General features: G+C 35.8%; 1 protein-coding gene and 1 pseudogene across 2 annotated transcripts; one reads left to right on the top strand and one right to left on the bottom strand.

The window, feature by feature from the left end:
* The first annotated feature begins 300,158 nt into the window (after nt 1-300,158).
* On the top strand, nt 300,159-1,069,724 carry LRRTM4 (leucine rich repeat transmembrane neuronal 4). 2 transcript variants are annotated; one of them, XM_023591375.2, is made up of 3 exons: nt 300,159-300,928; nt 302,806-304,352; nt 1,068,479-1,069,724. In XM_023591375.2, the coding sequence occupies exons 1-3, from the start codon at nt 300,925-300,927 to the stop codon at nt 1,068,698-1,068,700; spliced, it is 1,773 nt and encodes a 590-aa protein (XP_023447143.1). In that variant the 5' UTR covers nt 300,159-300,924; the 3' UTR covers nt 1,068,701-1,069,724. The 2 variants fall into 2 exon arrangements, with proteins under 2 accessions (XP_023447143.1, XP_058134968.1); XM_058278985.2 differs by lacking the exon at nt 1,068,479-1,069,724 and adding an exon at nt 371,395-374,798 and having other exon boundaries at nt 300,280-300,928.
* Nucleotides 448,631-449,317, bottom strand: LOC101415757 (ferritin heavy chain pseudogene; annotated as a pseudogene).
* Nucleotides 1,069,725-1,153,433: the final 83,709 nt, after the last annotated feature.

Below are 1,153,433 nucleotides of genomic sequence, written 5' to 3'. Positions count from 1 at the left end.
TAAGTACATTTACTTATATAAGATAAATATAAGTATATAAATGTAAGTATATCCAATGCAATATACTTATAAGTATATTTATATAAATAATTTGTATATTGCATTGGATAAACCATATATGTTACTAGGTTTTCTAAATAAATCAAGAGTGTTTTCATAGTGCATTGAAAAAAAAAGGGGGAAAAGAAAAAAAATTAATTTGTAACTGTCATGTTTATGTTATATTTCTTCAAGATAATGCATTTGTTTCTCATTACATCTCCTGCAGTTGTGTTTTATAATTGATACACATCATGATTCATTACATTTATGTTTTTATAAATATTTAAATATTTTATTATATTCCTCTTAGAAATAAAACTTGAACATTTTTTGGAAAAATTTAAATATATTTTATAAAATTTTACCCTCATACATTTTTATAACGTGTGATTTCACATTAATTTAGCTCATAATTAACATCTGCCTTTGTTTATAATAATAGTACTTCATTGTGTTTTAAAAAAAAGATACTTAGCAACTACAGATGCAGGAAAAGAAGGTGCTCACGCTTCCTATCTGGTTGTGGCAGGCAAGATTCAATGGGGAAATACAAGAAATTCTAAAAATATGGGGAATTCAGAAATAAACTTGTAAACAGCAGATAGCCTTAAAGAATAGTAAAAATAACTTATTGCCAAAAATTCAGCAGCATAGATGGGAGGGTCACAATTTGCAAAACGAAACAAAACAAATCAAAACAGAACAACTTAAAAAACTGATTTCATTAAAGTGCAGTAGAAAAGGACTCTATTAAAGAAAATGAATTAGTAAACAAAACAAAACAAAGCAAAAAGCACAAAAACATTCAGACCTAAAAGCTTCAGTGGTAAATATTATTAGACATTTCAGAAAAGAAATTAAAGTGATTGTGAAAAATTCTTTCAGAAACAATGGCAGAGGGGAAAACATCCCACTTGTTTCCTCACCAGCGCTAACCCTACTATCATTTACTGTTACAGACATTGCAAAAATGAAATTTAACAGCTGTTATCAGACATAGATGTCAAGATCCTTAGAGAAACATTATCAAGTTTTTCCTGCAATATTTAATAAAAGGAAAATATATTATGACCAAGAGAGGTTTATCCAGAAATACAAGGTGATACAGTTCAAAATAGAATCCTGTATTGATTCAGATTAACAAAACGTATTTTTGAAAAACAATATGATCTCAATAGAGGCAAAAAAAAAAATCATTTTGCAAAGTCATTAACTCTCCAAGATAAAAATTCTCAGGAAAGTAAGAACAAAAGGAAACTTCCACAACATGAGAAAAGGGTATCTGCTGAATCATTCAGTTAGCACCATACATAAGAGATATTATTGATTGATTTCATCAAAAGGGTAGTAAAAAGTCAAGGATATTTTTTCTCACAATTTCTATCTGTCATTGTACTTGTTGTCCTACACAATGCAATAGACAATAAAAAGGAAAGAAAATTATAATAATAACAAGAAAAGAAAGGGTAAAATTATCTTTATTCATGTATAAAATAATTGTATGAAAGTACAAAGGAACTGTTTCAAAAACTACTAAAGCTGACAGATTAGCAAGATCATGGTAAAAACATCAATTTACAAAAATTAATTACATTTCTATATACTAAAAATGAGAAAAAATGGAAATGGAAAAAAATCCAGTTAGAATAGCAGTAAATTACATAAATAATGAGAAATATATTTTGAGATGTGCAAAATCTGCTTCTGAAGCTGAAAAATATTAGATATAAAAAATCAAAGACCTCAATAAATAAATATGCAATGCTCATGAAATGTTAGATTTGATATTGTAAAAACGTTGACAGTGTAGAAATGTGGATATTTTCCCAGCTGATCTATAGGTTCAATGCAATTCCAATTGAATTGCCAGCTGGCTGACTATAGAAATTAATAAGTTAATAATAACATTTAAATGGTGATCCAAAATCCAAGGATTTTTCAAAATAACCTGGATATAGAAGAATAAATTGGGGGGATTCAATTCACTAGATTTAAGGCTTATTATACAGTTATATTAATTAAAATGGTATATTGTTTGTGAAAAGCTAGACACATTCTATGGCATACAATAGAGAAGACAGAATTATATATAAATATAAATAATAAAATCACCCAATAATAATAAGAATATACTTTCTTTCAACATGCACATAGATGTGCTCCCGGATAGACCATATGTTAAGGCACAAATGAAGTCACAATATATTTAAAAATATTAAAATCATATATAGTCACTTCTCCAACTGCAATGGATTGAAAATGCAAATCAATAACAAAGGAAAACTGAACAATTTACATGTAAGTAAAAATTAAAAAGCACACTCTTAAACAGTGGATGGGTTAAAGAAGAAGGTACAAGAAGAATTAGAATATGCTTAGGGAAAATGGAAAGGATGGATTTACTTACCCAAACTTATGGGTTGCAACAAAGGTAGAGCTCAGAGGGAAATTTATAGCTATGGACATCTCAAATTAATAACATAACTTCATATTTTAAGGAATTAGATAGTGAAGATCAAAATAAACTCAAGGTTAATACAAGAAAAGAATAAGATTGGAGCAGAGATAAATGAGAGACTAGAAAAACAATTGAGAGAAACCAAAAAATTGGTTCTTTGAAAAAATCAATAAAACTGACAAGTCTCTTAACTAGACTGATTAAGAGAAAAAGAGAAAAGATGCAAATAAATAAAATCAAAATTCAAAATGGTGATATTACCACTGAACTTAGAGAACTAAACAGGGATATAAGAGAATTCTACAAAGACTTGTACAGCAAAAGAAAAATGCAGATAATATGGAAAAAACTGAAAAATTCCTGTAAATACAAAAATTGCTTAAATTGATTCAAGAAGACACTTTAAAAAAAATCCTTGTCTTAGTTTGCTAGGCTGCTGTGACAAATACCTCACAATCGGCTGGCTTAAACAGTAGAATTTATTGGCTAATGGTTTTGAGAGTAAAGTGGTCAGAAATCTAGATATGATCAAAGCTTGCTTTCTCTCCAAAGGCAGTACCATCCTGGGGCTGGCCTCTGGCTACCGTGGAGTCTTTGGTTTGTATCCTTGCCTCACATCACATGGCCATGTCCTCTTATCTTCCAGGTTCTGTTGACCTCCATCTTCCTTCTCTTCCCAATGGATTTCTCTATGACTGAATTCCTTCTGCTTACAAAGACTCCAATAACCTGGATTAAGGTCCAGCCTTATTTAGTTAGGCAACATCCTAATTAATATACTGCATTCAAGATATTCTATTTGTAATGGGTTCACACACACAGGAATGTGGATTAAGATTAAGCACATGTCTAAATTTGGGAATTTTCCCCAAACTTCAACAAACTTCTAAGTACAGAGATTGAATCAATAAACAAAACCTTGCACCAAAGAAAAATTCAGGAATAGGTGGTTTCATTGGTGAATTCTAACAAACATTTAGAGAAGAATCAACACTAACCCTTCTTAAAATCTTCCAAAGAATTCTAGAGGAGGGAACACTTTCAGATTTATTCTACCAGGGCAGGTTTACTTTAACAGTTAAAGACATCACACCCCAAAAAAAGAAATTTACATACCAATTTCCCTTATGAATATAGATGTAAAAATTCTTTAAAAATTGCTAGCAAAACTAATCCACTAACATATTAAATTATTATACACCATGACAAAGTGAGATTAATTCCAGTAATGTAAGAGCAGTTCAACATAAGAAAATCCATCAATGTAATGCACTACTTAAATACAATAAAGGGAAAAGACATGTAATTATCTCAATAGATGCAGAAAAGGCAGCCAATGCGGGCAGCGGCGGGCCTCCGGGAGGGTCGGCGCGGATGGCCGGGCGGGCTCTCTGGACGGGGGCTGCCTCGCGGTTGAAGGAGAGGAGGGGGTTCGGCACGAAGCCGTTGGGCCCTCGCTCTCTCCGCTCAGGCACGGGGGATGCGTGGTGCAAGCAAGAACACCACGGAGACAAGGTCTAGGCACAAGTCTACTTTATTGTTGAAGGGGACATGGTTTTATAGGGTCTAGGGATACGTAAAGGGACTTGATTGGTGCCGGCGGGTGCTGTTGCTTGCGTAGGCGGTTACTGGACAGTAGGCGGTTACTGGACAGTAGGCGGTTACTGGGCAGTAAGCTCGCTAAGAGGTTAGGAGCAAGGGAGGGGAAGGGGAAAGTGTGGGCTGTCTAGATAACGGCTGGTGAAAGACGGAGAAGGGGAGAAGGAGGGGCAGCGCCGGCTGCCAATACTGGGCGGGAAGGAGACGGGGACAATTGCTCCCTTTTGTTTAAAAGTATGTGCTTCGGGGGAGGTGAACTGGTGGCAGCAGGGGCAGTATGGGACGGGGTACTGGGGTAAGACGAGGGGAGGAGGGAGACCACGAGGACTGGCTGGCAGCGAGAAGCAGAGGGCCCTCCCAGCTGCTCTCAGCTACAGAGGACACAGCATCTGGCCAGGACGCATGTGCCTGCTGCTAGGGTCGGCGCACGCCGGCACCTGGCGCGCGCCGAGCTCTGCCAGCAAAACGGGGTCATGATGTTCCTGAACCCCTCGCCCGATTGGGGGAGAAGGAGGGAGATGAGTGAGGAAAGGGAGACAGGAGGTTACAGGCGTGCAGTTCGGTGTTTGCGGCAGGGCGGGAGGAGCGCGGCGGATGGCTTGGTGGTGGCTCTTTAGTGGCGAGGCGTTGATAATGAACCTGCACAAAGGAGCTGAATACCGCGTTGGCTTGGTCTTTGGCGAGGCGGACTATTTTTTTGACGGCCCAGGGTCCTACAGTGAGGGCTAAGATGATGATGATGAGTGGGCCTAAAAATGGAAGGAGGTATGGGAGGAGGGTATGGAGAACACTGGAAAAATAGTTCGCATTTTTTCGCTCTTTGCGGTGCTTATCCAATCCCTCCTGGACCTTTCTCAGGTTGTCCTCGACTAAGCCGGTGGAGTTGGCGTATACGCAGCACTCCTCTCCAAGGGCGGCACAGAGACCCCCTTCCTTAAGGAGGAGGAGGTCGAGGCCATGGCGGTTCTGGAGGACTACCTCAGAGAGAGAATTGAGAGAATTTTTTAGATGTTTTACAGCATTTTGGAGGTAGGTGATATCTTCGTCGACGGCCTGTCTGAGAGAGGAGAGGGCAGAGGACTGTGTGGCGAGGGTGGCGATCCCTGTGCCTGCCCCTGCAAGACCTAGAAGGGTAGCGAATGTTAGGACTGCGGTTACAGGCTCTCTCCTTTGTTAGTGGAGGGAGGTTTGTCTGCTCAGCACGCGGTGGAAAAATTCGTGGTCAGAATGGTAAATGACTCGAGGAGCGAGAAGGATGAGCAGGCAAGTCTCATGGGTAGCGTTGAGGGTGGCAACATTGAGGCAGGGGGTTAGCCCGGTGGAGGTGCAAAGCCATTGGGAGGTGTTAAGGGGGATTAAGAACTTGGCGGAAGCGCTGGGAGAGGAGTAGTTAGAGCAAGCACTAAGGGAGGGGTGGGAACCTTGATGAGAATGAACACAGCATCCTGTGGAGGAAACAGATTGAAAGGTTAGGGGGACGGAGGAAGTGTTCCAGTTGCACTCGGCTGGGTATACTGAAGTGGATTCGTTGAACATGAAGTTAACGGCGACAGGCCCATAGATAGGAAGGGAGGGGGAGAGGCAGAGCCAACAGTTCTTGGTGAGGTTGGGGTGAGAAGTATTTAGAGATAAGTAGGATGCATAGATTAACGTGAGAAGGGGACTGGAATACTTGGTAGGGGGGGCCATGGCTGGGGAGCGATGGACGAGGGGGGGTTGCCGCTGGAGGGGGGGGAGGCGGGGGGATTGAGGACTTTATTGGGGCCAATGGCGAGGGGTGGGGATTCAGGCATGGGCAGTAGTTTTCTGATGATGAGGAAGGCTTCCTCTTGCCAGCGCTGGAGGGTCCAATTGGAGCGTCGATGGGCTGAGTTGACAACGGCCGGGGAGATGAAGGGAAGCATGACAATGAGAGCAATGGGAAGAACGGAACTACCCGCGTGGCGGCGAATCATCTGTGGAGACAAAAGAGAGAGAGAAAACTACAAAGGAAACAGCGATGGGAAGGAGGCAAGTTAGGTAGGCAACTCGTTAAGAGGATCATTGGTGTCAGTGTTAGCGGAAGCCTCGGCGGTGTGGGGCTTGATGAGACGTCCTGGGACCCAGATGGGCTGCGGCTCTGATTCAGGGAAAACGCAGGCGAATCCCCGTCCTTGGGCTAAGAGAGGGGCAGGTCCATGCCATTGGGTGGTTTGCGGGTCACGCCAGAGGACAAGTGGTGCAGAGGTGGGCTGGAAGGTAGGACCCCAGTGCATGTGGACTGGTGAAAAGCCTTGGGCATTGAAGGTCATCAGGTTGTGTCGGATCAGGGCCTCTGTGACGACATCGCGAGGGGTGCGACGCGGCTGGTCGGCAGATGTCTTGAGAATGAGGGTTTTGAGAGAATGGTGAGCATGCTCTACTAGGCCTTGTCCCTGCGGATTGTAGGGAATGCCAAAGTGATAGGTGATGTCGTAGAGCTTGAGGAATTCGGCAAAGGAGGCGCTCCAGTAGGCAGGTCCATTGTCTGTCTTGATGTCCCATGGAACGCCCATGAAAAGAATAGATTCTCTGAGCGCTTGGATGGCGTGCTTGGCCGTTTCTCCGGTGAGCGTGGTTGCGTAGCAGAGATGAGAGAAGGTGTCGATGGCTACATGGAGGTATTTTCATCGGCCAAACTGGGGGACGTGAGTGACGTCCAGTTGCCATCTGGAATTGGGGCGGAGCCCACGAGGGTTAACTCCCTGCGGTTGGAGCGGCCCCAAGGGCAGCAATGGAGCGCACGTTCGGCATGACCGCACAAGGTGTTTGCAGGTATGGATTGGGAGGTCTGGAAAGAGTTTGTGGAGGCCAGCTGCTGAGAAGTGAAATCTGGCGTGCAGCAGCTTGGCCTGATTGATGAGGTCTCCGACTGCGACGGTGGTCTCGGCTAGAAGCAGGTTAACGGCCTGATCAGCAAGGTGGTTGCCGTGGGCCAGGGGCCCGGGAAGGCCGGAATGGCTGCGGATGTGAGCGATGAACCAAGGCTGTCGGCGGTTCTCTATGAGCTCTTGAAGGTCCAGGAGAGCGACGTTGATGTTTTCACTCGCTGAGTTGTCGGGCGGAAAAAACGCAGAAAAGGCGATGACTTGGCAGACTTGTAGGCAGTAGAGGCTGTCTGTAAAGATGTTCAGTGGACAGTGGGGATGGGTTTGGAGTGCTAAGATGACAGCACGCAGTTCGGCCACTTGCACAGAGGATTGATGGGGGCACACATGTGAACGTGGCTGGTGCTCGCCGGGTGCAAAGACAACGGCGGCAAACTTAGTCTTGGAGGCGTCTGTGAAGATGATGGTGGTGTCTGGAAGAGGCTTGCTGGACGGAAAAGGGAAATGTCCGGGGGCAGCGATTTCTAGCAGGGGAAGGCCCTGCAGTAACCGATGCTGTGGAAAGTGGTTATCAAAGTTGCCATGATAAAGCTCCATAAGAGTCTGCATATCAACGGAGCTGCGTAGCAGGGTGGTGACTTGCCCGGCGGTGAAGGGCCACACAATGGTGTCAGGTGGGCACCCATAATGATGGGTGGCTTGTGTGACTAGGGCGGTGGTGAGCTGAACGAGTAGGGTGGTTTGAGGTCCAATCTTTCAGAGCTTGCTCTTTGCCATATAGACCCAGAGGAGCGGTCCGTCTTGCCAAAGAAGGCCAGTAGGTGTTCCCCGAGTGGGTAAGACTAGGCCTAACAATGGTTTCCCAGGCTCATGTCGCTGGAGTTGGCACTGTTCGATGGCTCTATTTACCCGGGCCAGGGCATTTTTGGCCTCGTCGGTGAGGCGAATCCTCTTTCCGGGTGCGGATGATGGCGGAGCGTTGGAGCAGAGTAGCCGGTACAGGGGCTGGAGTTGCTCTGTGGTAAGCGGCAGCGCTGGGCGCAACCAATTGATCTGTCCGCAGAGTTGTTGCAATTCGAGGAGCATAAGCAGGTCAGGAATTCTGATGTGTGGCGTTTGGGGCGCAACGGTGGAAGTGATGGAGAACCCTAGGAACTGGTAGGGTGGATGAACCGTTAGCTTCTGTGTATTGACTTTGAGATCTAGGTCTCGAAGGTGGCGCAGCAGTTGCTCCAGGACTGCGTGCAGGCCTGACTCTGAGGGATGGGCCACGAGCAAGTCGTCCATATAGTGGATGATGTTAGCGTACTTCACGAGTGGCTGGATGGCTTCGCGTACATACATCTGGCAAATGGCAGGGCTGTTTCACATGCCCTGAGGCAGAACGCGCCAGTGGTATCGCAGTGCCGGTTCCCGATGGTTGGTCTGAGGAACCGTGAAGGCGAATTTCGGTCGGTCGTCTGGGTGCAACGGGATGGAGAAAAAGCAGTCTTTAATATCTGTCACTGCAACAAACCAATGCCGGGGCACCACGGTAGGGTGGGGGAGGCCGGGCTGCGGCGATCCCATAGGCTTGATGTGTTTGTTGATTTCTCTTAAGTCTTGAAGTAGACGGGACTTCCCGTTCTTCTTTTGAATGAAGAAAATTGGCGAGTTGTATGGGCTGGTGGAGGGCTCGATGTGGCCCGCGTGAAGCTGCTCATCAACAAGCCCCTTAAGAATGTCCAGTTTAGGGATTGGGAAAGGCCATTGCTCCACCCAAATGGGCTCCTCTGTATCCCATTGCAGAGGAACGGGTGCTGGAGGTCGAACGCGAGCAATGGCCGAAATTATTGGGGGGGCAGCTGCAGTGGCGTGGCAGTGAGAACGGCTCCCGACTGATGCAGGATATCACGGCCCCAAAGAACTTGCAAGATTTCCTTCAGAACGAGGGGGCGGAAGGTTCCCTGTCGACCTTCTGCGTCTCTCCAGACAACGTCCTGGGCAACTTACTGGGAGGGCGCTTGGCCGGTGGCTCCCACCACTAGGGGGCCATCGGTCAGAGGGAGGTGCCCGGTCTGGTCGAGTGGGATGCAGGAAATTTCTACTCCTGTGTTGAGTAGCCCTGTGAGCCAGCGGCCGGAGACTTGGATAGAGAGAAGAGGCCTGGTGGAGGGTGCGATGGGAACAGACCAGAGTACTTTCATGGGCGGGGGCGCTGAGTCGTTGCGGCCTCTTTGTTGCGGGGCTGAGGCCTGCCCCCATGGCCGTTTAAAGGCTTGCGGCCGGTGTTACGGACGCGGCAGTCGCGGGCCCAGTGGTATCCTTTTCCACACCGCGGGCACGGAGTGGAAAGAGGCCGTGGTGGATGACCTATGTTGGGCACGTCCGGTGGCGGCCGTGGCTTGTTGGGGCAGTCTCGAGCGAAGTGGCCAAGTTTGCCACAGCGGAAGCATTCGTTGGAGGCCGAGATGGCAGCGAGGACAGCCTGGGCCACAGCGGAGGCCTGGGCGTTGACTCCGGAGCAGGCGAGGGCCCAGTTGTGGAGGGGCTTGTCTCTCAGCGGCCTGATGATCGCCTTGCAAGTTGGGTTTGCACCCTCCTGAACAATGTCCTTGATGAAGGAGGTCTGGGCCTGCGTGCCAACGACCTTGCGCTCGGCCGTGGCCTGGACACGCGCCATGAAGTCGGAGAATGGTTCCTCTGGTTTCTGGAAAAGTCTGGTGAGTGGCTCGGGCACGGAGGCGGCGCAGTTGCGGAAGGCACAGAGGGCACACTGCTTTAGCTGGAGGAAGAAGCCTTGAGGGAGGGCGACGTAGCTCTGTGGCATGGTGTAGCGCCCCAGTCCGAGGAACGTGTTGGCAGGATATCGGGTGCCGTCCCGGGCATTCTCGGCGATTTGTTTTTCGTTCTCGGCAGCGAAATGTGCGCGCCAGTCAATAAAATGCCCCGAGGGAAGTATGCCTCTCGCGAGGGATATCCAGTCGTAGGGGAGACAGCAGGCAAAGGTCATACGTTCAAGGAGGTCTTGAGCATGGGGACTGGCGAGACCATCCTCTCGGATAGCGCTGCGGAGGGTTTGCGCGTCTTTCGGGGAGAAGGGAACCCATATTTGGGGGTTCGCTCGAGAACGATTGGGATTTAGAGGATACATATCAGCGATTGGAGCAGTGGGGGGCTCAAAGAGAAGATTATTAGAGCGCGGGAGGGGGTGTCTATTCAGCAGCACATAAGATGGCGGGCGCTCGTACGCATCATCTAGGTCGTCATCAGAAGATGGCGGATGAAGCGCTTCCGGTTCCGGGTAAGGGCAAGATGACGCCGGTTCCGGGTAGGGGCAAGATGGCGCCGAGGCAGGAAGAGGAGGGTACAACGGCGGATAGTCCTTCCGTGAAGAAGCAGGAAGGGGCGGGGAGTGCGGCTTCTTCCTCTTTTGGGAGGAAGAAGGAGGGAGCACGCCCTCTTGGGTGGGCTTTCCTTTGTTTCGTGAGGAAGAAGGCGGAAGTGCGCCATCTTGGTTGGAGTCAGAATCAGCAGCGCAAGGGGGGTCAAGCTCAAGCGCGGCCTCCAACTGAGCCGAGAGCGATTCGGCATAGGAGTTGTTACCGGGAGCGCCGTCTTGGCGGCCGCACCCTTCCCCTGACTCATCCACTGTATCGCATGGGAAGGCTTTGGCCTCGGGAGCAGGCACGCCTTGCAAACAAGCGCGAATGGCCACAAGAGCGGGGAGGAGGCCGGGGGGAAAGACCCGGCCCTCATGTTCCATGGCTGAGGCTACTCGTTCGATCAGCCGGACATAAGTCTGAGGACTCCAGAGCGGGCAGGTGATGAGCCAGGGATTGAATGGGAAAAGTAAGTCCCAGTAACGCTGAAGCTGGCGGACGGAAACTCTAACCTGGTTAGTTTCCAGGAGAGCAGCCAGGGCCCGAACCTGCGGGACCTGACGGGAGGAGAGCGAAGCACCCATTCTGGTTTGAATGGAAGACGCCGAAGAGTCCCTACCTTAAGCGAAGCGTGGGGGGTAGGCATCAGAGTGGGCCCCACCCACGTTGGGCGCCAAATGCGGGCAGCGGCGGGCCTCCGGGAGGGTCGGCGGTTGGCCGGGCGGGCTCTCCGGACGGGGGCTGCCTCGTGGTCAAAGGAGAGGAGGGGGTTCGGCACGAAGCCGTTGGGCCCTCGCTCTCTCCGCTCAGGCACGGGGGACGCGCGGTGCAAGCAAGAACACCACGGAGACAAGGTCTAGGCACAAGTCTACTTTATTGTTGAAGGGGACATGGTTTTATAGGGTCTAGGGATACGTAAAGGGACTTGATTGGTGCCGGCGGGTGCTGTTGCTTGCGTAGGCGGTTACTGGACAGTAGGCAGTTACTGGACAGTAGGCGGTTACTGGGCAGTAAGCTGGCTAAGAGGTTAGGAGCAAGGGAGGGTAAGGGGAAAGTGTGGGCTGTCTAGATAACGGCTAGGCTAGGCGGAAGACGGAGAAGGGGAGAAGGAGGGGCAGCGCCGGCTGCCAATACTGGGCGGGAAGGAGACGGGGACAAGCCAACAAAATCCACAGGTTTTCTTGATGAAAGCACTCAGAAAAGTAAGACTAGAAGGGAACTCTCTCTTTACGAAAAAGGCCATTTTTGAAATATCCAGAGCTAACATCATATTCAAAGGTGAAAGACTTAAAGCTTTCCACCTAAGATCAGGAACAAGATAAGAAAGTTCACTTTCACCACTGCAATTAAGTACTGTATTAGAAATTCTAGCCAGAGCAGCAATTAGGCAGGTGTGGGAACCTGGGCTCCCCCTCCTTAAAGGAAACAAAGTCCACAGCACATAGCTGCCTGAGTACCTGGACAGAAGTTAAAAAGTAACAAGGTATCATAGACTGTAATGTTCTCCAGGCTGTATGCTTCTTTCTGCAATAACATCACTAGATCCCATTTATGTGCTTCATGTAACTCTAGCACAAACTCTGTTATGATCCCAGCTTCACATCAAATGCAAAAACTAACTGAAAATGTATCAAGAACCTAAAAAAAAAAAGAGCTTATACCATAAATGTCATAGAAGACAACATAGGAGCAAATCTGCATGACCTAGGATTCAGGAATTGATTCTTCGACATGACAACAAACGCATAAACAACAAAAGAAAGATTGGTAAATTTGACATTATCAAAGATAAAAACTGAGCACCAAGGCCATTTTCAAGAAAAGCAAAACTATGGAATGGGAGAATATAATTGCAAACCATACCACTGCTGAAGACTTGGCATCCAAAATATAAAGAACTATTATAATGCACAACAAAAATAAAACAACCCAATCAAATAATGAACAAAGGACTTGTACAGACATTTTTCCTAAGATGACACACAAAGGAACAATAGGCAGATGAAAAGATGCTCATTAGGAAAATACAAATTCAAACCACAATGAGATGGTACTTCATACTCACAAGAATGACTATTGTTTCATGAAAAGGAAAATAGGAAGTGTCGAAGAGGGTGCTGAGAAGTTTGAACTGTAGTTCATTACTGGGGGGAATGCAAAATGGTGCAGCTACTGTGGAAAGCACTATGGTTGTTCATCAAGAAGTTTAATGTTGAAATATTACCATATGACCCATTAACTGAATTCCTAGCTATATACCCAAAGTGAAAACAAGATCTCAAAGAGAATGTATACAAATATTCAAAGCAACATTATTCACTAAACCAAAAACTGAAACAACCCAATCGTTCATCAGCAAATGAGTGAATTCACAATATGTGGTACATAGACTGGAAAATTATTTGGCTATAAGAATTGAATTTTAAAATAGGCTGCAACATGGGCGATCCTTGTCAACATTAAGTGAGGCAGATAAGGACAAATGTTTTACGATATCTCTTACACGGACTATCTAGAAATAGCAAATTTGTAGACTCAGAAATTAGATTAGTGGTTACTAGTAGATAGAACACAGAGAAGATGGAAGATTTTACCTGGTGGGTTTATAGTGCTAGTAAATAAAAAACAATAAAAAAAAGGAACTCTGAGAAACTCATTGATGGAAAAATATGGTGAACATCCTTTAGATACAGTTTCATATTTCCCCACATTATTTTCCTTAAGATCAATTTATAAAGAAAATTTGTCGACAAAAGATACACTGATAGAAAACATACTTTGTGCTGTCTAAAAATTTACTCTCTTGCTTCAATATTTTAAAAATGCGTTAAATATTATTTTATAGCAGAAAGGATGTCAGTTTTATTAATTATAATTTGCAAGTTGAAGGAAATTCCTCTACTAATTTACTTCCTCGCATCAAGTTTCTAGAAAAAGAAAATCCACAAAACATTTTCCATAAATACATCCCCTAATTCAGTTTTCTTGACAATTTTCAAATCAGAAATTTCTCAGGTGATGTTAGTACTTCATGACTGACTTTGTTATAGATTTTGTTCTGCCTGAGATGATAGTTTCTGCTACTTTATGATTTTATGTGCATATTATCATATATTAAAGGGAATTATGGATCTATAAGTGGAAATAAGTTTTGTTTGTTAATTTTGTTTTTGATTTATTATTTCGTTGTTTTTTTCGTTTGCATGTGTTTAACATTAGATGGCGCTTTCTAAGTGAAAGCAGGAAAAATTCATGTTTCCATATTTGCTCCATTTTATTAATACTATGGTTTTACATCTATTGTATCTAAAAGATATATGAAAAATATATCTTTCATATTTGAATTTGATCTCAGATTTTATATGCTTGCTATCTTAAGTTTTACTATTCTCCTCAATACTTAGATAATTTACTAATTTTTCAATGTCTTTGAAACTCTAGTTTTCTTTATATGTTTATAAATATATCAATGGATGCTTGGAAGGTTAATGTTTGTTACAACCCAACTCCTGAAGGGCATGAGACGGTGAGGCTGTGAGACCAAAGAACATACCTGGCATTTAGTCAGGCATAAGCTTTATTGGGACTCACAGACAGGAGAGAATCTCTGATGGTGGCATGTCAAAGGAGAAATGGAGATAGCGTTCCACAAAGAGATGAGAAAATGAGGGTGATATGTAAGGGGTCTCAGAGCAAGGACATTCCACAGGGGATGAGAACAGAGTTCCTGCTAGGGTCACATGAAGCCTACACATGGTGACGTTTTCACTATGCTCACAGGAAGGACATGTACCAAGGATGTTTACTGCTTTGGGAAGTTTGTGGTTTATGATACTATCTCTGCACTCTTTCCTCTCCGCGGAGGGTTGTTAACCTTTTACTTAAGCCCAGGTCACGCAGGCGGCTGTGTGCCTAGGGCTTGGGGAGGGAGCCTGGGTCTCCATAATGTTATTGCTGTTTTATATTAGATGTCAAATATTTATCATGGTATCAGTTTATCAGTAGTAGTTAATGCATTTGTCTGAGTCCCATGTCATATCTGTTGCACATGATGTCATATTTGTATTCACATGTTCCTCTTCACTTCATTCGAAATCCAATTCGACTGATATTACACAGTATCATTGAGTTTCAAAAACTGTTTTTCTGCTCCTGTCCATTTTGGGTAGAATAGATTCATTGCAGCTTACTTAGACTTCACCCATCTATTCTAAAATATACACTTGCTTGGTGGTACTACACTGACATATCTCTGTAACAAATTAAGAAATTAATATTTGTAAGCAAGATGCATACTTCAGCAGTTTCCTGGATTTCATGAAAGAATGCTTTACACACAAACACATTAACATGTTTTGTTTTGCTTTTAAAATCAAACTGTTACTGTCAATTTTCGCATCAGCTGTTGAGTGAAAAATACCTTTCAATGTGATGAAGTTGCTCTTCTGTCTGATTCTGGAGATTACGTAGATCATTGCTGTAGATCAAGAGTTAGCTGACTTTTTCTGTTTAGCAAATATTTTATACTTTACAAGCTAGATAGTTTTGATTGAACTTATCTCTCCTGTTAGAGATAAAAGCAGCTATAGAAAATATTTAAGTCAATAAGTGTTATTGTGTTCCAGAAAAACTTTATTTATGCCCAAAGGCTGTTGTTTACTGACCCCTGCTCTAGTTCAAGGAATGGGAAAAAACAAATACACAATCCTTTGTCCCCCTCTAAACTGCGGAGAACATTTATTAAGTTCTCCACGTAGCAGGCAATCTCTTTACAGACATCTTCTTTACTTTGAGTGAAGGGAAAACAAGGCAAAACAACTCTGGAAATTTTTCCTTTATTCTCCAACAACTTCCAACCCATTTATAGCCCGGGTGTTTGTGAAGATTTAAGTGATATATCTTAAATAGCTGCATCTTTTGTAACTCCTCCATCATACTTTTCTTCTAACTTGAAAATGTGGCCTCTGTTGCCTTAGTGACAGAGCCTCTGAAAGACGTGTAGTTTCTGAACAGCAGAATGTGAGTCTGCAGGAATGGAACTTCCTGGGGCAGCTGCATATGGCAGCACTCAGCTACCAAAACTGAGACTGAAAGAGTCATGCTTTACTATCGAGTTGCATAAATAACATTTAATATAATTAGTAGTTTGATGAATGAATGCCAGTGTTTTATGTCTATGGCTGGTTGTGCTGAAATATAGCATGTTTTCATATGCATTATTTGATAAGGCATTCCATACCATTAACTATTCCCTTCTTTGTGACAAACTGTGTTTCTTTGACATTATATCAGTTTGCTCTTCTGATATCCTGTCTTTTTGGTTTATTCTCAAGCTTTTTGGCCAGTTTCTCCTCCCTTCATCTAGCCTTAAGTGTTGGAGTTCATCAAAACTCACTCCTGGAAACTCTTCTTTCCTTACATTATGCATTTTCTCACCTTATCCAATTGTTTTTCAATTGCCATTTACATACAAGTGTGTTCATGATTTCTAATTTTAGGCCAGACCTTTACTAGATCTTACTGTCCACCAAATGTGTCTTCCTCGAATGTTTATAAGGCACCTCAAATTCAGTATGTCAATAACTGAAGTCATACTGGATGCAGCCCAGCCCAGTCTCCTTGTGTAGGTGTGCAAAGGCATTCACTGTATTGCATTAAGATAACGTTGATGTAAAAGTACAAATATAATCATGTGAATGTCCATCTTAAAACTCCTTAAGAGTTTCCCATTGCTCTTTAAAACTTTATTCCTTGAGATTCCCATCCTTGCTCTGTGTATTCCTCCTAAACTTGCATTCATTTGTTTTTTTATGGTTTGTTTTGCTTTTGACTGTACCATGACATTTCTATTTTAGGGAACTCCCACGTGATTTTACCGCTCTCTAGGAATTTATATCCACCATTCTCACTCTCCCTCTATGTAGTTTCTTATTAAGTCCCTGGACCTCAGCTTAAAGAGCTCCTTTGGAAAGCATATCTTGGGCTCCTAAACATGATGATGTCTCATTTTATATATTCTTCATCTGGCTTCTGATTAAGTTTTCATGGATCCTATCAAAATGCATTCGAGTGATTTTTATGATAATGCTTGCTAGCCCTGCAGGTCTGTAAGATCTATTATAGCACGAATACCTATCTCATTGCATAGCACATAATAGTAGACTTATTTTAAATGAATCAGCATATGTTCCTACAGTTTGTAGTGAAATTTATGAAAAATGAATTCACTGAATATTTTATATTTTTATTCTCAGGTAAATTATGAAAAAATAGTAAAGCATGATGAAATAAAACCAGAGGACACTAATCTTTTCTAGCAAAATGTAAAAGAAATCAAGTATATTTAAGCTACAAATGAATGAACAAAAGAGGAAAATAAAACATGGGTTCCTAAATAGTGAATAATTGCATATATATTAAAATGTTTTTTAAAAGGTGAAAAAATTATAAAACTATTTCTATAAACTTAAAGATTTGTTGATTAAACATATTCAAACCAGAAAGGGAATTTTTAAATTAACTATTTCTGGTTTATGCATATATATATTTTTCTGTGTTTCTAAAAACCATAATATATCAAAAAAGTATGCAAAAGATGCAAATAATAATAAAGCAAATAATTTTTAGACTAAGCAGATGCTAATGACTCTTCCAATCAATATTTCTTCTTCTATTCCAGTATTCATACGCTTATTTCCTTTAATTGTTTGCCCACTCTATAAAGATTTCCTTTGCAATATTGAATTTGTGTTGAAATAATTCATCCATTTTTATTACAAAGGCATTATTTCTAATATTTCTCTATTAAGCCTGATGTTTCATGTATTTTAATTAATAAACTATAGTTTAGAAGACTTTTAAGGTTACAGAAAAAAATAAGCAGATAGTAAGGGGGTTCTCATATATCTTCTCTTTCCCCTGTGCAGGATGTGATTCTTCATATTATAAATTCTTTCATTCGTGTGGTACTTTTGTTATAGTTCATGAACTAACAGTGCTATAAGATTATTAACTAAAGCCCACAGTTTATATGCAGGTTCACTCTTGTGCAGTTCTTCGGGTTTCACAAATGTATGTCATGTATCCACCATTACAATATCATATAGAATAATTTCACTGCTCTAAAAACTGCTGTGCTCATCTATTCATCCTTCTATACTTCCCTGCAAGCCCATGACAACCCTTAATTTTTTTTTTTTTTACTGTCTCTATAGTTTTGCTTTTTTCAGAATGTCATAGAGTGGAATCATATAGTACGTAACCTTTTCAGACTGTCTTTTTTTCCCACTTAGCAATAGAAATTTCTCCATATCTTCTCATGTCTTTTTTTGCGGCTAATTAATACTCTGTTGTATGTGTATACCAGAGCTCGTTTATCCATTCACCATTGAGGGACATTTTGGTTGCTTCCAGTTTTTGGCAATTATGAATAAAGCTGTTATAAACATTCATATTCAGGATTTTGTGTGTTTTAGTTTGCCAAAGGGTTGCCGATGCAAAGTACCAGAAATGTGTTGGCTTTTATAAAGGGACATTATTTGTTGGAAACTGAGGCACAGTGGCCTCACAAGGAGAGACGTGCTGTCTCCATGCTAGTGCTGTCTCCATGGCTATGCTTGCACCCTAAGGAATGTGGTAATTAAGAGTTCCCGCCAAGTGGGATGTTAAAGGCTGAAAAAAAAAGATGAGCACATACCTTTGTAGTGAACAGAACACTTAGACTTTGTACCTTAAGATAAGATTTTTTAAAATACCTTAGACTATGGGTAATGCTGATAGTTAACTGCATGTTGCTGCTTGTTGTCACATAGGTTATGTGTTCCTGCTTGTTGTCACGTAGACTGGGGTATATAGAGAGCCCCTTGTAAACAATAAAGTTGTCTGAGGAGTTATTACTCACAGACCCCCTGATCCCAGCTCTCTCGCTCATTCTTGCTCTTTGTTTCCTTTCCACTTTTCTCTTTCTTTCATTCCCGATACCCTTCTGGTTCAAATTTCCAACATCTGGCACCCAACATGGGGCCCGAAGAAGTTAGTGAGTCTTTCAAATCAGTATCAGGAACCATAGAAAAGACCTCTTCAAGGGTTGTGTGACGTACAAAGCAGTGTGACTCAAGTCTTCTTTTAGGTAAGTGACAATTTCTGCGAAATCATCAGGGTAATGGGTAATCAAACGGGATGTGTGGAAGCATATTTGCAAGTGTTACAAATTTTACTGAAAGTTAATGGGGTGCCTGTAAAAAGTTATGAATTACTAAAATTGTTTTCTTTAATACAAAAACATTGTTGATAAGTCAATTGTAAACTGTATGTTTGTATTGGTGTGTTTTTATTGTTTTGTGTTTGTCTGTTTATTCAATGTCAGTGTATATTTTGATAACTCTGGATGGTGATATAAATTAATAAATAAAAATTTTTAAAAGAGCTCTATTCAAATGGCCAAAAATTAAATAAATGCTTATATTAATACATAAGTTTAAATGTTAATAAGATTTCTACAATGATAAAAATTGTAAGTCTTGATTAACAAAATTACTATAAGTCTTTTTAAAAAAAAGTAGTTTTTGCTTAGATTGAAATGAACAGTTTATTTTTCTTCACAGGATAAAATGAAGGATGTAAAACCTAAGTGAATATTAAAAAAGGTTAAAAATTTGTTGGAATGCTGACTGAAATTTAATAAGTTTTTTCTAAAAAGTATGTTTTGTCCTAAATTAAGATGGCTGATTTTCATAAACTCTTGGGACTTAAATGCATGTTGCAAGTTGTAGAAGGTATTGTGGTAACTTTAAGTAAGGGAATGTGTTCTGTGAAGGTAAAATTTGTCTTAAAATAATGTAATTATATAGTCTATATGGTTATAAATAATTATAAGAAGTTTAATGAAGCATTGTTTAAATTAAGGTTTTTAAATGGCTAATTCCAAAAAGTCATTATTAAACAAAACCTGAATTGATAATACTAATAATAAAAGGTAATTTTATAACAGGAAAACTTGTTGGCAGCCAGCCTCCCCTACCAACTTGCTTCTAGGGAACTGTTTCTGGTATTGCATGTTAATAAGTATTTAAAGTGAAGAAAAATTCATTATTAAGCTTGTTTAGTGTTTAGTGTTGTTTAGCAATTATATGTTGTAAGAAGTTTGCCTGGTAACTTAGTATGTGGGATATATGGAATGTGTTTTTATTGTTAAGGAAACAGGAGATGATTTTGTCCTAAGATAAAATAATTGATTATTGGGAAATAGTAGAGTGTGGGACAAAACCTGAATGAATACTGAAAGTGTAGAACGTTCATGGAAAAGAAATTTTTATGATTAAAGTGGAGTAAGATTTGATGGGTCTGTCTATAAAGTTTTAAAAGGTTTAGTATCAAGTAGTACACTAATGCAAAGTTAAAAATTTTGTCCTTTTTCAAAGTCTCTCAAGTCATTAGTCTGTTTTAATAAAAGTTTCCTGAATAATCAATATACAAAGAAAGTCTGTTTTATCAAAATAGTTTCTTGTGCTTTAACCTCATCATTTCCTCAGTATTTGAAGAAGAAAGGGTCTTATCTCTTTTGAAGGAACATAATGTTCAAACCTGCTTTCTCAAAATCAAATCCTAAAAAGCAGCTTTCTATTTCAAACTAGTTACAAAAATTTTGTTCTTTTACCTTGAAAGAAAAATTAAGGTAATAAAATAGTTAATTTAATATGTTGTAAGTTAAGTAGAGAGTGTTTAAAAGTGTTATAAAATTAACAAGGTTTTTTAACCCCATTAATTAAAGTTGTACGAGTAAAAGTTTCAGATGAGAATTTAAGAGTGTATAGATTTACCAATATTTCAGCATAATATTAAACAAAATACAATGTGGTTAATTATGGTTTTAATTATTATGAAAAGTTATGTGTCACAGAAACATCCTCTTATCATAAATTAAAATAATAACACTGTAATATGCAGCAGTCCCAAATATTGCTAATTTGTTGCAAGAAATTAATATCCAACTATGTCACTATCACTATGTTTTAAAATGTGCTAAAACTTTCTTTAATGTCTTCTTAAGACAGGTCAAGCCAGCCTGTATTTGCCTACCTGTAGAAAAACCCAACAATGGACTTTTGCAGTGCTTTCCCAAGGCTATGTGTATAGCCCAACCATCCGTCTTGGCATGGTGATAATAATCTAGCTGCATAGAAAAATCAGTGACTGAAACCCTACTAATGACATTATGTTAACCAGTAATCCTTTTTTTCAGAATGAAAAGAAACAGCAGAGACAATAGTATGTTATCTTAAGAGCCTGAACTAAGCAAACAATTGGGACAGGCTGCAAAGTCCCTGCTGCTCTATCAAATTTCTAAATGTGGTTTGGTTGGGTGGGATAAAACTATGCTCTCTGTTGTAACTGAGGGAATGCAATGTTTTCTCATGTTAATAGAGTTTGTAATATTGTTGAAGTGCTGAAAATCTTTTAGCCCTCATTTAGCTCATATATTAAAACCACCGTATGTATTAATTGGGACAGGTCCTTCATGGAAGTAGGAAAACCTCCAGCAAGCTGTTTTAAATAATAATAAAAGGAAAGTAAATTGTGGACATTAACTTAGCCTATGAATTGGATATAGCAAGCACCAATATTGACTTTGGGTGGAGTTTGTGGCAAAAGCAAAATTCTAAACAGTAATCGTTAGGTTTTAATCACAATTCTAAAAAGAGGCCAAAAGCAAAATATAAAAAAGCAATTGTGTGCAGCATGGGAGGCCCTGCTAAAAGTGAAAGACTTAACCCAATAGTGTCTGGTCACTCTAAAGACTGCCATCACTATCCAGGGGTGGACTGAAAATACTAAAAGCAAGACAGAAATGATGGCATTATAGTACCAAAAGACCAATCGACAAAAGCTTTATTCACTTTAAATTTCCTTAATGTATATAATTCAATAACACCTGCTGAATGGCATTATGCATTGAGTAAGAATAAAAAAAAAGGTATTGTGTAACTCAGCTGAATATCAGTCAATATATTGGAAGGATGTACTAACTAACACTTGGTAAAAGGAAAAAGTTAAAGTATGGGAGAGAGGATATGCTCTTGTCATTACAGAAGACAAGGAACAAATTTGGCTGCCAGCTCGACAGATTAAACTTCAGATAGAGGAGAAGAAAGAGAATGTTAACAATGATTTCTCCTCTCCTGATTGTATTAATGGTAACTCTGGTTCATGCAGGTGAAAATCATACTTATTGGGCATATATTCCTAACCCACCTCTAGTACGTGCTCTAACATGGGGAGACACATCATTTCCTATATTTTTGAATAAAACACATATGTTTCCTGGGCCTATAGATGACAAACTACCCTTAAAACCTGATAAAGAAGGGAAATCAATACATAATCTTACCCTTCCTTTTGATCACAGAGTTTTGGAAAAAGTCCCCCTTGCATGCAAACAAAAAATCCAACTGCGGTTATCATGAAAAGTAACGGTATCAAATTATTAATAACTTTATTTCCCTTATATGATTCTTTCATAACTAAAAAACAAAATTATAATTGTCCATCCTGGGAACCTGAAAAGAAAGAGGGATGGCAGGAATGCCATCTAGGAAGAGGATCTGTCGTTTTTTAATGATTCCTATGGAATAGTGTGGGAAAGTGCCCCTATGGAGACCCCCAAAGAATATAACAGCAGATTTATACAGTATAGACTTAACAACGAGGGTCAATGAGTTAATAATATGCAATATCCTTTTTCAGAATCTCTATTCTTGGGTGAACAAGTGGTACATACTAACAGTTTTACTATTTAGAAATGTAAAGGAAAATGGTTACCAACTCCTTGGATTAATGACATCTATAGTCTTAATATACATAAAAAAATGGTGCTTTGTATACATGTCTGTCAGAAAATGTGTAGCAGGATGGAGACACTGTCACAATAGTCAGAAGACGAGATATATGGATTCCCATGCAAATGAACTGAATATGGCAGTCATCACCTGAAAGTCAGCTATTGCTTCACATGGCACAAGAAATCATGAAATGGACAAAAAGATTTATTGGACTCCTAATAATTACTATAATGGGACTAATTGGAATCATCACAGCTGCTGCAACCGTTGCTGTCGCTTTGCATGAGACTGTTCAGACTCAACAATATGTGCATGATTGGCATAAAAATGCTAGTGATTTGTGGCATAGCCAAGAGCACATTGATCAACAGTTAAATAATTGGGTTAATGATTTAGAATTGGCTGTTTTGCGTATTGGAAATCAATTGTATAATTTAAAATTGTTAAGAGGATTGAAATGTGATTGGAATGAAAGCGACTTTTATATTACTCCTCTTGCCTATAATTCATCTGATATAGAATGAAAAAAAATTGAGAATCATTTGCTAGGCCATAAAAGTAATATCTCTCTGGAAATAATTGAATTGCAAAGAAAAATATTAGAAATGTCTCAAAATCAAATTCATGTAGCCAATAATAAAGATATTTTCTCAGATATGATTTCACATATTACAAAATTTAACCCAGTCAATTGGTGGAAATCACAGCATTTCCTGTCAGCTTTAGGAACAGGACTAATCATATTTGTTCTGTTGCTCATGATTCTTCTCTGTGCCGGACAGTGCTTTTGAAGAAAATTGCAAAGAGTAACAGCCGTGGGACATGTGAATAATCTGGTGCTAGTAAAAGCACTTCAATAACTTCCCCTAGTCGAAGAGCTTGGCTGATAGTCAATGATGGCTAAGACTCTCAGAGGAGGGCACCCTAAGGCAGGCATGGTCACCTCAACTAAAACAAAAAGGGGGAGATGTTAGAAACGGAGGCACAGTGGCCTCACAAGGAGAGATGTGCTGTCTCCATGCTAGTGCTGTCTCCATGGCTATGCTTGCACCCTAAGGAATGCAGTAATTAAGAGTTCCCAGCAAATGGGATGAAGCTGTTAAAGGCTGAAAGAAAAGATGAACACATACCTTTGTAGTAAATAGAACACTTACACTTTGTACCTTGAGATAAGATTTTTTTAAATTCTTTAGACTATGGGTAATGCTGATAGTTAACTGCATGTTGTCACATAGGCTATATGTTGCTGCTTGTTGTCACATAGACTATGTTTTGCTGCTTGTTGTCATGTAGGCTATGTGTTCCTGCTTGTTGTCACACAGACTGGGTTATATATAGAGCCCCTTGTAAACAATAAATTTGTCTGAAGAGTTATTACTCGCAGACCCCCTGATCCCAGCTCTCTCGCTCATTCTTGCTCTTTGTTTCCTTTCCCCTTTTCTCTTTCTTTCATTACCAATACCCTTTGGGTCCAAATTTCCAACAATTATTTGGTGTAAAAGCTTACAGTTCCAAGGCTATGAAAAGTCCAACTCAAGGCACAATAAAAGTTTGATGACTTTTTCACCTCAGTCAGCTGCCACATGTTGAAGCAAGATGGTGGAGTATCACTGCCTGGTCTTTCCTTCCCCTCCAAGCTTCCTCTCAGACTCATCTGCTCTGCTTGCTGCCAGATTTCAGCTGCAAACTGGCATAGAACTTGTCTCTTAGGGCTTCCTGTGTCAGTCTCAGCTGTTCCTCTTTCTTCCCAAGTTCAGCTGTAAGCTGTGATGCATATAGCAGTGCTGGGCTTTTCTTGAGCTGCTCCAAGGGCCTAGCTTCTTAGGGCTTCATGCTTAAGTGATGTTCCCTATTACATGGCAGGATGAACCATATGCTGACTCCCTTTTTTTCTCTGTTTGTCTATGTGAGTTCATTTATATCAGAGCCAGCAAGGGAGCAGGGACTCAATCTGAGTCACGCCTTACTGACCTAGTACAATAAAAACTTCTAAAGCAATTTTATCAAAAAAATCTAATCAAAGGCTGAATTTAATGCAATCAAAAGGTGTCATATCCAAAGGAATAGATTAGTTTAAAAATATCATCTCTCTCTTTTTGTGATTCATAAAATAATCTCAAACTGCCACATGTGGGCATAAGTGTTGAACTCATTTGAGTGAATACCTAAGAAAACTACTCTTGGACCATAGTTTAGATTATGTTTAGCATCTAAGAGACTACCAAACTGTCTTCTAAAGGGGCTGTATAATTTTTAATTCCAAACTTCAATGAATGTTTTTTCTTGTTGCTCAACGTCCTTGTCAACATTTGGTATTGTCAGATTTTTTCTTTCCTTTCATTTTCCTTTCCTTTCTTTTCTTTTCTTTAAACTTTAGCCATTTTAATGTTTGTAGTGCTTTCACATTGTTTAATTTGAATTTTTCAAATGCCATCTGATGTTATTCTTTCTATATGATTATTTGCCATCTGTATACATTCTTTCTTAAGATGTTTCAAATCTTTTGCACACTTTTTAAATTGGGCTGTCTTTTCTTATTTTTGAGTTTTAAGTATTATTTTTATATTTTTCATACAGGCTGTTGATAAAATATGTGTTTTCAGAACTCTTTTGACCTTGTTGAGTCTATTGTCTTTTCATACAAACTTGAGAATCAGTTTTTCCATAATTGCAAATTAACTTGCTGGTATATTGATTGGGATTGAAGTGAATCTATAGATGAATTTAGGAATAACTGACATCTTAACAATATTAATTCTTCCTATCCTTGGATATGGACTATCCATTATTTAGATAATCTTTCTTTCATTCTCTTAAAAGTATTTATTATTTCTTTCATTAGAGTTTTATACTTTTCCTCATAAAGACCCTGTACATATTTTGTCAGATATATACCTAAATATATCATTTTCAGTGCTTATATAAATGGTGTTGCATTTCTAACTTCTGTTCTAATTGTTCCATTCTGATATATAGGGAAATAGTTGACTTTTGTTTATCAATCTGATGTAATGTAAACTTGCTATACTGGCTTATTAGTTCTAGAAGAATTTTTGTTTATTCTTCGGTATTTTTAACATAAACAATCATGTCATTTTTGAACAAAGACAGTTTTATTTCTTCCTTGAACATTTGTGCACCTTTTATTTTATTTTCTTGTCTTATTGCATTATCTACACTTCCAAACATGTTGAATAAGAGTAGTGGGAGTTCCCTATCTTAAGTGGGAAGCATATAGGTTCTAACTATTAAGTGTTGTAGATTTTCTTCATCAAGTGGAAAATTTCCCCTTATTTCTTAATTTGCTTAGTTTTTATCATGAATGGATGTTGGATTTTATCTAATGTTTTTCTTTGTCTATTGATATGATCACAGAGTTTTTCTATTGATATGATGATTTACATTAATTGATATTGAAATGTCAAACCAGATTTTCATATGTAAAACATATTCTATGATATCTGGTGTATAATTTTTTCTATATGTAATTGGACAAAAATGGCTAATATATTTTCAGGATTTTTGCATTTATTTTCATGAAAGCTATTTGTCTGAATATTTTCTCTCTTGCAATGTCTTTATTTGATTTTGGTATTAGGGCAATTCTGACCTCAAAGAAGGAGTTAAGAGCTGTCCCTTTTGTTTTGATATTTAGGAAGAAACTGTAGAGAAGTGGCTTCATTTCTTTAAATATGTTGTAGAATTCAACAGTAAAACCATTTGGCCTGTTCCTGTTTTTTTTCTTATTGATTCAATTGGAAGGTTATTTATTATTGATTCAATTTCTTTAGTAGATATAGGGCTACTCAAATTATGTATTTTTCTCTTTGTGAGTTTTTAATAATTGTTCCTTTCAAGGAATTTTCTCCATTTCATCAAAGTTATCAAAATTGTGGGCATAGAATTGTTCATAATAATCCTTTATTATCATTTTGATGTCTGTGAAATCAGTAGTGAAGGTACTCTTTCATGTCTGGTATTAACAATATTTATCTTTCTTTTTGTCCCATTTAGGTTGACTAAAAATGTACACATCTTATTGATTTTACAAAACACAAAACAAAACAAAAACCACAAAACAAAACAAAAAAACCTGCCTTTCTTTCATTGATTATTTTCAACTGATTTCCTATTTTCAATTTCTTGACTTATGCTCTAATATTTAATATTTATTTCCTTATGTTTGATTTTGGCCTATATTTCTCTTCTTTTAGGTTTTCCTAAGGTGGAAGCTTAGGTGGTGGATCTTTCTTCTTTTTTAGTACTGCATTCAATAATATAAATTTTCCTGTAATTCTGCTTTTAATGCATGCCATGACTTTTAAAAAGTGTACCTTCATTTTTATTTAGTTAAAATATTTAAAATTTTCTCTCATATCTCTAGCCAATATGTTATTTAGAAGTATGTTTTTGATTCTCCAAATATTTTGAGATTTTCTGGTTATCTTTTTGCTATTGGTTTCTAGTTTCATTTCACTATGGTCTGACAGCATTCATTGTATGATTTATGTTCTTTCAAATTTGTTATGGTGTATTTTATGACACAGGATGTGATTTATCTTGGTGAATCCTCTATGTGTGCTTGAAATGAATGCATACTTTGCTGTTGAGTTAAATATTCTATAAATTTCAATTAAATCCAGTTGAGTGATGGTGCAGTTCAGTTCAAATATGTTTTTACTGATTTTGTGCCTGCTGGACATTTGAATTAATGATTAAAGTGTTTTGAAGTCACCAACTATAAAGATAGATTTGTCTATTTCTCTTTGAACTTCATAAATTTTTCCTTCACACGTTTTGATTCTCTGCCATTAGGCAATGCTATCAAAAATTCTTGGAGAATTGACACTTTATTTGCATGTAATACACCTCTTTTTTCCTGAAAATTTCCTTTGTCTAAAGTCTGCTTTGTCTGAAATTAATGTGGCTATTCCAGCTTTCTTTTTCTTTTTACTTTTTTTAAAAGATTTATTTATTTATTTATTTCTCTCCTCTCCGCCCCCCCCCCCAGTTGTCTGTTCTCTGTGTCTATTTGCTGCATCTTCTTTGTCTGCTTCTGTTGTTGTCAGCGGCACGGGAATCTGTGTTTCTTTTTGCTGCGTCATCTTGTGTCATTTCTCCGTGTGGGCGGCGCCATTCTTAGTCAGGCTGCACTTACTTTTGCACTGGATAGGGATCCCCTACACATGGGACACCCCTGTGTGGCAGGCAGTCCTTGTACGCATCAGCACTGCGTATGGGCCAGCTCCATAGGGGTCAAGAAGGCCCTGGGTTTGAACTGCAGATATCCCATGTGGTAGACAGATGCCCTAACCACTGGGTCAAGTAGGCTGCCCCAGCTTTCTTTTGATTAATGTTATTATGGTATCTTTTTTTCACCACTTTACTTTTAATGTATCCCTATCTTTATATTTATAATAAAATGTGTTTTATGTAGATTACATATAGTTACATTTTGTTTTCCCTAGTGCACCCTGTCAGTATCTTTTAATAGACCATTTACATTTAAGTGATTTGATAGTAAAAGCAAGAGCTACTGTATTTGTAACTGTATTCTATTTGTTGTCCTTTTATTTGTTTCATTTTTTTATCTTCCTTTATTTTCCCTTTTCTGATTCTAATTGAGCCTTTTATATGATTATATTTTCTCTCTTCCCTTTCCATATCAATTATATTTCTTTTTAAATTTTTTGTGTGGTTGCTCTTAAGTGTGCAATATATGTTGACAACTGTGATGATTAAGTTCAACAATGAGAGAAGTCTCATCCAGTCATTTGAAAGCTTTGAAAAGAAGTGATGATTGTAGCAGTCAGAAGTGAGAATTTCCATCTCTACTACAGCCAGCTAGCTTTGCCTGGGAGAATTCATCAAAGGCCTTTATCAGAATTCCCAGCTTGCAGCCTGTCCTATGAAAATTGGACTCTTCACAGTCCTTTATGTGTGTATGTATGTGTATGTGTGTATATATATTTATACACAGTCATATATGTTTATTTGTGTATGTATGTTTGTGTGTATGTCCTGTCAGTTCTGTTTCCCTGGAGAATTCTGACTGAAAAAAAAATTAATCTAAGTCCACTTAAATAAGTCTACTGCAAATGCTGGCAAGTGCACATAACTTACAACACAGTATTCTCTCAACTCTTCTCTCCCATAAATTACATTGCTCTAATTTTTCTTTTTAGGTACCAGAGCTGGGGATTGAACCCAGGATCTCATAGGTGGGAATCCAGCTCTCAACTACAGAGCTACATCTGCTCCCCTATCCATAAGCTTTTATATACAATATGTCATTGTTATTACTATTTTGAGCAAATATCTATCTATTGGGTCAATTATGAATAAGAAATGAAATATTTTATTCCCTTTCTAATGTAAATCCAAGTTTCTGTCCAATTCTATCATTTTCTCTCTGAAGAATATCTTTTAATATTTCTTGCAAGTCAGGCATTTTGAAGACAAATTCCCTCAGTTTTGTTTTGTTTGACTCTTTCTTATTTCCCTGACCAGGGTTTCTGTACCTCCCAAATAACTGACTGAACTTGATCCTCATCACAGGGTTTGCTTTCATGGGGGCACCCAACTAAAAGTGTGGTCTAATGACTTCCTGCAAGACTGGAACCTGTGAGTCTTTCTCCTGAGCCTAATCTCAAAAGTCCTCAGATGTATTGCTTCCCCAACTTAGAGGCTATGGTGGGGATCCTGAACTTTGGTCTGGCAGGGATTCTAAGAGCTGAGGGTTGGCTCTCAATTTTTGTTTTATTTGAAGTTTTTATTTCTCCTTCACTTTTTTTTTCCAGGTACTGGAACTGTTGTAGAATTTGAGAGAGGTTCAATTATTTGCGTATAGAGAGGCCAGGACTCAGGAATGATTTTGAGAAGGAAAAATGGTTTATTGACTGCCGGCTGGACTCGGGAACTTTCTGTTTCAATCCCGAGCCCCAAACAAGATTTTTAAGTCCTTTTTTACAGAGAGGAAAGGCCAAATGGTCCTTTTTTTTCAGTTCTCAATAGGCTTGAATTAGCATATATGTCCACATCTTAGGTAAGCTTTTAGCATGGACCTCAGGCATTCGATAAACTTTTAGCATATTTGGTTTGCATTTCCCCTGAATACTTAAAGTTTGTAGACCTTGCATTGTTAAACTGTTTCCTGCTCACCAAGGGCAGGACTGCAGCCTTTTATCATCCCACACCCACAAGTCACAGATAGTTTAGGTTATCTCTGAAGAGACAAAGAGCCTCCCACCCATAGCCCACATCACTATGTCAGGTAAGGGTGTGCTAATTTAGTTTCCCTTAAAGGAGACCTTTGTTATAGACAATATAACTCTGGGCATGTTCAGAATGTTTACTTTTCCCCTCCCCCTGCTTTAAGCACAAAAAGATTGTTACCTGATCATTGCTGTGAGAATCAAGTTGGCTTCTTAAAGCTGAAACTCACAGAAGTATAGAGACCAACCACCCTTGTCACGGGGCCTCAGGCATTTTAAACTCTCAGCTGATCCACACTGAACTTTCAGCAATTTGTCAAGTGCTATTCAATCTTTCTATCATTTACTGACTCCAGTGGCTTCTGCTTCCAGGAAGCTGAGAGTTTCTGTATTTGCCTCTGTCTCCAGGCAGAGGTTTGTCCTGTTCCTTCAATGTTCTAATGGATTTAAGAATAGTTGTTGTTTTTCTTTTTTTTTTTTTTCCAGCTTTATTTCTTAATCCAAGCATGAGATTAATGACTTCCAAGCTCTTTACATGTTGGAGGAGAAACCGGAGGTCAGCCTCTGGTTTTTTAATTGATATAGTTTACTAGGATAAGAAAAAACATCTTTATGTTTTTATTATGATGATGATGATAATACTAATATTAGTAAATGGATATTGAATTTTATCTGATATTTTTCTGCATTGGCTTATATTATCATATGTTACTTTTTCTCCTAAATATCCTTATTTTTTATAGCAATTTTCTATTGATAAACCTTCCTTGCATTCCTAGAATATACTTAACTTGGACATATAATGTGCATATATGTATACATGTATGTACAAAACATGTGTTTATTATATATATAGATTCAATATAAATATACACACATATTTGTGCATGTATATTAAAGTACCTAATATGTAGTCATACAGTTTATAGTTTGTTTTTATAATTTTTTAATAAATACACATTTACACATATAGAGAGATTCTAAGTAAATATACTAATTCCAAGTAGAACGTATTGTTGTATATGGTTTCATAATAATGTATATTGCTTAAGTGTTATTGATCTGTGCATAACAAACTGACTTGTGATTTTCTTTCTTGTGCTCTCTGTTCAGTTATTATATGTAAGTTATACTAGACACAAAGGGAAACAGGTATTATATTCCTAATATCAGGTAAAATTTGTGAGATTGGAACGATCATTTCCTGGAATGTGCCATAGTATTTCACTGTATAGACCAGGTAGAAAGGTGTTTTCTATTTGGGGATTTTAAAACAGTAATTCAATTCCCTTCTTATTATAGGACTATTAAGAATTTTTAAGTTCTTACAAATTGAATGTTTAAAGGTATAGTAAAACACCATTACACTTGAAATCATATGGGAAAATTGATTGCATTTCTCTTAAATAGAGTGTAGTATCCAGTAGAATAAACAAATAAGCATCTGTATTTCCCAATATATGTTTATCTCTATAGACTTTTTTATATTGTGTGTATGAACTGAAAATTCACTGACAGTTAGTGGCTCAAGTAGAAGGAAAGCAAAACAAAATAAAACTAAAACATACTGGCATAAGATTTACCAGAAATTTGTATTTATTAATTATACAGTACCTGAATTCCAACTGGTAATATTTAAATATGTTGAAATTTATTTTGCAGTGTCAGGTGCAAACTGGGTTTTAAGAGATAAAATTGGCTTAGAGAAATGATTTTTGGACTAATTCACTTCCACTGACTAAAGCCAAATTCAGAGTCTTTAATAAATTACCAAAATATTTCTTGTGTAACTTTGGTCTTTTTCTGTATTCATTTTTCCTTTGAAATTTTCAAAGCTGAACATTTGCAGAAGAATATTACGTGGTTTAATATGGTTATTGATTCACTAACTTCTTCCTTATCTCCAACAGTTCTGGGATAAAAAATAGTTTAAAATGATCACTCATTCTCTTATCTTACATCACCAATCAAAATATTTTCATTCTAGTTTACTTTTATCTCTCAAACAATCTAAATACCAGTATGATTGTCTTATAAAATCAACACTTATGGAGATTTACCGCCATATTTGTCGACTTCTTTATCCACTATTCTTTTCTGTATGTTAGGGATTTCTTCTGAGATAATTTTCTTCTTTCCAGAGCCTTTAGAAATTGCTTTAATGGGACGTCAATGATGGTCAGTTCTTGGGTTCTATATCTAAAATATTGTTTTCCTCACTTGATTCTTCAATTTTGCAAGGGTTGGTTTTTAGATCCAATGTCATTTATTTTCACCATCCTGAAAATATTCTTTTGTGTAATGTTTTTGATTTATTTACTGCCTTTGAAAAGTTCTCTCCATTTAACTTTTCAAAGTTATCTCAGTTTTCTTTCTATTCCGGTACCTTTTTTATCTCCCTATCTGTCTTTAAGTTTTCTTGGCTATTTATGTGTGTGCGTGTGTGTGTGTGTGCATGAGCATGTTCTATATTCCATTACAGGTGTAATTCTAACACTATTGAGTTTCATAAACTCATCTTTCAGTAATCACTGAGAACTTTCAGGAATTATCACTTTGAATATTGCCTTTTGCCCATTAATCTTTGTTTTCTTATTATGAAAATACCATTGGCAAATGATAAGTTTCTTATTTTTGCTAGATAATGCTGACCACTTAGAAAATAAAAATTTACCCAGGAAATTAAAATTTACCCAGGAAAATAAAAATTTATCCTGAAAGAATAATGCCATCCAGAATAAGCAAAATATATACACCAAAGCAAAACAAGAAATGACTTGAATTTAAAAATATATGTAGTACTATTGGACATTCACATGGGCACAGCAAATGTTTTATGGAACTTAACAAATGGGATTTACAAACTGTTAAGGATAAGCAACTGTTGGGACTACCTGAAATGGCTTGAAAGCTTGAGTACCAGAAATGCCAAAAAAATTATGGAACAAAAATAAGGGAAAGTGTGAGAAATGATAAATGACTTGAAGAAAATATCCAGTGACCTAACTTTGTATTAATGATAATTATGGAAGAAGGAAATGAAATAGATGAAATTATACAAAATGCAAAGAAATGTTCACTGATCTATTGAAAAACTTGAACCTGCAGCCTCACCTGCTCACCAAGCCCCAGGAAGGAATTATAAGAGAATCCTGCATCTTGGGATAGTCTGTAAAATACCTTAATTCTTGTGACTACCAGAAAGTGTACAGGTCTCTTGATAGAAGGATTCATGATCTTCATATTCAGAGAGTATATTAGACTGCTTTGGGTTTCTCACCTGAAAACCACATGATGGAAAAGTAAGGAATAGATACAAAGACATCAGAGGTAGAAGAATAGTAATTGTGGACCCAATGTAAGGTAGAAATAAAGATATTTGAGGCTATGCAAACATTCAGAAAATATATAATCTTCAAAACAAAATTAAAAACATACTGAAAACATGAAAGATTTTGTTTAACAAAAGAATATGACACTGCTTTGGGAAAAATTGAAGAGGAAATACTGGAATCATGTACCTAACAAAGGACTCATGAAAAAGCAAAGATAACTTAGAAATAATCTATTAAACTCCATGGGGGGGAGGATGCAACAAATTCTCTAGTAACAGTGGAAGTGAAAATTAACATAATGATGAGATAGCCCTTTACTAACACCAATCTTGCAGAAATTAACAAGATACCAAGGAATCTGAATAGAGAGGGAGCCAAGGGAGGTAGAGAAAGAAAAAGAAAAGGGAAATGCCTATACACACTCAAACTCTATATATGAAATAATCATACGCTCATATTTAAAAATTTTGTCTGTGACATTTCATATATTCATATTATAACATGCAGAAATTTCATTTTAAAAATCATATTATCAGAAATTGCTTGAACAGAAATAATCACACAAAAAATTATGTATGGGTGTATGGGTAACAATCTAAACATGGTTTGTGGTAGAAATACATAGTTTGTTTTTCAGAGAGCCAGGTGGAGTTAAGGTCCCTCACATCTGAAAACCTGAGCCTGGTTGATCAGGATTGCTGGCTCTCTGTAAGATCCTAACAGCTGGCCCTCCTAGCTCTGTGTGTCTTGGCCAAGGGGAAAACAGGAATCTTGTCCATCCACTCATCATTCGAACACTTAAAAAATTTTGAGTCTTACACCTAATGCTAAAATGCTTTCTAAAGTGATAAAAGATTCTATTTAAAATGATAAAGCCCAATCATATAATACTAGGTCAATTTTAAATCATTATAACTCGGCTCAAGCACACATTTATTAATCAAAATAGGAGCCATTACAGCCAACACATTTTTGCCAATAAGAAATGTTTGTTTATTCCTATAGCATAAAAATCTGTGCTTTAGAATTCAACAAACTCTTCGAAAGCATTTTCTTCATTCTGCTGGTTGTGAAAGTGTTTTTCCTCCAAAAAGTTGTCAAGATGCTTGAAGAAGTGGTAGTTGATTGGTGAGAGGTCAGGTGAGTATGACAGATGAGGCAAAACTTCGTAGTCCAATTCATTCAACTTTTGAAGCGTTGGTTGTGCAACAGGCGGTCAGGCATTGTTGTGGAGAAGAATTTGGCCTTTCTTGTGACCAATGCGGGCTGCAGGCACTGCAGTTTTGGGTGCATCTCATTGATTTGCTGAGCATACTTCTCGGCTGTAATGGATTCTCTGGTAATCAGAACGCTGTTTGGAACAGACTAGCAGCAGACCACCAAACAGTGACTATGACCAATTTTTTGGTGCAATTTCGACTTTGAGAAGTGCTTTGGAGCTTCTACTCTGTCCAACCACTGAGCTGATCCTCACCAGTTGTCATATAAAATCCACTTTTCATTGCACATCACAATCTGATTGAGAAATGGTTCATTGTTTTGCGTAGAATAAAAGATGACACCAAAACAACAACTTTTTTAAATTTTCAGTCAGTCATGAGGCACCCACTTATCGAGCTTTTTCACTTTTCCAATTTGCTTCAAATGCCAAACGACCGTAGAACGGTCAAGATTGAGTTATTCACAACTTTCATGTAGTTGTAAGAGGATCCGCTTCAATGATTGCTCTCAATTGGTGGTTGTCAGCTTCCAACGGCTGGCCACTACGCTCCTCATCTTCAAGGCTCTTGTCTCCTTTGCAAAACTTCTTGAATCACCACTGTTCTGTATGTTCATTAGCAGTTCCTGGCCAAGTGCGTTGTTGATGTTGCCAGTTGTCTCCACTGCTTTATGACCCATTTTGAACTCCCAATAAGAAAATTGCTCAAATTTGCTTGTCTAACATCATTTCCAGAGTCTGAAATAAATATAAAATATACAGCAAGTAATGTCATTAGCAAAAAAACATAAAGTGAGAAATGCACATTAAAATGATGTATAACATAATCACATTTATTTAAGAATGTATGCCAATATCAAATGGCAAATTTCAACAATGCAAAATCGCAATTAGGTTTGCACCAACGTAATATTATAATCTCAGGTAAGAATATCAGTTACATTTCTTTGAGAACCATTTGAAATTGTCCATTAAAAAACGGTATCCTGCTAAACTCAGAAATCACCCATTAGTTATTGTTTCCTTATATCTTTGGATTCTTTTTGCCATGTTGAGAACACTGTTTGCTTTGTCCTATGTTGTTCCATGATTTTCCAATGGGGATCTCAGTTGTGGAGAATTACTTGCCTATTTTGAAATCACTGTCTTACCCCATGACAATGCATTAGTTAAGATATATTTGTTGTTGTAACACACACTGAAAACTGTATAATAGCTCAAATGTGATGGAAATTTAGTTTTCAATCATCTAGAATACAGATGAATATTTCTGACTGATGTTTCTCAAAACAGCAGGTGAACCCAGGTCTCCTTCATTTGGAGTTCTGCCATCTTCAAAATGAAATGGGAAAGGATTTGGAAGGAAATATATGGAAGATGTTTAAGTGCAGTCTTGAATGTGAAACACATCACTTCTGCTTAAATTTTGTGCCCTAAGTCCGATGAGGCTGGTAAATGTAATTTAGTTCCCTAGAAAGAGGAAACAGACTTGATGAGTATCTTGGCCATTTCTGCATAGGTGACAATTTGCGGTCCCAGGGAAATGTTTTCAACAACAAATATTAGTGTTTTCTTTTGATTGTTGTGAATTTTAATGTGTGCTATATAGCAAGCAGCACATATTATAATTCATTTGAAAACCTCAAAACTCAAATTATTTATGCTTGATTTAAAGTTTTCATTTCTTTAATGTGTTTTATTCTGCTTCTGCTCTGTAACAGAGATTCCCTTGCTTTTAAGAAAGCAATCTATTTTACCTATTCCCTCTTAACTTCCTTCACTTCCACCGAAATTATTTTACCTCATTACTGCTTTAAATTTTGACTTTTTTCTGTCATTCAAAAGTTCTGTTATGTGGCCTATAAAATAGTTTAATACTTAAGAGATTAGTATATAAAAATAGTGTATGTCTTATCCACATAATTAACTGACCCAGATAGGCATATGATTTCTAGGAGGATATGCAAGAGTTTGTGGATAATCATTGAAAACTAGTAATAAATGAAGGGAGCAAGTGGGAAATTACCTAATTTTGGTCTTTTTACCCCAAAGTATTTTCTGGACTTCTAAATGTTACTTATTTACAAATACTTATAATGTTTATCAAGGCAGTATAGTCTGTGTTTTTGAAAAATGAAAGAAAGTCTAAAGGACACTTAAAATGAGAAACACATCACTATGATCTTATTTCTACCCCAACTCCCAATTTTTAGATGTCAGTGCATTTTTTCCCAATACGATCCTAATTTTTATATAAAATGAATATATTGAATACTCTTTTGTACGCAAAAATGTAAATTTCACTTAAGCCTTATAGTACAAAGACATTTCTATTTAAATCAGAAGAATCAGTGAAATTCTTTTAGCTGCTATATAAATGAGTAAGAAAAATGCATGTTAATATAAAACTATGACTAAGATTATTTCCTAAAGTTAAACAGAAACTTGCTGAAGAATATTTGCAGAATGACCTTATTTCAAAAATATTAAGTGATAAATTTAATAGATGATAGCATACAGACAGAAAATTGTCTGAAAAGAAATATACTGAACTGTTCATAGATAATTTCTTTGAAGAATGGGGATATAGAAGGCTTCTAAGTTCTGCATTTCTACAGGAACAGTGGCATGAACCAAAAATAGATGATATAATAAAATGTACAAATATATATTGATCTCCTTACATATCTCAGTTTTTAAAAAGACATAAAATCATATAAGGTAATAGTTATAGCAAAATATTGTTGTGTTTGCAACACATATATATCTAACAAATAATAATAATAGTAACACAAAAAAGCGAAGTGGGATTAGAGTTTTATAGCAACCACATTTCTATATCTCCATTAAACTTAGTTTGTATAAATCCAGAGTAGATCCTGTCAAGTTAAGACCTATATGGTAGCCTAAGAACAACCAAAAAGATGGTTTTTAACAAAAATATAGTTAAACATCATTAAAATAATAAAAAATGTTATTCTAGAAAATATTTACTTGAAAAAAGATAATAAAAGACAGAGGATCAAGAAAGATGTGTGATACTTAGAAAACAAAAAAACTAGCATGGCAGATATAAATCCAAATGTAGCAATAATAAAAAGTGAAAACAAATATGTAAATACAAATATTTTGCAGATAACAATGAGAAATCCAAAGTATCAATACCAGTATCAGAAAAAAAATAGATTATAAAACAAAATACATTGCTGAAGATACAGAGGGATATTTTGTAATTATAAAAAGATCTATCAACCAGAAGGAATAAAAATTAATGAATAGTTATGCATGTGGTTGGAGTTCCAAAACACAAGAAGTTAAAAATGAAAGAACTGAAGGAAGGAAAAGAAAATTAACAAGTTGGGTACAGACTGCAATAGCCCACTTTCAAGAATGTTAAAAAAAACTAAGCACAAAATCAATGAGAAAATAGATGACTTGAACAACACTATAAAACTAAAACACTAAATTTAGACTTCTTTCAATGGAACACTCCAGCACCAAACAACTGAATACATACTTTTATGAAGTATATCTGGGACATTCTCCAGGATAAATAGATGATAGGACAAAAACCAAGCACAATATTTGTAAAAGGAGTTTGATCATTCAGAGTACATTCTCTGACCACAATGGAATTAAATTGGAAGTCACTAAAAAATTGTATCTGGAAACTCATAAAAATGAGGATATCTTTAAAAATCACCCCTAAAATCTAATGGGTCAAAGAAGAATTCACAAAAAAATTATAAACTACTAAGATGAATTAAAAGGAAGGCACAATTATGAAAATTTATGGGATGCAGTTAAAGTAGTGTTTAGAGTGAAATTTAAAACTTTAAACACCAATTTGGAAAAGAAGACAGATATCATACGAATGACTAAATCTTCAGTTTTAAGACAATGGAAAGTTCTGCACACTAAAACTAAAGCAAGAAGAAGGAAGAAAATAAAGACAATTTGAATGAAAATTATTGAAAGGGGAAATTTTTAAAAAATGAATCAAGTAAATTGGAAACAAAAAGTTGATTCTTTGAAAAGATCAACAAAATTGGCAAATCTTTAACAAGACTAAGACAAAAAGAGAGAAGTCTCAAATTACTAAAATCAAAAATTAAACAGAGATTGTTACTACTGATATATGAAAAAATAAAAGGAACTTGAGACCAAATACCAGAAAATAGGGCAATATAGATAACTGATTCCTAAGATAGACACTGGAGTTTTCCCCAAGTCTATCTTTAATCTCAGAGCCAGAGGCTAAGACGCTAAATAGAAAATAGTAGAAAATCAGGAGTGAATTTATGGAGCCATTGCATTGTGGTATGGAGACAAATATTAGAAATAAGAACCCAACAATTATAAGGGTCCTGAAAAATTACTCTAGGCTCTAGTTGGGATGAATAAAGGATTGAGGCCTATAAGGAGATATGCAAATGACACAATAAAACTTTCTCAGGTAAACCAAGTAGCAGAGCCAATAGAAAACATAGATAACAGAAGCAGACCTACAGGAAATAGTGTTTGGGAGAATTTCAGAGGCAAAGCACCTAACACCTGTACAGTCAAGAAATACAGTCAAGAAATAAGAATGAAATTAAATGATTTCACCAAAGATTAGTCTACAATAGAATCAAATGAAAATTCTAGTATTGAAAGTACAATAACTGAAAAGAAGAGCTCTGTAGATGGATTTTTAAAATGTGTTCAACAAAGATGATACAAGGATTAATGACTAGGAAATATATCAGAAAAGCCCTACTAAATCATAGAGGGTGGAACAGATGAAAATTAAAGAATGAAGAAAACATAAAAGATATGGTAAATGTCTGATATACATGTAATTTTAAGTGGAAAAAAAGAAACAATGGGCAGGAGTGATATTTGAAGAGATGACTAAGAATTTTTTTTAAGGAGTAAGAAAGAGAAAGCAAATAGTGAGATAGTAAGTATAAATACATATATGTTAGAAATTACATAAATGGAATTATATTAGATACAAAAATTAAAATTCAATGTTACTATTCTAGGTTAAAAAGAAAAAGGGAATAACTATATGTTGCTTTTAAAAGGCCCAACCTAAACATAAGAGTATACAGGGGTTGAAAATAAAGGAGTGGACAATGATTGGGGGAAAAAAAATGTACCATGTGAATACCAGCACAAAGAAAGTTGATATGCTGTATTATTTCAGTAAAGGAGATCTGAATACTTACCAGAATAAAGACAGATATTCCATAGTAATTAATGGTACAAACATATTAAGTACATCATGATATCTGACTCTCAAGGGACTCATCTTACAGAACTTACAACAGAAGCAGGAAGGTCCAACCAAACAATCTGTAAGATGTTGTTCTGGTTAGCAGGTAAGTCATGGGCACTATTTAGCATAAGGTGGAGCATTATCTCTGGATAGTTCAATGATAATAACTTAAGAAAATATCTTGGAGAAGGGGAATTCTGTAGTAGGTACAATGACATAGATATTTGAAGATTATGAGGTCATCAGTGCCTGCCATGATTGATTGGTTACTGTTAACTTGTGTTGATATAGCAGATATCACAACAAGATAGTGAAAGACTAATGGAGGCTGTTAACAGGTAGTAGTTAATTATTTAATGTGAGACCACAGCAAGCCTCTGTGGATTTGGAGTACTTTCTCAAGAATTTTGCACATTTGCAAGGAATCTATCTAAGCAAATGTGCTGTGGGTGACTGTGAACTGCCTCTTGGGGTCACATTACATGGAACTTCACGCAGCCTCTAGGAGATGAGAGTTGGTCTCTTGCCTTGTTAGAAGGCAAACAGTGATCCCAACCCTGCAACTGTAAGGGAATGGATTCTGCCAACAACCATTGAGCTTGGAAGAAACTATGAGCCGCAGATGAGAACTAAAGCCTCAGCCAACAGCTTGCTATCAGTCTGCTGAGACGCTGAACAGAGAATACAGGTCCATGGTGTGTGGATATTTCACCTAACAGAAACTGCAAAATAAAAAATTTGTGTTGTTTAAGCCACTGTGTTTGTGGTCATTTGTCATGCAACAACTGAAATATAATGCAGAAACCATGCTCTATTATGCACAACTTCTTGTAGTCAAAGTACTCTTGGTTGATCTCTAACAAATGTGACCTCGTGGCAAAAAAATAAGAAATATTTTCCCAAATGTTTTGGCATAAATTAAAAATGTTGATGGTATAACAAATTTTCAAGCACTTATGGAATGGAGCACTTTTATACATCATTAAAATAAACTTGGCGTGCTTGTGGGCAACATCTAATACAATTAAAATAGCTTACCTACCCAAGAACCCAACAAATCTACTTTTAATCTGTCCTAGCAAAACACTTGCCAACTTTTACAGGGCAGCATGTAATTTGGAGCTTTTTTTTTTCTTGGTCATTGTCCCAAATTGGAGAATTCTGAAATGCCTTGAATTGTATAATGGTTTAATATCTTCTGGTATATGTAATAACAAAATACTATGCAAGTGTTAATAATTTAACTATCTGTTGAAATTTCCATGTACCTCACCCCTCCTAATCTTTTTAATATAGTGAAGTAATAATGATTTGTCAAATCACTAATAAATAATATTATCATGTGACTAAATGTATAAGTTAGAAAAGAATCAATGAGTATGCTATTATTACCTTTTTTTTGTTTGCAATAACTCAGAGAAAACTGCAACAACTTAATGTTTGTTTAATTTCTAAGAACCTACCATTAATTGTATCTACCAGTCTAATTCACTGAGCTTCAAATCATTTTGCAGCATATGACTAAAACCATCAGTTGGCAAGCATTCCATCTTTTCCAATAAATATTCCTCAGAGTAGCCATTCTCCACATTAATATTGACTTGTTGGTAAGACCTGCTGTGGTAACTTCCCTCACCTTCATTTGGAGAATTTTCTTAACCCCTGTCCTATTTTCAATCTTTTATATCATATCCGTCTTCTTTCAGTCTTCCACCCATGTTATGGTGGAATATATCTTCCAACAATTTTCTGAGAACTAGAGTTGTAATAACCCTCATGCCTGAAGATTTCTGTATTTTACCTTTACATTTGATTGGGAGAATCCCAGGTTGAAAATAATTTTTCCCTCAGACTTTTGAAGGTATATCATTATTGTCTTTTAAGAGTTTTGCATTGTTGCTGAGACATTGAGTCAAGCTGTTTTCTATTTCCAATCACCTCATTCTTTCAGCTTCTATCTTTTCCTAGGATTCTAAAATTTCAGTGTTGTGCCTATGTATGGAGTTCTTTTACTTATTCTTTTCTCAAATCAATCTAACTCCTATCTTTTGATTCTGCAAAATGGTTTCCTAAAGCTCTTTCATCTTTCTGCATCATTTCCTCAATATTTCCTCAATATTCTCTTTGTAGAAATATTCTAAGTCAGATATTAAATTTCTTCAATTAGCAGTCCAAATATTACTTTTTGATCTCTATTTTTTTATTTGACTTTTGACCTATTTTTGGCAGGGCTTTCCAAATTTATTTGAGAAAATGTCAATTGATTTAACAAAATTATATGCTACATATGATGTATATATTATATACTACAGTACAGGTCTTTATTGTTCTCCCAGTATTCTTCATGTGTATGTTTCTGTACATCTTTAATGGACGCTACCTTTTCTTATGAAACTGCAGATACTACAATTTGTGGCCCTTCTCTGCTCTGCATTTTCTCCATTTATTTAAAATTTCTTCCTTAGTATGTATAGTAGTTTATAGTTAGAGGCAGTCCTGAAACATCTAATGACCCTTGACTATCTGTTCATAAGTTAGATGAGGCAATAAAAACCTGATGAGAGTCTGTATGTATGAATGCTACTTTATTATCACAAATGCCTCAGTTATCAAAAGAAGTGTGGGTGGGTTAATCCTCACTTTGTAACTCTTATAAGTTCCAGAATTAAGTATACCTGTATGCATAAGTACCACATTTAATACAAAATGGTGTAAAGGGATAAGAACAGGATGAAGATTAAGGTACCGGGATATGCTTAAAATGGAACAAAGACAATGGTTTTATAATAAAAAATACACAATTCAAAATGAAAAGACAAAAGCCTTGAAATTCTAAATGTCTAAATGCTGGGCTGGCATAACTTCAAAATAAATAATTTATTCTTCAAAATTCAAGAAAAATTAATAAAAACATAACCAAAAGCTTTGAAATTATATATATATATGTAGCAACCTAAGAAAAATTATTAAAATTGGGAAGGAAGGTTGAATGAACAATGAACAGGGATATTTATAATGGCAAAAACTTCTAGCATCCTAAAAATGGCAGAATAAAATAAATTGTTTTAATCTTCAGGTTATGGGATTATATAAAGTAATTTAAAATCTTGCATGCAAAATAATATGCCTAATTTGAAATATTTATAGCATTATAAATTTAATAAAGTATGCTACAAAATCTATTTAGAGATTATATCATTTTTGTAAAATGTATGAGAGATAGAGAGGATAAAACACACAGTGATGGAGAACTAAAATATTTTAAACTAGTAAATATATATACCAAGTTGTTAATCAAAGTTATGATAAAGGATTGGGATTATGGGTGGTTTTACTTTCTCTTTTGAGGTCTTCCACAATATTCTTATATTCTATAAAATAGATACATTAATTTATTATCAAAAATTCCTCAGTAAATGGCATGTAAATATTTGTATATGCCTACAAAATTGTATTTCAATTTTATGTTGTCGAAAGTGTTCTGTTGTTCAGTACTTCTAATGTCTTCTTGGTGTATAGAAATGTAATTTAGGACAGCACAAATATACTTAATTATATCTTTATTAGCATCAGCCATTACAAAATTTCTTCTTTACCATCAACCCTTTGATTCCTAGTGACTTAACTGATAATTATGTGGTCAAAAATAGTGTGTTTAAAATTTTTACTCCACATTCCAAAAATGTAAACCATTGTTTATATTCAGGGAACTTCTGATGTACCAAGGGCATTTTAGTGTAAGCATTATTTCTCATCTCCCTATGTAAAGGTTTGAATTAAAAATCGAACAAACATATATTTTCTGATGCTTGATTTAGGGACTTTCAAATTAGTACAATTTCAGTCAGCTATCCTTGTTGAGGAAGATGATTAATGCTATTTTGTGTTCCACACATTATCACTTTTGCAAAGCCAATTGTCTTCTCAACTTTTAATCATGAAGTCATATAGATAAAGTCATTCCATGCTTAGAAGATATGAAACACTCATCAGCTTTCTGTTTAAACAGTCTCTGGAATGAATTTTTCCTTCTAAGTTCGTGTAACTCATTGAAAATATAGTTACAGTATGAATATAAAATGCAGTAATGATTGTGGAAAAATGAATAAGACTACAAAGAAATTATAATCATATTTAAAGTGGATGGAAAAATAACTGTAACTTCCACAAAGAAATTCAATCAAAGTTCTAAAAGTCAAAGTTTCCACATAAGAGAAGGTGCAAATGAGAAACATTAAATAAATTAACCAATGTTTGCAACTCCTTTTTAAATGCATTGCTAGATGTTAGTGCGACACAAATTGCATCTCTGTATTTGACAGGTTTGCTAAATTAGCAGTTAGGAAAAAAAGTTAGTCGAATAAGTGAAATTAAATTGTAAATTAATAATCTCTCACCAATGTCTCACCTAATATTATAATAATGAATGCTAAAAGAAGAGATAAAATCAATATAAAATGTTAAAATGTGGATTAGATCAGTACATTCACACTTTAACCTTCAAAAACAAATTAGAACATGTGTATTTGCATTTCTAACAAACCCCTTGGTGTTGCTGTTAACTGTTGATCATCATTTTGGTTAATTAGGATCTAGATTGGAAAATTGTGCAATTAGCATGCCTACAGAGCTTCTGCTCTGGACTCTGAGGAAATGGTAGCAAACAAGGGAGGGTCTTTATTCTTAGAAGCCTTACTTAATAAATTTGAGAAACATATAAACCAATATATAACCCCACATTGTGATAAGAACTGTAAGAAAATGAATTATATAATGTGATGGAAAGTGAATGGAGTGGGATTAGGGGAGGTAATTCCGGTAAAGTAGTCAAGGAAGACCTGCAAGAATATGCTATTTCAATTGAAAAAAAAGAAAGTCATGTCAAATATTACCAAATGTGTGTATGTGAAGGGGAGATCTAAGCATAGGAATAGAAAGCTACAAAAACCGAAGCAGAAGTCCAGCAAGAGATTGAATATAGGCCTATGTGGTTAAAAGGAATGAATGAATTGAAGAGCATGATACATGAGGTAGGAAAATGAGCCAAAGACCATATCATGCAAGCAAATTATGGACACTTGTAAGGAGTTTGGAACATATGTATTTACAAAATGAAGTTATTAGAGGTTCTTAGGGATTTATATGATCTGACTTGTTTGAAAGATCCCTGGAACCTGTAAATGGGACCTCAGTTGGAAGTAGGGTCATTGCAAATGGAATTAGGTAAGTAACAATGAGGTCATTCCAGCGTAGGGCAGGCTCTTACTCCAGTATGAGTAATGTCCTTATAAGAAGAGGAAATTTGGACACAAATGCAGAGATGTAAGGGGAGAACTCATATAAAGATGAGTAAAGATTGGAGTGATGCATCCTCAAGCCGAGGGATGCCAAGGATTGCTGCAAACACCAGAAGCTAGAACAGACAGGACTCTTCCCTACAGCTTTCAGAAGGAGCATGTCCTTGTCAACACCTTAATTTTTAGTCTTCTAGCCTTCTGAACTATAAGAAAATACATTTCTGTTGTTTTAAGCCACCCAGTTTGTGGTACATTGTTATGGAAGCCCTAGGAAACTATTTCACAATTACAAAATAAACTTCATCTCCACTGAAATTCCTTGCTTTGAAATCTACTTTGACACTAATATAGTCAGTCTAGCTTTCTTGTAATTAATGTAAGCATGCTGTCTTCTTACTTATAGTGTGTTGTTTCTTTTAGGGCAGCATATGGTTGGATTTTGCTTTTTTATCCAATTTCAAAATCCCTGCTTTTACTTGGGATATTAAGACCATTTACACTTAATATAATTGTTGAGATTGATTTAAATCAATCATTGCCCTATTTGTTTTGTGTTTTTCCCATGTGTGCTTTGTTTTCCTTTTCCTCTTTTACTGTCTTCCTTTGGATTAATTATTTCTTAGGATTCTAATTATTTCATTTCCCTTCTTGCTTATATCTCTTTTGTTGTTTTAGTACACATTTTTCAGTTTACAGTGTACATCTGTAGCTTTTTGGATTCTATCTTCAAGTGATATACCAAGTCAAATACAGTATAAAAACCTTACTGTAATGTACTTCTATGTCTATTCTCCTGTCCTTTGCACTATTGTTATTCATTTTATTTTACAAATTTATAAACTCCATCTTACATTATTTGTTTACATCAATTATCTTTAAAGAGATTTAAATAAGAAAAAAATCTTACATGTTTGCCTATGTAATTACCAGTTCCAGTGTTTTTCATTCCTTTGTGTAGATCCATATTGTTATCCCTCCTTTAACCTTTCTTGTAGCGCAGTTCTGATGGTGATACATAGTGGTATTCCACGTGATGGCTTCATACCTATATATATTCTTTTTTAAAAAAATGTCTATTTGTAAAATCTTTTTAAAAATTTTTAAATAAGCTTTAGATTACATAAATGTTACATCAAAAATATAGGGGATTCCCATATACCTGACCTCCTCCCTTCCCACACTTTCCCCCATTTGTTACAATTGCTGAGCACATATTGAAGCATTGCTACTAACCATGATCCATAGTTTACATTATAGTTTACATTTTGCACTACACAATTTTATAGGTTTTGACAAAATGTGTAATGGCCTGTATCAGTCATGGCAATGTCATGCAAGATACTTCTAATATCCCAAAAATGCCTCATGTTACACTTATAGTTCCCTTTCCCTCCCCTCAGAACCTCTGGTGGCCACTGCCTTTATATCAATGGTACAAGTTCTTCCATTGCTAGAATAATAAGTCTACTTTAGTCCATAGTTGTATTCCCCCCTTATATTTGTTCAATCCTCAAACTTGAGGATTTGGGGATGGTGATGCCTACTCTGTTTCATGCTTAGATCCCATGGAACAGATGGCTGGACCTGTCTTGCTTACAGTTGTAGATATATTTTGAATTTTTGGATGGACATTGTCCATCTTCACCCTATTTTGAGTTGTTGTGGGTGAGTCCAATGAACTGGAGAGTAGGTGTTGCAACTCTGCTGAGATTCAGGGTTCAACTGGCATATGAACAGACCAAAGATTTAAGGAGTATAATGCTAATTATAGGGTCAAATAGAAGAGGCAGAAGAGCCATGTGTAGGGAAATTATAAATGAGTCAAATTATGTTATATTGTCCCCAGTATATGATATATATGTCCCCACATATTCCATAGTAAGACCTAGTGACAGGATGCCAAATTCCTGAGATTATCTACCCTGTCTATAGTGTCTGGATATCTCTAGATGCCCCAGGAGCCCTGCTGTTTGAGGCACTGTTTACTCTGATAGTCAATGAGATCCTGCTGAGTGGGCTTTGTTTTGATGCACAGTTCTTTGGAAAGACATTGATCTTTTTGGGTCTTGCTTTTAAGTTTTATCACAACCACAGCAGTGATTACTCTACTGAGGCACGACCTGTCTTTGCACTTTACCCAGTATTCTGTGAATCATAAAGTTTTACAGATACTAAGAAGAACCTTTATTCCTGGTCCTGCATGAGTACCAGGCACCGCTACCTCTGATCCATCCTTGGGTTATTTTCTCACATATACTGCACTCATCAGGAGGCAGGTAAATACTCAAAGGGGACCCTTTGCTGATCTCTGGAGTTCTCTCTCTGTGCAGTTTCCTTCTATCCAGCATTCTGTCCTGTGAATTCCAGACACCTTGTTCTCAAGGTGGTTAAGCTCATGTTTTTGTTTTACTTCTCTCAGGAAGTAATTCCCTTCGTTGCCTGATGCCCAGTATCTCCAGAGCCATAGTTTCAGATATTTCTTCCGTTTTGGGTTATATCAGGGAATGGGGTAAATCCTGTTACTCCATTTGGCAGGAAGTAGAATTCCTGAAGCACGTAATTGCTCTCCCATCATGTTGAATAGAGATTTTTTTTTTTGAAGAAAGTAGTTGAAATGGCAAATAAATGGTTTGAAAGAGAAAGCCACACAGTTAAAACTGATTTTTCCTTAAAATTTAAGATACCATTTAGAAGTAAATATATTCTGTTTACATATTATATATGTTCAAATCATCCGTGCATGATTTGCAGGCTTGGGGAATTATAGAACATGGTATTGTAGCTTCAAGTAAAAAGAGGAAAGTTTACATTCACATACACAGCCATTTCATGCACTGGTGGGAGCCAGATTCTCTCCCTGAATGTGTCTTTCCATTGCTTAATATTTGATCATTTCTTATATTTTATAAGGTGTTTACAATATAAATAAGCTTTTGGAATGAAAATTTAAAGTCCACATGAAATAAAAATGAATCTTCTCTCGAAATATTCTGATGATAGCTTATTGCATTGAACCTGAAATACTGTATAAAAATTAGTGAGATTGAGAGAAAAGAAAATTCTTTCAATCCCTTCCATGATTGCTAAATACATGGAATTATGATTTAAGTGATCATATATCATTAACAAGCATTTTAATAAGAAGCTTTGTCATAAAAGTCAAAATCATTAACCCATAAAGACAACTTTTAAATTTTAAAGAAATCAGCCCCAAATTTACCAAAGTACTTACTTCGACAATATGAATAGCAAAAGCACATAATCAAAATTAAAACATGGTTGCTATTTATCCTAAGCTTCATATTTCCATACTTGTGATGTGTTTGAACGTGATAGAGTGAATAAGTAAAATGGAAAGTTTTTCATCATATTTGAGATTTTAGGCTTAGAAATTCTCAGAAAGGATTACTTTCATATGAAATGTAGGTTAAAGGAGAAGTCTGTTATTCCTCTAATACCTTTTTTTTACCTCTTTGGAATTGGAGTGCCCTATTATTTTTTAGTATAACATTGTTAGTAAATATTAAAACATTTTTGTGTACTTAAAGCATTTTTGTTGATGTCATTTAATGCAAAAAGTTTACAGGATAAGAAAAATAATTTCTCAATTTGAAATATGAGAGGAAATATTCAGTATACAAATGTGGTTAAATAATCTTGAATTATACTCAAGTCAGGGATGTTAATTATTCATTACTATATCCTTCATCATTTATATAGGAGTGACACACAATAAGTTCTCAATAAAAATTAGTCTGATTAATTGGAACCAACTGAAAAAGCATAACTATCTGAACAAAATAAAAAGAAAGAACTAAGCAAAAAAAAAGTTCTTCCAAAATTGTTTTTGTTTTTTTTTCACAAAAAAAACACATTTATTGACTGTTCTAAAAATCTAGTTTCTCTCTAATATTCAGCACTTGAGAAACCATCTCCAAGGTGTCATAATATTCTCCCATGATCCTGAATTTCTTTTACTATAGAAGAAACTTTCCCAATAGCAGATCTCTGCGCATGATCATTTACACTGACTTGCAGCATGTGATGGCATTGTTGTGACTTCTATATATGCAAACATCAGAAATAAAACAATTCCAGAGCCATGAAGATATCACATTTTTATAAACCCTCTATCTAATAACCTTGAAGTGAACTCATTATAGAGAAGTAAAATTTTGTAGTTTTGACTTCTTAATAAGCTTGAAATTAAAAATAAATATCAGTAACTGACTGAGTACCTTTCACACCTTTTCATTTTGAAATTGGGTATGAAGACTATTAGAAAAATGGTTTAAATAAAATTTCATCCAATTTAATTGACAGCAAACACTGATTTGAGCCTCATGGAATATTATTTTGTTTACTCTAATGGTTACTCTACTTTTGTAACTTTTTAAATTTTCTAAGTGTTTCTGTAATTATGATTCAATTTGATCCTTACAGAAGGCCTGAGAAAAGATATTATGGGTCTTAATTTATAGATTAGATTAATAAAAGGGAGTTGACTTTCCTAAATAAATAAAAGTAACCTTTGAATCAAACCAATGTCTCTTTTTTCTTCCTGTTCATAGATATTCTTATTTCAACAGGGTTTCTTGAATAAGAATTATATCTTTTAGAATATTATTTCCATAAGGCCATCTGTGATAGAATCCTATGTTAAATTAATTAGAGAAAATCTGCCTTCTATACCTAAATTTAATATATTAAAATGTTAAGATGAGAAATAATACCATAAGTTTAAAAGTAGAAATCACGTTAATTTCTTTAAAAACAGAATTATCTAAAATGATTTTGCCACTGAAATTATTTTTCATGTAACACCATTTTATAACTTAATAATAGATCTTAAAACAAAATTTTACAGAATTCTGAATTCTTTTCCTATTTGAAGATTTTAAAAAGTGTTGCAGGTCATTTCTGAATATCAGTACAACAAAATCTACATATATGTGTACTCTTAAAATGTAGTATACACTCTCTCATAATTATCTACTTCAGATAGTTCTAACACAAACCTGTTTTTAAATACAATTTGACTCGAAAATCAACTGCAGACTTCATAGTGATTTGACAAATACTCACATTTTCCATTTATTGTTCATTATGTGCCATGTTCTTTGGAAGGCACTTGGTGTTGAATGGTGAAGAAAAGGAGGGTGTTACATTATTTACTTTTTACAAACTGATTTAGTATATTCTGCTTTTGCTCTCCCTATACGAAAGGATCATAAAAATTAAAAAAGGTAATAGCAGAACCAAGACTGGAGGCCAAAATCTTCCTTGGATGTTAAAGAAAGATGTTGCAAATAAATAGGTGAACAACATTTTAGAATTTTAAGAACCAAATAAACTAGTAAAAATACAATTAAATGATTTACATTTGATAGCTTTTTGCCATGACATAGCAACAGGAAACTCTGCAGAAAAAAAAATCGTGGTAATTCTCTGTCTATAAATTCTGCTTATGGTCCTGTTTTCACATCATTGATGACACGGGTGTCATCCTGTGGCACTAAAACAGTAATAAGTGTAGTAATTCCCTGACAATAAAAGAGGGTTGTAAACAGTTGTGTTAGAAAGAACAGGGTGCTCTGTGGGAATATAATAGGAGTCAGTTAACCCTTTTATGAAAAGTATCACTAGAGTTGCTATCTATGTGTAAAACCTCTGTGTAGAATTCCATTGAGTTCAGGGATGGAAGCAAGCCTTCCAGGATGAAAAGAGCTGTGCCAGAGTGAAACCTAATGTATTCAAGAAGATTGGAGTGATGGAAACATATTGATGGAAAGGGAAAGAATCTGAAATGACCATTGAATATAAGGCAAGGACCTCCTTCAGTCCCTCCGTCAGCCATGAATTTAGTTCTTACCCAAAATGCAGTGGGATACTATTGCAGGGTTTGAAACTGCATGACATGCTCAGCTACAGTTCATAAAAGGAACTGTAGAGACTGAACTGAAGAAGGCCCAAGGTAGGGAGCATGCGGCCAGTTGCTGAACTGCTGCAGAAACATTTAAATGAGACACCACGCCAGCTTGTTCAGGGATTTTGATAAAGAGAGAGGTGACAGGAGGTGGGGTATATGTTGTACGTGGATTTGATGTTTGATGAAGGGGGATGAAGGAAAAATATGTGTGAAGGTTTCCAGCACCATTACTAGGTGGAGTTACATTCACTGAGTGAGGGTATGCAGATGGAATGAAATTTCAGTGATGAGAGATTTAAAAAAATTATTGTCAATATTTATGAAGAGAAGAAGGTGAAATGCACTTGGGGAGATGTTTAAAAGGCAGTTGACTATATGCAATTTAGAAGAGAGGGCTGGGCTTGCCCTGAAAATTTGAGAAATGTCTGCATTTTGTTTATTTGTACAGGTCTTGGAATGGATGAGATTGTATACAGAAATGCCTTGCAGAATATCAAGGCACAAGGAATGCTCTCTGGCTCATTAATTTAGAAGTCAAGTACAGTTTGACTAGATATGAACAAAACTGTAAAAGGAAAGTCAGGAAAGCGTTCACTAGGGTTAAATGTACCGCTAAGAACTCATTGGTATCAGAGTTCACAGCACGTGATTCACTAGTGACATAGTGTGAAGACCTTTCTTGTCCTGTTGGAATAAAGTCTAAGAGCAAATTCATTGGTAGAGAAAGACCGAATGAAAGAAATTATATAATTCTCAAATTTGCTTGTCCCTTGAGAAGTGGTACGAAATAAGGAAGCATCTGGGGTTGCTTGTAAGGTGAAGGAAGGACATGGTTTATTTGGGTTTTGTGATTTATTTTTAAATGTTTAATTGTTATTTTGAACGTACAGAAGAGAACAGACAAATATAGCCGTTATCTAATTACGCACCACTGAAATGAAACAAATGTTAAGATTTGCTTCAGATCACTTTTCTGTTTAGGAAAAAAAAATTACTTTGTTGAGTTTCAACTCTACCCCATATTTTCCCCACCTTCTGTCCAAAGAGGTAGCATTTATCACAAAATAGGAGTAAATCATTTCAGTGCAAATATTACATTTTTATCTCACATAAATTTGTAAATAAATAAATTTAGAATTGTGTCATGTCCTATACTGCTCAAACTTTGGCAACTAACTTTTAAAATTGGAGTTTAAGTGTGACATTTATCTAGGGGTACATGTAAAAGGAGTTCATTTTAATTTCTATATGCTAGTCCTAACTTAGAATAAACTAAAATAAAATTGTTTAATTTCTTCGAAGGAATATTTAAGGTTTCCACATGTTTTGGGGCCTAAAAATGGAGATATAATAATCTTCCTTACATGTCACCTTTTGAAAATAAAGGACATTTCTTGGAAAAAAACAAAGTAAATTGATGGATTATAGGTTATGTGCCAATTTTACTATTACAGGGATAGTAATAGTATTTCCCTCCATGTCCATCAAGCTTTGGTGTTACTAGGTGTTATTAGACATTGCTCGCCAAGTGGTTCAGCAGGAAATGCTAACTTGGTGTATTACACTTATTAAGGATTATTAGTAAGCTTGAGCATTTACTTATTTGATTATTGATCACATAGTTCTCCCTCTCTGAATTGCATGTCCTTACCTTTTACCCATTTGTGAGATTTCTTTTTGAGCTGTATTTGTTCCAGGACCTGAACAGTAGGGGTTTCAGGTGTGGGGTGTATGTAAAGGAAACCTCTGTGAGTCTTTTGAATCTAATATCAATCTAAAAGTCTTCAAGAATAGAGAATGTTTATTAAATGTTAAAACAACAACAAGAGGAATAATGCTAATGAACAACCTATTGAGAAAAGAGAATAGAATAAGAACTTGAGTGAATGACCACACAACGATATTTGTCTCCTGAGTTTGGAATAAAAAAATCAAAGGTTTGGATTGTTAAATGGCTTAGTAGGAGGGGAAGAACGAGGAAGAGGGGAGCAGAAGGGGAGGGTAGAAATGAAAAAGTTTAAATATTTATATAAGTGTGTGTGTGTTAATACTTTCCTGGAACTTTTTCAAGACTTGATTTTTAATTGGGTTTAAAATACTAGTGATGATGATAATGTTAAATCATCACCATCATCATCTTCACAAGCAATACTTACACATCACTTACCATATAGTGACAAGCTCTGTTCCAATTACTGTGCTTATATTAGCACATTTATTCTTAACAGCCCTAAGAGATTTGTGCTATCATTAACTCCATTTTACAGACAAGAAAACAGAGGCACTAAACTTTAAATCTTACCTTTGGTCATTCAGATAGTAGGTGGTGCACCCTGGATTTGAACCAGATATTCTAGCCCAGCATTGGTGCTCTTCACCACTAGAGAGCTTCATTGTATTTGTTTTCCCCATTCTTGGCAATGGAGATACACCAAACAAGTAAACTGCAAGAGGTGAACCAGTGTCATAATGAGGAAATAGATGAGCTACACTTTGAAAAATACAGCTGAGGAAATTAGCATCGGTTGTTGATTGGATGTTGATGCCTCTTCAGAATGAAGGCAGGCTTTTTGGTGAGGTTGAGGTTGATCTGAAAACTAGAAAAGGTCTGCTAGATCTTCACGTTTTGTTTAATGAAAGAAAGAATTAGTGGATTTTTAAAAGCTTTTCCTGAATAATAAATCAAAATCCCATGATGAGAAGGGCCATATTGAAGCATGAGAATAAGCGTCTTGGATTGGACCAAAGTATATCTCCTCAGTGTCACCCTAGACTCTTTTGGGTTCTAAGGAATCTGTGATGAGACAAGTCACATTTTCTATTTCTCCATCTTGCCAAAGAACTCTAGTTAAGTTTCTATATCCTTTGCTGTGTAAATTAAGAACTTAAATTAGTCTTGCCAAGTGTATTTGTGGGCTCTTTCTACCAATCTGAAGCTCTGCTGTGACATTCCAAAACTCTTGAAAAAGATGAGAGTAGAACATAAGAATGTTGCTGTTTATTTAAAGAAAATGATTACCATTTTACTTTATTAACTTTCCTTAAACTTTTTAAATCATTATTCCAATTAAGGAAATTTATGCTTCAGAGGCAAACTTGCCTCATGTGGGTGTAAAGAGAAGCAAAACTGTCAAAAAAAGGTAAGCACTTTAATTATAATATCTATGTATTTGCCCTTAACTGAAGCTTATTGGGGAGTCTAACACTGGCAGCTCTTCTCTGTGAATGTTGTCACTGTTTTGGTTGTTTAAGAACTACAATGTCAAGAATGTTTATCAGCCTGGGGGTCTCTTTAAACAAAATAAAATTAATAACAATAAAAATGGTAATTATATTAAAAACAAAGTTTGCATTCCAATGAGTTGTTTTTGCATATTCTCCTTCTCTACTAGAAAAATCATGAAGTGGGAATACACATTTCCGTTGATAAAATCTGTAAAATCTCAATCTGTGAAGTATTCAGTTCAATCAGTGGAGCATACACCTCCATGAAGTACAGTGAATGGGGGAAAACACATAATTAAATTGCATCAATAAAGTTTGTGTCTTGAGTTGCAGAGCAGTCTAAAATTAGGAGCAAACCAGGATCTATGAAATTATGAAACATTTTAATGAATTAGGTCCTGAATTTGCCTTGCAAGAAAAGAGTCAAATCAGTAAAATCGGCAACTCTATCATAGAATAATGCATGTTTATCATTGCAATGTGGTACTTGAGCACCAACTGGTAACTGCACATTGAAATTGTGTCAGATTTATGTCCAAATTTGTGTCTACCTAAAATTCTAATCTGTGGACCAGGCTGATGAATTATATTTATATATATCTATTTTTTCCCCACAAACCTTAAAAATCCCTATTTTATCATAACTACCCCGACTGGGAGCTGGGAGGGGTGGGGTAAAGGGAGTGGGGGGTATATGGGGACCTCTCATATTTTTTTAATGTAACATTTAAAAAAAAGAGAGAGAGAGAGAAAGAAAAAAGATGGAAAGAAAAAAAAACCCCAAACCAACAGATATTCAAGTAAATAGTGAATTTGAAAGTCTTGAATTCTGAAAACACCATATAAATCAGAATAAAAATAAACTCATTCTCCACTTTGTTGCTTTGTAAACCAAACACAATTTCCAAATTCTAATCTTTAGCTAGTTGATGTCTCATGGTCCCACCAACTTGCAAAGATATTGGGAAAGAACAGGTGTCTTTAATTTTTTTAGTTTAACTACTTAAGGGCAATGCTTCCCTTTGTGATGTAAAGGAAATCATTATATCTAATTCAGAGGTTCTTAACCTTTTTTGTTCCATGGACCCTTTTCCCAGTCAGGTGAAATGAAAACAACTCTAATTTGTTTATTGTATACATTCATAAGTGAAGGAAATGCTAGATTTCAGTTAGAGGTCAGAGAAAATAAAGATAATAAGTTGATTTTGTTCAATTCAAGCTCACATACCCCTGGTTAAGAACCCTGATCTAATTAGATTCTCTGTAGTAGAAGAATTACCCATATGAGGGAAAAAGTACTTCTGCTCTTCTTTCACAGTTCCTTGGCATTTACTGTCCCCTACTTTTAAAATCACTGTTCTTTTATTCCCATTTCTCCATATTTCTAATTTAGATAATAATTATAGAGCACCTTCCTATATTTATGATTCATCACACAAATACATAATTCAAAAATACAGGGAACAGTTGTAGCTCAGTTGGTTGAGCGCCTGCTTACCATGTGTGAGGTTCTGGGTTGTTCAATCCCCTGGTGTCTCCTTAAAAAGAAAAAGAAAAAACAACAACAAATACATACATACATACATATATATACACACACACACACATTCATACATGTATACATGCAACCTCGTGTGTGAAAACACACTTTTATTGGTGGAACAATTTCCAAAAATATCAACCATCTACTGGAGCTAGAAATTGCAAAGTATAACATGTAATGGGGTCTTTTATTTTAATAAAACAAATCTCATATATTTTAGGTTGTTGTTAGATGCCAAGTCACCCACTGGCCTGCATTCAAAAACTGTAAGAACAAGGTAGATGTATAAAAGAAGTAATTAAACAATGAGGTGATAAAAACAAAGTGTGTATGCAGAGGTAAGGAGTAGAAAACAAAAATGTGTATGTAAAATACAAAGTACCTTACACAACACGTGGACCAAAACCATCTTAGGTCTTTGAATACACCCATGCTAAATGTTATAGTAATGAACTTTTTCAGGAATAAACTGCCAACTTAATTTGAGTTTCATAGGATAACATCATGTCCACAGCATGCTATAGTTCTGGAAATACAACAAAGTGAAGCATAACATACTTCTGTATACCGAAGGAAGGATGGAATGCTATGTAGACAGTAAAAAGGCAATGCAATGACCTTGGCTTTCCTGGACATGAATAACAATTCTCTCTAATCTTGAGTTAACAGGAATTTTAGAGATCTTAAAACAGGGATACTTCTGGTTATATGAAACAGAAGGGGTCATTTATACTGTGTGTCAAGTCCTTTGGATTTAAGATGGGTGGCCCACCTCAGCATAGTCTATCAGAGAACTATATCTACAAAAAATGACACAGATGGTTCAAATTGTTATTAACTACTTCAAAGCAAATTAACTTGAGCTGAAGCATTTGAAAGAAATTTACTTTGAAACATGAAATAAAATTTTACCAGATGAATGAAGGATCTGATTTAGTTCGACCAAAGTGAATAACATTTGCAAGCAAGTAAATTATGAAGGTGTTCATTTGTTGAAAGAATGGAGATTTGATTAGTGCAGCTGGACATCAGTTATGATAAGAAATGTTGTGTGAAAGGCAATTATGAAAAATTCTGTATGTCACATTCAAAGGCCCTAATATTAGGAGGAAAACCATGCACTCAAAATTCTGGAAAAATGCAGGCCATGTCCTTCATTGGAAGATGCTCACTCTCCATGGTTTTATTCCCAAGTCTCCCAACTAGGGATTTGGATATTTTGGTAGTGGTGACTCAATATTCAATATAGATGCAAAGAAACTTAGAGGACGGTAGAGTTAAGAATAAAGAATCCTGAGTCCCTGGATGACCTAAAGAAACAGAATTGTCCTTTTCCCTTTCACAGCTGGAACTTTCCTATGAGTTGGGAGGAAAATTTTAAAAAGGTCTGTAGGACTTTATGAACCACATAAATTTTGTACACCAAATTTGATAAAACAGCTATAAAATTATCTAAAGCTAATTACCTCTTAGGGAAAGATATTTGTTCATTTAAAAAATATAACTATTACAAATCAAATCTCTATAAAAATATTTATAACAAATATGAATTTCATCATAAAGAGTAATAACTACAAACCTAAAACTTTACAATTAGTATATTAAGGGCCCTCCATGCATGTCTTTCCAATTTCCATCTCTACTCATTCTCATTCCATACTCATGCAACAATACTCTTATCTGAAATTGTTTATCATTTTCCTCTATTCCCTTTAAAGGTCAACTAAAGATATATAGTTTCTAAACTATCAATTATTTATTTTTGTAAGATTTGAAGATTTATACACAATTAAATCATGCTGCTTGTGTTCAGCAACTTGGTAATTTTTCAGCACTGTATTAACAATGTTGTTCATACATGATTATTAGTTCATTCATATTCAGGGATGTATTATATGAAATTTCTATGATTTGGATCTTTTTTTGCTCATTTGTTCTATTAAGAAAACCATATATGTCTCCTTAGAATATATGGACAAATTTTCTAAAAGGTATATTAGTAAGAGTAGCATTCCTGAGTCATAGAGCGTGCACATACTTGATTTTACTAAATAATGCCAAATTATTGTCCAAAATGTAGTGGTACAATTTACAATCCCAACAGCCATAATGTAGACATAAGCACCCATGCTTGACAGTGTTGTGATTTTCAATAGTTGTCTATCTGATGAGTGCAAATAGTATCCCATTTATTTATTTTTATATATTTCTCTGAATGCTAATGAAGGTGAATTTCCTTTAAAGCATTTACTATCACTTTGTATATTTTTCTTTATAGCACTTATTCAAGTCTTTTAAAGACTTCCTGGCCAAAGAGTAGTCATGTTGGATTCACTGGGTGAACAGACCCAATATTGATCATTTCCCCAATCCTGAATTGTTTACCTGGAATACACATACATGGTTATTGACACAATAACTATATCAGTTTCTTGGCCTATAAAAGCTGTTGTAGTAAGTGATGCCAAATAGAATCCTCTCACACAACCCCATAACCCAGGGACCAAGATAGGAATTCAAATTCAGTTTTACATCTGAAGGGTGGTGGGGCATGGCATAGGATACTGGCATCCTTAAAGATCCAAATTATATAGAAGTGATAGTCCCATAGTACCTCTGTTTAATTTACTGTTATGGTTTCTGGGGGCAAGAACAGGTAGATTGTGGCAGAGTACTGCAAACTCAAGTAAGAAGTAGCCCCAGTTATACCCATTGGCATTATACATTTACTAGATCATAAAAATGCTGAGGTTTGAACAGTGGAATTGGCAATTCAACCAAGATCCTACTGACACCAAAATTTATGTTCTTAATAATTAGTTTGAGCTATAGCCCATATACCATGAATTACTTTTCTCATTGCCCCCTCAATTTAGCCACGTTATTAGAGCAAATTTTAATGATATTTGCAAAAAGAGACAGTCTAATTACTGAATATAATATCTCAGAAAGGATCTTAAGTCTCAAAGTAGACATTTGTCATTATTGGTTTGCCAAACTCTTTCTATTTGGGAGAAAATTACTAAAAAAGAAAAAATAAAACCACACAAAAATGGGGGAAGTTTGGAGCCTGACCTTATAACATTTCCTCACTCCCCTGAGAGCTCTGGTCAAAGATCATTTGCTGCATCAGTGACAGAGAGGAGGGTCCAGGGCCATGGTCATAAATGAATGGGGGCAACTTCAAGCTGTAGACAGAATCTAAGCAACTCTTCCTTTGTGGGATTTTGGCTTTGTTCTGCTTCCCTTGGTGTCATATTCACCAGTTTTTCCAATGTTTTGTTTGAACTAGTTATTAAAATTCTAAACTTTTTTTTTTTGCCCAATTTAACCTACATTTTATTTCAGCAAAAGAAATGTGTGGAATATATAATATCATTATGTGGAACAAAGTTGCATTGGAGGCAAATCTTCTGGAGGTACTAGCGACTGTTGCAATCAAACCAAAGGACATAAAATATCAATGACCCTACACTGAACTGGAATGATTTTGTTAACACTGCCACAAATATCAGTGTCTAATCTAATATACTTGATAGGCTCTTTTTAGTGATTGGTCTCAGCAAATAAAATTAAAATTACAGTAATTCTACTGTAATTTAAGAGGAGAACAGGTCACAAATTTGGGAAACAAGATGCTATAAATAATTTATTATTCTGCAACTATCCAGCAGTGTTACACAAAAGGATACAGAGGATGCTACCTTTAGCAAGTCCCTGAGGAACACATTTTGGGGTGATATCCAGAACCTTGTAACAGCAATTCAATCACTACTCTCTACAGATGGCAATCAAAATAGTCTCCTTGATTTCAAGTAGGATGAGAGGATCCGAGGAAGACAGAGACCAATGAGTGACACTTAAATGATAGGCAAAAAGCTAGGCTCCCATGTTCAGTGGAATAATTTGACATATGGAGATGGCTGTGAAAGACTAATAAAAAGTACATATGAAAGGGTGGTCTATGAAGATAATTTTTATAAAATAAATAAAAATATGACATCAGTTGAACAGATGCTTGTTTTGAGCCCCACCAGTAGATGTTGATATTAGGATGCAGGTAGTGTAAAGGATGTGAGCAAAAGATGCAGTCTCAGCTTTGACCTCTTTGAGAACCATCTAAAGGATCTATCTCTTTCTTTTTCTGATCCTACCAGGCCCTTACAGGGACTGGTCTTTTGGTCCACCAGGACAGGTGCTCATTCCAAATTCAGGAATTGGTCAATGGTTGACTTTAATAATCCTTCTGGGTTATACTGGAAGATAGTAAGGATGTACTCTATTATTAACTGTATAGTTGATTTCTACCACTGTCATTCTGCCAAATTGCTTTGCCCATGTTGTATGTTTTGGATGATCTCACATCGCAAATAACTTACTTGCTACACAAGGGAGGTTAAGAGGATGATCAGAGCGTGCTTTTCCTTCATTATAAATGCTTGCACTAATTTGATCTTTACTGGTTTCTATTTTCTGTTTCTGTTCTAAATAAGCTTTACATCAAACCTATTGCTTAACCCTATCTGATATCTCACAGCTGAACTACTTTTCCTTAGTCAAAGCTGAAATAGAATTCTACTTCTTTGTAAGAAATGCTTCTGTTCTTGATTCTCTGTAAGATTCAGTAGAATTTCTCTTAGTCATACCAATCCAGAACAATCACAGCCCATTTTAGTACCAAGAAATCTTGCTTTTTCAAATCCTCCCACTTTAGACAAGTTTGACCTCTTAGAAAGTTCTGTCCCTACATTGTTTCCCTCATAACTTAATGCTCAAATTCCTCATCTATAAAATAATTATGTGTCCTCTTCATACCTAAGAGTATAGTTGGAATTTGCACATGAAACTGTCAGTGAAAACACTGTTATCTTAATATTCACCAAATATGATCCCAATTTTTACGGTAATCTTGAATTTCAAGAAATTCAAGGTATTTCTTGAATTTAACCTTGCATTCTTATTCCTGGTATTTCTTGAATTTAGCCTTCCATTCTTATTCCTGGCTCCTGTTCACTGTCATCGTAGATTTTCAATATCTCTGTTTCTCAAGTGAACAAAGGGAAAATTTTGTCATGGTTTGAAAGTGGTGACGAAATTAAAATGAAAAGTTCTTCAGTTTGTAAATACTTTAATCAGACTGCCTTCCCACATTTATTCCATACTATTCTCCAACATATATCCTAGGATTGAATAAGTTATAGTAAAACTGGCTTGTTCATATGCTACAAAATATAGCCTAAGTTTCCCTGGTTCAGCAAATATTTTTATCATAGCTTTCATCATGTTAAATATCTTATTCTTTTTTTTTTTTGCTTTCATTTTTTTTAATTGACTTTGTAATAATATTACATTAAAAATATATATGTGAGGTCCCATTCAACCCCACCCCCCCACCCCCCTCTCCCCCCCCCAACAACACTCGTTCCCATCATCATGACACATCCATTGGATTTGGTAAGTACATCTTTGGGCACCTCTGCACCTCATAGACAATGGTTCACATCATGGCCCATACTCTCCTCCATTCCATCCAGTGGGCCCTGTGAGGATTTACAATATCCGGTGATTACCTCTGAAGCACCATCCAGGGCAGCTCCATGTCCCAAAGACGCCTCCACCTCTCATCTCTTCCTGCCTTTCCCCATACCCATCGTCCACCATGTCCACTTTTCCCAATCCAATGCCACCTCTTCTATGTGGACATTGGATTGGTTGTGTCCATTGCACCTCTATGTCAAGAGGAGGCTCAGATTCCACATGGATGCTGGATGCAATCCTCCCATTTTCAGTTGTAATCACTCTAGGCTCCATGGTGTGGTGGTTGTCCTTCTTCAACTCCATCTTAGCTGAGTGTGGTAAGTCCAATAGATCAGATTGTAGGTGCTGGAGTCTGTTGAGGCTCAGGACCTGGCTATCACATTGTGAGTTTGGCTCATCTTCTCTATCATGTCCTTTCCTGATCTGCTTTGCCAAACATAATCTCCTTCCCAAACCTCTATATATTTGCGTTTTTCTTAAGGTCCTGCTGATATTCTTTCTTATAGGACTGTCATTGTACCTGCCTCTTCTCCACATATTTTGATAAGTTCTGAGGGAATTTCTCAACATCTTCTACAATATTGCTCTGTCTTCAGCAGTAACAACAGACTTTGAAATAAAGAAAACCAAGAAATGATTTAGGGTAATATACTGTAATACATCTTTCAGAAAACGCTATTAAAACTCCAAGTTTAAATTATCACTGTGAGATTGAGTGCATGAGACCTAGAACAAAATTTCTGAATAAGCGTGGAAAGATAATAAATAGCCTGCACATGCCACCCAAAGTGGGAGACTTTGCCACTAAACAATGGCTATTCTGGAATTTGGGTGTAAGTTATTTAGCCCTGGAGTCATTTCCCTTCTCTCAACATTAGCTTACAGGGATTTCCTCCTTCCAGATAACCAGGATGTAACTAGCTATAAACCTATAGTCTATACGTTTTTGCTTTTCTCGAGTATTTCTACTTTATTTCTAGGGAGAAAAATAGAGGTAAGGGCTATAATATTCCTTAGGTGGGCATTCTATAAGACATTTCCTATATATTAAGGAAATAATAAAATACTATCCTTCTAATGTAAAGTACACTGGAAATTTCCAGAACCTCCTCAAACTTTTCTATTTCAGGTACCTGAAACATTCCTTCTGATTTAAGCCCATCTTTGTATCTGTTTCTATTTTGTCATTGTTAACCAGAACCAGCTTAGTTTATGGATCTTAAAAAATGATTACATCATTAATATCACTTCCATGGGAATTCATGCAAATAGAACCTGCATTGGAATTTCAGGTTGTTTCCATTATCAAGACCCAATAATTAACAGCTCTCCAGGCCTCTTGCAAAGAGGGGACATCACTGTATTTATCCAGGTGAAGAGCACAATGCCTGCTCAACCCACCCACATTCTACTATCCAGAAAGAGGGACAGGTGAGAATTAAAGCTTTAAACTCCTCACAGTTAAAATACAGAAAATTAAGATCTTCTGTGGAGAGTGATTTGTTAAAGGTATATTATTTACATTTAAAACATTCCTGGTAACTGTATAAGTCCCTGAGAACACTGTATTTTCTTTTTTAAGAATTTTATGCCCTATAACCTCTGAAAATCCAGAATTGCAGAGTTAGGTTATTTGCTAGCTGTGTTTATGATGTCCCCATAACATCTTTAGCAATGCAGATTGCCCATTACCTTATTAAAAATCCATACCCTTAATCTGCTATGTGAAATGCATACTAGCATAAACTTATTTGCTGGGCAGTTTGGTCATGGTTATTAGGATGGTTAGTAAATGAAATAGGAGTGCAGGATCTGATAAGAGCTTATCATGAGACTTGGAGAAAAAGGGATGATTTTACTATAGTGTGGGCATTTTGAAACCACCTATCTGATTCTGTCTTTCTTTTTTTTTTTTAGATTTATTTATTTATTTCTCTGCCCTCCTTCCACCAACTCCCCCCGCCCCACCCCGGTTGTCTGTCTCTGTGTCTATTTTGCTGCGTCTTCTTTGTCCGCTTCTGTTGTTGTCAGCGGCACGGGAATCTGTGTTTCTTTTTGTTGCATCATCTTTTTGTGTCAGCTCTCCGTGTGTGCGGTGCCATTCCTGGGCAGGCTGCAATTTCTTTCGTGCTGGGCAGCTCTCCTTACGGGGCGCACTCATTGCACGTGGGATTCCCCTACCCGGGGGGACACCCCTGTGTGGCAGGGCACTCCTTGTGCCCATCAGCACTGCGCATGGGCCAGCTCCGCAAGGGTCAAGGAGGCCCGGGGTTTGAACCATGGACCTCCCGTGTGGTAGACGGACGCCCTAACCACTGGGCCAAGTCCACCGCCTGATTCTGTCTTTCTTGACAGACATAAGGAAAAAAGTGGGAAAAAAGGCCTAACAGACTGTATATTATTTTTATCAACAAATATATAGTCATTACATAATTGTATTTATGCATATTAGAAAAACTAAAGTATACACTCCAAGATATTAACATCAATTATTTATTAGCAACTGGAGCTCCATTTTGTTTTCTATTTTTTTTCCATTCTGTATTTCACAAATATCCTCCAGTAAAGAAATCAAAGGAACGATTAATAGAAATCACTAAAGACTTTTTATTTCACATGTTAGAAAACTGGTGGCCCAGTCTGAAGTGCTGCCTTGTGGTGGGTGAACTGTTTACCCAGTTTGTACATGTTCTTTGTCTTGGACCATATTTTGGAGGGTATGGCCCATGTAAACAAGATCTCTTCTATATGTTACATCAGTGAAGGTTGGACTTTAATTTGGATTACAGGAGTGTTTTACAGACAGAGTGAAAGTCAAACAGCGGGAGAATCCAAGAGCAGCCATTATGTTCACTGCCATATGACAGAAAAGCCAAGGGCCAAGGCGTGCTGGCAGCCGGCCCCAGAGCACCACAGTCTTCCGGAAGAAAGCATCGCCTTGCTGAGACCTCGATTTTGTACTTAGCCTCTAAACCATGAGACAATAAATTCCCAATGTTTAATTCAGCCCTTTGTATGGTGCTTATTTTAACAGCAAGAAAATGAAAACACACTTCTTTTATTCAATAAAGTTTTATTAGAAACCAGCAACGTCCATTTGTTTGGTTAGCGTCCATGATTACTTTCATACTACAGTAGCAAAGTTGAGTAGTTGTTATAGAGATTATTTGGCCAGCAGATGCTAAAATATTCATCACCTGTCACTCATTGGTCAAGTTTACGTCTCTTACTTTATAAAATTAATTTCTTTTTCAACTTAATCTTGTGTAGGATAGTCCAGTGTACAGTTTATAGGCCAACTCTTTTTAAAAAATGTAATGTTACTCTCAGAAACAAAATATTTCCTAGGATTAAATTGTTACATAGCCAGTTTAAATTCACAGGTGGAAGAATATGTCAACAGATGCACAATTTTGACTCCCGCTGTATTTTAGTAAGCTATTTCAACAGCAATTTTCATTTAGTTAAAAATATTTTTATTACAATTCAAGCTTAAATAAGCTCTGTGTCTGTCTGTTATGATACTTTCATTTGCTGGTCTTTCTTCTGAAGTCTTTTCTGAATAAAAAACAGATGGAATTCCAGAACTAGAAAATCTGTAAGAATATTTAAGTTACTTCTTTATAAAAGAGAGAGAGAGAAAAGAGAAATATCTAGAGAAACTTAAAATTAAATCCATTTCTTTTATGACAGTTTTTGAGCCTTTGTTGAGTTTTTATATAATTTAATTGTAAAGTTTCAGTATACGAGATTAAGGAACATAAACACATCCTCTTTCAACAAGTGGATTATAGAGATACATAATACACAGTAATACACCAGAGAGAGGACAAGGGTGGAGAGATGAAATAGAACCAGGAAAAATGTTCAACAATATATTCATTGCCTACAAAATTCTTATAGATGGGCCACAAAATTGATAAAGAGTTCTCATAGACAACATTGAAAGAGGAGCTTGCTCGGCAGCAGAGCTCATTGTTCACAAGTTGAAAACAGATCCATTGCCCAGAAGAAGCACAAATATTCTTACTCAGTACAAATCTAGGCAGGAATTTCCTCTGTAAGCCTCATAAAGACGACACTGTCAGCTATTGAGATCCTCCTCTACCCTGTAAATACAAATAGCTGGGAAAAGTAACTTTATAGCATCTCGTTAAAAACTAATGATATCACACAACAAAGGATAATATCTTTATTTATCTTTTTAAATAAAATAATATTCTGTTTGGAAGCTCAGCTCTGCTGCTCAGAGATGAGATAAGGTAAGTGTTAAAATAGGTAAAAATTTTTAAAGTTAAAAACTTTTTTTTAAAACTTAATGAATTTTATTTATCTTTCTGGTCAAAGAACTCTCCATATATAACATTTTTTATATATTGCATATATATCATATATGAGTGTTTGTATGTACATACATTTAAATACTTATATATAACATTTTATAGAACATGTAATACGTATTGTATATTGTGTGTATATATGAATATCTAATTTTCTCAATTCTTTATATTATTGGTGGAAATGACTTCACAAAGCTGGAGTTACATATACAAAATATTAGTGATGGGATTCTCCTGTTTAAAAAAGAACTGCTACTGATTTGTTTTATGTCTCTGTATTGCTAAAGAGTCTGCAAAAGTCAAGTCTTTTGTGATAAGAAATGAAATTTAAAACTACCATGTACCTTAATTTGCCCATTACAGTTCTATATCAGGAAATTGCTTTCATTCCCTTTATTAAATGTATTATATTTTATGAGGTTTTGTTTTGCAGACATTTATTTATCATTTCAAAAAAGGGAGTTGAGGACATTTGAAGCAACCTTGCCACTACTAACCTGAAGTATAGTGAAACCACATGCGCAGGCTTAGGAGCTATAACTAACCTCCAATATGAGAGAGGGCATTTGTTTTATAATAATGATACATGTTGCCACTTTTAAAGTGAGGTGAATATATTTGGTAGGATATAGTTACAACCCTAAATTATCTAATAAACACAGATCGTATATTTTTTGGAAACTTCATAGTAATCAAGGAAATACAAATTAAGAAAACCATAAAATAATGTCAGGGCTATTAATTAACAGTGCTATATTACTTTTTAAATGCTAATTTTAGCATTGTTGAAAGTGTGTAGAGATTCTTAAAGCATGCTGTTTAAACTCCTACTCATGCAAAACTTCTGAATAAGAGTTTGGCAATATATATCAAAAGCACACCCTTTGATCAAGCAATTAACTTGTAGGGATTTATAAACATGATTTATCTATGAGGATGTTGTTAATTATCCCTCAGTTCCAACAAGCACAGTGGAGGGAATTTAATATAGAGAATTAACTACACAGGTGATGGAAGTGCTGAGAAGTCAGTGAGGGAATTGTAAGGTTGACATGATCAGGGAGTCTCTATCTGATGGGACAAAGGTAGGAGGTTACCAGAACTCAGCTGCCAGGATCACCTGGTAGGAGCTGGAAACATGGTTTGCCTTCCTAGTGGGAGCTTGACCCCAAAGAGGAGAAAAAAGGGAAGAAACACTTTCTCTACTCCTCTTGCCTTCTAAAGTCCTGTTGATCAAGCCTGACAGAGGACAGGAGACTTCAGTCCCAGGACTCTGCGGGAGCCAGTCTGCTGGAATAGAGAGCAGGACAAGGTGGGGACGACTCTAAAAGAAAACAGCTTGAGAACCAGCAAATTAGCAAAACCTGCTAATAATCTTCAGGTCATCAATTGTTGTACAGCCTTAGGATGGAACAAATAATATATAGTCATGGAATATTATGCATAATAATAACAAATATTCAAAATAAATTGAAAACCCAATGTAGAAAATATTTTATAAAATACTGTATTTTTAATGTTCCTTTTTAAGAGCATACCACATACCTACATATATTCTCTCTTGATCTCTTAAAAAACAGGAAATAAAAGGTTGGACACATTTTAACAATTAGAGCATTTCTGGTTTGTTTCAAGCTGATGAGTATGGGAAGGTATTGCTTGAATAGGGTTAGATAATGCAATGATGGGTACAAGCCATTATACATTTTGTCAAAACCTGTAAAATTTTACAGTGCAAATTGTAAACCATAATGTAAACCATAGGCAATGGTTTGTAGCAATGCTTCAGTATGTAGTCATCAATTGTAACAAATGTACCATACTAATAAAAGATGTTTGGGGAAAATGTGGGAGGGGGAGGGATTGGGGTATATGGGAATCCCCTATATTTTCAAGGTACCATGTGTGTAATCTGAAGCTCCTTTAAAAATAAAGAAAACATAGCTTTTTGAAGTTGCTTAACTGTTCATCAAATTTATCTTTCCTACAGAGTATCAGAAAGGCACAATTTCCTTGGCCTGGGTGCCCAGAGATTTCCCGTCACTTGCTGCATGTCACCAGACTCCAATCAACCTGATATCATGAAATTCTGGATATCATGAAGCCCTTTCCCCTGATGTTAAGACAGCATCTCTTAGAAGGTGTCTTTGAATGTGTTCTGGGTACAAACAGTCTGAGGTTTTAATGTGTTTAGAGATGTGGTGACCCATCCCTTAACTGGTGAGTCCTTTTTTCTTTCCTCCTTGTATGACTAACTTTAAGATATTTAAATGATGGTTAATTTTTTTTTTTTTGAATTCTGAGTCTGTGGTTATTGTTTTCCACAATTAGTAAGAAAAGAATAGGCTGGAGAAGAGGGAATAAGAGAGTGTATTCAGGTTTTTACATGTCAAGCTTTATTATTTTAACAGGATATCCAAGTGTAGATGTCTTACTGGATATAAAGTTATAAAACTGGATCCAGTTTTAAACCTGTGACAGTAAAGGTTGATTTAAAAATGTCATACTGACTTTGAAATAATTCAATTTCTGGTTTCTTTGAAAAATAAAGTAGATTTCCATTTGCTTAAGGACCTTTAAATGTTCATATAGATTTTTTAAGTCAATGAAATGTGTTTGCATTGTCACTATCTTTGCTGAATAGAAAGTTTGAAAGAACAGTATATATGCATTTGAACTTTGTTACTTCTTATATACTTTAAGATATTGCCAATTTTGGCTGATGGATACAATTCTCCTGCTTGCAGTTGCAGGCACTCTCAGTTCCATGGTGTGGTGGTTGACCATCTTCACCACCCTGTTAGCTGAACTGGGTAAGTCCAATGAACCGGAGCATAGGAGTTGCAACTCTGCTGAGGATCAGGGCCCAGCCCAGTCCAGAGATTTAATTCTCTTGAGTATACACCAACCCCAGTGCCATCCACAGGTTCAGGAAAAGTGACAGAAGAGGCATGTGTTGAAAGGTCATATCTGAGTCCAACTCTATCACACTCAGGAGCACAAATTCCAAAGTAGGGCCTACTGACAAGGCACTGAACTCCAAAGCCATCTGCCATGACTGTAGAACCTGTGTGTCTCCGTAACCCTCAGGAGCACCACTACCTGGGATTGTATCTACTTGGGCTGCCTCTGGGATCCTGCTGAGATGTGCATAAGCATGACACCTCTGATGACCTCCCAATACATTTTGAAGTCTCTTAGCCATATAAACTCATTTGTCTTTACCATTTCTCCCTTTTATTCAAGGTCTTGCTATAGTTGCATCACCAGGTGGTGATTGGTAATAATCCCTTGGCACCAGGGAGGCTCATCCCCAGGAGTCCAGATGTCATGCTGGGGGGAAGGTAATGCATTTACATGCTGAGTTTGGCTTAGAGAGTGGCCACATTTGTGTAACATGGAGGCTGTCAGGAGGTAACTCTTAGGCATCCTGCGTCTCTAGGCCTAGCTGAAGTTTTAACACACGGGTTTATAAGCATAGTCATCAGTATCAAGGGCTCATCATTGGACCACCTTCTCCACTGGTCTTTGCCCTTGCACTTGGGGGTTTTTGCTGTTCCATTGGAGAATGTGACAGAGCCCCCCTGGCTAGGAACTCAGCATTCCCTCAGTTGTTACTTATAACTCTAACTACTATGAAAATGCCCAACGAAATATTTGAACATTTTTATATACCTTATATACATGCCTTGGAGAACTCCCTCCCAACCATGTGTCTCTCATCAATAACAACACCAGTGTTCCTCCCCTGCCATTGTTGAACCCCTCTGTGGGTTCAACCTCTTCAAAATGAAGTTTTTTGGAAACTTCTTAAAAAATGAAGCCTTATATATTGCCAAGTTCAATTAACAGGAAAATGAAATAGTAATGATAGGTTTAAAGATTAGAAATAGAATACCTACTAATTTAGAAAAACTAAAAGTGAAAAATAAATTGCGGTATTAAAGAATGAAAAATATAAAACTTTGTTTTTGATGTTTTGCCTTTCATCACTGTAATAGGTGTTGCCCTGTATGTACAGTGGCAAGGCAATTTCTTTCACATCTTCCTCAATGTCTACATCCTTTTCTTTTTAATTTTTAATTTTGTCTTTGCGACGGCTTGCTCAGTCGGTAGAGGTGGGGTCTGGCTGCGGACGAGGGGTCGGTCCAGCTTTGGACGAGGGGTTGGTCCCGCTTGGGACGAGGGGTCGGTCCGGCAGCAGACGAGGGGTCGGTCTCACAGGGGTTGCGCGGTTCGGCTGACGGGGTCGCCCGGCAAAGCCGGCGACGAAGGGGTCGCCTGGAGAAGCAGGCGACGAACTGGGGACAAGGGAGGCCAAGCCCTTGTCGGGGGCTCTCAGGACTGGAGGGCGCACGGCAGAAGAACTACCGCGGAGACAAGGTAAACACGCAAGTCCACTTTATTGAAGGAGAGGCAACAGTTTTATAGGGGCTGGGGAAGGCTGATTGGTCGAAGCCATGCCCTGTTCTGATTGGTTGCCGGAGAAAGGTCAGTGGGCGGTACTGGACGGGGGAGGGGTGGTGGTTAGGGATTGGCTGTCGCTATTGCTGGGGGAAGGGGCAGGGTTTAGGGATTGGTGGCTGCTGTTGCTGGGGTGGAGGGCAGACTTGAGTTTCCCGCCCACGCCTGGCTGTTGCTGCTGTCGGGGGGAGGGAAAAGGGCAGACTGGATTTTTCCGCCCACGCCTGGCTGTTGCTGCTGTCGGGGGAGGGGAAAAGGGCAGACTGGAATTTCCCGCCCACGCCTGGCTGTTGCTGCTGTCGGGGGAGGGGAAAAGGGCAGACTGGAATTTTCCGCCCTGCGCCTGCGCAGGGAGAAGGAAGAAGAAGGGTGCTGCCCCACAGGCATCGTGTGGCGCCATCCGGGAGGAGGGGCGGCCGCGGAAGCATGGCTGCCGAGAAGGGGAGACCCGAGGGCACTCTGCGCCCATGCCGAGCTCCCTTCAGGGGTGGCGGTGAGTCCGACCAGCCACCCTATTATGGGGGCAGCAGCTTGGCCTGCCGCGGCTGCTCTCCCGCCAGGCCAGCAAACCACACTTCAGCCCGAGGGGTGACCGCAGTCTTCAAAAAAGATTTAGATCACATTAAAGTTACATATACAATATAGGGGACTCCCATATATCCAACATCAAACCCTTTTCCCCCTTCCACAGCAATGATCTTTTTTTTTTTTTAATACATTTTTTAAAAAATACTACATTCAAAAAATATGAAGTCCCATTCAACCCCACCGCCCCCACCCCCCACTTCCCCCACAGCAACAGCAATGATCTTTTTACATGTTCATGTTATATTTGCTGTAGCTGATGTATAGATTTTGAAACATAGCTATCAAACATGGTTTTATTTTGGTTTACATTATGATTTAGAGGTGGAGTGGACATCACCATTCCAGGGTCGATAGGATGGAGGAATAAAATATGGATTAGAGTGAACTTACTGGTGTTCTATTATAGAACTATTGTGACTCTAGCTGTAGAAGAAATTATATTATTGATGTAGAGACAGTGGTCATGGTAGCTGCCAAGAGCAGGGAGAGGGAAGAAATGATGTGATGTGGCGGCCCTTTGGGACTTGGAGTTGTCCAAAATGATAATGCAGGGACAGATGCTGGACATTATATATCCTGCCATAACCCACTGGATGGACTGAGAGAGAGTGTAAACTACAATGTAAACTATAATCCATGTGGTTCAGCAGTGCTCCAAAATGTGTGCACCAAATGCAATGAATGTGCCACAATGATGAAAGAGGTCATTGATGTCAGAGGAGTGGGGAGTGGTATATGGGAACCTCTTATATTTTTTAATGTAACATTTTTTGTGATTTATGTATCTTTAAAAAAAGGACAATTAAATAATTTTTAAAATAAAAAAAAAAAATCAATGCTGGCTAAGGGTGCAAATATAATGAACAAAAAACTACCAGAAGTTTAAATTTCTGTGCTGATTATGTTGCTTGACTTGCACACAAATATGGGCATAATTAAAATGGGTATAGCTGGAACCAAAAATAAAAATAAAAAGAATAAAGAAATAATGGACAGAGGGGAAAAAAAAAGATATTGCCAATTTTATCCAATGTACTTTCTAATGGAAACAAAAATTTGGTTTCTGGTTTTTGTTTTTTTTCTCTAGCTAAATACAGGAGCAGTGTTTTTATTTGAAGTTCTGAAATAAAATGAAATGGAATAAATATCAGTTGTTCGCAGTAGAACCTTTTTTTGGCATAATGTTGAAAGATTTTAATTGAGAGTGAAAGGAATATTTTAAAAAGCAAAGAACAGTCTGGATAAACAGATGGTTCACTTGTAAAGCATTAAAATTATCAGTATTTTAATTTTTTAGAGAATATAGCATTGTGAGTATATTCAATTTTGAAATATCTTATTAATTTGCATACTATATTTATAATTATCTATATTGTTTTTGTTCCTTGTTAGTCCAAAGATACTTTTGAAGAAGGGACTTAGTCAGGCCTCACCTTCCTGACATTGCATGAATTTCTGTCCTTAGAATGCCAGAAGTGAGATGTAAGAAGTGAGATGTAAATTTATTTTTCTACATACTTTAAAAATATTTAGAAGTCAAAATGTTTTATTTTTCATTTTGCATCCTCACTCATGGCAAATATATGTTTAGTATTGTATCTTCTAATTATATTTCCTTTAATAAAGTAAATTCTCTGGAGCAAAAAATTATTTTACACATGCCTATAATGTGCATTTTACTATCGAGATTTAATAGTTCTTTCTGGATTAACGGTCTCAAGGTCTCTACATTTCCTTTTAATTTATTTTCCCCATTCTTCCTAAGCTTTTATTCCTTAACAGTGGAAATTTTGAAAGGGAATGAGCAATACAAAATATGTAACCTCATAAAATTTAACTTTCAGATCTCAGTAGTTTACTGCAAGCAAAATTGAGGCAGGGTATATGTATAATTCCTAAACTGCCTTGTATTTCAGGACTGAAAACGTCTATGAAATGTGCAGTGTATAACAGTTTTGGAATGGAAACAAATTGACTTTGAGTCATTTTTCAGTAAAGACAATACCTTTTCTTGATATAATTGCCTATTTTGATATGGGCCAAATAAGCCTGGTAATTGACTAAAACTAACAGGTAAAAAATTATTCAAGTTTGCATTCATTCATGTAAGAGAGATTTTATAATTGAATATATTATAAAAGTAAAGACGCATGTACACTGACCTAAGAAATTTTAAAATAAATTAAAAAGTATATACATTTTAAATAATTGGCATTGTTGTATATTTCTTTTTGTGTATTAACTATATGAAACATGGTTTTAAACTGAAATAATAAATGACATTTAGAGAAACATCAAAATGCTTTCCCATGGTCTTTAAGGCCTTAGTGATCTGACCCCAACAGACAGCTAAAGTCTTATTTCACACCATTTTATCATTAACTCACTCTGCCCAAATTCACTGGCTGTGACATGTTCTTACAATATGCCCGATTTATTCCCATCACCAAGCCCTTGCACACAATCACTACCTGAAGTGTGCTTCTCACAGCTCTTACACACCTGGCTTCTCTTCTAGCTTCAAATTTGGACTCAGATGTCATCCTAAGACAAATCTTCTTTGACCATCTTCTCAAAAGTCACCCTCTCTGTTCCTGCACTACCCTACCATCCTATTAATTTCCTTCACAGTCTTTACCACTCTTTGAAATTGTCTTCTGGCTTTAGTGCTTGATGCCTTGCTTGTTTTTAATCCCTCTATGCTCTATTAATATGTAAATCTTTGATTTGTTTATGCTGATTCCTTGGTCTAGAATTTTGTTGGGCATAAAGTGGCTACTCAATGATGTTTGCTAAGTAAATGGAAATGGCAAACTAATGTTTTTTACCCTCACAGGTTTAGCCTATTAACAAGAAGACCATGATGTTTCATCTAGAATTTAATCATGGTTAAGACTATGTTAACATATTTTTGCATTATTTCATGATATGTTTGTCTCTCTATCCTCCAAACTTGGCGCTCCTCTCCACTTGGTCATATCCCACAACAAAAACATTAATAACATTTATAACTATACTTTTTGGATACCAACAGTAATCAAGAAACATTACATAGTTCCAAGATAATAGCTTTTTTGTTGTGCTTTCAAACTCATGTTTCTGTGTTCATAATTCATAAATTTGAAATACACCTTTATTAGCAAATTGTCATTATATTTCTGATCATTTCCTTGCCTCCTTAATAAGTTTGTAAGGAATCAAGATCAGAAGCCAAAATTTATTCTTCCTTCTTTTCACCCAGAGTACTTTGCTCAGTGGTAGATGCTTAATATGTTCTAAATAAAGGCATTTAATCTATAAATTTTTTTGTTTCCTACATTTTCTTTCTTGCAGAACAGGCAGGGAATGCTTCCAAGGAAACTATTTATAATGATATGTCTGGATTGAATATATCACAGGTTATTATTAATTAAAATGCATTGACACAAAATGAAATACTTAGATTGTCATCATTTAAGGCTTGATGTAAAAATATATCATTTGAATATATACTGTGGTTTTCTTCTTTTTAAAATATATTTTTATTAGAGAAGTTGTGAGATTACAAAACAATAATGCACATGTGTGGAACTCCCATAAAACACCCCTCCGCCAACACCTACATTGTTGTGGAACATTTGTTTACAAATTATGAGATAATATAATCAGACTATCACCACTAACTAGGGTCAAAAGCATACATTTGGTATATATATATTTTTCCATAGTCCCTGTTATTAACACAGTACATCTTTGGAATTGAAGCTGTTAACTATAGTCCAAAGGTTTCATTAATTGTCTTTTTCCCATGCTTCTCCATATTTTTACCATCTTGCAATAGTTTCTGTGTTAGAATAAAATAAACTATAAAGATTTCCTTATAGTCCTCAAATATAGCTATAAGTACACACATTTCATGCACACACTTTAGATTTAATAACTCCTCAGTATTCTTCATTCAACTACTTATAATAAAACAAAAACTAAATAATCTGCCTAGTTTCTTCTTCACCAAAAATGTTCTTAAACCTCACAGTTCATAAGTTGAGATCTTATATCTGTGAATATAAACTTTTCTACATTTCATGTTAGAAGCATACAATTTATTTTAGTACTAGGATGTTAATGATGATAAGTCAGTTATTAAACCAATAAAGGTTTCATTAATAGAAACAAGTTCGTAGGCTTGAAAAAGTGTAGCATGGAAAAAAGTTCTAAAATCATTTTATAAAGGTAACAGTTATAATACAAAGTTGTGATTATGCCAGTAATTTGAAGAAAGCTATAGACCCATCATTCTTAAGAATATATTATAAAATATAAATATACTTGAGTACATTGAGCAATGTATTAACAGAATAGAATAATGTGTTCAAGAATGAAATATTCTAGGAATTTAATGTTGGTTCAATAATAGAAATATATTAGTTCATTTTTTAATCATGTTTTATTGAACACCTACTATGCACCAAGCACAATTATAAATCATCATGGGATGTATTAATACAAAATTGCCTGCCCTCGTGGGACTTGAATTTTAGATAAGGGAAAAACAAAATGATATTATGAATAATAAGTAAAATACCATAGCTTAGAAGGTGATATATGCTTTCATAAAATAGAGGAAAATATGATTAGAATTATTCACAGTATTAAATTAGATGGGAATAAAATATATGGAATAAAATGATACTTTTCCATGATGAAAATATCTGTACCTCAGATTAATAGACAATCGAATGATGTTCTTCATCCTTTGTGATAATGTCAATATCTTAATTTGAACTCCAGCTCTGTCTTTTGGTTTAAGTTTGGTATAACTTTTTCCATCTTTTCATGGCAAATCTTATGCGCTTTCTTTCAATCAATATGTTTGGATTGCTCACCAAATGCCAGGCACAATTAAATTGTTTAGAAAATATCAGTGAATGAAACAGACACAAAAAATAATCTTCACTAGTAATCGAATTATATACAATTTTAGGAAGTAAGAATTTTGGCAAAAATAGATAATAGAGTTCATGAATTGCCATTTTAAATAGATTGGTCAGGGTAAGTCTTGCAGAGAAAGTGAGACTTTATCAAAGGTTTAATGAAGATGAGCGGCTTATACATGAAGATATCTGAAAGAAATACCTACTACTAGAGTCCAAAAGCAAGACGGTGCCTAGCCTACAAGAGGGAAACAAATAGGTCAGTGTGGTGTTGGTACAGTGGGCGAGGGGGAGAGTGGTAGAACATGAGCTCAAACAGATCATGGGGAGGCTAGTTGTGGAGTCCTTGTGTGTTATTGTATGGATTTTTACTTTACTCTGAGTGAGATGCAGAACCATTGGAGGATTTCAAAGGAAAGAGAAAACACAACTAGACTTATGTGTTAAAAGGATTACTATGTCTGTTCCGTTAAGTACACAGAGTAATGGGACAATATTGGAAGCAGAGAAACAGGAATTTATTGCAATAAACTCACTGAGAGATGGTGATGAGTGGAAATCACCAAGATAATTATTGTGAGCTCATAAGAAGTAATATGATTGTGAAGGCAGACCAAGCAGAATTTCCTGGAAGACTGGATTTAAGATGTGAAGAAAAGTGATCATCTATTAAACTTGAACAATTAGGAAATGAGTTGCCATCATTTAAGAGGGGTAGCTTATTTATGGTATGTATTTGGGAGGTAAAAGCAATAATTCAGCTTGGATATGAAACATCGATGTTTATTAGACTTCCAGGTGGTGATGTTGAGGAGTGAGATGGATAGTCTAGTCTGAGCTAGAAATGCAAATCTGGAAGTCGCAGACATTTGGGCAGTTTTTCTAAGATATCACAAAAGGAGTTTTGTATTATGGCAGAGAGGAGAGTAAAGGACTGAATCCTGGGACCCTTCGCTATTAAGGGTTTGGGGAGAAAATGAAAAGAAAATGTAACTGAGAAGGAGTGATCAGTGAGGAAGGAACAAAACATTGTGAATATGGTATATTGGAAATCAAGGGAAGGAAGAAAGAGGTTGTTCAATAACATGATAAAGTGTGTCCAAGATTTCAAGTAAGATGAGTATAAAATTAAATATTAGATGTAACAATGATGAAGAGTGGAATGGAGGGGACAAATGCTTGATTGGAGGGGGTTTATGAGAGTTAGAAGAGAGAAATTGGAGACAAATGGATGAAGGTAGTCTTTTCAAGGAATTTTCCTGCAGAAAGGAATAGAGGAGTGAGAAATGACATGTAGAAAAGTAGGAAATAACAGCTTATTAATCTTTATAGATTGGAGAAATAGCAGTATATTTCTTTTTTGAAGGTAATGCCAGAATATAGAGGTGGAAATTAGCAAAGCAGGAGAGATGGAAGAATCCTTGGAGCCACTTCTTTAAGTAACTGAGAGGGGAAAAAATTCTAGCCCGTAAGTGGGTATGTTGGCTCCATAGAGAGCACAGATGGTTCACTATAGTAACAGGGAAAAGGTAGGTAATATGGGTGCAGATGGTAGAGGGCTGGTAAATGTACTTGTGGGAGTTTGTGGAGGTTTTGCTTCTGATTGCTTCATTTTTCTCTGTGAAGTAGGGAAAGTTCATAAGCAGAGAGGGAACATGTGGGAAGTTTTGTTAAAGGTTTTAGGGCAGAGAAGAAGAGGTAAAATAGTTATCTAGAGGACTGGTAGAATAAATCATTAGAGAAAGGTTGCTGTAATTATTGCGTTCAGCATTGAGAGACCATTTCATGATCCTGGTAATGAGTTAAAGTGGGACTGGTGAACATGATTAATTTTTTTGTTTTACAGCCACATTCAGTTGCATGTGTGTGGGTTTGGAGTGGGTTGAATTATATTTAATCAATGTTGCGAATTTAGCAACTGCACACAATGAAGCAAGAGTCTATTTGAGGGTGTAGAGACTGAGGGCAATTGCAAAGAAGTGATTGCAATGATTGACATGAAATTTAAGCTGGGTAAGGAGAGCTGTCAAGATAGTAAAAAAGGTAGTGAGGTTCATGAATTAAATATTCTGCTGGGCAGGGGTTATGGAATTAAGGTGTTAGAGGAAGGCAGCAGGAAATACATGGATTTGTTGTCATGAGTAAGGTGTACCACATTAAATTATCTATGGATGAATTCCCATTATTGACATAGAAAAATTATAGGCCATGATCATGGGAATGTGTGCTTGAAACTGAGTGATGGGCAAAATCATTGAAGGAGAGTTCACGGAACGGAGAGGCCAGAGTTGATCCTCTGCGCATTCTTCAGAGGCACCGCTATTTAAGATAGGGCTCATATTAGAAAAGGGTCAACAACGCAAAAACTGAACTCATTGTGAAATTAGAATGAATTTTTCAGTCTACCAATAGACTAGCAGGTGATACAGTCTTAATATTTCATACAATTTTAGTTTTAGGATGTTGCAAATATTCTTTCTCTTTTAAAATTAAGCTTTTCTTTCTTCTATTTTTCGCTTTTACTTGCCTTTTAAACTTTTGACAGAATAAATAACTTACCAAGTTAATTGTTTCGCTTTACTCCACATATATTTTAGCAATAATGGATTTTTTTTTTCTTTTGATGTCTGAGTACATTCTCCAAGATTATGTGGCTCTTTGGGTGACAAAGATTCTGAGGACTGAATGCTTGTGGATATTTCCGCTGTGTACTCAGAGTTGAATGGTGATTTGAAATGCAGAACTTCAGAATTAATTCGTTTATTTCTTGAATCCTTTAAAATGTCCAATTTATTATCTTCCTACATCTAACATGGTGTTTAAAATTCCAGTGTAAGTCTAGATTTTGTTCTTCTGTAGTTGATGCGTGTTTTCTCTTTAAACTTCTCTTTATACTTGTCTGTCATATTCTCTAAGTGTTTTATAATGTGTCTAGTTAGGGTTTTAACTTCTCTTTCCTGTTTGGCTCAGTCTACTCTCATGTCACAGTACCTCTTCATTTATTTTATATTTATATATTTTTAACTAATTTTCTCTCTGTGTTGTTTGCTTGGTAATTTCTCCAGTTCTATTTTCTAAGTTACTAATTCTGTATTCAGTTATGTATTTCTTTTCTGCCCTTTAATTAACCTATTCATTTTCCATTTCAAAATAATATTAGTAATTCTACATCTTGTATTTCAAATCTACCTTGCTATTTTCTAGTTCTGAATTACCTGTTCATATTTTAATTCCCCCTTTTCATTTCACTCAATTATATCTATATAAATGTATTTATTTCATATGCCTTCTGATACTATCAATATCTGAAATACTCATGGATTTAATTCAGTCATTTATTCTGAGTTTTGATTATTCTTTTATTTTTCTAGGCACATTTATTTTTTTCAGGGATCTGTCCTCAATTTTGAGTGACCTGATGAAGCTGAGTCCGAGTTGTGTTCCTCCAGAGATATTGTGTGGTTGCTTCTGCAAAGTGGTTTGGGGGCTGCTAACTTGGGGCCATTTTTAAATGACTTCTGAATTTGTGGTTTGGTGAGCACAGAGCTAATGCACATTCAAACCCTAAATGTGTAGAGGACACGGCTGTGGTTACAAATTCCCACAGGTGTCTACCTTTATATTCCATCCAGATGCTTAAGCAAGAAAGCAAGATTTTGCAGGAGAAAAGATACTTTTTGACCTTTTTCATTGTGTGTTGAAAGCATTGGAATGGGTGGTGATGCCTATTCCAACTACCCTGCTAGTACAGGCCCATAGCGTTTCCTCAGCAAACATCTTCTGGGAAGCTGGACCTCATGTGGAGGTTGTACTCACTAGTTTTTCCTTTCTTTCTCCTCTGTGTTTGTATTTGGGTAGAGAAAGAGAGAGACTGCAGTATTTATCCAGCATTTTCAGGTGTCCTATAGCTGGAGAACTTTGCAGAATATATAGGTTGCACTTTCTCTGAGGTCTGTAAATTCATACCGACAGACAGCTCTTAGTTTTGGGGATGAGAAGTTGATATCTATGCTGATTTTTCCCTTTTATACATACACATTTCTCTCTGTGTAGTTATATTTTTTCTCTCTTTATCATTTGAGTTCATAAATACCAGCAAAGATCCAAATGGATTTTTTTGGGGGGGAATTAATATATCTGACACTCAAACTTTTTAATCTGAAAAACTATCTTTGTCACACTGGGGCCTTTATTATTTTATTATTTCTTCTTTCATTTGTTATTCCTTCTCTACCTGGTAAAGGATGCCCTTCAAGAACTGCTCATTTTTGAGGTAGTTTCTTAATTTTTATTCAATAAGTTTTCTTCATCAGGAACTGTTCATTTATGGTTTTTATATCTTCTGGATTAATCCTTTTAAAAAATCTTTTTCTTTTGCCTTAAGAACTACTCTTCAGTTAACCATTATTTTGAATTTTAGTTGTGTCCATTTTATTTTCCCATTGCCTCTGCTTGTGAAATTTTCACAACATCTTTTAGAAGATAATTTTGTGTGATATATTCTTCTGAATCTTCCAAAAGGTATTCCCCTCCTGGATCCTGCATTGTTTACCCCCAGGTCCCTGGGTTCTAATTTGCTATGGCTGTTATTTTAATTATTAAACCTAATCTCCCTTTGTTTATCTTGGTGTCCAATTTGGTCCCTTTGAAGAGGACAGCAGGACCTTTTAATGAAAAAGACCATTTAGTAGGAGAAGTGATGGGAATTAGGTATGGAAGAGTCAGAATTAAACTGAATTCTGTCCCCTTCTGCAAGATGCACGACAGCTCTGTTTTCTTGGTAGAGCTGTACCTGGGTCCCTGGATGCCTGGATCCTTCAAACATGCTTGCAGGGAGCACAGAGAGAGAAGTACCCTTCTCACTTTTCAATTAGCTGCTTTCTGAGATGATAATTGAATACATTTTTCTTAAGTGGTATGATATGGATATGATATTTCTGCAAGGTTTGGCAATTTATATGTCTGGCTATAGAGTGACAAGTTGTAGAAATGGTTATTTTTTTAACAAATCAATTTTATTGATACATATTAATAAAACATAAACCCATCCAAAGTTGTAGTAGTTTGGCATTATGAATTTCAAAATTGGTAATTGGATTATGTTTGTAAACTGGTCTGTCAGAGGTATCACTTTTTTTTTTAAAGTGTCTCTGAGTATTTTTTTAATGATTTATTTATTTATTTATTTCTCTCCCCTCCCCGCCCCCCGTTGTCTGTTCTCTGTGTCTATTTTCTGCGTCTTCTTCTTTGTCCGCTTCTGTTATTGTCAGCAGCATGGGAATCTGTGTCTCTTTTTGTTGCGTTATCTTGTTGTGTCAGTTCTCTGTGTGTGTGGCGCCATTTCTGAGCAGGTTGCACTTTCTTTCGCGCTGGGTGGCTCTCCTTATGGGGCGCACTCCTTGCCCGTGGGGCTCCCCCACGTGGGGGACACCCCTGCGTGGCACGGCACTCCTTGCGTGCATCAGCACTGCGCATGGGCCAGCTCACACGGGTCAAAGAGGCCTGGGGTTTGAACCACAGACTTCCCATGTAATAGACAGATGCCCTAACTACTGGGCCAAATCTGCTTCCCAGAGGTATCACTTTTAACTGATTAAGTTATGATTAGGACTTTGATTGGGCCATATTAGTAGGACATTGAGTCCCCATGGGGACTCACAGAGAAAAAACATGGCAAAGGATGGAGCTGGGAGTTTTGAGCTGTAGCCTGGGAAGTGAACACACAGGAGAAGAACACAGAGAAATAGAGATGGCTGCTGAGACATCCCTGGGGAGAGAAGCCCTGGGGAGAGACAGAACTGTTCTCCTGAGAGTTTACAGCTGGCCTTGTGGAGAAAACAGAGGCACTGAGTCTGGAAAGAAATGAACCTGGGGAAAAGTGGAACCCAGAAAGCCTGAACCCTGGCAGATGTTGGCAGCCATCTTGCTTCAACACGTGGCAAAAGACTTGGTGAGGAAAGTCACTTATGCTTTATGCCCTGGTAACTGTAAGCTCCTGCCCCAAATATATACCCTTTATAAAAGCCAACAGATTTCTGATATTTTGCATTAGCACCCCTTTGACTGACTAATACAAAAGTGGACAATCAATGGTATTCAGTATGATCATATAGTTGTTCATCCATCAATCATTTTTAGAGCATTTCCATTTTCCAGTAATAATAAAAATAAAAAACAAAAATGAAACAAGCAAACAAATAAAACTCATCACCTCTCACTCTGCTTCCCCTTACTGTACATTGCTGCTATTCTGTTTCCTTCTCTCTAGTTTATTTGTATTTATATTTTGTAAAAACAGTCATATATGCAATATCTCCCATATTTATATTTTACATGAGGTTTTACTATGCTATACAGTCCCTTGTTACATGTTTTAGCTTCCTTCTATTAACATACATGTCCTTAGGCTTTCCTTTTTATCTGCTTTCACACCATATAATAGCTCTGCTAGTCACAAACACCATAATGTGTACTCACCATTCTCATTCATTTCCAAAGATTTTCAACTGCTTGTGTTTTTAAAGCTCATAAGTTTCTTTTATTCAGGAACCAAACAGATTCTCTTCAAAAAAAGCTATTTTGTATTATGTATAAGGCCAAGGTAAATTCTAGTAGGACACACAATGCCAGAGATGTTTGTTAATTTCACAGAGATGATAGTGAGAAATTCTTAAAGTCTGAAGGTCAACCAATACAATGTTTCATGTTTTATTTTTTTAGAATTTTTATTATATAGAGTAAAGGTAAAATAGCCAAACTTATTACCAAACTAATTGCTTACTTGCAAAATAAGTTTTGTTTATCTGATTTGTTATTTTTAAGTGCACAGGTGGTAAAAATCATGGGAAAGGGAAGGTAAGCATATAGATGGTGGAATGAAAAAAAGCAATATGCTGCTTTGCTAGGACGCTGTCAGCCACATTTACAATCCAATTTTTCCTCTATTAAACACATTTAGCATAAATAATCTTCTGCATTCTCTTTTGCTGGCCCACATGAAAGTTCTGACTGTTGGTTTGTGCCTTTCTTAATGGTAGACAACAATGACAACCCTATGTTTCTGTAGGTGTATGTGTATACAAAACAAAACAAAAACAAGAAGAAACATCAGTTTTGTCCTCAGGATGTGAGAGGGTTGTAGGCACTGACTGCTGTTCTGTCACCATCATTTCCATTCCTTAACAGTTGGAGAATCAGAGTTTATACCAACAAATTCTGTTTAACTGGCACATGCAATCTTAAAAATTAAAATGGAAAGAATGTGAAGAAGTTATTTACAACTCCAGAGAACCTAAAACTTAGTAAGACCTAGATTGTGTTTTGGGCTTAAATTAAATCAATACATAAATACATATAAACACACATAATACAGGCATATACATATACTGTCAATGAAAAACCTGCACCAGACAATGTGAGTTCATTGAGAGGTTGCTACAGCAGGGCAAAGAGCATAGAACTAAACTCTGTGAAAACAAAAGACAGCCTGCTTTTTAAGACCTGGGAGTGGGTTAGAGGAAAAGGCCCGCAGGATGCTATGGCGGGTAGATTACTGGGATGGATGAGGGAAATACTGAGGTTGCAATTAGAACCACCTGGTTCAGAAGGTTTTCCTTTGCAGCAATGAGGCTACCTGAAGTCTGTAAGGTCTGGGAGAGAAGAGGGACGGGAATAAGGCACTCCCACTTAGGTGCTTGCAGGTGCCTGGAGAGCTGCAGTGAGGGCAGGAAAGGAAACATAGGTTGGAGGTGAGTTTGTTATTGAATAGTTAGGGTCTTTAATTGCTTATTTCCCTTGTTTCCCTGCAGTCCAAGTTCTTTTTCTCTACAGTCCCACAAATGCAAGACTGGTTTCAAGATAGTCCGGTTGGGGGAGTGTGTGGTAGGAGCAAGCAAGGAGTAAAGCTTGGTCAAGAGAAGGAAATAAGGAACACAGTCTTTTTTAATACACATATATTCATACAGACTATCTATCCCACCTTTGTTCCTTAAGGAGGTGCTGGTTGGAAGATGGCATTTCTTAATAGCTTTACTTTCATTGTAAACATAGTTATTCCCTCATTCCTCCTCATATACTACACATTGATTTGAAAACAGGTTCTTAAATTCACAATGATTATAAAATAGGATAAAATGAATATTATTGCTTATAATTTAAAACTTTAGTAACTTGGGTGCATGAAGATAATTTGTTCCACAATATTTGGAATCATTAAATACAAAATACAACACTTATCATGTTCATAGCTAATAAATGCCCATCTGACCAATGGGCTCATCAAGCTTGCTTGATGTAGAATTGTTTTCCAGTTTTCTTGGCTTCGTAACAAACTACATACAAAATTTAGTGGCCTAAAATAACAATCCTATTATTAAATGTCATTATTTTGGGGCTCAAAAAATAGGGCAATTTTTTGATCCAGCATATCATTGACTGGGGTCAGTATTATTTAGCTTCTGGTCTGGAATATTCAAGGTTTCACTCATATGTCTGCAACCTCAGTAGGGATGACTGGAAAGTTGGGCTCAGTTGCCGCACCCCTTTATTTTTGTCCCACGTATTTTCAGAGTCTTTCATGTGGTCTCTCTATCACGGAACTTGGATTACTTCCATGACCAGAATATACCAAGAAGGCCTTGTTTCATTTTCACCATTCTACAAATTGCCATAACTGAAGGCATACAAGGGTTTGGATTATTTAACATTTGTACCCACTCAACTGATAAAAGAATTATGAGAATTAGAACACTGCACCAGAGGTTTACATATAAATCTTCCAAATAATTAATGTGCCTGAAACGTTTCTGTATAAAAACCCAATAGCTCGTATTGATTGCTATATCTATAGTGTGTCCATTACAATACCAGGTATGAGACACTGGATTCACTTCACAACTAATTTCTAGTGGAAACTTTTTGTGCCCTGTTCAATCAAATTGTCCTCAGAAAAGAAGTGACTTCCTCTCATTGAGTCTATGGACTTTGGTCTAAGAGACAGAGCTGTGAGTGTACAATTAAATGCATTCCTTAAAATAGTTATTGAATGATTCTCTTGAGTTTTGATGGAGCTGGGAATGTAATGATTACAAAAGAAGGTGAAGAATCATCATACAGGCAAAACTGATCACTAACTTAGAGATTAGTCCAAGATAGCTTATATAATAATAATACTTGAACATTTTCTTTTTGTGCTGCGTAATTGCTTATTTTTCTTGTCTTAGAAAGATTTAGCAGCATAAGGATAGGTGTTCAGGTCAAGAACTGATTTTTCTTATGGACATATAATTATATCACTTTCTTAAGTTGCTTTAACAGTGGATTCTTTTCCAAGTGCCCATATACCTCATAATAAACTTATTAAAAAAAAAAAAAAACACCCTTTTTTTTGAGGTACCAAGGATTAAGTCCAGGACCTAGGAAGCAGTTGATCAAATGACTGAGCTATACCTGCTCCCCTCAAAAGAAACTTTTGATAGATATATTCTATTTCTGATTCATAGACAAGAAAGGCACAAAGAGGGCAAGCTCCCTGCTTAATTTCACAAAAGTAGGCTACAAATATATCGAGAATAAAATCACAAGAGATAGGAATTTATGAACTCATCCTTTTGAGTCTGCATTTTGCTGTTCACATAATAGATTCTGGTATAACTTTTGACACATATTTAGATAAATGGAAATTCATGTAGATCTGGTTAGGAAAGCATCTTTCCTCCTTACGTTCCAGAGTAAATCATTCAAATTGTTGACCAAGGAACCCAATCAGAGTTGAAACCCTGTAGCCCACACAGATACATTCAAAATGTCTCAGTTTGGATCAGGTCAGGAAACTCAAGTCCACTTCAATTAGTTCAATAGACGGAATAAACAAAACTAGAAACTAAGGTGGGTCCATATCTTAAGAGTCACTGCATTTTCAGAGTTCAATATATAGATAAAGACTTGATCTAGTAGCTATAACTTAGAACCTTATCCAACAGTTTACCTTTGTTGATTGGTACTTCCAGATGAAGAGAGCAAGAAGTTTTAGCCTGTAAGCCATCTTCCACCATCTTCCAAATGATTATTAAACTGGCATACATGACTCTGGAGACCAGAATTATGAGGTGAAGAATAACAACCAAAGCTCCAAATCTGGAATTACAATGCCCGAACAGGACCATGACATAAGAGTGTGGTTGGTTTGAGAAAGGAAGAGGCTGACTGGAAACAATGAAAAGAATTTAAATTGAAAGGTCATAGCTGAAATTGTATTAAATGCCTTGATTAAAGAAGGAGTAGCTCTGGCCTCATGTCAAGGAATGCATGGAACAAGGTAACAACGTTGTTGAATGCTTGCTTTCTCTGTATAGTTAGGAACTTCCTTCTTCACCCTGCTTAGACAGGTATTCCCTATGGGAAATACATTGTGCTGTATTAACGTTTTTCTATGTATTTTGTGCTAAAGAATTTGTCCTTCTTAAAAGGACATAGAATCCAGCACATTTTCTCTCTGTGTATAAACCTCAAAATTTTCCCAACAACCTGTAATGTAGACAAGGCATCTTCATCATACCAGGGAAGCTATTTCTCTGAGTTGTTTTCTGGAAGATCTATGACAGTACCACAGTCCAGTTCCTCCTCTAATATTTCTTTAGTTGTTCTACTTGCATCCAATGACTACTAGCATTTAAATCATGGCATTTGAAGTTGATAGCTGGAAGAAAGGGAGTTTAGAAGAGGCACTTAAATGGTGCAGTCTTGTAGTTAATTTGAACTAAGATAACAAAGAAATGATGTTTTAACCTATCAAGGAAAAAATTTACTTCCTATTAAAAGAACAACAGAATGACAAAGTCAGACCAGCATGGATTCATAAAATACAGGCTTCAAAATAGCAAAAGTCTGCCTGAAAATGGTGCTAACATCAGTTTTCCGGGAGTAGGAAAATTCTAAAAGAATCAGTTGCTGGACTGAGATGAGAACCAACAAGAAGCCACACGATCAGCCTCTCAATACATAGGTGTTAAATGAACGAAAAACGTGATACAAATCATGTCTACTTGCCAAACTCTCACTTTAAAGTTTTATTAGAGTTTCCCAGATAATATCATTCTTTAAGTTCTCATAATTATATATCAGTTAAATTCATTATGCAGCACAATACCACCCAACCCCAATAACCCACTTTGTTCAAATTCTTTTACATCTAAAACTTGGGTCACTGATTAGACAAGAGGCTTTGCTTTTTTTTTTTTTAAAGGGAGAAGGGAAAATTGGAGAGGATTATTCTATTGTTTTTCTAAAGTGAAAAGATCAATTGGCTGTAAGTACTTTTGCCTTATATTACTAGTTTTAGTTTTTAACCTGAAAACATATCAAAAGACATTTGGAGAAGACCTATACTAGATTCTATTGAGTCATATGTTTTGGAGAAAGTTTGGATGTTGGCTGACATATCAATCAACTTTGAGTAGCAGGGGATTAATTTTGCATGTGGTATTTGAAAATAACCCCAAAGACCAATTCTAAATTCATACCTGAAGCCTGCATTTTATGTCCTATAATAAACATTTGACAAGTAAAAGAAGAGGTTAGAGAAAGAGTATCTGTAAGGAAACTTGTGATTAAATGTTTTGGCTCTTAGGAGAGTTAGAGATTGATAGAGTGAGTGAGAGGCCATCTTTAGGAATTGTGTTCAGCTCTATGCAAAATGCATTGATTAGGACATTGATGAGTTAGAATTCCAGGAAGAGTGACCCAGAGTTAGTGTGAAGGTACATACGACAGTGTCATTTAGAGTATTTAAGTAAGTGGGATGTTTATATTCTGGAAGAGATAAATAAGATGGCACATGAGAGAGTACTTGAGTTTGATCTTCCTGCCATATTGATCTTCTAATCTAATAGATGGCATTGAAGTCACAGTAAACACTGGAGTTGTTGCACTTTACGGTGGTGTCCTTAGTAGAAAAAGCAATGGAGTCAAAGATCTCTACCTTCTGCTTATTATCTACATGTGTTATTTAATCTCTTGTGGAGGACTGTGTGTCATATACTTATGAAACTCTCTCCTTTACATGGGCATTTGAAGCTAGAAGAAGACTGTTCACAAAGGGAACAAACCAGGAAAAACTTGTTTCAGAGACATGATATTGATGAGGGTTAACAGGGTATTTTCCTAGAGTTTTTATGACAGCACACCAAGACAGGATCCAGCCAGAAATTTGTGACTAATGTGCTATGTAAAATTTGAATATAATTTTGGCCAATGACAGTTGTGTGATTTGTGCTCTGGTGCCTTAAATTGTTACGAGTGGCAACAGCCAGCCATGATTTGGGCATTCAGTATTCTATGTAACTAGTCCTTAAGGACAAGGCTTCCAAAACAAATTCCACTTTGTAATGACCTTTTTTTACCTTGGTCAGCTGATTATTCCTAAAGTAGTAGGTGTTAATAGTGCCAGGCTAGTTTAACACACAAGAACCAGTTTTTAAATTTTCACAAATTTTTCAAACCAGTTTAAATGTACGGCCAGCATTAAAAATTAAATTGCATAAGTTTACATTTAATAAATTATTTTTAAAGAGATAAATACATGAACTCATCACATCCTAATTATTCTACCATATTTTAACTTTATTCTCCTGAGGTTAATCTATTGTATCTGTTTGGTATAAATATAATATAATGGTATACTACTGTACACTTTTTCCCACATTTCAGCGACATCATGCTGGTTACATAAAATTGTCCATGTTGGGAATACTTATGCCACAGAAATTGGTAAATGCTACAAAATGGTGTCTTTATTCTTTCTTCCTCCTTCCTTTCTCTTTTCTTCTCTCTTTATTTCTCTCTCTTCCTCCCTCTCTCTTTATTGAAGAGGAGATTGTTAAATAATTACCATCATACCACATGATCTGAGAAATTGTGGTGCTTTTAATAGTACACGAGGCCCCAGATCATGAATTCCAGGCAAGTTTATTTTCAGGAGTAAGCAACTCAGCCCAGTCCATTCTCAAGTAGATCAGGGGATATCAGCAATTTAGTGGAAAGGTCTGAAGATCAATTTTCTAGGAAACCTGAAGGCCACAATATATGTATTTGGTCCATACCAGGGCTGAGAACCACGGAAGGAAATGTTGCATTTCTTTTTGACAAGTCAAGAAATAACCTTTAATTATAAAATATTTTTTCTACATAGAGCAATCCACAAACTTTGTCCCTTTTCCCTTTCAATGTTTTTATTTTCCTCCATCAAAATGACCTTGTTTTCCTTGAGTGAAATCATTTTCTCTAAGATTCAGATGGAACACAAATCGGCTTGTGGGGGGAAGATTTCCATACAATTACCACTGGTTCAATGTCGATCTATGAAAGCGCCTTTTCTTTTACTCCTCCGCTCTTCCCTGCAAACTTTCACTGCAGACAATAACTCCGTCCTAATGGAGAAATTAATGAAAGCACCAATGTATAAAGAAGTAACACAACTACGGTTCAACAACAGGGGTCTTTATTGACAGCTTCATAATCAAGTACAGGACACATTGTTCTTTATCCCTAGTTTGAACTCTACTGATGCATCAAAAGGGAGTTCAATTAAGAGGGTTTTCTGTTTACTGAGAAAAAAAATGTGCATTACTGAGATACAGTAAAAGATTGTTTGTTTTTGTTTTTTCAAACTGCAGAATGAAAGAAAGTGAGTCACTGTTATAGCTGTTGAAGTCAAAGCCAATGATAAACTGCCTTCAGCGTCCTCCGCAGACACAGTTCCTAATGTAGTATATTCTGGCTTTATTTTCTGTGAAAAAGAAATGTATATAAAGTATTGAGATAAAAGATTTTTGTTGATCCATCTTGTTCAACTGCTGCATTCCTGTAGATGGACATATTCTCTATTATATCCCATAGCCTCTTCTATTCCGAGCATGCTTCCATGATCTTCCTGCTGAAAAGGCAAGCAGTTAACTTCATAAATATACCTGATGTAAGCTCCTGCAATAATTTAAAACTTTTCCATGGAAAATGAGAACAAGTGATAATCATTGCCTAATAAATCCTCTACTTATGGAAGAAACTAATTTTATCAAATTTTTCCAAATACCCACTGTTTTTTTTTTTAAGATTAGGATGTTAATTTATAATTTTCCTTATTTAGCTTATTACTGTGTCCTTCATTTTAACAGGAAAAGAGGGCTATCTAGATATTTTTTATTTGAGTTAATTATTTGGTTTTAAATTCTTTGAGTATCTGACTCTATTCTTTGATAAAAGCAAAGAATAGGCCAAAATAATATAAAATTAACCTGAAAAAAGACCTTGATTTGGAGAGAGATACTTCCCCACTGATTAACGTCTGGTCTTTATATTGTATGTTACTGAATGTTTGAGAACATCATTAGACTTTTATTTTTAATCTACAGCTTCAGTGCATAAGCAAACTTTTTTCCTATAAATAGCATTTTACTTGTTGGCATGGTAAGTTTATATAGCTCATGTCTGTCAACTCCAAAGCATGATCAAGTGTTGAAAAGTTGCAAGCATTAGTGGTTTTTTAGGAAAGTTGTGCACAAAGCTATCCTATTACAGATAAATAACAAAATAGAGATTACTTCTAAAGACAATATATAATCACATGCTTTATAAACTCTGTCTCTACCAAAGCCAAATCATTTGGGGCACTCTCTACTGTGGGATATATCACTATGGGCAAACTTAAAATTTCAAAACTTAAATGCACCAAGAAATTGGTTTTAGGTCTAATGTTTCTTCTGAATGTTGCAGTAATAAAACATTATTCAAAATGCGACAAGGAGTCTGACACTTGAATCAGTAGAGGGAGCTGTCAATAAAATAGATATTTATGTTTATTAGGAATTAATGTAGTATGACATAGTCTGAGGGAAATTACAGGTTGAAAAGAATCTTTGCTTATCTATTAAGATATTTAAAATCTTCTTGAGGATATTGTTTTCCAGATTTTTAAAATTTTATTTTCAGAGAACCTTTAGATTACATAAATGTTACTTTGAAAATATGTATGTATTTATATACATACATATGCACCATCCCCTCCCCCTCCCACAATTACCCTCATTAACAACATCTTTCATTAGTGTGGTACATTTGTTAAAATTGATGAATACATTTTAAAGCATTGCTACTATGGTCTATAGTTTGCATTATAATTTACAGTTTGCACTGCATAATTTTATAGGCTTGGACAAAATGTACAATGGCCTGTTTTGTCATTGCAGTGTCATGCAGAATAATTCCAATGTTCCCAAAATACCCCATGTTACACCTATTCTTCCATCTCTGTCCCCTCAGAATCTCTGGTGGCCACTGCCTTTGTATCAATGATACAATTTCTTCTGTTGGTAGAATAAGAAGTCTACTTTTCTTTTGTCCATAGTTGCATTCCCCCCGTTATGTTTGTTCATTCCTCGATCTTGAGGATTTGGGGATGGTGATGCCCACTCTTTCTGATTGAGAGAGGCTTAGATTCCATGGGAGAGAAGGATGGAATTGTCTTGCTTGCAGTTGTAGATACTCTGGTTATTGGGATTGGCAATGTCCATCATCATCATTTTATTAGTTGTCCTGGGTGAATCTAATGAACTGGAGAGTAGGTATTGGCTGCAATTCTGATGAGATTCAGGGCTCAGCTGGTATATGAACAGACTGAAGATTTAAGTCTCTGCGACATATATTCAACACTTATAGTGCTAATTATATGGTCAAATAAAAGGTGCAGAAGAACCATTTATAGGGAGATTTTAAATGAGTGTAACTATGTTACATTGGGGAGCATATATTCCAAGGCAAAACCCATTGATAGGGTGCCAAATTCCTAAGGTTGTCTGTCCTGCTTACAGTGTCTAGATGTCTCAACATCACTAGCTATTAGGGAAATGTTAATCAAAACTACAATGAGATATCATTTTACACCTATTAGACTGGCAGCTATTAAAAATAAAAAGCAGGACTACAAGTGTTGAAGAGAATGTGGAGGAGAAGGAGCACTCATCCACTGCTGATGGGAATGTCAAATGGTGCAGCCATTGTATAAGACAGTTTGACATTTCCTAAGGGACCTAGCTATAGAACTGCCATATGATCCAGCAATCCCACTTCTGGATATACACCCAGAAGAACTGAAAGCAGGGACACAAACAGATATATGCACACCAATGTTCATAGCAGCATTATTCACTATTGCCAAATGTTGGAAGCAACCCAAGTATCCATCAACTGATGAATGGATAAACAAATTATGGTATATATTACAATGGACTATTACTCAGCTGTAAGAAGGAATGCAGTATTAACACACAACATAATGAATCTTGAAGACCTTATGTTGGGTCAAGTAAGCCAGTCACTGAAGGACAAATATTACATGGCCCCTCTGAAATGACACAAGCAAATGTAGCAGACCATAGAGCTAGTCTGGAAGACAGGTTATCAGGAGACAGTAAGGGAGTAGAGTGTGGTGAGCTGATGCTCAATATGGGCAAAACCTATGATCGTGTGGAAGGGGGTGGTTGGGCAGTAGATGGGGGTGATAGCGATACAGCGATGTGATTGGGTTCGATGGTGCTGGAATGTGAGGAGGAGTAGGATGGGGGAGTTGGTTTGGACTATCCAAGGAACTGAGTGGAGGGCTGGAGGAAGAAACAGGTGAACTCTGGGAATTTGTAGGTCTATGGTTAAAATTACAATGGTGGGAATGGTAAATATGGCAGGGAAGGGTTACTGGTGCAGGGCACTGTGGGTGGGGTGTATTCAGGATAGGGCACACTTGGGGCATGCTTTTATATAATATGAAAAGATTCATCTTGTTATATTGTGTTATCACAGTGGGTGGAGTCCATACAATAAACAAGAAAATATTGAACTCCCATCCTGGAAAGTCCTGTTATGTTCTTAGACAGTGCCTAAAAAAAGAAAACAGACCAATATGTCAGTACTGCAATATTATTCTATGTAATATGAACCTTATTCTTCAAAAATTGAAACTTAGTGGTTGCCAAGGGGGTTGGGGAGGGAAGAATAGAACAGATGGAATATAGGGCATTTTTAGGGCATAGGAATTGTTCTGCATCATCTTGCAATGAAGGCTTCAGGCCATTTTACATTTTGTCAAAACCTATAAAAAGTGGAAGTGCAAAATGTAAACCATAATGTTAACTATTGACCATGATTAGTAGCAATGCTTCAATATTTGTTCATCAATTTTAATAAATGTACGATACCTATGTAAGATGTTATCAGTCGAGGAGAAGGAGAAGGATTTGGAATATGGGAATCCCCTATATTTTCTATGTGACTTTTCTGTAACCTAAAGCTTCTCTGACAATAAAGTAAAAAAAAAAAAAAAAAGACACTAGGGAAATATATGAGAGAAAATGTCACTACACATAAAGGATAACATTTTATGGTGATGAAAGACAATGAAAAAATTAATTACATTTTTGTTATTTTATTTTACCTTCCAATCATTCCTATATATATATATATGTATGTATATGTATGTATATATATATGTGCATATATATATTTTTTACTTTGTTTTGGGGAGGTTTTATATCACAAAAGGGTCACAACTGTGGAAGTGGAGGAATACTGGTGTGTAGTGTGGGTGATGGGGGGGATATATGAGCTGGGGTGCTCTGGGGCATGCCTCTATGGCATACGAATATGTTCCAGTGGTCATGGGGCATTGTTTCAGTGGGTGGAGATCCACACAATAACTGAAAGAACATTGAATTCCCATCCTGTAAAGTCCTGCTACATTCTCTAATTGAGTGGCAAGAATCCTGTGAGTACAAGGGCAGTTTCTAACAAAAGAGGACAGACCATAATGCCAGGCCCTTAAAATTGATGGTTGTACTTTTAAACCTTGTTCTGGTGAAGTTGAAAGTTAACCTAGTATTATATATTGCCTAAGAGTTACCTTCTGCAATCCTCTTTGTTGCTCAGATATGGCCTCTCTCTAAGCAAAACTCAGCATATAAACTCACTACCTTTTTGCCAGCATGGGGCATGGCTCCCGGAGGTGAGCCTCCTTGGCACTGGGAGATTATTACCAAGCGCCAAGTAGCGATGTATTTGGAAAAAGATCTTGACCCAAATGGGGAAATATTAAATACAAATGAGTTTTTATGCTAAGAGATTTCAAAGTGAATTGGGAAGTCATTCCAGAGGTTACGTTTATGAACATTATCAGGAGGATCTCACTGAGTGACACAGTAAACAATGCCTCAAGGAGGGGCCTCATGAGGACTCTGTTCCTCTGATTTTTAAATTCTTTGCTTCAACTTCACATTTGCATGCATTTCAGTTCCTCCATACTGTCTCTTATGATTCTTGATGTGTTGTATGGATTATTCCATAATTTAGAAGGATTAATTGAACACTAAATTTTGGTAAGAATGTCAAGATGAAGTTCAGTCCAAGATAAAATTCCATAATCCCATAACATTTGAGGTTTCTTGTTAAAGTAGGCAGGAAACATGAGCTTATTGCTCCAATGTTAGCATAACCTGTTATGACAAAGGAACTGTTTATTCCCTCTAAATTCGTAGTTTAGTAAGTTAGTATTCAGGTCCTTTGTTTTTGATTTATTTGTTTTAATTTCACATGTATTTCATTTCCTGTCCTTCATCCCCATAGTAGAAAGATAAGGTATGTTAAGTGAAGGAAAATATAAGGTTGTCTTAAGTTGGAAAACCTAACAGCACAGCCTGTGATGTGGATTCTGCTCAGGTGATTTGTTGAAGGAGTGCTTCCAAGAGATGGAGAAAGTTGTGACTAACATAGGGCAAGGGCATACAGCTAGGGAGGATCTAGTCTCAACTGGAGACTTACCTCTTCTTGATCATCTGGGGAAGCTCTGGAATGTTGCTTAAGCCACAGAGTTAGTCCTCTCCTTGAGCCAAAAAAGGGCCAACCTTCTGTTCTCCCAAGCCAGTGAGACTGTCCTTCGCTGTATGCTTTAGCTCTTGTTTACCTGAAGGTAATTCTCTGGAGAAAGGGGCTGCTCTGAGCTATTCATAGCCAATACCCTCAAAGTCTTCTCAGGGATACACCATAGCATAAAGGGAATCTGGATGGGGCACCAAGAGCATCCATTACAGGGGTTTACAGGGAAATTAATAGAATATTATATACATAGCAAATAATAATTTGATGCCCATTGTTCAGTTTCAGTAAGCAAATATTTTTTTGCCCCGAAAGCATATTGAATCAGAACACTTGTAGATTATGCATGACCAGTCACTCATTTCTAAGTACCTATACTCATATACTCTTTCATTCCATAAAGTTTTGTTACTATATCTTTGGTTCCTGAAGAGATTTGAATCTGGAACCTATTATCAAATATGATATCTCTAAGTAGGGGCTTAATTTTGACAGTCTAATAAGGTTTGGGATAAGGGGCTTGTCATGAAATTGCTAAATCAACAAAGCCACCCCTCGATACTACCACTTGTAGAATCTCCCTTTCTACCTTATAAAATAAGAATTAAAGACCTGTAAGGACTTTAAAACCATTTAATTATATTAATAATATAAAATATCAGTAAATTTAAACACAGGGTGAACAGATAAATATTGAGCTTTTATTATTATGGCAGTTTTGCTAATCCTGTTATTGTTATCCAGTCAACTTAAGAGGAAACTAAAGCACAGAAAGAAGTGATCTGCCCAAAACTGTTCAGCTGGTGAAAATAGTCAGGACTTGATCAATGAGTTTTGGGTGGAGACAATATATTTCGATATTGCAAGTTCTACTCAGTCTTTACCATCAACTCATTTCTTGTTTTACATTCACTAGTTTCTGAAGATCAGACCTGAAAGCAATATATCCTTTCCTTACTGTCTTCTTCTATTGGGCCTTATTCATTCCCTGAGGTTCTTACTGCCTGTAAGAACCTCCAAGAACTGGGTTCTGCTTGTTGGTCTACTGTTAGATATCTCTTCTCTCCTTCACATTTCTATTAATAAATGCTTCTTAGTCATAACTGTATATGACTCTTGTGCTTTGATGATTTCTTCTAATGGAATGAGAAGCCACTTGTGGGTGGACGTGGGCAGTTTTATTTTTTTCTTTTCAATGCTAAAAGCTCAGTTTTCTAACCTGTTGATGGAGAAAGTTTCAAGAAATGTTAAGAGTAAAGACCTGATAGGTCTAAGCCCAGAGAAAAAAAGCATCAATTTGGCAACCCTGCCTTTCCAAAAATCTGGTTATTTCTTTGAATTACAGCAATTGCCCTCCCTCATGCCAAGCTTAGATTTGAACTAAAGCAACATTATCATGTGCTATCTTCCAATTCCCTGAGCTTTTGTTACCTTTATTTCTTAATTTTCTCAATATCTTCTCATTTGATATATCTGTAATCCTTTGCCAAATTACTTTTTCTTATTACTAATATTTAATGCCTTCATTGGAGATAATAATACATGCACAATAGATTGTAATGAAAACCAGAAATTTAAGATTCAAACTCTGCTATGTCAGTCCTCCTAAAGAGAGTCAAAGACTGACTAATTTCTAATTTTATCACTACTGATGATTAAATCTATATCTCTAAATAATGTTTCATGATGATATTTTTTTCAGAGTAAACTTAACTTCAATGTCAAAAAATATAACAGACCAAATGCAGCTCAACAAATTCTGGAAGCATTACCTTAAAAAATTCCATCACACACATTTCTCATTTAATCCTAAAAACAAATTCAACTGTTTCTCCAGTGTTCAGAAAGATACATAAATGAGGAAAAATTGATTAAATGAATAACTATGAAAAAATGCTTAACCATATTCATACATCATAAAACTAAACCCCATATTCTTTTTCTTACCTTTAGCATTGCTATAGTACCGTCTTTGCCTTTCCTACAAAAATATTGCAGTATTACAGTTAACTATAGTTTATAAGTAATGTTAGTTATATTTCTCCCATGTATCACCATATTCTTAACACCTTGTAAATAGGTGAATATTCTTATCTTTATATTATTAACCACAGTCTTTTTCTACCACCAAAATCATTTGTATAGTCCCTAGATTATCCTCTAGCTGTTAATAATGATATTTGTTAATGTGTCACTTTGAGTCATTATCTATTTTCTATTTACTGTTTAGGATTTGTATAATTTATTCTACCAAATGCCCTCTTTTATGCTGTAGAGACTCTTGTGGTGATCCCTGCTCCTGATATGATCTAGATTCTTCTGTATGCCTATAGCCCATCAGTGGCCGTAGGATTTGTCTCTGGTGTTAGATCCACTCTTTATTGATATCCATTATTTTCCCTTTATTTTCTCATTGTTTTACCTAACCATACCCTTATGAAATTTCCCAATAAAAATGCATGAGAGATCATCTTTCTGAGCCTTTGACTCTTTGAAAATGTCTTTTATCAGTCCTCAGATTAATGGTTTAACTGAATATACAATTCTAGTTTAAAAATGATCTCCCAGCCCACCTCATGCCTTATAGGGACTGCTCCATTGTCTTCTGACAGCCAGTGTTGTTTAAAGAAATATGATGTCAGTCTGACTTTGTTGCTATTTGAGTAGACCTGTTAACTTTAATGATTTTATTTTTATTTCAAGAGGCTTTTAAGATACTTTCTTTATTTTGGCAATTCAACATTTCAAGGATGTACTAGGTGTATGTCTTTTTTTTTTTTCATTTAGCTTCTCCTGATCTAAATATAGATTTTGATTCACTTTGTCTGTTTCAAATTGCTTAAGCTACAATTACATTTCCAAGAATCCATTTCCTGTATGGTTCTGAATTAAATAGTGGCCAAATGAAGGACTTGCTGGAAATTTTGGAGGAGTACAACAGCCATAACTCTTTGAAGTGTATTGTAATCAGTGGCAGTCACAGACAGATACAGATGTGCACAAAAGATCCCAGTTTTTCCTTGCTCTTTTCTCCTCCTTTTCCAAGTTTCAGCTGTATATGCCTAGAGGTGGTAACTACACAGAATTTTCCCCTCTTTTTATCCTGCAGTTGGTGGGATTGTCCTCTAAGATTAACGAGCTGACGGTTTCCCCTCCAGAATTTACTTCCTTATCTTCATCTCAACTCTGTAGAGTTGAATTCCTATAAAAAATTCTTAATTTAATTTACTTATAATGATACTTCCCTTGACTGACTCACTGATATACTTTTCTAATTTGGGCAACTGTCTTATCACTTGATATTTTTATTTTACCTTCATGATCAAATCATCTTATTGTTTTCTGTAAGATAAGTATAAATTTTAATTTATTTATGTTTCCATTTAAAAACACTATATTGGGTGCACATTTTTTCTAATTTAATAGGGTTATTTTGAACCCATAATATAGACAATATTCTGGTAAAGTGTTCATATCATAAGGAAATATTTGGGAAAATTAGTGTGAACACCCCTTCAGGCCTTACTCCCAGACTTCCAAACATCACATCCAACAGCCTTCATTCTAATCCACACATCCAAGAAACCACTATTAAGTGTTGTGGAATATACTCAGGCTTCTAGTATACATTTGTTTGTATATTTAAGCATATTTTTAAAATATCATTTTCTTTTGGAATAATTTTATAATATACACATATAATTTATATATATATATATGATTTATATAGATAGGAGATTACACATGCATATATATTATATATACAGATACATATAGATGTTTCTATCTGTAGATAGATGGATAGGTAGATACACAGAGAAAGAAAAGAGAGAGAGAGAGACATAGTAAGCACAAACAAATAAAACTTCCTTTTCTCACTTTAGAGAGTGTGGCAAAGAGGCATTGATTTTTCTGTCAGTCCAAATAAATCCATATGATATTTTAAATATTAGTGCTTTCTGAGCAAACATTAAAATGCTATTAAGAGGTCTTGTGAACAACATTATGGCAAAAAAAAATTGATAACTTAGACTGGTTTCTTGAAAAGATATACTCTAACAAAATTCACCTAAGAGGAAAGACATTACTCAAATAACCTATATCTATTAAAGATATTTAATGTAAGGACAAAAAAAAAAATCCACAGAGAAAACTCTAGGACCAAGAAACTTCATAGTGAATTCTACCACATTTTTAAGGAAGTAATAACACTGATTCCATAAAAACTACCTTCCAGAAAATATTATAAATTCTCAGCTCATTTCACAAGACCAGCCTTACTCGTTGACCAAACCCATAATAAAGTAAAAGATAAAAGAAAAACAAAGTGATGCACACTATGAACATAGAAAAAAAATCCTTAAATAAATTTTGTGAATCAATAGTAACAATTTATGGAAAATATACATTTTAACCAAAGGAAGTCAACACCCGGAAACTAACATGGTTCATCTATTGAAAAATCTATTAATTTAATTCATTGTGTCACTAGAATGAAAAAAAAATTATCTCAATGTACATAGGAAAACCACTTGACAGCATTAAAAATTCATTCATAATAAAAACTCTCAGTAAATTAAGAATAAAAGGGAACTTCCTCAATCTGAAAATCGACACTTATGAAAACCTATAATAAAAATCACACTGAATGCTCTTTCCCATACATTCAGGAACAAGTTAAGAAGCTATTCTATTCAATATTTTACCAGAAATCCACGACCAGTACAAAGAGGGAAGGAAAAGAAAGAACAAAGTGGATATGTCTTTATTTGCAGATCGTATGATCTTCTATGTAGAAAATCCTAAAAAATCCACAAAACACAAAAATAAAAAAAAACTTATGAGACTAATAAGTGAATTTAGTCAGTTTATAAGCTACGTGGTCAATATACAATATTTTACATACAAACAATGAATATATGAAAAATGAAATAAAAATACCATGTACAAATGCAAAAATATGGAATGTTAGCTAAAATTTAATAAAATAAGTACAAGCTAAGACTTGTTCACTGAAGTCTACAAGACATTTCTAAGCAAATAAAAATACAAAAAGAAAAAAACCGTAAAAATACTGTGTTTATGGAAAAAATCTCAATATTTTGGGAAAAAATAGAAAAACAAGATTCCAAAGTTAATATGAAAGTTCAAGGAAACTAGAATAACTAAAATATTTTTTAAAAAGAAGGGAAATGTTGAAGTCATACTACTTGATTGCAGGTCCTAGTGTAATACCACAGAAGGGAAGGCAATATGATGTTGGCATCAGAGCAGACATAATAGATAAATGAATTAGAATAGGGACCCCACATGGATAGGTCAACGGAAGCAAACGAGAATCTACATATATATGATCAATTGCTACTTGACAAGATACCGTGGTAATTCAATAAGGAAAGGATAGCGATTTTTTTAAAATGGTGCTGGAACAATTGTAATTGCATGTGCAAAATAAAATTTTTAAAAAAGAAACTCAAGCCTTACCTCAAGACAAAAATTAACATGAAATGAATCAAAGACATAACTTAAATAGTCTAAACTATATAACTTCTAGAAGATCAACATTGCATGGCAACTTTGTAATTTGATGTTAAACAACCATTTCTCAGATTTGAAGTAAAAAAAAAGCATAAAAGAAAAAAGTTTAAAAATTGGGCTTGGTCAATTTATTTTAAATTCCTGATTTTCAGAAGATGCCATGAAGGAAACAAAAGGCAAGACACAGACCAGAGATTAAGTTTTTAAAACACATATCTGATTTTAAAAGAATTATATCCATAGTCTGTCAAGAATAATTAAAACTCATAATAAAAAGAGGTAAATAAGTGGTTGATTAAATTGTGTACCCCAATTTCGACATGTTTTTTTATTTTCGTCTGCATTCTGGTGAGTGTGGACTCATTGCAAATAAAATCTCTTCAAGATGTTTCCTTCAGTTAAGGTGTCGCCCAACTGGAGATATTTACTTATATATGGGGCGATAATCGGACAGAAAGATAAGGCTCCAGAAACAGCCAGAAGCTGGAAGTCAATGGAAACTGGAAGAGAAAAAGGACATTATTGTTGTAGGAGTCAGTGTCTAGGTTCTTGGCTTCATCACAACAAAGAATTCAAGGATGAGCCACAAATCAATCAAATAAGCAGAGAATTTATTGGGCTCTAAAGCAAGAGAATGAACCCTCAGAGTTGTGGGTAGATATTCTCAAGGGAGAGAAATGCAAGTACTGCTCCTGGGTCCCTTCTTTTTATGGGGGTACAGGACTCCAAGGTCTGCCCCTTACGGGTATTTAGGGGTTTAGGAGTTGCTGTCTATGACCTTTGCAGGGCATGTTGAACAGGCAGTAATTAGCCTCTGGTCACTTCTAAGTGGCACGAGGTAACCTGAAAGCTAGATGGGTGGGTGGTGATGGAACCCCTCTTGCCCCTTTCTTCTTTCCTGGCTGCCTTCTGATCATATAGCCTTTGGGTGTGTACTATGATTTGCCAGGTATTTACCGTAAATTTTAAGATGTGTGCTGTGCTAGTCAACAAGCCACTTCTGTTGCTCTTACCAGGTGGTGTTTGCATGGCTTATTAGGTTTTCTGCCCCTTCCTCCATAGGTCCCTAATCTATCTTGCTTCATTGTTAAATGCATTGCCATGTGATGGAGGACTTAAGGAACCCCAAAGACTGCCAGCCAACTAAAGCCACCGACCCTAAGAGGAAGCCAGCTTTCTAGCCTCTGAAACCATGAGTCAATAAATTCTTTTTGTTTTAAGGCAACCCATTGCATGGTATTTGTTTTAGTAGTTGGAAAACTAAAACAACAACGAAAGTCAAAATGGGAAATCATTTGAACAGACACTTCACTAATGAAGATAAATGAATTGCCAATAAGCACATAAAAAATACCGTCATTAGTCATCAGGGAACAGCAAATTATAACCATAATGAGATACCTCTACACAACCCGCATGAATTGCTAAAGTTAAAAATACTGTTAAAAAGGATATGGAATAACTGAAACATTTATATATTGCTGGTAGGACATCAAAAAGGATACAGCCACTTTGGAAAACATTTTGGCAGTTTCTTTTGGAGTTAAACTTCCCTTACCAATTGACCCAGCAATTCTTCTCCGATGTATTTAACAAAAATGGACATATCTGTTCAATGACTTGTATGCAAATGTTCATTACAGCTTTATTCATAATAGCCCCAACTGGAAACACCCAAATATCCATGGGTGCTTGCCAGTGGTTAGTAGTGAGGCAGACAACATCAAAAAGACCTGGGGAAAATATTTGGAGTGATGAGTATGTTCTATGTCTTGATTATACACTTGTCAAAATTCATTAAATGATACCCTTAAAATGATTCATTTTATTCTATGTTAATTATACCTCAATTTTAAAGTGCTGTAGTGTCTTTGTTTCACAGTCACCAAAGGCATCCCCCTTTGCCGCCCTCAACATCTTAAGGTTGAACATGGCAGCTCAAGCTCCTGTAATCATGCCATATCATGCCTTGCTCCAGCCAGTAGCAAAGAGGAAAGAACATGAGGAGGAAAATAAACAAAACACTTATCTGAGGGCATGAATGAGAATTGCACTAAACATTTCTGCTCATAGCCTACTGGTAAGAATGTGGAAATACAATAAGATAGTATCAATGAGAACATACCATTCAGCTTTGTTCTCATAATCTACTCAGCTGACAAAGGAGTCAGCTACCAACACTTATATTTGGTGTAGAATCAAATGCAGGTAAGGAATGGGAAAGCTTATATTGAAGAAAAGAGAAGTCTTTAGCTATGTTCTGATCGGAGGTATTTGCCATGGAAAATCTAAAGGTGGCTAACCAGAAATGGGGGCATCTTGCATGATTGGCTTAGGCAGCATATCTAAATTTCTCAGGTGGGTCCTGAGTTGGAAGTGTGGGTGAGGCATTCCTACACCAAGTCCTGACCCCATTCTGGGCCAATTGCTGCAAAGGTTATGGCTTGACTTTTCAGGGTGGTAACAAAAGTTGTGATTCAGAGTTTTATTGTCATGTATAGTTTGGCCATAATTTCATTTTATATTAAGTTTTTCAAGATATTGGTCACATGGCAACCCCAACACCTTGCTAAAAAAGAGGCTGGGCAATGTAGTTTGTTTTTCTGGGTGTCTTTAGTCAGCTAAATTTTAATTCTATAAAAACTGGGAGAACTTCCCCAGTCAACGCTGCTGGATAGCAATTTGTGCACTTATTATCTTCCATGCATAGAATACTCTCAGTCCTACTATAATGGACATAATCCCAAAGTTCCATCCAATTTGGATTGCTTTCAATCCCAAGTTTTGGATATTTTCGTTATATTCTGTTATCTCACAAGTCCATACGTGATTCCCTCTTGGTCTGGGAGCCAAAAAATTAAAACATATAGAATACACAATGATATGTAGAAACAGGGCAATTGTAATTCAAACTCCCATTAAGAAAATAAGCAGGCAATTGTCAATTTTGAATGAAATGCCGAAATCTTATGATAGATAAATGGCTAAGAACCCCTAGTCCAGATTAGAATAAGTTCCTGGGTTGGTTTATCTGGCTATGACAAAATCTTATCTCTGGGAAATTGGTCTTCAATCATTTTCTTCTGTGGTTCCTGATTTAACCTGTGAGGTTTTTCCTTGTCCGTTATTTTCTCCAGCCACATCTTAAGTGGGCAATGGAGAACATGACTTACTGGAGATCTAAGGTTTTCTCAACTTACTTCCTAAAAGTCAGGTTTGAATGTCCTGTTGAATTAGTTGCCTTTGGGATCCAAGAATCACAGACATTCTCAAGCAAGACTGGTTCTATTTTTGGCAAAAAGATTTGATCAAAATTTTCATAGGTCCTGTCTTTTGGCATGTGGACAATTCTGGGGCAATAATACAAATGATATTTAGAAATAGTCCTTAAACCTAAAATCTCTTGTCTTTTATTTACCAGGCTTGTGTTCTGCCCATCATTGTCTCTCTTTGACTTAATCACACATGACTTGGGGCCATCCGAAAGAATAAGTTTGAGGGGAGAGGAAAATACCTTAATTTCATCTATGCTGCATGGCTAGTTCCCATTATTTGGCAGAAAAGAATTACTAGGAGATGTTTCAGAAAGGCTTAAGGGCACAATATTACTTCTTGAGTGCCACCTTTTATATCAGCTTCTGTTTGGGTTTGGGCTTTTTTCCCATCTTTATAGACCTCCATCATCTAGGAGTTCAAACCACAGGCAAAGAGAGAATCCTTAACGGAGTTGTTTGCATGATGACTAGATATATATCTAATTCATCTCCATTTCATAAGACTTTTCTAAAAGCAAAAAGAAGCAGTCACATTTGCCAATGTTCTGAGATTTTCCAGTTATTTCCCTTAGAATTATAGGCTCCATTTGTACATAGCTTGCCTTATATCACAGGCTCCAGGAATCACCACCTCTTTAGACTGTGTTCTTGTGTCCTTGACACCCTCTATTCCACTGCTAAGCCACATGATATCCATTTCTATAAAACTGTATAAATAGAAATTCTATATTAGGATGGCATTTCAGTTGGTGTAACTCAGACTCAAAATTAATTACGTAAATAAGGTAGATTTAGGTTCCCTCTAGCTTGCTGCTTTACTATAATGTACGTGATGACTGTTCTGGTCTCTGATACCATTTCAACCAGTTCGAATGGGAAAATTAAAAGAGCTGGGCATGACCCATCAATTTAAGGGGACATAACCAGAAATTGCAAATCTTGCTTCTGTTCACATTCTACTAGCTAGACTTTCCTTCTATGCCCACACTTGAAAGCAAGGGAATCTAGGAAATATAACCTTATAACTATAGCTATCAAACATTTTTATTTGTAAGTGTTGCCTCGGCATCCATCTTACTCTGGCTAAGTCATTTGCCTCAACATTGAACTCTGGTGTAGTTAATATGTGGCTTCCCAGCCTTGAGGCACAAACACCCTGGAGCCCAAAGCCACATCTGCTGCCACCAGCCACACCACCCATATACCTCAACCAGAGCCCACAGCTGGACCTAGATGATAATCTCCCCATACCCATCAGCTTCAGACCCCCTGTCTATTGCTCTTTTCCTAACTTTGTTTTAGACTAACCAATCCTTGACTCACACAGGAAATCTACTAACCTCTACCGTAGAAACACAGTAAAGGTACAAATCCTTGGGTCCCTCTGCTCGTGTGCTCCCACCTGCTGGTGCAGCCACCTGAATAAACTGTGCTTCTGTTTTACCCCATCTGACCCTCAACTCTCCCTGGGACCTGTGAGTAACAAAGATCTCATGGATTTTGGCCTTGGTTTCCCATTGTGTCGCACCTGCCCTCCACCCTGACCCACATTTAAAATCCAGTTTCACTAATTTGAAACAACCTTGGTTCTGGGTTCCTGGATTAACAGAAAATATGGAAGATTTGACTGTCTCTGACTCAATATAATGGTGTGAATGTACTACGTTTTATTTAATTTTCTGTTGTTTACAAACTTTAAAATTGTCTTGTTGCTTTTTTTTGTTTTGCTGCTGCCACATTGCTACTAAGAATTTCCTTGAATATAAATACTTTCTTCCCTAATAAGCCTTTCAATAAGATGGGTTTTTCTAATGGTGAAATTGTGTGATCAAGAAATAATGCATTTTTAGAAATTCCCCTCTCAAGAAACCAAATAAATGTCTGCATCCACTACATATAAGAATAACTTTTTACACTCACTTTTGAATTAATATAGATGTAATTTCTATAATTTTAACATTATATTATGTGATATTTTTCACCATATAAACAGGAAAGAATATCTCTTGGTTTATCATTTGTATTTTCCTATTCACAGAGGTGTGAAATTTTATTTGTATAGATTGGCCATTTGTATTATTTCTGTGAATTTCTTGTCCATATTCATTGCTCATTTTCCATTTATCTGGTTATATTTTTTCTTCATATTTTCTTTATGTATTATGAATAAAATTTTGGTGTTATGTATGTTAGAAATATTGGCTCCAAGCCAATGTTTGCTTTTTTATTTGGTTATGTATTTTTAAAATACTTTAATTTTTGTGTAATCCACTCTCTATTTTTTTAAATGTTGCTTAATTTTGTGGTTATATTCTAATTTCTTATAACCAATAATTCATATCATTACTTTCACACTTTTTCTGTTGTATTAAGATATTTAGGCCTATCACATTTTTCATGATTACAGATTAGTCACGGCCCATAATTTTTGGTATGCAGTGTTTTCCTTTCTGTTGCTTTCTGATTGCCTCTAATTTCCTCCTTGAGCCACAGAGTGTTCTGGCCATTTAGTTACAGAGTTGTCTGGTTATCTTGTCAGTTATTTTCTGTAGTGTTACTACTTTTTTCAGTACTTTGTTAAATTTTCCTAATTGAATAGGTGTTTATGGGCTGCGTCCATACACATGACATATGTGCTGCAGGTTAGGTTCTCTCGTACAAGTAGATGCTGAAAGAAGTTCAGAGTTCAAGAGGTGTTTGGGGGAGTAACGCTACGGAAAAAAAAGGGAGGAAACAGAATCGAGCAGAGAGGAAAGTGTACAACATGCCAGCAAAGACGGAGGACTGGGGAAGAATTGTTACCTTTCTATAAAGTCTTGGTCAGTCTTTGAGTAGGGGGCCACCCCAAGAAGACTGAGACCTCGTGCTCCAACCTGAAGCAGACATTGAAGGACATCTGTATTAAACTGAAGGCTCTCAGGTAAAGAAGACTTCTTGTAGCGGGGCAGCTCATACTTTCTTAAAGGGAATTCTGAGCTGTGCACCTGTTGCTTCTTTGTTGTGTAAGTACTCTTTTGGCTTTGTCTAGCAGGTTTTCTTTTCTTTTAAATTTTTGGATTTTTTTTTTGTATTTGTGTGACTTTACATGGAGGTTTCATTGTTACTCAGTTTCCATTTCCTTATCTTCCAGTGAATTTATAAATCTTATCACTTGTATATCCACAATGACAGATTTTCCCTTTTATAAACTGCCTGTTTTAATTCTTCAGCAATTAATTTATTGTTTTCATTTTTTACTTCTCTTGTCAATTTGTCATTGTTTACACATAATAGGCATTAACCTTATTTTTTGCCCTCTGTGGTGAAAACATTTGTCCCAATCTTTCCTGGCATTGTTTTGAATAAAATGTCCTACAGGAAAAAAAAAAAGCTTTCATTTTAGTCAACTATGTTTATCTTTGCTTTGATAATTTCTGAGTTTTCTATCATTGTTTAGAAACTCTTCTGAGCATTTAAATGACAAAAGTAGTCTCATACTATTTTTTAGCAAATATTTTTTGTTTACATTTAAGTCTCAATCTAGTGGAAGTAATTTTATGTATTGTATGAAATAAAGGCATAGTTTTAGTTGTTGACGGGCAGCTGGATGGGATATTAACATTTTAGTTAAAATATTGTTCTGTCAATGATATAAAAAATTCTTTTCATAATAATTCTCACATTATTTCTAAGACCCTGGATTCTGGTGTGAATTATTACATTTTATGTCTTAAAGAAAGTGTTTAACCACTTCGTATCTCATATCTTCATCTGTAAAACAAATAAAATATATCTTCTAGGGTTGTGTGACATATAATAATTACATTCATTTGCAGGTATGTTATAGGAATGAAAATATAAAGATATAACCAGAGACTTTACAAGAAAAATATAAGTAGATGATAAACTAGCAAACGACAACTTGTCATCATTTATCCCATAAGAACTAAAACAAACAAACAAACCATGAGCATAGCAATTCACATAAAAGGCTTTATGAAACAACTAAAGATCTATGAGGGGAAAATCACTAAGTTCAATTTTTTTCCCACTACATGGCTCTATTAGACTTTCAAGTACAAATTACACTGATATGATTTGATTCACTTCAGTCTATGGGAAATAATGGCGAGTTTCAAATTAGATTTATGAAGTCAACATAGTGTTAATAGCAAAACATGATAAAGATAGAACTTAAAATAATGCTATATAAGCTTAGAGTTGGCAAACTATCACTTGCTTGCAAGTGTTTACATGCGTAAATAGAGGTTTACTGGAATGAAAAGGCACCCATTTGTTTATTGTGTATGGCTGCTTTTGTACTACAATAGCAGTTTTGAGGGAAATAGATGTGGCTTGAGCAGTTGGGCTCCCATCTACCATACAGGAGGTCCAGGGTTCGATGCCCAGGGCCTCTTGGTGAAGGCAAGCTGGCCTGTGCAGAGAGCTGGCCCACGTGGAGTGCTGCCCTGCACAGGAGTGCCGGTGCAGCAAGATGATGTAAAAAAAGAGACGCAGAGGAGAGACAATAAGAGACATAGCAGAACAGGGAGCTGAGGGGGCGAAAGAGAATGATTGACTCTCTTCCACTCCGGAAGGTCCCAGGATTGGTTCCTGGTGCCACCTAATGAGAATACAAGCAGACACAGAAGAACACACAGCAAATGGAAACAGAGCAGACAATGGTGAGGGAGAGGGAGAAATAAATAAATAAATCTTTAAAAAAAAACAACACCACCAAAAAAAATAGCAGTCTTGAATAACTGAAACAGAGAGAGTACAGCCCATAAAACAAATTATTTTCTATCTGGCCCTTTAAAATGTGTTTGCCAACCCCTGTTATAAGCCAATATGATTTAGTAGATAATATGCAAATATAGTAAATAAAGTCTAGTAAATAAAAGTTAGCAATGTATCAAAACCGTAATAATCTAGGACCATGTGAAGTTTATTGCAGTTTTTAAAATGGTTCAATATTAACAACTTAGAAGAAAGCCCAAAATATGTCAACAATAGATAATTAAATGGCATACAGTGCAACTTAGCAACAATTCTGTGTAATAACTCCAAGTAAAATAGAAATATGATAAAGACTATCAAAAACTCTACCTAAAATCTTGGTCTGCAGGTGAAAGTAGAGCTCTTTCTATTTAAAAAAAAAAATCAGGAGGGCACACATACCTTTGACTCATTCATTTCACTTCTGGTATATACCCTTGAGAAACTGTTACTTCTGGGTCCTAAGACTGCTCAGAGTTTCTGTGTACTAGTTTTGAAGTAGAAACAAACTAAATGTGCACTGACATTTAAATGAATGAATAAGTTTTGGTATAACCAGAAAAGGAAGTGATAATTGCTAAAAAGAGTCAATAAATAGAGTTATAAAGGACAAATATGAAGAAACAAAAGGTTGATCATAAAAAGTAAATCACAAAATTACACATATAATATTTGTCCACACATAAAACATTTCAAAACATGGAAAAAGTCATATTCTGTTTACAGATATGCATCTATATGGCAAAATTCTAAAGAAAGTAATCAAATAATAAAAATAAAATCAAGGTAGCTGTTATATCTGAAGAAATAGGGAAGAAAATAAGGTAAAAGATGGGAATGCAAGAAATATTAAACTGAGTTTGGGTACCTGGATTTCTATTGTAGGATTAGATTTTATACTTAAATGTATCTGATAAATATTATTGTATATTTACTGAATTTATAATTAAATTATATAAACCAAAAGAGATTTTAAAGGGAAAAGTGAAATATACACCAAAGGCAATATTAGATGTATTTGAATTATGTGTTATTAATTTATTTTTACTATTGTGTTTGTGATCAAAAGATTTTAACTATGAGTATATTGTCTGAAGGTTAAATAGATAATAATTTCAAATAATACTTATGCTACTTTTCCATTTCTTAGTATTCAAAATTCTTTTTAATGCACTTATTAAATGAAATGAAATAATTTGTAATAAACTAGTAGATTCATTGAATTGGAATTTTAGCCATATCCAGTTCTGGCCAAGGCCAAGTAACAAGTATCAGATAAACCATCTTCCTTAAACAATCCAAGACTTAAATTGTATGTATAGATATACATATATATATATATATATATATATATATATACAAGACATTGGTTAATAGAAGTTTAGAACTATTACCTCTAAGTAAAGGAAAAGACATGAATTTTGCTCTATAAAGCACAGAGACATGAAGTCCAAACTAAGCAAGATAGTCCAATGGAGTCAAGAGGGAACGTTTAGAGTTCAAGGCTGCTGAGACCTTAAATGGCAGATCAAGTTATTGGATAAGGAGTTGCTAAATATAGAAAGTTCAGAAATGTGTGTTAAACCTGTCCAATAATGATCTTGCAGTGTTCAGTGTGGAACTCCATGAAGCCTAACAGAGAGCAGCTGTAAGGAAGCTGTGTGAAGAAGATTGGAGATTCTGGAGGTTGTAGAATGCAGGGAAAATTTCTCATAAGAGAGTTTGGAGGGTTGTCTGGATATGGTCAGTATCCTGAAAAGACCATGCATTCGTAGTATGCTTGATCTAGTTTCAGAGTAAATTCTTCTCTAGGCCCATCCTAACAAACTTTTTCTTTTTGAGGTACCAGGGGCTAGAGATTAAACCCAGGACCTCTTATGTAGGAAGCTGGTGCTCAACCACCGAGCCACCTTGGCTTCCCCGAATTGTTTATCTCATGTGTTCCGCTTGTTGTTTGCTTTTTTTGTTTTTACAGGAGATACCAGGATCCAAACCCGGGACCTCTCACATGGGAGGTGGACGCTCAACTGCTTGAGCCACATCCATTCCCTCTAACAAACTTAACCAAAACTTAAAAGGAATGAGCTTGTATACCCAGAAGTTAACTGCCTCTCAGGAAAAGAAAAAAAAAACTGCTTATAGTAAATCAACAAATATAAGTCCCAACAACAAAAAAATCATAATGCCTAGCATTTAAAACAAACCACTACATATGCTCATAAGCAGTAAAATGTAACCCATAATAGGAAAATAAGAGAGACATGCAAGCAAATCCCAAGGTAACAAAGACATTGGATTAGCACACACACATTTAAGTGGCTAATGAAAATATTTTAAGTATATAAAGTAAAAGATAAAAATATGAGTAAACCACATAGAAAGAAACCACAATAGACATTGCAGAAATGACAGATAAGAGGATTAAATTTTTAAAAACTTCAATGGATAGTTCTGATAACAGATTGGACACTGCATGAGAAAGAGGGAAGGATTATAACAACTTCTCAGACTGAAGAATGGAAAGACAAAAAGGGTGAAAAAATGAACAAAGCATCATTCAACTGTGGGACAAAATCAAGCAATCTAATTTTTATATAGTAGGAGTACTAGAAGGAATAAAAATTGGGCAGAAAAATATTTGAAAAAGGAATTTTCCCAAATTTGATAAAAAATGAAACAAAACAAAACACCCCCATAAACTTACATATTTCAACAAACCCCATGCAGAATAAAGTATGGGACAAGATACATAGGCGATTTTAGTTAAATTGATGAAACTTTTAAGAAAATACCTTAAGAGTAGCAAATGCCCCTGCTCCCCTCTGCCAAATTACACGCAGATTAGCAATAATAATGATGGTTGACTTCTGAACAATATTGGAATATTGAAGACAATGGAAAATATCTTTGAAGTGATGAAAGGTGACAGATGACAACCTAGAATTATGTATCCAGTAAAAATAACCATGAAATATAGAGAAAATTCATGACATTTTCAACTACAACTGAGATAATGTATATCAGAAAACCAGCACTATAAAAAATTTTAAACAAAATTTATCAGGAAGAAGAAAAATGGTAATAGATGGATATAAAGATGTACATAAATTATAAACATTGGAAATGTTAACTATCTGGCAAATATTTAAAAATTCATTTCTAATTTTTTAAATATAAATGAATGCTGAAATGAAAAAAAATTAGAGGTTTAAAAAGCATTTCGGAAGAAAATATTTTACAATAATATCCAAGTATAGGAGAAGGAGCTAAAAGACATATATTTTTGTAAGGCCCTTGCATGAAGCATGAAGTGATATGGATTTTCTTTTCATTTTAGGCAGTAATAAGTTAAAAATGCATGTAAAATTCCTAGAGAAACCACAATAAAGAGGAGTATGTAAAAATCAATAAATGAGATAAATGGTTAAAATAATTATCTGATGCAGAAATAATAAACTAATGCAAAATGTAAATTTAAAAAAAAGGAAGACAAAAGGAAACTACACAAAGATAAGACAGATAACTACAAATGCTGGGAAAATATTTTAAAATGGAAAAAAATACAAAGTCTGAGACTTGTGGAATAATATCAGAATGTTTACCATATATGTAATTAAAGTCCTAGGAAAGGAGGAGAAAGAGATCAGAGAAGAAAATGTATTTGCAGAATTAATATGCAAAGAATCTATTTGAAGAATTAACATCCCAAATACATTGAAAGACAAAAATTTACAACTTAATAAGCTCAGAAAATACCAAACAATTATAGTCAAAATGCTGAAAATTTAAGGTAAAGAAAAAATCTTGAAAGAAAAAAAAGGAAAAATAGTCCATTAATTAAAAAGAAACACATGACTTACTACTATTTTTCTATTTTAGTTTTCTTGATTGCTCAAACAAATACAATGCAATGGGTTGACTTAAACAATTAGAATTTATTAGCTCATGGTTTTGAGACTAGGATAAAGTCTAAATCAAATCCAAGTCAAGGAGATGCTTTCTTCCCAAAGACTGTGTTGTTTCTGTGGTTGTCTGCCTTGGTCCTGGGTTCCTCTATCTCATGGAGTGAAGTTTTGATGCATGATGGACAAGAGAAAATCATGTCCTTATTGTTTATCCATTCCTGTGTGAATCTTTTGTACAAGGAATCATTTGACTAGATCATTTTAGGTAAGGGCCTTTTCTTTAGATTACTTCAGTGAGACATGACCCAGGATGGGTCTTCATCCTTTTACTGGGGTCCTTTATAATTGGGATGAATAGAAGAAACACACGGGAGCTCAGAGAGGAACCCACTGAAGCCAAAAGAGAAAGCCACAGATAGCTCTGCTAGAAACTGATAGCAACAGAGCCCAGAGGAGAAAGCAGGGACCAGAGTTACCACGTGTTGCTCCACAGGAAAAAGGAGTCCAGGATCACCCATAGTTGGTTTTCAGGAAGAGAGCATCACCTAATGATGCTTTGATTTGGACACTTTCCTCAGCCTTGGAATTGTAAGTTTGCAAACGAATAACCTCCCATTGTAAAACCCAAGCCGTTTCTGGTATATTGTTTCCCACAGCTTTTAGCAAATTAAAATACATGGCAATGCACATGGCGACCTCTTCCTGCCTCTCCCTTCTCTTCCGGGTTCTGTTGACCTTCAGTTTCTTGCTTCCTGTGGCTTCCTCTCTCTTTCTGTCTGAATTTCATTCCACTTACAAGGGCCTCAGTAATGTGATTAAGACCCATCCTGACTGAGTTGGGCAGCACCTTAACTTCACCAAATTGCCCTACTTATTATGACTTCATACCCACAGGAATGAATTACGACTAAGAACGTGTTTTTCTGGGGTACATATGGCTCCAAACCACTATACTTCTCATCAAAAACAATATAGACCAAAAGCCAGTGGAAAACAAATAGTAAGCTGGTAGGCATAGACCCAAACCTATCAAAAATTATAGAAAATATAAATGGAGACAACACTCCAATTAAAAGTAAAATGATTATCAGACTGTATAAAAGAAAAAGACTCAATTATATGTTCTTCACAAGAGATGAACTATAAAATGGATAAAAGTAAAATGATAGGAGTCATGATATAAATATCACATATAGAAAGCTAATGTGACTACATTAATATGGGACAAAGTAGATCTCAAGACAAGGAGTCTTAATAACTATTAACAAAGATAAGGAGAAATATTCCATAACAATAAAATAAATTTATTTTAAAAGCATAACAAAGTCAATTGTCCATGCATTTAATTATGATATTCAAAATAGGTAGTACAAAAACTGACAGTTTCACAAACATATTTAGAGGTATTAACATATGTTTCTCAGTAATTGACAGATGAATTGACCAAAAATCAGTAAATAGATAACAGACTTAAATGACATTATGAATCAAATTAACCTAATAGGCATTTATAGACTTCTAGGAAAGGATAAGATAAACATTATTTCAAACATTTCATAGATTGTTCAATGAGAAAGACCATCTGTTGAACCATAAAGTAGTCCCAATGTATTACAAGTATTTGCAATTTTGGAGAGTTTTTTCTCTGATCACACAGAATTTATATAAGAGATCAATATCACAAGCATACCTGGAAAATTCCCAACAGTTTTAAAATGAATCAACACAATTTTTAACCAAGTATCTGTCAAAGAGAAAAATCACAAGGCTACTTAGAAAATATTTCAAAGTGAATGAATTTTTTAAAATAACCTTTTAAAATATAGTTTCAGATACTTACATTAAAAAAGTAGAAAGTTTTAAAATCATTAACTGTCCACCCGAAATCTAGAAAAGAAAACAGAAAATAATGAAGAGCAGAAATCAATTAAATAAAATAATAAAATATTTCAAACTAAAAGTTAGATTTTTTACAAAGACAAATAAAAAGGAGAAACCATTAGATAGCCTGATGGAGAAAAATAAAGAAAACACAAATTGACAATATCTGTAACAAAAGAGGATACAACACTGTAGATGCTATTTATAGATCTGTAGATCAAATATTGACAAATTAGAGCCTGGGGACCAAATCCTACTTGTATCCTGATTTTGTAATTATTATTTATTGGACTAGAGCCACACCCATTTGCTTATGGATTGTCTGTGGCTTCTTTCACATATCAACATAGAGTTGCGCTGTTGTATCAGAGATTATAAAGCCTATAAAGCCTAAAATATTTATCACCTGGCCTTTTACAGAAAAGATTTAGTAAACCTGGGTACAGATATTAAAAGGATAATAAGGGTATGTTATTAACACACTTATTGTTATTAAATTTAGCAACCTAGATGAAACATGAAAAATGTTTGGACAAATAACAAAAGTAATATAAAATCAGAATAGTCCTATATCTGTTAAAGAATTTGAACTCACAATTAAAAATCTTCTCCAAAAGAAACCTCCAGGCTCAGTTATCTTCCCAGGTGAATTCTGTACAATCTTCCAAGGAGAAATAACAATTGAATACATTTTGAAAATAGGGGAAGAAGAAACACTTATCAATTTATTTTATCTGTTCAGCATATTTCTATTATCAAATCCAGAAAAAGATTTTAAAAATATACAAATATCCCTCTTGAAGGTAGATACAATATTCATTACAGAATATCAACTAATCAAATCCAGCAACATATAAAAAGATAGACATTATAATCAATAAGTTTATCACAGCAATGCAATGTTGGTTTAATATTTAAAAATCAATCAATGTATTTCTCAACATTGATATAATAAAGAAAAGAACATATAATCATCTCAACCAATGCAGAAAAGCTTTAGACAAAATTAAACATCTATTCATGATATCAATAGAGTAGATATAACTGGAAATGCCCCCAATGTGATTGTGTCTATTTAAACTCTATGCTAACTTCATATTTCAAGTTGAAAAAATGATTATTTCTCCATAATTTTGAGCACAAGTAAGTATATCTGCTCTCAAGACATTGACTCAACAGTGAACCAGACTTCCTAACTAGAACAACTAGACTTAAAAAAAATAGTAATGAAAAGAATATCAATTGGAAAGATGTGTAATGCATTTGTTTTCAGATTAGTATTGTATATGTAGAAAATCCTAAGAAATATGCCAAAATAATTAGAAAAAAGTCTAAATACACAAGGTCACTATATAAAAATGTTATTTCTATGTAGTGAAAAAAATAATTAGAAAATGAAATTTAAAAAATTCTATTAAAAACATGAAAAACATAAAATATTTAGGGATAAATTCTATACTATTATGAGTAGTATAATATAGAATACCCCTTGAAACACATGATTATAGCTGACTCTATGTGTTTTGGGGTTGTCAGTGTTGCTGGAATTTCTCCAAATTAATTTCCCTTTAGACCATAATGTTTATTAAATGTATATTAGAAAAATATGATCATTAGAAGATAACCTATTAATTACTAAAATTATACAGTACCTATAGATATTATTTTAAAAATGCATTGAAAAAAATTATAAGGGGCAGAATATTTTTTCCCTGATGAAATTAACTGATAATAAAAATCAAACTGACTCTTTTATTATCATTTAAAAATAGTCTCCAAACAGGGATTCTCTAAGTTTGATCCACAGAGTTGGAGCAGCAGCACTCTCTGAGAGTTTGTTAGAGATACCGATTCCAAGGCTTTACTTCAAATCTTCTTATACTTGTGTGTTTGAGACGTTCTGCGCTCAAGCAATGCACCCCTGTTGCCTGCCTCAGGGTGGACCACAAGCTTAGCAATTAACTGCTCAAATGGCTTCTCCTGCAGCCTTCCCCTTTTCACTAAGTGACAGCACCACGCTTCCTGCTGCTCAGAAATTCAGATCTATCTGTACACACACACACATAATATCTATGTATACTCTTGACGTCATACTTGCCTCATCTCTTTCTTTCCCAGCCCATGCCTTCTTAACAAATTTTGTTGATTCTCATTTCTCAATATGTCCAGAATTTGATAAATTCTCACCAATCCTGCTGTCCCCCTACTGTTCTAGGTACCATCGCCTTTACATTTATTAGCTTTCCAACTGGTCTCCCTGCCTCTCTCTTGACTCCCTCCAGATAATTCTGAATTTTGCAACTTCAGTAAAAATTGTTAAATTGGAAATCTGCCCTAGGAAGTGTCTGCTCTAAAGTCCCCAGGGGCTCACCCTGTCACTTAGGGTAAGGCACCATCTTAATAAAGACCTACACAGTCCTACATATAAGATCTGGGTCCCTGTTACAAGCCCAACCTCATCTCCTCCTATTCGCCCCCCTTTTATTTATTCCATCCACAGTAGCAAATTACTCTTAGAACCTCCAGCTTTTCACTTGGCAGAACACAGCGAGAAGGGCAGTCCCTGAGGTGGACAATTGCAGGTTATTTCAACATTTTGGACATCGTTCCTGCTGCTTGCCTAGCTCTCTTACTCCCATCGGGTTTTTATTCAGAAGTCACCTTTTCTAAACAGGCTTTCCCAATCAGTCATATCTAAAATGTCAAACCCTTTCACACAGTATTTTAAACCTCTTCCCCTGTTTGACTTCCTCTTCTTAGGTTTTTCTGAAGCACTTACAGCCTAATGTACAGTGTAGTTTTTTATTGTATTTATTTTTGTGTCTGTCTCCTTCCCTTGAAACTAAAGTTCCTGAAGGTAGGTTATCTTATTTTTCTGTTTGGTTCATTGCAGAGCCAAGGACTTTGGCTGATGCAAAATTGCTGCTTAATAAATACTTACTGAATGAATGAAAGAATCCTGAGGCCCCAAGTGAGTATGTCACCTGCTCAGTTTTACAAAGTTATTAAGTAAATTATTATGTTATTAATATTATTGCTTAAATGAATTCAATATTTATCATTTAATAAATGCCTACAGTAGCTCAGGCACTATGGTAGGCTCTATGTATGTATATGCTAGGTAGTTACCAAAGGAAGTTTATGTGAAAGGTATCTTTATTATTATTGCTATTTTAAAAAACAAGGGTCCTGGGAAGCAGATATGGCTCAAGTGATTGGGCCTCCATCTACCATGTGGGAGGACCCGAGTTCGATCCCTGGGGCCTTCTGGTAAAGGCGGCATGCACGCGTAGTGAGCCAGTGCCTGTGTGGCAAGCCAGGCCCTTGTAGTGAGCCACGCAGCAAGATGATAACATAACAAAAGAGAGACGAAAGGAAGAGTCAAGGCAAGATGCAACAGAAATCAGGAATCGAGGTGGCAGAAGTGACAGGAAACCTCTCTCCACATCACAGGTCCTCAGGATCGAATCCCAGAGGAGAAAATGAAAAGAGAAGACAAAAAGAAAATTGGCACAGAAGATCACACAGTGAATGGGTGCAGACAGCAGAAACAGCAGGGGGAGGGAGAGAAACCAAAAGGAAACAAGGATACTGATACATCCTGAATTTACAAATTGCTCAGAGAAAAAAGTCAAGGATTATGGAGACCGGAATCCAGCACAACTAGTTTGACGTCAGAGTCCATGTACTTAACTGAGTTAATTATCTGCTGCTACAAAAGAAATTATCCAAAACTTAGCAACTGAAATCTGTAAACTTGTAATTTTTCATAAGTCTTCTGAGCCACACATCTAGGCACAGCTTAGCTCAGTGTTTGTGACTCAGGCTTTCTCAAGAGGCTACAATCAAGGTACTGGCCAGAATTTTCATTATCTTAAGACTCAAGGCAGGAAGATTCTCTTCCAGGCTCACTAACTGGCCTTTGGCTGGAGACATCAGCTCCTTGGCACAAGAGCTTCTCCATAGGGCTGCTCACAATAACAGCATCATGCTCCCCTCAGAACAAGGCCTCCAAGAAAGAGAGAGAGAGAGAGAGAACAGAAGCCAGAGTCTTCTGATAAAGTGATCAATTGTAAGATAGGTCATCCCATCGCTTCTGCCATTTTCTGTTCATTAGAAGAGTGACCCTAGTACAAGCCACACACAGAGAGTGTGAATGCCAAAATGTGGGGATCATTTGGGGGCCTCCCTAGTGGCTTTCTACCATAATACCTATTCCAGATGAATAGATGAATTTCAAATGAATAAATGAAGAATGGCAGAACAAAGGAATAAATGCAGCAAGAGCAGTCACCATATACCTGGAGTATGCATTTTTAGTATCATGGGCTTAAATTTAGTCTATATACATACATATATATGTAAATATATATATATATATATATATATATATATATATATATGTATATATGACTCTTCAGTCTTGAATTCCTTACAAGAATTTCAGAATAGGTTTTCTATTGCCTTGTAGCAAAAAAATAAAACTCATTACATTGTTAATCATTTAACTCTTAAGGCCTTGTGGAAACCCAAGCATAGTCTTGTGAATACATTTTAGGTGTCAATACTCATAATTTATTATTGGTTGAAAGACAGCTCAATATAAAAAGAATTCATTTATGGGACACTCATGGCAAAAGTTAGAATAACCTTTATCCAAATTGTTTTCTTTTATTGGTCCTAAATTTACCTGTCATTAATCTGATCAAATGACATCTTCTTTTGAAATAATGAGGCAATAGCTTTTATTAGAAAGATTGTATATGTGTATTTTTTTAAATTAGAAAAGATGTGGGTTCTCTAACCAATCATACATAAACAAAGGATAAAGGATTCTCATATACCACCAAACCACCAACACCTTGCATTGGTGTGAAACATTTGTCACAATTGATGATAACACTTTTTTATAATTGTTCTATTTTTAACAGTAGTTACTTTTGATATAATTGATAAGAGATTACTAAAACAGTACTATTAACTATTATCCATAATTTACATTAGGTGTGTTTTCCCATATACCACTCTATTATTACCACTTATTAGTGTTATACATCTCTTATAATCAATGAAAGAACATTTTATACTTGCCCTATTAACTATAGTCTTTCATTTACAATAAGGGTCATTGTGTTATACAATTCCATGATTTTATCTTTTAATTTTTACTCAATCAACATATATGACCTGAAGTTTCTTCTTTTAACCATAGGCACCTATATAATTCGGTGCCAATTACACTCACAGTATTGTGCTACCATCACCATCATTCATTTCCAAACCTTTAAAATCAAACTAAAGAGAAATTCTGTAGAAATTAAGCATCAACTCCACATTCTCTAAACCCTGTCTTTCCTCTAGTAAACTATAATGTAGATTCTAACTCCATGAATTCGCTTATTATAATAAGTTTCTATCAGTGAGATAATACAATTTTTGTCCATTTGTGTCTGGCTTATTTCATTCAATGTAATGTCCTCAAGGTTCAACCATGTTGTTGCACACATTCCTTTTAATGGCTGAATAATATTCCATTTTTTATATATACCACATTTTGTTTATTCATTTATTGACTGATGAATACCAGGGTTGCTTCCATCTTTTGGAAACTGTGAATAATGCTGCTGTGAACATCAGTCTGCAAATATTGGTTTGAGCCCCTCCTTTCAATTCTGCTGGGTATATATATATACCTTAGAGCAGGATTGCTGGGTATTATGGTAATTCTATACTTAGCTTTCCAAGGAACTAACAAAATGTCTTCCACAGTGGTTGCACAATTTTACATTCCCACCAGCTGTGAATAAGTGTTCCTATTTCTCCACATATTCTGCAAAACTTCTAGGTTTCTGTTTTTTTAATAGTGGCCATTCCAGAGGGTATGAAATGATATCTTGTGGTTTCGATTTGTACTTCCCTAGTAACCAGTGATACTTAGAAACATTTCATATGCATTTTGACCATTGGTATATCCTCTTTGGAGAAATGTCTCTTTGAGTCTTTCAGTTTTTAATTAGGTTGTCTTTTTATTATTAAGTTGTAGGATTTCTTTATATATTCTAGATATTTAACCCTTATAAAATATGTGGTTTTCAAATATTTTCTCCCATTTTATAGGTTGTCTTTCACTTTTTTTGGCAAATTCCTCTTAGGCACAAATGTGTTTAATTTTGAAGAGGTCCAATTTATACATGTTTTTTGTTGCTTGTGCTTTGAATGTAAAGTCTAAGAATCTTTTGCCTAACACAAGATCCTTCTATACATTTTCTTTGAGGAGTTTTAGAGTCCAGATTCTTATATTTAGATTTTTGATTCATTTTGAGTTAATTTTTGTTTATGGTGCGAATCAGGGTTCTCTTTCACTCATTGGCATATGGGTATCTAATTTTCTCAGTACCATTTGTTAAAGAGACTATTCTTTCCTGATTCACTGGACTTTAAAGCCTTGTCAAAAATCCACTGGCCATAAATATGAGGGTCTAGTTCAGAACTTTCAATTAGATTCCTTTGATTAGTATATCTATCCTAATGCCACTACCATGCTGTTTTGGACCATGGTAGCTTTGTAATGTTTTATAGTCAGGAATTGTGAGTCCTCTGAATTCATTGTTTTTCAAGATGTTTTTGGCTATTTGGGGCCTCTTACCCTTTGAAAAAATTCTAAAATTGTTTTTTCCATTTCTGCAAAGAAGGCTATTGGAATTTTTATTGACATCGTATTTAATCTGTAAATCATTTTGAGTAGAATTGACATCTTAATGATATTTCATCTTCCAAACCATGAACATAGAACACACTTCCATCTATTTTAGTCTTCCTGGATTTCTTTTATCAATATTTTCTAGTTTTCTGTCCTTTACATCCTTCCCTAAATTTATTACTATCTACTTTAATTCATTTTGTTGCTACTATAAATTGATTTTTTCCCCATGATTTCCTCCTCAGTTTGGTCACTACTGGTGGATAGAAACACTACTGATTTTTGCGTGTCGATCTTGTACCCCACCACTTTGCTGAATTAATTTGTTAGCATAGTAGTTTTGTTGTAGACTTTGCACTGCTTTCTTTATATAGGAACATGTCATCTGAAAATAGTGAATGTTTTACTTCTTCCTTTCCAACTCATATGCATTTCTTTTTCTTGCCAAACTACTCTGGCTATAACTTCCAGTACAATGGTGTATGACAATGGTTATAGTCGGCATCCTTGTCTTGTTTTGATTTCAGAGGAGAAGATTTCAGTCTTTCATTTTTGACTGCGATGTTAGCTGTGGGTTGTTCACACATGTTCATTATCATGTTGAGGAAGATTACTTCCATTCCTGTTTTTCTAATTGTTTTTATAAAGGAAGAATTCAAGATTTTGTAAAATGCTGGTTATGCATCAATGGAAATAATAATGTTTTTTTTCCTCCTTTTATTTGGTTAGTATGTTGTATTACATTAATTGATTGTCTTATGTTGAACCATCCTTGCATATCTTGGATAAACTCCACTTGATCATGTGTGGGAGTGTGAACCAACGTTACTAAGCCGACCCGGCAACAGGCGTGTGCACAGCCTGAAGCCGCAGTTCAGGGTGCTGGAACGGGCGATCACGCCCTCAGCCTGGTACGGGCGAAGCGCCCTCAGCCTACCCGGGCAAGATACATCAATAACGGTCGCCTCCCACTATCTCCCGCCTAGCCTAACATCTGGTCGGCTCTCACTTCCCCTTTCCCTCCCCCATTCCAAACCTCTCCACCTGCCCTCTGCCTAGCAACTGCTTACAACCACCTATCAGAAAGCAGTACCCGCCTGCACCTATCAAATCTCTCCATGCAGTCCCCAACCAATCCCCGTCCCTATATATAGCAGAGCTAACCTGATATCTGCCCCCATCCCTAGTAACTGCTTACGGCAACCAACCACAAGTCGCCTTTAGCTTAAGCCAATCAGAACCCTACACGCCACCCTAAGCCCTATAAAAGTGTGTACCCTTCCGGAATAAACCAGACTTGTGCCACCAGCCTGTCTCCGTGAGTTTCTTCCCGGAATCTCGTGCGCCCTCCACACCTCGGAGCCACCGAGAGAAGTCGCAGAGGCCTCCAGCGGCTCCTCTCCCCCCGCCGGCAATCATGGTGTGTAATTCTTTTAATATGCTAATGCATTCTATTTGCACACATTTTTGAGGATTATTTGCATTTATATTAATAGAGAAATTGGTCTATAATTTTATTTTATTTTCTTATACTCTCTCTATCTGGACTTTAGATTAGGGTGATGTTGGCCACACAGAATGAATGAGTTAGGTAGTATTCTCTCCTGTTCAATTTTTGTAAGAGTTTGAGCAGGATTACTTTTAATTTTTCTTAAATGATTGGTGAATTCACCTATGATGCTGACTTTTCCTTGTTGAGATGTTTTTGATGACTGTTTCCATCTCTTTACTTGTGGTTGGTCTATTTAGGTCTTCTATATCTTTTAGAGGCAATGTAGGGTGTTCATATGTTTCTAGGAATTTGTCCATTTCATCCAGGTTCTCCATTTTTTTAAAAAAATAGTAGTTCATGCTATCCTTTTATGATCCTTTTCATTTATGTGGGACCAGAAGTAATGTATCTCCTCTCATTTCTGATTTTGTTTCTTCTCTTTCTCTCTCTTTTTTTTTTCAGCCTAGCTAAAAGGTCATCAATTTTATTGATCTTTTCAAAGATCTAACTTTTGGTTTTGTTAATTCTCTCTATTGTGTTTTTTTTTTTAAATTCCTAAGTTCATTTATTTCTGATCTAAGCTTTATTTCTTTCTCCTGTGTTAGGAATAGTTTGCTGATTTTTGTTTGTTTGTTTGTTTTCAATTTCCTACAGGTGTGCAGTTAGATTTAGCTCTTTTTATATTTTTTATTGTGAGTGTTTATGGCAATAAACTTTCTCCAGAGTACTGCCTTCATTACATTCCATAAGTTTGATAAGTCGTGTTCTCATTTTTGTTCATGTCAAGAACAATTTCTTCTTTGACCCACTGAATGTTTAAGAGTGTAATATTTAACTTTCATATATTTGTGGATTTCCAGTTCTCCACCTGTTATTGCTTTCCAGCTTCGGTCCATTATGGTCAGAGAAGATGTTTTGTATATCTTCAATATTTTGAAATTTATTGAGACTTGTTTTGAGGCACATGTGGTCTCTCCTAGAGAATGATCTATGTGCACTTTAGAAAAACATATATCCTGGTGTTTTGGGGTTAACTGTCATACACACACACACACACACATACACACTCATATGGTCTAGTTAATTTATCAAATATTTCAAAGTTTTCTGTTTCCTTTTAGGTCTTCTGTCTAGACTGATCAGAGTGGGGGTATTGACATTTCTGACTATTGTAAAAGTGTCCATTTCTCAGTTCAGTTTTGCCAGTGTTTGCCTCTTGTATTTTGGGGCACTGTAGTTAGGTGCATAAAGAATTATGACTGCTGTTTCTTCTTGGTGAATTAGCCCTTTTATTAATATATATCATCATACTTTGTCTCTTCAACAGCTTGTGACAGTTTCAACATTGTCAAATATTAGTATAGCTACCCAGTATTTTTTTGGTTCCTATTTGCACGGAATATCTTTTCCATCCTTTTACTTTCAACCAATTTGTGAATTTGGGTCTAAGATGACTCTCTTGTAAACAATAAATAATTGGATCATGCTTTCTTATCCATTCTGCCAATCTCTGTCTTTTGATTAGGGAGTTTCATCCATTAACATTCAGTGTTATTAGTGTAAGTACTTTCTTCAGTCACGTCGTTCACTGGATTTTATATGCCATATCATTTTCAGTCCCTCTTCTCCTGTATTGCAGCTTTCTTTTCTGTATAATTAATCTTTTGTGATGTATCTGACTAATTCCTTTCTTATTTCTGTTTCTGAGTATATACATATATTTTATTAATTATTTTTAAAGAAGCTTTAGATTATATAAATGTTACATAAAAAATATAGGGGATTCTCATATGCCTCATCTCCTCTGTTTTCCACACTTTCCCACATTAATGACATCTTTCATTAGTGTAATACATTTGTTACAATTGATGAAAACATTGTGAAGCATTGCTACTAACCATGGGCTATAGTTTACATTGTAGTTTACAGTCTGCCCCACACAATTTAATAAGTTTTGACAAAAAGTATAATGGTCTGTATCCATCATTGCAGCGTCATGCAGGACAATTCCAATGCCCCAAAAATGTGCCCATGTTACACCTATTCTTCCTTCTTCCTCCCCTTAGAACCTCTCTCTGGTGGTCACTGCCTGGTAAAAGTTCTTCCATTGCTAGAATAATAATAAGTCTATAATAAAATAATAATAAGTCTACTTTAGTCCATTGTTCATTCCCCAATCTTGAGGATTTGGGGATAGTGGTGCCTGCTCTGTTTCTAATTGAGAGGGGATTCACTCCCGTGCGGACGATGGATGGAACTATCTTGCTTACAGTTGCAGACATGCTCTGTTCCTTGGGCATTGTCATTCATCATCTCCTTGTCAGTTGTCCTGTGTGAGTCTAATGAACTGAAGAGTAGGTGATGCAACTCTATTGAGATTTCAAGGCTCAGCTGACACATGGATGGACCAAAGATTTAAGTCTCTGGAACATATATTTAACAAGTATAGTGCTAATTATAGGTCTAAATAAAAGGGGCAGTAGAGTCATGTGTAGGGAAACTATGAGTCTAACTGTTTCACTGGGGAACATAAATTCCAAAATAAGGCCTACTAACAGGGTGCCAAATTCCTGAGCTTGTCTACCCTGCTTATAGTGTCTGGATGTCTCTAGAGCCCTCAGGAGACCCACTGTTTGAGGCACTGTTTTCTGTGGCAGTGAATGAGGTCTTGCTGATAAGTGCATAAGTGTAACCTCTGGAATGACCTCCTGACTCACGTTAAAATCTCTTAGCCTTAAAAAATGCATCTGCATTTATCATTTCCCCTTTTTGGTCAAGGTCTTTTTCTAGATACATTGCTAGTTGGTACGTGGTAATAATGCCTTGGTGCCAGGTAGGCTCATCCTGGGAGTCATGTCCTACACTGGGAGGAAGGTAGTGTGTTTATACACTGAGTTTGCCTCAGACAGAGGCCACATTTGCACAACAAGGAGGCTTTTAGGAAGTAACTCTTAGGCAATATATAATACTAAGCTAAGTTTTAATTTCACAAGAAAAGGTTCATAAGTAATAACGTTTAACAAGTGGATGGTACATATGCTACAATTGGTATACAAATATTGAAGCATTGCTGCTAACCATGGTCAAGGTTTATATTACAATTTTCATATTGGATTGTGCACTTTTATAGGTTTTGATAAAATTTCAAGTGGCCTGTATGTTAGTGCAAGATCATGCAGGACAATTCTAATGGCCTAAAAATGCTCTATGATCCCTCTATTCTATTCTTCCCTCCCTCTTCCCTTACAACCTATTGTAACCACTAAGTTTAAAAAAATTTTTTAAACTGTTTCTTTTTTTTCCCTTTTTATGACTTTTTTCTCACCATGAGTTGTCTCCTTCATCTGTTTTAATTATTTTTGCTTGTTGTCTTCTCATTGTCTGCTTGGGCTTTTGTTATTGTTGTTCATTTGCTCACTGTCTGTTTGTTTGTTTATTTTCTTTAGTAGGAACCAGGAACCAAACCCAGGACCTCCCATGTGGGAGGTGGGTGCTCAACTGCTTGAGCCACCTCTATTCCCTGCTTGTTCATTATTGCTCATTTTCTCCTCTTTGTTTGCTCATTGTTTTTGTTCAATGTCTGCTCATTGTCACTTGTTGTTTGTTTGTGTTCTTTGAGATACCAGTAACTGAACCTGGGACCTCCCATGTGGGAGGCAAGAGCTCAACTGCTTGAGCCACATACATTCCTGAGTTTCAATTTTTGAAGAATAAAATTCATATTTACTTCCACCACATCCTCTCCAACACTTGTAGTCCTGTTTTTTTAATAGCCATCAGTCTAATGGGTGTAAGATAATATCTCATTGTGGTTTTGATTTCCATTTCCTTAAAAGCTAGTGATGTTGAGCATATTTTCACGTGCTTTTTAGCCATTTGTATTTCTTCTTTGGAGAAGTATCTATTCAAATCTCTTGCCCATTTTTAAAACAGTTGTTTGTCTTTTTATTTTTGAGATGTAGGATTTCTTTATATCTGCTGGATTTAAGTTCCCTATCAGATAGATGGTTACCAAATATTTTCTCCTATTCAATAGGCTGCATTTTCACTTTCTTGACAAACTCCTTTGAAGCACAAAAGTTTTAATTTGGAGAAGGGCCCATTTATCTATTTATTTTATTGCTCATGCTTTGGGTGTTACTTTTATGAAACCATTTACTACTACAAGATCTGATAGATGCTTCCCTATGTAATCTTCTAGGAACTTTATGGTCTTGGCTCTTATATTTAGCTCTTTGATCCATCTTGAGTTAATTTTTGTATAGAGCATGAGATGGTGATCCTTTGTCACTCTTTTGGATATGGATATCCAGTTCTCCAAGCACCATTTGTTGAAGAAGCTATTCTTTCCCAATTGAGTGAGTTTGGTGGCCTTGTCAAATATCAGTTGACTAGATATGTGGAGATCTGTATCAGAAATCTTAATTCAGTTCCATCAGTCGGTATGTCTATCCTTGTGCCAATACTGTGCAGTTTTGACCACTATATCTTTGTAGTATGTTTTAAAGTCAGGTAGTAGTGTGATTCCTCCAATTTTGTTTTTCTTTTTCAATATGTCTTTTTGGCCCCTTGCCCTTTCAAATTAATTTCATAGTTGGCTTTTCCAATTCAGTAAAAAAAAATGCTGTGGTAGGTTTTATTACAGTTGCATTAAATCTGTAAATCAATTTGGGTAGGAAAGACATCTTAATGATGTTTAGTCTTCCTTTGCATGAACAGGGAATATTCTTCCATTTATTTATAACTTCTCTGATTTCCTTTAACAATATTGTGTAGTTTTTGCATACAAATTCTTTACATCTTTAGTTAAGCTTATTCCTAGGTATTTGAATCTTTTAGTTACTATTGCAAATGGAATTTTTTTCTTGAATTCCTCCTCAGATTGTTCATTTATTGGTGTACAGAAATGCTACTGATTTTTGCATGTTGATCCTATACCTTGACACTTTATTGAACTCATTTATCTGCTCTAGAAGCATTTTTGTAGATTTTTCAGGGCTTTCTATGAGTAGGATCATGTCATCTGCAAATAATGAAATTTTTCCTTTTTTTCCATTTTGGATGCCTTTTATATCTTTTTCTTGCCTAAGTGCTTGAGCAAGTACTTCCAACACAATGTTACATAAGGGTAGTGATAGTGGGCATCTTTGTCTTGTTCTAGATCTTAGAACATTTTTAGTATTTCATCATTTAATATGGTGCTGCCTGTGGCTTTATCATGTTGAGGAAGCTTTCTTCCATTCCTGTCTTTTGAAGTGCTTTTATCAGGAAATTATGCTGTATTTTGTCAAATGCTTTTTCTGCATCAACAGAGATGATCATGTGATTTTTTTCTTTCGATCTGTTAATGTGGTGCATTACATTGATTGATTTTCTTTGTTGAACCATCCTTGCATACCAGGGATGAAACCCACTTGGTCATGGTATATAATTTGTTTGATGTGTTGTTGAATACAATTAGCATGTATTTTGTTGAGGATTTTAGCACCCAGGTTCATTAGAGAGATTGGTCTGTAATTTTCCTTTCTTGTGGCATCTTTACATGACTTTGGTATTAGAGTGATGTTGGCATTATAGAATGAGTTAGGCAATGTTCTCTTCACTTCTATTTTTTGGAGAAGTTTAAGGACGATTGGTATTAGTTCTTTCCAGAATCATTGATAGAATTCACCTGTGAGGCCATTTGCTACTTTTTTTTTTTTTAAGTTGGGAGGTTTTTGATGACTAATTTAATCTTATTACTGTGATTGGTCTGGTGAGTTCATAAATTTATTCTTTTGTCAATGTAGGCTGCTTGTGTGTTTCTGGGAATTTTTTCATTGTCTAAGTTATCCTTCTTTATGGCATACAATTTTTCAAACCACTTTTGATACCCTTGTAACTAAAAAGATAAAAGAAGAAATAAAAACAACATATGACATATATAAACCTAAAGAAAATATGGCTATTTAAGTAACACCTTGATAGTAATAACATTGAGTGTTAATAGATTAAACTCTCCAAACAAGAGACACAGATTGGAAGAATAGATAAGGAAATATGACCCATCTATATGCTGTCTACAAGAAACTCACCTTAGACCCAGAGATGCAAGGAGTTTGAATATGAATGATTGGAAAATAATTTTCCATGCAAACAATAATGAAAAAAGAGCTGGAGTAGTTATACTATTATCAGACAAAATAGACTTTCAATGTAAAATTTTTTTAAGAGAAAAAGAATACTAAATATTAATAATAAGGGTAATCTTTAAAGAAAAAAGATCATAAACATTTATGTACCTAATCAGGGCACCTTAAAATACACGAAGCAAACATTGGAAAAACTAAATGGAGAAATAGATGTCTTTAAAATTATAGTGGGGGACTTTAATGCACCGTTATCACCAGTAGACAGAATATCTCGACAGAGGATCAATAAAGAAACAGAGTCCTATACCTAATAGTCATATACAGAACATTACACCCAAATACAGCAAGATATACATTTTTCTCAAGTACAATGGATCATCCTTCAAGATCAACCATGTGCTAGGCCACAGAACAACTCTCAGTGAATTCAGAAAGATTGAAGTTATACAAAATAATTTCTCTGACCACAATGGAATGAAGCTAGAAATCAATAAATGGCAGAAGCAGATTAGGCACAAAGTTAGGGAAGTCAAACAAAATACACTTAGACAATCAGTGGGTCAAGGAAGAAATTGCAAAAGATATCAGTAACAACCTTAAAATGAATGAAAATGACAATACAACATATCAAAACCTATGGGATGTGGCAAAAGCATGGTTAAGAGGGAGGGAAATTTACAGCCATAAATGCCTATATTTAATAAGAAGAAAGAGTTAAAATCAAAGCCCTAACTGTACACCTGGATCAATTAGTAAAAGAACAACAAACAAATCCCAAAGCAAGTAGAAAGAAGGTAATAAAGATTAGGGCAGAACTAAATGAAATTGAAAATAAGAAAGCGCTAGAAAAAATTAACACAACCAAAAGCTGGTTCTTTGAGAATATTAATAAAATTGACAAACCATTAGCTAGACTAACAAAGAAAAAAGAGAAGATGCAAACACATAAAATAAGAAACAAGGAAGGGGATATTACTTCCATATCTTTTTAAAATACTTGCTTTATAGTCAAGGGCTGTACCACTTGCAATTATAACTTACTAATTTGAAAAGATAACAACTTTGCTTCAATAGTATACATATTCTCTGACTTGATTTCTTCACACTACTCCAATTCATTTTCTCCTGTCCTTTCAACCTGCTGAAATTCCTTTGAAATTCTTTTTTGTTGTCAGACTCTCTCAGTTTCTGTTTATCTCTGAATATTTTCAATATTTCCTAATTTTTGAAGGGCAGTTTTGTTAAATGAAGAAGTTTTGTTTTTTTTTTTTAAGTACCTTAAATATATCAAACTACTGCCTTCTTGCCTCCAGGTTTCTGATGAGAAATCAGCACTTAGTCTATTAAGAATCCCTTCTATGTGATGGATCACTTTTCCACTGCTGCTTTCAGAATTCTCTATCTTTGACATTGACATTCTAATTAGTATATGTCTCAGAGTATGTGTATTAGGATTATTATGTTAGAGCACTTTGAGCCCCTTGGGCATGTATATTTTTGTCTTCCAAAAGACTTGGAAAATTTTTGGCCATTATTTCCTCAAACATTCTTTCTACCCCTTTTCATTTTTCTTCTTCTGGGACACCCATGATCCATATATTTATGTGCACCATGCTGTCACTAAAATCCCTGAGACACTGCCAAATTTCTCCTATTTTTTTCTCTGTCTGTTCTTCTGACTGTATGATTTTGATTGCCCTGTTTTTTACTTTGATGATTCTTTCTTCTGCTTGCTCAAAATCTCTAGTGTATTTTTAATCTCTACTATTGTGTTTTGTTCCCCATAATTTCTGTAACTTTATCCTTTCAAATTCTTTTTATTGTCTTTTTTTTTTTTTTTTTGGTGCTGAAACCCAGGAACAAATTTATTGTCTTATTAACATCCTCTACCTCTTTTTGCATATTTCTCTTCATCTCCTTGAACTGATTCAGGGATTTGTTTGAACTTCTTTGATTAGTTCATCCAAATTCTGTGTCTCCTCTGAATTTTTTCATTTTTTCATTCGTTCCCTTGACTGAGCCATATCTTCCTATTTCTTTGTGTGGCTTTTAATTGTTTGATAATGTCTAAGCATCTGATTATCATGATGAGTTAACTCTGATGGTAAGTTTCTTCCTCTTCTCTAGGTTTTTGTTTTTGTTGACTTTTTATTAAGGCTCTACTGTGATGCTTTTCCCAACCTATTCTTGACCTTTAAAACTCCAAAGTTTAACTGGTCTGATTTGCTCAGTTCTTCATCTAATTCATTTAGCTCTTCTTCATCTGATTCTTGTCCTGCATATGGAGTAAAATTTTTTAAGATTGTACTTTTTGTGGAATTGTTTAATCTCCAGGAGAAAGTTTGCCTTCCTCTCTTCTCCTATAGGAATTTTAATTTAGTTTTGCTTGTTTTGTGCTGAATTTTCTCCTCAGCTCTTAAGATTAAAAAAAAAAAAATTCTCTCCATCACTCATTGTCCCACATTGCTTATACTTTTCAGACATTCCTTATACTTTTCAGTTTTAGCAATTAAGTTTAAAACCTTTTTTTATTTTTTTTTCTCTGAGACTTTTCTGCCTCTCGTTTCCTCCTCATTAGTGTATCTCACTAAGGATCTATATGGGGTCAATCTAGAGAGTTGTGCCAAACGGAATAGTCCATTGTTAGTTTAGTGAGTCCAGCCAACAGTAACTAGCTTGAATGAGGGTAACATTTGGCTGTTTTTCTGCCATTCCCCTTCCCTTGGGCGTCCTTTTGTAAGCAGTTCTGCTCAGCAACTAAGGTTCCACCCAGGATCTCTGTAACCCTAGGTCTCTGTACCTGGATAAGTGTGGGATTCTAACTCAATGCTGTGAATTTCTATATATTCTGTGTCCCTGGTGGACAAGACCTGAGCCGCCTCTGCAGAACTCTAAGCTTGTGTAGGATCCAGTGACAGGGGAGGTAGAGGACTGTCAGTCCTAGACAGAAGTTTCCTCTATCAATCTCTTTGATACCATGTTTGTGGAGTCTTCTCCAGTCTCTACCATCCTACAGAGTTCTGAGCAAGTGAAATTTGCCCTTATAGTCACTGAATCTCTGGAGAGATTTTTCCAGGGGATTTCTTATGTTGCCATATTGATGATAACTGAGACAATAACTTTTTAAATAATTTTTATGATAGTTGTTAGATAGTTGCAACAATGAAACCTTTGTATACAGTTATTTAACCTTAGTGAGAGGAATATTTTCACTGCTACTCTGAGTCAATAATCTCCACCCTCACTCTCAAACCCAAGATGCAAGGAGCTCTTTAGCCATCTAGAGATTAGGTGCATTTTGAACAATTATTTCTTTCAAATTTCTGCTCTAAGGTACGTGAAGGGCTCAAATCCAATTATGATTCTTCAAACAGCTTAAAATTCTCAATTTTTCTCTTAATGAAGATTGCTTCTAATTTTTAACTATAATGCTAATATGAAGGATGCAAGAATTAAAGTAGCCTACAGTGTATATATCATGAAATAAAAATGATTATATTTATTAATATATTAATTGACATTCTACCTTCCCAAGAACAACTGCTACAATTTAAGGCATGAGAGACAAAAATAAAAGGGGGCACCAAAACTTACTTGTAATTTAATTTCTGAAAACCACAGTATAAATTAATTAGAAATATGTAGAAAATATTTTTCTCTACCTCCACCCCTCTCTCTTTCTCTTTTGGCCATAGAATGTATGTTTTCCAGGGACTATATAATGTGTGATATCAAAATGTATTGAAAATTCAAGTAAATATGCGATTTCAATTGTCTTACATTAAGCCAGGCTGAAAAGAAATTGAAAAATGTAAAAAACAAACAAGCCACTTTTTCTACATTTCAGGGATATTGCCAGTGAGTACAGTGGAGACTAGTTTATAGGCTTCAAATTATTTCTATGAAAGATATTTTAAATATGATATAAAGCATAAAATCAATGATAATCAAGTAGAGATAGAGCTAAACCACTTGGATGAAATTGAGTTCAAGCAACTAATAAGATAATAGATCTAAAGTTTCACTAGTTAAAATTATTCCAGGTAGTAAAATTATTCTGGTGATAAAAACAAAGTAGAAACATTTCATGAAATAATTAGAAAGGTTAAATTTGACATTTTATATTTGGAAAAGAATTAGACATAATAAAAAGAAAACACAATTAGAGAAAATAAAATTTCAATGGATAGGATTGAGAATACACTTTGCTAAAGAGAGAATTAATGAACAAGCAGATAGGTCAGAATAAAATATGCAGAATCAAGCATGGAGACAAAAACTAACAAAAACATTGTAAGGAAAAACGCAGATACAATGAAATATCTCAAATATACAGTCAGAGTTTCAAAGAAGAAAAGCAAGAATAGGGATAAGATGTTTTCAGAATGAACTAAAACTATCAATTGAAAGACAAAAATGAACCTAGGACAGAAAAATACAGAAGATAATTTACAACCCACCAGAGAAGAAGTGAAGAAACCCAGAAAAAAGAAAAATCTCAACAGCAATCCTCCAAAGCAATATATATTACATTTCAAAGAACAATCTTCAAACTGGTTGTTAACCCTTGGCCCATTGAAGCTGACTGAGAGGGGAACAGACATCTCTCTCTCTCTGTCAGCTGTTTCAAGGGAAAAGGGAGGGCGAACTGGGGTCCTTCTCTTCAGTGAATTCGGCCAGCAGAGCCTACTTTAAATCTCTACTCTGGATATTTAACACAGGAACACAGGAAAGCCCAGACTAAAATCCTCCATGGAATGGTGTGCTGGTGTGCACCTTCTGCTGGCCTGTCTGGAAATTGCATGGACAAAAACTGCTCTTGGTTCAATCTGCATCTTTAACTTTGGGAGAAAATCTGCACTCCACTAGTGAGTCCCTGACCCGATTTTGATAACTTAACCCAGGCAATTTTAAAGACTAAAAAACAGGTTGAACCACATATTAAAGAAGAGCTGTGAAAAAAACAAAAGGCTAGAGAGAGAAATTGTCCATCAGAGTAAATTTACTAATTCAGGTGCCAGATGCCTTGATGTCAGCAAAAAATTGCAAGCTATACTAGGAAAAAGAAGAGATGACCCAGCAAAAGGAACTAACCAATATCCTGAAGAGATACAGATTTTAAAGCAATTAATCAGTGATAATCACACAACTCTCCTAAATCACTTCAAAGAATTTAAAGAAAATATGACTAAAAAGATGAATGATATTAAAAAGACACTAGGTGAGCATAAAGAATAATTTGAAAGCCTGCAAAGAAAAGTAACAGACCTTATGGGAATGAAAGACATGATGGCTGAGATTAATAAGACATTAGAGATACATAAGAGCAGATTTGAATTACTTGAAGACAGAATTAGTGATTTTGAAGACAAAACACCTGAACTGGAAATGACAGGAGAAAGGAAAGAGAAGAGAATGGAAAAAATGGAATATGGTCTCAGGGAACTGAATGACAAAGTGAAATCCACAAACATACACATTATCATTGTCCCAGAGGAAATAGTGAACAAAAATTTCCCAACTATTATTAAAGACATAAATATCTAATATCCAAGAAAGACAATGCACCACAAACAAAATAATTCCAAACATACCTACCCCTAGTCACCTACTATTCAGAATAACAAATATGAGAGGTAAAGAGAGGATTCTGAAAGCAACAAGAGAAAAACAAAGCATCATATATAAGGTAAACTTGTTAAGATTAAATTCAGCCCTCTCATCTGAAACCATGGAGGTGATAAGAAAGAGGTATTATGTATTTAAGGTACTGAAAGAGAAAAACTGCCAGCTAATTATTCTGTGTCTAGCAAAATTGTCCTTCAAAAATGAGGGTGAGTTCAAAGTCTTCACAGACAAACAAAAACTGGTAGAATATGCTACTAAAAGACCAGGATTACATGAAAAGCTAAAGGGAGTGCTACACCCTGAAAGGAAAAACAAAAAACAAAAAAACAACAGAGGCAAAAGATTTTGAGAAGAGTTTAGAAATGAAGATTACTAAGAAGGGTACATTAAAGGCAAAGAAGACAGATGGTAGAAAAATATAACAGAGAGCTGAAGGACAAAATGGATGAAGTAAGTAATGGCTTCACAGTAATAACATTGAATGTTAATGGCTTAAAATCCTTAATCAAAGGACATAGACTGGGGAGTAGATGTAGTTCAGGAAGTTGGGCTCCTGCCTCTCACATGGGAGGTCCCAGGTCTGGTTTTTGGTGCTTCTTAAAGAAGACAGGCAGACAACAAGAAGACAATGAGCAAGACAACAAGCAAACAATGAGCAGACATCCAGCAAAAACAGCAACAACAATAACAAAAGTGGAATGATGCAGACAATGCTCAAGCAATTGGACATCACCTCCCACAATGGAGGTCCCTGGTTTGGTTCCCAGTGCTTCCTATAGAATAAACAAACAGATAACAAGAAGACAATGAGCAGACAGCAAGCAGACAGTGAGCAAGGACAATGAGCAGACAGCAAGCAAAAACAATGAGCAAAGAGATGAGGGAGCCATCTTAGGGGTGGAATAAATAAATATGTATATTTTTAAAAGACTTAGACTGATAGAAAGGATTTTTAAAAAATGAGCCATCTACCTGTTGTCTACAAATGACCCACCTGAGACCTAAGGACACAACCTGGTTAAAAGTGAAAGGTTGGAAAAAGTTATTCCATGCAATAGTAACCAAAAAAGGGCTGACATAGCAATATCAATATCAGACAAAATAAATTTCAAATGCAAAACTGTTATAAGGGATGAAGAAGTTCATTATATAAATAAAAAAGGTAATTCCCCAAGAAGAAATAAGTATACTAAATATTTATGGACATAACCTGAGTGCCCCAAGATACATAAGGCTCATGTTGGCAAAACTGAAAGGAGAAATAGATATCTCTACAATAATAGTTGGAAACTTCAATAGACCACTCTTAGTATTAGATAGAACATCTGGACAGAGGATAAAGAAAGAAACAGAAAACTGGAATAATAGGATAAATGAAAGAGACCTATCAGACATCTATAAAGCATTGCAACCCAAAAGAGCAGGATATATTTTCTTTTCGAGTGCCCATGGGTCATTCTCCAAGAATCCACATATTGGGTCACAAGACAAGTCTTAATAAATTTTAAATGATTGAAATTATACAAAACACTTTCTCTGATCATAATAGAATGAAGTTGGAAATAAACAATGGACAGAAAAATGAAAAATTCATAAATATATAGAGATAAACACTCAAACAATCACTGGGTCAATGAAAAAATTGCAAAACAATTCAGCAAACATATTGAGACTAATGAAAATGAGAACACGACATATCAATATCTATGGGACACTGCAAAAGCAGTGCTGAGAGGGAAATTTATAGTCCTCAACATTATATTAAAAAAGAAGAAAGAGCTAAAATTGAAGACCTAACCATGTACCTGGAAGAACTAGAAAAAGACCAGCAAACTAATCCCAAACCAAGCTGAAGGAAAGAAATAGTAAAGATCAGAGAAAAATAAATGAAATCAACAACAACAACAACAACAAAAAGAGAGAACTAACAAAACCAAAATTTAATTTTTTGAGTTGAGCAAAAAAATCATCAAATCTTTAGCAAGACTGACAAAGAAAAAAAGAGAGAAGACACACATAAATAAAATCAGAGATGAGTGGATAGACATTACCTCTAACACTGCAGAAATAAATTCATAAAAGGATACTATGAACACTGTATGCCAAAAACTAGATGATGTAAAGAAGATGGACAAATTCCTAGAAACACACAAACAACTGACACTGACCCTAGAAGAATTAGAAGACCTAAACAAACTTATCACAAATGAAGAGATTGAAACTGTCATAAAAATCCTCTCAAAGATGAAAAGCCTAGGACCAGATGGCTTCACAGAATTTTACCAATAATTCAAAGTCTATGTAATACCAATCTTGTTCAAAATCTTCCAAAAAATTGAACACAAAAAAATGCTACCAAACTCATTCAGTGAAGTCAATATCACTAATACCAAATCCAGATAAAGATAATATGAAGAAAATTACAGATCAATATCTCTAATGAATATAGACACAAAAATCCTCAACAAATACTTGCAAACAGAATCCAGAAGCACATTAAAAGAATTATACACCACAATCAAGTGGGTTTTATCCCAGGTATGCAGGGGTGGTTCAACACAAGAAAATCAATTAATGTAGTAAAAACATTAATAAATTGAAGAAAAGAAATCAAATGATCTTCTGTACTGATGAGAAAATGCATTTGACAAAATACAGCACCCTTTCTTGATAAAAACTCTCCAAAAGATAGGAATAGAAGGAAGTTTTCTCAATATGGTAGAGTACATACATGAAAAACCTACAGCTGGCATTGTACTAAATGGTGAAAGCCTGATATCTTTTCAACTGAGAGCAGGAGCAAGACAAGGATGTATATTGTCACCATTGTTATTCAATATTAAGTTAGAGTTTCCAGCTAGAGCACTTAGCCTAGAAAAAGAAATAAAAGGCACCCAAGTAGGATGGGAAGAAGTAAACTTTTCACTATTTGCTGCTGACATGATCCTTTATCTAGAATTTCCTGAAAAATACAAAATAAATCAACTAGAACTAAGAGATGAGTTCAGCAAAATGGTGGGATACAAGATTAATACACAAAGATCAATAACCTTATATACAATATGTGCAATCTGAGGAGGAATTCAGATAAAAAATTCCATTTATAATAGCAACTAAAACAATTAAATATTTAGCAATAAACTTAGCCAAGCACATAAAGGACCTATGTTCAGAATACTACAAAACATTGATAAAAGAAACCAAAGAACACTTAAATAAATGTAAGGACATTCCTTGTTCATGGACTGGAAGACTAAATATCATTAAGATGTCAATTCTACTTAAACTGATTTACAGATTCAATGCAATCCCAATAAAAATCTCAACACCCTTGAAACAGCATGATACTGGCATAAAGACAGACAGATTGACCATGGAACTGAATTGGGAACTCAGAAATAGACCCTCACATCTACTGTCAAGTGATTTTTGACAAGGCAGTCAAGTTTTCCCAACTGGCCAGAACAGTCTATTCAACAAATGGTGCTGGAAGAACTGGATAACCATATCCAAAAGAAAGAAAGAAGATCGCTATCTCACACCATGTACAAAACTTAACTCAAAATGGATCAAGGACCTAAATATAAAAGCGACAACAATAAAGCTCCCAGAAGAAAATGTAGAAAAACATCTTCAAGATCTTGTGGTGGTAGTAGTTTCTTAACTTATACCCAAAGCATGAAAAACAAAAGGAAAAAAAGATAAATGGGATTTCCTCAAAATTTAACACTTCTACACCTCAAAGGACTTTGTCAAAAGAGTGAAAAGGCAGCCAATTTAATGGGAGAAAATATTTGGCAATCACATATCCAGTAAGGGTTTAATATCCATGATATATAAAAAGATACTAAAACTCAACAATAAAAAGAGATGCTATCCCATTAAAAAATGGGCAAAAGCCTTGCAAAAACAATTGTTCAAAGAAGAAATACAAATGATAAAAAAGCACAAGAAAAAATGTTCATCACTAGCAATTAGGGAAATGCAAATGAAAACTACAATGAGATATCATTTCACACTTATTAGGTGGCTGCTAATAAAAAGTCAGAAAACTGTAAATGTTGGAGAGTATGTGGAGAGATAAGAAATGCTTATTCATTGTTGGTAGGAATGTGGAATGGTACAGCTACTGTGGAGGACTGTTTGGCAGTTGCTAAGGAAATTGAACATAGACTTGCCATGTGACCTGGCAGTATCATTACTAGGTATATATCCAGAAGAACTGAGAGCAGAGACACGAACAGACATCTGTATTCTGATGCTCACAGCAGCACTATTCACAATTGCTGAAAGTTGGAAACAACCCAGGTGTCCATCAACTAATGAATGGTTAAACAAATGGTGGTGTATGCCATGATAGAATATTATTTAGTTTTAAGAAGAAATGAAGTCGTAAAGCATGTGACAACAAGGATGAATCTGGAGGGCATTATGTCAAGTGAAGCAAAGAAGACACAAAAGGACATATACTGTATGATTGCGCTATTATGACTAAATATATTGTGTAAACTCATAAGTTAATAATTAGAATATAGGTCACCAGAAAATAGAAGGATGGTTGAGAATGGACAGCTGAGGTTTCATCTGTGCAGAATTGGTATAATGTTTGCTTTTACAAGATGTTTATCTTTGGAAATAAATTAAAATGGTTAAAGTATATCATGTTGTTTGTAACTAGCAGTGCTATTATATGAATATGACAGTGGTTGAAAGGGAAAGTCATGTATATTACTTGACAGAAAGCTAAAAACTGTAATGTGGGACTGTATAAGATAGTAAAACCTCATGTAAAACATGAATATGGGTGCCATAGCATATTTAAGACTGTTTTTACAAAATATTTACACAAATATACTAGAAATAAGGAAACAGAATTGGAGCTATGAACAGCAAGGGAAGCATAGAGTATTTGTGAGATGATGAGCTTGTTTTTTGTTTATTAGTGTTATTATTGGAATAATGAAAGTGCTCTAAGAATGATTGAAGTCATGAATGCACAAATATGTGATTACCCCTAATACCATTGATTGCACACTTTGAACAGATTTATATTTTATTAATATGTATCAGTAAAATAGATTTTTATAAAAAGTAATTGCACCTTTTGATTTAGTAGTTTCCTTTCAGGAACTAAAGAAGTAGAATTAGATGGCCTCAAGGATTTATGTGTAGGAATATTCCTTGACTATAATTTTGTAAACAGTCTAAGTAGTCAATGATGGAGAATGTAATCAATTTATTTTACTGTATTCATCCAATAGATTTTCATTCAGTCCTTGAGTAACATAAAAGAATAAATAACAATTGTAGAAAAATTCTAATATGTTATTAATTAAATGAGTCAGACACAAAGGTGAAAGAAAACATGTTTCCATATCTGTAACACAATATAAATACTTTAATAAATATTCTGGAAAGATGTTGTTTTAGTTTCCTAGGCTGCTTAAAACAATATACCAAAAATTGGTTTGCTTTGCAATGGGAATTTATTAGCTTACAGTTTTGAGGTCGAGAAAAATGTTCACATCAAGATATCATCAAGGTGATGCTTTCTTTCCCCAAACTAGCTGCCAGCGATCCTTGACTACCATGTCACATGGCAAGGCACATGGTATTGCTTGCTGGCCCCTCCCTTCTCTCCTGGGTTTTGTTGCTTTTATCTTTTGCTTCTGTGGCTTTCTCTCTCTCTCTCTCTCTCTGTATTCATTCCATTTATAAAGGACTCTGTAGAATTAAGACCCATCCTGAATGAGAGAGGTCAGACCTTAACTGAAGTAGCTTTCTCAAAAGGTCCTACTTGAAGTAGCCTTCTCAAAAAGTCTGCACCCACAGAAATGGATTAAATTTGAGAATATGCCTTTTTGGGCTACATACACCCTCAGACCACCACAGATAAACACAAAGATATGATGATCATTCTTTGGTTGTTGGTAGTATTGATAATTTTGTATTATTTTGCTTGCATTTTAGAATTCAAGTAGAATATTCATTTACTTAAAGAATGTTCATTTACAATTATTGTGACACACCCTCCTTACAGCAAATGGTTCTGTCTTGCTAAGTCAGTGGTGTGCACTGCTCAGAAAAAACATATTTCAGAGAATATATTTAGTAAGCAACTCACAGTTCTCCTGAAAGAGATAGTTAGATGTCTACACATTTATTTCTTCAAAAATAATAACATTCATATTTAATAAGAGCTAGCACACACATTCTTTCTTTGCCTCTTATTTTTATATTACTTATGTCATCTTAGTTGTCATTTAAACCAAGTTATTATTTTCATTTATTCTTAAGTCATTTTTGCTTAATGTTTACTCTCATATAATTATGCAGACCTCCTAGTAAGATTCATACATTTAGCAGCTGATATTTATGAAGTAAACAGGTCCTAGCGCAATAGCTATACGTTTGGTTCCACATAATAACATCGTAAAATGAAAGAGATATGAATATAACACACACTAATAAAACCACATCTTGCTGGGAGAAACTCAGGCTTTTTAAATCACAGGTGCTAATGAGACCCTACCTGCTGAGAGTGAAAGAAGCTGAACATTTTATGTAGATATATGGAAAAAACAGACACTGTGGACTTTGTACCATTTTAGCCAGTCCTATCCATGAATTTTCAAAATCATTTGGAAAAAGTGTATATGATTTCTTGTTTTTAAGATGGGTTTAAGAATATTTCTATAGTTTATGATGTCTGCATTTGATAGCTTTACCTAAAAGGAAGGTTTAGTTTTTTGAATGGTACACAATTAATTCTATAATTCATCGCTACTCAAAATGCGGTCTGTGGATGCATATCCATTGGCATCACCTAAGAGCTTATTAGAAATTAATATCCTCAGGCCATCTTCTAGATCTACTAAAAAAGAGTGAATTTTCATAAGATGCCCAGGTAAAAGATATGGACCTTAAAGTTTGAGAAGTACGGTTTTAATCCATTCTAGCTGCCATCTTAGTTGATAATTTCTTTGTCCTTGTTTTAGCATCAAGTTTAAACAAGTTAGTTTAAAAATCAACTATTTTAAATGAAGTTAATTTATATTATGTTTTCAGGGCTTTATTATATCATTATAAATTTATAAGAGTGTATACTGCATATGCTGTATTTAATTTTATACTTTTAAATACCATTAAACAGAACCATGTTTAGATAAATCCTTATTAGGAGATATTTGGGTTAGTAGGAAGTCCATATTTTTGAGGGTCAAATTTTATTGGTATTACAACGCAAATGCTAACTAGGAACCTTTCTGTTCCTCACTTCCCTGAATTATAAATTATAGTAACTACCTCATCTATCTTTAGAAAAATAAAATGAGTTTATAGATAAAAGCAGCTGGCATATATTAGTCAATAGAAATGTGTTCATTAAATGCAATTGGTATAGGAATTTATGACATGTCTGAAGCATTCATCCTTCTTAATTGCCCAAGCTGATAATTTAGAGCACAGAAATTGGTTTTTTATATTCATGAATCTGAGCTACTATAATAAACTGTTATAGATATCACAAGTTCTTTAAACCATACTACAAAAGAAATAAAAACAAAACAAAACAAAACAAAAAAAACCTTGTTATACTGGTGTTTGGTACTAAGAATACTTCATCTGATCAGCCTGCAAGGGAAGCTTAAGATTCCAGAAGGAATCTCAGCACCTCTTGAGTAACTTTGGAGAGTGTCTTAGAAGGGGAATGCCATAGTTGTCTTGAGTCCAATTTCAACTAAATGTGTATAATATAATCCAATAGCTTTAATGGCTTTTAAAATGCAAGGAAAAGCAGCAGTTACAGGAGCTGGTGTTAACTAACTTTGCATGCAGGAAGATTTCCTGAATCCCTTGAAGGTGCCCAGAAGACTTGCCAGTGCTTTTGAGATCCTGGGTCCTGACTCAATCTCATGCACTCCAAACCTGAGAAAATTTCCTTTCTTTGCTAACATAAAGCCATTTGTAATAATGTTTATCACAGTGTTGTTTACAATAGGAAAATTCTAAGCAGCACAAACCTCCGAGTATCAACCTTGGAGTATCAGAGATAGGTAAATCAATATGGCACATTCATACAAAGAGATAATTGACCATGAATGTAGATGAATATTTGTTGGCACAATAATCTGTTTATGATCTTTCAACATGTTCTTCTACTTGAAAGAATATAAATGAAACTTATAAAATTTGGCAATCTCTGGTGAAAATGATTATGTTTTAATTTTAAATTATCTTTACTTTTCAATGTATAATAAAAAACAAATATCTCATCAATTACAGATATTATAAAATTTTATTTTTAAAATAAATCCCCACTTCTTTTATGCAAGATATCCCAAAAATTTAATGTATTTATATATTTGGTGTTGCTGAATATAGGAATGTTATTTGTTTCCAGTTTAAAAGGTTATATGATTACTTCAAAGATTAAAAATTGATGCAGCCTTCCACTTTTCCCTGGGTTATAATAGGAATCAAAAACTACCAATCAAAATTTCTTATTGAAGAAATGGCAAGTAAATTCTAAGAATAAAAAATAACTGTACACTCTTTCTTTGCTAGAGTTTTTATCTCTTTTAAGGTCAATAATTCAAATATGTTAGAAAATAGAACAGTAATGAACCAGTAAATCTATATAAATTTAATATGCTACAGAAAAATTAATCCCTTTTCATAAGAGTATTTTAGTTAACAAAATATAAAATTATATATAGATAATAAAAACTACAATTTTACTTGTGAATATTAAAATTTAATTATTAGATATATGCAATATTTCCTATACATATCATGTCTAAGTATATTCACCCTATGAAATTAATATTACTTCTGTGATTTGAAGAGAATGGGCAAGTGTAATTATGAGTTTCACACCTGCCAGAGAAATAATTGATTGGAATTCTTGAATAGGGTTTTATCATTTTAAAATAGTCTCTACAGAGCAAACCACATTACTTGAATAGAAGTATGTGATACCTAGAACTACATTTGAATAGTCATCCATTCTCACAAGTGCATGTAAGTTAAACAAAATGATGAGTGGTTCAAAATTTATTCTCACTTTGTAAATGTGTAATTTTCCAGTTTCTACAAGGTCATACATTCATTTAGTATCTTTGTAACATATCAAACAGACCTATTTCATGTATAGTGTGCTCTATGCATCATAATTTTTCTTTTATCATTTCTATTTTTCTTCCATGATCCATCAGATTATTGCAGTTTAATATACCATTTATTGCATAATTAGACATTCTAATTAATTGACTGCATGTGTGATTCCCACTGGACATATAGTGGCAAAAACCCAATTGTCATAAATATGATTCTCTGTATGAGAGGAAGAAAAATAGTAATCAAACATAGATACTACTGATCATTATGAGACTGCAAAAGAAGTATAATATTAGAGTCCTAACTTTAGAAATAATTTAGATTTAGGTTAAATACTTATGAACATTTTATTAACAGTAGAAAAGGGTAAATGCTATAGTAAAGGTAGTGTAAGATAGCTCAGTCATGAACTTTTACATTATTTCTTTAACCATGAGGATTGAGTACAATCCATCTGCAAAACTGTGATTCCCGATGTATGAACTATCAAGAGTAAAACCGGAATATCTCACAGAATATTCACAAGAATAAATATGATAATGACCAAGATTAATAATAGTAGGTACAATAAGAAAGATATAAAATACACACACTAACATTTGGAAAAAATAGAATTTGTTTTTTTTCTTTGTGGGAAGGAAAAAAAATTGCAATAGCATAACACCTCTTTTATCTCCAGGAATGCTTTTGAGAGGATAAAGACTTGAAATTTGGCTTTGAAGAAGGGATAAGATCCAAGAAATCCCATGATTACAAAAGGGAATCCACGACTACTTCTTGGGAAGATGACAGAGTAGTAATTTCCAGGATACAATACTTCCAGTGAAATAACTATTAAATACAGAAAAACTTTCTGAAATAACATTTTGAAACTCTGGAGGCCAAAAGAACACTGTACTGCATCCCGGGAAGAGTGGGAAAGAGAGGGTAATAAATTACAGTAAAGAACAGTAACTTTCTCTCTGCATGGTACCTACCAGTGCCCATCCTACTCTTATGGCAGGTCACTGTGAAGTTCAGACTGTGCTTAGCTCACTGGTGACACAAAGGGATGTAAAAACTGTCTTCCCCAAGAACAGGAGTGGGCAAGTGATCATGACTTTTCTGACCAGTGATCATGACTTTTCATTAGCAAACTTGGATCACTGGAAGCCCAGCTGTGATGAGCACCTATTGCTTCAACCAGTCCCAGACAAAGGTATCAGTAGGCAATGTTTCAACCCTCCCCAGACAGAAGCAGAAGTAGTGGAGATTTAAAGATGCAGTGGTTCCTTAGGGCAGTGGGGGACAGTTAGCTGAATGGGTGCATTGATAAGCAGGCCAGGAAGCTCAGCTTTGGGGAGCCATGGAAAAAGTTCTTAGTGCACTTTCTGATTCCCTCTACAGGGCAATTTGGATACCACAAAAATATAAAACACAGATTAATATCTTTTGTGAATATAGATGCAAAAATTTCCAAAAAAATACTAGCAAATCAAATCCAACAGTGTATTAAAATAATTATGCACCATGATCAAGTAGGATTTATCCCCAGTATGCAAAGTTGTTTCAGCATAAGAAAATCAATTAATAAATAATTTTAACAGAATTAAGGAAAAAATAATAATTATCTCATTAGAGGTAGAAAAGGCATTTGACAAAACACAGCCTCTTGTTTTTATCAAAACACTTGGAACATAATTTAGAACACTATACCTCAACATGATAAAGGGCATATATGAAAAGCCCACCGTTAACATCCTACTTCATGTTGAAAGACTGGATGCTCTCCTTTATGATCAGGAACAAGACAAGGATGCCCACAGTCACTACTGTTATTCAACATTGTACTGCAGGTTCTTGCTAGAGCAATTCAGCAAGAAAAAGAAATAAAAGGCATCCAAATTGGAAATATAGAAATAAACTTTCTCTGTTGGCAGATGATATGATCCTATATACAGAAAATCTTGAACAACCACAATACAGTTCCTAGAACTAATAAACAAGTTCAGCAAAGTGGAAGGGTAAAAAATCAACACCCCAAAATCAGTAGTGTTTTTATATACGAACACTAAACAATCAGCAAAAGAAATCAAGAAAAAAATTCCATTCATAAGAGCAACAAAAAGAATAAAATATCTAGGAACAATGTTAACCAAAGATATAAATGACTTATACACAGAAAACTACAAAATATTGCTAAAAAATTTTAAGAAGACCTAAATAAATGTTAGGACATTCCATGTTCATGGATTTTAAGAGTAAGTACCATTAAGATGTCAATACTAACCAAAGTAATTTATAGTTTCATTGCATTTCCAATCAAAATTCCAGCAACCATCTTTGCAGAAATGGAAAAGCCAGTCATCAAGTATATATAGAAAGGTAAGTAGCCCCAAATAGCTAAAATCATCTTGAAGACTGAAAATAAAGGACTCACACTTCCCCATCTTAAAACTTATAGCAAAGGCACAGTAATCAATGAAGCATGGTACTGGTACAAGGGCTAACATTTAGGACAACAGAATGGATTGAGAGCTCACAAATTAATCATCAGATTTAGCCAACTGATTTTTGAGAAGATGGCAAAGACTACTCAATTGGAAAAGAAGTCTTTTCAAAAAATGGTGCTGGGAAAACTCGGTGTCCATTTGCAAAAGGAGAAGGAAGCTCCCTCCCTCACACCATATACAAAAGTCAACTCAAAATGGACCAAAGATCTTAGTAAAGAGCTAGAACAATCATACACACAAAAAAATGTGGGTAATCATTTTCAGGATCTTGTAGTAGGCTAAAGCACAAGCAGCAAAAGAAAAAAATAGATAAATGGGAGTTGGTGGTCATCCAGAGCTACCTAAAGCATGTTTTGTAAGACCCAGGAGACCAGACAAGTATCCTGCAATATCCTTGACAGTGTGGAAGGAGACTACCCATCTGCACAGAGGAATAATGAGTAGAGCCCTTCACACCATGGAGGTTGGTGCCCGTGGCATACAAGGTGCCTCAGGAGCTATTTTGTGGTTGGAGTTGGAAGTTCCATTTCTCCCAATAAAAACGGGAGTAAAATACAGTGTGGCACTGACTTCAGCTACTGATTAGTGGATTTGGTGGGCTGAAGTAGAATCCTAAGAACAAGTAAACTTTGAGCCTGTCCAGGTAAGAGGGGAGCTGATGGCCACCATTCTGACTCTACCCTGGGCATGAGGGTAAGCGGCGCTGACTGAAAATCAGTACTTATAAGGACCAGCTTCTTTCCAGGTCTAGCCTAAACCCCAGTCCCACCTCTGGCAGGGAGGAAGCTGAGGAGACCTGCACCACCTCTCTGGGAAGCTGCAAGTCACAACACAGAGGTAGGTGCCCATCCTACTCTAGGGATGCAAGCCACTGCAGGAGCTATCCCGTGGCTGGAGTTAAATGCGCCATTTCCCATAAATGGTGGAGGAAAAGACAGATGTCCACTGATCTCAGCTACTGAACTCAGTTGGCCTAAATATAATCCTAGAGCCAGCAAGGGTCTGAGCCTGTCCAAGTGGAAGAGTCCAGTAGCTGCCATCTTGACTCTGCTCCTGGCATGAGGGGGAGCCTGGCTGACTGAAATCCAGTGAAGTTAGGCAGGGGCTTCTTTCCACCAAGATCAGCCTGCAGCCCTAGCCTAGGCTCCAGCACCACCTCCAGCAAAAAGGTAGCTTGTGGGACCTACACCAGACTCTCCAGGCAACTGCAAGTGCTCTCTGCTGGCAGAGTCTGAATAGTTAGACATCTGGGTTTGCATCCCTGCATCCAAAGAAAATAGAAGAGAAGCTGGATATCCTTGGCCTCTCTGGGCAATGGCAGGAGTTTTAAGACCACACAGCTTTGTTGAGTACCTTTGAACCCATCTCCACCTCTGTCCCCTCACAGGATAAGAGAGGGCTAGTGTTGCCTCAACCTCTCAGGGCAACAGTTTTGGGCTGCACAAGTCTGGCAGTTGAGCACCTGTGGTTCCACCTCCATCCCCAATAGGACAAGAGACAAACTGTGTTTGCCCAGCCTCTTTGGGTAACTGTAGGTGCTTTTGGTCCACACAGCCTGGTCCAGTGGTACTTGTGGATGCACCCTCAACCCCAAATAGGAAAGAAGGGGGCAGGTTTTTCCACAGCCTTTTTGGGCAACAGCAGACCTTTAGCCTGCATGGACTGGACTATTGGATGCCTACGAATTCACCCCACCCCCAATAGGATAGGAGGGGTTTCGTGTCTCCAGAGCCTCTCTGGACAATGGTGGGTACTTTCAGCCTACAGGAACTGTTGATGCCTGTGAATCTAACCCCATGCCTTAAGAGGATAAAAGGGGGCTGGTGTTTCCTCAACCTCTCCAGGCAATGGAAAGTATTCTCGGCCTAAAGGGACTGAACTGTTGAGCACCTATAGAACCACCCTTACCACCCAATGAGATAGGAGGGAGCTGGTGCTTCCTCAGCCTCTCTGGGCAACAGTGGGTACTTTCAGCCTACAGGACTGAACTGTTGAGCATTTGTAGTTCTGTTCCCACCCCCTAAAGGGTAGAAGGGACAGTACTCCCTAAGCCTCTCAGGGCAACTGCAGGCATATTTGGCCCACAGAGATTAGATTGTTGTGCACTCCAGAGGGTCATTTTGGACTTTGGTCATTTTGGACCTACACAGCATAGATTGCTGACCAAGACTATAGCTCTATCCCCGCCTAAGGTAGGGGAGGAAGGGGTGTGATGCTTCATCAGTGTGTCTCTGGGTGACTACAGACAATCTTTTGCCCAACTGGGATTATTATACATGGCTACAGCTCTGTCTCTATCCCTAACAGAGGAGAAAGGTGGGAGAAACTTCATCACTTCCCGGGGCAACGTGAGCAGCTTCATCCTCCATAACTTACAGCACCAACTACATCCTTGGCTCCTACTACACAACCAGCAAGGAAGAAAAGATAAGAAATCCCTAAACTAAAGGGAGAAACTGCACCCAGAGTAAATACATCTAGCAAGTCAGATGTGGAAACACCAACAAAAAATTACAATCCATATCAAGAAACAGGAAGAGACGGCCCAATTAAAGAAACAAGATAAGCCTCCAGATGACATAAAGGAGTTGAGACAACTAATCTTAGATGTTCAAACAAATCTTAATAAATTCAATGAAATGGCTAAAGAGATTAAGAAGACATTGGATGAGCACAAAGAAGAATTTGAAAGCATATGCTGAAAAAAAAAGCAGGCCTTATGGGAATGAAAGGTTCAATAAATGAAATAAAAAAAAATACACTGGAGGCATTTAACAGCAGATTTGTGGAAGCAGAAGAAAGGATCAATTAGCTTGAAGACATTGCCTCCTAAAGTGAACAAACAAAAGAACAGATGAAGAAAAGAATGGGAAAAAAACAGGGAACAAAATGACAGCGAGACATGCAAACATACATGTCATGGGTGTCCCTGAAGGAGAAAAGAAGGGAAAGGTACAGAAAGAATATTTGAAGAAATAATGGTGGAAAATTTCCCAATCTACTTAAGAATATAGATATCCATGTCCAAGAAGCACAACATACACCCATCTGAATAAATCCAAAGACCAACCAAAAGACACATACTAATCAGAATGTCAAGTGTCAGAGACAAAGAGAGAATTCTAAGAGCAGCAAGAGAAAAGCAATGCATAACATATAAGGGATACCCAATAGGATAAAGGCTGATTTCTCATCAGAAACCATGGGGCAAGAAGGTAGTGGTATGATATATTTTAGATACTGCAGGGGAAGAACTGCCAGCCAAGGATTTTATACCTACCAAGATTATCTTTTAAAAATTAGGGTGAGATTAGAATATTTACAGATAAACAGAAACTGAGAGAGTTTATAACAAAAAGACCAGCTTTGCAAGAAATACTAAAGGGAGCATTATAGCCTGAAAAGAAAAGACAAGAGAGAGAGGCCTGGAAGAGAGTCTAGAAGTGACAACTGTATCAGTAACAGTAACTGAAAAATCAAATATAAACTGACAGACAAAATGCAAAGATCAAAATGGATGAAATAAGAATTGCCTTTACAGTAATAACATTTAATGTTAATGGATCAAACTCCCCAATCAAAAGACACAGACTGGCAGAATGGATAAGAAAATATAAGCCATCTATACATTGTCTGCAAGAGACTCACCTTAGACCCAAGGATAACAATAAATTGAAAGTGAAAGGTTGGAAAATGATATTCCATACGTGCAGTAACCAAAAAAAAGTTGGGGTAACTATACTTATATCAGATAATACAGACTTTAAAAGCAAAACTATTATTAGAGATAAGGAAGGACATTATATATTAATAAAAGGGAAGATTCACCAGGAAGAAATAACAATGACAAATACATATGCACCTAACCAGGATGTCCCAAGATACATGAGGCAAACACTGGAAAAACTGAAGGGAGAAATAGACTTCTCTACAATAATAGTTGGAGACTTCAATACACTGCTCTCAGAATTGGAGAGACCATCTGGGCAGAAGATCAATAAAGAAACAGAGAGCTTGAATAATATGATAAATGGACTAAACCTAATAGACATATACAGAACACTGCACCCCAAAACAGCAGGATATACATTCTTTTCAAGTGCTCATGGATCTTTCTCCAGGATAGACCATATGTTGGGACACAAAGCAGATCTCAATAAATTCAACAAAATTGAAGTTATGCAATGCACTTTCTCTGATCATAATGGAGTAAAGCTGGAAATTAACAAGTGGCAAATAAAGGGAAAATTCACATATTTATGGAGATTAAAACAACACACTCTTAAATAATCAGTGGGTCAAAGAAGAAATTTCAAGAGAAATCAATAAATATCTCAAGATGATTGACAATGAAAATACAACATATCAGAACCTATGAGATGCTGCAGAGGCAGTGTTGAGAGGAAAATTTATAGTCCTCAATGCTTATATTAAAAAAGAAGAAAGAACTAACTACACAGCTGGAGGAACTAGAAAAAGAACAGCAAGCTAATCCTAAAGCAAGTACAAGGAATGAAATAACAAAGATCAGAGCAGAAATAAATGAAATTGAGAACAAAAAAAAACAATAGAGAAAATTAACAAAACCAAAAGTTGGTTCTTTGAGATGATTAACAAAATTGACAAATGCTTAACTAGATTGATTAAGAAAAAAAGAAAGAAGATGCAAATAAATGAAATAAAAAATGAAAAGGGGAACCTTACTCCTGACCCCACAGAAATAAGGGAGATCATAAGAGGATACTATGAACAACTTTATGCTAAAAAACTAGACAATGTAGATGAAATGGAAAAACTCCTAGGAATGTACAAACAACCTATGCTGACACTAGAAGAAATAGAAGACCTCAACAAATCATTCACAAGTAGAGAAATTGAAAAGGTCATCAAACAGCTCCCCAAAATAAAAAGCCCAGGACCAGATGGTTTCACAGGTGAGTTCTACCAAGCATTCAAAGAAGTTTTTTTAAAGATTTATTTTTTATTTATTTCTTTCCTCTTCCTTGCCCCTCCCACCAGTTGTCTGCTCTCTGTGTCCATTTGCAGTGTATTCTTCTGTGTCTGCTTGCATTCTAGTCAGTGGCATCTGGAATCTGTGCCTCTTTTTGTTGTGTCATCTTGCTGCATTAGCTCTCCATGTGTGTGGTGCCATTCCTGGGCAGGCTGCACTTTTTTTTTTTTGCGCTGGGCAGTTCTCCTTACATGGTGCACTCTTTGCACATGGGACTCCTCTATGTGGGGAACACCCCTGCATGGCATGGTGCTCCTTGAGCGCATCAGCACTGCATGTGGGCCAGCTCATTACATGGGTCAGGAGGTCCTGGGTTTGAACCTTGGACCTCCTATGTGGTAGGTGGATGCCCTATCTGTTGAGCCAAATCCACTTCCCCAAAGAAGATTTAATACCAATCTTACTCAAGCTTTTTGAAAAAAATTCAACAAAAAGGAATGCTACCAAACACATTCTATGAAACCACTATCACCCTAATACCAAAGCCAGATAAAGATATTACAAAAATAGAAAATTGCAGACCCATTTCCCTAATGAATACAGATGCAAAAGTCCTTGATAAAATACTTGCTAATCGAATCCAACAACACTTTAAAAAATTATCCATCATGATCAAGTGGGTTTTATACCAGGCATGCAAAGCTGGTTCAACACATGATAATCAATCAGCATAATATATCACATTAATAAATCAAAGAAGAAAAATCACATGATCTTATCAATTGATGTAGAAAAGGCATTTGACAAAATACAGCATTCTTTCTTGATAAAAATACCACAAAAAATAGGAACTGAAGGAAATTTTCTTAATAGGCCATATATGAAAAATCCACAACTAACATTGTATTCAATGGTGAAAAACTAAAAGCTTTCTCATTGAGATCAGGGACAGGACAAGGATACCCACTATCACTACTCTTGTTCAATATATGCTAGAAGTTCTAGCTAGAGCAACCAGGCAATAAATGGGAAAGGAAGAATTAAAACTTTCATTATTCACAGATGATATGATTGCATATCTAGAAAATCCTGAAAAATCTACAACAGAGCTGTTAGAGCTAATAAGTGATTTCAGTAGTGTCAGGATACAAGATCAACATGCAAAAACCAGTGGTGTTTCTATACACTAATAATGCACAGTCTGAGGAGGAAGTCAGGAAAAAAATTCCATTAACAATAGCAACTAAAAGAATCAAATGTTTAGGAATAAACTTAACCAAGGATGCAAAGCACTGGTATTCAGAAAACTACAATGCATTGCTAAAAGAAATTTTAAAAGACCTAAATAATTGGAAGAACATTCCATGCTCATGGATTGGGAGACTAAATATCATTAAGATGTCAATTCTACCCAAACTGATATACAGATTCAATGCAATCCCAATAAAAATTCCACCAGAATTTTTTCCGCAAATGGAAAACACAATTATCAAATTTATCTGGAAGGGTAAGAGGCCACGGATAGCCAGAAACATCTTAAAAAGGAAAAGTGAAGTTGGAGGACTCTGACTTCCAGACTTTAAATCATATTACCTAGCTACAGTGGTAAAAACAGCATGGTATTGGCATAAAGATAGACACACAGACCAATGGAAACGAATTGATGGTTCAAAAACAGACAATCACATCTACAGCCTAGTGATTTTTGACAAGCCTGTCAAGCCCTCCCTATTGGGGCAGAACAGTTTGTTCAACAAATGGTGTTGGGAGAACTGGATATCTATAGCCAAAAGAAAGAAAGAAAACCCCTACCTCACACCTTATACAAAAACTAACTCAAAATGGATCAAAGACCTAAATATAAAAGGAAGTCCAATTAAGCTCATAGAAGAAAATGTAGGGAAACATCTTCAAGACCTGGTGGTAGGTGGTGGATTCTTAACCTTACACCAAAAGTTATTTTGTTACAGATATTGTGAACTTGCAAAACAATCATACAGATGTGTAGATTTCCGATACAACTCCACCCTGGTCGAACATTTGTTACAGATTATAAGATTATATCATCAGATTATTACCAGCAATCATGGTCCATAGCATAATTTGGCACACTTTTTCCATACATCTCCATTATCAACACAGTACAGTTCAGCATTGATGCAAGAATATTATGGAACTGCTGTTAACCACAGTCTATAGGTCACACCAATTGTAGTTTTCCCATGTTTCTCCATATTCCCATCACCCTGCAATAGTGATGTACATCTGCTCTAGCTAACAGAACTATCTTGCACTTGTTCCCTTAACCACAATTCTCAATGGCCTCTGGGTTCACTGCATTATTCAGTCCCTGGATTATTCTTTAGCTTTCTTTCTATTGACATTTACTTCCCCAGACTACCTTTTTCAGTCACAATCCCATTTATAAATCAGTTGTTACTCACTATAGTGTGTTACTATCAACTCTATCCATCTCCACACATTTACAGTCAAGTTAATTAAAATTTCTATGTACATTAAGCATCTGAAGTTTTTCTCAACCCTCCTCTTATCTCTTCAACAAAAGAAAACATGGATAAATGGGACCTCCTCAAACTTAAACATTTCCATGATTCAAAGGACTTCATCAAGATGAAAAGGCAGTCCCGTCGATGGGAGAAAATATTTGGAAACCACTTATCCGATAAGGATTTGATTTCCATTCTACATAAAGAGATCATACACCTCAACAATAAAAGAGCAAGCAATCTAATTTAAAAATAGGCAAAAGATTTAAATAGACATTTCTCCAAACAGGAAATACAAATGGTCAAAAAGCGCATACTCTAGATTTCAATTCCATGTGTTTATTATTTGTATTTAGTTCATATTAATGATATTATGGCAATATTTGTCCTTTTGTGTCTGGCTTACTTCGCTTAGTATAATGTCTTCAAGATTCATCCATGTTATCATGTACGTCCCAATTTCATTTCTTCTTATTGCAGCATAGTATTCCATCATATATATATATACCACATTTTGTTTATCCATTCATTGGTGGATGGACACTTGGGCTGTTTTCATCTTTTGGCAATTGTGAACAATGCCCCTATGAACATTGGTGTGCAGATGTCTGTTTGTGTCATAGTTTTTAGTTCTTCTGGATATATTTCTAGTAGAGGAACTGCTGGATCATATGGCAGTTCTATATTTCACTTCCTGAGGAACTGCCAAACTGTCTTCCACAGAGGCTGCACCATTTACACTCCCACTAACAGTGAAGGAGTTTTCCTATTACTCCACATCCTTTCCAGCACTTACTGTTATCTGTTTTTTAAATAATGGCCGTTCTATGTGGTGTTATCTCATTTTTGTTTTAATTTGCATTTCCCTAATAGCTGAACTTGATAGTGCTCCAGGATTGGGGAGATGGGGGGTCTACCCATGGTGGGGAGCCGGGAGTCCCGTGGGGGGCTGGGCTCCTGTGAGGGGCTGGGGTGCCGTGGGGGGCTTGGGGGGGCTGGCATCCCGTGGAGGGGGAGCATGTGTCCGTGGGAGAAGGGCATGCGGAGTCGCGGCCTCCCTCACAAGCCCCGGGCAGGGACGGCACAGCTGGCTGGGTCGGGGCTGCGCGGCGGCAGTGACCTGGGACCCCGACACAGCTGCCATGTGATGGCCGGTGACCCAGGCCGCGGTGGGCGGAGGGGGTGTGTGAAGGACGGAACCTTCTGGGGCCCAGGGCCACGGCCGCTGTGTGGGTCCCCCCGGCCCAGCACGCCTTTCAGTGGTCGGAGTCCCCAAGCCCAATGACCACAGGCACGGCCCAGCCCCGGAGGGCGGTCACCGCGCTCAGTGGGCCTGGTCACCGCGCTCAGTGGGCGGCCCTCGGGGCCTTGCTCTGCAGGACACAGCCCTCCGGCTCTCGCATTCCGCCAGCTGCTGCTCCCCCAGGCCGGCGCCAGCCGCATCCAGGGCTCCCTGGGCAGCCGGGAGGGGCCTGTGCCCCAAAGCTGCTGCCTGATAAGGACGCGGTTTAGAACGGACATCTCCCTCCTTATCAGAAGAGCTGAGAAACGCAGGGCAGGGCCACTGGCCACAGTCACCTGCACTGTCAAGGATGGGCCCTCACAGCCAACGGCTAGGCCGACGGCTACACAGACGGCGATTTTGAGAACGAACAGAGTAAAAAGTCAGATGAGACTGGCCTTCTTTGGTCTTTGTTTTTGGGCAACAGAACTGAACACAAGAGGTGTACCACCGGAGAAAAGAAAGGAACTGAAAACATCACACGACGACAGACGCTGATTTACATGCTTCCTTTGTCACAGGTGTTCTAGACATTCCTTACAGACGTCCTTGGAAATAAGGCGGCGTTTGTGTTTGCCAATGAAGTCAGTTAATTTGTCGTGGGAGGTTATCTTGCTTGTCTAAGAGGCCTTGTTAGAACCACGCAGCGCCTCCGACTGCGGAGCGCACAGGCGCTCGGGGAGCAGCGGCGGAAACGCACGCCCGCGTGCCCCGCAAGGTGGCGCGAGTGCGCGCCCGGCCTAGAGCGGCTAATGGGGAAGCTCGACCTGTGCGCGTCCACCTTGAACCCCGCTAGAGACCCCCGACGCGCGCGGCAGCGCCCCGGCCACCTCCCAGCGCTCTGGCTCTGAGAGCAGGCGCCACGACCCGCTCCCTGGCGCTGCCACAACGGGACGGCGGGAGACCAAGCAGCCGGCAGGCCTGGAGCCCGGATTCCAGAGACCCCAGGCACCCACCCAGAAGCTCCCGGGACCTAGACCCAGGGGACACGGGCTACCCAGGTTTGCAAACGGAAGTCAGAACCAGGGGTGGAGAAGTAGACTTGGGTGACGGAGCCATCAAGCACCTCGGAAACTTGTACAAACACAAAGAAGCTTTGGGAATTCTCCTTGGCTTTCCTGCAATTTACTAAGTAAAGGTCTGGACTAAAAATTTAAAAAAAATAGACTTTTACAGCTCCCTCAAAAAAAAAAAAAAAAACACACCTGGAAATAACCCCATGCCCATCAATGATAGAATGGATAAAAACATTGTGGTATATTAAGAAAATATGGTTATTGCATGTCTATACAGCAATGAAAATGAACTAAATGTAATGACAGGGGTGATTTTCAAAACATAATATTGATCTAGAGAGAGTAGATACTCAATAATCCATACTGCATGATTCCATATATGTTAAGTTAAAAGAACAAACCTAAATGATGGTGGTTGGGTATTTAAAGATGCACAATTACATGGTACATCTATATCTTTATCTCTCTCTCTCTCTCTTTCTCTCTCTGAATGGAATGAGTTTTAGAGAGGTACATGAGGGGAACTTTTGGGATACTGGCAATATTCTAATTCTTGACCTGCATAGTAGACACATTGATGTTTATGTTGTGATAGCCCATTAAACTGTACAAGTGCACTTTTTGTATAGGTGTCTTAGCTCATAATAAAAACAGTATTTTAATAAATTGACATGACGCCTCTGAAAAAAAGAAGGTGGGTTTTCCCCTCTTCGTAGACTTAACATTGACTGTGCATCTTTACTCACTACCATAGTCTGGCCAACCGTAATTAGCATCTGCATTCAGTGACTTTCATTTTGATAGTGAAAACTCTTAACCAGTTACATGTCTTAATCAGTTTCATATATGTGTGTCTGAAGAAGAAGAGAATGAGTATTCAATAAAAAAGAGTTAGAAAACTTTCAATGTCACCAACAGTTTTAGAGATGGCAAATTGAAGAACTTATTATCATCAAAAACCCAAAAGCAACACATGATTTTTTAAAGAATTAAACAGCTTTAAATTACTAGTCTTAGAGAATCCAAAGGATTCTCTATATTTGAAATGAAAACAGCATACGACTGTAGATAGAGATAGAGAGAAAGAGAGAGAAAAAATATCCAAGACTTCTTTGCTCTTTGAAAATATACAGATGGCTACTCAAATAAGCTCAATTAGGTGATGTTAATTATATTTAAGATAGGGATTAATAAGTATGAGAGTAAACATTTTGCCACATTAATCATGTGAAAGAATGGAACAAGTTCCCATAAAATAGTCCTACACAACGAAGAGCTAAAATTTTTGATAGAAAATTTGAGAGGTCAACTGTTATTTCAATGTTTCCAGCATCCATTTATTAATTTATTAAGAAATCCAGAGGAAGAGATGAGGCAACGCACATGCACATATAGAAATGAATAATAGAAGAAAATATTTCAAAAGTTATCAAAAATCATGGAGAATGATAAACGAATGTTTTTCAAATATTTTAACATTATTGTGTGGTGAAAACACTAACATGTAGAAAAGAAATATCGAATTTCCAAGATAAATATGGAATAGTTATATCTAACAATTTTGGGGGAAGGGGAAATATATTTACAAAGGAATAATGTTATAGCTGTTTTTAGACTATGTACCTGAAATATTTAGTACTAAAATTCAGTGGGTAACAAATATTAATATCTAAGAGTAAGTATTTTTAACATAGCATCTCTTATGTGGTGAAACACTCAGTCAAGCATTAGGTAAAGTAAATATATTTTTGAAAAGGATCCCGTATATCCTTTGTGAAAAAAAAAAAACATTGCTTAAATGAATCCAAAGAAAAAGAAGACATGGATGTAAGAAACGTGAGGAGCCAAGAATGTACTAAAACATATAATTAGGTCTAAATAATTACGATGACTCAGTTGGGAAATTTAAAGCAACCATTAAGCAGGAATTCCAAAAATAGAAAATCTTAATGTAGAGGGAATGAACTTTCTCTTTTTTGTTTTCTAAAATCAACAAACAGAAGAAAGAAAAGCAGCCAAGGTAATTTTAATAAAAGCAGTGAAAAAGGATATTTATACACATTTAACGTCAACAAAATTGGGCTCTTTAATACCAAAATAAAATAAAACAAAATTGCACATAATAGTATTAAACTAAAATGACAATTGTATTTTAACAAGGTTGAAGATCCAATCTAACAAGATTTTAAAACAAAACCTCTACACATCCTAAATAATAGCATTAAAACTATTTATTATAAAAAGTCATATTGTAATAGAGTAATGCTTCCATAATTGTTAAGCTGCTGTTGTCTACTTTATTTTTTGAAGTTGGAATATAGTTTACCTAAAAATAAAATAAAGTAAAATAAAATAAAATAAGAGGACATATTTAATCTTAGAGTGGATATATTCAAAATATATTTCAGTGGACATATTTAACAAAACTTCTTTCAGAAGCAGACAAATCAATTCAACAAAATGAAGTCAGAACGCCAGCAGAAATTAAGAAATTTCAAGGCATATATAAACATATTTAGATGTATTAGAATGTTGTAATTAAATCTTCCATTGAAAAATAAAATCATATCTTTAGTACATGCTTTTAATAGATAAGATTGCTTCTTTACATTCTTTTCCCATGATTGATCTGGCCATTTCTGATAAAATATCAAACTGATTTAATTACAGTAGTTTAATACTGACCAATGCATATTTCACCATTTTTATTCTTCCCAATTAAAATTTTCATGGTTAGCCTAGCATCTTTCTCATAATGTCAAGTTCCAAATGTTTTCAAATTTGGAATGATGAAGGGAATTCTATTAGCTTTATGAATTAAAGATGAGGGAATATTTATGATGATACTACTGAGTTGACTCATCCATGTATTTAACTTGGTTTCTCACTGTACTTCATAATTTTTATTTTTTCTTGGTCTCCATCTAGATTATGGAAGGTTTCCACCTCACCTGCAGCCTCTAATAAATTCTGGCCTGGAGCTTCTTCCATGCTGTGCCATTTGTTAACATGCTTTCAAATGCCTTTTCTTTTCCAGAAATGTGCTGAAAACTCTCATCCTTTCTTGTTCACCTCCACTGCTTTTTGCTCATAGGAGTTACATCTCTTTGTATTCCATTACAGGAAATTAAAAGTACTCATAGAAGGAGTTGAGTATTAGAGCTCCCTCTTGAATTAAAAGCCACTAAGTGTGTTTAAATATCCTTAGTGTGTATTCTGCACTAGGAATCCAACTGTGGGAGCCCTTGTGGTAGGGAAGCAAGGACATCAGACTTCATTTATTTTTGTTTGGGGATATGAATATGTGTTCAGAGCAGCAAGTATGATCATAATTAATTGCCATATTAATAAAATAAACTGGTTTGCATTTTATTTCCTCCACTGGTTTTAATTCTAACTTAAAGGATTTTTTTAAAACACATACAAAAACTGACAAAGAATCTTATTTGTTTCTAGCAAATATTGTCAAGAATATTTTGATGTAATATAAAACTATTTTTCCAAGAAAGGGAATTTTTTTCTTGGAAAAACTCATAGTAATTGACCAGATAATCAACAATATCTTCACTTTTAATTCGATAATTGTAGATAAAGTTTAATTTTCCTTGAAAGAGTTCTTCAAAACTTTTATTATTCAATAAAAGGAAAAAGATATATCTTCACTTAAGCAGATATCTCAAATTTCTCCACTTTTATCAGTTAATTTATAACATCTTATGAAAAGGAGAGAGTTTAAAAGAAATTAGCTGGTCAGTGTTTGGAAAGGATGTAAGAACGGATCACACACACTAAAGCCTCCAGATAATTCATCATTATTTTACAAGCTCCTGAGGAAAAAGACAGAAGACAGTGTTTACCAGAATACAGATAATACAGCTGCTTAAAGTTGGGATTCTAGCCCAGAGCTGTTCTGAATCTTTCAAAGCTAAAAAATGAGAAATGACTTGAGCAATTTATTCTCTTCTCATGCACATGAGAATTGACCTAGGTTCAACATTGTCTTGTCAAGGTTATTTATTTTTGAACATAATACCAGTTATTCTTCTTAATGCAAAGACATCATGAAGATTTGGAAGAATTGTCTCAACATACCCTCAGGTGCTTTATCTGTGATAGAAAGGTCAAAGCAACCACAATCTATTAGTATTAATAAATGAAAGAACGTTCTTTGTGTCCCCTCTTTCGATTGGCTTTGTGGCTGCCTTTCGACCGTGAGGATATTTGCTGCTAGCAATGACATTTATGACATGAGGTTTAAAAATTTGATCCAACTTATTGGATGAAGCCCTACTGCTCTCTTTATGATGGGAAAACCAGGGGCCTTTGTGTGGCTGCTGCATGATCCCATCACCACCCAAGACACACGTTCTTTCCATCCAGGCTCTTGCATTTGTACCCGTGTGTGTTGCTGGTTTAGAAATTCCCATTTTTCTGCAGACTGTTTAGAAGACTTGATAGACTCCACAGTTAGTCCATCTTACTGTTATTAGTTCCACCTAAATTCATCTCTCTGTGAAGGCTTTCCTGTTACTGCTGATCTTTCTTCTTTCAGTTCTCAGAAGCCTATCCACATTTGCTTCTCTAACCTGTAATTGACACAGGTCAGAGCCACTATGTATTTCATATTTTCATGTACATCATGGCTTCCAAGGACAATGCTACAAAAAAATTGAGAGACTATTATTTATTCTTTCTATCCATCATGATACCTATCACAATTCTATACATAGAAGGCTCCTAAAACAAAGTATTAAGATGTAAATTAGTAGCAAACAAAGCTCCCCTGATTTGGGTTTACTTTATAACATAATATATATTTACAACTGTAAAAAAATAAGTCACACTTATAAATGTCACCACTATATAGCTCTGGAATAACATAAGAGAAAGTCTGTGCTTTCTTCTTCCTGGAATATTTTTAATCATTAACTAAATAAGGTCTTATAAATTGCATCTTTGCTTTTTGAAAGTCAGCATATCTTTACAAAACTAAGAAAACTATGATAAATATTTGGGATGTTAATTTTATTTTATAATTCTAAATTCACTATTTTTATTTCATTTTCTCCAACTTCTCTGTTATGAATTTGATACTAAAGGAATTTGATAAATTCTTCCGATGACGTCATGTAAGATTTAGCCTGTACTATCCAATGTATGTGTCCGATTATCCATTAATTCATATATTCATTGGCCTAGTCAATCATATCTACTGATTATATGCTGAGTACCAAGTCCTCTTCTTAGGTGTGGGGATAAAACATGGTGTATATTGCACCCACACACGCAAAACCTGCAGTCTTGTAGAGAAAGACATATACAATTATAGTAGAGTTTGTGATGGCTACAATAGGAAATGCATCCGATGCTTATTAACAAATAGTTTATGTATTTCTGAGTTGATTACCTCTTAAAGTAAGCCATTTAACCTAAGATTAAAGGAATTAACCATAGGAAGAGAGAGAAACAGCTGTGTAAAGACTCTTGGAACCTACTTGAAAATAAAAATAATTCAGTATATTTGTACTGCAGAATGTAGAGGATATCATGGCATATACCTGGAGAAGCCTTTTTGTAAGTTATACTGAAGTTTTTGCATACAATACAGAAGGAAATAGGAGGGCATCGTTGAACTGTATGAATCAGATGAGACTATGACACAATTCCAAACCTGGCATTATGACCTTGTCCTTGGAATCAGCTCTGCAACTGGGAGTTATTGTTTTGGAAGCAGGTAGCATAACCTGTGTGAAGGTTAAAATGATTTAATGTTTGTTCAATATGTAGGAAAGTGCCTATTATTTTTATTATTATTTTTGGAATCTTTCTTTTACTGAGGAATGGGGAATAGATTGAACCTAAGAAAACTAGGATCAATAAAACATTGTTAACATAAATGAAGCAAAAATTAATTGTGAACTCTGATTCCACTAAATGGGGAGCCAAGTCTGTCCCTGGTCATTTTGGACTCCTCATGCCATGGACAGAGCAGATAACAAAGGAGTTTACTGTCTTGCCTGGGCTATTTGATGGTCACAATCAACTGGAAAGAGAGGACTATTGATGAGACCCCATGATTCTTGGGGTACCTACCAGTATTCCTACTCTAGTGGGGAAGTGATCCATTGTCTACAGCATTACCAGGGATTCAGATCCCTCAAGAATGAAGGTTTGAGTCTCCTCACTAGGTAAATAATTTCAATGAAAGATTCCCCTGAATGAGAAGAGAATATAAAATGAGAATAGAGAGAAGGGGTCTTAAAGCACAATAATGGCCTTTATGAAACAAGAACTGAGACATTTACCTTTATATCTGTCCATTCTCTATCATATGTAATTGCAAAGGAACATATATATACATATATTTGCACACACATTGATTCATATACATATACATATGAAGGAAAGTATCTGATATATGGTTCTATAGTTATATTAGAAATACCCATTATTTTTTTTCCTCTCTTATCTTTCCATGCTTTTATAAAACTTGTAGGACATAATTAACTTTACAATTCACTGTATACAAAATAATCATGTAGTATTGTGAAGTATCTAAAGGGGGAGTGAACAACACCCAATGGTTCTGGATTTGGTAGTGGATGAAGTAACTGATGAGAACTTGGTTTGCTCTGTTTTGCAAATGCCCCAAGATAATTATTCAAATGAGGGATAATGGCCTTAAGTCAGAAGGGGCAATGCTGATATTGGCGGAAGTCCTGGAAATTGAAGTTTTCTTTAGATAAAATGGTGCTTTCTGTGGGGTGCAGACACACAGTGAAGGCTGGGTTATTCTTGAATAATCACTTTCTAACTTTTTCCATCGTTTTGAGTCCTTCTTACCCAGGTAGAGGCCATTAAATGTTCGTCACAAGATTGACTTGCCACGCTGGTGCATTTCTGTTCATTAGGTTCCAACAATGTGGTGTACATTTCCAAGCCTTGGGTTAAGAGCAACGTTGGATGGATGGATGGACTTGGCTCTTTTGGCAAGTGCAGTTGCTGTGGTAGTCAGGTCTATAAAGGGAGCTGCCAGAGGAGAGGGGAGCGACATCATCAGATTTGTACTTTGAAAGGACAGCTTCAGATAAAATGTGAGAGGAAGATTGGAGGAGGGGTGGAAGGAAGTAAATGGAGTTGGACCAGTTAAGAGACCATTGCAGTAATCAAGGCAAGCAGTGGCTGGATAGTTGTGATTTGATTAGGATTGGAATGGTGATGTGGGAGAGGGAAGTCTGCGGGTTGGAAGAGTACTTCCTCATAAAGACGGCAGAGGTTCTTTATGAACTGCTAGAAATGATGTAGGGGGGACGTGATAAGGCCAAATCCGGAAGCACAGTGAGGGGCCTGACACATGGAGTAGCGCCTCATTGTCAGCACATTTTATTGTATATTTTTAAAAGTAAAATGCTGCTATGATTGTTGCTGGCTTTAAGAAAATCACTTCTACCCCTCAAAGCAATGGCACAGTCCTTGTCCAAACCCTCTCTCCATGATTCTATTGGGCCAAATTTCCCTTAACACTCACTTTTAAAAATGGAGATAAGGGCAAATAGAAGCACAATATCATCTATCAATTGTTCCTTTGAGCTTTTCCATGGGTAATTTTTTATCCCTAAATGATTACTTTGCAGTGAAATGAGTTATTTTTGTCAAGTAAGATGTTAATTTTGCAATTAAGAAATTAGTTAATTAACCATATTTTTCAAAGTCACAAAGAATGCAGGTTCCTCTTCTCAACCTGATAGACATAAACTAATTATAAAGAGAGATTATTAGAGCAGTAACTGGCCCAGAGAAATTCAAATCATCCACTCTTGCACGAATTTCACAAATTAGTTATATTTAGTCCTCCCCTCCTTGACATTTATTTCTTGAATCAGTGTATGGGAAAATTATTTCTGTTTGCAGAGAAGATGAATTGTGGCTTTAACAAAACAACTTCATTTGCATATCACCTTGCTTAACAGGATTTCAGCTCCCAGTAAAGAGATTTTTATTGTGTGCCAAAGAAATCTAAATCTACAAGAAAATTTTAAGGTGTAAAATAGAGATTTCTCTATTTCACAAAAGAGCATTGACATTCTCATAAAATATGTGCAGCCATGTTTAAATGCAGGCGACTGGATTTGGTGATAAAATCCAAATTATTATTATCATTACAAAGAAATCCCAGTGAGAAGACTATATATATTAAATAGTACATTTATGTGTTCTTCACATACATCTACTTAAATGTTAGATTTGAACTTTAACATATTTAAATTAGTCAAAAGTATGTATTATGAATCCATTGAAATTTTGGTTTGTAATTAACATTCTTATAATAGAGTTTTATTTTATTTTTGTTTTTGAAATGAAAAAAATTTTTTCCACCTTGGTAATTGTTTATGTCTTGGCTTACAGCATCCTTGCCCTGTATTATGAAAGTTCATTTCTGGGAAATGGTTGTGGCTCAAGCAATTGGGCTCCGGTCTACCATATAGGAGGTCCAGGTTTTAATATCCAGGGCCTCCTTGTGAAGGCAAGGTGGCCCGTATGTACGCTGGTCCACGTGGAGTGCTGCCTCATGCAGGAATGCTGCCCCACACAGGAGTCCTGGCCCACCCAGAGAGCTGATGCAGCCAGATGACACCACAAAGAGACACAGAGGGGAGACAATAAAAGATGCAGCAGACCAGGAAGCTGAGGTGGCACAAGAGAATGATCACCTCTTTCAAACTCCAGAAGGTCCCAGGATATGTTTCTGGAGCCATCTAATGACTGTACAAGCAGACACAGAAGAATACACAGTGAATGGACACAGAGAGCAGTCAAAGGAGCAAGGGGGAGAAATAAATAACTCTTTAAAAAAAAAAAGTTCATTTCTGTACTTTGCCGAATAGAGAAAATTTGCATGATTTCTGCAAATGGCTTATAAGAAAATTCATAATATGGTTGTTTTTAATAATTATTATAAGGATATTTATCTTAATATATTATTAACTTTAAATTTTATTTAAAAGATACAAAACTAAAATTTTGTGAATAGGGACTGCAAGAGCAAGTATAAAACATTAAGGACATAGGTGCTTAAAATTTTGGGCATGGTGTTATTTGTTGTACCAAAATATTACACACCTCAACTTACTGATTTTCCTTCCACTTTTCATGTTTTTTCCTACTTGCTTGCCAATCCATCTCAAATTGAGTACTGTTAGCATTGAAATAGATCGATTAGGCTAAAAATGCCTTATACAATAAATTTCTATTCTATCTATTGATATATTTTGAAAAATTATTATCATTGCATCCTGACACAAGCATCTTTCCATTTGCCCACATATCTAGTGGGTGAGTAGATATCACATGTGCAAAGTTTTGAGCCAATAGGTTCAATAGCTTTCACTCTAAGACATGCAGTTTAATGGAGAAATGAGATGATAATGTTTATAAAACCAGATATTTGCCTGGGCTGAAGTGGCCATTACATGCCTCACTGTAGATTTTGTCATAAGACATTTCTGTAGTTAATTTTGTGTAACGACAAACCTGATTCAGCTAATCTTGACTGTGTTGTTTCAAGGATATTCCAGTGGTGTTTTCCCCTCTTCAGCTCACTGAATAATGCAGATCTTCAAGAAACATTTCAAATATCAGTATTCAAAATTCAGGGACACACAATGCAAGGTCAGATTTGGGAGAGGTGTAGTGGAGGGAAGACAAGGAGCAGGGAAATCATCAAACCTAGGTAAAACTGAGTTTGAAGGGGCAGCTTGGGTTAGATCCAGTCAGTTTGGAATCTGTCAGAAAAGTTTTTCCTATTACAGCAAGGGTGTTGCTTTCCTAGGACAACTAGCCCAGTTGTAAGGAAATAACCTTTCTGGCCTGGTCACATAATTGCTATGTAATCTTGAGTAATTTACTTTAACTCCAATGTGACTTCTTTCCATTATCTACAGAGTAGGAAAGATATAGTAAAAAGTTGTTTCAAGGAAGAAATGAGTTAGAACCCATCAGAGCTCATAAATGCTTAGAACTCTGCCTAACACTTGATTATGATGATGAAGATGACGAAGAGGATGATGATACCTGTGAGTCTGGATTAACAGCAAGAACTCAAGGTCTGTCAAACAATTAAATTGTTCCCACCTAGGTTCTATGACCATCTTCGTATAATCCCGGCATATCAGACTTTGGTACCATTGGAAGTAAGGAAGTGTGGGGGTATGGAGTGTGTGGGAAGGCAAAGTAGTGATAGGAAAACAGTACTGAATAGATCACCTGAGGTCAGTTCTGATGACTTTTATCCATCAGGCCCAAATATAATAAACAAATCTCTCTGACATGTCACATTGCCACTGAAACCACCCTATCTCATTCTTTATACCTACCTGTACTGTTTTTGTTTCATTTTGTTTTTTTCAAGAGATTTTTTTTCAGAATAAATCAAATCTTATATAAACATCCATACATTTGACAGCCACTTAAAAATATGACATAGAAATATAAACAGGGAATTATGTTCAACAATATTGTTATTAAAACAATTAAATTATAATGTATACTAAAATTCAATTTTATAAATCTGCATATGTATAAATATGCATAGAAAAAATCTGAACTATGGTAAAATATTGTTTTTTTTCCCCATTCCAATCTGTATTTTATTTCTCCATTCTGTGGGCCCTGGGATAGTGATGTCCACCCACCTCTATAACCCTCTGAACTGAACTAGTTGCTTCGATTCCTTTTTTTTCCTTTTTTTGTCTTTATTTATTTTTTAATGTTACATTAAAAAATATGAGGTCCCCATATACCCCCTCACCCCCCTCACCCCACTCCTCCCACAACAACAACAACCTCCTCCAACATCGTAGGACACTCACTGCACGTGGTGAACACATCTCTGAGCACTGCTGCACCACATGGTCAGGGGTCCACATTTAAGTTTACACTCTCCCCCAGTCCACCCAGTAGGCCATGGGAGGACACACAATATCCAGTAACTGTCCCCGCAGTACCACCCAGGACAACTCCAAGTTCTGAAAATGCCCCCACATCACATTTCTTCTTCCCACTCCCCACCCCCAGCAGACATCATGACCACTTTCTCCACCTCAGTGCCACATTTACTTCCATCACTAATCACAACAATTCCAGAATGGAGCATCAGCAAGTCCACTCCAATCCATACTCCACTCCTCCATTCTGTAGACCCTGGGATGGCTATGTCCACTCCACCTCTGTATCAATAGGGTGCTTAGATTCCACTTGGATGATGGATGCAGGTCTCCTGTTTGCAGTTGTAGGCACTCTTGTCTCCCTGGTGTGGTGGTTGACCAGCTTCATCTCCCTGTTAACTGGCTGCGGTAGTCCAATAAACCAGAGGATAGGAGTTACAAGTCTGTTGAGGCTCAGGGCCTGGCTATCACAGGGACAGTCCAGAGATTCAGGTCCCCTGATTATACACTAAATCCCGGCACCAGTCACAGGTCTGGTAAAAGTGACAGGAGAGGCTTGTGAACAAAGATCACATCTGAGTCCAACTCCATCACACTCAGGAACACAAACTCCAAAGTAGGGCTAACTGACATGGCACTGAACTCCATCTGCCATGACCATAGAACCTGTGCGTCTCTGTAGCCCTCACAAGAACCAATACCTGGGGCTGTATCTACTTTACCTGTCTCTGGGACTCTGTTGAGGTGTGCATAAGGGCGACCCCTCTGATGACCCTCCAGCTCTTTTTTTTGGAGACTCATAGCCATATAAACTCATTTGTCCTTTCAATTCCCCCTTTTTATTCAAGGTCAAAAAGCATTTTTAGCTCCTGATATTACATGTAGGCTGAGATATTCTGCTGGTCTGAGTTGACCATTTTATTCAAGGTCATTCTCCAGCCACATCATCAGCTGGTACTTGGTAGTAATCCCTAGGTGCTGGGGAGGCTCATCCCTGGGAGTCATGTCCCATGCTGGGGGAAAGGCAATGCATTTACATGCTGAGTTTGGCTTTGAGACTGGCCACATGTGAGCAACATGGAGGCCCCAGGAGGTAACTCTTAGGCACCCTGCAGCTCTAGTCCTATTTCTTATTTCAGGCACACAGGCTCACAAGCATAGTCATTAGCATCAAGGGCTCATTGTTGGACCATCCTTCCTTATTGGTCTTAGCCATTGCACTCGGGAGATTTTTGCTGTCCCATTAGAGAATGCAACAGAGCTCCTCTGGCCAGGAACTCAGCACTCCCCCAGCCATCATTCCCAACTGTAACCACTCCCCACGGCTTCTGTGTTCAGTGTTAGAAACCCGCAGTTCTACTTTGAGCAAACACCAATTCTGCTGCAGTCTCACCAGATCAAGGTTCAGACACGTCCTGCCCTGTAGGTTCTCAAAACAGCCTGCTGCAGTAGGACTCCATCACCACACAGCCAGTCTTTTGTAAGAGAGATGATGACGGTGTACTTACTCAGACGCCATCTTGCCCCGCCTCCTCTTGCTTCAATTCTTGTTCTACCTAACCATTAACATGCTAGTGCAACTAATAACCTAAATTTATGAAGGGCTTTATAGATATTAAAATATTTCCATATTAATCTACACCAGATTTAATTAATCTTCAACAGTGCAGGCAGCTTGATCATTCCAAAGTACAGTTCCAGTAGAATCATTATCTAGCTTATCTGTTATTCTTATGTTATAGTCATTAAGATTATTATTGTTACTGTTTATTTTTTTAGAAAGCATTTTGATATTGTTTGTGTCTCACAAATGTCATACACCAAGAACTTTTACAATCCATATTGAAATTCATGCCCATTTAATAACTGATATTTACCCTTCAAAATCCTTATAAATATTATTAATTTTGTTTTTTTCCTGCCTTCCTCCTTTATGCTTTGTTTAAGTTTTACCAGAGTAAGGAGGTGTAGTCTGAGTAAAATAAGAAAAAAAAAATGACTGAGGAGACGAGATAAAAATATGAACAATGTTCCCTAATATCAGAAAAGTTTATTCTTATAAAAATGTTGAATTTTTAAAATAAAGAATCAACTGTGAAAGCATTCAGGAAGAAATATAAGCTTTTCAAAGAAGAAAGGGAGAAAATATATTTACATAAAAAGATAAATATTATATATATAACAATTGATCAATTGATAGATTCATAGATGCATAGATATATAGATACAGAAACAGAAGCAAATTTAATTTAGATTTATAAATTTAGACTTAGATTAGACTTAAATTTAGATTTAGTTTTAGATTTAGAAAAGGCAGCCAAAAACTGAAGGAGAGAAAAATATTCCCATCAATTAACTTTCTTAATTAGTTGGCTTTAATATTTAAATATGCAAATTAATTAACTGTACCACTTAGTTGTAAATCTACAGAATCAATATAATCTTTAGTAAATAGGAGAAAAATAACATTGAAAAAGGAATAGATATTTAAAATGCAAAAATAGACTACAATTTATTTTAATAAACACTTAACATAGATAACTAAGAAGACCAAGAAAACATACAAATCTCTGTTAAATTTAATCAAGACAGAATAGTTGAATAAATTTTAAAACAGGAATCAGAAATATAGCAATCCCAGAAAATGAAAAATATAAGACTAAAATTTTTCAAAACAAATATAAATAGAAATGTAAATATCTTAAGTTAGATTCTAGTTCTTTGAATCCAGATCAAAACCAAAAGACCTTAGATTAATAAATATAAAATTCTTCCTGTCACAAATAAACTTAGATATGTACTTAAATAATTTACCTAACAATAGATCATAAGGAAATCAATTATCATTGTTTTCATAAACTAAAATCATAACAAAATGATCTTCTTAAGAGATACTTAAAATGCGTTTTTCATAATATAGCATTCAACTCTCATAAATATCAATTATATTTAAAGACACTGTCTCAAAAATCAGGCAAAAGCTAACACTGCTTACTATTTCCACTATTATTTAGCACTTCATTTGAAAAAATCAACCAGTACTTCACATTACAGTAGAAACATTTAGCAGCATGAGAATTGAAAAGAGGCAAAACTAGTTCAATTTTCAATGAACATAATTAAAAATATACAAACAACCAAGGACAAAATTAAGGCAAACAATAAAATAATTTAATAAGTAACAATCTAAAATTATCCATTTGAACCAATAGTGTTCTTATATGTAAAATAATATTGAGATGCTATAAGGACCCCATTTATAAGAGTTAAAAACAAAATATAATGCAAAAACCTAACAAGGCAAGTGCAAAATATATGATAACTATGTTAAATTTCAGAAAGCACACAAACAGATTGAACAAATTGAAGGGCATACCATGTTTTTGCCTTTTAAATTTCTGGGATTTGTTTTAAAATTTGTTTAATCAATTAAACAAATGAACAATTTATTTATAATTATTGATGCTGAGTAATGAGCACCAGTTCTTTTATTTTTGTATGTGTTAGAAATTTTCCAGTTTGAAATAGCTAAAAAATTCACAAATAATAAAACAGTATTTTTTGAATAGTAAAATATATTTATTCCAAATAAACCAACTCACACCATGCTTATTTCTTTAAGATAGGGAATATCTCAATTAAAATAATAGACTGAAAGGAGACAAGATATTCTATTGAATATATTTCCTTAAAATTCAAGGTAAAAAACTAAAATTAAAGAAAAGTGTGTTACTGAAAATAAAGTGAAATAATAGCACTAGGTACAATGGTGTGATTTTTCTTTTTTTAGATACCTAAGTACATATTCCCTGTATGTATTCTCCCAGATGCCACAAGAGTTGCTGCTCATAGCTGCATCTTTCTCCCAATAATTATTTGTTCACAGGATCACCCTCACCCAGAGTTGCCTGGGACAAAATGCCTATATTGTGGGGTGACCTGTAGTCAGTGACTCAGTGCTACAGGGATGGATATGCAGTTCGAGAACTTCAAATGAGATTCGTCTGGGGCTGGATTCTGCCCAGGCTATTTTCCTCACCCCCTTACAAGTTTTAATGAACAGCCTTCCCACCAACAACTGATATGATTAGTCTTTTAAAGTTCTATAAGTCAGGTAAAGTGGTATTTCACTGCATGTTGTATTACTTTTCATTTCCTTGGTTGTTAATGGTGTGGACGCTCTTATTTGTTCACCGGCTACTAGTTTTTCATCTTTTGTCAGTTGTTTGTTTTATCATTTGTCTTTATTCAATTAAATACAGTCTAACAAATACTTATGCAATATTTTGGAAATGTGTCTCTCCTTTCTTATTCGATATAATTAAAAATTAAATATCAAAAGTTATTTTAGCAATTAATTGGAAAATATTGAAAATATTGTATTCAAATCAGTACCAAGAATGCTACACATGGCACTGCACATATTTTCTTTGAGGTTCGTTTGGTTCAGAATGTATCCGTTTAGTGAATCATAGCCAATGTACTGGTTTAAAGTCATTGAAGTAATATCTTCTCTATGTAGTAAACTTGATGTAGATTTAAGAGATACAGCTAAGTCCATATGTTTTAGTTTGTACCTTTTAAGGAATGCATTCCTTTCTTTCTGATTAATTTTAGTTTTCACTTATGTAACTATTTCTCTCTTTCCAAGTCACAATTATATAACAAGGTTGCATTCATTTCTAGAATCTGCCTATAATTTACATCTTTATGAGCAGCTTTACAATTCCTTGAAACTGTTAATTGTGGAACTATTTGTTAAAGACTAGAAACAATCCAAATATCCATTACTTATAGGCTGGTGACAATAAACCAAGACATTTACAGAAAAGAAAGAACTAGGTAATTATAAGTTAAAATGAAGATCTCTGTATATTGATATGGAGTGGTCCCCAAGATAAACTGTAAAAAAAAAACTTGCAGTCCCTCCACACCTGGGGTCAACCCAGCCAGATGCTGGTAAGGGTTCAGCTAGAAGAGGCTACAGATTAGCGAAGAGCAAGTGTGGGTTGGCACAACAGTGTGAAACTTCAGGGTGCAGAAATGGAGGAATCCAATGTCTGCATGCTCTCACAGACTCTTTTTCTATAAAACCCAATATGCACTCATAAAAACACAGGAAAGCATTCTAAGAAATATCTATTATGGAGCACACCGCGGAGTGGAGAACAGCAGCTCTGCAGGAGGGGCACAAGTCTGCCTCGATCCTTCTCTCCTATATCACCCATGAAATAAAAGGTTTAATCTGTAGTGAAGAAGGAAATAAGTGCTCTCAGTGCCACTGGGAGACATGAATGGGGAAGGCAAAACAGGGGCAAGAGTAAGTGCTGACATGGGGGTAAGGCAGGAGAATCTAAGAATCTATACCCTTGAAGCCCAAGGACAAAGCACCTGCCTAAGGCTGGTCTTTAATCTGAATAGCAAAGACACCCCTTCCCCATCACCAAGGGAAGAAGCCACAAATAAGTAAAAGCAGAATACTACTGGGAGAGGAACAGGAGAACAACTGAGCAATCCTGTGGCTGGTTTTTGCTCTGTTTGCCCTCCGACTTGCTCAGACGTCAAATTCCTGTAGAGATGCCTTATGACCAAGGTAGAGATGGTTCACCACTGCGATCCCATTTCTATTTGGGGCTTTAGGCATTTGTGCCAAGCCTTAGAGAGGCTCCCTCTGCATAAGCATGGGGCACTTTTCCACATATATTTATGTAAGTACTTTGACATAGAGAAAATTCTGAATTTTTGTAAATTTTGTTAACAATTTTGTCACTACCTCTTGATATTCTAATTTATAATTCCATTTCCACTATTTTCTTCAGTTTATCATCAGCATTTCTATTTCTACTCTGAAATGGCAATTGCATAAAAAATTTTACTGGTTCAAGGAAACTCATGTTGTAATAAAACTAAAACTTAGAAATAGACTTTAATTTGGAATTATCAGACAGATGGCATATACTTATTTTTCTAGTTCTGTTTCTAAAATGGGCCCAAAGCACAGGGACTTTTGACTTCCTAACCACTGCTGACACGAGAATCTCTATTTTACTCCTCCTTCTTCGAGGACAACCAATTCTTTTCTTAGATAACTGGTTCTGTATTTTCAGAATGCACACGGAATATCTTGCTATTTACATAAATCTAGAAAATTTGACCAAAGCCAATGTTTAATGAGCAAAGGAGCCCACCTGAAGGGGCTTTGACTGACTACTTTGTAACAATTTGAGGATATATATATATATATATATATATATACACACACACACACACACACACACACACACACACACACACATATCATATGTGAATCATATATAAATGTGTTGTGGTGGTTTGAAGCTATATGTATTCCAGAAAACATTTTCTTGAATCTAATCTATTCCAGTGATGTAAACCCATTGTAAGTAGGTTTTTTTGATGATAATGCTTCAGTTAAGGTGTGACATACCACAGTCAGAATGGAACATAATCCTATTACTGGGGTCCTCAATAAATAGAATGAATACAGGAGAGAAAGGCGGGGAGGCGGGGAGAGGGGGAGAGAGGGAGAGGGGGAGAGGGGTAGAGCTATTGTGTTGGTTTGAGTCTTTTGTGAACCCCAGAAAATTATACTCTTGAATTAAACCTATTGTGACCCTTTGATCAAATTTGATCCATTAAGGGCCATTTGATTAGATGGCTCCAATAGGACATAACTTAGGATGGGTCTAATGTCTTACTGGAATCCTTTAAAAACAGGAATAAAAAGCCACAGAGACAGAAATAAAGCTGCAGTGACAGAGAGAAGCTTCCAGATGTTTAAGTTAACAAACCCAGAAGAGAGAAAAGTCACAGACAGAGCAATCTGAAGCAGAACTAGCAATGAGGCCAGAAGAGAGGGGAGAGATGAGTGGACACCAACAGTACCTAATCAATCAAAGCTGAACCTGGGTAAAGTGAGTCTGAAGCAGAAGGCAGAGACCAGCAGGGCCGCCATTGTGCCTTACCACCTGGCAAGAGTCCAGGGCTACCACAGTTGACCTTCAGTGAGACAGTATCTCTGATGGTGCCTTGATTTGGACAGCTTCACATCCTTAGAACTGTAAGCTTTTAGCCTAGTAAATTCCCATTGTAAAATCCAACACATTTCTGCTATATTGCTTTCAGCAGCATTTAGCAAACTCAAATAGCCATGGAAGCAAGAAGCTGAAAACAACGAAAACTGGGTGAGAAGGGAGAGATCAGTAGACTCCGCCATGTGCCTTGCTGTGTGGCAGGGGAGCCAAGGATCACTGGCAGCCGGGCTTTAGAAAGAAAGCATCAACTCGACAATGCCTTGGTTTGGACATTTTTACAGATTCAAAACTGTCAGCATGTAAGCTAATAAATTTCCCTTATTTAAGTCCAACCCATATCATGGCATTTGATTTCAGCAGCCTATGAAACTAAAACATTTATAAATTATAAAAGTATTGTATGTAAGTAAATATGTATATAAAAACATTTATATATTTATCTCTACATAATACGTATTTCAAGTAAGATGAATTTTCAGAATGTTGTGGGTTCAATTAAATAGTCACATAAATACTAAAAATAATGTAATAGAATATATAATACAAAAATATTATACAAAAGGACTGATATAAAAGGATATGTTTAATTTCTATTTTTTATAGATGTAGGAGAAATTAATATAGATATATGTTTTTCTATTACATTCGTATGTGGTTGATACTAAAGTGCAATATGTACTTGATTTCACTGTGTAAGCTGAGATAGTAGAACTCAAGTAATTATAAATAAGCCATATAATCCTGAAAATATTAGACCATAAACAAAATGACTGCTCAGTACCTGTGGCCACCCATGGAGAAAAGGTAGAAAAGAGTCTAACCTTTCACTGCCATAGGTATATCCACTTAAGAAGTTGTGATTACTAAATTAATTATTTAAATTATTTAAATTATTAATTTAAAACTAAGTTAAAAATTAGACCATGAGTCACAGTTTGGTAAGGAGTCTTGCTCACCAGCTAATATTCATGCTTTTCTCAATTCTCTGTGCACCATAAAGAACATTATAAATAGCAGAGGACTTACCTCTTCCTTATAGAGTCAATGAACTTCTTCATTTAATAATTTGGTGCAGAGCCATTTCATTTATAGTTGTTTTTCTTCTTTGGTCAAGTTTTCATTTCATCCATATCCCTTATAACAGATTGCATATTGGCTAGTTTTTTAAATAGTTAATTTATTAATGTTGCTATGTAATCATAATTCCCATGACAATTTCTTAGTTTGAAAGTATAGGTTTACATAGGATACTTCAACAAGTTTTTGAATATTGAAACAATTGTTCCCTGAATCTCTATTATCTTGTGTGATTGGTCATATTTCCTTCTTTTCCCTTTATTTTGCATATTTATTGTTTCCCATTTCCTAATTATTTAGATTCCATGTTTATATTACTTAATGTTTTCCTTCTGCGCTTTTTAGGTTTTGTGTGTTTGCATGTTATGTCTTGGATTAAATGCTTAGATCACCTATTTATGGCATTTCCTGCTAGCTGTCTTTGCAATCATGAAACACACATTATTATATCACACACGAATAGATATAGTTGCTTTTTTTATATGAAATTTCATTTCAGTTTGTTTTAGCCAAAGAATGTTAATCTATATAAATTCTTCTTTTTTTTGTAATGTATTGCTGTTTTATCTTCACCTAAGAAATTGTGTATTTAAATATATATATATCTAAAAATATATAAATGGAAAATATAATTTCCAATGCCCATATTACCTTATTTGCTTTTTCTCTGAGGTTGTGCTGAAAACAGAAATGTCATACAATACAATTCTAATTTACTCAGTTTTCCTTATATTCCTAAAATGATTATTTTTATCTTTTGATATGTTTATCACAGCATTTGGCATTTACTAATTTTGCAGTAAATAATCCTTGAAAAATGAATTATATCAAGGGCCAACCCTCATGCCTTCTTATGTATATACTGAAATATATAGTACTTATGTCTAAAACATATATAAAACAAAATTTTGTGTTTTTTTCACCATGATCACCAACCACAATATAATTAAATTAGATATTTTTTAAAATTGTCACACAAAATATATGTATAGTAAAACCCCTGCAGAGCCCTAGGTACACATGTCACATATTTCATTTAAAAAATATATGGTGCATTGGTTTAGAAATGTGAAATAATGACCTCTGAAAATGTATCCTTACATAAAAGCAAAGAGAACACTGGGAAAATTTGTCAAAATCAACTTTTTGAGAACTCTGGAAATTAACCAAACTCTTGAAAAATCTGAGGAACATTTATTCCAGAAAATTGACTGTCAGTAAGAACAAAAAGATTTGTTTCAATATTTCTTGCCTTATTACCACCCCTCTCTTCAGCTTTATGATATTCTTAAACATCAACAGCCTTACAGTTACAACAGCCATGAAAATCAGCAGCCAAATAGTCCCTGAAAATGTGAGAATAGATTTTGGGCTTTCCTAAAGCCTTGTATACTGAAGGATTGCATTATTTGTCCTGTTTGGCAGTTCTCTGGAAACGCTTACCAGCAAGGCTTGTCTTTATTTGACCAGACTCAGAAATTCTTGGGAAACATTTTCCCCTACAACATTTGTTGAAAATGATCAACAGCAATTATATAATGTTGCAGCTGCCTCTGCCAACTCTGCAGTTGGATCAAACATGAAGTTCACATACACACATACACACACAAACTTTAAATCTGAGAATGTGACATCCATACAAAGCTTTAAACAGTTTGGAAATTTAGAAGGCTATGGGCACATACGTAGGACTGTGTACCTGCTCAGGGAAGACCAGAGAATCTCTCTCCTCTGGCTGACCCTGACCAACCAAAAAGTGGAGTCTAAGGCAGAGTTGTAAACTCCCTACTAGAGTGCTGAAGGTCCACCTGAATACATACATAGAGTTTTCTTAACAAGAGTTGAGAGACTTATTGGTTCACATTTAAGAAAATCTCTGTCCTATTATGAGCTGACAACTGAACAAACAAGTAGAGAAATCAGTGGCCATACATGACAAAGAATGCAAATTTTACATTAATTCAGAAAAGTCAATAAAAAAACAAATAGTAGTAAAAACAACAAATGACAATGGGAGAGGGAAGGATTTGATTTCCATAGTTTCCACATTATATCATTTAAAATGTTCATTTCTCAACAATGACAAAAAATAAAGGATGTTCAAAGGTACAGAAAAGTATGACCCCCACATAGGAAAATAAGTAATCAATTGAAGCTATCCCTGAGAACACCAAGATATTGGAATTGCTAGACAAAGAAAGTAAATCACTATGTACATGTAACTAAAGGAAACCATCTTCAAAGAACCGAAGGAAAGTGTGTGAATGATGTTTTGTCAAATACAGAATACTTAAAAGGAAATAGTATATGTCCATAAAGAACTGAGAAGACTTTCTGAAGTTGAAAATTTCAGTAGGTCAATGGGAAAAATCACTAAGTGGATCAACACCTGATTTGATCTGGCAGAAGAAAGAATCACCAAATTTGAAGAATGCTTCTTTAAGTTTAACCTTTCTTAGGAACATAGAAAAAAAAAAGTATGAAGAAAACTGCACAAAATCTCAAATATCTGTGAAACACCGTCAAGCATAACAATTTACATATGATGTGATTCCAGGAAAGAAGAGTGAAATAGGGGCAGAAAGATATTTAAGGAAATAATGGCCAAAAAATTCCCCAATTTAATGAAAAACATTAATCTATGCATTCAAGAGCTGAAAGAACTATAAATATGATAAACTCAAAGAGATCTACATAAAGACACATCGTAAACAATCTGTTGATAACACAGGAAAAAAATCTTGAAAGTCCTAAGAGAAAAGTCAGTGATCACATGAAAGGGAACTTCATTAAAATTAACAACTTATTTCTCATCAGACACCATGAACTCAGAAACCACTGGCCTAACATATTCAGAATGCTGACAGAAAGAGACTGTCAACCAAGAATTCTATAACTAGCAAAACTCTTCTTCAAAAAAGAATAAAAAAATAAAAAATAAAAAACTAAGGATAAAGTAAGATATTACCATATGAATGTAAACTGAGAAACTTCTTCATTAACATATTATACTATAGGAAATTTCAAAGGGAAACCTTCAGGCTGAAATGAAAACACCTTGAATGGTAACACAAATGTACATGAAGGAAAAAGAGCACTAGTTAACTGTATAGGAAAAATAAAAGAAAGCATAGATATATGATTATTGTACTTTTTCCCTCCTATTTGATTTTAAAACATTTTCCTTAAGTAGTAAATTTTTTTAAAAATATTGGTAGTCTTTCATCACTGTAAGATTTGTTGCATGTACAGTGATATTTTCTTCCACTTATTCCACAGTGTCTTATTTCTTTTCATTTTTTCTTCAAAGAAACTTTAGGATATATAAAAGTCATGTCCAGAATATAGGGAATTCCTATATACCAAACATCTTCCTCCTTTTCCCCATTGCTATTTTTATAACTTTCATTAGTATTTCATTTTCTTATTAATTGTATTTAGTTATTTTGTTGGCTTTATTTTTGAAGAAGTTGGATCACTGAAGGGTATAACCATGGCAGGGGAGGACCATTGGTGCAGGGTGTCAAGTAATGGGGGTGCATGAAAGATGTTCATCTGGGACATACCTATAGAACATATGATTGTGTTCAAATGTTCATGGAGCACTGTCATGGTGAGTGGATATTTACATAATAACTGAAAGAATATCAAATTCCCATCCTGGAGAGCTCTGTCATTTCTCTAATGGGACCAAGAATCCCATGAGTACAGGGAGAGTGACTAGAGAAGGAGAATGGACCCTTGATATGATGACTGTACTTATGAACCATTACTTTTGAAATTGAAACTTAGTCTAGTATTATACGGTGCTGAAGAGTTACCTCCTGAAAGCTTCCTTGTTGCTCAAATGTGGCCTTTTTTTAAGCCAAACACAGCATATAAATGCATTACCTTCCCCCCCAGCATGGGCCATGGCTCCCAGAGATGAGCCTCCCTAGCACCAAGGGATTACTACCAAGTAATCCAGCTAGCAATTGCCAGCTAGCAATGCACCTGGAAAAAGACCTTGACAAAAAGGAGGAAAAGGTAAAGACAAATGAGTTTATATGGCTAAGAGGCTTCAAAGTGAATTGGGAGTTCATTCCAGATTCTGCACATCTCAACAGAATCTCATTGATTGCCAAAGTAAATATTGCCTCAAATAGTGGGGTTCCTGAGGGCTCTGGAGACATCCAGACACGATAGGTGAACAGAGACCTCAGGAGTTTGGAACCTTGTCATTGGGCCATACTTTGGAATTTATGCTCCCCGTGTGACTGAGTTGGACTCAACTGTGATTTCCCTACATATATCACTACTGTCCCCTTTATTTGAACCTATAATTTTTACTAGAGTTGGTAAATGTATATCTAAGAGACTTACATCTTTGGGCAGTCCATGTGCCAACTATACCCTGAATCTCACTGAATTGCAAAATTTACTCTCCAGTTCATTGGACTCACCCAGGACAACTAACAAGAAGGAGATGATGGACAAACACCATCCCAATGAACTAAGAGAGTCTATAACTTCAAGCAAGAGAGACCCATTCATCAGCCATATGAGATCAAAAGCCCCTCTCAGTTAGAGGGGGAGTGGCCATCACCATCCTCAGGACTGGGGAATGATCTGTAGACTACAGTAGACTTACTAGTATTTTACTATAAACTTATCATGATTCTACCAATGGAAGAAATTATATCATTGATGTGGAGGTTGTGGCCCCTGGAAGTTCTGAGGGCCAGGAGAGGGAAAAAAACAGGCATTACTTGGGACTAGTCCTGAACAACATTGCAATGACAAATACAGGCCATTATACATCTTGCCATAACCTACAGAATTGTGTGGGAGAGTGTAAAATCATTGTAAACTATAATCCATGCTTAGTGGCAATGCTCCAAAATGTGTTCATGAATTGCAATGAGTGTACCACACTAATGAGGAATATTGTTAATGTTGGAAAATGTGGGAGGTGTGGGTATTGAGGCATATGGGAATCCCCTTATGTTTTTTATGTAACATTTATGTAATCTAAGTATCTTTTAAAAATAAAATAAATTTTAAAAATTAAAAAATATTGGTATATTTAAAAAAAGAAATGGCAATTAGAAAAACAATAAAGTCCACAAAAATAAAATATTGATTTTAAAAAAGTAACAAAATGGACAAACTTTAAGCTGATTGAGGTAAGAAGATAGAATACTCAATTAATTAAAATCAGGAGTGAAAAAGAGGACATTACTATTAATTGTACAGTAATAAGAAGAATTATAAGGGAATACTATGAAAAATTTTATGTCAACAAATGTGATAAACTAGATAAAATGGATAAATTGTAGAAATATACAAACTATTCAATCTAATTCAAGAAGAAATGGAAAATCTGAATAGACTATAACAAAAGGTTGAATTCATACTCAAGATGTTTCACACAAAGAAAACCCAGACCCAGATGGCTTCATTTGTAAATTTACCAACCATTTATGTGGGAATTAACAAAACATTTTCACAAATTCTTTCAAAACTGAAAGAGGAGAGAACAGATTCCTTCTCATTTTGTGAAATCAGTATTATGCTGATACCAAGTTGAAAAATATGTTGGAAAACAAAAGAACAAACTAGTATTCCTTGTGAATATATGCATGCAACTGCAAAAAAACAAAAACAAAAACAAAAACAAAACAATGCCAGACTGAAACCAGCAACACAAAAATTGTATACACCACTACAGCCAAGGGAGTTTCATCACAGGAATACAAGGTTGGTTTAATGTATGAAAATCAATTTGCGTATACACCATGTAAATAAAATATTTGACATAAATTGCATGGTCATCTCAATATATGCAGAGAATACGTTTGGCCAAAACTAAAACCTTTTTATGATGGAAACACTCATAAAACTAATAATAGAGGGGAATGTCAATCTGATTAAAAAAAAAACAAAAACCTCAGTTGTCATTCCTCTCGATGAAATACTAAAAGCATTCCCTCCAATACTCCAATATGAAGAACTAGACTAGGATGTCTGTTATCCATACATCTATTCCAACATTTTTTCTGAAAGTTGTCTTTTTTCTATCTTCTAGACAGAGCAGTTAAACAATAAAAAGAAAGAAAAGGCATCTAGTTCAAATGGAAGAAGTAAAACGGCCTATTCATAAATGACATGATCTTGTACATAGAAAATCCTAAGAAACTAAAGAAAAACTATTAGAAATAATATGAGTTCAACAGCATTGCAGGATACAAGCTCATCATAAAAATCAACTGTATTTCAATACACAAGCAATTAACATTGAAAATGAAATTAAGAGAACAATTTTATTTACAATAGCATCAAAAAATTAAATAGGGGGGAATGGGTGTAGCTCAGTGGTTGAGAACCTGCTTCATACATAAGAGGTCCAGGGTTTAATCCTTAGTACCTTCTAATTTAAAAAAAGGAATAAATTTAACAAAAGAAGTATGGATCAGATGACTTAATGTTGCTTTTCCAGAAGCTGACAAACTGATCCTAAAATACATATGGAAATGCTAGAGATGCATGTTCTTGAAAAGAAGACCAAGTTGGAGGAACCACACTTGCCAATTTCAAAATGGACTTCAAAGCAACAGTAAACAAGGCAGTGCTGTACTGGCATAATGATAGATATATAGATTATTGAAATAGGACTGACAGTTTGAAATAGACTTGCAAATCCATGGTCAATTGATTTTCAACAATGGTGCAAGATAATTCAAAGAAGCGTCTTCTAAAAAAATGGTCCTGGACGTGACACCAAAAGCATGAGCATTAGAGAACCGTAAGAGAAAAGTAGATGAATTGAAGTTCAACAAGTTAAAAACTTTATGCTTCATAAAACACAATAAAGAAAGTATCAAGACAACCCAGAGAATGAGAGAAAATATTTGCAAATCATATATCTAATAAGGGACTTGAGTCCAGAATAGTTAAAGAATTCTTGCAATTCAAAAATAAAAAGACAAATAACAAATTTAAAAAATAGACAAAGGACTTAAACAGACATTTAGCTAAAAAAAGATGTACCAACAGACAACAATCAAATGAAAATATGCTCAACTCATTTAGTCATCAGGGAAATGCAAATTAGAAAGGTGATTAATTACTACTTCAAAGTCACTAGGAGAGCTATAAAAATAATTTATATACCAACAAAGAAAGTGTTGGGTAAGATGTGGGGATATTGGAACTCTCATTTATTGCTCAGGGGAATGTAAAGTAGTGCATCCACTTTGGAAAACTGTTTGACAATACAATGTTACCATATGACCAACCTTTCTGTTCAAAGGTAAACCTAAGAGAAATGAAAATATATGTCTACACAAAAATTTGCACATGGATGTTCATAGCAACATCATTCATAGTAGCCAAAAACTGAAAGCAACTCAATTGTCTATCACATGATGAATTGCATATATTGGTATTATTTAGTTATAAAAATAAAACAAGTACTGATTCATGCTACAACATGGAAGGACCTTGGAAATATTAAGCTAATGGGAAGACTCCAGAAACCAAAGGTTACATAATACATGATTTCATTTTACAGAATAGACAAAGGAAGAAGGACAGAAGGTAAAGTGGTAGCTGCCAGGGCTATGGGCAGGAGAAAATGAGGAGGGACTGCAAAAGGAAATAGGGTTTTTTTTTTGTAATGATGAAAATGTTCTGGAATTAAACAGAAGTGATGATTGCACAACTTTGTATACTGATTGCACTTTTTAAAAATTACAAATATACTTTAATCAGTAATTACACCTTATTTTTCATAGGAAAGTGATGTCTGGCTCTGTCAACATAAAACATGGTAATTTCCCACACTGCTTTATCGGTTCCTGATATATGACAACTATCTTCTTTGAAATATTGATCCAAACCTTATATTCCTGTGATTCTGTAAAGATTGAAAAAATGAATTTTATTCATTTCTGAAACATTAAGTAGGCAACATAGGTTTGGCAGGTTAATTAAATAAATACATACGCTATCTATATTAGGTACATTACATTATATAAATAAATTAAAAATAAGGAAAAATATTGTGGTGCCAAAGAGCAGATTGCAAGTTGGCAACTTTTGCAAGGCGGTCTTAGGAGACGAGGAGGTAGAAGCCATGTGTGTCATGAGGAAATTCTGGAGACTTCTTTTAAATGAATCACATCCACTAATTCACATTGCCAGATGTATCATCACAGTGGTCGGCCCATTATTGGCATATCTAACTTTTGCCTGCCTTGCTCCTTAACTTCTCTTACCCTTAAAAAGTATGTGCACTCAGTCATATGACTACATACTGTTAAAGCTGAGATCCATTACCCTCTGTGTTACTAAGAGAATCAGTTCACTCTGTTAAATGGTGCCAGAAGAATGGCCATTTAGTTCCTGATCTGAGGATCCTTAACTGATATCAAACTCAAATATTATAATCTCCTAAGGAAAATCACAGCTATAGTTAGTAGTTATATTTTGATGATGCTCTTTCATAGTTTGTAACAACTGTTTCACAACAATGCAAGGTGTTGGTAGTGAGGTAATGTATGGGGACCCTGTATGATGATATACATGCTTGTTTCGTAAGTTTACAACTTTTAATATACACTTACTGTTTATGAATATTCATGTATGAATGATAGACTTCAATTTTTTAAAAGTTTAAAAAATCTCTATTGCAGAATCTCTCCCAAAATTTGTAGTTACTAGCATAAAAATAAATAAAAACAAGTCTGGTAGCGCAAAATATTCCACAGAGCTACTGCTGTCTATCACCCAATCCATTTGGTGATACATACTGGCTATAATAAATTGCATCATTGTGGCTTTAGATTCTGAGTTTATCATAAGTATCAGTTGCAGCAGAGGGATTTATTCAATTTTTCACACTACTTGAACAAGTTTTGAATATTAAAGAACAGACACAAAGAAGGAGCACACTACCGGAACTGCTGACAGGGCTTTGGGTCCAGTTAATTGCTGTAAACAGAACGGTTCCTAATGCTCTTTTTAGTTATGTGTTTGCTGCTGCCAGCAGCACTCAATGGGTCCTTTATAAATTCCCTCTTTATCTCCAACTCCAGTTGATTGACATGTGAACCATGAGCTGGTGGTATTTGAAGAAACTGGATTTCTGCACAGCTATGAATATTTCCTTAACTTTACACATCCCGATCTAAAGGCTACAATTTCATCTATAATTCCTTAATGCTTGAAATCACTGGGCTGAAAAACCAGTCAAATATTTTAGTTTGGGGTTCATTCCTTCATATATTTAAGATGCATTGAGTGAGTACGATTTCTTGGTAGGCAGATGTTTATTGTTACATTTACTAACAAATTTCTTAACTATTTACCTGTTTACATTTTTGGTCAAAATATGGAATGATGTTTCTATTTTGATTTGTGTTCTAATTTTTTAATTACTGATAATGGGAAAAATCCATATGTTATTTATTGAATGTAAGTCTTAAAATTATAAGTAAAACAGTCACTACTAATTTGGGGAAGATTCTGTAATTGTGATTTTTCCTTAGAAAGGAGGTTAAAACATTTGAGTCTGGTATTAACTAAAGATCACAGATGAGAATGTAATTGTTCTATCCCTCTTTTTGGTTGTATTATCTCTGTGGAAGCTCACTCCTCTTTCAAAAGGAAGAAAATTTACCCATGGATAATTCTATAAAATATTGGAGTAATACTATTTATAGAAATGGAATTAAAACAAGACTATGTTATGTATTTTGACCCAGAATTATCTGTTTTAACAGGGTAGAAATTTCTTATCTGAGAGATAATAATTAAAACCTTCATTTCCTGTTATACAAATCCCTTTAAAATTTTTCAAAAGAATACTGTGACAGGGTATAATCCAAGTGGATTACAAAGAAAAAAAATAAATTAGATGTGTGATACCAAAGACTTTCTTTTATGTTGTAGATTGCAACATCCTGTGGCTAATTTCTTTGAAAAGCAACTTCAAAATATACTGCTCAGCTGCAACTGTTCCTTTATTATTTTTTCCTTCCCTTTGAAGAGGTGTAATTTTAATTTTATTTTCTTGTGTTATTTAATCTTTTCCTTAAACTTATTAAACAGGAAGTAGCTCTTAGGTATTGGCAGTAAACATGGACAACAAACTTGAGTTGCTCTATCTAACTGAGGAGCAGTGTGTCCTATCCCGAAGAGAACAGAACTTCCTCAAAGACCTTCTTGATATGTGATTGTTTCACTATAAATAGCATTGCGATTTCTACACATATTATTTAGCAAGCTAGAGTTCATGTTGGGCGTTTGACTTCTGTCACTGGGCTTAGCAAAATATATTTTTTATCATATTTCAACTTACCCATAGATATGGAATGCATTTAAAATTCTTTAAAAGGCAGCAAGCAATGTAGATTACAAATTTGCTTAACAATAGAAATCTGATATTTAGGCCATGACTAGGGTTTTGTTGGTTTTTTAGATGCAATAGATTTGCATCTAAAATGGAGGGTTTCGAAGAAACGGTCTCAAAGGGACTTGCAAATGGCTGCAATTCTAAATAGTTAAAATACCTCACCTGTATTTCAAATACTAGTCACCACCCAGCCATCATCATGAAACACACATCCAAGCACACACCTTGAACATGTGGTGGCAAGTACTTCCTGTTCTTGGCTCTGACTCACTGTTAGTAAATCAGAAAATTAACACATTCTGACTAAAGAGATAATGAGGAACTATCCCAGCAAAAGTTAAACAATAGGTAGTAAATTGCTAACTTAGACTTCTTTTCCATATACAATATATGAAACTTGAATTTCCTAATATCTTTCTAGTTACCATTAAAAGGAATTAATTCATTTTTAATGTAAATTTCAAACTTTCCCGCTTTCTAATTCAGCTAAATTATGCCCATAGCCCCTTTCTTCTCTGCAAGCAATTGAGGAAACATTTGTATCATATATTCAAATTGACTGTCGAAAATTTCAGAAGGTGCTCTTTTGAGTGGTCTAATAACATCTTTAGTTCCAAAGCTACTATAAAATAGAGTCATGGTGATATTGTTTGTCTTGCCAGGATCATAACCTGCAGCACACAATTTGTCATTGAGAACCAAACTCTGATAGTCATTCATTGGCTATTGTCAGTAGCTTGACCCACATGGACTATTAAGTAATACAAAAGGGAATGGCTTGCCTTCATAGTCTGTGGAGCCAGCGCATTCTATTACTATTATTATTTACTGAGAGATATTATTTATTATTGAGAAACCAGAAAAATTTTTTGCTAACTTTTAGATATTCTAGGGAACATCACTGTTCGTGTGTGCATGTGTGTTTCTTTTTTACATTTTTACAATAAAAATGTATAACTTTTGATATACAATTATAATGGAAAGGATGCTACATGTTGTCAGGTGTTGGAGGAAATGGTGTGAAAACTAATCTAGATAGTAGATTGACAGGAGAAAACACAGCTTCCTTGTAAATCTTTTATTCAGAAGCTACTTATACCAATCTTACGGTATGACTTCTCCTTATCCTTATTTTCATAAAAGAACCACCATTATAGACCATGTTCCTCAGCCTCCCTTACAAACTGGGATAGCTCTGAAAGTAAGTTATACCAATAGAATACGAGTAGAAGTGTTGAATATAACTTCTTGATCCCTCTCACAGAACAACTGTGTATGCATTTTCCTCAACCTTCCTTCTGGCTAGTCAGGGGCCAAGTGGGTGGCAAGTCAACTTCAAATGAATGAAAAGAAGAGTGAAATCAAGGTCTCTGAATGACTCAATGGAGGCAAACTACTTCTCTACCATGAGGCTCCTGCCTATCTCTGTATTGTGAGAGAAAAATCAATTTATATTTTGGTTGAAGTACTGTGTTTTGTGTCTCATTGTTACATTAGCTTTACTTGTATTACTGCAGAAAATTGGTACAGGATATGGTATACTGGGACCAAAACACAAAACATTTAGCACTGGCTTCATAATCCCGTCCCTGACTCTGAAAGAGAAGACAGTGCATGCAGAAAAGCAAGGCTTTGGTCATATATTGACAAAACATGCACTACAACTTTTTCCTGTATGATTTAGACATTCAACTTAAATGCCCCTTGAGCTTGTAGATCTTGATGAAATTTTCTAACTGAGTAGAATATTGTGATGTGGTGACTACATCCTGCTGCTTTTAGTTAAACAGAGAAAACTTCAGAGAAGAATTAGGCAATTTACAGAAAAATGTAAAGGAACAAAGCTCTGCAAGGGGTAGCTTCCTTTCATAAGGGATGCGATCTAAATTGGCTGATAGTACTCTAATTTGTTGCTTCCCAGATTTGGAAAAGACAATTAGTGAAAAAAAAAAAGGAAAAAAAAAGACTAAACAGGAAGAGGTAGTATTTTCTCTTATAGCCTTCTGTGTGAATATTCAGGTCAATATTCTTGGCTCTATACTAGCTACAAACACAAAGGCAAAGATCAAATTATGATATGGCTTGTTTTATGGCTTTGCCCTCCCATGCAAGGCTAAAATATCAGATAGGCTCAACTGGGTACAGGGAAAAAGGCCAGCACAGGTCTTTAATAAACAAGAGACTTAAGGTTTAAAAATTATTATGAGATAACGTTTTTGACTGGGTTTAGTTTCCACTGCAACTAAATGAAAGCAAATTAACCAGATACCTTCTAAGTTTTAGCAGAGAATTTACTGCCAGTGAATCTATAATCCAGGTCTAAGAATACTGGTGATAATTTAACCTATACATTGAACTTCCCCAAACTGAAACCGACAGGAAGCACACTGCAAAAGCTGTGTAGGCTTTTGTAAGTGGAGCTTTAATTTGCAGTGTCCTGCTTCTGATTCAAATCATAAAATAAGCCAAGAAACAAACCAAGTAGAAATTCCATATGAAGTGTATTGAATTATATATTCCAGTTTAGACAAGCTCTTTCTCTTAATTTGTATTCTTTTGGGTGTGAACAAACTATAAATAGGACTCCTGGGAAATGTCAAGTTTCAGTGTTAATTTTAATTAAGATTTGGCCCAAGAGGAAATGGGTGGATCTTAATGGATATTAATTTGAATTATTGGAGGCCTTATAAAGAGAACCAGGGAGTCCCAGAAATGAAGAAAGGGGAGGACATCACCATGTGAAGGAGTCAGAAACACAACTCAAGGAACCTCTAGGATTGCTGGCAGCTGTCACCAGAAGGCTACAGATTTGGGGAGAAAATAAGCCTTGCCAATATCTTGATTTTCAACTTCTAACTTCAAAACCGTGATTCAGTATGGTCCCATTGTGTGGTAGGAAAACCAGCATCAGGTATATATATGGGGATTTATGTATATTGCAGGTGAATACTGAACAATAAAGTACATGTTATTAAAACCATAGCTATCAATTTGAGAAAAATAATTTTTATCTAAATTGTACCATATCCAAAATTATTTCAGATGAATGAAAGAGCTTACCAGAAGTGTGTGCATGTACATATACACTATATGTTATAGATCTATCTATATATGCATTGATAATATTTTTAGCCTTAATAAGCAGGAAGACAAACCATCAACATGTCTCAAAGGAATAGATTGATGATTTGACTAAATGAAAATGAAATCAATTATTATGTGGCAAAGGACAAGAAAGATTCTGAAAATAAGTAAAAAAAAAAAGCTGGAAGGAGCTAGTTCGACAATATATCACAAATAATATGCTAATATATAATTATATATATATAGTTCTTTAGAAGCAGTAAGAAAATAGTCACACAGGAAAGGGGGAGCAAATGTTATGAACTGTCATTAAATAAGTATATGAATCAGTTTAACAAAGGAAGTAACAAAAAAACCATGAACTGAATAAACACATTTAAAGATGCTCATCATCTGAAATCATCTCTAAAATGCAAATTAAAGCACTCATGATCTTTAGCCATTAAGGAAATACAAATAAAAGTGATATTCAGATACAACTTCATACCCACAAGAATGACTACTATGAAAATAGTGAAAAAAGCAAGTGTTGGAAAGGATGTAGAGAAATTGGACCTCGAGTGCATTGTTGATGGACATGTAAAATGATGCAGCCACTGTAGAAAGCAGTATGGCAGTTCCTCAAAAAGTTAGATATAGGATTACCATATGATCCATCAGTTCCACTTCCATAAAGTGAAAACAGGATCTCATGTGGGTCCTTGTACAACAGTGCTTATAGCAGTGTCATTCACAATAGCCAAAAGGTGAAAACAACCCAAGTGCTCATCAACAAACGAATGGATAAACAAAATATGGTACATAAATACAGTGGAATATTATTCTGCCATAGGAAAGAATGAAAGTTCTAAGATATGTTGCAAAATGGAAGAATCTTGAAATCATTATACTGAGTGAAATAAGAAAGATACATAAAGGAAAAATAATGCATGCAGTCACTTATAAGATGGCTAGAAATAGCAAATTCACGGAGACAGCAAGTAGATTAGCAGTGACCAGTGGATAGGGGAGGAAAAAATGGGGGAGGGATTATTTAGAAACATAAAAATAAATTTAAAATCTTAAAAAATAATAATAATTCCATTTGAACTCTAGCATTACCTTCTTTTCAGCCTTACAAAATTATTGGACATTCCCAGACTTCTATGTGCCCATCTCTAAAGTGAATGAGAAGCATACATCTTGTTCACCTCACCTCCTGGAGAGTGTGTGAAGATCTTTCTACTTTGCAAGAGAAATATACATAAAGATATAATTACCTAGTTTGTTTTAACTGTTTGGATTTAAAAAAAGATTCTTGGGGCGGCGGACTTGGCCCAGTGGTTAGGGCGTTCGTCTACCACATAGGAGGTCTGCGGTTCAAACCCCGGGCCTCCTCGACCCGTGTGGAGCTGGCCCATGCGCAGTGCTGATGTGCGCAAGGAGTGTCCTGCCACGCAGGGGTGTCCCCCACGTAGGGGAGCCCCACATGCAAGGAGTGTGCCCCGTGAGGAGAGCCGCCCAGCGTGAAAGAAAGTGCAGCCTGCCCAAGAATGGGGCTGCACACACGGAGAGCTGCCACAACAAGATGATGCAACAAAATGAAACACAGATTCCCATACCGCTGACAACAGAAGTGGACAAAGAAGGCGCAGCAAAATAGACACAGAGAACAGACAACCAGGGTGGGGGGGGAGAGGGGAGGGGAGGGGGAGGAGAGGGGAGGGGGGATGGGGAGGGGGGAGGGGGGATGGGGAGGGGGGATGGGGAAGGGGGAGGGGGGAGGGGAGGGGAGATAAATAAATAAATAAATCTTTAAAAAAAAGATTCTTGATAGACTCATAAAAACTGTTACTTTAGAGATACATTAAATGCAAAACACCTTGACAATAAAATACATATTACTCTCCGAAACAATCCAAAATATTCCAATATAATTTTGATTAAACCTTTCTTAATAAGTATGTCCATAAGATTAAAAACACCCATGAAATTCCGTTATGGTAAGCCAAATTTTAAAATATAATTGATAATCATGGATACACTTATTGCATACATAAATGTTAGAAGTTCAAACTGGACCAGCTCTTTTGGGTGATTTGATGACCAAATATGAAATGCCTATCATTTGACTCAGCAATTTCTTTTCTTTTATTTATCAAGATACTGGCACCAAAATGCAAAGAGATTTATTCAAAGCCATCCATTGCAACCTTTTCTATAACAGAGAAAATTTGCAACAGAATAGGGGAATTTTAGAGCACATTCTACTGTACTTAAAAGAAAAAAATGATGTCTATTTTTCATTTGGGGAACGTTTTCCAAAACATAATTTTATTAATGTAAAATCAAAACCCAGAAAAATATAGATGTATGGTATATAGGGAAATGTCTAGGAGGATACCCTGTAATAGTGGGCTTTGAAGTATGGCATGGCACAGTTGGGGAAATTGTAGGGTTACTTTAAATTTGGAATCCATAAACTTTGGTATCATTTCTACATTTTAATAATATTTCTGATAATGAATACTTTAAAAACCTATTTTCTTTTTGTGGATTTTGCTATTGTTATGACATAATTTACTTTGAAATTTAATATCTACTTGCAGAACTCTGAAGGGTATTCATTTAATATATTTCCTACAAATAAATCTAAGACAAAAAGTTCAAATATGATGTTTAGTTGCCTGAAGCAAAGTTTTTATCCCTTCATGTTCATTACAATAAGAAAATTTAGCACTTATCTATTTTGAGGAGCTAGAATTTTAAAAGAACCAAAAATTTCTTAAATTGTGGTGGAGTTGTTTGATCATTTTCTACTAATAACAAAGTGTCTGCTGAATAACAGGAATAATAAAACATATATCGGATAGAAAGTTCCATTACTGGAATAGGGACAGAATATTATATGCTACTCCTATCTCAACTAATTATCTGTATGATTAGATGTAAATGTTTAACCTCTGTATATCTCAATTTTATCAACTATCAAATTAAAAAGTAGAGTAGGCAATTTCTACATTCTCTTTCAGCTTTTGTTTCATATTTGTTAAATGCTGTTTTCCAACAGCCAGGTTTTAAAACCTAATAGCCCACTGTAGCAGTTTGATATTGTTTATGAATTCCAAAATTAGATATTGGATTATGTTTGTAAACTGGTCTGTTCCTCTGCTCTGGACATATTAGATTATATTGGATTTAGAGGTTTCACTTTTGCTTGATTGAATAATGATTAAGGTTTTGATGGGCCACGTAAGTAGGGCATTGAGTCCCTGCCCCTTTGGTCGTGGACTCACAGAGAAACCACACTACAGAGAAGGGAAGTTGGAGTTTTTATGTAGAGCCTGGGAAAGTAAAGACAGGTAGAAGGAAGGTAAAGTGGAGTTTTGATATTGGAGCCTCAGTAAATAAACATACAGATAAGCGGATACATTAGACACAGCAGAGACCCTGGGAAGAGAGACAAACCATTGGCCTGATAGTCTACAGCTGACCCTGTGCAGAGATCAGAGCACTTTATCCAGGAGAGGAATGAGCCCTGGCAGAGGGATGAGACTTATTCCAGTCTACAGGTGACATTGGAAGACTCTGGGACCAAGGAGTCAAGAGAGGAAGAAGAAACCTTAACCCTTGCAGACATTGGCAGCCATCTTGTTCCCACACATGGCAACAGAATTTGGTGAGGGAAGTAATTTCACCTTATGACCAGGCAAGCTTCTACCCCAAATGAATAACCTTTATAAAAGCTAACAGATTTCTGGTCCTTTGAATCATCACCCCTTTAGTTGACTAATACATCCACAAAAATACCATAGTAACTTTTCTTTCATATGTCGTGAAAAAATAAAAAAAAACTTGAATGAATAAATAAAATAGAAATACCTGAAAGTGTAAAGACTGAGCCAAAGGCATATTTTCAACTTCAATTTTAGTGCTATAATTATAGTAGCCACAGCAATGTAAAAAAATCACCTCATCCCCCTATCCATGACATCACCGTACAAGATAGGATTGTTTTCTTAATTTATGTCAATCAGAAAGTGGTATGTGATTTTTTTTTCTGAAGCCAAGCTATATCAGTTTTAATCCTCACTCTGTTACTTACTAGCTGTGATGAATTGGGCAAAAACCTCTTTGAGCCCCATTAATTAGTTAATAAGTAAAAGGGGAGAACAAAAGTAACTGCTTTTAGGGTGACTGTGAGAGTTTAGGAGTAATTCGTGTGAAGAACCTAGATAAGGTTTGGAGAGAGTAACTGCTCAGTGCTTGTGGTATTTATTATTGTTATTATTATTAATATCACTTCCGGCTTCTGGTTTTCTGCTTTACTTAAAAAGGCCTTTCATGTATGTGAGACTGTAACTATACTTGCCCTGAAAAATGTTTTCTTTTGTATTATAAAATGTCTCCTAAATATATTTAGAATGTATGCTTTAATATGGTATAAGGCAATCATTTTTCCTCCCAAATCAATGATTTATAATGCATGCGATTTGATACTCCATCTTTTCCTTGTTTATGTCACATATCACTTTTAATATTCCCAAATAAAAGCTAAATGGATCTGTTTGTAATCCTACAAATGCATACATACAATATACATACAATAAAAACAATAACAACAAATTATAATCAGAGAGTTATTTTTATGCTTTTAATCTCAGGTGCTGATGGGTGATGCCATTTAACTTCATATGGGGTGGTTTATATTATTCCATTTAACAGCATTGAAATATTAACTGTTAACTTTATTTCACTGAAAATTTTACTAACATGCTTTTTCATTGGATTGACGTTATGAGTGTTGCTATCACAATTATCTCAAAAGGGTTCTCCAGGGCAGTGAACTTTTAAACAGAGATTCCAAAAACTATGCCAAGAGATGTGACTAGGTATTAAGTTGGTAACTATGGCATACTTTGTTCCCCCTTATCACTTGGGAAAATATTTTTTAAGAAAAGGTATTACTAATTTTACTTTGCTTAACTTAAAAGAAGTTTGTCCAGGTATCTCTTCCCCATTGTCTTAGATTCCACCTATGTAAAACTGAAAGTTAATGTCAGTCAATCCGAACATTTCCTCACTTCCTTCTGACATTTGGCCCATATAAATTTCCCTTTCTGACCCCCACAATGGAGCTCCTTTCCATGTGCAGTCTGGATGCTGCCCCATTCATGAACTGTACACTGCTCAAACTCCCACAAATGATTTTAAAAAAGAGTTTGTTCCAATATATGTAACCAGATATATTTTTAAATAACCTTTAATCTCTAGGATACCAGATTCTATGTAGTGTAGCTTAGAAATAGAAATAGATGAGACCTGCATTATCTTGTTTTAAAAATGTTCCAACTTAAGCAGCCTATCTGGAAATCATAAAGAACAGGAAGTCTCCTGATAAAATATCTGTAGACTTCTTCCCCTTGGAAACAAACCACAAAAACCTCATTTAAATTCATCATAATATGCGGTTTATAATCTAATGGGGATTACAGGGTGTTCACTCTTACATGCAAGGATGAAAGAAATAAATCTTCCTGAGTGGCTTCCAACAATAATTCAGTTAAAGAAAGAAACAAGTTTTGATACTTGGTTTTCACACTGTTCTATTTATTCAGATACAGATACATAACTCTCATCAGAAAGACTGAAGTGATAACTACATGAATGGAAGTACATACAAAGTATTAAGAATTCAAGAGCTATTGAGCATGATTTCGAATCCTGGATCTTCCAAATATGTACTGAGTGACATTATGAAAATAACTTAAACTCTATGAGCTTCAATTATTTGATCTGAAGCATCAGGAAATAAATGTAACCTAATTTATAATTTTTTGTGTGTGAAAAAAAAGTAGTCAATATATGTAAAGATATTTTCAGAATTTTTGGCACATAAACATTCAACAAAAATTGGCTCCTTATTTATTCTGTAATAGAGGATTTTTTTTCTTTCCCAAGAGATATATTTGTATTTAAATATTTATTGATGTATTGCACACATTTCAATAAATTTGGAAATAGTAGAATTAATGGAATTGTTCCTTTCATCTCATTGCTCTTGCATCCTTTACACCTTGAGACGAAAATGGATTTTGCTTGCTTATTTCAAACTAATACCCCAACTCCTCCTGAAAAAAAATATAAATACATATATATATATATTCCTTCAACTTCACTTTATCTTTGACACTTATAAGTCTATATTGTACAAAATTTTACTTAAATTCAATAACCAGCTTATGAATTTATTATGAGTTTATATGAAATTCTAAATTGGTCTGATGAAGTTATACCCCAATCAGCAGTGAATGAAAGTTCAATTGGTCATTAACCTTGCCAACACTTGGGGTCTCCCTGCTTCTTTTTATTTATTTATTTAATTGTCTTTTTTTTTTAAAGATACATAGATCACAAAAAATGTTAAATTAAAAAATATAAGAGGTTCCCATATATGCCACACCCCACAGCCCCCCCCCCCCCCACATCAACAACCTCTTTCATCCTTGTGGAAAATTCATTGCATTTGGTGAACACATTTTGGAGTACTGCTGCACAGTATGGATTATAGTTTACATTGTATGTTACACTCCCCACCCCCACCCCCAGTCCATTCAGTAGGATATGGCACAATATATAATGTCCAGCATCTGTCCCTGCACTATCATTTAGGACAAGTCCAAGTCCTGAATATGCCCCCACATCACATCTCTTTTTCCCTCTATCTGCCCTCAGCAACTACTGTGGTTACTGTCTCCACATCAATGATACAATTTCTTCAATTGCTAGAGTCACAATAATTCTGTAGTGGAACACCAGTAAGTCCACTCTAATCCATATTGTATTCCTCCATCCCATGGACCCTGGGATGGTGATGTCCACTCCACCTCTAAATCAAGATGGGGCTTAGATCCCACATGGCTGATGGATGCAATTCTCCTGATTCTCCTGCTTGCAGTTGTAGGTACTCTCAATTCCCTGGTGTAGTTGACCATCTTCAACTCCCTGTTAGCTGACCTGGGTAAGTCCAACAAATTGGGGAGTAGGAGTTGCAACTCTGCTAAGGCTCAGGGCCCAGTTGGCACATGGTCAGTCCAGAGATTCAAGTCTCCTGAGTAACACCAACCCCAATGCCAAGCACATGTTCAGTAAAAGGGACAGAAGAGGTCTGTGTAGAAAGGTCACATCTGTATCCAACAACATCACACTCAGGAACACAAATTCCAAAGTAGGGCCTACAGACAAGTCACTGAACTCCAGAGCCTCTGCCATGACCATAGAACCTATATGTTTCCATAGCCTCAGGAGCACCAGTACCTGGGGTTTTATCTACTTGGGTTGTCTATGGGAGCCTGCTGAGACATGCATAAGTGTGACCCCTCTGATGATCTCCCAACTCATTCTGAAGTGTCTTAGCCATAAAACGAATTTGTCTTTACCATTTCCCCCTTTTATTCAAGATCATTTTATAGTCACATCACTACCTGGTGAGTGGTAGTAATCCCTCAGCACCGGGGAAGCTCATCCGTGGGAGTCATGTCCCACACTGGGGGGAAGGTTACACATTTACATGCTGAGTTTGGCTTAGAGAGTGGCCACATTTGAGCAACATGGAGGCTCTCAGGAGGTAACTCTTATGCACCCTGAAGCTCAAGACCCAGTTGAAATTTCAGGCAATCATGCTCATAAGCATAGTCATCAGTATCAAGGGCTCATCATTGGGTCATCGTTCTTCAGTGGTCTTTGCCCTTATACTTGGAGAATTGTTGCTGTTCCATTGGGGAAATGGGACAGAGCTCCCCTGGCTAGAAACACAGTACTCCCTCAGTTGTCATTTGTAACTCTAACTACTATGAAAATACCCAACGAATATATGAACATTTTTATATAACCTTATATACATGCCCTGGAGAACTCCGTCCCAACCATGAGTCCCCCATCAATAACACCCCACACCAGTGTTCCTCCCCTGCCATAGTTGTACCTCTCTGTGATCCAAAACTTCTTCAAAAATGAAGCCTAATATATTGACAAATTCAATTAATAGGAAAATTAATAGTAATGATAGGTTTAAAGATTAGAAATAGAATACATGCTAATTTTGAAAACTAAAATAAAGTAAAAATAAATTGGAGTACTAAAAAAATGAAAAATATCATAAAACTTTGTTTTTGATGTTTTACCTTTCATCACCTTTCATAGGTGTTGCCTTGTATGTACAGTGGCAAGATAATCTTATTTCTTCCTCAGTGTCTACATCCTTTTATTTTTTAATTTTTAATTTTGTTTTCACAAAAGTTTTAGATCACAGTAAAGTCATACAATATAGGGGACTCCCATATATCCAATATCAAACCTTTTTCTCCCTTCCCCAGCAGTGATCTTTTTACGTGTTCATGTTAGATTGTTACTGCTGATGTACAGATATTGAAACATAGTTACCAACCATGGTTCCATTTTGGTTTACATTATGTTTTATATTTTAGACTGTACACTTTTCTAAATTTTTGGTGATATTTAACATGTCCTATATCCATCATTGCCCCTTCTTGTGGAACACTTCCATTGCCCCCCAGTTACCCCTGCTTCCACCTATTCTATTCCTCTCTCTCCCCCTCCCCTCAGGACCCATTGTTAATTCTTTTATATCCTGATGTTGAAATTCTGTTTTCTTAGGTTTTGCATGGCATGTACTTAATGAATGATGAACATCTTTGCAAAGTTTTATGAGTCATGTCTGCCTATTCTGTGAAATGAAACTTCAGGTTTTTGGCCATGTTCCTAATGGGGTTTCTTTTGGTATTGTTCTTTAGGTTTTCTTTCTACCATTGAATTTAAATTTGCTGATTAATGCTTAAAATATTTTTTCTTTCATTTAATGGTTTGTCTTTTCAATCACTATAAACTATTTTGGTTTTGGTTGATTGGTTTGTTTGATAAAGATTAGATTTTAATTTGTTTGATAAATAAACATTAAATTTATCGATCTTTTGGGGTTTTTTGTTTGTTTGTTTGTTTGATTTGGGGAAATTCTCCCCTAATCCAAATTCTGGTTGGCAGCAAGCAGTAGGAATTCAATTTCATATTTTCTTATTCAATTCATATTCATATTAAATTTCATATCCATATTGAACTTGAATTCATATTGGATTCCACATTCTCATGCCCATATTGACAACCTGTTGTTGCAGCACTGTTTATTAAGTGGTCTATCTGTTTTTTCTTGCTCTCTCATAATACATGATATTTTATGTGCATGTATTTATCTGTAGCTGGAATTCATACACGTTCCATTTGTTGGTCACAGTAGGTCTTTATATTTGAAAGATGACTCCCTTCTAAAAGTCTTCTAATGCTTTAGGTTTGTCTTGGATAATCTTTGTTCTTTTTCCTTGCAGAAATGTGAGAATTGGCTTATATGCTCTGAGTTTTTAATGATTATCTGTGGCTTCTATGTGATATAAAATTTTTAAAAAATTTTTGGAAAGTTTGCTAGGAGCCAAGAACTCTTCTAAAAGCTCTGTATGTACTATGTATGTATTAATTTTTTCTTCTTTATTTTCTTTAAAATGTTACATTCAAAAGTTATGAAGTCCCCATATACCCACACATCCCACCTACCCCACACTTCCCACATCAACAACCTCTTCCATCATGGCAGCACAAGCACTGCACCTGGTTAATACATGCTGGATCACCGCTGCACCACATGGATAATGGTCCGCATTGTAGTCCATACTCTCCCCCAGTCCACCCAGTGGGCCACATCAGGACAACATCCAGCATCCATCCCTGCAGCACCACTCAGGACAACTTCAAATCCTGAAAATGCTCCCACACCTTAACTCTTCTTCTGTCTCCTTACCATCAGCAGCTACCATGGCCACCCTCATCACATCACTATTAGAATGTCTTCCCTTACTAATCACAATAGTTCCCCAGCAGAACATCAGTAAGTCCACTCTAATCCATACTCTATTCCTCCATCTTGTGGACCCTGGGACAGTTATGTCCAGTCCCCCTCTACATCAAGAGGGGCCTTAGATTCCGCATGGATGATGGATGCAATTCTCCTGCTTGCAGCTGTAGGCTCTCTTGGCTCTCTGGTGTGATGGTTGACCCTCTTCGCCTCCCTGTCAGCTGGCCAGGGTAAGTCCAACAAACTAGAGGGTAGGAGCCACAAGTCTGCTGAGGCCCAGGGCCTAGCCCTCATATGGACAGTCCAGAGATTCAGGTCTCCTGAGTGTACACCAACCCAAACACCAACCACAGATCTGGTAAAAGTAACAGAAGAGGCATGTGGTAGAAAGGTCATATCTGAGTCCAACTCCATCACACTCAGGAACACGAATTCCAAAGTAGGGCCCACTGACATAGCCCTGAACTCCAGAGCCATCTGCTATGACCATAGAACCTGTAGGTCACTGCAGCCCTCAGGAGAACTAGCACCTGGGTTTCTATCTACCTTGGCTGTCTCTAGTACCCTGCTGAGGCATGCATAAGCACCACCCCTCTGATGACCTCCCAACTCTTTTTTGGAGACTCATAGCCATATAAACTCCTTTCCATTTCTCCCTTTTTTCCAAAGTTAAAAAGAAGGTTTTAACACCTGATATTACATGTAGGCTGAGATATTCTGAAGTTGAGTTGAGCCATTTATTCAAGGTCTTTTTCTAGTTATATCATCAGCTGGTGCTTGGTAGTAATCCCTTGGTGCCAGGGAGGCTCATCCCTGGAGTCATGTCCCATGCTGGGGGGAAGGCAATGCATCTACATGCTGAGATTGGCTTAGAGAGTGTCCACATTTGATCAACATGGAGGCTCTCAGGAAGTATTTTTTAGGCACCCCCCAGCTCTAGGCCTAGTTCATATTTCAGGCACACAGGCTCATAATTGGAGCCATCAGTATCAAGGGCTCATCATTGGACCATCCATCTTTGTTGGTCCTTGCCATTGCACTTGGGAGATTGTTGCTCTTCCTTTGGGGAATGTGATAGAGCCTCCCCTGGCCAGGAATTCAGCACTGTCTCAGCTGTCATTTCCAACTGAAACCACTATGAAAATATCCAAAACTTTCTATGTTCCTTGTATACATGCCCTGGAGAACTCCCTCCCAACTATGTGCCCCCCCACCAATAACACCCCATACGAGTGCTCCTCCCCTACCATAGTTGAACCTCTCTGTGGTCCAAAACTTCTTCAAAAAGGAAATCCAATATATTGTCAGGTTCCATTAAGAGTAAAATGGAATATAGTGATGGGTTTAAAGGTTAGATATAGAATACATAGTAATTTAGAAAAATTAAATAAAGGAAAAATAAATTGCAGAACCAAAAAATGAAGAAATGGAGAAGCTTTGTTTTTGACATTTTGCCTTTCATCACTGCTATAGGTTTTGTTGCCCTGTATCTACAGTGGTAAGGCAATTTCTTCCATTTCTTCCTCAGTGTCTACATCCATTCTTTTTTTTTCTAATTATTAAGTTTGTCTTCACATAAGTTTTAGATCACAGTAATTCACATACACCATATATGGTACTCCCACATATCCAACATCAAACCTTTTGTCCCTTCTCCAGCAACGATCTTTTTGCATGTTCATATTATATTTGCTGCAGCTAATGTACAGATATTAAAACAATAGCTTTCAAATATGGTTCCATTTGGGTTTGCATTATGGTGTATATTTAAGACTACACAATTTTCTAAAATTTTAGTTGTCTTATGTTTTACATTATGGTTTACAATTTTGCCAATAGAATTTTACATATTTTTGGTGTAATTTAACATGTCCTATATCCATCATTGCATGGTCTTGTGGAACACTTCCATGGCCCCACATTTACACTGATTTCATGTATTCAACCCCTCTTTCCCCCTCCCCTCAGGGCCCACCATGACAATCAATCTTCATTACTTGAAGGACCATATTCAGCAATACTTGCAACAATGTTGAGGGCTTGACATACTTGAATGCCCTGACCCATTGGGAGCCACCAATTCTCTAAAGAGATACAATTCCTTCTGTTTGAAAACATTAGTCCTTCCCAGGATGTGGGTATACCTTCACTCTAATTGTATGGGTCTCCACCCAATGATATAGCCCATGACAAAATGAGGACTCACACATTCCCTAGAAGCAGTAGAACTGAAAACGAGGACACAAACTGATATATGCACACCAATGTTCACAGCAGCACTATTCACTATTGCCAAAAGTTGAAATCAACCCAAATGCTCATCAACAGATGAATGAGTAAATAAAATGTGGTATATGCATACAATGGAATACTACTCAACTATAAGAACAAATACAGTACAAATACATGCGATAACATGGATGAATCTTGAGAAACTTATGTTGAGGGAAGCAACCCAAGCATTGAAGGACAAATACTACATGACCTCTTTGGATATGCTGTGTTATCATTTTCATTAGTTTTGAGATAGTTATTAATTTCTTTTGAGATTTCCTCCTTGACTCACTGTTTTTCTAAGATTGTGTTGTTTACCTTCCAAATCCTGGTGCCAAATCTATGTCTCTGGCCCTTGCATATTTCCAGCTTCATTCCACTGTGATCAGAGAAATTATTTTATATGATTTATTATTTAATTTTTACAACCAAAAAATGAAAGTTAGATTATATTTTTGGTCTCATTTTACAAAACAGGAAATTGAGGGTAAGTAATTTGCCCAAGGATATGGATAATAGGAGTAGTGAGTGAATATTAGAAAACAAGAAGGAAAAATATATCAGGGAGGAGGCAATTGTGATCTTCCAAGCAAGAGATGATGGTGGCTGGGACGGGAGTAGTCAAAGTCAAAGTTGTGTGTGATCACATGCTGAATAAATTTTGAAGAACCAGGCAATTGATGAAAGATTGAATTTGGTCTATAAGGGAAGAATAGAAATTAAGGATGAAAACTGCATTCTGTGCCTTTACAATGTAAAGAATGTTGGTATCCATTACAGAAATGGGGGTGCCTGGGAAAGGAATGGTTTGTGGTCAAAAGGAGAGGGTATTAAAATCAAGAATTCTGTTTTGAACCTCTTGAGATCGCAAAGCCTGTTATACATCCAATTTAGTGCAATTTGGTAGGCAACTTGATTTACAAGGTAGCTTGAACACAAAAGCAAGTCCTTCACATCACTGAACATGTAAAAAACTCAGTGTCAGTGGCCTTCTTTTGCTCTGTTTACATTGAGGAATTTTTTGTCCATTTTATGATATTCAATAGAGGTTAACACACCAGGGAAAATCAAAGCCAGGTATGTTATGTTGAACACATTTTCTCTGATGTTCAGACGAATCTCAGTAAGTTGAGTTGCATGCAAAACTTTTAATTTCTCACTTTTCATGTCTATTCTGCTTCAGTTCCCATAAAAACTTCTTAGAATTTTTACCATATAATAATTTGTTAATGCATTAGAATTCCTGTGGTGTTATAATATGTCCCTTGGTTACTGTGATGGCTAGGCTATTATGTCAACCCAGCCAGGTAATTGTGCCCAGTTGTTTGGTGAAGCAAGCACGGGGCTAACTGTAATGCAAGAGCATTTATGGACTTTAGTCACCATTGACTTCACTGCAGTGGTAAATCATAGATAGCTGGTTATAATTACATCAATCAGGGAGATTACCATTAGCAGTGACGGGTAACCCAATCAGTTGAATCCCTTAAAAGGGGAAGTGATTTCTAATGTTAAATTTTAATGCTGAAGACCAGGGAAGTAAGCTCACAGAGGAAAGAGAAAAAAGCCCCAGGAAGGAAGGAACCTTGAACCCAGAGAAAAAGAGGCCCCAGGAATGTAGGAACCCAGGAAACCTGAACCCTCACAGACATCGGCAAACATCTTGCTCCAAATAGACTTTGCTGAGGGAAGTAACTTATGCCTTATGGCTTGATATCTGTAAGCTCCTACCTCAAATAAATATCCTTTATAAAAACCAACCAATTTCTGGTATTTTGCATTAGCACCCCTTTGACTGACGAATACAGTTACTCTCTACATTTTACCATTGGAACATATTGAATTCAAATCACTTTTGATTAAGAAAAAAAATAATGGGTGGATGTGTAAGAAAGTATTATCTTTCTAATGTTAAGAAAAAGTAAATTTTAGTCAAGCAAATGAGGTTCAATGGAAAGCTTTATCATAAATTTGTGGGGTTTAAGGTAATCTGGCTTCTTTGAATCCGCAGACATTTCACTGTATCTATTGGTAAGGTCTTGATTGTTCTCATTAATATTCAAGGTTTCACAAAAGACACTTTGCAAGATTGTGTATTCAGCTGTTGCTGTACAGCCCCAGTTCTGTGAAATCAGTTGCTGAGGTTAATATTATTTAAGTCCTCTATACAGGTGTAAGCACGAGATTGTTCTTTCTGCTTAAAGTCCTTGCATTTTATTCTATGCCTTGAGGCAAGAATTTCAAGTTTGTGCTTGTCACTCTCTCACTTTTAATGTTCCTATGAGGAGCCTCCATTTGTTAATAGGAAGGATAATGGTCAAGTTTCCTAACAAATTCCAAAATAGCAGTGGCTGAACAAGTTAGAATTTTAATGTTCTATCACAATATAGTCCAACTATGCAAAGCCCAGGGCTCTAAATATTTCCCAGTGTGGTTCTGACATCCAAAATTCATGGAGTCCACATGGTAGCCTAAATCTGCTGCTTTGGTTCCCTTCACCAAGTCTATTTATTATGTAGTGGTAAAGGAAGAAATAGAAATGGAGAGCATGCCCCTTAACGACATGTCCCAGGAATTTCATATATTACTTTGCTCACAGCCCCATTGACTGGAACTCAGGCGTGTGGCCATCCATACCTGGCTGCAGTCAAGCAGACATATGTAGTCTTTAGCAGGTAGTCATGTATCCAGCAAAATCTTTGGATTCTCTTTCTAAAGGAATAAGGACAAAATGTATAACAAAGAAGTTTGTATCACAATTGGCATTAATCATATTCTTTAGATAGGCCTATTGCCTTATCAACTCATTACCCCAGAGCTTTATTCTAGAAGGGCATACGGGTGATTACTTGAATAGATGGTTCCGCAGTATATCCTGTATACGACCCAGAATGCATACACAAATATAGCAGATTTCAATTCATTTCTTCCTAACAATTAACTATGAATATTCCCACATTTCACCTGGCGTCTTTTTTTTTCCATCCCTCTTCATCAATTTCTTTACAAAATAGATTCCTTTGATTGTGATCAATAATAACTAAATCTAGTTAATTGATGAAGAGAAACAAAGGACATTAATTAGAAGTGTAATGATGGGGAATGAAAGTAGCTCAAGTGATTAAGTGCCTGCTTTCCACATGTGAGGTCTTGGGTTTGATCCCTGGTACCTCCTAAAAACAAACAAAAAAAACCATGGGGAGTGGATGTAGCTCAGTGTTTGAGCACCTGCTTCCCATATACAAGGTCCTGGGTTTAATCCTGGTACCTTCTAGGGAAAATAAAAAGTGTATTGAGTGGCTTATAGTATCAAAGGACAAGCTAAAATGGGCTATGACAGGACCAATCTGGGCATTTCAGAAGAATGAACTCACGGAACTTACCCATCAGTGTCTACCAGCAAATGTCTCCACTCCAGCATCTTTTCATCCCTGAGACTTGCCTCAAGAGTCGAATGTGCAGGTGAGAGAATCTCACTGGCCTAACTTTGGCCACAGGTTCATCTCTCTTTTGCTGGGAAAGAAGGCAGAAGAGAACAGGAAGGGCAATTGGAATGGAATACAGGGACTTCCCTGAAGGATGAGGATGATAAGAAGCAAACACAAGAGGTGTCTTCTCTCTTCTTTGGGTAATGCCAGTCATTCTTACTTTTCTATTTATTTGAATACGTTTATTGACTTCTATGTAGAAGTAATTAATAAATTGTTCAAATCATCATTTTTACCCCCTTGTCTCTTGGTTAAGCATTTTATTCTCTTGAAGCGTCAAATTTATTTTCTATGAAATTAGAATGTTATTTTCTTGTAAGCTCTTTTGTGAATTTATATTAGACAATTCTTATGACATCAAGTATAATTTGACATAGAAATATAAGTCCCCATACCTTTTCAATTAATCAGCAGTAGAGAATTACTTACATTTTTTTCTAATTCTTGCATTTTTGTTTCATTTTTTAAATTGTTGGCCTGTGTACAAAATTGTAAACTCATTAAGACCTTATTTATTAAGCTAAGTTTTTATCTTCTAAAAAGGCTCATTCAGGGATAATTGTTTAGCATTCCATAAGTGTTCCTTCATTAATTGATACTGCATCTAATTTTTTCAACTGGCACAGTTTTACTAATTCCTCAGATTAAAGGATAAGAAAGAAGTTAACTTCATTAAATAAATATCCACAAAAGTACAGCCTTCATGTACTGTAGAATGAGGGTTTTTGTTTATATCAGCTTCAGTTGATCATTGATTCAAAGCTATGTTGAGTTGGACAGCGAAAAGAATTTTGGATCTTTATTGAGTGAGATACAGTGGGAAGGTCACCTTCACTAATTAATGAGTCCTGCCATAGGGACAAGTGATGGTATGTCAGCCTGTATGATTACTTAATCAAAGGCTGGTTGCCTCGAATGTTAGCATGCAATTTGAACACCTGGGGAACAGAGTGAAATGCAGCCTCTCATTCAGAAGTTCTGGGATGGGACCCAAGTTTATGCATTTTATTTTATCTTGAGAATACTTTCTTTACATATATATTCATATTTTGAGAAGAATTTTGTTTGCCTTCTCCAGGTTATTTTGGAGGAATTGCTGAATTTGAGCATTGAGTACAGTTTTTTTTTGATCCTGAAGGGGCAAAGAATGGACATGGTGATTCAAAAACAGAAATTCTGGTCCAAGTGAATATATGGGATTCATCACTCACATTGTAAAAGGAAATGTTTCTCATGTCCATATCCAGGAAAATCCCCACTCAGGGACATTTGGGTTTATCCAAGAGGGCAGTCTCAGGAATAGTGCTGGCAGAGAATCAGCTTTCATTTCTTAAACTCACAGTCCAGAATCCAAATTCTGAAGAGAGTTGGAAACTCCCTTTTTGATCAACAGATTCTTTGCAAGCTCCCAGAGCCCATTCTTTGCTTGCTCCCATATCCACCTCCCAGTAATGGTGGCCAGAGGTCAAATGAGAAGAGCACAGGACATACAAGGCATGGTTGAATCTCTCAGCACGTTTTTCTCAGTTCTGTTTGATGACTTTTCATGTCATAAGAAATGATGAGGAATTCATTGGCTATGGCAACATCCATTGTCATACCCACTTGGAATGTCAGCATCCTTGGGTTCATCCAAAGAAATCCTCTCATTTGAGGGTCCAGATCCTCAACCATGGAAACCCTTCTTCCTTGGAAACATGTTCCAACTGGACTTGTTCTCATCCTCCTGGGGATCTCAGAGTGGTTTGAGCACAGTACAATATCCTCATGTAGTTTTTGGCAGCAAATCAAAGCATTGAAGAAAGTACATGTATCCACATTTTAAGACTTGGGGTTTCTCAAGATAGGACAAGCAGATAAGACACCTGTTTAATTTTAGAAATTCTTCACTCTTTCTGGTTTGTGGATTCTCCCTCTGGTCTCCTAAGTTTGCATAGGTATCTCAGTTCTGGCCCCATGTTTGTATTTGTAACAACATGCCAAGTGATATAAATGCTGTTAGTCCACAGGCTGGACTTTGAGTATGAAGCCACAAATGTTTCCTAATCAGACCACGTCCACTAGGTTGCTCTCCATGAACCAGGCACTTCTCTAAGTAGAAGTGTAAGTAGAGATACAGTCACAAACAATTTATGTCCCTGTTCCCATGGGTCTTATTGGTGTGTATGTGTTGGTGTGTGTATGTGTTTAAAAAGAAGAGGGAAGAAGGGCAGGAGAGAGGCAGAATGGCACGAATTAAACAAATAATAAGGGAAAAAATAAATCCCAGAACAAGGGTATCTTGCTCTGGGAATATGTGCCCTAACCCCTCTTATTAATATTGGAGCTAACCTAGCCAGTTCTCCTTATACAAATAAACAGGCTGAAGTAATTCTTAAGCAAATACAATAGTCTGCCTTGAGTCAAATAGGATGCTAGTTATCCTGGGGATCTGGGGAATCTTTCTATCCCACTTGGGTCTAGTTGTCATCCCAGCTATAAATCATAATACAATATGGGCCCCAATAGAGCATGACAGAACTTTGCCCCAAATGATCAGATTGCTCAATGCACTAAAGCAATCAGGAGTCTGGGAGCAGCACTGGCCTGCTCACCACTGCAGAGACAGGCAGCATACTCAAGTAATACCCTGTCCCAGTCTACCACGCCACATTTACCAGTACAATGAAAACACAGTAAGACCCTTACCCAGCAAGCCATAAGAAAAAAAATAGAAGAGGCAAGCGGGAAGAAAAATTGGGAGGGGCTCAACTCTGAACAGCACAGAGAAAGAACTTATCGCTAGGGACTATTTAAACCAGTCCTAAAGAGGTGAACTTTAGATTAAATTACCACCAAAGTGAAATAAGACCGATTAAACTAGAAGTAAATGAGATCTTGTTAATTGGCAAGACCAGCAGGGTGGGAGATCAGAAGGGGGATAGAAAAGTGACAAAAATCTACAATTTATTGTAAGATCTTAACAAGAAACTGGAGATTCTTTCAACTCTAAAAAGTCATTTTTTCCAGCTGAAAATAAAGTTAACATGTAGCCCTCACTGGGTACTGATCATGCCAGGGCATAATTTCCCTTTCCTTCTCCCTTCCTCACTTCTTTCCTTCTTTCTCTCCCTTCCATTAACTCCTCCCTTGCTGCCTCTCCTTCTCCCTCCTTCCCTCTCTCTCTCTCACTTCAGATTATAGTTATTAATTAACTAAAATAAGAAACTTAATACTTTAATATTTACAGGACTTTATATACAAGCCAATTTGGAACAAATTTTTAAAAATCTCCTCTTTTTCTCTTGCTCTTTTCTTCTCTACCTCTAAAAGAAGCTGTTATCTCTGCATTATTTATTTCACTGGGAGGAATGACACATAAGTGTCCCCATGGCACAGGCTGTTAAGAAAAGTTGGTCAAGGCTAAATGCTGTTCAAGATAAAGTAGAATTCTTGAAAGGTTAAAAAATATATAGAGAGAAAAATATGCATTCTATTATTGATGTGAAATTGATTTTTTTATTTGAAGAGAAAAGGAATTGGCCCTTAGAGCTTAAAGGAAATGTTAAACTTACAAAAGTCAAATGAATGTTTCTTCTGAAAGTTTAAATAATTTAATTATCAATCATAAAAACAATCGTAAAATGCCCAACATTTTATATCCTGTTAGACTTTCTAAATGATTTCCCATATGTTTTGATATAATTTTGTCCTCATAAATATCCTTGTGAAGGAGGGTGGGGAGTTATTAACTCTCTCTCTTATTCTCAGAGGCAGCCCCAAATCCTCACTGAGTAGATTAAATATGCATAACTTCATTTTTCATTCCCTGACTGATTCCAGAGTCAATATCTTAATATTGCTAAAAGAAGTTGCCTTCCTTAAGCTAAGGCCTCTGTGATACAGAGGGAATATTTATAAGGTAATAAGTAGAGCAGTTTTATGAAGGAGAGCTCAGGTATTACGAAGAAATTGTATTCCACATTTACTCTATAACTTTAATTATTGGGAAGAAAGTGTCTCAGCCAGGAACCCAGAATTTTTTTTTTTTTGTATAAAATAGTTATATATATTTTTTATTAAAATATACATTTGAAACTAAAATTTTGTATATTCTAAGATTTAATTCTTGCCTTAAGACAAGATTTGGTTTCTCACAGATTCAGGAAGAGTTTGCCTTAAAAATTAGGAACTCTGTGAAAGAGAACAGCAGAACTGCTATTAGAGACCATGATTTCATGTTGTGCAGCAGGACTTGGAATGAGTCTCAGGACATTTGGGGAAGAGAAGAAGCTTCACTCCCACGTTCAAGCTCAGAATGAAGAGAATGGAATTAGTGCCATAAAGGTACAGGTCAGAGGACATTAAAATAGATCTTGGGAAAAGGAAGAGGGTACCACCGTCATAAAAGTATTACAAAATAAGTACGGCTTTCTTCTCTAGAAGGAGGTTGTAGAAGAAAATAAAAGCCAAGTAGAGATATCCAAACCACTCTATAAGCCTCTATTGCCTAAGACTATTATTGAAAATTCCCACTATTCAGAGATAGTCAATGTTTGGGAGATACTTCTTTGCGGTCTTTTGTCCCATGCAAATCACATAAATACATATTGATTGTATCTTTTTCTATAGTCACACTTAAATGTCTTTATCCCATCATCTACTTATACAGGACGGTGCTGCCTGATAGAAACAGAATGTGAGCCACAAGTGAAAGTCAAGTATGTCATTTGAATTTTCTAGCAAACACATTAAAAATTTAAAAGAATTGGTCAAAATTAATTTTAATAATATTCTGCTTTAATGCAATATATCTAAAATATTATGATTTCAATATTTTTTCAATAAACCAATAAGGGAAATTCTTGGGGTAGGGTGTTGGGAAAGAATAGAACTGTTCCCTGTCCTTGGCAAATGCCAATAAATTGCCCTAAGCCTTTGGAAATTGGGGTGAGTTTTGTTAATTTTATCCATCATGTACATGTATTAGGGAAGTATGGGAAAAGTAGCTTCTCTCATCTTTATTTCCATGTGTTAAAAATAAACAACATACGACTTTAAAAAGAGAGATCATTAGTTTTATCAGTCACAAACATTCCTTTGCAATATTTAAATTAGATGAAATGAGTGATTAAATTCTTTTATTACAAATAATGCTTGATAATGATCTTTGTACACATATCTTTGCCTGAATGTACATTTAAATTTTGGGGAATTCAGTCATGTGGAAAACAGAAATTTGTATAGAAATAAATGGATAGCTTGTTCTAAGATATTGCACTGCTTTCAACTGTTTTTATCCTGTTCTCAATTTCCTTTAGGTATCCAGGGATAAGCTGCACACAAGAGACAATGGAACACAATGGAATATGCAACCAGTTAACTTTGAACTTCAAGCCTCCTGAAGCTCCCTAGTGAGAAAGTGTTGACTATGTGCCTCGGTTTGCCAAGGCTGTTATGAAAATACCACATAATGGCTTGGCTCACACAGTGGGAATACATTATCTCACAGTTTGAGAGGTTAGTAATCCAAATCAAGGTACCCATGGGTCATGCTTTCTCCAGGAGTCTGCCAAGTTCTGGTTCTGGCTTGCCAGAAATCCTTGGGGTTCCTTGGCTTTTAAATGCATCTCTGCCTTTGTCAAATGGTGAGCTCTAGCCTTCTCTGGCTTCTGTATTCAATTGTCTTTGTTTATAAGGACTTCAGCCATATTGGATGAAAGCCCACCCTCATTTTGTTGGACCACAGCTTAACTAATAACATCTTCAAATATTCTATTTACAAATGATTTCATACCCACAGGACTAGGGGTGAAGACTTGAGCATGTCTTTTGTAAGGGAAATGATTCAATCCCCCAAAATGTGTTGGTTTTATTAATGGCATATTTATTAATTCAGACAGTTTCTCCCTAAAGGCTATCAAGTTTTTACAAGGATCATGGTCGCAGTCCCAAGTCTGCATTGTCTTTGATAAATAGACCTGGTATGGTGAGGATGGATGGATGCAGATAAGTGGGAAATTCCCCCCACACAATACCAATGCTCTACCAAAATCCCTTCTTCAGAAATCAGGTCCTTGGATTAACAGAGGAAAGGTAAGCGACTAGATTATTTTTCTCAATACATGAAATCTACTTAATAAAATTCAATTTCCCCAAATACAAAATCTTATGCATTCTATAACAGTAAGTAGAAGCAAGTGGTTAACAAATCAATTATTTGGTTACTTGGGCATTCTAAAAAATCAGGCAACTAACTTTTACAAATTATTTTGCTTGCTCTATAGAAAATGTCTCCTAACCACAGCAGTTCTCTCAGTTACATGAAAGAGACAAGTCAATGGGAAATCACACACCTCTTTTCACAGTGTTTAGCCCAGGTTTATTTAACTTTGTTCAAATATCAGAAAAGGCAGAAATTAAAAGGGGGTGTAATAAAGTGCCATAGAAATGAGAGGAAGTGAACTGTCAAAAAAGTCTTAAAAGAAATTGTTTAAAATGATCCATTTTGATTTCCGGAATAAACTTTGGTTAAATTGAAAGTTTCTCTAGAGAGTGTATATTGAGATGAACTCCATAAATGTTGTGCAGAAAAACACCAAGGGGAAAGGGTAAAATAGAAAGGAAAAAAGCTAAACAACCAAGACAACAGAATGGTGTACAAATGGAGAATGATGAAGCAGGGAAGATGTTCTATAAACCAGAATATTCACAGGGATTGTTTTTTGTTGTGTAGTTATCGTGCTATTTTTTAATTTTCTGTTTGCTTTTATGCATTTTTTAAAATCTCTGAAGTGTGTGTGTATTTCCCCACCCAGTTTGATTCTCCCCCACCCTACCTCAGGGATTTGAGTCACAGCCAACTGTGTGTGAACCTGGGTTTTGTGGTAATGTATTAATAATTAAATTGCTAAAGACCTGAATCTATTTATCCTTCAGCTTCCCCTCTAACACTAACCCCTTCCCTTTATGGCAGGTTAGAATTTTAACTAGCACTATTTGGTTAACTTTGGGAAATGGTGCCACTCACAAACAACTTCCTAACTTTAGGAATGAAGTTCTTTCTAATTAACTTTCAGGTACTGGAGGTACAGTTATTCAGTCTTGAGAAGAAACCCTGATGTTCACTGCAGGCTCTTTCTTCCTGGGTATCTCACCAGATCTCTACAGTAGGGAGAATTCTTTCAGGTGATTCTGTAAATTGAAAGAACTTCAAGTTTCCATGGTTAGATCTGTATCCTTGGCAGAGATCAGAATGTCACAGCTGACTTTGAGACATATTCCAATTCAACCAGTTCCTTCAGAGGACCAAGGGAGGTGTATAGGAAGACGGTATTTTGGAAAGTCTGGGATTTCTCTTGGTGATGGCCACTAATCTTCCTGCTTGATGCAGATGAAATCACTTTTCAGTGCAAATGTGTTAGAACTTAATGAAATAAAGCTTTGAGTTTGCAAAATAAAGATACATCTTTAAGCAAATCTCTGAAGTGTATGTGTAATAACGTTAATAAACACAAAATATGTAAATGGTCTAAACAGAGAAAAATTCAAATAAGGATGGAAGGGATTGAAATAGTTACAGAAATATTATCTCATAATGTGACTCCAAAGATAGACAGGTTCAGTTATTTCATGCAAACTGTTTGAAAAAAAATGATTTGAAAAATTCACAAGCTATTAAAAATTATATAGAACAATCCAAGTTTTGAACCAAAGTATTATTTATAGCCAAACATAACAATGATTAAAAGTAATGAACAATCATTATTATAAATCAATATACAAAAATATTTAGTAAGTAGTAGTGAAGAGAATTAAATATTATTTCAGAACAACAATTAAGTAACGTAGAAACCAATACTGGGAATAAAAGCTTGTTTTAATATGGGAATATGAGAAACATTTTGTTTCATTAAAATTTCCAGTATTCATGTATGGCTGTTCTGAGATTATATATTAATTGTAATGACATTGTTTTATTGCATGGGACTGAATCTTCTAAACTAATATTAGAAGTAAAATAGTCATATTTTTAATAGAAGCAAAATTTATAGTGTTTTACTTTTACAGTATTTCTGATTTATTTTGTTAATTTGTAGCATTTTGATAAATGCTTTTATTTTTTCATAAAAATATTTGTATGTTGTCTGTTTCACATTTTAAGATGATTATATACACTTTCTTCTTTCTTGACATAATGATATAATAAATTGTGTTTATTGATTTCTCAATAATAGGAACAAGTCACAAGGAGAGTAACATAATAGTTCTTTATTTTTCAGTTTATATAATCTTTATATATAGTGCATTATGTTTAATATACTACTTCATTCCTTTAAGATATATTGTTATACTTATTGTAACCTTTAGTGTCTTTGTTGTACTAGCTGGTATATCTACACTATAATTTGTCTTTTTTAAATTTCCTTTGTGCCACTTTGGTTGGCTAACTAGCCTTTGCATTCTCACCTTTGCTTACAGGTAGCCTCCCTTGGGCAGTTCTGCATTCATGGTGTCCCTTTCTTTATGCTACACTGCATTCAGGAAACTGTAGCCTCTTCTTTCTTTGGAGCAGAAAGTTCTAGACTGCTTCAGAGAGTAAAATACATGGAGCTAATTTCAAGAATGTGTTTAGCTCTCTAACAATGTAGCTATTAGAAAATTATTTTTTATAGGTAAATTTGTCTTTATAGATCTGCTGACAGTTCTTTTTGCCTTTCAAGTACATTCATGAATACTTTTTAATAAAATCTCACTGATAGATCACACCTATGTGAATATCTCCATCTATGTTTATAGCCATGCTTTGTCCTTTTAGAACTCTTTGGTTTTATTTTTAAATAGATTCTAAGTGTTATACTGAAAATGTCTTCCAAATATATTATTGCTACTGTAATTATAAAAGCACATAAATTAGTAAACTACAAACCAAATAATTATAACATGCATGCCTTAGAAAAGGGAATACATTTTTAAAGCTAGAGAAAAACTATGACAAAATAACTTTTTTAAAAAAAGGTGGAAAATAATTTTAAGTCAAGACTACCTACATAAGTTTTTTACCCCACTCCTTTATAAAAAACACTCCCCAATACACACATACATTTTCTCTGGTGACAAATTATTTAATCCTCTGCTGTTGAAAATAACTGGGAAAAAAAATCACAAACACAATGATAGAAACCGATTTAATTTTATGATCTTGACCCATGAGTTCACTCTCAAGGCTGCCAGGTAGTCCCACTGCATGACCTCACACATTCCCTCTCCCTCTTTCCCAAATTATTATATCTCATCTTTTTATCTATCCTTCATGCCCACCACCTTCTTTTCCATTTTCATTCTCAGTTGATGTCCTTAGCTTGTGCTTTGCTGGAAAAAAACCCTCTAACACCAAGAGCAGAGAAGTCATACTGGCTCATTCCCCACAGCATCCAGTCCACCACGTGGTCACAGCCACCATCCTCTCTTATATGGATTCCTGAAAAGGAGGTCCTCCTATTAATAGCTGCTCTACCCCGATCTCTATAGTGGTGAATGGAATATCAATGGAATATGATTTACTTTAAGTGTACTGGTTTGCATGGCTAGAAGCTGCTGCACATTTAATTACTGTCTTCTGACAGTAATAGGGGATTCCGTAGGCGAGCATCACTCACCCAGAGTTTTAGTTTTGAGAGAAGAGCAAAATAGATACTGGGATTGGGAGCGGAGTTAGCGCAAAGTGGATGAGCACCTGCTTCCCATGCACATGCACGAGGTTTCACCTGGTACCTCCTAAAAACAAACAAAAAAATGAAAAATCTACTCTCATAGGGAGCAGTTGTAGCTCTGTGGTTCAGCACCTGCTTCCTATATATGAGGTCCTGGGTTCAACCCCCAAAAGCTCCTAAAAAGAAAAAGAAAATTTTAAAAAATTGCTGGGAATGTGGGTGCACAGAAGGTCCTAGGACTGAGTAGTCATAAAAAGAAGATGAGCAAAGCAGATGCCCCTAGGACAACAGGAAAGGAACAAGGATATGCACAAGTCCAACACTTTAGCAAAAGTGTCCTTGGGAGTCTCATTGGAACCGCTATCTTCTCAGTGAGGTTTGGATGGTTTATTAACAATGGCCCCAGAATTGTAAAGTTCTAGATGTGTCCAGGCTCCTAACACTTTGACACCTGAGTCTGTGCCAAACCTGTATCTGTATTTATAAGTGCAAGCTATCCAGCACTTATAAATCAAAATCCTAAATTAAATGTATGCTGTATAGCAGATAGAGGGAAAGTGCCACCTATATTTGTATATCCAAATTACCAAGCAGACATAAAAATACAGTTTATCACCTGAGAAAAGAAAAAAAGATACAGTGCGGAGAAAATATACTTCACTAAAACTGACTTGTGCTAAGAAAACAAAGAAAGACTAGATTCCTTAAGCTGGCAACTCAGCCCAAATTTGTTTTTATATATCTTTCCACAAAAGCATGAAAGTATTTTAAGCCTACCAATGCCAATTGCTTTGCTTTAAATTGAACGAAATACTTAGACAAACTGCCATGTATATCAAATATGATTGATATTGCCTTTATAAAATTGTATCAACCTAATCTGCCGCATGGTATATTTAAACTCTTGTGATCCAAATTGCTTTTTAATATGAACGTCCTGCTATGACATTTTCAAGATGAGGCAGGCTTTGAAAAAAATAATCACTTAATTCTTTTTAGCCACAGTTTATGACGGAAAAGAAAGGAAATAGAAGCATTGATCATGCTTTAATTGGCTGGCACATTGCCTTTGATCACCATTTCTCAAGGTGATGAAAATGCCCTTTCATTTCTGCTGATCTGTCAATATGCTTTTTTTGAATGTTGCAAATTGCTCAAAGGAATTTGACATCTAAGAAGATGATGAAAAATTATCTTTCATCTGGCTGTAATGTTCTTGCAATTCTGAAGAACTGAGGATGTAAAAAGTGTCTGAAAGTGCCTATGCCTGGAATCTATATCAGAGTTCAGAAATACTCCATACAGGGCAAGACAGCCACCACGGATCCTTACAATCCCTCCCTGCCTTTCTCCCTCCTTCCCGCCCTTCTTCCTTCTCCATTACCACAACAAAAAGCTTGTATCACCTTGGCACTTTAAAACATCTTTCTCCCACCAGTAAGAACCACCTAAAGTATCCCCGTTGCATTCTGAGAACTCAGGAATGTCTCTTCACTCTTCTTCCCGGCACGTATGGTTTGATTTTCATTTCAGTCCTAGATCTTGTCTCTTAGGCTAATTTTGGCTCCAGGATCTGCATCCAGTCCTTCCCCATCTCTAATTGCCTGTCTCTTTGTGTATGCTCTAGAAGCAGTGTGTGTTAAGAAAGTCAAAACTAAAGAGAATAAAATGAAACTTAAAGCAAAAGCAAATTTCTTGGTATACTAGTATAGAAAAAAAGAGACCAGATTACGGAAAAACCTTGACTGTTTGACCATGTACAGTCAAAAGGATATATTGAAGCTTCTGTGGTTTGGAGAGCAAAATATTGAAACTGATATTCTCTAAAATCTTATTTGATCGGGATTAAATCAGGAGGGATTAAAAGGAGGGATTAAAGGGAGGTAATCATAAAAGGGCAGAGTCCAATTTGGAGATTATGTAACATGTAAGTGGGCTCTGTAGTCAGGTGTTATCAAGAAGATGGAATTTCTTTTCCCATTTTTGAGAAAAGCTGCCAAATATCCCAAATTCAGTGTATTTACAAACTTGTGTTCTTGGATTTTATTTGATTTCGCTCTAGTTCATTTGTTTCTAGTTATAGCTCTGTATTCATTAAACACTGCTAATTTCTGGAAAATTGTTTCAAGGATACCATTGCACAAGTATGTATGAATGACAGCTCCCTCAGTTTTCCCACTTCTCAGTTCTGTGAACACAGATAGCTATTTTGATAAACACATTGCCTGAGAGTATTTCCTGCCCCCTCCCCCATAGGGAAATTATTTTATGAAGTTCAAATAATTAGGAAATAATTTCTGAGTCTAGCAACTATGTTCTTTTCTCTGCTGTGAATTTTGCATCTTCCCAAAATTTACAAAATTTTAAAACCACTACAAATCAAGGGAAACAATGAATTTAGTAGCAGAGTCTGCATATAAAATACAACCAATTCTGTGTTCTGTGTCTTTGCTCAAAGTAATAAAATAGGAAAAGTTAGACCTGGGGAGAAAGACCAATATTTTAGTGTCCTGTGTAAGGATTAAATTCATCATGTTGTAGAAATTATACATGCCTTACCAAGAAAAAAACATTTAATATACCTACAGGATGTTATCAGATAATAGAGAACATTAAAGGAAGGATCAACTAGCCATTTCCTTAGTGAATGTCCTTTAGAACAATGATAGTTAATATTTAAGTATATATATTCTTACTACATGTGAGCTATAATCACTGATTTGCAACTTGCTATAGTACTAAACTATTTTGTAATGAAATGAGTTACTTTCAAGTAGGGATGGAGTGAGAATGAGTCTAAGTAATCATTCATACCACCACCTTATTACGTTAGACAGAAAAATAGGAATGAAAGAAGAGATAGACCAACGTTCTCCTGGGCTTGTCGTAACTGAACCAGGAATAGAAACTGAGGTCTCCCACCTCTGTCTACTTCACGTTTTACTCCAGCATGAATTCTTTTATTTCTGAGCGATATCCCTATCTTCACTGCAAAATAGGAAGCAAAAAATCAGATGTGTCTTTTCATGTTTAAACATATCAGGAGAAATTTGACAATTCTTATGCACAAATATTACTTTGGAAAAGGTACAAAAATGTTTCTTCTCTGCCAACACTCTTCACTTGTTCTCTGTAGAACTTTGCTACCATGCCTGTACTCATGCAAAATATGTACAGATTTCAAGTACTGTTTATAAATGTAGGACTATAAAACACATACAATTTTAGCCTACACATTAAACTCTAATAACCAAAGAGTCTATTCACTTGCATAGCTAAAGTAAAGGAAATTAGAAAGAAATAATTTAGGAAATATGTTGAACTTTAATTATTGAAACGAAATAATTTATCAATATAATTAATCTTAGGGTAAGTTAATATTTTACTCTATTTTAACTTACTCGTTAATATTTTGCATGGGAAGATAATACCATGTTTGTTTGTATTCTATTTCATGTGAAAAATATTAGCTATTCCCAAATGCTCACGTCTTTTGGAATCTGGAGAAATGCTTTCTACAAAGAATAAATGTGTAGGGTTAGTGGAAGTGGATCGCTTCACTTAGTTTATGCACGTATATACAGGAACATTAGTAAATTTAATAAAATAACACTAGTTCAGCTTACGCTTTTTTTAACTATCAAGGCATGTGACATCAATATAATCCTTTACATTGTAGATGTTGAGGGAAGACGTGATATTGCTCAGCATTGTGCCCCTTTGAATTTAGCACAAAATATTATTGGTGAGGCCATATTTGCTGTAAGCTGCCACACTAACATATTCCCCTTACCTTCCACCATTCGTCATAACCAGGTCCTCCCGGTTCTGTCTCCAAGTAGAAATCCAGAGTTGGTCCACCTGTCTGCATTTTCCGATCCCTAGTCCAAGCCACTGCTAGCTATCGCCCGGGCCACGGGGATGGCCCGACTTCTACTTCTCTTTAGTCCTTCCTCTGCCCTCCTGCTGCAATTTCACCCCAGTGCCTAGGCGGGCGTCACGGGGCGGCCCCTTTCCCAGGGGCGCCGTGGCCCGAGGTGCTGCGTCGGTACCACGGCTCCTGCCCGCCCCGAGGCCCGCGCTGTGCACGGTGAGGCCCTAGCGCTCTTCCTCCTTGTCTGCCGCGGTCCGGGTCGACCAGCAGACCCGGTTGCGCCCTCGCTACTTTAAACTTGAGACTTGTATTTCATCTCTTAAAATGAAATCCACACTCCTTTGCCGGGCGCACAATCACATCCATGCGTGTTTCTCCCTTGGCCCTTGCTAGAAATGAGTAAGAACCCGACAGGATTATTGAGGGCTAAAACAGATTTAGCAGATATAGACAAGTTTTTAAAATTTTGAAGGCGTACGTCAATGTCAGTTTATATTTATCCATAACTGAGGAACTTGTCTTCTAGATTTCTGCTGAGAACAAAATATTTGTGTTTGTGCGCTTAATGGAATCATGTAAGAGGAGATCTGAGAAAAGGAAAACCAACAAGCACATAGAATAATAATGACCTGTCCATATTTTCTGAGAGGGTAATCAATAGAGGAAGATTTTTATCAATACACTGTTTAATGATGGAGGCTAAATAAATTCCTCAATGCCTAAAACTGCTTTGAGAGAACATAGGATTATTGGCAGCGTGTTTTCTATGCTCGTTCAGTCCCAGAGTTGATGTGAGTAGATGGGTCCCAAATACCTTTTTCTTCTAAATTTTTGTATAGCATTTTCCTGACAAGAAAGGAGGGTCTGAGTGAAATAACATGAAATTATATGTTCCACTTTATTTGGTGACTTTCCCAAAAGGTGTTTGGTGTAGTTATCATAAAAAGGAATATAAATATAGAAATTTAAATACAGTTTTAACATTAACTTGCCTCAGGAAAAATGCATGCAATGACATCTATGAGTTGCTTTAAATAACTAGAAAGGAAATAAATTGGTTTATGTGATTATTTTATTTTAAACTTTTTGTAATCTCAAATTTACATCAGAGATGGACTTTAATTTCTTAGTAGTTTGTTTATCTAATTTGGGTAGACTGGTTAATTCAGATTTTCTGAGTCTCAATTGCAAAGCTTGATGAGCTGATTAATAATGTTTATTTTAGGCCCTTTGATCCACAAATGTAAGGCATACACTGCAAGCAGTGCATAACCTTTGCTTAAGATTTTTCTAGACATTTGAAAGTTTTCCAAAACCATTTTTCTATTTTAATTTTATAGAGATATCAAAGTATACTGCAAAATTTAAAAATGTTAGGATATTGAAAATTAAATCAATTCTTAGGATGACATAATAAGGAGTAAAGTATGGCACAATATGGACTGCTCATATATATTTAGCAAAAAAATCGTGATAGAAAAATAATCTTCCTGCGAACACTTTAACTTGGCAATGGCTCTATTTTCATACTAGGTTCACTAAAGGATCACACTATCAAATGCATTTGCCCCAAATAATTACCATGTTACCCTATGTGTTTGGAATGATCAATTTGTCATTCTTATTACTTCAATAATGATTTCTGTCTTTGATGGTGATCTTACAGGTTTAATTTAACTACTAAGGTTTGGGGAAATTACAGGAAGAAGATATTCCTTCTATGGCATAAAAATGTGATACCCAAAAGTTTGAGTGTAAAGGTCAAATAAGAGCAATGATGAGCCAATGTAAATAGAAAAATTATAGCAAAGTTTAAGTTTATTAAGACACTTTACTTCAAATTCAGGCAGGTCACAAATTAATACTGCCACAGTTGCATGCTTCTCCCACTGAAAAGGGAAAGAAATAAAAGAAGCTTGTGTGAAATTTGGCCCCGCAGACCGTGACTGGTGCGGTTACCAAATGATTTAAAGATGAAGTAACTCCTGGGTGACGTTAAGAAAAGTCCAGTTAGTTATTTTACAAATTGAATTTCTTGCTGAAATATACATTCACAGTTAGAATTTGGCTCTGTCCAGTATGCCTTTCACATTTCTATAGTGTTGTTTTCCAGTTCAAAAAAACTATTTTTGAGACTAGGAATTATGGCTTAGAATCTCACTTAAAAATGATCACCCTGTCCTGAAGAGGGAAAACTGCTATCATGGCCTGTTTTATGTGACTCTAAGTGCAATTTCACTATGCAGTATAATTTTTCACAACCATTCCACATAACAACTTTGATCACTTTTTAGAAATGAGCTTTAATCTTATTTAGATTTGGGTTTTGCCCTCTCAAAATAAGCTTTTTTCTTCATTAGTACTAAAGTTAACTTCCACGCTATGGTTTACTTTAACAACTCAACTATAATTTGTCTTTCAGTGTTCCAAAAAAGTTGCATAGAAGTATAAATTTTCAAATTGTAAAGTTGCCCTATACTATCCATCTTCCCTCCCTCCAGTCCTCCCTCCCTTCCTTCCTTCTTTCCACTATTTTTTTTTAATTAAAGGAGTTGCAGGTTTATAGAGAAAATATTCAGAAAGTACAGTCTTCCATTATTCCCACCCCCACATTTAAACGGCTTTATAGAGATAGAATTCACCTATCACAGAAATCGCCCATGATAAATGTACAATTCATTGGATGTCAGTATATTTACAGATTTGTATGACCATTACAACAGTCAATTTTAGAACATTTAATCACCTGTATCCATTAGATATGACCTCCTTCCCCCACCTTTTCTCATCCCTTACTGAGCCCTGAGAAACCAATAGTCTACTTGCAGTCTCTGTAAATTTGCATATTCTGGACGCGTCACATAAGTAGATCTATATAATATGTGATATGTTGTAAGTGGCTACATTATACAATGTTTTCAAGGCCCATCCATATTATAGCACGTATCATTGCTTCATTCCTCTTTAAAACCAAACAATATTCCATAGCATGGTTGTACTACGTTTTGTTTAGCCTTTTATAGGTTTATGGAAATTAGGGTTGTTTCTACATTTTTGCTATTATGAATAATGCTTCTATAAAATGTCATGTACAATTTTTGCAGGGACATATATTTGCATTTCTTTTGGATATATATCTACAATTGTAATTGTTGGATCATATGGTAACTGTGTTTAATCATTTGAAAAATTTCCAGATTATTTTTCAAAGTGGCTGCATGTTTATTTTACAGTCCCACCAGCCACCCATGAGGGCTCCAATTTCTTTACATCTGTCAACACTTGTTCTCTGACTTTACATTAGAGTCATCCTACTGGATATGAAGTAATAGCTCATTGTGGTTTTGACTTGCATATCCCTAAATACGAATGGTGATGAGCATCTTTATTTGTGCATATTGGCCATTTGTATATTGTATTTGGAGAAATGTCTACTCAAATATTTTGCCTATTTTAAAACTGGGTTAATTGAGTTGTCATTCTGTTGTTGAGTTATAAATGTTATTTAATATTCTGGATACAAGTCTTTTAATAGATACATGATTTTCAAATATGCTCTCCATTCTGCAAGTACTCTTCTAACTTTCTTGATAGTGTCCTTTGAAAAACTGAAGTTTTCAACTTTGATGAAGTCCAATTTACTTATTTTTTTGCTCTTATTTTGCTTTTGATGCAATAGCTAAGAATCCATTGCCAAATTTGAGATCATGAAGTTTTATCTTTTTGTTTTCTTCTAAGAGTCTTATCGTTTTAGCTCTTTCATTTAGATCTTTCATCCATTTTTTTTTCTAGTAATTGAAGAATTTTTAATATTGATATAAAGGCAGGCGTTTCCAGAAGTTCTGAGGGGATGAATAGGGATAATGTGCCATTTTTGGAACATTGGAATTGTTCTGCATGATATTGCAATGATGGATACAGGCCATTATAAATTTTAACAAATGTATAAAATAGTGAGCTGCGAAGTGTAAACCATAATGTAAGCTATAGTCCATGGCTAGTATTAATGCTTCAATATGCATTCACCTATTATAACCAAATTCCACACAAATTGAAGATATTATTAATATGGGAGAATGTGAAAGGAAAAGGGGTTGAGGAATATGGGAATCCTCTATGTTTTCTATTCTTTTTTTTTTTCAATGAATTTTTTATTGTCTTTCTGTTGTTGTTGTGTTTTTTGCATGGTTTTATTTATTTTTTAAATGTTACATTCAAAAAATGTGACGTCCCCATATACCCCTCAACCCCCTCACCCCACTCCTCCCACATCAACAACCTCTTTCATCATTGTGGGAAAGTCATTTCATTTGGTGAATACCTTTTGGAGCACTGCTGCACCGCATGGATAATGGTTTACATTGTAGTTTACCCTCTCCCCCAGTCCACCCAGTGGGCCATGGCAGGACATACAGTGTCCAGCATCTGTCCCTGCAGTACCACCCAGGACAACTCCAAATCCTGAAAATGCCCCCACATCTTATCTCTTCTTCCCTCTCCCTACATTCAGCAGCTACCACAGCCACTTTCTCCACATCAATGCTACAATTTCTTCTATTACTAATCACAATAATTCCATAGTAGAAGTGGGCTTTCTGATATTCTTGGTCCATTTTGAATTAATTTTTGTATTTGGTGTGAGGAAATAAATAATAAATTTTTGTATTTGCATGTGGCTATCCAGTTGTACAGGCATCATTTTTTTTTAGAGACTGTTATTTCCCATTGAATGATCTTGGCACCCTTATCAAAAATCACTTGACCATACACACATTGTGAGAGTATAGACTCTCAACTCTATTCTTTAATCTATAGTCTCTATTTATGCCAGTACCACACTGGTTTGATTACCATTGCTTGGCAGTAAATTTTTAAAAAAGAAAGTGGGAGTCTTCCTACTTATTTTTCAAAATTGTTTTGGTTATTCTGTGTCCCTTGCAATCCCACTTGTGTTTTAGAATCAGCTTGTCAATTTCTACAAAGAAATCAGCTGAGATTCTTTTAAATATTCTATTGAATCTGTGAATCAATTTGGGGAATATTGCCATCTTCATAATTTTAAATATTCCTGTTCGTTTATTTAGTTGTTTAATTTCTTTCAACAGTGTTTTGAATTTTTCAGAGTATAAATTTTGCACTTTAAAAAAATTTGTTTCTAAGGACTTTATTCTTTTCAATGCTATTATAAATGGACTTGGTTTTTAAATTTCATTTTTGTTTTCTTCATTACTACTGTATAGAAATGCAATTGATTTTTACATATGATCTTATATCCTGCAATCTTAGTGAGCTCATTTATTATTTCTAATAGTTTCTTAGTGAATTCCATAAGATTTTCTAAGAATGAGATCATATAATCTGCAAATAAAGAGAGTTTCATTTCTTCTTTTTAAATCTCAATGTCTTTTATTGCTTTTTCTTGCCTGATTTCCCAGGCTATCACTTCCAATAAAATGTGGAATAGAAGTGTTAAGAGCCGATATCATTTTCTTGCTCCTGATCTTAGCAGGAAAGCATCCCAGTCTTTCACCATTAAGCGTATTAGCTTGGGTTGTTCAGAGGTTGAAGGTGTTCCCTTCCATTCAAAGTTTGCTGAGAGTTTTTATGAGGAAAAGTGTTTTGGATTTTGGAAAATGCTGTTTCTGAATGTATTGAGATGATAATGTTGTTGTTTCTATTTTATTCATATGGAGCAATACATTAATTAATTTCTGGATGTTAAAACAATCTTACATTTCTGGAATAAAACTCATTTGTCAAGGTATATTACACTTTTATATTTATAAATTGTTGGATTCATTTGCTAGTGTTATATCAGGGAATTTTGCATCTATATTCATAAAAGATATTTGTCAGTAGTTTTCTTTTCATGTTATATCTTTGCCTGATTTTGCCTGGTTTTGATGTCTTGGTAATACTAGCCTCATAAAATTAGTGTCCCTCCACTTCTTTCTTCTGCTAGTTCAAAGTTAGTTAGCATTGAGCTCCTCTAGTCAACTTTTCATTTCAGTAATTGTAATTTTCAATTCCGGAATTGCCAGATAATTTTTATAATTTTTATAATTTCTATTTTACTTTAATTCTTTGAACATTTTTCTAGTGGCTACTTTTAATACTTTGTCTTTTAAACTGAGTACCTGGTCACTTTCACAGGCAACTTCTATTGCCAGTTCTTCTTTCCTGGTGCATTGCTTATACTTTCCTATTTCTATTCATATTTCATGTTTGTTGTTGCTGCTAGAAACTGGACATTTTAGTTAACATATTAAAACACCTCTGGGTACTGGGCATCCTCTTTTCAGAGAACATTATGATTATATACTTGTTCATTTATTTAGTGACTGACCGGATTATTCTACAGAGTCCATCACTGCTACCTCCAGCATTAAGCCTCTACTGTTGCTTCTCAGTGGTCCCAGCTTTGGGTATACCCAAAGTTACCCTGGAATGACAGTGGTATTGGCAGGGCTCTTACAGTCTCTTTTGCTGAACACACCCCGGTGTTAAGCTTCACTAATGTTCTGCTAAATAAAATGCTTTGCTAATACTTTACTGATGCTTTACCATATATACACACGCACACACACACACATATATACATATATATACATATACATATATATGTATATAGATTGATATGATTGATCTGATATTGATATGATGATTGATATGATTGATATGATGACTTAATTAACTTGAGTATAAGAATGGAATACACAGACATATATTTATTTATTTTGTTAAACTTCTATTAGTAATTGGGAGAATATAAATTAAGCAAATGTTTGTCTACAAACATTTGCATCATAATACTTTACAATATACATATGTAAAGATATAGACTCGCCAAACTGGGGAACACATCAACTTACCTGGCCCACCTCCAGCCAGAGTCCCGATTGGAAGCAACATAAATATATATATATATATATGCATACCTAGTTTAAATAAGTCTATACTGACAGAGTGAGAACAAGAATAATATGATCGGTTAAAGCGTTAAGTCAATATTGATTAGAGTCACAAAATGACAGAATAGAACAGTCTTACAAACTCACCAACATCTAACTCACAGCTGGGAAGCCCCGAATCAGCAGCCAATACAGGGTCTTGATTGAAAACACCTGTGCAGATCACCCTCTCCCAGGGTGGGACCTCAACTGGACTGACCTAAGACTGTCCCTTTTACTGAGCTCATAATCAATGAACTCGATACTATATATGTAAACTTGTGAGCACTGTGTAAATTCCCAGGGGAGTGGCCAGCTTCCTCAGGAAGGACCACAACACACCCTGGCAGGGGGGAAGGGGGGGATACATTCCATGGTTTATGCTTCAATCCCTGAAAAAGAGGCCAGCCTCCCAGGGAGGAATACAGTACTGCCTGGAATGCACCCTATCATGTCTTATTTGTTACAAAGCATCGCCAATGTGTCCACTGCTATAGTTCTCATCATTCCTCCTGAAATATGAAAAGTGCTGACCAGGAAGGCATTGGTGAGCTGATTAACAAAGCTTCATGCATGATGTTTCACTGTTACGTTTGAACAATACTCAGTAATTTTTTCCCCAAAACAACTATTTATGGACTGGTTGTTCTATTATTTTCAGCAATGCTCTGGGCAGAAATTGCCCCAAAGAATAATCCAATCAAATTTGGGCTCCTCTAAAGTCAGTTTTTGAGATTTGTTCTGACCACAAACAGGTTCCTCCCAACCGTCTCCTCCCCAGATCTCTAGGGAAAAATAACAAGTCTACAGTGCAACCAATTTATCCAAAGAATCCAGTGAACTCCTCACAATGACTTTTCACCACAGATCCCCCTTTTTTTAAAGAACCAGGCCTGTGCTTCCCCATACTCTGTTGCAAATGGTGTCAGTTCCTTTAGTAAGAGCTAGAAACTATCTGTTCTAGGGCCTCCTTCCCTCACATGAAATCTGAGTCACAAAACAATAGAACTGATGACACAGTTTTCTGTGACACTCCGGCTTTAAAACTGGGCACTCATTGGTGGGAAAAGGGCCAATAGCCTCAAATCTTCTCAGCTTGCCTCTCCTGGAATGAAATCATTGCCAACTGATGAGCCACAGAAGGACAATCAGGGTCCGAGTATTCTCAGTGACACTCCACCCAGGATAGGGTCTCCATCCCACAAATGGGGGCTGGACAGAAACAGGAAGCTCCTACATCTCAGCTGCCTTCACATGGAACTTAACCTCAGTAACAGCCAGGTGGGGAGAAGATGAGAACTCTGGTTTCCTTCCCATTCCAGGAAGAAGGACTCCAAATGGGAAGTGGAAAGAAAGGGAGCATTGTTCTTATGGAAAAAGTCCCCAGTGGAGTTTGTATTTCACTGGGCTGGGAGGGAAAAGGGAGGGTATGGGTCTCAGCTCAAAAAACACATTTTCTTACTGTTCTTACCAAATTGTAGTTGATGTTCTTGAATAAATGTCACTTCATTTGTGACAGGTGTCTGGGAACATTTCAGTGCCAGGTACTTGAAATCATTGTGTTTTGTTTTATTTTTACTTTTTAAATATAATTTTCACCACTTTCATTGGTGACCAGATGCCTGAAGCTCCTCATGCTGTCATGAACCCTTCATTATTTTTAAACAACTTATTTCTTAAAGAGAAAAAAAAGCTAAAATAAATATTAATTTGGCTCAGGATTGACCCATTATTTAAATAATTTTCAGTGTTCTCAGTCTTCTTAATATGCATCTTCATCCGTGTATATCAGTGTCTGATATACAGATCCAATCTGTTTCACAAAATGTAGAACTAGGAAGAGTGTAGCCAAATGTTATTCTACTAATTCAAGCTTAAAGTATGTGAATATGGCTAACTTTTTAGGGCCTAATCTTAAAATCAGTAATCTGAAAATTTTACACTCTCAGAAATCAAAATGAGGAGCATATGATCCATGTATGTACCCTGAATGCCATGGGGGATATAGGACATATGTGAACATGGTGGCTCATGCCTAAGTTTTCTTCACATCTAGGCATATTGTCCTTCCTTTAGAAGACATTCTATTTCAGCATCGCAGAATCGAAAGGGAACTTAACAGGTTCTTTATATCAGTGCTTTAAATTTAAAATTGGGGAAATGAAGAAATAGTATTTGATAATTTGGCTACAGTCAACAAAGTAATTAATAATAAAATCAGGATGAGAAGCCAAATTTGACATTAGTACTCAGTAATTCTCCAAAGAGGATATCAGGTGAGACATTGCAAGCAGGGCTATTCCCCAATTACAAGATGCAAAGTCTCATTAATACAGAATTGAACCCAAATATAATAATGCATGATATTTTACCTCTGTCTTTTTTCTAATAAATGATATATAAATATGATGCAGTTTATTAATTTCTTTAAAACTTAATGTGCAATGTTTTGATAATGGTGGTGATTGTAGCGTGACATTGTAAATGTAATTTACAGCACTGAAATATACATCTTAATGTGATTAAAAGGGGAAATATTAGATTGAATATATGACAAAAGAATAAATTTTTTAAAAATCCATGGAAGTGCACTACACAGTGAAACCTTAGTTAAACTATGGACTATATTCACTAGTGCAATCGTAAAAATGTGCCACTATCAATTGTAGCAAATGTTCTACAACAATGCCAGGTGTTAATAATAGGGAGGTAAAGCAAATCCTCTGATTTATGCATGAATTTTCTGTAAAACCATAGCTTTTCTAATAGAGAAAACAAATAGTTTTCTGTGCAAATAAATAATAATTGAAATATATTTGGTAAGTCATACCATATCACATAGCACTACAAGATACAGGAAACATACATAATATGACGAATTCCAGGGGGAATATGACAGATATGCAGATTAAAATTATAAAATAATTCTATTTACAGTACTTTGTCAATTTCAAAATCTACATTAAAGTAATTTAAACTTTTGTAATAATATTTATCATAGCAATTCTGGTTAAATTTAAAAAGTAATTAACACAACCATTCCAAAACAGTTTGGGACTAGAAGGTTTTCTGGAGAAAAGTTATCACAACCTTAAGCAACGAGCTAATTTATAATCTTCTAAACTAAATGAAAACTAGAAATCTTGCTAATATATTTTAGAAATCCTGCATAAGTATTTTATCAACAAACAAAACAAAAAATAATCACTTATTAAATTCATATTTTACATAGAAAAAAAAATCTAAATATGAAAATTACCCCAACAGAGAAAGCAGATATTTAAACAAAATATATTATGGCAAAGTAAGAGTTACTCAAATAATATCAAAATTATAAATTATTAGGTGATACAATTTGTTACAATGATAGATGAAATGGTAGGAAATATTATTATTTCATCAGAAAAAAAATTTCTAATTTTCTATGCAGGCAAATTGTACATTAAATGTAGTATATGTATGTCCATATAAATGTATGTACATATGTACTATATATATTATGAATGAAACATAGAGACATATAGACAAATATAACACATATGATATATATGATACATAAATGCATAATATAAAACTAGGAAGTGATATAAAACAACTATTGAAAGTAGAAAGAAATAATTTAATTACATTAAATTCTATTTATTATAATAAAATGTTTATATATATGCATGTTTATAATATATAGTACATGTAGACATATAGAAATAGATATATGCCTTAAGTCAATGGTGAGCACATAGATATATTTGTTTTTTCTAATAACCATTAAACAATTATCTGAAAGTTTTATCTAATAGAAAATAAAAACAAAGTGAGATTAGTATGATATACTGTAGATAAGATATCAAACTTAGAGGAAAATATACAATACTCTGTGAAGAAATATAAAAGAAGATGAAAATAAATGAAAAGGCTCGTATTTACAAAGTTGTCAATTCTGTCAACTTTTTAAAAACATATTTTTTATTTTCTTTTAAAAGATACTTAGATTACATAAAATGTTACATTAAAAAATGTATATAAGGGATTCCCGTATGCCCAGCTCCCTATATCTCTCACTTTTACCCACATTAACAACTTCTTTCATTAGTGTGGTACATTCATTGCAATTGATGAACACATTTTGGAGCATTGACACTAAGCATGGATTATAGTGAAGAAAATCAGATTTGGAAGGTAAAGTTTTATAGTATATTAACATATTTTAAACTGTTTTTCTATTATAAAACTTACATAGAAATCAATGTAAAAGACAAAAAAAAAAAAGAGCACAGAACCCTTCTAGTAAGGTACATAAATAATTAACACGTCATGAAATTAAAATTTTCATTGATAGGTAGGATAAAGAAAAAATATTCAATATATGTTCTATGAAATTTAGCTAATTATTTACAAAAATGGATTAAACTACCTCTCCTCAAACACCAAAATAATTTCTGTATGTGTTTAAGATATGTAATGAAATGCATGTAAACAAGTATATAAGTTAGAGATGACTTTTTTCCTTAGGATTTAACTTTTTTCAAGTCTTCCTAAGCATGACATTAAAGATCGAAACTACTAACTAAAATATATCCTATGTAAAAACATATGACAAAAATTATAAACCATTATAAATAAGTACAAAAGCTTTAAATATAGGTTAAACATAAGAATAAAGAAATTTAATAGCAGTTATTTTAATTAATTTTATAAATAATGCTTTTAAAGTTGAATTCATAAGTCAAAACATGGATAAATTATACATGGACCATTTACCAGAGAACTATATTGATATAATAAATATAGGGAAGAGTCAATTCTTCATTGTAAAGAATTCTTAAGCATTAAAAAGCATTATGTAGTACTTTAAGCTTTAAAAATTATATAAATTTAGTTTATAAAAAGAAATAGATATTTTAATCCTAATTGAATTTAATTGTCATATAACCTCTCTACTAATTATCCACAATTATCAACAATATTTTAAATATGCATTTTTTTAATACAATGATTCAAATTCTGTCATATCTCACTAAGAAATAGTAAGAAATGGTATTCTTCATGATCAAAGATGTAAAATCCTTCATACATTATTGGTAAGTCATATCTTGCAATTTTAAAAGGATGATACATCATGACTGTGATAGATTGAATTATATTCTAACAAGATATGTCCTTAATCCACAGTCCTGTAGGTATTAAGCCACAGTAAATCAGACCTATAGAAGATATTATTTTTATTTAAGGTTTGACTATCTAAATCAGGATATGTCTTAATCCATATTACTGGTGGTCTTAGACAGAGAAAGAGAGGAGCTAGAAGCCAGAAGTCAGAAGAAACCAGAAGGGCTGATACAAAGAGAGATAGAGAACCATATGATGGGAGGCAGAGATGAAAGCCAAGGAGACCTAAGCCATCCACAGGAACACTACAGGCTTTGAGGAGAAATCAGGGTCTTGTTGATGCCCTAATTTTGGACTGCTAGCATCAAAAAGCATGAGACAACAAATTCTTTTATTAAGTCTACCAGTGTGTGATGTTGGTCATAGCAGCCTGGCACACCAAAACAATGACTAATTGCAACTTGTCCCAGGAATGCAAGGTTGGTTGAACATTTGAAAAATAGTCAAAATAAATCACAATATCATTATACCAGAAAAAAAACTATATTATTCTCTCAATAAAAGAAAAAAAACAATATAACATTGATTTATGAAAAGTAATTAAAACTCTGTAAACTAGGACTTAAATGGAATTTAGTACAAGGCATTGAAGAAAAACTAATCACTAACATCATGCATAATTGTGGAAGACTGAATGTTTTCCCATTAAATCATGTACAAGACTGTCTACTCTCATCACTTCTCTTCAACATAAGGTGGACATTTTAGCCAGTGTATTAAGTTATGAAACAGAATTAAAACCATATCAACAAGAAAGGAATGAATAAAACTATCTACATTTCTACATAAGAAAATAAAAACGTGTCTACAGAAAACTATCAGAACTTCTAAGTGAGTTTAACAAAGTTGGAAGATACAAGGCCAATATAAAATATATATATATATTTTTCTTTCTATAAACTAGCATGGACACTTGGAAATCTGAAACTAAAACAAAAATAATATCTTTTACAATGGCATGAAACATGAAATATGTAGGTATAAATCTGAAAAAATGCACTGAAGATTTGTATGCTGAAATTTAGAAAGTATTTTTAATGAAATCAAAGAAGACCTATATAAATGGGGGATATAGTGTGTTCATTTACTTTGAGGCTTAATATTGTTAAGATGTCAGCTCTTCCAAAATTTTACAACACAATCCTTGACAAAATCCTGGTAAATTTTTCAGTAGATAGTGAAAAGTCCATTATAAAGTTTATATGGAAATTCAATGGAACTAGAATAGCCAAAACTTTTACAAAAACACAAAATAAATTTGGAGGAATCACATTACCTACTTTCAAAACTTAATAAAAATCAGAAAATCAAGAAAGTAATCAAGAAAGTGCTGTGTTAGCAGAAGAGTGTTCACATGGGTCAATGTAACAAAACAGAGCATCTAGAAATAGACCCACACATATGGTTTCCTATTAGGTTTTTCAAGGTAATTCAATGGCAAAAGAAGTCTTTTTGACAAAGGTTGTGCAAACAACTGGGAATTCATGCACAAAACATGAACCTCAATGTTTGCAATATATTCAAAAATTTAGAGTAATTATATACCTTAATGTAAAACCTAAACTATATATAAAAATTAACTATAAAACTTTTAGAAAAAAACAAAGAGAAAATCTATGAACTTGGGTTAGACAAAACTTCCTCATGTATCATTTTAAAAAATGATAAATTGGTCTTCATTAATTTTTTTTAAATTGTTCTTTAGAATACACTGTCAGAATAGGGAAAAATCAGCTTCCCACTGTGAGAAACTACTCACAAAACACATATCTGGTAAAATATTGGTAGCCAGAATATATACTGAAACTCATTACTCAACTATAGGAAAACAAACCCAATTAAAAGGAAAATGATCTAAACAGATACTTCACTAAAAAAAGGTGTACTATAATCAAATACAAACTGAACAGATGTACAACATCTTCTATAAATTGGTAAATGCAAATTAAAACCACAGATAGATATCACTGTACAGCTATTAGAAGGGCTAAAATAAGGAAGAAAGAAGGAAAAGAATTGACAATACTAAGTATTGGTAAGGATACAGCAAACCTAGAGCTTCCATGTATTCCTTTAGAAAGACAAAATGGTGCAGTCACTTTGGAAAACAGATAGGCAGTTTCTCATAAAATCATACATACCATTATGATCCAGCAGTCCCACTCCTAGGTATTTAATTAAGTGAAATGGAAAACACATGTCAACACAGTAAACTGCTTATGAATATTAATTGCAGTTTTAATTATAATTACGAAAACCTGGAAACAACTCAAATGTCCACCAACTAATGAATGGATAAGCAAGCTATGGGAGACCATATAATGGAATACTAATCAGCTATATTAATCTGCAATACATTACATGAAAGAAGCTAGACTCTGAAGGCTCCATTCTATATGATTCCACTTATATGACATTACAGAAATGGCAAAACTATAAGGACATCAGTGATTGACAGAACTTGAGAGTCAGAGAATGGAATTAACTACAAAGGGTCCTAAGGGATAATGAAATATTTTTATTGTAGTGCTGCTTATATAAGTATTGGAATTTTTAAAATTCATAAAGCTACACTCCTCAAAGGGTGAGCTTTATTGCATGTAAATTGTACCTCAATAAACAAGATTTTTAAATATGTACTTTTTGATTCTATGTTGTTTTTTTGTATACATTAGCCACAGAATGAATTCTTGAAGGATAAACAATGTGACATTGGAATTTGTGGTTAAGTTGGGAAGATAAAAATGATGATAAATATTATTTTAATGTGAATACCTGATGATGCTTCCATTCTGTTTGGGTCTAAGTTTCTTTTTTTACTTCAGTTTTCTAATTTAAATGTTTCCCTAATTAGAGGGATGTGGTCACTTTTTCCCCAAAATATCCCCCAGTTCTTTCTTTTATTTAAAAAAAAAATTGGTGATGTTTATTGACAAGGTACATTTAAAAAAACACACAAAGGATTTTTCATTTACAGATGTTCCAAAAAAGTTCCCTCTCTTTTGTTGTTTTAGGACCCCTCTTTACCCCTGATATCAAAAATACTGCGGTCTTGTGAATACCAGACTTAGAAAGAGAGGCATCTCCCAGTTATTTCTGATTCTGAAGTTATCCAGATTCTTCTCTGAATTAAATAGTGTTCTCTACAATACATTTGAGAGAGATTTCTCAATTCTGGGAATGCATCCAAAGCTCTCAATGAGGCTATCCCTTTCCAGTCTGGGACGCCATCTCTTATTCTTCCCAATCTAAAAAAACTAGAATATCATATTCCTTGTAGAACTTATTTCACAAAAATGAAGAGAATGTTCTCCAAATTCTCCGTTGTCAGTCAGATCAAAATAGAGTGCTTATGCCCTGTCAAGGAAAAAAAAAATTGTGCTGGACAATGTGAAATAAGCAAAAATGCCTCAATTCAAAGTTATATACAGTAGTGAAGAGAAAGACCAGAAGGCTGTTGTGAAGGGGAGGAAAAGAGACATGAGAAGGCGAATCTGAATTGTCCACCATCAACCATTTCTTCTTGGATACCCATCACTGAACACCTGCTTGCTTACTGGAACTAGTCGTCTAAATTGATGCACCTCTGGATCCACATGAAACGTTAAATTGTCCTTGTTATTCATCAGGTGTACAGTTTTTAAACTATGATTGGCATTTCAAGTCTTCTGAAAACGGGATGGCAATATGTGCACGGCCCACAGTACAGTACAAGCAGCATCCAAGAACAGTTTTCATTGCAGGATGTTTTCAGATACTTGAATAAATTCAATCTTTACCTGGAAAAGTAGCAGAGGGCAGGAGCATTTTTAAGGACTGGAATGAGCTAATGCAAGGTACTGGTTGTGGGGGAGGAGGTCAAGGGTGTGTTATCACCTGAGGTTACAGTGGAGGCCTGATGGAACCTCTGCTATCTGAATTCTGCAGGGGCTGAAGTGAGGGAGATCTTCAGCCTCCAGCCAAGAAGAATCCTGTCTAAATTTTAGTCAAGATAAGAAGTAAGTCTGCTTTGGTCAGTCACACAGTGGGTGGGGATTTCTTAACCCTTGCTGATTTCAGGTAAAATTCAACATTATCACCCTCATTTCACCAAATTCTTCAAGAAAACCAATGTTTTGGTTTTTATTACAAAGATCAATAAGGGCCAAACTAAGCTCCTCTGAGGAATAGTTACCTGCTTTGCTTCATTTCTCCAACTCTCACATCCTTTTCCAAGTTATCCGAAGTTAAATGAATATGGGTGAGAGCAGAGAAATTTCTATACCACCCCAGTCCATTGTCATTTCCAAAGAACTCTTTCCTGTTCTTTGAGAGGGACAATTAACTTTCTACAAGTCTCAGTTTTAAAGAAACATTGCTTTGTGAGTCTGCCGCCTCTTTGGGTAGACAAATTCTGAAACGAAATTCGTTCCAAGGAGAAAAAACAATTTAGGAAAATTAAATATTTTTCATCAGTGTTACAGAAAAAGATCAAAACATTTTAGCATAGGAAAAAATATGTATATATACGTACACATACACCTACACAGTCTTCTTACTGTAACCTATCAGTGCAGGATATTCATTTTTTTCAGAAACACAATTTTCCACTGACCCTGAACTATAAATCAGTGTCTGGTATTGTGCAGTCCCATGGGGGTAGCCAGTGACCACATGTAGCTCTCTTAGTTTCAAGTACAATTAATTAATTGAATCTAAATAACATTAAAAACCCAGCTCTTCTGTCACTCTAAACTCTTTTCAAATGCTCAGATCCAAATGGACAATCCTGTATTGGAGAACACAGGACAATCTCATAACTGCAGAAATATCTATTGAACAGTACTGCTTTAATGTAGTTATGATCTTTCTTGGTAGTTTGCTTTTCCACTTGCTAATATCTTTCTTTGAAGGATTCTTTCCCTCCTTATCTACTTTAAGAAATCCTACATATCTTTCATGATGATATATGTGTGTATAATATTACACATACATACATGATATTTATACATCTAAGTATATACAAATTCCATCCAATACAACCATTTAATGTGACTTTTCTTTATTTAACCTGTCATAATATAGACACAACTGACTATTCATCTGTCTAACCATGATATATTTTTTAAAGAATTTATTTATTTATACATTTATTTCTCCTCAGCCCCTTGTCATGTGCATTTGCTGTGTGTGTTTGTTGTGTGCTGGTCTTCTTTTCAGAAGGCATGAGGAATTGAACCCGGGACCTCCAATGTGGGCACACAATCATCTGAGTCACCTCTGCTCCCTGCCCTGCTGTCTCACTCATTATGTTTTCCTTGTGTCTCTTGTTGCATCATCTTGTTGTGTCAGCTCACCACATCCACCAGCCATGCCAGCTTGCCGTCCTGCTTGTCTTCTTTAGGAGGTACTGGGCACCATACCTGGAAACTCCCGTGTGGTAGGCAGGAGCCCAATTGCTTGAGCCGCAGCCATTCTCTCTACCAATAATATTTTAAATATTGAAGATAAAAGTATAGACCTGGGAGTCAGACTACCAGGTTTTGAATAACATTTCTGTCAATTATTAGCTGTTTAATATTGTACAAATTATTTACCTTCTCTGTGCTACTTCATAGGATCTTTAGAAGAGTCTATAAGACAATGCATGTGAAACAGTACAATACCTGGCATCCAGTCGAGACTTAATAAATATTAACTACATTAGTATTATAAATTTATCACTTACCATTTTGTCTTATAGTTGTTTATGTGCTATAAGAGAGACATTGTTTTATCCTTTTCTGTAGAACCCCCAATCCTACTAAATATCTGGTGGATAATACTTAATAAATGCTGGTTGGATATAAAATGTATGAATGAAGACATGAACATATGTAAAAGTTTGTATTAAAGGTATGAGAAGAGGAATGTTTTTTATGTCTGGATTATATTTTTTGGTCAATTTTAAAAATGAGTCTTTGCTATCATAAAAAAAGATTGCATTTCTATAAAATTAAATTTTGCATGATTTTGCAAAACCCGTACATAGACTTTCTTCTGGGACAATAGTGCCAGATGAAGAACTCTCAATTTTACAATGTATTCATAATACAATGGGAAATGGGAAAGGACATAGCTTGCATAGTTGACAGCTCTTATTTTGCTTGGTGACCTCAAATTTTGCTAAGGCTCACTTTTTAAATCTGTGCAATTAGATATAATACTAGCCATTTTACAACAGTGTTTGAGGTTCTAATGCTGTAATGGATTTTATTTACATATAAAAATACTGGAGAATTTAAAAGAATTACTTATAGTTATTATATTATTATTGTTAGTTTCTTAAGTGTAGCTGAGCGAGAGGGTTTCGTCCTCGCTCAGGCCCAAGAGTCGGGGGGGCTTGCTCCTGCCGAACCACCGGCGGGGGGTGCCCCAAGAGGGAGTACCGGTTCTCCAGGCGTGGGGGACACGCGGTTAAGGAAAAACCACGGAGACCGCTTGAGCGCAAGAACAGGTCTGCTTTATTGCGGAAGTACACTCAGTTATATAGGGTTGGGTCGAGGGAGGAGTGTGATGAAGGGAGGGCAGGCTACGGGGCGGTTGTAGATAGGCTGAGGCAGGCAGGCAGATCTGTGGTGGTCTGCCCGTAATCAGTTAATGGGGAAGAGGGCAGATTGTAGGTTGGCAATAAGGGCGGGACTGGTGGGAAGGACGGCGGGGGCTGAAAGGGGAGGAGGGGCGGAGAAAGGCGGCAACACTTAAGCACTGCTTATCAGTGTTATCTTTTCCATTTAGTGATGATAAGAACAGAAAAGAAAAGTTTAAAAGGCCATGAATAACATCCAAGGGATGGGAAAGTAATGGAGTAGAACTTCCAAAAACCCTTAGACAAAGTATCCTTACCTGCTATTTTTGTTTAATTTTCACTTTATCTTTGTCTTAAATATATCTTGAAAAGACTAGTCAGAAAAATGTATTAATAATCATTTATGAAACTGGTAGGGTAAGTACATTTTGCAAGATTATAAAAGTTTCGTATTTGACTTCTCCACCATTCTCCACAATAGGAGGCACTGCCACTGTACTGTTGTAAAAAGACAGACTTTGCAAAGATATTTATATAATCCTAATATTTTATTGACTGGACATGTGGGATCGCAATGAAGAAAAAGGTAGGATTTACAATGTCCTGTATTTTTTTATTCAATGACCAAGTTAAAAAAAAAATTGTATGTTGACAATGAGACACAATAGAATAGAAACTATTTACACTCACTTGGATAGTGTTTGATGACAAAATAATATATATTGTTTCAATAGTCTGCTATGTGCACATATAAACAGTCTTAATGTATGGTTTCCTTTTATGGTCTATAAATTTGCCAAATGTAGTGTCATATATTCTCTTCTTAGTATCTAATAATATATCAGTTAAGGATATGAAAATTACATTCAAATCTATACTTTCCATGCAATTTGCACACATTGTGACAATTTTTTTTCTTGTAGCAGAAGAAATCTTAAACATAATTACTCTCTGTGTAAAAGATACGCAATCCTAGTATTTTGCAGCATTCCTTTCATTTCCTATAAATTTGAGACCCAAGTTAGTAATTTCTCCCCTTTGTTAAATATTGAGAAAGTTTTGTTTTTGGTTTTGTTTTATCCCAAATCCACGGATGTGTCTCTGAAGGTACAATTAATCGCTATAATACTGTATTAAGTCTTTTGCTTTTTAATGCCACACCAATCGTTCAGTTCCATTGTTCTCTTCCTAAATTAAATGATCAGAATACAAGTGTGGCCAGCCATAGCTATAGGAAGTATTGTTGGCAAAAGGATGTTGGGAATTGTATGCTTCGTGGGAGCATGTTTGAATGCATCTTATAGTCACTGTAATTGAATTTTACTGCCTGCAGTTTACTGCCTATCTTTAAATTATGTAGGTCCATTACCCTCAAAAGTATTTCCAACTCTTGTTGCTACATATCCTTATTAAAACTCATAATTGTGTACTCATTACACTATATTCTTGAATGTTTATTATTGTAGCTGGTGTAATTCCTGAATCTGCAGCATGTCACATTCTATTTGCTGTTGGCAGAACCACATATCACTCAAGCTAAAGTGCTTATTTCCATTACATATTTACAGCTATGGTGATTTTTTAATCCTGCATATGAGTGTCTTTAATTACATATTGATTTTGGATTCTTTCTTAAACAAGTTTGCAGGGCAAAATCTTGGTTTCGGACAGGGGAAAATCTAATCTATATGGATTAATTTTGTTCTCCCAGAAAAATTACTCAAAAAATAAAACAGAAATATGAACAATACTCTGAGAAAGGCAAAGTAAACTCTTGAAGAAAGGGAACTCTGGATGGAAAGAAATGCAAAGCAATTAAGCTGAAGAGTCACGGTTCTATAAAGAGGTTGGTTTTTTAAATTTAATGTCCTGAGTTACTTAATAAGAAAACTTTCTAATTATATCAATGACCCTTTTGGTTCTTTCAGTGCCCCTTGGTGGTATAAGAATTCATAAGTAATTACCAGAACAGACCTTGAAATGCTCTACAAATATGTTCCTGATGTGAAAATCCAAATCATTTTAATATGTAGAGGTAAGAATTCTAGCTCTGGAACCAAACCGACAATGCTTGCATCCTAACTCTGTGCTTTTCCTAGCTGCTTGATCTTGAATAAATCACATTTTTTTTGAACCTCAGTGCCCTAAACCGTAAAATGAAGGACTTATTTCAGCAAATACTGGTGATGCCCTGCCCAGATCTCCTAAAGTGCATTTAGCAGTCTTTGAGTATGCCCATCCCCAAAAGGCTGGGTGTTTGAGTACTTTCCCTAATGACTCATACTTGAATATTCCCTTGAACATTGCCTTCAGGGAGGTGAAGCCACCTAGCCCTGAGATACCTGGATATTCTTCCTGGGCTTTCCTCACCTTAACCCTACCTTTCTTCTCAAGATATAACCAATTACTGACTGGGGCAGGCAGGTATAAAAGCCCTACTACTCCTTTCACCCAAAGTGGGATAGGCTCTTTGCTGCAATTTACACACCTTTAGATGAGCATCAAAAAACTTCCCCAGAACCCATGTATTCTTGCAAAACTAATATGTCTTCTCTGGTTTGCTTTCCTCCAGACCTTACCAGTTTCTCAGAAAACACTGCTATTGTAAATCACATATTCATTAATCTTCTTTTCAGGCCCTACTAAGGAGGAAACCAACTTAAATCAACTATCTTACTGAATTATCATGAATATTGAGTCAATTTATTTAAAACATCTAGAACAATGCCCTGCGTAGTGTTAGCACTTATTTTAATTATCAGTGTTGTTTAAAGGAAACAAACAATTCCAGTGAAATGGTTTATCTGTAAATGAAGTATTAAACACAATTTTGTGAAATGGATTATTTCAAATATATCCTCATCAATAGGTGAATAATACTTTTCTTTAAATTTAGAGTAAATTGATACACAAATAATTAAATAAAAGAAGAGGGTGTTGTCTACAAACAGGGTTCTGAGACCTAGGAACTAATTCTATGTTAAGAATATATTGACGAGGAGGCATGAAGATGGGAGAGTGAGATGCCCCAGGGTTCTGAAAACCCAGGATTTTTAATAATTAGGAAAAACCAGTATAACCATCTTTCTTGGAGCTCTGGAATACAGTTCAAGGGTTGCAGCAACTGGGTGAGAACTGAATCAAGAAAAAGGAAATTTAAAAGTGGTATGAAAATCTTAAGACATTTTGCTGGCTCTATTCCTACCCCTGCTCAGCTTGGTGCAGAGTTAGTCATGCTCGCAGTTTAAATCCCTGATCCTGGTTCCAGAAGGAGCTGAGCAACCATTTTGTACACATGAGTGAATGTATATCTATAATAATCGGTCTGGTAACAGGCTGAAGGACAGAACCAGGATGTTTATCTCTGTATGGCACGTCCCAGAATTTGCCTGAAGGTAGAAGCAAATTCTCAGGCAGCTTAAATACTATAAGAAAAACAATCAAACTGAATGGGCCTATGGCAAAAAATTACTGGCTTTTGGACTCATCATAGAGCACCTGCAATGAGGAGGAAAGACAGAATTTACTGGAATGAGAGGGGCATTTAGAGAATATCCATGTAAATAGGGGAATTCAAAAGTTCACGCACATGCCCAGGTTAAGACATCTACTCAGAAAAAATGAAGAGAACACATTTTCACCTTGGGCTGTTCTATAAACTCAAAGTGAAGCCGCCTAAATTCTGAAGGGGAACACACCACAGAGGCAATCTATAAAGAATGGGAAAGGTGTTTTTTCATGTTTTCCCCTTTATTTGTCCTTTCCCTTCTTCTTCTACCCTTTTCCCTCCCCCTCCCCTCCTTCCTCCTTCTCTTCCTCCTCCTCCTCCTCCTTCTCCTTGCTACCTCCTGCCATTCAATCTCTATAATAACACTAGATGGATATTAGCTTCAGGAACAGACACTTCAGTAACTAAACTCCAGAATTAGCATGTTAAAATATTAAAATGTCCAATGTGCAACAAAAAATCAGAACCCATGCAAAGAAAAATGAACTCATGGCATAGACAAAAGAACAAAATAATGCATTTAAACAATTAACGAAGAAGACCAGACTTTGAAGATATGACAGATAGATTTTTAAAATCTTTAATATGCTCAAAGAGGTAAAGGAAAACATGGAGGAAGAACTAAAGGGAATCAAGAAAATGATATATGGGCAAAATGAGAATTTAAATAAAGACATAGCAATAATAAATAGAACCAAAGGGAATGACTGCAGCTGAAGAACACAAAACTGAAATAAAATTCCCTAGGGGGTTTCAACAGCAGATTGGAGGTGACAAAAAACATTAATGAATTTAAAGATAAAAAACTGACTTATGCCATCTGAGGATCAGAAAGGAAAAAGAGTGAAGGAATGTGATGAAACCCTAAGAGAACTGTAGGATACCATAAAAATACCAATAAATGCATTAGGATAATTTCAGAAGGAGAAAAAAAGAGAAAAGGCAAAAAGAATATTTGATAAATATGATGGTTGGAAGCTTCCCAGGTTTAATAAAAAAACTTGAATATAAATATCCATAATGCTCAAAGAACTGCAAACAGAATAAATTCAAAGTGATCCAAAGCAAGATATATTATAATGAAACTGTCAAATGCCAAAGACAAAGAGAAAATCTTGAAAGCTCCAAGAAAGAAGAGAAGCATCCAGTGCAAGGGAGCTTCAAAAGATTAAGTGCTTATTTCTCATTAGAAGCCATGGAGATATAAAGACAATGAGATTACATATTTACAGAGCTGAGAGAGAAAAAAATTACTAGCCACGAACCCTACATTCAGTGGCACTCATTTTCACAAATGAGGGAAAGATTAAAATATTCCCACATGAAAGAAAAAGTTCAGATATTTCATCACCACTGGATTTACCTTACAAGAAATGCTAAAAGGAGTTGAAAGAAAAGGACACTATACAGTAGCTAGAAGCAGTATAAAGAAATAAAGGTCTCTAGTAAATTATATTTGTAATTGTCCATGCATAATTTTATTCTTATTTTTATATCTATTTTTACTTCTTAAAGGAACTAAAATGCAAATGCATTAAAAGTACTGGTAGGGAAGCAGACTTGGCCCAATGGATAGGGGGTCCACCTACCACATGGGAGGTCGGCAGTTCAAACCCCGGGCCTCCTTGACCCGTGTGGAGCTGGCTCATATGCAGTGCTGATGCGTTCAAGGAGTGCTGTGCCATGCAGAGGTGTCCCCCGCGTAGGGGACCCCACGCGCAAGGAGTGCATCCTGTAGGGAGAGCCACCCAGCACGAAAGAAAGTGTAGCCTGTCCAAGAATGGTGCCACACACAAGGAGAGCTGACACAAGATGACGCAATGAAAAGATTCCCCAATCTTCTGAGAGAAAGCATTTCCTTGATGACACCTTGATTTTGGACTTTGGACTGGATTTCCACTTCTAGCCTCAAAACTCTGAGCAAAAAAAAAAAAAAAATCCCATTGTTTAAGCCAATCCATTGAATGGTATTTTTTTTTGCGGCTGGGAAAAACTAAGATATCTGGTGAATGAAGGAGATTTTCAATGGCCTAATTCTCCGAAGAATTCTCCTCCTCAATTTTTCATGCAGACTTTCTCTCCTTATCTGAAATTTTTGGCTGTAAGAATGCCCTCTGCATAATCACTTTTCTACCCTGAGATAGTTGTCAGCTGGGCAAAAGAAAGGCAGCAGCCTTCATTGGGTCCTTCAGGCAGCTGCCGGACTGATCAGGTGACCTTGGTCCCAGCCTGGGAATGTGAACTGACGTCTTCAAGATGACTGCCAAGACCAGGAAGGGAGGTGGGGTAAGGACACGTGAAAATGCCACAAGGCTTTCTTGCTGTATCCAAGCTTCCTTTCTCTTGATTCAGTCTTTGCTTGCTTGCTGTAAACGTTGGACTATTTTTCAGAGTTCCAACAAAGTTGATTCTTACAGGTTTTATTGATTATTTTTTCAGTGATTGTATGGAGAGCTGGGTCTTTGGAATTACCTACTCCACTGTTATCAATGAGATCACTCCAGCTCTATTGCTTTTGACAAATGCATAGTGTTAGATACCCACCATTATAATACTATAAAGATTCATTTCATTACTCTTAAGAAAATCCCGTGTTTTACCTTTGTCTTTCCCTTCTCCAAGCTTATGGAAACCACTGATCTATTTACTATATCTATATTTTTTCTTCATAAAAAAATATTATTTTTGTAACACATTATATAGCCTTTTCAGACTGACCACCTAATATTCATGGATCCTTAAATTCTTCCATCTTCTGTAATGATTAATTTTGTAATGTTTACCTTCCCTATTCTTTAGTATTTCACAAAGAATTTGGGAAAAAAAGATCTTCTTTTAGTATAGGTGTTAGTTACCTTTGCATTTTTCAAAAACTTACTTAATTCTACTCTATACAGAAATCAGTTTTAAACAAGAAATAATTCATAGAATGAAATAAAATTTAAATACATAAAATCAGGCAATATTATATCTATTCTGCTTTATGGAATATAAAATAATTAGCTCTTTTTAACTTTTCACATTTTTGTCATCACCATTTGCTTTTTCTGTTTTGCTGGTATAATATGGAATTTTGGACTGTTTATCTTTTTAAATTATTTTTACTGGTGATTTTATCAACATTGATTATTAGTTTATATTTATGCATTTGTTTTCTACAATATGTAGATACTCCAATATTTTAAGAGTTTTTATTCTTTTGATAACATCTTAAAACAGTGCTTTAGACATAATTGTGATAGTATATTCGCTGATCTTATCTATCTTTATTTTTGAAACCCAAAATGTTTTTCAAGATTGTTCTCTGCAACTTTGATTTAATTTATTTTTTGCATGCTGTTTCTTTTCTCTTTATCATTTTCCAAAAAAGTGAATACTTTCCATAGTCAATGTCTGTTAAAGGAGAGTCAATTGCTAGGGGCAAGGTATTCCCTCCATTGACTCTTACGTTACTTTTTTTTACATCCTATTTCTGTTATTTTCAGCTAACAAGTGTTAGGAGTTTCCTTTAAAAAAAAAAAAAGGTTTATTGATTTATCTCCCCACCCCCCACCATTGTCTGCTCTCTGTGTCCATTCACTGTGTGTTCTTCTGTGTCTGTTTATCTTTTCTTTAGGCAACACCAGGAACGATCCTGGGAACTTCCAGAGTGGAAGAGAGGTGGTCAATTTCTTACAACACCTCAGCTCCCTGGTCTGCTGTATCTTTTATTGTCTCTCCTCTGTGTCTTTTTTTATTGTGTCATCTTGCTTCTCCAACTCTCCATGCAGGCCAGCACACTGCATCAACCTGCTCCCCATGGGCCAGCTTGCCTTCATGAGGAAGTCCTGGGAATCAAACCCTGAACCTCCTATTTGATAGGCAGGAGAGCAATTACTTGAACCATATCCACTTCCCAGGGATTTCCTTTTAATTTTCCTTATTAACAGAAATAATTTTGGGATTGCCATACTCACATGTACAATCAGGTTAGTCATAACTGTTCTCACAACTTGTTCTCTTAAAATATCCTAAAAGTTTCTGTGATGTGAAACATATTCTGTCTTAGTGTCAAATCTATAAGCATAAGTTTTCTTATTTTGTTAGTAATATTATTTGTTAATAATAATATGAATTATTTTGCTCATTTCTACAAAAATTTAGGAGACAGTGGTTCTTCAACCTATGCTGGAAACTCGAACATGTTTTATTATTTTTTTCCTTCGAATATCTTGATGAATATTCATCAATATTTCCATAGTTTTAAACTAGAATGAAATAAAAGATATCAGATGCTAATCATAGTGGTTTTTCAATTCTGAAAAGAAAAGAGCAAATTGGGGGTTATAGACTTGTGGGCATTTCAATCTTTCAATAGTACAAATATAACTTAGGAAACCAGAAATCAAATATGCTTTGAATAAAACCCAAGTTCAGAGTCATAAATAACCCCCTAAAGACATTATTTTCTGTTTATTTGCTTAGGATGTTTTTTTTTTTTAATTTTGGGGAGGGGGAGAAGAACATTATTATTGGGTATTTAGATTAGTTTGTTGCTGTGGCTTTGGATGAGAGACCTATAAAAGACATTTGTAAAGCCATATCCTTGCAAAGAAAAATGTTAAACTCTGAAATGGCCATTTAAGAATGCTAGAAACAGAAGCTAAAAAGAGAATGAAATGGCAAAATGTTTATAAAATATAATAAAATCAAAAGGTTCATTTCCTTTCAAGGAACTATCAGGATCATAATTCAATTAACAGCATCATAAAGAAATTAAACACATTAACCAAAAAAAAGCATAAAGACAAGTGAAAATCAAAATTAAAAATAGTATCCCTCTACTATCCCTTCCCATGCCCAATCCAGCATCAATTCTTATAGTTTATTTTCAAGATAATGTGAACAGCTGTCACCTCTATCTTCCTAGGAAAAAATCACTGTCATCACTCACCTGAACTATTACAAATAAACAAGCAAAATGCATCTGCAATTTAATTCTGGTTTTCCTCCCAGTCTATCCAACACCAAACAGTCAAAATTATAGTTTTAAAATATAAATAATACCTTGTCATTGCTGAGCTCAATGCTCCCCTCAGGGCAGCTGATTTTAGAGAGGGCAGCAAGAGCCTTTAAACATGTGAAAGCACTTCACAAACATGCACAGAGATTTCTACTTCTTAGGTACTGAGAAGTGTTTAGAGAGGAGTCTAGCTTCTGGCCAAAATTCTACATATGCTTTTTAAGGCCCAGCAATATATAATTACAAAGGCTTTACCAGACAGTTCTTACAGGGGAAAGCTGCCCTTCCAGCTGACTTGGTGCCCAAACAGTGCCCTGCAGTTTGGAGGGAGTTGCAGCACACCTCAGCAGGACCCCAGAAAAAGCCAAAGTAGATACAACCCTAGGTACTGGTTCTCCTGAAGGCTATGGAGAGCCACAGGGTATATAGTCAGGGCAGATGGATTTGGAGCTCTGTGCCATGTAAGAGGGCCCTACTTTGGAATTTGTGCTCCTCAGTGTGATGGAGCTGGGCTCAGATGTGACTTTTCTTCACATGCCTCTTCTGTCACTTTTATTGAACCTGTGGTTGGTGCTAGGGATGACCCATACTCAGGAGAGGTGAATCTCTGGACTGCCCATGTGCCAGCTAGGCCCTGAGCCTCAGCGGAGTGGCAACTCCTACTCTCTGATTTGTTGGACTTACCAGGGTCAGCTAACAGGGAGGTGAAGATGGTCAACCACCACACCAGGGAATCAAGAGTGCCAACAACTGTAAGCAGAGGAATTGTATCCATCCTCCATGGGGAATCTAAGCCCCCTCTTGATTTAGAGGTGGAGGGAACATCGCCATCCCAGGGTCAACAGAATGGCGGAATAAAATATGGACTAGAGTAGGCTTACTGATATTCTACTATAAAACTATTGTGATGAGTAATAGAAGAAATTTTAGCATTGAGGTGGAGAAAGTAGCCCCAGTAGTTGCTGAGGACAGGGAGAGGGTAGAAGAGATGTGATGTGGGGGCATTTTTGGGATTTTAAGTTGTCCTTAATGACATTGCAGGGTCAGATGCTGGACCTTATATATCCCGCCATAACCCACTGAATGTACTGGGGGAGAGTGGGAACTACAGGGTAAACTATTATCTGTGTAGTGCAGCAGTGCCCCAAAATGTGTTCACTGAGTGAAATGAGTGTGCCGCAATGATGAGGGCGGTGGTATGGGAGGAGTGGGGTGGGGGTGTGGGGGTTATACAGGAACCTCATATTTTTAGTGTAACCTTTTTTTGGTGATGTATATATCTTCAAAAAAATACAATTTACAAAAATGATGTGGTGGGGTGGGGAGTGGGTTATATGGGAAACTCTTATGTTTCTTTTTTTTATGTTTTTTAATGTAACATTCCTTGTGATCTATTAACTTTAATTTAAAAAATAAATGAATAAAAGGGTTTCTTGAAGCAAAAAAAAAAAAAAGGACTTGGGGGCCCCTAGCCCTCTTGCTCTTGCCTATATGTGCATTCCTAACCCAAGGTCTTCTCCACAAGCCTCTTCTGGGACCTCTTTTTAAAATTAATTAATTAATTAATTTTTAATTTTAAAATTAGCTTTAGATTGCGTAAATGTTTCAAAAACAAAACAAAAACCATGCCCCATATTACACCTATTTTTCCCTCTCCCTGCCCTCAGAAGTCTGGTGGCCACAGCCTTTATAGCAACGATACAAGTTCTTCCATTGCTAGAATAATAATAAGTCTACTTTAGTCCATAATTGCATTCCTCCCTTATATTTGTTCTTCCCTCAATCTTGAGGGATGCTGGGATGGTGATGCTCACTCTATTTCTGATAGAGAGAGGACTTAGATCCCATGGGCAGATGGATGGACTTGCCTTGCCTGCAGTTGTAGGAAAGGTGTTGTCCGTCGTTATCCTTTTGTTAGTTGTCCTTAACAAATCCAGTGAACTGAAGAGTAGATGTTGCAACTCTGCTGAGATTCAGGGTTCAACCAACATATGAACAGATGGAGGCTTTAAGTCTCTGGGAGACATAATTAATGAGTATAGTGCCAATTATAGGTTCAAATAAAAGGGGTAGAAAAGGCGTGTGTAGGGAAATTATAAATGAGTCTAACTTAATGGATGGAGCAGTGGAGAGGAAAAACAGTGAGGACACTTTCTCCACACTGACATTATACTTTTCTCATCCTAAACCTCTCCCCCAAGCCCTCTGGGTCCCTAAAACTGCAGTAGCCTTTTATAGGGACTCAACAGTAGCATGTCCCCACATCCTCACTGAACTATCTGACCCTTGACTGATGGAGCCATTTCATGGGGAAAATGGCACAGGAGGAAGCCAGCAGCTTTCTCTCCAGGTTCACCTCTGCCTGTCCCATCACAGTAACTGATTAAAGGCTTCACTGTTTACTTCCATTTGGACTTGATTGCTGTTTAATTGACTGCCTTTAGCAACCTGCAGCTCAGCTCAGGGCTCTGTCAGCTCAGTTCAGCTCTTGACATGTGTTAAGTAAAATAAATTGACTGCCTACATTGGCACTGTGGGAGAGACCCTCTTTTCAGGGAAGTGACTGGGACTTTCTGAAGAGTTAAAAGTAAAAGTAGGGGTTTTCCAAAAAATGGAATGTACCCTGCAAAAGTTGCAATTTAGATAACAATTAGGAATAAGCTGATTTCCATCCAATAGAGATCACCTATCAGAAGTAAACCAATACTTTATAATCACAAATCTGTGATCATTTCCCACTTTGTAAGACCCTCCTTTATAATGAGGAACTTAAATGTCTATCAACTACTGTACCTTCCCCTTTGAAAATCCTCTCATTTCCTTTATAAGCCAAGGTAACTTACTAAGCATTTGAGAATCTCTAGTTTGAGATCTCCCGGTCGAGCATCTCTCTTTCAGTAACTCACTGTATTGCTCATTGATCATTTTTGATGGCTTGGTTTCATTTAACACCTGTTGTGAGTTGGGCTATTCACCTGCTGTTCAAACTAGCATAACCTCACTTATACTAGAAGCTTGCAGTTGGGATGACTTCTATCCCTAAGAATGCAGACCAGAACAAAGTAAGTTGAAAAGGATATTTTTCTCTGATCCAACACTAAATATCGTTCGAGAACAGCTAGTAACATTAAAAAGTGCTTTTCTCAATCTTTAGTACCAATATCCCATCCCCACCATCCCTCATACAGGACTTCTGTGTGCTACTCTAACCTACTCAGTGGCAGGAAGTTTCTTCATAAGGTCCCTTTTACTTACTCGAGAGTAGGCTTCAATGAATCCTTGGGTTGATTTGTCCTTCCCCAAACCAACCTACCTTATAACTTAGTTATTTATTCAAAGTATTCTTCAGGCAGATGACATTTGATAAAGTTATCATTGCTGTGTAACAAATTATCCAAAATATAGCAGCTTAAAACACCTTAGTGTCATGCTCACTAATTCTGGGTATAAGAATTTGGCATGACAGTGCCGGGTTCTTTATTCTGCAATGCCTAGGAAAGAGCTGGGAATCCCCAATGGATGGGCTGACTCTGAAGGCTTGTTCTGTTCCATGCCCGGCCCTTGGGCTGCAATGAATCCACCACTAGGGCTGCTGACTAAAGCCAGTCAATCAGTAGTGCCTCCCTGGAGTTTGGCTTCCTCACAGCAGTGCAACGTCAGTCTGGTTAGACTTCTCAGATAATGTTTCACGGCCTATTCATGTATTATAGTCAAACAAGGTAGAAGTTGCGTTACCTTGGCAGTCACAGATCGCAGTGTTGCCTTACTCTATTGGTTGAAGCAGTGAAAGCCCTGATCAGATTTCAAGAGGATTGCCAAAGGATGGACATGGCAAATAATTGGGGAGCAATGTTTTAAAGCCATGCAGTGGGTGCTCTATCACACCTTTTTTTTTTTTTTTTTTTTTGGTAAATAAAGCCCAAACCCCTAATTGTATACTCTTTCAATCATTAAAGCAAAATTTGAGAAATTAGGGTTTGACATAACCAAGGAGCCCTGAGAAAGACTTTCATTTGCAAACTTCATTCACCCTGATCCTTTTGCAGAAAAAAGTGGAATGCACATGAATTAAAAAAAAACACACACATCTGTTAATTCTTCTTTTTGCAGCTTTGTTGATGAAAGTGATAGTCATGGTTTACATATTTAAGTTTTTGAAACATTCCTCACTTACTTGGAGCTTATTAAAAATTACTACAGAGAAAGAAAACACATACACAAAGTATGGGTAGATAACAGAGGCTTTTATCATGTAAGTAGAAATGATATCCAACTTATTTTTTTAGATATAATTTCATTTTTATATCTGTATAGTTAACATGTTTTTCTAGTTCACGCTTGAAGTGAATTCAAATACTTTGAAGAGATACTGGCTAGCATTCTATATTTTGCTTGTTATTAATTACGAAGCATATTTAGTAATTTTAAATTTATCTTTATGCTCCATTATTTGGAAACATTTTAACATGAATATTAAAATGATCAGATATGTGTGTATATATATATAATCTCATATATATAGTTTCATTATATATACACTCATATATATACACTTTAATATATATATATATATTTCACTAGATGGTTTGTCAAATTTTTTTTTAGATTTATTTATTTATTTATTTATCTCCCCTTCTCCCTGCCCCAGCTGTCTGTTCTCTGTTCTCTGTGCTATTTGCTGCATCTTCTTCTTTGTCCCCTTCTGTTGTTGTCAGCGTCATGGGAATCTCTGTTTCTTTTTGTTGCGTCATCTTGTTGTGTCAGCTCTCCGTGTGGGCGGCACCATTCCTGGGCAGGCTGCACTTTCTTTTACGCTGGGCGCTGGGCACACTCCTTGAGCATGGGGCTCCCCTACATGGGACACCCCTGCATGGCAGGGCACTCCTTGTGTGCATCAGCACTGCGCATGGGCCAGCTCCACATGGGTCAAGGAGGCCCAGGGTTTCAACCGCGGACCTCCCATGTGGTAGACGGACGCCCTAACCACTGGGCCAAGTCTGCTTCCCTGGTTTGTCAATTTTGTTGCTCTTCTCAAGAAACCAATTTTTTTATTTTATTGAGACTTTCTATTGTTACTTGTTCTTGATTCATTTATTTCTTCTCTAACTTTGTTATTTTTTCCTTCTACTTGCTTTGGGATTAGTTTGCTTTTCTTCTGGTTCCTCCAGGTGTGTAGTTAGGTCTTTGATTTTAGCACTTTCTTCCTTTTTACTGTAGGTGTTGAGCCTTATACATTTTCCTTTCAGCACTGCCTTTGCTGCATCCCAAACACCTTTATGTATTTAGTTCTTGTTTTCTTTTGTCTTACTATAATTACTGATTTCTCTTGCAATTTCTTCTTTGACCCACTGGTTGATTAAATTTAAATTTGTTGAGACCAGTTTTCTGACCCAACATGTGGTCTTACCTGGAGGAAGATCCATGAGCCCTTAAGAAGAACGTGTATCCTGCAACAGGCAGTACATGTTCTCTGGACCCCCTGCTAGAGTGGTGAAGGTTCCCAGCTGTTTTGCCAGGGCCAAGAGCACCTTGTCCTCCTATTAGATGGTGTCTGTAAGAAAGGGCAGGAGCTAGCTGAGGGTCCTTTCAGCACCAAGATGATGGTGGAAAGCTTCCTGATGCTGTTGAGGCGAAGCTGCACATCTTCATTGCAGAGCTCGTCTATGAGCACCAATGGGGTAGACAGAGTCATCACTTTTGGCTGTCTTGGTTCTGTCCTCTACTGCTCAGTTCAGATTGAGGTCAGCGCCTCGCTGTGGGGTGGCTGGGCTGGGAGGCGTTAGAAGATGGCGGAGTAGGATGTGGAGGAGCTCAGCAACTCAGTTTCTTTTTTTAAAGATTTATTATTTATTTATTTCTCTTCCCTCCCCCCTCAACCCCCCCCCCCCGTTGCCTGCTCTCTGTGTCCATTTGCTGCGTGTTCTTCTTTGTCCGCTTCTGTTGTCAGCGGCATGGGAATCTGTGTTTCTTTTTGTTGCATCATCTTGTTGTGTCAGCTCTCTGTGTGGGCAGTGTCATTCCTGGGCAAGCTGCACTTTCTTTCGTGCTGGGCAGCTCTCCTTACAGGGTGCATTCCTTGCGCGTGGGGCTCCCCTACACAGGGACACCCCTGCATGGCACGGCACTCCTTGTGCACATCAGCACTGCGTGTGGGCCAGCTCCACATGGATCAAGGAGGCCCTGGGTTTGAACCGCAGACCTCCCATGTGGTAGACGGTTGCCCTATCCACTGGCCCAAGTCCACTTCCCGCAACTCACTTTTTAAACACAAAACATATGTTGCATGTGTGGTGTGTGTGTACTGTGTGTGTTTGGTAATAAATGATTACCGAAATATTTCAATTAAAACTGTGAAAACAGGTCTTCTCTTTAATCATCTATTTTGATATATAGGGTATATAGCATATTTAGTATACTTCTATTTAAACTTTATATCCCAATACAATTGAAAATCAAAATTATGCTTAATATGTTTTTCCTTATCTTATAGTATCTTGAAACGTGTTTATTTCAGGATTATCATTTCAACCATCAGTTCTTTATAAATAGGCTTTTTAGAAATATCAGTTAATAGAAAATTCTGGGAAATTAAATAATGTTTGCTTCAGACTTTGCTCTAGATACCTTTTGTAGACTTAAGATATTTTTATAGTAGAAATACTCTGCTATTAACATGCAAATGTCCTTCAAAAACAGATGGAATTTTTATACTCAAGAGTCCAATTAGTGGTTTTTAGTGAATTATTATTCTAGTTTCTGTTTTGGGAGTGGGGGAGTATTATCCCTTAAAGAAACATATTTGTAAAATATTAGTGATGCAAATGTCTCTTTGCTTCAAGTAGAAATGCTGAAAATGATCAAGAAGCATTATAAACATTATAACTGAGTCATATATTTTTTCTTCTCAGAGGGTCTTTTAAAAATTTTTCAGTTCTTCTTAAATCCCTCTATATTTCATAATTTACTCAATTATTTCAATCACTAGCAAATTGTGCATGGCCGAATGATAGATTAAAAAATAAAGACAAGAACAAGAAAATAACATCCATTCTATGAATTACCATGAGCTAACAGCATCAGGTCCTATACTAGGCTCTATAACGGAATATATCTTTCTTCACATAGTGGGGTAGGAGCTAAAACAGAAAATAGACAAATTAAAATTTCCATGCAATGCCCCTAATAATTCTTTGTTTTTATCAAAAATCATTTGGCTATTATCAGCCATCTCTTATTCAACAAACGCTTTAGAGTCCTTCAGAAATTGACCAAAACAAGCAAACAAAAGTCGAAGTACAATTATGAATGCACAGATTAGGGTTTTGGAAAGATTACTGAAGAAGACCACATTAAGACCAGATACTCTCCTATACTACCTTCCTAGAAGGTAAACATTTTCTTCCTATGTATATTTCTTTCCCAGCAAATCCTTGGAAAATGCTTCTGATACCTGATGGACATCCCTGGGTTGATGTACTAGGTAGGGTTCCTACCTAGGCAGCCATGTAAGCCGAATAATCGGAGTCTGGTTGTTAGTCGATGACCACAGCCAAAATGCAAAAAAGTTGTTTGTTTTTTTTCACAGCAGCCAGATTTTTTTTCTGCATCTTATTTGCCTCAGTTCCAACAGCTACTTCATTCTCTGAATCTCTAAATAAATAAAGGAAAATGCAATAAATCTTTTTTCATTTTACCTGGGTTTGAAAGATAAGGGTAATGACCAACTCCTGTGTTTAGTAGAACCCTTATCAACTCCAAATGCTCAGTCAACAGAGACTTCCATCTCTACAGAGAGGCAAATCAATTTTCTGCATTTGATCGCATATGTCTGAGTGGCTTTTACTCTTCTAGAGTGAGTTCTACTCAGCCACAGGTTCATGGAACTGTCCAACAAAAATAACTTGAGTGAATAAATGACTCATGTTGTTAACTGTTTTGAATGACGTTTTATAAATACTTGAGAACTCAAAAGTGTACTAATTAATTATTAATAGATATCATTAGATGGTTCAAAGTATGTGATCATTTAAGAAATCACAGGTACCATGGATATCGGCCACCATGTCTTGGGGAAAATGATATGTCTCTTGGCATAAAGTCCTGCAATTTATGATGAGCCCTGTTAGCTTTAGCTATAATTGCACAATTTTTAGGCCATTATGAAAATAATTTTAAGATACACTTAATTGGTAAGAATCAGGGGAAGAAATCGAATAGCCATGTTTGTTTTCATAGGTGGAGAAAATATGTATATATACAGATTGTTATATGTATTTGTTTAAAAAAGAACTGGAAGGAAAAATTAAAAACTAATTAGGCTTAGCCTTGGTAGAGAGAGAATTAGTTCAAAGTAAAAAAAGAAGACCTATTTTTTTTTATTTTATATTTGTCTGTAGTCTTTAACTATTTTACCATGTGCGAGTATACTTTCTTTACCTAAAAAGAAGAAAATACATACAAGAATGGCATGTTTGAATTACATATTTGTTTGAGTTCTTATATCATAAATAATAATGACAGGAGCCTGCTGCATTTATGTAAAGTGGCTGCAAGATTAAAGTAAATCAAAAATTTTTCTGCAAAAATGCATGCCTGACTCAGAGTGACTTTCCTTTTAGAGTCTGAGTAGAATCACTCCAATGTGCCCTTCCACAGGCTGAGACAGTTTTTGACACACAGAATGGGCAAATTCATTTCAAGGCAATGAAATGTGGCAGAACCACGCCTGGCCTCCGTGGACAGGTAAGACCTTAGTGTTCCTTACACTCTCAGATAAGCTGTAGCAGAATTAAGATCACTCTAATTATCTTGGCTTAAAATGCATGGGGCATTGTCTTTTCAATACATGTTGATTTAATAATGAAGAGGGAAAAGATAGTGACAGGATTTCATATTTTAAATTATGCCATCAAAATGTGAAAACGTGAAAGAAGGATCTGGGTTTTTCAAGCAGGTTAAAAACCTGCTTCCCACAAAACAAGGAAATGAAAATATGTAAATGAAAATATATACTATGTATTTAGTAATACATAGTTGATCCCCTCGTTTCTTTAAATTGTATTCCCTTTTTTCTTACTTTGCAAGTAATGGAAATTAATCCAGTTCTCCAGAAATAACTAGTGTAAGTTATTTGGCTTACCCTATTCTAGCCTAAAATGAGAATAAGGGTTTGTCTCTCTTATGCATTGCTAATGGGAGTGTAAATTTGCTCAGATATTTAGAAGGGCATTTTGTTATTTTGTCTGAGAAATCTCAACATTGTGAATATTATTTGACTCAGAATTTTTACTATGCAGCACTGAATTGTAATCACTCATGATTACAAAGTCTATACTTAGCTTGACTATATTTAAATTTTCTGAGTAACAGTCTTAACTTTTATTTAATTACCAAAAACAAATTCCTCCTGTCAATGAATACCAAGTTCTATTTTTAAATTGAAGAGACTGTATCTAACTATTACATTTATCAATTTTTAAAATTATAATCTTCAGTATTATTAAATTATCTCTCTAAAACATATAATGCCTACATATATTTAGATGTGCACACACATTTAAATATTTGCCACATGTTAATTTTCCTGTTTAGTGTCAATATGTCTGACCTTGAGTTCTTAAGATTGTGCATTTAGCTATATACATCTGCAGAATCGTTTTTTTTAAAGAGTAATTGAATTATTTCATTTCAGAGCCCTTGCATGTATGAAACTATCTTTCTATTGTCTTCATATATAAACAATTTAAATGGTTATGCACCTTTTTTTACATTAACTTTTTTTTAAAGATTTTATTTATTTATGCCCCCTACCACCACTGCTTGCTTGCTATCTGCTCTCTGAGTCCATTCACTGCGCTTTCTTCTGTGTCTGCTTGTCTCCCTTTGTTGCGTCATCTTGCTGTGTCAGTTCTCCACAGGCATGGGCAGTCAACTCTCCATGGGCACAGGCTGTCAGCTCTCTGCGGGTGCGAGCCAGCCTGCCTTCACAAGGAGGCCCTGGCACACAAACCCAGGGCCTCCTATATGGTAGATGGAATCCCAATTGGTTGAGCCATATCCATTCCCTCACATTAACTTTTTATCCAACCTCTTAAAAATTTTATTCTTGCCTTCTTTCACTTAGTACTATAGGAGAGAAGTTCAAAACTTGCAAGTTAGCCAAGGACTTGCTGATCTTTTTTGTTCTTTGCTTGTTTGCTCTATTTTGAGTTTTTTTTATTTTTCTGTGATATGTGTAGGATTTAAAATGTATTTTTCACAATCAATTTGTAGCCAACTATATTTCTGAGTTTCTTTTGAATTATTTTATCCCTGATATTCATTGAACCTTTAAAATATTCAACTGTAAAAGTTCAATGGTATTTGTTAATTTTATCAGGAAAGCTGTTATCAGTTGACTTTTATTTTTATTTCTGATTACATTATGCTGTTTTCCTCATGAAGAAAAACTTCTGCTATATCTATCACCTTCTCTATCTCCATTTTTCTTTTGCTATTTTCATTACATGCTTTTCAAACTTCTGTGAGAGTTTCTACCTTTTCCCCTCAAAGCTAATTTGCTTTTCTGTAGAGACAATTCTACTTTTTATTTCCACCAATTTGGAAATTGAACCACTTATTTTAAATTTTACATAATATTTTGTTATTTAATAGTTTTTTTTTCCAGTCTATTTCTTAATATTCCTTTCTGTTGCATAATAAAAAAAAATATTGGTATCGTATTAAAGCAAACCTAGGTATATTCCCAACTAAGGAAATATGGACATCAACTATGAACAAAAAAAAAGCTTGGTTTTGGAAGGAAACCAGCAAAATGGTGGTGCAGTAAGGAGCTCCTAGAGCCATCTTCTGCTACAGGACAGTTAGTACATGCCCAGAGCTATCTGGAGCTAGCTGAAGCACCTGTTTGGGGGCTCCAGGAGACCAGAAGAGCATCCTGCCACATCCTTGAAGGAATGGAAGAAGGAGACTGCTCATCTACAGAGAAGATCTGTAAGTAGAGCACTCCACACCATCCTCCACTGGAGGCACAAGCTGCCTCTGGAGCTGTTCTGCAGCTGGAACAGGAAGCTCTGCTTCTCAGAAACAGGAGAGGAAGAGGTGGTTGGGCACCAACCTCAACTACTGATTAGTAAATTTGGAAGATAAAATATAATCCTAAGGACAGCTAAAGTTTGAGCCTGCCCAAGTCAGAAAGAGGCTGGTAGCCATCATCTTAACTCCGCACCTGGCACGAGGGGAAGCACAGTCGACTGAAACTCAGTGCTGGTGGGGACCAGCTTCTTTCCATCCAGATCAGATTGCAGCTCTAGCATAAACCCCAGCCCCACCTCTGGCAGGGAGGAAGCTGGGGGGACCTGCTCCAGTCTCTCCAGGAAATTACCAGCCAAGACACAGAAGCCAGTGATCATCTGACTTTGGTAGCACAAGCCACCCCAGGAGCTATTCTGTGGCTGGAATAGGAAGCTCCATTTCCCAAAAACGGGAGGAGGAGATGGTCATCCATTGATTTCAGCTACTGATTAGTAAATTCAGCTAGCTAAAGTATAATCCAAGAACAGCTAAAGTTTGAACCTATTCAAATCAGAAAGAGTCCAGTAGCTGCATGAGGGGCAGCCAGGCTGACCAAACAATCACAATGGCAGTAAGAACTGGTTTCTTTCACCCAGATTGGCCTGCAGCTCTATCATAGGCTTTGGCCCTACATTTGGCAGGAGGTCGGTGGCGGGCCCTGCACCAGTCTCTCCAGGTAACTGCAGGTACATTTGGCTGGCACAAACTGAATAATTAGAAGTCTACCAGGGCAAGTGCAGTCTTCTTGGACCCACACTGCATAGATTGCTGCCCACACCTGCAGCTCTACCCCTCCCCAGGCAGGAAAGAAAGGGACATGAAGCAACATCAGTATCTCTGGGCAACTACAGTCCAGGGCTGCACAACTTGCATTATTCCACACAGCTGTGACTCTGTCCCTACATCTGGGAAAGGAGAAATTTCATCGGTCCCTGAGGCAATAAGGGCAGCTTGAGCCTCCACAGCTTATACCGTCAACTACATCCTTGGCTCCTACTGCACAACCAGCAAGAGAGAATGGGCAGGAAGCCCTAAATTAAAGAGAAAAACCACACCCAGAATAAATAGTCTAGTAAGTCAGATGCCAAGACACCAAAAATTACAATCAACACCAAGAAACAGGAAGATATGGCCCAGTTAAAGGAACAAGATAAGCCTCCAGATGACATAAAGGAGTTGAGACAACTAATCATAGATGTTCAAACAAATATCCTTAATAAATTTAATGAAAAGGCTAAAGAGATTAAGGATATTAAGAAGACATTGAATGAGCAAAAAAAGAATTTGAAAGCATACAGAGAAAAATAGCAGATCTTATGGGAATGAATGGTGCAATAACGGAAATAAAAAATACATTGGAACCATATAATAGCAGATTTGAGGAGGCAAAAGAAAGGATTGGTGAGCTTGAAGAAATGGCCTCTGAAAGTGAACATACAAAAGAACAGATGAAGAAAAGAATGGAAAAAATTGAACAAAGTCTCAGGGAACTAAATGATGGCAAGAGATGTGCAAACATACATATCATGGGTGTCCCAGAAGGAGAAGAGAAGGGGAAAAGGGCAGAAGGAATACTTGAAGAAATAATGGTAGAAAATTTCCCAATCTTATTGAAGGACATATATGGATCCATATCCAAGAAGCACAATATACTCCCATCCCCATCTGAAAAAATCCAAATAGACCAAGTCCAAGACACATGCTAAACAGAATGGCAAATGATGAAGACAAACAGAGTTCTGAGAACAGCAAGAGAAAAACAATGCGTAATATATAAGGGATATGCAATAAGATTAAGTCCTGATTTCTCACAAGAAACCATGAAGGCAAGAAGGCAGTGGTATGATATATTTAAGATACTACAAGAGAAAATCTTCCAGCCAAGAATCTTATATCCAGCAAGATTGGCTTTCAAAAATGAGAGTGAGTTTAGAATATTCACAGATAAACAGAAACTGAGGGAATTTCTAAGCAAGAGACCAGATTTTCAGAAAATACAAAAGGTGTGCTAGAGCCTGAAAAGAAAAGAAAGGAGAGGTATGGAAGGCAGTCTTAAAATGAAGATTATATCAATAAAAGTAACTAAAAGTGTTAAAAATGTGGTGAAAATAAAATATGGTTGATAAAACTCAAATAGTCAGGGATAAACCAATGATGTAAAGCACTTATATTCAGAAAACTACAACTCAATGTTAAAATAAATCAAAATAGGCCTAAATAATTGAAAGAACATTCCACACTCACAGATTGGAAGACCAAATATCATTTAGATGTGAATTCTACTACAATTGATGTAAACATCAATGCAAACTTGATAAAACTCCCACTAGCATTTTTAAAATAATTTGAAAACATGATTATCAAATTTATTTGGAAGGGTAAGGGGTCCTGAATAGCCAGAAACATCTTAAAAAAGAAAAGTGAAGTTAGAGGACTCTCATCTCTGGACTTTAAATCATAGTACCTAGCTGCAGTGGTCAAAACAGTGTGGTACTTGTATAAAAACTGACACATAGACCAATGGAACCAAACTGATGGTTCAGAAACAGACCCTCACATGTATGGTCAAATGATTTTTGACTAGTCTATCAAACCTACCCAGCTCAGGCAGAAAAGTTCATACATCAAATGATGCTGAGAGAACTGGATGTTCATAACCAAAAGAAGGAAAGAGAACCCCTATCTCACACCTTCACCAAAAATTATCTCAAAATATATCTAAAACCTGAATATAAAAACAAGAACCATAAAGCTTCTTGAAGAAAATGTAGGAAAATATCTTCAAGACCTGGTGGTAGCTGGTGGCTTTTTAAAGAAGATAAGAGGAGGCCTGAGGTGGACTATTGATGTTTAATGTAGACGTTTTAATTAGATTTACTGTAAAAGAGTGGAAATTTATAGAGTGGATGGAAACAAATAGTGATTAACAGCTATTTTGTAAATGGGGATGTGCCTGAAAATGGTAGTCTAGAGCTGTAAATGCCAGCTGGCAGAATGCTAGAGAATAATCTAGGAACTGAATGGCATAGTAAACCCAGAGGTGGTTAAGAATTGTGGTTGATGGTACAGGTGCAAGAGTGTCCTTTGTTAGCTAGAGCAAAAGTACATCACTTTTGCAGGGTAATGGGAATGTGGAGAAGCATGGGAAAAATACAACTGGAGTGACCTATGGACTGTGGTTATGCCAAAGATATACTGTGTTGATATTGGGGCAGTATGGAAAATGTGTGCCAAATGTACATTATGGACATGATAGTATTTTATAATCTGTAACAAATGTTCCACCACAGTGTGGTATGTGAATAGAGGGTGTTGTTTGGTAATTCTGCACATGTGCATGATTGTTTTGTAAGTTTACAATCGCTATAATAAAAATATTTTTAAAAAATAATAATAAGGAGGGTTGGGGGAAAAACACACCAAATGTAAGATAAGGACTATAATTAGTAGTAAGATTTTGACAATATTCTTTCATAATTTGTAACAAATGTCCAATGACAATGCAAGTTGTTGGTGGAGGGTTGATATATGTGACCCCTGTATGATATGCATGTTTGCTTTGTTGGTTCACAACTTTTACTACACACTTATTGTCTATGTATGTTCATATATAAATGATATAAAGATGATCATAATAATAGGGTGGGTTGGGGAAAAACACTGTTAGTAGTAATATTTTGACAATTCTTTTTAAATATGAGTTAAAAATGTTTAACAACAGTGCAAGGTATTGGTGGTAGGGTGAGGGATGAGAGTCCTGTATGATGTTATATATGCTTGTTTTGTAAGTTCACAACTATTACTATGCACTTATCATTTATGTATGTTTGTGTATGAGTGATATACTTCAATACATTTTAAAAAGTGAACTGACGAAACTCGTTAAATGTAAAAAGAACTTCCATATACATTATAATGTATATAATCATTTCCTACATATAAAGTTCAGACTTTTGTATATGTTTTCTTAAGTAAGACAGAAGATTATGGAATGACAAAAAGAGCCACTCAAAAAACAATAAATACCTTTGTGAAGTGTAAAAAAAGGCTTGGTTTTGACCTTTACATACATATACTAAATCACTCACAGAAGAACCAAACCTCCAGAATGTGACAATCTAAGTAGTTTTTAGAAATGCATAAACGGAAAGAAAAATTTTAGAGACAAATTTTGACATTTCACCTTTTCAGCACTGGTTCAAAGGTGGATTTCCACCCTGATCTTTAACTGCGATTATGCACTTCAAGGGAACTTTGATGGGATCCCCTACTGTAGGGAAGCATACATCACATTAGAAGAAGAGATCCATTTAGATTCCTCTTTCCAAACAACAAGGTGTGTGGCTCAATATGACCTTAGGTCCTGTCTATTTAAATCTGAAGGGAATCTTCCTTCCCCATGTAAAGTTTTAGAGATGAGTGAGGTACACAGTTTCTACCCCGATTTCTAGCGTTGAGGAGAGATTTGCTTAGCAGTAGACTATAAAGAATTAAGATTTCTTTTTCTCCCTGCCTATTTCCCTGGGCTAAAGGATTACATGTAGAATCAAAATTCCCAGTGTGTGCTATTATCAGTGGTTTCTACTTTCTTACCTCATAATGCCTTATGTGTCCCATCAATCTTTGCCCCCTTTTTTTCCCAGTCAAAAAGCCATATATAAAAGTCACACATAATGCTAATCTATTTCTGTCTCCATAATTTATTTGTATTTACATTTTGCATTGATGGAGTCAAGCAATATGTTGTACTTTTTGTCTTTCTTTCACTTAGCATGCTTCCTTTTTTTACCATTGAAGGAAGATTATTAATATATTTCTATACATTGCTGTCTATAATTTGTTTTGGTTGTATTTTTGCTGAAATATTACCTTGGTATTAAACTTTTGTTACATTAACATACATTAGTTCTCTTTCAGAGAAAAGCATTCTTATATATGCACTATTAAACATATTCATTTCTCACAAAAACGTTTGTCGTTCTATTCAATCCTATGCTTCTCTTTTTAGCTTTCCTTCTAGGGCTATACACATCATTAGACTTTCCCTTTCAACTACTATCGTAACTATATGTTAGCACTATTAATTACAAAGCCTATGATGTACTTTCACCATTTCTATTCATTTCCAATAATTTACAAACAACCTTTTTACCAATTCTGCACTGCTGAAACCTCAGCTTTCCATTCTCTAACAACATTTTATTCTCTGGTGACTTATATTCTAGCTATTAACACCATGAGTTTGCTCATTATACTTAGTTCATAATAGTGAAATCATACAGTATTTGTCCTTGTCTTTATCTAGCTAGCTTCCACTCAACATAATGTCTTCCAGTTCCATCCATGTTGTCATATGCTTCACGACTTCATTTCTTCTTATAGTTGAATATATTCCATCATGTGCATATACAATTTTTTATCCATTCATTAGTTTGTGGAAACCTGGATTGTTTCCATCATTTGGCAATTGTGAATAATGTCTCTATGATCATCAATGTACAGATGTCTGTTCATGTACCTGCTCTCAGATCTTCTGGGGATATATTTGTAATCATATTGCCAAGTCACATGGAATATTTATCTAACTCCTTAGGAACCACCAAACAGAATTCCACAGTGGCTGTATCATTCTACATTTCCATTAACAGGGAATAAGCATTCCTATCTCTCCATAGCCTATCCAACACTCATAGTTTTAAGTTTGTTTGTTTGTTTATTTTTTTTATAGTGGCCATTCAAGTAGGTGTGAAATAATATCTCATAGCTTGGATTTGCGTTTCCCTATTAGTCAGTGATGTTGAACATTTTTTCATGTGTTTTTTTACCATTCATATTTCTTCTTTAGAAAAATATCTGTTTAGGTCTTTTGTCCATTTTTAAATTGGGTTCTTATCTTTTTATTATTGAGTTGTAGGATCTCTTTATATAGATTATATAACATTTCTCTGATTGATAGAGATCCTTCATCTCTGAATTCTGGTCGGGGATGGAGAGCAGGCTGTTCCTTCTTTCTCCTCTTGTACAAATTGGCAGGCTTGCTCTTCTTCAGTGATATCATCATCTCTTGTAATATACCTCTCTTCATTAGAAGCAATCATATATTTGAATGATATTCTTTTTGAACTTTAGCTAGAAGTAGACTACCATCAAAGCATGGCTGAGATGGATGCACAATTTTAGGGTATTGGTTACTTCTGGAAAGGGAGTGAAAATAATGGGGTATAGGTGGCATTTCAAATTTATTTTAATGGATTATTTAAAAAGAGGGAGTAGGAAGGAATACAAATATGGCCACAGGATATCATTTGCTGAATCAAGGTACCGGATTCATGGTTATTTGTTATTTATTTATTTATTCTGTATATATGAAATATTTCATAATTAAAAAATAAAAACAAGGAGGAAAACCAAATTGAATGCCAGTCATTGAGTACTATGTTTCTTTCTTTTATGAGTTTTTAAAGATATTTTACTGAGGAAAAAGAAAGTATATATTAAGTTCCTGAATCTGGATGCCATTTAAAAACAAAATCAAGGCAGAATTATCTTTGAGGTAGAAGAGATTTTCATGAACCATTTAAAGTAAGGATTGGCAAACTATTTCTATGAAGGCCAAATAGTAAATACCATAGGATTTACAAGTGTGGCAATTCTCAACTCTGCCATTTTATGACGAAAGCAACCATAGAGAATTGTAAGTTTGTTGGCATGGTTGTGCTACAATAAAACTTTATTTATGTACACTAAAATACAAATTTCACATAATTTTCATATCATAAAATATTGCTCTTCTTTCAAGATTTTTAACCATTCAAAAATTTTAAAACTATTCTTAGCTCACATGACATACAAAAAGCAGGCAGGGAGCCTGACTTTGGCACCTGTGGGCTGTGGTTTGTGAAAGAAAGGAACGAGAGCCTCAGTAGCCATTCTAATTGTATTAATCAGACAAAAGGGTGCTGATGCAAAGTACCAGAAATTGGTTGGTTTTTATAAAAGGTTTTTATTTGGGGTAGGAGCTTATAGGTACCAGGCCATAAAACATAAGTTACGTCCCTTACCAAAGTCTATTTTCACATGTTGGAGTAAGATAGCTGCCGATGTCTGTGAGGATTCAGGCTTCCTGTAATGCTCCTTTCAAGGGTCTTGCTACTCTCTGGGTCTAGGGTTTCTTGCTTCCCATGGCTCCAGCTTCAGCATCAAATTCCAACATCAAAATTCCAACATTAAAAACCCTCAACTCCGTCCTTTACCATGCCTTTTATCTGTTAGTCCCCACCATTTGTTGGTTGGGGACTCAATGCACTACTAGCACAAGAAGTTTACATAATTACTTAATCAAATAAAACTATAACTCCAATATAATATAATATGCCCAGAGGAGGAAGTCAGTTTACAAACATAATCCAATATTTCTTTTTGGATTTCATCAATTATATTGAACTGCTACACTCCACCCTCTGAATTTCAAAAAGATATTACAATATTCAAAAATACCTTAAATCAGTTACAATGCAAGTACTAAATTCTATCACTATCAACTTAAAGAAATACAGTTTGTCCTGGGGCAAAATCCTGTCTGCTATAGACCCCTTAAAACTTACAAAACAATTCCTCTATTTCCAATACAAAAATAGACAGACAAAGAGTAAACATTTTCATTACAATAAGGAGAAATTGGGAGGGAAACATGAGTCGTGGGTCCTCTACAGTTAGGTAAACCTGCAGGGCATCCACTATTCAATTTCAGTCTGAGATTCATTCTTAAGACGATGGTTTCTTTTCCTTGGGGCCATATGGGGACCCACCTTTTCCACAGGCTTGCCCAATGGTCATTTTCTTGGTTCCACCTTCATCAAGCATCTTAGTGTCAACCAAGCTCCAGACCTCTCCCTCCAAGAGTGTTGGGGGTGATTGCCACACCTCACCCAATCTTTGGGTTGTCTTAAACTCCCTAGTACAGTGACGTGAAGACAACATTCCCGCTAACCTTTGGCATACAGGCTCAACCCTCACAGAGCAATGAGTGGACCACCTGACCTTCCCTAACCTTTGGGGGACAGGACCACCCCTCTAAAACCTTTGGGGTGCTGACCTTAACCACCCTAATCCTCAGGGAATGTGCTCCACCCTCTCTGTACCCTGGGACAACAAAAATCTCCCAGAACATCAGACAGGAATATCCACCCTCTTCAACTCCTGGGGCAAGCTCCCCCTCTCTGTATATAAGGGTGGGGTTCCTCTCTTGGTCTAAGTTTTGTCCTAATTCCTCATCTCAGCTTCTATGGTTTTCCTCTAAAGCTGTTTCTCCTTCATTCTCTCCTTTCCATGTCCTTTTTTATTCCAGGCTGATAGTGGTTTTGTTCATATAGCTCTCTCAAAAACCTTGTTGGTTTAGCATGCAGGAAGCAGGAGTCCAAGCCATCAGACAGTAAGACTTTCCACAAGTCTTTCCTAAATAACTGCATCTTCAATCTTGATTTACCAGTTCCAAGTTTAGTTAAGTCCTCCAATGGGGCACTTTCATCTCTGATCTTTATTTCCAGAAGCTTGGAATTTCCAGAATCAATTTCTGTTTTCTTTGTCCCTGACAGTTCAGTCCTCAGCGTATCTCTCTCTTCTAGCATTTTGCTATAAGCTGTAAGCAGAAGCCAAGCCACATTCTCTGGGTTTACTTTAGAAATTTCTTCAGCTAAATGCCCAGGCTCACCATTTTCAAATTCTGCCTTTCATGAAACACTAGGAGTTAATCTCACTAAGTTCTCTGCAACTTTAAAATATGGATCACCTTTCCTTCAGATTCCAGTAAGTTTCATCACTTCTAAAACATCATAAAAAGTCTCTTTAGCATCCATATTGTTATCAACAGTCTCTTCAAAGCAATCTAGGCCTTTTCTACCAAGCATCCCACAAATCCTTCAAAAAATACTCCTTACTGATTTATAAAACTATTCCAGCATTTTGGTAATTGCAAAAGCACTTCCCCATTCCTCAGTACGAAATTCTGTATTAGTCAACCAAAGTGGTACTGATGCAAAATACCAGAAATTGGTTGGTTTTTATTAAAGGTATTTATTTGGAGTAGGAGCTTACAGATAGCAGGCCATAAAGCATAAGTTACTTCACTCACCAAAGTCTATTTTCATGTGTTGGAGCAAGAAGGCTGCTGACATCTGTGAGGGTTCAGGCTTCCTAGGTTCCTCTCTTCCAGGGCCTTGCTTCTCTCTGGGGTCAGGGTTTCTCACTTCCTAGGGCTCCAGTTTCAGAATCAAACTCCAACATCATAACTCCAACATTAAGAACCCTCAGCTCTATCCTTTGCCATGCCTTTTATTTGTGAGTCTCCACCCACCAAAGTGTAGGGACTCAATGCCCTCCTGGCACAAGAGGTTTACATAATTACTTAATCAAGTAAACCTATGAATCCAGTAAAATCTACTGTGCCCATAGGAGAAAATCAGTTTATACACATAATCCAATATTTATTTTTGGATTTCATCAGTAATATCAAACTGCTACATCTATTGCTTGCCGGGGAAGGGTTGTGTGTCTTTTTACATAGTAAGTGGTTGATATGCAATTTATGCAATAATAGATAGGGCAAGAGAGACTATCTATAATCCTTACCTCTCTTGCTACTAATTATTTTTCCATTCATTATAGATACAATTTTATAAATTATCACCACATAAGGGATTGTTCTTTTCTTACCTAAAATTATGTGTCCATTTGCCCCAGAGTGTTGTTAATTCTTAGTTAAACGTTATATATTATTCAATTGATGTGAAGCCATTCACTTAAAGCACACAGTGCAGCAATATTTATATCATTAGTTCCAATTTTAATATGTGTGATACTGCCATGAATAACTTCAGTTTTCTGGACATTTTCCCTTAGGATTATCACAATAGAAATTAGTAAGTCAAAGGATGTAAACATTTATATGATTTTTAATAAATTTTGTGAAATTGATTTCCAAATATATTATGCTAATTTATGTATTCCACCAGAAATAACTATTCACCACAAACACATTAAGATTTATTATGACTTTAATATTTGCTAAATATACTGTCCTCTCATTTTTATTTTAATTTTCAATATTTTATCACATAAAGGTAAATATTTCCTCATTCTCAGAATCACTGATTGTATTTCTTTCATTGGAATTGCTTCTTCATGTCTGGTTGCTAGTGTAGCTATTGAACATTGATATTTTTAAATACTGTTTATAAGCTTTTTAAATAAAACATATGAAAAGCCTACCTACCAAAATTGCTTCAGATATTTGCTGGGCTTGCTTTCCTTTTTAATTATACTTTTATTGCAGAGAAATTAATTTTATTTAATCAATCAAGTCATAATTTCATTATTTTTACTTTCACCTCCTTAATATTTTTTAATCTTCCCACATAAAGTAGAATTTCTGTTTTGAGCCAACTTTTCTACATTTTGTATCTTTTTTTTCCCCATTTTTCCCCCTTTTATGTCCATCTGTCTATCTGGGATTTAATGTTGCACATGGTATGAAATAAATATGGATGCACCAAATTTTAAGAACCCATCTATTCAATGGAAAACTGTATGTTTTCAGAATTGTCATAATGTAAAGAGAAAAATCTGCAATCTTTTCTTAAAATTAAAAAAAAAAATCCCCAAAACTTGTAACACCTATGCCAATCCATTTAATTATAGAGGTGTTCACATTTCATGACAGTAGCTGAGGCCAGCTTTCATGTGTAGGATACCCAAGAGGTTGCCAAAAAGCTGGGGATCAGCAGAAAGTACCAGACTTTGAATGGAATTCAGACTTTTCTTTCTGAAAGTAAAATTGGAGAGGGTTTGGTTTGTAAAATCAGTATAAAACTGTGGTTCCCAAAATGAGGCCCCCAGACCAAAAGCAATGGCATCTCCTGGGAACTTATTAGACCCAAATGCAGTGAATCAGAAAAAATGAGGAAAAAACAAAATTTGTTTAAACATCTCCATCTATCCTCCCCCCAAGTAATTCTGAAGAACACTGAAGTCTGAGAACCACCGGCATATAAATTAAGATCTCTCTTAGGTTGGTAAGTGAACAGATCTTGCTTTGACATTTCCAGTTTTTGTGAGTTAAAAAATAACTTTATTGTTCTCTATTAATTATTAGTCTGCACATTTTTGCTTTAATTTTTTTTCTTTATTAGAGAAGCTGTGGTTTACAGAACAATCATGCACACACACAAACACAAAAACAGATCCCATACATGACCCCAACAGCAACATCTTGCCTTGGTGTGCAACATTTGTTACGTTTGATGATAGCACATTTTCATAATTGTATTATATATTAAAGGCCAGGGTTTAATTAATTTAAGTTTCACTGATTGTGGAAAGTAGTTCCATGGATTGATTTTTAAACTTTCATTCTGTTACCATACATACAAGGTAACATTCACCCTTTTAATCATAATCAGATGCTGTTAATTGTATTCACAATGTTGTGTTAGCATCACCACCATTAATAACCAAAAACTTTTCTGAAGAGAAATCCTGTACATTTTAAGCCTTAAATTCCCATTCCCTAGTCCCACCCTGTCCTCTGGTAACCTATATTCTAGATTCTGACTCTATGAGTTTCTTTATTCTCATTATTTCAAATCAGTGAGATCATACAATATTTGTCCTTTCGTAGTCAGTGTATTTCACTCAACACGATGTCTTTCAGGTTCATCCCTGTTGTCACATATACCAGGAATTCATTTCTTTTTTTAAAGCTGAATATTTCATTGTATATGTATACTACATTTATTTATCCATTCATCAGTTATGAAATATTGGGATACTTCCATCATTTGGCAATTGTAAATAATGCCCACTGTGAACAGTGGCATGTCAATATGTGTTTGAGTCCCTGCTTTGAATTGTTTGGGATATATACCTAGCAATGGGGTTGCTGGGTTGTAACATAGTTCTATACTTAACTTTCTCAGGAACCACCTAACTGTCTCCTAAAGCAGCTGCACTAAATTATATTGCCACTGGCAATGAGTGAATTCATTCTAATTCTCTGTATCATCTCCAACACTTGTTATTTTCCATTTTTTTTCAATAGCAACCATTCTAAAGGTTGTGAAATGGTACCTCATTAGGGTTTTCATTTGTCATTCCCTGATGGCTAATGATGTTGACCATCTTTTCACGTGCTTTCTGTCCATCTGTATATCTTTGGAGAGAGGTTTGCTCAGATCTTTTGCCTTTTATTTAATTGGGTTGTTTGTCTCTTTGTTAAGTTGAAGGATTTCTTTATATATTCTGGATATTAATCCTTTATCAGGTATGTGGTTTCCAAATATTTTTTCCCATTGTGAAGTTTGTCATTTTACTTTCATAATAAATTCAACAGAGGTGCAAAAGTTTTTAATTGTGATGAGGTTGTGTACATCTATATATTTGTCTTTTCTTGCTTGTGCTTCTGGGATAATGTATAAGAAATTATTTCCTAACACAAAGTCCTGAATATACTTCCCTACATTTTCCTCTAGGAACTTGGTATTTTTAATTAATATATTAGTATATTATATCCAATTTGAGTAGATTTTTGTATATGATGTGAGGGTCAAGGGTTCTCCTTTTATTTATTTATTTATTTACAAATGGAGATTCAGTTTTCCCAGCACCATTTGTTGAAGAGATTATTCTTTCCCAGTTGAGTATTGCTTGTCCCCTTGTCAAAAACCAGCTAACCATAAATGTGAGGATTAATTTCTGGACTCTCAATTCAGTTCCATTGCTCTATATGTCTATCCTTGTGCCAGTACCATGCTGTTTTGATTTTGATTGTCTTTGAAAAAGTTTTAAATTTTGAAAAAGTTTTAAGATTGGAATGTGTGAATCTTTCAACCTCATTCTTTTTCAAAATGGCTTTAGTTACTTGGGATCCCATACTATTCTACATAAATTTGATGGTTAGCTTTTCAACTTCTGCAGAGAAGGTTGTTGGAATATTGATTCGAATTGTGTTAAATTCATTAATTGCTTTTGGTAGTAGTAACATCTTAACAATATTTGTTCTTCCTATCCATGAACATAGAATACCCTTCCATTTATGTAGGTCTTCTTAATATTTTTCAGAATTTTTTTTCTCTGTACAAATCCATTACATTCCTGGTTATATTCATTCTTAGATGTTTGCTATTGGAATGGAATTTATTTCCTGATTTCCTTCTCAGATTGCTCATTACTAGTGTTTAGAAACACTACTGATTTTGGGGGTGTTAATCCTGTAACCTGACACTTTGCTGAATTCATTTATTAGCTCTAGGAGCTTTGTTATGGGTTTTTCAGGATTTTCTATATGTAGGATCATGTCATCTGCAATAGGGAAATTTTTACCTCTTCCTTTTCACTTTGGATGACTTTTATTTCTTTCCCTTGCCTAATTGCTCTCACAAGAACTTCAGGTACAATGTGGAAACAGTGAGCATCCTTACCTTGTTCCTGATCTTAGAATGAAATTCTTCAGTTTTCATTTCATTAAGTAGCATGTTAAGCGTGGACTTTTCATATACATCCTTTATCATGTTGAAGAAGATTCCTTCTGTTACTAGTACTCTAAGAGGTTTTATCAAGAAACAGTGCTGTATTTTGTTAAATGCCTTTTTTGCATCAATTGAGATGATCATGTATTTGTTCCCTTCATTCTTTTTAATGTAGTATTTTATATTAATTGAATTTCTTATAAATCACACTTGATCATGGTGTATAATTCCTTTAATATGTTGTTGGATTCGTTTGTTACTATTATGTCAAGGGTTTTTGCATCTATATTCATAACATATTGGTCTGGTGTATTCTTTTCTTATGGTATCTTTATCTGGTTTTGATATGAAGGTGATGTTGGCCTCAAAGAATGAGTAAGAGAGTGTTCAATTTTTTTTTGGAAGATTTTCAGCAGAATTTGAATTTAGTCTTCTTGAAATGTTTGGTAGAATCCCTTGTGAGACCATCTGGTCCTAGGGCTTCTTTGTTGGGTGGTTTTTTATTACTGACTGAATCTCTTAATAGTAACTGATTTGCTATTATCTATTTCTTCTTGTGTCAATGTAGGTGATGTGTGTTTCTAAGAATTTGTCCATTTAATCTAGGTGTTATTGGCATACAGTTGTTCATAGTATCTTGTTATAGCCCTTTTTTATTTCTATGAGGTAGAGAGCAATGTTCCCCATTTCATTTATGATTTTCATTATTTGAGTACTCTCTTTTTTTTTATCAATTCTAGCTAATGGTTTGTCAATTTTATCAGTCTTTACAAAGAACCAACCTTTATTCTGTTGATTCTTTTTTTGTTTGTTTGTTTTATATTACATTTATAGTCACTCAATTTTTTGTTATTTCCTTCCCTCTGTTCACTTTGGGTTTATTTGGCTCACTTTGGGTTTAGTTTGCTCTTTATTAATATGTCTAGTTTTTAAAAGACACTTAGATTACATAAATGCTACATAAAAAACATAAGGGATTCCCAAATGTCCTGCTCCCAAGCCCTCCCACATTTTCCCACTTTAACAACATCCTTCATTAGAGTGGTACATTTGTTGCAATTGATGAACACACTTTGGAGCATTGTCACTAAGCATGGATTATAGTTTATATTGTAGTTTACACTCTCTCCCACATGATTTTGTAAGTTATGACTCTTGTCATATATAGGCCATATATAATGGCCTATATTTGTCATTTCAATGTCATTCAGGACAATTCCCAAGTCCCAGAATGCCCAATATTACATCTAATTTACCATCTTCCTTCCCACAGAAACTCCAGTGGTCACTGCTTCTGCATTATTGATTAAATTTCTTCCACTGCTAGAATCACAATAAGCCTAGAGTAGAATAACAGTAAATCTACTCTAGTCGATCATTCATTCCCCAATCCTAAGGATTGAAGGATGGTGATGACCACTCCACCTCTAATTGAGAAGAGGCTTAGATCCCATAGGGCAGATGAATGGGACTTCCTTTCTTGCAGTTACAGACTCTTTCTGTTCCATGGGATGGTCATTACCAACCATCATCACCTTGTTAGTTGTCCTGGGTGAGGCCAATGAAATGGAGAGTAGGTGTTCTAACTCTGTTGAGATTCAGGGCCCAACTGGCGAATGGACAGCCCAAAGATTTAAGTCTCTTGGACCTACACTTATCAATTCTAGTACAAATAGAAGGGGCAGAAGAGACATGTGTAGGGAAAACACAACTGAGTCCAACACTGTCACACTAGAGAGCAGAAATTCCAAAGTAGGACCCACTGGCAGGGTGCCAGACTCCAAGCTCTCTGCTCTCACTATAATGTCTGGATATTTCCAGAGCCCTCAGGAAACCTGCTATTTTAGGCAATATTTATTTTGACAGTCAATGAGATACCGCTGAAACTTGCATAGTAAGCGTAACCATTGGAATGGCCTCCAGACTCATTTTGAAGTCTCTTAGACATACAAACTCATTTGACTTTATCCTTCCCCCTTTGGTCAAGTCGTTTTCCATTTACATTGCTAATTGGTGCTTGGTAGTAATCCCTCAGTGTCAGAGACTCAGGTAAGTTTTTGCTAACACTGTTGAGCATCAGGACAAGGTCTGTTTGTAGACTTTGCACAAAGCAGAGCCAACTCATGAAGGTAGCAATGACCAACAAGATGGATTTATTGATTTGTGGAATTTCAGTGGGACATGCAGTCATTGGCTGAAAATTTTCACTAATACTTAGAGAAAGAAAAACAATAGAGGAGTAAGAATAGAAAACAGAAAGACATAGAGCGAAAAAGAAGAGGAAGAAAAGAAGGAGGAGGGAAGTGAAAGGATAGGGAAGGGAAGGGAAGGGAAGGGAAGAGGAGAGAAAAGAAGGGATTGTGCTATTATCTGAGATGAGGAAGATTTCTAAAAAGTTACAGGAGAACCGATGTTTTTAGTTTGGAAATGCTCTGAAAGTCAATGAATGAGAATGTCAAATAAATAAAAACCTTCAGTTTTGAAGAGTGTTGGATCTGGAGATATTAGTGAGAATTGTCAACATATTCGTATTTCTCATCAACAGAAGAAAATATCTGCTAAACCAGAAGCATCAGTGTGAATGGAGTTGATATATTGATGCTTTTTTGGTCAGTCCACCCAGTGGACCATGGCAGGACATACAATGTTCAGCATCAGCCCCTGCAATACTACCTTTAAAGTCATTTTAAATGCTGTAAGATGTATATATTAATATTTTCTTGTGTATATCTCAAGGAGGTAAAACAATTTAGAGCAATTATCATTAATAATAATAAGAGTTAAAATGACTAATATTCACAGTATGTTTAGTATATGCCAGGTACTATGTGTTTCAAGTACCTGAAAAAATAATGAAACAGTTTTGCTTAAAATATACTTGCTCTCTGTGGAATGCATTAAATTGAAAGTATGAACTATAACTCTAATTTGCCAAGAAGAAAGTTTTGACTAAAAGATTTGGTGGAATAATTTTCTTTTCAGAATATATTTGGTCACTAATATACATGTATGTCTATAGGGATAGGGAGATTGGAAAAAATGAGATCAACACTTCAGACCAAGGTCTATAAGCATATTTTTCTCTCAAAAGTTCTTATCTATTGAGCATCTTTCAAATATAAGTTATTGAAAAGATATTATGGGAAGAGGAAATAGACCAAAAGAAAGTTCTGAAAGCAACAAAATTAAGAGATTATGAAAGGATTATAAATTTGGTGACATGGCTAATTCTGTCATGTAGTTCCAGGATTCTTCATGAAAACCATGGAATTAAATGTTCTATGATACACTTTTCCCATTGACCACAGCTGCTGAGCTAATAAGTAATTTCATCTACTTGATGAAATGCAATTCTACATTTAAAAGAGCTCGTTTACCTAATTTTGTCAGCATCATATATTAAATAAGACACCATTTTCTCCATGGAGTAGCAATCCTCTTTGCACCCTACGTTAACATTGCTTCTTTTATTTTGTTTTTATTACATTTAGCTTTGCATATCAAGTAATATATTCTTAAAAGTGTTAAATGAAATTAAAATTGATATATATTTTTTCTTATGATAGGTTCCCTTAGCGATAACCTCAATTAGTATCTACTGTAAAAATCTAAAATCATCTTATGATTAAACATATGTGGGTACAACATATATATAATTTACAAAAATGCTAAATTGCAATTATTTTTGAACATTTATTTTAATAAGAAATGCATACATACATATGAATACATGCCAGGAGATAAATAAAACAATGTGTTTTTACTGAAATATAACAATATATATTTACATAATTCTATATTTAATTTTTGAATGATTTCCAGGAAAGCATTCTGCTTTTCAATATCTCTACCTCTTATATCTTATTTTTCCCGTTTTAGTGATCAGAAACTAGAGAACAATGATAAACAATTATCAGAGTGAATATTCAAAGAACGGCTTTAGTGCTCTGCATAAAGTATAGTATTGTTTAATAGGATTATATAGCTTTTATTTATCTTTTTTAATGATTATACTCTCTATAGTTTGTTAGGAAAGTACCAAGGATTGGTACTGAACTTTATTATCTTTTCAAGAGAGATGGATGAGCTATTATAGATACCTAATATTGAACTATATTTGTGCTACTGGAATAAATACTATATTTAAACATTGTATTTTTATTTTTACTATATTGAGAAAATCAATTTATTGGTGTATTTTATTAATAATTTCTTATCTATTATTTTCTCTTTTGTACTTGTTAGGCTTCCTTATCTGTTGTTTTCTAAGTTCTGAAGAATCTGAGAAGGATTATGTGCTTCTAATTATAAAAAAAAATTATTAAATTTAAACAAAATATCTATACATTTTCTTTCTTTTCCCAAACATACTTACAGTCATATAACACTTTTAGTAATATTATTACATATTAGTTGTCCTTATTAATTAAATATACCAGAATTATTCATTGGTCTCTTCAAATAAACCTTATTTAGATTTACTAATCAATTTTCTTTTTTTTCTTTTTAGCAACTTTTATCTCTGACTTTATCAATATTAATTTCTTGCTGTTGTCATTCTTATCCTAAGTCCTGAGGTGAAGGCTTATCCACAACTGAAAAATAAAATTTAAGGGAATCATTTTCCTCATGGTGTATGCTTAATAGAGCCCACATTTTTTAATGAAATGCCTTCCTTGTTATTTTTAATCTGCAATTAATATGTAAATATAGTTTTAATTATTCCTTGCCCCAAGCATTGTTTGTGGAATTTCAACATTTCTCCCAGTGATTTCATATTGTATTAAAATTAGTATTTCACAGCTTTATTGAATTATGTCCTTCCCACTTTTAATTTTTGTAAAGATGTTAGAGGTTTCTTTAGAGTTGAATATGTAGGACTGTTTATAAATATCACATTAACATTTTAGGATACTTTTTCTTTTATCACACACACACATATATATGACAATGTATACTATTCCTTTAAAGCACTGTTAATTTTTCCTTTACTTTAGCTGTCAAAATGATAGTGATATTTTCAAGGTATCTCACTGTTATTTTTCTTTAATTTCTCCTAATATTTCTAATGTTTTATCTTTTATTTGTTTCAATAAAATAATAATAATAATACTTGTAAGTTGATCTTAGATGGTACAATATTCCGTAAACACTGAGAAGGAGACCAGTTCCCAATGCCAAGGGCTGGCCTGGCATTCAACATGCATTCCTGACATGCACTGAGGAAAAACCAGCCCCCATAGTCTACATGTCTGAAAGCACAGCACTTCCCCAAAGGCTGAACAAAGAAATCATGTGGAGATGAGAGCAAAGTGAGAAAGAGACCTTCAGCCCTTCCAGATCAAAGTACCATCTGCTCCTCCAGCATTCCAAGAAAATATAAGTCCCTAACCAACTACCCTTTAAGGGCTTCCTATTGGCCCCTGCACCTCACTCAGATCCTCAACCCCCTCCCACAACTATCATTCCCCCTCCTAGGAAGGTACTGTATAAATTCATATTCCCCCTTCCAGAGATGAGCCGAAGTCTATTTTTCAAACCCCCTCTGTTGGGAGAGCTTCCCAATAAACTTTCTGCCTGCAACTATCAGTCTCCATGTCCCAGTGAGCACCTGTTCTCCAACCATGACCGTGATGTAGCAAGATAAAAACAAAAGCATTCCATAACCATTTACTGATAAAGAAAACAAAAGAAAAATAACATTGCCCAAATCACAAAAATGACCAACCATATCCTGGCTAATGTGAGTGACTGTTTCTTCTTTACTAATTGCAACTTTAGGCTCTTTCCCTGTGTCTCAATTTCTAGAAAGAATTAATATACCCAATCAAAGAATTCCCTAAGCTTCCTGACAGCATCTAATACAGAGCGAGGCAATTTCCTGCAATCGCCCCAAAATTACCTTACATCTTCAATTTGATAATCCTTTCTACACTCTAGTAGAGAAAGGTCTAAGGTTTCTCATAGCATGCATTTTGCTAAATTGCAAGGAGCAATAAACCTATCCTTTTCAACTACAGATTTGTTACTGATTATCTTTGGCTAAAGGGCATTGACAAAATAATATTTACTGTCTGGTTTAATATATTTCTCTGACTTGAAATCTATTTTTGAACATTATTAATATTGCTTATCTTTTTCCTTTAAAAATGTCCTCTTTGACATTATTTTTCCCAAAACTAAAAATCTATGCATCCTGTATTTATTCTATGCATAAAATGGATAACTAACCTACTGAATGAAATATGACTTGTTCTGACTTTGATCATCTTTTATGTTTGTGGAGCTTATGCTTCTTTTCTAGCACACATTCAAATCTTCTTTACTTGGACTCAAATGATTTGGAAGTTATGTATTCTATTTTTACATAACCAATTTTGAAATCATGAAGAAATGTGTATAAACTATACCTAACTATATATTTCTAAATATGTAAAATGATAATGTAATCTATTTCAGATTCAGGTTTTATACTTCCTACAAAATATTTCATCTCTTAAGACGATTTTAATAATCTTCTCTCTGATTTGTAATTAAATAATATCATGCTTTACTAACTCAATTGTTTATTGTCTTTTCTTTGTCTTTGCTATGTTAACCTTTTTATTGTTATTTAATTTCACAATCAAATATAATACTTCCAGTACTGGTGTGGGTGGCATATTAAATGAATAATTGCATATCAGAGAATCTCTTTGTGAGGCACTTGTAAAAGAATGATGGCTTAGCTGATTTAAATTAATTCAGCCATAATCTTTTAACTTTGATTTTGTAAGCATCTTTCATTGCCTTTCTAAATGAAGAGATGTTTTAATCAAATTGGTTGCTTTTTTACCCTTTTTAGGTGGCATGCCTTTTCTGCAGGGATGCTCATGTGATTTTTGTATTTTATCATTAAAGTTCAGGAATATTTCTTACAAAAATATTTTAAATAGTTATTTTCCCTAATATATATAAATGTTTATGTATATGTTTATAGTTTATGCATATACTAATAGTCAAAAGGCAAAGAATATAGACTTCCAGGCAAGATTAAAAAGTTTGATAATTAATATCCAGTGATAACAATAGTTTAGAAAAACTATCTGATTTATTGGACTTACCCCACTCAGCTAACATGGAGTTGAAGAATGTCAACCACCACACCATGGAGCCTAGAGTGCCTACAACTGAAAGCAGGAGGATTACATCCAGTATCCATGTGGAATCTAAGCCCCCTCTTGACATAGATGTGCAATGGACCAATCCAAGGTCCACAGAGGAAATATGGCATTGGTGTAGGAAAAGTGGCCATGGTGGCTGCTGGGTGCGGGGAATGGGAGGAAGAGATGAGATGTGGAGGCATTTTCGGGACTTGGAATCGTCCTGGGTGGTGCTTCACGGACAATTATGGGACATTGTAGATCCCCCCAAGGCCCACTGGATGAAACATGGGAGAGTAGGGGCTATGATGTGGACCACTGACCATGAGGTGCAGCGATGCCCAGAGATGTACTTACCAAATGCCATGGATGTGTCATGATGATGGGAGAGAGTGTTGCTGTGGGGGGAGTGGTGGGGTGGGGGCAGTGGGGTTGAATGAGACCTCATATTTTTTTAATGTAATATTTTTAAAAAATGAATAATTAAAAGAAAAGAAAAGAAAAACTAAAACTTTTACATTCCAATAGCATAAGGAATTTGGAAATATGTATTAAACATGCATTTGCATTGACCCAGAAATTTCATTTCTAGGCATTTATTACAAGTAACTAATCAGACCGGTACAACAAAATTACGTATACTTTAAGGTTTTTGTTTTTGCAGTTTGTTCATAATTGGGGACATATATTATGGCTTCCAATAGAAAACTGGTAAAATAGAGCATAGCTCATATACTTAAGAGAACTGTACTTAGATATTAAAATTAGTGAGCATATTTGGTAGTGAATGACGTTGACATTCCCACAATATAGATTAAGTTCAAAAAACAGTTTATAAAATTGTATAGTTATGATCCCAATTATGCAAATCTTTGTATATATGTGTAATATAGAAACAAGATTGTAGGAATATATGCCAAAATATTATCAGTGATTGTTCCCCAAATACATCAGGGAAGGATAAAATTAAAATAAAAAGAATTTTCTATATTTTCTTAGCTATTCACCTTGTAAAACTAAGTAAAAAAAAACTTTAATTTCTGCCTGTTGGAGTGTCTCTTTTCATTCTTTTAGCCTTATTTTCTCTGAGCTCTTCTTATTCTGAAAACTCAAGCCTTAAATCTCACAAATATATTTTAAAACTATTTCTTTGAATATTTTATATCTTGTATAAATTCTATACATAATAGTTTTCTTAGATTCATCCTTAATGGTCCTTTCTTGGATAATTTTACATATTTTCAAAATTTCTCCTCTTTTGTAGAAGATTATCTTAATATAGTCTTCTGTTAATCTATTTTAATTTATTGAGGGTTTGTTTGCACTATTTTGTGTTTTAATTTGCTTTTTTTTAGGGAAACCAGCAAACTATAATGCATTCTATCCTGCTGGGGTCCTCCTTAAATGCTGCAACTTGGGAAATGTGTCTCATCTTGTCAACTGTCACAAGAGATAATCCATGCAAATTGCTTGGTTGATTCAAGAATCATTAGTGATTATAATAGAAAGAAACTACTATCTATATTATATGGGGTTAACTTCCTCAAGGACGTTCAATATTACTTAAGCAAACAAACAAACAAACAGTATTTTGACCAGAGCAACAGGAGTCTGTTTTTCAACTCCGTGGGATTTCAATGCCTCTTGGAAAAGAATGGATTTGGTAAAGAGACAAAAATAGGAACCTAAAATGATCACATTATACGATATATAAGAGATTGTCTTATCTACTTACTATGTATTATCTAACTAACCAGCTCTCTTTTGATTCTCATTTTAATCTTGTGAACAATTTATAGTTGAGAAAACTGATTGCTAAGTAGTAAGTTAAATAACAGGCCCCAGGTTAGTCATCTAAGAAATGACATATTCAGAATTTAAATGCCTACCTCTCTAGTTCCAAAAATAGCTCACTTTACAGTAAACAGAATTTTACAGAAAACATCTCATTCTTAACCTACTGCTGTTCAATGTGTGGTTTTCATCACAGATCCGGTCCAGATCATAATCATTTAGATTATGCATTGTAATCTGAATTGTAAATTTTATACATATTATACTTGAGAACTGTTTTTCTACATATTAGGACATTGTAAAATCTACCATATTTTTGTAAGATTTCTGAAACCTATAAATTTTTTGGTCAAAAACCAATATATAAATCATGCTGATTGAAATAAGCCAGATAATAAAGGACAAATACTGTATGATCTCACTGATATGAAATAATTAGAATAAACAAATTTATAAAGTCAGAAACTAGAATACAGTTTATCAGGGGCCAGAGGAGGGAATGGGGAGCTTATTCTTAAGGGGTGCAAAGTTTCTGTTGGTGGTGGTGGAAAAGATTTGGACAAGTATAGTTTTGATAATAATTCCACATTGCAAATATAATTAACATCACTAAATATTGAAAGGGGAAATTTTAGGTAGTAAAACAAAAATTTTTTTAAAATGTAATGATGATGATAATACAACATTGCAAATGTAATTATTTGTAAAGATGCAATGGCCATAGGATATCACAAACAGTGGACTCTAATGTAAATTATGGACAGACCATTATAATAATATTTTCTTACCAATTTGAAAAAGTTAACACACGAATGCAAAATGTTAAAAAAGGGGACAGGTATATGGGAATGCTGTATTTTGTGCATGGTCTTTCTATAAATCTGCAACTTCTTTAATATAAAAAGTAAAATAAAAATCTTTCAAAAGCACAGCACATGGTCAGTATAGTTACTTTCAAAATATTATACACATGATTTGAATTTATTCTAGCACTCCCCAGAAGCTGACCTACAACTGTGACTTTAGAAGTGCAAACTATCCATTTAAAGTCTGCTCAATGATACCTTAGATCGTGGTAAAGAACATATGGAATTTATATTATGTTAGTACTCAATAGCAATCATTTGCTTCTCTCCTAGATTGTTAGCTAGGAAAGTCTATGATTTTTAATTTTCTAATAGATTTAATAAGAAATTTCTATTTGAGAAATACTATTGTTTAGCAAAAACCTCATGAGGATAGCCATTATTTTTCCATGTGCATTTGTTTTTTTAAATAAGACCAGTACCAAGAGCTTATTAAAAAAACAGTAAAGAGATAGTACACATCCAAGACATAGGTGCAAGTTTGTTACAGAATGAGATGCATTCGTGGGGTCCCAGAGTGGGTCTTTTGAAGACCTTTCCTCCTCCCACCTCCTCATCTTAAGAATGGATGTCAGCTATCTGCTGTCTTGATTGGTTGTCTTTCTATCACCACCTGTTAGCTTTCAGGGAACCAGGGGGGAGGCCTTTCTGTTTGGAATAATCTGGGGCTCCTTTTGAGCCTTGGAGTTTCAGATGGGACCTCGGCCATAGTCTTGGTGGGCTTTTTGTCTGTAATGGTGGACTTTTCAGCTACAATGGCTATGGCTTTATTCTCAAGTAGCTGCCTCCTCTCAGGGGTTTCCAGGCAGGGTCTCACGGCTATGTTCTGACCCGGGTGGGTGCCAGCTATTATAGCGTTATTCTGACCAGTTGCCTTCCCTGTTTCCTATAAGAAACCTACCCCTATTCCCCCCTCAGAGAGTCTACACCCTTTTCCTTAAGAGGGAGTTGAAGGGCAATTCCCTTTTTCTGTAGCTGCTTCCTGCTTGTCAAGGGCAATAGCCCCTGCCTGAAGAGGTGTGAAACCCTCTGGCTACTCTATTGAGGTTGAGGGAAGGTGGGTCTGGCACTGTGGATGGAACTAGATGAAATTCCCACATGACTAAGACGTTGTTCTGGAAGGCGTTGATTCAGTCTTCTTTGAGTGTCAGGGACTGTTACTCACCTATTTGTCTTCTTCCCTGGCTCACCAAATATGTTATGGGAATATGCTGTGTTCTGAGTTTCTTGGTCCTTGGCTTCATTATAAGAAAGAATTCAGAGATGTTCCAATTGAATAACACCAACAACGAGAGTTTATTAAGAAACAAGAAAAGAGATAGTACACAACCAAGATATGGGTGTGGGTGTGTTACAAGGTGAGATGCATACACATGTTCTTAAAAAAGGGTACAAACAATGAACTCCTCCCAGAATTTAGCATCAAGGGGATGAGGATATGTTGGGGTGAAAGTAAGACATCTTACATCTATCACTGAATTTTTATTTCTATGTGATAGCATGAAATTACATATAATTTGTATATTATGCTAATTATATTATGTTATATAAAATTATATTATGTTATATTTGTATATATTTGTATATTCCTTCTTTGATTGGCAATTAAGACTTGACAACTAAATCCAAGGAAGTCTGAATTGTAATACAATGGGGAATTGCAATATCATAAAATTTCACTTCATAGTTTCATTCTGTACAAATTTATTTGTATTTCAATTTAGTCTTTCAAATTTTAATTATCGATGTTCTTTAATAGTTCATGCCCCTTGAAATAACTTTGGAAGACATAATAATGGTAGTAAAAATTTGCTAGCTAAATTAGGGGTATCTTTTCCATTAAACGACATGCTTTAATTAAATATATGTTTTATGTTATTTAATCATCTTGCCAAACTTAAAGAGAAAGTATAATATTATATTCAGAAACCTGAGGCAAAATATTTTATGGTAGCTAGAACATAATTTAAAAATGTATATACTTATGCATATACACATTTATTTGCTTACATTCCTACAATTCTGGTGAAGTTTGACAATTTTGCTTAAATAGCTTTTGCTCTAGAAGAATACAAAGAATGAATTTGCGTATTGTTTTATTCTGTCTATTTACATAATCAATCTTTTTTCTCTACAGGTTTAAGCAAATATGTGCTATGGTTTAATACATGGAAAACCTCTTTCTCACGTTGTTTTCTCCCTTTTCTTGCCTTTTCTCTCATTCTCTCTCACACACACACAGACACTCACATGTATCCTCTTTTCAAACAAGACAGCCTATTTGAACTGAGGTCCCCTTAGGTCTCTATGGTCATAAGTCTTTATATGAGATATTATATAGTATCTTTTTTAATCACATGTAGTGCAAAGAATTTACATTTGTGAAATTGTATTACTCTTAAAAAGATAAAAAGTTGTTATCCAAACACAGCATCATCATAAAATGAAATAAAATCTTTTCCATAACAACATGGCTTTGTAAAAAAAATTAACTTCTATAAAAATTAATATGCAGAAAGACTTCTGAAGAAGGGAGCTCCAGGACTCACTCTTTCCACCAAAACAGCTATTAAACAAGCAGGAACTGTCTGAAACAACTATTCTGAAACTCTGGAGGTCAGAAGAACTCTGTACAACATACAGGGAACATTGGGAGGAAGAGGCTGATAAATGATGATAAAGAAGAGTAAATATTAATAGGTTTCTCTGAACCAAAGCTACCAGTTGCCCATATCCTAGCATCATGGCAGGCCAGGGGTCACTGGCAACCTCAGTGATAGAATGGGACATAAAATTGTCCTTCCCAATAATAGGATTGGAAACAGCCAATCATTAATCAGAGCTTATGATTAGCAAATTCAGATCAGGTCCTGGTTTTGAGGCAGCTTTTACATCCGCCCTCTGTGGACTGGGGCTGAGGTGGTGGATAATTAAAATGCAGCACTTCCTCAGGGCTGACAGGTCACAGTTAATTACACTTGCTGGGCTAGATAAGAAAGCTCAGTTTCAGGAAGACATTGGAGAATATTTTATGCCCTTCCTGATCCCCTTCCCAGGGCATTTTGGAACCAAACTGTGCCCTTCAAGGATCCTTGGCCTTGTTTTGTCTGGGAAATGCCAAATTGGGAAAGTCTTCTCCAGGGTGATCCTTCTCCTAGAATTTGCCCTTGAGGAAAAACCAAGTTGAGACAATGAAAGTAGTGTAATAAAACTATAGAGGCAGAGAATCTGGGACTAGTGTCTGCTGACTTCAAACACATAGGAAAGGGAGGTTTGTACCCTGGGAAAGAGGGGACAACCAAACATCTGTAAATAGGGGACATCCAAAACAACTGACAACCAAAAACCTAGGACAAGACAGAGACTTAGAAAGAGAGGGAAAACTCTGAACACTACGTTCACCTTGTGCAGACTTTCCTGACAGGAGGGTTGAAGCTCAAGAAAATCTGTCTTATCACCTGCTCATTATAAAACCAAAAACAAACATCCCAGTGAACAAATCCTAGTATAAGCATTAAAAAAAATAATAACATATAGAGTGTGAAACAAAAGAGTGCAAGGCAAACAAACATCAGAAAATGATGGCACTTCCAAAGGAAGAGGAAAAATAAAATGGAAAATACACTAGTGAAGAAGAAGAGAATATGGACAAACTAAACAAAGTCTTTAAAAAGATTTTTCTAAAGTGCTCAAGGAGATAAAAGAAAGAAATTTTAAAACAGAACTACTGGAATTGAAGAAAACAAAAACTGAAATGAAAAATACCCAGGAGAGTCTCAAGAACAGACTGGAGGTGGCAGAAGAAGGAATAGTGGAGTTGAAAACAACACACTCGAAATGAGTCTGACTGAGGATCATAAAGTAAAAAAAAAATTAAAAGTGAAAATAACCAAAGAGTGGTATGGGATACCATCAATGCTCCAATAGCCACATTATGGGAGTCCAAAAAAGAGAAGAAAGAGAGGAAAGAGCAGAAGAAATAGTTAAAGAAATATTGACAGAGAACTTCTGAAACTTTGGAAAAGATGTGAGTATGCACATCCACACAGCTCAGAGAACACCAGACAGGATAAACATGAAGAAAAACACACGCTGTCATATACTGATTACACTATTGAATTCAAAGGAGAAGAAGAGACTTCTGAAAACTGCAAAAGAAAAGGAACATGTTACATGCAACATAGTCCCAATCAGACCATGTGCCAAGATCCCATCAGAAAGCACGGAGGCAAAAAGGCAGTGTGTTGAAATACTTAACATGCTAAAGGAAAGCAGTTGCCAGGGAAGAATATCTATCCCTTTCAAAAATGAGGCTTCCTTTTGAAAATGAGGGAGAGATTCAGACATTCTCAGGTAAGCAAAGCTGAAAGAATTGATCCCCACGAGAGCCCTACCCTTCAAGCAATGCTAAACGGAGTTCTTTAGACTGAAAGAAAAGGACACTAGACAGTGGTTCAAAACAGCATAAAGAAACAAAGACCTGCAGTAAAGGTAGCCATCTGTATAATTATAAATGCCAGTATTACTATACTCTATTGTTTGGTATGTATTTTCACTTCTTACTTCCTACAGATGCTAAAATGGAAATGCATAAAATACAATGATAAATCTGTTTTGACATTCAATGTACAAAAGTATGAGTGACGATAAGTACAAACAATGATGTGGGGGCAGAGAGGTATAGGAAAAGTATATGCCTATGCTTGAAGTTAAGTTTGTATCAAACAAAATATGATTATTATATATTTAGGGTGTTAAATTTTAACCCAATGGTAACCACAAGGAAAATAGATAAAAAATATATATATCCACATAGAAATGGGAAGTCACTCAATATGGTTGTAGCAGTTTAGTATTGTTTATGAATTCTAAAAATAGATATTGGATTATGTTTGTGAACTGGTCTGTTCCTCTGGGCATCATATTGTTTTGGACTCAGAGGTTTCACTCATACTTGATTAAATTATGATTAAGGCTTTGATTGGGCCACATCAGTAGGATGTTGAGAAAACGACCAGGCAAAGGAGTTACATGGAGTTTTGATCCTGGAGCCCAGGAAATAAGCACACAGAGACAGAAATATGTGAGGAAAGAGTGAAGGCTTTATTAGATACATCAGAGACCCTGGGAAGAGAGATGAACCATTAGCCTGATAGTTTACAGCTGACCTTGTGGAGAGACCAGAGCAGCTGTGCCCTGGGAGAGAGACGAGAATTATCCCAGCCTATAGCTGATACAGGAAGAAGCTGGGACCATGTAGTCTTAAAAAGAAGAGGGAAGCTGAACCCTTGCACACATTGCCTGCCGTCTTGCATTAACATGTGGCAAGAGACTCTGGTTGAAAAAGTACCTCTTATGTACCCTGAATTGGATTCTTTAGGGCCTTGTGATTATAAGCTTCTACCCCAAATAAATACCCTTTTTAAAAGCCATCTCATTTCTGGTATTTTTGCAACAGCGCCCCTGTGGCTGACTAATATAATGGTATAACACAAAACTGCAAATAAATTCAAAAGTGGAAATTAACAGAAACAAGGAAGAAAAAAGTTATAAGAATAACAATGGCAAAATAACAAAATGGCAGAAGAAAGTCCTCTATTATCAAGAATGACTTTAAATGTAAATTGATTAGTCTTCAGTCAAAAAGCAGAAATTGGCAGAATTGATAAAAAGCTTGCTCCAACTATATGCTCTCTGCAAGAGACTCATCTTAAATTCAGTACGAGTAGGTTGATGACGGGAAAGGATGGGAAAAATATACCACGCAAGTTATAACCAAAAGGGAGTTTGGGTGGCTACACTAATATCAGATAATATAGACTTTAAGTTAAAAACAGGTAAGAGGGGGAAAAAAAGGTAATTATCTATTGATACAGGCAACTATTGAACAGGAATATAAAAATTTTAAATTTAAATGCACCTAACAGTAGAGCCCCAAAATATCTGAAGCAGATATTGATAGTTTTAAAGGAAGAAATTGACAGCTCTACACTAATAGAATGAGAATTTTTCATACCACACTTAATAATCGATAGAACATAAAGTCTAATATCAATAAGGAAGTACAGGACTTGTGCAATATACTAAACTAAATAGAACTAACAGATGTATATAAAATGCTGTACCCAACAAAAACAGTATACATATTCTTCTTGAGTGCACATGATTATTCTCCAGGACAGATAATTTTTTGTGACTAAAAACAAGGCTCAATGAATTAAAAAATATTGAAATCATACAATGTATATTCTTCAACCACAACATAATGAAGCTAGAAATCAACAGCAGAGGGAGAAAGGGAAAATTCACAATCATGGAAATTAAGCAACATACTCCTAACAATCAATGGGTTGAAGAGGAAATCAGAAGTGAAATTAGGAAATATCTTGAGATGAATGAAAATGAAAACACAGCATACCAAAATTTATGGGATGCAGTGAAAGCAGGGCTGAGGGGAAAATTTATAACTCAAAATGCTTACAATAAAAAAGGAGGACTTCAGATCTGAGCCCTATCCTCAAAACAGAAAGAAATGAAAATGAAGAGGACAATGACCATTCCAAGGAACAGAGAGTATCTTCATCTTTAAAAATAAATAAAGGATATTTTTAAAAAGCTCACCTCTGTATTAAACAAAATGAACTAAAGGCTTGTGAAAACCAAAAGGGAATTGCACCCAGACTTGTTTACTCCATGTGTGGCCTCCATGCCATGCTTATTGCATAGATGCTGCCACCTTATAGAGATCAGTTCACTCATGACCTGAGTACTCTCAGTCACCCATTCTGTGATTCTAGTCACCTATGCCATAGAGAGCTTTCCTTTCTGACCCAGTATCTGGAACCCTTTAGGATGTCAATCCCATTGGGAGAACTGATGGCCTTGCACTGTGGACCTTCAGCATAATCTGTCAGAAATTGACAATCCCTACCAGTTCATACCAAACAATGAATTACTCAGGCTGAAATAATGTGTATGAGACTTCAACAAATTAGTCCAGTCTGGCCATTGCCTCTCCCAGTCTCTTCCCCTTTAAGGGTTCTCTGCCAGTGTGAAACCGAGATGTCCTTCTTGGGTTCTGGTTCAGATCCTCAATGTTTAGCTACCTGGAAAGAGATATTCCTAAAACAAGGAATAATTCTCAGAAGTACAGTCTACATCCAACGTATACATTAACATTAAAACGTATAGCGACCAAAGTTTCTACATTTTCATGCACAGTTAGCTTCTTGTTTTCACAATGAGAAAGAGAGTTCTTTGCTTTATCATTGCCTAGCCAAAGCTGTTGGTTTTCCCCAAAATGTTTTGTTTCCCCTGCTGTCATCATAACCTTTCAAATTAAGTGTCCACTGCTGCCTCGCCAAAAATACTCATCACCTAAGCAGTAATTTCCCATTTTTCAAGTTACTGGTATCTAATTTGCTTTTACTTTTACAAAAAAAAACCTCAAGTAAAACTTTTTTTAGGACTTAAAAGCCACTGAAAATTTTTTTAAAATTTCTAATAATCAACTTTACTTTTAGAAATCTAGCCAATATCATATATTTATTAGTTCTCCAACTGCCAATCTCACCTTGAGTATGTCTGGGCATCCTTAGCATCATATATTGAACAAATGTTGTGATAAGAAGGCATTTGTCAGTGTCCCACAAACAGAAAAACCCCTGGCAGTGTTTGGATATTTTATCTGCAAAATCTTCTGAATGACTTGATGTGGTTGTCATATTCTATTGTTTTTGAAAGAGCAAAGCAGTTCTATTTATAGAAATCCAAGGCATTACCACAAGACACAGTGTGAAGCTTGTAAGAGGGTCTATGAAACATTAAGATATATTTAGTAAATGTTGTCTTGAATGAAAAATTGACACATCTTGGCTTCCAGGAATGCCAGAAGTTTCATTTTCTGCTCCAAAGCATAAATGAGCATATGTTAATATAGTAATTGAATATTGCATGTTTCTTACATTTCTTTCTTAATATAACATTAGGAAACAAGGACAAGTGACTTTTTAGCCTGTTGAATTGTTCTGAGGCTGACACAAATTGTAGAATTTAAATTTATTAAGAATTGCTAACTTTGAATTATTTTTTATATCACGGTAGTCACAATCAATGGACTCTAGGCTGATCCTTAATATAAATGATCATTTCTACTGTGTAAAAAAAGAATTGCAGCTACTAAAGGCAAGTCTTCTTTAATGTCAGTGTTATTTAAAGATAATATTTAACTAAAAGTTTTATTAATAAAACTGTTTCCAATTACTTTGTCATAATTGTTGTGTGTTCTGAGCTTCAAAATATGTGGTTAATTAGATGAGTCTAACAACTAATTTAGTTTCCACCCGTGTTTTTAATAATATTCATGTTTCTTGTGATGATCAAATAATGTCTCTATGATTAGAATTATATCCTTCTTCAATCAGACTCCAAGTTAAAATGACTGGTAAGATGATGTGAGAAATAGCTTATTCTTAAAATGGCAATCATTTTTAGAGCAAAATTATACTATCCTTCCATTTTGAAGAGACTTGAATATAGGGCTGAGTATTTTAGAACATAAAGAAACCATCTCTATTGATCTTACTAAATAGGATGAATGGGTAGAATCCTTTGGTCTTGAAGCTTACAGATTTTAAAACAATGATCATTTTAAATCATGTATTCATCAATAATTTTAACAGAACAAAACCCCTTGACTTTGATTCAATTTAGAGTGTACTAAATGTTTATCCCTGTGCCTCAAAACCTTTCTAGAAACAATACTGTGCTTAGATCCTGCTCTTGATTGGTGAAATCTCAATTTCCTTCATCTTCATCCCACCTGTTGTACTCAAAAAGTGGTTCTTAATGGGAGGGGGTGGGTATCTACATCCTTCCCTGCCCGCCTGCCTCCCCACCCCCCCTGCCCCCCCCCCACACACACATACATCCTGGGAACCTCTGGCAATGTCTGGGTTCATTTTAAGTTTTTACAACCATCACTGGAGGGTGATGAATAGTGATCAAGTATTCTACTATATACCCAGGATAACCCCTAGCAACAAAGAATTATCTGATCCAAAATACCAATAGTGCTGATGTTTAGAAACCCTACACGACAGTATTTGTCTCCACAGGAAAAAATTATTTCCCTAAACACTGAACCCTGCATGTCTGTCAGAAGCAACTCCAGCAACTGTGGTATCATTGGTGAAGGCTACTTCAAGAAAGACTGTTTAAGTGTTGCAGTTAGTCAGGTCACTTAAGTTAACAAGCCAATCAACCACAAGTCACAAATCAATAATAAAATAAGCTCCATTAGCTCCAACACTTTCTCTAAGGAACAGTGTGCTATATCATGCAGGTAGAAATAATGCTATGTATGCACAGTTATTAGCCCAAAAAACAGAATAGTGATAATAGGCAATTTTGTTATATAATGGAGGTATTGAACATATTGTTTCTTTATTACTCACGAACTCTTTCACTCTGAAATTTATTCATGGGTTTTACACATTGGTCCTGTCTGCTAAAAGCAGTTGTAGTGTTAAGACATAAACTAGTGTTTAATTCACCAATCTTCTCATAAAAGTGGTTTCTGAAAATAACACTCAATGCATGATCTGAGCTTGTCATATCCACCTTTTTTTGAGTTGTATAATATACAGCTCTCTGTATTTCATAAAACATATAGTCACATAATTATATTTCTATATTGATATAAAAAGCCAGTATGATGTAAGAACCATTTCATCATTCAAAATAAGAGATAATATTGGATATGAATTTAATACACTAAGCTCAAGTATATCTTCTATAGTGTGATTAATTTGTTGGAAATTTGACCCAAAAACAGTACTATAAGTAAGGATTGAATTGTTACGTAACCTGAAAGACTTGCATTACATGAATTTTGCTGACACTTTTTGTTGACAGACAAATGGCTTCCAGCCATACACATTTGTTTTCTGTCAAAAATTTCACAATTCACAGGAGTAATTCAACACATTCCTATTCTATACTCTCAATACTGAGTCTATCCACTGCTTGGTCATGTGTTACAAGTTTTTAAGTATAACTTTAAACTGGTTTAAAATATATATACATCATTTCCTTTAGAGAGACTGAAAATTCAGTGAAGATAGGTTTATACATCCTATTTATTTATGTTGGAGGAAAGACACCTGGTGCCACCCCCAGGGGAAGGTTCTCACAGCATGGAGAGGAGCAAAGGGCATAAACGATCCTAGCCACCCTGACAGCAGTCCTAGGTCCCAACCCACTCCACGGCTTGCAGGTGGCCAGGTGGCAGGCAAAAGCATGACTCACACAGGCAATGGGTGGAACATGTTCATCCATCTAGAGAGGAGATAAAACAAGGTCAGGTTCACTTGTGGGCATCCATCCCTGTTCTGGTTTGCTAGGCTGACAAAAGCAATATACTCGAAATGGCTTGGCTTTTACAATGGAGATTTACTAGCTTACAAGATTACAGGCTATGAAAATGTCCAAATCAAGGCATCATCAAGACGATGAAGACCAACAGCTGGCTCTCCAGGACTCCTCTGTCACATGGCAAGCCACCGGGCAGCATCTGCTGGTCTCTCCCTTCTGGATATCTTTGCTTCCAGCTTCTTCCTTCTGCGGCTTTTTTTCTCTTTTGTCTGAATTACATTCTCTTAGAAAAGACTCCAGTAAGAGATTAAGACCCACCATGAATGATGTGGGTCACATCTTAAGACCCTACTCACCAAAAGATCCTATAGGGATGGATTTACTCTAAGAACATAATTTTTCTGAGGTCCTTCTAGCTTCAAACCATCACCATCCTCAATCGCCAGTGGGTTTCTCCCTGCAGCTGATGCAGGGAGATTGTGTGTGCATACCCCTCATTTGCACAAATATCTATTCTCCTGTTCTAGGAATAGATATAGCATCTGGGTAGGCTAGGTGCCATAAAATATACATCTTTAGCCTAGGAGCCTCCAGTGAATGTTTACATATGGTCAGGGCAAAAGGATGGAATGTGCTGGCAGGCTGTTAAATGCTAGGGGATGTATTTTATGTCAAGACACCTCAAGAAAGGAGTAATCTCACATATATCATCTACCCTAGGCACTAGGCTGACACATCTGGTTCTGAGCACAGGGTTTATTTGTGGGTCCCTGGGAAAAGAAGATTGCCCCCCACTAAATTTTGTATCCCATTTGCTAGTACCACACTAAGAAAATTTTAAGAAATTCAGTAAATGTTTGGTCATAGAGTAACATGCTCTTGCCTTGACAGTAGACCCACCCACTCTCTTTCCTAGTCCAGTAACCAGGGAGCTGCATTTGTAAAATATATGACTAGAGGAAGAATTATAGGATTTGAGAACAAAAAGAGAAGTTTCCCCAAAAAACTTCTCATTTCACCTTTAGGTCAATTCCTCGGTTAATAAAAAAAAGCTTGTCCATCAGTCTTCTGTCATTCTGACTCAGTTTCAGTTCAGTTGCATAAATGGTGCCACCTTCCCCTTTACCTAGATACGTGGTCTTTCCTTGGAAGCATGGCAGTCCACTGTCCCCCAGCAGAACATGACACTGGTCTCAGCCAACACAAACTTGGTGTCCAAAAAGGGCAAGCCCAGAAGTTACAGCTATTAAACTCCTTAACTCAGAGGGAATTCCTTGCTCCATTTAGCTCTGAAGATTAGTCATTGTTCATTCAACTTTAGTTTACTGTGGAAATTAAACCTGGTCACAAGTGAATGGACCCCTTGCAGGGTAGGGAAACTTACCAATCCAGCTGTGTCCCCCGCACTTTCAAGGGCAACCAGCCTAGAACTACCTGTTGCGCTCCAGCCTAGAGGCTAAGAACGGGGGCTTTGGAGTCCGACTGCCTGGGTGTTAATAGTGCTGGTTTTGCCATTCAGTGGCTATATTATTTTTAGAAATTTATATAAAAAGCCATGCCTTGGTTGCCTCCTGCAAAAAAATGAAAATCATGACAATATCTATCACATATGTGTGAAAACAATAGACGGTTTAGAACCGTGGCTGCCATAAAGTAGGGATTACATAGATGTTAGTGGTTTTCATGATGATTATTGCCCTAGAGCCTGATATGAGATAATGTGGCCTGTCATAGGCAAATGAAAAGCTCCCCTAAAGGGACACTTCTCTATGGAGCTAATGAGGCCTCTTTGGCGTTCTAGCTTCTGTGTCGAGGTAAGAGCATACATTTCAGCATTTGTCCTCTGAAACAAGCTCTCCAGTCCCTGTTGGGGAAGTGAGGTATTTGCCTACCCAGACTACTCAGTCTGTTCTGCTTCCTTTCTAATTGTGAAACATCACCTCCTGAGATAAAGCCTGTCCTACAAATTTGCAATATAATTCATGATTCTCTCAAAATATGTTTAAGTTGGTTTATAGAAGTTTTCAGGCCCACACAAAATTAATCTAATAATACCTATTTCCTTTTGCCATTGTCTTTTAATAAATGCATTAAATTGTATGACTTCACTGTATACAGATGTGAAAATCGAGGCCCTGAGTTGTTAAATAACTAGACCAAAACCACACTCATAGCTGATATCTGGACAATACTAGAAGCCTAGACTCTCACCACATCATGACCGACTCTTTGAATTACCTTTAACCATTAATTTCTAGTGACATTGAGATTTCTTTGGAGTTTGTTCATTATGGTAATGGACAAGTTTTTTCCTTACAGCAATATCCAATTACAAATCGGATGCATAGGGGCATTTTTAATTGGAAAAAAATGTTTTAAATATCTCTGTATTTTATAGGTAGCAATTTATGGCAGGTAAGAATACATATAAAAGTCAAATAAAGTGTGGGTATATAAATACATTTACACACACATGAAATCTGCATTTTTAATACAGAAATATGTTCTAATGGAACATATGTTTCAGGGTAATAATTAGGTAGTCCTTATTTACATTCTAATTATGTGTTAATCATTAAATCCAGAGGGTATAGGAATGGCAGTGATAAACATTTAAGTTCATGTTTTCTTGTTATTTATGTGCCTATAAAATTGAATAAAATGTACTTTATGTTGCTGAAGCATTTTCATTTTGCTCATTTTGTTCATTTGCTAGTATTAGAATTGACTTTATGCTGTCTGCTTTAGATAAGAGTGACTCAAGGTCTTTTGAGACCTTCTGATATAAGCATATATACCTCACTTCCCTCATTTAAAAAAAATTGCAATATTAATTTTGAAGTTGCTACAAACTTACATATAAAATCAACTTTTTTTCAATAAATTTTCATCCCCTTGATTCATATTTAATATAGAAGCAAAATTATAACAAACATAGAGGCATTATGTAAAGAGTTGTAAATTTGTCAAGTCAAGAATTTTTTATTTTTCTATAACTTTTGCTCCTTTTTTGTATGAGTATACATTTTTGCATGGTTATAACCATCTTTCCTTCAGATTTTAGCCATTGGCATAAAAATTATTTTATATGTTATTTTTTTTTTATTTTTTATTTTTTTAAAGATTTATTTTATTTTTATTTAATTTCCCCCCCTCCCCTGGTTGTCTGTTCTTGGTGTCTATTTGCTGCGTCTTGTTTCTTTGTCTGCTTCTGTTGTCGTCAGCGGCACGGGAAGTGTGGGCGGCGCCATTCCCGGGCAGGCTGCTCTTTCTTTTCACGCTGGGCGGCTTTCCTCACGGGCGCACTCCTTGCGCGTGGGGCTCCCCTACGCGGGGGACACCCTTGTATGGCACGGCACTCCTTGCGCGCATCAGCGCTGCGCATGGCCAGCTCCACACGGGTCAAGGAGGCCCAGGGTTTGAACCGCGGACCTCCCATATGGTAGACGGACGCCCTAACCACTGGGCCAAAGTCCATTTCCCTATATGTTATTTTAATGGATGGAAATATTTAATTGAATTGATATGTTGTTTTTTAGTTAAATATTCCCTATTTTTTTAAAAGATTTATTTATTTATTTACCCCCCCCCCCATTGTCTGTTCTCTGTGTCTATTTGCTGCATCTTCTTCTTTGTCCTCTTCTGTTGTTGTCAGCAGCACAGGAATCTGTGTTTCTTTTTGTTGCGTCATCTTGTTGTGTCAGCTCTCCGTGTGTGCAGCACCATTCCTGGGCAGGCTGCTCTTTCTTTCGCGCTGGGCGGCTCCCCTTACAGGGTGCACTCCTTGCACGTGGGAATCCCCTACTTGGGGACACCCCTGCGTGGCATGGCACTCCTTGCACGCATCAGCACTGCACATGGGCCAGCTCCACATGGGTCAAGGAGGCCCAGGGTTTGAACCGGCAACCTCCCATGTGGTAGACGGTCGCCCTAATCACTGGGCCAAGTCCGCTTCCCCTTATTTTTTAATATTTAAATTGTACTCCTTTTATCTTTTTTTTAATGATACTATAATGCATATCTTTGAATACTGTTTTCTGTTAATTTAAAATGCAAGACAATGGAAACACTAACTCAAAGACTAAGCAACTTCCTATGGATCTTGATACATATTGCTAAATGCATGGCAAATTAATCATTCTAATTTATAATTCCACTATGAATATAGGTATATTTAAAACATAATATCTGATAATATAGGCAGTGTGTGTGGTTTAAATTTTATTTATTTTTGCTAGTAGTATATTGGCTATTTCTACATCTGCTACATCCTTATTTTATATGTTTTTTTTCTGGCTTGATTCCTGAATATCTGTTACCTTTTTACACCTATCTGTATAGAGTCTGGACATTCCAATTTGTAAGCATGTTTAAATATCACATGGAAATAAATCCTGGTCTATTGTTTGCTTTCTTTCCCATACATTTTTAGTGAACCCAAGTTGCCTGATTTTATATATAAGAATTTAGCAGCTATTTTTGGTTGTAATTACTTCTGTAATTTAAAAGTTTAGAAAAACATCTAACATTGAAGACAAATAATATTAAATGTCTGAGCAAAGTTATCTCATTGAATTTCCAATGTATATTGCTAGTATTAGCTATAGCAGAAAAAATTACTCATAGTTACACCTGCAGATGATGACATTACACATGTATTGGGTTCTATTCATATCCCTAATAATATTTGTGAGTTTTTGAAGAAGTTAATAAACTTAACTTAATCACTATTTCAATATCTTTTCATTCATATCAATGTTATTCAAACTACAATGCACTGAAAAATCAGTTAAGTACATTGTTATCATTATATTATCTTATAAAAATTGCATAAAGTAGAAAATATGACAGTATCGCTTTATGAAATATATTTTTTATTTAGTAGGAATTTTTTCTGTAAGTGAGCTATACAAGAGCAGAGAAATTTTTTTCTCATTGTAAAAAATATGAAAGTGCTAAGCTAAATTTCAGATTCTATTGCTTTGTCCAGTTCTTTTTCTCTCTCTCCAATCTCCTCAATTTCAATTATTGTGCTTATAAGTTTACAATTTTCATTAGATACTTATGAACAGAAGCCAGTTCTCTGGTGAAATTCTCCATTTTTAGCTATTTTTTTCTTAACATAATAACCACAGCTATTTTTCTGTCATGTCTGATAACTCCCATATATGAATTTCTTAAGAGCTTGTTTTCTACTCTTGGATTTCTTCAAACAGACCAAGTAATCACCTGTCCCAGGGACTATTTTCTTATCATTTACTCTGCTGTATTTTTCTTCTTTCTCCTTTATTCTTACCTAGTTTATTCCTAGCCATTCTTTAGGTCTAACAAATTTGGTGATTTAGTCATTCCAGAAATGTATGAGAGCTTTTTTCATGAACGGTAATTAAATTATTATTATCAAAAATACTTTTCCTAAAGCTCTGACATAAATTACCTTCAATTGTGCTATTTCATGGCATCTTCTCCTTTCATTTATTAGTATTTATCATACTTTGTAATGTATATAGCTTTGCATTCCATTGGTTTAATATCTAATATCCATCCCAAATTCCCATTGAAATTTTAAAATATGAATTACTTTTATATCACCATTACAATTTATTAATACCCTGGTATAGGTTATGGATTTACTTCCCTGATTTGGCAAGTTAGTCCAATAGTTAAGGTGTATAAAGAGTCCATTTTATGTTTCTGAGTTTAATAAAATTTTTACTGTGACTGCATTAATAATATGAACATTATCTTAGTTAATATATACATTGGGATTAGAGGTTTTGAGTATGGACCTCAAGGTTCCTAATTTCAGCTGAACACATAATAAGATTTTATTTTTAAATTTTTATTCTTTCTTTAAATTTTCAACCAGTTAAGTAACTAAATTATCATTACTACCGGAAATGAAGTGCTGCCAAGTTATCTTAAGCAAACTGAAAAGGGAAGAAAGGTCATTCGTTTTGAGAAAGATGAATTGGGGTTTATCTTCCAGTTGAAATTGATAGACATAGGTAATTAAAATGTAGATGAGCAAATTACTTTTGAAGCTGTTCATGTATAGTGTGGATGCATAGGCATGTATATGTAGGAGAGAGTATGCACACAGGATTATGTTATTTTACTATCCAAACAGTGAAATTTGGTAGTAAAGAATATTTGCTAAATCAAAGTAGGAACTGTTTTACATACTGAAAATAAAGAAAGCATAGGTCTCATGCAAGCCTGAAGCGATAGTAGCACAAGAGCAAAATAAGTAAACCGGGAGGCTGTTTTGTTGTGGTTGGTTCTTGGTTGTGTTTGTTGTGGCTTTTTAGTTGTTATTTTGTTTGTATGTTTGATGGATTGTGTGTTTAATTGTATAGTGGATGTTATTTGCGCCTAACATCCATTCACCCTTATCCTATTTATAATGCTCTAGTAAATAATCCCCTAACATCCACTAGCCTTACACAGCTGTAGAGCCCTGTGTTCTGGCCAGTGAAAGCAGGGAAGAGACCCGCTTTTCTTAACCACCTTAGCCTAGAAGTAATACACATCTGCTCAGAGTCCATTGGGGAGGATTAGTTACATGGTCCAGCCTATGGTAATGGGTTGCTCTGCTGGGCAAGGCACATTTTAGTGGCAACTCTATACTATGGAAGACACAGTTTTTTTTCCACTTTGAGTTCATTGTGGTTTCTAGAAACTGTTGCTAACACCTCTCCAAAGGTAGTATACATGACCTATGCCTAAACCAACCAGGTCTCATCTCCAAGACACAGAAAATCATTTGGGGTGAAAACAGACCTCATTCAATCTCTTGTATACAATGAGCCATTTATTGGTTCTTGGATCTTAACACTGCATCACGCTAGTGCTACTGGAGCTCTCTTGAAACCGGAATTAGAATGGAAATAGCGCATTGCAAAGGAGACCTAAGAAATGTAGCAAGGGAAATTCAATACCAGTGACACATTTAATCCCTGGATCAAGCTATGCCTGACTATGGAATTTTCATTTGCAGGACCTAAAATAATTTTCTATTTTCCTTTCATTCAGTTTGAGCTGTGATTTCTATCACTTGTCACTTTTAAGTCCTCAACTGGCACAGCCGTTTAATCTTTCAATTGAAGAGAACAAACACTATTTTAGGAAAGAATGAAGATATTGAAAGTGACATTGATTGCAATAATAAAATTGATTGACAGATTAATTGATGATTGGCAGATTGCTTGATTTACTGATTAATCCATTCATTTTTTACGAGCATCTACTGTTTGATATCATCATGTTACGTACTAGGCATCCAGTGGTGTACAAAACAGACATATCACACATGGCGCTTACAGGTATTACCCCATGTACTACCAAAAAACAAGTTATTATAGTTTTAAATAATAAAACACAAATATAACCGGGATATTGCAAGATGGTTTCATAAAGAAGTAGCAAGCATGAAAGTGACAGAATTGCAACAAAGTATTTTGTTGCTCACATACAATATATGATTTTAGTTGCCATTCTTCCCTTAAGACTCATTTGAGGGAAGCAGATTTGGTTCAACTGATAGAGCATCTGCCTACCATATGGGAGGTCCAGGGTTCTAATCTAGGGCCTCCTGACCCATGTGGTGAGCTGGCCCATGCTCAGTGCTGATGCGCGCAAGGAGTGCTGTGCCACGCAGGGGTATCCCCCATGTAGGGGAGCCCCACGCTCAAGAAGTGTGCCCTGCAAGGAGAGTCGCCCTATGCAAACAAAGCCCAACCTATCCAGGAATGGCACCACACACATGGAGAACTGATGCAGCAAGATGATGCAACAAAAAGAGACACAGATTCCTGGTGCCACTGACAAGAATGCAAGCAGACACAGAAGAACACACAGCGAATGGACACAGAGAGCAGACAACAGGAGGGCAGAGAGAGAAATAAATAAAAAGTGAATCTTTGAAAAAAAATGACTCAATTAAGTCTTAGTTAGAAATGAGATAGAGTCCCCAAAATCAGGTCATCATGAGCTTCGTACAGTGGTGTGCTGATATATGTTTAACAACTGGCTTTCCAAGAGTAGTTTCAAAATGACAATTTTCTGCTCTTCTTGTTTACATTAATGAGTAAGACAAAAGTGTAACTACAAAGACATGTTGGCACTTCACATTTTTGTCAAAAATGTGAGTGACTTCCATGCTCAATCAGATAATAGTTTTCAAATACTGGAAGAATATTTATCAATTTTGGTGTTATTTACAAACTATTTAATGCTATAGACACAGCTCAATGAATCATGAATATTTCCTTCATAATTTTCTGGTCTAGACAATCAACAAAACAATAAATCCTGCCTTACGTTTTAGCCTTTGCTTATTTCTGTGGTGTAAATACTCCCACCAACATCAATTTCAAGCTACAAATGTGTGGTCCCAGAATGCTCTCTGAGGTTAAAGAAATTCCCACCTGCATCTGCAATCTTAATTCAACAAGTCTCAAGTCAATAAATTAAAGTATCTAGTCCACCATAATAATCAATGTTTCTTATTTCATATAAAGCCTAAGTTTTTCCTCAGTCTCCAGGTAGAACCACTTAGAGGTGGGTAAACTTCTACACAGCGAAATATATGATGTATTGTCCAATCTCTCCTTCCTTACCTCCTTCTGCAAACTAACTATTGTTTCTGACTTTCCCAGGAAACTTCTTGGTTGACTGGCACTATCAACAAAAGGAATTGTGAGCTCTCTGAACCTAGCAGATGTTGAAAGATATTTATCTCTCCTGGACACATTGATGGTTCCTTAATAGCCCCATTAGGAATAATTGACCAAACTTCCTATGCCAAGGATGACCCTTTTTTTTTTTTTTTCATTCCTCTGGTTCCTATCCACACTTGATAGGTTCCTTTATGTTTCCTTTTTTGTCTGTTTGGATCTTTTGGATCTTTTGTATATATGCACACACACAGCCTCTTTCTTTCTGTTGAGGGTCCATCAGGATTTAAAATGCCACCACCCTGACTCTCTCACACAGCTCTCACCTCGTCCATGGAAAACATTTGTACCTAATTTTATAGACAGAATTTGCAAGTGCAAGCCCATCCCAACACGCTAATTCCCCTTTTCTCCGGCAATCCCATTTCTTGCACCCTGGATTTCCCTATCAGACACTATTCCGTGGTGCTGTGCTCACTGCTGGAAACACCTATCAAGCGCTTCATGTAGTCTGTAGAGACTCTTTCATATACAATTAATCCAAGGAGCTCTCCCACCCCTTTTCCTTGAGTGAAGTGGGGAAGGGAGGAAAGTAATAACAGACAGTCTTTCTAAAGATATCTTCCATACAACATTCCTCTGCCACTCTCAACTGTTTTGATTCTCACAGTGTGTTCAAGAGACCACTGACTGATATTTCACATTCTTTGTAAATATTGCCAATGATACAGTACCTCCTTTGAAATGCTGCATCTATTAAAACTTGGTGCTTCGAACAAACCTTCCATTTGAGTTAGTTATTATACCAAATATGCACAAGATCACAGTTTCTTCATCCCAGAATCCTCAGGATTCTATGGACTAAAGTGTACTTACTGGTATTCTACTTTAGACTTATTCTGATTCTAGCAATGGAAGAACTTATATCACTGATGTGGAGGCAGTGGCCACTGGAGTTTCTGAGGTCAGGGAGAGGGAAAATAGGTGTAATATGGGCGCATTTCGGCAATGTCTTGAATGACATTGCAATGACAGATACAAGTCATTATATACCTTACCAAAACCTACAGAATTCTGCGGGAGAGAGTGTAAACTCTGATCCATGCTTAGTGGCAATGCTCCAAAATGTGTTCATCAATTGCAATGAATGAACTACACTAATGAAGGATGCTGTTAATGGGGATAAACGTGGGAGGTATAGGGAACAGGGCATATGGGAATCCCCTATATTTTTTATGTAACATTTATGTAATCTAAATATCTTTTTAAAAAATTAAAAATTTTTTAAAAAGATCATGGTTTTCTCCAATTTACTATTAAAGCTATTCTCATACATTTTATTAAAAAATGAGTATGCACATAAATATACACACATCGCACATATGCAACATATACACTATAGTTAAAAATTGGAAAATACAGATAGGTGAAAATAAATTATAAAGCATTAAATCAACTACAACCCAAATCTATCTATCAGGAAAATCTGCTTTTAATATGTTTCTGCCATGCCAACAGAAATATATACAGAAAGAGACCCCCTTTCCTCACTCTTCTCTAGGAGTACATTCTCTGCCTCTAACCTCCTTTCTTTATACATTGTAGTCATTATATCCTGCCCACCAATACAAATCTTCATTTTAATTTTAATGATAGCATGTATTCTTTTTCATGAACATATTAATATTTTCTTAATTAGTCCTCTATCATTGGCTGTTTGGGTGTGGTTTGTGTCTCTATATAAATTACACTATAAATATGTGCATCATTTATGTTCATTTATTTCCTTAGACAGGTATATCCCTTTCTATAACCACAATAATATTGCCTCTAAGGTGAGTGAGCCTTTTCATTTTGGTAGCTATTAAGCCTTACATCAAAGGCACCCATTTGAAAATAAAAATTCAGGTATCACTTAAGGAGTTAGGGATGGATTTGGGGGATGTATTATCCCTTTTGTTCCATGAATCATCTTAGGAATTAGATATTTGTCTGTGACTGCCTGCTTATAAATCTGAGTCAAAATTATGATGTTATTCATATGATAAGATCCCTTTAATTATTAATATTTTGAGAGATAGTCTATAGGCAAGGAATAGTTCTAGAAGTGTCCATTTGCAGTGATCCACAGCAATTTTAGATGCTTATGTAAAATCCATTTAAACTTCTCACACCTACTAAATTAGGTTAGCAATCTTACCTAGCAGTCTCTTTCTGTATTACATTGGTTCACTCTTCTGGATTGTTCCAAAAATTGCTCTCTGCCAGAGGATTATGAAATAAAATAGTAAAAAAGGAGTAAAAAATGGAGGCAAGACTTTTTTTTCAAAGTTCAATACAAGTTCAAGGAAAAGTGTGTAGGTTTGAAAAAAAAAACTACATCTCAGTTTGTCCTAATACTGATGGTATATGGCAAATTTTAGAGAAACAGTATGGGGTTTTTTAGAACTGAAGTGTTTTTGTTTTCTAGAATTGCACACTAAGTAATTAGCATGAGAAGTAATTTGCATCATAAATGTAGGAGACTTTAAGGAAAGTGAATGCTTAAGGATATCAATCTGTAATTCTTCTCTTATCTAACATTTAGTCTTTCTTAGTTACCTTGACATTTGATAATAGGGTATTGAAGATATCTATTTTAAGGTTAAAATTTTTTTACTGTTAGAATGTATGATCTAGACTGCCCAATAAAATTCCTAAAACTGCAGAACGTATTTTATCATAGGTTATTTTTTAATCAGACTTCAACAATTTAAATGTAACTATCTTTAAAAGTGATCGAATTGCAGTTTTCCCTGCCCTAAGTGGTTTGCTTGAAACATGTAAATATAGAAACTAACAAAAACTAAACTCAAATATTTTCTGTCATTGAAAAAAGATAATAAATTCCCTGTGATTTTTGCAGCAAAAAAGGAAAAAGAAACACTCAGGCTAAGACAACTTTTAAAAACCACTCATTACAAGTATTTAGAGAACCATTATTTTGTTTAGTATTTGCTATCACTGAAAGAAACCCCTTGGCATAAATCCTTCATAATTTATATTAGTGAAGAGGAGAAAAAAGTGATCCTGTGCCTTTAATTTCCTTTTCTGAGCAAGGGAAGGCTGCACACCACTGACAGGCTCACTTGTTCCCGTCTTTAATGTGCAATCTGTTTTCTCCAGCGGAGGGCACTCAGCGTATCACAAACTCAAGCATTAGCACCAACAAGCTCTGAGCATCATCAGTCTCTGGAAAGCCTTCTGAATTAGACAAGGGCTGCCTCTCAGCACAGCTACAAAACACTTTAAACCTGACCAGCTAAATGGATAAACCTAGCCTGCATAGCTTTTAAACTGGGGTCTCACACAGCACAGAAGGCCTACTTGCTGGAAGAACTGAAAATCCAGAGGATGAATTGCTTTATCTGGGAATGGCAAAAGCCAGCACAATAAGGAATGCCAGGTATTCTGAAGATTTTTTTTCCCGTTTTTTTTTTTTTTGTTTTTTTTTTTTACAGAGAAGTTGGTTACCTTCGAGATGGGCTGTAGCTCTTTTGCACAGATTGCCAATTACTGCTGATGGGTCTCTGGTGAATTACACAATGCTCCTCAGAGCTTAGAGGCCCTCTCCCCCCCACCCCCCCCAAAGCTTCCTTCTCCCTGCCGGTCCCACCCGCTCCCCCCGCCCCCCCCCCCCCGGAGCCCACTCCGTGCCAACATTTTTTAAAGCTCTGTATAAATATCCATCCATCCATCCGTCCATCTCTATGTATATATTTGCCTGTCCTCTCCGGGGAAGTTTGTCTGGGGCTACTCGATCACATGCGGGATGAGGATGCCGTGAATGACAGCCGCACTGTGTCATGAAGGTGCCGGCGGTTTCAGCGCGAGAGACCAAATAAGAAGAAAGCTGCGAGAGGGGGAGACGCGGTTTTGGATGACAAAGGATGGGTAAGTGAACTTTTGTTGTTTCCTTCTTTAGTAAAGCGGGTCTCCCCTTGGCTTCCTCTCCTCAGCCCTGCTATTAGCTGATAAAAGACTGGGGGAAAAGACCGGCCAAAAGCAGCAGCCTCGGAGTTTGCCCGCTGATGCACTCTAGTTGCTATTATGTTTTTAGGTCATTTTGCTTTTTTTGCAGGTTTATTGATGTCTTTATTTCTTTACTTTAATTCGTAAACGCCTAACATGGAGTTAAGCGGACTCCAGAGAAAGATCTTTAAGATTGCCTCTACCTTCTGCGCATACACAGCTTGGGAATTGAGCCTGAGATAAATGCCGGGTTCACTTCTATTTCTTGATAATATTAACCACGCTTGCATTTCGGGTTGCTGTCAGGAAGACTGTTAACGCTTTGCTGCGTGTGTGTAGGGGTGGGGTTGTTACTTTATCTGAGGTTGCACAAGGGCTTGTTTTATCTTTGAAGCTGTATCCTGAGCACAGCTTCCAAATTTCCAGCAGTCATTTGCCAGTCTTATTTTTTCAAGTGTGACTGGCTTCCACTCACCCCCCCCCCCCCTCCTGTCTGGGAGAGCTGGAATGTATTTCAATGAGTCTGTAGCTGGCAAGAGGACAGAGGGCAAGATCTGGGTTTAAATTAAACACAAAACAAACCAAACAAAAAACAAACCTTAACTGAGTGGAAGAAGGGGGGGAGAGGGGGGTTAGATCAGGGGTGTAGCTGATTGCCTCTTGGTTAAAAGTATGAATATTTCTGGAAAAAAAGAGAAACTGCAGCACACGGTCTTTTTTTTTTCCTCCTTTCACTGCTAAGAAATAATAAATCTACTGTTGACAGGGGAAAAAAGTCCCTTAACATGCAGTGACTTAGAAATGCACCCAATAGATAGCAACTTCGCAGGGTTCCTGAAGTCCATGGAGGTAGGAGAGGAAGGAAGAAAAAAAAAAAGTCAGTGAGAAATGTAAGCAGCTCTGAGGGGGGGTGGGGGAGGGAGGTAGTAGCCTGCTGTTTCTCCCCTTGCTTGTCCTCTCAATTTTCAAAAGCAACTGTATTAAACAATGGCAAAACTAATGCCACACAAGATTATTTTTTTCCTTTTATGCAAATGTTTCATAAGAATTTGACAATATTAACTTTGGAGGGCTTTCCGTTGTCAGTATCCCTGGCTCTTAGTCCGGTTATAACTGGGCAGGGAAAACATAGCTTTACCTGAATGTTGAGAGCATACATGCTTATTAACAAATTGGAAGTACCCCCCGCTGGTAATAGTCTTCCTACCATGCTTCATTGGCTGCCTCTACGTAGTCCCAGTGCCATTTTTTAGAGCTCACATACTGTCATTCTCTTATGCAATAAGTATACAGTTTCAGGCAGGGCAAACTTGCCTTATGTTGACAGCTCACTGAAGCTCTTTTGCTAAATCACTGGCTGTTTGCACACAGAAACGGGGTCTAAGTACTAGGTTTACTAGGTCACATTTTTGCCATTACCAGAAGATTCAGTGCACTTCTTTCTGCTACTGGCGTTCAACACAGTGACTAGACAAATATTATTGTTATTAAAACGTCAGCATTAAAGGGGAAGAAAGGCTCCCTGCTTTTCAGTGCTGATGTACCTATGAACTTCTTGAAACTCAGGTTTTGTCGGTTCGATGGCCCTTTGGTGATTTGAAAATCAAGGAAGAAAGACTCAAATCTAAATAGCAAGCATGCAACACTAAAGAAAAGGAGACTTGAAATGTGGGCTACCTTGTTCTTAAACCATCTGTCCCATGGCTACTCTAGGTGAGATACTTCTGATAATGGTAAGCTGGTGGTGATTAACTTTCATGGCTTTACTATATACAGTTGTCTTCTTTTTAATATTGTAGGTTTCCATTTAATTACACAGCTGAGAGGCATGAGTGTGGTGCTAGCGCTGCTTCCTACACTGCTGCTTGTTATGCACACGGGGGCTCAGAGAGCTTGCCCAAAGAACTGCAGATGTGATGGCAAAATTGTGTACTGTGAGTCTCATGCTTTCACAGATATCCCAGAGAACATTTCCGGCGGGTCACAAGGCTTATCGTTAAGGTTCAACAGCATTCAGAAGCTCAAATCCAATCAGTTTGCCGGACTTAACCAGCTTATATGGCTTTATCTTGACCATAATTACATTAGCTCAGTGGATGAAGATGCATTTCAAGGGATCCGCAGACTGAAAGAATTAATTCTAAGCTCCAACAAAATTACCTATCTGCACAATAAAACATTTCACCCAGTTCCCAATCTCCGCAATCTGGACCTCTCCTATAATAAGCTTCAGACCTTGCAATCTGAACAATTTAAAGGCCTTCGGAAACTCATCATTTTGCACTTGAGATCCAACTCTCTAAAGACAGTGCCCATCAGAGTTTTTCAAGACTGTCGAAATCTAGACTTCCTGGACTTGGGTTACAATCGTCTCCGAAGCTTGTCCCGAAATGCTTTTGCTGGCCTCTTGAAGTTAAAGGAGCTCCACTTGGAGCACAATCAGTTTTCCAAGATCAACTTCGCTCACTTTCCACGTCTCTTCAACCTCCGCTCGATATACTTGCAGTGGAACAGGATTCGCTCCATTAGCCAAGGCCTGACATGGACCTGGAGTTCCTTACACAACTTGGATTTATCGGGGAATGACATCCAAGGAATTGAGCCGGGCACATTTAAATGTCTGCCCAATTTGCAAAAATTGAACTTAGATTCCAACAAGCTAACCAACGTCTCACAGGAAACTGTCAATGCGTGGATATCGTTAATATCCATCACCTTGTCGGGAAATATGTGGGAATGTAGTCGGAGCATTTGTCCTCTGTTTTATTGGCTTAAGAATTTCAAAGGAAATAAGGAGAGCACCATGATTTGTGCGGGACCTAAGCATATCCAGGGCGAAAAGGTTAGTGACGCCGTGGAGACATATAATATCTGTTCTGAAGTCCAAGTGGTCAACACGGAAAGGTCACATCTGGTGCCCCAAACTCCCCAGAAGCCTCTGATTGTCCCTAAACCGACTTTCCTCAAACCCGACTCGACCCGACCCACCCTTGAGATACCAAGCCCTTCCCCTGGGTTTCAGATTCCTGGCACAGAGCAAGAGTATGAGCATGTTTCATTTCACAAAATCATCGCAGGGAGCGTGGCTCTCTTTCTCTCCGTGGCCATGATCCTTTTGGTAATCTATGTGTCTTGGAAACGCTACCCAGCCAGCATGAAGCAACTTCAGCAGCACTCGCTTATGAAGAGGCGTCGGAAAAAGACCAGAGAGTCTGAAAGACAGATGAATTCCCCTTTACAGGAGTACTATGTGGACTACAAGCCTACAAACTCTGAGACCATGGATATATCGGTTAATGGATCTGGGCCCTGCACATATACCATCTCTGGCTCCAGGGAATGTGAGGTATGAACCCTGATCCTCCTAAAAGCATTTCTACTGCGGGGAAGGAGAGGTAAATGTTTGAAGCTCTAGAGGTGTCTCTAATCACTAGAATGATTAATGACCCTTTTGCTTTCGGGTTTTGCTCAGTGTGAAAGGTTACTTAATTAAATTACAACCACCAGGAAATTGACTGTTTTTTTTTTTTTAAATGGGTGAAACTTGAAGGAAGTTCATTCAAGGATGCGATTGAGTTGGAATAAAGCACTATGTTAAAACATCTGTTTTTTTTTTAACAGTTTGTATACAAGGGTTGGACTTAAAACACATGCATACACATGCACAAACTACTTTCCAATCTGAAATTTATGTCTGGTTCTTGGTGTTTGATTTTTGTAATGGAGTAAAGAATGAGGGGCTAGCTTAATTTAAAAACAAAGAATTTACCAAAATTCTAGGAGGTAATGAAGATTTAAACCAAAGAGCAATTTACCCAAGGGTTGGTTTTGTTGTAAATTTTTAGTTTCAATTAAAGCATGCAACAGGGATCTCCTAGGGACACCTGTTTCCGTGTTACTTGTCATTTAGATATTATACCAGCATAGAGAAGGTCAGAGGCCTACTGTGGAATGGGATCAGACTTTTAAAAATCTATCTTTCTCTTCCTTCTTCCCTCTCTCCCTTCCTGCCTCCTTCTTCCTTCCTACCTCCCTTCCTTCCTCTTTTCCTTTTTTCCAACTTTTTTTCTTTCTTTCTCATGCTGTGATAAGATCACATTTCAAAGGTGTTTGTTTTTTTTGTGTTTTTTTTTTCTTTTTTCTTTTTCAAGTGCTGGCTATTTGTATGTAATCAGAATGAAACATAAATTCCATGTTTTGGCTCTGTCCTTGGTAACTAAATTCAGGTCATGATGTTATGGATGATATAGCAATAATATAACAACAGGAATTAAGAGTGACTGCTTTTTCAGTGTTGCTGTCATCCCCAGAAGAAATGATGTGTATTGTTGTTAAACTGATCCAAAACTAAGTGAAGCAATTTTTTTTATAAATAAGAGAGTTTGAGTTCTGGGTAGTCTCCCTTACTGTAACAGCCTTGACTGAAGGCATTTTGGGTCATACTTTTTTTGGTTTTCATGAGAGTAAGTTTGGATCCAGTTTTTGATTATTTAAAGATCATTTTTAGGAAAATGTTAATGAGGAGAAAAGTACTCACAAGATTCCCAACTTGTCAATAAGTAGTACTGGATGTAAATTATTCTTTTCTCCATACAGTTGATTTTAATGTACAGTCTGTGGCTGCCAAGGCTTTGTTGCTGGAATAAACTAGTAGAGAGGGGTTAAGTTCTGGCAATTTGTTGCCATAGTATCTGATTTTAGATGATTACTTTTTTATAAAGAGAGTTTAATGATATTTAATGACGTTGCCCTTTTAATACTAGTTGTAACAATTGGGAAATATAATTTGCTCTTTGACAATGTATACTCAAACGTTTTCATAGCCCTAAAGGCAGATGCTAAGGAAAATGTTTTCAGAACAAAAACACTGAATTTAAAATAATCTTTAACTTGGTACAATTTAAAATATTGAACTTTCATTCACAGAGCTCATTTTCTTTCTTTTTGTGTATGATCGAAAATAGAAAAAGAAATTCCAAACATTAAATCCCTAAAAGAAACCTGTATAAGCAAATGCCCTTAAAAAAGTAAAGAGAATAAAAATATTTTTCATAAAAGTCTAACAAGGCTTAATGTTTTTATTCCAAGATAACACTTATGCTATATATGTGAACATTAGTAAAACAAGGTCATCCTATTTTATTCTGGGTTCTCCTATATTTTGTGATCCTCTTAAAGGAAGTAGCATAAAAAGAAGAAAAGAGAAATCCAGATACAAGTAGAATGCTGATTTTTATTTATAAGCATTACTTGGAAGAAAGAAGAAATAGGATTCTTAAAGAACTAGGATTTGAGAACAGTGGACCAAAAAATTTCTAGAGATCTTAAATTCTTCAGATTATTTCTTCAAAGCCCCAGGAGCTACCATGATAGGAAAAAAATGAAAACCTGTCTTAGTCTGTGAAAACACCCATTATTTAAAAATATGTTCTGATGCCACATGGGTCATACAAAGTGGAGTTTCAGGTCATGAAATTGTATTAATGGTAACTTTGTTGGAAATGAATGTGTTGTTTAGGCATTGATCAAAAAAGATTTAAAATTGTGGTTATGCTCTTGAGTCAAATTGGTAGAGATAGATCAAACTCTCCATGCCCTCAAAAGTGGAAAATGGTAGATGTACATTTAAGGCCATTAACTCCAACTGGAAGTTTGTAGGGATGAATCAAAGCTGCATCTAAATGAACACTCAATTTGAAACACAGAAATGCACATTTCAGTTCTACCTCCTTTTTTGGTAGTATATTCAGTTTATTACATTTATAGGTAGACATAAGAAGTGAGAAAAGCAAATTATTGGAAATTATTATGAAACCTTAACTTCCCCTACTTGTGTATAATAATATTTCCTGTTAAGGAATACTCTTTTAGAGAAAACTTTCTACAACTGAGGAAAGTGAAGGCAAGAGAGAGGAATTAATTGTCCAAGATTATTACTTTTAGGAAAAATAGAAATATGATGAGTTTTAGTCTTATGTTGCTTTCATAAATCTCATATAGTGCTAGTTTAGAAAAATAAAGAGCAACTAATATATTTATAGTTCATTTTTGCATGGTACATTTTTTCCTTTTTACTCAAAACACCAAAATCTGTCCAATAAAGCCATAACTATTTTATGAAAAAACTTAGCACTAATAGCTAATTTTCTAAAATAGTGCCTTGAAGAAAATTATATTAAATTGAAAATTCCACCTTTCCTGCTAATTTTATATTCAGTTTTCATGACAAATTGAATTTAAATATGCTTTTGTCTGTTTGGTTCTTTTAAGAAAATTAAAATAGTAATATTCCGATAAGAACCACATCTGAGAACTACGTGCATATAGCATGCAATTTTCAAGTCACATTCTTTGGCTCTATACTTTGCAGTTGTAATTTCAAAAAGTTCACGTGTACATACCATGCTATTAAATTGAGGGAGGATATTATAATAATTTAGGCAGTAAAAATCTCTCATATCTATAAAAGAGGAATAGAGTAGATCATTATGAGTAATTAATAAGATAAATGGCGTAAGTATAAGAGATACATGTTTCTCAAACATCATACTTTGAGTGGGTCAGCATGGTTGGTTGAACTGAATCATTTAATTTGTCCTCACTATGTACCCAGAAAAAAGAACGGAAAACCAAAAGGATACAACTTTGCCTAAAACTGAGTGCGCTATTATTAACAATAGAGAAATTCATAAATTCTATCAAAAATAGCTGGTGATACTTTGTGCAACTTTGTCTCATTAAAAATAATATATGGATTATGATTATACTTTGTTCCATATACCAAATTTTTACTTAGTGTAAATGTCATACACACAGAACAATGCTTTGAGTACCAGGCTCTTATAGGTATGTTTTATCAACTGAAAATAACATCGACCTTTATTTAATTAGTTACTGCCAGTAAAGGACAAGAGAGAACATTTCAAGTTTGTCTTTTAATTTTAAAGGAAAATGATATTGGCAAATCATGAAGATGAATGAAGGTGGTCCTTAAAATGACTCCCTACGCAAACTCTTTTAAAAGTTATGTAAGTGAGAAATAAAACTTAATGATCCCATTATGCTAACAGTGCTGTCATTAAGAATGACAGTATAGGTGACTTTATAGCTATACATTCTCCAAATATTGGATATTTTGGTTACACTTTTCAAAATCTTATATTATTTTTCCCTGCTGTGCAATGGGTAGTATAGATGGCTTCTAACATTTTGTATTTATATTTAGTGAATGTATTATGTCAAGTCCAAACTCTTCACTTAAGGAGGATTATACAATTCTTTCTGCACCTTGAAAATTGTCATTTGCCAGTATACTGAACAGAATTCCAACTAAAATGCACAATATATGTTCAAAGAGATTTGAAGTGAAGTAGGCCCAGTATCATTGGGCTTGATTAATACTACTCCAACATAAAACTAGAGCAAATAAACTCTATTTGGGGGGTTGATTACTACTAATGTGTTATATTAAAATGTTGTAATGAAAATAAATACTGTGCATATTCACACATAAGGTATATTTGTGTGCGTATGTTTGTGTGTTGCATGCGTGTGTGAGCATTTACAAATATGTGTATTTATAATAAGAGAAAGATAATGTAATTGTTTTTCATCAAAGTGAATGTTCAAATATTATTTTCATTTTAATCATTTGAAATTTTAATGAAACCTTCTGGAGTTATTATCAGGATTTGATAGGCATATATTTCTTAAGAAGAGAAATACTTTACTTTCTCTAAAAGTTATATTAGTATCTTCATAGTAAAATACTCTTTAAAAATTAAAAACAGAATTTGCATCTGACCTAAATATTGCTATTTTTGGTGTGACTTTGGGCATGTCAAGTCATCTCTCAGTGGCTCATCACTAAAAAATAGCACAAAGCTTTCCTTGGATTAGCAAATTTTGTAAAATCTCTGTGGCCAATCACATAGAGGATTCCACAAAGTGCCAGGAGGCGTGTGAAGGAAAAGCTTAGCCATCCATAGTCACTGCCAATGGGAAAAGAAACTGTTTCTGGTTGTAATAAAAATTGATTGCTCAGGTAAGAATTTACAAGATTTCTTTATGCTTAAGGGCAAAATCTCTGTCTCACATATGTGTGCACGCACACACACATACACACTCAATTATCTATCTTGTGAGGTTTTCTGTGCAATCTGTTATTTTGAAAGCAATAAAAATATCTGCTTTGGGAAAAATCAATAGTTTGAATTTGAACCAATTAAAGTTTATTTGTGAATATTTTATTAGAATCTACAAATGGTAGTGGTGAGAAATGACTGCTGCCAAGGAAGCCTGACAGGACTTATTTAGGAAAGATTTCAAACTGAAGGTCAAGGGTTCAATTCCTTTTTCTAGAATTAGCTGTAAGCACATCTTAAGGGCAAGTTTTTAGCAATCGGTATTCTCTGAGCCCACAAGCTGAGGAGAAATCGTCACATGCCACAGAATTTTTCTTCTGGAAACTTTTCTATACTCAATAAAATCTAATCATTTTAATATCAAGACTTGCACCACCAACACTTTTATGCTTTAGAAAGTTGCTCAGTAATATTCATATTGAGGACTCTGACTCATCTGAATTTTCATGTCTCTAGAGTTTCATGATTCACTGAATCAAAGTGAAGCATTGGCAACCTGTTTATCTACCAGACAATGGGAATTTTGAAAGTTTGGCATGTCTTTTATTCAGTGTAAAGCACGAAAGTAATGTTGGATATGTTGTAAAAATTAAAATTGCTTTTGACAATTCCAGAAGAACAATCATTCGTTGAGTAAGTTTAACAAAATCTCAATATTCTTAAAAGGAAAGGGAAATTGCAAGGGAATTTTCCTCATGTGCTCCATAAGCCATTAAACTTTTAATTGTAAGCTAAGGAAAGTTGAGAAAAACACAGTACTTCCTAGGACATGAAAAAAATAACTTTGTAGTAGACATCTACTTGGAACTACTAGATATGTGTAAAGGCCAAGTATTTAAATCCTCCTGAAGAGTTTAAAGAATAATGCCTTCATTGTCAAGAGAAATTAAGGTCTAAACGTTGCAATGGAAAATAAGTCCTTAAAAAAGATTTTTGACCTTAAATCAAACTTTATGTATTGTAAACATTTGCAAACATAAGGTTTGGGAATCAAATGACACCAAAGCTCATACACATTAATGTAAAGATTAGAAGAGTGGGGAGAATATGGGGGAAAAAAAAAAAACTCTGAAAAATCTTGTCCAAAGATTATGAAAAAGCCTCCCTAAAAGAAAAACATCAAGCTCAAGGTGAGAACTAGATATCAAATCAATAAATAAATACATAAATAAGATTGTGGTATTCAGCACTATTGTTTGTACATGGAAATGAGATACCCTAATATTTTAAACATATAAACCATATCCTTAAATATAAATCTATAACTAACTGAAATATTATTGCATTTAAACATCCGTATCCATTTTTAAGACATATATATAACATGTTTTAAATGTAAATTGCACATGAACAGTAAAGTAGATATATTTTATACTGTTGAATAAACCTAGTCCTGTATTAATTTGTCTAATACATATGAATTGCTTCAAAATTAATTTGGGGGGTGGAATGAAGAAATACAAAAAGTGAAAAAGGTATCAAAGTAATTTTGTATTTTTTTTCTATCATTTCCTCATTTTGGTAGGATTATTTATTTTCCTGGAATTTGGGGTATCTATAGTACCATCTCTTGGACATTTTTTTCTTTTAATTCAATTTTTAATCAATTCTCAGACCTCAGAGTTAGGGATAGAAGTGGAATAATTAAGTCTAGGAAAAAAGGTAATTTGTTTCCTTTTTATTAATGTATACTAAACATATATTCTGTCAGTGGAAGGAAGTAATGTACAGTAAACATTTTACTCATGTTAGTCTTAAAGTAAGTTTTTGTAATTTAAAGAAAGAGTAACTATAACCTAAAGGCAAAACGTCTTATACAGAAAAATTTTAAATTTTCATATTATCTAATGTTTCAATGGTTGGAATCTTCAAATCCCATTGAATTAAAATACATAGTGCATTGATTTTAGTAATATATGTGAATGATTAAAAGCCAACAAGCTAAGATAAATATTGATGGTTAAGATCATTTAAAAATCACCTTTTTATCTAAATAAACAAGATTGTATATTTTCATATAGGTATATGTGGACTTATGAATTGATTCCATATTGGGTAATTTTTTAGGTAAAGTAAAACTCTGTAGACACTAATTTCGGAATAGTGTATGATATAGAGAAAGAGGGACCATGCCTGAGATTGTTTCATTTTGGAAAAGCAACGCCACTTAACTCACATTTCTTGTCATCAGATAAAGCACTGATGTTCCACTGCTTTTATTAAAACGAACAAATATGAAACAGTCTTTGGGAATGCATTCAATGCTTACTTCTTAATTCCTTTCTCCTTCCTTAAGTCACATTTACTGAAACATTGGGTCTTTCATTTGCTTTTGGAGATATAAATATTTGGAGTGATTTTTAAACTTGATTTCTTGTGTCCTTTAAATGACTCCTATTAAATATATTTATGTTCAAATGAAGCCCTAAAATATTGCTTGCTTGTTTCAGCATAAATTTGGTCATAATGCAATTTCAGTACATTGATAGTTATAATTTTAAACTGTCACCAACTATTGTTAATTGTTTCTAATAAAACTTTAAAAAGAAAAAAAATTAATTAATTATGTCTGAGTCATTTTTAGTATGGTCACCATAGATGAAAAATTGATATTTGCTTCTGTGTTTATAGGTCTGTAGAAATAATAGCCAATAAATCATTCTTAAACACTTAGTTTGATGGTCAAACCACAGCATGGACTAATATTGCATTGGTCCAGTGGTTAGATCAAAGGGTGAAAAATAGGTCTCAGGGAGTTGAAACTGACTCACTTTACTTCTATAATATTGGACAAGTAAATATGTATTTGACCTTACTGTGATACAATTTTTCCATCTATTGACCTGGGATAATAACTTTCCAACTAACTTGTTGAAATGATTAATGAGCTACTATATGAAATCCACTTGAACTCCTCCATGAAAGTCTTCAGTGTAAACATGAATGATTACTAACCATACGCCCTACTTGTCTACAGAAAAAAATGCAAAATATAATGTGGCTGTATTATTTTCATTGCTAGGATTAGTTTTAATGATAGTTATAATACCCCTGATGTAGAAACAAGTGTTATGGTTACCTTTTTACTAAAGTGAATAATAAACCTGACCTTTCAGTCCCTTGTCTGAAGCTGTAATTTAGTTTGGGTACCAGACACACTAATTTTTAAATAATACCCCAGAATTCGTAAAATACTACCTTGATTGAACATTTTATTCACGTTTTAAAGAAAGTAGCATTATAATTCTTTTGTCAATCCTAACTCTAAAGAGGAAATGGATCATAGAAACAACTTTTAAATTTCCAGTCTGAACAATCATTGCCCTTCATTTCATTTTCTGAACAAGTTGAAGCATTTTTTTTTCCACAAAATGTTTATGCATAGCAAGTGGGTTTTTTCAAACAATGCATAGAATGTGCCCTATGAATTAAGAACTTAGCATGTGATTTCAAGGAGACCTTATATAACTCTAGCATCTCTATATATGAGGACACATTTTTTAAGCTTCCTCTTGGAAAACCTCCTGTGATAGAGCTATGCACTATGGAACAAAGAGGGTACCGGTGGTGTCGATTCTTAGCAAAAACAAATGGACATATGGACTTATAAAGCAAAAAAGAAAGTTATCTTTGCTAAAGAAGCAAGTCGTTTTCTTTATAATTAGGAAGGCAAAGTTATTCCAATGTAGGGATTCTGCCAGGTACTTAATATGTCCATTCACATACTAGATTTTGGAGCTGGGGAAATAACCACACAATGGGTCCTGGGGCCCACTGGCCTTTCTGTGAGATGGATCTCAGCTAAAACTGCATTGATCACCATGGGCAATCTTTCCTTACCCAATGGGGTTTAGTATAGATTGCCAACCCCGATTGATCACTTGATTTCAGGAAGCCCCAGCTCTCTATGGACCACAGTGATATTTTGAGTCTCTAAGAATTAGCCTCGTTCAGAGCCAGAGTCTAGTTATCCCCTAAAAGCCTGTTTATTTCCTTTTCTGCAATACACCATCACTCTGTTAAGTGCCTGAAGGTCCCTTTTGGAAAAGCTAGAAGAAAGATTCACAGAATAAAATGTTGTCAGTGTAATCAGGGTCCTTTCTCAAGAAGATCCAGCCTCCCTTTCATTGAAGGGGTTCTGGAGCTGTAAACTGCCTCCAGTCTGGGAATTGATCGTGGGGCCATCACTCTTCCTTTTAAGATTCAAATTAGATTTCTGTTCCCTCAATCTAGAACTCTTCCATTTACACAGATCAAGTAAGAATTTTGTAGACTGTCCCATCTTCTTATTTCTTAGAGAGGCCATGATCAGCTAACACCCTAGACTTTTTAGTCAGATGATTCTGATTTCTGCTTGAGTTCACCGCCCATTACGGTTACGGGGCCTACCTTGTCTTTGGCAATTAGCTGTAGACAGACACTAGGTCATTCCTGGATCACATTATTCCCATTGCATTTATAGATTCCAGTTTCATTGTAATTTTAAGTTCTGAATCCCAGAGAAAAGCAACCAATGAGCCATTAGCCCATATTATCCTTTTCCAACTCCTTTTCCTTCCCAGTTGCCAGGTTGTCAATAAATTTCCTCTTCTAGGGATTTGTCTGACAGTACTCAAGCTGGAATTGCTTCTCTTAATTTTTAATTTTTGAGAGACACTGTTTTGAAGCCAATCTTGAAACCTGAAAGAAAAGTGAAATTGAAATGTAACCACAATTTTTTTAATATCTTGTAAATCTTAATTCCTTTGTCTTGCTGCCCATTCATGTATTATCTTCTCTCAAATGATTGGAGGATAAGAAATGGTTTCAACTTTTGCCCCTTTAATTTTGGCATAATATCTTCTTTTTTAATGTTTATATAAATCTCTGCCCAAAACATGAAGATTGGCCCAGACCATGGTGCTGTATTATTGATAGTATTAGTTCTCTTTCTCATTGTACTTCTTATTGAACATTTATTGGAATTCCTAATTCTATAAGCAAATATATTCTCTTATTATATTATTACATCAGTGTCTTTGAGCTTAGGTATTTTATCTATTTTCAGTTATATTTAAATTTTAAAGGAAATGAGTGATTCTTTAGAATGTATGGAAAAATGAGGTTATCTATAAAAATAGAAAAAAATATTAACCAGAAAATCCCACTCTGCAGAGATAATACTATAATTCTTTTATATTTAGTTATATGCAAACATATGTATGTGGCTGATTGTGCTTACAAAATTAATGTTCAAAACTTCATGTTTACATTGTATAAGGTTATTTTAAAATTCACATTTTATAATGTGAAGTCTACTTTTTAAAATATGATTTTTAAAAATTTATATCCTGACAATGTGTCATATTTTGCTAAGTCTACCTTTCTTGTTAGACATTTATGATGCTCAATTTTACTATTATAAATATTCCTTAAATGACCTTATGTAGATACAGTCCTAGAAGAGAAAACACATAGTTAAAAAGAATGAAAATTTTAATCTTAATTCTTATTGCCAAATTACTCTCTCAAAAATATATACCTATTTATATTACACTTGCATTGTACACGATTTCTAATTTCCCCACATATATAATAACATTATTTATTATCTTTTTTAAACAAGTTGACAAGCTATATTTTCAGTTTTTAATTTTTAGGTCTTTAGTGCAGTGGAAACTTTTATTCTATTTCTTTGGTATATTTTGCGTCATTGGAGTTCTTATTTTGAGATATAGTATCGAAATAGCCCATGTAGTCAACACTAATGAAAGTTTTCATTATGTTCCTTACATTGCCTTTATTTGAAAGGCCTTTCATATCCTCCATTCAAGTAAACTTATGCTGTGTTTTGATCATTTCCTTTGTAGGTATCATTTTACATTTAATTTTTTATCTATCTAAAACAATTGAGCATATTATTTGAAATATGAGAACTGTTTTTTTTCACTAAAGTATTGCAACTTTTCCAGCATGTTTTATTTAATAATGTAAAATGTTCATATATCCAAGTTATTTTTATGTTTTCTATATTCTCTCCATGGTTTCATTCTTCTTGTATCCAAACCATATTTTTGTATCATCAATATGCTTTTATACTATGGTTTCATTATTACAAAGAAGTTCCATTACTATTGCCACTAAATTCCACATACTTAAAATAAGTGTCTAGGAACTTCTTTTCTATCTTTATTTGAAATAAATCTTGGAATCAATCTATTCATTTTTATTTTCTGAACACACACTTATGATATTTTAACTGGGATTATGTGAATCTCTGAGTTAATTTGGGAATAACTGATATATCTAAAGTTGTCAAAAGAAAATCTTATGGATGTTATAATAGAAGCATAGAGCTTCATTTATATCACCCTATTTCTTATGTCCTCAATAAAAATGCATTGATATTAGAATATATATGTATATTTAATTATTTTCAAGAGTTTGGCTATACTCATTAATTCTAGAAGACTAAGCTAATTCTTTTAAAATTTCTAGTTTGAAAATAACTGCAAAAAACAAATCATTACATATCTATTTACTTTTCCATATTACAATGTATTCTAAAATAATGTTAACAACGTAAGGTGATTTGAACACCATTTTTGTACCTGATTTTAATGGGAATACTGCTTTGATTATTGTCCTTTGTATGTTTCTATTCACCCATTACTTTGTTCATTGACCCCAAAATTATTTTGTATCTATTAATTGTTAAACTCTGGGCTGAATACTGTATTTACAATAATGTATGAAATATTGTGTTTTAGATTTTTAAAAAACCTATCAAAATTAGCATACATATTGTCTAATTTTAAAAATACATATTTATCAAGATGGGTACTAAATTTTACCAAATGACTATTCAGAATTTTGTTTTACGTTCTTGCAAGACATCTTTTTACCTCATATTTTGATTATAAATTTTATGAATTACATATGCATTTCTAGAATAAATTATGATTGTATATTTCATAGAATTCTTTTAGATCATAAATAATTGAACTTATTTCCATTTTGCTTGCATTTTTTATCTTTTTAATTAATGTACTGGTTCAATATTATGCTCTTTTTATCAGCTAAGTTATATTTATTAATCCAATTTTTTCTGTCTCTGAAATGGCTAAGGTAATATGAATATTATCTTTCCGTTCAATGTCCACAAAAATGTTCCCCAAAAATTGCCTCTGTAGAGCCCCTCTTTGGATATAATATTTAGAAAATATTATACAATTTTTCCAGAATTGTTTTTTGTTTTGTTTTGTTCTCGAAATCACAATGTTAAGTTATATTTTCCTAGAATATACCCACTTCCTTGAAAATTTATCATGTATAATAATTTATTCTATACAATAATTACTTATCCTTTCCTTAAGAAGGTAAATTTCCTTTATTATTACTCATCATAAACGAAATATGATGAGTAATAATTTTTTCTTGTTCATAATTGCTAAATATTTGCAGTGTTATTGATTTGTATTTTATGACTTAAAGGGAATTACATTCAATTGGAAGGAATTATCTCAATGTTTTCCAAGATAAAATCTCATCTATGTCTGAGTGGATATCCCCACCATACCCTCTGACATTCTGTGCAATTTTGCCTTATTGTTTACCTTTTCATATGTTTATATAGAAAAATTCTTTCTTTGATTTACATCAGGCATCAGCAAACTTTTTCTGTAAGTGAACAAACAGTAAATATATATATATATTTTTATCTTGTGGGCCATATAGTCTCTGTTGGAACTACTTAACTGTGCCATTGTACCTAAAAGCAGAAAATAACTAAGTAAGAGATTCACCCATGCCTCAATACAACTTTAGTTGTCCGCAAAGCACTGGGCTGGGTTTGGCCCTTGGTTAATCTAGGTCTTTCTCCTAGGCTTTTAAAAATGTTTAAGTCTTATCCTTGAAAACAAACAACATGAAGGCTTCCAGTATACCCAAGTACTAAATTACTGCTCTATCTTGTTCCCCTCATTCCTAGAAAATCTTTCTAAAAGATTCTAACCCATTCCATTTTTCCTCATTTCTCATTCAATTCTTCAGTCTTCTACAGTCAGTCATCAGAGCCTATCAAACCATCAAAACAGCTCTTGCTAAGCTCACCACTGATTCAATACCACAACATCAATGAATATTTTTTAACTCCTTTTAATAATTTGAAACTCAGTAATAGTCAACCCTTCAACGCTTGGTCTTTTCTTCCTCCTCAAATACTTTCCTCCCTGAGCTTTTCTGCACAGGACCTTCCTTCTTCATTTCAGCATGTTCCTTGTCTGTAACCTTTGTAAGTTCCCTTCCCTCCACCTGAGGAATAGATTTTCCTCTTGGCAGCATCCTTGGCCCTCTATATTCTGTCTGTCTGTCTGTCTCTTTCTCTCTTTGGTCCCATTTACACAGATGATAGTGTTACAGCTTAAATTGCCAATTATTTACGAACTATAAGCCATTCCCCTACTGCTTGACCTCTTCTCTGAGTTCCCCACCTGTATACCAATTTCCTTTTTGAGACCCGAGTTCAAAGGTCTGAGACACCTTAAACCCATTTCCAAAGCCAAACTATGGCCTTTCATTCAAAACCCGTTTCTCTTTCATGGGGCCCTGCCTTGTGAATAGAGCTATCCATCTCCGCAAGTAGATAGTTGAGAGTCCCCTTGTACTTCATTCTCACCCTCACAACTCAAGAGCAATTCATCATGAAGTCCTGTTGATTTTGCCTCCTAACTTTCTCCCAATCCATCCATTTCTTTCCATTTTTACTAGTGCTTAGTGCCCTAACTAATTCCATTCTTGTTCTACTGGTTTTATTCTCTACCCTCCAGACAAGATGCATCATTTCAAAACAAAAGCTGATCATGGCAGCCTCCTCCTTTATCTCTTAGGATGTAAACTCAAATCCTTGACATAGCCTAAACGTCTCTGAATCACCTTGCCCTGTCTTCACAGAGTCTTCCACGACACATTCCTCTTGCTCCTAAATCTCCATCCAAGGAGACCTCCACATTCTCTGCACTGGCCGCCGCCTCTTTGTTTCTTATTTGTTATGTTCCCTCCTTCCACAAAAACACGGTATAAGCCCAGGCTTAGACTGCTGCTCCGCTCCACCTGGTCAATTTCCATTCACCACTTCCTCTGAAAACCGTTTTTGAAATCCTTGTTTTTGTCAAACCAACCTTTGTTACTTCCACACCGTCATCTAATATCCTATATGACAAGTACCCAAGTTGAGATTATCCCCTCATTTTCTATGATGCTTTGATTAATCTCTCTCAGTCGTCCTAGAATCTATCCAAGACAAAGTACTATATAACTGTTTTGTTTGATGTTTTATCTGCAATGCCTTACTTCATGATTTGGATATGATGGGTGCGTAATAAATATTTATTGAATAAATAAATGAATACATTCCCAAATTTTAAGTCCCTATTTTCTGCCTTTTTAAAAATAGACTCTTCCTTTCCTCAATTTTAGTTTCTTTTTAAATTTTTGCCTCTAAAGATTGCTACATTTATATCATTATTTAATGTTCAAAGCTTTAGATTAATTTTAGAATATAGATTTTGGTGTAGTCCATTTTTTAAAACATTTTTTCTCACTGACATGTTTTCATTAATATGCCATTTTATTATACAGGTTTATGTTAAAAATAGTATCTATATAGTATATATATATAAGCAAAGGGAAAAGTTCCTTTATATAACTCTTATTTCATTTTCCTAATATATTTGTGGTTCTATTTTTATTACACAAATACAATTAAGATATACAAAATTGTTTATCTTATCTGCTATTTTTACTTACTATATTGTGAGCATGTGTATATATCTGGGAACATTCATGTGCAACATAGTTTTAGGTACTGTATAATATGTTATTGTACATGATTTTCAGTTCTCTTTGGGATTGTTTCAGCATTTTTGGAATAAAAAGACTAAGATGGCTACCCCTACACTTATATTTTCTTAAATATACTTAAGGATAACTGATTTATATTGATATTTTACTTCATCTTCTACAATTTCAATATTTTCTTTATATTTTGGGGGTGATCGGCTCCAATTTAGGTCAAATCATGTTTTGTTGTTATTAAAATGTTTACCGCTTTGATTACTAATGATATGTATACACTTTTTTATATTTGCTTGCACTTTGTATATTTTACTTTATGAATTTTATATTAATTTGCTTTGTTCATAATTTGTTATTGATTTATATTAGGCTTTAAAAATAGTCTATTAACTTTTAAGTTTTGTTTATACTGCATACAGTTTTTTTATGAGCTTGTCATTTGGTTTTAATTATTTTAGGTGGAGTTTTGATTATATAATTAAACATTTAATTTGATATATTTAAATGAATATCTGTTTTTTATTGTTTCTGCCCTTATTGTAATGGCTCAAATATTATCTCTGGCAAGTATTTTAAAAATTGAGTCATATTCTTTTAATATTTTCATGGTTTTAATTTTTGCATGTAAATCATCTTTATTTCAAAATGACTAAATTTTATTGACCATTATTTAAGTTTTCCAAGTTCATTGGTTATGTAATAAGAATTTTTGCACAGCAATGAAAAATCATGTATGTTAACTTATAAAACATTAAACATTTATAAGTCCATATATTAAAATTTACATATATATGTGTGTTATGCATGTGTATTATATATCTCTATATATGGAACATATTTATATGAATACACATATCCATTTTATTTTTATTATGCTTTATTACACTGCTTATTTAATCTGTTGGGTTAAGTTTTCTGTCACTATTTTATTTAAAATGGTTAGCTATTATTTTTCTCCAGTTTCTATATTTAGTTATAGAAGCCATAATGCACCAGCAAACACACAGAGACACACAACCACACACACACATAAAGGTCATAAAGTGCTTCTTTTTCACTGTCTTGTTTTCTATTACCTTTTATTCTCTCCAGAACCATACTCTAAAAATAATAATTGTTAACCTTTTTTTTCTGTATTCTTTGGATATGTTTGTGCATATATACATGAGCACATTTTTCTTTCAAATAATATACTAGCTGTCCTTATCTGAATCCTCTTTGTATGCTTTTGATTTTACTTGCTTAACATAATATATTTTGGACATTTTCACATGACAATAAATAAAGGTCTACCTCTTTGTCTTTAATTATTAAAATGGTATCCTAGTGATAGACAAGAGATGTTTCAGGATATTAAGATGAACTTTAGAATTATTATGTCAGTATCTTAATAAAATATCTTTGAGACATTTATTGGAATTGTGTTATTTTTCTATAATAATCTGGAGTGAATTAATATTCTTAAATACAAATTGTTTCATTTTGGGATGTGCTAAATCTCTATTTATTTAATTAAATTTCTATTTATGAAGAAGGCGTATAGCAAAATACTACAATATTCTTCATATAGAGGAAATATATTTTTAAATCTATTACAATTTTTAGATGACTTTGTTCCTAATATGAATATACTGATTTTCATTTTTCAACATTTTCTATTTGTTTTTACTAGCATATAATGTGGATTTTTTGTGCGTTTCTGGTTGTATTTTTTTTAATGTACCTATGGCAACCAGAAACTCTGATATAGTTAAATATTAATTCCTATTGTTTTAGTTTATTTTCTTTGGTTTAGGAAACAGGCCATTCATTATTTTATCCATCCTCTCCAAATTACTAAAAACCACATTTTATTTTATTTCATTATTCAAAACTGATATGTTTTTGACCAATTAGAAAGCTCTGAGGGAGTTCAACTTCCCCCTCTCTCACCCTCACAACAGTTGAGGAAGACAAACATTACATGGATGCTTTACGTCAAGAAAATGGAACATTCCCAGTGTTGAAGCAGTGTTCCCAGCCCAGTGCACACAGACTCTTCTTTTGGGAGTTTCCCTCTTTCCAATCATGTTCCTACAGGAAGAGGATACAATAAGGTGACCTGACAGCTATCTCTACCTTGGTAGTCTTCCCACCTTGGGGAATAGAGTTGGTCATAGAAATAGCAACTTCTTCTTTTGTATCTTATATTAACCTTCCTCTGCCTCTTATATTCTTAGCTATTAAAAACCAAGCTATTCAAACTAAGTGTGTGAATTTGGGACAAAATGTTAGGAAGGTGTTCTCTTTGAAATTGGTTATTGGGTGCCTTTAATCAAACCTAGGCTAATTCATACGGCTTCAGCAGCAGGAGGTAAGTGACATAGATGATATATGCAGCAGCAGCTCATATGTATGAATAAGGATTAGGAATTAGTGGAACCCAAGGAAAGCTCAAATTCGCTGAGTGCCTATAAAGGCATTCAGAATTTTAACACTCTGCTGGTCAGATAAAATATGATTGGACCAAAGTTCTTCTATAGTGTTCTACTTTGCATGATGAACTCTGGGCTTTAAAGATTTCTAAGTAGTCTTTCTGCAAAAATCCACGTGCTTGCTGGGCACTCCAGTTTATTAAAGTTAAGTTTAGGAACCAAACATTGCCACAACTCTGTGGCTAATAAAGTGGACTTTTTTTTTTTTAATTCTGATGAGGTCTTTATTATTTTGCCCCCCAGAGAAACCTGCATAGCTAGACAGGCTTAGGTAAGTGTGTAGATAGCTGGGGCCTGGGAAATGTCCCTAGTAAACTCACAAATCCAGAGGCAGTTCTACTTTCCATGAATAAATTTCAATGCAAAAAGCAAAACTCCTGAGTAGAAAACCATCAACCTCAGTATGATTGATGTTTTTTCCCTAGAGAATTCTTTGTTGTGGGGGGAGCTGTCCCCCCACAACATGCCCTCTTGGGCATTTAATAGCATCCCTGCTTTTTAGGATTCAGTAGAAACCCCTCTCAAGTGGTGACAACCAAAAATGTCTCCAGGCATTGACAAACATCCCAGGAGGAGAGGGGGAGCAAGACCACCCACTATTGAAAACCACTGGTATTTCAGATGGATTCTGGTCTTAGAGAGACGAAGGATACATTTTTGGAGCCAAGAACAGTACACTAGTAATCCTAAAACTTCAAGTTACATGTAGGAAACAAGATGCAATCTATCCACGAATTGGTATATATTATGCACACTTCAAAATTGGGAGAATTTCTGCATGCAGGCTTTGAACATCATTTCGGGTTTCTCTTGATGGCATGGACGATGGACTTCACTTTATCATGATTCTTAGCTGACTTTAGAAGGCAGACTGTTTTCTACAGATGAACAGTAACAGCCCAGTGTCAGAAAAGAATGAGAACAAATGAATGCTTTTGTAGCCAGTAGCACCAGAAGCGTGCAGACTTTTGAATGTAGAGAGGCAATGTTGGGTTTCTATATAATTGGGTACAGGAAATACAAACAGCATGAGTGCAGGCCTAAGACTATTACATGCTTGAACAGGTATCATTGAAGTTAGGGCTGTGACTTTGCTTGTTTGTCTATTATATGTAGGGAGAGCAAAGAGATGCTAATTAAAGAGTGCTTGCACTCAATTTATCATCAGAAGCCCTGTAAAGCAAAGGTCAAGGGGGAAACTGAAAAGATGAAGGATTTTGAATACAATGAATGAAAATATGTATGTGGAAACTAACCTCAGGAAAAACTTGGAGACTGACAGAGATACTTCTGTAATTTTCTACAATCTCAAAAAAGATAGTTTTTCAGATGACATGCTCTGTTGGAGGAAACAATTTTCACAGATGGTAGAATTTCCCCCTATTATATGGAAGAGATACAGTTAAACTCTTGATAAGAGATTTCTTCCAATTGAGTTTGAAGCTCACAGCTAATGAAATCTGAACAAATACCCTAGACTGACTGACACAGGAAGAGGTCGAAATTTAAAAGAAAATAGTATTTTTTTTTCTCTTTTTAGACACACTTTAGAGTCAAAAAGCTCTGGATTGAAACCGTGTATCTTCCATATTTAGCTCTGGGACTGCTGGCAGGTTATGTAAACTATATCAACCTTTTTTCTTTTCTTTAAAATGATACTATTTGACCCATCTAGGGTGATATGAAGACATTATGAGATCATATAGTATAAGGCATAGCATGGTCTCTGGCACACAGTGAGTGCTCTTACAAAAAATGGCTATTATTGTGACATTATTCAGTGTTCTCCCTCCTAATTATTTCCCAGGATACCACTAATTGTCTGTTATATCTATTAATGTTTTCAGCAATATGAGCCTAGGATAGAACATGTGGTACAATTTTGGAATATTCTATCATAGAAGATAGAAAAGATTATAATGATTCTATAAATATATAAATATATATGTCTCAAACTTCTTACAAATCTATATACATAAAATATATATTCATGTGAATGTGTATGCATATTGTTTGTGTACATATATGTGAGTATACATGTGCATGTGTATGTGAATATATTATGTGCCTGTTAATATAGATGTTGACCTGAAACTAAGATATTATTTGTCTTCTCGACTTCAGGAAGCCATACAAAAGTGTGGCATGAGGGAGAGTTGGGGTTGGAATCATTCAACTCTGATTTTTTTATGTGATGCACACAGTGAAAAATTGCCTTAAGTGTAACTTCTGAAAATTAGTAGCAAAATTAAAAGTAGTACTTACATTGTGGCACTAAATGCCTATATTAGTAATGAATAAGTCTCCAAACAATGACATTAATTTCTTCCTTTACAACCTACAAATATAAGAGCAAATTAAGTATAAAGTAAGTAGAGACACACAATTAATAAAGAACAAAATTGAAAAATATCAAATACAAAGCAAGAAAAGTTTAAAGAAACTTAATGAAACCAAACATAATTCATTGATAAAATGAATTCAATTGTTAAAGCTCAAGCCAGATGGATCAGCAAGAAAAGAGAATATACACAAATTACCAATAACAGATATGCAAGAGTGATATCAGTACAGATTCTAAATATATAAAAGTATGTCAATTAATTAATGCATATTAACTTATCAATTAAACCCAAAAAACTAGAGTTCACTCAAAAATTTAGATGAACTGAGTAGCTCTATGTCTATAAAAATTAAATATGTACTTACAAAGCTTCCCATAGAAAAAAACTACAGGCCCAATGGCATCACTGGTGAATTCCACCAAACACTGAAAGAAGAAAGAATACAAATTTACAAAAATTCTTCCAGAAAATAGACGAGGAGAGAACATATTTGTGCAAAAATACTAAAAAATTTAACAAAATTGTACCTAACATATGCAATCATGGAAGAGTGGTGTTTATCCCATGAACGCCAGCTTGATAATAGCACCCAAATATCAAACGAACTAATCCATTACAGTATATTATAATTATTCATTACATTATATAATCATCTAAGTAGGTGCAGATAAAGTACTTGACAAAATGCAGCACATATTTTTGATAAAAACTCAATGATAAATAGAGAATTCCTCAACCTGAAAAAGGACACATATGAGAGATATTTTCAGCTTTCTTTCCTTTGAAAAATCTATAGCTAACATCAGATTTGAATCCTGTATTTTATACATGATTTTTCTGTAAACACAACTTCTCCAAAAAAAAAAAAGTTTAAAAAATGAATGCTTTTTAACAATGATCAGGAACAAGACAAAAGTGTCAGCTCTCACTACACTATTCAGCATTCCACCAAAGTTCTAGCCAGTGTAATAAGGCAAGAAAAAAGAAATAAAATGTACAGGAGTTCCTATTTGAAATGATGGAAATATTTTGTTAATAATTGGTTGTGATGGTTACACAACATTTTGAATGTAATTAACAGCACTGAAATATATCTCTGAATGTGATTAAAGGAGAAATGCTAGAATGTATATATGGTAACAGAATAAAATTTTTAAAAATACATGGAACTACACTACACAAACAGGGAACCCCAAGTTAAGCCACGGATTATAGTTAATAATACAATTATAAAAATGTGCAATCATCAATTGCAACAAATATTCTACACCAATGTGAGGTGTAAACAATACTGGTATATGGGAATCCTATATTTTATGCATTATTTTTGGTTATCCCACAATTTCTGCAAAAAAGAAAAAAGAAAGTTTTTTTTAAAGAAATAAAAGCACATTGTAATAAAATGCACCAGACCTAGAATAGCCAAAAAATTGTAAAAGAAAAAACAAAGTTGGAGGGGTAATACATTACTTCAAAACTTATTATAGAACTATAGTCCTCAATACAGTACAATATTGACCTCAAGGTATAAAAATGAATAAAAAAAATACTAGAGCATCCAGAAATAAGCCCACACTAGGGTGGACAACTGAGTTTTTGATAAAGGTACAACAGCAGTTCAGAGGAGAAAGCATAAACTTTTAAACAAATGATGCTGGATATCCATATGCAGATAAGCAAACACTTACCAATTTAATTATATGGTTCATAGACCTAAATGTAAAACCTAAAAGTATAAAGCTTCTAGAATGAAACAGAAATAAATCTTCGTGACCTTGTGTTAGGCAAAGATTTTTAGATTCTACAACAAATGCGTGATCAATGAAACAACAAAGAGATAAAGTGAACTTAAACACAATGAAGACCTCTGCTTTGGGAAAAAAACACTTAAGAGAATATAAGCCCCAGTCTGGAAGAAAAGGCTAAAATGGAAAAGAGCAATATAACAATTATTGACAAACATGTGGAACTTTCACACACAGCTGGTGGGGTTATAAAATGTGCAATTGCTTTGGAAAACCATTTAGCAGTTTCTTTAAAAGTTAAAGATATAATTGCCATGTGACCTAGCCATTCTTCTTCTAGGTATTTCACCAAGAGGTATAAAATCATGTGTCCATACAAAAAGACTTGTACATGAATGTTCATAGAGGCTTTATTTGTAATATCCAACAATTGGAAACAACCCAAATAACCTTCGACATATTAATGGATATACAATAAAAAAGGAATAAACTATTGATACACACAACATAGAATTTTTTTTCTGTTTTCAACTTTATTTTTATCTTCCCTTAAATATATATTCTATACTGTATATATCACTAAGTGAAAAGTATAATTTTAAAATTTCTTTTCTTCTTTCATAATGAAAACATAAAGGGTCATAGAATTCCCTCAGAGTATAATTTGGACTGCATTCAATGAGTCTTGTTTGGTAATGTCCTGATTGAGATTTTATTAGAAGTTTTGTTTTCAAATTTGGCCTTATATTTATTAAGTAGAAAGTTATGATTTTGTATGTATGTGTTGACTTATAAGAGTATTTCAATGTTTCTAATCCATTTCTTATTTCATTGCATTAATATTTTTCCATGGTGAGACAAATGGGAATATTTAAAATGTTGATCAATATTTATACATTTTTAAATATATGGGTTTTGGGAATGAAAATATATTCTTTCTATGGTATAAATTTCAATATGTTAACCTTACTAATGATGTATGTAATTTCTTACTTGCCTTTTGCTTATTGGCCTCTCAAAACTAAGAGCTGTGAGTTAATTCATAAAGTATCCCTACCCCTTAAACTTTTTTTCATATGATAGTTTTGAGCATGTGTATTATCACTCTGTATTATTCTATTTATAAATTATCAGGAATTAATATGCACCTAAGGAATAGTATCAATCAGAAAGACATATTATTCCATTTTGTTTGGAGAATGCCTTATACCTCAATTCTACAACATTTTATATTAATTTTATAATTTTTCTTTAAAATTTTTTCTAACATATTTTCTTATCATGTTCTAATATTATCAATTATTTTAAATGTGGGATTTCTTTGTTTCAATTTAAAAGATTCATCTTTTAAAATAGTTAGATTTTTACATCTTTTAGATTTCATTGTAAGGTCCAGTTGATATTATTATGTATAACTGGTATATATATTTAAATTTTATAATATGAAGTTATGCTCTGTATTTTTTAGCTTTCTATTACTTTCCTTTGTTGTATATTTTTGCCTTTCCCCTCTTCGTACTGTGTTTAACTTTTATACCATTTCTAATATTATGTGACCTGCTTTATTTTCTTCAAAATGTGCCTTTTTACATTTTTAAGAGGAATTTTCTTCATCATTTCTCTAATTATCTGAGTGAAAAATGAAGAAAACATAAATATATAATTTTATTCCCACTATGCAAGAAAGGGAATTTAGCATTCCTTTACTTGTTTCCTCTCTCCCAACAATATATTTGTGGTTAGTTTTATAATCGATTTTTCTATTATATTATCATGTATCTTGCATATTATTTTTAATAATACTTTAACTTCCTTATATTTTCCTTTAGTGTTTTGCATGTGGTTTGAACAATAGTATGTGTATATATATGCATATATTTCATTTAGATTTCTCTCTTTGTTGCTCCATTGTATAGTTACATTATAGCTTTCAAAGTTGTTTATTCTGCCACGTGAATATGAAATTTTGTTCTACATGATTCTTGTAATTATAGACAAGATGTGCCAAACTGTGGGAATGATATTGGAAGAAATGCGATGAGCCATTTCAGTCTGTGATGAGGTTTCTTCTCTCAGGGACATTTCCATTTTCCATAGGATTATTTTTGTTTTTCTTCCCTTATCTGTTTATGCACTGCCATATTCATCCATATTTTGGCTTTCTATTCACTTTCCTCATTATCTGTCTTACAGCCTCTCAATATGTCATACTTTTTTATCTGTATTCAAACGATTATTTTCCAATTTATCTTCTCTGTCACTTTACAAAGGACTATTTTCTTCTATATTGCCATTAATGTGTTTTTTGCTATTTGGTCTTTTAAAAAAATTACCAAATCCCCTCTTCATTCTTTTTCTCTCTCTCAAACTCTCTCTTATGTTCTCTCTTCTATTTTCTCATCCACTTTTTAAATCAACATTCTTTCTACTTTTGATATTCTAGCATCTGTGGTAAATTGCCGACTTGATTGTAGCCTACCAAACTAAAGAAATTAAACCATTTTGTGGACTGTTCCTCTGTTTCAAGCTTTATGAGGATTGTTTTTCCTTTCCTCACCTTCCTTCCCTCTCCTCTCCTTTCTTTTGTTCTGTAATATTTCCTTACCAGGACAACATTTTGTTCTTCAGGGACAAAATGAGGAGGGTTCAGATGCAGTGTTTATAAAGACACAGGACTCAGCACTGTGTGCCCACAGTCAGGCTGCTGAATCTCCTCAGGTATGTGGCACATACCACAGTCAATCCTGGCTTCTAGCATGTTTTCGCCTGGTGAACCTCTACTCTAATGAGGCTCCATTTCCCCCCATCTAGACTGTCTGGTTTTCTAATACTTTGCACCAAGATAGAATGAGGAAAGAATAATTTCTCTCCTGAACTGCTCTTCAAGTTCTTATATAATAACAAAAATATCCCCTTTCCCTAAGGATTTGTCTTCTATAGAATACACCTCACAGAACGTGCTGTTACATGTCTTACTATTAGATGTGCCCTTATAGGAGAGGGACTTAAGTTTCTGCAGAGACATCATATTTCTTTTCTTTATTTTTTTTACATTTATATTTTATTCCAAATAAAAAATAAATAAATAAAGATTTTACTCAAATTGTTAATGCAGCATCAATGTTCCTTGGCATTACTTTATTATAAAGCCATTTCTTCATTTTCAGCTCTTAATTTTGCTTAGTGTTTTCTGTGATAGAGTCAGTCTCCAAGTAAGTTTTTCAAGGGCAATACAGGCATAAGTGATATATATTCTGGATCTTTCTATATATAAATAAGTTCCTGTCATACTTGTAAGTTAACGTGGCTGAGCACAAAGTACCTTTGTGGGGGACACATATTGCTTCACTACTGATATATTGTGTTGCAGATAATGTGTCTGAAAACCCTGAATGAAAGGGGTGAATGGAGGTTTTTATTTTCATGCTGCAATTTCTGGGTCTTGGAGTATGACGGTGCAAAGTTAGGGATCGATGACATGCTTGCATTGCTATTTCCAGGGACCACATATTTCATTACACAGACTGTACTTATTCTGTGGAATGAAGCCTGTATAGAGTTGTTTAGGTCTGCTTCAATATGTCTCATGACTTGGGAGAGTCAACCATATAGTTGTAAAAAGATCATCAATCTTAATTTTAATGATGAGTGGGGAGGGGCTGTCTCAGAGACTGCTGGCCATATGCCATTTTGTTTTTTGTTTTTTTTTAAAGAAGCCATGCCCATGATTTTTGTATCTACCAATGTCATAGTCAACTGACATTAGTTCCCTTGCCCTTGGGCATTACCAGCATCCTTGAAGGGAGTGAGGGCTCCATTCAAGGGAGCACTCAGCCGTAAGCTGGCTATGGATGCAGGGCACCAGGACCTTAGCTACCCCTCGAAGCTACTTTGAGAGCTGGGACCTGGTCGGAGTGGGAGGTGCATATTAAGAAACTTATCTTCGATGGAGGGGCCTTGACCTCAAGGAAGGACTCAGTGTCATTATCATTTAAGGAACTTTCCACCCAATGACTATTTAGCTTAGATATTTTTATCTTTTATTACCTTCAAAAAAACTATTTAAACATGGTTTAAAAATGTAAGTAGGTTGTTTGAAGATATCTTATATATGGTATCATATTTGACATAATTTCTTTATCATTATGAAATAGTTGAATAATTCTAACCACATTTTGCAAAATATTCAAGCATTAAAAACTCAATGTAAACAATGAGTTTTCTAGCAAGGAGAGGCTGTACCTCCATTCTGTAAGCATATATATCCTTCACACTTTAATTCTTTAAATATCATTTAAGGAGACTACTAAGGAAAATAAAGGATGGAGAGGTAGAAATTAAGTTAGGAAAACTTGGAAATCTAGGAATAAGGTTTTTTTCTAGTTGGTCTGTCCGTCTACAATTCTTGAATTGTTTATTTCTTTGAAGGTTTGTTCCATCAATGATTATGACAGTCCTCAGGTGTAGTGATCCATGTTTTTGAAATCAAGAAAGCTCTTAATGATGCAGGCTCTTTTAACTGTTGAATACTTTCCCTTTAGTGCAATTGTTATAAAAGAAGTAGTTTATTTTCATGAATAAGCTACTCCTGATGCATATCCTGTTGATTTGTGTAACCATAAATCATGGAGTCCAGGTTAGACATGGTTGTTGAAATATTTTGAATATCAGCTCTCAGTTCTACAAATCATAGTAAGAGCAGACTTCTAAGAAACACCATTAAATTGTAGGCAAATTGCAATTCCATGTACATGAAAACCTGAAGGGCTATGTAGATATAGTTCACATGCTACCTGCTACAAAAATGTAACATTCACGCAAAATGATAAAAGTCTCCTGAAGGAAGGAGAAATTTGAAAAACCTCTGAAGTGAATTCCATAGAGTAATACTGAAAAAGCAGGATATATTCAGGGACCATTTGACCATCATATGCATTACTAAGATAAAGACAGAGATAGCGATAAATATACAGATAGAGATGATAGCTAGAACAGTAGGCTTTGGGTAAAGGTTTATGAAATTTTATAGGTTCACAAATCCATGTAGATTATTAAAACCTCTTGCCTCCTATGACACATTCTAGTGCCAGGTTCAAACATGGTGAAAACTGTAAGTGGATAAGAACAGAGAATGTAAATTAACTTATTAAATTTTGCTTTGGTTTGGTTTTAGTATATTAGAAATTAGTTAATTTATATTCTAATTTATACTTTGTAATAAAGGACAGCTTGTAATATTGATTGATAGATCTTTAAATATGTCACTTTAAAATTCCACTGAACTTTCAACATGTTGTTCTTTCCATTTAAATTTTTTAAACTTTAGTTAATTGCTATAGAATTGAAAGTAAAACACAATGTTTGAAAAAAAAAACACAATGTTTGATGTGCTGTAAAATATTTGTACACCAAGAAATGTTTACCTGTTGAATTAAATTATTTTTTGTATTTTTTTCTGCATGCTATTTCAGCACTGTTGATCTTCTTGCATGCCAATGAGAGAACATTCCTATTATAGCTCTGTGATTTTTAGATTTTTATCATCAGAGTTGAAAGTGGACAATATCACCCTTAAGAAACACCAAATGGCATGTCTGTGCATTAACTCTTTTCTTCATTTCAATGCACTATTTAAAAGTATACATAGTCTAGCAGCCTACCACAACCCATGTTAAAATAAAAGCACTTCAAGTAATTTTTCTTATACTCTTTTAAATATTTATTAAGCTTTTTGCAGTCTGAATTCAATACATGGTTAATAGCAACTGGTAGGTCCTGGGTTTGAGAAACAAATTAACATATATTATATATATATATATATATATATAGGTTTAACTTAGTTAATAATATTGCCTTTTCTTTTTCATAAGAAATATGTCATTTTGCTGCATCTATCCTTTTAGTATTAAAAACTGGGCAAAATTATGCTGTGTATTTTCTTACAAATGTTATAAACTAGATATGCCATAGTTTCTTGCCTAAATTTTCACGTGAGAGAATGAGTGATACAAAAGCTTTATTTTTTTCTAAGACAGGCAAATATACAAAAAAAGGAAGAAAGAAATATTACTTTTATTTCCTCTTTGGCTAGAGAGAGATAGGATAGCAAACTCAATTTTTTGTTTGTTTCCATGTTATAAATTTCATTCATTTCATCCCTGTTTTCTTGAGATGAAAATGCTTTACTGAGTTGGAAGGATTGGATATTCCCATCAATGCAAACCAATAGCCAACTAAAATAATTTTATAGCTTAATTGTATAATAAACATAGATATGAAAGGATCACTGAATATTTATTGAAAGTATCCATATATAAGGCATGATAAAGGTTTTTAATTTATTTTTAAAATGCAGCTCCCCCTTTGTACAAGTATATGGGAAAAGGTGAAAATATTTTTGTTCAGTGCCTCCAGGAATGTCTTCTTCAAGAATAAATCTAGTGTCACATGCCTGATTTTAAAATCTCCCTTTCTCTTCCTGATGAAATAAAAGCTCATAAATGCTTTAAAATCTGATTTCAAATCTGCCCTCCAGATTAAACCCCTAGTAAACTTGACACTGCACAATTTATGTAGCAGGGAGCTGTTGATCTAAACTAAATGAACGTTGCCTCTCTCCTTACTTTCTGGATCCTTGTTCATACTCTGCTTTCTATGTAGTTTATATTTGCCTTATTTTATCCACTTGGAAAATTGTCATGCTCCTTTAAGACCCAGCTCAATTCATCTTCAATTCTCCAAGTTGTTAGTGGTACCCTCTTATGTGGTCCTAAGGCTTGCTTGTTTGTTCTCTCTCTCTCTCCTCAATTACATTGCATGAACCACTTTATTTTAATTCATTGTTTAAATACTATTCTCCACATGTGAATCTGTGCTCCTTGGAGTAAAAGCCCATATTATGTTTATCTGCTGTTTCTAGGGTTCTAGTAAATTGCCTGACACTTAGAAGGTTGTCAAATATAAATTTAAAAGATAAATTTGAAGAACATGTTAAATACTGGAAATGACTCACTGAACAGAAATCAGTTCTGGAAACTGAGCATTTTTTGAATGAATTCTGATTCACTGAGCATTTTTTTTTTACTTCTTTCTGCAAAGACTCGATATCTAAACAGTCTGCGGTGCTATTTATTGGTTAATATTCCATTAACTTGTGTGTGTGCTTGGGTAAACTTCAGTTATATCAATTAAGTTCAGTGATTACAAGTTTTTTATTTATTAGCCATTAAAAATATAAAAGAAAGAGAATTTATTGGTATAATGAAGAAAATCTGGAAAACATGTACTGTGTTTTAACTTTCAAGGATTTAAATTTAATAAATAAAATTAGAGTTATATTAGCTAATGTCAAAATAATTTCTGGGGATGTCTATTTAATGTACTAAAATTAAGTGAATTTTACTATAAGTCCAGATCCCTGCCATTGATCTTAAGAAAGGGATACTCAAAAGATAAACTGTAAAATTTGAAAAGAGCAAGAAACATTTCCATTCCTTAGATCAAACTTGAATCCATGGACATCTTTCTGCAGACTCATTTCTTTTCTGGCTCAAAGATATAAATATCCCTTCATATACAGACAACTAACATTATAGAAGGAAGTGGATGGTTCTATGATCCAATAGAATATAATCTACCACAAAAGAGCAAACCACCTAAGTGTGTAGAGAAAAAAAAATGAGTATATTGACTAAATTAGAAACTTTAGCATTGGACTATGTATGTAAACAACTCAAAAAAAATACCCAAGAAGTCACATGTTGCTCCCTGAAGGACTTGGCCAAAAACCATGACCTGATATCTCAAAGATAGTCACTGCCTATTTATGAGTGCCACCATTTTTTGCTTGACTTATGTGTGACTAGTCACCCTTCAGTTAGGCTCAGGACAGTCAAACAAATATAGCCAACGGCATTTTGCTATGGTATAGTTTAATGACAACAAAACAGGAAATATAATTCATGATATTACATAAAGCTTCTAGCATTGACTTATATTTTGTATAAAACAAGTCACCATTGATGTTGAAGTGCTGATATGAATGAAGATTTTATGTGATAGATAGATATAGATAGATAGATAGATCACTCCCCTGATAGGTAATAGAAAATCAATAAATTCATGCTGTTATTGTTATGAAAAATACAATACTGGCCATATTTGGATGAACAGCTTGCTATCCTAACCAAAAATAACATTATCAAAAATTTTTAAGAAGATAAAATCAGTTTCCACACACAAATCCTCCAACAAAATTCCCTTGAACGATACATGTTCAAGGTCTTTTTTTTTAATTAAAAGTTTTTTTTTTATTTTTAAAGAAATTTTAATTACATAAAGGTTATGTTACATAAATAATGTAAGGGATTCCCATATGCTCCTCTCCCTCTGCCTCTCACACTTTCCTGCATCAACAGCATCCCTAATCAGTGTGGTACATTTGCTATAATTGATGAGCACATATTGAAACATTTCTATTAACTATGGATTACAGTTTACACTATAGTTTACACTCTGTCCTGCACAATTTTGTAAATTATGACAAAATATACAATGTCCTGTATCCATCATTGCAACGTTAAACAAGACAACTCCAATGTCCCAAAAATGCCCCCATATTACACATCTTCTTCCTTCTCCTATCCCTCAGAACCTCTGGTGGCCACTTCTTTTATGTCAATGAAAGAGTTCTTTTCATTGTTATAATAATAATATCCATAACAGAATAAAAGATAAGTCTACTTTAGTCCATTGTTCATTTCCCAAACTTGAGGATTTGGGAATAGTGATTTCAATTTGCTTCTAATTGAGAGGGCAGCTTAGATCCCACGGGGCAGATGGATGAAACGATCTTATTCGCAGTTGCAGAATCTCTTCTTTGGGACGGGTGTTGTCCAACAGCCTCTCCTTGTTAGTTGTCCTGGGTGAGTCCAATAACCTGGAGACTAGATGTTGCAACTTACTGAGATTCAGGGCTTAGCTGGCAAATGGACAGATCAAAGATTTAAGTCTCTGGGATATAATATTTACCAAAGTATAGTGCTATTTATAGTTTCAAATAAAAGGGGCAGAAGAGCCAGTTGTAGAAGACCTATAAATAAGACTAACTCTGTTACACTGGGGAGCATAAATTCCATAGTAAGGCCCACTGACAGGGTGCTGAATTCCTGAGCAATCTACCATTCTTATGGTTTCTGGATTTCTCTAGAGGTCTCAGGAGCCACACTATTTGAGGCACTGCTTGCTGTGGTAGTCAACGAGATCCTGCTAAGACTTGCTTCAGTGTAACGTCTGGAATGACCTCCCGACTCAGGTTGAAGTCTCTTAGCCATAAAAACTCATTTGTATTTACTCTTTCCTCCTTTTAGCCAAGGTCCTTTTCATTCTCTAGCTGCCTGGAGCTTTCCCCTAAATGGGGAACTCCACTTAAAGTCCTTTTCCCAGTACCATTCACATTTATAATCCTCTATCTTTCAAATAAATGAAGAATTCCTATGCAGTCTTCTAGATTCTCATCTAAGGTGAAGTGCTTACTTATCATTCATAATTGTGAGATGACATATATGCATTGTAACTTAGAACCCCATGGTGTTTAACCCAACAGTGTGGACTAGATAGAAAAATATTTATAGAGACAAACTAGTTTTGGCATTTTTAATTAATAGCAGACTCTTTAATGGACCTATTAATGAAGTACATTTTAAACAAACAAGTGAATGCATTTTAAAAGTCTCATTTTGAAAGTGATAATTACTATGTTTTTTTTATTAAAATTAGATGTAGAAAATATATTTTTCCATGCCATCATAGGTTTAAAACTGTACCTGTCTTTATAAAATGTAATGATTTTGAACTTCTTTTAAATTTATCATGAAATTCTTTTCTTCTTTTGTGAATCAAGACCTTTCTGTAACCTGCAACAAATTTTATTTTCTAATAAAATTCAAGTAGAATGCAAAGTTGATCACAGGTTCTAATGAATTGAAAAACATATATTTCTATGGATATTTTTGTACTGAAATGCATTGTTTTTATGGTAATTCATAATTTTTTTTCTTTCTCTGTCTTTTTATTTACTTCCTGAAGTCTCAATAGTCTCATGTGTTCGATTTACAAGTTAATGTCTTGTAGGAAAGAAAATGAGAAATAAAAGTTCCTTTTGTTCTCTCACAGTTGGAATAAAGATTGGTCGAATCATATTGGAAGAAAACTCCAACAACTTCAAATTAGTAAGAGCCATACACAGTCATTCATAACCTGCTTTTCCCTATCCAGTATCTTCTTTTTGGGGAAGATACTAAGTCAAACTCAGGAAAATTTTAGCAGTCCATTGACCTGAAACCTATAACGTTTGATTGCAAATTTTAGAACATTTTTCAGTATCTTCATACAGTGGTTTGAAATCGGAGTTGCACACTGGTTTCAGATCATAAAATTTGCAACCCAGGCCTGCTGAAAGAACTGGTCTTCTCATGTTTTTGTGTTGGGTCCCAAAATAACTGAAAAGAATGAAACAAGCTCCACCCTCTTAAATTAGGCTGCAGTCACAGTAAATAAATTAATCTGAAGGGGTTGTCCTTGGTCCTTTGAATACTTGTAATTTTTGCCAAAGAGTCTCTCTATCTTAAGTATCCATAGAAGGAAACGGACAAGTAACGCCTAAAACAAATATCACACACTTTCAAATAGAATCTCACAAATTGAAAATAAAAGGTAAATTAAATGGGAGAAGGAATAAGGCTGGCTCCTTCTACATGAGGAGACCTAAGATGAGGGAATCTCTGCCCTTGAAATTTTCTGGTTCCATCTGGCTCAAATAGCTAATGAACCAATAGTTTTGTACTCTTTTAAATTTATGAAAGCTCTATATTTGGATTCCCAGAAAAAGCCACAGTCCACTTATTCTGTTCTGTTTTATGTCTATATATTATTGTTCATGGTTAAGAAAGTAGGTTCTGGAGCCAGATTACTGCATTTAAGTCTCAGCTGTGCTACTCCTGGGCAGCTTACTTTATTTTCTCTGAACCTCCATTGTCTCATCTGTAAAATTAAGATGATGATAATAGACCCTATTCCACAGGAATGCAGTGAGGATTTAATGTGCTGACATGCAGAACAGCTTAGAACAGGCATTGGCACAGGGAAGATGCTCGATAATGTTGGTTAATACTTACTTTGCTTTGTCTTGAAACAAGTAGGTGATGCATAAATACTCTTAGTGTAAAACTTAGAATTCCCCACGCAGAGAAGGATGTGAAAGTAGGATGGCAAATGATGTATTCATTCATATTTGGCATTTAGGTCATATTTGGCAAATCTAGTGTTAATTTAAAGCCCTGTTAAGTATAGTAGTTTGGAATCTGTTGGGTGATTCAATAACCTTCTGTTGCATTTGGATATAGGGTCCAATAGCTGCAAAAGAGCTATTTCAATCTCTCTCTCTCTCTTCTTCCCAGACACACACACACATACACATACACATACACACACACACACCTAAAACAGCCACGTATGGCAAGTTTGCTTTGAGTGCTGGAGTGCTGGAAAGTAATGCTAAATGATTCAGATGGGTTATTCTTTTTGTAAATTGTGAGCTTTTATGCCTGCACTTTCTTTTTACCCCCTGCTACTGGCAGTGCTTAATTTGCCTGGTTTATTAATAGTGGCAGTATGGAGTAGGCAGAAAGAGATCTATCTAGGAATTAAAATGATACATTAATTGATTTTCTTGAGCCTGCTTGCCTTCACAATGGCAAATTGAACAAGTGTCCAGTGAGCAGCTAGACATTAACCCTGGGTGAGGCAGCTGCTTATTTTGCACGTGCTGTGTGCTCTCTTCTTTGCACTGCTAACATATTAAAATAGAAGGAATAAACTATTCTGTCAGGAAAAAAAAAATAGGACAAAAATTAGCACAAAGCATCTCTAAGGGAGGGCGAACATCTTTCGAATCATCTGAACATAATTCGCTGCCAGAAACAAGGCTGTGTATCGATGTCCTGCCTCTCTCCTCTTCTGCAACCCTTCACACAAGCACCAACTTCACGTAATCAGCAGGATTTGCTGAGACTGATCATTGAAGGCAATGCTTTCTAATGGAAAGAGTACAGGGCTGAGATGGACGCCATCATACTCTTACTCCAAATAGCAACGCTGTCCTCCACTGGTGGCTCATGGTAGCTTGGTGAAGTTTACTTTTGTTATCTGGATGGCCGTAGCTTTGCACCATGATATGCCAAATCCAACCAGGAGTGAGGGTGAAATGAGATGCTAGATGGGAAAAGCTGGTGGCCAAAGCGAAGTATTATTTGAGATTTGTTTGTTTTGTTCCCTAGACGTTTAGCCTTTGCCTATTTCTGTATTACTCGTATATCAGACGGTTTACAGCCTTTCTGAGAAGGTTAACGGAGCATTACCTCTCAAGGGGACTGAGCAGCCACAAACATGAGAGAGGGAACAGAAAATGACACCAAGGAATGGCAAGAACCCTCCTGTGACCTGGAGACAGACTGTGGCTGAGGGGAGCTGACAAGGCAGTAATGAGCTATGCCTTCCCTGCAGGTCTTGGCACTTTCCCAGTCAAAGTCACCTGACCGTGAGTTTTCTTTGGGAGTCTAAGGAGCTTAGTTTCCTGCTCAGGTATATGCTTTCCAGGAAACCCTAATGACTAGTTTTTTTTTAATCCAGATCTTTCACAAAGGGTACTGCTGATTGGGTTTGCTTGCTCTTTGGGTGCATTTTGGTCCCAGGAACAACACTCATTTCAGCAGTATCTGACTCACAACCTTTGTGTGTGTATGTGAATGTGTATGTGATGGGTGTTACAGAGCCAATTAGAAGGACCTCACGTTTTCCGTCAGCTAAAAAACAAATCAGACATTGTCATTAATGAAAAGGTCAACAAGCAAACTAACTTGCTTAAGAGACAGAAAAGCCCTTATCTAAAAAGAAATACTGAATTAGATAAAAAAGCTTTCAACGTAGGAGACTGGATTTTTCTTTTTCTCCTCAGGATAGATAAAAATTGCAAACACATATGTGTAATTACGGCAGAAATCATCTTCACATCAGAGACCACTTTCAGGTCGACAGACATTTAAGTGCCTCTGAAATGACAGGGACAAATAGAACTTAATTTTACCTAATTGAATATCTTGGTAACCCAGACTGTTTTCCAGGAAAGCAGCTAGTGTGTGTTTGCCAGTGTATGAGTAGTGATGAATACCTGTCAATCGATGGGCATTTGTCCAGAGTGTGAAAGGCGCTCAGCCTTGAATTAAGTGTTTGGAAAAACAAAGTTGCTATCCTTAAGAAATCCCGAGAAAAAAAGGACAGACTGAAAATGCTAACTATTGATATAGGACACTAGATGTTTCAATATAAGGTTTTCTGAAATAACCTATGAGAACACTAATACTTTTTAAAGAGGTGATGGAAGAGAAAGGAGTCTCTAATAGGTTATGGTGCTCCACTGTGGAACTTGTGAAACCTGAGCTGTTTCTTGAACGAGAAATAGCATTTGCATATATATAAAACTAAATCGAAAACTGAAAATTGACATGATCTTAAATTTTATTTTGTATTAACAATGAAAATAAATTACTTTCGAAAGACAGAGTTTAAAAATTGGCTCTCCCCATTTCCTCCATACAACTCCTGACCAATTTTGACAAAATGAGAGAGAGTAGAGGAAATACAGAGGAAAAACAGGTTGAGGGGGCAGCAAGTCATAGCATGGAGTGCAGTGGTTTTGCAAATGCCAACACTGGGTTTTAATTTAATGGTTCTTTCCATTTAGAATCTGAGTCACCTTGAGGAAGATGCTAAACACCTTTGAGCTTAATTACCTCATCCATAAGATGACGTTAGCAATACCTGCCTCATTGGTTACTGAAAGGTTAATAAAGCATTTATATCATTTAAAACACCTTCAGAGCTCAGACATAAGCATCTCATGATGAATCATTTTTAGTAATGGAAGATAAAAGAGATATAATATGCCCATTTTAATTTATGGGCATTTTATATCCATTTTTATTTATTTTTTTAAAGGTTCAACTCTACAGAAAAAGAATAGAACCATTAACTTGCCACATGTCTTCCTTCATTCATGTTAAGGATAATCTTTACATAGACAAGCTTTATATAGAAATTCATTAATTTACCATAGACATGTCCATTTATTTTGTCACCAAGAATTTTACAGAAGCATCTCACCAGGTATATTTTTAGCCTTTTAAAAAAATCAATTTTATTGATGCATATTAATAAAGCCTGCAATCCCTCCAAAGTGTACAATCAACGGTTTTTGGTGTAATCAGATGGTTATGCATTCATCACTTCAATCAGTATTAGAGCATTTTCATTAATCCAATAATAATAATAATAAAACAAAAACCTAACAAAAAATTCTACCCCTAAAAAATCACCTCTCCATCTCTCTGCCCTTCACTTGTTGTATAGTAATACATGAATACACTTCCTATAAGGGTAAAACATAAAAGAACTACACTAAGTGAAAGAAACTAGACAAAAGGTACTACATATTGACTCCTTCTTTACAAAATGTGTATACAAATAAATTAGACAGTAATTAGGTATTTTTATTTTTTATGGTGGTTTCTGATTTTTTTCAGATTTGTTTGTATCATCAGAAGGTCTTCTTGAATTGTACATAATGCTAATGTTTGCATGTGGTGTAAATTTTATTTTCCTCTCTATCTTTATATTGTTCCCAACTTTACCTTCCTTTTCCCAAGTCTCTGAAGAAGGGCAGAGAAAGTACAATAAAACTGACATGCAAAAGTCAACATTTATCACCCTTTTATCACATTTATGGGTACAAGCCACAAACACATAGACACACAACAATCCCATAGAATTGATTATTCCATGTGTGCCAGCATTTTTTAACTTCTTTTTAAAGCAGCAATTTGAAAAGTGAAATTTAAAGCATACTCCTGAGAAAGAGAAGGAAGAATCACCTATAATCCCACCACTCAAAGAAAACCATTATTTATGCATTTATTGGTAAAATTACCACAGTAAAATTTTTATTAGGTTATTAATTTGCAAAAAGTGGACAATTATTCTAAATACCATTTGTTACTGGTTTGAATATGGCATTCTTTCCATGTCATTAAATATTCTATTGCAACATTATTTGGAGACTACATTATATGCCAGTGTAGATTTTCCAAAATAAATCTGGATTTGATTATCGATTTAACTACTATTCATAGGTTCTACTCTATTCATTAATATACCAAGAATTTCTAAATAATATTTTTGGATTTCTTTTTAATGCAAGTTATTAAAATAAAGCATTTGTTTATTTTTAAAATTCTAAGTGTTTAATACTAAAATTGATTTGTTTGTGTGTGTGGTTTTTTTTCAATTGTGATCAGCTAATTTGACCTATATGTTAACTGGCTGTGAATTACATTGTTTTATTTTTCATTTTAAAAATGACTAAATTTGTAACTCAAATTATTAACTCATGTTCCATAAGTGCATTAAAAAGGCATATTCTTTGTAATTTAGACATTTCAATACATAGCTCTAAAATAAAGAATATTACATTATTTAAATTATTGATCATCTTATTTTGTGTTTCAACATGTTTGATATATCAAGGACTAAGAAAAATAAATTAAAAATTTCCCCCAAAGTAGGAAAATTAATAATATATGTGAGAATGAATAGATTTATAAGTCTCACCCACATTTACAGAGTTTCTTCCAAGTGAGTTAATGGAATATTAGCTCAATGGAGGTAGGATAACTGGTTAAAAATTTTAGAAAAGCTGAAATAATTTAAACAAATATCGTAAGAGCAATAATAGTGTTCAGAATAAATGAGATTATTTTGAAACTAGAAAATATGGGTATTTACATTAGCATGATTGGAGAAAGTTGTAGCTATGGCACTGAAGGGACAAAAGGGACAAACAATAAAGGGATTTCCCTACTGTATATGGATTCAATTAATGACTTTCCAGTTGTTCATGAGTCATCTACCACTGCAGGGAAAGGTTTGTGGGCTTTATCTCTTGTGAAAAGTTTGTTTCTTCCATTAAAATTTCCAATGTGTCAATATTAGAAAAGGTCAGTATTGATCAATCAGGAAAGATATGTTTATTTTTTCTATGTGCCATAAGACTTTAAGCCAAACTATAAGGCAAGAAAAAATTGTTTAATAATACAAGAAAAAAATATTTATTCAATTTATTAAGAAAAGTAGACCCACAAATCAACCACCAATAAAATGATATATAGCAAATAAAAATGGGCAAAGCATATGAACAGGCATTTTGAGAAAAAAGCAATATAAATTGTCAATATATGAAGAAATGCCTAAATCCACTCACATAAAAAGAAGCAATTACACTAAAAATGGTTACTTTTTTTTCTTGTCAGTTAGTAAATATTTTAAAATTTAGTAAACTCTAAGGTTATTAAGAATATGAAATAATGAGAAGTTTTATATTGCTAGTGAGAGAATGGGTAAACATTTCTCAAATAGAAATATGTATCAAAAGACTTTAGAACATACATGTTATTTAACCTAAAAATTACACACTTGAGAAACTGTCCAAAAGGAATAACAGATATTCATCTTTACCTTATCGATAGAAAAAACTTCTATGAAGGGGGAAATGTCTATAATGAGATTGCAGCTTTTCTTAAATATGATACTATGTGTTCATTTAAGATATATGATAAATTTATAAAAACTATTTCTGGCATATTATGCTTATTATGGCAGTGGTCTATAATATATGGGAATAAACTTTAGGCGGTAGAAATGATGCAGACTTTTTGTACAACTTTCAATTATTGTTTATTTCTAGTAGGAACAATCTGCCCAAGATTTTATGCTCAATTGATTGCTTATGAATGAACTGAGTTGTAAAACCAACACCACCTGTGTTTCTTTGCATGTGTGAATTGGTTCCTCAGCAGCATACAGTCAGTGTATGAAGGAAAGAGTAAATTTCCCCTCTTTTACGCATTTTGGAAGAAATTGTTTGCCCCACCATGTGAATCTTCATTTTTGGTCCCAGACTTTTTTTTGTGTGTTCATACATCTGACTTTCAAACAACCAATTTTAGGCAAGATGCTAACCCACTCAACCTCTCATTTCAAACTCGCTTTACAAAACAAATTAGGACCTTTGGATATCAGCTGAATGAGTAAAAAATATAATAATAATTAGTTCTCAGTGATACTGTCTGACAGTCCACAGCCAAGTTTCAAAAGCATTAAATATATTCACTTTACAAGAGTATGTGTTGATTATGTGAATATTTCATTATATTATGTATTATTTCATGAGGAGTACAGCAGAAAACAATTACTGACATCACACACAATATAACTGAATCAAAGGTGACAATTGCTGCAACTCATATTGATCCCTAATCATAAAGATGTTGAATTTAAACTGGTCAACTAAGGATTGATTGCAAAGTGAAAAGACGAAAATTAAATGATAATTAAATAAGGTAAAAGCACCTAACAGAAAATTTTAGGTGTAATGCTTCTATAACTTATTGAGATGCCTTTTGACTGTTACTTCATTTTTCAAATTTGAAAATAAAATTTATTTGATTTTTGAATATTTTACTATCTTGAAATAATTTTAACAATTTTTATTCTAAGCCAAATCTAACATTAGATTCCAACCTTAGTCTTGACATTGTTGTAGCTGCCCCTATTGAGAGTTTTCACTTTGATAGGATTATTTGGCTACTTCATATAGGATAAATCCACAAGAATTGGCATTTTGGCCCAATCAGAAAGCCTTAAATATGTGCAAATTAACCCAAAGCAAAATATGTGACTGATAATTTGTTAAAAAAAAAATCTTACCTATGCAAACAAAGAACTGCAAACCCTTTCAAATAGCTTAAAAGCTACTAAATCTCTTCAGCCACAGTAAGTTTCTTATGTGTGCCTTCTCCCTCTCCCTCTTCCTCTCTTTCTTTCTCTCTCTTTCATAAACTCTTGATCTCTCTCTTTCTCCTTCCCTCCTTCCTTCCAGTTTTCTATGTTAGAATTTCCTTCCACATGTGTTAAATTTTTAAAACAAATTTGTTTTGATTTTATTTTCTCCGAAAATAGAAGGGAAAAAAAACATTAAAACAGTTTAAGTGTGAAATCCTTGTTTTTTTTTCCTCTTCATCAGTGACCCAGGAATAAAATAAAGGCCATCATATTTCTGTTTTAGTGTAATACCAATTAGGAATGATACCAAACTATTCTACCTGGCTCACTTCTTTTTAAAATTTGTTTTAAATTATCTTTTTTTTAAAGTTAATAGATCACACAAAATGTTACATTAAAAAACATGAGGTTCCCATTTACCCCACTTTCCATCCCCCCCACCCCATCAATTTTTTTAATTGCATATTTTGAAGATACATAGATCACAAAAAATGTTACATTCAAAACATATAAGAGGTTCCCACATATCCCCCCTCCCCCCCTTACCACACTCCTCCCTTCTAAGCAAAGGGAAGTGACAAGGAACACTTTCTAAATTGCCAGGACTAATTGAATAGATGGTTATTTGAAAGAATGACACAAAAGCAGGCTTGGCCTGAGCAGTGCTTAGAATTCCACCTGCCAAAGAAAGTGGAGAAAATGTGCAATATAAGGAAATCTCCCTTTCATTGCTTTATTAGTGTCACATACATTGGGGCCAATAAAGCTGTCAGGCAGATGTTTTGGCTTAAATACCCTGGGCAGTAACTTTATTGAAAATCAACACAATGCATGGTCAACTACCAGTTTGCACTCCCCAAAGAAACAATTAAGCCAAAATGACAGCTCAGAAGGCCTCAGGGGGCGAACACCAGCGGGAAAGGGTTGGGAGTGTAAGGTGTGCCATGTCACAGTTGTCAAGCTGCAATCAGGTCAATGGTCCCTTTTTTATTTGATTTTACTTGTGCACCAGTCCACTTCTTTCTAGAAAGAAAAAAAAAAAAGAAAGAAAGAAAGAAAAAGGCTAATAGAGCCATCAGGTAGGTGCTGTGCATAAAATCAATCCCATTAGCCTGAAGGGAAAGCGAAACTCCTGTGTTTGAAGGCTGTTAATTTGTGTGAATGTCTTTGATTTGAAGTGGTTTCTTATTACAACAATAAGCTGGTTTACCACCTCTATATGAATTGCTGGATAAACATTTAATTGCTTCAAATCCTTACAGTAATAATTAATAGAGCATAATGGTTATTCATTATTTTACTAATACATATTAGCATTTAGCTATTTTCAAATGGCTTACACATTATTCTCAGTGAGTCCTTCAACAATCCAGGAAAGAGGACAGGAAATATATGTATGTAAGTAGGTGTTTCTGTATGTATGTATTTATTCAACAAAGCAAATTCTGGGTCTCAAAGTCTTGCCCTCTAATCCTCAGAGGAAAAATAGCTCAACACAGGGGAATGGTCTATATTTTCTGAATATATAATTCTTTGCATCACGATTAGCTTGTTAACAAGTGATATGAGCTTGTCAATGAGCAAAAGATTATAAATTCAGTTTAGAATTAAATATATCTGAAATTGACTTGTTTACTTAATTTGTTCCTTCTTTCATTGTATTCACCAACTGCGAAGCCATGTACCAACTGCATCTTTAGCACAGGCAAAGTTGTTAGAATTACCCAAACAAACTGCCAGGTTTCATGTTTTAACACTGGCGATTACCATTTGTTTCCTTAGGCCTCCTGGGACAAGCTTCAGTGGCCCCTACTGCATTAAATGATTGGGAGGATTAAAAGATATAATAATGTATTATTACTACTGAGCACCTGCTACATGCCAGGTGCATTTCTCGGCATTAGAGATAAATTTGTGAGGAAAGACAGGAGACCCTGTTTTTGTGGCATCCCCTACATTCTAGGGAAGAATATAAGCAATAAAAGTAAACAAGTATGTATGTACGTGCCTCAACTATACCAGGTGTTATGAAGTGTTATGGAGAATGATAAATCAGGGTAAACAGTCTAGAAAGTGCTGCCACTGCTGGCAAGGTTATGTTACAGGTCTATGGTGGAGACCTAAGTCATCTTTGATAAGCTGGCATTTGAACAAAGACCTCAAGAAAGCAAAGGAGTGAATCATGTGGATATCTGTTGGAAAAAACTTTCAGAAAAAGAACATCAAATGCCAAGGCCTTGAGGCAGTAGCATGAGCACTTATTTTAGGAACAGCAAGAGGCAGGGGCTGAAGTGGAGCGAGGTGCGGGACATGGAGAAGGGATCAGAGAGCCTGCACAGGGACAGGTCATGTGTGGCTTTACAGAGGGTAATAGGAAGACAAGGCAGCTTGTGCGGATGAGTGATCTGTTTTTGAATGGTTCAGTCTTGCTGCAGTGGAGAAGAGATGGGAGGAAATCAAGGATAAACCTATCCAATGCAGAGGCTATTACAATTTCTGGGTTTATTGCAATCCTTCACCTGAGAGATGATGAAAGCATGGACAGGGTTGTTCAGGAGTGGTCAGATTCTGGATATGTTTGTCATGTACCGTTGATAGGATTTTGTGATTGTACAGAAGGTATAGGGAAAACGAGGAATTATTAATAACTCCATGGTGTCTCCCTGTGGAACTGGAGGAAGGGATTTGATTTTCAGGAAATGGAGACAATTGTATGGGGGATGAGTTGGTTTGAGGAATAATCACGGATCTGGTTTCGTGTATGTCAGTTTTCAAGTTTAGAGCAGACACACAAGTAGGATGTCAAATCAGTAATTAGTGTGTGAATTTAGACTTCAGGGGAAATGTCTGAACTGATTTTTTTATAGAACGTCAGCAACATATGGAGGGTGCTTGAAGAAGAGACTAGAGGGATTGCCAAGCAAGAAGGAGCAAGAAGACATGACTTCCTATTACTGAACTCTACTAGGTGATTTGTGGCCTTTGTAAGTGTTTGTATCAGCTTTATTGGTACTAATAAGACCCTACAAATATTCCCATGATTTCTGAATCAATTGGTATGATGCTGTCATAACCTAATCCATGTTATCTAAAGGAAAGCAAAATCGTCCATTTAAAAAATATCAGATTGTATTCTAGAGACTCCAGAGTGCCATGTTGTGTTTTGTAACAGCAAAAGAAAAATCATCAGAAAACAAGTATTAAACAATTCGAAGAATTGTTCATCTTGACCAGGCTCTATCTTATGGCGATGTCGAAACATTCTTACTTCCCTGGAACAATAGTTCTTGGCTCTATCTAGCACATATTCAGCAATTTACCTTTCTGTTATGGGTAGGCTTTGCTAGGGAGAAAGACTAAATGCCTTTTTGTGGGTTAGTGTTTTAGTTGTTCCAAAAATACATTCTTATGTCTTCCTTTTCAACAGTATTTCATGCTTTCAAACACTTGCTTTGTGTCATTTGGTCTCTGTTTTATGTAATTTTCAACATATTTGGCATCAGCTTGGTGTGCCTTCCAGAATTCTTGGGCCCATCCATCTGCTTGTCCATATGCCAAAAACCGGAATAAATGGCTGTTAATCCTTAGTCTCTAAGGGACTTCATGGGCTACATGGAATGAAATTATCTCACTTATTACATCATACATGACCATGAATGATATACACACTTTATTTTTTTTAATATTATGCATTTATTACTGTTTTCCTTATCAGAACATATGCCCCTGTTTTTCTGTGGCAGTTCCATGTCAGTTCTAAGAACCTGTGCAAATTGCTTGACCCAACCATGCCTCTCAAAGAACTGTGTAATTTTGCCTTTCCAAAATATAAATTTATCGTGATTAATCTTCCTTTCATAAATAAGGAGCCTTTGTTTTAATCAATTATGATACTAAACCTATCATCACTTTAGAATGGAGATAATTACATCAACCTTGCCTGCCACAAAGAGTTGTGTAAAAATGTCATAAAGGGTATAAAATGCTGTGCAAAAAGAAGGTTGCCCTTGAATATGTAACTTAAAATATTGAATATATTTGCAGCAATATATATTCCTAAATATATATATTATATACAACAGTGCATGCGTAAAGAAATAAAAATTTAAAAACTTTAGTCATCTTCCTTTTCCAGGTTGAGATTGATGGCTTTAGTTTGAGCTATTCATCATCTCACTTTCTTAAAATCTTTTTATATATTCATAGAAATTAGGGCTTTTATTTTGGAATCAGATGGAAATGAAATAAAGTCTCTGGCTTACTCATTTGCATAATTGCAAAATTTTGATTTATGTGTTAACCTGGCACTAATTCTCTTCTATTTCTTGGCAGTGTCTTCACTGTTAGCAGCAAGCTTATTTTTTTAGTACATTAGCTCTCTATTACTAAATTTCGGTTTGAATTCTGTGTAGGATTTTTTTCCTGCCCCCTGACACATTCCCTCTTTCTCCATCAAACAGGCTTCTGTTTCACTAGTTTAGTAGCGGTCTTCTGTGAAATAAAGAGGCTTCTGTGTGGGCTGCGGGTTTGCCCGCTGCCCCTGCGCGCACTGCCAAACTCTCGCTGCTTGCTTTGCCGGGCAGATCCTCCGCGGTTTTTAGAGACCACGACGGCAGGCGTCTCCTATCCCCAAGTGGAAATGCTTAGGCAGGAACCAAGCTAATCTGGTCCGGTCTCGTAAGCTCCTCCCCACGGTCTCCTTTCTGTCCTTGCTCTACGAAAGCAGCTGGAGATGACCGCGGAGGCGCGGCTCTCTGCGCCGTGACTGAGGCCCTGCTCGCACCAGTCCCGCAGCGTTCAGCCCCTCGGAGTCAGGAGCTGGGTTAAGTGCTCAACCTCGGCGCAACACGTGGCAAAAAAGAGCCAACACGCTAGGTCACTCGGTATTTCTAAGGCCTGAGAATCCCAAGGTTGGCCCATTTAGCAGAAATGACTGAGAATAGAACCCTTGAGCGACTCTGAGAGAAAGAGGGGGGGTTATTCTGGAACGTAGGGGTGTGGCCTGCGGGGGACCCGGGCTTGAGGGTTTGGGCGGGCAGGGATTCCGGGGGGATCCTGGGACCCCGCGGCCGGGAGAGCGTGCGAAGCCTCCCAGATTACTGCAGTCGGAGCTAACGTCCTTCAGTCTGGGCTAAGGGCTTTTAGATGGTCCCAGGTCACTGCCAGGAGCCCTGTCCTGGCGCTCAAGGTGCTGCATCCGAATCGCGTCTTGGCCTGTCTATCCTTCCCAACAGACTCGAAGTACGATGCGATCATAGATTTTCAATATTCAAAGAATAAAGTCTCCAAAAGTGCTTTAGCCATACGGCGCCTTTATTTTACAGCCATTGTACACAATGGTCAGTTTGAGGGACTGTGGGCTCTGGCTACGGGCATGTATTATACATCTTTGCCATTTTCTTGCCAGTGATTCTGAGCTCCTACGCCGCCCGAGGGCATAGCATTGTACAGTGCTTGTAGCACGAGTTAAATATTTGTCAAATAAAGACGCAAATGGAAGAATGAAAAATCTGAAACAGTGATAGCCAAACGCAGAGCTAATTGATGTGCTTTTGAAGAGAAAGTTAACTTCTTGCTGCTTTCATATCCTTTAGTCTTTATTTTTTGGTGAAGAAAGTGTATGGCGGGGAGGATGGAGTAAATACCACAGTTGCTGGTAGGATAGTCCATACTGGATATTTATATGATCATAGATTTTTTTGGAGAAAACCAAGGAAAATTACCAGATAGAACCCATAGAATAAAAACAAACAGAAACCCATGTGGCCATGACTTTTTTTATGCCTCCACAGATGCTCAAAAGTGAGTAATAGTAGAATGAGAAGACAAATCAATAAATAACTTCTGAGTTACTCAGTTTTTTTTTTTTTTTAAGGTTTGATGCCCATTGATTTTTATGGCACACAATATATACTTCTTTCCTAAAGGTCTTATGCTTTCCCCTAGCATCCAAATTGAAGATCATTTCTTCACATATATTTTTTTTTCCTCAAAAATATGTGGTTTTTCAGAATAACAATGTTCAATTGTGTCTAAAGTTTATATACATGATACATAACAATTCATGTTACAGAATTATTTTTTAGCAAATAACCAAACAGGGCTTGGGCCTAATTTGTTTGACCTGTGTTACTTTCAGAACATATTCCTAACGATTCCCCTATCTTATTGGCTAAGAATGTAACGCATATGCCCCCCTGTACACCGGCAGTCATAAATGTGTGTAAAGGAATAGGTGAACATTCTTGGGCCATGTGAAGTGGAATTTCATCTAAGCACCCCATCAAAGGATGTGGAAAATGACTAGATGACCTTAGTCTCCACCCTGGGGTTAAGAATCCAGGGCAACAAGAATACAACTTTTTGAGGTTCCTGAATTCCCACACCATCTAGTCGTCACGCCTGGAAATATCCCTGCAGGGGCTGAGTCTTGCCTGTTACCTGTTAGGATGGCCATTCCAAAAGGAGAAAACATAAGAAAAGGGATAAGTTTAAGGTGCTACTCACCAAATGTGGTGTCACAGCTGCAGAAAACCCCGGTGACAGATATATCTGCAAGAGATGCATCCTGCCACCACACAAATAGACTCCTTCCACCAAAAAAAACAAAAACAAAAACAAAAACCCACCAAAAAAGAAAAGGAGCACTGTTTTATATGAAAATATTAGCATGTAACACTTGTCGTTCACTTACAGTAATGATAGTGAATTAGCGGGCAAAAAGTCATAGTTGCTAGAGTTTGGAGGCTTTTATCATAGCAGGGAATACTTCACCGGAGACAAATTCTTGAAATAAAGGATGAGAAAAGTGGCTTTGTTGTGCTGAGGTCTTGTTTACCTGACTTTGTCAGTTTTCCACAGAGAAAGGCAGTGATTTTTAAAGAGCATGAAGTTATCTTTTCGATGTTAATATAAAATGAAGAGATGTTTTAAAGTAGGAATTAGTAGATGGATGGAAGAGGTTGTTTATTAAGTGACTTTGGTGAATCGCATCAGCAACTTTCACTTCCTTACATTAAGGCAACTCTCTCAGACCATTAACCTCATCTTTAAGGTTGTAAAACTTGAAATACTTACACTTAGCTGCCAGATAGTCTCATTATTTTTTCTTGCTTAGTGGTAACCAAAACCCAATTGATTCTGACTCCCCTGGAGTAATTAATTTGGGGTCTTTTAAAAATCAGAATTATGCAGAAGGAAGGCTCTTTTCACTTCCATGCAATTAAATTTACAAGCTTTACTGTTCCCCATGTGCCCCTTTCTGATAAGCTTTATTCAGAATTGAAACTCTGTGGAGAGCTGATCTGAATTTAATTCTATTGTTCCTAAGAAATGCATCCCATAGTTAAAGTCTTGTTGTTTTTTTCTCTAAAACAAAGATCCCTTCCTTACATAAAAGAGAGTCATAGTTGCTTAGGGCCAGAGTTAGACAAGTTTTATGTTCCAGGAATGGATTATAATCGCTCGGCAAAATAGAGGTGCAAAGGAAAAATAGTCCATATTGCATTTGAAAAGCCTGCTGTTTTTATCATTACCTTAGGTGCCAGCTGCCTATATGTACTGTTCTGTAATGCCAGTTTAATCAGTGCAGAGAATAGGAAAACAATATCCGTGAAACCCCGAGAAATTTTGCTTTAAACAATAAATGCAAACAGAAGTCATGATGTTGAGATTGTTGTATTCCGAAAGAAAATGCTTTTGGGTAACTGGTAAATAGGAATTTTGGCAGAAGCGTGTTTATTTGTCACTTAACAATCACTTGGCTGAATCCTGCTTAAGGGGATGGGAGAATCTTGGGTGCCTTTCTAGAAAATACAGTGAGAGGGAATTTTCTATGACCCCTCCCTCAACATTGACCCAGGACAGAATCACAACTTTTAGGGGCAACTCCCTACTCCTAGGGACCAAAGCAGATATCTGCACATTTTAAATTGCAAATGAACTTGGGAGAGGGGACACAAGTTAACAAGTGGACAAGAAGTAGGCAAAGCTGTGTTAAATGAAGGCCCTGTACAGATAAACCATTTTCATTTTTAGCACAATCTCATCAGAATACATGATATTTTCAATTTATGGATGAAAAAGTTTTAGTTTACATTAATGGAAAGAAAGGTTTCATTCATTCTTCCATCAAATATTTGTTGAACATTTACTCCTGTGTCCGGTTCTATTTTAGTAGGTATTTACAATCTTATCTTGATAACTTGTTTCACTCAGCCAAAGAGGTGCTGATGTAAAATACCAGAAATTGGTTGGTTTTTATAAGGGTACTTATTTGGGGTAGGAGCTTACAAATACCAGGCCATAAAGCATAAGTTACTTCCCTCACCAAAGGCTATTGTCACGTGTTGGAGCAAGATGGCTGCCGAAGTCTGAGAGGTTTCAGGCTTCCTGGGTTCCTAAGGCTTGCTTTTCTCTGGGTTCAAGGTTCCTTTCCTCCTGGGGCTGGCTTCCCTTTCCTCTGTGAGGTTACTTGCTGGGGCTCTGACTCCAACATCAAAACTCCAATATTAGAAAACCCTCAACTCTGTTCTTCACCGTGCCTTTTATCTGTGAGACCCCACCCGTTGGTGGGTGGGGACTCAATGACCTAATCATAACTCAATTTTGCCCAGGTACAGATCAGATTACAAACATAATCCAATATTTCTTTTTTTGGAATTCATCAATAATATCAAACTGCTACATTCTACCCTCTAAATTCCAAAAAGACATTACAATATTTTTTTCTAAAACCCTTAAATCAGTTACAATGCAAGTACTAAATCATATTAAAATCAATTTAAAGAAATACAGTTTGTCTTGGGGCAAAGTCCTGTCTTCTATTGACCTCTGAAATTTACAAAACATTTTATCTGTTTCCACTACACAAATGGAAAGACAAAGAACAAACACTTTCATTATGATAAGGAGAAATTGGGAGGAAAACAGGAGTCACAGGTCCTCTACAGTTCAGTAAACCTGCAGGGCATCCTCCATCCTATTTCAGTCTGATAGTCATTGTTAAGATGATGGCTTCTTCTCCTTGGGGTCATATGGGGACCCACCCTTTCCACTGCCTTGCCCAACAGCCATTTTCTTGGTTCCACCCTCATCAAACATCTAGGTGTCAACCTCACCTCTCCATCCAAGAGCATTGGGGCGATTACCACAATTTACCCAATATTTGGATTAGAGTCTTAATCCCCCCCAGTACAGTGATGTGAAGACAACATTCCCCAACCTTTGGCAAACAGGCTCAACCCCCTCAGAGCAACAAGTTGGTCACGTGGCCTTCCCTAAACTTTGGGAGACAGGTCCACCCCATTCAGACCTGTGGGGTGCTGGCCTTAACCACCCTAATCCTTGGGGAATATGCTCCACCCTCTCTATACCCTGAGGCAGCAAAACTCTCCCAGAGCATCAGACAAGAACCTCCACCCTCTTCAACTCCTGGGGCAAACTCCCCTTCTCTGTGCACAGGCCTGGGGTTCCTCTCTTGGCCCAAGGTGAAGTCTTCATTCCAGATCTCAGCTTCCATGGTTTTCCTCTTAAAGGTGTTTCTCCTTCAATCTCTCCTTTCCATGTTTTTTTTTTTTTTTTTTTTTTTTTTTATTCCAGGTTGACAGTGGTTTTATTCACACAGCTCTCTCATAAAGTCTGTTGGTTTATCATGCAGGACACAGGGGTCCAAGCCATCAGACAGTAAGATTTTCCACAAGTCTTTCCTAGATAACTGCATCTTCAATCTTGATTTACCAGTTCCAAGTTTAGTTAAATCCTCAAATAGGGCATTATCATCTGGGCTTGATTTCCAAAGGCTTGGAATTTCCAGAATCAGTTTCTGTTTTCTTTTTGCCAAACAGTTCAATCCTTAGCTTATCTGTAACTGTATTAGTCAGCCAAAGAGGTACTGATGCAAAATAGCAGAAATGGGTTGGTTTTTATAGACAGTATTTATTTGGGATAGGAGCTACAGATACCGGACCATAAAACATAAGTAAATTCCCTCACCAAAGTCTATTGTCATGCGTTGGAGCCAGATGGCTGCCAATGTCTGGGAGGGTTCAGGCTTCCTGGGTTCCTCTGGGCTCAGCTCCTCTGTTTCCTCCACAAGGTCAGCTGTAGACTCTGAGACTCTCTAGGTTTTGCCTCTCTCCACAAGATCAGCTGTGGACTATCAGGCTAATGGCTCTGTTCTCTCCCTGTGGCTCTAGTCTCAGTATCAAACTTCAACATCAAAACTCCAAAATTAAAAGCCCTCAACTATGTTCTTTGCCATGCCTTTTATCTGTGAGTCCTCACCCATCAAGGTGGAGACTCAATGCCCTAATCATGACTCAATCATGCCCAGGTACAGATCAGATTACAAACATAATTCAATATTTCATTTTTTGGAGTTCATCAATAATATCAAACTGCTACAATACTAAATATCAGTACTGAGCCTCAGGAAGATTACATGCTAGTGGTGGCAGAAAGTCAATCAACAAACTAAATTACAGTATGGGGTAGTGATAAATGCGGTGATATGAGTTTCAAAGACTATGGCAATTATGTATTCCATACTTTTTCTACCTTCATGCTTCCTCTCAAGGAAAGGGGTGGCTAGAATTGATTCATTCTTAAAATATTAATGAGTTTGTGTATTATTTGTTTATTTACTGGAATATTTTTTAAAAGCCCTGTTTCAATCTGCATAATATTCATCTGGTTAGCTCATTAGAAATGCTGATTCTCTCCACCCCAGGAATTCTGATTTACTAAGCCTCAGGAGGGTTTATTTGAATAAGTAAATGAGATGATACTGGTCCATTGCATTTGGTCCATTGGCCACATTTCAAGAAACTATTGCCCCCCCAAGAATGGATAATTAACATTGGTTATCTGTCTTGATGTCAGCGAGAGTTTTGAAGAACAAAAGTCCTAAGACCAATTCATATCTGGTTTGTCTTATCCATGTGACTCGAGCCCTTGAAATGTGCAAGTCTTAAGTGGGGCTGGCAGTGCAAAATACACACTGATGTGGAAAACATGTAAAATAGCTCTTTAATAAAGTTTACAATGACTACATGCTGAAATTATAGTATATTGCATATATTGGTTTAAACAAATTTATCCTTAATTTCATTTTTCATCTATTTCTTTATACATTTTAATGTGGCTACTAGAAAATTTAAAAATATACACATGGCTCACATTAGAGTTCCATTGGACCAAAGCTGTCTGAGATAAGTATAAGTCCTTACTTCTTAAAAAAAATCTATGGAAGGAAGCAGATGTAACTCAAGTGGTTGAGCACCTGTTACCCGTGTACAGGGTTCTGGGTTCAATTCCGAGTACCTCCTACAAGCAAACAAACAAACAAACAAAAAACAACTTTCACTGGGGAGTGTATGTAGCTCAGTGGTTCGGTACTTGCTTCTCATCTATAAAGTCCTGAATTCAATCCCTGGTACTTCTAAAAAAAAAAAAATCTATGGAAAGTGATTTCACCATTATTCTGGATTTTGATTCCTGGGATCATGTTGTTATTGTACAGAATGTTCTTTCTGCTATTTTTCCCTTCTCACCCCATACTTTAGCCACACCAAACCTTGTGTGCTCTTCCCTTGCTAAATTCTATACCAGCTTGCATCCATGTCTTGGTGGAAGGAGCTCATTTGCCTTGTCTTCTCTTCCGTACAAGAAACTCTCTCTTGCAGTCCAACTGTTCCATCAAGCTTGGTTTGAATTCCAGGCTCTCTAAGAAACTTTCCCATTCAGCTGTTATATTTATTGTGTAGCTTTGTATTCATTAACTGACTCAAAATTATTAAGCAGTCTCTATGTGATAGTAACATAGGAGCTAGTGTGCAATGGTGATTGAGATAGGTCTGCCTCTCATAACTTAAAATTCTCTAAGCTTTCAGATATTATTTTGAAGTTATTTTGTAAGTATTTGTTGCTTCTCAAAATGTAGAGAGCAAAGTATGCATATTTATTCTCATTGTGTACTGGACAGCATCCAGCCATGTGTTGTAGAGAGATGTGTAATAACCAACTACTAATATTTGCTTATAGTGACATTCAGAGCGCATAATTTACTAATTACTAATGTATGAAACATTTTGATTTATTGAATAAAGAGAATATTTATATTTCTGCCTATTTGAGGTTTATAACTGATCATGAAAATACCTTTATATAAAGATAGAAATTTATTATTTTTCACCAAGATGATAAAACCGAATAATGATAAAATCCAATATTAACAGTCAAAATAATTCATCCCTTTGTCTCTTCTGTAATTTTTTTTTTTAGACCTTCATGATCTTTGCTTTGACTGTCCTCTCTTACTGCAGGTTGCCCTCTCTCCCCAACAACACTGCACACACACAAATGGACACTTCTAGAATCTTTCTTAAAACAAGTAGGGGTGCCTTTGTCTCAGATTCCTTAAAAGTACATGTGCATTGATTTCTGCACAGGTAGGCACTTTGTGATCTTGTTTTCCCTTATGTTGATTGCTAATTAGGGCAGTTGCAAGACCTGCTTTGTTTCCATTTAAAAGCCTTTGCTTGGGAGTATTGTATCCCCGTTGAATCTGGAAACAGCATGAATATCAGAGTGAAAGCTGCTGGTAGATCATCCTGCCACTTGTTTTTATTTTTTTCTTAACTTTTATTCCTTATAAGCCAGTCGTGATTTTCCATATACTAGAACATTTCCTGGTAGGGTGTCCTTATTTCAAGACAAGCCAATTATTAACTGCCTAGTGGTGGTCAGTAGGGAGGGCAGACCTGGGTCAGCAAGTGGAGAAGGTTGGGCTCTAAATAATCCTTGCTGCTGTTTTCCACTGAGTGTGTTCATTTCTCTACCAGGGAGGATGCTAAACTACAGTAATTCCTACATGAAGGCAGTGCTTTCCAAACATCTGGACTTGATTGCCTTCCTTGTACAACAATAATAAATCCTTTGGGAGGGTTGGTTTTATTTTGATAATGTCTTCTCTCTGAGATAGTTTGCTATATACTGGGGATGCAAGGATGAGCATTCCAGAGCTCACATCATGCCTTCCACCATAATGGAGGGAAGACAGCAAGCAAAGTGACCATTACAATCCAGCATAAGTGCTTTGATAGAGTAATTATCAAATATTATGAGATATTTTGAGAAAAAAGTAGGTAGGACATTTAAATCAGACTTTCCAAAGAAAGCGTCAATTGAGCTGCAGGTTAAGCAACTGGATAACTAGAGGCAGAAGAGAAAAGGCATATTGCTCTCTGAAAGGAGCAAATTATTCAAGACATCATTTGACATAACTCCTCAAGGGTTCTGTCCTGACCAAATTAATTAGTATGTACAGGAAGACAAAGTCAACCAGTAAGTTTTTTGTTTTTGTTTTTTCTTCTAAAGGCAAACATAAATAAATAAAAGAAACAACCAGAGAAAGGAGTTCAGGCAGCCATTTAAAGCCAGTGATTGAAAACTTCTCCTGTTTATTGGTCAATATAATTCAGTTCTCCAAGGTGAGGGAACAAAATTAGCCACAGGTCATGGACTGCTCAGTGAAAATGTCGGGAAGTTCCCAAATCCTCTGAATCAAAGCGCCTGCTTTATGATCTTGGAATTGTAAAAGTTGTAAAGCTTTTCACTAAATGAGAAAGAAAAAAAATTCTTACACTGGAAAAAAAACTTAAATAAATTAGTATCTGTCAGTTTGTAAGACGAAAGAAGGGAGAAGTCTCTGGACGTAAGATTAATGGAACGAGATTGAGAAAGACAACCAGGGATCAGCCTATCCTTTTTTCTCCTTTACAAGGCAACAAAGTGTGGATCGGCACAGGTTCACCCTCCACTATCTGCCCTCTGCCTGGGATTGTTACATTTTATGCCGGTCAGCAATGGGCAGCATTCATTCTACTCCACTGATTTTAAAACGGCGAGAACCATGCTTCTACTCACCCTCACTCAACCCACCGCCCCATTACCAACGCTGCATCCATTTATACACAGAGAATTCAAGAAAATAAAGAAACGAAAAGTAAACAAAACAGGAAGAGAAAATAATATTTTGTGTTACAGAGGTATATTTCGCACGTGGAAATTTCTCAAGTCCAGGCTTGTGACAAGAAGACTCTTAGTAGCAATTCATGATGACTAGTAGATGTTTGTGGGTTACACGTATGTGACAGAACACAGTGAGCAGAGCTGATTGGGTGAAAGCTTAGGTCCCCCGGCAAAGGAGTAGTATGCATGTAAACAGTTTTTTGGGGGGAAAAATTGGTATTTGTGATTTCAAAAACATCATAGGAATCATCCTCATTGGAAAAACAGCATTTCTTATGGTTATTTTAAAGTTCTGGGATATATTTATTTCTAATTGCATAGAGGTCATTAGAGATAGGGCAAGGGGATTTGAACATTTTCAGTCCAAATGGCCTCTGAAGTTCTTAAACCCTGCCACTGCAGAGCCTATGATCCTCCCATTACAAATCCAAGAAGAAATTTCACCAGCATTCAAATGAGCAGAGCCATTTACCGGGAGTAAATGCCAGAAATCCTGGCAAGTCTTGAACCTGAATAAATTAATTTGCACTTGAGGATAAGTAAATAACTAGAAAATAAAATCCATGGTAACAGTGGATATCTCTTGGTGATGTATAATTTGTTCTTCACATATTCCAGTGTTTTAAAAATTAAAAATATATTTTCAGTCAGGAATATTAAGACTTCAAAATCAGTGTAGACAATTCTATTGCATATGCATACACACCTATAAATGTGTGTGTGTCTGTGTGTGCATGTGTGTTGAAAAAGAAAAAAATTTAAAATTAAATTATTTTGATAATGTTTTCTCTCTGAGATAGTTTGCCCCTTGGTTGAAGAATATTTTTCCCATTATTCATTTCTAAGTTTCAAATCTTTTATAATTAAGTTCATATTATATTTCCAGTGGTGGGGGTGAACATGACTTTAAAATATGTCAGGCTTACAAGAGGGCACAAATCATGGGTTGGGATTTCCAGTGTCACAGAAGATGGGTAGAATGGAAATGCCCTATTGGAAGTTACTGCCCCAGCTACCAACTGGAGTGAGCTGAAAGCATCTTAGTTCCTGGGGATTTTATAGTGGTCCTTACCCAGTGTTTTAGAACTTAGTAAGAAAGAATCAATCACTCTAAGAAATGCAAAATGCATTCCCTAACCACCAAATCAAATACTTAAAACATTTTAATTTTCCAACCAGCATGCATGCAAAACAGTGACTGTGGAATCTCAAACAGAAAGTTCTTTCACGGTCAATTAACTTATTACAGTTGTATAATTATTTTTGGTCAAGCCATCATATAAATCATCATTTTAAGCTCATTTTTATGGTTGTCAAAACTTACTAAAATGACCCCAAAAAACAAGCCACTTAGGGAAAAGACATTTTTTTCTTGCTATGGACAAATGGACAAGAAAAAGAAATTTACCATCATCTTCAGACTAGTAGCTATAATGGCTTATTACTTACTGATGAATCAGAAACTCAAAAAGTAGTCAAGTGACTTAAGAATATATGGCTAATACATTTTTAAATTCAGGTTTGTTTTACTCTAACAGTAGTGTTCCTTTTGCAATAAACAATTAACCTTGCTTAATAATATTTATTATAAAGGAAATAAGCAAGAAAAACTTGTCTTTTTATTGGCAGCAGCTGTTTAGCCTGGAATATGTGAGAATCATTTTATTAAGTGTATGCAAAATGTGTATTAGTCAGCAACTACCGGATAGCTAGATATTCAGCCAGTTTCCCATGTGTTTTCTTGTATTCCTTTGTGTATCTATGGAGAACACAGAGTGGAATCCTTTCAATTAGTTCACTCAAGTGGAAAGAAAAATGTAATAATTTGAAGATTATCATTTTTCATCATGATCATTGGATAGACTGTGGCTTGATGAGATTGTCATTAAAATAACAAGGGTTATGTGTCTAAGCATAATACAAGGCAGAAGCCCATTGCTTAAAAAAACAGGACTGGCTCATGAGCACCTTGATTATATCAGCATAAAAGATTACTTGAGAACCATGAAGATTGGTGGTGAGTTTTTTTTTTTGAGCAACAATCAATTTATACACAAAAAATAAAGCTTTTTAAATGAGTCACAGAAAAAGAATTCATCTCCATTCCTAGTTTTTCCAAAATGCATTTCACTGAAATGTATTTTGATGGAGCCTCAGCTGGGCCTGACATTAAATGTGGTTACTGTCAACTGTTTATATTGGTCCCACGGATGTCATTTCATGACGTTTTGCAAGGGATCAATAGTTTAATGTTACCCTTTGGCGGAAACTGTTCAGGGGAGATATTCAGGGGATGAACCATAATTAAAAAGTAAAGCATAAACCTGAATTTGTATTTTATTGACAAAGGCTTTTAAAATAAGATTCATGGGAGAACTCCTACCCTTAAACTCTGTAAAGGTCAATCTATTGATTGTTTAAACATCGGAAAAGTTTTAACTTCAATATGTTTTGTTTCAGGTACACATGAAATAATTACCTTATTTTTGCCATCCAATAGGACTGAAAGCATGCTTCCCTTTTACTGTCCCAAAATGATCCACAGTTTAATAGCAGTGTAGCAAATGTGAAGTAAAAACCCAGCCCTCCCTTTCCCAGGAATAAGGTAAAGAAGAATTTGATTTTTGGAGGAGATGTATAGCAGTCCCTTCAGGCATTTTATGGAATAGTCTATAATACCTTTTTTTATTTATTGTTGTTTTAATCAAGAAGTGAAATCTCATCTGTACTTTTTGAACAAACATAAATAATAGGTTTTGATACATTCTAGAATTTTTTTTTAATCAGAACTTTCAAGTAGCATGATAAACCTTCTAAAAAGCCACGTATAAGACTATCTGACGCTGCAAAAACAAGGGCATAGTGTCAATGAGTCCAGGAGGGAGTAGTGGTATTTTGACTGGTCAATTCACTGTGTATTGAAGTGACATTCAGAGGTCACACATTTAAGCTCTCTTCCTCAGTGTTGAATTTCCACTGAAGTGACAAAAAATAATACGGTAAAACTGAAAATCCTTATCAACGCTAGGATCGAAGATATCACTCAAATGTGGAAAACACTGAAGACATTCTAGAAAGTAAAGTGTAGTACTGAACCTCTTAGAAAGAACATTCAGCCATCCAGTGAGTCAAGCCAGGATGGAAAAGAAGGCCTGTGTATAGGATTAGGGAGTGCAGCACACAGCAGCAAGGCCTTCACATTCTTTGGATGGCACCAGCAGAAGCTGAAGCCAAAGGCAGTCTTTGGGAAGATGATGGGAAGCACAAATTGATCTCATTATTATCCCGGATTTATACCAAACACTAGAGTCAATTCCATGAGAGGACAATGCCACGGTGTTGTCTCCCACGTTCCACTGGCATGGAAAGCATTTTAAGTAAAGCAGCACAGTACTACAGCTGGCTGCAAACGGAGGGAGTGGTGCCAGCTCTAAAGAGTGCCACTGACCTAGCTAATGTCTGCTGTTCTGAGAAATACAAAAAGAAGCGATTTGGCAGAAAGGTGAAGCACTCTGCCTCTGTTCTTTCTGGCCATAGCTCTCTTGCTATTCCACTCTGGCAAGTGAAAATAGAGCAACTCTGGAAACTTCTCCTTTATTCGTTTGTCTGGTCCTGATGTATTTGAACAGAGATCAACCTTAGCTCCGATAGATCCCATTTCAAATTCTAAATCTGGAATGAATTTTTGATTAGACTCACTCAGTAAGAATGGGGAAAAAGGGACATAGATATGGACTAGGTTTTAAAAAGACAGTTAATCTAAAGATTCAACACAATGCCATATGACACATATAAGACTGATTTGATCTTTCTCTCACCTCGGTAATTTTAATGGTCATCTCTTTGGGTTCCCTGCTTCTAACCTTACCTCATTTCTCTAAATTGATTATCTGCACTGCAAACAATGAATTCTCTAAAACAAATTTGTGAAGGGAGTGGGACAGGTGATCTGGGAAGGCATCTCTTAGAAAGTGACCTTTGAGCTAAAGTATGACTGATGGGAAGAAGGTGCCAGGTAATAATATTTGGGAAGACCATTCTAACAGAGGGACCAAAATGTTCAAGGCATTGATTCACAAATGAAATGGGCATGTTGAAAGGACAAAAAGAAGCCAAGGTGACTGCAGTATACTGAATGAAGAGTTTGCTAGCCTAAGCAGAGATCAGAGAATTAAAAAGTAGGTGGAAAAAGATCACATTAGGTCTTAGAGTACATGAAAGAGTGTTAGGACTTTTCTTTTTTCTTTTTTTAAGGTAAAGGAAAGCCATTTGAGCACTTTAAGTACGAGGGTTATTAATAGGTGATTTGGGGAAGCAGACTTGACCCAGTGGTTAGGGCGTCCATCTACCATATGGGAGGTCAGTGGTTCAAACCCCGGGCCTCCTCGACCCGTGTGGAGCTGGCCCATGTGCAGTGCTGATGTATGCAAGGAGTGCCCTGCCATGCAGGGGTGTCCCTGCGTAGGGGAGCCCCACGTGCAAGGAGTGTACCCCATAAGGAGAGCCGCCCAGTGCGAAAGAAAGTGCAGCCTGCCCAGGAATGGCACTGCACACACGGAGAGCTGACGCAGCAAGATGACGCAACAAAAAAGAAACACGGATTCCCGTGCCACTGACAACAACAGAAGCGGACAAAGAAGAATGTGCAGCTAGTGGACACAGAGAGCGGACAACTGGGGGTGGGTGGGAAGGGGAGAGAGATAAATAAAATAAATAAATAATAAAATTAAATAAATAAAAAAGATTAGAATTCTGAGCAAAATGTTTTTTTAAAAAAAGAGGTGATTTGTACTTTAAAATATCTTTCCAGCTTCTGATTGGCAAATGGACAATGGTTGCAAGATTCATGAGGAAGCTGTTGCAGTACTTCAACAGTGAAATAGAGGTGTTTTGAATTCAGATTGTAGCTAGAGAGATGGATTATGTACCACAATATACCAGAACTTGAAAATTGTGTATATATTTGTATTGAGGGATGGGGGTGAGGGAAAGAAAGAAATCATTAATTATTTTTTGACGAACAAGCTACCATCTACTGAGCTACAGAAAACAGAAACAGTCTTTGTGGTGGGGTGAGGGTTTAGAGTGTGCTGATAAGTTAAGTTTAAGATGCTATTAGAGAATTGGATATTCAAATATTCTACTCAGCTGGAGTGATCATGGTTGAGGGTCTAGTTTTAAAATTATTTAATATATTGAGAGTACTTAAAATCACAAAGGGAAGAGAAGTAAATAAGGTTTATCAAAAAACCTTAGGGAAAAACATTTAGAGGTTTGCAGAAAATGTAGATGCAGCAAAGATGAGTGGGTGGGGTGATGAGAAGTCAGTATTTCAGTGGGAGGGTGTGTGTAACAACGATGAAGGCTAAGAAAGGTAGAATAAGATAAGGTTAAGAAATACACCTTGGGTTTGGCATATAGAGGTCACTGGCAACCTTGATAAGAAGCCTTTCATGAATGATGGGGGCAAAAGTTTTGCTATGAAACACCTGAAAATGAGGCTGTAGAAGATGTAGGACTTAAGGTCAAGGGGAATTTTTATTTGAGATAAGCTACATTAAAACTTGCTTAAGGGTAGATGGGAACAATCCAGTTGAAAGGGAGAAATAGAAGATGTTGAAGATTAAGGGGTAATTTTAGAAGTAAGGCTAGAGGGTGAGTAAGAAGGGATAGAAACTAGATCACAAAGGGGCAGATTGACTTTAATTTTGAGCATAAACAATCTATTTTTGTAGGAGGTTGAAGAGTATTTGTGTTAAAGAAGTAGGTAGGCACATTTGGTAACAGGAAAATAAAATAGGTTCTTATTTTAACCATTTTCCCCATGAAGTATTAAGGAACATCATTATTTGAGAATATGATTGGGAAAAAGTATTACAGATTTCAGAGAGATTTAAGGTGGCATAATAAATCATAAAGTACAGTAGGATTTTTGTGTTAACTGAGTACCCATTTGGAATTTATAATCACAATTTGAAAATGAATTCAATCTATGGAGATACGTGGCTTTCTGTAGCAACATTTAGGTGATCAGGTTTGCCAGTCTTGTAATTTTGACAGAACTCAAGGTGGTGAAGTGAAGAGATTTAAGATTGTTGTCTTGGTGTGTAACCTAAGGAGTTATGTGGAATGTGCTCTAAGTAGCATATGTGGGTATGTTAGGTCATGAAGGAGATGATGGATACGGAAAAAGTAGTAAAATCAGTGGATGACAGACAAAGGAATATTGGAATGGGGCCACTGGAATAAGTGATGGTGAGTGCCATTGGAGAATAGGAAATATATTGGAAGTTCAATTTCAAGTTGATAAAAAGAGGGGTGGGATATAGTCACGTGTGTGGCTGGCTAATGGGAGATGGTTAAAAAAAAGAGTATTGGTGTTGGTATGTAACAAATTCTGGAGCTGAGGAACTGAGAAGCAGGGTGTTGGGCTGATCAAGAATGAGAAGATGAGCAAGGTAGTAAATAAATAAAGGAGTGCCTAGAAGAAGCTCTGAGATAATGGGGACGGGGAGAGAAGAGGGAAAGAAATTGGAGGTTTTGGAAGAGGAATGTCAAAAAGAGTATGGAAATGAAATGGTGAGTTAGAAATATACCTGTCCCACCTTCCAGACTGAGGTGCATGGTATGTGGGAGGCAAGCCTCTTTGAGAAGGCAACAGTGAAATCAGTGCCATTCAGAGCTGTTCAAATTTCAGAAGGTACAAGCAGGTTAAAACAGAGGACAGGGGCATTCTAAATAAGAAACTTTGCTGATGTCTGACCTTGAGTTTTCTTCTTCATATTTCAATGTTGATCTTGAAAAGAATAATGAAATGAACATAGAGAGACTTTAAAAATATTATAAAATGCATTCATAAAAGAAAGAAGAAACATGTATATATGAAATCTAAATAGTATGTAACATCTATCCCTTTGAAAACATTAAAAAGTGATGGTCTCTATCATCTCGATGTCCAGGACTGCATAAAAAGTCAGGTCCCTTAGGGAAAATATGCACAGAACTTTTAGATTAAAAAAGAAAGAAACTTGTCATCGTTTCCATAAATATTTAAGGAGCACCAACTATGTGCCATATACTGACCTAGATGCTGATGATGCAATATTGAACAAAGCAAATATGCTTCCTGGGTATTCAATTAATAGTCTCTCTCTCCTAATCATTCTCAACTGACTAGAAAGATTAAAACTAAAAATAAAACTCTTTCTTCTTCATAGGGTTGATATCCATAGCACTCTGAATAGAAGCTGTTAGTTAGCTGCTTTCTAGCATGAACCAATAGTTTTTTTCCTCAACTATTTTGATTTTACATTTAACCAGAGTGTATTGAGTTTATTCCCAAGCCCGTTGCTGCATTTTGCTTGTATTGTAATGGTGCAATTTAATTAAATATTAGATAAATTTTGAGAGCTGTTTGGTCTATGAAAAATGACTTGAATGCTTTCAGAAAATGTGAAAAATGAAAATTGCTGAAAGCCATAGTTACAGAATTAGGTATGTGCAAGACAACTCTAAATGTTTTGGGAAAAGTAATATTAAAAGAAAAAAAGCAGTTTCTGCTCTCAGTATCTCTAGCAGATCTGCATAAGTTCTTTATATATATGTTTTTTTTTTCATTAGAGAAATTGTAGGTTTACAGAACAATCATGCATAAAATATAAAATTCTCATATACCACCCTAATAACAACTTGCATTGTTGTGTACATTTGTTCCATTTGATGAAAGCACATTTTTGTAAATACACTATTTACTGTTAGTCCATGGTTTAACTTAGGATTCACTGTTTTTGTTGTGCAGTTCCATGGATTTGTTTTTCTAACGTTTATTCTAGTAACATACATATAGTCCAAAATTTCCCCTTTTAACTCCAGACAAATATAAATTTATACTGTTAATTATGTTCACAGGTCTGTACGAAGTCTTAATCCACAGTTAAGAAATGAAATTTTAGTCTTCACCAAGAACTAAATGAAACTATATTTACAGGTGTTAGGGTAAATTTTCTTAAAATTTAAGGCTTGCTTGGATCATTTTATGAATCCTTGCTTTAAGAGACTTGTTGGAATTGACCAATCACAGGCCTTATGTTATAATATTATACATAATAATATTCTGTTTATATGATCACCCAAATATGTAATTTAAATTATAATAGAGGCACTAAAAAAGAATGAGATTCTGTAAGAGAGTAAGACAGCAGGATCTGCTGTGTGGGATACTAAAGGAGGGTTTGACTAGAGATCTGAGAGACAGGCAGATGTTAACCAAGTGAACTAGAAAATGGTTCTGGAGAATAGAAATATTGAGAAAGTTTGGTCAAACCACAGAAGATGGAGGGAGGGAAATAAAAGGAAAACACAAAGAGGAAAACAACAGCAACAAAGTGTAAGCAATCCTATGAAAGTATAAACAAAAAATTGCAAAATGGATTAAACAGTACATAGGAAAGAAAATCAGCAATACAACTTTTGTGAATGATGTGCCAAAACCAAAGAAACATAAAAAACACAAGGATAGAGTAAGATTGACAAGCCAAAGAAATGCAAAAGACTATACAGATAGGAATACTAAAAGAACAGAATTCAAGCTAAGAGCAGTTATCAACTAGTACAGGCAAGTATTTGACAAGGATCAAATATGTAATCTACAGTTGACAGGCCATAAATGACTTAGAATCAATACTTGCAAAGGAAATTAAAATTCAAGATGATACTGATGAAATAAAAAGTATAATGGAATATATTAATATGTTATCTATCTCTGGAATATTTAAAATAGATACAAAATACATAAACGTAAGATTTACCTAATAGAAGCATTAAATTTGAGTCAGTAGATCTATATCAAACTTTCTATCCCATCATCAGAGAAATATTACCTAATATTCATAGACTATTTGAATGAAAGTTCATCTACAAGGCCACATGGAAATTAACAACAGATTTGCCTGAGGTGATTTAATTTAATTCTGATTAACCCCTCTTGGTGGCTTTCCATTGCCAGTAAAGGGAAATCTGAACTCCGCCCCATACCTATGAGAACCCATATATCTGTTTCCTGTCTACTCCCAGCCCTCACTAATCTACCCTCCTCATTTTCTAATATCGCTGTATCCTGCAAATTGAGTTTACCAGAAACATCAGGATTTTTTCCTTTAAACACCCTGATCTTAGTGTTGACTCAAAGCCTTTAAATAAAAATCCCTTTGTCTGGAGGACTCTTTGCTTCCTATCGCCAGCTCCTTTTCATAATGCTATCTCAACTCAACTGTCACATCTATATTCCTTCTGTCTGCAATGGTGCCTCGCCTCTTACCTTCAGTCCCTCTACCCTGGGTGATGGCCTGCAACGTAATGATCGCCATCTGAAATCAACTCATTTAGTTAGTTAATTATTCTACTTCCACCCACTGCAAACAAACTCCATGACATGGGTGGCCTTATTCGCTGCTGGATCATCAGTGCTTGGAAATGTGCCTAAAATTTAGGAGAAAATCAAAAGTTTTCAGAACGATTGAATTACAAGTACAATAGCACAGACCTCATTCTCTAACTATTGTAATAATATGAAGAATTAACAATAAAAGAATGAGCAAGCACTCAGAAGATTTACCCTGCATCCAAAATAAAATGCATACCACATCTGCTTTAGTATTCCAAGTCTCATCTCTAATCAAGTCCACTCAACCTCCATGTTTCATTTTTCAGCTCATCAGAAAGAACAGCATTGATGCATCTAAAAAATCAATCAACAGATGCTTATTGATTGCCTCTCATAGGCATTGAGCAGGATTAGGTGATGTAGGAAATTAAAATACATAGCAAGCAATTTTCATTCATCCCATCTGTTAAAGGGAACTAGATGCTGTCTAATAATGCAATGCATGGGATACATCCAAAACATTAGAGATGTTCATAAGAGATCACTGAGATTGGGGGAATCAGGGGTTATTTCAGGAAAAGAAAGTCTTCAAATAAAACTTAAAAAAAAAAAAAAGATACCGTGGGTTGCACTGGGATTGAAGAATAAGATTTTCCAAGGTGAACAGGAACTTTTCCAAGCAGACAGTGTGTAAACTGTTCTGATTATTGCACAGTTATTGCAAAAGTTTACTTATCATTTCCAAGGAAAATAAATTGGAGAGTTATGTTTAGTAAGGCTGTATAAGTCCTTGAAGGCTAAATGTATTTAAACATTAAAATGTAGGCAATAGAGATTCATAAAATCTTTAGAACAGGAGAATAAGATTGGGGAAAGTGGTTATTTTAGGATTTGATTCACAGAGTCATAGAATAAAGTGTAGTGTCAGGAATGAGGACCTGAGAAGAGAATTTGGGATATTTTATAATTTTCTACATTTAGGGTAGTAAGTACTTCAGATTGAATGTTTACTGTGAAAATTGAACTGGAGGGAGAAAAATAGTGGGCCTGGCATATGTGATCAGAATATAGTTACTTTTGGAAGAAAAAGAAACAAAATCTTAGGTATTATTTCAACTTGTGCAATTTGGAGACCAAGAGTAATTATTTCTCTAGAGGTGGACTGCTTAAGTCACTGACATACTGTAGCAGTCAAGGCTGATTACCGTAAGCAAACAAAACCGACTCTGGCTGATTTAAGTGGAAAGAAGTTCATTTTAAGTGCAGCTGGAGAGCCAGCATTTGAGGTGAGATAGCCAGAGGGCATTCCCAAATTTATGCCAGAAGAAACCATCCAGTGAAGGTAATTGTCTTCAGCACAGGGTACCAGAAGCTGCAGCTGGGAAAACTGATTCTACAAAAACAGGACACTAGACCTGGGAAGTGCCGTTTCTGGGAACTAGATGCAGCTGCTGCCTGTGGATAAACCTTTCCTAAGTGGTTCTGGGGAGCCCCTGCTGCTTTATAACACTCCCCACTAATTCAAGGTCTGTGGACACTGCATCTAATTGACAGAGCTTAGGCCACATACAGTATCCAGTAGTAAGGGGCATTGGGAAAGGCTCTAGCATTTTTAGTTTTTAAAGATACAGGAGGGCAATGCCTTTCAGAGAAAGCATTCTGAAAAGGCATACAAACAATATTTACAAATGAATATTCACTTCCTATTCATTATGTAATTTAAGACTTTCCGCTACTCTAGCGTTACTTAACTGTTTAAAACATGAAAGAAAGGACATGAAGATAATCTAATTAATAAGTGGAAGAGCTCACCTTTGAACTAAGTCTGGTCAGTTTCTAAAGTCCATGCCATCAACCTTTGGGCTTCACCACTTTTCTGGGTTTGGATGATTTTTTGGATTTCTTAAAGTACCATAAAATATTTTAAATTGTCTTATATATATATTCATGTTGATTAAAATCGTCAGTTTCTATAAGATTTTGACCTTTAGTTAACCTAAAATTTATGGCCTCCGACAGAAAAGAAATATGTAAAGAAGAGCTTTGGTTTTCAAGAATCAAGTCGCTGTATTCCTGGTACTGGGGCTGACTACACATGCCACATAGCCGTAGAAGGAATTGTAAAATCTTCTAATATACCATTGTTTAATATCATCTAATTTCAAATGCTCCATTACCAGCTGCAAATACATTAAAATGTCTTGAAACTGCCACTTTCCATGAATATACTGTGAAGATCATTGCTTATTGATATGGTCAAACTTGAAAAAAATATACTAAAACAATCATTATTAATTTCATGAGATACATGCAGAAATAATAAATTATTTTAATTCTTGGTAAAAGGACATTCCCTTAGAAAGTATATATATATATATACAGTATGATTCAATTTGAATATTCAATTTCATATATTTCAATTGTATAAAGTTGAAACCAGGCAAAATCTAATAATATGCTTATTTTGTGATACATACAAATGGTGGAATTATATAGTAAAATAAGATTTACACAAAATTTAGTGTAGTGTTGTCTTGAGAAATGAAGAGATGTCAGGATCATAAAGTGATGGGGTACTAAAGTACAGGCAATATTCTCATTTTTAATCTGGGCAGTGTTTGTTTTTTATTACTTTTATATTCTACACATAGATTCTATACACCATTTTTTCCCTCCCCCCTCCCCCTCCCCTCTTCCTCCCCCTCCCCCCCTGCTGTTTTTGCTGTCTGTGTCCATTCGCTGTGTGACCTTCTGTGTCTATTTCTCTTTTTGTCTTCTCATCTTTCTCTTCTAGGATTCACCGGGATTTGATCCTGGGGACCTCCAATGTGGAGAGAGGTTCCCTGTCAATTGTGCCACCTCGGTTCCTGTCTCTGCTGCACTTCACCTTGTCTCTCCCCTTTGTCTCTCTTTTGTTGTGTCATCATCTTGCTGCATGACTCAGTTGTGCGGGCACCGGCTCACCATAAGGGCACTCACATGTGCACTCAGCTCGCCACGTGGGCACTGGCTTACTACATAGGCACGCTTTCTCTTCTTTTTCACCAGGAGGTCCCAGGGATAGAACCTGGGTCCTCTCATATGGTAGGCAGAGGCCTTATCACTTGAGCCACATCTGCTTTACTCTATAAACTATTAATTATATGACATAATCACACTTAAGGAAAATAAAACAGAGAAAGGTAATACACATAACTCTTTATATTGTGCCCAAATCTACAATCATACCAACCCATGTTTCTATGTGTCTGCTTTGTTTGGAGGCCTTCCCAAGAATATGAATCAAAGAGAACAAATTCTGTGCTCTATAGTTCCAAAGGAATTTGAACTTTGCCTAACGCCTTTTACACATTCATCCTTTCTACCCTCTTTTTCTGTCCCTAAAGGGAATGCAGTAATGTAATCAAAGGATTTTGCTTCCACATCCCCTCTATCAATGTATTACATTTGTTCTCTGTGTGCTTTATAGGTACAGATCAGCCAACAGCAACATTGTTCATTTCTGACCTTTCTTTCTTACCCCATCTGCCCTAAGACCTTTTAGTATGTCTTCCTCTCTTCTTGGTTATGAACATGAGTGGGTTAATTCAAGTAGACTGAACATTTGCATATTTATTATATATTCTTATTAATAAAAATCATAAGCATTACATTAATAATTGGATAGTTATTAATAGGCCACATAGTTTTTAAAAGGAAAAAAATTGCTATTTGAAAAAAAATGAGACAATTCTTCCAGGGAATAAAGCACTTTAAAAATTTTTTGGCAAATCAAAATAAAGCAATTTTAATGCAGCCCCAAGAGGCTTTCATTAAAATGCCCACACCTACTAGCCTTGGTACTCCTCTTCATATTTGTCATTATGGTTCAGATTAGGCATGATTCACCTGACTATTAGATGCAGAACAGACTTACAGTGATAGATAAAAATGATTTAATATTGATTCAGGAAACAGCCCACCACGCAGATCATTAGATTAAAAATAAAATTAATAATGCATACCACAGAACTAACCAAAATAATTTGGACAAAGGGAAATTAGCTGTGCTGTGGCATTTTTCTATTAATCACAATTTCAAAAGCACAATAGTGACTAACAATAACAAAAAACAAAAAATAATTCTCTAACAACACTATAAACTGATTGATTTTGACCTGCTCGCACTATTAAACTCCTTCCTTTGCAAAATTCCCCACCTTCATTTAATCAGGGTTGGTCATATCTAGAGACATAGTGCTGTTTCTCTCCCTTCATCACAACTACTTACATTGTTCATTCTAAATCAATAACCTAAGAGTGAACAGATAGCAGCATGAGATTTCATTAGGTACAAATATATTCATATTCACCTTTTTCAAAGCATTACTATCAGTAGTAGACAGGAAAAGCAATTGGTCTCCTTTTCCTGTCCTTGCCAGGAATTAGCTGTTTAAATTTGAACAGGGAGTTTCACCAATCAGAACCTGTTTTTCTTCCAGCAGAACAGGACTGAATCTGAGAGTGCTTACTGACAGAGTACGGGCCATCAATGCTCACCAGACATGTTTTATTTGGTGAGTTACAGTGTTTTGTTGTTGTTATAGTGTTTTCCTTTATTAGAGAAGTTGTGGGTTTACTAGAACAATCGTGCATAAATAGAGGAGTCCCATAAACCACCTTATTATTAACACCTTGCATTAGCAAGGAACATTTGCTACAGTTGATGACAGCACATTTTTTTAATCATTGGACTGTTAATGATAGTTCATGGTTTAGCTTAGGGTTCACGGTTTATATCGTGTATGTCCATGGATTTTTAAAATTTTTATTGTTACCATATATACACTCTAGCATTTCCTCCTTTTAATCATACTCATACATTTCAGTGTTGTTCATTACTTTGACAATATTTTGCTACCATCACCACCATCCATTACCAAATTGTATGATCTTACTGATTTGAAATAATTAGAATAAGCAAACTCATAGTCAGAATCTAGAATAAAAGTTATGAAAGGATGGGATAGGGAATGGGAAGTTAAGGCTTACAATATACAGGGTTCCTGCTCAGAATGACGGGAATGTTTTGGAGTTAAGTGTTTTAACATGCTTTGAATTGCATACCAACATTTAACATCGGGAAGGCTTCACTCCAAGAGCAGGATATCCAGTGTCTCTGGATCCTTTCAACCTCATGTATGTAGTCCTCCCCAAGCCTGAACTACATTAGAACAATTGGGCATTTGGTACCAGAGCCAATGCTGCTTAACAAGAATATTTAGAGGTGGGGCTCTGAATTCTGCATATATTAAATAAATATTTCAGCTAATTTTCTTCCCCATTGAAATTGAAGAACTGTTGCCCTCAATGAATATTCATTGAATGAATGTTTCAACTCCAGTCTACATAGATAAGAATTTAAACTTGATTTTGTGCTTGATTTAGTCTACATAGATCGTAGCTTTTCCATCTATTTGACCCCATATCCATTTAAAAAAAACAAACAAACAACATTTCCATCAATCTAAATAGTAGACTTAGAAACCAGAAGCTTCAGAATTCAGTAAAATTGAGGGGAGGGGAGGTTCTCCTTCTGGGGAGGAAGACTGTAATGTAAGGGCAAAGCTAATATTGGCAGCTTCTTAAAGAGCAGATTTCAAGGCAAGCACTAAAAAAACATCTGACCAGTTAGAGGGCTTCCTTGAATAAGGTTGCTTGGCTTTATTTTAAGTTATTAAATGTTATGGAAGTATCACAAATGTGATTAGTTTTGTGCAGGACCTCACTTAAACAGCTTTTACTACTTGCACTGTAGTTAGGCAAGGAACTATGTCGGTCCTTCTTAGTGCCACCATGTAAAATTTATTTCGTTGAAATTATAAGAAAATTAGGATGTGAAATGCAACTTGGTTGTGAGGGTCAAATGCAAAATGAATTTTTTTTGAAGTTTTAAAACTTTATTGAAGTCTATCACTCATACATAAACATACATAAACTATAAGTGTATAGTAATAGCTGTGATCTTACAAAACAAACGTATATAACTACAGGACTCTTGTACCTCACCCTACCCCCAACACCTTACATTGTTGTTAAACATTTTTAACTAATGATAAAAGAGTATTGTCAAAATATTACTAGTAACCAAAGTATTTTCCCCCCAACCCATCCTATTATTATCATTGTCTTTATATCATTTTTATATGAACATACATAAACAATAAGTGTTAGTGAAAGTTGTGAACTTACAAAGCAAACATGCATAACATCATACAGGGGTCCCATACATCAACCATCCATCAACACCTTGCATTGTCGTTACAAATTATGAAAAAATATTGTCAAAATCTTACCACTAATTATAGTCCTTATCTTACATTTGATGTATTTCTCCCCCAATTCACCCTATTATTATTTTTTAACTATATTTTTATGACAAAAGTTGTAAACTAATAAAACAATCATGCACATGTGCAGAATTCCCAGACAACACCTCTCTGTCAATGCACCATACTGGTGGAACATTTGTAACAGATAATATCATTTGATTGTTGCCATGTCCGTAGTGTACATTTGGCACACACAGATGCGAAATGAATTTTACTCTTCAGCTTTGTTCTCCTTCTTCTCTCTACTCCAACCCCCACCCCCCAAAGTATGTTAAATAATTTTTATAATGCATAGAGTAAATTTATGATGGAAAACCAACAGAGTTCATAAGGGTGAAAAATAGAAAGTCTGACATAATCAACCACTGCCAAGATGCAGAATTCTGGAAAAGACTGAGATGGAACAGGGCATAAGTTCTCTCAGTCCTGTTTGTTGCTTTTAGGATAGCTGTAGTTCCCTGTACCTGTGGAGATACAGAGTTGACTACACCCCATCATCCTTTTCAACGACCTGGAGCTGGGAGGAGCAGGATGTGACTGTTTCTCAAGGGCATGGGCTGATTTGATCAGCGTCTATGCCTTCGCAGCTGTGTTGAATTAGGGCGCTAAACAGAAGAAAGATTAACGAGTCCCAAGGCGGAAGAGGGGCCTGGGAGGTGGCTGGCTGAGTGGAAACAGTACAGGCATGCTTTCTTGTCTTTAAAGGTACCTGGTAGCAATCAGCATCCAATCACTTTGTCCTATTTAGAGCAATCAGATTAGCATTTTCTCCTCCCTTGGGGAAGATTACAGAGAGAAGGGAGACTCAAGTGTCTGCACAATAGGAAAAGGCCCACACAGCCTCCCCTAACCCTATGCCCCCTCCTTCCTCCTCATCTTCCTCCTCCAGTTCATATTCTTCTCTTTACCCAAGGAGAGAGGAGGGTCTTGCCCCTAAGAAGGGGAATAGCAGCTATAGAGGAGTCTGACGTTCTTCCAGGTGAGGCTATTACTCAATTACTTAACACAGGCTTTTCTGGTCTGCTAAATCCTCTGAGAAAACCAGACCTGTGCCACCAAACCCTCCAGGTGAAAAATGCACTCTGATTGCTTTTGCCATTTCAAATCATGCCCAATCACAAGAGTCCAGTCTGACTTTCCAAAGATTATATGATGAGTGCCGCGTGAGAATGTGATTCAAGTAACAGTGAAGCATGTGTTGAATTTGAGTAACACAGAATCTTTCAAAATTCAGTCACACAAGAGAAATGAAAATCCAGAAAGGAACTCCCCTTTTCTCTTAGACGGACTCCCCCCAAATCAATGTCCCCAATGGCAATAATAAGAAACCCAGCATTCATGAGAGTTGACAGGCAGCTTAGCAAATGGTAAGGAGTCTGGTGCCTTTGTGAGTCACTTCACCATTCTGCGTTTCTGCTCTCCCATCTGTAAAACAGGGGTAATGACTTAATACCTATGAAGTGTTTAGAGCAGTGCCTAGCATATACTAAGTGCTTACTAGCATAACAGCTTTGAACAATCAGATCATCAAGTACTGAAATCTGTTCTCGCTATGTGAGACAAAAAAAGAAGAGGGAGATGGGACCAGCATTGAAAGAGAATGGAAGCTGTATTCACTCTACAGTTGAGATATATTTGATTCCTAGCCCCATGATTTTCCATTGCAAATACAAAGGCAATGAAATTTGGAATAGCACATGTGGGTCACATTCATTTTGTAATAAATGGAAGAAAATATTTTTATTGCCATTTCTTTGATGGGGGAAAAAAAAGACCTAGGTGAGTAAGGCTAAAAATCCATGTATCTGGATGCCCTCTTGAATTTTCTTTCCATTGGAAAAAAAAAAAAAAAGGCAATTTTAAAATTCAGCCTGCAGAGATAAGTAAAGATAGCTGAAAATATATATATTTTTGATAATATAATGAGAATGATAGAGATGCAAATCTGTAACTATTTCACTTGAGAGATTTGGTTATTTTTGTAGGCAAAATAATAGTAAAAGATGAGGCTCAGGAAAGTGGGATATATATTATGAGTAACAATTTCATCATTTAAGTAAAGGGTTGACCTCACCAGAAGCCAGGTATATTCAAGGGTTGCCAGTGATCTCCTGGCATCTGACATTGACCCACAGCCCTGCTAAAACATGCTGAGCTATGGATATCACAACAGCTGATTCGTATGCAAAATCTTACTAACAATGACAAAGAAGCTAATGCCACCTTCTGTATAATATGGCACATGTCCTATATTCTAACCCCTTGAGCATGGATAAGAAATTAAGTATAGAATAGTTAAGACAAAGGGACGTTTTCACAATTTGTTTTCTCTCTTTTCCACCTTTCTCCTTTTTTTCCTTTATGAGTGGCTCAGTAATCTGCTCTTTAAATAACCAGTGCCCTTCTTGCTTCTTATGTAAAAGGAAAATGTTTAAGAAATAAATTATACTAACACAATGCTAAAATACATTCAACATTAGTTACCAAAACCTTTCTGTAGAAACAGCGGCTTAGATCTAACATGACAGGTCATACTTGGTAATAACATTAAATTACAGTCAGGTCTGCTATACCACAACATATGCATTCCTAAAAATCACTGTGCTGTGTGAAATGGTGCAGTAAAATCTATAGGGCTCGTGGGAAAATGGAGTTAGGTACACAACATTCAAAAACTTTGTCAGTGTCACATTAAAAAAAAGAAATAGGAAAAGGTAGGAGCCTAATAAAAAGTATAGCATAGTTTTACTATGTTGTATGATTTAGAATGTAGAAATGCTACAAAAAATATGGCATATTACCTTGAGAAATACCTGAAGTTGCTTGTGTAAATAGATATTAAAATGGTTGAAGCTTGTGAGTTATTATAAAGTGGTAGGAGGGTTTTTGAAATCTGACACCTTATGTCACAGTGAACTCAGGTAATTGGGGGTGTTTGAAATCTGTGTATTTTGTCTATTCCGACCTGGCTCAGGTCAACTGCAGTTTCCTAAATTCACCTACTGTTTCTTGCAGACACAAATGCATATACTGAAATATGCTTACGTCTTCATGTATTTCCTTGCATCACACATATGTCAATTGCCTTGGAACATATTTGCATCTTCAAAACAAGTGTTATAGCAGATTTGGAGTTAGTGAACTGTTGGGGAATCTGATGAAAGGTGTGAATCTCCTATAAATATTCAGGTCATGTGCATACATTTGTACACATCGTGTATACAATCAGAGCCCCTTTCATTATGATTTCTGTCTCTGTTGCCATGTTTAAAAAGTTATTTTGCACCACAAGATTATGTACACTCTACTTTTATTTTTTCCTTACTTTGATTCTTATCTTGGAAACTGTAAGCTCTCAAATGACAAACAGTTATTTGATCAGTCAAGGAAATTTTGGATTCATTCCTAAACATGTTACCATAATTTCATAAGTCTTTGAGACTCCCCAAAGCCTTAGGCATTATTTCTAGTGTTTTTCTAAACTGGCAGTGGCACCTTTCAGCAAATCTGGACTACAGAGTGTCTTTGTATCCAGGCTGCTAGGACAAATACCACACAATGGGTTGACCTAAACAACAGGAATTTATTGTCTCATGGCTTCTGAGACTAGAAGGCTTGCATCCTCCTGAGGTCAGTAGCAATCTGGCTGGCTGGCAATCCCTGGGTTGTATGGCCTTCCCATCACATGGCAGTGTCCTCTCCTTTCTCTTCCGTTCATTCCACTGATTTCCTGCTTCCAGCTCTGCCCTGTGGTTTTCTCTCTTACAAGGCCTCAGGAATAGGTTTGAGACCTATTGTGATTCAGTTGACCACACCTTAACTGAAGTAACCCCATCAAAATTCCTATTTACAATTTATACCTTCAGGAATGGGATTAAGAACATTTTTTCCCCCTGGAGTGCATAATTCAACCTACCACACAGAGATTGCTAGAGTATTCTTTTATGATTTACTTATGAAATCATTGTTAGATGATTTAGACTTTAAAATTAAGGGACCCAAAGTGTATGATAACTGTGCCAAATAATATTTTGTTTGGGGGGTATGAAATTATACATCAATATCCTGAGTATGTGAAGTTTATTTCCAAATGTATTTCAATGATGCTTAGGAAAACAGTAAGTTCTGCTCTACCACCCTTCCATCATCATGTTACATAGAGATATAAGAATAGTTTGAAGAGTAAATAAAACCTGATGAAAAGAATGAGGAAAGAAAAAGATAGGAAAGGGGAAAAAAGACATAAAGGCAAAATTTGCTGGAGATTTGCCCTATGAGTGGTAGAAGAGGGTCGTGGACATGGAGAGACTTATCCAGAGTCAAGGACATGAGAAGAAAACAATTTCCCAGAGGCAGAGAAAATCTTGGCAACGGATACCCACTAGATAATCAAGCACTCTTCTTAGTGTATCCCATGGACTGATTTGCATAATCCTCACAATAATCCAATGAAGTAAGAATACCTATTCCTCACATTTTACAGTAAGGAACTGGCATAGAAATTTAAGAGTTTTCCCAGGTTATACAGATAATGAACAAAGACTCTAGCCCATAGTCAGTATTGTTATTTAGAAGATGGTTGAGACCCAAAGCAAGGAAAATCAATGCCTGAAAACAAAGCATGTCTGGACAATGTTTTTATAAGCATAAATAGATAAGAATTGATCTTATTTAGCTAATCATGGTGTGTATGTGTGTGTGTAAAGAGAGAGGAGAGAAGAAAAAGAGCATTTAGGCACATACCCATAGTACTTTAATTCATTTAAGCTCCTGTATAATAGGAAATTGGGGGAAACTACATGAGAGACTGTGAGCCTGGTAAGTTTTTTGCTACTCTTCAGCAGACAGAAAGCTGGAGGTTGAAATAACTTACTTACTGAAAAAAAATTGTTAAAAAAGTTGTCAATTTAATAGACCCTCCTGTTTTGAACTTAGTAATTATCAAATGACTGATATCAATGACAAAAGTTGTTTTACATTTTTTAAAAATTTCTCTCCCCTTCCCCCACCCCCCAACCGAGTTGTATGTTCTCTGTATCTATTTGCTGCATCTTCTTTGTCTGCTTCTGTTGTTGTCAGTGGCACAGGAATCTGTGTCTCTTTTTGCTGTGTCATCTTGCTGTGTCAGCTCTCCGTGTGTGCAGAGCCATTCCTGGGCAGGCTGAACTTTCTTTTGCGCTGGGTGGCTCTCCTTACAGGGCGCACTCCTTGTGCGTGGGGCTCCCCTACGTGGGGGACACCCCTGCGTGGCAGGGCACTCCTTGCATGCATCAGCGCTGCACATGGGCCAACTCCACTTGGGTCAAGGACGCCCGAGGTTTGAACCGTGGACTTCCCATGTGGTAGACTGATGCCCTAACCACTGGGCCAAGGCCGCCGCCAAGTCTAACTTTTTTTAACTTGATGTTTTCCAACTTAGAACAGCAATTATGATTACTACATGAAGAAGAGTAAAAAAATATAAAGTGGCGGCAGACTTGGCCCAGTGGTTAGGGCATCAGTCTACCACATGGGATGTCTTTGGTTCAAACCCCGGGCCTCCTTGACCCGTGTGGAGCTGGCCCATGCGCAGTGCTGATGCACACAAGGAGTGCCCTGCCACGCAGGGGTGACCCCACGTAGGGGAGCCCCACGCACAAGGAGTGCGCCCTGTAAGGAGAACCGCCCAGCATGAAAGAAAGTGCAGCCTTCCCAGGAGTGGTACCGCACACCCCAAGAGTTGACACAACAAAATGACGCAACAGAAAGAAACACAGATTCCCGTGCCGCTAACAACAGAAGTAGACAAAGAAGACGCAGCAAATAGACACAGAGAACAGACAACTGTGGTGGGGGAAGGGAGGGGAGAGAAATGAATAAATAAATAAATCTTTAAAAATATACATATATAAAGTGATACATAGAGAATTACATACCTCCAAAATATCTCTCAATATCTGCTCTCATCCCAGAGGAAATCAATTCATCAGTCTAAAGTGTGTCCTACCACATGGTTCTCTAATAAAAATAACATAATGTTGATGACTGAATCATGTCTTCCATGAAAGACATGGAAAAACATGTTAATGCCTTTCAGAAAAGACATTTTAAAAACATGGAATGTCATATCCACCATGAAAACCATTTCAAGACTAGCCAATTGCTAACTGATTGGTGGTGGTCAGTAGTGAATGCAAGGCTTGGTCAGGAAGTGGAGAAGGTTGGACTTTAAATAATCCTTGCTACTATTTTCCACTGAGTGTGTTCATTTCTCTACCAGGGAGGATGCTAAGCTACAGTAATTCCCACGTGAAGGGAGTACTTTCCAAACATCTGGACTTGATTGCCTTCCACGTGCAACAATAATAAATCCTTTGGGAGGTTTGGTTTTATTTTGATAATGTCTTCTCTCTGAGATAGTTTGCTATATACTGGGGATGCAAGGATGAGCATTCCAGAGCTCACATCACGACTTTCACCATAATATAGGGAAGACAGCAAGCAAAGTGACCATTACGATCCGGCATAATAAGTGCTTTGATATTAATCTAATTATGATTAATTACGATAATTAATTATCATAATTATGATATGAATAATAATAAGTTCAAGGAATATTATGGGAACAGAGTAAATAGGGCATTTAAATTAGACTTTCCAAAGAAAGTGTCAATTGGGCTGTAGGTTAAGTGACTGGATAACCAGAGGCAAAAGAGAAAAGGCATATTTCTCTCTGACAGGAATAAATTATTCAAGAAATCATTAGACTTAACTTCTCAAAGGTTCTGTCTTGACTAAGTTAATTAATACATACAGGAAGACAAAGACAACCAGTAAGTTGTTTTGTGTTTTTTTAATCCTGAAAGTAAATAGACAAATAAAGTAAAAGAAACAACCAGAGAAAGGAATTCAGACATTTAAAGCCAATGATTGAAAATGTCTCCTGTTTATTGGTCAATATAATTTAGTTCTTCAAAGTGAGGGAACAAAATTAGCCACAGGCACAGACTGCTCATTGAAAATGCTGGGATGTTCCCAAATCCTCAGAGTCAAAGCATCTGCCCTAAGGTCTTGGAATTGTACGAGTTGTAAACTGTTAACCTTTTCAGGAAAGATGTATAAAACATGGAAAGATATGTCTTCCAAGGCATGGAAAGACATGCTCAAGTCCTATCCCCCAGCTCTGGGCTATGAACCCAATTGTAAATAGAACCTTGAAGATGTTATTGTCAGTTAAGATTGGATTCATTTGTGAATAGGATCTTCGAATATCCTAGTTAGACGAGGCCAAACTGCATCGGGGGTATCTTAATCCATATGAGAGGATCCTTTTAAGCAGAAGAAATTTAGATGCTGTCGGTCAGAACTAGAAGTCAGCAAGGCAGATAATGAGGCAATGCCGATGTGTCAGAGGCAGAGATGCAAGCCAAGGCACCCCAAGGACTGCGACGAGCCAGCACCAGAAGGCTCCAGACTCTTGAAGAAAGCATGGCCTGTTGAGACCCTGATATCTGACTTTACCCTCCAAAACCATTTAAACAATGAATTCCTATTCTTTAAGCAAATCAGTCTGCGTCATAGCAGCCCTGGAAAGCTAAAATATACAATAAAGGGAAAATTTTATAGGCTTAAGAGGAAGCCATTATGTTGTTACAATGAGAGCTTTAACTTTAGAAATTATGATTTCTTACTGGAGATATAAACGTTACTTGCATTCCTTAAATGAGCTCCTAGAAACTCTGACTTTCTGAATTTGATATTTGTACCCACATGATCCCTATGTCTTGCAGGTAAACCATATGTTAACTATCTCTGCAGGAGCACCTAACTGTGACATAAATGTTGTTTGAGTGATTGGGTATTATATTTCATTAGAAATTAATTTTCACCCTTAATTATCATCTTATTAGGGGTCCTTGAATTTTGTTATGCTAACCCTCTTTTAGAGGTTTCCTATGAGCTTTTATTTACCTGCCTAAATGGCATTCACAGGTTTTCCTTAAAAATTTAATTTCTTTAAATAAAGCTTTTATGGTGTGACTAAGATGGGATTAGCACACACTTGTCTATGTGTTTCCCTTAAAGTTTCCCTTTTTCCACACAATTATTGTTCCTCATTTTTTCTTAGTAGTTAATATAGCTCAGTTTTACTGTTACTGCTATGTGGTTCCCTGTTACTTCTATTACTATTAAACAAGGTGGTAAAATATATAATTAATAAGAATAAATCAGCTATTTCATATTGAATGTCTCTATTAGGTACACTATTATACTTTCTATAAAGCATTACAGGACACTGCTGTGACTCTGAAAATGCTTAAGTTATTTTATGGGTTTTCTTTCATGAAACTGAGAATGCTTCACATGTTATAAGTTTTATCATTCCAGTATCTCATTTAGCTAATGATAGTAGTAATTATAATAATAATAAATAGCTAGCATTTATTAGGTGTTGATACACTGGTAAAGATGGTAAAATGTTGTAAAGATTTATCTCAAGTAGATGTTGCTTCAGGGATCAGAAGACCTTCATTTTTATCACCCATTTTAATAAGGGAAGGTACGTGTACTTTTTGCCTACATATCTAGATTTTCAAATTATACTAAAATACGAAAATGTTCATTGAGCACCATGTAGGTGTTATGTCCTCTGTGGCACAATTGTCTTTTTTCTGGACAACTACCACAACATCTAATTGATGGATCTGCATCTGTGGATACCCTTCCAATCCATGAGACTCATTATGGCTAGAGTGGTCTTTTACAAGCACAAAAAGGATCAATTAATTTCCACTCCCCCTTTAAAGCCTTTCTAGAATACAAAGAAAACACATCACTGCTTTCCAAGCCCTGGCTGGTTTGGCTCTTACCCACCTCTCTTAGCCATTTTACCCAGTTTTGCATTCTCTCCTTTTCACTTGAGCCACACTGCCTGTCTTTAAGACCTTTTAGAAACTACAACCTCTCATGACACAGGGCTTTTGAACATGTCATTATTTTTACTACTACTAATATTATTGTTAGCACAAGTAGCCAACCTTGACTGGACTAGCCCTTACTATATTTCAAGTGCCTAGCTAAGCACTAAACATGAATTATATAATTTAATTCCCACAATGGCCAAAGAGTAGATCCTATTAATATGAATACATGGACTGATTCCACATACCCTCCTTCTCCACCCAGATATCACTTCTCAAGGAATATCTTCTTCAACCTCTATCTTAGTTTCCTAGCTGCCAAGACAAATATCATATGATGCATTGGACTGACAACAAGAATTTATTGGCTCATGATTTCAGAGACTAGAAGGCTGTTTCCTTCTGGGTTTGGTTTCATTCTAGCTGGCCAGCATTCCTTGGGTTTCCTTGTCTTTTCCATCATAAAGCATTATCCTCTTCTTTCTCTCCTGTGTTCAACAGATTTTAGCCTCTGCTCCTTTATGTGGCTTTTTCTTCACAATACCTCCAGTAATAGGATTAAGATTAGTGACACGTTCCCCTCTCCCCCTGGGGTACATAATTCAACCTCTTATAGTCCACCCTCTGTACTCCAAAGAGACATGTTTTTCCTTTATGCAAAATACATTCATGCCATCATAACATCCCAAAAGCCTTAAGTCATTTCTGTAATAGAGCTAAGTACAAAGTCTTAAAGTCTTATCAAAGTCAGTTATGGGTCTGGTCCACCCAGTCCACAGTTCCCTTCAGTCTGATGGACCAGCGAAACTTAGAAAACAAGTTATTTCCTTATAAAATACATTAGTAGGAAAGGCATAAGGAAACATTCCCATTCCAGAAGGGAGAAATTGGTAAACAGGGTCATAGCACCCAAGCAAGTTTGAAATCCAGTAGGGAAAATTCCATTAGACCTCAAATTCTCAGAATCATTTGTGTATGGATGCTTTGTCCTCCAGGCCTGGTAGAGTGGTAGGCCCAGACTTTACAAGCACATCTGCATTGGCCATGCTCTCCACCAATGTGAGGTCATGTAGGACACCCGTTTTGAGTATTGGGTTGGTGGCCAGTCTCTCCCTGAACATTGGGGTGGAAGCCTCACACCCTCCAACACTAGCCCCACCCTTTTCACACATGTGGGTGGGCCACCTCTCTGGGTCAGCGAAGATCTTTTTGGTTCAGACCTCTGCTTCCATGACTCTGTCCTTGAAGTCATTGTTCCTTCTCTGTCCTATTCAGTCCAGGCTGGCAGGTGGCTCTGCTCATATAAATATTGTGAAAACCTTGTCAGCTTTGTGTGCCATTCAACAGGGTCCAAAACATCAGACAAGGATTTTCCACAGATCCTTCCTGGATAATTGTATTTCTTTTTTCTTTTTAAAAAGATGTATTTATTTATTTATTTATTTATTTCTCTCCCCTCCCCCTCACCCAGGTTGTCTGTTCTCTGTGTCTATTTGCTGCATCTTCTTCTTTGTCCGCTTCTGTTGTTGTCAGCGGCACGGGAATCTGTGTTTCTTTTTGTTGCGTCATCTTGTTGTGTCAGCTCTCCGTGTGTGTGGTGCCATTCCTGGGCACTCTCCTTATGGAGTGCACTCCTTGCGCGTGGGGCTCCCCTACACGGGGGACACCCCTGCGTGGCACGGCACTCCTTGCACACATCAGCACTGCGCATGGGCCAGCTCCACACGGGTCAAGGAGGCCTGGGGTTTGAACCACGGACTTCCCATGTGGTAGACGGATGCCCTAACCACTGGGCCAAGTCCGCTGCTTCCTAATTGTATTTCTACTGCTGACTTCCTCTGAAATGGCTGACTGGATCCATTTTCGTCCACTCTCTCTTTAGCAAAGGGTTGTTCGGCTAAACCCTTGTGAGGAGCCTGGTTCTTCAGGGACTGATCTCCCAGAAGTTCAAGGAAAGCCATAATAGAGCCAGTTCTAGCCTTTGCCTCAGAACACACTATTTGGATAGATCAGAAATTTTCAAATCTTCAGTTGCAGGTCTTTTGTGCTTAAGTGTTCAATTGTCAGCTTATCCTTTTCCTCTCACATTTTACTGTAAGCTGCAAGGAGAAAACAGGCTTTACCTTCTACACTGAGTTTGGAAATCTCCTCAGCTAACTATGCAAGTTCATCACCTTCAAGTTCTGCCTTCCATCTGATAATAGAACATAATTTTGCCAAGTTCTCTGCTGCTTTATAACAAGTATCACCTTTCCTCCTAGTTTCCATTAATATATCCATCATGTCCATCTAAGGCCTCATCTGAGGTACCTTTTATATCCATATTTCTACCAACTCTTTCTTCAAAGAAATCTGGATTCTCCCATCTACACCTAAAAGTTCTTCAAGCTTCTACCCATTACCCAATTCAAAAGCCATTACCTGACCTTTTCACATATGTAATAGCAGCACTCCACTTCTGGATACCAAAAACGGTTTTAATTTCCCAATTCTCAAGACAAATACCATACAGTGGGTTTGCTTAACAACAGGAATTTATTTACTCACTGATTCAGCGGCTGGAAGGCTGGCTTCTGCCTGGGGTTGGTTTCATTATAGGGCACCTTGGCTTTTCTGTCACATAGCCATGTGACCTCTCCTTTCTCTTCTGGACGGTGGACTTCCAGCCTCTTCTCCACCATGTGACTTTCTCTTCACAATCCTTCAGTAATATGATTAAGTTTAAGAACATGTTGTTTTGTTTTGTTTTTCTGGGGCACATAATTCAACCTATTAAAACTTTGACTTGGTCAAACCCACCTTATTATAGATCTTTAAACATGATGCCCTTTTTCACATAGTATATACATTGAGTGCCATGAGCAAAGAAAAGTGGCTTTTGCTGCTCATTTACTTCTAAAGAGTTTTTTGCAGCTTGGAATACAGTATTAACAAATGCACATATCAATAATGTAAATTTGCTATGTGGGATTTAATGGAATTTAACACATGCTCAAATGTTTTCACATGTCTGCAGGCAAGGTTGACACCAGAAGAGCTCAACATACTTTTTAGTGTAGAAATCATGTAGAAGGTGATCATGTAAAAGATGCTGCTTTGTAGGTGGATGGAAGAGTAGTTTGAGTTCTTTATGTGAAATATCCTCTCCCTTCCATAGTGTGTTTAGAGAAATCAGAAATATCAGCAATTGTAAGACTCATCATTATTTTATGTATACTTGTTTGGATGAAGAATTGTCTACCAATGAATATATATGTCAACTGAGAAAGGAACTAAGCTGCAAGGCAATAAAGGTGTTTATTTTGGGGTTTTAGAATTGCAACTTAGGGAGCTTAGATTCATGTAGCAATCCAAATCATGTCCCCTCTTGGCATTTCCAGGCAAGGGTTTTTAAAGGAAAAAATGTAGATTAGACAAGTTGTTTGTCTGTCCTTGGTGGGTATTTGGAATATTCTAATTGTCCTTTATGTTAGATAGATAACTGACTCTTTATCTCGTGGTTTATTTATGGTGTCTGGATATCTTTCGAGTTTTTGAGGAGCATTGTTCTTTGAGGCTTTACATATTTTGGCAATTTATGATATCTAGGTGAGACCTGCCTAAGAGCCACTTCCAGAATGACCTCTGGACTCCATTTTCAATCTCTTAGCCATAGGAACTTAATTTTGTTTCTTTTAACATGTGATATGATTCTTTCTTGTCAATTAAAACCTTGCCTATTTTGTTTATTGAAATAATGTTTTCAGACTCATTTAGACAAAGATATTTGCATTGATAAAAGGAAGATGCATATGAAATAATTAAGGGATTTAAAGAACCTCTTCACATGCAGAGTCCTACTCTTTGGTTGTAGATTTCCACCCAGATTCCTCCGTGCCCACGCCTTTCCACACTGTATACGGTTCTCTAGAACTCTGATAATATCAGAATTTCATAAAAGACTCCCCTCACCATTGTCTATGCCTTCTTTGCTTCTTTTCTTGTTACATTTTACCAAGCTGATATTTTCCGTTCTGCAAGATTTTTTGCTGGAAGTTGCTTGTTCCTGACAGAAGCTTCAACAAAAGACCTAGAGAACACTCTGGACTCAGACCCCTACCTTAAAGCATCCTTAAAAGGCTTATTAACTAAGTCAGTAAGCAGTCAGCCCACCAAGAAAGACAGTCGAGTTTGCACATATACAGGTGAGGACAACTATGTCCAATATCTGTTTAGCTGACAGCGATTATAAGCTGTGAACAAATTTGCTTTTTAGGTTCACTGAAATATAATATTTAGTGATTGTATTAGTCAGCCAAAGAGGTGCTGATGCAAAGTACCAGAAATCTGTTGGCTTTTATAAAGGGTATTTATTTTGAGTAAAGGCTTACAGTTACAAGGCTCTGAAGAGACTAACTTGAGATTGCTTTCTCACCAAAGTCAGTTGCCATGTGTTGAAGCAAGATGGTGGCTGATCTCTGCGAGGGCTCAGCCTTCCCCTGTGAGCTTCCTCTCTCTCAGCTGCAGGCTGGCATAGGACATGTCTTTCCGGGCTGTCTCTCTCTCGGCATAAGTCTTGTTTCTTTCCGGGCCTTCCGTATCAGTCTTGGCTCTGTTCCCAAGGTCAGCCGCAAGCTATTAGGTGAATGGCTCATCTCTGCCTAGGGTCCCAAGTTAAAAAATGTCAGGACTCTCTCTCTCTCCCCGGTATATCTTCTTAAGTGAGTTCACATCAGCCCACCAAGGGGGCGGGAACTCAACCTGAGTTATGCCTTACTGATGTAGCCCAAACAAAAGCCCGAAGTTGATTTTATCGAGTAAATTTAATCAGAGGCCCCTCACTGAATTTAATCCAATCAAAGGATATCACACAGAGAGGAATAGTTTAGTTTACAAACATAACCTTTCTCTTTTTGGAATTCATAAATATTCTCAAACTGTCACAGTGATTATATACTATATACTTCATGTCTAGTACTGGGCTACAGGTTACAAATAGTTGTATCTTTTTAAAATATTTTTTTAATTTATTTTTAAATATACACAGATTATATAATATGTTACATAAAAAAATATAGGGGATTCCCATATGCCCCACTCCCCACACTTCCCACTTTTCACAGATTAACAACTTCTTTCATTAGTGTGATGCATTCATTGCAATTTTGATGACACATTGATGACACATTTGAAGCAATGCCACACAGCACGAATTATAGTTTACATTGTAGTTTACACTCTCTCCCACTCCATTCTGTAGGTTATGGCAGGATATATTGATGTCCTGTATCCGTAGTTGCAATGTCATTCAGGACAATTCCCAAGTCCCTGAAGTGCCTCCACATTACACCTATTTTTCCCTCTCAGAACCTTCAGTGACCACTGTCTCCACATCAATGACATAATTTTTCCATTGTTAGAATCACAATAAATCTATAGTAGAAAACCAGTAAGTTCCTTTTAGTCCATATTTTATTCCCCATTCCTGAGGATTCTGAGATGGTGATGCCCACTCCACCACCTCTAATTGAGAGGGGGTTTTGATCCTACATAGCTGATGGATGGGACTTTCTTGCTTGCAGTTGTAGACTCTCTCATTTCCTTAGTGTGGTGGTTTCCATCATCATCTCCTTGTTAGTTGTCCTGGGTGAGTCCAATGAACTGGTGAGTAGGTATTGCAATTCCAGTAAGGCTTAGGGCCTAGCTGGCATGTTGATAGCCCAGAAATTCAAGTCTCTTGGACATACACCTACCAACTCCAGCACCAACTATCGATTCAATAAAAGGGAGAGAAAAGGCATGTGTATAGGAGTCACATCTGCATCCAACTCTGTCATACTTGGGAGTACAAACTGGTAAGGTACTGCCATGACCATAGGACCTGGGTGTCTCAGTAAAAAATAATTGTTTCTTTAAAATTATTTCTCTTATTACTCAGGACAGATAAACTTATTATCCTCTTTTTACCTATGAGCAAACAGTCACAGAGAAAGAGATTCATCACTTTGACCCAAATAAAATAACTAGTAAAGAATATGGCATATAAACCCTTATCTACAAATGTGAAAATAGCAAGACTGTTAGCTCATTATTGTGAGAAGAATCTGATGAGGTAATATACATGAAGTGCTTATAATACCTGGCTTGTAGTTAGTATCCAAGAAATATTAACTCTTTTTCATTATTCAGCCAGTATTTATTGAACATCTACTTGGACCAGTTACTGTTCTAGGCATTAGGTATACAATGATAAATAAAACAGTCCCAGCCATCTCGAGCATCCATTTTAGTGGATTGCCAATGGATGTACCTCTTCATTCTAAGGACTTAGTTTAAGTATATTATATCAGATAACATTTGATTCAAGATAGGCTAGGAGTTGTTTAGATCTTAAACATGGTTTCCAAAATTTATTAAGATATACAAATTTATTAACAAAGTTGAGTTATTTATACAGCCTATTCCAGTAAATTTCAGGTCATGGTGAGAATGACTTTTGTAAGAATAAATAATATGAACAATTTTAACATGTAAAATTGCATAAAACAAGACTTCATTGAATTTGTGAGAGTACCTCTTAGTTTATATTTGATAAAGCCAATCATAAATTTGAGCCATATAGATATGCATATATATACATAAAAGTATATATAGCTAATATCTGATTAAAACATAAGCAGTAATTCCCCTCAAAATCAAATCTATATGTTTAAAGAAGGAAAACATATCTGAATTTTCCTAAGGCATCCTTAACCATGCTTACCAGAAGGAAATTTTTTGCTGAGTGTAGGTTAGCATTTTGATTAGACTAAAAAAAAAAAAAAAAACAAACAGTAATATAAGTCACCATAGCCATTAAAAAGAAATTGTATTTACACTGTCTTTGTAAAAATTCCTTTGGTATCAGTAAATTAATTCATAACCCCATGAATTGGTAGCAATTTGCAAACTTAAAGACAGAAGCTGCTGAGTGTTTTTGGCATTAACATTCTGAGAGATCCATGTCCAAAATAAAATTATTTTCACAGCAAGCATCTAAGTTTTTAGTAAACACTGGAGGAGGAACTTATTGCTGATTTTGTTCCCCAGTAGATTGACCTTCCATGTGGTATTATTCCTCATTCATGATTTTTAATATATTCTTGGGCTTATTTGTAGAATATTCATTGCATCCTTCTCTCCTTGCCAGTATCACATTAGTTTAATAACTATATAACAGAAACCTTTTATTATTTAATAGGGCAGGCATTGAATTCTATATTTAGATGGAGAGTATAAAGATTATATATTCAATACAATTCTGTGATCTAGCTGTTTTAATTTCATTTTAGTACAAGATGCCATATATGCAAGAACTGTGATATAAATTACAAGAGTTTAAATCCATAACAGTTTGACAATAGTAACCTTGCCATTCTTATAAAGTAACTATATTTATAGAGAATACTGCTTACAGTTTATAATGGTTTAATCATCCCCACAGAGCCTCCCCCCACCAATTTGGAGGAAATTAGGAAACAGTACATTTAGTACATTATAAATGCTCATGAAATATGTGTTAATTTATTTAAGTATTTATTCTGGGAAGAAAAAAATTATTCAAAAAGGGAATGAGATAATATTAAATGGCCTATAAGAAAAAAAATCTAAAATAAACATCCATTAAAAATTTTAACCTTATGTTTTCTATCAAATATGATTCAATTTATTTTTGGAATGTACTTTTCATGTTCTTTTTCATTATTTTGATATGTTTTACAAGAGGATTGTTAATGTTTTACATTTGTCCAGTGAGTTAAATATCTCTTTTAGAAATATATTCTTTTCTGATTCAATGGATCTTCATTGTTTTATTTGAAAAGGTTATGCTCCAATTTCCTCAAAGCAATTTGGTTATTTTTTTAATATATTTCATTTAAAATATTGGCTATAATAGCTCTAACACCATTGCTTAAAAAGTCAGTAGAGTTGAGATAATGCAATTACCTTGTTTTCTTGCATGAGTCAACAAATAAGAATTCATTGAAGAGTTGAATCTTTATATAATCTGAAGCTGTTGTGAAAGGCAAAATATATCTAAAATTTCTCATGCTTGCCTGTTCAGAAGGGCATATTTAATAAGCTCAATATTTCTTGTTTAAAAATTCCATTGGTATTTCTAATTTTTTATCCTAAACATCTTGCTTGATCAAAAATTCATAAAAATCATCATATTTAGCCCATGAAAATGTAATGTTGAAAAGGTCATTCTTAATTAAAAGGAAAACTCTTAGCAAAATTAAAAGACTCTGGGTTCTTTCTAATCAGATCACTGACAAAACGGATAATCATGACTTTCTTTCTCATCCTACAAATTAGACAACTTTGAGTTATTATTATAGACCATTTATTTATATTAATATTTAAATTGCTTTATGATTCTCAACTGATGAAAAATATGCTTTGTTGTAGTTCTACCCAAAACCAACTAAGTTACATTAAGCTTATGTCTTTAAACTTTGTTATTTTAAGAGTTCATAGCAACAGTTGACAAGAAGATTTGTCTCTACAAATAGACTATTGTCTTCTTAGCTAAATATGTTACACATCATTTACCATTTTAGTACTACTAGCAGAAAATAAGGTCTTGGTAAGACTGGAGAAATAACGTCTTTCCTTCCTTTCTCTTTTCACTTTATCTCATAATCCAAAAATTATGTAGTTTAACTTATCATCCATTTAAAATATCTAAAGCTTTCTAGAATCTTTGTGCTGGAGGTAATGAATTCTAGAATAAATTAGACTCTCTTCTATTGGTCCTAAATTTACTTCTTCTTAATGTCCAGCTGAGTTTCTAATTTTAACTTCACTTTTCACGATCTTTTATAATTATATGAATTCAATTATATTAAGTACCAAAAACACTATAGGAGATACTATATATAAAATAACTAATATTATTACTTGTGGCCATTGGTGATTCTGTTTGATCTTTCTCTGTTCTTCTTTTCTCAAAATAAAAATCAGAGTCACCAAATTCATCCCCTTTTGCTCATACTGTACTCTTCAATTTCTGTTAATCGCTCTCCTATTCCTGTTCTCGAGGATATCAGAGGACAGACCAGCCGTTTTGCAAGGCAGCTGGCTGTCTTCAAATGATACCATCCCTTCCCTGGTGGTATAGGAAAAAGACCCAGGTGTTACAAGGATGTTGGTAGATTCAAGAGATTTGATTTCCACATCCACATAAACTAATTCCTAAAATAGATTTTCCTGAGAAGTGTCTAAAGGCTGAAGATTTTCTTTTCCTACCTCATCTTTTACATTTGGCCCCTCCCGTTTTACAAAAGACACACCTCTGACTCAGCTAAGATCTTTCCATTGACAAGAGATGTAAAAATCTCCAGGGTGCCAAAGAGAGAGGCTATTGGAGAATACAATCTTGCTGAAGGAGCAAAGCAAAGAAAGTGTTGATAACAAGTGTTGAAAGGAGCAGAGTATTAGTTCATCCTAGCTACACACTCCTTGCCTATAGCTAGGATTTGGATAAAATAAGCCTCTGCCTCTTTAAATACTTCTGACCCACGTTTTCTTTGGAGAGCACATGTACTTTCCGCTGGGGCATCTCTTAAACTCTAGCTCTATACTCTTTCTCTTTCTCTCTATAGGAATTAGAATTGAGTAGTGTGAAGATTTTCAGAAGGACATAAAATATGATGATTTTCATTTTTAAAAAGTCAAGTCTTACCTTTCCTAAAGGCAATATGTCTGCTTTGAATGAATCATTTGAAAACAAGGACTAGCTTTTACAATAGCATTTTATCAAAATTGAACAATGTAAATCTGCCCTTCTACATTTTAATAAATAATTTTATATTTCAAGGACGCATACAAGAGACAATTTGCAAAAAATTCATCTTTAACAATTATTTGAAAATAAAATAATCTGAGATGTCATATTTAATGTGCAAAAGGTTATCTAGTATTCAAATTCTTGTATGGGGCATAGGAGAAAATATTTTTGAAGGCTACTGCTAAGGGATTCTGAAACATCCCTTGACTTTAATGGAAATATAAATGATTACAGTAGCTTTCTGCATGTACTTTTTATGTAGTGACAAACTATATGTTAACCACACCTTCTAAGGTATAATTTTTTATTGAAAATTTAAAACGATAACAATTTAAAAACTCTTCAATCTATCTTCATTGAATATTTTTGGCATTTTCACATGTACTTCTCAGAGTTTGTCTGCATTTAAAATCTTACAATGTTTATCTGGAAATATCTACACATAGGATAATATTGACAATGTTATTTAAAGAAATAAATATTTTGAATTACTTATTAAATCTTAAACTCTTTAATATAACTACCAGTATAAGTTCATATATTAAATTGCAAACAGAAATAGATGATAGATAGAATATGAACTAAAGGAAAATAGGATATTCACCATTTTTTCAAAATGCTGAAACTGCTTTGAATGGTAGATATAATTGAGAAAATAACTTTTCTTGATAAAATTATTCATAAAATGCCTTTTACATAGCACTAAATAAAAATTTAACAAATATTAATAAAATTATTTTCCTGATTCCAGAATACTTAATATTTTCTGCAAGTTTTCCATTTTCTTCATTTCTCCTATTTTTGGAGGAAGATAGATATATTAGAAAAAGCAGAAATTCTGGAGAGTTTGATAATTGTTCTGCCAAATGCTCCCATATTTTGAATTAAAATAAAATATTTATTGAAGTTATTAAGTATAATAAAGATAGGATTTGCTGAAAAAGTTCAAGGCCCATTCACTAATCCTTGCATTTGTAATGGATTTATCCAATGTCAATTAGCACCCATTCTATGTCAGTCAGTAGCTATGGATGAGATGCGGTCTATGTATTGATGAAAATATGTAATAAATCCAATTAGTGCAATACAGTGGCCTAGAAGCACACAGAGGTTTTACAAAATATTATAGCCCTGCAAAATATTATAGCATCTAATAATATCTGAGATCCATGGAAAGAGGGAAAGAGTTCACATGCAGGCAGTCCAAAACCAAGTCCTGCTGGATGAAGAATGTTTGACAGCAGTGGGCGTGATGGGGGCAAGGATAGTTCCAAGTCGAGAAAACACAAGTGACAACTATGAAAGCTCATTGCGTGAGAAAACTTGATTTGTTTGACAAACAAACCCCAAGCAGCTAGATTGCCCAGTGAGCAAGACACATGAGTTTGTGGTAAAAGACTAGGGCAGAACCAGGAAGTGGTGGGGGACAGTATAAATCTCTTAGGTATTAGGCAGGACAATTAAACTTTATGATAAAATTCCTGGTAAGTCACTGAAATACTTTGAGTAAAAAAGTGATAAAATAATAGTTTAAATTTTCCATAATCACAGTACTAATTAGTATGTAGTGGGATGAAACGGCATTATGGAGATAAAGACCAGTTGGAAGAGGTAAGGAATAATAGTACTGAACTAAATATTGATGGTGGGAACAGGTAGAATATATACATGGAGCGATTATGAAAAGAAAGTCCTCAAATTTAATAATTGCATACATGTGAGCCCAGAAGGAAGCTAAAATGACTCTTGAGGTTTTGCCTGGGGTGATTAGCTATGTGATTATATCAATCTCTCTAAGGTGCATAATATATGAAAAATGCTATGCTTTGGGGACAAAACAGTGAGATCAGTTTTGAATGTGTAATTTATGACATTACCAAGGAATATCCTGATGGAGGTGACCATTCAGTCAGAAACGTGTCCGTACTTTAGAAGAGAAATTTGGACTTTGAATAGGTCATGAGCATCCATGAGCATACGTCATGTTTTGCTCAGTGTGTAGTTCCATTGTAAGGAGCAGAAACTCACTTCAAAGCAAGATGCTCCTGTAATATATAAGGCTGTCTTCAAGTGCAAGTTTACTTGGGACCCAGAGATGCCATGTCTGAGTTATTTCCTCAGGGTTGGTTCTATTCTCAAGGCCCATTTGGAGGCTCATCAGCCTTAGGCTCCTTTCAAAAATTACTACCATCTAGACCCCACGTTCTCATCTTAAGAAAACCTACAAAAGACAGAATACTTCTCTATATCAAAAGCTCACCAAACACCACACATCTCCTTTGTGCAGCCTAGGTTCCCTGCTCTTTCCTGGGTGCTGATTGTCATAAATTAATCTTACCAATTTGGAGGTACAAGGAGCATCAAGTTCATCTAGAAACACTTGGCCCCAGAGCAAATAAAGGAGAGGTTCTCCCAAGGACAGTTGGAATATATTACCAAAGAAGAGAAATTGAATGCTGGCCTGGGAAAAAAATCCAAAGCTCAAAACTAAAACAAAACAAAAAATCAATAAAGGGAGGAAAAAATCAAGAATCCGCCATCATGTATGGTCATTAAATCCATGAGTTTGTAAGGAGATTAGCTTGCATAGTGTGTAAGGAGAAAAAGACATGGGATATTGATCTTTTAAAGAATTGCCAACATTTTAGGAGTACATGCAGAACAAAATTTTGGCAAAGACTTTTTGAATGAAAGAGCATCTAATAATTCTTAGATCATTTTCCTGAATCATAAATGCTATCTCATAATCTATTATTCCATATCAGGAATTGTTCTTCACATTTGCCCACACTGGAGCTAAGTTGCCATTTGTCTTACCCACACAGTTTCATGAGTTCTTCCTGCACTTTACTCCCACTGACTCAGCATTCCTTTTATTAGAAGAGCTTGGATAATTTACTGTGTACTCCCACTGTTAGATTATTTATAAAAATCTTTAAATAAAATTACTGTCTAACCTGGGGAATGACACTGTTAAACTTTCCCAACTGGTGGAGAATTAATTTAGTGTTGCCCTTTCTCTTGTGTTTGTGCCCTATCCATGGTAGTCAATATGTATTTATTAAGCAGCACACTATGTGCTTAAAAGTACACCAGAGTTTTAGGACATGCTGATGAATTCTAAGACATTAAATGGAGTTCTTCTTAATCACAAAGCAATTAAACTTTATTTGCTTCTATAACAGTTTCAATAATGAAACTTTGCTTAAAGAGCATGCATTAATTATCTCCACCATTTTCTATTCTGATTCTTTCTTTAATGAATGGCCATACCTATGCTTCCAGTATACAATTGGACTTCAACTTTTCTTCTCAGTTTTAAATGTTTATGTGATCAATGTTGAAAATATTGGCAACTTATTCCTGAACAATGTAGAACATTTCTTAGACTTTATTATTATTATTTTTAAAAGATTTATTTATTTATCTATTACTCTCCTCTTTCCTCCCCACCCACCCCTGTTCTCTGTGTCTATTTGCTGCGTCTTCTTTGTCCCCTTCTGTTGTTGTCAGCGGCATAGGAATCTGTGTTTCTTTTTGTTGTGTCATCTTGTTGTGTCAGTTCTCTGTGTGTGCAGCACCATTCCTGGACAGGCTGCACTTTCTTTCGCGCTGGGTGGCAATCCTTGTGTGGCAGGCACTCCTTGTGTGCATCCGCACTGCGCATGGGCCAGCTCCACACAGGTCAAGGAGGCCCGGGGTTTGAACCGCGGATCTCCCATGTGGTAGACAGATGCCCTAACCACTGGGCCAAGTTTATTATTAAGAATGGAAAAAAGTGATATTTTCTGAGGGGTTAGAATTCTTCTAAATTAACATTATGTGGTTGGTGATTTCCAAATGTCATACTATTGACCTGGGTCCGTCTCCTGATAGAAGTTTTGCCACTTTACACTCACAACAGCCAACAAAAAATCTGTTTATTCATTGAAAGGTTTATCCTTATGTCCTTATGATTTTGTGTGTGTGTGTTAATGCATACTTTCCTACACTTTCTTTTCTGATGGCATGCTTATTAAGCAAGGATCATGGGCTTTGAAAAAGTCCTTAGTTGGTGTTGTAGTTTCCTTGGATGCGCAAGAAAATACCATGCAATGGGCTTGTCTTAAACAAGGGGATTTTATTGGCTGTAGTTTGAGGTTAGGAGGATTCCAAAACTGAGGCATCAGTAAGGTGGTGATTTCTTCCTGAAATTGGCATTTCAGGAGGGCTGCTGGGGATCCACTGCTCCTCTGCCACACGGCCATGCACAGGGCAACCTCTCCTGGCCTCTCTCTTCTTTTCTAGGTTCAGTTGATTTTCAGCTTCCGGATGCTCCCTCTGTGAGTTCTTCCTCTCTGAGTTTCATTCTGCTTATAAAAGACTCCAAGTGATAGAATTAAAGTCCATCCTGGTTAAGATGGGCCATACCTTAACTGAAGTAACCTCATTAAAAGATCTTTCTTATAATAGGTTCATATTTATAGGAAAGGATCAAGTTTAAGAAGATGTTTTTCTGAGGTTCATAGCTCCAAACCATCGCAAATACAAAGTTGTATTTGGCAAAATACGAAGATGACAAATTATAAAATGTAAGATCCTAACCATTAGTAACATTGATTTATATGCCAGTAGGCAAAGAATTTCATCTACTTAGCTAAGTCTTGGCATTTTTAAAAAGATTTATTTTATTAGTCCCCGCCACCTTGTTGTTTGCACTTGCTATGTCTGTTTATTGTGTGCTGGCCTACTTTTTAGGAGGGGACCTGGAACCGAACCTGGAATCTCCCATGTGGGAGGGAGGCACCTAACTGTTTGAGCCTCCCTGCTTTTGTTGTGTCTGTCATTGTGTTTTCCTCATGTCTCATGTTGTGTCAGCTTCTATATGTTCCTTTTGAAACAGTTCAGTGTCTTGCTTGTTTTCTTTAGGAGGTACCAGGAAGCAAACATGGGACCTCCCATGTGGTAGGTAGAAGCTCAATCTCTTGATCCACATCCACTTCCCCTTAGTTTTAGTATTTAAGTGAAGTATACATATTCAAAAATATACAGTGTCTCCCATCATCTGCCTCTCCATGACAAGCTAACAGCCAAATCCTATATAATGTAAGGTGAAAATGTATGTTAAATCAATGCATCAACTACATAACTCCCTCCCAAAAGATCATCCCCCAAAAAGATCTTAACTATCTAGTGTTGCTCTAAGAATTTTAGATTGAAGCTGTCAATAAAGGGGGATATTCTCTGTGTTCTATGTTGATAAGCCATTATTGTGTATGCTTAAGTGAACATGTAAATATGAACTTCATTTCACTTTAGCAAGAATGTTCCCAAGAGAAATTACTTTATGTAATTGTGTATATGAACCAGTGAAAAGATAAGGCAATATACATGAAGATAGATGTAAGGTAGGAATAGATGACTTGAAAGTCCTTTTTTAAAAAAATAAAGACTTAGCTACTAAGAAAGACCCAGGCACTTTGCTATGTGCTAGTCAAAAGTAAAACCAGAGATGGCCCTATTATTAAAAAGTGATATGGGAGGCAGGTATTCATTCACCAATACCTTTATAGAAAAATACACATTTGTGACTGTGAAAAGAGAGAAGATATAAATGGAATATATATCAGAGTAGCAAGTAGAACTTAATAAAAAGGGAATTCAATGTAAGGTAGAGAGTCAAAAGCTGCAGGTAAAAAGGCAAATGTGAGGGGCTAGCTGAAGGCCATGTTAAAATACAGGTAGGGGTGACTCGATGTTTCTAGAAGCAAAGGGAAGCTTGTAAGTGTTCTACCCAAGGAATGCCATTATAGAGTAAGATCTTTAATTGGTCCTTACTTTTTTGATACAATGTTATTTTGAACAAATAAAAACTTAAGAAGTATAAATGAAGGTGTTTGAAGATTATTAAATACTAAATTTCTCACTGTATGAGTGCAGTTTTATTTAGCAGAGGTCTTTAAGAAATTGGCATAAGTTTTTAATAGACACCATGCTTAATCATCCTCAAGAATCTGTGATTCAAAGATGTTCCATATATTCCACTTAAAATATCAAGCATCTAAAATAAAAAGAACATATTAGGTCATCTCCTGGAGCTTTGAAATATTTTAATAAAAACAACCAAGGTTAATAATGGATGCTGGGAAGCAGATTTGGCTCAACTGACAGTACATCTGTCTACCATATGGGAGGTCCAGGGTTCAAACTTAGGGCCTCCTGACCCATGTAGGGAGCTGGCCCATGCACAGTGCTGATGTGTGCAAGGAGAGCCATGCCATGCAGAAGTGTCCCCTGCTTAGGGGAGCCCCACGTGAAAGGAGTGCAGCCTGCAAGGAGAGCCACCCCACACGAAGAAAGCAGCCTGCCCAGGAGTGGCGCAGCACACACGGAGAGCTGACACAGCAAGATGACGCAACAAAAAGAGACACAGATTCCTGGTACCACTGACAAGAATGCAAGCGGACACAGAAGAACACACAGCAAATGGACACAGAAAGCAGACAATGGGGAGGGGGGGGAAGGGGAGAGAAAAAAAAATAATAATAAATCTTAAAAAATAATGGATGCATTGACACTTGCCTCTGCCATCTGTAGGCACACTTGGATCTACAGCCAAATATAGTGTGACTTCCACCAGGAGTGTGGAAGTGATTGAGACGAGAATTTGCAAGTTTAAAGCAAATATGCACAAAATTTGTTTATTCTGATGGATTTTTAGTTGAATAATCTCAAGAAATTCATATCAGCAGGGATGACAAATTATACAATTATCTCTAAGGTGTTATTTGATAGGCTCTGGAAAATCTCCTTTACTAAAAGATTTTACCCATCAGAAATTTGCTAACAGAGACATCACACTATTAAATATGCATTCCATTGGGAGAAGGAACTGGTTTTAGTCAAAATTAAAATATTCCATAGGGGAATGATGAATTACCTCATGTCTATTATTAATGCTTTAAGGTGACAGTGAGCTGAGATCAGCTCACTATATAATAAGAATAAGACATAAAGAACTTGAGAAGTCTAAGAAATAGAACAAAATGGCCAACAGTAATGCACTGTCTGTGGAAGATGGGTGAAAAAGACACATTTCAAATATTTTTTCTTCAAATTCAATTTTTTCAGGTGTGGCTTATTTTAGTAGGAACAATAAAGAACTAAAACAAAATTCTTGCTCTGTGTCCTGCAGTGTGCCAAGTTTGCATGATCGTTAAGGCTAAAGCATTATACAAAGATGGACAACTTAATTTCAGATTCTGAGCCCTCAATTCTCTCAATCACCAAAACATCTGCCTCTGCCCAGATTGTTGATACACATGGTTTAATAAACTTATATAGATGCCCATTAAAGTAGTGGCAAAACATATGGATGGATAATTCATAAAAGAGCTGATAAAATTAATAAATATACAAAACAAATCAAACCTTAAGAACAGTCCAAGAAATGCAAATTAAAACAATCTAGAGGCAGCCAACTTGGCCCAGTGGTTAGGGAGTCCATCTATCACATGGGAGGTCCGCGGTTCAAACCTCCTGGGCAGGCTGCTCTTTCTTCCTGTGTGGAGCTGGCCTATGCGCAGTGCTGATGCACACAAGGAGTGCCATGCCACACAGGGGTGTCCCCTGCGTAGGGGAGCCCCATGGGCAAGGAGAGCCGTCCAACGTGGAAGAAAGTGCAGCCCACCCAGGAATGATGCCGCACACACAGGGAGCTGATACAACAAGATGATGCAACAAAAAGAAACACAGAATCCTGTGCCACTGGCAACAACAGAAGCGGACAAAGAAGACGACACAGCAAATAGACACAGAGAACAGACAACCAGGGTGGGGGGAAGGGGAGAGAAATGAATAAATAAATAAACCTTTAAAAAAAATCTAGAATTATTAAATGATATGTAAATGACTGTATCAAATATTGCCATTTAGGGCTTTGAGATTCTTGGTCAGTGATTCCCATAGCACAAATTGGCCCACATGGCATTCATTCTCATCTGTTCCTTCTATTTCATGGAGGTTAAAAAATGAAACACCATGTTTTCCCATGAAAATTCTGGTCGCCCCCCGACCTTATAAGCACAATTTTGACCCATGAGAAGTTGGAAGAAGTCTGCTAATAATTACTTCCCTATCTACATAAAAAGACAAATTCTGGAAAGAAGGTTTTGGCCCTTGTGGTCTATTCCATTCTGATTTCTCGGATACAGTGCTACAGCAACCTGACTGTGACAGAGCTAGTGGACCAAGAAGGCTGCTTCATGGTCAATGGGAGAAGGCACTTGTTTGTTACCAATGGCATCATGCTGCCACTGGAGTAGCACTGGACTTTTTATTATATGAGACAAACAAGCACTTATTGTTTAAGCCATCATTATAGGATTTTTAATGATTTGGAGCCAAATGATTTCTTAATCTCTGCAGAATGATTTGGCTTTATGTCTCAATAATCTTTAGAATGATCATAACTGATATTCAGTTATTCAAATTCTGGGCATTATTCCAAAGCAATGGATTTGTTCAAGACCTATATGCCCTATAATAAATGGATAAGAACATGTATGCAAAAATGTTTAATTCAGCACTATTTATAATACTGAAAAGTAGAAACAAATTAAAGGGTTAGTAGGGGTTGAAAAGTAAATTAAACACGTGATGTTCATTTAATAGACCATTATCTAATAAGAAAATAACTTTTGGAAATGAATATTGCTAGGAAAAAATTATTATAATATAAATAGAAAGTAAAAATGAATATGTAAAAATACACACTATGGTTAAATGATATATTTAAGCAAATATAATCATAAAGTTTTTGTCAGGTTGATATATGGTATGGGAAATTTCGTTGCTATTGTCTTATCTCTTTTTGTCTTAAATTTTCTTTAATGCACCTCTAGTATTGATTAAATTGAACTTGCAACATTTTTTAAAACTTTTATTATGCAAAATTTCAAAAACAAAGTGGAGGGAAGAGCATAATGAATTCATAGCTTCAACTTGTTTTATTTCTCTTCTTTCACAGCACTCTCTTTCTTTTCTTCTTAATTTTTAGTGAATTGAGGGACATTATATTTGCTAAATTTCTGGGGAACAGGGTCATATGGAAGAAAGAATCCCAGATTGTGAGTTTGGAGATCCAAGGATTAATACTAGCTCTGCCACAAAGTGTTGATGATTGGTTTATTTGCCCTCTCTGGTTTTCAGTTTTTCTATTTGCAAAATAAGACATTATGCCTTCCTCCCTCCCTCCCTCCCTCCCTCCCTTTCTCCCTTGCTCCCTCCCAGAGGAGCAAACAGTGCTGCTATCTGGTGGTAAGGGTGTCCCAGGCTGAGGAAACAGCGTGTGCAATGCCGTGAAGCTAGAGTGTGATGCAGCAGAGAGACCCAGGCGAAGGTAGAAGTGAAATTAACTGGGACCTGAAATTAACTGGGACCTGAAAACTCACCCGCGCACTTGAGAGCCAAGTCCAAGGCCTTTGCACAGGGCGTGCATTTACAGAAACATCATCAGCCCAACCGCAGGGCTTCGAAGGCTCCGACTATTAGCTGATCCCACTCAACAAACAGTGACACGGTCGCCAGGCATGTTTGTCCCCAAGCAGGTGATGGTTTTCTCTCCCCTGACTCAGTTAAGGACTTTCCGCTTTCAAATTTCAAGCTCCAGGCGACGCTGGACACAGGGGTCAGGTGGCAAGCGGAATGGGTCACGCGCCAGGCAGGTGACATGCTCTGCACTCGGCTCACATTTCACAGAGCCCACTTCTCCGCCCACGTGCCAAGCACACACTTACTTTGGATGGTGCGGGGAGAGTAGGATGAGTCATCAAGTTCCAAACCCTGGGGAAAGAACCCTACTGCTTCGTTTAGTTTGTGTTTGTGTTTTTATGTATATTTTTTTATTTTTTTATTGTCTTGAGCTATCACTCTTCTTGTCGCGCTCTCTCCAGATCGATGTCCAGCAGCCTCATGCTTTGTGGGTCCCAAAACAGCTCCCTCAGGCAGGATTTTGTCCCCACTCAGCCGTTTTTTTTTGAAAGAGCGATGATGTGGGTGCGCTTACTCTGATGCCATCTTGCCCCCATTCTCTTCTAGATTATTTTGAAGCAAATCCCAAATGATAGTATTTTTTCTTGGTAAAAACTTCAGTCTGTATCTCCAGAGGATAAGAATGCTTTTTCAAAATATGGTGATTAGATCTCTATCACACTTAAAATGATTTAACTATTTTCTGATTATCATTCAAACATTTAATTTATATCCAAATTTTCCAAATTCTCAAAAATTGCTTTCTGCTTATATGTATTTATTGGGGTCCAAGTGCATCCATCTATTGCTCTTGACAGTGTCTCATATCTCTTATTTTTTCTTTGTAATTCACTTTTTGAAGAAACTGTGATCCCTACCCAGCAGAATTTCCCAAAATCTGTATTTAGCATCTTTCACCCTGGTGGTGTCATTTAAAATGTCCCCCATCAGGTATGGATTCCACCTGTTGACGAGCACATTGTGTGGAAGGTGGTGTACTCTTATGTGATAAGCAGCCATTGATAATCAATGTCACAATCCACTTTTTATTAGGGATTGCAAAAAGGTGATATTCTGCTTGGAACATCTCTACTTCATTAGCTGGAATTTTTCTACAAAGAAAAGTTTCATCTCTTAAGCTAGTTATATCAGGATTTCTCCATCTCACCTTTACTGGCATATTGGACTGTATAAATATTTGCTATGAAAGATTTTCCTGTGCAATGTAAGGAGTGTAGTGGAATCTGGCCTCATCCCCGTAGATGCCAGTACCCTCTTTCCCCCAGTCATGATAAGTAAAATGTCTCTAGATATTACCAAATATTCCCTGTGAACAAAATTGCCTCCAGTTGAGAACCATTGACTGATACTACAGTTAAAATAGGAAAAGCAAAATAAGTGTTTCTTTTCTTTTTTAAAATCAATTTTCAAAATGCAGATTTAGTTTTCAAGGATTCCTTAAAGAATGTAGATATGGTTTTCTTTTGATTCACATTGTGATCTCATGAATTTATGTGTTTGAACCTGTTGTAGTTACATTCTTATTTATACTAATATTTTCTTATTTTTCGTCTGAGGTAAAAAGCCTCTCTTAGGTGATTCCCAGATTCATTTGATTCTTCTAGTGGTCCTTGCTTTCTGCTAAAGCAAGTTGTTCCAAGCAAGCTTCATTTATTTCTCTACAAATCCTGGTATCTACTGTTTCTCCAAGGAGTCTTGTCTTCACTTTGTAGGAAACAGAATTCAGAGTATATAGTCTGGGTGCTTGACATTGTGTGTTTGTCTTTAGGTCTTATCAGTGGATAAAAATAGGAACATACTCATATACAGGCATGGGCAATTTTAAAAAATAAAGTACATTAAGGATTTGTACTGACATTACCATTTCAATAAGGACTACAGGATTTTTACTTAATCTTGTCCTCCTTTCTCCATTGTTAATTCTAATATATAATGATATTGGTACAACTACTTATTAATTTTATAGCTGTGTGGAGGATAAGTATCTCAGAAACATTTTCTCTTGTATTTCTCTTATTTCAAACAAGATCAGAAACTTTTCATATATTTAATGTTCATTTGCACTTTTTTCCTTTTAACACTCAGGTCATATCTCTTACAGATTTACTCTCAGTTGATTATTCCATTTTGCTTTCAGGAGCTCTTTACATAGGAGGGCTATTAACCTATCATTACATAAATAGAAAATACTTTCCCCAGTCAACCATATGTATTTTCACTTTCTTTCACGTAAAATTTTATATAATTTATTTTCTAATTTATCTGTGTTTTCCCTTATTTCATCTGGAATTTGAGTCATGTTTAGGAAAATTTCTCCATTGTCAAAAGAGAGATGAATTCAGCCATGTTTTTTTCCCTAATAATTATATAATTTCTGAATCATTTTATATTTATTCTGATGTAGAGTAAGAAGCTCAGTTTCAATTTTATCTTTTCAATGTGGTTATCCAGTTATTCCAGCACTAGTAATTTCTAAAGTTCACCACTGATTTGAGAAGTTGCTTCTCACTTGCTTTTATCATAGATTACATTTTCAAGTATATTGGGACTATCTCGATTTTCTTTTCTTTAACATTGGTCTGTGTTCAAACCACATGAATTTAATTATAGAAAATATAAGATTTGTTTTAATGTTTGAAAGACTGGATCCCTTTTCAATAAGATATATTTTGTCAATTGGTGTTCTTCTGTTTTTCAAAATTTAATTATAAAAATTGGTAGTTTAATTAAAATTGCATTAACTTTTTTAGTTGTATTTTTTTATTTTTTAATATATTTTTATTTAATTTACGAGATACTTAGGTTACATAAAATGCTACATAAAAAAAATAAGGGATCTTCATATGCTCCACTCCCCACACCTCCCACTTTTCCCCACATTAACAGCTTCTTTCATTAGTGTGATACATTCATTGCAACTGATGAACACATTTTGGAGCATTGCCACACAGCATGGATTATAGTTTACATTGTAGTTTATGCTCTCTCCCACTCAATTCTGTGGGTTATGGCAGGATATATAATGTCCTGTATCTGTCCTTGCAATGGCATTCAGTACAATTCCAAATCCAGAAAATGCGCCCATATTATATCACTTTCCTCTCCCTGACTTCAGCACTGCCAGTGGCCACTGTCTCTACACCGATGATATAATTTTGTCCAGTGCTAGAATCACAGTAAGTCTATAGCAGAATACCAGTAAATCCACTCTAGTCCATATTTTATTCCCCAGTCCTGAGGACTCTGGAATGGTGATGTCCATTCAACCTCTCATTGAGAGAGGGCTTCCATCCAATATGAAAACTGCCTAAATTTTTTGAGGTAGATAAGGCAAACATTGCTATGACACTAATTTCTTTTATTCAAGAATGAAGTGTACCTTTCCATTTGTTCAAATCTACTTTTATATCTTTCAGGGACAGAGAGTATGAGATTATTTTATTAAGTCTTTGTCTGGGTTTGTTTTGTTTTGTGAACAACTCTAAATTGGGTTTCTCTTTCATTATATCTTCTAACAGGTTTTGGTTTTATTATGAAAGCTATTGATTTTTTATGTTGATTTTATAATCTTCTACTTTGCTCAATTATCTTGTTGTTTATAGTGCATTTCCCATTGACTCTTGGGTTTTCCAGATCTATAAGAGTATCATATGCAAAAAAGAGAGTTTTATACTTTTCTTTCCAATTCTTATGCCTCTAATTGCCTTCTCTCTTCTAATTGGATTGGATGATACTGCCAATAAAATCTGTCATAGTAGAGATAGTATCTTTGTTGTATTTTTAACATTAACAGGAAAACTTCTATAATTCCCTGTTGAGAAAGATGTTTTGGGAGCTGAGGTATCCATCAATTCTTATTTTATGGAGAGAGTTCTCCCATGAAACCATCTGAACTAAAGATTTGTTTTGTTTAGTTTCTGTAGTAACTTTATTTCTTCTTTGGCAACTGGCCTTTTTAGATTTTTGTCTCTACTGGAATCAATTTTAAGTTGCATTTTTTAGAGAATATTGTTCACTTTATCCAAGCTTTCAAAATAGTTTTTCACTGTTAAAAAATTACCTGATTTTGTGGACATTTTTCCTTGCCATTTTCTACTTTTTATTTGAGCTATCATTTCCCAACATTGGTTGGCAATGTGTTAGTCTATTTTTTATTATTACTTCCAAAAAATGGTTTTGGTATTTACTAGCTTTACCATTTTACTTTTTTTTCCTTTTGCCACTGAAATATATTTGGAAGTGAAATCACTGAACTTGCAAAATAATCAAAATTGAAGAATTATATTAATGGCAGATCCCCTAAGCAAGGAGCCCAGCAGGGCCAATTGAGCTGAGGTTCAAGCTCCAGGAGTGCACAAATGTTGGCTGCTAGAGAAAATTTTTGTAAGGAAGCAGGGTGAGGCTTGGTCAAATATATTTTTCCTAACATAAAATTAATCAGCTTTCATTCTGTTGAAATCCGAACGTTGGAGGCCAATTTCAAACTCCTCAATGTCTGGAAGCTATGGGGGTCTGATGTACTTGGTGTGTTATAGTTAAATTTATATTGTAAGGATATGTTTAAAAAAAAAGAAACAAAGGAAATTTGTTGTTCTTTGCGTAATTCTGGTAAATTTACAAGAAAGAATTAGTTTGTTTTAGAAATCACTTAATACAGAGATTTCAAAATTCTCCTTGTCATACTTCCAAGCCCATGGTAAAAACTCCAGTTCTTAGTTCTTGGTATTGACAGTGAGCGAAAAGAAAGTCGTTATGAGCAACTTTGTTCAAGAAGTCAAGCTAGGAAAGTGATCACTTCTGTCTGCAGTCAAGAAGAGAGAGTTGCCCAGCCCTGGAATCTTCTTTTACCACTTTTGAATAAAATCATAACAGAGGTCAGGGAATTTGTGTCTTTATATGCAGGAGCCTCAAATTTGGGAGGTAAATGATTTGACGCCATCCTTTTAAAAGATTAAGCAACATTTAAAACAAACCCAAAGCTGGACAATCTCTTTGGCTGCCCGGGAGATTGGAGCCAGAAACCCAAAATCGAGAGCAGGGGGAGCCCAGGCCTCATGCCCCCACATCGCCGCACATGCTCCCTGTGTAGCCTGCTTAACTTAGGGGTGTCTCTGCTGATGGTTGTCCTGGCCCCTAAATTGCTGGTTTTGGCTTTCCTATGAAATTCACATGTGCTGTTGTCTTGTAAATGTGGCAATAACTTCATTCCATTACTCCAGGGTTTCTCAGCCTTAGCACCATTGCCGTTTGGGGCCAGCTGGTCCCTTGTTAGGAAGGCTGACCTGCTCACTGCAGGATGTTTAGCAGCGTCTTCTGTCTCTACCCAATAGATGTGTGTGTGAGTATATGTATACACTTCCCCGACCAATCCTTTGCAATCACTTCTTGAACTCTCTTATGGATTAAAATGAAACCATTTTACATTGGACTTAAATTCCTCTCCTATTAAATCTCCATCAGAGAACATCACCTATTGCAATTTGTCAGTTTGGTCACGTTGGTCATCATTCTTCGAACCACTGCCACTTAAAGGAACACGAAATTCCCTTCATCTACTCGTACTCCTGCATTCACTCTAAAACAATTCTCACCATCTGTGGGTATTTAACTCCAGCTTCCAAGTGCAGGAACTAGGAGGCTGTTCTTCATCAGTCAGTAAACAAAATAACTTACTTAAACAATTCTTTCCTTCCTGGTTGGCAGTCAATGGCGCTTCAGAGCAGAGTTCCTTTCTGAAAAGTATAGGGAGGTTTCTAGTTCTCAGTTTTTGAGAATGAGAGAAGTAAGCTTAATTCTCCTGCAGTTACACGATAGAGAAATAATTACTTTTTTAAAAAAATTTTGAGCAGAGCCCCCAGATGGCGGTGGGGGCAGCAAGACCAGCCATATTTTCTCAGATGTGAGCTTAAGAGGAAAGTACAGGCAAATCTTCCCTTACTATTGGTGAGACATGCTGTGCCAACTGGTACCCAGCAGGTACACAAAACTGGTTCACATGTTTGTGATACCTCAGAGTCAAGGCTTCACCTGGGTGGCTTCCCTTTAGACCACAACCCCTGCTTTCCTCTTATCAATTTATATGTATTGGGTCAGTCCAGCAGAATATAGCAGAGTTAAAGGAAAGTTCCTTCAATGTCTATTTGGCCCTGCAGGAGCTGAAACCCCCAGCCCCCCAACATCTATTTGAATTTATCCTTTACTCCCTCATTCTGTTCCAGGGGTCAGAGTCTACTTCAGTTTTAAAAAATTTACTTTATGCTTCTCATGCTTTTTTATTTTCTTAAAAAAAGAAAGTAGAACAATTTAATAAATATTCTCATTTAACAATCATTTGCTGTCCTATTGGCATTTGTAGAATTCTGTACTATGTATAATTGATTAAATAATGAATTGAAAGAGACTTCCTGGCCTTCGTGATTTTATTACATATTTAGAAGTTCAGGCATGGTGAAATAAATAAAAATAATCAAAGTAAGCCTTAGAAAACTTCCTTGCTGATGCTGATGTAAAGGTCTGTGGAAATATAAAATAGGCAGTGGTTAGAATGATTTACCATTCACCAGGAGATTTACTGGAAAAGATTTCTTGAAGCAATTCTAAAGGAAGTCATGGATGTTACCTAGTGGAAATTGCTACCTATCCAATGTCAAGAATAAACAAATATGAAAATGAATGTATAAGGATGAATTGAGGACTCTTGAGTATTCCAAGTTTAGAGCTTGCCTAATTGATATACTTAAAAAAAGTTTGATTTTCTTTAGCATATAAATATTTTGCCTTTAGTAATCAAAATTTGCTTTAACCTTAATGCATTCTAAGCTGACTCCATAAACCTGAAAAACCTAGTTTCAATGATAATTCAGGTTCCTGCAATGTGGTCAATAGTGACAAGGCAAATAGTGTGTATTAATGTGTCTTATTGTTTGATTTCACCAGTGGTCAGTTTAGAAATGGTACAAGAGCCTGAGTACGAAACACATACCTACCTTTTCCTCTGACCCTGAATGACTTACAGTCTAAATGAATCTTGGGGAGGGAGTATTTCTGATAGTATCTTAGTGGGAAATATCCTCAACCACAGAAGTGAGGCAAAAGAAATAGTTTACAAAGGGTCAACCAAGAGTTTCAGTGGATGTCTAATGGAAAGTAGTTTGGCCTACTATGTGTGGGCGGTCAATGCATTTCTCCAGGAAACCATGGATGGAAAAAAAACTAACAACAAACAACAAATGGAAAGCAAGATTGTTTTCTCACTGTCCTCCTTGTTATTGACTCAAAAATTCTTGAGATTTCATTGCATTTTTAGTCCCAACAAAATGATGAGATCATTTGAAACTGACTAACCCATAGGAATGCAATTTCTAAAATTGAGATTCTGAAGGTGGCTATATTTGGGAACTAAAGTACTGATCTGATGATGTCACCAAGCTCTAATGACTTATAAAGGGACACTGAACAAGAACACCCAATCTTTAGTCATTTGTGGGAAAAAGATTATATGAGTGTTTCACCCAAGAATGACAAGAATGAGAATGTACTATGCAACGCTTATTTTACAATTAAAAAGACAACCAAACAAGCAAACAACAAAAACAGTACTATTTTATGCACATGTATGTCCAAAGCAACTACAACAACAAAAATTCTATGATATTAAAATACTTCCTATGATATTAAAATACTTCCTTAGAAGATTAAGATACTACTATGTGTTTTTCAAATGAATAACTTTTACCATTTTCAAATACCTTATCTATATATTAAGTAACATCTGTTCTAGAAAACCTTTGCAGAATTAATCATGCTAGCAGGCTATTTACAAAGTGTAATTAATGCAAATAGTTTTCTAAGGAAAAACAAAATTTTATATTTTGTCAGATAATGAGATTTCAAAAATTAATATGCATTAATGTTAGAAAATATTTTTGAACCTGCCTTTTAAGTAATGTAAACCACTTAGGTTCTTAAGAAAAAAAAGCTTTCTTTTTACACTTAATATAATTTATTAGGGCGTGAGAAAATATATCTGATGTTAGTTACTGACCAGCTTCCTTGAAAGCTCTTTGTCCCATGGTGAAGATAATAGAAATATAATAATTTTGTGAGTACTTCCCCAGTTGTCTTCACAAAATGTTGCCATGGCATTTAATAAGCAAGATTGAAGTTTTATTTCATTTATAGTTTATTAAGTATTTCTCAAAGTAAATATTACAGGTTTTATACTTTTTCTAAGTTATTTTTAATCCAAAAAATGGTTAGAAAAATCCATATCCACCTCCAAATAATATAAGATTGATAAATTCAGTTCTATGAGGGAAGTAGGTAGGACAGTTATATTATAGTTTTGTAATTTTTCTTCTCTAATATACTTTCAACACCTAGAATCATGTAGGACACAAGCTAGGCACTCAAAAGTATTTACTGAATGAGTATATGATTGAAAGAATGGCTGCTGTAACCAAGTATATTTATTATTTAATTTTGAAGCCCACAAGTATAATGGCTAATGATTTCAAGAGTTTTGATATTCTTTTGTAACTAAATTTAATGAAAGATGAAATATCATTATAGATTTTTAATTATACTTCTTTGTTTTAGAGACCCATTTATTCAGCTACCATAGTAATTTCTTCATCTTTTTCACTTTGCCTCAGTTTCCTCATGAAAAGAGTTCCAAACTTTAATTTTTGCCTAAAGTGGCCTCATTTTACTAACAATCTGTTAATGAATTTCCCTAGTAGAGAGACATTTAGACAATAGTAATTTTTTGTATTTATTTTAAGGGAGGATCAGAAAAGTATAATTTTTTTGAGAATGAATTTGTAACCATTTTAAAGTCTGGCAATGATATGCCTTGGAAAGATGGTATCTGTTTATTTAAAAAAAATCAAAGCATTAGGCAGCGGACTTGGCCCAGTGGTTAGGGCATCCGTCTACCACATGGGAGGTCCACGGATCAAACCCCGGGCCTCCTTGAACCATGTGGAGCTGGCCCATGCACAGTGCTGATGCGCGCAAGGAGTGCCCTGCCACGCAGGGGTGTCCCCCGCGTAGGGGAGCCCCACGCGCAAAGAGTGCGCCAGGTAAGAAGAGCTGCCCAGGGCGAAAGAAAGGGCAGCCTGCCCAGTAATGGTGCCGCACACATGGAGAGCTGACACAAGAGGATGCAACAAAAAGAAACACAAATTCCCGTGCTGCTGACAACAACAAAAGCGGACAAAGAAGACACAGCAAATAGACACAGAGAACAGACAACCGGGGTGGGGGTTTGGGAGGGGGAGGGGAAGGGGATAGAAATAAATAAAAATAAAATAAATCTTTTAAAAAAAATCAAAGCATTAAACAACAACCCTTACAAATAAATTTTGAAACATATGCCATTAATTATATATTTATTTCAGAAAATAAGTCTAGATTGACTGAATAATCTGTAAGTGACCACAATAACAGAATGCCATCCATTTTAATTTTTAAAAAGCCAACTAGTGGGAAACGGACTTTGGCCCAGCGGTTAGGGCGTCCGTCTACCATATGGGAGGTCCGCGGGTTCAAACCCCGGGCCTCCTTGACCCGTGTGGAGCTGGCCATGCGCAGTGCTGATGCGCGCAAGGAGTGCCCTGTCACGCAGGGGTGTCCCCCGCATAGGGGAGCCCCACAAGCAAGGAGTGTGCCCGTGAGGAAAGCCGCCCAGCGTGAAAAGAAAGAGCAGCCTGCCCAGGAATGGCGCCGCCCACACTTCCCATGCTGCTGACAACAGAAGCGGACAAAGAAACAAGACGCAGCAAACAGACACCAAGAACAGACAACCAGGGGAGGGGGGGAAATTAAATAAATAAATAAATCTTTAAAAAAAAAAAGAAAGCCAAATAGTATAATAACTGCAGACATGCTCGTTTGTAAGCACCTCAAGGTGGAAAATATTTACTAGTTGCTAGCTGTTTACAATTGACTTTGCATTCATGATTTAAAAGTCTGCATGATTTAAGTGACAAATTGAAAGTAATATTATTTTACAACATAATGAATTAGTTTGGGAAAATTAAGTCATCACACAAAAGGAAAGGTGTAAATTAAATTTTCTTTTAAAGAAAAAAGATATCAAGTATGGAAAGAAAATGTGTATAATCTCATATTACACATTGATTCTAGACTACAAACGAATGGAAGTATCAGCTAATGGCATAGATTTTCTATCGAAGATTTCAGTCATATCTAGTAATGACAACTAAATCATTATTGGATTGGCCAGTTAACTAGAATTTAATCAATGACTTTCATTTGTTTCTTATTTATTTATTCATTCAAAAATTATTTAGGGAATACTTATTGTATATAAGTACCATGCTAGGAACTATGATACAGAAATTAAGGCAAGTGGTATACACACAAATAGCAGATCACAATTCACAATGTTGAGAGAATAACAAGACACTATATACATATTCTAAGAGGGCACACTGTAAAGAGGATTCTGGAGGAGATACCCAAGAAAAGTGGTATTGAAAATGAAGCTATATGTTGAAAAGGATTTAGACAGGCAAATGGGATACAGACAGAATAACATGTGTACATGCTCCCGTAGAGAGATAAGAGTATGTGATATTTTGCAAGAGCTAGTACATTTCAATCTGGCTGCCTGAGAAAGCCAATGGATACATAGAAGAAAAGTATTCCAGGCAGAAAGCAATAAATGCAAAGACCCTGAGGTATGAGTGTGCCTCTGGTCCATCAACAGTCAGGACATTGATGCTGGAAGAGCAGGAGGGTGGTGGAAGATCTTAGGAGGGGTAAAGGGTTTTAGGTGTGTTCAGAGATGTAAGGTCGGTGAGCTGGACTTTGTAGGAACTTTTAAGCTCTTGTGCTTTTCCTTTAAGAAGGATGGGAAGCCAATGAAAAGTTTTGAGCTCAGGAATGGTATCAGCATCCTCATGTGTCTTAACAGTATGACAGGTAATCTAAGAATAAATTTTCAAAGAACCAGGAAGGAGATGACGTTCTAGGTGGAGATGCTTGCTTGGAATCAGGTGGTAGCAGGAAAAGTGCTGAAGTGATGGATACATTTTATATATGGGCTAACAGCATTTCCAGGCAGATGGAGTCCAAATTGTCAACACGAAAGTGGAGCAAAGGAAGTTCCCAATGTGGGTTGTTTTTTGTTTGCCTTTTAAAAAGTTTTGTTAAAGGTCTTTATAAAGGGCAACATCCAAACTTCAATATTTTTGACCAGAGACCTGGAAAGATGGAGGTGTTTGTCAGTGAAAAAGACCATGTGACAGTTTTGGGGACTGGGGAAGTTCAGGAATTTGTTTGGGATGTGTAAAGTTTCTGATGCAGAGTAAATATCCAAGGGGAAAGGTTGGTTCTTAGTTATACAATTATAGTGTTCAGGGAAGCAAAATAGACTGTAGATAATTTGTCAGTCATTTGTGAGTAGATGGTGTTCAAACCCATGAGGTTTGATGAGATCCCTCAGGGAATGCATTTAGATAGGGATGCTCAGGGCCTGAACCCTGGAGCATTCCAGAGTTTAGACATGGAAATTGAGGTATCACAAAAACTGAACTGAAAAGAAGAATCATCGGGAGAAGGAAGAAAACCAGGAAAGTTTCATGTTCAGGTGAAGGAAGGATTTCAAAGAAGAAGGAGCAAGATAAGGACTAACAGTGGGAGGGGCATACTTTTCAATAAGTGGTTACCCATTACACTTTTCAAGAGCAAAAGTACAAAATTTACTTATGGTATGAATTCCGTAATATGATTAGTTCTATGGAAGATGGGCTATATACTTATACTATAAACTTAAGTATGTATTATTTAGTGTATATGCAGTATGTTTGTGTGTATACAAGTATAGGTATGGGGAAAATGTTTTATTGCCCATAATCTATATTGTTACATGTATGCAATATGACAGCAGAGAATTTGCCATATTTACACTTTGGAAATCCATAAATATTTGCTGAATGAAAGAACAAGTGGATATGAGATGGGTAGATACAGATAGATGATAGATAATGGATGGATGGATGGATAGATGATAGGAAAGAAAAAGGGAGGGAGGGAGGGAGGATGAAAGGAAAGAAGGAAGGAAGGAAGGAAGAAAGGAAGGAAGGAAGGAAGGAAGGAAGGAGAGGGGAGGGAGGGAGATGGGGGGAGTAAACAAGGGAAAGAGGAACTGAGGAAGGACGGTGGAATAAAATGTTTGAAGAAAATTGAAAGCCATGATCTTCATGTGACTGAAAGAAAGAATCACAATTCCCATTTATTTTTATTAACTGTAGTTCCTTGAGAAAATATTTCATAAATACACTAGAAAATACTGAACTGTTTTCTTAGTTATCTTGCTGCTTTTATTTACATTTAAAATCCACTAAGCATTTTGATGTCTGCAAAACAGAGAAATAATAATTTGAAGAATTAATATGCTTTTGCACCTTGAGGAATGGAAAACTACTTCTAGTCTTCAGATATATTATGGAGACCCTTAGTTAATTCTGTAAAAGTGGATAAGTATTAGCATGAAGAAATGCATTTCCCAAGCAAAGTATGTTACCTACAGCAGCCGTGTAGTCTGATTTTCCTACAAACATTCCCTCAGAAAGGAAACATGTATCAAATATTTGGGCAAAGTAAGCACACATGATTTCTTCTTTGATGATTTTACAGTGAATTTGATTTGCAACGCACTGGAGCGCAAACACAGCAGTACAATTTAGAGCCACAATCAATATCCACTCCTTCCTAAAGCGTTACCATCAAATTTCTAAAGCCTCTTATAGAATGATTGCATTTCAGTGTGACTTTAGGGATTACCTTGTCTAACTTCCTCATATTACGGGTGAAATTGCAAAAGCAAAAAAAATAAATAAATAAAAATAGCCATTGGAAATATCAATGTCCATCTCATCTTTAATTTTCATTTTGGTACTTTATTTTCTAGTCAGGTCGCTTGGATTTTGGAAGTGAATAATTGAGTACTGACTGTGTGTCGTCACACAGGGGAAGAAGGGTATAGTGGTTGTACAGGGACAACAGGGGCATTCGTTTATGAAAGGCAGAACAAGAATCATAACTTTCACGCATGAACACTGGAGTACACTTTTGATCCTCCCCTGAAAATCTTTGCATTCCTGAGAAAGCATGGTTGGGTCAAGACAATCCCTCATCCCAATAGTTATTCCCTGTGAGAAACTGTAGAATAACCCACATCCTTCACTGATGGCTAATTATACATAAGGTCTTGCTACGGAGGTCACCATCTCTAATTGGTTCCGCCGCTGGTAGTGGTTGAGGTTGTAAAAGAAATAAGGAGACAATTAAAACACTGTGAGATTAAAAAAGAAGAACGTATAGACAGGGCTCCTTGGGAGCACAGGAAGTCACTAAGTCAGATTAGTTTCGGAGAAAGGGCAGAGTCAGTCTCCCTTGGGCAGACACAAGCAAAGCCTGCAGATAACCTCTCTGTATAACCATCTACATTTCTCTTTTTCAGAGCATTTATGAAACTAAATTATACTTATCTGTGTACTTGTTCCCTTAGAGCAGGGGTTCTTAACAAGGGGTCCATGAGCTTGAATTTAAATAAAAAAAACCAAACAAACATTACTCTTATGGGGATTTATTGGTGCAGGTGTGATTTATTTATTAAATAATACATGGTATAGTTGGACATAGAAAGGGGTATACGTGGTTTTCACTTGACTGGAAAAGAGGTCCTTGGAACAAAAAAGGTTAAGAAGTCCTACCTTAGAGACAAGGATCCACCTTTCTTCAACTTCTAATACAATGCCTAGCCCTAAGGAAGCCTCCAATGTCTGTCTGTTGAATGGAAAGAAGGTAAGAAAAGAGAACAAAAAGAAAAGGACTGAAGAAAGAGAAGATGAAAAGGAAGGAAACAAAACTGACATAATCATAAAAATCAGAAATAATTTTATTTCAGGTAACAATGTAGTCTTCTTTGAATCCTCACACACATTGCTAGTAAGGAATATTGCAAATATTTCATTATTTTCTTGTTAGGATGAAACAGATTTCTGATAAACTCTGCTTGGGACAATTTCTCATTGACAATTGGTGAAAAAGTTGCCTGCCAAGTGAGGGTCACGGCTGAGAATATCTCTCAGGGAAGTAACATAATGTGGGACAAAACTGGGCAGAAATGCCATCTATTTTCCTGGTGTTTTCTCCTATCAAAAATCTTGCCCATATATACACACACAAAGGTGTGTGTGTATATGCCTGTGTTTTGAAGGGGGAATGAATAAGGGTTAGCCATACAGAAGGCATTTGGGTTTTGCATCCCAAAACCAATTCTTTCTTCTACGAGAAATCACCAATTTCCTGCAAGAAATCACCCCTCATTCCCATATTTGGGTAGAATTTTCACCAACACCAGCTGTGTTGGCTTAAGCCAATGGAAATACCCATCTCACAAGTAAAAATGATTGGTTCAGAGTAGAGCACACAGCACATTCAGAACAAAAGAGATAAAAGGAAGTGTTTTGGGGGCTTCTGAAACTGAAAACCTTGGGCTATCTTCAGAGTGAAATGTGCTTAGGGTGCTGGGATCACTGTGATCCTGAAGGGAGGCAGCCTGATGATGAAACCAATACTCAAAGGAGAGAGACCAGAGAGATGGATCTCAGTGACAAGTTTTGAATCTAGACTGCAACTAAAGCAAATTCTACCTATATGTTTCTCAGTTCTATGAACCAATAAGGTTATTTTTGGTTCAAGCCAGTTTGGGACAGGTTTTCAGCCAATTTACAAGCAAAATAATCCATAATGATGCAAGCAGTGAACTGGGAATTATGACACCACTATTTGAGTCAATGATTTTGACACTAACCAACTGCACTTAGGAACAAGTCATCTCCACAGTTGAGAACACAGATTCTCGAACAATACAAAGCAAGAAACCTTTCTTGTCTACTGCTTCAAGAGATTATATGGAATTTCAAAAGAGATAATGTGTGTACACAGTGTATTAGCCAGGGTTTTCCAGAGGATACACACACACAATTTATTATCAGGAACTGACTCATGAAAATGTGTGGTTTATGCATTGGTGGAAACTGGCAAGCTAAATTTCAAGCAGGCAGGCTAGAAACTGGAAATTCCAATAAAGGTGACACTGTAGTCTTTAGTGGAAATTCCCTATGGGGTGCTGGCTGGCTAGAAATTCTGGCAAGAGCCTATGCTAAAGTTGAGGCAGACATTCTTTTTTCTGAACTCTGAGATTCTCAGTTCTGGCTTTTAAGACCTCCATTCTGACTGGACGAACTCCCCACATTGCTGAAGGCTGTCTCTTTTGTTGTAGATGCAATCAATTGGCTGTAGATCCAAGCCCCACCTCAAAATGTCTGCATAATAATAAGCAGGCCAATGCTTGATCAAACAACTGGACACCATAACACAGCCAAGGTGACATGGGAAATTATGTCTCACAAGTAGTAAATTTACTAAAAAATAATAGGGAATATTACTAATCCTGAGGGATGTAAAATAGGATCAGTATCATTATTTCATTTTTGCTGACAAAGACACTGAGGTATAAATGCTAGACAGTAGAAAATTAAAGGAAGCGGACTTGGCCCAGTGGTTAGGGCATCTGCCTACCACATGGGAAGTCTGGGGTTCAAACCCCAGGCCTCCTTGACCCATGTGGAGCTGGCCCATGCACAGTGCTGATGCGCACAAGGAGTGCCATCCTACGCAGGAGTGTCCCTCGCGTAGGGGAGCCCCACGCGCACGAAGCACGCCCCATAAGGAGACCTGCTCAGCACGAAAGAGCAGCCTGCCCAGGAATGGCGTCACACACAGAGAGCTGACACAACAAGATGAAGCAACAAAAAGAAATACAGATTCCTGTGCCACTGACGACAACAAAAGTGGACAAAAACAAGAACACGCAGCAAATGAACACAGAGAACAGACAACTGGGGTGGGGGAGGGGAAATAAATAAATAAATAAATCTTTTAAAAAAAAGAAAATTAAATGAAAGTATTTCAATTCTCTATCAAAATCTCTATCAAGAGAGTGCTACCCTCTGCTTATTTTATTTATTTTTATATAAGTTATAAGAAAGCTCTCACTCTGAGGTAAATGTGGAATGATTTTCAAAATTCCCTTTCATTAATAATGATGATTTCTGATGAATATTTATAGACTTCTGCTCTTTATACTCTGTGGCCAAAGTTATTCTTATGGGTTTTGATTGCACAGGCATGATCCTGTTTCAAGGTTGTCATGTCTTCACTTACAGACATGATTTGAAGCAGCCACATTTCCTTTTTACAAACAGTAATTCACATTTAGGCTTTTCAAAATACTCTGGGGGTTAGCACATCAAGCAGGCATTATCCCAAGATTAAACACTGGTAGCTGCTTGCAAAATGCTTGCAAATATGGAATATTTGCTAGGTCGCTGAACAGATGCAATCATAGTATGCTGTAGAGATTTAGGGAACCCTGAGGCATGGAACCTATTAAGAGAGGATACTTTTCTGCCATTATCTGCCAGTCTTTCTTCAGAGGTAAATTTGTGTTTTTTTTTCAAATGACTCCTTACTTGAATCTTGGTTGCACTGCAAAATGAAATGCTGCCCCAAGATTTTGTACTTGTGCTTAGTGTCCTTGTTTATCCCACTTGCCTATCGACCACTCTTTGCACAGAGGAGACATTTATGTCTGAAGTACTTGGAAGTCCTATGAATAATGTCCATGGGAGGAAGAAATACAGCCTGCACAATTCAAGGACAGGAGTTAGTCCTTGGCGGACACATGAAATGGCCATGGTTATTCTTATGGTAATACCAGTGTTGAGGGAGGTGGAGGGCTTATACCACAGAAGTTCTTTGCTAGAAAAATGAGATTCTCAAGGGAACTCCAGGATTTCATGACCTAAAGCCCAGATCCTCTTATCATTAGTTCATGTGTTCCCCAAGGATAAGGCTATTGTTTGGTGACTTTCAGAGCCCCAATCACATGGCTAAATGAGTAATTGGTGTAATGATATGGTGGGAGCTGTTTTGACCCTTAGCCCATGGCTACTTTGGCTGAGGCTACTTGATATCTCAAGCCTAGCAAAGTTTAGGAACACAGTTAAGACTTTGAATGTTTATTGAATGGAATTGAACCCAGTGTGGTTGACATGCTTGTGTTTTATGATAATGAATTACCTAGAGAGATTTTTTAAAAATATTCAGACTGGTTCCATCCACCAGAGATTCTGATTCATTCAGTCAATGGTGGGGGTTAGGACATAATTTTTATAGCTCACCAGAGGAGTCTGTTATGTATCCTGGCTTAAGAACCATTACTTTAGTGAGAGGAAAGGATAATAATGTTGCTTTCCAAAAGATGTATCCTTACAGTAAATTTTAATTTTACCAAATTTTCTTTAGTTTCCTGCCTTCCCTTCTCTGTCAGTAGTCCTCTCTTCTTTTCAGGCACCCCATCCTCAATGTGCTTCCCCATAGGACCTATCTCACTTAATTAGCTGCCTGCCAGATTGGAAAGCAATCCCTGATCAGGTGTTAGCTGATGTTTCCTGTGGTGTAACATCCTGTAAAGCCATTCCAATTTAATAGGGAAATGTGAGGACAAAAATCTTTAAGGGCTTAGGAAACCTAATAGAGGTTTTAAGCACCAGCGTGGGAGTATTTCAGGAGAAGGGGGTCTTTCTGATAGATCTGAAAAATCACAAAAGAACTGGTCCCCTACTCAAGTGGCTAGCCCCATTTCCCCCAAGAGCAGATCCCAGTGTACCTGACATGAAAAAGTTTCTGGCAATCCTATTGGATTATAAGTATTGATGTTAAAAAACATTTATTTATAGATTGTCTTTTTGTCTAAAATCTTGAAAAATTGACACAAGATGTGTAACCTCTTGCTTATTTTTTCTTCTGAAACAGATTTTTGCATGTGTAGGAAAAAGGATGATTTCATACAGAAACTCCATGAAATCAGAACTAGCTCTGTGGTGAACGGCTGATTAATGCAAGTTGTCTATTTCTAGGAACCAAGTCAAAGTTTTCCTGTGGGGCGATATTTTCTGCTTTCCTTAATGTGAAGTTAATTGGGAAAAGGAAGGGCAGGCTCGCTGTAGGGTGGAGTAGTGGTGGTGGTAGTGGGAGGGCTATCCTAGGAGGTTTAAACACCTACTGTTTTCTACTGTGGCTTTAACTAGTATTGCTCCTTAGTCTTTTTCAACCAACTCCATTATCGACCTCAGGCAGATGAGATAAAACTAAGAATAGATGTAAGATTTAGGTCTTCTACCTAGAAAGAAGTTTGGTGAAGGACAGTCATGCTGTATTTTTTAAAACAGTAAGGGCAGGAAAAATGTAATTTCTTTGGAAAAGGATTTTACCAGTTATTTGTACTTTTTACTTTTCAGTTGCTTTTCTGGAGGATGTAAAACACAAATAGACACACACATACACACAAAAACAGATATTCAACCTAGAAGATAAACAGATAAACAGAAAGACTTCCATTGGCTAAGTGGCTTACTCTCAGTTTCTCCCCCATTAACTACCTTTATGAAAATCCACATAGCAGAATTCAAAGCTTATTAGAAAGAAGTTGGAAGGAAAGAAGGGAGGAAGGAAGGAAGGAAGGAAAGAAGGGAGGAAGGGAGGAAGGGAAGAAGAGAGGAAGGGAGGAAGGGAGGAAGGATGGCATATTTTCAGTGGAAGAACTTTGTTTCCCTATAGAAGTTGGCTCCATTAGAACATATTCTTAAGAAGTATGAATTATTAATACCAGTAGACAATAGAACAAGTACATGTGATTCATTATACATTTGCTTAATTGACTGTTTAATTAATACTTTTTTCATTAAAAACGCTTCATAAGCAGATGCTATAATGTATTAGACATTGGGGAATTCAATGTAGACATAGTTTCTTCTTTGGAAGACCGTCGGTCTGATGGGAAATAAAGAAAGGTAAAAAAGCAATTATAATACAGAGTGAAAAGAGCCACACCAGAGAATGAGATTTCATCAGAGAAGGCAAGCCTATCCCTAGCTGGAGACTTCTGAGGCTTCTGAAGACATTCAGTGCTCACTGTTAATTTGGACAAAAATAGCCATCAGTGGTCCAGTTATAGTATTTACTTATTTTTATGAGAAAAAATGCAAAGTAAATACTTCTTGGACAGAATTTCATCAAAATGAGAATGGATATTATATTTCATAGGGATTTAACAGATAGATGAAAGTCCTAAATTAAATAATGGGGACATCCTTTAATGACATTTCAAATTAGGATGTAGGGCCTGATTCAAAAGACTATAAAAAATAAATATTTAGAACCATGATAAGCTTTGGGCTATTACCAAAGATACACTAAATTGGGAGGTAAATTTGAGTAGCAGAGTCCAATCCCAAAGGAGTAGGAAATATCATGAAAGGATATCATTTGCAAGACAATGTCCATACACTTAAAAATCAAATATAGACAGGTAAAAGCCATTCCCACTGGAAGGCAGGATTAACAATGGGAACAGAAAGCACTGGTGCCAAAAACACATGTTACAAATGGAAAATTATTCTAGGAAAATACCTTTCATAATAAAGGTTGATACATTTTCAGATTGTTTGTTGAGATAGAGATTCCTATATGTGTACCTGTGCAGACTTTGCTTTGAAATTTCCATTTGAAACTTACCAAAGCAAGAGAACAGATTATGGGTTTGAACCAAAGAAAAAAGTGTTAGGTATTCATGATTTTTTCCTCATTGCAAGGCTATCTGGTAATCACTATGTTTTCAAAAGATACACCTGGATCAAAGAGAAATCTTGCAAATGCAATCTGGAAAAGGTCCTGGGCAAGAGTGTTCAAAGGCAATTTTTTTTATCATTGACGTGGAGGCAGTGGCCACTGGAAGTTCTGAGGGGAGGGAGGGGGAAAACATGTAATTGTAATATGGGGGCATTTTCCATTTTTGGGACTTGGGAATTGTCCTGAATGACATTGCAATGACAGATACAAGCCATTATATATCTTGTCATAACTTACAAAATTGTGCAGGGAAGAGTGTAAACTACAATGTAAACTGTAATCCACACTTAGTGGCAGTGCTTCAAAATGTGTTAATCAATTGTAAAAAATGTACCACACTAATGAAGGATGCTGTCAATGTGGGAAAATGTAGGAGGGGTTGGGAGTGGGGCATGTGAAAATCCCCAATATATTTTATATAACATGCATGTAATCTCAGTATCTTTTTAAAAAAATAAAAAATTATATTAAACAAAACAAAACAAAATACAAAGGCAATTTTGGAGGCATTGAAACATGCCTGAAAGTGGTAGGTGGAAAGACTTGAAGTCCAATTGCATAAACATGATTTTTACCATGGGCTTTTACTGTGAAGATTTACCAATGATTTTTAAGTGTAAAAAACAAAAACAAAAAAAAAACAAAACAAAATTTAAAAAATAAAATCAAATAAAGACACTTTAATTAATAATAAATGTAAATGCAAATAAAACAAAATATGCACTCAATATAGAATGTGGTTTTGTCCAAAATTAAAACTTCACTTCCCAGAGCATTTGTCAATCTGTTATCTGCACAAAACAAAGGTAGTTCCAGAGATTTTCTTGCAGTGATTACAAGTCACATATATAAAAATATTTCAGAACACATTGTAAACATACCATACATTTACTTATTTTACATGAACTCTAATTTCTCCTAACTAAATATCATTGTTTTTATGCATGTCACAAATTTGTCTCAAATAAGGGCACAGAAGAGTGACATGTATGTATAGATGGTATATACGTACATAGCTTCTGCTGTAATGAATATCACAGAGCAAACAGACAGATAATGATTCTTTATGAGGTTTTCTTGGTAGGATTTACTTTTAATTACAAGTGAACTCAATAATGCAGGTCTAAGGAATAAATTCTTCTCTACAATTAGAAATTATCTCTTTAAAAGATTGGCTGTATTGACCAGTTTCACAGTAGTTAACTTTGTAGGATATGCATCAGCAGCCTGCTGAAGGAAAATTTATTTTTCCCTGAGCATTGGACAGCATATATTTTCAGTCATTTCCCATTAGGATGGAAAGGCAATTTTTTGATGGTCATGCATTTTAAGATACAAGATAACTGCATTCTGGTTTTTCCCTGATGCTTTGTGAATGTAGAACAAGAAAATTATTTTCTTTTACTACTACATTTTTTAATATGGAAATGGTCTCTCATTGCACTATATAGCAAATAAATTAGAGCTCTCTCCATGTACTGTGCAAAATGGCCTGATAGCCATCAATGCTCATGGTAATCATTTTATTTTTGTTTTGATATTAATCTAAAATTATTTTCTTACTATTAACCTAAAATAATTTTAACAAAGGAGATGCTGTATGTAAAAGTCCCTATTACAGAATCCAATACAGGTTAATTAGTTACTTAGTTTAGTATTTGATTATCAAATTGTCTTAATTTAATTTTTTGTCCCAAACCCTGGTCAACAGTTTCCAGGTATACCTTGCTTCATCACTTCTCTGTTTATTAGTTGTTGTTTTTTTCCCCTTGTGGGAAAAAAATACTATGGTGAATATCAGTCTATTAAAATATAGGCAATGCTATTGATTTTCCATTGCTTGTTCATGAATTTATCCTTTCATTTCTTTATCTGTTATCTACTGGGAATATATCAAGCATTAGTCTTTGTTATAGAGACAAAGGAATGAGATACAGAGTCCTGCTCTCAAGCAGCTCACTATCTACTGCAGGGTTTGAATACATGAAGACGGTAAATAGTAATAATGGAAGCTATGGAAACCAATGGAGGAGTACCTTAACCAGAATGAAGACAGGATAAGAAAACTGCCTCTTTCCTTAACATAAGAAAACACAGATAACGCAAAGGATGCAAAGCAGGAAGACGTTGGGTAAAGGTGGGGTGGCTGGACTTAACAGCCTGAATCTTGACTGTCAATTTCCCCATCCCCTTCAAGAACATGGTAAGTGGCCAATGACAGCTCCCAACACCTCCTTTGTTTTAGAAGTAGCTCTGTTGCTAAATTAAATGCCTATGATTAGAAGATTTCTGGAAGGGTGTATTATTGAACCAAATACTGAATGAAAATAGGTGTTAGCCAAAAGTGTGTAAAAGGCAGGGAGTGGAGGAAGCTACGTTGAGGCAGAGGGGTAGGTGCGAAACAAGGGGCAACTCCTGTTGAATACAGAAGTAAAGATGTGTTCAAAGGCTAAAAGGTCCTGCACATTCAAGGATATGTCTGCTGCTCAGTGAAAAAGAAATGAGTTTGTAAAGGACGGGGGTGGTAAGAGGTGGGCCAATTCCTAGATACTTCCCGTCCCTACCATGTTTTAGAACTTCTTCCACCCCTACCATAGCTTGATGGGTGAAGAAATACCATTACTGCTGGGCTTTATATAATTCCCAAAAGGGCTGCCAAGTCAAAATTAGCATTTTGCTCATAAATCAAAGTATATTGTATTAATTTGGTTGCAATTAGAGTGAGACTGATAAGTGGAAGCTTTCAACTCAAACATCTGTAGAAGTGGAGTTTTTATATCAGAATTTTAAAACTGCATTATTAAAGTAATTTATTTAAATCATAGCTTACACCTGGTGTTTCGTAAAGCTGATTGCAGGCTGTTTAATAAGTTTATAAATTTACCTTAAAAAGTGACATTTGCACATTTACCAATAATGTGAAAGTTCAGTTATTTTAAAAGGAGGAGGGGAGAGGGTTCATGTGAAATAGCAGAATCATTAGCTGCCAGATACCCAAAATATCCTGTTGCTTAAATAAAACATTATTTCCTACTTTTACTCCATGCAGCTATCGATTTAGAAGTTCCCTGTGGCCATTTTAATTAGCTTTCCCACCACTCCTGTGAGATATGCAGATAGCATAATGTTTAGGGTTAGCCGAATCTGAAAATATTTTTCATAAACATATTGAGATTTTCATGGTGTTAAAAGAAAACCTAAGAGATCTGAGCCCATATGATAATTCACAAAACTGAGGCATTCAGGGGTCAAATTATGGCTGTGGTTATATTTTAAATGATATATCCTACTACTCTATCCTCCTAGCATTTCCTCTTTCACAGTCCTCTTTTACTTCTTTGCTTATTAAAGTAAAATATTTCTCTTGTTATTAAAAGATTTAAAATCATATGGATTATATATAATTTTGTGAAATGCACTGCTCAATATAGAAGGCCCAATCTTAAAAAAAACTAAAGGATCACATTATTACAATAGTGAAATGCTGAGACATCAAATTGAATAAAACCCTTGGCCTCTATTAAGTAGAGCATGCTGAAAAAAGATGATGGGAAAATTGGAGATAGTGACAATTGAAGAGTGTGCCTTTTCCCTAGCACACAATTACCACAATTTCAAATTTGCTTTTCATTTCTGTAAATTAGTTATGTGACCATATTGTAAAGTAGAGTGACTTGCTAAATACAGAAACCGGAAATCCATCATGCAGTATTCCCACACTGAGAGCTGATCTAAAGGCTATTCTCATATATAAAACAATAAACTAGAAGCAAGTGGTGTTGTCTTATTTATCCCAGGCAAGACAACTTATGATTCTAACTCTCCGGTATCTATGCCAGGATGGAGCCTTTTAAACTACAATAAAGTGTGTTGTATTCTATTTACCTGTAAGACATAACACAGAATGATAAAATATCATGTGATAAACATTTTCCTTCCTCTTATTGAGAAAAAATGAAAATCTCTCAACCAAATTTCCTTTCCCAAAAACATGTTATCTGTTTTTCATATGAACGCCAGAAAAAGGCATAATGGCCTTAACAACAGTCACAACAAAATCAACCATATTTGGGACTGCCCATTGCAAGGTAGAATCCCAGAGAGGGAAGATTAGATTTCAAGAAGATAGTGCTGTAATGTGACACATAAATCTGAGGGCAGATTTAAACATCTATTACCCAAATGTTTTCATCCCCTCAAAGAGAAATTTTGCACCCCTTAAGCAAAAGCTCCTTCCCCTCATCTGCTGGCCTCTGGTAACCTGTGACCTACTCTATGCCTATGAATTTGCCAATTCTATGTATTTCATATAAGGGAGATCATACAATACTTGCCTTTTTTGTGACTGGTTTATTTCACTCAACCTGATTAATTCTTAAGACTGTTTAAGCAGTATTTTAGTATTGCTTACTTAAAAGATGGTTCAAATATTTATTTTGGACACTTACATATCCCGTGCAGTGTATAAATATACAAATGTACATATCCTCTGCTGTGATGAACACTTAAAGAATTAATAGTTATTTCAAACTGACAGCAAAATGGCAAATCCCTAAGACTCTCAGCCTCTGAACATTTTGGTCATACCCTGGCATCACAGCCTAACTTCCTGAGTTCCTAGGCAAATCGTAGAAGACTGCATCACAAGTTATTTATTTATTTTTTACATTTACTTAAATGTAAAAATAGATCTTGGTCATGTCTGGGTACAAAAATTTGTAAATTATTTAAAGAGTCAGAAGCAAACCACGGATGATGATTTTCTTTTTATCCCACTAGTGTAATAGGGGGAGACAAACTGTCACACGTGGGGGTGGGAAGGTTGGAGCTAATCAAGGCAATTATAATTTCACAAAATTATTTTTATTAATCTACTCATTTCATAACAAATACTTAGCATCTCTTGTCTGACAGATACTGGTTTAGGTGCTAGGAAATCAACAGTGGACATGTTAGATAAATCAGTATCTATGTTCTAGTAGGAGTAGACAGAAAATAAGTTAATAAAATGAATGCATATTTAATATAATGTCATGTAGTGATAAATTGTATGAATTAAAATGAAGGAGGGTAAAAAGGAAAACAGAGAGGTGAGTTATTTGAAATATAGCGGTCAGGAAAATATTCTACAGAGATCTGTGTTATCTGAGTGGGCTAGAGAATTAACCATTCAGATATCTTAAAACTGTGGTTCTCAAATGTAGGCATACTTCAGAATCTTCTGGAGGGTACGTTAAAACACAGATTGTGAGTTCCATCCTCAGGGTTTCTGATTTGGTTATGGGGCCATGGTTTGAGAACTATTCTAGAACAGGAAGTTGGCAAACTTTTTCTATAAAGGACCAGAGAGTAAAATTTAGGCTTTGGGGGTCATACACTTCCTATTGCAAAGGTTCACCTCTACTGTTGTAGCCTGAAAGCAGCGTTGGTGAATATGCAGGCAAATAAGTGAGTGATATTTTCCTTATGGATACTGAAATTTGAATTTGTAATAATATGCAGGTGTCATGAACTACTATTCTTCCTTTGAATTTTTTCAACATTTAAAAAATACCAAAAAATTAAAATAAAATAAAAAAACTTTCTTAGCTCATTGGCCATGCAAAAACAGCCATGATGCAGGTAGGCCTTACTGAAGAAGACCCTATTCAAGAAGAAAGGAACTGAAGGCCAAAAGTCCTCAGGTAGGAACACATTTGGCCTTAGTGTGTCCAAGAGCAGGAAGCAATGCCTTGAGGGAGGTGATTAATTAGTGCACCCCCCTGGGCCAGTGTAGCAATTTGATATGGTTATGAGTTCCAAAAATAGATATTGGATTATGTTTGTAATCTGGTCTATTACTGGCCATGATGATTGAGTTATGATTAGGGCTTTCATTGAGGTGGGGGACTCACAGATAAAAGGCATTGCAAAGACCCAAGTTGGAGCTTTTGATGTGAGCATTTTTGATGTTGGAGTTTTGATATTGGAGTTTGATGCTGAAGCCTTAAGCTGGAGCCCTGGAAAGTAAGCACACAGAGGAAAGACAAGCAAGCCCCAGGAAGGGAGGAATCTAGGAAACCTGAACCCTTGCAGATGTCGGCAGCCATCTTGCTCCAACACATGAAAATAGACTTTGGTGAGGAAAGTAACTTATGCTTTATGGCCTGGTATCTGAAAGCTCCTACCCCAAATAAATACCCTTTATAAAAACCAACCATTTTCTAGTATTTTGCATCAGCACCCCTTTGGCTGAATAATATAGCCAGATAATGAAATTAAATAATTTACTGGACTTTTAGCAGAGACATTGTATGATCTGAAGTATTTTTGTAGTCTATCTCTGGCTGCTTTAAACATGAGACTAAATCATAGAGAATGGGGGTAAGTGCAGAAGCAGGGAGAATTGTCAGGCGACTCCCTCAGTATCTAGTAGAGTACAATGGAGATTGAACACAGGTGATGGTATAGAGGTGGTGGAAAGTGGTCTGAATGAGACTTAAACCACACAGACTTGCTGATGGTTGAGTTATGGAATGAGAGAGAAGGAAAGAATTCAATGATCATTCTAAATATGTCTGTGTTAGGTGTTAGATGCCAGGTTAAGTGTACGGCCAATTATATAGGTGCAGGCAAAAGAGCATTTAGAGTTTAAGGAAAAGAGTAATCCACCAAAAAAAAGGAATAGCAAATTAGGATGGCAGAAAACTAGAAGAATACAGTATCATATAAGCTGGTAAAGAAACTGGATGGAGGAGAAAGAAATCAACTGTGTCTGAGAGGTAACATAAAACTGAAGATTGAGAGTTAGCCAGGACACAACACTGGTGGTTTCAGAGGAACTGTGCTAGTAAGTTGTGAATTGTAGATTAGGTTCAAGAAAGACTGGTAGAAAAGAAGTAGAAGCAGTGTTTACAGATGGTTCTAAGAGAGTTTTGCTGAAACTGGGAGCAGAGTATGATGAAGTGGCTGAAACGGTGTGGAGATAAGCCCTCTGCCCTCAGATTGTATAATACCTCCAGTTATTCAGGGTAGAGATTCTGCTCCCCAAGGAGAGTTAGCTTTACCTTACATATGGTTCTCACTGTCTAGATATCCACCCCCACCCCCACCTTTTTGGTCCAAATTGGAAATATTATAACAAGTTTATAAACTGATGTGAATTATTGAAACAAGGGAAAACTCTCAATGAAGGAGAAGAGATTGAGAAAAATCTTTCAAGTTAGGCTCTTGAGTTTGTTAGAAGGGAAAACTTTCTGTTCATGGTTGGCATTATAGGAACAAGGACAGTTCATACCATGAGAAGGGAGAGAAGGGAAAGCAATGAGCACTGATTTGGACTAGGGCATATTGGGCTGAGAGGATGTGCGCATTCTTTTCTGATTGCTTCTATTTTATGTGGTCTGGAAAGTGGCAAGGAGAACACCTATATCATTCTAGGTCCAGAGTGAATTGGGGTAGAAATAAACAAAGAAAAGACAGCTGCTTCTTGAAAAGATTTCTAAGGAATCCATTTAATACAAGGTCAGCTTGATTTGATGAAGGTGTTCCAGAAAGAAATTAAGGGAAACTGTTGATAAGGAAATATTTTGCAATCTATAGCAAGGGTCTGCGAGCGGGACTCGAATTAGTTGATGTAGAAATCATTATGGGTGTATTAGTCAGGGTTCTCTAGGGAAACAGAATTAACAGGAGATATCTGTAAATAGCATGAGATTTTATAAGTCTCTCACATGACCATGGGAATGCACAAGACCAGATTCCACAGACAGGCTGCATGCTAGGAACTCCTATGAAAGTCCAATGTAGGGTCTTGATGAGTTTCTGAGAGATGTTGACTGTACAAAGACAACCTGGGAAATTCTCTCTGAATGCTGAAATCAATTCCCTTCTTTAAAAAATTTTTATAATTAATTTATTTTTATCTACCCCCCATGACTTTTTGCTTGCCGTCTGCTCTCTGTCCATTCACTGTGTGCTCTTCTATGTATTCGCTTGTCTCCCTTTTTGTTGTGTCACCTTGCTGAGTCAGCTCTCCACAGTGCTTGCAGGCTGGCATCATTCCACAGTGCCTGGGCTGATGGCTCTCCCCAGTGTGCAGGTGAGCCTTCCTTCACAAGGAAGCCCTGGGTTCACATCCCAGGGCCTCCCATACAGTAGAGGGGAGTCCAACTGATTGAGCCACAGCTGCTTTCCTATTTAATTTATTTTTAAAAGATACTTAAATTACACACACACATATATATATATAAGGGACCCCCATGTGTCCCACTCCCCACATCTCCCACCCTTCCCCACATTAACAACTTCTTTCATTAGTATGGTACATTCATTGTAATTAATGAACACATTTTGGAATATTGCCACTAATCATAGATAATAGTTTACATTGCAGTTTAAACTCTCTTCCACTCAATTCTGTAGGTTATGGCCGTATATATAATGACCCATATCTGTCATCGCAATGTCACTCAGGACAATTCCAAGTCCCAAAATGCCCAAAATGCCCGAATATTGCACCTCTTTCTCTCTCTCCCTGACTTCAGCACCTCCAGTGGACACTGTCTCCACATTAATGATATAATTTCTTCCAATGCTAGAATACCAATAAGTCTATAGTAGAATACCAGTAAATCCACTCTAGTCCATATTTTAACCCCAACCCTGAGGATCCTAGGATGATGATATCTAGTCCACCTCTAATGAGACGGGGTTTCGATCCCATATGGCTGATGGATGGGACGCTCTTGCTTCCAGTTGTAGACCCTCTTGGTTCCTTGGTGTAGTAGTTGTCCATCCTCTCCTCCTTGTTAATTGTCCTGGGTGAGTTCAATGAATGGAGAGAAGGTAATGCAACTCTGCTGAGGCTGAGGACCCAGTTGGCACATGGACAGCCCAGAAATTCAAGTCTCTTGGGTATATACCTACGAACTCTAGCACCAAATATAGGTTCAAATAAAGGGGACAGAAGAGGCATGTGCAGAGAAGCCACAACTGAGTCCAACTCTGTCACACTCAGGAGCACAAACCCAAAAGTAGGGTCCACTGGTGAAGCACCAACCACTGGAGTGATCTGCCATGACCATAGGATCTGGGTATCTCCAGAGTCCTCAGGAGCCCCACCATTTGGGGTAGTATCCACTTTGCCTATGAGATCCTGTTGAGATGTATATAAGCGTTACCTCTGGGAAGACCTCCTGACTCATTTTGAAGTCTCTTAGCCATATAAACTCATTTGTCTTTACATTTCCCCCCTTTTATTCAAGGTTTTTTCCAGTTGCATTGCTCGTTCGTGTTTGGTAATAATCCCTTGGTGACAAGGAGGCTCATACCTGGGAGTCGTGTCCCATGCTGGGGGGAAGGTAATGCATTTATATACTGAGTTTGACTCTGAGAGAGGCCACATTTGAGCAACATGGAGACTCTCAAGAGGTAACTCTTAGGCACCTTACAACACTAGGCTGTGTTGCATCTTCAAGAACAAAGGACTATAAGAATAGTTGTAAATATTATGGGCCCATCAATGGGCATTAGTCATTGCTCCTGTACTTGGATGATTATTGCTATTCTATTAGAGAATGTGGCAGAGCTCACCAGGATGGGGATTCAATATTTCTTCAGTTGTTGTATGAATCTCTACTTACTGTGGCAATACCCTATGAACACTTGTACACATTTATATACCTTATATTTATGCCCAGGTGAACTTCCTCCCATGTACCCCCATCACTGACACTCCACACCAATGATCCTCCCTTGCTATAGTTGCAACACTTCTGTGATCCAAACTTCTTCAAAAATGAAGCCCAGAATATCGCCAAATACAATTATTAGGAAAATGAAATAATGATGGGTAGGTTTAAACATGAGAAATAAAATACATAATAATTTAGAAAAACCAAAACTAAAATAAAATTTTTAAAATTGGGATATTAAAAAATAATGAAAAATATTAAAATTTTTTTATGTTTTGCCTTTCATCACTGTAATTATATGTACAGTGGGATTTTCTTCCATTTCTTCCCCAATGTTTTACTTTTTTTTCATTTTGTCTTCAGAAGTTTTATGTCACAGTAAAGCCACATACAGACTATAGGGGACTCCTGTACACCCAACATCCTCTCCCCTTTCCCCCTCTTGTATCAATAATGAACCATATGGATGGTACATTTGCCACATCTGGTGTACAAATATTGATACATAGCTACCATAATGGTCAATGGTTCACATTATGGTTTTCACTTTAGACATACACTTTTATTAAATTTTTTATGAAATTTAACATGACCTGTATCCATCATTTCAAGATCATGAAGAACACTTCCATTGCCCTCTAAATACCTGCTCTTCAATCTATTCTATTCCTCCCCCATAGGGGCCCACAGTGACCACCAGGCTTTACTCCTTGAAGGAGAAGATTCATAGATACTTGCAACAGCTCTGGGGCTTGATACACTAGTCCATCCTCCACTTCCCCTTTTAAGGCATTCAACTGATTGGATAAATCATCACACATTGCTGACAACAATTTCACTGGTTTATTGTAGCTATAATCAGCCATCTATGAAATAAACTCATTGATGACTAAAGCCCATAAATGTCCTTGTATTACAATTAGCCTAGTGCTTGCCTAACCAAACAACTGGGCACAATTACCTGGTCGAGTTGACACATTAGCCTAACCATCACAATGGGGAGACATGTCCAAGAGCAAACTATAGAATTTCCTTATGACTGGGTGGTATCATTGGTGGCAATATGGGAAGAGGGTGGTCTGACAGGAGAAAGGAGAGTTTTGAGGCCCTACCTTAAGTCCTTTGGGGTCAGGAATGAGGCCTGGACTGGGAATAAAGAGCAATCTGAGCTTGGAGGGCTTCCTCTTAAATCCTGCCAAAGACAGTGTCCTGGCAACTGAGCATCACTTGTGAACATAATCTGTGCCATGACACAGATATTAGCTCATCCAGTTTTCTTAACCACTGTATAATATAGGACTGTGAACCTGCCATTTCATTAATTATCATTAAGGTGCTTTAAGTGCCTTGCTTCCAATTTTTTGAGACAGAATTCAAGCTAGGTTTTCTGATTTCATGGTCTATACTTTTAGCCACTTATAAGTGAGTACAATGAGGAGAGAGCTAAAGACTTAAAGTTAGTGTAGTGTCAATTTCAAGGGCAAAGCCACTGAGCTTGAATATATTCTCAGCAACTTACTGGGTAACTTGGAGCAAGTTGCCAAAATATTTTTGAGAGTTTGATTCCTCTTGATTTATATGTAGAGAATAATAATACTGTCAGTCAGAAAAAGAGGCACTTTTTACATCCTCTAGGGGTAGAGTGTTACCGTGTGCAAGATGGCAAGAGTGCACCAATACTTGCCACCAGATTCTCAGTCCCAAGGCAACCAACCTATACCATGCCAACAGAAGCATGACTCACACAGCACTGAATGGAACAATGTTTTACTCACATAGAGAAGAGACACTGCAGGGTCAGCTTCACTAGTGGGATTCTGTTCCTGATAGCCAGTGGTCTCAATTCGTGACTGATACAGGGAGGTAGTCTATAAGCAGCACCCCTCTGTTGTGTGCATGTGTGTGTGTGTGCATGCACATACACACACCATAGTGGAGGAACCCTGCTCCCTCCCTCCCTGCTAGGGACAGAAACACCACTGGGGTATCTGTCATAAAGTCTGCCCACATTAATCAGAGCATCTTCAGTGAATATTTACATATACTTAGGACAATAGGGGAAGGAATGTGTCAGATGTCCCGTTATCTACTAGAGATTCTGTTTTATCTTACCTGGAGGACATACCTGGTGATGTGGTTATAGGAAGGGACTATTTTCCTTTGGAAGAAAAATATTTTAAAGTCATAATACTGTTAGAACATAATTTGAGTTGGTAAAAATATTTACATTGGAGTGTTTATAGAGAAGTCAAATAATTAGTTAAAAGAAGGGCATAAAGGCATGGATTGTTCTCTTGGGTCAGTCCAGCTAGCTGACTCCCTGTAAGCTTGCATGGTAAGCATGACATTCAAAAATTTGCTGCCATTCCAGATTCTGGCCTCGAGACTTGCAGCTTTAGAAATATGTCATAACCTCTTCAAGAATGGATGTGTCATTTGGGGTTTGACCACCTTTAAGAAACTCATGAGACTGGTATGTAAACTACCATGACAGCCTGCTAATCTCCAATGGGAAAGATCATTGCCTGTGGAATCAGATATACTAGGTGCACAGTTTCCCTATAGACAAAAGGTATAGAAAGCCAAATTATACTCAATGTGTCAGTTTACTAATTTACTGATGAGAGGGCAGCTCATGCATTCTGGCACCAAGGAAGTCAACAATATGCATAAATTTGTTTATTCAATATAGAATCAAGATAAAAGAAAAAGAACAATAGTTATGGGTTTAAACATTAAGTGGCATAAATGAGATAAGCTAAGGGTAGTTTTATCCTAAGAATTACAATAGAGGTAGAGAAGACAGTAGAAAAAGACCACCCAAATAAGAACGAAGTTATTTATTCAGCGCTTGCTCTAACAAGGGCGTCTGCCGCCATCACATGCATTTGGCTGCTGCTCAAAGGCAGGCAGAGGAGTGGGAAAGCTTCATAGTAGAATAAAAGAAAGGCTCCAGTTATGATCTGAGTGGAGCCTGTTGGCATAAGGAAGCTGCATGTGGACTAACTAGAAGTGGGGCATCCTCTGTGATTGGTTAAGGATGCACATTTGGCTTTCTTCGGTTGACCCAAGGCTGGAAGCAGGGGCAAAAATTAGGGAAGCAGTCAATTGTTGCTCAAACTCTCACTGTTGTGGACTGATTGTTACAGGGATTTGAGTTTAGCTGTTGTGATTAGTGGCCAGCTTCGGGACTGACTATTATAGGTACTGGACCAGAGTTTCCTGGTCTGGTTACTGCTGATAATAAGTCCAGCTTTCCTGGGTCTTTGTCCATTTGTATATTCAGTCTCTCCAGACAAATCAAATTCTTGGGCTAGAGAACCTCAGAGTTTTGCACGTTTCTGGAATGAGCAGTGCAGAGATTCTCTCATGTGAGTCTTCTTTGTATTTTATGATATGCAAACGGTTACACCCATATATCAATGCATTATTTTTTAGAGATGATAAATAATTTGATCAACTTATAATCACATCCTGCTGGCCTGTGAGCTATAAAGTCTCTTCAAAAGTTCTTATCTTATCCCTGATTCATTGCCTGCTGATGTCTGCATTTAATTTTTAAAAGGCACCCTTTGAGGTCTACCAACCATATCTCCTTTCCAAGATACTGTGTGTTAGCATATTGTAGTAGTTAGGGACTGAAAATATAAGCAATGATAATGAAATATGTAATCAGAGGACCTAAGTTCCAGTCTCAATTTTATAACTTGTTCTAAGATGGGAGCTATAGCTACACCTGGTACACATTAACTGTGCAAATGGGAATATTTTAATGATGGCCTCACATGCCAGTTTTGATAACCAGTTAGACATTGCGTGTTAAACAAAATGTGGGGACTACAAAACTGTTTAAATTGCATGTTTTATTATTAGCTCCCAGCTTGATATCTTGTATACTCTCTACACTCAGTAAACATTTCTTGAATGAATAAGCAAATCACTTAGTCAATCCATCTGTCAATCATTGGGTTCTGCTGTATTTGAAGCCACAGGTTGGCAATTCGTGTTATACCTAATTTACCCATGGACGAGAGCAGAATAGCAATAAGAGACAACAGCAGGCGTGTACTTTCAACACCCTGCCCTGCTCGCGCTTCAGAGTATAAATAGCCTTTTCTGAAGAAACATATTCAGACATGGATTTCAATTGACCTTATTGCTCAACACTCTAGCTACGACAATGCCACTTAATCACTTTGCCGTTCTAAGGTATCATTGAGGAAAACAGCTGTTATGCAGGTTGCCTGGTCTCACTAGTAAAGAGCATCCTAGTTGTCAGCTCTGTTGCTGAAACATAAAAGTCCAACACCATTATTCACTTAATTCTCATAATCTACTATGCATTACTTTTGCCTGTCATGAAAAAAATCTATAATCTATCTTGGAGTTGAGGTCTTTCCTTACCATGTGTGGAGAGACCCTATCAAGTGTACATGCACTGTGTGAATTACTTAGAAACATTCTCAAATGCAGTCCTAGAGATGGCTAGCAGTGTAGGTTTTTTTTTCCTCCCTCCATTCTCTGTATCTATCTCTCTCTCCTTCTCTCCTTCCCTTATTCCCTCGCTCCCTTCATTTCACCCCCTTCCCTTTTTCTTTTCTCCTGTCTTCATTTCTTTTTCTTTTCATTGCATTATTTTTAATGACTTGGGTACTAAGGCCACTTTTTGGCTTAATGCAAGCATTGGTCTAGTGGCAATACATGAAAGGCATGATAATTCCACTTGATAATCACAGACAATAACCATGACTGGAAAGACTTCCAACTATTCAGATATTTTTGCCTTTTGGGCCAATGATGAAGAAAGATGAAAATTGGGCTGCAAATGTCTGTTAGTTGCCATGCTTTGTGCAGTCACATGAAATTCTGCATATATCATGAATGAACAATGACACAGTAGGGACACCAGGTAGTCTTATATTCAGCATTTGATTGGGTCATGATAGACTTTTGGTAATTTAAAAGGGATGAATGAATGAATGACTTCTATATGATCTTTCAGTAATAAGATATATTTAAATATGTCACCCATATTGAAAAATCTATTGCAAAAAATTCTTTAGATTTCAAAAGTGAAGGACATGTTTATTTTAGAAAACTTAGGGAATACAGAAAAGCATAATAGAAAAGTCTAGAGAACTGTTATCAACAAATATGCTGATTTCTATTCTTTTCTTTGCACACTGCACATTGTTTTCTGTAAGTTGCATACATCAGTCGATGGCTCATTTCTGTCTCCTGTATCAATGGCAGGCTCATGGGTCTTCACATTTCAAGTATTTTCTTGAGTTTGCAATGTCCTCCTGGATTGATAATGATAGAGCTTTGGAATGAAGGTGGAATGTCCTAAAAGAAGACTTTTGGCTGCCTGTTTCTATGGTTAGAAGTATAAACAACACATTTTTAAGGATTCTCCATTGAATAAGCAAAATAGGACTTCTCTTGACTTTTGTCTGGCTTTATGTCTCATATTTGACAATCCAGTTTCAATGGCCTGATAATTTATTTTATTTCTTCTCAGATTTAAGTATTAAACTTTGTATCAATCTTAATGTTCAGGGGTAGTGTGAGATTTTTCTCTCTTTTCTGATATACTCATTTGTATTTAAGTGGGGGATGTTTATTGTCACATTGAAAGCTGCTAGAAGATGCAATTTTGAACCAATTTCTCTCTTTTTTATTATCAGATTTGTTTCTCTCTTTTAGGCTATGACATTCAGTACCAAAAGGTTTTATGACTATATTCCTATATATTTATTTATTTCCTCAACTTAATATAGCTTTTCTGGTTTTATTCTATATTGCTTTTACTTTAGATTCATCTTTTACTCTAAAAGTGCTTTTGCACTTTTCCCCAGAGTACTCTTTGTTACATTAAAGATGTATTTATTTTTTGTTTTTGATGTTGTTACTATTCTATTTTAATTCTAACAATCAAATCCTTTTCATTCAGTGAAGCAAACTCAGAGAGTATATATGTAAAATCTTGTTAGTATCTATATTTTCTATTTACATATTTTGCACAAGCATGTGATTCTATGTATCTTGGGCAAATTATCTGACCTTGCGTCTGTCCACATTGATTTCCTAGTATGGGTTGATATCTTTTAACTTAAAACCATCATTTTACTTTGCTTTCACATAATGTTTCTGAGTGCTCTCTAAGGCCATTAAAAGAAAAGGCCAGGAATCTGGTGAAAGCAGGTCTATTATTGGTGGCAAAACTAAACAAGAGGAAAAACAAGAAACAAAAAAGTCACAATCTCAATTCTGCAATCTAGGTTGAAAGAGGGATTGTATTTAAAATACTTAGAGGATCACATGAATTACGGGATTGTTGAGTAATCCAGGAGGATATTCGGAAAAGTAGACCAGCATAACGATAAATGTTATATTTTCAGCCAAGAAGCTAGAGTAAATTTTCAGGCAGAGGAGATGCTTTCTTGAGATGGACCTGGACCTATATTTAAGCTGGATGTTGTACCTTCCAACAGATAAATAACCTTTTCTCCCAAGGTCTTTAGACAAAGGTACAATGTTTGGGAAGTTATTTTCAAACTAAAACATACCAGTTCTATCTCCTTTAATTTTATTTATTATATTTTGCATTGAGAGCCTATTAGTTTAGTACCTGAGCCAACGTCAACCTTCATGAAACTGTTAATGACAAAGTGCCTTGTTTTAGTTTTTTTTAATTTTTCTGAGCTATTATAGGCATGGGCTTTCATTCAATATAGTATAGAGGCAAAGAAGAAAGAGATCCACAGAGTGTGGGTTGAATACACTTTAGCTACCAGATATAAGATTTTGTAGGGCCTAGAAAATTAGACTCATAAATGTGGACACAATGTAGTAGGCAATGGAAACATGCCTTGTGGATTTTTGAGAAATATTTAAAAGGAATTGTCTAGAAATAATCCTGCCTTTGCACATTTTATTGAGTACTTCTTTCACCATCAACTGAAAATGAAGGTCGATAGCAACAAGGGTGGTGAGCCATATCTTATGGATGACTAGAGAAATCTGCAGCCTGAAGCAAAGAACCAGAGGTAGAAGTGGCCTTGGTTTGTCTCCTAATGTAGAATAATTTCAAGGGGTAACTGCAGATAGGTCATAAAAAGTTATTTGTCTAGTTCAGTACAGTGAATATTGAGTGAGTATCTCTGAAATTGTAGATTTCTGTTATGCAATAAGTTGGAAAGGATTCTGAGGAAATACAGCGTTGAAGAACAGAGAAAATTGATATTTCTAAAGAAGTCAAAGAAAGAACAACCAAATCTAAATAGATAATACAATAAAGACCTCAGGATGTGGTAGTTGCTCAATAAATGTTCGCCCTTGTTTACACTGAATTACAAATATTTCTACTATATCATTTCAAAAGACATAAATTTTATTCATATGTATGCATATGTTTTGCATATTTATATATGCATACTCAGAAAAGAATATATGGGGGTATTTTATTTAATGTGTCCACTTAAGTGAAAAGAAATAGAACCATTCAGCATAGATAAGAAAAACCATGGCACAGCCAATGATAATTATGATTTGGATTATCTTATTTTCTATGAAGAATAAATTTCTCTAGTAGATACTATAATTAGGCCCATTTTGCAAAAAAAAAAAAAAAATGAAAGCTCAGACACAGAGTTTATGTAACTTGCTCAAGATCTCATAGTCAAGAGGTGACAGAGTCATGATTCAAACTCAGTTCAGTTTGGATGAAGTTCAGAAGAAGGGCAGAGCTGTTAATTAGCCCAGAAATATATTAATTTATAACTCCAGATTAATTTTCTTGCTATTCAAAATATGTGTTTTATGTAGACTGTCATTAATGGGCACAAAATTTTGAACACATTTTTACTTAGCAATGATCAATTTTATTTGCATACTCTAATATTGTCCCACTGTTCTAGGGAACAGTTGTGTTTTATGGAAAAATAGAGGTTAAATTATCTACTGGATATTGAAATCAGATTATCATATTTATTCTGTTCGGGTGGCTAAAAAGGATGGAATTTAGCTAAACCAAAAGAATGAATCCCCAGGCAGCTAAGAGGCTGGCAATTTCCTCTTTTTTCAATTTTTATTATTTTTTAAAGGAGATTTACATTACATAAATGTTACATAAAAAATATAAAATATTCCCATAGTCCTCCCTCCTTTCCCCTCCCACACTTTCCCACATTAACAATATCCTTCATTAGTGTGGTACATTTGTTACAATTGATGAACCCATATTGGAGCATTGCTCCTAACCATGGACTACAGTATACATTATAGTTTACACTCTGTCCCGCACTATTTTATAGGTTATGACAAAATATACAATGACCTGTATATTTTGACCTGTCACGGCAGTATCATGCAGGAAAACTCCAATGTCCTGAAAATTCCCCCATATTACACCTGTTCTTCCCTCTCTGATCCCTTAGAACCTCTGGTGGACACTGCCTTTATATCAATGATAAGAGTTCTTCTGTTGTTAGACTAATAATAAGTTTATAGTAGAATAATCATAAGCCCACCTTTTGTCCATTGTTCCTTCCTTAATCTCAAGGATTTTGGGATGGTGATGCCCACTCTGCTTCTGATTGAGAGGAAGCTTAGATCCCATGGGGTAGATGGATAGAACTATCTTGCTTAGAGTTGCAGACATTCTCTGTTCCTTGGGATGGGTCTTGTCCATCGTCATTTCCTTGTTAGTTGTCCTAGGTGAGTCCAATGAATAGGAGAGTAGGTGTTGCAACTCTGCTGAGATTCAGGGCTCAGTTGGCACATGGATGTATCAAATATTTAAGTCTCTGGGACATATATTTATCAACTGTAGTGCTAACTATAGGTCCAAATAAAAAAGAAAGAGGAGCCATGTGTAGAGATCCTATAAATGAGTCTAACTGTTACACTGAGAGCATAAATTCCAAAGTAAGGTCCACTGACAGGGTATGGAATTCCTGAGCTATCTGCCTTGCTTATAGTTTCTGGATGTCTCTAGAGTCCTCAGGGGTCTTGCTAATTGAGGAACTGTTTACTGTGGAGACTTGCTAATTGAGAAACTGTTTACTGTGGCAGTCAATGAGATCCTGCTGAGACTTGCATAAGCATAACCTCTGGAATGACCTCCCAACTCACTTTGAAATCTCTTAGCCATAAAAACTCATTTGTCTTTACCATTTCCCCCTTTTATTCAAGGTCTTTTTCTAGTTGGATCATGAGCTGGTGATGGTACTAATCCCTCAGTGCCAGGGAGGCTCATCTCCAGTAGTCATGTCCAATACCAGAGGCAGGGGAAGGTAATACATTTTTTTGCTGTTTGGCTTAGACAGAGACCACATTTGTGCAACAAAGAGGCTTTCAGGGGGTAACTCTTAGGCAGTATATAATACTAGGCTAAGCTTCAATTTCACAAGAAAAGGTTCTTTTTTTTTTTTTTAAAGATTTATGTATTTATTTATTTCTCTCCCTGTCCCCCTTCCCCCCCCAAACCGGTGTCTGTTCTTTGTGTCTATTTGCTGCATCTTCTTTGTCCGCTTCTGTTGTGTCAGTGGCATGGGAATCTCTGTTTCTTTTTGTTGCATCATCTTGTGTCAGCTCTCCGTGTGGGTGGCGCCATTCTTAGGCAGGCTGCACTTTCTTTCGTGCTGGGCATCTCTCCTTATGGGGCGTACTCCTTGCGGGGGTGGGGGGCTCCCCTATGCGGGGGACACCCCTGCATGGCACGGCACTCCTTGCATGCATCAGCTGTGTGCATGGGCCAGCTCCACACAGTTTAAGGAGGCCGGGGGTTTGAATCATGGACCTCCCATGTGGTAGACAGATGCCCTAACCACTGGGCCAAGTCCACTTCCCAAGAAAAGGTTCTTAAGTACAATTGTCAAGTACAATTGTCAATATCAAGGGCCTGGCATAATGGTCTCTCTTCCTTCATTAGGCATTGCCCTTGCACTTGAGAGATTCTTCCTTTCCTATTAGGGAATGTAGCAGAACTCCCCAGGATGGGAATTCAATATTCTTTTGGTTATTGTGTGGATCTCCACCCACTGAGACAATACCCAATGAGCACTTGAACATATTCATATGCCTTAGAGGCATAACCCAGGTGAACCCCTTCACATGTATACCCCATCACTGATACCCCGCAACAATGATTCTCCCTCGGTACTGTTGTGACTCTTCTGCGATTCAAAACCTCTCCAACAATGAAGCCAACAAAATAACCATATACAACTACAAGAAAATGAACTAATAATTTCAAAAATAACTAGTAAAAGACAAAAAAAAAACTAAATTTTAAATAATAAAGTGCTTCAACATTGTGTCTTTCAGCAGTGTAAGATCTGTTGTCTTGTATGTACAGCGAGACTTTCTTCCATATATTCCCCCCAGTGTCTTTTTTTTTTTTTTCATTTAACCTTCAAAGAAGCTTTTAGAACACAGAAAAGTCACTTAAAGAATATAGGTGATTTCCATGCCCTCCCCCTACGTTCTCCTCCCCCTACTGATACAATTTTACATGCCAATGGTACATTTGTTAAAATTGATGTACAAATATTGAAGTACTGCTACTGACCATGGTCAATGTTTTGCACTATGGTTTACATTTTGGCCTGTACACTTTTATAGGTTTTGATGAAATTTGAAGTGACCTCTATCTGTCATTGCAATATCATGCTGAAAAATTCTAGTGTCTTTTAATGGAAGGAATTCCAAAATATGCCTTTGATTTCCCCGTGTACCTGCATGTTATAACTGGACTTGAATTTCCTTGGGTTCTGGAAAGGAGAATAGTTGTCTGTGGGAGTATAGCCATTAGGGCGGTCATTTGCTATTTAGAGGAATAGCAAAAATTACAAATATTTGATTTAAACTAGTAAGTAACTTATTTGCTTTTACATGTTTACATACACACAAACACACACAAAAAGCTTATCACACATATAATCTAATGGAGGCGTGTGCCTTAGCTTTTAATTCAGTAATAGTCAAAAAGCATTGGAAGACAACATTTTAACATTCTCTCTAGCAACAAAGAGGACTTTCTCTGTTTCATACTTTCCCTTTCCATTTAAGGAACAATGTTTTAAATCTCTAATCAGGAACTTTTCAACCCAGGACACCAAAGTGGTTTTCTCCCTTGAAATCAGAAAAGAACTGTGGTACAACAATTGTGAGCACCCAGGTACTAAAAGACAGTTTTGGTCAAGGTTGATTCCAATCTTTTAGCCCTTTGACCATAATTTTTAAGACTTTGAACAGTAATTGTGGTGTATACTATCTGGTCAGGAGAAAGTGCAATCCTGTGGTTTCAATGTTTGACATTATCTAGATGGCAATCCTGACACAAGGTGAAATTTAGCCTAAATTGTTAATGGAAGATAAGAATATCAATTTTTAAAAACTCTTTTTTTCCCCGTTAACTGCAGTGTAGCAAGATGCAGAATCTTTTCTTTTTCACTTTTGTATACCACTGTGCATTTTGCAAAATTTCTTTCCTTCTAAGCTTATACACTATACTTCTCAGAAATTTTAATGAAAGTCAAGCTTTCTATCTACATCCGTACTATTCCTTTATATAGTGTAATATTCTTTTACTTGATGAGAGTTCCCTTGTTTTTGTTGTTGAAGAAAATATATGGATTTTTAAAAAAATTTCTCCTGAAGGTAGAAAATGGTAATTATGGTTTTATCTTCACTGTAAAATAATAAGAGTGAAGTTTGTTTATCTCTTGACTGGTAAAAAATCTATTGCTAAAATATTCCTTTTGGGGGTACAGGTGTGGAAAGGTGACTGATGTGAGTTTATTTGCTTAATTAGCTCTAGAAACCTGAGCTTAATGGAAAGGTGCATCATGGGTGATCACATTCGGGGTACTTGGAAGTTTAACTGTTTTTTCTTCTTAAAAAAAAAGAGTGTCTTCTAGAGACTAGCTTTTAAGTTCAACTTACCTGTATTCTTCAAGGGTGAAGTGGCTCTGCCCTGCCCCCTTCTCTACGTCACCCTAGCAGCATCAAGAGAGGCTGAAGTGTCAAAGGAAGGCCTTCCTGAAAGAAACATGACTGAGTTCAGATGGATGTGGCCGCATTTACTCTTCTTCTTGCTCTTAAACCTCCTAGTTCAGTGATTCTGAAAGATTTTTGACCGAGAATGGCTAGAGTCGTTTCTTGCAGAAAAATTCCATGTTTCATTCCACTTCTCACTATTTTTGATCCAGTATGGCCAAAGGCGTTTTCACAGAATAATTTTGTTCTTTCCCTCCAGTTCTCACCTTTCTAAATTAAGGTATGTTTACGCAGGTCTTCTTTCCCACTTAGTTAGTGGCATGTTTCATTGCTTTTTTAGAAAGTAGATGGCCATCCTTCAATTAGGTCCCATTTAAATGAAATGATACAGAAATCCCTTTACATTTCAAAACGTGGAGGTCTTCCTTCCCTATTAATAGTACATATGAAACTTTTCTCTACTTTTACATTCCTTTGTTTATTTCAGTCAGCTTCTAACATAGGGAAAGACAGTTTTAGTTACCTATTCTGAAGCCGATACTATTCTCAGAAGGTCCTCTGTGTAATAAGCTTTTGATCTTAGGCATTTACTGACTTTTCAGTTAAGTTACTCCATCAAGAGCTGATATATTTATACTTCACTGAACAATATAGAAGGACATATAATCATAAAGTAGGATATTTAATCTCTTGTATTTTCTATTTTCATCTTAGAGTCCTCTTTAACCTTACATCTACAATAGCTGGTCCTTTATTGATAAAAAAACATTTAAAGTTTGTGAAATAAAAATACATCAATATGAAATAAAAGTCTAGGAAAAAGCTTTGATAAGGACTAAATTTATTGCATTTAAATGAAAAAAATTAAAATGAGATGTCAAATAAACTAAATTTACTTTTTTTCTGTCATTCAATTAACAATAGTTAACAAGCACTCACAGTATGCAAAGCTGGGTGCAGCTACTGTGGGAGCTATAAAGATGAATTAAACACAGCTCCTACCTGGGGAAAAATATGTAGGAGAGATAAGAAATATGCATAAACAGCTAGAATACTAGCTAGAAGAGATGATGACTGTCATAAGTGGAGCATAAACAAAGTTCTATTTAGTTCAGCAGCTGCAGAGATCACTTTCCTGCTGAAGGTAAACATGGCACACATATGCAGAGATGTATGTATGCCTGTGTGTATATATATGTATTTTTATATTATCTATATATATAAATATTTTAATCAGTTTTTGAGATGAAGAGATTATATTGTGATTTTAAGAAAGAAAGCAACAAAATGAAGTATGTCCTGATGATAGAATCCAAGTAATTCAAAATGGGATCCTGGTTTTAAGGCTCAAAGAAATGTTTTAGTACAAATATCAATTAAAGCACACAAAGTAAATGAAATGATTAGTAATAATCTAAATAAACTCTTTGTCTCTTGACAAGCATCAAAGAAACACATCAATTTATATCTGATTCCTGAATATTTAGCAATATTAGGAGGAAAACTGGAATATTTAAGAAAAATCTAAGAAGAGCTGTAGCAGTTTGATATGGTTATGAATTCCAAAAATAGACCTTGGATTATGTTTGTAATCTGGTCTGTACCTGGGTGTGATTAAGTTATGTTTGGGGCTTTGATTGGGCCACATCATTAGGGAGTTGATTTCCCACCCCTTGTGGGATGAGGGCTCACAGATTAAAAGAATGGCAAAGGACAGAGTTAAGCATTTTTGATACTGGAGTTTTGATGTTGGAGTTTGATGCTGAAGTCTTAAGCTGGAACCTCAGGAAGTAAACACACAGGGGAAAGAGAAGCAAGCCCGAGGAAGAGAGGAATACTGAGCCTAGGAAGGAGCAAACCCTGGGAAGAGAAGAACCCAGGAAGCCTGAACCCTCACAGTCATTGGCAGCCATCTTGCTCCAACACATGAAAATAGACTTTGGTGAGGGAAGTAACTTACTCTTTATGGCCTGGTACCTGTAAGCTCCTACCCCAGATAAATACCTTTTATAAAAACAACCAATTTCTGGTATTTTGCATCAGCACCTCTTTGGCTGACTAAAACAAGAGCTAAGATACTAAAATGAATACTGAGTTTTAAAACATCAGTATGTTTTGTGAGTTTTTAAAAAATAATTTGAAACATGGCCCTAGTCCCGTGGACTTGAAGCATGCAACTTAAGTTTAGAAAACAGCACTGGTCAGCTAGTTTCACTGCACACAGACACAGGCACAAAATAAGTTTTCATTTTCACAAGGGGAGCTTACGATAGGGTTTAAGAATTTTCGGAGAAAGAATTCTAAATATGAAGGAAACAGAGAGACTTACTGTCAACATATAAAATTCTATAAATTGAAGAAAGAGGCATGAGACAAGTGGTAGATGAAGTATTCTCTTCAAGGGAATTGGTGAGGTATCAGAGTCAAAACTGTCTAAATTCAAGCACTGGCCTCCTTGGGGTCTAGCTGGGTGGTTTCAGACCAATTGTTTAACTTTTGAGTCTCCCTTGGAAAGTAGCTATCTAAAAGCTTGGATAACAGTAATAACTACAAAATTAATTTGATTTAACAATGAAATGAGTTTGCAAGTGAAGTTTAAGAATACTACCTGCTCAGTAATTAACTCACTGTAGTTGTCACCCTCAAAGCAAAAACAAAAAATATAAATGACTGCAAGGTGGGGAGAAAACACTGATACGGGAAAACTAATTGTCAGAAATACCATCAGGAGTCTTTACTCTCCTGCATTAAAAACTGAATGGAAATAAGCAGTGTTAGAATAATGATAAATATATTTTACTTTTTATTTATTTATTTTTTTTATGTTCATAGAATTAACTTTCCTTTCTCTTTGTCCTTGCTGGTCCTAAATTTGCTTCTTCTGTTTTATTCTTGGATTAAAATTATGAGTTGTAGTAAATGGAATTTATGGCTACACCTTTGTTACAAGATATTGGCACTAATATCTCTGGCTTTATCGCTCCTTCTTCTAGTACTCTCTATTCTCTTAAAGAGTGATTTGTCTAAAACACAAATCTGGCATCAGTCATTTGTCTGGTATAAACTCATCAATGGTGCTTAGAGTCTTCTGGATAAGATTTTTGTTTGTTTTGGTTTTCTTCAATTTTTAAGTTTTTTTCTTTATTAGAGAAGCTGTGGATTTATAGAAAAATCATATATTCATTACAGGATTTCCTTAAACTACCTCGCCACCAACACCTGGCATTGATATTGATGTGGAATATTTGTTACAATTGATTATATCACATTATCACAATGAATTAAAGTCGGTGGTTTAACTAGGAGTCCATTGTGTACTGTAGTTTCATGGATTTTTAAAAAATTTTATTCTGTTACCACATACTCAATCTAACATTTCTCCTTTTAATTATATTCAGATGTTTATTTCAGTTCTGTTAATTGTGTTCACAATGTTGTGCTACCATCACTGCCACCCATTACCAAAACACATTCCAAATAGGAACCATATACATTTTAAGTCTTAATTTCCCATTTCCTATTCCGAACCTGTTCCTTGGTAACCTATATTCTAGATTCTGAGTCTCTGAGTTTGCTTATTCTAATTATTTCAAAGCAGTGAGATCATTACAATGTTTGTCTTTTGTGTCTGGCTTATTTCACATCAACATGATGTCTTCCAGGTTCATCCATATTTTTTCATGTATCAGGGCTTCATTGCTTTTTATAGTTGAATAATATTCCATTGTATGTATATACCACATTGTATTTATCTATTCATTGGTTGATGAACACTTGTTACTTCCATCTTTTGCCTATTGTGAATAATGCTGCTATGACATCAGTGTACAAATGTCTGTTCAAGTCCTTGATTTCAGTTCTTTTGGGCATATACCTAGTAGTGGTTTTGATGTAATAGTTGGATACTTGGGTTTCTGAGGAAGTGCCAAACTGTCTTCCACAGTGGCTGCACCAATTTATATTGACACCAGCAATGAATGAGTGTTCCTATTTATCCATATCCTATTCAACACTTGTTATTCTTTCTTTTTTGTTTTTGTTGTTTGTTTCTAATAGCAGCCATTCTTTTGGGTGTGAAACAATATCTCATTGTGGTTTTGATTTGCATTTCCTTGAGGGTTAATAATTTTATTAAGCATTATTTCATGTTTTTTCTGGCCATTTTAATATCGTCTTTGTGGAGACCTGTCTGTTCTAGTCTTTTACCCATTTTTTCATGGGATTGTTTGTCTTTATGTTGTCAAGTTCAAGGATTTCTTTAATTTTACTGTATGTTAATCCTTTATCCCATACTGCATTTTCTAAATATTTCTCCCATTAAATAGGTTGTCTTTTTACTTTCATGATAACGTCCTTGAGGAGTAAAATTTTTTGTTGTTGCCATTTTTTTAATGAAGTCTCATTAATCTATTTTTTTTTCTTTTGTTGCTTGTTCTATGAGTGTAAAGTCTAAGAAACCATTGCTTAACACAAGGTTTTGAAGATGTTTCTCTATGTTTTCTTCTAGGAGTTTGATATTTCTAGCTTTTATATTTAGGTCATTGATCCATTCTGAGTTGATTTTTGTATATGGTGTGAGGGAGGGGTTCTTGTTTTTTGTTTTTTTTTAATTATTCGAATGGGGGTCCAGTTTTCCTAGCACAAATTATTGAAGAGACTAAAGGTCTTCTAAAATTTCTTTTAGCAATGTTATATAGATTTCTGTGTTCAAGTCCTTTACATCTTTGGTTAGATTTATTTCTATGTATTTCATTTTTATAGCTGCTATTTTGAATAGTTTTTAAAATTGATTTCTTGTTACAATTGTTTATTGCTTGTGTATAGAAACACTTTGAATTTTTGGGTGTGTTGATCTTGTACCCTGCTAGTTTTCTCATTTCATTATCTCTTGGAGCTTTGATGTGGGTTTTTCAGGATTTCTGTATATAGGATCACATCTCCGAAAACAGAGGAAGCTTTACTTCTTCCTTCCCAATTTGGATACCTTTTTATTTCTTTTTCTTGCCTAATTGCTCTGGCAATGTAGAATAACTGTGGTAGCAGTGGTCATTCTTGTATTCTTCCTGATCTTAGAGGGAAAGCTTTCAGTCTTTCACCATTAAGTAGGATGCTAGTGCTGGGCTTATAATACATGACTTGTATCATGGTGTGGGAGTTTCCTTCCGTTCCTAGTGTTCTAAGTGCTTTTATCAAGAAAAGATGCTGTATTTTGTCAAATGCCTTTTCTCCATCAATTGGGATGATCATGTGTTTTCTTCTTTTAATATGGTACATTACATTAATTGATTTTATCTTGAACAAACCTTGCATACCAAAGATAAATCCCACTTGATCAGGATGTATGATTCTTTAAATATTATGTTGGATTTTTGCATATGTATTCATAAGAGATCCTGGTATATTTTTTCTTTTCTTGTGGTATCTTTATCTGGCTTTGGTCTGAAGGTGATATTGGTCTTGTAGAATGAATTAGGGAGTGTTCCCTCCTCTTCAGTCTTTTGGAAGAATTTGTGCAGAATTGGAGTTAGTTCTTCTTGAAATGTTTAGTAGTATCCCCCTAAGAAACCATCTGGTCCTGGACTTTTCTTTGCTGGGGGGGTGGGAGTGAGAGTGTTGATTAATGATTCAATCTTTTTTTTTTTTTTTTTTACCAAATAACTTTATTTGAAGGAATGGTACCAATGAAAGAACTTGGTAGACGTTGATACAACTTATAGAAAAGGTAAACCCAACACACATGCACTACTACCCTGTGGCTCTGGGAAGCCAACAGAAGGTTTAGCTTGCATCACTGCTTCCCAGAGTGTGTTTGTAAAAGAGATACTCTGCCAAGCCAGAATCCGGGCCCCCATCTTGCGCAGGTTGGTTACGTAGTCACCCAGTTCTTTGATGGACTTCACCTGCTCATTCAGGTAATGGGTCTCAATGAAGTCACACAAATGGGGGTCATTTTTGTCAGTAGCCAGTTTGTGCAGTTCCAGTAGTGACTGATTCACCCTTTTTTCCAAGTGTAATGCACACTCCATTGCATTCAATCCGCTCTCCCAGTCATCTTGTTCTGGTTTCTTGTTATCCTGAAGGAAGATTCGGCCGCCTCGTTGGTTTTGCAGCTTCATTAGTTTCTCAGCATGTTCCCTCTCCTCATGAGATTGGTGAAGAAGATATTTGGCAAAGTTCTTCGAAGCCACATCATCACGGTCAAAGTAGTAAGACATCGACAGGTAGACATAAGAGGCATAGAGCTCCAGGTTGATCTGGCAGTTGACGGCGGCCTCTGAGTCCTGGTTGTAGTTCTGGCGCACCTGTGACGGGGATGTGGTCATCATGATGGGCAGTTGAGAAGCAGAGGCTGCGCGACACTGGATGGACGGTGGCAAGCAGCTGGGGGTGGCTGGCCAACAGGGGCAAGCGCCGGGTTCCATTCAAGCACTGTTGAAGCAGGAAACCACAGCGACTCTCCATGAAGACGTCTGGCCTGATTCACTCTTTTTATGAGTAATTGGTTTGTTGAGATCTTCTATTTCTTCTTGAGTAAATGCAGGTAATTTGAGTGTTATTATATGTTATATTATGTTATGTTTTTTTCCATTTCATCTAGGTTGTCTTATTTATTGGCAGGCAGATGTTCATAGTATCTACTTATAGTTCATTGTATTTCAGCAAAATTGGTATTAATGTCCCCCTTTCTATTTCTAATTTCATTGTTTATATCTGCTCTCTTCCTTTTTTTATCAGTCTACCTTAAGTTTTGTTAATTTTATTGATCTTTTCAAAGAAGCAACTTTTAGTTTTGTTGATTCCCTCTCTTTTTTGTTGCTGTTTGATTGTTTTCTATTTCATTTATATCTGCTATATTTATTTATTTATTTTTCCTTTTGCTTACTTTGGATGGAGTTTGCTCTTAATTTTCTAATTCCTCCAGTTTTGAGTTTATGTCTCATATTTGAAGTCTCTCTTCTTTAATGTAAGTGTTTAGACCTATTAATCTCCCTCTGAGCACTGCCTTCATTGCAGCTTGTAAGTTTTGGTATGTTATGTTTTCCTTTTCATTCACCTCAAGGTATTTCCTAATTGTGCTTCTGGTTTTCTCTTTAGCCCATTGGTTGTTTAAGAGTATGTTGTTTAATTTCCACATATTTGTGACTCTTCACTTTCCCCCTTTGTTACTGTATTCTAGCTTCAAAATGTTGTGAGAAAATATACATTGCCTAATTTCAATATTTTATAATTCTTTTAAACTTGTTCTGTGACACATCATATAGTGTCTTTTACTGAATGGTCCATGTGCACCTGAAAATAATGTGTATTACCTTTCCATTGGGTACAGGGTTCTACATATGTCTGTTAGTTCTAGTTGGCTTTGTCTTTTATTTCCTTACTGCTGTTCTAAACAGATGTTCTATCCATTATTGAGAGTGGAGTATTAAAGTCTCCTACTATTAATGTTGAACTGTCACTTTCTCCCTTCAAATCTACTGGGATTTGCTTCATATATTTTGGGACTTGGCTGTTAGTTACATCTATATTTATAATTGCTGTATCTTCATGTTGTATTGTCCACTTTATCAGTATGTAATGACCATCTTTGTCCCTTATAACTGTTTTTTACTTAAAGTCTATTTGATCTGATATTAGTATGGATACCCCAGCTCTCTTTTGGTTGCTACTTGCATAGTATATTTATTCTACCCGTTCACCAGCATCCTACCTGTATCTTTGACTTTAAGGTGAGTTTCTTGCTGGCAACATATAGTTGGATCAGGATTTTTTATACATTCTGATCATCTCTGCCTTGTGACAGAAGAGATTCCTTCATTGACATTTAAAATCCATATCTTTCTTCTGTCATTTTGTTGTCTTAAATGATTTTTGTCCTTAACTTCCGATAAAACCTACTTTTATACTTATTTGCTTTTGTGTTGTTGTACCGTATTGAGTGCCTTTTTATTTCTATCTGGATATGTATTTTCCTTGTGGCTACTATAGGACTTAAATTCAATATCCTAAATATATAACAATTACATTTGGTTTGATACCAACTTAACTTCAATAGCATATGTATATACTTTTCCTTTACCCATCTGTTCCCCATATTTTTTGTACTTGTTACCACATTTATCTTTGTATATTGCATGTCCAAAAACCTAGATTCATCATTACTTTTTATGCATTTTGTGTTTTAGATATGTAGGAAGTAAGAAGGGAGTTACATACTAAACACAATAATACAATAATAATGGCATTTATAATTACCCAAATGGTTACTTTTACTGGAGGCATTTTTTCCTTAAGCTGATTTTAACCACTACCTAGTGCTTTTCATTTCAGTTTGAAGAACTCCCTTTTGCATGGCTTGTAGGGCAGGCTTAGCTGTGATTTTTTCCTTATCTTTTGTTTACTCAAGAATGTCTTAATCACTTCCTCCATTTTGATAAAGAGTCTAGACAGATATAAATTTCTTGCCTGACAGTTTTTACTTTCAGCATTTTAAATATTTCAATTCACTGCCTTCTTTCCTCTATGCTTTCTGATGAGAAACTGGCATTCAATTGTACTGGGAATCCTTTGTATGTAGCATGTTGCTTTTCTCTTGTAGCTTTTAGAACTCTTTCTTGTTCTTTGTATTTGATAGTATAATCATTACATGATGGGGCATATTTTCCTGCATGTACCTGTTTGGTATTCTCTGAGCTTCTTGGATGTACATCTTTGTGTCTTTTGCTATGTTTGAGAAATTATCTGTCCTTATTTCTTTAACTATTCCTGCTGCCTCTTTCTCTCTTTCTTCTCCCTTTGGAACTCCCATAATGTGCATAATGGTGGTCTTGCTCATGTCCCATAGCTGTCTTAGGCTATATTCATTTTTAATATTTCTTTTTTTTTTTTACTTTTGCTCCTCCACTTTATTCATTTTAAGAGTCTTGTCTTCAAGTGCATCAATTCTTCTGACAGCTCCAACCTACTCATGAAACCCTTTTGGGCATTTTCTATTTGTTATTGTGGTCTTCAACTCCAAAAGTTCTGTTTACTTCCTTTTTAAAATTTCTATACCTTTATGTAGACTCTTATATTGTTCATTCATTATTTTCCTAATATGCAGTTCTTTTTCTGTATTTGCCTTCATCTCTGTAAGCATTTTTAAGATCTTTTTTAAAAAAGGATTTGCTCAGTGTGTCCACATTCTTGTCTTCTTCAGTGGTGTTTTCTGTATTTTTATCCTTTTCCTTTGAATAGGCTATCATTTCCTGTTTCTTTGTTTGCCTTGTACTATTGTTGCACACTGTATATCTTAATATTTTAAAATGTTAAGTCTGGGATTTACTCCCTGGAATATATGTTTCTTAATTTTTTTAACTAGCTATTGATAAGACAGAGATTTTCTTGCACTTCAACACATCAGGAAGGTCTGTCTCATGCAAATGCAGTGGGCAGTGTTTTATCTGTTACTGGGCCTATGTCTTGTAATGGCTTTGCTTGTTACTTGTTTTGGAGTTCACCTGTTTACAGAAGTTTGGTTGTCCCCTCTGTTTCTCAGGGGACCAACTTCCCTCTCCCAAGTATCTGAATGCAGCAGGCCTTCATCTCAGACTGCCTGACTCTATAATTTTTCACACCCTTCATGGTCTTGTGCTGCTTTTGTCTGGAGGGCAAATTCTAGGAGGAGAGTCACACCAGGGAGGACTTTCCCAATTTGGTTTTCCCAGCCAAAACAGGGCCAGGGACCCATGAAGGGGACAAAGACCAACTCAAAAGTGTCCCGTGCACTAACAACTTCTCTGACAGCCCCCCAAAGCTAAGATTTCCTGGCCTGCCCAGCAAATACAGTCCTTGAGCTAACTTTTCCCCACAGCTCAGAGAAAGTGCTGCTTCTCTTTAAATCCACATCCCTTCTGCCCCTGTCCAGGGAGGGTTGAAACAATGGCTACCAATTTTGTTCTGGGAAGGGTTGAGACATTGGCTGCTGGCACCATTGTCCAGGGTGGATTGAGACTATAGCTGCTCTCCGAGGCAGGACCCAGCAATTCAAATTTGCTAATCAAAAGCCATGATCTGTGATTGGGCATGTACACTCTTGTTCTTGGGGAAGATGTTTATTGTCCCTTTCTGTCAGCAGCTGTTAGGCAGGGACTGGACCCCACAGCTGGCAGCAGTGAGATTGGGGGGTGGGCTCTGGCAGCTGCTGTGCAGAGAGAGCAATTTACAGTTCGTTACCATAATTTATAAGCTTCTTCCTCCCGCTCTTCCTTGGATGTTGTACAGTGTTCTGGTGTCTGGAGCTTCAAAATAGTTGATTCAGACAGTTCCTGCCTGTTTTATACTTGTTTTGGTGGAAGGGAAGGACTGAGTACTGAGTACTAGAGTTCCCTACTCCGCCATCTTCCACAGAAGCATTTCTTGGGTAATATTTAAACTCCTGAGTACATAATGTCAAGCCCTTTGTTATCCAGGGCCTGCATTCCACTTTAGTTTCTCCTTTGAAAGTTTCACTCCAGCCACTGTGAGCCTCATTTTCCCCTCAAGACCTTTGCACATCCTAATTCCCCTGCCTGGAAAGATCTAGCAATTTCTACCCTTTTCCCCCTAGCTCACTCCTCCTTGCCAGTCTGAGTTATGTGCCTTTTCTCTTATGTTATCCCATAGTGTTCTAGTTTTAGCAACTTATAACAATTATTAAATCATATCATATTGCAATTGCCTCAGTCCCCCCACTCTATTATCTGGGAAGGAAAGGAGAACATGTCTGTTTAGCTTTCAATGAACACTCTTTGACACATTTTTATTTTTAAATACGTTAAATGAATGAAGAAAGGAGTCTTTCATTTAATCATTATCAGAGCAGCTGGTAGGATGAAATAAGATGAAATATTTTTGCAAAGCTATAGCAGCATCAAAAAAGCAAGACTCTTACTCAACTCTTGCATGTTCCCCACCTTTAATTATTCATTGTCAGTGCAGTTCTTGACAAGCCATGTATATGACGTTCAAGTATTTTTTTAAACACTGTAAAGAATTATTGGTTATAATATCATGTTTTTGAATACTTTGAAGACAAAAATAGGTTGATTAGCAAGAACTGATAAACGTCCTTACGTCTATCCCATGTATTTTTAAAATTTTGATTTTAAAATCATGTATTTACAGATGTTCAAGTGGTACAGAAAGCATGCTGGCCCCTACCCACCCAGCCACCTACCTCCTGAATTCTTTTCTAGAGACATTTTATCCATATATAAGCAAATATATGCAAATAGAAGCACATATACATTTTCATTGTTTCTATGGGTAATTAAATCTTTGACTATTACAGAATATAAAGTTATAAAACTTTCAAGTGAACTAGTGGAGCAGTGCATTTCAGGAAAATTTTTTTTTGCTTGGTTTCACTGTTTAGATCAGGAATTAAGTAATTAAATCTTCATTAATAAAGAATTTTCAGTATCCTTATTCAAATTTTAAGTGGGTAATGCTTCACAAAAATCTGCTCCTTTTCCTTTTCTCAAGTCTTAAAACATCTAAGCAGACTATCTCTCTGAAGATTTTATATTTTCTTTGTTTTCAGCATTTTTTCTTTTCTGAGTTCCATTTTAATTTTTCTATTTCTTTAACAATCTGTGTCTTATTCTGAATGCTCAAAAAGATAAAAAACAAATATAATTATAAGTCTATAAAATATTGATTATTGTTATGAAAAATTGAAATTAAAATAGAGAAATCAAATATTAATGTTTAAAAACAAGTCAGTTTTTCTTCTGAAATATTCAAAATTTTTCCTATAATTTGTATTGTGCCTTTTAAGTCTGACGCCTTAGAGCACTCGCCCATCCTGACACCAGTATTGTGCCTTTTAATTTTATTTAGTGTAAATCAAAATGTTAAATCACCCTTAAATTAAGATAATTTTATTTAGTCTTTTGAAAACTTAAATATATAAAATATTTTATAATAATCAATCTATTTGAAACTCCAGCTTTCTGGAATGCAAAGAACTTTCTGATTACCAGTGTAAAGAAAAAATATCATACTTTTATACACGCTATGTCTAAACCTTCATAAATACAAATGTATACGTGTTAGAAGTTTTTTCATACTGCAAAATTCTTCTCTGCTATGCACAACTTACAAGAAAGTTAAACTAATGTGTGAATAGCTCTTGAGGAACAAGATAGAATGTGAAGAAATATTGATGCTCAGCAATTTTTGGGAGATTTTCATTAAGTAAATTACTACCTTCTTGCTAACTTTATGAGTAAATATATTTGAATTGTTTCTTACCTAAGGCCATCTATTGCTCAGTTCTCTCCACATTGTCAGAAGTATTGTTCATCTTCCTAAGATGGGCAACGCATAAAATTTGACGGCGCCAGTTGAAGATGCCTTTGGTTGTGAGGAATAGACAAAAAATGTGGAAAGGTGTTTCCCTAAGATCTGTGTAGATTTGTAAGTGGAGGAAGGAAGGAAGGAAGAAAAGAAACAAGGAAGGAAACAAGATAAAGGAAAGCTCTCGTATATATTTAGTTCAGACAGACAAAAATTTTCCCTGCTTGCTGGATGATGGGATGGGAGAGGTTTGTGATCTCATGGTGCTGGTGGGGTTCTCTTTTGAAAGATAATTTTGAAGTACCTCTTGGTGATAAATATTTCTGAGAAAAATGAAGTATTGGTCTTGACATTATCAGCCAGGGAATAGATTTAAAATATCAGTTAAATTTGTTGACTGAGTAACATTTAACAACCCCTAAATATAAATTCCTTGAGAAGTCTGTCATTTAGTTATCTATCTAAACAAGGAGCTAATGAACTAATAACCACCTGATGATCAACTGTCTGAAATAACCCAGCTACTAGTTCTTTTTGTCTTATTAAAACGTTTTAATGGTTCTATATAATCACAAAATTGTGTGTTATATTTGGGCCTGACTCTGAGCAAGGTTGCAGCAACTTTTCTGCAGATATATTTTTCTATCTAATTCAGTCCCTCAGGCTTTTTAAATTTCTAAGTAAACTTGTAAAATTTGTCCTTGGTATTTTTTATGCTCAATTAAACTTATTTTCATAGATTTAAAAATACTTGTGAATAGAGTACACAATATTTTGATAAACATTGTGGAAAATATTCTTTCAGCATCTAATTCTTTATAAAATTTGAAATTTCTTTGGAATTTCTCAATATTCTAGCTTAGAGTAAAATGATTCTATTACATTAATTGGTATTTGTATTGCCCAAATTACTATTTGCAAGACCCTTTCATTTATATATAGAGCTTAAACTAAAAATAGTTTACATAAAAAATATGTACCATATACAAATTTATATATATGGAATTTTATATATATATTTCAATTAATGATAAACAACCCCTTCACTGACATAGATGTCTTGAGAAATATTGACAAAAAAAAGGCATAGAACTCATCCAACTAGTTCAAAATTGAAATACTATTAAAATCAAATTGATTCACTACTATTTCATAAATTGGTCTCTTTTATATTGCTATAAGTTATTTGACATGTAAATACTTGTAACAGAAATGGAAACTACATAAATTAGTCTAGGTGAGAAACAATATTTATCAATATGAAAAAATGCTTAAATTCACATGTACCTGTAACACAATGTGAGGGAGAAAAAGGCGTAAAAAATAGCCCTACTAAAGTGAAGGAAAGAAACTATGAATGAAAAAGAGAAAACATCTCAGATTTATTTTTCCCCAAATCAAAGAGAACATGACTGAAGATTCGCTTGTTCAGTCACGGTTTTGAATGTCTGGTAGAAAGAAGGAACATGCAGGCCTTGCTGCCTTGTAGCTATGATCTGCGTGCATCCAAGCACACTGCGTGACTTGAAGACTTGGACTAGATGATACGTGTGGTTCAATTCAGTTTTAACTTTTAGGTATAGTTCTTCTGAGAAGATTCATTTCATCTACGTCTCTACACTTAGGATCTGAATGACTGTTCGCTTTCAGGACTCCCTTAATTTTTTACTTTTTATGTGAAATGATTTCAAGCTATAGGATGGTGTTAAAGTAATACAAACCCCATTCAAGTAACTTGACCATCTCCTAACCCTACAGATACCCAGATCCACCATTATTAATAATGTATCACCTTTTCTATATCATTTATTCTATCTATCTATCTATCTATATATCTATCTATCTATCTTTCTATCTATCCATCTTCTGAACATTTGAGAGCTAGTTACACACATCATCCTCCTTGAACACATAATACTTCAATGTTCATTTCCTATGAACAAGGATATTCACTTGTATGATTACATTAAGTGCATTTATCAAGTTCAGGAAATTAAATGTTGATATAAAGCTTAAAGTCTACATTCCATTTTTTCCTTATGTCCCAATAATTTTTAAGCCTTTTCTCCTGCATACTTTGATCCCATCCATGAAAATGTATTGCATATGATTGTCATCTCTTTAGTTTCTCTCTTTCTTTCTTTTTTAAATTGTGGAAATATACCTGTGACATACATCTTCCCATCCCAACCCCTCCCAAGTATAACATTTAGTGGGATTAATCACTTTCAAAATGGTGCTGTACCTTCACAAATCATCCCTTACTAGAACTTTCCCTTCATTCCAAACAGAAGATCTATACTCATTCTGTTCCCCATTGCCCGTGCCCCTGCCCCTTGGTAACCTGTGCTCTTCTTTCTGTCTCCATAAATTTGCATATTCTCTGATAGTTTCTTTGTGATTATAAAGAGGTTTAAATTTAACATCCTAAATCTTTAACAATCTCTATTGATTTGATACCAAACTTCACAACTTTAGTAGCATACATAAACTATATTTCTATAACCTGCTGTCCTCCACCCTTATGTAGTTCCTGTCACAAATTACATATTTATACATTATGAGCCCAATACCATCGATTTATCATTGCATTTTAATCATTTATCTTTTAGATCCTGTAGGAAGTAAAAAGTAGACTTACATATCAGAAATTCAATAGTACTTGTACTTTTATTTGCCCATGTCATTATCTGTATCAGAAATCTTTATTTCTTCATGTGGCTTCAGTCAGTTTTCTGTAGACCTGTTGAGCTTTATTTAGCATTTCTAGTAGGGCCAGCCTAGTGGTAATAAAGTCCCTCACCTTTTGTTTATGTAGGAATGCCTTAATCTATTTCTTATTTTTGAAAGACAGTTTTGTGGGATACAGGATTCTTGGTTGTCAATGTTTTACTTCTTCATACTGCCTCCTTGCCTTCATGATTTCCAATGAGGAATCAGCACTTAAACTTAATGAGGCTTCCTTTATGTGACATGTTGCTTCTCTCTTGAAGTTTTCAGAATTCTCTCTTTACCTTTGGTACTCAAAAGTTTGATTATAACTGGGTGCAGTATGGGTCTAGTTGAGTTTATGATTTGGAGTAGTGCAGCATCTTCAATGTGTATATTCACATATTTAGTTAAATTTGGGAAATTTTCTACCATTATTTCTTTGCATATTCTCTCTGCCTCTTTAGTTCTTTATTCTCCTTTTTGGAACTCTCACAATCTATATATTGGTAGGCTTGATGGTGTCCTACAGAATCCTAAGGCTATGATAATTTTTCTTCATTTTTTTCCTCTTTCTGCTACTCAGACTGAATGATTTCTATTGTCTTATCATCACCTTCACTGATTCCTTCTTCTGCCAACTCCAATTTTCTATTAAACCCCTCTAGAGAATGTTCAATTTCTGTTACTGTGGTCTTCAGTTCTGCTTGTTTCCTTTTCATATTTTCCATTTATTATTATTCTCTTTGTGTTCATCCCTCATTTTCCTGATTTACTTCAATTCTTTAACCATGTTTTCCTTTAGCTCTTGGAGTATATTTAAGATGACTTTTTAAAAAGTCTTTGCTGTGAATGTCCCAGGTCTGATCTTCCTTACTGATGCTTTCTAATGCTTAAATCTTCTCCTTTGCCTGGACTGTCACTTCTTGTTTCTTCGTATGTTTTCTAATCTTTGAAGGTTGATTTGTGTGAGTTCCTCCTTCAGGGCTTATCCATATTTTGGAAAATAGCTGTATGCCAAAGCATAGGGACCCCCTGATCCTTTCTACATGTGCTTCTTATCTTGATCATAGGAGCACTGCAGAAAGGATTGGGGAGTTCCCTATGCTTTGCTCCCTCCAGAACCAGGACCAAGGACCCATACTGGTAGTGTGGGCTGCACTCAGCACCCCATGGGTGAGAGGGTAGAAGCAGGGCCAACCAGGGCGCTTAGAGATTCTACTGCTTTTAGGTGACCTTTTTCTTGATTAAGTGTTTACCCTATTACTGTATTTCTAACTTTTTCCTGAAGCTTTTAGAAAGATGTTTCTATGGTTGTTGCTGGTTGTTAAAGCTTCTGTGAGGGGGTTGTAACCCTGAAATATGTCACTTCACTATCTTGATATCCTTTTTTTTTTAGTTTTGAAGACTGAAATTACTAATTTGAGTTATTCTTTTCTGAAGATGGTCCTGTCCCTTGGTCTCCCAGTACAGTATGTGGTAAATCAATTTACCATGCAGATACAACAAAGGCCTTCACCAAATCAGTAACATACAGTCTATATCATGAATGATTTGAACAGAGAAAGAACAAAGGCCTGATTGTATTCCTTGTTATATGAAAATAGGAAGTAAAGAACTCTCAAACTTAGGAAACTCCAATCTTTTAAAGCCAGCCGCCAGCAAACCTACCCTAACCTTGGCCCTGAGATCCACCCTGGACAAGCAAAGAATCTCATGCTTTATACACAAGACTTGAAGAAACACAAGCGATCGATAGAAAATTGTCTCCCAAAAGTCCTCAAAAATAAAAGTGAAAAGAACTTCCATAATTTGCCCTGATGCCAACATGCTCATAGAAAGGCATACTTGAGTCAACATACTCGTAGAAATTAGCATGCCCACTTTTCTGAAGTGTAAGCATAGGGATGCCATAATCAACTGAGTTCATTCATATCCAACGTCTGTTGATGCTTATCATTTGTCAGCCTTTTTCATGTATACTTTTACTATAATTCCTAAAGCATCTCCATGAGAAATGCTCCTATTCATGACAGTACAGATAAGGAAACTGATGTTCATGTGAGGAATATTACCTGTCTCTTAGTCATAAAACCATTCCACGGCAGCATTGGAATTTAAATTGAGTACTTCTTACTACAAGCCAAGGCTATATATACCACGGGAGGCCCAAATTGAGTGAAAGTAATAAAAAAACTTTTATTCACATTTCCCATTACTTATTTACTTAGTACTTACCCTGGACTTATAATCAGCTTGTTAAGAGGTAGCCAGGCACATTGTGCTAATTTAAAATTAAAAGGTTTTGAAGATGTATGAATCAGTCACTCTTATTCATGGTAGAAAGTTGACGCATTTCACATCTCCAACACTTTTCTCTCATTTTGGTCTTTTAGTCTTTAATTGCAATTATTTTTAGGATAATTTGCTATGAAATTACACTGAATAACATATCTCAAATCACTTTATTTTAGAAAAAATTGATCTTCCACATAACTTCTAAAATTGCATCATGTAATATACAGTAAGTATATTCTAGGTATTTATTTTAAAAAGAAAAGAAAAAGAAAGTGTGGTTATTCACTTAGTAAAGCCAGTATTATTAAAAGAATGAAAAAGTTTGAAGTTCATGCACTTCCAAAGCATGTTTTGAAATAATCTTTTAATAATTTAAGGGAATCTTGCTTATTCAATCTTAAATGTTTAGTTAGAAACTCCTCCTACTTTATGGATCATCAGTGCCCTTGGGACAACTGCCCAAGCAATCAGCAAATGTATGGGTTAATCCAGAAGCACAGAATTATGCTACACAAACATTTTCAAAGCCAACGACATAAGAGGATTTGTTCTTTACCAGTGAATCTCCTTTGAAAATCTCTTTGGAACCGCGGTAAACACAATTCTGTTATCTTGCCTATTGTTAATATAGTTGTAGGTTGACTTAATTTTGGCTAAGCCCTAAGGATAAAAGGTTGAGAAATGTGCAGTTAGAAATATTAATGGATTTACAAAATCAAACAGGTCATTAGAGTACAATCTAACGTGGACCCCTTTTGAAAAATTCTATTTTCCATGATCTCTTGATCTGTTCCTAGACTCAATTTTTAGCTTACACAGATCCTGCTTTGACTGTCACCTTTTAAAAAAAATGCATAACCCAACAATGGTATGTTTTAACCTTTCTAACAATGTCTTCATTCTTTCCTTCACGATTCCTTTCTACCAACATACTTTTTATTCTGCAGGGTGTTTGGTGGATTAGAAGTCCAGTCGAGCTGGAGATTATTTAGGCTCTTTGTAAATACCTGTGACTCAAGTATGGACTCCACCATTTTGATTTAACATATACTATTTTGTACAACACATGAAATGTGTCCTTCTTAAAGATGAGTATTAGTTAATAAGAAATTATAGTCCATATGTGCTAACTTTATATTTGAACTTGACCCATCTTCACCTATTTTCATTCACAATTTCTTTACCCCACTAAAGCTGGTATATGCATTTTCCCAGAAATACTCTTAAAACTTCTCTATTTACACACTTCTTTCCTGTGCCTCAGAGGGAGACAGATGTGACACAATTTAGGTGCCATCTTTTCTTAACATTTCCTTGAACACCTCAATACTCAGTAATATTTCACTTGCTTCAGCTTCTAAATAACATATTATTTTTGCTACGTATTAGTATTTTAGCATAAGATTAGTCATGCTACTACTGGCAGTAATAAGAGTAGTAGTAGAAAAAAAGAAGTAGTGATAAATAATTGACATTTACTGGGAGCTTCATTAATTTTAAATATTGTGGAAAACATGCATTTTCTTATTTAATTCTCATAATAACCTAATAAGTCAAGGTCTTTTTGAGAAAGGTTGAGAAAATGAATGTTTGAACAGTCAGATAATTTGGCCAAGGTCACACAGCTAGTCAATGTTGGAATGAGGATTCAGACCCAATTTTTCCAATTCTAGACCTCACATTCAAAACCATCCAAATATATATAGTATTTTCAGGGATTGCTGATTTTCAATCTTTCTTATCTCCCTAATTATATACTGCAAGCTATCTGAGTGAAATGGCAATGCCTTACATATTCTAGCTCCACTGTGTAAATTCTAATGTCTCATACACTGAGAATTCTTGGCGAAAATGAAATCATTAACTGAACAACCAATATAGTGAATTGTACAACAGGTTGTGCAACAAGATACAAATACTGAGTAAGAATAAAATAACCTAGAATTGCCTTACTTATTCCAGCATATCTCTGTTATTAATTTATAACCTGCTTGATGCTAAATTAAGCACTGAAGCAGTAGAGCTTAGTGCAGTGGTTCTCACACTTGATTTTACATCAGAATCCCCAGAGGGCTTCTAAAAACAGAAATTATTGGGTTGCATCCCCAGAGTTTTTGATTCAGTAGATTTGGGCAGAGCATGATAGTTTATATTTCTAATACATTCCTAAGTGGTGTTGAATTTGTTAGTCCAAGAGCCACTATATGAGAGACACTGGTTAGTGGTACTTGAAAAAGTGCTGAACTCCTTTACTTAAAAGCTGTGTGAACTTGAGCAAGTGATTAACATCTCTGGGGCTCAGTTTCTTTGTCTATATAAAAGTGGCCACCAGAGTTTTTATATGGATTAAATGTGGTAACATATGTAAATTTTCAGAAGAGTTCCTGGCACATAAAAATAAATGCACTATAAATACTAGCCATAATTATTATTATATAAACTATAATTATTGTCACAATATCTATATCTCCAACTCTTTTTGAGATGGTTTTTCATGTTGTAGTGCAAAAAGCAAAGCATTGAAAAATAAATGCTTTCTGTGATTCTCACAATAGCAGGAGTGAGGGAATAGAAGGGCAGGAGAAAGTCCTAGCAGAAAAAAATATCATTGGACTTTTTGGATCCTAAACAGTTGTTCAAAGAATGGAGAAAGCAACATCAAAAAAAGATCTTAGTTGAACAGGGAGAAAAAAGAATGATATAAAAAGGAATTTGGAAATTCAGGTAAGATTTTAATAGACTTGAGCTTCATGTATACAAAATTCAAGATGAATGTGTTATTTACCATAAAATTATCACTTCTTTATGGGTAATGACATGATTCACTGTTTTCTCAACCATTTTACTTTAGTTTATGAAACATGAAACTGGTATAATATCCAAAATTGAATGTGAGGCCCTAAATATGTCATATATCCCTGCTATTCTTTGTGAATATACTAGCAATACAATTAGTAACTGGGGGAACTTTGCAATTTATTGCTCTGAATGGAGAACCACAGCACTCTTTCAATTTGTGTATTTCCTTGATAGCAGGATATATTGTACCAGGGTTCCATTGTCCAGCCAGGTTTTAAACAATAAAGACAACAATATAACTTAATAGAATAAACTTAAGGATATGAGGGATATGGTTTTTAGTATGACTAGTACTCTATCAATTTTCATATTTTCCGTTTTCAGATTAGATCACTTGCATCCTTACATTTCAATTTAATTACAAAATAAAAAAGTGGGAAAGCAAAAATTCTGTTTTTAACAGGATCATTTTATTCTAATCTAAAAAGATCTGAAGAGAAAATACAGCTGTAGCATGATTTCCAACTTAAATGTTTTCAGGTAAAAAGTCATTCCATGGTCACTTTCATGAGAATACATTCATAGTTGTTGGAGCATGCTTCCTGTGGCAGACTTTGTAATTCCCACCTCCAGACACAGGAGAAAGTAAGAGAAAGCAAAGAGGTAATCAAAATGGATTAACATTGCCAGAATTTATTAAATAATTAATATTTCTGGCAATGGTGCTCAGAGTGTAGTGTGTGGATACTTGGCCCAGAATCACCCAGAATTCTTGTTAAAACTTAAGTTTCTGGGCATCTCCCCAAACCACTGACTCATGATTATGGAAGGAGGCCTAAGAATCAATTCTTCAAAGGAAACCCAAGGAATTTCCATGCTCTTTAACTTTCTTTCCAGAGATTGACACTATCTGATGTTGACAAGGGCAAGCTTCCTGGGAGAAATTATATAGCTAAAATAAATTACATTGTCCTTTAGTTTAGGAAACGTGCAAATAAATTAAGCCCACAGTTCAGTAATAAAATATCTGCTGAAAGAACAAAACACATATTAATGAATATTCAGTTTTATATTTAGCTTAAAAATGCTGCCATATTTTTCTATTTGCCAGGAATTCAACACAAAAAAGTCTTCAATAACCTGGGTCCTTGAGTCTTTACCTTTACCATGACTTAAAAAACAGCAGAAAATTTCTGGAATCCATCTCTACTGCAAGCATGTCCTCTCCATGCAAATATTCTTACTCTGAAAAAATCTTAATAGATACTCATCCCACATGATACCAATACAGACTTAAGGATATTCTATAGCTTGTTTATTAGTATTCCAACTGAGAAACTTAGATGTCTTATATATTTTTCAGGCATTATACATTGTTTATCAACTTTTTCCTTTTCCATATAAAGTTGATCACTTGCCACAAGAAAATAAGAGTTGTATCACATATTCTTTTTTCTGTGCACTTCTGTGTACGTGTATCTATAGAGCAAATATCTAGAAGTCAGTGGGTTTTCAGGGTATTCTTTTTCAAAAAATATTACCAAATCATCTACCTCAAAAATTATAACAATTTGAACTTTTATCAAAGCACTTAAAGAATCACTTATTTTTCAAAATTCCCATCCACATTAGCTATCAATAACCTTTTTCATCTTACCTGTCAGATAGAAATATGCTTATTATGATTAGCATTTGTTTGATTATGACTGAAGTTACAGATTCTGTATACCTATTGACTATATATTTATTGGCTAATTCTTCTACTGGTTTGTTCGACTTTCTCTTATTGATTTGTAAGAGATTCTTTTTATGTTAAGACACTGTAGTCTCACTGATACACAGTTAACATTTCTTCCTGGGTTGTCATTTGTTTTTTGACTTGGTTTATTATGTTTTCTATGCATGAGGTTTAAAATGTTATATCATAAAATTCATTTATCTTCCTCTTTTTGCCTTTGGCATGTGTTTCTTGCACATAAGTCTTTTTTATGTCTTCTAAGGCTGAAAACTCTAATTTGTCAATCTGCATTTTGTTGGTACTCTCAATACATTAAGAATAATAATATTTATATCATAATTATATACATCTGGTTTATCTCAAATCAACTTGTTTGTGTTTCTACCATTCAAAATAAATGTTCTACCTCCTTATAAGTACAATTCATATAGAAAGTTTAGAAGACTCAAAAAAAAAAGAAATAAAAATGGAAATTATTCACAATCATATTACATAGATACCAAAATTAGCTTTAGTTACTGTAGTCATTAGTGTTTTTATTATGTTTCAAGTGCCTACCTACCAGTTGATGCATTAATTAATTTTGACCAGATTTTTATCTTTGTTTTATAAACTATTTTTTTCATATGTTATATCTGCTTTCGTCTGAATTTCCTTGGAAATATTACTTCAATTGCTGTGTAAACACTTCGTATTTGCATAGTATGGTTTTTTGGTACTCTATTCCAAGTTAAAGTTTTGGCTCCTTTACAAAAATTGCATTATAGTCTTTTTATATATTCCTTTATATAAAATTCTCATAACAGTAAATTCATAGAAATAGAATTATTGGGTAAGATTATATGAATATATTTTCAGCTTTGTCCACACGTTGGCAAATTTTTCTCAAGAGACATTTTATATACTGTTGTCTCATGAGTTGCACATGAGATTTTCCATTTAACTTCAACCTTGCCAACATTTAATGGTGCTTGCATTTTTTAAAAAGTCAGATCAATCCCAAAATCTTTTAAAATGTATAAGGGGATTTTTAAATCCAAGTTATATATTTCTTTGCAATAATTGCCCTTTTTGTGCCTTAAAAATATAATCTAATGAGCAATAAGTTGAAAAGTCTGTACTACTTGAGAGGCTCACTGATATTTGTAATGTATACCCTACTGGTTTACAAAATATGAGTTAGTGAAGTGTGAGACACATGTGTACCTCTACATAAAAATATGATGTTGAGGAATTTTAGATTACAGAATCTAAAAAATTTTAGATTAAAATATTCAAATGCAACCAAAGATAAAAGATCAACCAGAATTAATAACAATGAGGCTGAGAGCAGAATTCCCAAAAACAACAAGATACATAAAATAATAGAATACATTTTTTTAATTCTTGAGGAAAAGATAACTGCCAACCTACTCTTCTATACACAGATGGATGGCCTCTCATTAAAAGAAGATGGAAAAATAAAAGTTAAAATCCAATAGCTTATTCATAAAGCTTTCTAAACAACTGCTAAAAAAGGTATAATTCAGGAAGGAAAAAAATAGGTCAATACAAAGTACAAGAAAATGAAAATTATGAACAAAGAAATTGATATTCATGTATGGAAAACTATAAATGTATGTAATTAACTGGAAATATCAATATTAATTATGGCAACTAATGGAAGAATCAAAATTAAGGTGGAGATAAATAAAGGACAACAATAACATATCATGTGTGAAAAGCGACTGCAGTTAAATTAATCTAAGTTAAACTATATAAGATGATATTGGAAGGACAGTAGAGTTGTAAATTTTCTTTAGACATTGCCTGGCCAGGTAGCCATGTAAAAAATATGCACACAAGCATTAAAATCCTCATATAAACACAATGTATTACTTCCAAACCAGAGAAGAGAAAGAGAGAGAGACAAGAAATAAATTTAATAAAGAAAATCCATCAATGAATAGATGGCCAGAAAGAAGGAAAAAGGAGAAGAAAAAACACTGGTAACAATAGCACAAAATATGGCAAAAAAATAAATCTGGAAATATAAGTAACCAAATTAGAGCAAATAAAATATATTCTTAAAAGACATAAACACATACATATTGGATAAAATTTACAAGGGTATGAGTATTTAAAAGAGACATCTCTGAAACATGATGATATATGAAGCTTAAAAACAAGAAGATATTCTTTTGGAACACTGGAGAAACAAATGAGTTTGTTTTTAGGATTAAATGAAATAAATGTGCCTGGACAGGAGTTTTTAAAGTAATGCTTCCATAACTTGTTAAGCTGCCTTTTGTCTGTTATTTTATATTCTGAAGTTGAAATAAAGTTATAAAGAAAGAATGGAAAAATATATTAGCAATTACAACCAAATGAGAGCAAAATTAGACAAAATGAGCAAAAAACATTTTTAGAGATGAAGAGCATCATTTCACATAATGACAAAAGGAACAGTTCATCAGGAAAATATAATATTTCTGAACACTTGAAATTTGTAATGGCAAGCATTACGCCCCCTAATTCATTCCAGGCAAGGCTCTGGGTGCTTCATACATGTTAATTTGCTGAGTATCACACCAGACAAAAGTATCCATTAGACACATGAGGACACTGAGCAGCTGAAGGTTTTGCCCTACCTCAGCTCACACGTCTAGCCATGGTGAAACCAATGAACTTGGCTCCAAGGACTGGGCTAATACAGAGCACAAAGAAAAAATATTATAATCTCAACAAGAGACATCTACCTCATATAAGACAGATTACAGAGAGTATCCAAGCACATGTGAAACTTTTTACAATATCTGATCAGGTCCCAGAGTACAAAGAAGTCTGAAATATACCCAAGAGCTTATAATATACAGAGCAGGCTATCAATGCTTTCAGTAAATTATCCAGAAAAAAATTACAGCCTCCAAATCCTTACATATAAAGAAATTTTAGAAAGAAAAACAACAACAAAAAAACAACTTTAAATAAAGAATAACCCAAATAAGGAATCAATTCAGACAATAAAACACCACATATCTAAACTTGTAAAATAAACAATGCTTGAAATAAAAATATAATTTTAAATATATTAAAATAAAAATTAAATTACCTTTATTTACCAAAAGGTGGCAAGAAAGGATATACCTCCAAATCTAGAGAGAAAATGACAAAAGCAGAAATTAATAAAATGGGAAATGAATTGAAATATAGAGAATAAGTAATATCCCCAAACTTGTCATTTGAAAAGAAAAGTATACAAATATAAAGTAAAAGTATAAAGGGGAATTAAGATAGAAAACACAAACAAGTAACACTTATATAATTAGAGGAAAGTATTTTTTAATTATGAACAAATATTCTGAATAATTATAAACCAGTAAGTTTCTAGAACAACCCTAATTACCAAAATAATTTTAAAATATATAAAATGTATGTATACAGATATTAAAGAAATTGAATTAGTTTTTAAAAGATTTATAGGTATTTTATGTTAAGAAAATATATGCAAAAATACAAAATAAAATGCTAGCCTCTCCAATAGAAAAATTAATAAAAGAAAGCATCCTAAACGAAGAGACTTTATAACAGACATGCAAATCTGTCTTAGTTCTGGAAAAGCTATTCATCTATTAAGTGTATTCAGTAAATAACTCCTAACGTTTACTAATTACTTAAAGAAGGAAAAACATCACATGATCTTTTGAGATGCAGAAAAATCATTTGATAATGTTCTATATAACTTTAAGACAATTTTTACCATTTTGTAAATAGGCAATCACTGCTTTAACCTGGTAAGTAATATTACCAAAATCTTGCAGAAAACATTTCATTTAGTGAGAAGTATTAGACAGTCATTTAAAGAAATAGAGAAGAAAAAGATGCCACAGCACAGTGGGAGTTTCTAGTTGGCATTTCAGTGTACGGTGGGAACACAGGCTCAGGCACAATAGACAATTTCAGCAAATGACTGCTTTATTATTTACCCAGAGCAAAGAGTCCAAAAAAAGCAGGGGAACAATCCCATTGTGGCTCGTCCCCCTGGGAAACCAACTGCTTGGGTCAGAGTCAGTGGATGGTCCCTCCTCACGCCCCACAGCTTCCAACAAGAGAGATGCCTGTGCTGCCAGAGGGAAAAGTGTTTATCCACCAGGATCGCCCTGGAGATCATACCCAAAGAACAATGCCAAAAATAAAATGAAAGGTATAAGTAAGTATTGGAAAGAAGAAATAAAATTTCCATTTTCAAAGACAATATGATTATCCACCTAAAAAGTCTGAAGAAAAATATTTTATCTAATAATTTTGATATATTTAGCTTCTGTTGATAGTTTTAAGATCTGTATAAAAAATCAAGGCAACTTAAATAATTACAAAATGTAATTGTAAAAAGATTGTTCATCCATCGCCCAGATCTTGGTTTCTAATATTATTCTCCAATAAAGGTTAGCAGGAACACTTTGAGAAATGGCTTATGCTAGGACTAGAGCAGGAAATATACAGGATGAGACTGGAGCATCTTTTTGTGCTGGAAAGTAAGAAGGTTCTCAAAAATAATACCATAGGTCCATCTCAAGGAAACCAGGAGCTAACCTAAAACACTCCCAATAGCCAATGCTGGAACAATTTGAGCCATCAAATAAATAATGTCACATCCAGTAAATATTGAATCATGAACCAAAGATAAAATAAATATATTTTTGTCCAGACTAGTATGAATAAATTATTGAATAATTCAATATATAAGGTAAGGAACAAATCTCACATGCAGAAGAATTCCTAGTAATTTTTGTAAATGTGCCCCCTCCAAGGAGGTGAAGTTTAACTCCAGTCTCCTTTGATACAGGTTGCGCTTATGACTTGTTCACAAAGAGCAGAATATGGAAAGAGGCATGAAGTCATTGTAAACAGAGACACCAGCAAGGTAATCAAAGTTAATTAGCATCAACAGTGATAACTCATGTTGATAGCATGTACCCTTGCGACGATATGATGAGAATGACACTTTACCTCTGTATTCTTCTTCTAAAAATATAAAATAAACCCAGTCTAGTCATAAGAAAAGCGTCAGATGGAGTTTAATTGAGGAACATTCTGCAAAATAACTGGCTAGTGTTTTTCAAAATCTCCAAGGTCATCAAGAACAAAGGAAGTCTGGGAAACTGTCACAGACCATACGAGGCCAAACAGACATGAAGACTACATGCAAGGTGGTATCCTGGACAGGATTCTAGAACACAGAAGGGACATTGGGGAAACACTAATGAAATCTCAGTTAACAGCAATGTACAAGTGCTGGTGACTTACTTGTAACAAATGTAGTATGGTGATATGAAATGATATCGATTGAGGAACCCAAGTGGGGAGTTTATAGGGACTCTGTACTACATTACAACCTTTTCTGTAAATCAAAAACATTTCTACTTTTTAAGAATTTATTTACAAAAAAAATTTTTTTAAGAAGTTATTGCTCAAAAAGGGAAATTGTGTAAAAAAAGAAAATCTACACTATTGCTGGCAATAAATCTAACAGAAGAGGTACAGGGATACTTCCCCCCACCCGCAGATATTTAGGAATTCATAAAGACCTGAATAATGGTGACATTTATCATTTTGATGGATGGAAGAATCCTTATTTTAAAATTTCAACTATCTCCAAATTAATCTATAGGAGGGGTCAGAAAACTGACTCAAGAGTTAATAATAAATTTTTAAAGTATTGGAAAAGAATGAAAGAAAAAAGAGAGACAGAAAGAGAGTGAGGTTTGCATAGTTTAAAATATTTACTGTTAGAAAATGTGGCATTGGTGTGGGAAAAGTGGCCATGGTGACTGATGGGTACGGGGAATGGGAGGAAGAGATGAGATGTGGAGGCGTTTTTGGGCTTGGAGTTGTCCTGGGTGGTGCTTCAGGGACAATTACCGGACATTGTAGATCCTCCCAGGGCCCACTGGATGGAACGTGGGAGAGTGTGGGCTATGATGTGGACCATTGACCATGAGGTGCAGCGATGCCCAGATATACTTACCAAATGCAATGGATATGTCATGATGATGGGAGAGAGTGTTGCTGGGGGTGGGGGGTGGGGTTGAATGGGACCTCATATTTTTTTAATGTAATATTTTTACAAAATGAATAAAAAATTTAAATAAATAAATAAAATATTTACTGTTACTATCTGACTGTTTACAGAAAAAGTTTGTACTATTAATGATGATAATGGTATCTAATATATGTAAAGCTCTTATAAGGGACAGGCAATTTTCTAAGGACTTTAAATGATTTAACACTTCTTCCCCTCACAAGCACTCCATGAAGCAACAATCATGCCATTTTACAGAGAAGGAAGCCAGCGTACAAAGTCAGGGTTCCTTGCTCAAGATGACAGAGATGGTCGACAGTAGAGTACGGGACCCAGTTCAAGCCATCTCCCTCTAGTAGCATACTCCCAAACGCCTAAGGAAATGACACACACCGACTTTTGGATAGTGGTTACATATGGGGGTGGAGAAAGGGAAAATGGCTTGGATAAAAGAAATTTAGATGTAACCGTAAATTGTTTTCTGTTTCTTTCCTTTTCTGTTGATTTTCTGTTTCCTTTCCTTTTTTGTTGATTTTCTCATTTAGTTGGGTCTTTTCTTTCAGGGACAGCTGGAAAAAAAATGTAGCAAAATATTAAGTTTCTAAATCCATGAAATAGCAACACTTTTGTTTTGTTTTGATTTTGTTTTCAATTAAACAAAAAGATTCCTCCTGAGTTGGAAAAGATGGCAATCTGACATTTGTTCTCCATGAACCCTCACTGAATGCTGAAGTTCTCAGAGAAGCAGCGAGGGAGGAAAGGAGGAAGAAAACATTGAATGGAAGGAAAGTCTCTTATTTTTTCAACTAGAAATTTGAATTTCTAGAAGAATCTCTAGAAATTATTGGCTGAGTCTAGTAATCTCTCAGATAGTAGCGTAGGTTTCTTCCAATCTTCTAAGTTTCCTAGGTTTCTTCTTTCCTAATTTTTTTCCAAATCTTAGTCCAAATCTTTTATTTTTAAATACCTTCTTCCATTTCACTAAAGGAGACCAGAGAATTATTGACTCCAAAATGACTTTTAGAAATTAGAATTGATAGCAACTAGATCAAATCGTGGTTAAACCACCAAATTTTGATGCACCAAATTTTGATGTGACGTTTATGAACTTGGTATAGAAAAATCATTGAGAGCAGATGATCTCTAGCCAAGAATTTTGACAGCAATTAAGACTGGCATTAAAGTTTTCATCAGTGAATTTAAACAGTGATTGACAGTAAACATTCTTCTAGGGACATTCTAGACTGGGGAGTGTGTTGACTTCCACCCAAAAGAAAGAACTGAAAGTTGACATTGGAATTACCATTTAAGGGCCTCACTTCCAAATGAGAAAAAAAAAGATAGGATCCATGCAAAGATGTTAGTGTCCCACACATTTAAACAAATACTTTTGAGGAGAAGAAAGATAGTATGTGGTTGTTTTTTTGAGAAGGCAATGTTGGTCTAATTTGGAAATATAGAGAAATGACTCTTAGGTGTTGGACCCCAGATTGTTTTTAATATCTTTGTAAATTAGGGTGAGAGGATGTTCACCACCTGATTTTATTGCATTCTCGACAAGTCAGTCTGTCTTGTGCCTTCAATGTATTTATTTCCACTGTTTTTAAATTTTCCTTTTCTTCAATCTCACATGTAATCACAGCACTTTCTTTTTTAATTTCAGTCATTTATTTTTTTCTTCCTGCAGCTATTTCCTTATCATATTTTCCTGTAAACTTTTGAGTATCTCAGCCCTCCTGGCATTTTCAAGACTGGGAATGGGCAAGCTTGTTTCTAGTTTCAGATCTTAGAGAGTAGAAGAGTAGATGCCAACAGCTCTTTGTCTACTTCTCACTTCTAGAAAGACTTCATGTTGCTTGACTCTGTAGCTAAAGCAGATTCATCTCCATTTTCACTATAAATGTATAGTGTTCTGGCACTATTAACTAGTGGGCATTAAAAAAAAATAAGTAAACTTCATCATACAGTCACCTAGGCTTTTTCTATTCCTGTCTAGACTTTTCTAGCCCCTCTTTTCACCCCCTCCTCACTTCCACCACACTTCCTCCCCTGCAATTTTCTAAGAGTTGTATATCTAAATATAGATACTAAAATGAAGTGATGAGGGAAGGGGCAGTGAGAAATGAATGCATATAAAAAGCGGAGAAACCCGAATAAACTCTGTTGTTCAGTTCCTAGTATGATATGAATATCAATTTTCTGTTTTGGCTAATGTTCTTTGTTTGTGTAAGAAGTTTTCATTGAGTGGAGACTGGAAATTCACTTTACTATTTTATAGCTTATGAGCCTATTTTTTTTTCAATATAAAAAGTAAAAATAAAAAACAAAAAAACAAAACAAGGGTAAGAAGTCGCGTAGTGTCCCACAAGCCTGAAGGTAGATATTGTAGGGTTGCAGCTGTCTCATTTTATGTTTTGCTCCAAGGTTGGTTTGAGGAATTTTATTTCAGGAAGAAAATCTTGGTTGTCTATAATGCAAAGACTCATATTACTCATTTATGTTTCTCAAATTTTTTTTTTCTCTTAGAGTTAATGAAAAATTCTCAAATATTCTCTTTGGAAATAGTCTATCCGTCTTAATTTAGATATTTTAAGTGACATTTCCTCTTTTACTCTATTTCCCAAGATTTTTTGCTTCTTTCTTTGTTTTCATGTTTTGTTTTACTTTGTCTTGTTTTAAGACTGAGAAAGGTTGCTTCAGGGTCCACAAGCAGATGCCATTTTAAACACAAAGTCTCCCAAATCTGGTTCATAAAATCAGTTGATATTTCTTATGACCCTCTTTAGTAAGCTTTTTTTCCCAGAAATCATTAAGTTGTTTCTGTGAACAAGTAAATTGTGTTTGACCAGCTGTTCTATTGCACTCATTTCCAGAAAGAATTGAATTTCCTTTTGAACTCTGAACTCACAATGGCTAAACTTGGCAAAATGTGTTTTCTCATCCTTACCCCAAAAGACCAAGCACACACAATAATTTAATATAATGTGATTTCAACTATTGGCTTGAAATGAAATGGAGGCTCACAGCAACTACAATGGTAAAATTTCCATGAAGTGTCATTTGTGTCTCATAGAGTGAAAAAAGTACTGTTAATGTTGAAATATTATTTGCAATTTATTCTTCTTTATTGGATCAATAATAATATAAGTGAAGATTCTTACCAGACTTCAGTGCCTAGTAACCTTTCAACAGTTTATAATGAAATGACTATGGGTGATTTATGATTTATAATTAAGGGCTTTTAAAAATCACCATTATTCCTGAAATGTACAGTGAGGTTCATTGTGCATATTAAGAATTCAATAAGATTATTCAAGTCTGGCACATTGTGTAATGCATCTCTGCAACTCCCCTCCCAGCAAAATATTAGCACATAACACTCAGTACATTCAATAGACTTTTTTTCCCCCAAATCAATGAAAATATAAATAAATGAAAGGCAGCCAGTTGAGAAGCAATTCTTCATGGCATTTCTACATATCTTGGAATAGTTTTTGTCCCAAAGTATCTTTTCAAGAATATTTACATAACAAAAACTTTGGAATATAGAGATAGACTATTTCTCTTTGTCGAAAAACATATTTGTTCCTGACCAGAATAACAAAGTTAATATCTTCCTCTGATCAAAGATGAAGAAGTTTCCCAGAAGTCCATTATAATATTGGAGTTTCCTAAGTGCGAGAGGTTCCTTAGCTGCAACGGAGTCATTCTGTTCACATCATCTACCTGGGCATCTACATTAGCCCTGCAAGATATGTGGAGGGTGGGGAAAAAGGGGAGGCAATTCAAACATAAATATCATGTTCCTTGTTGAGCCATGAGTTCTAAAGTCCTTTGTCTCTGACCCAAGGCTTGCACTGGTATATAAAAGCTGTGGCAGGCTAACTTGCCAGCTTTAAGGAGAGTACAATTTCATTCTCTTTAAAGTTCTTTCGCACAACTATTTGGCATGTTATGACTCTTTCAGTAGCTAGAGAAGAACATGAGGCCAAGGGAAGACTTTTAGGATTTGGGGGATGAAGACAGGAAAAAGGAGCCAGCAGAAAAGGATTCATAAAGGAGAACAGACTGAGGGAATCAGGTCCTAGACTAAAACTGAGTAGAGAATTTCAATGTTGCAAGGGTAGTGGATGGCTTAGAGCAAAAGGAGGACCACTTCGTCTATGTGATTAGAGAAAAGGGAAAAGGGTTGGCTGTGGAAGTTGACAGTTTAATAGATAAAGGGATGGAACGCCCAGGGAAATCAAACTTGGTGGCCACAGTTTCCTAGGCAATCAGGTGATCTGTTCAGAGAATGGGCTGGGCATAAAGGACAGAGAAACTTTGCTAAAGAGGGATACTTCTGAAATTGTTGGTGAGAGGATGGAAGAGGTAGCTAATCAAAGTTAGGAAATGAGATTGACAAGTGATGCTGAGAGTCCAGCTGAGTTCAGAGAACATAAATTTGTGGTGTTGTTAATATTTATTCTTTTATTGTGGCCTCTGACGTTGTCAAGTTGCTCTGAAATAGGAAGCAAGGCCACTTGTAGAAGTTTTGCTTTCCTAATGAGGAGAAAGAACACACTGGGGACAAACCTTAAAGTTATTTGCCCATCTATAGCCCTAGATAAATGCCTGATTCTTGAGATGTTGGATGAGTGCCATTCCTTTAACAGGTGCTGACTTTTTGGTTCTCCAGTAAAAGCTGATACTGACACAGAGGTTCTCACACTTTTCTTCTACTTGGTACAGTGCTCCCCCATCCCACCAACGACATTACAGATTAAATTTGATTTTTCTTCAAGTCGTGTAGTAATGAGGGGCCTTGGGGATGGAAGTGGTGTTAATTTGCATGGAGGCCTCTGTTCTTTTACTGTTGAAGTCTAGCCAGATCATGTCACCAAGGAGCTGTGAGTGATGGGGAACTTCGATGAAGCACTTGGCAAATGCATGTCAGAGAAATTCTTAATAATAATAAATCCTCTGACAAGACAAGAGCACTTAAGTCTGATGGTGACAGTTTAGTTTACAGAAATAAAGCCAGTGTTCTCCACTACATTTTCAGTGTCTGAATGGGTTTAATCATGCTCTTTGGCAGATAGCTACATCAATCCATCTCGTCTTATCTAAATTCTGCCATCTTTGGCTAGTCATCTGTAGACATATTTCTAAACTTCAAAAACAAATCAAACCTCTTTTTCCCCCCGTTCTTATTCAGCAGGCATAGCAAAATTCTCTCATTTACAGTTTGAAAATAAATGAAGCCACCAGGAAACAAAGCAATGCTATTGCCCCCAAATTAGGGGTTAAAGATTACTGTCAAATCAACCTTCTGCAAAGGTTGATATTTTTAGGAAGCAACATTGCTAGAGGCTGCAGTGATTATACTTAGACTCATTGATTTGATGAGGCTAGACATCTGCAATATTACATCAGGTATTATCCCCATTTTCTCCCTCATCCCTGGCTTATTCAAACCAAGATCAGCATCTTCCATGGCTTTTCTCCAGACTTGAATTTAGATTAGCCCCAAGGTTGGGGGTGGGAGATGGTGATTACATATCTCTGAAAATGGCATATGCACTGCCTATTCATAACTAATTGTTGGACCTTATTTCTGGTCCCCAGTAGCTGCAGATTCCTCTACTCTGGTCTGTTAATCTGCTCCTGAGAGCTTGCTTGCATTGATTAGGAAAGTTTGGGCATGCTCTCAGTCCCAGTCTTTTCCTAGAATTCCCCTACATTATGTACGCATAGTTCAATATCCTTTATTCCTGTGTCTTTCCTACAGTCTGACCTACATGGGTTGAAACTATAATTAACCAAGGGTTCTATCTTATTTTTTATCCTCAGCATCAGGCACAGAAATTTGCACCTTGCAAATATAATAACATAATGGGAATGGGACATGTTGTCAATTTATATGTATCATATAGATTTGAATCTGAGCTCTAATAATTTTACTGAACTCACTTAGCACACACTTTTCTCATCTGTAATTAGGAATATTATTCAGAAATGGAACCAACTAATACCACAGTTTTTATATTTTCCTCAATTTTGCCTGTCCTCCAGACCTTGAAACAGATGTAGCCTGGAGTGGGGCATCAGCATTCCTTAGAAAGAGTAGACTTGGTTGAATGCTGCACTGGTAATCACTGGGTTTCCAAGGGTGAGAGGAACTGCCAGAAGTTGGAGTGGGGAGAAACAAAAGGGGAAGAGAACAGATGCAGTTATAATCTGACTATTTCAGTTTCAGTGGCAAGCTGCCCTGTCAATAATTCCTTAGACAAGTTACTTACTTTCAAACCAGATATTACTTCAAGTGGAATATGGATTAGTTAACTATATTAATCTTTTCTTTTTACGTGTGCATTTTCATGATGTTAGTTTGGGTTGCAATAATGAAGAGAAATAGGCAGACTCTTGTTTTTACATAGTTTAATACCTAATAGGTGGTGCAAAAAACACAAATACTGACACCCACAAGTGTGAATGCCATGGGAAACTGTGCAGAGGCAGAGGGGCATTGAAAAAATGTGGGAGAACAGGATGGTTTCCCAGAGGAAAGATCTCCTTAGCTGAAAGCTGTAAAAGGAGTAAAGTTAACTAGCTGAGGAAGGCAAGGCAGAGAAGTCCAAAGGTGGTGGGGAACACAGAGAGTGTGAAAGATTGACAAATGTACAGTGTGCTTAGAGTAATAATGTGTCAAGGTTTGGTGAGAGATGTGAATGGAGAGGCAGGGCTATTTTAAAGAGTTTTATCTTCATCCTAAGAACAATGAGAATCCATTAATGAAGAGGAAAGGAAGGGGGAGTAGTGGTGACATGAATAGATTTGTAATCTTGGAAATGTCACGGTGACTGGAGTTTGGAACTAGAGATGTAGGAAGAAGTTGAATGGCTAATGCAGTATCCAGGGAATAGATTTTAATAACTTGTGCTGGGACATAGTTGGCATGAGAGAAATATCGATGCCTGTCTGTAATTGAGTTATTTACCCTACAAAAGACATGTTCATGTCTTAATCTGTGTTCTTGTGGGCATGGACCCATTTATAAATAGGACTTTTAAAGATGTTAATATTAGTTAAGGTGTCGCCAAACTCAAAATAGTACAGCTGAAGGCTTTAAAAGCAAAGGAAACTGAATGCAAAAGATGATATCAGAACTAGTAGAAGTCAGAGTCACAGGTAATCATGAGATGAAGGACTGCCATCACTGAAGCCCTAGGGATTTTGGAGAAAGCATGGCCTTGCTAACATCTTGATTTTGTTCTTCTGGCTCCAAAACCAAGAGTCAATAAAGTCCTGTTGTTTAAGCTAACCAGTGTGGTATGTTCCATAGCAGCTCTGAAAACCAAGACAAATCAATATGAAAAATACTTAGTAGTAAAAACTTCGAGACTGGAGAGAGTGTTGGATATTGTAAGATGAGTGTAAGATAAGCAATGCTGATGAGTTTTTTGTGTCTCACTTTTACAACAGAATGGATGGTGGTACTGTTCACTGAGATAAGGACACTAGGTTTGGACAGAGTTTGGAGTAGATCAGGTGAATTATGGATTCAATTTTCATGAGACTGGCCTTTGAGACATACAACTGGAAATGTCAGAAAGAAAGTAAACATAATTGCTTATAGCTTCTACGAGTGGTCAGGGTTGAAGATATAAATTTGTGTGTTATCTGGTTATAGAGCAAACAAAGCTTGGAGTGAAAATGAGACAGCCAGGAACAGAATATAAAGTAAGAAAGGAGGTGGCCTAGCAAGAAGCCTTGAAATCTTTGAACAGTTAATGAGTTGACAGAATAGAATAAGACTGCAAAGACAGAGCAGGTGTAGCTAGACAGATGGAAGGGAAAGGACACGTCTTGGAAGTCAAGAAAAGAACAAGTTTTAAAGAAGAGGGAGGAGTCAACTGAGTTGAATGCAATGAAGAGTTTAAGCAAGTTGAGGACCATGAAACAGCTATTGGATTTGGGGACCTTGATAAAAGCTGTTGTGAAGAATGACAGTAAAACCCACATTGGAGCTGATGTATGTGTGAGGGGTTGGTAAAGTAACGGAGGTAGAAATTGTGAATGGTTATCTTAAAGTTGGTTGTGAAGAGGAGACTCCTTGCATCTTTTTTTTTTTCAGTATGCTAGAATTCACTTTCAAAGAGTTACGTTTGTCACTGTTTACTTCCTTTATACCTATCATGGTTCTATAATTGCCATTCTGTCAATAAGTAGGGCTTTATGGTTTAGACATAGAAAAATATTAGAATATAGAAGAATATGCACATAAAGCATCCACAATTCCAACATGCTAATACATTATTTGTATTTTTTGTTTCCTCTTACAGTCTCCAATATGAATTCGCATCATTTTTATACTTAAGCTACCATGAAGATATTATTGTGGTTTATGTTTTTTTTCACTTAATGTGATACCAAATTTTTTGCCATATTGTAATAAATCTCCATAAATCTTTTAATGCCAGCTGTTTAAACCAATTAAAAAAAAATCCATGCTGTACACCCTCTAGCTGCATACAGTAGATAAAAGACAAAGAGATTTTACTCAATGTATTAATAGGTGCATTTTCTATTAATATTTATAAATAAAGTAACAAGCGAATTCTTATTATTTATCTTCCCTCTTATTTAGAGGGAGGCCTTACAACTTATTTTAGAGAGATGCTTACATAATTATGAAAAAACCTACACCTAAGGGACAAACCGTGAGAGGTTATATGGTTGCTTGATTACTGAATAACACCTTATTTTATTCATAATTCTTTCATGTAATTAAAAAGAGCTAAGTGTTTTACAAAGCTGCTACACAGGTTTGGAGGGACATAATTAAGCACTATATTCTAAAGATGCAGCTAAATTCCGTGGTATCTGGAAGGTTACTAGTTGCGTGCAAGCCTTTTCTTACTGACTTCAACATTTCTCTGAGAACATCAGCTTTCAGTGAGCATCTTCTTGGTAAACTGCATTCCATTTGAGGCTATTTTTTTTATTATGTGTAAGAAGCCAAATAAAGATTTGGATTACCTGTGAAAAGAGAAGGTATTATTATTCTTTACTTTTTTTTTTTTTTAAGACTATTTGTTCCTGTATCTCTTTAGTGTTCAACTTCCACCCTGAAAACACAACATTTAAGGGGTAGTAGCTGGGGCCCTGAAATAGCTGATGGAATCCATTAAAGTGGAATCCTTCTCACTGGAAGGATCAATGTTGGTTTTAAAAGTTTGATTTAAATAAATGTTGTTTGTTTAGCTGCTAAGAGGTCGGATTATGTGATTATTGGGGATTTGTTCTACTCCGGTGATTCTAAAAGCAGTGTTTTTCCTGCACGGGCATTATCACAACAGTGATAATAACAAAAAATAATAGAAGTGGCGCTAGTTAGGATGGCGAGTGCCTGATCTCTGGGCTCGTTTTACATGCCTGTCTTCCCGCTTAGACGGCTATTCACTGGGAAGGAGGCAGTCTGTGGGCTGCGTTCCTTGGGCGGTGGAGGCTTCCTTAGGGGCTGTGACTCCCCGAGGGTGAGGCGATCTGCAGGAGGTGGCCGAGGCAGCCGCAGCGGGCGTACAGGGCCTGATGGGCATGACACCGGAAACGAGGGGACTTCAGGCAGACGGCTCTATAAACCCAGGGAGAGGCGCCTGCGAGTGCCATTGCGGCTGCTAGGCTGTCGGAGAATCGTGCCTTTAAAACACGTCCAGGCAGAGGCTCTGCCTGCGAGGGAGCATTTAAGCCCCCCCTGGTAACACAGCCTTTCTAGCTGGCACTGGAGTCCACCATTCCCTATAATCCTCTAAACCCTTCAAAACGGAATCAGTTTCGCAGCTCTCTCTAAGGACGGCCCCTTTGCACAGTGGTTAGTTTGAAGACTCAAGTTTTAAACAACCGAGTGCTGGGGAGCAGAAGGTGAACATCCCGTGCTAAGAAGTCTCCCGTCCCCCCCACAACGTGCCGAGGTCGGATGCCAAGGACATGCAGAGACAGAGGACGAGGCACGAAGGCTTTTTGCTGTTGTTGCTCTTGTCAGTCATCCCTGGTGTTTCTCTGCCTTGAAATGTATGGTGTATGAGAAAACCTTTAACAACTAACTTTCCCTTTAGGGGTTCAAATTTAGGTGTATTTGGAGAGAATGCATGCAGCTCATTTATCTTTAGTAATTTCGTAACTATGGTAAATGTGTCAATCATATGCAGAATTATATATCACTCGTAATTGAAGCTTTCCATTATACTAAAAAGTACTGTAGTTCAATTATTTTAAAGGGTTTCTTTTCACTCAGGAATTCAGGGTTACATAATGTGTTAAGATTCTAGAGCATTCCCCTGAATAGGTTCTTGAGGAGGAGGAGATAAATCTTATATAGGTGCTACGCGTTCAGTGGAGCTGTGGTCTTCACATAGGGGGTGCAATTATTTATGGTAAATTTGCTCTCTTTTATTGAGATCTGATGTTACTGAGACAGCATTTTCAGTAGCACGTTCCTTAGTCATTGACTATTTACGTCAGGCTTCAGAATCAAAATGGAATTTTGGGTTGAATGCAAAGCTCAGTAAACCATATCAGAATGACAGGACACAAAGTACGTGAAATTGTGCACTGCCCTGATTCCTTAAAGGACATAAGGGAAATTACCACCACTACTCCTTTTCAGGAAAATGATGGTAATAATCTCCGACTTTGTTAGATTCCATCTCATGGCTGTCATTAGGGAGAACGGTGGAGTCTGTCAGTTTGAAGCAGTACGCTGTATTCTTGGTAGCACATTTTTCTTTTCCTTCTGCTTTCCTGGGCTTTTCTGGCTTATTATTTTTCTTCCTCGTCTGTTACTTTTTTTCCCTTTTCAATACTTAGTTCTGGGACATTAAAATAATTGTACAGCCTATGACAACCACGTAATATAAAATTCAGAGGCTTAGTGTAAATTTTTTATTATGAGCCACAGCAAAGTTTACTGTGAATTTTAATTATGAACAGGGTGTAAGTTCTACTGGGACAAAAAGCACTGTGGTTAAGGACATGGATTCTGGGTCAAACTTCCTGGCTCCTAATCTCATTTTTACCACTTGCTATTTACTGACCTTGAGAAAATTATTTAAACTCTTGGCCGAGGGGAGGGGGGAATGGTGTGGGGGGGACGACACGATGACAATAATAATACCCACAAGGGTTTTTATGAAGATTCTTTTTTAAATAAATCAAATTGTGCAATAAAAATTAAATTAAGCATTTCTTATTTTTTCAGTTAAGAAATGGGCTAATACTGACTGAGCCACCTTGAATTGTTTTTGGACTAACTGTTCTTGTTCTCCTAATCTTACTGAACTGTTTTGTCTTACTTAAGAAATATGCATATCAAATGTTTAGAGGCAAGACATTTTCGTTTAAGGGTTCTAAGCAAAAGAAAGGAAGGAGTGGTGACAGACCTCTAGTTTATGGTCCTGGTGTCCTGGTTTGTGACCCAGTCAGATGATCCTGAACAATAGGGGTCAGATTCTACTTTCATTAGGTTGGACTTCTCTGGGGCAACACCAGAATCAGAGCAAGTATTAACTTGCTCATGGGGCAGAAGGAGGAATAGGGCTGGTTGTAGGGTAACATCTGAACAGTTTGTGTTAACATGGACCACGACAACATCAGCCTGTGATCAAAGCACAATCTTCTTTTACATTCTGTCCCTAACTCTCGGCTTTCAAACAAACCCTTTCTCCCCCAAAAGTTGTTACCTTAGATGTGGCAGACTTATCTCTGATTGGTTTATGTTCTTATAGTCAGTGTGGTATGGATCTAAATTTTATTTATAATTATCTTATTTGGGAGACACATTTAATGAACTATCACCTTCTTAGGATCAGGAAATATTGAGGACAGCTGAGAGGCAGAAGGTATAAGCATGATGGTTAAAAATATGGCCCAAAAGCCCGGAATTAAGTCCTAACTGTGCCATTTATAGAAAGTTACTTAACCTTTCTGGTCCTCTGTTTTGTCATCTGTCTAATGGCAGTAGCTGTAGCAACAGAAATGGAGAAAGGGGAATGGATTTCAGAAATATTAAAGAGACAGAATAATTGGATGTTGTGGTGGAGGGATCCTATAGTAACACCCAGATTTAGGCTTATGCTTTCCGTTTACAAAGTTGTTGCCAATTTTGTTTATTTGTGTATGTTTTTTATACTTATTGTAAGGGGCAGTTTGTAGATACATCAAGTGCAGTCAGTCCACTGAAAAGATAAACAGGATGTCTTCTAGCCTGGCCTTTCAAGTAGCTTAGCAGAGGATGTAGATTTGAAAGAATATAAATATTTTAAGAGGAGATAAAATTGAGCACGATAATTTGTCTAAGGGAATATGACAACAATAGCAAAAAAAAAATAAGTGAGGGGACAGAGAAAATTAAGATGATTGAAATAGCACAATGTCTCAAGAAATAACAGGAAATGAGAGCTGGAGAGGAAACCTCTTTAACTCCAATGGGATAGCAAGAGGGAAGAACGCACAGAGTTGGATTCATTTGCCAGTGGCAAAAGGAGGAAGTTAAAATGTCCTGTTCAGGTGTCTTTGTTTTTGTTTGTTTGCTCTTTTGTTGGTTGCTTTTTCAAATGAAAGTCAAAAGAAGATCATTTGCTGAGAGGATGGAGGGAATGGTATCAATGGGAATTGAGGAAATAAATCAATATCTGAAATAATTCTGAAGGACTCAAAGAGTACTATCTAGGGACACATGGAGGGTGATCTGGCAGAGCTTAGAATTCAGATGAAATGTTCTATTTCATCAGGGTCCAACGAGCTTGTGAGATTGTTCTTAGGCATTCACTCAGCTGCCCAAGACCAGGAACAGAGAAACTGAGTGATTGGATTTATCCCAGCCTGGGACAAAAGGTAGGTGAGGAAAGAGAAAAGTTGATCCCAAAAATGATATAAGGATGAAAATGGTGGCAAATCAGATAGAATCTGAGTGGAATATTGAGGGAAAGTGATTAATTGATTGAAAAGAAAAATAGTGTATGGAAGTTGCAATGCAATAAAAAAAATAGACAATGAAGTAAGGGTATGCTGGAGCCATCATTGACTGTTAAACGATAGCTCTTCCAATTTATTTGTTGAATTACATTCAGTTTGATTCTGTTATATCACAGTGCCTTGGGATATTGGAAATAGAATTCAAATCCCCAGTTCTACTGTGCTACTCTTGCAAAGTGATGTTAAGCAAGACATTTAACTTCTCTGTTATGGTTGATTTATGCAGATTACAGGTTCTAATTATTACTGGTGGTCCTTCAGGTGAATATATGAGTAAACAGAATATTTTAAGAATAAAGTTGGTGTAAAGTCACTGTAATACATTTATACAACACTACATTTCCATTTCTCAAATATATAAACATATATCCTGTTGATTTTTGAAGAGTGCAAAGGAGAAGAATTCATCTTCTATTACAGTAACTAAATTAGAGCTTGTAAAAAAATTTCATTGTCAGTAATGTCTCCTTTAATAAACCAAATTGGCCATGATATATTTCAAGTTAATTGACTCTGTTGAGTAGAAGTGCAAGGGAATGTATAAAGCCCGTATTATGTCCTAGACATGTTGCATCATTTAGCTTTCTCTCTCTCAATATGCACAGCTGCCATTTAAGGGAGGTATGGCTGCCCCATTTTATAATTAAAGACAGTGAGGGCTAGCATAATTGTGTTACTTGCCTAAGTTAGCACAGTTTCAGATCCAGGATTCAAATCTTGGCCTGCAAAAGATGTGTAGCTCAAACTCTCGTCCCTAACCCCCCAGCCCCCCAACCATATTACATTGCTTTTATTTTGCAGAGATTTAAAAGGCTTTCTCAGTGGTAATATAATTTATGGCAATATATTTCATAGGACTTAAACATACGCTGTAGTAAAAATACTATTCATATTTTTCTCTAAAAAATTCTAGAATAAAGAGAGAATAAAGGAAAGAAATTACAGGCATATGATGGTAAATATTTTCAATCACAATGAATAATATAATTTGGTATTGATAACGAATAGACAGAATGGAAACTCAAAAAGGCTACCCTAAAATTTGTAAGAATTTTACATTTGTCACTTCAAAATAGAGGGGAAATAAGTGATCACATAAAAAATTTTGCTTAAATAATTGATTTGAGTTGGGCAGAAGCACGTATAAGAACCCCACTTAACAGCACATAATAAAATGAATTTCACTCAGATTAAAAGGTAAAAGTTGAAAAACAAGAATATAAAATAATTAGAATAAGGGGGACAAATTATCTGATCTTAGGCTATAAAAATTCTATGAGCAAAGCCAAATACAAAATGAAGAGAAAAGTTTGATAAATTTATTACAAAACATTAAAAACTTTAGTAATCAAAGTCATAAAAAATAAAGATAATAGCCAAGTAAGATGTTATAATTAAATGACAAATAAAGGGTTAATGTAATTTAAATATGACATGCTTTCATCAATTAATATGAAAACTTGAACACCTAAGAAAGGAAAATGGATAAAGTATAAAGAGGGAAAATTCACAAAAAAGATAATTCAAAAGTCATTAACTATATTAAATATTTTTGTCTCAATACTAATGAAAGAAATTTTCTCATCAAATTGGCAAAATTGCAAAGCTAATAACAAATTTCAACCAAAGCCATTTGATAATGGACAATCTCATTCACTGTGGTTGGGAATGTATATTAGAATAAACACTCAGGAATGAAATTTATCAATAAGCCTCAAACCTCAATGCAATAATCTCTCAGAATGAAAATTATCAATAAGCATCAAACCTTCAATGTACTTCATATACTTTAACAAAGTAACTCAACTTTAAGTAATTATCCTATTGAAAACAATTTCAGAGATGTGGAAAAATATGTATGGAGATAAATACAATTGCAAAATAAAAACAACAGGAAAGAATTTTCTTGGCATATGTTGTAGGAAACCAGTTAATGAAATGATTTTAGCATATGTCATATTGGAAACATTCTGATTCTAATGAATTACAGTATAAGTATAATCCTAATTTTTTTCTAAAAATTATATATTTTCACACATTATTCATAAACAGAAAAGATAGGAATTAAATACACGAAAATAATAACAGAAAGTCATTTTGAGTGATGAGTTGTTTTTTTACACCTTCTTGTATTTTTTAAATTCCTGTTATGAGTTCTCACCTTTAAAATGTGAGAGGAACTAAAGCCATGCTTATTAAAAATTAGAAAGTTTTTTTTAAGATACAAAGTTGTTTACTACAATATATTATGTCTTTTTATTTATCTTAAAATTATATAATTATTAATTAATTTCAAAGTTTGTTGTTATGAGTTTTAATTTTCTAATTGCTTTGGTTTTCCTGGCATCCAACACAGCTCCTGGTCTAGAGTGAACAATCAAGTTCGGTTTAGCAAATAAATGAAGTTTATATGCATAACTCTTAGAAAGATTTGAAACAAACTCTTGGTCTAACTAGATATTTTCTATTTAATAAATATCAACAGGAACAAGAGTACTGGAGAAGCATTATCTCATAATGGTTAATTTTTTTTAAGATTTGTATTTATTTATTTATTTCTCCCCACCCCCTCATTGTTTGCACTTACTGTGTCTGTTCATCTTTCTTGATTCTTTAGGAGACACTGGGAACTGAACCCAGGACCTCTGATGTGGTAAAGAGGTGTCTAATTATTTGAGCCACTTCCATTCCTTGCTTTGTTGAGTCTCTCATTATGTTTTTCTTCTTGTGTCTCTTGTTGTGTCATCTTCTTGAGTCAGGTTGCCACACCTGCCTATCAGACCAGCTTTCTGTCTTCCTTAGGGGGCACCAGAACAGAACCATGAATCTCCCATGTGGTAGGCAGGAGCTCATTTGCTTGAACCCTGTCTGCTTCCCCTCATAATGATTAAATTAACAAAGTAAAGCTGAATATGTGGTCATGATCCTCAGATTTTCTATAGAATATTCCAGCTCAGCTAATTTATAATGTGTTATAGGAGAATAAGAAATGGTTAGTATCATCTTTGCTCTTTTTGCGACACTCTAACAATATATGTTTTGTAAAAGCTTATTCTAATTGTGAGTTTTCATTTTGTTTGTTTATCTTCCTCAAAGACTTCTGGAGTTAGCCTTCACTTTCATTATCTAAACAAAAAGCCAAATTAATTTAAACAACCTTAGAAGTTAGGGAAAGGGAATGTAATTTTAATAACTAAATATATTAATATATTCCAGGCAAGACATGATTAAATCTGAGTTCATAACCACTAAATACCAGAGAATGTAAACTACTGCAGCTAAATATTATTTAAGCCACTGATAACTAAGGGTCCACTGAAAACTTCTTCAAACTGAGAGGAGGAAGACATGGCACATTATTAAATATTAACGTTTTATAATTATGACAGTCAATTGGAACATTACATTCATTCAAATACATGCTAATGTCTTAATCAATTTGACCTTCACAGCAACTATTATATCTAGAAAATAGCACATACCTTTTATTTTCCAATTAGGAAAACCAGGCATGCTGAGAAGTTGCATGATTATTCTGAATCCTGTGTTAGGATGAGATTTCAGGTGTTTGGTTCCATGGTTAAGTATATGGAGGTTAAGTACAAAGAGGATATTTGTACTTAGGCTTGTCCATTAGCCTGTGGCCATTATATGTGTTTTATGTGACTCTGTGTCCTAAGACATCAGCATAGTGGCAAGGCTGAGTAAATTTATGGGCAAATTATCTTAGTAACTCCTCTTAATCAGCACTTCTCAACACAAATTGATCCTTGCTCTCAATTCAAACTGACTGAAGTAAAACTCCTTTTGACTTTTATTTGATTGTTGATATGCTATAGCCCATAAAAATACATTTCTTCCATACTCTGAGATTTGGAATGTTAGAGTGCTCTTTAAAAGTCCCTTCTCTTAGGCTCTTTCTTCTTCACCTACCATTTTATTATATGTATTTTTATTACAGAAGTTGTGAACTTACAAAACAATCACTCACAAGTGCAGAATTCCCATACAACAACTCTTCACCAACACACCACATCTTAACTTGTTTTTTAGTATTCTATGCCTTTCGGTTGTCCATGACTTTTGTTGAAATCCTACTCTCATCATATTATAAAGACCATTACAATACCAAGCCTAGAACATATGAGGAATCTCCAAATTGGGCTCATTTCCTTCAGAATATCTTTTAGACTACCATAAAGATTACTGTCTCTTAAATATTTTAAAAATATATTTTATGGCCCTGTTACTTGTCTGTGGAAAAACTTTGATGTTTCAATTTATACATGATCTAAGTTTTTAAAAAAGGAGATTTTATTCTGACGTTCAACGCTTATCTATAGTTTGCCTCCACCATGAACTCCAAGAATTGACATAAATTTCATTACCCTGAATGAGAACCAGTCAAACAAACTGCCATTCCCTCAGTGGACACCATTGTTTGGAATCTGGATCTTTGCTCTTTCAGAATATCTTTCCTCTCCATGCAGGTGTGATTTTTTTAAAAAAAGATTATCTCTCTTGATATCAAGACAAACAAATAGAAACCTTATCTTCTTTGTCTTTGCTTTTTTCCTGAATCCATGCATTGTTCTTCAGTGACAGCCATTTTGCCAGGCAAGCAGTCAGAAAAACTGGTGATTAGTAAGAAATCATCATTTTGACATAAGGTAACTTTTTCAGCATCGATACTGTATCCTAAGTTGTAAAAAAATAATCCTCAAAGTGACTCTCTGAGAGCTTTTAGCTACAGAAAGCAAAACATTCAAATATTATTCTTTATAGTCTACTGTGCATTGTTTTAGGGGAGGCGGTGATTATTATAGTAGGCATCCATGGTTTCTAAAATACTATTCCAGTAGTTGCTATTTTGATATGACCTGGAAAAATTGGGGAGACTTCACAAAGATGGCTTCCCATATTGTTTACCTATAATTATATATGGTATAAAAAGTTATTTTTATTTGATTCCTTATACTATATCAAGGTAAACATCAAAGGCAAGTTTGTGGGATTTCGATATTTCTAAGGCAGAATCATGCATTAGATGACGTTCTTTCTCATATTCAAAATACATTTCAATAAAACGGGATTCTGCAGATTAATGGGAGACATTACTGTTTAAATTGTTTTTGTTAATACAATTTACAAAAATGATGAGGTGGGGTGTGGGAAGTGGGTTATATGGGGACCTCTTATGTTTTTTGTTTTTTTTAAATGTTTTTTAATGTAACACTCCTTGTGATCTATTAACTTTAATTAACAAAAATAGAAAAAATAAAATAAATTGTTTTGGTTATTTCTATATGTATTTCCATATAATTAAAACAAATATAAGCCATGGGAGGAAAGAGTTAGGGGCCCTTTCTTAGTGAAGGAAAGAGAGAGGTAGGCATTGTGTGTGCACTGCCCAGCTCCTGGTGGATCTGTGACTCTTTTCAGAGAACTGCCCTTTGGCTTGTGGTGAACAGATGGAAATGGATATTATATTTAGTCCCACCTCCAGGTGGCCCTTAGCCAATGGCTGGCAGGTCTTAGAGTATGGTAGACCAGCTCTCTTTTTTAGAGTCGAGAGAAACTCTGAGACATGGTTTTTACCCCTAAAGAACCCCTGTGGTGTTTGTCTGAAGCTGGGATGCAGTCTGAAATGACACCATTGTTTGTCTTTTCCCTCTTTCCTCATCTTGCTTCGCCCTTTCCCTTACTGGTCTTTCTGGGAGCACTGCTTTTCATAAATTGCTTGCCCCTGACTCCTAGTCTCAGGGTCTGCTTCTGGGAAATTCAACGATTCACAGAGCTGATTAGTGAGAGTCAAGTCTGGAACATGCTACTCAAGAGTGTGGGCTTCAAACCAACAGCGACAGCATCACCTGGGAGTTTATTAGAAATGCAAATTATATGGCCCCACCTCCAGATCTGAATAAAATTTCTTGGATAGGCCCAAGAAATGTATGCTTTAAGAAACTCTCCAGATGATTGTGTGCATGCTGAAGTTGAAGAACACCTCGTTACATATTCAGACATGTATCTCCAAACTCCTTGTCCAGAGCGCTTGTCCAATTGTTTCTCTCTTCGACCTAAATTTTTCTCCTCTACCATTCTTCTGCTATTTTATTTTACTTATCTTCCTCCTCCCTCACTTCCTCCCTCCCCCTCCCTCCTTCCCATCCTTCCTTCCTCCCTTTCTCCCTTCCTCCCTTCCTTCCTTTTTTCTTTCCTTCCTTCCATCTCTCTATCTACTTATCATCTATCTTTCTTTATTCGCCTTTTCCTTTGCCCAGATGATAGGCTTGCCAAGAGTTCTGCAACAATTCCATCTTCTATGCTTTCTTTCCACTCTAAAAAATAGAAAATTTCTTAATGAGATGTAGTGGGAAATAAAGTTGTATTCTAAACTTCTTTTGATGTAACAATTCTGTTAAAAATGATTTCACCAAGGGATGGATGACTTAGGCAACTTGTAATTAGTATTAGCTAGATAATATTTAAGTAATCAGTATTCATGTGTAATAGCCATAGTATCATGTACATTTAGTATGCCGTGCACTATTTGATCACAGAGATCATGTAATCTAATCCTCACTTCAACCTTAAGGCGTACTAACTGTTATCATTTTTATTTGACACAGAGGAAACTCAGATCGCTTGGGAATATGTAAGTTCTCCTATTTTTTTTTTTTTTTTTGCTTTTTTGATAATTTCTACCAACATGTAGGTGTCTAGAAAGAAAACTACAGACATGGCCACTTTTTCTATTCTTTAAAAATTTATATTAATGAATATGTTAATATTTATTACATTTAAATTAAAACTCAAAAGAGATTTTGAAAACTGGAAAATGTGATTTTAAACCACAGTTGGCAGAATATATAGGTAAGAACACCTTAGATTTTAAAAAAATGCGTTACTTGTTCAATCTGATACCCAATGTAAAAATATACATGCAAATATATAGGTAATACACGAAAAGGTCACATTTCATATAAATGTGGGATAGATTGTTCAATATATTATATTAGAATATTTAGATATCAACTTCATTTTTAAAAGTAAGCTATATTCATACAAATAAATTTCAAAAGTTAAAAAGAAATAGTTATAAAAGAACTGTACAAAGGTATAAATATGTATATAGTCTCAACATGATGTCATTCTCTTACGTACACAATTGTGAAAGGATTTATGTATAAGGGTATTTGTTACAGTTTTAGGTGAAATAAGCAAAGAGTTGAAAGCATTTGACTATCTAATAAAAGGTAATGGGCTTCATATATTATGGTATACTCATACAACACAAAACTATTTCGTTTTCTGGTATAGCATTATAGATTTTATAAGAATGATAAAAGTTTTAAATATGTGACAAGAGAATACACACATTTTTATTTCATCCTTATAAAGAAAAAAACACTCGAAAAATATACATCAGACGTTAACAGCTATTAGCTGAGGTAAAATTATGATTTTTATCCTCATTTTTAAGTCTGTTAGCTTCCACGCCCCCCCACCCATTTTCTATTAATACTATATATGGTCTACATATTGTAATGCAAATAAAATAATTCAAAGAAAAATGTTTGAATTCCATTTTTTGCATATGTTTAATTCTCTATACTTAAAAACCTTAAAACAATAAATATTTTATAATGCTTAATTTGAATGTTATGCAATTTCCTTGAATAAAATTAGCCATATATTTTAATTATTTAAAATTATTCATAAGGGCAAATATGTAAAATTAATTCTATCTACTTGTTTTGATTTGCTTAATGCTACCCATTAGACTTCTTGCTAAAAATCTGGCAATTAGGCTTCTGATACTTAGGTTCTTTTTTGTTTCTTTATTAGTCAATTTTCCCTGAAAAGGCATTTATAAAAGCCTGCAGTGAGGAACGATAAAAATCAACTGTTCTTTCTTATTCTCCTTAACATCCTGGAGCTTCCAAGCTGGGTTGCAATTAAATGCTGTCTTGATTTGGAAGATGGAATTGTCGCGGGGCTTAAATAATTCCTGAATTGTCACATTTAGACCCCTAACTCACGTTAAAGCACACCTCTATCAAGCAGGGACAAACTTGGGCCCTCCTCAAACTTAAATACCTGGAACACTAAGAACTTCCAATTACAACTCTGTTCCAAGCAATTTCCTGGAGAGTGAATATTTTAAATAAGGTGTGTCATGCATAAAATGAATTGCAATTCCTGGAGTTCACAAAATGATCCAAGGGTGATGCAGATCACTTAATAATTGCCAGAGTAATCTGTCTTCAGTATGTTAGGTCACTGAGGCAGAGCTTGAATTTACTCTTCATTGCAATCAAATGTAGGAAACCAACAAATTGTCCCCAGGCTATCTGGAGAGCTGTACATCAAATCTTGGTTATATGACTTCACTCCTAAAAGTTGATTATTATTCAAACATCGGTAAGGAGAACTAAACAAATAGCTTTAAATTGTTACTTGATAAGGTCAGACTCAGCATCAAGAGGAGCTTCCTATGAATGATAGAAGAAGAAAAGAAAAAAAGTTGTCCAGGAATACTGGAATCTTCTTACCACTTGATGCTTCTGCTATAGGCTAGAAATTTTGATGGGCTTATGCATCCCAAGTCTTCATTTCTCCTTTTAATGTACACTGTCACATAACTCAAACATGCCATGAAGGTGACTTCATTAATAAAACTGTACAAAATAAAGCAAGGAGGAAACAAAGAAATGGAGATCAGAAGTAACAAATGTTTCAAAATGTATTTTATAGTAATTATCTGAGTTTAGGATACATATATATTAGAGAAGGAAAAACACATTTACTGAGAATCTATTCTGATACTAACATTGTTTTTAACAACTTTATTAAGGTTTAATTAACACACTATAAATGGCACGTTTTTATAGAGAATATAATTTTAAGGACAAAAATCACATCAATACATAGAAATTCTATCCTCTTATTTTCATTTGTTCCCTGTTAATATTTTGTGATAGTTCAGTCTTCTTTTTGTCCCTTATTGTACTTGGTTCCTGTTTCCTCATAGCTCACATCAACCACCAAGTACCCTGGTTTAATGAAATAATATGAATCCATCTATATTTTTCTTCATACTCATATAATAATACACAAATGTGTGCAACTGTGGATAAGCACATCTATATAGGGATTTTTCATTCTTTTACAAAAATATATTCTGTCTTTGCATCTTGCTTTTATCATTCAAAACCATCTCATGGAAATGTTCCCAAATCATTCCATTCATTGCTATTATTCTTTAAATATCTGTGGTACTGATGTATCATAAGATTGCCAGCCACCCTACTACTGGTAAGAATTGAACTGGTTTCCAGGCTTTCGCCATTATATTGTAATAAATGCACCAACAATCATCATTGCTCTTACATATTTAAGTATCTTCATTGTTATTTCTATGAAATAGGTTACCTGGAATGGGAATGTCTTGTCAAAGAGTGTATGATTTTGTGGATTTTATGGATTTTGTCCAATTGATTTCCCAATTAGCTGTAGCAGTTTGTATTTTCATCAGATATTTTGGTTTTTGTCTTTATAATTTTTTTTCAATGATAGGGATAAGTGAGAGTGGTATTTCAATATTGCATTAGTGTACATATTCATGAGTACTCATGAATCTGAACACCTTCTCATACGGTTTTTGGACATGTAAAGTTGTTCTCCAGTGAATTACCAATCAATAACTTTTATTCCTTTTCTTTTGGGTTTTTTGTCCTATTCTAGTCAGTTTATAAATGTTCTTTTCATAATCATTCTCTGTTTGCCTATGAAATGAGTTTTGCCAAATGTGTTGTTTGGCCCTTTAAATTGCATGTAGTTTCTCTAAAATCCATTTTAAATACTTTTATACTCAAATGTGTCTCTCTTTTTTTCATAACTTTTGGGTTTTAAGGTTTGGCTACAAAGACCTCTATCATTACTGGATTTTGCATAAAATCTCAGAGACATTCTTGAGTAAATTTCTAAAACATTGAAATATTTAATTTATTTCAAATGTATTCATTTTTCTCAAATTATTCTAAATTAATTCTCTAAATTATTTTAAATTCACTCAACATTATAGGAGTCTTTGTTGGAAAAGCTTTTCTGAAGGAAAAAGGCAAAGTTATTGAAGTAAATATCTCCATCATTAAAGATTTCTGGAATTTGCAGCAGGGGAGTTATTAGAAGTTATATTATTGTGTATGATGTAAGAGAAGAAAGATTATTTCATTTTCTCTTAAGTAGCTACCTAGATTTATTTATAACAACTATTAAGCAATTGATAATTTATTCATTACCTGCTGATTTTTTTTTCATTATAAAAGCTTTATTCATATCTGATCGGCTTGCATGAATACTCTTGAAATGCTTAATCTTTACAACAAAAGCTTCATAAAAACTGTGGGAAAAGTTGAGTGATTTACTTATTTATTTTTATGTAAAAAATAAGTGCATAGTAATAGTTGTGAATTTATGAAACAAACATAAATAACATCATACAGGACTCTCATAACTTACCCTACCACCAATAACTTGCATTGTTGTTAAACATTTTAAAGTAATGATTAAAAAGCATCATCAAAATGCTACTACTAATCAAAGTATTTTTCCCTAACCCACCCAATTATTATTATTGCTTTTATATCATTCATATATGAACATACATAAACAATAAGTGCATAGTAAAAGTTGTGGACTTAAAAAGCAAACATGCATAACATCATACAGGGGCCCCATACATCAACCCTCCACCAAAACCTTGCATTGTCGTGAGACATTTGTTACAGATTATGAAAAAATATTGTCAAAATCTCACTACTAATTATAGTCCTAATCTTACATTTGGTGTGCTTTTCCCACAACCCACCCTATCATTATTTTTTAAATACTTTTTTTGTGACAGAAGTTGTAAACTTATAAAACTATCATGCACATGTGCAGAATTCCCAAACAACACCCCTCCTTCAACACACCACAATGCGATGTGTCATTTGCTACAGATAAAATGATATCATATGATTGTTATTATGTCCATAGTGGACATTTGATACACGTTCTCCACACTGCCCCATTATCAACACAGTACATCTTTGGCAAAGATACACGCATATTACATTATGACTATTAACCACAGTTCATAGGTCACTCCAGTTGTGTTTCCCCATGCTTCTCCACATTCCCACCACCCTGCAGTAGTGATGTACATTTGCTCTACTTCACAAAAGACACTCTTGATTCTGTACCATCAACTACAGTTCTCATCCACCTCTTGGTTTACTGTGCTATTCAATTCTTAGATTATTTTCTAGCATTCCGTCAATTGGCATTTACATCCCTAGACTACTATTTTCAGCCTCATCCCCATTTATAAACGAGCTGTTACTTACTATTTGTTACCATCCTCTCTATACATTTCCACACTTTTACAGTAAAGCTAATTAAAACTTCTACATATAATAAACATCAGCAGTCCATCTCAGTCCTCCTCTTAACTCCTTTAAAAACCTGCCACTTACCACCAGGGCTTGAAGATATTTTCCTACAATTTCTTCTAGAAGCTTTATGGTTCTTGCTTTTATTTTTAGGTTTTTGATCCATTTTGTGTCAATTTTTGGATAAGAGGTGAGACAGGGTCCTCTTTCCTTCTTTTAGCTATGTATATTCACTTCTTTTGGCACAATTTGTTGAATGGACTATTCTGCCCGAGTTGTGTGGGTTTGACAAGCTAGTCAAAGATCACTTGACCATATATATGAAGGCCTGTTTCTGAACCATCAATTTGGTTCCAATGGTCTATGTGTCTGTCTTTATGCCAGTACCATGGTGTTTTTACCACTATAGCTAGGTAATATAATTTAAAGCCTGGAGATGAGAGTTCGCTTTTCCTTTTTAAGATGTTTCTGGCTATTCAGGACTCCTTACCCTTTCAAATAAATTTGATAATCGTGTTTTCAATTTTTTAATACATGCTGAATTTTAAGGAAACAACCTTTGTAAATTTTGTTCTCATATATCGTGGATATTTTCTGGATTCCCTATTCTAGTACAATGGCATTATTAAAAAATTAAGTTCTATACGATTTGACTTCAGTAAATTTATGAGTTTTCTAATATCTGGTAAAGCATGATCATTCTTTTGATTGTTCTTCAGAAAAAAATGTATTTTCTTTTATATGCATTTACTCTTTCTTGCAAAATATGAAGGGCATTGGAAGGGCATCTGATCTTACTCCTGCCCTCTCCCCCAAATCCTCAAAAATGTTTGCCTTCATAATTTATTTGGGAAAGAGTCATTTGGGAAAGAGATCTATATGCCTTCTGATCAAGAGCTTTTTATCACTTTGCATTGGTTTAAATCATATTTATTTTTTCAAAAAGTTGTTCCAATTTACCTCCAATTTTCTTCTGTACCATACCTATAAAACTCATGCAAAAGTATTTCATAGGTTTCACTGTCATTGTAAACAGGGGCTGCTTTAATTTATCGGCTTTTCTAGGTAAGTATTGCTGGAATAGAGAAGAACTAAGTTTTTATTTATTTTTTTTTTTGTTTTTGTTTTTGAAGTTTTTTTTTTTTTTTTAAATTTTTTTATTTTTTATTGGCTTTGTAATAATATTACATTAAAAATATATATGTGAGGTCCCATTCAACCCCACCCCCCCCACCCCCCCTCTCCCCCCCCCAACAACACTCGTTCCCATCATCATGACACATCCATTGGATTTGGTAAGTACATCTTTGGGCACCTCTGCACCTCATATACATTGGTTCACATCATGGCCCATACTCTCCTCTATTCCATCATGTAGGCCCTGTGAGGATTTACAATGTCCGGTGATTACCTCTGAAGCACCATCCAGGGCAGCTCCATGTCCCGAAGACGCCTCCACCTCTCATCTCTTCCTGCCTTTCCCCATACCCTTTGTCCATTATGTCCACTTTTCCCAATCCAATGCCACCTCTTCTATGTGGACACTGGATTGGTTGTGTCCATTGCACCTTTATGTCAAGAGGAGGCTCAGATTCCACCTGGATGCTGGATGCAATCCTCCCATTTTCAGTTGTAATCACTCTAGGCTCCATGGTGTGGTGGTTGTCCTTCTTCACCTCCATCTTAGCTGAGTGTGGTAAGTCCAATAAATCAGATTGTAGGTGCTGAAGTCTGTTGAGGCTCAGGATCTGGCTATCACATTGTCAGTCCAGAGATTCAAATCCCCTAAATATATCTTAAACCCCATCATTAACTGCACCTCCAGCACATTAGCATGAAAGTCTTATGAAGGGAGATCCCATCTGAGTCCAGATTCATCACACATGAACACCATTTCCAAAGAGGGGCCATCTGCCCTGGTAGTTAACCCCATCGGCCATGACCATAACTCCTTTTTAAGTATTTACCTTGTAAGAAGTCAACTTATGAAAATCCTTCAGTAACTCTAATGGCTTTTAACTAGTCTCAACATCATCACCAAAAATAAAGTATTATCTCTACTTTTATGATAATACTTCAGTTTTTCTTTGCATTCACTAGATCCTCCAAAACAATATTTATTTTAAAAATGGAGCTAGCCAACATCCCTTTCCACCTCCTGATGTTACTGGAAATGCTTTCAGTGGTTTGACATTTATAATAATTTTTGCTGTCAGCTTTATGGCCTTCTGCTTTTTTAGTTACAATTTTTATTATAAGTGGCTGCTGTACTATAGAAAATGTATCTTTGTATAATGTTCTCATTAACTTGTGGATGTAAGATTATGTTGATAATTTAAAAAATATATTTATCTACCCCTGCATCTATATAATGATTTCAAAATGGACATATTCTTTTCTACATGAATGTCCTCTATTCGCAAATATTTTACTTTTAGTTTTATAATTATGACATTGTCTATTGTTATTTCTATATTTATTTATTTTGAAATATATGTCCTTTAGAGATATTTGGAGACTCTAAATATAAATAATAAAATAAAACATAAACTAACCCCCACTAACTGAAATAACAACCTTTAATGTATTATTTTTAAATTCTTCCAAATACATATTCTTTAAACCATGACATCCCGTTCTGTATATTTGTAAGTTATTTTTCACTTGACAACACATTTTATATCTTCTAATGACACTATGTATACTTCTACAAGTTTATTTTAGGGTGTATATTTTGTTCGATTATGCTTTATGAAAGCATATTGTTCCTTTTTGTTGGACCTTTCAATTGATTTTTCCATTCTTTCCTTGTCTTGTGACTAATACTATCCATTTTAATCATCCAGTCAAGAAATATGCACATTTAATCATTTAGATAGATTGTTCCTATTTTCAGGCTCCCTGCCAGTATGAGAAAGTCCAATTCTCTGAAATTTTAGCAGTAAAAAATTATGGGGTAAACAGATGTGGCTCAAGCAGTTGGCTCCCATCTACCATAGAAGAGGTCCAGGGTTTGATGCCCAGGGCCTTCTGGTGAGGGCAAGCTGGCCCACGTGGCAAGCTGGCCCATGCAGAGTGCTGGCCCATGCAGGAATGCCACCCGGTGTGGGAGTGCCACCCAGTGCAGGAGTGCAGCCCGTGCAGGAGTGCCAGCTGATGTGGAGAGCTGGCACAGCAAGATGACGCAACAAGAGACACAGAGGAGAGTAAATAAGAAGTAGCAGAACAGGAAGCTGAGGTGGAGCAAGAGAGTAAACACCTCTCTCCTACTCCAGAAGGTCCCAGAATCAGGTCCCAGAACCACCTAATAAGAATGCAAGCAGACACAGAAGAACACACAGTGAATGGACACAGAGAGCAGACAATGGGGTGGGGGTGGGGATAAATAAATATTTTAAGAAATAAGATCATGGATGCGTTTGTGTGTATACTGAATTTTGTTAACTTACTTTTGTTTGTTCTTTTAAGACACTGTTTAGATGTCATTACCATAAATATGTTTGAATGTATATATGTATATATAGATATAGATTATATAGATATCATCTTATTGCATGACTTGCTTGATCATAATTTAGAGAAGGGATTCTTAACCTCTTTTGTTCCACAGACTCTTTTGCCAGTGAGGTGAAAACCATAGACCCCTTATTAAGTCCACACTGTACTAAGTATAATTTAAGAAATACATCACACCTGTTCCAACACATCCCCACAAGAATAATGATTTCTTGAATTTCAGTTCAAGCTCATGGACCTCTTGTTAAGAACTCCCGATTTAGACCATTTTTAGAACTACCAAGAGTGTTGTCTAAAAACCCATACAGGTTCACAAATCCTACAGAAATCAAGATTAAGCATTTATTAATGTTTATAGCAATTTAACAATGTAATTTTATGTTTGTTGAATTTATATGTAAAAAAATGTGTGCATGTATTTTGTATAGTTTCTAAATTTCATTTTTTGGCAATTGATTTACATTATATTTCATAAGCTATTTGTCCAGGAATGATGAAAAGAAAACCTAATGTTTCACCATAGATAGCTTGAGAAATGCTATTTTAGCAAATTATGTGTCTTCCTTTTTGTAATAAAAAAATCATGTAAAAGTGTAAAATAAATATATAAATAGTGTTCCACAACAAGGAATGACTTCTGCTACTATTTCAGTGAAAATATTTGTCAGGATTCTGGCAGGAAATGCCTGATAACCTAATGGGGTGATTAAAGAGAATTTAACACATAGCACACTTAAATTGAGGAATACCACTGAGATTCCCCACAACCCTTGGTCCTGGGCCAGTGACAAACCATTACAACCTCTAGGTCTCAAGGAGAGCCAGTGATTACTGGAAATCTGCAAGAACTATAGATTTAGGGTCTAGCCTCCTTGACAGGAGTTGTGGCCTTTGGTCAAGGATGGTACCACTATCAAGTCATGGTCAACAGGACGAGAGTCAGGGATAAACCCTTTCCTTCAACCATTACATCTTCAGCCAGTGCCTCACACTGGCCAACCAAGCCTCAGCCCAGAACTTAAAGGAGCCACGAATTCACTCCTGGAGCAGGTAGGAGAAGGGTTTAGAGTTCATCTTTATGGGAAAATGGAGGATAGCTAGAATAATGTACATGATTGGATCTATTTCTGGTCATGCAAAAATTAAGAAATACATAAATATTATTTGCAATGATTATTACCAAACTGTCCTTATATTCTGTAAAAATATATATTTTTAGAAAACCTATTATGTTATTTCAATTTAAGTAAATATACCTCTCAACATCATTTCAATGGCTGCTTATTTTATTATTTAATAAGCTCCTTATCAATGCTTACTTACATTTCATTGAATTGTTTAATAATATGAATCACTGTAATTGAAAACCCTATCATTACATTTTTATCTCTATGATTATTTCCTCAGGTCATATCTAGATGTGAAATTTTGGGTCAACACTTTTGAACAATTTTAAGTCTTATCATAATTGTTCCCAGGGTGATTGTACCACTTTATATTTCTGCCAAAGAGTATATGAATGTCCACATTCTATATCACAATTGTCCATACCTGCATGTAAGTACATAGAACCTTCCCCCACGTGCGTATATACACACACACCCATATGTGCACAAGAGTCTGTTGCCAGAACAAAGGGAACGAGTGTCTTTGGGCAGAAGAAAACAAGCAAGCAAAAAACAGCTACTTACTATAGCTTTCATTTATTAAATAACTGTTTGGTGGTAGATATTTAACTAGATGTTTATATATATATATATATATATTCTTTTTTTTTTAAGATAACCTTTATCCTCCATATTCACTATTTTCATTTCTATTTCTTCAATGAGGTATCTGAGGCCTAAACAGATTAAATAATTTGCTTAAGATCTGACAGTAATTAAGCGGCAGAATGGAGATTCCAAGTCCTGTCTGAATCCACAGCTGTTGCTCTTTCCACTCCACTGGGTTTATCAGCTCTAGCACTATTGTTGTTTTGAGTGGGATTATCCTCTGTGGCAGGGGCTTTCTTGTGCATTGTACTATAGTTAGTATACCTCTCCATACTAGATAACAGTATCAGACCCACTCCCACCTCCCCATGGTAACAATCCAAAACGTCTTGAGACACTGCCACATGTAAAATCACCCCCAGCTGTGAAAAAGTACACCGTACTAATTATTCCCAACATCTCTTCTGCATATACCAATCCTTCAAAAGTTTCCATGGAAAAGAAAAGAGAACTCTATAAACACATGTATTCAAAAAAGGTTCTACATATACTAAAACTTGGTGCCAAAGCACACTGGTGTAGTAAAATACCCTGAGAAATCCTGCAGTAATGAAACCTAGCCAAATTATATTTAACTTAAAATTTGCTTTCTTTCTAAACTACCTATTAAATGGCATTGAACTTCTGTGAGAATATGATGCCTCATCCATCTAGAGCTCAATGCCTTTGAATATTTTATTAATCATTTCCTAATCTATCACAAAATTTTGTTCTCTACAAGGAACTTTTCCAATTAGATTAGAAAGAAATGCCTTCTTTCTATGTATAAATACCCTTCTCTTTTACCTACCTAGGAAACTCCCAGCAAAGCTTAAGAGACATATGTGAACTAATTAAGACAAATGGAAACTTCCTGCCTGATAAACTTCTACCCATGCCTAAAAGACCCCATATGAAGCAGTCAGTACACATGGAGACTCCCTGGTCTTCCTAAAATAGAAATTATTTTACTTCAGTGGCCTCCTACCCTTTAACCCAAACTGCCAAATAGTATTCATTTCTCCATTCATTCAACAGATTTGTATTGAATGGATTCACTTGCACTGGAAACAATGTGCTTGGAAACAATGTGCAATGTCCTTACAGTGCATATGAACCAGTAGGGAAACATATAATGTAAAATATGATTTTCAACAAAAATGTGGTAAATATTCTTTTAGAGAAAGCATGGCTTGTTCTGTATAACCACAGTAGCTGAAATAATCAGTCATATAAAGGAGTGAAAACTCAAGGCTAAGTAAGGTCCAGCAGGAAAACAAGACAGTGGGGACAGAGAGGAAATGTGAACGAAGCCAGAGGCAAGAAAGAGCCTATTTCATTCGTAGAGCCAAAACAACAGCACAAAGCCTGGAAGGTCTTAATCTTCGATTTTGCGCATGGAAAGAAGAATCTGTAGGGATGGGGATGTATTTCACTACCTGCCTGTGTTCAGATAGATTTTGAGAACTAGGTCCTGTTCTTCAGTTCTCTCCCTGTGACTGACTGATTGCCTGTCTCATATTAGACATTCAAGAATTATTTTTGAGTAAATGGATTCTTACATTCTAGAAATGCCATGGAACAACCAGGGATGTACAATACATCATTCTGTCCATGGAGGATTTCATTCCACTGGAAGAACATCTGACATTGGAATTGCAAAATGCTTTATATCAGGGTTTTATACTGCTTGAATGACCTCTGACTCAGAGGAATTTTATGAGGTTGGGTGATATGCACTGTTAAATGTCCTGTCTATACTCTCACCAAAAAAATTTTTTAATCTTATATTTTGAAAGGTAGCTCATGCTTCCTGAGCAAGGTCTATATATTTATTCTATTAAACAACTGGTAGTGTCAAGTAACTGAAAAGAATAGTGAAATTATGAGTTGTGGAGGCCAAGTTAAAACCATTTCTGATGCTCAATAAATGATAAATTTAGAGACTACAAACACAGTGTATGATAAGTACTATCATTTCTATATTAATTTGAATTCCTGACCCGTAATTCCATCCCTACTAATTCTTCCCCACTTCTAAGCAGTCCTCATTCTATGCATGGGACAACAAAAGTATTTAAGAGGTCAACAATGCTTCAGAACCTTATGGTGGTTAAAATACTGTCATTTCTGCATTTAAGTATATATTCGATAACTTGAAAGTGAGTGGGTGACATTTAGTAAGGGTTTACAATGTGCCAGGCAGTGTATTAACAAGTTAGATATACTAAGTCATGTAATCTTCACAGCAGTCTTCTATGGCTGCTTCTATTATTATTACAATTTTATAACTGAAGAAACTACCTTGGAATGGTTACACGACTCTCCTCCCAGATCTGTGATCTCATAAATTGTGGACCTATGCCTTCTGATTCCAATGTCACGTTTATATTCACTACTCTATGCTGCCACCTTGGGAAATGCACCTTTGCATAATTAAAATATACATATTTCCCCTATTTCCTCTCTATATATAGGGGAAAGCAAACAGATGTAAATTAAGTGATCTAACAAGAATAAAGATACTCCGTGAAATAACTGAGGGATGCAATGATGAGAGATTCATTTCTTAAAAATATTATCAGCCCCCTCTCAATCTGAGGCAGAGTGTGAATCACCATCCCCAAATCCTCAAGGTTGAGGAATGAACAAACATAAGCAGGGAATGCAACCATGGATAAGTAAACTTATTAAAATTGTAGTAATGGAAGAACATGTAACCATTGATATAAAGATACTAGTTACCAGAGGTTCTGAGAAGAGGGGGAAGGAATAATAGGTGGAACGTGGGGCATTTTTAGGGCATTGGAATTAAGTGTAAGGTATAATGTAAACTATTGACCATGGTTATGGAAACGCTTCAATATTCATTCATCAATTGTAACAAATGTGACACACAATTATAAGATGTTGTTAATAGGGGAAGATGTGGAAGGAGAGGGGATGGGGTATATGGGAATCCCTTATACTTACAATGCAATCTTTCTATAATATAAAACCTTTTTAAAAATAAAGTTTATCATGTTAAAACATCTATCAGAAGGTGGTGCTACACATTTCTTATGGAAAGTGTTTTAGACTAGCATTCCTTTAAATCCATGTAAATGTTTCCATATTCTCAGTTTGTTTTTAGGATTTTTTAGTGTTTGCCTGGTATTTTTTTTTTTTTCTAGGAGGGGGGAGCACAGTTTACCCATGTGCATCATTTCTATTTTGGAAATGAAACAACATGCTTTCAAGAGGGTATAAGCAGATGTCAGAGTTGAAACTAAATTAACTTCCCCTGGCTGCCTTTTTTCTGGCCTGGGCGGGGGAGCCCATTCTTCTCCCTTCACGTGCCACACAATTCCTGGCCTCTGAGAAAGGAGACAGGGCTCTCTCCTCTTGCCTTCTGCCCACTCTCCATATATCTGCCTCTGACCCACCTCACACTGGGGCACGAGCAGCAGTGTATTACAACACGAAGCTTGAAAGACCAGCAACAATCATTGAGGGTCAGTGACTGGAAATCTTAGATATTACCTCCGCGGTCTTGACCACTTCATCAATACGACAAGATCCTTGTTTTCCTCATCATTAATTTAGGGCACTATTAACATGTATTGCCAAATGACAAGGTTCATTAGTTATTCATTTAACACATATTACTGCACACCTGCTTTCTGCCAGGCCCTATTTTATGCTCTGCATAAACCATTCTTTTGGCCATGCTGCCATTGTAGAATGACAAGGGGGGAGGCAGATGCTAAACAAACAAATAAATATATAACATGCTATCAAGTAAGTGATACGGGCTCTCAGTCAAAGAAAGCAGGAAAAGGGAATGGAGTGTGGATGGGGAAGTAGCTGAGGATGTTTTCGAGAAGGTTGTCAGGAAGACTTTCCTGAGAAGTGGGCATTTGAGGTGAGGCATAAACGAAGTGATGGAAAAAGCCTTGGCTTTCAAAACTGAAGTGTTGTGTTGGTATTTGTTTTTGTTATTTTAAGTCTCTTGGACTTTATTCAGAGTGCAGGTCTCAGATGGAAAATCAAGGCAGTTTTTTAGAATGGCAGAGAACAACAAGGCAAGAACAGTGCCTGGCAGAAAACTTCATTTCATCCAAGCATGTATGCAGCACTCCCTGATGCCTTGAAGTCGATGTGGTACGGCTACAATGTCTATTTGGATATGTGAATGGGTGCTTGTAACTTGATGGCATAATGAAATTCTAGCATGCAAAATTATTTCACAAAGCCATTCAAGGCAATGTCTTTTTAGTTATGGTTAAGTACTTTTTAAGTGGCTACACTTTAACAGGAACATGAAATGGATATATGTGAAATGTCCTTGGTATCACAGAGTCTTCTATATCTATTAAGGAATAGATGATGGGTGACTTCAAAAAAATTAGATCAGGTTCAAAAAATAGGGACTTCTATTATGGCCACACAGATGGCATTCTTCTTTCATCTAGTTGTAAACGTAAAGTTTCTGCACGAGAGAACTTATTTAGTTTAGACAGTTTTAAAACCAGCAGAAAGGATAGATATGCTGGCCTGGAGTATAGCTGCAAGCAGGGACTGATCGTGAGATTTCCTTGGCTGTGCACCTGTACAACAATCATTGACCCTCAGTGACCTTTGATATACTTAGAAAGAGAGAGAAAAAACATATATGCCCAAATTATTAACATTTAGAGGAAATAATTGCATAAAATTATTCTTAAATTATTTTCCAGGAGTATATATTTAAACATAGCTTAAAGATATTGCAGGAAAAAGTTTATCATGTTGATAAAAAAAATTAACTTATGAGCTAATTGTTGAGGGGGCTTGGTGAGGGAGTGTCTTTTAACTTTTTTTAATTAAAAAAAATTTTTTTTGAGAAACCATTCTATGGAAGGAACAATAAAACCACTGGATCGGGAGTCAGCCAGCTGTGGTCTGCAAACCAAATCCAGCCCACCGTCTGAACCAAATTTGCTTGGATCTCAGCCATGCCTATTTATTTCTGTATTGTCTCTGGCTGTTATGATGCCACAAGGTCAGAGCTGAGTAGTTGTGACAGAGACTGCTGGTTCACAAAACATAACATTTTGCCATCTCTCCCTTTTGCAAAAAATGTTTGCTGGTGCCTATTCTAGATCCTAAATTACTGCAAGAACCAGTAGACATGACATATACATATACATATATATACACACACATCTATATCTATATCTCAGGTAACTACAAATGATGTCTATCTGAAAGATCCTTACTGAGATGATAAATTCAAGTTTGAAAGGTACCGAAGGGACCAAGGCCTCTTCACGGGACTGTGCAATGCTAGTCCAGCAAACGCCTCTTCGCGGCAATGAAATGGGCTGAGCGGGCCTGTGAGGGGAGCTCTGTGCTAGGTGCTTAACTGCAGCACCCTGCTCAGCCTCACAGCAGTGCACGAGGCCAGCACTCTTTTATTCCTATTTAGAATGAGAAAACTGGGGGTTAGAGCATTTATGGTCAAATAACCAGTAAATGGCAGAAATCGTATGAACAGCCAGGGCTACCAGATCCTAAACTCCATGTTCTTTACAGTATTAAACTGTTGTGTCTCCAGTGAAATATATTTTTACAAGTTAGTTTGAAAAAGGCATTATTAAATACATGAGTAGACTCACATATAAGTAAATTCGACTTTAGTAAAAATGGATACTTGCTAGAAAATAGTCTTTTTAGTTATGTTAGAGATGAAAATTTTGAGAATAAATATCTAAATTTGGTAGGTATTGAAAATACATGAAGCAGGGAATAGGGAATTTCTACTGAAATATTTTTTAAGGATTCGGAGCTATTTGAGCAAAAACCAAAAGCAATCTAAACATTATCAATCACGAAAGATATATTAAAGCTCAACTGCTTTTTTAGAAGCAAGGGTTCAATTATGAAAGTTCTGAAAATGAGCCTAATTTGGGCTCATTCATTCATTCAAGACCTGATGGTTAAGTGCCGTTTACGGTCCAGGAACTGGGATGTCATCAGTGTTCAAAACAGATATAAACTCTTGTCCTCGTGGAACTTAAATTCTGGGCACAATAGTTATGATAAATAAGTAAATTAGCTGTTATTTGGAAGTGATCAATTTCATAGGGAATGATTTGTGTTGGATAAAGGAAAGTGGTGATGCTGGGGCGAGGTGCAGTTTTACATGGGTTTATGAAGATGAGCCTTTCTGATTAGGAGTAATTTAAGCAAATACTTGAAGGAGATGAGGGCGAAGCTATGGGAAAAGATAAGTGTGAGCCTTATCCGCAGACAGAAAAACAGGGGCCAAGTTCCTGAGGTAGGAGCAAGCTTACGTCTTAGAGGAACCAGGTCAGACTGAAAGAAGACAGAGCATGGGCCCTTGTAGATGGAGAAGAGGCCTGAGAGCCACCGAAGGGTTGAGACTGTTCAGTGCCTTCTAGCCCTTGAAAGATCATGGCCTTTACTCTAAAGGTTTTGATAAAATATTGCAAGCAAATTGCAGCTGAAAAATACAACAGAAGTCCCTATCCCACCCTAGGTCAGATGGCAGATTCTATAACAAAGCAGAGACTCATATAATATCCAAATTAATATCAGCTTTCAGCAGAAGCTAACATATTACCTGTATGTATAAGAACCTAGAGCCACTAACCTGAGAAAGTAAAACGAATAGTGGAAGAACTAACAAGACTGTATAAATGTTAAGCGAGAGTATTAGAATTAAAAAGTAGCATTTACTGAACATCTGTTATACACCAGAGACTGGGTTAGAATTTTGGATATATTACTGGTCAAAACACATATGCAAGAAAGTAATTGTTTCTATTTTGACTTTAAAGATGAGATAACTGACCAATGAGTTCCTATACCTGAAAGAATCTAGCATGTGGAATGGTGCTGGTAATGAGGATGGAGGAACTGAAAAGAGAAAGACTGTTATTCTGTCCTTGATGAAAACATGATTCATCTCTAAATAATGTACCATGCAACAGGAATGTTTGAAGGAAATTTTAGAGATTAAGGATAAATAAACCAAGGAGGACTATAACTGTACTGAGCTTGACCGAAGGTTAAGGATTTAGAAAATTAAAATGTGGAGAATCAAAATTGTGAATAATTAGGACTCTCCAAAGTGTAGGTGTGAAATGCAAACCAGTAGAACATCTATTAACTCTAACTTTGTCTAAATGAATAGAAATCCAAGCAAGTATTAAAAAGGAGTAATGCATTTGGGAAAGAAGGGCCCTTTTAGTATTAATAGTGATGAAAATATGATATTTGGAAAAGCAATATGATCCTTCTCTAATCCTTCAGGACAAATATGCATAAGAATGTTCCTGTGAAGCCTCTTTAAAAATAGAAGCTGGGTGGAATTTGGTATTTGGTTTAGCCAAAGAAAAAAATCCTTTTGATTAATTATTATATAGCATGATGCACACATACATCATTTTACTGGGACACTAATAAAAATGTTTTCCATTTAAAGCAAAATCAAGAAATGACTATGGAAGAAGACTATTCTAAAATGTTTTCTTATCATTGGGGCTGTAATTTACTAATTATGCAGGCCTTCATTCCTCTCCTGCCATTGATTCTCTCCAGAAGTTCTCAAATACCTACCCCAGTGATCTATGCAAAATACCAGATTGATTATTTTGTTATGTATAAGTCAAAAATCCAACCTTACTTGTTCTATTGGAGGAAAGAATTCAAATAAACCTTAAAAAAATTCTTTATTTGTTTTTGTCTTTTTACTGGATTGCAACGTCGATGACATGCCTTGCATTTAGTTGAAGTTTGATTAAGGAATTTAGTTATTTCACAATATGCAGTGTTTTTTTTTCCCCCCAGAAAACTAGGGATGAAAGTTCTTCCTAAGAAAATGATATTGGCATTTTTTATTATTCATGATAATATCTGTCGTTTTGTCATGACATTAAAATTGATTTTAATTAATGAAAATAAGCCTTGTTCCTGTCTCTGAAATGTTTTTTTAAAATATGTATCTAGTATTCAGGGACTTTTCGTGAAAATAATCTAATTATCTATATTTCTTTTCTTTGGAAAACTATCTACTGCCATTCCATGCAGTCTTGACAGGGTTTAACAAAAGGGACTGGATTGTTAAATTATACTTACAAAAATTAGAGATCTTATCCACTATCAAGTATTAATAAAATTTCTGAGGATTCAAGTAACTGTGAAGTACAATCAAAGCAAGGAAAGATCTTGGACTTCCAATACAGTTGCCCAGATCCTTTCCCTATGCAGCAGGATGCACCTGGGCCCAGGTTAAAATAGGAGCTTTGTAATCTTTATGAGCTATCGTATCATGAAAGTGGTACTGATTTGGTCATGAAACCCCTCTATTTCTCACTTATTTTCATCTGACATATGTGATGTTACCTATGGGGCCATGCCTATAAATCCACAGATACTGCATTTATTTACCATAAGCAATGCTTGACAACCAGATATATCCTGTGGAAAATGTTTCATCGATAAAGTATCTCCTGCTGACAAACACCATAGATTCTTTTCTAGGAGGTCTTTATTATGTTTACAAGGAGACATGAGTGGCTTAACTTTCTCTCCAAAGGCAGCCCCCTATGGACAGAGAAAACAGGTCCTAGATGTGCTACTTAACCATCTACTACCCGTTTTCCCAATCACTGTACCTTTCCTTCCACAAACCTTGGAGTCCATGGCCCAGGCCTGGGCGATCACTGAACTCAATCCCCTTGTCCTAATAAGAATGCTTGGTGTAGACCACTGACCATGAGGTGCGGTGGTGCTCAGAGATGTATTTAACAAATGCAATGAATATCTCATGATGATGGAGGAGGTTGTTGTTATGGGGCGAGGAGTAGGGGGAGGGGGGTGGGGGGTAAATGGGGACCTCATTTTTTTTATGTTACATTAATGTTACATTAAAAAAAAAAAGACAAAAAGAAGAATGCTTGGCCCAGCAAAAGCTGCATAAATTAAGCAGGGCCAATGGATGCTCCCTTGGATTGCTATAAAAATCTCAGGAGTTTGATTTTTTGTTTTTCTATTCATGTTGCTTAGCCTGTAACATGATGAGAATAAACATCTGAAGTAGGAAAGAAAACTTCCAACATGGGGAAGAAATCACATTGGAAAGAGAACCATAGAGAAAGAAAATAAGAGAGAAGAAATTAAATATATTGTTTGAGCCTTGAGACAGATCACTAAAGTTAGGTTTTCTTTGTATTGTTATATTATCCCCTATCTCTTTTGAATCGTAAAAATGATTTTTTAACTAAATTATTGTCACCTGCAAGCAAAGAGTGTTACTGATTACCAATATAGATAACAGGGAAGCAGTTGTGACTCAAGTGATTGGGCTTCAGTTCTCGGTGCTTCCTGGAGAAGGTGAGCTGGCATGATGGGAAGGTGTGGTGAGCTGATACAACAAGATGGTGCAACAAAGAGACACAAAGAGGAAAGACAATGAGAGACACAGCAAGCCAGGGAGCTGAAGTGGCTCAAGCAATTGCCTCTCTTCCACATGGGAGGTTCCAGGTTTGGTTCCCAGTGCCTCCTAAAGAGAAGGTGAACAGACAGAGAACACACAGCAAATAGACACAGAGAGAAGACAGCAACTGCAAGGAATGAGAGGGGGAATACATAAATAAAATAAAATCTTAAAAAAATATAGATAGATAGATAACAAACTACAAAATTTCATGATATTATACAAACACACATAAACATATATATAGTATAATATAAATAAATATCAGATTAGAAATACAACTCTGTATTTTCATTTTATTTCACTTGCTGTAGGAATTTCCCTACATCATTAAAACTTTTTGTAAACATGGTTTTGTATGGCATCTTATCAGCTTCTTCTTTCTCATTTTGCGTAGGATGAAACACTTTGAAAGATCACTTTTTCTCCCTCTGCAAAATATAAACAATTAGTAATATTGCAAATACCACTATTTTGATTGCAATCAGAACTATTGAATCCAACATTATTAATTGGATTTCATGTCATCTGCTTCTGTAGGTAGTTAGCAAGTCATCTGAACCAAGTGGGCACATTATAAGTAATCAAATGTAGGGAAGCAAACAATTAAATATCAAAACAACGCCCATACTTTTGCTGAGTGTCCAATTTACGGTGCAAGTGGTCTCCCCATCTAGAGTCCTGCCCTTCCAAATCATATCCCTCCAGTTTACCAAGTGACAATTCTAAAACATGAATTGGAGCTGGTCACTATGATTCTAGGTTGCAGTCACATCAGTTTTGCATCCAAGGAGCTGCTATGAGCTGATCTTTCTTCCTAGTTCCTCCTGCTTCACTTCCCAAACTCCATCCAAGCCCCATTCAGAGTCTGTTCTTTCAGCATCTTGACTGTTCCTTACCTAAATAAATGTATAACTTCTGGCTTAATATCCTATCTTCTACCCCTAGTCAATCAGGCTGTCTGGAAAAAACATATATATCCCTCAAGACCCAAAACAAATACTGTCCCACCTGTGAAGTTTTTCTTCATCTTCTTCTCCACCTCTCCCAGGCATTCTAGTCAGAGGTCATCGTCCCTGCCACTTCCCTGCCGCCACGTGTCCTTGTGCATTCTGCTGTTAGAGCATCCATGTCTGTGACACAGCTTCCATCTCCATTTAAATGAGCACCTCCTGGGCTAAGAACCATATTCTGTGCAGCTTTATAGCCTCAGTGCAAATAAACTGCAAGAGCCCTCCCAGGCTTTGTATTTGTCCCTAGCCCTTAGCACGGGTAAACACGCTTTAGATATTATCCATCCATATTTTTGTGTTTTAATTGTCAGTTACCTGTGCCAGCACTGCAAGGATAAGATTTTGTTGCCACTGTGCACATTCCAATATTCCTCATCTAGAAGCATGCCTCACACAAACCTGGAATGTTTGTTTAGAAAGTCAGAGGGTACAGAGTAAAGATACAATTTTATGAGAGCCCAAATTCTTGGGACAAATGCAAACTTATCTGTAGCTGAGTGCCACTGGAACACCACTGTCCTGAGTGGGTCGCTATTTGTCCTGGGATTAGTACTGTCCTGGGACAAGCTATTTGAGGGGCTCTAATTTCAACAGAGGGTACTCTGGTGATGATAATGTTTAGGGACCATCTCATCTGGGGTTCATGAAAGCCTGGAATGCTATTCCCCAAAGTTTACAGGTGAGAAGATTCAGTTCAGAAGCACTTAAGGGACCCGACCAAGGTTCCCAGGTGGCGCTGGTCCATTTGACCTGTCACTTGGCTCTCAAGAGTTCTCTGCTCCAAGAGATTCTATACCTAGAGTACATTCAGCACCTTCCGAGATATCAAGGCTGAAGAGTAGAAGCCGTTTGTCAGCTTATTTCAATTTATGTGCCTATGGTGCAGCTCAAAATCCCCAAATAGGAATAAATCACCTGTCGAGTAATGGGAAGAGTCCGGGTTTACTTCTCCCAGCGACAGCACTTGTAAACCATAGATCAGAGTCCACTGCACTCTCCCTCAGGGCTTCGCATTTCGCTCATGAATGTATAATAGATTGGGGAAGTTATAGTTTTAGAAACTGTCAATATAAAGCTCCAATCCCTATATCTTCCAACTGGGTCTTAAAACATTCTAATGGAATGGTTGTGATCAATGACAGAAAGAAAGAAGTGAAAAGAATGAGTGAGAATGAAAAAGGGAAAGAAGAGAGGGAGGGGAGAACGATAGCAATTGCCCCTCCAGCACTGAAATTTTTCCCTTGCCACTCCGCAGTTGTAAAACTGTCAACCCAAACAGCAAATTTTAGGATTCTCTAAGGAAAAATCAGTGAACTCTGTCAGCAGTCACATCCAAGCTGGCGAGGTTGTCATGACTGCCAGAGAAGGGGTTTTATGGGGCTGGGAGTTTGCAGAGAGCTATTATTCAGTTAGACCTAATAGCAACAACCTTCATTCATGTATACCTTTGAGCTCACTTGGACTTTAAATTTAACTTAATCTTAGGTTATATCAGGCAGGCTATAGAGTTAATGGGCGAAACCTATTTACTGAAATGATAACTTTCATTACCAAAAATAAAAGGTCACCCAGGGTTTAGCACAATATATAATAAGGAATGCAATGCCAGGTGTCTCAACACTTATATTCTGATTAAAAGCAGATTCAGGTACAAAGCTGTGAAATGGCATATCCAACAAGTGGCATTTTTTTACCTCTGTATTTTTCACTTCTCTTTTTATTTGCTCCATTTCTTCCTTCTTTCTTTCCCCTCATTGCCTTGCCCCCTCTTTTAAAAATTTCCTCTCCTCTTCAATCTTCTTGCTTCCTCCCTTCTACTCTTTTTACCTTGGTTCAGCTGCTTCTTTTTCCAAATTTACTAATTTTATTTTTATTTCTCCTTATATTTTCTTTCTCTATACTAGCTCAGCTATTGTAAAAAAAAATACTGGGCTCCCTGGCCTCAAAAACACACTGCCTAGAGATGAAGTAGGCCTGCCCACAATTAAACAAAGGAAAAAGAGAAGGCCAACGAATGACAGGACATCAGTTCAAAATGCTGTGATTACTTGGAAGAATAAGGGATTCTTCCACTCCTCTCTCCTTAAGTCCTTCCCACCCAACTTTCTTCTTTTTATTCTGTTACCTATAGGGAATTTAAATTACTTCTTCCAATAAAAATATGCTATGACTAAGGAACACTTTTACATAAGCATCTTTATTATACATAGTCAAATAGTTCTTCATTGTTATTGATATGTTATTAATTGCACTGGTAAAAGAGCTCTACACCCACCAAGATGGTTTGTAAAGTTTGTGAGCAGTAGGAGCAGAGTCTAAAATTATGTAAAATTGCATTTATATGGCATTCTCGGGTTAATTTTTTTTTCTCTTTTGTATATTCTTATATTTAGGCCCAAGAGGTTTTTTAAAATTTATACAGTGTTATCATTGGGTTTTGTAATCCTAATAGATTAATATAAATGGTTTGATTGCTACCCTTACATGCAGGTAATGAAATGTCCTACACATTTATTTGGGGATGAAAATCCATTCCTCTTCCTTATTGTATTCACCTTAGAATAGAGAGCTGCAGATTGTAAAACAAAGCAAAACAAGACAAAAACCCTATCTTCCTTTTGCTTAGAACATATCCTGCAGCACAGACAGCTCAGCGGTGACAGCTCAGGACCAGGTTCAGTAAAATTTTTAGATTCAGGAATGAAAACAGTCATGAGAGGGACGCTCACAAGCAGAATCAGTCAAAATAAATTGTCAAATGATAGTTTAAAAATGTGTGAAAAAAGCATGACATTTTTGTGACATGATGGCAACAGAAAAAGAGAAATTAGTCCAGAAAGATAAAATGCTTTATCTTCCCATCCATTAGCTGGGAATGAAATTAGGTGCTAAAGATCATATGCAAGAGGAGGTGGAGTGAGGAGTGGTCTATTTTGACTCTAAAGAGGTCAATTAAGATTTGTTTAATACGGACCATGTATTAGTCAGCCAAAGGGGTGCTGATGCAAAATACCAGAAATTGGTTGGTTTTTATAAAGGGTATTTATTTGGAGCAGGAGCTTACAGATACCAGGCCATAAAGCACAAGTTACTTCCCTCACCAAAGTCTATTTTCACATGTTGGAGCAAGATGGCTGCCGATGACTGCCAGGGTTCAGGCTTCCTGGGTTCCTCCCTTCCAGGGTCATGCGCCTCTCTGGGTTCAAAGTTCCTTTCTTCCCAGGGCTTGCATCTTCCTGGGCTCAGCGTTCCTCTCTTCTTGGGGACTGCTTCTCTTTCCTCTGTGTGCTTACCTCCCAGGGTCCCAGCTTAAGGCTTTAGCATTAAACTCCAACATCAAAAGTCTGAGATCAAAAAACCCCCCAACTCTGCCTTTTATCTGTGAGTCCCCACCCACCAAGGGGTGGGGACTTAATGGCCTAATGACATGGCCCAATCAAAGCCCCAATTATAACTCAATCATGCCCAGGTATAGAACAGATTACACAAATAATCCAATATCTATTTTTGGAATTAATAACCATATCAAACTGATGCAGACTATAATGTCTCTATTACCAGAGTCAACACAAGATGCTGGTAAACAGCTCAGGAACAAAAGCTTTCATACCATTTTCATGAACATATAGTACTGCAAAAGTAGTAGCCTCCTCACCAAAACAAACCTAAAGAGTAAATTTCCCAAACCTCAGTAGGAAAAAGCCTCAGAGTAGACTTAGAAAGAATTCTGTTACCAAATGGCTTACTGGTAATTCCAATACTTTGAAGGGAGCTTTGACCCTTTTCTTATCTCATTCTATCTCCTGTCCCATTTTTAATGACATATATGTACCATCTAATTTTATTTATATTTGTTAAGTAAAATAAAATGGCTGGCAAACTAGCAAGATGGCAGTGGAGTGAGGAGCTCCTAGAGTCAGCTCCTGCTACAGGGCAGTTAATAAACACCCAGAGCTCTCTGGAGCTAGCTGAAGCATCTGTTTAGGGGCTCCAGGGGACCAGAAGAGCATCCCACAATGTCCTTGAGGGAATGGAGGAGGAGACTGTCCATCTGCAGAGAAGACTCATAAGTAGAGTGCTCCACATGCCGGAGGCCAGTGCCCATCATTTACTGGAGGCACAAGCTACCTCAGGAGCTGTTCTGTGGCTGGAAATGAAAGCTCCACTTTCCAGAAACAGGGGAGGAAAAGATGGTTGGGCAACAACTTCAGCTACTGATGAGTAAATTCAGCAGGCTAAAGTATAATGCTGAGAACACCTAATGTTTGAGCCTGTTCAAGTCAGAAAGAGGCCAGTAGCTGCCATCTTAACATTGTGCCTGGCATGAGAGGAAGTGGCATGGACTGAAAATCATAGTGCTGGTAGGGACTGGCTTCTTTCTATCCAGACCAGATTGCAGCTATAGCCTAGAACCCAGCGCCATCTTCAGCAGGGAGGAAGCTGGGGGGAAATGCACCAGCCTCTCTGGGAAATTACCAGCCAAGCTGTGGAGGCCAATGATTATCTTACTCTGCCTGTGCAAGCAGACTCAGGCGCAATTCTATGGCTGGAATTGGAAGCTCCATTTCCCAAAAACAGTGGAGGAGGAGATGGTTGGCTACTGATTTTGGCTGCTGATTGGTAGACTTGGCTGCCTAAGGTATAACCCTGGGAACAGCTGGGGTGTGAATCTGTCCATGTCAGAAAGAGGATGGTGGCTGCCATTTTGACTCTGCTCCTAACATAAGGGGCAGCTGGGTTGATCAAAAATCACAGTGAAGGTAGGAACTAGTTTCTTACACCCAGCTCAGCCTGCAGCCCTAGCCTAGGCTTCAACCACACCTTTGGTAGGGAGGGGACTGGTGGGCCGTGCACCAGCCCATCCAGGTAACTGCAGGTACCTTTGGCTGGCACAGACTGAATAATCAGAAGTCTACTGGGGCAACTGCAGTGATCGTGGACATGCACTGCATAGATTGCTGCCCATCCTTGCAGCTTTATCCTCGACCAGGAAGGAAAGAAAGGGATGTGAAGAATCATCAGTATCTCTGGGCAACTACAGTCTAGGCCTGCACAACTTGGATTATTCCACACAGCTGTGACTCTGTCCCTACATCTGGGAAAGGAGAAAGTTGGAAGAAGCTTCACTGGTTCCTGGGACAATGAGGGCTGCTTGGGCCTCCACAACTTATAGCACCAATTACATCCTTGGCTCCTACTGCACCACGAGCAAGGGAGAAAGAGCAGGAACCCCTAAACTGAAGAGAAACTGTACCCAGAGTAAATACTCAGTAAGGCACCAACAAAAAATTACAATCCACACCAAGAAACAGGATGATATGGCCCAGTTAAAGGAGCAGGATAACAAGCCTCCAGATGACATAAAGGAGTTGAGACAACTAATCATAGATGTTCAAACAAATCTCCTTAATAAATTCAATGAGATGGCTAAAGAGATTAAGGATATTAAGAAGACACTGGGTGAGCATAAAGAAGAATTTGAAAGCATATATAGAAAAATAGCAAATCTTATGGGAAAGGTGCAATAATGAAATTTAAAGAGCTTTGGAATCATATAATAGCAGATTTGAGGATGCAGAAGTAAACACATAAAAGAACAGATGAAGAAAAGAATGGAAATAATTGAACAAGTTCTCAGGGAAATAAATGACAGCAAAAGGCATGCAAACATATGTGTCGTGGGTATCCCAGAAAGAGAAGAGAAGGGAAAAGGGGCAGAAGGAATATTTGAAGAAATAATGGTAGAAAATTTCCCAACCCTATTGAAGGACATAGGTATCCATGTCCAAGAAGCACAATATACTTTCATCTGAAAAAATTCAAATATACTAACTCTGAGACACGTACTCATCAGAATGTCAAATACCAAAGACAAAGAGAGAATTCTGAGAACAGCAAGAAAAAAACAATGCATAATATATAAGGGATACCCAATAAGATTAAGTGCTGATTTCTCACGAGAAATCATGGAGGCAAGAACTCGTTGGTCTGATATATTTAAGATACTACAGGAGAAAAAGTTCCAGTCAAGAATCTTATATCCAGCAAGACTGTCATTCAAAAATGAGGGCAGGATTAGAATATTCACAGATAAAAAGAAACGGAGAGAATTTCTAAGCAAGAGACCAGATTTTCAGGAAATATAAAGGGTGTGCTAGAGCCTGAAAAGAAAAGACAGGAGAGAGAGTCCTGAAATGGAATTTCAAAATGAAAATTATATCAATAAAGATAACTAAAATTGTCAAAAGAGTGGTAAAATAAAATATGACAGATAAAAACTGAAATAGTCCAGGAATAAACTTAACCCATGATGTAAAGAACTTGTATTCAAAATATGCAACTCAATGTTGAGAGAAATCAAAAAAGACCTGAATAACTGGAGGAACATTCTGTGCTAATGGATTGCAAGACTAAATATCACTAAGATGTCAATTCTACTCAAATTGATATACAGATTCAATGCAATCCTCATAAAAATTTCACCAGCATTTAAAAAAAAAATTGAAAACATGATTATCAAGTTTATTTGAAAGGTTAGTGGTCCTGAATAGCCAGAAACATCTTAAAAAGGAAAAGCAAATCCTCATCTCCAGACTTTAAATCATATTACCTAGCTGGAAAAAACAGCATGGTACTGGCATAAAGACAGACACAAAGACCAGTGGAAGCAAATTGATGGTTCAGAAACAGATCCTCACATGTATGGTCAAGTGATTTTTGACTAGCCTGTCAAATCCACACAGCTTGGGCAGAATAGCCATTCAACAATAGGTGCCCAAAGAACTGGATATCCATAGCCAAAAGAAGGAAAGAGGACCCCTATCTCACACCTTATCCAAAAATGGACTCAAAGTGGATAAAACATCTAAGGATAAAGGCAAGAACCATAAAACTTCTAGAAGAGGTTGCAGGAAAATATCTTCAAGACCTGGTGATAGGTGGTGGATTCTTACAGGAGTTAAGAGGAGGAGTGAAATGGACTACTGATGTTTAATGTATGTGGAAGCTTTAATTAGCTTTACTGTAAAAGTGTGGAAATGCATAGAGTGGATGGTAACAAATAGTGAGTAAAAGCTAGTTTATAAATGGGGATGTGGCTGAAAATGGTAGTCTAGGGATGTAAATGTCAATTGACAGAATGCTAGAGAATAATTAGAAATTGAATAGCACAGTAAACCAAGAGGTGAATGAGAATTGTGGTTGATGGTATAGATAAAAGAGTGTCCTTCATGAGCTAGAGCAAATATACATCACTACTGCAGGGTGGTAGGAATGTGGAGAATCATGGGAAAAATACAACTGGAGTGGCCTGTGGACTGTAGTTAGCAGTAATAATATATTCTTCCATTTATGCCAAAGATGTCCTGAGTTGATAATGAGGCAGTATGGAAAATATGAGCCAAATGTAGACTATGGATGTGGTAATAATCAGATGTTATTATCTTATCTGTAACAAATATTCCATCACAGTGTGATGTGTTGATAGAGGGGTATTGTTTGGGAATTCTGCACATGTGCATGATTGTTTTATAAGTTTACATCATCTGTCACCAAAAAAAAAAATTTAAAAAATAATTACAGGGTGGGTTGTGGGAATAACACCAAATGTAAGATAAGGACTATAATTAATAGTAAGATTTTATCAATATTCTTTCATAATTTGTAACAAATGTCTCATGACAATGCCAGGTGTTGGTGGAGGGTTGATGTATGGGACCCCTGTATGATATTATGCATGTTTGTTTTGTAAGTTCACAACTTTTACTATAAACGTAATTGTTTATGTATGTTCATATATAAGTGATATAAAGATAATAATCATAGGGTGGGTGGGGGAAAATACTTTGGTTAGTAGTAATATTTTGACTATGCTTTTTAATCATGAGTTAGAAGGGCTTAACAACAATGCAAGTTATTGATGGTAGGGTGAGTTATGAGAGTCCTGTATGATGTTATATATGTTTGCTTTGTAAGTTCACAACTAATGAGGGATATATTTCAATAAATAAATTAAAAAATAAATAAAAATGGCTACCTGCATTGGCTTTGCTGGGAGGAGGCCCTTTTCCAAGAAGGGCTTGTCAAAAAGACAGAACAAGTGACCTGCAGGGATTTATGGAGAAAATGGAATACACCATACATACATGGTTGCTGATAAGCAACACCTAGTGATAAAACTAGTTTTGGTGCCATAGGGACAGTTTATCAGAATGGACAAGCATACCATTCTAATCAATGTTTATCTGCTCCCCTCTTTGTAAGACCCCCTCTATGTAAAATGGAAACTCAGGGTCAGCCAATGAGAACATTTTCTCACTTCTTTCCCTGTTTGCCCTATATGCACTTCCCCTTTCACTTCCTCAGTTGCCCTCCCTTCTACTTTCTGAATGGGATGCTACCTGATTCATGAATCGTTCATTAAAGCTGTTAAGATCCTAAATAGCATGAAAAGTTTTTCTTTCATCTCATTCTTTGCTGAGGCCTGGCACACAGATAACTGAGCAACAACATGGCATCTCTACTCGATGGTTTGTGTGGATTTCAAACTCAGTAGTTTGAGTTCTACCCTAAGGCAAGTTATTCTGTCCAAAAGCTTGAAATCATCCAGGATTTTTTTCCCCTTGCCAATTGTCCCAAAATGTTATTTTTTGGTTCCCTAGAAGAAGAGTCTGAGACAAGGACTTGGGAAAGCAAGATATTCTGTGTCAAGGAGGCCGGGTCCTTAGAGAAAGTAAGTCAATGGGCTAGGGGTGGGAAGTGGGAGTTGTATGTAATTTCCAAGGACCTCCCATAACAGAAGGACTTCTCTCTGGAGAAGGCATTAGCTATGATCCCAGCAGCTGATATTCATAGCAGCTAATACAATAGAAGGGATTTGGGTGGGAAACCACTACAGCTCTTCCACCAACTATATCTAGCTCTTCACCAAGTCTAATTAATTCAAATTCTTAATAATTATTAATTCAACTATTTTCTTCTATCACTGTTCATCACCCTTGTTCAAGACAGTATATATTTTTCAAGACTACTTAAATATCCTCCAAATTTTTCTCTCCACATTAACATATGCTTCTACAAATTATTTTTCAATCGGTCTTTAAAAAAAACAATATGAAACCATACCAGTCCTTACTAAATACCCTTGGAATGAAACTTGAATCCATAAAATGTCCCCACAAGTGTAGTATGATCTGCTTGAGTCACACTCTCCACCCACTTTTTAACTGGACACCTGCTGCCTTGCTGTACTTCCCCTGCAGTGGGTGGTAAGAGCTCCCCCAAACCATGACGCTACTTCCTGTCCCAGGGCTTTTGTGCTGTCTCTCCTATACATTTTTCACCCAATGAAGTTGGTTTCAGATAAAAATCACACCTCTGGGGCCACCCCCTGGATTCCCAAAAAGTAGCTTACTTTTACTCCACTTTTGTCACATATAACATATTGTTTTGCAGATCCTACCTATTTAAACATCTATCTCCTCCCACAGCCCATAAGACTATTAAGCACCACGAGGGCTCAAACCTTGTCTGCTTTACGTTTGCTACTCTAGTCCTCTCCTCCAAAACTCCTTAACGCAAGCCAGGCTCTCAAATATTTGTAGAGGAAAAAAAAAAATCAATAAAGTCAAATGTGTGTGGGATTAAGGAGGGGAACCCAGAAATATTGCAGCCTTTCTTGTCTATAAAATGCCACATTTCTACTTGAAATTTATTTGGGTTTGTTTAAAGGCCGAGGTCCTGGGCTTACAGAATCCATATTCTAATCTGAAAATGCTTTCATGAAACGAATACATGTATCCCTATTAATGATAATAAAAATAATATTTGTTGAGTGATCACTATTATACAGGCACTTTTCTGAGCATTTTATATGTATTAACTCCTTTGATCATCATATCAGTTAGGGACTTATGATTTTCCCCAATTTATGTTCTAAGAAATTGAGACCCAGAGAGGTTAAGTAATGTGCCCGTAGTCACACAGCTGATAACAGTGAAGCCAATATTCAAGTCTAGGATGAATGGTCATCCTAGCGGAGTTCAAAAGAGAGCCTAGAATAAGATTTAAGAATGTAGACTTTATAATCAGAAAGATGCCATCTGAATCGCAGCTCATACAATTAAAGATGTGTGATCATTCAACCTCTCCAAATCTATTTCTTTGCCTATAAAATGAAGATAATAAGAACATTTGCCTTCCAGGGCAGCATTTAACACAATGCCTGTAATCAGGAAGTCCTCAAATAATATGAACTACTGTTGATGCCCTTGTGATTATGTGTTTGTCTTCAAAACCTAAATTAGACTGGCATAAACAATAAAGGGAAATGACTGACAGCTCATGTAAGTGAAGAGTCCAAAGGTAGGGTGGGTTCCAGGCAAGGTTTAGATCCTCATGAGTGTCCCCCAGGACTCATTTTTGTTTCTAAATCTTTAATCTTCCCCAGAAATAGCTTTATCCCAAGGCTAATTCCATCCACAATCTCAGGATGGCTGCCAAAAGCAAGAGTGCCGCTGTCTCTTGCTGGTTTGAGGAGTATTTCTCTTCTAGTCACTGAACAAATTCTGGGGAAGAAAGTCCTAGGATTTACTCTGTTTGGAATAACATTGTTTGGGAAGCAATCACAGTGGACAGGAGATTGTCATAAAAAAATTGCAGATAGAAGTGTGGAGACTGGTATGTGACAATGTTTCTCAGAAGCCAGTGTCTATGAAACACTGGAGAAAGGTACTTCCTCAAGTTATTTCTGGATGCTGTTAAGGAAATGGATGTTGAATGGACAACAAATGAATTTGCACTAAGAGCTATCATTTCAGTGTCTTTATTAATATAAATATAATGTAACAGATATTAAATGCTGAGATTTCTAATTTGCATAACTGGTTATATATAACAAACCATGAGAGAAAGAGAAAGAGAGAGAGAGAGAGAGATACTGTGCAGTCTTAAGTCTCAGTCTTGGACTTGGACTTGGCATATGGATTTGAAACTCAGTTTGAAATTGTGTGTGGACCCTAGATATTTCATTTTTTTCAAACTTTAGTTAGAAATCAGTTTGATGAAGATCTTGCAACGATATCAGGATTTTTTAAGGTTATTTTGACCCTAGAACTAAGTCAATATTCCTGATGGAACAGTTTTCCACTCATACCAAATACTTCTATTATTTCCAGTAGAGTTTTTCCCCATTTGATTCAGGAATATTCCAACACTTACAAAAACTTCTGTTGAATAATTTGTTAAATTTTGTCCTATCTTTTAGTGAAAGCAGAGTCTTATTAGTTCAAATGTGATATTGAATTGCATCTTGAAACTTGAGTTTTTCCTCAAAATCATTAGAGGAAGCAGATGTAGAGTAAATACTCTTAATATAAATTTATTTCGCTTAAAGTGTACTCTGGATCACATGGGAGGACTGGCAAAGTAGCATCATGGCGGAGCTGAGAGGAGATTATCCATGTGTAGGGGAAGTTGTACTCATCTTCCACTACACTCACAGCAAAATGTGCTGGTGTAATTGAAAGGCTTGTTCATAAGTTTTAAAAGGAACATCTCTGGAAACAAAGGACCTTAACTCAAATATCAACTCCACAATTTCTACCTTGGTGACTTAACTTTATATCCATGAACCTGAAATCTCAATTTTTCTATCTGAATTGAGGAAATTTGATTTAAAATAATAATAATGATAAAATTAAAAAAAAATAAAAACAACCTTTACCCTCTTACATCTCCAAATTTTACTTCTTAAGAGAATATAGAAATTGAGTTTGATTAAATTCATAACAGAACTATGTAGCAGTAGAAGATTTCTTTGTTCTGTGTTTATAATCCACTAGGTCAAATTCTCATGCCAACTCTCTGAAAACTCCTAGAATTAATACTTTGCCTCATTTTTGAAATCTCAAAAAAATTCTAAATTTACTCTTTGCATGACGGTCTTTTATTAAAAATAAAACATGCATCACTCCTTCCTTGTTAATGTTAAATTCACACTTCAAATTTTGGCATAGTTAAAAATATCTGTCTAATGAATATAAAATGTGCATTCCCTACCCCCACCCCCACAAGATTGGTCTTATCTCACATCAAGACATAGAAATGCATTTATTCTTCCTTTCTTCCTGCAGCCAACAGGTATTTAGAACCTACTGTGTGCTAGAATCGGGCCACAGCCTGGGCTAGTCAAAAACGCTTCAATTTAGAATTGTTAATATTCCCTGTGGAGGAGCCTCTGTACTTGCAGAGCTAACAATTGCCTTCAGGTTATATAAGAACGATTTAGATCAGAAAATATTCACATTTATATACCTAAGACTTCCAATAAAAAGCAAGCTAAAAATTGATTTTCCTTGCATGGACACACATGTGGACTAAAACATTTTACCAATAAAATCTACCTTCTGTTTCTCTAGGCTAGTGACTTCAGTGTGCAGGAAAGAATCTGCTTTTCTCTTCTTTTATTAAAGGATCGGAAGACAGACATTGAAAGGCATCCGTTTCTGGTAGCCAGCAGATGATGCTTTTAGTAATGAAGTTATAACAGATTACTTGAATATCCTTTTTGTAGGTTTCTTTTCCCCCTTAATAAAACTAACCAGAAATGAGACAAGGTAATATTTTGCTGTGACATAAGGTAAAGTATGTATCTTTTATTATTATTAACCTGTGCATTTCAAAGCTCAGTACAGCTTTTCTGAATCCCTACCAGATATCTGGTAAACAGTGGGAGAGATGAAATATCAAAAAAGCTGAAGTTCATATAGTACTATACCCCAAATTTTATTAAATGCTGTATATTTATATAGTTGGAGTAATTTAACTATCTGCACAACTCTCATTCCAGGTAAATTCATATGTATTGTTTTAGCTTTTGCTGGTTTAATAGCATATTTTCTTTGTATATGTAATATTTTTAAATATTAGAGATTTAAAAATTTAAATGAATCATATGGGTATAATTACTGTGATCCCTAAGCAACACACACATTTTAATTCTCGCACATAACATATTTTATTTGATCTCTTTCTTTGGTTCAGGCTTCCATTTAGCATATGTCAATTTAATTATATTATGTTATTCTGGTCAGCTAACTCAAATCACTTTTAGATGAAAATTGTTTTTAAATAAATAGGTTAATAATAGTAGGTAATATATTAATTATAATAACAAGTATTTTTTCTAAGAGCTCAGAGGGAAAAATCCCATTGATTTGATTTTGTCAACCTGGAAGAATTGTGTGATTCATATTTGTGATTGTCAAAATGTGAGAATTAAAAGCCATGTTACAATATCCATGAAAAGGTTCATTCTTCTTCCATGGTCACTTTCTACTGTGTGACCCCCATTGTGGGAAATTAGCGGTGTTGGTGAGAACCCTACAAGGAGAAACATGGGAATCCACCATTAATGTTGTTATTATTTTTAACATCAGTCCCTTTTAGTCCCTTGTCAATGTTCGACTTGACTGTGAATGGATTGAGCAGATCTGATATTAATAAAGTACTGAGGCACTAGGGCACACAGGGTCTGGGAAAGCTCAGCAAAGAGCAAAGTAGGAGGAGATGAAGAGAGAAAGGGGAGCCTGAAAGCTGCTAGACGGTTTCCCCTACAGCAAGGAATGCTGAAATATGGGAGTATATTGCTCAATCTCCCTCTTCGCTCTTTATTGAAAGCTAATGAAAATGGAATGTGCCTTCTAAGCCGTCTGTTCTAGAGAGGATGCTCTACAATGGTTTTCAGAAAGTATCATCAAAATAAATAAGTTTACAATTTGAATCCACGATTTAAAAGCATACATGAGTTTTTGCCTTTAGGGGCAAATAGCTTCTATGGGTGACAAATATTGATCTTCAATGTAAGCAATATGAGTCAATTATAGTTATTTCAAAATATAGGTATTGAGCTAGAAATCATATCCTTATTTTTTATATATATACAATTTTAATTAAAGTTAATAGATCACAAGGAATGTTACATTAAGAAACATAAAAAAAACAAAAAAACTTAAGAGGTTCCCATATAACCCACTCCCCTTCCCCACCACATCATTTTTGTAAACTGTATTTTTTTGAAGATATATACATCACACAAAAAATGTTACATTAAAAATTACAAAAGGCTCCTTTATACCCCCCACCCCCCACCCCACTCCTCCCACACCATCAACCTCCCCCATCACTGCGGCACACTCATTGCACTCGGTGAACACATTTGGGGCACTGCTGCACTACACAGGTAATAGTTTACCCTGTAGTTTGCACTCTCCCCCAGTACATTCAGTGGGTTATGGCAGGATATATAAAGTCTAGCATCTGACCCTGCAGCATCATTAAGGACAACTCAAAATCCCCAAAATGCCCCCATATCGCATCTTTTCTACTTTAAAGTCAATAAGCTGTTGTGTTTACTGTGTACTCTACTGAAACCGCTGTACTTCTGAAGCAGGCTAGTAGATAGGGAATCAATAGATGGATCTGGAACCTGGCAGGAAGCCCACGTGGTTATCAGTAACCCCCTAGATGGCTGCTGGAAGACCCTTCCCACAAGATTCTGCCATCCAGGACAAGACTTCCTCCGGAAGCCAGGAGAAGCCCCAGATATTCCCCAAGGACCTTATCATTGGGCCCTCCTGGGGGACTGATGGGTGGGGTAATAATCAAAACAGCAAACAGCTGGGACTCCTCCTATGCCCTTAGCAAAGGGGTGGAATAATTAATGATTTAAAAAACAGGTGTGATACCTGAATTCACACCCTCTTGCCTCTGGACCCCTGTTCCTGCCTTCTGCACCCTGCTCTCGCTGTTTATCCCCGGCCATGGTCACCACGCAAGTAAAACCTGGGCATTTATAATCTATAATGGGAATTGTAGTCATAAACCACCCGCTCTATTGCTTTTCAGCCCCTTCCTCTTCACCTGGAACCCATGGTCAGATATTTTCTCCCATTTCTCATCCTTCCCTACCTGAATAAATTACGGCCCTACCTCACCCGATGTGCTCTTGAAATTCATTTCTGCAACATAGTCAAGAACCAAGACAAAATCCAGTAACCACTTCCACAGCTTACACTCATAATTAAGGACCTGTCTAAAGTATAAACACTATAAAATCTGATGTCTGCTTTCCTAAAATCCCTAATTTGTAGGGGTTTTATTCCTGAAAGATATAGGTGGAGGTGACATAAGGACAAGTTTGAAAACCACTCAAGACATCCTCTTGTTCTCTGCACCACTGCCCTAGTCTCCCTGCCTAACAGGATCCCCTCCAAGGTGGAGGTGAGGGGCAGGAAATGGTTGGGTGGAAACAAGTACCAGGTAGACTTTAGCTAAGTCATTTAACTTTTTGTTGGAATGTCTAGCCTGTCCTACAGCAACTCAGAAACAATTCTGTGTGTGTTCCACACGCCACCAATTATAACTAGCTCTAGCCCTTAAATCACCCTGCAGAACATATTGTGTCTATGAATCCTTTACACCCCATCTTAAAGGTAAAAATGTCCCCGACACCTACAGAGTGAATCTGCTTCTTAAGTTGAGGAGAGACTTTCAACACTAGAGTAATTGTAAAATGTAAAATATCAAAAGCATTTCTGTTTGTCCTAATGATCTTCCTTTATATTTCTTTTGAGGTTTGTAGAAATGTTTTTGGACATAAGTTCTTTTATTCTTTGCCTACTTAATCAAAGTTGACATCTCTTCAAATTCAATATTGGCTCTGGAGTTCTGGCTGATATTATGTGGCCACAGGTGTCCTTCCTGAGTCACCTCATTAGCATAAGCTGATAGGTGTGGTCCAAGGAGGAGCCCACAGTGAGTAACAAAGACACCCATGTCATTCAGGAAGTTCCAAGGGTTCTCAGGATATCTCTCAGGAGTCAGGGATTAGGATCAAATCATTCTTTGGGCAAGGCCAGGCCAAATTCTGCACTACAGAAGGGTTTGGTCAAAAATTCTTAAGTTCAACCTAATCAGAAAATTTCAGAGGAAGACAAATTAAGGGATGTTAAACAAAACAATTGATATAAGTATTCACCAAACTTTTCAATACATGTCAAAGTTATGATAGAAGAAGAAAATACAAAGATTGGACGGATGCAAGGAAACAACTGAACTAGAAAATGTGCATTAGTGGGAAAACTGGAAAAATTCAAATAGTATCTGTAAACCAGTTGAACATTGTTGTATCAATGTTAATTAGCTGTTTTCTGTCAGTCTATGGCTTATAAAAGCTGTTAGCGTTACAGGAAGTTGTGTATGCATATGGGAACTCTGCATACTATGTTTTGACAACTTTCTCTAAGTCTAAAATTATTTGAAAATAAGAAGGGAAAAAAAGAATTGCAGATAGATATTGAAATAGTCCATAACATTCGGAATTTTACAGAAGTCAATCAAATTGACCTTAGCCTTCAAGTGTTCATTCTTACAAATCTCTGTATTAGTTTAGCATCAAATGAGAGTCCATCTGTGAAAAGGAAGATTACTAGCACCCTTCAAGGAATTATTCCTTCTAAAATTATAATTATCACTAAAGTATGCAAATAATATGGTATATAAGTCACATAAATTAATTGATACTGACTCTATCAAAAATTAGATAAACTATTTGTCAAGCCATAATGATATTAAGTAAGGCAACTATTAGATTTGGGCTCTGTCCATTAAAAAAGGGTACTTTCTTTTTCCAGGTGCCATTTTAATTTTCAGCCAAAAGATAATGTGATCCACAGCAGTTTTCTGAAAGTTTTAGGGTTTGAGTTTGCTTTCTCATGTGCTGTAAGTCCAAAAATATTTTGTTTGAATTTTCTGTGTATTCCCATGTGTCAGAGCTAACAAAATAAAATATGCTATTTATGCCAAACAATTTACTGTATGAAAATGCTTTAAATAAATTCAAGAATGTTAAGAATTTGGGGTAAAATTTTTGTTTAAACATAGTGCACAAACTTTATAACTCCTGAGGAAATAAAATCTTCCTTGTCTGGCCTATAGAATAGGTTCTGCCAAAGTTCAACAAAGAGGACATTCAAGTTGCACTCTGTGCCACCCAGTAGGTGACAGGGGTTTTATAGGGCAGAACAAGGAGGTACAACACCAGCTTGGGATCTGCAAGATCATGAACACGTCTCTTTGAAGTTCCTGGCTTGTAGCAGGAGCGGTTCTATTATAGGAAAGTGTCCACTTACCAGGGAGGGGATTTGCCTTTTCTAGGAATGTTTGGTTTCTTTGGTTTATGGCCTCACACTCCTTATGAGTCTTTATTAACGTTTTCACCAAGTTTAAGTTTATGGGTTCTTGTCACTTTGACAGCTCTTAGATGTAAGACTTTTTGTTTTTGTTTTTTTCCCTGAGGTAAGGTTCAGTGTTGATTTTAGGTTTCATCTATAAAGGGAACAAAAAGGAACCATTAAGCGAAATGTTTATAGTTTTGCTATTTATACTTCATTATTGTGAAAACTTTCTCAAACTATAAAATGTTCTTAAATGTGTTTTTTAAATGTTTACATAGTATATTCCTTTGTATAGCTGTATGATAATTTATTTACTTTATCTTTTAAGATTTGGTTACTTAGGTCAGTTCCTATTATTCTTTATTAGAAATAATGCTGGGATGAACAGCGGAGTTAATTAATATTCACCAAAATCCAAAGATTTTGTAGTCCTAACTGTTGAATTTCTAAGTAGACATAATTTATAGATTTCTGATTTTTATCATCAAAATTACTATCAAATTGCCCTGTAGAAAGATAATAACAATTGAGGCTTCCACCTCTGGTGAATGAGTGTGATATTGCCAACCCTTTAGTGAACTTTAAAATTTCTCTGCCACTTTGATTACTGGAAACTAATATTTCATTGTTGTTTTGATTTTTTTAAATTTAGAAGCAGCATGGACATTTTTCTCATGTGGTAATTGTTAGATGCATTTTGTAATTACCTATTCAAACCCTTAGACTATCCTAGGATTCCTAAAGTTTACTGAAAACTTCCTATGCATCATTCTGTAAAGCAGTTTACATACAGTATTTTGTTTGATACTGAAAATAACTCGACCTGGTAGGTGCTTTAATTTACCTTTTACAAATGATGAATTGAGGCTTAGCCATGTAACTTGCCCAAAATTATAGGAGAAGAAATAACAGTCACTACTGTACCTGGCAATAACCTTTGATATTCAAAGAAATTAACTGTAAGACATAATTATTGTGGAAAGCAGATTCGGCCTAACAGATAGGGTGTCTGCCTACCACATGGGAGGTCCAAGGTTCAAACCCAGGGCCTCCTGACCTGTGTGACGAGCTGGTCCATGCCCAGTGCTGATGTGTGCAAGGAGTGCCGTGCCACACTGGGGTGTCCCCCGCGTAGGTGAGCCCCACGCACAAGGAGTGCACCCTGTAAGGAGAGCCGCCCAGTGCAACAAAAGTGCAGCCTGCCCAGGAATGGTGCTGCACACAGGGAGAGCTGACTCAGCAAGATGATGCAACAAAAAGAGACACAGATTCCCAGTGCCACTGATAAGGATAGAAGCGGTCACAGAAGAACACACAGTGAATGGACACAGAGAGCAGACAGTGGGGGGGGGGAGGGGAGAAGGGGAGAGAAATATAAAAAAAAGACATAATTATTGCAAACAGTTTAGAACAGCTATATTTTGCTTTATAAATTAGTAAGTTTTATAGTACTGATGATCTATATTTGTTATAGAAAAATTTGTAAACGGTGAGTGACAAAAATGTATTTACACTAGTTGCTTTATATATGTTATGCATATCTTTTACCTACTTTTTCCAATTAATGATTCATTGGACCTACTTTTTATTTTTATTTTTTTTTTTTAATTTTTTTATTTTTTATTGACTTTGTAATAATATTACATTAAAAATATATATGTGAGGTCCCATTCAACCCCACCCCCCCACCCCCCCTCTCCCCCCCCCCCCAACAACACTCGTTCCCATCATCATGACACATCCATTGGATTTGGTAAGTACATCTTTGGGCACCTCTGCACCTCATATACATTGGTTCACATCATGGCCCATACTCTCCTCTATTCCATCATGTAGGCCCTGTGAGGATTTACAATGTCCGGTGATTACCTCTGAAGCACCATCCAGGGCAGCTCCATGTCCCGAAGACGCCTCCACCTCTCATCGCTTCCTGCCTTTCCCCATACCCTTTGTCCATTATGTCCACTTTTCCCAATCCAATGCCACCTCTTCTATGTGGACACTGGATTGGTTGTGTCCATTGCACCTTTATGTCAAGAGGAGGCTCAGATTCCACCTGGATGCTGGATGCAATCCTCCCATTTTCAGTTGTAATCACTCTAGGCTCCATGGTGTGGTGGTTGTCCTTCTTCACCTCCATCTTAGCTGATTGTGGTAAGTCCAATAAATCAGATTGTAGGTGCTGGAGTCTGTTGAGGCTCAGGATCTGGCTATCACATTGTCAGTCCAGAGATTCAAATCCCCTAAATATATCTTAAACCCCAACATTAACTGCACCTCCAGCACATTAGCATGAAAGTCTTATGAAGGGAGATCCCATCTGAGTCCAGATTCATCACACATAAACACCATTTCCAAAGAGGGGCCATCTGCCCTGGTAGTTAACCCCATCGGCCATGACCATAACTCCCATGGGTCTCTTTAGCCCTCAAAGGAACCAATATCTGGGGGTTGTATCTGCTTTATCTGTCTCTCTGACTCTGCTCAGTTGTGCATGAGGGCAAACCTTCTGCCAGCCTCCAGACTCTTTTTTAGAAACTCGTAGCCATATAAACTCATTTCTCCTTTCCATTTCCCCCTTACTTTAGGTCAAACAGCATTTTAAAGTCATAGTATTTTATGTAGACATGGATATTCTGCTGATCCGCATTGAACCTTCCGTATAAGGTCATTTTCCAGTTGCATCATCAGTTGGTAGTTGATAGTGGTCCCTCGTTGCCAGGGAGGCTCATCCCCGGGTGTCATGTCCCGTGCTGGGGGGAAGGCATTGCATTTACATGCTGAGTTTGGCTTCGAGACTGGCCACATTTGAGTAACATGAAGGCTGACAGAAGGAAATTCCCAGGCACAAAGTCGCTCTAGGCCTTGTTATTATTTTGGGTTTATCAGCTCACAAGCATAGTCATTAGTATCAGGGGCTCACTGTTGAACCCTCACTCCCTCCCGGTCCCCACCACTGTACCTGGGAGACTGTCGCTGCTCCCCTAGGGACCACGACAGAGCACCACTGGCCAGGAACCCAGTACCCCCCCTACTGTGGTTTTTAATTGTTGCCACTATGAGTATATCCAAACATTACCATGCACCCTGGACATATGTTCTGTACAGCTCCCTGTCAGTCATATATCATCTGTCATTGGTATCCCATACCAGTATCCCTCCATTGCCATTGTTGAAACACTCTGTGATCCAGAACTCCCCGAAATTTGAAGCCCAATATAATGTCTTGGTCCCTTACTAGGGAATGGCATATAGCGATGAGTTTAAAGGATAGATAAAGAACTTGGATAAAGTTAGATAAAGAACTTAGATAAAGAATGTTGACTTGAAAAAATTCCACATCCTATTTTTTTCTTTTTTTCCCCCCCCCCCCCCCCCCTAATTATTCAGCTTTTCTTCACAGGAGTCCTAGACCACAGCAATGTATATATATAATATACAGCACTCCCACACATCCACCAGAAAACCTTTTCCCTTCCACAGTGATACTCTTACGCCCTATTCATATCATATTTACTTAAAGTGATGTACAGAGTCTGAGACATTAGCTTTCTAACAAGGTGACATCTGTGTTTACATTATGGTGCATACTTTAGGATACACAGTTCTTTACATTTTTAGTTATCCTATGTTTTACATTATGGTTTACATTATCAGTCTGTCATCTCCTATATGTTATGGTGTAATATTACATGTTTTATATCCATCCTTGTGTACTCTCAAGAAACTCCTCTCTTACCCCCCATTTACTTTGGTTCCACACATTTAACGTCCATTTTCCCTTCCACCTTGGTGCCCTCAGTGATAGCCAACCTCCGTTTCCTGAGGAGCCACTTCCAGAGATAGATGGAATAGTGTTCAGGGCCTAACTTGCTCAACTGCCCCAATGCCCTGGGAGCCACCCTTTCTCTCGAGGGATACAGTTCCCTCTATTGGATGGCATTAGTCCTCCCCAGGATGTGGGTCCACCCCCACTCTCACTACTTGGGTTTCTACCCCATGGTGTCACCCACTCTGGCAGAATGAGCATTTAGACATTCCCCAGGAGCCCGTCCTGCATCAGACCCTCCCCTCCGAGCATTCTAAACAGGTAACCCTCTTTATTATATTTTGATATGATTTTCTCGGCATTTTACTCTCCACCAACACCTGACCCTCTCCTGGTTCGTATGCTACCCCTCCCTCCCCCCACTTTTGGGCAACGTTACCCACCCGTCCCTCCCCAGCCACCCTCAAACCCGCAAAGCCCCAAGCAAAGGCAACCCCTTGCCCCCCTTTTATCTCTTCTTTGTGTTCATACTTACCACCATCTCGTCTTAAATTCCGCCCCTGCAGACATCGGCTCATATCCTTCCTCCACCCTCCGATTTCCTGCAAGCCTATCGTTCAGTCTCTTGCTATCTAGGGCAGCTTGTTTATTTCATATCATTGAGGTCATGTAGTATTTGTCCTTCAATGTCTGGGTTGCTTCACTCAACATAAGGTTCTCAAGATTCATCCATGTTATCACATGTGTTTGTAGTGTGTTTGTTCTTACAGCCGAGTAGTATTCCATTGTGTGTATATACCACATTTTATTGATCCACTCGTCTGTTGATCATTGGACCTACTTTTTAAGTAAATAACAACATTTTACAGTATGATTCTAAATTTGTATTCTACACTTTCATGTGTCAGTGCTTTATAATTTCGGCAAACCTCTATGAAGCCTTGTAGATTATTTTCAACCTAATTATAAAAGTGTATGTATCATATGATATTCCAGAGAAAGTCTTTAATTTTGCATATAATATCATATTATATTACGTATACTATATATTCTAGTATTTATACCTAATCCTTTCAAGAGATCTAAGAGCAAGTTACTATTATTATCTCTATTTTTCAGATAATGAAATTGAATCACAGAGATATTAAGTTACTTCCCCAGGTTCCCACAAATAAGTGATCTTGAGGATTAGCTTTTCATTAGTAAGCATGCTTAGGATATAATGCTAAATGAAAAATTCAGATTGAAAGCAGGACATATAGTATGATGCTGTTCTTATAAACTTAGTACAGAGATATCTATAAAATATAAAAAGACTGTAAACCAAGATCTGAACAGTGCTTACCTCTATTTGAAAGGATGATTTTTATTTTCTTCCTTTGTTAATCCATATTGATCATGGATTACAATAACAATTAGATAATTTATCATTATTTTTAAGACATATGACTGATAAATATTTGTTCATGGAACATTATGGCACTGCAAAATAAAAAGCAAACTAAGAAAATGTCCCTAGAATGCAAGGTCTAGAGTTATAGAGACCCTGTATTACAACTTTTAAGAGTCTGATCATTTAAGAAAACCAAATAAAGAAAGATTTAAATGCTTTTAATTTTATCAATATGCTTGATCTAAAATGTGTGAAAATTTGTTTCCTATAATGGTAATTTAGAATCACTGACATGCTCTGAAAACTGCTTTTTTAGTCAATTGCCTTTTATAAGTTACATTAAAACAAATTTAGAGATAGCAAGGGAACTCTGTTTCAAAATGAAGGATGGCAATTCTCACTGCACTCTTCTTCAATTTGCCATAGATTTTTGTAATAAAAAATAAATAACAGTTTTTTCTTTTGACCTGGAGTGGGTAATAATGCATTAAAATCTTTTGGTTTTTGGATAGAGTGTGATTTCCTTAGAAATTTTCTTAGTAATCTGAGCCATTGGGGAAGTTATTGCAGTTCAGGGATTATTTTGTAGCTAAGAAAAGGGTATTGATATTATCAGAGTTATGCTTTAGGAAGAACACTCTGTCTGTAGTATGTAGAATGAGCCAAAATAGAGAAGAGAAGATTGGGAACAAGAATACTGTTCAATAGTGATGGACAAACAAGAGGGAGTGTATGTACGAGGTCTTCAAAAAATATGAAAGAATATGGGGCAAAAGTGTATTGGGAAGGATAATCATAGATGCCAGGCTGAAGGAAAAAAGTTGGGTGGAATATCATGACAACAATTCCTTGAAGGCTGTTTTGCCAGTTAAGGTAAGTTTGATTTAAACTGTCCCAAAATCTGCTTCTATGGGCTTGATATATTTAATGATGGAAGGAACTATTGCCTTTTTGTCATTCATACATGACAACCCAACAGCTTACTCACATACACACCATCCACACATGAGGTATAGTAACACATGCCACTAAAGAGATGCTTCCTACATTTTTTCAAATTTTCTCCCACTCTTAGCTCTTAAGGACTCTCCCCTTCAATTCCAGATATCTAATTAAAAGTGTTCATTGGAGTCCTTCAACATCTATTTAGTATTCTCATTCCTTAATATTTTATGAGTCTAGAAGGGCCATATTCCAATCTCTATTTTGGTCTTAAAGTTTTCTGAGTTGATATTTGCTTATTTTAATATTTTTCTTTTTGTAGAGTAGAGGTCATGCTTACTGGTTGATGGATTTCCTTTTAATTAGATAAGGGAAGACTTAACATTTAAGCCACAAAACTGAAAATAGATTTGTGTTATTTCTTTTTAAGGACCCCATGGGTAATTGTGGAGAGTTGAAATAATTGATGTATAGGTTTTATAAACTGAAGAGAAATACATAAAAGGATGTTTATATATTATCTAACAAAAATGACATGTATATATACTATATATAAACTATATTGTATATATATAGAGAGAATATTTTCATCTTCTAATTTTAGGTTTTTAAGTTGAGTTTAAAAATGGATAATTGAGGCTGTGCCTAGCGATCTAAACATATCTGCTAATGTCAGCAAAATAAAATTGCATTTGCATAATTGTGTTGATACTTTGTTGATGTACTGAATAGGACTCAACAGCAGCATTTTGCACTGATTAGGACAATCGCAGTCCAGAGGAGTCTGAAATATGACATGAATATGCAGGCCAGTTGTACATCATTAGGAAGGTTTAAGTGACACCTGATTTACAAGAAGGAATTATACACTTTCGTAGAACAGGATAAAATGTTGAGAAATAAATGGGAGAAAGTGAATTAATGACAAGGACATGTAGGCAGAGAAATGGATTAAAGTCAAACAAATTTGTAAGGAAGACAAGCATCATATGTTACTATATTTTGCGTGTCTGGTGTGTGATGGTGTGTGTGGGGGGCTTGTGGGTTGTCATTGAGGAATGACAAATAGGCAAAACATAATCTGCTTCCTATTCATTTGTAGAATAGTAAAGAGGGAAAAAAAAATCATCAGCCAGTTCTCCCTATGTTTATTGCCTCTTATCCTGTTAGAATTCAGGCCAGAGTAACAGTAAAACAAAATTTACACACGTTTCTCCTGACTGCTTGGTATATTGTTAGACTCTCTTCCAATTTTTAATTTGGCCTCATTTTCTAACAAGCTGGCATTCTCAATGGCATTAATCCTTGTGCTATTTTTCTTTCATCTATGTCTGGCCCATCCTTTAGGCAGCAACCAAGCTCATGCTCCCCTCCTAACCCTCACCCAGTGGCTCAATGGTGCCCCGTCACAACCTTCCAGATCAGGATTCTACCTGCCAACATTTAGTTAACCAATACAGGCAGCATTTGATCCTGCTCTGCTCAACACTTTACCAATATTAACCCATTTGGTTCTCAAAGCATCTTTTTTTTTTGTCTTTATTTTTTAAAGGTTACATTAAAAAAAATATGAGGTCCCCATATACCCCCACCCCCCTCACCCCACTACTTCCCCCATAACAACAACCTCCTCCATCATCATAAGACATTCATTGCACTTGGTGAATACATCTCTGAGCACCACTGCACCTCATGGTCAATGGTCCACACCATAGCCCACACTCTCCCACAGTCCACCCAGTGAGCCATGGGGGGACATACAATGTCCAGTAACTGTCCCTGCAGCACTTTAAAAGTTGGAGTCTCATACCTGCCCTTAACAATGAGTAAACTTGAGTTTTGCCAAGTCTCTCACAGTCAGGAAGCAGCAAAACCAGGATTGAATCCCAAGTATTTTGACTCCAGAATTTGTGCTCTTACCCCGTATACCCTACCTCCTTCCATATCAATACTCACCCATTAGGTGTCCTAACTTAATTTCTCCTGCATATCAGATTTCACTTATATATCTCACTGAAACTAGCAGAAAATGAGAGGGTATAAATACACACAAAAATGACCTAGAGAGAAGGACATAAAAAAGGCCCAGGCTTTCTAAGTTCAATAAATTGCAACCTTGTATCCTTATTTATTGATCTGGGGAAATGTTTCACTGATGCTTTTGAATTCGATTGGTCCAAGTGATTTTCTTTTTACTGAAATGCAATACCCTCAAATAGTGGATATTCTGTCATAATATTTGCAAACCTGTATGTGCCAATGGAAAGCTATCTTTGCAGTACGAGGCTTCAGTTCATACTGAAAATGAAAAAACATAAATTATAAGAGGGATTTGAATCTTCTGAAATATTTTCACATCCTTACTTAAAGACTGAGTCTCTTTAAGGTCAAATAATGGGCTAAACACAGAGAAACCATTTAAATGTATATACACACACATAAATATATGTGCATATACATATATGTATCTGAATACATATATGTATATTTATATATGCAAATATACAATCTGTATACATATATCGAGACATGCACACACTCAAACAACACTCTCACACTGTATATTGCTATGCTGTATATTACAGTGATCGTTATTTCCAATGCTATTCTTTCACTGTTACTAAAAAGTAAATTAATCATGATCTGATACGGGTATTGACATATTGGTTGGCAAGTGTCTGATCTCTTCTGTAGCAGCTGCTGGGCTCTTAGTTTGAGAGAAGTCTTTGCTGCTACATCAGACAATAGTTTTGTGACAGATGTTCTGTGTTCGACTGAAGGAGCACAGATGAAAATAACAGTCTCTCCATGCTTGTGAAACCACAGTTGAAAATGAATAGTTTTTCCCCCTTCCAGACAACTGCTATCAAACCCACAGAACCTTGAAATAATTTGTAGCCTGCCCTGCACTTGAATGAGGCCCACATAGCTCTTGAAGCTGACAAGCTCCACTCCACAGAAAACACGAAGGGCCCATTTTCCTTTTCTGAAAATTCTGCTGTACAACAAATGATAAAAACTGCCTCAGTGATTTTAGTCATATTCTATTTTAAAATGCTGTTTTTGGTTAGGTAAGTGCTATATTTCCTTTTCATATAAGTTAAAAGCCAGAAAATAATGACAAAATGGAAATCATTAATAGTCCTATCTAATAGAAATAGCCATCAATAACATCATGGAATATATTCTCCCAATACGCCCACATATTTCTGGGTACAAAATATGAGCATCCCACATATAGTTTTATAACTTCCTTTTTCACTTGTATTATCTCCCAGAAATCTATGTCAATTAATACACTTTTTTTTCAAACCAAGTGTAAAGAATCTTTTCCTATAAAAGGCAATATAAAATTAATTCTGACACTACAGGCCTATGGCCTCTGTCACAACTACTCAGCTCTGCCATTGTAGCTCAAAGCAGCCACAGATGATACATAAATGCAAGTTAGAGGCTGCATTCCAATAAAACTTTATTTACAAAGACAGATGGCGGGCCAATTCACAGGCCATAATTGCTGATTCCTGGCTTAACATTATTATTTTAGAAGCTTCATAAATGTCCATGATAGGGATATGGCATAATTTATTTAAACACTCTCCTTCCATGGAATATTCTGTGTATTTTCAGTTATTAGAAAACTCCTGCTACCAAGGATACCACAGCAGGCCTTCTGCTTGGTGCAGCAGATATCCCTGGTGGCTAGTTTCCTACCAATTGACAACTCTTCTAGGGTGCCTGGACTTGTCCAGAACTTTCACTACCAGGACAGAAGGTCTTTGTGAGTGGCTTTTGGATCTCCTCCAAGACGTTGTCTCTAGAGGGCTCTATTTTATCAGAGAGGTTACTTACAGTAGTGCCTTTGGCACACTGTTTTATTCTAGTCATACCTGCCCTTTATTTTGCAGACATTTTATACAAAAATTGTTGTATTAGGGTAATAAATAACAGTATAAGTATGTTATAATAAAGACAAGCAAAACAAAACAAAATGAAACAAAACCATTTATAAAACCCTTAAAAGGAAAGGAGATAGGGAACAAGAAATAAATTCCTGTCACTAAAAGGAGATAATTAGTTGGTATTGTTTGAAGCTGAAAATCAAGAAGTCAAGGTATAATCCTATTATTTAGAATCACAGCAGTAAGCAGTGTAACAGTCAAAACAGAAAGTTTCAGATGGTTATCTCTGGAGATCTGAACTAAAAATGGGAAAGGGAGGTACTTATCTCTTTCAATTTTTATTTAGCATTATTATTTACCATTTGTGCCTTTTTTAAAACCTGAATTTCAATTGTATTTTATTAGTTATAAATGAATTGTTCCATCTCACATGAAGTGTTTCATTATAGCTGTTTTTTCTTTTTAACCCTTTTCTCCATACAGAGAAACAAATCAAACACCAAAATGTTAAATAAATAAATACATACATAGATGTACAATATGTGTGCATCTATATATATTTTATATAGGTGATATAGTATATGAGCATATAATGTATAACTGAATTATTAAATTTTAAAAACAAACATAAATGGTAAACACTATGTCATTACAGAAAATATCTATTTCAGATTTTAAATGAATATGAATTCCTAAAATTTGTGATTTTGAATGGGTAAATCTAATAAAAAAGAAGCAAGACTGAAATTCAAAAAATAAATGATTGCAATTTATAGTTTAAAGATTTCAGGGTTAGTAAACCATTTATATTTTAAATTATAGAATTTTATTACCAACAGTAAGTTAGAAATTATATAAAAGCAGAATAGTGCTACCATTTTAGAAAAGTTAAAAAATTACATGTAATGTTTAACTGTACTTTTAAAATATACAGATACAATTTCATCCATCAATCACAGAACATTACGAGGCAATGAATTTATTTTATTTTTTCTATTTCATCATTTTATAGCCTGATTGAGATAAGGAAAAAAGACTTCATTTGAAAATCAGGGTTGTATATACTGAATTCTTCTCCAAATATCTTTTTCATATCCCCAACATGGACAGGTATCAGCATCTACAGAAAATTGCTTTGAATTTACCACTAATTGGTCTCAGGTTAACTGCTTTGGGGATAAGGGTAGGAGAGAGATATTACAGATTTATCAGCTGCAAATGCAGAATAGCTATTTGAATACTAGTGGTGTCACATTTGCATAACATTTTGAGATGTGTCTTCTCCCAGTGCCTCAGGTGTGGCTTAATGAAAACTATCAAGTTTAAGGTTTTGCAACATAGAGCCTATCAGCAATATCCAAGGCCAAGGTAAATTGCAGTAGAGCCATTGCAGGGAGGTCACATACCACCCTGAAGTGAGCTCTAGTCCCTGCAGCCTGTCTCTGTTGAGTGCAGTCACTGCATGATACAAAGGAGGCACAGAATATGATTTCGGTTATTAATTTATATATCACAAAGGCAATGCATATAAAAATGCTTTAAAAAGATTCATATATTTTCCACTTACAAGAGTTGATATTATGTAAATATTGAGAAATGTACAGAATTGATGATGATATTGAAAAAAAATTGAACTTAACTATATAGATATAAAAAAATCTGGAATTGGACAAACACATTATGGTACATCCATACAATAGGTAATATGTAGTCATTAAGATCCAGATGTAGACCTGGACATATGATAATAAAACATGATTACTATGTATAAATAAAATATAGATTTCAAATCATGTGATCCAATTACACACACATATATGAGCAGACTATTATTTTGGCTTATCCATATTTTTAAAAATAATCTATATTGAATAAAAAATGATCATTTTTTAAGTGTATTATATAGATTATTTTATTCTGAAATCATAAAATAAATATTAAATAGTGATACTTCACTATAAGTATATCTCTGCAATTTTCAGAATACTAAACATTGACCTTTTCACTTTAAATTTAAGATATTACAAATATGATTGTCATCCCAACTTTTAGTAGCATAACAAAACAATGATTTTAAGAGTTCATCAGTAACACAGGTACATGCTATGAAAATTTTAAAACATGCATTGGATTTTAGGACTATGACTGTTGAATATTAAACACCTGAAATCGCTAGTGCCCAGAGCACTTCATTCAGCATGATGCATTATAAACTTCAGAATTATTTTATGGCACCAGTTCTAATAAAAGAGCAAGTTTGAGAATGAAGTTGACTACAAAATATTTTGCTTCACAATCAATTTTTTTAGCTAGTACCGGTATTTAATGCATTGAAATTTTGCAACTGAAATGTGTGAAGCTAGAAAATGTTTATAAGTGGGGTTAGTAATTAAAATTTTTGAGAATTTAAAATTAATTCAAGCATATTTTTTAAAATGTTATTTTAAAAAAATCTCAAAGCAACTTGTAATTCAATTTTTACCTAATATGCAGGTTTTATTTTGTAACAGACAAAAGGAAATTTGAAGAGGGAAAAACAGAATAGCCTAAACCATGCACAAGTCAATTAAAAAACCCACATGATAAATGCGTGTTGATGTTGAATATATTCGTTGTGTGTACAAAATAATAAATAATAAGTAAATAGTTATCTCAATAATTTTATCTCTGTGTTTTCAAACTCATCTTATGTGGTCCAACTTTCTCAGAGATTGATGAAAATTAAATGTGCTTCCTTCCTTTCCTAAACGTAAAAGGCATGATGTTCCTAGTATGAAGTTAATCCACAATGAACAAATAAATGGATTATGTAATTTAGGCTCTGCATAATTCTTGTTTTTTTTTTTTTGTAAAGGGACATTGAAAGACCCTGTTTTAACAAAATGAATTAGACCATATTCTTTTAAAAAGCTGTGGTATCAGAAAGGCATTATTTAGTATTCTGGCCTCACTATGTACTAAATGAGAGATGCTGGATAAGAATCATTTTGAGCCTCTGTTTTGTTATATGTAAAATGGACAGGTTAACACCAATCTCAAAAGTTTACTGTAAAGAGTAGATGGGATAATGTGGGGAAACCCCTGAGCATAATGCCTCCCCACATACTGGCTGCTCAGTAAGAGGTAGTCATTACATGAACGCAATTATTGGTCATCATGGACTTGGTACACAGAATCTGTTAGCCATTGTAATAAACCAGAGAGGCAAGAGCTATCTCCTGGCAGTTCTCTGTCCGTTTTCTATTCAACCTAAATCTGAAGTACGTTTTCAGGTACGCTATTTGGCCATTCTTTCCATTCACTTTTAATTCTCTGATGGATTTAAGTGGTTCCATTAAAGTAACCTAGATATAGGATCATTTGCTGTTGAACTCTACATTTCCTTTTGGATTCAGGAATTTAATATCCACTTCTCAGGAGAGTTACTTTCTCTCAATCAACAAATCTTTGTTGTGTGCTTACCACATGACCAGCAGGGTGTTAGGAAGTATCAAGGATGGACCTTGGGGAGACCACCTGGGAGCGATGAAGTCTGAGCAACACTCAGTGTTCGGAGCTCACCACTCCCAGTGGTCACACTCGTTCTAATTTATCCACTTTCCATCTCAAAAGAGGCAGATGAAAACCTTTGTCTGGTTGGAAATAGAAATAACCATCCTTTCTGCTAGAACCTGCTGGTTTCAGTCAAATCTGTCTTCCAATACATACCAATCAATCTATGAAGAAGGGTTTTAAGCAGGGGAGTGTAATTTTCAATTTTATATTTTAGGAAGATTTCTCCTGTAACACTGTAGAAGGGGTGCGGCAGATATGTAGCACTCAGGAAAATGTAATCTGTTAGGGTCTGAACAATGAGAGGGCAGATGTACATATCTTTGCTACTCAGTACCTAAGAACTTAAGTCTGTTTTTCTGGGTCGTTTCCTCCTCTTACCATCCCACGTCTGCCACACACAGTGGCTGTCACCTTAAGGCAGGGAGATTATATCAAGACAGGCTTCCCTACCCCTAACTTTTTTCACAGACCTGGAAAGGTGTGTGTGTGTGTGTGTGTGTGTGTGTGTAGACATTTCATTCAAAACTACTACAGAAATTGTACCAAGGATATTTGGTAGATTATCACAGCTCCACCTATGTTGCCAGCAAATTCCCTCTGCTATTGCAAGAGTTCTCGTGGGATGTTGCAAATCAGAGTAAGACTGAGCAAATATTCAACATAAATGCTCCCCTCCCTAATAAGGTAGAGACTGTTCTAGGTACTATTATTCCTTTGTTTTATTTAATCCTCACAGTAATACTGACTGGTATGGTTCCTTGATTATTTTTATGATATCATAGCTGCCTTAATGGAAGTCTTGAGTCTTACTAATGCTCTTGAGTGCTATTTGCAGAAAAATCAACACTGGAATTTTCAGGTTCAGAGATTAAAAAGTAAATGTATATTATATATTTACTAGAACTTAAAATTGTTTTAATTTAAGAATAAGATGATTTTATTTAAGAATAAAATAATAGTTCTTGAAACAAATAAAAAGAGCTAGAGGGCGACTGGATGTGACTTAAGCAGTTGAGTGCTCATTTCCCACATGGGAGGTCCCAGGTTTGGTTCCACTGCCTCCTAAAGTAAAAACAGACAACCAGCAGACAACGAGCAGACAATGAGTGCAAATAACAAGCCAACAGACAAGGGAGCCATCACAGGGGGGTAGAAATAAAATAAAGTGAAATTTATTAAAAATGAAGAGCTAGAAATGATCTCATGGATGCCATATTGAATGAAGACTGACCAGTGTGTGACTCCTTTCTTTATTATTGTGTTAGACTTATATTTTATTACTGTTAAATGTGGAATTCATTTTTGAATTATTGCTGGTAGAAATTTTCCTGCCCTGCTGTGAGACCGTGGTGATGACAAGAAAAGCATGTCTTTATTTCTGTCTATTCCTCTAATGCTCCTCTGATGCATGGAAAATGAGCCTATTTTGGCTTAGCTTTCTCTTTCTACCTAGATGCCTTAGAAATTGAGAAACTATGTCTAAAATAGTTTTAAATCATTTCATCTTTTTTTCATTGCTGGCAAGTCATCCATGGTTCTCATATTTTGAGGTTTTGCTAGACAATATCTTAAACTTCTTTTTATTTCTTGCAATTCCTTGCCTTCTCCATGTTGCCCATAGTTTGTGTGTAGAGATCATGGACACATGGTCTACCATCTCTATTCTCTGTTTGAAATCTGCTCTGTGGCTCAAGAATACTGAGTTGTATGTGAAGGGAACAGGATACTATTTATTTCCAGTTCTATTAGCAAAAGCTCAAATGATGCAGGGGGAAATATAATTAGATGAGTGGATTGCCAGCTGCCTCCTGCATTCCTCTTGTGTCCCATGGTACTGAATAAAAGAGACTCCAATTATAGTTCAAATCTCAGGGGAATATTAATGTGATAGTTTTACCAAAAGCTTTCTTATTTTCTATCAAGTTGTGTTAATAAAAAGGATGGCTCTGGTAATTTATACAATATTACATTTTGCTAGTTTTAAGTACTACTTTATATAGTCAGTGTGACATGATGGCATAAAAACAATGCTCCCCAGGGCATATACCACTCCAAGGTAGCACCTCAAGATATGCCATTCTTGTTTTTTAAAGTGTTTGCTGCTTACATTTCATGTATTTCATTATCTATAGGGTTATTATATTTTTAAGATTTAATTTACTGTATAGCCTCAAAATTAAAAACTCAAAAGTCGATGGATATCCCCTTTGGAAACACTCAAATATGTAAATTTGAACTGGGAAGCAATCTTAAAATGTTACATGAAACATCTATTTCAGAGGACACTGGAAACATGTAAAATTTATTTTTTTCTATGATAATCTTCTCTGTGATCTCAGATCTAGTCAAACTGAAAAATTCAACTAGGGTTAAAAGAGATATGGTATGATTTTGTATCTTGTATTTTAAAAAAGGAAAAATCCATCTATTAAGAGCCATTTAAGATGCTTTCTCTTTTACCACAACCAGATTTTCATTATGATTTGCATCTTTCCTTTAACTGAGAATGCATTGCTACTTTTATTAATATCTATGAAAGAAAGGAAATTTCAGAATCCTAAAGAATACAAAGTGCTATCCTAATCAAACCGATGAGGATAATTGATAAGGTATAAATAAGCATATGAGCATCATGTTAAAGATATGACTCAAATCCTTTTTAAGAAGCAATAATCAATACTTAATGATATGCACACTGTAAAAGTCTGATTTACAGCAGCATTTATTGAAGGCTTTCTAAGTGCAAGTATTAGATCCTGAGTTAAGTAGTTTACATGCTTTTTATCATTTTATTTTCAGTAAAATCCACATGCTTTTAATTATAAGCCCTGTATTGTAAATGAATATTTGTGCCAAAGATATATTAGCAATTAGCCCAAAGTTACCCATCTAATCATTGGTAACTAGACCAGTATCCCATGTTGGAATGCTAAAGCTTCTTAACTCTTAAATATGTTGTTTTCTGTCTTTATACAAAAATATCATTATATGCTAAATAAAGCTTTTTTAAATCACACACACACAAATATCTTAGGAATCTGACTAAATTTTAAAAGACTTCTACTTCCCATTAGAATTGTAGCATCAAAAGTTATGCACGAGTCTTCTAGCTAAGATAATGGTGTTCGTGAAAGAACGTGACATGTGAATAACCATTTCTGAAAATTAGATAAAAAAATAACCCCAACATATTTTTGTATCCTCTATCAGACTATATGGACTTCAAACAAACTTTTAAAATCAACATTAACTCTTGGTGACAATGAGGTGTTATGTTTCCATATATGCCACATTTTCTTTGAAAGGTTAAAAGAGTTTCTTTTCAATAAATTATACTGGATAATTTCCTGCTCACCTTTCAGAATTTCAGCATGTCATTCAAACAGGTTTTTATTTTTACTATATTCCATGTTAGAAATAGTTAAAAGGAGCAAATATTCTGCTGCCACACAGAAGGGAGGTGATCTCCCTGTTCTTAGAAACATGAGGTTAAATTTTGAAGAGGCTATTGTTTGGTTTACTTATCTCTGATTTTTTTTGAAGTTTAAATTACTTCTCTTTTACTACTCATAATGAGGTAAAAAAGAAAACATAAAGAAAAACAATTATGATTTCTATATGTATATCATGGCAAATAGGAAAAATTGTGAATTTTTATTATTCTCAACAAAGTCAGCCTCCACAGTTGTCAGTAATGATGTACATTATTATAATTAAAAATTTAATTATATTTGTGCTCTTCATATATATTTGATCAATTTGGAAATCTTCCTGTATATCTATAAAAGAAGAAATGAAGAGTTTCTATGCATCATCACTTATGCATTGTAGAAACCATGTTAGGGGCTTCTCATAGAACTTGACCAATAATAAATATTTATTACTATTAGATTAAATATTTACTATTTAATAATAGTAATAATATTAATCTAATATTACTATTAGATTAAATAGTATTTATTACTATTAGATTAAACTTATAATATAATAAGGCAAGCTAATAATTTAAAGTGCTAATAAAGTTCTAAGCTTCTATTTAAAAATAAGTACAAAATTAGTATGGTTTTTATTCAAGTTACTTTTCATCTTTAATGATAGCAGCAGGATATTTTCTGATGAATTCATCATTAATTAGTCAACTGCAAATTTCATGAAATTGACTAGTTGAGAGGTTTGGCCAATTGCATTGCTAGTGAGCGATTTTGGTTTATCAACTGTCATAGTGGTTGTCAACATTGATTCTACCTAAAAATTATCTGTAGAATTTCCAAGAATCATCTGTCCTTGGGTCTGAGATCTGGCAATTGAATTAAAAAGTTGCTCTAGTGGTTCTCATATGAAATTCTTTTGAGATGCACTTGTCTGTCTTCATTAGATCATTTTCATTTGATATTTGTTCCATTCAGAATAGCAAATGATAATACTCCCAATGAGTGATTAATCCACTCTCTTCTTTGTTTTTAAGATTTATTTATTTATTTATTTCTCTCCCCTTCCTGCGCCCCCCCCAAATTGTCTGCTCTCTGTGTCCATTCGCTGTGTGTTCTTCCGTGACCACTTCTATCCTTATCAGTGCCACCAGAAATCTGTGTTTTTTTTCTTGTGTCATCTTGTTGTGTCAGCCCTCCATGTTTACAGTGCTATTCTTCGGCAGGTTGCACTTTCTTTCATGCTGGGCGGCTCCCCTTATAGGACGCACTCCTTGCATGTGGGGCTCCCCTACGGGGGGACACCCCTGCGTGGCACGGCACCCCTTGTGCGCATCAGCACTGCGCATGGACCAGCTCCACACGGATCAAGGAGGCCCGGGGTTTGAACCGTGGACCTCCCATGTGGTAGACCGACGCCCTCACCACTGGGCCAAGTCCACTTCCCTCCACTCTTTTCTTGTTCTGGATTACTTAAAAGCAGAAATGTATTCTCTTCTTTCTAAGATTTTTACAGAACTTGGTCTAATCCATCATACTTAATTCCCAAGAGTACACTGTATAATCAGAAATTAAACCTTATTGATGCTCAAGGAAATGACTCAATATTTAATTTAAAAATGTTCTGGAAGAACTGAATAAAGAATGAGGACCCTTCTCTCACACCTCGCACAAAAGTTAACTCAATATGAATCAAGAACCTAAATATAAAAGCTAGAACCATGAAACTCCTACAAGAAATGTAGGGACTATCTTCCAAGATCTGGTGGTAAGTAGTGATTTCTTAAACCTTACCCTCAAAGCACAAGCAATGAAAAAAAAATAGGTAAATGGGACCTCCTTAAAATTAAACATGTCTGTGCTTCAAAGGACTTTGTTAAGAAAGTGAAAAGGCAGCTTACTCAAGGGGGGAAATTTTTCAGAAACCACATATTAGAGAAAGGTATGATTTCTATGCTTTATAAAAAGATTGCACAACTCAACAATAATAAAACCAAGCAACCCAATTAAAAAATGGGCAAAAGTCTTGAATAGATATTTTTCCAAAGAGGAAATATAAATGGAAATACAAAAGTGCATGAAAAAATGCTCACTATCACTACTTATTAGGGAAATGCAGAGAAGAACTACAATGAGCTACCACTTCAAGCCTTACAGAATAGCAATTATTAACAAAACAGAAAACTATAAGTGCTGGAGAGGATGTGGGGAAATAGGGACACTCCTTCACTGTTGGTGGGAGTGCAAAATGGTGCAGCTTCTGTGAAAGACAGGGTGGCTGTTCCTCAGAAAGCTAAATATAGAACTGCCTTATGATCCAGCAATTCTGCTCCTAGGAATATTCCAGAAGAACTGAAAACAAGGACACAAACAATATTTGCACATCAATGTTCATAGTGGTATTATTCATAATTATTAAAAGATGCAAACAACCTAAGTATATGTAAACATTGTGTCTGTCAACTGATGAAAGGGTAAACAAAATGTGGTGTGTACACCCAATGGAATACCATCAGCTCTAAGAAGAAATGAATTTGGGATGCATATGACAACGTGGATGAACTCTGAGGCCATTATGTTGAGTGAAATAAACCAGACACAAAAGGATGATTATTGTATGGTCTCACTGATACGAACTAAATATGATGAGTAAACCTAGGGACTTAAAGTATAGTGCATAGGTTAGTAGGAGACAGAATGTGGGCTAAGAAATGGGAGCAGATGCTGAATGTATGTAGAATGTTTAGTAAGGGTAACTGTAAAGATGTGGAAATGAGTATAACTAATACTGCTAATTTATACCTGTGATTATGGCTGAAAGGGGTAGTCTAGAGAATTTAATGTTGATTGAAAGACATCTAGAGTGTAATCTAGGAACCATATAATATAGGCATTTCAGTGGTAGATGAGGGTATTGGTTAATAATACAAATATAAGAATCTTCCTCTATTACAAAGTGTTAAGAATATGGTAATAATGGGGAAAACACGACTAATGTAACACAGACTAAAGTTAACAGAAATACTGTCATTTTTTGTAGTAAAGGAAAAGAAGGTGCTATTTCAAAGTTAAATGCCAAAAAAGGAATATGAAATTTAGTTTTATGAGAGGTGAATATGATCAAGCCATTTTTTTCCATTTTCTAAATTAAACAGGAGACGTTGGTCATAGTAGTTAATCAATGTGTGCTCATTTATTCATCATTTGGAACATGACAGAAACAATTAAGCATGCTTTTAGAATTAAATAAAATAAATGTGCCTGGACAGGATTTTTTAAAGTACCGCCTCCATAATTTGCTATGTTAACTTTTGTCTGTTATTTTATTTTTTGAAGTTGAATAAAGTTTAAAAAATGATGTAATTAAAAAGACCTTTTTTAGGTTGGTAAGCATGTGACCACATGATCTTGCATAGGTTCTAGAGTAGCATGGTACCACGATGGATTCCCAGATTGGATAATCTGGAGAACTTAAAGTTGATGACTGTCTTAGTTTGCCACAGGGCTGCTGATGCAAAGTATTAGAAATGGGCTGGATTTTATACTGGAGATTTTATTTGGGTAAAAGCTTACAGTTCCCAGGCCATGGAATGTCTCAATCAAGCACTTTTTACCGAAGTCAGCTGCTGGTGATCCTGGCATATGCTGCCACATGGTGATCAGGCAAGATGATGGGCAATCTCTGCCGAAGTCTCTGCCTTCCCCTCCATATCTACCATCTTTTGGAGTTCAGCTGTGGGCAAACAGGCATACAGCCTGTGTCTTTCCAGGCCTCTGCTCTCAGTCTCTCAGGGCTCCTCTGCCTTTCTGTAGCTGTAGACAAACCTGGAGATCTCTCTCACATGGCAGGGCAAAAAATGGTGGCTTCCTTTCTTTCTGTGTCTCCGTTTATATTAGGTCCATTAAGATGGTGAAGACCTACTTTGAGTCATGCTTCACTGATGTATTCCAATTGAAAGGGTCTCATACCCACAGGAATGGGTTAGCTCATAAACATAATGTTTCTCATTTGGGGATTCACCAAATGCATTACTGTCACACTTCACCCGCTGAATCCCAAAAAGACCTATTATTTCCATGTGCAAATAATATCATTACATCACAATATTCCAAAAAGCATTAAATCATTTCAGTAGCAATGCTAAGTATAAAATCTCATAAAAATCAGATATAGGCATGTAGTTTGTCTTGGGGCAACTGTGTAGACCTGAAACTTAGAAAACAAGTTATTTGTTTCCAATATACAAATGAGGGAGAGTCATAGGATAAATATTTACATAACCATAGGAAGGAATTGGAAGGAAAACAAATGTCAGGGGTTCCTAACAGTTCCAGGGCATACGTCACTAGATTTCACAGTGTGAAAGTCATCTATAGGACAATGTCTTCTTTTCCTCATGCTTCATGGGGGCCCACTCCTTCCAAGGGTTTGCCCAGTGGCCATTTTCTTGTTTCCACTTCTTCAAGCACTTGGGTGGCAGCCAAGCTCTAGACCTCACCTTCCAAGAGCACTGAGGTCATGGCCACACTTTCCCCTGTCTTTGAGGCACAGTCTCAATTCCCTTAGGTATGATGGCAACATTCCCCCTGATCTCTGGCTCATAGGCCAAATCCCTCAGAACAATGGAATTGTGATCAAACTCTCTCTAATCATTACATGCTCCACCCTCTCTGAGGCCTGGGGCAGCCAAATTCTCCCTGAACAATGAGCTGGAAGCTACAACCTTGTCAAATGCTGGGGCAAACTCACCCTTTCGGCACACATGGGTGAAGTCCCTCTCCTGAGCCAAGAAGATGTCCCAAGTTTAGAATTCAGCTTCAATAGTTTTCTTCTTGAAGCCATTTTTCCTTCAATCTGTCCCCTCCTTGTCCCTGTGAGTTCAAGCTGATGGTGGTATTGTTCATAGAGATCTCACAAATGGCTTGTTGGTTTAGCGTGCAGGAAATGGGGTACAAGTCACCAGAGAATAAAACTTTCCACAAGTCTTTTCTGGATAACTGCATTTCCAATCCTGACTTACAAGGAAGTAGCTGCCTGTTTCCAGGTTCACTTAAGTCCTCACATGGGGCACTGTCCTCTGGGAGCTTATTTTCTAAAAGCTTTGGATTTCCCAAATCATCAATTTTTGCTTTCTCTGTGTCCAGCAATTTAGTTCTCAGTTTATCTTTCTTCTTGCAATTTGATGTAAGCTGCAGGATGAAATCAGGTTGCATTTTTCACATTTACTTTGGAAACCTCCCCAGCTAAATGTCCAAGCCTGTCATTTTAAAATTCTGCCTTCCACCTAACATCAGGAGTTAATTTTGTCAAGTTCTCTGCCACTTTAAACCAAGGATCATTTTCTTTTGAGCCATCATTTCTGTCTAAGACGTTATCAGTACTAGTTTTAGTGTCCATATTTTTACCAACAGTCTCTTCAAAGCAATCTGGGCCTTCTCTTTCAAGCATCTCATGGTTTCTCCAAAAAAATATCCCTACCAATTTACAAAACCATTCTAACATTTTCTGGTAATTGCAAGCAGCATAACTCCACTCTCCTGGTACTAATTTCTGTCTTAGTTTGCTACAGGGCTGCTAATGTAAAGTACCATAAATGGATTGGCTTTTATAGTGGGAATTTTATTTGCACTAATGGCTTACAGCTCCCAGGCTGTGAAATGTCCAAATCAAGGCACCATCAGAGATCCTTCCTCACCAAATCAGTTGCTCTTGATTCTGACATGCTGCCATGTGGTGATCAGGCAAGATGGCAGGCCACTTCTGCCAGGACGCCTGCCTTTCCCTCCAGCTCTACTGTCTCCTGGAGCTTAGCTGTGGGCAAACAGGCAAAGAGCTTGGCTCTTTTGAGCCTCCTCTCTCAGCCTCTCATGGCTTCTCTGCCTGCCTCCTGCAGTAGACGAAGCTAAAGCCCTCTCTCACGACAGGATAAAAAAGAGTGGCTTCCTTTCTCTCTGTGTCTCCCTCTGTATCTCCATTTATATGAGACCTAATAAGATGGTGGAGACCCACCCTGAGTGATGCCTCACTGATGTAGTCTAATCAAGAGGGTCTCACACCCACTTTAATGGATTAGTTCAAAAACATAATCTTTCTCTTTTTGGGACTCATCAAATTCAAACTGTCACAACGAGCTAAAAGCAATAGGGACAACAAAGTGGAAAACATCTCTTATTTCATTATTACTGATTTATTCTGAAGATTTCCTCTCTTGGCTCTTAATTATTAAGGCAGAAATGATAATCCATGGTAGGACTGCCTTCAGATCAGCATCTAGACCGGGAAGACTGTAACCAGGCTCTTGGGAGAGAAACCACAAGGTATAAAAAGAAAGACCCAGACTTAGTTCACGCAAAGATCCCAAGGCACAGAAAACAAGAAGAGAAAGCTGGGATACTCTAGACAGGAGAAGGGTCCCAAGAATCACCCTTCCATCCCTGTGTAATTTAGCCTCACTTTATAGTTAATACAATACTCCTCAGGTACACAATAAAATATGGTGACTATTGAATAATTACAATGATCTCTATTAAGTCAAAGAAATACTCTCAAAACATCCCAGCCATTTTTGGTAGGACTAAATAGGACAATCTATTCTTTTAATAAAAATGTAAAATTTATGCTTTCTCATGTGAGTGGCTTCCTCTTAAAAAAAAAAGTAAAATTTATATAAAAGAGGAAAACTGTTGGTTTGTTTTGTTTTTTGGTTTTTGGTCTTTTTCTTTTGCAATGAGTAAAGAGTAGAGAGGGGACTTCTGCAGCTCCTTTGTGGCATCTGAAATGTTTGAAGACAATTTTCATAGAGATATCACAGAAATCTCTGGCAAACAAACAAACAAACAAACAAAAAACATACAAAATCATGATAGTATGATTTCCTATTGCCAGAGACCTAATAGAGCTGAAATAAGGGTTATGATGCATGGAACCCTTCTCTTGTGCTGAGCCCTGTCCTCACCTTATGAAACAGAAACAGAATGAGTGGTACAGAGCCCTGTCCTCACCTTATGAAACAGAAACAGAATGAGTGGTACAGAAGCTTTGCCTTCATCCCTCCATGCCTCCTGTCTCAGAAAACCGGAAGATTAGACAGGCATGCCTCTAGCAAAGCCATGTTTCATTCTGAAGCAGAATGGGACAAGCCCCATCTTGGGTATCTTTCTGCATCCCTGTGGAAAAAATAATATCCAGGACAGTTAAAGGTGAAGTGATGTGTGACTGATGGTGGCTCAGCTCACTCTGGGAAGTGCAGTCCCTGAAGTAAAAAGTTTGAAGCAGGCAAAACCACAGCTTAAAAATAATGATGCGGATAGTTCAACAAGAGACTGTACACACGCACATACCCACGTTTTATTTGTCTAAAATAAATGTTATTTTTTATAGACACTAGCCATGCCACCAAATGAAATAAGCATTATGGGAATTTTTTCTTTTCTTTTCTTTTTTCAGTTTATAACTTTTAAAAAATGTGCCCAGTAATATTAACCAAAATTAAAAGGCAGGACACAAACCCAGGAAAATGTTGTAACAAAAATTATTACAAAGAAATTAATAAGAAATTATTTTACTAAATAAGTAAGCAAAAAAACCCTAAACATGCTATTCTGTGCCCCCCTAATCACATATAAAACCTTTAATACCATTAGTATCTGCAAATGCAAATTGAAATTATGATATCCTATTTGCTTGCCTATCAAGTGGGGGAATATTATTTAAAAATCTAATGTTTAGCTTAGCATTGAGAATGATATTCGAAAAATTGTCTCAAATATTCCTATCATATCTGCTACATATTTTCCAGTGGGAATTTTTTCAAAAAATATTTTTTGCTTTTTTATGTCTAAAAATATTCACATCCTTTCATCTAATATATCTATGTCTATCAATACATTCTAGAGAAACAATTAAGCATGTTCACCAAAGTTTAATATTTATTGTAGAGTTTATAAAGCAGTAACAATGCTGAAAACAATCAGAAACAAATATTTCCAACAAACTGAATTATTTAATTACATGATGATCAAGTCACATAATGGGGTGTATTAATTTTTCTGAATTCAATGCTTGTCAGTATTATTCTTGGAGGAAACTTGTCCGGACCTAAAAGTGTTAAACCATGTAAGAACTCCTGACTAACTATATATATATATATGTACACACACACACACACATATCTTAATAAGAAAAACTATAACTAGCAAATATTATTTTGATGAATGGAGATCTTGATGTAGGGGAAATTACTGATAAGAAAGAAATTATTTATTTGTCTAATATAAATATGGTATAGGCATAGTATAAGTATATGGTATAGGTATAGGTAGGTTCATAAAGTATTACATAGAAGAAAAGAAAAACAATCCTGTTTGTTACAAATTAAACATTTCAAAAGAATGACCATATAATCATTTCCAGGAATAGTTTATTAAATTTATTACAAGTAGCACAATGTAAACCCTATGGCAAGAAATGCCAGCAATAATGCAAATACGTAGAGTTGTTTGTACTCTAAGAAATAAGATGATTTTTATTCACCTGCAGTCATTTTATGTTCATAAATATTTCATGACGATTAAGTAAATATAGTTTATATTACTATATTTAAATGTTATGTAAATGGAACAGATGAGTTAGATACAGAAAATAACCATATACTGAATGTTTCTTTTGAATTTTTTTCCAGTTTTAAAATATAGACTGTGCCAAAATATAAATCCTGTATGCATTACCCATTGCAACGGAGCTCAATTCTTTCCCAGTGTCATTTCGAGTTCCCTGTTGCCATAGCTTCTGCTAAAAAAACACATTTTTCTAAAAGATTTATAAATAATGATTGCAATGTTTTTAGCTGTTTGTAGCGAAATACAATATCCAATGCCTCTGAGAAGAATATAAATCCAAGCACCAGGGAGTCATTCAGGTCACACTTGAGTCTTGTTAGAAGTAGGGCAAGGAAAGTGTCTCTCTGGTATCCATAAATGTGCAGTCTTCTGCCCACTCAAAAGATAAATTCCGTGTAGTTAAGTTCTGAACACATATAGAAGACTGTCTTTTAGCTTTATATCTGCTTTTGTTACTTTAATATCTTGTCAAACCCAAAGAGGTTGCTATTTATTAACCCTTCTCTTGTCTGGTAATGTTTACTTTCAACACTTTGAAAACATTCAATTACAATGTTGAATCCATATGAACATGTCTTTCCAAACACATTATTTATTTATTATTAAAGAAATTGTAGATACACAGAAAAATCACGTAGAAAACACTGAGTTCCCATCTACTCCCCCCCCCCCACACACACACACAGTTTTTCCTATTATTAACCCTTTGGGTTAATGTGGTAACTTTGTTACAATTGATGATACAGATTATTATAATTATACTATTAGTTATAGTCCATATTTTACACTTGGATTCACTGCTTGTATTGTAGTCCTCTGTTTGTTGTTTTTGTAGATGTTTCATCTTTAACCTATTAACATATAGATAGCTGAAAAATTCCCATGTAACCACATGCAAATATAAAATTCAGTGCCATGTATTATTTTCAAAATGTTGTACTACTATCACCATCATCCATTCCCAAAAGATTTTCTTCATGCCAAACAGAACTTCTGTACCAATTACTGCTATCTTCCCATTTACTACATCCACCCTGGCCCCTGGCAGCCTGAATTCCAGTTTCTGAGTCTATGAATTTGCTTTTTCTAACAATTTCATATCAGTGGCATCAGACAATATTTGTCCTATTATGTCTGACTTATGTCTCTCAACATACTGTCTTCAAGGTTCAACCATGTAGTTGTGTGTATCAGAACTTCACTCTTTTTCCAGATGAGTATTCTATTTCATATATAGACCACATTCTGCTTATCCATTCATCTGTAGATGGACATTTTGGTTGCTTTCATCTTTTGGCAATTGTGAATAAGACTGCTGTGAACGTTGGTATTTTGAGTCTCTGCTTTCAGTACTTGGTGTTTACAATACTTGGTGTGAAGATGTAGAAGTGAGATTGTTGGTTCATATGATAATTCTATACTTAACTTTCTGAGGAACTACCAAAATATTATCTAGAGCAGCTGTGTAATTATACATTCCTACCAACAATGAATGAATGTACTTATTTCTCCACAAGGTCATCTCCAACACTTGATATTTTCTGTTTTTTGTTTTCAGTAGTAGCCATTTTAATGGGTATAAAATGGTCTATCATGGTGGTTTTGATTTGTATTTTTATAATGGCTAATGGTGTTGAATATTTTTGCATGTGCTTTTTTGACATTTGTATGTCTTTGGGGAAATCCCAATTGACATCATTTGCCCATTTTTAATTGGGTTGTTTGTCTTTTTGTTGTTGAATAGAAGGATTTCTTTATACATTATATATATTGAACCTATATCAGATACTACATATGTGGTTTTCAGATATTTTCTCCCATTTTGTAGATTGGCTTATTTAATTTCATGGTGAAGTCCTTTGATGAAGAAATGTTTCCAATTTTTGATAAAGTACCATTTATCTATAATTGCTTTTATTGTTCATGCTTTTGGTATAAAAGTCTAAGAAACATAATCCTTCTCCCTCTTATTAATTTTAGTACTATTTTTTTTGTTGTTCTTTCTTAGAAGCAAGTTTGTTTGCCAGTTCATTTTTGGAATATTATTTTGATATCTACTATCTACAGACTGTGATGTAATTTGTCTTGTTTTTACTTTCTTCACTAGTCCTCCTTTACAAGTTTCTCTTTTAAATGCATTATTATATCTATTTTTTAGTGTGTTCTTTCTGCATTATGCTCTGTTTCTGATTCATAGGAGTCATTTTCTATCTTAATATAGTTTTTTATTTTATTTTTTTTTAAGAAACTTGGATTACATATATGTTACAGAAAAAATATAAGGAATTCCTACATGTTCCGCTCCCTAGTCTTCCCACAGTTTCCCACATCAGCAACATCCTTCACTAGTGAGGTACCTTGGTCACAACTGATGAACACATCTTGGGACACTGCCACTAAGTGATGATTATGTATTATATTGTAGTTTATACTTTCCCACACATTTTTGCAAGTTATTACATGATATACAATGGCCTGTATATGTCATTGAAATGCTGTTCAGGATAATTCCCAAGTCCCCAACATGCCCCCAAATTATACCTCTTCTTCCCTTTCTTTCCCCTCAGAACCACCAGGGTCCATTGCTTCCATATCAATGACAAAAGTTCTTCCATTGCTAGACTCACAACAACTCTACAGTAGGACAACTCTAAGTCTACTCTAGTCTATCGTCCACTCCCCAATACTGAGGATTCCATAACGGTGATTCCCACTCCACCTCAAGTTGATAGAGGGCTTAGGTCCCATGGGGCAGATTGATGGGACTTTCTTGCTTGCAGTTGTAGACTCTCTTTGTTCCTTGAGATGGTCATTGTCATTCATCTTCTCCTCATTAGTTGCCCTGGGTGAGTCCAATTACCTGAAGAACAGGTATTGCAAGTCTGTTGAGATTCAGGGCCCAACTGACTGGCACATGGACAGCCCAAAGATTTAAGTCTCTTGGACATATGACTCTTAACTCTAGTACTAACTATAGGTTCAAATAGAGGGCAGCAGAGACATGTGTAGGGAAAATACAACTGAGTACAACTCTGTCACAGTAGGGAGCGTAAATTCCAAAGTTAGGCCCACTGGCAGGGCATCAAACTCCTGAACCGTCTGCCCTGCCTATAGTGTCTGGATGTCTCCAGAGCCTTCAAGAGCCCCACTATTTGAAGCAATATTTACTTTGGAAGTCCATGAGAGCCTGCTGAGGTGTGCATAAGCATAACCTCTTAAATGACCTTCCGACTCACTTTGAAGTCTCCCATATAAATTCATTTGTCTTTACCCTTCCCCCCTTTTGGTCAAGGCCTTTTTCCAGTTGCATTGCTAGTTGGCACTTAGTATTATACTCTGCTTCTGATTCATAGGAGCCATTCTCTATTTTGACCTATTTGCTTCATTAGTTCCCTGTGTTGTTCTTCTGAAGCTTCCATTTGCTCAGTTTTGAAAGTAAGATGCTTGCCCAAATCTTGTAGAAACTTTGATTTTCCATTTATGCTGAGCAATAGGACCAATGTGTTGGAATTTGATATATTTTATTTGTTTTTATTCACCTTTGAAGAAGGGAAATGTCTAGACAACATATTTGTCCAACGCTTATATATTAATGGATTTTTTGTACACTTGGTTTTGGCAAAGTTATATATATATTTCAATGTATAATGTGCATAGATAGGGACTCATATCTATTAAAAACAGACTTTCTCTATAATTCCTCTGCTGTACTGGGACAGTGGCATTCTTTTCTATGTACTGCCTTGCTCTTTATGTTATGAAACAACACAGTACGTGAAACAAACAAGTCAAAACAAAAACAAAAAAACAAAACTATAGTTCCTTCCTGCATTTCCATGCTGCCTTCCCCTTTCTGCTCATTGTCTATGTACCCCACAGAGGTTTAGCTCTGCAGGGCTACTGCATTGCATAACCTACATTGGCCCACCCAATAGTCCAGTGGGGCTTTGTTTCTATGCCATCAGTCCTCATTTCCCCCATTTGTCTCCACACTTGTGCAAAGATGGAGAGCTCAAGACAAAAGTGGTCAGGGAAAAAAAAAAGGAAATGTAGTCTCCAGTCTCATGGAAGGAAAGAGAGGGAAAATTTATCTTTTATACAGCATACATCTTTTCATTCTGAGTACAGATTGTTTGGAGTGCAAGATGCACTTTCCTACCTTTTAGCAAAGCACATCTAAAGTATTTAATAGCATTAATTTTGAACAGAAACATCTCTGGTATATCCCCACATAAGCGTCAATTAGAGTCATTTTTTTCTCAGAATATGAAAATTTCTAGATGTTTCTTTGATTATAATTTTTCTTTTCGTCTTAATGAGTACTTTTTACAAAATGTAGACTAGGTTAAATTAGGACTCCTACCCAGATACCAATTTAAAATAGAAGCCCTCTTCTAGCTTCTACTGTTTGTCTTAAATAACACTCTGGTTTCTACGTGACTATCTTCTTTGCCAGAACTTTTTTTCTACATGTATTTTTTTGTTGGTGGTGATTTACAGTAAAGGAAAAACTGCCAACTGAGAAAAAATGATTTGCATTTTATAATGCTAAAAGAGCAGATGCTTAAAGGCCAAAATGTTTAGTTAACGTTTAGTATATTTTAATTAACTAGGTTAGTTTAATGATGCACTTAAGGTTTTCAATAATTTTAATGTTAGGTAAGATTATGATGTTTAATAATCATAATTTAAAGTAATACTTATTTCTTCAAAATCAATATCATAAAAATGTCTTAGAGCAAATTATTGATGTAAGCTTTGACTTGCTTGTATTTTATGTATATTAAAGCATATTTTCATTTTACTGAGTTAGTCAGTGATATAAGCATGAGGAATAACACCCTAACCTTTTCAAAAATCTAGATTTTAATCTGCATACCTCACCTGAATTCACAAGACTGAAACAATGGGTCAAATCACTTGGTCTGTAACATCCTCTCAGCCTTGTAAATATGAAGAAACATACAAGTTAGCCATATATTCCAGAACTTATTAGACAAGGTCAATAATTAAGTTATATTCAGTGCAGTTTAACACACAATGAATATAAAGCTAGACGTCTATAATTATGTATAAAGAAAAGTTATCCAGGTTTAAGGAAAATATTTTTTTAATGTTTTTTTCTCTGGTAGGATAGACTTTTATATTACTTCTTTAAGCTGAGGTTTACATTTATATTATTAGTGTTACAATATTCTTAATTTGGTAAGACAGAGGTAACTGGTAAAATTTGGAAGGCATATAATACCTAAAAGTATGTGTTGCTTGTCCTCCTCTATTTTAGACTATCAGGCTCTATTTTTAGTATTCCTTTTTCTCCCAGGATTGCTCTTGCCTGCTTATAATTATTCAAGTTAGTATTTTTTTTTAGTAATTCCATTTACTATGTAGAATTAAATTTACATAGATTTAATTCTATTAAACAACTATTTAAACTTAAGAGCACTAAAGCATTGCCTTTCCTGCAAGTTGTGAATATCCCAGTGGCTTTTTAGAAAATATTTTGTGCTAGAATGCTCTCAGATAGGGATTGGGTTTGTTTCTACTGCAAGACAAAAAGGGCAGGGAAAAAAAAACCCTAAACGTATTAGGACAAGTAACGTTTTCCAGGCCAGTTTCGCAGGTATCATAGATTTATATCATTCGACCTTTAATTAAATACTTTGAGTCTCTGGAATAAAAGCTCTATAATAGCATTAACTATTATTGCTGTTATCTCCATCATCTAAACACAATTTTTAAACTGCTTAAGATTCGCTTCTCACTGTCCGCATGTTCTTTAACACCTCTGTAATTATATAGAGGGCTTTAATGGTTATATTAAGGTTTCCCCAGTTTCAGAGTGAATTGCCTGTTTACTAGTAGATAAGCGGACTTCAAGGCCTGTTGAGATTGTCAACATTTGGTTTCTTTTGTTTTCTCCATTTTCTAATTATTTTTAAATTCATCCCTTTCCCAATACTGTAAAATCACGCAAGCAACCGCCATGTTAAGGTAGAAAGGACACAGCAGAAGGAGTTAGAAGACACAGATTCCATTCCTAACTCCGCAGCATTAACTTCCAGTAATATCTCGAGGAAAAATAATTTAATTACGTCCAAAAAGAGGGGCCAGCACCAAGAACCATCTGACTTGGAAATATCATGATTATTCAAAAATATGCTAAATGCCTACTTATACTATCTTATAACCTTTTTTGTGATTTGTAGACACGTAATAAAAGTAAATTTGTCACCTGTCCACATGGAATTTTAAATATAGGTGTCATTTAAGGAAAAAAAAATACTTTCCACAATTAAGGAACAGACACTAGCTTGAAAGAGAAAAACATTTGAAATAAAATGAAATTTGGATTTCATTTGACTTTAGCTTATATTGAAGGGATATTATTTTGAAGGGACAATGGGTATACTATGAAAATTACCATTAACAAAACCCTGTCAGCGTCTTTGATATATCCATGACCATAGGTATATGTCCTTCCCAGATGAAACACATGTCAAGAAAAAACTTGGACTGAAAGAGCAGTTATCTATTGGCTCCCAAATAAGAAGACAGAGAAAGGAAAACATGACTTGCCTAAGGAGTCAATATATTATTTTTAGATATCCAGCAGACACCACAGGGACCAGGTGTTCTATTTAAAATCCACAGCATGAATGAAAGTGTCGTATATATATATATATAACACCTGCATTTTATTTTTAATCATTATGTGTAGCAGGATGGAAGCCAGAGAAACTTTCCCTTCATGAGCTCTTGCTGTGCTTGGCTGATCTGTGATTTGGTTTGCATGTTTTCTTTAACAGATTTACTTAAGTCAGGGCTTCTATCTCATCCACTTCTAAGCACATGTCCACTCTAGAAAGGTTGAAGCTCCTTGAATGGAATACATTTAAGATCTGCCGTGCACATTTTTTTTGGTTTGTTTGTTTTGTTTCTACTGAGAAGTTAGCAGTTGGGGACAGCTACAAATAGACAGCCCTATTCCCCAAAGTACAAATCTGACCAGTCTTTGCTTTTATTATAAAATCTGAAACACAGAAGTTGATATGTGAAATTTATGAATTCACCCCTACTAATCGTTTATCTTTGTCATTGCTTTAGAAATCAATTGACGTTTAAGACACGGTAGCTTACTGTTCATCAGTAGAGCATGCAAGGGAGGGCGCTAGTGTTTCCTTTAGGCCAGGGGTTCTTAAAATTCCTTGTTCCACAAACCCCTTTGCCAGTCAGGTGAAAACCGTGGACCCCTTACTAAGTCCACACTATACTGTGTATTATTGAATAAGTATATCACACCCATACCAACAAAACACCCAAACCAACACATCCCCACAAGAATAACGTTCTTTAAAAATTTCAATTCAAGCTCATGGACCCCTTGTTAAGAACCTCTGCTTTAGGTGATAGATGGAAGCTCCAGTAAAAAGAAATCTCTAATTTACAAACTCAGGAAACACTGTTGTGATCTCCAGAAATCATGGATAATGTGAGAGATTCTGGACACTTAAGAATAAACTTTACTAGACCATGAACTTCTTGCATACTTTCACAACACCTGTTATCACAAAAAACACTATTCATAGCTTCCTGGAATGCAACAGCATAGAGAAGAGTGGGACATTGGGCAAACATTAGCCAAATGAGATTGACATTGATTTCAGATGAAATTCTTGAACCAATTATAAAGAAAATTATTAGTGAGTACCTGAAAAAGGAGCAGATATCAGTCAGGTTCAATTCGGGTTCACAAAGTCTTCGTCAAGTCAGACTAATTCAATTTCTTCTTTTAATAGGGTTAGTACCTTAATAGAACAGGGCGTATTGGAGACACCAAAGACAAAGTCTGAATTTCAGCCAGGCATTTGCAAGGAGTCTCATGTTTTCCTTATTGACAAGATAATTAAAATGAACTGGATTCAAGAATTTCTGCTTGTAGAAAAGTTTAAAATAATGTATAATTTAAAAATTATTATTAACTCTTTATGTGCCCAAGACTGCTATGTGTTTTGCTTACATGCTCTGATTTTCTTAATACTCATAATCAAAGAAATATTATTCTCATCCTTTAAATTACAAAACTAAGGCCAAAAGACCATGTAAGCTTGTACATGGTCATGTGAAGAGTAACTGGTAAAACCACAATTTGAACCCAGTAAGTTTAACTTCAAAGTTACACCTGGGAGCAGATGTGGCTCAAGCAATTAAGCGCCTGCTTCCTACATAGGAGGTCCTGGGTTTGGTTCCTCAAAAAAACCCACAAAAAACCTAGACAAACAATAAACAAAACAAATGAAAACCCAACTCAGGGGAGCTGATGGGGGTCAGTGTTGAGGGGCCCACATATGAGGTTCCAGGTTCAATCCCCAGCCCCCAGTCCCTAAAAAAAAATATAGAAAATATGACACCTTTGTCAACTTGATTTTCTGGTACATTTTTCGGCATTTTAATTCATTATAGCAATGAAGATAGAAAAGATATGTTCTTCAATTTTTGGCATAATATGTGTTAGAAATAGCCAATATTCTGAAAAATATATAACATTCCTGTTTGCCCTGAGCTGGGGAAGTCAGGGACACACTCAGGGGCCATCTCCCAGCCTGTGCTTACTGGGCTCCTTTTCCTGACATGTATGTGTGCAGGCAGGTGTTTAATATGCTTGTTATTTCTCAAAGAGACTTCCATTCAGCAGGGGGAGACATTAGAAACTAAGTAACCCCAGCTGCTTGCCAGGGCTGGGGGGTTTCTTAATGAATGCTTCTTGCTCACTGATGAAGCCTACTCCTCCCTCCCTGATTATATACAAATCCAAGCACTTGGGCAGCAAGTGTTTCCCTCATCTTCCCAGTGAAGTGGGATGTACAGTGCTGCTGACCTTGACCTGAGCAATTGTCCTCCCTGAGGACCAGCCACGGTGTGATCTCTTCTCCTGCTCTTTCGGAAACTTTATGCTGTGTAAGTAATCAGTCATTTGCTGAAAGTCTCTTGAACTTGGCCCTGTGTTTCCCTGAGGTTTACGGTGTAGCAACATACTTCAAGTCCTCTTGTATTAGTTTTCTATGCTTGCTGTAACAAATTACCAAACGTAACGGCTCACAAAGACACATTCATTATCTTTGGAGTTCTGTAGGTTAGACGTTCAAGGCAGGTCTCACATTGCTAAAATCGAGGTGCTAGTAAGTCTGCATTCCTTCTGGAAGCTTGAGGGGAGAATCTGTTTCTTTGCCTTTTCTAGCTTCTGGCTGCCTGCATTCTTTGATTCATGGACCCTTCCTTCAAAGCCATCAATGCTGCGTCTCTCTGTTCCTTTCTCCCATAGTCACATCTTTCCCTTAACTCTTCTTTCTCATTCTTCCCCATTTGTGATTACGTTGGGGCCACCTGGATAATCTCAAGTATTGTTTCTATTTTAACTTTACCTGATCAATAACCTTTTGATCCATGTGCAAAATTGATTTCCCTTTACCATGCAACCTAACACATTCCCAGTTTCTGGCATTTAGAATGTGGCTATCTTTGGGGAGCCTTTATCCTGCCTATCACACTGCACAAAGAATGAATTTTCTAAAGCCTGTGTTTTCTTATGTCGTTTGATAAGCATTAGTTTGTCTTCCCGTAACCACTGGCATGAGTTTGCTAGAAAAATTACTTGGTTAATGTGTCCTGCTTAAAACTTGTATTCTGTCTTCAATACTTTAAAGAGAATATTTCAGTCAATTTCATATCTTAACACCCATCATGATCTATCTGTAAGTTGAAAACTATTAAGCTGGGTGATGGGTATATGAGAATTTCTTACATGAATCTACTTTTTCATATATTTAAATTTTTCCAAAATGAAATGTTAAAAATAACTCATGGATTTTATTAAACTTTATAGGAGTCAGTAGAATCATGAGGGCTTTTGAAGATGATACAATATGTGCTAAATTAATAAAATTATAATAAAAATAACAGGCCCATTTTCCCATAGTATTGCTATGGTTAGATGACAATTAAGTTATGATATCCCTTTTAAGCACTAACTACAGTGGAAGTAAATGTAAGTGACCTGGAATTCACTCACTGGAGAGAGGCTAAAATGATGCCTGAACAAAAATCTACATAAACTTGGTTGAAGGAATATTTAGCTTGACCCCCCACACACACCCTAAAAAGATAGAATAATACCAAATATTTAAAGAATCATCATGGTAAAAAAGAAATATATTTGTCTTTCACTAGTCCCTGATAAGACTAGTATTTAGAAAGTCCATGGAAAGCATTCTTGGTATCTAATAACTGAAGTTTTCCAAAGATGAAAGGAGCTGTCTTGAAAGAATCTGCTGCATGATTCTCTAAATTAGGATCCAAACAGCAAGTTGCTTGTTGAACTTGAAATCTTGATAGTTTCTTTATAGAATTTTGCTAGAGGCAATTTTGGCTTATTAGCTAGTGCCAGTCACCAAAACCATGCAAAACACTCTCAGTTTCCAGTTTGTTTGTTTTTTCTTGTTGCTGATGCTTTTTAGGTACTGGGGATTGAACCCAGGACCTCATGCATGTGAAGTATGTACTCAACCACTAAGCTCCACACACTCCACAGTGTCTTGGTTTTAGAGAGTCAATGTTGCCGACTATGATCACAATGAGTTGTTCACTCAAGAGAAGCGAAGTCTCATTGCCATGAGCCAACCCAAGAAAGATGCATTAAGCATCTTACTCCACTGATGGCAGTGGAGTGACCTGCCCCAGATCATTCCATTTACAGAACTAGTAAGTGTGGTCATGGGGAGAGGGGCAATACTCATGAAATGATATTGAGCTAGAAAGGGGATCAGTCCATCTGGCATGCATGTCCTTTTAGTCTGACCTCTGCAAATTGGTGAAGTAAGATGTTGGGGGTAGTTCTCTTCTCCCCTGCGTACATCTGGGCTCTTCCCCTTAAGTGATATTGGGATCACTGTCCTCTTTTTTCCCCCTAGACATGCCTTGACATTCAGGTTTCTGGCTTTTTAATTTTCCTTATAATTCTTCTCCTCAGACTTTTATGAAGTTTGGAGAAAATCTTTTCTCAATTCATGAAATTTAGCACTCTGTCACCTTTATTTTCCAGGTGATTCCAGTCCCTAATCTAATGCTGTGAGATGTCTAATGACTGAAAAGCGTATTTGAAGGTGTCAATCAAGCACACAGAAATATGTATGTTGCATATTTCAGCTCCTGCCAACTGTTATAAGACAATATGCATGGAAGGAACAAATCTGTAATTTTAATAATTTGTTAAATTCCTCATTCGTGCATGTATCTAATATTTTTTAGACATTTCGCAGGAGTAATCTCCTCTGAGCACTATAAAAAAAGGATCACGACAGGACTGAGATCCACCTGGCTTGCCCAAGGTCACATTGCTGATTTAAAAAAAAAAAAAAAAAGGTGTGGGTCTACTCTTCAGTACTCATCCTGCTAGACAGGAGGAGAACCAGGCTTTGAACCTTGGACTTCTAATTATAAGTTCAGTACTCTTTTCACTATGCCATGTGACCTTTCCAAGCAAAATGCCACATCTTTCTAACATGCTAATTAGCTATCAGTGTGACTTTGAGGTGGTGATTCTACTAGGGGAGGAGCATATAGGAAAAAAATTCCCAAATGAATCACTCCAGTTAACCTAGCAAACGAATTTCATTAATTTCTTGTATGGACCTAATCAGGGTTGGAATTAATCTGAAATGAATAACTATAGTTTTATCATCTTTGGCTTGCCATATAGAGCTACTTTAAAAAGTACTCAGTGACATTTTAGAGTAAATATGACAAGCAAATGTAAAGGCAATTGCACAAGTCATATATGGTGCGAGTCATTTCTAAAGTTCACTACGAATGAGCTATACCACACAGAATACATTTGTCACTTAAGAAACTGAGATCATCTGCTTTTACATATGAAGGCAGAGAAAATTCAACAGTGCACCTAGCTAGAAAATTTCCAAATTACCATTCTCCAGTTGCCTGGGTTCAAATAAACTAACCGTGTGGATATTTGCCGTTCCCTCAATTCTTGGTAGATGCTGGTAGGGAAAAGAAATGGGGAATCTGAAGAATGTGCATATAATGTTGATATTTGGGGTGTTTAAAAGATGTACTTACCAAATCCAATGGATGTGTCATGATGATGGGAACGAGTGTTGTTGGGGGGGGGGGAGAGGGGGGGTGGGGGGGTGGGGTTGAATGGGACCTCACATATATATTTTTAATGTAATATTATTACAAAGTCAATAAAAAATTAAAAAATTTAAAAAAAAAAATAAATAAAAGGGTATTTGAATAAAAGATGGATAGCTCTGTTTTTTAATCTCTGCATTATTATATCTCTCATATTACAAAACTTTCATAGTATAAATTCTAATTTTTTTATGAGATAATATGCAATTAGGAAAGCAATTGTGTCTTTGTGATACAATGGACCAGGTCAGGGTGAGAAAGTTTAAATTTATACTGAAATAAAAATATTCTTCATTGTTATACAGAGGTATTAAAAGCTGAACAAAGTAAAATTTATATTTTCAGAAAGTATGCTCTCTTTACCATTGTCACTGCTCTGTAACTAGGTTTTGATGTAATTGTTTCCAAAACGTGAAAGTCTAAAAAAATGAAGTATGTGCCACACTACAGAAAATTATTTTAAAATATACGTGTTCCTTTTGTCCCTTCATGTGCTCTGAAGTTGTTAAGTCATTGACTTTCCCTATTGCTTTTTAAAGAATGAACATGAGAGCACAGAATACTGATAGAGAATATAAAGTTATTATCTCAAGGGATAAAATCAATACAGCAACTAAGATGCTTACCCGCAACTTGTTTTCTTTTCCTGCGCTCTCGCTTTGGACCTTTCCCCTGATTGTAATTGTTCGGTGTTGTTAGGTTCTACCTTATCCTTTATCAGAGAACTGTACTGTGCCATCACTGCTGGAAGACAAGGGTTGCTTCATTCCCCACATTCCTTATTCTAAACTTTCCTTGCATAAGTTACTCCATCAGCTAGTATTAAGAGCTAAACTTGTCCCTAGAAAGCAAATATAATTTAAAATTATACAGGTGGCTATATGCCTGTATTCTCTGTATTTCTCATTCCCTCCCTCCCATCCTTCCTTTCCAATTTCCAGCATGCAATATATTTTTATAGTGTAATGTGTAGTATTTCCTTGATATATACTCTGAAGTAGTCAACTTGGGGCTTTTTGACAGATTTGGAAAAAATCACTTTTTAAAAATACATAGATTACAATTTAGTCATAACGGTAGAGGAGAGCTTGGCATGCTTTAACTTAACAGAAGTTAGGCGTAGATTCAATGAATTGTTTTTGTCACTTTGTTTTTAGACCCTTCTCCTAATATTTAAGTTATGACTTGTGTGTTTCCCATTAAACTCCCAATTTTGGAAAATCAGGTCTTTCCAGAATCTTTAAGAAGAATGAGATTGTCATCTTGAGGGAAATGTGCCAGGGGTCAAAAATCCATGTCCAACTGTGGCATCTAGACATATAGACACCTCTATTATAGAAGAGGATTGTACTTAGGGTGATATGCAGGATACATGTAGACACTTAATAGCAATATTGGGGAGAATGTAACTGGGTCATTTTTATAGCATATGTAAAAATTCATTCTGACTTAAATTGGAATCTAGCCAGTAGCCCTGCATGTAGGTTTTTCTCAACTTCTATCTAAAATATCTAGAAAGACATAGAGCTATTGCAACAATATAGAAAAACTATTGGAAAAATTACTGTAAAGAGCTATTGCAACAATATAGAAAAACTATTGGAAAAATTATTGTAAAAATGGAGGGAATTCTTGCTTGATTTAAAAATATATGGAGCTGGAACAATAAAATTTTTTGTTTATTCAATACTTGGTAGGATTACTGACCATTTGGGCATATTATTATTTCTTATATCATGAAAATGAAGGAATTATAAAGACAGAAAACATAAACTCATGGAATTTCTAGAAAAAAATAGTACATTTAAGTATAGAAAATGGAAAAATACTGAATTTGTTATTAATAGTTATCTTTGGATGGTATAATTATAACTGATTTTTATTTTCTGCTTTGTGATTTTTCTGTATTTTGCAAATTTTTATTAACAATGTATATTACATTGCACAAAATTACTTTCAAAATGATTGCAATAAACATTTTGGGAAAAATAACTAACCTATGATCTCGTGTGTTAAGAAAAAAGAGAGAGAAGATGACGTGTAGTACCTCTTAGCGTTTTTCTTGGTTTGGGTATATGTAATTGCAGAAAATGGAAACTTCAAATAACAGCAGCTTAAACAAAATAGAATAATATTACTCTTTCATGCTACGACCTGCTAAAAATGGGGGCTTCCATTACTGTAGGGGCCAGAGAGCATGGATAATGGTGGCCTAGCTAGTTACCATTTTTAAGTATAGAAATCAGTTGAAATCTCATTGCAGAAACTGAGCACATGTAAACATTTTCTCCCCAGGCAAAGTCATAAGACAGTTTCTCAGAGTCTCTTCTTTAATTTGTCGTCACATTATCCGTGAAGGTCTCCAGATTATCTAATGCCTGCTTGTGATAGCAGTTTGCCAGGTAGTCCAGTTTCCCCCTTTGCTTGAGTAAAGGTAAGCATAGGTGAGGACCTGCACTGGAAGGAAAGCATTTGCAGATCCCTGTGTGCCTATTCCTAGTAACAGTCATCGTTAGTTAATTCTCTCATGGCTTTATGTTCATTTCAACAAATATTCAAATGCATTAATGAGTCTGCGAATGAGTAATGATATTTAAAATCTAAAATCTATTGCACAACATAGCCAAAAAAATCCTTAAGATCACACAATGTATACAATAGCAAAAAAAATTTTGTCGAAACCCTTTGACACATTCTAATTTGGGTTTACAAACATCACTTGAAATGACTGATTACCTTCATTTTAATTTTAATCTTTAAATACACCAGGGATAAAAGCCACAGAGTTATAAAATATATCCCACACACCCAACTAGAAGCATTTTATTGGTTCTTTAAAAATATTCTACCCTTAGAAAAATACAGATCGGTGAACAAATTTATCATCCAAACACCATGACCTTTATTGAACCTGTGGTTTCAACATACTCTTCTGCAGTTTGAGATATTTTTCCACAGGTACAGATAGAGCAGGAAACCAAGGCCACGTTTAAAACCACGAATGAACATTAAAACCCTTGGGTTCTTTCTCAACTGGATACTCATTAACCTTTTAGTGATAGATTGTTCGGTCTCTTGATATATAGAATGGGCAACAGACATCTTTTTGGTTGCCAAAAAGCTTAACACTGTATGTGTGTGTTTGTGTGTGTGTGTGTGCATATACACACGAGACAGAAAGAAAGCAACAAGAAAAAACAAGAGTGTTAGGCCTTAAGAAATAAAAAATTTAGGATGATTTCCCCAGAGTTAACATAAATGCATCCAGAGTAATCAAATTAATGAATCATGAATCACAAGCATTGTTAGCCTCTATTTTTAGGGAGACTAAAAAAGCCTATTTTCTGAGGATCATTTCCAAAGAATTTCTCATTACTAAGTTTAAAAAGTTGCATTTACCAGTAAGGAAAAATATGCTGGTTACAGAACATAAAATGTACTTCACTGGCCACATTTTTATACAATCATTACATGATGCATGTATAATGAACAGCTTAAGAATATCACAAGCTGTATCTTAAACATTTGGATATCAAAAGTAGAAGAGAGATGCAAAGACTGGTAAATTTCTAATGCTTCTTTTATACATCTGTATTGTTATTTCATTTTCAAATAGAAAATATGTAAATAGAAGAGAACATGTGATTTTTACTTATCCACTTTAAATATTTTAAAAGCCTGTTAATCTTACATATTTCCTATATACTGAAACTCCATGCAATGTGTACCAAAATCCCTGAATTATTTAAGTATCTACTTGGGTTTGAACATTAGCTTAGGCTCTTCCTTCTGCTAAATATATATCAAAATAAAAATAGGGTTTTGGTGGCCAAACTTTTTGAAAATGTGATTATAAAAATTAGGGTAATAGATACCACAGGGAAAAAGTCTGTTTTCTGAAGAGCACTTGTTCATTTCAAAAGCGAATCTAAACTGTTGAAAATAAAACAGATGCTCTGAAAATTATAGGGCTTGTATTTAATTTATGCAGTTTTTCCCATTAATAGCATTATCTATTTAACACATCCATTACATATCCTTAGTGTTAATTTAGATGGAAAAAATGTAGCAACTTCAAAAGGAAATCTTCCATTAAATTAAGGATATTGACTTTAATGGATGTCCCAAATAGACATGGAAATTAAGAGCATGAAAAAACAAGTTGATTAAAAGTGGTCCCATTATAATTTGTTATGCTGCATAAAATGAAAATATTAAGACAGGATTCACTAAAAAAATTGTCATCCAAAGCTCTTTTTACTCTAAAATACATGACTTATAAAAATATTGTCAAATCATTTGAAGCATATTTAAACTACGGTTTTCCACAATTCTGAATAAATCTGTGTCTTTCACAATACCTTTATATTTGTTTAATAGTCCAAGAGTGGGAAATGGTCAATATGCTTGTTTAGTGACCTCTCTTCATGGAAACTGTACTTGCTTAGAAACTGTGAATTGCTGCTCTTTTTCTCTTTTCCCTTTTCCCTCTCCCTACATCCCACACTTTTAAAAATACCTATTACTTCCAAATATTACCTGAAATTCCATTTTGGTGATTAATTATTTTGGAACTTATTATTTTTTTTTTCACCCTATTTTCCAAGGCATTACTATTAAATCAGCACTATGCATCAGTCATCACTAGCAGACAGCTCAAGAAAACAGGTGTTAAGTGTTATTCAAACTCAAGGGGAGAAAAGCAAAGATCAATGAGATTGGGCATGGTCAAGGCCCTGAGACAGGGGCTGGGTGTTTGATAAGGATGGACTACTGAGAGGGAAGTTGGATGGAGACCACAGGCCAACTAGTTGCTCTTTATCAAACTGTTTATGTCTAATTCTCCATCTTGCTATCATTATCTCTTCTTTTTCACTGATTCATCTAGTCATACTGATTCACTGAAGACTTAAAATCGATTGGCATTGTATAGCCACTGGAAATAGAAAGATAAATATGGCAACACCCTAGATCAATCTAATGAAAATATGTAATGATAAATATAAATTTTACTGTAATAAATCATAAAACTTTTCCTCCTTAATATACTTACTGAGTGTTTTCTCTATGGTGGGCATGTGCCAATAAATGATGGGTGAAATCTAGCATTAATGGATGAAATTAGAAGCATGCTTATTGGAAGGCGAAGAGGGGTGGTCAGGGAAAAATTGAAAGGGGAGTCGACACATTAGCATTCTTGAAGAAAGGCTAAGAATTAACCATGTCAAAAAGTCTAGAAAAGGGATCAAACATTCCGGGCAATTGAGCACAGCATATAATTACTTGATAATGTCAAAAGATATGCTATAGTCCAAGAAACTGAAATCATATCTTAACATTGAGTTATCTTTACTTGTGGAGTAAATTCACTGGGCATGATGAGTAGTAGCATGTTTTAGTAGAAAATAAAAATGAACAAGTGGGAAGTGGATGTAGCCCAATTGGATGAGTGCCTGTTTCCCATGTATGAAGTCCTACTCACAATCACCTGTACCTCCTTAATTTAAAAAAGGTAAGCTGTTACTGGATCAGGAAAGAACTTTAATCCTGTCGGAATGAACTGGGCCATTGACCAACAGTAAGTGGGAACAAGCAAAGGAAGAATGAACAAATGGTTTAAAAACTGATGTACAAAGTTCAGCCTGAGTAATAGCTTGGTAAATGGCCTGGAGGGGAAGCAGCAGAAGTCTAGGAGAACCTTACAAGGACTGTTTAGAGGGCCATTGCAAGGTAAGGTATAAACTAAGAAAAGGAGAGCAGGGAAAATATCAAAGATATAAATGGACAAATCACAATGAGGAAGAAGATCCACAATACAGGTTATGAAATGAACATCCTATGTGGCCCACCCTGGAAGGGAGCAGACACTTTCCACTAGAAAATGCTCTAGTGGATATTATTTCTACAGGTTCTTGCTCCATGCATTTATTGCTGAAACAAATTAGAATTATCTCTTTCACCGAAAAGGACATGTGGAGGACAATCAGGAAGGATGAACTTTTTTTCACACCAGCCATCATGGAGAGCTCTGGGTCTAAATCATCTTCTTTTAGTGAAGGTATAAGAAAGGGCAAAGGAATGCAATTTCATAACTTCCCTTGTCCAACTGAGAACAAGACCTATTACCCTTTCTGCTTTTTCTCCCCTAAATTGAAGGCTAACTTTTCAATTTCTAGGTCACATTTCTAAGTTGTTCCTTCCTAATGACCCACATGCATATCTTTTTAAGAAAGAGGTTTGTACTTTTGCCCAAGCCTCTGTAGCGAGATATACATGCAATAGTGCCACCTTATCAGTCAATCCAGACGTTATTTTGTCACAAGATCTGAAGCCACCATCTTTCTACTTTAGTGCATGCCTTGGCCAGATGACCTCCACTTCTAAGCCTGCCAGAACATGGAGGAAAGAGACAGTTAAATTGGTGTTGAAAGCACAGTCTTCCATGAAGTACCAGTGTTCTTAGTAACCAGGCAACTGCATTCAGTATTTAAGGAACCAGTGCTCCTGGAGTTTAGTTCAAGCTCTTGCCAATAAATTGCTGTTCCCAAGGATATAAAGCACTTTAACTATTCAGCCTCTTTTATTATTTCAGTTTGTTGAAAGTTGTAAGATTTTTATATAAAACATCTGCAAGAGAAGCATAGCTTGAAGAAACATTTTTGTGCACTGAAAGAAACAGAAATTTAAAAAAGAAAACAAAACTTAGCAAAGGTCCCTGTTTATAAGTGAGCATTTAATAACCATTCTGTGTAACAATTTTTTTCTTTCATAAAAGTCATTAATGATTGTCAGCAACTGGCAGGTTTGAATTTCATTTGCATTTGCGTTTGTAAATGGTAATGGCTTAGAATGGCTAACAGACATTTGATTCAATAAGTTTCATAAAATAACAATCTATTGTCTTAAACCAGTGAGTGCTTGGCATTAGCAATACAGTGTGCTAATCATCTTTTTTTGCCTTGTGTTTTCTCCACCATTTTATCTCTGGTTAACATATTCACAGGAACCCAATATATTTATTGAGAATCTTTAATGTGCAATGATTTTTGATAAATTATGAGTCAATCTAATTTGGCTCAGTAACTCCTGTTTTGTAAAGTCTAATTAGAGAGGTAAGTATTTAATCAAATAATCACAGCAATATATAATTACACACAGTAATAGTTTGTGTGAATGAAAAATGCAGACTGATATGACTGTTTATAATAAGAAAGTTAAACTAGATATAGAGAAATGACAGTCGAGGAAGATGTCACAGAAGAATAAAATTTGAGCCAAGATGTGGATAATGGGGACTAGGTAAGGAAAAGGGAGGAGGAAGGCAAATACAAGGGAAAAAATCAGTATGTGTAAAAGTTCAATGGTTTTCAGACTTCAGTGTGCATCAGAGTCTCTTGGTGGACTTTTTAAAACACATTTCTGAACTCTACCCTAGAGTTTATTAATCAGCAGGTCTGGGGGAGGCAGGGCAAGAATTTGCAAAAATTACATTTCTAATAAGTTTCCAGTTGATGCTGCTGCTGGGCTAGAGATCACACTTTGAGAACTATTGGGCTTTAGAAAAATTCAATATAGGTCATTATAGCTAGTCTACTGGGACAACATGGGAATAAATGGTTTAGTATCTACAAAAATGTAGGGAGAAGCTAGATTTTAACGTCTTATCAGACCTTTTTATCATAGTTTAAGAGCAACTGGGATGACTTTGGTGAGTATTAAGCAAGAAAAGTTGGCATGAGTGCATCTGTCTTTTAGAAAAATTACTTGATACATAGTGTGCAGATGATGGGAGAGGAAGCAAGAATGTACGGTGGAAGTCAGAAGACTATTTTAGTTCTGCTGAGCATAACAGCAAGGTAGTAGAATTCATGATACAAATGCTTAAAGAGGTGCAAACAATATCCAGGAGGGAAATAGCAATAGGACTTACTGATGAATTAGATGGAAGAGTAATGGAGAAGGAAAATCCAAGGATGCAACTCAACGGTACCATCTGGGGAAGAGAATTGCTGGAAAAGGGCCAGTTTGGAGGTAGAGTTGAAGAAAGGAAGAAGGCATCGTGATGTGGAGGCAGGCTACGGAGGTATTTTTGATGGAAATGTCAAGTGAGCATTTCAATATATATGAACCTGGTGCTTAGATGAGAAATATGGACTAGAAATACAAATTTGCAAGTCATTGACCTATTGATGGGAGTATGGATCAAATCATCTAAGTATAAAGTACAGAATGAAAACACAAAAGGGCATAGGTTTGAGTTTAAGAAAACAAATGCTAGATGTCAAAGAATGTGAGCTGGAAAAGGAGACTGATAGGACAACCAAATATGTGGGTGGAAAATTTTTTAAAACATGTTTTTAAGATGTCTAATTACTTCGTATGCATTGCTTTTATTTTTTAACCCTTTTTGGAAATGTTACGTACCCTCTATATAAGAACAGAGCTGACATTTGACTGGCATATACTGTAACTTTTTCTAGTCTTGTAATTTAATTCTCTCATGAAATTCTACTTCTCATAGTGCAATGATATATCTCATTTATTAGGAACTCAGACCTTTTTTTTTTTTAAATGAAGAAGGCATTATCAATACATCTACTATAAAACCAGTTGAAAAGAGGACTGACCAGGGAACACTGCCATATATGGTTTCCCTCTCTATGTTGGGCATCCAAGTATTAATCTTTTAAATTTTTACTGTATTCTTTCTTATTTTGAATCACTTTCTTTTCTATTTCTCTGGGGATTTCTTTAGGTGTTAACTGATGCACTAAAGGCTTATTGGAAGACTTGTATGGGAAGATTTGTGCCCTGGTATGCTTCTCTGCCCATAGATTAGGAAGGAAGCTGAGTTTCTTTTTTCCCTTGGGATGACCCTACCCCAACACATGTCCATGTGTCAGTATTTTAATGATTTTTAAAAAATTCCTCTGTTTCCATGGGTTTGTACAGTTTATTAAGCAAATTCCAGGCTCTGTCTTATCTTCAGGGAACAGGTTGAGAGAAGAGAGGGATGGTCTCTGAGTTCAGGATCTGGACTTCACTTACTCCTTGTTTCGACCTGGTTCGAGCCTGCACTCAACTGTACCTAGCGTCCTCTGAAATCCAGAGCCTCAGCAGTTCCATGGTTCTGCAGAATCGTCCTCTGTTCCTAGAGTCAGATGAACTAGACCTTTCAAACATTGGTTTTTCTTCGCACCAGTCTCCTACTCCTACAATGCCTGTTGAGCCCTTTCAGGAGATCAGTGAGGTAAATAAGCCCTTTTCTCATCAGAATGCCCTTGCATACCCTTGGGATCCAATTCCCCCCATGCTTCTGTGTCATGTGCTACTCATAGGTTTTATCTGTTTTCCAAAAATCAGTTGTAATACTTTGGTCCCGATGTCTTCTCTTTTTTTAATTTTTATCATTGTAACTTAGTATCCTTTATGCTTACTGTCCTATTTCTTGGTATTTTGGATAGGAGAAGAGACAAATTCAAACTGGAATTGTTTAACAGTGTTTAATAATGTGATGAGGAACCTAGTGGTTATCTCAATTTGTCTTTGCCTTTTGATTTTGCATAGGTGTCTAAGTTTGATATGCAGATGCTTTACATTGTCCAACAGCCAATAATTTTGAATATTTCCTTATGGTTTATGCCTTCAGCGGCATGTTTTAAAAGGTCTTTCCTTCCATCTAGATCATGGCTCATGAAACATTGTCTGTGAAGGGTGAAATAGTAGGTATATTTACTTTGTGCTCCAGACAGTCTCTTGTCACTATGCAATTCTGCCATTGTAGTGAGAAGGCAGCTGTAGACAATATATAAACAAATGTGTGACTGTATGTCAGTAAATGTTTAAATTTACAAAAACGGGCTGAATTTGGCCACAGGCCATAGTTTGCTGTCCCCTGCATTAGATTAGAGGAGTATCGACTTATATTGTCAACAAGTAATGTTTAGCTGACATTTTATTTTTTTTACATTTAAATATTAATCCACCTGAGATATATTTTGGAATAGAGCACTAGGCAAGAATCCTACTTCATTATTTTCCTCCACTATTTCAGTACAATTTTTGTAATTATCCACTATTTTCCCCTTAATTAGCAGTTCTAACTTTATCATATTCCAAATCTTTAATATACTTCCTCAGGTTTGGAAAGCCTTTTCTCAAGTTTTCCATGTATTACATCAAATGAAATTATAGGTAAAAACATATGTAGATTATTGCTTTAAACATGCCACTAAAGCAACAAGTATTAGTGCCCTGTTTCCTCCTTAAATCTGCCAAGTACAGTGGTTAAAATGCACCTTTATAAATAAACTGAACAAGTGAAAATAGAGGAAAGCTTATGATTTTCTATCATTGTTCCATTTTCCCTCTCCTGCATCAAGCAGAGCCTCAACTTTATCCTTTTCTTAGAAAAATTTGATGACATGTCTCCCTTTTGATTTTAAGGCTTTCTCAACTTATAAAAGCCATTTGGTATGACTCCTTTTAGTGAATAGTTCATTATAATTTCCAAAGCCCTGTTGTTTTACCATCTTGGAAAACAAATAAAAACTACACTTCTAAACACTTCACTAAAACAAATTAGATTTATTCTGAGGAGTTCAGTGAGCAGCATTTTGAATGAGATCCATAATGGGCTTTTTAATTAAATGAATATAGTCATTTCATAGAGGCAATTCTCATTAGTAGAGCAGTATTGAAATGACCGTTTCATTCTAATTATGCTGTGTGTTTATATAAGGGGCCTCGTTTTAGGGTTGGTTTGAATAGATTTATATCTAATCATCTCTTGACACCTACTGCATATTTGAAAGGTAAATATTACTGCATTTCCAATGACAAATAGTCTCAATAAAAACATTTGTTCTAGTAATTTGTGGTGCCTTTCTTTCTACTGGTTGAGGGAGAACCTTAATTAACTGAAGGGTTTCCTTTGCGTAAACATCATTAGGGCAAGTTTCCAGAAATTATTTGAACATTCTACAAATGGAAAAGGAGACTTCAGGTAGAATGATTGAGCCAGGTGGAGACTAGGTCACAAGATATATGCCAAAGGCTTCCTTCAATCAGTAAGATATGGAAGGGCGGGAGACATTTACAGGGGAGAAACCTGACAAATGCTATTTCATCCAGGTGACCCAGGGAACATCATCAGTGATAAGCAGCACTAATAAATATATCCTAGATATGATGTGATATTCCTCCAAAAAACCCATCACCATAGGTTAACTGTGAGAAAAACATGAGGCAAACCCAAATTGAAAGTCTATAAAATCATCTGACAAGCACTTCTCAAAACTGTCCAGATCATCAAAAACAAGGAAAGTCTGAGACCCTTTCACTCTCTGGTAGAGCTTAAGGAGATGAGACGACTACATGTAATGTGGTATCCTGGACGGCATCCTGGAACAGAAAAGGCCATTAGGGAAAAACTAAGGAAATCTGAATAAAAGGACTTTCCTAACTCTGCATCAATATTGGTTCATTTGCTGTGATAAATGTACCCAGCTAATGCAAGATATTATCAATAAACAAACTGGATAAAGAGAACAGAGAACTCTTTGTACGATCTTTGCAAATTTTCCGTAAATCTGTACTTTCAAAAAAGTGCCTATTCAATGGATGCTACGTTTTAAATTTGTTTTTACCTAAAAGTCAGCAATACTCAAAAGCTGAGTAGGGAGGCCCTTCCTGCCAGGTATCACTAGTCCATAATTATCCTGGTTCTCCTGCACAGATCCAGTCATTCCATGTTGGATCCTAAGAACTTGTTCCCACTCCCTATATGAATTTGAAGAGGCTAGTTAGTAGAATCAACCCCAACATTTTAGTTACTTACAGCAACCCAGTTTTATTTCTCTCTCATGTCTTATTTCCAGTTTGGGACATCTTCTTACTCAAAGGTGATGGGGACTGCCTATGACACCACCAGTCCAAACATGCCTTCTAGGTTCACCAGAGCAAGGAAAGAGACCCTAAGCAATTAATACATAGGCTTTCACTGTCCTGGCCCAGGAATGACTTCTCTTCCCAGTTCATAGTCGGAACCCATCACATGGCCCTGACTAGGAAAAATAGGGGAAAAAATGGAATAGTGAGCAGGAGTTTAGCACCCATTCTTATTTCCTCATTCTTTTTCACCTCTTCAGCTTGCCTTACTTTTATCCAATCTCTTTTTTATTACTTCTTCCAGAAACCTTGAGAAGTATGAACCCTGCTTAAACTTCTGTACTCACAGTGGTCTTAATCTCTTCACTAGAGCAACTGTGAACCACAATAGAAATCCCATAGGCTAAACATCACGCTCATACCTGTTCCAACTTGTGCTTTCCTGAGAAATACGTACAAACATGGATTAACTATAGGAGATGATTATTTTTATGGTTCAACTGGAATTTGATACTCTAAGACTGCCTCCACTCTAATGTCATAAATTAGTTTGAAGTCCCCAACTGCATTTTGAACAGGCTTGCTGTTTATTTTCCAAGCAAATTGTCCTATTCTAAATTGGATAATTATAACAACCTCCTCAGAAATGTAAATGCCCAATTGCCTAAGAAAATGCTATGTTTTGATGTGCATGTATTGCATCTACGCCTATGAGTGCAGCTGAATTAGCTTTTGCATCCTAATGCAAACTCGGTTTTTATTTACCTTTCTTCATATTGTAAAGAACTAACAAGGACAAGTTAGAATCTCTGTATGTTGTTGAGGTTTTTAATGACTAATAGAAATCCTTATTGGGAAAAATTAGGAAAAGAGCAGTTTGGTGTTCAAATGCCCATATTCATTTGCATAGTGCTATGTTGTAAATCTCAAATAATTATTGAAACTCACTTTTCTAGGTTCTATTCTGACCCCTGATAAACAGATTACACTGCACACTAAACTGAAAACAACCATCCAACTAACCAGACACACACACACACACACACACACACACTGGCTCACCCATACATATTTCTTTGTAGTTTCAATTTCTTTAGTCACAGGTCAAGGGTAGGGAAAATCTAACGCAGGAAGTATTGAAGAGGCTGCCATATGCACTCGGGCTCTGCTCAAGTTTTTGCATCTCTTCAACCCGTTCTTAGACATTTCAGATAAACATATTCTTTACTTATATAACCTGTGTCCTGAGCCTTATCTCCATGAAGCTGACACTTGTGTAAACTCCAGAAATATTACCTTTCTTATAAATCCAAACATGGACTTTCTATAATATCCCCATACAGGAATATAGAATTATTGCTTGCTAGCTCTCAAAGGAACACCGTGATCTATTAAACTGTTCTTTTAATTCACACTTTAAATACCCTGGCACTAAGCTTTTGCTCATTTCATCTCTCTCCAAATAGAATGCTTTTTCCTTTTCTTTGTATGTTCCTCTTACCATTCACAATAATCAGTTGAAGAGTCATGACTCAATTTTGACCTACAAAGCACTTAAAATGAGCTTTCCTATTGAAATTCTTTGTTGATCAAATATGTAGACATTACACATAGAAGGGATAGAAAGCAAGGTGACTGCCTGAATCACCATTGAATAAGTTATCTCTGCTCAGCTTTTCAGGTAATGTGTCCTTTGTATTGAATGATATTTGTAATTTTAATCCGCCTCTCCCATTCTTTGGCTTTCAACTAGGTCACTCTTTTTCATATTTCAGCTAGAATGCTAGGAATCACTTCCTGCAGAAAGTGTGTTGTCATTTTTGTAATCCTGGATCTGATTTTATAATCTCCTCCTTCCTCTCCAAAAATCCACAGTCCTGAATGGAAGTATCTCATTGTATCAACTACTTGTTTGTCTATATTCTATATCCTTCTTAGTCTGTGATCCCTCTTGATTATCAATGTATCACAAAAGTGTTACATAGACTTTGACATGAGGTAGCCCTCAAAAATGGTTTGAATAAATTCAAAGTTAAATAATTATGGTTATGATAACAACTGTGGATTGAGAACTTGCTAGATGTCAGGCACTGTGTTCAGCATATTGTATGTGTTTGCCCATTAATGCTCATAACTCCTTTTGGTGGGTAATAGTATGATTCCCACTCTAAAAATGAGAAAATTGTTATTTTTGAGAGGTTAAATAATTTGCTCAGCATCACAAATATTTTATAGAACAGAAAAATCTTTTAGGTTTCTATTTTTTGGGACTTTCTAGTTAGTGTCAAATATTTCTGTACTAATTTCTGTGTTAATAATGTACACATTTCATTGCAAAAATTTTATTAAATATATATATATTTTTAAGATTTATTTATTTATTTCTCCCCCCGCCCCGATCCAGTTGTCTGTTTTCTGTGTCTATTTGCTGCTTCTTTCTTCTTTGTCCACTTCTGTTGTTGTCAGCAGCACGGAATCTGTGTTTCTTTTTGTTGTGTCATCTTGTTGTGTTAGCTTTCCGTGTGGGCGGTGCCATTCTTAGGCAGGCTGCACTTTCTTTCACGCTGGGCAACTGTCCTTATACTGCTCACTCCTTGCGCGTGGGGCTCTCCTATGCAGGGGACACCCCTGCGTGGCATGGCACTCCTTGCTCCACATGGGTCAAGGAGGCCCGGGGTTTGAACCATGTGGTAGACGGATGCCCTAACCACTGGGTCAAGTCTGTTTCCCTATATATATATTTAAAAGTATTTCCTATTTATTTTTGAAAGATACTTAGATTACATAAAATGTTACATTAAAAAGACAGGGATTCCCATATGCCCCATTCCCCACACCTTCCACTTTTCCCCACATTAACAGCTTCTTTCATTAGTATGATACTTTCATTGCAATTGATAAACCCATTTTAAAATATTTCCATTTAGCATAGTTTACATTGTAGTTTACACTTATTCTATAGGTTATGTCAGGATATATAACGACCTGCATCTGTTGTTGCAATGTCGTTCAGGACAATTCCAAGTCCTGAAAGTGCCCCTATATTACACCTCTTTTTCCCTCTCCATGACTTCAGCACCTCCAGTGGCCACTGTCTCCACATCGATGATGTAATTTCTTCCATTGCTAGAATCACAATAATTCTATAGTAGAATACTAGTAAGTCCACTCTAGTCCATATTTCAATCCCCAGTCCTAAGGATTCTGGGATGGTGATACCCACACCACCTCTAATTGAGAGAGGTTATTATATATTTTGGTATCTGCTAGTGAAAATCCATCTTCCCTGATCCTCCGGACCTCCTTCACAAACTTCATCTGTGACATGAACATACCACATTTTGTTTAACCATTGCCATATTGAGTAATGTTTGTCGCTGGGGTTTGGCTATGACAAATAAAATTGCTATGAACAATTATGAACAAGGTATTTTGTGGATATAGGTTTTTATTTCCTTGAGATAAATGCCCAGAAGTACAATGGAACAGTTGTATAGTAAGCACGTTTAGATTTTTTGAAGAAACAGTCAAACTGTATCAAATTACTGTGCCATTTTACATTCCCATTGTATGAAAGATCTGGTATTCCACATTCTCACCAACACTTGGCATTGTCACTATTTTTAATTTTGGCTGTGCTAATAGTTATTTTGTAATATTGCTTTGTGTTTTTTTTCCTTAGGTGCTTGTGAAACTGAATATCTTCTTTCATGCTTATTTGTCATTTATATATCCTCTTCAATGAAATATCTCTTTGTCTTTTGCCAATGTTCTAACTGGATAATTTTACTGTTGAGTTTTGAGACTTCTTTATAAATTCTACATATGTGCCCATTATCAGAAATAATTTTTAAATATTTTCACCCAGTCTATCACTTATCTTTTCATGCTCTCCAGGATCTTTCACAGAGCAAAAGGTTTTTAAAACCATGATGAAGTTCAATTTAACAATTTTTTTTTATGGATCATGTTTTTTGTGTCATGTCCAAGAAGTCTTTTCCAAGGCTTAAGCCTCAATATTTTCTCTTATGTTTTCAAAAAAGTTTTGCATTTCTGAATTTAACATTTACATCTATTGTGCTCTTTGGGTCAAGTTTTGCATATGGTTTGAGGTTTAGATTGAGATTCATATTTTCTGTCTATGGTTGTCATATTGCTCCAACACCATTAGTGAACGGACAATTTTTCCTTGATTGAACTGCAACTTTGTCAAAACTCAGTTGTCTGTTCTCTGTGTCTATTCACTGTGTGTTCTTCTTTGTCCGCTTCTGTTGTTGTCAGCGGCACCGGGAATGTGTGTTTCTTTTTGTTGCGTCATCTTGCTGCGTCAACTCTCCCTTTGAGTGGTGCCATTCCTGGGCAGGTTGAACTTCTTTCATACAGGGCGGCTCTCCTTATGGGGCGCAGCCCTTATGTGTGGGGCTCACCTATGCAGGGGACACCCCTGCGTGGCACGACACTCCTTGTGCACATCAGCACTGCACGTGGGCCAGCTCCACACGGGTCAAGGAGGCCCAGGGTTTGAACCATGGACCTCCCATGTGGTAGACGGACACCCTATCCACTGGGCCAAGTCCACTTCCCACCTATAGATTTTTGTAGGGGCATTTATCAAGTTGAGCAAATTCTCCTATATTCCTACTTTTCAGAGAGTTTTAAAAAATTATTATGAATAGGTGTTGAATTTTCTCAAATGCTTTTCCTGCATCAATTGATATGATTGCATGATTTTCTTCCTTAGACTGTTAATATATTGATTTCCGTTGCTTGATTTTGGAATAATAATTCATCCTTGCGTTCCTTGAGTAAATCCCACTGGGTCATAGTGTATAGTTTTAAAAATTTTATTGAAGTATATCATTCATACATGAACATACATATAAGCAATAAGTGTATAGTAAAATTTGTGAACTTACAAAATAAACGTGCATAACATCATACAGGAGTCCCAAATACCACCCCACCACCAACACCTTGCATTGTTATGCAACTATGCAAGAGCATCAAAATATTACTACTAACTATAGTCCATATTTTTACATTTGGTGTATTTTCCCCCAATCTCCCCTATTATATTTTAATATATTTTTATTATAGAGTTTGTGAAGTTACAAAACAATCATACACATGTATAGAATTCCATACAACAACGCTTCACCAACATACCCATACCATACCATGGTGGAATATTTGTTACAGATTAAGAGATAATATCATCAGCCTATTGCCACCAACCATGGTCCATAGTGTATATTTGGCACGCTTTTCCATATCCCCCCCTTTATCAACACAGTACATCTTTGGCCTTGATGCAAGAATATTATAATATTTTTGTTAACCACATTCCAGAAGTCACTCCAGTTGTCTTTTTCCCATGCTTCTACATATTCCCACCACTCTGCAATAGTGATGTACATCCACTCTAGCACACAGGAGAACACTCTTGCATCTGTACCACAACCAAAATTTTTATTCACCTTGGGTTCACTATGTTATTTAGTCCCTAGATTATCTTTAGGTTTCTTTCAATTGACATTTACATCCCTTGATTATCCTTCTCAGCCACAATCCCATTTATAATCATGGCATATACTTTTATTTTTATATTGCTGAATTCTAATTACTAATTATTTTTAAAGAATTTTGCATCTACATTCATGAGTGATATTGGCCTTAGGTCACTTCCTTCTTCCATCTCTCTCTCCCTCCCTCCCTGCTTTTCTTCTTTCCTTCCTGTGTTGTGGGTGGGGATTTTGTGCAGGGTCATATTAGCATGAAAAATGAGTTGGGGATTCCTTTCTCCTCTTCCATTTTTTTGGATGTGATTTATTACAATTGGTGTTAATTCTTCTTTAAATGTTTGGTATATTTCTCCAGTGAAAATTTATGAACCTGGAGATCTCTTTTTACAGGAGCTTTCTTTTTAATAACAAATTCGGTTTCCTTAATAGTTACAGGTTATTTGCAGTGTCTAGTTCTTATAGGCTGAGTAGTGCTAGCTTGTGCTGTTCGAAGAATTTGTACATTTCTTATTCAATGACAAATTAATTTTGGCTGAGTTATTTGCATTTTTCCTTTATTGTCCTTTCTGATGTGCAAAAGGTCTATAGACATATACCCATTTCATTCATGATATTAGTATTTTGTGTCTTTTATCTTTGTCCATCAAGATGTTTGCCAAATTTATAATTATATAAAACAACAGTTTGTTAAACTGTTTTTTCTATTATTTTTCTACTTTTCAATTTCAATTATTTCTATAATGTTTTATTATTTACTTCTTTCTGTTTACTTTAGATTAACTTTGCTCTTCTTTTTTTAGCTTCTTAAGGTGAGAGTTTAGATTATTGTTTAGGATTTTTCTTCTTTGCTAGTGTAGACATTTAGTGTTATAAATTTCTCTCTTATCACTGGAAACTATATCCTACATAATTTGGTATGTTGTATTTTCTTTTTCACTCAGTAAAATGTATTTTCTTGTTTCACTTTAGGCTTCCTCTTTTACCCATGAATTATTTAGATGTGTGTGGCTTAGTTCCCAATTGTTCCTATTATCTTGCTATATTGATTTCTACTCTCAAGGCATTTTGGTCAGAGAATACACTCTACACAATTTGAAATCTTTGCAATATTTTAAATTTTGTTTTATGGACCAGGATATAGTTTCTTTTGGTATATATTCTGTAAGTAGGTTGAAAGTGAAAGGATAGAGGAAATCATTGCATGCAATCAGTAACCAAAAGACTGCTTGGCTAGCTATATTATATGTCATATAAAACAGACTTTATATCAAATTGTTATAAGGGGCAAAGAAGGTCACTTTATATTGATGAATGGGACAAATCAACATGAAGACATAACAATTATAAATATATTTGTGCCTAATTGCAGAGTCCCAAAATATATGAAGCCAATACAAACAGATTAGAAGGGAGAAATAAACAGTTCCACATTGATAGTAGGAGAATTCAATGCACCACTTACAATTATAGATAGAACATCTAAACATAAGATCAATAAGGAAATAGAACACTTTAACAGTACTATATCCCAACAAAGTCTAATAAGCACATATAAAACACTTCACACAAAGCAGCGGAATACATATTCTTCTCTAGTGCACATGGATCATTCTCCATGACAGATCATAAATTATGTCACAGAATAAGTCTTAAAAGTTGAAAAATGTTGAAAATATACAATGTATCTTCTCTGATCACAGTAAAATGAAACTAGCAATCAGTACCAGATGAATAACTGAAATTACATAAATACATAGAAATTAAACAGCACGTCCTTAAATAATCAATGGATCAAAGAAGAAATCACAAGGGAAATTAGGAAATACCTTGAGGTAAATGAAAACACAATATAAAACTTAATGGGATATAGCAAAGGCAGTGCTGAGAGGGAAATTTATAGTTTATAATTGCTAACTTTAAAAAAGATGAAAAATCTTAAATAGGGACTTAACCTCAGAAATGGACAATCTAGGAAAAGCAAACTAAACAGAAAGCAATCAAAAGGAAGGAAGTAATTAAGATTAAAGATAAATAAAATAGAGAATCATTTAAAAAATAATAGAGAGTATCAATGAAACCAAAAATTTGATTCACTGAATAGGCCAATAAAACTGACAAACCTTTAGCTAGACTGACAAGAATACAAAAGAGAGAGTATGTATATAGCCACAATCAGAAATTTTAATTTCTCTATAGACCACACATAAATACAAAGAATTGTAAGAATACCATGAAAAACTGTGTACAAACATATTAGATACCCTAGATGGAATAGCTAATTCCTAGAAAAATAAAATACCTACACTGATTCAAGAATAAACAGATCTCAACCGACCAATGTAAGTAAAGAGATTGAATCAGTATTCAAAAGCCTTCTGACATCAAAAAGCCCAGGATTAGATGACTATAAATATATGGAAAAGAAAAAGACCCAGAATAGCCAACACAATACTGATGAAAAATAAGGTCAGAGAAGTGACACCACCAAAATTCAAGACTTACTATAAAACACAGTGATCAAGAAACTTTAGACTGGCAAAAGAATAGACAAATAGATCAGGGGAACAGAACAGAGAGCCCAGAAATAGGCTCGCACAAATAGAGCCAACTCATCTTTGACAAGAGAGCAAAGGCAGTTCAGTGGAGAAAGTGCTGAAACAACTGGACATCTACATGTAAAAAAAAAAAAAAAAAAAAAAAGTCTAGATCCAAAACTTACATCATTCACAAATATTAGCTGAAATGGGTCATAGACCTACATATAAAGCTCAGTACTATAAAATGGCTAGAATTTAACATAGGAAAAATTTGAGTTGTGTATGGTGATGACTTCTTAGATACAATACCCATAGCAAAATCCAGGAAAGAAAAAGAATTGAAAATTTTGATTTTTTAAAAATTAAAATCTGCAAAAGACACAGTTAAAAGAATGAAAAGACAATCTACGGAAACACACAGGTTGTACAATCATGGCAATTGGCTCTGGAGTTCAGTGCCTTGTCAGTGGGCCCTCTTTGGGATTTGTGTTCCTGAGTGTGATGGAGTTGGACTCAGATGTGAACTTTCTAGACATGCCTCTTCTGTCACTTTTACTGAACCTGTAGTTGGTGCTGGGATTGGTGTATACCCAGAACACATGAATTTCTGGACTGGCCATGTGCCAGCTGGGCCCTGGGCCTCAGCAGAGTTCTAACTCTTACTCTCTGGTTTGTTGGACTTACTCAGGTCAGCTAACAGGGAGGTGAGGATGGTCAACCACCACACCAGGGAACTGAGAACCTACAACCACAAGCAGGAGAATTGCACCCATCAGCCTTCTGGGATCTAAGCCCCCTCTTGATCTAGAGGTGGAGTGGACATCACCATCCCAGGGTCCACAGGATGGAGGAATAAAATGTGGTTTAGAGTGAACTTACTCATATTCTGCTATAAAACTATTGTGATTAGTAATGGAAGAAACCATAGCATTGATGTGGAGAAAGTAGCTGTGGTAGTTGCTGAGGGCAGGGAGAGGGGAGATGAGATGTGGGGGCATTTTCGGGACTTGGAGTTGTCCTAAATGATATTGCAGGGACAGATGCAGGGTATTATATATCCTGCACTAACCCATTGAATGTACTGGGAGAGAGTGTAAACTACAATGTAAACTATAATCCACGTGATGCAGCAGTGCTCCAAATTGTATTCACCAAATGCAATGAATGTGTCACAATGATGAAAGAGGTTGTTGATGTGAGAAGAGTGGGGGGGGGGGGGGTTGGGGGGTATGTGGGAACCTCTTATATTTTTTAATGCAACATTTTTTGTGATCTATGTATCTTTTTTTAAAAAAAGACAATTTAATTAAAATAAGGAACATTAAGAAAAAAAAAAGAAAATCCACAGACTAGGTGAAAATAATCACAATACATGTAACTGATAAAGGATTCATATCTAAAATATACATTCAAAGAACTCTTAAAAGTCAACATTATGAAACACAACAAACCATTTGTAAAATTGTTAAAATATCTCAGAGTCACCTCACCAAAATAAGACATGCAGCATATGAAAAGATGCTCAACATCACATGTCGTTAGGGTACTGCAAATTAAAACTACAGTGAGATGCCACTATGCACCTGTTAGAATGAATAAATTCCAGAACAATAGCAACATAAAATGTTGGTGAGGATGTGGGGCAACAGGAACTCTCATTATGTAAGAGGGAAAGCAAAATGGTACAGTCACCTTGGAAGACAGTTTGGCAATTACTTATAAAATTAACCATGGGGTTATCATATGATCTGGAAATCATATTCCTAGATATTTACTGAAATGAATTGAAAACCTAAGTCCATACAAAAAAACAAAACAAAACAAAAAAACCACTACCAAACATATTTATAGCACCTTTGTTCATAATTTACAAAAATTGGAAGCAAACAAGATGTCCTTCTATAATGAATGGATAGAAAAACTATGATACATCCATATTGTGGAATATTTTTCGGTCATGATAAGAAATGAGCTTATCAAGCTTGAAAAGTCATGGAGGTACCTTAAATGCATGTGGCTAAGAAAAGAAGCCAGTCCAAAAAGGCTATGTACTATATTATTCCAACTATATAGTGTACTAGAAAAAGCAAACCTGTAGAGACAGAGAAAAGATCAATTGTTGCCAGGGGCTGAGGGTGCTGGTGGATAGGGATGAACAGGTTGTGCACAGGATATTGTTAGGGCATTGCATTTATTCTGTATAATGCTATAATGTTTGATATATAACATTATACATTTGTCAAAACCCACACAACTCTAGAACACAGAGTGATCTCTAGTGTAATCTATGGGTTTCAGTTATAAAAATGTATCAACATTGGTTCATCCATCAACTGTAACAAATGTACCACACTAATGCTGATCGTTTGTGATAGGCGAAATGAGGACTTGGGGAAGAATATATATGGGAACTCTCTGAAAACACTGCATAAGTTTTCTGTAAACCTAAAACTGCTCTAAAAATGAAGCATATTTAAAGAATTAATTTTAGAAGAAAATGAAACCATATCTATTAGTGTTAGGAAATGAAAACTGCAATTGGTTCAAACTCATCTTGAATCTCCTCTTCCCCATTTCCTTTGATTTCCTTGTGGTGATGAGTGATTTCGTATCATAATTTTGTTCAATGGTATTTCAGGGGAAGGTAACTTGGATGGACACAAAGATAAAGTTACATGTTTATTACCAATCCTTAAATATTAGGGAGAAAAAAGGAGACAATTGATATATTAATTTACAGTTCACCCATATAATGAATACTATTTTGCCATTTGAAAATGAATAATGGCTTACAGATATGCAAATATTTTTATAATACACTCATCAATGTTATAATTTTTCTTTTTAAATTAAAACAAACTGTCTTTAATCTAGGGAACTGGTTGTATACAATATGAGAGCATACAGTAGTCAAGTAGGGGATATGTGAGCTTGGCCATCAATAAATCCAATTAGCTAAAATATAATTGAAATATTAGGTAGGCTTGCTTATTAGAAAAAGAATTAATGAACTTCATGATGACGGTTCAAGCTATCATAGATGTTTACGTCTTGTCTAGTAAAACATTGGCAGAAAAAGCTTAATTTCTAAATGATCCAATTATCTTTTCACTGTTCAGTCTTTCCTTTTCTTTACATTTCATTTTTTATTTTCTTTATTAGAGATATTGTAGGTTTATGGAAAATTCATACATAAAATACAGGATTCCCATACACCACTCTGTTAGTAACACTTTGGTGGTATGGAACATATGTTACATTTAATGATAGAACATTTTTATAATTGTATTATTAACTATAATCCATGGCAACTTAGGGTGTAGTTCCACGGATTTTAAAAGATTCTTATTCTATTACTATATATACAATCTGACATTTCCACTTTTAATCACATTCAGATACATATTTCAATGCTGTTAATTACATTCACAATGTTACACTGCTATCACCAACATCCACTTCAAAATATTTCCAACATTCCAAATAGGAACCTTGTACATGTTAAGCCTTAACTTCCCCTTCCCTATCCCCAACCCATCCCTTGGTAATATATATTCTAGATTCTGACTCTAAGACTTTGTTCTAATTAGATCAAATCAGTGAGAGCATACAATTTTTTGTCCTTTTGTGTCTGGCTTATTTCACTCAATATGATGTCTTCAAAGTTCATCCCTGTGGTTGTGTGTATCAGAAATCCATTCTTTTTAAGATGACTAATAGTCCATTCTAGGTACGTACCGCATTTTATTAATCCATTCATCAGTTCATGGACACTTTGGGTTGTTTCCATCTTTTGGCAATGGTGAATAATGGCGCTATGAACATCAGTGTGCAAATTTCTTCATGAGTCCCTATTTTCAGTTCTTTTGGGTATATGCCTAGCTGTGAGATTGCCAGGTCTTATGGTAGTTCTATACTTAGCTTTCCGAGGAACCGCCAAACTGTCTTGCCTGACAGCTGCACCATTTTACATTACTACCAGCAAAGAATGATTGTTCCTGTATCTCCTCATCCTCTTCAATGTTTATTTTCCCTTTGACTCCAAAGAGAAACTCTGCACCCATTAAGCAACAACTCCCCATTTGCCACATGCCGACCCCTGGTAATCTTTAATTCACTTTCTACCCATGTTGATTGATTAATTTTAGGATTTATGTGAGTGGATTCATACCATAGTTGTTCTTCTGTGTCTGGCTAATTTTACCAGGTATAGTGCTTTCAAGGTTCATCCATATTGTATCATGTGTCATCACTTCATTCCTTTCTGTGACTGAATAGTCTTCCATTATATGAATGAACCACGTTTTCTTTATCCATTCATCTTTGCATGGACACTTGGGTTGCTCTGACCCTTTGGCTATTGTGAATAATGCTGCCTTGAACACTGGTATACAAATATCTGGTCAAGTTCCATGTTTTCAATTCTTTTGGGTATATACTTAGAAGTGACATTGCTGGGTCATATTGTAATTCTATTTTCAACTTTCTAAGAAACCACCAACTTGTTTTCCACAGCATCTGTACCATTTTACATTCCCACCAAGACTGTAAGAGGGTTCCTATTTCTTTGTATCCTTGTCAACACTTATTTTCTATTTTTTTAAAACAATTGTCATCCTAAGTGTGTGTGGAATGGTATGTCATTGTGACATTGATTTACATTTTCCTGATGGCTAATGATGTTGAGCATCTTTTCATGTGCTTCCTGGTCATTTTTATATCTTCCTTGGAGACATGTCTATTCAAGTCTTTGCCTTTTTTAAACTGGATTGCTTGTCTTTTTATTGTTAAGTTGAAGTATTTCTCTATATATTCTGAATTTTTTTTTAGTTTTTTAAAAAAATTTCTCTCCCCTTCCCCCCACCCCCAGTTGTCTGCTCTCTGTGTCCATTTGCTGTGTGTTCCTCTGTGCACTTCCATCCTTATCAGTGGCACTGGGAATCTGTGTCTCTTTTTTGTTGCGTCATCTTGCTGTGTCAGCTCTCCATGTGTGCAGCACCATTCTTGGGCAGGCTGCACTTTCTTTCGTGCTGGGCATCTCTCCTTATGGGGCACATTCCTTATGCGTGGGCCTCCACTATGCGTGGGGAACCCCTGCATGGCACGGCACTCCTTGCATGCATCAGCACTGTGCATGGACCAGCTCCACACGGGTCAAGGAGGCCCCAGAGTTTGAACCGCAGACCTCTCACGTGGTAGGCAGATGCCCCATACTCTGGGCCAAGTCTGCTTCCCTATATTCTGAATATTAAACCTTTATATAATACATTGTTTACAAATAATTTTCCCATTGTGTCATTTCATTTTCATACTAAAGTCGTTGAAGGCAAAAAAGATTTTTATTTTGATGAGGTGCCATTTATTTAATTTTTTTCCTTTTGTTGCTTGAGCTTTGGGTGTAAAGACTAAGAAACGATTGCCTAATACAAGAGCCTAAAGATGCTTTGCTATGTTTTCTTCTAGGAATTTGACAATTCTTCTTCTTATATTTAGGATTCATTCTGAGGTAATTTTTGTATAAGGTGTGAGGTCCTCCTTTATTTATCTATTTATTTATCTATTTATTTATGCAAATTCTTTCCTCATCCCAAAGTTGTTTTTGCCTGTTTGCCAAAATCACTTGGCCATGAAAGGGTTGACTTTTTAAAAAATATAAACATGTAGAGCTATAAATTTCCCTCTCAGCACTGCCTTTCCTGCATCCCTAAGTTTTGATATGTTGTATTTTCATTCTCATTAACCTCAAGATATTTCCTAATTTCAATTCAGATTTTTTTAACCTATGGTTTTTTTTGTGTGTGTGTTTTCAATCTTTAAGAAAAAAAGGAAAGAAAGAAAATATAATATATGGTTCAATAAATTGAAATAAAAAGTTACAAAATGACATAGTCTTTTGTGTTTAATATACAAGAGGAAAGAAGGTGAGGCAATGGAGGAAAAGCAAGGCCAAAGACACAGTAGCTGGGACTATGGTGGAGGGGCTAAAGCCAGGAGACAGACAGACAGACAGAAAAAGCCAAGAGCCTCTTTTCTTTCCGTCTGTACACGAGGACTGGCAGGGTCCCTGGCTCTGTGATGCCGGGCTTGAACTGGGGGGAGAGGGGGATTAGACATTTGACTTCCTGAGTTGTGTCCATGACTAGAAGGTGGGGGTAAGGGAAAGCAATGACCCAAGCCCACCTTGGGGTCCTGGTGCCCAAGGGAATGGAGGTCCCAGCTGGAGGAATGTGGGGAGGGGTGAAGTATGCAGCTGAAGCCTGAGGCTTGTTCAGATCCTGCGGAGGAGGGCGTTGGTCCGGGCTGGACAGCCTGGGAAGGGGCCCTGAGGCAGTGAAAGCAGTGAGCCGAGGGTGCAAGGGGATTTTAGATGCCCTTAAATGAATCCTCGGTCACACTGGGTGGGGTGTGTGTTGGGGGGAGCAGGTTCCTTGCTACATGTTTCCAGAAAGTCCTGCCTCCTGGTGCCCTGGAGCCAAGCCTGGGAGTTTGAGGAACGAAGGCTTGACTATTGCTTTTGGGGTGCCCAGTGGGCGAGGAACTGGGTCCTGTAACTGCTGCCTAAGCACACGTGCCCTTCCAGGCCTCTGGGTGTTGGCTCTGGTTCTATTCTGTATATTTGCCCATGCCTAGGCATATGGCCACAGGAGGCCACCCCTCCACTGCCCCTCACCTCCAGCAGGGTTTCAAGAGGGTGTGGGGGTGTAGGTAGGAAAGACCACCTTGCCTCAGCTGGGTTCCTTCCCTGACTTGATACTGAAATGTCATATGGCTTCCAGCTTCCAGCCCTTGTGGAGAGGTTCATTTCCTGTATATTTGTGAATTTTCCATCTCTCACTCTGATATTGATTTCTAGCTTCATTCTGTTGTAGTCACAGATATACATTTTATGTTTTCAGTGTTTTTTAAGTTATTGGGACTTGTGTTGTAACCCACCATATGGTCTATTTTGTTGAATGATCCATGTGCACGCAAGAAGAATTTGTAGTCTCTTCTTATTCAGTGAAGTGTTCTATATATAACTTTTAGCTCTAGTTGGTTTAGAATATCATTCAAGTCTAGTATTTCCTATTGATTTCCTGACTATGTGTTCTCTCCATTATAGGAAGTGTTATATTAAAGCCTGCTATTATTACTGTAGAACTGACCCTTTACCCTTCAAATCGGTCAGTAATTGTTTCATATATTTTGGGACTCAACTGTTAGGTGCATATATATTCAGAATTGTTTAATTTTCTTGTTGAATTTTCCCTTTATCAGTATATAATAGCTATCTTGGTCCCTCATAACTGTTTTTTGACTTAAAGTCTATTTTATCTGATACCAGTATAGCTACCTCAAAACTCTTTTGGATACTGCTTGTATTGTATGTATTTTTTCCATCCTTTCACTTTCACCCTACTTGTATCTTTGAATTCAAGGTGAGTTTCTTGGAAGCAGAATATAGTTTAGTCATGCTAATTATCCATTATACCAACCCATGCCTTTTGAACAGAGTTTTCTCCATTTACATTTAAGTCATTATTGATAATGCAGGACTTCCTTCTGTTGTTTTGATATTTAGCCTTTTAATGTCTTAAGCCATTTTTGTCCCATAGTTCTCCAAGTAATGCCTACTATTATGTTTATTTGACTTTATTTTTAGGAGGTAATGGGGATTGAATCCTGGACCTCATACATGGGAGGCAAGAGCTCAAACATTGAGCTATATCTACTCCCCTTGATTTTTTTGTGTTGCAAAATATTGAGTGTCTTCTCTTTCTATTTGGGTATATTTTCATCTATTTTCCCTATGATTACCATGGGGTTAAATTTTAACCTTCTAAATATTTCATGAACATGTTTGGTTTCATGCCAACTTAATTACAATAGTATACACATATATATTTTCCTATACATCTTTTTGCTCCCACTTTTTTTTGTACTTGCTACCATTTAATCTTTGTACCTTGTACATCTTGAACTATAGACTTATCATGACTTTTTATGCATTTACATTTTAGGAAGTAAGAACTGAAGTTACATATGAAACAATACACTACAGTAATCCTGGCATTTATATTTACCAAAATAATTACCTTTACCCAAAGTCTTTAATACTCAATGCTGCTTATAACCACTGTGTAGTGCCCTTTCCCTTGTCTGTCTACTCATTGTCTGCTTACTGTGCCAGCTCATTGTGTCTGCTTGTTGTCTGCTTGTCTTCCTTAGTAGGCGCTGAGGACCAAACCTGGGACCTCTCATGTGGGAGGTGGGTGCCCAACCACTTGAGTCACATCAGCTCCCTTCTCATTGTGCTCATCATGCCTGCTCATTGTATCTGCTTGTTCATCAGTTTGTTTGCAGCTGCTCGTTGTGTCAACTCATTGCCTCTGCTCATCATATCTGCTCATTGTCTGCTCATCACATCTGCTCGTTTTCTGCTCATCTTCTTTAGAAGGCACAAGGAACTGAAACCAGGACTTCCCATGTGGAAGGCAGGTGTCCAACCATTTGAACCACATCCACTCCCTATGCATTGTGTCTGCTTGTTCATCAGCTCATTGCATCAGCTTATTGTATCTGCTTGTCTTCTTTAGGAGGCACTGGGAACTGAACCCAGGACCTCCCATGTGAAAGGCAGGCACCCAACTGCTTGAGCCATATCTGCTCCCTGCCATATTCATGTCTTTTCATATGTTTGGGAATTTCTCTGTCATTTCTTTGAATATTTCTTCTGTCTCTTTCTCACTTTCTTTTCCTTCTGGAGCTCCCATAATGTGTACATGATATGCTTAATGGTTTCCCAGAGGTCTCTGAAGCTATTTTTATAATTATAATTCTTTTTTCCTTTCTGTTCCTCAGTCTCACTCATTTCAAGTGTCTTGTCTTGAGTTTTCCATTTCTTTCTTCTGCCAGCTCCAATCTGCTTGAAAGCACCTGGGAATACTTCATTTAAGTCATTGCACTCTCCTACTCAAGTAGTTTTTTTGGTTCCTTTTTAGAATTTTTATCTCCTTACTGAGATTATCATATTTCTCTTCATTGTTTTCCTGATATCCTTTAGTTCTTTCTCTGTATTTCCTTCATTTCCTTCAGCAAATTTAAGAACATTTTTAAAAGACTTTGTTCAGTATGTCTGCATTCTGGCCTTCTTTATTAGTCCCCCTCCCCCCGGGTTTTCTATATAATAACATTTTTAAAAAGATTTATTTTATTTATTTATTTCTCCCCACTCCTTCAATGTTTGCACTTGGTGTGGCCATTTGTCTTTTGTATTTCTTTTAAAAGGCACCAGGAACTGAACATGTGACCTCCGATGTGGGAGGGAGGTACCCAATTGCTTGAGCCACATCCATTCCCTGCTTTGTTTTGTCTATCATTATGTTTTTTCTTCTTGTGTCTTGTTGCATTACCTTGTTGCATCAGCTTGCCACACCTACCTGTTGTGCCACCTCATTGTCCTCTTCAGGAGGCACCAGAATCAAACCAGGGACATCCTCATGTGGTAGGCAGGAACTCAATTGCTTGAGCCACATATGCTTCCCTATATAATAACATTTTATATAGATATGATCCAATGTTTAAAAATTGTGAGGTGAATCTTAGTTTACTATGAAGAACCACACATGATTTTTATCTTTTGCTATTTCCCATTTTTCTCAGTATAATGTTCTTTCATCCTTTACCTTGGCCACTGTCTCCCAGATAATTTGTCTCTTAATTGTGTGAAGAAAAATCATGAAAATAACCAGAAAACTATTGTCTGATTTTAGTATTAAGAAGGATTTTAATTCTCTTTTATCTTTTGACTTTCCTTGTTTAATCTTTTTAATGCTTTATAATCAACCTTAAATACTTTGTGGAATAAACCAGGGTAGAAATAGTGAAAACATACACAAAATAGAAATGAGAGTTTTAATATATGTGATTCATTATACACACAAGAGCAGATAAGAAGTACTGATATCCGTGAATAGTATTACCTCTTAGGCTACATCTTTCTCAGGCCACCATATGGTATATTTTCAAAAAGAGCAGACATGTAAGTTTCCCTTGGATATTCTAATCCATTTCAATTAAAGAAATACATCAAATCAGATAACTAGCCTCACAGCTGGAGGATTTAGAAAAAGAGGAGCAAACTAATTTCAAATCTAGCAAAGGGAAATGAATTACAAAGATTACTGTGGGACTATATGAAAGAGAGAAGTAAGAACCAATAAAGAGTAATAATGAAACCAAAATAATATAAAGAACTTGTATGCAGAAAACTGCAGTATTGCTAAAAGGAAATACAGAAGACGTAAATAAATAGAAGGACATTGCATATTCAAGATTGGAAGTCTTAAGATTTCAAATCTCTCCAAAGCAATTTACAGAGTCAATGCAATCTCAATCAATTTTCCAACCACTTTCATTGAAGAATGGAAAAGCCAATCATCAAATTTTCATGAAAGGATAAGGGGCCCTGAGTAGCTAAAATCATCTTGAAAAAGAATGAAGTTGGAGGATATACCCCTGCTTGATTTTAAAACTTATTACAGAACTAGAGTAATCAAAACAATGTGGTGCTGGCATAGGAAGAGATCTATAGACTAAATAGAATCAAACTGAGAGTTCAGAAATAAACCCTCACACATATGGCCAATTGATTTATGAAAAGTGTTTCAAATCCACTCAACTGGAAAAAAAGTTTCTTCAACAAATGGTCACTGGGAAAAGTGGTTATCTATGGGCTAAAGAATAAAGGTTGGCCCCTACCTTATACAATATACAAAAAAATAATTCAAAATGGATTGAAGACCTAAATATAAGAAGTAAAATTCTAAAACTCTTAGAAGAAAACATGGTAAAGCATCATTAGAACCTTATTTTTAAAAAAGCATAAGCAAAAAAAGAAAATATAGATAAACGGGAGTTCATCAAAATTAAAAACTTCCATGCATCAAAGGACTTCATCATGAACATAAAAGAGAACCTACAGAAGGGAAGAAAATATTTAGAAACCAAATATCCAATAAGGGCTTAATAACCAGAATTTATAAAGAAACCTTTCAACTCAATGACTAAAAGTCATACAATCCAATTTAAAAACTGATCAAAATGATTGAATTGACATTTTTTCAAAGCAGATATACAAATGGCCAAAATGCACCAGTAAGGGTGCTTAACATCATTAGCCATTATGAAAATGCAAGTAAAAAACGTATCGAGATACCATTTCACATCCAATAGAATGACTATTATTTTAAAAGTGGATGAGTACAAGTGTTGGAGAGTATGTTCAGATATAGGAACACTTGCTCATTGTTGATGGGAATCTACAGTGGTCCAGCTGCTGTGGAAAACAGTTTGGCAGAGGCTCAGAAAGTTAGGTTTAGAATTACCATATGATTTTTCCATCCCACTTCAATGTATATTCCCAAAATATTGAAGGGACTCAAACTGATATTTGCACCCTTATGTCATTAGAGGCATTATTCACAATTGCTAAAAGAGGGAAGCAACCCAAGCATCTATCAACAGATGACTGTGTAAAGGAAATGCCATATATGCATGCAATGGAATATTATTCAGCAATAAAAAAGAATGAAGTTCTGATACATGAGGCAACCTAGATGAACATTGAAAACATCCTGTTGAGTGAAATAAGCCAGACAATATTGTCTTATCTCACTCTTATGAAATAATTATAATGAGCAAATTCATTGACTCAGAAACTAGAATACAGGTTATTAAAGGACTGAGTGCAGGAAACAGAATTAATGCTTGATTGGTACAGAATTTCTGATTGGGGTTGTATTAGTCAGCCAAAGGGGTGCTGATGCAAAATACCAGAAATTGATTGGTTTTTATAAAGGGTATTTATTTGGGGTAGGAGCTTACAGATACCAGGTCATAAAGCATAAGTTAGTTCCCTCACCGAAGTCTATTTGGAACAAAATGGCTGCCGACATCTGTGAGGGTTCAGGCTTCCTGGGTTCTTATGTTCCTGGGGCTTGCTCTTCTTTGGGTTCAAGCTTCCTTTCTTCCTGGGGCTGGCTTCTCTTTCCTCTGTGTGCTGACTTCCTGGGGCTCCAACTTAAGTCTTCTGCATCAAACTCCAACATCAGAAACCCTTGCATCAAAAGCTCCAACTCTGTTCTTGGCCATGCCTTTTATCTGTGAGCCCCACCCACCAAGGGGCGGGGAGTTAGCACCCTACTCATAACTCAATCATGCCCAGGTACAGATCAGATTACAAGCATAATCCAATATTTCTTTTTGGAATTCATCAATAATATTAAACTGCTACAGGGGTGATGGAAAAATTCTGGTAATGGACAGTGGTGATGGTAAAACAACATTGCAAAACTTTATCTGTGCTTGATCCTTTAGTATTCTGAAAATCAGTATATTTAAATGCATTTTTTACTAGCTGAAATCCTACAGAATGAATTGTTTCTTCAGAATTATAGACAATACATTCTCATTAAGCAGACATTAATAGTAATAGTAATAATAATTACAATAATGCAGAAATGGAAGGACACATTTCCCTTTTTCTGCCATCTATGCAGAAATAGAGAAAGTGCAAAACCTACTAATATGAAACAAAGGAATCATACGTTAAGTTTTTTACTTTGGATATACCAAGTCACTGTTAAAATGTATTTATAATTTTATATCACTTCTGATTTTCTACTAATACTAGATATGCATTTAGAGTTAAGTAAAATTTGACCTTCTAACTTACTCAGGACTTTGAGGCTCACACAATGTAATTGTACTTCACATTGATTTTCTGTGAAATATCGTTTTGGTGACAGAAATTAATCACCTTTATTCCAATTGTATAAGGATCTGTAATAATTATCCTCACTTGCTTTCAATATTTTATGCCTAGAAATTACTTTGCTCTATAGAAGTATATACTACTATTGTCTTCATATATTAATTTTCAGATGTACATATAAAATACATATGCACTTAATTTGTGGCCATTTTTCCTTTTGAAAATGAATATATATTTATGTATATTTATAAAAACACTTCACAAAATCATTTTATATGTATATAAATAGCACACATATAAATGTATGTTTATACAATGCCCATTGTATGAATACATATTTATATTTAGAGTGAGAAATGCTTTAGTATTTTTTTTAAGTTATACTTTTAAATATCTACTAATCATTTATTTCTGGAGTCTGAGCGTACTCAACTTTCAAACAGTCTATAAATTTATGATAATCTATTAATATAAATAATATACTATGGAAATAACCAGCTGCTTTTATAAGAAGCAATCATTTATTATTATTTTTTAATTTTACAAGTTGTGAGTTTATAAAACAATCATGCATATCATACAGGGCTCCCATACATGAACCATTTTGAAATATTGTCACTATTTTTTTGGGTAGTATTATTAATTGCATATGTTGACCTAAGACCCCCATGCACATCTTATTGGAAGAATACCACATTTTGATTTTTTGCATTGCATGTAATTTTGCTTACAACTTATTAAAAATCTCAAAGTATCAGCAGAATCATATGTGCACTGGGAAATGTGGTGAGTTCCTAAGCAATGAAATATTTGTGTCCATTAATAATTCTTAGGTGGTTTGTAACTCTCAGGCACAGTATCTTCAAAACAGAAATGGATTCAGCAAAGTAATTCTTTCCTGAGAGCTATATATGAAGAAAAAATAGACCCATCATTTCTAAAGTGCTGCCTAAAAACTCTTTTGCTAGAATCTAGAAAACAGTGAAAAGGTTTTTCATGTCTAAATAAAAGGAAAAGGGAAATGTTTCAATAAGTCATCTGCTGTGATTTTATGATCACTCAATTCACCTACCAAAAATTTTAAGTGAATAGAAATTTCAGGTAGTCAATTTTTTACCTAATGTACTTCCTAGTTCCTTTAAAGTTATATTTTATTCTTACTTCACATTTATTATTAATATTTCATTAATGTAAAATGATTGATATATTCTCAAGTGTTTATTTTTATTAAATCATAAGTATAATACACTTCATTTCTTCTGCTAAACAAAATAGTATGCACACTAATATAATTTTCAAAACCCATATCCTAATAGAAGGGGGTATTTATTTAGAAAAATGAAGTAAAATTTGCCTTGATCAGTGATGAAAATGTGCTTTTAACATATTTTAAAAAATAATTTATGAACATAATTGTAAAACCTATTTTGAAAATATTTTCAAACAAGTTAGCTTGTTTCCTCTGGGAATAGCCCTAGAAATTCACTGTGGTGTCATAATTTTTATTCACAGAAAAATAAAGATATATGATGGTAACAATAATGATAATAGTAATATGGCCTTATGCATGTAAAGAACTTTTACATCCATTATCTCATTTGACCATGCTACAGTATTTTATGGCAGGGTTTTTCAACTTCATTTTAAATCAAAGATGTTAATGTGTGAAGCAGCTCTTTGATACAAATTTCTGTGATGATGAAAATGTTCTTTACCTTTGCTGTCCAACTTGTTTGCCACTGGAGAAACCTGTCACTTAAAAGATGGTTAGTGTGACTGAGGAATTACATATTTAACTCTATTCAAATTTGATTTAAATGTAAAGCCACAAGCGGCTAATACCTACTGTTTTGACAGCACTGGCCCATGTTGTCCTTCATTTCCACACAGATTTCACTCATGTAACTTCATGGTGTGTGTTCCATACCTTTTGAGCCCTCCACCGTGCTCAGGACACGAGGGAGCGGGTGAAGTGCTTTACCTTATTTTCAGTTTATGGGAAGCAGAGATTAAAAACATGTTCAGACACAGAAGTCATTTAATTGCCAGGCTGGCCTTTTTTCATTTCCATAAGAGGCAATGATCCCCCTGTGTTCTGAAGATTATCATTTTGTTATTTCCAAACTGTTTATGCATACACGCTCTGATGGTAGAATATAAACTGTTGATCCGCCAGAGTCCAGTAAAATACTTTAATTTGTGACTAGCAAATATTTCCATCTAGAATAACACAAATTTCAAATAAAAATAAGCCTTGCCTACTTATCACTAAAGTTGGCTGGTCAAGACCAGGCACTGCACCAACCAAGAGAAGATAATTCAGTTATGGATTTACAGAGAATTCAGTGACATTTACGATTTATGGAACTGCCTGATCATGCTATGGGGTTGACCACTGTAGAGTCCTTGCAATTTGCAAGCAATGAATTCTTTCCCTTGTTAGGTTCTTAGGATATAATTCCTGAAGTACAAAGGTTGCTCCACAGCCCTTCTGTACACTGAGAAACTGGAGAAGGAACAGTTACCTGACATTAACTTTCTACGAACAATTGACACATCTGCTTTGGTCTTTCCATTCCCTTCCATTCCAAAACTTCAAAACCCCAAACACACATGTTATATATAGATGCAAAAAAAAAAAATCTGTATTTGCGTAGGCTAAATTGAGAACTGGTTTGCTCCTAGTGAGAAATACCGAAGGCTGCTTCATGTTGATAGCAGACGCTATCTCAGAAATGTGTTTAAAGTAAATCCTAGTTGGTTTTCCACCCAGAAAATATCCCTCTGAATATCAATAACTTCTAACTTGAGGAACAAGGTAAATTACACCTTTGTACGGAATCTTTTCTGTCTCCTTGAACTTGGTGATTAGTCACTCTTGAATTTTCTTCCATAGTTCCCTAACGTTTTTTTTTTCCCCTGGCTCACTCAGTGGCATTTGTCATATATTGATTAGTTATTTCTGCATAACAAAATACCCCAAAATTCAGAGGCTTAAAATTCATCATTTCACCATTTAGGTGGGTCAGGAATCGGGGTTTGGCGTGGCTATTCCTCTGGCTCACAGGGCCTCTCACAGGACAAGGAGTGGGCCTGGGCACCAGCCATATAAAAACTCTGCTAAGGAGCATTCGCTTCCGAGGTCTCCCTCTCGGAGGCTGGCAGGACTCAGGTCTTGGTGGACCGCTGGTCTGCGGGCCTCCCTCCCTGCCTCCCCGGTGACCCTCTCCTTAGGACGCTGTAATTTGCTTCATCAGAGTGAGCAAGTGAGATGAGCCAGAGAGAGAGAGAGAGGGAGGCAGACAGACTGTGAGAGACAGTGAGAACCAGAGGGCAGTGACAAACATTTGTAACCTTAACATTGTTTAAATGCCTTAAAAATGAAACCCCATATTTGGGGGCATATTTCCTTCATTACGAGTCACTATGTCCAGCCCCCACTCAAAGGGAGGGATTACAGAAGGGCATGACTAACAGGATGTGGGGATAACGGGGAGCCATTTCAGAAGCTGCCTACCACAGCCTCTTTTTAAGTACCTATCAATCTCCCTATGTATTTTGTCCCATTCTGGTGCTGCAAATCTCTGTTAAAACATCTAGACTTAAGTGCCTGATATTGATGATAATTATTTTAGCATATTGTTGAATAATAAAACTGAAAAGTAATACAACACTTTATTTCAAGGAAGGTGATAGTAATTGTCACAATTTTAAAATATTCACTCGTTCTTCATCTATATTGTTTACTGATGTATATTCAAAAGTGAGATGGCTTTTTCCAGAGCTCATACCCTACCTAACTTCTATACAATTTTGCTTATTTTGTCAGTGATGTGTTTATAGCTTTTTAAGAAATATAAACTTTTTTTCACATACACCCTTCAATTTGTTTATCTCTTCATATAATAGAAACGGTGTTATTGGTTTTCCCTCTTATTATAGTAAGTACTCGTGTTTGTTGCTGATCCATTTTAAGTTAAATATTAGGATACAGTGCAAAGTATGGATAGAGATTCATTTTTGCACAACGATGCCTATTGTCCTTACACTATTTCTTGAAAACACTATTCTTTCTCCGTTAAAATGCCTTTGCACCTTTGTCAAAACTAATTGATCATTTATGTGTGGGTTTTTTTTCTGGACTGAGAAATGGATCTAGCTGAGTATTGATATAAGTAAATGTACCAATATTTAATTTTTTATGTTTTATTTTATTTCATTATGTTATTATTTAATTTAATTTTTCTTTTAATTTGCCAATTCCACACTGTGTGATTACTGTAGCTATATGGAAAGTTTTGAAATCAGGTAGTGTGAGTCTTCCAATTATACTTGTTTATTTTTCAAAATTATTTGAACTTCTTTTTATATGAATTCTAAAACATTGTGTTTAATCTATAGATCAACTGAGGGATATTTACATTTTAACAATGTTAGTATTCTACTTTATGAACATGGTATATATATCTCCATTTAACTAGATCTAAGAATTTTCTTATTAATAGTTTGTAATATTCAGCATAAAGATTTGGTCAGTCATTTTTTTGGATTTGTAACTAAGCATTTCATTTTTAGTGTTATTGAAAATGGTGCTGTTTTTATTGTAAATTTCAAATAGTTCTTTGCTAGTATACAAAATGCAATTGGATTTAGTATATAGACTTTATAACCTTCAACATTCCTGAAGTCAGCTACTAGTTTTGGTAGCATTTTTGTAGGTTGTTAAGGATTTTCTATTTAGGCAATTATGTTGTTTGCAAATAGAAAACATCGTATCTCTTCTTTCTCAAGGTGCATGCCTCCAATTTCACTCCCTTCCTTTATTGCACTAGAAAAGATCTTAGGTACGAAATTGAGTAAGAGTGGTGAGAGAAGATGGATTTTATCCTTTCTGATTTTGGATGAAAGGCGTTTAATCTGTGATCATTAAATATGAGGTTATTTTAGGTTTTTATTAAGATGTATTTTTTAAGGTTAAGGATTTTTGCTTGTATTCTTAGTTTACTGTGCATTTATATTGAAAGGATGTTGAATTTAAAAAATATATATTTTCTGCATCTGTTGAGATGATCATGTGATTTTTCTTCCATAGTCTACTTCATTGATTTCATTCACTAATTTTGATATGTAGTGTTTTCATTTTCAGTCAATTCAGATTATTTTCTAACTTCACTTGTGGCATTTTCTTTGATCCATTGATTATTTAGAAGTGTCGTTTCATTTCCAAACATCTGAGGATTTTCCAAATATCTTCCTTTTATTTACTTCTGGTTTAACTCCTTTTTAGCTGGAGAACATACATTGTATTATTTGATTTATTTTAAATGTTTGAGCTTTATTTTATGACCACAGTATCCTGGCCTATCTTGATTATATTCCATGTGCACCTGAAAGAAGGTGTATTTTGCTGTTTTTCAGGTTGATTGTTCTATAAATGTCAGTTAGGTAAAAAATGTTGATCTAATCAGTTTAAGAACAAATAGTGTTCTTCAGGACTTCTGTAGCCATACTCACAGAAGTTTATAGGAATCTTCTGTTGTATTTGTGGATTCACTACGTCTGCTTTCAGTTATATCAGTTTTTGCTTCATGAACTCTTCATACTGCTATTAGGGGTACAGACGTTTTGGACTGTTATACACTCTTGATGGAGTGACCCTTTTATCATTTTAGTATGACTTTCATTATTGCAGATGATATTTCTATATTATTAATAGAGCTGTTAAAATTTTCTTTTTGGTTAGTGTTTGTGAAGTATAATATTTTCTGTCCTTTTACTTCTAAACACTCTTTATCTACATATTTAGTGTGACTTACCTGTGGACAGCATATGATTGATCTTGCTTTTTTATCCATTTTGACTATCTGTTTTAATTTTTGTGTTTAGACCACTTATGTTTAATATTCTTGATATGGTTGTTTTAAAATTCAGCAGTTGGCTAGGACTTTTCTATTTGTTCCATCTGTCCTTTGTGCAATTTTCCCTTTTTCTGTCATCTTTTACAATAATTGAGTATCCATTTTAATATGTTGTTTTATTGTTATTTTCATATTTTTACATCTTTCAATCAACATTCAAATAATATTTTACATCTTCAGGTATGGAATAAGAACTTCACAACAGTATACTCATATTTCCTCCCCCCACTTCTGTACTAATTTTGTGATACATTTTATTTTTACATGTTCAATACATATACAATACATTGCTACTATTTTTGTTTTGGACAACCAAATATATTTAGAGTAATTAAAATAAGAATATAAATATTTTCTATTTTTATTTTTATTTAGACAATTCCTGGAGTTCTTTCCTTATTTCAGATTTCTTCCTAATATTATACTCCTTCTACCTGAAGAATGTCCTTTAACATTTTGTTTAGTACAGATGTGCTGGCAATGCATATTTGTAGCTTTGGTTTTGCCTAAAATATGTTTTAACTTCGTTTAAAAATATTTTTCACTGAATTTAATATTCCAGTTTGACAGATTGTTTGTTTCAGTACTTTGAAGACATCAGGCTTTGGGAAAATTTTTTTCTAGTCAGTGTAACTTCTTATGAGACATCTGCCATGATTGTTATTCTTGACCCTTAGTAAGTGATGTGCCATTTTTTAAATGGTTTCCTATATGATTGCTCTTCATCTTTCACTTTTAGTATTTTGAATGTAATATATCTAGTAGTGCTTTATTTTTATTTTACCTTTGGTATTTATTCTTCTCAGGGTTTCTTGAGCTCCTTGAATCTATGGTTTGATATCTCTCATTATTATTGAGAAATTATTGACTATTATCTCTTCAAATGTTTCTACTGTTCATATGTCTCCCTTTTCGTTTTCATACTTCAATTACACATGGGTTAGACTATTTGGTATTTTGCCACAGTTCTTAAATGCTTTGCTACATTGTGAGTGTTTTCTTGTTTTGTTTTCCTTTGAAGATTTATTTTATTTATTTATCTCCCCACCCCCTTGTTGTTTGCACTTGCTGTGTGCTGTGTCTTTAGGAGGCACTGGGAACTGAACCTGGGAACTCCAATGTGGTAGGGAGATGCCTAATTGCCTGAGCCACCTCCATTCCCTGCTTTGTGTTGTCTCTCATTATGTTCTTTCTTCTGGTGTCTTTTGTTGCATCATCTTGTAGCATCAGCTTGCCATACCTGTCCATCATATCAGCTTGATGTCTTGCTCATTTTCTCTAGGGGACATAAGGAATCTCTGCTCACTGCTTGGTTGTGTCTCTAGTTATGTTTTTTTCTCCTTGTGTCTCTTGTTGCATCATTGTGTTGTGCCAGCTTGCTGTGCCTGCCCATCACACCAGCTCACTGTCTTCTTTAGGAGGCACCAGGAACCGAACCATGGACCTCCCATGTGGTAGGCAGGAGTTCAGTCACCTGAGCCACATCCACTTCCTTTTTTTTCTTTTATTTTTCCTCTTTGTTTTAGCTGGATATTTTTGAATGGACTTGTTTTTAAGTTCATCAATTCTTTCCTCAGCTGTGTCATACATTCTTCACTTCATCTCTATAACCATTTTTCCTAGCATTTCCTTTTTATACACTTTCCAACTTTCTACTCAATGTCCCATCATTCAAATTTCATTCAAGTTTTCCACATTCTTAACTAAAGACTTTAACATAAAAACCCAGTTATTCAAATTACCTGTATGATAATTTCAACATGAGTTATCTTTGACTCTGTTGATTATTTTGTCCCTTTATAATGATGTTTTTTCTTATAATTTTAGTTAAATCTTTGGCATTGGTTGTAGAAGAGCAGCAGTTGAGGTAAAACTTTTTTCTGCCAGGAAATGGACATACCTTTTCTTCTGTCAAGTTATTTTGCGGTGATTTGAATTAATCTAGTTAGGAGATGAGCTAGGTTTGGTTTTGTTATTACTATAGACACCTTCAATTTGCCAACTATAAATCCTTAACGGATAACCGCTGGGCTTTGGGGGAACATTTCCCAATGTTCATGCTGCATTTTCATCTTTCTGTCTTCCCTGTGTGCCTTCTGTACAGGTGGGGTCTTGCTCTCGTGCTGTTTACCATCTTTCTGCGACTGACTTCTGTTGCTTGTTACTTGGTGCTTGCTAGCCTAGTGTGGGGGTGGGGAGTGATAGGAGAAGTTTTCTGTGTTTGCTGTTCAATTTCTGTCTTAGCCACATATTGTATGATTATGTCTCTGAGGTGGTGCTTCCTCAGGAATTTTCTTTCTTCCCTGTGACAGACAAACCAAGCTTGCTTTTTTGGTGGTTTTGTGGGAAAATGTTCTGCTCTTGTTCAAAGTTATGAAACTCTTTCTAGTGTTGGTATAAGGTCTGAACCCACAGCCTGCCCTGCTCCTAGAAGTAGAAACTTTTTTCTTCTTTTACCCTTCTCTCAGTGAGATGGTTTTTGTTTTTGTTTTTTTCCTTTTGCTCTTCCTTTAGTCATAGTGAGTCTTCACCTGTGCTCTGGGGTAACATAGTTTGCTGTTCCTTCCCAGGTAGTTTTGAACTTTTGTCCAGTAACAGGTAAATGACTAAATAATAGCATCATCCCTTTCCTGCTATAGCAGCACTTCCCCTCCTGTAAATTTGTATCACCAAAGGAGGCTTTCTCCAACCTCCCATTCTAGTCCAGTCTTGTTCATTAGTTTTTGAAGAAATCTTATTTCTTGCACTCTGAGTCTTTTCTTCTCATCCTCTTGCAATTCATCTCCATTGTGATTAGGTAAGTTCCTAGGGTTCAGTCTATGTTGTGGCCCTCAGTAAACTCTGTTTTACAAAAGTTTTAATTTTTATAGTCCATCTGATCCTTTTAGTTTGTTTGGAAAGTAGGTTTTCTCCAGATTTCCAGATCCTTGGTGGAAGCAGAAGTGCTGCATAAGTATCAAAACAACAATAACTTTTTTGGTTTATCGTATTTGTAGCTAAAGTTGAGAATGCCAGAAATGCAAACAGTGTGAAAGGACACCAATGCTGGTGTTATAAACCCTAAATTCTCATAAGAGTCATAATGGGACTTCTAAAAAATTATTGATACACAGATTCCTTACCCTGAAATTCTTATTTAATTGTTCTGAGAAAAGCTCCAGGCACAAATATGTTTTATAAACTAACCAGGTGATTCAACCTGCAGCTAAGGTTAAGAATCACTATTCTAAACATTCTAAATTGTTCTCTAAGTCTGAGCAAGTATGTGAAATAACCATTTTCAGCACATAGATCATGTTATTCTTATATTCTATCCTATATGGAATCACAAGTTATTTGAAATCATTACTATGATTTTATTTGTTTTTCTGTGTTTTTTTTTCTTTGTTGTTGTTGTTTGTTTATTTGAGCTGAAGGGAGAAGTGGTTTTTCCAAGGAGTTAAATCAGCCCCCTTTAGGCTCTTCTATTTTCATGGTTGGGTAGGCTATCAACTGAGATTCCTCTGAATAGACTGCAGAGATTATTAGACCATTAAATTGTCAGATATATCAAATACTATATGCCTAGCACATGCTTGCTACTCAAAAATAGTATTAAATAAAGAATAATCAAGTCAAACAGTTACTGGGAAAGTTTTAGGAGCAAGAAATACTATCTGAGATTTTGATTTACAAAATAATCCTTTCATTAGATATCTTTAATCATTAATTAATTGAATTGCACATTAATTTATTAGTGAGCAAAAGCGTCAACACTTTTCAGTCAAACTAGAAAGAATCTGAGATAGAGAAAGGTGAAACCAGAGGACTAAAATATCATATTATAAATAGTAACATCAAAATAATGAATAAGTTTTTGTGTAAATGTAATTGCAAGAAACCCTGGAAACTATACTATTAAATTAAAAATAATTTAATTAAGAGATTGAATTTTACTGAAGCAACTTCCTTTTTGAATGCTTCTGTTGTTACCTAACAGGGTGTCAGGAGGTTTCCTAAAGGACCTGCAAAACCAGTCCTCCAATTGTGTCCATGCCAAGGTAGGGTCAAGATTTGGAAGATGGAAGGGTAAACAGGAAAGTTCTATTTTCTAAAACACTTTTATATCAAGTCCCTGAATGCTCCAAATACTTCATGAATAATATAATCTATCTTCAAATGGGGTCAATTTAAGATATTAATTTGTAATAACATTTGTACCACCCAAAATGTAGATTTCTTACCCATAATCATCCTAGACAAATCTGACTTTATAGAACTCAAAAATTCCCAAGCAACACAATCTCTTCAGTTACTTATCTATTTAGATGCTTTTATGTATATAATTTCCTTTAAAAGATTTCTTCCAGTTATAGTGTTGCCATACTTTGTGAAATAAAATAATGGAGTTCATCATACTCATTTGATAATTCACCTCAAAACTTAAAAGTATTGTTAGATTCACACTGAAAATATAATAACGATGAATTATAGGATTTTAAGATATAGATGCATCCCATATTTAAATGAGCCATATATATTAAGGACTTTGTTTCTATTAAAGTTCCAATTTTGAAGTCAAAAGACACATAATTATTGAAGGTTTGTGACAATCTATTCATAATTCCTCTTATAAAACTTTAAGATTGTATCACATTTCTGCCATTGTCCTAATAGTCAGTGGAGTTTGCACTTTCCTTCTTTACCTTCAGTCCATACTCAATGGAAAGTTAGTAAATATAAAGAAGGAATCACTTAGCAAGTTTCCACTCTTGGCAGGACTAAATTACTAGCTTGAAGTGTAAACAATGTCAAGATACCTAATTTTAGAGTCACATGTTTCCGTAATGCTCCACGTTTTCTCTCATATATGAAACTCATCGTTTATTTAATTTCTTGTTTAAGTTAATGCCTTTCTTTTCTGCATTAGTAAGATCCATAAGGGCCATAGGTAGCCTGCAGGCCATAGTTGCTGATCCTTGCTCCATACATTAAGTGGATCTTAATTTGATTTCTAAGGTCCCTTGTAGTTTTCTGGCTTTCCTGTCAATGGTGTAGCAGAGCTGGCTCTTACTGGCTCAGCTGATAAGATTGTGCCAGTCGTGGTGGGAGTTTTTATGGCATAGAAATGGACAAACATTATATATTAGGCATTTGAGTGTATGTAGGTGTTTGCAGAGCATGTTGACAAGGGCATTGCTGCTTAAGTAAAAATCTCAAAGCATGGACAGTGTTCAGCTTTGCCAGATAAAAATCAGAAGGCCCATTTAAATGTCAATTTATGGTCAGCAACAAATATTTTTAAGTATAAGTAAGCCCCATTCAATATTTAGGACACACTTATATTAAAAATTATTCATTTCCTAACTGATTTTCAAATTTAATAGGGCATCCTAAATTTTTACTTGCTAAATGGCAACAATCCTTGAATAGATTTGAAATCTTGGAAAAAAAACCAATAAAATTAGTATTTTAGTCATACAGAAGAGTAGTTTTGAAATGGAAATTATATGTGTATTTTTCTTATTAACTTGTATTATTTTTTCCTATTGTTAAAATAATGACTATTTCTTAGAAAAACAAAAAACAAAAAGATATTCAGGTTAAGACTTGCCTTTTTGTGATTACAACATCCATGCTCTTCATTCAGCCTACATTTTCCTATTCTTATAACAATCTTTGAGGACTTTTTATGTGTCAGACACTATGCTATGATCTTTACCCATATTTTTCTCATTTAACATGCACAGGTCTTCTGTGATATAAATGAGAAATCTAAGGGTCAAAATGTTATAAAACAAAATATCAGTAAAAGTTTTAGGTACAAATATTGCCAAAGATCATATAATTAGAAGATGTGGAATTGATATTTCCTCCTAATATTTTTATGTTCAAATTATGCCAACATCTGTTCCAGTTGCCTGCAATGCCCCAAAGCTTTCTATTACTGCCCTGTACATCTCTCCCATTGGAAAATGCCAAGATTCTTGTCTCCATATCTGTTTCTCATGATGCTCATCAATTCATATAGTTTTGTGACCAGAATGATGGTGTCTTATTCAACTTTGCATTCCCAGCAGTATATAGCACAGTTCTTACATTTTTATGAACCTAAAAGTATATTTGGTGAATAATTTATTAGCACTCGATAATTAATAATTGTAGATTACTAATTAATGATGGAGTTACTTAGTATATGTGTTGAATGAATGTCTAAGATGTGACTCTTTCAGATGAAGATCTCCTGTGTTTGAAAGTAAATTTACAACCAGGTACTGAAAACTACACAAGGAATGCCTATTAAGTGCCAAGCACTGGCCTCGGCTCTAAAAACTAGTGGGATGACGAGATCGAAAAAACAGCTCTACTCTCTTGTAGCAGACATTTTGGGAGAAATATGAACAACTATAGATACAATATTCTGAGTTGTGGTAACTGCAATGAAGACATACAAAGCAAGATGTTCGGATAAAACATTATTGTAAGAGATGTGCTATTTTATATATGAAACTCATTAAGACAACTTAGAAAACAGAGATTAGAAGAAAATAAGAAAGCAAGCCATTCAGATAGCTAGGAAAACAACATTCCAGGTATAGAGAGCAGCTAATGCAGATACCCTGAGCAGCATCTGTGCTTGGTATATTAAGGGGAGAGAAAGGAGACTAATAATATATCTGCAGCAAGGTCACAACAATCCTCTGATCAAGTCCATCGTGCTGCTGCTGCTATTTGGAAAACAATCACCTGAAAGGGAAGAGTGAATGTGCAGAGAACAGCTAGGAAGCTCTTGCTAAGTGTAGACAGTAGATGATGGTGCCTTAGTCTGTAGTGACTGCAGTGGAGGTGGTGAACAGGGGAAGGATTTTGGACATATTTCAGAAGAATTGTCAACAGAATTTGCTTATGGGTTGAATGTGGAGTAGTAGGAAATAAAAGGGTCAATCATGATTCTAAGTGAATTAACCGTATCACCTAGAAAAATGTTTTGCCATTTGTAGTAGATTGATATTGTTTATGAATTCCAAAAACAGATATTGGATTATGTTGGTGAACTGGTCTGTTCCTCTGTGCATATTAGATTGGATTAGATTGGATTTAGAGTTTTTAACTTTTACTTGATAAAATAATGATCAAGGCTTTGATTAGGCCACGTCAGTAGGACGTTGAGTCCTCCTCACAGAGAAAATGATAGGGCAGGAGAGAAAGTTGGAGTTTTGACCCTGAATACTGGGAAGTAAGCATACACAGAGAAGCAGATACATGAGGAAAGAAAGAAGGCTCCATTAGGCAGAGTAGAGGCCCCAGGAAAATACATGAGCCTTTTGCCTGATAGTTTACAGCTGGCTTTATGGAGAGAACAGAGCAACTAAGCCTGGAGAGAAATAAGCCCTGGGAGAGAGATGAGACTTATCCCAGCCTACTGCTGATATTGGAAGAAGCTGGGATCAAAGAGTCTTAAGAGGAAGAAACCTTGCAGACGTTGGTGGCCATCTTGCTCCAACACATGGCAACAGACTTTGGTGAGGGAAGTAAATTACATGTTATGGCCTGGTAACTGTTCTACCCCAAATAAATACCCTTCTATAAAAGCCAACAGATTTCTGGTATTTTGCATCAGCACCCCTTTGCCTGACTAATATACCATTTAATGATGTTGGGAAGACTGAAAAAGAAGCAAGGAGGTAGGTGGGAAAATTTAGATTTATTAAATTTGAGATACCAAGTCGTCATCTAGATAAAGATTTCCTTAAAGATTAAGGAAGGTTAGGACTCATTTTCTCAAGATTATCTTATGAAGTTCAGAAGTAGATTGGATTAATAAATCAGTACTTTAGAGAAGACTTGTTGGCTGGAAGTATAAAATTGTTACTCATGAATTAAAAGTGATATATAAAGTCATGGAACAGGATGAGGTTATGTAAGAGAGGTGTAGAGAGAGGTGCAGAGAAGGACAAAGCACTGGGACCCCTTATATAGTTTGTGAAATAAGGATGATTGAACAATGAAGACTAAGTAGCTCTCACTAGTAAGGTAGGGAAAGAACCAAGGGTGTGATATTCCAGAAACTAATGATGAAAGGAATTCGAGGAGAGTCGTGGGCTGATCAAGGCTGTCAAATACTGCAGCTAGGATGAGTAGCACAAGTATAGAGGACTGACCACTTGAATTGGTGATGCAGAGTTTTGATGGATAGTTTGGGATTTTCGTTTTGAAAGTGGGGGTGGGAAGACCACCAGTCAAGCAGCTTATCCTGTGCTGATTCTACAGGGGAAAATTCATGGAAGCAGAAGGAGGAGCAGGGGTGTGAATCCCTTGATGTTCATTCATTCTAAAGCGACACTCAGATATCTAGCAGAGATGGACAGTCCAATTGAAGGAGCCTCAGTCTTGACTTTGGGAATGTTAAGCCACTTTAAGGCAGCACTAGCTCTTACCCTGACATGAACAAGAACAGCAGACAATAGCAATATATTGCGACAGAACCTTGGTTGCAGCCTGAGTTAAGAACTAAATTTTAGTGATTGGGAGTAGCAGGTGACCTTGCCTTAGGATAACCAGTGGGCTAAGGTTCAAGCTGCGCAGTGTAGAGAAAGCTGGCAGCAAGAATCCTTACACAAGGATACATGGCTGGAAAAACATCAGGCACTCCTGTGGGTGATCAGGTGGACTGAGTCTCAGTTTGGGGTTGTCCGGGGTAGATGCCCTATTTACTAAGCCCTATTCAGTTTCCATGGAACTTTGCAGATGGCAGACTCCTTTTCTGAATTGCCAGTCTGCAGGAGATCAATTTGAACAAATTATCCTTTCCCTCTCAGGATATGACAAAACTGGATTGGAATGGGTTCAAGAGAGAATGGGATAACAGGACATAGAATTAAAGAGTATAGATAAGCCTTAACAAGGTAAGTACAAAGTTACTACGGGGGAAAAAATGAAGTATGGTAGAGAGGCATGGACTTTGGGTAGAATTCACTATGTTTAAAATCTTGGTTTTTTCATATGCAAGTGAGAAAATCGAATCTGATTCTCAGTCTCCTCAAATTTGCTCACCAGGGCTTACACTGTGCTCTAAGTATTTATAATTATATCAAAACCAAGTCAAAAATATCTTTAAAAATACTTCCATGCCCCAATATTTGATTTTGCTGAAAAGTCCTATATGATAATATTTTGATATCAATTGCTATTTAAAATAATAAGAAGAAACAAAATAGTTCATGTGATCATTTTATAAGAAAAGTATAATAATGTGGTCATACACCTAAGATAAAAACTGGAAAATACAGTCATATTTTAAAACTTAGAAAAAGTGTTCATTTAAATAATCATTGTCATAAAATAAAAATTTCAAAAAAGACTGTCATATTGAACAACATTGTTCATAAATCTGTGAAAGTTAGATGCCAGATCACAGATGTGAACTTTATTTAAAACATTATGAGACAAGAGGGAAGAAACATTAGACAGGAACAAACATCCATAAGCCCTACTATGTACCAGACCCTGCTAGAGTAATTTAATCAACTAACTAATCTGAGAGTATTTTTGTAATTAAATTGACCAAGCTTTTTCATTGCACAGCTCTATCTCTGTGGAATTGAAAAGAAACAAGGACTCCTTGATTAATTGCTAATGTAAAAATCACAACCGCTTGCACCTAAGTATTTATTCCTTCTTTGCTTCCTCATGGTTTCCCTCCAGCTCAATGATCCTCGGCCTTTTGGAGTCATTTTTGTCACGATTGCATTGAATCATTTATTAAATTGTGTTTTTAAACTTTCACAATACACTCATTAGAGCTAGATTTATTTCACTCGGCAAAACCCATTGGCAATAATATTAAAATAAAACAAACATTGAGTATAAGCTACAGCAATTTAGAAATTCGTAACACTGCAAATTTTTTCCCTTTAGTTTCTCAGAGGCTGTAACTTAAATTGTCAAAGCAGATTGCTGCTAACACACAGAACGCTGGAGGTGGGGTTGCAAATGTGATGGAGATAGTATCTAGTAAGGCAGACATTAGCAATGTCTAGCATTGAGATACAGGAAACCAGGTGGCAGTGCTATTAACCCAATCTCGGCTTGTCCCTAGGTATGCCTGGGAACAATTGTCACTGGATAACACGTTTAATTAACTTTTCATCCTGTAGAGTATAAGACAACACATTGAAAATGTCACCTGGAGCACGGGGAAAGAGCCATTGGATGTTGAACTGGAGGATGTGATTATGATCTTTGAGGCACAGTGTACAGACTTCGTCTAAATACATCATGTTCCCACAGTCAGTCAACTATTAGCACATTCTTCATTGTGCCTGTGCAAACGGTTCTATTTTAAGAATAATTATCTAGCCAACTGTGTTTCTAGTTAGGAATTCTGTATATGTCAAAAGAGAGATTTATAGAATGTAGGTTTGCCTTGAGAGGGAATATCTACACATGAGAATGAGTGTTTTATGTAAGCTCAACAAATAACGTTTGATTTATTTAATTTTGAGATGATTGCATCATTTGAAAATCTTTCCTTAGAGCTCTATTAAGGGCAAGGAATTTTTTTAGCCACTAGCAAAAGTGATTTATCATCTATCTATCATCTATCTATCTATCTATCTATCTATCTTTCTATCTATCTATCTCTATCTATCTTACCTAATCCATCTATGTTTCTCTATATATACATATATATATATGATGGTTAGGTTCATGCGTCAACTTGGCCAGGTGATGGTGTCTAGTTGTTTGGTTAAGCAAGCACTGGGCTGATTGTTACTGTGAGGACATTTCATGGACTTAAATTATGACTTAAGTGAGTTGATTGCGCCTATGGCTGATTACATCTACAAGCAACTGAAGAGACTGAGCCTTTAACAATGATAACACCTGTCATCCAATCAGTTGAAAACTTTAAAAGAAGTGAAGATTTTAGCAGTCGGAAGAGAGAATTTCTATCTCTATTTCAGCCAGCCAGCTTCTCCTGAGGAATCCACTGGCAACCTTCTTTGGGGTTCCCAGCTTTCAGCCTGCCCACAGAATTTGGACTTGTGCATTCCGAAGTTGTGTGAGACAATGCTTATAACAATATTGTATTTACAGATTTCTCCTATACATTCTGTTTCCCTAGAAAAACATGACTATACAATATATAATTTTTCTTCTGTAATAAATATATCAGTAGAAAATATTAGAAAACAGAAAAAAATATCAATAACAGACCTATGTGTGTGTATATATTAATTGGAGATTGGAATATAAAAGAAACGTTTTATATTTCTATACTATAATGATAAGTATTTGTAAAAAGTGCTACTAAACCTAGATGATAATGATTAACACAGGGTAGAAGCTACAGATGATCATTCCTAATTTTTATTTTTGCTCTGCAATCTCAATTCCTGCCTGGAGCACCTTTTGCCCAAGTCTGGAGATGGGATGGAAAGAAAGATTCTCTGGCATATACAAGTTAAAGACATTTCCTTGTTCAGAATATTTTAAATAAAATGTTAGATAGAAGAATTTCAGTAGGTTTTAAAGATTTTTTCTTTATAACTTTTAGGATTTTCCGATTAGAAGAAGGAAACATGTTTATAATTGGAAAATAAACAAATATTTGAAAGTAATATTTAAACATTTTAAATATTTAAAGAAAATTTAAAAATTTAAAGAAAGATTTTTATTTCTTAGTTGTACAAAATGAGTGTATGGTTTGCTTACTAGATTTAATAGCTATTTACTATTCATTTTCAAGCATACATGTTTGATGTCTTCTGTAGATGAATATCTATGTTTCCTCTTTAAAATATTCTGTTTAAATGTGCTAATTTGTACAACAAGCTGGTCAACTCATATTGGTTTTCATGTAGCTTTATTTTTCTCAGTAGATACATTTAAGATATTCAAGGCATGGGCCTTACGTATCTTATCTATATTCAGCACAGCATATATATGCACAAGGCAAACAGTGATTACTTATATACTTACAATGCATAGCTAAAATCTGTACAATCATTGTTAATTAATGAAATCAACAAATATTAAGAATTGTGATGGAGTTGTCCTGGGTGGTACTGCAGGGACAGATGCTGGATATTTTAATCCTGCCATGGCCCACTGCGTGGACTGGGGGAGAATGTAAACCATTATCCATGTGGTGCAGCAGTGCTCTGAAATGTATTTATCAAATGCAGTGAATGTCCCACGATGATGAAAGAGGTTGTTGATGTGGGAGGAGTGGGGTGAGGAGGGTGGGAGGTATGTGGGGACCTCTTATATTTTTGAATGTAACATTTAAAAAAATAAAGAGAAAAAAAATAAATACCAAAAAATTAAAAAAAAATTGTGAGACTAACACAGTCTCTCACTATTGACATACAAGTCCTCAATAAATATTTTTTTAAAATTTATTTTATTTATTTTCCCCCACCTCATTGTTTACACTCACTCTCTGCTCTCTGTGTCCATTTGCTGTTTGCTCGCCATGTCTGCTTGTCTTTTCTGTACGAGGCACCAGGAACCGAACCCAAGACCTCCCATGTGGGAGAGAGGTGACCAATTGCTTGAGCCACCTCAGCTCCCTCAATAAATATTTGTTGAGGGACAGAGAACGGGAAAATAGGAGTAAGGAAGAAAAGGATCTTCTCATAAATCTCAGCAGTTCATTCATATATTAATAACAGTCATAATTGAATTCTAACTTGGTGCCAATTTTATACATCACCTTCCTTAATCTTCCCAGAGAAGCCTAGGAGATAGTTATTATTTAATTCCACCTTACAAATGGAAAGATCAAGACATAGAGTTATGGAGAAATGACCCCTCTATTGTACATTTTTTATGTCAAAGGCAGAATCGATGAGATTCTTTCACTCCAGAGCCTCCAGCTCCCTCAGCCACATATATCTGTCATTAATCCATTATTAATTGATTAATCAATTAACTCAACATATTATTACGGTACATCTTGTTGAGTTGGTTTACTCCTCACAACTTCAGGGATGAATCCCACCATCGTCTTTAGATTATACATGAGTAAACTGAGTCTCAAGGAGTTGAAAAGATTGTTGTCATTGTTACAATGATGGCTTTGGGGCTAGACGGACTGGATGTGATTCTTGGCTCTCCCGCCTCTCACTAGCTGTGTGACCTATAAACTATAGTTTATAGTTCTATATGCTATCTCTTCCTCAGAAACCTCACCTGGAAAATGAGGGTCATGTCATGCCTTCATCACGGGGAGAAGGCAGGGATTGAGGACTGCCAGGCACACACTGCCACCTTAGGAACATTAGCTGTTGTTATCCTCATTGAAGTGAATTCCCTGAAGTGGCACAGCTGTTGAGTGGCAAAGGTGTGGCTTAAACCCTCATGTTACTTTCTGCCAAACTTCCCTTTTCATAGTGCCCTGACTTTGTAATGAATAAATGCCAGGAAAAGTATTTACACACAGCATTAATAGCCTTCCCAATATTTGTATTAGTTCTGCTGTATAGATGAGGGATATGGGTTTCTTCTCATAAATTATTGGTACTATGAGCTATGGGTCCTGGATATTTCCTTCCATGTGTATCACTTACTAAATCATGTTCCTATAGTTTCCTATGGACTTCCTGATGGTTAGGGAGTGAGTGCTCTAGGAGTTCAGGTTTTAGAGAAAAGGACTTGAGATGTTCCGATAGTTTTAATTCTAGTGATGCCACATGCCATGCTTTTGGATCAACAATTCCAGACAATGACCATATATACCCATTAGACACACAAAGCATGTACTGAGAATGTGATTGTTCAAACCCTCCTTCTCTGAAGCTCTGTATTTGCTCTGTGCACAGAACCAGATCTTTCAAACCTATACACATCAAGGGATATATAATGGATGTGCTACCCCATCCAAAGACGTCAGTGAAATGTCAGGTTAAAAAATATAGGATTTCTCATGCCTCTTTATGACATTTAAGAGTGGGTATCAACTTCCAGCATGCCTAGTTATTTAGCAAGAAAGACTTCTCTGGTAAAAATATGATTTTAACATTACTCACAAGAATTTTAACACCCTGCCATTTGGTGTTAATTTGGCAATGTCCAGAACTTATCACAGTGTTTAATATTTTATTTGTTTACATTTCTGTGTTCCCCACTTTATGTCCCCTAAGGTCAGGGGCCCAGTCTCTTTATTGCTATATCACCATTGATTTACTTGGTGACTGGCACTTATTTATTAAATGAAGGAATCACAATTTTTGTACCAATTGAGCTGCAAAAGCCACCTTAGCCAAGCTTAATGAAAAATTTGCTTATGTGAAACTGGATATGAGACATTATATAGCTAGGGGGCTACAGCTAGAAGAAGTGTTTGAAAATGCTACTGAAGAAATATCAGTACCACAGACCCAATAGTTTTGGGTATTTAGGGGGAATTCTCTACTTCTTAAATTTGGAAACTGTCTTCTCTTGACTAAATTTTGAACAGAATAAAAACCATTTCTGATATCACAGGGCCAATCAAAAGAACAAATAAAGCAGAAAGAAACAGGGGCATTAAGGGAGCTAGGTTTAATTTCTGGGATAAGAGGCACCCAACCTTTTATACTTTTATTCCTACTCTTTTGTTCCTTCCTTGATGAGGGCTAGCATTAGAAATAAATGATCTGGTTCCATTTCTAAAATAACTCAAGTCTGAGCAATGGTTTTTGGGAAAACAGATTGGTTTCATTTAATGAATATTTACTGAGCCTTTATCCTATGCTAGGTGCTGTGCAATGGATGTGGTGGTCAACCATGGAGACACCGTTTCTAATGTAATGACAGGTCCATTCCACACAGTTGGCAATCAGGTTGCAAAGATATATATGCTCTAACTCTGCCATCAACAGCAGTCAAGGGTAAAGCAGTTTACTATATGGAAATGTGAAATATGTTCAAGGTATTTATTTTTAGTGATTGTGCACAGAAAGACCTATAAATATTTGTAATTAACATAAAAGCATTTAGAGAAGAAAGACGGAATCTCAAAGCAGATGTGATGGGATATGGTACACTGCAGCAGAACACCAATGAAGCAGGTCCAGCCTGGCCCCAGACAGACAGCCGAGTTTCCTCTGCCCGGTTTCAGCTCGAGTTTAAATGAGGAGCAATTTGAAGCTAATCTGCAAAACAATTTTTATTAGTTCTACATTATCTTCAAATTAAAGTTTTGATAAATATACATCATTCATTCGGTGATGTAGCCCAAGCCATTCACAATTAATATAGCTAAACTTAGCCATTAAAGATAAACAAGGTAGGCATTATTAAATATTGATAGCTAACATAGTTGTGCCTCAAAATTCTGGTGTTTAGGGTAAGCAGTTTTAAGTAAAGGGGATTTTCAACAGAAGGTTGGAAGAGTTATCAACAATAGCAGTGGACCACAGTCACCAGAAGATTAAAAACAGAAAAATCAGTGCCCAGGTGCCAGTCTTGAACTATGCCCCAAATTCTGATTTATTGGTCTAGGGTGTGTCTTTGCAGTTTTTCAGAAGTCTCCCCAAGTGATCCTGATGCATCCCTAACTTAAAAACCTCTGAAATATGTGCATCTTAACAGGCTTCTTCTTGTGCATTCTCAGAGGCAACCCTTTAAACTAGAAAGCAATATCAGGAAGTCAGTTTTACCTGCTTAGATGAACAAGCCATCAGGGGAGAAATTGCATGTAAATAGAGCAATTTAAACAAATACATCACATATTTTTTTTTAAAGATTATTTATTTACATATTTATCTCCCCACTCCCCTCATTGTCTGCTCTCTGTGTTCATTCATCATGTGTTCTTCTGTGTCTGGTTGTCTTCTCTTTAGGTGGCACCAGGAACTGATCATGGGACCTTCTGGAGTGGGAGAGAGCCCTCTACCTTTTGCTCCACCTCAGCTCCCTGGTCTACTGCTTCTCTCATTGTCTCTCCTCTGTGTCTCTTTTTGTTGTGTCATCTTGCTGCTCCAGCTCTCCTTGCGGGCCAGCCCTCTGAGCCAGCATTCTGTGTGGGCCAGCTCACCGCGTGGGCCAGCTCACTGTGCAGGTCAGCTTGCCTTCCCCAGGAGGTGCTGGTAATTGAACCCTGGACCTCCTATATGGTAGACAAGAGTCCAATCACTTGAGTCACATCCACTTCCCATATATTTCTTAAGGTAAGCTTATTACTACTTCTTCTAAGAAACACTTTCTTGGCCTTGCCTGCTGAATTATTAACCTTGCCAGTCTTGAGTTATTCTATGCACAAAATTATAAACTCTTATTAAAAAAGATATATTTCTGATCTTTTGTACTGCTCCCTTGGTTTTCCAGTTTGTACACTAGAAATGGCATGAAGCAGGTTCCACCTCATCAGTTGCCCAAGAAATTTTCCATTACATACTTGAAAGCCCAGCAATATTTTATAAAACATGCTTTATAGTTTAATCCAAGTGTTAGTCGTATTGTTGTGGGAGGGCTTTCCCAAGCCTCACAGGCCTCAGCTTCTCAACAAGGAGTAGGAACCTTCCCTCCTGAGTCTCAGGCCAGTCCCAGCAGTCTGCCTGCAGCATAGCAAGGAATAGAGCAGAGATCAAAATATTTATGGGGAGGAGAGGAAACGTACAGTTGACTCAATTTTTGATGTTGTCGTTATCAGTAATAATTCTAATTAAAAATGAAAATGATAAATAATGCTAAACATTTTAAACTCTTCACTAATTAAGATGATAAGATCAATTAAAATCGATAAGGTTTTTTTTAAATAATGACTGTCGTTCATCAGTGACAATCAAACCTGTCATTCTGGAGAAACCAGACTGGTCAAAGTTCAATTAAATATTCAGGGGAAAGGGAGGCTGTTTATCCAGTTCTGGAAGCAGGTCTCTAATGAATTAAAGGTGTCTAATAGCCTCTTCAAATGAAAATGCGAAAAAAAGTTAGACTCTGTTCCTTTTTGCTCCAAGTATGATCGAACAAGCCAAATTGTGTTTAGTGAAGAAATGCCAAGAATAGTTAAAGAAAAAATAATAGGTCATCATTCTACCCATTAAAGATGCAGTATTGGACTACCTCCTAATTATCCCCTGACATTTTTTTAAGGCAAGCGATGCATCTGAGCATTAAGTGTCTAATTGTACCATATAACTTTGAAGTGTATTTTGGGCCCCGCTACTCTTTTCGTTAATGAAGCATCACAAACACCTTTCTACTGTGTGAAAGGCAGAGGTTTTAAGGGTGATTGCTTCTCCTCTCACCTCATTCTTTCAAAACCTTCTTCTACAATCACTTTTTGTTTTGTTCTTTCCTGTTTCCTAGCATTTTTTCTTGAACTATGTCTTTCGTTCATGAACTAGTTTTAGTTGAAATTCTGACATGCATCTTGTTAACCTAAGGAGTGATGGTTTGCTTATGTTAGTTGCTAACCAAAATAGTAGCCATCCAAAACTGACTTCATTAAGCCACATCTGGAATGTATATATATCATTATCAGCTTATTAAAAAGAGACATTTGGAAAGTTTGTGGGTATAACATAAGTCTATTAAAATTATATAGGAACATTGACTTTATTTAATCCAAAGAAACAGACTCTAAATTATTTAGTAAAAGAAAAGATTATGATGCACCTCACAGAAAATTGTCACTGGAACAAAGATGGGAGACTGACTCTTTAAGATGCTGAATGCCACAACATCTGTTTAATTAAAGAAAGGGCTATATTCTGATGGAATTATAAATAAATCACTTTCGGAGAGAAGCATTAACAGATGGCTGGAGATGATTGTCCATATCACTAAGTTAACAATGGCAAAAAGAGTTATGTAGAAATAAGCAATCTTGCCTTTTTCCCCTTCTTCATATTGTACTTAAGTAGGAGGTTTAATAATAAAAGCATTGCATGCAATATGAATAACTATGAACTCAAATTAAATCTTCTCTTAGATTTTATTTTTTCTGCTGAAAATGTCAAAGAAATTTAGCTTGTTGGAACCAATTTAAAGAAGGTCACAGTTAAGAACTGCCATTGTAGAGAATAATTGTCATTGCACTGAAGACATGAAGTCCTAAAATAGACTTCTGTATTGTGGACCTGACGTGCCTCTCTCATGGAGCTGGGCATTACATACAGTATTTTATTTAATAACACTAACAATACTGCAAAGAAATATTATCCCTGTTATAAAACTAAAAGAAGCTAGATGACTTAACCAAAGACAATTGGTTAAGTAACGGGCAAAGGTAGGTCTTTTAAATTCCCAAGTGCACCTTTGCCCCAGGCATCCTTTTTATGGGTCCCTGTTTCCATGATCTCACTAGCATGTTAGAATTATACTGTGATATCACTTCCACATCAGATCATTAGCAGTTAATTAAAGGAGAAATTTAATGAATTCTTTACTGGTATATCAAAACAAAGTCTGCTTCCACCCCATGTGGCTATTCAGTGGGAAACCTAGGTCATACCCCAGGGCAATTCTGAGTCCCAATATTTCAGTTTCCTCTTGAGCTCAGGATACAGACTTTTATTGCAGGGGCTGAACGGCTGGTTGCCATTTGCTTCTACATTACACATCTCCCTTGTATCTGTCCTATAGTGGGATCTTCTCTCCACTGAGATCCATCTAACAAAGGATCAATTACACCTGCCCAAGGATCCTTGAGTCTCTCTAGCATCTCCAAACTAATGTGTGTCTGTAATGCCCTGGAAGAGAAAAGAAGAGGAATGAACCTTTTTCAGCTCACCTTATCTCAGTAGCCCCACCATGTGGGTTCCCAGGGGCCTGCAGTTGACGGCACACAGAGCTCTGCACCACTGGGTGAGTACAGGCTCATGAAGTCCTTCTTTCTTTTGCTGTCTGAAAATAACACAGAGCCTGTTTTAAAATTCCTCTGTCATATAACAGCTAACATTATTGAACATGCCAGGCACTGGTTTATGTGTTTTATATGTATTAAGTCATTTGGTCTAGGTGACATCATAATCATACCCACTTTACAGATGAGCAAACCCAGATGAGGTCAAGACTGGTTAGGTGACCTAAGTAGCTGACACACTTAATGAACTCAGGAGGGGTTAGCTAGAGAGTTCCTTCTTTTGACCAAGAATCTGCATTCCCTCAAAATGATAACCTGATGATTTGTCTCATCTCTGCCCCCTGCTGTCGGGCTGGCTATATTCATGTGGGGAGAGGCACTTCCTAGGTGATGAGCTGAATTTGATGCTGACAGTATGTAAAGGAAAGTGAAAATGATGTTTAAGAAGTAACTCCTGAGAGAATGACCTCCCAGGGTCTCCTGCTTCCTGGTAGCAGTTGGGGATGTTAGTTGGTATTGAAGGGAGTGCCTGTGCCATTAATTCAGAACAGTTCATTTAACTTTGATCAGTAGATCACTTTGCAATTTTGGAACAAAATTCTGAAAGAAGAGAAACTCAAATAGATATATACTACATTCTGTGTTTTTAATGAAGTACAATAAAGTCATTATGTAAGCAGTGGATACAAAGAGATAGGATTGCATGTCTGCAAACTATAACCAATTCCTAAAATGTTTCATATTTAAGTGGACAAAATAAACACAAAGACTTTTTGTTTTAACCAAGAAACATGGCCTCAATCAATTGTACTAGAAGTAAATAGTAAATGATACCAGAACTACACTAACCAAATTGAAGAGTTTGTACCGGATAAAAATGAGGAGGTGGTACTTTGCAAATGATGAAATAGACTAAGCTACTCAAACCACTGTTATAATGCATTATTATTTGATGTAAGGAAGTTTGCTTAAATATATTCACCTGATTTTTACTCTTCTATAAAATAGGAATACACATACTTATCACATGAATGAATTATGAGGTTTACATAAAGATAATATAAACCATTTAGTATTCATTTAATAATAGTTCCACAAATTCCAAGGTGGTTTGTATTTTCACAAGACCTCTGCTCTCTAACACTATTAGTATTATCTTTATAATAATTATTATAAGTATTTTACCTAAAATTATATTTTTATGTCTAAATTCAAACCTACACGTGTCATTTTGTCACTTCGGAATGAGATGTAGTACTTTTTCCTTGCATCTTTAGGTTGTCCCATACTCTGTGCATTTTGGTGTTTATGTTTAATAAGTAAAGTATGAAGTACATTTCATTAACTGTGAAATTCATCACTATATGCATAGTGCTGGATCGGGTGTCATTTGAACTAACAGGCACATTACACATGGTTTCTGTTCACAAAGAGCTTATTATTAAGTTGGGTGGAAATATTCACGAAGAACTAATGAACATTTAGTACACAACACCTTTTAATTATATAGGAAAATTGGGGAATAGAGCGTCATATAGTAATGTAAGAAATATATTTCATTCATGTTAAAATTAATATAAGATAAAGACTGGTGAAAAATATGAATTATCTAGAACATACAAGGGAGACAGGCATAGAAATCTTCTTCAGGGAGTTTTAAGGCACCACTACACACTGCTATATGAGTGATATCTTTCTGTTGGCTTTACTGGCTGTGGTTTGGCCACTTCTAGTCAAAATGGATTCCTTCACTCTGACCTCCTTTGCTGAAAAGACTGTTGGTAGAGTTAGAATATTAATTACTGGAAGCAGTAAGAAATCTGTACCTCTGGTATTGCCGAACAAGTATAATGAATGTTTGAGTTTCCTTAAAGTACTATTTTTCATAGTCAGAGTAGTAAGTGGATTGGACGCTGTGCTAATCGCTTGAGCCCTCAAACTCTAGTGCTAAAGCACAATTTCTATGAGTTACATCAGCTTCTTCGATGTTCAGTTTTTTTCAACAACTGTGTGTCTGGTTCCTCACAATGAGTTATTTTATGGAATTACTTGCATTCTCATTTAGTAGCTTGACCTTGAGTGTTACAGGGGCTCATTGGGTCTTTTTCGGATGCAGTCTTTGTTGTACAGTAAATTCATTTTCCCCATCCATTCCATTTTGCAGGTAGTGAGCTGGCTGCCACTTCTGTCATGCCAGTAGTCAGCAGAGTTTCCTGTACTTACCTGAGGGTAGTGACATATCACTCTGCTCTCTTCATGTCCCTATGTGTCATACTTATCACTAATTCAAAATTCACTGATTTAGTGAATAGGGTTAACCTGCCTGACTGAAGAAAATAATTCTTTTTAAGAAAATGATTGGCTGAATGTTCTCAGGTAGAGCCTCTAAGCAAGTTCTCAATTTCTGTTGTAATTTCATAGACTTATTACTAGACACTGAAAATGAGGAAAAAATATAAATTAGGAATCAATTTGAACATGATTAGAGTTTTACTGATACCATGAATCGGCCATGTGACCTGGAGTTATGGGGAGAGGAATAGCTAAAGGTTGGGGAAAAGGAAGGAAACTCAATTGAATGGATATATAAAATTTTTGTGAATATGACCCAAAGATTGTGTACTATATTAGAGTGGTGAAATTGTCGGAGACCTCCTTCTTCATATCCTAAACTGCTTTAAATGTTGTTCTGTGACTTTCATGTTAAATTGTAAAAGTTATTTAAAAGGACTCTCTTCTTTCCAGATGCTAGCCAGGGAAAGAAAAGCTTTATGAGGATAGTGGAGAAGGAAATACAAGGGAGGAAGGGAAGAAAGTAATTCTGGTACCACAGGGTTTTCCAGAAAAAGCAGCCCTGAGCAGGTTTTGTGTTATTGTGAGATAAGAAATAGAAATGGCTTTTCCTAATGGGGGTGAAAAAGACAGCACGAGGTCCAGAGGGTTAAAGGATAAGCCAAAGCTGCTTTGCTCATGGTTGTTCCTTCAATCTGTTGGCATCTTAGAAACCTTTGGCAACAGCACTAGTAATTTTCTCTGTAAGTGAAATACATCTTGCTTTATTTATAATAGATCTATATAATGTCTAACACACCTTAGTGAAAAGTTTAATGCTCAGAAAAGCTGGATTATGAGCTCCGTTATTGTATTCTGGGTCTAGAACAAAAATTTTCGAAACCAGGAGTCAAAGAGCAACTTTCTAGAGAAGGAAGAATTGTAGAAGTAGACTTATTAGGGCTTTACTTTGGTCATCCTACTCAGTGACTATTATCCAGAACATGCAAAAGCTGTATTCACCATGTTCACAGATTTTCCTAATGACTTTTTCTGGATAAAAGTATTTTTAATGTATGATTATTGAGGCCAGGGCACTGTTTCAATGTAATTGTCTTTTGTTGTTTTTTCATAAAATGGCATAAATAGATTACAAAATACATTTTACTAGAGCCCCCACCCCCTTTTCTTTAAACTAAATTTAATGCAGGCAAATGGTCATATTGAAAACACCTTTGAGTGTTCCAACAAATGAACCATGTTTAAACAGCACGGTTGTGTTTTAATTCCTAATTCTAAAATACCATCTATGATTTAAAGGATACTGACCCCACCATTGCAAGTAATTTCAGTGCTTGAGCATTTGTTGTTTGTCTAGAATTAAACTAACTTTATTCCTATGAATAAAAGCCACTCACACATACTACTTTTCTCTTAGTATTAACTAAGTTCTAATGCTGCCCTAGATATGACTGAAATTAACATCACCTGGGAAACTTTACCAAAATATTGCTAACCAGGCCCTTCTTCCTAGGAATTCTATTCAGTGGTGAAGCCAGAACACCAATACATTTTAAAATGAAACTTGATTGAGAATTCCGCTGTAGAGAATACAATAAAAATTAAATAAGACACAATTTCTCTCTTCTAATGAGCTTATAATCTTGATAATTCAATGACCAACCATTCACGCAATTAGATCCTATAGGAAATTGAAATGGAGGGAGTCTTATGAAGAAACAGCTGGTGATGGGGCAGGTTGGATATTCTAGACAAGAAGAGGGTGTGGGAAAGGCTGAGTGGGAGAAGAAATCGTAATGAAGAGGTTAAATATGAGGTGAAATCTCATGTGGAGAAATGGCATGTGTAAATGGTTAATCCTGAATCTCAGAATCACAGACATTTCTAATACATGCAGGTGTTTTCACAATTCTGATTTATTTTATTTTCCATATGGTACAAGTAGTCAACTGTGTTGATTCATCCCCAAATCTAATTATTTTACAAATAAAACTCGTTTTCTACCTACCATCAAAACTCCCAGGACCCTGACCTCTGAATTTTCTAACAAACTATCAACTTGCTTATGGCATCATTTTGGGGTTTAAACTTCTGGTAATCCCTCTTTCCACATGGGAAATCACTAGCAGTCATTCTTTCTGCTGAGTCCCCTGTCTCAACTCCCTCTCCTTCGCAGATATCCTGTGATGGTAGTTTGACTTGTATATCCCTTTGGGCCATGTTCTTGGTCTTGGTATACATTGGGATAGGTGGGGTCCTGTCGGATATAAGATCTCTTGAAGATGTCACTTCAGTTAAGGTGTAGCGCAATGAACTAGGCTGGACTCTAATGCGGATTCAGGGGTTCTTCATCTGCAGAGGCAAAGTCAAACAGAAAGAGAAGCTGAAGAAGTTGCCTCATGACAGGAAAGACAAAGAGGCGGCTAGCCACAGTACACACCAATATGCTGGCAGGAAGAACAGCCTTGTTGAAATTTTCCGATTTTGGACGTCTCTTAGCCTCAAAGCCATAGACCAAAAAATCCCCATTGTTTAAGAAAACCCATTATATGGATTTTTGTTTCAACTGCTGGGAAACTAAAACACCTACCCTCAAAAGATTCTGAGATAATTGTGGTCATCCCAAAGCCTTTATAACAACTGAAAAACATCTCTATCTGAAACCTTTCTTTTTTTCCTTCTGACTGAGTAACTGGAGTTGTCTTCTACTTGTAATTGTTACATTTGTTCTGGAACCCAACCTTGCCTGCCTCTTCATGTAAGAACTAAATCCTCCTTCATATAATTAATCCTTTTTATCCTTCAAAGCCCTGTTCAAGCTTCACATCATGAGAGGAGGCTTTCATTGATTTATATTCCACTGCTTTGAGGTGTGGGGTCCCTTACAGCACCAAGTTCCTACATATAAGAAGTAATTGTTGATTAAATTGTTCATCCTCCACACTGTGTTCTACGTCCCTTAAATGAAGTCTTTGTGCCACATTCAACTTTCAGCAAACAGTACCTAGCACAGAACAGAATCTAAAAAAACTTCATTTCCAAGAGAGAAAAATAGAACATGATTTGTTTTAAATAACTCATTGAACTTATAAAACTTATATTTATGAACTGCAAATATTAAAGAAGACCAAGGGACTGCTAAAGTCTCCAAATCACCTAGAATTGTCAGTGATCGTATAGGCATTAAGACATTTAGGAGACTTGTTTGTGAAGCTTTGCATGAATCTATAACAAATGGCCAAATGCTGTGAGCTCAACTTGGCATGGGATAATATGTCACAGCCAGGTTGAGAGTCAGCATCAATTATAAACTCACCCTGACAGCACGCTACAAGGAGAGCAGAAGGTAACATTTAAGTGTGTCCCAAAAGTTTTTTGGTGAGAAATAGAATGAAATCAGGAAGCATGAAACTTTCATTTTCTTCTATCTGAATTTCAATAGATTGAAAACAAAGACAAAAAAAGGAAAAGTCGCATTTTTCACAAATGTCTTGGACTTTGTAGGAATGTCATGAATGAATTACCTAACTGCTTCTGTCAGGTGATGTGTGGGGTGGTGTAATATTAGATGGTGTTATCCTAGAAAGATTTTCTATAGTTTGATAACTTTTAACTCAATTTAATTGGATGGAAAATCATCAAAATTAAGGCATTTTTAATTGATTTCTCAACAAAATCATTTTGGGAATGTTGGAGATTAAGAGAACATTTAGACCAATGTATTCAGTCAGAAGAATTTTAAATCATTATGAAGTGTTGAAAAAGAGGCAAAATCTCTAGCACATCATTGATAATGTCTGAAGTATCTATATAATGAGTTCATTCAGCATTAATAACAGTATGACAACATTCCTTCAAATTTCAGGATAGTTACAAAAATAATACAAACCCATACATAAAATCCCAACATACCGTTTTCCCCTCAAATACCCAGACACACCAGTTTTAATATTTTGCCACAAATGCCATATCCTTCTACCTACCCATGTATCACTCTCTCTCTCTCTCTCTCTCTCTCTCTCTCTCTCTCTCTCTCTCTCTACCTATCTATCTATTTATCCATTTATCTGTGTATTTATTAATCCAGATTCTGAATACTTGAATATAATTTATATACATTATGGTCCTTGAACACAGACATTTAAGTAAGTTTGATATAAAATTTACAGTCTATTGTCCAATTTTTTTCATATGTTCTGTGGCAGTTTGATATTACTTATTAATTCCAAAAATAGATGATTTGATTATGTTTTTAAACTGGTCTATTCCTGTCCTCTGGGTATATTAGATTGTATTAGATTCATAGATTTCACTTTTACTTGAAAATTAAGATTGGGGCTTTGATTTGCCCACGTGTCAGTAGGATATTGAGTCCCATTCCCTTGGTGGGTGAACACTCGCGCAGAAAAAGAACATGGTAAAGAAGAGAACTTAATTTCGATGCTGGATCCCCAGGGAGAGAGGTGAATAATTCTTCTGATAGTTTACAGCTGGCCTTGTGGAGAGAGTAGAACAGCTTAATTCAGAAGGAAATGAGCCCTGGGAAGAGAGGTGAGCCTTATGCCAACATACAGCTGAGATCAGAAGAAGCTGGATCCATGGAGCCTTAACAGGAAATAAGGAAGGCTTCTAGACATTGCCTGCCATCTTGTTTCAACATGTGGCAACAGACTTTGGGTGAAGAAGTAATTTTGAGTTGGACACTTTAGGGCCTTTTGACTGTAAGCCTCTACCCCAAATAAATACCCTTTATAAAAGCCAACAGATTTCTGGTATTTTGCATCAACACTCCTTTGACTGACTAATATATATTCCAATAATGTCCTTTTGAGCCATCTATCCTTCCTTGTTAGGTACTGTCCAGGATCATGTGTTACCTTTCATTGTCATTATCACTTTAGTTACTCTTTTTTTTTTTTAAATTGTGGGAGCATACACACAACATAAACTTTCCCATCTCAACCACTTCCAAGCATATCATTCAATGGGATTAATCACATTCAATGTGCTTCCAGTCTAGTGAAGACAAACTCTCTCAGCTTTTGTTTACCTGGGTATGTTTTAACATCTCCCTCATTTTTGATTATAACCAACATCTCTCATAAAACACTTACAGATTTCCACTGGAGTCAGAATTGCATTGACATGCCCTGGTCCACAAAACTGAGAGGATCTGGACCTTGGCAATGAATTAAATTAGGTATCTCTCAAAAGGCATGTTCCTTATGCTAATTTACATTCCTGGGGGTGTAAGCATATTTGTACACAGGACTTTTGGAAGATATTATCAGTTAAGGTGTGTTCATCTGAATCAGGGTGGTGCTTAGGCCTTGTTATGGGAAACCTTCAAAAGAGAAGAAAAACTGGAAACCAGGAGTTAGAGAAAACCACAGGGAGGAGCAAGAAGACAGAAGACAGTGGAATGCAGAGGAGCAGGCACAGAGAGAGATCGCCCTGTGCTGGGAGGCCTGGACACACGCCAAGCAACCTCAAGGACTATGGCAAATCAGCACCAAAATGTTAGACTTTGTGGGGAGAAGACATTGTTTTGGCAATACCTAGATTTTAAACTTAGAACCTCCCAAACTGTGAGCCAGTAAATTCTTGTTGTTTAAGCCAACCATTGTGTGGTATCCGTCACAGGAGCCTTCCAGACCAAGACAGCATTCCTCCGTCTCACCTCCTCTCCATCCACTCCCTCTCCCTCTTTGTGCTCCAGCCTTGAAGGCTCTCCTGATCCTTGAACATGTCACACGCATTCTCATCTGAGAGCCTTTGCCCACATTGTGTCTTTGGCCTGGAATGGTGTCCTCCAGATCTTCACTGTGCTAGCTACTTGTCATTGTTCATACTGCAATTAAAAAGTCACTTATTTCCTTAGAAAGGCAGTTCATGATTATTCAGTCTAAAATAGCCTTATTATCTCCAAGAATTCTTCATTCCATTACTCAGTATTATTTTTATCCATGGACTTTTCATTCTCTGATATCTATTTGTTTTGTTTTTGCTGTTCTTTATTTTTTCTATTCTTCTGAATATAATTTCCGGAAAACAAAAGACCATATATATACATATATGAATGAATAGCTGAGTTTTTAAAAAAATTGCTGAATATATGTATTACCTTACTTCAGAACTGGAAAATGTTTATATTCTTCCAATGGACAAGTAATCAATCTTGATTTCCAAACATAAAAATCTGCCCAGGTTTCATTGTCTGACCCTAGCCTTGTAAATTCCAGGTCTTTTCAGATGATGACATCAGATATTTGTGATATAGCTTCAATTCTGGTCTTGGGTTGCTATAGTGACTTATTCTGTGAGCTAGAAAGAGGGACAATTCACTCCATATCAATTTGCTAGGCCAAAGAAATTCACTCCATATCAATTTGCTAGGCCAAAGATCAGCACTAACTTGAGTTTTAAAAATCTTACAAATATCTTGGTGTAACATCATATTTCTTTAGAACTTCTTGTGCATAAAGGCACTGAACAGAAGGCTGTACCAAAAGTTTGCATCTCCCCTGAAGAGTACCCATTGCTTATGAGCCAAATGTCTTTACTTGACTTTCTCTTCTATAAGTTCACCACAACAAAAGGATAAATTCATTGGCCCATTGTGCCCAGAAAAAATAGTCACCTATTCTGATTGACCAACTCCAGAGACCTGAAAACATTTGGGTCTATGTGTGCATATATGTATATGTATGTATGTATACATATATGTAAATATGTATATGTATATGTATATATGATATAGATTAGCCTGTAGAAATACACTAATAGTACTATTATTGGTAATATTGCTAACAATAATAATAATTGGCAGTAATAGCATTTATAAGGAGTTTTCAGACTTGGGAATGTCAGGGACCAAAAACTCCAGAAAGATGTGTTTGGGGATTTTTTCTCCCCATTTTAGCCAATCTGATTAAGTTCTACACTTCACTTTCCATGTAAAGAAAGTGTAATCATCAGCAGAAGAGGTGATTTTAAATCATACCTCCAGGAAAATGAACCACCCAGGATTCCCAGAGAGATTTGATAAGTTTACCCAAGGCATTCTCTGTGCTATCTGGCACCTCTCCTATTTCTAGCACCCTCTTACTGTTACTGACAACATTCCTAGCTGGACTGAATAATTTGCCCTCTCACCTGACAGCAGCTGTCATTATAAAAATTGGCAAGCCAGTTCAGAGAGCAGCTTCACAGTGGGGCCACTTAAACTTTTCACAACCTTCAAGGAAGCCTAGACTCATCACCCCTGCTTGTCAGATAGGTACATGAGCTCATCTTTTAGTGGCAAAGAGTTGGCAGATTAGAAGATTATATATGACAGATCTGAAATAGTATTGATGACATCCTTTCCAGTAGTATCTCGGAAGAGAAACATAATGAAAATCCATATTTATAAATTTTGTTATGTATTTTACAATTTGAAGGAGGATTATGTTCATGGTAAGCTATTTATAAGATATTCCATTTATCTGCAGTAAAAATTTTAGCAACGTATGATTTTGAATATTACAGGGAAATGTATCAGAAATGCTAAGGAATGTTGCTACTTCTTGGCACAGGTTAGAGTTTTGCTCTTATGCCTTGTTTCATTTATTGCACCAGATAGATGGGAAGGACAGTAGCTTTCTTCTTGAGTAGGTATAATCTTTTTTCCTTGAAGTAACTGCCTCTTCCTTCTCTTCATGCTGTTTCTGAGTTAAGTGTTAGCAATGAATAATATACCTCTCTATACGTTACACCTTCTGAAAATTTTTTTTGTCAAACTATTTTAAATGATAATTTTTAATCTATTTTTATTACAGAAAGTTGTAAACTTACAAAACAGTCATACACATGTTAGAATTTCCATACAATTCACCAATATACTCCATCGTGGTGAAACATTTGTTACAGATTATGAGATAATATCATCAGACTATTGTTACTAACTATGGTCCTTAGCAGACATTTGGCATATTTTTTCCATACCCCCCTATTATTAACACAGTACATCTTTGGCATTGGTGCAAGAATATTACAGCATTGCTGTTAACCATAGTGCATAGATTGCAGTAATTGTACTTTTCCCATGCTTCTCCACACTCCCCCACCCTGAATAGTGACGTACATCCGTTCTAGTTCACAGAAAGGCATTCTTGTGTTTGTACTAACAGGCACATTTCTCATCCACCTCTGGGTTCACTGTGTTATTCAGTCCCTAGATTTACTCTCTAGCTGTCTTTCACTTAACATTTACATCCCTAGACTACCCTTTCCAGCCACAATTCCATTTATAAACCAGCTGCTACTTACTATAATGTGTTACCATCACCTCTATCCATTTCCACACTTTTACAGTCAAGCTAACGATGGAATACAATGCTACAGTAAGAAGAAATGAAATTGAGATACATATGATAACATGGATGAATCTTAAAGACATTATGCTAAGTGAAGTAGGCCAGACACAAAAGGATAAATATTGCATGGTCTCATTAATAGGAACTAAATATGAGGAATAAAAGCATAGAATTAAAACCGATGGGTTATTAGGAGATAAGAGGAGGCCTAGGAAGGACTACTGTTGCTTAATGTATGAAGAAGCTTTAATTAACTTGAAAATGATTTCCCTTGTGTGAAAATGTAATCAATTAAAAACATTTATAACTTCCATTTTCCAAATGTAAGCATCAGATAACCAAAGTTAGCATATGGGCTTAACAATTTCCAGGCAAAGACAAGGGAATTTAACAGTTCCTTTTTCTTGGGCACTTCTGTGATACAAGACTGCCATTGCCCTTTCTGAAATTCTCAAAATATACTTTGCAGATATGCTCTTACCACCTGTGCAGTCAACCTATAGAGATTCAGGTTATCTCAAGGCCTCTTTGAAAGGGTTTCAATTTATCTTTTCTTTTACTTTACTCTTTGTTGTTCATACTTTGAATGTTTCCTCTTTTCTTTTTTTTTTGGAAAACTTTGCCTCTAAGCCATGGTAACATAAAGGATAATCCTCCTCAAATCATTGTTTTGCTAAAAGCCAACTGTGTTGATTATCTGGGATAGAATGGGTTATATGTTTGCTTCCACTTGCCTTGGCAGACTTAAATGGGATTTTGCCACTGCCTTTCTTTTATACGCCCCCAGATTATTTAGGCTAGTGGATGGGGTGGAGAGACAATCTTGCCAAGTAGAGTTTAAAACCCCAAACATTTTTTATAAGTGGTAAGTGATAAATATCTTAAGATTCTATCCAGCTCTCCTTTACCAGTTTAATGAGGTACAGAAGAACAGTCATCATATTAAATTATGTCAGTTTTTCTGGGAACAGGTGACAGAACAAATCATTTCAAACTCCCTCATTCTACATTCTAAGAATCTGCTGAGGAGTATAACTGCTGACCTTTCTAGCAATGAGTTGTAGCCTGGAAAAAAAATGAGTGAAGATTATATTTCACTGAATATTTTTACCCTAGCCAGAGGGATTCTTATCAACTGCCACCCCAAAAAATGTTCTTCCTAGAACAGAGACACCCAATAAAGGGAATTTTCCAGTATTGATATTCATGTTTTACATAAAAATTTTAGAATGTTAATTGCTTTATGCAGAACTCAACTGAGGGAAGTTTATAATTGGCATACATATGCATGCATATAGATACATTGCATTATTTTTTCCAGCTAATATATATATATATATACATCAGGTCACAGATAAATTAAATTTTGACCAGAAAATTATATTATTAAGAGCTAAAATTCTGTTTTTTTTTCAAAATCCTGGGACTTTTTAAATAAACTCATTAGTTTTTATTTTATGTTTTCTTAGCTCTCAAACCAACATTTACTAAGAGATATTTCAGGGACCATTAAGCCCAAAAGATACTTCATGGTAGAATTAGAGAGTAAATGGCCAAGTAAGTTTGGTAAATAGCTGTGGCTCCTTCGAAGAGAAGTATATGCTTCTATCATAACAGTAGAAGTTCTAAGAAGTTTGCTTTGCTTAACCGAGGGATTCCCACACACAGTAGACAATGGAATTAAGATTATACATCTAAGGGCTTCTTGGAGACATTGAAGTGCTGACAAAAAGTTATAAAAATTTTGAACTTTTCAGTGAAAATTATAATGTATTTTGGAATGGTTGCTGCAAATGCCTTTTATGTTTAACTTACTCTTAATTATAACATGGGACATTCCTACTTACCTTGGGCATGACAATCTTGAAACTAATTTCTATTTATTATTAATTCTAATACACGAACTTATCTTATTGAACAGTATGCTATCATTGTTCCTTGCCTTTGAAAGTATGAGAATATGACAGCATAGGACATTAAAAGTGCGGTTTATATCCCTTCCATCAGCTAGGTCTGAACAGAGTTTATGAAAAGTCTCACATCTAAAGGTTTGAAATTTAAAACCATTTCCCTAGCCTGTTTCAGACTCACTAAATGGAAAGTGGGTCCATTTAGAATCAGTGGATTTTTTCTTTATTTTTTTTTAACAGAAAGGTAAACAAAACAAATGAGAGAAAATGACTAATCCAAAGTTAGAGAAAGTAGTAAAGGTAGAAGTTTACCTTCAGCAAGAAGGCACTGTAGCTTAGTAGTTAGGTTAGGCACATACACTCTGGAGCCAGACTGTCTAGAGTCAAATCCTGGCAAATCATCGCATATTAGCTATTCCATCTTAGATAAATTGCTTACTTTTTATGTTCTTAGTTCCCTCATAAGTAATATTTAGGATCAAGTGAGTTAAAATATGTATTACAGCAGAGGAAGCTTAGAGAAATTGAGAGGTGATGAGAGGTGAAGAATCTTTGCTTGTATTTGTTTATTATTATTATTACTGAAATAATGAAAATGTTAAAATTACGATTGAATTGATGAAGGCACAACTATATGATCATACCAAATACCAAAGATTCTTCACATTGGATGGGCAGTATGCTTTATTAGTATGTATCATGGAGATTGATTTATTTTTAAAAATATGTCATACTTTATTACCTGGTATAGAGTAAGGGCTGGATAAGGGTTTACTATTAATACATTTGTCATTAAGATTCAAATCTCTGATTTCTAACTAAGTTTCTTCATTCCCCTGTAGGGGATTTTTACTAGTCTCAGTCTGACTTAGCACCTAATAAGAGCTATCAGGAGAACATAAGAATGTTTGTGATTGTGGATGCAAAGCATCAAAAGTAGAGCTACAGACTAAAGAGATAGAGGAATTCAGCAGATGGAGGATGGAGCAGCCATGACTGTTTTAGGTTCCAAAGATTCAAAGAGTATTCATCAAAAGTAACAAATGTACCACACACACCCACACACACAAGATTCAAGGGGTAACAAGACTTGTAGCATTTACAGTCTGGAGAGAGCGATGATCACAAATAATAAACATGGGAAAAAAATGTTTCCACGAAACTTGTTGAATACTAAGATGGTAAGAGGCAAGATCTCAGAGAAACATTGTTGCAGGGAACAAGTATGAATCTATATTTGATTGGCTGGGCAAAGAGGCCTACATTGGTAGAAGATGCTGCAGAGAAGGTAGATTTGAACTGGGACAGAAGAGTGCAAAGTCTTCTATCAGCTTGGAAGGGCCAGTGCTTGAAAGCAAATAAATGAAATCAACTGGTTTCCATAGCTATATGAGTCTAAAAAATTCTCCAACCAGCACCTAAATGAGTTGATTAGTAAAAATTAATAATGATAAGATTATTTTTAAGTCTTTTTTTTTAAAAAGATTTATTTATTTAATTATTTCTCTCCCCTTCCCCTGCCACCCCGGTTGTCTGTTCTCTGTGTCTATTTGCTGCGTTGTCTTTGTCCGCTTCTGTTGTCGTCAGCGGCATGGGAATCTGTGTTTCTTTTCGTTGTGTCATCTTGTTGTGTCAGCTCTCCATGTGTGCAGCGCCATTCCTGGGCAGGCTGCACTTTCTTTCGCGCTAGGTGGCTCTCCTTACGGGGCGCACTCCTTGCGCGTGGGGCTCCCCTATGCGGGGGACACCCCTGCATGGCAGGGCACTCCTTGCGCGCATCAGCGCTGTGCATGGACCAGCTGCACACGGGTCAAGGAGGCCCGGGGTTTCAACTGCGGACATCCCATGTGGTAGACAGACGCCCTAACCACTGGGTGGAGTCTGCCACCTATTTTTAAAAGTCTTATTGAATAATTAGTACAAACTAGATGTAACAGAAAGAAAAGAGAGCTGTGGATTGCAATAGTGAAGCAAGGTTTCAAAGAGCAAGTGAAAAATGAACTGAACTTTTAGGCATAATTAGAACCCAGTGCACATAAAACAAGTGAACAAAGTTAGAATTTAACACATTATGTCTTATTTCACTATTGCTCTGAACTCAAACTAGATTTGTTGCCTTCCTTGACACAAATAAACTCAATTAACTTTTAAAAAGTCTCGAGGGCTTTTAGAATATCTAAATTCAAGAGATAAAAGCATTTTAATCAAGAACTGCTGAAAATAACATCAGCATGCTTTCTTTAAAACAGGCTTTTTATATATAGTCTATAATAGACAACCTTTTCATTTAAACATATGAGGTGAAAGTTGGCAAGTTTTTTATTAAAATAATTTGGATTATTTAAAACACCTTCAATTTGATACATTGTATTTTTATTCATTAGCTAAAGCACTTTAGTTCATGTACTCAAAAGTAATTCATAAAAGCAAATTATTTAAAAAGTTTTGAGCATGGTGATATTTTAATTGTTGGGAACATCACCAAATAGATTTGGATTTTGAAATCTTTCACGTGCTAGCTATCTCATGTCTGCTTCTGTGTCCATAACACAGAGAAGTTATTGCTATTGACTAGATGAGATAGGATGGAAGGTTGACACAGATAAGGTGGTTGTGGAGGCAAAAAACATATATGAATTCCAGATATATTTTGGAAATAAAATTGATACAACTTGTTGATGGGTTAGATGGGAAGGTGGCAGACAAGAATTGAGCCATGCTTCTGGCTTGAGAATCGGAGTGAACGGAGGTGGCAAGAGTGTGGTAAAGGGGAGGGAAAGGAAATATACGTGTTCCAGTCATCAGAGGTGGCTGAATGAGAAAGGAAATAAATCAAGCATGGAAATAATATATTATCTTCACTACCCTACCAGGGGATGGCAATCCCAGAAAAGTGGATGGTAGGCAGAAGAAGTTCAGGGCAGATACATCATGTTTGGGATATGGGTGAAACATCTAAAGGGAGATGCCAATGAGAGGATGAATATTTGGCCCTAGGGCTTACAAATGTGAATGGGCTAAAAATATACCTTTAGAAGTGACCAAATATGTTGGAGAAAAACCGGGAATGTCTTGGGCCCAAAATGGGAAGTACCATGGAAATAGTCTTAGGAGATTAATGATGCAGGGGAGAACATCGATGAATATAATTGCTAAGAAGGTACTAAGACATGAGTCTCAGAGCTGATGAAGAGACACAAGCAGGTTTCGAGCTTCCAGAAGAGTCCATCTGCTCAAAGTCAGCAGGCTATTTTTAAGAAATAAGTGCTGAATATAAAGTGTGATATTAAATGCAATTTTGATTCTTAAAACACTGAAAAAGACAAAGAAAAATAGAACAATATTTAGAGTAAAAGATAGTATTTGTGAGTGCTACTTTTAAAAAAGATAATTTCCTGTAGTTATGTATTTTCACAAGAGGTATGCGTTACTCTTCAGTTGAAAGAAACTGTTCTAAACCAACTTGTTTTTCCCTGTTGATTTTCTCTAAAAGGTTTTTATTTAAATGCTTGGATGGAGGACACTTTTTTCACTTTTATTTTTTTCCCATTCCATTGATGAGGCAAATAAAAATCACAGTTTTTGCTTGTTTAAGGACAGGGAATTTTAAAAAAGGAAAAAAATAAAATAGAAGGAAGTACCCAAAAGAAAGAAACAACATAGATATCTTAGTTTCACCTTTATACAGGTAGACTCTGAGAAGGAGTTCCTAGTAGGATTGATTTGCTGAGGGACAGCTCACAAGAGCAAAAGCTGTTCCTGCAGTGAGGATGCAGCATAAAGCTGGGGAAGAAGCCAAGCAGAGATGTGGGTTGGGCTGAGGTAGAGTTTCAGTCTGTCCTCAAAAGGACCTTGGAGCAGTAACTGTACCACTGTGGCCCAGCCGGAGGTAATGCGACTGGGCTTTTGTACACATCGGTCACCCATTGGCTACAGCCATTGGCTCTCTCTAGGCATTTGTGAGCAGGGTGGTTCCTGATGTAGAAAAAGAAACAGCTTTGAGTCTTTTCACATCCAAGATTGGATGCATCTGAAGCAGGCAGGACCTGGGTGAGATAACCACACTTCTACAAGGGAAAATAGAAAAAGCCCGGTTCTGATTGGGGAGGGGTCAGGGAGACAAGTCAGAAGGAATTGGGATGTAGCTTTGGCTCTCTGCTGTTCATCAGGGGCAGACTCATTTTCGTCAGCATGAAAAAAGAAGAGTTGTGTTAAATGACATCTGAGGTTATTTCCAGCAATGTGTTTCAGTAGGAAAAAAAGAACATGGCCTTTTAAGTGAGAAATATATTCAAATACTTGTCTACCAGCAGTTCACTTACTTTGGGCCTCAATTCTTTTTTTTTTTTTTTAATTATAGAATGTGACTGATAATTCCTAAATCAAAATTGTTACATGGTTTTATTTAATAAAACTCATGGAAAATGCTCATCATCAAAAAATGATTATTTATGAAACCAAATAATAAATGTGTTACCTACTTGTATAAACTTCTTATCCATGGTGCAGGTAAAATATCTCGTCATTCAGGGTTGTTATCAGTAGGTTTTGAGTATGCATGTGTTTGTGATTATGTATATATATTGTTGAGATCATTAAAATGTACCATCAAAATAAAAGTTCTACCTGTTTTCTCATGTCTTCCTTTGGGCTCAAACATTGAATATGTCCACAGAGTCTGATATAATTAAAAGTAGTTAAAATAGCCTAAAGAAAATTAGAAAAACTTGTCCAACTGATAGTGGAGTAATGGTACTTCTTTCTTATTGGATAAAGGAAATGGGTTCAAAGGCTGTACTCTATAGTACTGACTCTTCTTTTTCTGCTATTTCACAAACATCTTGATTCACATGATAATCCTCAGATACCACGTGAACAAATCAACACAATATACTGAATGATGATTTCTATTATGGCCTGATTTATTTGCAAATGTGTAGGGATATATTAGTATCAGCAAGGTTCTTTACCTAAATCTCAACAACATGGACCATAGACCCACCTAGCATTGCTCCTTTTAAGAAAACTTTGCTTGCAAAACAGTCAGCCAGTCTGGGGTTTCAGTTGGATGATTTTTTAAAAAAATATTGCATTAAAACACTATCTAGTGGAACAGATGTGGCTTAAGTGGTTATGTGCCTGCTTCCAACAGGGGAGGTCCTGGGTCCAGTTTCTGGTGCCTAGTAAAAATATAAATAAAAAGAAGCAGTAAGAAAAAAAAAGCAAATAAAAAACAACAACTAAGGAGAGACATGTGGCTCAGTGGTTGAGCACTGGCTTCCCAAATACAAGGTCCAGAGCACAATCCTCAGCCCCCAGTACCTTAAAAAAGCAAAACTATCTTGAACTATTTATAAATATAGTTATGCCCTCCTCAATATGAATTAAATTTATTTATCATCAACCTTGCCACGAGTTTGGATCAAAAAAGTCTTCAACTAAAAGTTTGTTAAGAAGGTATCATTACTAATTTGCTATTATGTAGGAAGATGTGGGAAGTGGTGTAAGGAGTGAAAGAACTAATGGGTTCTTAAAAACAAATCTATCAGCCTGTTGCCAATAGGTCTGTGCATTATTCCATTTCCCATTTTGTCAACATGATTTCAGATAATATCTCTATTAAACAGCTCCCCTGCTGATTCAAAAATGTATAAGTAGCCTTCAGAATTTTGTTTCAGAGGTTAGCAATAATATGACAGAACCAAGCTTCCCCCTTTTCACCGCTGAGTGTCAAGTATTAATTGCTCAATATAAATCTCTTTGTAAAAAAATTGGAGGAGTCATAGAAGTGATGTACAAATATAATAGAAGTACCACTTGGGTGAGAAGTTATTTCATGCCAACTAATTTTCATCCTAGAGTAGTATTTCTGTCTTTTATGACACCACTGGCATTTTAATTGGATTTTGCATTGCCATTGTTACTGTAATCTCATTATTTTAAATTTTTTGGAGAAATACAGTGCTTTCTAAGTGAATATTGGCAGGTTCACTGTTTTTTGTTTTCTTTAAATTTTATTTGGCAAATACTTGCTAAGTCATAAGTAATATGATACAAATCCTGCAACCCAGGTACATAGAATTCAACAGGCTATTGAGACATTCATAATTCATTTAAACCCAAGAGACTCTCATGACTACCACATACAGGATATGTGCATGGAGAAAGAGCAAGCACCTCGGGATGATGTGGGTGAACTTCATGAAAGCAATAATATCTGGTACTATCTGACAAATAGCATTATACAACAATCATAAAAAATTGGGTGTGGGCATACAAGGTGGTCAGAATTGAATGTACAAAGAGAATGAGGCAGGAAATTTCAATTTATGTTCCTGGGAACTAATCTGACTGAAGTTTGTGGGAATGAAGATGGGCATGACATTCAAGATTAGAAACAATGGGTATTACCTCCAATTCTGCCAGTTGGTAGCCTTGAAGGTGAACTCATCACCTATTTGTCTCTGAAGGTCTTCATTATAAAGTAATCTTAATAGCCAACGTCTATTGATTACTATACGCCAACAACTGTATCAAAGGTATTATACTCATATTCTCACATAATCCTCTGCCAAACTTAAAAGGTAGGCTCTATGGTTCTTACTTTCCACAGGCATCAAGTGAAGCTCAAGAGGTGAGGTAGCTTGTCTGAGTTACAGGACAAGTTGAACTCAAACTACACCTACACCCAACTGACTTCAAAATCCATGGACCTAGCTGTACTCCCCCCACCTTCCCAGCCTAACACTCATGGTTAAGGTTAGATTTAAAAGATGCAGGTGGTTGTGGGAAATTACCTAATTTTGATTGAGAATCTCACCATGTAATGTGAAATTTGTCTTTTGTCTGCTTTTTAATTTGACTTCTCAACCTCTGCCACCAACCCTAATCTCAGCTCCAAACATGCATGCACACCACACTTGCTGTTGTGACCTTGGTCACTTTACTTCCTAAGTTCTTACCTGTGAAAGTAAAGAACAATGGAAATTATACTATTAGAGTTGTGCGGGAGGGGCGATGACATATAAATACAAGCCTTTTTATCTCCCACTATGTTCAGATCCAAGAGAACCATAAACACATGAATCTGATGGATGGAAATCAAATTATGACCTTTATCACCGAGAGAGCTCTTTGAAATTACTTTGGATCTGTGGCCAAGCAGACTTTTCAAAGCTTTATTCCATAAACAGCAATGGACAATTGCAGTTTCCACATCAGGAGTGGCCCCCTTGTCACAAAGCAGAATGCAGACCAGAACATGTGGCTCTGAGACCACGCTGGTTCCTTCTCCAAAGGTTACTGATCAGATAATTCATTCTTCTTCCTATGGGAAAGGAGTGGCAAGTGGAGGGTCAAGGTCTAGAGGGATTAGTTCAGCTCCACGGTTTTCATCCCCCTCTGTGCTATGCAATATTTCAGGGCCCATCAACAAGGAGTTTCTCTTATTAGTCCAACTCAGGCATGAGCTGTTTCTCAACATGAAAAATAAAGAGCATGGGAAGTAAAATACTTCCTCCAAAAATGTTACGTTATTGCCCACAAACATGAACCTGTAAAAGACAAAGATTCCTAGTACTTTTTTAAGATCAATTTTATTAGCAAGGATGCGATTATTAGACTATTTCCCCTGATGAAAATGATTTTCGCTTTTACATAAGGAGGTACAAATTTAACTTTTATATGGAAATCAGTATTACTTGGCCAAGTTTTATTTTGGCTAGGATAAGAAGTATGTAGAATAATAATAATTCTAATATGAACGCTATTGTTGGCAATATCTGGATATACCAGTAACATTTAAGGGGACAGGACAGAAAAAATAATTCCACTGCCTTTATTTTGTATATCTTTTTAAAATACATAAATCGAGTGACCAAATATATTCCCACCCAAATATCAACTTTATAAGGAATCATTTGTTAGTTTTCAATGTCTGTGTGGAGATTTTGTGAAAAGTAATTAATGGACATGAGACATTCCCTCCATTGAGACCTAGGGCAGGTCAGGAGTGTCCTCTATGTGGAAGATATAAATATTAAAAATGAAGAAATGCATGTAATGCTCACTTAAGAGTAACTTTCTGTGCAACTATATGAAAGTTGATATAAATTAGGTAAATTTCTAAAAAAACTCATGTTGAAGAAATATTCTGGATGATGACTTATTGGTAACAAGGAAAAACAGACTATTCTTTTCATAAGTAATTTAAGTGTAATGATGCACACTATATTAATAATACTTGCAAACATTCAAAGGAAAGTAATGAAACATTTAGGCATTAATATATCCACAATGCTTCATTAGTACGCATTTTACAGAATGACTAATTTCTTCTTTTGGCCTACGGTTCATTTTAACATATTTTCATAACAAATGTCATTAAAATTGTAATAAAATATTTTATGAAAGGAAGAGAATCTTAGAAGTAGATGGACAAAATGGAAAAATGTTAAACAGCATTAATTCCACAATCTCAAATTTCTACTTTAGTATTTGAGTGCATATTATTACAATCTCTGGGATATATTTTTGTCTATTTCATTTATTAAATTATTCAATAGGTTTTCTATTTGGTCATTTTCAGAAATAGAAAAGCTCTAGTTTTTTATATCCATATATATTTTTGGCAACCAATTATACATTGAGAATGATTCAAATCCATTTCTCTAATGTTTCTACTGTGCTTTCAAGATAAACAATCAAGGGAAGCAGGCTTGGCCCAGTGGTTAGGGCGTCCACCTGCCACATGGGAGGTCCGCGGTTCAAACCCCGGGCCTCCTTGACCCGTGTGGAGCTGGCCCATGCAAAGCGCTGATGCATGCAAAGAGAGTGCCCTGCCACTCAGGGGTGTCCCCCGCATAGGGGTGCACCACGCGCTGTAAGGAGAGCCGGCCAGCGCGAAAGAAAGTGCAGCCTGCCCAGGAATGACACAACAAAAAGAAACACAGATTCTTGTGTCATTGACAACAACAGAAGCGGACAAAAAAAAAAGAAGAACATGCAGCGAATGGACACAGAAACAGAAAACTGGGGTGGGTGGGTGGAAGGGGGAAGAGGGAAGAGAAATAAATAAATAAATCTTTAAAAAAAAAGATAAACAATCATAATGACTTTAACTTTTTCATTCCAGTCTTTCTCACTCATTTTTAAATACATTTTTCTAGCCATTTATCTTTTCTAGCATTTCCACAACAGTGTTAAACAGTAGTGGAATGACAAGATGTCTTTGTCATCTATGAAGTTACTGACAACGCCTCTATTTTATATTCTTGTAGCTATTATATTGAAAAGCAATTGTTATGCTATTAACTTACCCTTAAATTCTATTTAATAAAAATATTGTATTTTGTTGAAAATCATCAACATTAGTTGAACTTTATCAAATGTTTTTTGAGGGACATTGTTCCAGATCATTATATTGTACTATCCCTTTAAACCTCTTAATATGAACTTCTGTTATCACATTTTCTAATATTGAACCATTATTGGAATTTTGGAATTAATGTTTTTATTATCAATCTTTTGTCCCCTCTAGTGATTTGGAGATATAAATCCTAAGTTCATTTGTATGCTTATTATGTTTTAGTAAAAAAAGCAAAATGCAAAACATAATTATTTCTGCTGAAATTATAGGTAAAACTGAATTATTGGCTTTCCCATGTAATATGAAAACTTTTAGCATATTTTTATTTCCTTGGCCCCTTTGCTTCAAATATTAGAGGAATATTTGTTTTGGAGCAAAGAAACCTGGATTTTAATTCTACATGTTAATAATGGTTTTTTAAATAAAATACATCTTTTACTTCAAGGTGTTTCCATTCATTGAATCTATGGCTATGTCATGAGTAATTATATAGACATGAAATAGTAATATGACTGAATTTATTGCTCATAGTTCTTTCTTATGTCTCACATTTTGCAATAATTTAATATTAAGCTGATGTGTTTCATTTTACAAATTTTGTAATTTTTCTCATTGGTTAATCTTCTTGTATACTTTACGTACATATCATCTCCACACTTTTTTTTAACTGTTGAGATTTTATATTATATTATTATGTAGCTGGCTTGCACTCCCACATTTTTATTTTTCTGAGCTTTGCTAGTTAGCTTTGATATTAATTTATTTCCCTATGCACTTCACAGTTTGAAATAATCTTGTTTAATTTTGCTCCCCCCCAAAAATCTGTCGCTGTTTTCACTAGGATCCCTTTAAATTTATTAGTAGACATAAGGAGGATTACCATCTTCCTTTATTTGAATATTAACTGACTTTCTACATGATCTTATTCTATGTCTTTGGTAGCATTTAAATTTTCTTTGATATTCTGGCTCCTTTTTCGAAGACCATATGCCTGGCTAAATTATCTTTTTTTCCCTTATTGTACCTGATATTTTTATACATGTCTATATTGTTGCCTGAAAGTTAGTATCCCTTATATTTTTTTATGTCAGCACCGTGGTAGCTAATTCTCTCCTGACAGGCACCAATGCCCTTCTCTTGAATTTAGGCCTGTGTCTTTCACATTAAGTGCAAATCCTTATCATTGGGATGAGAAGGCTCTTTGCTTAGTCTCTGTCTAAGTCTTAAGTGACATTGAGATTTGCTTGACACTTCTCCATTACCTTTTCTCAATCTGCTTCATCATCAGGCATCAAGTTGCTCTTCCAAGATAGGGTTGCCCATGGGTCCTTTGGGTAACCTTCTCTTTATACCCATGCAGGGTTTTCCTTCCAGCGATGACATACAGACTCACAATTAACCCAGGCTAACACAAGCTGTAGTGTATAGACATTTCCCAACACATGTCTGGATTACATTATCCTGTGCTAGAATCAACTCCATGCATTAATAAATTTCTTTGGTGAAGTCATTTGGGATTAAGAATGGATGGATTAATCCACGGGTTTGCACCATAGTCTTATTGCTCATGTCTATTTTTTCTTTGAAATCTGGTAAAGAGGAAAGAATATGTGCTTTATCATAGTCAAGCATAAAGAAATAGAAGGTAGAATTTATGGAATGTATTGAAGTGTCCTGAAACTTCACATAGTTTAATGTTTCTTACGTATGCCTGATTCTAAACAGATTTGACCATACTGCTTCATAAACGTCTGGATTCCCTTTTGTTTGCACCTGTGTTTGTTTTTTTTTATCCTTTTGATGAAGTATTTATGACAAACATCTATCAGTGATTAACACTACAATGGTATAGATGAGATAATCAGAATTTTGTTTGAAATACAAATGGAAGTTAAATTGGCATGTATACAGCATCATGATGTTAGAAATAATTTTCACATTTTTTTCACATTATATTCACACACTTTCTGGAGGAAAAATGATAATGGTAACGAAAGCTATCTTTTAATGGGATGAGTGGGGTTTTGGTAACAGGTTCGTGAGTTAGGATTAACTAAACTTCCATTTTATTGCTGGAAAAATTGAGTCTAAGAGAAGTTAAACCACATGTAAGAGTCACACAACCAGTTAGTGGAAGAGCCAGTATTTAAACACAGACCTTTGGACTCCAGAGCTATACTCTTTAAAATAATAATGATGAAAAGCTTCCTTTTGTGTACACAAAACACAAATAGCAGAGAGAGAGATTAGGCAGTCCAGCAGTGATGCCATACAGTTTCATTCTGCCACTTACTAGTATTCACTCGTTTTGAAAGGAAGATTATCTTACCAGAAAACAGTACTGGGGCCCCAAATCAAGGTAACTGTCATTTCTGTCTGGCTCTGGCAAAGTTGCAATTGTTTATTTATTTATTTATTTATTTTAGGAAGTACTGGGAAATTGAACCTAGGACTTTGTACATGGGAAGCAGGCTCTCAACTACTGAGCTACATTTGCTCCCCAATGAGAGTTGGTTTCCTCCATTTGTTTGTTTTGTTTTTTTTAGGAGGTACTGGGGCTTGAACCCAGGACCTCAAACATGGTAAGCAGGCACTCAACCACTTGAGCTACATCTGCTTCCCTGAAACTCATGTTTTATATAAGAAAGGGTAATAGTCCAGAGTCCCAGAGATCCCTTACATTGTCTCTGATGGGTTTTCTGAATTTGACTTGGTATACTCTTATACCTAAAACTAGAGCTTATCTTATAAGTGATTCTGATATACGTTTCTTCTATCAACTCTCTCATAGTAATTTTTACTCAATTCTTGACTATAAACCTTCAGTTCTAAAAAAACCTTTTTAATTCCATTATAAATATGTGCAACACATTCAGATATTTCAAATATATACTCTTTTTTTTTTTTTTGGTGAAGTTTTACTTTTGTTTTCCTAAAGATCAGAAATACTAGTGGTTTTAAAGAACAGGTTTTCTATGTCTACAGCCAAGACACTTAAATTCTTACTGCGTAGAGAGAACTGCATCCTGGACACAAGGTGATTATGCTGCTAAGAAATCAGTTTTGTCTTCGTAATCTAAGGAGTTGGTTTTTATTCTCATTTTTCCCCTCCAGTTGAAGCCCGAATCATCTTATTAGGACAGGTTTATGGCCTAATTTTTTTAATAGACTAAAACCTGACATAAATCAATGGAAAATCAAATATTAAACCCCTAAACCTTAAATGACTTACTCTCAACCACACAGTCTTCTTGAAATATTGATGAATGACAAGTAATTACTTACTCAATGCAATGCTTGTCAATCAACTGAACAAACAATTACTAAACCTCACCTCGTATAATTCAGCAAAATCCCAAGCAGCACACAAGGCAGGCAGGGGTGGGTTGGAATTAAATATTTCAAAGACCACTGATTCAGGACATCCGTAAGTGTATTCTGACTTCGTTCACTGACTTCTTTCACTTACTTTAGGTATGATGTCCAATTAGATCTTCTAAAATAGAAGGAGTGATCTGAGCTGCTACCACAGCAATTCAGCAAATGTGCTTACTGACATGTTAATTCTGCTAGCAAAAATGGAAAGAGTTCTAGGTTTGGCATCCAAAGGCTTGGGTTTTTGTTCTTAACTATCTGCTGACTGGTAGCATCCACAGGATTATCATAGCATTTCTATGCCTTAATAATACAGATATTCATTATTAATCACAGGATTTTAAAGATATTTTGAATTCGGCAAAATGCACTTAAAAAAGAATTCTAAAATGCAAATTACAAAATCTAAAGTACAATTATTGATAGGTTAAACAATAGATACAAACACACATACATTCACTTATGTATATGTGTATCTATACTGATTTCCAAGGGTTTGAGAGGATATGGGAAAATTGGCTCTGCTCAAATAAATGTAGATTGGTCCTACCGTTCTTGAGATAAATTCTACAATATTCATCTCATGTCCTACAATTATATTCTTTGGCCCAAGGATTCCCCTTCAGAATTTGATCTTAAGAAAATAATTAAGGATCTGCTGAAAGGTTTAAGTAAAAGGATGTCAGTGCCAATTTTTTTCAGAATAATAAAATTTTAGGAACAACTGGAATGTTCATTATTAAAGAATCCATGAGTTATGCCACTTTATAGCTACATGATAGAAGATAGTGCAGTCATTAAATCAATATATGAAATGATGAAGTGGTGAAAAGGAGCATCAAAATTTATGTATAGCATAATTTCAAATATGCACAGATTATTCAAAATATTTTAAATGTTATTTCTGAATAGAAGAGTTCCAATAATTATGTTCTCCTATGTGCAATATCTATATTTTTATAATGAGGATGCATCATTTAAACATGGGGAAACATCCATTCATTATAATATAATTGTAAGATACAATAGTTAATAATCACTAATATTTCCTGAGCATGCTTTCTTTACAAGTGCAATGCATGTATTAACACATGAATAAGGTTGATGTAATATCACCTAGCATGTGAAAATAACACATTCTCCTTTGAGCTTCTCACTGTGGTAAAAGCCCCAAAAGGAATTTTGTTGATTACGTTTGACAGTAAATTATCTCCTGAACTTTGGAGACATCCGACTGGAGGACACCAAACACAAAGGTATCAGCCAGAGCCAGGATTTTCAGTGGAGTCAACTGCTGCAAAATGGGAAGAGGTAAACCCAGGCGTGTTGAGCTGGAGAGAATGAAGTCCTTAAGAAATAACACAGTTGCTGTGTCAACTGAGGCCTGGGTCTTCTCGTGCTTATTTGAAAATATAGACCTGAACCATGCAATTCTTTAAGCAGGGAAGATCGTCACAAAGCATTCTGACTTCATGGGGTTATCTTCACGAAACCCCACCAATTGGGAATGGATAGACGGCAGAATAAGGATACTAAAAAAAATATAGAACTTTGTACACTGAGAAATTCTGAGAGATGGGAGCAGATTTTGAAACACCTGTAAGCTAGAACACACTTAAGAACAGAACATAGCAGGGTGATGGGAAAGCATTTTGTGAAACATTTCCACTGATCCCCTCCTCATTTCATTTTTGAAGTACAGTCCGTAAGTCCTTGAAATTCTAAGAGATGTGAATTAAATAACTGCCTTGGGGACAGGTGTTGCAATGAAATAAAATAGTATAAACCCAAGAGATTAAATGAGTCTCCCAAAGTCCTCATTTTTTATTACACTATATAAGTATTTTATTATTTTTTAATTACCTTGGGGCTGACTATCCAACTGCAAATGTTCTAAACTGTTCTCGATGCCATCACACTCCTGATGCCTGACTCCTGATTTGGTCATATATATCTTTAGCACATGAATTGCCAGAAAAAGAGAAAGAGGTCGCAGAAGAAATATGTCTTCCTGTGATGGTTGAGAAACAACCATGTGCACACTATAGCATCACCAATTTCTCCAGGTATTCCTGGTTTTGTAAAATATTTTTACTATGACTTTAAATTGGTTCCTTTCTTGGAATGTCACTCTATTAATTTTTCATTTGTATAACAATAATTTCAAATTCCCTTCTGATCTGGCAAGAGGAAATGAAATAATAATCATAAGCAATTTCATAGCCTACAAGTTCATTTGGAACTCTTCTGTGGCCTTTTGGTCTTTGAATTTATTTATGTTAATTTCCCCAGCAAAAATCTTCATTTTTAGCTTTTCAGGAATATATCTTCCTTTCTTAGTCCAGGTTTTTATTGAAAAACCTGCCCATCATTCTCAGCTCAACCTCATCCATTACTTTAAAGAGAAGTTTTGGATATCTAGCAATAAATCCCACATTGTACTTTTTATCTTGAAACACTTCCCTCCTTACTTAGTCTTCTCAGTCTATAGTGGCTTTCCACCTTCAAACTGTTATCATTTCTTATCACGCATTCCCAATGCTAAGGGACCTTAACCAAAATTTATAGTAATCCTTCTCCATTTTAAGTTTCTGTGCCTTAGGAACATTCCTCTTTGTAAAATAAGAATATGTAAAATTCTTCTTCATCTAGGAATGTAACAGTTTTCTTTGATATTACAATCCTATCTTCCTAAGACATTGTAGTCTATCTTTTCACTAAAAAGTGTATTGAATGAGCAGCCTATACATTAAAAAATGTAGTTAAAAACAGTGAAATTACTGTGTTTTGTTTTTTTTTTCTGATTCCTCTTTCCTTTCAAAGGTCCATAATCTCTGTCACCATGGTTCACTTGGTAAGTGCAATATATGGTGTTTGAATGGGCAAATTTGGTTCAAGTTTCTTCATGCCCAACTATGTGAAAAATGATCTCTGTTTTCTTAAGATATTTGGAGCTATGCTTTATATGATAGAAAAGGAGGTATAAAAAGTGGAAGGGTGGATGAGGAAGATGAAATCAAATTTATAAGAAACCCTAGTTATGATTAAAGAAGGGGTTTCTGAAGACACATATTTTCTGAAGACTATTGTTTCTCTGTCTTAAAAACAAATGCTTATGATTTTTCTTTAAGAACATCTCATGACTCCTTATATGTTGTATATAAGAGGCTATGGAGAGTTGCTGCTATGACAAATACCACACAGTGGGTTGGTTTAAACAAAGGGAATTTATTGGCTCCCATTTTTAAGGCTAGACAAATCCAAAGTCAAGTTATCAGCCAGGCTTGCTTTCTCCTGGGAGTCTATGGTGCCCTGGCATTGGCTTGTCCCAGTCACATGAAATACCCTCTCCTTTCTCTGAATTTCTGAGTTCTGGCTGAGTTCCTGCTTTTTCCTACATCTTCCTTTTGATCAATCCTCCAGTATTCTGGGGTTAAGATCCAATCCTCATTCAGGTGAACACACCTATATTAAAAGTAACATAGGGCAGCAGATGTGGCTCAAGTGATTGGGCTTCTGTCTACCACATGGTAGGACCCAGATTCGATCCCTGGGGTATCCTGGTGAAGGTGTGCCCGTGTGGTGAGCCAGTGTGTCCTTGCAGTGAGCCACACAGCAAGATGACGATGCAACAAAAAGAGAGATGAAAGAGAAAATCAAGATGAGAAGCAACAGAAATCAGGAAATGAGGTGGCACAAGTAAGAGAGAACCTCTCTCCACATTGGAGATCACCAGGATCAAATCTTGGTGAGTCCTAGAAGAGAAAAATGAGAAGACAAAAAAGAGAAATAGACACAGAAGATCACACAGCAAATGGATACAGCAAAAACATCAGGGTGGGGGAAGGCAGGAGAAAAAAATGTAACATAGACAGTGGCCACCGGAGGTTCTGAGGGGAGGGAGAGGGAACAACAGGTGTATATGGGAATATTTTGGGACAGTGAAATTGTCCTGAATGATGTTGCAATTATAGATACAGGCCGTTATATAGTCTGTCATAACTTACAAAATTGTGTGAGATAGAGTGTAAACTATATTGTAAACTATAATCCTTGCCTAATGAAAAAAAATAACATATTGAAAAAGTCATGTTCACAATGGTTTCACATCCACAGAGATGTAGATTAAGAACATCTCTACATTGGGGGACATACTTCAATCTACCCCAGGAGTAGAACCAATTTATTTTTAACCGTGCATTGAATATATCCATACTACTTTATGACTCAAGCAAACAAATGCTATTCATTTTTTAAAATATTTCACCTTCCCCTTCTTCTCCCCTCCCCCCCTGCTGTTTTTGCTGTCTGTGTTCATTCGCTGTGTGATCTTCTGTGTCTATTTCTCTTTTTGTCTTCTCTTCTTGTCTTTCTCCTCTAGAATTCACCGGGATTCAATCCTGAGAAACTCTGATTTGGAGAAAGGCTCTCTGTCAATTACATCACTTCAGTTCCTGGTCTCTGTTGCGCTTCACCTTGACTCTCCTCGTCATCTCTTTTTTGTTGCGTCATCATCTTGCTGCGTGTCTCATTTGCATGGACACTTACCGTGTGGGCACAAGGCTTGCCACATGGGCACTCGGCTCGCCACATGGGCACTGGCTTGCCGCCTGGGCACTGACTCACCATGCGGGCACTGGCTCACCATGTGGTCACTCAGCAGGCACTTGGCTCACCACATGGGCACTCAGCTTACCACACGGACACTCGCACAGGCACTTGGCTCACTGCGCTGGCACTGGCTCACTGCACGGGCATTCACGTGGGCACTTAGCTCACCACACAGGCACTCGTGAGGGCACTTAGTTCATCATGCAGGCACTCGTGTGGGCACTCGGCTCATGGCATGGGCACTCAGCTCTCCACGTGGGCACTTGGCTTGCCACGCGAGCACTCATGTGGACACTCGGCCACATGGGCACTCATGTGGGCACTCAGTTCATCATGCAGGCACTCGTGAGGGCACTCGGCTCATGGCATGGGCACTCAGCTCTCCACGTGGGCACTTGGCTTGCCACGCGAGCACTCATGTGGACACTCGGCCACATGGGCACTCATGTGGGCACTCAGTTCATCATGCAGGCACTCATGTGGGCACTCGGCTCATGGCATGGGCACTCAGCTCTCCACGTGGGCACTTGGCTTGCCACGCGAGCACTCATGTGGACACTCGGCCACATGGGCACTCATGTGGGCACTCAGTTCATCATGCAGGCACTCGTGAGGGCACTCGGCTCATGGCATGGGCACTCAGCTCTCCACGTGGGCACTTGGCTTGCCACGCGAGCACTCATGTGGACACTCGGCCACATGGGCACTCATGTGGGCACTCAGTTCATCATGCAGGCACTCGTGTGGGCACTCGGCTCATGGCATGGGCACTCAGCTCTCCACGTGGGCACTTGGCTTGCCACGCGAGCACTCATGTGGACACTCGGCCACATGGGCACTCATGTGGTCACTCAGTTCATCATGCAGGCACTCGTGAGGGCACTCAGCTCATGGCATGGGCACTCAGCTCTCCACGTGGGCACTTGGCTTGCCACGCGAGCACTCATGTGGACACTCGGCCACATGGGCACTCATGTGGGCACTCAGTTCATCATGCAGGCACTCGTGAGGGCACTCGGCTCATGGCATGGGCACTCAGCTCTCCACGTGGGCACTTGGCTTGCCACGCGAGCACTCATGTGGACACTCGGCTCACCACATGGGCACTCTACTTGCCATGTGGGCACCTGCACAGGCACTCAACTCGTCACACAGGCACTTGGCTCACCACGTGGGCACTAGCATGCTGAGCAGGCACACTCTCTCTTCTTCTTTTTCACTGTGAGGTCCCAGGGGTAAAATCCAGATCCTCCCATATGGTAGGCAGAGGCCTTATCACCTGAGCCACATATGCTTTCTCAAATACTATTCTTTACATACTTTTTTTTTATTTTGCTGTTTTGTGCTATCACATGATTAATCTTTATTTAAAGGATCAAGTCTATTTTTAATATTTTGTTATGGTCTTGTCAAATTCTTCCATAAAGTATACAGTTGTTAATTCACTGATCTCAACCAAATTCTTATTAAAAGTGGACGATATGAAATTGAACATGCCCCATTGACCTCTTTGACATGTAGAAAATATCCTAAAAATAGTTTAACTTTCACAAGAATTTGATGAAGTTGCTGGAGTGGTAATGCTGGGGAGACATATATGAAAAGAAATCAAATATTGAGTGAGGAGAAGAGGGGGAGAAAAAGCTCATCTTGCTGTAATATCGTCATAGGACAAAATGTCTAATCTTGACCTTGAATAAGAAAATTTATATCATACTGTTGAAAATAAAGAAATAGCGTTTGTTGCTAAAATTATGAAAAGACTGATTATAATGAAGTGTTTAGCAAGATGGGGGACATCTATGGTATTTTTATCTTCCTAATTATTTATTATTGCTCACAAACTCTAATTTCTAACATTGATTATAAACATCCCTGCTGTTCACTTAAAACGGATTCCCTTTTACATTTGGGAATGCAGAAATATCAGAATCCCTCTCTCTTAGTCATAGACATGACCATGAGATTTGATCTGGCCAAAGAAATATAGACAGAAATGACCTTGAGAAAATTTCTCCATTTTCTTTTTCATCCTTGTATTGACTATCATAAATTCTAGAAGAGATAGACTCGGTTACCCTGGTTCCTAAAAATAGGATGACTTGAAGCAAAAAAGACTCACTGATGCTCATGGAAATGAACCCTGGCTAAGAAATAAACCTTTCTTATTTTAAACTCTTGATATTTGGGCTCTATTTGTTAGTGGATCATAACCTTACCCATCCTGACTAATTCAGCAAAGGGAGATATGAATAAGTTAGGATAGTAATAGATGTCACAGGGATCTTTATCACAGAGAGTTATTTTCTGAAAATTGCTCCCTGCATATTTTTGGGAAAAGGGCAATCATGCTTTGCTTTAATGAGGGATACTTGCATCAAGTTAGGTGGAAGAATGCTTTTGTTTGTATGTTGCTGTTTAGGCATTTAAATGAAGATAGGAGGATTTATATTGATGCTGAGTTAAAAAACATAACAAAACACAGTGCCTTGTGCTGATTATCTGTTGTCAATTTTTCCATCAATACTATTTCATTTTGTGATCTGTTCTGGAAGCCTGGAATCTATTCTAGAATACCCTTATATTTATGGGTCCAGATAAGAGTTTAACAGTAAAGGTATACCTGTAAGGTTTAGAAAGTATAAGAGAAGGAAAAGCAGTTACTCTCTGGTAAAAATTGGAGGAAGATACGTGAGAACATGTCAAGTTTTTGAAAATGGCTGCTGAGGTTGAAATTGGTGGCATCACATAAGACTCACAAATACATTGTGACTTCTTTGTGAGTACCTGTGTACTACCCATTTGTAGTTATGGCCTCCCTGATATTTAGACAGCAGTCTTTACAAAGATTGTGCAAACCTGCAATTTGCTGTATTCAACTCTTCCTATTTGTAATACCCAGAATGGCCTTTGTTTTCCTGACTTAATCATATCAAGTTTTTATGTCTTTTTCTTTCGTATTTAAAAAATAATTTTATAAACAATTTCAAAAATATAAAGTGGATATGCTAACTTAACCAACTTTCTTCATCCAAGTTTTAATGAATATTAACATCTTTATATTTGTACATTTTATTTTAAATTTAAAATAAAATAAGAATATTATTGATAGAAATATGTGTATCCATCTGTGTGGGAGATGACCTATTGCTCTAAATATTCCTGTTATAATATATTTAAAATATTGAGTAAAATTATATATATACACACTTAAATATATAGATATCAAATGCATAACTGAATTCTCAAGAATATAAATGAAATGTGAATTGTTCAGATGAGTGAATATCTAGTTTGCTGAACATAGTTGATTTCCATAGAGACAAAGTCTTGGCTTGCATGAGGCAAAAAAAAAAACTCCAAGTTTTCCCTATTGAGCTGAAACTTTAAAAAGGTGACATTATTAGTGGGTAAAGTTAAGTATGTATATAAAAATAGAAAAACAATAAAAAAGTTTTGTTCTTCTGTGTTCCAATGTTGGATGAAAGAGAATAAAAAGCAAAGAAGAGATCCTGTGAACACTTAAAAATACAAAGCCATAAGACATCAGATTAAGGACTGAATTCACACTACCTGCTTGGTTTAAAAACCACATGCAATGACTTTGGTTTAAAGAGATAATAATTCTTCAAAATCCTCTTTGGAAGAATCATTAAGAGTTTTCTATCTCTGCAAAAACAAATCTCCACAACATTGTGGTGGCTTAGCCCAAGCATATGCATTATCTTACATATTACATTCTGCACATTAGAAATCTGATGAAAGTTTCTTCAGGGAAAACTCAAGGTGTGGGCAGGGCTCTGTTCCTTTCTGGAGGTTCTAGGGGAGAATCTTTGTGCCCATTAGGGTAGTTGGCAGAATTCAGTCTCTTGTGGTTGCAGGACTAAGGTCTCTATTTCCTTTTATTCTTTAAATTTAATATAATTATATATATATTTACATAAAAATCATAAATAAAATATGTACAATAGGTTTTTTAATGTATTTTTTATTTTTTTAAAAAGATACTTAGATTACATAAATATTATGCAAAAAAAATAGAGGGTATTTCCCACATAACAACATCCTTCATTAGTGTGGTCCATTTGTCATAATTGATGAACACATTTTGGAGCACAGCCACTAAACATGGATTATAGTTTACATTGCAATTTACACTCTCTCCCACACAATATTGTAGGTTATGGCAAGATATATAATGGCCTGTATCTGTCATTGCAAAGTTATTCAAGACAATTTCCAAGACCTGAAAATGCCCCCATTATTATACCTGTTTCCCTCTCTCCCTGCCCTCAGAACCTCCAGTGGTCACTGCCTCCATATCAATAATATAAGTTCTTAAATTGCTAGAATAACAATAAGTTTATAGTAGAATACCAGTAAGTCTATGTTAGTCCATTGTTCACTCCCCAATCCTGAGGATTCTGGAATGATTGATGCCCACTCCACCTCTAACAGACGGGGCTTCAATCCCGTGGGCCAGATGGATGCAGATCTCTTGCTTGTAGTTGTAGACTCTCTCAGTTCCTTGTGATGGTTGTTATCCATCACTATCTTGTTGTTATCCATCACTATCTTGTTGTTAGTTGTTCTGTGTGAGTCTAATGAACTGTAGAGTAGGTGTTGCAACTCCCTTGAGATTCAGGGCTCAGCTGGTACATGGACAGCTCAAAAATTTAAGTCTCTTGGACTACAACTATCATCTCTAGTACTAATTACAGGTTTAAATAGAAGGGTCAGAATACAGGGAAACAACTGAGTCCAACTCTGTCACTTTGGGGAGCATAAATTTCAAAGCAGGCCCACTAGCAAGGCACTAAACTCCTGAGCTATCTGTCTGGCTATAGTGTCTGGATGCCTGCAGAACCCTTAGAAGCCCTACTACTTTGAGGTAGTATTTACTTTGGCAGACAATCAGTTCCAGCTGAGATGTGCACACGCGTAACCTATGGAATGACCTCCCAACTCACTTTGAAGTCCCTTAGCTGTATAAACTCATTTATATTTACCTTTTCCCCTTTTGGTCAAGGTCTTTCACCAGTTGTGTCGCTAGTTGGTGCTTGGCAGTAATCCTCACTGCCAGGGGGCTCATCACCGGGAGTCATGCCCCATGCTGGGAGGAAGGTAATGCAATTATGTGTTGAGTTTGGCTTAGAGAGAGACCACATTTGAGCAACAAGACTCTCAGGTCTCCATTTCCTTGCTGGCTGTGAGATGAAGGTCATTCTCAATTTCTAGTGGTCACAGCCATTCTTAGCTATTGGTGGCAGACAGAGTTCTTCTCACGTCACATTTTTCTGATCCACTCATCTGCCTAAGCCTTCCACTTTCAAGAAAGCATGTGATTAGATTGGACCAACCCAGATAGTCCAAGAAGATCTCCCCTTTCTAAGCACTTAAGCTAAATCACATCTGGGAGGTCCCTTTTGCCATGTAATGTAATATATTCACAAGTTCCACAAATTAGGACATGGATATCACTGGAGTGCCAATATTGTTCATATCAGAACTCTCATTGCAATATAAACCTCAAAGAATTCTCCAAAGTTTCAGGAAACCCAAGGTTGCAAACAAAAATAGCAAATAAATAAGCCACCATGTGTAATAGTCAGAATTAAGCACAGGTAATAAAATTAGGCCTAAAAACATTTAGACAAAATGAAAAGATGTTTAAAATGTTCAAACAAGCATAAGAGGATATGAGAAATATGGCTAAGGAAAAAAAGGCCATACAAATAATCTGGCAGATCTTTAAAAGAAAAAATAAGAATTTCTAGAAATAAGATTCTTAAAAGAATAAATGTAATGAATAGCAACAAAGAAGACATAAATTAGGAGAGAATTAACAAAAGAAAAATATGACTAAAGAAATTTTCAAGAATACAATAAAATTGTACAAACTATTTTTAAGATATGAAAAAAAAAATCAAGATATATGGAGGATAGAGAGAAAAAGCATAATATATGTATATTTTGAATTCCAGAGGAAAATAAATGAAATAAAAGAGGAGAAGCAATTTTCAAACAGATAATAATTGAAAATTTTTCATATATTATAGAATATATGCAACCTCAGATTCAGAAAAATTATTTTGTTCCAATCAGAGTTAATATGCATTCACACTCACACACACGGCACATATACGTAGGCACAGTGAAGTGGCATTTTGAATAATAAGGACTATAAAATCATCCTAATATCAGCCAAAGAGGGGAAAAAATCATGATTACTCACAATATAGCAATAATTGGGCTGGTAGTTGAGTTCTGAATATCTCAATGAATATCAATACCTAGTGAAGGATGAACTTTAGAATACTGAATGTTTTAAAACTCAGACTCATTGGACATTCAGTGAAATGTTGTTTTACCAATGGAGAGAAAGTAAGGCATGTTCAGAGGAAGAAATAGAGAATTTCCTACCTTTATACTTTCTCTAAAATACTGCTAAAGATTGTACTTCAGAAAAAGAAATCTGATTCCAGGAAAAGATATTTGGAATGCAAAAATGAATTATTTGCCCAGAGAAATAATAAAAATATTTCTTAACTTCAACAAATGTTAATGACAACAACTAATAATAAATCTAATTTAATGATTGCATTATAAAACTAGATTATGCAGGAATTAAAATAACATATCAAAAATTGTTGCAAACCATTCTGAAACATTTATAATCTGCAGCAAGTAGATGATTATTAATTTATCTTAAATATGATTTGTTGATTTTAAATTATACTATCCATGTTAAATATTCTGTTGAACTTACTATAAGAATAAAAATAGAATGTAAATTTTTCCATTTAAGAGAGGAAAAAGAAATGGAATGGGAAAAGTAACTTAGTCAATGAAAAAGGCAAAAAAAAAGCAAAAAAGTGGGAAAAGTGGAAAACACAAGTTAGCAGAAATGAATTCAAATATATCTATAACTCCTATAATATGAATGGTCTAAATGCTTGTATTAAAAACAAGCATCCAACCATATGAAAATAATAATCCAGCTATAACTGGTTGTACACCATCAAATTTACAAGTGTTAGAGTTTGTAGGTTTTTAAAACTGTTTCTTCTTGACTTTTTGATGATGTCCACATTTTATTGCATTGATAATAACGATATGAGACTTCACACAGCTCTGAACATCTTATGAATGTGACCCTCCCTCCCACTTTTTCACTCCCTTTTCCTCTTCCACTATTTATAATGAAAATACGATAGTTCAGTCACTGTTACATAGCAGTGAACAGGACAAAACCCTATCTGTCAGTAAGTGTTTGATTATTATTTTAATGTGCTTATATGGTAAATTTACCTTAATAGATTTTCTAATGGTAAGTCACTCTTTCATGGATATATCTTTTAGTTCATGAATTATCTTTATCTATTTAAAGAGTTTAATTTTTGTTCAACCCTGTGCACTAACTGCTAACAAAGATTATTGTAAAACATTTGTAAAATGCAAAAATATCCCCACAAATCACCTTAAGAATACAACAAATTAGTAAGCAGTTGAGGCCCTTTAATGTCCCTAGCCAGTTCCCATCTTCCTTCCTCCTGTGACTTTCCTGTTTAAATGCATTTATTGGCACTGATACTACATGTGTTTTTCAAATTAATATATGGCATCGTTTGGGATGTTTTTAATGTCATGCTATGGGCATCAAATTGGATATATCCTCTTTATCATGAATTTCACACTACTGCCTAAAACACATAGCTCCGATTTATTCATTTTCAATTCTGTCCAAATGTTCATTGTTTTGAATATACTATAGTCCATTAATCCATTCTCCTTTGTGTGGGCATTTAATTTCAAAGAATTTTTTTCATTTTACTTTTAGAATTTTTTTAATGTTCTCCTAAAAATCTGCTTGCCTTTTCTTTTCTTCTGTAGTGCTCTTTCTTTTCTTCATAGTTCTTATTCTTTCTTGTTTTTCTTTATTTTGAATAATTTATTAGCCTGCCAAAGGGGTGATGATGCAAAGTACCAGAAATGGGCTGGCTTTTTAGAGGGTATTTATTTGGGATAAGAGCTTACAGTTCCAACAACCTAAAGAACCCAGCTCAAGTTTTCTTTCTCACCAAAGTCAGTTTCTATGTGTTGAAGCAAGATGGTCACTGATCTCCAGGCAGGATCTTCTATCATCCTGATTTGCTCTGTTTTGCAGCAAACATACTCTCACCAGGCATTGAACTGATAGGGCTGCTAAAGTACATCTTCTACTGGCAGACCAAGGACGTGCAGGTGAGAAAATTAAAAATAAGTGAGAGAGGCTTTTACTGGTCTTTACAGTCTTCCTCCCCAAGACACTAGGAAGAGAGTCTGCATTGTATTACTAGGTTCAGGGCCTAGATATGAGCAACTAACAGGAGCAATGCTAAAGATCCAGAACAGGTTGAACCAAAAATTAAACAACAGCAGTAACATGCAGCCTCCTGCCACTAAATTCCTAAGAAAGAGAGCATCTGAATAATCTCACCATCCTAATCAGATGCCTAGACAGCAGAAAAAGCTTACAAATCATACTAAGAAAACGGAAGAAATAACTCAAGAAAGAGAATATATCAAAACTCCAGAAGAGACACAGGAATTGAGATAACTAATCAATGGGATGCACACAAATTTCCAAAATTAAATTAATGAGTTGAAAGACAATATGGCTAAAGAGATAAAGAACATCAAGAAGACACTGAGCAAGAACAAAGACAAATTTGAAAACCTGAAAAGAAAAGTAACAGAGCTCATGGGAATGAAAGTCACAATAGGTGAGATAAAAAACACATTAGAAAAACAACAAAAACAAAAACATATTACATATGAGAGGCATATAACAGCAGGTTTGAAATGACAGAAGAAAGAATAAATGCTACAGATGACACAACAGTCAAAATCAAAGAGAGAAAGAACAGAGAGAGAAAAGAATGGATAAAAATTAACAGGAGTTCAGGGAGTTGAATGATAACATGAAATGTAACAACGTACATGTCATGGTAGTTTCAGAAGGAAAAGAGAAGGGAAAAGGGGCAGAGAGATTATTTGCAGAAATAATGGCTGAAAATGTCCCAACTTTCAAGAAAGAAATGAACTTAAATATACAAGAAACAGAGCATACCCCAATCAGAATAAATGCAAACAGACCTGCTCCAAGATACATACTACTCAGAATGTCAAACATCAAAAATAAATAGAAAATTCTGAGAGCAGCAAGGGAGAAGCAAACCATTATATACAAGCGATGTCCAGTAAGATTTAGTGTGGATTTCTCATGAGAAACCATGGAGGTAAGAAGACAGGTATAATACAATATTAGAATATTGAAAGTGAAAAAGTCTTTCAGCTGAGAAATCTTTATCCAGCAAAATTGTCCTTCTAATATGAAGGAGAGTTTAAAATATTCACAAACAAACAGAAACAAAGAGAGTTCTTAAAAAGAACCCAGCTTTGCAGGAAATATTAAAGGAAGCCTTATAACCTGAAAGAAAAAGAGAGTAGAGAGAGGCTTAGAGGAGAGTATAAAAGAAAGAATAGCAGGAGGGATGACCAAAAGAGTAAAAAGGCAGACACAATAAGATATGACATAGGAGAATCAAAGAAAAAATGGTGGAAGTAAATAATGAGTATACATTAATATCATTGAATGTGAATGGATTAAACTCCCCAATCAAAAGATACAGACTGCCTGTTAATAAAAAGTAAAAAATAAGCCATCCATATCCTGCCTACGAGACTCACCTTAGATCCAGGGATGCAAACTAGGTGAGAGCGAAAGTCTGGAAAAAGATACTCATGCAAACAATAATGAAAAAAGAGCAGAGATAACTATACTAATATTGGACAAAACAGACTTTAAATGCAAAGTAGTTATAAGAGATACAGAATGCCAAATTTATATATTAGTAAAAGGAATAATCCATGAGGAAACAATAACAATCATAAATATCTATGCATCTAACCAAGTTGCCCCAAAATGCATGAGGCAAACTCTGACAAAACTGAAGAGATTAATAGATACTCTACAATAATAGCTGCAGACTTCAAGACACCATTCACATAATTAGACAGATAGACAGAAGATCAACAAAGAAACAGAGAACTTGAACAACATGATAAATGAGCTAGATCTAACAGATATATATAGAACTTTGCATCCAAACTCACATTCTTCTCAAGTGCTCATGGATCTATCTCCAGAATAAACCACATGTTAGGTCACAATGCAGGTCTCAATAAAATTTTTTTTTTAAAGATTGAAATTATACAAAGCACCTTCTCAGATCATAATGGAATGAAACTGGAAATCAATAATAGAGAGGAAAGAGGTAAAACCACAAATTGATATTCATATAAGAAATCAATTAATGTAATACACTATCTTAACAATTGAAGGAAAAAGAAAACCACATGATCATCTTTATCAATGCAGAAAATTCATCTGACAAAATCCAGCATCCTTTCTTGATAAGAACAATTCAAAAGATATTAATAGAAGGAATATTCCTCAGTTCAATAAAAGGCATATATGAAAAACCAACAGCTGACATCATACTCAATGGGGAAAGACTGAAAACTTTCCCTCTAAAATCAGGAATAAGACAAGTATGCCGTCTGTCACCATTGTTAGTCAACATCGTCCTAGAAGTTCTAGCTAGAGCAATTATACAAGAAAAATTTTTAAAAAAAGCATCCAAATAGGAAAAGAGGAAGTAAAATTCTAATGGTTGAGGATGACATGATCCTATATTTAGAAATTTCTTAACTGTCTATGACAAAGCTACTTGAGCTAGTAAATGAGTTCAACAAAGAACAGGTTACAATATCAACAGGCAAAAATCAGTGATGTTTCTCTACACTAGTATTGAACAATCTGAGGAGGAAATTGGGGAAAATATTCCGTTTACAAGAACAACAAAAAGACTCATCTACCTAGGAATCAATGTAACCAAAGAAGTACAGGACCTAAATGCAGAAAACTACAAAACAATGCGAAAAGAAATCAAAGAAGGCTAAATAAATAGAAAGCCATCCCTTGTTCATGGATTGTAAGACTGAGTAATGTGAAGCTGGGAATCCTACCCAAACTGATTTATAGATTCATTGCAATACTAATCAAAATTCCAACACCAATTTGCAGAAACAGAAAAGGTAATTACCAAATTCATCTGGAAGTAATAGTGAAAAAAAACAAAACAAAACAAAAATTTGGGAGCATGCTCTAATCAAGATGGCAGAGAAAGATAACTGATGGCTGTCTCCCCATAGAAGCTTTGAATGGTCAGCAAGACCTGGCAGAAACATCTTTCTCAAAGTTCCAGAAAATAGTTAAAGGATAGCAGTAACATGACTAGTCCTGGGAGCATGTATGTCTAGCACAATCTGTCTGGTGGTGTCCTGAGGGATTTGCTGTCTGAGAACTTGTCCTGCATAGGAAGTTTATGGAGCTCTCCTACAGAATGCTGTGGGAGAGCAGGCAAGTCTTACTACCTAGGGCAAGGGGTCTCTATAGGACATAGAGTGCAATGTCTGGGAAGTTGAGGAAACAGTTTCAAGAGAATAGGGGCATTGGAACAATGCAAAAGGGGGAATTCCTAGGGCCACGTGCTCATGTCCAAACAAGATGCATGCACAGAAAGGATCAGGGAGGCACCTATGTTTTGGCCTGGAGCTATTCCTCAAAGTCCTTCAGAAATAAGGACAAGATTGATATATTACCAAATAAACAAAATCAAAGGCTGGGGAAGTTCCTCACCACTGTACTGGTCCTATACAAGATGCTAAAGGGAATTCGCAGGGTCAATGGAAAAGACAATAGACAATAGCTCAAAGTCACATGAAGAAAGGGTGATAGCAAGGGTGACAACATGGGTCAATATAAATGGCAGTTCTGTGGCATTTTATTTGCCAATCTACATTATTTTTTTAAGAGGATCTAAAAGACAAATATGTAAAATATAATAGTAAATCAGTGGTTTTGGATTCATAATGGATATACATGTAAATTAAGACAAGAAATACATAAAGGTGGGGAGGGAAGGGTATAGGAACTGTGTGTATACTGCTGAAATTAATATGGCATCAAAGCAAATGAGATTAAATTTTAAATTTAAGCCCCATGGTAACTACAAAGAAATTCTGGAAAATATGCAACCTCACAGAGACAGAAATTAGAGTACAGTTGCTAGTGACTGGGGTAAGGGAAATGGAGAGTTAATGCACAGAGTGTAGGGTTTCTGTTTGGGGAAGTGTTTTGTTAATGAAAGGTGATGAGGGTATTGAAATATTGTGAATGCAATTAAATCCCATTGAATAATATGTTTGGGAGTGGTTGAGTTGGGAACCTTTATGCTGTATATATGTTCCCACAATTAAAAAAACAAACAAACAAGAGCCATTAAAGAGACAATGCAAATTAAATGCAATACATGATTCTAAGTGGTATCTAGTAATTGAGAACTGTGCAAAAGGACTTTTTTGGGACATACAGAAAAATTGTGTATAGAAGGTAAGCTTTATATTGATGTTAAGTTTCTTAAACTTGATAATGGTACGTAAGGTAATTACATAAATGACTACCATTTTTCTTAGGAAAGGTACATGGCAGTATTGTGTTCAAGGAAATTGAGGTATATAGCCTACACTCAAATGTTCAGAAAATGGATAGAAGCCAGATAGATAGATGACAGGTAGATAGATAGATAGAGAGATAGATAGAATGATATGACAAATATGGCAAAATGTTAAAGTTGGTGGATTGGTATATGTTTGAATTCTCTGTAGGGTTTTTTTTTATTACTTTTTAAGTGTCCTGCAAATTTGAAAGCATTTAAAATAAAAATGTTAAAAATTTAAAAATAATGTGTTTTAAAAAATTATAAAGTTAGAAAATACAAATAAACAAAGGAATTTATATGCAGGATTTTTCTTTCCCTATTTAAATTTAAAATAAAAATTTACACTGCATCCTATTCTGCTGATACGCATACACATACACACATATATATACATATTTAAAACTCGGAACGTAACTTAGAATTAACCTCCCATACAAGTTGACTTTGTTTGCAGAATTATTGTTAATGGATGCCTAGGAGAATCCATGGTGTGGATTTGTCCTAAAGTTGAAATGTAATGGCACAAACCCAACACAAATCATTATTTTTCAAAATAACCCTCTGAGGACAATACTACCATAGTTCCAATTTTAAAGGGCCAGAAACCAAGTTTTAGAGTAGCTAAGGAATTTGCACATAAAATGATATTAGGAGGTTATGGAACCCTGAAATCAAACAGGTTCACTGACTCCAAAACCCATGTCCCTAACTATTAGTATCCTGTCAACATCGATGTAACAAATCTCCTTAATTTTTTAATATTTAGATTTCCATGTTCTGTATTTCATTTTTGCTATTACCAACAATTTTATGATAACTATTCTTAAGAATAAACGTAAGTCATCTTCACCAATGTATATATGGTGTCAATTTAAATCCTTAGAAGTGGTGGTGTTGGTTTAAAAGGCTGTGCTTTATTGTTTTTAATGTATTTTGGCAAATTACAATTCACAAAGGGTCCACCAATATATACAGTTGCCCCAGCAGTTTAAAAATAATGACTATTTTCTTATTTCTTTGCCAATATCAGTCAGGATCAGCCTTTTGTATCTTTGTCAATTTCCAATACCACTGTCAAAAACTAGACATCATGCAATACATTTTCATTTGAAACTATTTGATTATTGGTGAGGATGACAAGTTTTTCATCTGTCCAATTGCAATTTGTAGAAGTGTTCTTTTTATTGAGGGATCAAATACACAGAAGATTGACTACAGGAGGAAAGAAAAATCTTAGTTTGCCTCCAATATGAACTATAAAACATATTTAGTCCAAGTCGATAGTTGTTAGACATGGAAACTGGAAAGAGAAATAAATGGCTTGGCCAACGACACAGTTTTGGGGGATGACAAAACTCGAGCCCAACTCGTAACAAAGCCAAACCAGACTTTCCACCATCCTGCAACTTCTCCTCTTTTGGTGTTGATTAATATTAATCAGAGTTTTAGTAATTTAAAAAATCTTTATTTGAACAATATCGAGGACAATAGTGATTTATCCTAAACCCCTATAAAACAATTCTAAAAATTTTAAGTTATTTCCTAAGCATAGTGTCTTACAACACATTTGGTGTGATGAAATAAATTAGATGTCAACTGTGGACCACTATAAGCTTTTAATAATTAAATGCTTTCTTTGTCACCAGGGATGAAAATTGCATTCTGTAAATCAAGAGGGTAATTATTTTTTCCTGACAAGACTTCATAGTACTCGATTGAGATTTTAGGGCACATATATATGAGTTGACAGTTTGCATTTGCTGTTTCCCCCTAGGTAAAATCTAAAAGCCTTCATAAATTTTACTACTAATGGGATCAGAGTCCATTAACCCTAAAAATGTCCTTTTTGGCTCAAAGGAATATTCCACCTGGTAAATTGATATAAAAACATGTCTCATCATGAAATGAAAACCCAGCTTATCTAATAAAGCATGTGGCTCTTTAAGATGGGGGAGAATTAAAGAAAGGAATACTAAATTCCTTCCCGTGGTACTTACTGTATTTATCTTGGCATTTAATGAGGGAAAAATTGACTCACTTTATATATTGCATTACATTTACATGTGTTAGTATTTCTTAAATGTGGAGGCTGCACAAAATGCACTGAAAACCTTGCTTTTAAGTATGAATGTGACAAATTATTATTCAAAGGGTGGGGCCAGGATCCTTCTCCCCAACATCTCTAGACAACACAGGTACAGCACAAGGGTGACCTTGAAGAAGACAGCTCTGATCTGACACACCTGTGCACCTCTTTCCAGAAGGCTAGATAGTTTTTCATGTGGTGGCTGTCCTCTGTAAGGATTAAAGGTAATAATGAGTCACCTCGGCACAGTTTGTAAGGCAGGGAAATCTCATCGTAAATATCAATAGAGGAGGATAGATGTTGGATGAATAGCTAGCAGCTGTTGAGTAGCTACTCACTCATTATTATGTGTGTTTCCTAAGCCTTAGCTCATTCAGTTCACACAACAAGCCCTGGTAGTGTAATTGTTATCTGTATTTTATGAAGCAATAACCTGGGACACAAACAAGTGAAGAAAGGTGCAAAAGGTTCCACCCAAGCAGTGTGGCTCCTGAGCAAGTGCTCTCATGCAAGACTTCTGGCCTTCTGTCAGTGTCAACAGGCAGGGCTGACATTGGACATGGGGACACCACTTAGGCTCCTCTGCAAGCCCTAATGGGATGCCCTTTGGGAATTCCCAAAAGGATTATGTGGACTCGGTATGAAGCCAGAGCATCTATTAAGGTATTTAAACAGAGAAAAACCTGAGCTAAATCTAAAATTTCCAGTTCTTCTTTGCAGTTTTCCAAGTAGTGGTTATTCTCCCTCCATCTTGCCTACAAACTATTCCCATGAACTACCCAGTTTGGTAAAATCCTATTAAAAGCAAATGCAGTACTTTGACTAATTTCTTCATGTTTGAGAAAATTAAGATGTATGTGTAGTAAAGAACATGAATGTAAGAATGAGTGGGAGATTTTATTATTATTTATTATTATCATTATTATTTTGTCTGGGTTATAGGCAACAAAAGAAACAAGATCTTTCTGTTCCTTAGATATATTTACAATTACCAAATAGATTCCAGTCTGTTTTTCTTTTTTATGTTGCTTTTTAAGTGTGCATAAATGTGTGGTGAATAAATCGAAGAAGAGGCAGGCAGAAAATTGTGAGACAGCAATGTAAAAAGACTTCCAGAAAGAAGGATCTTGCAGTGAAAGAGGATGTAGCAGTTGAAGGATGGTAGTAGCAGAGAGCGTATGAAAGAGCAATTTAACTTTTAAAATATCAATTTTATGTGTTTTTAAATAATATAATTACTTGGTACACAAGTTAAAAAGGGAAAATGGTAGCCAGCCGTTCCTTGGTCTTTTTTTTTTTTAAACAGACAGCCCTATTCACATAACTGTGTTCTTTCCTGGTTATAGAGGAACACACACACATACACACACACAAGTGGTAAATGCAAAGAAAGCACAATGCCTTTTGATGGCAAGCACGGTTCACTAAAATGAGGACTTAACATCAGCTCCTGATCATTACAAAAGCAGTCTGTCAGTTAGTCTGTCCTCTTAGTTACTCTCCTACTAGAAAGCAGATTACAGGATCACAGACAGTTTGCTTTTTTGGAATTTTTTTCTTTCTGTTTTTTTAAATATTAGGATTAGAAAGCAAGCCATTAAAATTGACTGACAATCCGAGATTTTGAAGTATTCCTTTTGTTATGAAAACGGTTATCCTTATATTAAAAATTAAAAAGAAAATAAAAAAGAATGAAAAAATAATAATTTTGAACCTCTGTGCAAGTTTGCCTGGTGACACTGTGGTGGTGTGGAGTTCTTGTACCCTATTTTTAACAAAGAGAAAAAATTAAAAAGGAAAAAGAACTGGGATACCCCATTATCCCTCTTTTCTAAGGAACTCATACAAGGAGAATTTTCTTTCCAGTTTCGCAGAGGCTTACCTGCCAACTCACCGCAGCGCCAGCATTTGAGGTTCAAATTCAGCGTCAGAGCAGGGTCTCTTCTCTCTACCAAATAGAAGTAGCTAGTACAAAATAACCAGACATAAACTCAAATTAGCCAGGGGAAAGGTAGCCCCAAAGGGCTGCATTGATCTCTTAGTCAATACTGTATGTAAACGAGGCTACGTGGTCTCCTGGGCAAGCTTGAGGAGAAGGCTCCAACGAGGTAGGGGAGAGAAGAGACGGCGGGTCGGGCGGTCGCCCCGAGGCTAAGTCCAGTGAGGGGTGCGCCGCGGGCAGCAGGAGCAGGGGTCACCAATGAGGCCTCCAACCCCGAATGCACGTGCCTCTCCACCAAGTCACGTTCAGAAGTTCTCACACGGAGTTTCCTTCACACGGGGAATTTTTTCTGAGTGGTTTAATGTCTATCACAAAAGCCTGATATGGCAGAACCCAGTCTTCTTAATGAAAACTCAGGCAGGGTTTTATGCTTCCTGACAAAGATGTCTCCACGTTGTTCACAGATCAGGTAAATTTAACACGTGTTTATTCAGCATCCGGGAAGGACACACACACTGAAGAACTCTTTCTTTACATTAAAAATCCCTGGAGCTTCTGGTTCTTCTTTAATCGACCAAAGAAATCTGTGAAACTTATGAAAGCCCTAGTTGAGTATTGTCCTTGGGAAATATAATGGGAAACATAAATGGGAACCACATACGGAATTTTCTAATAGCCACATTGAACAAATAATTTTAAAAACAGCTGAAATAAAATGTATTGTCATATTTTATTTAAACCAAACTACTTTCATTTCATTATATAACAAGTAAAAAGTTACTAATGTTAATGTACTTTACATTTATTTTACTTTTTAACTCAACATAAGTTTATTTCTTGCTTATGTATTAGTTCGGTGAGGTAATTAAGCAGGCAGACCTCACATAATATTGTACTGATACTGGTGCCTTGTTACCGGAGGCTGTCATTCTCCTACAGGTCTTACCAGGATGATTTCCCAATTCACTGTGGGATTTTTAGAGGTCAGGATTGGGAGCGGCATGCATCACCTACACCCATTCTCTTGACCCTAGTTCCATAGCAGGGCCACACCTAACCTCACATGAAATTAATAAATGTTGCAAATATCCCCAAAGTTAAGAAAATGGGTTTTCTGGAACACATAGCATTCTCTACCACAATGGACTCCTTTCCATGTCAATATTCATCTAATTTGCCTGTCATAATGGCTCTTTGGTATGTATGTGCCCTATAAACTGGCATTTAAGCTTCTTTCAATTGTATTCCTATTAAAACACCATTTCATTGAGTTTACATTTGTATAATTACCTCTTTTAGGTGAAAAAAAAATAAGGTAATGGAATTGTTACATCAAAAGTCATGAATACTTTACATTTTAAAACCCTGTGAAAGAGTTATTCCAATTATTCTCCCACCTCTGGAACATAAATCTGAAGGTTTCTCAAAGACCCTGGGTGACTTAGAGCTTTGAAATTATTTCTGTCTTTGCCAATGTGATATTAATAGTAGATATTTTTATTTGAAAAAAAATTTTGCAGTTTCTTTTCATAAATGTATTGGTCATTTATATTTCTCCTTTTATGAATTGCCTATTCAGTCCTCTGTCCACTTTCCATTAGGATGATAATATTTGCTTTTTGATTCTGAAAGATTTTTTCTAAATTAGCAATATTGACACTTTGATAATGTACTACAATCATTTTCTGAGTTTATTATTTGCTCCTTTTTAAAATTTCTCTTTCTTATGAGGAAAAGGTATGGGTTCACAGAAAAATTATCCATGAAATATAGGTTTCCCATATACAACCCTTATATTTTTTTCTTTATTTTTAAAGAAATTTTAGATACATAAAATTTACAATGAAAATACAGGGGATTCCCATCTATCCTCCACATCCCCCCCTCACATTTTCCCCTATTAATAACATCTTTCATTAGTGTAGTACATTTGTTACAATTGATGAACAAACACTGAAGCACTGCTACTAACCATGGTATATAGCACCACACAATTTTAAAGGTTTTGACAAAATGTGTGACTGCCTACATCCATCATTGCAATCATGTAGAACAGTTCCAATGTCCCCCAAATGTCGTATTTTACACCTATTCTTCCCTCTCCCTCCCCTCACAACCACTAGCAACCACTGTTTTTATATCAAATTTACAAGTTCTTGTTACTAGAATAATAATGTCTACTTTAGTCCACCGTTGCATTGCTCCCTTACATGGGTTCATTCCTCAGTCTTGAAGATTTGGGGATGGTGATGCCCACTCTGCTTCTGACTGAGAGGGGAATTAGATTCATGGGGCAGATGGATGGAACTGTCGTTTGTAGTTATAGATACTTTCTCTTTTGGGCAATGGGTGTGTTCCATCATCGTAATTTTGTTAGTTGTCCTGGGCGAGTCTGATGAACTAGAGAGTAGGTGTTGGCTGCAACCTGCTGAGATTCAGGGCTCAACTGGCATGTGAATAGCCAGAAGATTTCAGTTTCTGGAACACATATTTAATAGGTATAGTTCTAATTATTGGTTCAAATAAAAGGGGCAGAAGAACCACGTGCAGAAAAATTATAAATGAGTATAATTCTGTTAAATTATATTCTGTTAACACATATTCCAAGGTAAGGTCCACCAGCAGAGTGCTGATTTTCTGGGGTTGTCTGCCCTGCCAAAATAGTGTCTGGATATCCCAAGCCCTCAGGAGCACCCCTGCTTGAGTGTTTACTGTTTACTAAGGGCAGTCAGTGAGATCCCCCTGAGATGTGCAGAAGTGTAACCTCCAAATGACTTCCTGACTCACTTTGAAATCTCTTAACTGTGAAAACTCATTTGCATTTAATATTTCCCCCTTTGGGTCAAGGTCTATTATTAACACCTTCCATTGGAGTGGGATATTTTTTACAATTGATGAAAGCTTATTTTTATAATTATACTATTAACTACAGTCCATGATTTAACTTAAGTTTCACTGTGTTGTGCAGTCCAATGGATTTTCTTTTTCATATTAAGCTAAGTTTTGAAATCTAGTGTGTATTTTATACATACAGAAAATCTCAATTCAGTCTAGTTATGTTGTAAGCTCTAATTACAAGTCAGGCTATATTATTAGCTAACATGGATCTCTTGGCTCAGAAAATAATTCTGGAAATATACACAAACACAATTTTGCACAAACTTTCAGGGGGTTCTTGGCCTTCAAATTAGGAATTCCTGTTGATATAATTGAAATTTCCTTTAAAAGACATTTAGGTCAGGGAATGAGTAGGTATATTTAAGAAGGCAGAGGGCAAAAATTTCCCCAAATATAAACAACCATATAAAATCATAAAGACAGGTAGGATTAGGAATCCCTGCTACAATACTGTTGTACTTTGCTTGCTACCTTCATTTCTTCACTGGATTATGAATACAAAAATTCCTTGACAGGAGTCCACCAAATTCTTGACAGTTGCTGAAACCAGCTACATAAACGAAACTGCTTCCTGTATGATGAATTGCAGCTGCTTTCTGTGAACCGCTTTTCTGATTTCAAACCAATCATTCCCTCTTCTCTTCCACCATATTTTTGTCTTTCTATGCCTGGTCCCTATGTTACAGCAAAAGCAGCAATTTGAGGTGTCCTTTCATTCCCATTGCTCAAATTCAATGCTGTTTTAGTTTCCCAGGCTGCTCAAAGCAGATACCATGAAATGGATTGGCTTTAAACAATGGGAATTTATTAGTTTACATGCTTAAAATTTTGAGGCCATGAAAATGTCTGAATCAAGGCATCTTCATGGCAATGCTTTCTTCCTGAAGACTGGCTGCAGGAAATCCTGGTCTCCTCTGCCACATGGCAAAGCATTTGGTGGCTGCTTATATACCTATAGATAGATAGATAGATAGATAGATAGATAGATAGATAGATAGATAGATAGATAGATAGATAGATAGATATCTCCATTCTATTCATAAAGGATTTCAGTAATAAAATTAAGCCCCATGGCGAGTGAGGCAGGATATACCTTAACTAAAGGAGCCTTGTCAAAAGATCCTACTTACAATGAGTCCACAGCCACAGGAATGGACTAAGTTGAAGAACATGTCTCTCTGGGGTACATACAGCTTCAAACCATCACAAATGGGATGACCATTTTAAAAAGCAATTTCACTAATTTGATGAGTTGTGTTTTAGAAAATGCTAAGTTGTCTATCTAATTTGTTTTAAGGAAAAGAATAATGGAACAAATTCCTCATACTTTTAGCATAGAGTATAAATAAGCCCCTAATGCAAATAGAAAATTCCTCATACTTTTAGCATAGAGTATAAATAAGCCCCTAATGCAAATAGATTTTTCTCTGGAGTTCTGCATTTCCCACTAGCATTTCAAGGTATTGTAAATGATTTTCATTTTCAAGACAGGCAAACCATTCTTAGAGTGCCTTTGCCAGGCTGAAATGAATAGTGACCTTAGGAAAAGCTAATTATACATGCTCATGAGGTATGACTTAGGAAGGGAGATAGAATCTATAAAATAAATTGTTTCATGCCAGGAGATGTGGGCATAGAGTTGGGTGCCAAGACATGTTAGCCATATTGTAAAAATGTCTAATAAAAATCACTTGTATTGAGTGTAAAGGCTGCACAGAATATATAAATTAGGAGGATGTAAAATCTTCCATCAAATGAGAATTACATTTTTGTTCCATTATTAATAATACAGTAATATTTTAATATCACCCGAAGTTGCATGAAAACAGTCCCATTTGTGTAATATTTGGAAGCCCTCAATGTTTAAAAAAAATGGAAAAAATCAAACACCTATTCTATCCATAAAATAGATTTGTCTTGCCACTTCATTTGGCCAAATCTCTAGAATATGACCTTGTTACAAATCAACCCGAGTCAAATCAATGTTCTTTTCTTCAGACCTAAATAGTTTTAGATTTTCCCAGTGAAGTTCAAGGGAAAACTTTCACTGATATTGTCAATGCTTGCACCAGAGTAACTAGGCAGACTTTGGTGGGGGAAAATTATAGGTGAGAAAATATGGAAGAAAACTTGTCCAGAAAAGAATACAAACCCAGGTTAAGGATGTCTTGGTGGCAGAAGGGAGAGTTAAGAGACGTGATGGATCTTTTCTAAGCACATGGAAACCATTCCCCCAGAGCCCACTGAGAAACACTGTGTCATTAATTCTGCTTTGCTCCCTTGCACACTAACAGTTCCTCGTCCTAATTAAATGTGCTCCTCGAACATATGTTTTATTGTCAGATCTGTGCCATTAGATTTGATATACTTGTGATTTCTGTCACCCAGGGAGGGGAAATCCTTCTTGAAGACTGAAGTCTTCATCAGTGTCTTCCTTGAGTAAAGGGGTCTTGAGCAGCCTATTGTATTTAGCCATAAAAAGCAAGTCTAGGTATTAGAAGGCACATTTAAACCATGCCTTTGACCTTTGTGTGCTTATAAATTAATGGCCAAGAAAAGCGTATCTATCCAGTTCTTACATTTCTTCAATATTCTTGTTTCTCTGTGAAAGCTGTACAGTTTTAGGCAAATTTTATTAATTATTATGAAATCAGATATTGCCAGTGAGTGATCACTGCTTTCATTATTAATTTAAATTGGTTTGGCAGATTAAGTCCCACCCCCTAAATACTTTTCCTGGATGGAATAAGGTATAATTTAAGTAATATTTTATAAGAAAGGAGGGAAATTAGGAAAAAAGGAGAGATCTTTAATACTTTGCACCTTCTTATTTAGAATAAGTGGCTTAATTGGGTAAGGGGATTACTTAAAATTGATTTAACTACTTAGATATTTAGATGATTATTATTAGAGTATGACCACTAGGTAAAATAATACAAATAATTGAGAAGCATAATTTTTTTATTTCTGAAATTTCTGGGTCCTATCTCATAGAATCCCCTGACTTTCAAATGAACTAAAAAGGAATGTGGCAGCAATGGTCAAATAAAATTTTACTTCTAGATACTGTAGCATAAAATTTCAGAGTCTTCCATTCCTTGTTAATTTTCAAAGACCCTCAGTTGAAATAGCACCATCTCTTTCATAGACTTCCTTAAAGCTTAATTTGACTTTTCAGTTCTAAAGGCTAAAATTGGATGAACCTAGCACCATATCTCTAGCTTCCATTCTGGGTTCCCCAAATAACTAAAGGTAAACAGCATAACTGATATTGAGATTGGGTTGAAATGAGATTTTTGACAAAACAAAATATGAGAGAAGAATGTTTTTCAATATCCTCATTGAACTTACATGTGAAATCCTTCACTACCATAATTCTGAACCTAGTCCTTATATTCTCAATCATTATAGATTATTCTGGAGAATGGAATCCACATCTTGGGGACAAAAGTGTTCAAAGATGCAGTTTGAAGTTTAAATAGAAAAGTAGGATTTAAGAGAAAAGTATAAATATTCACTGAAACAAAGGTTAAATATGTATCATCAACAGAGAATATCTGAATCTAGATTTTAGAATGCCACATTTTAAATATTGTTTACACAACTTGAAGCAGATGGAACACAATATATTAAAGTTGACATGTTGAATGGGTTGTAACAGAAATGGAATTTGAAAAACTTTGATCTTAAATTTTTTTGGCAGAGAGTAATCATAGAAGCACAATGCTAAGAAAGTACAAACAAGGCTCTCAGGTCATTGTCCTCTGTCACCCAGTCGTACATGCAAATTTTATCAGAAAATATGTGGCAACAAATTTTGTCATAAAATTAACACATATGTGGTAGAAAAATTACAAAATATGGATTAGGGAAAAATAAAAGAAGGCAAGAAAATGTTCAAGAAAACATTTTTTACTATTTCTTTCATTAATAATTCTCTATCAGTTGCTTTGTTCTTTACCTTTGTAATTTCTATGAATGTTATCTGTTCTAGTTTTCTACTCTATGTCTGTTATCTTTACTCTCCTCTGATTCATGTTGTCATGCTACCTTGCTGAATTAAATACATTGTACCTTTCTTTTCAGTTCTGTAAACTGGTTTCTATATGTTGTATTTGCTTTCCGTTACTTTCATTATTTCATTTTAAAACATTTTCTCCAGCTGTGTTTTGCAATCAACGTGTACCTTTCTAATCTCAGTCTTTTCCCAATTTATACTTTCAATATCCTCTCCAATCTCATTGAGAAGAAAAAATTGTCTAGTCCCCTGCAGCAACTTTGTTGCATGACAATGTATTTGCTCTTTTTCCTCAGCTATGTTCTCTTTAGATTTGTTGAGTCTTTTTATATGACTGTGCTACTTTCTTTTTCTCTTTGATCACCTTCGCATATGACAGTCTGTAGATTCTCATATAGTGTGAGTACCAACAGGAATTCTATCAGATTCCTGACTCTCCTTTCAAATATTTCACATTCACATAAAAAGGGAAGAGAAAAGCTTTCCCTTTTGTAAAGTTTTATTTTTCTAGACCTGAAATCCTATTGCCTCTAGCATCTCTAGCAAAAGTGCTATAAATAAAGGCAGCTGTGGCAGATAGCTTCAACCCTGGACCAGTAAATTTCTCTTCCATTTACTTCACATTTGTTTCTATACTCCCTTCTCTAACTGGTATGGTTATTCTCATCAGAAAATGGTTTTATTTTTGTCGCTCCATGATAAGTAATCCTTTCATGCTCCAGTTAAGTATGGTGACTCCTAGGACATGTTTCCCATGTCTCCCTGTAAGAAAGGACAGTAGCCCCTGTGGCTGGGAGTGCTCTCAGCAAGTAGCCTTCAGGTATCAGCACTTCAAGGATAACTTCAACCTTACAGAGCTACTTTGCCCAAAGACATGACTCTTCTCAGAAAGACTCCCATCAGCAACTGATTTATGTGGGGTTATAAAGGCTTAGCCATCTTGGAGGGATCATTTTACCTCCAGAGTTTTATATCAGGTTAGCCAAGCCTATCATGGGGCCATCATCACCAATCAGCTTCTACCTCTGTTTAATCTATCTTCCTTCCCCTTCCCATGTATGTTGTCCCAAAGGGCATTTCCTAGTAAATATTCTAATTAAAAAGCTTTGTCACTGAATCCAGGGGAGCACATCCTGCGACAGTGACTGTAGGGTATTTGGGCTGTATGTGAATTTGTGAATGTAGAGAAGATACACCAATACCCAGCCCCAATACAGTGTCCTAAGTTTCTTTTTTGATGTCATTCCTCACATCTAAGAGAGAAATTGGCATTGAAAACCCACTAGTATTTTGCTTATTTATTTTCCTGCTATTCTTTTCTCTTGCATATTGTGATCAGTGAATTTATCAGCCCTTCCCTCAAACTCGCCTCACCTTATTTATACATTACAGAAATTCTTGATGACTTCCGGTTTTTGGATGAAGCAGTTTTCCCAGTTTCCCATGTTTTTATTACTTGATTTGTCTGCATTTGAATATGATTGATTATTTTCACTGAAGTTTTGTAAAAAAGGGAGGGGGAGATCTCTAAGCATGTGCTCACATCACCTTTTTGAAGCAGATGTCCCTGATATATTTCTATATCAAAATTAATGTCTTTCACTCCTACAAAGAGGAAAGAACAATGAAATTAACTAAGATAAAAATGAGCAAATATTGCAGGTTTTTCTGATATGCAGTAATGATTTTTGAGGGTGAAACTAAATTATAATTATCTTATAATTGCTTGATTAGTCATCTATAAAGTCACTAGTTCAAATAAGAAAAGAATTGCCAAAAATTGTTTGTATGAATTTGCTTTATTCAGAAGAGGTACAATTGGAATTAAGAGCACAGATTTAAAAGTCATCCAACCTGGATTCAAATCCTGAATCTTTTACACAGTTGACTCAATATTTTAATTTATAAAATGGAAATATGAATAAACTTGTAAGATTGTTAAAAGGGCTATAGGAAATAACTTATATAAGGTTTTCTGCTCAATCCATGGTACATAAACTTTGATAAAGGGAATTTGTTTCTATTAAGTTATTGGGTTGGAGTTGGTGTTAATTTTTGTTTGATTATGAAGACAGAGAACTCAAATATAGGGAAAATATAAGTCTCCTATAGAACATGATTACTTGAACTGAAAGCTTAAGAGTCATATTGTGGCTAAGTCATTTACAGAAGAAGTGATCTTGGCAACTTTATTTGACATCACTGTAATGTTCTTTCTCATATATAAGTGCAAACTTCAAAAAAAAAGATCAGTGTTTTGCAGTGGAGACTATGTGTTGTGAGAATCAATTTAGAGTATATATATGAAACCATCTTGAAATCTTTTTAATATTTTAAAAACATAAAGCATTATCAATATCATCCTCTTCTTCGGTCCATCTTCATCTGTTTTCTTTCCTGATGTGTGTAGATGGTTCTCATCATGGGGATGAGGGGTCAAGGATGGTCTTGAGACCATTCTTGATAATTAAGAATTATTAATCACTTGGGATATTAAAGTAAAAATGAACATCACCTCATATGCATCTAGACAATAAAACTACCAAATTTCCTTTAATTTTGTGAGGTTTTGAGTTTGTGTGTGAGAGAGAGTGAGAGAGAGAGACAAGCAGCACATAAAGGAGCATGGCTCATTAGGCTTTAAAACCAGTCTAGTCCTTCAACTGAACATCCCAGGAAACCATGGAAACAAGAACAGAAACTTGGTGACAGTGTACCATAAAGAAGGATTTCAGCCTGTTAAAAAATCTTGTGAAAAAATTGTGATGAAGGAAGCACAAAACAATTTGATGTTGTAAATGTTCTAATACATTTGCAAGAGTATTAATTCCCAATGTTCTTTTCACTGAAGAAGGCTTCTGGAAACCATTCTCTAGAAATGTCAAGTCCATGGCTAGACTATAAAACCTACAATCTCCAGTATGATATATATAAAAAACTCGTTCTCTGTCTATGCTTCAGTCTGTTGGTACCTGAAGAGTTTTCAGACTTTTACAGTACTGGTTCTAGCACAGATCATAAACATGAATTCTGGAGATGAATGTAATAAGCAATGAAGTATAGAAATGTGATTAAGATAAGAGGTTTTTGAATTGAAACCCTGGGCTTGTATCCTCTCCCTGTTGCCTAGTTGCATTATTACTTTTGTGAGTTTCTGTTTTCTCAGCTGTCAGTTGGTGGTGCTTATATCCTTAGAGTTATTTTTGTATCATACTAAAAACCATTAGGCAATGTATATAATGCTCAAGTAATAAAAGTTTGTAGTAATAACAACATTGGGAGCCAGACACAAATTTCAGGTGAGTTTGCAACCCACTTTAGTAAAATGAAAATTCACTGATTTACTTATTTTAATTCTTCTTACATTTAGTTGTTACACATTTTCCTTGTAGTTCTCTTAGGTATAGTGATTATGTTCAAAGTCCTGGCTTTCAAGTTATTAATAAAAAATTCTTTCAAAAGTAATGTACAAAAGAAATTCAAGAATATTCACAACAGTAGACTTTTCCATAATCAATTGCTTATTGAGAATTTTCAGAAGTCACTTTCTCTGCCCTGGTAGAATTGAGATGTGTGTGAAATGAAATGATGCACAGAAATTAAAATGAGCCATTGTCATAAGTAAATATAACATGTAGTTTCAAGATGAAATTCTCCCATAGCACATTGTGTTTTTAGCAATATCACTGACCATGTTGATGTCTAATCCATACGTTGAGAGGAGTTTTATGATCCCAGAAGATCCTAAGCAACTCTGAGAAGAGTTTGTTTTCATAAAGTAGAGACCTTCTCACTGATATCTGTGCATCCTATTATGAGGACCAAAGTGAGAAGGCATATGGCATTCAACATACACTCAAAGGAGAAGTGCCCCATCTCTCGAGAAGGGACACAGATGAGGTTCTCCCTCAAGCGGAGAATGTTCTGAACCACTATTAAGATAATGACGAACCATGTAAGCCCCACCCAAGGGCTTGCCAGGAAATGGATTCTGCTGGATTTGGGAGTCTGCTGACCCAGGGTTTAAAAAATTGGAAGAAACAATTTTACCGACTCATCCGTAGTTGGCATTGTTGTTATTGTCATTGTTTCTCCTTAGATTTCTGAAGTCAGAATAAATATAGGACTTGAGTGTGCAGTACCTTTCTAATAAATTTTGTTGATGCCCCTTATGGTTTTAGATGCCCTGAAGGGTCTCAATTGCTTTCTGTAAATGTATCATTTTTGGTTAGCTTGTCTTGTCTGCAACAGAGCATACCTCACTTTACATTGGGATCTGAGCATAAGCTGAGTCAATAAAGGGCTTATTTATGTCAATTTAGTTCATTTTGTGATTGATTACTTAAATTATAAAAAAAAGATATTCTCATTAGTTGTCCTCACCCAAAAGACCTATAGCATTTGGCATGTTATTAGTACTCTGTTACAGCAAGATTTCAGTGTTTTTTCTTCTTTATAGATGGTATTTTTATGGCTAAAATGACAATGAATAGGAATATAAGAAAATTTAAAATTATAGAAACAAAATGCTTTTGAAAATGAAAAGAAAGAAATCACCATCTGATGAGTTATATGAAATTTGATACATTTAGTTATGTAGAAATTCAAATATTAAGTTCAATTTTTAGTATCCCTTTAAAGGAGAACAAAATCTATAAATAGGGAAATATTACTAACATATTTTTAAAAATGAACATCTCTTGAGCCCTGAACATCTTGTGGCTAACATAAAGCTAATGGAAACTATTTTTAGAAGGAAAGAATTAGAGTAGGAAAATATTAGACAAAGTTATCAATCTAGAAACAATCACCTTTATCTGGGCAAGTTGCCCAAGTCTGTAGGTCATCTTCCAGAATAACTTTTGTATATCATCATCGAGAAGAAGGGTTGACACCATAAGATCTAAATTTCATGTTACTTTGGTCAATTTTGAAGTACTGAATCCTTTATTAAAAGAATTGAGTTGCTTTTCCTTTCTATTAAACTCAGTTTTGATTTTAGACATTTATGGATTTGCACCCAACATAAAAAGTACTTACTGAACTGAAATATAGATAGATGATGGATAGATAAACATATGTATAGAAAGATATATTTTGTAAGTATATTTAATAAAAAACTTTTCAGGTGCTTTTCTTTCACATTTTTAAAGATTCATTTATATGCATTATCCAGAATAAGTAAATCCATAGAGACAGAAAGAGTAATGGTTGGCAACTTTTGACAAAAATTAAATGATAAATGATGTCTTCTTTTTTAATATGTTTTTTTAAAATTTTTAATGAAACTTTATTGTACATAAATATTACATCAAAATATAGGGACACCCATATGCACCACACTTTTTCACATTAACATCTTCAATTGATTTTAAATCTTTGCTATTTTCCTAGTTATAGCAATGAAGAGGACACTGACCATGATTTTTGGATTTGACAGCTAAACTCATTTTTAAAATCTTTTCTTATTGTTTTAAATCAGGCATGGCTTATAATTTCTCAAATATGCATATGAAAAACAAAACAAATAAAAAGTGCAACCACATACTTTTATCCCAACTGACTGTGGAAACACCTGCCTCAAGATTCAGGGTGACATTTAAAGCATGGTGGCAATATAGTTAACAGGCAATTATCAGTGTGCTATTTTTTAATGGTACCCAAAGGACCAGGTTGCATGAATATCTATGCCTGGGAATAATATCGCTCACCTAATTTCTAAATGCAACTTGGTATACTTTAACTATGTGGCAGAACTGAAGTCTGTGATGTTAAAAAACAAAATAACCTTGAGTTTTAGCCTTCTATTTAATGAAGTCTAAATGATGTCTTCCCCACTTCCCTCTTAAGAAAAAGTCATTCGCCTTGGTATAGGATTTACCCTTGCATTTCTATTTCCTCAATGTGATTGGACAAAATGTTTCATTTTATTCCTTGAGCAAGAGGATGCTCCTGGCAGATTTAGGTATATGCAACAAAGATGTAAAATGATTTTCCAGAAAAAAAGAAAGAGAAAATAGAGTAAACTGAGAAAAATAATAAAGAAAGAGAGGCATGAGTTGTGTCCTTTCAGACTTGTGTTCTCAATATTTACTTCAGTTAGTGCTGAGCTGGACTGTCTCTGTCTTAGATATTTGCAAAGCTGCCAACCCTAGCTTAGCTCCATTTCTAAACAAATAAAACCCAATGAAGACATAATTTAAACTCAAAATGCTTATTATGGCCATTGGCTATGCTCAGTAACTTGAAGAAGATTCTATGTCAGATGCTTCATTCACTCCAGGACTGATCCATATCTGACAGCTGTTTGCCAGGAAATAGATGACACTGGGCCAATAAAGGCCAGTCAATGGTGGCTTAGTGCCTACACTAAGCTGCATTTTATCCCTCCACTTCTCTGCTTCCTTCTCCTTCTTCTTTCCTGTTCCCCTCCATTTCTCTTCTCCTCTGTGATAACTCTGCTCCTGGGTCATATTTCCTCCTAAGTGTTACCATCCTTGTATATGCACAGAAAGCTCATTGAATGTGGGGGCTTTTAGATCCCACCTTTGAAGACATTATTCTCCTTGATTCCCTCCCAGGGTCCTGAAAAATAGGCATTGCTTCTATAGTTTACAGCCCAGACTGAAAAATCCAACCTTTAATAAAACCAATACATAAGTTTATTTTTTACTCTTTCTGAACTTCCCGTGAAATACACTATAAATTTATATAAATATAAATAAATTATGCTCTGATGACACTGGCATATTATAAACCACAATTTTAGTTCAGTTAAGATATTTGTGTTATGGAGCAGTGCCCGAGCCGGCGGGGGCGAGTCCAGGGACCTGTGGAAAGAAGCAGGGTGGGGCAGGAGTCGAGAGAAGAATGGAGGCAAGACAGGGTTCTGATCAAGCCTCGTTTATTGGGGGTAAAACACGGGGATATATAGAGAGGGAAGGGAACGTGTACATAGGTGATAGGCTGGTCTAGTGGGTGGCAGACGTCCAAGGAGGGGATTGGCCGACAGTTCGCACCAGGTCTGCGGAGTTTCACGCCTTGCGCATGGGTATTGCTGTGGTCACCTGAGTAGTGGCGGGAGGGGAGAACAAAGAAGCAGGGAGGAGAAGAATAAGGAAATGACAGGGCAGATTTGTGAACTCCGCCATGTTGTGGGAGGCTATAGATAGGTCTCACAGCAGGTGGCTCCCTACAGAACAGTAGACAGGTTAACTTCATCTAGTCTGTTTTCTGCTATGGACACCAGATTATGATGATGAACTAGTTAGTCAGTGATCAAAACGTGTGTTTAAGAGAGTTTGGATTTCAGGGGAGCTGATGTTTCATTTCAGCTTTGACATTTACAGAGAAAGTGATCTTTATTACTTGTTTAACTTCTCTGAATCTCAATCTTCTTATACATAAAATGGGAATAATTCTAGTACTTAACCCAAAGGTGGATGTGATGATAAAATGTCTAAAAAAAGTTTGTTCGTAGTTTTGTTTAGCACACATTCAGCTATCAGGCTTCTCCCTTTGTGTAATACATCTAGAAATACAATAACAAAAGGAAAATGAAGCATAATTAAATAAATTTTCACACTGTATCACATACTCTTGGCATCCAAAATAATAACTATTATTTTTACTCTAAAAATTTCTTCACTACTTACCACATTTTATAAATAATGCTCACAAAGAAAATAAAACTCTCAGTTTGCTACAGCCTCGAAAAATCCAAATAATGACATAGAAGACTAATAATTTTTACCAACCTTGAGGAAAGGATATTGACTTTTGGAAAATCTGAACAACTGAATAATACCCACTTGTTAATAAAGTTGGGTTTTTACCAAGTGAATAATACATTCAATTATACTTAGGTTTTGGTGAAATTCAATAAGTCTTTCCTGCTAATTTCCCTGATAATAAATCCATTAAAAAGCCCTGATACACATTAAAAACTGCTATGGAAAATAGCTCCTGTTCCTGGCTCTAAGCAACATGTCTTTGTTCTTTTCCCTGGTCTTTGGATAGTAACCAGGGAAAGACCAGCATGTTACAAACTCAAAGCTGCATTAACCAATATTTCCAAGTATAGCATAAAGGAGATTACTCAAGAGAAGAAAAAAAAAAAGACAGCTCTTCTTGTTTTCTTTCTCTCTCTCCGTCTCACACACACCCCCACACAGACACACACAGACACACATGCACACACGTGCACAAACCCTCCTGGACATGAGGAAGCAAAGGTCCCTCTTTCTTACCTTTTCTAATGATCCAGTTATTTCCTATACTCCTAAAGCATTACTTGTGATGGCAGGGTATCAGATTAGAGAATAATGATATAAACCTATATGCAGAAGTCAGAAACTTGTCTAAGGAGAATTTAATTGTACAGACACCACCCAGCTCTGAAATTCAGGTGAATGGAAGGCATTTGGACTTGTATCCAGAATAAACTACGACTGGAATCTTCAGAAGCAAGACATCTGCTCTTTGTTTCTGATTTTTATCTTTCTCCTTTGTTAACTAGAAGCAAATACCTTAATTAAACTAAAAAAAAATAGGCAAGGATAAAATGAGGCATCTTGTTGGGATTCTGGTTACTCCCTTTTCTGAAAGCAAGGTGATGAGTGGATTCAAAGAATTTGTAGAATGATTATAAAGCAAGTCATACCCTCAAGAATAAGAACCTCTAAAATGTGATATTATTAGAGTCTTTCAGAGGAAGACTGAATCTCGGTGACCAATTACATGTGGAAATTTAAATTCTAATCTTAACATTTCAAGAAGTTTAACATCACTGATGACCATCCTGGGTTTTTAACAATTGCTTTCTTTAGATGATGCCTAATGGCAAAGGAGAAGCACAAAGGGTCATTGAACGGTAGAGAGTTACAATTCTGCAGAAGGCCTGTGGCAATACTGAAGCCATGCCACGTATGCAGTTAGTTCCTTGAAGTATAAGTGATTCCATGGTCCCATGGCACTGCCACCAGAGACCAATTCTGGCTTAATGTGGAAGGCAACTACACAGTGGGTTAAAATCAAAAGCCAAGGACAAGAGGGGGTCATCTTGGAGATTAGCTACAGCATCACTTATCACAAATAACTAGTTTATTGATATGTATGATTTATGTAATTAAATGCAAATTACTGTTTTATTACTTTGTTCACTGATTATTTGTTGACTTCATACCTTGGAGCAGACATTACTGACAGGAAAGATAGGAGAGTAAAAATGAAGAGAAAATGACAAGGTTGGGCTCCAGATTCTATGAGAGCACTAGAGCATGGGTAGCTAGGTAGAAAATATCTAAATATCTTATAAACTGAGTTGGAAAGGAGTAAATGAAAATGCTGTGGGGCACAAAATGAAAGCACATCTGGTCAGTTTTTCAGTATACTTATGGAATAATAAATTATCAAGGGTTGGAAGTGTAGAGTGACGGATTTGTAGATCAAAGAAGCCAGAAATAGCCTGAAAGCCAGTACCATAATCACAAAGATAATTCCCGGACCTTTCATGAATCCTTGGCATAGCATTATATAATTCTCAGCAGCCTTCTAAGAACTAGAAAAAAAATGGTGAGTAAATATCCTTGAACCCACACAAATGCAGCGCTCTCCTGGAAAAGTTAGTGGTGAAAACATGTGCAAGGATGATGGCCAGATTTTCCTTTTATATCACAATACCCTTCATCTTCATTGTTCTTCCACCTCTAGGTGTTACTAAATCAATCCTGAGAGGAGCTTGTTAGTAGCCCCAAACCTTTCCAGAAATGACTGGACAGAACCCCTATGTCATTTCACATTTCTCTCGACATCCCCCATTTCACTTGTAGGATGAGAGAAATCCATATAAAAGCCTATAAAGAATTGATTTCTCATGAAAGGAATCTATCTTTCTTACTTAAATAGCCTCTCTAGTAACAGAATCACCATTTTATTTACCTTTGGGATAGTAGATACAGAGCATTTTTTTTCTTTCATTGCACAGGGAGAAATATACCAAACTAGAGGCAAAGAGAAGATACAATAAATGATACAGAAAACAAACAACGACAGTCTGTCCACTCCCATATCCCAAACCTTTTCTCAGTTTCTCTTCTTTGTATAGCCCATAGACATTCATTTGAAACTCCTATATTTATCCCTCATTAATTTGTTATCATTATTAGTGCTTAATTATACAATTTTATTAGTGCTTTCTGCAAGTTTTAGTTTATCTCTAAGTATATTAATGTCACCCTTTATTAGGTTATGCCATTTTTAAATAAACAACCAAGGCAAGTTATCATTAATACATAAAGAAAAAACAACTGAGTAGAAGTAAACAACTAAGGATTTCACGAATGTTATTTATTTGTGACTAGAGAGTATAAATCAGTCATTTTTGTCCTCTGTGGCACAGGATTCATTTTAGTTTTACCCAATACATACAATAAGCATGCTTATATGGCTCAGAGCAAGTAAACACATATATGATCCATTTTACATATACAAACACATGTATATACATTTATCTGTATGCAACATATTTATAATTTATATATAAACATGTGTGTTATATGTGCACTGATAGAGTTGTACCCTAAAAGAAATAACAATAACAATTTGTTTACAGTGGTTTTCTAACACAATTAGGGATGGATTGTCAGTCTTTGTAATAGCATAGTAAAATAGTATTCCATCTAAATTAGCATAAAATAGATAAACACCTAAAGTCATAGTGTGCAAACACATTAATGCATGCAAATTAACATTTTTCTAAGCAGCAATTTTACTCCTTAACTCATCAAAATAAATATTTTAATTTTTTCATGTTTAATTTTAAGAATCACACAAATCTACTGTATGAAATGTCTAAATAACTTTAACGTTCCTATTGTGCATGTTAATGTAAGAATGATTTGCAAACATGTGTCCATTATTTAAAAGGCACAAAAATATATATATTCAAGCGCACACACACCCTCTCTTGTAATGAAATCATCATTTTATATGTGTATATGTGTGTATGAAACATTTAGTCTCTCATCCTTTTGTTTCATTGTTTTCCACCACCTTTAGCAATCACTTCTTAGTTGTGTGACTTTGGACAAGTCATTTAATTTCTTTGGACTTCAGTTTCCTCTTTAGTAGAATATAAAAGTGAGGTATCAGTACTCACCTTAGATCGAGTGTGGCCAACCCTATCTGTAATGGGCTGGATAGAAAATGTTTGGCTGTGCAAGCCATATGACTTCTGCCACAATAGCTCAGCTCTGCCATTGTGTCAGGAAAGTAGCAGGCCATGCAAACAAGTGAGTATAGCTGTGTCCCAGTGAAACTATTTTGGACACTGAATTTTGAATTTTCTATACTTTTGAGTGTCATTAAATATTATTCTTGTTTTGATTTATTTTAACCATTTAAAAATACAAAAGTCATTTTTAACTTGCTGACCTTACAAAAACAGGTGGTAGGCTGTCTTTGGCTTATGGGGATTATTGGCCAACCCCTGCTTCACAGCACTATTGGAAGAGTTCAGTGAAGCAATTTGCACAGTCCTCAGACTAAAATTTGACACCCACGGTAGGTTTTATATAAGTGTTTGTGATTATTTCTGTTACATCAAATAGACTATGCAAAGTTCCTAACTCTGTTACATGCTCTAGAAGGACAGGAATTATACCTACTATTTCTTTATATCCCTTGTTGTCACTTAAACGAATTAGGTGTTGAGTATTCCTCCGAGCTGATGAAAGCTCATTTTATATTTCATGGTAATTACCACTTAGGTTAGAGACTAAGAAAAAAAAGTTCATTGATTCACCTCTTTATTTATTAAAAAAAAATTACTGTGCATCAGATATTTCACAGGGACCTGAGATGGAGCTAAAAAGACAGACTAATACCCTAAAGGAGATAAGAGTCAGTTGAAACAGCTGACTGATTTTTTTTTAAATGTAAGAATTGATTGCAGCAAACATCACGTAAGAGATTGCAAGAGATTATATCTGGCATGCAAAATGAACAGAGTTTACAAATCCTAAGCTTATCATCAACACTTGGTCAATATTTATAGCTAGTGAAAACCCCTGAAAAATTGGATGTACAAGGCCAAACACAACAATGACCTAGAATATATAATTTAAACATTGAATATTTTTATACAAGTATAGTACATAAGTTATGTCTGAAAGATTGAACTTTCATTCACAGGTTCACAGAATTTTAAGTCTTCATGCCATCTCATTCATCTCTTTTTCTCCATATCACCCACAATGAGCTGTCCAGTTTTGTTTAATATTCCCTTGATAAGGAACAAATAAGCTATAAGGCATCTGCTTTTATTTGTATTTATTAAAATTATTTAGAAAATTATTCATTATATTTAGCTGAAAAATCCCTTGCAAATTTTGTGTTTTGGTACTAATAATATCTTACAGAGTCAAACAAAATAAACTCAGTCTCTTATGCCAGAGAATCTGCTAGTTATCTCTGAATTTGTAAGGATAAATAATGCCAGCATCTGTTTATAAACTATATATCAGAGGATTAACACAATGAAAAATTTTATTGGTCATTGTTGATGCTGGAATTTCTGTTTCCTAAAGGTGTTTAGAGTCTAGTTTCTTTTCTTACGACCATCATGATCTAGAGTCTTGGATCTTATTAATTTGACCAGCAGACCAAAGAGAAAGAGATGGTATGCTCACTTTTAATTATCCTAGTCCAGAGTTGATAGACAGCACTGATGCTCAGAAGCCATTAGATAGAACTAATGAAATGGCCCGCCTAAGTGCAAGGGAACTGAGCAAAGTGCGATCTAGAGGTGTGTCAAGGAAAAAGAAAACATGGATAGTGATGAACCACCAACCAATGGTTTCCACACCATCCATAACTTTGTCCTGAATATTGAAAACTGAACTGTTATGGGGAAGCACACCATCCACCTAAAACATTTCCTTTCCCACCCTGCTTTGAAATAGTGTCATATAAATGCATTCTGGAAAATGAGTTATAACCTGAAAAGCAGGAGTAATTTCTCAATGTCATAAAAAAATTCACTCATTGAGAGGTGCCTCCATTAACCCTGTTTTCTCCTTCATCCAGCCTTCATTGCATAACTGATAAGCAGAGTTTCACAGCTATCTTAGACCATGAGATAACCCTGAAGACAGAAGTGATATGTTTGTATAAGGAAAGAGAATGAGAGATGATGCCTGGTTTACTGATGACTTATTGCAACTGCCATACTCTCTGTGGTTACCTTACCTCTGGACTTCAATGTGAAAAGAATTCCTGATTTAAGTCACTGCAGTCAGTTCACTTCCTAGCTGAAAACATAATTTCTGATATATCTCTCTCATACACAATGACTTTCAAGTCATATACATTAAGAATGATGACTATCTCCATTCAAATGGCCATTTATTTTTATGAGTTTTATGGAGCTCTAATTAGAAAAATAGAGAAAGGAGCAACTGACACACTACTACTGCTTTTTGGAAACATGTCAATTCACCAGGCTCAGAGTGCTCCTGAAAGTTACAGACACGCTAGACAATAGAACTATTTTTTGAGAAGTCAGCACAATATTACACATTGACCTGAAGAAGATGGATACTATGAACCACATAACAACAAAAAACACTGTGGTCAGCAAACAGCTTGCTGCCATGTTCCATTGTCTGGAAAACATGCTACATAAATCTGTGCTGATGGTTAGAGACGTATAAAACTGAATCAAGAGTGTGAGCATCCCCTTCAGGGAATTGGCAACATGAAGAGCACCACCAGCGTGGCTGTTTTTTATTTATTTATTTATTTATTTTTAATTTAGTTCTCTCCGCTTCCCCCCTACTCCCATCTGCTCTCTGTGTCCCTTCACCACGTGTTCTTCTGTGTCCACTTGGATTCTTGTAAGTGGCACTGGGAATCTGTGTCTCTTTTCGGTGCATCATCTTGCTGTGTCAGCTCTCCATGTGTGTGGCACCATTCCTGGGCAGGCTGTGCCTTTTTCTCACCAGGCAACTCTCCTTACAGGGTGCACTACTTGCGCATGGGGCTCCCCTATGCAGAAAATACCCCAGCCTGGCACAGGACTCCTTACGTGTATCAGCACTATGTGTGGACCAGCTCACCACTCGGGTCAGGAGGCCCTGGATTTGAACCCTGGACCTCCCGTGTGGTAGGCGGATGCTCTATCAGTTGAGCCAAACCCAGTTCCCAACATGGCCGATTTTATCAAAGGTTGAGGAGGAGTTACAGAAGTGCAGGACCATGTGGTGAAATTCTGTACTTGGATAGGAAAAGGACGTCAACCCCACCTTGCTGAAAGCTTTTGTATAACAGAAAAATTGTGTGACACTAAATGGTGTTTTCTTTTGGTCTTCTAAGCCATTGCTGCTCTGTGTTAAAATTCTTGACAAACTCTGTCTTGAGACAGAAGAAATGAAAACACTACTCTTTCAGTTTCTTCAGTGTCATACATGTCTTTCACTTGGCTTCTGCACATGTTGCTCTGTTCTACATCTTTCAGCTCTCTTTACTCCTTTCTTCATCCTTGCCCTGATGCTTTGTTTCTCTTCCTAGTTTACTCCAGTTCCTTCAGATGTAGGACTCAGCTTCAAAATTTTCTCCTCCTCCTAAGGATTGGAGTAGTGCCCCTGAGCTCTAAGGTTTTTTGATGTCAGACCTCACCCAGGGTGACTATGTTCAGTACTTCACCTGCCAATAGGTATTCCTGATATACAACTTCCAATAATCTTTACATGTGTCTCCAGTGAAACATTCTCTTGCCTCATCAACTTCTGGATCTCCCTTATTTCTACTCTCTTACTGCTTGTGATGCCTCACAGAGTGTGTTATTTCCCCACTTCCTCCCCAATACTTCCTTACCATCCAGTCAGAAAGGAGAATGGGTGAACTCTCAGGTTGATTAGTTAAGTCTCAGTAATTGGAATATTGGTGTGTCTGCGGCGGTTTCTCCTCCTGACGGGGGCGGCTGGAGGGGTCAGGAGGGCCGCACCTTAGCAGGGTTCGAGGTCACGGCAGACGGCCTCGGGGGCTCTCAGGTGTGGAGGACGCATGGCGGGGGGGAAAGGAAGATGCCGCGGAGACCAGGTCTGTGCGCAAGTCCGATTTATTGAGGAAGTACAGTGGGTTATATAGGAGACGCAGAGGGTGGGGGGAGACGTGGCGGTAGGGGATTGGCTGAAGCATGGGCGGACTTGTGGTTGGCTGCCGTAAGCAGTTACTAGGGATGGGGGTGGGTATTAGGTTAGCTCGGCTGTCTATAGGGACGGGGATTTGTGCGGGCGGGTACTGCCTTCCGATAGGTGGTTGCGATTAGTTGCTAGGCAGAGGGCAGGCGGAGAGGCTGGGGTGGGGGGAAGGGGGGAAGCAACTAGGCGGGAGTCTGCTATCTGAGCTTCTAGGACAGCTGTTTGAGGAGATAGGCCAGCTGTTTGAGGAGATAGGCCAACAGTGTGTCTATCCTGAAAATCACTTGCATCACTAAGATGCATTAGTTGAATAAATATGTTTAACTCCTGCTGTGAAGACAAGATGGACAGCTGTATTTTGTTTCTGGCAAGAAATCATTTCCGTAACTGTTCCTTTTGAAGGCAAAGGAATAGCATGAATGAGATTGGAATTTCTAAAAACAGAATAAAAGGAATACTATTCATTCTCACTCAAATGCCATTCCCAAATTTTATTGTCGTTCATCTCTGTAATGAATATGATATTTAAGGTCAAATTTGAGGTATCAGATTCATGAACTGATGTTATTTGTATACCTTTTGCCCACACGTGTCTCTTAATACCATTGGTATTTACAAAGGTATATAGCCCTACACAAAATGCAGAGAAATTTGTGAACATGGGAAAAATGCTTCACACTTGTCATTTAGCTTTCTTGATTGTTCAGCTGGAGTTTCTTTCTCTTTATATTTACTTGAGACTATAAAACAGAAAACAGAAAAACAGAGAAGGCCATTATTTAATTAAACGGAGTTCAACAAGAAGGTTAATTTACTTTAGTGTGAGGATATGAAAAGTATGCCAAAACAGCAAGTAACAAGACTAAATTAATTATATTTCCCAGTCTTGCTCACTTGCTCTCTCTCTTTTTTCCTCTCATGGAAGTGATGTTGTGCATACAAACAAATTTTTGTTATTTTTCTTCTCAATTACTGATCCATTTGTTTCTATGATTAGCTCTTGCTATCCTAGTAACTTGGATATTTATTGTCAAAAAAAAAAAACTCACATCTTTTGCATATTTAAATTGGTTCAAATCCATTTTTCTTTGTTCTTAACACTTTGTACCATGCAAGTAATTTGTCTTATAAGGTCTCATCATTTTCTGATTTAGAGTGGAGTCACATAAAATATTATATGTTCTATGTAAATAAAACCTGTGAGGAACTGTGATTAACTTCTGAATTACTTGGAGTTATAAAATAATGCAAATATGGTATTTTCAAAATTAGTTATTTCTCATACATTACGGATTTCTGGATTTTCTGAGTTTTGCTTCTTTTTAAGCTGGTTGTCCCATATTATTTGAGAGAAGCTTTTTACTGTAGTAATTCTCTATAACTTATTTAGTTAAGTTGGTGAGCAAACAATTCCATGGGAAAAAGTACCTTCATAGTGGGTAGCAAATATGTGAAGTATTAACATCCACTTGCCCAAATTTCAGACTTTATGAGCTTTATATGGAGATTGAAAGAAACTTGGTTCTGTCCAAAATATGCACTTTTCAAATCTATATTTATTTTACCTACAGAATCATACACCATGAAAGACTTCTTTGAAGTAAGATACATAAAAAGGAAATCCAAAGTAAAACATTCCATTATACTTACTTTTTTTAAAGATTTATTTATTTATTTTTTAATTATTTCTCTCCCTTCCCTTCCCCCTCCCCCCAGTTGTCTGCTCTCTGTGTCCATTCTATCCTTATCAGTGACACCAGGAATCTGTGTCTCTTTTTCTTGCGTCATCTTGCTGTGTCAGCTCTCCATGTGTACAGCGCCATTCTTGGGCAGGCTGCACTTTCTTTCACACTGGGCAGCTCTCCTTACGGGGCGCACTCCTTGCACGTGGGGCTCCCCTATGCAGGGGACACCCCTGGGTGGCAGGGCACTCCTTGCATACAGCAGCATGGCACATGGGCCAACTCCACACCAGTCAAGGAGGACCAGGGTTTGAACCGCGGACTTTCCATGTGGTAGGCGGACGCCCTATCCATTGGATCAAGTCAGCTTCCCTATACTTACTTTCATACTACAAAAATATTATGAAAATAATTGACCTTGCACTAAGGCTTGTAATTTTACTCACATTATAGAATAACAGACATAAATAATTCCCATTGACTCAATAATTCAGCTCAGAGAATGCTTGTGCAGTTGTCTTTTATGATACTTTGGTTCATAAATTATCTCTGGAGATCTTAGAAAGATCTCTGGAAAGAATATGAGCCTTGTTAAAGCAAATACATTTCAGATGCAATTGTTTACCAAGTAATATATACTAAATAGGATAAATACTCATATTCTTAAACATATTAACTGTGTAACTATTTATACCCTTTGAAATAAAAGTAGTTGTGTCAACATTTTCAGTAATTACTTGCAATGATGTTGCAAATTGCACAATAATCTTCAATCTTATGAATTATTCCACAACATAAATTTTAACCAGGTTTTTTTTTTTTCATAAGTTCTTATCACTGAAGTTTCCATGTTGCAGTGTGAGTTCATCACATGTGGTCTAGAAGATGACTACATTCTTGGATTCCAACAAGAGACAGTAACCTTAACTAGCACCTCAGTTAAAACAAATGGTAGAATTGCAATTAATTTATATCATCTACCCAGGAAAACCAGACTAAAATCAACTGTCAGATTAAAAGGAGGGTGGGTCCATATAGTAATCCTTAATTTCTGGTGATACAACACTTATGTTGTTTTTTGTTTTGTTTTGTTTACATGGAAATTTCCTTATACCAGAACCTTTCAATGTCTTTTGAACTATCTGAGTTTTGGTCATTTCTTTGCATAAAAATTTTCTATATTTTTAAATCCTTCTTCTCCACTTTGTCAACTCAAACTTTGCAGAGATTTCCAAATCAGTAGCATGGATAAAAATTTCAGATATATTTTTAATTTGAAATGTAAACATAATTTTGTCTTCTCTGAACACGTTGTTACTACCTTAAATTGAGGAGGCCCACCACCATTCATTCATTGTCTATGAAGAGGTAATTTATTGTTCTATGTTCTTGCCTAAGTGAATTGTAATTTTATTTTAAAATATTTTTACATGGATGTCATTTTTAATAAGGAAAGGAGCTGATTATAAAATACTTGATATAAAATATGCTTTAAGATTTAGGTATTTACTTTCATATAAAATGAAATTTAGAGTGATACAACTTCTAAAACAATGTAGGAAATGGGGAGTTCCTAATTTGCCATTTCCACATTTTCACTTATTTCCAAAAGAACTAATTATTTCACCTGAACATAAAGGTTTGACCCTAAAATTCCTTATCTCTCTAAAAATTATTTTTTCTGATGTCAGTATCTTCCATAAAATACATCTATATTCACATTCACATACACACACATTCTACATCACACCACACACATAGCCCGTGTTTCTTTTGATATTTGCTTTAAAAATCATTCTGAACACTAGGGTTCTTCACTGAAGAGCTGTAGACTGCTGTTAGAAAGACAAATTAAATTATATGTTCTCAGATTGTCAGGGAACAAGAAGTGTTGATAGAAAAAATGTTTCCTCCATTGACAAAAATATCATACATCAGTGAAGCAAATGCAGTATCTGGCTCTATCAGAGATGCAAAAGATATTCTTTGAATGTGCAGATTTTGTTTTCTTAACCAAAAAAACCACATATTGTTCTTTATACAAAATAATATTTGGGGCACTGTAAAGGCATTTCTAGGTGGACTTGCATTTAAGAAACTTGGCTTATGAAAGAAGAAATACTTAAATCAAGTTCTGAAAATGCACCATCAGAAGCATGAAATTACTTAGAATTGGCCTAGAAAATTAGTGAAGTATTTGAAAACCTTATGTACTTCAAGTTTCTGAATCCTCTAAAATGACCCATTTAAATACTCCTTTTGTATCCTAAGCTAATATTGGGTGAGAGCTCTGCCTTGGATAGTTTTGAAAACTTTCTGAAATGTATTTCTTTACTCTTTAATAAAACACATCTTTTAAAATTCTCACCATCATTCATCACCACTATTTCAGCTCAAACTGCAGACTGAATTTAACTATAGTATGTCACATTTTAACCTACAATCCATGTGACTGTGTCCTAAATCTCTCACAACATCATTTGGGAAACTTGTACAACGGTGTGGAAAATATGTTTGCTACAGTTCAGATATCGGTGTGCTCCCATGGGCTATGAGCAGAAGTGACCTTACAGCTACTCGTTTCCTGTTTGTTGATCCGCATGAAAGCCAGCATAAGAATGGTGCATTCATAAGCTAGAAATACCCTGAATCACTGAGTCACTGTACAGAAGCTATTCAAGAGATCTTCCAACCAAGTAGCAAAATTTCCATGAGCAAGAAGTAGGCATGTATTTGTTAAGGCATTGAGGCTTGGCAAGTTGTGTATTACCTCAGCATAAATGTAGCTTATCCTTACCAATATAAGTGGGTCCTAGATTTTCAGACACAGTCGGTCCTAGAACAACTACTCCAGAATATTTTCAGTTCCAATCATGATTGAAAGAGTAGAAAAGACTCATGGAAGAATGAAGTAAGTTACCCAGAGCAGTGATACTTAATAATCTAGATGTCTTACTCAAACTTCATGTGAAAATTCTACTATAGAATCAGGCTTTCACCGTTGGTTGCCTAATTTTTTTGAGGCTTTAAACAATTTTGTATTTTCTTGAGTGTATTTCTAGGAAGTAAGCTCCAACAAGCAGAGATTATCTCATCATCACTTCATCTGCAGTATCTGCCACTGTGCAGAGTAGGAGCAGTAAATGTGGTTTACACCAAAGAACAGTTACTTGAAATCTATGCATATGAGATCAAAGGGCAATGGTTGGGTGGAATTTTTTGTCTCTTTTGCTCTTAGAGAGATCTGATTCAGCCAAAATCCTTAATAATTGAAGAGGAGACTCTGCTCCTGAAATGTGATGTCAGGAAAGTGTACATGTAGATAACTGGAAGCAAATCATGGCTTAATAAATTTTTGGAGACAGACCAACAGTTTTGGGTTTTTTTGTATCTATAAATCCCTAACTTAGTTAAGCAAGTAAGCATAAACCATTAACTTTGTCTATATATAAAAGTTAGAATCAGTCAACATGAAAAGGAATCAAGTGCGCCAAAGAAACATACTGAAAAAGACAGAGTGAGAAGTAGAGCAGCAAATAAGTGAACACATAAAAATTAAAATTACACTTAACCTCATCTTGCATTAATTGAATACTTAGGAGGAGGCGATTACTGTGCTGAGTGTAACTGACAGAGGAAAACCATAGGTGCAACTTGATCAGGATATCTTGGTTTGTGTGTGTTATCCCAGCATACTCCCTAGTAACTCTCCTTCTGGAAGTGTTCTGATTAGTGCAATGGCACATCTGGTCCAGGTAGTCTTATGGGATCTTTTCGTTTAACCTGCAATGAATCCCTAGGCCTCTATTATCCCCATTTAAAAGTTGGAGAACTGAGGTGTAAAATAATGAGTAAACTTCTCCAAAGCTCTCACATGATTAATAAATAATAAATCAGGCTGTGTGGTTCTCTAATGCACTAGCTTAACCACTACGTCTTACCATCTTCACCTTCCCAGGGTCACATCCATCAAGTTCAGTGATGAGCATTCACTTTGATTGAGTCAATTTGATCAGATTTCAACATCATACATCTGAAAAGCTGACAGGTCTCAGAAAAACTTTGTATAACAGTACCTTAGCCATATTGCATGCTCTGTCCATTGTTGAAAGATTTTGAATATTCATAAAGAGCAAGCATGACTGGAACTCCTGCCAACACTTAATCCACAGCAGAAAGTAAAATAGGCATCAGTCAGTGACTTATCAGCTGCACCGATATTACTAATGAGTATACAGCATTTTCCTTCATGAAGGAAGCAGATTCTCAATTGAGTTTGGGGTTATAGTTTTTTCTAGAAATTAGCTTCAACATTAATACCCAGTGTCCCTAAACAAAGGTTATAATTTAGAAATGGCAGAAGTAAGTTTACTTTTAAGGCTATTTTGTAATATCTTCCCCCAATCCCCTAAGTTGGCATGATCTAGGTCTCACCCTAAGTGATTGAGTTTCTGCTCTGGCCACATCTAAATAACAGGTCAGTGTTGTAAGGGGGAGAGTTTCTGAAAACAAAAAATTTCCTTTTTCTTATGGAATGCATTTATAAATTCAATGAAAATGAACAATCAGGATTTGTTTGCGAAACGAACCCTGGATTTTGATAGCGAGAATTCACTGTGCAAAATGCAGATGCTCAAGTTTTCTAAATGAAGGTCCGGTTCTTGTCTAGTCCTGGAATTGGTTCTCCTTAAGCGGCACTTGTATAGGTAGACCCACCTCATTCTTGAGATCGTAAAGCAGAATTAAACACTAGGACCTAGAGCAGAGCTGAACGCTATATATGTTGTTGTTGAATCTTAGATCAAATGATACTTTTTATGAGGTTAAAAAAACACCAAACAAAAAGTGTAGGTGTCTATATATACCATTTGTGATCTCCCAGATGACTAAAACTTTTTAAATTGGATATGCCAATTTTATTCTTTGCACCATTTGCATCACATGAAACAGTTTTGGTTCAGCAAAGTTACTTATCTACTTGGTCATTGCTGACAGTGAGGGAAAGTTTGCCAATCTCATATGGAGTCATGGATAACGTTGAAGGAGTAAAGGATGGCATCTCAGGAAAAAAATGGTGTGGAAAATTATAATAGAATATCAGATATAGTGTGCAATGCATTTCCGAAAGTTTTGTGAAGAAAATGGATGCATATATTACTAAAACGTGTAAGAGATGATATTCCAAAAGCTTCATCAAATTTTATAATAAAAATATGTGACTTTTTTTGTCCCCTCTGTTGAGTCAATCTAATGTTGCCAAGGTTAGTTTTGTCCTTTTCCTTTTTATGCTTTAAAGTTATATAGATATCTAAAAAGATATGTCCACATAGGATGGCACACAAATATTCAGAGCATTGTAATACATAAGAGTAAAAAATGTGATATATGCACACAGTGGAATACTATTCAGCTAGTCAAAGGAACAAACGACACGCAAGTGACAATGTGGGTAACCTCAAAAACATTGTGTTCAGTAAAAGAAGCAGACATAAAGGATCACATATTATTCACATATTATTGATTCCATTTATATAACATATCTAGGCCTGGGGCCTGTTGTATGTGTGTGAATATATAAAAGTACAGATACTTCTTTCATGGCTAGAACATCATTTTTTTCTATGAGGAATATATGAAATGATGGTTTCTTTTAGAAACAAAAGGGCAGGTTGTTTGAGTTTATAGGGGAAAAGAATAAAAAAATCTCTTGACTGAAAATTAAAGAGTATAGAATCTTGTCAGGCTTTGGAGAACTGAGTTTCCACTTATTACAGTTCTTCTAATACCATGAACTAAAGTTAGCAAGTTAGCTTTTTATGTCTTACTGCATATAGGTTAAAGGAAATAAAGCATCGTAACCATTGTCCTCAAGGTTAGAATGTGAGGGGATAACACTGGCTGAATTTAAAATATTAGTTTGCTAAAAATAAGCTTCATGCTTTTATGAATAGCACCCCTGAACTGCAATGATTATAAACAAGCAATAATTACATATTCAATAGATCTTTAAGATCATTTGTTTTTCTTTCACTATGCGAAATGCTTTAATGTTAAATTGTTATTGGGAAAAAGGACTTGGCCCAGTGGTTGGGTGTCCGCCTACCACATGGGAGGTCCACGGTTCAAACCCCGGGCCTCCTTGACCCGTGTGGAGCTGGCCCATGCGCAGTGCTGATGCGCGCAAGGAGTGCCCTGCCACGCAGGGGTGTCCCCCGCGTAGGGGAGCCCCACGCACAAGGAGTGCACCCGTAAGGAGAGCCGCCCAGCGCGAAAGAGAGTCCAGCCTTCCCAGGAATGGCACCGCCCACACTTCCCGAGCCGCTGACGACAACAGAAGTGGACAGAGAAACAAGACGCAGCAAATAGACACAGAGAACAGACAACGGGGAGGGTGTAAATAAATAAATAAATAAATTGTTATTGGCTCATATTTCTGTTATCAGAGCTTTTAGAGAACACACTCAGTGTTCTACATTGACTATGTGACAGATTGTTTTAGAATTTTATATCTGTGTTGCTCTACACAATTTAGCAAATGATATTGTCCGATGTAATAGATCTTTTGCTGCTGAGGCTCAAGGTGTTATACTTAAGACTAGGGTTTCCTTCTTTACAAGGTGTTCTGGCAGGATCATTGAGGTAATCTGTGAGAACTCAGATCCATGTCACCCTCCCATGTCTGGCCAGTAGAAATTAGCTTAGATAAAGCTAGCTGCACAACATTTCTGTGTGAATCTCTATCTGTTTAAACCTCTCATCAGTGATTCTGAAACATTGCACTCAAAAAGAAAGGAAATCGTTTCAGTCACTGTAAACCTATGAGAAATGTATTGATTTGCAAAAGCCATCTAGGGTAAAAGACTCTTAACCTCAAGAATGACTTTTCAGTATTATATCCTTGACTAGAATTTTATTAATATATAGAGCCATTTTAAATAAATATGGTAATAAGATGCCATGTACTTTAGCCCCTTTAGAATCTACTTATAATCTCATTGGAAACAAGTAGCTAAATTTCTTTCCAGGTCATTCAAGGAAATAAATACCAGTTACAAATTCTGTTGTAAAGGAAAACAAATAGAAGAAAACAATAGCAAACTCCAAAGATCCTATATATAGGAAGCCAGCTTTCATACGGTTCCATTCCAGACCTCTGGATACATGATCTCATTTTGAGATTAGACTGTACCTGTTTGGCTGAGAAACATCCTTTACTCCCCATGGCACTTTTCACCCTCTCCCTTTTCCTTCCTCCTTTTTATATAATTTCGAAATTAAACATGTGATGCTAGAAGTAGTGGTTCAATGTAGTGACACTCTTTCAAAACATCCAAAACTTCTCTTACCTTGTGTGCTATTCAGAGCAGCTATTTCATTCTCCTCCGTGTCTACTTTTAATTCTATGCCTTCAAAAGCTGAGAATGCATTTACCCTCAAAGACAGCATTTGTTTTTAATAATTTTTTGAGTACAAAAGCAAGCATTTAATGTAAAAACGATTTAAAACTATTGTCAAGCACAGAAAAGCATTTTAAAAACACCCATGATTCCATTGCCAAGAGATAGCTACCCTTATTATTTTGGAGGATATAATAGATATTTATTAGATCTGTATTAGCTTTCCCTTTCTTTCGTGTTTTCAGTATCTTTAACTGTGCAGCTGAGAAGGAAATGTGTGCCTTGTAAAAGAAAATTTGCTTTTGCTTCTGTGATGGGTCCCAAGATGCTACCTACTCAGAACTGCTGTTAATTTTGGAGTTGAGGATTTCCTGGACTGTAAAGATTGCACACAAACTCCAAATTGATTGATATGCCAGCAGGTCTCTGGCTATTATTTCTATGGAGAAACTTCTCACTTCCATCCAGAAACCAGAGAAGGCAAAATATTTTCCCTTATAATTACTTATTTCATCTACCAGATTATTTTCTCAACCCAACTTTTCATTTAGGAGCAGCCTATTGTTTATCCTAGCTTTCTAGAAGTTTTTCAGTATTTCTTCTATGTGGCTCAAGGTCTTGCCTTTGAATCTGGAAGCAAGAAGACCCAAACAATTTTCAAGTCCTGTAAGCGTAATGGTGGTTAAAAAACAAACCAAACCAACACCAAAAGCAAAATTAAGCAAAACAAAAAACAAGCACAGAGCTAACAAAGTGTCAAGGTACAGTTACAGTATGATTTTGGTTTCTTAACCTTTTATTTTCAGCATTGGGTTTAATGGAATACTTGTTTTATTTTATCTTAGCACAGCTTTGCAGGAATTATTTTCTCATTATTTAGTCTAACATAGGCAGAAATTAAATTATTGAAAAGAATTTACATTACGTTTTCTAAAGTATCTAAACTTAGTTTGGGAGGTTTCATCTTTTTATACTGTATTTATAAGTATTTGTGTTCTTTAAAAGAAAAGGAAAATAATTCCTTAAAATACACTGTGTATCACTAGTTAAATAGATCTTCCAGGAATTAATATAAATATATAGGTATTAGACAGTATTTCTTAAGTTTATAACTATACATGTCTTTCTAAGACACTGTCCATGTCAATAACATTTTATATTATCAGGTTCATGGGAACAGTTCTTATAATATGATGTGTTCATTGCTAAGTGTGACAATATAATTTCTTCTTCTTTTCTTCTCTCTTTCTCCTATTCTCATTCTTATTCTTCCTATTTCTCTTCTTCCTTTTTACTAATACTATAGACTTATGAATTATATTTATGTTGCTGGTGATTGTATTTTTAATTGGTCTTTGCGGTTAACTACCTCATTTAATTCATTCCTGTTTTTCCCTTAATTTAATATTATTTCTTTACCTAATTTTCTAACGTTTCCTTCCACCTGATTTCTCTGGACTTACTTAATGGTTCTTTTTTCACTGACTCTAATATATACTAAATTCCATTTCCTTCATTATTTTTGAAATACAAAGATTCTCATGGTTGTAAGCATTTTCTGAATAAAATTTCATACATCTATTATTTGGTATGAGGGATAGCTATATATGCAGGTGTATTTGTGAGTCCCTCCATGTCTGAGAATGTTTTTCTCTTTTCCTGACACATATTACTGGGTTTAGAATTCTAGGAAAATAAATTATTTCCTCCATATTTTTTAGCTATTGTCCATTAACTTATTGTTGTTGTTATCATTTTTATTATTATCATGATTATTATTTCAGTGACCTGTTTGGGTATCCTTATTTATAAATAAGTGTTTTGATTTAATTTTTTTTCTTATTAAACAAGCAATGATTCCTGACTAAGATTTCTCTAGCCTTATAAATTGCATGTAAATATATTCTTGCCACTTGGGTCTCTATCTTCTCATAAACTCCTATATCTTTATTAATTTCAAGAACATTGTTCTTTTCTTTAAGATTTGTTTCTTTTCTATGTGTTATTCAATCTCAGTATTTGTATTGGTCAAAGATATGTATGCTTTGTTATGTTGAGGAAGTTTCTTTCTATTCTTATCTTTTGAACTGTTTTTATTGAGAAAGAGTGATGTATTTTGTCAAATGCTTTTTCTGCATTAATAGAGATGTTCATGTGATTTTTTTCTTTCAATCTGCTAAAGTGGCATATTACATTGATTGATTTTCTTATGAACCATCCTTGCATATGAGGGATAAACCTCACTTGAACATGGTGTATAATCCATTTGATGTGTTGTTGAATACGATTAGCAAAAATTTTGTTCAGGATTTCAGCATCCAGTTTCATTAGAGACTGGTGTTTAGTTTTCCTATCTTGTGGCATCTTTATGTTGCTTTGGAATTAGGATGATGTTGGTGTGGTAGAATGAGTTAAGCAATGTTCCCTCCACTTCTATTTTTTGGAAAATTTTAAGCAGGATTGGTGTTAGTTTTTTCCAGAATGATTGGTGGAATTCACCTTTGAAGCCATCTGGCCCTGGGCTCTTCTTAGAGGGGATGTTTTTGATGACTGATTCAATCTCATTAATTGTGATTGGTCTGTTGAGTTTGTCAGTTTCTTCTTTCATCAATGTAGGCTGCTTGTGTGTTTCTAGAAATTTGCCTATTTCATTTAGTTATCCATTTTGTTAGCATATAATTTTTTCAAAGTATCCTCTTATGATACTCTTTATTTCTGTGGGTTCAGTGGTTATATCCCCTCCCTCATTTCTTATTTTATGCATTTGTTTCTTCTCTCTTTCTTTGTTTATCTAGTTAAGGGTTTATCAATTTCATTAATCTTCTCAAAGTACCAGCTTTTGGTTTTGTTAATTTTTTCTAGTGCTTTCTTATTTTCAATTTTGTTAAGCTCTGCTCTAATCTTTGTTATTTCCTTCTTTCTACTTACTTTGAGATTAATATGTTGCTCTTTTTCTAATTTCTTCAGGTGTGCAGTTATGTCTTTGATTTTAGCTCTTTCCTCTTCTTTAATATAAGCATTTATGGCTATAAATTTCCCTCTCAAGACTGCTTTTGAGGCATCCCATAGGTTTTGATACTATGTGTTGTTGTTTTCATTCGTTTCAAGGTAGTTACTGATTTCTTTTGCAATTTCCACTTTGACCCACTGATTGTCTAAGAGTATGTTGTTTAACTTCTGAATTTTTGTGTCTAATCTAGGTCTCTGTCCCTTACTAATTCCCAGCTTCCTTCTACTGTGGTCAGAGAAATTACTTTTTTGTAATTTAAATCTTTCTGAATTCATTGAGATTTGCTCTGTGGCCTAGCATGTGGTCTAACCTGGAGAATGATCTATGTACACTCAAGAAGAATACACATCCTGCTGCCCCATGCCCCTCTCAATTAGAAACAGAGTGGACATCATCATTCAAAACCCTCAAGATTGAGGATTGAACAATGGACTAAGGTAGGCATAATTATTCTATTATAGACATATTATTATTCTAGCAATGTAAGAACTTTTATAATTGATATAAAGGCAGTAATCACCAGAGGTTCTGAAGGGAAGGAGAAGAATAGGTGTATTATGGAAGCATTTTCAGGACATTAAAATTATCTTACAAGACATTGCAATGACAGATACAGGCCATTATATATTTTGTCATAACTTAGAAAACTGTGAAGGACAGAGTGTAAATTATAATGTGATTTGATTAGGGTTAGCAATACTTCAACATGTGTTCATCAATTGTAACAAATATACCACACTAATAAAGGATGTTGGTAATAGGGAAGCGTGTGGGAGGGGGTGGGAGTGGGGTATATGGGAATCCCCTATATTTTTTAATGTAACATTTATGTAATCTAAAGCTTCTTTTAAAAAAAAAGATATATTAGACAGATGCCAACAGTAAGAAAGGTGAGGAGGCAATGTTTATAGCAGAGAATGTAGGAATCAAGACATTTTACACAAAGAAACAATAAATTTAAGATCATTAAATGAAGTCCAGAAGAACAACGTGCAAGATACTATTCTAAGTCCTAGGATTTCAGTATAAATAGAACATTCAAGAAAGCTGTTCTCCTGGACGCTATGTTCTAAGAGGAGACCAATACATATCTTTTTAGAAAGACAGTTCTATCATATAGTGATGACAGCATGAAGAGAATTTAGACTGCTGTGACAGAGAATACTTGCAAAAGTAATTTAAATGAAGATGTCCTGGACGGCCTCTTTAAGCAACTGATATTTAAGCTGAGACATGAATTGTCAATAGAAACTAGGCATGGGAAACTAGGAAAAGATCCCTCTAGAGGAAATGGAAAGTTCTTGCAAAGGCTCTGGGAAAGAATAAAGATGATGAATAAAAAGAAGTTGAGGGTGATTCTATTCTATTCATGAATTACTTCGAGCATGATAAAAGTTAAATTTGGAAAGGAGGGCAGGGCTAGATTGAGTAAAGATTTATAATGTAGGATTCTTTTTAGTATATTATTTAATTAAAAATATATATTATTTATGAAATAGTACAATGAACACTCATGTATCATTAATCACATTCAAAAATTATCAAAACATGGCTAGTCATAATTCATCTATGTGCCCACCCAATCCCCTTTCTTGTTTAATTTTTATGGAAACCACAGACATTTTTGACATCATTTCTATAAATATTAAAATATGTTTTTCTACAAAGCACAGACTCTTCTTTCATAACCACAATACCATTATCATACATGAAATATAAAAATAATTTCTTATCAACAAATAACAAGTCAGTACTAACATCTTCTATATATCATAAATGTGATCAAACTTTTTGTATATTTGTTGCTATTGTTTTCCTTCTGTCAAAATTCAAATTAGAGCAATGAATTGTGTTTCACTGGTATGCTTACAAATTTTCCCTTGATCTAAAGTCCCTCCCCCCATCACTTTTTCTCCTTATCTTTGTTTTCCAGTTTTATTTTAGGTTATTTTTATATTCCAAAACATTTACTGGGGCAGTATGGTACAAGGTAGCTTTTCTAATATTCCCAGTCTTGTTACTTTTTAAAATGCTTAAAAATGTGCTTTTGTGCTTTAAAATTGCTGGGCTCTCCTCCCCTGCTTGCCTGATTTTCTCTCCTGGCCCCTCCTGTGCCATTTTAAATCCTCTGCTCAGCAGTCCTGAAGGCAGGAGGGCTGGCTGGTCCTGGGAGTTCAGAGGGCTTGGACTACTGCAGCTCCTAGAACCTTTTTCTTTCTGGCCTCTAGCACTCACCTCTGCATTGACCTGAGCTAAACCTTTCCTGGTTTCAGCTGCTGTCCTCAGATCGGCCCCACCAAGCTTTCCAGTGAGGACCTCCCAGCGGCTTGGGGGGTTCCTCTCTTCTCAGGCCTGCCAGCAGCCCCTGCTTTCTTCTATGTAAATGCTGAGGTATCTGGGTCTTTAGCTCTTGATGACGTTCCGTCACCAGATCGCATTTTGATATTTCTGGGTCTGTTATGATTTAATTTAGTTGTAGATATTGTACGTGGGTTTGAGGTTTTCCTATCTTCTTGTTGTGTCCTTGTTTTGGGAAGTATCTATGAAAATTTTACTCTCCCTACCTTCAAATCTCTGCATTTTGTCTCTACAAAGAGAAGTCAGTTGAGGATTTGGGTGGGAAAGTGGCATAAGCCAATTTATAGATCTTTTAAAAGGACCACTTTGATTATTATGTGGAGAATGGATTTGTGGGGGCATAGAGGAGGTTTTCACAACAGTCCAAGAGAGACGTCATGGTGACCTGGACCAGCCAGGCAGAGGTGGAGGGAATGGATAGCAGATGGCAGTGATTTGGACATAAGTGTGAGCAGGATGGGCCAAGGGATGAATTCCATAGGGTTGAAGGGAAGAATGGACAATGACGCTCTTCAATTTTGGCCTTGAGCAGTGGGAAGAAGGTGATGCTAGCTAAGAGGAAGATTATAGGAGGAGAAGTTTTGGAAAATGGAAATTGGAAGTTTGTTTTGTTGTTGTCCAGTGTATGAGGACTATGAAGTATTCAAGAGTAATTGTCAAATAGTAATTGAATGTTTGAGTCTGGAATTCCAGGGACAGGTAAGGACTAACAAACGTGCACCTGATCTCATCATCCTACTTTCTCTTCTCTGAATCCTTTTTATCTAAATTTTAAGAAGATCCATGGATTTATGATTTGAATTTACTGCAGTTTCTAATCTGCCATTTACTGCCTGTACTGCATTTTTAAATAGGTCAAACCTTCCTTTCCTATCATTTTTCCTTGTTTCAGTATATTCCCTTTTCATAGCTGCCTACTCTGTTCTAGTATTTTCAATGCCCTCCTGAATTACCTCCGAAGTGCCAATTAAAAACATATAGTTATAGCCTTTAACATTGCAAATCTATTTTTAAGAGGATATTGGTACAGAGTTCAACGATTGTGACCTTTTCAACTGCTAAATCTGTTCATATGCCCTGTGAACAAGAGTTCTCTTATTTTTACAGATGGAAGGCTGCATTTTTCACTACTGGGAATTCTCTTGGAGATTGTGTTGAGATGTTTAAATCTTTCATGACAAAATAGATGGAAAAAGTTTAGACTTACTTTACCAATTTAAAGCTTCAATTGCCTGTGTGATCTCCCTATATCTGTGGTATCTCTTGAGGCCAAAATGTTTCTTTTCTTTTCTGTGGTAAGCCAACATTGTTTGTCAGTGATATCTTCCTTCTCCAATTGTCATGAATTCCCTCACTAGTAGCTACATATGGCAGCAAGCTCTCCTAACTCCTGTTTCCCTGCTGCTCCCAATCCCAAGTGAAAGCTAGAGTAAATGATATGATGCATGTGTGTATATAAATCATTTAGTCTCTCATCATTAAATTTCATTGTTTTCCACCACCTGTAGCAAGCACTTCTAAGATGTATTACTTTGGACAAATCACTTAATATTTTTGAGTGTGTTTCTTATCTGTGTTTATTCTTGCACATGATGTAATATTTGGAATTTGTGTTGGGTTAAACTTGCTCAGTGCAAATAGTGACTATTTGATCTCACAACTAGTACCTACTATGTTGCCAAACTTTTTCTGTAAACGGCCAGATAATAAATATTTTAGGCTTTGCATTCTCTTTGGTCACAACTATTCAACTCTGCATTTATAGTGCAAATGCAGCCATATAACATATGTAAATGAATGAGCATGACTGTGTTCCAATGAAGCTTTATTTACCAAAATTTGTGGCAGATGGATTTGTCCCAAAGTCAGTAGTTTGTTGACTGCTGTTATATGGTATTAATGAGATTCCACCAGAAAACATTTCCTTTGCATTCAGAGATTGCTGAGTCATCACAAGAATCCCAGGTTTTATTATTGTTGTTAATCTCCCTTCCGTATATTGTGAGCACACAAAATCTTACAGAAAAGTCTTTCTTGGTTCAGGTCTAAATGTATTTGCCACCTCCTCCACCCCAATTATTGCATTCCTTTAACTGTTTGAAATAAAATTTGATAAAGTAGGATATTTAAATTTGTGCTAAGACAAGTCTAGACAGGAAAACAGATTAAATGTTTCAAACAAAGTGTATCTGTTTTCCCTAGTATTAGAAATTCGAAACATCCGGAAAAGGGCTCTGGAATAACATAGAGATTCTTAGGCAGGAGGCAGTGATCACCCCTCAGGCTGATAAACAAAAAATGGGAATAGATGGAATTAAGTAAACCTCAGAGCTGCAGGAAGTGTATCCATCACTACAGTGATTTGATGTGGGGAAGAGGAAAGCAGCATGCAAGAAGTGTTTGGGCTTCTGAGGAAGGGGTGAGGCTCAGACGCACCAGTGGTGCCCAGTACAGAGGGCCAGGACCTGAAGTGTGGCTTCACATCACGGAGATGTGAGAAACCTGGGGTTGCTGTGCGGAAAGAAGCTTCAGGATGGAGCCAGTGATCATCAGCTGGAAGCACAGATAGTCACTGGAAAGCAGGAAGGAACTTTGCTAGTTCTACAACGTCCATTTAGTTCCTGCTATTAGCATAATCTGACAGAATGCCAACTGGTTAAGAAAACATGGGAAACATAGTTTGAAAGATCACCTGAAGAGAAGATTTATAAGAAATGGTGAGCTTTGAGTTGCAACACAATAAGTAAATAACCAGCACAAACTGGATTTAGATATCTTTCCTTTGAGGTTTTGAAAAGCTAACTATGATGTTCTGATGTGGAGGGAGGGCATGAGACATAGTTCTTATTTAGAAATATTGCTTTTGAGAATATATAAAACTCTCAAACCTTTACAGTTAGCCTTGCATCATCATTCAATTTTGATGGCAGTCCCCTATCAAATAAGGAGTTTTTCTGATATTAATAAGTCATTATTCCTGGGTTCTTAAGGAATTCTATATATGCCTCTTGCTTTAAAAAGCAAATGTTTAATATATAACAGTAAAAGATTATTCCCTTCACTTATTCACTCAAATTTTTAAAAAAATCTCCTATGCATATAGCATCAGGCTAGGTCCTAAGAGGATCCAAAATCATAAGCTTACATAACAATAAAGGTCAGGAATGATATGATTAACTGAATCAGAGCTAATTTAGTGGGAGTTTGAAGTAACACTTAAATTTGCATCTGCTTTAGCATGATCTTGTAGCGATAACAATATATTTTGATAACTACCATGCTACTGTTTCATTTAACAAAATGGGTTTAAAATATCCTCATATCATCTAACATTGAGTCCATATTCCCTTTTCCCTGATTGCCTCAACAATTTTTCCCCTGATATTTGTTTTATTTTAATCCTATCCATCATGCCTGTCCAATGCATTTGATTATTGCATTTCTTAAGAGGTTTTGAGAGCACCTTCCTTTTCTTTTTCATGATATTATTGTTGGAGAAACTAGATTTTGTGTCTACAAACTGCCCAACCTTCTGGATTTGGCTGATTGTTTCCCTGTATCTCTGCTATTTCCTGCACTCTAGTGTTAGATCTAAAGTTATTTAAAGTCAATAGCAATGCTTTGCAGCAAGAACTCTTCATGGACAGTGCTGCGTATTTCCTACTGCACTCTATGAAATCATCACAGTAGTGACCAGGAGTTTGTGAGTTGTCTAAGATAAAGTTTAGGTTTTAGAAAAGTGTGTCAAAGTATTGTGTTGCCTGATGAAGTGCACAATAGTTTTAAGTACAGTCTTAACCTAAGTTGGCTTAAATTCTTGAAAGAGGGAAGGATACGCCTCTTCTATCTCAGTCAACAGTCTTAATGCTCATGTGTCGAAAGAGTGGGATGAAACTTGACAAGGAGGTTAGTGAGGCAGAAATGAAAGAAAATTCATAGAAATTTAGTCAAAGGATCAGGAAACCACCAAAGGATGAGAAAAAGCAATCAGTAGTTTAGTGAAGGAAAGAAAAGAATATAATTTTATTTATAAAATAATCGTAGTATGCAGAAAATTATATGTCTGCACTTCTGTACTTTACTTTCATGACAAAAGACATAAATGATAGAGAACAATATATGATTATTTTTAATTAAACATTACATTCAGATTAATGTTAAGGTTAAGTTCATTTTATTATATTCAAATACCTGGAAGATTTGTATCAGATTCAATAGCCTTCAGTTAATTAATCTAAACAACTATCCAGAAGTAGTAGGAACTACTTGGTATAAACATATGCATACATGTTTGATTTATTCCCTTATTTCTTAACATTACTTATAAATTACATACTAAATGTATTAAGAACATCTACCTGGTTGATATATAACTAATAAAATTAAATATTATAAAATCTACTGTCGTTTTTTATGTTCTTTTCCCATTTTCATTCCATTCTCTACGCTCTAAAGTTTGTAATGAAGTTTGATATTTTCTATTATTTGTATGCTTTTCTTGTTAGTTTGTACAATATCAATATGCACATTTTAATATGTATATAAGTAAAATCAGTATATAAGCATACACTTTTCTGCAACTTTTGACATAATGATGTATTTATGAGATGCATTCATATTGTCATCTTGACACAAATAGTTCATGTTTATTTTCATTGCTCTGTAGTATTCAGTCATGAATTTTATTTTTCCATTCTTCTATAGAGGGACAGTATTTTGTTTGTGAATACTTTGCTTTAGAAATAATACTGTTTTGAACATTTTTGTCTGCATCTCTTTGTGCAAGTCTGTCTCCTGATTATGACTAGCAGTTGATATATATATATATATGTGTATACATATATATTTTATATATATTTTACTAGAAAAATTTTTATATATATTTTACTAGAAAATGTCAGGATCCTCCCAAAGGTGCTGGAACTAATTTAAATTCCCACTAGAATATATGAATTACCTTTATTCCACCTACTTGTCAACTTTTGGCATTCTATATTATCCTATATTATATTGTTTTATTATTATTTATCTTATTCTCACTTCTATATTAATGCCAACCTTGTGAATGTGAAATGGTATCTCATCGTGGTTTTAATTTTAGTTTCTCTATTAGGAAAGATATTTTCAGTTTTCTTTTTTATTGGATGTCTAGTTAATTCAATGTGATTTGCCTCTTTATATCTTTTACTCACTTTCAAATTTACCAAATTTACTTACTTTAATCAATTTTATCTTACTTTTGTTGATTTATAGGCAGTTTTGACAAAGTCTGAAATTAGTTGTTTACAGGTAATATATTATACAACCAGTATTTCCTAATCAATGATTTGTATTTTCACTTTTTAATAGTGTCCTTTGTGTCATAGAAGTTTATAAATTAAACATAATCACTTTTATCAGTCTTTTGTTTGTAGTTTATACTCTTTATGTCTTGTTAAAGAATTGTTTCCCTGCCAAGTGGTTAGCTAAATAGTCTTATATTTACTTTTAAACATTTTAAAGTTTGAATTTTCTTACTTAGGTCTTAAAGCTACAAATATTAATTAATTTTTGACAGTGGTGGAAGGTAGTTATCTAATTTTATTCTTCCCAACCCCAAGGAAATAGCATTTTTTGCAGGCAGCAATATTGAGAAGTCCAACTTGTCCCAAGTGATCTTCATTTTGCATCTCTGCATATATTAAGCTCCCACATATATCTGTATTTTTTTTCCTGAACTCTCAGTTCTCTTCCTTTGGTTTATTTATCTATGCCATATATATAGAATTAGCACACTGTCCTAATGAAATCTGATAGTTCAAGTTCTCTCAATTTCTTCTTCAAATTTGACTTGGTTTTATATCATTTATATATGAACATACATAAACAATTATGTGTATAGTAAAATTGTGAACTTACAAAGCAAACATGAATAGCATCATACAGGGGTCTTGTTAGGGGAAAAATACATTGTTTAGTAGTAATATTTTGACAATGTTCTTTAATTATTAGTTAAAAAGCTTTAAAAACTGCAAGTTATTGTTAGGGTGAGATGTTATATATGTTTGTTTGATGTTATATATGTTTGTTCTGCAATTTCACAACTATTATACACTTATTGCTTATGTGTGTTTATGTATGAATGATATATTTCAATAAATTTTTTAAAAATTTGACTTGGCTAATTATAGCCCTTTTATCCCTATACATTTTTTGAAACAAGCTCTAAGTTTAGAATAAAGTTTTGGATCAATTTGAGTTTACTCTTTATTATTTTGAGTTATGAATAACAAAATTTTCTTTATATGTAAAAACACCTATCATGTCTGAGTTTTCACATTTAGAGGCGTCTTCGGGACATGGAGCTGCCCTGGATGGTGCTTCAGAGGTAATCACCGGACATTGTAAATCCTCACAGGGCCTACATGATGGAATAGAGGAGAGTATGGGCCATGATGTGAACCAATGTATATGAGGTGCAGAGGTGCCCAAAGATGTACTTACCAAATCCAATGGATGTGTCATGATGATGGGAACGAGTGTTGTTGGGGGCGGGAGAGGGGGGGTGGGGGGGTGGGGTTGAATGGGACCTCACATATATATTTTTAATGTAATATTATTACAAAGTCAATAAAAAATAAAAAAATTAAAAAAAAAAAAATAAAGTAGTTCATAATATTCCCCAATTAAATTTTAAATCTCTATTATGACTGCAATTTTGTTATATTTTTACCCTTAATTTTTTTGTTTTCGAGTCTTAAAAACTCTCTCCAGTGTTTGTAGTTTAATAATCTTTTCAAATATTAATTTTTGTCTTTATTAAACCTGTCTATTTAGTCTCTGTTTTCTGTTTCATTGTCTACTCCTATCTTCATTGTTTTCATCTATATTTTTGTATCATAATATTCTTTTGGAGTTTCTTAATTTAAATATTGTATAATCAATTTTTGTGTTTTGCTTTCCCCAAATATGAACATCAAAACTAGAAAATTTCATTGCAGTATGACATAACTTTAAAGCAAGATTTGAATTTTGATATGTTATACTTTTATTATTATTTTAGTTTTATTTTATAATTTCTATTATGATTTCCCTTTTAATTGGAAATATATCTTAACATTCCTAATATTTTTTCTCTTAAAAAAACAACTTTGTTTCAATTTCAAAAAAATAAAATAAAATAACAGAGAAAGGCAGCTCAGCAAGTTATAGAAACATTACTCCTATAAAGTTTTGTCTAGTTCTTTCCTAATATTTTTGTTATCTTTCTTGTTATTTTTTCTCTTTCTTTCATCATACTCATTGGATATTATGTAAATGACCTGAAGACAATACAATTTATTAAACATTGCTTCATGCATTTACACAGGTTTGATTCCCATAAATATTTCAAGTTTATGTTAGAATGGGTATTTTTCAATGAATATAAAGTTCTATAAATAACCACAAGATGTGATGAGATTAAAAATTTCAATACACTTGCAATTTAAAAATTCTTCTTTTTCTTAACATTACTTAAAGAGCTGTGTTGAAATTTCTGAAATGATGGTGAACTGGTCAATATCTTGTGATAATTTGAGCAGTTCTGCCTTATAAATAACATGCCAATATAATGAAGTACTTAAAATATGAAAATTTTAATATCTTCCAGGGGAGTTGTAGCTTTTATCATTCTACAAAAATTATCTTTATTTCTAATATGTTATTAACCTTCAATTATTTTTCTATTTTTTTCCTATATTTAAGTTTTTCCTATTATTACTCTAGTTTTGGCACCTTAATATCAGTTAGTACTCACCTCACATTTTCACCTTTGCTTCAAATATTCTCTGTTCCTACCCTTTTACTGTGTTCTTTATAAATAGAGTAACAATATGTAAATGTACATATATATGTATATATATAGTTATATGGACTTTATATATTAAATGAGACTGAAAATCATTGTTTTTAACTGATCATTTACCATAAACTGATAATTGATATATGTGGACTGATTTATGCCATTTTATATGTGCTTTATGTTTTTCTTGCTTTTTCTAAGCCTATTTTTTAATTACATAATTATTCCTCATTTTGAATTAATGACTTCTTTTATTCAATTTCTTTCTCTTCCAGTAGTTTAGAAGTTACATAGTATATATTTAGTGTTTTAATTACTCTTAACATGCTAGCATTCATATCTGATTGAATAATATCTATATTCATTTTCTCTATGCCACTCACAAGTCGATTAAGAAAACTGCATATTATTTTAACTTGGTTCACTCTCTTCTGTTTAATATAATGTTGTCATTAGATATTATTTTACATTCACTTGTATTTTACTCTCTGCTCTCACTATAGTTATTTTATTATTATTTGTACACTTTATTTTTGTTTATATTTACTCATATTTTAACCAATTCATTTGCTCCCTCTTCTTTTCTTACATCTCAATCATTTCTTCTGTGGTTGCTTTTCTTATTCTTACAGAATATCCTTTCAGTGGCTCTGTACTGAAAGACTCTTAGTGGTAATCGCTCTTTTTTCCATATGTCACTTTTCCCCTGATAACTGCATGCTACATGAACATGGTAACATTCAAGGTTGAGAAATTTTTTTCTTTCACATTTTGAATGTACTATTTTGTAACTTTTCCATCACTGCTGTTGAGAAATCTTCGCATTCTCTAATTTCGTATTTTTCCTCAATTCCAAAATATATTTGGTGATTAGCTTCTTCACTATCATCTCCCTTCCATTGTCTATGGTATGTCCATCCGTGTCCCCAATCAGATGAAGAGTAGACTCTCCTAGTCCTCTGACATAAGGGACATTTGTTGATCTGAGTAAGCAAAGGGCTATATTTGAGCAGCTAGATGCGGTGTGTGCTCTACCTTGCTCTCTGGTCAGACTTTTGCTCTTTCCTCATTTTGGAGTCAGGTTACAGTGAACATGATGAGGACATATTGAAGGGTCTGCTGTGGTCACAACTCCCTGACTCTCACGCTCGTGGGTTGAGCACACGGCAACTAGTTTCATGCCAGTACTATGTACCCCCCCTTACTTCCCTTTTCCATTCATTTCTACTTCCCTGGAGCCCCACTCCTAAATAGAGTTTTAGTGTATGAACTTTTGCCTCACGCAAAAGGAACTTGGGCAAAGATACATTTACATAGTTTCATATTTCTATTACTTTTTTAAGTGTTTGTGGCTCTGTCTGGGTATTTTCTAAATATATGCCTGTGAATTCATTAATTCTTCTCCCAACATACAGGGTTACTAACAATTTAGGATGATTTTAAGTGAACTCATTGACATTTTTTCCAGGACTATAAAGAAATGGTAAAATCAAATTCCCAACTGCTTGAGAGCAGAATGTGATTGAGAATTTTATGGGAGAGATTTTCTCCTGCCAGATCCTAGGCCACAAAGGTCAAATTACCTTGTTGTTGGCCTTTGCCAGGAGGAACAAATTTTCTAGTTTACCAGTTCACTTCTAATGTAGGTCTTTGAGAATTCAGCTTTCACACACGCGCATGTGTGTATGTATGTGTATAACTCTTTAATTCTATCTTGCCTAAGATTTTCTTTCCTATCTATAGAGCATTTATTAAATCCAACGCTGCCTAATAAGCAAGTCTCATGCTTAATAAAATCAGCAACCACACACTAGGGTTTTTGGTTTTAAAAACCATTCTGATTTTTAATCCCCTCTTCTTTTGTGCCTCTGATAATTTATATTACTATATTGTGAGTTCCTCAGCCTCTTGACTAAAATCATGTTTAGTATCTGTTATCAGTGGCAATGTTTAAAAGGTAGTATTTTTATATTTTCCCAGAATTTCCAGGTGGGCTGTATTAGTGGTTTCTTCAGGTTATTCAGATAACAAAATAACCAGAAAAAGAAGCCTGTTCTCTGACGTGGAATTGTGTTACTTCAAACTATGCCTAGACTTAATGCCCTTGTATAATATGAGTTTTTAGATTATTATTATCAAGGTCTCTAGTCTTAATTTTATAAAACAGGCACACATGCAAAAATGTTTTAAGAAATTAGGAGAAGAGCAACACAGAAGAGGCAAAAAAGTCCATTGGTGAAAAGTACAAACTTTCGCTGCAGCTTGAGTTTGAGTTCTCACTCCATCCGTTTTATTTTATTTTATTTTATTTATTTTATTATTTTAATTTATTTGAGTTACCAGGGTCAAGGATTGAACCCAGGACCTTGTATGTGGGAAGCAAAAGTTCAACTACTTGAGCTACATCTGCTCCCTCCATCACTTTAATGATATAAGACATGGGTCCGTTGCCATCCTTTCTGTAACTCACTTTTGTGATCTATATAAAACAGGCACTTACATGACAGTTTCTACCTCATTGAGTGTCAGTGCTAAGTAAGTGAATTGGTATAGGTGACACATTAAAATGCTCTATTCATATTTTCTATTATTATGATTGTGTTTCACTATACACCTTCAGTGCATTTCTGAAATGCTCAATCAATATGATCAAAACAGTCTTTCATACAGCATTTTTTTTCACCTAAATTTTATATACCTGCTTCTCCTCTTCTCAATAATTGACTTATAATGCAGTGCAATAACAACATCAAAGAGTTTGTTCTGTTTGGTTTCTCATTATCCATATATGCTATGTAAGGGCAGAAATATTCGTGTAAACAGGAAATCTTTAAAAGATTTAGGAACGGGGAACATTTAGCAATCATTTTAGCCCTACACATTTTACCTCGGCTGATCTGTTTGTGATAAGCCATATTTAAACCAGAAGAAAATCATTATAACATGTACAAATGCTTAAAATAAACAATGAGAATATGATATCCCTATTGAAGTAGAAAATAATTTGATTGCTCATTTTCACTGAATGTATTTGTCTTGGTGAAAATGAAAGGAATTGTGTTAGGCAGAAAATTGTGTTTCATATAGTATTTGCTGAAAATGAACAAATGGCACATTGGCAATGAGATTTTCCCTAGAATACAAAGCTGTACTATTGTTCTTTCTCTATACATAAATACTGTTTTTCCAAGAGAATAGGAAATTATAAAAGTCCTTGACGATTTTTAGTTTAAGTTCATCTTTCTTGTTCTTGGAGCAACAATGTCTGACCTAAAAGTCTACCAAAACTTATAAGTAATATTCTTATAATGGAAAAAATATTATTGTAGGGTCAATGGTGCCATTTTTCAATTCTTCAAATAGCATCTCTTCAGCTACTGTTAGTATATCTTACTTTTTAGCTAAAAAGTGTCCAGAAATAAAATGCTGTGAAATTATTTTCATGTATCACTGAAAAATTTATGGAGTTTATTATATATATATATATATATATATATATAATGAAATAAGATAACAAAGAAAGAAGTCAAATAAATATTTCCTATATAAGCTTAGCGCACCAAAAATTCTCAAGCTTAGAACACTTTATCCACAAAAATATTTCTTTCCTGGCAATAAATACAAAGATTTGCTTTTGGTATTATACTCCTGAAATCAGGTTGACTTTAATTACTATATAGGCATTCATTGTTACATTTATTTTCTATAGGCTTTTCCTTATAGAAAAGATAACCACACTAATTTAAAATAGATATGTTCAAATTTAAGTTTTACTATGTATTTACGAAATTATCACTACCACTACAAAATACTAAACTCTTAGCCTCTGAGCCCACAGTAATTGTCCAATACTGATCCTATTACTCATAATTGGGAAAATACATGACTGTAACACAACATAAATTTTGAAACTTAATATGTACTCCTAAGTGTGTAAATCCTTACGCAGTATCTAATTTTTTTCATAATAATTTGAGCTGGTAGGTGCTATTATTACAACTATTTTATGATTAACAAATAAGGGCTTAGAGAAATTAAATAACTTGCAAATAAAGTGTATCTAGTAAATGGTAGACCAAGGTCATTCAAGCTCCAGAGACTATGCCCTTACCATTACTTCAAAAGATACACTAGAGCATGCAGACAATTGGTATAACCCCCATGAAGTTAAAAATTAAACTAGGTGACTAACCATAAATAATATCAGAGTAGATTTGTTAATAGTAAGTGTGATAGTTAGAATTAGGTCTGGCACATAGAATTCTGAGGCTTCCATACAGAGTCTTCATGAAGTCCTTGGGATCTAAGCTCCTTTGTGTTCATGATTCCTTGCTCTTAGCATGTGCTCTTCATCTTTAAGATCCAATTTGATTGCTGGGAACCTAGCCATCACATCTCATATTACAGATGTGGTAAAGTAGGAGTGGTTGAAGATAAGCAAAAGACTAAGGTTAATTTTCTTTTAACTAATATTCAGTAGAAGTTCCCAGGCAGCCTTCCAGTTATATATTTTTGGTGAGAAACTAGTTACACTTTAAAAAAAAAAAAATTATGCCCAGTCAATTATTGAAGGGTTCCTTAATTATGGAAGAAAGTTAGAATGGTTACTACAGTATAATCAACACTCTTTACCAGAGTAAGGAAAAGAGATAAAATAGTCATTGTACTTCACTAAGTATTTATTAAGAAGGAGAAAGAGAAGAGGAAATTTTGTTTCTTGACTATCTGATATTTGCCAGGACTAGCCTTCCATGAATGTGGCTGTTATTTTTTTCCTGGTTTACTGGCTTCCATGTTGAAATCAATTGTTTCTGAAATATGTGGTAGATATTCTACTGGTTACAATTGCTGACTTGATTCTACAGCATATTTTATGTTATTTCAGTGCCTGTGGGGGCGAATCCTCAAGTTCTGTTAAGAGTAGGGTTCCCTAGGAAGGACGAGCCCTCCCTCATAGCCCTAGCAGGTAGCTTACCCCACAGTCTCTACTTTATGGGACCTTCTGCCCTGCAATGACTTCTTGAGGCTCTGTGGAGCTGAATTATTCCTCTACTGCATTTTTTTAACCATCTGTGTCCCATGGAATTCCCACGATGGTGACTTCTGTTTTATGAAAAATTAATGGGCTTGGAATTTTCCCAGTCTTCTCACAAACAAATAATGAACAAATCCAGTCATTTTAGCATAAACCCATGCACCCACATGTACATAAATTAGTTATTTTCATGTAAGTCAGGGGAGGTATATTAGCATAGTAAAAAGTGATAAGTTAATAAAATAATAATCCTGAAAATATCAAAATATCCTTGAGTTATTTTTCTGCTCTTGGGCATGTTGAAAAGGCTTGAAGTTATTTCAAATAGAAGATGCATTACAAAATGGTACCTTAAAATAATACAATATAAAAGTAAATAAATGAGGAAATAATACTTGCATTGTTGTATATAGTATTTTCAGCAGGACATTTGTGTTTCTTCATAAAGCCCAACATAGCCTAAGAAGTAATAAAATTCTGGCAAGAAAAGGACAAAATATGTCCAAAATAGAATTTTTTTCTCTGACATTGACTTCAGAACCAGAGGTGGGGATAATTTTACATTTTGCTACTTTATGTTAATTTTTTAAATAAAGAGAGAAATAAAAATATATGCCTGCACATGTGTTCACACACTGTTTTATCCTTTCCACTTATTTTATTAAACCATTAGCAATTTTCTGTATTGACCTATACACTGTGTATGAATAGTTCCTTTTTGAATTAATTTCTTAAATAAAGTTATCTTTGATCACATATACACATTCCCTATAAATATTAAATTTAACAATTTATTTGAAAATTAATAATTGTCTCCATGACAAAACTCAAAGAAAGAAGGAAATAAAGTAAGGTAATAAGCTTTTTGAGCTTTGGAATCTCAGCATTTAGTTCAATATTAACAATATTATACATGTTTGATTCATATAATGTGTAGTAAATAACAAAAGAATCTATCTCAAATAAATGGAAGAAACAAGAATGATCTTGGGTGTCAAGAACAGAAACCAAAACGGCTCATCAATCTTCTTGGAATTGCACATGAAGCATAAAGATATGAGACACTTAGGACTAAAAAGTAAATGAGAAATATTTTCGAGAGCAGGTATATTTTCCTGGCATCTATTATCATCTTGAAAGATAAGAAGGAGCAAATAAGCAATTGAAAAATACAAAGCAAAGGTTAAACATAGATTAACCTTAGAACTTTCAGGGAACAAGAATGTATTGTAGATTAGTAATCCATTAAGATGGAAAATGGAAAATAATTCCCATTTATTTTTTGAAAAATGAACCAAAAATATGACTAAATTTGTTTTTGTAAATTCTCTGATGGCTAAATTTCTAAGGCAGGGACAGATAATAAACAAAAAATATAATCAAAAAGGAAATTATGGACTAGACTAGTAGATAAGACATGCTATTAATAAAAGTCAAACTAGTGCAGAGTTTTTGGGCAGGGTGGGAGGAAATGACAGTATTAAATAGGCAGGGTGGGTGTCATTGACAAGTACTAATTAAAGCAAAACTTAAAGGAATGGAGGAAATTAAACATTCATATAGCCAGGATATGGGCTGAGGAAAATGCAAGTTCAAAATCTTAAGCCTGGGGAGTGCCCATGCAAGTGCACAACTTTAAGGAGGCCAGTGTGTTGGAGAGGCATGAAAGATGAGGAAAGTAGAAGTAGAAGAAATTTAAGTGTGCTGACAACAGAGGGCCTGATAGGCGTTGCAAGGACCTTGCAGTGATAATGGCTGTAACCAGGGTAGCAGCTCTGATGGTGGTGATGGGTGCTAGGCTTAAGTTACAGATAGATGTTGAAGGTGGAGCTATCAGTTTGTTAAAATGAGGTGTGAGAGAAAGAGAGAAATCAGGAATGATGTCACAGTTTTGGGTTGAAGCCACTGGAAACTTGTAGTTTCCATTACTTGAGATGAGGAGGATGCAGGTCAGGTCACTCCGAAGTAGACAAATGGTCAGGAGTTGAATTTTGATAAATTTGAGATGTCTATTTCAAGTGGAGATGTCAAGATATATTTAGTTCAAGTGTTCCAGAATCACTCAAAATTATATCTTTTAGAGTTGCTAGCTTATAGAAGGAGCTTGAATCTAGGGATGGGATGTGCACAGGTGATGACTATAGACTGAGAAGCATGCCAAGGATGAGTCCAAAGCCAAGCCACAATTAAAAGAAAAGGAGAAGACAAGTCAGAAAGGATATAATTAATATAAATAACTCTTTTAAGGAACTTTTCTGGAAAAGGAAGCAAATAAATTTAAAAATGCATTAAAAATATATTCCTGTTAAAAATGCACATTTAAAATAAAATAAAATTTAAAATGTATTCCCTGTAAAGAAATTACAAATGTTCTTAGCCAAAAAAAAAATATGAAACATTCAGCAGATGAGAAAGGAAACAAAATAAAAATAAAATACATCATTATCCTATCATTCAATGAGTAGTACTTGCCTTGATTTTACTTAAGAATTCTCTAACTTCATGGAAAAGACTAGAGATCTACAAACCTTTTTTTTAAACAAAGGGACGGATTATAAATATTTGGGCTTATGGGTCATATGGTTTCTATCTCAACTAATCAGCTCCGCACTTGTGTGGGAAAGCAGCTATAGACAAAATGCCAATAATAGGTGAAGTTGTGTTCTAATGAAACGGCATTTAAAAGCAGTTGTTAAGAATACGGAGATACATAGGAGAAACAGAACTAATGTAAACGTATATAGTTAACAATAATGTAGTATTTTTACAGCAGTGGTAAAAGAAGGGTCAATAATGGGGGACTCTACGGAGGTATGGGATTTCTCCTTTTAGAGTAATAAAACATTTTGAAAGGGACTGAATTGAAACCAAGAGCCACTAAGGATAAACCTTGGATGAATTGCACAAGGCAGTGTACTGTTTAATACAGCGAACCCTGCGGTGAATGATGGACTGAAGTTAACAGTACAAATATGAGAACATTTTCCATGAACCATAACAAATACACGATACTAATTCATGGAGTTACCAATAGGATGGTTTGTGGGGAAAATACACCACATAAAAGCTACAGACTATAGATGGCAGTAATATTATGACAATGTTCTTTCATCAATGTAACAAATATGTCAGAACAATGAAAGGTGTTGTTGGTGGGGCAATGTATGTGTTTTGTTAACTCACAACTTCCCCCCCAAAAAACAAAAACAAACAAACAAAAACAGGTTTGGACTCTATTTGTCCTGCAGGCTGTAATTTGCCAATCCCTGAGCAAAACTATCATGGCATTCAAGATTTCAGTCCCACTTGAACTCCATAAAAAAGCTGAAATGTTTAATGATTATAAAGTCCAAATTCATTACTGACAGAAAAGGTAGTTTTCCGTATGTCACTGTGTTTTCCTTTATTTATGATGTATTGAAAAGCATTTCCCTAATGAGAGAGAATTTTAGCAGAAGCCATACATGTTTGCCATAGTCTTTTGCTTGTGGTACAAGGTTTTTAACTGCACTATATGTGTCTTGGATAATCAGAATTTTGCCAAAGTCCCTAAAGATAAGCAGCTCCATAAAATAATAGGCAATTGTTCTATCATAAATCATGACAGCTCATCCATACAAAAGACTTTCTGACTTGCTAAGTTAATAAAATATTGATTGGGAAAAAATATAGTTTATAATAAATGAGCAAGGCCAGCTCAGGCAACATTGTTATGATTTTTTTTCTGCTTTGTTGCTAGTTCCTCTGTCATTTACAAGACCATGGAGCAGTGCACAGAATATATATATTTATTTACTTCAATAAAAAAGGTCTCTCCTTGATGCATTTTTTAAGGAAAAAACTGGATATGAAAAGAAAACAGTAACAAAAGAAACTAACACTTAGAACCAATTCAACATTGCCAGTCCCTGTTGGATTAGTTTGTGGTAGAAATAGAGATATAAGATGACAAGAATTCTTAAAGAAACCTCAGATGGCTCATGAGAGTGGAAAGAAAAAAGTTAATGGTAATGTCGCATACTGTCTTGAAACAAAAAGTAAAAACACCAAATTACAAAGAAAATATCAGCTTGCAGTCAGACCAGAGACTAGCTCAACTCTTTCAGAAAGGAAGTAAAGACTTTTGCTCACTGCCTGCAAGTACCCATACATGCTGGGATTAGGAAACCTGACCAAAACAAAAACACAAACAGAAACCCAGAGCGAAGCACATCCTTTTACATAGTGTCTCTCTTTCTTCACCTAAAAAATACAATGCTCCTTTTGTTACCAGGGTCTTTGAAGATTAATTATTTGACATGTTCTAAGCACTTGAAATGTGTTCCATGTGACTTTCTCATTAATCAAAAGGCAAACTCCTTGGTCAATCTATTGTTTTCAAAGGGTGCTGAGTCCATCCTATGTATGTAATGATGGGCCACAAAATCTCGTTTGTTTGTTTTGCCTATTGCCCAAAATACATGTCAGGAATTTTATGACACTGGTTACCCTCAGTACTTAAAATTTCACAGGAGCTGCGTTTATGCTCTGAACGTCCTACTGGATCTTTTGCCCTGGTGTTTCAGTATGTTTCCAGATCACCCACTAGGCTGTAATTGGGGAATACTGGCCAGGCACATCTTCTATGTCCAGTCACTTGAGTTTTCCAATCTGGTCTCAGTCAGTTCTGGAGAGCTAGAGAAGCCTAAAGGAAGTGAGCTAGTACCAGAATTTTCCAAAGTGTTGCTGCTAATTCCAACTAGAAAATATCTCTGGTATGTCTGATCTGTGGTATCTCTTAGGAGGTAGTAAAGCTCACAACATTCCTTGGATTGGAAATAAGTTACTACTTTCCAATCTTCATCTTCAGATTGATCATAGTGGTAGAATATGTGGATGCTTCTGTTATAAGCAATAGCCAATTTGCTACATGTCTGAAAAGAAGTCCTTCCTACATGCCCAAAAATTATATAAAGGTTTCCTCTTTTCTACTTTCAAATAAATTTTTAGATTGTGTGATATTCTATGTACATACTAATGCATAGGAAACTGCTGTATGCCTTTCAGACTACCAAGATATCACTCAACAAATAATCTATTGGGAAAGCAAATGAATTACCGATAGTTTTAGTGTTGGCCTTACTTAGAAGTGCTACTTTTTTTTAGACCTCATTTTCTTAGGGCTAATAGAGAGGAAAGAAAGAAAGTGATTCTTGATAAAGGGATAACCTGGTGCAATTTTTGGTCCTTACAAATCGGGCATACAATCTAGCAACAAGGAAACACAGTCTTTGTTTTTTCAACGGCCACTTGTACAAATAAATTGGTCATTCATGGGTAATTTGGACAATGAAAGAGCTATCACAAAATCACATAAGTTAAAACTAAATTATATGGAGGATCTAAACATTATGCCCTTTTGCATGACTTTTATTCTATCATTTCTACTAATGTAACATTTTAGGGCCATTTAGACACATTCAATGACATTAACCATGCTTCTTTTCAATGTAGCAAAAAGAATTAGTACTATTCCCCAAAGAAACACAGGAAGATATTCATGCTCATTTGTTATAAATAGGCAAAAACACTGCAGTGTATCCTTCTCATTATCATGACAGTTTTTTTATGCACTGCTTGTTTTATTCTCCAGCTATACTTCAAGCATTAGGAGAGTGATGGGGGCTGAAACTGTTATCCCATTTCTCAACTTGTGAATTAAATTACATTCCATTAGAGATTCATTTGGTGAAATATTTTTTAAAGTATTTAAAGTATGCAAATACATCGTAGCATCTGCATAATATGTATCACTGCAAATTAGAGTAGTTAACTTTTCAAATTAAATCCAGGCATTGAAGGAATTTTTCTATCTTCTAAGGATAGGGTGAGGTTTGTAAGTATTATAACCCAGTGGCAAGCCATTTATGTTAGAAGAGCTTCTAATTAATGTTTTCCCTAGCTACAGCATCTTTCTTTTCGAAGAATGGCTTGCAGAGAATGAAAATGCCTTTTTGCTTTATGTAAATGTCAAAAACTTCACCGATCAACATAGTCCTGGGAAAAGTGCTAGAAAATAAATGGGAGCAGTTCTCGGAAAGGAGTCTTTATGTCAGACTTTAGGGTGACCCTCTGAGAAACCACCTTAACTTCTCATCCCATTCTACTTAAAACAAAATAAAAAATTAGTTTTAAGTTTTATTCTTAGTACTATGCTTGGATACTATTTGTGTATATGAAGAAAAATATGCAGTTTATTTTTGTAACTGGTTTATAAAGGGATTTTAAGTAGCATTTAGCATTACCGCCAATATGGCTCTATTATCTTAATTATTGTGAAGTCTGTCTCAAATCTTTTTGAATTACAAAATTAAACATAAACCCAAGGTGCTGTACAGTCTGAAGAAATGTATAACAATTTATCTGCTGGATTTCCTTATCAAGACAAACACACAAAAAATATAGAATCTTAGCTTGTTTGGGATTAAACCTTGCTTTTAAAAGTCGGTGAGACATTAAGTAATACACCTTTTCTTAAAACAAAACTGCTCTGGATAAGTTTGGGAAGGATATGCTGACTAGAATTTATGTTTATCTGTTCCATCTATGTCAAATTTCCCAGGCATTTCCAAGAGCATCTCACCACTCCTACTTTTAGGAAACCAACAGCAATGGTGAAAATAAAAGAAAACAAAAACAAATCTCTTTGTTTTGATGTAAGAATATCAATCTAGTTTTCATGACTCAGTTGGAATTTCTAGCCTAAATTGGCATCTAGTTAGCCATCCTAGATATGATGTCATCCACATTTCTGCTGAAATTCTAACTAAACATAGAAAATAGTAAAATCTCATTAGATTCTTAAATATATGTATGTCAAATCTCTGCCACTGTGTATTTTTTGCTTAAAACCATAAGTTGATGAAATTTATTTGATTAACTCAAATGCTGCCTCCCCTTTGAAATGCCAATTGTAGGGAATTGTAGGAAAATCCATACTTGGCTCTGTCTACCTCTTAGTTTAGAAAGTCTGGATCTGCAACAATTGACCTGCCATTATTCTGATGTGCAGAGTTAATTTCTTAAACAGCCTCTTACTCTCTGTTCCAAGTCAGTACCTCCCTTTCAGCTTCCAGTTGGTGATGGCAATTCCCAGTAATAAATCCAGCCAGTCATAGATAAGTATACTTCCTCGGGTAGGATGTATTTTGGGAAGTGTTTTTCATATACTACAATCTAAGAAAAATCAACTACCAGACATAAAGTGTTATAAGCTTAAAAATAGAAAGGAAGAACCACAAAAACTGAATATTTAGACTTGAGTCTCTAAAACTCAACATTGGGGGAAGATATCTCATCTTACTACTGATAACTCTCAAATGATAAAGTTTATTTCAACAGGAAGTATTCCAGGGTCGGTGAATAAAAAGTATACCAGGGACGGTGAAAAAAAATTCTAATTGTGAATTTATAGATGCTGATCAACCAGATCCAAGTAGACAGGTTATATAAACAACACCATTCACATACCCACACCCTTAGCACAGGGTGGTGAGAACGGGATCATCTAATTTTGAGGATCAGGATATAAGTTGAGATTATAAGACAACTAAAGAAAATTAAAAGAGAAATAATTGAATATGAATTTGGGGTCAATTAAAGCAATGAAAATTGCATGGAAGATAATGAAACATAAAGCAGGTACTGCAATATTGAATCACTGATGTGAAGGGCCAACTTGTAATTATTTGCAGAACGCAGAAGGAAAACATAAGTGTACACAATGATAAGAGAATCACTAAAAATAACCTAGTTATATATTTTTAGTTACTAAAACTAAAACCTAAGTTTTAGTGGGACTAACCTAAGAATATATTTTTCATGTATATGGAGGGTAAAATAAAATATATTGAGTAAAATGTGTTCAGCTATAAAAAACACAGAGAGATACAAATCAAAAGGGTTTGCCACATTTCTAGATAAAACTTTGCAGGAGGACACATATGTAATTATGGATAATTTTAATTATTATAAAAAGAAAATAAAACATACCAATATTCAGGCAGGAAAAAAACATTATCTACAAAGGAAGGAAAATTAGAGTTTCCATTATTACATGAAACTAGTTATATGCTTTTCTAAAATAACATATATACACCCCCTCATTGCAGTAGTTAACAAACAAATTTGAAGATTAATGAAAACAGAAAATTAAAATTTTAAAATCAATAATTGCTAAGTTTGGGTGTAAAGACTGCTACTCATACTCTGGAATTCAAGGCTAAAGAAATAATCATAAATGCTAATGATTTGCAGAACGTAAAATTGAAAACATGGTCATAAGATGTACAATAACATAGAAATGAAATATGTAATGGCAATAAAAGCACCCATTAAAACCCGCATATATCATCAATGAAATAAGACAAGAAAATTTCCCAGAACTAAAGGACATGAGCTTCTAGATTTAAAGAGTCCACCAAATGACCAGCACAATGACTGTGAATCAACCACATCACTCGGAAATTTCAGAGCACCAAAGATAAATAGAAGATGCTACTAACTTGCAAAGAGGCAAAACAAAACAAAAATTGTGTTTTATACAAAGAGATAGAGCTTTTTAACAGTAATATTTGAAACCTAATGTACAGTAAAGCAAGGCATCTAAAAAAAAAGCATGTTACAAGAATTTATATATATATACTTGTAACAATTATATAAATATAATTTCAAATTTGATGTATAATATAAAAATATATTAACAAATCTATTTCTATGCACTGGATTAATGTGCACCAAAATTTTATGCTATATAATAAGTACATAATAAATTGGGTTGTTTTATTTCTGGCTAATTTTGTTAAGATTTTCTTGTATTAACTATGTCATATTTAATAGTGAAATTAGAAAATAGTATTTAAAATTTGTTAATGGCATATAAATATACTCTCAAAATAGTATTATAAAATTTCATAAGCATGCACACTATCATATAATAGAACAGACCACTGAGGTACACACCAAAATTTCAATAGTTGTTTCCTCTATATCATTATTTCTCAAACTGTCATATGAGTACAAATTACCCAGGGATCTTTTTCAAATGCAGATTTGGATTCAGTAGATCTGGAATGTGGACTGATACTGTGCACATCTAATAATCTCCCAGGTGATGACAGTACTACTGATTTGAGTATCACACTTTAAAAAGTAGGGAGCTCTATGCTGTGTTTAACAGTATTATTTCTGCTTCTTTGAACTTTTCTATATTTCAAAAATTTTACTAATATAGATAACTTATTATAATTCATCAAAAGTGGTTATAAAATGAAAATGAAACCAGAGTAAAAGTAATCTATTTTCCTGTCTGTACTCTAAAATCTTTAGGGAAAACAAGCAAAACCATTTATGGCTGATCATCACATTCCAAAGAAAAACAGACAAAACTCTGACAGGCACAATTGGTTGGATATTTGAGAAAAGCATCTAAATTTAGGAGAGGGTTAAGGCATTTTGGGGGGAGCAAAGGTGAAATGCTTGATTCTTAAAACATATGTTCCTCAAATCTTTGGATTACTTTTCTTTTCAAATCAAATATATCTATGTGCTTAGGCTATAAGTTTTTTTTCAGGGAAATAATGCCTCAATTATGATGGGATTCATGTTGAATAATTAATTTGTAACTATGGTAACAAGGGTCCCCTGGAATACACAGGTAGGGCCCATCCATTTAGAAGAGATTAGCCTGTAAATTAAAAATATAACCAGCATTATAATTAATTTGACTTCTTCCATTGTTATGCTGTTGACAGGAGCCATTAGTTCCCACTCTGATGTTTTTAAATTGGCAGCATCTATTGCAAAGTTTCAAACTTTAATAATTTTCTTACAACACAGAGTTTTCCAGAAAAAAGGTTTTATTTTAAGGAATAGCTGAATACATTATTAATAATACATATTTCCCCATTAGGCAAAAAAAGTGACAATTTTTGAGGAGTTGGTTGAATAGAAAAACAATTGCACCTTAATTGATATGAACTTAAGTGAGAAATTCTTAGCAAGTCATAGTTACAAATCCCTATCGATTCTCATATTCTTTGCTACCAACCAATCAAATCCTGCCCAGGCACCAGTGACGATGGAACATGGACTAAGTATGGGCACGAGACAACTCAATTATCTTTTAAAAATCTCAGATTTGGGATCCTTTTATGAAGACTTTTCTTTCTGAAAACATATACTGTGTGATACTCTTGGATTTTGCTATTTGTTAGACTCTATAGCATTCACCCTCATAAATGAGAACATATTCCTTAGTAGACTGTTACTAAAAAAAAAACCAATTACGTGTGGATTTATTTTTACTTACTCATAATTTTCATGTAGTTAGAACTTCAGATTTTTAATCAGACTCTACTTCAGGTCTAGCTCATCTTGTAGACATAAACCTCTGCTTTCTCCTTTTGCCACTACTGATTATATTTAATATTGATTCTAAAGATTCTAAAGAATCCACAGGAAAACTAAAAAGATCTAATAAACAAGTTCAGCAAGGTTGTAGTATACATGGTCATATACAAAAACATCCTGTCATATTTGTATAAACCAGCAGTAAATATTCTGAAAATGAATTAAGAAACAATTTCATTTATAGTAGCAACAGAAGGAATGAATGATATAAATAAAAATTATTAAATTCTTAGGCATAAATTTCACAAAGAAAGCACAAAATTTATGGTCTTAAAACTACAAAGTATTGTTGAAAAAAATTAAGGGAAAACTACATAAATGAAAGAGATCCCATGCTCATGGATAAGAAGACTTATTATTATAAGATGGCAATATTCTTCAAATTAACAGATATAGTACAAGTCTGCTCACAATCCAAACTGACTTCTATATAGAAATTGACAAACTGATTCTAAAATTTGTACAGATATGGAAGGAATCCAGAATAACCAAAACAATATTGAAAAATAAGAACAAAGTTGAAAGGCTTAAACTCCATGGTATCAAAAACTTACTATAAAGCTACAGTAACCAAGAGAGAAAATATTTTGCAATCATATATCTAACAAATGCCTAGTATTAAGAATAAATAAAGAACTCTTATGGGGCAATAATAAGAAGATAAATAAACCAATTGAAAATGGGGTAAAAGATTTGAATAGACCTTTCCCCAGAGAAAATATACAAATGGCAAATAGCACATGAAAAAATACTCAACATTTTTAGTCATTAGGGAAATGCAAATCAAAACCACAAAGAGGTATCACTGCACACCAACTAGGATGCCTAGAATCAATAAAATGAAAACTATGAAATGCTGGCTGGAATATGAAGAAACAGGAAATGTTGTAAAGAGTTGGTGGGAATCCAAAATAGTGCAGCCACTGTGAAACAATTTTTCACTTTCTTAAAAAGGAAATTCCTAGATCTACACCCACGGAAAAACTTTAAATTTTCAAAAAAACCTTGCCCACTTATGTTCATAGCAGTATTATTCATAATAGCCCAAAAGTGGAAACCAAAATGTCTACCAGATGAATAATGGATAAACAAATATAGTATATCCATAGAATGAAAGACTATTCAGCCATAAAAAGGAATGAAATACTGAAACATTCTATAAGAACTAAAGTCATCTAGTTTCTGGCTGGCATATGTTTCCCCTTTTCTTCCTACAGGCAGATTTTTCTTAAGAAATCAAGTCATATTTCAAAATGTAAAATTTTTGCCCTTATTTCCAACATATTACACACAAATAAACCAGTATCTATATACCTAAAAAAAGTTTCTATATATTATTTGTTCCTATTTCACATGTATTATTTGCCTGTTTTATTAATAAAAATAAAATTTATTAATTTGTAAGAACTCTTTACATATTTATTCATTTATATTCCCTATAGTTGGCTGTTATCTTTTCAATTTATTTTATGATACATTTTAAAAATGCAATGAAAACATAATACTCCTATTTTTTTTATTTTTGATGATCAGCAGGATTAATATAAGCTGATATTTCTAGTTGTATATCTCTATTAATAAATTTTGACTGCCACTCAGTAAGAGATTTTCTCTAAAAAATGAGACAGTCTTTGGTCTCAAAGATAATACCTTTCATCACGTATTAGGTAACTGTTTCCCCAATGTCTGTTTTCTGCATTCTTTCTGAAATTCCTATTTAATATACATGGTTCTACAAGATTAAGTCATTCTGGTTCTTAGTCTAATGTTCTTTCATACTATTTATTTCCTTATTCTTTCCACGGAGTTCTGCGGACAGTCTTGTTCTTATCTTCTAATTCAGTGGTCATCTTCCTACAGTATTCCATTAAATCTTCAGTAAAACTTTGCTTACTGTTATCAAGAGTTGATTCCCACTGTCTCTGATTCCATTTCTCCTTTGCCTCCCTGTGACTTTCCTATTTTGCCAGTGTCCAATTATCCTAATCAGAAGTTGTTGGGTTAGCTTTATGTCAATTTTTATTCCCAGGGGATCTTTCCCCCTAATTCACAGTAAACAGAGATTCCCTAAGCCTTATCCACCATTTTGTCTCACCTGCACATTACTTTAGAAATTCCTTTAATTTTCAGATTTTTTCTTAAGTTTTGAAAGCGGATTGTATGTTCTTTATTGTTTCCCTCCTGTAGTCATTTCAATAGGATTTAGGAAAAAGAGGGGTTGAATTAAAAATGATTCCCAGCAGATATTCACTTTGCTTGTTTTCTGGCATTGTGTTCCAATAAGCAGGATACAGCAACCAGAATCAGACATAATTCAGTTCCGCTTCTGTTAATGTCAAATTCCAGTTATAATGGGGTATCACAAATCCCCCTGCCCATTATGTTGCCTTAGAGTAAATTTAGAGTTTGTCTCCCCCTGCAGTATCATTCAGGCAAGTAGCATACATTTGTGAGCATATGGGCTAGAATTCAGCTCCCACGCATCCAGTCAGGTATTCATTTCTGCTGGATATGACATGCACAGCATTAGCAGGAAGGCTTGCTTGAGCTAACTCCTAGTAATGCTCCAAGACTCAACCTAAATGTCTATCTTCTTGAATTCTATTCTTAGAAAATTATCAACCTTCAGTGGCCGTATTTTATTTCAATGTTTCATACAGCACTTTTATATTTTATATAAGGACACAGATGTATGTATGAAAATACATATAATTATATATGTATATATTCATTTCTTTCTCTACTTTCTACACAACAAGCTCCTTTAATATAAGGAGGCCTTCCATCTCTTCTTATGTTGGCATTTTAATCATAGTTGATGCTCCAATAGGGGGTAGCCTTTGAGCTTTCACATGTGCGCCTCAAATCACATCTATATTTCTTTAGTACCTTAGTGACTCTTTTGCTATAGTGTGAATGTTAAAAATGAATCAAGATAGAGAATCTGAACTTAAGAGCATGCACTATGACAACAGGGGGCCACTCTTACAAAGATGATGCCCACCGATCTCCTATTTCTATGGAATTTAGTTCCTATCAGTGCAATTCTAAGACCCTACCTTGTTTTATTCATTTAGCACAACAGATCCACAGGTCCAGTACTGTTATTAACCACATTTTATAGATAGAGGAAGGGAGATATATAAAATCTAAGGAACACATCGAAGGTAATAAAATAGCAATTGATAGAGGCAAGATTTGAAAACAAGCAACCCATCTCAGCACCTGAGTTTATCTCATGTTCCTCTTTGCCCTTTGGTATGGTAGCAAGTTCTTACTATCAGCGTTGTGGAATCCTCGACAGAAAGCTAGAGTATGCCATTTTTCTTCTGCTTTGGAAAACTGCGACTTCATTTACAATATATTTGAATTACACTGTAGAGATTTTCCTATTGTTTAAGAAGTCTCTATTAGACCCTATTTCACATTAAACAAATGTTTATTAAGCACTGACTATGTGCCTGGAGCTGTAGAAATTTATTTCACATATATGATTTCATTTAATAGGAAACACATAAGGTGGGCATCATTCTCATTCTTACCAACTTTAAAATGGAGGTGCAGAATTTAAATCAACCATGCAAATGATTGATAATTGAATTGGGAATAAACTTTATTCTATTATCAGAAGGGAGGAGAATCCAATAATAAGTTTAACAGGCGGCGCCTGGCTTTGGACTAGGAATTTACTGAGCTTTAGCCAAATGTTCCATTCCTGTGTTACATCCCCGTTTTTGATACTGAGTGCAATTCTCCTGAATCACAGCCCCAGGCTTTTCCTGGCGTAACATGCAGTTTCATTTCATGTAATCCAGAATGTTATTCTGTCAGGGTATGTCGTTACAAAATGTGATTTAGTAGCATGGAGCAGTATTTATTCACTCACTCAAAAAATAAACATTTAGCATCCTCTCTGGGAATGTTGAGATACTGAAGATAACAATAAAGAAGATCCACAAAGAGCAAGACATGCATTAATATCAGTGTATTTAACTAGAGCTTTATAATGGATATCCAAAATTGTAATGTGAATTCTCCCTAGAACTGCTGGGTCCATCTCTGAGAAGCAATAGGAAAAGTGTCTGGCTCAAGAATCTGGCACATCTGCTGGCAACTTCAGACCTTGGTAGCAGGTCTGCTACCAACTTCCAGTTGCATGATCATGGGCAAAATAATTGTGTTCCCTGTAAAATGGGAATAATAAAACTACATAGGGTTTTGATGAGGATTTAATTAAATAATGCTTATAAGTCATCCACTGAAATATTCCATACAAGATAGTCTGTTAATAAAATGTTAAGAGAAATTATATTTTGGGTGTTGAATGCAGCATGTGCACAAGAGGATGCAATAGATGCTATCAGCAAAATTGATTCTCAAGTTTTACTCTATCACAGAATTTCGAGGGAGTATTCATCCTGAATAAGGAAGCTGTCAAACGTCCCTGACTTATCAGGTGAGTTCTCCAAGGGTGGGCTAACGCTGCAGAGAAGAAGCAGCAGGGGGAGGAAAGGACCAAGAAAGTACAGCTCAGATAGACTATGCAAGGAGGCCCCCACCCCAAGCAAGAATTTTCCCCAATGTGCCAGATAATTTTAGGGACATAAGCTCATTTTAGAGGAAAAGAACCAAACGCATCAAACAAGTCTAAGATGTCGTTCATCTTGTGGGAGAAACATGCTCAAGGATATGCTTCCAGCCTGGGTGACAGTGCAAGTCGTGGAGCCACCATGCGTGTGCACATCCCTCACTGGCCTGAAGATGTAGCTGATGACTGAGCTTGGAACTCCCTTTTGTCAGATGCCTTTCAAAGGACTTGCACATGTCTGCTGTCACAATTTGCCTGAAATATGCAGTGAAAGGAAAAAAAAGTCAATTTTGAAATATACTTTTAAATTAAGATATTCTTTCTTCTTTTTTTTCCTGCAGTCCTCAATGTTTTATCTCCACTTTATATATCGATATGTATATATAGTGGTAAAGGCATGATGATCAGGTTGCCCACTGAAGGCCTGTTCTAAATAATACACAATCATACTGTTGAAACACATCATTTCCCAGTTACTGCTTTCTTAAGCTTATGCAGTATTATCTAGGGTAAATTTACTGGATAATATGCAATGTTAGCTCGGCAAATTTACTGGATAAAATTAAAATTCCCCAAAACTTTTTTTAAAAAACCAAAGTGGAATTAGTTTTTAGATGACATACTAATGTTCGTTCCTAATATTTTCCCTTTAAATTATTTTTGCATAGCTCCATGGTTATGTTAAGGAAAGTAAGTTTTGCATGTCTCATGGTTATGGTAAGAGAAAGTAAGGAACAACTTATATAAAATTTTCAGGCATGCACACACACAGACACACACAATTTTTCTTCCCACACTTACTCATACTTTTGAATCTAGTTCACAGATACCCATAGCCTCATTCAGGAAAATAATCTAAGTTATCAATAATCTTTATTTTACTTACATGTGCTAGACTTCTCAGAACTGTAGAGTGGAGGTGATTTAATTGAGGGAGAGCACAATGGGGGAGTGAAGTGATATTTTTATTATAAACCATGAATTTTTAGTTTACTAGTTATGCAATTGACATTATAGACAGTATTTGAAATAGAATGCTTTCAAACTCTGCTCAATTTAATTTTGACAAAAAATAATAGACAATTTTAATGTTATTGAAATTTGCAAATTTATAAAATGGGTTGATTGGGTTTTAAACTTGAATGACATTTACCCTTTATATACAAGAGCATATTTTAAAGAATTTGGGGGGGGGGGGAAGTATAATTTGGAAAAGACTACACACATATCTCCTGTTGACAGAACAATTATCAGTACAAAAGTAGACTCTAGTTTCTTGTTTTATATGTTTTTGTCCCAGGACATTAATTGCATATATGATGTGGTAGAAACATAGAGGCATATGTTATAATGGCCCCATGGTTAACAAATACACAGGAAAGAGGAAAAAACATTACATTACTCTAAATAAAATTGACCCACCAGATGTAAAACAAGTCTTTGGAGGTCTTACTAGGATATAAAATCTGAACATGATTATGACTGGCAGGTTGTGCTATCATAAAAAGGACAAGGGAAACTAAACAAAGAAGAAAGATTGTCTGAAAATGTTTGAGTCCTGTACATTGACAATAAATAACAGCCATCTCGACCTTACCATGTTTGCACGACACAGTGCTACGCCCCATGCCGTGGTCACCAAATGTTGAAGATAGATTGAGCTTTGGAAATCCATAAGCCCAGTCACACTTTATTTCTAGATGGGAAACACGAATTAAAATAAGAAGAGATCTGAGACTATGCTATGTTGAAGAGAGAAATATGGAGAGAGAAAGAGAAATAAATGAATTAGCATCTGATTCCTACCACTACTCCTGTTTTCAGCACCAGCATAATCACTGAGAATATTGAGTAGGCAGGAGAACCAGGTCATTTTCCAGATAGGGATTTGCTGAGTTGGAAAACCTGCAATAATTACCAGATCAGATTACTCATCAGTTTAAACACTGATTAAAATTATTATTAGCCTTAAATTGATTGCATTAAATTGTAAGTATTAGTTACTCTCCTCAAATCATGAGTTTTCTCATTTTCCTGCAGGAGAGTCTACTGTTATGTGAGGCTCTGTCATTTTAAATGGATAAGATTCTTATCTGTCTTTTTCCCTGCCATGTGTTCTTTGACTAATCTAGATAAGAAATAAAATAAACTGAATATCTTGATGTTCACATTTTGTTTAGGGTTTGGAGTTATTGCCTAATGCAGATGAGAATTACCTGACTGAAATTATGTCCAACAATAAACATGCAAGTAGCCTTGCAAGGAAAGAATAGGTGGGTCTTTTCCAAGAGTTAAATTCAAGGTAAAATTGACTAGTGAGAAAAATGTGTTGAACCCTTCTCTCACTTCTTCCTTCCCAACACATAGCTGCTAGAGGCATACCCTGGGACACTAGCTGTTTTCTTTGTACCATGCTTTATAAGGTCACTGGTGCTATACACATTCTCAAGAAGCCTGCATGAAATATTTTGTTTAATTGGCTCATTAACAGCTATGGACTATCAAGTGCTGTGTAGATGACTTTGAAAGTCAACTCAGGCTCGATTTATTCATCAGGCAATGATGATAATACAGAAACACAGGGGGTTTATTTTGGATATATATATATAGATACACTTTTTGTATGTATATATATATACACACAAAAAAAGAGAGAGTGAGAAGGGAAAAGAAAGGGAGCAAACAAGTGATAGTTCAATGAACTCATTTTAACACTAATAAATCATAATATCATGGGATTTAATGAATAAGAGTTTTCTTGTCATTCAAAATGTTTGGTAATGGAACTACACTACCTTATACATATATCTAGTTTGAAATATATAAAAACGTAAGAGTTTCTACTAATCTGAGAATGACTACAAGCAAAGCAGGGTTTACCATGCCCACCAAGCCCAGACTGAACCTCCTTCCTCTATGAATTTGAACTATAATCATAACCACCTAGACTGATGCAACAGACCAACCTAAAGCAGAATTGGTACCACTTTGAAAGCTTCTGCATTACCTTGTGTGAAGAAGCAATTCATGGGTTAGCTCTCAGAATCGCAGCACATTTATTATTTTGATTTTGAAGATCATTCTCTTCAGGTTTTGGTGGACCAGAGTAAATTAATTGTTGGGACAGCCTTAAAACACTGAACTTAAAATTTGAATAGATGGCATTAGCAATAGGAACTTCTCTGTAAGATTTCCCAGATATAATCATGGAAATTAAAATTGAGGGAAGATGGTAACTTTGAACAGGGAGAGCTGAATGCTCTCACAAACAACGGAGAAAGAGCCAAAAGCTGCCTGAGGGACCGGCTTTGAGGGTCAGCAGATCAGGACACAGTGTTACACAACTCCCAGGAGGCTGAGGGGCAGAGAGATGAAGGAGCCGAAAGGACGAACATGAGTTACCAAGCCCCATGGCAGTGGGGAAGGGATCCCCTCCACCACCTCCAAGATATTAAGTTGGAATAAAACCCCTTGTTCACTCCAGCCAACTGAGGGGGGAACAGACATCATCCTCCCTGTCACCTGCTTCAAGGGAAAGGGGCAGGAGAGGTCAGAGTGCTTTTCTTCCGTGAATTCAGCTAGCAGAGCCTGCTTTCATTCTACTTTCTGGAGATTCAACAGAGAACATAGGAAAGTGGAGACTGAAACACCTCAGGAAAGATGCTAACTAACAACATCTGCTGGCTGGTCTGGAAATTGCATGGACAAAATCTGCACCCCACTAGTGAGTCCCTGGCCTGATTTTGAAAACATAAGCCAAATAATTTTAAAGACTGAGAATAAGTTGAACCAAATAGCAAAGAAGAGCAGTGGGGAAAAAAAAAAAAAAAAAAAACAATAAGCAAGAGAGAGAAAGGAGCTATCATAATTACAAGCCATACTGGGACACAGGAAGAGATGGCCTAAATCACTTCAAAGAATTTAAAGAAAATGTGATTGAAGAAATAAAGGATATTAAGGAGACACTGGGAAAGCATAAAGAACAATTTGAAAGCCTTCAAAGAAAAGTAACAGACCTTATGAGAATGAAGGACATGATGGATAAGATTAAAAATACACTAGATGCACAGAAGAGCAACTTTGAATTGCTTGAAGGCAGAATTAGTGATTTTGAAGACAGGTCACCTGAACTGGAAAAGACAGGAGAGCAGAAAGAGAAAAGAATGGAAAAAATGGAAAGGACTCCCAGGGAATTGAATGACAATGTGAAATGTACAAACATTCTCATTATTGGTGTCGCAGAAGGAGAATGGAAAAGAGAGAGAAACAATACTTGAAAAAATAATGACCAAAACCTTCCCAACCTTTATGAAGGACGTAAATATCAATACCCAATAACGACAATTGACCCCAAACAGAATAAATCCAAATAAACCTACCCCAAGATGCCTACTATTCAGAATAACAAATATCAGCAATAAAGAGAGGATTCTGAAAGCAGCAAGAGAAAAGCAAAGCATCACATACAAGGGAAACTCAATAAGATTTAGTGCTGACTTCTCATCAGAAACCATGGAGGAGAGAATAAAGTGGTATGATGTACTTAAGGTATTGAAAGAGAACAACTGACAGCCAAGAATTCTATATCCAGCAAAGCTGTCCGTCAAAAATGAGGGCGAGTTCAAAGTCTTTACAGACAAACAAAGCCTGATAGAAAATGTCGCCAAAAGACCAGATATGCCAGAGATACTAAAGGGAATGATGTAGTCTGAAAGGAAAAAACAAGGGTGAGAGAACTGAAAAAGGGTTTAGAAAAAAGGTTATGAGGAAGGGCAAACTAAAGGATAAGAAGACAGAAAACAATACTATGACAACAGAGAGCCGAAGGACAAAATGGATGAAGTAAGTAACGCCTTCATGGTAATAACACCGAATGTTAATGGATTGAACTCCCCAATCAAAAGACATAGACTGATAGAATGGAAAAAATATATATGAGCAGTCTATATGATATCTATAAGAGACCCACCTCGGACATGAGGACACAACCAGGTTGAAAGTGATAGGTTGGAGAAAGGTATTCCATGCAAATAGTAACCAAAAAAGAGCTTGAGTAAACCAGATAAATGTAAAATAACAACATTCTAGTATATGAAAAATAATTACTCAATGCAGTAGCAAATTGTTCCTGTGATCGGTGTACTGTAATTTTTTTTCATACAAAATAAACATTTGCTTTTAATTGAGGAGACCTGGTGAAGTGATATATTTTTGTATACTTCATTTTTCATTAATCCTTAAATTAACTCTTTAATTTAAAATTATCTAGATCACTGATGATTTAGCATGACTACTATTGAACAAGATTTTGAGTTTTCTGCCTCATAAAATTATGAGTTGGCAAATTGTTATCTGCGGTAATTCATTCCAATTAGATGTGAAGAATCCCAAATAGAAATTTGATTATCTAGAAAGAATTATGATCTAAATGGAATTAAATAACTAGCCCAATAATTAATTTCATTCTTAGAGATGATTATGTCCAATATTTAGAGCTGTAATATAAAATTTAGAATTACGTTATAATGTCTATTGTGTTTGAGTTATTATTTACATTTATAAAGATTTGTTGTTATGCTATCTATTTTTTATAATTGATTATATTAAATCTAACCTGGACTTGAATTATATTTTAAAATTTGTAATTTTTTTCAATTGATTTTTCTATTTATTTTGCAATTTTCTAATAAAGGACTTTATAATAGCTAAAAAGTGAATCCATTGATTATACACTTTGGATAGATCATATGATATGTGAATACATCTCAATAAAACTGCTTAATAAACAAACAAATAATTGTATGAGAATAGCCAGAAATTGCAGCTATGTACAGTAAAGAAAACAGAGAGATTGAGAAGTGAGGAATTTTCTTGTTTGTCTGTTTTTTGCTTATTATTATTATTGAAATAATGAAAGTGCCTTAATAATGATTGAAGTGGTGAAAGTACACCTATGTGATTATAACAAATATCATTGATTGTATACTTTAGTTATCTAAACTAAACTATTTTATGCTTTATTAATATGTATCAATAAAATTTATGTTTTAAAAACTTTATGCCACTATTTATAATCTAAAGTGTATTGCATTCTCTAATTTGCTTCCTACTATGACATTGTCATATAAGAAGGACAACTATTATGTACTCATTTTATATATTTAAGGAATATTAGGGTAAAGCAATCTAATGACTTGTTGAAAGGTATAAATCAAGGAGGTGGCAAAGCTAACACTTGAATTGATATTTTTTCTTTCCAGTGACATGTTTTTTTATATTAGTCTAGGAAACTATTATTTATTTCATAATGATATAAATGTAAGAGTTGCTGGAGTTTCTATTTAGTTCATTGGAAAACAAAGTTATACAAATAGAGTAAATTTATAAAAATTTTGATTTGAGTCTTAATTAAATGTTTATGAGTCAGGTATTGTGCTATAACCTTTCCATAAATTATCCTACTTAACCCTAAAAACATTCATATTAATAAAACATTATATTTTCCCCATTTAGGAAAAAGAAAGGAAACTAAGTCTTAGAGAAAATTTACTTGTTCAAGATAAGAACTATTAAATGACTGAGCTAAAAGTGAATTATAAACAAACTCCAGATCTAGAACCATTTAGCATTATACAATACCACGAGTGCCCTATGTAAATATGCTCTTCTCCTCTTGTGAAATTTCTGTCTTTCTTTCTATGAATTAAACGTTTCTTAGGTTTCTACTATATTCTTATAGTTTCATGGTTAGTTTTCCCAAAATACTTGATTTTTTATACAAATGAGGAAATATACTGACAATTGTTTCCTTAAGTTAATATTTTAAAAATTCCAAAATATATCTACTTAAATCCCTACTCTGTAAGATGTTAGTGCATCTTTTCCAAAGATATTTAATCTGAACTCTTCTCAATTTATGTTTCTAAAATGTTAATAGCCTTTGTATATTACACAATAATTGAATATTCACCACACAAACTTATGAAAATGGACCCCAACACACACTCACACCCCAGAGGGAAAAAATCGCAAGGCATAAAGAAAAAGCCATCAGTGATTTTCCCACCACCTGTTATTAATATTTACGCATTCATCTTTACAGGGTTTTAGTCTAAGTCTATATGTTGTAAGGAAATTAAGGTTCAAGGAGTTGGTGTAACTGGCTCCAGGTCATATGGCTGAAGCAGGCTGGGATCAACAAGAGTTTATATCAGGATCCCCTACCTATCAAGTCGTTGGCAAATGTTTATCTGCATAAAGCATTATTAGCTGGAGGGCCACATGCAACCGACAATGGGTCTTACTGGGTCTGCGGGCCATAGTTTGCCATGCCGTGCTTTTGATGGCTCCTCTACCCTGCCCCTTGAAAAACCCACTAACTTTGTTTAGGCTGTGTGCTTACTCGAGATGACTATTTGATAGCCACTTGGAGATGTAAATTCTGGGGTTCTTGGGAGGAAACTGGAGATACAGTTTGGTGTATAATAGAATTTTGTGAAGCAGAACAAAAAAGTTTAATGTAAAAAGTGGTATTATGGCATGGGTAAAACATCTTTTGTTTCACTGAGAGGGTACAATTCATTGAGCAAATACTCATTGCCCTTTAAGATTTCCTACAGAATTTGTGGGTTGAGCAATTGGTATAGAACATGCCCATAGAAGAAGAGTCTTGGTCAGGTTTAAAAAAATCCCATGTAACTCATTTGAAAATGAAATAAAATGATTGAGTCTCTTGCCACTGACTTGATTCTAAACAAATTATGCTGGTCAGGAATATGGAATGGGTTCCAAATGATGATTTAGCAGGAAGTAGCACCTCACTTGGAGAGCTTGTGTTGATTCTTGGCCAAAACAGAAAGCATTATGCTTAGTGTCTTGCTATTTCATTTTACTATCTAAGTGCTGAAGCTACCCATGTGGAAAAAAAAGACTTTGGAATATTAAGATGGCTCTGCTAAAGGAGTTATCCACTGTGACAGGATAATGGTTTATTACTGAAAGCCAAATGGTCTTCCAAATCCCAAGACATTTGTCAGGAAATTAAAAATTGAGACAAACATGATATATTTATTTTGAAGCACATTCTTTCAGGATAATTGTTTATATCCCTTGATTCAAGTATGCTAAGTAACCATGTGTAAACGAATGAATTTAACTGCACATTCTGAAAACCATTGCCAAGTTCAGCAGATTTAAAGGGAGACCTACTGACAAAGTTTAGTGGGAGAAGAAAAAGACTTTGTTTTCAAAATGACAACTTTTTGACTGGCCAAAGTAAGAAATTTATAAAGGAACTTAGAAACTGATTATTACAATGTGCTCTGAAATAGAGAATTCTCATTCCTCTTTATGTACGGTCACTAAGTGAAAATTAAATAATAAAAGCCATAATTTATAATCTGAAGATTCAGAGGAACTAACTATTCACCTGTATACATTTGATAGTCACCTATTTATATTTGATACAGGAAAACCGTTTAAAATAATTGTCTGAGTAAATAAGATGGCTTGGGTCATAGTCCCAATGAGAAGAACCAGAAAAAATATTATCTGGCTTTGTTGGACAATTTGCACTAATTATCTTCATTAATGCCTAATATGTTTTAACTATTTAAACTTTCTTCTGGCATTTATAGGCATTCTGGTTTAATCAAGAAAATGGTGCCTTCTGATTACACTTGAACTATTTTGGAAATATAAAGATCATTACAGAAAATTTTACTTTGTTTAGAGAGAGCCAAAGAATCAATGCAGGAAAAGATAAAAGTAGGGAAAAGAAACTACTGCACAAGAAAGGTAGGAAGTAGAAAATGAAAGAAGGGAAGAGAGAAGGGTGGAAGGAAAAGGTTTAAACACTGTAGACTTTAGTAGGGTACTAAGAATTCCATTTGAACTGACAGTGTACTGACTCTGCCATCTCCTGCATCATACCCCAAGGAAAGCTCACTCATCCTAAAACCTGCTGGGGGTGGGCAGTAGCTATAGCTTACATCAACTGACCACACTTTTTCCGTAGCACTTGCTGATTTTCATTTTCTCCTCTCTACCTGAGACCCTTGTTTCATGACCCAAAATAGGCAATTAAAAAATGTGATGCCCATCAAAATACCCAGGTTCACATTTGACCTGCCATCAAAATATGAACAAGTTTAATAGCTTGTTTTTCCTTGGGATTATTTGTTGGTTAGTGTTGAGAGAGAAAACAGAAATGGAGGAAGTAGGGATGGGAAGGTAAAAACTATTCCATGAAAATTTACCAAGAAGATGCCAGAGGTCATCATGAAATTCAAACTATTGACCAAAATTATGCAGGAACAGAAACCTGCAGAAGCCAGCTGACAGCAGGCTCTGGAAAAGGTGAAACAGAAGTGAGCTACAGTTGTGTGCTTATATACTGTTGTGGGAACTGTTCTCCGTTCCAAGCTCCATGAATCCCTCAGCTATTGTAAATCTTATTAAATTTCCATGAAATTCACCTCCCCACTCCATATCTATCACCCCCTTTTTAAAAATTAACTCAATTCTTCTTGACCCTGCACATTAGGTGCATCTAGGGGGCTATAAAAATATTACCAGGCATTCCTGATTTAATAAGTCTGGGTAGAGGAAGGGCACTGGTATTTTCTGAGAGCTCCCTAGGTGATTCTAATTTCATCCAGGTTAGAGAACCACTGGACTAGCTTGGCTGGTCTCAATTCCTTGAAATTGAAAGAGCCAGACTACCATGCATATTATTAATAGAAAAGAAAGGTAAAATTAACCACTTGTACTATGATTTAGCAACTAAATTGTATGTTACTATACTCTGAACTAGCTATTCCTCTAATTAATGGTCTTCTTGTGGCTAATGATAATCCAATTAATTTGTTTAGCTTTTCCAGATTTCAAAGGATTCTCACTCACAATTATCCCAATGGTAAGTATACATTAAACTGTTAAACTGCTCTCATCCACAATTTTTTGCCTCCACATGTTTCATACTAGCTTATCACAATTTTCTAAACTGTATCCCATACTGTATAGTTTTTTCAAAAAATTTCTTCTGTATAATATCTCTATAGGACGTATAAGTATGAGATAAACTTTTTGAACCATTGCATATCCTTTTGACGTTATATTTCAGGGGTTGGTAAATGTTTGTCTGTAAAAATCTAGATAGTTAATATTATTGGCTCTGGCTGGCTAAATTCTGTTACAACTACTCAACTTTGTTTTGTAGTATGAAAGCAGCCATGTGCTAGACTTCTCAGAACTGTGTAGTGGAGGTGATTTAATTGAGGGAGAGCACAATGGGGGAGTGAATGGGTGTGGCTATGTTTCAATAAAATTTTATTTGCTGAAGCTGCAGTCCTATACTTTATTGACCCACTCCTGTAGTTTATTGAACCCCGTACCACATGAACTATAGCTTGGCTACATAAACAGTTCTTGTGCTATAGACATTTTCTTTACGAACTTTGTAGATGTTGGAACTTGTCTTTAAATATTTAGAATGTGAAGGGAAATCAGGTGTTCAAAAAGACTTTTTTTTTTTCCCCACCAAAAACAGGCAATCTTTTTTGGGGGAAGAAGACTCCAATGCTTGTTTGATTGTTCTCTTTCCTACATTATTAGAACTCAAAAACTTAGCCAAGAACAAATCCTAGTATGTATCATTTTACCTAATATACTATAAAATGAAATCTTAAATAGTCCTTCAGTTAATGACATTTTTTGCTGTATTCACGTTTAATATACAAATAGTTATCTATAGTAGTCTTTTCTTTTTGAAAAAATTTCTTCAGTTGTTTTCATCTCTTTATCCTTTTCTATTGATCTTGGGACTTTAAGTCATTTACTCTGTTTTCTGCTATACTCAATCTGCTCTCTGTTGCCTAGTTTGTATTTTAATTTTCACAGTCATGTAATCTTTATAGTCATCCTCAATCTTATTTCATTTCTACCAGCTCTTGATTTATGGAGGTGCTATAATTTTTTTTTTTAAGGATATACCAGGCATTGAACCCAGGCCCTTGTACATGGGAGGCAGTTGCTCAACCACTGCGCTACACCTGCTTCTTGAGTGTCATACCCTTTAATCTAGTGAAAAATACAAATATAAGATTCTTCTTTAAAAAAAAAATTGAGGCAAGTTTATTTCCTAGCAGGGTATCTTTTCGAATGTTTTATTTTTCTACCTTTAAACGGTCCTACTTTTTCATATACTGCATGATTATTCTCAGGTTCATTTTACGAATAACAAGGGATGCATGTGTGCTCAGAAAACCAAAGAGCAAGGCTGATTCCATCGCGAGTTGGACATGTTCTTCCTTGACTGTGGAAGGCCTGGTCAGAAAAAACAAAGAGCAAGTGGAGATATGGTGTCATGCTATTTTGCTTTTCAGGTATCCAACGGCCCTCAGAGCAGGGGGCGGAGGGTGTTTGGGGTGTTACGGGGATGATGGTCTTCAGGTGATGAGGAACAAACACAGAGAGCCAGAATGTGTGAAAGGACAGCTTGTTAGACCCGAGGCCCCGAGAGGAGAGAACCACGGCAGAGGGGCCCGAGGTGCTTACAGTCACCCAGGCTCCTGGGAGGGTCCTGGAGGAGAGGGGAAGAAGCTTTCCTGTGGCTCCCAGGCCCTCATCTTCACAAAGATACGCAGGGGAGGGGCAAGGCTTTCCAGCAGATACTGGGGATTGGAGATCTCAAATTGTTATACGTGCTGGGAAAAGCAGACGTGGCAGGGCCATTAGCAGCTGGTCTTGTCCACACATAGAGGCCTTGCTAGTAAATTATGCAGAGTGAAGGGCCAGGGGCCCTTTGGAGAAGCGTCAGGGGCTTCTTATTCAGAGAAGCTAAAGGTGGCTCTTAGCAGGCCCGGCTCGTCACGGTTGTGCTCAGGGCAGGGTTAATGGGGGAAATTACAGCAAAACCAGGCAGGATGATGAGACACCAAACAATTTCTTTTATGCCTTTTCAGTAGAAGCCGAGCAGGATGCAGTATCACGCAGGGCTCGCGCTGAAGGGTTCCCTTCCTGTGCTTGCTGTGGTAATGCTAAGTTAGCTGACTCAGGGGCCCCTTTGTCAGCACCGTTCCTTTCACTGGGCCAGAGCACTTGGCTCAGCCTGGCCATCTAGCAAGAATAAATGCTGCTTTTGAATCCCTGCTCTGCAGGAAACAGACAATCTGGTTACAAATAAATCGTTTGGGGGAAAAAGGTTGCAAATGAATAAGTCAAAAACAAACTTGTTGAAATGATAAATTGGTCAAAAATGAATTTTTCCAGTCACCGATTTTGCAATTTTTCCAGTCACTGAGGCCTAGTTTACTTTTCAAAACAGCAATTACTCAAACTAAAGAAATAGCCGCCTGATTGTTTCAACTTTTAAAAACAGTGATCAGCCAGTGGTAACCTCTCTACTTTTGCCATCCAGGGTTCTTCCAAGTAAGTGTGTAACTTTCTTTAAATAGGAACAATTAAGGCAAAGATGGTAAAAATGTGTATACTTCGTGAGACTGCCAAATTGATGAAAAAGAACCTGGTTTTAGAATTTTTCCCTGAGTGGTAACCAATTAAGCTATTTAGCTATGTTTACTCCATTTAAAGTACATAGTTCTTTTATTTTTAAGTAGCTTTGATAAACCCTTTCTCTTATAAGAGCCAAAATATTAGGCAAAACAAAACATACATACTTTTCTATTGTAAACCATATTTGTCTGGCATCCTTCTCTGGTGGTCTTTATCCCTTGGCTTACCTAATTATTTGCAGAGTAAGAGTGGATTCCTCTGGGAGAAAAATGTTTAAAAACAGTGTTTGCAAATGTCACATTCTAGTCTGTTTTTTAACAATGTATAATATACTTTTCAACCCATTTGTTTTTGAAGATTTCAACTGGAACCATTCTTTGTGGCTTCTCACCCTGTCCACTTGGTGGGCACTGTTCATATTAGCATGAAATGGTTTGAAGATTCTCCAGTCAATTTATCTGATTCACTTTGGGTATTGTTTTAGTATCATGCCTATATTTAACAAACGAATTAAATGGAAAAATATACCTTATATAACTTTATTTTAGCTCAAAATTTCACTTTAATTTTCCTTTTTTTCAATTTTCTATTGCGACCTAATTGTGTACCCAATGTTCCTGCTATGTTTGGCAAAGAGACTCATCAATTCTATTACCTCTAGCAGGATAAAAGGGGCATTTTGAAATGGCTAGCAGCTACAGATCAATACTCTAACTCAATAGAGATAATTATTGAAATCACTAGGAGACTAGCAAGCTGTCAGCTGTAAGCAATCATTTTAGGCCTGGAATAAATCTGCAGAAAACACAAAACAAATTTCAAGCATATTATTTTAAAATTGAGAGTTTTATACCTACAGTTTTCTTTGTTAATCCATTTCCCCAGATCTGTTCACATTGGTTCCTGATGATAAATTGACTTTTAAACACTTTGACCCACTAAGGTTCATACTCTACCTCAATTCCTTTGTTTTATTTTCCCATTCACCATCCCTGTTTTTCTGCCTTATTAAGTTAGTAAAGTATGATGATTTACCTGATAGTTTTAAGTATAAATACTTTGTTTGTAATTAAGAATTTGCAGTGATCAGTCATGGAAATGTAGGATAAAGAGTTGTCATATATCTAGAAATGAAAGTAAAATTTCCTGTGAACATAGAATTTCTGTTGCAATATCTGAATTCTTAGTGATAAATTTGCATTTTGTCTGCTGCTTATGGTTTCTTGATAGCTGCCATCAAGGACTCATTTCTTATCTCTCTCAAATTCCACACAGCTTTCCATTTCTCCTAAACCACGTTAGTAAAATATACTGTCTTTTCATTTGATTGTTTGTTTGTTTGCTTGTTGCACTGTCTATCCTGGGATTTCTAGCTCCCTTTCAAAAATTAGTGAATGGGGCCCAAAACCTTATTATACTCATGAATTCAAATGGAAAGCTATTCTTTTGCATATGTGCTAAAGAAAATCAATGAGGCTCAGCTTTATCTCAAACACATTTTTCACTTTGGTTTTGAATTTCTGTGTCAGCATCCTTGGTATTGAAAGAAAATAATTAAAAGGAAAAATTAATAGAACCTATCACAAGGATATTTACACATAAACACATGCACAATTCACTATTAAAGTAAAAACAGTGCTTCTGAAAAGGTTAGAATAAAAACACATTGTGCGGATTCTGAAGACAGCATTATTATAAAATTTGGTATGTCACAGTGTTTTTCCCCAAAATCAGTAAAAATATATATGAGGTGAAAGACAGCAGGCAACTTGTAACTTACTAGAAGAGTATTCTGGGCATAAATGATTACTTTTCCCAGGCTGACCATGCAAAGAGAGATCTAGCCTTATTTCCTTATGGTCATTTTTCCAAGGTGGGAACTATTGTTTTTCTTTTACTTACCCCTTTTGTGGTTACATCAAGAATATCTCTAAACACAGCGTACTGTACAACTTGCATACAAAATATGTTTTTTAAAAGTTGTATATAAATCACTGCAGGACCTTGACGATAAAATGGAGATGAAAGCATTTAAGGCCCAAGAATGAATTGCAAATATAAATAGTAGCATAATGGAAGGAAAAGGATGGATGGATGGATGGATGGATGGTTGGCTGATTTTTAATTCTTTTACCCATTGTCATGAAAACCAACCACTGTTTTTGGTTTTTGACCTGTCAAGTTGAGAAGAAAGGAACAACAACAACAAAGGACAGGAAGTCTTTATCCAGGTGCTTAGATTGCAAATTTGATGATCAATTTAGTCTTTGTATAACCAGTTAATGCTAACAGGTGACAGCCCTACCAAAAACTAGCTTTATAGATCTCTAGAGCCTTTAAAAGTTTGGTGTATTTTCTATCCCATCAAAAAAGTATAGAAAGTAATTTCAAACCATGATATTACATGTATTAATTTTAAGAGTAGACTCCTGCACATGGCTAGTGATCCACTGGGGACATTTCATTTCTTTTGGTTTTAGCCGCTTAGTCCTGGGTATTAAGATGAGAGAGTTATCCTGATCCTAAGAGGATTCTTTTGCATGTCAGATTTCTTGTGGCCAAGATTAAAGCACTTAAATCATTTGACAATGAGAACTTCTTTAAGAAGTGTATTGTGCAATGGAGACAGTGCCTTCACAGGCATGTAGCCTTTCTCCCGCCACAGCCTCCTTTTCTGACTATCTTCTTCCCACTTTCATGACAGTCATTCTTTGGTTTACAGTAGTAAATGCTTCTAGTGAGGGTCTCTCAACCCCATGCTACTGATATTTGTGATGGACAATTCTTTGTTGTGGGGGCTGCCTTGTGCACTGCAAGTTGTTTAGCAGAAATCCTGGCTTCTGACCCACCAGGTGACAATAGCACGCAACCCCAATCCTGGTCATTGAAAATGTGTGCAGACATTGTCACATGTTCCTCGGGCAAGGATAGGGGTGGAGTGACCCAAGTTTGAGAGCCATTGCTGTAATATCCAATGCTGTTTATTGTCAAAGTTATTATGGGCCTGGTTGATCTAAAAACACACAAGTAAAATGAGTTACCCATTTGTTTGACTCATTTGAGAATAATACTTTGACATATGAGGTACACAGAGATGGGTGAATAGATTACCAAAATATTTATAGTAGGAACAATAATAGATAACATTTAATGAGCACTTACTCTGGCAACCCTAACTCTAGGCAGGTAGAGTGTATTAACTTATATAATTCTTACTTAAGACTATGAAGTAAATTCAATTACATGTTCCCATTTTGTAGAGATTGAAACGGAAGTTTGGAGAGGTTACATAACTCCAGGACCACTTAGTTAGTAAAAGAAGTGGGTAAATGATGCACTTTGCAATTTTCAAGATATAAATTTAAATCAAAGGCCTCGTCTGTTTCTAACAGTGCCGAGCAGTTAGTAGCAACACTTTGTTGAATATATGAGTGCCCATATACCTACAGGGTTAGGCTCTTTGCCCTTATTATGATGTCTTAGATTTATTTTCCTAATTCATTAAATAAGTGCTCTAATATTTGTTTTTGTAAATTAGGTTGGTTTGCATAAAACTAAATTTTCAGTCAAAACGGCAAACCCATATGCCCATGGTCATATAATTGAGGGAAATTTAAGTAAATCAAAACAAAAAACACAAATAAAAATAGCGTCTGCTATCAGACCTCAGAGGAGAGAAAACTGACAGTGGTGAGGCCAGAGACAAACTGGAGAGGACCCATCTCCAGGCAAAATGGCAGCAGCCTTTCAGCTCCTAGTGAAATCGTGGTCAGGCAGGAATATGGGGCCAAGGATCTCAGATCTGCTGGTTTCTTAGGAAAAAATAGTAGCCCCAGATTTCTACATGAAATTTCCATATTTTATTGCTTGTAGCTAGTTTTAATCAAATAATTAAAAAAAAAAAAAAGGAAAGATTTTTGGTCCAACAAAACACATCTGTGAACCAGTGTGGCTCACTGGGCACTTCTCATTTTGACCTCTGCTCCAAATGGTAATCAGTGTCCATAAGTTAGAGCACGTCATGGAATACATCTTTTTTACCAAAAAATAACAGGATATTGATCTTATACCTAATTATTTACTAAACATTTGGTCATTTCACTGCTTTTTTGAATATCTTTAGAAGCAACACAGTTCTATTAAACACTTTAACTCCAGTCTCATTAAATTTTCATGAATAATTTTGACACATTAAAAGAGGTTATGCCTATTTTACAGAAAAAAAATTGAAGTGATAAAAGGTTTTCTTAACAGATTTACATTCATTATATTTCTATTCAGAGTCACTTGGAAAAGAGTTATTGAGACTATTGGCAATCCAGAATTTACATTTCTTCTTTCTTTGCTCCTTTTCAAGTTAAGCTAGGAATGTCAAACTCATGTCATAAAAATTTTCTACAAAATGCCCAAAAAAGATTTCAGAAGCGAATGAACAAAGAGCAGGGATGTTTGTTCTTTCAGATCTATGGAATTTGTTTAGACTTGTCTTTTGAGGTATGATTTTAATCATATGCATGCAGAAATTCTCCAGTTGAATCTTCAGTTTTCAAAGTGTGATATTAAGAAGCTTTAACACATATTGTCTTTATTTACAACCCACTTCTAAAAATTGATCTATTTTGGCTGCTCACATGCTTTTAAAAAGAATGCATGCTAATACATAGTTACATACAACCTAGTTAAGGTCTCTTGACTCACTTGGCCATAAAAACAAATTTTCATGCCAATATTTGGGAAGGCCTACCTGAGTGTACTGCCTAAAATGCAAATAAAAGAATATTATACACACATGTATGAACACACAAACATATGTGCAAGTACATCTACAACTGTATATCTCCCTGGCCCCACACACTCTTGCAGGGCAAACATACTATCGTCATTATTTTGTACTAAGAAGCAGAAATATATGCTGCTTTCTTTCTTCTTTGTTAACACAGTATCCTTCCATTGCCAGAACCTGATTTTATGTTCAATTTATTTTTTATGAGCAATAAAGATAAAAATGCAATGAGACGCAGGAAAAGACAATATAGAGAGGTGTGTTTTATATCAAGAAATCTTTGTAATTCATCATAAAAATAATCATTTTTAAAAAGTAAACATATCTATGATTGCTCTATTATGAGCTAAATATATTATATAAATTCAGGAAATTAATAATTAGACTATAGGTCACCAGAAAATAGAATGTGAGTAGAGAATGGAAAGCTGATGGTTAATCTGTGCAGAACTGGTTAAGAACTTGTTTGTAAATCTTTGGAAATGCCTGGGAATGACGAGAACACACCATGGTGCTCGTGACTAGCAGTTATTATAAGGTATGACAGAGGTTGAAGGGAAAGTCTAAGGGCATGTTTATTACTAGAAGGAAAGCTAAAAAAATATAACAACGGACTGTATACCACAGAGGAACCTCATGTAAACTATGAATATGGGTGACATTGCATATATAAAAGTTTTTGCAAAATATAAATACAGATAAACTAGAAAGATGGAAACAGAATAGCAGCTATGTACAGCAGGGGAAGCATAGAGAGATTGAGAGGTGATGGATTTTGTTTTTTGGTTGATTTTTGTTTTTTAGTATTATTTTTACTGGAATAATGAAAATGCTCTAAGAATGATTGCAGTGATGAATGCACAACTATGTGATTATACCAAATAACATTGGTTGTACACTTTGCATGGATTTATGCTTTATTCATATGTTAAGAAATAAACACGTATGAAAAAAACATACCTTTTACCTCACTGCTGTTATTGAGGGTAAGAGTCCACTTGTTTCTGTTATAATTTTCCAGGTTATGGTAGATAGGCAGAAATCACTTAAGAGCTATCTAGTGTTCAGTGATTCTCAAATGGGACTCTTGTGTCCCAAGGGGGACATTTGCCAATGCCTGGGTTCCATGACATCAATACATTTTCCTAACATCTTATAAACCATGGTTTTCCATTTCTTTTTGCATCACTTCAGTGAGACATGGCTACAGAAAAGGGGTCCACGTCACTCTAACTTAGTGCATATCTTTGGACTGTGTATTGGTTATTCTCCTTTTGTCCCCTTAGACGCTTTCCCTACCCTTGTGAGAAGGGAGGCTCATTCTATCACCAACAGACTTTACCAAACTCCCGTGCTCTCTGGCCTTGACTGGTTTCAGGGAAATGAGAGGCACCTGTGGTGGTAGGAGAGGGCGTCCAGGCCGTCGTTCCCTGACACCCCATGCTGGCCTTGCTACAATTCTGGCAATAGCTGTGGTTCTCAACCTGGGGAGTTTTTGGTTTTTTTTTTTAATAAAATTTTTTTGAAGTGTATCATTCATAAATAAGCCTACATAAAAATAAGTATACAGTAAAAGTTGTGAACTTATGAAACAATCATGTGTGTCATCCTACAAGGGCTCCCATACATCACCCCATCAACCTGGGACAATTTTGTCCCCAGAGAACAGCAATATTTGGAGGCATTTTTTGGTTGTCATGACTGAGGAGTTACTGGCATCTAATAAGTAGAGGCCAGGGATGCTCCCTCAAACCCTACAATGCTCGGACAGTTCCTCACCCTCGCCTCCATAAAGCATCAGCAGGTGGAAAGCGTTGATAGTGCCTAGGTTGAGAAACCCAAATAGTGTATCATCTAAGGGGAGCTGGTCCACTGGGATTTTAACTGCTCTGTTGGTACTCTGCTCATAAACAGTGTAAAAAGTATCAATAATAGTAACATAAGCTGTGCCTGCAAAGGTGGACCAAGGCTTACTTCGTTTTGCAATGCACTCACAAATACCCCTACCTCAAATCAATTTTGCGCATGGAACCAGCACAAAGACAACAAATATTTTGCAAAAGATCTACCACGATGCAGTAGGATCAAAGACTTGTTCTTCTAAGGATTTCTTCCAGGCTGAGATGTAACATGATATTTCAGAACCACTAAACACAATTTAACCCTCAAGTTTTGACAATATGCGCCTTGATTCTCTGACATAGGAGCAGCATCTCCGCACGCAAAGCAAGCAGTAAAACATGGGACCAAAGGAAGGTCTGTGAGCGCTCTCTTCTTACTACGAATTTCTTTCTATTTTATAAACACATTCCTAAAGATCATAGGTGCGCCGCTCTTTCAGTCATCCCAACAGCACTCACATTGTTTGGTTCAATGATCGTGTCATTGCAAATACTTCCACCTTTGCAAAGGCATCCAGCGTTTCCCTGGATGACAAAAACCCTCTGTGTGTGCTTTCAGGTACACAAGCATGTGCGACTGCGCTCTGAGGACTTTTGCCATATATTTCATTTTTCTTTTATCTTAATCCCTTTACCGTTTTTCACAGAACAAATGAGGCAACTACTTCCTGGGAAGAAAATGGATAATTTTGCTCTGCAACCTAAAGGACTCCGCTGCCACACACACCCCCTCCTCCCTGCTGCGCGGTATCTCCTCCAGCCATTCTACTGAAGCTCCTCCAGGGTCTTCAGGTGGAGACTGCCTGGCAGGGCTCTGTGGCAATGACATATTAGATCGCTTTCAAGTCTAGCCTCTGTGGAGAAAGAGCATTGAGGCTAGCACCGAGCCTCCATTTTCCTGGGATTTGTCACTCTTTTCCCAGGTCAACGGTTCTCCTCATTGCACATCTTGCACTTGGGTGGGGACCCCTGTTTGGCAACGATTGTCCCCAGAGGCAGAGTTCACAGACCAGTGGAAAGGAAGGCAATCTGCCTCGAAGGCAAGAGCTCACTTTTTGGAAGAAGAGGCTCAGCTTTTAGTCCTGCCTCTAATGCCACGTAGAGTACATAAGATCACCTTAAAAGTGTTTTTCTATAAACAGTTGAATGCCAGTATTACCAAACTTTACCCTCGCCATCCGTAATATGAAAGAATAAAGGGACAGCTTAAATGGCAGTAAAGAAAGCAAACAGACAAGTTCAGGATGTGGGGCATTCTACAGCACAACCAAGCTGGGTTCCCTAACATGTCAAAGGCAGGAGAGAAAAAGGAAGGGGACTGTCCTTTACTAAATAGCTGTAAGAGACATAAACAAATGCAGGGTAGGGATTAGATCCTGATTCAAACCAGCTGTAAAAAAATATTTCTGAGGTTATCAGGGAAATTTGGTCACAGCCTGGCTATTAGATGATATGAAATTTTATGGTCAGTTTTGCAACTTTTTTAGGTGAACACCTTCACCTAAAGTCTTGTACTTATTTAAAACATGCTTATATATTTTTAGAGATATAAATAGAAGGTGAAATGACATGATGTCTGGGATTCACTTTATAATGTTTAAGCAAAGTGAAAAGCAAAAATAATAAATGATACACACAAGGCAAAAATTTCAATAACTTTTTAAACTGAGTTGGGCAGATATGCAGGTTCATTGTGAAATTCTCTCCAAATTTTTGTGAAGTTGAGAAAAATTTTATAACAAACATTATAAAAGTAAGAAAACCAAATTTAGATTAATTTCTGCATTCAAGTCCCACCTCTCCTTTTTAATCACTAACTTGGTGCTGGGTTAACATAGTTTATGAATAAAATAATTCTTGTATTCTATATAACAAAGGCCATATTACCTTTTTAATATAAAGGCAATTTATGTTAACATAAAAGTCAATTACAAAATATAGTAAGTGTTGGGGACCGATTATTATTTTTTTAATTTTAATTTTTACTAGTAAAATATTTTCCTAGATAAATATTCTTGTAGGTATATGCCTCATCTGTGCCAGACTCTCTCTCTATAGATAGATGACAGAAAAGTAGATAGCTTAAAAATGCATCAAAAGTGAAAAGGACATCAAATAAACCACTTTTCCCTCTGGAAACACCCCCTCTGTCTTCCTCCTTCTCTCTCTGTCTCTCTGTTGCTCTCTCTTCCTCTCTCTCATACACCCAAGTACAACACATCTTGCAATTTTTTAGGAAAATCACATTATCACAGCAAACATTTTTCATGGCCACTTTTAGATCCTTAAGAATTTCATCTTTTAAAATAACTCCCTTTTCAAAGAGAGTAGGATCTGTTAGTATTTCTTAGCTTTCCATACGAAGTAATACTTGGATTATTTGATGTAATTGGCAGAGCTTAGAATAAGCATAGTAAACCCTGTAATTTACAGATAGTGTCTAGTTGAACTATTTTATTTCAGTAGTATATTATTAATCCCATTAAAAGCATATTGTCTTTACAAACTTCAGGCACTTCACATTCAAATGGGTTCAAGGCATTCAGGTATAAACCACAATAAGTCTTTTAAGATAAATAAAGTAAGTCCTCTAAAAAGTCACATATTGTGAAGACCAAGCAAAGGTATACTAATGCCTGCAGCAGTTATTAAAATACTTACAGGAGCTTCTCTAGGATAGTTAACGCATTTATGACTTCTGTCTTCAGTTTTATATTTTGGAAGAACATAAGGAAGAAAGCAGATAGAAATGAAGGAAGAAATGAAGAAAGCATCCCAATGGAACCATTGGGCAGCCTGGAATAAATGTGGAGGCCTCATTTTATTTGGCATGCCCACTAATCTCCTACCCAGGATGTGGGCGGAACATTGTTTATGCCTGCCTGCAGGCTGCAGAATTGACCTTTTAGTTATTTTAATTGAAAATAAATTAAAATTGATTTCTTTTTTTCCTTGACATATAGAGCTTAACATCCATTAGTTATTATTCCAGTAGAAATCCTTCATCACTTTAAGATGAAGGATGTTTGCAGGAGGAATTCTGCCAGATTATAGGATCATTAGACTGGTCCTGATTCATCATCCTTCATAAAGTTTGGCTGTAATCTGCACATTTATATGATAATATTCCAGTGATGATTAAATGTTCCCATATTACACCTTTCGAATAAGACAGAACTTGCTTAGCTCTTTCTGTCTCTTCTCTCAAGCAGTGTCACTGTTGATTATGGATTGAATTTTATTTCAGTAGACTGAAAGTTGAGTGTAACAGCATTCATTTAGGCATCTTAAAAACCCTTGTGCAAGCATTACAGGAAGACTCTTCAGGAAATTGGAAATTACTCAGTAGTGCTTCTTGTTGAAATGCTGTATGTTGTGTCAGAATTGGAGGATAGCCTTTTTTTTGGGGGGGTGGCGGGGGGGACTAAGATGCAGGAATCCTCTTTCCTGATCCTCCTATAGATAAAAGCCCTGGCATTTACTAGAGAAAATAGTAAGCATAGAGAGCAAAGTCACTTGTCTGTTGGAACATCAACTCCATACCTGAATGCACAGACTAGAGGCTTCCTCTGACCTTGACACAGAGGCCTCTTTTTCTCCCAGATCCACATGCACTTTACTCCCTGGCTCGGCCCTGAGAAAGCTCTACCCCTGACCCCTGTGTCTAGCCTAAAAATTGTGTTGAGGGAGAGTAAGGGGAGTCAGAGCTGGAGGGGAGGAGAGAGGGGGAAAGCCTGTGTCTCTGAAGCCTAGAAGCTATTATTTAGTCTCATGATTGGAAATACCCTCTATGAGTATAAGTTTATAAACACCCCATTAATAACATTGAATGATATGATGTTCACATAAATCATTTATGCATGAGCATAAAGATTATAAAAATAATATTTTATCTAATAAAAATATTCCTTGTGTAATAAAAAAATCTCATGTATCATTCCCGAACAGTAAAATACCCTGTATTTTATTCCAGAATCTATGATCCACATGCATATATTCTTGCTATAATTCAGATTGGTTGAGTACCCATAATAAGATTATTAAGTACTGTTTTATATACCATATTAAATTACATAATAGAGATATTCTTATCTGAATTTTTTAAATATTAACTTTTATTTTGATATAATTTGAGATTTACATAAAAGTACGATATTGAAGGAAAAATTCCCATGTATCCCTTAACAGTAATCGCTGTGTCATTTCCTTTCTTTGCAGTTTTTCCCAAACATATGAGTTAGTTGCAGACATGATATATTTTGCCCCTTAAAATGTCAGTGTGCATTTCCTAAAAAAACAAAAAACAAGGGCTTCCTATTAAGTATCCATGGTATTATTGCCCAAATCAGGAAATTAGGATTGACACAATATTGTTATGTAAACAACAGATCTTATTCTGTAGTTGCCCACTGTTCTGATAGTGTTCTTTATAGTTAACACATTGAATTGCATTCAGTTGTTATGTCTCATTAATTTAGAACATATCCTCAGTCTCAATATACAGATAAAGAAAGTCTACGCACTGTCACAGCTTATCTCAGCTTATCTCTACTCACAGTTTATCTTCTCTATGGCCACAAAAATAGAGAGTGGGTTAAGGTTCAAATCCCTGTTTCTTTCGTTTCATACACTCATTCCTAATCCACTATACCATGTAATATCTTGCCAAGTATTCTGGAAAATTTGTGTGTTTTAGTATTTAACCTCTAAAACTGCCATATGCCAAGCACTTATATGTAAGGCTACCAAATCATAAGTCTGATGACTTTTTTTTAACTAAATTTACTGAGGCTTAGTTGAAATTTATCAATTTGACACTCTCAGCTCCATTTAATATGACTTTATTCAAGCTTCATTTAGAGTTTCAGTAAATTAAACAAGACCTATTTATTTTTAGTTATTGCTAAATAACTAAAATGTATAGCATTTGTAAAAATTTCTGGAAGAATTTAGTATATGAAAGCTTTAATTTGGATACATATGGAGTATAGACAGGTAGAGAATATAAAGGAGATTAAAGATATGTATCTTATTTAAGGGAAGAGCAATAATAGTTTAATTAGAATTCTCTCATGTGAAAAACACTTGAAATACTTATTTTATAAAGTTTCATGAATGTGTAACACAATGAAATATACAGTGGCATCAATCATACTACTTTGTTTTTATTTTTCTTGCTGTCCTGGCTACCAGCTCTTGTAACACCAGGTCAGGCGTCAAAGTAACTTGATTTGGCCAATAAGACACTGCCAAATCAATTTACCCTTGTTTGCAAAGAGAGTTTATTGTAATTTCAAGTAATTAACAACTAAGAAAATAATTATTTAAAAAAATATTATCTGAAGAACCAATTACTAAGAAGATTTCTGTTCCTTGTGCAATATTATTTGATTAAAAAATAATTTTAAAATAAAACTTTCTATTTGTGATCCCACCTTTTTTTTTTTGAGCGGATGTATTTTTGGCCATACTTTTAATTATTAATTATGTACTTAATTGTTTAAAGTGTCTCTTGTTAATGGTACATGGTTGGTTTTTGCTTTATAGCAAACTTGAATATCTTTTTGTTTAATTTAGTGATTTTATCCCAGGAATGTTTAATATTACTAGTGGATGTGAGCTTCCACTACTTAAATTCACGAGTGCCACATTGGCATTTCACTTGACAAGTTTATGTTAATATGTTGGGTATTTTAGTTACATGTATATGTGTCTAGTCCTGGCTACAGATTGCCATTTCCTGGGCCCAGGGTCTCAGCTCCATGCAGGCCAGTGTTTCCCCCGTGCCTTACACATGATCATGGTATAATATTCTTTTGTTGAATTAAGTTGAATTGAAAATTATTGTACCATGATATCAAGATTCTAATCTACTTAAATATTTCAATGAATTGTATGCATAGATTTGTAGCAAAAATTAAAGACAAAATAAAAACAGTCAAACCATATTTCTTGAAAACAAATTTATCAAGTCCAAATTTATCAAGTCCAAAATAATCACTATTTGAAAGACTGTTACTGACTGCTATGGGAACGATAAAAAAATAGAGGTATGCTCCACAGAATATATAATATTTTTAAGAGATAAGTCATACTCATGTGAAAAGAAAAGCGCAACAGTGTGAGAATGGCGAAAAGTAAATCAAAGGTATGGATTGTGGGAAGAGATTGCTTTGGAGAAATTGACTTCAGAGCCACTTACTTGATCAGGAATTGCTCTGTTGAAAATGAGACATATGGATAGGATTCTTCAAGTAGAATTTTAAGGGACATATTTTTGTTTGGTGGGAAAATTAATAAGGTTCCAGGAAGTCTCAGCCTGAATGAAGGAACCCCTGCTGAATAATGGCACTTGAGTTCAAAATCTCCATTGTAGATCAGTTACATGCAATAATGTCAAATTGTGGTAAAGCCAGAAATGCTACTGCTAATGAGCTAAGAACTTTATTTTGCAATCATTTTACTATTCTTTCTTCTCCCGTACTCACAGATTTCTCTTCGGTACTTTCTCTCACTTTTGCTTTTCACACCAACGTAATGCTTTCCTCTGACGTTTCTCTTCCCATTTTATTTCTGTAATCAGGTAACCCATTACTATTCATACAGATGAGTAAACTATCAATTGGTATTCTTTAACTTTTATGTGGTAACATCTACATCACTATGGGAATAGTATTTCTTAATTAATTAAAGATCTAAACTAAATCTTTGAGAATAAGGTGTTCTAAACCCCAGGGATGTGTAGTTGATGTCTGGAATCTGAAAATTATTAGGTTGTACCCCCGAGCTTAATCAAGTCTACTTGAAAAGGCCCCTGATAATTATGACAAGATGACATTAATGATAAATTTATTTAACTGCTAAGCATAGCCCAAAATACTTGTAAAGTGTTCAACACTCATGTAATGCTATAGCTAAGGTTTATTTTGTAGAGTTGTACTTTGTTGTAAAAAGTGCACTGGACCATTAATCACAAAAGCCAGGATTTACTCTCTTTCTGATACACTATTTGGTAGTTGTTCCTCTTATGAGAAAAAAAAAATTATCTGTCCCATTTAATTCAAAAGGGTTTAGTGTGTATTAGGTGAGTGTAAGTATGTGAGTTTTTGAAGAACATAAAGTTACATCTTCTAAGTTATTTTATCAAGTAAAATGTATTTATTTCCAGTCTTTAAATCACTCTTCAACCCATTCCAGATCTGGCTTCCAAAAATATGAAGCTACTATATCTGAAGACTAAAATTACCTTTACCACTAATAGAACAGATTCAAAATAATCTACCCCAACTCGCTGTCTCACAGAAATTGCTCTACTCAAACACCATTAATCTTTAAGTAGCTAAATCCAAGCAACATTTCTCCATTCTAGTCCAACCCCATTCCTAAGTGACCTTCGACATCTCCCTCCTTCTGACCTCAGGCATTCCTCCTAGCACCAAGATGGACGTCAACTCTCAGAGTCCTTTGCTGTCACTTCTACTCTTACTTGGCCTCTAAGTTTGAAGGGAAGAGTAAGGTTCTCAGGATTCAACCACTTTTCTCTTTCTTATCCAAAATCTCTTATTAAATCTAGTTTTGACATATCAGATAATTTATTAATGTATTAGCTATGCCTTGATAATATGCTTTATCTTAAAATAACTAGATACCTCTTATTAATTTAATTAAATACATAACGATTGAGAGCCTACTATGGGCCAAGCATAGGGCAGGGTTTTGGGAATAAAATGGTGATTAAAGCAGATTGGCTTTTGGCCTGAATTTGACAATCTAGGTAAATATGTTCACTCCTGATGAAACAGTTTGTCCCATTAACTGATACAGTACAGTCATGAGCCTCGTTAGTATTTGGCATCCAATAAGAATCTGGAGAAGATGACAAATAATTCTAATGTTCTGTGAAATAGCTCCATGCAAAATCTGCTATATTATAATCATATCTGTTCATTAGCTGCCATTATAAAGTCATTTAATTTCTTTTAAATAAAGTTGGCTGAATAGTTAACTTTAATATTTATGTATCTAAAGAAAAACTATCATGATAAAATAACAATATTTCTGTTTTTGCAAAATGTGAATACGGCATATACAGAATATATATGTATATATAATATATGAACATATACACATTCAATATTATACTTATATGTATGTACACGTATATATACATATATGTGTGTGTGTGCATATATATATATTCAACATAGAAAGCCATAAAGATACCATGAATGAATTAAAATTGTAGATAGATTCAAAATTTGTAGTTTTATGTATATAGCCTGAATTTTTATTCTTTATGTTCATATTTTTTATTCTTAAATATTGAGGTTTCATACTGAGTATACAGCTTAATAACCTGCTTTTATTACCTAAAAATGAATCTGAACATTTTCTCAAGTCAGCAGTTGGTTTTGCTAAAATGGTTTTTAATTGATACTTTGTATCCCATTTTGAGGATATATCACATTTATATTCTATATATATTTCCTTGTGGGCACTATTTTTCATTTTTCGTAATTTAAAGACATAATCCTCCTATTAATTTCCTTAGCATATATTTTAAAGATTTTAATTAAAAATGAAACATATTTCTCTCAATAATATCCTCATGAATGATTATGAAGTACCTCCATGAGTATTATTGTGCATTTTAAAATAGTCCTACTTCCAGAGTTAGAGATGGTATCAGCTAAGATTGGAGCTGCATTTGTTTTGGTTTAATATTATTTTTGGCTGTTTCGGCATGTTTTGGAGGTTCTGGGAGGGACAGGAAATGGGATGGGGACACATTCATATATACGTAGATAAATGTATGTAGTAATATTTACTGAACTTCCTGAAAAATGTAGTTAACCTTGTTTTTTTTCTCTCCGGCACTTCAGTAATACAAAATTATTAAGGAAAGATAAATGGCTAATATGGTTGGCGTAATCTCAGTTTCATTTTACCAAATCAGATGATTTGGGTACTTTTAAACTCTCAAGCATAATTATCCAGGAACACTGAGGTTATTTTTAAAAATTGACAAAATCACTTAAATGCCAAGCAAACAATTAAAAATAAAAGTGATATTATACTGAACAACAACAAAAATCTTATTCCTTTTTCATGACAATTTATAGAAAATGACATAAAAACTTCGAATGATCAGACATTTTTTTAAAGCACTGTGTGGAATCTGTTGGCACAGATAGATCAGGTTGCTTTAAGATGATAGCAAGAAAAATACACTAGTCGCATCATGCACTTGGTGACATGTGAAAGGACCACCTCTCAGAGAATCACATAACCTTAGAGCTGATCACCATTGTTCAAAAAGTCAAACTACTAATTCAACGGACATTTCATCTTCACTATCCTTGAGAGATAAAAGTCAGTGCTGGGCTAAATGATGAACAGTGATGGATCTGGAACCAGTTCCTTTTCCGTTTTTAACAGTTCTCGTTTGAGAGACAATACAGCATAGTAGTTAAGGACATAAACTTGAAGTCAGATAAATTGGATTTATGTTTCAAACCCATACCAAGTGATCATGGACAAGCCACCTAACACAAGTGTATTAAATGGTTTATTATCACTTAAGCACATGTAACTTGTATCATATAGTAACCGCCATATAAAGGTTAAATAGCATTAATATTCCAATTTTTAGGAGGTCTTTATTTTTGATAATCCACCTCATCCAAAAATTTAGTCTGTTTAAAAATAAATGCCTCTCATTAGTTGAACTCTGACAATAGTTAATATCCTTTATATGGATAATTATAATTTTTATTAGAGTTTGGTCTTACACATTGCAAAGCCTGTGGTTTTAAACTTCCCTGCCATGAGCTCTCCCCTGTGTGTCAAGGCAAATATACTTCAATTGCCACTAATCATCCTGCTTTCAGTATAATTCCTCAGCTAATTCTGACTCTACCTAAACCCATTATCATACAGATTTGGCCTTCTGGAAGAAGAAAAACCATTTATTTCTGCTTGAACATTACTTCCACAGACAGAAAGGCCTACATATTATCATTTTCCATCAATCTACAATTCTATTCATTATTTTGTGAGTTATACATATATTAATATATGATTGAAGATATATTTCTATTTGAGTTGTTAAAAATGTGTAAATGGGTTACCTTCAAATCAATGACATGCTGTAAACTATCTTAGCACCTTCTATTTCTCCTTAATAGTACTTACCAATATTATGCTTGATTGTGCAATTATTTCTTTAATATCTACCATGTTTTCCCCATCAGAACATAGTCTATATGAAGCCAGAAACTGTTGAATAAATATTCACTGAGCATCTCCCATATGCCAAATAATCTGCTAGGTGGAAAGAGAAGCAGAGATCCTTTCTTTCATGGAAACCTCAAACCAATGCCATCTATTATAGTTCCTGACATGCAACAGGTTTCTACCCCCCTAACAGGTTTCCAGTATGCATAGATTTAAAAGGAAATGAGTGCATTTCTACCTCTAAGCATGGGTTCTTAAGCACACAGATATGAATTATGGCAGTGTGTATCCCATTAGACTTATTTTCCAGTCAAAATTTGGCAAACATTTTCTGAGAAAGGCAAGACAATAAATATTTTAGACTTTGTACATTCTCTATAGTAGCGACTCAACTCTACCATTATAATACAATAGCATTAAAGACCATACAGAGGCAAATGGGTGTGACCGTATCTCAAGAAAATGTTGTTTACCAAAATAGGTGGTGAACAGGATTGGATCCACAGGTCATAGTTTGCTGGCCATTGGTTCAGCACTTGCACATATCAGCTGCTTCATAAAAGTGTGTTGAATAGTACTTAGCCACCTTTGTCAAACTTTTCTCATTTTATTTTGTCTCCAGAATCTCACAAAGCTATTTTTGGTAAGTTTGTTTTTTTAATTTTCCATTGGGCACATTCTAGCATCTTCAGTTCCATTTCAGGAAGATTGTTAGTTTGCACAGTGTCCCAGAATTTATCTAGCCAGTGCTATCAACTGTCTTAATGTTTTAAAATGTGGATCACAATATTGAATCTTACCAAGTTTCTGCTCAACAGAAACCTCTGTTGGCATCTGGACCTCTCCTCTTTATTTTGAACTATAAGGTTCATAGTATTAATTTTTATGTGCCAGGTTATTGGAGGGTACATCAGTATGCTACAATTTTCTAATGTTAATTTTGTAAACTTTTCTATTAGTTTACTTTTTATCATCTGAAAATCTGGTAAGGCATAAATCCTTAATTCCTTAGAGTCATCAATAAAGAGACACCAGACACCTCCCTAAAAAGTATTAATCAAGCTCATTTATGTATAATTATTTGACCAGCTATGACTCTTTATAATCCTACTATCATCTCAAAAGGGATACACCTATTTCCACAAAATTACCATGAAACACTGTCATTAAGTGGATAAAATAAAGACACAGCACTTGGCTTATTTTTGGGGGTCGGGGATGGGGAGGGATATCTGTCAATCCAATAATCTCATTGGAAAAGCAAATGATTTCATTTGACCTGTCTTATTTGAACCAGTTCTATATACCCATTCAATCTCTATACTGTTTTCTTTATGTTTTAATATAGTTAGTTTAATAATTTTAATTAAAATTTTTGATATAGCTAGATTTTCTGCTTGCTTCCAGAATATAAACTTTTTATAATTTAAAAAATTCTTTCATATCCACTCTTCTAAAATGTAACACATTTTAATTTCTTGAAAATTAATTTTACAAAGAAAAAGCAAATTCCTTTCCAATCATGGAATATTATACATGTCCTTAACTATTTGAAATTATAAACTTTCTAGATTCCAGCTAACTACCTCCTCAAATGTTAAGCTATGATATTTAGTCTGGTGCTTTCATCCTTTCAAAAATTCCATTCTGGAGTATACACAGACAAAATGGGAGTTTTTCAGCACCCCTGCATTCTGTTAATGCCAGGCCATATTCACCAAGAAACAGCTCCTATTCCTTTTTTGTCTTGATTGTGGTTGAAAGTCATTTTTTCTCTTCAGTTTATTATAATTTTGAATTGTACATAATATAAATACTGACTTTAACTTCCATTGTTAAATAAAGAAGAAATAAAAAACCCTCTTTCTATAGTTAAACTTCCAAGTTTAACCTCTTGGTTAACCCCATACCCTCTTCTTGGTTCATACTTCAATGTGTTTTATTTTGTTTTTTCTGCAGCTTTGAAACTGAGTGTGTTCATTAAATTGAAATAGTGTGTGTTTAAATTATTTTGGAACGTATTCTTATTTTGAGATTGGTTTTGACTTCCATCAATGGCTAGGGCAGCATAGTAATGCTAATAATGCTGGATTTTCTCCAGTTTGTAAAAAGGGCACAACCATCCGATTCACATTCACTGAAGCACTACCCTTCACTTGTGCCCATTTAATAGGTGATTCCCCACTCAGGGAAGCAGGTGCCAAGCTGAGTATGATTCCTGTACCAGTCTTATTTGTCTCTTTTGTCCCCTTGGAAAATTTGGCTATATTTAAGAGAGGATTAAAGAAAGAAAATGGCTTATCTTTTTGGGGATCTTGAAGGTAATTTATGTGTAATACAAAAGTGTTTTGAAAGGAAATTATCGTCATTATCTTTGTTATCTTTGTATCTATTGTTATCAAAACGTGGTGGTAGAAACATATACCATTGAAAGTAAAAGCATGGGAAAAAAACATATATTAGGCAACCATTTATCAAATTAAAGCTGGAGGGGATATGGTAATATTTTAAAAAGTATATTTTGGAACATAAAACTATCAGAGATGAAAATGGACATTATATAAGAATAAAAGAGCCATTCCACACAGAACACATAGCAGTTCTAAATATGTATGCAGTCAAGAACAAAACTACAAAATATGTGACACGAAAGTATAGAACCAAAAGAAGAAATAGACAAATACATTTATAGTATTATAATTGGACCTTCCAGCACCGCTCTCTGAACAGTTAATATAACAACTGTAGAGAAAATCAGCTAAGATATAGAAGAACTCAACAATACTATCAACAAATGAGACCTACTTGATTTTTATAGAATATTCTACCCAATAGCAGCAGAGTACACATTATTTTCTAGTGCTCACTAAACATATTACCAATATAGACCATATCTTGGGTCATAAAGCAAACACAAAAACCTCAACATATGTAAAAGTATCAAAATCATACACAGTGTGTTCTCCAGGAAAATGGAACCAAACTAGAAATTGATATGAGAAAGATACGAAAATCTCTCAAAAATTTGAAATTAAACAACATACTACTAAATAAAGGGAATTTAAAAGTATGTGGAAATGACTGAAAATGAAAATGAATATGGAAATTCGTGGGACTTAGGTAAAGTAGAGCTGGGTGGGAAGGAAATTTATAGCAGTAAATATATACATTAGAAAAGAGGAAGTATTAAAATCAATTATCTAAGTTTCCACTTCAAGAACAGAAAATTAAATGAAACAAAGAGCTGTCTTTTTTTTAAAAGGGCTGTAAGCAAAGTGTTCTTAGACTTGACACCAGAATCATGATGCATAAGGAAAAAGGATTACATTGAACTTCATGACAATTAAAAATGATCATTCTAAGGTGAAAGACCTTATTTAAAGGATGAAAATACAAGCTACAGAATGGGAGAAAATATTTGTAGACCATATATCTGACAAAGTACTAGCAATTAGAATACATAAAGAAATTTCAAAATTCAACAGAAAAAGAACAAACAAGACAATAGAACATGGGAAAAAAAGAGAAAGTCCTCCACAGAAGAGATACAGATGACAAATAAGCACATGAAATGATGTTCAGCATCATTAGCCATTAAATACAAATTAAAACCTCAAAGGGATATCACTTGCCTATTAGAATGGCTACATTAAAACAATAGTGGCATCATCAAATGCTGATGAGGATACAGAGAAACTGGATCACTCATGTATTACTGGTGGGAATATAAAATGATACAGACATTCTGGAAAACAGTTTGGCAGTTTCTTAAAGATTTATATGTGCAACTATGCTACAGTCAGCAATTGCACTCCTGTTGATTCACCCCAGAGAAATGAAGACCTATGTCACATAAAGCTAAAGCTTATATGAATTTTTTACATGACCTTATTCATACCTTTGGATGAACCTGGAAGAAGGGCTCATTAGATCTCTCTGCACTATTTCTTACAACTTCCAGTTAATCTACAATTATCTCAATACAAGAACCTTAATTTTTTAAAAATTATGATATACTGCTGATTTTTTCCCCCAGCAACCTTTCCTTTTCAATACCTAATATTCATTAAAATTCCAAAATGCTATAAAAATAAGTACAAAATGCACTTTGGTGTTTCAAAACTAACATACATACGTAGAAGTTGGGAACATTTTTAAAATAACTATTTATTATACCAAGAAACTGGAATCAACTCAGATACCCTTCACTGCGTTAATGGTTAAACTGTTTGGCACATCCATATCATAGAGTACTATGCAACAATAAAAAAAAGGAATAGACTATTGCTACTCACAATCATCTCTAGATGTAGAGAATTATACTGAGTGTTAAGATCCAATCCTCAGGGCCGCGGATTTGGCCCAGTGGTTAGGGCGTCCGTCTACCACATGGGAAGTCCGCGGTTCAAACCCCGGGCCTCCTGGACCCGTGTGGAGCTGGCCCATGCGCAGTGCTGATGGGCGCAAGGAGTACCGTGCCATGCAGGGGTGTCCCCCTGCTGGGGAGCCCCATGCACAAGGAGTGCGCCCCATAAGGAGAGCCGCCCAGCATGGAAGAAAGTGCAGCCTGCCCAGGAATGGCGCCGCACAGACAGAGAGCTGTCACAGCAAGATGACGCAACAAAAAGAAACACAGATTCTTGTGCTGCTGACAACAACAGAAGCAGACAAAGAAGATGCAGCAAATAGACACAGAGAACAGACAACTGGGGTGGGAGGGAGGGGAGAGAAATAAATAAACCTTTTTAAAAAAAGGTGGGACAGTTTAAAAAAAAAATCCAATCCTCAAAGTATAATTCCATTCATATGACATTCTTGAAATGACCAAATTATAGAAATAGTGAAAAGATTAGTGCTTAAGTTTAGAGAAGTGGGGCTGGGAGGGAAGTGGCTACAGCTATGAAAGGGAAAAAGGAAGGAACCTCGTGGTGGAAACGTCCTTTAACTTGACTGTATAAATGCTAATAGCAAGGTTGTGATACGGTATTATAATTTTACCATTGAGGATAACTGGGTAAGGAGTTGTGTTGGAATTATGTCTTAACTGTATTTGAATCTATAATTATCTTAAAGCATTTAAATTAAAACAAACTTCTAGTTAGCCCACTTCAGAGGACAACTGAGAACAAATTCACTTTCTTGAAAAGTAGTAAAGAAAGGAAAAGAATCTTGCCTTTGTCTTTTTTTCCCTTTGTGGACTATAATACTTGCTAAAATAATAATAGCAATGGATGAGAGAAAGCTATCACCATATTGCAAACCTTGAAAAATAAATGAATCCATGCATTGAATATCAATGGTGCTGACTCCGCAAAAGAGATAAACAAGTATACATGTTATGCCTTTTTTTAAATTTGAGAAGTTGTAAGTTAACAAAACAAACATGCATACCATAAAGGATTTGTTTTCATTGCTCCACCACCACCACATTAAATGGTTGTAACACATTTACCTTTTGATGAAAGAAAACATCATCGATAGCCTTGACAAATGATCACATAAAGTTATGTGAATGCTTTATGTGATCTAATCACATGAAGTCTAACCAAGCCGCTCAATTCCCAGTTGCTGATTGTCAAGAAATACACAGAACAAAGGAGCTTATTGAACTGCACCATGATTACACAATCAACAAAATCTAGACTGTGGCAAACTCAAATGCCCCAGCATTTTGGACACATAAATATTAAGGGAGCCAAAAAGATCGAGGGAGGATCGGCTGATGAACAGAGACTTTAAAAAGACATCAGAATGTTAAAAATTGAGCAAGATTAAGTTCTATTGTCTAGGGATGATAAAATTAGAAATCACAAAGAAGAAATTACTATAAATGTCAGGAAAGCAATTAAATTTGCAAGGAAAAGGAGAGGTGTGATTGGATTGGGGCACGTGGACAAAAATTTCAGTCTCTGGCAAAGCTCTGTTTCTTGACATGGGTGTGGTTACATGCCTCATTAAGACCTGAATATATAACACATTCTGGGTTTTATTTTTTAATTAAAAATTAAATTTTCAAAAAGATTATATAATAAGTATTTTCCCAAATCTTAAAAATTCTTTGAAATCCTCATTTTTAAGGTTTTATAATATTCCGTTTTAGGATATACACTATTTATACAATGATTCTCAATAATAGGAAATTTAGGTTCTGTCCTGTTTTTTATTTAGGAGGTGTAAGAGATTGAACCCAGGACCTCATACATGGGAAGCAGGTGCTCAACCACTGAGCTATATCTGCTTCCCAATGAGAGATGTTTTTTTCATTTGTTTGTCTGTCTTTAGGAGGTACTGGGAATTGAACCTGGGACCTCATATGTGGGAAGCAGGCACTCAACAATTTGAGCTATATCTGTTCCCTGTCCTGTTTTTAATTATCAATAATAAGAATACATTAGGCATACTTTTATTTTAAAAAGTTAATGATATTTAAATATTGATTATGTTATAGTTTCAGCTTCAAACAATCTGGTCCTTTGTTTACTGCCACCTAAATAAACTATAAAACTGTAATGATCCGAAATTTTGCAGTGTAAGTTTTTAGCTAGTGTTTAAGTAATGTATCTTCTGCTTCATACATGTTTAGAAATATTTGTCCATTTAACATGTTCTTGAAGTTTGAGAGCTATAGATATGTTGGTGTTATAGAGTAGAGCAGAACAGAATTGTTAATATTAGGGATGAACTAAAGGACAAGTGAAAAATAATAATTCCTACATTTAAGGATGAATTTTCATAGCTTCAATTATTATCACCCACCCCAAATAAGGGGAATCATAATTTAACCTCAAATCCCCCCAAAAGAAGGAGGAATATGCATAATGCAAACTTGCAGTGGAAGGATTATTCCATAAACTTTTTCTATATCTTAGAAATATCTCTTCCTTCAATGAAATTGGTATTCAATACACAAGGAAATGGTGATTTAATTTGCCAATATTATTTACAACTCCATGGGCAATATTGAATATGATATTAATGTATTAAGAATAAAAAATAATGTGTTTATTGCTTATATAATTATGAGCTAATTATGCTACTAAGAGAAAACGTCTATCATCACAGTTAGACTTCAATAAAGATATTTTTATAATCTTTACTTGGCATTCAGTGTGCAATAAATGTCTTCATAAATATAAATTCAATGCTTCTTGAAAGAGCCTGTTTAAAATAATAAATGCATGTGACAATGATCTTGTTTAGAAAAGAATGATTTTTTAAAATACTGAATAGATTACAATCTAAGTTGGTTCTTTGGAATTACTGGTTTGTCTTTGTTGTCGAAGTTTAAAGTACTTCTTCCCAAGAAGCATTATTTCTGTTGCAGTTTTTCTAGTCTTTTTCAACTTGAAAACATGTAGCCATGAACTGTGACTGTCTTAAAACGTCTTCTTCCTTTTCATCTGATTGCTGTTTTCAGAATATGAACATATCATTAATTTAAAATCCATCATGAATGGACCACTCTTACTTAGCATAATCAGTGGAACCATTTTTTTAATGGTGAAACAGGAATTAGAACCCAGAAAAAAAGAAATCTTGTATTTTGTAAATTCTCAGAGAATCAATAGAAAAAAGGGGTACATTAAAAAAAACGTGTTTCCAAACATATCCTTATTGAAACGTGATTCCTATGAGCAAATACTATTTGCAAATGAGAAACTTAAAGGGAATTAAACAATTAAGACTTAACGTGGTTCTGAAAGGGAATTAAACAATTAAGACTTAAGGTGGTTCTGATGTAGCCCTTTAGCATATGTTAAATAATAGGGTTCAGTTATATGACTGTAAAACATATATTAGTGATCAAGGTCATACGCAAGTCTATTCGTAAATGGATGCTTCATGGAAATAGCTATCAATAAATACTATTAAATAATAAATATTCCCCAAACTGAGCACTTTATAGAAAGATGGAAGAAAAAAGGACCAAACAGACTTTAGTGAGTCAGGTTTCCTTTGAACAAAAGTATTGACCACCTGCTTTGTACCCAGCTTTGTCCTAGAATATGGCAATTTAACAAATCTATGTCTATGTTGTCATGGAACTTACAGTCCAGTGGAGGAGAAAGATAACAAATGGAATAAATAAAATGGATATATAACAATCCAGGGGTAAGAGCTGTGAAGAAAACTAAAGGATAACAGAAGTGTAACAAGGTTGGGGAGAACTACTACATATAAGATGATCAGGCCAATCTCTAAAATATGTTGAAATTGAGCAGGAACTTGAAGGACATGAAGAAGTTATCCATGCAGCTACTTGAGGGAAAAGCTTTAGTAAAAGGCTATGGTAAAATTAAGGCCCCACAGTGTTCAAGGGATCATGAGAAGGCCATGTACAGCTGAAACAATTCTGATGAAGCTGAAGGGGGACAGATTATATAAAGTATGGTAGGACATGCCTTGAAAATTAGTGCTTACTTATTAAGATGGAAAAGCATTAGAAAATTTGGGAGAGCAGGAGCAATGTCTATCTGATTTATCTTTAGCCATACATGGCTTCTATGTGGGAAATACTGTAGAGCTGGGGGAAGTGCAGAGATGGAATCAGAGAGCTTGGTAAAGAGCTGAATGCCATATCACAGGCCCAAGGTAATGGTGGTTTGCTCCAGGACAGATGCTGTAGAGAAGGTAAATGAGGTCGGATTCTTGGTATTTAAAAATAGCTTGATTATTGAGCTATGAGGTATGGGGTATAGGAAAAAGAGGAGTTGATTATCATGCTAAGGTTTGGGGCCTGAGCAACAGGGAGAATAGAGATGCCATCTTGGATCAGGTCAAGAAGGGAAGGTGGGGACGTCCGTCAAGTAGGCAGATTTGCATATCTTCAAACTTTATTCTTATGAAAAAATATATATATATATATAATATATATATAATACATTAATTCGGAGAAAGTTAGGGGTGAGCTATTCATTTGGGAATCACCAGACATACATGATTTTAAAACCATATGGCTACATTCAATAACTGACACAAACTATACATTGGGAAGGGGTCTGTGTACTAAACCCTGGGCTGCTCTAGTAGATCTCATTCCTTGAGTAACCCACAATCTATATTCACAATTAACTTTGCCAGTGCTTTTCCCAAAAAAATGTCTGGGAAAATAAAATATAACTAATAAATGGCCCTTAGAATAATTGATTTCCTTAGAAAAGGAAGCAAAATCCCTACTTCAGATATTATAGAAAAATAGTTTGCATAGATTAAATAATTAAATGAAGACAGAACATCAAGACAGTCGCGAAAAAATATTTATTTGATTTCAAAGTGGTGAAAGCTTTTCAAAGTCTATCTCTGATGGAAGAGATGATAAAACACAGCATAGTAGATTGAGCTACATAATTTTAAAAATTAGAAAAACAGGTTGTAAATATGGTAATAGAATAAAACTTTTTAAAAATCTATGGAATTTCTTTATACAGACAATGAACCCTAAGTTAAATCATGGGTATAGTTAATAGCACAATAATTTTAAAAAGTGATTTTATTAATTGAAACGAATGTACCACACCAATACATGATCTTAGTAATAGGGTGGTATATGGACGACCTGTATTTAATGCATGATTGTTCTGTAAACCCATAACTTCTCGAATATAAATAAATAAACAAATAATTTTGAAAATTAAAAGCATTAAACATTATATTAAAACAGTTGGCATATCAAAGAACAGCATAAAATTCAAAGTAAGTGGCAACTTAGAGATATGTATTTTGCATTATAAATAACAGAAAAAGGGTAATATCTTACATATATATAGTTTATAGATTATAAATTCACTTACAAAAATCCAGAGAAAAATCCCATAATAGAAATGTGCATAAAGAACATTAAAAGTTTACTCACAGAGGATAAATGAATCCCACAATCCAATGAATATATTTATATCAACGAATTTCAAAATGACCATGTTAAAACCCAGGTAGTATCAGAGTTTTAACAGTGTTGGAAGAATAGGTTCTCTAAAAATGTGCTAATGGGAATATATGTTAGCAAAAGTTTTCTGATAGATAATTTGGCATTACTTATCCAAAGCTTTAAAGAATACCAATAACTTTTGGCCAAGAAATTATCTTTTGGGACTCAATTGCAAGAAAGAGTGAGTCATTCTTGTTTTATTAGTAGTAGTGGGATTTCAATCATCTGATTTCATTTCCTTAACATATCAAACTGTTCATTTTCAAGGAGTGATCCTTTTTGTCTTTCCTATTTCTATGTTCTGTGGAATCGAATGTCAGTTTTTTCCTCATCCTCTATTAATTTGGAAAGTGTACATACTGTTTCAAGTACTTGTGCTCATCATTTTTAAGATTTTATAAATCTAAATTTAAGTTCTAAAATATTGTTTAAAATAAGCACTCCTTATTTTCAGCAAATATTTGTATTTTATTGCTTTTTAATGTTATTAACTATGATATTTGATGTTTTATATGACTGGTCATTGTTTTACATTATTTTTTCCATTTCTCAAGAATGAAATATGAATATAGGATTGTTTTAAGGACATATTTATAAAACATCATATTAAGTTCTATTAAATGTTTTATATTATAATTTTACAACTCTTAAGTTGATCTTTTTTTTTTATCCCCACCCCCTTCACAGCTTTTTGCTAGCTGTCTGCTCTCTGTCCATTCGCTGTACGTTCTTCTGTGTCCGTAGTTTTTTTTTTCCCCTCCCCCCTTGCAGCTTGCTTGCTGTCTGCTGTCTGTGTCCATTTGCTGCCGGCTCTTCTGTGTTCTCACTTGTCTCCCTTCTTTTATGTTGCATCACCTTGCTGAGTCAGCGCTCCGCAGTGTGCAGAAGTGCCTGCCTTCACAAGGAGGCCCCAGGATGCGAACCCAGGGCCTCCCATTTGGTAGATGGGAGCTCACCTGATTAAGTCACAGGGCTTCCCAAGCGGATCATTTTTGATCCTCTTATTTTTGCTTGATGCATTTTTTTCCCTCCCTGATGCTAGGATTCTTAGTCGCTCCTAAAACCTGACCTACCTTAACATACTTTACTTCATTATGCTTGATCTCTTTCTCTTAATGTTTCAAGATTGGTTCTTTTCTACTCAGAAACAATTCTTCTTTCTGTTAAAGAAGCGTCATATTATTATATCCTTGGTTAATGCTTGTTTACCATTTATTCCTCCTCTTCCCCAGGACCTCTCATCACCATATATTGGATTTCTATTTTCTCTCCTCCTTACCTAATAATCTCTTTTAGATTTCTCCTCTCTGACATTTTCGTCCCTGCATAATGGGGTTATCAAACTTGTACGATAAATCACAAATCCTACCATAAGCTAGATGACTCTAATTTTACTGCTTATGATACTTTAATTCTCTGTGGCTTTCTTTTTAACTTTAATCTGTTCCTATATCACTCCATCCACTTCTTTATTGTGTTTATATCTCATCCTCTTTTCAGAGTAGCTTCTGTTCCACCTTTGATCTTTTTTTTCCCCCTTTGTTTTCAAGTCTATATTTTCCCCATTTTCACTCAAATCACAGAGAGGATCCATTGAAAGTGGTTCATCAATATTCTTTCAATCTCATCCTGTAGCATTTAATATCCAGGTGATATATTTGAAAATTCAGTGATGTAGTAACTCCTTTTTGTATCTTTATATTCTCTTGGATTTTTCCAGAAGTGTTTTAATAGAGTGGGGGAGGATGAAAAAGTTTGTCTCAACTCAACATTTTTTCTGGAAATCCACTGAATAATATTTGTAAATGGTTTCTGACACTTGATTTCTATTCAAGCTTTTGGCTCCTGCCATTCTTCTTCCTAGTCATTGAATATTCGCGAACTTCCTTAAGCTCTGAAACTTTCATTTCTCAGTGAAACATTGGCTACATTCTGCTGTCTCTTCTTTTTTCAAAGCTTGCTTTGGAACTTAGATTTGTACATGTTTGCCTCTCCTTTGCCTCGCTGAATGTTAAGCTCCTTGAGTCAACACTCCTTTCATTCACTTATGGCGCTACAGAGGTAGCACCATAAATAGTTGCTTATTCATTTTAATTTGAACAGAACCTCACCAAAGGTGATATGGGTGTGGAGTGAATAATCTTGGATTTGTTTTTTCTATTTTTATGTTATTACATGGCTATACATTTGTTTAATTTGGAAGGGGGTATTAAAATGATAAAAGGAAATAGGAAACAGTCTTAGAAAAAGATTGATTATTAATCCTATTGATAATTTTTATTTTGTCTTTGAGCAATATTGCTGCTCCTCAAATAGGACTGCAATGGACATATCCTTTCCATACTGCAAGTAGGATACATTGTAATATCAGAAGGGAATGCATTAGCAAACATGCTAAAATTTTTGAGTTCACATTGTAACTCAAATATCTTGATATGTGAAATGTTTCCTTTATATATTATTTTAAATGATAGTAAAAAAAAATTAAACCAGAGAGAACAATCCTTTAGGCCATTCTCTTCTAAATATAATCATATATAAAACTTTCAGTGATTTCATAAGCACATAATGCACTTAGGGTTTGATAATCCACTGATAGGATTGGTACAACCATGCCAGTTGTTAAAATATTGAAATGCATTTGTGTTGGTGGGTAGAAAGCCCTGAATTAACATGAGCCCCTGAATGGCTACCCACTATCCTGTCTCTGCCATCTGACTATTAAGATTAGGAGTTCTTCGATACTAATCTCTGGTGCATGCACTGAAGCATGCATGCAAATTAATTTGGGGATGCTGTTATTATTCAGTACATTACATATGATATAATAATAATCATTTATTTTTCCATTTTCATAATCAATCCATCTTTCTCCAATTTTATAGCTTAAAAATTGAACTCTCGTTTGACTTAACACTTTTTAGTGCTAGGAGACATGGGAATAAAAAAGAGCCAAATTTCACAGAGTCTGTGACAGAAACAGAACTTTATATCTGGTGGTGGAGATAGTCCACAAATAATGTAGGGGAGAAGATAAGGAAGGGGGGCATGAGAAGGTATGGGATGTGAGCACGGTAGAGATTACTGCAATTCCATTGGGTTGTTAGTAATTTGGCAATATCAAAAGACCAAGGTATCGGTTGCCACTCTTAAATTATATTCCAGAATTATAACCAAAGGAAGATATATTTTCTTGGCTTATCTGACATTAAAATAATGAAATTGATAAATGCAATTAGCTGGAGTATTGGATGCATACCGTATAAATTATGCAAATATGGCTGTATTTGTTATCTATTGCTCATAACGAACTATGTAAAAATTTAGCAGCTTAAAACAATACACATTCATTTTCTCAGATTTGGAAGCTCAGCAATTAGGCCCATCCTAATTGGTTCCTCTGGCCAGGATCCCTCATGAGCCTATGATCAATAAGTCAGCCAGGCTTGACTGGGAAGTATCTGCTTTCCAGCTCACTGACGTGGCTGTTGGCAGGTGCAGATCCTCTTGAGCTGTTGGCTGGAGACCACTCTCAGTTCCTTTTCATGTGGGCCACTCCAGGGAGCATCTCAGAACATGGCAACTGGCTTCACGAAAGCAAGCAAGTCAGAGGACTAGAGAAAGCGCCAGTAAGAGAGAGAGTGCGAGGAAGAAAGAAGTCACAGTCTTCTGTGACTTAGTTTCAGAGGTGACACCCCATCACTTTTGCCATGTTCCACTCATGAGAAGAGAGTCAGTTGGTCTTGCTCACACTCAAGGGAAGGCGATTAATACACATGGACATGAAAATGAGGCAGGGATTATTGGAAGACTTGTCCAAAGCCACTTATCAAAATGATAAAGTAATATAAAGTACAAATAAAATATAACGAGTCAGGGACCTGATGTGGATCAGTGGTTGAGTGCCTGCTTCCCACCTGCGAGGTCCAGGGTTCAATCCCTGGCCCAGGTATCTTAAAAAAAAAAGATATATATAACTAGTCTATTTACTTTGTATGCATACAAAAGATACAGAAACTGCATTTCATGTGGTATCCTACACAACTAAGAAATTTTGAACAGCCTTATTTCTGGGACTAGATTTAATTCTAGTCCCAGATAATATCTGTTGTAGTAATGACAAAGTTCACCACATATAATATCATCTAATATGAATACAGAACAAATGATGTAGAGTAATTTTATTATTTTATTAATTGCCTTGAAGCCTTAAAATTGCATGTGGACATTGTCTTGCTTTCCATTTCCCCAAAATCCATAACTTTGCATGGAGTATAGAGATGCCAAATCAAAATTTGCTAAAAGAATAAATGTTGGGTGTAGTCAAAACTAATTGTCTATACTGCTTCAGATTTAGAATTAAGGGCAATGTAAACTCTATTTGGTCTCAGGCTGTTTATTTTTATAATATTAGAACATTATAATTTATTACCTTTGTAATATTAGAATAAATACATTTATGTGCATATATGCACGCTAATTGTAAATACAACATTTTATCTAGAGCTTGAATTTTCAAGGGACAATGAGCTGCACTTCAGGTTTTATGGAAGGATTTGCATGTATGTGGTTAATAATTAAAAGAGAGATTGATAGCTAAAGGAAAATAGTGGAGTTATAACTTAGAATTACGTTGGAATTATTCAATATAACTTAAAAGGTAATAAACTGTTTACTATAAACTACTGCAATAATCTAGACTCTTTCCAATGCATATGTTGAACAACAATCACTCCCATAATCATCGCATGGGTAAGATACCTAGGATTTAGAATAGGCAGCCATGCAGAGTCTCAGATTTCCCTTCCAAGTTGTGCAAGCTTTTAAATTTCTCTGAGCTTCCCTTATCTGTAAAATCAGGAAATATAATATCTATCTCCTAGGGGATAAGTGAGGATTGGATGAAATAACGCATATAAAGTGCTTTGAGAGCAGCCCCTAGAATGTAAATGTTATCTATTATTATCCTTGTAATAAATCAAGACATTCTTTTTCTGCTAGTGCTAATTACTAGAGAGCATTCCAAAGAGCATGCTCTCATGTCATTTAATTCCTAGTAAAATTGCTTCCCTAGGGGCAAAGAAAATAAAACTTTGTATTATTTAGTCAATGTTTATAATGCATGCTTTAGTTTCTTTGGCTGATCCAGCAGATACCAAGAAATGGGTTGGATTAAACAATGGGCATTTATTAGCTTACAGTTTTGAGGTGGGGAATATGTCCAAATCAAGACATCACCAAGGCAATGTTTTCCTCCCAAGACTGGCTTTCTGGGATGTGTCTGCTGGCAACCCTTGGTCCTTAGCTTGTCACACGACAAGAAACTTGGCAGCAGCTCCTGGTCTCTTCCTTCTCATCTGGGTTCCGTTTCAGCCTCTTCTTGCTTCCTGTGACTTTTGTTCCCTCCTGTCCGGGAATATAAAGGTAATTCATTCTGTTTATAAAGAACTCCAGTAATAAGATTAAGACCCATCCCGAATGGGGCAAGTCACACCTTAATAGAGTAGCCTCATACAAATGTCCTACTTACAATAGGTTCACGCCACAGAGATTGATTAAATTTAAACCATGTTTCTCTGGGGCACATACAGCTTCTAACTACCACAAGGCATGCCTTTATGTGAGAGGTATGAATTCATGTTCCCCAATTCACTTCACTATGCTTTGACTTAAGTAGAAGGCATGTGGCATCATGGCCAAGGTTTGTTTATTCAGCAAGCGATTTATCAATATTATGAGAAGAACTGGTCACTGGCTTCAGGATCTTGGAATACCAACTTAAGCAGGGTATGCTGCTGAGTATATGTGTACGTGGTTATTGAAAAAATGGCATCTAAAATAAGGACTAAAGGAAGGAAGAATCATACTATATGGATGCAGTGGAGTGAGTGGAGCTGATTAAGGCTTCATAATATTATGATATTCCCCAGACCAACATTCTCCAGTGACTCCTTATCCATTCCCATCTACTTTTCAACGTCAGTTTCTCCCTTCTGGTCCATTTCCTTTAGTCACTCTTTAAGCTACTCTAGAAAGGAGGAGGAGCAGACTCTAATCCATTTGATACCCCATACTGCTTAAATAGTAAAAGATGTTATCTGTTAAAATACTGTTTTAAATTATTTGCATTCTGCTTGTTGAGGAAAACAGGATCACAGATTCAGAATATAAAAATAAAATGAAGAAGGAGAAGAAAGATGATGATGAAAATCTGCAAAATCCAGGAACTGCATTGCAGAAAAAAGAATGAAAATAAGGCTCAGCCAATGGGAGTGGGGACAAGTTTTCACTTACTCCAGATTTATACAAGTCCTCCTCCAGATTTTTCTTGAGCTCATCAGGGATAGAAGAAGCTAATGACACTCATATGGAAAAGATAGATATTGTGTACCCAGCAGAAGGGAAAATTGGAGCTTGTAGTCATAAGTCAACCTACTTCAAAAGGATTATTTGAAAGGTTGCTGATAACATACATTTGAAAGAGTTCACAGTATTTTCCAGAAAATTAAGTGTGATCTATTAAGGCATCATACATCTAGTAAGGGACTTGAAACATTACAGATCTCTTTGATAGCTGAGATTTTTAATTTTTAGAGTATGTGGCATACATTTCCATTAATTATGGAAGACTGATTTCCTTATCACAGTACAATATGGGGAAATAGAAGTGCCTTGAGTTTCTGATAGTCTTAGAATACTTAAAAAGTTATATGGATTAATAGCTTTCTCACTGTATTTGAAAAAAGAAGGGTAATAATTTCTCAGATTGTCTATTGGTCATAATTCAAATATTTTATTCACTAGCATTATCAGTTTGAGTTCATTAGATCTCAAACAAGATATAATCTTGTTCTAACTTTGCAAACACCTTAAATCTGGGTGTTTTATATTTTTTGGAGTGGTGCACATATATCATCTCATCTAATCCTCAAAGGGAAAAATGTGAAATAAGAAATATATATATATATATATATATACGATCTCTTTATATATATATGGCTTACTTGAAATTATTCAATAATAACAAAGAAAGATGTTCTTCCTCTTTTCCTTTCTGTTTTAGTCTCTAGAACTTGAAATTTCTGATTTTATTCTAGGCTCTGTGCAACTAGTGGCATGTATTTGCAAGGTACATGACTAGTGTTAAGAATTAAGGGCATCAGACTTCTTACATCAGTTACCTGTTACTGCATAATCACCTACAAAATTCAGAGGCTTAAACAAAAATAATTTATATCTTTATTTATTTTGTGGGTTGGGAGAACATTTCTTCTGCAGTTCTCCTTTGTGTTCACTGATGCAGCTTACAGTTTAGCTGAAGACTGGATTTAGGATGACCAGAACAATTGCAGCTCTTCTATGCATAGTGCAAAAGTATGGTCTTTTATTCTACAGTGACAGCTAGACTGTCCAGGTGTGTAAAATCACTTGTCAGACTTTTAGTTGTGTCATGTGCATCGATGTCAAGATGTTTCACATGGAGAAAGGTCATTATCTTAATGAATGGATGCCTGACAGAGTAATTCACTGAGGGCCAGTAGTACAAATACTTTATCATGGCTTGCAATCTGGCTCCAATAATTCTTCTTCTCACCTGTAAAATATACTCACACCCTCCCAAGACCACTGATATTTTATTCCAATCATACCATCAGTGTTGAAGTCTATGATCTTCTTTCCTTATCTCTTTTGGAGATAGATAAGTCTTCTTGTTTGAAGTTCCTTTAGTAATGTTCCTTTTGTCCCAGGGATATATAAAGCAAAAAGACAAGTACTACAGTCACCTACTGCCAAAACAGCATGGTGAGACAAGTACAAGTTTACTGCAATAGAAACTCCTATGCAAATAGTAGAGAAAGAGCAGCGATTCTGAAAACGTCTAGGTACATGATCTCATGATCCCTTGCATCAAGGGAGTGGGGTGGATGTGCCTTTTTAGAGTCTGCTTCTGCTTCTTGGCTCTGTTGTGAGATATCCTTCATTTTGTACAAAAAAGGACCAGAATTTGAAGCTGTCTTCTCAGGCTGCTGCATGGTCATTGAAAATTGAGGCACAGAGACCTCTTTTCATTTTGTACTGGCCTGCGCCTTTCAGTTCAATCTGATACTATTCCTTTAAACTTTTGTGGGTTTCATATGAATGTATTTGGTGCTTATGTCATGCCCTAAAAGCCATATCCACAATTATTTCTGAAATAGATACCTCTCTATTTTGGGTAGATTATTAGAGTACCAATGCCTTTAAGATTCTTAGAAACCATTGTGTATATTTGATGGAGTCTACCAAGTACCTTCATAAATCTTTCTAAAATATTAGAGTATGCTACAGTCATACTAGATTTAATCCTTACTCTGAGGCCATTCCTTACTTTGAGAATATTTTGCTAGCTTGAGAAACTGGAGATAAAAACCAGTTTCATTTTCAAACTCAGCAAGTTCTGAGCCCTTTGTGTTTTCTATCAATGTTACTTGCAAGCTGATATTTTCTACTTTAGCTCATCTCTCTTTTCGTATACCTATCACATACCACCAAAAGAAGCAAGTTTAGTATCAACTTCCAGCTTTGAAATGTTAGATTCAAAAGTCCATTAAAGAAAGTTTACATTTTCCAAGTAATTGCAAAAGTAGTATTTGCCAATTCTTTGTAAAAAACACAAATCCTTTTCTTTCAGCTGCCAATAACAATTTCTTCACTTCCTTTCCAGCCTCCATTAACATTTTGTCTACCATTCTTCCTATCTTCATCAAGACCCTCCTTGCACTTTTTCCAGAAAGCCTTTACTCACCAATGCCACCTATTTTAAGTGATTACTATATTAGAGCCCCCTGTCTGATAACATTTTCTGGTTAGGTTATCTACTACTACATCATGAGCACCATTGAGGTAATAATCTACAATTATAGCCAAGTACGTCTTTCTGAAAATTGACTCAGATATGTTAGAGAAAAGAAATTGGCTTTATCGTCAACTGATTTAATTTGACAGTATTAATGCCAGCTACCACTTTTAAACACTTTCAGTGTGCTAGTCATTGTGCTAAGGATTAGCATTTATTTTCTCATTGTAACGTCACACCAGGTCCTTCGATGAGACTATTTCACTGGAATGCAAGCCAAGGCTTAGGAAAGACTAGAATCTTCCCAAAGTCACACAGAAAGGGATCACAGAATAAAATCTGGGAGACAAGACAACATAGTGCTACCTAAAATGTTGACACATCTGGCATTACAGCTCTTGGGGCTTATTTATAATGATGAGGGGTATCAATAAGCAGGATCAATACACTCTGTCTTTCTTATTTGTAAAAAACAGGGGCAAGCTGAGTTTCCAGTAGTATGCTCTTGAATAAATTCCATTTTGTAAACTCAGTAGTACCCACTTGTTAGTGGAGACATGTTCAGACTTTTTATAACAAGTCTAAAAATTGAGTTTCCATATTTCATTCAAGAAGTTTTTCACATAGCACTGTGAAATGAACAGCAGATTGGGGCCTCCCAAGGTGTGAGATTTGAGTTTGGAACTGCAAATTTACTACACGTCTGTTACAAGGTTGTCTTCCTTTTCCTTCAGAGACTGAGATAGTGGGACTGGCAGGCTAAAGAGGAAATGCAGTACAAACCAGAGATGAATAACAATTTTAAAAATTGGGAAAAAATCAAAATTAAAGTATTTAATGAATCTTTGCTTTACCACATCCAAACACAAACCAAAGTTAAAAATAGACTAAAACATTGCTATACCTTAAAAGTCCTTTGGGACTTCTTTTAATGAAAAAAATAATAATTATAATTGTGATAGCAATTGTTTATGTGCAAAGTATACTTTTCACTCCGTATCAGAGGGTTTTTAACGTTCTAAAGGGCTTTAAAATTTTCCCATAATTTGTGTTTTCCTATTTGGGTAGAAGTTTTCTGAGTTAAGGTAAACCTTCAGTCTAACTCCTTCTGAACTATTAGTAATTCAGAATTTATCTTCAGGAAGGAAAAGGTATGAACACTTTTAATCAAAATCTAATGATTTTAGAAATTGGGATGCTGATGTTATGACAAGGAATGGAAGAGGCTGGTCTCTTCCTTCTGCTCGTAGGGATGCTGTAAAAAGTCTGAGTCAATAACCATCATGAGTTAATCCATACACAGCAGTCTAGCCAAAAGGTTGTCCAGACACAAGAATGATATGTCAGCTACATGGTTTGTTCTCTGAAAGGATGCAAATGAGAAAATCCCAGCCGTTAACAAATAAAAGAAGCCTTAGGAACTCTTCAGGTATTAAACAGTGCTTTACACCACTCCTGTTCTGTTTTCATCTACTAACAGTCAGAAAAAGAGCAAAAACAAGAACAAAAGCAACTGAGAGCTCAGAACTCTATGGCTGAGCAAAATATACCCTGGAAAAGAAGAAAACGAAGAAAGCAAAAGCATTTTTCTTTAAGGGAGCTATTTGTCATCACATAACAGAAATTAAATGTTTGAAGTGAAAACTAGAATTCAAACACATCATAATGCAAATTCAATTGTTTCTTATAATAAACAATTTGCGTATCACATCTATGAATGATAGTTGAAGCACATCGGGATCTACACAAAGAAGTTCTTTAATTATATGCAACATGTATTCACATATCAACATTTCGTTATTATTATTTACTCACAACCTATCTGAGCTACCACTTCCTGTTTTAAAGGAAGACATTTCCTAATATATGGACTTTGTGGAATATACAGACTTGCTAAGTACACGATGATGGGTTTTTGTAAATTAGCAACAAACTAATAATGAGACTAGAAGTTTAGTCACATAGTCATTCCTAAGATCGTCTTTAAAAACCCCAATTTTTTGTCTTTTGGATGTTTTCATGATTACTCTGGGTTGTTTGGGAAAGGAAGAAGATGAGAGGAGTTATTTATGTGGCAATGTATTTGGTTTAAGAGGTCCATGACCCTGTGAAGGTGTGATCCTCAAGGCTAAGGAATTTCCTCTCTGTTGAATGAACACAAGCACAGTGAGAGATTTGGGCTTCTACTAGCTGCAGCAAATGCTCTCTTTACATGCACTGACCAAATCTTAGCAGGTGCAGCTAATGCCCAGGCTTTGTCAAAAGAAAAGTTTCTTTTACATCTTTCTCAACCTGAGAAAGAAAAAATAAAAAGAAGATGGTAAGGCCAATAATGATGGTATTTTTTTTTCCTACAAAATAGAGCTGTCAATATATGATTACTTTTTGTATATTATTTGCAGGTATATTTACTAAAATGGGATTTCATTTATTAATGTGACTTTTAGAGAATGCAGAGTGAAAAGAGAGCAACGCATAATGAAAATCCCTCTTCTGCTTTGGACAAGACACTTAATTTATGCAGGCTTTGTGTCCTCATCTGTCATGATACCTGTCCTGGAAAATTCTTTTTAATGGCATTGGGGGATATCAGCAAAAGGTCAAAGTGCCTACAGTCTGGTGTTGCTTCTCTTTTTGCATGACTTTGAAATGAGTTAAACCCAATATATTTTAGCTGAGTATAAATGTGAAGGAGGCAAGGAGAATTCAGGGTTTGCTACTAGGAAATAAAGAAAACAAGATCTAATCCCAACTAAAATCAGATAGAGAGTGCTACTAAAAATGTTTCTGCTAGCTGTATCTCCCTTATTTAAAAAAAAAGAGTCAATACAGTATCATTTCAAATTTACAATTGGCCTTGCTTCCTAATCAGTTTCTCCAGTCAGAGGCAGCAAATGCTCAACAAGGCAATAGGTGAGAATCCGAAGTTCCCAGAAATAGAAAACATAATTCTAATACGTAATTTGCTAGAGGAAACACTTCAAGGCCTCCATTTATCATTTCTGAGCGGGGCCTCTGTGGGGGAGAGTTTATTTGCATTTTCATCGGAATAGGAACCTAGCAGGAGAAGGGAGAGGCATTCCCTATTGTCTAGTTTCAAATGGATGTGGAATCATATCCATCTAATCTTAGCTCATCAGCATGTCTGCAATACTTTGCAGGCTTTATTTGAAAATCTCAGCTCTTGGGAGCCCTGACCCTCGAAATATGAAGACTCAATCAGAGTCAATCAATCATTTAAGTCTTGTTTCCCTTTCTCTATCTTTCTTGCTCTTCCATAATCATCCACAAAACAAGGCTGACATGGTTAGTGATCACTTTGGCATTTCTGCTGTTTTGACATTTCAGCTGAAACTTTCATACATTTTCTGAGTGATATCAAATTTCCAGGTTATTTTCTATACATTTTCATGCATTTACTAGCCATTGAGCTTCTCACCGTCATCTAGTTCCTACTTTGAAATAAAGGTGTTTCTAAAAAGCAAAGCTGAGCAATAGGAAGCAAGAAGCTGAATGTCAATGGAACACCAAAGAGGAGGGACAGATCAGGAGATGCAACCGTGTGTCTTGCCATGAGATAAGCCAAGGACCCAAGCTTGCCAGCAGCCAGCCCCAGAGTGCATCAGCTGGATGACTCCTTGATTCGTACTTTTTCCCAGCCTCACACAGTGATTGAATAATTCCCATTGCTTAACTGGACCCATTTCATGCTATTTGCTTGAGCAGCCTGGGAAACTTAACCTACTCCGATTCAATCTGAGCACTTTTTAATTAATAATATCTTCAAAAGTACCTATTTTCAAAAGTACTCATGCCCATTGGAAGAAGAGATTAAGATTTGAACATGTCTTTTGTGGGGGACTCAATTCACTGCCTGACAGTGTCTTTGAAGAACTTTCTCCTAAATGCTATTTGTACAATTATTTTTAACTAGACCACCAAAGGAAGAGTATGTTTACAAAAAGAGTGTTTTATGGGGGAAAAAAGGAAAGTTATAAATAGTACCTAAAAAAAAAGCACTCAAAATGTGCATCGTGCTAAGTACTTTACACTGGATATCTAATGAAATGCTCATCAGACACCATGAAGAAGATACCACCATTACTGAATTTTCTGGATCAGCAAACGAAAGCTTATAATGGATAAATGATGTGTTTGTAGATATTCGGTAAATAAAGGACATTTTAAAAGCAATTAAAAAAAAAAAAAGTAAAACTTCCTCCCTATATAAACCAGAGAAAGAAAACAATTAAGAGGCACATCTTAAGAAGTCTATTGCCTGATTGTGGAGGCTGGCTAGACAAATCCAAAATCGATAGAGCAGGCCATCAGGAGGGACAGGCTGGAACAATAGACATTGGCAGAGAAACCTCAGTACCACTTTACAGCCTATGAGCTGATTACATCAGGCCCACCAAGATCATCAGAATGATCTCTGTGTGGCACAGCTATTCCGTCAGATACTATACAGACACTATTGCATAATCATTAAAAACAGTATTTATTAAAAGCTCCCATGAAATGGTAAAGAAGATGTTTCTTCTGTAATGTTAAGAGGAAATGGGATACTAAATCATATAAACAGTGTTTCTTACTTATATGAGTTCTTAGATGGAAGAGGAGCAAGAAATCATTCTTACTAGGGAATGGGATCATCCTTTTATGCTCTGCATGCTTGAAATGTTTCAGCAGGCAGGTATTACTCTTTTTACAACAATTGAATGTTTAATTTCTCAGTAGAATATGTACAAATATAGCCATGCATTCTAAATACATATGCTCACACTCGGCCTATTTTTTCCTCAACTGCTTTTGCCCAGTTCTCTTTGTTCTTTACAGATTTGGCCTTCTTAGCCTTACCTGTCCTCAGGTACCACTCTCTCCCTGTACCTGCCGTGCAGTCCTGTCACTTCATAGCCTATTGCGGAGGCAAAAAAGTTCAGGTTGGAGTCACATCATACAGCACAGTGCTGAGAATTTATTCACTTTTGCACCCATTTGAGGGAAAGAAAAAGGGAAGTTTATTTTCCATAATGAATTTAATCTTACCTTCAAACTCTCCTCAAAATGCGTACGATGATCTTCCTTTACAACTGGAAACTCAGGTGTGGTCAAGTTAAGCAACCTGCCCAAACGAAGGCCATAGACCGTCCCGGCTCACAACAGCCTTTTCTACAGAGGACTTGATCACTTTGGGGTAAATACATAACCATTTCAAAATAAAAAGTCTTCTCTGAGTTGTTTCTCCTTTCACACAATGTTTCTCTTCTCATTTTTCTGTCCCAGAGAGTATGAAAAATTTAGTGAGAAGACTTTTTCTTAGGAGGTACCAGAAATTGAACCCGAGACCTCGTAAACGGGAAGCAGGCGCTCAACCACTGAGCTACATCCGCTCCCCTGTTGGCTTTGGGATGTACTGACCTCTGCCCCATTGCCACCACCACCAACCAGAGGCTAGTGTAACTCATGTGCTGTTCTCTCAGCATGGGCTGTCTTGGCAATCGTTCTAGAAGACGTAGGATATCTTCCTTTGATAGTGATTCCTGCTCACTTCAGATCCTCTCAGACCTGGCTGCAACTCAAATTGTTCTCATTGGGCCGAAAATGCCACTTTTCCCTCACAAAGCAACCCAGGTCCACAGGAATATCCCTTCTGTACTGCTGAGGGAAGAGCTGAGAGGCACTCTCTTGGCTGTGCCACTGCCAAGCATGTCACGACACCACATCTGTTCTGGGCAGACAACTCATAGGAGCAGAAAATGCAAAGAAACTGGAGCCAAGGCTTATGCCTCTCTTGCTCTCTTCTTCTACCTCAAGTGCTCTAAATAATTCCAATTCTTCCCCTTGAGATTCAAACTAAAGTTGGGTGACTAAAGACCTTTGTGTAATAATCTCTTTCAATTGGAAAACTGAGAGAAAAAAGAAGACAGAATGTAAGGGAAATGAAAATGCTAGAGAGTGGGGGGTAAGTTTTATTTGTTTGTTTGTTGGAGATACCAGAGACTAGGAATCAAACCCAGGACCTCGTATGTGGGAAGTTGGTAGTCAACCACTGAGCACATTGGCTTCCCTGGGTTGGTCTTATCACTTGTTTTGCATGTTGTTTGTTTTTGTATTTTCAGGAGGCACTGGGTATAAAACCTGGGACCTTCCGTGTGGGAGGCAGGCGCTCAACCACTGGAGCCACATCCGCTCCTGTAAAGTTTTTAACTTTACTCATTCTTGCTATATTTAATAGGATTCTGTCACTATTAAGAATAGAACTTTCAAACATTTATCCATTCTTTCATAGGAAAGGCCTTAAGCCTATTAGGCACTTAATCTGTTGTGTACCCTTTTTACAGATACATTCTTCATAGTGTTGTGGATAATAATTATAAACAGAGATTGTGTATCTATAGTGGGTTAGGCTTATCCAGAAAGGCATTCTGGGTTTGAGTGAGTTATCTTATCTGCTTTTACCATTTATTTTTGTTACCTTAGATCTCTGGCAAACACGGTCTTAAGTTTTGCTGAATTACTGCCTAAACACACGATTAGGGTCATTCAATAACTGTCAGTAGGTCTCAATTTCTCACCTGCAAATTCAATCTGATAATTGGAAAAGCTATTTCTAGTTCTAAAAGGCTATGATACTTTTACTTTAAAAACTGCATTAGAACTTTGACTTCAAGTGCAATTAACACTCATCAATACTGCCTGGGCTCTGCAGGTGATTCTTTATACTCTTCAGGATCTCTACAGTTAAATGATTTTGTGTAGGTGTCTACAGTGTGGAGTTTTTAATAACAAAAGCAGAGGAAGGTAGAAACATAACAATATACTCTCTAGGCATTAATTTCTCAGTGGAAAAACTGATTCTGCACTACAGGAGGCTCCACGGGAGCATCTGTTTAAAACCCCAGTGTTGTACTATTATTGAGATGACATATCCAAAGAATAATGTCAGTTGCGACAGGACCTGGGAACATTTGAAGAAGCTTCTCTACCTGCTTGTGGTGCATTTGTTGTTTTATCAGTTTAGCTAAGTTGGCACTACATTTCCAAGAATACCCATCCTCGCATGGTTTGCATTAGCATTGGCTGCAAGAGGCATTTTGCCTTTGGAAGATTTGAAAGGCAGAAGTAAAGCAATAGCCATGTTTTTAAAACTTTGGAGTTTGATGCTGGCAGCTGGTACAGTGGCAGACGCTGCCACTGATCTGTTAGCTCCCCTTGTAGGTATGGGACAGCAACTGATCCTTTAGCTTCTCAAGCTCCCCCTCAGTTTTTTCCTGCAGGTCCTTGGTGTTTTCACCACATGCCTGGGCACTAAACTGTGATGAATACCAGCCTTCATTGAAAGTCACCCATGGCATCTATGCTGAAAGTGGTGAAAACTTACGTGTGCTGAAGTTTGTTCTCATAAGTTTTAGTTTTTCTTCAGTCTCATTAACAACAACAACAAAATTCTCCCCAACTGCCAGCCTGCCAAATGACATCAGCCTCCACACTATACACAGAGTAAGTCTTGCACAGACTCCTCTACCAAATCCAGTAATAATAAAGTAAGGTCTAACCCCAATAAGGAATTTCTATTCTAGCTCTATTCTGTCCAACATGTCAGCCATCAGCCATATGTCTATTGAGCACTTGAAATATAAGTAGTCTGAATTGACACGTGCTATATGTATAAAATACACACTGGGTTTCCAAGATTTATATTGATAAAATATATTGATAAAATGATCTCACTTATCATTTTTATATGCATGTATGTTGGAATAAAATTTTTAAGAATATTGAATTAGATAAAATATATTAAAATTAATTTCACCTCTTTCAACATTTAAAAAACGTGGCTACTAGAAAATTTTAAATTATGGAAGTAAAATTATGCACCTTTGTGGCTTGGAATCAATTCCTACTAGATTATGCAGTTCTATGGCACTTTTGCTACTCTGACAGAAACTGGCTAACTCATTACTTTTAGTATCCCCTGTTCTCTTTAGGCTTGAGCAATATTAGAGAATGACCCCCAAAATGATATTTGATGTCCAGCTGGTCAGTTCTGTTTCAGTGTTGCTTTGCATATAGTCGTGCTGTGAGAATATGTAATTGATCTCAATTTTATGAAAGTATCTGTGAATAAGCCTGTGGTTGATTCTTCTCACTCCGAAAAGTGGATTCACACAATTATTCATTCAATCAACAAATATTTTCTAAGTACTACCTAAGTATCAGTCACTCTTCTGATACTTAGCAGCTTTGGCGGGTATATCTTTGAGTATGATAAAAAGTGTAATGGTACTTAAAGTTTGAAGAGCAGAGATAAATAATAAACTAACAAAGAAGATGATTAGAGAGTTTGAAGTATAATCTGACCAAAATAAGAGAGAATAATATGATAAAGAGTCTCTGGGAGAGGCCTTTTTTAGATGGTTTGGACAATAATCATTTCAACTTCCCCAAATTACTGAGCGATGGAAACTTACATTGTGACAAAAGGAATAAATTGCTTGATGGAAGAATAATACATAATTCCAATTCTATTTATTTGCAGCAGTAAGTGGGGAAATTACAGAAAACCTTGAATATGGAAATGGAGCTGAATATCCAGGATGTGGCTACTGGAATATCAGAGCTGGTGTGTTCAAGTTTAATGTTTAAAATGCAAGGCTTACCAGCTTCTTAGTTTTATTTTAAGTTGTAGGGAGAAAGTAGAGATCAATTACAGTTTTATCAGTGTGCACAAAGGAATCATACTTTGTGGCAACTTCAAAAGTGTATTTATTAATATTTAATGTATCCATAGGATGTATTGAAGAATATAGTTTATACAGTTAGAACATTCAAGAGGGATGAGCCATAGTTTGATCTAGTTTGAAATTCAAAATCACTATTAGGCTTCCAGAATGCAGGTTGAAGTTCTAAGGAAAATGCGAGAGGGCAAAAATTACGTGATAAAATGTTGCAACAGTACACACTTTAGAGAAAAAAACAGTATTACCATATGAAATCATACAGTAATTGCGATGAAAGAAATTCACTGAATCTGATATCTTTCCTTTGGGATGCCCCATGAGTTGTTTATGAAGGGTGTCAGCTTTCTACTTGTGCTGAAAACATTCAGGGGTTCCGTGCCAAAGCAGTTTTGACAAACTTTTTCATTGGTGCCAATCCTCAGGATGGCATGTGCTCAGCATTTGCCTTTGAATTCCAAACGGTTGTAAAGCTCCAGGGGCTCACACTCTGTGAATGAAACGAGACAAGAAGATGTCAGCAAAACTGTTTAGCTGCATCTCATCATTTTTTTTTTCCTATTTGGCTCCAAAGTGGCATGAGACCTGGCATACTGTATAACACAGTAAAGTGTTAGAGAGAAACTGCTAACCCAGTCAGAAGCAGTGAATCCTACAAGGAGAAAGTAATAAGATACTAGAAAGGCACTGCCGACGCCTTGTCATGCCTTCAGGCCTAGAAAACAATTATAGAAATGGTACATTTGGAAGCACTGTGTCCCAGGCAGGAGCAATAAATTGACTGAGTTAATGCACATGATTTGACTATCGATGCAAGCAGGAGCTACATGGCAAGTATACCTCAACGTGAAAGACAGGGATTTAGTCTGACACCCAGATGTTACCCAAATATACAGCTGTTATGCATTGCACTGCCAACATTTTGTGAATTTAATTCCTTTAACCCAACCAGATTATTCGTTTTATGGTGTGAATAGCAACAATCATATTAAAAAACCTTAACCAATATCACATCGGTAGTGAAGTCTAACCGTCCAGTTATGCTAGCTTTTGATTGAAGCTGCATTAACTTATTTTAAATCTGTTGAGGGATCTGACCTATTTATTCTATAATGCCTTTATGACTCTGCATTTAGGAATGACTAAGCCTAAGAAAAATGTAACATATTAGATTGGACAAGTAGCTTGTACAATTATAAAGGAAAGCAAACTTAGGGGTTTTATGAATCAGTTCTCATTGAGGATGCTGGGAAAAACATAAATGTGTGTGCCTCTACCTCAGGTAGCATTTTCTTTATTCATTCTGTATCAAATGTGAAAATGCCATTTGGAATGACATTAAGTTTATATTAACACCATGTAACATTTTATGTATTCATTTGTTTTCTTCTTTCATTGTCTACTTCATCAAAGCATCTAGATGAACCAAATCAGCGGTTGGCTAAACAACAGGATTCCACAATAGCTCACATTATTGTGTTTTACATTTTCCTTCCATATTTCAATTTGGTGCACTGGATATTAATACCTTAGATAATATATTTGGAACACAGTAAAAGTGTGTATTTTCAGTGATTGACTCAATTCATTGAAGGAACAATGAAGTTATATGAACCTTGTTTTGGATATAGGACAAAATCACTTAACCTTTGCCATGTCTTTTGTAGGATGGGGTAGGTTATGGAGTTGCACTCAGCAGCTGATTCCAGGAGAGTAATTAGGAAAAGAGCCAATTCCTTATCCATGGGATTCTTCTAAAGCAGAATAAAGATGTCCAGCCTTTCTATTCCACTGACCCTTTGCAAGACACTGTAAATACACTGCTCGTTCTATCCCCTGAAGAGAGAACTGAATGGGGAGATTTAGTTGCAAAATTTCACAAATATGCCAGCTGCTTGTACAATTCACATCGCCATTTTAGTAGACAGAGAGGACTGTGGCAGTTCCACACTTTCTCAGAAAGCGGCATCAATTTTTCCTTGGACCTCCTATGGATAGAAATGATGATTTCTATTTACACACTTTCACTGCTTTCCAAATACATTATTTCACTTGGGAATGGATTTTGTTCATAAAACCATGTATCCTAACAGGTTTTACATGCCCGGCTTCTATTTTCATATTGATCTTTTAAAATTGCTGTAATACTTTTCACAGTGTATAGAGACACTCAGTGTTTCTTCTAACATAATTCACAAGAGACCCTTGATGTTCACCTCTTCTTTTCACTCACATTTCCTCCCTAATTCCTAATCTTCTCTTGGTAACAGAACTGCAAATGTGCACACACTATATTTTGGGTGTGCAAGAAATACTGTATTCTCTTTACTTCTTACAAGAAAAAGCTCTAATACCCGAGTTTCCATTTACTCTTCTAAGGGAAAACTAGGTCTTTCAGATGAATTCCAATATCTTCCTAATAAAGGGTCATTGAAAGGCTACAAAAATCAAAGCTTAAAGTCATATTGAGGGAAAAAACCCTGTTGGGGTATTCTTCTCGCCATGAAACTCACCCTTTGCCCTCCTTGAATCTGGACATAAGAGGAAGTTTGTATGGGTGTGGTTGGCTAGAGACACATTTAGTTCAATGACTGCTGTCTGGACATTTACTGGATTCACGGGGTCCAGGGATGCCCAGGTCTTGTTTCAGGGTAGCAGGGGCTGGTGCTACCCTGCTCATTGTGCAGGTACAGGTGCTGCCTGTTCATTGTGGGCATCGTTTTGTACCCTGCCATAGACCCCGGGCAAGATGCCTGTCTTTACAGGCCCTGTATTCTGATCCCAGACCGCTATAGTCAGCCGGTTCTCTTCAGGTACCTCATATCATGGTTCCCAAAGATCTAGGAAATCTTGGCTGATTTTTTGGCATTATGCTGATCCCTACAGGCTCTGGGGAGCCCACCCTCCAGTCCAGCAACCAATCTTCCTTAACCTTGACTCCTCTATACTTCAGAATATTGTGTGAACATATGGGACTTATCTCCAATCAACAAGTTTAATTAAAAAGAAAGCATATATAAATAGAAAATTCAATGAATAATATAAAAATAACATAAATAAAAACAGAAATAGCTGCAGATACAGTCTAAGAGATGCTCAGAGAAGAGGAATTGGATAGATTCTTCTTACAAAAGTATAGTTTGGACATACAAAATTTTAAAAAAATAAGCAATAAACTGGGTATATCCACTATACATCAAACCTGTTCTAGACCCTGGGGTTACCACTGCCAACCACACAAAAAGCTTCTTGGTCTGTGAAGCTTGAATTCATGGTGTGGGTGATAGCAAACAAACAAGTAAAAATAAATAGAATAAATTAATATATTGATGAGTGCTTCAAAAATACAATAAGTACATAAAATATATTACCATGGTAGAGTGACTGAAGGGAACATTCAAGTTTAGATTTGGTGTTCCAAGGGAGAGCACTGGAAGGGGGCCTTTTAAGCAGACACCTGACGGAGGGAAAGAAGCCAGGCTTGGGAGGTGTGAGAGCAAGGATGTGGAGGTGGTATCAAGGGAGCTTCAAGCCAGCGAAAAAAGGAGCTCGGGGTTTTCAGAAAGCACAAAGGGTCCTATGGTGTGAAGCCTGGGGATTGGGAGTGGGGTCATTTAAGTAGAGGTACAATCTGTTTTCCTTTTTTAAAGGATTGCTTTGGCTGCTATGAAAAGACTAGATTTCAGGGAACTGTTGTGGATGCCAGGGGACCATGGAGGTGGCAATAGTTACAATTCATATGAGTGATGCGTGTCAGCTCGGAGGAAGTCAGCAGGGTGGCATTATGGAGAAGGAAAAAGGCCCACACATCAGGAGCTTTGAAACGTTGCTTTTGGTATTCAGTGAGCAGCTGTTGGCAGAAAGAGTGGGTCCCTCCAGTTAAGAGATGGGGATGGGCAAACACTGCACCTTTGTCCTTAACACATCAGTTTTACATATTCTCTTTCATACATGAGTAGAACCCCTACTTTCTCTTCTCCCTGAAATTGCTTTGCATTCCCCAGATGGTAGATAACCTTGTACTTGCAAGCAAATGGACTTCAAAAGAGCTACAGTTAGTATCAGTGCTTCAATATGTGCTCACCAATTGTAAAAGACACACCACCCTAAAGAAAGATGTTGCTGATGGGGGAAAGTGTGGGAGGGGAAGGGTTGGGGTATATAGGGATCCCCTCTATTTTCAATGTAACATTTCTGTCATCTAAAACTTCTTTAGAAATAAAAAAAAATTAAAAAGTCTATTGGAAAGGGGAATCTATACAATTTAAAAGAGGCCAAAAATACCTTTGAAAATAAGGAGGAACACAATATTACTTCTGAAGAACATAGACTATGACATTGAAGATCTGCAAAGGCACAAGGATGTTTGTTCTAGGGAGTAAAATATTAAGTGCATATTTTGCATTTCACATGGAAGAAAATCAACCAGCTCATCATTAATGTAAGCCTCTATCAGAAAACCCCATTCATGAAAAGACTCCAAAGGAACTTTCTAACTTGGGAAAGGGTGGGGGGCGGGGCGGGGAGAGGGTGCTTTATAGAAGTTTAGTAGGAGAGCTGAACATGGTGTTCAGCCAGTTTCAGGAAGAGTTGGTCAAGGATGGTTCTCAGAAAGGAAGGAACTGCTCTTGCAGATTACCTGCTACTAAATAAGCAATCTACATTTTATCAAGTCGTGTCGAGGAAAAGTTAGAGGCTGAAGTCATTTGCACAAGGGACTGGGGAGAGCCAGCTGCCAGGAAAAAAGACATGCAGAACCACTATGAAAAATTCCCAGACCTTTAGTGCCTCTCTCAATTGACTTTTTAAGTTTTAGAATTCCTAACATGGCATCCTTTGCATATGGAGGGAGTGATTTTTCTAGTCAATATAGATCTAGTGAAATAGTTGGAAGGGGGAAGGAAAGAGAGACCTCAAAGATGATGTCTTATTTTTGGCTTTTTGTTATTCTTACCTCTCATCCCCCAAGAAGGGAAAATGGGAAATGCAACAGTAGGGCATGGTGGAATCTCAGCATTTCAACCCTCTCAACTGCCTACTGCACATGCTTGGCTTGCCTAGGAATCTTTTATTTCATTCTTATAAGGAGCCAGGATAAACCACATTCCTGGGAGTAAGAGCCCAAGCTCTCCCTTGAATACATTAATTGTTCCACATCCCTGTCAATTCTAAGGAAAAAGTATGGTGCTAAACAGTACATCATAACTCTCAAGGTAAGCTGAAGGCAGGCTGAAGCAGAGTTTGTATTTCTCCTTGGACCTTACTCCTTTCAATACAGATTTCAAGGAAGACCAATATAGGTTTCTAGGCAGCAGCAACTAAGATGAGACCTACCACAGCCCAGTAAGGCAGCATTTGATGGGGCTATTTCTACTGCCTCAGACAGGAAGGCGGGATGATGCTCATTAGTCAATTTAAATGCACTGGACGTATGTTCTCATTGTTGCCCTTGGGCTTAAGAGCAATATTTAGTTTTTGTGTTTTGTTTTGTGTTCTCTGAGATATAAGGCACTTGATGTCTTCTCTTGGAACAAGGTGTTAAAAGGAGCATAGTAACATCCTAAAGGCAAAGAATCAGGGTGTATTTGTGTGAACCTAACACTACTACCTCCATGGAGGGGCATGGATTGACTTCAGGAACTGAAAACGGAAATCTTAGGAGATAAGGAGAGCCCAAATAATGGCTATGGAGGAAAACAAGAGGAAGATGAAAGAACGGCCATCATCTTAGTTGTTCTATTCCTCTAACCATCTTCAGGTCTCCAGGACAACCCAAGAAATGCACCTTTTTTTGCTCCCTGCCACACAAAGTACACAATGATGGGACAGAGAAGCGATGCTTTCCACGTCATCTAACTTAGAGCATCTTCCACGAAGGGGCAATACCGTACCTTGGTACGGTACCCTTAAGCATACTTTACAATGTTCAAACTTAAGAATTGCCCCCATGGTCCACCCAACTTTCCCCTGTCATAGATCTAACAACCAAGATCCATGTTCCATCTTTCTATAATAGTACATGCATACTAAACTTAGCAAACTCTCTCCACAGTTATTATGTAGCTGTGGAATTTAAATGTCCATGTTATGGAAAACACCTTACAATTACTAACATTCCTTCTCCTGGACTGCCTTTACTACTTAGAAGAAGACAGACTGTATGCTCAGTCCTGAAGAGCACATTTCCTAATGAGGACAAAGAATTCGGCTGTTCTGCAGCTGCACCTATGGGCTCATTCACAATTTTGATTCAGGGTCATAGTTTTCCACCCATGGACACACTTTCCTAGTCTTTCTCCCTCTCAGCCATTATCTGAGACTTTTTGTCAATTCATCAAGTTAAATGAGGCTGAGAAACCAAAAAATCATGGAAGTTATATTTTTCAGTCTCCCTTCAGTAATGTGTAAAGAAGGATGATCTATTGTACAGTTTGCTGGCCAAAAGAAGCTATTATCATCGACCATTTAGTTCTTTCCATGGTATGTAAGGCTGTCATACTGCCCTTGTATACTTTTAAACTGTCACAGCTTAGTTTCAAGGTACAATAGAGACCATCTGCAAATAGCATGTTGAAGCAGCTTTATAAAAGTTTGGACAATATATTATATAATTGTGTAAAGTTATCTCTTATTGGAGATACTGAGACAAATAAAAATGGATACAGTTACAGAAATTCTAAATGGTGTGCCGTGGAAGAAAAAATTGAATTAGTATTAGCTTGCTGATGAAAAGTTAGCATACCAAATATGTGCAGACTGTTCCTACGGTATTAACAGCATAAGAAATTCAAGTTTTAAAATCTGAATTTTGAGAATAGGTAAGGAAACGTCAAATACCCTTCTGTTGCTCTCATAATTCAAAACAGGGTAATGCTGTTAGCCTGGCTCAACTAAATATATGCTGATTTTATAAAATTGAAACTTTATGCATCTCACATTGTCATGTGAAGACTTCTCCCCAGCCCTATTTTGTTTCCTTTTCTGTTTTCTTTCTTGGATTTAAGCATTTTTTATGTTCCTATGATTGGCCCCCAGAGAGTCTTAAGTCACAGCCATCATTTGTGTGTGCCAGTTGCTCAAGTGCATCTTGAGATTCTATCAAGATATTTTCTGAAACTGTTCACTTGAGAATTGTATCTACTCTCAAGACAGGAAACAGAAACACATGTTAGGGCAAGTTGTTGCAGTTCCTATACTGTTGAGTAATATCCTTTATGATAGTGATTTAATTACATTGATTTATTGATTTTGCTGCAGTTCACTTTGAAAGTGTTTGGGATGAGTCATAACTACAAAGGGACTGTCCAACAGGACTACTGAAAGAAACTTTACCTTATGCTTGATGGTAAGAAAAAAGAGGAAAAAACTAAGGAAAAATAAAGAATCGGTAGCCAAGGATAGTGGCAATGCCTTTTTTTTTTTTTCACATCTGTTCTGTCTCCAAAGGGATACCCAAAGATTTCAAAGCAGTGATTGTCACAAAATTTGCCAGGGCTTCCTTGTTAATCACGCAGATTCCAGAATCCCAGCCCTGGAGATCCTGATTTCATAGTTTTATTGTGTTGTTGTTGTTTTATTGGGGATGTGGGGAAATGGAATGCAGATTCCCAATTTGGGGACTGTTATTATTTTGTGAGATGAGGGACAGTTATCAGTATCTTTCCTCAGCTCTCAGATTGACTCTGAGACAGAAAGAAGAGGGACCACACATTTACATTAACCTGATCTGTAGGGAAGACAGGCACAGAGGTTAAATGTATAATCCAGATATCCCTGCTCTATAGTGGTACTGACGATGTAGCTCTAATCCTAGGTAAGGAATGGTAAGGGTTAAACAGGGCAATTTATGAAAACACTGAGTGCAGTGTACGGCACATAAAATAAAATGTTAGTTCCATTTCCTCTAGCTCTGTCACTGATGAACATATGTCCTTAAATCTGACATCATGGGTTCTTCATGAACACAGGGATCGTAAAAATTAATAGAGTGAATCAGGATGTAGGAGCAGTGTTGTCTCAAGGAAGGCTGGTTCGTGCTCTGCTGGATCTCCTCTGATAGTCTGCAACTGGATCACCTTATGTGAGGATCCCAAATGCTGACTTTATCAGTGTTCATTGATGATGAGGCCCAGAGGGATTGCGTCATGTTAAATAAAACATTCCCAAACTGAGGTAAACAAGAGATGACCAAATCATCAAATGAATCATGGAAATTAAAGAGTTTACACAGACATGTACACCAATGTATTCACAATCAACCAACTTTTACTGTATTCAAACTTCACCCCCTCAAAAAAAAGGTTTTTTTCAGGACTGTCTTAGTTTCTAGGGCTGCCAAAGTAAAGTACCACAGACACAGTAGCTTGAAACAAAATTTATTACCTCACATTCCTTGAAGCCAGACGTCTGAAATCAAGGCATGAGCAGGGTCATATTTTGCCTCAAGTTATAGTGTTCTGGTGCTGACTTGCCAACAATGCATGGCGTTCTTTGCCTTTTTGTGTAAATCCATCTCTGCCTCCCTCAGCTAACTGTCTTTTCACTCTTTCTGGGCCTGAATTTCCTCTTTTTGTAAGAACACCATTCATATTGCATGTGTGCCTCCCTAATCCAGTTTGGCCTCTCTAATCCAGTTTGATCTCAGTCTATAACATTTTCAAAGATACTATTTTCTAGATAGGGTCTCCTTCTTGGGACCAGGGTTATGGCTGGAACATGCCTTTTCTGGGTTGGGGCACCATTTAATCCAAAACAAGTACAAGAGGAATTACCTATTTCCTTCCAGAAATCACTGTCAGTGAGACTGTAAATATTTGAAGATCATTAAATTTAACTTCAGAAATTGACAGTTGTGTGGTGAACATGGACAGAATGAAGGGAATCAGGTTAATTAAAAAAGTACACTGGCTTATAAATAAGACTTTCTGAAAATCTCTGCATAAAGACTCAAAATACACTGACAGTACCCTGTCCTATGACTCAGTCCTTCTCCCCTGGCCAGAACTGACTTTTCCCTCTTGGAGTGCCTATTGCGAGGCTCGATAGTTGCCTTTGCTTGCTCTTTGGACATGTGAGAATAATGTCAAGTTTAGACAGGTTTCCCTAGGGTGGAGCTCAAACCAAATGTTGTGTGCCTTAGGCCCATAATTCAGATATGCAAAAAGTATAATTTTGTTTTCTGTAACTTAATTTTATTTTTAGATTTCATCTTAACATATTGTCAGGAAACTCATCAATCATTAAAATTGCTATGCATTTATTCCTAGAGAACATTACCAGAGGTATATTTCACCCTGTCATAAGCACGTATAAGGTGTTTCACCTTTTTCAGTCAACAGATCATCTGCATTACGATTGTATTTAGGATTTAGTACAGCACGTTTTGTTCTTCCTTGCTTGCCAGTGATACATGTTATTAAGCAAAGGTTTACTCTACCTTATACAACTATTATGAGTTGACTTCTCTCCACAGTTCTTCAAATATTCCCACTTTATTATTTTCTCCTTTCTGTAATAATCTTTTTCTGTTTTTGGTTAGCTGCAAAATAACATTTTACAAGACACTGAGCAACATCATTCAGTTTGGCGCAACTTATACTGGCCTGAGTAGGACACTGGGCATTTCTCATGATTAATATTATTATGTTAGTGATTGTACAACAAAACATTTGGCTATTTAATGTCATGAGTTTTTTGAACCATCTCCATCTATGCTAACAGAGCTGAGTTATCATATTTTCTTTCTTTCTCTAATGATGTAAGTGATATTATAGAATTCTTACATGAAGGGAAAGATCAGCTCCTTGATCTGCATTCTGTCAGGAGCAATCAAGAATCCATTGAAGGACTTATCAGAAGACACTGAATCAACTCCCAATAAAATGGCAATGTTCACACATGATCACTTCCATAACATGTTCTTACTCAATTTTGAAATAGGCTATGCTTCCGCTCATGGCCTCCATCCAAGCTCCAACTTCCCTAGGCCCGTTCATAGAGAACTAAATATAGTATGTATGTGACATAATGTTCCTAATTTCACAACCCATAAGTCAATTCAATTTTATGTGAGAATGGTTAAGAAGGAAAAGCTCAACATTATAACCTATGCAATATCCTTGGAATGAAGTTCTTCTTAAAAATGAACATAAAGCAATCATCATCTAATGAGAGGGCATGATTTTATCTCAGAAGGTAAATAAGATTCATGGTTTTTCAAGGGCTTGCTGGAGGTCCCATTTATCTTGTCTCCTGTGAAGCTAAAGAAACACTGGGTTCTGCCAAGAATTATCCCACCTTCTTCCTAGGCATGCTGCCCCATGATTTTGTAGAAATACCTGTACTAGAAGTAGGCATGAGTATTTATGCTCAAATCAAACCAAAACCTCAGACAGGCATTATCAAGCACTCACTCTCGTTTTCTTCCTTTCATAGTGGAGAGAGACTCACAACTCCCTCACAAGATGCTTCACAAGGGTCCTTGTGGCATGACTGGGGTGTCTCCTTGCTCTGCAGCTCTGAGAGCATTGGCAGGCAGAAGAGACAGCCCCTTTCTTCCTGAAGGGATCCCAAATCTTGGCAGATGATTCTTCAGGAGCCCCTCTCACTTGGCTTCATGGAGAGACAGAATAATGGTCCCCACTGTACTCCCAGCAATTTCCCAGTTTTTTTCACTTAAAAAAAAAAAAAGTTGACTGAGCAGTTTAAAGTTGAGCCTGAATGGTTGCTGAGCAGCGCGGTTCCTCAGTGGCTGGTGACTATCTTAAAAATACTTGGCGCTTCACACTTTTTCCATAGATAAGGGCATTGATAAAATTCCTCTGTGCTTAGGACCCTGTATGGCACATATTGGGCACTAAATAAATATGTACTGACTAAGTGAGTAAATCTCACTCACTATCCTTTTATTCATGCTTCACTTTATATTTTTCTATCAAAGTCTAAGGTTACTTATAATCTAGGTCCTCCTCCAGAGGCAGACAATGGCCTTTCCACACTTGAATTACTTTCTAGACTTTTTCATCCATATTCTATATTATTGTCATTTAGAAGTCTGAGTCCATCTTTAAATATTTACAAATTATTATTTTTTCAACATTTTAAGTTCTCTTTGCTCCTAACATCACAGACGTCCCTCTGGATTTGCTTTCCTTCTGAATGAATTATATTTTTTATTAATTGATTTAGGTTGTATTGATTCATGACACATAATTAGTATTTGAAATCTTATGTTTTGTTTTCAAGCACTCTCATCAGTGATAGTTTGAGTGTAAAATTCAAAGTCGGCTGTTATTTTCTCATTTTCTCTCAGCCCTTTGAAAATAATTCTTTGTTAAAGCTCTGGTTACTATTGAAAGATTGGTTCAGTGGTTGTTTTTTCTTATAAATATTCTTATTTTTCAGCCCTGGTAGCTTTTAATAATCATTTTTCAAATTGTCATTTGGCAGTTTCAGTGTGTTTAGGTGTTTATTTTTACTTATCTTGATCAATACTCTGCCTTTATATCTCATGAATTTTATGTTCCATTGATTCAGAAAAATGATTCAGCCTTCTTTAAACATTACCTTTTCAATATTTCTTCTTTTTTCTTCTTCTTTTGAAACTCTTACTTACATGCCAAAGACTCTTATATCATCTTCAATTTCTTTTAACTTATTTCTTTATATTCTATTTTGCCCATTAACTCATTATTACCTTGTATAGCTCAATGATTTTCTCTAATCCTGTAGCCTATTGGAAATTTATCACATCTATTGCTATTTTTTTTTTTTTCTTTTAGGAAGTTACTGGGAATTGAAACCAGAACCTCATATATAGGAAATGGGCACTCAACCACTGAGCTACATCTGCTCCCAATAAGTGTTGTTTTTTTTTAATTTGTATGTGTTTTGTTTTTAGGAGGTACTGGAGATCAAACCCAGGACCTCATAAATGGGAAGCACTCAACACTAGAGCTACATTTCCTCCCCTATCACTTTTTTATGAAAACATTTTTAATTTCCAGGATTTCTAATTGCTACTTCTCTATTTCAACTTATTTCTGATGCATATCTACCTGTTTTTTATTCTGTAATTTCCTGTTGGTGATTATTCATGTCACTTCTTCCTTTATATCTGAGTATTTCTAAAGAGATTCATTTTATAGATCTTTTCAGAAGATTGCTACATTATCTGCAAACCCTCACAAGTTAATTCACTTTTTTTTTTTAGTTTTTTTTTTTACTTTTAACTTATTATTTTTTGTTAATGTGCTTTAGAATCACAATATACCAATCCACCTTGAATAGGTGTTTGTGTATAGTTGTGTCCACACATATTTTATTCTCCCCATGCTCACCAATCGATGTCTAGTAGTTTGCAGTCTGCAAACTGAGATTCTGCATTTAGAATCAGTTCTTCTGTTGCAGTTTCAGGGTTCACATCTTTTAGGGATGCCAGTTATAGCTCCCAATTCTAGATAGCTCAGCCCTAGCCCCAGGACATCTTTGGTCTCTCCAACTTTCTCAGGCAGCAGCCCTAGACTGTGATGGTAGCTTTTTTACATCTACTTTCCTGAGTGGAGAAACTCTGCCCCAGATCTCTGGTTCTTGATTTCTACATGACTCTTGCCCGCTGCCACATATGGGGTTATATGGCACTTCTTACGTTGACAGAGTAGGTCTCCCCAACTGCTTTTACCTGCTTTTGATCTAGGAACTTAATAGAATTGTGGCTCCAGGCTTATTGTTGTGAGTTGCAATTTCATTTTTGTTTTATAAGGATGTCTATTTAATATAAAAATGATTTGACTCTCATTGCCATGAGAATCGAAGGGGTTTCACATAAAGTCACAGCACTATCATAACAAATTTAATAGGTATAAATTTAAGTATTCACATTTGTTTTGAACACAAATTTAAAGAAAAAAGGTAAATATAATACATTGCTGTTGACTTTGCTATACTTCAAACATGCGTAAAATTACTTCAAAAGAAACATTAAAACAAGTTATTGTCTAGGTAGCTCTTTTGATTCACAATGATTCCTTGCCTTACTCTCAGTTTTCTTTATGCCTTTTGAGCTTTACTTCCATATGCCAAACTCTGAAATTTGAACTTTCAGTTTCTTGGGTTGTAAGTCTTAAGACTTGTCAGCTATGAGATTCAACTCTGAGCTCTACCCTTGGAACTTCCCTCTTAATTTAGATCAAAATGTCAGGAAGGGGTTTGCTTGAGCACAGATTTCATTTTCCTCATCAGGTAAGGTTATCATTTAACTTGAATAGACTATCATAAAATAGTTTCCTAACTTATTCTGACTAGAACTCTGTGTCCATTACTTTTGAGAGTAGGGAGAAATCAATTTTGCATGTTGATCAACTTCTAGCAGATAATAAAATTTTATGTAATGTTTTTTAGCTGTTTATCCTTTATTTTAAGTGTCGTGTTCATACAGTAAAGACTGCTTGCTTTAGTGTATCAATTACAAATTATTTAAACAAGTACTTTAACTTTGATATTTTTTGGACATTAATAATTCATGATATCATTTGGAGTTAACCAATGTCAAATGCTATGCAGCATTTGAAATTTTACCTTATGTACAAACTAATATGTTAGCCTTACACAAATTTCAAGAACACTGGCAGGAGTCAGGAGGTTCCTGGGTCAGAGGCAAAGGACATTTTTTTACCAATGGCAGAAGCAGTAGCCAGAACTTCATGTTGATTTGCATCAGTTCTCCATGGTCCCTGAGTCCTACTGGGACAATGCAAATAGCCCATCATGGGTCTTGCACATGAAATGCTGTTTTAGTTTGTCAAAGGGTTGCTGATGCTAAGTACCAGAAAAGGATTGGCTTTTTAAAGGGGATTTAATTGGGGCAAAATCTTACAGTTCCAAAGTTGTGAAATATCCAGTTAAAGCACCATCAGAGGTGCTTTCTCACCAAAGTCACCTGCTTGTGGTGGAGCAAGATGGCTGCCGATCTCTGCAAGGTTTTAGCTCAGCTGAGGGCAATAAGACATAGGATTTGTCTCTTTCCTAGGCCTCCTTTATCTGTCTTGGGGCTTTGCATTTTTCCCAAGTTCAGCTTCAAATTTTGGGGCATATGGCTCATCTTTCTTTGGGCCTCTCAGCTCTTTGAACCTCTTGGGGGCCTCTCTCCTTGCAGCTCAGCTGTGGGCGAAACTGTTGTCCTTTCTCTCACATTGCACGATCAAATATAGCGGCCCTCTTTTCCTGTGTCTGTGTTTCTCTGTTTCTCTGTTTCTCTGTTTTTATCAGACCCAAGAAAAGCATGGAGACTCAACCTGAGTCATACCTCACCAATACAGTCTAATTGAAAGTGTCTCACACCCAAGTAATGAATTAGTTCACAAACAATCTTTTTCTTTTGGGATTCATAAAATAATTTTAAACTGCCACAAATGCATTGTGTTACAGGAGAGAAACATTAAACTTGGAGGATGAAGGAAACACTTTTCTAGTAAGCAGAAGCATGACTGGGCTTTATCTGCAAGGTTGCCCTGTGAACAGGCCCAGTAAAGAGCTACTGGGACCAGAGCACTGATGCAGATTGCTTCCACACTAAGAACTTGCAAGGATACTCATGCCTATGGGTGATGACCTCTCCCAAAAGAAAATAAGGAAATGCTCATGTATAATCCTTGCTGAATCTTTTAAAAACAGTAATATTAACAATAAGAATGAAGAGCCAGCTGCTATTATCTCTTGTGTTTTACCTATGTTATCTCGATTATCTTCTATATTTCCCCCATGCACTTTATTTTTTTAAACTCAGGACCTCGTACATGGGAAGCAGGTGCTCAACCACTTGAACTACCTACTTCCCCTATGTATGTTTTTTAAAGTATATTTTTATTTATTTTTAAAAGATGCATAGATCACACAAAATGTTACATTAAAAAATGTAGGAGATTCTCATATGCCCCACTCCCCATACCCCCCATTTTTCCCACATCAACAATTTCTTTCATTAGTGTGGTATATTCATTGCATTTGATAAATACATTTTTGAGCACTGCTACACAGCATGGATTACAGTTTACATTGTAGTTTATACTCTCTCCCAGTCCATTCAGTGGGTTATGGCAGGATACATAATGTCCTGCATCTACCCATGCAATATCATTCAGGATAGTTCCAAGTCCTGAAGATGCCCCCATATTGCACCTCTTTTTCCCTCTCCCTGCCTTCAGCAACTTCTGTGACCACTCTCTCCACATCAGTGGTATAATTTCTTCCATTGCTAGAGTCACAATAATTCTATAGTAGAATACCAGTAAGTCCACTCTAATCCATATTTTATTCCTCCATCCTGAGAGTCCTAGGAAGGCGATGCCCACTCCACCTCTCAATTGAAAGGGGGCTTCGATCCCACATGACTGGCGAATGGGACTCTCGTGCCTGTAGCCACTCTCTCGGTTCCTTGGTGTGGTGGTTGTCTATCCTTAACTCCTTGTCAGATGACCTGGGCAAGTCCAGTGAGCTGGGGAATAGGTGTTGTAACACTGCTGAGGCTCAGGGCCCAGCTGGCACATGAACAGCCCAAAGATTCATTTCCTGAGCATATACCAACCCTAGCACCAATCACAGATTCAATAAAAGGAACAGGAGAGGAATGTGTAGAGAAGTCACATCTGAGTCCATCTTCATCACACTCAGGAGCACAAATTCCAAAGCAGAGCCCGCTGGCAAGGCACCGAACTCCAGAGCCATCAGTCATGACCATAGCACCTGGGTGTCCCTGTAGCCATCAGGAGCACCACTACCTGGGGTTATATCTACTTTGGCTGCCTCTGCTGAGATCCTGCTGAGACATGTATAAGTGCAACCCCTCTGATGACCTCCTGATTCATTTTCAAGTCTCTAAGCCATATAAACTCATTTGTCTTTACCATTTTCCCCTTTATTTCAAGGTATTTTTCTAGTTGCATCACCAGCCAGTGCTTGGTAGTTATCCCCCTATGTACTTTTTCTTTTTAATGAATTTATTGAAATATATCACCCACACACAAACATACATAAACAATAAGTATATAATAATAGTTGTGAACTTACAAGACAAACATATATAACATCACACAGGCCTCTCATAACTCACTCTACCACCAATACCTTTCATCATTGTTAAACCTTTTAAACTAATAATTAAAGAGCATTGTCTAAGTATTTCTACTAGCCAAAGTATCTTCCCCCAACCCTCCCTATTATCTTTATGTCATTTATACATAAACATACATAAACAATTAAGTGTATAGTAAAAATTGTGAACTTACAAAGCAAACATGCATAACATCATACAGGGATCCCATACATCAACCCTCCACCAATACTTAGCATTGTTGTGAGATATTTGTTACAAATTATGAGAGAATATTATCAAAATCTTACTACTAATTTATGGTCATTATCTTACATTTGGTGTGTTATTCCCCCTACACACCTTATTATTTTTTAAGTATATATTTTTATGACAGAAGTTGTAAACTTATAAAACAGTCATGCACATATGCAGAATTCCCAAACTACACTCCCCTATCAACACACCACACTGTGGTGGAATATTTATTACAGATAAGATAATATCATCTGATTGTTACCATGTCCATAGTATACATTTGGCTCACATTTTCCATACTGCCCATTATCAACACAGTACATCTCTGGCATAGATGCAGGAGTATTATTTTGTTAGTGCTAAACACAGTCAATAGGTCATTCCAGTTGTATTTTTCCCATGCGTTCCCAACACCCTGCAGTGGTGATATACATTTGCTCTAGCTCACAAAGGACACTCTTGCATCTGCACCATCAACCACCATTCTCATCCACCTTTTGGTTTACTGTGCTATGCAGTTCCTAGATTATTCTCTACCATTCTGCCAATTGGCATTTTCATCCCTTGACTACTATTTTCAGCTATATCCTTATTTATGAACTAGCTATTACTATTTTTACCATCCATTCTATAGATTTCCACACTTTTACAGTAAAGCTAATTAAAAATTCTACATACATTAAACATCAGTACTCCATTTCAGTCCTTCTCTTATCTCCATTAAGAATCCACCACCTACCACCAGCTCTTGAAGATATTTTCCCACAATTTCTTCTAGAAGTTTTATGGTTCTTGCTTTTATTTTTAGGTTTTTGATCCATTTTGAGTTAATTTTTGGATAAGGTGTGAAATAGAGGTCCTCTTTCTTCTTTTGGCTATAGGTATCCAGTTCTTTCAGCACCATTTTGCTGAATGAACTGTTCTACTGAGCTCTGTGGGTTTGAAAGGCTAGTCAAAAATCACTTGACAATACATGTATGGTGCTGAAAGAACTGAATATCTATTTTTGGTTGGTGTCTTGGCATCTGGATTACTAGAATATATATTCTGGGTGCAATTTTTCTCTTTAGTTTAGGGCTTCCTGCCCTTTCTCGCTTGCTGTTGTGCAGTAGGAGCCAAGAATGTCATTGGTACTATAAACTGTGGAGACTCAAGCTGCCCTCATTGTCCCAGGGATGGATGAAACTTCTCCCAATTTTCTCCTTTCCCAGATGTAGAGTCACAGTTGTGTGGAATAATCCAAATGGTGCAGACCTAGACTGTAGTTGCCCAGAGAGACTGATGAAGCTTCATGACCTTTTCTCCCCTGCCTGGGGCATGGTTGGAGCTGCAGGTATAGGCAGCAATCTATGCAGTGTAGGTCCAAGATGACTGCAGTTGCCCCAGTAGAATTTCAATTATTCAGTCTCTGCAGCCAATTACTTGGATAAACTGATGCTGAACTAGTCAGCCTCCTCCCTGCCAGAGGTGGGACTGAAGCCTAGACTAGGGCTGCAGGCTGATACAGGTGAAAAAAACTGGTTCCTACTGTCACTGTGATACTTGGACAAGCCGGCTTCCCGTCAGGCTGGGGGTGGAGTCAAAATGGTGGCCACTGGCCTTTTCCCAACTGGGACAAATTCACACCCCAGCTGTTCCTAGGGTTATTCCCTAGCCATCTGAGTCTACCAATCAGTAGCTGAAATCGGCAGCCAACTGTCTCCTCCTCCCCTGTTTTTGGGAAAAGGAGCTTCCAATTCTGGTCACAGAATAGCTCCTGGGGTAGCTTGCACCACCAGAGTAGGACAATCACTGGCCTCTGAAGCTTTACTGGCAATTTCCAGAAGAGGCTGCCACAGGTCCCTGAAGCTTCCTCCCTGTTGGCGGTGACACTGGGTCTTAGGCTAGAGCTTCAATCTGACTTGGCTGGAAAGAAGCCGGTCCCCACCAGCACTGGAATTTTCAGTCCGCTCTGCTTCCCCTTGTGCTGGTGCAGAGTTAAGATGATGGCTCCTGGTCTCTTTCTGATTTGGACTGGCTCAAACTTTAGTTGTTCTCAGGATTATACTTTAGCCTGCTGAATTTTACTCATCATTTGCTGAAGTTGGTGCCCAAACATCTCTTTGTCCCCCATTTTTGGGGAAGTGGAGCTTTCAATTCCAGCCGTAGAACAGCTCCCGAGGTAGCTTGTGCCTCCAGTGGAGGATGGACACAGCCATCCGTAGCATGGAGTGCTCTACCTACAAGTCTTCTCTACAGATGGGCAGTCTCCTTCTTCCACTCCTTCAAGGATGTTGCAGGATGCCCTTCCAGCTTCCTGCCCCCAAACAGGTGCTTCAGCTAGCTCCAGAGAGCTATAAGTGTTTACTAACTGCTCTGTAGCAGGAGCTGACTCTAGGAGCTCCTTGCTCTGTTGCCATCTTCCCCGCATGTACTTTTAATCACTTCATTTTTGAGATAAGGAAACCAAGTGTTAGACATTTTATATAATTTGCCTAAGGTAAGTCCAGAGATAAAATAATACAAAAGTGGTTTGGAGATTTCTTAGGAACAATTTTACAAAATAATGATAATGACAACCACAACATCAATAATAATGACATTAAGCCTAAATATGCTAGATTAAAAAAAAGTCTGACCCTCACAACAACCCATTGACTTTTATTATTCTCATTAGTTAGCTTAGGGCACTGAGACATAGGGAGATTAATTAACTTGTCCAGACCAGACAGAAATGGCAAGTATAAGAATTTGAACCCATGAGTGTTCATTCTCCAGAGTGTTCATTCTTAATCCCTTTGTTACATTGTCTCTCAAATAATACTTTTAGCTTTCTACTAATATATGTACTTCTACTCCTTCTATACCCTACACATGCAGTCTTGTATATGTTATTTTTATACACATGCCAATTCAAACTTCTCTGTAATTCCTTTTACTAGAGCACAGAACAAACCACTCTGCTTCAAATCCTGAGACCATTAATAATGAAATCTTTGTTCTAGAGTCCAATACAGACCACCAATGCTTGCTTCTGCGGGAAACTAATATCAATATGTGAAAAAACAGAAGCTTGACACAATATTTTGGATACCATATTGAATAGATTATTCAACTTGACATCTGCCAGGCTCTTCTGAAATTCCATTGTCTTTAAATTTCAGTAGGCAAGAAAGAAGTCTTTCATGTTACCAAATATCAAAAATATTCAGATTGGTCACACTAGATTAGCAGCCCACCCATCCTGTGAACTAGACACACAACCAAATGATTGGTTTCTTTGCCAAAAAGAGGGTACCTCCCAAAAGGAAGAGACATGAGTAGCTAAGAATTGATAGAATCTGCCATTTGCAGGTATGGCCATTGGACTACGTTTTGCCTTCCTTGCCCCCATCACCTCTCCAAAACGAACCTGCCCACTGTATTTCTCATGGAAGAATATAAAATAGAAATTCCTAAAATGCTAAGCCTTGTGCAGCCAAATATATTTATTAATGCTAACAGAAGGGAAGATAATCAAACTAAGTTATGCAGACCAATAACAGGATTTTAAATGCAAAAGTTCAAGTCAAACATTGAAAATTCAGTAGATCTGCAAAAAGGATCTCAACACAAGTAGCACTGCTAGAACAAGAACCTAGTAAAATCTAGGGCAATTGGATTAATCAGCCATATATCTGGATAGAAAAGCAGATGATAATATTCAAAGTGAGAATGTGAATCAAAGGTCAAGCATTCCACCCTTGCTAGATTCAGCACAGTGAAAGATTGGGAATTGAGAGCTCAGAAGTTTGAAGGGAGAATTATTTGTTTTCAGCTCTTTGACACCTCCAAGTAAGTATGTGAGTCGTGTGAAGTGGGGCAGATACATTCTTTCCAGTCATTAATTAAGGGTGCATATTTTCTTTCAGTATTCCCTTTAGCATTAAATCAGGTTAGGTATATTAATAAAGCTGCCCTAATATATTAATACTACATCATTAAAATAAAGCAAGCTTTTAGCTAATACTAATAAAAAAAAAAGAATCTGATTCCATTCCCATTTTGATTCCCTCGTACATGTTACTTAAAAACCTCTAAGCTGATGGGCTCCTTAATAAAAACTTCAAATCATGCAGCAAGACTTTTGACATTACAGATTTTCACCAGCATCCTTTCAGCAGCTGGCAACTTTTGTCTCAGGAGGGGATCTCTCACCCTGCTTTGGGTTATTAAAGCTAATTAAAGTGATGACCTTTGTTTGCCTTACTGTCATTCAAGGTCTCTGGAAGGGGCAGCCTATTCCTTTTCCTTCCTCGGTTGGTTTTCTGTAGTGTTGGCAGAATAAAAGGAAGGAAATGCTATCCTACTGGGGCCCTAAGCTGAAAGCAAAATCTCTCCGTGAATAGTTCTTTCTAACACACAAGAGCCCATTTCCCAATTTGCTCTTAAGGAAACATTATATCCCCGATTAATTCACAGCTTGGAACTTGTTTAAATATACACAACTTTTACATGTTTCTAACACAAGCTTTCTCTCCAAATTTTCTAATGGGGAATGCATTTTTTTCCCCCAACAACAGCAAAAGCATTTTTGAAAACAAGATTTTAGAAGATTTCCTGAGGAGTACCAACATTTTAATAAAAGGTGAAGAATTACTTTTGGAGAAGTATACGTGAGAACTGCTATAAGATTAAGACTCAGGCAGAGAAAATACAATATAAATTTAAAATTCTTTATTTTATAGTTCTAAGACGTTATAGCACTGAAGACTTTCATCTGACTTCCTCTGTATTCCAGGAAAAAATTCTTATAATTTCTATAATTGAATACTTCCTATTTTGCCAAACCTATATACATCGGCAAATCTAAATATGCTACATATATTTCAGATTTTGAATCATGCTAATTGAGTGTAAACAGTAAAGTTAGGAATGCTTTGGGCTGCAGGCGACAGCAAATCCTATTACCACCACCTTAAACTTGTAGCAGTTTATTCTCATGGACACAGTTCTGAGATGGGTACGTCAGGGCTGGTTCAGCGTTCCCATTTTTCTCAAGCTTCTGCTGCTGTTTGATTGACCAATATTGATGTGTTGTCTTTGGCCTCAAGTAGCAAGATCTCTTCTCCAGCTCCAGCATCACGTCCCAGTTTAGGGCAAGGAGAAGGAAGAAGTGCAAAGGTGTCTCTTAGCTGAGCCTGTCCCGTCTTTGTCAGCCCTGCCAATAAGCCTAAAGGCCAAAATCAGGTCACATGTATAAGCAGGCTCAGAAAAGGGCCCTTGCTTATTTGCTTTGAGATAATCCTGTAACAGCCACCAGGCATTCCACCATTCCTAAATTGTACAATACACATGTTTTCTTGCTGAAATATTTCTGAATCCTACTTCTTTAAAGTCAGTGTGTACTAGCAATAAATATAGTTTAAACTCAAAATGCAGCTGTTATTAAATTGATACATCTCAGAGCTGAGAAACCACATAGGAATCAGAGTACATTAGTTCTCAATTGGATAATCCCTCTGTGTTGTGTCTACTTTCTGAAAATGAGATTAGTAACATCTTAACATTGTAAATTTCATTAAAAGTATAAATAATTCATAAATGTGTAGGTATCCATGTGGTGAATCTTAGACCAGGCAATAATAACAAACAGCAGTTGCTGAGGTGCTTACACTGGGAATCACCCTTCTTGTTTTCAAATGGGTGTTTGTACAGTTTTTTTATATTCTCTACCTTAAAATGAGCACAAAGAGGTAGGTGCATGCCATTTGAAAGTACGGCTTCCTTGAGACCCCGATTTCACTGATTTGATTGGATTTTTTATCCATAAATTAGGTCATTATGAAGGCAGATTAATTTAAAAATATTTTATGGCCTTGTCTTTTTTCATCTCACTGAAAAGATTTGTAGAGCTGGATTATGTGAAGATGATTGGAAACCATGCCCAGATCATTTCCTTTCCAATTTTGTGTATGATTTTGAAGGGTGTTATATAAACACAGGGGTCAAATTAGGAAATACTACTGTTCAACAGTGTGCAGCTTAGAGCCTAGAGAAAGGGTTGGGAATTTAAGGCCAAACTGGATGTTTCTGCTGCATTCTAACTATGTCATTATCTTACTTTTCTAGATTTATTAAAACATTCCTGCAGTGCACTGCATTTTTCTTTATACTGACAGAAATGAGCAGTCCTTATCATTTTAACTTTATTCTGGATTTAAGTGGATTATTTCAAATCTTTTTGAGTGCAACTACAAATTACATAAAGAACATGATATTTACAGAGTACTTAAATGTCAGTCCTTACTTAATTTGGCATGTGACCTTGAATAAGTCGTTTGACTTCCAGAGTCTCAATTTACTAATTAAGTTATTATTGTTTATTAAGGTTTTTTAATAAGAATCTATAAGATACTAAATGAGAAAATGACTTGTGTGGTAGATCCCTAACTGTAGGACTAAGATTTTAAATAAAGGAAAATTCACAATGTTCTGTCTCTCACTTCACTTATTTTACAAGTGCATTGTCTAGTTGCAAGTCTACTTAAACACTTGTTTTCATTATTTACCCTCACGTTTGGTTTACACGTGATTCTCTTTCATACCTTGGACTTTCATTCTCTTTGTGCAGCTCTGCATCTGACCCAGCCTGCCCTGTCATTCTAGATCTGCTCTTGGGTCCCACAAGCTACAGTATCAGCATCTGGAGAAGGTCAAATCCCACCCGCTCCACCTGGTGCCCCCCTGCTGGCCCAGCTCCCTTCGTCCTCAGTGTCTACCCTATTGCTCCCTGAGGGAGCTATATTGCAGGGGACATTGTAGAGAATGTGCAAATTTACTTTTTTGTTATCATCTTTGGAATGGAAGTAATAGAGCTTTCCAATTCTTCTCTCCTTTCCATTTCATTTATACCCAAAGAAAGAGCCACATCACTTGAAAGTAAGATTTTACTTAAAATTATTTTTCGTTTTGCATCTCTGGGATTGTTCAAGTAAAATTATTTTTTGGGTATGGCTTAGAGATGTGCTAGAAAGCCATATTATTTTGATGATTTTCCTAATCAAGATTTCTGCCTTTTTGTATTCAAAAGCATGGTAACTTTAAGTAAATCAAAGAAGGCTGGCTGCAGGCTTTCTCTTCAAGGTCAGGTAACGGGAGAAGTGGGGAAAATACAGCAAATGGCAGATCGTAACAATCTCCTTGACCATGCAGTGAAGGAGCACCTAGGGTTTATGACATGATATAACAAAGTAGGAACTTACCAAGCACAAGCCCTTTTGTTAGTAAACACATTTTTAAGATTTTTTAGGAAGGGTCCTTAGAGAATAAGTTCAGTACATCTACTGCAAGGCAGTTTAATTTTCATTTTCCCAAATTGAGGAAACTGGAGCTGCTCAAACTACCTAATTCTGATAAATACCCTTTGTCCAATGCTTATAACAAAAATCACGTTATATGCTCCCCGAATGTGCAGAGAAAATCTGAGTCTTTGTACTATTTTAAAAATTAGCCTTAAATGATATTTCCACTCAACTAATGTTGAATTCCTATATCTAAATTTGGTTTAGGTTTGCAAAGCCCAGCTGGTTCTGCCTTGGCAGAATGAACACAGTGGGGGTAGGTTGCCCCGAGGTAAATCTAGGTTTCTGTTGATGTGCCCTAGTTCCCATTCCCTCCTGTGAATTTCTGAGTGAGTGATAGTCTAGAGATACTTTCCTTTCTGTGTTTTGCCAGCTTCCAAGTTTCTTTTTTAGAGCAGGGTCTATGACTTTCATAAGCCACATCTCCATATTTCCCACGCAGGACCAGCATGTGTTGCCCAAAACAATGTCAATGAATGAATAAATATTGTCAGTGTCTAAAGGAAGAACAGTCATTATAATTATCCCTTGACCAATATTTTTATAGCATTCACTGTGGTGGCAGGCACAGATCGGCATCTGATAACTGCATTAATATTTCCATTACAATTTTTAAAAGGTTTATTATATTTATTTCTCCTTCATTGTTTTTGTGCTTGCTCTCTGCGTCTGTATGTCATCAACTTGTTGTGCCATCTTACGGTGTCAGCTCGCTGGGTCAACCTATTGCATCATTTTGTTGTCTTACTCATCATCTTTAAGAGGTACTGGGAACCTAACCCAGCCCTTCCAATGGGGTAGGCAGGTGCCGATTGCTTGAGCCACGTCTGCTCCTCCACAATATTTGCCCCAAAGAAATTGAAGACTACTATTAAAGAAAAAGCCTAATTGTGAACTAACTGCAGAGTCAAAGAAGACTTCCTTCTCCAATGCCCACTAACATTTTTAAAAATATATTGAAAATAAAATGAAATACACAAAATATAAAGCAGTAGTTCCCTACCCCGGGTGTTTTCTACCCAATCTTTCCTTTATTATCACTTATTCTTTGAGCTCCTATGTTCTAAGCTGCAAACCCAAAATTGATTTTTAGGGTCATAAAATGTCTCCACTTAGAGCAGCAGACATTACCGTGGAACTTAATTGAAGGTCCACCACAACCCAACTGCTTGCTGACTTACAAAGTACCTCCTACTGTAGGGTTATGTGCTTTTTCATTTAGCTTGCTAATATACCAGGCTAGATGTTTGTCTTAATCAAGTTTGTGCCAAAGAGGTGTCCGCTGTGAGAGCAGCTTCTTCCCATAGTAGTCTGGTCTGTCCTCTCTTTCTCTTGTGTCTGTTGGAGGAACATAGGATAGGAGAGTTATTCATCTGTTTTCCCTTCCACTTGTAACTTTATTTGTAAAAATCAAGTGCTTGAAACATTTGAAATGAGCTATACATATTGTTCAGGACCATTTTTATTTCCTTTGCAAGCATAAGAAATTAAAGTCAAACTAACTTCAACAAAAATATAATTTCCTAATAGGCTCCAGGGATTTACATGTGAACTGAAGATGTAGTTTGCCAGGACCTTAGCAGCATCTCCACTAGGGGATTCAACCGTTGTCAGGATGCTTTCTTCATTTCTCATTTTGTTTCTCTGTGGCCATGTATGACATTCTTCTCTTTTCCTGAAGATTAGTATGAGCCTTGGTCTGCACAGCTGCACTTGATTACCTGCAATTACTGAGTTTCCTAGAGAAAGCCCAATCTTACTCTCTATCTTCCAAAATCTGGGGAACTGCATGATTGGCTCAGTGTGGGGCAGGTGGCCCCATGGACCTGTTCTGAAGGCAAACGTCTGAATATAGCATGGGGTGATTGGGATCACAGGGGCTATTCCCAGAGAAAGGGAATAATAAGTAGAGTAATGAGCAATCAATCAAACAGGAATTTAGAATCTGCTCCACTTACGCCACTAATTTTGGTGTATTGGTGTGAGCTGAAATATTTTCAGTTACATTTTCAAAAACTTTTCACCTTTTTCATCTCTCTATATTCAAAGGTGTTTTGAACTTAGAAATATCTTTTTTTTTTAAATCGTGACATGGTTTATTAGAACAATTGATAAGATGAGATGGAATATTTGATTTTATATCCAGTTGTACCAGAATTGAGATCTGGTAGGAATAGATTCTAGAGGCTTGCTTTGTCTTTCCCTGAGGTTGCACATGCTCTTGCTTACATTCTCTGGGTTCACACCAACACCTCACCTTGCCTTATTTTCATAGTTTCTGTTCTCTTATAGCTTCAGCTTGTGCCTAGCCAAGCTCAAACCAGCTCCACTTTATACGTTTCCACAAGGAATCTTTTGAGAATCAGTACCCAAACCCAACTTCCCCTTTATTCCAGTTGTTCCTGGTTATAAGAGATAATTTTTAGGGTAAGAGTAGCCCTGCTCATAATTCGGAACCAGATAATAACTCAAGGTACCTGAACAGGCTGTGGATGGTCACCCTGGGTTCAAGGATGGTCTCTCATCTAGTCTGCTGTCACTAAGAGGCAACATCAAGTGGTACAAAATGTGCCCACCTTGGTTCAACCTTTTGGCCAAAGGTAGAGTCAGGACTATAAGACATGTATAGCCTGCCTCATAATAACATTGCCATCTCTCTACCAAGAAGAACAAGGGTAAGTGGAAGGACAGAGGCAGGGGAAAAGAAAGGAGAATGAGAAGGAAGAGGAGGAGGAGTATGAGGAGGAGAAGGAATGGGAGGAGAACGAGGAGGAGGAGACAAAGTAAAGCCTGAGAATGTTATCACTTAGAACACAAGCTGAGAAAACAGTGAAAGAAGGAGAAGCCACAAGAGTGGAGGAAGGAGAAGTGTATGCCACTGAAACCTTTGCTAGCACAGGAGGAGGTATGGTTCACGATGGTGTGGAATGTTCACACTACATGAAATATTTTGATGTTGGACATGTGTCAATAAGTCTTCCAAAAACAAAACTCTTGCTAAATGTTATCAATGGAAACTTTGGCACCCTTGCTTTCTGCTGCAGATGGCTCCTGGATTGCTTGGGAGAGTGTAAATATTTGATGACTCTGAAGAATCTCTGTGACTTGGGCATTGTAGATCCATATCCACCTTTCTGGGACATTAAAAGATTATGTACAGTACAGTTTTAACATACAATATTGTTGCATCTGACATGTAAAGAAGTTGTCAGCAGAGATGACTGTTAAACTTGGTCAAAATTCACCTCAATGTCTTTATTTTCTAAGCTTTGTTGGAATTCAGTATACCAGAATAAATTAGTAATATTTTGTCTGTTTTAATAGTGAACCTATATAACACTTTTTTCCATGTTTAAAAAGGAAGAAAGTTGATCAAAGCAAACTTTCTAATGTAATTAACCAAAAAAAAGCTTTAGGACTTTTCGAATGTTAACTTTTTTTCCTAGTCTATTTAGGAAAAAATGTTATAAAGCTGCAGTTAGTTAAGAATGGGTTTTATATTTTGTTTTGGACACTTCAGATGCTTTGCAGATATTTATATTACCATATTCCTACTTGAACGCTTTGAATGACTATATTCAATTCTGCATTGATGCCCACTGGCATTGTTCTTTAACCTTCCCAGAATCCATTTTCTAAAAAACAAATACATTTTCAGCCCTGAAAAATACAAACAAACCCATAAACAAAAAACAATCTTTAAGGAATTAAGAACAAAGATGGGTATCCACCCAGAGTCACAGGACTATAGAGATTTACATTTTAGGAAAAAGTATAACACTTTCTTTTGAAGGAGCTTAAAGTCAATCTGTGGAGGTAAAAATCATGCACATGTTATGAGAGTTATTTTTTTATGCTATTGGCACTTATAATGTCTTACACCGTTGCACACTATGAGCTCTGAACAGAAGCTGCCTTTGCTCTTTGCTTCTTACTTCTGCTCCCTACAAAATGACCCACCCCTTTTCACTTACACCTCTGTTAATACATGGTCAGAAGAGAAAGAATACCAGACGGTTGCCATCACGAATTCTGCCTCCAGCTTCAGCTGCCACGTTGAAGCCTCCTGCCTGTGTCCTTTGACCTGCTCCTCATCGGCTTGGTCTTCTTTCTTGTACTACTTTTCTCTTGCTGAACCTCCCCCAGGGTGCTCTGAGAAGACAATTTCATCTTCTTCATAGAGAAAACAGAGGCCGGAGGAAGGGTTCTTCCTCAGCCTCCCGTCTTCCCTCCAACTCTTCTCTCCAGTCCCATGCTCACATCCATGGTCACGTTCACATTCATTCTACTCCTCTCGGTGGTGGAGGAGGCCTTCCACTTGTCCAAGGCAAATCTCTCCATCTCCTATTCAGACTCTTTTTCTTCCTTCCTCTTAAAGAAACTCTCCTAACAATTTCCCCCTCTTCTGAATATTCCTTCTCTCCCTCCCGCTCATCTTTCTCTTCCGCATATAAATATGCTCAAGTCTCTAGCACCTTAAAATGAAAACAATAAAATTCTCCCTCAGACCTATGTCCTTCTTAACTATTGTTCTACTTACTTTCTTCCTTTCACAAGATTGCTTTTCTGCTTGTTATTGTCTTGCGACTTCCTCTTGCTAAAGAAAAACCTTGGACCACCCTGCTATGGATTCAGCTATTCATTCAACGACTATTCATTGGGGTTTTACTGTTGACCAGTCGTTCTGCTGCTTGCTGCTGGCAGTACAGCAGTGACTAAGACAGATGTGATTCCTCGCCTTGAGGGACCTGATGCCCAGGAGGGACACAAATTATTTTATGATCTACCTGCCTTTCTAAACACCTCTCTGTCAGTATGTCCATCTAATCCATCATTTGTCCTCTATTGTCTATACCCCACTACAAATCTGTGCTTCGAGCACAACCAAACTCTTCAAGCACAAACCACAATCCATGAATAGAAGTCATAGACAGTCTTTGCTATTCTTTTCACTGTAGTATTTTTATAATTCCTTTCATTTTTCTCTGTATATTTCATTGCACAGAGTTTCCAGGCTGGATTTGACACTCATCCTCTTTGCTACCTGTTTACTCTGTGATCTGATTTGTTATTTGTTTATTTTTCAATCTCTCCCGCTAATATTTGAGCAAATTGGTGTTATACAATGCAGGTAGTGCTTTTCTATGCTCAGCACGTAAAATCTAAATTACCCGGTGGAGAGGTCTGTCTTTCCTAGAATTCCACAATCTTCAAGTAAAGGTGAAGTCAAATGGACAGTAGTAACAGAAATTCCACTTGGCCTTTCCTGTACCTGCTCATGTGGGATCTCTGTGCCCTGAAAGCACACTGCAAGCATTTCTGGGAGCACCATGGGATGTCTGATATGGGTCATACATATATCTGATAACACTGGAATTTGATATCACTCAGCTGAGCAAATATTGGGCACTAAGCAGGAACCAGGCTTCCTCATTAACTGCTAAATTTTCTTGTCTCCATTGCTTTTTGCTGATTGATGAGAATCATTCAGAAATTCCGAAGAATACTACTGTCTTATTATGGTATTTGTAGGGGAAGGAGGACAAAACCTCTCTTCCCAATTCTGTGCCATCCTACATCAGCTGGAGACGTAGGGATCTCAGTTCATCTCTGAGTGTCAAATATCAGGCTACATGATATTTGTATATCCTTTTTTCTGGAACTTCAGACATAATTCCTACTGCAATGTAAGGGAAGACTGTGCATTGCCCTGCTCCACCTCCTGCCCTTAATACAATATCCAGGTGCCATCTCTCCTTTTTCCTTCTGCCAAAATAGGTAAATTTTCATACAAACCAGCTACTAAAGAATCTGTTTACCAGATCACCAGGCATACTCAGACAAATCTGAACCTCAGTTTCTATTGAAAGTAGTATCCCTTACAGCCAGAAACTCTATAAATATGTGTTGATTGAATAAATGATGGAATGAAGGAAGGAATGATAAAGTGCCCTAGTATAGAACCAGTTGTATTTTTATTCTATGTCTGTCAATCTTATCCATTTCTTAGACCTCAAGTGCCTCATGCTTCTGGCTATCTAGTGAACATTTGGATGACAGAAAATGAATTTGAAAGCAAAACACTGAAAAAGATACATTTTCATGCTATGCCAGGAAAATGACCACAGATATTACCATTCATCATCACCAACATAACTAAGCAAGAAAGTGCTCTAACTTAAACCAGACATGTGCCTCACTCCTAAATTTTGAAAAGCTAAGTGATTCCAAGGGAAACACCTTAGGAAATTACTGCTTCTCTGAAGGAGAAAAGAAAAGAACTTGCCTTTAGAGTCAATCATGCTTAACTGGCCTAGTGGAGGAGGGAATCTGCTTGTGGGCCAAGGGGGATAAGAGTTTGGAAAGGCTCATAAAAGAAAGAAAACTATGAGAAAGCTAATGGTTGCCATCAGAATATAATTTGTATGAGAAGAGAGCCAGATAACATATTAACCTTCCCCATAGACTCATAAGCCATGGGTTTGACCATATGGAAGCTCACATTCACACTGAGTGAATGTAAATAAAGGTTTTCAACTCCAGGGCTATCAAAGCCATTTATGTTTCTGGCTCAGCAAGCCATTCAATTCTTTCCTAGACATAGTTAGCATAAAAGGGCATCCTACTGTTTTCACTACAGTTGAATGAAAAAAAAATGTAGGCTCTAATCCTTATTTGTTTTCTTCTAATAGGTTTTTGAAAGACAAAACACATTTCCTATGCTTTAGATTGTTCCTTCATGTCTGAAATATAATAAAGAATTACCAATTGACAACCATTATACCAAGGAGAATGAAATGTCACATATTTCTTGGCCTAAACTTGATCAATATTCTAAAAGAAATAAACCTTTACAGTGAGTTATATCTGTGAGGCCCTAGGAATCCAATAACAGTTTGTGATGGTTATTGCATTCATGTCGTGGGCAAGAGAGGTGGCCTCAGATATTTTGGAAATCAACTGGCTGCTGGTTTGAGTGTGAATGACTGCAGCGGGTTAATGCCCTATCCACATTCTGAAATTTTAGTTTCATATTGAGCGTAAGCCAATACTTGCAATCTTTCAGCATATAAGACTGCAGTGAAATGCCTTCATGCTGTGTACACTCTAGGCAGAAGTCGTGATTTCCACCAGGTGGGTAAATTTATGGGTGTTTGTACTTAAATTGCTCAAAAATTAAGGATCACATCTTATTCCTAAGAGGAGACCTTAGCCAAAATTTGCAAATATGCAAAAACTAAATTGGGAAGGGGTGGGACACAGAAATAGAGCATAACATCTAATTCTCTTGCAAAAAAGATAGTTGCTGGTGTCACTACTTACGCCAGGGGAAATGGACTCAAGAGTCCCATTTGAGATTGTATTAATATTTAGTTGGGATTAATAAAAACCAAAGGAAAGGGGCACTTTGCTAGCTAAAAGGGAAGGTCTTCACTGAAAGTGAAAAAGAAGTTCTGTACACAGACACACACACACAACACAAATAGCATATAAATGTTACTTAAAGCTGTAGAAATGGATAGGATGAGATGAATGGTGTGGACTGGGAGAGAGCACGAGCCAACCCCAATATATGGAACCTTAAATGGAGAGGCTAGAGAGGTGTATAGGAACCAAAATAGTAAAGAGTAAGAAATTACTGCTACGGAATGTAACTACTTGTCTCTTAGAGTGAATGGTTAGCTTAGCCAACCTAGATTTTTGGTTGTTTTTGTTTTGTTAGTTAGTTTCTGAGTTACTTTTACAATTTTTTTTATTTTTAAGATTCATTTCTGCCTGGACCATTTGTCTGGTTTGTTTGATTGTTTCTTTGTTTTTCCTAATTAAATGTGTCCCTTATAAATAATATCATAACACATTAAGAGGTTTTTAAACATTTGCAGATTGCTTTATCTTTTTTAAGCTATTGTCACTTAAATAATCTTAATGAATTCTCTCATTAGTCCTGTGATTCGATGGTTAATATTAGCTTGCATTCTTTTTTCTAAAGAAATTGAGTTACAGATATGTTTAATGACTTGTCTAACATTACACAACTGGTAAATAATGGAGTCAGAATTTAAACACAGGTTTTTTGGTGATAAGCCCAATGTATTTTTCTCTTCACGAAGACTAGGTCTAAATAGAATACAACTGGACTTTATTTATTCTCTTGATATTATTATTTTGAATGCTTTTTGATACAAATATACCCTGCTGTTATCAAAGGGCTCTTTGAATGGGTAATGGTATGATAAGCAATCTACCAAAAAGTCTGTAGAGTGAGCTGTAAATGGACTGAATCTACATAAAAGTTTGAAACCCTTCAAAATAAAATGCATGCAAAACCAATTCTAATAGAAAGAACATAACTATTACAAGGAGAAATATAATTCAATGAAAGGAAACATTATTTCCCCAAAATATTAGAGGTAAGAAAAGAAGAAAATACCCATACATGGTGTGACTGACCAAGGATGCAATATATTTCCTTTATTAGAATAAAAGATGAACAGCAACTATCTCTTCTCAAAATGTTCTTATGACTTATTTATTCTTCCTCTCTGGAATTAATATGTTGACTTGTTTCTAAATACTTAAGAAGTATTTGATTAGACACCAAATAAACATTTAAGTCAACAAGAGAGGGAGAGAGATTCCTCTGACCCACTGTTTGCTGTAAACTGAGCCAGTTATGACGTCATGAAGACAATTCAGGGCTTTATAAGGGACCCTTCCACAAATTGTCCACAGATAAATCCTCCTGTCTGTCTTTTGTCTTATGCTTAGCAGAATGTTTCCACAATTGATTTCTAACATTCACGTTAAAATCAGCTTTTGATTGTTATAGGGAATGTGATTGCCTTTCGTTTTTAATCAAATTGAGATTCAGTGATGTTAAATACAAGCCTGGAATTGAAGGACTATTGGAGGCTGAAAGCATGGCATGTACCTGGTGTCTTCTTCACCATTGTGTCCTTTTGAAAACAACCCTATACCTCTATATTTAGATTTTCCAACAGAAAAGAAGTCATGGAAGATTAGACCAGAAAAATGCACGCCCTTTATTTGTATTAGATTTCCCCCTCAACTCTGCAGTGGTCCCTAGGGAGCAAGTGAGACTGAATCCCTTTGTCTAACCTAGACTTAACAGTAGAAAAATGGCCTTTTTCTCACCATGTGAAGGGCAAAGAAGATCCTACCCAGGTAATGAAAATGAGAAAGAGCAGTTCAGTCAGGAAAAAATACATACATACAAGATGAGTTTCCCTAACCTTTGATATACTACTTTCTCATGAATGGGCCCCAAGCTATGCAGAGCTAGCTCAAGGATAGAGCCAATTTTTCACATCTCTTGCCTTCTTTGCTTCCAGTGATATCATACCAGTTGATTGAAATCTCATGGGTTTTTTGTCTGTTTTTGTTAAACATTTGCAAGTATATCACTGCACATATCTCATGTGATATTGATGAATTAGGCACCTTCAAAAGTGTCACTTACTTTATCAATTTTAATGCCAAGAATTCAGGAAATCAAAAAAAATATATAAGAAAATTTAGGAAAATATAATAAAATTAAAAGAAATATGCGAAAATGGTTACCTTTGTGCATAACTATTTCTGCATGGTCCTATGATTTCCTTAGATTAAAAATAGCATAATGACTTGAAAATAAAAAGGATATAATTATTGCCAAGTTTTTAAAATACAGTATTTAATATACCCCAGAAATATTTTGAGGAAATTGCATTTCTAATACTAATAATATTCATTTGACCTCATTTCCCAAATTTAACCAAATTCCTTCCCAAATTCCAAGAGAATTTACTGAAAAATTTATCCCTGTACTGACTTTAAATTCCACTATTTTCATATACTAAAGCATGTCTATATAAATATGCATATATGTATATATATTTCATTTCTTGACTTTCTCTTCTTTCCCATTATGTGTGTCTATGCATCACAGTGGTAATAACATGCTCTTTTATGCATTACAAGTTTATAGACATGATGAGGGTTTAGTTAATATTGTAAAATAGACCATATGTTAAAATAATACAATCATTTGGTGTTTTCAAACATTGCGGTGTTTTTAAGATAAATGTTACTAGCTCAAGAACCAATTTTTTAAAAAATTTCAGGAATAATAAATGCAAAATATGTTTTAATAGCTGTGAAATCACTGTTAATGCTCTGATATGTCAGAGTCCAAAAATATATATTAGAGCAAATGTATTAATACTTACATGATTCAGCATTAGAATTTGTGCATTCATCAGAACAGATGGTGAAAACTGTCTCTAAGGAACCAGAAATTATTTTTCTTAAGGGCCATGTCCTTAATAGGATAAATTTTTTGCCCCAAAAGAGATGAAAAGTACGTTTTCCACCATCTTGAAAATGTGAAAATGACAAGTAATACCAGTAGCCTTTTTTTCTCTGAATGTGCTTCTCATTGATCCTTTAAGAAAAGCTGAAAAGTAACTTTCCATTTCATTTATTCCATGACATATAATTTCAACTGTGAGATTCAGTAACAGAATGAATGACAAATGATGGGGAAGGATTGGCAGATGCTAGTAATTGTCTGTGCTTCCCTGGTTATTCTGTTCTGTCCAGACTTCTATATTTCATTTTGTCATCCTTTATACATTAAGCTTACTCATCCATCTTGTAGAAAGATGGAAAATTGCATAAACGGGTTATTCAGTTGTATTAGCACTGTTAGAATAGAAATGAACATTGCTGTCAAAAGTATATATTAGAGCTCATCAGAAATAATATGGTTGACAATACCCCTTGTTTCGCAGTGAAAGCCAGTATTTTCTTGTTCCAAGTAATGATGAAGTCTTCTTCCTATCTGGAAACTTTAGACCATGGGAAAAGTAAAGAGCATGTCTACCTTTAAGAAAGCAGAAATGTCAACTGTACCATATATTTTCAATATCATGTAATATATAGTTGAAATTTCTGAGGAAATATTTCTCCCACTTAAATATTTAAAAAGAAACAAAAATTCAGCACTGTAATCTAATTGGAAGTCAGGAAACCTTGAATACTCTCATTAAATAAGGGTAATAAAATGATTCAAATATGCCCAAAGTCTGACAAAGGACACCCTGTAATTACTATAATACATTCCAGACATTTAGAAATCATAGACTCACATTGTGATCATTTTAATTTAATGTACTCACCATTTAACCTTTTCTTTTCCAACTGTCAGAGTCTCCTTCCAACCACTATCAAATATACCACTTGTTACGCAATGAAATTCATTTATATCACACCAGGTTATATTTTACATCCATCTCCAGGGGTTAAAACCTGACTTCGTTGTTTATATCATAGAAACATCCCACTTTGATCTGGTCAAACACAGACCAAACTTATTAAACATTTGTAGGAAAAAAGGCATTACCCAGTCCTGCCTTTTAAAGTGAATGTAGGAAAAGGAAATACAGAATTAACTCTAACAAACCCTTTTCAGTATACATATTTCATTTATTTCATCTGGCATATATTCTTTTTTTTTTTTTTTTTTAAATTAATTTTTTTTATTGACTTTGTAATAATGTTACATTAAAAATATATATGTGAGGTCCCATTCATCCCCACCCCCCCCACCCCCCCTCTCCCCCCCCAACAACACTCGTTTCCATCATCATGACACATCCATTGGATTTGGTAAGTACATCTTTGGGCACCTCTGCACCTTATAGACAATGGTCCACATCATGGCCCCCACTCTCCTCCATTCCATCCAGTGGGCCCTATGAGGATTTACAATGTCCGGTGATTACCTCTGAGGCACCATCCAGGGCAGCTCCATGTCCCAAAGACGCCTCCATCTCTCATCTCCTCCTGCCCTTCCCCATACCCATCGTCCACCATGTCCACTTTTCCCAATTCCATGCCACCTCTTCTATGTGGACATTGGATTGGTTGTGTCCATTGCACCTCTATGTCAAGAGGAGGCTCAGATTCCACATGGATGCTGGATGCAGTCCTCCCATTTTCAGTTGTAATCACTCTAGGCTCCACGGTGTGGTGATTGTCCTTCTTCAACTCCATCTTAGCTGAGTGTGGTAAGTCCAATAAATCAGATTGTAGGTGCTGGAGTCTGTTGAGGCTCAGGACCTGGCTATCACATTGTCGGTCCAGAGATTCAAATCCCCTAAATATATCTTAAACCCCAACGTTAACTGCACCTCCGGCACATTAGCATGAAAGACTTATGAAGGGAGATCCCATCTGAGTCCAGATTCATCACACATACACACCATTTCCAAAGAGGGGCCATCTGCCCTGATAGTTAACCCCATCGGCCATGACCATAACTCTCATGGGTCTCTTTATTCTTAATGGAAATTGACACAATAAGTCAGATACAAGGCTTACGCTTGCCACAGGGGTTCCAAACCCCATGAGGTTAGGGGCATGGACAATCTTAGTTTCTGATGTACTTAGAGCACTACATGGCACACAGGAGGTAAAAATAAAGTGTTCACTGAATGAATGAATTTCCACAATATATGAGAGGGAGAGAGAGATAGGTGACTTCAACATCCAATTATAAGTTTGCATGTATTAGGAGGTGGAAGAGATTTTCTCTGCTGAGGAGTTCTCAGTGGGAGTTAGCCACAAGTATGTGTTATTCTCACTCCTCGTACTTCTCAGTCCTTTCTCATCTAATGAATTGAGTGCATTTGACCAGGATTTCTCTGGAAGATACTATTGACTCTCCCTCTTATTCACTAAAGCAAATTCTTCTGTGTAGACATTAGTTGAGATGGTTTGATTTTGTATGTGTGTGTGAGAGTGGCTGACTTCTGGGACAGTGCTAGAATAACAGCCAGGTTTGAGTACTGCATTTGAAATGGAGGCTGTAAAAGGACAATAATGGTGTTCCTTACAATGAAGTCTTCTGTTACCCTGGAAGGCAAGGAAACTATGATCTGTGGAATGAAAATACAATGCTCTTACAATGATCATCGGTCTTCTTTGTAGAGAAAAGTAAATAACCATTTGAAAGTCTGCATTACAATGCAAATCTTATTGATTTCTTGGTCTCTTTTTTGTCCTTTTATTTCTTTAGGGTGGGGGTTGTTTTCTGGTCTTTTCTTCTATGTGTCAATTGGATTTCGAAAAAAAAAAATCTCCAATACACGGTTGTGTATGTTTGTAAACATATTTAAATAGAATTAATATAATTAAACTCTGCTCCTGTGTTCTCACCTCCAAATTGGCCCAATATACTGTCTTCGCTATCCGTGTTTGCACCAATATTCCTCCAACATAGTAACAACTTTATATGGATTACATATATGAAGACCAAAGTTCTGCCCAATCTCTGCCTTTCTTATATACAGACACCTCTGGTGCCATTTACCTGTATGCATCTCTATGTTTCCTTGATCATCCTTCCCAATGAAATTCAACTGATATACCTTATGGGAAGTAGCATATATTACCTACATTCTTGCTTCTCATCAATTGCCTGTTACCTAACTATAGAGATCTACTTTTGTCAAACTTCAGCATGCACTAAGAATTATCAGGAGATGTTGTGAAAGATGCATATTCTAGGACCCTGACTCTAGACAATCCAATTTGGCAGTTCTGGGATTGGACTCAGGAATGTCCTATTTAAGAGATCCACAGCTGATAGAGATAAAGAACAGACTTTGAGAGTTTACCTGTCTAGAGTGTGTTTATCAGTCTGGGAAAATTTAACTCCCTATGTGCAGCTATGCCCTTCTAGATCATTGGCCCCAACTCAATGAGTGTTGGTCATGTCTCCCATCTCAGGAATCTTGAAATGTCTGGACCTTCAAATTATTAACATGGCCTCCCTTACTGCTTTGTACTGCCTTTACTTTTCTGTCCTGTAATTCCTGGAGATACATTCAGTAGAGGAGTAGGTTGTAAAGAACCAATCAATCAATGATCCAGAGACTTAAGTGGGCCTCATTTACATATCAATGAGAAGTCCACAAGACTCAAGTCTCAAAGTTATTTTCTGAAACTGTAATTAATTGTAACTCAACTTCTCCAATCTCTAACCATGACATTTTGGCATAATAAGCAAAATATATAGTTAAATGCTTTCCCATGAAATCAGCATATTCAGATGTAAAATAAAATCTAATTACATTGCTACTGTTTTGGGCTCCGAGTTCGGTTTTATATAATTTTTGGCAGAACATATGTGAAGATGTTGTGAAATTGCTTCAGGGCATTTTCCTTTTGTGAGAAATTATGGATTTCATAATACAAACTAATTATTCTCAGAAGTTATTGAGCTAAGGATAACAGTAATTCTCTAATATTTATAATATTCTTCTATATGTCATAGAGATTGCTGAATTTATATAACTTTTCAGGAATCAATAGAATACATTTAAAATAAGTACCCAAATCGGTGTGTTTATCATTGTATTAGGAAGGAGCTCAGAAAGGATATCCTAAGATTTTGCAATAGAGTAAAAATATTTTTCTTACTATTCATAATACCATTTTGTTGCCAAGGGGTGCCAAGGGAAGAAAAGATATTTCCAGAATTGAACATATCAAAGATGTCACTTTTGCATAAGAACTATATAGTCAGCATGGTATCCTTTGTTGAATGTATATGTTGGATTCTCAGAGATTCTAAATATCTATCTGTTTGACCCCAAATGATTATTCACAATTGTGGGTCCTAATTATTGGTGACATTTTAGCTGTAATGGAAGGAAGACTATATCGTTAGTCAGGGGATTCAATTTTGAGGCATGCTTTGACATGGACCTGTTGAGTGATCTTGTACACGTCACTTAACATGTAAATTTCAACTTCTTGACCCTACGAGGAGTGAGACCATATGATCTCTACTTAGTTTTGGTTTGAAGTTGAATGAAAGTTACCTGATGTCCCAGCACAATAGAAAAAAGACACAGATTATGAAAGGTAGCTTTGAGACTTTGGGTCAATTTTTAATTGTCCCTATTCCTGTTTTGTTTTTGTTTTTGTTTTTTATTTAAAAAATATATAGACATTTCAGCTCTTGGGTTTGTTGTGGGGCTTAATGGTATTACATAACTAAAAACAAGGGGCTAGGGACTGGAGGTGACTCAAGCCATTAGGCATCTCCTTTCCACATGGGAGACCCTGGTTCACTTCCCAGTGCCTTCAAAAAAAAAAAAAAAGGATAGACAAGAACACAACTAAAAGACACACTGAATGCAAACAATGAGGGAGTGGGAGAAATAAATAATAATAAAGTAATCTTTAAAAAGAAAACAAGTGGCTAATAGTTCATAAAATATTTTGGGAATATAGTGAGTGCTCAAGCATCATACCATCATCATCACTGATATTATTGTTACTATTTTCTTGTTATGGCATTTATGTTATTATTCAAAAGTCATTATAGAGAATGTAAATCTGGGTTCAGGGTTAACGACTTTTTAAGCTATGTGAGTGTCCTCCTGAAAGGTCTAAACTTTCAGGTTAGTGCTGTACTTGCAACTCTTCCAGAGTTGTATTTCTTGGAGAAATTCTAGGATACCTGCTTGTGGGTTGAAGAAAACACTAAAGCCATAGTTTATTCTTGCCATGTTTTGCATCTTCATATCTGGCAACAGGAAGGTAACAAGAAGGGCAGAAAATGAAGAATAATGAGATATGTAAAAAAGTTACTAGAACTTTTTCAAGGTAGAATAATGCTTAATTTGCAGAACCTGGGAAGAGACAAGATCAATCTTATTATTCCTTCCAAAACTTCAGCAATCTTTAAAAGAAACTTATTAGCTAGGTAAAGGGTTGCTAACATGAAGAAGGATGTCTTTAAGGAGAACCAAAGCTGTTTGGTAAATTTATTTCTAACTTATAATGAAATTAGAAATAGTATTCAATTAAACTTGAAATAGACAGCTTTAAATATTTGGATGTACTGTACAGTGGTAGAGAAAGCCCTTTGGGAGGGCAATAAGGGCAGAAGTCTCTTTATTTTGCAATTAGCAGAGGATAAATGACTGCAAGGTAATTGACAGCCCCCAAGACACTGACAGAGGGAGCTAGATGTTGATTTAATTCATTGACAACAAAGCTCTGGGATTGCAAGATCTTTAAGAGGAAGCCACAAATCAATGAGCAGGGAACTCTGCTTTAAGTGCTTTTGAACTCTGAAAGACTGGAAAGGAGCAAGCACTGAGAGAGGCATAGACTCACAGAGGGTGGAACTTTACCAAGGAGTGTGGATTTGTCAGACATCTAGGGCACATCATTTGCCTTTTGTCCTGACCTGGTCTTTTTCTTCCACCATACATGCCACGCCCTTTACTCCACTGGCCAACCCAAGACAGAAGAGTTACCTAAAAGCAAAATGAGCTATGGGTTAAAGGAAAGTGATCAAGGAAAGCGAAGGAGAAAGAGTATAAAAACACAAATACGCGCGCGCGCGCACACACACACATACCTAGAGAGGGATGGAGCAAAAGGGGAAAGAGGCTGATTAAGTTGATTTTATGTACTGTGTATACTTTTGTATTTAAACCTCCCAACCTTTTGTAATAGGAGATTTTTGATTCATTGCCAGATTTTTTTTTAAAGTTTCCAATGCATTTCAACTTACACTTATTTGATTATCATCAGTTAAACAGTTTTTACATATGCCATGTGAGCTCTTTTGTTTTTTTCTTATGTGAGGTTTACGTAAATGAATTCCTGAATATGCACCAAAATGTTAATGACAGATAGATCTGGGTGGTATAATTCAAATTTGAGTTTCTCCAGTCTGCTTGCTTGCATCTTTAATCTTCTAATCATTCTTTTATTGTTCATCCGAAACAGATGAAGGATGGCATGCCAATCTTCAGTCAACATTCATTTGTCTTCATATTTATGAAACAACCACAGTGTGTTAGACAAGTAAGACATAGTGTCTGCTCATTTAGAGTCCAGTGAGAGAATGTCATAAGTGTTATAATATCCATATGTACGAGGTATTATAAAAATAAAAGCCAATGGGGAAACCCACTTCTCAAAGAAAATGAAATTTGAAGAACTAATAGGAATGCTTAAAAACAACATATAATTATCTAAGAAAAGAAATTATCATGGACAAAGGCAGACATTATATCAACATGGGCAGTAGAATGACTTACAAATTATGTTGAATGGTGGAACATATGTCACATGATGGGAGAGTTACTTGAGCAGGCTGGAAAAAATAAACCCCAAGTCAAAAAGGGCACATGTTCACATTCCAACAATATTAAGGTGATTAAAATTTGTTCCATTGGCATTGGGGAGCTGCTGAATGACTTTGTGCTGTAAGTGATGTGATCAGAATTGCAACAAAGAAAGAGTATACCACTTGAGTTATGCAGGATGGATTGGTGGGTGGAACGATAGGCAGAGTATAATTAGAATCTGAATTGATAGTGGCCATGCAAGAAAGAGGAAAAGAACAGAGGAATATTGAGGAGGTAGAATCAGAAGCACTTTCTAACTAATTGAATTTCGAGTATCATAGGGAGGGAGGAGTCTCTATCATGCTCTATCTTGCCCTGATTGTGGATTTAGTTGAATGGGTAGATTTTTGTGCCTCTCCTGAGATGAAAATGCAAGGGCATTACTAATTTTGAGAGGAATGACATGTTAGGTGGTAGTTGGTGAGATATCTAGAAGGCAGTATAATACTCTGGTTAGGAGATTCACAAATGATATGTGAAGGAAATAGAGATTTAGGAGCCAGTTCACTCATTTACAAATTCATCTATTTGATAAATAATTATTGGGTGGATTGGCAGTTATGAAAGCTAAAAATCTTGAAGTTGTAGAATCTCCAGGTTCCTTTGTATAGCTGTTGTCCATCATCATCTCCTTGTTAGTTGCCCTGGGTGAGAACAATGTACTGGAGAGTAGGTGTTGCAACTCCATTGAGATTCAGGGCCCAGGTGGCACATGGACAGCCCAAAAATTTAAGTCTCTTAGACGTATACCTACCAACTCTAATACTAATTATAAATTCAAATAGAAGGACAGAAGAGCCATGTGTAAAGAATCCACAACTAAACACAATTCTATCACACTGGGGAGCATACATTCCAAAGTAGAGCCCACTGGCAGGGCACCAAACTCCTGAGCTATCTGCCCTGCCTATAGTATCGGAATGTCTCCAGAACCCTCAGGAACCCTGCTATTTGGGGTAATATCTACTTTGGTGGTCAATGAGATCCTTCTGAGACAAGCAAAAGCATTACCTCTGGAATGACCTCCTGACTCATTTTGAAGTCTTTTAGTCATATAAACTCATTTGTCTTTACCTTTTCTCCTTTTGGGTCAAGGTCTTTTTCCAGTTACATTGCTAGTTGGTGCTTGGTAGTTATCCCTCCATGCTAGGGAGGCTCATCCCCAGGAGTCATGTCCCACTCTGGGAGAAAGGTAATGTATTTATATGCTGAGTTCAGCTTAGAGAGAGACCACATTTGAGCAAAAAGGAGGCTCTCAGGAGGCAACTCTTAAGCACCCTATAATATTATGCTAAGTTTCAACTTCAAGAGTAAAGGTTCATACACACAGTCATCAACATCAAGAGCCTGTCAATGAACCATCCTTCTTCACTAGTCATTGTCCCTGTACTTGGTGGATTCTTGCTGATCCATTGGAGAATATAGCAGAGTTCCCCAGGGTGGGAATCTGATATTCCTTTGGTTATTGTGTGAATCTCTGCCCACAGTGACAATACCCCATGAACATTTGAAAACATTTATATGCCTTATATGTGTCCCAGGTGAGCTTCCTCCTATGTACCCCCCCAACCCTGACACCCTGCACCAATGATCTTCCCCTGCTACAGTTATAACCCTTCTGTGACCCAAAACTTCTCGAAACTGAAGCCAATGAAATAGCCAAATATGATTAGTAAGAAAATGAAATAATAATGATAGTTTGAGAAATGAAATACCAAAAAAATTTTTTTAAATAAAAAAATTAATATTGGGATAAAAAATAATGAAAAAATATTTTTAAAAATTTGTTTTTGGCATTTTGCCTTTCATCACTATAAGATCTGTTGTCCTATATGTACAGTGACATTTTCTTCTGTTTATTCCCTCAGTGTCTTTCTTTGTCATTTTGTCCTCAGAGAAGTTTTAGGGTACAGAAAGTTCATGTACCGAACACAGGGGACTGCCATATATCCAATATCATTCCTCTTTTCACCCTTCCCCTATTAATAACATATTATATGTGGATGATACATTTGTTACAACTGGTGTACAAATATTATAACATAGGTACCAACCATAGTAAATGGTTTACATTTTGGACCATACACTTTTATAAAATTTAATGCAATTCAACATGGTCAGTATGTATCATAGCAAGATCATGTAGAACACCTCCGTTTCCCCCAAAACGCCCCCTGTTCCATCTATTCTATTGCTCCCTCTCCCTCTCTTCAGGACCCATGACAACCATAAGTGTTACTTCACTCCTTGAAGGACAAGATTCATAGTTACTTGCAACAACACTGAGGATTTGACACACTTACCTGTTCTGTCCTAAGAGGCACTGCCCATGCTTTTGGGAGACATCAAAGTGAACACTCACACACACCTTAAAAGCCTGCCCCAGGTGTACTCTATCCCGAATGCCCCCCACATCCAACATCCCAAACAAGCAATCCTCACTTGCCATATTGCCAAAAGAACATTCCCAACATTGTAGCTTCAACCACGTACCCACTAATACTCAGTGTTCACCTGCTCCCTCCCTCAACCCTCCCCCCAGTTCCATGAGCAGTACAGCACACCTTCTGCACCCCACCCCCTAGCAAGCCAGCATTGCCCAACCAAGAGTATCGTTACACCACGTCAACTCCACTGTACAACTATACACCTCCACCATTATAGATTTTGCTTATATGGGCTTTGGCTCACAACCTTTTCCTCCATTTTTATTTCCTATAAACCTATCTTCCAGTCTCTAGCTCTGTAAGTCTGCTCAATTTAGTCAGCAGTAATTTTGTAATATTTTTGCAGCTATGGCAGAGAAGAGATTATATTAATTTTGAGAGACAACAGTAGGGGAGTAGAAGGAGTACGGGATTTTTCCTTTTCCATTAATGGAAATGTTCTAAAATTGACTGAGGTGATGACAACACAACTCTGTGATGAAAGTGAGAGTTACTGAGTGTGTATCTTGAATGAATTGTACAAAGCATGATACTGTACAACACAGGGAATCTAGTGGTGAATGATGGACTGTGGTTAAGAGGACAAATAGATCATTCTCTTATGAGCTATAATACATACAAATATATAATACTAAAACAGGGTGTTAATAATCAGGTGGGTTGGGAGAAAATACACAAAATGTAAGGTATGGGCTATAGATAACAGTAATATTTTGATACTACTCTTTCACAGTTTGTTACAAATGTTTCACAGAAACGGAAGATGTTGTTAGTAGAGAAATGTATGGGAGTCCTGTATGATGATATGCATGTTTGTTCTGTAAGTTCACAACTTCTACTGTAAATTTATTGTTTATATATCTTCATGTATGAATGATATGCTTCAATAAAAAAATTAATGAAAAAAACTTCGGTAGTAAGAAGACAAACAACCTAATTGAAAAATTAGCAAAAGATTTGAATAGACTTTTCACAAAAGAAAATATATGAATGGCTGATAAGTCCTCAATAAATATTAACATTATTAATCATCAGGAAAATGCAAATTAAAACCACAGTGAGATATCACTACATACTCACTGGAATGGCTAAAGTTAAAAAGATTGACCAGAGCAACTGGAATTCTCCTACACTGCTGGTGGGAATATAGAGTGGTACAGCCATTACGGGGGAAAAAAATGGCATTTTTTTTTAAAAAGTTAAAGAAAATGTCTACCATATGATCCAAATATACACACATGTTCGTAACAGTTTTATGTATAATAGCCAAAATCTGGAGACTCCCCAAATACCCATCAACTGATAAATGGATAAACAAATTGTGTATATCCATACAATGGGATAATTCTCAGTAATAAAAAGGTCTAAATGAATGGTTCATGCAAAAAAAAAGTCAATACATACAATAAGTGGTATTGGAATAATGAGGACATTTAAATTTCACTTTTTGGAAGCCTTTGGCTTCCCAACACTTAAAGGGTCCACACAAAAGCAGCTGTGTCCTCTGGGCTGCAAGAGTGTGGATCCTAGTTATGGGCTTTCTGGAGAGGGCAGGGGGCCTTAGGAGTTCTACCAGGGGTGCTTCCATTGTGCATGTCTCTTTTGGTTTCATATGTAGAGCAATTTATTGTTTACTGTATTGTACAAAACTCTCAGTTGACAATTGTTTGAGGAAGCACTACCCTACAATAAAGATAAAAAAATTCAGGGAAACGGACTTTGGCCCAGTGGTTAGGGCGTCCGTCTACCACATGGGAGGTCCGCGGTTCAAGCCCCGGGCCTCCTTGACCCGTGTGGAGCTGGCCCATGCGCAGTGCTGATGCGCGCAAGGAGTGCCCTGCCACGCAGGGGTGTCCCCCGCGTAGGGGAGCCCCACGCGCAAAGAGTGCACCCATAAGGAGAGCCGCCCAGCGCGAAGGAGGGAGCAGCCTGCCGAGGAATGGCGCCGCCCACACTTCCCGTGCCGCTGACGACAACAGAAGCGGACAAAGAAACAAGACACAGCAAAAAGACACAGAAAACAGACAACCAGGGGAGGGGAGGGGAATTAAATAAATAAAAAAAATAAATCTTTAAAAAAAAAAAATTCAAATTGTACCAATGTAGAAGCCCCCCTTCCTGAGAGACTAGAGAGAAGGAAGGAAAATTGGTTTATAAGGGGACAATAGGAAATAGAGAAATGTCTTTGTTTGCTATTCTCCTATTTTTGAGGAAGAGACAAAATTATCTGTTGAGATAAAGAAATGCGTAAAGTGTTTCAGGAAGCAGTGGAATAATGTGATTGGATCTATGCCAAAATTATGTAGCAGCAACTTGAAATAGATTGGTATAGTTATCAAAAATGCATTGGGTCAAACTAGATTGTACTGATTGTTTTCCTGTATCATCAAGTGAAGTATAAATATGAGGGCAGAATCTGTAGCAAAAGCACAACAGGTGTAAACAAATATGTACAATTACTCTCAATTCAATCCCTTCTCTGTCTCCCTTCCCCTCCTCCACTCCTCCTACTACTTCTCTCCAAATTTTTCTCCTTCTTCTCTTCTTCCTTTGCCTCCTTTTCTCACCGCCTTTTCCTTCTCGTCCTTCTCTTTCCTTTCTGTTTTACAATCCAGGGTTGAAAGTATTATTGCCACTGCCCACAGAACTTGTCAAGGGAACTTGGTTTTGGAGTTACCACGCATGCTTTGAAATCCTTCATATGTTCTAGCATAGGTGTCACCTTTCCTAACCATCTTCATGCTCTTACCAACTTCTTGGAGCCAACTCTTGCTACCCTAACAACAACTGCTTTTTGCAGCTGGGGCATGAGGTATCTGGCTCCAACAATACCCTAAGAACCAGTCATGATGTTTCTATAAAGGCAACTTCATATATTTATTCTGCTTCTACTTTGTAGGTATAACTATAGAGCTAATAATTAGTACTTGTAAGCATATATATATTTTATTACTGTCTTAAATGTACCAGAAGGAATGATTTACATAATGATGATGATATATTATCAAATATCTTATCTTACCTAAATTCAGTTCAATATATTTTGCAATTAAACCATGTTACAACATTTAACTGAAATGCTTAATAAAAAGTTTCAGTACTAAGGCCCAGCATAATTCAAGTGTGAATGTAACCACAAGGGAGCCAAGTTAGTACTTAATAATAATCATCGATTTGAAAACTGGGATAATTTTAAGAGTTAAAAATGCAAATATGTGTTTACTTTAAGGCTCAAACAGGAAAATAGTTTTCATTACATAGCCCCAAGGTAAATATTCTGAAATTAAAGATATTTCTACTCAGGCCATGTTCAGAAATTAAAGATATTTCTTCTCAGACCATTCCACATCAATTGATATAACCATGTGATTTTTCCTCTTTATCTTTTTGATGTAGTGGATTACTTTATTGATTTTCAAATGTTGCACTAACCTTACATTCCTAGAATAAATCTCACTTGTCTGCAGTGTATAATTCCTTTGACACTGTTAGATTCGATTTGCTAATATTTTATTAGTGATTTTTGCATTTATATTCATGAGAGATATTGGCCTGTAGTTTTCTCCTTTTAGGCTTAAATTAGTCTTTTTCTAGTTACTCATGGTGGATGCTTAAATTTTTGATTATAGATCTTTCTCTTCTAATATATGTATTAGTCTGACCATTCTAAAAGCATAATTTTATTTGCTTTCAATATATCAGACAGTTCATGACTTGTATTATTGTGCTTGATTTATGCAAAGAGAAAAATGTGTTGTTAAAATTCAACTTTCAAAAAATACCTATGCCAAGATGACTGCTTAAGACACTCAAGTGACATTTCCCCACAGAGCTTTTAAGCCGGCAAAAATTGGCAGACCCATTTTCCTCCAGATGCTAGAAATAGTGAAAGGGTTTCAATAATGGAATGGGAGCCATATCAAGAAAACACATCTCTACCAACAGTAGGAGAAGCTAAGGAAGCCCTTGCTGGCTCCACCTTTACCAGAGTGCCCTCCGATTGTGGGTCCCTGCCCCTATTTCCCATATGCACGTGAGACTCCCCTTAAATTCAAAGACCCAAGTAGACTGAAAGTGAAAGATGGGGGAAAACAACAAGACAAAAACAAGCAAACCAAAAGAGAGCTCAAAAACTAGATTAATATTTGATAAGATTAGCTTAATGTCAAAAATTTTATGAAGGACATAAAGGCCAATTTATCAAGAAGTCAAAAATTACATAAATGTATATGCACCTAATGGCAGAGACCCAAAATTTATGAAGCAAATATTGGTAGATTTGAAGGGAGAAATAGACATTGTACATTAATAATAGGAGATTTCAGTACACCACTTTCAATCATGAATCTACTATCTAGACAGATCATCAATAAGAAAGTAAAAGACAAGAATGATACTACAAACTAAATAGACCTACAGGCATGTATATACAGCACCCAACAGCAGCAGAGTGCACATTCTTCCTTTGGCACATGGATCATTCTCAAGGATAGATCGTATGTTAGGTCACAAAACAAGTCCCAATAAATTAAAAAATATTGAAACCATAAAATGTATCTTCTCTGACCACAATGGAATGAAGCTAGAAATCAACCACAGAAGGAGAACTGGGAAATTCACAAACATGAGGAAATTAAACAACACACTCTTAAACAATCAAAGGGTCCAAGAAGAAATCACAAAGGAAATTAGGAAACATCTTGAGGCAAATGAAAATGAAAACACAACGTATCAAAACTTTTAGGTTGCAGCAAAAGCAGTGCTGAGAGGGACATTTACAGCTCTAAGCATTTGTATTAAAAAAGAAGAAATATCTCAAATTGGAGATTTAACCTCACAACCAGAACATCTAGAAAAAGAAGAGCAAACTAAACCCATAGTGAGCAGAAGAAGGAAATAAAGATTAGAGCAGAGATAAATGAAATAGAGTATTAAAAAAAAATAGAAACAACAAAAACATAGACAAAAAGAGAGAGGACCCAAATAACTAAATGAAATAAGATATATGCATATAATATAGTATTATTCAGCCACAAAATGGAATGGAGTTCTGATACATGTGACAGCTTGGATGAAACTTGAAGACACTACATTGAGTGGAATAAGCAAGACAATAAAAGGACAAATATTGTATGATTTCACTGATATGAAATAATTATAATAAGCAAATTCATGGAGCCAGAAACTAGAGTACAGGTTACCAAGGGCCCAAGTTGTAAGTAGGGAATGGGGAGTTAATGCTTAATTGATAGAGTTTCTATTGAGGGTCATGGACAATTTTTTTTTTTTTTTGTATTTTAAGATGTTAATAGTAGTACGAACACTATGAATGTAATTAATGACATGGAATTATATATTAGAATGAGATTAAGAAGGGAAACCTTTGGTTTTATATATTTTACTGGAAAGTTTTAAAAAACAGAACTCTGTAACACAAATAGTGAGCTCTATTGTAAAGTATGGACTTTAGATAATGTTACAATTGTAATAATATTGTTTCATTGATTTTAACAAACTTACCACAGTAATGCAAAGTGTTACTAACAGGAGAAGCTGTGTGTGTGTGTGGTGGGGCGGTGTACTTGGGAATTTTGTATTTTCTGAATCATTTTTCTGTAAATCTACAGTTTTTCTAATAAAAAAGATCAACACTCTCATTGAAGGATGGTGCGGAATATCGTAAGGACACTGCAGATATCCTCACTTTAAATATTATAAAAAATCTTTGGCAACTTTAATTATCACCTATGAAATTCTCATTTATGGTCAAGGAAGTAGATACTAGAGAACAACAAATAAAAATCTTCAAAATCCAGAGTAGAGTTTTGATCACCTAGAACTACCTATCTCTCCTGCCAATGAATTGAATTGCAGTTCTAGTCACAGTTGTCAGCATGCATTCTGCGTGGCTTTTCTGGGTTTCGGGTCATTTTAATCTTTTAATTCCAGACCAAAATTGTTTCCAAGAAACTCTGTCTGGTATTCTTCCATGTAGTTATTTCTCTTGTCTAAAACTCTATAAGATTATAATTTTTAAATATTTTTTGTATTATAAAGGGGAATTTTAATACAAAAGTTAGTCTCAAATACAGTGGGCAATAAAAAATTATTTATTATTGAATTATTAGAAATATATTTTGTAACATCTTTTTAATAATTTAATATGTTAACATAACAAATTTTAAAAATCATGCAATTTGATAACAGTCTGACAAAAATTATTGCATTAAATAGTCATCTTCCATTAACTGCTTATGAATCTCTTATTACTGTTGGATATTTACATTGTTTAAATTTTTTCTCTATATTTCGCTGCAACAGACTATACCAATATCCATGAGTATTTTCTTATAATATGTTTGAAATTTGGAAAATTTGTATCAACTACTACAGAAAATGTCAAGGTTTTAGAAATAGGAAGCTAAATCTATCCTCACACACCCTCTTTAAAAAATAACAAGACATTTACTAGAAAGGTATGATTATATTTTTTATCATTTGACCAATAGTGAAAATCATCACTAAAACATGACTGCTAATCAGATAAGCAAGTTGAAATTTATTGTTTATTAATTTGAATTTATTTTATTTCCATATTTAAATGGTTTTTAAAAATTTTATTAGCTATTTTGTATTATCTGAGAATATTTTCCTGCCTATTTTCTAATGAGAAATATATATTTAATTAATCACCACATAAAATAAAAATTTTAGAATTTTTTCTCTTGGTTGATTTAGGGAGATCTCTCTATCCCCCTATTACTATCTCTATCTTTATTTATTTATATCTTATTTAATGCCAAATATATACAACTTTATATCTCTTCTTATGCAAACTGTCTTGGATGTTTATGTATGTGTACATATATACATATACATATATATATCATTCTAAGTATTTCTACATTCTTTGTCATGGCCTTTTTAAGTGGCCATGACTTCTAGATCAATGATTACTACTAGTAAAGGACAACATACTCTTGACTTCAGAAGTTTGAATCTAGAGTTTTAGTTTCTGTTCTTTGCTCTATTAAATAATATTCAAGTTGCTATGTTTCTGCATTCTTAGAAGAAAACTAAATTTGTCATGTGAATGTATTTTAATGTACTGCTGATATCTTGTCAATAATCTAATTTGAGGTTTCCATTTATATCTGTGATTGAGACTGATGTAAGCGTGTATGCGTATGTGATGTACACATTGATTTTATCAACTTTCAGTGTCATATTGATGGTGGTATTTAAAAGGATATTGGAAAGTTTGGAGTCTTCTCAAATGATCTGAAAATGTTCAAACAGCATTATAATTATCTGTGTCTTGACTAATATCTTCTGGATTTCTTCTACTTCTCTTGTCTTTAAAAAAATTCTAACATTTTGTAATAATTTTTATCTCCTCTTCAAAAATAAACACTCATTTCACCCAAAGTTTCAATTGTGATACTATGAGATTGTTCATAGTTTTATTTCATTGATTTTGATTAAAAAAGTAATACATATACGGGGTAAAAGTTCTGAACTGTAAAAGTCACCTCAAATCACAAGTTCAACTCTTCATATCTAGTCCTTCTCCTCAAAAGGGGAAAATAGTCTAATGGTTATTGTTTGAGGTGCTTTTTTTTCCTTTTGTTGATTATTAGCATAATGCTTTATAATTACACCTTTCTCTCTGATTTATTTACGTAGAGAGTATATTGTGATATAAAAAAAAGAAATTGGGAGATGGGAGGACAGGAGTTAAAAGGTAGTATAATTACATAACATCATGAGTTGGCAGCAATTTTAACCACTACCTCTCATTTAATGCCCAATATCTATAGCTTTGCATCTATTCTTATCCAAATTGTCTTGTACATAACTGTCCCCACAGGGAAAGAAATATTTTTTTTGGTAGTTTTCCTTCAAATCATTAGTTAGTGATTTGGAATGAAGTCAAAATCACACTCAACTCCTCAGTTATAAAGACTGTTTCCTCTCAAATTATTGACTACTCCCAGTTCCATCATCTATCAAGTAGGTGACAGTAGAGGGTACATAATAACACAGTTATTGTGCCAGGTCAGCACATAGGCATGCACTTAACATAGTATGGTTATCTCCAAAGTCTCTGAGCTGCATGGAGCATCAAAATTTCAGAAAACCAGAAGAGATATGCTTATAAATAAACAAATCACCTATGAAATTTCCCCATTACATTTCCCCAATTACATTTCCCCATAAGGCCAGCTGCAAACTCTAAGGCAACAAGCTCTCTCTCTCTTTCCACGGTTCAATTCTCTCCAGGCTTAGCTGCTCTGATACTCTGGTGTACTTCCTAGGCTCCAGCTTAAAACTCTAACCTCTTTTCTCTGTGATACAGTTTCTCTGTGAGTCCCCATCCACCAAGGGGATGGGAATGCAACATCCTACTGAGTGGCCCAATCAAAGTCTTAATCATTATTTAATCAAGTTAAAGTGAAACCTCTGAATCCAATATAATCTAATATGCCCGGAGGAAAAGACCAGTTTACAAACATAACCCAATATCTGTTTTTGGAATTTATAGATAATATCAAACTGTTACAATGTCTATATTGGTTGCAAGGAATATTGACAAATATTGACATTGCTCTTTTTTTCTCTCTCTCTACACACACACACATATACACACACACAAATACTTGGCAACATATAGATTGGGCACAGAATAAGGTTTATGGGGAGAAGCTCACAGGCAGAAAGTCTGCAGGGCATAAGGGTCCTTGTGCTGTATTATTCTGTGGAAAAGTGTGTCAGCCTGGACCATAACACACTTCAGGAAATGGACCTTGTCTCTGTCTCCCACCACCCTCTACCCACACGTACACCAACACACATTTCCACACTCCCACAGTTGCTTTAATGATTTATAGGGATTTTAAGAAGAGAACTGGGATAATATTTGCAATATGTAACAGTGATTTTGGAAATAGATGAGGATTGTGGTTAAAAATACAAATACAGGAATGTGCTACTACAGAGTGTTAAGAATGTGGTGATATGTGAGAAAAATATAAATAATGTAATTTATGACTATAGGTAACCACATTGTAAGGTTTTCATAGAAAAGCAAAGTTGGTATTACATTAATTCTAAAGATAAAAAAAAGTATATGGGGTCTGGTTTTGTGAGATATGAATATGATTAAACCTATTTTTATCTTTTTCATTTTTTTTCATTAATAAGAAGACTTTGTCTATATCACTTAACTAATCTGTGTTCATTTGTACATCTTTCTGAACTCTGGAGGAACAACTGAGTTAGCAGTTGGAATTAGATGAGAAAAAAGTACTGAAAAAGAACTTTTTAGGAGTAAAGATTTTCATAACTTGCTGAGCTGCCCTTTTTGTTCTTTTATTGTTGTGAATTTGAAATAAAGTTACTAATAAAACAAACAATATGTATTTATAATTTAATAAATTATATTAAAAGTGGAAGAAAAAAGAAAGAACTGGGAACATCTAGGGTGCTATGTAACCAGGGGGGTATTTCTCTGGTGAAAAGACCAAAAAAAAAAAAAAAAGTGGGGGGGGGGTTGGTAAAAAAAGGGAAAAGGGAAGAGTCACAAGCCAGACTGGGGAGCCTACACACCAATGTCATGGATATCAACTGGAAACTATGATTTTCCATAGTGCTAATTCAATTTTGCCAAGCCACTGAACTACAAAATTTACCCAAAAGTGAAACTAGGGATCTGGTCTAAAGTTTTCTTTCTCCTTGCATTCAGAATCCATTTCTGTTAATTCTAAAAGGCATGTTTTACTTATTTTTTTGAATTGATAAACGAACATTCATCGTCATTTTTGTGCAGACTAGATGTGGGTCTAATACTGTTACATCTTAAAGAAACATGAAATTGTTGCCTTTTTCCATTTAAACAAAACACTTGTAGATTCCTTCTTCTGTTTCCGACATTTAACCAAGGGATTCTATGTTAGAGATAAATATCTTAAAATATCTAATATTTATTCCTGCATCAGCAGGACAGTTATATATGTGAACATGGTAATTTTTCACAAATATAAGGTCAACTATTAGGAAAAATTTGACAAGTAAAAAAGTATTTTTAGCATCAAAATTTTAAAAGGTCAAGATTTTATAGTACTAGTTCCAATTTAGATTTAAAGAGTTGAAAGCATCTCTTAAGGTATCAAACTATTTTAATATCTTTATACGAGTAGGAGCAAAATGGTAATTAATGGGGATCATTTCTAAAATATATTGAATATCTTGTACTGTGTTCATAGGAACGTTAAGTTTTTAAAAAGTTTTGGTAGAACACAGCTGGAAAATTCACCAAATAAATGATACTTAAGTGTCCATAAAGATTGTTACTTTAACCATAATGCATCAGGGTTTGAGGCTGATTCTTACCAGATTGCACAATGTCAATTTCACATCCCTCAAATGTCATTAGTTAGGTTCATTGTTTCAAATTAGTATGGAAGGAAGATGACTATTACTAATTAAAAGTCCATTCTGCAATGTATTAGGAAGCATTTTGAGCCACAGTCCTGTATTTAGCCCTGGTTTTACTTATGTTTTGGCATAGAATATTTCCTTTTGTTAATTCACACTGGAGGCTTCTAATCTAAAACCAGTTCCTTGTGGAGAGGTGTTGCAGAAGTGGAGAATCTTAGTGCTGATTACTTTGTCTAGATTTTTAAAAAATAATTTCAACAGATTCAAACTGGCTTCTGAAACTCTGATGTCCACCCAGATTTTAGGGTAATGATAGTTCTTCAAAATATTTCCCATGGTAGGAAACTAAAATGCTATTTAAAACTATATAATGTCTATCATGTAGTAGAGGCAAACGCAAAGATGTTGCTTATGTAATCTTAACCTTTCAAATCAGGACTAAGACGTTTTACGGAGTAAGCCATAATTCAGTCTTTGTCTAACTTGCCCGAAGTCTTAATAAACATAAATATCAATCTATGTTTTGCAAATCATTGTGAAAATTTTGTGACTATCATCAGGAGAGCAGGATGGAGGCATCAACAAAAGCCCAAATTACATAGCAAAGCACAGCTCCATCCTTCCACACATCCTCTCCTTCCCGCCTCCCAACACCTGGGAAGAACAAGGTAACCAAGTTGCCAAGCACCGACCTGCCTACGTCTCCTTTCTTATATCACTGACTTACCACAAACCTGGGAAAAGAAAAAAAGCAAGACAATATTTATTAGAGTAAATGAATAGCAATGCATAAATCTTCAAATTTTCTAATTCCATTTAAAAACCTAATCTTAAATCATTGTACTTAAGAGACATCCAAAGCAAATAGATGGAAGTTATAGAGTCCAAGTAAAAATAAAATCTAATATTATGCTTGATCATTACGGATGACCTTCTCCTTCTTTCCCCTTCTGGAGCTTCTTTCAAAGAATGACTTCATTGAGAAATGTTCTTTGATATAAACTCTGCTTCTTAATTTTCTCTCAGCTTGCACAAGTCATTACAGAGCTAAGTTTCAGTTTTCATGAAAATAAAATGAGGCCAAGTTTATTTCTGAATCTTGATTCCTAACTATATTTATGGGCAAGGTCTGTTTCCTAATGTCAGTCCACCATACACCTCTCTCAAGAAGAAAATAAGTACTGAAATTCTGAAAGGTTGCTTATGGTGGCCACTCATTGATAACAGTTCTCAATTGGTACAGGACAAAGGTCTGGATAAAAATGACAGGTCTTTTTTTATTTTTATTTTTTATTTTTAAAAGTGCTGGCAAGCTAACATATTTCAGAAATAACACCTCTAATATTTCAATCAAGTTTTATCGTAACAGTTGGGAATTTTAAGACTCAGAAAGAGATGGTATGGACAAATTCATGTTCAGGTAGCATCTGTTCTCACTGTCCAAAGATTTCCAATTATATTAAATATATATTTATTCCCATATGTCACCTAATAACAAAACACCACTGTCTGCAAAGTTAAATGATCAGAAAAGGCAACTGACTGTACCATCCAATAAGGGGGAAATGTTTTTATACTGCTATTATAATAAATAAAAATGAAAATAGGTGATGAAATTAATAGATGGCTCCAAGATGTTGATAGGCAAACTGAAAATAGGATTTTATACTCTCTCTCATCTTTCACAATTATTGTTTTGAAAATCACTTGAGATAAACAAGTCATCCTGTGGTATTTTATTTCCTCCACAGACCTAGCACAGTATATTGTATATGGTCGTTACCCAATATAAACAGTGAGCATTGATTGAATGCTTACCATGTGCCAACAATTCTACTACGGACTGTTTTAAAATTTTATTATTATTTTTTAAAGAAGCTTTAGATTACACAAGTGTTACATAAAAAAATATAGGAGATTCCCATATATCCCCCTCCCTCCCTTTCCCACACTTCCTCACATTAACAACATCTTTCATTAGTGTGGTACATTTGTTATAATTGATGAACACATATTAAAGCATTGATACTAACCATAGACTATAATTTACATTATAGTTTAAACTCTGTACCCCACAATTTTGTAGATTATGACAAATATATAATGGCCTGTATCTGTCATTTCAACGTCATGCAGGACAATTCCAAAGTCCCAAAAATGTTCCCATCTTCACATGCTTTTCCCCCTCCCTCCCCTCATAACCTCTGGTGGCCACTGCCTTTATCAATGATAAAATTTCTACCATTTCTAAAATAATAAGAAGTCTATAATAGAATAATAATATGTCTATTTTAGTCCATTGCTCATTCCCCAATCTTGAGGATTTAAGGATAGTGATACCCACTCTGTTTCTTATTGAGAGGGGGTTAGATCCCACAGGGCAGATGGATGGGACTATCTTGCTTACAGTTGCAGACACTGTTCCTTGGGATGGGCACTGACCATCATCATCTCCTTGTTAGTTGTCCTGGGTGAGTTCCATGAGCTAGGGAGTAGGTGTTGCAACTCTGCTGGTATTCAGGGATCAACTGGCACATAGATGGACCAAAGATGTAAGTCTCTGGAAGATATATTTAACAAGTATTACATTAATTATAGGTTCATATGAAAGGGGCAGAAGAGCCATGTGTAGGGAAACTGTAAATGAGTCTAACTTTCTTACACTGGGAAGCAAAAATTCCATAGTAAGGTCCACTGACAGAGTGCTGAAATCCTGAGCTTGTCTGCCCTGCTTACAATGTCTGGATGTCTCTAAGGCCTTCAGAAGCCCCATTGTTTGAGGCACTGTTTTGACTTAATAGCAATGCTTCTATATTTGTACATCAATTGTATCAAATGTACCATCTGCATGTAAAATGTTATTAATAAGGGAGAGTGGAAAAAGGGGAGGGCATTGGGTATATGGGAGTCACCTATATTCTCTATGTGATTTTCCTGTAACCTAAAGTTTCTCTGAAGATAAAATGAAAAAAAAAAAAAAAAAAAGACACGCTGGGGGAATATACAGAAGAAATATCACTGTACATACAAGACAATAGAGCTTACAGTGATGAAAGACATAATGTCTAAAATTTTTTTATTTCAATATTTTTGTATATTATTTGTTATTTTTAAAATGTATTATTTCATTTTCTTATTAATTTTATTTGGTTATTTTGTTGGCTTCACTTTTGGAGAGGTTTGGAATCACAGAATTGTCACAACTGTGGAAAACGAGAATCTATTAAGCTCTTTAAATATATTACTCATTTTAAACCTCATTAGAATGGTATGATGCAAATTCAGTTACTTAAGAGGTAGTAGGTAAGAAGGCTTGTAGAATTTCTGAAATGTTTTCAGATTTAAACTTAGGTCATATGATTCTACATTCCTTTTAACTTTTATACCATCTTGACTCTTATGAAATTATTACTGAATGACCATGATCTCAAAAATAATATCTGATATTTGTGTGGCATATGTACGTGTTTGCATGCTAACAGGAGCCATTTTGTTGAAAATGCCACATGAAGCTGGTTAAGGTCCTACTGCATTTTTATGATATAACTTTTGAGAATAGAAAGCATAAATAAGGAGGTTATACAAATCCATATTTGTAGTTTTCCTTCAGATAAACCACTTATATTTTTAAAATGTCAACTTTACTTACTTTTAAATAATAATATCATTTGTTAATGTTAATTTAATCAAGAATATTTAATCAATAATTACTAGTAGTTGATTATTATATTTAATTATATTTGTAACTGTTTATATTAATTATCTTAATATTAATTATGAATAAATCTCATGCATTTCTACTCCTCATGTTTTCTATAAAGCATAGTTGTCTTAACCAGTTTGAGGATCATACTATAAATTCTCCATTGTAAGTATTTTTTTACCTAATCAATGCATTTGTACATAATATTAGAGAGTCCTTTACAAAATTGCTTTTCAGTATGCCATAGTACTCCACACTGTCTTAGAATTTGATAAGTCCTATACTGATTGATAATTAGGAAGGTGGAGAAGAAGGTGTGGTTGTGGGAAATCTAATGGGAGAATTTGAGCTTTGTATTCTGTCTGCTCTGTCTTTGATAAATTAACTGTGGCATCAGGCAATTTCCAGTATTCTGTTTGGGCAGATTTTCATTCCTAGTATACAGAAAAACAGTAGGTCTGAAAGGTATGGTGGTGGAACTGGTCTGCCCAGAATGGAGGCAATAATGAATGCATTTTCTTTAGTGACTCTTCAAACAATAATAAAACCAACTAAGAATTGGTCCTTTCGCATCACTATGTAGTGGTATTTTAAACAGAGTCAGTGATACAAGGCTCTTCCCTGGTGGGAGATGAATACCCCGTGCCCCTTAGTATGCCATGGATCCTTACCATGGAAGTCATAACACAACCTACCATGATAAAGGAAGAGCTGCACCACATACTGTCATTAAATCCTGTGTAACTAAAATCTAAAATACTTAGGAGAGTTAATTTGCTTAAAATTTTTCCAGTAGGAGTGTTTCAACCCAACTTTGAAGGGCACAAGTTAGGGCACCCAAAGAATACACCAGGCAAATGGTTAGATGTGAGCTTTAGTGGGACTTAACAAAAAGGAGAGACTCTTCCATAGAGGCTGGTAGAAGAATGAAGATAGCGCTCCACAAGGAAGTGAGAAAAGGAGAGACAATATTTGGGGTCTCAGGACAAAGACATTCCATAGGGTATGAGAACATAGTTTCTGTAAGAGTAACATGAGGTACACAAATGGGGTATTTGGTGATGTTATCTCAGGAAGAGAGCCTACGTCTTTGAGTGGATTAAAGTTTGCAGAACCATCTGCACATTCTTTCCTCCAGAGAGGCATGCTAATTTTTTTTCTTTTTCTTTTAAATTTATTGAAGCATATCACTCATACATGAACATGCATAGACAATAAGTGTATAGTAATAGTTGTGAACTTACAAAACAAATATATATAACATCCTGCAGGGCTCTGATACCTCACCTTACCACCAATACTTTGCATTACTGTGAAACATTTTTAACTAATGATTAAAGAACATCCACAAAATATTACTATTAACCAAAGTAGTTTCCTCCAACCCACCCTATTATATATATTATATAAAATATATATTATATATATTTTTAGATTTATTTTTATATTTTTATTTATATTTATGTTTTTATTTTATATTTATTTTATATCATTTATATAAGAACATACATAAACAATAAGTGTATAGTAAAAGTTGAGAACTTACAAAGCAAACATGCATAACATCATACAGAGGTCCTATACATCAACCCTTCACCAACATCATGCATTCTTATGAGACATTTGTTACAAATTATGAAAGAATATTTCCAAAATCTTACTACTAATTATAGTCCTTATCTTATATTTGGTGTATTTTTCCCCCAACCCACACTATTACTATTTTTTTAATATATTTTATGAGAGAAATTGTAAACTTATGAAACAATCATGCACATGTGCAGAATTCTCAGAAAACACCTCTCTATCAACACACTGCACCATGGTGGAACATTTGTTGTAGATTATAAGATAATACCTTTGATTATCACCAGGTCCATAGTGTACATTTGGCACACGTTTTCCATACTTCCCCATTATTAACACAGTACATCTTGGCATAGATGCAAGAATGTTATATTATTACTGCTAACCACAGTGCATAGGTTACTCCAGTTGTACTTTTCCCATGCTTGACCACATTCCCACCACCTGCAATAGTGATGTACATTTGCTGTAGCTAACAAAGGACACTCTTGTACCTGTGCCATCAACCAAAATTCTCATCCACTTCTGGGTTTACTATATTATCCAGTCTCTAAATTATTCTCTAGTTTTCCATCATTTGGCATTTACATCCCTAGACTACCATTTTCAGCCACATCCCCATTTATAAACTAGCTGTTACTCACTACAATGTGTTGCCATCAACTCTGTACATTTTCACACTTTTACAGTAAAGCTAATTAAAAGTCCTACATACATTAAACATCAGTAGTCCATCTCAGTTCTCTTCTTATCTCCTTAAAAATCCACCACCTAAGAGCAAGTTTTGAAAATATTTTCCTACATTTTCTTCTAGAAGTTTTATGGTTCTTGGTTTTATATTTAGTTTTTTTTATTCAGTTTGAGTTAATTTTTGGTTAAGGTGTGAGGCAGGGGGTCCTCTTTCCTTCTTTTGGCTATGGATATCCAGTTCTCTCTGCACCATTTGTTGAGTGGACTGTTCTGCACAAGTTGGGAGGATTTGACAGGCTAGTCAAAAATCACTTGACTATCCATGTAAGGGTTTGTTTCTGAACCATCAATATGGTTCCATTGGTCTATGTGTCTGTCTATGTTATGCCAGTACCATGCTGTTTTTATTATTGTAGCTAGGTGATATGATTTTAAAGTTCATTAATGAGAGTCCTCCAACTTTGCTTTTCCTATTTAAGGTATTTCTGGCTGTTCTGAACCCCTTTCACCTCCAAATAAATTTGACAATTGTGTTTTCCATTTATTTAAAGAATGCTGGTGGAATTTTTATTGGGATTGCATTGAATCTGTATATCAATTTGAATAGAATTAATACCTTAATGATATTTAGTCTTCCAATTCATAAGCATAGAATGTTCTTCCAATTATTTAGGCCTTTTTTGTTTTCTTTAACACTGAGTTGTAGTTTTCTGAATACAGGCACTTAACATTGTTGGTTAAGTTTATTTCTGAATATTTGGGTTTTACCTGTCATATTTTATTTTCACCACTCTTTTGACATTTTAGTTACTTTTATCGATATAATCTTCATTTCTAGGCTCTCTTCCAGGCCTCTCTCTTCTGTCTTTTCTTTAAAGGCTGTAGCACACCCTTTAGTATTTCCTGCAAATCTGGCCTCTTGGTTACAAACTCTCTCAGTTTCTGTTTATCTGTGAATATTCTAAACTTGTCCTCATTTTTGAAAGACAGTCTTGCTGGGTAGAAGATTCTTGGTTGGCAATTTTTCTCTTGCAGTATTTTAAATATATCAGACCACTGTGTTCTTGCCTCCATGGTCTCTGGTGAGAAATCAGCACTTAATCTTATTGGGCATCCTTTATAAGTTATGCATTGCTTTTCTCTTGGTGCTCTCAGAATCTCTTTGTCTTTGGCATTTTATATTCTAATTAGTATGTGTCTTGGAGTTGGTCTATTCAGATTTTTTCAGGTGGGAGTCCACTGTGCTTCTTGGACATGGACATCTATGTCCTTCAACAGGGTTGGGACATTTTTCTATCATTATTTCTTCAAATATTCTTTCTGCCCCTTTTCCCTTCTCTTCTCCTTCTGGGATACTCATGACACAAATGTTTGCATGTTTCTTGCTATCATTTATTTCCCTGAGAATTTTTTCCATTTTTTCCATTCTTTTCTTCATCTGTCCTTTTGTATGTCCAATTTCAGAGGCTATTTCTTAAGCTCCCCAATCCTTTCTTCTGCCTCCTGGGCTCCAGCATCAAAACTCCAACATCAAAACTCCAACTAACTCCTCAGCTCTGCTGTGTAGTTTTATCAATGAGTCCCCTGCCACTAAGGGTCAGGGACTCAACATCCTACTGATGTGGCCCAATCAAAACCCTAATCATAATTTAATTGTGCCCAGGTAAAGACCAGTTTACAAACATAATCCAAAATCTATTTTTGGAATTTATAAACCTCATCAAACTGCTACACTGCTATTATATGTTTCCAATATATTTTTAATTTCAGTTATTGCACCTTTCATTCCCATAGGATCCACTATTTTTCTATGTATGCTTTCAAATTCTGCTTTCTGCTCATCCAGTGTCTTCTTAATATCCTTAATCTCTTTACCCATCTCATTGAATTTATTCAGAAGATTTGTTTGGGCATCTATTGAGTTGTCTCAACTCCATTAATTCATCTGGAGGCTTATCTTGCTCCTTTAACTGGGCCATATATTTCTGTTTTTTGGTGTGAATTGTAATTTTTGTTGGTTTCCTGACATCTGCCTTAATAGAGTATTTATTCTGGGTGCAGTTTTTCTCTTTAGTTTTGGGTTTCCTGCTTTTTCTCCCTTGCTGGCTATATAGTAGGAGCTGAGGGTGTAGTTGGTGCTATAAGCTGTGGAGGCTCAACCTACTGTCATTGGTCTAGGTACCAATGAAGCTTCTCCCAACTTTCCCTTTGACAGAGGTAGGGACAGAGCCACAGTGGTGTGGAAAAATCCAGGTGGTGCAGGCCTAGACTGCAGTTGCCCAGAGAGACTGATGAAACTTCATACCTTTTTCTCCCCCACCTAGGGTGGGGATGGAGGTGCAGGTGTGGATAGCAATCTATGCTGTGTGGGTCCAAGATCACTGCAGTTGCCACAGCAGACTTCCAATTATTCAGTCTGTGTCATCCAAATGTACCTGCAGTTAACTGAATAGACTGGTTTAGGGCCCACCAGCTTCCTCCCTGCCAGAGGTGGGGCTGAAGCCTAGGCTAGGGCTATAGACCCATCTGGGTGAAAGAAACCAGTCTCTACTATCACTGTGATTTTTCAGTCAGTCCAGCTTCCCCTCATGCTGAGGTTGGGGTCAAAATGGTGGCTAACAGCCTCTTTTTGACTTGGACATGTTCAAACTTTAGCTGTTCTTAGGGTATACTTTAGCCAGCTAAATTTACTAACCAGTGACTGAAATCCCTGGTCAATCATCTCTTCCTCCCTTGTTTTTGGGAAATGAAGCTTCCAATTCCCACAACAGAATAACCTCTGGGGCAGCTTTCCCTGCCAAAGGAGGATGATCACCAGCTTCCATGGCATGGCCTGTAGTTTCTCAGAGAGGCTGGCACAGGTCCCCCCAGATTCCTCTCTGCTGATGGTATGGCTGGGGCTTATGCTAGAGCTGCAATTTGACTTGGATGGAAAGAAGTCAATCCCCATAAGCACTGTGATTTTCAGTCCTCCCCACTTCCCCTCGTGCCATGTATGGAGTTAAAATGGTGGCTACCAGCCTCTTTCTGACTTGAACAAGTTCAAACTTTAGTTGTTCTTAGGATTAAAACTTTAGCCTGCCGAATTTACTCATCAATATCTGAAATAGGTGCCCAAACATTTCTTCCTTCCCCATTTTTGGGAAGCAGAGCTTCCATTTCCAGCCAACAGCTCCCAAGGTGGTTTGTGCCTCCAGTGGAGGATGGGCACCGGTCTCTGTGGCATGGAGTGTTCTACTTATGAATTTTTTCTGCTGATGGGCAGTATCCTCCTTCCATTCTTTCAAGGATGTTGCAGGATGCTCTTCTGATCTCCTCGAGCCCCCAAACAGGTGCTTCAGCTAACTCCAGAGAGCTCTGAGTGATTACTAACTGCCCTGTAGCAGGGGCTGACTCTAGAAGCCCCTTACTCTGCCACCATCTTGCTGGTTGTCCAGGCCTGTTACTTTTTAATGGTGAGTGTGTAGGTTATGCCAGCAGCTACATGCTTCAGGCTGTGTTTCATTAAAGAGGGGGCAGGGAGCATCCTGGGTCCCTGGGCTCCCACAAGGAGTGTTTCTCTTCTGTTCAAGATCCTAATCTCTCTTCTACCCCTTCCTTCTTCAAATTGATGGATGTAGGTTTTTTCTTCCTAGCTCTCTAATATGCAAGTCTGATGAAATTAAACTAATTTTTAAAATGTGGATCATTCCTCATGTCTTATGTCTTCTTTTTATTGTGTTATCTCATTTTAGTAGAACCATTATAATTTTTGTGATATTAGATATTAGATTACAGCCTTAACCACCCCACCCTATCCCTAATATAGGTGCACTCTGTTTATATTTTAATCCGGACATCTCCATGCCCATTCCTTTACTTCTTGTCTATTGTTTTTCTATATTACAATGGCAAAGATGAGTACTTTTGACAGAGGTCATCTGCCTAGCAAAGTCTAAAATATCTACTATGTGGCTCTTCACAGAAAAAGTTTGCCAGCCCCTAGGGTACTTTTCTTCTAGGTAGATATGTTTAGGGATGCTTTGAACTTACATTCAGTGAAACATGAAAGCTAACCAAGATTCCTTTACTTGGTTCAAATAAAACAAAGAGCATGGGTGAAGTTCAAGGATTCTGGAAGCTGTCCTATGATAAATGGAAAGGTTCTGGCATGGAAAAGGGCACTAAATTTGCTTTCTCAGGGTATCTAATATTTAAACTATTGTAAAACTGGCTAAACTAGTAGTTTAAAATGACTCTTCCTGGAACCTTCAATTATCTCATTATAGGTTACCCTCCTTGGCGTTGATGAGTACATTGCAAGGTTTGCCTTTTCAGATAATTGTGGGACTCAGGTATCCACCTTTCATTTGGAAAATCCATCAGCATACATTGCCAGAATACATTTCAGCTAATGAAACTTTCAGTAACCAAGGGGATTCTGTCAAAATGCTCTTAGTTTGGAGTCTGGATTCTTGTGAATAGATTACTACAGGAAATTTGGCACTGCAGGGATGACACAGGCCTTCTGTGCAGCCTCTGGTTGTATGTTTGGCAAGAATTTTTATTTTGTATTAAGGTAAAAGTTGAAGAAATTCTTCAGCCCATGGGATTTTGTAAATAAAATATCTCTTTGCTATATTGTGAGTCACGCCAAGTGTGTTAAAGCTGATTTTGTTGTCTCAGAGGTGACCAAACCCTATAGCTAAGAATAGCTGAAATACAAAATGATGACAGCAGAAGACTTGATCCTGATTAAAATTAAAATGTATATTTATTTCTTAAGCAAAAGCTGATCTTTCCAGAGGAAGTGTTTATTCAGAAGGGGTCATTCCCAAACCATACACGTATATGCCTTTGTGAGAAACTTGCATTATGACTTCTCATTCTTGAGCATTTGCATCCTGTAAATAGAAAGTGTTCTAATTTATAGTTACCTTTGGAATGAGTTCAGTTTCCAAAGGGAGACCCTGAGGTATAATTAAGTCTACATAAGACTACTACAAAATGGCAGATAAATATGATAATGCAAATATGGAGATTATTAAGATTCAAAGGATAAATTTTGAAGAGGATAAGAGAGCTTCCTCTTAAAATTGTTAATTTTACAATTTAAGCAACACCTCCATTAAATGGAATACTTTTCTTGTTATTTTAGAAAATAAGAGTACTTCTTACCTTGAAATCCTTTAAGATGTCTCTCCCCACTGTTAAAACAAAGCCCAAGAAATTATTTGGAATAAAAAGAAGAATGTGGTAAAGTGACCTTCTTTCCTATAATTAACATAGAGAATAATTTCTTATTACAGAAAGTGGAGTAGAAACTATAAGTTACCAGTACCTTTCTATTACAAGGAAAGCATTATGGTTGTGGGTAGAGTGGAAGGTCTGAAAAAATAAGTGGAAGAGAAGCAATCTGTAAGATGAGCAGAAGATAAGACTCTACCTTACTCAGCTATTCATTATACTTTTTTCTTTCTTTTTTTCATTTAAAAGGTACTGGGGATTGCACCCAGGACCATGTACATGTGAAGCAGATGCTTGGCCACTGAGCTACATCCATTTTTCTCATTCCACTTTTTGCACACTTACCATTAAAATTGTCTGCATGTTGATCAGCCGAACACAGGGCAGGTGCTTCTGGTCTATTAATCACCCCGGTTTTTATTATTTCTTCATGCTTGTAAGATTAGTTTTAAAATTTAGAACAGGTAAAAAGAATTTATTGATGTGCATTTGCACTTTGCTGTTTTTTCCCTCAACTATTACTCAAAGAATGGCTGATCTATCAGTTGAATTTTGTATAAATCTGCTAGGTCCTAAAATCATCATTAAAGTATGTGGCATGCTTACTATATTTTATTTCTTCCTTAAAATAGAAAAATGCTAATATGTAGATCTATTCTTAAATCACATAGAAGGATTCCTCCTCAAAAGTGTAGAAATGAAGTAGACCAGACGGAATGCTTCCATCTGGTCCTATTTGGATACACACTGTCAGGAAAACCTCATTGAATTTTGAGTTCATTTTAGCTTCATTAATGACACACATTTAGATACTGGGCAAAAAAAAAAAAACCTGAATAATTCAAGTATGCCATATATTAATGGTGATAACGAAGCTCTTTCCAGGAAGGCAAGAGAATATGCTGCTAAGTATGTTAATCCCAGTAATAACTTGAGTCTGAATAGCTTCCAATCAAATAGGTTAATGCATTTCAAGATAGTATTTCCTTAATTTCCAATCAATAAATCATTAACAATGCAGAGAGCATGTTATTAAAAAATTGAAATCTTATCTTTCCAATAGAGTTTTATTATTTGTCCTTATGATAATCTTTAAAATTGTCCAGAAATAGAACAGCTAACTATACCCTGAATGTATCAGTAAAGAAACAAACCCATGACTCAAACCGTCAGGGAATAGTTTCCATTAAAATGCAAACATAAACTCTGGAATCAATAAATTAATGCTCTATTGCTTTTAGGGACATGGAACCATCATCTTGTCCTATCACCAAACGTTTATTTTATAAGGGACTGCAGCATTAGCTTACTTAAGATAATCAGTTTGTCTTATATTTGCTTAAATATAAGGACAACAGATTCTCAGTCACCAGTTATGGTTAAAGTTAGGAACCTCAAAATAATTTTATCAGCATTTTCCAAGAGAAGGACAATGTTCAGAAATTAATATATTTTAAATAACTGCAGACATACTAGTGAAGTTAATTTTTATTTATGACTATCCTCCTCATATTTTGTTGAGGTTTCTAATTATTCAGTCAATATGCATTTATTCATGATGAGAAAATGAAAAACAAATCCCCTTTCCTGACTTCATGAAGTTTAGAATCTAGTCTTAATATTTCAGGGTCCCTTCTTGAAAAAAATCTATCTGCAACTGTACTTAAGAATTTATTATTTTTATTTTGTAAGAATTGGGTAACATCTTAAGAGTTATACTCTTAAATACAGAATGCAGTATTTGTTTACAACAATTTGTGAAAATCATTTATCTGTAAAGTTTGACCACCAATAGTTTCTGAAACATGATATTATATCACATAAATGAGTCACCATTGCCTTTATCTATCAAAATGATTCGGTTTTCTAAGATTTTCAATCCAGACACTTTATTTGTTTTCTCTTTTTTTTGAAGATTAGTGGAATTTCCTTAAGTAATTCCCTTTACATTGCTTAAGAGGGAGTTTGGAAGATGTAGACAATGGTGACTGTCTGTCACAGGCTTGGTTCAGTTTATCTGTCTATGCCCACTTTTCACACATGTGAGGTTATGTTCTATCTGTAACAGACTGTACCCCAAAGCCTGAAGTACCCTGGTGTGCATGCCTTCAGGGGGACATGAGCTAAAATGCAATGACACCATGGGAACTCTAGAGGTGACTTTTCATTATACGTTTCTAGACTGTTTATACGTGTCTAGACTAGGGATTGTTCTGTTTTTAGCAAACCTGTTTAAGAAATCCTGAGCTCCCATGAAAATGCTCAGAAAACTAGGAGGACTCACTTGACTTTTCTTCCCCGGGACTGCCATTGTTGCCACTCTTTTCATCCTCCGAAGAGGCGATCCACTTCCCATTGCAAGCCTCCACTCTCACTCTGCTCTCTAAGCTCATGCCTCTTACTGCTGCTGTCTTACTCTTCACCAATATGACCTTTTCAGCTTCTTCTTTCTTTTTCTTCATTTTCTTGCACATTGCTTTTCTCATGGCCTTTTTTTCATGGCTACAATGGGACCGAGCCTGTGACCTTGGCCAGTGATTCTGCTGCTTACCTCCTTTCTGTTGATAGAGTCATTGTGTTCCTTACGCTTTGCTCATGTAATCATTATAAATACCTTAACACTGAAAGCAATAACGTGGTCTCAATGTATTGTACTTCGAAACATAATTTCGAAGATGTTGACATGTCCATGGTAAGGATTCTGTTCAGTATGAGCAAATGATCACAATATCAGGGAAGTACATTTTATGGATAAGCCAACAGAAGCATAGAAGGGCGGCATATGAGAGAAGAGCCTGAGTTTTATCCACTGCACCCTGTGGTCACCGAGCATCATCATTTCTCTGCTAATATTTTTGCCACATCGGCCATGCCACCCACAGTAGCTGAAATTCCTCACATCCATCAAGTCTGGCTCAAAAAGATTTCTCTTCTATGATCTAGTCACACGTTCATGCCTGTGCTCAGAAAACTGAGATCTATTCAAGCAGAAGGGATCATTCTCTCCATGATGAATTTTGTTCCAGTCCCTAATTAAGTCAATTTTATGCTGTATTCTATTTAGTTGTATGTCTCTGAATCTACTTTATTAGGAATTACATGAGAGTGAGCAACGTGGCTTTTTCATACTTGTGTTCCCGGTGCTTAACATAGAGCCAGGAATTGAACAACTATCCATTGTCTTGAGCTCAATTTTTGAACTGCACCCAGATTCACTCACTGTTGTCTGCAATAGCTGAGGATACCTAAGCAACCAGGAGTTGGGCATTAATGTATTTTTATTAGCTAAAGTACTGTTCATTTCCCTCAAAGCACTATATTTCCCTTAATTGTATGAAGTGGTTGGTTTTGAGTATAAACACAGAATATTCACAAGGAGGAATTACACCCATCAATCACATAAAAAAAATAAGGCTCTTCTTAAGACATAATCACCATAGGCCCACCATAAGCTATTAAGATAACTTAATTTCAATTAGGTAAAATATTTTAAATCAAATCCACCAAGTATCGCATATTCCTTACCATAGAAATACACAAAATCTCATTATGTTAATGACATTATTATGAATCCCAAATCTCATTATCGAATATTGCCAAATTTACTTGCAGCTCCATGTTTAAATGTAGTATAAGATTAATATAATACTATCCAGTGAGTCCTTATAACTGGTGGCAAATCATTATTAGTACCTCTAGTTGCTATTGTAATATTATTAATCATCATGAATTCCTTTGAAATTCAATGGAGTGGTAATATATTATTCCATATGCCTTTCCACTATAAATTAGCTGTAGTGACTTAACTGTCTAAGAACTATTATTAAATCACCATGTAACACCAATTATAGAATCATAATCAGAACAAGGAATGGGTTCCAAATGAAATTACTCTGACCAGTTCTACTGGAAATGGAAATCAGATAAGTGAAAAAAGATGAGAGTCCCTAAAATTAAGTATTTCTAAATAGTGTAAGATTATTAACTTTGTAAGTATGTCCAATAGGCTTCAATGGGAAAAGATTAAAATGAAAAGGCGTTTGTCTTCACCTGACAAAACCTGAGTCAGTTTAGTTATGCTGGTTACACACACCTCTAGTGTAATTAAATGGTGAAAAGTATTTCTGAGGACAAGAGGACCATGGCCCCAAGGCATATTTGTCATCACCTCTATCTGCAAAGTGTCCTTGTCAAAGTAACAGCAATTAATGAGGACAGGAAGAAACAAAAGGCAGTCCTGTCACTCCTTTCTTTGAATGGATTTCTGCTTTGTGGTGTGGATTACTTGCTGTTGCCATGCAACATACAGCTAGCTCATGCAGTATTTGGGAATCTCTCTCTTAAGTAAAAGCTTCCTTCCTCTCCATCCTATTGTGAAAAAAATAGATTGAGGATCTGTGAAAGGAGAAACTATAAAAGTTCAGCTTATAGCATGAAAAATAAAGCTTCAGTCTAGGATATAAGGAAGGAAGTTGGGGGAGTCTGGGCAGCTGCTAATTTCTTTTTGGTTAGAGAATTCACCTTGGGACTCCTTTCTTTTGTTTGGTCTCTGCTAAGAATCTAGCGTAAATGTGACATGCCCTCAGTTCTAAGAAAAAAAACACATTTTCAAAGTCAAGTGCAGTATAAATGATACTGAGGCTTGTGAGTATTGTACTAATAAATAGCTGTCCTCTAAGGTAGGTTATCAAAATTAGTATGCATCTACTTGCATGCATGGTTGTGTACAAATGTCTATCCATCTGTCCAACTGTCTGTGTAAAGAAGTATCATTTCTCAGTTTTGTCTATACATTGATTACTTGAACATGACAATATGTATTACATAAAAAATGGATTGTTGACACTAAGGAGGGCTTAAATATTTTTGATATGATATTGACAATTTAGAGCTTCAAAAAATAAGTCAGTATTCCCACATCATTTCATTTCATTTAAAAGGGATGTTCCTAAGAAGACTCTGGCTTCAAATCCAAGCATGCTCAATTTACTGGCTTTGTTATTCCAGGCAAGTTCCTTTTCCTCTCTAGTTCTTAACTTCCTCCCATCTACAATGGCTAAACTATTTGTACCTAGCTATAATTGTTATCAGTTCCAGGGCTATTTTGAGGCTCACATGAGAGAAGTTACACATGTTTAGTGCAGCCTGGAGATCCTTGGGTGCATTCAATTTATATTAATTCTTCTGATGCTACTTCTCATTATCCATTTATCACTCTTATCCTTGTGGATTAATTTTTAGTTGACATGGCACTTTGATTTTAGGAGTCTGTTTTCTTTCTCTAACCTCAGTAACTTCCTTGAAATTCTCAGATCAGGAAGTGAAAGTTTAAAATCTTTCCCCATCTATCCAAAACTGATGATTCCATCACACTTGTGAATAAAGTTTTATTTATCTTTTTAACCATTTTGTACAACTTAATATGCTAGTTTATATTTTTTCTCCTTTCATGCATCCCTGGCTATAGCATAATCTTTTCAAAGAACAGAACTTGGTCATTAGTTCTCTTCGCTTTCCATGTGTGAGAGGTGTACCTCATTTGGAAGGGAAGGTATTTTGAATAATGCTGCATAAATAAATTCGTGTATACTGAATAATGCTTCAAAAGCAATGTAAAGAATTCCATTAAACCTTACAAGAAAAAATAACTTCCCCTTTTGGTAGTAGTTTCAAAGATTATAGACTAAATTTTTGTGCTAAGAAGAAGAGTTTAAAATTTTTTTCATACCTTATATGATGCTGAAATTGGCCAGTCATTATGCACACCCTGTTTTGTTTATTCCTCCCAACTACCCAGAACTGCAGCCATGATTATCTGAATTTTACAGATGGGAAAGATGAGATTCAGAAATAATAACTTGGGGCGGCAGACTTGGTCCAGTGGTTAGGGCATCCGTCTACCACATGGGAGGTCCGTGATTCAAACCCCGGGCCTCCTTGACCCGTGTGGAGCTGGCCCATGAACAGTTCTGACGCGCGCAAGGAGTGCCCTGCCACGCAGGGGTGTCCCCTGCGTAGGGGAGCCCCACGCGCAAGGAGTGCACCCTGTAAGGAGAGCTGCCCAGTGCGAAAGAAAGTGCAGCCTGCCCAGGAATGGTGCCGCACACATGGAGAGCTGACACAACAAGATGACGCAACAAAAAGAAACACAGATTCCCGTGCTGCTGACAACAACAGAAGCAGACAAAGTTGACGCAGCAAATAGACACAGAGGGGGAGGGGAGAGAAATAAATAAATAAATAAATCTTTATTTAAAAAAAGAAATAATAACTTGCTAAGTTTGCTCAATTAAGTAATGAAGGAATTTCTTGGTGTACATGACCTATGTCTCTGTTTTTGCCAATACACTGTTAATATTTCTTCAAAAACTGAAAATCTTACCTTTAAATTCATATCTCATATACAGCCTTATTTCCAAACAAGTAAAAGGCCATTGGATAACTTCTTTCCAAGAAAGCAAGAATTGTTACTTTTATTATTCTGATATACTTGTTATTGCTTGAATTTGTCTTTATAGTTATTTTAAAGATAATATAGGAGTCAAAAAAAGTCTGTTGATTTATGAACATATATTACTATTGCTTTTAGGATAAGTAGGAATATGGTTCCCTTGGAATATTTACTCCCCAGAAGGCATTCTATTACACTTTAAAATATATATATATTTATTATAGAAGTCATGAGCTTACAAAACAATCATGAATAATGCACCAAATTCTCATACATCACCCCACTACCAACACTTTGTTGTGGGATATTTTTTACAAATTATGAAAGAATATCATCAAACTATTCTTCTAACTTCAGTGCATAGCTTACATTTAGTGTATTTTTCCATAAACCACATTATTATTAACAACATGCATTAGTATTGTACATTCATATAAGAATGTTCTCATATTTGACTATTAACTACAGTCTATCATCCTCCACACTGTTCACTGTGTCATACACTGCCATGCCTTGTACAATGCTTCCAACATGCATACTCAGTGGCTTTCAGTTTCATCACAGGGTTGTGCTATCATTGCCAGAGTCAATTTTAGAATGTTTTCCTTACTCCAATAGCAAAAATCCCATTCATCCTTGTAGCCCCCATTTCTTGACCCTTAACATTGATAGAGTAAATTTTTTGCTATTGAAGCAAGACTATTACAATATTACCATTAACTATAGTATGTAAGTTTCATAAATTATATTTTGTCAGGTATTGCCATATTCTTAACACCTTGTAATAGTGACTTATATTTGTTTTAGTTCATGAAGAAAACCTTTTTATTTGTACTATTAACCAAAATCTTCATTCACCATCAAGTTCACTGTTATACAGTTCTTGGTTACTCCCTAGGTTTCCTTCAAATGACAGAAACATCCCAAGCTGCTCCTTTTAGCCACAATCACAATTTTAAATCAGCAGTGTTAGTTATAATCCCTATAATGTGTTACCATAAATTCTACCCATTTCCACAAATTTATAATCAACATTATTAAAAACTGTACATACATTAAGCATCAGCTCCCCTTTCCCAACTCTCATCCAATCTCCTAATAACCTATACTCCAGTTTAACTCCATGAGATTAGTCATTGTGTTTAGCTCATATTAGTGAGACCATACTTATTTGTCCTATTGTGTCTGGCTTATTTCATGCAATATAATGACTTCAAGTTTCATCCATGTTGACATGTGTCCCAATTTCATTTCTTCTTACAGCTGAATAGTAGTCCATCTTCTCTATGCACCACAGTTGGTTTATCTATTCCTTAGCTGATGGACACATGGGTTGTTTCCATCTTTGGCAATTATAAATAATGCCACTATGAACATCGGTGTGCAGATGTCAGTTTGCATCCCCGCTTTCAGTTCTTCTGAATATATCCCTGGTAGTGTGATTGCTGAATCATATGGCAGTTCTATATTTAGCTTCCTGAGGAGGGCTTCCCTGTTTTCCACAGACAGTGCACCGTTCTACATTCCCACCAACACGGACGGAGTGTTCCTATTTCTCCACACCCTCTCCAGCACTTGTAGTCATTCTGTAAGGTGTGAAATGATATCTCATTGTAGTTTTGGCTTGTATAAAACTAATAATCTAACAGCCAGTAATGTTTCACATCTTTTTGTGTGTTTTTGGCAATTTCTATTTCCTCTTTGGAAAAAAAGTAATGTCTATTTGAATCTTCTGCCCATTTTTTAAATTGAATTGCTTGTCTTTTAATCTTTGAGTTGTATGATCTCTTTATATAACATGGAAATCAAATCCTTAACTAATCAGTGATTTCCAAATTATTTCTCCCATTGAGTAGGTTGCCTTTTCACCTTCTTGAAAAAGACTTTTGAATTGCAAAAGTATTTAAATTTGAGGAGCTCCCATTTATCCAGTTTTTTCTTTCATTGTTTGTACTTTGGGTGTAAGGTTTAAGAACCCACCACCTATCACCAGATCCTGAAAATGTCTTCCTATTTTCTTTTTGGAGTTTTATTGCACTAGATTTTATATTGATTTTTTTGGATACATTATTAGTTAATTTTTGTATAAGTTGTGAAAGAGGGGCCCTTTATATTTCTTTTGGATATTGATATCCAGTTCTCTCAAAACCATTTATTAAATAGAATGTTATGATCCCACTGGGTGGGCTTGATAGCTTTCATAAAAAATCACTTGACCATAGATGTGAAGGACTGTTGCTGAATGCTCAATGTGGTTCCATAGGTCTATATGTCTATCTTTATGCCAATACCATGCTGCTTTTACCACTGTAGCTAAGTAATATGATTAAAGGTCAGGAAGTGAGAGTCCTCCAAATTTGTTCTTCATTTTTAAAGACATTTCTGGCTATGTGGGACCCCCACCCCAGTTCCAAATAAATTTGATAATTGGCTTTTCCATTTCTTCAACAAAAGTTGTTTACATTTTTATCAGGGTTGCATTGAATCTGTAAATCAATTTGTGTAGAACTGATATCTTATCGATTCCAGTACATGAACACGGAATGTTCTTCCATTTTATTTGGATCATTTGTGATTTCTTTTAGCAATATTTTGCAGTTTTCTGAATAAAGGATCTTTATATACTTGGTTAAGTTTATTCCTAAATATTTGATTCTTTTAGTCACTATTGTAAAAGGAGGTTGTTGTTTTTTCTGACTTCCTCCACAGATTCTTCATTACTAGTGTATAGATACACTATTGATTTTTACATATTAATCTTGTATCCTGCCACTCTGCTGAACTTGTTTATTAGCTCTGGTAGTTTTGTTATAGATTTTTTGGGACTTTCTAGGTATAAGATAAAATCATCTACAAATAGCAAAGTTTTCCGTCGTCTTTTCCAACTTGGCCACCTTATATTTCTTTTTCTTGCCTAATTGTTCTAACTAGAACCTCTTGTACAACACTGAACAACAGTGGTTACAGTGGGTACCCTTGTTTCTTCCTGATATCAATGGGAAAGTTTTCAGTCTTTCACTGAGTACAATGTCAACTGTGGGTTTTTACGTACGTATTTTTTCATGTTGAGACAGTTTCCTTTAATTCTTATGGTTCAGAGTGTTTGATATAAGGAAGCAGTCTCTATTTTTTTCAAATGCCTTTTCTGTGTCAATCAGGATGATCATATGAATTTTCCTCTTCTATTTACTAATGGATTCTATTTCACTGATTAATTTTCTTGTGTTGAACCACCCTTGCAAGACTGGTGTAAAACACACATGACCATGATGAATAATTCTTTTAATGTCCTGTTGGATTTGATTAGCAAGTATTTTGTACAGAATTTTTACATCTATATAAATTAGGAAAATGGATCTGTAATTTTCTATTTTCATAATATCTTTACCTGCCTTTGATATTAGGGTGATGTTGGCTTCATAGAATAAGTTTGGTACCATTCCCTCCAGTTCAATTTTTTTGGAAGCATTTGAGCAAGATTGGTATTAATTTTAGAATGATTGGTAGAATTCACCTGTGAAGCCATCTATCTGGTCCTGGGTTTCTCATTTTGGGTAGTTTTTAAAATTTTTTAAATTTTATTTTTTTATGGCAGTTTCAATCTCTTGTGATTATTTTGTTGAGGTCTTATATATCTTCTAAGGTCATGTAGGTTGTTCATGTGTTTCTAGGAATTTGTCCATTTCATCTATGCTGTCCAGTTAGTTGATTTACGTTTACAGTGGTTCATAATATCCTCTTATGAGCTCTTTTATTTCTGTGGTATCAGTAGTATTGTCTCCCTCTCATTTCTGAATTCAATTTATTTGCATCTTCTCTCTTTTGTACTTTGTCAGTCTAGGTAAGGGTTTGTCAGTCTTGGCAATCTTCTCAAAGAACCAACTTTTGGTTTTGTTGATCATCTCTAATGTTTTGTTTGGTTTTGTTTTGGTCTTAATTTCATTTATTTATCCTCTGGTATTTGATTTTTCTTTTTTTCTCCTGGCTTTGGGATTAGTCTGCTGGGTTTTTTTTTTTTTTTTCCTATTTCCTCTAAGTGTGTAGTTAGGTCTTTGATTTTAGCTTTTTCCTCTTTTTAAATGTAGGCTGTTAACATTATAAAATTTTCTTCTAAGCACTGCATTTGTTGCATCCCAAAAGTTTTGATATACTGTGTTTTCATTTGTCTTCATATATGTTCTGATTTTTCTTGCAATTTCTTCTTTGACTGCCTGGTTGTTTAAGTGTGTGGTTTAACCTCTATAATTTTGTGTATTTTCTGTTCCTCTGCCTGTATTGATTTCCAGCTTCATTCCATTATGTTGAGAGACAGTGCTTTGTAAAATTTCAATCTTTTAAAATTTATTGAGACCTGTTCTGTGATCTAACATGTGATCTGTCTTTGAGAATGATCCATGAACACTTAAGAGGAATGTGTATCCTGCTATTTTGGGGTATATGGCTCGGTATATGTCTGTCAGGTTTAGTTCATTTAGCAAATTGTTTAGATTAGCTATTTCCTTTTTGATCTTCTGTCTAGATATTCTATCTATTGATGCAAGTAGTATAATGAAGTCTAAAACTATTATTGTGGAGAGAACTACTTTTCACCTCACTTTTGCCAGTGGTTACTTCTTATATTCTGGGGCACCTTGATTAGATACATAGATATTATTATTATTTCTTCTTGTTGGTTTGCCCCTTTTAATAATATATAATGTCCTTCTTTGTCTCTTTTTAATAAAATTTTACTGAAGTATATCATTCATACATGAACATACACAAACAATAATTGTATGGTAAATGTTATGAACTTACAAAACTAACATGCATGTAATCATACAGGTTTCAGATACATCACTCCACCACCAACAGTTTGCATTATTGTGAAACATTTGTTACAAACTATGAAAGAGTGTTGTCAAATATTCTTACTAATTAAAGCCCATTTCTTACATTTTGTGTTTTTTCCCCCTTCTAATGTCTCTTATAAGTTTGTTTTTGGAATCTAGTTTGTCTGATATGAGTATTGCTACTCTAGATTTTTTTTTTTTGGTTTTCATATGCATGAAATCTCTCTTTTCCAGCCCTTCATTTTCAACCTATTTGTATCCTTGCATCTAAGACAGGGCTCTTGTAGAAAGTGTAAAGAAGGCTCATATATCTTTATCCATTCTGCCAGTGTGTGTACTTTGATTAGAGAGTTTAATCCATTAATATTCTATGTTATTACTGTAAAGGCAGACTTAATTCAAACACTTTGACCTTTGGGTTTTATCTGTCATATCTTATTTTAACCTTTAGTTTTACACTTTTAATTACTTTTACTGATATCTTCATTTCTAGGCACACTTCCAAGCCTCTTTCTCCTGTATTTCCTTTCCAGGATGTAGCAGTCCCTTTAGTAATTCCTTCAAGTCTGGTCTTTTGGTGACACACTCTCATTTTCTGTTAACTTGGGAATATGTTAACCTCACCCTCACTATTGAAGAACAATAGTGCCAGATATAAGATACATGGCTGACAGTTTTTCTTTTACACCGTCTTAAATATATCATACCTCTGCTTCCATTTTCTAATGATAAATCAGCACTTAATCTTACTGCATACCTCTTGTATGTGAGGAATCACTTTCTATTGATGCTTTCAAAATTCTCCCTTTATCATTGGCATTAAACATTATGATTATTATGTGCCTCAGATACATACCGAGATAGATGTATTCAGATTTATTTGCATAGGAATATGTTGTGCTTCTTGAACCAGATATCTATGCCCTTCAAAAAAGTTGGGATATTTTCTACCATTATTTCCTCAAATATCCTTCTGCCCTTTTCCCCTTCTCTTCTCCTTCTGGGACATCCATGACATGTATGTATGCACTCCTTGTACAATCATTAAGTTCTGTAAGACTCTTCTTTTTCTATCTTTTCCTTATCTGTTTTGTTTTTAATGATATACTTTTTAATTAAAAAATGATACTTAGTTTACATAAATGTTACATAAAAAAATACAGAGGATTCCCATACGCCCCACTCCCTATCCCTGGCACAGTTTCCCAAATTAACAACATCCTTCATTAATGGGGTACACTTGTTACAATTGGTGAACACATTTTGGAGCATTACCACTAAGCGTGGAATATATCTAGTTTACACTCTCTCCTGCACATTGTAGTTTACACTCACTCCTGAACAAATTTTCGTAAGTTGTGACAAGATATATAATGTTCTGTATCTGTCATTGCAATGTCATTCAAAACAATTCCCAAGTCCTGAAAATGTCCCCATATTACACCAGATTTTTCCCTTCCCTCCCTTCAGAACCTCCCGTGGCCACAATCTCCACACCAATGATAACAATTCTTCCATTGCTAGAAGGACAATAAGTCTATAGTAGAATATCAGTAAGTCTACACTAGTCCATTGTTCATTCCCCAATCCTGAGGATTCTGGGATAGTGATGTCCACTCCTCCTCCAGTTGAAATGGTGCTTAGATCCCACGGATAGATGGATGGGACTATCTTGCTTGCAGTTGCAGACTCTCTGCCCTTTGTGAAGGTTATTGCCCTTCATCATCTTCTTGTTAGTTGTCCTGGGTATGTCCAAAGAATTGGAGAGTAGGTGTTGCAACTCTTTTGAGATTCAAGGTCCAACTGGCACATGGAAAACCAAAAGATTTAAGTCACTTGGATGTACACTTATCAACTTTAGTACTAACTATAGGTTCAAATAGAAGGGGCAGAGAAGCCATGTGTAGAGAAACCACAACTGAGTCCAATTCTGTCACACTGGGGAGCTCAAATTCACAAGAAGGGCCCTCTGGCAGGTGCCAAACTCCTGAGCTTTCTGTCCTGTCTACAGTGTCTGGATGTCTCCAGAGCCCTTAGGGGTCCTGTTATTTGTTTGTTATTTACTTTGGCATTCAATGAGATCCTGCCAAGACATGCATAGTGTATCCTCTGGAGTGACCTCCTAATTCAGTTTGAAGTTTCTTAGCTATATAAACTCATTTTTCTTTACCCTTTCCCCCTTCGGTCAAAGTCTTTTTCCACCTGAATTGCTAGACGGTGCTTGGTAGTAATCCTTGGTGCCAGGGAGGCTCATCCCTGGGAGTCATATCTTACACTGTGGGAAAGGTAATAAATTTATATGCTGAGTTTGGCTTAGAGAGAGTCCACATTGAAAAAAGGAGGTTTTCAGGAGGTAACTCTTAGGCACCTGATAATACTAGATGAAGTTTCAATGTCAAAAGTAAAGGTTTATAAGTACAGTCATCATTATCAAGGGCCCATCAATGGTCCCTCCTCCTTCACTAGTCACTGTCCCTTTACCCTGGAGATTGTTGCTTTCTCATTAGAGAATATTGCAGAGTCCCCCAGGATGGAAGTCAATACTTTTTTTGGTTATTGTATGAATCTCCACCCACAGTAACAATGCCCCTTGAACAGTTGAATGCATACATATGCCTTATAGGTATGCCCCAGTTGAAGCTCCTCCCATGTATCCCCCATCAGTGACACCCCACACCAATGATCTTTCCCTGCTGCAGTTGTAGCCCTTGTGTGACCCAAAAGTTCTTCAAAAATGAAGCCAACAAAATACCAAATGCAATTAAAAGGAAAATGAAATAATAATGATAGTTTTTAAAACAATAAAACACAAAAAATTAATCGAAATAAAAAATTTAAAATTATAAAATAAAAAATTGACATTACGACTTTCATCACTGTAAGATCTATTTCTTGTATGTACAGTGACATTTTTCTTCCATTTATTCCCAGTGTCTTATTTTTTTCATTGTGTCTTCCAAGAAGCTTTAGGTTACAGAAAATACATGTATGGAATAAAGGTGATTCCCATATACCCAAATTCTTCCCCACTTTCCCTTTTCCAATCTAATAATATTATACATGTGGATGGTACATTTGTTACAATTAATGTACATATATTGAAACATTCTTAGAAACCATGGTAAATGATTTACATTATGGTTTACATTTTGGACAATACACTGTCTGTATCCATCATTGCAAGATCATGTAGAACAATTCCTTTGCCCCAAATGCCCACTGTTCCATCTATTCTATGCCTCCCTCCCCTTTCCCTTGGGACCTATGGTAACTGCCAAGATTAACTCATTAAAGGAAAAGATTCATAGTTACTTGCAACAATACTGATAGATTGACTGACTGGGTTGTCCTCTGCTATTAGGCACTGCCTATGCTCTCGAGAGACTCCTGCACCCCCATTTTAGATCATAGCAGGTTTCTCCAGGATGGGAGTCCAACACCTTCCCACTCATTATTTGGGTCTTCACCCACTGATACAACACACTATCACAAGATGAATACTACACACACCCTAGAAGCCTGCCCCAGGTCCTCCCTTTGCCACATGTGTCCCACATCCAACACCCTATACCATTAACCCTAACCTGTCATATGCTGGATCTTAGGCCCCTATCAGATATATGGTTACCAAATATTTTCTCCCATGAGTAGGTTGCCTTTTCACTTTCTTGACAAACTCCTTTGAGGAGTTTTTAATTTTGAGGAGGTCTCATTATTCTATTTTTCTTTCATTGCTTGTCCTTTGGGTATAAAGTTCATGAAACTGTTTCCTCATACAAGATCCTATAGATGCTTCTCTACATTATCTTCCATGATATTTATGATCTTGGTTCTTATATTTAGATTGATCCATCTTGAGTTAATTTTTATATAAGGTGTGAGATTGTATTCCTCTCTCATTCATTTGGATATGTCTATCTAGTTCTCCAAGCACCAATGATTGAAGAGACCATTATTTCCCAGGTGAGTAGACTAGTGGGCTGTAGTAATTTGATATGGTTATGAATTCCAAAAACAGATATTAAATTATGTTTATAATCTGGTCTGTACCTTGGCATGATTAAGTTATGATTAGGGCTTTGATTGGGCCATGTCTCTAGGGCATTGAGTCCCCATCCCTTGGTGGGTGGGGACTCACAAATAAAAGGCATTGCAAAGGACAGAGTTGAGGGTTTTTGATGTTGGACTTTTGATGTTGGAGTCTGAGGCTGAAGCCTTAAACTGGAATCCTGGGAAATAAGCACACAGAGGAAAGTGAAGCAAACCCCAGGAAGAGATAATCCCTGAGCACAGAAAGAAGCAAACTCTGGGAAGAGAGGAACCCTGAACCCAGAGAGAAGCAAGACCTTGGAAAAGAAGAACCCAGGAAGCCTTAACCCTCACAGATGTCAGCAGCCATTTTGCTCCAACATATGAAAATAGACTTTGGTGAGGGAACTAATTTATGCTGTATGGCTGGGTATCTATAAGCTCCTACCCAGTATTATAAATAAATACTTTATAAAAACCAATCAATTTCTGGTATTTTGCATCAGCACCTCTTTGGGTGACTAATACAGGGGACTTGTTGAATATCGGTTGACTGTTTATGTTAGGATCTAAATCAAAATGCTCAGTTTGGTTCCATTGGTCAGTATGTCTATCCTTGTGGCAGTACTATGTAGTTTTGACCATTGTTGTTTTGTAATATGTTTTAAAGTCAGATGTTTTGATTCCTCTGATTTCATTTTTCTTTCTGAATATGTCTTTGGCTATTTGGGGCCCTTGTCATTCCAAATAAATTTCATAGTTAGCTTTTGCAATTCAGTAAAAAAAATCCTGTCATAATTTTTTTATTGGGATTGAGTTAAATCTATAAATTAGTTTGGGTAGGATAGACATCTTAATGATACTTCATCTTCCTATCCATGAACAAGGAATATTTTTCCATTTATTTATATATTCTTTGATTTCCTTTAATGGTGTTGTGTAGTTTTCTACATAGAATTCATTTACATCTTTAGTTAAATTTATCTCTATGTATTTGATTCTTTTAGTTGCCATTGTAAATGAGATTTTTTTCTTGATTTCCTACTCATTATTAGTGTACAGAAATGCTACTGGTTTTTGTGCATTGATCTTATAACCTACCACTTTACTAAACTCATTTATAAGTACTAGAAGCTTTATCACTGATTTCTCAGGGCTTTCTATGTATTGGATCATATCAACTACAAATAGTGAAATATTTACTTCTTCTGTTCCAATTTGGATGTCTTTTACATCTTCTTCTTGCCTAAGCACTTGAGCAAGTACTTCTAACACAATGTTAAACAAGAGTGGTGACAGTAGGCATCCTTGTCTTGTTCCAATCTTAGAGGGGAAGTGTTTAGGATTTCACCATTGAATATGTATGTTAGCTGTGGGTTTTTCATATATACACTTTATCATGTTGAGGAAGTTTCCTTCTATTCCTATTTTTGAAGTGTTTTGATCATGAAAGGATGCTGTATTTTGTCAAATGCTTTTTCTGCATTCACAGAGATGATTATGTGATGTATTTTCTTAAGCTGTTTCTATGGTGTATTACATTGATTGATTTTCTTATGTTGAACCATCCTTGCATACTGAGATGAAACCCACTTGGTCATGGTGTATAATTCATTTGATGTGTTGCTGAATACAATCAGCAAGTATTTTGCTGAGAATTTTAGCTTCTAGGATCATTAGAGAGATTGGTCTGTAGTTTTCCTTTCTTGTGTCATCTTTGTTTGACTTTGGTATTAGAGTGATATTGGAATTATAGAATGAGATAAGCAATGTTCCTTCCTCTTCTATTTTTTTAAGAGTTTAAGCAGGGTTGCATTAGTTCTTTCTGAAATGTTTTTTAGAATTCACCTGTGAAGCCATCTGTTCCTGGACTCTTCTTGGTTGGAAGATTTTGGTGGCAAATTCAATCTTGTTTCTTGTGATTGGTCTGCTGAGTTCATCAATTTCTTCTTTCATCAATGTAGGTTGCTTGTGTGCTTCTAGGAATTTGTCCATATCCTTTAAATAATCTATCTTGTTGGCATACAATTTTTCAAAGTATCCTCTTATGATGCTCTTTATTTCTGAGATATCAGTGGTGATATCCCTTTCCTCATTCCTTATTTTATGTATTTGCATCTTCTCTCTTTTTTTCTTTGTTAGTCTAGCTAGGGCTTGTCAATTTTATTAATCTTCTCAAAGAACAAGTTCTTAGATTTTATTTTTTTCTAGTGCTTTCTTATTTTCAATTTCATTTTCTCTGCTCTAATCTTTGTTATTTACTTTTTTCTACTAGTTTTGGGGTTAGTTTATTGGCTTTATTCTAATTCCTCCAGTTTTTTTTTTATTTTAACTCTTTCTTCTTTTTTAATATAGGCATTCATGGTTATGAATTTCCCTCTCAGTACAGCTTTTGCTGCTGCCCATAAGTTTGGATTCATTGTCACTGTAATTCATTTCAAGGTAGTTACTGATTTCTTTTGCAATTTCCTCCTTGACCCTCTGATTTTCAAGAGTATGTAGTTTTACTCTCTTATCTTGGTGCCTAATCTTGTTCTTTGCCCCTTACTGATTTTCAGCTTCATTTCATTGTGTTCAGAGAAATTACTTTGTATGAGTTCAATCTTTCTGAATTCACTGAGAGTTTTTTTGTCATCTTGCATGAAATCTATCCTGGAGAATGTTCCCTGTGCACTCAAGAAGAATGTATATCCCACTGCATTTGGGTGTAATGTTCTGTATATGTCTATTAGTTCCAATTTCTCTAATATATTTTTCATAGCCATTGTTTCTTTATTGATTCTCTGTCAAGATGTTCTGTCTAATGGCAATAATGGTGTATGAAAGTCCCCCAATTTCATTGTAGAGACTTCTTTCTCTCCACTTAGTTTTTTCAAAGTTTGCCTCATGTATTTTAAGGTGTCCTGGTTAGGTGCATAAATGTTTATGAATGTTCTTTATTTTTGATAAATTACCCCTTTTATTAATATATAGTGGCCTTCTTTGTCTCTTACAATAGTTTTGTATTTAAAGTGTATTTTGCCCAATATTAGTATAGTTACACCCAACCTTTTTTGGTTATTGTTTGCATGTAGAATTGTTTTCCAACCATTCACTTTCAGCTTCCTTGCATCCTTAGGTCTAAGGTTGGTTTCCTGTAGACAGTTTATAAATGGGTCATATTTCCTATCCATTCTGCCAATCTGTGTCTTGTGAGTGGAGAGTTTATTCCATTAACATTCAATGTTATTACAGTCAAAAAATTATTTAGATATATTTTCTTTAGGTTTATATATGCCACATGCTGTTTTTATTTATCATTTTAATGTTTTAATTGTACTTACACTTTTATCCAACTCTCTTTCTACTGCTCTTTCCTTTCAGACTGCAGAACTCCATTTCGTATTTCTTGAATAGCAGGTTTCTTATTGACAAACTCTCTTGATTCCTGTTTATCTGTGAATATTTTGAACTCTCCCATATTTTGAATGCCAGCTTCACTGAATAGAGAATTCTTGGCTGGAAGTTTTCTTTTAGCACCTTAACTATGTCATGCCACTGCCTTCTTGCCTCCATGGTTTCAGATGTGAAATCAGCACTGAATCTTATTTAGCTTCCCTAGTATTGATGGATCTTTTTTCTCTTGCTGCTTTCAGTGTTCTCTCTTTGTCTTGAACATTGGACAATTTGAAAAGTATATGACTTGGAGTAGAAATTTTAGGATTTATACTCTTTGGGGTATGCTGTGCTTCCTGGATATGTATGTCCATGTCCTTCAATAGAGGTGGGAAATTTTCAGCCATTATTACTTCCAACAATCCTTCTGTCCCATTTCCCTCCTCTTCTTCCTCTGGGATGCCTAGAATGTATATGTTTGTATTTCATGTTGTCATTCAAATCCCTAATTCCCTGCTGGATTTTTTCTACCTTTTTATCTATCTGTTCTACTACCCGTCTGATTTCAGCTGTACTGTGTTCCACATCGCTGATTCTTTCCTCTGTCTGTTCAAATCTGCTATTATGTACTTCCAGTGTGTTTTTGATTTCTTGCATTATGCCATTCATGACCATCATATCCATTATCTTTTTTTGTATGGTTACAATTTCTTTAGTTCTTCCAGTATCTTCTTAATACCCTTAATCTCTTCCTTCACTTCATTAGGTTGATTCATGATATTTGTTTGGACATCTCTGATTAGTTGTTCCATGTTCTGCATCTCCTCCTATTTTTATAATTTGTTCATTGGACTGGGCCATGTCTTCCTGTTTCTTAGAATGGCTTGTAATTTTTGTTTGGTGTGTAGGCATCTATTCATCTTGATGTGTTTATTTGGTTGATTAGCTTCTCTTCCTACTCTAGGATTTTATTTTGTTGTTGTTGCTGTGTGTGGTAAGATTTTACTTTGACACCTCATTCCTCTTATTATATTTCCTTCCTGTTGTCTATATTCTCTTGAAAAAAATTAGAACCAGAGAAAAGTAAAGAGATAAGAAGACAAAAAAATATAGTGATAATTTTTAAATGTAGAAGATGAACTGTACAAGACCTGGGAATTAAATAATTAACCTGAGTAAGTACAGAGTAATAAGAATAATGAAAAAATAAACAAATAAATAAAATATACAGAATAAATTAAAAGTCCAGAATTATGAGAATAGAGGAAAAGAAATAAAACAGAAAAAGAGAGTGAGAAATAAAAACAAGAAAAATTGAAGACCAAACAAAAAAGGTGAAATGAAAGAACAATAGAAAACATAAGATAGAAAAATGAAGTAAAGAAGAAATGGCATAGAAAAAAAAAGCAGTAAAAGAAAAGAAGTGAAACAAATAACAAAGAAACACAACCAAGAAACAAGAAGCAGAAACTAATAAAATAAAAGAGAAAAAAAACAAAACAAGGAAAAATAGCCTTCCTTCTTTTCCTCTTAGGCCCTTAAGGAGCCTCTCATGCTGCAGGTGTTCATCAGTCAATTACCCTGCAGTGTGTCCTCTGCAGGTGATGAACCAGGTTTTAGTGATAAAATAAGGGAGAAGAAAAGGAATGTTTTCTGAAAAAAATAAGAGAGCCAAGAAAAGCTAATACAAAAAGAGTGTCTATATGTTCCCTGTCATAAAGTATTGGCTGGATGCCTGATAACCCAGTGGACTGCTTCTCTAAAAAGAGCAGGTAATCTAACCAGGGACTAGATATATGCAACGTGGGAATTCCTTCACTGAGGTAAACTGTCCCTTTAGGTTAGTTAGTCTTTCGGAAAGTTCTCTGGCCCCTTTCCCTTGGTTAGAATCCTAGCAGTTTTCCAGAGCCCTGCTGATTATGTGCCTGTCTGTCCCTGTCTCCTCTTTAATCTAATTCTTTTTACCCAGGTGGCTGGGCATGACACCCTGCCTGAAGAAATCCCCACCCCCACCCCCATCAAGTCAGAGTTCTTTTTTGAGATTCAAAGGTGGCTCAGCTGGCCAAAATCACTGCAAACAAACCACTCTCCACCCTCCCCAAACCCTCTTCCCTGCAGAGAATGCCCCTCCACACTCTGTTTAGAGCAGGAAGCCAGAGTCTCTACCTCGACTCTTTGCTCTGAGGGCAGGGTATAGGTGCCATTGCCAGCCACAGGGTGGGTAACTTTTGCTTCTTTATCTTTCCAGTACCCTCCTGGATGACTCAGAGCACCTTCCCATTTTATATATATCCAAAACAGCTCCTTCAAAGAGGTCTCTACCCTCTCTCTGCTTTTCTTTGTGAGAAGATCAGACTCTGCCTACCTACTTTGGCACCATTTTCCCGGAACTCCTCTTTATCTGTTCTTTCATCTATTTGCTTCCAGCACGCACATTTTCAAGATCACTGATCCTTTCTTCTGCCTCTTCAAATCTGCTATTATATTTTTCAAATGTATTTTTAATTTCATTTATTGTCTTTTCATTCCCATAATATCTTTTATTTCTCTTTGCATGTTTTCTAATTCTTCACCAAGAATCTTCTTAATGTCCTTAATCTCTTTAGCCATTTCACTGAATTTATTAATGACATTTGTTTGGACACCTGTGATTATTTGTTTCAAATTTCATATGTCATCTGAAGGTTTAGTTTGTTCTTTTGACTGGGTCATATCACCCTGTTTCATAGTATGGCTTGTACTTTTTTGCTGGTATCTCAGCATCTCATTTTCTTGATGCATTTATTCTGGACTTAGTTTCTCTTTTTAGCTTAGATCATTCTTGTTGAATATATATGTGTTAAAACTCTTCTTTGATACTAAGTTCAATGTATTTAAGAACTTTTTAGTAGCTCATATTTAGCCAAACTGATTTTTTCAGCTCTTATTCATCTGTTTGTTATTCTTTCTTCCTTGACAGGCACAGCGTAGGAGCTGAGGATACAGTTGGCACTGAAAACTGTGCAGACTAAGGCTGCCTGTGTTGCCCCAGGAACCAATGAAACTCTGCCCACTTTTCTCGCCTGCCAAGGTCCATGACACAGCTGCAGGTGTGGGCATCACTCTAAGTCATGCAGGCCAAAACTATCTGCAGCTATGTGGTAGATTGCTGAAGCTCCACCCACCATTCCCCCCTGCCAGGGATAGAAATGGAGTCATGGCTGCCAGTAATAATCCAGGCTGTGGATCCAAAACCACATATAGCTGCCCAGAGAGACCAACAATGCTCAATCCACCTTCCTCTCCTGCCCGGAGTGGGGATGGAGCTGCAGGTGTAGGTAGTAGTCTAAGAAGTGTAGGCTGAAAGCAACTGCAGGTAGCCAGAGAAACTGATGCACTCTACTCACCTACCTCCCATGCCAGGAGCAGGGCTAGAACCCAACCTGAATTGACAATCTGACCTGGATGAAAAAGAAGGTGATCCCTACCATCCAGGAAATCACAGTCATTTCAATCAACCCACCTTCTGCTCCTGCCAGGAGTGGAGTTAAATTGGAGGCTACCAACTGCTTTCTGACTTGGACAGATTCAAACTCTAGTTTTACTGAGAGTTGGACTTTAGCCAGTTGGGTTTACTGATCAATAGCTAAAGTTGGTGCTTGGCCGTCTTTTCCTTTCCCTTTTTTGGAAAATGGGGTAACCAACTCAAGCTTAGGAGTGAGACAGCTTTCTCTGCCAGCAGAAGGTGAGCACTGGCCTCCACAGCCTAGAGTGCTCTATTCAGGAATCTTCACTGCAGATGGCCAGCTTCCTCATTCTATTCTCCCAAAGATGGTACAGGGTGCTCTTCTGGTCTCGTGAGCCCCCCCTTCCCCCACCAAACAGGTGATCTAGATACCTTCTGACTGATTAATAACTGCATTGTAGGACAAGCCAAATCTTGGAACTTCCTACTTTCCCACCATAGTACCTGTCCTCTCTATCATCTTTCAGGAAAGAGTTTATGTCTATGGGAAATATTGCCTACTAAAGCATTCATTAGGTATGAAGACAAGATATGATATGTCCCTGGTTATGAAACATGGCAAAATACTGTATTTTAATTATGCTGAATTGAAACTCCAAGTAGAAATTTAAAAAGGTAAAGTATGGTGACTATTTTGCAATGGAAATCTTTATTGATTTAAAGAGAAAGTGTGTGGACAATAAGCATGATATGAGGTAAATGGATTTCTTACTGTGATTTTTCAATTGTAGGACTAATTTTTGTTATTCCCTAAAAGAATTCAAAGTCAAAAAAGCAGTTTTGTTGTTGTGATTGCAAAACTCTACTTTCCAGTAATGCTTTATATATATATACTTGTTCATCACTCAAAATATGATTGCTTGACATATTTCATTTTTTACCCCAAATTGTTTTCCACTTATCCTGCTCAATGATTGGTGTTTCTGTTTCCTTGTTCCTTGAGTTACAAGACTTAAAAGAAGGGTTTCCTTACAGATATACAGTTTTCTTTATAACTGCCTAATAGATGTTTAGGTTAAAAAGTATTTGCAATCAAAATGTTGTTTCTTATTCTACAGAAAACTATGAAATATTCTGAATTATGCTGTGAACCTTCTTTTGACTACCAACTCAGGGTGTATTTGCCACAGCTGCTTAGTCTTCATTTTCACCAATATTACCCCATGCCTTATAAGGCCATTTTCAATCTGCTGAAGTAAAACATGGTACATTTTATAATGGTCACATTGACACAATAAATGTTTCTACACTGAAAAAGTTGTTACACTGAGACCAATAAATATACATTAAAGTGAATCTTACTCTCCTCAGGAACACATAAAGAGTGTCACTTAGGTATGTTAGTTGCTTTATCTTAAGAATAATTTCCTTGGAGTTGAGTTTACTTGTATATTTTCTCTTTTTTGCGTACCTCTGATCACATCTGCTTATACATGACTTTTAATTCACTAAGTGTTAATTGAATGTGAGATTCTTTTTTGTTAATTTTATTTAGTTTTTAAAAATAAAATTCATAATATCCTACTATTTTCTACCCTAATGACCTAAGACAAAGCATATACCTGTCCTAAATTTAACTTAAGCCTTTTAAGTCCTTAAATCTTGGGCATGACTCCAGAGGGTGCTTTTCATATCCTACAAACTGTGTGGTCTTTTATAGTAGCTCTGGACCTATACAGCAACCTCCCAGGAGAGCTGCACAGAAATCCCATATTTAGTTATCTCTTTTTTCAATCCCTGAACTGAGGAGCACTGGTAAGTATCCCCCAAATAATAGACTTAACTCTACTCTACATACATAATTTTGTTTGCCCCTTATTTCCTTGTGATGATCCTTTTACTTATTTTTCACCAATGCCCTACCCATTCTTCTACAATAAGTTCTGGGAACACCTGGAAGGCAGTTCTCAGTTTTCTAACTCAATGCCCTGTAATACTATTTTACATTGCGATAATATGACTATGCATTCTCTGATAGACAAAATTGAAGAAAATAGCTTTTGTTTTCTTTTAATCTTTGCTTCCTGCTCCTCCCACTACTTCCTCTCTGTTCTTAAACCCACCAAACATGCTTCATAGGAGAGTGTATCCTTTTGCTCATACTTAATAAGTTTATCACTGCTCATTCCTTTACTAAGCATTTTGGGGATAACTATTACTACTCAGGCACTGTGAAAATCATGGGATATACAACTAGGAATAAAGTAGATATGTCCATCAGAGAATTTTTAGTGTTTTTGAACAAATAAGCAAGTAGATATAGAATTAAATGCAATGTTCTAAGTGCAATGATGAGAGAGGCACAGTATTCTGAGAGGTCCTAATTAGACACTCACCCAGATTTGAATGTCAGGGATGGCAGCCTTGACAAGGTTGAGTTAGAGATACAAGAGAGGACAATTAATGAAGTATGAGTCAAAGAGTGGCTACAGCATGTGCAAAAAAATAAATAAGAACATGCACAAAATTTTTTAAAAAGTTAGTGTGACTAGAATGTAGAGAATGGGGTAAAAAGAAAGACCTAGAGAGAGGCAAGTAGGGGCCAATCAAAAAAGTACATCACAGGCCACATTAATGCTTTAAGTCAGAGAGTGGTGTGATCAGATGTTCTTTTGATGACTCAGTATGGAGATTGGATTAATTATGGGCAAGACTGAAATCAGAAGAAACCTGTGAGGAGACTATAGGAATAATCTAGGCAAGCTAAGATGATGGCACTAGGATAATGCCCCTGGCTATGAAAAGACCTGGATAGATACAGAAGATGTATGAAAGTGAAAAGTGAGTGGACTTTTTGGTGTGTAAGACTGTGTGTGATTGAAGAAGAAAACTTATGCATTGATGTCAACTGGTAGATCATGGTACTATTCATTGATATATATACACAGAGGAGAAGAAAGAGATTTGAGACAAAGGTCTAAATTCAGTTTGTGATATTTTATGGGTTGGATTCCTGCAGGGTATAAAAGTGAATTATCAGAAGGCAGTAGAATAAAGGAGTCTGAAACTCAAAAGAATAATAGAACAGCCAGACTGTCATTGTATTATCCAGGGTTCTCTAGGAAAACAGAATTGAAAGGAGATGTCTGTAAATATTATAAGATTTTATAAAATTGTCTCATATAAATGTGGGGATGCATGAGTCCAAATTCCATAGGGCATGTTGCAAGCTGGGAATTCCAATAAAGGTTTTTGATGACTTTTGCAAGATAAGCTGGCTGGCTACTTCAGAAATGGAAATTATCTCTTCTGACTGATGAAATCATCGCTTTTCCATTTAAGGCCTTCAACTAATTGGATGAAATGTCTCTCATTACTGAAGTCAATCTCCTCAGTTGATTGTAGATATAATCAGCCATAGATGCAATCAACTTACTGTTGATTTAAGCCCATGAAATATCCATGCAGTAACAAGTAGGCCAGTTCCTGCTTTACCAAAAAACTGAGCACCATTACCTGGCCAAGTTAACAAGTGAACCTAACCATCACAGTCACAGATAGAGGCATAAATTTTAATGAGAAAGTAAAAACCATAAAAGAATTCCTCTGAATCATTTTACTGAGGGATACACAAATCTGGCTGCATGTTGACTATCAAGGCTGCTTTAAAAACATTGATGCCCTAGCCCAACCACAGAACAATTAAATCAGAGTATGGGAATTTTGGGGTTTCAGCCTCCTGGGATTTGTGAGTTGTGAAAGTTTTAAAGGCAACTCCAATGTGAAGGCAGAACTAAAAACTACTGATCTAAAGTTGATCTATATTTACCATGTTATGATATTTCATATGTCTATTTGTTATTCTTAAACATTTACCTCTTACCTTCTTTTGTAATGATGGGGAAAATATCAAGAGGTATATATTTATGATCAAATAATAAATGACTTAGAATTACTTATTTCAAATATTCTTAATTTTGACAAGAACCATTAACTACCTTTACAAAAGATCATGTTGCTGCATGGACGTTTTCATCTTGGAAATAGAAGTCATAAGAAATTGCTCTGAGTTTATGTGTGTGTGTGTGCATGTGCGCATATAAATAACCTAGTCTATCCCACACACTTGCTAAGAATTTTATATATATTATATAACATAATCCCCATATCAATTCTGTAATATTTATTATCATTCTTTCACAGATTATTTTTTTGAAATCTCCAGATCCTGGAAGTTGGTTATTTGTCCAAAGCTCCATTGTAAATATACAAACTGATAGGCAGAGTAGACATAAAAAGTTGGGGTTGAAACTATCGGGCATATTATTTTTATAAGAAAAAATTTATGCATTTCCTTTTTTAGCTGGCTGAATTTCTCTTCTTGAGAAATTCTTTTTGAGGTTTAAGCATCAGGAATATGTATTCTTTTATAGTTTCTCCTCAGGGGGCAAAACACCAATTATCTCTAAATCTTAATACTCTATCAACTGACTCTTACTTGAAGCATTGAGAATGTGTTTAATATAAACAGCCATTTTGCCTGGGAGTTAATAAAATATGGTTCAATATATGAAAGATATTATAGCGTGCATTTATCCTGATGGTGAAAGCTGCTGCTAATACAACTTCTTTTTTATTTTCTTCTTTTTATTGGTCTTATTTATGAAATAATATTTTTCATATATTTTACTTTATCTAATTTACTGTGTCTTGGCTTCCTTCCCATTCCTTTCTTATATTCCATTGAAAGACAAACCAAATGCTAAGCTGATATCCCAACTACAAAATCAAGAGCACCATATAAGGTTCTTTTACTATGAAAATTAACTGCAATTTTGAAGAAAACACAGTGGAAAGGAGTGAATACGTTTTGAAATTCTGCACAAAACTTGAGTTGATAGTTGTCCATGAGAAAAGGAAAAGAAAACAAACTCTAACCAAACAGTAATTTTTGCTAGAGCTGGAAGTATTAGGTATGTTGGGGGCATAGAAATGAACCCAAACAAGCACCATGTAATGACGGTGAGTGGAGATCTGATCTACATACTCACTTCAGGCACTGTCTACCTGAGGTCTAGATAGCAAATAGAATCTAGGATCTGTCTAGAAAGAAGAAAAAAATAGATTATTTTTACCCAAGAATAATCTTGGGGAAATGCTTTAATATTATTTCTTTAAGTACCCTGAGAAATGCAAGAAATTTTGAGTGACTCTGGACTGTCTGAAGTCAACTAATCTTGATTGACTAAAGAACCATCACTTAAAATTCAAACTGTCTATGTCTGGCGGAAAACCTGTAATAATTTTGGATAAAAGGTGTTGTGCTAATTTGGGATCAGATGAAAATTAATTATTTATCATAATCAGGAGAGAAGCACTGCCATTTATCAGAACAGTGGTGGAATACTAACTATCCTTTGAGTACTGAGACAGCATCATTAGGCTTCTATGAAAAACGTGACTTCTTTCCCATAATAGGAATGTATTACTAGGGCGGTGCTACACAGCCTTGAACTGCATTCCCAGACCTCTCTTTCATGCTGCTATGAATATGTTACTATTTGTCACCAATGGAACGTGAGCAGAAAAGATGGATGTCATTTTGGATTTTTAAAAAGCCAATATGCCTTCTCTTCTCTTTCCCTCATCTGGTGTTGAATATAGAGGATTCTAAGACCACAGGGAAGAGCAAAGCTATACAATGGAAAGAATCTGGGATCATGAATCTTCACACATAGGAAAGTTGCCCGGAAAATCTGCATGGAAATGCTACCAGAGTGAGAAATAAATTTCTATTGGGTTAAGCTACCTAAAATTTAAGGTTTACATTTTTTAGCTGCAAACATTACCTACAAGCATAAGCACCAACATTTTCCCTATGGCAAGTTATTAAAAAGTTGCTAAAAGCTATTATAACCTGCTCTAGTAAACTTGGTAATTTTGCAGGTTGATTATTCCTTCAGAAAAAAAGTGGGTAACTTGGGGAATTTCCTGTATTCTCCTTGATAGCCATACATGTTGTGCAGCTACACACCTCAGAAATAGCTCTTTATTAATTAAACTGCTTAATCTAATTACTCTTTCCTACTCTTTTGTTGGTGGTATACTACTTTACTATTGTCATTACTTTTCTGATATATGGTTTGTTTTTATTTTATTTATTTATTTTATTTCTGACCTTTTTTTAACAAATAATTTTACTGATGCACATTAATAAAGCATACAATTCATCCAAGGTATATATAGAAAATGGCATTTGCTATAATTACATAGTTGTGCATTCATCACTTCAATCACACTATTATTTTCATTATTTCAATAATCATTATAATAAACAAAAAACAGAGAAACTAGCAAACAAGAAAATTCCTCACCTTTCAATCTCTCTATGCATCGTCCCCCACTGTACACTATTTCTGGCTATTCTATCCAAAGTGTATAATCAATGGCTTTTAGTATAATTACAACGTTGTACATTCATCATCTTAAAAATTTTAGAACAATTTCATTACTCCAAAAAAAAAAAAGACTCCAAGCCCTTTAGCATTCCTTTCTTAAACTAATACAACAACTAATCTCCTTTCTTCTTTATGAATTGATGTATGTTTACGTTTTATATAAATGGAATCATACAATATGTTGTCCTCTGTATCTGGTCTCCTTCACTTAGTATAATGTTGTTTTTTTGGTCTGATATTAACATTGGATAGTATTAACTTACATTTGTTCAGCTTCAAGGAAAAATGGTCTTATATATACAATTCTACCTGTATTCATATTTTACATAATATATTTAGTTCATAATAGCACAATCATATAGTATTTTCCCTTTTGTGTGTGTCTTGCTTCACTCAACATAATGCCCTTCAGGTTAATCCATGCTGCCATATGTCTCATAACTTCATTTCTTCTTACCACTGCATTATATCCCATCGTGTGCATATGCCACAATTTGTTTATCTATTTATCAGTTGATTCACACCTGGGTTATTTTCAACTTTTTGCTATCATAAATAACACTGCTATGTACATCGGTGTGCAGATATCTATTTGTGTCACTGCTCTCAGTTCTGCTGGGTATATACCTAGCAATGGTATTGCTAGGTCCCATGACAAGTCTATATTCAACTTCCTTAGGAGCTGCCAAACAATCCTCCATAGTGACTGTACCATTCTACATTCCCACCATCAGTGAATAAGCACTCCTATATCTCCACAACCTCTCCAACATTTACAGTTTTCTGACTCTTTAATAGAGGCAAGTCTAATAGGTGAGATGATATCTCATTGTAGTTTTGTTTTGCCTTTCCCTAATTGCTAGTGATGTTGAACATTTATTCATGTGCTTCTTCACCATTTGTATTTCTTCTTTTCAATTCTTTTGCCCATTTTTTAATGGGCTAGTGTTGCTAGTAATACTCTGGCAAACAATTTTGTTTGTGAATTGTTTTGGTTTAGGGCTTAGGTTTTGGTTTAGGGTGTATTGTTGAGTTGTATGATCTCCTTATATATCATGGATATTAAACCCTTATCAGATATATTATTGTCAAATATTTTCTCCCATTGAGTTGGCTGCCCTTTCATCCTTTTCACAAATTCCTTTGAGGTGCAAAAGTGTTGAACTTTAAGGGGGTCCCATTTATCTACCTTTTATTTTGTTGTTCATGTTTTGGGCATATGGTTTAAGAAACCACCACCTACCACAAGATCTGGAATAGTTTCCTGCATTTTCTTCTAGGAGTTTTATGGTTGTTTTTTATATTTAAGTTCTTGATCCATTTTGAGATCATTTTTGTATAAGGTATGAGATAGGGGCACTCTTTCTTTCTTTTGGATATGGCTATCCATTTCTCACAGCACCCTTTGTTGAATAGACTGTTTTGGACCAGCTGGGGAGACTTAACATCCTTGTCCAAGATTCTTGACTATAGATGTGGGGGTCAATTTCTGAGTTCACGATTTGGTTCCGTTGCTCAGTCTATCTGCTGTTATGCCAGTACCATGCTCTTTTTTCCTTTGTAGCTACATAATATACTTTCAATTCAGGATGTGAGATTCCTCCAAATTTGTTCTTCTAAGACTTTTTTTTTTTTTTTGCTATTTGGGGTCCCTTACCCTTCCAAATAAATTTTATTATTGGGTTTTTGATTTCTGTAAAAAAGGTTGTTGGGACTTTTATTGGGATTGCATTGAATCTGTAAATCAGTTTTGGTAGAATTGACATCTTAACAATATTTAGTCTACCAATCCACTAACACAGAATGTCCTTCCATTCATTTTAAGTCTTCTTCAGTTTCTCTTAGCAATGTTTATAGTTTTCTGAATACTATTTTTATGTACTAAATATTTTATTGTTTTAGTCACTATTATAAATGAAAATTTTTTCTGATTTCCTCATGAGATTGCACATAAGTAGTGTATAGAAATTCTATTGATTTTTATGTATTAACCTTGTATCCTGCTACTTTGCTGAACTCATCTGTTAATTCTAATAGCTTGTTGTGGATTTTTCAAGATTTTCTAGATATAAGATCATGTCATTAGTGAATAGTGAAAGTTTTATTTTTCTTTCCTATTTGGGTGCATTTTATTTCTTTGTCTAGCCTAATTTTCTAGCTGGAACATCAGTACAATATTGAATAATAGTGATGACAATGAGCATCCTTTTCTTGTTCTTGATTTCAGTAGGAAAGCTTTCAATATTTCACCACTGAGTACAATGCTAGCTGTAGATTTTTCATATATGCACTTTACCATATTAAGAAAGCTTCCTTCTATTCCTATTCTTTGGAATGTTTTTATCAAGAAAGAATGCTAAATTTTGTCAAATGTCTTTTCTGCATCAATTGAGAGAATCATGTAATTTTTCTTCTTCAGTTTATCAATTGGTTTATTTCACTAATTGATTTTCTTGTGTTGAACCACCCTTGTATACCTGGGGTAAAACCAACTTGATTATGGTGTATAATTCTTTTAATGTGCTTTTGGATTTTGTTTGCAGTATTTTATTGAGGAACTTTGCATCTATATTCATTAGAGATATTGGTCTTTAATTTTTTTCCTGTAGTATCTTTATCTGGTTTTGGTATTAGGGCATTGTTGGATTCATAGAACGAGTTTGATAGCATTCTTTCCTACTCAATTTTTTGGAAGAACTTGGGCAACATTGGTATTAGTTCATCTTTCAATGACTGGTAGAATTCACCCCTGAAACCATCTGGTTCTGGACTTTTCATCTTTGGGAGGTTTTTGATGACTGTTTCAATCTCTTCACTTGTGATTGGTTTGTTGAGGTCTTCTATTTATTCTAAATTTAGTGGAGGTGGTTCAGGTGTTTCTAGGATTTGTCCTTCTCATCTACATTTTCTAATTTTTGGTCATACAGTTGTTCATAATATTCTCTTATGATCTCTCTTATTTCTATGGGGTCAGTGGTAATGCCCCCCCCCAATTTCTGATCTGATTTATTTGTGTCTTCTCTCTTTTTATCCTTGTCAATTTAGCAAAAGGTTTGTAGATTTTGTTGCTCTTCTCAAAGAACCAACTTTTGGTTTTGTTGATTCTCTCTACTTTTTTGTTGTTCTCAATTTCATTTATTTCTGTTTGATTATTATTATTTCTTTCCTTCAGCTTGGTTTGGGATTTGTTTCCTGTGTTTCTTCTTGTTCCACCAGGTCTGCAGTTAGAGCTTCACTTTTAGTTCTTTCTTTTTTAATGTAAGCTTTGAGGGCTATAAATTTCCCTCTCAGCCTTTGTAGTGTCCCATAAGTTTTGATATGTTGTGTTCTCATTTACATTTATCTCAAGATATTTGCTGAATTTTCTTGCAGCTTCTTCTTTGACCCACTGATTGTTTAGGCTTCATTCCATTTTGATCAGAGAAAGTGTTTTGTATAATTTTAATCTTTTAAACGTTATTGAGACCTGTCTTGTGATCCAACATATGGTCTATCTTGGAGAAGGATCATGAACACTTGGAAAGAATGTATATCCTGCTGTTTTGGGGTGCAATGCTCTATAGACATTAGGTTTAGTTCATTTATTGCATTTTTCAAGTTCTCTGATTCTTTATTTATCGTCTGTCCAGATGTTCTATCCAGTACTGAGAGTAGTGTATTGAAGTCTCCAACTATTATTGTAGAGACATCTATTTCTCCCTTCAACTTTGCCAGTGTGTGCCTCATATATCTTGGGGCACTGTTGTTAAGTGCATAGATATTTAGAATAGTTATTTCCTCTTGCTGAATTTCCTATTTTATTAACATATAACGACGTTCCTCATCCCTTATAAGAGTTTTCCATTTAAAATAGATTTTGTCTGATATTAGTATTGCTACACTGCTCTTTTTTTTTTTTTTTGGTTGCTATTTGTAAGGAATATCTTTTTTCAAACCTTCATTTTTGCCTGCTTAGACCTGAGGTGAGTCTCTTGTAGACAGCATAGAGATGGCTCTTATTTTTTAATCCTTTCTATCTGTCTGTCTTTTGATTGGGGAATTCAAGGCATTAACATTCAATATGATAACTGTAAAGGCATTACTTACTTTATCCATTTGACCTTCAGCTTTCTGTTATCATATCGTACTATAGTCTATCTTTTACCCTTTCTAATATTCTTTATTTCTAAATTCTTTTCCATGTCTCTCACCTTTGGTTTTTTCCTTTTAGGCTGCAGCACTCCCTTTGGTATCTCTTGTAATTCTGGTCTTTTGATAACATATTCTCTCAGTTTCTGTTTGTGAAGACTTTGACTCATCAACTTCATTTCTGAAGGACAGCTTTGCTGGATACAGAATCCTTGACTTGTAGTCGTGTTCTCTTTCAATGCCTTAAATATATCATATCATTTTCTTCTCTCTTCTATGGTACCTGATGAGAGGTCAACACTTAATCTTATCTCATTTTCCTTGTATGTGATTTTTAGCTTTTCTCTTGCTGGTTTCAAAAGGAACATTTTATTCCTTGATTTGATGTGGGCCCAAATCTTGAACCCTGATATTGGTTACATAAATATAAATAAATCTCATGGCTGAGAAAACAGGTCAAAGATCTATTATCTAAAACGTCTAGTAAATTCCTTAGCTCTAGGTCCCTCTTCATTCTATCTATAAAACTATCCTACTACTTTAATGGCTAAGAAAAGAATGAAGGAAAAAAGAACAAAAGAAGAGAAGAGAAAAATGCAAATTTCCACAATGTTTAGCTCAGAGTTGGTCTAAAGGCTCTATTACAGGCCTTAAGAAAGAGGCATGTCACAAAAACACGCTCCTTCAGACTATTAGACTCTCCAAGATCCAGGCAGGAGAGAGAAAATGACCATGAAGCAAAGAGCTTTACTATACTAGATCCATACTGGATCTTAAAATAAAATCTCCACCTAGAATTGGCATATAATCAATATCCTTGATCGTGATCCAAAATTTTCAATACTTCTATCTTATGGTAGAGGGCAATCAGGGAATGGCAGTACCAGAATTAAAGAGCCTTGAGGTCTTCAGAGAAGTTAGCAGCATTGAACAATACTGACAAAATTATAATTACCATTATTGTCATCATTATCACTATTATTATAATGATGAGTACTATTAGACATCATTTGGTGCTCTATTTATGTACCAGACAGTGATTAAGGTTTCAAATACATTATTTCCAGTGAGCCACATGTGATAAATGAGGTTAGATGTGTTCTGTTCCCAGGGCCTAAATTACATGAATTTCTGAGTATTTTAAATTATATTGTTTAAACAATTTATATTTCCTCTGGGTTCACCTGTTTGAGCAGGGTGCCAAAAGTCAATATAAAATAAGTAAGAATATTAAATTATCTGTGTAACAATATATTTCTCTATATTGTCTATATATATGTATATCATTATATATGTGTATATACATTGACATATTCACATACATGAGTGAAGTTTAAACACATTTATTCTAAAATATTTAGAAATTTAAAGTAAAGAGATAAAATATACTTTGTGACTGAACCATGATCCATTTGAAGTCAATAGTAATGCAAAGATGATGAGTTTAAAGGTTTTTCTAAATTAATATGTATTCTATATCTAACCTTTACACTCATCACTATATTTCATTTTACTATTAATGGAACCTGGCAATATATTGAGCTTCATTTTTGAAGAAGTTTTGGATCACAGAGAGGTTCAACAATGGCAGGGGAGGAATACTGGTGTGGGATGATATTGACAGGGGACACATGGTTGACAGGGAGTTCTCCAGGGCATAAAAATGTTTAGATATTTTCATAGTGGTTACAATTAAAAACAACAACTGAGGGAGTGCTGGGTTCCTAGCCAGAGGAGCTCTGTCATAGTCTGTAAAGGAACAACAACAATCCCCTAAGTGCAATGGCAAAGACCAAAAAAGAAGGAAGGTCCAACAATGAGTCCTTGATACTAATGACTATGCTTGTAAGCCTGTGCATCTGAAATAAGAACAAAGCTTAGAGCTGCAGGTGCCTAAGAGTTACCTCCTGAGAGGCTCCGTGTTGCTCAAATGTGGCCAGTCTCAAAGCCAAAGTCAGTATGTAAATGTGTTGCCTTCCCCCCAGCATGGGACATGACTCCCAGGGATGAGCCTTCCTGGTGCTGAGGGATTACTACCAAGTACCAGCTGATGATGTAACTAGAAAACGACCTTGAATAAAAGGGTCAACTCAGGCCAGCAGAATATCTCAGTCTACATATAATACCAGGAGTTAAAAATGTTTTTTGACCTGAATAAAAGGGGGAAATGGAAAGGACAAGTGGGTTTATATGGCCATGAGTCTCCAAAAAGAGCTGGGAGGTTATCAGAGGGGTGGCCCTTATGCACACTTCAGCAGAGTCCCAGAAACAGATAAAGTAGAAACAACCCCAGGTATTGGTTCTTCTGAGGGCTACAGAGATCCACAGGTTCTATGGTCATGGCAGATGGAGTTCAGTGCCTTGTCAGTTGGCCCTACTTTGGAGTTTGTGTTTCTGTGTGTTGGAGCTGGACTCATATGTGATCTTTGTCCACAAGCCTCTCCTGTTACTTTTACCAGATCTGTAGTTGGCACTGGGGTTTAGTGTATACCTAGGGGACCTGAATCTCTGGACTGACCATGTGATAGCCAGGCCCTGAACCTCAACAGACTTGCAACCCCTAAACTCTGGTTTATTGGATTTACTCCACTCAGCTAACATGGAGGTGAAGAAGGTCAACCACCACACCAGGGAGCCAAGAGTGCCTACAACTGAAAGCAGGAGAATTGCATCCAGCTTCCATGTGGAATCTAAGCCCCCTCTTGATATAGATGTGGAATGGACACAACCATTCTAAGGTCCATGGGATTGAGGAATAGAGTTTGGATTAGAGTGGACTTACTGATATTCTATTCATGAACTATTGTGATTAGTAATCGAAGAGAATGTGGCTTTGGTGTGGAGAAAGTGGTCATGGTGGCTGCTGGGGGTAGGGAGTGGGAGGAAGAGATGTGATGTGGGAGTGTTTTTGGGACTTGGAGTTGTCCTGGGTGGTGCTGCAGGGACAGTTACCAGACATTGTATGTCCTCCCATGGCCCACTGGGTGGACTGTGGGAGAGTGTGGGTTATGATGTGGACCATTGACCATGAGGTGCAGCATGCAATGAATGTCTCATGATGATGGAGGAGGTTGTTGTTATGGGGGGAGGACTGGGGTGAGGGAAGTGGGGGGATATATGGGGACCTCATATTTTTTTAATGTAGCATTAAAAAAATAAATACAAAAAATATATAATAGCATAAAAATAGTAATGCAAAGGAAAACAACTTAATAATTGCACTTCTAGGGTATCTTAGTTCCCTAGCTGCTAAAACAATACCATTCAATATGTTGTTTTAAACAATGGGAATTTATTGGTTGAATATTTTGTGGCTAAGAGAAGTCCAAAATGCAGCCATCAAGGAGGTGATGATTTTTCCCTAAAGTCTGTGGCCTCTTGGGGCTGTCAGCTGCTGATCCAGGGTCCTTTGTTTTCCTGTCATGTGGCAATGTCCTCTCTTCTCTCTCCAACTTCTTGCTTCTTCACAGTAATGACCTCCCTGTGGCCTGTTCTTTAAGGCCTCAATAATGGGATTAAGACCCCTTAGGATTAAATTGACCAAACCAACTATAAATAACATCTTCAACAAGTCCTGTTGACAATGGGTTCACACACAAAGGAATAGATTAAGATAAAGACCACATTTTCTCAGATGCACAGTTTAACCTGCTACATAGGAGATACAACACTGCATGAAATTTCTTCATATATGAAATGATCTTAGAGATTTCATACTCCATGATTTGCATGTAAAGAAATTTAGAACAAGATGTTAAATGTATTAAAAAATTCGTAAGTGCACAAATAGACATCAGGTCTCCACATCCCCATCTAAGGGTTCTTTTGGCCACACATATGTAAATTAGAATTTAGGTAACCCAATTACTCAATGAAAACAAGTGAAAGGTGAATCTTCATGTATTTCAGTGGTCTAATGCGACTAAGCTTATTTGTATTATATCAAGTGTATAGTTTAGGCATGCTCTCTTTTGAAAAATAGGAGCATAATCCACAATTTATATAAGCATTAATCAAGTTTAGTTTGCCATTTTTTATGGGTTTTGTTTTTGTTTTTGTTTTTTTGTTTGGAAAAACCTTGTAAATTTCTTTACCTCAGATCTTATAGGTGAATTCTATATTTTTAAAGTCAGTTATTATATGACTGCCCTTGAAATATATGGACAGATAATGTGATTCAGTCTTCACCAAAAGACACCCAATGATTCTCCTAGATTATTTGCAATATATTTGTTCCTCTGAAGTTGCTTCTTAATCTTAGGCAAGTTAACTTAGTTTGGGCCCTTAATTTTCCTTCTACTCTTGTCTCTGGCTTCATCCTTTCATACAAGTAACACCCTTACTCTATTTCATATTGTCACAACTCAAATATCAAGTTCTAGATCAAATCTCCTCTCCAGCCTACATGTCCTACTTCATCCTCACTCCACATTCTTCAGTCTAGACTTATGTTTTAGTTTGCTAAACTGCCTAAAGCAGATACCATAAAATGGTTTGCGTTTTAACAATGGGAACGTATAAGCTTCCAAGCTTACAGTTTTGAGGCCATGAAAATGACCAACTCAAGGAATCATCAGACAATGCTTTCTTCCTGAAGACTGGCTGCTGGCAATCTTGACTCCTTTTTCATATGGCAAGGCACATGGTGGCATCTACTGGCCTCTCACTTCTCTTCCAGGTTTCACTGCTTTCAGCTTCTTGCTTGGATGCCTTTCTCTTTGTATGAATTTCATTCTCCTATAAAGGACTCCAGTAAGAGGATGAAGGGCACCCTGAATGAGGTGGGTCACATCTTAAGATCCTACTCACCAAATAATCCTACTTAAAAAGGGTCCACACCCACAGGAGTGGATTAACTTTAGGAACATACTTTTCTGATTTGCGGACAGCTTCAAACCATCACAGCTTATGTCTAGAAGAGGCAAATATTTCTTTTGGTAACATGGATCATTTGCTTAATTTTAATGTATTATTTTGTTAAAGACTCCATTTCCACTGGGGTGAGGATAAAATTGGTAATGGGGATGAATTTGGTAATAGAAACATTATTCATCTCCTCTTTTACTAAAGGACATTTAAGTCAATTTCAAGTTTTCATACTGACAACCTGTTCTCTCTACCATTAGCATAATATAAATGTGTTATCCTCATACCCTCATAGTGTTTTTAGAACAACTAATTTTTTGGAGCAAAAGTGACTGAATCCTGAAACAACAGTAGATGCAAAAATAAGTCCCCATACTTACTCCACCATCATAGAAGAATCTGTAGAGAATAACTTTGTTATATTGACTAACCAACTATTGAATGCAAAGTCCAGTATTGCTTCTTCTTCTCCAGGATTTTCTTAACTAGGATTGTCTGTGATAGGGGCTGGATTTATAAAATATAAGGCTTGTTGGGAGCTGTAGATACAGACTTTAAAGAATTTTAAATACATCTGATGAAAATAAGCCCTTTTATGATATAGATAGATAAAATTGGACTTAAAAATGAATAAGTAAATTATTTGCCACTTGGTTTGTCTATTAAGTTTATTATTTTCAGATATAATAATAAATAAAGGAGACTAAAATCTTTCATTAATATCTTCAATGATAATTATTTTGCTTGCATAAAATTCTGATCAATTACAGTACCTCGTTCTAAGATCTTTTCCTACAAAAACAGCATAACTTTTAAATCTAAACTTGTTCAAACAATTTGCTGAAAGTGAGGGAAAACGTTGGATAACAATTCTAGGGCATTCATAATATACTATCTCATTTTGTTCAGCAAAGCTTGTTATAATACTGCTCATTAATTCATATATGGGAACATATCATTTGTCAAATCACATCTGAAACCCAATTACAAACAATAAAATCAGTTATGAAAGAGCCCTTTCTAATACAATTATTTGATCCATCAACAGTAAAATTGTTCTAAAAGAATCATTAGTATTTGAGATATAATTTTATAATAATTTATATTCTTCTGTCTTTGAAATTAAAAAAATATCACAGTAGTTTCCTCACAACTTCTAAAATAGTATCACTAGATACTCTTTGTCAGATGCTTAACTTTGTCAGACAGTGAGGGCCAAATGATGTATTTTTGATTAGCCCAAAACATCAAGACTAATCTTTATACTCCCTCTATACTTGCCAATTAGATAGACTTAAAGGCCAAAGAATGCTAGAGAGAAATGCAGCTACCAGTCAATTGCAATTTTCTTTATTAGAAATTATTTTATGAAACAATGCAAAATTGAGGGGGTTTCATTTTTGGATATTTAAAATACTGGGAAGAGAAAGTATACAGGACAATACTAATGAAGCAAAGCCAATTAAAAGCCCTCGTATTTTAAGTGAAAACACCATGTTTTCCATGCCTCCTTTATTGATTATAATGAAGCTTTGATTTAAGGGGTTACTACACAAGTGGTGTTAGATGAGTGTGTTTTTAAAGATGTGCAAAGATTTGATAAAGTTAAATAACAACTGCTATCCTTTTGCCTATTAGTTAAATTAAAATACAAAATTTATTTTATGCATAAGCAAAATCAAGATTAAAATAATGAGGGTTCCTTACAAAGATCAGAAATGAATAAACCTGATATTGATTCTGCTGCCACTCTTTTCCCAACATATCAACAAAAGCGAAATGAGTTTTAAAAATGTTTGGCTGAGTGTTCCCAATAGAACCTTTAGGAGAAACCCCATTTCCTGCCTTGTTTTACTATGGCTAAATCACTGAATTTTTTATTTTGTTGATCTCTTTCATGAATATTTTTGCCTTAGGTATGATAGTTATGGCTAAGAACTCTTCAGTTAAATTTTGGTTTATAAGCAAGGGGTTCCAATCCTCATCAGATTTTTCTGTACAATACATTTTTCTAGTTCCATTTAAGAAGAAGTCTTGTTCTAAGAACTGGAGTCCTGATGCAAGTGAAAACTGACAAATCATTGACATCTTGGCCAATGACTTGAGGATACTATTTCTCAGCATGGGAGTATATCTGAACGGCAGACTCTCCTCAGTATATTTTAAATTTTCAGGTACTGTAGGGAAGAGAATCATCTAAATTTGGGGTGAAAGATTTAACCTTTTTATCAGTTTTCCCAGAAATGTCATTGCTGCCTCTACGCGTAGGATTTCTAGGAGAACAAATAAATACCTAGTAGTAATAGTTCATTGATTCTGACACTAATGCTGTGCTTAGAAATTGCTCCCTCTTTATTTATTTAAATTATCAGTCTCTGATCCAGTCTATACCTCACAACTAAGGAGAGATTTATCTGTCAGCTTTCAATCAATGAAATTGATACAGCTAGTACAATGATGGATCAAAATCCTGTATATTATTATCTTAAAGCATTATATCCTAGAAAGGATGCAAGTATTATTAAAAGAGGCAAATTTTATAAATAAATCCTAAAAATTTAATAACATCCCTCTTCTTTTATGTACCTCAATTCTATTTATCTTCTTTTGGTTACTCTAAGTAAATATGCAAAATTTGATTCTTACTAAAGTGCTAGAAAAATGATCAATGTTTCTGTGCAAGAAGCTCATTGTACAATAGTGTGAAGATAAAAGGAAACCTATTGTTGGATACAGGAAAACAATTTTAATACGTAGTAATTAGATTAAGCATAAGAGAACAGAAACACAACTCTTGTTTGAGAAAGCGTATCTCTACCAATTAATCATTGATTACTTTAATGTGATATTCATATGAAAGGAATTGGTAGCATTTCATGAATTTTTAAAATGTGCTATGTAGATATATCTGTCATTTATCACAAATGGTTTACTGATGCATTTAAATCTTATTTATCTTAATGGCTAAGGCTTATGCACAAGAAAATAGGATTTGAGGAATTAAATATGAAAATATCTGAAATTATCTTCTTATATGACTTTCATCTGAATGTATGAAGTTCTATCACTTGAAATTAATTTCTGCAAGGTGAGCATTTTCTTTTGTTTATGTTTTACAGACATATGCATGTGTATAAATACACAAGCACATATAAGTATATATACACATACATGTACACGGACACACATGTATGTACATACACATTTGTTTTCCTCAAATGGCAAAAAATCCATTACTTATCCTCACATCCTATTGCCAAGACCCACACCAATTGGCCAAACCTGTTTGTGATGAAGACAAGAGAATAGCTTTATTAGAGTTGGCCTATATGACCAAAGACAAGTTGGATTCATTCTATTACTAATGGAAAAAAGAATATGAAGGTTATCGGTGGGGAACAATTACTGTTTCCCAACAGTTTGGCCACCAAAATCATGGTAAGAGTCCTTATTTCCATATATAAATGTATATGCCCCCTCACTGAGGAAAACAACCTCTTGCCTAGTCAATCCTTGAATTAATCTCAAAGTTAGTCACCCTAGAGGAGGTCATATCTGGTTGTGGTACTCTGTGGCTCATGATAACTGTTTCTGTTTTAGGATTAAAGAAAGTATTGGACTTGAAGTCCAAACAAGGTTTGTATACTTCCCTCCTCCTCCAAATCAAGTCTTTATGATCCATCTATGGAGGTAGTGGGATCTTTAAATATGTGTGTGCAGCCAGCCAAATGGATTCTGTCTGTGGACAAGAAGGATTTCTCTCTCTCTTTCTGTCTTCTTCTTCATTCTCTCTTCTTTCTATCATTGCATTTATTCCATAATGCTATAGCCATTCTACTTAAAATGGTAAGGCACCACCATAAAACAAATTTACTCAGAGTCTGCAAAAAAAAATTAGAATAGCTCAAAAATCAAGCATAGTTTATGAGCCTCAAGCCACACAGACACAAATGGTATAAATATCACCAGGGCTGGAGTGAAAATGTTGCTTTCAGATGCTAGTAAATGATCTGACTGCCGTAAGAAAATTGTAAGAAAAATACAGCTATTATCTTTTATAGCACATCATCATTTATCAAGTTTTTTAAGTTCTCATTTATTCATCATCTCACCTCTTAGGCAGTTGTATAATATTTACCATTATTTTAGAGAATAGGAGACTCAGGACAGGATGGATACTTAACTTTGTCCATCGAGGAAAACAATCCAGATTTCTAAATTTGGCCCTCTCATTCCACATCTCTTGTTCTTTCTACTACAGCATGCTCAAGTTACTAGTGAAAAGCATTCCATATGTTACACAACATGCCATGAGACTGTCCAACTATTTTGAAGAAAATCTCCCAGAGAAATCAATGACCAAGAGAGAATCACAGAAAGCAGATGGCATCATCAGCACACTTCTGGTGTGGCATCTGCGGTTACTTCTGTGCCTCTAGATTGGATCGTAAGTATATCAAAAGAGCCAATGTGTACAAAAATAAATAAATAAAAACAAAATAAGAACAAATCTTTCAGCCCTGACACATTTACTAGTTACTGGAATGCTGGTGTGTGTGTGTGTGTGTGTGTGAGTTTGGATGCAAACATCAGCAGAGGCTTACCTAGTGCTCATGAATGTTTAGAAAGCTTGGAGGCCCAGAGGCCAAAGGGGCCCCAAGAGACTCACCTGGAATTCACAGTAATGATTTGCAGTGGTAACCATCCACACCCCACCTAATTACAGATGGTGCTCGAGGCAAAATCCCATTAAGAAAAGTTTTATGGGTTTGTTGAGGACTGACTGTTGGAAATTATGCCATTAGTCCACAGGCCCTAAAGTAAAAACGGTACTGGTCTCCAGTCCCTGCAGTGAGATAGTAAATGAAAAAGAACACAGGTAGTCCTCCAAGTTAACCAGGTTCCACTCTAAGAAAATATGCTATAAAGCAATTTAAAAAGCAATGATAATTGACTTGTTTTCAGATGCTTACTATAAAGCACATTTACCTATTTTTGTTTTCCTTATTTCATTCTAAGAGCATTCTAAATGGCAGGGTATGTGAATTCACTTCGATTTTCTCTTTGAAACAATGTGATTTGTTAGCTCACTGATACAAGGTCATGTAGTTTGAATCCTGAATTCCATCCTGCACTAGATCCATAAGAGCTTTCTATAAAGAGAACACAAGGCAAAAGCTCACGGCATTAACCTAGCATTGCCCAGCAATGGCTTTATCTTTGAGTTCTTTCAGGGGTCCTTAATCTCAATCCGCATTCCTGTGGCTATAACCCTCTTGTAAATAGCTCTGGAAGATGTTATTTTTGGTTAAGGTATAGCCCAACTGAATCTTCTTGAGGACTTATAAAGAGATAAAAGCAAGAAGTCAGCAAGAAGCCAGAGGAGAAAAAGAAGACATTGTTATGAGATAGGAAATCTCCCAACAGGTTGCCCAAAGCCAGCAGCAGGATGCTACAGCCCTCAGGGAATAAGCAAGCCTTGTTGATACCTAGATTTTGGACTTCTCCTGGCTTTAAAACCACAAGCCAATAAATTTCTATTGTTTAAGTCAACCTATTGTGTGGTATTTTTGATAGCCGCTCTGGCAAACTAAAGCAATCTTAATCCCTCCAAATCTGTTGCTCTGATGATTTATATTGAACTAAATATGCACCTAAAGACTAATCTGGCTTGTATAATTTATGGTCTAGACTAGAATCAGGTCAATTTTTTCACTTGTCTTTAAATCTGTTTCTCGCCATTTAGATTTTCTCATTGACCTAAAGGCAAAAGAAGTCTTAAAAGAAAAGCACAGGAGCAAAAACATGTTTTTTTCTTTAAGTGCTACAACAGAGCTTGACTGATACTCTCAGTGCATGCTCCTTTCTCTTCCCCTTTCTCCTGAACCTAACTCCAGTAGATTGACACATATTTTCCATAAATGTCCTGCTACTAAGTCCAAACTCAGCTTTGTGGGCTATGAGTTCTGTGTTGTAGCTACCCAGCTCTGCGACTGTGGCAGGAAAGCAGCTATGACAACACGGAAGCCAGTGGACATGGCTGGACTTCATGTGGAAGAGCCAGGGTCTTGCCCAAGGACCTTCTTTTGTGAATCAGCTGAGTCTTTAATAAGGAGGCTGCTCCTCCTAGCTTGCAGAGTTTCCAGACCATCTCAAAGGAACTACAAATAAACGCGAAGGAGAGAATATTTAACAAACTAGAGCAAGACCTGAGAGAAAAACAAACACAACTTCTTCCTTCCTTTCAATGACATTTCTGACACTTGACTCAGTGGCTTAATTTGTTTTAATTTCCTTAAAGCATTCTAGCATATCTCTAAAGAGGCTGAACTTGAAGGCTTGAGTTTTAGGTTAAAATATTTAGTCTCCCCACTGCCTAAGGGTAGTTTACACCCAAAATTTTATCAGTCTTCCACCTTTGGAATAGAAATGCTTACAATCCTATTTATTTTATTCTAAGGGTTAGGGCAAACTACACGATATAAACCTTTCCAAGCTTCAACTAAAATTAAACAAGGTAACATAGAAGCAACCACATGTTTAATATGATTTCATATTAAAGTGACTCCATCATAGTCTTATCTTTTGGTAGTTCTTTCTAAGTTTGTTTTTCATGGCATGACTTAAAAGACAAAGGGACATTATTACAGATTATGGACCAATCTTAACGAGCATCTCTGAGCCCTTGAACTGATTAAAGGTGATTCTGTTATCTTGGAAAATTGAGGCTCAGGGTTTGGCCTATAGGTTTTTTCCCCCTGTATATAGAAAAGGTAAGTCAGCTTCCCTAAGTGGTCATCTCACTAGCACCAGCAACTTCATCAGTGCCCTGAAATTATTTAAAACATTCATGCTTTAAAATGAATGAACCCGCATTTTCCTTCAATGTTCCAGTCTTTGATCTTCTGCCACTGATTGTTCTACATCATCAAAAATCCTCAAAGCTCGTCTGTGAACAGTGGTCAGACCCATGGGCACATTGTAGAATTTGATCTTGAAACCACAAAATTCAAAGTCTTTACATCTCAGCTGCTAGGCCTGCACTTGTTTAAACATATTCATAACACTTAGGGAAGACTTTTGCTGTAATTCAGTAAATTATACATGATACCCCTTTTAATGTTTTAAATGAGAGCACTGAGAGTCAAAATACAGAATTGCAATTAACACTGAATTTTTATTTTATCAATATTTTAAAGGATTTTAAACATCAGATATGAGGTGTGATTATAAAGTGTGACTTTTGCCACAAACCCAAATTTTCCAGGTCCAAATGGCTCCTATCCTTGTTTTTAATTCAGTAAAAATTTATGCTTGACTCTTGTATAGCTGATGTAAAGCCACATAAAAATTGGAAATTCACGTTCTCTGCGTTCCAGGAGCCTGAAATTTAGAAAAGCACCCTGGCTATGTATTTAACAAAAGTAGTCTGCTTATTTGAATCATTTCAGCATAATTGTTCTTTAAGAACAAGACCTCCAAACTAATCAGTTTCATGAAGAAATAAATCTCATTAATTTCTAGTTAGAGGAGAATCTGACTCTGGAACTGGTTTCTATCCCTCTATTTCTGATCCCTTTATTTGCTTAGCCTCTCTGTCTCCAGTCCCAACTGCTGAAAACCTGACAGAGAGATTTCAGTGCTTTGAAATTAAAGATTTTTGAGATTGACACCAAAACAGCAGACTAAATTTCTAATCTGACTAGGTTTTATGAGGTATGACCTAAGAAGCTAATTGATGCATGTTCATTCACTTGTAACTCTTTAACAGCTTGTTAATTAGGATTCCATTACTAGCAATTGCCAGAACCCAGCTAAATTAGTGGAGGGGAGAAGAGAAATATTTTAGTTCATGACTATTGAAAAATCACACCAGGGGAAAGGCAGTAGCTCCAAAAATAAGAGACACCTCTGTTTCCAGGTCTTTTCCTTGTCACCTATTTTTTGGGGGGGTGGGGGTGGGGGTGGGGGATATTTAATTCTGTTATATATTTTTTTCATTTTTTTAATTATTTTTTTTCAAAAAGATACATAGATCACACAAAGTGTTACATCAAAAAATATAAAAGGTTCCCATATACCCCACACCCCCCACTCCTCCCACATCAACAACATCTTTCATTAGTGTGGTACATTCATTGCATTTGGTGAGCACATTTTGAAGCACTGCTACACAGCATGGATTATAGTTTATGTTGCAGTTTAAATTCTCACCCAGTCCATTCAGTGGTATGGAAAGACATATAATGTCCTGCATCTGTCCCTGCAATATCATTCAGGACAACTCCAAGTCCCGAAAATGCCCCAATATCACACCTCTTTTTCCCTTTCCCTGCCTTCAGCATCTCCCATGGTCTATGTCTCCACATCAATGACATAATTTCTTCCATTGCTAGGGTCAAAATAATTCTATATTTGAGTACCAGTAAATCCACTCTAATCCATGTTTTACTCCTCAATCCTGAGGACCCTGGGGTGGTGATGCTCACTCCACCTCTAAATTGAGAGGGAGCTTAGATCCCGCATGGTTGATGGATGGGATTCTCCTGCTTGCAGTGGCAGATTCTCTCAGTTCCTTGGTGTGGTGGTTGACCATTCTCAGCTCCTTGTTGGCTAACCTAAGTAAGTCCAATGAACAGGAGAGTAGGTGTTGCAACTCTGCTGAGTCTCAGAGCCCAGCTGGCACATGGTCAGTCCAGAAATTCAAATCTCCTGAGCATACAGCAACCACAGTGCCAACCATAGTTTCAGTAAAAGTGACAGAAGAGCATGTGTAGAGAAGTCATATCTTATTCCAACTCCATCACACTCAGGAGCACAAATTCCAAAGAAGGATCCACTGGCAAGCCACTGAACTTCAGAGCCATCTGCCCTGACCATAGGATCTGAGTATCTCTGTAGTCCTCAGGAGCACTGCTGCCTGGGGTTGTATCTACTTTTGTTGTCTCTGAGATCCTTCTGAGACATGCATAAGTGTGACACCTCTTCTGTCCTCCCAACTCATTTTGATTTGGCCATATAAACTCCTTTGTCTTTACCATTTCCCCCTTTTATTCAAGGTCTTTTTCTAGTTGCCTCACCAGCTGGTGCTTGGTAGTAATCCCTCAGGCCAGGGAGGCTCATTCCTGGGAGTCATGTCCCATGCTGGGGGGAAGGTAATGCATTTACATGTTGAGTTTGGCTTAGAAAGTGGTCACATTTGAGCAACATGGAGACCCTCAGGAGGTAACTCTTAGGCACCCTGCAGCTCTAGCGAGTTGAAATGTCATGCACACAGGCTCACAAGCATAGTTATCATAGGTATCAAGGGCTCATCATTGGACCTTCCTTTTTCACTGGTCTTTGTCCTTGCACTTAGGGGATTGTTGCTGTTCCATTGGGGAATGTGACAGAGCTCCCCAGGATGAGAACTCAGCACTCCCTTTGTTGTCGTGTGAAACTCTACCCACTATGTCAACACCCAGTGAACATGTGAACATATCTATATATTCTATATGCATGCCCAGGCAAACTTCCTCCCATGCATCCCACATTTCCTTGTCATCTTTTGTCTCTGCTTTTCTCTGGCACCTGGTTCATTATCTCTCATGTTTGACCTGCAGGAATCAAGCTATAGAAAAGAAAGGAATTTAATATCTTAACTTTTTTTTTTTTTATTGTAAATGTCTTTAAAGTCTTCATAATCCCCTAAAGTTCAAAAATCTCAGGAGGGAATTGAATTGGCTAATTCTGGGATGTTTCATATCACAAGGTGAATCAAATGGGTGCATAACTATGACAGATCCTAAGGGAGAAAGGGAGGGCTTCTAGGAAATAACCACTGATAAAGAGCTCTATAGCTATCTACTACAAACATATGAAAGGTAAGCATTGCCAATGGATGATAACCATAAATGCAAATGCCAGAAATAAAATCACCATAAACAGTTTCTACTTGCAATTGGAATGCATAAATAAATTAAGAAACCATAATACATTACCTCCCCATTCATCATTCTGACTCATTTTTATATACCTTTGCTTTGGTCTAGGGAAAGTAGAAAGGAGTTACATGTTTATATGAGCTTTTCTAATGTAAGAATTTTAGAGTAAGAAGTAAATAGATGGCAGTTGGACGGTAATTTATGTTTTCTTGAGAGCAGTACCATTATCGTAATAATTTTAACAATCCTTGAGAAGGTCAACTGTAACTCAGTTCTCTTTTCCTTCCTCAATTTACTCTTAGGTAATGGACAATCATGGACTTTCATTTGAAGTAAGGAACCAGAGAGACACATGTTGTGTTTGCAAATTATTGGATGTAATAAAGAATGATTCAATACTATTGTTGATTAGCAACAGCTAAATCTTATTGAAAGACTTCTTTGGAAGCATATTTATTATCATTTTATTTTATCTATCTTTGGAAAAAAAGAATGGTTTTAAAATTTTAGTTAACTTTTTACAGAAATAGTCTCAAATATATTTCACATTTCGCGTATCCCTTTAAACACACTGAAGGCAACACCTTCTAACTCCAAAGGTGGAAACAATTTGATTCCTCAATTTATGACAGCAGAATTTAGAACAAATCCACTTAGAATGAATTCACTTAAAGTAGCAATTCCTAAATGGTGTGTCAGGCTCACTTCATGTTGATTATGAGGATAAAGGTTAGAAAGAACAGACTTTGAAGAGTATGCTTTTATCTCTAAAAGCCATACAAACTATTTATTATTTTAAAATATAAATGTGAGGAAAAATATGACAACTGTAATGAGTATCAGTAGAAAAAGCTTTTACTCTTTATAAGATACTTCCACTATAAATATGGGTGTAAGACTTTTTCCCCAAACATATTGCTTGTCAGTCAATTTCTTCTCTATGGCAACAAATACTTGCATAAAAGTACTCTGATAGGCAAAATTACACAATAAAAACCTCAAAGCTTATGGGAGAAATGAAGTTGGGGCATAACACTCACAAATATATTGGTGCCACATTTAAAAAATATAAAAATCTAATAAAAATGGTAGTACAATTTTATACATAGAAAATGACTGAGCTATACATGATCACTACAAAACAATGGCATGCTACCTTGAAAAACAATGGATGCTAGCTTGCAGGGTAGGAAGGTGGGAAAGCATCAGAAGGTATATTAGATTTCTAATGCTATGCTAAATTACCACAAATTTAGTGACTTAAAACATTGCAAATTTATGTTATATTTTAATCTCACAGTTCAGTAGGTCAAAAGTCTAGACACAGTTTAGCTGGATCCTCTGTTCAGGGTCTCACTAGACTGAAATCAAGTGTCAGCTGGGGATGCGATCTCTTCTTGAAAGTCAGGGTCTTCTTTCAAGGTCATTCAGGTTATTGGTAGAATGGAATTCCTTGAGGCTGTAAGTTGAAGCCCTCAGCTCTTAGAGGTTATCCCTCTTTATTGGCAGTTCACAACCTAGCCGTTTACTTCTTCATGGCCTTCAGGAGAGTGTCACTAACTTCTTTCATCTCTGTCCTCTGCACTGTCTTTTAAAGGACTCATCTCATGAGGTCATTTGCATCCAGGATAACCTGCCTTTTAATTAATTTAGAGTAAAATTACTAAAGAACTTGATTATACCTTTAAAATCCCTTCATCTTTGCCATAGAATTCATCATAACCATGAGAGCAATATCCCATCACATCCGCCATATGCTATTTGTTAGAAGCAAGTTATAAGTCCCATTTGCAGTCAAGGGCAGGGGATAATACAGGAGAATAGGTCATTAGAGGCCATTTTAGAATTCTACCTAAGAAGAGTTTCATCTTGTGAGTGGTTATGAAGCAATCGAAAGAGGGTTATAAAAAGTTGGATGGAAAGTTTTATCACCACATATGGATCAACATGGCTTATAACATGTGCAGTGAACCAAGGCAGCTGGTATGTGTTTGAGGTATGTACAAGTGTGAGTTTCATATATTCCTATGTGGTGGCTTGGTTTAGCTGGTTGCAGTTTTCTGCATTTACCCAGATGGAGCCATGCATAAGCAAATGCAAAATGTCAGATTATTTCCTAATACAGTTACCTAATAATATATCAAACATTGATATATTGGGATCAATATGCTTTATTAAAATGAGCATTATAGCAGGATGAAATATATGTCCTTATCTTTCTATCACCTTTCTATCACTTAAAAGACTGTTGACAGGTAGTGGAAACTTTAGAACTGAAATAGACTTTGGAATTTGGGACAACTATGAAAAAGGCTTTAATTCAATTCATTGAATCCTTGCTGAGTTGTATTCTTGCTTCCATTGAACATAGAACAAAGAAAAATGGGATGAATGTATGGTTTATCTATATAGTCATGTAAAATTCATAGAAAACAAAAAGAAGAGAATTCAGAAAAATACATTGTAAAGGCAGAATGGTGCAGTTTAGATTCCTGAGTCTTAATTTAAAGATTACCATTAATGATTTTTATTATATATATTTTGCCTCATGTTAGAATGTGTGTTTGTGGCAAGGAAATGAATTTCTGAAAGAAAGTAAGTTTCTACAACAAACACTTTCAGAAAGATCTAAATGGGTTTATGCCTATACTTCTCACCCAAGTTTACAAAATGCTGCCCACTGTATTTAAGAAATTTTAGCATCTCCCTACCAGGGATTCCTACAAAGGAAAACTATAAGACATCCAAATGGAAAGAGGTTGCATTAGCCAGGGTTCTCTAAGGAAACAGAACTAAGAGGACATCTCTGTAAATAGAATGAGATTTTATAAAATTGTCTCACAAGACTGTGGGGGATGCACAAGTTCAAATTCAGTAGAGCAATCTGCAAACCAGGGGCTCCAATGAAGGTCCTTGATGAGTGCCCTAAGAGATGTTGGCTGTCTGAAGTAGAGATGGGAATGTTCTCCCTGAACCCTGAAATCACTTCCCCTTTTAAGGCCTTCAACTGATTGGCTGAGACATCACTCACTTCTGACAGCAATCTCCTTAGTTGATTGTAGATGTAATCAGCCATCTGTGTAATCAACTCACTGATGGTTGAAGTCCGTGAAATGCTCTTGTATCACAATTAGCACAGTGCTTGTTTAACCAAGCAACTAGGCACCATTACCTGGCCTTGCTAAGTTGGCACATTAGCCTAAAAATCAAACAGGATAAGTGTCAAATAAACCAAGTGTCAGAAATATTTCACATCCATGTGACAGCAACATAAGGATGTCCATGTGTGGACCTTATCTCATGTGACTTTTTCAAGAATTTGAAAAAGGAAATAAGAAGACTTCTCTTTGAAGGTAAAGCTTTGTGGTCATATACTCAATTCATATTAACACTCCAAATTGCCACTGAAATAACTAAAGATACATAAAGTAAAAGTAATTTTATTAACCTTTATGAAATATAGGAAAGAAACAGCATTAAACCAAGACAAAATTTGAGAATTTTGTGCCCAATATTAGCCTAAAAGAATTGAACTAAAGGAAGTGCCAACAAACTTCAATTCAATAAATGCACAGAAACATCCTTCCAGAAAATATGGGTAATGTGTCAGGGACTATGAGAAGAAAACCTTTGTGCTAAATAGATGAAATTTAAGAAAAATGAACAAATGCAGTGGCTAAGAAATATAAGGGTAAAATTTAAAATAAGATCATGTTGATCAGTTATTTCAGTACAGGTGAATTTTGTTAAATATTCTTAAGTATAGTCAGTGACTCCCAAAGTGGTTCATAAACAAATAACAATTAAATTCTGCTTGCAACAAATACAACAAAAACAAATGTCATTGGTAATTGAAGGATGGGTATAGTTGCACTAAAAAATACAAACAGCGGGGTGGGGAGGGAAGGTGAGAAAATTACACAATTTTTATACCAAACATTTCAAGTTGAAAGCGGTTAGGATTTTTTTTTGACAGGTATTTGCATAGTGCCTACTGCAGCCAGACAAGGCACTGATTTTCTAATCTATCAGGTCTAGACAAAAAAATGTGTGGATAAACCATCCCCCTAGACAGGTCTTACCTAGGTTCTGGCAGTCAGACTTGATCATCTCTTATCTTTTCACAAATCCTCAAACACACCCAAAGTTTCTGCCATATAGGTCATGGACTTATGCCATAGGCATTTCCCTATTCTCCGGCAAAATCAGCTCTTGTAAGTAGGGGTGGACATAAACTCTGCTAATGTACTATCTAGAAATTAAAAGCTTTATTTGGCATTCACTGAAGATGTGACCTTTGATAGCATACCTTAAGCAACTCACTGATAATATGATACTCTGCCTACTCATGCCTGAGGCTATTATGAAATCCCTGGATTTTTTTTTTTAATTTAAAATATAAGCTTAGGAGGAGAACAAAATCTACTTTAAACCTATTAGACAATCAAGCATATTTGAATGCTAACCAGAGTTTGGCTGATTATTACAGAATTAATTTTTTTCGAGCCTTCTGATGGCATTGTGGTTATGTAAAAAGGAGAGTCATTATCTTTTAGAGACTCTATAGATAAAACAGCAATGGGGGATGTGGGCATGAGGGCATATGGGAGGAATGGATTGGAGAAAGTGGGCAGGTGAAACAAAATTTGCCTGTGTTGATGATAATTGAAACTGAGTGATGGGTTATGAATGATTCAATATACTTTTCACCTTTTATGTATATTTTTAAATTGCCATGACCAAAACAAAAAGTGCCCCAATGTCAATGAGCACACCTACAACCTGTATCTTAGTTTCTAACACGATTCTCAATGAAAGGAACTTGGGCTTCTTGGAGAAATGCCTGATTCCAGGGCTAAGACAGAATATATGACATGAGCCTAGAGTTTCTTGCAGTATCAGAAAGTAAGAAAGTACTCAAAAGTCAAACCAATGGAGACATGTCAAAGGGACACAGAAGCCAAGTGGAAAGAGCTCTCAATGTCCAAAGCTGGAACAGTCTGAGCAACCAGATAAATAATGTAGCATTGTATTATAACCTATAGTATAAAATAAATATCCTTGAATGCATACTAATATACATTAAATATTGGATAAATATATAAATGAGGAGAAGGAGACAAATCTCTGATAGAGAAAAATCCCAAATAATTTTTGTGGCTACTACTTACACAAATATGTGGGCTTATCTTCCCAACACTTGAGTGGGAATATGCCTACTGACTTTCAAGAAGCAGAGTGTGAAGAGGGTGGAAAAATAACTTCGCAGTGGAGAAACCTGTCAAAAATTACTTCAGCCATATGACGAAGTTTAACACCACCAGTGATAATTAATCTAAATAGAATATAGGTGTGATGTGATGGGATGAGAGAACATTTCACCTCTGCAGCCTTCCTCCCCAAAACCCACGACCACAGTCTAATCATAAGAACAAAATCAGAAAAATCCAAATTGTGGGATGCTCTACCAAATACCTAACCAAGAATACCAAATACTCTTACAAACTGATGAGGTGGGTAAAAGTAAGTACATTCTGAGAAACTGTCATAGCCAAGAAGAGGCTAAGAGGCATAAAAAAATAAGTGAAAGGTTGGAGTCTCGAAACAAAAAAAGGACAGGAGATGAAAACTAGAGAAATCTGATTAAAGACTGGAGTTTAGTTAATAATAACATAATTAGCTTTGACAAATGTACTCTGCTGCTAATGTGGAGTGTTCAAAATAAAGGAAACTGGGTGAGAAGTATTCAGGAATTCTGTAGTCTCTTGGTAACTTTTCTGTAAATCTAAAATTAAATTAAAATAATGAAATTTAAATAAAAAGAGAAACAAGGGGAAATTAATTAATTAAAAAGTTGGTGAGGATAGGGTTTAAAATCATCATACTTTAGCAAATAAAGTAGAAGGCAAAGACTGTTATTACCTTTTGCCTAGTGTTTCATTTTACCTAACACATTTTATTTGTTGCTGCTGCTTTAGACTATATTTATACACACAAGGAAACACCTTTAAACCAACAAACCTGCTCCAAATAGCTACCAGCCGAGTCTCCCAAATTACAAATAAATCAAATTGACAACTTCTGAATATCATTAAGGTCTACATATCACCTAGTGTGACAGGTATGAAAATGAAGTCTTTTCCAGTTTCTAAAATAAATTACTAAAACCTCAATGTCATTCTTTCACACAAGTGCAAAACCTTCAAATTTCTATAGGAAATTACACCTTTATTTCAAAACTAAGCAGTCAAGACTGGAGATTATAAAAGAGGTGTCTATAATCGAAAACTGTGTTGAAGGACTCAGTTATGGAATGAACTGGAAAACTAGGATTTAAAGCAGCTTATCTGAAACTAACAGAGGTTTACATCACAGTTTATACGTTTTGGGGAAAATATTATTTCTTCAGAAAAGAATGAATGTAGGAAAAATATTGGCTGGATACAAATTAACCATTTCCACCAAGGCTACAATGTCATAAGTGTTATCTGTAAAATAATTTTTATTATCTGTAGGTGCCAGAAAAAGATCCTCCTTCATTGTTTTGGGTTTTTTTTTTTTTTTTGAAAGAGCTATATGCAAAGTTTCATTGGAATATCCAACTGGAATTCAAGTTCAGCATTCAATATATTCACTTAGGAATTCATTATGCAAAACACTGGGCTATGTTAGTGTAAGTAAATAACACTTAAAGAAAACTTAAATGAATGAGAGATTATGAAAATTGTTGGAAGTAGCAATGGGGCTATCACACCTACTGCATCTACTTAACCAGAAAATGACAGGACAAGAAGTCAGGCCTTCTATTATATCTGTCTGCATTCACTCTAAGACCCACTTTCATCAGGATATTTTCTGGGTAATCTTCAAACATCACTTGTATGCCATGGTGAGCTCCGGAGGCTGTATCACTTAACATTCTTCTGGCTTCCCAAAAGATAAGAGTCAAATAAAACAGCTTTAAACTTAGAGTTTGCTAATATATTGTACATAACAAGTTATTCACCAGAAGGTAGTTCAGGGGTGGTAAATCAGAACTCCAAAAATATCAGGATTCTTAAAAATCTTCCTAAATCTCTTGAATTCCCCCTTTAATATCAAGATGGAAGTTACAACTCCAAATGCCACTTCTTCAGAAAGCCATGTAAAATGTGCAGGAAAGATTTAGCTTAGCAGATCTGGGTTATTCAACCATGAACATTCCCAAGAAAGGTCTGCTTGCAGGACTGGGATATTCCACCTTATAAGAGTGTTTTTTTTATGCCTGAGGCCTTTGGTCTCATGGCACCTGTTTCATCAGATGGGTTAGGCTTACAATGTAATTTACAGTGAGTGCTCACTTCTGCTCTAAAGGGCTAGAGTCCAGGTAGCTAAGGTAAGTATAAGGGTGCTGTGTGCCTATTGGACTGAACCCCAATGAAAATCCTGGACATCAAGGCTTGGGTGAGCTTTCCTGGTAGGCAACACCTTGCACATATTGTCACATGTTGTTCCTGAGGGAATTAAGTGTGTCTGTGCCAGTTCACTAGGAGAGGATATTTGAAAACTCATTAGTGGTCTCTCCTGGAGTTCATCCCAATACCTTGTGCCTTTGCTGATTTTAATCTATATTGTTTCACTGTAGTAAACCATAACTATGAGTATACCACTGCTTCTGCATCTTGCAGATCCTTTTAGCAAATCATTTAGTCTGAGGTTGGTTTTAAGGAACTACAGCCAAGCTGGTGTCAGAAGAGAGTGACAGCAATGACTTGTACCTTTTGTCACAAAGGGGTACCTTTCCCAGTATTCTTCCCAAAATCTATGTCACTTCTAGCTGCAACTGTACACTGAGCATGGAGCATTTTCATCTCTATCCTATAAAGTAGACAGGTAGTAAGGAAAATAGGGAGAGGAAATAACTGGTCACTAGGCCACAAAAAGCAATAGGAAATGATTTTGTTTGGTTGTTCTTCTGTATTTTTAATACACCCACCCCCATTTTTTTGGCCTGTGCTTTTTATTATAAATGCATTTTACATTATTGGATGCGAATAAGCCTCCACATACCACACATGAATGGTGCATGTGATAAGCCAAATGTAATCCAAGAAAAAATTTAAAACCCTCGGGAAAATGGAGCATAGAGGTACAATTCAAAATTTTATCAAGGAAGTTAATGCAAATTAGTAAAATTCCAGCTGTGCCTTGGAGGTTTATCTAAATCTGAAATGACAGGAAGAAAATGTAGTATTAGTTGCTTCAAGTTATTTCCTCAAGTAAAAACCTTTGAGTATTGAATAAAAATCCAAAACTCTGTATTTATTAGTGTAAAAGTGTGCTGCTGTTTTGTGATTTAATGCTTAATCATGCAATGGACAGAAATTCATGAATGCATGAATAGGGCAGGGATTTTTCATGAAAGTCTACTTCTTAAACATTGGTATTTGCTTATAACTTTTAGTATCCATTTCTTTTTGACATGGCATTGCTATTTTTGAGTACCAGGTGATGCATGGAATCATAATTCTAGAAAACCAACCAATACCTTGAACATCAAATCGTGTGTTCAACCTTCTTCAAGGACACAATTGAGAAAAGATGCCATGGTATTTGCCTGTTACGTTGTAGGCTAAGTGAAAGGCAGGGGCGATTTGGAAGTGTGTTTTTCTTTACTTACCTTTAAAAAAGTGAGTTTTTCTTTACTTCTTAAAAAAAAAAAAAAACAGGTGAAAGGAAGCACCAGTCAAGGAATTGGAGGTAAAGGAAAGTAACAATAGACGAAGAAGAGAGAATGAGAAGCAATGGTTGGATTACTGCAACACTGATCCAGTTTAATCCTGAGATAACAGTGGGGCAGAGTCTCAGGACATGACTGAGGATGACATGAACTGGAAAGAATTGTAAATTTTGAGCCTATTTTTATCATTTTGATTTATGGTAATCCAAGCTTTGTAGGAATGGGGATATGGATGACATATATACTTGACAAGGAAACCCAGATATCTCCTTTAGTTTTCCAGACAAATGATCTGGAAGAATAGTTTTGGGTGATTCAGAGTGAAATGCAGAATTTCATAGAGTTAGCTCATCCAACATAGATGCACATACTTTGGGTTGAGAACATGGGGTCTTTTTTAACTGACAGTGCTTGGAAACCTGTTGTAAAAAAAAGTTAAGATGATTTTGGAGAGATTTATGTGAATTTTTCGCAGCAGGGCTCAACAATCTATGACTCATGTGCTAACTCAAAACTTCTCCCTGTTTTTGTGCATGCACAAATAAATGTTTATTCATTTATATCTTGTTATGTCTACTGTCATAAATTCAACACAATGTCCATCAAAATTCCAAGAGCCTTATTTGAAGAAATGGAAAAACCAATCACCAAATTTCTATGGAAGTTTAAATGTCCCAAAATAGCCAGAACTATCTTAAAAAACAAGGATGAAATTGGAGGACTCACATTTCAGGATTTTAAAACTTATTACAAAACTATTATACAATTATACAATAGCCAAAACAGCATGGGACTGGCACAATGACAGACATATAGAACAATGGAAGGGAATTGAGTTTTCTGAAATAATCCCTCATGTCAACAGCCAATGGATTTTTCACAAGGAAGCCTAGCCCATACAATGGAAGAGTATAATGTCTTCAGCAAATGATGTTGGAAAAAATGGCTATTAACTTGCAAAGGTAATTAACAAATATTAATTCAAAGTGGATCAAGAAACCCAAAATAATAAAAATAATAAGCAAAACTATAAGTCCCCTAGAATAAAATATAGGGAAGTGTATTCAGAAATTTGTGTCAGTGGAAACGAAATGGTATAACTACTGTGGAAAACAGTTTGGCTCTTCATCAGAAAGTTCAGTATAGAATTAACCTGTGACTCCACAATTCCACTTCTCAGTATACCTCCAAAAGAATTGAAAGGAGGGACTCAGACTTTTGCACATTGAACTTCATAGCATTATTAATCACAATTTCAAAAAGATGGGAGCAATCCATGTGTCCGTCAACAGATGATTGGGTAAACAAAATGTGGTATATACATACCCATAATGCAAACCATAGACTATCATTAATATACAATAGTGAAAATATTCTTCCATCAATTGTACAAAAATTACCATACAGAGTTAAAAATAGGGAGGTTTTATGGGAACTCTGTATCATCTGCAAGGTTTTCATTGTGAACTTACAAGTTTTCTAACTAAAGGATATTAAGAATAAGAAATATTAGTGCTAGCAAATTTGTTTAATTAAATTATACATCTATTAAGGATTATTATATTATTTTTTAAGATCTTACATCATATTTGTGTACACTTGAAAACCTCAGCTATGTGTTAGAACGAGATATAGATAATTTGTCACCACTGTTCACAATTGTTTTGGATTTCTATCCGAAGCAATCGGCAAGAAAAAGAAACAAAAGGCATCAAAATTGGATAGGAAGAGGTAAAACTTTCCTTATTTGTAGATGACAAAATCCTATATAGAGAAAAAATTCAAAACAAATCTAGAGTTATGACACAAATCCAGCAAAGTGATGGGGCACAAGATCGACAGGCAAATATCAGTGGTTCCATACTAGTAATGGACACTCTATAGAGGAAATTTTGAAAATCTATTTATAATAGAAACCAAAAGAATCAGATAGCTGGGAATAAATTTAACCAAGGAAGTAAAGGACTTTTACATGGATAACTTCCAAACATTACTAAAATATATTAAATAACACCCAAATTTAATGGAAAGGCATTCTTTGTTCATAGATTGGAAGAATAAATATTGTGTAGATTTCAAGTATACCCAAAGCAATGTGTCGTGCATATCTTTTTCTTTAAAAAATTATATTAGTAACATACACATCTAAAATACTTCCCTTTTAACCACATTAAAATATGTAATACATTGCTGTCAATCACTTTCACAATGTTATGCTATCATCACCACCATCATTATCAAAACCTTTCCATCACCCAAAATAGAAATTTTGTACAAATTAAGCATGATCTCCCATTCTTTACACCTATTCCAGGCCTAGTAAACTTTATCTTAGTTGTGACTCTATGAAGTTTCTTATTCTAATTATTTCACAGCAGAGAGATCATACATATTTGTCCTTTTGTCTCTGGCTAATTTCACTCATCATGATGTCTTCAAGTTCCATCAATGTGGTCACATTTATCAGAATTTCATTCCTTTTTACAGCTAAATAATATTCCATTGTATGTAAAAACAAATCAAACACACTAATTAAAATGTTAAAAGTCACCACTGCTTGCTGTCTGTTTATTTTTTTGCTCATTATTTCTTTAAAAGGTACTAGGAATCCAATCCGGGACCCCTTGTGGGAGGCAGGTGCTTAGTTGCTTGAGTCACATCTACTCCCACTGTTTTAAGGTGAAAACATTGTAACCTAAAATTCTATATCCTTTCCCTCCAGAAAAAACACCTCAGAATTGTAAAAATATAATTTTATTAAAGCTAACCTTAATTTCTGATTTGGAACCCAAGTCTGCCTTTAACGAGCAAATTCATCTAGTTATTTTCAGGTAAATTAAGTACAGTTAAGTTCAGCGAAGACAATTTTTTATAAATTGGTCACTTTTTAAATAAAAGTTCCCTATCTGATTTCTTCTGCTTACTGTCCCAGGTTGGCTGTAACTGTAGCTGTAAATTTATAGTTTGGGGGATTTGCCCATAATTTTGGGGGAGTGTCATACTCAAGTGGTATTTGCTGATATACCCTTTTGGCATATATCAGGGGTTGAGCCACCTCTTACTGTAAGAAGCCAGAGAGAAATGTTTTCAGATTTGTGGGTCACATAACCTTTGTTTAAACTTACAAACTCTGCCATTGTAGCATGGTAATTCTTTGGGAATGTTTGGAAAAATTCACCACTGAAGCTATTTGGGTCCTGGACTTTTATTTTTTGGATGTTTTTAAAAATTGATTCAAGTAGTTATTGGTCTGTTGAGATCTTCTATTTCTTCTTGAGTCAGTTTAGGAAGTTTGATTTTACAGGATTTGTCTATTTCATGTAGGATTTCCAATTTGTTGTCATGCAGTTGTACCTTGAATGTTCTTACAATCCTTTTGTATTTGTGGGGTTGGTAGTCATGCCCTCATTTTCATTTCCAAATTTAGTTATTTGTGTGCTCTCTCTCTCTAAGTAAATGTTCATCAACTTTATCTTTTTAAGAAACAAACTTCATTTTGAAGATTGTCTCTTTTTTTTAATGCACTATCTTATTTATGTCTACTCTAAATTTGTTATTTCCTCCCTTTTGCTTGCTGTGGGTATAGTTTGCTCTACTTTTTCCTGGATTTTCTAGTTATGAGGTTAGTTCTCTGGTTTGAGATCTTTCTTCATTTTTCATTTGCCTCAAGATATTTCCTAATTTCTCTTGTAGTTTGTTTTACCCATTTGTTTTTTCAAAAGTGTTATTTAATTTTTCTGATATTTGTGATTCCAATTCTTTTTTTAAAAATTGAGTTCTAGCTCCATTCCACTGAGGTTAGAGAGGTACATTGTATGATTTCAATATTTTTGCACCTATTGAGGCTTGTTTTGTTAGCATATGGTCTATCTTGGAGAATAATTAAGGTGCACTAGAGAAGGATGTGTATTCTAACACTTTTGGTTGAAATGGTCTATATATATCTATTAGGTCTACTTGGTTAACAGTATCGTTTAAGCTATTGTATTATTTATCTTCTGCCTAGATCTTCTATCTTTTATTGAAAGTGATATATCGAAGTCTCCTAAAATGTATAATTCTCTTTTCTTTGCACAAATATTTCAATATTTTCTTTATATATTGGGGCTCTGTCATAAAGTACATACACATATTCATAATTGTTATGTCTTTTTCTTGAATTGACACCTTTACCAGTATATAGTGACCTTTCTCCCTCATTATGGTTTTTTACTTAAAGTCTAGTTTGTATGATTAGTAAAGCTACCCCAGTTGTCTTTTGGGTACAATTTACATTGTATAGTTTTCCATTCTTTCACTTTCAACCTTCTTGTGTCTTTCAATTTAAGGTGAATCTCTTATATACAGCTTAAAGTTTGGTCATGCTTTTTAAATCCATTTTGCCAATCTATGCCTTTTTATAAGAGAACTTTATCCATTTACATTTAAAGTAACTACTGATAATGCAGGATTTTCTTCTGCTACTTTCCTATTTGGATTTTGTAAGTCTTATACCTAGTAGTCCCTCAATTTTCCAATTAATGCCTCCTTTCATATTTATTTGATTCCCTTCTCACTTCTTTTTGTATATATGTTCACATAGTTTAGCATTTACCAGGGAGCTAATGTTTAACATCCTATAACTATAAATATCATGTTTGATTTAATAACAACTTAACTTCAATATCATACACATACATTGTCCTTTAATCCTCTGTCTCTCTACTTTTTTGTTATACTTGTTGCAAATTATAATTTGTGTATTAGTATATATCAAAAGCCATAGATTTATAATTACCTCTTATGTATCCACATTTTAGAACCTGTGAAAAGTAAAAAATGGTGTTACATACCTAAAAATAAAATACAATACGAGTAGCATTTATAATTAACCATATTTCATTTATCAGAGTTTCTTATTTCTTTATGCTACTTTGATCCACTGTCAGGTATTCTTTCCTTTCAGTCTGAAGACATCCTGTAGCACTGACTTTAGGACAGGTTTAGTATCATTTAAAAAACACTCTTTTTGGAGACAAAATTCTTGATTAGTAATTGTTTTATTTCAGCCCTTTAAATATTTCTTCCCACAGCCTTAGTGCCCCCATGATCTCTGATGTATAATCAACCCTTAATATTATTAGGACTCCTTTGTAGATAACTTGTTGTTTTATTATTACAACTTTCAGAATTGTTTCCTTGTCCTTGGCATTTGTCAACTTGATTACTAGATGTCTGAGGCTGATTCTTGTCAAGTTTGTTCTGTTTAGGATTTTTGAGCTTCTTAAGTATGCATATTCATGCCATCCATTATATATGGTAAATTGTCTGTCCTTTAACCCTTGAGCTGTCTGTTCCTTAAGTTTACATTCAGATAGTGATATGACAGAGATTTCCTTGAGTGTCAAGAATTAACAAAAACAAATGTATCATAGCCTTTCATAGCCTTTGCCAACTTTCATTGTGTAGACTTGTGCTCTCCTTCAGAGTTAGCCCTCCTATCAAGAATATCTGCCCATATCAAATGTGAAGTACAGGATCTTCACCATATTTTCTGAACCTGAGTCTTGTTCTGAGATTGTGCTTGCCCATGGGCTTAGGAATTCTCCCACTTACAGGAATTTGAGTGCCACTTCTCCTCCTTATTAAATAGGTTTTCCCTTACTCTCAAGTGCTCTATTGTATGACTTAAAGCAGGTAATCACTTATCTCATGCCTCTTTGACTTAATTGTTTCTAACACTGTTTTAAATTTCTACAAGGTGCTTCTACCTACAGGACAGTTCTGGAAGAGTGAACCTGAGTTGAGTTTCCTGGTTAAGTCTTTCAGGCTGCCACCTGATAGACCGACACCAATATACAAGTGACCTAGTATGCACACAAGAGCTACTTTGTTCTCTGTGGAACAGAACCAGGGACCAACAGTGGGAGCACAGAAGTATTCTCCACTGTACCATTTGGCTCTTGTCCAGTTACTGCAAACCTTTGTTTTCCAGAGTGTTGAAAAAATGCCTCTGCTAGTTTTTGCTTTTTGTTCAAAGATCCTGTGAAGCAATGGCACCCTGGTGCAATTTTTGTTATCATATTGGTCAATGAGATATCCTCTATTTCCTGACACCTATCATTAATATATAAATAAGCACTAATTAAATAATGAAATATTGTGAATATTGGGAAGTAGAAGACAAAATCCATTCTTATTTGATGAAGCTAAAATTGTCTACTCAGATAACCCAGTTTCAACTTAAAGTCTTTCTTATTAAGAGGAGAACTCAGTAATATATTTAGTTAAATAAATGAAGAAATAGCAATTGTCTTATTTATAGATATCTTAGAAGTCAATAAATACAACAAATATCCTGTAAAGAAAATGGGTCAAGGTTATAAAGAAGCAAAGTGGGAGAGACATAGATGTAAATAAATGTTCAATTTGACCGGCAATAATGCCAATAAATTTAATTATGAGATTTTAATTTGCAAAGATTAAACAACAAGATTATAGCCAGTATTTATGAAGGTGAGAAAGTTAGGTCCTATCAAAGCCTTTTTAATAGAATGTAAATCAGCCCAAACTTTCTGGATGGCATTGTCTCAAAATGTATCAGTAATCTTTAAATTTGCACTAACTATTGCCTTAGTTTTACTTCTGAGATTCTAACCAAGGAAAATATTTAAGATGGATGAATTTTTATACCTATGAAAGACTCCTCATAGCGCTGTTTATAATGGCAATATATTTGGAAGGATTCTAATTGAAAAAGTATGGAATTAAGACATATCCCTAGGATGGAATATTATACAATTTTTGCAAAAATGTATTTATTAATGTGAATAATAGCTGTGATAAAATAAATTTTCAATTATAAATTCTTGTATATGTATGTCCATTTTTATTAATAAATGTACACTTAATTAGAAAGGTAGATGCCATTATTCTATTGCCTGGTGGTGGAGCTATGTTCAATTTTAAGTAGTGTATACACACACATACATTCACAGACATATCATCAGCTTTCCATTTTTCTTTCTGTTCTTTCCTTAGTATATGTATTACATGCCATTAGAAAAATAAATTAGCCCTTTCCATTTCTAATGGCATTTCTCCCCCACTTTGTTTCCTTTTATCTCTATGCCCCCTCCCACCCTCTTTCCTCTCTAATCTTTCTTTTCTCTTTCTCCCATATTCAATTTCTGCTCTTCAAATGATCATATCAAAGTTCCATAATTCAAGAATCCAGCAGATCTCATCCCACTGATATTAACTTGAACCAAAAGAGAAAGCTAAAACTTTTAAGTACTATGTTTATAATTTTTAAAATCCTTGATGGGATTACTACAAATAGAGAGATTTAAAACCATGCTTTGATGTAATCATTTTGTGAGAAGCACTATATTCTATTACAACATTTGTCCTTAGCTGTCAAAGATATTTACATTTTTATTTTCAATAAATAGTTATGGAATTAACATGAATAATTGTGAAAGCCCTAATAATGATAATTGTATTAATACATGGCATGATAAAATAAAATCCTTTTTACTACATGGGATTTGCAGCACAAACATCTATAATCTTTTTCACTGAAGTTTTCCTTTGCCTGAATAATTCAGTACCTGAATAACCTTTATTCTCTGCCATTCAAGAAAAAAATATGATTCTTTCTAAATAATTCATTGTTAACTAAAGGACACTTTTTAAAAAACATTCCTTTTTCACTTTATTGCTTAAATTAAATGTGTAAATATTATGGATCAAAAATGAATCTTATGTATTCTGCAAAGATTGCTATTTTCACTTGTTTGCAAATTTTTTTATCAGTCAGCAATTCACAATGCATTTTATGTAGATGAATATATTATTCAACACATCAAGCTCATTAGCACCTCTTTGTGGTTATTTAGTCCAGACTACTGGAAGAATGCACATAAAGGTCAGAAAAGACAGATCGTGTCTTATATAAAAATTCAGATATATTCCTAGAATGGGCAAGATGAAATAAAGCTGGAGAGAGGAGATGATGCATGATCAATTAACATTAATTCATATAACCAAAGAGTTTCTGAGAGGGAATGGACCTCTAGCATCTTTGTAGTCATTTTAATGCAAAGACCCCTTCTGAGGCAAAAAGTTATTTCTTAGACCAGGTAAGTAAGGAATCAGATACTAACTCCATCTTTGGTGCATACATTCACTCTTTTTAAGTGAAATTATGATAATGGCTTACAGAGCACCTGAGAAATATTTATCCCTATAATAGGATTTTTATAAATGAAGTGTCTTCAAAATACTTTTGACAAGTGTGTGGCTTGTGTTATTATCATCATAATATTTCAAGATAGTTAGAACTATACATTTAATCATTGTTTGTATATGTGACATTCGAGCTGCTTCAGGTCACAGAATTTGCTGGTAGCATTTAGAGTTTGAGCATGAGTTCCATGACTTTCAATCCAATGTTTTTTCATTGCCTCCAACAACCTTCCAAAACATTGGTGTAGATTTTTCTCTACTCACATCTAAGAAAATGGGTCTTTAAGAGCACCTTGGGTCTTCTATATTCTCACAAATATTTAGTGTCACTACTGAGAAATGGATAATCTAGTCATAGAGAGCGATAATCATCTTTCTCAAACTTACAGGGAACAGACATAGATTACTTTTACTTTAGAAAGTGTCATTGTAATAATGCATGTGATTGTAAAATATAAGATAAACACCGAGGGTATTCATGAGCTCCTTGATATAGCTTAATTGGAAGATACGATGAGCTGCTAAATAGACCCCATTCATACAACAAGAGGAATCTCATGAGGCTGAGCTCATTGTACTCCGTCTCAAGATAAATTGATAGAGTAGAAGGAACACTGAATTTGAAGTGCTGCATGTGAGTCCTGATTCTACCATGCTATGTAAAACTGAGACAGAAACTGTATTCCTCTGGATTTCAGTTCCTTTCAGTAGGTACTATTAAGACATATCACCCAATATTGCTACAGAGATTAAATAAGATATTGAATGTTAGAGCACATGGCTTTCAACATTTTCATTCAATTGGAGTCCTATGTTTGAAGAACATCCACAATTTTGATGCTGAGACATTTGGGGAATTTCCTTCAAATCTTAAAAATAAAATGGAGTTATAAATGAATGAACATAGCAATTTATTCACTGAAGACTTCCATTAAATGAAATTTTTACATATTTAACAAATTAGCAGTAGCTTTCCCTTGATGTAACCTTCCTATGATCAGTTCATTAGTATCTGTATCTATAAATATTTGGAAGACAAAAAACATACTGTCTCTATCATTCATTTGTAATGAAAATACTTTATAGGTACTTCTCCTTGACATCTATCTCTTTACAAGAATATAATGTTATTGACTACAGTTCAAAATCTTAATCTCTCTATTCAACAATGTCATCAACAAGCATTATCAAGCTTAGATGGATGATGGAGAAATAAGCTTTTGTAGTTTTAATGAAATCTGCTTGAAAGATAAGTGAAACAATTCAACATATATTAATGAGGTGTGAAGCTGTGGAATTCGATTGACAATTTGAAATTACATTAACCTTGACCACTGAATTTATTAGCTTATTAGGCAGAGAAGTCACTCAGGGGTCCTGGAATTAGAACTAATTAAGAGACTCCAAGAAATGGTGAGAACTTAAATGAAAATGATAACATTTTTAAAAACTCCTTTTGAATGCACCAGAGAAATCTGCAAATTTGGGGCTAGGTAATGGATAACCTTATAGAATAGTTTAAAAGTAGGGCAGAACAATTCTAGATAAGTGTTCAATGAAAAAATAAAATGTGGTTCATAACAGGAGAAATAAATACACAGTACAAGCACAGTGTGGCAGTTTGGTATTGTTTATGAATTCCAAAAAATAGATATTGGATTGTGTCTATAAACTGGTCTGTTCCTGTGGGCACATTAGATTGTATTCAACTCAGAAGTCTCACTTTTACATCATTAAATCAAGATCAGGGCTTTTATTTGACTCAGTTTGAGTTCCCACATACAGCTAGCTTATAGCTGTGGGCTATATAAATGGATGCTCAGTCAAAGAGAGGAGAGTAAATACACAGAGAAGGAAGAAGACAGAAGCAGATATGCAGGAAGAGACAGTGCTCCATAGACAAAGTCTCAGGAAGAGAGTTGAGCCTGAGAGCCTACAACTGATGTATGGAGAGAACAGAGCAAAGGAGCCTGGAAAGAAATGAGCCTTGGGGAGGGTGATGAGCCTTATGCCAGCCTACATCTGAGACCTGAAGAAGCTGGGTCCATGGGGCCTTAAAGGGAAGAAGGAAGGCTGAACCCTCGCAGACATCACCCATCATCTTGTCTCAACATGTGGCAACAGACTTTGGGTGAGAAAGCACCTCTTATAGTACCTTAAGTTGGGCTCTTTAGGACCTTGTGACTAGTTTCTACCCCCAATAAATAAACTTTACAAAAGCCAACAGAGTTCTGGCACTTTGCATCCGCAGCCCTTTTAGCTCACCAATACACACAGCTAAAATTTAAGAGGCTAAATTTACTAACTGGTCCAAATCACATTCAAGAACTCTCTCCTGCTGCTATCCCGAGGGTCCCATTAGAGTCCCTCATCCTATAATGTCTCAGTTTATCACTATGACCTTCAAACTCCATTCTGAAATTCCAAACTCTTCAGACTCATAGATCATCAAAATTCATCAAATTCTTCATGTTCTATTCTCTAAGAGTCTCTAGTTAATGAGAGATGATCTGATACACAAATTTTTGCTGAAACATCAATATGGACAACAGCTGAAAGTACATTACAATTTCTCAAAACTGACTGGATGGGAACTAGTCAATTAATCAGAAATTGGTTAATTAATTTTAAGAAAGTTTGATTAAACAGAGAGAAACAGAAATGATGCCTGGCCTGTTTATAGCACGGCAGGTAGGAGCAGGAGTGCTGTGGTGTGACCATAAGGCTGTAGAAGATAGTATATTTTCAAAAGGATTTTGAAGAATGACCATTAACCTTTTAAGTTGGTTAAATAGAAGAGAGCTAAGTGGGCTTCCATTGTATTGTTTTCTTTAAATAAAATTAACATTCTTATAGCTTTTCTCTGTGCATTGACCTGAAGGAATTTGAAATCTAAAACTTTTTTGCATTACAGAAAAGTCCTATTCTTGTGTGCAGGTGCACGTATGGCTTTGGTTTCTAGTAAAGATATTCTGTTGGAAACATATTCCAACACTGTTGGTGCTGGGCAGAATAATAACACCCCACCCCCATATCCATTTCCTAATCCCTAGAACCTGTGAACTTGATTGGTTACATGACAAAGGGGAATTAAGGCTGTAGATAGAATAAAAGTTACTAATCAGCTGACCTTAAAATAAATAGAGATTATCCTGGATTACCCAGCTAGGTCCAATAGAATAACAAAGAAAGAAGAAAAAGTGGATGAGAGGGCCTTGAGACTGTGGAAGATTGATCAGAGATATGAAATGTTACTGGCTTTGAAAATGGTCAAAAAGAGCAATAGATAAAAAATGTAAGAAATACAGATGGCCTCTAGAAGCTGGAAAAACAAGGGAATAGATTCATTCCTAGAATCTACCTGGTTTTAGCCCGGTGAGACCCATGTTGGGTTTTTGAACTACAGATCTATAAGAAAATATATTTGTGTTCTTTTAAACCACTAAGTACGTGGTTATTTCATACAGCAGCAATAAAAACAGATCCTTTTAAATACCATCCTTCTTCTACGTTCCTCTGTGGATATGATATCTATTTGTAACCCTTAAATTCCTGCCAGAAGCAATAGAAGTGTGCAGGGTGTGGGTCAAATAAGTTTTGGTGCCTTCAGAACCTTCAGTTAAGTGAGACACGGGTATTAAGGAATATTGACATAGCATCAGAGTAGGTGGTTTCTGGTGCTAGATTTCTTCTAACTGACTCATATCCACAGTCAGTGGCTTGACCACTGCCAGTCATCACATCTTCTGGGTCTTAATTAAACTAGAACAATATTTGTTTTCACTGTGCCCAGACACATCCTAGGAGTTCTGTGGGTTTGTCTCTGGATCTCAGCTGGGCTGAGAGGATGCTGGGTCCAGGAATTAGGACACTGGGCCTTGGCTCACCATTCTCCCACTTTCTCATCTCTGAATTACTGTGGTGCCACTTAAAATATGATTTTTCTGATTGGGCTACTGAGATAAATTCCCTTGAATAATAAATTAGCTTATCAAATAAATAAAAGAATTGTTGGAAAATGACTGGGTGAGATGTCGTTTTAGGTCCCGCAACATTCTAAAATTCAGTACCTCGGATTAACATCTGCTAATACATGACTTTTAATTCACTAACTGTTCATTGACTGTCATATGATTTAGTATCACACTGCTTTTATTTAACATTTTGTGATGAATTCCCCATAGTAAATGTTTTTTGTAAAGATTAACATCTGGATGATATTCCATCAAATTAAAATGCCACCATTTTTAACTGTTTTCTTGATTTTGTAAATGTAAGAGTCGAAAGTTTTATTTTAAATGATGCTGAAATGAACATACTTGTACATAAGTCTTTGGCCACAATCGTTATTTTCATTGGAATATTTAGTAGAAGTGAAATCATTTATTATTCAAGAAATATTTATGGAGCAATTACTCTTATAAGAATAGATTTCAAAGAATTAAAAGCAGGGACTCAAACAAACAACTGTGTACCAATCTTCACAGCAGCATTTTAACAATAGCCAAAATGTGGAAACAATCCAAGTGTCTATCAATAGATGAATCAATAAACAAAATATGGCATGTACAAAAAATGGAATGCTATTTAGCCATTAAAAGTAATGAAGTTCTGATAGTGCTATAATATGGATGAACTTCATAACTATGATAAATGAAATAAGCCAGAAAAAAAGGATAAATTATATAATTCTACTTACATGAAATATCTAGAATAATCAAATTCACGAAGGCAGAAAGGAGATTAGAGATTACTAGAGGTTGAGAGGAAGGAGAATGGGGTGTTATTGCTTAAAGGATAAAGAGTGTTTGTTTTGGGAGATAAAGAAGTTTTAGTAATGGAAGGTGGTGATGGTAGGACAATATTGAAAAGTAATTAATGCCACTGAATTGCAAACTTTAAAATGGTTAAAATGGCAAATTTTATGTAACATAATATATAAAAATTTACATATAGATATATTTACATTATACACATATTGTTAACACAATTGAACAAATGAAAAAGAAAGAAATATTAATGGAAAGTTATGATATCCCAGGAGTTATTCTACCATTGGGCATACAACAATGAACAAAACAAAACCTTTGTCCTAGTAGATACTTTATGACAAAAATAAATATATAATGTAATGTTAAGAATGACAATTTTTTAAAAATCAATCTACACAAGGGAATAGAAATAATGATTAAATGAAGTAGCTTGAAGTTTTAAGATTTGTTGTATGTATTGCTATAGAATATTTTTATATGCTACACATTCTACATGTAAGAATTCCATAATGAATACCTCAACTAGCATGTCTTAAGATTCTAAACAACATTCAAGGTTGATTTAGCATGAACATCATACAAAAGACACTTAAAGTTCTGGGAATTCCGCGTTGTATGAGAATAAATAAGGGAGTAGATATAGCTCAAGTGGTTGAGGGTCTGCTTCCCATGTACATTGTCCCAGATTGGATTCGCAGTACCTCTTAAAAACAAACAAACAAGCAAACAAACAAATGGGAAAAACAAACAAACAAACTCTTTTCGGGGAGTGGATGTAGTTCTGTGGTTGAGCTCCAGCTTCCCACGTACAAGGTCCTGGGTGCATACCTCCAAAAAAATAAAAATAAAGAAATGTTCTTGCTTCAGATATTTTGCTACCCAGTAGATTACCCTTTTGTTTTGTCATCCCAATTTGCCTTGTCTTTTAACTTTATTCATAATTTTCCTTAATGTTCAGAAGTTGTAAATGCTTATTTAACCAAATTATCAATATTTTTTGCTAACTCCTTCCATAGTTTTACTGATTTTCCTATTACCCTCCTTTCCTCTCTTTCCAGGGACACTGTCCTCCTTGTGCTTGAATGTGCCAGGCACAGACTCTTAGGTCCTTTACATTATCTGTTGTCCTCACATAGAAGATATTCCTCCAAAAATCTGCAGGGTTTATTCTTCACCTCTTTAAAGTCTTTCCTTAACTATCACCTTCTCCATGAGGCCTAATATGGCCAGTCTATATATAACTCTTAAACCATGCACTTGCTATACTCCCTATCCTTTCTTAACATGCGATTTACCATCAACTATTATAAGAGTTTACATGCTATTTTTGTCATTCTCCCTTCTCTACAATGTAAGCTCCGTGAGGGCAGGCAATTGTTTAGTTTTGTTTACTTCTGTATCCCCAACATCCAGACCAAATTTCATAGTCCCATATATATTTGTTGAAAAATCATTAAAGTTCTTCCACATTTTGAGGTGTGTAAGCATTCAGCCATTACTCACTTTGGTGTAAGGAGTTAGATAAGAGTGTTGTATTTCCTCGACCCACTTATTAACCAATTTTCCAGCACTATTTGTTTGTAAACCTTGATTACTGGTTAGTGAATCCAACTTAATACAAAAGTACATTCTTATATAAACTAGGTTTGATTTCCGGGAAAATCAATCTCTCAAAATGCAATGCTAAATGAAAAAGTACAAATTAATTTATTTATAATGAGTCCAAAAATCACAAATAATAGCATATGAACGCTCTACCTCTTAAAAAATACATTAGTTCATTTTAGATCTAGTAGGCTTCTTTCATTAAATGCCATAATTTGGAAGACTATTTGTTCAGGAAACTCTACAAATGTTTGAAAATAAAAACACTGATGCCAGTGGACATTGAATAAATTATGTTTTTCAACCACAGACAACTCTTCTGACTTTTCTGGATGCTCTGAAATTATCCTTTTTTAAAAAAAGTAAAATTTTGACTTCCAGTATACAAAGGGAAATTATTTCAATGGTTGTGTATCTTATTGTGTCAAATATAGTTATATAATCTGCTGATTTTCAAAAAGGCTTTTAGAGTCAGCAAGTGTTCCTCTTAAAAATTTATAATAGTCAAGATTTTAAGAGGAAAAAAGTGATCTTATTGAGGCATGCCTTTGTCTTTCAAAGCAAATATTTAAAGTAAAATTAAAAAATGAAAAATATGCCTCAGTAGATAATGTTTAGAATAAATACACAGGAATATTTAGTTTTAAGGGAAGAAAGCCTGCATGGTTCCCACACTATTTTGGCTAAATTTTCTTACACTAAGAAGTGTTCCATCATTCACTGGCACCTTTTTCCTCTCCATTCCATTTTTAAAGAGAAACTCTGAAAGAGGTTGTAGGCAAGTAAGAATTCTGTACCATCTTTTGAGGGGTTGGAATGTAGAGATGGAAATAAGGAGATTAAAATATGTTTTCTATGTAAAGTCTTCCCTACTCAGATCATCTTCACTCTTGATGGATTAATTCTGCTGATAGGGAAACCTACCTGGTGCTTCCTTCATCTATACAAGTCAATGACAATCCTGTTAGCAGAGGCCCTGCAGGAAGGATGTGGGCTGTAAGAAAGTAGGTCCAAAGAGCAAGTTACTGATCTGAATCCATATAATGCTAATGCACATTGTGCCCAAGCCAGGAACTGAAGGAAACAGCATTTGAGAAGCCTAAGAAAACCAGTGGTTAAAAAATAATCTTTGCCTAAAATGTACATCGTACTTGAATGGAAGGTACAAATTGACATGGGTAGCTATCTTGCCCAGTTTGAGATCTAAGGATTTGCCATTCCATCTTACTCTATTTCTCTTTTCATTTGTCACATAGTATGCCTATTTACCACAGATCAATAATAGGCAAATTTTTCATAATGGCATGTATTTATAGAGCATAGCATAGTGTAAAAAATCCATGAGGAAATTCTGAAAATTGAAATTGATTCATTTTCAGTTTCAGTTATCCCCAGTGGAGTTAGTGATGAAAATCATTCTGTTATAAAGCTCTTACTTTTGCTTTAGATTTAGGAATGAAATTTGAGATGTCATGAAGGTTAAATGGGCACCTTTTCTTTCACTAAATTCCACTAAATTTCAGAGATCTAAATTTTATCTAAATGAAGCATGGAAGGCGAATGCAATTATTGGGCAATACCAATTTTGTACTGGGTAAGCAAAACTCAGCTCAAAACTTGCTTCCTCATCTCAAATTCTCAGAGCAAGTGGGCTGCTTTCAGACTCTTTGGCGAAGTGACAGCAGAGTTGTGCAAACAATCACCTCCTGCCTGAAATTTAAATAATCTAAGAGTACCCATCTTAGTAAAGAGCGTTGGACATCCTTATCAGAAAACTTCCTTTCCCAAATTCAGAACAATTAACAGTACAGACTCCAGATTTCTTCTAATTGTCCTGCTTCATACATCTATAACATACCCTCTGTACAATTTCACTTAGTCTGGCAAAAATTACTTTATCAAACCATTTGACTATGCCTTGTATGTATACCTGGTATTGCTAAATAGAATGTTCTTCGTATAAGGAATGTAACATTGTAAATTTTGGGCAAAAATCAAAGCACACCTAAGACAGTGGTAGCAGAATGTATTTAAAATACACTAACTAACTTGAGGTGAAGTGATTTCACATCCTTCCAAGTTGAAAATCAGGCTATCTAAAGCTTTGATTACATGACGCTTTCATTAACTAAGTGAAAATATAAAAAGATCCGAATTTCAAGCCATGTGATTCCCCTCTGGAAAGACCAATTGACATACCACCTCTGACAATTTGAACCATACAAACTTTTGTGAATTATATCATATTTAGTTAAATGAACTACTGCCATTTAAAGAAAACTTGGATTATTCAAGCTGGGTGATATTTTTTTCCATAGAACAAAACATACAGTTACACTGGACCAGAGCCAGGCAGAAATTGAAATATGTTGTGATCTGATGAAAACTGAAAACTGTCATTTTTTGTATGTTCAAAGCAATATATTTTTTCACTTTATTTCATTTTTCAACCCTGACTGCATAGGTTATGGTGTTTATTAATCTAACTTATTTTTCAATTGATCATTTGGCCAAACCATGGAAGAACATAACCAAGAGACAAAACTTGTGTTGTGTGCTTGTTGGATGAAAACTATTAGGAAAAAGCATTTTAAGTATTTACATTAAAAAAAATAATCACCATAAAGTATATTTTGTGGGGTTCATGTATGTAATAGATAATGTTCTTTAGCATCTTTGAGACCAGGCAAAGTATTTTTCCAAGGACATAGACTGTACTTGGCACTAATCTCCGCCTGTATTTAGACACACGGTAGCACACATACCTGCTGAGTGCTTTTATTCACCCTGTAAACCTGACAGATGTGATCCCAGTGAGGGTCCTCAATATTCCACAGCTGAGTGGAGCCCATATGTCATTGAAAAAAGCAAAAGAAAAGAAAGAGATTAATTCAGTTGTCAGCGCAAGTAATTGGGGTTGTGTTGCCACCCTCCACAGTCTGTGTGGAAGTTAGCCATTTTCTTAATTATGTATCAAAAATTAAAAATAAGAATTGGCCTCAACACCACCAGTATATTTTTCTCAGTGTGTTTACCTCTGAGGCTCTTCACATTCAGACAGAGGGATGAAGGTACAGATTGTTGTTTTAATTGTACAACCTACAGACTTTGCCAGATTCATGGACAGGTAATGGACCGAGGCAGAATTCAATGTAAAAGTAGAGAAATATTTAAATCTCCAACACTTAGTTTGCTTCCCTTTGTCAGAAGCCATGACTGAGAGGGAAGAGCAGTGCAGAGGGCTGTATTTTCAGTTCATTGCCTATTGGCTAAGAGGATGAACTGCTGTAGCTTGATCTGTCACCCAAGTCTGCCTTTGTTCTTGGGATCTCTGTCAAAATGAGATGACATTTCTGACCTTGGTGAATAAATTGCACAGGCTACACAAATACTGCACAAGGCATTGTTTTTACTAGGACCACCTTTGCTCTCTGATGTACAAGTAATAGAGCAATTGAAGAAAAGACTCACTAGTAAAGAACTTATAGGTAATCTATTTTTGACACTTATTTGAATATGAGGTATTTTTATCCACAGCAAATCAGTCTACCATCTTCCACAAGTTTTATATAAATAGAGTGAGAACTTGAAACAGAATGCTATAAAAAGTAGATAATTTACAAAGAGAAATGCAAATGAAGGCTGAAATTCAATAATGGGAAAAATATCTAACTGGGAGTGTTCTGTTAAGTCTGGTTCTTTTCTTATTTATTTATTTATTTTTAACAATCGCATTGTTTGCCAAAGTATTTTACTTTGTTTTATTTAAAATGAAATATCATTCCCTAAAATTTGGTAATGAGTTTTCTAGAGAGGTGAATACTGTAAGACAGCATTTATCGTAATGAGATGGAATTATAATGCAGAAATAAAAATGCTATTGAAAAAATGCTATTAAGTTATAGTTATACTAGGTATAACTATACTTAGTATAGTTATATGTGGGTGTACACAGTGTGAAAAGACATATATATCATGTATATTTGTTTATTATACATAGAGATATTTGTTGAGTAAATTAACAATAAAGTGATTAAACTGTTTTACTGAATTGCCAGTTAAAAATGAAGAAAAATTACAAACACCACTCACCAAACATTTGTAATGACGATGTTAAAATAATACCTTTCAGCAAATTGTATTCAGAGCCTAACAAAATAGTTAATGCTTGACCATTCTGAAAATAAGAGCATTAGCATAGCTTCCCTGCAGAATGGCACTTGGTTGAATGGACTGTATTGAAAAATCAGCTAATTTGCTGTTTTGAGGCATTGTAAGAACCTGTTTGAAATTCCAAATGATTACAAACAAGTTAATTAATAAGACGGATTAAATATATTCTCTTTAAAACTGGTTAATATGGAACCCATAAGTAGGCAAGGCTTCTATTTAAATTAGGGTTTCTTAACAAGGAGTCCATGAGCTTGAATTGAAATTCGAAAAAGCAATATACTTTTGGGGATGTGTTGGTGTGGGTGTGATATATTTATTAAATAATACACAGTATAGTGCGGTTTTCACCTGAATGGCATAGGGGTCCATGGAATAAAAAAAGGCTAAGAACCCTAACCTAGATACAGGGAATCAGATGATTTAGCATTTTTACAAACTAGAGTCGTAACAGCTTAGAATCCCAAGTCCAATGTGACTAACATGCCATATTGACCAATATCCATTAGCGCTTGAATACTCACAACTACATTAACATCTCATGGTTTTCTAGCACACAGATGAATGCTGTAAGGAAAAGAAATTTCACTGCCTCCTAATGAAACCTGTATTTTATTGACAAAGAAATTTACTTTTAGAGAATAGAGTTTTGAATAACTAAAGTATATCTCAGCAAATTCCACTGACTAGACATATTTGTATATCCATTACAACATATTTTGATAAAGTCCATGTCTACACAGACTTAATTAACTGAACTTTTTCAGTATAACACACATATTTGAATTTATCTCATTGGGAAAGTTACTTGCATTTGATTAGAACAGCTATGCTATAGATTTTTTTTTTTAATAAAGGCTGTTTAAAACCTGTAAAAATCCCCTTCACATGACAGATCTTCTCATGTATGAGAAAAGTTGTCTGCTACACAGTGATTCATGGCCTTATAATGAAGAATGCCTTTCTCTTCTTCTAGTGTTAAACATATGCACGTATAGAAATGCAGTGCATCCTAAAGTGTATGGAGTAACATTTTGGGGTGGGGGGTAGGGGGATTGTGTTTACAGCATTTTTACCCTTGGTACCTATAAATGAGTCTGTGATTTTTGTAATGGACCAAATGAAATGGACAGGATGTTTTGACAGAACTAGAGTCTTCCCTACCTTCTGCTTTTTGGGTCAAGTTTCTCTTTCAGGAAGTCCACAGTTCATCAATCAATTATACTCCTGAGAACCTGCAGCAGTTGACTCAGTTTAGACTAACGTTGGTCTAATGTATTCGTGCATGCACACACACAGTACACATGTAACACCCTAACAGGACGAGGCTGAGGCAAGATCCCTCTGGAATTCCCTCTCCTTGCACAGGTACATGTTAATATTAATTAACACCATTTTGGTGACAAGTACCAATATAGGACTAATCCACTTCATACATTGGCTGGGAGTTTACCTATTTGTGTTGTTTTTGTTCGACTGTCTCAGATTAGCCTACCTGGGAACACTACAGTAGAATGTATTACACTTTTTTCATTGTTTGAACCTGACTAAATAAAATAGAAATTATCTGCTCTTTGAAGGTTTGAAATAATTCATTAAAATCATCTGTATTCAGAACCCTTTTAATTAATATTTTTAAAATTTTAAATTTAGTGCTATCAGGAGTTATAAGAGTATATTAGACTATTAGAGATTTTACACCTATACCTAAGAAAATAGTGGTGTAAAAAAAGGCCTGTTTTTTGGAAAACTACCCTTTTTATTTGCATGTGACTTACAAATAACACAATTTATGAATAACATATATATATGATTTATTTTAAAGGTCAAGAGGGAGAATATCTCTCTTTTAATACAAAATGTAACTAAATGATATTCTGTGACTAAATAATACAATTATTTTATTTAATCTTTTTTGATGGTTGATTTGTGAATTCAAACAATTTGGTCATTTTTCTTTAAATTTTTTGTCTATCGATTATTTTGTATATTTTCTATTCATAATTTGTCTGGTAACTTTTATTATGATCACCTGTTTTTTATTTCAAGAATGTTGCATTTTCCTTGTCTCCTTTCAGTTAAGGTTGAAAAATAATGTGCTTTTTAGAAAATATATTATTTATTTATTTTAAAAAAATACTTAGATTACATAAAATGTTACATAAAAAAAATAAGGGATTTCTGTAAGCCCCACTCCCCCCATTTCCTCACATTATAGCTTCTTTCATTAGTGTGGTACATTCAGTGCAATTGATGAACACATTTTGGAGCACTGCTACACAGCATTGATTATAGTTTATATTGTAGCTACACTCTTTCCCACTCAATTCTGTAGGTTATGGCAGGACATATAATGGCCTATATCTGTCATTGCAATGCCATTCAGGACAATTTGAAGTCCTGAAAATGTTCCTATATTACACCTCTTTTTCCCTCTCCCTGACTTGAGTACTTCCAGTGGCCACTGTCTACACATCAATAACAGAAAATTAATGTGTTTTGATTTCTCTCCACTTGTTTATCCAGTTTTTGTTTAAATAATATGTTATTGCAGATGTTTTCTTTTTGCTTTTTTTGACGTTATAAAAATATTTTCCAATAAACTCATTAACATCAATTATTCAGAAAATACCCATTTTTCTGTTTAATTAATATCCTCTTCTGCTATTATGATGTGTGTGAATAAATCATTACCTTTGAAGCTTTGCATTATGTTGCTTTTTGTGCGTGAGAAAGAAGTAGCAGATAATACGCATGTAAATATATAACTTTAAAACAGAAGTACACACGTGCATGTTCACACACATATACATAGACATGCATGAGGAAAGATCATGCCAAGTTCTTTGTTTTGTCTCTAACATGTAAAACTTTTGATCTCATTACTTTTCCTTTTCTCTTTCTGACTGATTGATTATTTGAAGTAGAATTTAATGGCCACAGTTTCCTGCACCTACCTTGATGTATTTGATTAATTTTAACTTTAAAACAGGGCTGAGCACACTTCTATAAAGGGTCAAAGAGTAAAATTTTCAGCCTTGAGAACCAGATGTTCTCTGCCCAACTACTCTACTCTTAATTTTTCCCATGAAAGAACCATAGACAAGATATAAATGAAGGAGTGTGGCTGTGTTCCAATAACACTTTATATAAAACCCTTTGGGAAGTGGATTTGGCTCAATCAGTTGGACATCCGCCTACCACACGGGAGGTCCTGGTACCTCCTAAAAGAAGGCAAGCAGACACTGCCCCTGCCAGAGCGAGCAGATGCCACAAGCCAGTGGATGCCACAGCCCATGGTAGATGTGGCTCAGGCTGTAGGGCTCTGGCCTCTCATGTGGGAGGTCCCAGGTTTGGTTCCCAATGCCTCCTGGAGGAGACAAGCAAACAATGAGCAGACAGATGTGAGAACCATCTGGGTGAGAGGGAGAATTTAAAAAAAGGAAAAGAAAAGTAAATAAATCTTTTAAAAAAATCCTTTGGCAGGCAGTATTTCACCTACCAGCTATAATTTGCCAGTCTCTAATTGAAAACATATTTTGATTCCTTCCTTCCTGCTTGAGTACATCAAGAGTGATGAGATTTTTAAAACGTTATTCTGTTTCTCTAAGGTTAAAAATTAGGTAATAGTTCTTTAATTATGGCTTTCAACATTTTTTCACTCTTTTGAAACAACTTCTAATAATCAGTAGTAAAGACTCTTAATAATTTCCAAGTCATTCCACTGAAGTCACTGGAGTATATTTAAATGTTTCTAACCACCTTTCATTCTAAGTCAATATTTCCCAAAGACATTTCTGAAGAGCACTGGTCCTTTAAGATGCTCATTGAAAAGTGACTCAAGGAATAAATATGTTTGGGAAATGCTATATACTTCATTTCCCTCTTGGAGAGCCATGATGAATATTAAAAATGGTGCAATTTTCTGAGTTTAAAAAATTCATCAGTTGCCCAGCTTTTCCTAAATATACACTGCTTTGTAGCTCCCTGCTCCCAACAGATTTTTTTTCTTTTAAAATTAAACCTATTAACATTCTATAATTCCTAGAAACATGTTTTGGGAATTCCTGATATATATATCACTGTTTTTAGGTTTGCCAAAATAATTGCAATTTACATTTAAATCAGTTTTCAAAAGGCCCAAAATGGAAGAAATGGTACCTAGTGGGCCTATTAGCTCTTCCTAAAATCTCCCTAGAAGCAATAAAAACAACAGAAGCATTATAGCATTTACATCATGGGCATGGGAGCAACTTTGATTGTAGAGAGAGACAACTAGGATTTGTGGGATGCAATGTCTGTTTTAATATCAGTAACTATGAAACTAGGAATATTGCTCAAAGTCTGAAAGGGGAAGAGAAAATAATCACAATATGTATTTGGCAAACAGAAAATATATGATCAGTTTATAATTTTGTATCAGAATAGGCAAGATGAGACCACAATATGTAACCAAGGGAAGGCTATCTCAGGACAGAGGGTTACTAGAACAATGAAGTGTGGTGTGGGGTCGGTGGTTAGAGGACCGTGTTGGTTCTTACTATGTCTCTTGTCTACAGCCTCTGCTCCCTTCTTTTTTGAATATATCAAGTAATGCAAATGTTCTGGCTGAAAGCTGCTTTTCTGTTGATCTGGGCATCCAGTACAATGCCTCCACGTAGGAATGGAGGCCTTGTTAATGCGAAATGTTTAAGGATTGTAAATTTGTTTGATTCTTCATGATATAGCATAGGCATGAACCAACAAATGAAAGTGATAAAACAATGGTATAGTTATGTATAATTGATATCAGTCACAGTTATAATGGTTACACTTGACCAACTGTTTATCACATGGATAATCTTATGTATTTGCATCTTTGAGGTCTCCTAACTAAAGCAGAGTGCCAATGATGGGCTGCACTCCTTTTTATCAGCGTCTACCAGAGCAGGGAATATTTAGAAATAAGATGGCCTACAGGGTATGAGAAGGTCAGTCCAAAGCTTATGATGAGAATTCTACAACATATATTTTAAACTGTACTCTGTCCAGCTAAATATCTGGACACCACTTGCCTATACATTACTGGTTAATTCAAATTATTTTGCAAACTAAGAGAGTGCTGTGTATTCCACATCGAGTAAACAAGATAAAGGTTGTTATCCAGAAAAAGGAAGATTAGATGCAAAAGTTACATATTTCTAAATAATTAAAAGTATGCCTGTGGACGATGTCTAATATCACCTCTGAATGGCCTCCATAGATAGCATTGGGATGAGTGGATGGCTACTACTTAGAGACAAGTTGCAGGTGAATAAAGTAATCGACTTTATAATATGTTTGTCCAATGATGAAATAGGATTTTTCAACGGGTTTCCTTATCCCCGGAGGCTGGGTGACCCCATGGCAGGAGAGTTGCAAGGTTGTGATGACTCTAAAGGCCATAGAGCATCTGATGGCCTAATGCAGTCTTGTCTCCATGCATCATGTCTCTTACATAGGAATTCAGACCATCAGCAGTATCTTAAGTCTTTTATTACCAACTGATTTCAAAAGCTCATGCAAGGGGAGCAGTATTTTGAGGTAGTGTTTAGGAGGTGTGACCTGGCCAGGATTGGTCCCTGTCCCTCTCGGTGCCAGCTGTGCACGTTGAGGAGGCTACTCACATCCTCTGCTTCGGTTCCCGTATGAATAAAACGGAGGTGATAAACCTGGTGCATCAAATGAGGATTAGAGTTGCTAATACACGGAAAGCACTTAAAACCATGTTTGGCATATATTAGGCTTTCTGAAAATCACAGCAATTGTCTTAGTTTGCCACAGTGCTGCCGATTCAAAGTACCAGAAGTGGGCTGGTTTTTATAATGGGACATTTATTAGGGGTAAAAGCTTATAGTTCCAAAGCCATGAAATGTCTAAATCAAGCCGTCAGCAGAGATGCTTTCTTACCAGTCAGCTACTGGCGATCCCGGCATCCTGTCCCGTGGCGGTCAGGCCTACGGCAGAGCTTGTCTCCCGAGCCTTGAGCTGCTCTATGGGCCCAGCTCCTCAGGGGCCTCCTTGTGCCTCTGCGCAAAGCTGCTACCAGATGCTGGGACCTTTCTAGCCTCTCAGGGTTTCTGTGTCTTTCTGCAGCTGTAGGCAAACCTGAAATTCTCTCTCTACTTTCTCCTTTCCCTCACACGGCAGGATCACACATAGTGGCTTCCTTTTCCTGTGTATCTCTTTCTGTGTCTCTGTTTATATAAAGCTTCAGCAAGAAGGTAGAGACCCAACCTGAGCCATGCCTCACTGATGCAGTCCAATCAGAAGGGTCTCACACCCACAGGGATGGATTAGTTCAAGAGCACGCTCTTTTTCTTTTTGAGATTCATAAAATAACTTCAAATTGCCATAGCAATTGTTATTATTCTTATTATAAATATTATGAGTTTAAAGATATTTTACTTCCCAAATATTCCCTGGGACCTACCTTGCAAAAACTTTCCTAGGGCCACAGCTTCTTGCTGTTGGAAATTAACTGGAGAATGATGTCAGTTGTAGTTTAACTTTCCTAGACAAGTTTTAAAGCATTTCTGTTTTCAAAGACTTTTACATGAACTCGTAATTCAAATAACTGAGATTGGATTTAATTTTTGAAGATTTTTCCAGGATTTACAATAATGTCTTAGGATAATTTTAGTAATGTGGCAATTCTATTAATGTAAATAGAAGGTTTTATTAAATTTACTATATTCTAGCTTGAATTTGATCAGTTAATAATATATTTCTAATTTATAGAACTTACTGGAATTTTCTCTGTGACCTAATACAAGGCCAAATTTTGTTTCTATGCCATTTATATTAATGCTTGAGAAAAAGGTTTATTTGTTAATGGATGTATCCAGTTTGAGATCTATATATCTCCATCAGACCAAACCTTATTGATTATGCTGTTTGGGTATTTTATATCCTTACTTATCTTTGTCCACTTGATATGTTTTGTACTAAGTATAATGTCCCATTATTTTTATTTATTTCTCCTTGCTTCTCCCATTGTTTCTGTTTTAGAAAGGTGGTTACTTTTTTTTAGTGCAAAAATATTTACAACTCTTATAACTTCACTGTGAATTATAGTTCTTACAATTAGGATGTTCTTTATTCTGTGTAATGCCTTTTAGTCTGATTTCTATCTTATCTGATATCAAGATGGCAATATTTCTCACCGTTTTTGGGGTCTCAAGCACTTTTGAGAAACTGTTGTTGGCAGTATTGAGATACAATTAATGCGCATATACTCTCAGAAATGTTATTCAATTTCTGAAGACTCATGGATTCTCTTAAATGCCCATCAAACTCAAAGTAAGCATGCCTGCTTTTACAAGAACTCCTTTTAGAGTCAAGGATAAGTGAGGATTTCTATGATCAGCAATCATGAAGCCTTGTTGTACTCTATGCAATAAAAATCAAAAAAGGAGATAAAATGAGTGAAAGTGGGGTAAGGGCAGAGAAGATATGTTTGCATTTGTCTTAGTCCATCCCTTTATATTCAGATGATTTAAATCACTGTGCTTTTTGTCTGTTGTATACAACAGAGGGTTGAATTTTGCCTTGTGAACCAATTAAAATTATTTTTCTTTTAACTGGTTAGTTAATCCTACTTACATTTATTTTTATGACTAGTATATTTTTCTAAAAAACTCCATTATTTTTACATAATATTTATGATATTTCTTAGGTGTTTTGACCCCTTATTTACATATGTTTAGTATTTTGCAAGGTCTGTATTTTGCTTCTAATGGCTACCATTATGGAAATAAATTCTTTGTCACTTAGGTGTACAGATTTTGTTTTATCACTTTTAAATAATATGCTTTGAGTCCCAACCTAGCTTATAAAATAATGAGTTTATTCTAGTTTCTCCCTTCTCCTCTAATATTGTCATTGTCTTTTCTAATTTGTCAGAATATGATATTTGCAAAATATTCACCTGCCTTCCCCCCCACTTTTGTTTAACTTCTAGTTCTGTTATTAAATTCCATTTAATGCTCACCATTAGTCCTTAAGTTCTTTTGACAAAGCTCCCCATCTCTTTGATGGATGGATCTCATCATCACACAGATTCTTCTACTGGAGATTTGAGAAATATTCTCTGCATTCTTGCATACTAAAACATATTAAAAATGTTTGACATCTGATAGAAAGCATGGCTGGCTGAGAAAGTCCTTGGCTAACACTCTTTCTTTAAGTTCCTCAGAAATGGTGTTCCACTATTGCCTTGCTTTGTACGCTGCTGTTGACAAATGTGATACCAGCCTGGTATTCTTTTATTTGGTTGTCCAGAGATTTTTTTTTTAATCTGTACAATTTAATATTTTTACTAGCATATGTGTTGAACTTAACCATTCTGGGTAGATTTTCCAGTTACATAGTGGTCTCTTTCAATGTACCAATTAGTGTTTTTTTCCTCAGAAATTATCTTATGTAATAAGTTTAAATATTGTGTTCCATTTTGGTGTTCTTTTTCAAGGGCTCAAATAATATATATAGTCAATCTTTACCTCTCACTATTTCTTAGCTTCTTTTTACTTCTTCTTTAGTTTAATCTCATATTCTTGACTAGTTGTCATGGCCTCCTCAATATCCCTTATTATGTATCTATTCCATATATAAATCTAGTCTGCCTTGAGCTACTAATTATTTATTTGCATTGATGAAATCATTTATTTCTTTAATTTCTTCCCTGAGTTCCGTCAATTCTTATCTTAGTTTCCCAGCTACTATGACAAATACCACACAAATAGGTTGTCTTTGCAACAAGAATTTATTTTCCTGTGCTTTCAGAGGCTGGGAAGCCTGCTTCCTCCTAGACTGATTCTGGCAGATCACCAACCCATGAGGTTCCTCGGCTTTTTTGACATATGACACAAAGTCCTCTCCTTTCTCTTCAGGGCGCTGTTCACTTCTGCCTTCTGGCTCCTCCCTGATGGTTTCTCTTTATAAGGTCTCCTATAACAGGATTAAGGCCCATCCTGCAGTTGGCCACACCTTAACAAACAATAACATCTTCCAAAAGTCCTATTTACAAAGGGTTTACTCCACAGGAATGGCATTATGATTAAGAACATGTGTTTTTTTGCAAGATATAATTCAATCTGCTACAACTCTCAATTCAAATCTTGATTTTTAAAAAATTTTTTATTGCTGTTCTAACTTTGAACATCTGATTTGAAGTTGCTTTTTAGATGCAAAATATTTGCTTGCTCATAGCAATTTGCGATGTTATAGTACAGTTTTCCTCTGCTTACATTGTTGATTCTCTGTAAAAATTTTCAACAGCTGAAATATTTAATACTTCAATTCTTAGTTTTGTTTTTTTTCCTTAAAGAAAGTTAGTAAATATTTTGCCTACTCTTCTGTTTATTTTGAAATTCCTGATATTTTCCTGGACAAACAATAACAGGTAATTCTTTCTAGTCAGGACTGAGGGGTTGAGTTGACTTCCTACATTTCCATAGAAGACTTTCCTGTTGCTATATTTAAGTAAGAATTTTTGTCATTTTCATTTTTTAACTCAACAAACTTCTTGGTGGGAGGATGTTGGGAAGGGATGGTGTGGCAGTTTGTTATTGCTTATGAATTCCAAAAATAAATACTGGTTTGTGCTGGTAAGCTGGTTTGTTCCCCTGGGCGTATTAGACAGTATTAGATTCAGAGGTTTCACTTTTACTTTATTAACTCAAGATTAGGGAATTTATTTGACCACATCATTATGTTGTCTCAGATTGAGTCTCTGGCCCCACTATATAAATGGACACTCAATCAAGGACACACAGAAGTAGATACACAGAGGATCCTGTGGTCTGGGAAGAGAGATGAGCCTGCTAGTTTATAGCTGACCTTGTGAAGCGAACAGAGCAGCTGAGCCTGGAAAGAAACAAGCCCTAAGAAGGAAGACAAGCCTTATGCCAGCCTGCTGCTGAGATCAGAAGATGCTGGGACCCTGGAGCCTTAAGAAGAAGAAGGAAAGTTGAACTCTTACAGACACAAATGACTTTGGGTGATAAAGTACCTCTTATGGTACCTTGAGTTGGACTCTTTAAGGCCTTGTGAATGTAAGCATCTACCCCAAATAAATACCCTTTATAAAAGCCATCAGATTTCTGGTACTTTGCATCAGCACCCTTTTGACTTACTGATACAGAGGGCATGTCTTCTGACTTTTTTATTTTCTTTGGCTTTTTTAGAATCCTTAATTTACTTCTTTTCCTTCACCAACAAACCTCCAAGGGATGTCTCTTCCTTTCATCTCATCCTTTCTCTTTCCCTGAAGTAGTACCGTAAGACTACTACTTTTATTATCTGCAAATGTCAAGACCTCTTACTGCTTTTTCCGGTATCAGTCCTCTAATATCGATCTCAGATCTGATTCGAGTTTTCTCCATCAAGGTGCATGTTTTTTTTCTGGGAGGGATGATCTAGGTGTTCTGCCACGGTAGGTCCCTGAAACCCAATTCTTATCCTAAACAGTCTCTGCCTAACCCTGAATTTTGACCTACAAGTCAGAATTGGCTCTGCTATTTAAATCCAAATTTGTATCATTCTCTTTCACCAGATATGTTTTAGGTACGGATTTTGGTCAGTTGCATTTACTAAGTTTGTTGATATATATGGTTTTTGGAAGAAATGATTGGCTGCCATTTTACCACAGAAACCAGAAAATTTTCTTTTATTGTTTATATAATTATTTTCATATATACAGACCAATGTAATATGTATATCTATCTATCAATTTATTAGATAGATGGTTAAATAGAGAATATTTGGGGGGGGGAGCTCTGTTTCTTATTTTGCTTTTTCTCTCTTTTTTCCTGAAAAGTTATATTTTGTTAAGGTATAAATTTTCAATGTGCATTAACATATTAAAACCTCAAATATCTGTTATTTAACAAATCTGTTTAAAATGATCTAATTCAACATTTCTCAAAGTTCTCAATTGCTAAACTTATTTCCCAGGCTTAACATATTGACTTCTCCCAGAAAAAGTTTAAGAAATGTTGGGTCAATCATATTTAGTTTATGCAATTCAATTTAGATTATCTTTAGAAGATTTTGTGGCAATTTGATATTATTGATGAATTACAAAAAGAAATACTGATTAAATCTGTGACCTGGTCTTGTTCCTCTGGGCTTGTGATACTTTTTGATTGTATTAAATTCAGAGGTTTCACTTTTACTTGATTAAATTAAGGTTAGGGCTTTGATTTGGCTGCCTCAGTTGAATGCTGAGTCCCTCTCCCTTAGGGAGCAGACACTAACAGGCAGAAAATGACACTGCAGAGAGGAGAGCTGAGTTTTGATGCTGGAGTCCTGGGGAGAGAGCCAAGCTGTTTGCCTGATAGTTTACAGATGGCCTTGTGGATAGAGTAGAGCAGCTGAGCCCAGAAAGAGACAAGCCCCAGGAAGAGAAATGAGTCTAATACTAGCCTACAGCTGAGATTGGAAGAAGTTGGGACCATGGAGCCTTAAGAGAAAGAGGAAGACAGAACCCTTACAGAGACTGTCAGACATCCTGGTCCAACATGTGGCAACAGACTTTGGTGAGGGAAGTAACTTACTCTTTATGACTGTAAGCTTCTACCCCAAATAAATACCTTTTATAAAAACAAACAGATTTCTGGTATTTTGCATCAGCACCCTTTTGGCTGACTAATACAGATCCTATGAAAAGCTGTAATATAACTTCCTCTCATTAAGCTTAGACAATATTCAAAATTAAATAGACTTCAGAAATATCTTCAAAGTTAACTGGGTCTGAGGAAATACGGTTATGAAACTTTTGAAATAAAATATAATCAACATTGACAGGATCCTATATCCTTCGGTGGCCTCTGAAACAATTCTTGATAATTACACAAATTGTGCACGATAGCAGAACTTGTTGAATAGAATGTTAAGATGATTAGGTCACCATTTCTTTTATTCTCAGTGCACATGTGAGGTTCTGGCTCATCCCCATTTGAATGTTTAATAAAACACAATTGAATCCAGAATCATGAGACCTGAGCTATAATTTCTACTGAAGGCTAAATGGCTAGATGTGTGATCTTTCGCAGCCATAAACTTTATGCTTCTCAGCATCATATTTTAGGTCGATGTGGTAGGATCATGAAAGCCAACCTCAAGAGTCGAGTAGTCTGTTTTGCTTTGGGTAGTGTGTATGCCACAATTTTTTCCTCTCATTGATCCTGGACTGAACAGTCACCAGCAAAAGACCTCAGAACTTTTTTCTCTTGACAGCACTCCCTGAATATCCCAGCAGTCATCCATCTAAGGCGAGGCCATAGAAAAGGATGCGCTGAGGTAAACAGTAATTCAATGCCTGCAGCCCCCTGGCTTTCAAGTTTTGGATTGCTTGCTTTTGCATTCACTCTCTCTCTCTATTTTAGGCTCTCTCCCTTGCTCTTGCTCTCTCTCCTCTCTTTCTGTCTCCTTCCCCACCTTTTTCTTTAGATTATCTCTCTTCCTTTCCCCATGAAAGGAACACAATGGAATATAGAAGCAAGTGTAATTTTTCTGCTCTATTATTTAAGCATCCCCTGAGAGTGGCAGTGGTGAGGCCCCTGCTTAGGTTAAAGTACAGTCATTTTGCCTGTGTGCCTATTTGCTAATTGGATCATCAGTTACCTTGATCTTCAATTTGCTTCAACCAGCATCTTTGGAGTCAAATTATACACACACACACACACACAGTGCCAGGTTTTAAGCTTAACTTCATCAATTTCATCTCTTAACCTCATCTCTTAAATTCCAATAAATCAAATACTAAACTAGTAATCTTTAACAATGATGAAAGTATCAAAGTGATAGTTGATTTTTCACTTCAATTCCACTGGAAATTAAAGACATATTTCAAAGAAGGCTTTGGAATATGTCTCTAATTTCTCATTTCTTTTCCATATGACTGTATACACAAAAAGCAATATTTTGAAGTCTATATAAAAATATTTATTCCTCACAATCAATATCTGGCTTCCAGATCTAAGCTGCCTCTAGCTAAGATTTATGTGGTAAAGCATTTTCCAACATCAAAATCAAAACCTAATTTAAAAATGGATAAGAAAATGTTGATAAAGATATACATATTGATTATACCAATTGCACGGTTAATTTAACCAAAGCCAAGATCAAATCTTCTAACCTCACCTTAATGAAAATTGAAAAAAAAACAAAAAACACAAAAATAATTTTAAGGTTCATTTCAATTTCAATGTTTGATAAAAGTTGTTTGGCTTATCATTTTGATATTATCATTCTAATGACATTATCATTCTAATTCAGAGGTAAAATGGTATATTGCCAGAGGATATTTAAGTATCTAGACTCCCTTAAGAAAATGTTGTTGGAATATACCTGTTTTATGTAGAAACACTAGGTCCTGGCATACATTAATTGAAGAACTTAGTTTATCATACTTTCTCTTAAACAAGAGAAAGAAGAATGTGTCAAATAAGATACATGAACATCAAACACTTAAAAAATATTTAATAATTAACTAAATTGACTTAATATTTATAATTAAAAATATTTAATAATTAAACTAACTTGACTTAATATTTCATACAAGAGAGGCATCATTCTTTTGGACATGGCAACCAGGTGTTAGATGTAAAACTGATGATTAACTATCCACAGTATAATAAAAGTGGTAAACAAAATAAATACTAAAAAAGAAAATCAAAAAGAAAAGTAGTGCAATGAACCAAACTTAAATTTACAGAAAACTGGCGAACAATTAAAATGAACTTTGAATAGAAATTGAAATTGAAATGATAATTTTGATTAATAAGGACAATTAAAATATCCACATTTTCAACAAATCAGGATGCATTTCTTAGTTCCCTTGCTTATATTAAGCTGGATTAGTTTTCTACTTTAAATATACTTTTATTAATATTAAAGGATAGGAACACACATTGGATTTTAAATCAATGAATACATATAAGTAAATATAAAAAAAATTCTTCCCATTGACAGGGTATCATTGTTAAATTTTGGAATAGAACCTCTGAGAATAGTGAATATGATGTGCAAGAACAAGAAATGTATGAAAATATTCTATGTCAATAAACATGTTTCTATCACCGTTTAATTTCCTATTAGTATACCACTGTAGGTATTACCATAAATTATATATGCAGTGTCTGAAACTGAATATTACCATCTTCCCTACATTTTATTATTATTTCATTAATGTTTGTTGTTCCTCTCTTTGAAAACAACAGGACACAGCACCCAGGGTCTGATCAATTTGAAGCCACTTATCTTCTTAAAGAATAATATTCTTTCAATATTTTTGGAGTATTTTCTCTCCTCCATTTTTTTAGCTTATTTTCTGGAATACCTGTTAGAAAGATGTTGGATTTGCTTCACTGATTCTCTATGCCTCTTAAATTTTTCTCCCTTGCAATTTTCCATATCTGTAACTTATTGCTCTATATTATGAAAAATTTCACTGCCTTCAACTCTCAAGCCTCAAATGTTTCCTTTTTATTACTTAGACTTCATATTGAATTTATTTACAAGTGACTTTGATAAAGACATTATCATGAGGAAAATCAAAACTTCTAAAAGAAATAAAATAATAGGCATATTTTTGTTCTGTATTTCTGAAATAAACAGAAATAACTAAAGGTTATTTTAACATTAGAACATAAAATACAAAGGTATGGCAATTTAATTTTGACCACTTTACTCTGATTTAAACTGGCAATAATCATAGGTATTATTTTACACATCACCCCAAATATATAAAATAACATGCAGTTATAAAATGTGAATCATTATTTGATTAGCCATTGTTCATAAAAGCAAAATAGTTATTACTTCCTGAAAAAAAATCTTAGAAATTTAAGCAGAAAAGTCATTTAAAAATGAACTAATAGTTTTTAAAATGTTTAATCTTTTCTTTTATAAATCATTCTGGGTTGCAACAAAATTATTGGATATGTTAACTGAAGAACAACTATTTTCAACCAATTTCTTTCAGACTGGTCAATGAAAGTTGAAGAAAACAAATATTAAAATCTAAAAACTTTGCAAAAGAAGCAGAATAAATTGCTCCAAGTAAAATGAGATTTACTAGTAGCTCTGAAGAAAACCATTCAAATACTAAATGTTGAAAGATGTTTCTCTATTTCTCCAAAATATCAAATATTTCTGATAAATTTTAGGTGAAAAGAAAAATCCCCACCAAATTCATAAAACTATTTCTATGTTTAAAGTCTGCTAAATAGTATGCAAACTATGGGACATTAATATTTTTAATATTTGGAAAACTAAAGAATAGAAATCTTTATTTTAACCAATTTATTGAAGTGATCCTTAATGCACCATTTTCATCCTCTCCATTGTGTAATTTGTTGATTCATATTCTGAATCAATTCTAATCCTGAGCAGAAAAGTGTTTATTTTAGCCAGAGTTAAAGTTAATAAGCAAAAAAAGTAAAATAGTGGTTTCTGGTGAGCTTTCATACATTTCATGTATAAAAACATGGATTAGATGCACCTAAAATTCATGATTTAGTATCTCTTTGAAGGACAGAAGTATGGTGGGAGGGAGAGAAAGAGCAAAAAGAATGACATTCAACTTTATGCATATGAAATTTTTTAACAGAAAAGACCTGTTTTGCATGGTACATGGAAGTTTTTTGAATGGTGAGATGCAAACACAGGTAGCCAGACAGCTGAGAATGCATGAAAAGCTATCTTTACTAGATCAAAGAACCTGGGGAAATGAGAGAAATGGGGAGAGGGGCCTGGAGGGTCCCATGAGGGTCAGTAGTGAAAGTGTGGGAGGAAGCCTTTCTGCCGTGGACTCACATTTCCTGTGACACAGAGGGGAGGAATGGGTTTTTCCCACAGATTCTGGGGATTGGCAGCTATAAACTATGTGGTGCAAAGGGCAGAAGTGGCACTGAGAAGTTGAGAGTTGCACTTACCATCCAGAGCATGTGGAAATACATGCCTTGGTACATGTGGTCATGCCAGTACAGGGCTGGCCGGGGTAGTGGCTCTAGGGGGAGCTATGACTAAGCCAGGCAAGATGATGAGGTGCTAAATATAATTTACTAAGCACCATTACAAGACCTCAGGCAAATATAAAAAATCATAGTCATATGTTAATTTGGGCTATCAGATATACAGGTTTACATTATATTATCCTTCACATTTTTCCTTATTTTTATCTAAGGAGAAAGATAAGTAAAATTTTCTTGTAATGTCATGCTTTCATAGAGTAGCTTCCATAAAAGTAATATTCATTCCCATGATATTAGCTGGACCTTTAAAATAGCAAAAATTATGTAACAATTTTAAAACTTTATGCAATGATGCAAAGTTTTAGGTTATTTTATGTCCTATCTGACACTTTGTTAGCTATTATGTGTCTTTTGAGTTTAAAGATATTTCAAATTAGCATTATTTTAAAATAAATTGTAAGTGCTTCTGCATTTAATAGAAGTAAATGCAAATTGTACACATTTCTCTAAAAAAATACCTCACTTTTCCTCTAAAGTCTTTAAGCATACTATGTTATTTACTGAGAGTTTACAATTCTTACCTCAAGGGAATACATCAATTAGACTTGATTAGAGAATAGATTCCTTGGGGATAGCTGAGGAAAACCTCATTAAATTCAATTATTGTAAAGATGGAAGCAAGTTGAAAGAGAGGTTTCTTCTGTAAATGGTTTTCCAAATCAGTAAACCCTCTCACTGAGGAAATTTTGCCATCTTGGCACCCTCCTAGTGAAAGACATAATTTTAACCACACTCTATGACAAAATTCAGCTGAATTAAGAGACTGCTTATGGCAATTGCTCTTAATCCCATAACATACTGTCTCTCAAAACTTATGGATGTCTTTGGAAAAATGGTTTTAATTGAGGGTATGAACTAGACCAGAAAAATCTGGCAACAAACCCCTGGGAGGCACCTGATGACAATATACATAAACATATCAAACTTTTCTATATTGTGAATGATTACTCCATGCTTGATCTTTAGGCATAAAAGGACAGGTCAAGAAAAAAGGCAGATGGTGGCGGACTTGGCCCAGTGGTTAGGGCATCCACCTACTACATGGGAGGTCCGTGGTTCAAACCCCGGGCTTCCTTGACCCGTGTGGAGCCGGGCCATGCTCAGTGCTGATGCGCGCAAGGAGTGCCCTGCCACGCAGGGGTGTCCCCCGCATAGGGGAGCCCCACGCGCAAGGAGTGCGACCCGTAAGGAGAGCCGCCCAGCACAAAAAAAGTGCAGCCTGCCCATGAGTGGCGCCGCACATGGAGAGCTGAAACAACAAGATGATGCAACAAAGTGAAACACAGATTCCTGTGCTGCTGACGACAACAGAAGCGGGCAAAAAAGATGCAGCAAATAGACACAGAGAACAGATAACTGGGGTGGGGTGGGGTGGGGAGGGGAGAAAAGTAAATAAATAAATAAATCTTAAAAAAAAAAAAAAGAAAATAGGGACAAATAGACAAAGGCCAGGGTCTCATTTTTTTCCCTATGTTTACCAGTCATAATTATTCAACTTTCCTATTCCCTTATATCTCCATATTGTGCTACTACAAATGGATGGAAATGCATCTTAATTATTAACTGATCTATTCACTTAGTACTCATAATTCATTTATTTTTTTTAATAATCTGTCAACAAAATGTTTCAGATATTGACTGGACATCAAATTACAAAAGTGGCCTCCTGAAAATTTAGAGGGCTAAGAGTAAATCCCTACATAATCAAAAAGCATTTTAATGTGTTTACATAAATTATCAAAGGGCTTTAAGAGAAGTACTATTTCTCTCAAAAGCTATTGAAGAATTCAGAATGTGATAGGAATTAGCTGATAACTGCAGCAGACATTACTTGGCTGTCCCTTCAGTGTTTCTACAGAAACTGTTATCTATCCTATGTAATGCTAATACAGACCCTTCATGTGTACATTATTTTAAAAAAATAACAACTGGTATCCTTTAATAAAAATGTGACTATTTTTCCCATGTGTTTTTGGATACAGTTTCTACTTTACCTCAATACAAATAATTAAATACATGAAGAGATGTAAATGATATCAATAGATATATGACCAATACATGAACAGAAGGTTAACTTTAATGACATAAATTTAATTTGAGAGAAGAGAAGATGCTATTGGTAACTTATAAAATAAACAAAGTTTTAAAAAATTTTAAAACCCCATCTTATATCTATACAATATTTATATTTATTTAATATATAAATAATTAATCACAAGCCTTACAAATCTCCTACTTCTAGGTATTAATTCCAAAGAAATCATCAGAAATAGAGATTTAGATTCCATTTCAAAGTAGACCACAGAATTATTATCTAAAACAACAAAGCTTTAGAAATAACAACAATCATCAAAAATAAAGAACTTTCTAAATAAACCATAATTCTTTCATGTGATAGAATATTACCTAGCTGAAAAGAATCATGTCAATATTTAGTCATAAGAAAAGAAAATCTCTTAATTTCATTTTAAGTGTACCAAATCATTCATTTATCCCATTCATTCATTTACCAGGTATCTATTTGTATTTCACTGTATGGTCAGTTCTGTGCCTATTTTGGGAGTACAGTGGTAGAGCAGGATATTGTACCCTCATGAGAATTACAGTGTAGCCAAAGAATCAGGCACTTTAAATGTGATGTTTTTAGCATGTGTTGAGATAAGAGAACAGTAGGGTAATAATTAAGCATGTACAAAATTTGATAAATCAAGATTTTTTTAGTCAAGGTCAAGATTTCCTTGAGAGTTATCTAAGATGTTCATAAAGTTTGAACAGCATTTAGGCCTACAAAGAGTATTTGGAAGACTGTGCCAGGCAGATGGAAAATTATGTGCAAATGTCTGGAGGAAAAACAGACATCTCCTATAGAGTATGGTGTAAATTTTCTGTAAGGTAGTCCAACACATGGAGCACGATTCTCTGTGGGAGGTAGATTTTCAGTTGATATTAATATCTTCCTAGGTTGAAATTTTTAAAAAAACACTTTCCTTACAATTACCATGATTTACTACTAAATTATGAAAAATTAACCTTATAAGTTTTCAAGAGATTCAAATGATCAGAGAAGACTGACCTTCAAAGGAAGTGACCAATACTTAAATTTATTCCGTACCCTATTCATGTGTTCTCGTGTGTTTAAATATATTAGCATTAGGATCAGGATAGCAATCTATAAATCTGCATGCTTCACCTATTAAGATTTTGGACTTCAAGCCTCATAACTTGATAATTAACAATAAGGCATAGAGCAAACTGTTGCCCAGAAGCACATGTTTATCTCACGCATGCCAGAGTCATGAAGGTATCCCAGAATTTAAAGATGCAGGCAAAATGTTAGTCTAATGATTTGCCTGAAAGCTGCAAGAGAGAGCAACAATTGCTCAGGGCATCTAGCTCTTGTTTCCAGGGCTATGTATCTACAGGCTGTGTGTACATATAGGCAACCAACTAGATGATGGGAAATGAACTTTTGCCAAGGAGGGCTCAGTGTTGGTAACTACTAATCAACCTACCTAATTTTCTATCGCTACCCTGCAGATTGATTTCTTTGGGTCATGAAAACTTTTGATACTTAAAATACTCTTCTTAAAAAGGAAGGGCACAACTTATTTACATTGTCAAAATCAACACCATCATTCACAAAGACAGATTTTTGAGCATCTTCTTTGTTATAAATTTCTGTATAACATGCTGGTATTATAGAAATGAAAGATATTGTACATGCCCTCAAGAAACTTGCAACCATGTTAGGGAGATAAGACTTGTCGGTGCACTTTCCAGAGGTATCAGTAATATATAGTAAGTGCCGTGTAAGTGATACAAGCAATCATTTCTTAGGGAAGGGAAATGAAGTCTAAAGCGCACATGGTCCTCGAAGCCAGATATGGCTCCCTAGACGTATCCCCTGAGAGTCTCAACAAGGAGGAGACATAAGCAAGTAATGTGTATAATTCAAAGAACCATTTTATTGAGAGCCAGCACATTTTGCAATGTAATTGTAATTGTCTTCTAATATTAATTTTATTTTCATTATTGCTCTTACTGGTTCACTGTTGCAGAATATTTTTATTATAATTATAATAGGGATTTCATGATTCAGATTTTAATCTATTCTGAAGATCAGGGAAGCTTTAATGTTCCTATATTGCAATTATATTCCATTGATTGTAGAGAAGATTTATTTCCTTTGAAAATTTTACATTGCTATTTTATTCAGAAGCAAGTTATCTGTCACTGCATGGAGACTTACAGCAAATTTAGCAGCTTAGAACCACACATATTCATTACCTCGCAGTTTCTGTGGGCCAGGAATCTGGACCTGGATTAGATTCTCCGCTTCACTGTCTCTGGCAGGGTTGTTCAGGACATTGCCGAGGTCTCATCTGAAGAGTCCCTGGAGGAAGGACCCACTTCCAAGCTCACTTATACGGCAGGAAAAAGTCCTATGCTGGCTGTGTCTAGAGACTTAGTTGCTGACTGTCAGACAAAGGGCATCCTCAGTTCCTTGCCGTTGGACATTTCCATAGGGCAGCTCAGAATGTGGAAACTGGCTTCCTCAAAGCCAGCAAGGTAGAGAGCCTGTTAGTAAAACAAAGGCACAATCTGTGTAACACCCCCAAGACGCGGCATCCAACACCTTTCTTGAATCCTGGTGGTTACACTCAAAGGGAGGATATAATGCAAGGGGGGCAGAGGTGGGCTTTTGAGAGGCTATCTCGAAGTTCATCTACCTCATAATTGTACATGTTTTACGATCTTGAAATACATAAGCTATGGCCAAACACAAGGTTTTTAATTAATGTGCCTGACTACTTGAAAATAATCTTGACTAGAAAATATGATAAGGCTATTCAAATTACTATCCTAGTTACTTGTCAAAAGAAGACTGTAATCTGAAGTGTGGCTTCTCTCCTAAGTACCTTCGATGTTATTAGAACATCCTCAGCCACAATTAAGTCCAGTTCTAGTATCTTTAATATCAGGAGATCGGACTAGAAATAATTTTAATCAGACAATCTTTTGAAGCTTGAGTTTGGTGAAAGGATTTTGCTTTTTGTTTATTTTAAATGGAAGTTCATTTATTTTTCTACCTCTAGTTCTAGGATAAGGAAGCTGAGACAATGTTTACAATGGCTGCAGTACAGAATATGCCATTTTAAAATATGGGTGACCATGCTAAGGCTGTATTGATTTCTTCAAAGCTTTTCTGATCTGCATTGCACTGTGTTGCAGCCTAAATGTGTCGTCTGAAAGATGTAGAAGTCAGTGAGCACAGTAAGGAGCCCTGCCCCTGGATTCACTCAGAGATCAAAGCTTAGGGCAGAAGCAGGGCGATTTAACCCTGGGTTATCAGGGATGCGCTGAGCTGCCGCGTTGCTCTGCGTGGCTTCCTGACACCTCGTCGTTGAGCCGGCCACGTTACTGCCAGCCGGGTGCACGGCGCTTGCATACGATACACATAGGCTCCAGCTACACGCCTGAAGTTCTCATCGCATCAGTGGAAGTGCTGACCCCCCCTGCTCCAGTGGATTGTCTGGACCTTTCCTACCCAAGGGAATCCTTTGGAGGGGGAGAGCTCTAACTGCGGGGAGTGTGACAAGAGCAGGCAGGCAGGAGTCAGAAAAGCTCGAAAGGGTTTAGGAAAGAACTGGGCCTGCTCCTGTGTTTAGCAGAAGAAGCACTTGCCCTCTAATTGCGTTTCCCTGCGGTTTCCTTTTTTTTAGGGGAGGGTGGGGCAAGAAAATATGTTTGACCGAAAAATTTCCGTTCTTTCCCCTGGGCACCCTCAGGGCAGAACTGGGGGTGTCATGACGACGCCCACCTCATCCTTCCTTATTAATCAGCAATAAAAGACGAGGACAACGTGCTGAGAGAACCAGGGGGGGCTGCGCTCTCTCTTACTGTAGCACACAGCACAGCAGCCCTTTTGAAAAGGACTTTGTCAGACTGCTCGCAATTCAACAGTTCCAAATGCCAACTATAGATCCTTCCCGGAGAAGGCAGTAAAAGGCACTGGTCTGCAAAATTGCTGGGCAAGCAAGAAACACGGGGGGGACTCTGGTAGGAAAGGGATCATATGTCTGTGGTGAAAAATAAAAGGAAGATTCTGGCTACTGGTGAGCATTAAAGTTCTCAGGAAGCTTCTCACAGGATGGGACTGTTAATCTCTGTGTTCTGGCAATATTCCGATTTGGGTAATTGTTTTCTGCCTCTCTAAATCTCTCTTTCCTTTCCATTTATATTTAAAACATCTCACTTTCTGTCCTAAATGGATTACATTACACCTCACTTAGAAGGGCATATTACAAGGAAGCAAATGTAAATTTGTTCTGTAAATTGTAAGTCAATATGCAAATTCCTAATTCTGTTATCAAGATCACCACTCTTATTAATGTATGAGTACTTATCTCCTATAGTATGTTATAGTCCTTGGGGATTGTTTTCTTTTGTTTACTTTTTTTTTAAAAACAATATTAAGCTATAAATTCTGAATCTTATTTCCTCTGTTAAGCAAATTCATTCTGTCTCTGGTCGTACTGTACTTTGATTTAAATAGCATAAGCTTAATTATATAACATGTAATAACAACCGTGTTTTAAACATACAGATTCAGAGTTGGCTGGCATTTTTTTAAAGTTACCCCAAAAGGATAGACTTTTTTTAAAAAACAATCATTTACCCTTTCCCACCTCCAATTCATTTTTCAAATGAACCCCAGAAAAAGCCAAAAACAATATCCCACGAGATTTTTTAGCATTGCCAGTCTGCATTTATGTTTAAGGCAAGCCTGATAAAAGAGAAGCCGGTGACCATCTCTGTAATACAATGTAAAGACCAAGATAAAGGCTCAGCCTTTTCAACCTGCTGCCTGAAATTGTCTTCCTTACCTTAAGGTTTGATTAGCTTTTAAAGAGTAAAACCTCAGAGAAGTAAAATAAAGCTGTTAACAATTGAACATGCTATAGTGATAAGAAAATGTCCTATTGTTTTCTAAAATCAATTTTAATAGGGCAGCTAGGGAAGGTATATGAGAATACATATACATAAGAAGAGGAAGGGACAAAGAATGATTTGATGGGGGTATAAAAGACTGCCCGGAAAAGTCCCTATAATGATCAGAGACCTACTTTAGCCTCTTTCATTTGGTCTGACTTAGTTTAAGTTTTTCATGGTTTTCTTTATTTAAGTGACCAGGCTCTCTCCTATATCTCAACCATTAAAAATCCCTGGATATTTTTTTATTATGTTCTTAGCAATATTTCCAAATAGAACTAGAAAGTATAAAAATATATTGCATTTCCTTTAGTTAAGGGAAAGTTATGCCACACTTTTTTATTCTTCTAAATTCTTTCTCTAATATAGTCCTGAAATAGCCTCCATGGAATTGCTGATAGATCTGTGGGAGTTTAACACATGTATTCAAGGGGAAAATTTAACTATATACAGTATACAAAGAACATTCAGATTGAAAGGTGCTATATAAATGAGAGATATTTTTTCTTATTCTTTTCGCACTTGAAAAAAAATTGCTGCAAACTGACCGTGACATATGTCTATAGATAGAAGATATTGAAATTTTAATAAATATGATTCAGACTTGTGTAGGAGTATAGACTGGATCTTAAATCTGACACCTTCATGAGCTATTAATTTTACCAACCAAGCAAAAAATAATAATATCAGAAAAATTCGTAGCTTTGTTTTGAGATTTCTGGATGCAAATCTACTTCTGAAATCTTTCTCTGGACAGACTGATTTCAGCTGAAAAAAAGTTCTTAATTCCAGCACATCACATCATATTCTGTCCTTGACTCAGCCTATAATACCCAAAATGGCCAGGATCCCAATATCCTCTGTATGACACAACATCTACATCAATGGGAAATATCCCTGTAGCTGAATTGATGTAGGCAGTAGGGCTTTCTTGGCTAAATTGGTAATAAGAATCAATAAGAAGGTCTTACAGAGTTGATCTTTCCAGAAAATTCCAAAGGCTTTCAAAGTCAGTAAACCCCCATCCTATGCATTCTGGCACTTAGAAGGAAATTCTATTCTTAATTGGAATAAGAAGAAATATAAATGCATGTGTGTATGTGTATGGGTGTATTAAGGGGAAAGAGACTGGTCAATGGAAAATATGTGTCTCATAGTGCAAAAAAACCATCAACAAGAGCAGCCTATTACACAAAGCTACACCAGTGATTGCATTTTAAAGTGGCATCATCATATAGGTGAAGATCGCTTAGTAGTCATGGGAATGTATTGTTTGTGGTTGCAGGATCACTGTAGCATCAGTTGAACGTTAAATTAATAGCAAATACCTCTTCAAGTGAAAAATCCCTGAAGCATTTATTACAACAACTAACTTCTGATAGTCATAAAAGGAAACAAATGAAAACTGAAAACAAATACAATTAGCATCCACACCAAATAGATACAGAGGAAGGCAACAGCAAAGGAGGTTCTAGGGTTTTGGCAACATCCCAGGTATTTTATTTTACATCTTTTATCCTTGGTCTTATTTGCATCCAATTTAGCTTGCAAATATGATGCAAAAGTTTTCATATTTGTATTCATTGCCAGGATTTGTTGCAAAACCGTAAAAAACCTAACCATAAAGTATCACACTGCATCCTAATGCCTCTTATTCAGTCCAGTCCATCATTCTCACTTGCTTGTTGACTGTTACAACGCAAGAAGACAAGAGCTACCTAAAGTGATGCGACACGACATGACACATCAATCAAGGATTGTTTGAAAAAGGATGCAGTTCAGAGTTTAAAAAGTTTTGCCTCTTGGAAAGGAAAGATTTAAAATTTTTAAATTTGTCTTGGGAAAAAAAATAAAAAGATGAGGGACCGATCCTGAACTGAAACAGGAAAAAAAAAAATACAATATTGATCCAAATGCTCCTTGCTGAGTCATAAGGAAATTGGAATTGCTTTAAGAAAAGAAAGGCAACCAGCAGAGCTGGTGAAAACCCTGAAGAAAATGTTCAAAGTGAAATCACTGCATCATAGTCATTTCATATTGGTGAGTTGGACGAGGCTACAAAGAGAAGGACACTGGAAACTGAGATTGTTGTTTAATGAAAATACATATAGGCAGGTTTAAATTAACCTCCATGCAATGTCCCTAAAAGGGACTTTATTCCTTAGTATTGACCTGCCCAGGAAAGTAGGTACTCGGGTTCTTTTTTGGTTGGAGTCTTTTCTACTCTGGAAGAACTAGCACCAAGTTACTCTATTTTGCTTGTATCTGCCCTCCTCCTCCTTTTACGCCAGCTACTCCTTGAACTCTAATGTGAAGAAACATATGTCTTCTTTAGAAGGATTTAAATGCTATCAACATGAGAACTTTAATATATGAAGCATTTGTCATAATGGTAAGTGATCTTCTAGACTCTCCTGTTTATCTTCAGAGACTTAAAGATAAATTTGCTCTGGTTTCTTGCTTTCTTTCTAGGAATATGCAATGAGATAGCCCCAATACAGCTTTCATTTACATCTTAAACTGGGCCATATGACAATAACATGGCCTCTCTCCTTTTTTTAAATGAATAGTCTTGAGCTTTTATTTAGTCAACATTTACGTTCGAAGCAAGTTTATTTCTGCCTGGTGTGTTCCTTTGAATTAGGGAAGGATAGCTGAAGTTACCTTGATTCTAGAATATCATTTCACATTGACTTTTAGTGATTATGGGAAGACCTCAAAATCATGTGAGTCCAGATATTCAAGGAGAAGACAGGAAAAAAAATCTAGAAAAATAACTTCTTTAAATTAGGAACAAGAGTGTAATGGAAAGATAATACTTTTTCTGATAAAGTGATAAGGTTGAGCAAAAACCGTGTAGGAAATGTAAAATATTGCATTGAAAAGGGATTTCTCTAACTTTATAAACTTTATTCAAAATGATCGTTGAACTAGGAGGGACATATGCATCTCCTAAATCCTATGGTGTTGCTTGCATTAGTGCCATATTGGACTTTGCCTCTTTTTCATGACCTGAGAATTTCTAAAGGTAGCTGCTTAAAGGAGGCTCCTTATAGGTATCAGTTAGTCAATAAATATTTTTTGACCATGTCCTCTGTGAAGGCAGGTGCACAATGGATACCCACATGGACATGATCCCTGCCCTCATGCTTTAGACAGGGAATGCTAAATAAAATTTAAAAACATAGTGCAAAATGCTACCTAGTTATTCCTTGTGCTGGGCAAACTAACCTAGCTGGGCAGAGGGGTAGCAATGGCTTCAGGGATCCCAGGAACAGATTTCCCCCATAACAATGTAAGGAACATAATAACAAACAAGATCTGGGAGGTTTTTTAAGCACCATTTGATACTTGAATGACTTCTTAAAAACCTTACCAATTTTTTTTTTAGATTTATTGATTTACTTTATTTATTTCAATTTGCCCTCCCTGCCCATGGTTCTCTTCTCTGTCTGCTCACTGTTTGCTCTTCCTCTCCAGGAGGCACCGGGAACTGAACCCTGGATCTCCCATATGGGAGGCAATGCCCAACAGTCTGAGCCACATCCACTATCTGCCGACTGCAGTGTCTGCTGACTTGTGGCATCTGCTCATTTAGGCGCCTACTTGCCGTGGCGGGGTGTGGCATCGAGCTTGTTGCAGCAGGTTGCAGTGGGTGTGAGTGTCTGCTCATGATCTTTAGGAGGTACCAGAACCAGAACCCGGAACCTTCCACGTGGTAGACAGAAGTCCAACTTGATAAGTCATATCCAATTCACCCAAATTCTTTTAATCCTCTACATAAGCCATTCCAGAGTTTAGGAAATTCCTACCTCCTGGGTATTTCATTACATCTTGGACAGCTTTATTTTATATTGAGAAGAAATTGTTCTCTATATTCTACCTTTGGTCTGAATTCTAATGCTTTAAAATCAAGTAGCATAAATTATATTCTTGTTCCCCATGACCATGTTAAAATGTTGGAAGAAAGCTATCATACTTTCTCCAAAACTTTTCTTCCCTGAGCAAAATCACTCTAGTTCCTTTGATGAACTATTTCTAGTTTCCTTATAACCATGATCATCATCCTCCAAACGGATTACGTTTTGGTGTGTTTCTTCTCTGAAAATGTGGTAAGATAATTAATACTTAACCTTTCTAAGTCTTGAGGATTTGTTTTTGTTATTTTAACAAGAGTGCAAGATTTAACATTTACTCTTGTTAAGTTCCATCTTTTTAGGTGCAGTGTAATTTTCCAACTAGGTGAGAGCTTTATAGTGTCATTCAGTTACTCTGTGAATTTTGGCCCCTGAATATTATATGTAATAAAATGTCTCGCCTTCTGCATCACTAAAAGAATTGTTAAAAATCTAATTGGGAATACATTTGTAAGGAAGAAGATTTTTCTCTTTGATTCTGTTTTTACTAATTTTTTGTATTTTGTGTGTGTGCGTGTCACTAGAAAGTATGTAACATTATTTGCAAAGCTCTGGGCTTCGTTTTAAGCAAGGAAAGGGGGTCTCAAAGATAAATTAATATAAAATTCCCCTACCTGCACTGTTTACTAGAAATAACATTGTCTAATGTCAGTCAGTTCAGGATTTATATCTCATATCTGCTACACTAACTGAGTGAACTTGAGGACATCACTGATGTTGGAAGGTAGATTTTCTGATATAGAAAAACATATGCAAACACACACATTTAATTATTTCTAACTTAGCAGGACATTATGGGGAAAGAATTATTATATTCAAGTAACTGGATATTGACAAGTAGATTTTCTCCCTTCCCAGAAACTTATAATAGCATGAGGAAGATAGACAAGTCCTCAAATAATAGAGGAGTTTGAATGAAAATTGTAGATATGTGGGAGATAGAAGTGGTCAGCCCAGGGTATGTTTAAGTTGTCAGCTAAATGCTTCCAATTTTGAATACTAGTGCAATGGTGTGTGATATTTAAATTCTATCCTGGCAAAAGTAGATAATCAGAGAGAGGACAGAAAAAGCATTCTTAAATTAGGACCTGCTTTGGGTTACAGGAATGAATATACAGCTGGTGCTAACCTTCATGAAGAGATTTTCTGCAAACAAGAGTGCATCCTGCCAGCTAGGTGCCTTCATTTGTTAAAGTTACATTTCTCTCTTTTAGCTCCAATTCTCCTCATTTTCAGTTCTTAGAGTGTTCAAACATGAGTCAACAGAATTCAGCTTAACAGAGAAATTGCATTTACAGAGCATCCTCCAATGTAATCATTGCTTTATTTTGTGCATCTCCCGAAAGTGCAACCTTCTTTGTCTTCCAGCCAGGAAGGTCATGCTGCTACTTTCTGTTGTTATTGTGTCTAGTCTGCAGTGAGGACCTTCTGGTTAACCTTTTCAGGACAGTAGCATTTCTCAGCACTCTTTTTCCCACCTGAGAAGTGGCAGTTGGCTTTATTAGCCTTTCCATGCCCTGCAACAGCAATTTTAGGTAGAATCAACAAATAACAAGTGATTACTGGGTTTTGAAGACAGCATTTTCTGAAGGATGTCTCGTGCTGCCTTTTAATCCAAGTCTTCCTCACCTCCAAGAACATGCCGTCACCTGAGAGTGGCTGCGCTCCTGCATGACAAGCACCCACTCCCAACAGGGTCTTAGCAGTGAAGGAAGCAGATGTGCCAAAAGGCTGGAAACCCTGCAGGGATTCAGAGGCAGTAGCCCTGGGTTTTCTTGATTATAATTTTGTTAAAATAATGAGGCAAGCATATGCCATGATTTGTAGCTATGTGACAATAAAAAGCCATGTTGTTTGATTGTTTGTTTTTGTTCTTTTCGGAATGACTAAGTGAGCAAATGCCTGTGCCTGTGGTTCAATATGAATGTGTTTGCACAAAGTACAGAAATAGCCCAGGAATCCTTGCAAGGAATATTCCAGTCGATGAGAGCTTCATTTGAAATGGCATTGCTTTGGCTGCTTTGGGCTCTACACCAATGACAACAAGACCACAGGGTGGTTGACTTATTTCATATTTCATATGAGCCTGTATTGCTTTGGATAAATAGCATTAGACATCTAGGAATAAAGTAGACATTCTTTTATGTCATGGGAAATTCATGGCTGGCATATAAATGCTTCTTTAATCAAATCCTCATTCCATCCTCTAGACTAGAATTATAAACACTAACAGTCTTCGTTACCACTGATTAATCTGGAACATTGTATTAGATTGTGAGGAAATCCTTTTTGCAAATAAGCAAGAGAGTCTTCTATCAGCCTGACAGATTTCACTGCCGATGTCAAGATTAAGGAGCAGCCAACACCAATGCAAGTTCCCTGAAAGAAGAGAGATCTTGGTGTTGAAATGATTGCACTGATACTTGAGCTGAGTTAGCAAAGAACCACACTCAAGAGAGCATCCGAAAAAAGAATTGAGACTGTGCATCAATCAGACCATTTTGATGGAGAAGTGGAATGTAACGCCATTCCTCTTGGAGGTAAGTAACATGCGATCTAGATACAAGAAGAACACACAAATTTTTGGTATGTGAAGAAAGATTCTTGGTGACCTCTGAAATGAAAAAAAAAGAAAGAAAGAAAACACAATCTTAGGCTAATGGTTTATGTGCTTCATAGACATCTACCTTCTTGGGATTTTAGGATGTGAGAATATGCAGAACATAATTTTAATCAAATAATTGAATTATTAAGGAAGGCTTAAGTATTAATTATTCCTTATTTTATTTATTAGTTATTCCTTAATTATTAAGGAAGGCTGAAATTGATCTTAAACTGCAAAAAGTCAAAATTGTTTGAGTTTCAACATAAGGAAATTGAAACCTGAAGAGGCAAAGGGATTTGTTAAAAACCATAAACGACTGAAATACTAAGTCAGAGCTTCCTATTTTGGATGCAAAAAGATTTTAAAAGTTTTCTCTGTGAACACTGGATCAATCAGTTCCTCAGTCAAGTTGCCTCAATTTTTCCCCCTTTGCTTGTTCTTAGTATTTCTATATTATGTGCTAGTATACCTAGGTCTGTTCTCTTATTTCATTCATTACTAACTTGATATTTCATTACTAACTTGATATCTCTTTCTTCTCATCCCCAATTCTTTTATTTATATATCAAGTGATCTAAATCTAGGGAAATATATTTTTATCTCGGGAGTTTATAAAAGAGGTATTGTATATAAGTGACTATTTAAATCTGTTTTTTGTCATAGTCTGGTTTCTCTTTTACAAATTTTGGGAAGTAATAGAACTTCCTAGAAATCCATACAACTATAGCTAGATAACTATAGCCAAGTTCTACTCTTACAGGGGTTTCTTAATCAAAAGGATAGAGATACATATATGCATACACACATAAATATTTTTAAAATGAAGGGCAAACTTTTTTCTTTTATTCATGGTGTAAAGGTTGGAATATCACACAGCTAATCCTAAGTGGTAATTTCTAAAATAATCTGCACTAAATTTCCTTGTAAAATCTGATCTTTTGCTGCCAACTACGTGGACCTGCTAACAAATTTCCATTCATTGGTGATCCTTAGGTACCATAGGATATCAAATGAATAACCTGGACTATTCTGACTGACACTGCCCACCCAAACTCTAAATATCCTACAAAACCTAGCCCAAGTATGGTGCCTTGCAGCCTTCCCTAAGTGATAATACTTCTAGAAATGTTGTCATTTAGGCTGGCTGACTATTTTAAGCTAAGCCTCAGAGTATTATATATTTGTGGTATCATTGGATGCCAATGTCAGTTTGGGAAGTACTTGTCATCTCTGGAACAAAATCCTATTTGCTGTCTGTGCCTTCGAAGAGCACTGTGTTGTGTTCAATGGCAAAGACTACTATGAGCTATGCGTGGCACACTAGCATGGAAAGGAAGAGCACTTTTGACATATATTTGCATTACAGGGTCTATAAACTAGTCACAGGGTTGAAACCCAATTTTAACAACTTTAATAAGTATCTTAAATATATTAATTTATATAAGAAATAAACTCTACACAAGACTAAGGTATCTATATTCTTGCCTATCAGGACCAGTGAAACCCAGGTCAAAACCAGCAGATAGCTTGAAAAGTAAGTTTAGTTTAGTTTTATTGTTAAGAAAAAAGAACAGTTTCCATTAAAATCAATGGTTCACATGACTATGATGATCTGAGTTTTCTAATATATAACAAAATATTTGTGTCTACTGAGCAGCTTCTGGGAGTTAGAAAACTCAAGGGAAAATTTAGAATTATCACTTCTATTCAAAATGAGAAAACATTGCATGTACAATTGTCAATAACACGTGGATTTATAACGTCAATGTGTTTTGCATTTAATCATACACTTGATATAGGAAAATGCTAAGGATAGTGGAATAGGAGTTATAAGAGAAGGACTTCTAAATTCAAGTAGTTCACTAGCCAGCTCTTGGCTTTTTGTACATCATTTTAACCTCTTGAATCTTGTTTTTCCGTTGAAAAGCAGCACTATTAATATAAATAAAATAGCATTTTTTGAATATAATGTGGGCTGAGCAGGGTTCAAAGTTTTTTATAGGTATCTTATATTCCTGAAAACAGTCCGGTGAGTAGGTACTATCATTATTTCTATGTTATAATAGATAACTGAAGGAAAATAAGGTAACTTACAATTGATAAGGGACAAAATGAGGGTTCACCTCTGGACCCATTACTCCACCATCCTCATTGATTTGGTCATTGTGCTACTTTCTGACTCCAATGCCCATGTACCCCACCTATATTTTCTGCCCCCTCACTAAGGTAAAGAGGATATTTTTCGGCCTTCCTGCTTCTTAAATTTTTATGAAGTACAAATAAGAATGCAATATAGGAATCTGTTTGGAAATTATAAATAGCTATTATTTAAATGTAAAGTCGATAGCTGTTAATTCTACATGTTGAGTTTGAAGGAGCCCCACAGTGTGGCCTTCTGTCAGAAAGAGAACACTGGCTACTGGGATATCTCACAGTAGGCCATTTTCTTGGTGAATGCACCAGAGTATTGAAGTTCCAGAAACTTAAGCTTATCAGTATCCCAGAAATTTTTGAGTTTAAAATGATGGTTCATATAAATTAAACTGAAAAGGAACTATGGCATGAAAAGTTTAAAAAAATTTATTAAAGTGTACTTTTTAAAACTGTAAATGTTTTACATTGCGAGTTGTTTTAAAGATTTTTTTTTTGTAACAGAATAAAGGCATTTTTTTGAAAATCTAGAAGGGGGAGAGAAAAGCAAGAAGACAAACAAGCAAAAAATTGTGCAAAATACCACCAAACAGTTAGATCAATTCTAAACTTTGTTGTATCACCTATCTTTTATTTCATATAGATAGATAGATTATAGATAGATATATATACATACACATGTTTGCATGTGTATGTTTATGCTTTTTTAAGAACAAAAACACTATATGGGTCTGTAATACACATTTTGCTTAATGATATCTAAAGGGTCTATTTCCAACTCTTGACATTCATTGTTATTTTAATTTGACTCATTGTTTTAAATGACAATAAAGTATTTCATTGATAAACAGTATTTTATTTTAGTCATTTACCTATTACATGTTTAGGTTGTTTTCTATTTTCTTATAAAAAGAACTCTTGTAGACAAATTTTTTAGAACAAAGTAGCATTAAACCTTTAATAGTGATTTCTAGAAATTAAATTTCTGAGTTAAATTCTAGGCATATTTTTGATGCTTTTAATGTATATGGCTTAAGTTTTCTTAGTAATAAAAACAACTATTTTAATATTTACACTTAAGTATTCAAGAGACCCTCTTAAACCATACTTCAATTATATTGGATCATAATATTGATTGAAAAAGATATGAGTTAATAAAAATAACAAATCTGATCTTTTTTAAATTTGTGTTTCTTTAATTACCAGAGTAACTGAGTGATTGCCAGAGTGATCTTTTGTAATTCTCTATGAACTGCCTATTTTAATTCCCCACTTTTATAAAATTCAAAAATTGGCTTTATCTAAAAGTCTTACTAATGCTTTTCTCCTTTCAAGTAGCATCATTTGTGCTTCCATTGAAGCCATCCCAGTAGGGGGCCCTCTTTCCAAGCTGTCACAGCCCACACAGTACCCAAAATTTCCAAGAGGGAGGTGATTTATTCTTTCCTCAAGTTAATAAATGCCCTCAGACCCACTTTCTAGACTCCTCTGCATTATATTTCTTCAGAAAATATTTTGACATTGTTGGCAAGTCGATGGCATTCTTAGCTAGTTTTTATTTTGATGTTGATTAAAAACCATCTGACTTTTTATATTACTTTGATGGTTTCATTAAACAGAGTATGGAAGGGAAAGGAAGAGACTGGTATAGTGAATTGTAGTTTTTCCACTTCTAGTCATTTCCCAGAAGATAGTTTGTAATTTTGTTTTGGTTTTAAAGGAAAGTTTATAAAGTGTTTGATATGATTCGACAGTTTGTCAAATAAGAGAAAATTTTAGAGATGTAGTTTATTATAATAAAGTGGAAATTTCACAAAATTTTAATAGCTATGGTTCTACAAGTCATTTAAGGGTGGGGGGAATGTTTTCTAGTGAAACATTCTGTCATAAGGGGAAATTGCTCTAATACAGTGGGAGTTAGTGTTGAAGGATTGTTAAAAACTATGAGGTAGGGCATTTGTAATGATTAGACTTTGTCCTGGTTATGAAATAGTAACTTTCTTCCATTGTTCCAGGAATGAGGTTCACTGTCTTACCAGTTGATGGCCTACAATGGCTTCATGATCTCATGCCCATTTCCTCTATCCTTCTGCCCCTTCGCTCACTTTGCTTCTAATGGCTCCTCAGTCAGGCTGTTCGGGCTTCTGCTTTCCAGACTTTTCTCTAACAAATCTCTTTGCCTGGAATTCTCTTACCTAGATATCTACTTGACTAAATTTTTTCTTTCAAATCTTCAGACAAATGTCACTGTCCAAATGAGTCCAACTTGCACCATCTTATTTATTACTGCAATCTGTCTCCCCTGCCCACAATACTCTCTCTTTGTTCTTCTTCCCTTTATCTATTCTTTTGTTTCTATAACACCTACCAACTTGTAAAATGTTATATGATTCAGCTATGTGTCATGTTTACAATTTATAAACATATTGTCTGGGGCTCTCTTCTAGAATTTCAGTTTCATGAGGTCAAGGATCCCATATTTTTTCTTCTATTTGCACATGAATGTGTCCCAAATTCTTTGAGTAGTTCCCATGTGTAGGTGCTCAATATTTTTAAAAAGTAAAGATATTTGGTCTAAAGCAGGTTCAGTCACTTGAGTTTGTCATCAGGTTTCCAGACAGTGGTGTACTGGACATTCAGCAATTGGTAGCTTACATTTGCCCATAGCGGGTATAGTTATACCATTAAAATGGGCAAATCCTACAAATCAAGGCTTTTATATCGTTGTCCTCCTCAGAGCATGTTTTACCAGCACACCTCAGGACTCACTGTTCCACCACCTTCATTGATTTGTTTATTTTACTGGTTGTTTCGAGTTTGGAAGATGACTGCCACTCCAGTAGGTATCATGACATCACTCAAAGATTTATTTGTGGGTTGGAAAAGTAAAAGCAAACTCTCAGCATGTCTTTTATCAGACAGGCAAAGCTTCTGGGAGGCAAAGCTTTCCCAGAAGCTTTCTAAAAGGATAGTGCTTGTCACAGGAGACTGAAAGTAAATGTCTAGCAATAGGAAGTGTTTGCCATGACTGCCTTAGCTGACTCATAACTCTTCTCCTGGGAATTTAATTGCATCCCTGAATAAAAATCAAGAAGTAACTCTCAAGAAAGAATGGAAATACGAAGACTTTAGAATTACCAAAGCAGAGTGGCTGCTACTAAAGACAGACCATGATGAAGGATTTTCCTAAGTACTGAACCCCTTTAAAGACAGAAAAAGGAGCATCTGAAATTCTGAGAAGTAGATGCATCTGAATTTTCACCAGTATCTACAAATGCAAATAAGAGATTACTGAATATTTTGGCATTGAGGAAATAAAGTCACTTGGATACCACATATGGTAGGTTAACATCATGTAGGATCAGATGTGGTACTGGAGCTGCATTTGTCCTTACAAAAAGCCAACAGAATCCAGGTATTTTATTTTTACTTTCTTTGTCCCCTGGAAAATGGTTAAATCTGGGATTTAACTGAAATTTTGTTACTCTTATTTTACATGTTTGATATCCATGGAGGAAGAGAGTTTGGGGTACTACTTTCAAGATTGCATCCATGTGGAATCTGAGCCTCCTCTTGACATAGAGGTGCAATGGACACAACCAATCCAATGTCCACATAGAAGAGGTGGCATTGGATTGGGAAAAGTGGACATGGTGGACGATGGGTATGGGGAAAGGCAGGAAGAGATGAGAGGTGGAGGCGTCTTTGGGACATGGAGCTGCCCTGGATGATGCTTCAGAGATAATCACCGGACATTGTAAATCCTCACAGGGCCCACTGGATGGAATGGAGGAGAGTATGGGCCATGATGTGGACCATTGTCTATGAGGTGCAGAGGTGCCCAAAGATGTACTTACCAAATCCAATGGATGTGTCATGATGATGGGAACGAGTGTTGTTGGGGGGGGGGAGAAGGGGGGTGGGGGGGTGGGGTTGAATGGGACCTCACATATATATTTTTAATGTAATATTATTACAAAGTCAATAAAAAAAAATGGGAAAAAAAATAAAAAAAATAAAAATAAAAAGATTTCTATGCATACCATATTTAATACTTGTCCAATTTCAGGTAATATATTTAAGTATGTGTCCTGGGAAGCATTTCCTAGAAAATCATCCATAACTGGACAGTGTTCCCATTCAACAATGTTTAACATCTAAAGGGCAAGAGTTCTTGTCCTGGAAAAAATCGGCAAAAAAGCAATTGAGTTCTATTTAGAAGGTGACAGATGCTCACAATTTGGATTTTGAAATAAAAGTGACCTATACTGAAAGAGAGAGAGAGAGAATCTAGGGGGATCAAGAGCCTATCTCAATTCAATTTGGTTCTGTTGATTATATTCCTTGAACATCACTTGAATCAAATTTTTTACCTCTCTTTCTAAACAAGTATATTACTGACAGCCCCTTCCTCCACAATTCATCTTTTAACTGTACCAAGCCTTATCTCTCTGATACCATGTCTGACCACATCAAACCTCTGCTAAGCACAAAACAAAACTGAGAAATCTTTAGAGGCTCCCAAGATAAAGTCCAGACTTTTCAGCATAGCATAAAGTTTCCAACAGACTGGTACTAAGTTACAAACCCAGTCTCACCTCTCACCATTCCTCATGCTCCAGTACACAGAGCTCCTTTTTATGCAGAATAACCCAACTTGTACCCTGCTTTTGTTTCTTCTAACTTCAAAGTCTCTCCCAGCCTGAAAAAAGCTAATTTTTTCACTAATTCCCAACTTTCTCATCAATATCTTCTCTAACCTACCATCCTCTCCATAAATCTATTTTTCTACTTTATTTTTTTAGGTACTGGGGACTGGGGATTGGACCTGGGACCTCATATGAGGGGAGCCACTGTTCTATCACTGAGCCACATCACCTCCCTGAGTTGTTGTTTTTTTTTAAATTTATATTGTTGTTGTTGTTTTTCTTAGGAGGCACTGGGAACTAGACCTGGGACCTCCTATGTGGGAAAGCAGACTTTCAATTGCTTGAGTCACATCTGCTCCCCTCCACATTTATTCTTACCATCAGATTTTAAGCAAATTTAGTCATGAATTGGATTATAGAGTATTTTCATTTATTTGGGTATCTACATCTTTTCTGTCCCACAATTTGAGTTCCTAAAAGGATAAGACTGTGTTATTGATATTTGCATATTTCAGGGCCCAGAATGTTGAAATTCTTACTGAATGCACTGACTAGTCAATAGTTATTACAAAAGTATTGTTTGGCCAGGAAAATATCCTTTCTCAACTAGGAGCTTATAGGAAACACCAATTTGAAAAATAAAAACATATCAGAAAATCACATTCAAGAGTTTCACTGAAACAGATTCAGAAAAGGGATCAGATGGAATCAGATGGAAATATTAGTAAGTGCTCATTTTCTAATGAGGAGGTTGGGTCTCCAGTTGTATCTTGACATAGGCTGGAGTTTGCATAGTTAGAGCATTGAAGAATTTCTAGAAAGAAAGGGAACAAATAATGGCAGAAAGCATAGGTGACTTGGAGGATAGAATGGTACTGTGATTACGGTAGGAACATAGGTTAAATGGAGGCTCCAGATTGTGCTAGGTGATAGTAAGAGGCATGATTAAATAGAAAAAAGCATTGGAAAAGGCTTCTAGGTTTGGATTTAGAAGACTGGAATTGTATGATCTTCAGTAAGACTGTTGGGAGGACAATATTCAATACTGCAGGCGGCGTTCCTGAGCATAAGTGTAGCACATGGGAAATGTTCAAAAGTGTTAGTTAAATCTGAATAGGATTAGAAGGGGAATCTCCTTGAGAAATGCACATGCAATATGATTCAACCTGAATTAAAAGTGAGCTATTTTAAAATTCCAGATCATAAAAGTAGTGTGTTTCTTTGTTTCCTGTGCTTTTAATCTTCAATATTGTTTTCTGTGTGATTAGCAAATAGAGTCAAAGTTGTAGCATGGTTCAAGGTTAAAATTTACCACATCCCAGGAAGATAGCAACAACTTGGGGAAAAGATCATAGGGAAACAAGACAAGAGAGTCAAAGGAAACTAAGCTTGCAAGTTTCCTTAGAACACTTCTGGACTTTGAAAGAACTTGAAGGTTATCTACTCCAACTTTGTCAAATTATCTATTAGAAAACTGAGCTCTGAAGAGATTAAGCAACTATCTAAAGCCACAGTTAGTCTAGCAGGATGGGTTGTAGAAAGTGATCTCCATGATCTCTAGACCAGTATTCCTTTTCACTGTGTCTAGGTGGGTCATTGTCAGCAACAGCGCTATCAGACCCCTGAATCTTTATCTTTAGGTCTTTTAGATAACTCACGTGTGCTCAAGGCAAAACCAATTTTAAGGCATGAAGAGGTGCCCAGACAAAAACCCAAATTACTTTCGCAGCAAAACCCCTGCTATTTCAGTACATTAGCTACAGATTCAATAAAGGTAAAGTGGTTGCTAAGCTGTTCAGCTTGAATGGCATCATTTTTTTATTGCAGTTGGAAGAAAAATGTGGTGGCACTCACCCAAAATCATAAAACCAGAGCATCTAACAAAAGATGTTGTGAGCCTTGAGCTCCATTTTAATTTCAGATTTGGTGTGCTTCCTATTCTGTAAATCACCTGAAATTTACAGCTGCACCTGCAAACCTAAGCATGAGGCTGAATTCTTAGATAAATAGAATTGCTTACCATGTTCCTTGTTGGAAAAATTGGGCCCTTGGCCCAAGTAGGGCTCTAGATTTACCCAAACTGGCTCCTTCTATTCAGCCAAAATCAATTAGAGCTTTGGGGATTAAATATATTTAGAAATGGTGTCAATCTTATGTCCTAAAAGAGTTTATGGTAAGACATATGGGAAAATAAATTGATATGCCATAAATCATGGATGTGCTATTTTATCCAATTCTAACTTTCTCTGATTTTTCCATTTGCCCTATCATTCTTAAGGACTGGCAAATCTTATATTGAGAATTAGCAAAAATTAGCAGTTTATTGAGAAAATTCTGTTCCACGATTCTGTGCAAGGTGCTGTAACATGTACAAACACACACATGTGACATGGTGATATTGTTCCTGTGCTTCAGAAGAGTAGAGATGGGGAGAGGAGATTAACATTTCTCCCCCACCCCTTGTCTGTTTGCTCATTGTCTGCTCATTGGTTTTTTTGCTCAGTGTCTGTTTGTTTCTTCTTTAGGAGGCTCTGGGAACCGAACTTAAGAAATCCCATATAGGAGGCAGGTGCCCAATTGCTTGAACCGCATCTTCTCTCTGCTCATTTTTTGCTTTTGCTCAATGTTTGCTTCTTGTTTTGCTCATTGTCTTGCTTGTTGTTTTTGCTCAATGTCTGCTTTTTGTTTTTCTTCTTTAGGAGGCACTGGAAACTGAACCTGGGACCTCCCATGAGGGAAGAGGGTGCCCAATTGCCTGCCCCACATCCACTCACTGATTGTATTAGTCAGCCAAAGGGGTGTTGATGCAAAATACCAGAAATCTGTTGGATTTTATAAAGGAATTTTTTGGGGATAAAAGCTTACAGTTACCAGGCCATAAAGCTTAAGTTACTTCCCTCACCAATATTGCTACGTGTTGGGTCTAAATGGCTGCCGGTGTCTGCCAAGAGTTCAGGCTTCTTGGGTTCCTCTCCTCCTGGGGCTCTGTTTCTCTCGGGGCTCAGCTACTGTGCTTGCTCCACAAGGCCAGCTGTAGCCTATCAGGTAAATGGCTCTGTCTCTCTCCCCAGGGCTTCTGCCATGTCTAAGGAGCCGTCTCTATTCCTACGAGTTCTTCTCTGTGTGTTCATTTCCTGGGCTTCGCTCAAAAATCCTGACTCTGACCTTTGCCATATCTTTTCAATGTGAGTCCTCATCCACCAAGGGGTGGGGACTGGACGCTTTATTGATGAGGTCCAACCAAAAGTCCTAATCATAATTTAATCAATTAATATGTTCATGTATGGGTGACACAAAGATAATAATAGGGGGTCGGTTGGGGGAAAAATACTTTGGTTAGTAGTAATATTTTGACAATGCTTTTTAATCATTAGTTAAAAAGGGTTAACAACAATGCAAGTCATTGGTGGCAGGGTGACTTATGAGAGTTCTGTATGATGTTATGTATGTTTGTTTTGTAAGTTCACAAATATTATTATACACTTACTGTTTATGTATGTTTATGTATGAGTGATACACTTCAAGAAATTATTTTTTTAAAAAGTGGTACCTCTGACAGATCAGTTTACAAACATGATTCAATAACTATTTTTGGACTTCATAAACAATGCCAAACTGCTACACTGATTGACACTTTTTAAGTGCCTGCCAGTACATAGTACTTTAAAGAAATAATGGAGATATACGTGCCATAATTTCCATTTCCTAGTCTCTTATACTCCTTGCTTAAACATGGCATTTAATCCTTACAATATTATTTCTCTGCATTATCAATTAACGCATAGGAAAACCAAGACCCTTATCTGTTCATTTGGTTGCTCAGCTTCATTGAACTTTTAATGAAATCAAGATTTAAATCCAGTTTTCTGATTCCTAATCCATGATCTTCTTATGTTCCAATCTGTCCACTGTACAAAGGCTCACACTTTCAAAGGGTCTATGGGATGCACATCTCTTTATGTAAAATTTTGCATTTTAGGTAGGTCTTGAAAGATGGATAAGATGGGAATGAGCAGAAAGGAGGAAAATTGCATGATATGAAAGTTCAGATGGGCTAAAAGGATTTGGGCAAGAGCAAAAAACAATGACAATAAAAAACAAGAAGAAAATAAGAAGAAACAAAAGTTAAACAAAACTTACAAACTTTCCTGACCACGACTGTCATGAAAATAAATATTCATTTTCTTCTACACATTTTGAAGGATTCCGCTGAAATGGAATTTTCCTACTTAGTTTTTGAAATCTGATTTATTTAAGTACACTACTCTAATGAATAGTTACCCGCTTGTCTTAAAATCTCTCTCAAGTTTCATTTTCTGCACAATTTTTAAAAAAATTTTTAATCTGGTAATATAAATACAACTTAAGATCTTCCCTTAACCACATTCAAATGTATAATTCAGTGCTGTTAATTACATTCACAACTTTTTAATTTTTATGTAACTTTTTTAATTTTTAATTTTCTTTCATTGTTAATTATATATATTTTATCTTTCCCCTCCTAGGCAGTGGGCTACATTCCAGAAAGATTCAAGGTACATTGAGCTTTCATCTCTGTATTTCCGAAATACACCTTTATATTTTTTCCTTAGTAATAACTGGGAGAAAATGTGAATGATTATTGATATTTATATCTAATGGTACAGAGTAGGCAAACCAACTGAATATTCTAGTTATTGAGAAATATTTGTGATTAAGTATATTTCCCTTTTTATGTATTGATTTTTTTAAACTACTGATTTTTTTGACAGTTTAGTTAGATGATTAGATGATAGATTAGTCAAATAGACAGATGATAGATTAGATAGATGATAGGTTAGATGGACAAAGCGATCTGACTGATAAAATTATATTAACCTGATAAAACTGGAAATTGCATCTATTTTCAATAGTGCACTTAAAATTATTCAGAATACAAAGTATTAGTTCTGAACAAAACGGTATCCTAGGTGAGACAGGTTTACAGTGTAAGGGGCAGAGCAAACAGGAGGAGGTGCCCTGGACACAAAGTATAAGACCATTTTCAAGGTCTTGCAAGCACCAATCAACCTCTGAGAGCCAGCGTCGCCTTCAGTGTTGCAGCCAACTGCCTCCCTCTCAGCTTAGTCTCTGCAACTCCTCTTATCCCATTTGTCTCCCGTTCTGTTCTTCCAACTTACTTGCAGATTTCCGGTGCCTTCCTGGGCTCCTAGCTACTGAGATATCTCCTCTCACTTGAACTCTGTACACACAAGTCATGTTTCGTAGCTGCTCTTTCCACTTCCTTATCAAAATGCCAGTCGGCTCTGTGCTGTTCCTAGGGAGAACACTGTCACGTTAGGGAACATTTTGTAAATAGTCATTTCAGTTTTGAAGTAAAAAGGACAAATATATTTCACGTTAGCTCCTCCAGGAGGTACTTGGATTTTATTTTATTTTTTTAAATGCCTTTATACAAAGCGGTGTATTTTATTGTTCTCAGTGGTCCCCTCCCCCTCAGCCTGTCTCTACCCACTGCCCACTGACAGCCTCCAGTTAGAACTCCCTCCTTGGTGCTCTTTCCTCACAGGGCTAACTGGGAGCAGAACTCCCATGGCTGACAGCTCTACAATAGATCCTGCCTTGCTTCTAGTCCATTCCACACCTTCACTTGCTCATTTATTGTTATGATTTTCAATTCCAGTAATATGTGTTGGTTTTATTACCTCAGTTGCATTTTAGGTTCTTTACAGTCAGATCCCATGTTTTAGGCTGTTTTGCAAATCATAAAACACTCATTCTGTGGCATCAAAGCAAACTGAAATAGAGTAAAGAAAGTTATAATTTTACATCACTAAAATTAAATCCGATTTGCAACCCACCATGCCTACTGTAAAGCTGGTCTCGTAAACTTGCCTTTCATGACTCCTCGTTATCTCAGCCTCTGGATCAGCAACTAAACAACCTCATTTTAATTTCTCAAAATGAAGTAAACATATGTTGCTTAAAAATATGGAGAATAAACCTCAGAGCTGACACCCAATCTCACAATATGAATGGGTTTGGTAGCATTAGATCAACTTTCTGATTAAAATCCTGGGTGCAATATTGATCCATCATGAAAGAAGATGGTTAATGAATTTAGAAGTTGGGATTAAAAGAGACATTATAATCAAAGAGTATTTTTTCCAAAGTGACTTACACTCCTTCAATAGAAATGATGGTTGCAAACTTTTAGCATATGACTCAGTGATTCCCAAACCATATTATTTGGGAAAAAAATACATTATCTGCTTGTTTGTTTGCCAAACTTCAGTTAAAGAGTAAATTACATGGTAGAAGATAAAGAAAAATACTTCATTTAACTTTTGCTGCCATAGATATTGGAATACAAATTCTGGAGAAATGATTCAGTCCCCAAAAAGCAGAAATTATGACACCATTGCAAGTAATAGTAATAAAAAATACTTTATTGTGAGTGCTATAAAGCATGGGCTTTGAAGACAGAATGACCTAGGATGGTTACTGCTTAAATTTTAAAATGGAGAATTTTGAGCATACACATAAGTGATATTATATGATAAACTGTCTTGTACATACCATGTGGATGCTGCTACTTTCAATTCTGGCCAATCCTGGCCTATCTTCACCCACATCCAACCCTGCTCCCCCAGATTAGTTTCAGTAAATCTCAGAAATCACATAATTTAATCTAATTTTTGGCATGTAATACAAAAATGGGAACTTATTTTATTAACATAACCATAATATTATCACACATTAAAAAAATGCATTTAAAATTTCCATCAACTAGCCAGGTTGCTTTGAAATTTCTTCTATGTGACCTCACTTAGCCTCCATCTATGTAAAATGAATTTGAAAACCCACCTGAAAAGTGTATTTTGAGGGTTAAATAAGATCATATGTGTCCAAAAATCCATATCCTTATTATATATATATAAATATATATATAAATATACATATATATTTACCCCCACGCAAGTGCACATGCACTCCTAAGAATGGGTCTGGACTTAGAGCTCAACTCAGTTGATAAAAGAGAGACCTTTAAAATGAAGTTTTAGATATTGTGAGAATGCATAGTAAATCCAAGTCATCAAAACGTCTTCAAGGCCAAATAAAAAATCTGGCCATGGAAAAAATTCAAACTTTACTATGATCATCTTCTGTTTTCTCTCTGTTTCTTCTCTTCTCTGGTCTCCAAGACTGACTTTTCTATTAATACTTTATGTGGTGGCCCAGAAATGTGGCTCCTCCAAGATTTACTGCTCTCACTTCTATTCCAGTCAAATTTGTCTGCTTGATCCCCAAAAAGAATGATGATTAGCTGTTTGCCGCTTGGAAATAACAAGCAAAACCAAACTATGATATTGAAGCCACTGATGGAAAAAAGAAGAGTCATAATATTTCAACCTAATAAGTTATTTCAGTGCATAACTTTAGGACTATGGAGCAATTTTTAAGCAGCAGAAAAAATCTTGGTACATCTGAATTCTTAGGACTGCTGACTTGAAGTATATACAGATAAAAATTCTATGTATGGGTGGACCTCATAAAGGTTTACCCAAATCACTTCCAACTTATAAGAAATGAGTCATTTCCCTCCCCCACTTTTATTTGGTACTAATACAGAATTCTCCTTATTTTGATATCATTCAAATGAATTATGGGAGAGATGTTAAATACATTGATAAAGTGGCATAAATTGCAATGTTAAACCCAAAGTCCAAATACATTTTTAATGATAAATAATGCTATTTGCCCATTCAGAATGTCCAAATCTTGCCTCCGATATACAGTGTATATGTGAGCCCATTTTGCCACAGCTTTATTAACATCTTTCTTTTCAATTTTTCCCATTTGGCATATGAAAATATTACCTCTTTGTTTTAAGTTGCACTACTTTGATTTCTAATATGATTGAATATTTGATATTTTATGGTTATTTTGCCTGTCTTTTGTGCATTTTTATGATTTTGGATTTTTCTATTGGACTGTTTGTCTCTTTCATGTTGAATGCTTTTTTCATATGGGTACAGGACAGTTTTCACCTTTTTTCTTCCAGATTACCAAACGGACTCTGAACCTCCTATAGTTTTGACTGACATTGTGGACCTTGAATACTAATAACCACCAGAATTATAGGGCATTTAAAAGTTGAGAACTTCAAAGTATTCCATGATAATGAATCCCCATCTGACCCCAAGTGTTAAAATGACTGTTCTAAAGACAGTAAATTTAAAGTGACGTTTTCCCGGATATCCGGTCAGAGAGATGACAAATTTATTATTGGACGCAGGAGTCCAGATAGCAACACTAACACTGTCCTCTCTTTTATGTTTTCTTGTCTATTTTTATAGGAAATAGAGAAACTATATCAAATCAGAGTTTCTATGAAGTCCAGTCAATTGTTTTATTTTGTGTCATTTTGTTTTATTTCGTATTGTTTTATGATCCTGTCTTCTGTATGGGAGGATCAAGAGGCAATATTTTGATATTCACTGATATCAGGAATATCTAAGCACCTGCTAAGCACCCAAACCTGTTTTCCAAAGGAATCAGGGAAGGCATGGAGCAGCACTGCTGCTGCCCTGGAAGGCTGGGCTTTTGGAAGACAACATCTGAGAGGATGCTTTTGCCCAAACAATTTTGAGGTTACTTTTTGGAATTTCCTTCAGAAACTGTTTTGACTTTCATTCTATTTTCTCTTCATTATATTGTTAAAAAATTAACTTGACTATGAAATGTTTCACTAAATTTAATTTAAAAATAATTCATGGCTATTAGCCCACCTTGTCTTCATCCCATACTCCCTTACCAGGAAATTCCTTGTCATAATTGATGATATTCAAAAGTATATCAAGGTGGGGACCCCAAAAGTAAAGCTCAAGGAGGGTCCCTATAGAATAGAAGCAATACTGGGGCAGAAAGGAGGGTCAGTATTACCTATTACTGCATTATGAAGGCCTACTCAGGGTCTGGTGTACAATAGACACACAATAAGTCTAACTGAATAAATAAATAAAAGAAGAATTCCAGAATCATTTGCTAACGCAAGAATTTTCTAAAGCGGCAATAACCTGAAAAGTATTCCTCATCCACAAAGAACAAATAACTTTTTTGTGCATGTTTACAGGAGTCCACATTTAAACATTTTAAGTTTGACTTAGAAATTACCTAAATTATTCAACGAATGTTTATCATTACAGAGAAACTAATGTAAACATTTGCTTCCAAATACGATAATCTATTCCACTGTATGGGAAATGTTGTGTTAGAAGAATAATATATTCATGACAGTTTTCAAGAATAACTATCTCCAGCAAACAGACATGATTAATTGGAAATGACAGGATCAAAATGATCTAGCTGGATGACTTGATATGCAATCGAACCACAATAGATTAGACAATATAATTAATTACTTAATGATAAGGAAAATGGACATTGTCTATAAATTGTCAAGTTATTTTTGGACAAAAATAGTCCACTGATTTCTTATTAATTTAAGACTACCATTTGAGAATTTAGGAGGACTAAAGTATTTCAGTTTTTTAAAAAGAAAATAGAAAATTTTTTTCTTTTCTCCTGTGAATCTTGCCTCCTCTGACACCTGGCTAGGACTGTGAATGCAATCTTGTATCCACGCTTTGAGAACTTCCCTTTTAGAAATTGTTGTCATTTGAGGATAAAATGCCTGTATCTCTCTACTTCATTGACTCCCCATCTGTTGTCAGCAATCATTCAAGAGCATTTCTTATTTTCCTCACATCCTCTTAATTTCCTTTTCTCTTTTTAACAGTTTCATAATTAACACTCTATTGTGGTAAATATCCTTGGGAAAAATGTTACAAATTATTTCAGTGCAGAATATTTACATTACAAAGGCCTTGAGGTAATTTGGCTCCCATATTGGTATCCCAATTCTCTATACTTTTATTGAGGTGTAGGTAATATACACTTCATTGCCAGGGTTGTTGTTAATAAATATTATAGAAACTAAAACAAATACATGTGTTTGATTTCTGAATTAAAAAAAAATAAGTGATAATTAAGTTCAAGATGAATTCCTGGCGTGTTCCAAGATCAATTTCAAACTGGCTTAGCCCACTCATTAATTCTATCCGTGATGTGGGATATACCTCCCATAGCCATTGTTGAAATCAAGAATATCATCTTATGCCAAATAACATCAATTCCTTAAAAATGCAGTTTCTTATATTTCTGGATGTTGTTTCTAGTGTAATTCAGAGAAGACTCTGATGGCAACATTTCAAAAGTCAGTAAGTGTTGATAGTAGCTTCAAGCACAGAGTGGCATTCTGGCCTCTCTAGAGATGGGAAAGAGATGAGTTGGAAAAGGGGAAATGGATTCTGAAACTAGGTAACAACTTTACAAACAGTTTCTACAAGCTTAAATTCTTTCACACTACCAATAAGAATAATAGAGTAAGTGATGAAATTTTTACATTATTTTTTCCTATGCAATAATTTATCTTTCTTGAATTAGGGGTATACATTAAACTTATTACAGGAAGTCTTCTTATGCAAACTAATTACAGTCATAGAAGTAGAAAAACAACACAATAAATATTGCACAGAGCAAACAAGTTGAAAACATGCTTCTGGATAACTCAGCCAAAAACATCTTTTACAGTGACATAAATTGAATGATTGTGGGCAAATGTGATTAGGCATCTCTTGTATATTAATTAGGTGATGTTTATGATGCTTTTGAGACTGTATAAATTTAAATAGTGTAAAATTGCTTGAGCATTCCTAAACTTTTGCTTCTGCTTCCATTCTTAGAAATGTTTAACTTCTGAGGAGTTAATTGGTGACAGTATCATCCAAATTTAACCTTTACCTTGCATACAAACTATAGAAGGAATCATCTGATTTCATGATACTGTGAAACATTTTTTAACAAATCGATTTTTGAAACATATTAATAAAACATAAATCCATCCAAACTGTACAATCAATGGTATTTGGTGTAATCACATATTTTTGCAGTCATCATTTCAGTCATTCTTAGAGCACTTTCATATTTCCAATAATAATAATAAATAAAAACAAGCAAAATTTCATCACCTCTCAGTCTCTCTATGCTTTGCCTGCTGTACATAGCTGCTACTATTTTTCCTTCTCTATAGTATATTTTTATTTATATTTTGTACAAAAAGTCTTATATATGCAATATCATCCATATTCATGTTTTACATGAGGTTTCTCTATGTTATACAGTTCCATGTTATGGTTTTTAGCTTTCCTTCTATGCATATACATGATCTTTCAACCACTGTTATACCCACATAATAAAATCTACTAGTTACAAACACCATGATATGCTTTTACCATTTCTATTCATTTCCAAAGATTGACAAACAACTTTTTACCAATTCTGCACAGATTAACCTTCATGTTTCCATTCTCTACCCTCATTCTCTTATTTGTTGACCTATATTCTACTTACTAACTCCATGAGTTAACATTATATATTTTAGTTCATAATAGCTCAATCATATAGTATCCTTTTGTGTCTGGCTTGCTTCACTCAACATAATGTCATCCAAGTTTATCCATATTTCCAGGTTTCACGACTTCATTTCTTCTTCCTGATGCATAATATTCTATTGTGTGTTTATGCCACAATTTGTTTATTCATTCATCAGGTCTTGGATACTTGGGTGGTTTCCAACTTTTGGCAATCATGAATAATGCCTCTATGAACATCAGAGTGCAGATATCTTTTGAGTCTCTGCCCTCACTTCTTCTGGGTATATACCTAGTAATGGTATTACTGAGTCAGATGGCAAATCTATACTCAATTTCCTTAGGAACTGCCAAATAATCCTCCACAGTGGCTGTACCATTCTACATTCCCACCAACAGAGAATAAGCATTCTTATCTCTCCACATTCTCTCCAACACTTACAGTTTTCTGACTTTTTAGTAGTGGCCAGTCTAATAGGTGTGAAACTATCTCTTTGTAGTTTTCATTTGCATTTCCCTAATCACTAGTGATGTTGAACATTTTTTATGGGTTTCACTGCCAGTTTTATTTCTTCTTTGGACAATTATCTTTTCAAGTATTTGGCCCATTTTTTAATCGGATAGTTTGTCTTTTTATTGTTGAGTTTGTATGATCTCTTTATATATCATGGATATTAAACCACAATCAGATATGTGATTGCCAAGTATTTTCTCCCATTGATTTGGCTGCCTTTTCACCCTTTTCACAAAGTCCTTTGAGGTACAATAGCGTTTAAGTTTGAAGAATTCCCATTTATCTATTTTCTCTTTTGTTGCTCATTCTTTAGATATAAGGTTAAGAAACTGCTGCCTACACCCAAGATCTTGAAGATGTTTTCCTACATTTTTTTCTACAAGTTTTACAGCTGTTGCTCTTATATTTAGGCCCTTGATCCATTTCGAGTTAATTTTTGTATAAGGTATGAGATAGGGGTCCTCTTTCTTTCTTTTGGATATAGTTATCCAGTTCTCCCGGTACCATTTGTTGAATACACTGTTTTGGCCCAGCCAGGAGGGCTTAACAGCCTTGTCCAATATGAATTAACTGTAGATGCCAGGGTCCATTTCTGACTTCTCAATTTGGTTCCATTGAACAATGTGTCTTTATGCCAGTACCATCTTGTTTTTACCACTGTAGCTAAGTAATATGCATTCAATTCTGGAAGCGAGAGTCCTCAAACTTCATTCTTCCTTTTTATGAACTTTTTGGTATTTTGGGCCCCTTACCCTTCCAAATAAATTTGATAATTGTTTTTTCCATTTCTGCCAAAAAGGCTGTTGGGATTTTTATTGGGATAGTGTTGAATCCATAAATCAGTTTGAATAGACTTGACACCTTAACAAAATTTAGTCATTCAATCCATTGAAATGGAATGTTCTTTCATTTATTTCAGTTTTATTCCATTTCTTTTAGTAAGGTTTTGTTGTTTTCTGAATATATGTCATTTACATATTTTGTTAAGCTTATTCCTAAATATTTTATTGTTTTAGTTGCTATTATAAATGGAATTTTTTTTCTGATCAGTACTGTAGATAAGCATTATTGATTTTTGTGTATTAGTCTTGTATCCCACCACATTGCTGAACTTGTCTATCAGTTCTGGAAGCTTTGTTGTGGATCTTTCAGGAAATTCTAGACATAGGATGGATCATATCATCAGTGAATAGTAAAAGTTTTACTTCTTCCTTTTCTATTTGGGTGCCTTTTATTTCTTTCTCTAGCCTAACTGCTGCAGCTAAAACTTCTAACACAATATTGAATAACAATGGTAACAGTGGGCATCTTTATCTTGTTCCTGATCTCAGCAGGAAAGGTTGCAGGCTTTCACCATTGAGTACAATGCTAGGTGTAGATTTTTCATATATGCCCTTTATCATATTGAGAAAGTGTCCTTCTATTCCTATCTTTTGGAGAGTTTTTAACAATAAAGGGTACTGTATTTTTTCAGATGTATTTTCTGCATCAATTGAGAGGACCATGTGATTTTTTCTTCCTCAGTATATCAATGTGGATTATCACACTAATTGATTTTCTTGTATTGAGCTGACCCTTGCATACCTAGGATAAAACCCACCTTATTAAATGCATAATTCTTCTAATGCACTTTTGGATTCTGTTTGCAAGTATTTTGTTGAGGATTTTTATATCTGTATTCATTACAGATATTGCTCTTTAATTTTCTTATTTCATAGTATCTTTACCTGGTTTTGGTATTAGGATGATGTTGGCTTCATAGAATGAGATTGCATCATTCTTTCCTGTACAATTTCTTGGAAGAGATGAGCAATATTAGTGTTAGACCATCTTTGAATGATTGGTGGAGTTTACCTTTGAAGTCATATGGTCCCAGGCTTTTCATCCTTTGGAGGTTTTTGATGACTGTTTCAATCTCTTCACTTGTGATTGGTTTGTTGAAGTCTTCTATTTCTTCTAGGGTTAGTGTAGGTGGTTAATATGTTTCTAGGAATTTGTCTATCTTACCTACATTGCCTAGTTTTTTGGCATACAGTTTTACATAGTATCCTCTATGATCTCTTTTATCTCTTTGGGGTCAGTGGTAGTATTCCCCCTCTCATTTCTGATTTAATTTATTTGAGTCTTCTCTCTTTTTTCCTTTGTCCAACTAGCTAAAGGTTTATCAATTTTGTTCACCTACTCAAAGAAACAAATTTTTGTTTTGTTGATTCTCTCTATTGTTTTTTTGTTGTTGTTGTTGTTCTTGAGTTCATTTATTTCTGCTCAGATCTTTATGATATAGTTCCTTCAGCTTGATTTGAGATTAGTCTGTTGTTCTTTTTCTAGTTCTCCAGTTGAGTTGTGCAGTTGGTCTTCAATTTTATTTCTTCTCTTTATATGTAAGTGTTGAGAGCTATAAATTCCCCTGTCAGCCCTACCTTTGCACTGTCCATAGGTTTTGATAAGTTGTATTCTCAATTTCATTCTTTTTAAGATATTTCATGAATTCTCTTGCAATTTCTTCTCTGACATAAGAATATGTTGTTTAATTTCCATATATTTATGAGTATATCCTTTTTTAGTGTCCATTATTCATTTTCAGCTCGATTCTGTTATGATCAGAGAGAGCATGTTGTATAATTTCATTATTTTAAAATGTACTGAGACTTTCTTTTGACCAACCTATGGTCTGTCTTGGAGAAAGATTCATGAGCACTTGAAAAGAGAGTATATCCTACTCTTTTGTGGTGCAATGCTCTATAGATATCTGTTAGATCTTGTTCATTTATCACATTATTTAAGATCTTTGCTTCTTTATTTATCCTCTTTCCTGATGTTTTATCCAATACTGAGAGTGGTGTATTGAAATCTCCAACTATTATTGCAGAGACATTATCTCTCCCTCAGTTTTGCCAATGTGTGCTTCATGTATCTTGGGGCACTCAGGTTAGTTGCATAGATATTTAGTATAGTTATTTCTACTTGTGATTGCCTCTTGTATTAATATATAATGACCTTCTTCATCCCTTATAATAGTTTTGCATTTGAAATCTATTTTGTCCAATATTAGTATTGCTACTCAAGCTCTTTTTTAGTTACTATTTGAATGGAATATCTTTTTCCAAACTTTTACTCTTAGCCTGATTGTGTCCTTACATCTGAGGTGGGCTGCTGGTAGACAGCATATGGATGGCTCATATTTTTTTATCCGTTCTATCAGTCTAGATTTTTTGATTGGGGGTTCAAGCCATTAACATCCAATGTTATAACTGTGAAGGCAATACTTACTTGATCCATTTTGTGCTTGGCATTCTGTTGTCAAATCATTCTATTTTCCATCTCTTTACCCTTTAATCAACCCTTCCTAGTAATCTTCATTTCTATACTCTTCTCTAAATTTCTTACCCTTGCTTTTTCGTTTCAGCCTGCGGCACTCCCTTTAGTATCTCTTGTAATTCTGGTCTTTTGATAACATAGTCTGTCAGTTCTTGTTTGTCTGTGAGGACTTTGAATTCACTTTCTTTTTTGAAGGACAGTTTTGCTAGATAGAAAATTCTTGGCTGGCTGTTGTCCTTTCAGGACCTTAAATGCATTATACCGATTTTTTCTTGTGTCCATGGTTTCTGATAAGTCAGCACTTAATCTTATTGGCTTTCCCTTGTATGTGATGCTATGCTTTCATCTTGCTGCTTTCAGAATCCTCTCTTTATCCCTGAGATTTGTCGTTCTGAATAGTAGGTGTCTCAGGGTAGGTCTATTTGGATTTATTCTGTTTGGGATGCATTGTCTTTCTTTGATATTGATATTGATGTCTTTCATAGGGGTTGGGAAGTTTTCATTCATTATTTCCTCACATATTCTTTCTGTCCTTTTTCCATTTTCTTCTCCTCTGGTACACTAATAATGTGTTCGTGTGTTTTGCATTTTCATTCAATTCTGAGACTGTTCCATTTTTTTCTCTTTTCTTTTCTTTCTATCTTCCTGTCTTTTCCAGTCAAATAGTCACTAATTCTGTCTTTGAGCAAATCAAATCTGCTCTTATGTCCCTCTAATATATTTTTAATCTATTCATTGTGTCTTTCATGCCCATGAAATGTTACTTTTCTTTGCAGGATTTCAAATTGTTCTTTATACTCACCCAGTGTCTTCTTAATATCTTTACCCCTTTACTCTTATTTTCTTCAAATTCTCTGAAATTTATTTTGGAGAATTGTCTGATTATCACTAATTAATTGCCTTAAATCCTGTATCTCTTTAGGATATCTGATCTTTTCCTTTGGCTGAGTCATCTTTTCTGGTTTCCTAGTATGGCTTATAATTTTTTCCTTATGTCTAGACACCTGAATATGTTGGTGAATTTACTATGATGGCCAATTTCTCACTCTTGCCTGTTCCCTCCCCCCCATAATTCTTCTTTAATATAGGCTTCATCTTATTTTAAATCTTTAAAATTCCCAGCTTAAGTTATTAAAATTGGCCCATGGACTCAGTAATAGGCACTGATTTTCTTCCAGGAGTTAGGATAGAGACAATCAAAAAAGTTTTTGTTCAAACTATTTCCAGATCTGCTTGCAGGTAGAATTTGTGGGTCACCTTTCCAGGGAGGTGTTTCAGTCTTGGCTTTCCTATGTTTTGATGTGGCCAGAGTCGAGATTCAAACCAGATACTGCTGGCTGAAATTCATTGCAGAAAAGTCCTCTGACTCTGCCTCCTTCTTCCCTTGTAACAACTGATAGGGAGGGAGATGTCTGTTCCCCTCTTAGTCAGTTGCATGGAGCCAGAGGTTTTACCCCAGGTCAATATCTTGGGGGTGTGGGAGGGGAGCTCTTTCCATTGCTGCAGGGGTTTAGTAACTCATGTTTGTTGTTTTGGGTTTTTTGTTTGTTTTTTTAAAGATTTATTTATTTATTTATTTAATTAATTCCCCCCCCCCGGTTGTCTGTTCTCTGTGTCTATTTGCTGCGTCTTGTTTCTTTTCCACTTCTGTTGTTGTCAGCGGCATGGGAAGTGTGGGCAGCGCCATTCTTGAGCAGGCTGCACTTTCTTTCGCCTGGGCGGCTCTCCTTACGGGGCGCACTCCTTGCGCGTGGGGCTCCCCTACGCGGGGGACACCCCTGCGTGGCAGGGCACTCCTTGCGCGCATCAGCACTGCACATGGGCCAGCTCCACACGGGTCAAGGAGGCCCAGGGTTTGAACCGCGGACCTCCCATGTGGTAGACGGACGCCCTAACCACTGGGCCAAGTCCGTTTCCCATTTTGGGTTCTTTGTCTCTTTGTCCTTCACCCTCCTGGGCATTGTGTAGCACTGCCCTGGCCTGTTGACCTCCAAAGCAGGTCCCTCAGACAGCTTTTGGCTCTTTCTCCATTGTTTTTATAAGAGTTGAGCCCTATGTGTTCCAATGCCAGCCTTCCACCAAGAATTTTTTACTTAATGATAGTAATAGAACTTACATTAAAGTGTTCTTAGATTGGAAGGAAAAGGACAATTTATGGACATATATAGAACTTAACCATTAATAACATTCTTCTCTTCATCTTCTTTGTCTGTGGGGAAATCATTCCATGCTGCATTAGTCAAGAACTTGTATTCTGCAATCAGGAAGATGTGAATTTGAATCCCAGTTGTGCTACTTAGTATCTATGACTTTGAGAAAAGTACTTAACATCTCTGAATATTTATTTTCTGATGTATGAATTTGGATAATAGTATATCTTACCATTCTTAAGGTTTTTATCAGAATTAAATGATATATTGGTAAAGCATTTAGCAGGTCCTCTAGCATATATTTATAGTTTGTTAACAATTAATTATCATAAATATTATCATTATTATTTTCTTAGCACCTAAAGCTACAGAGAAAGAGCTGTTGGAAAAATGGGTGAAAAAAAATAGAGATGAGAAAGATGTGAGGAAGTTACCAAGAATGCTCTGCAAATTCACTTGGGAATGTGAGAATGGGCATGCTTGCAGACATTAACAAAACACAAAAGAAGGAAACTAACATTTATTGCGCAGTGGCAACCTGCCAAGAATTTTTTTTAGTTCTTCTTAGCTCATTTCAACCTCAAAAAATCTAATGAGGTATTATCATGTCTTTCAGCTTATGGTGAATTGAGACTCAGAAAGGTATTTTGACCAAACCTATATAGCAATATACCACTGACAAGGAGGGATTAATATACAGACCATTTGAATTCATTTTCATGTTCCTTTTTTTTTTTCATTTTACAACATATATTGTATCTCAAGGTTAGAAAACTAGACCCAAATACAGCTTCTGACAATTTTATTCCTCTAACAATTTCCCTCTTTTCCCATTCATACCTATTTCTAGAAAATGTAGGCAGAGGAGATGGTCATGAAGATATTCTGATCTTTGTGAGTTATCTCTCAGCTTCTTCCCAACCTTATGCTATCTAATATTTTACTAAGACAGAAAAATATTCTAGGAAGTTTAAGAGGTTCTAAGATACTCTAGAAATTCAGAAACACTTTGCTAAACCTCAACATTAAGTTAAAATTTGTGTTGCTGATTTCAGATCACACGATTAACCCATCTAGAATATTTTCAACTGTTTTCTTACTCATAACCATTATCTATATGCTAGAGGCTCTAACTGAAACTTATTTTTCTGGACATGAGGTAGACTACGGTTGTAAATAAGATTCTGGGTAATCCACTTCATGTGACCTTGTTATAGATGGGTGGATGTATAAACAAACATATCTAAATGACAGACTACTAAGTGACTGGACAAGTTTGTTACTGTTTTTCTCACTGTTTTTTTTTCTTTTTTTCCCAGAAAATTCTTGCCTAATTTGAGGCCAACCCTTATGTTATTTTTATTTAATATATTAAAGGATTTCTTCTTATCTCAAAGGATTAAAGCTTAATAAAACTAGTATAAGCGTAAGCCAAAGTAAATGACACTTTTTAGTCAGAAAGTTTTCTTTCTTTCTAGGTGTTCAAACTGGTTTTAGAGATCCTCACAATTAGAAAACATTCTATGTGTATGACTGATTAGTTACCATTTACTTTACAATTTGAGATCATCTAAAGTAGTTTTGATTTTTTTTAATAACAGAAACATAGTGTTTCTCACCTCATAAACCAAAGCACAACTTAAAAGACATATAATCTTCCACATTTGTTTTCATTACATTTTTTTTTGTCTCAGGGCTACTGGATTTTCAACTTTATTGGGTTATAATTGAAGTGCACATATTTAAAGCATACAATTTAAACAATTATTTCTTATACTTTTAAATTTTTTTTATTTTTAAAGAAGCTTTAAATGATATAAATTTTGCATAAAAAATATAGGGGATTCCCGTATGCTTCACCCTTTTCCCCTCCCACACTTAACTCCATTAACAATATCTTTTATTAGTATGGTATATTTGTTACAGTTGATGAACCCATATTGAAGCACTGCTACTAAGCATAGACTATAGTTTACATTATAGTTTACACTCTGGCCCACACATTTTGAATAGGTTATGACAAAATGTATAATGGCCAGTATCCATCTTTACAATGTCATGCAGGACAATTTCAATGTCCTGAAAATGCCCCTATTATTCCTTCCACTCCCTCCTCTCAGAACCTCTGGTGGCCACTGCCTTTATATAAGTGATAAAAGTTCTTACATTGCTAGAATAATAATAAGTCTATAATAGAATAATAATAAGTCTATTTTAGTCCATTGTTCATTTCCCAATCTTGAGGATTTGGGGATGGTGATGTCCATTCTGTTTCTAATTGAGAGGGAGTTTAGATCCCATGGGACAGAGGAATAGAACTATTTTGCTTGCAGTTGCAGTCACTCTCTGTTCCTTGAGATTGTTGTTGTCCATCATCTCCTTTTTAGGTGTCCTCGGTGAGTCCAATGAATAGGAGAGTAGATATTGCAATTCATCTGAGATTCAGGGCTCAGTCGGCATGTACACAGACTAAAGATTTAAATCTCTAGAACTTATTATATGAGTATAGTTAGCACTATATTTATTACATTTTAGGGAAGAAATTCCATCGTGGAATTTTGGTGACTTGCCCAATACATATAGGGTGCTGGATATGTGGAAATGTCTTCATGAACAAAGGCTAAACAAGAACTCAAAGACGAAAGATTCCTTTAAGTTAAGTTAGAATTCTGTTGGTCCCTTATACTCCACTTACTGTGTTATCATGAGATGATTCCTCTTGATAGAACATGACCATGAGACAAAAATTAGGTTGTAAAAATCCTGATAGATATTATTAGTTTCTGAAAACTGCCACTGACTAAATATTGCAATGGCTTAGGGATTTAGTTCATGTGTCTTCTCCTTACTACTAATTTTTCCACATATGGATGTAAGATAAGACCTTAATGGCCTTCCAAAAAGGTTTTCTTGGCCATCATCCTAGAAGAATGAGCTTGGCCTTCTCTTCTGCAATCCTTCACGTGGCCCCATACGGGAATTGCCAATTAACATAGTATGTACTCATTCTTTTGCTACTACTTATTGAACTTTATATATAAGAAATCTATAAATTTTTATATATGTGCCATCCACACCAAAAGAATATAATCTAACAAACTAGACATTCTGATATTCCCACAAGTTCTAACTCAGCACTAAAGAGCAATCTGAGAAATTTGAAGAACACCACACCTATCATTAATGACATACTATCTAAAAGACAGGATGACTATGATTATGGTGGGACAAATGTTTATACTGGTTAAAAATAGAAGCAGTAATGGAAATGGAGTGAATTTTACCTTAATTGTATTTTTCAACAAAGCTACTTAATTGTAGATACAAAAAACGTTGCTACTTTAGAGCCATGGACAAAAAGAAATCCCTAGTAACAACCTTAAAAACATTCCAAAGACCTGAAAATATCTTGCATGATTGCAATAACATGGAACAAGAGATTTAAGTACATATACAAGATTTGATTGAGTATTCTAGTTCTAGAAAACTATAGAAAGATAAAAACTGGCAAATTATACACCAAGATTCTATTAGAAGCATTATTCAGGTGTGGCAGGTTGATATTATTTATGATCTCCAAAAAGAGATAGAGATTATATTTGTAAACTGATCTGTTCTTCTGAGCATGATAACTCTTTGATTGCATTAGATTCAGCTGAGATGTCTGATTAAGTTATGTTAAAATTAGGACTTTGATTAAACCATATCATTAGAGTGCGACTCAATGTTGAGTCCCAGCACCTTTGATAGACTCATAAAACTGACTCAAATATGGAAGTGGACACACAGGAGAACATAGAAAAAAACACAGCAGAGAAGAGAACTTAGTTTTGAAGTTGGAATCCTGGAGAGAGATGAGATATTCGCCTGATAATACAGCTGACCTTGCAAAGAGACCAGAGCAGCTCATCCCAGAAAAAAATGAGCCCCAGGAGAAAGACTAGCTATCTAGCCTACAATTGAGAGGGGAAGAAACTGGGCCCATGGAGCCTTAAAAGGAAAGAGGAAGGCCGAACCCTCGCAGACATGGCCTGCCGTCTTGCTTCAACACGTGGCCACAGACTTTGGGTGAAGAAGTACCTCTTATGGTATCTTGAATTGGACTTTTCAGGACCTTGTAACTCTAAGTTTCTACCCCAAATAAATGCCCAAGTCAACCAATTTCTGATATTCTGCATCAGCACCCCTTTGGCTGACTACTATACTAGGTATTTCAAAATAACCTTTAAATCCCAAAATAAGGTTTATTCAACTAAATTAGGGTTATGTATCCAATGGAGTGTAATGCACTCATTAAAAAATACCTATATGAAGGATATTTAATGGCATCAGGGATAAATGAAAAAAGCAGGATAGAAAAATGTATAAATTGTCTTCATTACTTATAGTTGTAAAGAATAATCTATATTTAAGGTACATACATGTCAAAATAGTATTTACTATTTTCTTTAGAAAGAAAATATATTATTTTACATTTTTATAGAGTGTCTCTATCATCAAAATGCTTTATAATGAACATGTAAAGTTTTATTAATCACAGCATTTTTTAAGAAATCAATAAGATAAAATTAAAGAACTTTAAAGACTAAGGTAATTAAGCTTATTAATATGTGTGTAATAATACCATATTTATTAATATTTCATCATAATATTTAATAATATATATTAGTAAGGATTTATAAATGTATATTCCAAGACATAATTAGAAAAATGAGAAAATCGACTATAAACTTTCTACCAGTTTTTATGATTGGACAATCACCCATTTGAAAACTGAATTGTACGAAAAGACAGTTTATGTATTTTTGAGGTTTTTAAAAAATATATACTTTACCAGAACTGAAATAAAATATGTTGAGTATAGATAAATTTATGGATTCAACTGCTCTGACCCACTTTGAACATCCATACAAAGTTGGAGAAAGAATGGCATATTTACAATCAGAGTTTGCCTAGTGGATGTGAATGCATAAGTCACAGAGGATTCTTTTAAAGGAAAATAAGAGCTTTAAAATAAAACTCCTCACCCTTTATGATCACTCCCTTGCAGAGTTCATTTACTTTTATGGTTTTAACCATTATATCTATGTCAAACAACTCCCAGATCTGTATTTCTAGCCACGATCACTCTCCCACGTTCCAGATTTATATGTCCTACAGTTCTACTTTCAATATATAATGGTCACTGCAAACTCAGAACAATCCACCATCCCTCTTACCATCCAATAAATATGTTCTATTTTTTAAATTTCCAATTTTGCTAATGTATCAAAATTTTTCTAGCATGCCATACTCTGTCCAACCTCTCCAGTGCTAGCAGCTTGGTCATGTGTTATTTCCACTGGGTCCTTTAGCTCCTGGTTTAGATCAGTGCGCATGTCTTATTGACTGTTTTCCTTTCCTAATTTCACATAGCTTTCTACTTCTACTACTCGCACCTTAATCTAGTCTTCATAACCTCATATCTAGGAACTGCAGTTATCTCCCTTATATATCTTTAGATTCACTTGAGGAGTTTCACCTGACGCTCAATCAATCTCACTGCCACACCTACAAGCTCTGTATATCTTTAGATGGGAAGACATGGGAATTAAAATGTTGTCATATAAATTCTGCTTCTATGTATTGAGATGAGCTCATTTAAATACATCTTTGTTATAATAAACTGGACATGTATTAAGTAAGTTCAAATCTTAATAGGAAAGGTAAAATATTCATTTACCCTTTAACAGATACTTATACAGGACTTAAGAAAATCAGGAATTGAGGTAACATATTAAGCAAAATAGAAAAAAGAATCACTCTCAGGGTGCACTGAAACAATGTGTTTGAACAAATAGAATGCTGGAAATCATGAGATGTGTACACCAACTTGCAGTCAGGGAAGCAGTGTATGTGTGTGTAAGTGTGTGTTTGATGCTTTAAAAATCTTGAATACATATGTAAAGCACCTGATGCACATTCAACATATCCTAGGCCCAATAAGGATGCAAAAGAAGATTAAGACAAACTTATAAATGGCTTAGAATCAAATTGGTGATAGGGAACTCAGACATGCTAAACAAAGTCAAATAAGATAAAATGGAATACAGACATCTGTAAGTATCAAAACCTAATTTGTTTCAGGCTGTGTGTTGTAGAGTGAATTTTCAAATAGTGGGAGTCTACATTACATTATTTTAAATGGATACATCATTTTAGATGGATTTTGAGTCCATCTAAAACCCCAGACATCTTCCTGCAAATCATTTTAACCACCAATATAACCATCCATCAAGATTTTCCGCAGAATATAATGCATTTAAGACCCCAATTATCAAATTATTTACACTTAACAAACCCTAAAGTGTATGTTTTTATCCAGAATACAGAGGTAACAGACAGTATTATAAACTGATAGCATTTCCTTCCTGCACTGCCACAACATGAACCACCATTTGAACAAAAAATAAAAAATAGTAAAGATAGTAAAGACACTATCTGAATTGCATCCAAGTGGATAGTGCTCACAGGTGCTTGGAAGTTCCATAAAGGAACTTATGGGTTCCATAAAGGGCTAAATTCTCAAGGGACAGTGAAGAAAATTTAGTGGACAACAGTGGGATCCCATGAGACTCTCTGACCTGAGAAGTTAGCATTACAGCATCCTTTCTCCCAAAGGCCAACATTTCCACTGGGTTGTGGGCAAATTCTTGAAAGCAGGTTTTCAATTTAGGTGATGGATTGAGGGTAAACCATCTTGCAAGTCATTTTAACAAACATTGAGATAATGAGTGTTCTGATAGCAAAGGATAGATCTTTCTAGTAGGTACAAGACAATGTGCTTTAGATTATATAGGTGATAGGAGGAATTAAATACAACACAGCCAAAAGCAAAGCTTGAATTAATAGGGGAAACAATAGGGAGAGAACCTTTAAATAGAAGACAAAGAATGGATAAAATATTCCAAGGTATGTGTAGAACAGAGAGGAATGGATAGGTGACCATGGAGAGAGGGGTTATTTTTTTTTTTAATACACACATGTAAAACAATGAAAGTACAGAAGCAGAAATAAGGAATTAGAGCAATAAGCAAGGTAGACCTGAGGCAACTTCTAAAAATATCAAATTTTCAAACAGAATCCAGTAGTTCTGAAACACCAGAAAGTCTTAATATATATTCATTATATTAAGCACAACTTAGTTTTTTGCAAATACAAAGATGACTCAAAGAAAGAGAATCTCCACTATTAGCATCACTTTAAACAAGACAGGAACTAATAGCTCGCTGAATATGGAAAGGCAATGAAAATCTCTTTAAGGTAGGTAATTGATGAGTAATTAAATTAATTGTGACCACAAGAAACTTTGCATTTTGGAAACATGACCAAGATGAGAACTATGACAGTATAATTTTATGTTTTATTTATAAGATCAAAGATAAATAGTAGCACCTATCTTTGGGAACTATTTACTTTTAAATAAACACTTATTATGTTAGTTCATAACAGCATTGTTTTTAAAGACATTTTGATAATATACGGATAATTTTAAATTTTAAAATAAGGATTCTAACATTGATATGAGCACGAAATCTTAAAATGATTTCAGAAGTTGGAAGGTAGATACAGTCTACATTCCATTACATCATTCTGCTCTTTAGGCTGTACACACACATACAGACACAGTGTCATGTATACAAAAACATATTTTAAAACATGGGAAGATAGCTTTCTATTATCACTTACCTATTTTCCATTACTTAACAAGAAAAAATATTCTCTAAGGTGGAAATTAAAGATTAAAGTGTTATGTTTATGAAAATAACTGACATCAAAAGGTGAAGATATTTAAAGAAAAGCCATATAGTTATTAAGTATAAAAGAACATTAGAGGAGAACCGGCAAGATGGCAGTGGAGTAAAGAGCTCCTAGAGTCAGCTCCTGCTAACGGGCAGTTAGTAAACACCCAGAGCTCTCTGGAGCTAGCTGAAGCACCTGTTTAGGGGCTCCAGAAGACCAGAAGGGCATGCTGCCACATCCTTGAAGGAATGGAAGGAAGAGACTGCCTATCTGCAGAGAAGACTCATATGTAGAGTGTTCCAAGCCATGGAGGCCAGTGCCAATCCTCCACTGGAGGCACAAGCCACCTCGGGAGCTGTTCCATAGGTGGAATTGAAAGCTCCACTTTCCAAAAATGCAGGAGGAAGAGATGGTTGGGCATGAGGGGAAACAGGGAGGACTGAAAATCACAGAGCTGGTAGGGACTTCTTTCCATCCAGATCAGACTGCAGGTCTATTCTAAGCCACAGCCCCACCTCTGGAAGGAGGAAGCTAGGAGCCCTGTGCCCTCTCCAGGAAATTACGGGCCAAGCCATGGAGGCCAGTGATTGTCTGACTTTGGCAACACAAGCTGCCCAAGGAGCTGTTCTGTGACTGGAATTGAGGCTCCATTTCCCAAGAATAGGGGAGGAGGAGATGGTTGGCCACTGGTTTTGGCTGCTTAATGGTAGACATGGTTGGCTAAGGTATAAGCCTGGGAACAGTTGGGATGTGAATCTTTCCAAGTTGGAAAGAGGCTAGTGGCTGCCATTTTGACTCTGTCTCCAGCCTGAGGGGAAGCCAGGACCAAAAATCAAAGTGATGATAGGAACTGGTTTCTTTAGGCCTGCAGCCTTAGCCTAGACATCAACCCCACCTCTGGTAGGGAGGAGGCTGGCAGGCCCTGCACCAATCTATCCAGGTAACTGTAGGTACCTTTGGCTGGCACAGATTGAATAATCAGAAGTCTACCAGGGCAACTGTGGTCATCTTGGACCCACACAGCATAAATTGCTGCCCACACCTGCAGCTCCTTCCCTGCCCCAGGCAAGGAGAAAGGGGCATGAAGCTTCATCAGTCTCTCTGGGCAACTATAATCCACACCAGCATGACTTGGATTATTCCACACAGCTGTTATTCCATCCTACACCTGGCAAAGGAGAAAGTTGGGAGAAGCTTCACCAGTCCCTGGGGCAATGAAGGCATTTTGAGCCTCCACAGCTTATAGCACCAACCATATCCTTGGCTCCTACTGCACAAACAGCAAGGGAGAAAGGGTAGGAAGCCCTAAACTAAAGAGAAAAATTGCATCCAGAATAAATACTCTAGTAGGTAAGATGCCAAGACACCAATAAAAAATTTACAATCCACACCAAGAAACAGGAAGATATGGCCCAGTTAGAGGAACAAGATAAGCCTCCAGATGGGATAAAGGAGTTGAGAAAACTAATCATAGAAATTCAAACAAATCTCCTAAAAAAATTCAATGAGATGGCTAAAGAAATTAAGGATATTAAGAAGACATAGGATGAGCACGAACAAGAATTTGAAAACACACAGAAAATTAGCTGATCTTATGGGAATGAAAGACAAAATAAATGAACTTTTAAAAAATTGTAATCATATAATAGCAGATTTGAGGGTGCAGAAGAAAGGACAGGTGAACTTGAAGAAATGGCTTCTGAAAGTGAACATACAAAAGAACAGATAAAGAAAATAATGGAAGAACTTGAACAAGGTCTCAGGGAACTTAAAGACAGCAAAAAACATGCAAAGAAACATGTCATGGATGTCCCAGAAGGTGAAGAGAAGGGAAAAGGAGCAGAGGGAATATTTGAAGAAATAATGATAGAAAATTTCCCAACTCTATTGAAGGACAGAGATATCCATGTCCAAAAAGCACGACGTATTCCCATCCAAAAAAATCCAAATAGACCAATTCCAAGACACATACTCATCAGAATGTCAAATGCCAAAGACAAAGAGAATTCTAAGAACAGCAAGAGAAAAGCAATGCCTAACATATAAGGGATACCCAATAGGATTAAGTGCTGATTTCTCACCAGAAACCATGGAGGCTAGAAGACAGTGGTCTGATATATTTAAGATACTACAAGACAAAAACTTACAGTCAAGAATCTTATATCCAGCAAGGCTGTCAAAAATGAGGATGAGATTAAAATATTTACAGATAAACAGAAACTGAGAGAATTTCTAAGCAAGAGACCAGATTTTCAGGAAATACTAAAGGGTGTGCTAGAGCCTGAAAAGAAAAGACAGGAAAGAAAGACCTGGAAGAGAGTTTAGAAATGAAGATTATATCAATAAAAGTAACCAAAAGTGTCAAAAAAGTGGGAAAATAAAATATTACCAATAAAACTCAAATAGGAATAAACTTAACCAATGATATAAAGCACTTCTATTCAGAAAACTTCAACTCAATGTTAAAAGAAATCAAAAAAGGCCTAAATAATTGGAAGAATATTCCATGCTCATGAACTGAAGACTAAATATTATAATGACATCAATTCTACTCAAATTGATATACAGATTCATTGCAATCCAGATAAAAATTGCACAAGCATTTTTTTTTTAAATTGAAAACATGATTATCAAACTTATTTGAAAGGGTAAGGTGCCTGAATAGCCAGAAACATTTTAAAAAGGAAAAACAAACTCTCATCTCCAGACTTTAAATTTTATTACTTAGCTATAATGGTAAAAACAGCATGGTACTGGCATAAAGACAGACACATAGATCAATGGAACCAAATTTATGTTTCAGAAACAGACCCTCACATGTATGGCCAAGTGATTTTTGAGTAGCCTGTCAAACACACACAGCTCGGGCAAAACAGTCCACTCAACACGTAGTTCTGAAAGAACTGGATATCCATGGACAAAAGAAGGAAAGAGGACCTCTATCTCACACCTTATCCAAAAATTAACTCAAAATGGATCAAAAGTCTAAATATAAAAGCAAGAACCATAAAGCTTCTAGAAGAAATTGTAGGAAAATATCTTCAAGACCTGGTGGTAGGTAATGGATTCTTAAAGGAGATAAAAGGACTGAGATGGACTACAGATGTTAAATATATATAAAAGTTTTAATTAATTTTAATGCAAAAATGTGGAAATGTATAGAGTGGATGGCAACAAATAGTGAGAAATAGCTACTTTTTAAATGAGAATATGGCTGAAAATGGTAGTTTAAGGATGTAAATGCCAACTGACAGAATGCTAGAGAATAATCTAGAAACTAAAGAGCAAAGTAAACCAAGAGGTGGATGAGAATTGTGGTTGATGGTGCAGATGCAAGAGTGTCCTTTGTTAGCTAGAGCAAATGTACATCACTACTGCAGGGTAGTGGGAATGTGGAGAAGCATGGGAAAAATGCAACTGAAGTGACTTATGGACTTTGGTTAGCAGTAACAATGTAATATGCTTGCGTCTATGCCAAAGATGTACTGTGTTGTTAAAGGGGCAGTACGGAGAAGTGTGCCAAATGTACACTATGGGTGTGGTAACAATCAGATGATATTATTTTATCTGTAACAAATGTTCCACCACAATGTGGTGTGTTGATAGATGGCTGTTGTTTGGGGATTCTGCACATGTGCATATTGTTTTATATGTTTACAACTTCAGTCATAAAAAATATATTTAAAAAAATAATAATAAGGTGGATTGGGGGAAAAATACACCAAATGTAAGATAAGGACTATGATTAGTAGTAAGATTTTGACAATATTCTTGCATAATCTGTAACAAATGTCTCACGCCAATGCAAAATGTTGGTGGAGGGTTGATGTATGGGACCCCTGTGTAATGTTATGCATGTTTGCTTTGTAAGGCCACAACTTTTACTATACACTTATTATTTATGTATATTCATATATAAATGATATAAAGATAATAATAATAGGGTGGGTTGGAGAAAATATTTTGGTTTGTAGTAATATTTTGACAATGCTCTTTAATCATTAGTTTAAAATGTTTTACAGCAATGCAGGGTATTGGTGGTAGGGTGAGTTATGAGAGTCCTGCATGATGCTATGTTTGTTTGTTTTGTAAGTTCACAAGTATTACTATACACTTAATGTTTATGTGTGTTTGTGTGTGAGCGATATATTTCAATGCATTTTTTAAAGTACATTAGGAATAGCTCACTCAAATATTAGATTTCATAATTTTATAGAAAGGTGAAAATTTGATGATGTTATGGAAAATGTGACATCTTGTAAATTAGGCACAAAAGAATTTGGGGTTGCTAAGATTCCCCTATGAAAAGACAGTACCCCTGTTAATCAGATTATTGTTATTTCTGCCATATAAAATGATTAAATTTGCATCTATTCTGTGAGGTTTACATTATAAATTGGCCAAGTTAAAACTGCTTAGAGTCCTTCAGTGCAAGCTTTTGGTAGTCTAAGGTTAATTGAATAGACAATCAGGCTTTGGTCATCTGTCAAGGATGCTGTGGATTTCTGCCAAAGAAGGTGGATTCAGCTAAATGGCTACTCACATTTCTTTATTCTCTATAATTTTATTGTTCTAAAAATAAATTTGGCCAGAATATATGTGTAAGATATGAAATCTACAATCTTGATGAATTAAAATGTCAGGAAGTGTTCCCAATACTCTAGGGAAGGCAAGGACAAGAAGTTGCTAAAATACCAGAATACCTTTCCTTTTACTTTTTGAAAGCACATTAATAAAAATGACAACCCAAAGAAAAATGGAAGAAAAAACTAGATTAATTGAAATATAGGTTCTGTTCTCCACATATACTTATTTTTTATGTGAACTGAGTAATTAATATATGCACAATAATGTGCAAACATTAAAACATGCCAGCTTACATGTTATTATGGCACAGGTGGTACAGAAAAACCCTAACCAAAAAACAGTTACATGGAGTATATGATCAAGGACTAGATTTGTGGTATAGATTCTATGAGCTCTGGAGTCATAGATGAGCAACTTCTTTATGAAATAAAATCGTGTTTAAAGGTAGATACCAGTAGGGGTGAACTGAATCCTTTAGGCAGGAAAGCCCCTGATATTTCAGCAACTGGGGGAAGAATACAAATAGTGGCACTTGGCTTGTATCCTGCTCTTCTTTTCCTAACTCTGTTTCTTCTGCTGAACAAGAGGCTCACATGCAAGTTTAAGCTCCATTTAAAAACACTTCAATACCTACACAAAGTCACACCTTGGCTCCACTTTGGGTCTATGTGCCCAATCTCCACGGGAAGGAAGCCTGAAGTTTACTTGAGGAAGGAATTCAAGGTCCTGGGTTATAAAACTGTGAACTTGAAGGGCAGTACAGGTCCTGGGTGGGATACAACATTACCATGGTGTCATAGATCCCTGGTCACATGGGGAGGCTAGAAGCTGGAAGGAGACAGAATTAGGGTCTCTAAAGCATAGGGTCCAAGGCAGAGTATGACAACTATATTTTATCGCAAGGAATTGTAGAAAAAGAATCATCAGAACCAAATTGCTGATTAGATATTAGAGACCAGACATTAAAGAGAAATATAGAGTGAATTTGAAGTTATAAAACAAGAAGATGAATTGAAATTGGGAATGCCTATAGAAGACTGTACAGATGGATTGGGGGTAATTGATGGGATTGATGGGTTTTGGTGTTAGGTATATCGAATTTTTTCTATTCTTGCCCAGTCACAGACCGGAAAAATGCTAAGATCTGGAAAGGGAAATTGTTTTTGGGTACCGTGAGGTGACCGTAGGCCCTGTGCTTATGTGCTTATGTGACCTTAGATCAGTAAAAGTTCCTTTTGCAATATAAGGAAGCAAAGATCTGCTTCTGAAAATACAAAGAAAAATTCACCCTCACCCAGCATTCATAGCACCTCCAAGTTAAGAGCTGTAGTAAGAAATTTTAACTCCCTAATGAATCTATACATACTTCTCTTGTCCTCTCTCCAAGGGCAGCATTATACTAACACTTGAGAAGAAATTTTTCAGCTTCTTCGTTAAGTATCCTCATTTTATTCTCTGAACACTTCAAAGCATATGAAGTCAAGAGAACTAGCGTTAAGTGTCTTTGAAATGCGCATTATAATGATATTGCTTCCACTTCATATTATTGCTCTGTGTTTAGACACTAGACATATAGGATTGGGACCCAAATAAGACACAATTATTGAAGAGCTGAAATGGAGGAGTCCTTTGCCTCTTGAAGTTTTAAGAGCTTTCCTACTTCACTGCAATTTTGGAAGGAGCAGAAACTCTTTAGAGAATGCAGTAGTGCCCTAAATGATGTGCTTAAGCCATCAGTTCTTTACTATCTGATCATTCAATGTTAAAGAGAAACTCACAGGAGATACTTCTATTCTGAAAATTGGTCCACATCTGACTACTGGTAGTAAAAAAGACATGACCAAAGAAATTCTTCTTCTTCTCACTAAACCCAAAATCAATGTGCATGTAACCAATTAAATCTAAGCAGGGACTTTCTAACATAGACAACAAATATCTTATTCTCTCACTATTTCCCAAGAGTAAAAAGCAAATGACATTTTTGTGTATTCTGAAAATAACATTTCATTTGGTCTATTGTTTTCCCAATAGACAGTTATAATTAGAATCAGCAACTGTGGAAAATGGAAATTCTGATTATGATAATACTAATATTATGGTAGCTATCTAGTTCCCAATAAGAGATAGCTTTAGAGTCAGTTATGAAGTGAGAGAGAAAACAAGCATAAGGTCCTGAGAATGGAATTGGTATTTGTAGTGCTTCAAACAAAAGCACCATATTTGTAATCTTAGCAGTGCTGAATATGTTGATCTTAAATACAAAATTTAAGAAATTAAATGTTGTATGACCTCATATCCTCATATACTTCTTTTTGTACATGAATCTGAAAGTGTGGCAATTTAAATGATATATTTTCTGAATCATGAATTTCTGAATGCTGTGGAATGTCAGTCTATTAAGACATTGTCACCTCAGTATACCATTTTCAGAATTATATTAGCCCTTAGATTACATCTGAGAAGAATTTGACTGAAACAACAAAGCATTATGTGCTTTTGTTTTAACGGAGACTGACGCTTAGTAACCATTATGTCACAGCTACTGAAATTTCTTGCAGGTATTAAACAACTGTTTATTTAACATTTTGTGTACTTTTATCGCTCTGAATTCTTTCAACAATTTTACAACTGTTTTTAATTCATTGGGAAGACTAAATTTGAAAATAGTATAATAGTTGAATTACAAGAAAAGACCCCAGAAATTTGACCCTTTTCTTTTAAGACCCAAAAACTATTTCTCCAAGGGTTTGGGAATGATTAGGTCTTGAAAGAGTTGTTCTTGTTAACAAAAATGTCTGCAAAGTTGAAATATACATTGAATTTATGGTTTATTATTTTACAATGTCAAAGAGACTGGAAATACTTAAAATCGGTGTGATCAGCACTTCTCTCCCTGGCCATCCAACACTGTGGGAAACCAAATCAAAATCAGAAATCACTTTATTGATTTTCCAAGAGAACTAATGGTCTCAGGAGAGGGAAATACTCAAAAGTACATCAAATCAACACTTTCTTTTTATGAGATAGCCATGCACAAGTGTCTGAGGGTGGCTTGGTGAGCAGGGAAACAAAACAAGGAGAACTAGGTGAATCAAAGCTTAATGGCTCTGCCTGAGATGGTAGAAACCACTTTCATGATTGCAGTGAGTTCCCCTTCAAGACTGGAAATATCCAGCCCCTGACTATAGAACTCTGAACTTTTTTCTGCTCCAGAGATGGGCTTTCCCATAGGAGATGGATATTCTGAGACGAGGGTTAAGTTATACATTCTCTTTGCTGCTTAATACTTGAACAAGTGTGATGACCATTTTCTCTGGTGACTTTACTTTTATCTCTGCAAGTTTAATAGAGTTCAATTAAATTTCTGTTACCTCCTTTGGCTTTGTAGCTATTCTATCTCTTACAGGTGAATTTCAAAATCCATCCTATAAATTGTTTCTATGTTACAGTATGGTTCAAAGGCACTTAATTATCCTAATTTCCAAAATCTTAGGTACAACTCACCATAGCAGTTAACATTGTCAAACTCATTATGATATGCTGGATATGCCAATGTAGTTTAACTTGCATCCAGTATGCCATGATGCCTAGATTCAAAAGCAGATGTCTCTCACTCTTCTTAAATTATGTCACTCTATTAAACTACTTGATAGTTTTCCTGTAATCTTTTTCTGTTAGTCTGGTGAAGCTCTGCATGTTATTAACATTGCATTTGATAAGGATCTGACATCTTTAATATTAAGGAAAAAAATGTTTCTGTGCAGTTATCGGGCCATTTCTCTGCTCCTCTTCACAACAAAATTTAAGGTTGACACTTGTGCAAATGTAACCTCCTCTTTCTTATTTCTCATTGTTTCTTCAACTATTCTATGAGGACTTCCATCAGTTGAAATTTTTTCAAGATCATCAATTACTTTGTGTTATCAAGTCTAATGTCTACTTCTTTGATTTTCTGTTACTATATTCAGAAAAATTAAATATTCTTTTCATAAACGAATGCCTTTTCTTGGAGACTACATCTACATTATCTCTTCCTTTCTGCCCTAAGGACTGTCTTATTCTTCTCATTCTACTTTTCTTGCCTTTTCCTTTTAATTGTACTTCTCAATGTTTTAATGGTAGGCTCAGCTCCAGGCTTTCATTCAATTCAACATTTACGTACTCTCCCTATGTAGCTTCATTCATTATTATGGATTTAAAACATTTGTATGCACATATATGGGCCTCTAGTTCTGCTTCCCACCCCCAGCACCCCAGGTAATATATTCAATAACCTTCTTAATATCTCCACTTAAATTCTATTTTCATCTTAGATTTAATACATTCAAAATGGACTTATTCACTTTCTTCCATAGCCTTCACCCCAAACCCACATGTGTTTCCGTGTCAATAAGTGACACCATTCTCCCCCCTCCCCACAATTTCTCAATGGAAATTCCTTTAAGTCAACTGTAATTCCTTTCTCTCTCTACCGTATCCAACCCATTAGTATATAAATTCACTCTATCTTCAAAATATTTACTGAATCAAATCATTTCCCTGTATTTCCACACTTACTTGCTCAGTTCTATCACTCCATGTCAGAATGGTTCAACCAGCCATCATCTCCAGTTAGAGCTGTTTTAATAGCCCTTTAACCGCTCTCCTTGCCTTAAATGTCTTATACTGGTTGAAAGTTTTCTAAATTACCTAACATTTTATTAGTCTTCTACTGATTCTTTAACAAGTCACCACAAATGTGGAACCTTAAAACAACCTGACTTTATTACCTCACCCTTATGGAAGCCAGAAGTTGAAATCAGTTTCACTGCATTGAAGCCAATGTGTATATAGTGCTGGTTTCTTCTGGAAGCTCCAGGAAAGAATCTGTTTTCTTGCCTTTTCCAGCTTCTAGAGGTGCTGGTTTCTTCTGGAAGCTCCAGGAAAGAATTTGTTTTCTTGCCTTTTCCAGCTTCTAGAGGTCACCTATATTACTTAGCTCATGGCCTCTTCCTTCCGTCCTCAAAACCAACAGTATAGAAGCATCTTCTCTCTTCCCTGATCTCCTGCTTCCCTTTATAAACATTCTTGTGATTCTTATGAAGAGGAGGGTGTTTCATTGGCCTCTCTAGGCAACTGCAGGTACTTCTGGTCTGCACAAACTGGTTTGTTGAGCATCTTCAATTCCATCTCCCCCCTCTACCCCTATAGAATGATAAGGGGTTTATGTTTCTTCACCCTCTTTAGGCAACCACAGATGCTTTCAATGTGAACAAACTGGATACTTGGATACCTGTAGCTCCATTCCTGCTCCCCCAGTAGGATAAGAGGAGACTGGTATTTCCTCAACCTCTCAGGACAACTGCAGGCATTTTTGGCCTGCGGTAACTCAACTGTTAGGTACCTATGGCTCCTTCCACCCTTCATAGGATAAGAGGGGGACAGTGTTTCTTAAGCCTCTCTGGGTAACTGCAGGTGCTTTGGCCTACACAGACTGAAAAGTCAGACAATGGTAGCTCCACCCCAAGTAGTATAGGAGGCGATAAGTTGATTCTCAGCCTTTCCAGGCAGTGCGAGACACTTTTGACCTGCACTAACTGAACTGTTGAGCACCTATAGATTCATCTCCCCAGTAAGATAAGAGGGGGTTGGTGTGTCCTCAGCCTTTCTGAGCTATAGCAGGTACTTTTAACCTATAAAGACTGAACTGTTGGGTGCCTCTTGTTCAATCCTCACCCCCTAAAAGACAGAAGGGACAGTACTCCTTCAGTCTCTCAGGGAACTGTAGGCTCATTTGGCCCACAAAGATTAGGTTGTTGGGCAATCAAGAGGGTCTATATCATACCCTGGCAAGTGAAGAGAGGGGCTAGTGCTACATCATCTACCTCAGTAATTGTGGTCATCTTGGACTTGCACAGAATAGATTGTTGCCCATACCTACAGCTCCATTCCCACCCCAGGCAAGGTAGGAAGGGTCTTGAAGCTACATTAATCTCTCCAGGCAACTACAGATGGTCTGGGCCTGAATGACTTGGGTTATTACACATGGCTTAAACTCTGTCCCTACCCATGACAGAGGAGAATGGTGGGGAAAGCTTCACCAAGCAACATGGGCAGCTTCAGCCTCCATAGCTTACAGCAGCAACTGCATCCTCAGCTCCTACTACACAAACAGCAAGGGAGAAAGGGCAAGAAAACCCTAAACTAAAGAGAAAAACTGCACTCAGAATAAATACATCTAGTAAGTCAGATGCCCAGATACCAACAGAAACTTACAATCTATTCCAAGAAACAGGAAAATATTGTCCAGTCAAAGAGACAAAATAAGCCTCCAGATGACATAAAAAGAGTTGAAACAACTAATCATAGATGTTCAAATAAATCTCCTTAACAAATTTGAGATGGCTAAAAAGATTAAGGATATTAAGCAAACACTGGGTGACCATGAAAAAGAATTTGAAAGCAAACATAGAAAAATAGTAGATCTTATAGGAGTGAAAGTTACAATAAATGAAATTAAAAATACACTGGAGGCATATAATAGCAGATTTGAGGCAGAAGAAGAAAGGATCAGTGAGCTTGAAGTCATGGTTTCTGAAAGTGAGCATGCAAAAAAAAAAAAACAGATGAAGAAAAGAATGCAAAAAAGTTGAACAGGGTTTCAAGATAATAAATGACAGCAAGAGATGTGAAAACATATGTGTCATGGATATTCCAGAAGAAGAAGATAAGGGAAAAGGAGCAGAAGAAATATTTGAAGAAATAATGGTAGAAAATTTCCCAACCTTTTTGAAAGATATATATATCTGTGTTCAAGAAGCACAACACACTTCCATCTGAATAAATCTGAATAGACCTACTCTGAGAAACATACTAATCAGAAGGCCAAAGACAAAGATAGAATTCTGAGAGTAGCAAAAGACAAGCAATGTATAACATACAATAAGATTAAATGCTGATTTCTTATCAGAAACCTGAGAGGCAAGAAGGCAATGGTATGACATATTTAAGATACTGCAAGAGTAAAACTACCAGCCAAGAATCTTATAACTGGCAAGATTGTCTTTAAAAATTAGGGCAAGTTTAGAATATTCAGAGATAAACAGAAACTGAGAGGGCTTGTAAACAAGAGAATGGCTTTGCAGGACATTCTAAAGGAAGTGCTACAGTCTGAAAAAGAAAAGACAGGAGAGAGAAACTTGGAAGGGAGTCAAAAAATGAAGATTATGTCAGTAAAAGTAACTAAAAGTATCAAAAGAGTGGTGAAAATAAAACATGGCATATAAACCCCAAAGATCAAAATGGGTAAAATATAGATGACATTTTAAATTTAATATATTTTTTTATTACAGAAGCTGTGAACTTATAAAACAATCATGCACATGTGTAGAATTCCCTTACAACAACCCTTCACCAATACACCACACCACTGTGGAAAATCTGTTAAAGGTTGTGAGATAATATCATTAACTAAATTGTTGTAATTAACTATAGTCCATAGTGTATATTTGGCATATTTTTTTCATATCCCCCTATCATTAACACAGTACTTTTTTGACATTGATGCAGAATTTTACATTATTGCTGTTTACTATGTTGGATTAATTGTATTTTTCCCATGCTTCTCTACATTCCCACCACCCTGCAATAGTGACCTGTATCTGTTCTAGTTACAGAAGGACGTTCTTGCATTTATACTATCAAACACAGTTCTCATCCATCTCTGGGTTCATTGTGTTTTTAGTCCCTAGATTATTCTATAGCTTTCTTTCAATTGACATTTACTTTCCTAAACTATCCTTTTCAGTCCCAATCCCACTTATAAACTAGCTGCTACTCACTATAATGTGTTACCATCAACTCTATCCATTTCCACACTTTTACAGTCAAGTTAATTAGAAATGTCTACATATATTAAGCATCACTACTCTTGTGGAGTCCTCCTCTTATCTCCTAATAACCTATACTCTAAGTTTCACCCTGCATTAATTTTTTGTATTTAGCTCATATTAGTGAGAGCAAGCAAATTTGTCCTTTTCTGTCTGGCTTATTTCACTTAGCATAATGTCTTCAAGATACATCCATGGTGCCATATGTGTACCAATTTTATTTCTTCTTACTATAGCATAGTATTCTTTCTTATGTATTTACCTCAGTTTGTTTATCCATTCATTGGTTGATGGACTCTTGGGTTGTTTTCATCTTTCTGCAATTGTGAATAACGCCACTATGGACATTGGTGTGCAAATGTTTATGACACAGATTTGAGTTTTTTCTGAATATATTCCTAGTGGAGGAATTACTGGATCATATGGAAGTTCTATATTTAGCTTCCTGAGGAATTGCCAAATTGTCTTCCACAGAGGCTGCACCATTTTACATTCCCTCCAACAGTGAATGAGTGTTCCTATTTCTCCACATCTTTTCCAGCACTTACTGTTTTCTGCTTTTTTAACAATGGCCATTCTATGAGGTATGAGATGATATCTCATGATGTTTCGATTTGCATTTCCCTAATAGCAAGTGATATTGAACATTTTTTCATGTGCTTTTTGACCATTTTTATTTTCTCTTTTTGAAAAAAAATGCCTGTCTTTTTACCCATTTTTAATTGGATTGCTTACTCTTTTATTGTTGAGTTGTATGATCTCTTTATATAGAATGGAAATCAACCCTTATTGAATATGTGGTTTCCAAATATTTTTGCCCATTGAGTGAGCTGTCTTTTCACCTTCTTGACAAAATCCTTCAAATCTCAAAAGTGTCAAAGTTTGAGGAGGTCCAGTTCATCCATGCTTTCTTTCATTGCTTGTGATTTCAGTATGATTTTTAAGAACTGATCACTTACTACTAGGTCTTAAAGATGTTTTCTACATTTTATTCTAGGAGCTTTATGGTTCCAGCTTTTATATTTAGGTCTTTGATCCATTTGGTGTTAATTTTTGTATGAAGTGTGAGGTAAGGATCCTCTCTCTTTTTTGGCTATGGATATCCAGTTTCCTAAGTACCATTTGTTGAAGAGACTGTCCTTACCCAGCTGGATGGGTTTGACGGGCTTGTCAAAAATCAGTTGGTAATTGTGTTTTCCATCTGTTTAAAAAATGCTGGGATTATTTTTTATTGGGATGACATTGAATCTGTATGTCAATTTGGGTAGAATTGACATCTTAATGATATTTAGTCTTCCAATTCATGAGCACGGAATGTTCTTCCAATTATTTAGGTCTTTTTTATTTCCTTTAACAATCACTGTAATTTTCTCACTTCAAGTGCATTAGGTCCTTAGTTAAGTTTATTCCTAAATATTTGATTGTTTCAATCACTAATGTGAATGGGATTTTTTTCCTGACTTCCTCCTCATATTGCACATTACTAATGTATAGAAACACCACTGGTTTTTCCATATTGATCTTGTATCCTAACACTCTACTAAAATTGTTCATTAGCTCTTGCAGCAAAAATCTTGTAGATTTTTGGGGACTTTCTAGGTAAAGGATTATATCATCTGAGAATAGTGAAATTTTACTCCTTCCTTTCCAAGTTGGGTGTTTTTTATTTCTTTTTCTTGCCTAACTGCTCTAGTTACAACCTCTAGCACTATACTGAACAACAGTGGTGATAGTGGGCATCCTTGTCTTGTCCCTGACTTTGACCCACTGATTAAGAACATGTTGTTTAATCTCCACATATTTTTTAATTTTCCCCTTTTCTACCTCTTGCTGATTTCCAACTTTATTCCATTATGATCAGAGAAATTTCCTTGTACAATTTCATTTTGTTGAACTTATTGAGATCTGCTTTGTGAAGCACAATATGGTCTATCCTGGAGAAAGAGCCATAAGAACTTGAGAAGAATGTATATCCTGCTATTTTGGGGTGCATTGTTCCATATATGCTATTAGTGTTAGTCCATTTAAAATATTTTATTCAAACTCTCTATTTCTTTACTGAGCCTCTGCCAGATCCAATGCTGAGAATGGTGTATTGAAGTCTCCAGCTATTATATTATATCTATTTCTCCCTTCAGTTTTGCCTGTGTTTGCCTCATGTAACTTGGAGCAACCTGTTTAGGTGCATATACATTTATGATTGTACCTCTTCCAGGTGAATTTTCACTTTTATTAATATATAACATCTCTCCTTTATAACAGTTTTGCTTATAAAGTCTATTTCATGTGATATAAGTATAGCCACTCCAGCTTTTTTTTTTTTTTTTTTTGGCTACTGCATACCTGGAATAACTTTTCCCAGCCTTTCATATTCAATCTGTTGGTATACTTGGGTCAAAGGTGAGTCTGTTGCAGAGCACATAGATGGCTCATAATGTTATTACTGTAAAAGCAGTTCTTATTTTACATAAAAAAAATCACATATTTATATGTGATCATTGATATAAATGGAAAGAAAATATTTATTTTCTGAAAGAAATGTATTGTTAAAAATAATTTGAAAAATGAATACATGACAATTGGGCAGATATAAAATGAATACATGCTAAAAAATTCAATCATTCAATCTACTCATTAATTAATGAGGGATCCATGTAAATGTTATAACTGCTCAAAGAAAATGCAAAGAACTGACACATTTAAAATCAGAAATATTGAAAGATTGTGCAAACAGAGGCAAAACTAGTTTTCCACAGGGAAGTTGTTGGAAAGGGTCCGTTTAAGCTTTCCTAGACAGAACAGAATTTACATGCCAATAGATAAGGATTATTTTTGCATTATTATCAGTCACCTACTATGCCCAGAGTTGAACAATATATCAATGAAAAATGAGAAGAAGATAACCTGCAGGGAATTCTCTAGAGAATGCACAGTTTTCCATTGAAGCACAACTTTTCTCTTCATTGAATTCAGTACTTTGTGTATAGGGTAAGTGGAATGAAAGTTGAACAGTTTATATCCCATTTATTAAAGCAACCCGAAATGTATCATGTATTATAAATAGGAAGTAAAACATGCATATTCATGTGCTTTTGTTTATTTTTGTATTTGTTATTTTATATAAGTTCAACATTGTTCTAATATATATATTGTAAACATTCTTCATTATTCTTTCTGCTCTTTATTTTGATGGTTTTGATATAGAAACATTTGATTTTTATATAATCAAATCAATTAATCTTCATTGTTTATGCTTTTATTTTGCTTATTATTATATTTCTGAAATCTCTGACTACAAATCCCAATGAACAGAATGATGCTTACTAATATTTCCCTTTGGTTTGTTAATTATTTTATTTCATTTCATTTAAATGCTGTGATCCTTTTGGAACTTATTTTGATAGAGGGTATGATGTAGAGATCTAATTGTATATTTTATTGATAGCTTATGTCCTTCAACCATTAATGACTCCTCATTGATAATCTCTCCTCATTGATAAAAATCCAACATTGCTTACTTACATGCAACAGCTCACTGTATTAGTGTGCATTATGTTAATAATGAACAGCAAAATTTTGCCTTGTATATTTTGAGGATTTCTAGTTGATCATATATTTATAGCCATTTATTTTTCATACAAATTCATTTATAAGAATTATTTCAATAATATCAGAATAAAAGGTAAATCTTTATTGTTTCTTTTATTATTTGTACTAATAAGAAAGAATCTGCAATTGTACACAAAATGTTTGCTATATAATCTTTCCATTCTTTACAATGTAATCAAATTAATACTTTTATTTTGTCTCATTTCTGCTTCTCTGCCTTCGCAATAATGTAAGTTTAACCTGAAGCTTTTGAGTCCATTTAATATTTGAAAATGTTGTTTTTTTAAAACTATGTTAATTCTGCCATATTTTAGCAAGGTTTTGAGTGTTGTCTTAGTTTGGCAGGGCTACTATAACAAAATCATTGCTCATGGATAAGTAAGAATCTTACTATTTGCATGAGTGAAATCTCATCAGAATATAGAATTCATGGTACTGAACATGTTATTTCAAATCTCCTTTAGCCCAACGTGCAGGTATGTTCTGGCGAAAACTTAACCTCTGAAACCACTCAGAGCAAGGGACACATCCTCCTTTCACCACTTAATAGCTGCAGTAACCCTTTAGAGTTATTTGTTCATGTTTTCTGTAAAGAAATAATTTCTTCCTTGATTTTCTAAACTTATTAAGTGCCTTAATTTGCCCAGCTGCTGTGACAAATTACGCATAATGGTTTTGGTTTTGACAATGGGGTTTAATACAGGCTGGTAGTTTTGAGCCTCGAAGTCCAACATGAAGATATCTGCAAAATGCTTGCTTCCTCCCTGGAGACTAGCGTTTTGGTACTAGCTGTGAAGAGACCTTGCGACTGCTTGGCTGTATCTCTGCTTCTAGCCATACACCTTGCGCTCTCCTTTTCTTCAGGTTCTCTTTTGGGTTCCTGCTGACTTTTGGCTTCTCCTTGTTGCCTTCTTATTAAAAGGCCCCAGTTGTCTGAATTAAGACCCATCTTTATATGGTTGGGTCACACCTAACTAAAGATAAAGTCTGTAAGAGACCCTATTTAAGATGGGTTCACAACCCCCGCAGTGTGGATTAAGATTAAGAACTCTTGTTTACTGGGGTAGTAATTTGCCTCACTAACTCTAATATGGTTAGTGATGTTTCATTTCTCTGCATGTTGGTTTTAACCTGCTGGAATATGAGTCCTTTGTCTCTGAAGGTTCAAGGTTTTCTTCATCTGAGTAAAGTGTTTGTTGCTTATCTCTGCCTATTTCCTACTATTGATCTCATGATTCTCTGTAATTTTACCAGCTTCTTTTAAGGAAACAATTTTTTTTTCTATTTGTATCCCCCTTTCCTCTTCTTAATAGCTAATAAATAAGCAATTTAATGTTCTGCCATGTTAATTTCTCTTTCACTATCCTAATGCCATTTTTAATTCTACTGTATTTTTATTGACATCTGTATGTCTACTGTATGTTTATTGACATCTCTTCATTATATTATATAGCTCCATTTTTATTTCTGCCTCTTTCTTCGTCAGTCATTGTCACCATCAGGTTTACATCTTAGCCTCTTGTTTTCAGCTCTATTTTCTAATTTTCCTGCATTTGTTTTTGAAAGCTCAAAGCAGATGCAGTTAAAAAAAAAGCAGGCATCAATATCCCAGATTAAATTTTTTCCATACAAATGATCTTTCTTTGGTTCTAGAATATCATATTTTTTCACTGTCAAAATTTACTGAATACTTTCTCCTGCCAAATTTCCCTTGCTTTATGTTTTCTAATTCTTTAATTATTAGTTTATTCATTTCTACTATTTTCCAAAATCAGGATAGATTAAATTTCTTGGAATTCCCTCAAAAGAAATCATTAGACTCACCATTACAACACACACTGGGCATTACACTATGCTCTGAGGATGGCCCCAGGGACATAGGAAAATGGGGAGAGAGCCCCCTGCCTCACCCGCACTTTGCAGTCCCTGGAACAAGAATTCACCAGTAAAACTTCTTCTCGTCCTCCTTTATGGTAGCATTGTCGTGTTTTCTTTATGGTCCACTTGAATCAGGTAAGAAACTTGTCATTTCAGAGAGAAACCCCATCCACCCACTCTCACTGCTGGGATGGGCACTTGCTGACTGTGACAGGGCAATCTCTCCTCGGGGACTCTTTTCAAAAGTTGCTAATACCAGTGGGCCAGAGGACTCAAAGGAAGGATGCGTGAAGAGACGATGAAGCAGTGTCAATATTCTTTGTTTTATTTTGCTCTGATTCCTGATCTCCATTAAAATGCCCTTGGTCTCTGGGGTCTTCTTTCAATCCAGTTCTCTAAAGAATGTCTTTAAATTTTCTGCAGCGTTTCTGAAATGATACAGGCTTTTCTCTGTAAGAAAAAAAAAAGTATATATATATATAGGCATTATATTAGAACCAAGGAAGGCAGGGAACTAGACATTTGGCCTTAGTTTTATGTGAGACCCAGGTGAGCATTCGATTGCTCCTGCATTTTAATTTAATTTCACCTATAGAGGAGGGGGCCAGCTATATGAATTATCCTACTCCTTTTTAATTATTTTCTCAAGTTATTAAATCTAGATTGTCAGGTACATTTACACAAAGCACAGGCATCTTTTTTTTAAAATTAGCAAACTTTATTTCAACTTCAAAAAGTAAAATAACAGAAAAAAAGGCAGTTTACCAAATTATGGAAGCTTTGCTTTAAAAAATCCTGTCTAGGCACATTTATCTTATTTAATCCTAAAAACAAACTTGTTTGTTTCTTCACTCTTCTGAAAGATAAAGAAATGAGCATGGATTGGTTAAATGACATAATCAAGGTGTCCTTGATAATGAAGAAAATGAAAAAAACAATGTTTGATCATATATCTCTTAAAACTAAATCCTTTATTCTTTTTTTGACCTTTAGCATTGATATGGTACCTTCTTTGCCTTTGCTGCAAAAATATTACAATACTACTATTAAATATATTCCACAAGTTATGCCAATTCCACTTTTCCCATGTATCACCATATTCTTAACACCTCATCTTAGAGGAACATTCTAGGACTTAAATTACCAACCACAATCTCCCTCCACCACCAAAATCACTGTGTTGTGCAGTCCCTAGATTATCCTCTAGCTGCCTCTCAATTAACACATATTTCTTAAATGTGTGCTCCAATTATGTGCCCCATTTTCTTGGAGGAGCCTTTCATTTCTCTTAGCCTGGTCTCACATGACTCAAAGGACCAGGGAATCAACATCTACCAATATTCTTTATATTCATAGTGTCAGTAAGATGTAGACCCCTGCTCAGTATGCTGACAATACCTGTGAATTTACATCAAAATATATCGCTTTATTTTTAATGCAAAAATAAATGTCAGATGCATTTTGAAATGTCCTACCAGTTTGCCCTAATTTACAACCTCCAGACAATTGATGAAATGGAAAACGCAGATGCTGCAGCAGCTTCCAAGCTCCTTTTACCTCAATGATTTTAGATTTTCTTAGTACAACAGCAGCATTCAAATATATTGTTTTATAGACTGTGAAATTATAAATGCCTATTATCAGTATCACGAACCTGATGCCTAAGCTTCCTTTTTCTATTATTTATAGAGAAAGATTTTCAATACCTTGATTTTGTAAGCCACTTAATGATGAGTTAGAAGTAATTCTCTCTAGGCAAAGAAATCTGAAAACAATCAAACATAGCTGGGTAACACTATCTCTTTTGCTCCTCCACAATTAGCATATCTAAAAGTAAAGCCACTATTTTTACCACAATTTTCCTCTGGTTACCTTGATCTTGTTAGTGATACCAGGTCCTACAGGTTAAGGAAGGCTGTGATGTATCCTGAATTCCTGTTTTTCCTTCATTCTCACACCCAGGGCCCCTGAAACACTTTCTAAACACTCCATTCTTCTGCAACCCCATTGCCTTGCTTTAGTTCAGGCTCTAATTGAGCTGGTCTCTTTGCCTTTAGTTTTGTCTTTTCTAAATGGATGCAATGGAGAGTTTGGAGACAGTATGTAAAGGAGGAAGAAAGTCAAGATTAAGAGGTCAGGTAGAGAAGGTGGAATTTCCAACCAAGGGTGAAAGGCTGTGCAAAATGAGGACTTAAAAGTATTCACTGCATTTAATAACAATTAAATTATTAAATAATTTGAATATTTTGACACGAGTAAAGCCTGACTTAAAGATCGTGGGAATTGAGAAAACAAAGCGTGTGCATTTATTTTGTTTTGTTTTGTTATTGAAAAAATTTGACTAATAAGAGAACAATGATGTTGATATCTTGAAGGGAATGTTGGCTCTAGAAAGTTCTGTTTGAATTGTTGCAACAAGGAGCACTAGTAAGACACAGCAGTGTGTGGAGGAGTGCAGAGGTTGAAGATTCAAATCACAGAGTGGGTAAAACTACCAATTAGTCAGAATAGCTGAAAAAGCAAAATTGTATGGATTGGCCTATTGTAGAAAGTTCATTGAAATTGGAGGAGGCAAAGGAAGATAGGTGAAGGTAAAATTAGAATTTTAGATAGGAAGCCTAGAATTTGAGGCGGTTTCACCTAATATTATCTATTTTCTCAATTGGAGGCTTAATCATAGTGATAGGCTGAGAGTAAAAATCCAGTTGATTAATCACAATTTTAAGAAGAGTGTAGAAAGACTGAAAGCAATACTGATGTGTGTTATAAAGTTTTCTTTTAATTTCCAGTTTTTTATTTCCAATTTTATCTATGGTCTTCCTGATATATAGATTTTTTAAAAAATATTAAGAAGTGAAATCTATTAATGTTTTAAATGTGTCATGTGCACAATAGCATATATTAAGATATGGTTTATTTGTTGGTTTGTTTTTCAGACCTAATTGGACAGTCTTTATATAGTATTTCTTTGTTCTTTGCTAGTTTCTTTTGCTATGTGTTGCTATACTGAACACATTTTCTTTACTAGCTCTGTCTTTTGATTTGGGAAGTATGCAAACTATTTTTATGACCTTGAGACAGCCCAAGGGGTGCTTATGCAAACTGCCAGAAATAGGTTGATTTTTATAAAGGGTATTTATTTGGGGTAGAGCTGTTACCAGGCCATAAAGTGTTACTTCTCTCACCAAAGTCTATTGCCACATCTTGGAGCAAGGTGGCCGGAGATGTTTGCCTGGGTTCAGGCTTCCTGGGCTGTTCTCTTCATGGGCCTCATTTCTCTCCAGGCTCAACTCCTCTGTTTTCTCTGCAAGGCCAGCTGTAGACTATCAGGCAACCAGCTCTTTTTCTCTCCCCAGGACTCGATTCTCTACAGATTCAGCTGCTCTGCTCCTCTGTGTGCTTACTTCCTAGGCTCCAGCTCAAAAATCCCAACTCTGTTTTCTGCCATGTCTTTTATCTGTGAGACCCCACCCTTTGGTGGGGACTCAATGCCCTACTGTTATGGCCCAATCAAAGCCCTAATAATAATTTAATCACACTCAGGTACAGGCCAGTTTACAAACATAATTCAGTATCTATTTTTGGAATTCATAAATATCAAATTGCTACAGTCAATTAATGTAAATTTTACATGGTTTAATTTTATCAGCTGCATAATAAATAAAATAATAACTATTTCAGAGGACTTTTTAAGATTAAATGAGATTGTACTTATAAAGTAATTACCAGAGTGCTTAAAATAGAATAAAATAACAATAAGCACCATTATTATTTTTTTACCTTTACATTATTCCCAAATTTTAGAGTGATATATTAAGTCTAATTTAAGTTTATCATTTTATTTTAACTAAACCCATTTCTTGGTAAAATAATAGGGGAGTTTAGACACAGATTATTAATTGCATTATTTGTACTTCAAGGATATTCTGGTATTTGCTTTGTTTCATAACATGTCGACAATTACTTAAGACAGCAAGATTTTTACTGGTTTATAGCTCACTAGTATTTTATAAGCCATGACTTCTAGCCTTGCAAGCTGAGGCAGTTTATGTGATGATTTTAGTTAGTTATTTAATAAGATTCATCAGTTTTTGATATTTTCTCAGAAAACATGAGGACAGTTATATAGTTATGTTCCTGTATGTTTGCCTGTGTGGGATAAGTGATACGTGGGTGAAATTTCATGTTCAAACTGCCTTCCTATTAACATTAAATAGTAATTATATTGGATCTATACAGCTGGAATTTACAGAGTGTTGGCATTTTATTTGTTAGCAAATGAAAAGGGGAAGGCTGGTTACTACACTTCTTTCAATTTTGCAATCCTTTTTTTTTCAGTCCTTCCTCTCATGTGAGATGGCTCCCTCATCTGTTTACTTGTTGTTTTCCTCACTCGTTGTTTCACGCATTTCTTTTGCATTGTCTGCTCATTGTTTTTACTCCTTTTCTGCTTGTATTTTCTCACAGATTTTGCACATTGTTTGTTTGTCTTCTTTAGGAGGCCCCAGGAACCAAAACCAAAACTTTCCACATTAGCATTTGCTACCTGTAGTGAGGAGTGCGGGAGACCATTGTAGTGCAATGGCCAAGAAGCCATGGGAGTGGAGAAAGATGATTTTCGCGGATTTTAGAATTACTCTTTGTCTATTTTGAATCTTTGTTTTTCAGTTAGGAAATTGCTATTACATATGTATGTGTGAACATGGGTAAAATATATATATATATATACACATATATAATTCATATATATATCAAATAATATTGCACAGTAGTTTTTTTTATTCCCTTGATCAAAAATTACAAACCACAACTTCCATGCTTCTATTGCCATCTGTATCCTCATTAGCTTTTTAAAGAACTTGCTCTGGTTTCATTCATTCAGAGTTAAAGAGAGCATGAAACCCCTTAGTGTCATGTCCAACATGATTATGTTTTAAGAATTATGATATGCTTTGTGAGAAATGTCACAACTGTTCTTCCCTGGAGAGGAAAAGCAATCTTTTCACATGAAAGGTGTAAACCTGGCATATCTGAAGCAAGACGATATAACTCTGTAGCCCAGACTCATTAAAACAAATTTGATGGGATTATTAAAAATATCTCCAGTTCAAAGAGCATTTGAGCACATTTTAAAGCACTTTGCATTTTAAAATGATACTAAAGGAGATTTTTCAAGGCATTTACAGGGACTTGAGTAGATATGTGGTGGGCATAGCCTCACTCTTTATCTGCAATTCTAACTGCTCTCAGAAACTTATAGTACTAAAAATGGAATGACAGAAAGTGATCCCACAAATTTACTAGGTGTGTGACCTTGGATAAATTCCTTAACCTTTCTCAGCCAATGACTTATCATTGAAAAGTAAGACAGGATTTTTGTGAAGATTTAACAAGGTACTATTACTTTAAATGCAACCTCATAATTTACTAAATATTAGTTATTTCCTCCATCTCCTGCATTCTCACCCCAACTCCACTCTGCACAACCTTAGGTCTTATGTCAACTTTAGTAAAACAGTGAAACCTCAGAGTCAGCAAAGCCTTTACTCTATTTCTAATTTGAGCCCCTATTGCCAAATAGAATGAGTCAATGCTCAACATTTTTAATTTTTCACATATAAGATATTTCTATGGGATTAGTTACAGGAAGCAAAACTAGCAGATCAAAGTTCTATCAAAAATATTTATTGATCATATATTGTACATGGTGTTATCAGGTTCTGTGCCAAGAGCTTGAGTGCTAGAGATAAAATGGTGAATTTCTATGTATGAGGGTGTGTGGGAATGGTTAAAGTAATCCATGGAAGTAAAACAGTATCTATGATCAGCTTTCTAGTTTTCAGTTGTTGCATGAAGGAAGACATATTATTATTATCAATATTTATTTTCTGTAGTCTTATTTAAAAAGAACATACATACTACTGGGTAAAGGAAAACTCTGAGGAGGTGTATCTACAACACTATTGTAATCCTGCTGAATCATTACTATTTATGTATGTCTCCCCTTCCAGACTGTGGAGGTTCCAAGATGCCCATGTTTAGCATCTAATTGTTTCGCCATAAATGCCTGCAAATGGAACTGTGTTAAGCAACATGTCAAAACATTAAGTGATTCATTGCATGCTCTGTGATTTGGTTTATGAGATGCTTTGCAGTCTGACAAATGGGGTCAAATCACTCAGTGAAGAGATTTCTGCTGAAATGGGAGAAAAGGAGTCAGGAAAGGGGAAGAGGGAGGGTGGTATTTCCAAGGATACACTTGACCCATTTTGCAATTCTAATTGCCACTAACTCACGCAGTAGTAATCACCTGGTGATGTCAAGGCCAGAGGTTTCTAACCTTGGGCTTAGAGAAGGTACACTTTAAGGGCTGCATATTCCCAGTTTGTATTTTCTTTTCTTTAAATGGTGGCTGTTTTTGTTGTGTGTTTTCTGCCAAGCATCTCCTCCTCAGTATAGGATTTTTTCAGTACTGGCATTATTTGTGGAAAAACTAACATGAAACAATAAGGTACTGGCTTAAGTAATGCCTCCTTTGGTCTTCACAACTTGGAGGTCATTTCAATACTTACATGGAGTGAGCAGAATTTGGGACATGCCCTCTTCACCAAAAGCTCTCCCTAACCTTTGACCAGTTCTTAAATTATTCTTAAATTATTGAAAAAGAAATCAACATCTGGGTGAAAGGGGCACAAAAAGCCAACTGATAAAGCTCCCAATGGCCAAGTCTGGAAAATTTGACCAAAAAATAAATATCCTAAAACTGGATTATAATTCAAAGTGTAAAATAAGTATCGATGAGCCAATATTGCTCTAAATAAATGACTGAACAAGTGAAAAAAAAATGGCAGGGAATGGAAAAATCTCCAGTGCAGAATTCCAAATAATTTATGTAAATATTCTGCCCTCAAGGTGATAGAACATAACTCTTCACTTCTAAAGTGTGGGCTGTGCATAATAACTTCCCTCCAAGATTACAATATGGAAATGGGGAAAAATAACTTGACAAGCATTACCTCAAACAGGTGATCAAAGTCAACATCAACAGTGATAAATCATGTTGATAGTTTGTGCTCTTGATAAGATGTGGAGAGAGTGGCAGGTTATAGCCTTTCTCCTCCCAACCCAGAACCCCAGTGTAATTATGAGAAAAACGTCAGACAAATCCCAATGTAGGGGAGTCTACAAAATACTTGACCAGAATGCCTCAACACTGTCAAGGTCATTAAAAGGACTGATATACTATCATAGTAAAAAAGAGGCTAACAAGACATGATGACTAAGTATAATGCAGGAATCTGCAGCTCAAAAAGAATATTAGTTAAAGACAAAAAAAAATCCAACTGGGCTTTAGTTGATAAGGGTGTGCCAACATTGGTTCATTAATTGTAACAATATAATACTAACGTATAAGAATGTAAAATGTTAACAAAAGGGCCAACTAAGTGTGGAGTCTACGGCGATTCTATTACCTTCACAATTTTTGTTTAAATCTAAAATTATTCTAAAATTAAGAGTTTATTCTTCTTCCTTTCCTTATACTCTCCATCCTTCTCCTATAGCGGTAAGAAGACTTTTTTTTTTTTTTTTTGAGATACCAGGGACCAGGGATTGAATCTGGGACCTTGTACGTGGGAAACCATCATTCAATCACTGACCACACTGGCTCCCCTGAGATGTTTTGTTTTGTTTTTTCAGGAGGCAGCAGGAACTGAACCTGGGACTTCCACGTGGGAGGTGGAAGCTCAATCACTTGCGCCACATTTGCTCCCAGTGGTAAGACTTTTTGACAGTCCCAATCCAAAACTCAAAAGTTAAGAAATGCACCAAAAATTGACATTATCTTCTTTGCTGCCTGAGATCATTTATTTTATTGCTCACATGAATTAGCAGCTTGAGCCTAAAATGCATGAATTGCACTATTTAAAAAAAAAACCTAAAAATGGAAAACATACGAAAAATTATAAAGAATCAAGTAACAATTGAAAAGTTCATACTTCTTTTCTTGGGGACTTCATGTCAGAAAATTGTCCACAGACCCCGGGTATTCATATTTCTCTAACAAAAGTCAAAGTCAAACAAGCTTAGGGTTGCTGAGACAACTTCTGATTCTTGTGACTTGTCCTTGTCTGACAGAAGTGAGATTATATCACTGATGATGATTTAAGTAAAGATAAATAGTTCCTATAAACAATTCCCCAGTGGAGTGATTTCCAGTGAACACCTTTCTAGATGAAATATAATAGACATATTCCTCCTATAATGGATCTAGGGATTTTTATTTTTTTAGCAGAAAAATATGCAAACTCTCTCTAAATCTGACCTTGGAAAAATCAATTTTAATACAGAAATTCAGAGGCATCAATTCAAATTATATCTTTATCTTATCTTCAACCTAAGCTTAAAAAAAAAAGTTGCCTTATTGCTAGAATGCTTCCTTAGGAACAAAACCCTTCAAAGGAAAGCATTAGCTCATTAAAGGTAATTATGTAACACTGATGCAAAATTAATGCATGATGTTAGCAATAGGTCTACAGAGGGTAGAGTATACAGAGCTCTCTAGTACCTTCACAATTTTGGGGTAAATCTAAAATTATTCTAAAGTTAAGAGTTTTAAATATATATATGTATTCCCTCCCCTCCCCCCCCAGGACCAACTATAACCTAAAGGCAATAATTATGCTGAATTAAGTGTCCCTTCATAATACAGACTCTGGTCAAGCTGTGCTGAGCATATTAAATCTCATTTCAATCCTAACAAATATTCCCGATCAATTTAAACCACAGTTTAGGAAGTCTCTACTCTCAAGCCTTCTGAACAGTCTCTTAAGACTGGAAAATTTACTGCCGGGCTCTGGCTTCTACCAGCATTTGTTAACCACTGTCGCTTCCAGCAGAGCATTCGTTGGTTGGCGGCCAGGAAAACACTCAATGAAGTTTTCATTCTGTTGGTCCTTCTATAGTACCAAGCATATACATACTATAATTAAATGTCAAAGAAGTTTATGTGGTGTTTAAGTGACTAGAATGGATCCTAGATCCGAAAATTGGATTAGATATATGAGATGGGAGGAAGCATACATTGTTTCTTTCCTCCAACAAGACCTCAAAGGCATCTATCTGCTAGCTGTGTTTATTATTCAGTTACACTATAAATTTTTTTCCTTGTGCTTTATGAAGTTCAAATAACTCCATTTATCAAAAGGAGTATGTTATTTTTAATATTTTATTGCTGCAGGAAAAAATAAGCCCAGTGTTTGGAATATAAGGCTTGTGAAACATTGTTAGCATAATGGCAGTAAAGAAATGGGAGATTAACAGGGGAAAAGTAAATGAATAAACTTATTGTATAATAAAGACAATGAATGTGACCAAGGAAGAAAGAAATGCTGTTTTTTTCCATTCTTCCCACCCTGCATCCCCCATGACTTCCTGTCTTCCAAATCATATAAGGGCTGACTTTCAACTCTGGAGAATTTGAATTCTAATTGTTGGCCTCCTTGGTGTTCGGAACTGACTATATAATTTGTGGGGCCCGGAGGAAAATGAAAAGGTGGAGCCTGTGTTTAAGGATGATTTAAAAGTTCAAGGTGACGCCAGCAGAGGATGGGGGGGTGCGCGGCTCATCCAGGTCTGTTCACAGCTGTCCCACGAGGACCCTGGCCTCCCGCACAAACACGTTTACCTACTAGACCTATGCACTGCCGGCAACAATAAATAAAATGAGAGCTGGAAAATGAAGACGTTATCCCTTCAGATGGATGGCCTTGGGTAGTCTCACAAGGTAAAAAGGAGTTGATGGCTTGGCCCTCCCTCAGAGCTCCCAGGGGGCCTGCTGTCCTCCTTTCAGGTAGAGTCCTTTTGCCACCTTCTCGTTGAAGAGCCCCTGCCTGTGTTGCTGTGTTCTTTCCTACCTTTTTCTCTTCAAAATGTCCATTCATCTGTCTCAGGCCTTTAGGCATCTATAGGGCCGCTTTGTGACACCTATCAAATCGGATAAAATACACAAGGAGGGGGCTACTGGGTGCTGTTTATCATTCTCGGGTCACATGATTCACGTACTCTTAAAACGACATTTATTGAGTACTCCAAGGTGCCAGGAACTCTGCATTTAAGCATTTTAATAACGGCTTTTTGGAACAAAGCCTTAATAGAAAGAAATGACTCTAACTGAGGAACATTACAAGTCTGTGGCTGAGACAAGCTCTGTAGCTGTGGGCAGGGCTAAGGGAGGGATAGGGCAGGAGTGGGGAGATTTGTCCAAATAAGACAACGACCTTCCATTTCCATATTTCTTTCAAGTGAGTCACCTCCAAATAGCTCCTGATTTGTTTTCAGTAGATCTAGTCAGTTAATATTGCTGATCAATGATTGTAATGTAATCAGATGCACTATTGAATAATGAGGGATTTCTCAAAATAATAAAATGAATTTATGGACAGTAAGAGGGAATTTGTAGGGCTGAGTAATGGCCAGAACTAAACTTCTTGGATTTCAGTTACTTTAAAAAACACATTCACACCTAATCGGTATGTTTTCGTAAGATTTGTCCATAGATCTCAAAGCACCATTTTCATTAAGAGGCCAATAACCCTGAAAGTCTATTGAACAAGGGCCCTTAATATTTTATCAAAAAAAAACTAAAAAATCAAAAAACAAAAAAACACACAATAGAAACCATGTAAGGACGGTGATTTCCATCAAACTTCAACTCAAAACCTCACACATCTGGAATACAATTTATGTACATTTAAGACTTTTTAAATGAAACCACTGACATATATTGATAACTCACTATGTGGCAGGCTCTTTACATAAATGACCTCAAAACAATATTGTAAGTAATACTAACATATGAAAACTAGCTCCAAATATGGAAAACATTAGAAAAAAAATAATGCTGTTGATAGGATTATAGAAAAATATATATTCCCATACATTATTAAGGGTAGGTAAATTAGGGTGACCTTGTATTGAGGATGATTTTGCATAATGTTCATATCCTTTAAATAATATAATTCATGTCTTAAAACGTATTCTTTAGTTATAAACCAAGGATGAGAAGTGTTGTTTATAGGAGAAAAATAAATGGCCAATTAAAGGAGAATGGTTAGATCAATTTATGGGTGACTATTGCATGTCACTCATTTTCAAGGAATACAGTGATTGACAAAATGTGATGTTGTCCTTCATTCAGCCTATGATCTGGTGGGAGTTAGAAATAAACAAAACAAGTACATAAATATATAACAGTGTCAGCTGGGATAAATGAACACAGAAATAAAAACAGAAGGTAGAGTAGCAAGTCACGGGAGCTATTTTTCACAGGGTGGTCACAACAGGAATTGTGATGTTTGCATATGAACTATAGGAAGTAAGGAAGGGGCCACGAAGATACCAGATGAATGGTATTACAATCAGAGTGAACAAAACATGCAAAAACCTGAAGAGGCAAGCTTGGCACATTTGAGGATCATTATGGAAGCAAATGTGTATGGATCTAAGTGATCGAGTTAGAGAGAAGAGGTGAGGAGAGTAGGTCAAAGAGGCACCACAGCCCAATTCTCCGGCATCTTGCAGGCCAAGACACATATTTGGGTTCTTATTTCAGTGTCCTGGGAAACCATTGGAAAGTTCTAAGCAGCAAAGTGCATGATCTGACATATTTAACTAATAGTAGAAATAGCAAGCATGGAAGCAGGGAGACTTCTGTTGCAGATCAGGAAAGAAATAATGCCTGGCTAAGGGCTTAGCCGTGGCAGGGTGGGGAGTGTGTCTTATGGACTTCTGTAGATAATTTTACCAGGATTTGTTGGTGATTGGGTGCATTTTGTACAAGAGAAGAATCGTGGAAGAGCCCATGGTTATACACCTGACCAATGTGGGGGACGGAATTGGCATAAGTAACCTGGGGAGCACAGCAAACAGAGCAGCTGGTGATGCGGTGCTAGCAGTATAATGCTAACATTAAAGTTCATATTTTAACAGAGTAGTCAGTAAAAGTGGAAACTTGTAACGCTATGTTATGAGGTGCAAAGATTACAAAACAGCATGTAAAACAGGATTATGATTTTGTTTGCATGTATATAAAAATGGCTAACAAAAAAAAAGATGTTAACATTATTTATGGTGTTATTATAGCTGATTCTGATTTTCTTCATTTCTTTCTCTATTTTCCAAAATTTTTTTTACTATAAACATGTGTATTTAATCAAGAAAAAAAATCATTTGAAATAAGCTTCGAAGATCATGGAGGAAGATAATTGACGTAAAATATGTTTGAGAAAGCCCAGCTGTTTGAAAATCACTAGAAGTGGCTGACAAACACAAAACACAGCTGGCACAGAGGCCAGAGATATTATATAATTTGAATTCTTTACTGTCTAGGCTAAAATGGAAAAGGGGTAGAAGAGAACATCCCTTTTAAGCAGATTGTCATCTATTTTCTGAGTTGAACTTGAAAAAAATCTTTTTCCAGCAGAAAATTCTCAGTAATGCATATTGTTTTTTCTTTTCCTAACTTAATATGTTGCTGGGAAGTAGACTGGCAATGCAACATTTTACATCATTGGGGTACATAATAGCATACTCCAAAGTTATACTGTATCAGTTCTTGAAATTTGGAAGCAGTATCCATAATATTGGCCCATATCGGCAAACTCAGAGATATTCAACTTAGAATATTCATTTATGTTTATCAATATAAAGTAAACCAATATTGGTTTTTACTTTTCAGGAAACTGAAAAAGTATGCCAAAATAATGTCAACAGGACTTTTGTCAATATCCAAATTGGTGATGGTGAATTGATTGATTTCCAGTGATTCTTTTCTCTTCTCTGTGGACTTCTTTATTCATTTTTTAAAACAATATACATATTATACATGTAATGAAAATTATTATTATTGTGAAAAAGTAACAAATTAGCATTATAGATAAATTAGAAAAAAAATATGAGAAAATCTGAAAACAAAATAAATGAAAAACCTTGATTACAGCATACAAAAAGATCACCCTGGTTAAGATTTTATTTTATAGTTTTATGTATATTTAGCCCTGTTTGAAAGTTTTTAAAGTGCATTCTGGTTTTACAGTGTTCATATGTCATTCAGTGACATATTATGAGTAGATTTACTTAAAATCATTTATTCTTCCATTAAATTTTAAAAAATATTTGCTTAAACAAATGGTGGCATATTATTATTAATTTAACTTGTCCTTGTCAAATATGTGGTGTTCCTTTAATAAAAAATATTTCATTGAGTCTTCTCAAAGCAAAACTGATTACTTCTTTTGGATCCATTCCTTGAAGTAGAATCGTTAAACTAAATAGAATGAGTTTTTAGTTACAGATAGTAGAAATATCTGTATCCTTGAATCCATATGGAACTGTAGGGTCCTGAATAGTCACAACAATTTTGAAAAAGGACAAGTTTGGAGGACTCACACTTCATGATTTCAAATTGTATCACAAAATGACGGTAATCAAAACAGTGTGTTTCTGGCACAAAGATAAACAAATAGATCAATAGAAAGGAGTTGAAAGCCCAGAAATAGACACAACTGTGGCTAATTGATTTTTCACAAGGTTGCCATATTACATGCTGTAGGAAATGAATAGTCTTTTTAACAAATGATGTTGGGAAAACTGGGTATCTATATGCAGAAGAATGAACTTAGATCCTTATCTCATACCATATACAAAAATCAACTCAAAATGGATTAAGGACCTAAATTAAAAGATAAAACTATAAAAGTTTTATATATAACATTGGAGCAAATCTTCATGACCTGTATTCATCAATGGATTTAAGCAAAAGAAACAAATTTTATCAAAATTAAATACTTTAGTGCATTGAAGGAAATTATCCAGAAAGTGAAAAGGAAACCTAAAAAAAAAATGGTAGAAAACTGTTTCAAAGCATATATTGGATAAGGGTTTCATATCCAGATTACAGAGAGAACTTTTACAATGCAACAGCAAAAAAACAAACAATCTAGTTTTTAAAGAATGGTCAAAGGACTTGAATAGACATTTCACCAAGAGATATTCAAATAGCCAATAAACACATGAAAGGATGTTCAAGATCATTAGCCTTTAGGGAAATGCATTTCAAAACCACAATTAAGTTCTACTTCACATCCATAAAATGGCCGTTATTGAAAAATAATATTCATAGAGAAATAACAAGTATTGGAAAGGATACAGAGAAATTAGAACTCTAGGGTATTGCTGGTGGAAATTACAAACAGTGCAGCCCCTGTGGAAAGCAAGCCATATGGCAGCATCTCAGCAAGTTAAATACAGAAATACCAAATGATCCAGCAATTCCACTTCTAGGTATATACCCAAAGAAAAGGTCTCAAACAGGTATTTGCAGACCAATGTTTTTAGCAATATTATTCCCAACAGCCAAAAGCTGAAAACAATCAAGGGTCCCTCAACAAATGAATGGATAAACAAAATATACACACAAAGGAAGTATCTGTCCATAAGAAAACATGAAGTTATGAGATATGCTGCAAAATGCATGGAACATCAAAAACAGCGAAATAAGCAAGACACAATGACAAAAACTGCATTATATTAATTATAAGAGATTTTCAGAGGTAAAAAGCAGATTAGCAGTTACTGAGGGAAGGAGAATATAGGAAAGGAGAATGTACAGTGTTTGAAAACATAAAAAATAAAAACAAAAAAGTTGTCTTTGTTGTAAAAATGGCAATGAAAAATGTTCCTCTAAAAATTACATTTTAAAGATGTGACTTTGTTATATGTCATAATAATACAAATATGTTGATAGTTTGACAGGTTGTTCTTTTCATTTGAATTGTTAAAGTATTTTATCACCACCCAGAAATTTAGATTTTAAATTTTTTTACAAATTTTATTTTCTTGCTAATTTCTACCTTTAGAGTCCCACTAGGAAACCTCTCTTTAAGTTAACACAAATGTTCAACTATACTCTCTTTTGATATGACATTGCTTTTCACATATTTATCTAATTTCTGATGTTTAAAATTAAATCTTTTGGTTTGTAGTTTATAGTAGATCCCACTTTTCTTTTTCTCTGAGTGCCAAGCCTTTTCATGAATAAACCCCTTTCCCACTCTGAAATATGAACTTCATTGAGTGCTAGCTTCTTAGGTGTACTTAAACTTGTTTCCAGATTGGAATTCTTCTAGTCTGCCTTATTCTGTACCATATCTCAGTTTTGTTTATTGTAGCTGTAATATATGGCTCTCAAATGACCCCTTTTGATGTCAAATCTGCATTAAATTTCTAGGGATGCCATAACAAATAATAACATATGTGGTGATTTAAAACAACAGAAATTGTTCCTGTCACAGTTGTGGGGGTCAGAAATTCAAAAGGAAATGTTGTCAAGGTTATTTCCTTCTAAAGCCTTTGAAGGAAGATCCAATCCATGCCTCCAGCTTCTTCTACCTGTGCCAATGCTTGGCATTCCATGGCTCGTAGCAACATAACTCCAACTTCTGACTTTGTCTGTACATGAGTCTTCACATGGCTTAAATCTACCTCTCCTTTTTCTTATTAAGGATAATATTCATTGGGTCTCAGGATCATCCTAAATCCAGGATAATCTCATCTCAAGATCCTTAAATGAATTATTCCTGCAAAGACCCTATATCCAAATAAGGTTACATTCACAGGTACTGGGTGTTAGGTCTTGAACATTTCTTTGGGGGCACAATTCGACCCACTTCAGAAGAGCAAGGTTACTTACGATGGAGCAAAAATTGGGTTGGCTTCAATTTCTCTGCCACAACCAGTGAGAAACAAAAGATAAAGGACCACAATCACTGACTTTTGAAGAAAGGAATTTTACTCAAAAAAAGTTGTTTTCTTATATAAAGTTGACAAAAGACATTCTAAAACATTCAAGGACTCAGATAATATGTATTTAAACATAGTAGATATTTATTCCATGTGTTTTAGTTTGCCAAAGGGCTGCTGATGCAAAGCACCAGAAATCAGTTGGCTTTTGTAAAGGAGACTTATTTAGGGTAAAAGCTTACAGTTCCCAAGGCCATGAAAAGTCCAGTTCAAGGCACCATAAGAGGTTCTTTCTCACCAAAGTCAGCTACCGTTGATCCTGTTTTCTGGGCACATCAGCTTTCTTTCTGAATTTAACTGTAAGCTACGAGGTATATCGCAGGGCTCATCTCCTCTTGAGCTGCTCCATGGGCCCAATCTCTTGGCTTTGGGATTAAGTGATCCCCTGGTCCTCTCTCACGTGGGATCAAAAATGGTGGCTGCTTTTCTCTGTGTCTTTCTATGTCTCTGTTTATATCAGACCCAGCCAGAGGGTAGAGAGCCAAGCTGGCTCCTGCCTCACTGACATAGTCCAATCAAAACCCTAAATCAATCTTATCAAGTAATCTAATCTAAGGATCCTCAAAGGAATTTAATGCAATCAAAGGGTATCACACACTCACAGGAATAGATTAGTTCACAAACATAATCCTCTTCTGGGCATTCATAAAATAATCTCAAACTGCCACACCATGTGACAAAAATATTTAGTAAAATCTGAAAATTAAAGAATAAATCATGTAAATCAAACTTATCAATAATACCTTAAGCTTTACCACTACCAGTGAGGATGAGGAGAGCATATGTGTATTGTTGGGTGGTCATTTTAATTATCATTATTGGTATTCTTTTCCACAGTGGAATTTGGTCAGAATTATCTCTATCCATTGAGATTGTAGAACACTGAAACTCAAAAGGAAAGTGTTGGGGCCTTGACTCCTCCCCTCCCATGTTGATCCTAATACTCTATGAAAAACTACCTGGTTCTTTCCACAGATATTGAGGACAGCGTTTTTCAGGTCAAAAAAGGTCATCGTAAATCCTTTCCCCAATGACCATGGATGCCTATTCACACTCAAATATTCAGGAAATTGTTAATGTTCTGCTCCTTATCTGTTCTTTTTTCATTATGGTATAATGTATGTTGTATGTATAATATAGTGTGTGGGATGTATTGGACACACTCAATATTTGACAAGGCATTAAAAAGGCATCAGCCAATCACAAGAAAGTCCTTGCAAATTAGAACAGAGCATAGCTGATATCTTGGTGCCATAATTTATTTAAACTGTCCCAAACTGTTGTACAATCTCTAATTTTTCATATTTATGAATATTATTGCATAATTATGCATATGTATATATTTGCATGTTCTTTTTCTTAGATTACATTCCTAGTAACTAAGTCAAAGGTTATTTATATATAATAGATTTAGGTACATATTACCAGATAATTCTCCCCAAATATTGAAGTAATAAAAATGCTCACCTATAGTTCTACATAATACTATCAACAAAAGGTATTATCACTGTGTGTCATGGGATCCCAATTTTCTTAAGGGGACTCACAGGACTCAGCGCATAGTGGTACACATGGCTATATTTATTACAATGAATAGATACAAAGCTAAATCAGCAAAGGGAGAAGGTGAATGGGGTAATTTCCAGAAAATATCGGGCACAAGCTACAAAGAGTTCCCCCAATAGAGTCAGACAGGACACATTTAATTCCTAAGCAACAAATTGTGACAACAAACTTGAACTGCTGTCTACCAAGGAAGTTCATTAGAGACTTTTTAGTCCAGGCTTTTTATTGGGGAGTCATTGGGCTCCCTCTGTCTAGCATAAACCAAAATTCCAGACTGACAGAAAGAAAGTTTAGCTTAAATCATATTGTTTATACAAACATTTTAGACACAATGAGCTTCTCTTAGCAGCTAGAGTGGTAGGAACACTTCCAAAATTGAAGTTCCCAAATGCCAGCTGAGGACCAACCTTGCAAGTATGCAGTTTTAGAATGGCTATGTTAATTCTTTCCTGCACACATTCTTAAAAATTTTAACTAATTTAAGTTTATTTGGTTGTTGGTAGATTTCAGCAACTTTTCATATATCTATATCTACATTAGATAGATAGATAAATAGATGGATAGTAGGTAGGTAGATCATCTTCTATTCCTGTATTTTGTCTATTTCATATCTTTGGATAATAAGAGCTCTGTCTACTGAGTATATTACCACTGTATGTGCCTTATATTTAAAGCTATTTTGGCCTCAGCTAGTTATCTGCCATATGGAAGATACTTGACTTTTGTAAAAAAATCTGGCAATATTTTATTTTATATTTCTTAGTGAAATCATGCCGAGAAAGTCCTTCCCACCCTTACACTATTAAGATGCTCTTCTATCAATTTCTATAAACTATTAATGGTTAATTTTAACATTTAAATCTTTAATTCTTCTATATCTGTGTTTCTAATCCAGGGACAACTTCTCCCCCTGAGGAGGCATTTTTAATGGTCACGCTTGATGCTAGATGATACCGACACATGGTGGGTAGAGCCTGGGATACTGCTGAACACCCTGCAATGCTCAGGACAGACCCCACCACAAAGAATTAACTGGCTCCAAATGTCATAACCTGTCCAGGTTGAAGAAACCTGCTTTAGAATAAGAGAAGAAAATGAAAAAAACTTAAATATTGGGAAAACAGATGAAATTGCAGATGGTATCATTGCCTGTTCAGCAAATCCAAGGAAATCTAAAATTAATAAGACAATGAAGGCTAGATATAAGATAAATAGGGGAAAAAAGTTTTCCCTCCTTACCAGCAATAAGTGAATTTTAACAACAGGAAAAAAAAATCACATGCCTGGTTACAAAAAATAAATAAATAAGATACCTTATAAATCAGAGAACTCGTATTTTTTGCAATGTTTAGAGTCTGTAGTGGTGACACCCAACCTCAGGTTTTTCCTAAGGCTCACTTTCATTCCCGAGTTTCCTTCATACTTGTGCAGGTATTAGTTACCTCTGTCCAAGGATTCGGCTCGATTTGTCTTCTGACCATATAAGAAACAATCAGGTAATTTACCAAGGTCTGAGTCAGTATACTATAAGATTGCATAGAGATTTTTGCCTACTTTGAAATGCAATCATCTTGGGGCCACTCATCAATTATTCCACAAGACCAGATCCTCTTTCTCCCTGTGGAATGTAACTCACGAAACTGACAGCAACTTTACCGTTTTCAGTCCTTAGTGTTCTTTCCTTGACCCTCTATATGAATTCCAATTTTGGCTCAAATCAGATTGCTATTAGAGGCTCTGAGAAAATTCCTTTCCAAGCAAGGAGGTCTTTGCTGCATTAGCATTTTGAAGTCCAAGAAGAGATTTGCCTCGGTGGAGAACGGCTGTCCCACTAAAATTGTACCTGGTCATTCTAATTTTACTTGTGTGTCCGTTGGAAGACTTGTAGCAATATAGGCAGGTATCAGAGGTCTAAGTTTTGTTTTCCTTTAGTGGTTTATCAATTCAATTGATAGGCAAATTATGCTAGGTGGCGAGGAGATGGCAGATACTTTGCAAAGCTCCCCAACCACTGACTCTGGCTCTTCCTCCACCATGGCCTTTCACTCCTCCCCTGCTGGTTTCCTCCTCACTTAACCAAGACAGTGAGGAGGAGAAGTTCTAAATTACTACCTGGGGCTTCTTGGACAAAAGCATAATAGTTTCCTGATGTCTAGGAATTGACCACAAATAAGTAGTTAGAATCCAGTTTGTCTTAAAGTAGAGAAAACTGAAATGTTTAGAACAAAGATAGTCTGATCAACTCCTGGTTCTTCATCTCAAGGAGTTGGAAAACTTTTTCTGTAAAAGGCCAAAGGAGAAAATAGTTAATATTTTGGTCTAGTGGCCTGGACAGTCTTCAGTCCCAACTATTCAAGTCTGCCATGGTAGTGTGAAAGCAGGCAGAGGTAATTCTTTACCAACTGATGCCCTGGTATTTAACCACTTTGATGGTGGGAATGGACTAGGAAAGATGAATCAAGACAAAGAACATCTAAGTTCAGAGTATTTTCCCTGCAAACTCGAGTAAATGTCATAAACCATTTACAGCATTGCATGGGCTCCTGAGCGCCCCCTGCCTAGAGACCTGAGTGTGAATACTGACTCTCAGTTCCAAGTTCTGTTTGAAATTCATCAAGTTTTTTAATACTGCTTAAGTATTTCTTCAAAGAGTAGTAAAAAATCAACAAGCACTTCCACTTCCGGTCAAGATGGGAGTAACAGAGAACAGATTCAGTGTCTCACTGGAAACAACCCAAAACACAGACGTCTATATGAGACGATGCTCCCCAAGATACCAGATATGAAGCAGTGAAGGGCAGTAGTGACCCCTGAGAGTCAGGAAACGATTGTGCCAGTTTACGGCCTCGAGTGAGTTTCGGGAGCAGAGTGCAGGAGGACCCCAGCTGACTCCCCGGGTAGAGGAGAGGCAGGGAACGTCCTTGGCCACTGACCTTTACAAAGAAAAAGCCCAGGGGAGGGGTGAGCTGCCCAGAGACAACTCCAGAAATCTGTAGAGCGCCCAGTTGGAGTATCCTGTAGATGACTGACACAGCAGCAGCAAAGGTACTGCGTCTGAAGGAATGCCACTATCCCAAAATGCTTTGTTCTCTGACAGCTATGGAAAGACAGCATAGCTTACCTTGTGCCACAGGCATATGACTGTATATAATACACATATATACATACATGCATGTGGACACGTGTAGCACGTAGAGCTCTCCAAGCATCGTCTAAGCTCTTAAAAAAGGATAGATGTGTCTTTCTATCTTTGGATCATTTCTAGTTTCTAGCAGAGTGTTGGCACAAAGTTTGTGTCAAGTACATGTTTCCTGTAGTTGGACATTAGTATTCTGCTCCCAATATGCTCCATGTCAACATATTTCTGATCTCTGGAGTTTAGAGCTTAATGTGTCAATGACTTCCTTTTTGGAAAATGAGGTGTTGTTTGATTTTTTGTCATTACTCCTATTTTGTTTACTTCTTTTTCCTTCTATTATTTAAAATTTTTTATTTCTTTTTCTCTTTGTATTTTTTTGTTTGTTTATTTCTAATCTGATGTAATCTCTATTTCTCTCACCAATACTGAAGACATCATTATGATATAGTGGGTTATTATGTCAATAGCCATGGACGTGATCTCCTTTTATTCCTCTGCAAGCTCTTTTTTAACAACTAGGAAAAATCCATTTCTCTAAATATGAATATTTGTATTTTAAGTATTCTTCTTGGCTCCAGGTTTGTGTGCTTAGATAAACAAGAGCTGACTTCCTTTCTGAAATAGAACAATATAATATAGAAAACTGGAAAGTAATGAAATATATGACCCAGATCTGATACAGAAACATGAGTGGGTGATAGAATAAGCTAGTTAAGAATTTTTTGTTTGGTTTCTGGTTTTTGCTTTCTTCCAATAATTCTCTGAGGTTTAAAAGTCTATTTCTTATTGGAAACTAGCTTATTACAATGTATTGACCTGATTTTCCATGACAAATATCATTGGGAAAATAAAACAGTATAGCTCTGAAACCTACAGTGCCTATCTGCTGTGTATCTGTAGAATGTGTAGCTCTGCATACCTGATTCTGTCACCTATTTGCATTATGACATTTCTCAATGTGAGAATATAATAGGCAATGAAATTGTGCCTTTGGTTGGTTCTCACAGCTTAAAAAACTTTTGTATACATTTCAGAAGCATCAGTTTTTTTTTCCACTTTTTCCTATTGTACTTTCCTATATATTTGGCAGGATAGAATTTATTGCTCTAAGTAATATTTTTGCTGAAGTAGAGGACTCTTCTTTCTCCCCTAAATACCTGAACCCTTTTTCTTCCTTATGATATCCTGGTGTGTCCATGTGCTACTCTTATTTGCCTCTTGCTAAATTCTCTATGTGATTTTAAATCACCTGACAGTTACAAAATTATGTGGCATATGCTCCAGTTTTAGTAGTCAAAGGCTTTCTACTGTGTTTCAAACCTACCTGATTAGACTTGGGCAAGGAACTTAGTTTCTTCAAATAGATGAACTACCACTAAGGGTGCCTCCCCATATTATTGAAATGATCATGGCAGATGGTGGTAAGATGCCCTGTGAGGCCCCCATTTTTAGCTTGTTGTGACTTGGACAAGACACTTCCCAGGCCCCTTGCCGCTCTAACAGCATATAGTTCTACCATTCTCTGATTCTAATTTTGACTTAAGAAGAAGCACTCCTGCATCAGTCACTTAAGGGGTACAAGGGAATATCCTTTCTGGATCTTTGAGGCCAACGAGTCACAGCCAATAGATTATTCTCCCAGTATGTTATCTCTTTGTTATTGTAGTAGCATCCTGGTTTATCAAGCAGCTGAGAGAAGAACTTCTGTAGAGTGTGATTTTCAATATTTAGAGTAAAATGCAGAAATATATCCTGCCATTATAGCAGCTCAGTCTCTATTAACTAACAAGGCCCTCTTCTCAGGAAGGGGGGTCAATAAAAGAGCATCATCACCCAAATCATTGGATTTTCCAGGTGACAAAGAACATTAAGTCTGACATGAGACTTTCTATGGCAGGACTCCTCAGTGAGAAAAATTATATCAACAAGTAGATACTGAATTCTTGCTTAGTAGATTACCCTGTGGTGATCTATCTAAATAATCAACAACACAATACACATTCCCTAAATTCAAAAAATCTTACCCTTTTTGTGAGAAGTGGTAGTTATTTTATTAATAACAAATGCTTATTGAGTGCTACGGTGTGGCAGGTACTGTGTTAAGACTTAAACTGCATTTTCTTACTCAATGTCCATAGCACTCTTTGAAAATGGTTCCATTTCCCTCATTTTAAAGAAGAAAAGAAGACTGGCTGAAGATCATACAGCCATCAAGGTGTGAAACTGGGATTTGAGCCCATATAATGAGAGTCCAGAGAATTAGCTTCTAATCTAGAACTGTCTCTTTGAGGGGACAAGTCCTCCTAATGTGTTCCTTTTTTGCTCAGAGTCAACAAATAAACCTCCTCGAAAACAGAAACAATACAGGAAAGTCCTGCATCTTATCATCAAAGAATAAGAATGTAAACATCTGAGAATCAAAGAATGCTGGAACAACAAGCCCTGTTGGCAAAGCAGGACCAAGTACTGTACTATTATTAGTGTGTTCTTTAACTCCAACAGATATCAAGTGATCCAGGCGCAACCATCTGGAAATCTTCCTTAAGTCTGGCATAACTGCTTTGTACTTCTAAGAGTAAGCCAGAGTCTCTGAGGAAAACAAAGACATAATATAGCAGTGAGAAGATGAGGGAGTCAGAGAATGAATAAGCATTTGCCTGAACCTTCCCAGCAGCTGAGACCTAGGCCACCCACCTCAGAGAACTCATCCAGGGATGCAGTCCTTGGCCCTGGTGGGTTGCAAGGTTGGTGCAAAAGTAATTTCAGTTTTGCATTGTTGAAATTTGCCATTTGATATTAGCATAGATGCTTAAATAAATATGGTTCTGTAATAAACCATTTTAATGTACATTTCTCATTTTATGTTTTGCTAATGACTTATTACTTGCTGCTTATTTTATATTTATTTTAGACTTCGGAAATGATGTTAGACAAAAAGCAAATTCTAGCAATTTTCTTATTTGAGTTCAAAATGGGTCATAAAGCAGCAGAGACAACTCGCAACATCAGCAATGCATTTGGCCCAAGAACTTCTAAGGAACATGTGGTACAGTGGTGGTTCAAGAAGTTTCGCAAAGGAGACAAAATCCTTGAAGATAAGGAGTGTAGTGGCTGGCCATCGGAAGTTGATGACGGCCAATTGAGAGCAATCTTCAAAGTTGATCCTCTTAAATTACATGAGAAGTTGCCAAAGAACTCAGCATCAACCATTCTACTAGTCATTAGGCATTTGAAATTTGAAAGGTGAAAAAGCTCAATAAGTGCATACCTCATGAGTTGACCAAAAATCAAAAAAGTCGTCATTTTGAAGTATCATCTTCTTTCATTTTGTGCAACAACAATGAACCATCTCTCAATCAGATTGCAACATGCGAAGAAAATTGGATTTTATACGACAACCAGCGACTATCAACTCAGTGGCTGGACCAAGAAGAAGCTCCAAAGCACTTCCCGAAGCAAAACTGTGCCAAAAGAAGGTCATTGCCACTGTTTGGTGGTCTGCTGCCAGTCTGATCCACTACAGCTTTCTGAATCCCGGTGAAACCATTGCATCTGAGAAGTATGCTCAGCAAATCAATGAGATGCACCAAAAACTGCAAGGCTGGCAGCCAGCATTGGTCATAGAAAGGGCCCAATTCTTCTCCAGGGACAACATTCGACTTTTACTTTGTCCTGAAGAAAAAAAGCCCAGTTTCCTCCTAACCAGGAAACAAGAAAAAAAAAAGAAAGGGTCAGAAGGGAAAGATACCATAGCCCTGGGTTCTGTGACTGTCATCCTTTAAAACTTCTCTCCATAGGCTTGAGAACCTGGAATTTGATTATACAAGATCAACACTCCTACCTGGGAATGAAGAACCATCCCCTAGTGACTCATGCTTAAGAAGGAAAGAGGGACTGCAGGCATGGGGGGGCGGGGGGGCTGGGTGTCATAAACTCCTCCTAAAATTTTATGTTTCTACCAAATACCTCTTACATGCTGATGACACTGGAATTTAAAAATCTCATTATTTTGTGTAATTTCCCTCTTCAGTGATCTTTTTAACATGTCAAAAGCCCCTAAAAGAAGTCCCATTATATTGCTCATGTTGTTTGAATTACTTTTTCATGATTCCTCTTGGAAGAAGGAGAGGGCAATAGCATAGAGGCGAGAGATGAGTACAAGAGCCTTTGAGCAATGGCCTGAGTATGGGAAATGAAATAGAGGGTTCCTAAGCGCAAACCTCACCTACTGGATCACTTTCTCCAGCGTTCTCCTTACTGTTTGAATAGCCTCTCATCACAGTAGAATCACCATCTCCTTCAGATGGTTTCAGCCCAACTTCACGGTGCCCATCTTGGTAAAGGACGTATGGGTGGAAGGTGGGACGGGTTTCCACTCCCTCATTTGTCTGGCTGGGCAATTTGTTCAGGGCACAACCTAACAAAGCATATGTAGTGGACTTGCAAGTTATTGATAAAAGAATTCATCAACACCCTAACAACAGAAGCCCAGGGTGAATTCAGGAACACATTGGAATTCTGGTTCTTATGCAATGAAGGCAATACACAAAACTTTATGCTTGCACTACATTAATAGTTGTGTTGTTGTTGTTGTTTGTCAAATATTAACCTGATTGAAACTAATATATTATGTGTGAGTGTCCTTATGACTCCCCTAGATCTCAACATGTTTTCTGTAAACTAAATCAAAATCCCATATCATTTCATGAAAATTGAAATGCATTCCTTTCACAAAGCAAAAACTAAGCTACGATGTGACAGTACTAGAATAAAGAATTATAAGTCATATAATTCTTCTTAATGATCTCTACGTAGTCTAGTATGTGGATGGGAGAAGCAGAAAGGTTGACTTGCTTTCCTATTTGATCTCATTGGCTCCTCTGCTGCCTCCTTTTCCTACACTTCCAACATTTAAAGAAATTGGGGGTTAAAGGCAAAGCTTCAGCACCTGATTCTGCTACCCTACTGGCCCACAGACCCAAATGGTGTCACCACTCACATCACCAAGTGTAGGGTGCCATTTTACTGAGAAGCAATTTGTAGTAGTAAAGGCACAGAATGCAGAACCAGAAAAGCCAGGTGACATGTATTACTTATTCACTTTAGTGTAAGAAACTTCAATTCCTTAAGATTCAACTTTCCTATCTGCAAGAGATAAAAAAATAAAACCTCTTTTCAGTAACAGAGGACTAAATGAAATATTGTTTATGGAAATTATTTTGGAAAAGATAAACTCCATGGGCATGAAAGCGTTTATCATTGCTATCATAGTTTTTAATAAAAAATAAAAAACTCTTTAGGTTTAAGACTCCCCAACTATAAAACAGTATTAATAGCCCATTCCCAAACTAATTCAGAGGTTCTTCTTTTTAAGGTTACATTCATAGAAAAGTATAAAAGGTCTTTGATCAGAGACACACACAGCTAAAAGACTATATTATTACTTCCCCTCTTAAGTGATTACCCTGAAATTGTCAGCATTAAATTTTGATCTAAACTTAATCTTGATTCAGAAGCTTCCTTGCACTTATTTTCAAATTATCTCTCTTCTTTTTCCTTAGTGATCTTTATTCTCAGCCACTACTAAGTCTATACAGATTAAATAGAGAACATTACATTTTGTACTTTTGCTGACTTTCTAGTACTAGTAAATGTGACCTTGTGTTCAAGCTCATTTTGGTTCTGATTGAGTAAAAGAGAACTTAATCACTTGATTCCTCTGTCCTGATACTGTGGTTAATATTACAATATCTGATGACAGTTATTCATCAGGGATAGGTAGAGAAAATAATGTGATTGACTTACTCCTTTTCTAATTTAACTTGAAAATACTGGGCTCTACTTCCCCTCTCCCCATTTTTCTCTTGATCCTAAAGCAGGGTCAATTGTTGTTCTTGCCACATTTCTATAAGATCTTGTACTTACCTCAGTTACATTTCTTAACACAATTGTACTGGAACTACTTATTTGCTTGTTTCTCCCACTGCACTCTGACCTTCTTCAGTTTCAATCATGCCTGTAATCCAGCACTTAGAATATGCCGGCTCACATAGCAATAACAAAGCATCAACCACAACATTTATGCATCTTTCCCTATACCAGGCAAGGTCCCAAGTGTTTTACATATATTAACTCTGTTAAAGGGCCAAATATTGACTCATACAAATACTAATATAATGATGGAACTCATAATGAGGGAACCCAACGTACACATTTAAATAGAGGAAAGAATGGTGAAAATGACGTTACAATAGGATGGACTGACTTTTTCCCAGGAGGGGGAAAGAAGTCAAATGAGCCTCCATCTAAGAGAATATATTTGTGGTCTATGGACAATAATTATTTAACATTTGTAAAGAAATTCCTGTGGAATCAGAATCAGATAACCTGGAAATCTATGCTCCAGACAATGTATAGTTTTTTGTCAAAGTATACTTTTCCTTATTTCTCTTAATCCTCACAAAATAGGGAATATTTGTTAAATTTAACTGAGGAACTAAATTTTCCTGTTAGCTCCATAGAAGCTTCCCTTTCTTTCCTCATCTCTATCTTTAACCCCTAGTCTCCATGTTCAACTAAACAACCTTATCATTAAGAGTTTTGTGTTACCAAAATAGATCGGTTTTCCTGCTTGATGTAGTTTGACCTCAAAATGTACAAAATAGTGGAGCATAGTATGTAAATTTATCCAGAGCAGAGTGACTATAGCAACACAGAAGGATATAAAAGAGGGAATGGTCATTGTGGACTGGAAGATGCCAAAAATGGCAAGCTATGGATTTTCAATACACATTTAAATCTCCTTACACAAATTCTGTAACTTGTAAATTTTCTCTGAAGTAATCTTTCTCCTTCCAATTATTGTTTCCCAAAATCAACTTTGTTTGCTCTTTTGTCTTTGTGAAATATCCTTTGTTGTTTGACAGATCGCTGCTTCCTTTACAGACGGACACTGTTTTTCCATTCCCCTTGGCACATTATTTTCTTGTTGCTAACAAGTTGGGACTATTTCCTAAAGAATTCTGATATGCTTCCCTTAGATAACTTTTTAGGTTTCCCTAGTCTCCTGGCCATGGCTGGAAATAGAAAAAAAAAAAAAAAAAGGGTTAACGCTGCACCTGAGCAACTTTTCATTGTGTTCAGCCACTCAGGGCACCACCTTCCTGGTGACTGGGATGCTATCAGCAGGAAAAAAGAAATAGCGAGGGAGGCAATATGAACATCAGTTCCCTCTGCATTCTTTAAGCAAACTATTTTTGGTTTGTCAACCAAGAAAACGATGTGCTCCTTTGCAGCAATCTTCTAGTCTGTTGACACAGGATAAAGAAATCGAAAAGAGACCACTTAGAGAGCAGGAATCAAAGAAGTGGGAGACATTGTGTGAATTCATCTGTACCTCCCCCAGATATTTTTAAAACCCAGTTTGAAAGAGCTACTCTTAGCTTTCTTGTTATTTAGTTCCTTTGTATCTAAGGTTAATGTGGAGAACAGATAAGGGAATACTGAATCAGACAACTGACTCAAGGATTAAAAGTGCTACATAATGTATATTAATAATTGTCAATAAATTTAAGCATATTTAATTTTATTTTTAAAATATTATGGCAATAAAACCCGTAACAGAATTGGGAATATTATACAACTGCTAAACAAGCAAACTATTTAGTTATTTATTATGTGTGTCTTCTTGAGTTTCCTTCATATGTTCTAAATAATCTCAACCAGCATAACCACTGATATTTATAATCTAACAAAAACTGATCATTTGGAAAGATTGTTTTGAGTGTGGTTTATTTTAATGGTTCAACAGTTCTTTGGGAAAATAGGCTAGAATCTTTCTTTCCTGTACTGTGAGTAGGAAAGAATTTGTACTTCTCTTCTAATCAATTAAGGCAAGTTTCCCAGAAGAAGTTGAGTTTGAGGTGAGAGATGAAGATGTAGCTTATCAAGATATTCATGTACCATATGCTCTCTGGATTCAAAACTATTAAAAAGATAAGAGCAGCTAGATATCATTCACTAAAGCATGTGTTGTTTGGAAATCAATCAAACATACTGTCTCTGATTTTTTGCTGCAGATATTTCTAACCCAAGGTCATTTTGTTTTTAGTTGACCCACAGGAAACACTGTAGCTTTCATCCAGCTAGTCTTTGTCTTTTAATATCTATCAATAAAAATAAACTCAATAATAGGATGGTTTAAAGCCATGCTCTCAGTTTAAACATGGATTTAAGCTTCATGTATTTCAGAATTGATTTTATTTTCCACTAAGTCTTTGAAACATCTCAACTAAATAAATATAAGAAGGGTAAAATAAATTATTAAATAAATTTCTTCATATCTTAACACTTTAACATATGCTATTTGCCTTACTTATGGCCATTTATAAAGTCTGTTATTAATGTATGTTCCAGTTAAAATATTGGTAGAAAATATAAACATTAGAAACACATTCTAAGTTAAATAGAAAGAGTTCCTTCCTGGGTCATTATACACAAGGTGATTGATGTTTGAAGTATCCACAAGATTTAAAATATGATTTGCTTCTTTTCCCAACCAAAATTTATTCTCATGAAATATGCCTTTACTGAGAGTTCTCCTGAGACATTTTAATAAATATACATTTGACCTCTCGAAAGTACATCATTGTAAATGGATGGTCTATTTTACTTAATCTCTCTGATTATTAGTTTTATTAGGCCACTTGTTCCAAGTGCTTAACTGCAGAAGGGGAATCTTAGTCCCGTTTGAGAAAAGATTTCTCTCATTTCAAATACTTCAAGTTGATTATTAAAGAAGTTCTCATTCCTCAAATTGTGTGCAGACTATTCAAAATGCAGATGCCAATGTAAACACTAGATAAGAATTTTCAATTACTTGTTTATTCTTCCTTCCATGAAAATGCATGTAGCAAAATATCTTTGGAAGACTGATATCTAAATACCTTATTCCCTATTGAAGAGTAAATTGAATGTTGATATAGCCATATATCATCAACCAGGGAAAGTTGTTTATTGGGAATTTGTATAGGATAGAATAAAACGAAAAGTCCCAAATTGCTTCAGTGCATCTTACGGTACAATCCGCCACTCACTTTATTGTGAGACTCTATTTGAATTGAATGGGTTTTGTGCAAAATAATTGATTTCACAATCAAAGCATTTTACTGCATGCTGGGCTAGGCAAATAGTTTTCCTTAAAGCATATTTACTTAACGTCTTAGTATTTCATTAATGTGAACATAAGTAAAAAAAGTGAAGGAAGAAATTCAGTCTTGACATAAATATATGTCATGTAGAATATACATTTAACATGTATGTAGTAAAGATATATATATATACACCCACACAAAGTGAAGGCACAAACTAGAATATCAAAATATCACAAACACAGTTATTAGTGTTTTAGAAATCAGTTCAGTTGTAGAATTGTAATATTAATAAGTTCAAAGGAAGCTATTCATGCATATAATGCAGAGAATATTACATTCATCATTTCAAAATCAGTGTCCAATAATAAATACACCTGGAATGTGATTACATAAAATGCCTCAATTCAAAAATAATGGCGTTTATGTAGTTATAAAAGAATATAAAAAGCAGCTAAATCTCATAACCCACTGACAAATGCAGCACTCAGATAGCTATGTGTTAAAGATATCTTATTGTTAGAACATAGTAAATTCTGACCTACATTTTTTGTTTGAGCGTATCTGAGAAAAAATTTCACAACAAATATTCCATATTCATTTCAAAGTCTGCATAGAATTGCATGGCATGAATGAATGTAGTATAAATTTATATTCCAAATAATGTGATTAAGGAAATAACTTCTTTAAAAAATTAATCTAGTTCTACCTATGATTTTCTTTTATGATATGACTATAGTCAGGCTAGAACATTAAATCAGATAAATCTGAACACATCATAAATTTTGGGGTTATTTTAACCCAAATATAAAATTTTATTTGGAACTTATTTTCCAAAATCATTTGCATTTTCCCACTTCCACAATAAAATACAAGAAAATGCAAGTAGTCAGTCTGTTTAAAATTCATGCATTTTGTTAACTTTCCAGGTCTAAACTTTTTCTAATGAATAATTCAGATATTAACAAGCACTTTAGTTATGGGTCATTTATAGTGTAAAGCTCATATACATCTTTCTCATATCAAATTCTGAAGTACTCATAATTGAAAATACAGAGCACTGGGAAGCGGACTTGGCCCAGTGATTAGGGCATCCGTCTACCACATGGGAGGTCCACGGTTCAAACTCCGGGCCTCCTTAACCCGTGTGCAGCTGGCCCATGCCCAGTGCTGGTGCACGCAAGGAGTGCCATGCCACAAAGTGGTGTCCCCTGCACAGGGGAGCTCCATGCGCAAGGAGTGCACCCCATAAGGAGAGTCGACCAGCGCGAAAGAAAGTGCAGCCCGCCCAGGAGTGGCGCCGCACACATGGAGAGCTAACACAACAAGAGGACGCAACAAAAAGAAAACACAGATTCCCGTGCCGCTGACAACAACAGAAGCAGACAAAGAAGATGCAGCAAATAGACACAGAGAACAGACAACCGGGGTGGGGGGGTAAGGGGAGAGAAATCAATCAATTAATCAATCAATCAATCAATCTTTAAAACTATATATATTTAGAGAGAGAGCATTGTTTAATTTGTCTATAACTCATTGATCTCAGATAAGCAAAATGTTTGCAAGAAATACCCAAGTGGAGCAAAATGTTTTTTTACGAAATAAGGTTGGCATTGAGAAATTTGTGAACACAGTAACCTGGTTTTAAATCCTGACTCTGCTGATAACCAGCACTGTAGTTAGCCTTAGTTAAACCACCTACAAAAGCAATGAAAATACCTATTTTAGAAGTAATTCTGAGGAGCAGAAAAGGGTATATATTGCAGTGCCTGGCACACAGTTAACACAATGAATGGGAGCTGATTTTATTACTATTTAATTTTTTTTAAAGATTTATTTTATTTATCCCCCTCCACCACCATTACCACCTGTGCTCACTGTCTCCTCTGTGTCTCCATTCACTCACTGTGCATTCTTCTTTGTCTGCTTGTCTTCTCTTCTCCTCTTCTCTTTAGGAGGCACCAGGAACCAATCCTGAGACCTCCGACATGGGAAAGAGGTACACAAATGTTTGAACCACCTTAGCTTCCTGGTTTGTTGTGTCTCTCATTGCCTTTCCTCTGTGTCTCTTTTTTGTTGCATCATCTCGTTGTATCAGTTTATGGTGCAGGACAGCTCTCTGTACAGGCTAGGTCTGCCTTCATCAGGAGGCCCTGGGAACTCAACCCGGGACCCCTTATATGGCAGATGGGAGCCCACTTGTTTGAGCCACATCTGCTGTCCTAATTTTCTAGTGTAGTTTACAGAAAGGTTTTTCACATTAGAAGTTTGTTTTAAATTAACATAAAATAAAGCACAGATAATTCTTTCAAATTTGTTTTTTTATCTTTCATTGGAATATGTTTGGAGTTAATATTGCATTTCTTGTGAAAGCTAGCTCCCCAAATATCACCAAAAGGATCTGCTAAGACAATGCTGATTTCATTGCTTACCACGGCATGGAAAAACCCTACCTCAACAGAGTTATAATAGAGAGGAAAAGGGAAGGTTGGAGTTCACTGAGAATATGCAGTTTGGTTTAATGAGGCTCTCCCAACACAGTATTTGGGTAAGAATCATCAAATGATACTTTAGGAATGGTGGAAACACACGACAAAGCTTTTGAGACTAGGGATACATAGATATAGGGCATACACTGCCTTTTTTTTTTTTTTAATATTTTTCTCCTTTATTTTCTTTTAAATGTTACATTAAAAAAATATGAGGTCCCCATATACTCCCCATCCCACCCACCCCACACCTTTCACATCAACAACCTCTTCCACCATCACAATAAACTGCCTTTTGACTCTTCCTTTTGAAGAACTGAGCCCTCAATAAACTGCCTTTTGAAGAACTGAACAGTCAATTATTTGCCTTGGCCAGAGTTTTCCGGAATAGGAAATTTATGCTGGTGAAGAAAATGGGATAATCAAGTCATATTAATGTGGATAATAAACTCTGTGGCAGGGTGTTAGGGAAGCAAGTGGCTCGTGTTGGGGTAGATAGTGGTGGTTCTCTATTTTCTAGATGTTTGCATTTCCATGTTGGGGGCAAAAAGAGTACTCAAAATGAAATCTAAATATGTGGGCCTTAAAAGTCCTTCATTATGTGGTCAGGGGGTTCCTCCCTAGACTGAACTCCTCATCTCGCGCACACACCACATACTGTCACACTGGATTCCTTTCAGTTCCTCCAAAATGGCGTCGTCTTCCTTCCTTCGTGTCCTTTGCACTTGATTTTCTTCTGCAAGAAATGGCGCCTTCCCCAACCCAGCATCTTTACTTGGGCGTCTATCATCGCAAGTAGTCTGGATTAAGGAGTATTCTCTCGTACTTCCTTCACACCTCTATGACTGTGTAGTGTAATTTCTGTATCATTTGCTCATCAGACAATGAGCCATCTGAGACAGGGACCTTGCTGGTTTTGTCCACTGTGCATATCCCCAAATCTGACCTAGTGGCAAGTACAATTGTTAAATATGTGTAAAATTTATGTATGATCATTGCAGAAAGATTAGAGAATATAAACAGAAGAAAAACTATTTTGTCACATTTTATAACTCTAGCTATTTTCAGAGTCAGTTAAATAATTTATTCAATAATGTGGCTGTCTTTTTTTCCTTTTATTTGATTCAATAATTTGTTAAATCTTTTCTTGAGACATCATCCTCCTCCAGCAGATTAAATTCATGATGATTTTTTAAAATTTGGTTTCTTGAAGCAAATATTCCATTCACTTACTTTCATTCTTCTTAAAACTAAAAATATTTAAGCTTTTACATTTTTCTCTGAATGAAAATAATGCAATTCATTTATTCATTCTGTTTGTGGATTGGAAATGTTCAAATAATTATTAATACTGGCTATTTTGTAAACAATGTTTTTCTGGACATTCTTGGGCATATATGTAACCTCCTGCACTTAAACATGCATATTTCTAAGATATCTATCTATCTATAGATAGACAGATTTAAAAAATCAAAAGAATAAATGTTAAAGGCATTTTAAGATATCTATAATCTTTGTAAAAGCTTAAACGAATGTTATATGCTGTGTTATTGTTCCTAAGTTATATTTTTCTATGCCCACAATTTTAAGATTCTGAAATCAGTGATTTAAAATCAATACAATATGATTGTATTTTTTTGAATTGTTTTTTTTTTTTTAATCCTGAACAGCTATAGTTATCTTAAATTGAAGATTCATATGGCAAAGAAGATTCATATCCAGAGTCCTGGAATATTTTATGCTTAGTAAAGAAAACTTATTGATTCCAAAATTAAACCTCCTATATCCTTATTCATCATTTTGTTAGTACGGCCTGTCAAAAACTGAGTTAAATTGCTCAATTTTTCTTTGGGCTTCCAGTATTTCCTTCCTGAAAATATTTTTGGTTATGTATATTTCAAAGATGTGCTATTTTGGTTAAAGATAATATCTTTGGAAATTTTTATTTAATTTTTCATCTTTTATTTTCAGTTGTTGCCTTTGCTTTGAATGTACTTTGGACATAATATTTTTTTTCTTTTAATTCAACTTAAGGATGAGATCACCTTCCTGTGTGAATGAGGAAAAACATCATTTTACTTGCCCGCAGATATACCACACAACAGACTAGCTTCTGTTGAAATGATTTGGGTTTTATCTCTAGTGTATTATTTATTTTACATACTGGTTTCTTTTTCAATAATTCCTTTCCCTTATTTTAGCTCCGTGCTATCAACGTTTATTTAGAGATTCCTTAATTTCCTGTTCCCATTGCCCACACACACTTCCTTCCCATTCTTTTTTCTTTTTCGCAGATGATAGGATTTTATTTTTATTTTTTTTTTGTTTTTTTACACTTTTTAAAATTAAAGGTATGATCACAAAGAACGTTATATTAAAAAACATTTTTTAAAAAACATAAAAAATAAGGTTCCCATATAACCCACTCCCCATCCCCCTCATATCATTTTTGTAAATTGTATTTTTTTGAAGACATATACGTCACAAAAATCTTTCCCATTCTTGAGTAATTTACTTTTTGCATTTGTGTCGCACCCGGCCCCTGTGTCTCCACGGTTTTCTTTTTCTTAGATGAGATGAGGAAAATCCTGGACTGTAACTTCTCTCAAAACACCCCTGAGTGGCTTTCCCTCCAACCCCTTATCGCCTACATTGCTAAGGGAGATTGCTTCCAACTTGAGATGGGACGCGCTGAGTTCAGGATCCTTCCGCCTCGCAGGCAGGAGAAGAGGGTCAAGAAGAAAATCCTCTCTGTGCATGTTTGGCTCAGCTTTGTGTGTTTTACTACATGGGGGTACACCCACGACCAGCCTTAAACCTCACTGGTTTCCAGTTAGGGCAAGGAGCCCAAGGACGGCATTCCTCCTTCTTTGTATTTCATGATGGTACTGTAGCCAAAGCTGTTTGGCTGGGGTCTCCCAGGCAGCTACGTAAGAATGGGGCGGCATCCCAGTGCTTAAAGTGAGTCCATGGGGAGCCACTGAGGCTGTTCCACCTCACCTCCGTTCCTCATTCCCACAAACAAGGACATTTTACGAGATTGTGCCTGAGTCTGTCTAAATCAGGCTGGGTAGCCGTGAATCTGCCATTGTTTTCTTTCTTCAGTCTGATTCCTGCTGAATTAAAACTCACAAACATCCCCTGAGGTCACGGCAAATGGGTGGGACTGTTCCCAAAGCGCTGATGCAGCCGCGCCAGTCCCTGCCTCCCACCATCTTTTTCTTCCTTTGATTCAGGAGTGAGATAAGGTATAAGAATCTGTGATCGCGCTTCTGTGTTTTCAGCAATCTTTTGTCTCACTTTTTTTTTGGGGGGGGGGGGGGCCTGCTATTTGGGGCTAGGATTAAGCCTGGCTTAGATGCTAACCTGGGAGGAGAGATATTCATGGGCTAGGAATATCATTGTTAAGAAATCTTATAGATCCAAGAGCTTGCATTTAATAGTCAAAAGTCATATTTTTCCCTTGGATCTTTTCTAAGTTATAAATAAGGAACATTTGCTAGCAATCTATTTTTTGAGATTACAGAGACAAGCCTAACTTGGGCTCTTGGAACACTAAGAAGGCACAGTGTGAGTACTTTATTGACCTAGAAAAGCTCTCCCAGGGACTGAGCAACAATTAGAAATTTAAATGCATGAAAATGTAGACATATTTTACATTCTGTCAAATGTTTCAATTGTACTACTGGGGGGGAAAGGACCTTCTATGACTTTCCTGGTGGATTTTTTAATGCTCAATATATAAAAAGAGACATATTTAATATACCTTAATTTAATCAGAGAATCCCAAAGTATTTTGCAGAATAGTTATTCATCATCCAAAGTTATTCATTTAAAAGAAGCTAGAATGACCTTGAAACATTAAAAAAAATCTAACTCTTCATCCCAAACATAAACAGTAACAAACAAATAGAAAACCCATGTTGGACATTGACCCTGTCACAGATACAGTGCCAGGCCCCTGGAAGGATTGATGGATCCAAGACACATAACTTACTGTCCAGAATCTTATATATGAACATGTATATATATATAAATCTGTGTGTGTACATATAGCATATATACATATATGCACATATATGTGTATATGTATGCCTATACACACACACACACATAAGGGAGAAGGAGTTGCCTGAAGGAGCTGGTATTTTAAGTGACTTTTGAAGAGTCATAGTCCATTCCACTTGTATCATGTTATTAATCTTTTAAAACAACACACTGTGTGAAAATATGTCTATTTTCCTTCTAAGATCCAGTTAGGAACTTAGATTTTCTTCTCCTTTATTAACTCCAGTCACTGTCCTTTCGGCCTGATTATCTACACCTGGTGACTCTAAATTTTGACTCTAAGTCTTACTGTGCATCAGAATCACCTGTAGGACCTGGTAAAACACAGACTCCTGGACCCAAACCCTGAGGTTCATTCTTAAGTCTGGCGTGGCACCCCACAATTCCCATTTCTAAAAGGTTTCCAGATGATGCTACCCCTGCTGAGGGTGGTCTGCAAGAACCACTTCTCTGGGTTCTAAACAATTGCCTTTCTTTTTAAAGATGCAGTTTTGAGTTAGCCAGAGGGAAAACACAGAGCTTTGCCTACTGGTAGCTGGTTACTGTGAAACAATTGGCCTGCTACAGCACTGCCGCTCAAACTTTAATATGCATGTGAATCCCCAAAGAGTCTGGTAAGAATGCTGATTCTAGGGGTGGATGTGGCTCAAGCGGTTGAGTTCCTGCCTTCTACATGGGAGGTCCTGGGTAGGGTGCCCGTGCTGCCTGAAAAAACAAAAATGAACAACAAGCAAAATAAACAAAAATACCAACTCAGGGAAGCTGATGTGACTCAGTGATCGGTGCCAGCTTCCCACATATGAAGTCTGGGGTTCAATCCCAGCCTCCTGGTACCTAAAAAAAAAAGTATGCTAATTCTAATAACGTAGGTCTCGGGTGAGGCTGATCCCTCATTTCCAAAAAGCCCTGGTGATGTTTGTGTTGCACTTGAGAGGGGCAAGATGCCAAAAGACACTGAATACAACAACTTAAACAGATTCTAATATTTTCCACTTATAAATGAGCTTCCTTTTGGGGACATTCCCAAATCCCAAATTCCTCTAATTAATTGCACAACTTGAGTTATAATATCACTGTCAACTACTCCCAACAGAGTGACCTTTTCGTGTTCACAGAATACACAGAATAATAAGGCAGAATGTACCTTAAAAATCTTCCAAGTTAGCCCTGTCATTTTACTTACAAGGAAGTCTTTTCTTTTCAGTCCTACATCTGATTGTGAATAAGAACAAGGGATAGTCAGTGGAGACCTCATGTTTTTCAGAGTAGATTTAAGGGATTCAGAATAAAAAAGGGGTTCCTTATGTAGCAATGGCAATTTAGGAAACCAAGGTAGCTAAAATGATGCTTCCAGTCCTTGGGGGATGTTAATGACATTCTCCTGCCTCGTTCATGATCATGAAACGAAATACCTAATTTACAGTCCTGCTGTTCTTGAAACCAGTTGGGTATTAGGAGGAGGATCTCAAAAGAAGATGAGGCATTTCTTAAGCAGCGTGACAAAATGCTTCATTTGATATCTTTTTTCATACCCCTCTATAAAACTAATTAGAGTGAGGCACAGGTCAAGAAAAGACATTTCTGAGTGGCAGCTTCACATGAAGTTCAGTAGCGTGGATCCCCTGCACGCCAAATTCCCCACCAAGAATGAACTAAGAATTTCCCAGCAGAAGTCCTGACCCCTCTTGGCAGAAGGAATCACATTCTGATTCCATTGAAGTCGCTCAGGTTCCAAGAGAGAAAGCTTCACACTTACATTGGGTAGGAGGGGGTATTTTCAGAGAAAACTACCATGAGAAATAGGGTGTTTTTATTTTTTTCCATATTTTAGGCTTTACTTTTTACTATAAAAGGGCAAAATAAAAGAGCATTTTGAATATACAAGCATTAACCTCCAGTTTTAACTCTCCATATATGCATTTAGGACAAATATGTTATGCATTGAAATGGAAATATTGTTTCCTAGGCAAAAGTAACTTGTATATCTTTAAAAAGAGTATTTAAATCTCTTTAAGGAAACCTTCAATTCCTAGGCAGTTCTTTTGCATGCTATAAATTTTGAGTTGACCTAATGAAAAGCCAATATTTACTCTAAGACAAAATCTTATTTCACTCATTCACCCATGGATTCATTTATCATTGTGTCAGCCAGACTCTCCACTTTTAATATTAAATACTGTACATATTTGTCATGAAAAATGGATGGGATAGGTCTCCAGCCTTAAGATTATTGCATGTAAAGCAATACCTTTTCCCTTATTACTATACTTCCTTATAGAAAGAGGCTTTTTGCTCAATTTCCGAAAGTATTTCAGAGAACCTATTACTTTCAAATATCAGCATTTTATATTTTCAAACCAATGCCTTTATATAAAATATATCACTTTGTCATTTCAAAAAGTTTTGTATTCTTATGTCATATGAAAATAAATTAATAAAAGCTGCTTTTCCCCTATATTTCTAAGGATAGCCTTTAAGAAGGAATTATGTATTTACAAATTCCTTATGAAATTAGGATTAATCTTGTCACTTCAAGTTACTGAACACTTTGAAAACGTAGCCTTTAAGTGATTCTGTGCTTAACATTACATTAAATACAAGGAAAAGGCCTAATTAATATTTCATGCATTCTTTTTTATTCCTGATGGTTTGAATGTCAATTCTGAGTGAAATGTGAGCCTACTACACTTAGCATTTAGTGTTACCAGCTCAAAGGTGCCAAGGAAGACCTAAGTTTTGCAAAACTAGAAGTGAAGAAGCATATAAGAACAGAGAGAAAAAAAGGAATAGGACAAAAGGAAGAATGACATGTGGCAACACAGTAAGTACAGATAAGTAAAAGAAAGAGAGTACAAGGGAAGCATACGGTGGAGGTGTGACATGTCGTCAACAGTTGAAAAATTTCTTCTTGATTTCACATTTGACTGATGAACTCAAGCCGACTATCGTTTTCTATGTTGTGAATGTCTTAGAGTTGTTTACTTCTAAAGGCAAAGTGCCCGCTTGAGGTCATGGTTAAGTACCCAGGCTTGAGAGCCATTTATTCAGCATGTGACCATGGGAAAGTCATTTCACACCCTGTGCCTCAATTTTACCATCTCTTAAGCAAAAATAATATTAGCACCCACTTCATAGAGCTCTTGTGTAGAGGAAATTAGTTCATTCACATAAAATGTGTAGAACCAGGACAACACCCAATAAATGTTTGCAATTAGTATTGGTGAAAAAACTTTGCCAGTCTACTTCCAATTTAAACAAACTGGATGTAATGTTAAATGTCCCTATCAGTTGCTTCATGTGAGCTTAACATGCTTTGTTAGTCCAAGTCCCAGGAAAAAATATTGCACTAACAAGAGTTTAATGGAAGGAATTTTATAGAAATGAGAGCAAAGTGGTAATCAATAAGTGATGGCAAGGGTGCACAGTCCACCTGCCTCACCTTGGCCTGAAGATCAGGTACCAGATCCAGCTAACAGTTGTATCCTTGGAGAGAGCTCACCTAATAGGAGCTGAGCCATAGCTTGGGATTTCTCAACTGTGGCACTTCTGATATTTTGGACCAGATCATTCCCTGACGTGAGATGGAGGGTGGGGGTCCTGAGCTTTGTATGATGTTTTGCATCATCCATGGTCTTTACCTACTGGATGCCATTAGTGCCTTAGTTTGAACAACCTCCAGATGCTGCCAGATATTCCCTGGGGGACAAAATTGCCCCAGGTTGAAAACAACTGTTCTCAATTGAGAGAGCTGTAGGAAGACGCGAATGGGGTGGGAAGGAATAGGTACCCTGACAGCCCTCTCCTTCCCCCACCTGGTGCCTCATTTACTGAAACCATTCAAAGGCAGATAGAAAGGGAGCTTGCTAAAGGAGGTTGGTCATTGAATGAGCCTTCATTCACAAGAGTGGGAAAAGGAGTGAAGGGACAAAAGGAGAATAACCAACACACAGTTCAAAGACAAGCATTAAGTTAGTTACCGAGATCCCGTTCATGTCGCCATGACCCTTTGGGGTAACATTAAAAGACAAGGAGTTCCTTGAATTGTAGAAAATGTATTGATGTCATGCTCCAAAAGATATCCTCATGTATAACCCCTCAGCATCATTTAAATAGTACAAAGATCAACATTGTATAATAAAGTATGGGGGAAGGTATTCAAGAATTGCTCCTATAAACTCTGCCCTAAACTCAGAGATATTTGTCATGGAGGGATATCTCAGCATTTTATGACAGCCAATATATTTATCCTTGGTTTCATTCCCTCCATCCAGCTTCAATAAACCAGAAAAATACCATGGATACCCCTGTACTCCACTATTAAAGAGTAGGATTTCACTTGCCTTTCAAGAAATTGTGTCTAAGTCATTTGGAAGTCTGCAGGACAACTAACAATACTTTCACCCAAACCAGCTTCCATCAGCTGCAGCTATATTTCTTCCTTCCCTGTGGCAGCATCTACCTGTCTTTGTGCACAGACTCACAGTACCACAGTGAGATGCCCCATCCTGAGAATACCCCTGACCATGTTAAAGGTGCAAAGGGAGCTGTTCTTCCCCAGAAGTGGGAGAGTATGAGCTCTTTGCTGAGTCTCTGAAACATTTAGATCTCATAGTCTTCCACATCTTTCCTGAACATTTCCGTCAACTTCTGACCTCCCAAGGCAGAGGATGGACAGTAAGGAGATGCTATCCCATTCTCTCTCTTATTCTCCCCTGTCTTCACCATCACTGCTCACACACCATGTTCTCCCTCTACCACTGTCCACATTACAAAAGGCTCTTGCTTGTCTGCTAAGAGCTAGAAGTGACCTTAGGTTAAACACAAGTTTCCTGTTCTATCCACTGAAGTAAAGGACAACTTTTAAATGCTATATAATTTATGGTTCTCATTGAGCGATCATTCCCTAGTTAGTCTGAATCAATAAGGTTTTAGTGAATGTTTACTTAAAAAGATAATGGGGCCTTCTTATATTTTCAATTTGTTAAATATAAATTATCTGCCATCCTGGCAAATGGTACTTTGGGTTGCCATCTGGCACCACATAAAATTAAATCCACCCAAGAATGTTGTGAGCCCTTTTTCTCTTAAATCCCAAAGCTAGACTCAGCTCCAAGCATCTAAGTCTTTCCTGTGGATCTAAGTTTATAATGAAATAGGCTGGTGAACCATAACTGAGTTGGTATTATAAAAAATTAGGCACTCCATCAAGCATTTTCAGTAACACTCAATGACTTAGAGCCCCTCTTGCTAAAAGGCTATGGCTTATAAGTGTTTAGTTACAGTTCAGAGTTAAGAGTTTCCAGATCAAACTGTAAAGAGCAGGTGAAAATTAGGAATCTAGGCTAAGTGCCCAGTCTGGAGTCGGATACCCAAAGCCAGGGTCTAGGGAGAAACAGATACAGAAAACAATTGGAGATTATAAATTACTTAAGAAAGGTAATAATAAAAAAAAAAAAAAGGTGTCTGAATCATAATAAATAAATGAAAAAGCTCCAAGCACTCACTGAGGTGGTTTTGGACAGAAAGTAACAAATTTCAAGAGGGTAGGAAATATAGAAAATGTTTTGGGTAGGAAGTGTAGAAAAGAAATTTGAGCAGGGGGCAAAGAAACAGAATATCATAAGAATGTTGGAGGGGAGGCACAGATGCCCAGAAGAGGTCATATTTGGAGTTGAGCAAGGAAAACAATGCCGTGCAACATGGTGGAATTATCCAACTGTCCTGGAATATGTGGAACAATGCAACTACTCGATTTTGTGACCAGTGGAGGCAGTCTGTTAAGTTTAATGCTTTCTAGGGAACTGCAAGTGTGTGAACATTGTGGACCTGTGGTGAAGCACGGCAGAAGAGGCGAGTCAAGAAGTCCCATGATCTTTGGGATGTGTGGCAGAGTTGATGGTCTTGGGTAGAGAGTGGGAGAGCAGCTCCTTGAAACTCTTCTCTGTGATCTCACGTATACAGATCCTTTCCTCTTATATGTTACTACCACAGATGGCTAATTTCATCAATTTCATGGTCACTCATTATTTTCAGTGCCAGAAGACACCCTTTTATAGGACCCTATGCATATGACCATCAGTTTGCTTTAAAGCAAAGGTGAATTGTAATGATCTTTCTCTAGGTTTTTCCTTGTCACTTTTGCTTTACTTGCTAACACTTTTGATTGTCAGTTCTTTTGCTTTTCTTTTAAATTTATCACTTGATAGAAATAATTGGGAGGTTTGAATATTTTTCAAAAATGGGAATTTTTATTAGCTTTTAAGCAGATAAAAATATCCTTTATTCCCCATAGTGCAAAGTGGAATAGGCTATTACTAGCATCCAGTAAATTAAATTACTTAAAAAAAAAATAAAAGAACTAGATTGTGAAAATGTTTAGCCAAAGGAGTTCTCCAGCTGACTGAACATTTATGGGCACTTTGCCATCAAGGCAAGGTAAATTCACCTACAAGTAGCTCTTTAAAACACATTTGGATAATGATAGTTGTTAAACTTACCCAACTGAATTATACCTAACTTTAAACAAAAGAATAAAATATGAGCATAAACAAATTGGTGATGACTAAAAGGATGGCAGAACAATCACTGACGAGAATAGGAATAGGGCCAAGTGAAGAAGCTCAGATGGGTGAGAGAATAATTAGTAGTAATATATTGAACTCAAGAGAAAGGAAAGCTTAACTGAGTAGTAAAAGTCCACACCTATGTACCCCATAATGGATGACTTCTGATTGGGAATTAATCTGCTTGATTTCAACCTGGGCAGTCTCAGGGTGGTGAAGGGAATTAGGTAAATCCAACCCTGGACTCTCTGCAGTGCCCATTTCTTTAAGGGAAAGCAACCTAAACTCAACTTGGTTTTACATTTGAATCACCTAGAGTGATTAAAAAATACTAAGATTTTGCCCTTCCCCAGAAATACTGGTTTAATTGACCTGGGATAGAGACCAGATAAAATTATTTTTTAAATAAACAAGAATGTGTCAAAGTTGAAGCCAGAGCTGAGAACTAACTACTGCTTTGAGGGAAGTTAGTGTGGTTGAAGAAATCCCAAAAGATAAATGCAAGGAAAGTGAAACCTTTCATTTCTTGGCTTCATAATTTGCGCTAGCATAAGCCAAATATTTTATTTTTCAGCAGCTGTAGCAATGACCTGCTCCCTCCACAACCTGGGGCCCTGGTCAGTATCTACTACTCATTAAAACTTAGAGATGATTCCTTGCAAGAATGTGAAAGCAGTCCTAGGCTGCAGAGTTGGGACAATGGGATGGGCTTCCAGGCCTTTGGCCACATCTGCCACAAGAAAGAATTCAAGGATATGCCACAGTTTACACAAGCAAGTAACGAGTTTAATGAAAAGTGAAACTAGATACTCAAGTCGGCAGTGTAGGTGTACTCAAGAGGGAGAAAATGCCTAGTGCTGGGGTGCCCCCACCACTCCTTTCCTTCCTCCATATAAATGAAGATTTGTGAGTTGCAACATCCTCATTGGTTTGGTGGAATGCAAAGAAGAGACTGGAAACACAACATTCTCATTGGTTCTGAGTGTCTGCTGGTCTAAGTCAAGGGGAGGGGATCTGCCAACATGACTTTGGGTGGTTGATGCTTTCCTTATTGGAGGGACTTTCCACTATTGTTGTCTCTCCATTGCAGACCCGGGCAAAGATGGGCGACCATGAGCAGGACTTTCACGTAGGATTGGCGGTTTTATCTTGTTGCTCTGATACCTTCCCATGGCATCTTTTTTACCCCTCAGGTCCCGTTCTACCCTACCTCATAAAGAAATCCAGGGCATGGGAATCAATTCTCTATAAAGGCAAGTTGTGGGAGAGTTAGGCAAAGCAGTGGGGTTTGAAAAAGGTTATCCCTGGACATGTACCACCTCGCAGTAGGCCCTGGATGGCACATCAACAGGCCACGTGTCATAGCTGCAGGGGCAGAAGATGCTGCCTGTATATGAAAACTTCATGTGCTCCCAGACTTTCTCTTTTTTTTGTCTTTATTTTTTAATGTTACATTAAAAAAATATGAGGTCCCCATTTACCCCTCACCCCCCTCATCTCACTCCTCCCCCCATAACAACAATCTCCTCCATCATCATGAGACATTCATTGCATTTGGTGAATATGGTCATGGCAGATGGAGTTCAGTGCCATCTCAGTTGGCCCTACTTTGGAGTTTGTGTTCCTGTGTGATGGAGCTGGACTCAGATGTGATCTTTGTCCACAAGCCTCTCCTGTTACTTTTACCGGAACTGTAGTTAGTGCTGGGGTTTAATGTATACCCAGGGGACCTGAATCTCTGGACTGACTATGTGTTAGCCAGGCCCTGAGCCTCAACAGACTTGCAACTTCTACACTCTGGTTTATTGGACTTACCCCACTCAGCTAACATGGAGGTGAAGAAGGTCAACCGCCACACCAGGGAGCCAAGAGTGCCTATAACTGAAAGCAGGAGAATTGCATTCAGCATCCATGTGGAATCTAAGCCCCCTCTTGATATAGATGTGGAGTGGACACAACCATTCTAAGGTCCACAGGATGGAGGAATAGAGTATGGATTAGAGTGGACTTATTGATATTCTATCCATGAACGATTGTGATTAGTAATCAGACTTTCTCTTGCAGTCTTATTAAGCATAGATACTTGTGGCTAGAAATCAACTGATAATCATTTCCACCCCTCTGCTGTACTTTGCTGGCACTTTCACATACCTGCAGTAGTATTGCCTTTTGCCATGAATTATGTTACATTTACATTGTATTATAATCTGCTGTCATTTGTCTTCCATCTAGGATACAGGTTTCTTAAAGAGTTGAACAGCTTTAGTCATTCTAGTACTTTCAGCTCTCAGCATATTGAAAATATGTGGATATGGTACCAGATCCCTTGCTGAAATTCAAAACCCAGGATGTGATGGGAGATGGTAGAAGTATAAAAAGGAAAGGGGGGAGCTCAAGTTTTTGAAGTAAACCTCTTCCTCAAAGACAAAATTCTCTAACAAACATCTCCTCAATTCATATATTCTGTCATTGTGTATTTATTGAAGTCAGCAGACAGCAATGAACTGGTTAAAAAAAAAAACAAAAAACCTCGCTGACTTCATGGACCTTACATTGAGGAAAACAGACAGAAAGGGGCAAGTAAATACATAATAAAATCTATTTAACATTCACATGCATACTCTGGAGAAAATGAATGCAGGATAGCAAAAGAGCTTACATATGTGAAGGACGCATAGTAGTATTTTCATCAAAGTAGTTAAGGAAAGCCTCTCTAGAAATATGACCTTTATGCTAAGACTCAAAAGATCAACCTAAACCCTCTGCAAAGAGTTGGAAGACTATCCCAGGCATAGAGAATGGATGAGCACAAAGGTCCAGCCATAGGAAAATGCTCAGTGAGATTGAGAAACAGAAAGGAGACTTGTTTTTAATTTCTCAGCAAAAATAAATGAATAGATTAATTAATTAATTTACAAAACTGTTTATGGTTAGATGACCCATGCGTCTAACCTCTTTTGTAAAATCACCTAGTTTTCTCAGGCCTTCTGTTATAAGCCTTCATGCACCAAGGGGCAGGTTAACTGGCTTAAGAGAGTCATGCAAAATCTTCACTAAAAGCTCATTGAGATTTTATCCTGCCAGAGTTTGTTTCATCTACATTACCCAAATGGTGGCCTCAACTCTCTCACCTGGAGGTTCAAGTCTGTCTTCCAAGTGTGAATCCAAGTCTTTGTCCAGATCCCCTGAAGACTTTATTCTAAAGTGGAAGCCTCTTCACATGGAAATCTTTAAGGCCCACCAGCTGGGAGCAGAGGTCTCCCCCTGCCTTACTGATTTGGATTATACAGTCTAAAACACAAGGAATTGGAATCAGATTTGTTTCATTTTACCACTTCCTAGTAAGCCCCTTGAGTTAAGGTTATTTTAATCTTTTTTTACCTAGCACCTAGCACACTGCCTTGCTCACAGTAGATATCTGATAAATCAGGAGACAGCAAACTGTCTCACAGGCCACCGGCCAAATCCAGCCCCTGTTTATTTTGGTATGGCCCACAAGCTAAGTTTTTACAATGTATATGGTTGGAAAAAAAATCAAAAGAGGATTATTTAGTGATGTGAAAATATATGAAATTCAAATTTCCATTCCTATGCATACACATTTTACTATATGCGAGTTTTATGACAACAGAGCCATGCTCATTAGTTTACATTTTGTCTGTGACTACTTTCAGAGTTGAGTAGTTGTGGCAAAGTTCAGTGGTTGCAGTGGACACTGTCTGGAACCTAGGGCTGAAATATTTACTAATGGCCCTTCACAGAAAACATTTGCCAACCCCTGTGAAAATATTTGCCGTGTGAGTGAATGATCACTTAATTAAATGAACTAGGATGGTAAATTCACTTTTGTATAATTACTCCTTAATGGTATATACTCTGTGGCTGAGATCCAAACTTTAGCTTAGACTTTAACTGATTTTATTAAAAATATGAGACCAAAATTATTTATGCATCATCACCTTACCATGCTGTTCCAAACTATATTCAATCAGAATAAAATATTTAATGGCATTTCCTAAATAGGTTTCTCCTCATTTTGGTAATTCAACGTACATCTCATTGCTTCTTTCTGTTAAGAACAGCCAGTTTTCCAAGAAGCCCTATTTAAACATGGCTTATCTCTGCCTATCAAGCACGTTTACATCACTCTAGGGTTTTCTCCCTTCTGGGTCTGTCACTTGGTTCCGAACTTTTTACCCTGGAATAAGCAATTCTGTTTAAGAAGGCACACGATTGCCAAAAATGGGGTCACCTTCCTTATAACTTCATTTCATTTCATTTTCTTTTCATGCTTTTTAAAATTTCTAGGTTTTATAAATGTCCACGGAAGTACTGGATTGGATGTAGTAGAAGAATCACAACTTAATTGTATATTCAAATGATGAAGGGATCCAGTCATACTCTAGTTCTTACATAAAACAAGTTAAGAATTACATAAACCATTTAACACAAATCTATACAAATCACTTCACAAACCCATGGAAACTAGTAGAAGGCTACTCTGAGAAATGTGGAGAAAATAAAAGTGGACTTTGAAGGAAAATGCATCTAACTCCTGACCTATTGCTAGCTTTAGCTTTCTAGTGTTGATATCCTGTGATTTTTATTTACTTTTCCAATTTTGATAATGAATTAAACAAACAAGCAAAGCAATTTGAATACCTTAAGTGTGCTGATAAATTTTATCATTTTTTTGTTTGATTTCTTTTTGTACTGTTTTTTCCTAGGAGTGGATTTGGACTGAGGTAATGATTACTGTCTTGGGTTTTATGATAGACTAGTCTTCTCTTTATCATTGAAACCTTGAAACCGCAGTAATCTTTTACCATAGTGGAGGAAGATGAGCATTTTGAAATTTCATCATCTCTATTTTTTATAGTACCTTGGAGGCAAATTTATGTAAATTTCACTAAAATAGGATGTTTGCTTGCATTGTACTGCTAGGGAGATCTTATTCATTCACATAGAATTCAGAGGCCAGAGCCAAAGAAGAAAAGCTTTTACATGGTAATACCAGCTAATTAATCCAGCTCATTAGCCCAAAACCTCACTGAATGCTGAGAGTGCTGCTAATGTAATAAGCTTCCCAGTTAATGGAGTCAAAGAACTTCAAAGAACGGCTAGTACCTCATTCATTAACTTAATCAACTCTCCTGATACCTCATAGACAAATGCATCCTGGTAGGAGAGCAATAAAGATGCAAGTGGCTGTTCTGTTCTTTTATCCCATGACTGACTTAAAAGTTAAAATTGGGACAACCACAAGTGCACAAATAGAATACATTCCCACCTTTAAATAAGAAGAGAACAAGAAATGCAAGCTCTACAGAGCAACTTTTGCCAGAAATCAAGTTTAAAATGGTCCTAAAAGCCCAGGTAACATAAAAAGCCAACAATTAGTGTGTTGAGTAATGTGTATTATACATGCTGGACAAGAATGGACACATTTCAGCCTGTAAGAAAAATGGGAGTTGGACATTTATCATCAATTTAGAATATTATCTTTTTGTTTTTCCTTTGAGGAGGTGCAGACACTGTTAATCCAAAATAAAGGTCAATAAATTTGATGAGTGTATTTAACAAATAATAAATCATTTTACATTTGGTCGCATTTATCACTCATTTTATCTTCAAAACAAACTAGGAAGAGTAGGAAGAGATAAGGTTGTTATTCTTTCGTTCAACTAACACTCAGTACTACATTCTAGATGATGAAGTTCAAAATACATCTGATTTATTTTTTCAGTGAATCTTGCCATTTGCTCCGATCCCATGGATTTATCAACTTCTCTTGATTTCTTGGAATCTTTCTTATTTCTGGGGAGCCCTCTATTATAGCTACACTTTAGGGTCAGAGCAGTTTGATATTGTTTATGAATTCCAAAAATAGATATGGGATTGTGTTTGTAAACTGGTCTGTCCCTCTGGGCATTCTAGAGTATACTGGATTCAGATTTTTCACTTTTACTTGATTAAATAATGATTAAGGCTTTGATTGGGCAATGTCAGTAGGACCACTCTGCAGGGAAGGGAGTTTTGAGTTTTGAGCTGGACCCCGGGAAATGAACATACAGGAGAAGAACCCAGAGGAATAGAGACGGTGCCTTAGACATAGCAGAAGCCCAGGGTAGAGACAGAGCCATTCACCTGATAATCTACAGCTGGCCTTGTGGAGAGAGCACAGCAGCTGAGCCCAGAGAGAAACGGAGCCCCAGGAGGCGAGGAACCCAAGAAGCCTGAACCCTTGGCTGACATCGGCAGCCATCTTGCCCCAACACGTGGCAATAGACTATGGCGAGGGAAGTAACTTATGCTTTATGGCCTGGTAACTGTAAGCTTCAACTCCAAATAAACACCCTTTATAAAAACCAATAGATTTCTGGTATTTTGCATCAGCACTCCTTTGGCTGACTAATAAAGAGGTATTTTTGTGTGTGTATGGAGTATGAGGATGTCAGAGCATACAAAATGGCCTCTTTTTTTTTTTTTTTAAGGGAAACATTCATCCTTCCTCAATGCAGACTTTATTAACTAGTTAACTGTGTGATTTGGGTGGGGATGACGAGAGATTAGTTATTGATGAAGGCTGAGGCAAAACAAGAAATAAAACTGCCAGGCAGAGAGATTCTGTTTCAGGAACTGTTGGGTTTCCTGAAGTCACTTGAAGTCATCATCTTCTTTAGATAGAAAGTGAAATTGGTTCTGCCTCACCTTGGCTTTGCTTAGTATCCCTCGAAGTGCCGCCAGGGACTGAGGGTTGTTATTCTCCGCCTGCAACTCTGCCATCTCCCTGATTTTGCTCGTGGGCAGCAAACTGCTCAAAATCCTGCACTTTTCTTGAACACTTCAAGTTGCTGAACATTTTAGAGTTCTTAAAAGGACTTGTTCCCAATGTAAGCCATCCCTTTCTCCATCTGTACTGAATTATATGCTAGGGAGTTTTTCTGCTCATCCACGCTTCTCTCTTACTGTTGCTTGCAGAAATTTCTAAGGAGTTTTGGTCTGCTGAAGGCAAAACAAACAAGCAAAAACAAACAGAAAGCATTTCCCTATTCAAAAAAATCTTTGTTCACTCTAATGGTAAATCCCATTAGTAATGAAATAAAGGCTCAAATCCCAATCTTGGCACAGGAGTATAGTTATTAACATTTGAGTTTAGGGTACTTTTTCAAAATAGTAATTTAAGATAAACTTTATAACAAAAGTTTTATAAATAATGTCATATGGTATTGAAAGTTTTATTTTTTTAGTTAATAGAAATTAATGCTTGGATTATTGGTGATTTCTAATTAAGAAGTAAGCATTAAAAATCCAGCATTTATTTTTCATAATGAATTAAATAATGTAATTTGACAAATTGATTTAGATTCATTACTTATATTGTGTCTCTTTATTATGCTAAAAAAAGTGTTCAGATATTCAAAACCCAACAAGTCAAAATTTATCTATCAGAAGGCAGTTGTTAATTTAGGTCTCTAAATTGAGAAGTGAGGCAAGAAATCAGGTTTGTAGCAATGGCCAATTTTGTGGTTCAGTCTACTGTCTCATGTACTTTTTGGAATTAGATAGGATATAAATTATTTAATAAAAATACTAACCATGACAGTATTTGGGAAAGGTCTTCTATTATTTTCTACCTTTGAGGAACACCTGTGACTTTTATAGGGTTGTTTCTTATGTGGTTGCTTTGTTTGCTTTTATTTGTGGTCATTAAAATAGTTAACCATTTTCTGGAAACATAGCCCTTCCCCATTCTAATCTTTGTCTGTCAGCTGTCTTATTCTTACAAAACTGCATTCTCATGATCAAAGCTGATTGGCCCAAAGTTGTTTCAAGTTGTCCTATCTCAGGAACTGATCCCTTAAGTGTAATATAATGGTACAGGGCTAGACAGTTAAGATGAAATTACCAATCTCTTTCCCTACCTTTTTGAAATGACACCAGAGACCACACAAGGTAACCCTTATTGTAGTAGAGGCAGCTGTGCTGGTTTTGCTATATAACACAGCACCCCGAAACTTAACGTCTTAAAACAACAACCATTTAATTGATTCTGTTGGAAATATGAGCTGGGCTTACCAGGGAAAGTCTGCTCTTCTGGAATTTTTATTCCAGGGCTTGTTTATATGCCTGCAATAAGCTCCCACGGGTCTCGGGGGACTATCTGCTCTAAGATGTCTTAGCTGCACCCTAAAGCCTTTCACTCCAGTGGGCTGGTCTGGGCTTGATCACAAAGGAAAAGTCTGGCCAAGGGCCTGAGAGCCTTGGAACTCATACAGTGTCACTTTCACTGGGCTCTGTTGGCTAAAGGAAGTCACCAGGGCAGTCTCAATTCAGGGTGAGGGGACCTACACTCTATATCTAATGGGAGGAGCTGAAAAGAATTGTGGTCATTTGTGCAAACTGCCATGGCTATAAAAAGTAAACCTTGGGAACAGTCAAAGTCACATATCCAGTCATGTGGAGGAAGCCGTTTGGCAGATGGGATGTCAAGGTAACTTGCAGAGATTATCAGATGTGGTTAACTGGGAAGACCATGGTGTCCTTTGTGTTCCTGGGTTCAGTTCTGATACCCAGGGACAACCTTACTCTTCTCTCAATTTAGCTGTTAAATCCTTCCTTGTAGTCTATGAGCCAATTAAGTTTCCCTTTTATCCAGCTGACTTAAATGAGTTGAGGTTCCATTCATTTTAACCAAAAGTCTAGAGGAAAACACTACCCAAACTCATTTACATGTTCTCATTTCCTGCCAAGTCTTTCACATATTAATATAATGAAAAGAATAGGGGTAAGTTAGATATTCATTTAGCTTTTGCCCTTCATTTGTTAATCAATTTTATTTCCACTAAGCTAAGTGTCCATCTTCATTAAGCAATTGAAATGTATTGAGTTCTCATGCAGATTAGTAAGGAGGTACTTTTTAAATGGTCTGTGTAGTCAGACACCACATTTTAATTCTAAAAAATTAGAGACCAAATGTCATTTAGGAAATTGAAAATGAACTTTTTATGACTTCAATCGAAAGAACTCGTACTGAAATGTGAACAATGTTCATGAAAAGTTAATAAATATGATTAATGATAGTTCATGGTAATTGTAGAATGATCAGGTTCTTAAACTACTTACAACTAATGCTAATACTTTTGGGACAAGAGGGTAACAGGATTGGAATTTCATGCCCATAACAAAACTGAACTTTAAAAGCTTTTCACATTCACATACATCAAGAGTCCAATTCACATTGCTCTCACATTTACTATATCGACACATTCATTTTAAATATAATTAGTATGGTCATAAAATTATGGAAGCTGAAACATTTTGCAGACTTTTGAAACTCCACATGTCACTCTATCATTTTGCCAACCCTCCCAGATTTTAAAACCTTCCCTTTCCTTGGCTTCACTTTGAACACTAACACTGAAATCTTCTTAATTGAAGAGACTGTGTCCTTTAATAGTGCCTCTAGTGTGTTGGGAGAAAAAACATATTCTGCACAAAGGGCAAGGGATGTTTGGTAAAACTAGAACTTACACTAAGGTTTCTAAAGTTCTAAGCCAAGGGTTCTTACCCAGGGGTCCATGGACCCCTAATGAGTTCAGTGGTCTCTGAGTTTGAATTGAAAAAAATCAACTTATTATCTTTATTTTCTCTGACCTTTAAATGAAATCTAGCATTACCTTCGCTTACGAATGTATGCTATAAATAAATTACAGTACTGTTCATTTCACCTGACTGGCAAAGGTGTCCATGGAACAAAAAAGGTTAAGAACCCCTGTTCTAAATGCACAGAGTAGGTTCCAGAAGACTCAGTGGCTAATCTGCTCTTTGACCTCATAAGCCCTTGCATCTCCCTGAATGGAAACAATAAGATAAAGGACAGGGTATATTTCTAGGAAGGGCACTGTCGGTGATGAGTAAAACTAGAATTAAATACATCTTACCTATGTTATCCCTTCTTTCTTGAGACTTAGGGAGCATTTTCAGAGTTATCCGAAATGTATAGAGGTAAGCGAGGCATCATTATCATCTCCAGCTTCAGAGGAGTGCAGTGAAACTCAGGGGGCATTAAAGTGATTTAAAAATTAGTGACAATAAATGGCCCTCTCATTGTAACCTACCTCAGATTTACTTATGAGTTACTGCTCTGTAAACGAAAAGTTTAAATTTGATTTCAAAGTGCTCAGGTTCTCGATAGAAGCACATGGCAGCATTTCAGTATGATTGCTTCTATCCATGTACCACACCCATTTTCTGTAAATAAAGAACAGCTTTCTCTGCAGCCAGTGGCCATCCAAACTCACTAAGGAGGCCGTCCTAATGTGGCGTGCCAAGGAGTGACATCCATCAAAGAGCTGAGGGAACAGGGGGACCGATGGGAAGAGCTCTGAGAACCCTTGACGAAAATAACGAATCCACATTAAGCAGAACTTAAGGATACTTTATTTTGACTACTGGAGAGGAAACAATGTTACCCACAGGGACTCAGGTGGTTAATGTACTGTACAGTGTTACTAGAAAGTATAAGACCTCAGTCTCTCAGAACCTCAGAAACCACAAATTCAGTTGATTGCATAGTGCCCTAAAGAATAGACTTTAAGAGTAAATGAGCAGGAATCTCAGATATCCTTTCAAAGCATGCCAATTCACTTGGCTTTTGAATCCGTGCTATTCGGAGATGGTGCAGGAGAAAACTTTACAATGGTCTCTAGTCTGAAAGAGGTTCTAAGTTTGCCTCCAATGCAATGGGGAAAAATGGCATGGTTCTTTGCTCATTAGAGTTAAAGACATAAACGAATAAAATGAATAAACTAGCATTACTGTAAAAGTAAAACAAATTCTTTGAGTTGGGAGATGATGTAATATACAAACTTAAAACTGCAGCCAATGCAAGTTCTATGAGATTTGAATCAACTTCATGTGAAGACAAATGCCATGGTTTCTGAGACATGAGATTGCTCTTTACCATTACAGTTTAATTTTAAAAGTTTTAAGTAAATATTGAAATTCACCTCTACTCATCTCAATGAACTACTGTCCTTCATCTGAAATTAATCTGGTTGAAAGGAAGCCCTGTCTTCTTCTGGCATCCATTGTTCAGACATGTTTATAGATTCAAGTATTGGCTCATTGCATTGACTGGAGAGAGATGGTCCGTTTTGTTACAAGTGCACATTAGTAAAACTCAATGCTTCTGTCATTTGAAAATAATTTGGTGGCTTCTCATGTTGTGTGTGGGTGATGCTCTTCCATCTATTGACAACCAAGAAGAAAATACGGATGGTGTTACACTTAGAAAGAACATCTTCATAAAATTATTCCTGCTGAAAGGTCAGAACAAAGAGTCTCCTTCCTTCTCTGTGCTTTTTCAGGGTTTGGTTGACACTAACCACAGATATCTGTGTATCTGACACACTGCAAAATCCTAGGCGGTTTTCCCAAAACAGAACTTGCAGACATTTCCTGCCTGTACTTATACTGATTTGCAGGAAGAGTTCAATGTAAGTAAGAAAAACCAAATAAACAAAAACAAACCATAGATCTAGGGAGAGGTGTAGCAGACCTAAATTTACATTTCATATCTTTTTCAATCTAGCCATGTCACCTTATAATCTCTTCCTTGCTCTCACTGTCAGGCTTGGAAATTAATGTATAATTTGTAAAATATCTTTTTCTCAATTATAACATTGACCTAGACTGCATGTTTTTTTTTAACTATCTCCTTTATTTGGGAAGAGAATTGTTTATTTAGGATTTTATATCTGTAATTTGTTTGATAATAAATAATCGCTTCATTTCTATTTCTTAGAAGGTTTGATGAAAATAGTTGACCTTCCTTTGGAAGTCCACGTGCTTGATCCATAAAACAAAGCGATATATTGGTTTAACTTTACAACTCATCATGAAAAATAGCGGCAAATTTATACATTTTCAAAAGGGAATAGTAAAAGCTGGATGGAAATGAATCCAGATTTTACTGATCATTTTAAAATAAATTGAAATCCTAATATGTGCCAATCCACGCTTTTTAGAAAAACATCTCTTACATGTGACCCGGTACATTAACACACTTACTCCACATGCAAAACTTTGAAACGAAACCTGTATGAAACCAACTTAACTCTGATTCATGAGGTACACTCTGATATTACCTATTCTAGGTAATTTAAATTAAAAAAGGCTTATCTGGATTCACTAAATTGATTTCTTAACCTACTACTGAGCTGTATTCTGCCATAGAAAACCATGCTCTACATTTCTGAAAAAGTAAGATGACTTTTATCATAATAAGCATATAATTGTCAAAAACATATTTTGCATACATAGAGTGCATTTGTTTCGAATTTTTATTTATCACATAACTTTGAAATGACCTCTGAAAATGAGGTTGTTAAATTAGATATAAGACTGGTTAACTTTCTACAGAACAGGTAAATCATAAGACCTTTGAGAGTTAACTTCATTACCAAGTTATAAAATCATACCGACTTAGCAATTTCTGTAGTCGAACCTACAGAAAGACAGTCATAGTCCAGTCAGAAGGCTAGTGACATGTCAATTATTTTAACAAAAAATTCATATAAAGAACTGACAATTAGATACAGAGTTAGAAACTAAGTTCGTGCAAAAGCTAAAAGACACTTCCAGGGTACCACTGAGGAAGAAACCTCCCTAATTAGCTAGTATCCCTACTGTTACCAGAAGCACATGGCACATTGCCAATAGAAAGGCCGGCCCAATCTGGCACCACAAATGAGCAACATCTCTCAGTGAGAAGGTGATTTATTGTGAGAGCACAAGCAAGGAACTGTGGGACTCTTCCCCGAAAACAGTTTAAAGTAGAATGGGAGCTAGGGTTTTTAAAGGCAAAAGGAGAAGGGTAGGGGAGAAGAAAAACAATAACAAAAAGTGATAACGTTTAGATCTTCCAGGCGCCTTGTGAAGAGGGAATGTGCAATTTCTCAGTGCTGCATCGTCGCAAGCACTTTCAGCTTGTCCTTGGTTTCAGCGACTAATAAACCACGGTTCAGATATTGTTGTGCAGGTGCAAGGCTTTCATGGCTCCTTCTCGGCTGACCACTCAAGGATATCAAGCTTTCTGACTCTGAGAAAAATTACAGATTTACTGGGTCATAGGGTACTCCTGACACCATTCTCTCTGGTTTTGCTTTGAGACATTATCTTATCCCTGTAAGCGAAACTGAGAAGGTCTGGTTAATATCCTTCAGGGAACTAAGTGCAAAGAGTAAACTTCTAAAATTAGATTAATGGCAAACCAGTTCAATTAACTTTTGAATTTTCAGAGCTGCTTAAATGAAGAAATTTTAATAAGTATGTTTTCTAGCTATTATTACCACTGGTAGAGTTGAAGAAACAAAAGGAAGAGGTTGGAATCATTAAAACCTAAAAGTTTGGAGGAGGGTCTCTGTGCAGCTGAACCTCAGAAGTCCCAGAAGCAACTGCTTACTGGCTGGTGCTGGAGCCTCTGACTGATGGGGGCTTGCTGGACTGGTTCTGGAAATGTTGGAAGGACTATAGACAAAAATCAACGGCTGTCACTAGTAGGAATTGCTAGAGCTAGAGAAAAGTGTTGTTAACTCCGTTGCTGGGAAAACAGGAAAGTGGTTTGCAAAGTCTCATCCCCTGCCTAAAAAAGCTGACTGTGGAAGTGGGATTGGAACAGACACAATAGTTTAAAACTACCACAACCTCTAAACTGCAGAGCTGCAAATGTTTTCACTTTTATCACCTGTGGACTGTTAATGCCGAGTTCCATTTGGGCCTAACAGGTTATTAAGAAATGCTCTAGCATGATATAAAAAAATTAGGCAGTCATTATTTTCCTTTCTGTCAGGTCAGGATACATTTTTCTTTGTCTGAGATTTGTGGTTTAATATTAAGTCATAGAGAAAATTGAAGTACTATAACTAATATTTTCAGCTTTTACTATTTATAGAGATTGCCCTATAACTGATTCAGGTCTATTATACTAACATTAAACACATTTTCGGCTTGTTGGCCTAAAACAGGTAATATCACATATTACAAACACAAATTTACACATATTCTCATGGTTCTAGATTTCTTTGATTCGGAATTTATAAGTGACAAATTGTTAAAAATAGTCTAAGGGAAATTGTGATTATTAAAAAAAACAAAACCTTTTATATAAATGATAGTTGAGACCATAAAAAACATTTCAACTGTCTATAAATAAAGATGTTAAAGGAAAACTAAAAGTATATATATTACAATGTATTTACATAAAATGTATTTTATACTATACGTGCTTTTGTGCAGGATTTATTTTAAAATCCCCTATTGACGGGCATTTAGGTTGTTATGGTCCTAGCTAGTTAGAACAGCATTGAAAACTCTTTTGTATAATTTGATTTGATAAACAAAGTATATATGTAAAACATGACGGACAAAAAATATCAAGTTCAACGGCAGCAATAGTTATTTTGATAACCGACTATACCTATTTAGAGATGAATCGTGCTCTTTTAACAAAAATGCCATCTGCTGTTCTCTTTTTACCTTTTCAAAGCATTTTTTACTCAATCAACCCTTCTCTTTCGCCCTACCCAGATCTCTCACCACGTGAAGCCCCTGCCCTATTACAGCTACGACCAGCCGGTGATCGGGTACTGCCAGGCGCACCAGCCGCTCCACGTGCACAAGGGCTACGACGCCGTGGCCCCCGAGCAGGACGAGAGCCCTGGCCTGGAGCTCGGGCGCGACCACAGCTTCATCGCCACCATCGCCAGGTCGGCAGCCCCGGCCATTTACCTGGAGAGAATAACCAACTAAGGCTGGAGCCGGCTCCTCATCGGGGAACTCCACGGGGGGAGGAGGGAGGGCCTTCGCTGTAAAGAAGGTTGGGCACCAAAACCCTGCAACCAAGCCAACTCATCGTTCCTGTTCAAACAGTGATGACATAGAGAAAAGAGAAGCGAAACTGCTGCAGAAGGACCCCCGCAGGACCTGCAGCATACCCGGGAGAACTACAGAACTTTCTTTAAAATAGAAAGCAGACTGCTCCTGGATGTAAATAGTAAGAGTGTCAAGTTCTTATAAAAATAGATTTCGTCCTAGCTACATAAAGGTTTGTTTGTATATTTGATTTTTCTACACTGCATGGTTCCTGTGCTGGAGAACCACGGGATGGGGGAGGGGTGGGTGGGACCTTGGGGAAAAAATACAGTTTTTCTTGTTAGGTGTGCGTCACTCTCACAGATTTTATTTCAATAGCTTTTTTTTTTTTTTTTTTTTTTTCTTTCAACGATGCCTTTTGTTCCTGTTTGGTTTGTTTTATTATTTTATTTTATTTTATTAATTTTTTTTTCCCCAGGCAAAGGATTCAGTTTCTGGTTCTAAACATAGGCATTAAAGCGTGTGTTGTACCAAAAGAAAATTTGCTTTAGCATAGAAACAAAGTTGACCACAAAGTTTGAAAAAACTTCTGGAATGAAAATCCAGTAAAAACTGGGTAATGTTCCTTCAAGACACCTGTATGCGATGCGAGGAGTTTGGTTTTCTGTTTTTGTTTTCTCCTGTTGGCTGTTCCTCACTGAGATTTTATTGTGTGGGAAGTCCAAAAGAGACTGGTGAAGACCTCTGGTGGAGAAGATCAGCAGAGCATGGCAGGTGGAAGAACCATGTGACCAGTGAAGGAAACCTCCCAACTGGCAAACTTCTAAACACAAGAGAATGTGTAATATTGTTTTTTTAAATCACTTATCAATTAATTTTGTGTATTTTTTATCAATAAAAGAAAAAAATGTTGGAAAAATAAATATACTATTTTGTGGTTGGTATGCCACAGCCCTCCTAATGTTAAGTGTTTTATCTCCATCCTGTGGAATTCTCCTATCCTCTGTCTGGGCAATTCAATTCAAATCAGTTGGAATCTATCAAGCGCCTTCTCTGAGTTTTTTATTCTTCTAGGGAGGCCCGACGTGGTGTAGAAAAGAAGCATGGAGTGTGGTTTTTGCATTAACACATTTCAAAATTTTTTAGAGGCATATGACCTAATTATAAGAAAATTATATAAAAATTGAGTAAAAGTAAATACCCAGGTAAGGGTTAAAAATGGTGTCTTTTCATAGGAGAGAAAGAACTGTGTGGAAATTGATTACTATTTGGAAAGAGCCATGGTGATTAACCATTTACTTATAAAGAAAATAACTGCTCACACATTAGATGAACCATTTTCTTCCAGCTTCCTTAGTGGTATGATGTTCAAGACAATTCAGCAATTCTCTGATTGGCTCTGGACATTCTCCTGATCTAGCTAGTGGACTACGCATTGTCTAGTTCTAACTTACCTGGGACCTCAACATGGGAAGCGGGCACTCAACCACTGAGCTACAACTACTCCACACTAGTTTTATCTTTCTGAAATGAAATTATTTAATTAAAGTCATCCTTTATTAAGATATGTTTTGCATTCTGATGAGTGCTAATATATCATGGTACTACTGGGTTTTCTTAAGAACTAAGTTGTATTTGACTTTCATTTAACTCCAAATTCTACTAATTAATGATAATAAAAGCCTTGTGAATATATTGACATAAAGGTAACCTAGCATAGAATATTGAACACTTCCCCCATTCTGTTTTACTATCATTTCAAATTAGACTTGAAGTTAAATTCTATCTTAGTTAGTATAGAAAATAAATTATGTCATGTTAAAGGAAAATTCAATCACTTTGGAACACAGGGTCGCTGCTGTCAAATTTTTGTGGCTTCCTTTTTAATATTAATAATCTGGTTGATTTATATTTTCCTAAACATTGGAAATGAATGAATGAAGGAACAAATTGACTATGAGTTAAAAGGTTAAAGATAATTCTTTAGCATTGAGAAATTTCTTTTAAGAATTGCCCAGTGGATTTTTAGCAGAACATTTTGGGGCATCTACCCAAATTTCAAGGATACTCTTAACTTTTCCCACCTTCTCTGTCTATCTAATATAACCCACATTCCCTATCCACTACCTGACCCTATCAGAGTTTATTTACCACAAGTCACACCTGAAATATCTTGATCAAAGTTGATTTAAATCAACTCCAGTTTATTACTCTTTCTTATAACCAAAAGAGTCCTAAATAGATAAGACTCTAGTTGCCTCAAGTCTATAATGAAATAGTAAAATGAACTGCTAGCAAAATGGGTATGAAACCTTTTAAGGAAGTCATTTAAATATCATTTACATATTCCAGAAAAGTTTACACTGAGTTTTGGAAATCTTTTGATGATTAAATATAATAATAATAAAAACCTTTGCTTGAGTAGGCTTGGAAAACCAATAATTGACAAATTCTGGCTTGATTTTGCATGAGGATTCAAATAAGTTTTTGGAGAAAACAGCATTTTGAAAAAAGATTTTTCAAGGGATTTAAGAACAAAATATTGGATAATTGATTCTTTGAGCCCCAAGTCAATCACGTCTGTACTGAAAGCCTCGCATAACCAAGGAGGATGCAAGGCTTCTGTGTGTCACCACTTAGGCTAATTAGGGTCTGGACCTCTAAGTGAAAGAAAGCAAGCTTAGCCATGTGGGTCACTTTTATCACCAATACTGGCTCATTCATAGAGTTTTCCAGGCCAGTTGATTGTCCCTTCTCCCTTAATGTGGAAGAGGGTTTTTAATTTGGAAGAGTTGCATTATTAGAGGTTCTATCCAGTGGGTCAATAAAGCACATGGTGTCTTCCTACTGTGCATAGGAAGAAAAATATAATGCCTATACAGACATTTTGAATTTTTGTTTATTCTGGTTCTAGCTAATATGAAGATTTTCCCACTATGTTTAGAATTCAAGAATTATTTTTATTCTACTATTTTTAATGTTGAAATATTATAGTCTCTTAAAAGACTATCCTTATTAGTAATTTGAATTTATATCATAATTTTTATTGAACCTCTAATGGCAATACAAAAATCTAATTTCTTTTTTTAAAATTTTACTATTATCTGTTTTTTAAAGATACATAGATCACAGAAAATGTTACATTAAAAAACATAAGACATTCCCGTATATCCTCACTCCCCACTCCACCCCTAACTCCTCCCATATCAACAACCTCTTTTATCAATGTGGCACATTTATTGCATTTGATGAATACATTTTGGAGCACTGTTAAACAGCATGGATTATAGTTTACATTGTAGTTTACACTCTCTCCCAGTCCATTCAAAGGGTTATAGCAGGCTATATAATGTCCAGCATCTGTCCCTGCAATATCATTCAGGACAACTCCAAGTCCGGAAAATGTCCATATATCACACTTCTTCTTCCCTCTCCCTGCCCTCAGCAACTCCCATGGCCACTGTCTCCACATCAATTATGTGATTTCTTCCATTGCTAGAGTCACAATAATTCTATAGTAGAATACCAGTCTACTCTAATACATATTTTATTCCTTCATCCTGAAGACCCTGGAATGATGATGTCCACTTGACCTCTAAATCAAGAAGGGGCTTAGACCACAAACACCTGATGGATGGGATTCTCCTGCTAGTAATTGTAGACTCTCTTGGTTCCCTGGTGTGGTGGTTGACTATCCTTACCTCCCTGTTGGCTGACCTGGATAAGTCCAATGAACTGGAGTGTAGGTGTTACAAACCTGCTGAGGGTCAGGGCCCAGCTGGTATATGGACAGTCCAGAGATTAAAGTCTCCTGAGCATACACCAACCCCCACGCCAACCATAAGTTCAGTAAAAGTGACAGAAGAGGCATGTGTAGAGGGGTCACATCTGAGTTCGATTCCATCACACTAAGGAAGAAATGGAAGACATTGCCTCGCCACTGTATATACAGGGCAACACCGATTACAGTGATGAAAGGCAAAATGTAAAAAAAAATTTTATGATACTTTTCATTTTTTAAATACCCCAATTAATATTTTACTCTATTTTAGTTTTTCTAAATTATTATGTATTCTATTTCTAATTTTTAAAACTATCATCACTATTCAATTTTCCTATTAATTGAATTTGGCAATTTTATAGGCTTCATTGTTGAAGAAATTTTGTATCACAGAGGGGTTCAATTATGACTGAGGAGGAGCACTGATTTGGGGTGTCATTGATGGGGAATGCTTGGGTGGGAGGGAGTTCTTCAGAGCATGCATATAGGGTATATAAATATGTTTGGGTGTTTGTTTGGTATTGACATAGTGGGTATAATTTCACACAACAATTGAGGGAGTGCTGTGTTCCTAGCTGGGGAGCTCTGTCACACTCCCCAGTGGAGCAGCAACAATCTCCCATGTGCAAGGGCAAAGACCAGTGAAGAGAGATGGTCCAATGATGGGCCCCTGATACTGATGACTATGCTTATGAGCCTGTGTGTTTGAAATTTCAACTAGACCTAGAGCTGCAGTGTGCCTAAGAGTTACTTCTTCAGAACCCGCATGTTGCTCAAATGTGGCCACTCTCTAAGCCAAACCCAGCACGTAAATGCATTACCTTCCCCCTAGTGTGGGATCTGACTCCCAGGGATGAGCCTCCCTGGCACCAAGGGATTACTACCAAGCACCAGCTGGTGATGAAACTAGAAAAAGACCTCGCATAAAAGGGGGAAATGGTAAAGACGAGTGAGTTTTTATGACTAAGAGACATCAAAATGAGGACATCAGTGGGGTCACACTTATGCACATCTGAACAGGATCTCAGAGACAGTCAAAGTAGATACAACCCCAGGTAGTGGTGTTCTTGAGGGCTACAGGGACACCCAGGTCCTACAGTCATGACAGATGGCTCTGGAGTTCAGTGCCTTGCCAGTGGAACCTACTTTGGAATTTGCGTTCCTGAGTGTGATGGAGAAGCTAATTTCAAAGTTGAACAGTATTATGAGCTCTTCTAGAGGAAGGACAGTAAAACCATGGCTAAGAGGAACTGTAAATGTGACACCTAGATTGGATAAGTAGACTATTCAAACATTCTGATTGACTTTTTTCATAACTATTCTTAGTTATGCTGTGTTTCATTTTCCTTATCTGCAATAAGGAAAATAACTAAGTTCAGAGGTTCAAGTGATGTGTGTATCTATGTGTGTAACTGGGCTAGACTTTCATCCTATTTTAGCTCTACTTACAATATTCCATATATGATCTTCTGAGATTAAAGATATACATAGTAAGTGTCACCATTTTCAGGATACCAAAACCTTGAGTACTTTCTAAAATCAAAAACAGATGAAGTGATGATATTCCAGAGAGTTTCACTCAATAGAGAAGCAGTGCAAGGGGCACTCTAGGAGCATACTACTGGCATCTGCCCTTGGCCTTTATTTCATACTTTTATCAGTAACTTGAGTTACTGTACTGTAAAGTGATCATTGTCATAAAATTGAGAAGGAAGAAAAACATAGTACCCTAATCTGTAACCTTTTGCATTTTATGAACAATCAATGCTTAGGAATTGTAGGTGACAGGTAGATTAACATTACTCAATGTTAAAACAAGACCACACATAAAAATACAATAGACATACCCAAAATAAAGAATGTTATTGCTCATATCTTGGCTTTGCTGATCAAATCACACCTGGAATTTGGTAATCATTTCATACTTCTGAAGCAGGCTATGAACATAACAACATGAATATTGAAAGTGATGTAATACATTGAATATGTCCTTGGACCATTCACTGGGTGGAGGTGACAAAAAATTACAGATAATCAAGCTTTGGAAAGGAGCAAAGAGAGGCAGATTTACTCTTCTTTCCAAGCCAGTCAGGGTTGTTGATTGATTATTTAACTGAGGAATCCAAGGCTCTTAGGGCAAAAACCTCTCTGAGTTCTTGCCAAACTCCTCATCCTTATACCTCTCTAATTTCTGAAGCCACAAGGCTCTCGAGAAGGCATATTAGCCACACCCCAGGTTATATAACATTTAATTGCTTTTAGTTATAAGAGCTCTACCAGTACAAGTTCAGAAACTAAGTTTTAATTTCACTCAGTTCAAGTGTCCACCCATGGTTACACTGCTTTTGCATTGCCTCTATAACAAAATTATGTAACTTATTCTATTTTGTTCCCTGGAATCCTGAGGTCCTTTTGCCTCGATACATCCCTAGGAACCTGATTCTTCTTAGGCTGAAATACTTTCTCTGGCCCATAACTCTAGGCACCTGATTTCTGGCTGTAATTTCCAGTCATTTGTTTCCTATTTCTTAAATGTTCTCTGCTGCTCAAGCATCTAGTGTGTCCTCATGGGCCAAACTTTGCCCCCATTTGTAATACCTCTTAGGACAAGAACTGTCAAGTGTAGATGCTCTATTCTTTTGCTATATTGCAGTGCTTAGCTAGTGTATTCCTTCCAGACCTCTATTGCTGAGATTGCACCAATCCAATTGTGGTTAAAAAAAAAAAAAAAAAAAGTAAAATCCAATTCCTAAAAACCTGTCCATTGTACTCTGCTAAGATCTGAGTTTCCCTTCCAATTCTAAAATTTGAGATCACTGGTTCTCAAATATTAATGTGCATAACAGGTGCTCAAAAGGCTTTTTAAAACAGGCTGCTCACCCACACCTCAGGGTGTCTGACTCAGGAGGTCAAGGGGGTAGGGCTGAGAATTTATATTTTCATTAAGTTGTCAGGTGATTCTGAACTGCTGGATTTTTTACCATGCTTTTAGAAACACTGTCACAGAACATAGATATTTATATGCCTGGAGGTTTATGACTCTGTATGATGACTAAAAGTTTATACTTGTTATTTGCTTAGGATTTAATTTTTAGTGAACCTTAAAATTAAGAATTGTTTAAAAACAAGTAGTAGTATTATATAAGCATGCAATATGGCAGGTCTATGCCTTAAGTAAAGAGCATTTTCTAAAATTTTCTTTGGGTAACACCAACATAGGGTGCTCTCATGATGCTGTAGACATCGAGAGAGATTCAATAATTGTGTATAGAAAAGCCAGGACTCAGTAATAATTTTGGGAAGGATAAAGAGGATTTATTTATGACTAGCCAGCCTCAGACCTTCTCATTCAAAACCCGAGCCCTGAACAAGATTTTCAAGTTCTTTTTATACAGAGGAAGAGCTAAATGGTCATTTGTTTTAGTGCTCAATAAACTTGAATTAACATGTATTTCCCATGTTCTAGGTAAGCTTTTAGCATGAACTTTAAACATCCTAGGCAGGCTTTTAGCATGAACTTCATATATTCTAGGTAAGCTTTTAGCATGGACTTCATACATTCCATGGAAGCTTTTAGCACATTTGGTTTGCATTTTCCCTGACTATTTAAAGTTTATAGAGTTTGCATAGCTAAATTGTTTTTCCGGGACTGGAGTTGTTGCCATGGTTACCAAGGGCAGGGCTGCAGCTCACACAGCTCAGATTATCGATGAAGAGATGAACAGCCTCCCACCCATAGCCTACATCATTTCCCCCCTTTATGCCAGCTTAACTTGCTAAGTTTTGGCATAATTATTGTTGGAGTTATGAGGTGGGTGGCTGTTCATTGTTTTGATTGATTATTTCACTTATTAATTTTTTAGTGAGGACCTAAAGACAAAGTTTCTGGGTAACATCTCGGGTTTATCCTGTTTTCAGAAGAAGTTCTCGTTCTGGACAGTAGAGTCCTGGGGGTGCGCCCCCCCCCACAGCTGTCATTCTGGGGGTTATTGGTGTTTACATGGATTTCTTGTCAGGCTCCAGATTCATCTATTAATTTTATTTTACCCTTAGAGAGTTTACACCTTTAATCTTAAAGGAGTGCTGAGAGGAGATGATCTCTTTTCTGTAACTACTTCCTGCTGTGCATGGGTTGTAGTCCTTACCTAACAAGGTGTAAAAACTTTGTTATTTTATTTTGACTGGAGGAAGATGGATCTGGCACTGTGTATGAAGTTGGATGAAGTTTTCATATGGCTAATGAGATGTTCATTCTGAAAGAAACAAATTCAGTTAGAATTTCGGAATACCTGTTTTTAAAAAAGAACATTGCATTACAGAGGTAGAAAAGGTTAGGTGCCTATAAAGATGGCACCCTTTTTAAAAGTTAGTGGGAAACAGTATATATATATATATATTTTTATATTTTTATATATTTTTAAGTTATTTATTTTTATAGATAAATTGTAATAGATAACAGTATTAGGTACTTAGCTTTGTTTTGAAGATGCATCCCATACTGTTTAATGATTGGCACTTATGTGCTTTGTCAGGTGCTTCTGGTGAACTAGCACCTTTTGGGCAGTTGGTTTCATTCAGGATTAGTGCACCAAGTTGGAAATTCTTTTAGTTTTTAGCCGTGGGAGTGATCAGAACTACAGAATAAAGTTTTTTACATTTTGGTTTTAATTGAATAATTTCTGGTAATTTTGACTGTTTAATAGGTGACCCACTGCTAGGAAGCAAACCTCATTTTGCCACACAGTAAAGTACAGTAGAGTAGTAAGGTGGCTGAGCCTGGTATCAGTTAACCAGTTATCTGTAAACAACTAGTGGCCCCATTGTGTTTAGCTAAGATGGCTATTTTATTTTACAGACTTGTTTATTAACTATTTAGAAAATGAAGTTTACCAGGACTTTAACATGTCTAATGTGTATATGATTCAGAATAGAAAAGATAACATTATAATTATTAGGCATATATTTAAAATAGGAATAAAGTACCATACTTAATATTAATTAATATATTACTTAATGCATAAGGATTCTGAGTTGCAATTAATAGTTTTAAGTTTTAGGTTTTTATACTTCACATGTTATCTCTCCATGGAAGCAAGTCATAATGCCAATTTGTACTTAAGTTTTACTTACAGTACTCCGGTGGTTATGGCTCTACTTGGGTTGTTCTTCACACAGTGAGAAAGCCACAGCATCGTTGATCCTAGAGAAAAGCTAAGAAGCTGGTTTTCAGTATTTTACCAGGTTGGTAAAGTGCTCTCTGGCAGGATGGAAGAGTGTCAGTCTGGAGGCAATATCCATTATACATTTGGCTGTACTGAGCCATCATTGGCTGCTGCAGGAGTTTGAAACTGCAACATAGTTTCCATCAACTTCAGGAACACAACCAGAGGTGTGAAGTAGTAGATATTTTTTATCATTTGAGGGGTCAGTGACCAACCTAGCCAATAACTCATATGGAGAGGCAACCTGTAATGTATTCAAGACCTGGTTTGAATGCACAAGAGAGTTTGACAATGCTGAAGTTTATTTCTTGATTTTATATACCTGTTAAACATTTCAGTGCAATGTGTTACATATGGGGAATGGCAGGAAGAGATGAGATGTGGAGGTGCCTTTGGGACTTGGAGTTGCCCTGGACGGTGCTTCAGGAGCAATCACCGGACATTGTAAATCCACCCAGGGCCCACTGGATGGAATGGGGGAGAGTATGGCCATGATGTGGACCATTGACCATGAGGTGCAGAGATGCCCAGAGATGTATTTACCAAATGCAATGGATGTCTCATGATGATGGGAGTGAATGTTGCTGGGAGGGGAGTGGTGGGGTGGGGGTGGTGGGGTTGAATGGGACCTCATATTTTTTTAATGTAATATTTTTACAAGATCAATTAAAAAAAAGAATTAAAAAAAAAGAGTATATAGAAACCTGAGAAGTCCTTATCATCAGAGCCTAGTGACTGCTAATCCTGATCAGTCATTAGGTTCAGGCAATGTCATCCATCTGTGATTCCTTGGACAGCACGGAAGAGTGATGGGAGGACCAAAGATGGGTCTTGGCTCATCCTCTCTAAATCATTTGCTCATAAGATCCTGGCTACTGATTATTGTGTTCTATTGGATTTTAGACTTCTTATATTCATTATTGTTTATTTTTCAAAACCACATAAATTCCTGCATAAAAGTGAGGTCAGACCTGAGCTCATATTTTGTGTGTGTTAAGAAAGTTACTGCACTGGAAATAATGAAAGATCCTTGGGATCAAAAATATTCATATTATCCAAATTCTGGAATTTGGCTTTACCCCTTTAGGGGGACACTCACTTGATTTTAGGTAATGGAGAGAATCCAACTCAGGATGATTGAAGTGGGGTTTAATCAGGCAGGAAAGCAGGAAAAGAAACAAACTGCAGGATGCCTACTAGAGCAGTCTATGTGGGAAAAAAAAAAAATATATATATATATAAATATATAAGGAAAAGAACCATTTTTTTTAACAGAAGAATTCTTGAAGGAAAGAAAAATTAGTTGGGATTCTGCATGGGTTCAAACTCTAAATGTATTTATAAGACATAAACTATTTGGTTTACTTACTGTTTCAGTTATATGGAGTATTAAAATATCCCTTAATAAGGACATAAAGTAATTTGATTAAACTAGGTTTATACAGTATTCTCATGATTTTTAAGGAGATCTATTGCTTAGGAAAAATATTTCCCAAACTGGTATTTTACTTATCCCATGCTGTACTGTGCTGAAAGAGGGTTCCCAGGTCAAGTAAACCCAGAGGGAAAGTTACATATTTTATCTGCCCTTTCAGTTATTCTTAGTGCTCATGAATATATTAAAAGTGTTGGGAATTCCCATAGTAAAGAAACTGCTTTAATTCAGTATTTCCTAATTTTATTGGATTTTGGAATACACTTCAGTGAAGTAAAACTAACAGCTTTTGAGAGCCTGTAGGGCTATTGTCCATAGAACACATGTAGCAGCACATTGTACATCTGATGAAGGGCTTCCCTAGGGAAGAGAGAGAAGCAAGTTTACCATGGGTGTAAGGTTCTAATATGTACACGTTTAACATGCTGAGAGATATTCCTCCCTAAGAAAGAAATATCTAATTTTTCTTCAAAAGTGAATACTTAGAGCATTCAATCAGTATGCATTTTGTAAATAATGCATAGAACATTAAGAATCCTATAAATGTAGAGTATCTCATTTCTTAGTATTTTACCATGGTTTAACCATGGTAAACTAGGATACTATGATAAATTAATCAAGACTGTGGTGAAAAGAACATTGAGCTGTTGTAAAGCAAAACAGCATTGTAAAATAAACTAGAGAATTTTAGACTAAAGAGAGTTTCTTGAAGGAAGCAAAATATTCACCTCTTCAAAGATAGAGGATTGTAATGTAAAAAGTGGGAGTGCTACACTTGGTCCTTTATTCAGATATAATAAAAAAATCAGAGAGGATACTACAAGGTTGGAACTTTTAGTTTTATGTATTCATTCATTAAGCAAGAATTCAGCAATCATTTAAATAAATGCATCTTTTTTTTTTGAGATTATAGAATCTCTGGAGATATTTCACAGAGAAGAAAATTAGCAACTGTATTCAATTCCAAAAAGTGCTAAGATAGGGACAAACTAGGTAGATGTGTGTGGTGGTTTGAAGTTATATATGCCCCAGAAAAACATTTTCTTAAATTTAATCCATTCTTGTTGGTGAGGACCCATTAGAAGTAGGACCTTTTGATGAGGCTTCTTCAGTCAAGGTGTGACCCACCTCAGTCAGAGGGGGTCTTAATCCTGTTACCAGAGTAACATCATTAGAAAGAGTAGAAGTACAGTTTGGGAGTGGAATTTCCTTGAGGTGAAAAGGAGTATTCCAAGTAGGGCAATAGTCCATATATAAGAAAGTGCCTGAATAGTGCCAGGAACTGGAATTCAATAAGCAAAGAAGAGGTGGTACAAGGCGGAGTTGGAGAGGTAATCAGGTTCCAGATCAGGTATGTGAAGGCAACTATGCTAAGGAGTTTGAACTTTAAGTTAAAGGGTTTGGAGTTAGCTCTACCATCAACCAGGGGCCATAGAAGGAAGTTAATAAATAAAATAAATCCATCATGTTGACTTTCATATGACTGCTGGGTGGAAGATGACATATTAAAATTTTGGAAACCAGTTAAGAGTATCTAAAGCAGTAAAGCACTTAAGAGATGATGGAGAAATTATCTAGGAAAATGCTAATGGGATTTGAGAGCAGAGAGAATAAAAAAGAAAAAGAGTAGCCAAGATTTGTAAAGTGCTTATTACATACCATGCATTTTACATAATTGTATATGTAATAGCCCAAAAACCTTTTGAAATAGGTATTATTATTAGCTCCATTTTACCGATGAGGATACAAGTCATGGAGTGCATTAGGTAGTAAGTAATAGAACCATGATTCAAAACCAGAAATTCTCCTGAGGGATGGGCTTTTAACTGGTATGGCCTATGGCTTCTTAAGAATTTACATGCAGGCTCTTTAGGAAGTAGAAGTAATAGGACTTTGCAATTGGAAGCAAGCAAAGAATAAGGAAATCAGAGGTACTAAAGATGGTGTCCATATTCCTGGCATGAGCAACTGAGACATGTGGATGCCATTTTCTGAAATAGTAACCACAGGAGGCATGACCTGCTTCGTGGTTGAAAATGATGAATTCTCTTTTGGACCTGTTGAGTTTTAAGTGTTTGAGACCCTTCAAGTGGTCTCCTCAAGGGCCAGTGAGATAGGTAGATCTGAAACCCAAAGGAGTAAAGGTGTTGTATATAACAGAACATGGGATTGAATCCATGGGTAGAGTCGCAATGGAGCATGGTCAGTGTGTAAATTGAGAAGAGAAGGAAGCCCATCAGAACACTGGATAACAGCAATAGTGTCATCAAAGGAAATTCAAAAGGATTATACAGAAAAATATAGGCTAACAAGAATGATAGATTTTATTGAAGCAAGTAATGAGAAAACTTTCCAAGTTTTACTAGTAGCAGAAGTACCTGTCTTGTAAGTAACGAGAAGCTGTTCCTGGAGTTATTAACACAGATATTTGAAGACCAGCTTCAGGGATACTGTACAAGATGTTTGCATTAGTTAGGAGTTTGAAGTAAATGACTCCTTGATTCTTTCTAACTATAAGACCTTTTATAATTCTGTATATTTTTCCCATTACTTATGAGATGAAATATAACCCCAGAGCTCCAAACTGTGTTATGATGTTTAGTACTTGAGATGAAAAACACATTCTGGAGTTTATTTTCATAGTCTCAATTCCTACCAATTGTCTATCTGGAATGCAGGAATGATAGGTAGTATAGATATCATGAAGCACATGTAATTTGTCAAACTTTCCAATCCCTAAATGAAAAATTGAATGATTGTGGAGCTTCTATCATATTTGCATGAAATTGCCTGTGGACTACTCAAGGGTTTTCAAGCTTGCCATAATTCTGGGACCTGGCATTCAGTAAGTATCCAATAAACATTTGATAGAAAATGAAGGAATAAAAGAAATACATTGCATACTCTTCATGTTTGAAATGAGGATACTGCTTTGAATATCACTCATTTTCTTCCAGCTCCAGAATACATTCCAATTTTTATTTTATGGGGGTTTATACCCCAAGAGCAATCATGACCTTATCTAATAGAAACAGAATGATTGTTTGAGTGCTGTCATCGTTTTTTCTCTTTAATCTTAAATATCTACATGTGTAACAAGTTTCAGAGCTTGCTTAAGAACTATTCCCAAGTCACAAAAATTTAATTGGCCAAACAGCTGTTAATATTCAAAATCACCACACTCTACACACACTCATACACTTTAAAATGTTGGAGCAGAGTAGGATTAACTATGTTATTTATGAAATGAGAGTGAAACAAATTAAATTGTAACAAAAAAAGAGTCATAAAAAGTCTGATTCTATTTTGATGTTTGATTGCTAACAGCTTTCAGTCTCCACCAATCCTCTTTACCATCTAAGCACTCTGATAGGAAAGCCTGGGTGCAAACAAAAAGTTCAAACCATTCAAGTTTTACCCCAAACCCAGACATTAACCACCCAAACCCCTTGCTAAACTCCTTTCCCTGCTTTCTCAAGCCGTTTTCAGACCAGCTTGGGAGGCTGCCCTATTCTTCCCAGAAAATATCATATGAGTAATAAAACTTTTCATGCCCTCTTGGTGTTGTCAGTCTCAACATCCAAATCAGATGATGGGTGAGGGGTTACCCCAATTCTTCTAGGTGATTACTTCAGAACTCCTATTCCCACAAATTGAGTATTGCCTGGGGATTACTGATTTCTGGTCCCATCTCTGAGTCCATAATTTTGCTGACTAATATTTAACACAATTTTCCTGTAAGAACAGCTTAGTAATGATCAAGTTCTTCTTTAGAGTATATTATATAATCAATATGTTTCTCCTTTAAGAAGAGTCAGTCTCATCTGCCTCTTCCCCCTGTTTTCCTTCATTGGTAAACATAAATCTTAGCATATATCTTAACTTATATATATTCAACTCTTCTTTCTCTGAATAGATTAAAAAAGATTCAAATGTACACATAGCCCAGGGAAGCCAGCCTTTGTGAACTTGTAACTATTAACAACCTAAAAATAAATATATATGTATACATATCTACATACACATATACACATAAATGTATACATATGTATGTGTATGTGTGTGTATATATATAAAATAACAAAATTCATATTTTTCAGGCTTATAAAAAATTCTCCAGGGTGGCATAGACTATGCTAGATGTTTACCACATCTTTTTCCTGCCCAGTGGAACACTGAAAGTCTATATTTCCCAGTATCTCCTCTGATGGACAGATTTGAATGATGTGATTGGATTCTTGCCAGTTTAAAAGAGAGTAAAAGTGATGTGTCATTTGCAGTCTGAGGCAGTTAAGCATAAGTGAGAGTCCACCATTCTCTCTCTTTCCTGTCCATATACTGGTGGAAACATCCTGGCTTCCAGAGTTAATGTTAAGAGAAAGATTTCAAGTCAGCCAGCTGAACACATCCAACTGTGCTGCAAATTAGAAATTAATCTTTCTTGTTCAAAGCCACCGAGATTTCAAGTGTTTTGTTACTGCTGCACATCTTAACTTAGTATGACAAATACCAACACCAAAATATTAGTCAATCATTTATTTTCACATTAAGTACAAGAGGTAACTATAACCCTGAAATGACTCTAGGCAATTACTTTGGTGTCAAACAAGTCCAATCCTGTATTTTTGCATCAACTAAGGCAATATTTTTAAATGCTCTTTTTAGCAACAATCCTTGATTTTCTACCCTTAAAATCTCTTAATTGCTCTCCCTCATTCCAAGGTCACACATACCTTTCTCAGTTTTAAAATCTACTTCTTTTTAAACTCTTTGTGTTTTTCATCTGTTCCTTGTTGGCTTTTCAAAGAATATCTTACCTCTTTGGCGTCTACCTTCTTAAAATGAGTACATCAAACAGTGCATGACACAGGTCCTTGTCATGGCAATAAAAATGGTCCCCAGTGCAATCACAGAACTTGCTTAATATTGTATCCTCAAAAGTAAGATAAATTGCTTTGCCTGGAGTGTGTCTTTAATTTGTATATGACTGTTCTCAAGATTCTATTTCTTATTTCAACCTGTGAGGTAAATTGCCTGCATGTATGCTAATGAAATTGCTATTTGAAACCATTTCTTCTTTACATCAGTCCTGACTGATCCCTCAGAATTTGAAGCACTCCTACCTGCTAAAGGTGGCTTTATCCTACTGTCTGTATAGAAATTTGAGAAATGTTGACTAGCCACTGAATAGATGAAGTAATTTTCCTTCTCAAGTATTTCTTTGTGAAAATATATTGTCAAGTCTTTATAATCCTTCAATTTCATCTCTTTTTAACAGAGAACAGTATAAATAAATAAAGATGTTTGAAATATCTACTCTACCATTAACATTATTTCATCAATATGTAAACAAGCAAATACTGAAATATAATGCTCTGTTAAGTTATATGCAGAAGCTGTTTAAATCAGTTTTAATTTGGTTGGAAATAATTACCTTTTGAAGTTAGAGTTTTAAATGGTTTGTAAATGTCTCTTGCAAGAAATTGTGCCATTTGTTGATGAGACAGATACAGTTGGGTATTGCAAATTTGGAAATAATTTTTAAAGCTATGACTTCTACAACACTTTATGCCAAATCACAAATCAGTGGCAATCTTTTCTGTTGATCAAGGTTATACCTTACTTAAATTGGGTTTCTGAGTGCTAAAATAGATTCACACTGAATCCTCTATACTTCTGCTGTTTGTATGGTTCATTTGGTACTTAATCAGATACTTATGGAGAGTTTTAATTTTTTTTCTTTTTTCTTTTATAACAGTTTTAATAGTTTTATATTGTTATTTAGCATTCTTTATATGTAGCACTTGATTACCTGCCTAAATTAGAAAACTGTGTGTCTCATATAAAAACCGGCATGTAATAACATCTCTCTAAAATTTGCCTCTTGAGATACATACCAAGTTACCTCCCCAAAATTGAGATCCATAAATTGATAGGCAACACCCAGAATGTATATACCCACATGACTTGGGCATATTGATCTCAATTGTGACATGATGCCAAGAATGTTGTCCTAAATCTTAGGATTTGGTGGTCTCAGGTGGATAATGATAGCAGCTTTTAAAACCATTCCTTATAATGATGCAAACAATTTCTAAACATTTTAGTGTCAATTGATTGAACAGTTTTAAATGTTTTTCTAAATGAGGAAGACAGGTCAAAATGGCTAAGAGACAGGAATGATTCCAGGAGGGCCTGGCCACAGGGGGAACAGGATGTTTTACCTTATATTGTTTGGTTCACAGTCTTAAAAAGAGGATTCAGAAACTGTCATAAGCTATAGTGGTCAGTCCATTGTCACTTGACTGATGAAATGGAAAATGTCAGTGAAACAAAGATGATTTTCCATGGGATTGGTAGCAAAAGTGTGCTTGCCATGCTGCAAAGACCATGGTGATTGACAGCCTTATTAGCATTTAGGAAGGACAGCTAGGCAAAGTTTTATATTTGAGATTGAAATAATTTTTACTGATTGACTTCCAAGTAATAGAGACATTTATGAAACATAGCCCCTTGCTTATTAAGATCTTTCTTCTTTTCTCCCTAGAAATGTCTAGATATTTATTTTCTTTCACCAAGTACTTAATACAGATTTTAACTGTGACATAGTAACTAAGTCCTGCATGCCTTATGTTCTTCACAATTTCTCCCCTACCTGCATCATAATTGTCCTAATTGTCATAATTTATTTTTCTTTTAAGAGCCCATGGATAAAAGTTTAAATAAAAGACCTGGAGTAAATATCACAAAAGTTTTGGATATTTTTTCTAATACTGATAGAATTATTGTTTTAAATGTAGAACACTTATGCACAAAAAGAGAAATATAAAGAAAAGAGAAATAAAAAGAAATATAAAGAAATATAGTCCAGGAAAAAAAAACAACTTCTAAATTATTTCATGATTTATATACATACACAATATACACTTGATTTTGAAAACTTTTATAACAGTTTTATGCTCACTTTGACTTGCTCGTAATATATAACGAACATTCCTCATGTCAAAAATACTGTTCTATAAAGATTTTTTTTCTTTTCATAGTTACAGGCCATTGCAGGGGAGGACCATATATAACCATTCTGAGCACTATTTCAAAGGCCACATGCCAAAAGTCGATCATTCCATAAGCTCCACAGAAGCTGATGACCAGCTTGAAATCAGAAGTGTGTTAAGTTATTGTTGCTGCTGTTTCCCCCCAATCTGAGTTCAGGTGTAGCCAGAAACTGACCAAAACAGAAACTCAGTTGTATTTTTGGTTTTGTTAATGTTTAGTTTGTGGTTTTTTTGCAGTCAATATGATTTAGTTTTATGCTTTTCTAAGAACTGTGATCAATTTCACATATAATTTCATCTGTGCCTATTGGGGTTTGATTTGCTCTGCCTCGATTTCATCTAAAATTCATCTTAGCTTACAGTCTCCTGGTTAGGAAATCTGACTTAACAGTAAGAAACAGAACTTTGATGATTTCCTGAACCTCTTTACAAATCTCAGTTTCTTCATTTGGCTCACCTGTTGATATTGCTGTGAGGAATAAATGAGATACTGAAAGTATCGAGTTTAGTGCAAAGCTGAATAAATATTTAGTAAAAGTTAGCTCCTCTCAACATTTTTCCTAAGTGTCAATCAATTATTCCAGCACCAGCTATGAAATAATTGATCATTTTTCACCGAGTAAAGACACCCACATTTATCATTTAATACTACACATGATGGCATGAAGTACTGTCCACAGTCCTTTCTTGCCATGGTAGTTTACAAAATAAGTGGTGGACTTGCTGCAGAGTGAAACAAAGAGGCACATGCATCAAGGACTAATGGGGTCCTGCACAAGATCACAGATACCAAATCATGACATTCCCCCATCACTTATTACTCTTGATAGAACCTCTACCAACACTCAAGAAACCTGATGCCTTACAGACAACTCTCTTGATCAGCAAAAAGAGAGGTTTCAGCAACCTTACCATTATAGATGTGCAATTGCTCATCTAACAATTACAACTCAGCAAGAAGTGATCAGCTCACACACCATGCAGGCTAAGAAAGAACCCCATTCTCCACCCTGTCCATGTCTTGAGAAACAGACATGATGAAGCAGTCTGCTGACCAGGAGAAAACACAACATGCCCCCCTCTACTATGCAAGTCCAGCCTGAGGTTGGGGATGAGAGAGTTGTCAGGGAAAGGGAAAAGCTTGAAAAAATATGCAATTGAATCTTTTAATGGACTGGACTTTCCTTTACTAACCATAAGTATAATGATGGGATTGGACCAAGATAACATTAAAAGAGTCCATTGTTCAAGAGGAAACAGGCTTTCACATCTTAGCAGTTTTGGAAAAATTTAATCATTTCATGATCAGACCACAGTATAAATATATTATTGTATCTGGTCATGAACTTTTTAGTCAATTTCATTAAATTATCTCTTCATTAGAACCATAGTACAAGACAACTTGAATCATTGTAGCTTTATGATATGAGTACAATCTCACCATCATTAATATTCTGTTTTAGTTAGAGTTCTCTAGGGAAACAAATCCAACAGGAGATATCTCTAAATAGTATTAGATTTTATAAAATTCTGTCATGCAACTATGGGGATGCACAAGTCCAAATTCCACAGGACAGACTGAAAACCAAGGGCTCCAATGAAGGTCCTTGATGAATTCTCAGGAGATGTTGGCTGTCCCAAGTGAGCTGTAAATTCTCTCTCTGAATGCTGAAATCTCTTCGCCTTTTAAAGCCTTCAACTGATTGGATAAGACATCATTCACTGCTTATGGCAATCTCTTTGGTTGATTGTAGATGTAATCAGCCATCTATGCAATCAACTCACTGATGATTTTCTATGGAATGTCCTTATATTAAAATTAGTCCAGTTCTTGCTTGACCAAGCAACTGGGCACCACTATCTTGACTAGCTGACACATTAGCCTAACCATTGCATATTCCTTTGAAACATATTTCAAGGCAGCAGTTCTCTAATGTGTTCCCAGATCAGTGGTATCTGAAGCATCTAGAAATGAACATTCTTGGGCTCACCTGCTCAATCAGAAACTCTGAGGGTGAGGTCCAGCAATCTGTGTTTTGACAGACCCTCCAGGTGAATATGATGTTACCTCAGGTATAAGAATTACTGTTCTAGGTCATTCTTTGCTTGTTTGTGACTATTTTTTACTTGTTCATTCCTTAACCATTTGTGTCAACTTAGGAGAGTCCATTATTACTGCAGTAAGGAAAAATCTCTAAATTCCAGTAGTTTAAAAAAGCACAGGCTGTATTTTGTTCATGCTACATCTTCATTGTAGCCAAAGATGGAGCTCTGTTATTCAAGAGGTACTCAGGGATCAATGAATGAGCAGCCACATTTTCTATAGCAATATTGGTTGCCTTTTTAGAAGTGAAAGTCAAAAATGCCAGTAACTCTCTAGAATAGAAAGAAATCAAGAGAAAGAGTCATAGATTAAAAACAGCAAAATAATAGCGTGTGCATAGAGTTCTCAGAGCAAATAATGTACCTGCCTTCCTACTCTGGAGTACCACCTGGCACTACCTTCTATTTGATGTGTAAGAATGTCTATAGAAACCGGTGTAGTATTATGCTTCCCAGTCTTAATTATCACAAATATATCAATGTGATATCATGACTCTCAAAAAGAAGTATTATGGCACATTTGCTACTTTTGGACTTTGAAAATTGCATTTAATCATATTTCCACTTTTGAAACATTTATATTATAGGATGTCGCTACAGAATTAGTTACTAATGAGCTTTAGATCATTTCTGCCAATTTAAAATAATCAACAACTGACCTTCCATTGAATCTTTATCAGCATCACATCAATTTGTTATTAGCTTCTGAACACCAATTGCTGGATAGAGAATTCTTTGCTGGAAGTTTTTTTTCTTTCAGCACCCTAACTGTATCATACCATGCCTTCTTGCCTTCATGGTTTCAGATGAGAAATCAGACTTAATCTTATTGAGTTTCCCTTGTAGGTGATGGTTCTCTTTTCTCTTGGTGCTTTCACTATTCTCTCTTTGTCTTGAGCATTGGACAATTTGACAAGTATATGTGTTGGAGTAGGCCTGTTAGGATTTATACTGTTTGGGTATACTGCACTTCCTGGACATGTATGTCTATCTCCTTCAATAGGTTTGGGAAGTTTTCAGTCATTATTTCCTCTAACACTCCTTCTGTGCCCTTTCCCTTCTCTTATTCCTCTGGGATGCTTATAATGCTTATTCTTGTATACTTTGTGTTGTCATTCTAATCTCTAAGTCCCTGTTGGATTTTTTCTTTTTATCTATCTGTTCTACTCTGTTTGATTTCAGATGTACTGTCTTCCATATCACTGATTCTTTCTTTGGTCTGTTCAAGTCTGCTGTTATGTGCTTCCAGCGTATTTTTGATTTCTTGGATTGTGCCATTCATCAGCATCATATCTGTTACCTTTTTTTGTATGTTTACAATTTCTTCAGTATGTTCTCCCAGTGTCTTCTTAATATCCTTAATCTCTTCCTTCACTTCATTAAGTTGATTCATGATATTTGTTTGGACATCTCTGATTAGTTGTCCCATGTTCTGCATCTCCTCCTGGATTTTAGATTGTTCATTGGACTGGGCCATATCTTCCTGTTTCTTAGCATGGCTTGTAATTTTTTGTTGAAGTCTGTTTATCTTGATGGATTTATTCAATTGATTAATTTCTCTCTCTATTGGATGGTTTTATTTCATTGTTGTTTTTGTGTGTGTGGTAAGGTTTCACTTTGACACCTAGTTATTTTTATTTAATTTCCTTGTTGTTGTCTATGTTCCCTTGAAGAAAAAAAGATTAGGATCAGAGAAGTGGAAAGAGAAAGGAAGAGTAAAAGAATAACAGTAGTAGTAATAATAAAAGGTAGGAGAGGAACCATACAAGACCTAGGAAACTGAAAAATTAACATGAGTAAGAAGTACAGAAGAATAAGATTAGAAAAGTGGAATAGAAACAATGAAACAGAATAGAGAAAGTATACAGAATGAATTAAAAAGTCAGAATAGTGAGAAGAGGGGAAAAGAAAAAAGAAAAGAGAGAAGGTAAAAAATATAAGAGAAAAAAGGAGATAGAACTCAAAACAGGAAAATTTGGAGACAAAGCAAAAAGGTAGAATGAAAGAACAACAGAAAAAAGAAGATGTAAAGATGAAGGACAGAAAAGAAATAGTGTAGGTAGAGAAAATGGGTAGAAAAAAAGGAAATAAAAACATACAAGCAGAGAAACAAAGGAAGGGGAAACACAATAAACAAGAAACAAGACGGCAGCTATTCTTTTTAAAAAAAGGAGAAAGAAGAAGGAAAATAAAATAAAACAAAAATAAAATTGGAAAAACAACCTTAGACCCCTAAGGATTGTCTCAGGCTGCTGGTGTTCATCAATCAATCACCCTGCAGCCTGCCTTCTGCAGGTTTTGAACCAGGTGTTAGTGAGTAAAATAAGGAAAAAAATTTTGAAAAGGGACATTTTTTTTTTCCTTACTTTCTTTTTTTTTTTTTTTTTTTTTTAACATAAGAGATCCAAGAAATGCTAATACAAAGAGAATGTTATACGTTCCCTGTCACAAAGTTTCATACCTGGATGCCTGGTAACCCAGTGGATCACTTCTCAAAGAAGAGCCTGGAATTGAATCAGGAATCTGGTATATGCTAGGAAGGAATTCTTCCACTGAGTTCATCTGTCTCCTTAGGTTGGTTTGCCTTTCTGAAGGTTATCTCTCCTCCAGCCGGTTAGATTCCTTGTAGCCTGCCTGAGTCCTGCTGGTCAGCTGTCTGTCTCTGCCTCCTCTTTGATGGGATTCTTTTCTTTACCTAGACCTCGGGGCATGACTGCCTGCCTGAGGGGATCCTCCCCTCTCACTGTCAAGTTGGGGTCCCTTCCAATATTCAAGGGGGTCCCAGTTGGCTACATTCACTGCCAAGAAGCTAGCTGCTTCCAGGCACGGGGGGCAAGGAATTTTCCCCTGGCTTCCCTATCTGTCCAGTACCCCCCTAAATGACACAGAGCACCTTCCTATTCTCTATATATCCAATTCACCAGGAGTTTTACCCTCGCTTGGTATCTCAGGGTTGAGGGAGAGGAGCTGTTTCCGGCAGCTGGGAGGTTTAATAATTCATGATTGTTTATTTTGGCTTCTTTGTAGCTCTGTCCCTCACTCTCCTAGGAGTTGTGAAGCAGTGTCCTGGATTGCTGTATCCCAAAGCAGGTCCCAATGCAGCCTCTCACTCTTTCTCCATTGTTTTATTGAGAGCTGAGCCTTATTTGCCCAACCTGTCTGTCAGCCATCTGTCATTAGCTTTTAATACGATGTACAACTCTGTGATGAGTGTGACATTATATAAGAACCTCATCTGCCAATTCCTTCCAGTGATTAAGAAATCCAAATATGCAAACATATACACACACACACAAGCATAAACTGACATGCACTTTTAACATTCCAGTGTAGTATCTGGTCCAAGTTCATCAAGTGCCATGAAAGATTCCACTGATATCTTTTGGATTGCCTGTCTGGATATAATATTAAATAAAATTCATATTTAAGAGATCAAATTGAGAGATAAGGGAGACAAAGATGAAACATATAACATACTCAAAAGCAAGGCATATGCTTGAAAGGATGGTACACAGTTGATGAAAATGTACTTACAAGAGTTATGAGTCTGCTGAGGCTCAGGGCCTGACTGTCACATGGACAGTCCAGAGAGTCAGGTCTCCTGAGTATACACCCATGTATACTCAGGCACCAACCCCTGTGGAATCTAAGCCCCCTGTCAATGTAGAAGTGGAGTGGACATAACCATCCCAGGGTCCACAGGATGGAGGAATAGAGTATGAATTAGAGTGGAATTACTGGTATTCTACTATGAAACTATTGTGATTAGTAATGGAAGAAATTGTAGCACTGGTGTGGAGAAAGTGGCCATGGTAGCTGCTGAGGGTAGGGAGAGGAAAGAAGAGATACAATATGGGGACATTTTCAGGACTTGTATGTCCTGGGTGGTGCTTCAGGGACAGTTACTGAACATTGTATATCCTGCCATGGCCCACTGGGTGGACTTGGGGAGAGTGTAAATTACAATGTAAGCCATTATCCATGTGGTGCAGCAGTGCTCCAAAATGTATTCACCGAATGCAATGAATGTACCATGATGATGAAAGAGTTTGTTGATGTGGGAGGAGTGGGGTGAGGGGGGTCGGGGGTATATGGGGACCTCATATTTTTTTAAATGTAACATTTAAAAAATAAAGAGAGAAAAAATGTCAATGTCAATGAGCTGCTAGTTTTGGAGTGTGGTTTATGTGGCATTCTTATTTTAACAAGTCAATTTTATTGACTAGTATTAATAAAGCATACAATTAATCCAAAATGTAAAGAAAAAAAAAGGTATTTACAAGAGCTGGGACTTGAAACCCAGTGAAGAGGTGGAAGAAATTGTAATAAGGTTTCTGATTCTGTATCTTGCACCTGAATCATGAATCCTTTGCACTTCATTTACCAAGGTTTGGAATTCAATAGAAAATTTTATGATAGATAGAAGTGACTTCAATATTGTCCCAAAATTACCCTCAAGTTTGAAAATAAGATGGAAAAAGTGGGTGGCACATACTTTTAATATTTTATGGAGGAAAGGACCACCTATGGATTGACTGGGAGAATATATGTAGTTCATCTGATTATTCATTGTTCATTAAAGGTCTCAGATCTAGTGATGTTCCTGCTGAAATTCTGGATTTTGCCTGACAAATACACAAGTAATTTCCATCAGATGGAATAGGCAAACCCAACAATTCATAGCATTAGTTTTATATCTAACTCTGCAATCTTAACCTAACACTTCTTTGTCAAATTGACTACAATTAACACCAATCCTTAAATGTTTATTGATCCAGGCATAGCATCTTACCATGTGGTGGTTTGAAGCTGTATGTACCCCAGAAAACATATTTTTAAAGCCAATCCATTCCTGTGGGTGTGAACACATTGTAATAGGCCCTTTTGATGAGGTTGCTTCACTTAAGGTGTGGCCCTATCCAATGAGGATGGGACTTAATCTTAATAACTGGAGTCCTATATAAGTGGAATGAAATTCAGATGGAGAGAAAATCCCAGGAAGCAAGAAATTGAACATCAACGAAATCCAGAAAAGAAGGGTGAATCAAGAGATGCCATTGTGTGCCTTGACATGTGACAAGTTAAGGACCAAGGATCACTGGCAACCAACTCCAAAATATCAGTCTTTGGGAAGAAAACATTGCCTTGATGACATCTTGATTTGGACTTTTTTTCTAGCCTTTAACCATGAGTGAATATATTCCCATTGTTTAACCTAACCCATTCATAGTATTTGCTAGAGCAGCCTAGAAAATTAAAAGAGATTTTGGTACCCATTGTAAATAGGACTTTTTGATGAGGTTATTTCTGTTAAGGTGTGGCCAAGTCCAATCAGGATGGGTCTTATTATTATTACTGGACAACTTTTTAAGCAGAATAAAATTCAGTCAGAGAAAGCCATAGGGAGCAGAAGCTGAATATCTAAGGAACCCAGAATAGAAGGAAGAGACCAGGAGACACCATTATGTACCTTGCCATGTGACAAGCTAAGGAACAAGGTCATGGGCAGCAAACCCCAAAATGTCAGTCTTTGGAAAGAAATCATCACCTTGATGATGCCTTGATTTGGATTTTTTCCCAACTTCAACCTGCAAGCAAATAAATTCCCATTGTTTAACCCAACCTATTTCTTGGCATTTGCTTGAGCAGCCTAGGGAACTAAAACACTGGGTCCTTTATTATTATTGAGTGAAATGAAATTTTTTCATGTGTTCATTTATATTTCCCTTAGAGTCATAATATACTTTTTGAAAACCATCTGTAACTAGAGAATTGATCAACACTTGAGAGTGGTCTTGTTATTTGGAATGTTCAGAAAACAAACATTTCCCCCCCAAAAAGTATATGCTCCTCAAACTCAGAAACAAAAGCAAAACAAATAATTTCAGTCCAGCAGGCAAGAGACATACCAGTGGGGATGCAGGCAGTTCGCATACAGGCTAGGGTATGAGATGGGTTAGAAAATAGAAGCTAAAAGATGTTTTTTAGATGAACTTCTAGTCAAACTATGACATTATTTTTCTCTAAAGATAGAAAAATTATTTTTCATCTATGAGATAGGAAATACATTTATAAAGAAATAAAGAAAATAATAGTGGGTAGAGATATTGGGATGGAGGACTGAATTGCATATGACCATCAGTTTGCCAATCAACGCCAGATCCTTCAATATAACTGCATTGCTTTTAGACACTGGAAGAAATGCATCACTTTTTAGTTGAACCCTCTTATATTAAGCCATACCCCACCCATTAATCCATGGCTTAATTGAAAAAACAAAAAATAACATCATCTAAGATTAGCCAGCAACTATCAGCTGTTTTGCATATGAGCTGTAAAATTAGACATGCTGGGATAAAGGGTTTAAGGAATGAGGTTGACTTGTAAAGTGGATTCAGGAACTAAACCAATATTAGCCGTATTCGGGAAGTGGACTTGGTTCAACGGATCCAGCATCTGCCTACCACATGGGAAGTCCACGGTCAAACCCAGGGCCTCCTTGACCCATGTGGAACTGGCCCACATGCAGTGCTGATGCGTGCAAGGAGTGCCGTGCTATGCAGGGGTGTCCCCCGTGTAGGAGAGCCCCACGTGCAAAGAGTGCACCCCGAAAGGAGAGCCGCCCTGTGCAAAAGGAAATCCAGCCTGCTTGGGAGTGGCACCGCACACATGGAGAGCGGATACAGCAAGATGACACAACAACAACAAAAAAGACACAGATTCCCTGTGCTGCTGACAAGGATAAAAGTGGGCACAGAAGAACACACAGCAAATGGACACAGAGAGCAGACAACTGGGGCGGGGGTGGGGGACCAGGGGAGAAGGGGAGAGAAATAAATAAAAATAAATCTTAAATATATATATATATATATATATATATATAAGCTGTATTCTTTAGAGAACCAGACTCTGCTGAGGGCAAAGTTTTAAGTAAATATAGGTAGACTGTATTGGACTGATTATGACTATACTATGTGCCCTTAGTTAACAATTGTGAATAAAAGACCATCTCAGGTAGAGCCAGTTGATAGTAAAAATGGAAGAATAATTGTCTGCATTTAGCAGGAATCCTCTGTAGAGATTGAGGCTTTGAGAGCACGGTTGTCTGGAAACCAATCTGATAAATCAGATTATAGGTGCTAAATCCTTGAGAAGAATTACAGTAGGTTAGCTAAACGTGTGAACTCTGCAATCACATTGCCTGGGTTCAAATCTTGGCTCCTCCTTTTGAGAGACCTGTGTGACCTTATTAAACCCTTAAATGCCTTCTGCCTTTTCATACCATGGAATTCTGATGTAAAGCACTTAGAGTAGCACACAAAATAACTGCATATTATGAATAATGTCATTATTTTCTTCACACCACAATTATATGGTCAAAGTTAAAGCCATGATTTGACACATCTGGGTTCCTGGCAACTGAATTGGGGTTAATTTGAAAGAGCAGTAACAACTGGGAAATACTGACCTACTAAGACTTTCCAAGCACTTTCTATTTGGATCTTTCCTCCCCCTTGCTGAGTAAAGTGATGATCTGATCCTTTTTTATTGTATCACAATCTTTAGAATTTGTGTGGTACTGCAGCATGAGCAAAATGGCAATGTATAAAGAGGACTGCATAATAAAACAGTGCTCCTACCACTCCCATTTCTCTGCCACTCATAAGATTCTGATGGGAGGACTATTAATAAGAAATTTTTGTGGAGCAAAGAGCTTTATCTCAGATCCCAATTAACCTACTGAAGTCCTGAGGGTGTGGTTATGGTGAAACTCTTGCAGATTGTCTTGTATTAATAGTCTAGTTTGTGTAGTGAATCAGAGAATCTGAGTAGCCTTTAAGGAAGATGAACATACACATTGGCAGTAAAGTTTACACTGGTATCCAGGTCCTTATCTGGTTGTGATGGTTAATTTCACATGTTGATTTGATTAGGTTTTGGTGTCCAGCTGTTTGGTCAAACAAGCACTAACCTGACTGTTACTATAAGGGTAATTTGTGGATTTAAGTCATTAGTCAGTGTATTGTATCTATGGCTAATTATATCTACAATCAATAAAGATTGCCCTCAGCAATGAGAGAAATCTCATCCAATCAGCTGAAGATATTAAAGGGAGAAGTGATTTCAGCTGTCAGAAACAAGAAATTCTATCTATTCTTCAGCCAACCAGCTTCTCCTGGTGAACTCATTGAAACTTTCATCTAAGTTCCCAACTTGTGACAAGGTCATGTGTGGCAATTCTTACAATAAATTTCATTTTATATCTTTCCCTGGATAATCCAAATACAGATTTGATATCAAACAGTGGTTCTTACAAAAGAGAATCCTTAAGGATGAGATTTCTGAATTGATTTTGTAGATATGGGAATTTATACTTAAACCTAATTAGATTTAAAGACCTTTTGACTGTTTTTTTCATTAATCAAGATGGAACTTTTAGTCCATGGAATGAAGATAATTGATTAACTTCCTATGGACCTATTATCATTCTGGAAATAGATACACCATATGGATCAATGCTTTTCAAACTGCAAATCATGATTTATTGCTTATAATCCAATAATAAAGCCAATTTAGTGGGGATACTTGTCACAGTAGAAAAGTGAGATAGGAAGTGATCATTGATTATTCTCCAGGATGGAACACATGCTAGGTCACAGAACAAGAACTGACAAATTAAGAAAGACTGAAATTATACAGAGTAATATCTCTGACCACAAGTGAATGAAGCTGGAAATAAATAAGAGGCAGAGAACCAGAATAGATGCAAATATATGGAAGCTAAAAAATCAATGGGTTATGGAGGAAATTTCAAAAGAAATCAGTAACTACTTTGCAATGAATGAAAAATGAGACCATTACATAACAAAACTTATGGGATGCAGGTAAAGCAGTGCTGGGAGGGAAATCTATATTGGTAAATTCCTATATTAAAAAAAGAAGAAAGACCTAAAATGAAAGACCTAACTGCATGCCTAGTAAACCAGAAAGAGAAGAGCAAACTAATCCTAAAGCAAGGACAAAGTAGGAAATATCAATGATTAGAGCAAAACTAAATTAAATTGAGAATAAAAAATGCTAGAAAAAATTAAAACCAAAAGCTGGTTCTTTGATAAAATTAATAAAATTGACAAACCCCTTAGGTAGACTATAAATGAAAAAAAAAGATGCAGATAAATTTAAAAAAATGAGAGAGGAAATACTCTATTTCCCACAGAAATAATAAGTATCATATGAGGATACTTTGAAAAATTATATGCCAACAATATGGATAACTTAAATAAAATGGACAAATTTCTAGAAACCCAAAAGCAACCTAGATTGATAAAAGAAGAAATAGAAGAACTCAGCAGACCAATCACAACTAGTGAGATTGAATTAGTCATAAAATCTCCCAACCAAGAAAAGCCCAAGATCAGATGGCTTCATGTGTGAATTCTACCAATTATTCCAGAAAGAACTAATACCAATCCTGCTTAAACTCTTATAAAATCAGAGGCAGAGGGAATTTTGCCAACTCATTCAACAATACCAACATCACCCTAATACCAAAGCCACATAAAAACACCACAAGAAAACTATAGAATAATCTCTCTAATGAACTTAGATGCTAAAATCCACAACAAAATACTTGCTAATCACATTCAATAACACATCAAATGAATTATACACTATGATTGAGTGAGTTTTATCCCAGGTATGCAAGGATGGTTCAACATAAGAAAATCAACTAGTGTAACATATCACATTAACAGATTGAAAGAAAAAAAATCACATGATCATCTCTAATGACTCAGAAAAAGCATTTGATAAGATACAGCATTCTTTCTTGGTAAAAACACTTAAAAAAACGGAATTGAAGGAAACTTCTTCAACATGATAAAGGGTATGTATGAAAAACTGCAACTAGCATCACCTTCAATGGTGAAATCCTCAAGACTTTCCCTCTAAGATCTGGAACAAGACAAGGGTTTCCATTGTCACTGCTCTTATTTAAAATTCTATAAGAAGTACTTGCTTGAGCACTAAGGCAAGAAAAAGAAAGAAAAGTCACCAAAATTGGAAAAGATAATGTAAAAATTTCACTATTTGCAGATGGCACGATCCTGTGCATAGAAAGCCCCCAAAAATCTGAAACAAAGCTTCTAGAGCTGATAAACAAGTTTAGTAAAGTGGCAGGATATAGGATCAACATGAAAAAATTAGTAGCATTTGTATTCTCCAATAATGAGCAATCTGAGGAGGAAATCAAGGAAAAAATTTTCATTTACAATAGAAACTAAAAGAACGAAATATCTGTAAATATACTTTACTAAGAATGTAAAGGACCTTTAAATTTTTTCTTTCAATCTGTTAATGTGGTGTATTACACTGATTGATTTTCTTATGTTGAAGCATCCTTGCAGACTACACATCATTGTTAAAGGAAATCAAAGAAGACCTAAATAAATGGAACAATATTCTATGTTCATAGATTGGAAAACTAAATATCATTAAGATGACTGTCCTAGCCAAACTGATTTACAGATCGAACACAATCCCAATAAAAATTAAAACAACATTATTTACTGAACTAAAAAAGTCAATTATGAAATTTTTTGGAAGGGCAAGGGGCCCTGAATAGCCAAAAACATAAAGACAGAAATGAAATTGGAAGAATCATACTATCTGATTTCAAAACATAACACAAATCTACAATGATCAAAACTGCAGGATATTAGCTCAAGGATAGACATACTGACCAATGCAACCAAATTGAGAGTTCTGACACGGATTCACACATACACGACCAACTGATGCTCAACAAGGCCACCAAGTCCATTCAACTGGGACAGTATAGCCACTTCAACAAATAGTTCTGGGAGTACTGGATATTCACATCCAAAATAATAAGAGATGATCACCATCTCATGCCCCAAACAAAAATTAGCTCAAGATGGATTAAAGACCTAATTATAAGAGCTAAGGCCCTAATGCTCCTTGAAGATAATGTAGGCAACTATCTATGATACCATGTAGTAGAAAATTGTTTCATAAACTTTATATGCAAAGTGCCAGCAATGAAAGGAAAAAAATAGATAAACAGAACCTCCTAAAAATTAAAAACTTTTGTGCTTTAAAGGAGTTTGTCAAGAAAATGAAAAAGCAGTCTACTCAATGGAAGAAAATATTTGGAAACTGCTTATCCAATAAGAGTCTAATATCTGGCATATATAAAGAAATCCTATATCTCAAAAATAAAAGACAAACAATGCATTTAAAAATGGGCAAGAAATTTGAGTAGACACTTTTTTAAAGAGGAAATAGAAATGGCTAAAAAGCACATGAAATGATGCTGAACATCACTAGCTATGAGGGAAATGCAAGTCAAAACTACAATGAGGTATCATCTTACACCTAATATACGGGGAACAATCATCCACTGCTGGTGGGAATGTAGAATGGTGCAGCCATTGTGGAGGATGGGTTAGTGGTTCTTCAGGAAGCTAACTGTAGAATTGCCATATGATTCTGCAATCCCATTACTAGGTATATACCCATAAGAACTGAAAACAGAAACATGAACAGATATACGCATACCAATATTCACAGAGGCATTATTCATTATTGGCAAAAGTTTGAAGCAACCCAAATGTCCATCAACAGATGAATGGATAAGCAAAATGTATATAAAATGGAATATTACTCAGCTCTAAGAAGGAATGAAGTATTGACACATACAGCAACATGGATGAATCTCGAAGACCTTATATTGAGTGAAGTAAGCTAGTCAATAAAGGTCAAATATTGCATGACTTCACTGATATGGCCCAAGGATATTGAGCAGTCTCACTGGGATAGAGTCTGGAAGACAGGTTTTCAAGAGACAGAAAGGGAGTAGAATGGTGAGCCAATGCTCATTCTGTGCAGAATCTATGATAAGGTGGAAGGGGTGATTTGGCAGTGGATGGGGGTAATGATAGTGCAGGAATGTGAGTGGGGTTGATGATGCTGGTCTGTGAGGGGGAGCAGGGTGGGGGAGGTTGGATTGGACTATCCATGGAATGGGGGAAGGCTAGAGAAAAGAAGAGGTGAATTTTGAAGACTTGCAGTTCTGTGGTTGAAAATACATTACTGGGAAATATTTTTTTGGCAATTATGGCGGGGGGTGGTCATTGGTGCAGGATGTCTGTGGTGGGGGAATGTGTGGGGAAGGATGCACTTGGAATACGACTGTGTTCACGTAGTTACGTGATGTCATGTCAATGGGTGGAGACCAATACCATAACCAACAAAATTTTAAATTCTCATCCTAAGGAGTCTTGCTCATTTTCTAATGGAATGGCAAGAATCTTGAGAGTATATGGGCAGTATCTAGCAAAGGAGGACAGATCAATATGCCAGATCCTTGATATTAATGCTTGTACTTATGAGCCTTATTCTTATAAAATTGAAACTTAGCCTAGTAATATCTATTACCTGGCAGTTACTTTTGGAAAACCTCCTTGTTATTAAAATGTCACCTCTCTCTAAGCCAAACTCATCTGTTAAACTCACTGCTTTCATCCCAGTGTGGGACACAACTCCTGGGGATGGGCCTTCCTGGCATTGAGTGATTATTGCCAAGTGCCAACTAGCAATGCACTTGGAAAAAGACCTTGATGAAATGAGGGAAATATTAAATACAAAAGAGTTTTTAAGGCTAAGAGATTTCAAAGTGAGTTGGGAGGTCATTCCAGAGGTTATGCTTATCCCCATCTTAGGACGCTCTGACTGTCACAGTAAACAATGCCTCAAGCAGGGGTGTTTCTAAGGATTCAAGACACACCTGGACACTAAAGGCAGGGTGCACAACCCCATAAAACCGATATCCCATTTGTGGACCTTACCTTGGAGTATTTGTTAATCTGTTTCCCCATTGTAATAGAGTTAGACTCATTTATAATTTTCTTACACATGATTCTTCTGCCCCTTTCATTTGAACCTATAAGTAGAACTATATCCCTTAACTGTGTATCCCAAAGACTTAAATCTTTGGTCTGGTCATATACCATTTGAGCCCTGTGTCTCAGCAGAGTTGAGGCCAACACCTACTCTCCAATACATTGGATTTGCCCAGGACAACAAAGAAAATGATGATGATGGACAATGTCCATCCCCCAAAAAACAAAAAGTACTTCCAACTGCAAGCAAGATATTATTTCCATCCATCAGCCCCATGGGACCTAAGCCCCTCTCAATAGGAAGCAGAGTGGGTACCCCATGTTAAAATCCTCAAGGTTGAGGAACGAATAAGCATAAGGGGGAATGCAGCCATGGACCAAAGTAGACTTACTATTATTATAACAGAAGAACTTGAAACAATGATATAAAGAGAGTGGTCATCTGATGTTCTGAGGAGATGGGGAGGATGAATAGGTGGGACATGGGGTAATTTAGGGACATTGGAATTGTTCTGCATGATATTGCAATGGCAGATATATACATTTTCTCAAAACCTATCAAATTGTAAGGTGCAAAATATAAACCATAAATCAATTTATAAAGCATGACCATGGTTAGTAGCAATGCTTCAATATTTGTTCATCAATGGTAACAAATGTACCACACTAATGAAAGATGCTATTAATAGGGGAAAATGTGAGAGGGGAAGTGGAGGGTTATATGGGGATCCCCTATAATTTTTTTCTTTTTTTATCTTTTTTTTAAAGATACATAGAACACAAAAAAATGTTACATTAAAAAAATGTAAGAGGTTTACATATACCCCACTCTTCCCACACCGACAACTTCTTTCATTAGTGAATTAATGAATTAATTAATGAATTAGTACATTCATTGCATATGATGAGTACATTTTGGAGCATTGCTACACAGCATGGATTATAGTATACATTGTAGTTTACACTCTCTCCCAGTCCATTCAGGGGTTATGGCAAGATATATAATGTCCTGTATCTGTCCCTGCAATATTATTGAGGACAACTCCAAGCCCTGAAAATGTCCCCATATCACACCTCCTTTTCCTTCTCCCTGCCTTCAGCTACTGTCTCCACAGCAATGATGTGATTTCTTCCATTGCTAGAGTCACAATAATTTTGTAGTATAATACTAATAAATCCACTCTAATTCATATTTTATTCCTCCATCCTGAAGACTCTGGGATGGTGATGCCCACTCCACCTCTAAATCGAGAGGGACTTAGATCCCAAATGGATGACTGATGGGTGGAATTCTTCTGCTTGCAGTTGTAGGCACTCTCAGTTCTCTGGTGTGGTGGTTGACCATCCTCACCTCCCTGTTAGCTGACCTAGGTAAGTCCAATGAACCGGACAGTAGATGTTGCAACTCTGCTCAGGCTCTGAGCCCAGCCAGCACATGGAGAGTCCAGAGATTAAGTCTCCTGAGCATACACTAACCCCAACACAACCACAGGTTCAGTAAAAGTGACAGAAGAAGCATGTGTAGAGAGGTCACATCTGAGTCCAACTCCATCCACTCAGCAGCACAAATTCCAAAGTAGGGTCCACTGGCAAGGCGCTGAATTTCAGAGCCATCTGTCATGACTCTAGGACCTGGGAATCTCCATAGGACCTGGGAGTCTCCGTTGCCCTCAGGAGTAGGAGTACCACTACCTGGGGTTGTATCTGCTTTGGCTGTCTCTGAGGTCCTGCTGAGATGTGCATAATTGCAACCCCTCTGATGTCCTCCTGACTCATTTTGAAGTCTCTTAGCCATATAAACTCATTTGTCTTTCCCATTTCCCCCTGTTAATTCAAGGTCTTTTTCTAGTTGCATCACCAGCTGGTGCTTGGTAATAATCCCTCAGTACCGGGAAGGCTGGCTGAAAGCAGGTCCCATGCTTTGGGTATGGGTATGGGTATGGGGGAAGGTAGTGCATTTACATGTTGGGTTTGGCTTACAGAGAGGCCACATTTGAGCAACATGGAGGCTCTCAGGAGGTAATGCTTAGGCACCCTACAGTTTTAGGCCTAGTTGAAATTTCAAGCACACAGGCTCTTAAGCATAGTCATCAGAATCAAGGGCCCATTATTGGACCATCCTTTTTCACTTGTCTTTGCCCTTGCACTTGGGGGATTGTTGCTGTTCCATTGGGGAGTGTGAGAGAGTTCACCAGGATGGGAACTCAGCACTCTCTCAGTGGTCGTGTGTAACTCTACCCACTATGTCAATACCCAACAATCATCTGAACATATCTATATACCCTATAGTCATGCCCTGGAGAACTCCTTCCCACCCATGCATCTCCCATCAATGACACCCCACATCAGTGCTCCTCCCCTGCCATAGTTGAACTCCTCTGTGATCCAAAACTTCCTCAAAATGAAGTCTAATATATTGCCAAACTCAGTTAATAAAAAAATGAAATATAATATTAGGTTTAAAGATCAGAAATAGAATACATAATGATTTAGAAAAACTAAAACAAAGTAAAAAATAAATTGGGGTATTACAAAAATGAAAAATAACAAAAATATTTTTGATGTTTTGCCTTTCATCACTGTAACAGGTGTTATTCTGTATATACAGTGGCAAGGCAATCTCTTCCATCTCTTCCTCAGCCTGTAGACCCTATATTTTTGACATAACCTTTCTGTAATCTAAAATCCCTTTAAAAACAAAGTTTAAAAAAAGATTCAAAATCCAGAAGATACAGGAATTAACCAGGCAAAGTCCTGAAGGATATATAGAAGGACAAATAACAGTTTAAAAAGAGTTTTAAAAAAACTGGAAATACATTCCATTAGGATTAGAGTGAGAAAATGGACATTAAGTTCAGAAATAGATAAATTGTGTGTAGGCAGAAAGTTGAGAACAAAAGTGAGACAGAAGAGAAAAATAAAAAGAATAGAAAATATTAAAAAACATATCATTATCATGGGAGTTGTTTTATAATTTTTTTATAAATATGCAAATGTACTTGCTCACAAAGGAATAATGTATTTCATATGTATCATAGCTAACAATGCTCAAAAAACACTATGATTTGCTCCTTTCCTCAGTAGCATTCCCAGTTTCTGAATAAACATTTATCCTCCATCAATGACCTATTGTTCACAGCATGTAAGTAAAAATGAAATGTGGTACCATCTGTGAATGTATGTGAGACTATGTACTTAAAATTAGAAAAAGCAAAAAAGACAATAGTAATGGATACTCACCCATGTGATAACTTTATATATAATTTCTTATATAACATGACATTTATATTATTTTTATGCATCGTTCAAAAGTTTTATAGAGAAATTTTTACTTTTCTGAGCAGAAAAAACATCAACAACACCACCCATCCATAAAAAATCTTGATATCATGTGAGAAAATTCTTTCTGAGGAAAAACTCTGAGAACAGATACCTCCGTGGGTTCAAGAATGAATGATGTAATAAAGAAGGAAGGCAAAAAAGCAAGCTGTTTGAAAATAAGGGAGATCGCTCATGCAGGAGAAACCAGAGGTACTTTTGGTTTTGTTTTTAAAATAAACTTTACTGGCTTATGGAATATAGCCTGTAAATGTTCAAGTTTATGGTGAAGACAACCCCAAAATACCATTTGGAAAGTGATTTTTGAAGCAGGGACATTTCTTCATAAACTCTGTGGATCCAAAGAATATTATTTTGAAAACTGATGTTCATTTAATTTTGTAAATTGTTATTGTGAAAAATTAGTAATCTCACCATTAATAATCACATCATCCAACTGCCTAGAAGCATCAATAGGTATGAAATTGTTAAAGTGAAAACAAACAAACCAAATTCATGAAGCCTTATTGCTATTCTGCCCAGTCACAGAAAACTACAGTAGATAGTTTTGGACCTCAGTAGCTTTAAATGGACTTCAGGGAATTTAAATATTTATGGTAAACAGCAGATCATAAGTATGTGGTAATGTATAAATCACAAATTATTTATGGGCCATTCTATGAGATAAATTGTTTGCAAATATTTATACACTATTAGCAAGGCATAGTAACCTTTGGAAATAATTTATTATAAAACAGAATACATAAAATTATGACAGAGCAACAAATAAATCCCTTGTAATATATTTACAATGTATCAGTTGCACTAATATTAATTAGTCTACTCATTACTTCAAGTAATTGGTGAGTGATTTACACATTTGTTGTCAGCCAGGCAAATGAGGTTTTACGGCTGCATACAAATGTATTTTAGGAAAGTGTTAAGGGATCCACTTTGTAGACTTTCTTCCTTAGTTTTTTGTTGAAGATAGAGTGCCACTGTAAATTTGGGTAGTAGACAGATTGCTCTATGTGGTATTTATTTAGCTGGTGGCAATTTTGGTAAATGGATCAAGATTAAGAAATCATACACTTCCCAGTAAAGGTACTGAGTACCCTGTGCACACAGATTTAGTGGTAACCTCCTCCAGGCAGTTATCATCAAATAGCCAAAAGAATATGGAAACAGTGGGTATTCCCACGTTCCTTTGGGATTTAAGGAAAGCTACTATTCACATTTCTGTCATTTAGACTGGAAGCAGAATCACAGTGGGCCAAGGACAGCGCAACCCACAAGGACCTGAGACAAAAGATTAATGAAGTCTGGAGAAGGGAGCCTAACAGAGTTTCATAATGGGTGAAAAGGCAAAGTCTTAAAGAAAGTCTGTAAGAGTAAATCTTCACCTTTAAAGGACCTCTGAAAATCTCACCTGGAATGAGACTTAGCCATTGAGGGCATCCCAGTTACATTAGATTTTATTTAGTTCAAAATGGCTAGAAGGGGTTGAAGAATCATAGTGTATTAAATCACATGGAAGCAATAAATCCCCAAATCATAGTGGCTTACTACAACAAAAACTTTATTTCTATGTTATGCTACAGGTTCACTGCAAATCTTTAGGAATTCTCCTTTTGGGAGACAATTCTCCACAGGTTCCTCATGTTTATGCATGTCTTGTGAGCAGAGACGCTGATGGCCTTTGCTCTGGGAATTATCTATCCAGAGATGCTTTTATAGTGAATGGTCTTGGCAGGACAGAAACAGTATCTCCCGCCAAAGCAAAATAATGTCTCCCTCCAGTGCAAACGACTTGCTGATTTGGTTGCAGTCCATTTAAAATGGTTTGAGTTCCTTAAACTGTTACCAAGCCCATGGCATGTTCAGCATCCACTGGACTCCTCTGGGTCATTTCCTTGGGGTTTGGGGGACGAGAAGATAAACCTACAAAGAATATAAATTTTGTCCTGCTTGATGTGCTGTGAATTAATAAATTCTTTTGTCTTGGACCCAGGAGTTTCGTGCCTTCTTCTACCAAACAGTGATAGGCTAAATTATTAGTCTGCAAGTAGAGAAAATCTCAGGCTCTTCACAATTCTTGACAGTTTCACTTTGTTTTCACAAACTAAAACAGCAGCCTCTATCTGGAAAAAGATCAGAGAATTTAATGATTATTGAAATTACTCTTAAATGTTCTGCCTGGAAGGAGCACCCTTGATTTCTTCCTACATTTTATTGCCTGGAGGATGGTTTCTGAACCTTGGAACTACTTACATTTTGGGCTGGCTAATTCTTTGTAGTGGGGAATTTCCTGTGCTTTGTGGGATGTTTTAGCAGCAACCATATCCTCTGCCCACGAGATGCTCATAACAATACCTCCCCCAGTCGTAACAACCAAACACATCTCCAAACTTTGCCAAATATGTCTTGAGGGACAAAATTGCCCCTGCATGAGGACTACTGCCCTAAAACAAGCCACATGGCCAGACTTGATTTCCACGGGCATAAATACATAATCCCCCCTTTCCCCTGTAAGAGCAATGCATGGAGAGATACCAAGGATGGATGAAGAGCAATTCGTTTTGCCACAGAGAGTTACTCATGTCAGTTACACGAGTTAATAGAGGATGTTTGGCTCTATCTAGCTTTGGACTAACCCAATAAATAATAAAGCAAGCTTTTGCTCCATGGAAAAGGTATATTCCTTGCCAGGATAGCCCTACCTAGCACTCCCATAAAGTAGTGCAGACTGCTGATTTCCTCACTGGTGAAATAAAACTGCAATAATCCTCCATGATTGTCATGTTTCTTAGTCCAGGTTAAATGATGCAAAAATTTACTTACATATCTTTTAGCAGGAACTGCCAGGTATCAGACAAGCAGATACATTTCTCAGAAAAGATGATCAAATAGAAAGTACCATCAGGTAAAAAGAAATGGAAAATTTTAGGAATTAGAAGCACTATCTCACTAAGAGAAGTGAAAGCAAACAATAGAAAGGTAAGTTTTAGGGAGAAAATGCACATCTAATGCACAGGTGTGTTTACCATGAAACTAAATGGAGAGGAAAGTACCACAAAACTAAATTGAGCTTGAACTTCAGGGCATTGCATTTTCACACTCCCCCTAAAAGGAAAATGTCTAATAATGTACCCATATAGCCACTGATTTTAAAGTTTATAGAAGTAAGATATTTTAACTTATATCATATTATTATCCTTTGACTTCTATTCTACTTTCTTTCCTTCCAATAGCTCTAGAGTGGCCACGGGCAATTTGAGTTTCTCATAAGGTTTTAATATATGGGTCAATGGATAAAATTAAGGGTTTATGTGCAAACTTGGGCAAAAAAAGTGTTTCTTTATGTTCTCTGACTTAGCATTTCTTTACTTATAAATGGAAGCAATAAACCACAGTAAATTTGCAAAACCTGATGATTATATTTTACCAGTAGACATCACATATAAGATTATATCATCATAGAGTTAAAAAGCTATCTCGAAATATCATTTATATTTATCACTACCTTGAAATATGCAGGGGTTAGATCTTGTTATTTAAAGCAATAATGAAGCACATATAGGAATATATTAAATTATTATTATTTTATATTTATATTTCAATATAATTTTTATATAAATTTTTTGTTTATTGTATTTTACCTATAGTGTAACCTAATAACCCAAGAAAAATTAACATTTCTATCTGAAAGTTTAGTTCGTTAAGTTCCTCTGCTGCAATCTCATCATAACCAGGGTAAATGACACTTATTATTCTGAGATGTCCCCAGAGAGGTCCATGACCACAGATCAAGGATCCTTAGTAAAGAGGTAGTGGGAAACACACTGAGTTTGGTTTTAGAGGGCTATATTGACGTGTATCACAGTCACTTCTAGGAGCCAGGTACTATGCAGACTGACTCAAAGAAGAAGAAATAGGGCAGTGATCACATCCCAAAATGAGCTTGTCTAATAGCACCTGACATTTGAACCGTGCAAATAGTGGAGAAGAAAATTAGTTTTGAAATATACAGAGCTAGATGCTAATATGTGAACAGTTTCTAATCATCACATTTGTAAAACTGCATGCAGATGATTCACCTATCGTGGAGCCTAATTAAAACAAAAGGTTGCTGCTGTCAGGATATCCTTGACGATGCGGCATCTATATTTACAGGAATGCTTTTTAAATGGAAATTAAAATAAAATCGATTATAATGATTGCATCCGCAGAGCATAATTCTGTGGCAGTATCATAGTAGGGACTATATCTGAGGTGGAGATGCATGTTTTTGTACCCCACTGGGGTTCAGTTACTTCCCTTATGCATCTGGTCCTGAGAAATGCCAGTCTTCCCCCTGTGCAGCAAAAGAGCCTGAGGAAACAAGTGTTCCTCTGATAAAGCTCTGGCATGCATATATCAGTAAGTTAATACAATGCACGCCGTGTAAGTGTAATTTGATCACACAATTATGCAGCACAAGACAAGTGCCAATTTTAAAATTCATTTGGATTGTTACTGTGTAGGCCTGATATCAAAATTAATTTCAATTATTGTCATCAGAGTTATAATCAAACTAAAAACCATAGACCATGCAATGGAAGAATCTTGTGGAAGCTATGTGTGTGAACTGAAAGCACACTAGCAGAAGGTATGATACAGGCACACAATGTCTTACTGTGTGGACAGTGGAAAGAATAAGATGCTTCTATATGGACAGATAAGGATTACAGTGAAATACAGGAGGCAAAAAATGTATGGAAAATAGGCCACAATTTGAGTGATGCCAAAAGACATATGCATCAATGTATGTAAAAGCATGGACTACCTCAGATATGACACACAGCTCTCAGGTAAAAATATCATTTCTGAGACTAGAAACTGGGTACCTAAGAGACAGAAGAGGGAGACAGATTTATTTTTTCACGTACAACATTATGTATATTTTGAACTTTGTAACATTCTACAAGTGTTAGCTATTCAATAAATACCTACCTAAGTGTCAAAACACAAAATTTATCCCTATATAGTAATTTTTAAGAGACAATCCATCAAAATACAGCCATTAAATGATCAGCAAGACCGTGTCAAGCAAATGCATAAGTGACAATATTAATAGGTAAGTTAGTAATCCAGGGGAATAAATAAGATAAAGAGGATTATATTATTTTGATTAAAATTTTGCTACATGGTAAAGATGTTTGGTTGTAAGCATTTATGCATTTAGACACACAGCATTGAAATGCCAGGATATATTGTACAAATCATAATTTTAGTGGAAATCTTTGACTTAGCTCTGTTAGACTTGACAAATTAAAAAGGAAAAAAAATGAAAAACAAGGAATAGAATATTATGATAATAATTGTGTGGATTTAATAGCTTCATATTAAGTGTTGTACCCCACAGAAAATACAAACTATTTTTAAATGTTGTGAATGCATTTTTTAAAAAAAATGAGATAACCAAGAAAATGTTGTAGAGATTATATTATCTGAGTCCTGCTAGATGATTCCAGAATTTAATAACAAAATAGACCAAAAGAATCAAACTATTTGGAAGCCAAAAGCACTATCTTTAATAACTTTTGGGTCAAAGAGAAATCAAAACTGCAATTACAGTCTTTACAGAAAAAATACAAATGACAAAACTATATATCAAAGCATAGAATTTGCATCTAAAGGTAAAATCAGATGAAAAATAATAGCAACAAATACTTTTCTTATGAAGCAAGAAAGAATAACTAAATAAAGTCAGCATTCAGTTAAATAAGTGAGAAAAAAAAGGCATGATACATATGCCTAAAGACTATAAAGTAAACATATAGGAAAAATTTAAAGAAATGGAAGAATAAATCAAAATGAATGAATTGGAAAATACAAAAATGTAAGAGTTGATGAAGAAATCCAGGCACTGATTATTTGAAAAGATGAATATAATGGACAGTCTTTTAACAAGCCTAATTAGAAAACACCAATACAAAGGATGAGTAATTAGAAATGGAATATAATGGAAGAGAACTGTAATTTGAGATGACATATGAAAATTGGATTTTAAAAAATACAAGAGCAGCTTGCACATTTCTAAGTTTGATGGAAAGAGACCAGTAGATAGAAACTTACTGAAGAAACGCGAGAGGGGAAATTAATAGGACAAGGTCTGGAAGAGAGCAGGAACTCAGGTAGATAAGCTAAAAGAAATGGAGGGACAACTCTTCAGTTCTAACAGGAAGAAAGAAAAAGGTGTGGCTTATATGGTGGGAAGTTAAGTGTATAGTAGCTTTTCTTCTCTTTGGAAATAGGAGGCAGGTGATCTGCTTAGAATGTGAAGGAAAGTAGCAGGGTCTGAGGTTTGAGAATAGAAGCAGAAGTCATACATTACCTTTGTGAAAGAATCAGGATGGAGGAAGCTCAGGGGCATCACCGCCTAATTGCTGCGCAGTATCCGAGAAGCCGCACACAACACCCTGGTGTCCACTCAGACCAGATTCCCCACTGAGTCCTCCCCAAGAGGCTGCTGGGAGGGCTTCCCTGGGCGAAAAGACTCTGCGGAGGCAGAGGGCACAGATCCGTCTTGCATTCTTCGAATGCCTGCTGCCTGGGATGCCTGGGAAAGCCTCCTTCAGTTCAGATTTGTTTGGGTGCAAGGGATTAGGGGCTCTGCAAATGGTACTACCTGGAAAGAGGCTACTAGTCAGGGTGAAGTCTGAGGATGCAACTTATAAAATACCCAGAAATTTACTTACCAACAAATGTGCAAGCCTTGCATGAAAACTAGTCCACTCATATCCTGCAGGACCAGAGATCTGAATAAAAAGAGAAGCAAAGGAGAACAGTGTGGTGATGCAATTCTCTCCAAGTTAAATTATACATTTAATATTATTGTATTTAAAATCTCCATGTCACTTTTATGTTTTTTGAACATACCATAAGGATTCCAAATTTGTAGAAGCAGCCAAATAGGGTAGCCTGTGAAAATAGCCAAGAAAATATTGGCAAAGAAGAATAATGAAGGGAAAATTATATTTTCAGAAATTAAAAGTATTATTAAGCTACAATAGTTTAAAAAGGGCTTCATTGGGTCCAGAATAGAAAAATATTTCACATACCACCCAACAATCCGGAAATAGACCCAACAACATATGATATGTGTGTAAATATATATGCTATGTGTATAGGTGTGTATTATTTAATATTCCATAAAGTTGCCTTTTTCAAATTAGAAAGGTGCTTATCATTCAACTTCATTTGGGGAAGATTGTTTTAACAGCTACAACAAAATAAAGTTTTCTATTTTATAACATAACGTCAAAATAAAACCAAAGATGAAATATTTAAATGTGAAATTGTAATTAACTTTTAAAATGTAACAATATACACATTAAATGCACAAGTATAATATAGCATAGATGGATGATATTAGGAAGACACTAAAGGCAAGGAACCATAGAAATGATATAATTAACAAATAAAACTAAGAAAATACCTCAAACAAAATTGAAAGTCAAATGATTCGCAACATTAAAAATAATTACAAGTCTGTAATATGTTTACAATACAAAGCTTTTGAAAAAGTTAAATTAATGATGCCATTTATGTAACAATAATGAAATGTCAAAATTATAGAGATGGAGAAAAGATTGGTGGAATCAAGGATGATGGGCAGAAATAGGTGAGTGTGACTACTAGGGGGTCACACAGAAATGGTAAAATGGTATAAAACTATAGGCATCCACTGTATCAAATGTCAGTGTCCTGGTTTTGACCTTTTGCCATAGTTGTGTTAAGTATTAATATTGGGGAAAACTGGGTGAAAGATACAGGAGACCTCTACTATTTTTGCAACTTCCTGTGGATCTATATTTATCTCAAAATTAAAAATTACAAAAAAATTGTTACAGAGAACAATTATAAGAAGAAAATAGTAAAAATTTTATAAATAACCATTTCATATGCACATTCACACACACATTCAAGAAATGAAAATGCTCAGTGATTATGTTTCCTCCATCAGTAATAAAACAAATACTAATGAAAAGTTCACGATAAACTTGTTTATTCTTAATTTATTAAATTTGCAACAAAACACTCTGGTGTGAGAAAGCAGATGTTCATACACTATATTTCTAGATGCATTCTATGCAATATTAAACATTAGATTTTAAAATTCTCAAATTGCATATTGTCATTCCAGCAACTACTTATTTAGTTATTTATCATAAGGAAACAATAAGGGGAGTCTTTAATCATATAATCTCAAGGTTATATGTAAAAGTGTATTATGAAAGCTAAAAATTATCAAAATAATCAAATACGCAACAATAGGGAACTGGTGAGATTAATATTAACATCTATTAGAGCAATAATGTATAATAACATTTATAAATGCCAATGACTCATGTATTTGTTCAAAAGCAAGCTGTTGAATGGTATTCACCAGAGATGTGGAGAATATTTATATATATATATATATATATATATATATGCAAACACATATCAAAAGTTGTTATTTGGTGATAGAATTATTAGCATTAGAATTTTCATTTTATCAGTTCTCACCTTGTTTCCAGATTTTCTTAAATGGCATATTATTTTGGTAATTAGAAAAAGAAATAACTTAGTTTAGTTTAAAATGTATTTAAAATAACAAAAATAGAATATATTTAGATCAAGTGGTAACTAAAAGCCCCTACTTTCATAATGTTTTCACGGCTCTCTATTCCAGGAGTTAAAATAACTTGACTTACTTAGAGTACTTCAACATAATATGACATTAGAAATTTTATGCTGATTAACACATGAATGTGACATTGGACATTGCCATTTATTTTAACTTTAACAACTGCTCCAAGGATTTGTTGGCTTTTCACTTAATCTAGTTCAGGTGAGCTGTTGTGTTTTTCTAGGAAGAAAGAGAAAACTTTCCTTCCATTCTTATCTGAAACAACATCATCAATCTAGTTAACAGTGAATAAGAATATTAGAGACATATGTGACAATTGATGTGGAAAAATTAGATTCCTGCTGGCAATTACCCATCAAGAACAGGTTGACTGATAGCCAGAGTTAAAACACATGCAAACTGTCAACCATCATAATAAGGCAAATATCCCAGAACCTTAGTGTAACATTAGGTAGAATTCAGTTTTCACTGCAGGAAAACTTCCCTAGATGCCACACATTCATAATCGTTTCCCATCAAGTCAGGTCAACACATTCAGAGACGTCCATCATTCCAGCAGTCAAATATATGTCCTGTCAAATACACTCAATGGCTCTCATGATAAGTTGGACGAGAAGTGACATGCTACGCATGATTGAGTAGAAGGGCATATCATATACAATTCCTGCTGTCATATTTTGTCATTCTATTTCTATATCTAAGTGAGGGATATAACCTTGACATTTCTTAAGTTTAGATATATCATAGCCAGTTAATAGATAAGGCAATTGAAAAACTAGGAATAATAAAGTCGACAAGTAAAATAATAAAATGTTTCATTTTTTTCTGATATACTAATGAGGTGGTTGACTTTGAATTTTGAAAACAAAATGATCAACATTCAATAAAAGAAAATCAAAATGAGAAGCTCATGAAATTCAACTTCAAATCTTGGGTAAATTCTTGGACCTCAAGAACCAGGTACTGCAATGGATAGTATTAGCTTCTTTACTTTGAGGAAACGTTTCTAATTACACAAATGAAATAGCTGTCAATCAACATTGTATTCGAAAAGCGTTTATTGACTTTGTGAGCATAATTAATAGCACTAAATGTGTATCTAAATGATATTAACAGAGGGAATGTTAGATGGCATACATGGCAACAGGATGAAAAATTTAAAAATTAAAAAAAGCACTCAATGAAATCTGACTTCCAGTCGTATCCTGGGCTACAGAAAAAAGGGACCTGTCTGTGGCAGATAAAGCATTCTAAAATTAACCAAGCATTGGACAGGAGGTACAAGTGGACAAAAACTTCTTTGATCTCAGATTTTTCTAGAGTTTTCTAAATTCTCTCCCACCTGAATTTTCCTTTCCCTCAGTTTAGGGTCATGAGAAAGCAAAAAGCACATTCTTGACATCTCTCTGCAGTTTCTCTATAATTGTTTTAGTCTTTCTTTTTAAAAAGGAGGAGTAAAGGAGAAGTAAACAGAGAAGGAGTAAAGGAGAAGGAGAAGTCAAGGACAGGAATTGGAGAAGGGGAGAAGGAGGAAGAGAAGGAAAAGAAGAGGGAAAATGAAGACAGGAAGAAAAAGAAACGAGGGAACAACTTCTCCCCTTTTGACACCACTCAGTTTTTGTCTTGGTAGCATATTCATTTTCACCTTTGAAGTCCTGCCTGTGACATAGACCCACCTGTCCTATCCAGCACACTGGCCTCCCAATGCCTTTTCCTTCCCTTCAGAAAGTTTCATACCCTCTTCACTGCAGCATCTTTAGCAACGCCATAAACTTTGCCATCTTTTTGTTTTCTCTCCTTTCCCACAGTCTTATTTTAACATATAAACTCTACTTCATTCCCACCAGTCTTCTGCTTTAAGACTTGAGAACACCATTCTTTGGTCCCTCCTCCCCCTTTTATTTTCTTTCATTTTAATATTTTTTTAATAAACTTGGATCATTCTAGTTATATGTTCAGATTTTCCCATTTCTGTATACTACAACTTGCTACTGTATTTTCTTTTAATTGGCTCACTTTATTGAAAAAGAAACTAGTGAATAGGGCGAAACATGCATAAGTATAGGTTAAAAAAAAAAAAGGTGCTTGATATAAAAAGCTATACCCAGTATTAAAAAGCAGGGCCTGAAAAGGCTTAGTAGAGCTGAGAGGTGGGGCTGGGCTTCTAAATTCTAGTAGAGTGAACAGAAAAGAAAAACCATGAAAGGCAGCTAGATGTATAAGAAAGAAACTCCAGTCTTCATTCATTCATTAACTATTTATTGAATACCTAATACAATGCAGACTGAATCAGAAACCTATACATATGAACCAAACAAAAAACTCTGTCCTCAGTGACCTTACATTCTAGTAGAGATAGAAACCAATAGACCTAGAAAATAAGCAAATTATATAGTATGTTAACAGGTTAAAAAAACCTATTTTTAAAAATTAAAGGGAAATGTCAGTGAGGTGTGGTGCAGCAAACAAATTCCTTCTGGGGTGCCTGGATGACAGGCAGCTGGGACTAGAGAATCCTCATTCTCCCAGCAGGAGGTACTGCATCAGAATCCAACATCCATGGGGCTTTCAGTCTGCTGGTTTCAACAAATTCCAAAGGTTGCCTGACATTCGAGCAATCTGCCTATACCCTAGTGAGCCCGGTGCTTTCATGCTATAAAAAGGGATGGCAGCAGAGTTGTGGGGTGTACAAACCCACACTACATGTCCCACAGAATGCCCTGGGATTGGCACGTTCATCTCTGGAGAAAATGGGAGCTTTGGAGAACTCTTGTCTTTTCTTCTTATTGATCCTAGGCTTGCAAATTTCCTGAACAAAGCTTGTTTCATACAAAGAGGTGGTGGAATTTTTTATAAGCATGAGCTGACAACTGCAAAGGGACCCATCTTCAGCAAAAATGTGTTTGTATTCTCTTCCCCTCATGGAGTTTTGGAATGTATTTATTTTCTTATACAACCATCAACTGGCATAATTTTTATTATTCCATTGATAATATACAATTCTTATGAAGTGCTTTGTAACTATAAAAAAGTATTTAAAACTTGTGGCCATTAGAATAACAAACCACACAAGGTATTTTAACAGCAAACTAAATATAAGAAATGCTATATCAGGTATTGAAGAAATTTAAAAAAGGAAAAGAGGATATGAATTATCAGAGACAGGAAAGCAGGAAGTAGCTTCCACACTTAGGGCTGGGGAAACAAAAGGGAGGGTAGGCGTTATCAAATCCTAGGAGCTTGAGGACAGGTTCCATGAAATTAGAACCCTGACTTGTATGGCAGGGCTCAGCACCTGGAAGAAAAGTCCACATGAGCTATACAGAGCTCTGTGGGGAGGGTTCTCCTCTTTCCCTAAGTTTTTTTTTTAAGATTTATTTCATTTTCTTCATTTTTCTTTTTCTTTATCCTCCCCTTCCCCCAGATGGTTCTCTCGTCTGTCTGTTCATTGTTTGCTCACCTTCTCCAGGAAACACCAGAAACCAAATCCATTCCCTCTCACATGGGAGGCCAGTGCCCAGCAGACTGAGCCGCATCTGGTCCCTGTGGGGTGCTTCATCAGCTGGCTTGTGACCGCTGCTAGTTCTGGTCAAGATGGAGTCTAGCTCATTGTTGTGGGGGTGGAGTCTAGCTCGTTGGGGAGGAGGCAGCTTTCTAGCTCATTCCAGTGGGAGCTGCATCTGCCCTTCTTCCTTTGGAGGCATGGGAACTGGATCTGGGACCTCCCATGTGGTAGGTGGGCACTCGCGCGGTTGAGACACTCCTGCTTCCCTCCCTAAGCTTTTATTTCTGTAATTTGTTCATTCAAGACACATTTATTTTACCTTGGCAGTGTCTTCTTCTCTTGTTAGGCTTTAAATAGCCTAACTCACCCAGAGTTTATACAAACATACACTAGTTTTTCTTCTAATATTTTCATAGTTTCATTTAATTTCTTTCACATTGCACTCTTTGATATATCTAGAATTTATTATGGGGCATGAGAGTGGATTAGATATGAAACTTTGTTTTCAAAAAAGGGGAATCAATTTTTCCAACATCGTATGATAATCTTTTCTTTACTGATTCAAACTACCATCTTTACTGAATAATAATTTTGTCTATATTCTTGACTCTTTTCCTGGACTTTGTCTCCCTTTCTATTGAAGCCTGTCTATTCTATTCCAGTACCATCTCCATGTTTTATGTTATTGTTTTGTTTTGTTTTGTTTTGTTTTATTTTGAGGTACCAAAGGCGGGGGATTGAACCCAGGACTTTGTATGTAAGAAGGTGACACTCATCTACTGAGCCACATCAGCTTCCCTGAGTTGGCTTTTTCATTTATTTTGCTTGTTTTTGCTTTGTTTTTTTTCAGGAGGCACTGGCAACTGAACCCGAGACTTCCCATGTGGGAGGTGGAAGCTCAACAGCTCTAGTCACATCTGCTTCCTCCATGTTGTTTTAATCAGAGTGGTTGACCACATATACACATGTGGAAATGCAATGCCTCTCACACTTACAATTCTTTACTCTTAATATACTGAACAATCCAATTCAGGGGTTCTCAAACTTGAGCACATATCTGAAACCCCTGGAGAGCTTGTTAATACATTGATACACCGTTATTTCTGATTCAGTGGGTCTGGGATGGGGGCTCAAAATTTGCGTATCTAACAAGTTATAAGTATGCTAAAAAATGTGCTCTGGGAATTACTCTTCTAGGGCATTAATTCTTTAAAATATACTTTCTAATCCCTTTTTGCCATATTTCAAGAAAAGCTAGTCATTTTTATTTGAATCACACTAATTCTTCTTGGATTCTTTGGAAGACGTGGCTCTCATGAACTTTTGAATCCTACAGAAAATATCAGTATATGGCTTTTTGTTTCTTAGAGTGGATTTATAATAGGAAACCTCAGGTTGATATACACAAATACTAGTTTCTAACACATTTACATCTCACTATAGGAACTTACCATGCCCAGATCAAATAATGCTTGTACATACTGCCTAATTGGCTGCTATCTCTAACAAACTTAAGGCACTAACAAATGCAACATTATCATGCATTGCTAAAGAAGATATTTTCTTTCTATCCATCATGTCGTATTTGTCCACTAAATATTTGTCACGCTGTCCTTAACTCCTTTTCTCCTACAATCCTACACCCAACTCGCCGCTCATTGTGACCTTCTGGGATTTGAAGGTATTAGTTGTATATGGCCAGACAGGGAAAAGAGAATTAAGGTTCTAGATGTGTAGGAATAATAACTGAACATTTCAGCAAAAAAACATCCGGGGGGAAGAAACATACCCCGAGAGAGAGAGAGCTGCCTGTTTTACAGCTGACAAAGGCCCTGCATCTCTCAGACTGACAGCAGATGTTGGGGAAGATGACAAATGCCTGCTTACCTTGTTCCATGAAGAGATTCTGTACATGGCATTCTGATAAGTACAATCTCAATACAAATCCAGCAGTTGTACAATTAGTGTCACTTTCTTCTCAGAAGTTGAAATTGCGTTGCCTGCTTCTCTTAGCTCTTGGTGTTGTAGCCCTTCCTCCCACTCTCGTGGGTAATTTAATGAGGAGTTAATGGAGAGGCAGAAGGAGCTCCGGTTGATTCCAATGCTGACCCTTTTATACAAGAGAGAATTTAATTCTCAACTCCTAAAATATTATTAGACATAAAATATTAGTTAGTCAGAGTTTTATTTAAAGGGGTTCTATAACACCAAAAGTACAAATGTATAAACTATTTATAGAAATACAAATAGAGTTTGTTTTCATTGCAATAGATGTGATTTACTTAGTCTTTTTCAATTTTTTTTTTCACTAATCTCTCTTTGAGTAGTTCTTAAATCAAGAATTAATGTGGAGTCTTCAGCACAAGCAAGAACTTAAACTGAAATTAAGAACACAGTGATTTTATCTGTTTCACCCACTGGAATATTAGAAGATAAGTATTTCAAAACAAACTAAAGACACAGACCCCATGTGTTAAACATAAACTGCTTAATATTGACATTTATGAAAAATGTCTTTTAATTAATACAATGTTTCTTTTCTATCATGTACATGTACTTGCTTATCTTCACTAGGAAATTGAAAAATCAGGGAAAGGAGGGAGAACTTTTTTTTTGTAGGGCATATTAGTCTAAACATAAAAAATTACTCTTTTTCAGGCTTTTCTATGAAGTGAATCATGACCTGATGAATGATGTCATATGTAATTTACTGGTAATTTATTTACAAAATAAGTGTGTTTGGTTTACTTCTTTTTAAGGCAATATATTATTTTATAGGCAGTTTTCAATCATTTTGTTTTTGCATTTTTTTTCTGCATTCTGAATAAAAGATAATCCCAGAATAGGTAGTGAGGGAATTAGTTAATTTCTGCAAGATTTTAAAGTGGCAAAAAGATTTTAAAATGTCCTTTCCTGCTCAGGAGAAGGTAGGGGCCTTCCCTAATAAAATAACTCTTGCTTTCTAAGTAGTATCCTTTAATTTTTAAACTTTTGACACTTTTATTTTTAAGTTTATCTCTTATAAAACACAGATTTGGTGTTTGTATTGTTACTCAATTTTAGAGTCTTTATCAGATGGAAATCACCAACAAACTGAAAAATAAATATAATCCCTAAGATTGAGAACAAAGAGAAGTGCTCTCCTCTCTCACTATTCCTATTTGACATTATACTGGAAGCCACACTACCTAGTGCAGGAATTCAAGAAAGGTTAAAAGGTATGCAGTTGGGGAGGGGAAAAATAAAACTGTCTTCCTTTGGAAATGACATGATCATTACTATGTACAAAATTCCAAGGATTCAACAACAACAAAAACAACAAAAACCCTCCTAGAACAAATAAATAAGTGCAGCACAGTTGTAAGATACGGGGTTAGTATACAAAAATCAGTTGTTTTCCTTTATGCTTATTGCTGGTATAAAGGAAATTGATATTTGTAATTATAAACACAATAACATTTATATTAAAGCAAAACAGTATGTACTTAGTTATGAATCTAACAAAAGACATGCAGTATATATATATATATGTGGAAAACTGCAAAACTTGGGGGAAAGACATAAAAAAAGATATAAATAAAGAGAGATTTCATGTTCATGGGTTGGAAGACTTAATTATGTTAAGATGTCAAGACTATCCTACTTGATCTATATTTGACAAAATTCCAATCAAAATCCCAATAAGCTATTTTGTAGATATTGAAAAATTAATTATCATTTGGAAAGTCAAAACAACCTAGATTAACCACACAGTATGGAAGGACAAAGTTGCAGGACTCACACTACCTGATTTCATGATTTACTGTAAGTTACAGAAATTAAGACAGTGTTATTGGAAAAGTAACAGAAACATAGTTCAGAATGATGAAACAAAATATAGAGTGGAGAAATAGAACAACATAAACATAATAAACTGATCTTTAGCAAACGAGTAGAGACAATTCAATAGCAAAAGGATAGTCTTTATAACAAAGAGTGCTGGAAAAATTCAGTCCATGTACAAGAATACATACATACATACATACATACAAACATAAACCTAGAAATCATTCTTATAACTTTTGCAAAAATTAACCCAAAGCTGATAAGACAAATATAGTAGGCCAATATAGTTGACAAAGGAGCAAAGGCAAATTCAATGGAGAAAGGACAGAAATGACATTGTAACAATTGGACATCCATATGCAAACACAAAAAGCAAAACAAAACAAAAACAATGGTTAAGTTACACCTTTTGCAAAAATTAACTCATAATGGTTCACAGACCTAAATGTAAAATGTAAAATTATAAAACTTTTAGGAAAGAACAGGAGAAATTCTTGATGATTTTTGGCTTGGTGATAAGGTTTTAGATTTAACTCCAAAACATGATCTATGGTAGAAAAAAAAAATAGATATAAATTGGACTTTATTAAAACTTAAAACTTCTGGTTGGCAAAAGACAGTGAAAAGACAAGCCATGGACTGCGAGAAAACATTTGCAAAACATGTATCTGATAAAGGACAAGCATCAAAAATATCCAAAGATCTCTTAAAATTCAACTACCTGAAAACAAACAACCCAATTAAAGAATGGGCAAAAAACTTACACAGACACCTCATTAAAGTACAAAGAAGTATATGGAAAGACACTTAACATCATGTGTCATTACGGAATTGCAAATTAAAACAGCAATAAGATCTCACAACCTACCTAGTAGAATGGCTAAAATCCAAAAATCTGACAATACCATTTTCTGGCATGGAACAACAGCACTTTTCGTGGTGGGAATGTAAAATTGTACAGCCACAAGAGGATTGAGAAAAGATGGCAGAGAAGTACGTTCAGGATTCAGTCCCTCTCTTGGAACAACTATTAAACAGGCAGGGACTTTCTGAATCAACTATCTTGAAACTCTGGAATCCAATAGAAATACTGTACAGCATCCAGGGAAGAATGAGAGGAAGAGATTGGTACACTATAGCAAAGACCACTAAATTACTCTCTGCATGCAGTAGTTACTGGCATATACCCCACACCATTTCATCAGACTGCAGTGACCTCCTGCCCCTAGTATATATAATTTGCTAGAGCTAGAAAGGAACACAAAAATCCATTTCCCCAGGATCTGGGATGGGCATGGCCAATCACTAATTGCAGATTTGATTAATGACTTTAGATCTCTGAGAGTGACCATTGTTCCAGCCTGTCCTGACAAAGGTGGCAGAAGGATATTTAAAGGGAGTGTGTTTCCTCAGAGCTGCAGAGAAGAGTTGAGAAGCTGAATTTGCTGGGTTGGTCAAGAAAGCACAGCTCTGGGGAGCTGTGGAAGAAGCTCCTGGTGCCCTTCCAAGCCCTTTCCTCAGTTTCTCCACATTGCAGATTGGATAAGGCTAGATCCCTAGCCTGGTTCCTACTGGGAAAGATCTATGTTTGGCAGGACCCACTCCCAAAATTTGTCCTCCAGGCAAAGCCAGCTTGAGTCAAGGAAAGCGATTTAAGAAACTATTGAGGAGGTTCCCCAGTCTTGGGCAAAGGCTTACCTGCTTTAAGTCCAGTCGTGGAATACCTAGGAGAGGGAGAAGTTCTACATCCTGGAATGAAGAGGGAGATTTAAACTCCTGCAAACGGGGAGTTCCCAAGCTACTAGAAAGCACAAGCCCAGGACAGAGGCCCAGAAAAAACAGGGAGAACCTGCACTTTGCATTCACCTTGGGCGCATCTTCCTGATAGGAGAGATGACATTCCAGAAAACCTGTCTTTTCACAAACTGGTTGCAAACTCAAGAAACAGACATCTCAGGGATCATATATCTCGGAGTTATTTTAATATTTTAAAATGTGCAGTGTACAAAATGATTATAAGACAAAGAAACAGGAGATGATTATCTACACAAAGTCAGAGGGTAAAATTTCAGAAAACACCAAAGAAGACCAGACCATGGACATACCAGACATTTAAAAAAAAAAAGAACTTCAATATCTCAGGCCTAAGAAGATGAAGGAAAATGCAGAGAAAGAACTAAAGGATATAAAGAAACAATGAATGAACAATATGAAAATCTTAGTAAAGAGATAGAAATTTTAAAAATGAACCAAACAGAACTACTGAAGTTGAGGACCACAAAAACTGAAGCGAAAAATTCCCAGGAGGGTTTCACTAGCAGATTGGAGCTGACAGAAGAAAGAATCGGCAAAGTCAAAGATAGGACAATTGAAGTGAGACAGTCTAAGGCACAAAAAGAGAAAAGAATTATAAAAAGTGAAAATAAGAGACCTTTGGGACACCATCATGTGTACCAAGATTCATATTATGGAGCTGCAGAAGGGGAAAAAAGAGAGAGGAACTGAAGGAATATTAGAAAAAATGATGACAGAAAACTTCCCAAATTCAGTAAAAGATGTGAATATGCACACCCAAGAAGCCCAGAGAACACCAATTAGGGTAATCATGAAGACAAGTATATGACATCATACATTTATCAAATTATTTATTGCAAAGGACAAGGAGAGAGTTATGAATGGTGCAAGAGAAAAGCAATATATTATGTACAAGGGAGTCCCAATAAGACTGATTGCTTGATTTCTCATTGCATACCAAGGAGGCAAGAAGGCAAGGGTTGAAATACTTAAAAGTGTTGAAAGTATGCAATTGGTAGCCATGTATCTTAGATCCAGCAAGACTTTCTTTCAAAAATGAGGGAGAGATTAAGAGATGCCTAGATTTTTTTAAAAGCTGAGAAGCTCATCCCACTATGCCTGCCATACAAGTCCTCACAAGAGTTCTTCATACAGAAGGGAAAGGGCACTAGATCATGGTTCAAAGCCACATCGAGAAATAAAGACCTCCAGTAAAGGTAACCATTTGGGCCATTATAAATGCCAGTAATATTGTATTGTAGTTTTTGATATTTAACTCTTCTTACTTCCTACAGGAGTTAAAAAACAAATGCATAAAAAATGAAGATAAATCTGTGGCTTTGGACATACAATGCACAAAGATACCTGTAATAATAAACAAAGGTGGTCGGGTGGAGGGGCATAGGTACAGTGTGTGTGCACGCTGTTGGAGTAAGTTGGTACAGCAGTTCAATATGGTTATGAATTCCAAAAATAGATATTGGATTATGTTTGTAATCTGGCCCATACCTGGGCATGATTAAGTTATGGTTAGGACTTTGATTGGGCCACATCATTAGTTCATTGAGTCCCCACCCCTTGGTGCATGGCAAAAGGACAGAGTGGGGGTTTTTGATGTTGGAGTTTGATGCTCATCTTAAGCTGGAGCCCCAGGAAGTAAGCTCACAGAGGAAAGAGAAGCCAGCCCCCGGAAGGGAGGAACCCTCGCAGACGTCAGCAGCCATCTGGCTCTAACATGTGTAAATAGACTTTGGTGAGGGAAGTAACTTATGCTTTATGGCCTGATAGCTGTAAGCTCCTACCCCAAATAAATATCCTTTATAAAAACCAACCAATTTCTGGTATTTTGCATCAGCACCCCTTTGGCTGACTAATACAGTTGGCATCAAGTCAAATATGATTGCTTTATATTTAAAATGTTAAATTTTAATTCCGTGGTAACCTCAAGGAAAATATATGAAAAAATATATCTAGGTAGAAATCAGAAGGGACTCAAGATGGTATCAAACAAAAAAAATTGGAAGTAGGCATTAATGGAAGGATTCAGGTACAAAAAATTATAAGGCTTACAAAGACTAAAGAGTAAAATGACAGAAGAAAATTCTGCGTTATCATTAGTGACTTTAATAGAAATAGCAACTCTCCAGTAAAAAGGTAGAGCGTGACAGAATGGATAAAAAAGCATGACCCAACTACAAGCTGTCTGCAAGAGACTCACCTTAAATTCGAAGATACAAGTAGGTTGAAAGTGAAAAATGGAAAAAATATATTTATCATGCAAGTAGGAACAAAAAGAGAGCTAGGGTAGCTATACTAATATCAGGTAAGTTTAAAAAGGTTATGAGGGACAAAGATGGCCATTATAAATTGATAAAGGGGTCAATAAAACAAGAAGATGTAACAATTATTTGTAAATATATATGCAGCTATCAGCAGAGACCCAAAATACATGAAGCAAATACTAACAGATTTGAAGAGAGAAATTTATATTCTACAAGTAGGATATTTTAACATACCACTTTAATAATGGATAGAATATCTAGACAGAAAATCAGTTAGAAAATACAAACAGTAGTCCAAAAGAACTAGACACAACAGACTATAATAGAACAGCTCATCCAACAACAGCAGAATGCACATTCTTTTCACTTGCACATGGATTGTTCTCCAGGATAGATGATATGTTGGCTCACAAAACAAGTCTTAATAATTTTAAAAAATATTGAAACCATATAATATATCTTCTCCAAACACAACATAAGGACACTATTATTCAATCAGAGAGAAAGAGAGAATGGCATATTCACAAATATGGGGAATTAAACAATGTACTCTTAAACAACCAAGGATAACAATATGTGGTATATACACACAATGGAATATTATTCAGCTGTAATAAGGAATGACGTTTTGATATATATACAACATGAATAAATCTTGAAGACGTATTGATTGAAATAAGTCAGGCACAAAAGGACAAGTATTGTGTGATCTCACTGATAAGAAAAAATTAGAAAAAGCAAACTTATAGAGTCAGAATATAGAATATAGTTTACCAGCAGATGAGGTGGGGTAGAGAATAGGGATTTAAGGGTTAAGATGTAAAGGATATCTATTTGGGATGACAGAAACGTTTTGGTGATGGATGATGGTGATGGTAGCACAATATTCTGAATGTAATTAACAGGATGGAATTGTATTTGATTGTGGATAAAAGGGGAAATTTTAGATTATATGTATGATACTAGTATATATATTTTTTTAAATCCATGGAACTGCACAGCACAAACAGTGAACCCTAAGTAAAATCATGGACCATAATTAATAGTATAATTATACACATATGCTTTCATCAATTGTAACTAATAATCTATATCAATGCAAGGGGCTAATAATAGGAAAAAAAGGGGGGAGGGGAATGCTACAGCCACTTTGGAAGACAGTTTGGCAGTTTCTTGCAAAGTTAAACACAGTTTTACCACATAACTCAGCAATCATAGTCCTAGGTATTTACCCACTTTATCTGAAAATGTATGTCCTCACAAACCTGCTCATGATTTTTTTTTTGAAGTACATCATTCATACATGAACACACATGCTCATAAATCTTTATAGCAATTTTATTCATAATCACCAAAAGCTGGAATCAACCAAGACGGCTACAATGAAACACCACACAATTAGTTGGCTTAAACAATGGACATTTACTGCCTTATGGTTTCAGCGGCTAGAAGTCATAAATCAAGGGTCTTGAGCTTTCTCCCCCAAATCTATAGTGTTCTGTTCTGCCTGCTGTAATCCTGGGATTCCTTGACTTGTATTCCTGTTTTTGTCATATGGTGATCTCTGGCTTTCCTGGTGCCTGACCTTCCATGTTCCACCCTCTGGCTTCCCTGACAACTTCTCTGAGTAACTGTGTCCAAAGTTCTTCTGCCTATAGAGGACTACCGTACTGTGGTGTGAGGCCCACCCTGCCTCAGTTGGCCCACACCTTCACTAAAAACGATACCCTCAACATTTCTTATTTGCATGAGTCCACACCCATAGGAACACAGGTTAACCCTGAAAACTTACATTTACATAATCTATTACTATGTCCCTCAGTGTGTGAATGGGTTAATATATGAACATTCTACATACGTATAATGAAAGATGATTATTTGGTGACACAAAGAAATGAGTGGTCTAGCTATGAAAAAACATAATGAATCTTAAACACATACTGCTAAGGGAAAGAATCCATTCTGAAGAGGCTATAGACTGTATGATCCCAATTATATAACATTCTAAAAAAGGCAAAGCTATAGACTTGGTAAAAAGATTTGTGGTTACCAGAAGCTCGGGGTGGGGAAGATTGCTGTATTGGCGAGTGTCACTTTTTCAGCAAATGAAACTCTTCTGTATGATACTGTAATTATGGATACATGTTACTATGCATTTGTCAAAACCCAAAGAAATTTATGGAACAAAGAGTGAATCTTGTGCAAATTAAAAAAAATAATAAGTACCTAGGGGATACCAGAATGGAGTGAAGAATTTAGCAAAACTGTCTGTTACAAATATATGAAACAACCTTAGTGAAGGGTGTCATGGAAAAGGCCCTGATTTAGCTAATATTGCAAATAAACTGAGTCGTTAGACTAAAGACAAAAGACAGAGATTGTCCATATGCATTGTAATCTAGTTAATAAAGTTGTTTTCTGCTGGGGTATGGTTGAGCGGTTCTAATGCCACTGTACGTATGTACTATGTTGAACACTTAAGCAGATGGATGACAGTGGTGGGAGCCAAGTTTCTTACTTTTGTAGTGAGAGTTTACAGATAAGGAAATAGAGCATGCTAGAATGATCCATATGGTCATAGACTGGAGTCAGATGACGGCATGAACTTATGTTTAGGTTAATATAGATACTGATTACTAAATATTGAAATGTGTATAAGTATGTGTACAGGTTAGTGCACACACATATATGTCCTTGCTCTGTCAGTTGAGAGAGCCTAGAAGTACACCTAGCATTATTTCTCTGATTTCTTATTCCATTCTCCAATTAAAGGAACCAGGATGCCATGTAGAAATGGCTGATTCTAGAGCTTGGCAGGAAATATACAAAATGAGCCTATAAGATGCTGTAGTGCCAGAAAGTAAGGAACTGCTCAAACAACCTCCACACACATTGATGGGAATATGTCATAGAAGCCAACTGAGAGATGTGTCAGTGGCCAAAGCTATAACGATTTGAGCAAAAGAGCATAATTTCATTATATTTTAATCCGATGTATAAAATAAGTATCCATGAGTCTATACTGATATAATTAAATGATTGAATATATAAATACATGGAGGAGAAGAAACAAAGCTCCCCTGAAGAGGAATTCCAAATAAATTATGCAGATATCCCTCCTTCAAGGAAGTGGACAATAACTCCCCATTCCTTTTGGGTGGGTTGAGAAGAATGACTTCGTTTCAAAGAATATGGTATAGAAAGGAGGAAAAAGTGAGGCACTTTATGATAGAGCCTAACTTCACAAACAAAGCCTCAATCAGGTGCTCAAAGTCAATCATCACTGACACGCCTTCTTGAAAGTAGGTGCCGTTGATAATATGTGATTTAAATGGCACCTTTCTGCTGTGATCTTCCTCCTCAAAACCCAGAACACCAGACTAATCATGAGACAAATATTAGATAAATTCCAATAGAAGGGCATTCTACAAAGTACCTGATCAGTACTCCTCAACTGTCAAGGTCATCCAAAGAGAAGAGGAAAATCTAAGAAACTATCACAGCCAAGAAGAACCTAAGGAGATGTAACGTAGTATCCTGGATGGAATCCTGGAATAGAAAATGACATTATGTAAAACATAAGGGATTTTGAATATTTACATAAAAATCCATCTGAATTTAATAAATTTAAGTCACATGCACATACACACACACAAAGAAATGTAATTTTTAAAACTCCATTTCCGTAACTCAGCATCTAGTATGATGGAGGGGCCCCAGTCAAGGACCAGAGAAGTGACTAGGAACAGAGAGCCACCCGTGGCCCATAGCTGGCAAGGGAAAGGGTATCTTAATCCTGCAACCATAATGAACTGGATTCTCCAACAACTTAAATGAGCCTGTAGGCAGCTTCTCCCCCAGAGCCTGCAGATAATAGACCTACCCGGCTGACACCTTGAATTCCACCTTGTGAAAAGAGAACCCAGCTGAGCCCAACTAATAAAACTGTGAGCGAATAAAGAGAGGGTGCTTTGAGCCGCTAAATTCTTGGCAATTTGTTACACAGCAATAGAAAGCTAATTAGCCATCCCACCTCAACTTTTTCACTCTTGCACTGCATCCAAGTTACAGAGGACTTGTCTGGTGTCAGTGCATCAGGGGTGGATTGGAGAGGACACATCTGGCCTCCTGTCTGCTGTCTGCACTGTGCCCAGTGAGCCGTCCACCGTCTTCTGTGTTCGTTGTGGAGCCAAGCAGGCTCCAGCTGAGGCAGTCCTTAAGTGTACTTAGAAGTTACTTTTGTCTTGTTCTTTCTCTGCAGTTCTCAGGGACCCCCCTGGAACCATCTTGCTGTTGCTTTCAATATCTTCACCCCAACCCCTGCAGGGGAATGGGAGAATGCAGTGAGATGATTGCAGACTATCTTTGCTGACATACATCCCACAGCCAAACTAACTCAGGTGTCCTGCCACCTATCCTGTAGCTGGGAAATGAGGTTGAAGACCTGTTTGAGATCTCACAAATCTGTCTGAGGTCCTTGACTTTTCCCCCTTCCTTAGACTCAAGACCTTCAGGGTGCTCTTTCTGAGACCCCAACTGTCTGCGCATGCCTAGCTTTCTCTATGACACTTCATCTGACGATTTGGGGAAGTTTTGTTAGTCTGTCATTATCTTTGTTTTTCTTCATCGGTTTTTCAAACTCCTTATCTAGGTGGTGCTTGAGCACTTTTGAATCTCAAAAGCCAAGATCTGTTTCCTATGGCAAATATCTTTTCCTGTTTATTGTTTTCTTTCCATCTCCCTCTAATACCTTTTGCTACACATAAATTCCTAATATTCACGTGGCCTAATGTAACACTCTTTTCCTTTATGGTTGTGCTTCATGTGTTTTAATTAACTATTTCCTTGTCCTGGAATCATGGAGATTTTATCCTATATTATCCTTTTAAAATGAGATATTTGCTATTCATATACAGGCCTTTAACTGTTCAATTGATTTCGGATAGGTTGTACAGTAGAAATCCAGTTGAATTTTCCTCTCAAATATCCCATTATCCCTTATAGGTAGTTTTTCTGGTTACTACTGCTGCTTAAAGCATCACAATGCAAAGTTAGCAGTTTAAAACAGTACCTTACTTTGCTCATGATTCTGGATTCAGAAATGTGAGGGATGCTGCAGTGGCAAGTTCTCACATGGGATCTCTCATGTGTTGCAGTCAGATAGATGTTGGCTGGATTTGCTATCATCCAAAAACTCAGCTATGCTGAAGTCCAAGTTGGCCCACTCATATGGCTACCAGTTGATGCTTGCTGGGAGCTCATCTAGATATCATTGAAAGCACTCACATTTGGCTTCTCTAGCATGGTCATCTAAGGGTTGTCCATGTTCATACATTGTGACTGACTTTTCCCAGAACAATTTTTCAAAGAGAACCAGGTGGAAATTGCATTTCTTATCCGATCTAGTCTTGGAAGTTACACAAAATCACTTCTGTTGCATTTTACTATTTACAAGTGAATTACTGATGTTGGCCAGATTTCAGGAAGGAAACGGAATATGGATTCTACTTGTTGATAGGAGAAATGCCAAAGGATTTTTATATGCAGTTTGTAACTGCCATAATCACTGATTATCCCAGTATGATCTGCAATAAAATTAATTTTATATGTAAAATATGAAAATTAATCATTTATTAATTTCCCCCATATTTGTGGGCCTGTTTCTGAGATGTAGATCCTTTTTATTTGGTCTATGTATTTTGTACTTTCTCCACACTATCTTAGTTACTCTAGCTTTATAGTAAATTTTGGCATCTAATATTGCAAAACCAACATGTTCTGGTCTTCAAGAGTGTCTTGAAATTTCTTCATGTTACTTCTTCCATATAAATCTTAGAATCAGTTTGTCAAGGTTCATGAAATTCCTGATAAGATTTTGATTCAAATTGCATTAATCTGAGGACACTACCAAGTCAAGACTCTTTAAAATAAATTCTTTACTTGATCCCCTTTGCCAAAATCTGTGTATTTAATCCTTTAGGAGGGCTATTTTGTGTTCATTATTTCTCAGCATTTTTCTTTTAATAGTCCACCTAGCATCAAGGTCAAAACAAAAAAAATTTCTAGCTGTTCCTTCCAGAATGACGATGCTATTTATTGACAATTTGATTCCTATTTAAATTTCCATTTAGCTAAGGGTGAAGAATTTTGGGTTTCCAGTATGTTAGTAGGGTGATCTGTTCACTTCATCTTTCTTTTTACATATCCTATACAGTTTTCAAAACAGATCCTTTTATAACCCCAGGTTTGAAAGAAATATGTCAAGAACTGTGAAGGTCTGAGATTTTACCATACTCACAAATTACATCTTAACTTGTCATGGGTTTCATAGATGCTGGTGGAAGATAAGAGATTCCAAGGTGCAGGAACAAAGACTGTATTATTCAGGGCATGGCAGGCAGCATGTGTTTTAGGTTCACATCAGTTTCCTTTGCCTCCTAAGTTTTATGGGGACAATGCAGAGTGGGTCCCAGGCAGATGTTGTGCAGACAGTGGCTTGGTGTCACAACTGAGGAATGAGTGTAGGAAACCCCAGTCTTATAAAGGACGCAAAAAGCAAACATGCCAAATATTTGTCTCAGAGGGCCAGGAAACAAATCTCTTCTTTCCCTTTAAGGGAGATACCATTGCTACCACCGCAAACTTTTTGCTTTGTAAAAACTGTTGGAAGACATGTGGGCACACCATGGAGAATTGCCTCCCCAAAAGTCCTTAGGGTGATCTTGAATTTGTCCCTGTATTATCTCCCAGACTGTTTGTATTCAATTAATTTTCTTCCATTTGCTATACCATTAATGTGTTTTTAAATCATTTTTAAAAGATTGACTCTGTAAATTATGTATTTCAATCAGGAAGATCATTCACAATTTTCTTCACTAAGAAATATGAAGTTTATCTCATTTAAACTTTTTAAAAAAATTCCAACTTATAGTAAAAGAAAATATACACACACACAAACACACACATCAGAAAAGTACACAAAACCAGGATATGCAGGACTAAAATTTTTCTCAAGCAGTTTATTTATCTATATTATATAAATATAATAATAATAATAATGATAATATCATGTTCTGTGGGTTTCTTATTTATCTTGCTTAGAGTTCACAGAATGTCTTGAATCTCTGGCTTGATGACTCTCATTAGTTTTAGAAATTTCTCAGTCATTATCTCTTCTAGTATTTCCTCTGCCTCATTTTCTCTCTTATCTCCTCTAGGACAACAATTATACATGTTAGAGCTTCCAATAATAGTCTATGCTCCTTAACTTCTCTTATCTTGTCTCTATATGCTTCATTCCGGAATTGCATTCTGATTTATCTTCCATTTCACTAATTCTTTAATTAATGGGTTAAAGATATGACTAAAACCACCCATTGTTGGTGTTATTTAAAATTAATAGACTTTATTTTCAGAAGAATTTTACAGGAAAATTGATTTGCAAAAAAATTGGGTTGATGGTACAGAGAGTCCCTATAAACACCCCCTCTACCCCACACAATTTCCTTTATTATTAACATGTTGAATTAGTCTGGGACAATGGTTTTAATTAAAGAACCAATATTGATATTGATACATCACTTTAAAATAAAGACTATAGGTAACATTAACATCCACTTTTTATGTTTCACAATTGTATAGGTTTTAACACATACATAAATGTCATACCTCCACTATTAGAATTGCACTGTATTGAAAATCCCCTGTATTTCACTTATTCATTCCTTACTCATAGCATTAGTTAAGGATTCTCCAGAGAAACAGAACCAATAGCACATGTATATGTATGTGGATATGGTTATGGATATGGATATGGGTATGGATATGGATATGGATATATATATATATTCATATGTATTGAAGGATTTCTTATGAGAAATTGGCCCATGTGACCTTGGGACTGGCAAGTATAAATTTCATAGGGTAGGATTCCAACTAGAAATTCCAATAAAGATGATTTGAAGTCTGGCAAATTAGAACTCCATAGTGCAGGCTGCCATCTGGAAATTCTGATAAAAGTGATTCTGAAATCTGGCAAGATGGTATTACTTGGGGAGGTGACTAACTGAAGGTAAGGCAGAAATTCTTTCCAGTTTCTAAAAGCCTCATTTTGGTTTTAAAGAACTCTAACTGATTGGATGAGACTTCCCACATTGCTGAGGACTATCTCCCTTGTTGACTGTAGATACAATCAGTCATAGATGCAATCAACAGATTATAGATTCAAATACATCCACAGGATACCCTACAATAACAACCAGCCCAATGCATGCTCAGCCAAGCAACTGGACACCATAACCTAGGCAAATTGACACATGAAATTAGCCATTAAAACTTTTAACTCCTAGCAACCACCCATCTTTTTACTGTCTATATAGTTTTGAGTTTTAGAATGTCATGTAGTTAGAAACACACAGTGTATAGCCTTTGAGACTCAATTCTTTTCTTTAGCAATGTGCGCTTTTCTCCGTGTCTTTTTGTAGTTTGATATATGTTTTATTATCACTGAATAATATTCCTTAATAAGGATGCATCACAGTATGTTCAGTTTTCCTACTGAAGGACATCTTGGTTGCTCTCAGTTTTTAGCAATTATGATTAAGTTATGATACACATTCCCATGCAGACTTTTGTATGGGTATAAGTTTTCAAATCAAATATGTAAATATTTCCAGGAGCAAGGCTGTTGGGTTTTATGGTAAGTTTATGTTTAGCTTTGTCAGAAACTGCCAAAGTGTCTTCCAAATTGGTTATACCATTTTTTTTTGTTCCAAGCAGCAATGAGTGAAAGCTCCTGTTGCCCTATGCCCTCTCCAAGCATTTGGTATTGTCATTTATTGGATTTTAGTCTTCTAGTAAGGGATCACTTGCTTAAATTTGCAATTTTTTAATGATAAGTAGTTTTGAGCATCTATTCTTACACTAACTTTTATTGTATAATATATCTCCTTTGGTGAAGTGGCTGTCTAGATCGTTTGCCAATTTTTACATTGGGTTGTTTGTTTTCCTATTGTTGCATTTAAAAAGTTCTTTGTATATGTTGTAAACAAGTCAGATATGTGTTTTGGAAATATTTTTTGCCAATTTGTGGTTTGCCTTTTCATTGTCTTAATTTCAAGTTAGAAGTTTTAATATTTGAATCCAATTTATCAAATTTTTCCTTCCTTAGATTATGCTCTTGGAGTTAAATCTGAAAACTCATCACCAGATCCTAAGTCACTTAGATTTTCTCTTATGTTTTATTCTAAATTCTTATAATTTTGCATTTTGAATTTGTCTGTTGTCCATATTGAGTTAAATTTTGCACAAAGTTTAAAGTATCTGTCTAGAATCTATTTTTTTTCCATATGGATGCTCAATCATTCCGGCACCATTTGTTGAAAAGACTCTCCTTCAGTGAATTTTCTTTGTTCCTTTGTCAAACATCAGTTGACTGTATTTGTGTGGATCAACTTCAGGGCTCTCTACTTGGTTCCTTGATCTATTTGTCTATTTGTTCAACAATACAACACTCTTTTTATTATGGTAGCTTTATACTAAATCTTGAAGTAGGGTAATGTCAATCCTCTGACGTTGTTCTTCTTCAGTACTGTGTTGGCTATTCTTGGTCTTTAGTCTTTCAATATACACATTCAATCAGTTTTTCAATATCCTAAAAGTAACATGCTGGAAGTATGAGTGGGATTGGTTTGAATCTACAGATAAAGTTGGGAAGATGTGACATCCTAACAATATTGACTCTTCCTATTGATGAATGTGGAAAATCTCTCCATGCATTTATATTAATACCTCCTTTGTTTCCCATCAACACAGTTTTGTAGTTTTCCTCATGTGGAGATTCCTTCCTTCCTCCCTCCCTCCCTCCCTCCCTACCTTCCTCCCTCCCTACCTCCCTTCCTTTGTTAATATAAATGATACTGTGGTTTTAAATTTAAATTCCCATTGATCATTGCTGGTATACAGGAAAGCAATTAATGCATGCATATTAATACTGAATACTTAAACCTCACAATACCTACTTATTAGTACCAGGAAATGTTTTATTTTGCAGGGTTTTCCATGTAAACAATTAAATCATCTGTGAACAAAGTCAGCTTTATTTCTTTCATACCAATCTGAACGTCTTTTATTTCCATTTCTTGTTTTATTATATTAAACTAGGATGTTATTTTTTTAAGATTTATTTTTTATTATTTATTTCTTTTCCCTTTCCCACTCCCAGGTGTCTGTTCTCTATGTCCATTCGCTGTGTGTTCTTCTGTGTCCACTTGTATTCTTGTCAGTTGCACTGAGAATCTGTGTCTCTTTTTGTTGCATTATCTTGCAGCTTCAGCTCCATGTGTGTGCAGCGCCAGTCCTGGGCAGACTGTGCTTTATTCATGTGGGGCAGCTCTCCTTACAGGGTGCACTCCTTGCATGCATCAGCACTGTGCATGGGCCAGCTCACCTTGTAGGTCAGGAGGCCCTGGGTTTGAACCCTGTATCTCCCATGTGGTAGGTGGATGCTCTATCAGTTGAGCCAAATCTGTTTTCCATAAACTAGGACTTTTTATATGATGTCAACTAGGTATGCCAAAAGGAAATATTCTTGCTTTTTTCCTAAGTTCAGGAGGGGAAAGCTCTAGTATCCTACCCTAACTTAAGTATAATATTAGCTGTAGGTTTTTAGAACAATGTTATTTATCAACTTGAGGAAGTTCCACTATTTCTATTTGGTGAGAGTTTTCATCATGACTGGGTCTTGGGTTTTGTCAGATGTTTTTTTCAGCACCTATTGAAATGACCAAACAATCTTTCTTCTTTAGCTTGTTGATGTTATAGATTGCACTGGTTGATTTCCCTATGTTAATCCAGCTTTGCATGTCTGGAATAAATCACATTTTGTCATGGTGTTAAATTCTTTTAATACACTGATATACTCAATTTGCTAATATTTCATTGAAAACTTTTGTGTATTTGTTCTTAAAATATAATTGTCTCTTATTTAATTTAATTTATTTTTTTGTTACCTGATTTTGGTATTGAAGTAATCCTGAACTCATGGAAGGAGTTAGGAAGTGTTCCCTCTGCTTCTCTTTTTTCGATATAATTGTGGATGATTGATTCTATTTTTTCTTCAAATGTTTGGTAGAATTCCTCCAATGAATCCATCTTTGCATTGTGCTTTCTTTTTGGAAGGTTATCAATTATTGATTAAATGTCTTTAACAGATACAGAATTATTCAGGTTATCTATTTCTTCTTTTCTTGAGGTTTGGTAGATCGTGCCTTTTGTGGAATTGGTCCTTCATCAAATTAAAGGGAAAAAAAAGGTTTTCATAATATTCTTTATCTTTTTAATGTTTATGGAATTTGCACTGATGGCATCTGCTTCATTTGTGACATCAGTAATTTGTATTTTCTCTCTTTTGTCTTTGTTGGCATGATTATAAGTTTATCAATATTATCAATCTTTTCAAAGATCCAGGTTTTGGTTTTATTAATTTTCTTTACTCATTTCCAATTTTTGTTGATTTCTTCACTAGTTTTTATTATTTATTTTCTTCTGTTTTCTTTAGGTTTATATTACTCTACTTTCTCTAGTTTCCTAAGGTAGAAGGTGAAATCTTGATTTCAGATTTTTCTTCTTTCTAATATATCCATCCAATGGTATAAATTTCTCTTTAAGCACTGCTTCCACTGCATCTCATAAATTTTTGTGTATATTTTTATTTAGTTACATTTTTTAAAAAATTATCTTTCTACCCACTTCTGGAAAGAAGGAGAGATGGAAGGAATAAACACACACAAATAAAATAATTTTATTTCTGTGTGTTTATTGTAACTGGGTTTGTTAATGTGCTTGTGTGTACACGTTTTCCAAAGCTTAAAGCCAGAAAAGGAAAATTAAAGTCAATACTATGTCTCAAAACAAGCAGAAATACAGAAAGCAGTGTGACCAAAAGGTAAATTCAGAGGAACAAGAGGAGAAAAAAATTGATAAAATGGAGAAAGATTGGACAAGGGAGAACTTAAGAAACAATGAAGGATTAGAGAAGGGGGAAATATAGTAACACTATGGCCAGGGAGACAAATAAATAAAGGTGAATGGGGAAGATAGAGGATAAACAGGCAAAGGAGAAATAGGGAAAGTGTGTTTCAGCTGTTCAAACTGAAAGCTTAAAACAAGAAAACAGATAGAAGTTAAAAGACAAATTATATCAGGTGAAGGAGGTAGGAAGAATACCTTGAAGCCTTTGTGGTGCAAGGGAATCCCAAAGACACATGTGGACAGTCCTATTTTATCAGATTCTGGGTGTAGGATCTTGAGAATTTTTTTTTTCAAGTTTGTTTATAATATTTGCCTTAGAAATAGGTATAGAAGAATATTGAAACTGTAATTTGAAATTTACAGCAACACATTTGTGTATTGCCATAATAAACGCTTTAACTACTTTAAATAAATACTTTAAAACAAAAACTTGAGATAGGGATATTTCAATTAGTGATTTATAGAAAAATTCTTAACAGTTATTCAGCCATGGGATAGAGATGGCACTGAATGATCCTTAAAGAATTCATTTTCAATTTTAAGTTTCCTGATTTTGTGACTGCTGATATTCTGGTTTTAAAAAATTCTCTTTATGATTAGCTTGATGGCATCAAATAAGCAATTATGTAGACTCTTCAACACCTGGATCAAAATACTGCAATAGTCAGGCTGTCTGACTTTGCTTAAGCAGCCATCCCAAATGATGCTTAAAAAAAAAAAGACTGATATTCTGAGAATCGTGCTCCCTAACTGCTGTGTTAAAATAATGCTGGAAACAGTATTATTTTAATTAAAAGGTAAGTACTGGCCTATAATATACTCCACTCTTCACTATTCTGGTGTTAGCAAATAATGTTTAACTGTTGTTGTCTCAGCCCATTAGCTTCTCCATCTGGTTATCTTATTAGAGTGGCTCAGTAAATTAGTCAATGTTCTTATAACCTCCAGGAAACCCAGAACAGGTCATGTCTTTCACTAGATTGACTGGAAATTGCTGTCATTAGGTGGCATGTCTGTCTTCTCTCCAAGAGTTAATGGGCACAAGCATAGAATGCATCTGGGCCTGTGGCCTGGTTGTTTTCTATCTCTCTGTTTAAACCCTGAAGCACTGCAAAGATGTATGACCAAGGCGTTCCAGGTTTATTCCTGAAAATACTCCATTAGCCTCACCAATTCCATCTTTATCTTAACGCTGAATTGCAGTTGTCCATTAATATAAAACCTTGAGTGCCTTGGTTCGGGGATGCGGTATGCTGTGTGAAAAACCTAACAGAGAGCTTTAAAAGCTCTTTATCCTTGGGGATAAATGCCGCATGACTGTGGATGATGTCATGTGGGAGCAGGTTACCGTTAGCCTTTGTATGATTCTGTGACTTCTCCTCTTCATTTCTGAATGAGCGTATATTATATGAAATGGTTGCCAATGCCTGAATAGATTTAGTTTTTTATAATATTTTTCTTTTACTTTTAATACATCAAAGCAGAAAAGCACAAAATCTAATATTTCCAGGGTAACTTACAAGTCGTGAACTAGAAGACAGAGGCATTAAAGTCATACAAAAGTTTGCACATATCCGAGTCCAAATTTAAGATTAACATGTCTACCTCATTAGACTCTGTATTATGGTGATCTATATAAAAATGCCAGGCTCAAAATTCACAATATAGAGAGGCATGGCAAGGAAAAGAGTGTGCAGAAGGTGTTGGTGAAGAGGGGTAGGCATGGCCAATAAGATGGTGAAAGGTCCCAGTGGTGAAGGAGTGAGAAGATACTAATCTAATTTAGAGAGGCAACAGGATCAAATCACTGCCCTGGGAGGAATGAGCTGACAGTCTAGCGGGAATAAGATTCATTTTCTTTCTTCTTCAGAATGCAGAGCTATAGCATAACATTTGTTACACAGGGCGGTGAAAGATGGAACCAGGTCAGTTAAAAATATAATTCACCTGCAAACCAATAGTAGAAGTACTGAGAGAGAGTGCCCTTAGATATGGAAGGCACATTTCAATCACATTTGAAATCACAATGTGACTTTTATTTCTCAAATTGGGTATATTTGCAGAATTAGGAACTCTTAGAATGGGAAGCCAATCTAGTACTGAAACTAACTTCTAATGCACCATTTTCCTCCTTAATTTCTCTGTTTTTGCCTGCAGTGATGAAAAGATTACTATTTAACAAAATAGCAGATCTTCCAGGGGACACTTTTGTTTGGGATGGGGAGTGGACTAGTATTTGAAATGTTAAACATCCACCTATTATTCCTAGTTCTTCCTTTGTAACTGAACTTGCATCTGTTTCAACTAACTTCTATAAAGGGAAGCTGTGTTTAAATCTATGTATATAAATGCATCTTTTAATTGGTATGATTTATGTAAAGGGTTATGAGTAATTCGTGGCATCCATTTTTTTTTTTTAACAATATGGATTAAAAGAATGAACCATCTTGTTTAAAACTTGCCTAGTTTCATGCCCTGCAGTCTTGAGAAAGGGAACCGTTTGCTTTGTTTTATCAAATTGTGTCAAGTAGTTTTCCTTCTCAAAAGCTGCTACCTCTGGTGTGTGGGAGGCAGGAGCAGCAGGCTAATGCACCAAAACAGCGTGGAATAAGCGTGGGGTTGGCCAAACCTGATAACAATGCCAGCAGGGGGGTGAAAAAAAAATCACCTCAGCTCAAGGAGAATTCATTTACTGGGGCTCTAGCTGTGCTTTAGGTTGGGATTTCTAAATCTGCCATAGGCGACATTTTCTGTGGGTTTTATGGTTTGGGGTTTGTGCGTTTTGTTTTTGCCCTCAATACTGATCAGATTTCTGGTGCTTCTTCCACAGCCTCTCATTCGGTTTACCTTGTGACTAAGCTGCAGAATCCCCCAGGAAGGCTGGGAGGATGGAGCAAACCAATGCGGACCGAGCACCGTGAGAACACACTCTTCCGTCTATGCCATAAAGAAGGTGGCTGTAGGGCACAAGGAGGGCTAGGGGACCAACGGAAGTACTTTGCGATGGGACGGAATCCTCCTGTCCGCATTCTTCAGGCCTTAAATATATATCATTTGTTTGCTCCAGTCTGTCCTGCTCTGAAAATGCACACATCCAGTTCAACAATATTCATTGAGCAACGGAGTAATGGCAGTGAGTGGGAAATTTTCCAGCCTCAGATGAAAATGCATCTCCATTCTTTTAGGAGAGCCCATGGCGATTCTCAGTTGTGGGTCTGAAAAATACATATAAGGTGTAGACAGCATGGGTTTTTATATCAGCATGGACAAGTGGATTAACTTAACTTATGCTTTACATAATAAGCTAGTGATGATAATAATAATAGCTACCGATACTGAGCATCTCATATATGACAAGTGCCATAACCAGACCTTCAGAGTCATTTTTTATTTAATCTACAAAGCAATGACAACAAGGGCATTCCACTATCCCTGTGTTACAAATGAGGGACCCAGAGGAGGAAATTCACTTTCCCAATCTCAAACAGTGATTAAGAGAAGGAGGAAGTCCATTCAAAAGTTCTGAATACTCGAGTTTTTTTGAACATTTATTTTTTTATTGTATTTTTTGAAGATACATAGATCACAAAAAAATGTTACATTAAAAAATATGAGGTTCCTACATACCCCACACCCCACACCCCCCACTCCTCCCACATCAACCTCCTTCATCATTGCCGCACATCCATTGCATTTGGTGAATACATCTTGGAGCACTGCTGCACCACATGGATTATATATCATATTGTGGTTTATTCTTTCCCCCAGTACATTCAGTGTGTTATGGCAGGATATATAAGGTCCAGCATCTGTCCCTGCAATATCATTTAGGATACTCTTAAGCACTAAACTCGAGTGCCATATATCCATTCTTCACAGTAACTTTCCATCTGTGAGTCATTTTTCTTCTTTTATAAAAGTATTTCATACATCTAGTATGAAAACTCAAATTTTTCTGTAATATTTCTTTCTACTTTTCTATGGGCTATATATATTTAACATATTTTCCCCCTATATTTAAAATTAAATACACACCTATATTGCTAATTCTTGCTTTTTAGTTTTAGGCATTTTCAACTAATTCCCTACTATGGAATTTAGGGATTTTGCTCCTTGTATTAGTCAGCCAAAAGGGGTGCTGATGCAAAATGCCAGAAATTGGTTGGTTTTTAGAAAGGGTATTTATTTGGGGTAGGAGCTTACAGATACCAGGCCATAAAGCATAAGTTACTTCCCTCACCAAAGTCTATTTGGAGCAAGATGGCTGCCGATGTCTGTGAGGGTTCAGGCTTCCTGGGTTCCTACTTTCCCGGGTCTTGCTTCCCTCTGGGTTTAAGGTTCCTTCCTTCCTGGTGCTGGCTTCTCTTTCCTCTGTGTGCTGACTTCCCAGGGCTCCAACTTACGTCTTCAGCATCAAACTCCAACATCAAAACTCCAACATCAGAAAACCCTCCAAGGGGTGGGGACTCAACACCCTAATCATAACTCAATCATGCCCAGGTACAGATCAGATTACAAGCATAGCTCAATATTTCTTTCTGGAATTCATCAATAATATTAAACTGCTACACTCCTCTTTACCAACACTAGCTCCCTGTTCATTTCACACAAATTCATATGCTTATCAACTTCTCTGGCCCCTTTTTCCTAAGATACCACAAATTTTGTTTGTTCCTATTATGTGAGTACATTGGTACAGATATGTTAATGATATTTTCTGCTGATCCATGTAGTAGTCTTTATTCATATTTTCTGTGTTATACAACTTTCCCCCCACTGGTTAATACTCATCTTGCTTTTGAAAAAGTTATGTTTTCTGTACTTTTAATTAATTCAACCTAAACTCCCTAACTATTTTCTGAATCTACTCTCCATATGCTGAAGCATATAAGGAATATCTGCTTCATCTTACAAAGTCTCTCCTGGAATCATATAGCCTGCTCTAATTTGGACAGGAGCTTCCAAACCTAGGGCACAGCTGTCATTCTGGGCTCTTCTTTCATAATCCTAGTGGGGATTTCCTTTCCCTTTTTATTGTTGGAGCTCCTGTTTTCTCATGTGACATACATTTTTTTACTCTTTCTAGATTCCCTCCCTGATTTTAGAAGTAGCTTTTAGAATATTAGAATATTCTGGAAATGCCTTCTTCTGTCATTTTCTCTCATTGATAAGTGAGGTATAGAATTCAAGATAAGAAATCATCTTCTCTCAGAAAACTGACAATAGACCTCATTATTTTCTATCTTCCAGTTTCTGTATTGTTTTCAATCCTCTAGACATTTTGTTTCCTGAGTTTCTCTGCCATTTTTGTGCCGCAGTCCACTGAAGGAGTTTTTGAATATTTTATTTGTCCTAGAAATCTAAATGTTCACAACAAAGTGTGTTGGTGCAGTTCTATTTTTATCCTTCAAAATGCACTATTAATGGGCCTTTTAATCTCAAAAATCATGTCCTTTGGTTCTGGAAGTTATTCTTGAACTATTTCCTCATTGTTTTTCCTCCATTTCTTTTCTAGAACTCCTACTTTCTCTATTTCAGGAACTCCCAGTTTTTATGATTAGCTCCTGGACAGGTTTCCTTATTTTCTTATCTTTCCTCTCCTACTTTCAATCCATTAATCCTTTTGCTTTACTTTCTGGAAGATTTCCTCATTTAAGGTTTTATCTCTGCTATTACTTTTATCAAGAAATTTTTTTTCAGAATATTTAGTTATAATAGGATCTTCCTTTTTCATTTTTAATGTCTTTTTTTCCCTTACCTCAGAGGTTATTTTAAAAATCATCTTTAAGTTTTCTTTTTCTTTCCTAGTTTACTCCTTGTTTTTATTTCCTATTTGACTGTTTTGGCCTCCAAATTTCTTGTTGGAGCTTTTTCTCATATGTTTGGTAATCCTTAGTTGTTTTGCTTCTATTTAGAAAACTCATTAGAGCTCTACAAGAATGAGTTAGAATGTGAGTCTCTCTGAAAGATCATCTCAGTGGACTATTTTGTGAGGGCCTTTCTGATATCAGCTTCCTTAGATCTTTCATCTAGAGCTGACCAGAAAGGACCATCCAATATCCAGCCAGAAGAATGCAGTCCTGGCTAAGAACATCATGGCAATGGCTGGAGGAAGAGGGCTGGTTGTCTTATCATTTGGCATGTATTCAAGGAAATCCTTTCTTTTTATGGGCCTTTTCCTGCTAGCATCTGTGCCTCTTTTGGTTGTTGTCCATTATTTTATTGTCGTCTGTCTGGATGAAGGAGTGGTAGTCTCCCAGCTGTACAGATGTGGGGTAGGGTAGTTGTACTCTCTGAGTATGCCACATGTAGGGTAGCTAATTCTCACTACTTGCCCTAATATCTTGTTGTACTTTTAGTTTTGCTCCAGATTAGGACTTTTCTGTTTCTAGTCCCATCTTTGTCCTGACTTCCAGAGGACCTGTTACTGACCATTTCTGAGCCTCTTTGGTGGTTTTTCAGCATTTCCCACCTGTGGATCCCTATGCTAAGCCAGTTATCACTCAATGTTTTTAGCTTCTAAAATGTGGTTGTTAATTCCTTGCTTTTCTCATTTTCTTTTGAGATGAGCATTTTTAAGAAACTCTTTATTGTTATTATATGAGATTTCAGGAAGGACTTATAATTTAATATGCATATTCCTTCCAGTATTTTTCTAACCAGTATCAACAATTTTTTATAATGCTATAATAATTTTTCAGAATGTCCCAATTTCATAATGGAATATTAATAGTATTAAAATATAATAGGAGGAGGGTGGAGCCAAGATGACGTTAGAGTAGGGAGCTCCGGGAGTCAGCTCGTGAAACAGGGCAGTTGGTGGTCACCCAGAGCTACCTAAAGCACCTTTTGGAGGACCCAGGAGACCAGAGGAGTATCCTGCAACATTCTTGACAGTGTGGAAGGAGGAGACTACCCATCTGCACAGAGGAATCATGAGTAGAGCACTCCACGCCACGAAGGTCAGTGTCCGTGGCATGTAAGCGACCTCAGGAGCTGTTCTGTGGTTGGGGTTGGAAGTTCCATTTCTCCCCCCAAAAACAGGAGAAAGACATGGTGCGGCACTGACTTCAGCTACTGATTAGTGGATTCAGTGGACTGAAGTAGGATCCTAGGAACAACTAAACTTTGAGCCTGTCAAGGTCAGAGGGAAGCCAGTGGCCGCCATTCTGACTCTAACCCGGGCACGAGGGGAGGTGGTGCTGACTGAAAATCATAGTGCTTGTAAGGACTGGCTTCTTTCCACTCAGGTTGGATTGCAGGTCTAGTCTAAACCCCAGTCCCACCTCCGGCAGGGAGGAAGCTGGGGGGACCTACACGACCTCTCTGGGAAGATGCAAGTCATGCCACAGAGGTTGGTGCCCATCCTGCTCTAGGGGCACAAGCTGCCTCAGGAGCTATTCTGTGGCTGGAGCTGGAAGCTCCATTTCCCATAACGGTGGAGGAAGAGACAGATGTCCACTGACCTCAGCTACTGATTAGTGGACTCGGCTGACTAAAGTATAATCCTAGAGTCAGCTAGTATCTGAGCCTGTCCAAGTGGGAAAGAGTCCAGTAGCTGCCATCTTGACTCTGTCCCCAGCATGAGGGGGAGCCTGGCTGACTGAAATCCAGTAAAGTTAGGGATGGGCTTCTTTCCACCAAGATTGGACTGCAGTCCTAGCCTAGGCTCCAGCCCCCCCTCCAGCAGAGAGGTAGCAGGCGGGACCTGCCCCAGGTTCTCCAGACAACTGCAAGTGCTCTCTGCTGGCAGAGGCTGAATAGTTGGACATCTGGGGCTGCATCCTTGCACCCCAAGAGAATAGGAGAGGAGCTGGATATCCTCGGCCTCTCTGGGCAATGGCAGGAGTTATCAGCCCACACAAATTTGTTAAGTGCCTTTGAGACCATCTCCACCTCTGGCCCCCCACAGTATAGAATGGGGCTGGTGTTGCCTCAACCTCTCAGGGCAACAGCTTTGGGCTGCACAAACCTGACTGTTGGGCACCTGCAACTCCACCTCCATCCCCAATAGGACAAGAGAAAGACTGTGTTTGCCCAGACTCTTTGGGTAACTGCAGGTGCTTTTGGCCCACATGGCCTGGTCTAGTGGGTACTTGTAGACACACCTTCACCCCCCAATAGGAAAGAAGGGGGCTGGTCTTTCCACAGCCTTTTTGGGCAACAACAGAACTTCAGCTTGCGTGAACTGGACTATTGGATGCCTATGAATCCACCTCCACCCCTAATAGGATAGGAGGGGTCTGGTGTCTCCACAGCCTCTATGGACAATGGTGGGTACTTTCAGCCAACAGAGACTGAACTGTCAGGTGCCTGTGGATCCAACCCTATGCCTTAAGATGATAGAAGGGGACTGGTAATTCCTTATCCTCTCCAGGTAATGGCAGGTATTCTTGGCCTAAAGGGACTGAACCATTGAGCACCCATAGAACCACCCCTACCACCCAATAGGATAGGAGGGAGCTGGTGCTTCCTTAGCCTCCCCAGGCAACAGGGGGTACTTTCAGCCTACAGGACTGAACTGTTGAGCATTTGTGGGCAGAAGGGACAGTACACCCTAAGCCTCTCAGGGCAACTGCAGACATATTTAGCCCACAGAGATTAGATTGTTGGGCACTCCAGGGGGTCCACTCCCACTCCTGGCAGGGAGAGGGTCTGGTGATATATCAGTTTACCTGAGCAACTGTGGTCATTTTGGACCCACACAGCATAGACTGCTGACCAAAACTATAGCTCCATCCCTGCCTAAGGTAGGGGAGGAATGGGTGTAAAGCTTCTTCAGTGTCTCCAGGTGACTACAGTCTTGTGCCCAACTGGGGTTATTATACATGGCTAAAGCTCTGTCCCTACCCTTGACAGAGGAGAAAGGTGGGAGAAACTTCATCCTTTCCTGTGGCAACATGGACAGCTTCAGCCTCCATAGCATACAGCACCACCTACATCCTTGGCTCCTACTACACAACCAGCAAGGGAGAAAAGATAAAAAATCTCTAAACAAAAGAGGGAAACTGCACCCAGAATAAATACATCTAGCAAGCCAGATGTGGAAACATCAACAAAAGATTACAATCCATACCAAGAAACAGGAAGAAATGGCTCAATTAAAGGAACAAGATAAGCCTAAAGGTGACATAAAGGAGTTGAGATACTAATCTTAGATGTTCAAACAAATCTCCTTAATAAATTCAATGAAATGGATAAAGAGATTAAGGATATTAAGAAGACATTGGATGAGCACAAAGAAGGATTTAAAAGCATACATAGAAAAATAGCAGACCTTATGGGAATGAAAGGTGCAATTAATGAAATTAAAAACACACTGGAGGCATATAACAGCAGATTTGAGGAAGCAGAAGAAAGGACCAGTGAGCTTGACGACATGGTTTCTGAAAGTGAACAAACAACAGAACAGATGAAGAAAAGAATGGAAAAAATTGAACAGGGTCTCAGGGAACTAAATGACAGCAAGAGATGTGCCAACATATGTGTCATGGATGTCCCACAAGGAGAAGAGAAGGGGAAAGGAGAAGAAAGAATATTTGAAGAAATAATGGTGGAAAATTTCCCAACCTTACTGAAGGACGTAGATATCCATGTCCAAGAAGTACAACATACTCCCATCTGAATAAATCCAAATAGACACATACTAACCAGAATGTCAAATGTCAGAGACAAAGAGAATTCTGAGAGCAGCAAGAGAAAAGCAATGCATGACATATAAGGGATACCCAATAAGATTAAGTGCTGATTTCTCATCAGAGACCATGGAGGCAAGAAGTCAATGGTATGATATACTTAAGATACTGCAGGAGAAAAACTGCCAGCCAAGGATTTTATACTCAGCAAGATTATCTTTTAAAAATGAGGGAGAGATTAGCATATTTACAGATAACCTGAAACTGAGAGAGTTTATAACAAAAAGACCAGCTTTGCAGGAAATACTAAAGGTAGTGTTACAGGCTGAAAAGAAGAGACAGGAGAGAGAGGCCTGGAAAAGAATCTAGAAATGACAACTGTATCAGTAACAGTAACTAAAAGTGTCAAATATAAAATGACAGACAAAACACACAGATCAAAGTGAATGAAATAAGAACTGCCTTTACAGTAATAACATTGAATTTTAATGGATTAAATGCCCAATCAAAAGATGCAGACTGGCAGAATGGAAAAGAAAATATAAGCCATCTATATGTTATCTGCAGAAGACTCACCTTAGACCCAAGGATACCAATAAAATGAAAATGAAAATGAAAGGTTGGAAAAAGATATTCCATGCATGCAGTAAGCAAAAAAAAAAAAAGAAGCTTGGGGCTTGGGTAGCTAAACTTACATCAGATGATACAGACTTTAAAAGCAAACTGTTATTAGAGACAAGGAAGGACATTACATATTAATAAAAGGGATGATTCACCAGGAAGAAATAACAATCACAAATATATATGCACCTAACCAGGATGCCCCAAGATACATGAGGCAAACACTGGCAAAGCTGAAGGGAGAAATAGACATCTCTACAATAACAGTTGGAGACTTCAATACACCACTCTGGGCAGAGAGCAATAAAGAACAGAGAGTTTGAATAATATGATAAATGGACTAAACCTAATAGACATACAAAACATTGTACCCCAAAACAGCAGTATATACATTCTTTTCAAGTGTTCATGGATCTTTCTCCAGGATAGATCATATGTTGGGATACAAAGCAGATCTCAATAAATTCAACAAATTTGAAATTATACTCAGCACTTTCTCTGAACATAATGGAGTAAAGCTGGAAATCAACAAGTGGCAAATAAAGGGAAAATTCATATATATATGGAGATTAAACAACACTATCTTAAATAATCAGTGGGTCAAAGAAGAAATTTCAGGAGAAATCAATAACTATCTCAAGACACATGACAATGAGAATATAATGTATCAGAACCTATGGGATGCTGCAAAGGCAGTGGTGAAAGGAAAATTTATAGCCCTCAATGCTTACATTAAAAAAGAAGAGCTAAAATCTAACCTAAAACCTAACTACACTTGGAGGAACTAAAAAAAGAACAGCAAACTAATCCTAAAGCAAGTAGAAGGAATGAAATAACAAAGATCAGAGCAGAAATGAATGAAATTGAGAACAAAAAAAGTAGAGAAAATTAGCAAAACCAAAAGTTTGTTCTTCAAGAAGATTAACAAAATCAACAAATCCTTAGCTAGACTGACTAAGAAAAAAAAAGAGAGAAGATGCAAATAAATGAAATAAAAACAAAAAGGGGAATCTTACTACTGACCCCAGAGAAATAAGGGAGATCATAAGAGGATACTATGAACAACTTTATGCTAAAAAACTAGACAATGTAGATAAAATGGAAAAATTCCTAGGAATGCACAAACATCCTACACAGATACTAAAAGAAATAGAAGACCTCAACAAACCAATCACAAGTAAAGAGATTGAAACAGTCATCAAACAGCTCCCCAAAATGAAAAGCCCAGGACCAGACAGTTTCACAGGTGAGTTCTACCAAGCATTCAAAGAAGATTTAATACTAATCTTACTCAAGCTCTTCCAAAAAATTCAGCAGGAAGGAGCACTACCAAACACATTCTATGAAGCCAATATCACCCTAATACCAAAGCCAGATAAATATATTACAAGAAAAGAAAATTAAAGATCCATTTATCTATATGAATGTAGATACAAAAATCCTCAATAAAATACTTGCTAATTGAATCCAACAGCACATTAAAAGAATTATCCATTATGATCAAGAAAATCAATCAGCATAATACACCACATTAATAAATCAAAGAAGAAAAATCACATGATATTATCAATTGATGCAGAAAAGGCATTTGACAAAATACAGCATGCTTTCTTGATAAAAATACTACAAAAATAAGAATTGAAGAAAATTTTCTCAACATGATAAAGGCCATATATGAAAAGCCCACAGCTAACATTGTACTTAATGATGAAAAACTAAAAGCTTTCCTGTTGAGATCAGGGACAAGACAAGAATGCCCACTGTCACCACTGTTGTTCAATATTGTGCTAGAGGTTCTAGCTAGAGCAATCAGGCAAGAAAAAGAAATAAAAGGCATCCAAATTGGAAGAATTAAAATGCTCACTATTCACAGATGATATGATTGTATATCTAAAAAATCCTGAAAAATTGACAATAAAGCTGCTAGAGCTAATAAATGATTTCAGTAGAGTGTCAGGATACAAAATCAATATGCAAAAATCAGTGTTGTTTCTATACACTAATAATGCACAATTTGAGGAGGAAGTCAGGGGAAAAAAATCCATTTACAATAGCAACTAAAATAATCAAATATTTAGGAATAAACTTAACCAAGAATGCAAAGCACTTGTATTCAGAAACTATAATGCATTGCTAAAAGAAATAAAAAAAGACCTAAATAATTGGAAGAAAATTCATGGATTGGAAGATCAAACATCATTAAGATGCCAATTCTACCCAAATTGATATACAGATTCAATGCAATTCCAATAAAAAATCCACCAGTATTTTTTTAGAAAATGGAAAACACAGTTATCCAATTTATCTGGAAGGGTAAGAGGCCCTGAATAGCCAGAAACATTTTAAAAAAGGAAAAGTGAAGTTGGAAGACTCTCACTTCCAGACTTTAAATCATATTACCTAGCTACAGTGGCTAAAAACAGCATGGTATTGGCAGAAAGATAGATACATAGACCAATGGAACCAAATTGATCATTCAGAAATAGTCCCTCACATCTATAGCCAAGTGATTTTTGACAGACCTGTCAAGCCCTCCCAGTTGGGGCAGAACAGTTTATTCAACAAATATATTGGGAGAACTGGATATCCATAGCCAAAAGAAAGAAGGAAGAGCCCTACCTCACAACTTATAGAAAAATTAATTCAAAATGGATCAAAGATCTAAATATAAAAGGAAGTACAATAAAGCTCCTAGAAGAAAATGTAGGGAAACATCTTCAAGACCTGGTGGTTGGAGGTGGATTCTTAAACCTTACACCAAAAGCACAAGCAACAAAAGAAAACATGGATAAATGGGACCTCTTCAAACATAAACATTTCTGTGATTCAAAGGACTTCATCAAGAAGGTGAAAAGACAGCCCAGTCAATGGGAGAAAATATTTGGAAACCACTTATCTGATAAGGGTTTGATTTCTACTCTATATAAAGAGATCATGCAACTCAACAGTAAAAGAGAAAGCAATCCAATTAAAATTGAGCAAAAGATTTAAATAAACATTTCTCCAAAGAAGAAATACAAATGGCCAAAAAGCACATGAAAAAATGTTCCATATCACTAGCTGTTAGGGAAAGGCAAATTAAAACAATGATGAGAATATCATCTAACACCACATAGAATGGCCATGATTAAAAAACAGACAACGGTAAGTGCTGGAGAAGATGTGGAGAAATACAAACACTCCTTCCCTGTTGGTGGGAGTATAAAATAGTGCAGCCTCTGTGGAAGACAGTTTGGTGGTTCCTCAGGAAGCTAAATGTAGAACTGCCATATGATCCAGCAATTCCTCTACTAGAAATATATCCAAAAGAACTAAAAACTATGACACAGACATCTGCACACCAATGTTCATAGTGGCATTGTTCACAATTGCCAAAAGATGGAAACAACACAAGTGTCCATCCACCGATGAATGGATAAACAAAATGTGATATATACATATGATGGAACACTATGCTGCAATAAGAAGAAATGAAATTGGGACATATGTGATAACATGGATGAGTCTTGAAGACATTATACTAAGTGAATTAAGCCAGACACAAAAGGACAAATATTGCATGATCTCATTAATATGAATGAAATGCAAATAATAAACACATGGAATTAAAACCTAGCATATAGGTTATAAAGAGATAAGAGGAGGGTTGTGAAGAACTGTGAATTGCTTAATGTTGTAGAAGTTTTAATTAACTTGACTGTAAAAGTGTTGGGGATGGGTAGAGTTAATAGTAACATATTATAGTGAGTAGCAACTGGTGTATAAATGGGTTTGTGACTGAAAAATGTAGTCTGGGGAAGTAAACGTCAATAGAAAGAAAGCTAAATAATAATCTAGGGACTAAAAAACACAGTGAACTCAGAGGTGGTTGAGAATTGTGGTTAAGGGTACAAATGCAAGAGAGGCCTGTGAGCTAGAGCAGATGCACATCACTATTGCAGGTTGATGGGAATATGGAGAAACATGGGCAAACTACAATTGGTGTGACCTATAGATTGTGGTTAACAGCAATACTATAATATTCTTAAGTCAATGCCAAGCTGTACTGTGTTGATAATGGAGGTGTATGGAAAAAGTGTGCTAAATATATGCTATGAACCATGATTGATGGTAATAGTCTGGTGATATCATCTCGTAATCTGTAACAAACATTCTACCAGGGTGTGGAGTTGTATGGGAAATGTACACATCTGTATGATTGTTTTGCAAGTTCACATTATCTGTAACAAAAATATATTTTAAAAAAATAGTATGGGTTGGGGGAAAAATATACCAAATGTAAGATAAAGATTATAGTTGGTAGTAATAATTTGATGATGCTCTTGCAGAGTTTGTAACAAATGTTTCACACCAATGCAAAGAGTTGGTGGAGAGGTGATGTATGAGACCCCTGTGTGATGTTATGTATGTTTATTTTGTAAGTTCGCAATCTTTACTATACACTTATTGTTTATGTGTGTTCCTGTATGAGTGATATACGTCAGTAAAAAGTAAAAAATAAAAAAATGTAATAGCCCATAATACCTTAATTAATTATATTTTTTGGCTCAATTATAGTAGGATTATCTCCCCAAGGAAATATAGTCTAATATGGTCAATTGATCAAGAATTTATGGATTGGATTGGGAACAGGAGCGCTAAGCGCTACCTGGACAACTGGTAATAGGATCTCAAGCTGCTGACCATTCCCTGGAGAAATAACGTATACGTACCTAAAGTGATTTGTGTTTTGATAAGGTTAAGATATTTGCTTCTGGGGCTGGCAAAATTTCTCTCAAAATTCAAAATGCTATTATAACTAGCTGTATTTCTTGCTGGCACATCTTGTATGCAGGAAAAGAATTTAGAAGATAAGTTTGGGCTTGGGCAAGAATGAGATTTAATTTAAGAATTTGAGGCAGACTTCTATAGGATTTTGAATTACAAGGCAATTGATCCAATACAGTCACAGTCTTATCTTTGCTCCTCAAAGCCTTTCCTTTTAGGAACTAGGGAGGAAGCATCAACTACTGGGAAGATATGGTTTAGAAGGTCTAGGCACCGATTGTGGCATACTGTTTAGGATTCAAGGTTGTCTTTTTCTCATGGAGTGAGTGAATGGAATGTTCATCCAGAAAAAAATAGAGTGATATACTACAGTTAAAGAAAAATGAGGTTGCAATAATATACTTGTGATATCTTTGAAGCATCTAATTTCTAAAATCAAAGTTAGGCACAGTTTTTAAAGGAGCACTTGATTAACAGTCACAGCTTGAGGAAGAACCATCAGAAGTAGCACTGGGATATATAAGTCTTGAGGACATTCCCAAGCAAAATATTGGAGCAGAGAGGACACTCGTTAAAAGTTATGGACATCTCTGAAAACACAATTATTATGATTGTGTCCCTTGGACAGAGCCATACTCAGTCCAGCACTGAAAGTCCAGAATGACAGAAGCCAATGGGGAAATAAAGGAGATAAACAGAATAATTAATGTTCTGTCCTTAAGAGAACCTTAGTAAACTATTTCTGGGGTTTGATGATATTTTAGCATTCCTGTGGGTATAAGGCCTGAGGCTTGAATATGATGTAAATTCAGTGGAACGTCAAAAATGTGAGAAAAATGAGCAAGTTGGGGTTAGAGTGATCCCTCATTATTGAAAAAACATAAACGGTTCCTTTGGAGACTACTCAGACAAGACTGAATGTGGTACCTCTGCATGGGAATTGGCAGTTTAAGAAGAAATAAGGGTAGAAAGCTAATTTGTATATATACTCTGATCTTATATGTTAAACTAAATTATTTACTTGATGAGGCAAATATTAATTTGGAGCATTTTCTAGTGCATTTATTATGGTCCTTGGGATATGTTGGAATCTGGTTCATATTGGTTGATGAGCTTCAACAATTTAGCTAAGCATTTTTTTCTCATTTTTTAAAAAATGTTACATTCAAAAAATATAAGAGTTCCCCATATAGCCCCCACCCTTCTCACCCCACTCCTCCCACATCAACAACCTCTTTCATTATCATGGCACATTCATTGCATTTGGTGAATACATTTTGGAGCGCAGCAGCAGCTACATGGACAATGGTTTACATTGTAATTTACACTCTCCCCCAGTCCACCCAGTGGGCCATGGCAGGATGTATAATGTCCAGCATCTGTCCCTGTAGTACCACCCAGGAAAACTCCAAGTTCTGAAAATGCCCCCACAGCACATCTCTTCTTCCGTCTCCCTACCTTCAGCAGCTACCGTGGCCACTTTCTCCACATCAATACTACAATTTCTTCCATTACTAATCACAATAATTCCATAGTAGAATATCAGTAAGTCCACTTTAGTCCATACTCTATTCCTCCATCCTGTGGACACTGGAATGGTTATGTTCACTCCACCTCTAAATCAAGAGAGACTTTAGCTAAGCATTTTTTGAGATGGAATAGAATAGGTGTACTCCCTTGTTTTTTAATATCATGCT

Source organism: Dasypus novemcinctus, chromosome 17, assembly GCF_030445035.2.
Source record: "Dasypus novemcinctus isolate mDasNov1 chromosome 17, mDasNov1.1.hap2, whole genome shotgun sequence".
NCBI classification, from domain to species: Eukaryota; Metazoa; Chordata; class Mammalia; order Cingulata; family Dasypodidae; genus Dasypus; species Dasypus novemcinctus.
This window is presented reverse-complemented; position numbering and strand designations above follow the sequence as displayed.

Excerpts from the sequence above, each read along its gene's own strand:
- LRRTM4 (XM_023591375.2), top strand. Across the intron at positions 304,353-1,068,478 it reads CTGGCTCCAGGGAATGTGAG|ATCTCTCACCACGTGAAGCC; the intron begins GTATGAACCCTG and ends CGCCCTACCCAG.